The 1153433-nt window shown below is 43.3% G+C and overlaps 2 protein-coding genes, 1 non-coding gene and 2 pseudogenes across 8 annotated transcripts; 1 reads left to right on the top strand and 4 right to left on the bottom strand.

The window, feature by feature from the left end:
• Positions 1-208510: 208510 nt before the first annotated feature.
• Positions 208511-209435, bottom strand: LOC126100369 (proteasome subunit beta type-3-like). The gene is made up of 2 exons (XM_049910977.1): positions 209316-209435; positions 208511-209232 (listed from the first exon to the last, which is right to left on the bottom strand). The coding sequence occupies exon 2, from the start codon at positions 209216-209218 to the stop codon at positions 208601-208603; it is 618 nt and encodes a 205-aa protein (XP_049766934.1). The 5' UTR covers positions 209219-209232; positions 209316-209435; the 3' UTR covers positions 208511-208600.
• Positions 209436-210171: 736 nt separating this feature from the next.
• Positions 210172-1084830, top strand: LOC126100174 (TBC1 domain family member 4). Of its 6 annotated transcripts, XM_049910723.1 has the most exons (22): positions 210172-210321; positions 210660-210944; positions 607264-607497; positions 1026007-1026141; positions 1036648-1037067; positions 1038723-1038880; positions 1039094-1039169; positions 1043125-1043247; positions 1043417-1043531; positions 1044018-1044134; positions 1052976-1053177; positions 1054600-1054765; positions 1055396-1055565; positions 1060177-1060298; positions 1060377-1060514; positions 1064146-1064307; positions 1064835-1064999; positions 1070743-1070894; positions 1073093-1073345; positions 1078305-1078474; positions 1079215-1079361; positions 1082091-1084830. In XM_049910723.1, exons 2-22 carry the CDS (start codon positions 210813-210815, stop codon positions 1083048-1083050), a joined length of 4317 nt encoding a protein of 1438 aa, XP_049766680.1. In that variant the 5' UTR covers positions 210172-210321; positions 210660-210812; the 3' UTR covers positions 1083051-1084830. The 6 variants fall into 6 exon arrangements, with proteins under 6 accessions (XP_049766680.1, XP_049766685.1, XP_049766681.1 ...); XM_049910728.1 differs by lacking the exons at positions 210172-210321; positions 210660-210944; positions 607264-607497 and adding an exon at positions 652358-652448; XM_049910724.1 differs by lacking the exons at positions 210172-210321; positions 210660-210944; positions 607264-607497 and adding an exon at positions 717305-717435.
• Positions 472371-472488, bottom strand: LOC126102215 (5S ribosomal RNA; annotated as a pseudogene).
• Positions 870632-870703, bottom strand: Trnae-uuc (transfer RNA glutamic acid (anticodon UUC)). Its single transcript has one exon. It is a non-coding gene; the product is annotated as a tRNA-Glu (tRNA).
• LOC126102299 (5S ribosomal RNA) lies at positions 1077255-1077372 on the bottom strand (annotated as a pseudogene).
• Positions 1084831-1153433: the final 68603 nt, after the last annotated feature.

Here is a 1153433-nt window from a genome sequence, read left to right as displayed (position 1 = left end):
CATGCTTGACTGCTACAGCCAGTAACTACATACAGACTGAGAACGAAGTCTTTCGCGACAGCACTTCTTCCCGCATCAATTCAGGGGAAAATCTCGAACTTTCGACGACTGCGTCCATCACCTTCGTCAGGAGCAACTGACTGCCAAACTGCTGCTGTGGTGGCCCATAGACGCCTTCTGACTGATCGGTAATTACATAATGCTGTGGCAGATTGTGTCAACCTCGGCGCCACTGCTCCCGTCGTAACGTAAACACTGCGACGAATATCTTTGCTTCTTCTCTGTATCATGAGCTCGCTTCCGTGCAACGCTAAGATTATATCCGCTGTCACCGTTGAAGCTCTTCTCGCACATTATTATTTCTACACCCTCTTTCAGTACAGAATCACATTATGTAGGAGCCTGTCGCATAAGTTTTGTTTCTTCAAGCAGTATCTTGTGTTTGTTTGTGATGCTGTGTTCAGCAACTGCAGATTTCTCCAGTTCTCGGTTTTTAATATGTCGCTGACGTTCTGCACAGCGATCTGAACGGAATGGATGGAATGTCCGATGTACGCTACAGGCCATTAAAATTGTTACACCAAGAAGAAAATCCGATGATAACCACGGGTCGTAACACTTCTGAAATGTAACGTCCACTGTTCAAAGTGCCGTCAATGCGAACAAGAGGTGACCGAGACGTGTAACCAATGGCACCCTATACCATCACGCAGGGTGATACGCCAGTATGGCGATGACCAATACACGCTTCCAATGTGCGTTCACCGCGATGTCGCCAAACACGGATGCGACCATCATGATGCTGTACACAGTATCTGGATTCATCCGAAAAAATTATGTTTTGCCATTCGTGCACCCAGGTTCGTCGTTGAGTACACCATCGCTGGCGCTCCTGTCTATGATGCAGCGTCAAGGGTAACCGCAGCCATGGTCTCCGAGCTGATTGTCCATGCTGCTGCAAACGTCGTCGAACTGTTCGTGCAGATGGTTGTTCTCTAACAAACGTCCCCAACTGTTGACTCAGGGATCGAGACATGGGTGCACGATCCGTTACAGCCATGCGGATAAGATGCCTGTCATCTCGACTGCTAGTGATACGAGGCCGTTGGGATCCAGTACGGCTTTCCGTATTACCCTCCTGAACCTACCGATTCCATATTCTGCTAACAGTCATTGGATCTCGACCAACGTGAGAAGCAATGTCGCTATACGATAAACCGCAATCGCGATAGGCTACAATCCGGCCTTTATCAAAGTCGGAAACGTGATGGTACGCATTTCTCCTCCTTTCACGAGGCATCACAACAACGTTTCACCAGGCAACGCCGGTGAACTGCTGTTTGTGTATGAGGAATCGGTTGAAAACTTTCCTCATGTCAGCACGTTGTAGGTGTCGCCACCGACGCCAACCTTGTGTGAATTCTCTGATAAGCTAATCATTTGCATATCGCTTCATCTTCTTCCTGTCGGTTAAATTTCGCGTCTGTAGCACGTCATCTTCGTGGTGTAGCAATTTTAATGGCCAGTAGCGTAATTGCTTCCGCAGTCACAAGGGATGTTATAAATCTCAGCGAGGCCGAGACAGTCCTTACCAGGGCGTAGTATTTCCTTTATCTTCTTAGAAGGTCGAAAATAGGTCTCATACCTAGTCTTCCCAGAGGTCTGACTATATTTCTGGATGTCGCACCGCAGAAAAGAAGGAATACAGTAGGTGGCTCACCACGTGAATTGTCAATATTTTCATGCCTCTTTTTCTTGGAGATTGCTGACTTCATAGCATGTGAACCAAAGCCGTTGTTTTGGAACGCTACCTACAGACTATTTGACAGATGTATCATCGTTATTGTAAGGCTACAGTCAGTTTTGGGTATTAGCTATAATTTCGGTAATCTTTGCTAGTGGCATCGTTAGTGGTCTTCTGCAATCTCTGGTTGTTTCTGAATATTTTTGTGTCTCTATCCGATTTATTGATTGATAATTTCAGTAAAGTTTTCGATGTATTTTTGTAACTTCGGTCTGTTTTCTCACTAAGTATTTTTAGTCGGTAGGTGTGTGTATGTAAATAATTTTCATCTCTTCTAAAATGTTCATTAGTGGTCCTTCGGATGTTACGCATTACGTTTGGATAGCTTGTTCTAAATTATCTGCTGTCTTTTTTAAGTGGTGGAAAAAAGTAGATGAATTGTTGTTGTTGTATATTATGTGTTCGCAGTATCTAATACTGAAGCCTCTATCCATGTGACCTATGTGGAACTTACAGTCAAACAGAGTAACTTTTCATCGGTCGGGGTACCTTTGTACCACTTACTATTTCTGTTTAAAATGGCTGATGTTCCACCTACTCGAATTATTTTATTCTGAGAATGACAGTGATAATAAAACAGTTACTTTTGTAGCAAAATAATGCCACTAGGTGGAACACCAATCATTTAAAACAAAAGTTGTAAGTGGTGCAAATATTCCGAACGGTAAAAAATTACCCTGATTGACTGTACTGCAGTTATTGCAGTGAATTTTGTATACACCTGGGTTCGAGTAAATTGGTAATTTATTTCGTTTTACCCAATGCAATTTGTGGACTAAGACTGTGTCGTGTTCGGTAAGTGAATCTCATTTTTATATTTTTTAGTAGCGAGTTAATTTTATTAGATACCTTTCCAGGGTATGTAAATGGTATGTGTGGGAATTTCTGTTTGACTGGTGTTTCTCTTGTAAGTGTTATTCCTTTTTGTATAGTAGTTTTTACTGGTTTGATTGTTTGGTCTGCAGTTGAGTGACTGTTCTTGGATTATAATCATTTTGCTGTGCCACATATTGTATGATTTTAATGTCTTTAGTACAAAGTTGTTTTCTAATCATAGATTTATTATTCTATTTATTATTCGTGAAAGTACGCATATTTGTAAATTTTTGGGTGAACGAGTGTGCATTAATAATATTGTCTGTTATAGTAGGCTTTTGGTCGATTTATAACTTGTGTGTGTTGTTAATATTTTTTATGGTAAGGTCGAGGAAATGTATTGCCTTATTATTTCGTGCTTCTATTGTAAATTTCATTTTGGGATGGAGTGCATTTAGTGCCTTTTGTATTTGTTGGATGTCTGAACTGTGTCCATCTACTAGCATTACTGTATCCTCAACATATCTATCAAACTATTTTTGTTGCTGAAAATTTTTTCTTCTAGTGTATTTAGGAATATATCTGCCATTGTGTGACATATCCTGCATGCAAGGGCCACTCCATCCGTTTGGCATAAATTTTGATGTTAAACTGAAAATCATTCTCCTGTAACACAAATTAAAATAGTAGTATAATTTCTTTAGTGCCTGTGATGGACGTTTTTTTGTATTGCAGTATGTTGTCTTCAATTGTAATAATGATTCCTTGGATCAGGATATTAATATAAAGATTTGTAATATCAAACAATATGAATTTTCCATTTTTGGTATTTCACTGTCTTATTTTTTTCTGCCAAGATTCTTGAGTTTCTTGCTGTGAATTTCCTGTTATGTGCATAGAATTTTATTAGAAGGTTGTTCAATTTCCTACTAAATAGACTTGCATGGCCACTACCACTGGCCATCTACCATCTACCACTGGACACAACAGAGCTAGTGGTTATGTATTTCAGATTGTCCAAGAAGTCTAGGTGTTCCAGCTTTCATCACTGTATATCCTCATTTTTCATAGTCCGTTAGAAAAGTAGTACACTGTTTAACAATTTTCTTTGTTTGTGTCATGTATCGGTTTGTGGGACCTCTTCTTATTCGTCCAATGTTATTTGCTGTAAAAGAGTCATTAACTTTTTGTATGCTGTCATTTTGTTTTAAAATGACTAAATTGTTACCTTTGCCTGCCTTTATTGCTATAGCATATTGACTGTCAGTTTATGATGGATTTGTTTTAGTGTTATGAGCTGTATATTACTCTTATTGTATTTATTGTGTTTGTGTGTTATTTCTTTTTCTACCACATGCACTCCTATAATGATTAATTTGTTCTGTTGTTGTAATGATATTTTTTGCTAGGTCTATCGACACCTTTGTTTTTGCAATAAGATGCTTCCTAGCTGTAATGTGAAATATAGGGACAATCCATTATCTAGTTTAGTATGTTCCAGCACTGGGAACACAATGTCAGTTAAATTTTCGGTTCTCTTATAAAATTATGAAGGGGATCTTTGGTTTTGTACCAGAATTCTCGTGGAGTGTTGTGTTTCCATAAGGTGTTGAATTTTCTTTTTGTGTGAGGTTCTTATTGGATGACTAATATAATCTACATACTTGTCTAAAAATTTGAAACAGTGAGTGTTAGGAAGCTCCATTATACACCCTGTAGTAGCAAGAAAACTTGACATCTACAAAAAATGACATACTAGAAGGCAATAATAACTGTAGCTGTGCTGCAAATACAAGACAGATTTGTGAACACCAATATCTAATAATAAGGTAACAAATAAAACCCACTGAAGATGGAGAAACTTTTCCAAAAAACGTATAGGCAGCAAAACAAGAAAAACTGTATTTGTACTGTTACTACGTTTTAAGTGAGCGAGATACATATCTTGATTCAGGTGATCCATATTACTCGAAATTAGGCACAAGTTTGGGTACTGTGACGATTTTGATCTTGATATATGCTGGAGTAATTTTCTTCCTTATACGTACCTCGTTGAATTTGCTGCTTTCAATTAACTTTAAAATTTTTTGTTTTAGCTGCATAAAATGCAAGATACTCCTCATTATATTGTAAGACATAAGAGTCAACAGTCTGTAGTCTCTTGGGAACACTGCGCTGTGTATGTCTTTTAAGGACTACAGAAAAAACATTACAAAATAGGGAAGCGTGACCCGCAATCGTCATTCCTGCCCCATATACGAATCAAATCACACATTATGCATCCATTACTCTATCAAACATAAAATCTACGTACCAAATTACAGAATTAATTCAAGTGCTTAATAAAAATGAAACTATTGGCTTGCTACAGCCGGTGGGTTTAGAGTTTTACAGTGCACAGGGGGATAACACTTGATTGTTTTTGAAGGATGAAAGGGGATAGATGAAGATGACCGAGGTCCTAAGACACTGGAATGGGTACTGAAGAAAGGAGTTCAGGAACTCTGGGAAGAGAAAGCAATGGATTGCTGTGGAATACCATCAGGGGCACAGAAAGTCTTAGGTCCAAATTCAATAGCCAGAATGAGTGAGGTAGAAAACAAAATTTATGGCACAGGAATTTAGCCTGAAGACCTACTCAAGACCATCCCAGTATCTTTATCTAAAAAGCACAACGCAAAAGAATGCAAACACTGTAGGACAACTAGTTTTACCAGTCATGTTCCAAAGGATGTAATGAGAGTCGCATTAAGGAGAATTGAAAAAAATATTGAGAAGGACCAGTTACGGTTCAGAAAGTGTAAACGAACAAGAAATGTTATAGGTTGTCTGAGGATGACTGGAGAAAGAATGATGGAAATGAACATAGACGTGTATATTTGTTGTATTGACTGGAAGACAGCTTTCGATAGATCCAACTGGAAAACACGGCTGAGAATTTTAAAAGACGTTGGTATAGATTGGAAAGACAGAAAGTTAATAAAGGAGATATATACAAAGCAAAAAATGACAGAGTAGGGAATTAGGAGACGGAAGAGATGAGCATTGGAAGTGTTGTAGGGCAAGGCTGCTTACTGTCATCGTAGCTATTCATTATATATAGTGAAGAACTGATAGACAGAACCATAGGGAATGCAGGGGCATTGTGATCGGAGGAGAAAGGATAAAGGCTATAACATACACAGAAGATCAAGCATTGCTGGTGGAGTCAGAAGAGGGGCTCCAGAAGATGTTGAAGGATATATTGCAAGAATGGTCGAGGAGTACGGAATGAAGATAAATATAGGGAAGATAAAAGTGATGAGAATAAGCAAGCAGGATAACATATTCGCAGATCAAAAAAGATAGATCAAGTAAAATTGTTTCTGTACCTAGGGAGTTTAATGACATGGAATGGGAGCTGAACTGACTAAACAAGGAGAAGGATATCTATGAGAAAGAGAGAATTTGAAAAGGTGAAGCAGTTACTAACATCTAGAAGAATTGCAATGGAGATGAGGTAAAAATTTGCTGAATGTTACGTCTCGAGTGTAGTGTTATAGAGTAGCAAATATGGACAGTAAGAACAAAGAAGAAAGCCGTTAAGAAAATTTTGAAATGTGGCTATGAAAAGATGCTTAAAGTGAAATGGACTGACAGACTTAAGAATGAAGAAGTAATTAACAAATAGAGAAATACTGCATACCATCTGTCTGCGACAAAGAATTAACGAGAGGAAAGTGCAAGGAATGAGAAGAAAAGAACTGGAATGATGGGTGATATTACAACAGGACGCACACACAAATAGATGAAGGAAGATCCTCGAAACAGGACACAATGGAGAGCCTCTGGTTGAAACCTGTCATAAGACTTATACACTAAAGAAGAAGAAGAAGAAGAAGAAAGGATATGTGTGTCAACAAAATACAATCCTACGAATCTTTCTCTGTGCAGTGTAATATGGACGTAGTTGCGTATATTGCAGGGTAAGCTAATCCAACCAGCATGTAGGAGAACATGCTGAGTGCTGGAAACAGGAAAACTCAGCTAATTAGTAGAAGACGTCTTGAATTCATGATCAGTAATAATGCAAAGGTCTACAAAACTAGCATTCCATATCTGCAAGTTTGAAAAATGCAGCCGATTCTCCAAAGTACTCGATTATGGACATGGTATTCGTGTACAGACAAGCAAATGGGAATTGCACAGTAGCTCTCATGTTCCATCGGCCTAAATAATTACCCTTTGTTAAAGATGAAGTTCCAATTTAATTAAACGTTTTTCAGTCCTAAGCGCTAAAGTTCAGTAATAATTTGGTTCCTACAGTTTCTCTCGGGCGAACTACCGTAGTAAATGGATTCAATAAATATCCCCTGGAAAAGCTAAGTAACGAATGCAACAATCATAATTGGGGCTCTACTTTTAACATGTGACAGCAATAAAAAAATGTTCCGCCTCTGTGGGCGCCTCTCGTAAAACAGTTGAACATAAAAAGTAAAAACAAGGAATAAATGTTTGTCTCACCCTCACGGATTGATTTAAATACTGCACACTAAGCAAAACTACCAAAAATAAACGTATAAATTAACTTTGTAAATTAAACCATTGCTCTCCGAACTTAAAATGTAATACAGTCTTCCAATAATATTACAGTCACTCCGCCTCACAGTAATAACTGCCTACGTCTTTGAAAAATATCAGTGGTAACTTCAGTATCCCTGGCGAAGTTATAAACCAGTCAGTCCACAATCAAAATAATGAACGACTGACTGTTACAATGTCTAAATTGTTTTCTTTTTTCGTGCAAAAGGCCGCTTGCGGATGCCACGCAGTCTAACGTATACTGTCACGACACCTCTGTGAAATGGTTTGCTGTCTGACACAGGAAAACACGCAAGTGTCCCTAGTGGCGAGAAAGCCATTCGTCACTTAGCGTCATGCGTGCCATAACACTAATGTTTGTTTTTTATTCTTTATTGTATTTTTGAGTCCCGAGCGTTATAAAATGTCGAGAGAACTGAATAATAGTAAAATAACTGAACAGAATAAAATTCATGACTGAAATGACATGAGTTACAATTTCATCGTGAAGTCTTACTATCGAAGCTGCATGTAATTTCATCTTATTACACTGAAAGCAAAAGAACACAAATTGAGCATTTCATCTATAAGATGCACATATTTCTGTTGGAACAAGATGGAGCCGACTAGAGACCAGTCAAAGAACTTGGACTAAAGCTCTAGATACTATCAGTGGTGCAACTATTGATAGTCGGCACAGAGCAACCTACCTCTGACAATGCAGAGCATGGAAGGGGGGGGGGGGGGGGGGAGCTCATAAGTGCACAGTGCAGCAGACAGCAGGAAGAGAGAGTAATCAATCGGAGTTCTGAACGCCTGCATTGATCAATCATGTTGTGATTGGCCCTGGTGGGAGACATGACTGGATCACTTCTTGTGGAGTGTGATGGCAACTCAATACTGAAGGCCAAGAGGATGTAGTATGGTAACCAGCGCGATGGATGTATAGGATGGCCTGTACAAGAAAGTGGAATCATTTGCTCACATGCCATAAAGAGGGGTGGGTGAGATGAGGTGTGTGATGACCATAAGATGGTCATTGTCGATCGAAGCCGAAATGTTCTCATTGTCAGTGGAAGGTGATGAGAATGGAGAAGTATGATGTGGCTGGTGGTTGAGTGGTCGAGCAAGTGAGGGAGTCTGTAGAGCACAAAGAGCATTCCATCACATAATTGGAGGGAGAGGTCATCAACGGTGTGTGACGAAACGTCAACGCAAAAGATGACCACACTGCATGGAATGCGGGGTGATGACGTTGAACAAGGCGCCAAGGGAGAAAGCGCTTCACACACAGCACCCGTATCTGCGAGCACACACAGTGGGAGGGTCTGGGGAACCCTGAGACTGGGGCAACAACAAGAAAGAGAAATAGCGGGGGATACATCATATGTAACACTTGGATCTGAGACCTCATTCGGTGAATCACATATGGGTGGCTCTAGGCCAATACAGTCAAAGTGGAAGGCAATAGGAACAAGGTTGTCCAGATCTGAAGCCAGAATTGGCGTTCTTGTTCGGTGTTTGCTTCAGTTCGACACTGTTGAGAGATACAGGTTGGCACGTGCCATTCAGGTAACTGTCCATCACCTTGTCTGTATAGTGAAGTACTCTGTGAGGTTCCAAGTATGAGGGCTGCAAAGCTTCCCAAACAGAGTCACTGTGGAGCATAATAATCTCTAACCAGTCCAGTTCCTTATGGACAAACACTCAAGTTGTAGAATGAGTGTGTGGAGGGGGACAGGTATGTATGAGGACGATGTAAGAGCAGGTGCACTCAACTAGTGTTGGAAGCCCAGGCAGAGAAAGGGGAGGAGGATCAACAAACTCATCCAGAAGTACAAGAGGTTCACCATACAGGAGCTTGGCAAATGAGGAGCTGAGATCGTCCTTAAAAGGGATACATACACCAAGTAACACCCAAGGTAGCCCTTTGGACCAAGATCAACAGTGACACATCAGGGCTGGTCTCAAAGTGCGCTGCCAACAATTGACCAACACATCACTCTGAGGGTGACATGAGGTTATGTGGAATTGGTTGACACTGCACAAGGCATACAGATTGGAAAAAATTAGTGACTCAAATTGCATTCCCTGATCGGTTGAGGTGTAGGAGGGGCAGCTAAAGTAGGCAAGCCATGTGTTGATGAAACCTTACACAATTGAGTTGAACGAAATGTCAGTCAGAGGCTCTGCTTCCAACGATCTGCTGGCGCGGTCGATTATGGAGAGAATGTACCTAAAAGCATTAGAAAGGAGAATGGGCCTAGGAGGTCGAGATGTATGTGGTGAAGCTGACCCTTAATGATCTCAAAATCTTCCGTAGGAGGTTGGGTGTGTCAGCCAACTTTGCTATGTTGGCAGGGTAAACAAGCATGAGCCCAAGTGCAAAAGTCAGTTTTAATTCCTGGCCAGACACACGTCTGGTCACAAGGTGCATTGTAGCCTTGATAGTGGAGTCCACCAGCTCATGTGAAGTCGAAAAAACCTTATTCGATAGAAATGTGGGAACCACAGATCGAGGTGTATCTGTAGATGTGTCCCACAAAACCAGTAATGAAAAACTAGGAAGATGACGTGAGTGAATACTCAAACAGGAAGAGGTATCATGTAAAAAGTTTTGAATGTCGGGCTCTTGCACACACAGATGCACTAGTTCAATTAAGTCAAGTACGGAGGCAATAGCATGCGCACACAACATACTGTCAGCAGCAATATTGTCGACTCCTTTAACGTAGCAGATGTCCATAGCATACTGGCAGATAAAGTCCATGTGCCAGAAATGGCCTGGTGGGAAGTCAGCTGCGCATCCTCAGGTGGTCAGTGATCGGTGAATACTGTGATCTCTCACCCTTCTACACTGCCAAGGAAGTAATGGACGGCCTCATAGATTACTAAAATTCTCTATCAAAGGTCAACCATTTGCATCGTTAGAAGGAAAGTTTTTTGGAAAATGTGAATAGGTGCTGTGAGGTGTCACCGACATGTTTTTGCAAAACAGTGCTGCTCGAAGATTTGCACTCGTCCATAGTGATGGAGATGCGAGTGTCAGTGACTGGATGCCTGAGAGTGATGACGTTTGTAAGAGCTAACTGGAGATCACTGAACATGCGTGTCATACTTTTGGACCATTGCACCTTGTGTATGCTGGAAGGGTTTTTGCCTGTCAGGGTGCCTTCAGTGGGCCTGAAGAGAAGCAGTGTGAGGAATATGACGCCAAAAAAGAAACCATCTTAGGTCGCGATAAGTTTTGGGTAGAGACAGTTCATTAATGAAAGCTACATGGTCGGTTGTCGGATGGACTCCTTCAGAAATAACAGTGTTGCTGAGGAAGGTAATGCCACAGCATCGAAGTTGTGATTTTTGAACACCAGAGATAAGTGTCTCCTGTGTACTACAGAGGAGGTGCATAAGATGACAATATCATCCAGGGAAGTGTAGCAAAAAGGTAAGGAAAATAGTACAGGGTTGATAAATGGTTGCCACATCAGGGAAACATTACTCAGACCATAAGGCATAAAGCAATACTCACCAACGCCGAATGGTGTGGTGATGGTAGTTTTTGAAACATAGACCTGTCGCATTGGTATCTGCTGGTAAGCCTTCTGATAGTCAATAACACTAAAGAACTGCAGTCTGTGGAGCTGCTGCGCAAAACACTGAGTGTGAGGGGTTAGAGAGTTGTCCATAACAGTACATGTATTTAGCTTGTGATACTCTCTGCACAACCTAAAGCTACCGCCTTTCTTAGGAACGAGTTGGATGGGTGATGACTAATCGCTAGCAGATGGGCACACGATACCTGCATCTATGAGTTCTTACATGGCAGTCTTCATGTGACACACCTAGCTTTTCGGCGGATGGGAGGACCTTCCGTCATGGATAACCTATGGCAGGTACCGTTAGATATCACACCAGTGATGGTCTTTGGAGTAGCTGAGCACTGTACACAGAGCTACAGTATGTGGCAGGCACCTTGAAGCGAAACATTGATAATCTGTGAGTCACTGAGTTGAAGTGTCTGCAGTGAAGGCGGCGATGAGGGAATGACAGATGCACAGTTGGAACCCTGGAGAGGAGGCATCCACACAGCAGTGATGTCATCAGAGAGCACGCGCCATTTTGGCCAAAGCACCAGTGATCAGCGGATGGAGGATGTTGTTGTTGTTGACACAGAGGGCGTCAATGTCTTGGCGCTGAGTTACGACCTCTGCCAATGAGTTGACAATGTTAGCTGTCAGGTGAGAGCACTAGGAGGTAGTGTGAACAAGGGGGTCACACTGCACCATAGATGAGGGAAGGAAAGGGACGAAAGAGCCGGGAATGCGCATGCCCAATGCATGCCTACGTAATTCAGCAGAATTTGGGACAGGGGAGGGATTGAAATGTTTAAGAAAATCGATACCGAGGACAGGACCCTCCAACTCAGCCACATGGGAGGTCCAAGAGAATTGAAGATCGAGTGCAAGCTGAAGCTGAAGATCACTGGAGCCGTGGACAGTTATATCGGAGTTGTTTACCACTCAAACAAACATTGACATTGGGAGAAGGCTTGAAGGAGGGATGGATAACACTCAAATCTGCACCTGTGTCGGCAAGGAACTTTATATTAATTGCTTGATCAAACATATCCCGTCTGACAGCGGAAAAAAGGCACCGAGGCTGATGACTGACGCTGTAGACAGCGGCTTGTTGCAGCAACACAGAACAAGCCACCTAAACTGGCGTGCATGACAACTTTGGGTGCCGTGTACACGGGAATCAACAGTTTCTTGCAGCATCGCCAAATCTCACATGGAACCAGCACAGCAGGTATAGTCTGTCGGTAAACTGAAGAGCGAGCGAGTGAGTCCCCACTCCGCCTACCCAGCTACGTCACAGGGCGCTTCTACAGGCTGTTCCACAACATAGTACCGTCCCTGCCGCGGCGCGCGCTTTAAATCTGTGGCGACGCCGTGCACAGGTACATCCCGGCTGCGTTTATGTTTAGACAAACTCGTTAAGAGTATAAGGAAAACAAAAGACGATGGCTTCTTTCGAAACACAACGTTATAGGGGAGTTAATATTAACATAAGAACGAAAGTTAGGATTGTACTACAAAGATAGAACCGAATGACTATTCATGTGAATGTATGTTCCTCTATTCGTAAGACGAACCGGATATAGTGCAATCAGTCTGTAGAATTTAAGGCTTGTTCTTACTTTGTGTTTTTACTAGAAGCAGAAGTTTTCTTTGAAGGGCTGCATTGAAACTTAACAATTCTTGCAACACGAAGAGTGTATAAGAAGTAACAAGAAATTTATAATTTCGTGTGTTGTATTAGTTCGATTCGCACTGTCTTCGTAAACATGTCTGAAAAGTATTTCCAGGTAAATCCAATTTCACGCAATGTCTTATGTAAAACTTCTTTCTGCCAAGGAAAATGTATTTTTTGTTTCACAGCAGTAAGTAATTTCCGTAATGTGGCCACTATTTTTTGGTTTATGTAAAAGTCCTGCATCGTTTGTCGAATGACCGATTTTGTGGAACTGTCTATAACGACGGGTTTCCTCCCTAAATTATTAGTTTTCCTTCGCGGCGATTCCAGTAAACCATGCGCCTTGTTTTCGCGTTCCTTCCTTATGCGTCCGATTGTGGTGAGGCTGACGTTTGCATAAACTGCAGGCCTTTTATTGGGACTGATAATATTAGCCAACAGTTCTTTTTGTGTCGCCTCCTAAACACACGCTGCAATAACGTTAGAGACGATCTAACGCTCGTTACTCTGCAAATACCTTCTCTTCTTCGTATTCTGCACATTTTCTTGCAATGCAGGGCCATTATCCATCACTTCCGGATACTGAGGTATATCAGTGAGTACACAAAGTCAACTGACTGACACTGGCAACTAAGATCCCACGAACAGAAACGATGTATATCACTGCACGCCGAACTACACCGCTAGACACGTAACGTGCAACTGATTTTGGGTGGCCCAGTAGGCCGGTGGCAGAGTTCTTCCAGGAAAGGCGACTTCCTCCACCAGAAGCGCTGCTCGCTCTTGAGTTTACAGACAGACTATAGATGGGGTGCGGGACGAGGTGCGTGTCGCGTCGTCTGTTGCGCCATGCTGGTGACTAGCGGTGGCATAGTGTTTGTTGACAGCTGGAGTAGAGAGGAAGGAGGAGCCTGTAGTGGCAAGGGCTACCACCTAGGTGGCAGCACGAGTTCTTGTGTAACCTCTGCCATAAGAGCACAGAGGGGAGGCGGCAGTTGAAGCACTGCTACCAACCTTGTCTGTCTGAGAGCGACTTGTTGCAGGTACGAGTTGACGATGGCGAATAATGTCCTAACCATGATCAGCGAGCTGTAGTTGAGCATCTAATGGCTCCATGGCATATGACAGTGGCTGCAGCTGGAGGACATGAGGAAGTCTGACCAACTATAATGTCCATGTGACAACATCAGCCATCACCTCTTGGTCCACAAGAACACGTAATCTCTGCCAGAGCTGTGAAGGGGATTTGTCTCCTACATGCTCATCATGGATGATGTGCTGTAAAACACCCTCAGGGGAACAAGACAATCATTCGACGATAATTACACATCCATTGACATATTTTTTGTGGGGGGTGGAGGGCTCAAAATCAAGTCACTGATCAAAATGCTTCAAACGGCTCTGAGCACTATGGGACTTAACATCTGAGGTCATCAGTCCCCTAGAACTTAGAACTACTTAAACCGAACTAACCTAACGACAGCACACACATCCATGCCCGAGGCAGGATTCGAACCTGCGACCATAGCAGTCGTGCGATTCTGGACTGAAGCGCCTAGAACGGCTCAGCCACCGCGGCCGGCCACTGATCAAGTCTGTATGTTCTTATAGGGGTGGCGTATTAGGTACAAGAATCTAGCGCCATCATTGTGGATGCCATTATGTTCAGTATACAGGGTGTTCCATTTATCTTGACCACCATAAATAACTATTTGTCCAGATGCAAATTACAAAATGTTTCAAGCAAATGTTCTTTAGCCGTCAGGGGGGAATCAATCAGCATGATTGCCTTCGTTGTAACTTTGTTTTATGCAAAGATATGAACATTGGTATGACTTTTTTTAAATGGCACCCTCTATTTTTTATTTGGTAATTCATTTCCTCTCCTATAGACCTATTCAAAAATGTATCACAGTGTACCATTCACTTCACTTTGAGCCCGGGATCAAAACCTCGCCCACTTGCTGGAATTGTCAGAAAACAAATGAAAACCAAGTAAAAACATAATACAGAATTGACTTTGACTCACCTGTAGCATTTCCCAGGAGTAGAACATTCAAAGCTGCTCAAAGTGGTGACACTGGACACCGATATAGTGGTGCACTCGTTGAATGAAAGAATTATTTACTGCTTCCAGTGTTGCCTGCTGAAGAGAATTACAATCAAGCACGAGACGTTCCTGCACGTCCTCTGGAGATGCTAGAAATCCGCGATAGACAACGTTTTTAATGCATCCCCAAAGAAAAAAGTCCAGAGGATTTAAATCAGGTATCGTAGCAGGCCAAGTAACTGTTCCTCCTCGACCAATCCATCTGGCAGGATACCTTCGGTTCAGAACACGACGTGCACGCAAGGCATTATGTGCTGGACATCCATCGTGTTGATACCCTATAAGCATTGTGGTTCTTAGCGGCACTTCATCCAGCAGAGGAAGAAGAATTCGTCTGAGGAAGTTGGCATACGCTGTGCAGTTTAGACTACCATTGACGAAATAAGGGCCAATAATTGTAGTACCAAGCATCCCACGGCAGACGTTAACTTCCATTGGCGCTGATGTTCCACCTGTCTAAGCCATCGTGGGTTGTCGCTGGACCAATAATACGTGTTCCTTGTATTTACCTGTCCTTTGTTTGAGAAGGAACATTCATCGGTAAATAGAACATTCGAGGATTTGCTGCTTTGCCCACTGACAGAACTGTACATGATTCTGGACATCATTCCCGTGCAATTCTTGATGTAGGTGTACATCGTAAGGATGGAACCGGTGACGTGTAAGAATGCGATGTACATGGTTTTAGGAATGCCAGTCTCGTGTTCAAGTTGTCGCTTGCTCACATGTGGATTCATAGCAACGGAAGCGAGAACAATAACTTCGGCAGCTTCGTCTGTGCGACTTCTACGACGATTGCGTTGTCGTGGGTTGAAACTTCCCGTTTCGTGAAGCGTCACAACAAGACGAGAAAACATCCGTCGGGAAAGTGGGTTCTTGTCAGGGTACCGCTCTCTGTACAGTTCCGCTGCCTGCGTAGCATTTCGCCTACCTTCAACAACAACAACAACAACAACAACAATGAAAGGAACGTTATGCCGATGCAGTTTGTAGGAAGGACAACCTTTACTGTATGCCTACTCTACACAACAGTATTTAAAAGGACTAAACTACTGTACTAAATGTACCCGTACATAAGAAGACAGTAGTGCAATTACTGTTCTGCTAACTTACATTCCCCATAGATGAGTAGCATTTCTACCTTCTCTTCGTTGGTGTATATCCTACTCACACAACTCTTCTACTGACGATGGTTGACGGAATGACGGGTGTGCATTCTACTTATGTTTACATTTGTCCTCTGTGAACGTCAGCACGTGGATGTGTTCCATTAACCCGAGCAACTGCACTGAGCGCTGGGAGCGTCAATGTCAATGTTGTGTTATGTAACTAATAACGTTGTATTTCAGTGAATGGTACACTGTGATACATTTTTGAATAGGTCTTTAGGAGAGGAAATGAACTGCCGAATAAAAAATACAGGGTGCCATTTAAAAAAAGTCATACCACTGTTCATATCTTTGTAAAAAACAAAGCTACAACGAAGGTAATCATGCTGATTGATGTCCCCCTGACGACTAAAGAACATTTGCTTGAAACATTTTGTAATTTGCATCTGGACAAAGAGTTATTTATGGTGGTCTAGATAAATGGTACACCCTGTACTGTCGACCAACGCAAACCATGTTTTCAGATTGTCTGTAAGCAGCTGAGGTAGCTTGAGGAAATGTTCGACATGATCTCGTTGCACTACCGAGATGGAACCCCAGTGTAGAGGGGGGTGGCGGCGGAGCGGCAGTCCGTAGCACCAGTGTGTCAGAGGCGGGTGGAACACATCCGAAGTGAGTGCTACGGCAGTGTCCTGGGTGAAGCTTCGCCTGAGGTCTCAGTAAGGCTGCGTGCTGGGAGATGACTGCATGAGGAACACGGCGCTGGAGGCGCAGTTGAAGACACGACCGGTGCGGATGGAGGGGCCACGACCGTTGAGAAGCACATAGAGTCGGTTCAGCTGTAACTGGAGGTTCCTATAGGAAACACAAGCCACTTGTTGGTTGTAAGTGGATAGCCAAAAGCGGGCAAGGATGTTCCGATGCTGCAAAAAACTCACTATGTTCGTGTTTAAACGGTACTTGTCTCTGAGGCGAAATGTTCACAGGATCCTAGCTACCAGCGGAAGCCATGGCATGTGGTGACGGCATGGTGTGTTGTTCTTGCTATGGCAGCATTTTCTTGCTATTTGTTTATCAATTCATTTCCTTCATACTTATTACCCTGGCATGTGAGTCTTAAGTGAAGAACAATATTGAATTTCGTATCGTTGACGCTCGATTCGAATTTCTTCAGAGACGCTTGTATTGTGAAGCAGCTTGGAAGTCAGAAATTCGAGATCTATGACTATCAACTCAACTTACTGAGTCGAGCTACAAAGAGGATTTGATGTGTAAAGGTTTTCTTCTGATTTCGTTACAGAATTTTTTCTGGAAATTCGCTGCTCTTTAAAATAAACCAAAAAAAAAAGCTCGCATGCGCTGGCACCGACTATGGTTAGAACAGACGACTCCTAAAACCGCTGCAACACGAAACTCGGGCGGTACCACAGGGCTACGGAGACACCAATGCTAGCACGCCGCTCTCATCATGGTATTGGTCGTTCATCCTCATTACGCATCGTGAAAGAGAATAAAAGTTGTCATTTATGTCAAGAATAGCATTTTTTTAGCCAAAAAATTGAATTTTCTGTCTCAGTGTCTCAGTTTACATGAGGATTATATAGCAAGAGTCACTCAAATGGAAAGAGAATATCAACTGAATGTAATGAGTCAATTCAGTACCATACACGGAAGTGATTGCACTGTCACAGTGTTGCCAAATGTTTGTGACGATGTTACCAATTCTCAGCAGTGCTAGGAACAGCTCTGTAGCGTTATAGGAGGAGAATCCCGTGCTCGTGTCATAGGAGGATACAGAGAGGAGGCTCGAGGTTTGCTTAATACGCAGCGTTTTCTCCTACCAGTTGTGTCAAACATTCATGTGTGTAATCTTCCATCACGATTACAGTTTCCCACAAAAGATATACTAATAAAACATTTAACTTGTTACTTTGTGACAAAAGATTATTTCAGTACAATAAAAAGTCTTTGGAAATCAACTTTGCCCACCTGTCACGAAAAGTAAGATAAGAAACACTTTGAACCTCGAAATCTAATGCATCTATGTGCAGTCTTGAGATCATACAAGTAGAATTTCATTAATTGCACGAGAATGTAGAAAAATGTTGGTGCGAATGGAAGCTGTAAGAAACACAGTTAACTAATCATTCTGTACCACGTAATAATCAATTCATTTGAAAATTCAGAAGAGAAGAAACTAAAAATTATGCCCATTAAGACAGAAACTAAAGTGCAGATGCGGGCACTGTGCAGATCCGCGCTTTTTCATCTTCAGATCTATACAAATAATATATACCAACCAGCGTATTCATTGCTTTCGTAATGTTTCCCTCTTGTTTAATCTTCTGATGATGAATTGGATCCACACCCATGAGTCTGATTGTTTCTTCGTATCCTTCCATCTACTATCTTTGCGTGTTATTGTCCGGTGTTCAAAAAGCAAAATATTATGCCTGCTCGCGCGACGTATTAAAACGAGGTCGTAAGAAGGCTAACGAATTATAATCAAAATAAAGTGAGACGCCAATTTGTCTGTCGTCATGGTGTTAAGTCGACACAAATAGTTTGGTGTTATAACCTGCATCACCGGCATCCCATTGTCGTCTTCTCTTATTGAGATTTTCATATTACCTTGTACACAAGACACCGAGATAAATGTGTATATTCTCTGTGAAGAAACATCCCACATTCCATTCATCCTGATCCTTTCGTTAGATGCATCGGCAGCAATGAGTAATAGGAAAGCTGTTATGAGGTGCCGGATAACAATAACAGTGGTAGAAATAAAAAATCAATAATCAAGGATGTTTACTGTATTAAAAACGATTAACAAAATAACCAAGAAAGGCTGAGTGTTTAATTGGCGCACTGCGTAGATGTTCTTACCTCTTTGTTACTGAATTCTGTTCTCATTGTTTGCAGAGAGAACAGAAAGAACCCTGAAGCCATAGATATCACTAGTACAAGATATTACCTATCAACTATCCTTGCTTTACATCACGAGACGAACATGGAATCACTGAGCTGATATTTGAAATACATTTCTGTTTTCTATCTCTGTCTCTCTCTTTCTTTTTATCTTTATATTTAATTTTTGACGAAAGCATCGAGAAGAGCGAATAATAAGCAAGTAGGCATATAACCTGTTTACAGTTCTTTTCAAAAATGGCTCTGAGCACTAAGGGACATAACTGCTGAGGTCATCAGTCCCCTACAACTTAGAACTACTTAAACCTAACTAACCTAAGGACATCACAGACATCCACACCCGAGGCAGGATTCGAACCTGCGACCGTTACGGTCGCGCGGTTCCGGACTGAAGCGCCTAGAACCGCTCGGCCACCTCGGCCGGCACAGTTATTTTCATCAGGATACATAATGCAAAAATATAACTTTTAAGTGTATTATTGCGTAATTCCAGTTATTGACAGTCTATTCGTGAGCTTGCTCGCATTCAGTGGGGTGAAACCTGTCACATAAGCAAGCAAAACACAAATATTTCTTGCACCATGCGCAACACACAAACGAAATCTCGCTGCACTGACGTGTTGTTCGATATATTGCACATATCTGATTCATGTTGCTAAATACATCTCTATCAGATATCAATTTGGATACGTACCAAGTGTATAAAAGTATATCTTGAAATACGCAGAAAGGCATATAGAGGTATTCGACTGTAACATAGCCATGACCAAGATTGTAAATGGGGTCGACAGCATCGTCGTCTACCACCTTGACAACTCGAACGGTGACAGTGCTCGGCCGGTCACTTACGTTTACTGGTATCAAAGCTTCAGCATGAAAACACAAAAATGTTAATAACCGGAAGATTATTAATTTTGGAACCCATAGAAAATAAAGCAGTCATCAGTCGGAAGAGTGGTTTGAACACCGCTGTGCTTTAATAGGCACAGTCTTGTTGGAGGTGGTAAGCCGTTGCTGTCCTTCGACCTTTGAGTTGACCTACCTAGCCAGTTAATAGGGGAACGTACAGTTTAACGTGGCTTTCGGACCACAGCGCAACTCGGCATTTTTCACATCAACAAACACTGCCCGAGGGGAAATAAGTGTAAAATGGCACATAAAAATCTTGGGACTGACGAGGAATCGAACCTGAGACCTTCGTATTCGTAGTCTTGCTCTTTATCACCTTCCCACCATGCAGCCAACACTGTGGATTATGCTTGGCATTAAAATTAAGTATCTCTCGTTTGTGCTTGCGTTGGCACTTGCGTGTCCCTTTGGAGACCTTACCTTTAGGATTACCCTCGCATAAGTGTGTGTAAACGCCTTCCAATGCCCACTCAAGGAAGACAAGGATACACAGTCTAGCTTCAATATTATAAATACTCCTCAGCTGGTGGATGAACTCAGACTTAGGTTGATAATAATTATAAATGTTTAGCACTGCTGTCCCCATTGGTGTTAAACTCGTTTACAACCAATGATTCCTACAGTTACAGGAACACTACTTGTGATACCTCTTACACAAAATACTTACATAGTGCTATCAGGCGAAAAGATCAACCTGACAGAAAATGTGGGAAGTTTGTTTTACAACCTTCGCACCTGGATAAAGAGCTTTTCCTATTTGAGATATCTGTGAACGTTACTGCTTAAGACGATTTCAGAAGAAACTAAATACCTTCAGCTACGCCAGTGTTTAAAGAAATCGTCTTAAGAGCTCTAAATCGTGGTTTATGACTCGTTTACCGGCCGTGCTCTGCCGCATTTCGCTGGCTGGAAGGCAAATTTCACAGAAGGTCATGTTCTTTTCTTCAAATGAGTACAAAATCAGGTAAAACGAACAGTGATGTTGTCAGTACGAGCAAATTACTGTTGTCAATATGGTGTTGCACATTCCGGGGTCTGAAATGATAAAGGGCCCGTTTAGGTCAGGCAAATTGTATACAGAAGTGGAAGAGAGAGCACCACTAAATTCTACAATCCGTATGCATTGCATACACACAGAAATTACTGTTATAGTGTACTTATGGAGTCCAATGAGTGAATTGCATATTTTCCGGTAAGAAAGAGCACTGGCAAACAGTCTTCGCTACATTAGGTTACTTAAACTGGTGTCACTCTAAGCTAGAATTTATGGTCAGCGACTAAGTGTAGGGAGAATGAGTCCAATGCGAGTTTTGCAACTGTGAAATACTTTCCTACATTATAGAAGCGAATATTAAATTTGAACTAATATTGCGAAAATTTTGAACTTGGATAGCTTAGAATGAAAATCTTTCTGTTTATTGCAAAGAAATACAATTGATTTTCTAAAACATTCTCTGTCATACACAAATTGAAACAGGTCAAGTCGACCAAATCATATGGAAGAACTGACAGTGACGTATATCGGAAGGCAGTAAGATCCCTTGGCTTTTGGTTTGGCAGTATTCGACAGCCATTTCTAGGCGCAAGTAAATGAAGAGAGGCAGCGCGTTTTTGTTATCAAGTAACGTCTTCATCAATTACTTTAGTTTTAATGTGACCTACGAGTAATTGCTGATGTTTGATATTAACATGAAAAGGATTCCATAGACAGGGAAGGAACCTGTTCGTGGGAAACTACTTCTGTAATGACCAAAAGGCCTTAAATGATTTTCAAGCACATGTGTTCCAGTAGCAGTATGAAGAAAATTATAGTAATAATGACGGTAATAATCGAATTATCCGGTAACTTCACACTTCACAGTGGATTTTCTGGAACTAAGACATTTCGTGAATTAGTGAAAATTTCAAAATGGCTTCACATCGAGGTTATGATGCCTAGAAGTGTCTTTACACCCTGCTAACATGAGAATAGCATGATCTCCACGTCAGAAGCTTGCTTCTATTTAACCATTTAATAGACTCGCAGTTTTTCCACAGTGACTAATTTTGTAAGCTAAGCGCATCATCCGTCACAGCACACTCCTGGGACTGGGAAATGTGGCCACGATGGTCTGGTGTAACAACTATATCAAATGCAATGCGTGGGTTCTGGCATTTACTTTTAAGATGCACAAACAGATTTACTTTACCTCTGGTAACCTCAAGAGAAAGATGTTATAATACAGAATCCGCATTAAACATCACGTTCCTTCATTCCCAACTATTCAAAGCCGACTTACGATGGGAAATGACGTAGGTGGAGGTCATGGTAAACAGAAATACTGTCGCCAGCAAACTTACTTACATTAGAAAATTTTATTTTATTTGATGAACCGATAGCCATTTAAAGAACAGGGCTCTTATTTTACTTGTACTTGATTGAACTAGAGACCTTGAAAAATTTGGTGCTGGACTGTGATTCGAATTCGTATCTCCTCTTTCGAGAATCTGAATCTCTCGGAAAAGTATTATTCAATCATTTCGTTCCTTTTCCCAAGACTGCAATCTTCCCTAGGTGTCCTCCAAAGGTAAGTATGTGGGTCCGAAGCCTGATCCAGTACAAAAATATTCATAATTTCATTTCAAGCCCTATCACGTGCACACCGGCCTGCTAGTGGAAATTAACGTGCATTTTTAATGTCCGTTCATGTGTTGCCAATAATTTCTGGTCAAACACGCACATATCTTACTGTTGGTTAGTTAGCAATTGATACTTAAGCTATATTCGTGGACGATAAAGAAGAACGATGGGAGTGCGGTTCGATTGTCGCTCAGGCACAAAAATTTGTATCCTTATTTTAGATTCAAACACCTAGCAGCTGGTAAGAAAAACCGATACGTAACATTTGATTTTACTTAGTTAACAATCCGATTACGTGTTGGGTTCGTATCTCCGTCACAGAACTTCACATCATGGGCTTCATCTTTAAATCCATACACACTTTGTTACTTTTGAATGGAGGTATATCAAACACCTTTTGTGGTTAGTTAACAGGGACGAAAGGGTCTTGATAGGAGTCCCGGTTTATCACAAAAACTGTCGTCTTTTGTTTTCAAGTTTAGATTTGGTTACTGACATTGGCGAAAATTTAGGTAATTCATGACTCTTCAAGACTAGTCAGCAATATGATATAATTAGATTAGATTAGATTAATACTTGTTCGGTAGATCATGAATACGACATTTCGTAATGATGTGAAACGTGTCATTTTAATGAAAGATTTCTTTACATACCAGTATTCAATATCTTTACAACAATTTTTTACACTCTCTCTCATTCTTTTTTATTTCTCTCTCTCTCTCTCTCTCTCTCTCTCTCTCTCTCTCTCTCTCTCTCTCTCTCGCTCGCTCACACACACACACACACACACACACACACATTCTCTTTTTATTTTTATTTGTTTGTTGTGCTCGACTATCGGCGAGACACGAAAACGTCCGTGAATGAGTTTCTTAGTTATGAGTACAGTTACTAAAGAAATATAAAAACAACTATGAGAGTTACTGATTTATGATGCTTAGGTTGCAGTCAGTTCTGAGTATTATTAGTAACTACGCTCCAGTGCCTAAACCTATTTACAGAAATGCGAATCAGACGCATTACGTATTCCAGGCAGTAGCAGCCATGTCTTTGAGACGCCAGTTATGGTCACTTCCCAGCCCGCTGCTGGTACTGTAACTGACAAAGGTAAGTTTGGTAACTCTGTGATCGATGAGTTAATTCCTGGTGTGCGTGGAATTAAGCCTCAAAGTTCATTTGATTTTTCCTGTCATTTCCATTGCATAATCTGAGTTATTATCGCTTGAGGTGTAACAGAAGAATGAAAATTTACGGTTTTCAGCCCAGGAAAGTCGTTGCACGTGAAAATCGCAACTAATCTCGTCCTTTAAATAGCTGTTTACGGGTTCTAGCCCTTATTGGCCTCGTAAGAGGAAAGCACAACACATCCCTCTTCACTAGCTTTGTGGTGGCGTGCTGACCAGTGAAAAAGTGTCTGTTAGGGTTTGCGGTTCCAGTATCGCTGGCTGTGAAGTTTTTATTCCTTCTGTGAAAGAGCTACAAGCAGTAAGATCAAACATCGATAAGCAAATCGCAAGAAAATACTTTCAGCTCATAGTGCAATGGTGAAAAACTGACAATGCTCCACAACAGGTAACGCCTCTTTCCGCTGCTGACCAGCAAATTTTGGGTTTCTAGGAATACATAACTTTATTTATAAAATGGCATATTTGCGTACCTCTTGAGTATGACATAGCATACTAATTGAACACAGACCCAATCGAAATTTAAGTGATTAGTATGTAAGTAGCGTGAATATAAGTAGCGTGAATAAAAGGACGCTATGTGCAAGAAGCATGAAGCGCCCTTCGAATGTATCCTGATAGCTAAAAGAGCCACGCGCACTTTGAATAAGAAAATGCTACTTGACACTGAAATCAATATAAAAGATAGGGTCGCCACCGACTCTAGCCACACGACAAAGAAGAAGTAGCACTGAGTCGGAAAATTACTTAATTTATTAATAAGAAAAACTCACAAAAGAACATTCATTGTAAAGTCATTGATAAAGAATGGGATGTAGTTATTAATATGATCCAGGCATTCTTCCCGTGAATCAAATATTGAGTAAAGTAAAAAGGGCGTGAACACCATGCGTAAGTGCAGCCTGCAGCAAGATTCGTGAAAACACGATCTATTCCAGAGCATTTGTTTCAGATAAAAAAAGGGACACTAATCACTACACCTGTGCACATGGAAACGCTATAGGTGGGCCAACAAGGAAAACTACGAGGTAAATGGCGAAGGTAACGGCGACGTAACATCGGTACACAAGATAAGATTGAAGGCAAAATTATTTATTCCTTAAAACATTGATGTAGTGCATCTATAGACTGCTGTTGCATGCTGTGTACAATTGCTTGTGAAATACTACACGTTTCATAACAGACTCGCGTATCCACTCGGTCCGCGGAGACAATTTCTATGGACCGTGGCCAAATTTTAATCACATGAGACAAAGAAAATTCACAAATACACAAAAATTACCAAGATCTGGAAAAGATTAGAAGCATACACACACAGTTGTAGGCACATAAACATTCACACTGAACCGAGGGCACTTCAACATATGCAACTCCCTTGTGCTGCGTTCCTCTCACGGATTAAAGTCAAGGCTGCATTGGGAATCAAACTGAAAGTCTACAAAAGCCTTGCATTCCCTGCTGCAACCCAGCAAGTAAATCTTTATAAGACGAAATTCGTGACCAAAAGCTAAAAGCTCCCCTCTCTATGTGACAACGCGCCACGCGGTCAGTCCAACTCACCCTTCTTCAACTGGAGCACAGCTGTGTACGCTTCCCGTACCGGCGGCAGACTGCCTCCCGCTTCTCCAGCCTCTTCCACGCTCCGCGTGGACCGGAAAACCCCAGGATGCCATTTCCGCCACCAACCTAACGCAGGTGGATTTCTCCCAAGTAGCGGAAACCTCTTTGCCGACTTGACCACTACGAGAGTTGGCAATGAAAGGTGGCTACAGGACCCTTTCATCACCCCAAACGTCCCGGAGAAGACTGTGCCGCGAATTTTCTCGCCATGCTAGGAGATTCGCCAACAGTCTTCGAAACAAACATACCCTAACGAGTAACAATTGCAACAGTAAACAGCAGCACAAAGGAGTTGATTAATCTCTTATATCCAAGTGAGCTTTATCTGACCTTAGTCAATAATTGTGACCTCATGCGGTCCGCAAAGCAAACAGGACAAATTAAATTAAGCGTGATATACTACGCTAACATCATGTCATCTGACCTATTACGACCACAACCATGAGATATTATTTTAAAATTGCTTTAACCAACTATCAAAAGTTAATATAGAGACATAGGTGAACAGGTACATAATATATATAAATATATAAACAAATACAATGATGCAAAATCATTATCACGAACCAAAGCAGTATCATCTGGTGCTGACATATATAAAAACATGCAAGTGAAAGTGCAAAATACAATATTCACAACAAATACAGTGATACAAAATCATTAATGAACCCAGTGGTATGACAGCTGGTAAATAATCACCTATGGAAAATAAGACATGAGTACAAAAACACATCTAGAAATCAACTCGTTGACACGCTGTCATTTTTCAGTTTCGCCACATGGTTGTTTCACTGGGTATTCTCTTTAGGTGCTGGGGTGGGCGTCTCTTCTAAAGGCGACTTGGAGGATAAGCTACTAGGGGACCACAACACTGAACTGGGGAGTTCGCAGCGGCGTTGATTGTAACGTCCGTTGTAACCCAGGTTGTTCATCCTAGACAGCACCCCGCGACGTTGCCTCGTGCCCGTTTCCACCCTCTGCGTCCATACTGTGGGATGGTTCTGCGTTGCAGATTTGCAGGACATCGCCACTTGTGGGCCCTGCCTCATCATCGAGAAGGCGGCTTGGCGGTCGTCGTCCGTGTGTTGTGGAGGAATGTGTTTTACCGACACACGCCCCCGTCTCCTGTCGTGTCAATGGGGAGACACGCGCTCTTCTGCGTCGCATCGAGGTCGACGTAAACTCGTGCGGGTGTCGGGCTTGAGACCCGCTTATCGCCTCTTTGCACCGTCTCAGCTGATGCGTCAGTGGTGGGACCCGCGTCCCTCCGGGCAGTGGGCGGTACCTCACCGCAGCAGCCGTCTGGACTAGCGGCGCTCAGGTATCGGCGGCCTCGCCTGGTGTGCGTCATACTTTCCCTTTTGCTTGTCAGATGACTAGCGCATGGGGTGGAACGCCGGCCATCAGCTGGCGCTGCCGTGGTGACACGCCTGCGGGCTCCGGTGTGAGCCTGCGCCTGGGGGAAGACCAGCGTCCCCTCCCCTCTGACGGGGAAACAGCTGCGACCGCTCGCCGCATCACTGCTTCGCCGTTGATACCAGGGTTCAGCAACGCCTGCCGGTGGACCAAGCCCTGTGCTTTCTGATGCGGAGGCTCCCTAGGCGGCCTTGCACCCACTTAAGAACTGCGCTCACAGGGATCGTTACAAAATATCATGTGTACAGATTACCACAAAATCTTCGGAGTTTCTCACTCCTGATCAATACATGGAATAGTGCCCAAAATTAACTTGACAAAAAGGGCCTTCTTAACATTACTAATAAAAAAACAATGAAGAAAATTAAATAACCAATATTCAAACAAACAAAAAGTCCTTTTTATAAAATATAGTTCCAGCATTACATCTGCTGTCAATCATTCAGGGTAGATCTTGTACAAGGTTTGGTCAGGATTTGGATAGGATTTGGCGCCGCTGCTAGCTACAGACACAAAACTCTACCTGCTCCTAACTACGCTCTCACACACAATCTACACATCTCGTACTAGTCACCATCACCATATAGCCCGACTACAATTCCCACATATAAACAAAATATTCCTTCCAACACCAATACCCATATCGTTGTTCATTGACTGCTCCTCCAAGGTTTGCAGAACATGTTTGCTGATCTGTGAAAAATTTCCGAGACTTCTTTTCTATGGACATTGTATAATAAAAGTTATGATTAATGAGACACAGAAGGTTCATTCAAGTCACATCTGGAATGGTAACTGTTTCAACATCTATTCATCAGACTAATGCAAAAGGTCAGTGGGCATAAAAATGAAAATAAAAATCATCCTATCCTATTAGCAACACATAAACACTTCGTCCTATAAGTACATAAAAAAATACTGTCAAAAGAAATCCATTGTCCAGGGCCATGAGTACCCAACTTACTGCTATCACAAGATACTCATAATGATTACACACTTACTCACCACATGTCCCCAGGGGTCCTCACCTACCGTCATGTTATTTTATCTTGGAGGTAGTCGCATTGATTCTCTATTAAATATCAAGCTGCTTGAGTTTATAAGCTGTTTCCATATACATCTTCTAGGGTTTCACATCCTGGTGCCCTCTACCGTACCTAGTAGTATGTGGCGGCAAGTTACACTTTCCAAATGTCTTATAAGATGGCAACTCTGAAAATCAAACACTATTAATCTCCTTTCATACACAAATCCTTCACCTACAAGTCACCAAGTCGCTTCATCAACATCGCAGTACATTTGAAAATCCTCACTGAATCTTGCTCACCTAAGGGGAATAAGAACACTAAAACTGTAATTTATCATCAAGAATTACCTTACGACCATTGACTCGCCACGCCAACACACCCGATACCTTTTTAGTCATCAAAGAGCGAAAGCCATCTTACTGTAATAGGAAACGTTTCATATGAGCCTCATAATCATTCACATTCAGATGTTTTGAAACTGCACAACACTACTCCTTTCTGCTGACAAGAAGAAATAACTACACACATATTGGGGGACCCTTTACAATTCATAGAAAATATAAACTTTAATTTCAATCACACCAGAGTGAATCAAAACATTGGAAAATATACACTGTAATTTTACGAAACAGAGACGACTGGGTTTACCGCAGGCACACCAATACTGTGGCCCTCCCTCAACAAATCTTCCATACAACGTCTTCCTTTTTCAAATGCACATCAGTATCAACAATAGCACCGGTCCTCATTAAGTTTGACGCCAACCGAGCCAGCCAACAGTCATTGATCCCTTTGATTAGAGGCATTTGTCGGATTGTGCCGCGGGTTTGCGGGACGAATTTCAACACCCACTGGCGGACCACCCGTACTCTTTACGGCACCCCTGTTGTTTCTTGTTCGATAATTATTCTGGAGCCGGTCACGACTACCGTTCCTAGGTCCGCTGTAATTACTCCAATATCTCTGCTCATTACCATATCTTCTGAACTCCCGGGGGTGTCTTTGATTTACTCTCGGCGAATGATGACGATTGGCATTGTTCGTTCTGCCCGCGTTCCGTGAGGAGTCGCGACGCTGCCAACGCTCGCGCATTCTGTAACTCTCAGGCGAGTCATTACGTCTGTATTGCCACCTGTCTCTACGGCTGCGGCTTCGCTTGCGCGGCCGCTGCTCGTAGGCGCTCTGACCGTAATTCTGCGTGGTGCCATTCGCATCGCACTCAAGCTCTAAAAGGAAATTGCGAAACCCCTCTACGTCATCCTTACATCGTCCTGCAAGGATAACGTGCCGCAACTGCAATGGAAACTTTCCCAGGCAAATACGAATAATTTCTGCAGGTCCATAAGGATCGTCAAGATGTTCATTCGCCTGCAGCATGTGCTCGAACATCTGCACAGGGCTGGAGAATTTTGACCTGTTTAACTCTGGTAGCATAATGAGTCCGTGTTTTACACGACTTTGCGCTGCCACTGACCAATATATCGACAGGAAGTGTTGACGAAACTCCCCAACAGTGTAGCAATTGCGTGCAATTGACCTCATCCGCGCCGCTGGCTCACCTTCGAGGTAGCCGCACATATACTCTATTTTGTGCGCACTGGGCCACGTAGGAGGGAGGGAGAACTCGAACTGCTGTAACCAGGCCCGCGGGTGAATCCCCGTAGCCGAGTTACGGAAGACTTCAAACTTCCTCACGGTCAGAAAATGTTTAAAGTCAAATTCGTGAGTTTCCCATGGCGAACGTTCCTGAGGGGATCCGCGCCGTTCCCACCTGGTACGAGATCCGTGATCATGACGATGATCAAATTCGCCATCGTTCCCGGAATCATCGTCAGAATAATGGCCCTTTCGTTCATTTCTTTCAACTTCATGGGCCTTTAACCCTTTTAGGTGAAGTTCTAAACGGGCAATGCGCTCACATATTCCCTCGGTAACCCCTCCTTGTTGTATGTTTATTTCACACTGTCCACGCCGACATTTCGTTATCGACCGTATTTCGTCTGCATCCGCTGATGACGAGGTAATCATTTCCCTATTATTGTCAGACTTACGCGCCACTGCGTCTGAGATCCTGGCTATTTCTTCTCGCATCTCTCCGTGGGCCGTGTCTTGCTTTGTTTGCGTAAGCCCTTGCTCTCGCTCGAGAGCTATTATCGCCTGGCTGAGGGTTTCTACCTGCGCGCTAAGGTGGACCGGGCACTTAGCCGCAGTGTCCTCTATTCGGGACACAAGAGCCGCGTGGTCACTCTGGCATTGTTCTGCTAACGCGCGGAGATCCCTGGCGGAATTTCGTCCTACTCGGGACTCAAGAGCCGCTTGTTCACTCTGGCATTGTTCTGCTAGTACACGTATATTCCCAGCAAACCTTTCTTCTTGCTCCATCAGCCGCTTGCTAATGACTTGGTGCCCCTCTTCTAAGGCGGAGATGCGTTGGTCAATGATCGCCAGTTTCTCCCCAACACCCTGTACTATTTCACTAGTCAATCTTTTATTCGCTTCCTCGATATGCCTCCTAATTTCTTCTGCTTGTTTTTTATTACTGTCTAGTAATTGTCGTAGCATAGCCTGTAATGAATTTGCATCTATCGAATGATTCGAAATCACTACAGCGGGCTCAGGATGGACAACACTTGTATTTGCGTTTTCCGCGTTTCGTTCCTGGTCGGACTCGACGTTTTGACCTCGTCCTTGTTCAGGGTTATTGTCTGGCAGGTTTTTCCGATCGCGGCTCCCTGAACAGCTACGCGTCTCCATCATAAGGATAGTTAATCCGTGCTCCAAAATACAACAAGAATAATGCCAAAGTCTCCTAATGGACTCACAGTCCCCACAAAGCACTCAAGATTTACTATATGACACCGATACACGCCACAGGACAAGAGTCAACCCACACTTGTAACACAATCGAATACTAAATCACAATATCTATACAGCAATACATATACAAGATAAAACATGTAAGAAAATGCACACCTATATCATAAATTCACGTAAATTCTGTATCACAGAAAGACAATATACCAATTAGCACATCCAACCGAAAATAACTAATCCTCACTGCGCATCAGAAGATCTCTGGTTTACCGAAATCCGTGAGCAGGGTAAGCCATGTGTAAGTAGCGTGAATATAAGTAGCGTGAATAAAAGGACGCTATGTGCAAGAAGCATGAAGCGCCCTTCGAATGTATCCTGATAGCTAAAAGAGCCACGCGCACTTTGAATAAGAAAATGCTACTTGACACTGAAATCAATATAAAAGATAGGGTCGCCACCGACTCTAGCCACACGACAAAGAAGAAGTAGCACTGAGTCGGAAAATTACTTAATTTATTAATAAGAAAAACTCACAAAAGAACATTCATTGTAAAGTCATTGATAAAGAATGGGATGTAGTTATTAATATGATCCAGGCATTCTTCCCGTGAATCAAATATTGAGTAAAGTAAAAAGGGCGTGAACACCATGCGTAAGTGCAGCCTGCAGCAAGATTCGTGAAAACACGATCTAATCCAGAGCATTTGTTTCAGATAAAAAAAGGGACACTAATCACTACACCTGTGCACATGGAAACGCTATAGGTGGGCCAACAAGGAAAACTACGAGGTAAATGGCGAAGGTAACGGCGACGTAACATCGGTACACAAGATAAGATTGAAGGCAAAATTATTTATTCCTTAAAACATTGATGTAGTGCATCTATAGACTGCTGTTGCATGCTGTGTACAATTGCTTGTGAAATACTACACGTTTCATAACAGACTCGCGTATCCACTCGGTCCGCGGAGACAATTTCTATGGACCGTGGCCAAATTTTAATCACATGAGACAAAGAAAATTCACAAATACACAAAAATTACCAAGATCTGGAAAAGATTAGAAGCATACACACACAGTTGTAGGCACATAAACATTCACACTGAACCGAGGGCACTTCAACATATGCAACTCCCTTGTGCTGCGTTCCTCTCACGGATTAAAGTCAAGGCTGCATTGGGAATCAAACTGAAAGTCTACAAAAGCCTTGCATTCCCTGCTGCAACCCAGCAAGTAAATCTTTATAAGACGAAATTCGTGACCAAAAGCTAAAAGCTCCCCTCTCTATGTGACAACGCGCCACGCGGTCAGTCCAACTCACCCTTCTTCAACTGGAGCACAGCTGTGTACGCTTCCCGTACCGGCGGCAGACTGCCTCCCGCTTCTCCAGCCTCTTCCACGCTCCGCGTGGACCGGAAAACCCCAGGATGCCATTTCCGCCACCAACCTAACGCAGGTGGATTTCTCCCAAGTAGCGGAAACCTCTTTGCCGACTTGACCACTACGAGAGTTGGCAATGAAAGGTGGCTACAGGACCCTTTCAAGTAATTTAATAATTTGAGCCGATAGAGCCACGCTTGTGTGCAGATACTCAGTTTTATTAAAACAGATTTTCGTCATAAGGTTATCGTGGGTAGTTTTATTTCATTTCTTATAATACAGTGCAAAATTTTCGTAAGGTTTCTTTTAGTGTTGTTAAAACAATACTAAACATGAGAGAGAAATGAATCATCAACGATATATGCGAATTCTCTTATGTTATCTGTAACAGTCTGACAATGCACATGCAGTTTACTGATTACATGTATGTAGAAAACCTGTTCTGAGGTAAAGCTGTTAAACAAGGTCTGAAGAACAATAAAACGCCACTACCAGACGATAGCTAATGTAGAAAATACTTTTATGACTATTTTGGCACGATGCGCACTCCCCATACATAATAAAAAAGCTTTGAGATACATCTGCTGCCTGACCATCTATTAAACCTGAAAAGAACAAAATATTGCAGAAGTTAGCGCTTTTTCCACATGTGACTATTTTGGTTTGAGATAGATAACTTCAGCAGACAGTAGAATTGCATTTTAAAAAATGTAGCAGCGAATGTAATAGAACTCACGACGTCTTAGTAACAGAGCGCGAAGCTCACCATTACGCTACTATCTGTCACGTCAGAAGTCAACAACAGTTCCTCAAGAACTTCCGCATTCCACACTGCTGTGAGATAATGCATATGGCCGGATCTAGACTTCTGAGAGACAGACAGCTACAGCTTTTCTTATGCACTGCACTAGGGTGTTAACAAACAGATACCGTAATAGAGTAGCTCAGTTGTAAAGGAACATTTTCTATTTAAATTCCTGCACCAAAAACTGTTGGCAATTCTGTGTAGGTGGCAGTTACGTTATTTTATTTCGGTGATTACGAAACAGAGTCGAATGTATGCACTGGGTAACCGAGGCAGCTAGTTCATGGCGATTCGGTCAACCAAGTAAATGAATGTACTGAACATGCTGGGAGCCTGTGTGTCAGAATTCTCATCGAGTGTGCTGCAACGGTGTTATGACAGAAAAATGAGTAACAGAGAAAAGGATTTGGTCGTCGGTTGGATTGATGATAGATTCATATACTGACAGTCTAGGTTCGATTCCAACTTCTGCCAATGGTTTTTCAAAGGGAGAGTCAGATTCTATTCGCTTCTGGCTACACCAAGTGAAGAAACTATAATGGCATTGTGGTCTGAAATTCACATTAAACATAATATTCCTTCTCTACCAAGCAGACGTTATATTGAACCACTATAAAGTCAGGAGTGGCGACATGTAGAAACTATCACCAGTAACCTTGCTTATACTAGTTATTTATTTCTAGTGACGAAACAAAAGCTATGTAGGGTCACAGGACACTCATTCCATCTTTTATTTGAGTTTCTGTATGTCGATAAAATTGGTTCTGAACTGGGAATGCAACTCAGACCGCCCTTAACGCGGAATTTGATCCCTTCGTGACAAAACAGCTCGAATACAGTTTTCGACGCCCAGTGAGACACAGAACTATTTGCGAGATCCCTGTAAGTTCAAGGATGTTATTCCGAGCTGCTGGTGGAGAAAAATTCGGTAGCTGACGCCTCTTTATGTGCAGTCAACAACGATATGTGTCGGGTTCGATTCCCAGTCAGCACTGAACTCTTCATCATATTTCTAGTTCAAACATGCTCACATGTCGCTGCTGGTGTAACAAACACGCATTTAACGTTCGTTTTCTCTAGAATATAACAGCTATAGGTGCCGGGTTGGAGGCCTGGTATGATGCGGTAAAAACCGGGTCACCAACATGGGATATGAGAGCCTGTACTAGTTGTAGAGTAGAACGATTCACCACTTGCTTGTAAGATTGAGGTTTCATTGCACGATACACTAATGCAAGAGTCATAAATAACAGTACTCGAGAGTAAGATGGAGCTGACTAGCGCCCAGTCAAAGAGCTCCACCCACTGCTCAGCAACAGTTTGAGATTAATTATCGTAGCTTTCAATTTGCAATTAGTATTTTAGTTGGGATTAAAAAAACTAATGTAAATGGACAATTACCCACTGAAAGGACCCCGATTGTAAGACATTTCTAACAATCAATGTAACAAGACTAAATGGCAGCATGATATGGTGATTGAGGACACAACGAACTATACGGACTTTCGACCCGAATAATAAAGTCCATGGTCGAGTAACATTGTGCACAGAGTGACTCTGGGAACGCAGCCACAGCCCTACCATATACAGTGTGTTTGATATGGACTCCTGCTGACTTCAGACCTCGTGTCGTACTGAACCAACATTGTCAGTGCAGGACTGTATAGTTGATGCTCACTTCCTTAAGTATGCAATTTTCTCGGATGAAGTCTGCTTCACCAGTGGCGTAAAGTTCAATAATAATCGCAATAGTCACGTATGAGCTGCTGAGAATACCCATGCTACGGGTGCGAAGAGCCATCGATGTAGATTTGAAGTAAATGTTAGGGAGGCATAGTGAAGCTGTTTGTCAACATCTGCGTCCTTCCCTCGTAACCACTGCAGTCTGCACTGTGTTTCGGAGAGAGATACTGCCCTTATTGTTGCAAGTATCGTGTTTTGTTTGCGTGTGTGTGTGTATATGTGATTCCAATATGATGAAATCCAAACTCAGTTTGTAAAGTACTGTTCCTGGCGCGCCATGTGGTCGTTCTCTTGGCTGTTGAAAACATCAGAGCCTGCTTCCAGCATCTGGTCAAAGGGTGCTTTGTTCAGCCCAGATCTGATGGGTTGGTCTTTTCGTAGTCCGCCTAAGTACACTGGTGTGCAGAACTTAAATGCGAAAATAACCTTCTCATGATGTATCACTGCCAAGCAACATAGCTTGCTCAAACTTGAACAATATACAAAAGAACTGCTGCAGCACAATACAGAAGGTAACTGAAAGAAATACACAATGAGATGAACAGAAATAACACTTTCATTCAAAGACAATAATTACATGAAATCGGGACATTGTCATTAACATGGTGTGTGATCACTACAGATGACACTGCAGATGTCAGTGCACGCTCAGGGATGTGCTCCCATGCTGAGTACAAGGTCGGTAAGAGTTCTGTGGCAGAGCGTTTATTCTTCCACCAGCATAGATTGCAAGTGCTGGATGATCTTTGGTGCACATGGATGTGCCACAATAAGTCTTCCCAAAGCATCCCACACATGCTCGGTAGGATATAAGTCATGGAACGCGTAGGCCAGCCCACTCGTCAAAAACCCTGTTGTTACAATAGCTCCTCCACCTGCAATGTTCGATGCAGTCCCGCATTGTCACCCATAAAAATAAAGTCAAGGCTCAATGCACCTCTGTAAAGCCGCACACTGGGAAGAGCTATAGTTTCGCAATAACTTTGACTGGTGAGCGTACCATGTTCAAAGAGGTGGAGCTCAGTACGCCCATGCAATATTATGACTCCTCACACTGTAACACCTGGACCACCAAAAGGATCATTTTCCATACAGGGGCGCATCAGGAATCACTCCTCAGTCTGAAACCGCTCTCATCCGAGTCCAGCACGAGACCCCACTCCTTGTTACTCCAGTCTCTATTCTCTCGGCATCATCAGAGTACGGCAATGGCAGTGGAACACATCATACTGGTCGTCAGATAAAGTGACCATCCCCATGCAGTCGCCCTGCCATTGTGGAGCGTGAAATTGCGTGCTTTGGATGTTTAACATGCGTTGCACAATATGCCTGTCATCTTCCGCTGTAGTTGGCCTTAGTCGACCATCTCCTCTCCACTGGGCAGCAGTGTCTGTATTCAAAATGCTCCCCAAGACGATATTTATAAGGCACGCAATTTGTTTGGATGCCACTTGCGAGGAACAGGGTTAAAAGCCTTCTGGAAATCTAGAAATACGGAATGTATTTTGATCCCCGTCGACAGGACTTATTCATGTGATTAAAGACTGAGTATCCACGTGCTCAGTAGCACTACGTCTTACATCATACTATGGAGGCATTAGCTAGTTGCAGGTGGTATTTAATAAAAGTGACACGCTATTTGAGGTCTAACAGTACACAATAAATCACATTTGCTTCTGTGGAAACTTGATATGTGGTGTTGTGCGACATTTCTTCTATGGAGTGTTATCCTGTTTTCCCCTTTTTGGAGAGTATCCGTGTTAAGTTGTTAGGAAGCAGGTGGAAGCGGTTTCTTGACTGCTAATGGTATAAGTGCCCAGTGCGACCTCGGAATGATTGTAGATGTAGTTAAATAGGCACACGCACTGGAGCACTGCCAAGTTTTACCTTGTCTCACTGATCCACTACTAAGACTATTTAGTAAGTATAACGCTGCAAAGAATAAACCCCTGTACACCGATAAACGTTTCCTAGTTAGACTTCAAGAAATACACTACGTGATCGAAAGTATCTGGACTCCTATTGGTGCACATTAACTTGGGATGCGTCCACCGTTAGCCTTTACGAGAGTCTGAAGTCTGCTGAGAATAGTTTCAAGAAGTGTCTGAATATCTACGGAGGAATGGTAGTTCATTCATTTTCAAGAGCCGAAACCAGAGATGGCAGCTATGTTAGAGACTGGTGTCTGGAAGCAAATCGATGTTCTACACTACTGGCCATTAAAATTGCTACACCAAGAAGAAATGCAGATGATAAACGAGTATTCATTGGACAAATATATTATACTAGAACTGACATGTGAATACATTTGCACGCAACTTGGGTGCATAGATACTGAGAAATCAGTACCCAGAACAACCACCTCCGGCCGTAATAACGGCCTTGATACGCCTGGGCATTGAGTCAAACAGAGCTTGGATGGCGTGTACAGGTACAGCTGCCCATGCACCTTCAACACCATACCACAGCTCATCAAGAATAGTGACTGGCGTATTGTGACGTGCCAGTTGCTCGGCCACCATTGACCAAACGTTTTCAGTTAGTGAGAGATCTGTAGAATGCGCTGGCCAGGGCAGCAGTCGAATACTTTCTGTATCCGGAAAGGCCCGTACAGGACCTGCAACATGCAGTCGTGCATTATCCTGATGAAATGTAGGGTTTCGCAGGGATCGAATGATGGTTAGAGCTACGGGTCGTAACACATCTGAAATGTACGTCCACTGTTCAAAGTGCCGTCAGTGCGAACAAGAGGTGACCGAGACGTGTAACCAATGGCACCCCATACCATCACGTCGGGTGATACGCCAGTATGGCGATGACGAATACACGCTTCCAATGTGCGTTCACCGCGATGTCGCCAAACACGGATGCGACCATCATGATGTTGTAAACAGAACCTGGATTCATCCGAAAAAATGATGTTTTGCCATTCGTGCACCAAGGTTCGTCGTTGAGTACACCATCGCAGGCGCTCCTGTCTGTGATGCAGCGTCAAGGGTAACCGCAGCCATGGTCTCCGAGCTGATAGTCCATGTTGCTGCAAACGTCGTCGAACTGTTCGTACAGATGGTTGTTGTCTTTCAAACGTGCCCATCTGTTGACTCAGGGATCGAGACGTGGCTGCACGAGTCGTTACAGCCATGCGGATAAGATGCCTGTCATCTCGACTGCTAGTGATACGAGGCCGTTGGGATCCAGCACGGCATTCCGTATTACCCTCCTGAAGCCACCGATTCCATATTCTGCTAACAGTCATTGGATTTCGACCAACGCGAGCAGCAATGTCGCGAAACGATAGGCTACAATGCGACCTTTATCAAAGTCGGAAACGTGATGGTACGCATTTCTCCTCCTTACACGAGGCATCACAACAACGTTTCACCAGGCAACGCCGGTCAACTGCTGTTAGTGTATGAGAAATCGGTTGGAAACTCTCCTTATGTCAGCACTTTGTAGGTGTCGCCACCGGTGCCAAACTTGTGTGAATGCTCTGAAAAGCTAATCATTTGCATATCACAGCATCTTCTTCCTGTCGGTTAAATTTCGCGTCTGTAGCACGTCATCTTCGTGGTGTAGCAATTTTAATGACCAGTAGTGTAATTCATCTCAGAGGTATTCAGGTAGGTTCAGGTTGGGACTACAGGAAGACTGGTCCATTTCAGGAATGTTATTGCGCAGAAACCTCACATATGGTGCTTTATGACAGTTTGCAATGTCATGTTGAGACACATTCGTCTCAAAACTCATGCTCTGCTGAACACAGTGCAAAGTGCTCTAAAATTGTTTACATCCTTCCACCTTTTTGAGTTTTCTTAAATTCAATAGGGGGACTACACCCTAACAACACCATACCGTAACACCATCTCATCTATACTTCACTGTTGTCACTACACACGATGGCAGGTAATGTTCTCCGCACGTTCACGAAAATCCAAATCCTTGCCTCGGATTGTCATAGCGCAATCCATCACTCCAAATCACTCGCTTCCAGCCATTCACTATCCAGTGGTGTCGCCCTTTACGTCACTTATCACTGACTACAGAATTGCATGGCTTCCAAGCAGCAGCTCGACCGTCACACTCCACTCTTTTTAAAGCCCTACGCACTGTCACTGTGCCAGCTGAACTGCTAGTAGCGCTTCAGGACTCACAAGTGATTCCAGTCGTTGATTTCTCGCGATTTTTCGCATCCACCCTCCTCAACGCCCGACAGTTACCGTCCATCACTACGTGAGGCCTGCCTCGTCTTGGCTCACCTGTACTTGTTCCTTCGTGTTTGCACTTCACGATTGCATCGCAAACAGTCGACTGGGGCAGTTATAGAAGACCCAAAATATCACTGATGGATTTGTTGCTCGGGTGACATCCAATGACTCGTCCACGTTCGAAGTTACTGAACTCTCCTGACCGACCCATTCTGCTGTGGCTGATTCTTGCTGCCAAAACAATACTTCCGTCTCTTCACACTAGGAGGTCTGCCTCGTACATCTAGTGGTCAATCCTGCATTGCATAGAGGCGTCCAGATACTGTTTGTGGCGTCGTCCGTAGATCTTGGCAGAAGATCCTAAGAAATTTTGGTCTGTTGTCAAAGCGGTAGGTGGATCAAAACAAAATGTCCAGACACTCTGTGACCAAAATGGTACTGAAACAGAGGATGACAGACTAAAGGCCGAGATGCTAAATGTCTTTTTCCGAAGCTGTTTCACAGAGCAAGACTGCACTGTAGTTCCCTCTCTAGATTGTCGCACAGATGACAAAATGGTAGATATCGCAATAGACGACAGAGGGATAGAGAAACAATTAAAATCGCTCCAAAGAGGAAAGGCCGCTGGACCTGATGGGATACCAGTTCGATTTTACACAGAGTACGCGACGGAACGTGCCCCCCTTCTTGCAGCGGTGTACCGTAGGTCTCTAAAAGAGCGTAGCGTTCCAAAGGATTGGAAAAGGGCACAGGTCATCCCCGTTTTTAAGAAGGGACGTCGAACAGATATCTCTAACGTCGATCAGTTGTAGAATTTTGGAACACGTATTAAGTTCGAGTATTTTGTCTTTTCTGCAGACTAGAAACCTACTTTGTAGGAATCAGCATGGATTCGAAACAGACGACCGTGTGAAACCCAGCTCGCGCTATTCGTCCACGAGACTCAGAGGGCCATAGACACGGGTTCCCAGGTAGATGCCGTGTTTCTTGACTTCCGCAATGCGTTTGACACCCCCACAGTGGTTTAATGAACAAAGTAAGAGCATATGAACTATCAAACCAATTGTGTGATTGGATTGAAGAGTTCCTAGATAACAGAACGCAGCATGTCATTGTCAATGGAGAGAGGTCTTCCGAAGTAAGAGTGATTTCAGGTGAGCCGCAGGGGAGTGTCGTAGGACCGTTGCTATTCACAATATACATAAATGACCTTGTGGATAACATCGGAAGTTCACTGAGGCTTTTTGCGGATGATGCTGTGGTATATCGAGAGGTTGTAACAATGACAAATTGTACTGAAATGCAGGAGGATCTGCAGCGGATTGACGCATGGTGCAGGGAATGGCAACTGAATCTCAATGTAGACAAGTGTAATGTGCTGAGAATACATAGAAAGAAAGATCCCTTATCATTTAGCTACAATATAGCAGGTCAGCAACTGGAAGCAGTTAATTCCATAAATTATCTGGGACTACGCATTAGGAGTAATTTAAAATGGAATGATCATATCAAGTTGATCGTCGGTAAAGCAGATGCCAGACTGAGATTCATTGGAAGAATCGTAAGAAAATGCAATCCGAAAACAAAGGAAGTAGGTTACAGTACACTTGTTCGCCCACTGCTCGAATATTGCTCACCGGTGTGGGATCCGTACCAAATAGGGTTGATAGAAGAGATGGAGAAGATCGAACGGAGAGCAGCGCGCTTCGTTACAGGATCATTTAGTAATCGCGAAAGCGTTATGGAGATGATAGATAAACTCCAGTGGAAGACTCTGCAGGAGAGACGCTCAGTAGCTCGGTACGGGCTTTTGTTGAAGTTTTCGAAAACATACCTTCACCGAGGAGTCAAGCAGTATATTGCTCCCTCCTACGTATATCTCGCGAAGAGACCATGAGGATAAAATCAGAGAGATTAGAGCCCACACAGAGGCATACCGACAGTCTTCCTTTTCACGAACAATACGAGACTGGAACAGAAGGGAGAACCGATAGAGGTACTCAAGGTACCCTCCGCCACACACCGTCAGGTGGCTTGCGGAGTATGGATGTAGATGTAGATGTAGATCGCAGTACCATAACAAGGTTGGCATCTCGCATCAGAACCGCAGAAGTTAGCCATGTCCGGTGCGCTCCGCAGCGACGAATGGGAGGCGCTGGCGAAGCCACACCCCCTCTCCCATCGCCACAGCGCCACCGCACGGAGGGCGAGACATAGTCGATCAGTGGATCCCTCGGCCCCAGTTCGTATTCAACAATTAAGGCAACAGCACCGTCTATAAGGCACCAGTGTACATTATGTCTTATGCTGAACCTGAACAGTGAACATTATGTCAACGTACTGCAAGTGAAGAGTCTCGTAAGATAGTCGGTACCAAGCGAGACTTAATGTTCAGAGACAGTTGTAAATACTCAGAAATTTCATTTATAAATTGATTATACAAAGATAAGTAGAATATCTATATTGTAATAAAGTGAACTAATGCTTTACATGTTTTAGTTTCCACCAGTTCTCCTCTAGGAGCGAGTAAAAAAGCTACTGTTGTGCCGCTGAGTGTACTTTCGTATGGCAAAGCACTTTCGATCAGATAATATAGCTATACCTACTTTCTGATAGACTATCGTCAAACATTTTAATGTAATTTTCATTCCTTTTTCACTCTCTCAATTGCACAGAGGTCAAACACCATGTGAGCTGATAATAAATATTCAACATTTGTTTATGTTTACTTCTTTTATATGCAGTCCAGAAAAATATTCAGTTATCTGAGAGCAAATTCGTATATCCTTCACTCTTTGTACCACTTTCACATGTATTCCCTACACGAAACTTTCTCAAGTCACGACTCTTCTTAAGTATGTTAAGTTCCACTGTGGTGAACGAAATGGAAAACTAAATGGGGTCCGGGTTTTAGTGAAGAAGACCATAGTAGACAAGATAGCAGTATTAGATGGAACTTCAAGCAGAATTGCACGTTTGGTCTTTAGAATATCAGAAAAATACAGAATCCAAATGGTTCAAGCATTTGCACTTACTTCTAGCTATTCGGATGAGTGTGTAACAGTAACAACTGTACCATTAATAATTTTTTTTTTGAATTTAGATAAATTTTTCTTTCTGAATTTATGTAAAGTAATATAAGTAATGTTTTGAATTTCTTTTTCTTTTCGTGTCATGTTAAAGAAACTGTAAACAACTTTTGAAATGAATGTTATTATTTATGTTAGATTTCAAGCAATTTGATAACCAAAAGGAAATGTATTTAATGTTAAAACTATTGTAAAATGTGAAAATTGTAATTTAAACACTTGGTCCATACGTAGGTAATGCATTAGAATATGTGTAGTAGAAAACCTGTGGTGAATACCCTACCTGTAGGGGAGCGGGAAAAGGTGGATGCAGGCGAGCGCGGGAAAAAGCACACTGGCGCGGTTCGGCACAACGGGCTCAGTCTTACAGTCGGAGTTGGGCATCGGTCAGAGGAACATGTACTGTACCGAGGAGGCTATCTAGGAAAAGTGGATTCCATTGAGCCTCGGATGGGCCGATTCCGACGACTACTGGGCATGGTTATATTCTCAGGCACAAAATTGGAAGGATTACGACGCTAAGAAGAAGGAAAGTGCCGATGCAGTGAGAGCTTTAGCCGTGCTTGTATGTGTGCTGTGCGACCCGCTATCTCGCTGCCCGCCACCCGCCGCACCGACGTGCACAGGTCAAACATTTATTTCATCTTTAGAAGTGTATCTGTGTGGACCAGTGTCGAAACTGTTCTAACTGTTCAATAATAACGTGACTTTTACCAGAATTGCCTTAGCCGTTACTTATCCTTATCACTGACCTAGATAGGGTCCTTACCACATATTGTGCAACCCGAGTATCCCGAACTGAAAGTTCAAAGATAGTATTAACGAGAATTATCAGTAGACAAAGCTATGCTATAAAGCAGTTTAAATTTAGGAGTGTTAATGCAAATGTTCGTAAAGAACAATAGTGTGATTAAATTGAAAGATAAATTTTGAATTGAGCTAGCGATGTTATTTAATTAATGTGTGACTGAAATAATGACAATTAATTAATCCAGAAGCGAGACAAAATAGTAGTTATCCAAAGATCGATAATTTTGAGTGTTAATTTACCTTCAGGACTTAATAGTTTCAGTATAACGACCATAACAGTTTTAGGGCCCCCCCCCCTTCTCTTGCCCATTCTTGCACATTTTGAAGTGTACTGATCAGATTTGAACAGCAAAGTTAAGTTCTATATTAAACCTAAGTGTATTAGTGTTTTTCCAATTTTAATAGTGACATTGTATGTATGCTTTCAAAATTGCTAATTCTAGGGTAATCTATGCCCGATTTCAGTCTGACCAATATACAAATTGCAGTTCGTAGTAATCATTGCTGTGTGGTGTTGTGTAAATTTAGCTCGTCCAAATTAATACAAAAGGAGAGAACTTTAGTTCAGTGGATTTTTCCTATGCCAAACTTTGTCTTATAACGCAACAGTATTACGTGTTGTTATGCTTGCACATGCACACACTTGTGCAGGGAAAAACTCATTCAATGCCTAATTAGGCTGGCGACCGAATTATTAATCATTGGTAGTATCTACTATGTGTGCTTCTTGTCCATGCGAACGCGTAATTATACTTTACATTAGCTTGACGCATCATTGTAGTTACTGACTGAGTATAGGACCGATCTTGCTTCCATTAGGTACACGCGGTCAACTTATATACTAAAATCCTTGTTTACAAGGTGAAGCCCGTGAACTTCTTACAGTACAGGCTTTATAGAGCTAACGCACGTCCGACAGGGCGGTAGTGTTACAAGTGCTTGAAAGAATCCTGTGAAAAAGGGGGAGATTGCTTCTATAAATATATAATTGGGGGCTGACGCCAAAGTTGGAACGTACAAGGAAGTTGATTCAGTTATTGGCAAACATTGAATAGATGAAAGAAATAACGGATGTGAGAGACTGGATGAGTTTGGAGGATGCTTGAAACCACCTGTTACGTTCTTCAACAAGCATCCTAGTCGGAAATTGACTTGGAGTGATCCTAACTTGAAACTGAAAAATGAAATAGACTTCGTTCTTACCAACAGACCTCAAAACGTTAAAGGTGTCTCTGTGCTGACCAGTTTCAATACAAACAGTGACCATCGATTAAGAAGATCAATATTTGAACTGAATACAAAAGATGAAACACTCAAACCAATTAAAGGAAAAAAGAGAAATTTTAAATTCCAAAAGTCTCAAAAAACGGAAACAGGAATTTCAAGAAAGAATTAAGAGGAAATTTTAGAAATGTGAAGTAGAAGCAGTAGCAAAGATATTAACCACAACAGCTGTGAAAATACTTGGCTTTTGCAAATCTGAAAACCAGCCAAATAAGGTGACAAATATAACCATACGTTTGACGGACAAGAAGAAAAATGAAAGTAGAAATAGACAAAGATAAGACAGAATATACAGAACTGTGCAAAACCCTACAAAGAGCACGAAAGATGACATCAGGAAATATGAACAAGATCCGCTAAAAGCCAGTCTTGAGAGTAAATCTAGTTTAAAGATAGCCAAGCGGAAACTTTTGATTGGAAAGGATCAACTAATACCGTTAGACACATACCAACGCCGAATTACAGGTGAAAAAGAAATACTGAAATGTATTGAGATTTTTTATGATAACTTGTACAATAAAGTCAATGATTATATCTTCATCATAGGCGAATTGGATGCCTATGTTTCTCATATCCCGTAAATACACCCATCAGAAACCAAACATTCTACAGACAAGGCGAAAAAAGGAACCACTACAGGTAGTGATGACTTCTCAGTTGATATTTCAAAGCTGATGGATAACGAATATATAAAGTATTTAGCTACAATACATTAAAATTGTTTACACAGTGGAAAATTACCAGGAGACTGGAATAAAGTTAAAATAATCCTAACACGTAAGAAATGTAGTTGTAGTTGTTGTGGTCTTCAGTACTGAGACTGGTTTGATGCAGCTCTCCATGATACTCTATCCTGTGCAAGCTGCTTCATCTCCCAGTACCAAATGCAACCTACATCCTTCTGAATCTGTTTAGTGTATTCATCTATTGGTCACCCTCTACGAGGTTTACCCTCCACGCTGCCCTCCAATACTAAATTGGTGATCCCTTGATGCCTCAGAACATGTCCTACCAACCGATCCCTTCTTCTAGTCAAGTTGTGCCACAAACTTCTCTTCTCCCCAATTCTATTCAATACCTCTCCATTAGTTTTATGATCTACCCATCTAATATTCAGCATTCTTCTGTAGCACCACATTTCGAAAGCTTCTATTCTCTTCTTGTCCAAATTATTTATCGTCCATGTTTCACTTCCATACATGGCTAGGTTCCATACAAATAGTTTCAGAAACGACTTCCTGACACTTAAATTTGTACTCGATGTTAACAAATTTCTCTTCTTCAGAAACGCTTTCCTTGCCATTGCCAGTCTACATTTTATATCCTCTCTACTTCGACCATCATCAGTTGTTTTGCTCCCCAAATAGCAAAACTCCTTTGCTACTTTAAGTGTCTCATTTCCTAATCTAATTCCCTCAGCATCACCCGATTTAATTTGACTACATTCCATTATCCTCGTTTTGCTTCTGTTGATGTTCACCTTATACCCTCCTTTCAAGACACTGCCCATTCCGTTCAACTGCTCTTCCAAGTCCTTTGCTGTCTCTGACAGAATTACAATGTCATCGGCGAACCTCAATGTTTTTATTTCTTCTCCATGGATTTTAATACCTACTCCGAATTTTTCTTTTGTTTCCTTCACTGCTTGCTCAATATACAGATTGAATAACATCGGGGATAGGCTACAACCCTGTCTCACCCCCTTCCCAACCACTGCTTCCCTTTCATGTCCGTCGACCCTTATAACTGCCATCTGGTTTCTGTACAAATTGTAAATAGCCTTTCGCTCCCTGTATTTTACCCCTGCCACCTTCAGAATTTGAAAGAGAGTATTCCACTCAACATTGTCAAAAGCTTTCTCTAAGTCTACAAATGCTAGAAACGTAGGTTTGCCTTTCCTTAATCTAGCTTATAAGATAAGTCGTAGTGTCAGTATTGCCTCACGTGTTCCAATATTTCTACGGAATCCAAACTGATCTTCCCCGAGGTCGGCTTCTACCAGTTTTTCCATTCGTCTGTTAAGAATTCGCGTTAGTATTTTGCATCCGTGACTTATTAAACTGATAGTTCGGTAATTTTCACATCTGTCAGCACCTGCTTTCTTTGGGATTGGAATTATCATATTCTTCTTGAAGTCTGAGGGTATTTCGCCTGTCTCATATATCTTGCTCACCAGATGGTTGAGTTTCGTCAGGACTGGCTCTCCCAAGGATGTCAGTAGTTCTAATGGAATGTTGTCTACTCCCGGGGCCTTGTTTCGACTCAGGTCTTTCAGTGCTCTGTCGAACTCTTCATGCACTACCATAGCTCCCATTTCATCTTCATCTACATCCTCTTCCATTTCCATAATATTTTCCTCAAGTACATCGCCCTTGTATAGACCCTCTATATACTCCTTCCACCTTTCTGCTTTCCCTTCTTTGCTTAGAACCGGGTTTCCATCAGAGCTCTTGATATTCATACAAGTGGTTCTCTATTCTCCAAAGGTCTCTTTAATTTTCCTGTAGGCAGTATCTATCGTACCCTAGTGAGATAAGCCTCTATATCCTTACATTTATCCTCTAGCCATCCCTGCTTAGCCATTTTGCACTTCCTGTCGATCTCGTTTTTGAGACGTTTGTATTCCTTTTTGTCTGCTTCATTTACCGCATTTTTATATTTTCTCCTTTCATCAATTAAGTTCATTATTTCTTCTGTTACCCAAGGATTTCTACTAGCCCTCGTCTTTTAACCTACTATATCTTCTGCTGCTTTCACTACTTCATCTCTCAAAGCTACCCATTCTTCTACTGTATTTCTTTCCCCCATTCCATTCAATTGTTCCCTTATTCTATCCCTGAAACTCTGTACAACCTCTGGTTCTTTCAGTTTATCCAGGTCCCATCTCCTTAAATTCCCACCTTTTTGCAGTTTCTTCAGTTTTAATCTACAGTTCATAACCAATAGATTGTGGTCAGAGTCCACATCTGCCCCTGGAAATGTCTTACAATTTAAAACCTGGTTCTTTAATCTCTGTATTACCATTATACACTCCTGGAAATGGAAAAAATAACACATTGACACCGGTGTGTCAGACCCACCATACTTGCTCCGGACACTGCGAGAGGGCTGTACAAGCAATGATCACACGCACGGCACAGCGGACACACCAGGAACCGCGGTGTTGGCCGTCGAATGGCGCTAGCTGCGCAGCATTTTTGCACCGCCGCCGTCAGTGTCAGCCAGTTTGCCGTGGCATACGGAGCTCCATCGCAGTCTTTAACACTGGTAGCATGCCGCGACAGCGTGGACGTGAGCCGTATGTGCAGTTGACGGACTTTGAGCGAGGGCGTATAGTGGGCATGCGGGAGGCCGGGTGGACGTACCGCCGAATTGCTCAACACGTGGGGCGTGAGGTCTCCACAGTACATCGATGTTGTCGCCAGTGGTCGGCGGAAGGTGCACGTGCCCGTCGACCTGGGACCGGACCGCAGCGACGCACAGATGCACGCCAAGACCGTAGGATCCTACGCAGTGCCGTAGGGGACCGCACCGCCACTTCCCAGCAAATTAGGGACACTGTTGCTCCTGGGGTATCGGCGAGGACCATTCGCAAACGTCTCCATGAAGCTGGGCTACGGTCCCGCACACCGTTAGGCCGTCTTCCGCTCACGCCCCAACATCGTGCAGCCCGCCTCCAGTGGTGTCGCGACAGGCGTGAATGGAGGGACGAATGGAGACGTGTCGTCTTCAGCGATGAGAGTCGCTTCTGCCTTGGTGCCAATGATGGTCGTATGCGTGTTTGGCGCCGTGCAGGTGAGCGCCACAATCAGGACTGCATACGACCGAGGCACACAGGGCCAACACCCGGCATCATGGTGTGGGGAGCGATCTCCTACACTGGCCGTACACCACTGGTGATCGTCGAGGGGACACTGAATAGTGCACGGTACATCCAAACCGTCATCGAACCCATCGTTCTATCATTCCTAGACCGGCAATGGAACTTGCTGTTCCAACAGGACAATGCACGTCCGAATGTATCCCGTGCCACCCGACGTGCTCTAGAAGGTGTAAGTCAACTACCCTGGCCAGCAAGATCTCCGGATCTGTCCCCCATTGAGCATGTTTGGGACTGGATGAAGCGTCGTCTCACGCGGTCTGCAAGTCCAGCACGAACGCTGGTCCAACTGCGGCGCCAGGTGGAAATGGCATGGCAAGCCGTTCCACAGGACTACATCCAGCATCTCTACGATCGTCTCCATGGGAGAATAGCAGCCTGCATTGCTGCGCGCTTCGTTACAGGATCATTTAGTAATCGCGAAAGCGTTATGGAGATGATAGATAAACTCCAGTGGAAGACTCTGCAGGAGAGACGCTCAGTAGCTCGGTACGGGCTTTTGTTGAAGTTTTCGAAAACATACCTTCACCGAGGAGTCAAGCAGTATATTGCTCCCTCCTACGTATATCTCGCGAAGAGACCATGAGGATAAAATCAGAGAGATTAGAGCCCACACAGAGGCATACCGACAGTCTTCCTTTTCACGAACAATACGAGACTGGAACAGAAGGGAGAACCGATAGAGGTACTCAAGGTACCCTCCGCCACACACCGTCAGGTGGCTTGCGGAGTATGGATGTAGATGTAGATGTAGATCGCAGTACCATAACAAGGTTGGCATCTCGCATCAGAACCGCAGAAGTTAGCCATGTCCGGTGCGCTCCGCAGCGACGAATGGGAGGCGCTGGCGAAGCCACACCCCCTCTCCCATCGCCACAGCGCCACCGCACGGAGGGCGAGACATAGTCGATCAGTGGATCCCTCGGCCCCAGTTCGTATTCAACAATTAAGGCAACAGCACCGTCTATAAGGCACCAGTGTACATTATGTCTTATGCTGAACCTGAACAGTGAACATTATGTCAACGTACTGCAAGTGAAGAGTCTCGTAAGATAGTCGGTACCAAGCGAGACTTAATGTTCAGAGACAGTTGTAAATACTCAGAAATTTCATTTATAAATTGATTATACAAAGATAAGTAGAATATCTATATTGTAATAAAGTGAACTAATGCTTTACATGTTTTAGTTTCCACCAGTTCTCCTCTAGGAGCGAGTAAAAAAGCTACTGTTGTGCCGCTGAGTGTACTTTCGTATGGCAAAGCACTTTCGATCAGATAATATAGCTATACCTACTTTCTGATAGACTATCGTCAAACATTTTAATGTAATTTTCATTCCTTTTTCACTCTCTCAATTGCACAGAGGTCAAACACCATGTGAGCTGATAATAAATATTCAACATTTGTTTATGTTTACTTCTTTTATATGCAGTCCAGAAAAATATTCAGTTATCTGAGAGCAAATTCGTATATCCTTCACTCTTTGTACCACTTTCACATGTATTCCCTACACGAAACTTTCTCAAGTCACGACTCTTCTTAAGTATGTTAAGTTCCACTGTGGTGAACGAAATGGAAAACTAAATGGGGTCCGGGTTTTAGTGAAGAAGACCATAGTAGACAAGATAGCAGTATTAGATGGAACTTCAAGCAGAATTGCACGTTTGGTCTTTAGAATATCAGAAAAATACAGAATCCAAATGGTTCAAGCATTTGCACTTACTTCTAGCTATTCGGATGAGTGTGTAACAGTAACAACTGTACCATTAATAATTTTTTTTTTGAATTTAGATAAATTTTTCTTTCTGAATTTATGTAAAGTAATATAAGTAATGTTTTGAATTTCTTTTTCTTTTCGTGTCATGTTAAAGAAACTGTAAACAACTTTTGAAATGAATGTTATTATTTATGTTAGATTTCAAGCAATTTGATAACCAAAAGGAAATGTATTTAATGTTAAAACTATTGTAAAATGTGAAAATTGTAATTTAAACACTTGGTCCATACGTAGGTAATGCATTAGAATATGTGTAGTAGAAAACCTGTGGTGAATACCCTACCTGTAGGGGAGCGGGAAAAGGTGGATGCAGGCGAGCGCGGGAAAAAGCACACTGGCGCGGTTCGGCACAACGGGCTCAGTCTTACAGTCGGAGTTGGGCATCGGTCAGAGGAACATGTACTGTACCGAGGAGGCTATCTAGGAAAAGTGGATTCCATTGAGCCTCGGATGGGCCGATTCCGACGACTACTGGGCATGGTTATATTCTCAGGCACAAAATTGGAAGGATTACGACGCTAAGAAGAAGGAAAGTGCCGATGCAGTGAGAGCTTTAGCCGTGCTTGTATGTGTGCTGTGCGACCCGCTATCTCGCTGCCCGCCACCCGCCGCACCGACGTGCACAGGTCAAACATTTATTTCATCTTTAGAAGTGTATCTGTGTGGACCAGTGTCGAAACTGTTCTAACTGTTCAATAATAACGTGACTTTTACCAGAATTGCCTTAGCCGTTACTTATCCTTATCACTGACCTAGATAGGGTCCTTACCACATATTGTGCAACCCGAGTATCCCGAACTGAAAGTTCAAAGATAGTATTAACGAGAATTATCAGTAGACAAAGCTATGCTATAAAGCAGTTTAAATTTAGGAGTGTTAATGCAAATGTTCGTAAAGAACAATAGTGTGATTAAATTGAAAGATAAATTTTGAATTGAGCTAGCGATGTTATTTAATTAATGTGTGACTGAAATAATGACAATTAATTAATCCAGAAGCGAGACAAAATAGTAGTTATCCAAAGATCGATAATTTTGAGTGTTAATTTACCTTCAGGACTTAATAGTTTCAGTATAACGACCATAACAGTTTTAGGGCCCCCCCCCCCTTCTCTTGCCCATTCTTGCACATTTTGAAGTGTACTGATCAGATTTGAACAGCAAAGTTAAGTTCTATATTAAACCTAAGTGTATTAGTGTTTTTCCAATTTTAATAGTGACATTGTATGTATGCTTTCAAAATTGCTAATTCTAGGGTAATCTATGCCCGATTTCAGTCTGACCAATATACAAATTGCAGTTCGTAGTAATCATTGCTGTGTGGTGTTGTGTAAATTTAGCTCGTCCAAATTAATACAAAAGGAGAGAACTTTAGTTCAGTGGATTTTTCCTATGCCAAACTTTGTCTTATAACGCAACAGTATTACGTGTTGTTATGCTTGCACATGCACACACTTGTGCAGGGAAAAACTCATTCAATGCCTAATTAGGCTGGCGACCGAATTATTAATCATTGGTAGTATCTACTATGTGTGCTTCTTGTCCATGCGAACGCGTAATTATACTTTACATTAGCTTGACGCATCATTGTAGTTACTGACTGAGTATAGGACCGATCTTGCTTCCATTAGGTACACGCGGTCAACTTATATACTAAAATCCTTGTTTACAAGGTGAAGCCCGTGAACTTCTTACAGTACAGGCTTTATAGAGCTAACGCACGTCCGACAGGGCGGTAGTGTTACAAGTGCTTGAAAGAATCCTGTGAAAAAGGGGGAGATTGCTTCTATAAATATATAATTGGGGGCTGACGCCAAAGTTGGAACGTACAAGGAAGTTGATTCAGTTATTGGCAAACATTGAATAGATGAAAGAAATAACGGATGTGAGAGACTGGATGAGTTTGGAGGATGCTTGAAACCACCTGTTACGTTCTTCAACAAGCATCCTAGTCGGAAATTGACTTGGAGTGATCCTAACTTGAAACTGAAAAATGAAATAGACTTCGTTCTTACCAACAGACCTCAAAACGTTAAAGGTGTCTCTGTGCTGACCAGTTTCAATACAAACAGTGACCATCGATTAAGAAGATCAATATTTGAACTGAATACAAAAGATGAAACACTCAAACCAATTAAAGGAAAAAAGAGAAATTTTAAATTCCAAAAGTCTCAAAAAACGGAAACAGGAATTTCAAGAAAGAATTAAGAGGAAATTTTAGAAATGTGAAGTAGAAGCAGTAGCAAAGATATTAACCACAACAGCTGTGAAAATACTTGGCTTTTGCAAATCTGAAAACCAGCCAAATAAGGTGACAAATATAACCATACGTTTGACGGACAAGAAGAAAAATGAAAGTAGAAATAGACAAAGATAAGACAGAATATACAGAACTGTGCAAAACCCTACAAAGAGCACGAAAGATGACATCAGGAAATATGAACAAGATCCGCTAAAAGCCAGTCTTGAGAGTAAATCTAGTTTAAAGATAGCCAAGCGGAAACTTTTGATTGGAAAGGATCAACTAATACCGTTAGACACATACCAACGCCGAATTACAGGTGAAAAAGAAATACTGAAATGTATTGAGATTTTTTATGATAACTTGTACAATAAAGTCAATGATTATATCTTCATCATAGGCGAATTGGATGCCTATGTTTCTCATATCCCGTAAATACACCCATCAGAAACCAAACATTCTACAGACAAGGCGAAAAAAGGAACCACTACAGGTAGTGATGACTTCTCAGTTGATATTTCAAAGCTGATGGATAACGAATATATAAAGTATTTAGCTACAATACATTAAAATTGTTTACACAGTGGAAAATTACCAGGAGACTGGAATAAAGTTAAAATAATCCTAACACGTAAGAAATGTAGTTGTAGTTGTTGTGGTCTTCAGTACTGAGACTGGTTTGATGCAGCTCTCCATGATACTCTATCCTGTGCAAGCTGCTTCATCTCCCAGTACCAAATGCAACCTACATCCTTCTGAATCTGTTTAGTGTATTCATCTATTGGTCACCCTCTACGAGGTTTACCCTCCACGCTGCCCTCCAATACTAAATTGGTGATCCCTTGATGCCTCAGAACATGTCCTACCAACCGATCCCTTCTTCTAGTCAAGTTGTGCCACAAACTTCTCTTCTCCCCAATTCTATTCAATACCTCTCCATTAGTTTTATGATCTACCCATCTAATATTCAGCATTCTTCTGTAGCACCACATTTCGAAAGCTTCTATTCTCTTCTTGTCCAAATTATTTATCGTCCATGTTTCACTTCCATACATGGCTAGGTTCCATACAAATAGTTTCAGAAACGACTTCCTGACACTTAAATTTGTACTCGATGTTAACAAATTTCTCTTCTTCAGAAACGCTTTCCTTGCCATTGCCAGTCTACATTTTATATCCTCTCTACTTCGACCATCATCAGTTGTTTTGCTCCCCAAATAGCAAAACTCCTTTGCTACTTTAAGTGTCTCATTTCCTAATCTAATTCCCTCAGCATCACCCGATTTAATTTGACTACATTCCATTATCCTCGTTTTGCTTCTGTTGATGTTCACCTTATACCCTCCTTTCAAGACACTGTCCATTCCGTTCAACTGCTCTTCCAAGTCCTTTGCTGTCTCTGACAGAATTACAATGTCATCGGCGAACCTCAATGTTTTTATTTCTTCTCCATGGATTTTAATACCTACTCCGAATTTTTCTTTTGTTTCCTTCACTGCTTGCTCAATATACAGATTGAATAACATCGGGGATAGGCTACAACCCTGTCTCACCCCCTTCCCAACCACTGCTTCCCTTTCATGTCCGTCGACCCTTATAACTGCCATCTGGTTTCTGTACAAATTGTAAATAGCCTTTCGCTCCCTGTATTTTACCCCTGCCACCTTCAGAATTTGAAAGAGAGTATTCCACTCAACATTGTCAAAAGCTTTCTCTAAGTCTACAAATGCTAGAAACGTAGGTTTGCCTTTCCTTAATCTAGCTTATAAGATAAGTCGTAGTGTCAGTATTGCCTCACGTGTTCCAATATTTCTACGGAATCCAAACTGATCTTCCCCGAGGTCGGCTTCTACCAGTTTTTCCATTCGTCTGTTAAGAATTCGCGTTAGTATTTTGCATCCGTGACTTATTAAACTGATAGTTCGGTAATTTTCACATCTGTCAGCACCTGCTTTCTTTGGGATTGGAATTATCATATTCTTCTTGAAGTCTGAGGGTATTTCGCCTGTCTCATATATCTTGCTCACCAGATGGTTGAGTTTCGTCAGGACTGGCTCTCCCAAGGATGTCAGTAGTTCTAATGGAATGTTGTCTACTCCCGGGGCCTTGTTTCGACTCAGGTCTTTCAGTGCTCTGTCGAACTCTTCATGCACTACCATAGCTCCCATTTCATCTTCATCTACATCCTCTTCCATTTCCATAATATTTTCCTCAAGTACATCGCCCTTGTATAGACCCTCTATATACTCCTTCCACCTTTCTGCTTTCCCTTCTTTGCTTAGAACCGGGTTTCCATCAGAGCTCTTGATATTCATACAAGTGGTTCTCTATTCTCCAAAGGTCTCTTTAATTTTCCTGTAGGCAGTATCTATCGTACCCTAGTGAGATAAGCCTCTATATCCTTACATTTATCCTCTAGCCATCCCTGCTTAGCCATTTTGCACTTCCTGTCGATCTCGTTTTTGAGACGTTTGTATTCCTTTTTGTCTGCTTCATTTACCGCATTTTTATATTTTCTCCTTTCATCAATTAAGTTCATTATTTCTTCTGTTACCCAAGGATTTCTACTAGCCCTCGTCTTTTAACCTACTATATCTTCTGCTGCTTTCACTACTTCATCTCTCAAAGCTACCCATTCTTCTACTGTATTTCTTTCCCCCATTCCATTCAATTGTTCCCTTATTCTATCCCTGAAACTCTGTACAACCTCTGGTTCTTTCAGTTTATCCAGGTCCCATCTCCTTAAATTCCCACCTTTTTGCAGTTTCTTCAGTTTTAATCTACAGTTCATAACCAATAGATTGTGGTCAGAGTCCACATCTGCCCCTGGAAATGTCTTACAATTTAAACCCTGGTTCTTTAATCTCTGTATTACCATTATACACTCCTGGAAATGGAAAAAATAACACATTGACACCGGTGTGTCAGACCCACCATACTTGCTCCGGACACTGCGAGAGGGCTGTACAAGCAATGATCACACGCACGGCACAGCGGACACACCAGGAACCGCGGTGTTGGCCGTCGAATGGCGCTAGCTGCGCAGCATTTTTGCACCGCCGCCGTCAGTGTCAGCCAGTTTGCCGTGGCATACGGAGCTCCATCGCAGTCTTTAACACTGGTAGCATGCCGCGACAGCGTGGACGTGAGCCGTATGTGCAGTTGACGGACTTTGAGCGAGGGCGTATAGTGGGCATGCGGGAGGCCGGGTGGACGTACCGCCGAATTGCTCAACACGTGGGGCGTGAGGTCTCCACAGTACATCGATGTTGTCGCCAGTGGTCGGCGGAAGGTGCACGTGCCCGTCGACCTGGGACCGGACCGCAGCGACGCACAGATGCACGCCAAGACCGTAGGATCCTACGCAGTGCCGTAGGGGACCGCACCGCCACTTCCCAGCAAATTAGGGACACTGTTGCTCCTGGGGTATCGGCGAGGACCATTCGCAAACGTCTCCATGAAGCTGGGCTACGGTCCCGCACACCGTTAGGCCGTCTTCCGCTCACGCCCCAACATCGTGCAGCCCGCCTCCAGTGGTGTCGCGACAGGCGTGAATGGAGGGACGAATGGAGACGTGTCGTCTTCAGCGATGAGAGTCGCTTCTGCCTTGGTGCCAATGATGGTCGTATGCGTGTTTGGCGCCGTGCAGGTGAGCGCCACAATCAGGACTGCATACGACCGAGGCACACAGGGCCAACACCCGGCATCATGGTGTGGGGAGCGATCTCCTACACTGGCCGTACACCACTGGTGATCGTCGAGGGGACACTGAATAGTGCACGGTACATCCAAACCGTCATCGAACCCATCGTTCTATCATTCCTAGACCGGCAATGGAACTTGCTGTTCCAACAGGACAATGCACGTCCGAATGTATCCCGTGCCACCCGACGTGCTCTAGAAGGTGTAAGTCAACTACCCTGGCCAGCAAGATCTCCGGATCTGTCCCCCATTGAGCATGTTTGGGACTGGATGAAGCGTCGTCTCACGCGGTCTGCACGTCCAGCACGAACGCTGGTCCAACTGCGGCGCCAGGTGGAAATGGCATGGCAAGCCGTTCCACAGGACTACATCCAGCATCTCTACGATCGTCTCCATGGGAGAATAGCAGCCTGCATTGCTGCGAAAGGTGGATATACACTGTACTAGTGCCGACATTGTGCATGCTCTGTTGCCTGTGTCTATGTGCCTGTGGTTCTGTCAGTGTGATCATGTGATGTATCTGACCCCAGGAATGTGTCAATAAAGTTTCCCCTTCCTGGGACAATGAATTCACGGTGTTCGTATTTCAATTTCCTGAAGTGTATAATCTATCTGAAACCTGTCAGTATCTCCAGGCTTCTTCCATGTATACAACCTTCTTTTATGATTCTTGAACCAAGTGTTAGCTATGATTAAATTGTACTCTGTGCAAAATTCTATCAGGCGGCTTCCTCTTTCATTTCTTAGCCCCAATCCATATTCACCTACTACGTTTCCTTCTCTCCCTTTTCCTACTACCGAATTCCAATCACCCATGACTATTAAATTTTCGTCTCCTTTCACTATCTGAATAATTTCTTTTATTTCATCATACATTTCTTCAATTTCTTCGTCATCTGCAGAGCTAGTTGGCATGTAAACTTGTACTACTGTAGTAGGCGTGGGCTTCGTGTGTATCTTGGCCACAATAATGCGTTCACTATGCTGTTTGTAGAAGCTTACCCGCACTCCTATTTTTTTATTCATTATTAAACCGACTCCTGCATTATCCCGATTTGATTTTGTATTTATAACCCTGTATTCGCCTGACCAAAAGTCTTGTTCCTCCTGCCAGCGAACTTCACTAATTCCTACTATACCTAACTTTAACCTATCCATTTCCCTTTTTAAATTTTCTAACCTACCTGCTCGATTAAGGGATCTGACATTCCACGCTCCGATCCGTAGAATGCCAGTTTTCTTTCTCCTGATAACGACGTCCTCTTGAGTATTCCTCGCCCGGAGATCCGAATAGGGGACTATTTTACCTCCAGAATATTTTACCCAAGAGGACGCCATCATCATTTAACCATACAGTAAAGCTGCATGCCCTCGGGAAAAATTACGGCTGTAGTTTCCCCTTGCTTTCAGCCGTTCGCAGTACCAGCACAGCAAGGCCGTTTTGGTTAGTGTTACAAGGCCAGATCAGTCAATCATCCAGACTGTTGCCCCTGCAACTACTGAAAAGGCTGCTGCCCCTCTTCAGGAACCACACGTTGGTCTGGCCTCTCAACAGATACCCCTCCGTTGTGGTTTCACCTACGGTACGGCTACCTGTATCGCTGAGGCACGCAAGCCTACCCACCGACGGCAAGGTCCATGGTTCTTGGGGAGGGGGGGGGGGGGGGAAGGAATGTAGTACTGAAGATATAAAGAACTATCCCCTATCAGCCTCCTGTCCATACTGTACAAAGTGTTTACTAGATTTTTGACTACCAGATTGAACACTACACTTGATCTGGCCCAACCCATTGAGCAAGCTCGGTTCCACATAGAGTTTAGTACAATTTATCATATCCTCACTTTACACGAATCAGTGGAACAAATGAGTACCATCTACCTCGATAGATTTCGGAAAGGCATTCTATTCGATCAGTCACCCAGCTGTGTTTGAGATGCTAACACAGAAACGAATAGAACAGTTTTATACAAAATATACAAAGCCTCCACAGCGTTTGTGAATGTAGTTGAAGATACCAATGAATTTCCCAACGAAAAGGGCGTAAAACAAGAGGACTCTGTATCTCCAAAACTATTTTCACCAGTCCTCGAAAAAGCTATGTCAAAATTGGATTCGGAAACAAAGGAAATCCAAATTCTGGGAATGATTAATTAACCTGAGGTTCGCTGATGACATTGTACTATTTGTAAATAGTGTAGAAATCCAGATACTGGTTAATGAATTGTCTTCAGTCTGTTCCGAAGTTGATTTATAAACGTATTATGATGAAACCAAGATCATGACGAATAAATAGACACACAATACAGTTTTTGGTTAATATATACCGCCAATAATAATTTATGGCTGCGAGACATAGACATTAAATGAGTCATTGACAGGAAACTAATAGCAGCCCACGCAGGAATGGAAAGATCAGTGTTGAGCTACACAAAGAAAAACAGAAAGGAAGCAGCTGATATCAGACAGAAACAACAGAAAGAATGACTACTACTCTCTCTACATCATGTCAGTCTTCTACCAATAACACTTCCACTTAGAGTGGATGTAAAAAAGATGTTGCTCGAGCCTTTCGACGGCGTAGGCGCTTTACAATATGCTTCTTAAAAGATAACTGAAGGCAACGATGTTTCAAACAGGTTATCAGTGGTGCTACCTCTGTCACTTGGTTATTTGACCGAGGAGACAGCCGGACTGCAAGTAGAATTTAAGCAGAGCCATCCTTCTCTATTTACAAAGTAAGTTACTATTTTAAGCTCAACGGCTTCCATAATAACACTAGCCCAGAAAGAATAAATGCACGTCAGAACCTCAGTATTGTTGTATTCCACAGGGTGACTAGTGCCGTGGCAATGTTCAGCAATTGCGGATTTCCTTGGCTGTTTAAGTGCTTAAGCTCTACCTGGCGATGGAAAGAGCACGTGAGATGGCTAGTACAGAAGAGGAATTGTCGACTTCGGTTTACTGCTAGACTTCAAGGAAAGAATATGTCATTTATAAAGGAGGACGCCTATAGACCAGTAGTGCAACCCATTCTTTAGTACTTGCTAGAGTATTTGGGATCGCCACCAGATCTGATTAAACTGCAGATATCAGCTATTGAACTCCCTCCCCCGCCGCCCTCTCCTCACCATCAACATAAAAAAAAATGGTTCAAATGGCTCTCAGCACTATGGGGCTTTACTTCTGAGGTCATCAGTCCCCTAGAATTTATAACTACTTAAACCTAACTAACCTAAGGACACCACACACATCCATGCCCGAGGCAGGATTCGAACCAGCGACCGTAGCGGTGGCGATACAGTTTCTGTGTCTGGCTCGAGATCGAATCTGGTCCGGTTATCTGGGACAGGGGCGGAATGAAACACCACTGTTTCGAAACAGGGAACCACAGCCGTCCCGAAACACTGAAACAGTTCCACGTATCGATACACTGTATCGAAACATAGAAACAGTGGCCAAGTCTACACGCCAGTATTCTTATGAGTGGAGCGCCGCCAGCCTGTTACGCGCCATGCGTTTACTCACAACTAATTTTGCAGAAGATGAAATCTAATTTGGAAATTCGAATGCAATGTTTGATACTGCGGTTACATGTTAAGCCTGAAGCAATTTTGCTAAGCCCTTCAATGGCAGTTTCCGAGTGTTTTATTCTTCCGATATTATGGAAAAAATGGTTAATCAATTACTACAGTCAAACATGTCCATCACCTACAATGGCTGGAAGTATTCCGAATGGGTGCATACGCTGCGAGTAATTACAAGGGATAAAGACATTGCTAATAAGCCTGGCATAAGTTGGGTTTCGACGTATTTTTCAAAATTTTTGGTATCCGTTTCTGAGTGATAGTCGGACGTTTTGGTTTTAGAGCCATGAAACACCTGTCTCCACCTGCATGAACAACAATTAAACTGTGACCAGCACTTTTCTTTGACAATACTAATCGCACACTATTACTTTGCCCACATTTATTTACTGTATAATGCGTGTGAATCCATGTTTCATCTTGGTAAACTCATTGTCGCTTTGATTCTGATGAAAACCTGAGAAAGTATGGTCTTTTAGCAACAATGCTCTCTCGTCCGCACAAAACAAAACGTTAATTTTGACACCTTCTAAACCGAAAATTCATTGACAGAACATTGCTTCTAAGCGTTTCCTTGCTAGCTCTGAAGCTCATTTCTGTTTGAGAAAAGTTGTGCAGTTTTCGCAAAGTTCGTATTTCTTTCTATTGTTTGCAATGCCATAGAAATTGCTGCCTGATAATACATTTGTCCATATCATCGGTCACATACTTATTGTTTCGTCCAGGAGACAAGACTCGACGGGGTATACGATGTCCGAATTCGGGAGTATTTCCTGGGATTTCTTCCAGTGCCCGACTCTTCAAGCTCCACTTTGACGCAGGTCGTACTCAAGTTCTTGGAAGATAAAAAAATCCTATTGTGTAATATGAGAGGGAAAGGGTACGACAATGGAGTAAACATGAAAAGAAAGAAGTCTTGTAAACGATGCTAAATATGCTGTTTTCGGGCGGGGAGGCGAGGGGGGCAATTTAGCAGCTCGCACGGGGCGGCACTTGGGCTTGCGCAGGCCCTGCCTGTGGCTGTAACTTTCTTTACCCATCGCCCAACTGTACTCCTATCAACTGCAGGATCGCCATACACAAACGTTTACAGATGTTCACCGCGGTTTCTTTTTCTGCACACACGAATTCAATAACAGCATGCTACTTGTAACGTGAGTCGTATGTAGACGCCATTTTGACGCTGTACTACGGCTCTGCCATCTGCCAGAACGGTTCGAAACTTCACCGGCGCACAGAACACACGTCAAATGTGAAGCACCAGCAAGGACGTTTGTCTATGTATATTAATGGCATTTTTATTGATGTGGGGCATTACTTATTGAACGGCCCTCGTACTTCACCAAAGTATCTGCACACTGCTTTGTAGCGCGGAATTGACCACTAGACATCACGAGAGGCGAATCCGGCAGTATCAGAAGAAGTTGGAAGTATTATGTTGTCAGCAGAGAGGCAGTAACAGCAGAATGAGTCAGTCAGGAGTGCTCAGTGACTTCGAACTTGGACTAGTTACAGGATGTCACCTGCGTAACAAATGTATCAGGGACATTTCAACCCTTCTAAAGCTGCCCGTGTCGACTGCTGGTGATGTGACTGTAAAGTGGAAACGCGACGGAACAAATGCGGCGAAACCAACTCTTGGCAGGCCTCATTTACTGATGGCCACGGGTCGTAGATCATCGCAGAAGGTGGCTGTAAAAATCGCACGATATCAGCGGAGAGACTAACTCTTGAGTTTCAAAATGCTACCAGGAGTCCAGCAAGTATAATGACTGTGCGTAGGGAGTTAAAAGTAATGCGGTACAATGGTCGGGCAGTTCGTCATAAGCCACACATTTCCTTGGTCAATGATGAGCGACGCCACTGGACGACAGATGGCTGGAAACGAGTATTTTGGAGTGACCAGCGACGCTACACCTCATGGCATTCCGACGGAAACTTTTGGGTTTGGCGAATACCTGTAGAACTTTACCTGCCATCATATATAGCCCCAATACTGAAGTATGGTGGAGATGATGTTGCAGTACAGGACTGTTTTTCGTAGAGTGCCGTCCCCTTATTACGCTTAAGAAAACGCTAATTGCGAAAGGATATGAACCTATTTTACAGTATTTTGTACGGTGTACTGTAGAGGAACAGTTCAGAGACGATGATCTTTTGTATATCGGTGTACCTTGTCGTAAAGCAGTATGCGTCAAGCAATGGTTCATGGGCAATAACTTCCCTGAAATGGGATGGCCTTCCCAGAGTATAGACCTGAATCCAGTGGAATACCTCTTGAGGAAGAATGGGCTGCCATTCCTCTACAGGCATTCATATACCTCATTAAAAGTGTCACCAGTAGAGTTCAGTGTTGCGAGAGGACAAGTTGCTCTCTCACCTATTTTTCATAAAGATTTTGTTACAACGTTATGCAGCTTTTGCGAGACTCCAAAAAGTTAAGGACCTGAGCAGGGGCTGATGGAGCCTGGTAGGGCGCTAAAAGTATGAGATACGTTTTTGCTTCTTAGTTCGTAGATGTCCGCAGCTCGTGGTCGTGCGGTAGCGTTCTCGCTTACTCTCTCACCTATTTTTCATAAAGATTTTGTTACAACGTTATGCAGCTTTTGCGAGACTCCAAAAAGTTAAGGACCTGAGCAGGGGCTGATGGAGCCTGGTAGGGCGCTAAAAGTATGAGATACGTTTTTGCTTCTTAGTTCGTAGATGTCCGCAGCTCGTGGTCGTGCGGTAGCGTTCTCGCTTACTCTCTCACCTATTTTTCATAAAGATTTTGTTACAACGTTATGCAGCTTTTGCGAGACTCCAAAAAGTTAAGGACCTGAGCAGGGGCTGATGGAGCCTGGTAGGGCGCTAAAAGTATGAGATACGTTTTTGCTTCTTAGTTCGTAGATGTCCGCAGCTCGTGGTCGTGCGGTAGCGTTCTCGCTTCCCGCGCCCGGGTTCGATTCCCGGCGGGGTCAGGGATTTTCTCTGCCTCGTGATGACTGGGTGTTGTGTGCTGTCCTTAGGTTAGTTAGGTTTAAGTAGTTCTAAGTTCTAGGGGAATGATGACCATAGATGTTAAGTCCCATAGTGCTCAGAGCTATTTTTTTAGTTCGTAGAAACGGCATGTTTGGAAGTTGAAAGCAAGCGGTGGCGAGCCCATCCCTCAGTAAATCTTGCCGGACAGGCCCACGGCCATATAGGGCCGACAGAGCACCCCCTAGTCGAGATGGCTCTCCAGCTGGACAATGCCCGCTGTACCTGCATCGGCGCCATCCGAAAGCAACGCTGGGGGCGACATACTGAAGGGACACGTCTACACAGTGGAGTCGTAAACTGGGCATTGTGGGCTGCGCCACACCTAATAAAAATTTACAAGTTTTCGTGTTTGCCGAAACTGCAAATAGGCCAGTGACCCACTGGTCGTAAAAGAAATGCTGGCGTCTGGGAAACGTTTAGACATAGTATCTTTATTACACCTCATAGCTAGGACTAACATGCTCCAAGGCAGAGGCAATTTAGATAAACATCTTAAAGATTGTATCTGTTCACTTGTTTCCGTGGGAAGCGACGCGACTTCGGAGAAAAACATCTTCTCCCACCGCGAAAACTTAAAAAAGTCAGTGATTGGCGGTTTCTTTTTTTTCTAGAGACGCAGGTCTCTTAATTCTTGCGCTGGCTCGTCGTGAGTTCGTGCTGTCGTGTAGGAGGGGAGATTCAGCGCCTCTAAAGCCCTATGACTGGTTCAAGACGGGGGGAAGGTGATGTCGTTTGTGCACTTTGCGGAAAAACGGGAATTGTTCTGATCTGGAGGCGTGTCCCTCTCTGGTTCTGGACTTCAGTCTGGAAGTAACTCCTAGTTAAAGCTCTGACATGTGTGGTTGGTACTTGGGACCTGTCCTAAGACTGACTTAACTTGTCAGTAGTTGGAGTGGGGAGCCTGTGGTGAAGTTCTCACTGTACCGACAGTGCGACTTCAAACGTCTCGGACTACTCGTTTGCTGAGGGCACACTTATACGTTTTTGGTTTACCAGTCTTGACGTTGGCATCATTGTGCCCTCCGTCGTATAACTCAGTCAGATTAGTCCTTGGTACGACCAGCGAACGGGTGTGTCACCCACTGAAATCTACCGTGACTTCAGGTCTCTGGTAGAGAGTAAATTGCGATCCGTCAGCCTGATGGCTATATCGTGGGATTTTTCATTTCTTTCGTGGCCGCGATCGATTCACAGGTGCCGTCTTACGCCTCGCATCTGCCGCCCACGTCTCGCCAGCTGCAAGTAACATCGCTGCACGAAGCAAACAGAGTAACGTACTGCTGCTCCGGCCTTGTCTGGGCATACAAATCCCAGCCGCCATTCGCTCTCAGTTGCAGCAATAGAAACTGCTGTAGATTTGAACCGTCAAAGTCTGCTCAGCGTCAGGTTAAAACAGGTACCATTATCCACATTTTTAGAGCCATAGTACTTGACTCACTTTTGCCACCCAGGATCCTTGTCCATTGTGTATTAAACCGCCCATATTCCAACTTAGTTTATTTAACTTTAATTATGTCTGCCTTTGTTCTTTTTTGGGGGGGGGGGGGGAATAAATGTTGTCAGTAAACTAAATTTTGCTTACATTCTCAATCAAATCATTACTATTATGTAGTCACCCCAAGTGTTAACTTTCCTTGTGTACAACCCTTCCAGATTCTCAACCAATCATTTTTTTTATACAGCCCCCAAATGGGACACCTTTCAATGTGTCATTAAGATGAAGGGTGGACACACTGCACAGAATGTCCAGAAAAAGGGTTCCAGGGTTTACAAAAGATGTACTATGCAACAAGAGAAGAAAAAATTTCTGATAAACATTGGTCGTAAATGTCATGTCTTGTAGACCATGGTCTGCTGCCACTACTGTCAATGATCACCATGCGTCTGCGCTATTCTTCACAACATGTGCTTGATTTTACAGCTATCCATTGCAACGTAACTTCCACCTTATTTCTCACGGAATCATGCATTCATTGGAACACCCCTGGTTGTTGCCAGATGTCGTCGCAAGCATTGAACACACTCTCTTGTTGTGTATCCATATCATTTTTGGGCACTGCACACATCAAGGTTCTTTACATGTCTCCAAAGACAAAAATTCACATGGTTCAGGTCAGGAGATCTGACCAATCTACCGCTCCTCAAAGATTCATATTAGGTGTCGCCTCACCCAAAGCTGGAAATGGGCCACTGCCCCATCACGCATGTACCACACATGCAGTCGCTGATGTAATGGCATATTCTCCAGCAACACAGGTAGGAAGGAAATGATGATACCCAGCACCATTCAGCACGTTATGCAGAATGATGGGACCTAGCAGTCTGTCCCCATGGATACTTTCCCAAGCGTTGATACTAAATGTGTGCTGGTGTCACTTCAAGGGCAAGCTGGTTGGCTTTGGCCCATACGTGCCAAGTACAGTAATTTACGATACCATCTCTTATAAAGCCCACCATATCAGTAAACAGCATCTTCACCATGAGCACATATTTGGAGAAACCATTAGCAGAATTGGAGTCTGGTGGGCCGATCGTGTGGTAGCAGAGCTAGGACTCGATGTATGTGGTAGGGCAAGAGCAACTGTTCGTGGAGAACTGCCCAGGCAACACACTTAGCAACATCTTCCATCGCAGCTACTTTTCAGATACTCGTTCCAGGATTGTCCTTCATATGTTCATGTTGCGTGCCTGCCTGATACCCATAAAAACACTTTGTGCTGCATAAACATCTATTACATACATTGCTTCCTCATTTGTCTCATGCCAAAGTGCTCAGTGTGCAAGATATTCTAACCGTACACACGCAGGTCACAACTCCGGAGATACACTCCTGGAAATTGAAATAAGAACACCGTGAATTCATTGTCCCAGGAAGGGGAAACTTTATTGACACATTCCTGGGGTCAGATACATCACATGATCACACTGACAGAACCACAGGCACATAGACACAGGTAACAGAGCATGCACAATGTCGGCACTAGTACAGTGTATATCCACCTTTCGCAGCAATGCAGGCTGCTATTCTCCCATGGAGACGATCGTAGAGATGCTGGATGTAGTCCTGTGGAACGGCTTGCCATGCCATTTCCACCTGGCGCCTCAGTTGGACCAGCGTTCGTGCTGGACGTGCAGACCGCGTGAGACGACGCTTCATCCAGTCCCAAACATGCTCAATGGGGGACAGATCCAGAGATCTTGCTGGCCAGGGTAGTTGACGTACACCTTCTAGAGCACGTTGGGTGGCACGGGATACATGCGGACGTGCATTGTCCTGTTGGAACAGCAAGTTCCCTTGCCGGTCTAGGAATGGTAGAACGATGGGTTCGATGACGGTTTGGATGTACCGTGCACTATTCAGTGTCCCCTCGACGATCACCAGTGGTGTACGGCCAGTGTAGGAGATCGCTCCCCACACCATGATGCCGGGTGTTGGCCCTGTGTGCCTCGGTCGTATGCAGTCCTGATTGTGGCGCTCACCTGCACGGCGCCAAACACGCATACGACCATCATTGGCACCACGGCAGAAGCGACTCTCATCGCTGAAGACGACACGTCTCCATTCGTCCCTCCATTCACGCCTGTCGCGACACCACTGGAGGCGGGCTGCACGATGTTGGGGCGTGAGCGGAAGACAGCCTAACGGTGTGCGGGACCGTAGCCCAGCTTCATGGAGACGGTTGCGAATGGTCCTCGCCGATACCCCAGGAGCAACAGTGTCCCTAATTTGGTGGGAAGTGGCGGTGCGGTCCCCTACGGCACTGCGTAGGATCCTACGGTCTTGGCGTGCATCCGTGCGTCGCTGCGGTCCGGTCCCAGGTCGACGGGCACTTGCACCTTCCGCCGACCACTGGCGACAACATCGATGTACTGTGGAGACCTCACGCCCCACGTGTTGAGCAATTCGGCGGTACGTCCACCCGGCCTCCCGCATGCCCACTATACGCCCTCGCTCAAAGTCCGTCAACTGCACATACGGTTCACGTCCACGCTGTCGCGGCATGCTACCAGTGTTAAAGACTGCGATGGAGCTCCGTATGCCACGGAAAACTGGCTGACACTGACGGCGGCGGTGCACAAATGCTGCGCAGCTAGCGCCATTCGACGGCCAACACCGCGGTTCCTGGTGTGTCCGCTGTGCCGTGCGTGTGATCATTGCCTGTACAGCCCTCTCGCAGTGTCCGGAGCAAGTATGGTGGGTCTGACACACCGGTGTCAATGTGTTCTTTTTTCCATTTCCAGGAGTGTATGAGGTTTAAGACCAGTGTTTATAAGAACTTTTATTACTTCCTTTGACGCATGCTATATCCTTTGTAAATACTACAACCTTTTTCAGGAAACTCTGTATATTCACATCTACATGTGCATCTACATGATTACTCTGCTACTCACAATAAAGTGCCTGTCAGAGAGTTCAATGGACCACCTTCGAGCTGTCTCTCTACCGTTCCACTCTCGAACGGTGCGCATGAAAATTTTTCTGTGCGACCCCTGATTTCTCTTATTTTATCGTGATGATCATTTCTCCATATGCAGGTGAGTGCCAACAGAATGTTTTCGCAATCGGAGGAGAAAACTGGTGATCGGAAGTTTATGAGAAGATCCCGTCTCAATGAAAACTGCCTTTGTTTTAATGATTGCCATTCCAATTCACGTATCATGTCTGTAGCACTATCTCCCCTATTTGGTGATAGTACAAAGCGAGCTGTCCTTCTTCGTACTTTTTCGATGTCATCCGTCAGTCCCATTGTAGGGAAGCAGCCTACTCACGCCATATACGAGGTGCATTCAAATTCTAAGGCCTCCGATTTTTTGTCTGATTAACTACTCACCCGAAATCGATGAAACTGGCGTTACTTCTCGACGTAATCGCCCTGCAGACGTACACATTTTTCACAACGCTGACGCCATGATCCCATGGCAGCGGCGAAGGCTTCTCTAGGAGTCTGTTTTTACCACTGGAAAATCGCTGAGGCAATAGCAGCACGGCTGGTGAATGTGCGGCCACGGAGAGTGTCTTTCAATGTTGGAAAAAGTCACTAGGAGCCAGGTCAGGTGAGTAGGGAGCATGAGGAATCACTTCAAAGTTGTTATCACGAAGAAACTGTTGCGTAACGTTAGCTCGATGTGCGGGTGCATTGTCTTGGTGAAACAGCACACGCGCAGACCTTCCCGGACGTTTTTGTTGCAGTGCAGGAAGGAATTTGTTCTTCAAAACATTTTCGTAGGATGCACCTGTTACCGTAGTGCCCTTTGGAACGCAATGGGTAAGGATTACGCCCTCGCTGTCCCAGAACATGGACACCATCATTTTTTCAGCACTGGCGGTTACCCGAAATTTTTTTGGTGGCGATGAATCTGTGTGCTTCCATTGAGCTGACTGGCGCTTTGTTTCTGGATTGAAAAATGGCATCCACGTCTCATCCATTGTCACAACCGACGAAAAGAAAGTCCCATTCATGCTGTCGTTGCGTGTCAACATTGCTTGGCAACATGCCTCACTGGCAGCCGTATGGTCGTCCGTCAGCATTCGTGGCACCCACCTGGATGACACTTTTCGCATTTTCAGGTCGTCATGCAGGATTATGTGCACAGAACCCACAGAAATGACAACTCTCAGGCGATCTGTTCAACAGTCATTCGGCGATCCCCCAAAACAATTCTCTCCACTTTCTCGATCATGTCGTCAGACCGGCTTGTGCGAGCCCGAGGTTGTTTCGGTTTGTTGTCACACGATGTTCTGCGTTCATTAAACCGTCGCACCCACGAACGCACTATCGACACATCCATAACTCGATGAATTTCAATTGGTTTCACACCACAAAAATTCAGAAAACAAATGATTGCACACTGTTCAAGTAAGGAAAACGTCACCATTTTAAGTATTTAAAACAGTTCTCATTCTCGTCGCTGGCGGTAGAATTCCATCTGCCATATGGTGCTGCCATCTCTGGGACGTATTGACAATGAACGCGGCCTCATTTTAAAACAATGCGCATGTTTCTATCTCTTTCCAGTCCGGAGAAAAAAAAATCGGAGGCCTTAGAACTTGAATGCACCTCGTAGAATTCATTTGCTTTCCATTGTGTGCTAGCCTAGTCCGCTGTAACTAGCTATGACATCACAAATGTTGCACAATACCTTAAAAATAAAGTAAATAATCTGAAAAGTTAATAGCTTGTCAGGAGTGATGCTAAAATCATAATGTGTTAAGTTTCAGTTTAGTAACTTTAACAGTTTTCGAAATTTGGACGTTTTACGTAAAAATTATCAGCGCAACAGGAAGGAGCTAGAAACTTCAAAATTTATATTCAGATTCCTTTTTCATTGTAATTTAATGGAAAGAGCATGCTGGATCTCACAAAGTAATATTTTGGTTGAAATTCGTGATTTTCTGTTTTTGTGTCCTAAGAATATGGAAGCAAGATAGATTAAGTAAGTGATTAGGTAAAGCTAGGATGTTTAGATTTAGCTAGAATGGAGATACGCTATAATAACAAAGATGTGAGAAGTTTCCAAAAGGTAGCTATAAAACTATAGCTGCAGTGTCTCTTCAAAGGGCAAGATCAGAGCTCATCTACTGAGTGCAGTGCAACTAAAATAATTCTCTCGCCAAAAGTATGTAGCCTAGCCACATCAGAATTTTATTACAGATACTTACCTGTGTGCTGATAGCACAATTAAATTGTGAGCTTCATTGGCCTCAGTGAATGAAGCAATTAATTATTTAGTAACTTGAAGTGGTGCTTTACTAGCCCGAGCGGCTAGTTAGGTAGGCAAATGTTGTCGGCTGCGCCTTCGGCAGTCCGCACCGCAGCTATATAAATAAGAGCATGCGAGCTAGAGTAAGGCCCCAGTTCTCTTCTAGATTCGTATCAGCACGCACTCCATGTCGGAAGCCGCGTCGCATTTGTGCAGTTGCGAGGAACAGCCTTGGATGCCGTATTACGTAACTCAGTATGCACGTAACAATGAGTTCGCATTGGGGTAAAGTGTTAATTGTGGAACGACTCCAGTGATTTATTCTCAGTTTGCGTATGTCGTATTTTCACGTGTCACTGCAGCACAGACCTTCTATCATTACTAGCGTGGTGTTTGATGAGTATTAACATCAAATTTTGGCGAGCATTCACTTTGAACATTTACATCGATAACGGCTATTGAACAGTTTCGTTATCTAGGGATAATAGGATCCACGCAACAGAATCTGAATAGCTCTGATAGTACAATAGCTGATAGTAGCATTGCTTAGTTAAACATTTATTTGTCTGGAATTTTACACTTTATCGTTTTCAGAATATAGTGAAAATTGTTATAGTAGACTGCATTTTCTATGAATCCCAGACATCCTAAATCCACAGAGTAATGAACTTCAATGATCAATAACTTTATTTCTCCATCAGAGTGGGTACAGTGAACTTTCATTATAGGCACACGTTTTTGCTAATCACTTTCTGGTTGCCAACATTGTAGTTAGAGAGCCTGTGTTGAGAATGGCAACAGTACAATAGAAAAAAAATTTCCGCCCGTCGCCCCACATATGGTGCTAATAGCCGGGAAAAACACTGTTAAACTGAGTGAAAGCGATTTTAATTATTCGTATTCGGGAGTGAAATGCGAGACGCAACTGAACAATAGAACAGTGGTAAACAGTGTTACGTGTGCACATTGACGACACAGTTGGATTAATGATGCCTTGGATTACAACGCATCTGGACTGATGGACTGATGTAGCAGTCAGGGCGAACAGGCTTAGATGGTGGGGTCATGTTACACGCATGGGAGAAGCAAGGTTACCCAAGAGACTCATGGATTCAGCAGTAGAGGGTAGGAGGAGTCGGGGCAGACCGAGGAGAAGGTACCTGGATTCGGTTAAGAATGATTTTGAAGTAATAGATTTAACATCAGAAGAGGCACCAATGTTAGCACTGAATAGGGGATCATGGAGGAACTGTATAAGGGGGGCTATGCTCCAAACTGAACGCTGAAAGGCATAATCAGTTTTAAATGATGATGATGATGATGATGATGGACTGATGAAGCTGGTGCTGAATCTAGCTGTGCCGCTGACATCACAAGAAGCCAGTCTCGCCCCACTGCAGTCGTCCCTTGCGGCCGGAGCCGCGCCTGCTGTTACGGGCCACACACACAAACACACACACACAGCAGCTGTCGAGGTGCCGTCTGCAGTTTAACGCGCCACACGGCATCAGTAATCCTGGTACGCCGCGCTGGCATCGCCATACGTCGTGCAGAAGGAACTAAGTTAAGTGAACAGCTGTTTAACTTTTTACTAACCTCTGCTAAAAGACTGTCAGCGATTGAATCACCAAAAGAATCCGAGGTTAAAAATAAATCAGAACCAATGTCTGATAAAGAAAGTGCAAATTCAGACAATGGTTCAAATGTAAATCTGCTTGAAAATAGTGATGTTAAAGTGAAATCCGAACCATTGTCTCCTGATGATAATGTGAAAAGAGGCAATGATTCAATAACAGAAACCCCTGTAGTAAAGCAGAAATCAGAGATTGTTAATTTACTGGATGATAGTTTCTCTGTTGATTTAAAAATGAAACAGTCATCAGAGGTGGTAATGTTTAAAAAGGAGAAGTTGGATATAACAGATCAATCAGATGTTTCATTTAGTTTTGATGATTCTGGTATTGGGTCTAGTTTTACGTCACCTGAATGTGATAATAAACCAGCCAATGAACGACCCAAAGATACTGGGGCAATTGATTTAAATGTAACACTGCAGGCGATATCAGCCAGTAATGCTAAAATAACAGCTGAATAAAAAACTGATATAACTGAGGTAAATAACAGGATTGTGGCCAGCCAAATTTATTTTAATAAAAGGTTTGAGGTAAAGGACAATACCTTCAAGACTGGCTGCAATAAGTTGAAAGAGGATTTAAAAGCTGAGCTCAAAGCAGATCTGGACAGTTTAAATTATAAGACTGATTCCAACTATGCTGACATTAAGGGAAATGTTGCTCAGCAGTTAAGTGAGTTGCATAAAACGCTAAAGTCCGAAGTTGCCTAGGTTCGCAAAGACTTCCGAAAGGAAGATGTGAAACTGGAGCAAAAGTTAACAGAAAAGATAGAGGTGGAATCTGAACTGTGCTCAGATAGATTTAAAGATGTTAATATAAAAGTGAACAGAGATAGAAGCAATTAGTATTGCAACAAAGCCAATACAATTCCAATGCAGGTACCATTACGAAGTACCGTTATCCAAGATGGCGGCCATGACGCCAGAGACACACCCCCTGCTTACATACATGCACTAGGCATAGCCTTTCGCAAATATTTTCACAACACCGCCACCATTCCAAAGCACCGTTTTTCAACAACAAGGCCACACCCAATGTATTCACCACGTGGTGCGTGTATAGTTCCTATCGCCGCCACCAGAGGGCTCTGTCATCACGTCAGCTGATGACGTTGTGGGATGGTGGAAATGGCTGGAACCAAAACGATCCCTCAATTGAGTCACGTGTTCGACTTCTACCAATAGGATTCAACTATCCTATGACGTCATTGTAGGAGATATATAGGTTAAGTTTCGGGGCCTCAGTCTTGATCAGTCAGTCAGTGGGAGACTAACAAGGGGAAGGCCGCAGACACGGCCAACCGATTCGGCTCAAATTTGGCAGGTCGCTTGTGTACAGCCTAAAGCGAAGGACTCTAAGATATTTTGGGTCAACACCCCCGCAATTTTGAGAAAATCGCCCCTAAAGGTTATGACGAGCAATCGACCCAAAATTGAAGGGATTGATAGATAATTGTAAATAGAGCATTTTTACCATCAGGTATGGGGCCCGCAAACGCAAACTTTTCCAGAAATCGAGGAAAGAAACTTTTACAACTGTCGCTTCTGTACCCACATGGTAAACGTTTCTCGCCGACAGTGCCGGTAGCGCAGCGGCCAAGGTAACTGGCTGGGAATCGAAAACCCGGGTTGGAATCTCGAAGAAACCTAGCGGATGTTATTCTTTTCGTTTGTATTTTTCCATATCTCAATTGATAGGAATAGGAAGCTTAATAACGTAAGTAAATCAATAAGGAATATAATAATAAGGTAGTCAAACTAATTTCCCAAACGCCGTGAGTTAGTAAAGTATGAAATTCTTAAGCCTTGTCACATGAAAACAACTCCGAGTAAGAGTGCTGCGAATTCCTCACGAGGAATCACAGATAACCAACCGCGCGACGCTTGTTTACAGCGAGGCACGGGACAGAATGCACGCGGGGAGAGTTATGTTGCCCCGGTTACCTCTTGCAATATCGTAGTTGTGCACCTGGAAGAGTGAAGGTGTCCAGCACGAGCCTAATAGAATTCAATCAGAAAGAACTGTTTTCCGTCATTAGGCTGCCGCGAACCTCGCGGATACATGTAGTGATTTTCATATCGTTAATGCGCCGAATGAAATACGTTTTGTGAATGAATACAGTGTTCTTCCGTAAGTAACATATGACGAGTACTGTATGTTCTTTGTAGTAATTAGCTCGTCTGTTTATGCTGTAGTAACTAGTTATTGTTTGTTGTGTCATATCTTTCAGGTGCATAATCTGAATAATGGAGGATGTACACACTTCGACTAGCGCTGTAATATATAGTTGGGAGCCTGTCACAGACGACTGAAAGCGAGAAGTTACCGACGATGTGTTTTGGTTTGTAAAAGTGTTGCAAGACAGATGCATTATCAATGCACTACGGGAAGCAGGCAGTTCTGTTTCTTGGCGTTCGAGCAATTTATTTGCCTACCTTAATATTATCATTCCTTATTGATTTACTTACCTTATTAACCCTCCTATCCCTATCAATTCAGATATGAAAAAATACACTCCTGGAAATTGAAATAAGAACACCGTGAATTCATTGCCCCAGGAAGGGGAAACTTTATTGACACATTCCTGGGGTCAGATACATCACATGATCACACTGACAGAACCACAGGCACATAGACACAGGGAACAGAGCATGCACAATGTCGGCACTAGTACAGTGTATATCCACCTTTCGCAGCAATGCAGGCTGCTATTCTCCCATGGAGACGATCGTAGAGATGCTGGATGTAGTCCTGTGGAACGGCTTGCCATGCCATTTCCACCTGGCGCCTCAGTTGGACCAGCGTTCGTGCTGGACGTGCAGACCGCGTGAGACGACGCTTCATCCAGTCCCAAACATGCTCAATGGGGGACAGATCCGGAGATCTTGCTGGCCAGGGTAGTTGACTTACACCTTCTAGAGCACGTTGGGTGGCACGGGATACATGCGGACGTGCATTGTCCTGTTGGAACAGCAAGTTCCATTGCCGGTCTAGGAATGGTAGAACGATGGGTTCGATGACGGTTTGGATGTACCGTGCACTATTCAGTGTTCCCTCGACGATCACCAGTGGTGTACGGCCAGTGTAGGAGATCGCTCCCCACACCATGATGCCGGGTGTTGGCCCTGTGTGCCTCGGTCGTATGCAGTCCTGATTGTGGCGCTCACCTGCACGGCGCCAAACACGCATACGACCATCATTGGCACCAAGGCAGAAGCGACTCTCATCGCTGAAGACGACACGTCTCCATTCGTCCCTCCATTCACGCCTGTCGCGACACCACTGGAGGCGGGCTGCACGATGTTGGGGCGTGAGCGGAAGACGGCCTAACGGTGTGCGGGACCGTAGCCCAGCTTCATGGAGACGGTTGCGAATGGTCCTCGCCGATACCCCAGGAGCAACAGTGTCCCTAATTTGCTGGGAAGTGGCGGTGCGGTCCCCTACGGCACTGCGTAGGATCCTACGGTCTTGGCGTGCATCCGTGCGTCGCTGCGGTCCGGTCCCAGGTCGACGGGCACGTGCACCTTCCGCCGACCACTGGCGACAACATCGATGTACTGTGGAGACCTCACGCCCCACGTGTTGAGCAATTCGGCGGTACGTCCACCCGGCCTCCCGCATGCCCACTATACGCCCTCGCTCAAAGTCCGTCAACTGCACATACGGTTCACGTCCACGCTGTCGCGGCATGCTACCAGTGTTAAAGACTGCGATGGAGCTCCGTATGCCACGGCAAACTGGCTGACACTGGCGGCGGCGGTGCACAAACGCTGCGCAGCTAGCGCCATTCGACGGCCAACACCGCGGTTCCTGGTGTGTCCGCTGTGCCGTGCGTGTGATCATTGCTTGTGCAGCCCTCTCGCAGTGTCCGGAGCAAGTATGGTGGGTCTGACACACCGGTGTCAATGTGTTCTTTTTTCCATTTCCAGGAGTGTACAAACGAAAAGAACATCCGCTAGGTTTCTTCGAGATTCAAACCCGGGTTCTCCGAATCCCAGACAATTACCATGGCCGTTGCGGTATTTTTTTAAATTGTTCTCGTTTTGTTCGATTCATTTGTTCGGTGCGGATGTCCCATGACACCCGTTCAAGTTCAGTGTTGAGCCGTTGACTCAGTTTTTTATTACAGAGGGTAGCTAACCCCTCTGACCGAACACGCTGAGCTACCGTGCCGGCGACTGTCGGTGCTGTCGGCGAAAAGCGTTTACCGTGTGGGTACAGAAGCGGCAGTTGTAAAAGTTTCTTACCTCGTTTTCTGGAAAAGTATGCGTTTTCAGACCCCATACCTGATGATGAAAAGTGCTCTATTTACAACTATCTATCGATCCCGCCAATTTTGAGTCGATTGCTCGTCATAACCTTTAGGGGTGATTTTCTCAAAAACGCGGGGGTATTGACCCAAAATATCTTAGATTCCTTCGTTTTAGGTTGTACACAAGCGACCTGCCAAATTTGAGCCGAATCGGTTGGCCGTGGCTGAGGCCTTCCCCTTGTAAGAAGAACAATCATGAAGCGCCAGTCGAACTCTAGCGCAGTCATTCAGAACAGGATCAAACGGAAAAGTAACTATCATACTTCACATTATTCTATCTCGTTCATTATCCGTATTATTATTCTTCTAACTTTTCACCTATTCGTTAATATCTAATGCTTCCTCGTCTTTTTTCAACAGAGTAGAGCGCCACCATGCTTAGCTCCGCAGACGCGTCCAGACCTGCATCATCATCAGCCTCGTCAACCATCTCATCCGGACCTACACCAGCGGCAGCCGGCTCACCTGATCCAGTAGCGCCCACGTGGGATCCTGTAGTCCACATAGCTCACATGTTGAAGCAGGGCAAGGAGTTGCTGCTCTCCGTCCCACTCAGCAACTTGTGTGATGAAGACGCGCGATCTGCTCACCACACAACGACTTCAACCACTGGTGGTGTTAAAGATCAACTAAATGGAGGTCAGTACTCGGTGCCGACATATAATTAATCCCAATTGAACACTCCTGTGATAGTGCAACCACCGAGTTTAGGTACTGTAGATAAAATGAATACGTCGAATGCAGCTATGCTATTCACCACGTCATATAATTTAACCCCCAGTGGCTCCAAATGTGTCAACATTGCTATAGACGTCCGTCATGTCTGGGGGAGCCAAGCTATAATGGAGATTGAAAATATTTCCAAAAGTGTTAAAGTGCCGATTTCCGAGTTCGACTGGGACGAGATGTTCCGTGCAGAGCGCTACATCAATCAACAAATGACCACCGAATATAATCCAACTCATTTCCCACCAGACATTCATCTTGCAGATGCTACACTTTCTATTATTACTGTATATGATGACTGCGCTTTACGCGCTAAGTCAGGTGTCGACTGCGTCTTTCTAAGACATCCGTCAGTTATGAAATTATTCAACCTAGACTCCGCCATACGGCTTGATCTCGAGAGACTGAATCGTTGGGTGCCTAGCACAGAGGCAGCATACAGTGATGTTCGAAACTTTCTACTTGTTAATAATATACATATTGACGATTTAGAACAGCACCTTCGTTCGCATATGACCCTTAAACCCACAGACTTCCAGTTGAAATGCGTGTGTCAAAAACCGGAGTACTCAGAGTCACCTATTGGACTGCGTGAGATTCGTGCAGAATTTATTGCCAACCAAAAAGAATTATTTGGTAGATATTGTACAGGTTCTAAGAAGAAACGTACAGATTATGATGATATCCCAGAAATAGTACATCCAATGTACAATTTTTAAATAAATCATTTATATCTAATCTCAACTCGTGTTTGTCTTTTATTTCATACCACCACTCCCATTATAATCAAATTATTCCAATTTTTTTTAATTCTACTCAAATTATGATCATCTTACTCTTCACACTTCTTTTCTTCCTGTTGACAGTATAGCTCAATCGGTTAAGTGATCGAACTATACTGGCTACACAAAATATTATTATTATTATTATCCTGCCAGTTATATTTTCTATATATATGTCAAGTACTTGTTTGTACATGGCTCATTTACTATCATGGCTGGCTGGGTGAAGCATCCTCGCCACAAGGACTTTGTTGTCGGTGATTGGTTTAGTGAAGATTCAAGTGAAGAATAGAAGAAGAAGAACAAGAAAAACGGAATTCTCCTTCCCGATAATATACCAGCAATTATTGTAGGCCCATCCAATTGCGGCAAGACGAATGTCCTCATGACTCTGCTAACGCATGTAGACGGTGTCCGATTTGAACATGTCTGTCTATTCTCAAAAACACTCTTTCAACCCAAGTATCAGCTATTGCACGAGATATTTCGAGGTGTAGATGGTGTTACATACACGACATTCAGTGAAAGTTGCGATATCCCCCCACCTGAAAAAGCGAAACCAAACACAGTATTCATATTTGACGATGTTGCCGTCGAATACCAAGACCAAATTCAAAAATATTTCTCTTTCGGTCGTCATATGAGTGCTGACGTATTTTATCTAAATCAAACATATTCCAGAATCCCCAAACAACTTGTTAGGGATAACGCAAACCTCATTACAGCCTTCAAGCAAGACAATCTTCATTTAAAACACATTTACCAAGCACATGTGGAAACGGATATGTCGTTCAATGATTTTGTAAAGATATGTGCAGACTGCTGGAACCATTCACAGTATGGGTTCTCGTTATTGATAAAACAAGAAAACTGAATGATGATAGGTATAGACGCAACTTTCAAGAATTTTTGCATATATAGCAAGGTAATAGACGTTAGCACATCAGTCCACTCCACACCATGGACAAATTCGCGCGTATGTCCACCTCTCAACCCAAGAGGATCGGTGTACACAGACAGAACATTCGCTTATACTTGGATGCGAAAATTCAGGCTATGGCGCATCAAGATGCAGGTAGGCGCAGGGAACTAGAGACGTATTACCAGACCCTTCTGAGAATGGTGAATGCATTAAATGAGCTAGTTAATCAAGTCAGTAAGAAAGTAACCGACTTAACTGAAAAGGTAGATGCTATTCAGGGAAAAATAGATGTAGACCTGCTTGTTGTTGATAAGGGCGATCACGATCATACTAAGAAGCGGAAGAAAATGAATGCATATATAAAGCCCCACGTCGCACAGATGTCTGATTAGTACACGCTGAGATGTCGACGACCAAGCAGAAAGTCATTCAAGCGCGTGAAGCAGTCCGTGAGAAATTACGGCTGCTGAGGTTAGGGCATATTGATCGTCAGCAAACACTAAGAGAGACCTTTAAGCCCGTTACGAATCTCTCCGACAGCTCTCACCAAAAACAGAAACGCACGATAACGACAGTCTTGCCATTGATGAATTCATTATTAGCCACGCTCCAGGTCAGATAGAGAACATTCGGCTTTAGCCCGGGAAGACCGTACATGTTGGGTGCGCATCCCATAATTGTAACAGAAGACAAAATACAAATATGTGATAGATAGTTTGACCGAACACCAGGCTTAATGAACCTTATTTTCCTAAGACCTACCAAAAAACCTATAAATTATTCATTTAATGATAATGACACGTACCGTGAAATACTGCGCATGACTGGTGTACACAAGATCACCAAAAGCCTAAGCAACAGGAAATATGAAACCATTATAAAACCAATACTTGAAGACCAAAACACCAACAACGGTGCCAGCAGCGGTGATGGTATTGACATTGGTCTTAAAGCAGTGAACAATCGAATCACTCATTACATATATATTATGACGTCCCCAACGAATTAATAGATCGACTACGTCTGCTCATGGCATCAGCTGTTGCAAGTAATACAGCTCATTCGAATGAAGTTGTCTCCATAATCTCTGAGCTTCGAGAGAGAGGTATCATCGAATAAGTATGGAGACCGTAGTTCGAGAACTACACAAACCAGCACGCAAAACATACCCGCGCAGGCATGCCATGATTAAAGGGTTGGATGACTTGTGGCAAACTGATCTTGTAGATATGAGTCATTATTCACATGAGAATAATGGCTTCAAACACATTTTAATGGTTATTGATACACACTCCAAATTTGCATGGGCATTACCAGTCAAGACAAAAACCGGTCCAAATGTCACTGATGCTTTTGAACGCTTGCTACAGACCAATCGAAGCCAAGACAATGTCCAAGGCGATCATGGTGGTGAGTTCTACAATAGGTACTTCAAGACAGTGATGCAGCGGTATGGAGTACATCACTACACGACGTTCACTCACCTTAAAGCGAGTATCGTGGAGCGCTTGAACAGGACAATAAAAGGCCGAATATGGATGCGGTTTAACCTTTGCGGCTCATACAAATGGACAGATATCCTCCCAGAATTAATTGCTCAATATAATAGAACCAAACATAGGACAATAAAAATGCGGCCAATCGATGTTCGTGATAACACACTCATGGATACCGTATACTTTCACATTAAGATACTCGATCCACGCAAACAGAAATTTAATGTAGGTGATTTGGTGCGTATCTCAAAACACAAGACCGCATTTGAGAAATCATACCTAGCGAACTGGTCAACTTTGCTATTTCCAGTTTCAAATGTGCAGCAAACGAATCCTATAACTTATTTATTGAAAGACAGTAAAGGTGAAGAAATTACAGGCTCCTTCTACACTGCAGAAAAGCACAGAACCAGATCTTTTTCTCGAGGAGAGAGTCATCAGACGACTTGGAAATAAGGCCCTAGTCAAATGGCTTGGTTTTCCTGCTACACAAAACAGTTGGATTGATGCCAGGGATTTGCTATATAATGAGCATCCATCGCCCACAACCACCACAGTAGCCTGACATGTGCGATCGAAGACACATTAGAGGAGGCGGTGGTGTTCTGGACAAACTACCTGTGGAATTGCACATCCCGGGGTATAACTACTGCGGACCTGGGACAAAGCTTCAGAAACGCTTGGCGCGAGGCGATAAGGGAGTGAATCTGCTTCACGAAGCGTGCATGGAACACGACATTGCATACGCAGCAAATAAAGATCTATCAAGTCGTCACATTGCAGATAGGATTTTAGCTGATAAGGCTAAGGCGATACGGAAAAGAAAAGATATTGGTATAGGTCAACGCATCGCGGCATTCGCAAACCAAGCGCGGAAAAATCAAGTTACGATTAGGAGTGATGAATTTCAAGCGAGTTATGAACGCTGCACGTCGCGCACTAAACAAGAAGAACAAGAAGGGTTGTTTGAAGAACTCTATCCCGACAGCGATGCAAGCAGCTAAACGCAATAAAGGACAAAGAATCACCAACGAGAAGAACAAGAAGATCGGTTAAAGCACTTCGCGTTCTACCAATACCCAAGACATCCGGCGGTTTTATACCTTTTTTCATCCCGGCCCTCTCCGCGCTCTCAGCGGTAGGTTCGCTCGCCAGTGGGGCTGCAGCTATCGCTCAAACAGTCAAGAATGCGCAAAATTCGCAAAACCAGTTAGAAGAGGCGAGAAGACATAAGCGCATGATGGAAGCCGCAGCCATTGGAAAAGGTCTATACTTGAAGCCGTACAGGAAGGGTCTTGGTCTATTCATAAATTAAAAAAAGCCCATCAGCGGTCCTACGAGATCGACCACTCACAAATACAGACCTTCTTAAGTCTGTTAGGCATAAATTCAAGATACCAAGATTCTGTGGTGTGTTTATGAGGGATACTTTACCTAAGACTATGTGAAAAGCTGGTGACTGCGGTATTGTGAATTTAGATGTTGCCGGAGGTCCTGGCACCCACTGGGTGGCGTAAGGTTATGAAAAACGCTGGGACAGTGTACTATTTCGACTTCTTTGGTGACCTGCAGTCACTCAAAGACTTACAACAATACTTCACTCACAGAATACATGTACTATACAATTATCAACGGTATCAGGACTTTAATACATACCTCAGCGGACACTTTTGCATCATATTTCTCTTGACGTTCACAAAGAAGAATAAAAACAAGAACTAACGTATATAAGCAGGATGTTTAAACATTCATTCATCAGTTGACGATCAGATGCAGTGTCGTACACTTTGACTTTGAAAGGACGGTCATCTATATTGCACGCAAATTACTTCCCACCACCTGATTTGAGTACAGGTCAATGGAGTGTTGCATTGATTGGACTGGAGACGGACAACAGCAACCCGAATATCACCGACACTAACAATAAACTGCATCTCGATATTCATGGTGAAAAAGGTATTCTTGAAATAGAATCTGGTGCATACGATATTGACGATTTAAACGAGCTCTTAAAACAGTCTGGAAAAGGTATTGAACTACGTGCAAACATCAATACACTTAAATCTGAAATACGAACTCTACATGCAACGATTGACTTTAACCAGAAACATTCAATAGGACCCCTGCTTGGATTCACAAAAGGACAGATTTTGAAGAAAGATCCAACTAAATTTTACAAGTCGAATCAGTCAGTGGATATACTCCCTGTCAGCACAATACGTGTCGAGTGTAACATTGCTACGAACTCCTATCTCAACGATACTCTCATTCACACTATTTACGGATTCTTCCCCTCAGTTGCAACGGGGTATAAGATTGTTGAGACCCCTGCCAATGCAATATACCTTCCAGTGACTGCTCAGACATTGGGCTATTTGGAGCTGCGTATTGTGGATCAGAATAATAAACTTGTCGACTTTCGCGGTGAGGAAATCTTTGTACGATTACATCTAAGACAAGATGGGCGTGCGGTATAAAACAAGTGCACGCAATCCACAGCGCGCCACTTCGCTATTGAACAGCAAACTGATAACACCTGCGAACTACGAATTTCTTAAATCAGTTGGTCTCAAACCCCGCAAAGACGTCATCACTCAATATAACCAGTCCAATAGAGTATGATGACAGAATTATACGTCAGGAATACTTCTCTCATAAATCTTACGCTTCAACCCAGTTTAACAAGAATGATGAAATCAGGATTGTCATACAGCACCAGGACGCACTCACGCTTCCGTGCAAGAGTTTCATGTATCTCGAGGGGTCATTCAAGAAAAGTGATGACACCGATACAGTGGGGTCCAAGCTGACACGCAACGCATTGGCATTCCTCTTCCAAGAGCTTCGCTATGAACTGAATGGTTCTGAGATTGATCATACACGCAATGTTGGCATAACATCGACCCTTAAAACATACGTCTCGGCATCACCAGCAGATGTGCATAGTTAAGAAAGTGCTGGATGGTTCATAGACGAGGCGAAGGATAGAACACCCCAGGAGTGCAAGCGATTTACTGCACGCATACCTCTAAAAATACTTATGGGATATTTTGAGGATATGAGACAGATTATTATGAACGCTAATCATATCACAACTTTGCCGCACGCACAAATGGGACATACTGTGTATACAAGAAACACACAAGAAGGGGCAATAAGACCAGAAATAAAAGGAATGAAATTAGCCATAGAAAATCAACATCCTAAATATAGCAGCGCTGTCTTCACAAAACCTGAGATGGCCATAATGGTGATATAAAAATCCAACACAGGGTTTTCTGCGCTTATGTTTATATTGAGGTGATGTGACGCGGGAATGCGTTGGATGATGCAATCTGGCGTTACACGCCTTATGACGCGTGGGAAGAATATCTAAAGTTATAGATTTTCGTCAGTCGTAGGAAGGCGTCAGAAGTGTGAAGTGGTTTCTCCTCTACCGTTTGCAGTTATTGTTTGAAGATGGAGGAGATGTTGATTGAATACGTTCGGTCAGATCCGGTGCTGTATGATCCTACAAACCGGGAATATCGTAACCAGGATTCAAGAAAAGTGGCTTGGGACGAAATAGGAGAAAAACTCGGCATTACAGGTTAGTCAAAACAGTTACTTTTTCCATATATTTTTATTAGTTCAATAGGCCAGGGAAACATTCTTTAGCGGTAGAGAAACGACAATAATGAACAGATAACGTTCTTTGGCCGCAAAGAAACAATTGTGGTAGTGTTTACCAACGGCCTGGCGACAGGAATGCCTTACAGGCCGACACCGGTGGCGGCTCGGGGGGAAAGCCTCGCTCGCCATTGGTGTTGCCTGGGTAACGGAGTCACTTCATCTCCGGCAAGCCAAACGTCAAAATTCACGACTAATTTTAAACGCACTATAAAGACTAGCCTAGAATTCTAAACTAATTTCTCTGTTCTAGGTAATGAATGTAAAGACAACTGGAATAAACTGCGGAATGCGTACATCCAGGCTAAACGCCGTAGAGCCAAAAAATCAGGTCAGGCAGCAATGAGTTTGAGCAAATGGAAATTTGAAGATGAAATGGCTTTTTTGAATCCAACTCTCGTAACAAGGAAAACTAGAGGAAATGCGAAAGACAGCCCCAATAATGAAGATTATGATGGAACACGAGAAGAAAATGGCTTATGTCCGATTGATGAAACAGACTCACAAGTGGTCTCGTCAGAAAGTTCCCAATCCAGTCCACCAAGAAACGATCTACTGAAAGGTGCAGTCCCTACAATGGCGGAGGCCATCGTCAGTCCCACTACTAATGTATCAGATTCTCCAACAACTTTTACTCGACCTTCAGCGAAGCCCGTAAGGCCTTATGTTGGAAAAAACGTTTGTCGTCATCCGTACAAGAAATGGTTAAAATAACGAAAGACAGCAGACGCTTGCGCTCCCAAGTACTTCTTCAAAGTGCACACGCTACTTCAAGTGACAACGTGGACGATGAATGCGAACTTTTTTTCCTCAGCATGGCGAAAAATGTGAAAAAATTGCGTCCTGATGAGCAAATTAGAGTGAAGCAACATTGTTTTGGGGGCAGCGTTGCAAGCAGCATGTGGGAGCTCATTTCAGGTGAACTCTGTTTACCACAACACTCTTAATACAAATCCATCATCATTCTATCAGTCCTCCTCAACACTATCTCCTCAACGATCTGAACACAGATTGGACTGCTCAACGGACTCAACGTTGTCCTACACTTGGCAAGAGAAACAGCAAGAAAACTTTTCTAATTCGTAATTACCTTTCTGATGTACAATAAAACACAATTTGTGAAAAGAAAATCAATAAAAATTTCAAAATGTCTCTGTGATAATTTTTTTCCCTCCCAGACATATAATACAATAAAGTATTAGCACTTACCTCAAGTAAACTGCAAGTTGTATCTCCACCGGAATCCTTTCCCTGAGTTGAGTGGAGCGTGTTTCTATTACCAGACCGACCAAGCTCAGGAGATGATAGAATTCAATTTTTGTCATTCTGTAATACCACTTAAATCGCTCTTCATCTTCTATTAGTTGAGGCATTAAATTTTGGAACTCCCCGAATTCGTTTCGCCCCATATTGATAGGATGCACCCAGTCTCTAATCGAGCAAATGGATGCAATACACTTAGAAGACATTTCTTCTTCTTCTTCTTCTTCTTCCTCTTCTACATCTACATCTACATGATTACTCTGCAATTCACATTTAAGTGCTTGGCAGAGGGTTCATCGAACCACAATCATACTATCTCTCTACCATTCCACTCCCGAACAGCGCGCGAGAAAATCGAACACCCTAAGCCTTTCTGTTCGAGCTCTGATTTCTCTTATTTTATTTTGATGATCATTCCTACCTATGTAGGTTGGGCTCAACAAAATATTTTCGCATTCGGAAGAGAAAGTTGGTGACTGAAATTTCGTAAATAGATCTCGCCGCGACGAAAAACGTCTTTGCTTTAATGACTTCCATCCCAACTCGCGTATCATATCTGCCACACTCTCTCCCCTATTACGTGATAATACAAAACGAGCTGCCCTTTTTTGCACCCTTTCGATGTCCTCCGACATTCCCACCCGGTAAGGATCCCACACCGCGCAGCAATATTCTAACAGAGGACGAACGAGTGTAGTGTAAGCTGTCTCTTTAGTGGACTTGTTGCTTCTTCTTAGTGTCCTGCCAATGAAACGCAACCTTTAGCTCGCCTTCTCCACAATATTATCTATGTGGTCTTTCCAAAAAGTTGTTCGTAATTTTTACACCTAGGTACTTAGTTGAATTGACAGCCTTGAGAATTGTACTATTTATCGAGTAATCGAATTCCAACGGATTTCTTTTGGAACTCATGTGGATCACCTCACACTTTTCGTTATTTAGCGTCAACTGCCACCTGCCACACCATACAGCAATCCTTTCTAAATCGCTTTGCAACTGATACTGGTCTTCGGATGACCTTACTAGACGGTAAATTACAGCATCATCTGCGAACAACCTAAGAGAACTGCTCAGATTGTCACCCATGTCATTTACATAGATCAGGAACAGCAGAGGTCCTAGGACGCTTCCCTGGGGAACACCTGATATCACTTCAGTTTTACTCTATGATTTGCCGTCTATTACTACGAACTGCGACTTTCCTGACAGGAAGTCACGAATCCAGTCGCACAACTGAGACGATACCCCATAGGCCCGCAGCTTTATTAGAAATCGCTTGTGAGGAACGGTGTCAAAAGCCTTCCGGAAATCCAGAAACACGGAATCAACTTGAGATCCCCTGTCGGTAGCGGCCATTACTTTGTGCGAATAAAGAGCTAGCTGCGTTGCACAAGAACGATATTTTCTGAAACCATGCTGATTACGTATCGATAGATCGTTCCCTTCGAGGTCGTGCGGTTCTAGGCGCTACAGTCTGGAACCGAGCTGCCGCTACGGTCGCAGGTTCGAATCCTGCCTCGGGCATGGATGTGTGTGATGTCCTTAGGTTAGTTAGGTTTAACTAGTTCTAAGTTCTAGGCGACTGATGACCTAAGATGTTAAGACGCATAGTGCTCAGAGCCATTTGAACCATTTGTTTCCCTTCGAGGTGATTCATAATGTTTGAATACAGTATATGCTCCAAAACCCTACTGCAAACCGACGTCAATGATAAAGGTCTGTAGTTAGATGGAGTACTCCTACTACCCTTCTTAAACACTGGTGCGACCCGCGCAATTTTCCAATCTGTAGGTACAGATCTATCGGTGAGCGAGCGGTTGTATATGATTGCTAAGTAGGGAGCTATTGTATCAGCGTAATCTGAAAGGAATCTAATCGGTATACAATCTGGACCTGAAGACTTGCCCGTATCAAGTGATTTGAGTTGCTTTGCAACCCATAAGGTATCTACTTCGAAGAAACTCATGCTAGCAGCTGTTCGTGTTTAAAATTCTGGAATATTCCATTCGTCTTCCCTGGCGAAAGAATTTCGGAAAACTGCGTTCAATAATTCCGCTTTAGCGGCATAGTCGTCGGTAACAGTACCATCGGCACTGCGCAGCGAAGGTATTGACTGCGTCTTGCCGCTTGTGTACATAACATACGACCAGAATTTCTTCGGATTTTCTACCAAATTTCGAGACAGTGTTTCATTGTGGAACCTATTAAAGGCATCTCGCATTGAAGTCCGTGCCAAATTTCGCGCGTCTGTAAATTTTAGCCAATCTTCGGGATTTCGCGTTCTTCTGAACTTCGTTTGCTTTTTCCATTGCCTCTACAACATGCATGGGGGCTTAATTAAAAAAAAATATGAATGCAAATATTTTTAGTGGCTGTAGGCCCGATTACGCAAGTCTCGTAAACGGTTGGCCCTGACTAGTATTATTACGCAATCTGACTGCATGAAACAACAACAAAGAATGAAATGAAAATTTCAGTTAATACAATTAATTAATTAAGTCCCCAGCAACTATAAAATCTACGAAACTAACAAAGCACAAGTGTAGCTGTTCTGTATGTGGTAGTATGACTCAACGCACATCTGGCACGGTTCTTCTTCAACAAGACAAGAATATTTAAATACCAATTATACTGACGTGATAAAAAAAATTAGAAATACTATAATTGCGCAAGAAAACCAAAATTACACTCTAATACAAGAACACAACCCAGATGCTTTGTTGACTGAACCTGTAATGACACATTATTCAGGACACTGAAAGAATAAAAGAACATAGTGCTGTATTACCTTCATATATATTGACGAAAAGCACTCAGATCATTACAATATCTCCATTGGAATAACATCTGCTATCTCTCCCATCAAATAACTACATAAACATGGAACAACACTCTCCACTACCACATCTCACACCAACTTCACGACAAGCAGTGCCCACCACAACTTCTCGGCAAGAACTCCCCACTACATCTCAATAATCACTGCCAGTGGAGGTGGCGGAACAATACTCTCTGGCGCGATCTCTGGCGCTGTGGCTCAGTGTAGCCACCTTTCATATGCCCTTCCTCCACGGGCTAGAATTTGATGGTATTTTGCCAGCATTGGTGGTGAAAATACCACCAAATTCGTCAAAAAAATACAGACAAAAATAAAAGATAATATTAATATGTAAATATCATATAACTAGATAAAATTTTTTGCACTGACCTTTCAATAGCCTAATATATAAAATACAGTAAGGAATACAAATTCTTTCATACATATGACTTTACATAATAGTTTACACAAATATCATGTGGTTAAACAATTCAATCGATAGCGTCAGCAATGACGAATATGTGCAGGTAAGAGTCTCATAACTTTTCACAAACAGTAATACACAAAAAGTCAGTTTATACAAATATTCACATAAATCCTTTCCATAGTTCAAGAAACAAGTAGTTGACAGTTCCAGCAGTAGCACCCAGCATTGCGGAATAGGTGCAGACACCATCAGGTGACATCATTTCAGTAGAAGCAGTCCATCAGTGGCACCCAGCAATGTTGAGCAGGTGCAGACAGCAACAGATGACATCATCTCAGTAGAATCAGTTCCATCAGTTGCACCCAGCAATGTTGAGTAGGTGCTGACACCGACAAATGACATCATTTCCATAGAAGTAGCTCCATCTGTGCACCCAGTATTGTTGAGTAGGTGCAGAGAGCAACAAGTGACATCATTTCAATAAAAGCAGTTCCATCAGTTGCACCCAGCAATGTTGAGTAGGTGCTGACACCGACAAATGACATCATTTCCATAGAAGTAGCTCCATCTGTGCACCCAGTATTGTTGAGTAGGTGCAGAGAGCAACAAGTGACATCATTTCAATAAAAGCAGTTCCATCAGTTGCACCCAGCAATGTTGAGTAGGTGCTGACACCGACAAATGACATCATTTCCATAGAAATAGCTCCATCTGTGCACCCAGTATTGTTGAGTAGGTGCAGAGAGCAACAAGTGACATCATTTCAATAAAAGCAGTTCCATCAGTTGCACCCAGCAATGATGAGCAGGTGCAGAGAGCAGTCCATCATATTCACTATCACTGGTCACACTGTTCATCAGAGTTTATAAGCAGAAATTAAACATGTCCTATTGGCACCAATCATGTAGAAAAAGTACAAGTAACAGTCCATAATATTCACTATCACTGATCACACTGATCATCAGAGTTTATAAGCAGAAAGTAAACATGTCCTATTCGCACCAATCATGGAGAAAAAGTACAAGTAACAGTCCATAATATTTACTATCACTGATCACACAGTTCATCAGCAGAAATTAAACATTTCTAAGTGTCACACATCATGTTGAAAAGTGCAGGTAACAGTTCATAATATTCACCATCACTAATCAGACAGTTCAAGCATGAACAATAGTTTGAATACACATACAAATGCTTTTACAATGCTCTTACACTAAACATACAAATTCTAATAAACACACAAATGATATCAGATAATTGTCATATTAACTATTACAAATACACAAATACCAGTAAACCTATAATATTTATGGGTGTCAGTGCAAGCCACTACAAACAAATAAAATAATATTTAGGAGGTAGGTGGGTAGAATTAGGAAAGGAAAACACACAAAACACACTCACTCATCTTTCAACCACATTAAGTACTACTGTGTAATTGAATAGTGTTAACTGTGTAAATGGAATTCTGTCCAAAATTTTATGTTCATGATGTGTATCAGGCGGTAGTGGCAGCAACGTATAACAGTCAATAATAGTTAAGTCAACATCATAGTCATCATGTCAAGACCAATGTTTGCCAAGCCAGATCAAATGTACTGTTACTGAACAACTGTCAGTGTGCCAAGATATGCAAATACTTCCTCTCTCCAAAAAAAAAATACATACTGCTTAGTGATTTAACAAAGTGTGTGTAGACAATCTTCCTTCCACTTTAGTGTTCTAGTCTGCTATCTTCATCCTCCTTGTTCCATTTAGAACAACAACAAAAAAATTATGCACCTCACTTACTTTACCTCTTATACATCAAAACTCCAATAATCATCAGCATAATACCTCTTCAATACGTCGATACATATAAACCGTATTGCCAATATCATTTCACTTCCATAACAACTCTTTCCTCTAGTCAGTCTCCTCGAACAAGTACAGATAAGATCCTAATGCAAACCTCATCATCCCATACAATCCGAAGACACACTGTCAACACACAACCTCTGTGTAATCCATCTGACCAAAATCTTCTACTCATTATGAATTATAAACAAAGAAATGCATACATGACCTCTAACAGACTTAGTTCGAATAACTCTCAGTAATTAAGTACGATTACGGAGTGTGAATGATCATAATATTTCACAGTGTGTACACCACTTCAAGAATTATGGAAAACAGAAGCAAACATGTAGAGTATTTCTTGTGTCAAGTGTCACTTCCTATTTCAATTGCTCACGAAAAATGCAGTGTAATAACTGTTAATGGTCTAAACCTAGTTTTGGTATGTCATGTCGTTAGCTTCCTTCCTATTAGCATAAATTTATACAGCTTCCACAAAACCTCCAGCTCATGTGACTTCTATGACGTTTCTTGTACTAAAGTCGCTCGTCGAATTATAACAGTTCATTTTCCTATCTTAAAAATATAAGGCACTGAGCGTAAGCAAAACAAGTAATAGCGAGTAAATATACCAGTAGAGAACAGAATGTCAACAAGTGGATGCAACACAATTCTTACAACGAGGCTCTGCCAAGCGAACAATCTGTAACCTATACCATAGTGTAACCTAAACTCTATGTTCATACACAGTATATCAGCATTTCTATATACCAAATTAAAGAATAGTTATGACAACAAGCAGAAATGTGTAAATATGCAATCCATACGCAATGCAGCAAATATGTATCTTACATAATAAACAGGTCATTAGCATCGTATCAGCGTAAGCAAATAAATGTTCATATGTAATCTTAATAAGTAAACATGAAGGCGCAAGCAGATAAATCACAAAGTATAACTTACATACCTAACCACATCAGCACAATTAATCAGGTGACAATTATAATTTTAAATAAAACAGCAGGCACATAATCAAAAAATATGACATCAGTGAAAAAGCAGTGCAGCCAAGCGATGCATAATATACACAAGTTACAACCCAGTTCATTAATAATCATTGTCAAAATCAGTTAACGTACGCAAGCACGTCGCTTCACAAGTAAATTCATAGAACATGAAATTAGCACAAAGTATGAATCACGTAATCGCGAGCAGCAAATTACGTCTAAAGTACGTACCTAAGTGGAAATATGTTACCTGAAAATGAACTCAATTAACAGTTACCTTTTTTTTTAGTTTATTAGTTTCTTCTTGGAAATTACATTCTTCCTGAAAATTTCTCGATAGCAAGTCGTCTTAACGTCGGACACGCACAGAATTTACCTGAAGTTCTTAAATATTTTATAGAACCGTATCCTGAAAAATACTGAATGTTAATAACAGAATTCATCAAGTCACTATAGCTTTATACTGAATTTAGTCGGAGAAATTAGATTGTGTATTTGTTTATGGCTGTCAGTGCATTCGCACTAAGCGCTCGATCAGCTGTAGGCGCGTGACGTAGAAAGCAGTTGTTTGCGGTCAACGACTGCCTTGTGCGGCGCGCAGACTTCACTGTTGCTTTGAGTATGTGCCGCCGCGCCGCCAAAACACAGCGCGGTATCCTTGTATTCTCTGCATGTTTACGTAAACTGTTGGTTTCTCGAAAGTATGTCACTCCACAAAAATTTTAACGTTTGATATATGATGTATTCCCTTAGAGCGTCGTGATTTCAGAGTTTCTACTTCGACAGTGTTATCATGAATAATTTTGCGAATTCTATATGGGCCGTTATAAAGCAGAAAAAATTTGCGACACAAGCCTTTTCCTTTGTGAGACAAACGATGAGACTTAATTAACACTTTCTGACCAACTGACAAGATTTTTAAACGACCAGGATGCTTAGCTGATTTCTCTCTTCTAGCAGCCGCAGATGTAATATTTCGTAGAGCCAGGTTGACAATTTCAGAATGCCACAGTTTCCGTGCAGGCGGAAAAGGAACGATTTCAGAAATGCGATTTGTCGGTGCTTTGTTTTTTAATATCAGTAAAGGCGGTAAAGAAGTTGAATCATTAGGGAGTTCATTCAGAATGTTTTGAAAAATATGAAGATACTGATGCCACGTTCTGTGATTCTGATGACAATAAAGACGACACAGTTTATTGATTTCCTTCATCCATCTCTCTGAAGCGTTAGATTGGGGGTGAAAAAGTGAAATGAAAATTGGTTTAATCTTACGACGCCGTAGAGTACGAAGCCAAATTTTAGAGCGAAACTGTGATCCATTATCTGATATAACTTTATCAACACGACCCACTTCTTTAAGAAAATGTTTGATGAAAGCATTAGATACTGAACGAGCTGTTGCTTTGCGTAAAGGTGTAAAACACACATATTTTGATGTCAACTCCACTGCTACGAAAATCTACGCAAAACCATTAGTAGATCGAACCACTGGACCGAACAAATCGACTGCAGCCATGTCCTTTAATTTCGCTGGAATGATAGGAAACAATGGTGCTCTGTGAGAAACTGTTGGCGGCTTAGCCTTTTGACATAATTTGCATTTGACCAGAACAGATCGAATACGTTTTTCCATATTACTGAAGTAGCAATTCTCCCGTAATTTATGAAAGCATTTTCTGGGACCAAAGTGTGCATAACTGAAATGCGTATACCAAATCAGCTTATTAACCCACTCATCAGGAATACAAACTAACCAAACAGAGTTGTCGACCGATTTTCGTTTAAAAAGAATGTCATTGCGGACTAAATAATGCTGTCTAATCGCTACGCTTTCCTTTCTCCTCCACTTCTCCTTAATGTCCTTCCAGATTGGATCCTTATTTTGCTCCTTAGCGATGTCCTGGAGCGAAGACGAAATAAAGTTCTCAAACGCAACACCTTGAATATACATCAAACAATAATTGTTTTCCTTGCAGTCCTCTTCAGCACTTTGTTTCAAACCCATAGGTGCATGTGATAAAGCATCAGCAACAATATTTGAAGAACCCTGTATGTAAACAATACTAAAATCAAATTCCTGTAGGTACAACACCCATCGTGACAATCTGCCATGAGTTAATTTTGTCGACATAAGAAACTCCAGAGCTCGATGATCGGTGTAAACCTTAGTATGTCTGCCAAACAAAAATGTGCGAAATTTTGTAAAAGCCCAAACAACAGCCAAAGCTTCAAGTTCCGTAATCGGATAATTCTTTTCTGATTTAGAGAGAACACGACTTCCAAATGCAATAGTCTTTTGTACTACAACGCCGTTTTCTTCTATCTCTTGAAATAAATGTGATGAGTCCGTTGCCAAACAAAAATCTTTAGATAAATCCGGATGTGAAAGAAGTGGAGCAGCAACTAAAGCATCACGAAGTTGTTCAAATTCTGACTGAGCTTCCTCATCCCAACACCAATTAGATTTCTTTCCAGATAGTTCACATAAACGAGGTGTGACCAAATCGTCCAATCTAACAAAGCTTCTAAGAAAATTACAGACACCAAGGAAACTACGAACATCACGTTTTGTGGTAGGAACAGCATAATTACGAATAGCGTCAAGTTTTTCTGGATCAGGAAGAATACCTTCTGTAGAAATAATGTGACCGAGAAATTTCACCTGTGAACGACCAAATTCAGATTTCTCCAAGTTCACAGCAATGCCAACTCTTGCAAAGATACGTAACAATGAATCCAAAATTTTGTTGTGCTCACTCCAAGAATGTTTAGCAATAAGAATGTCGTCAACATATGAAGTAATATTGTCACGAAGATAAACAGGTAAAATTTCGTTTAAACTACGAATGAATGCTGCTGAAGATACAGTAAGTCCAAACGGTAATTTCCGAAACTGGTAACAGTTACCAAAGGCTAAAAAGGCAGTATATTTTCTACAATCAGGGTGGAGTTCTATTTGCCAAAAACTTGCGCGCATATCAATCGTGGATAAAACTTTAATTCCATGAAAATGTTGAAGAAGCTCATCTAAATTTTGTGGGCGGTCAGTTTCAGGAATGATGATATTATTTATCTGTCTGGAATCCAGAACCAAACGAATTGACCCATCCTTTTTAAGAACAACGTGTAATGGGCTAGTATAAGGACTGACTGCAGGCTCAATAATGCCCTGATCTAACATGTACTGAAGTTCATTCTTAACCTTGTCTCTGTAAGCCAAAGGAATAGCGTACGTTTTCCCGCGAAATGGTGTGTGTTCTTTTACTTTAAATAAATATTGTAAGCCTTGTATAGTTCCCGTGTGATGACTAAACACTGTAGCGTGTGAAGTCAAAATTTGGTGCAACTCTTCTCTTCCAACGTCATCTGGCACTTCAGCTTTCTTAACCTTTTCATTAATTAGTTCTTCGCTATTAATTATATCATCCATCGCGTCTCTGTATCTATTGTCATTGTCATGAATAAACACATTGTCGTCATAATGCTCAACGAAAACATCAGAAGTAAGAAACCTTAAACATTTTGTATCTGGTTCAGATCTTGTTAAACACTCGAAAAATTTCAAACATTTCGGCATTCCGGCAACAGTCAAATTCACACTTCCTTCTTTAAAGTTCAAAATTGCCTTATGTGCGTTAAGAAACTCCATACCTAATATAATTTGTGTACTGAGTAATGGAACAATAATAAAATTAGCAGAAAATTCGTATCCTTGACAATTGAAATTTAGGTTGGTCTGTTGTTTAACTTCTACATCTTTTCCAGAAATCGCTCCTCGAATTGTAATTTTAGAAATAGGTAACACAGGACAGGCAATAGTTCTTTCACATATACGAAAAACTGATTCACTAATGACATTCAATGGGCTCCCAGAATCTAAAACTGCAGTGAACTTATTCTTACCCACACATACTTCAATAACAGGATGTAAAAATGCGTCTACATTATTTTCCTTTTCGTCTAACAAAATGTCTCTCATGTCTTCCAGGCGTACGTAGTGTAAAGCCGTAGTGTCATTACTTTCTGAACCGTCTATATTGCTGCCAGAAGCCGAAGCTGCTAGTCATTGTCGATTGTTTGCGTCACGTCTTTGATTATTCGCGTCATTTCGCGGATCCATTTCTACGATTTGCACTTGTCTCTCTGAAGTTCTGTCACGTGGAGGATGCCAATTAGGTCCCTCCTGTCTGTTAGATACAAATTCTTGGTTGTGTCTGTTATTAAAATTTCTGTTTTCCTGTCTGTCTACAGAACTACTTCTTGTGTAATTTCGACTGTCACTTCTGAAATTATTGTTGTATCTACTACCCTGATTATTTCTGTAGTAAGAATTTCTATTACTGTATGAATAATTTCTGTCTTGGTGATACCGATTACTGTTTCCGTAAGATTGATCATTCCGGTAAGAATTACCGTTATTATAATTGTCTGTGTAATTTCTGTTAGAACGTCTGTTATTGTCATAAGGCTGGTATCTATTGTCCTGTCTGTTACGTCTGTCATTCTCAAAATTACTCATATAACGCCCGTTCCGATCACTATCTCTTTTCTCTGAAAATCTATTGTAATTACTGTTACTGAAAAAATTACAGGAAGTCCCGTCGTCATTGTCATACTCGAGTTCTTGTAGCAAAGTCTTAAAAGTCTCGATGTCGTCTTTACATCTTCCAGCTAAAGCAATTTGTCTTATGGATTGTGGCAGCTTAGTTAAACAAATGCGAATTAATTCAGTCGGGCTATAAGGGTTGGAAAGGAACTGATTCTTTCGAATCATGTCATCAAAATATTCTGCCTGCGTGCGGAACTCAGACTGTTTGAAATTACGCTGCATAATCAGACTATGTTTGACTCTATCTTGCGTGTTTTCGGACCAATATGCCGATAGAAATGCATGATAAAAATCATTCAGATTATTACAATCTCTAATGAGTGCGCGCATCCGCGTCGCCGGTTCGTTTTCCAAATATCCACACATAAATTCCAGTTTGTGACTTAGTGGCCAATTTGGTGGGAGTGCGTACATAAATTGATCTAACCATGAACATGGATGTATGTCATTCTTAGAATTGTGGAAGATTTTAAATTTCCGAACAGTCAAAAAGTGTTTATAGTCAAAGTTTTCGCCTCGTGGCGACAAAGACCTACCGCGTCTGTCCCAGTATGAATGTCGATTATTGTCAAGTTCGCGCGCCTGGCGCTCTCTTGTTGCATCTCGTAAATGAAATAAATTACTTTCTTCAAAACCCGCTGCTATCGGTGATTCCAAATTTCTTCTACCGTCCTTTCCTACGATTTTGCTTTCAATTTGTTTGACTTGCTTTTCTAATGCCTCCACTTCCCTTTTAACGCGTTCATTAAATTTTCCCTGATTTTCAACATGTTTATTTATGTTCTGGTATTCTTCGGTTTCAGCAAATGGCAATGGTGCTGTATCATCTGAATCTCTGTCCCCATTTAGACTAAGATTTGTCAATTTGTCTGAAATCTCCTCAACGTTTTCCGATAAATCACCTATTTGTTCTTTCTGTTTATTTACGTCTTCCGTAAGTGTCAGTATTACCACATTTAGTAGTTAACTGTTCATACTGTTGTGTTAGATCATTTAATCTGTCACTTGGTACGGATTCCCCGATTCTCTCAAATATTTCTTCCTTATCTTTTGCACGTTGTAAATTTAATTCTGAAAATTTTTGTACTATCACGCGATCTCTTTCTTCCTGTTCTCTATCCTGTTCCCTTTGTCTAATCTCTACTGCAACTAATTTATTATTGTGAGCATTCAAAATCGGTTGTACTTCTTCTCTGATTTCTTTCTTTAATTCATCTTTCATATTTTTGAAACATGTCCCTATTCGTGAATCTAACCGTGTTTCCAAAGTTCCCATCTCTGTTTTTAATTCAGATCCTAACTGTCATCCAAGTGAGTCTAACCGTGTTTCCATTGTTCCCATCTGTGTTTTTAATTCAGATCTAAACTGTGTTTCCATTGTTCCAATATCTGTTTTAATTGTTCCTATTTGTGATTCTAACCGAGATCCCAAATTTAATATTGCACTCATCAACTGCTCCGTGTTAAGTTGTTCGAAATTCTTTTCGCCCCTAACATTTCCCACAAAACTAACTTCCTTCTGCATAGCCATAAAGCTATCTGTGTTCGATACTGTTTCAGAATCTTCTATCGTTAATCTCGTATTCTGTGAATTTTCTAATTGAGAAAAATTTTGAAATGGTTCCGGACTATTTTCCCGACTTATTAAATTGTTTTCCACTTCATTATTCATCATACTGTTCTCCTGTGTTGGCGAGTTCGCCATGTCAACAATTTCGTCATTCTGACTATCCATCATTTTTGCCTTTTTCATCGATCGCGTAATCATTTACAAAATATACAAAACTCGTCACTATATGAAAATTACACACAATGACACTTTATCACCAACAATATCAATCACACGAAATGCTTCCTTCAAACACGATTAACGAACAATAGAAGAATGACAATCACCAAATCTACACATGCAAAATACAGTAGACTACAATTACTGAACTACAGATTACTACAACAATACTACTGTCTACTATTTTTGCAATCAGAAGAATTCCAAGGGACGATCCGAAGCAGCGGTCGTCACGTGCATGTGGGCTTAATTAAAAAAAATATGAATGCAAATATTTTTAGTGGCTGTAGGCCCGATTACGCAAGTCTCGTAAACGGTTGGCCCTGACTAGTATTATTACGCAATCTGACTGCATGAAACAACAACAAAGAATGAAATGAAAATTTCAGTTAATACAATTAATTAATTAAGTCCCCAGCAACTATAAAATCTACGAAACTAACAAAGCACAAGTGTAGCTGTTCTGTATGTGGTAGTATGACTCAACGCACATCTGGCACGGTTTTTCTTCAACAAGACAAGGATTTTTAAATACCAATTATACTGACGTGATAAATAAAAAATTAGAAATACTATAATTGCGCAAGAAAACCAAAATTACACTCTAATACAAGAACACAAGCCAGATGCTTTGTTGACTGAACCTGTAATGACACATTATTCGGGACACTGAAAGAATAAAAGAACATAGTGTTGTATTACCTTCATATATATTGTCGAAAAGCACTCAGATCATTACAATATCTCCATTGGAATAACATCTGCTATCTCTCCCATCAAATAACTGCATAAACATGGAACAACACTCTCCACTACCACATCTCACTCCAACTTCACGACAAGCAGTGCCCACCACAACTTCTCGGCAAGAACTCCCCACTACATCTCAATAATCACTGCCAGTGGAGGCGGCGGAACAGTACTCTCTGGCGCGATCTCTGGCGCTGTGGCTCAGTGTAGCCACCTTTCAAACAGCGTTCGGACCTGTTTTGTGTACCATGGGGGATCAGTTCCATCTCTTACCATTTTATGAGCTATGAATCTCTCAATTGCTGTTGCTATCATATCTTTTAATTTGAGCCACATCTCGTCTACATTTGCATAGTCAGTTCGGAAGGAATGGAGATTGTCTCTTAGGAAGGCTTCTAGTGACACTTTATCCGCTTTGTTAAATAAAATTATTTTGCGTTTGTTACTGGTGGATTTGGAAGAAACGGTATTGAGCCTAGCTACAACGACCTTGTGATCACTAATCCCTGCATCAGTCATGATGCTCTCTATTAGCTCTGGATTGTTTGTGGCTAAGAGGTCAAGTGTGTTTTCGCAACCATTTACAATTCACGTGGGTTCGTGGACTAACTGCTCGAAATAATTTTCGGAGAAAGCATTTAGGACAATCTCGGAAGATGTTTTCTGCCTACCACTGGTGTTGAACAAGTATTTTTGTCATTAAATGGAGGGAAGGTTGAAGTTCCCACCAACTATAACCGTATGAGTGGGGTATTTATTTGTTACAAGACTCAAATTTTCTCTGAACTATTCAGCAACTATATCAACGAAGTCTGGGGGTCGATAGAAGGAGCCAATTATTAACTTAGTTCGGCTGTTAAGTATAACCTCCACCCATACCAATTCGCACGGAGCATCTACTTCGACTTCTTTACAAGATAAACCACTACTGACAGACACAAACACTCCACCACCAATTGTGCCTAATCTATTTTTACTGAACACCGTCTGAGACTTCGTAAAAATTTCTGCGGAACTTATTTCAGGCTTTAGCCAGCTTTCTGTACCTATAACGATTTCAGCTTCTGTGCTTTCTATTAGCGCTTGAAGCTCAGGGACTTTCCCAGCACAACTACAACAATTTACAACTACAATTCCGACTGTTCCTTGATCCACGCACGTCCTGTATTTGCCATGCACCCTTTGAGATTGCAGCCCACCCCGTACTTTCTCGCATGACCTTCCAGCACGTCAAAAACACGCAGTACATCCATGGTTGCAAGTTCAAAACAAACTGTCGAAAAATACAATGGAGACGAAGTAGTTGTCTCATGCTGCTATACGTCAGACCAATGCGAACACAGCTTCATGTCTGCCGTGGTCCCACGCTGCCTGACGTGACGTGGGAACACGTCACGTCAGAGTAGTCTGTGTTCACCTTTAGTCCTACACGACAGGATAATCAATTACTGTCCGCTCACTGGTATTGTGCAGCGAGCTGTATAAATGAATGTGTGCTGTCCTGTGCATTGATCATTTGACGATGGCGTCTCAGCCGCTGAAGATCATTGTAGATGTTCAAGGATTCCACGATGGAGAGCGAAGACAGTTCGTATTTAAAAATGTTGCTTTTGTAGCCTATACACAAGACGCAGGAATAATTGAAACTTTCTCTGCAAATATTCGATCACCAAGACCGTCCACGCAAGTGAAATCTTGTAAAACACGGACCAGTGCACTGTGGTTTACTAATTTTTATCATGGAATTCACTGGGATGATCCTGGCATACCCTATAAAGATATGGTGACTGCACTTAAATTATTCGATCACAAGGACACCGTCGTTTACGTGAAGGGAAAGGACAAAATCTCCTTGATGCGTCGAATATTTAAATTTGCATATATTCAAGACCTTGAAAGGTACGGGTGTCCATCCATCCATCGACTGAAGAACATTTACCAAAAAAGTGCTTTTGTATCTGCATATGAGAACGTAAAATTACTTTTAACTTTATTAGAAATAAATAATAATTTATAAGATTGACTGTTCTTTTCTTTCTATGCCACCCGTTGTTGTTGTGGTCTTCAGTCCTGAGACTGGTTTGATGCAGCTCTCCATGCTGCTCTATCCTGTGCAAGCTTCTTCATCTCCCAGTACTTACTGCAACCTACATCCTTCTAAATCTTCTTAGTGTAGTCATCTCTTGGTCTCCCCCTACGATTTTTACCCTCCACACTGCCCTCCAATGCTAAATTTGTGATCCCTTGATGCCTCAGAACCCTCCCAGGGGACACCGCCTTATAGTAGGCACCTTCAGTGGCGGGCGGGAGGGTTTGCGTGCTTCGGTGAAGTCGAGAGCTATGCCGGCGGTAGCATAGCTACTGGCAGGGTCTCCCAAGCCGGACTGGTCTCGACAGAGGAGCCAGACAAAGTATGTCCCACAACATAGGGCAGGGGGGGCTCTAGAGGCGTAGTGAAGCCAGCTTCCCTAGAGGAGTAAACCTCATACAAATCCTGGTCCTCCAGGTTGGGGGTTGGGCATGGGGCTAATAACCCCATACTGTAAAAAAAAAAAGAATATTACGGAAATTCAACAGAAGCCTCGGAAACTGGATGGAAAGCATGTATCACGACCCTGGCAAAGGAAACGGATAAAGGATCTAACAGTAGCATCGTGGAATGTGAGGACAATGCTTCAGCCTGGAAAAATGAAAGAAATAGCCAACGAAATTTTAAAATTCAATTATGATATTGTAGGGCTACAGGAAATAAGATGGCAGGTGAATGGGCAGATAGATAAACCTGAGTACTCATTGGTATATAGTGGACCAGAAGAAAGAACAGCCCAACTTGGAACAGGGTCTATAATAACTAGGAAAGTTAAGAAAAGCCTTCTAGAATTTGAACCCATAAATGAAAGGATGTGCAGACTCAGACTAAAAGGTAAATTTAGGAATATATCAATAGTTAATGCACATGCACCAACAGAGGAAAAAGAGGATATAATTAAAGAAGAGTTCTACGAAGACTTGGAAAAAGTATGCTGTACCTAAATATGACCTGATGCTAGTAACAGGAGATTTTAATGCAAAAATAGGGAGGAATGAACATCCGTATAGAGTTTCTGGAAAATATTCACTACATGAAGAAAACAATGAGAATGGAGACTTACTATGCCAATTCGCAGCAAGGAATAATATGATTATTAAAAGTACCTGTTTTCCACATAAAAGGATTCATCTGGGTACTTGGAAGTCTGCAGCCAATGAAGTAGTCAATCAGATTGACCATATTTTAGTGATTGCACGCCACTCCACGTCAGTTACGGATGTACGGAGCTGCAGGGGACCAAACTGTGATTCAGACCACTTTTTTGATAAAATCAGTCTTGAGAGAGAAACTGTCACTAACAAAGAGCAACAGAATGGGAAAGATGATGAAATGGAATACAGAAAAACTGAACATCCCTGATGAAGTAAAAAAATACCAAGTAACACTAAGCAGAAAGTTGAGCAATGAAGAGACCACAGTAGGAGTAGATGAAAGGTGGAACAGGTTTGAAAAAGCCATTAAGGATGCTGCAGAGGAAATAATAGGCATAAGAAGGAACAGAAGAAGCCAGGAGGGGTTTGATGAAGATTGCAGGTCAGCAATAGAGGAAAAGAACAGGGCAAGAACAAAAGTGCTACAGAGAGAAACCAGAAATAATATGGAACAATATAGAGAATTAAGGAGAAGAGCTAAGAGACTGTGCAAGAAAAAGAAAAGAGAGTGGAATAAGAAGAAATTTCAAGAACTAGAAGAACTAAAGGAACAGAGTGAAATAAGATAGTTCTATCATGCCATAGGCAAAATGAAGAATAGATCCCAACCAAAAACAACGGCCTGTTCCAGTACAGATGGGAAAATGATAAGGGAGGAAGAACAGATAGTGGGAAGATGGGCAGAGTATTTCAAAGATACACTAAGCACCAGCCTAGAAGATGAAGAGACAGCTGCACAGGAGGGAAGAGTGGAGCTAGAAGTAGACAATGAAACCAATGAAACAAGAAAGCCAACTCTACAAGAGGTCTCCCAGGCTGTCCACAAGTTAAAAAACAATCGAGCCCCTGGGGAAGACAGCATAATTGCTGAATTAATAAAAACTGGTGGTGAGGCTGTAATAAAGGAACTGCACACATTAATATCAGATATATGGGAAACAGAAACTATGACAGATAATTGGAAAATTGCAATAATAGTCCCCATTTATAAGAAAGGGGACAGAACAGCATGTGAAAACTATAGAGGTGTAACACTCCTAAGTACAGCTTATAAGATCTTCACAAGTATATTAAACGAAAGGATACAGAAGTGTGCAGAAGGCACACTAGGGGAATATCAGTGTGGCTTTCGACCAGGCAGAGGAACAACTGATCAAATATTTGTGATAAGGCAAATGATGGAAAAGTTCTATGAATATGATATAGATCTGCATTTCTTATTCATCGATTTCAAACAAGCCTTTGACAGCATAAATCGGCAAGAACTATACAGAGTACTGAAAGATGTTGGTATATGTGCTAAACTAATAAGACTAATCAGAAGACAATGACAGAGACAAGAGCAAAAGTATAGGTCCTTAGCAGAACAAGTGATAGCTTTGACTTTAATAAAGATGTGAAGCAAGGGGATAGTCTCTCCACTGTCCTATTCAACATAGCCCTGCATAGTGCAGTAAATAAAATCAACAAAAGAGGCACCATATTTATGAAAACTAGCCAGATATGTGCATATGCTGATGACATTGCTATAGTAGGAAGAAATACCAATACATTCCTAGAAACATACCGGGCAATAGAAGCAGAAGCCTTAAAAATTGGACCCATAGTAAATGAAAACAAAACAAAATATGTGGTAATGTCACAATCTGAGGCCAGAAGAACCCCTAAAAACCTAAACATCAATGGGAAATGCTTCAATGGAGTGTCCTCTTTTAACTACTTGGGAGCCCTAATAACAAATGATAACAGTATTGGAAAGGCTATAAGGGAAAGAATACAAGCAGGAAACAGAGCTTACTTTGCAAATACGTAGCTTTTCAAAAATAGCCTTGTTACAAGAAAAACTAAACTGCTAATATATAATTCCCTAGTCCGCCCAGTTATCACATACGGCTCAGAGGTATGGACGTTGACAGAACACGATAAAAATGCTCTAAGAAGCATTGAGCGGATAATACTACGCAAAATCTATGGGCCAATAAGGGAGGAAGGAGGCTGGAGAATACGCTACAATGCCGAATTACAAGAGTTAATAGAAGGTGAAATTTGTGAAATCACAGCGAATACGATGGCTAGGACACTTGGAGAGAATGGCAGAGGATAGAATTTCAAAGAAAATGATGAAAGGTAAGATCCATTCAGTTAGGCGAAAAGGGAGACCTAGAAGAAGATGGATCGATGAGGTAATAACGGATATCAGCAATAAGGGAGTCCGGGGGTGGAAAAGAGCAGCAAATAACCGAGAAGTGTGGAGGAAGATTGTTGAAGAAGCCAAGGCTCACCAAGGGCTGTAGAGCTACTGAAGAAGAAGAAGAAGATGCCTCAGAACATGTCCTACTAACCGGTCCCTTCTTCTTGTCAAGTTGTGCCACAAACTCCTCTTCTCCTCAATTCTATTTAATACCTTCTCATTAGTTATGTGATCTACCCATCTAATCTTCAGCATTCTTCTGTAGCACCACATTTCGAAAGCTTCTATTCTCTTCTTGTCCAAACAGTTTATCGCCCATGTTTCACTTCCATACATGGCTACACTCCATATAAATACTTTCAAAAATGATGTTAACAAATTTCTCTTCTTCAGAAACGCTTTCTCTCTACTTCGACCATCATCAGTTATTTTGCTCCCCAAATAGCAAAACTCCTTTACTACTTTAAGTGTCTCATTTCCTAATCTAATTCCCTCAGCATCACCCGACTTAATTCGACTACATTCAATTATCCTCGTTTTGCTTTTGTTGGTGTTCATCTTATACCCTCCTTTCAAGACACTGTCCATTCCGTTCAACTGCTCTTCCTAGTCCTTTGCTGTCTCTGGCAGAATTACAATGTCATCGGCGAATCTCAAAGTTTTTATTTCTTCTCCATGGATTTTAATACCTACTCCGAATTTTTCTTTTGTTTCCTTTATTGCTTGCTCAATATACAGATTGAATAACATCGGGGAGAGGCTACAACCCTGTCTCACTCCCTTCCCAACCGCTGCTTCCCTTTCATGCCCCTCGATTCTTGCAACTGCCATCTGGTTTCTGTACAAATTGTAATTAGCCTTTCGCTCCCTGTATTTTACCAACGTCCCTAGAATTGTAAGTTTACTCGTTGATATTGTATATGAAGGGAATTCCACTGGAACTGTCTGAGAGAGACACATACCTCGGCCTTTGACGAGGACTACACCTACTGTCATAGTTTGTTGCCAATGCGTTAGATGCCGATCTCGCGGCCGCCGTCGAAAGCGACAGACACGCGCAGCCGCTGACGTTTGGTAGGGGGTTGCGCCAGTTGCCGGCGTCGCGGCCGCCGTCGAAAGCGGCGCGCTGCACCCACCCGCTGTCACAGTTAGCTGCCGCTGCGTCAGATTACGGTCTCCAAAGTAGCTGCTGACGTAGGGCTGTAAGAGACAGCGCTGCAGAGCGCTGCGTGTGTTCGTGACAACCAGCCTAAGTCCGGCACTTGTGATTAAAAGCAGGAAACCTTATAACTTTCCGCAGTTCAATGTGGCTGTATCTACGTATTCTACATACACACAAATACATTTATAATATTTTTAATAAAAAGAATAATGATTATTAGGGCATCAAATAATAATAACAATTTTTTTAGAATGAAATAATTGAGTTTATTACTGAATTCAGTATTTAAAATTTTTCACATTATATATACATGAGTTTACAGATAAGAGATTGGTTTCTGACAAAAAATATGAACGTTCACATCTTTCCAGATAATTATTTTAAAAATATTTTACATCATTAAGAAACATATAAGGATTCTGCTCAGATAAATTATATATAATTTTAAGGCTACTGCAGAGGTGCGACTACAAGCTAATTAGACACTATCTTACATAGTAAATAATATCGCTAGTTAAGTTCCACAAGAAAAAAGAAAACATTTTTAAGTAAAGGCAAACGTATTTGTTTCAAGTCGATGGCTCTAAACATTTTCCAAAAGAACAACAAATTGAATATATATTTTTTCTCAAGTAAGTCCATTTAAAGATTTTCAACTACAAGAACAAGGTGGACATACACATTTTTCTTTGAAGTCGTTGCCTGTAAACATTTTAGACTAGAACAAGCAAGTGAACATACAGAAAGAATTTAATTAGTGGAACTAACACACTTAAAAACTAGTTCTGACTGGATGGCTAGCGGTGCGTGAAACCTACAAACTAAAATCTAAGCTCCATAACGACTAGCATTGAAGCACATACGGAGTGAGAAAATTTTATTATTTTTTTGTTCATACAGAAGTTAATTGGCAAAATTTATAGTCTTTTCATATATATATTAATACTGGCCAACAATATGTACATATAAAGACTTTTTAAATATTTTTTTCAATTTTATTTATTTCTTATCATTTTCTTTGAAAAAATAATGAATATATTTACATACACACACACTTAACACAAGGTCGCGCACATTCGCACACTCAGACATACATGGAAGCGGGCAAACTGATACACACAACAAAACATTCTCATCCAGTATTTACACTATGATAAAAGAGCCATACTATTTCCACGCATAACCCACATTCGTAACATTCACACGCTCATTCCCTCTCTATCACTCAACCAGAGTCCCCCGCCCCTACTTCCGTTCCAAGTAAATAGTGTGAGTATGGGAGGGTTCCCACCCCATCCTCACAAATGACTCTTTCATCGTCATGAGGAGACAGTCCGACTTTAGACTGCAGCACAGTGTACACCTCGTGAGCTCGTGTCGAATGCTAGTTTGTTGAACCATGTGTGGACGAGCGCCTTCAACGCTACGACCGTACAGGCACTGCAAATAGTCCTCGACCGTAAGCGCACGAGACGCGATCCGTCTAACGCCCTTTGCCCGCCTCAGAGTGATCCCGTCTACTGTGCGATATGCATACATTTTCGACCTCAGTCCCACAAACTCTACAATTGGTAAACCATTCGACTCGTCATTCATGAGACCGATAACCTTCTTGTTCTGTGGAACAATACCATAAGGATTATTGACCTCAAAGCATAGGTGTCGAATTCTTTACCATTGCACCTAATTACTTCATATGAATCACAGTTCTTGATCCAGTAGATAAAGCTGTCTGTATCCATATAAAGTAATTTTTGATCTACGAAATGAGGTTTCGCAAACTCATAGTGGAATCGATACATGTAGAATTTGGAGATATCGATATACACATCCCCAAATAGATAGGCTTCATAAACTCTACTGCAGTCTTCGACATCTCCACAGCAACAAAGTTTTCATTGAAGATGGTGGCCAGCTTAAAATTTGGCCTGGCTATACATTTTCTCACGCCGTAACGCCCTTCCTATGCGGTTCTAATGACAATATCGCGTTCATTTCGTACATTCTTCATAGTTTTCCCGAAAATGGAATTACTCATTAATTTACAAAAGTTTTTTTTTCAAAATCATTGCTCGCGACCGCCCTCTTTTCGGTATTTAGTTCAATATACTCCTTCAACCAGGGGGATTGCTTGAAGGAGATTGCCCAGTTGACTCTAACAAGCTCCATTCCTAATCTGAGGCACTGCTGGAGGTTACGATAATGAATAATATCCCTCTGCTTATCCCCAACAGTGGCCAGCAGTTTAGGGATGGTGCTTCCTCGTGGAATTTGTTGCTCTGGACATAACGGCAAGTCACTTTTCTCTCCATGCAAATTATTAGGGTATGCGATGTCTGCCTCAAGCACATACCCTAAATCAGAATCAGCCGCAATACCCATTGTTTGTCCACCTAATCCCTTCAATTCGTCTTCGGGCACCCATTGGAACCCACAAACCAGCAGCGGTTGCATCATACTGTAGCATGCCCGTATAAATTGTTAGCATCTAAGTACAAAATGTAACTAGAATCAAGGGATGCGTTGCACTCGACACCCATCCGCTGGTTATTTACCTTGGCGTGTCTGTGAACACATTGACAAAGTCCGCCGCGGATCCCTCGCTCAAAAAATAGAAGCGTCGCAGCATCAGTCAAAAGTTCAATGCTGCCATCCGTTTCTTTTCTTTTTCTTTTTTTTTTTAGCATAGCGTCCCAGGACAACCCAGGTGCCGCGTAATAAAAGGCGGAGTCCAGAGAGTACGTGATCATACCTACACTGCGGAACTTTTCGAAAACATCTGCAAGCAAACGCACGTCCGTGTCCATGTATAACCTTGCATATTCTCCCAAAGTGGGGATGTTGAATTCCCGAGAGACATTAACGGCATGTTCATAATCTGCGGTAGTTATGGCATCGCCTGTGAGAGTACTGGTAAGGGAAGCCTGGTTTCATTGAGTTTCGCCATGCTATCAAGATACTCGTACGAGAAGACTCCTTTCCTAGATGCAAGCTGAAACTTTTCCTCATCAGGAAATGCACATCGAGTGATACGCATATCATTCCGAGGTACAGTATCAACCAGTTTCTGGAGTGAAGTCTGCATAAATCGTAGAGAGTCAAGGAAGCGGAGCGTAATTTTTGGCGTCATTCGTTTTGAAAAAGAAATGTACTTCTCAACACTTTCAGGGAGGATACAGACATGATCATTCTTCATACCGAACTTAACCAAGTGCTCAACGAGAAAATGAGCGTCATACCCGCTCAAATCATGAAAAAAGACTGGTATGTGTCTAGGTAACTGATGCTTCAAGTTGCATGCATTGTGGGCTGCACCGCGGAACTTACCCGTAAGATGTGAATGGTCTCTACGAGGAGTCTCCGCTTTTCTATCTAAGGCCAGCCCGCAAATATGACAATTAACCGCCTTTTCATACAACTCATCATTTTCCATTGATTTGGTCATGGGAATATTGATGTTGTAGAGCTTGTCAACTTCCCATGAAAGTTTTTGAAGCTCAATGAGAAGCCAAACCGCCGGATCGTTCCCTACATAAGACTGATAGCGGTTAAGTTTAGAATCAGATGCACGTACAACTTGGAACGCCGCCGCATAAGGTACGTGCTTTTGTGTGAATTTTGTGTGTGAGGCTAGGGGGTTCCATTCACAACGAGTAATAGGAGCCAGCAAGCATTCAAAATCGGCGTACACAACAAAAGGACAACGCTGCTGGTGGTGAGCATTTTTAAATTTAATGAAGTTATTTTCCTCAGTGGGCATAACTACACGTACCGGGTCCTTGGAAGCACAATCTAATATACACTCCTGGAAATGGAAAAAAGAACACATTGACACCGGTGTGTCAGACCCACCATACTTGCTCCGGACACTGCGAGAGGGCTGTACAAGCAATGATCACACGCACGGCACAGCGGACACACCAGGAACCGCGGTGTTGGCCGTCGAATGGCGCTAGCTGCCCAGCATTTGTGCACCGCCGCCGTCAGTGTCAGCCAGTTTGCCGTGGCATACGGAGCTCCATCGCAGTCTTTAACACTGGTAGCATGCCGCGACAGCGTGGACGTGAACCGTATGTGCAGTTGACGGACTTTGAGCGAGGGCGTATAGTGGGCATGCGGGAGGCCGGGTGGACGTACCGCCGAATTGCTCAACACGTGGGGCGTGAGGTCTCCACAGTACATCGTTGTTGTCGCCAGTGGTCGGCGGAAGGTGCACGTGCCCGTCGACCTGGGACCGCACCGCAGCGACGCACAGATGCACGCCAAGACCGTAGGATCCTACGCAGTGCCGTAGGGGACCGCACCGCCACTTCCCAGCAAATTAGGGACACTGTTGCTCCTGGGGTATCGGCGAGGACCATTCGCAACCGTCTCCATGAAGCTGGGCTACGGTCCCGCACACCGTTAGGCCGTCTTCCGCTCACGCCCCAACATCGTGCAGCCTGCCTCCAGTGGTGTCGCGACAGGCGTGAATGGAGGGACGAATGGAGACGTGTCGTCTTCAGCGATGAGAGTCGCTTCTGCCTTGGTGCCAATGATGGTCGTATGCGTGTTTGGCGCCGTGCAGGTGAGCGCCGCAAATAGGACTGCATACGACCGAGGCACACAGGGCCAACACCCGGCATCATGGTGTGGGGAGCGATCTCCTACACTGGCCGTACACCACTGGTGATCGTCGAGGGGACACTGAATAGTGCACGGTACATCCAAACCGTCATCGAACCCATCGTTCTACCATTCCTAGACCGGCAAGGGAACTTGCTGTTCCAACAGGACAATGCACGTCCGCATGTATCCCGTGCCACCCAACGTGCTCCAGAAGGTGTAAGTCAACTACCCTGGCCAGCAAGATCTCCGGATCTGTCCCCCATTGAGCATGTTTGGGACTGGATGAAGCGTCGTCTCACGCGGTCTGCACGTCCAGCACGAACGCTGGTCCAACTGAGGCGCCAGGTGGAAATGGCATGGCAAGCCGTTCCACAGGACTACATCCAGCATCTCTACGATCGTCTCCATGGGAGAATAGCAGCCTGCATTGCTGCGAAAGGTGGATATACACTGTACTAGTGCCGACATTGTGCATGCTCTGTTGCCTGTGTCTATGTGCCTGTGGTTCTGTCAGTGTGATCATGTGATGTATCTGACCCCAGGAATGTGTCAATAAAGTTTCCCCTTCCTGGGACAATGAATTCACGGTGTTCTTATTTCAATTTCCAGGAGTGTATGTGTCGCTAATAACTCTTGAGATGAAAAATAATTCAAACACCTTAAACAAATATGTTGTTTATGATCACTTTTAGTTAACTGGGAGGAAAGGAGTCGGGACATGTCTTTGATCCAGACGTAGTAATAATTATCACGTTCGGAGAAGAGCAGCACGTTGACATGCAACTCTCGCTCACATGCAAATTTTGAGAAATGGAGGGGGCCTATTATTGTATACTTGTCCTGCTCATCTGACTTGCTTTTTTTCTCCAGGCCATAAACGTGGACCGATATTCCGGTATTCTGATTCTGGATTCTTACAGGGAACTCTGTTCCATCAAAGTTATACTGTCTCTTAATATCTTTGACTTTGTAACTGCCGGGACGCTCGGGATGATGTTTGTAATTGTAATTTCTCCCGCAAGCCAGGACTGACCATGCAAAACACGCATTATCATACTTATTTTGAACATTAATGCACGCCTGCTTTTTCTCAATATCTATAGGGAGTTTAATATAACTGGACCCTCCATTTATTGGATCAGAGGCATGTATATGGATGGCGAGGTGTGGTATACTGCTGAGCGCTTTAGCGGACCCACGTACTTCCATCTCGGAAAATCGGGCCATAATTGTTCTCAAGGTGGATTCTCGGTACCACTCAGCAATCAATGTGCTCCGAGAAATAATGCCACTGTCACCCCATATACAGGGTGGTCCATTGATACTGACCGGGCCAAATATCTCACGAAATAATCATCAAACGAAAAAACTACAAAGAACGAAACTCGTCTAGCGAAAAGGGGAAAACCAGATGGCGCTATGGTTGGCCCACTAGATGGCGCTGCCATAGGTCAAACGGATATCAGCTGCCTTTTTTTAAATAGGAACTCCCATTTTTATTACATATTCGTGTAGTACGTAAAGAAATATGAATGTTTTACTTGGACAACTTTTTTTGCTTTGTGATAGATGGCGCTGTAATAGCCACAGACGTGTAAGTACGTGATTTCACGTAACATTCCACCAGTGCGGACGGTATTTGCTTCGTGATACATTTCCCGTGTTAAAATGGACCGTTTACCAATTGCGGAAAAGGTCGATATCGAGTTGATGTATGGCAATTGTGATCAAAATGCCCAACGGGCATGTTCTATGTATGCTGCTCGGTATCCTGGACGACATCATCCAAGTGTGCGGACCGTTTGCCGGATAGTTACGTTATTTAAGGAAACAGGAGGTGTTCAGCCACATGTGAAACGTCAACCACGACCTGCAACAAATGATGATGCCCAAGTAGGTACAAGAGAAATTACGGGACGATGACAGATATTTTGCACGCGTTCTATTTAGCGACGAAGCGTCGTTCAACAACAACGGTAACGTAAACCGGCATAATATGCACTATTGGGCAACGGAAAATCCACGATGGCTGCGACAAGTGGAACATCAGCGACCTTGGCGGGTTAATGTATGGTGCGGCAATATGGGAGGAGGGCTAATTGGGCTCCATTTTATCGACGGAAATCTAAATGGTGCAATGTATGCTGATTTCCTACGTAATGCTCTGCCGATGTTACTACAGATGTTTCACTGCATGACTGAATGGCGATGTACTTTAAACACGATGGATGTCCGACACATAGCTCGCGTGCGGTTGAAGCGGTATTGAATAGCATATTTCATGACAGGTGGATTGGTCGTCGAAGCACCATACCATGGCCCGCACGTTCTCCGAATCTGACGTCCCCGGATAGCTTTCCGTGGGGAAAGTTGAAGGATATTTGCTATCCTGATCCACCGATAACGCCTGACAACATGCGTCAGCGCATTGTCAATGCATGTGCGAACATACGGAAGGCGAACTACTCGCTGTTGAGAGGAATGTCGTTACACGTATTGTCAAATGCATTGATGTTGACAGACATCATTTTGAGCATTTATTGCATTAATGTGGTATTTACAGGTAATCATGCTGTAACAGCATCCGTTCTCTGAAATGATAAGTTCACAAAGGTACATGTATCACATTGGAAAAACCGAAATAAAGTGTTCAAACGTACCTACTTTCTGTATTTTAATTTTAAAAACCTACCTGTTACCACCTGTTCGTATAAAATTGTGAGCCATATATTTGCGACTATAACAGCACCATCTGTCACAAAGCGAGAAAAGAGCTCCAACTAAAACATTCATATTTCTTTACGTACTACACGAATATGTAATTAAAAATGGGGGTTCCTATTTTAAAAAACGCAGTTGATATCCGTAGAGCCATCTAGCGGACCAACCATAGCGCCATCTGGTTTCCCCTTTCAAGCTAGACAACTTTCGTTCTTTGCACTTTTTTCGTTTGACGCTTATTTCGTGAGATATTTGGCCCGGGCACGATCAATGGACCACCCTGTATAGTGCAGAGTAGTCGTCTCCGCGTCGCCTTGGTGTTTAGGGGGGGTGACTCAATTCACAGCATAATACTGCACTGTAATTAATGGCGTTAAATGCCAGATCTTCTAAGAGTTTGAGGAGCTCGGTCTCCGAGACGGGGAGGCACGCCTCCAAAAACCTTACAGGATCGCGATACCTCCCGCCCGGATTCTCAATTCTGGTGAAAGAGATTCGCCCCTCAAAAGCCCTAGCAACTTCCAGGTACAGAAACAGAGGATGACAGACTAAAGGCCGAAATACTAAATGTCTTTTTCCAAAGCTGTTTCACAGAGGAAGACTGCACTGTAGTTCCTTCTCTAGATTGTCGCACAGATGACAAAATGGTAGATATCGAAATAGACGACAGAGGGATAGAGAAACAATTAAAATCGCTCAAAAGAGGAAAGGCCGCTGGACCTGATGGGATACCAGTTCGATTTTACACAGAGAACGCGAAGTAACTTGCCCCCCTTCTTGCAGCGGCGTACCGTAGGTCTCTAGAAGAGCGTAGCGTTCCAAAGGATTAGAAAAGGGCACAGGTCATCCCCGTTCTCAAGAAGGGACGTCGAACAGATGTGCAGAACTATAGACCTATATCTCTAACGTCGATCAGTTGTATAACTTTGGAACAGGTATTATGTTCGAGTATAATGACTTTTCTGGATACTAGAAATCTACTCTGTAGGAATCAGCATGGGTTTCGAAAAAGACGATCGTGTGAAACCGAGCTCGCGCTATTCGTCCACGAGACTCAGAGGGCCATAGACACGGGTTTCCAGGTAGATGCCCTGTTTCTTGACTTCCGCAAGGCGTTTGTACAGTCGTTTAATGAACAAAGTAAGAGCATATGGACTATCAGACCAATTGTGGGATTGGATTGAAGAGTTCCTAGATAATAGATCGCAGCCTGTGATTCTCAATGGAGAGAAGTCTTCCGAAGTAAGAGTGATTTCAGGTGTGCCGCAGGGGAGTGTCGTAGGACCGTTGCTATTCACAATATACATAAATGACCTTGTGAATTACATCGGAAGTTCACTGACGTTTTTTGCGGATGATACTGTGCTATATCGAGAGGTTGTAACAATGAAAAATTGTACTGAAATGCAGGAGGATCTGCAGCGGATTGACGCTTGGTGCAGGGAATGGCAATTTAATCTCAATGTAGACAAGTGTAATGTGCTGAGAATACATAGAAAGAAAGACCCCTTATCATTTAGCTACAATATAGCAGGTCAGCAACTGGAAGCAGTTAATTCCATAAATTATCTGGGAGTAAGCATTAGGAGTGATTTAAAATGTAATGATCATACGAAATTAATCGTCGGTAAAGCAGGTGCCAGACAGATTCATTGGAAGAATCTTAAGGAAATGCAATCCAAAAACAAAGGAAGTAGGTTACAGTACACTTGTTCACCCACTGCTTGAATACTGCTCACCGGTGTGGGATCCGTACCAGATAGGGTTGGCAGAAGAGATAGAGAAGATCCAACGGAGAGCAGAGCGCTTCGTTACAGGATAATTTAGTAATCGCGAAAGCGTTACGGAGATGATAGATAAACTCCAGTGGAAGACTCTGCAGGAGAGACGCTCAGTAGCTCGGTACGGGCGTTTGTTGAAGTTTCGAGAACATACCTCCACCGAGGAGTCAAGCAGTATATTGCTCCCCCCTACGTATATCTCGCGAAGAGACCATGAGGATAAAATCAGAGAGATTAGAGCCCACACAGAGGCATACCGACAATCCTTCTTTCCACGAACAATACGAGACTGGAATAGAAGGGAGAATACATAGAGGTACTCAAGGTACCCTCCGTCACACACCGTCAGGTGGCTTGCGGAGTATGGATGTAGATGTAGATGTAGATGAGTATTCTAAGGGGGTCATTACGCCGTTATTCTGATCCAATTGATTATCGATAGGACGGGGGAGAGAACTACCGCTAGCCACAGGTAAATTACTACAACTAAGAGTCCACCCGGTAAGCGAATGGGCTGGTGATGGGGCATCGTTATCATCATTTGCGGGGACAGGTATACGTCTCCGAACGCATACCTTCCGGAGGAGGAGAAGGGGGGGGGGGGGGGGAACACCGGCTTGAAAGGCTAGGCTGTGGCGACGGCGGACGGGTTGCGCTGCTGCTGCTGCCTCTACCTGCCTGTAGCGCGGGGAGCCGGTGTTGTTGTTGTTGTTGTTGTTGTTAGCGGCCAATCGGTTGAGTTGCGCCAGGACGCCAGAGCGGTTGCGGCAGCGCTGGGGGCGGAGCTTGCGCGTTTTCTGCAGCCGCCACCCGTGAAGCCTTTACAGGGGCTAGGCAAGGCGCGGCGTGTCTTTGCGGTTCGGTTCGACCGAGTCCCGCCCCCGCACTAGGTACACGGCCTACACCGTGTGATATACCTGTAAGATAAATAACATAAAAATTAATTTAATGATTTATATTTAAAAGAGAGATAAATAATAATAAGAGTAAATAATGGTAATTATTTGAAGGAATGTTGTTGTTGTGGTCTTCAGTCCTGAGACTGGTTTGATGCAGCTCTCCATGCTACTCTATCCTGTGCAAGCTTCATCTCCAAGTACCTACTGCAGTCTACATCCTTCTAATCTCCTTAGTGTATTCATCTCTTAGTCTCCCTCTACGATTTTTACCCTCCACGCTGCCCTCCACTACTAAATTGGTGATCCCTTGATGCCTCAGAACATGTCCTACCAACCGATCCCTTCTTCTAGTCAAGTTGTGCCACAAATTCCTCTTCTCCCCAATTCTATTCAATACCTCCTCATTAGTTATGTGATCTCTCTCTCCTAGTACTATGGGACTTAACATCTATGGTCATCAGTCCCCTAGAACTTAGAACTACTTAAACCTAACTAACCTAAGGACAGCACACAACACCCAGTCATCACGAGGCAGAGAAAATCCCTGACCCCGCCGGGAATCGAACACGGGAACCCGGGCGCGGGAAGCGAGAACGCTACCGCATGACCACGAGCTGTGGACAGTTATGTAATCTTCCCAACTAATATTCAGAATTCTTCTGTAGCACCACATTTCGAAAGCTTCTATTCTCTTCTTGTCTAAACTATTTATCGTCCATGTTTCACTTCCATACTTGGCTACACTCCATACAAATACTTTCAGAAACGACTTCCTGACACTTAAATCAATACTTGATGTTAACAAATTTCTCTTCTTCAGAAACGCTTTCCTTGCCATTGCCAGTCTACATTTTATATCCTCTCTACTTCGACCATCATCAGTTATTTTGCTCCCCAAATTGCAAAACTCCTTTACTACTTTAAGTGTCTCATTTCCTAATCCAATTCCCTCAGCATCACCCGACTTAATTCGACTACATTCCACTATCCTCGTTTTGCTTTTGTTGATCTTCATCTTATACCCTCCATTCAAGACACTGTCCAACTGCTCTTCCACGTCCTTTGCTGTCTCTGACAGAATTACAATGTCATCGGCGAACCTCAAAGTTTTTATGTCTTCTCCATTGATTTTAATACCTACTCCGAACTTTTCTTTTGTTTCCTTCACTGCTTGCTCAATACACAGATTGAATAGTGTCGGGGAGAGGCTACAATCCTGTCTCACTCCCTTCCCAACCACTGCTTCCCTTTCATGCCCCTCGACTATTATAACTGCCATCTGGTTTCTGTACAAATTGTAAATAGTCTTTCGCTCCCTGTATTTTACCCCTGCCACCTTCAGAATTTGAAAGAGAGTATTCCAGTCAGCATTGGCAAAAGCTTTCTGTAAGTCTACAAATGCTAGAAACGTAGGCTTGCCTTTCCTTAATCTTTCTTCTAAGATACGGAATGTTAATGTTCAAAATTATTCACCTTCCCCGCTCTGACTGCATGGTTTGAGCAACTCATTGCCAAAACCAAGTAGGTCCTCAAACCAATCAGGCAGATAGATCTGTTCCTCCTCCTCTTTGGAGTGAGTGTGCTGCGTGGCGGACGCCGTTTGAACGCCACCGCCGCCTTCTTGAACGCTTTGGGTGGTACACCCCTCCCTGTGTGCTGAATTAGGAGCATCTACAAAGAAAAGACAAGATTATGAAGACTAAATGTATACAATCGGAAAACGGGTATATATTAGATGAAATTATTTAAGTTTGGGAAGTATATTTTTATTAGAAATGTACTTACATTCGAGCTGCGCTTGGGCCCTCTCCATCTCGAGCTGCTTGTCTACATCAGCCAAGATTTGATGGAAGAAATCTAGAAAGATGAACAAGACTGAATATAATATCGCGTATGGAAAGGAAAGTGTGCATTGACTTAAATGATAGAGAAGTATGCAGACCAGCAAATATAGACAAAAAGGAAAGAAATGAAATATTTATACAGAGCACTGAACAACAATAAATATAACAGACACACAACACGTGGAAGCTCTATGTTTATAGCGGCCACTATAAAATAATTATTACACGTAACACACAACACGTGGAAGATCATTGTTTACAGAGAGAGATCCAAAACGGATATAAGACGTAACACACAGAACACATAACATACTGAGATATAACACTGAGACACACACACAAACATAGAATCCGTTGCCGGCCGGAGTGGCCGAGCGGTTCTAGGCGCTACAGTCTGGAACCGCGCGACCGCTGCGGTCGCAGGTTCGAATCCTGCCTCGGGCATGGATGTGTGTGATGTCCTTAGGTTAGTTAGGTTTAAGTAGTTCTGAGTTCTAGGGGACTGATGACCTCAGAAGTTAAGTCCCATAGTGCTCAGAGCCATTTTGAATCCGTTAAAAGAGATAGGAAAATTTACAAAGAGAGGTCCAAAACGGGCATAACACGTAACACACAACACGTGGACGAACAATATTTGTAGAGAGCACTACAAAACAAATATAACACGTAAAATAAAAGATTGAGACACGCAAGATAGAGGGAAACAAGACGTGGACAAGCAATTTTTATAGAGAGAGAAGTCTAAAAGGGGTAAAAGCGTAAGCCGGAACACACAACTCGTGGACGAGCGATCTTTATAGAGAGCATTATAAAAGATATGTAGCACTCATACACAGAGTTAAAGGGTACAGATATCGGAATACTGAAAATGTACTTACCAGGGAATGGAACTTCGTCCACATGAGCTCGTTTGCTGCTGCTGCCACTGACGGATCCTGAACGCTTCATTTTTGCACGTTTAATTACGAAGACGTGACAAGTACTGGACGAACGAAGGATACGAGCAGAGTGAGAGTGGGGTGGACCGTGCATTGATTTATATAGGTCCTGCCTAGCGCGTGTATGTAGGCGGGGGGGGGGATAGGTGGTGACATAGAGAGATGACGCTATCTCTCTCTCTCTCTCTTCTCTCTCTCTCTCTCTCTCTCTCTCTCTCTCGCACCGCGCCACGGCGATAGGAACTAGACACGCACGACGTGGTGGATACACTGGGTGCGACCTTGTTGTTGTTGAAGAACGGTGCTTTGGAATGGTGGCGGTGTTATGAAACTATTTACGAAAGGCTATCCCTAGCGCGTGTATGTAGGCGGGGGGTGTGTCTCTGACGTCATGGCCGCCATCTTGGATAACGGTACTTTGGAATGGTACCGGCATTGGAATGGTACCGGCATTGGAATGGTACCGGCATTGGAATGGTACCGGCATTGGAATGGTACCGGATTTGTTGCAATACTGCAATTAAGACTGATACTACTCATGTTGTGCAAAGAGTAGGTAATGTTGAAATGAAAGTAGAAAAGATTAGCACTAACATTGCTGAAACTGAGGGCAAAGTAGCTTCAGTAGCTTATGGTAATGGTAGTGTACAACAAGTTGTCGCTGCAAACATCGCTTTTATCGGGTGCCGGCAGTTCTTACGGTTCGATCCAGAAAAAAATATCCATCCGCCAGATTTCTGGAACGATTTTGAAGATGTGTTTCCATCAGTTTGGTCTGAACGCGAGAAAATTTCATTTATTAGAAGTCATATGGCAGGTGATGCAATGCGTTGGTCAGCTGATGTCATGTTGAAGTGTAGCACATTAGCGGAATTTAAGACAGCTTTCATTAATGATTACTGGTCTAGTCAAAAGCAGAATGAGGTGATAAGAGAATTTTTGAGTGGGAAACGCTTCAATGCGAGGCAAAGAACCTATCAAAGAGTTTGTCAGATCTTGGATTTAACGTCTGCCACATATGACGGAAAAGCTGAAACCTGAAATCATAATACTAGGTCTTGAAGCTAAATTGCCACGGTATTGGCAAACTATAATCATATCCGTCCCTAGAGACAATCTTGACCGTTTCATTGAATATTTGGAACGTGTAGAGCGTGTTGCTGCTAATCAGGAGCAGGCATGTAATAATAGAGTAATAGCACTAATGGCAGTTTTAAGAATGAGCAGAATGGCAATGTAAACATCCGACAGTAGGTTTTCGCCATCCTAAGAAAGGTAGGAAATGGAGAAATAAAAACCATAACCAACAACGGCAACCTGATGATAGTAATTTTGTTCGTAACGAAAATGTGAAGGTAAACAACAGTGTTGAAAGCAATGCTGTTTCAGTTAACAATAATGGCAATAAGGGAAACAGTAGTTGGCAGAAGCAGGAAAACTAGTTCCCGTCTATGAGGACACTGCGCTCACCAGGCGATTACTTTTCCTAAGCCAGTAATTACAGCGATTGGTAAGACAGATCAAAATACTCAAACCGAGCATTCGGATGATGAGTCGGTAGCCTCCAACGATACAGCAGAAATATTTAACCACTCACAGTATTTAGTTGATACCGTGTTAGAGACACTTTCTAAGCGGGAAGAGCAAGAGAAGGCGCAGCAACGTAATGTTAGGGAAGAGCTACAAAGTACTGAATTACCAGGCGAATAAGCAGAAGAAATTCATGCTTATATCTACGATGAGAATGATGTGCTCTTATCTAAAGTGCCTGTGCAGGATGTTGATACTGTGCTGATAGATTTAGGCCAGGAGGTAAGTGAAAATGTAGAGGGTAGCCGGTTGTGGGTCGATGAACCCAATGGCTGTGACCAGCCGTCGCTTGAGAAGGAACTCGACGATAATAATGAAAGTGGTTTAGCTGTAACTAGTGTTATGCCCGGTTTGGAGACGAAGAGTCGCTCCGACCACAATAATTTGGGTCACGTTCAGCAAATTAATTGTAATAAAGTCGTGCGGTGTTTTGATTTGAAATTAGTAGACCGAGCGAAAAAGGCAGCTGAAAATAAATGTAATGAAGACAGATGTCAATCACTTTAGCTGGAGACAAATCCAAAAGGAAATATTGGATGAATTTGAGGAAGCACCTGTACAATCTAGAAGAAGCCACCCTATAACAATAGTAAATATATTAGGTATCAATGTACGTTGTCTCTTAGACAGTGGCAGTGAGGTGAGTGCGTTGGTTGTCTCAGTCCTTCTTTTTGCCGGCCGCGGTGGTCTAGCGGTTCTGGCGTTGCATTCCGGAACCGCGGGACTGCTACGGTCGCAGGTTCGAATCCTGCCTCGGGCATGGGTGTGTGTGATGTCCTTAGGTTAGTTAGGTTTAACTAGTTCTAAGTTCTAGGGGACTTATGACCTAAGATGTTGAGTCCCATAGTGCTCAGAGCCATTTGAACCATCAGTCCTTCTTTGATGCCTTACCTGGTAAAGATAAGCTTACAGTAATGAGGGTATCAGGACTGAGAATAAATGGTGCTATTGGCAAGGTGTCAAAAACAGTAAAGCAAGAAGCTTTGCTGCCCTTTAATGTTAATGGTAATGTAGTTGATCATCCATGCTTAATAGTAAACAATCTCAGTATCGAGGTTCTAATTGGCATAAATTTCTTGTCAAAGTATCAAGGTGTTGTTGACTTTGAAAGAAGCCAGTTAAAAATGGTCTTGCCAATAACCGGAGTAATTACGGTACCATTTATTGACAAACACATAGTAACTAATGATGAGACCTGGGAGCTGCCTATACTGGTTCCGAAAAATAGAAGGTATTGGGACGAAGATGTTGATCTTAGTAAAGGTAGGTTGAACACAGCAGAAGCAGAAACAAAGAAATTCATGTTCGTATACCGAGGACCTTTCAAGATTATAGGAAAACCGCATGCAAATGCGTATAGGCGGGAGTACCCGAGGAGTAAAAAAGTATTAGGTCTCAGAAATGTGATCAACCTAAAGAAATTCATAGGTAGTGAATGAATTCTGTTGGAAGAAGGTTGATCTGTAACCGCTACGCAGTGTGGCAGCTGTGCAGTCCCAGCTGTGTGAGATCTTCTTTCCCCATTTCATGTCTCACTCATTCTTCAACTTTTCTATCCCCAAGATTTCGATTTCTTCTTCCCATAACAAATTTTGAAAATATTGCCAGTAACAAACCATGAATTCTGTAACCATTCTATCCACCAATTAGTGAAGAAATTACTGGATGTGACAGACCTAATAATGACAAGTAAACAATAGAGAGATACGAAGTAATGAAGACGTAAATGTATCTGAATAACATATATGTATATATATACGTTTTAGGAAGAACCTTGATAATATTGTAAGTACAAAGTGTTGTTATATTGGAAATGGTTCCACAGTAATATTAAAAAGATACGCAAATTCGTTTGTAAGCAGAAGCTGAAGTGGCAATGAGACCTATTGTCTGCACTAGAGCTAACTAATAAATAGTAGAAGAAATTGCTTAGTGTTATGGAATATATGCAGATAAGTTGTAATTATGAACTTACCTTGTATAGCAAGGAATGGCAATAATTATGGAACTGAACACTGTTTGTGGTTGAGACGTGAAGAACACGTCCTTGAAGTATTTATGAGGTTGGAGCTGGCCATTATTTTAGTGAAGTGTGTGCTAGGACACGCCTACACGTATTAAGTTTATGAGTTGGAGGCGTGCATGCAACCGTAGGTAGCCTTATATTAGATGAGACAAAGCAGCTCAAGGTGTCCTATAGGGTTAAGGAATCTGCATATGCATGATTACTTAATGCACTTTAGTGGTAAGTCGAGAGAGACTACCTGTGGTTTCAGCATCCGATCGAGTGGAAATGGATTGCCACATGAGCAAACTGATCAGCTGCAATACACCATAGAAATGAAATCAATGTGCTATCCTGTGCTGTAAATTATTAATAGAGTGAGTATTACATAAGTACATATACTAGCAACGTAACTGAATAACATAACTGCAGATGTGAAACATTATTAATAGCTCAGCATAATTAAACTTCAATGACATGTGGAACTGACACAGCAGCGAAAGACCAATAAGTTAATTTACTAATCGGCTAATCATAGTGTGTTTTGAACACTCAGCAATTGTACTCCTATTACCACAAGTTACTCAAATGCACAGAGAAGCTAAAAATGACAACTAATAAGTAAGTATACTCATACCATGTCTAAGAATGAGATAGTTGACGATGAGTCAGCCTGTGAATAAATACATATGTGTCAGGAATGTACCGAGCATTGGTTTAGTGTTCAGGCCCAGAAATAGTAATTTGAGATTTAAAGGTTTCATGATTGTATGCCTTGGGCATAAATTTTATTAATGGCGTATTCAGCCATTTGTTTACCGATTTAATTACAATAAAGTAACCACGAGATTGAAATAGAAAACCGTTCCGTTAACTTTGTTTCAGTAACGAGTGAAAGGTAAAATGTATACATCCCCATTTCATTGTGACCCTCCCTTAGTTATTAAGTGAGCGAAGTCTGAGGTACTCTTTTCGTTTGTTCTACGGAACAAACCAGATAATGGCAGTCTGGTAGCTTCGTGAAAGTGTGGAGTGACTTGGACGCAACTCACAGTGACCCCTCCCCTTTCCCCATTCTAGAAGAGTGGACGTGAAGGACGCACACCATAGCAACTTCCCCCCCCCCCCCCCCTCTACCCTTGTGAATCGTAATGCAGAACGCCAGCCAAAGCGGCTACAACAACGTGTGTAAAAGTGGAAGTGTTATGATGCATGAAATTATCTTTCAGGTGTAGAAAATACTGCTAACATTTCATTGTTTATTTATGTAACAAGAATAACCAAGTCATTTTCTTCGTAATTATGTATGTAAAAATATATACAGACATTTTATTAGGTTTAAGATTTTCACCTAATTAAGTGAAACTTGAGCCACACATTTTCATAATTTTAAATGTTTATGTGTTTATGTATTTGAGGCAATATGTATGCCAAATTCTTTCATTGATTTTCGAAACTATTTAAAATTTTGAGTGATTTTCGAGGCAGTATCATGCCGTCCATTTAGTACTTGTTTCATGAATAATTTAATATGCAAGGCATTAGTGCCATGAATTTTGCAGACTTGCAATTTACGTATTTTATAGATGTTCTTATAAGTTTTGCAATTTTGCTTAAGAGACAGTGAACATGCCAGCAATCTAAATAATTGGAGTAGGTAATAAGTTTTCTTTTAATATTTCTAAATGTTTAAATTTCAATTATTCCATTTTCATAGGGAGTTAAGCTGTACTCTTGCTTCCCCTTTTGTAATTAATTCTTTTTTCATTTACATTCAAAAAAATTATATAGAGGGTGATGTAGGGAAGTAGCCTACTCACGCCATATAGAATTCATATGCTTTCCATTGTGTGCCAGCCTAGTCCTCTGTAACTAGCTATGACGTCACGAATGTTGCACAATACCTTACAAATAAAGTAAATAATCTGAAAAGTTAATAGCTTGTCAGGATTGATGCTAGAAAGATGAGTTATGCTTCAGTTTAGTAACTATGTTTTCAAAATTTGGACATTTTACGTAAAAATCATCGGCGCAACAGGAAGGAGCTAGAAACTTCAAAATTTATATTCAGCTTCCTTTTTCATTGTAATTTAATGGAAGCAGCATGCTGGATCTCACAAAGTAATATTTTGGTTGAAATTCGTGATTTTCTATTTTTGTGTCCTAAGAGTATGGAAGCAAGATAGATTAAGTAAGAGACTAGATAAAGCTAGGATGTTTAGATTTAGGTAGAATGGAGATACGCTATAATAACAAAGATGTGAGAAGTTTCCAAAAGGTAGCTATAAAACTATCACTGCAGCGTCTCTCCAAAGGGCAAGATCAGAGCTCATCTACTGAGTGCAGTGCAACTAAAATAATTCTCTCGCCAAAAGTATTTAGCCTAGCCACATCAGAATTTTATTACAGATACTTACCTGTGTGCTGATAGCACAATTAAATTGAGAGCTGGCCTTAGCGAATGAAGCACTTAATTATTTAGTAACTTGAGGTGGTGCTTTACTGGCCCGAGCGGCTAGTTACGAAGGCAAATGTTGTCGGCTGCGCCTTCGGTGGTCCGCACCGCGGCTATATAAATAAGAGTGCTGCGAGCTAGAGCGAGGCCTCGGCTAGAGTCAGGCCCCAGTTCTCTTCCAGATTCGTATCAGTGCGCACTCTGTGTCGAAAGCCGCGTCGCATTTGTGCAGTTGCAAGGATCAGTCTTGGATGCCGTATTACGTAACTCGGTTTTCACATAATAATGAGTTCGCATTGGGGTAAAGTGTTAATTGTGGAACGACTCCAGTGATTTAATCTCAGTTTGCGTATGTCGTATTTTCACGTGTCGCCGCAGGACAGACTTTCTATCATTACTAGCGTTGTGTTTGATGAGTATTAACATCAAATTTTGGCGAGCATTTACTTTGAACATTTACATCGATAACGGTTATTGAACAGTTTCGTTATCTAGGGATAGTAGGATCCACGCAACAGAATCTGAATAGCTCTGATAGTACAATAGCTGATAGTAGCATTGCTTGGTTAAACATATATTTGTCTGGAATTTTATGCTTTATCGTTTACAGAATATAGTGAAAATTGTTATAGTAAACTACATTTTCTATGAATGCCAGACATCCTAAATCCTCAGAGTAATGAACTTCAGTGATCAATAACTTTATTTCTCCATCAGAGTGGGAACAGTAAGGTTTAATTACTGGCATCACGTTTTTGCTAATCACTATCTGGTTGCCAACATTGCAGTTAGAGAGCCTGTGTTGAGAGCGGCAACAATGCAATAGTAATAAAACTTCCACCCGCTGCCCCACACCACCTGATGCAGATCCCACACCGCACAGCTACACTCCAGGATAGGGCTGACAAGCGTGGTGTAAGTATCTCTTTAGTGGGCCTGTTGCACCTTCTAAATGTTCTGCCAATGAATCACAATCTTTGGTTTGCTCTACCCACATTATCTATGAGTTCGTTCCAGGTCAGGTTATTTGTAATTGTAATCCCTAAGTATTTAGTTGAATTTACAGCCTTCATATTTGTATGACTTATGGTGTAATCGAAATTTAGCGGATTTCTTTTAGTACTCATGTGAATAACTTCACACTTTTCTTTATTCAGGGTCAATTGCCACTTTTTGCCCCATACAGATATCTCATCTGAATCATTTTGCAATTCGTTTTGGTCGTCTGATGACTTTACAAGACGGTAAATGACAGCATCATCTGCAAACAATCTAAGACAGCTACTCAGATTGTCTCCTAAGTCGTTAATATATATCAAGATCAACAGAGGGCCTATAACACTTCCTTGGAGGACGCCGGATATTACTTTTGTTTTACTCGATGATTTTCCGTCTGTTACTACGAACTGTGACCCCTCTGACAGGGAATCACGAATCCAGTCGTACACCAGAGAAGGTATTCCATAGGCACACAGTTTGGTTAGAAGAAGCTTGTGAGGAACGGTGTTGAAAGCCTTCTGAAAATCTAAAAATATGGAAGCAATTTGACATCCCCTGTCGATAACACTCACTACTTCATGAGTATAAAAAGATCCGCAAGAATGAGATTTTCTGAATCCGTGCTGACTATGTCAATAAATCGTTTTCTTTGAGGTACTTCATAATGTTCGAATACAGTATATGTTCCAAAACTCTACTGCAAATCGACGTTAGTGATATGGACCTGTAATTCAGCTGATTACTCCTACTACCCTTTTTGGGTATTGGTGTGACTCGAGCAATTTTCCAGTCTTTCGGTACGGATCTTTCTATGAACGAGCGGTTGTACCTGTATATAACTGCTAAATATGGAGCTATTGTATCGGCATACTCTGCGAGGAACCTGACTGGTATACAATGTGGACCGGAGGCTTTTGCTTTATTAAGTGATTTAAGCTGCTTTGTTACACCGAGGATATCTACTTCTATGTTTCTCATCTTGGCAGTTGATCTTGATTGGAATTCAGGAATATTTACTTCGTCTTCTTCGGTAAAGGAGCTTCGGAAAACCGTGTTTAATAACTCTGCTTTAGTTGCACTCTCATCAGTGACTTCATCGTTGTTATCGCGCAGTGAAGGTAAAAAAAATGGTTCAAATGGCACTGAGCACTATGGGACTCAACATCTTAGGTCATAAGTCCCCTAGAACTTAAAACTACTTAAACCTAACTAACCTAAGGACAACACACACCCATGCACGAGGCAGGATTCGAACCTGCGACCGTAGCAGTCCCGCGGTTCCGGACTGCAGCGCCAGAACCGCTAGACCACCGCGGCCGGCGCAGTGAAGGTATTGATTGCGTCTTGCCACTGGTGAGCTTTATGTATGACCAGCATCTCTTTGGGTTTTCTGCCAGATATTAATGGCCATTAACAGCTGTCGGGGCACTTTTCATGAGATTTGTTGTTGTTGTGGTCTTCAGCCCTGAAACTGGTTTGATGCAGCTCTCCATGCTTTTCTATCCTGTGCAAGCTTCTTCATCCCCCAGTACCTACCGCAGCCTACATCCTTCTGAATCTGCTTAGTGTATTCATCTCTTGGTCTCCCTCTACGATATTTACCCTTCACGCTGCCCTCCAGTACCGAATTGGTGATCCCTTGATGCCTCAGAACATGTCCTACCAACCGATCCTTTCTTCTAGTCAAGTTGTGCCACAAACTCCTCTTCTCCCCAATTATATTCAATACCTCCTCATTATTTATGTGATCTACCCATCTAATCTTCAGCATTCTTCTGTAGCACCACATTTCGAAAGCTTCTATTCTCTTCTTGTCTAAACTATTTATCGTCCATGTTTCACTTCCATACATGGCTACACTCCATACAAATACTTTCAGAAACGACTTACTGACACTTAAATCAATACTCGATGTTAACAAATTTCTCTTTTTCTGAAACGCTTTCCTTGCCATTGCCAGTCTACATTTTATACCTTCTCTACTTCGACCATCATCTGTTATTTTGCTCCCCATATAGCGAAACTCCTTTACTACTTTAAGTGTCTCATTTCCTAATCTAATTCCCTCAGCATCACCCGATTTAATTCGACTACATTCCATTATCCTCGTTTTGCTTTTGTTGATGTTCATCTTATACCCTCCTTTCAAGACACTGTCCATTCCGTTCAACTGTTCTTCCAAGTCTCTGACAGAATTACAATGTCATCGGCAAACCTCAAAGTTTTTATTTCTTCTCCATGGATTTTAGTACCTACTCCGAACTTTTCTTTTGTTTCCTTTATTGCTTGCTCAATATACAGGTTGAACAGCATCGGGGAGACGCTACAACCCTGTCTCACTCCCTTCCCAACCACTGCTTCCCTTTCCTGTCCCTCGACTCTTATAACTGCTATCTGGTTTCTGTACAAATTGTAAATAGCCTTTCGCTCCATGTATTTTACTTCTGCCACCTTCAGAATTTGAAAGAGAGTATTCCAGTCAACATTGTCAAAAGCTTTCTGTAAGTCTACAAATGCTAGAAACGAAGGTTTGCCTTTCCTTAATCTAGCTTCTAAGATAAGTCGTAGGGTCAGTATTGCCTCACGTGTTCCAACATTTCTACGGAATCCAAACTGATCTTCCCCGAGGTCAGCTCCTATCAGTTTTTCCATTCGTCTGTAAAGAATTCGCGGTAGTATTTTGCAGCTGTGACTTATTAAACTGATGGTTCGGTAATTTTCGCATCTGTCAACACCTGCTTTCTTTGGGATTGGAATTATTATATTCTTCTTGAAGTCTGAGGTAATTTCGCCTGTCTAATACATCTTGTTCACCAGATGGTAGAGTTTTGTTAGGCCTGGCTCTCCCAAGGCTGTCAGCAGTTCTAATGGAATGTTGTCTACTCCCGAGGCCTTGTTTCGACTTATATCTTTCAGTGCTCTGTTAAACTCTTCACGGAGTACCATATCTCGCATTTCATCTTCATCTACCTCCTCTTCCATTTCCATAATATTGTCCTCAAGAACATCGCCCCTGTATAGACCCTCTGTGTACTCCTTCCACTTTTCTGCTTTCCCTTCTTTGCTTAGAACTGGGTTTCTATCTGAGCTCTTGATTGAGATAGCGTAAATAAACTTGCGTCGCAAAATGGAGACGGTGAGAAAATCAGAAGCGCACCAACAGTTGTTGTTCGCAAGCACTAGTCGCGAGTGGAACAGGAAATGGGGGTTGGCCACACACTGGAGTGCCGATGTAGAAGCTAAGGTACCTTGGTGGACAGCTCTGCCTCCCACGTCGCAGACAGCCGCCCGTTATCTGAACAGTGTGTGAAGACGCCCCCATGGCTGGGTAGATGGATCAGCCCTGCCCGCGCAGCTCCGCTCCTGAGCTCTGCTGACAAATGGTGTTCTCGCGACGGAGTATCCGCATTTCCGAGACACCGCGCCGCCCCCGCACTCCACCGCATCGCACGTGCCGTTAGATCCGGCTCTCCATCCCCGCAAAGCCGCAAGCCATGTTCTGCCCCAGGAAAAAGCGCGGCCCTTGCTGCTCCGCAATATGCAGAACGAATGGCGAGACCGCTTTTCCTCGTCCTTATTTCACGTGTTGTTACATCTGCGTTTCCAGTGAAATATGAGCTGGGCCGCAGCAATCCTTCTGCTGCTACCCTCTTTCCCTTTATTTTTTTTATATTTATTATTCCCCTTACTTCATTTCGAAATGGCATTACTGCCCAGATCCAGGCGAGCGTGCACATGCCTCGCTTGCGAGTCGCTGCTTGCGAGCGTAAAATATGAGACATTAAACACGCTAAGTAGGCGGAAATAACTTATTGCATCGTTCCAGATATTCACTTCTGCGAGCAGCTTGCAGAGACGCGGCTCCCTCCAGGGAGAAAGCTCCAAATTACGGACGTTATTTAGCCGAAAACACGAATTACATCGGAACATTTTAAAACGACAGTACACCAAGTAATAAATTTCGTCATGAAATTAGGGCGAGAGATCAGTACAAAGGAGACGTACATGTACCCAATATGCAGATTCTGGTAAATTACTACTACATTTTATATGTTGCTGAGCAATAGTCATACGGTATTTTACAAAGGAGCACACCGCCATTTGACTGTTTTATTGTTTATTTAAGTACAACCCAGGTTTCGGCCTTGTATGCCATTTTCAAGTACTTGATTTTATGTCTTTAACATTTATTGCAGGGCACTTAACATGTTGTCAAGCTCAAATTTGGCCGTAAATTAAGAAAAATATTAGCTCCCACGAACTGCCGTATGTAAAATCAGCATCTTGTAACAGATCAGTAAATAATTGTGGGAGCACGTCATATTTCGTAAAAATAGGCTTACGTTGGTGAAAATCGCATAAAAAGCTGAAACCAGGGTTGTACTTAAATAAACAATAAAAGTCAAATGGCGGGGTGTTCCTTTAAAAAATACTACTATATTATTGCGAAATCCTGGTTTCCTCTTACCTCCATGCCCTCAAAAAATGTCGGGACACATTTCCACAGGATGTGCAACGCAAATTCGTGCATTCACTCGTTCTACTCAACTTCCACTATTCTGATGTAACTCAACTATATACGGTTGGATCCAGCCATGAATACTTATGTGTGTTTCATTTGCAACGGTCGTCTACATTGTGGCATCGTCCAAAGATCGCGGTCCCACACCAAAGATGGCAATACGAATCGATAACACAGATATTATGACAATTACCTGACATTAACAGCTACATTGGAGGCGATCTCAGAATATAAGCACGGTTGTTCTATTTATTACAGAATTTAATTTATGCAGAACACACAAAAATACACAATGGTTACTATTTTCAGCGAAATAACATATCACCATCTTTAAATGCTTTATGTAGCGCAATTTTTAAAGGGCCAATTCATTTCATCGACTGTTCACATTAATGCAATGTGTCCAGTTACTGTGAAAGTCGTCGAAGTGGACTGGTCCTATAGAAATTTTGCCACACAAATCACCCAAAGATGGAGATTTAGTTTCACTGAAACTAGTAACCATTGTGTATTTTTGGGTGATCTGGGCAAATAAACTTCTACAATAAGAAGCATTTATTTTCCGACATTTACGAATGGTTGTCGTTCTTGTATTGTAATACCGGAAGGGTATTCTCTGGTTCGAATCTTCTTAACAGCAATTTTTTTCTCTTTCTACTTATATTTAAATCATGTATTTTAGTCAAATGTAAATTGTAATAAATAAATATTAAATCATTATTCTCCAATAAATTAGAAAATAAAAAACAAAGCTCCGTGATTAGCAAAAAAAAGGCAAGGCGAACGCTCGCTATAAGGGGGAAATCCTGGTTCGAGTCCCGGTGGGACACAAAATTTTCGTTGTCATCATTCCATTACACAGTTGATGGTTGTCCATATTCGCAAATGCATGTCCAAAGGAACATTGCATCATAACTCCGAATAACACGAACACTGTAATATCGGATCATTACACTATCCCGACCACATTTAACTCGCCTGACCACTTGGCAATAGTTGAATATGAACGAGCCGAGTCCCCCATTATGTTCTAAAAGTCGACATGAATTTCATACCTCTCTTTTCCAATGTACCACTGCTGGAGTCTGGTTTTTTTTCCATCTTCACAAATCACTTCATGGGAAAAACAACAAAGAGACGTCTGCATCACAGTTCTCTCCGCAGAACACTAACGCGTCTCGTATTGACTAGTAGACGATGACCTATTGTTACACGGAGATCTCATTGTGCTAGCGCTGACATCTACGGTGATTCTGTACCTGCCCTCGTAGCAGTGCCCATCCTTAAAACAAAAACATTCGCAAACCCTTCGCTGTTGCTGCCCGCCTCTGGAATGAGCTGTCCTGCACTCTGTGCCCAATTCTGTGCCGTGCTTAAATACTTCCTTCTCTCACCATCATCGGTCTGCACACGGCAGTACACAATATCAGTAGGAAAATTTCGTTCATAAGGGACGGCATTATGACGGCAGCGACTGTTAATCAATACAAATAAAACAGTTTCTTCGTCCATCACTTGTTTATTACATCTACATCCTCATCTACATGATTACTCTGCAATTCACATTTAAGTGCTTGGCAGAGGGTTCATCGAACCACAATCATACTATCTCCCTACCATTCCACTCCCGAACAGCGCGTGGGAAAAACGAACACCTAAACCTTTCTGTTCGAGCTCTGATTTCTCTTATTCTACTTTGATGATCATTCCTACCTATGTAGGTTGGGCTCAACAAAATATTTTCGCATTCGGAAGAGAAAGTTGGTGACTGAAATTTCGTAAATAGATCTCGCCGCGACGAAAAACGTCTTTGCGTTAATGACTTCCATCCCAACTCGCGTATCATATCTGCCACACTCTCTCCCCTATTACGCGATAATACAAAACGAGCTGCCCTTTTTTGCACCCTTTCGATGTCCTCGGTCAATCCCACCTGGTAAGGATCCCACACCGCGCAGCAATATTCTAACAGAGGACGAACGAGTGCAGTGTAAGCCGTCTCTTTAGTGGACTTGTTGCATCTTCTAAGTGTCCTGCCAATGAAACGCAACCTTTGGCTCGCCTTCCCCACAGTATTATCTATGTGGTCTTTCCAACTGAAGTTGTTCGTAATTTTTACACCCAGGTACTTAGTTGAATTGACAGCCTTGAGAATTGTACTATTTATCGAGTAATCGAATTCCAACGGATTTCTTTTGGAACTCATGTGGATCACCTCACACTTTTCGTTATTTAGCGTCAGCTGCCACCTGCCACACCATACAGCAATCTTTTCTAAATCGCTTTGCAACTGATACTGGTCTTCGGATGACCTTACTAGACGGTAAATTACAGCATCATCTGCGAACAACCTAAGAGAACTGCTCAGATTGTCAACCAGGTCATTTATATAGATCAGGAACAGCAGAGGTCCCAGGACGCTTCCCTGGGGAACACCTAATATCACTTCAGTTTTACTCGATAATTTGCCATCTATTACTACGAACTGCGACCTTCCTGACAGGAAATCACGAATCCAGTCGCACAACTGAGACGATACCCCATAGTCCCGCAGCTTGATTAGAAGTCGCTTGTGAGGAACGGTGTCAAAAGCTTTCCGGAAATCTAGAAATACGGAATCAACTTGAGATCCCCTGTCGATAGCGGCCATTACTTCGTGCGAATAAAGAGCTAGCTGCGTTGCACAAGAACGATATTTCCTGAAACCATGCTGATTACGTATCAATAGATCGTTCCCCTCGAGGTGATTCATTATGTTTGAATACAGTATATGCTCCAAAACCCTACTGCAAACCATCGTCAATGATATAGGTCTGTAGTTCGATGGATTACTCCTACTACCCTTCTTAAACACTGGTGCGACCTGCGCAATTTTCCAATCTGTAGGTACAGATCTATCGGTGAGCGAGCGGTTGTATATGATTGCTAAGTAGGGAGCTATTGTATCAGCGTAATCTGAAAGGAACCTAATCGGTATACAATCTGGACCTGAAGACGTGCCCGTATCAAGCGATTTGAGTTGCTTCGTAACCCCTTAGGTATCTACTTCGAAGAAACTCATGCTAGCAGCTGTTCGTGTTTCAAATTCTGGAATATTCCTTTCGTCTTCCCTTATGCCACTAAACGTTTCGATGGCTCACATCATAATCTTCAGGTGGAGAATTGTTTAGTTGCGTGGCTGGTGTTGGTGAAGAGTCGCAGACCACGGGCAGTGTGGGCGTCTTTTACTAATGATAAAAATTGTTTACTTAGAAAAGGTGCTTTAGACGTTAAAAAACATGAAATTCTGACAGTGAATAGTACTTACACGAACGGTAGTTTTTTTAAAAGGTTCGCATAGTGTTGCCAGATGTGTGTCCTCTCCACGGCATATTACAGGCAACAGTACGCAGACCTTTTCCAACTGTACAGTCCCTGAAAGTACAATTCACTGTCAGAAATTAATGTTTTTTTTAACCACTAAAGTGTTTTGCTAAATAAACAATTTTTATCATTAGCAAAAGACACAAAATAACCTACACTGTCCTTGGTCTGGCGACTGTGAAAGGACGTCTGTACTCTTCACGAACAGGAGCCCTGTAAATAAACAATTCTCCACTTGAAGACGATGGTGTGAACCACCAAAACGCGCAGCGGCAAAATGAACAAGTGACTGACACAGAAACTGTTTTATTTGTACAGTACCAATATGTTCCAAGAACGCGCATGAAAATTGCGATTTTTCAGAGAGTTATATCTCGGATTGTATTTACTACAGAAATAATGGGTCAAGTATCTTGAAAAGCCCTTTGCCTGGTGACCATTTCCATACCCATCGAAAGAACAGTCATATTGCAGCTGTCCTATCGTACAGGGTCAAAATTTAAACATCACACACTTCTTCAGGACCAGACAAATTGAGCAAATCGGTTGGTACTTTTGCGTTAGTTGTGGTGCAGGGTGGCTTATAAAAGCGCCGTTTGTTCGTTGGCACTTCCAGAGAAAACCCCGAGAAACTATGATTTCTTGTGTACGAAAAGTACCATATGGTCAATGTTCTTAAGACGCTATTCTCTATGGAACTTCGAAACATTTTTCGTTATCATTATCCGTTACCGAGATACAGCTGTTCAAGATCACCGTACTCAAGCAGAATACCGCAAAACCCGGTTTTTAGAAGATTTTGCAGCGTGCGTGCCAATTATATAAATAACTAACCATAAGTTTTAACTGTAGCTTCTCTAGACAGTCATCTAGAAGCGTCATTTTTCCATTTTCAAAAATCTGTATCCGTTATCAAGATAAACCTTAAACGCCAAGATTTTTGGATATCAAAAGTACCAATAGGGTAGATGTTCACTTTACAGTTTCTATTCATGACATATTATCGATATTTTAACGATGTATTCTTAAGATGATGTTCTCGGGAAACCTCGAAGCTTTCTTCAATATCATTACCCGTTACCGAGATCCAGAAGTTCAATTACCGTACCTACGGTAGCACGTTCTAGTGACGTCGCGAGGATTCTGAGGTCATCAAACTGTTGCACAACAACCTTGTCCCCAAATGCACCAATAAATTTTCGAAGCTAGTGCTCGACACAGACTAACTTTCTTGGAATGGAAAGTTCGAAACGAGATGCACAGGCTACGGGAGATATTCAGACAGTTACGCGAGGAGGCACATAAAGAAGCCGTCGTCTCAGTGACTGGCGACGATCACCAGCAGCTGCAACTTTCGGATGACAAGTTAAGAGTACAGGTGATGCAAGTGCGGCTATACGTAGAAAGAGGGAATGGATCCGCGTAAGTGGGACCTTATTAAAAACCTAAAACTTAGAAGATATGGAAGAGCTTAGTACGACGGTAAACCGTATGCAAGGTACAGTAGAAGGCGTACAAGCCACGGTAGAGTGGCATACCACTCAACTAACGAACCTCGAACGTAATATGTACTGACCAGTACCAAAGTGATACGGGAAGTAGCTAAAGAACTCAAGAAATGTATGTGCAATACAGTAGCAACAGCCAGTGACAACCTGCCAGTCATTCAGAAACGAATGAGGATCTTTGACGGGAAGATGACTATAGCTAGATTGTTATGGATACAGGCAGTCAGTGTTAGTGACGCAAGATTTCAAGTTGCAGGAATGCTCGAAGCTGTGCTGGAACGTGAGGAATTAAATTCAGCTCTGATGCCGCCACAATTTTTGGAAGGATTACTTACAGCACAGAGAGAGTGCCTGACAGATCTTCACCACGTAGTCGGACTGACTTAAAGGAATTTAGCGCTGTTTTACAGCACAGCCACCGTCGAGGTTACAACAGATAAGGAGAGATCACTCACATCGTTCCGATTTCTGGTAGTAAATCGAAACGCACGTTATCATTGCTACGCGACTCACCCATAGACTACACGATGAAGTGGGAAACCTTGAGGTATGGAAAGGACGAAATTACTGAATAGTGGTATGTTGATCAATGGCACGACTTGTGATACGCAAGGGGCAACTATCATTTACCTGCAGCCATTTCCGGTACGACTGTGATTAAGTTGTCAACACCAATGTTCTACTGACCAAACAGACCTCCGAGTATTCTGCCTACCCGGAATCTAATCTTTCTTAACGACACCCTGAATCCAGAACTCCCACACTCGATCACTGTGCTATTCACGGAAAAACGAACATATTAGTTGTTCAGGCACATTCAAAAGTTTCGAGGACAGCATCGGTGGAATGTTATTACTGTAAGTGTTTCTACTACCAGCATAGCCGTGTTTCCTGTAGCAACTTGTATACTCTACCTACACTTGAGGCGTAAAAATGTCAGTCCTTCACCAATCCTGGTGGAATGACAGTCTCGCTAGTCAAAGTTTTTGTTGGCATAAGCTGTCGCCAGCACACCGGTCGGCAAAGATGAAGCGCAAAGATCGATAAGTAGGAACAGGATCGCGCGCGTTCATTACGAGAGAGGCCAGAGACGAATGCGCAAAGAACACGCCGCCAATGCCCTTTCGACCGCTTGTATTTAGGCCGGTGTCGCTGACCAGAGGGCCTCACTGACTCACTCATCAAGTTGGCGTCTGTCAGTTAGTCGCAGAGAGGGCTCAGTTCATGTTGCAGGTTACGACAGTTCGTAGAGACCAGATTAATAACTATAGAGGGACTTCTAATTACCTGCAGTGAAACTAAAGTTTTTAATAGGAAGATTACCAATATTGTCTGCAAGAGGACTATTACTGATGAGCTTGTACCACAACACATGGACTGTATTCAAGTTAAGCAAATGTTTCCAGTTCGTGTAAATAAAGATCCGTATTAATCCATGTGTGTATTTGTGTTGCAGACAGATGATACCAGCCTCCCATAACAACATCATCTCCTTTGCTTCCTTGTGGTACAAGACTCTACAGTGATTAACTCTGCTGGGGAACCACAATGGAGTGCTTGCATCTGTTTGATGTCTTCTTTTGTGACGGCTCCCAAACCCAAGGACCTCGGCGGTACTTTTGGGGCAGCCACCACAAATTGTAAAAAGCGTGGGTATTGACCAGGATGTAGCTATGTCTGTTGGCCGAAAAATAATTAATGACAAGAATTGCGCCAGCTAGAATGAAGAGATAACTTATCTTTATTTCTGACGAAACATGCACCAGCATACAAGTCCAAGTAATATCCAAGAGTAATCCGTGTACTGAGCCTAGTCGAATACAATAGCAAATGTCACACTGCAATGGCTCCGCTATAAACTCCACGAAAGGCTAGCAGTAGACAATAGACTGTCCGTCTCGGGGCCAGCGCTCCTCCTCACATGCAAAAGGCAGAGGGCGCTGCGGACCCGAGCTCAGCCATGGCGCGACCTCTTCCGCCGGCGGTAACGCCCTGAGACGCCGACGGCCGCGACAGGAACTGTGGCCAGCGATGTCACGGTCAGGGCGCGCGTGCGCGAATTGGTTGGTTGGTTGGGTCCGTGGATACATCTTCAACTACGAGACTGCAGCTTGCCGCCTGTGGATGGACTTCATCACTCCACAGTGCTACTACCGACGGGTCACAGTCATGACCGAAAGAAGATGACTTACTGGGCTTCGTTTGGCGAAGAGCCAAACCGACTGGCAGCCAACTGCCGTCTTCTACTTGCTGGGTGGACGCCTGACCGCTGTGTGTGATGAGGTAACTCTGGGATTCCACCTTCACGACAATCGAAAATGTTGTGTTTCCAGGGTGAAGTGCACGTTCGTCTTCGAGAGCACTGAGGCCCATCGTATCCTCAGATGTGTGTCTGTGGGCCGCGTCGCTGCTGCCTGGCACCGCACCTTGCGCCGCCTCCCTCTCAGGCAGTGTGTCTGATCTGGCACAAGCTATGCAATCTGCTGGACTGCTGTGTTAAGCATTCCTCAATGACGCCTGAGCGAGAGGTCGGGCTCATTTCCTGACCGCCAGTGAAGACAACATGGATTGTAGCAATCACGTTAATATAATGTCATTACAGATACCGCTGTCTCACTCACGTCTTTCGGTCACCAGCCCATGGAGCTCGGACTCTTGACACTTAAAGTGTCACCACCTCACCTGTCCGACCTTGACGCCTACTGACTTCCTGATCCAAAGGAGACCGATACGAAACTAAGTTTTTAGTCCACATTTTTTCACCAATAAAACTTTATGGCACACTGTCTCTGTCTAATGGGTCCTTCATGCTTATAAAAATATGCTCAAAATGGTACTGCAGTGACAAAAAATGGGCTAAAAATGGTCACAACATGCCAAAACTTATGTAAAACTGGAAAGACTTCAAAAGTAGTAAAATATTTCTGATAATTATTTACTCTTTTAACGCACAAATCATGAACTAGTCGTTTTCAATGAATTGCAATCGATGAGCAAAGTATCCTCAAAAAATGTAAAGCAAATGATCTTGTGTTAACGTTATACACTGAAGCGCCAAAAAAACTGGTATACGCACGCGTATTCAAATACAGAGATATGTAAACAGGCAGAATACGGCGCTGATGTCAGCAACGCCTATATAAGACAACAAGTGTCTAGCGCAGTTGATAGATCGGTTACTGTTGCTACAATGGCAGGTTATCAAGATTTAAGTGGGTTTGAACGTGGTGTTATAGTCGGACACGAGCGATGGGACACAGCATCTTCGAGATAGTGATGAAGTGGGAATTTTCCCATACGACCATTTCACGAGTAAACCGTGAATATCAGGAGTCTGGTAAAACTTCAAATCCCCAGCACTGCTGTGGCCAGAAAAAGATCCTGCAACAACGGGACCAACGACGACTGAAGAGACTCGTTCAACATGACAAAAGTGCAACCCTTCCGCAAATTGCTCCAGATTTCAGTGCTGGGCCATCGACAAGTGTCAGCGTGTGGACCATTCAATGAAACATCATCGCTATCGGCTTTCGGAGACGAAGACCCCCTTGTGTACCGTTCATGACTGCACAACCCAAAGCTTTAGTCCTCACCTGGGCCTATCACTACCGACATTGGGCTATTGATGACTGGAAACGTTCTGCCTGGTCGAACGAGTCTCGTTTCAAATTGTATTGAGTGGACAGAGATATACAGGTATGGACCACAACTTCACTGATCCATGGACACTGCATGTCAGCAGGATACTGTTCGAGCTGGTGGAGGCTCTGTAATGGGGTGGGGCATGTGCAAATGGAGTGATATGGGACCCCTGATACCTCCAGATACGACTCTGACAGCTGATGCATAACTAAGCATCATGTCTCATCACCTGCATCCATTCATGTCCTTTGTGCATTCCAATGGACTCGGGCAATTCCAGCAGGAGAAAGCGACACCCCACATGTCCAAAATTGCTGCAAGTGCTTCCAGGAACACTTTACAAGTTTAAACACTTCTGCTGGCCACCAAACTCCCCAGACATGAACATTATTTAGCATATCTGGGAGGCCTTGCAGCGTGCTGTTCAGAAGAGATCTCCACCACCTCAGCAGTAGAGGATCAACTAGGTAAAAAGATGAGGGCTAGTAGAAATCCTTGGGTAACAGAAGACATATTGAATTTAACTGATGAAAGGAGGAAATATAAAAATGCAGTAAATGAAGTAGTCAAAAAGGAATACAAACATATCAAAAATGAGATCGACAGGAAGTGCAAAATGGCTAAGCGGGGATGGCTAGAGAACAAACGTAAGGATGTAGAGGCATATATCACTAGGGGTAAGATAGATACTGCCTACAGGAAAATTTGAGAGACCTTTGGAGTAAAGAGAACCACTTGTATGATTATCAAGAGCTCAGATGAAAAAGCAAAGAAGGGAAAGTAGAAAGGTGGAAGGTGTACATAGAGGTCTACACAAGGGCGATGTACTTGAGGGTGATATTATAGAAATTGAAGAGGACATAGATAAAGATCAAATTGGAGATAAGATACTGCGTGAAAAATTTGACAGAGCACTAAATTACCTAAGTCGACACAAGGCCCCGGGACTAGACAACATTCCATTAGAACTACTGATAGTGTTGGGAGAGCCAGCCCTGACAAAACTCTACCATCTGGTGAGCAGGATGTATGAGACAGGCGAAATACCTTCAGACTTCAAGAAGAATATAATTATTCCAATCCCAAAGAAAGCAGGTGCTGACAGGTGTGAAAATAACTGAACTACCAATTTAATAAGTCACGGCTGCAGAATACTAACATGAATTCTTTGCAGACGAATGGAAAAACTGGTAGAAGCCAATCATGGGGAGGATCAGTTTGGATTTCATAGAAATCTTGGAACATATGAGGTGATACTGAGCCTACAACTTATCTTAGAAGATAGATTAAGGAAAGGCAAACCTAGCATTTGTAGACTTAGAGAAGGCTTTCGACAATGGTGACTGGAATAGTCTCTTTAAAATTCTGAAGGTGGCAGGGGTAAAATACAGGGAGCGAAAGGCTATTTACAATTTGTACAGAAACCAGATGGCAGTTTTAAGAGTCAAGGGACATGAAAGGGAAGCAGTGGTTGGCAAGTGAGTGAGACAGGGTTGTAGCCTCTCCCCGATGTTATTCAATCTGTATATTGAGCAAGCAATAAATGAAACAAAAGGAAAATTCGGAGTAGGTATTAAAATCCATGGAGAATAAATAAAAACTTTGAGGTTCGCTGATGTCATTGTAATTCTGTCAGAGACAGCAAAGGACTTGGAAGAGCAATTGAACGGAATGGACAGTGTCTTGAAGGGAGGATATAAGATGAACATCAACAAAAGCATAATGAGGATAATGGAATGTAGTCGAATTAAGTCGGGCAATGCTGAGGGAATTAGATTAGGAAATGAGACACTTAAAGTAGTAAAGGAGTTTTGCTATTTGGGGAGCAAAGTAACTGATGATGGTCGAAGTAGAGAGGATATAAAACGTAGACTGGCAATGGCAAGGAAAGCGTTTCTGAAGGAGAGAAATTTGTTAACATTGATTATAGATTTAAGTGTCAGGAAGTCGTTTCTGAAAGTATATGCCAAAGATGACCTAAAAACATATCTGAATTTTGAAGGTATCACCCACCAGCTACAGTATGATACAGTCCACAGCAAAATGGTGTTGCTGAGAGAGCTAATTGAACATTCATTGAAAAAGCCCATACCATGATGTTTGATGCCAGCTTATCAAAGGACTACTGAGCAGAAGCTGTTTCTACAGTTCCATACCTACCCAATCGTTCTCCATCACCATGCTTGAGAATGAAGAGCCACATGAATTTTGTTATACAAGAATGCCTTCTTTATCACACTTAATAATTTTGGGTGCAGTGCAATGGGTCACATTCCAACACAGCATTCTAAGCTATCAGATAAGAAGTCACAGAAGTTGACATTTGTAGTATACTGCCAAGCAACAAAAGGCTGTTGATTCATTGATAGGGAGACTTCCCAGATAACTGTTAGCAGGGATGTAAATTTCCTGGATGACGAGAATTTTCTGAGTTCAAAGACAGAGGAACCTAAGATCACCAATGTCTCAGGATTGGAGCAAGAAGTAGTTCTTCAAGACATCAACACTTCACATATGGAAGAAGAAATTAAATCAGCAGAGAGTGATAAGAGCAAGTTTTATGGTTTTGAGAATGATCCAGATGAAACTGAAGCTCAAAACATGAAAATCAAAACATGGATTCTACAATTCTACAGGAGGTTACCCCTCAGAGATCAAGTGGAGAACCAAACCCAAGAAATGGTCTGACAATTTTACTCAAGGAAGGACTTAAATGAAGAGATGGATGTCAAAGAGACCTTGGAAGAGATGAATAATGATTTGTACTGAATACTTTCTCAGAAATTTATTCTGAACTATTAGTTTAGCAGCCCAATCAAATTATAAATTGTTGCAAAAGCATATTTAGCAAATACAGATCATCATGCTGGATTCAGGGATTAGTGACCATGAGGTTGTTGTAACAAGACTGAACACCATAACATCTAAACCCACCAAAAATGAATACAAAGTACGGCTTCTTAAAAAAAATCACATACAAAATTTCTTAAGTCTTTGTAAGAGACAGCCTTCACTCCTTCCAATCTGATTATATAAGGATAGATCATATGTGGTTTGAATTCAAGAGAAGTAGTATCAATGCCAATTGAGAGATGTATACCAAATAAATTAATAATAAATGGTACTAATCCCCTAATGAAAAAACACCAAGATTGGCAAAGTTTTTCAGGAACTCAAAAACTACCCTGAACTTCAGTGCAAGATGCTTCTAATTCTTCCCACAGTAAAACATGATCTCAAATTATAGCAGAAAACTGAGAGACATTCTGGTCATATGTAAAGAATACCAATGGCAAGACGCAATCATTACCTCTACTACGTGATACTGTAACAATGGTGGCATCAATGAAGGCAATGTCACTAAAGTAGAGTTACTGAACACAGGTTTCTGAAACTCCTCCACCACCGAAGAAGATGCAGTAAATATTCCAGAATTCAAATCTAGAACAACTGTCGACATAAGTAACTTAGAAGTAGACATCTTCATTGTAACAAAGCAGCTCAAATCACTTAATAAAGGCTAGACCTCCAGTCCAGATTGTATACCAGTCAGTTTCCTTTCAGTATGCTGATACAATAGCTCCATATTTATCAATCATACACAACCACTCACTCATCAAAAGATCTGTACCTAAAGACTGGAAAGTTGCCCAAGTCACACCAATACCCAAGAAAGGAAATAGCAATAATTTGCTGAATTACAAACCCATAGTACTAACATAGAGTTGCAGTAGCATTTTGGAACATATACTGTGTTTGAACATTATGAATTACTTCGAACAAAACAATTTATTGACAAATAGTCAGCACAGATTCAGAAAATAATATTCTTGTGTAACACAACTAGCTCTTTATTCTCAAGAAGTAATGAGTTTTATCAACAGGGGGTGTCAAATTTATTCCACATTTTTAGATTTCCACCAGACTTTTGATACCATTCCTCCCAAGCAACTTCTAATAAAATTACATGTGTACTGGATTTGTGATTTCCTGTCATAATGGTCACAGTTCATAGTAACTGATGGAAAGTCACCGAGTAAGACAGAAGTAATATCTGGTGTCCCCCAAGGAAGTGTTATGGGCCCTCTGCTGTTCCTGTTCTACATAAATGACATAGGAGAAAATCTAAGCGGCCCTATTAGACTGTTCTGAGCAGCCCTATTAGATTGTTTGCAGATGATGATATTGTATACTATGATGTAACATCACTAGATGATCAAAATCAATTGTAAAATGATTTAGACAAGGTATATGTGTGGTGTAAAAAGAGACAAAAATCACCTAATATACTTATGAATAACTTAAATTCAAATAATCACATAGATAACGTTGTCAGGAAAGCAAACCAAATGTATTGGCAGAACATTTGGAAAGCGCAACAGGTCTGCTAAAGAGACTGCTTACACCACAGTTGTCTGCCCTCTCCTGGAGTATTGCTGCAAGGTGTGGCATATGCATCAGATGGAACTGAAGGACCATATCAAAAAAGTTCAGAGAAGGGCAACTCATTCTGTATTATCATGAAATAGGGGAGAGAGAGTAACAGAAATGATACATGAATTGGTGTGACAATCATTAAAATGAATGTGTTTTTCATAGTGTCAGTATCTTCTCATGAAATTTCAATCATCAAGTTTTTCCTGCTGGTGCCCGCTTAAATGGGGAGAAATAATCATCATACTAAAATAAGAGAAATCAGAACTCATACAGAGATATTTAAGCACTCATTTTTCCTATGTGCTTTTCAAGAATGGAACAGTAGAGAAATAGTTTGAGGGTAGTTTGATGAACCCTCTACCAGACACTGCATTGCGAGTTGCAGAGTAATAATGTAGATGTATATGTAAAAATATATTTTGTGTTGCTATGCCATGTCTTCCCCCATGCAGAGTAATAATGTAGATGTAGATGTAAAAATATATTTTGTGTTGCTATGCCATGTCTCCCCCCATGAACCATGAACCTTGCCATTGGTGGGGAGGCTTGCGTGCCTCAGCAATACAGATGGCCATACCGTAGGTGCAACCACAATGGAGGGGTATATGTTGAGAGGCCAGACAAACATGTGGTCCCTGAACAGGGGCAGCAGCCTTTTCAGTAGTTGCAGGGGCAACAGTCTGGATGATTGACTGATCTGGCCTTGTAACACTAACCAAAATGGCCTTGCTGTGCTGGTACTGCGAACGGCTGAAAGCTAGGGGAAACTAAAGCCATAATTTTTCCCAGGGGCATGCACATTTACTGTATGGTTAAATGATGATGGCGTCCTCTTGGGTAAAATATTCTGGAGGTAAAAGGTAAAATAGACCCCCATTCGGATCTCTGGGAGGAGAATACTCAAGAGGACGTCGTTATCAGGAGAAAGAAAACTGGTGTTCTATGAATCAGAGTGTGGAATGTCAGATCCCTTAATCGGGCAGATAGGTTAGAAAATTTAAAAAGGGAAATGGATAGGTTAAAGTTAAATATAGTGGGAATTAGTGAAGTTCGGTGGCAGGAGGAACAAGACTTTTGGTCAGGCGAATACAGGGTTATATATACAAAATCAAATAAGGGTAATGCAGGACTAGGTTTAATAATGAATAAAAAAATAGGAGTGCGGGTTAGCTACTACAAACAGCATAGTGAACACAGTATTAAGATAGCCACAAAGCCCATGCTTACTACAGTAGTACAAGTTTATATGCCAACTAGCTCTGCAGATGAAGAAGAAATTGATGAAATGTATGATGAGATAAAAGAAATTATTCAGGTAGTGAAGGGAAACGAAAATTTAATAGTCATGGGTGACTGGAAATCGAGAGTAGGAAAAGGGAGAGAAGGAAAAATAGTAGGTGAATATGGATTGGGGGTAACAAATGAAAGAGGAAGCCGCCTGGTAACAAGCTAACACTTGGTTCAAGAATCATAAAAGAAGGTTGTATACATGGAAGAATCCTGGAGATACTAGAAGGTATCAGATAAATTATATAATGGTAAGACAGAGATTTAGGAACCATGTTTTAAATTGTAAGACATTTCCAGGGGCAGATGTGGACTCTGACCACAATCTACTGGTTATGAACTGTAGATTAAAACTGAAGAAACTGCAAAAAGGTGGGAATTTAAGGAGATGGGACCTGGATAAACTGACTAAACCAGAGGTTGTACAGAGTTTCAGGGAGAGAATAAGGGAACAATTGAATGGAATGGGGGAAAGAAATACAGTAGAAGAAGAATGGGTGCTCTGAGGGATGAAGTAGTGAAGACCTTCCATGTTGCCAATGTGGATGAACCTGTGATCAGATTGGATTTTCTACACCATTACAAACTTCCACCAGACTTGCAGGCTGCCATGCTGTGCCACACATCTGGTTCTACAGTTCCGTGCTCATACAAGTTTAGCACGACTTCGCTCTCCACCTCCGTGGCTATGCTTTCCACATGTACAGCCCTGGTCAAGCACATTACTACATGGCTCTCTGAAATGTCAGACGTGCGCTCACAAATCGACACACTCCACACCTAGAATGATTCCTTATGCACTTGCACTGCCTCTACCTTCATTTAATTGTCACACGCACAGCGTACCACACATCGCATATCTGCGAACCCACAATGAGGCGGTCCATCACACACCTCTACAACGTCTTATGACCTATCTGTTCCTGTGTCGAGCATTCCACCACCTGCTGTTGCTTCCTCACCACCACGGACAGATCTACAAGACACATCTGCATGCTCCACTACTGCATCGCATCTTCCATCACCAACTTCAGCTGACGCCCCACCTATGCTGCCCCAGTTCACCAAGGTCAGTGAACCAAAGTTGCCTGCAGATAGCTTCTTGACCCCTATTGCTGATCCTCCTACGCAAGTACCAGCCATCAGTAATGGCATTGGTAATAGGATTCGGCACCAATGACAGCCCACCTGTTTGTTATAAGGCCAGACACCTTGACACTTTCAAAATTTTGCGTGCGAAGGAGATCGTTCAAGGTCTGTTGGCTTCGGGCATCCTCCACCCACCTGATAGCAACTGGTCTTTACCTATTCACCTTGTTCCTTAATAGGACAGCACCTTATGCATGTGCGAGAACTACAGGTCCCTTAATGCTGACACCATTATTGATAACTACCCCATTCCATACATTCAGGATTTCACGCAATTACTCCGTGGTTCTAGCTTTTTCTCCGTTTTAGATTGTTCCAAGGAATATCATCAGATCCCTATACATCCACCAGATATTCCAAAGATGGCCATCAGATACATCTTATCGATCAACAGTGTGACCCACTGGTCCGAGGTGGTCCCATTTATTGACATCATGGCTGAGACCATGGCTCATTCTTTCGTCTCGGCATGGGTTGCTCGCTTCAGCTGTCCCCTGTCTCTCACAACCGACCAGGGATGCCAGTTTGAGTCAGCCCTCTTTGCATGACTCTGTGAACTCTGCAGCATAGCCAAATTTCACACCACAGCTTGCCACCCGCAGGTGAATGGCCTGGTCGAGTGGTGGCACCGCACACTGAAGGCCGCCCTAATGTGCCACAGCGGCCTATGGTCTGGGGCCCTCCCGTAGGTCCTTCTGGGTATTCACTCAGCCCATATAGAAGATAAGAAGATTTGAACACCTCACTCACTGAGATTCTATACAGCGAACCCCTCATTCTTCCCACTGAGTTCGCCAAACCAAGGATCTTCCCGCCCAGGTCGAGTGGGTTCATACGCACATCGCACACTTCCACACACCCCTTTCCTCACCCCCACACCACCCCGCCTGTGTTCGTCCACAAGAACCTTCATGCAACTTTGTGATGCTAAGGGACGACACTGTGTGAGCAGCCCTGCAGCTGCCTTATTGGGGCCCTCACCGCATGCTACGTCGAGGTGTGTTTGTCATCCACCTACATGGAAGCCACTGAAACCAGTGTGGTCACTCACCGATCTGCCTCCCGATACTGTAGACCTGCCTTCGACTGGTGCATCTCTACCTGTGCAGCCATGGGAACCACAGGACTCCTGCAGTACCGACTATTACGCCCCCACTTCCTGAGCTGGCTGCCACATACAACTGCTGTGCTGGCACCAAGATTACGATTTTGTGTAATGAAGCATCCCTCTGCCATGCTCCGTACTACCAAGCGGGCGGGGGAGGGGGGGAGGGGGGGGGAGGGGGGGGCTCTGTGGTGCTGTGGCATCTCTGGCACAGAGTGCGCTATCTTTGTGACTTTTCCAGAATGAGATTTTCACTCTGCAGCGGAGTGTGCGCTGATATGAAACTTCCTGGCAGATTAAAACTGTGTGCCCGACCGAGACTCGAACTCGGGACCTTTGCCTTTCGCGGGCAAGTGCTCTACCATCTGAGCTACCGAAGCACGACTCACGCCCGGTACTCACAGCTTTACTTCTGCCAGTACCTCGTCTCCTACCTTCCAAACTTTACAGAAGCTCTCCTGCGAACCTTGCAGGAGAGCTTCTGTAAAGTTTGGAAGGTAGGAGACGAGGTACTGGCAGAAGTAAAGCTGTGAGTACCGGGCGTGAGTCGTGCTTCGGTAGCTCAGATGGTAGAGCACTTGCCTGCGAAAGGCAAAGGTCCCGAGTTCGAGTCTTGGTCAGGCACACAGTTTTAATCTGCCAGGAAGTTTCATATCAGCGAACACTCCGCTGCAGAGTGAAAATCTCATTCTGGAAACATCCCCCAGGCTGTGGCTAAGCCATGTCTCAGCAATATCCTTTCTTTCAGGAGTGCTAGTTCTGCAAGGTTCGCAGGAGAGCTTCTGTAAAGTTTGGAAGGTAGGAGATGAGGTACTGGCAGAAGTAAAGCTGTGAGTACTGGGCGTGAGTCGTGCTTCGGTAGCTCAGATGGTAGAGCACTTGCCCGCGAAAGACAAAGGTCCCGAGTTCGAGTCTCGGTCGGGCACACAGTTTTAATCTGCCAGGAAGTTTCATATCAGCGCACACTCCGCTGCAGAGTGAAAATCTCATTCTGGAAACATCCCCTAGGCTGTGGCTAAGCCATGTCTCAGCAATATCCTTTCTTTCAGGAGTGATAGTTCTGCAAGGTTCGTAGGAGAGCTTCTGTAAAGTTTGGAAGGTAGGAGACGAGGTACTGGCAGAAGTAAAGCTGTGAGTACCGGGCGTGAGTCGTGCTTCAGTACCTCAGATGGTAGAGCACTTGCCCGCGAAAGGCAAAGGTCCTGAGTTCGAGTCTCGGTCGGGCACACAGTTTTAATCTGCCAGGAAGTTTCATTTGTGACTTTTGTTTCTTTGGACTGCTTTGTTCCAGTGTTCACTTTTCAGCGCATGACTTGTACTACTGCCATGTTTGTGATGTATCTGTGATTAGTAAATGCATATTCGGTACTTAGTGTGTGTTACCTCCAACCGATCCTACAAGATAACCACAAACAAATCTAGCTACGCAAACAATACTTTTGACAAAACTGAAAATTACTTGGGAATTAATTAAGGGCTGGCTTTGCTAACATGTTTTTGTATAGAGACAAATAGATCCCTTAAGAACATTATTAGTTGTTCCTCCAAATGTTTATACTTAGTACAGAATTTATATTTGTTTATACATCAATAATAGAATTTTATTTATGAAACAATTACTGATTTCACCCTATAACAAAAGATACTAACTAGGCATAATCACAATAATTTAGAAAATCAATTACATACATAAAACTAAGCAAAAAATTAGATCTGGTGTTGTTTTCTTTAAAACTGAGGGCCAATCTTTCTCTTTTATGAAAATGCAGATTATATTCATGTATGTTAAAGGTAATTAATTCAAAAATGAAAAAATTAATTTTAAGGAGGCAGATGGTAAAACAAGGGGGTAAGTGAAAATATCCCAGCTTTCTTTGTCACAAATGGCACAAAGGAAATAAAACTGAGTATGTATATAGTTTTACCTAATTGTGAATTAGTATGTTACTGTCTTGTTGTTGTTGTGGTCTTCAGTCCAAAGACTGGTTTGATGCAGCTCTCCATGTTACCCTATCCCACCCAAGTCTCTTTATCTCTGAATAACTGCTGCTGCCTACATAGTTCTGAATCTGCTTAATGCATTCATTTCTTGGTCTCCCTCTATGATTTTTACCCCAATAAGCTTCCCTACAATACTAAACTGATGATCCCTTGATGCCTCAGAATCTGTCCTATCAAACAAGCCCTTCTTTTGGTCAAGTTGTGCCACAGATTCCTTGTCTCCCCAAGTCAGTTCTGTACTTCCTCATTAGTTCTGTGGTCTATCCATCTTATCTTCAGCATTCTTCTGTAGCACTACATTTTGAAACCTTCTATTCTCTTTTTATGTAAGCTGTTTATCGTCCATGTGTCACTTATGTACATAGCTACACTCCAGAAAAGTATCTTCAGATAAAACTTCCTATCACTTAAATCTATATTTGATGATAACAAATTTCTTGTCTTCAGAAATGACTTTCTTGCCATTGCCAGTCTACATTTTATGTGTTCTCTACTTCGGCCATCATCAGTTATTTTGCTGCCCAAATAGCAAAGCTAATCTGCTACTTAGCATTGATTTAATTGTGGCCTGTACTAAATTCTATCAGGTGGTTTACTCTTTCATTTCTTTCCCCCAGTCCATATTCACCTACAATTTTTCCATATCTTCCTTTTGCTACTATTAAATTCCAATCCCTCATCACAATTAAATTTTCATTTCCTTTAACTATCTGAATAATTTCTTTTATATCATCATACATTTCTTCAGGCTCTTCATCGTCTGCAGAGCTAGTTGGCATGTAAACTTGTACTACTGAGGTAGGTGTGGGATTTGGGTCTATCTTGGGTATGATAATGTACTAACTATGCAGTTTGTAGCAGCTTACATGCATATTTTATTATTATTATTATTATTATTATTATTACTATTATTATTATCAAACCCACTCCTGCATTACCACTTTGTATTTATAAACCTGTATTCACCTGACCAGAAGTCCCACCACCAAATTTCACTAATTCCCACTATACCTAAAATCAGCCAATCCATTACCCTTTTTTAAATTTTTTAACCTACCTGCCAAATTAAGGGATCCAACATTCCATGCTCCGATCCATAGAATGCCAGTTTGTTTCTCCTGATGATGACATTCTCCCACCTTGAAATCCAAATGAGGATCTATTTTCACTCCAGAATATATTACCCAACACAGTTTCATCATCATTTAACCATGCAATAAAGCTGGGTTTCCCTTTGCTTTCAGCCGTTTTATAGCAGAACATTAAAGAGATGGGGAGGCTCATGTATTTACATTCGGTGAGGACTTCAGTTCATACTTAGAAGTGATATGGTTTCTTTGAGGGAACAAATACATTTTGAGTTAAAAGAACAAAATACAATTAAGAAAACTTATTATACTATCATTATATAGTTCTCCTAACAGTGATGTCAATATCATTTTTGCAAAATTATTGCAAATGCAAGACATGGTGCATATTCCTAAATGACTTATTCTTATACATGGAGATTTAAATATTAATATTCTGCTGAGCCCCCCCATGAACCATGGACCTTGCCGTTGGTGGGTAGGCTTGCGTGCCTCAGCGACACAGATAGCCGTACCGTAGGTACAACCACAACGGAGGGGTATCTGTTGAGAGGCCAGACAAACGTGTGGTTCCTGAAGAGGGGCAGCAGCCTTTTCAGTAGTTGCAAGGGCAACAGTCTGGATGATTGACTGATCTGGCCTTGTAACAATAACCAAAACGGCCTTGCTGTGCTGGTACTGCGAATGGCTGAAAGCAAGGGGAAACTACGGCCGTAATTTTTCCCGAGGGCATGCAGCTCTACTGTATGATTAAATGATGATGGCGTCCTCTTGGGTAAAATATTCCGGAGGTAAAATAGTCCCCCATTCGGATCTCCGGGCGGGGACTACTCAAGAGGATGTCGTTATCAGGAGAAAGAAAACTGGCGTTCTACGGATCGGAGCGTGGAATGTCAGATCCCTTAATCGGGCAGGTAGGTTAGAAAATTTAAAAAGGGAAGTGGATAGGTTAAAGTTAGATATAGTGGGAATTAGTGAAGTTCGGTGGCAGGAGGAACAAGACTTCTGGTCAGGTGACTACAGGGTTATAAACACAAAGTCAAATAGGGGGAATGCAGGAGTAGGTTTAATAATGAATAGGAAAATAGGAATGCGGGTAAGCTACTACAAACAGCATAGTGAACGCATTATTGTGGCCAAGATAGAAACGAAGCCCACACCTACTACAGTAGTACAAGTTTATATGCCAACTAGCTCTGCAGATGACGAAGAGATTGAAGAAATGTATGATGAGATTAAAGAAATTATTCAGATAGTGAAGGGAGACGAAAATTTAATAGTCATGGGTGACTGGAATTCGAGTGTAGGAAAAGGGAGAGAAGGAAACGTAGTAGGTGAATATGGATTGGGGCTAAGAAATGAAAGAGGAAGCCGCCTGATAGAATTTTGCACATAGCACAACTTAATCATAGCTAACATTTGGTTTAAGAATCATGATAGAAGGTTGTATACATGGAAGAACCCTGGAGATACTAAAAGGTATCAGATAGATTATATAATGGTAAGACAGAGATTTAGGAACCAGATTTTAAATTATAAGACATTTCCAGGGGCAGATGTGGACTCTGACCACAATCTATTGGTTATGACCTGTAGATTAAAACTGAAGAAACTGCAAAAAGGTGGGAATTTAAGGAGATAGGACCTGGATAAACTGAAAGAACCAGAGGTTGTACAGAGTTTCAGGAAGAGCATAAGGGAACAATTGAAAGGAATGGGGGAAAGAAATACAGTAGAAGAAGAATGGGTAGCTCTGAGGGATGAAGTTGTAAAGGCAGCAGAGGATCAAGTAGGTAAAAAGAAGAGGGTTAGTAGAAATCCTTGGGTAACAGAAGAAATATTGAATTTAATTGATGAAAGGAGAAAATATAAAAATGCAGAAAATGAAGCAGGCAGAAAGGAATACAAACGTCTCAAAAATGAGATCGACAGGAAGTGCAAAATGGCTAAGCAGGGATGGCTAGAGGACAAATGTAAGGATGTAGAGGCTTATCTCACTAGGGGTAAGATAAATACTGCCTACAGGAAAATTAAAGAGACCTTTGGAGATAAGAGAACCACATGTATGAACATCAAGAGCTCAGATGGAAACCCAGTTCTAAGCAAAGAAGGGAAAGCAGAGAGGTGGAAGGAGTATATAGAGGGTCTATACAAGAGCGATGCACTTGAGGACAATATTATGGAAATGGAAGAGGGTGTAGATGAAGATGAAATGGGAGATACGATACTGTGTGAAGAATTTGACAGAGCATTGAAAGACCTGAGTCGAAACAAGGCCCCCGGAGTAGACAACATTCCATTGGAACTACTGACGGCCTTGGGAGAGCCAGTCCTGACAAAACTCTACCACCTGGTGAGCAAGATGTATGAAACAGGCGAAATACCCTCAGACTTCAAGAAGAATATAATAATTCCAATCCCAAAGAAAGCAAGTGTTGACAGATGTGAAAATTACCGAACAACCAGTTTAATAAGCCACAGCTGCAAAGTACTAACACGAATTCTTTACAGACGAATGGAAAAACTAGTAGAAGCCGACCTTGGGGAAGATCAGTTTGGATTCCGTAGAAATACTGGAACACGTGAGGCAATACTGACCTTACGACTTATCTTAGAAGAAAGATTAAGGAAAGGCAAACCTACGTTTCTAGCATTTGTAGACTTAGAGAAAGCTTTTGATAATGTTGACTGGAATACTCTCTTTCAAATTCTAAAGGTGGCAGAGGTAAAATACAGGGAGCGAAAGGCTATTTACAACTTGTACAGAAACCAGATGGCAGTTATAAGAGTTGAGGGACATGAAAGGGAAGCAGTGGTTGGGAAGGGAGTAAGACAGGGTTGTAGCCTCTCCCCGATGTTATTCAATCTCTATATTGAGCAAGCAGTAAAGGAAACAAAAGAAAAATTTGGAGTAGGTATTAAAATCCATGGAGAAGAAATAAAAACTTTGAGGTTCGACGATGACATTGTAATTCTGTCAGAGACAGCAAAGGACTTGGAAGAGCAGTTGAACGGAATGGATGGTGTCTTGAAGGGAGGATATAAGATGAACATCAACAAAAGCAAAACGAGGATAATGGAATGTAGTTGAATTAAGTCGGGTGATGCTGAGGGTATTAGATTAGGAAATGAGACACTTAAAGTAGTAAAGGAGTTTTGCTATTTGGGGAGCAAAATAACTGATGATGGACGAAGTAGAGAGGATATAAAATGTAGACTGGCAATGGCAAGGAAAGCGTTTCTGAAGAAGAGAAATTTGTTAACATCGAGTATAGATTTAAGTGTCAGGAAGTCATTTCTGAAAGTATTTGTACGGAGTGTAGCCATGTATGGAAGTGAAACATGGATGGTAAATAGTTTGGACAAGAAGAGAATAGAAGCTTTTGAAATGTGGTGCTACAGAAGAATGCTGAAGATTAGATGGGTAGATCACATAACTAATGAGGAAGTATTGAATAGGATTGGGGAGAAGAGAAGTTTGTGGCACAACTTGACCAGAAGAAGGGATCGGTTGGTAGGACATGTTCTGAGGCATCAAGGGATCACCAATTTAGTATTGGAGGGCAGCATGGAGGGTAAAAATCATAGGGGGAGACCAAGAGATGGATACACTAAGCAGATTCAGAAGAATGTAGGTTGCAGTAGGTACTGGGAGATGAAGAAGCTTGCACAGGATAGAGGAGCATGGAGAGCTGCATCAAACCAGTCTCAGGACTGAAGACCACAACAACAACAACATTCTCCTGAGATCCCACGTCCAATAAAATGGACATGTAGTTTTTTGGTTGCTATTTTAGAGATACAAGTTGTTGATAAGCACAGTCCACTGTCCAAGAAACCAGTCTGTTTGATGCTTCCATCTGTTGGAGCTTGGCCATACTAAATGAACAACTGAGCTTCTGTTTTAGTATCTCTGGTGAAGGCCAACAGCACAAGTGAATGTGTATGGTCCATTGGTGTAGGGTCTCTACCTTGTTTTAAGTAAAACTTGTAGGAATTTGGAAGAAAGCCATCATGGACAGTTGCATTAGCAACTCCAGGCTGATAAGTGCAATGTGTTGAGGTCTAGGTTATAGAAATATGTATGGAAAAGCATTGTGGTATGAGCTAGCTGTGCTCTGGGAAACCTGCACAATGTGGTGATAATGGCTGGAGTGGGCAGTACAGTCTGACCACACCAGGACAAGAACTGCGTCATGAGTTATGTGATGAGTGCCAGATAACAGACCATCAAAAGTGCCCCAGACCAGTATAAACAACTATGAATTTTGAGATAGATTGATTGAGAACTCAGTGGCATTACCATGATGCCAGGGTTTTGCTAGACAATGAGACAGCTGGGTGCCAGCAACTCCAGGAGTAAGAAACAAACAGTGTGTTTGCAGTGATCGTAAACTACTGTAATCAAGGGTGTATGGGGTACGTGCAGAGACAGTGCCTCCCAGCCATGGAACAATAGGGGTGGAATGAACCATCAGCATATTATGGGAATAACTAGAGTTGTTAGTCTTGGAGGTAATAAGCTCTTGTTAAACTCAAAAAGGGACACCAGAACTTCCAGAAGGCATTCCCACTAAAACAAAACTGAGGAAATATGAATGCAGAGGCAGATTGGGCCATAGTGGGTATAGTGGATGGGAAAAGATAAGTTTTTGTTAGACATGGGGCACATGTGTCAGTGACCTTGAGAGATTTAGTGGGCAGGAGGCAGTGAACCCCCTCTCTCCCCCACCCTATAATTTGTGTGGGGTGGGTAATATTGAATGTGGCCACTGAGATCAATATGATGAATTTACAATTAGGGGCAACTAAGATTATGTATTGTGTGGAAGTGGTGTCTCATGTGAGGGCTGCAGCATGATCCTGGAGTTAGATTTTCTGAATCAGTACTGTGCCTTAATTGACCTCTGACAACTTGTGGTGGTACTTAATGGGAAGACATTATGGCTAGCCGAAGCTGCCATCAATGTTGATCTGTCATGAGCAGCATCTGTCATAGTAGGCAATCCTGTTAAACTGGAAGCAATGTCATTAAAGCTTCATTCAAATGACTGTGTTTTAAATGGCACAAGGAAGTCACTGTAGATGAATGGGAACCCTGACTTACTAGTTGGTATGTTGTGTACAGTGAAACTGCTGGAGGTTAGTGATACATTGGATACAGTTTAATGAGATGAAGTATTGAACACGTACAGGAAAAGAACAGAGGTGAGGTAATTTTCAGTGGCATTACCATGATGCCAGGGCTTTGCTAGACAATGAGACAGCTGGATGCCAGCAACTCCAGGAGTAAGAAACAAACAGTGTGTTTGCAGTGATCGTAAACTACTGTAATCAAGGGTGTATGGGGTACGTGCAGAGACAGTGCCTCCCAGCCATGGAATTTAATTTTCATCAATGTAGATAATTTTGGTACCAAGGAGGTTATGCTGTTCAACAGGATTTCAGTAGCAACATTAGAAATTCCAGAAGAGGACGATTGATGCGCAAAAGGTGTAAGCTATGAAATCATGCAGGATGTCACTAATACTGCATTGTATGAGAAGGTTAAGCATTTGAGTTGAACAGAGAAGGTGTATATGGAAGAACTACTGTTAGAGTTTCAAGATCTGTTCTTTCCAATGGGGCTACTGCCTGTAACACCTGTGACACAACACAGTATTCCTACAGGGAACAAAGCACTGGTGTACTGGAAGCTGAACAGAATACCATGGTTGCTGCAGCCAATTTTAGAAGAACTTATCAATCAGCAGTTAGCCAGCAGCATAATAGCAGAGAGTAGTGGCCCATGAGGGGCAACATTTGTAACCATACCAAAAAAGTCTTACAGATGGTTCAAGGAATTAGTGGTTCTGCTGAGACTACTGACATTGGAACTGTTAGATAATCACCCCACTCTAGACATCACAGAAACAGTTGACAATCCTGGGCACTGCCAGGATTTCTCAATGACTGATTAGAAGAATGGCAGAACAGTGTTGGAGATGATTCCATCCAACTGACCAAAGACTGCCTTTTTGGTACCTTGGGTTCACTATCAGTACAGAAGGCTGCTATTTGGTTCAAAAAATGTACCAGTTACATTTCAGCATTTCTTAGATGAAGTGTTAAAGGGATTAAAAACTCATCAATGGTTAGTGTATTTGGATGACATAATCGTGTTTTCAAGAGATATGCAAGAATATAGGCAGCGACAGACAGAAGTATTCATGAAATTTTGCATTGCACATTTAACATTGAGTACTGAAAAGTGTCAGTTTGCATTGCTAGAAGGTATTATTTAGTCGTATAATTAGTAAGGACACTGTGAGGACTGATCTGAAGTTAATACAGGCAGTACAATATTTTCCAATACTATGAACAAGCAAGGAATTTCAATCTTTTCCAGGCCTTGTGAATTATTATAGGAAGTTCATGAAAGGATATGCAGATATCACATGATTTCTTACACAGTTGCTGAGAAAGGGCACCAAATTTGTGTGATTGGAGGTGTGTCAGAAAGCCTTTTGTGAGTTAAAGGAAGTATTGATGTTGAGTCAGTTACTGGTGTTCCCAGATTTTCAGAAGGAATTTATACCATCCCACAATGTGTTCTGAGCAAAAAACTGGTGGAGAAGAACAGCCCTATTGCTTTTGCATTGAAACAACTGAAGAGAGCCATGTGAAATTATTCCACTATGGAGAGGTAGATGCTTAGTCTGGTGTACAGAATAAATTGCTTCCAGTGTTACCTTTATGGGAGAAAATTTAAAGCAGTAACCAATAATGCTGCTCTGAAGTGGTTCCTAGGTCTGAAGGACCAGTCCAGTGGACAGATAAGATGAGCTTTAAAGCTCATTGAATTTGAGTATGAAATAATCTACAAACTGGAAAAAAAACATGGAAATGCAAATGCATTAAGCAGGGAGGTAGTGGCAATAGAGGAACTAGCTCATGACCTTGCTGAGGGACAAGCAGCACAGAGTACTGATCGAGAATGTAAACAATACAGTCAGCAGCAGCAGTTCAGCATGTGTCACGGTTGTTATGTAAGGAGACAAGAATAGGACCATGAGTGATCATACTAGCAAAGCTAAGGGAAGAGGTGCTTAAAGATATGCATAATCACTTTTTGTCTGCCCAGGGAAGATACAGAGCAAAACACTGGAAGGCATCAGAGAAGTACTGGCAGAAAGACAGGAAAAGTGATGTCGATCAAAATGTTCGGAATTGTGTTCAGTGTGTGCAATGTGCAAATTTAAGTGAAAAATAAGCACTGATGCAGATGTTTCCAGAAGCTATGGAACTACTTCAATTTATTCAGATGGCTGTGATAGGGCCATTTTAACCCTGCACTGCAATTGCCCACTACAGTGGATGATTCTTAATGTCACATCTTTGGCATTTTTAATCAGTCCTGTAACTGCACGCAAGGCACAGCACTCTGTAGGGAGTATCCACTAGAGCAGACTACGTGTATTTGCATCTTCAGGACTGATTAAAAACACCAAAGAAGCTATCATTAACAGCTGTCCACTGCAGTGGGCAACTGCACCACAGGATTAACCAAATTCCAGCAGTAAATCATCTTGTGCTGACTGTAATAGACCATCTCTCTCATTACATCTAGTGGTGCTGATGCCAGACCAGCAGGCAGTTACAGTCACACAAATATTGACGAAAAGATGGATGCTGAAGTTTGGCATACCAGAGACAATAATAATTAAACAAGGGAGGAACATCATGTCAGACCTGATGAAGGAGTTGTGTTAGTTGTTGAGGGGGAAGAAATTAAGAACTAGTCCACTTCATCCTCAGTCAGCCAGAGGGATGAGGCAGATTCATCAAACAATCAGGAGGATGCTTAGCTATTATGTCAGCTCCCACCATAATGCCTGGGATATATACATTTATCTTTTGTGGTGTGTGCGTATAATTCAAAAGTATACACCAGTACAGAGTTTTCACCATTTGAGGTAGTTTATGGCAAAGAAATGGCATTGCCATTCAATATGGTTAACCAGAAAGGGAGCAGGAATAGAGAGTGAGTCCAAGAATTCAAGATCTGTGAGTGAAGTTTGGAAGAGGGTCCAAAAAGCAAACACTGAGTCACTGAAGAGGCAAGAGGAGGTAGTGAAGTGCACGGAAACTTTACCTCAATAGAAAGTGAGCCAATGGATGATGTAGTCAAGTCCATGTACTCCAAAATGGAAACAAAAGGTTCCAAATTTTGAGATCCCTACAGTCTGCCCTAGCAGACAACTCTATCCACACGGCCACACCTGGACTTTCTTCAAAGAGCCCATGTGTGATAGGCAACTGCTGACAGGAGTGTCTCCTCCCACCACCACCACCACCACCACCACCACCACCACCACAAGCCAAAACAGATGCTTCTGCTGGATTTTCCCTAGCTAGGGATGACACCATTTTCATGTGTATGTGTGTGTATGTGTGCTGAGTAGTAGTAACAGTGGCTACATGAGTGTGTTATTTGCTATCCAATGAATGTGCAGTATTTTCTAATGAGGACCTGGGTGCTGTATGAAGACTTATAATTGCTGCAACCCGATGGCTTCCCAATGACAGAGCACGGACATATTTTGCTGAGTCACACTTGAATTGCATTTTGCAGCTTTCAGGCACCTCATTTACCAAACAGGACCAGTGGCATACCTGCCAGCATTGCTCGAATGTACAGCTGTCTATTTTAATCATGGACTTTGTCATTGTGCGCCCCTCCCTCCAATATCGGGGACAGTAAATTCTGCATGTGGTGATATAATTTTGCCATGCAAATTATTAACTGATTCTTGTCTATGCCTAACAACCATGTGCACCCTTCTTGCTCACTTTCTGTACTCACAGAATTTTGATTTCACCCTCCACCTGGTCATAGTACTCACTTAGACCAAGACTGTGTTTCTTGCATTCTACACAGGTCATAAGTTAAAACATGTGTCAATGGTTTGAATTTCTGTACCATGACTGGAGAAACTAAGAACTGTACCAAAATGGATCTGAACTGTAATAAACAAACTGCTAAACAATTTTATAAGTAGTTTTCAACCACGTGTAGTTTGTGGAGAAATAAATAATCATGTGGCTGAAATTCTAACTTGTGTAGGATTCTAAAATACGCGTTCCATTCCACTGCACCCCCACCTACTCTCCCTTTTAAATTCAGTAGCAATGCACATTGTGCAGTGAGCACTGATAGCACAGCACCCATACCCACACTGGTGACCCAAATTATCGAATTTTCCGCAGAGTGTGTCCTTCCATTAGTGTGCCCATTGTGTACCTCCATGCCACACCGTGTCTGCATGAGCACCAAATATCCAATCCTTGTCTTCCCCTGTCCTCATCTGTCCAGCTACACTTATTACCAAGATGTAGTATGTCATGGGGAATGGTCCCACCGAGTAATCCTCTGGAACCTCATCCACAGTGGAGAGCATTCCCTCTAATCACAGCCATGCAAATAGTCCTTCCAATCCTCAATCACAGAGGCCTGCCTTTAATCAGTCCATCATGGAATTAGCGCAACTCATGAGCCCTGCTGTGCCACTGGTACAGGCCCAGCGCCATCCAGTCATCTGGGTATAACTTCCACCCACTTTGCCACTTTCGATGCTGTGACCCATGCCTATGGTCTGCTTCTGCTGAGGAAATCTTAATCAGGTCTGGAATCATGAGTGACAGAATGAAGTTCATCCCGATCGGGTTATTTCAGTTTCGATTCATGCCCTTCGGTCTGAAAAACACAACCCAGACCTGGCAACGCTTCATCAACGAAGTGCTATTCGAACTAAAATTCTGCTTTGCATATCTTGATGACATTCATGTGTTCAGCTCCTCAGTCGAGGGCAACATTCAACATGTGCAAACTGTTATGAACACTCTCACGGCAACAGGCATCAAGACCAACCAGAAAAAATTGCAGCTACATCAACCCGCTGTCACTTTTCTTGGTTTTTGGGTCTCTGACGACGGCATTTCACTGCCCCCCGAGAAAGTAAAAACAATACTAAACCTATCCAGACCTTCGTCATTCAAAGAGCTCCGGTGTTTTCTGGGGATGGTTAATTATTATCACCAACATCTACCTCATGCTGCGGATATTCAGGTTCCACTGACGGACGCCTTGGCAGGCAACCACACTTCTGGATCTCGGCCAGTTCCATGGACCCCTGCTACGACTGCCTCTTTCACTGCTCTCAAAAATCTTCTTGCTGAGGCCTGCACCATCGCGCATCCTCATCCCAATGCACAGCTTTTCATCACCACAGGCGTGAGCGACACTGCCATAGGTGCTGTCCTTAGCCAGACAGTCGACAGCCAAACGTCGCCTCTGCAGTTCTTCTCGCGCAAGCTCACCAATGCACAACGGAAGTATTCCGCATTTGACAGGGAGTTGCTCGCAGTCTATGAAGTGATCAAGCATTTTAAGACTGACGTTGAGGGACACCCTTCCTATTTTTTAACAGACCACAAACCTGCCAGCTGACCCGCCTCCTCGGCGCTTCAGATACATGGACTTCATATCTTAGTTCACCACCAATGTCAGACACATAAAGGATGCTGACAATATAGTTGCTGATTTCCTTTCATTAGTCGACACCATTCATTCGCTGTTAGACCTCTCTGAACTGCCTAACCTCCAACCTGCCGACAAGGACACGCAAAACCTGATTTCAGACTCTACCTATTCACTACACTTTGTCCGCACCACCTTCCCTGGCATTTCTGGTGAGATCTGGTGTGACGAGAGTATGGGCACATTATGCCCCCTCATCCCAACCAGGCTCTGTCGAGCTGTCTTGAACGCACTACATAATTTAGCCCATCCTGGTGTTCGTGCATCCGCCCGTCTCGTAGCAGAGCGCTTTGTGTGGAGAAATGTCAACAAGGACTGCCAGCAATAGGCATGCTCCTGCATCGCATGTCAACACTGCAAAGTACACAAGCACACTTCACCCCCCCCCCCCCCCCCCCCTCAGCACCTTTTCGATCCCTCCTGGGCGTTTCCAGCATATTCATATTGACAATGTCGGCCCTCTTCCCCCCTATAACGGCTTTCATTATATTCTCTCATCTATTGAACGAACAACTCGCTGGGTCAAGGCTGTCCCCCTCCCCAATATCATGGCAGTGACCATAGTTTCTGCAAATGAGGTGATTCAGCAGTTCTATGCTTAAAACATCTGCCACGTTGTGCATTAACAAAAGCTCTTGTAAATCAGAGCAAGAAATACTGTTGTAGCATATTTTATATGCTGAGGGTTCAATGTTCTGTATGAAAGCTGAATTGGAAGTAATAACATTGTGGTGTCCATTCTGGATGGTAAATTAGAGTCAACTTTGGAGTTTGTTAAAATGAATGTGTGCTGTGGTGATTGGAGGCTAATGATGGGCAAAAGTAACAATATTGAAGGAAGCAAAGTGGAGTCTGCTTCAGTGAAAGTCTGTGGTTATTTAGTAAAGGTAGTATGGCCTGAAGCTGGTTTTTGTAGGTAGCAATGCCCAAAAAGGGGTGCTTACTACAATCAAGAGGTGGAAGTTTAGAACGAACAGTCAGTGGTTCCTCTGTCATATGTTGTAGTTGAAATAATAAGACACAAAAGGATGCTAACTTTAATAATAGAGGTTTATGTGGAGGAAAAAGGTATTAATGTTGTTGTGATAACTGGAGACATAAGAGATGAAGTATAGCAACATTCTGTTGCATGTGATTTGAATGTAAGGGTTGAGTAGGCACATTTATTTTGTTAAACCATGTGAAAGTAAGATGGAGAGAGAATTGAGCTCTAGTAATTGGATAGCCAAGGAAAAATAAATTCAGAAATGGGCCCTTGAACAATGTGAGTCTTGTAACGCTGAATGCATTAGGCAGATGAAAGAAGTTGGGGTAAATATCTCAGAGGGATTGCTCTCTTTGCAATGCTAGGTAATCAACCATTACCAGCTACTTGAGTTATTGACAGTATTATTTCAGTTTCTTTTCATGTTGTCAGTCTTACTGTTCTGTCGTTTTAGACTCTGGTCTATCATATTTAACTTTTTTCACTTCTGTAATTGAGTTGAAGCAGCCAGGGGTATTATAATGTTAAAGGTTTTAAACAGAGAGACATGTTTAATTGTGGAAGGAAGGGATAGTATAATTTGAAGTGCTTACAGGATGTAGTTGTGAAAATTATGTGATTAATGATGATTTAAGTTAATGTAGGGGTAGTGAGAGGTATTACGCTGATGAAAATGGTTAGTGGACATATTAAGTGATTTTCAGCATGGTTTCAGAAGAGGTCGAAGTACCACATCAGCAGGAGTACAATTTGTCCATAATGTACTTGAAAAAATAAATGAAAAATCCCAAGTAGCAGGAGTATTCCTGGACCTCTCAAGGGCTTTTGAGATTGTTTTAATACAGATTTCAGAAAAACAGCGTAACTTTATATCAGAAACTTGCTTATATACATTTGTTTACAGGCCTAATTCTCGTATAGGCCTAATTCTCGTAACGTTTTTGGAGAATCAAAGTTAAAGTATCTCATTTAATTGTCCTTTTTTCATTCCATCGAGTGAAATATAAAATAAATAGCGTATACCTTCATTGTTTTAATACAGATCTCAGAAAAACAGCGGAATTTTAAATCAGAAACTTGCTTATACACATTTGTGAATAGGCTTAATTCTTGTAACGTCTTTTTTGATTTTCGGTAATTTAAATGATTAATTCTAGCTAAAGTATTATTTTTGCCATGAGTGAGAAGTGCCTGACTTGCCATAGAATTGTTAGTTCTGGGGTTTGGTGTGATGGATGCAGTAGTTTCTTTCATTGGGTTGACTGCAATGGCATGTGTGTCTGGAAAGTGGATCAGGCTCATCAGTAGTTATGTAGGATTTGCAGCAGAGATAGGAAGATAGTGGAACAGGAGGGGAAAATTGCTACCCTTCAGGCTGAGCTAGATCAGGCTAGGGAAGATCTGGACAGATTAAGGAGGGAGAAGGGCAAAGAGAGGTGGGAAGTGGCAACAGGTAGCAGAAGGAACAGGCCTAGAACTAAGTCTGACAGTTTTGTGGTGAATGTCAAAAATAAGTTTGACCTGTTGCTTCAGTTAGAAACTGATGAGCCTCAAGCAGAGGTAGGTGTAGACAGGACACAACAAACTTTCAATAGGAAATTGAAAAAGAATGTAGGAAAACCATCGAAAAGGAAGGAAGTTTTGTTGTTAGGCAGTTCTCATGCCAGAGGTGTAGGCCAACTTCTGCAGGAGGAATTAGGACCAGAATACCAGGTCGCAAATTTTTTCAAACCAAGTGCTAGTCTGGATCAGGTGACAGAGGACTTAGGTTCACTCTGTAAAGGATTTACCAGGGAAGACACCGTGGTTATTGTGGGAGGGTCAAGGAACAGCATCGAGAGAGATCCTGGGTACAGTATAGAGTGTGACCTGGTAAAGATTGCGTCGGCATCGAGACACCAATGTTGAATTTGTATCTGTCCTGAGATGCCATGACCAGCCTCATTTGAGCTCTTCTGTTGGGAGAGTTAATTTGGAGTTGGAACGGCTGCTTGGGTCGGGTGCGAGGGCTCATATTGGTGTGATTCCTGTTGATTCTCTCAGTAGGTGGGACTATACCAGGCACGGCCTGCATCTCAACAGGAAAGGGAAGGGGAAACTGGCTGGGGTAATAGCAGGAAATTTAAGGGGGGGAGGCACTGCCATGAATGGTAAAATACCAGTGGTTACAGGTGTTGGAGCAGCACCTTTTTTAGGATAGGTAAGACAGAAAGATGTCAAGTTCTACAAAAGGTCAGGATTGAAACAAATCTTCAGTTTAGGAAAGAAATTAAACAGCACAATTCTAGCACATTGGATCACCAATCACAGTTGTCAATTATAAATTTTCACCAATCACCAGAAATTTTATCTCCACCAAGTTGTATCTCAGTCCTAGGTAATTGCATCGATGAATTAAAGTCACCCAACCCAGTTGACATAAACTGCCTCTCTGAACACCATGTGACCACTGGTATAGCAACTAGGCCTAAGCACAATGAGAAGCTCAGACAGGAGAGTACTGCAAATGTTAGAATAAGGAAAGGTTCTCATAGAAGTATAATTAAAAATAATGTAAGTATATTTCATCAAAATATTGGGAGTTTAAAGAATAAAATAGATGAGCTTCTGGTTTGTTTAGAAGATTTAGAAGCTGAGGATGAAATAGATATACTATGCCTGTCTGAGCATCACATTGTTACTGATATGAATAAGGTAAATGTAAGTGGATATAAGGTCTCTGCACAATTAATTAGAGAAAATATGGAGAAATGAGGAGTTGCCATATATGTCAAAAGTTATCATTGTGCAAAAAGTATAGAAACAAAAAAGTTTTGTGTAGAGAAACATATAGAAGTATGTGCCTGTGAGCTTAAACTAAATAAAGACACATTTATAATTGTAACTGTATATAGGTCCCCATCAGGAAATTTTCATCTATTTCTGAAAAATTTGGACTCCTTGTTGTGCTATCTGTCAGACAGGGGGAAGCAAATTATTATTTGTGGGGACTTCAATGTAGAATCTCTGAAAGAGGGTAATAGGAAAAATGACATTGAAGTATTACTCGGTTCTTTCAATTTGACACCCGTTATTGATTTTCCTACTCGGGTGGTAAAGGATAGCAGCTCACTGATAGATAACTTCTTTATAGACCAAGATAAGTTTAACCAGATAAATGCTCAGCCTGTTGAGAATGGTCTTTCTGATCATGGTGCACAGCTAGTTACAATATATGACATAGCTCCATTCAGCAATACTAAACAGTCCTCCAAAGTAGTACGTTCAGTCAACGATTTAACAATTGCAAATTTCAGGGAAAGCCTACAGCAGTTAGACTGGGATGAGGTTTACCGTGAACCTGATGCCAATTTAAAATATAATTTATTTCATGACATTTTTGTAAATGCATTTGAAAACTGCTTCCCCAAGAAAATAGTTAAATATACTCATAAGAAACCTTGTAACAAACCATGGCTTACTAAGGGTATAAAAATATCTTGTAACCGGAAAAGGGAAATGTATCTGACAGCAAGAAAGAGTAGTGATTCAGAAACTATCAAACATTATAAAAACTACTGTGTTATATTAAGAAAAGTTATTAAAAAAATCCAGAAGTATGTGTATCATGTCTGAAATCAGCAACTCTGATAATAAAATTAAAACAATTTGGAATATTATTAAAAGAGAAACAGGTCAACCAAGAGCACAGGAAGACAGTATTACCATCAAATTGAATGAAAACTTTACGAACAAGAAGTCAGAAGTTGAAAATATTTTTAATAATCATTTTCTAAATGTTGTGGATATAGTAGGATCCAGGTGTTCATTACAAGATGCTAGGCTGTTAATGCAAGAGGCCATACCTATGCAACTTGATACAATTGAAATCTCACCCACTTCTCCCTCTGAAATTAGGAAAATAATAAACTTGCTTAAAAGCAAAAACTCACATGGAATTGATGGCATTTCCAGCAAAATACTAAAAGCTTGTTCTCAACAGATAAGTAAGATTCTCAGCCACCTGTGTAATAGCTCTCTGGAACAGGGCGTTTTCCCTGATAGACTGAAATATGCTATTGTTATACCTTTGCATAAAAAGGGGGATAGATCTGATGTCAACAATTACCGTCCAATCTCCCTTCTAACAGCTTTATCCAAAATTTTTGAGAAAGTAATGTATTCAAGAGTAGCTTCACATATCTGTAACAATGAAGTACTAACAAAATGTCAGTTTGGTTTCCAGAAAGGTTTTTCAGCAGAAAATGCCATATATGCTTTCACCAATCAAATTTTGAATTATCTGAATAACCGAACACCACCCATTGGGATTTTTTGTGATCTCTCAAAGGCTTTTGATTGTGTAAATCATGAAATTCTGCTATAAAAACTGAAGTATTGTGGCATGAGTGGGACAGTGCACAAATGGTTTAATTCGTACCTAACTGGAAGAGTGCAGAAAGTTGAAATAAGTAGTTCTCATAATATGCAAAGATCAGCACATTCCTCAAACTGGGGAACTATCAAGAATGGGGTTCCAAAAGGGTCAGTCTTGGGTCCTTTGTTGTTCTTAATATATGTTAATGACTTGCCATTCTATATTCATGAAGAGGCAAAGTTAGTTCTCTTTGCTGATGATACAAGTATAGTAATCACACCTGACAAACAAGAATTAACTGATGAAATTGTCAATACTGTCTTTCAGAAAATTACTAAGTGGTTCCTTGTAAACGGACTCTCACTGAATTTTGATAAGACACAGTACATACAGTTCCGTACAGTGAATGGTATGACGCCATTAATAAATATAGACCTTAATCAGAAGCATATAGCTAAGGTAGAATATTACAAATTTTTAGGTGTGTCCATTGATGAGAGATTAAATTGGAAGAAGCACATTGATGATCTGCTGAAACGTTCGAGTTCAGCTACTTATGCAATAAGGATCACTGCAAATTTTGGTGATAAACATCTTAGTAAATTAGCTTACTACGCCTATTTTCACTCGTTGCTTTCATATGGCATCATATTTTGGGGTAATTCATCACTGAGGAATAAAGTATTTATTGCACAAAAGCGTGTAATCAGAATAATAGCTGGAGTCCACCCCAGATCATCCTGCAGACATTTATTTAAGGATCTAGGGATATTCACAGTAGCTTCTCAGTATATATACTCTCTTATGAAATTTGTTATTAACAACCAAACCCAATTCAATAGTAATAGCAGTGTGCATAACTACAATACTAGGAGAAATAATGATCTTCACTATTCAAGATTAAATCTAACTTTGGCACAGAAAGGGGTGAATTATACTGGCACTAAAGTCTTTGGTCACTTACCAAATAGTATCAAAAGTCTGACAGATAACCAACAAGTATTTAAGAAGAAATTAAAAGAATTTCTGAATGATAACTCCTTCTACTCCGTAGAGGAATTTTTAGGTATGAATTAAAAAAAAATTATTAAAAAAAATAAAAAAATAAAACTAAAAACACAAAAAAAAGTTGTTATATTAAGCTAAGTATGTTGTTAAATTAACTTAATTATGTCATGTATTGGAAAATTTGACTCATTCCACATCATTACGAAATATCATATTCATGATCCATGGAACTAGTATTAATCTAATCTAATCTAATCTAAACAGATAACATCATGACGTGCTCTGATCAAAAACTGCAAAGAATGGCGTCACTGCAAAACTCATGCAATTGCTAGAAACATATTTAAAGCATAGACAATAGTGCACAGAGATTATGTACTCTAATGCAGAAATACTGGAGGGGACAAGGCCAAGTATAAGAAATATACTGTTTGGTGTTCCTCAGGGCTCTATTTTAGGTCCAGTCCTATTCATATGGTATGTAAATGATTTCCCAAGTTCTCTTGACAATAAGCAATTGATCACCATTGAAAATTTTAATCAATCAATCAATCAGTTCCTTTTATTTGTCTGAAGACAACATTGCTGTTGCATAAAACATCATCAAGTACAAGTTATTTCTTTAAGGGCAACAGAATACAATGTTACATATTAAACTTACATAAATTTCAATTTACACTTTTATATTACCCAGTTTATAATATACATAATTTAGTTCACATTACAGTTAAATCATTTATAGTATTACATACAAATTCCCAAAAATTACAAAGAGACTTTCTTTTTAGTCATGATTCCATCACCATTTTAAATTTATTGTGTGGCAGTTCCTTAATACTGTGTGGTATTTTGTTCATAAACACCTTGCCAATGTGTGTAAAATTGTTTTTGGTCTTGGATAGTCTAGTCCAGGGGACATGTATCAAGTTTCTGTTCCTGGTGTGATAAGTATGGACATTAGCCCTAGTTTCATATATAAGCGCTTTTTCTTTGGCGTAGACAAGAACTCAGAGTATGTACAAGCTGAGAACAGTAAGTATTTTGTATTTGGTGAAGTATTCTTTGCAGGAAGTTGTGTTTTGTAGATCAAAAATGCCCCTTACTACTTTCTTCTGGAAACCAAGTGGTCCAAAGAGACAAAATACTGTGAGTAATGATATTCTACCAAAAACATGTACAGACTGTAAGTTCTTGTGTTTATGGATAGATGATTGACTTTCATGGATGCAGCAAGCTGATTATGTCTGTAAAAAAAAAAAATAACACCCAGTCTGTATGTATTAAGAACATTATCACCTTACCTTAATTCTGAAACCCTAAGGACTGTATATTATGGATTGTGTATCCTTTCTTGTTTTATAAAATAGTGTTTTGGGTGGGACATGCCAAACTAATATAAAAAGAGTTTTCATACCACAGAAGCAAGCCTTGAGGATCATAGCACAAGTAAAACCAGGAACTTCTTGCAAACCCCTTTCATTAGACAAAATATTCTCACAGTTTATGCCATGTATATACTAGAAACTACAATGCTAGTGAAAGAAGACACTAAGATCACAAAAAGAAACATGAATATTTACAAATATGAAACAAGGCATAGAAAAGATTCTCATATGGTTAACAGAAGATTAACTTTAACAGTGAAAAGCCCCTATGTCAAAGGAGCTGTTTTGAATGACTTGTTACCAAATGAAGTTAAGATATTGATAGGAGATACTTTTAAAAAGTGAGTCAAGCACTGGCTTATCCAAAAATTCTCTTATAACTGGAATTTATCATGAATTAAAATGAGATAAGAAATAATGAAAACTAAAAGAAATTGTAATTGTAAAAACTTTATTTATACTTAGTCGAAAATGCATATGCATGTAAAATTATGTGTTAGGAGCAATAAATTGAATTGAATTGAATTGAGCACATAAAATGCACTGAAGATGACATGTGAAGGAACATATTAATAAATAGAGACTAATGAGGAATAAGGTGTTTTGTTGCAACCAGAGGTGTGTGATAAAGATGAAAAACAGATAATCACAGAGTAAGATGACATGTTGCAAGGGCATGGCATGTTGTTCTGATGGAAAATGGTTAACAAATTTTTGTCATATGGAGAAATACGAGATGTGACTAATTCAAATAAACTAAGTAATATGATACAGTAGAGTTTTACTGGGAATACTTAGTAGTTATTCTAATATGACTAAAATCAAGTGTGTGAGGGAAAGACTGAAAGAAAGTGATATGAAGAATTTTGTAAATAATTTCAAAAGTCTGGATGTAATTCTTTCTGTATTAGGACAAATAATTTTATTGTGAGGATTCTGAGAGGCACTGTAGGCTACCTGCAATACATCCGACTGAATATATAAACTGTATAGACGAAGTAGTAAAAAGTGGTATTATTTTGTAAAACTTGCTAAAACAATGATTTGTGCTAGTTTTCTTTTTTAAAAAAATTTTCCAAACCTAGTTAAGTAAAATCCCTCCCCCTCCTCACCCCAGCTTCCTCCTTCCCCCCCCCACCCAGTCGCCCCTCATATCATGCACTGGTGCTGTTGCTCGCAGTGTGGTTTCAGTTCTCTGAGACTGCAGATGTACGTGGTGTGTGTGTGGGGGGGGGGGGGGGGTCCCATTGTTTAAAAATGTTGTTACTTATATGAATAAAACGAAAAATTTTAAGAAAAATATTAATTCCAATATTTATCTTCCAGAAAGTTGTCGTGTAAAGTTGTAGTCTTAGATGAAACTGTGTTTTCAGGGACTATGGACTTCTAATTGAATCCTGAACTGTGTTGGAAGTGACACTGAAGTGTCATGGACATCACACAAATAAGGTGCCATAACAATGTGAGATACGTAATTCATAATGTAGCATGACAATAGAAAAGTACCAACTATAAACTAGGATGAACCTACAAACAATACATGGATGCACTATAAAGCAAAAAGTGCAGGAAAAATTTAAAGACTGAATTTCATTATTTAACCAAAATACTGTAAACAAGAACAGAAGTTGATTTGTTGTTTTGAAAAAGAATTTGTACAAAAAAACTAAGTTGATGTACTTGACGTTGATGTACCAAAAAAAAAGCAACATAATTTTTTGTCTGTAGGCCTACTGTATATCATTGTTTCCCACTATGTTATAAGGGGAAATGATCAATATGTAAGCTATGCAAAACAAATCCTTGTATTTGTCCATGGAGAATAAATAAATAAAGTAATATAATTTTGTAAACTCATAGGTTATATTAGTTTTAGAACTACCAAGTCTGAAGTAACAGAAATGTAATTTACTATCTTTTGATTTTGGAATAGGCCCAATGTTTGAATTTAATTATCAAAAAGTTTTACTTACAACCTTTTTCAAAATTAAAGGATGTGTGAGGCATAGTGCCTCTACATTGTCCCTATTGAGATGGGAGATCTGTGAACAGGTGTGCAGTGTGAGTCAAGCACCAGCCATATGGCATCAGATGGCTCGAGTGTATGTAGTTTCTATGCAATATTATAGAGACCACTAGCTGACAGTCACTGTTGGTGAGGCAGCTGAAGTACTGTCAGTTTTATTTCCAATTTTGTTTGTTTAAATTTGTAATTGTTTATTAAGTACTACTATTATTATATTCACTTATGAGAGTGAATATGAAATACTGTTTTATGTAAAGTTTTTATGCTATACATTGAACTATATGGTCACGTGAGGAGTGTTTGAGAATCACGTGTGTATTAGTCATCTGAACTGGAGGATTTATGTAGCACAGACTTGGCATTGTCTACACTGAAGAACTTTGATTATTTTGTATGTCACCCTCTGCGACACATCTGTATAATGACAAAAGTTAAATACTGTAATTTTCTTTTCGTAAAAAAACTCATTAATATGATTTGTTTGAATGTTTGTCAAGTGGACTGAGTATGCATTCTTCCTAGACACTACAAATGGTTCACATGGCTCTGAGCACCATGGGACTTAACTGCTGTGGTCATCAGTCCCCTAGAACTTCGAACTACTTAAACCTAACTAACCTAAGGACATCACACACATGCATGCCCGAGGCAGGATTTGAACCTGCGACCATAGCGGTCACACGGTTCCCGACTGTAGTGCCTAGAACTGCTCAGCCACTCCGGCCGGCTAGACACTACAGCTGGGGCTTGGATCTCAGAGTGATCAAACATATTGATATGCACTCTGCTGCAAATTATTAATAGTGTGATATTTCAGTACTAAAATTTTTGAGAAGTTCTGTAAAAAGTGGAAGAGAATTCGGTTTAATGCACAGTGTAAAATTCAGAACATTTAGTGATATTTAAATCATTAATTACTATGTGGCATGTTGCTTATTTGTGAACTTGAACTTTTTTTTTTCCGTGAGACTAATACTTGCAACATTTGAGTGAGCAATTTTAAAAGAAACAATCCATTTGTAAACTTTAAGTGTAGGATTGCCATGAACTGGCTGTGGTTATGAATGAGGTGTGCGTGTGAACTTTTCAGACTGTGTACAGTTTAGAATAAGGCTCAGTAGTGACATTTCATAGTTGTTATAACATTGCAACAATTAGCACTATAATTGACTACAGTATGAAAGGTGGAGACTAGAAAAAATTTAAAATCAAGTGCACATTACACTACAAAATAATACTTTAAGTCATAACTGTCTGAAACTGGTCGAACTTGAAAGATGTGGGTCTCTTTCCCATTTGCAAAATAGCAAAAGCTCAAGATGCGCAGTAGCATAAATTTGCTAATCATAATGTTATGAAAAATGAATAGTCACCATTACATAGCTTAATTACTACTATAATCAAAATTAAGAGGATGGAAATTGTATCAAATCATTGCCCCACCCCCTCCCCCCTTCTCTACTCTACTCTGAGTACTATTCTCATTCAATCAGAAAATTACATCCTCACAAAATGCTACAAAATAGTTGACCTGTCAGAATATGCGCATCAGCCTAGCACCACAGTTATTAGTTAATCAGCAAACTTATTGTTCTTTGTTCCAGCATTACCACACCAAGCTCATAATTCCTCAGAACACTAATAGAAGTTTTCGGCTAACCTATAGATCCAATAATGCAGCATTATATGACTTGTACCTCACTAAAGTATTGCTCTTTCTGTTAAGATCTCATTCCCAGCTGTAGTGCCATGAACTGCACAATATAAACAGTATCCAATGTTGCCTAAGTCACAATTAGATCATCAATACGGATACAACACATTTGTTTGTATACAGTTATCTTTTGCTTTAATTATGTCTGTCAGCACCATTATTTCACTTACATTTCTTACTTGTTAACTAGTGGAGTGCATTCTTAAAGAAATAACCCTACTGCAGAGACAGGCTCCCTAACCATTAATACCCTAACATTATTCATTATTTTATTATTTCATTATTGTTTCATTATCTAATAAATAAACACCTGCTCTGCTTATTTACTGCAAAATTGATTCTACTGAAAAACACTCCAAGTTACAGATCCTTATGCCAAGGCAAACATAACCTTCATTACTGATCAGACAAAATTATCACTCAGAGAAACTATTATTTCACTGTATTCCATCAAATTACTTAAGATTCTAGCCTGATATACGTACAAACCCTGCTAATTCTTTCCACACACGTTACTACAGGCAACTTTGTTTAGAGTTGTAATTCCTTAATGTTAGAAACGGCTGTACCATGACACACTTCTGTGGATAGAAGTTATCTCAATATGCTGGCTGCTCTGAACACAATAACTTCTACTAGACCACAATTAATATTAAGATCTCATATTTAAGATGGTTTTTAATGCATATTGCCTCTGCTTCTGCATCAATGAACTGACTACTCCAGATGTTAATCGTCCTCCACATATGCCCCTGTCATTTTCTGTTTACCTTTCCTCATTGTCTGACAAATTCTTTAACCAAGGTACCACTTTTCTTTCTTCCATCCTCTTATGACTACATTACTTATCACTAACACAACATAACATATACATACAACTCTGGAGAAATTTTTTCTACAATATTTCCATACTAAAGGATAAAGCTGCACCAAATCACATGGAAGTCAAAGACAGACTGTTCCTGATTCACTTATAAACTACAGATAGGACAGGAGAAGAGGTTGACTGCCTCAGAAAACATGAAAACTGAGACAGATAGCTGGGGTAAGCATTATCACCACATAATGAATCCAACACAGAATGTTGAACCCCTTACTTACTTGTAGGTCTTACTTCTGATTCAATGCACACTCCATTCTCCAAACATAATCAAAAATTTCTTTATCTCATCATTTACTTTGATAGATTTTTGTTTGTTTTTGACAAGGACAAGGTCACCTACTCTGAAACTAGTCAGATTCACTCCTTTGTCATGCCTTCTATTCATTTCTGCTGCTTTCCTTTGTATCGTCTCTTTAGCCAATCTGATCTTTTCATCCTGTGCTACTTCACTTACCTGAGGGAAGTCCACTTCTTCTCTGATCATGTTGCTGGGTCTCTCATTGAACATTAGCTCACATGGGGAATATCCTGGGGATTCATTCCATAAGTTGTTGATAATGTTTTCAAAATGCCTAATATGACCCGACCAAGCAGTGTGTTTCTTACTACAATAAGTCCTGCAATGTCTGTTAATCTCCTTCATAACCCTTTTACTCATTTTACCTTGTGGAAAATAGGTAGAAATCTTTATGTGTTTGATGTTATGTATTACCATACCATGTTCAAACCTCTCTGAAACAAATTGTGGACCACTGTCAGACAAAAGTGATTTCAGTACCCCTACACTGCAAAAGTAATCAAATGTCAACTTCTCAATTATAGTACTAGTATTTTCCTTCTTAATTGGCTACAGTTTTCCATATTTTGAGAATGAGTCTAAGACAATGAAAATATATTTACAACCTCCTGTGGGTTCAGGCAACTCTCCTAGAAAGTCAACTGCTATAAGCTCTTTAGGCTCACGAGGAAGGACAGAATGCATTAGCCTTTTGATGGCACCCCAGTTGTCTTTACTCTCTGACATTTATCACACCTTTCTAGCCTCTGCTTAACCCTTCTCCACAAGTCATTAAATATTACTGTCTCCTGTATCTTAGCTACTATTTTCTTGGTCCCATAATGTCCATAACTCTCATGCAAGTAGTCAATAAATTTATCAACATGTTGGACAGTAAAGCATAAAATTCAGTCCTGATCATTCAAATTTTTCCTCCTAAACAACAACCCTTTATGTATAGTATAATATTGTTTCACCTTTGGCATGTTGTCTGAATTGTAATACTGCTTAACGAACCTTAAATTTGGATCCTCATTCTGCTCCCTTCTCATCTGCTTGCAACTCCTCCTAATAAGCTTCTCATCCTTCACTCCCTGCAAATAAAACAACCTTACTTGTTCTTCATGGATTTCACTACTTTCAGTATCCTCCTTCCCTGCTGGCATCCTAGATAATGCATCAGCCACAATATTGTCTTTTCCTTTTTACATACCTTACCTCCAAATCAAATTGTTGCAAATACAAAGCCCACCTAGTTAACCTGGTGCATTTCAGCCTGCACTTCTGAAGGTAACTCAAAGCCTTATGATCTGAATACACTATGGTCCTATGTCCAGGCAAATAGTAGTACTCAAACTTTTGAAATCCAAAAAAAAAAATTGCTAAAGCCTCTAATTCTGAAATGTAGTAGTTATTTTCATGTGGCTGTAATGTTCTCCTAGCAAAAGCAATAGTTTTGTGTTCAACCCCCATCTCATTATGTACTAATTGGAAAATTTCTACCCCCAAGCCACAAAAACTTGCATCAGTACTCATACAGAAAGGCCGTAAAAAATTTGGATGTCCTAACATCTTACTATTTACTAATTCTTTTTTTCAAACTCTGAAATGCCTCTTCACACTCCTATGTCCAATTCCACACCACATTCTTTTTCAACAAATTACCAAGGCAGGGATGGTTAAATGACTGATCTGACATGAACTATCAGTAGAATCCAAACAAGCCAAACATGGCTTTAAGATCCTTCTTGTTCTTTGGGGGTGGGAAATCCACAATAGCAGCAAGCCTTCCTCGTTAATCCTGTGGGCCAAAACTGAAATTTCCTTCTTTACAAATTCAGATTTACTTAATTTTACTTTCATACCTCCTCTATATATAGCTCTCAGTACTTCATTCATAATCTTACAGCACTTTAACCATTCTGCACTCACTACTAGGATATCATTCACATATACCATTATTTCATTGGTTAATATCTCACCTAGCACCTTGTCAATAGCTCTGATAAACACACACGCAGACAAGTTCAGACCAAATGGTGCCACACAGAATTGGTAACACTTACCTTCATGTAAAAATGCTGTACATGGCCTAGATTCCTTGGCCAAACTGATATTCCAATAGCCACAAGTCACATCAAAAGAAGTCAGAAATTTACATCCATGGAACTTTTGCAAAATTTCATCTATGTTAGCTGGTCTATCACTCTCCTCTATTACAATTGCATTCAACTCCCTGGCATCGAGAACCAACCTGACACCACCGTTCTTCTTCTTTACCACCACAATTGGGTTATTATACCTGCTGGTTGACCTTTAAATAATCCCCCTTGAGACTATGTTTTGAATTTCTTTCATCATCATTTCCTTTTTTGAAAATGGAATAATATAAGGTTTCTTGAAAAATGGTTCATAATCCTTAAACTTTAATTTACATTCAAAAACTTTTACCAAACCTGGCCTGTCTGAACATGCCTTACAGTTGCTCAGGAAAATGCCTTTTAATTGCTCCCTTTGACTATTGGTAATACCTTCAATATTCTCAACTCTCTTTATGATCTCCAACCTCACTTCTCCTCCTCTTCTTCCTCAGTAACCTGCTACGTACTCAAAACCCTTAATGGCAAATCTAATTCAGTTTCCATACACTTGTCCATACTTCCCAAAATGTTACTTTTTACCTACTTCCATTGGACTTAAAACTAAACTTACCACTAGCAAAATCAATATTTACACAACGTTTTCACAAGAAATTAGTCCCAAATATTACATCAATGCTAAGATTTTGAATTACCAAGAAACTGCACTCCAACAGCTGTCCTGCCAATTCCACAGTTAATGCTACAGTACCCCTTGTTTCATACTCTTTGAGAACTTACCAGTATCACCAATAATTTTATACCTGAAACATGCATTACTACTATACCCTCTGTGTTCTTAATAGATTCAAAAAATGCCTGTGAAATATCATTAACATCACTACCACTGTCCAGTAAACATTTAACATGTATACTTTTGTGGCATCTCTGATGCAAAGTGACAGTTCTTTGACCATGCTCTTTGGTTTTGTCTTCTTGTCTTTGAGTTCTAGCACTATATTTGACAGCCACCTTTCTGTGTTTGCATTATTAAGCGATGAAATAAATGTCACTTCGATCCTAAAAGTGTGTTATTACAGTTAAACACCACATAAAACCCACAGTGGTGACCCTGACATCAACATCGTGTATTTGGGAATTAGTTTGTGCTTATTTTCATTGTTAACGAACTTCATGTGCTGGTCCACATTGTCTTCAGAACAACGCATCTACCAGTGTTGTGTTGTATCGTGCTAGTGCCACACACCCTTTTAACTGTGCTTGCATATATACAAGGTTTCCTAGTGTACATCTGGTTATAGTGAATAATTACCTCGCCCCTTCCATGCCAGTGGCCACTTAACCATTACTGGCCCAACATGGCCACTGACAAATTCTATTATTCAGCAGTGCCTGCCACCCAGACAGTGCACACCACTCAGCGACATTGTGAACTATAATCATGTGAAGGACGTTTTGTTTCACCTGTCAGCTACACAGTCACATTCAGATTGGGTTGACGTGCTGATGAAGTTCAAGAACTATACTTCAAATGTTCATGCTCAGGGGGTTGCACATTATTACATGCCTACATGCCTGACATCATTGCACCCCCCCCCCCCCCCCTCCCCCACTACGCAAGCCATCTCGGCGACACCGGTCACCTCGTCCGCACCAGTTTCCACACGACCGTCGCTCTGTGGTCACATTAAGTTTGCCTACTGCCTGCTCTCATAATGGCACTAGCTGTTTCTTCCGTGCTGGTTTCAGGATCAGTCAAACCTTGGCTGCATTGCAACCACTTTGCAACCGCCTTGCAACAGCACCGGCCGTTACACCCACGCCACACCTGCCTCTAGGCCTGCAGTTGGGATACATCGGGATACATCGGTTGCAATGGCTCACTCCACATCATGTGCTGCTTGCGGCCACCCCCCTATGCAGACCGCGGGCGATGCATCGCCCACTGCTACTGCACACCTGGTGTCGGGGGCTCCCTCAACCGCTGACAATGATCTTCGCCTTCCTGTGCTTCATCAACATGTGCTACCTGACAGATTTCCTAAGCTGCCTGCATTGCAAAAGGACAACCCTAAGACTTGGTTTGCACTGTGGGACCATCTACTGGATATCCAGGGGATCTCGGATGATGACACACATTTCGTCTGCTTGGTGAGCCACCTCCACGCCCATCCTGACCTAATCAGTGATCTGCTAATCTCACCACCCACCTCACCCAAGTATGTGATAGTAAAAACTTGACTTATGGAATGCCTTTCTTGCCCTCCAGAAGGGGCTATCCACCACATCATCCATGATGAGCACCTCGACGGCCGCACATCTTCGCAGCTTTGGTGGTGCTTTCATGCATGAATTGATGATCAAACACTACCAGACACCATGCTTTGGACTTTGTGGTTGGTCAAACTACTGTCGACCTACAACTCCTCCTGCTATCTCAAGTCACTGACCCTCTTGAAGTTCACCTATGCATGGCCAATCAGGCATATGCAATCAATCGTCACTGACACCGACCGTCACAGACCACATCCCTGTCACCATCAGTTGGCAAGCCTGTACCTTCGGTTCCACACACTGCACCGACAGAGATCAGTGCACTCACCTCAGCACCTTAGCTGCACATCAGGAGCTGCCACCTAGCGGCCTACAGGAGGTGCTGCCTGCAGCCCCCCAACAGCTGCCAACCTCACCCAAGCAGCAACCCAATTGGCTTCCTGCCCCAACGCAGTCAGATGCTCTGTACTGGTTCCACACTACTTATGGGAATGACGCATACAACTGTCGTGCGCCTTGTGCCTTTCCCAACCAGACCGGTGGCCACACTTAGGGACCACGTCCTGCCATGATTCTTCATGGTGCCTTTTGTCCAATGCCGCACAACTTGCTCTGGCAGCGTGATGCCTCTATGTCACCGATTTGTCATCAGGCATTTGCTTTCTCATCGAAGCCGGCACCGACATCATCGTTATTCCAGTCAAGCACATGGGCAACATGCTTTCTCCTGCTAACCTCGATTTGATCGCTGTGTTTTTGTACCTCTTCCCTCTTTTTCTCTATTTCAGCCAATTTTGAATCTACATTTTTATTTACTTTTACCAGTTTTTCCTCTATCACTGCTGCACACCTGGTTTCTACCTCTGTTTCAAAATCATTTTTAATCTGATCTATTCGGTTTGCAAGTTTAACCCTGTTTTCAGCACATTTTGTGGGAGCTTTGACTTCATCTTTACACTGTTTTTCAGAAGCCTCCACCTTCCTACTGTTGTCATCACAAAACTTTTTTCTCTCTTCCACACATTTGCTACTCGTCAATGTTAATTTCTCATTAGTGTCATATATTACTGTCTTTATCTTTTCATCACAATCTTTAGCTACTGCCTCAACCTTCTTATTTAATTCTGAAAGTTTAGAGCAGACTACCTGAATCTTCTTTTTAATTTCTTTCTATCAGTTCATCCTTTAAGCTAACCATGTCAGTTCTAATGCTATTAGTTTTCTTTTCCACTCTGCTAATGTCTTCTTCCACACTACTTACCACACAATTCATGTCGTCTTTCATACTCATATTACTCAAACTACTCACAATTTGCATTAACATTGCTTCCAATTTTCCATCTGCCATAAACTTTAGCCCTTGTTGATTTTCGCTACTATGTTCCTCCCCCTTTACCTTAACGATTTCATCCACTTCACTCTTTACAATAGGACTTTCTTCCCCATCTTTCAAAGTAACATTCATGTCTAATTTATAACTAGAACAATCTACAGAACCTTTCCCACTTAGGTCTTCCTGTTCACTTCAAAACTTAACCTCTACAGCTTTGTTCTCAGTCACACAGTCTTGTTTGTTAAAGTCACTCATTATGTATCACTTAATACAAAACAGCTTTTGCTATGAAATTACCTTTTCTCATTCACTCTTCTTTTGCTGCCCTCCTGTTGTGTTTGTCAACTTGGTCCAACGTCTGCACGGCTGTGGCAAGTTGTAATTCGCTCGGCAAGGTGTCTTGTTTATCTTGGTCATCTGCGTCCACCTGTGTGCTGATTGGCTGCTCCTGTACTCTGTGGCTGCTTCCATAGAACCTGCTCACTGATTGACTGCTGCACCTTCTTCCTTATGTCCTTATGAAACCCCAGCACTGACTGGCTGTATCATCTGTTCCAATTAAAACGGTACTGTAAACCGCTCGAGTTCGCACTTCACTGTCATATTTCATGAGTCCTAGTTTATTGTGCCCACATACAATATTTCTCACACCAAGGCACCATATGTAGTGGTTCGCCTACATTGTTTCCTCATTTTTTGTCCTCGGTGTTGACGTACTGGCTAAAAAACTAGGGAGTGTCTACTGTAAATGATGTAGCTGACAGGTGCATTTCACAGTAGTTTACTTTCACTGTTTACAACCACCATATAATACACAGTTATATATGGCCAGTGCACTATAGTTTAACTTTCAATAAGCCTCATTAATAGGTTGCAGGTAAACATCCACATACTGCTACAATAGTTTCCTGTTGAAAATCTATGAGCAGTAAAAACCTAACCACAACATTCACAGCTCTTGAAGAATAGAAAGATGGAGCAGACACTGTCATTATTTTAACACATGGCCTAATTATGCAACACTTATTTCACAGTTAAGCATTGTTTTTGTTCTAGCCAACACAGGTCTCTCGTCTGAAACTCGGTCGTGGGCTGATTGTCTCATGTCCAAAATCGGGCACTTATATATCCTCACAATAATAGGTACTGAAACTACACATTGTTCAAAGTTAAAAAAAATTTACAGAAATTACAATTAAAACTTAACTTATCAAATTAACTGAATACATTGAAAATTTTGGTTCTTTTTAACATTTTCTTCTACTACAAGAGTTAAGCCAAATTATTTGTTTATATCATGAAATTAACAAATATGGTTACGTAAACAATACTTCTGACAAAACTGTTGATTATCTTGGAATTAATTAAGGGCTAGCTTTGCTAACATGTTTTAGAATAGAGCCAAATAGATACTTTAAGATTACTAGCATTTCATCTTCCAAATGTATACAATTACTATAGAATTTATATTTGTTTGTGTGTCAATAACAGAATTTAAGTTACAAAACAATATAACCGATTTCACCCTATAACAAAAGATATTACCTAGGAATAGTTGAAATAAATTAGAAAATCAATTACATAAATAAAACTAAGCACAAAATTAGATCTGGTGTTACTTACTTTAAAACTAAGGGGCAACCTTTCTCTTTTATGGAAATGCAGATAATATTCACATATGTTAATGGAAATTAGTTAAAATTGGGAAAATGAATTTAAGCAGGCAGATGGCAAAACAAGAGGGGAAGTAAAAATATCCCATCTTGCTTCGTCACAATGTGTCAATTATTAGAATTGTCAAATTCATGCTTATCTACCCATCCACCATAAAATAGTACGTATCCATCTTTTTTGTGAGAACCCTTACTCAGCCATCTTGTCTCTTGTATTGCTAGCAAGTCCAGTTTATATTGCTAAATTTCTGAGAGCATAGTATAGATAGTTCCTCACCTATATAGGCTTTGAACACTCCAAGATCCAAAATTAAAATTTCCAAATCATAGACCATTTTTCCTTTGCACTGTTAAGCTTCCATTGCATCCATTCATGTCCAAGGCTAGTTTGTGTTTTGTAATAAAATGCTTTTTAAGGGATTGGGGTGTTAGCCCAATGCCCAGCATCCCTCCTTTATCTGATCTGGGATGAGCAGTGACAATTGCAAGCCAACTGACCCCTGACGGATTAAAATTGTATAATATTTTCTCCAAGGAGATAATGTGGATAGCAAAATAGAGGACTAAGATACATTTATGTAAAAAGACTGTCAAAGCATAGCTTTTAAATATCACGTATTACATAATTAATTATTACTTAGTGAACTCAGATGAGAAGATGCTGACTTAATTTTTCAAGTAGAGAGTGAGTGTGTGTGTGTGTGTGTGTGTGTGTGTGTGTGTGTGTGTGTGTGTTTGGAACTTATGGGTGCTCAACAATGAGTTATCAGCACCCTTACACTCATTAAAACAAACGAATGTGAAAAAAATTTATAAAAGTGTTGCACACAGTGAGGAGGAAATCTATTAAATTACACTAATTCACTCACTCCCATCTCACAAGTATTGAGCCAAACAATTCACTCTATCTCACATGCCTAAAGACAACTGAGAGACAGTGGAAGGTGTTATACCTGAATTAAAACAGATCTAACATCATAGAAGAGCTCAAAGAAAAACACATAAAAATGTAATTGGCTGACCATGTACAAATAAAGGGTGAACCAAACACACAGTTAACATGTTAAGAGCATCTCCCTAAAATTTTCAGAAACAAGTTGGATAAATCACAAAACTATAAAGCCTCAACACATTCATTTTAAATTCACATAAAATAGAGGGCAGATCTGCTGTCAAATCTGCCACTGCCCTCTCACGCAAAAATAAAATACAGTCTAGTAAAAAGAGGCACACAGTGATCTGCATGCTGCAGTCACAACACATTTGAGGGAAATCTCACCAGAGCAAGAAGCCATGCATCACAGGGCTGTAGCCTATGCAAAGACAAGTAATGAGGCCCATGCCTTGTCTTCGTGGCTAAAAGAAAGTATGCGATTGCTGTGTAGAGGACTTTGCTAGGTGTGTGTGTGTGTGTGTGTGTGTCTCTTTCCTAGTCAGATACACAATGTGTGTGTGTGTGTGTGTGTGTGTGTGTGTGTGTGTGTGTGTGTGTGTGTGTGACTTACATTTTCCTAGCCAGATACACAAAATATGTCTAAGAGTTTTTGCATACAATAGCCTTTAGTTAATTCTACAAAGTTTAACACCAACTTATTAACTTCCTTAGTTATTAGGCTGTGGTCTAAGGCTTGCTAGCTGTGAAAGTTAGCATTGTAAGACCATCTACAGTTCTTGTTAACTTGAAATAACTACTTCTTGATATCTTGTTCCCTGCCAAGAGTTATTAATTCTTGGTTTGTCACAAGCTATAAAATGATACAAAAATTACTTCAGTTTGTGATGGTGAATTCACTCAACTTCGCTATATCTACTGTGCGAGGTGCGATCAAAAAGTAACGGCAAGTTTTGTTTCTCTTAAAGTTTCTTGATTTATTCATGAACATCAACTCTGTCCCCTTCAAAGTACTCCTCCCTCAGACATACAGTAATACACTAATGCCATGATTTTTACAGACTTGGAAGTGCTTCTGGAACACAATTATTGTGCAGCATATGCTGCTGTCATCAGTAACTTCTCTCATGATGATTCAGCAATCTTCCAGAGTCATTTTCTTTGCTTCTTCCACCTCTTCATTGGTAACTGACGTGGTACAGCATCCAAGGTGGGTGTTGTCTTCAGCATCTTCTCACCCATCTTTGAAATGTTTGTATCACTTGTAAGCTCTTGTTTACTCATAGCAGATCCTCTAAAAGTTACAGTCAACATTTTGAAAGTGGTGGTGTACTTTATTTCATTTTTCAAGCAAGCTTTAACGCAAATTCTTTGTTCCATCTTTTTTGTAAGTAAAAATTTGCTGAGCACTTGTAAAAACATAACCTTTCCAGCTGTCAACAATAAACTAAGTATTCAAAATACCTGCCAATGCAGGAATACATTAGGAACACGTGTACAAACATGACCAAAAAAAAGTTTTGAAATTCAGATGTATAAAAGCCGTGAACTTTTTGATCACATTCTTATGTTGGGTTCAAATTTAATTTACACATCTACATATGATTCATTTCCCTCATAATTCACTAAGCTAGCTTTAAAAGTTGTTCCTTTTCATTCTTATGCTTCTCGGGCTCCAATCAAACATACAAGAAAAGAGTGCTCACTCTAATCCCTGATGGAGCATAAACTGTACTGTTCTGTTTGTTTGTTTTGACTGTGTTTCTTTTACCCTACAACTCTTCCTTTCATAAAAATCACCCCTCAGGAGATCTAATGAAAATATAGGAAATCAATGGGATCAGGCAGATGATGGTCTGATCAAAAATGTAAAACACATGCTGGCTAACAATAATTTTTATCTAAGAAGCTGCATCTTATCTTTATGTATTTTGTTACAGGTGACAGAATGCTGAACATAATAGTCACACTAGTGTGAGAAGTGTGATCCAAGGACTGTACTGAGTAAATATTGGGTCACTATTAGACACAAAAGGACTGTTGATTGATGGTGGAATCTGATTCTATAAGCAGAATATATTCTAAAATTTCTTTACAATTAAACCATAACTTACAACATAGGAAAACTATAAGCAAATTACTACTGGGTATAACATTGGATTACACTAGTTTAGGGGGCTAAAAATGGAGATTCTTTGTGATGGGAATTCTCTGTATAAAATGTCCTCCTCAAATTTTATGGAAGGACCACTGTTATTGTTCAAGGATTTCAAAGGCCTCTCTCTTTTTTTCTTTTTTGTCAGTCTGACACAGGGGAGTCTGGACAGTGTATCTGACTGCTGTGCAGAGGACCCAAGTTCAATTCCTGCTACTGGCATGAATTTTTCCTTCACAGAAGTTCTGAAACTATGTGCACTGAGCTTTGTGATGCCAGCTGAGGACTTACTTGAATGATAAGTAGCGGCTCCTTGGTCTGGGAAACTGACTGAGGCCAGTGTGCTGACCACATGCCCCTCCACACCACATTCAAATAATGGTATGGCACCACGGCTGGTCAGCACTAAATGGCCCATCAGGGCCAGTAAGTGGAGATGACGTAATGGAGGTGATATCTATGTTCTGCACACGTAGATGGTGGATGTCCAACAACCAGTCAGCATCCTGTTCCCTAAGGCAATGTTTTTCTGTTTTCCTTGATAAAGGACTGTACTTCTCCCACAGCTGTTTAGTCACACAGATACAGTTGGAAAAAATCAAACTAATGCCCAGAGGATGCACATGGCCTATTGTCTAACAATTAATGTGTTGGTAAGTCATAACCAGCCTCCTTTTTTTTGTTGACTCTTAAGTTTTTATGGCTTGAATCCATAGCTGCCTGGCCTCTTGGAGCTTGATCAAGTACGCACAATCTGGCAGGAACAAGAAGCTGGTTTAAGCTGACTGTATGCTGCGCTAATAACCATAATCAACTTCACTCAGACTGTCTTTAATAAATTGTATGCATTCTGAGTATGTTTGAAACTGTAATAACATAAACCATTTAATGTATTTTATAAAGCAGGATTCTCATGTAAACATAGGAATATATATAGCCCATAATGATATTTGCAGTTAATAATTAGAGTGAATGTACAACTAACTGCGAAGTTCACAACTGTAATATTAACAGTAAAAATAATTTTCATACACATTTTATGTTCCCATCTGGGAAATCAGCATATATTAAAAAATACAGCAAAAGTTTATCTTAATAGAAGTTAACAGGACATTTCGACTTGTAACATCAACTCTAGCTAACAGTTTAATTGTGCCAGTGTACATATAGCTGACAGCTTTCTCTGACATCATCACATCCACATAAAGTTTTCACATGAATAAATGAATGAAAACAGTAACTAAATGCTGGTAAGAGTAAGGGTAATAACCTTATTTTGAAGTTTCTGCTTATCTACTAATGTGTATAAAAAATAATCTAAAAGTAAATCACATGAAAAATAAAGGAAGGAAGAAAGATCAGGATTTATTGCTGCATAATTAATAACATCATTGAAGATGCAGGATAAGCTCAGGTTGGGGAAGAAAATCAGCCACTTTCTTTCAAATGAACCATTCCAGAATTTTGCGTGGGCAATCTATAGCTAAATGGGTGGACAGGGATTTGGACATGTGTGGGCTGTTTTTTCCAAATTTTATTATTACACCACAGTTGGTCTTTCCCATGCCTAATCTACTTCCTTCACACTGGAACTAAATGGTGTCCATTCATTGTGCAAGTGCACTACTAACAACTTCTTATCTGCTTTCTCTTGCATGAATACTCTCCTAGCCTTCTTGATGGATTTATTAGCTTTAGTAACAATTGTCTCTACGATGAGATCACGTCACTAATCCCAGTCTCTATACTCATGCTGTTGATAAGGTCAGACCTGCAACTTCCTGGCAAATTAAAACTGGGTGCTGAACTGAGACTCAAACTCAGGGCGTTTGCTTACACAGGAAAGTGCTCTACCGAATGAGCTATCCAATCACGTCTCATGGTCCATCCTCACTGCTTTACTTCTGACAGTACCTCATGTTCTACCTTCCAAACTTTGGAGAAGTTCTCCTGCGAAACTTGCAAGACTAACATCCCTCAAAGACAGGAAATTGTGGAGACATGGTGTTATCCACAGAATGGTTGATGCTTCCAGAATTTCATTCCAGTCATGACTGTTTGTAGCTACAAGATCTAAAATATTTCCATTGCCTGTGGGCTGCCTCATTACTTCTTAAAGGCAGTTTTCAGAAAACATGTTCAAAGGTACTTCACAAGACAGTCTGTCCATACTATCAGCAATGAATCCATAAACCTCCAAGTCTCTACTCAGTAGATTAAATCAAAGAATTGAAAATCCAGGATTGAATGTAACAGTATTATGAAAAGTATAGTTGCTGCTCATCATACGCTGAGCCACAGATAAGACTGTCTCAAAATGAGCTTTTGGCCAACAAGCCCTTTCTGGAAGAAAGACAACAAAAACGCGCACACACACGCGCACGCGACCACAGTCTCTGACAGCTAAAGCCTGACTACGAGCAGCAGCACATGATAGGAGAGGCAACTAGACGGGGGTAAGGAGGAGGTTGGGGTGGGGAGGGGGAGGGATAGCAGAGTAGGGGTGGGGGACACTGAAATACTGCTAGTGGGAGCATGTAGGGATGAGGCATAGAGAGGGTAGGGCAGTTACGTGCAGTTGCGAGGTTAGATGGAGGGCAGGAGAGAGAGTGGGGTAGCAAAAAAGAAGAAAACCCCCTCTCTCTCTCTCCCTCCCTCTGTCTAACCTTCCGACTTGCCTTACACTCTCTCCACCTCGTCCCTGCACACTCCCACTAGTAACACTTCACCGCCACTCACCCCTATCCTGCTATCCCTCCGCCTCCCTGCCACCGTGTCCTCCTTACCCCTATCTGGTTGCCTCTCCCAGCATCTGCTGCTGCCCGTAGTCTGGCTTCAGCTGCCAGAGATGGGGTCATGTGTGTAGTGTATGAGTTGTGTTTGCATATTTGTATTGGTGTGTGTGTTTTGTTTTTTGTCTTTCTTCGACAAAGGCCTTGTTGGGCGAAAGCTCATTTTGTGAAATAACTTTTGTTTTGCCTATCAGCAACTCAGCATCTCCAATATATGCCAAGTTGATTAAAGTCACATCCAATTAATATTGCAAGATCTAGGTATATTCCACTACTTAGTTCTCTCAGGAACAGTGATAACCCATGTTAACCACTTATTTTAAGACACCTGGTAGCTGAATTATGCAGCTGTTCTTGTTCTGAGTCACACAGTTAACTGAGGGAGTTCTTGCTCTATGGTATGCTATTGGATATTACGCATTTCACTTTCCTTTGTTGGTACATTACAATTAGTTTGTTGGCTAGAAGCTGTTTTGCCCGGCTTAGTTGGTGTAAGTTTCGAAGATCAAATTTGGCATGTATATACTCCTTTTATTTTCAAGTAAGCAGCTTCATAGTTCATGACAATGAGCTTCAGCACAATAGCTAGGTGAAACAAGTTTACTTACTTCATAATTTTGTTACTTTAATCTAGGTGTAGTGTTGCTACCCACTACACATCAGGGAAAAATTTTCATCCAGTATGGGTAGGTATCTTACTGATGAAATTTGATTACTCCTTTTCAAGGACCTTCCATCAATGTCAAATAATGAAGTAAATTTGTTTCAGGACTCTGATAGTGACAATGGTTATGAACCCAACCGTGATAATAATATATTATGTTCATAAGAAAATAGCAATGATTTGGATGATAATTTACTGAAAAGTAATTGTCACTTGTGCAATAGTAAACAACCTACCAAGGCTAAAAATCCACCAAACGTTATTTCCTTAGCCTCTGAATCAATTTCTCTGTCCATGCCTGGATGTTCTAGACCACCACTGGATATAGTAACAGCAACTGTGGCAATTTGTTCTTCACACATACAACCAAACACACCAGTTCATTCTGTCATCTTTACCTGACCTGCAAGTGTAACTATTGTTCAGAATGATGCTCCAATATGGAATCGGAATTTCAAAGTTGAAGCAATGCCTAATTTTTTGGAAAAATTGGTGGTACAGCTTCTTTGAGAGAGATGTCATATCTGTCATCACATTAAATATTTTGTGAATTTTTTTAGTGATGAAATGGTGAAATACGTAACATTTCATGTCCATCTGTATGTCACACAAAAAGGAAAGCCTTTCATCCCAACAACTGGAGGTGGGATAAGTTTTCTTAGGTATCAATTTATTTATGAGTGTCAAAAAATTAGTTACCAAGTTATTGAGATTATTGGTCTTCATCTCCAGATTTAAATGAATCATATATATGTGAATTGATGACCATAAAACAATTCAGTTTTCTCGAGTCATATCCAGTCAAATGGCAATCTGATGATACATAAAAGATGACAGACCAATTTTGACAAGCTTCATAGAATAAAGTCACTTATTGAAATGTTGAATAAAAGGTTTGCAGAATGGTATCAGTCTCATCAAAAAGTAGCAACTGACAAGTCAATGGCGAAATTTAAAGGCAGAAGCTCAATAAAGCAGTAAATGAAGAACAAGTCTGTGAAAACAGACTAAAAAATATGGATGCTCTGTGATGAATCTGTATATAATTTGAAGTTCCAAATTTATACTGGGAAAGTGGCTAAAGATAAGCCAGAAATGGGACAGGGTGCACAGGTAGTGACAGATTTAAGAAAAGAACTTTACGGTAAAAAGCATATTGATTTCATGTTCAGTTTCTTCTTCACATCTTATAACCTTTTTGTCCTACTAAAAGCCCAGAAAATGTTTGCAATTAGAAATGTAAACACTACATGTAAATTGGTCCCAAAACTACAGGAAGATAAAAGGATGAAACAAGAGGACTCTGATAGCAGTCAGCAGTCATGGTGTAGCATTTTGCAAGTGAGTTGACAAACGAATTGTGAACCTGATCTCCACTGTGGTGTATCCAATTGACACCACAAGTGAAGATAGGTAGGCAAAAGACAAATCCAGTATTACAGTGGCATGCCCTCATTAGAGACGGTGGTTACCGGTGAAACAACCCCTTTTCATTTTACTGTCGTTTTTCATCTCCAATTTAACCTGACAGTTACAACCACTCAAAATAACCAGTTTCTGATACAACTCAGTTTTGGTTTTTTATTGCTATTATTTCCTGTAATAAACACAGGCTTTGAACAAAGCCTGAAAAATTCTATGATGAAAGAGCAGGAGATCTCTAATGATATGGGGTTGAGACTGTGGCAGAAATCAGTCCCATTGTCTCCCTCAGAGATGGTGAAAGTGAAGGAGACAAGTGTGGCAATGGTGTGTGCAAAAGATCACAGTTGACGGCTTCCCTGCTGAGTCACTTTTGGGTGGTCCTAATTTTTCGCCTTGAACATGTACAAAACTAAGGATTCAGTTATCATCCAAAATTTATAGCATGTCAATAAAATTAGCATATTGGTACAGGGTGTTTATAAATTAGTTATACAGAAGTAATCTTTAATTGTGAAACAGGAAAATAACTTACAGAAATGTTTGGTACATCACTGAATGCAGTATATCTCCAAGTTTTATTTGCAAATGTTCAATGTAGCTACCTTTTGCAACATGACAAATGTCCTATCTTTAATAATTTTCCTGTCAAAGCCATTGCAGCAAGTCTTGATGTATGGTAGCAACTGCTTGCATTATCCATTCTTGCAGCTCATTGTTTCCCGCAAGCGGAGGAACTGACACACTTGTCTTTAATGTAATCCAATGCACTGAAGTCCCTTGGGATTAAATCAGATGATCTTGGTTGCCAGGATATTGTTGCAACTCATCCAGTCCAAGTTGGTATATTCCTACGAAGACACATGGCAACTTCACAATGATAATGCATTGACATGTCATCTTACTGGAAAATAAATTCTGTGCCCATATCCTGTTGTAACTGAAGCATTACATAACTTTCAAGGATGTTCAGATATGATATGCCTGTTACTATTTAAATGCTGCATCAGTGACTGTTGGTCAACCCTGACTTGATGTCCTGTGTTGCACAGCCAATTCAGTGAAATAATTGTACCAATCAATAAGGGCTTGTCTTTGAGATGGTGGCTTGCAATATTTAGTCCTGATTTGTCCCTGAAGTATAGTAGTGGATACAGATTCATGAAACCATAAACACAGTGCATGGTCTGCACTACTATACGACTGCACAATGACTGTAGGAACAGCTCTATCGTGAATGTCACCTAGAGGGAAGTCAGGTAGTAACATCATTAGGTGGGAATTAAATTTGAAGATATACTGCACTCAGTGCTGTATCAAACATTTCTGTAAGTTATTTATCCTTTTTACAATTAAAAATTAATTTGTATAGCAAATGTATAAACCCCCTGTATATCAATCAAATTTACCTTCTCTTTCAAGGTACATAATGTACATTTTCTCCTTAAACGAAGTCTCAAGTTTATTAATCTTAAAGCAAAAGGAGCATTGTACCTACTTCACTGCTACCGCATCTCACGAAGTACGTCCAACTAGGGGTGGTGGCATTCAGCACTACAACCGATGTCTGAGGATGACAGCGAGAAACTATTGTACGCACCAGATGGAGGCAAGGCTTGCTAATTGCAAGTATATGCATGCCATCTAACAGATCACGCCACACGCCAACAGGTACAGTATGAACAATGGAAATTTTGCAAATGAGCAATACCTGTTTTTAAAAAAACATTCATTTAAAAATGAAAAATTTTAGCACTGTTGTTATGACAAACTGGTGTGCCACTTCTTTTACCCAGTCAGTTGCAAAAAAATATACGCTCATTTGCTGCAACGACATCTTAACTCAAAAAAGACCATTTTTGAGTTAATAGTACAAGTGCAATGCCAGTCAACTGTACTTTCAACTGACTATGACAGTACTGCTGAAAGGTAAGAGCACTTCCTATCTGTTTCTTTGCAATGCATAATGCCTTATTTAAAGATATGACACTTGGCTAAACTTTGGAATGAGTTCTGTTTGCCTTATTTTATGTTATGACGTTATCGCAGAAAAGAAATACTTTCATTGCGGTACTGTTTTGTTTCAATATGCTGTTACAAATAACGGGAATTCATTTTGTAACAATTGGTTTTAGAATCATGTGCTGTTTCAATACTCTTACACTAAGTCATCATAAATAATTACATTTTACTTTGAATTATCTATATTTATGTCAGCATTGTTGTAATAACTTACCGTAACTTAAAATTTTATGACCATGAAATGGACTTGGACAATTATTACGAATCAGTGAGATAGTTTATTCAACAGTATAATTTTATTTCCAGTCACAGAATCATACAATCAGATAGTCGATGAACAAAATTGGTACTAATGGCTCACAAGAAACAAGTAGGAAATGTGGAGGAATGGCAGGTAAAATGTACCTCATCAGCTCCTTCGCAGATCTGAATAGCAATTCTGTATCTAGTGAAGAACTTTCAGAAGAAAGAGATATGTTGTTAATTACTTCCTTTTTTCTCCCCCACAAAAATATATCCCTCATCTTTTGATTTTGTAGCAATGAGTTCTGCACTCTAATACCACATCTTTAATTTTCGAGGGATTATGTTGGCTGTTGCCACCAAGTCAGCTGCAAACATAGAGATTAGGAGTAATTCTGCTGGAAGTTCATCTGTCAGAAGGAGGTAAGATTTTTCTTCAAGTTCATGTTCATTTTCTGAAGATGATGATGATGATGATGATGATGATGATGATGTTACTGAAGCCACATATGTGCCAACCAACGTTATCAGTGAGAGTGACAGTAACAGCAACAGTGCAGCTAATTCGAACAGAGAGAACTGTGTTTCTAATATCACTGAAATAGAAACTCCGATAATATTAATGAGTCCGGCAAAGAAAAGAATTAAGTTAAAAAAGAATGAGCACACCTGGATAAGGAATGTTAATAAGAAGTTAAGAAACAGTAGAAGGGCATGCAAAATGCACACCACAGGGAAAAAAATCTGAAACGAGAGGAAAATGGAACCTCTGTGTATGGAAAAGTGTAAGTGGAAATGTTCTGTGATGTTTACAGAAGAGAAACAGATGCAAATGTTTTACTTCCTATTGGTCATTGGGTGATGTGAATATAATGTCGTTGTTTGTGTACAATAATACGGAGCCCATTCAGCCAAAATATCGGTATGTGCATGTTGGTGGTACAAGGAAGCAAAGGAATGATGATATCACCTTCTGTTTCCATCTGAATGATCAGTAAGTCAGAGTGTGCAAATAGTTTTTCAAGAACACATTAAGTACGAACCATCACCCCATTAGAACAGTACAGGAAAAATGAATGTTCTGAGAAAAACAAGGCAAACACAGGTAAGTTGAAGAAGATTTATAGGAGGGTGTTAAAAACTTTATCGATAAAATTCCAAAAATCGAAAGTCACTGTAATCTTTCCAACACCAGTAAACTTTTTATTGATGGAAGAAAAATGATTGTGGACATTCAGAGACTACAGAGCTGACTGCAAAGAAAAAAATATCCCATTTGTCAACTATGTAATGTTTTAACAGATACTGCACAAGATTTTAACATTTCATTTTTATATCCCAAAGAAGACTTATATGAAATGTGCTGCGCCTATGATAATACTGAGGGGGATGAAAATGAGAAGAGAATATTATGATCAGCATGTATTGGAGAAAGAAATGTGCAGAACGGAAAAGTACAATAAGGAGGAATCGAATGCTGCTGTAGTGGCGTATGACTTACAAGCAGTTATGCAAATTCCCAAGGGCGATGTCTCATTTTTTCAAATTAAATGTGTTTAATTTTACAATTTATGATCTCAAGACTAATGAATGTGAATGGGTTGAATCCATAAGACACAGAGGAATTAATGAATTGGGCTCCTGCATTCTTGATTTTTGAATAGAAGAGCTGATTCATGCAATTGAGACTTCATTTTTTATTCTGATAATTGTGTGGGCCAGCAAAAAGATAAGTTCATGGTTGCTTTTTACCTCTATGCTATATCTCATCTCAACATAAAAAGCATAACCCATAAATACCTTAACAAAGGCCACATGCAAAAAGAGGGAGATTCTGCGCATTAGTTAATTGACCACCAAGTGAAACATCAGCTGAAGGGCAGCCCAATGTACTTGCCAGAGTCATTCATTGCTGCTATATGTGGTGCTAAAAAAACTGGAAAATTATTCAATGTCATAGAACTGCACTCTGAAGATTTTTTTTTTTGGATATTAAAGCTTTAGCGATTGAAATGGGGCCTCTGAATATGTCACAAGTGAAAATAGCGACAGCAAAAGTTCTCAGAGTGGAAGGCGAATCACCAACTACACTTTTCTTCAAAAGTCATATGAGGATGAGAACTTCAATGTGATAAATATTATCACCGGAACGAAAAAGAGGATGGACCATATTACACCGACATGAGGTTATCATACAAAACCTCCAACAGCAACCAACAAGAACCAAGACCTGCTTGAATTAACCCAGAAAAACCACATACCTAAATTTTATGCACCATTCTATGAGCAGCTGTAAATTATATTTTTGTGTTTCAATTAATTTTTGTACAATTTGTTTAAATAAATAAAGTATGCTATGAATGTGACTATTATTATTTTCATCCCTTTTTCTTTTCAACATGTTTTTTGTTTTTATTGACATTTGCGATAAAAACTAATACTGTCATAAGAGCAAATTTGTGTTAGACATTGGGTAATTACACTTTTTGTCATCAACAGTAACATCACAACTCCACTTACATAAAGCAAAAAAACTGATTTTAGCAGCAACAGTGTCATAAGTGAAAGTAACAGTTTGAAAAAATTATGGATAATTGTGTAGTATATATTTCAGCTTGTAATTTACATCCACATCATAACAAGATGTTACTTTAGATTGTAGCAATTTGTTGGTTTGATATTATAATTTCAAAAAATTACATCTGTTTCTAAACTTCAAAGACGTATGCTGAAAAATCATGATTTTTCAAGTTATGACACTATTGTAGCAAATGAGTGATACATTATTATGGAGATCAAACAAATGCCAAAAAACACCAGATATTTAAAAATAAAATATTATCCTTAGTCCCCGTGTGTTGAGTGAGCATACAAGGAGCCCGAATTGTGTTGACAATTCTGATTGCCTAAAAGGAGGCTGTGGCCATGATCGCAAAACTGAATGACTATTTGCGAAAGCAATTATCCACAGCAATGGAGCAAGTCAGAGACAGAAGAGCGTACCATATTTTACAGACTATAAGACCCATTTTTTTCCTTTAAAAATTGCCTCCAAAATTAATGTAAATATGTCCAGTGTTTTAGTTTAAAACTGCCACCAGTCTTAAAAATGGCCACATATTCAATGCTACAGGAAACCTGTCTCTATCTGGCAACACTGGATTCAACTGGCAGCAGCAGTGCACCAATGTGATGAACATAGTTTGCAGTAATTCACAAGTTGCTAAAATTGTCTCCCTCACACCCCACCATCATATACCCAGAACACTGTCTAGTCTACGCTGTGTCATTGCAGTCAATGGTGCCAGTGAACTTTAATTGAAATTGATTTGTGTTATCAGTAACAGTACAACACAGAATTCAGTAGCTGGTTTTGTAATGGAAAAGATGAAAGGTATTCATATGATGAAGAGGACGATGATGATGATGAGGAGGAGGAGGAGGAAGTTCAGATGATGATGTCCAGGGATTTTAAAGGTCAGTTCGCGTTTATAAACTAAGAAAGTTTTTTAGCTTGGCTTTGCAATCTTATAATAAAAATGGTGTTTTTTTTTAATTGCTTTAAAATTAATGTGTGTTTTGTAGTCCACAGCATCATGGTCTGTAAAATACAGTAATTCTTAGTTAACATATGTCATATGTGGATAAATAAATCAGATTGGAAGGTAGCACATATCAGCCAAAATAGGGTACATCTAGAAGCTGTGCAGTATGCAGCACACGTGCTGTTCCTTTTACAACATTGTGGATGTGTTCAACATGTAATGTGCCTCTTTGTCCAAGAAAGGGCAAAACTTGCTTTCAGATATTTCATTCTCAATAACAATGTACATGTCAGCTGGTTGGGTATATAATTTCCTGAGAAATCTGTTTCATGTTACCTCTGAAAATCTGTCGACTAAAAAATTAGCGAGTATTATGGGTCGTGGTTAACAGAGGTAACCACAATTTATTGGCTGTAATTAAAAACACAAGCAAAATATTGTGAAATTGCATTAAAATAAAATGTTTTATTTGTTAAGAAGTTTCATAATTTTTTCTTAAAAAAAAACTGTTCCTACCCCTCAAAAAGTTAGAAACCCCTGTGACCTGGCCAGCTGAAAGCTACTGGGCATATGAAGCTTAAATCACGTGGTCTGTGAGTAATTTTGGTATCTTTGTTACTGTTAAAAACATTACTGACAAGCATTCTACTAACAGCAGTATTCCTAATCATGGAACAAAAGCCATAGGTATTTTAGATTATACAACTCTTATTGAATCTAGATAATGATAGATGTGGGAAACCCAGTAGTATCATGATAGGATCCAAAAAAATCCCTTCCACAGGTGAGTATCAAAATCCTAGTGGTTAACTGATGAAGCATTCATAATGAAGTGCCAGAGATTGAAGCAATCCTGAAAAACACTGAATTTCGCTTAATATTGAGCACAGAGAGCTGGTTAAAACCTAGAGTTTAAGTAGTGAGATCTCTGGAGAAAATTTAAGTTATATACCAGAACAAAGTGCAATTAAGTCAGGTGATGCTGAGGGAAATAGATTAGGAAATGAGACACTTAAAGTAGTAACGGAGTTTTGCTATTTGGGGAGCAAAATAACTGATGATGGTCGAAGTAGAGAGGATGTAAAATGTAGACTGGCAATGGCAAGGAACGCGTTTCTGAAAAAGAGAAATTTGTTAACATTGAGTATAGATTTAAGCGCCAGGAAATCGTTTCTGAAAGTATGTGTATGGAGTGTAGCCATGTATGGAAGTGAAACGTGGACGATAACTAGTTTGGACAAAAAGAGAATAGAAGCTTTCGAAATGTGGTGCTACAGAAGAATGCTGAAGAATAGATGGGTAGATCATATAACTAATGAGGAGGTATTGAATAGGATTGGGGAGAAGAGAAGTTTGTGGCACAACTTGACTAGAAGAAGGGATCGGTTGGTTGGACATGTTCTGATGCATCAAGGACTCACCAGTTTGGTATTGGAGGGCAGCGTGGAGGGAGACCAAGAGATGAATACACTAAACAGATACAGAAGGATGTAGGTTGCAGTAGGTACTGGGAGATGAAGAAACTTGCACAGTATAGAGTAGCATGGAGAGCTGCACCAAACCAGTCTCAGGACTGAAGACGACAACGACAACAACGAAAACAACAACCAGAACAATTGGGAAACAGGAAACGTATGTGATGTATTTGTCACAGTAGATAAGAAACTCAAATCTACTGGGACAGAAATTGAAGCCACATATGGGATTATATGGGTAAGACTACATCAAGATTCTCCTCCTGATGTAACGGAAAACTTTAGAGAAAACCTCAATTTATTTGTATGTAAGTTCCCTAATCATACTACAAGCCTTAGCCAGTGAAATGGGAAGATTTAAATAAGTAACTCATTCTTTAAGAAAATTTACTTTTTTAATTTAATGGTCATAAATATAAAATACAAAGGCAGCCATTTACTGTACAATAAATGAAAAAATTATTTTTTGAATATAACACCTGCCAAATGTCCTCCATTGGAATCTATGCACTTCTGCAGCCGGGCCTGGAAGTTTCCCATGACATTTTGCAGCATATTGACTGGTATTCCTTCAATTTCGTCCTGAATTCATTGTTTTAGGGCTGGGATAGTTCTGGGTGGATCGTTCTGAAAAACTCTTGTTTTTAAGTAACCCCACAGAAAAAAGTCGCAGGTTGTCAAATCTGGAGAGTGAGGAGGCCAAGGGATATCCACGTTTCGGGAAATGACGCCACCAGAAAACAAAGCATTCACAGCATCATGGCAACTCTTGCAGTGTGGCTTGTTGCCCCATCTTGTTGGAACATTGTGTGTTCATTCACTGGAAAACGGGCGTGTTCTGGCATAAGAAAGTTCTGGATCATTGCGACGTAACACACAGAGTTAACAGTCACAGCACTTCCATTGATATCCTCGAAGAAAAATGGGCCTATGATTCCTCTTGCCGACATTGCAAAACCAAACCGTCACTTTTTGAGCATGAAGAGGCATTTCGTGAAGTGCGCCAGGGTTTTCCTCTGTCCAGTATCTTTAGTTTTGTTTATTAACAAAACCAGAAAGGTGGAAACGCCAAGTGGTTTACTTGGTCAAAATTGTAATCATTTCTGACAGTCACTTGGTTTGAGAGATTGCACAATCTGTATTATGTATGGGTGAAAATGTAAATCTTGACGAAGAATCCTTCTCACCAAAGTATTACTTATTCCAAGACGTAGAGCATGTTGTTTGGCAGATCGGCGTGGACTTCTGAGCATTGCCTGTTGAACAGCAGCGATGTTTTGAGGGGTTTGAATGGTTTTTGCACTCCCACCTCATTTTTAAGACGTTGATCCAGTTTGTTCAAGGTTGTTTACCCACGAACGAATTGCGTTATCCGAGGGAACAGGCCTGTTGCGTGGTACGTTGAAATGGCGTCGAAAAGCATATCGCATTTTCACCAAACTCTCACCATTCATATAATACACTAACCGCGTAGCCGCAATGTTCACCTGTCCAACAATTTATCGCAACTAAATGGCGGGAGATGCAGGTAGAATGGAGCTGGCCACCATTACCCGCACCACTCACATTCCAGCTGTCAAGGCCATCTCCAATCTGCCCGTTTCACTGGCTAACCCTGTATAATCACTGGAAGAGACTTTAAATCACCCAACAATCAACTGGAATGGTTTGTTAGTGATGGGCGTGATAAGACATCCTACGAAATGTTACTAAATGCCTTCTCTGAAAATTACCTAGAAGAGATGATTCAGAACCCCACCCCGGATGGAAATATATTAGATCCAACGGGAACAAACAAACCTGACCTCTTTGATGAAGTGCACATTGAAACAGGTATCAGTAACCATGAGACAGTTATTACAACAATGAATACCGAAACAAAAGGGCAACTAAACAAGCAGAAAGATTTGCTATGTCCAGGAAACTAGACAGAGATACAGTAGTGTCATACCTCAAAGAAGAACTATAAACTTCTAGCTCAGGACAGGAGCACATAGAGGAACTATGGCTCAAGTTTAAAAGAATAGTTGACTATGCACTGGTTGACATCTACCCACTAGGACATTTCGTAAGGGGAGAGATCCTCAAAGGTACACCGTCACTGTAAAGAAACACAAACTACTGCATAATACATATAAAACAAAGCACAGGACTACACTAAGAGAGATGTTGAATGAAATGCATTTGGCAGTTAAGAAAGCAATGCATGAAGCCTTCAGTGTCTACCGTAGCAGAATGCTGTCATCAAATGACCTTTCACAAAACGGCCAAAAGAAATCCAGATCACATGTATAGGGTGATAGTGGCAGCAAAGTTGGTGTCCAGTCATTCGTGGATGAGATGGGAACTGAAGCTGAAAGTATCAATGGAAAAGCTGAAATGCATAAATTTGTTTTCAAATGTTCCTTTACACAGGAAAACCCAGAAGTGTTGTCTCAATTTAATTCTTGTATCACTAAAAAGATAAGTGAAATACATATTAATGTAAAAAAGATACACTCCTGGAAATTGAAATAAGAACACCGTGAATTCATTGTCCCAGGAAGGGGAAACTTTATTGGCACATTCCTGGGGTCAGATACATCACATGTTCACACTGACAGAACCACAGGCACATAGACACGGGCAACAGAGCATGCACAATGTCGGCACTAGTACAGTGTATATCCACCTTTCGCAGCAATGCAGGCTGCTATTCTCCCATGGAGACGATCGTAGAGATGCTGGATGTAGTCATGTGGAACGGCTTGCCATGCCATTTCCACCTGGCGCCTCAGTTGGACCAGTGTTCGTGCTGGATGTGCAGACCGCGTGAGACGACGCTTCATCCAGTCCCAAATATGCTCAATGGGGGACAGATCCGGAGATCTTGCTGGCCAGGGTAGTTGACTTACACCTTCTAGAGCACGTTGGGTGGCACGGGATACATGCGGACGTGCATTGTCCTGTTGGAACAGCAAGTTCCCTTGCCGGTCTAGGAATGGTAGAACGATGGGTTCGATGACGGTTTGGATGTACCGTGCACTATTCAGTGTCCCCTCGACGATCACCAGTGGTGTACAGCCAGTGTAGGAGATCGCTCCCCACACCATGATGCCGGGTGTTGGCCCTGTGTGCCTCGGTCGTATGCAGTCCTGATTGTGGCGCTCACCTGAACGGCGCCAAACACGCATACGACCATCATTGGCACCAAGGCAGAAGCGACTCTCATCGCTGAAGACGACACGTCTCCATTCGTCCCTCCATTCACGCCTGTCGCGGCACCACTGGAGGCGGGCTGCACGATGTTGGGGCGTGAGCGGAAGACGGCCTAACGGTGTGCGGGACCGTAGCCCAGCTTCATGGAGACGGTTGCGAATGGTCCTCGCCGATACCCCAGGAGCAACAGTGTCCCTAATTTGCTGGGAAGTGGCGGTGCGGTCCCCTACGGCACTGCGTAGGATCCTACGGTCTTGGCGTGCATCCGTGCGTCGCTGCGGTCCGGTCCCAGGTCGACGGGCACGTGCACCTTCCGCCGACCACTGGCGACAACATCGATGTACTGTGGAGACCTCACGCCCCACGTGTTGAGCAATTCGGCGGTACGTCCACCCGGCCTCCCGCATGCCCACTATACGCCCTCGCTCAAAGTCCATCAACTGCACATACGGTTCACGTCCACGCTGTCGCGGCATGCTACCAGTGTTAAAGACTGCGATGGAGCTCCGTATGCCACGGCAAACTGGCTGACACTGACGGCGGCGGTGCACAAATGTTGCGCAGCTAGCGCCATTCGACGGCCAACACCGCGGTTCCTGGTGTGTCCGCTGTGCCGTGCGTGTGATCATTGCTTGTACAGCCCTCTCGCAGTGTCCAGAGCAAGTATGGTGGGTCTGACACACCTGTGTCAATGTGTTCTTTTTTCCATTTCCAGGAGTGTATAATCATTAAAACTGAACAAAGCCCCCAGGCCTAATGGAATCCCTATCAGATTATACACCCAATTCATGGCTGAGTTTGCCTCTCTGTTAACTATAATCTGTCATAGATCCCACAAACAAAATTCTGCACACAATAGCCAGAAGAAAGCACAGCTCACACCTGTCTACAAGCAGGAAAGCAGGGTGATCCACAAAACTACTGTCCAATATCCTTTAAATCTAGCAGTTATAGAATCTCAGAACATATTCTGACTCATAAACATAATGATGTATTTTAAACAGAACAACCTCCTCCATGCCAACCAGTATGGATTTAAAAAAAACAGATCATGTGAAACCAAACTCTCACTCTTCTAACGTGACATCCTCAGATTCAGAAGTAAATTCTAGGCAACTAAGCCTCATTACAAAACCAGTAGTAAATGGGCTATCTGACCATGACATGCAACACTTAACATTAAATTTTGAAAATTGTCAGGGTAAACCATCTATCTGAACTGATTACAGAAGGCCAATAAAACAGTCAAAAACTGAGGAAGTTAGGAGATTGCCCAAAGAAAATAATTGGATGGATGTTTACAGCATTCAAGACACAAATGGAAAATACAAAACATCCATTAATAAAGTTAGCACCTTATCTGAAAATTGTTTTCCCCTGAAGGTAACTGAAATTAAGCAGAAGTCTAATAAGAAACCATGGATCACACAAGGGATAAAGATATCATGTGAGACAAAAAGGAAACTCTTATCTGATATGTAGGGACACCTTTGAAACTAGCATTATAGCTCATTACAAAAATTACTGCAAAATATTGAAGGAGGTTATCCAGAAATCTAGACATCTGCATTATGAGAAGAAGATAAATACATCCAGCGATAAAATAAAAACAATATGGGATATAGGTAAGTCAGAGACAGGTAGGACCAGAAATGAGGAGGAACAAATAGCTGTAATAATAAATGAAACCCAGGTAACAAACACATGTTATGTTGCAAACCATTTAAAGAAGTATTTTGTCTCTGTTACTGATAGCATGGGGTTGTCAGGTTCAGTAAATAATGCAATGGAATATCTGAGACCAGTGCATACATGCAATCTCAGTAAAATGGGATTGACATGTACATCTACATCCATACTCCGCAAGCCACCTGATGGTGTGTGACGGAGGGTACTTTGAGTACCTCTATCGTTTCTCCCTTCTATTCCAGTCTCGTATTGTTCATGGAAAGAAAGATTGTCGGTATGCCTCTGTGTGGGCTCTAATCTCTCTGATTTTATCCTCATGGTCTCTTTGCGAGATATACGTAGGAGGGAGCAATATACTGCTTGACTCCTCGGTGAAGGTATTACTGCTTGACTCCTCGGTGAAGGTATGTTCTCAAAACTTCAACAAAAGCCCGTACCAAGCTACTGAGCGTCTCTCCTGCAGAGTCTTCCACTGGAGTTTACCTATCATCTCCGTAACGCTTTCGCGATTACTAAATGATCCTGTAATGAAGCGCGCTGCTCTCCGTTGGATCTTCTCTATCTCTTCTATCAACCCTATCTGGTATGGATCCCACACTAGTGAGCAATATTCAAGCAGTGGGCAAACAAGTGTACTGTAACCTACTTCCTTTGATTTCGGATTGCATTTCCTGAGGATTTTTCCAATGAATCTCAGTCTGGCATCTGCTTTACCGAAGATCAACTTTATATGATAATTACATTTTAAATCACTCCCAATGCCTACTCCCAGATAATTTATGGAATTAACTGCTTCCAGTTGCTGACCTGCTATATTGTAGCTAAATGATAAAGGATCTTTCTTTCTATGTATTCGCAGCACATTACACTCGTCCACATTGAGATTCAATTGCCATTCCATGCACCATGCGTCAATTCGTTGCAGATCCTCCTGCAGTTCAGTACAAATTTCCATTGTTACAACCTCTCGATATACCACAGCATCATGCGCAAAAAGCCTCAGTGAACTTCCGATGTTATCCAGAAGGTCATTTATGTATATTACGAATAGCAATGGTCCTACGACACTCCCCTGCGGCTCACCTGAAATCACTCTTGCTTCGGAAGACTTCTCTCCATTGAGAATGACATGCTATGTTCTGTTATCTAGGAACTCTTCAATCCAATCACACAATTGGTCTGATAGTTGATATGCTCTTACTTTGCTCATTAAACGACTGTGAGGAAATATATTGAGTGCCTTGCAGAAGTCAAGAAACAAGGCATCTACCTGGGAACCCGTGTCTATGGCCCTCTGAGTCTCGTGTACGAATAGCGCGAGCTGGGTTTTACGTGATCATCATTTTCGAAACCCATGCTGATTCCTACAGAGTAGATTTCTAGTCTCCATGAAAGTCATTATACTCGAACATAATACGTGTTCCGAAATTCTACAACTGATCGATGTTAGAGATATAGGTCCATAGTTCTGCACATCTGTTTGACGCCCCTTCTTGAAAGCAGGGATGACCTATGCCCTTTTCCAATCCTTTGGAACGCTACGCTCTTCTAGAGACCTACGGTATACTGCTACAAGAAGGGGGGCCAAGTTCCTTCGCGTACTCTGTGTAAAATCAAACTGGTATCCCGTCAGGTCCAGCGGCCTTTCCGCTTTTGAGCGATATTAATTGTTTCTCTATCCCTCTGTCATCTATTTTGATATCTACCATTTTTTTCATCTGTGCGACAATCTAGAGAAGGAACTACAGTGCAGTCTTCCTTTGTGAAACAGCTTTGGAAAAAGACATTTAGTATTTCAGCCTTTAGTCTGTCATCCTCTGTTTCAGTACCATTTTGGTCACAGAGTGTCTGGACATTTTGTTTTTATCCACCTACCGCTTTGACATAAGACTTCGCTTCACATAATTTTTGTTTTTCTGCAAGGCTTTGACTATGTTTATGTTTGCTGTGAAGTTCCCTTTGCTTCTGCAGCAGTTTTCTAACTCTGTTGTTGTACCACAGTAGCTCTTTTCCATCTCTTATGATCTTGCTTGGTACATACTCATCTAATGCATATTGTATGATGGTCTTGAACTTTGTCCACTGATCCTCAACACTATCTGTACCAAGAGACAAAACTTTTGTGTTGAGCCGTCAAGTATTCTGAAATCTGCTTTTTGTCACTTTTGCTAAACAGAAAAATCTTCCTACCTTTTTTAATATTTCTATTTAGGGCTGAAATCATCGATGCAGTAACTGCTTTATGATCACTGATTCCCTGTTCTGTGTTAACTGTTTCAAATAGTTCGGGTCTGTTTGTCACCAGAAGGTGTAATATGTTATCACCACAAATCGGTTCTCTGTTTAACTGCTCAAGATAGTTTTCAGATAATACACTTTAAAAAAATTTCACTGGATTCTTTGTCCCTGCCACCCATTATAAACGTTTGAGTCTCCCAGTCTATATCTGGCAAATTAAAATCTCCACCCAGATCTATAACTTGGTCGGGAAATCTACTCTAAATATTTTCCAAATTTTCCTTCAGGTGCTCTGCCACAACAGCTGCTGAGCCAGGAGGCCTATAGAGACATCCAATTACCACATTTGAGCCTGCTTTAACTGTGACTTTCACCCAAATTATTTCATATTTTGAATCTCCGTCAATTTCCTTCAATACTATTGCACTTTTTATCGCTATAAACACGCCTCCCCCTTCACTGTCCAGCCTGTCTCTGCAGTGTACATTCCAATCTGAATTTAGAATTTCATTACTGTTTACATCTGGTTTCAGCCAACTTTCTGTCCCTAGTATTGTGTGGGCATTGTGACCATTTATTAAGGAGAGCAGTGCTGGGAACTTTCTATAGATGCTCCTGCAGTTTACTATTACCGCATTAATATTGTTATTTCCTGTTGCGTTTTGCCTACTACTACCTAGTCGTGTCTTAGGAGGTGTCTTGTCGGACCTAGGAAGGGAATTCTCTAACCTAAAAAACCCACATATGCACTCCACACGTACTCCACTACCTTTGTAGCCGCTTCCTGCGTGTAGTGCACGCCTGACCTATTCAGGGGGACCCTACATTTCTCTACCCAATAGCGGAGGTTGGGAAATTTGCACCCCGGATCTCCGCAGAATCATCTGAGCCTCTGGTTTAGGCCTTCCACTCGGCTTCACACCAGAGGACCGCGATCGGTTCTGGGAACAATACTACAAACAGTTAGCTCATATTCCACCCCGCAAGCGAGGCTTTCCGGCTTTACCAACTCCGCCAACCGCCTGTATGAACTGAGGATTTGCACCCAGTGCTCTCTATCACCGTCGGCAGGGCTGCCTCCACATCTTGGACAAGACCCCCTAGCAAGCAGACAGAGTGAACACTGGCCTTCTTCCCCGACCTTTCCACTATCTCCCTAAGGGGCTCCATCACCCGCCTAACATTGGAGCTCCCAATCACTAAAAAACTCCTATGCCCGTGTGCCTGCTCGGACCTTGCTGAAGGAGCGGCCACATGTCCACTCACAGGCTGAGCGGGTGATGCCAAACAGCCAGCCTCCACATTGACCCTCCACCTCGTGCGCCACGAACGCCGCTGAACCCGCCACTCCCCTTGGGCAGAGGGTGGCCCAACCGCAGACAGAGTGAACACTGGCCTTCTTCCCCGACACCTGGGGTGTACCATGCGACGCACCAGACTCCCCACTGCCGCTACACTATGAGGCAGCGGCCTGAAGACGGCTGACCACGGCCATCAGCTGATTGCAAATAGTGGCCAGCTCCTCCTGCGTCCGTACACAGCAGTCACACATCCTATCCATCCTAAGAAATCAATTTACTGTAGAGTGTTAATCAACTTTTAACTAGACTGCTAATTCACTAAAGGCGGCTGATAGCTGACTAAACTGTGGTTACTAGACACTTCTCGTTGATAACAATGAAAATAAGCACTACCAACCTCTGGACTGTATTCAAAACAGACACTAGCAGTACTGGCACTACAGCTGACTAAAGGGACTCACTCTGACTGTATTCAAAACAAACACAAAATCTATGGACCACTATTACTAGTACTCGAAAATTAAAGCTTATTAAAAGCAAAAACACATGGAAGAAGAAGTGACAAGTAAGAAAAATACAGTTAATACTTAAATTAATGTAGCCCGCTGCACAGCAGATGTGAAGCAGACGGCAGTTACTTCACCGAAAGAAATAGAATCCATCATAAAGTCCTTGAAATCAAAGCATCCTAGTGGTTATGATAACATATCAACAAAGTTAATAAAAGAGTGTTCATGTGAGCTTAGTTATATCTTAAGTTATTTGTGTAATCAATCACTTGACACAGGAACATTCCCGGACTGGCTTAAATATGCTGAAGTTATACCTCTCCACAAGAAAGGGGACAAAGAAATGCCATCAAATTACCGACCAAGCTCAGTTTTGCCAGCTTTTTCAAAAATCTTTGATAAGGTTATGTTCAAGCGTCTACTTAAGCACCTTAGTGAAAATAACGTACTGTCAAAGTCACAGTTTGGGTTTCTTAAGGGTTCTGATATTGAGAAAGCTATTTACACTTACAGCAAAAATGTCCTTAATTCATTGGACAACAAATTAGAGGCAACTGGCATATTCTGTGACCAGTCAAAGGCGTTTGACTGTGTGAATCACAGCATTCTTTTAAGTAAATTAAAATATTATGGCATCAATGGTAGTGCTGCAAAGTGGTTTCAGTCATATCTTACTAATAGAAAACAAAGGGTGTCATTACGTAACACTTCAGCAGTCGGCAATCAGACATCATCTGACTGGGAAGAAATTACATGTGGTGTTCCCAAGGTTCCATACTCTTTCTTGTGCATATCAATGACCTGTCATCTTTACATTACCAGATGCCAAGTTTGTCTTATTTGCAGATGATACAAACATTGAAATAAATAGTAAATCAAATATAAATTTAGAAAGGGCAGCAAATCAAAATTTTACTGACATTAATAAGTAGTTCATAGCCAAGTGAAAAGACCCACTATATGTAGTTCAGAACTTCCAAGAGATTTCCTTCTGGTGTGTGTAAAATATGATGACATGGAAATAGGAGAAGCTGAGAGTGTAAAATTCTTAACATTACAACTTGATAATAAATTCAGTTGGGAGCAACATACTAACGAACTGCTAAAGCGCCTAAACAAGTCTGTGTCTGCAATGCGAATGATGTCAGACATAGATATAAATATAAAAAAACTGGCATATTTTGCTTATTTTCACTCCATTATGTCATATGGTATCATATTTTGGGGTAACTCCACAAACAGAGAAAAATTTTTAGAGTACAGAAGCGTATAATAAGAGTAATTAGTAGTGTAAATCCAAGAACATCATGTCGAAACCTATTCAAAAAATTGGGCATATTAACCACAGCTTCTCAGTATATTTTTTCCTTAATGAAGTTTGTTGTAAATAATACATCTCTTTTTCCAACTAACAGTATCAATACTAGGAATAAGAACAATATACATAAAGATTTTAAATCACTTACTCTTGCTCAGAAAGGAGTCCAGTATTCGGCAACGCATATTTTCAATACGTTACCAGCAACCATTAAGAGTTTAGGTTCAGACAAGCCACAATTTAAACATAATTTAAAAGAATTTTTGGTGGCCAACTCCTTTTCCATCCATGAGTTTCTTAACAAGTGCAGTAGACCATTTTAATGAAAATTTATTATACTTTAATTTTTGACAATACTTGGTTGTAACAGCCAAGTAACTACCTACTGTGTGATTAGCAACTTGCTTTATATGTTCAAAACATAAAATTGTGCACTTCTAAAAATGAAAAAAACCTTGTACCCTCTGAATATAACATTAGTGAGTCACAGATGGAATCTGTAGTAATACAAATACTTGGGTGTAACACTTCGAAAAGACATTACCTATGCTCATTCGTGGGTAAAGCACATCTCACACTTTAGTTTATTGGTAGAATACTAGGGAAATGCAATCATTCTATAAAGGAAGTTGCTTACAAATCATTCATATGATGCATCCTAGAATCTCGCTCAGGTGTGGGGGACTCCTACAAAAGAAGATTAGTAGGGGATATTGAACGAATACAGAGAAGGGTGACACAAATGGTCACAGGTTTGGCTGATTCTTAGGAGAGTGTCATTGAGGTTTACCAGCACTGAACCGGCAGTGTCCGATTCCACCCCTCTGCTTTGACCCATGACGTCACAAATATGGAGCAAACGACCATACACCACAACTCCAATATGGCGCCTATGACGTCATTACGTAAACATGATAACACACACACACACACACACACACACACACACACACACACACACACACACACACACACACACACACATTCCACAAAAAACCTAACGACACCAATGGGACAAACAAGGGAAATTGGGAGTTTGAGTGGGGACATAGTAAATATAAACAAATTTAGACACACACCCCCATACCAAACCACACAAAATGACGAAAAAAAAAAAAAAAAAAAACGACAACACAAGACGCCCCAAATTCCACTAAACACAATATCCTCTAGAATTGGACACTTCCCTTGACCTATATAGCTCAACAGCAGCTCCCGATCCCACAAATTGGAATCTAACACTTCCCTTAACCTATATAGCTGAACAGCAGTACCGATACCGGACCACGCACAGCCACAACCACAAATTGGAATCTAACACTTCCCTTGACCTGTATAGCTCAACAGCAACTCTCGATACGAACATCCACAGCCACAACCACACACTGTAATGGAACACTTCCCTTGACCAACACACAACAAATACACTAAGAACAAGAAAAATAAAATCTTACAACAACAAAGCTCCGGCGCTGCAACCTGGGTCAGCCACCACAACCGCGCGCGCGCACACGCACAAATAAATCACAAACCAACGAAAAAATACACAACCAAAAGAAAGACAAGACCCAACCCACCCACACCCCAACCCCCCTCCCCACAAAATAAAATACCCATAAACAAAAACCAAACGCAAAATAAAAAAATTTCAATCACACACTACAACTCAACAAAAACTGCAACAAAATAGATCCTCCACAACTAAATCACATACCAACACCCCCCCCCCCCCCAGCCGCAGCCATTCATTCACTCACCCACCCTAACCAACCACCTTCAGCCTGTACATCTTACTAATAGTCCTAAAAAAAAAAAATCGCCCTCAGGGACGCTCTTCCGCCAACAGTACTCATCTAAATGTGAATGAAGGTTGGAAGAGCGCCTCTTCCTCCTCCCAAGAACTGACTTAACGGCCCCCCACACCCCCTCTATAATATTCGTACAAGCCCCCCGTCTAATAATTTTTAAACTCTAAACTATGGTTAACAACTAAATGATTGTACCCCCTCTCTCACCCAACCCCCTATAAGAGGAAAAAGCATCTGAATCTACAGTGGAACCCAGTTCTATGAACTCCTCAATTAACCCCACTAATTCCGCCTTAGAATGCCCCCCCCCCCCCCCAACCCTGGAAACACATTCCGAACACCCAGCCCTCCACACCCAGAGACCAACCACATATTACACCTGCCATACTTCCTTTTCTCAAACTGCGACTCGTCCACCTCCACCACAACCCCAGGCCCACCCAACTTACCCCTGTACTTAATAAACTCTGAACATACTCCATGACAAAACGAAAACCAGTCAAGCACACTCCTCTCACTCACACCAGTACCATGCGCGCAAAAACTATGTGAGGATCTATAACAAAAGTAATACGTCATCAATATAATCTCACACATGCCCAACCTAGACTTCTCAAACCAGGAACTGCGACGTATCGAGCGCCACTGGCCATCCTGGTCCGAGACACTGGGACTTTGGCCAATCTTATTTCATGCCCACAAACAGAGCACTTGACCACCTCTGTTATCAAACCAAACAACTGTAAAAATTTAATGAGCTCCAACAGAGTCGCACCCATTGTTGCATTCAAGCAAATACTACTGATTTTATCCTTCATATCCATACCCAACAAAAACAGCAACAAACTAATTTACTCAAATTAACACACGACATACAGCGAACAGCACTACAATAACTTTCACACAAAACCACTAAATCGTTAACTCAATGAAACCAATTCCGCTCGAAACACAGCCAAAACACGAACCAGCCACTATAATCAGTAAGACCGAACTGAACTCATTACACCACACAACACAAAACCCCTAAACACACCACCAGAGGGCACCACGAACCGCAACACAATGACACCAACAAACACACCACACTCACAATCCAAACTCCACGCCGTCATGACATCACACATCACAACAGCCTTACGTCACGAGTCAAAGCCGACAGGTGGGATCGGACGCTTTGGTCGACCCGAAGAAAACTATCCCGAAAAAGTCTACCGTTGAAGTTTGAATAACAGGCTTCAAAAGATGAATCTGAATATACTACAACCCCCTACATACTGCTTCCACAGGGATTGTGAGGGTAAAATAAGTTACTGCATGCACGGACGCATTTAAACAATTGTTTTTCCCACATTTCAATGTGAATGGAACCGTAATAAATGGCACAATGGGACATACCATTTCGTCTGCACTTCACAGTGGTTTGTACAGTACAGATGTGGATGTACAGACCAAACCCAAGTTATTTTTACAGGGGTAAAAATGAATAAAAAATATGAAACACTATCTTCTCTCCGGAAAAAAATTGCACAGTAAATTGCCTAAGGATATTAGAGGGAAAACTAAAAGATATATATGGCTGTTAAATTAATATATACTACACAGTAAAGGATTAATTGGAGATCACTATACAGGGATTGTTACAAAATTAACACACATTAATAAGAAACAGCTCTGACAAGCTACAGCACACAATGAAAATACAACAGATTTTACACTAGCACATCATACCCACCATCCAGGATACATAAATATTAACCTCCTTCCATTTTCATGAGCTGAACTTCTTGTCCGCACAGAGAATGACACTCACTCAGTTCTCTTCAGTTAGATGTACCATCATATATGTGATAGAGAAAGACAGAGAGAGGACTGGATTGTTTAGTCTGCTCAAACTCATCACAGAAATCTGTAGCTTAGCTTGAGGTCTAGGTTGCACTGGAAGTTGACAGTCTGGTTGTAACTGGTCTCAAGCCACACAAAAATGATGTTTCACATCATATCTAATATTAACTTGAGAAAGTCAGAAAACAAATTAAGTGCTTCATAACACATAACTCCTCACTTTTCTAAGTAGATCTTACTCCTAATATGTACCTTTTCAACATTCCTCTTAACAATTTGAAATTGAAATAAATTAATGTGGAGAGGGTTCATGTCAATAGGAATATTTGATAATGAGGCTTCGACAAATGGTGTAATGTTAATGATTGCTGTGATGTTCAATTTTGGGGTGCACCTGTTACAGTTTTGTGGAGACAGATTGGTCTTTAGCTTAGCCTGATGTCTAGGTTGCACTGGAAGTTGATAGTTTGGTTGTGACTGATGAAACCAACAGACATGAAACTGGGTATTCATACACAAACAAAAGAAACAAGTAGGCATTGTGGCCAAAAACCTAGTTGCCTTTTAAAGAGACATCAAGACCAAGAAAGAAAAAAACGGAAATGACTTCTTCCAGATCTCTAATGGTTCCATCTGTAGAAAAATCACCAGACTCTTGTGGGACAGCATCCAATCCATTTCATTTCTATAAACAAAAACAAATGAGCTGTTTTCTATGGCTGAATACAATGTTGTCATCTAAACCTAGGGATACATCACGCCAATGAATCACACTAGTGAGACAGACAATCATAACAGTGTAAGATATGTGCAAGGAAACCTAAATGTAATAGCCAAGCAAACTGACTGTCGTAATGTGCTCCTTGGAGCACAATCAAGAAATAAGCTGCAAGAAAATCTGTCGTCTGGAATTCAAGTTACAAGGATATCATAATTAGGAACTTCCAATAAGAATTATAGCAAACTGTGTAACAGTGATGGAAGTTTCCTTTTTATCAAAACCTGTGAGCAGTACTCAAATCAGTAAGTTAGACACCTCGTTTAGAAAACTGAGGGGATGCACATTGGAGGCATGCAGGAAAAAGCAACCATGGATAAAAGGGAACAGGGAGCACTGGGATCTGACCTTGGTCAAAAACACCTTCCAACACAATAACTGAAGTACATGTAGTGACCACACTTAAACACTACCCTTTGAGATACAGTTTTGCTGAAGCTGACCATGTTGGTCAATATAATACGAATTCAAAAATGGAATCATCTTTTCTGTGAACCTAAAACATACATAAGAGAATCATGTAAAACTGTGCGTTTGCTACTCAACTCTCTGCGTTTGCACCTCCAAAACTCACAGAACAATTCGTGTTGCTTACAACAGCCTTTCAGAAAGCAACTAATACCTACTTTACATCATAATTCAGGTTCCACACGTCTACAATATTAAGTACCCCACCAAACACACACACACACACAGAGACACACACACACACACACACACACACACACACACACACACACACACACACACACACACACACACACTCTCTCTCTCTCTCTCTCTCTCTCTGGCATCATATGTCCATTAATTATGTTGATTCTCGTTACATGCTCTGTGTATATATATGTTGGAGCTACTACTTATACTGTATTAATAAGTAAATAAACCTTAACACAACAAAAGACTATGAAAAGGTGGAGTAGCAAGAGAGTGAAAAGGGGGAGGCATTATGGCACTGTTCTAGACACTAGTGTCAGTTCTTAAACCGTGGAGAGAAAAGAAGAAAACATATCTATTGCCAAGGCCAAATTTACAAAACACATGAATTTAAGGAAACACAGCTTTATTTGTTTCTTTATAAACAATGTAATGCACCAATCTCCAACAAACACACATTAGTTGCACTGGGTCTCCACTTAGTCCATTCTCGTCTTCAGCTGCTTCACGGTGACTTTGTTTTTTTCAATGATGTACACAACTGCTCCCCATCCGGAAATTGCATCTCTGTCAACAGCATTCAACAGTGCTTGCGATATGGCTTCGAAGAGCTCATCCGGACCTAGGTCTGGTCGCCACAGAGCTTCACACATTCCATAGAGTTGTTCAGTACAAGTTCCACCGACTACAAAATCTTCTGGGATATTTTGGCAACCTATGAGGTCCATGTTACAAACAAATGGCTCAAACGTTTTAGGATCTAAACCCGCAATTACCGGTTCGACAAAGAAAGGTCCAAATCTTTTCTCATAGAGTAAATTCGAAACCATTGCTGCAAATGTTTTAGGGTGGATATTCCTGTTTTCTTTCAGCTCGTAGAGGTTAAGGCGAAACTTCAGCTTCTGATGCACGGTTTGCGTGTCGGAAGCTAAACCTGGCAAAGCCATATATAAATGTGGTCCCATTTCAAATATCTTCTTGAAGTCGGTTGACACTGTCTGAGCTTGAATTCCAAATCTTTTATCAGATGCTATAGCTACACAGTCTTTACCTTTCATTGCGATAATCGCCCCACCGTTATAGGCAAGTACAGACATTTCGGCAGAACTGACTGTAATAAAGAACGACACAATTAATAGGACACTACACAATCAAAATACAACGTTATTTTACAAAAATGTCTCATTTACCGACCTCAAATGACACAAACAGGCTCCAACACGAGAAACAAACAACTTGTATATATTCACTCGTAATGCTGCAGTTTCATCCAGAGTGTATACATATTCGATGTTGCAAAGATCATACGTAGCAGAGACTCCAGTTTGACAGCCATTAAATTGCAATGACGGATCATTTTTTTTTAATTAATTTCATATACCTCGCATCCATGTTGCGAATTTATCCCTCAGATGTACAACAGTTACGTAAATATACGTTCAGAACAATAATCAGTTTAACTAACGACAGGAAATCTGCTCCGAAAATTCTCACGTATATCCTCTGTTTATTTTCGGGTGAAGAGAACTGAACACAGTTTATAATAACTTTATATTTCCTGCAAGAAATTTAATCGTTAAACTTTCTAAACTAAATTTAAAATAAAAATACAATTGAATCATTGGTAACAACAGCGATCACTGCTAATTCTTTCCTTTGTCCTTCAACACACATTAAAAAATCAGTCACTCTCTGTAGGTTTCGTAAACAGTTTATTTTACTGGTAGATCACTATCAAGCTACTATAGTAAAACTATCATATGACAAATTTAGTCTTACGTATCGTATCGGGCACACGAAGAAAGTCTGGACTATAATATTTCCATCTCCGCTTTTCGACTCGATAATCAGTAGCTGGAGCATGGATAATTGCAATGGATAATCGTCGTTTGCGAAAACAAAGATATAGTTCTGTGGTCCAGTGATATATTTTGTATGTGACGCGGACTTTTCAAGAACAGAGTCGCGCGTTTACTGCCTAGCTTGTTTCTGTGAGTGGCCGCTAGGTGGCACCGCCTTCTCTCTGTTGCCATATAAAACTACTTTGTTTCGGCCACGAGAGTGTCAGTTTGAAATGGGAAAGTGCTGTAAGTAAAGAAAACGTATGTCCAGTGAAATATACGTGAGCATAAGATAACGCAAAGCGAAAGACTGACATAATGCAGGCATTCTGCAGTGCTGAAGCGTCTTAGACATGCAGGTAAAGCTTTCTTACTGTTCTTTTTGAGTCACAGGTTTGCTCCGACAAGTAGCTTGCTCAGCTGTTGGCGTGGTTGTAAACAACGTGGTGTTTGAGGCTACTGTAAACAAACGTATAATCTTTCTTACAGTTTTATATCAGTGCTATACGTCTTTGAACTGTTAAATTAATCTCGTTTCTTATTACCTTGTCTGTAATTACAGGTGTATAGTCACAAGAAACAACAAATTTTTTGCATGGCGCAAGGATTAGTTTTTGAATAAGTAAAATTTTTTTCCCTATTTCCTTAAATATTGTTAAACAATATATTTGTGATAATGGTGTATATCTCTTTGCAGATAATGAAAACTTCGAGACGGACGAAAGAATTAAGAGAAGATTAATTTTCTATATCTGCAAGAAGTGGAGTGAATTGTGTTTGTGAAGTGAATTTTATTGCCGACTCCGTTGTGTGTTTATACTGTAATTCTCACACGTATCGTGAATGCAAAATGGCAGGAGAAATTGATACGAAGTTGTACGTAGTGGAATATTTAGGAAGCACTCAAATAGACAAACGATTTTCAAGACCTATGGTGCGATGGGTTATTGCAGAAATCAAGAAACGCGGTTTCTCCGAAAAGGTAAGATACAGTTCTACTGGCCAGGGAGGGAGCTTTTGATATTTTCTGTGGATTACATATAATAACATGGAAAAATCTTAACATGTACTCAGTGGCAATCGGTTTTATTTTCTTAAATATGAAATGGATGTTTACTCGGTGCGAACGCACATGTCGATGGAAGAAAAACACTGTCATCATATAGCCCATCTTATATCTAAGTGTTTGCCGAAAATCCCGAAGATGGTTCTCGAATATATTTCTTTTTCTTAATAAAATTATTCTTGTCAAGGTTGAAAACCAAAATAAACTGCCAGCAGTTTGTCGTCGCTTTGCAATGAAATTCTGTGATTAAGATACGGGAAAGGTGGCACTACGGCGCATCATCGTTTGTGTTAGCTAAGTGTTTCATGATTTTTAAGGGTATCACATCACAGTCCGGAAATACGTGTACGAATTATCTAGAATTTTTTATTTTATTATTTCTTTCATGAACACAGCTATGTATCAGTAATCAGTGTTAACAATGTGTCCATGCTTTCAAACTGGAGGACTTACGCGATGGAGCGAACACAAATCTACGGCTTGCTGTGATAATTTAGTTCTTTAATTGTTCGTTTGGCACGCAAATGATTAACTTGACATTGAATTCTTGCTCTAGCAATGGATAGCTCGATTTATGTTTTGAATGATTTTCAATTTATGCCACACTGACGAAATTCCATTGGTCGCTAGTCACCACGCGTTTTTCTGGTAGTGTTGATGACATTTTTATTGATGTTTGCTTTTTTTTTTTTTTTTTAAACATGCGTTTGATCTTTCCGTTTTCGATGGGTATTAATGTCGGCAGCGGACCGGTGCACAGTCAGCTGTAGCGCGGCGGCTGGAGCTGTTGTGACCCTGGGTTACGCAAGGTCGAACTCCCACAGTTGCTTGTTGAGCACCCAGAGGCGACAGGATTGCTTGGTATGCACAATGACGGCGAGCTTAAAGATCTCTCCGAAATCTGAGGTGGTTCCGTCGGCGTACTACGTGCCAGAAGTATATAACCCCGTCTCATTCATTCCGAAATTAATTTTTTTTTTTTTTTTTTTTTTTCGGAGCATCCCGTCATTGGCGCCGAAGTCTTGTTCTAGTAGCAACGATTAAAGATAGTAAGAAATGAAGAAATACAGGCTGTTCGTCAATACAATTGCGAATCATTGTACACAGCGGCGATGCATTGCTGTTTCTTCGTATTCCTCTTTTCCCCTATTGAAAGAATCTTATGTTCAAACTAACACCATTCCCATATGTTTCCAGGTTTCCTAATAATCCTTCGACACACTGCCTTGTAGTTACAAACTATTTTTGCCATTCTATTTCCCATGCTCTTTCTTTCCGTGGTTTTTGATTTTATCATCGGTACAATGATACTAATCTCTACAAGCTTTCCTGACTAAATCGTTTCTTACTAGGATAATGAATATCCTTTGATATAAGGGATCTCGTCTCTATCTGGCTTTCGTTCTTTTTGGCATTAAGTTTACCTTTCATAAAATAGGTACTGGTACAGCCATAATCATAGTCAGTCACGCTTTTGTTTTCAGATTTCATTTAGTTGTTTAGCTAATAGCTTGTAATCTACGAAGTTTGTTCTTGAATTGCATTACTTTAGTAATGTTTTGAGATCGGTAGATTGTTGTCCGAGCAGATCTTACTCAATTTATGAAGAGCAAATTGCAGGCTATTTTTCGTTGTATACGTGTAAGGTTGTATTGCAAAACAGTCTGGAAAGAAATGGCATTTAGTTTGAGAAGCGTATAAAAACACTAAAATTAACAATGAAAACTTTGACACATTGTTCGTCCGTTCACTCGAAAGTATTCTTTGACATACTGATTGGAAATTGTTGTAACTGTTGACACATTCAGCTGTATTTGTTTTCTGTAATTTGACAGTGATGGTACGTAGTGGTAAAATAGTGTTATTAGTCAATATCTCTTATCTAGACATTTGCACGGCGACTAAACAACAAATACTCTACACAAAATTTATGCAAACATTTTGGTATTAGGTATCAGTTCCACGTTAAACAATGTGCACCTCCCTAAAAAACTGATCCTGTCTAACATACGTGACCACTAGAGTTGAGTATCAATGGAAGCACACATTCTCCAGTAAGAGTATTGCACTTGCTAAATTTACGAAATTAGCGAATTCTACCCGAATTATTGAATAAGCAATATATTGCGAATAGGAAAAAAGCTTGGTAAATGGTCGCTTGGTGCAGTGAGTGGAAATTGACCCTCAACATAAACAAATGTAACGTACTGCGCATAGATGGACAAAAAATCTTATTATTGTAATATTATAAGACTGCAGATCAGTTACTGAAAATAGTTACTTCGATAAAATATGAAGTAACCTTATGAAGCGATATAAAATGAAACGACCACATAAAACTAATTGCAGGTAAGACAGATGCCACTGGGATTCATCGGAAAAAAAACTCACAGGAAATAGTCCAGGAAGGAATTGCAAAACCCTCGTCCGATCAGTACTTAAATATTGCTCGTCAGTGTGGGATCCATCTGAGGTAAGATTGAAGAACATGAAAAGATCCAAAGAAGAGCGGCGCGTTTTGTTACGGTTTCGTTTAGAAAGCACGAAAACGTCAGAGATAAGCAACTATTGTCTTCAGTAGTAGGCGCAGCAGGAGAGGCGTTCTGCACGACTTAAAAAGTTCAGGGAGGCTTCGTTTCCAGAAGAGTCAACAAAAATATTGCTTCCTCCTTCGCATATCTCCCAAAAAAAAAAAAAAAAACATGAAGATAAAATCAGAGATTAAAGCCCACACGGAGGCTTACCTGTAAGCGTTCTTCCCGCGAACCACACGTGATTGGAACAGGAAATGGGAAGTGATTGTGGTAGACCACACACCGGAGTATAGATGTAGAGGGTACCATAAGTCTACATCTATATTCTGCAAATCGTCTGTCGATGTGTGGCGGAGGGCAGTTTCTGTACCCCTGATACCCCTTTGCCTGTTCCGTTCGCGAATAAATTACTGTCCACAAACTCCGTGTGAGCTCAAATTTCCCAGTTTTGTCGTCTAGGTAAGATTACGATATCTTCATGGGCGGAAGAAGTCATTACCTGACTGTCCTTGGACTGTGTGTTTTCGGGATTTTAATAGTAAACATCACCGTGAGGCACAGTACCTCTCTTGGGGGTTCTGGAATTTTGTTGAAAAAACAGAACACCATACTGAAGTGATTATGGTCGCACAGACATGCCAGTAATTTTACCGTTGGAGTCAGTATTAAGTTGTCATCTGGAAGAGACCGAACAAGTTGACACAAACGAAACAAATCGGTTTCAATTTATACACAGACACAGATCATAAAGGGTAGACCGTCGGTCAAGTTAGACAAGAATGGAGTACGAAAACTAACGCATCACCCCTGAAAGAAGTCACATTTACTCAAAACTCTACAGATAAATCACAGCATACTTTCTTAACTGTTGTAGCTAGTTGGCTCTTTGAACTACCGAAGTAACATAGTACCAGCCGTCTATAAACAAACGACCTTTGGGCAAAAATATTATTAATTAATTGCATTGAGGCCACCAGGAGCAACAAATCCCTCCAAGAACTTGCGCTGGCACTAAAAGCGAAATGCACAATCGCAAAGCGCAAGCCGCAAGCGCGACAGATTTCAAATCCATGGAATGTATTCCCAGCTGCGATTACGGAGAACCAGCAGCTGTATAATTGAATGCCAATAAAAATCTGTGCCTGTCAGGGATTAGCACCCGGATTTCCAGCTTGAAGCAAGCGATCGTCTTAACAGGTTTGGTTATCGGTGCACGACTCACGGCTAGACCAAAAATTCCATATGTCGTCGTCCATATCACAACCTGCATTCGTACTCTACGCATATTCCCGTAGGAGGTCGGTGGCTGGCGTCGCCATGTAAATACGATATTGCAGTGCCTGTGTTCTTAACACACGCTTGCAACAGCCAATACACATCATGTAGTTCATAACGACTGTGGTCACCACAGGGCCTGCATATCTAGATCTACATTTACACTCCGCAGCCACCCAACGGTGTGTGGCGGAGGGCACTTTACGTGCCGCTGTCATTGCCTCACTTTCCTGTTCCAGTCGCGTATGGTTCGCGGGAAGAACGACTGCCGGAAAGCCTCCGTGCGCGCTGGAATCTCTCTAATTTTACATTCATGATCTCCTCGGGAGGTGTAAGTAGGGGGAAGCAATATATTAGATACCTCATCCAGAAACGCACCCTCTTGAAACCTGGACAGCAAGCTACACCGCGATGCAGAGCGCCTCTCTTGCAGAGTCTGCCACTTGAGTTTGCTAAACATCTCCGTAACGCTATCACGCGTACCAAATAACCCTGTGACGAAACGCGTCGCTCTTCTTTGGATCTTCTCTATCTCCTCCGTCAACCCGATCTGGTACGGATCCCACACTGATGAGCAATACTCAAGTATAGGTCGAACGAGTGTTTTGTAAGCCACCTCCTTTGTTGATGGACTAAATTTTCTAAGGACTCTCCCAATGAATCTCAACCTGGCACTCCCCTTACCAACAATTTATTTTATATGATCATTCCACTTCAAATCGTTCCGCACGCATACTCCCAGATATTTTACAGAAGTACCTGCTACCAGTGTGTGTTCCACTATCATATAATCATACAATAAAGGATCCTTCTTTCATGCATGCAAGTCCGAAGGAGCATTGCATCTTACTTTTTAACGACCCAGCCAATGCAGTATCGTAGATTTCAAATAGTTCTTCTCAAAGGAACGTAAACACATTAAATTGTCCCGTTATTGCCAAGATGAGTGTCACTGACAAGCTGTCACGGTGCAGAGAAGTGTGGGCTGATTTGAAACTTCCCAGATCCGAGTCCTGGTCCGCCACAGTTTTAATCGGCCAGGAAGGTTCGTGTTGTTATAGCGACCAGTATTTACGGTGTTGAAAGGGAGCTGCAGTTGACAAATCTCAAGAGTTCCAGACCTAGACAAAATCCCTGTCAGATCGCATACAGAATTTTCAGGTGATTTTTTGCTACGCTGCAGTATACCGCAAATCCCTCGACTGTAGAGGATCGACAGTTTCCCACAGCTGTGAAAAGAAAAATTACAGGTCACTCCTATCTTCAGTGAACGCAGAGAAATTGTTTCACGCTATTACTGCCCTATGCTACGTACCTTAATCTGTAAAAGATATACACACACCACAACTTGTTGAAACACTGTGTTCTTCGCAGCAGGTAACACGAATTTTGAAAAAGTCGATCATTTCACTCGACTAGAGCTTTTCGCACACGATGCACTTAACAAGGGGATCGCACCTATTCGTCATCACAGATTTCACCCAGATTTGTGGTACGTGAGGGGCTCAACCAGAAATGGAAGTGACAGAAGTAGGAGCTGCAGATGGCCAATCGTTCAGAAAAGGCAGCATTTTTAGCGCCGGTGGGGACGAGGCATGACGCAATTCACGTCAGTGTAGTTTGCAGGCAGTAGCCGGCGCAACGAAAAGAAAACAGAACGGTAATCGGAGGGTCGTGGAGTCCAGTACTTGTTACTTACACTGCAAATAAACCGAAATAACGCTCAGTCTGTCGTGTTCATTAATATTTTCATAAAAGGCATGAAAAGGAAAGACAAAGGAAAATTTGGGATTGCAAAATAAATATTCAGAAAGCGTTGTAAGACTTACACGAGAACTTTGTATATAAAACTGGATACACAAGCTGTGGCATGGTCGCGAATGGAATAGTGATCTGAAAATGTAGAATAAATTTCTTTTGTTTCACGCCTATGGTCACAAACCCCATTCCTCCTCGAATATTGAATACAGCGTCTTTATTCATTACAGAATTCTCATACACCATAGATAGCAATCAATTATCTGTGATGTTTCTTGTGTTAGCCATGTGCAATGACACGTCTCGAATCATAGATGGAAATATTAAAGTTCTGCTCCCTCTCCTCCGTTCCCCGTGGTTTAATTCCTGCAGAAGTTGCATTGGGCACGAGTTCAGAGGTTGGACCGTGAGTGAATGAAAACGTGTCGCCTCGCTGGATGAATAACACTGGTAGAGTTCAGGTATGTCATCATGGTGACCGGCTGCTGGATGCATGCACCGTGTAACGGACGCAGGTCGGTGGGGGCAGCAAAGGGTAGGCGGAAAGTCCGCGTACCCTCTAGTATCGAATGCTAATTGACTGGATTTGTTTTAGCATAAGTGCTTACTTAAGTATTAAGCGTCCAATAAATTGGTATGTTCTCTGTAAGCACTTTTCCCTACGCCTCCATGTTCTTCTTGAAATATTTTTGAGCATGTCCAGCGTTGCAGTGCGAAATGCATGCTCAACAGCATTGCGCAGTTCTTCCTTCTGATGAACCACGATTTATCGACCGTCCTGAAAAATGTTTATATATGAGCTCGTGCACTTCAAGTAACGCAGCGCTCCGCCTTGCTGCAATCATACGCGTTCTGCTAGGCCCGTCTCCTCAAGCTGGGAACCACGTCTGTAACACGTCTAAATAATTTGCGTCATTCACAGTCCCTTGAAAAAAGTACGGTCCAAGATATGTCATCGCTGCCCATATAATTACGTGAGGCGGGTTCCTTTCTAGCTCCTCCGCGTAATGAGACTTCTCTTTGGCCCAAACGACAATATTTCTAGCGCGTGAGCTGCGATTAATGGCACATTGATCTGAAAACGCAACCTTGGCACCTTCAATGCGTTTTGAAACCGAGTTAGCAAAGCACGCCATGATGAAACGCGCTCATTCGAGTCTGTTTCCCGCAACTCTTTAATGAACGTTGGTCGTAAAGGCCTGACCTTAGCCTTTTTTTCATGTGATTTCGAACTATTGTTCTCTGTATACCCAGTTCCGAAGTACGTTTACGCGTCGACTTCATAGGAGACTGTTCAGTCGAAGCAGATATTCCGCCACACCTTCTCGTGCCATCTTCAGGTCTTCAACACTACCAAAAGCACGAAGCACGTCTTTCCCTAACGAGAAATGTCTTCTTTCCTGGAATACTCCCATAATCTCTCTTTGTCTGCCCTGTATGTTGTCGTTCGTGCACCCACGTACTTAGCACTAAGCGCTTCTCAATACTGTAACTATGACTTGTCACATCGGCCGTGGCAGCGAAAATACGTAAACAGGAATCCATCTACATCGATACTCTGCAAATCACATTTAAGTGCATGGCAGAGGGTTCATCGAACCACCTTCACAATTCTCTATTATATCGCACACGTAAACATGTATCCCAGCAATTGAGTCCAACAATTGCTAAGAAGTAACATAGCTTCAAACCTGCATAATAACATTTGATCCTAAAGAGCGGTTACAGGAGTACGGGCATTTCTCGCCAACCCTGTACGATATTATAGGGGACATAACGCCTTTTACTTCCACGGGACCGGTGGTAATAATGGAAGTAAACGCTGACAGCTGTGGACTGTGAGAACGATATTGCGGACAACCGGCATCCATTTGTGCTTAAAGTCTTCCCCGACGGCGGCGACAATGACGACGAGGATGTGCTCGGAACGTCATTTCTCAGGAAAAATTCTTCTTCAAATTAAAACCTATGTTTAATACTAATACACTTCATTTCTCCAGGAATGTCCCCTTTGTCTGTGCTGTTCTGCTTTTTATGTTCTTATTGCTTCGTCAGTTGTTGTTTTACTTCCAAGGCAGCAGAATTCCTTCAGTTCGGCTACTTCGTGGTCCCCAATTAACATAAGCTTGTCGCTAATCTCCTTTGTGATACTCCTCATTACTTTAGTCTGTCTAGGTTTCCATACATCAATCGGGAAAAACGGAACTTTTAGCAGCAAAACGCATGAATGCTTCGTGAAAAATTGCGGCCATTTATAATGCGCTAAAAAAACTATTAGTCATGATCGCCATGTTTATTAATTTTATACTGCCTTACGCGCTTCGGGCTTGCGTCGTTCTCATAAGCTTTACAAGAGAAATACATGAAAGAGTACCAGTGAAAAACATTGATGAAATGCATGTCGCAAATAAATCGAACAAGAACTCACCAAAATATCTACAAAAATCACACACTGGAAAATCCAGGATGGAATGTAACAATATTATGGAAAGTTGCTACTCACTATATAGCGAAGATGCTGAGTGAGTGGCACATAGGCACAACAAAAAGATTGTCACAATTTCATCTTTCGGCCAACAAGGCCTTTCTTCGGAAAGGCACACACACACACACACACACACACACACACACACACACACACACAGGACTGCAGCCTCTTTTCAGCTGCCAGAACAGTTTTTTTGTTGTTCCTATAGAAGCTTTCGAAATGTGGTGCTACAGAAGAATGCTGAAGATTAGATGGGTAGATCACATAACTAATGAGGTGTTGAATAGGTTTGGGGAGAAGAGGAGTATGTTGCACAACTTGACAAAAAGAAGGGACCGGTTAGTAGGACATGTTCTGAGGCATCAGGGGATCACAAATTTAGCATTGGAGGGCAGCGTGGAGGGTAAAAATCGTAGAGGGAGACCAAGAGATGAATACACTAAGCAGATTCAGAAGGATGTAGGTTGCAGTAGGTACTGGGAGATGAAGAAGCTTTCACAGGATAGGTTAGCATGGAGAGCTGCAAGAAACCAGTCTCAGGACTGAAGACAACAACAACAATCTGCGGCTCAGCGTCTCCGCAATATGCGTTGCTGCATCTGGATCACGGGGTCCCAGGTTCGATTTCCGGCCGGTTTGGAGACTTGCTCTGCCCTGGGACTGGGTGTTTGTGTTGTCCTCATCATTTCATCATCATCATTCATGAAAGTCTCTTAATTGGACTTTGTAAGGATTGGGGCTGATGACCGCGCAGTTTAGCGCCCCACAAACCAACCATCATCATCATCATCATCATCATCATCATCTCCGCTATATGGTGAGTAGCAACTTTCCTTTCCATAATATAGTTACAAAATATCTACAAAACATTCTTACGTATAACGGAACAGAATTTGTCAAACATAAATACAAAGTATCTGGACTACGTTGCATGATGGCGCTTCTGAGTGCAAACTGACTCATTGTACAATCGAAGTATTAGGTGAAGAAGCCGCCACAACGCATACCGTACAGAGTTACTGAAAATTATATGTTTTGAAAGACAGAAGTACTGATACAACTTACTGATACAGTGTAGTTTTAAATAACAGATAAGTCTGTTACATCATAGGGTCGCTTTTTTGTCCGTCTGTTAAAAGCCTCTGTTTCTCAGAAATGGGTAGGCGAATCAAACTGAAATTTATCAAATACTATGGTCTACGGTCTCTTAGTGGTGTAAAACACTTGAGCTTCTCAACTCCGTCAAAAGATACGGGTATTTACATCACATTTGTGATATTCACAAATTCGCTCATTAAAACCTATAGCGTACATCCCGTTGACCTGGAATCATGAAATTTGGAAGAAGCAAGGTGTCACAGTACAAGTAAGGGGAAAAATCCGATAATTCTTAAGTTGTGATAATATCACATGAAAAATATATTTGTACCATTAGAATTTAAATTGCACTCATCATTCGTCAGAAGCATAATAGGAAAACGTCACTGCGTGAAAACATAAAAATATAAGTTGTCTTGTTTTAGTAAGCAAATAAAACATTTTCATTAAATCTTCCCTCTGCATCTACATAAACTTATCTCCCCTGAACGCGCCTCTTTGTATGTCCAGGCTAGTCCCATGGAGTTTTGTAGAGATTTTGATCAGTCTTGGAATTCTTCGGACCGATATGTTGCCAGTATCGAAAAGGCAGAAATCATAGAGATTCTCGAGCCCCGGGACGGATGAACTGTCTCTCTCTGCATAATTCAGTTTGCACTGAACCCTCGGTGCGCGGGTTCTGATCGCGCTTGACCAATTTTATTTTTATTTTGTTTTGTTATTTTATTTTACTCTAAATCTGTTCTGTGCTCAATAGACTGTTTTTCGCCCTTAATTTTGATCCCACTTCTTAACTTACATTTATAATGCAATAAATTTGCTCCACCTGAACTTTACATTACTGTCGATATTCCATAATCTACCATAACATCGGAATCTTGACCTCCACGTGACTTTTTCAGACTTCATTATTAAGGAAGTTGTGGACAAAGCTGGTTAATTATGATTACAGTTCCTGCCGGCATAAACCCGAAAGCCGTGGCTATCTCGTCAATTGGTTCACATAGAAGGAAACTCAATACAGCTGCATCCATGAATAACTCTGTTGAACGTGTAGATTTCTTAGCTGAATGTTGCAAAATGCAACAGTTCCGCGTTCATTGTTAGTATCTGTGGTCGCAGACGGCTTATTGCAGACGGCGAATATAAACACCATCACTGCAGCGATATTAGAACGACTTACTTAACCGGAAGGAGCGCAGCCGAAACATATCTACAAGAAGTTGACTGCATGCGGCTTCACGCCATGACATCTCGCAAACTGCTCAATATGTGGGGAATGTAGCAAAGAACTTCAAAGCATTGTGCGTTGTTAGCAAAGTTCCGCTTTCGCCAGTGACGACTATTTTGCTCTGCCGAGCGGATCGTATCAATGCGGTTTTCCTCTTGAGCAATTCTACCCAGGAGCTCACAAGTTCAGTCTTTAGTAAGGCTCATTTGAAAGTGTTAACTAATATGACAGGGAAAATATTAACTGCGAATGAGCCATCCGACAAAGTGAGTGTCCGGGAGACGCAGAGATCAATCTTCCATGGGATGTATGTGTTACACTCCACAAAATGGACGTCGTGAACATCCAACAAATGTTCAAAACAAACTACTAACTTGCGCCATGAATACTGAATGGAAAATGGGGCGCCACAATGATCTCAAACGTTCGTACCGTCAAGATGGAAGGCGAAATTCGTGGGAGTTATAAATGCAGGACGTTCACCTAGGTATCCACTCCTAAAGACTGCATACACCATCGTATTGGTTAAATGGTGCTGAAAACTGATGGATCATGATGGCAAGCAATCGAACACGAAACAGTTTCTCGTGGAACTGGCTACCTTCAAGTCGGAGCTGTAGATAGTGCGATATCTTTTGAAGGGACGGGAAAAACAAACATCCAGGGGTTGAATTTATCGAATGTTTCCATTTGATACGAACTGAAATGTCTCCCACTTTTCAGAAAGGATACTTTGCTTTAAAGGAGTAGGATTTTTTTTTTATATGTACGCAAACCAGGAATGAAAGAAAATAGTTATTTTGACCAGCTGCTGGCAAAAACAGTGCTCATACAAAAGTTGTAGTTATCTTTCGCTCTTTTTTCCACTCTTGCATTCTTTCTTTCTTTCGCTTACGCCTTTTCCCGCAGCTTGCGCAGGGTCAGCATGGTTACAACGGATTTGGCACGGTTAATGGAAAGAGGTGGCTGGATGCCCTAGCTGCCGCCACCCCATACCCCGCAGGACGGAATCCGTGTACCCCAGCTGTCTACGTCTAGTGTAAGTCAGGAAGGAGAGCGAACGTTTTCAAATGTCTGTGAGTCGTGTAACTGAGGCGGGACTTGGGGACCAGCCCAGTATTCACCTAGCGGGATGTGGAAAACCGCCTAAAACCACATCCATGCTGGCCGGCATACCGGCCCTCGTCGCTAATCCGCCGGGCGAATTCGATCAGGGGCCGGCGCGCCTGCCGGAGTCCAGGAAGCAGCGCATTAGTGCTCTCGGCTACCCTGGCGGTTTTTTTTTTTCCACTCTTGCATGCTGCGACGTAAATATTCCCTACTGCCCTTGCAAGATAACGCACACGAGAAAGAATCGTAATGAGCAGAGCACCTCAGACTTCTCGCAGCACAGTAAATAACTTTACAACCGATTTACAATCCTGATTAACAGTCGACGTAGTTATCTACGAATGCGTTGAGGCATTAATGTTACTTGATCTTGATACAACTTTCTTGGTATCTCTAATTTCCAGAGTTACTTGCGTACGCATTTCCTCTTCAGATTCCAATTGGTCGGAATTGAAAAGAAATTCCCTCTTAAACGGTGTGATAAGTTTATCTCGCCTACAAATTTTCGACCCTGTTCCGCAGTTCGCTGTGCATCGTAGAGTTGACGCATTGTCTGAAATTTCGTTATCTTAAGTCTTCCAATACTGTAGCACTGTATGAAGTTACGCAACCATAAACTGTCTCCGTTGAAATCACTATAATTTACATCGCGCGCAATTTGATACGCATAACGTAGTAGGTCACTATCATGCACATCCTGTCAATTATATCGGACATCATGGAAACGCGCAACCACCAGCTTTTGTAACAAGTGCGCCTTCTCCTCCCTTGAATGTCTGTAGTTTCTGTTATCGTCTACACGGTCATAGTGGTGCGGACTTATTCCAGATCTGTTATATAGCATGCTGCGGATGATATTTGACGGACTGTTTAGATTGTCCTTTATTACGTTTCACTGAAGACGGGATTTGTGCCTTCCTGTCCGAGAAGGATGATGAACTACATGGCTCAACACCTGTCTCAATATCACTTCCATTTGTTAATCACGTATCGTCGTCACTGTACTCCTCAAGTACGTCGTCCGCACAATCGAGCGTATACAACGCCACACATTCCACTGACTCACCTTGAAGAAACGCTAATATTTCATCTGCCACTTCTTTCTCACTCTGCGAAATCCGTTGGGTTCCTCTCTGACGAACTGTCAATTTAGGTAAGTGTTGTTACAGATATAATGCAGTGTTTTCCTTGTTCATGATTGCCATTGTCCTGCTTTATACAAGGTGTACGTAAAGGCCGGGAACACTTTCAATTATTTATTGCACAAGAACCAAACATTGTACTTATATAATACATATGTAATTTTGAAGAGAAACGCTGAAAGTTTTTTGTATACCGCCATAGTGTAGTTCGTTAATTTTGCCGATAGTCGGCGCTAGTCGCAAGCATGGCGAGTTTAGGTGCGCAGCGAGCTGTTTCATAAAATGGCCTCCCCGATCACCACATCTCACTCCGTGTGACTTTTTTCTGTGGGGACACACCATAGATCTGGTGTACGTACCGCCTCTACCACGTGATGTTGCAGAGCTCCGGGAGCTCCGGAAGAGACTGCCACTGTCGACGATGCCATGCTGGGACGAGTATGAAAAGAATTCGCTTACGGTATTGACGTCTGCCGGGTTACGCATGATGGTTCGCATATCGAATTTTTGGAAAAAAAAACTTTAAGAGGACCTCTTCAAAATACAATATGTATGACATGTGAAACGCCTGGTTAAATCCGCAGGACAGAACAGGTAGTTGGAATTGTGGAAAGGGGCCAAAAATGAGCGGCTGTCAGTTGCACTCGAACACACACAACTTTTAGTTGCCCAAACATTACAGCGCAAATTTCCGAGCTTAACTATCGACTGAATATATCACACAATCTTATGGCTTAAGGGCACAAAATCTTTAATTTTTAAAACGGCTGAAGGCCCATGATTTAAAACACAACTAAAAGCATACAAATTCAAACCATCAGCTATAAGCCATTAATATACACAATCAAACACCAATAAGAAAAGGCCGTACAGCCAGCGGCGCTCAGAAGTTTCCGGGGGTCGGTCTGCACTTGAAATATTAACGTTCGCTTAGGGTAGTCGGCCCAACTACATCCGATCCGCCGGCAACCCAACCAAGAAACAGTCAACGGACCCACCGACAAGACGACTTGCTTTCCACCCGACCAGTACTCAAGGAACTCCAAAGCCAAAACGTAAAAGGCGTAGCCGCCCACAACCAAGTATGCATAAGCGGTCCAAACTACACACACGTATTGGACAGTGACAACACGGAGAGGAAAGGACACTGCCTGAATTTTACGTCAGCGGCCAGGGCAGGTAACCGGAAGCCTAACGGGCACAAGGCAGAAAATTCCGCTGGTGCACTTGGACTTCAAATAACCAAAATACAGTTAAACTCCACCGGATGGTGGCCAAACGTTCGCCAACTCGAACACTCGCTGTTGCTCACGGGAATACCCCCAACGACCAACCATGAAAGCCAGCGGCACAATGTGAACAGACTGGCTTCGGCAATCACCACTAAACTTTGATGTCCTGGGTCGGTGAGCCACGAACCCCGTAGCAATCGGAACAGCTCCCACACACTCCAACACTGCGTGGAGACCGCCAGCGGGCCCGGCCCACCGCGCCGCGCGGAGATTTCCTGGCTGATCCACACCAACCGACCGACCGGCTGCCACACACCAGCACGGAGACAGCACTAAAATGACTGAGCAGTCGACATCACAAGCTTCACAAAGTTTCACGAACACTTGCACGAAGGACTACATAATACTAACGAAAGCGACTGTGCAATAAGGACGAATCACGAATCGGCACACGCAGGCAACCCATGAGGGATCGCACATTTATCTCGACCTCAGCTCACTCCCAAAGGAGGGTACTCCGGCTGCAGTGTATTGCTCACGGTTTGTCGAACTTCATGCTCGACTTGCCGGTCACACCTTTATTTACACCGATGGCTCCAAAACTGACGATCGTGTCTGCTGTGCCTTTGTCGTCGGGGCCGCCACCTTTAAATACCGGCTCCTCGACCAATGTTCCAGCTTTACGGCCGAGCTTTTTGCTCTCCATCAGGCCGTTCAGTATGCCCGCCGCCACCGCCGTTCATCGTATGTACTCTGCTCTGACTCACTCAGTGCTCTTCAGAGCCTTGGAGCTCCCTATCCGGTCCATCCCTTGGTTCAACGGATACAGCAGTCCCTCCATTCTTTCGCTGATAATGGTTCTCCTGTCCGCTTTCTGTGGGTTCCCGGACATGTAGGAGTGCCTGGGAATGAGGCTGCGGATGCTGCGGCCAAGGCTGCAGTCCTCCTGCCTCGGCCAGCCTCCCATTGTGTCCTGTCATCTGACATTCGTGGGGATGTTTGTAAGAGGCTTGTGTCGTTGTGGTGGGATGCTTGGTCATCCCTCCAAGGAAACAAGCTCCGGGCAGTAAATCCGCTCCCAACTGCTTGGACAACTTCCTCCCGACCATCTCGGCGAGAGGAGGGCATTGCCGGTTTAGCCACCGATACCTGCTCTCCGGTGACTCAGCCCCGCAGTGCCCTTGTGGTCAGGCATTCACTGTGCGCCATGTTTTATTGTCGTGTCCCCGCTTTAGTCAATCTCGTGTTGTCCTGTCCCTGCCATCTACTTTACCGGATATTTTAGCTGATGACGCTCGAGCAGCTGCTCGTGTTCTGCGTTTCATAACTTTGACTGGCTTGTCCAAAGACATCTAACTTTTTTACTTATTTTATCTGCATCTTTGTCAAGCCTTTCTGGTGTCCCCCCTCTCCTTTAGTTTTACTAGATTCCTTGAGCTCTAATAACTGTGACTGGGCGCTAATGACCTCAGTAGTTGAGCGCCCTTAAACCCCACCAAAAAAAAAAAATAAGGGATCGCCGGTCAACATACACGTCGTCCGACAAGACGACCGACAGACGTCCAACCAAGGTGGTCCGCACTCACGTCATATGTATCGGCAACCGTCGGGCGAGTCATGGCTGTCCGGACCTCACTGCAGCCGCGCCCCGACTGAACTTCTGCAGCACCCTTAGTCAAACACTGCCAGGTCCGAACTGCACTGCTGGCACGTTCCAACTCACTGGCAGATCCGAATTAACTCCAAACACACCACAACCGGGAAGTAATAGTAGTCAGCAAAGATAATACGCCAGGGCTTATATCGATAAGCGCCGCTGCTGCCGCTCACGGGCAGGCAAGGCGGCAGCTCAGTGACACCAGTAATAAATTAACATAGCGAGGTGGTAGTACAGAAAAAGAACAGGATATCAAATGAGATATGGCGCGAACACGAGCCACGCACGGCTCAACATGTGTACAATGTTTAGTTCTTGTGCAATAAATAATTGGAAGTGTTGCCGAACTTTATGTGCACCCTGTACAAACACCACTAGCACTGTTGAGTTACTCGTCGACCAAGCAGTTCAACTATGCTCCATAACCTCATGCCACTGGATACCTCCCCTCCCACCCCCTGTAGCCATTAGCAGCCAGTATTGTGGTTGCATGCTAGACAATATGCGGGGCGCCGGTTAACGTAAACGTCATTGGCCCTCTGCGACCTCGGACTCAAAGGATTTCTTGTAAGATGAGCGGAGAGATCATATAATATAGTTCGCTCAAAGAAACCGTGCAAGAAAGCTGAACACACAGCAGAGAATGAAGAATGGTCTGTATGCAGTCAGCGAAGGAGTGCAAAATGTTAGGAGACCAGTGTACTGGGAGTAAACATAGTAGATTTACTGTTCAAAAAATTGTAGTATACTCCGACTCCTTGTAGACGGCTTTAAAAAAAATCCGGCTCTTCTTCAGTTCTCGAGGAATCCTATTGAGGTTCGAATCAGTACTGTCCCGCTTGACAGGATGCTGGGGGAGGCAGCTCACAGACTGAACGACGTTGGACAGTGGTTAAGAGGCGTAGTTCGAATCGCCACTAGGCCATCGGGCTTTAGTATTTCCTTGGTTTCCATAAACAGGTTATGGAAGATGCAAAGGATACGGTCGATTTTCTTCCCCCGTCTTTAACGATATTATTGTGGACGGATCTTTAAATATTTGGCTTTCTCCCTCGGAAGCCCTGTAGTACGTTCAGATTGTTCAACGTCACCCAGTCTGTTGCCGATTGATTATATTGTTTCCCTCGTAGTAGCGTCCAGATGCAAGAAAAGGGTAAGAATCCAAGAAAAACCACATTGCTAAATATTTTATGAATGAAAGCCTGTTACGTGTTCGTATTTCGTTTTTTTTTTATTTAACCGTACGTATTTCGGAATGAAAGCGCATTGTCGGGGATTAAAAGTTTCAACTGAAAGTTTTCATTGTGGTGACATTAAGCAGTCGCACATAATGGAAGTTGTACTACTATATAATTGCAAGAAGACATACGAGCGTTTTTACAAATTAACCTGCAGCTTTATAAAATACATAAAATTCGCAAAAGATCTGCCTCGTTCAATTCATCTACGTCGTTTTAACATATACACATCGCCCCAACAAACTGATATAAGTAGGTAAACGTTGCTCATATTAGCTGTCAAGTTACCCAACTAGGCAGCGCATGTGATCATTGTTACCGTAAACCAGTGTGTTGTTGCGAGATACATATATTGTGTGTGTGTGTGTGTGTGTGTGTGTGTGTGTGTGTGTGTGTGTGTGTGTGTGATGTTTCTAACAACACAAACTAATTCTGTTAAGGACTAACAGGGAAGCACTTTTTGTAAAAAGAACAGGTACTATCTTGTAGCGCTATAATTTGTTTTCAGTAAGGACGCAAAAGTATTTTCCAATTACACTGAAGCCCCAAAGAAACAGGTGTAGGCATGCGTATTCAAATACAAAGATATGTAAAGGGGCAGAATATGGCGCTGCGGTCGCCAACCCCTATATAAGGCAACAAGTGTCTTGTGCAGTTGTTAGATCGGTTGCTGCTGCTACAATGGCAGGTTATCAAGATTTAAGTAAGACTGAACGTGGTCTGCGCACGAGCGATGGGACACAGCATCTCAGAGGTAGTGATGAAGTGGGTATTTTCCCATACGACCATTTCACGAGTGTACCGTGAATATCAGGAATCCGGTAAAACATCAAATCTCCTACATCGCTGCGGCCGGAAAAACATCGTGCAAGAGCGGGACCATCGATAACTGAAGAAAATCGTTCAACGTGACAGAAGTGCAACCCTTCCGCAAACTGCTGCACATTTCAGTGCTGGGCCATTGACAAGTGTCAGCGTGCGAACCATTCAACGAAACATCATCGATATGGACTTTCAGAGCCGAAAGTCAAATCGTGTACCCTTGATGACTACACGACATAAAGCTTTGGTTTCGCCTGGGCCTGACAGCACCGACATTGGACTGTTGATGACCGGAAATTTGTTGCCTGGTCAGATGAATCTCGTTTCAAATTGTATCGACTGGATGGACGTGTACTGGTATGGAGACAACCTCATGAATCCATGGACCCTGCACGTCAGCAGGGGACTGTTCAAGCTGGTGGAGGGTGTGTAATGGTGTGGGGCGTGTGCAGTTACTGTGATGGGGGGGCCCTGGTACGTCTAGATACGACTCTGACAGGTGACGCGTACGTAAGCATCCTGTCTGATCACCTGCATCCATTCATGTCCATTGTGCATTCCGACGGACTTGGGCAATTACAGCACGATAATGGGACACCCCACACGTCCAGAATTGCTACAGAGTCGCTCCAGGAACAATCTTCTGAGTTTAAACACTTCCGCTGGGCACTAAACTCCTGAGACATAAACATTATTGAGCATATCTGCGATGCCTTGCAGCGTGCTGTTCAGTAAAGATTTCCACCACCCCGTACTCTTACCGGATTTATGGACAGCCCTGCAGGATTCATGGTGTCAGTTCCCTCCAGCACTACTTCATACATTAGTCGAGCCCATGTGACGTCATGTTGCGGCATTTCTGCGTTCTCGCGGGGGCTGTACACGATATTAGATAGGTGTTACAACTTCTTTGACTTCTTCACTGTATTTAACAATATGGCCCTCTACAGGTGCGACTGCTTCCACCAGGGGTGAAACTTGTAAACCCTGAAGGTTGCGCTTTCAATGTGAAATTACATATGGTTAAATAAAAAACCGGAAGCCAATTGAAGTACTTCTGTTCATCAGGTGTATGTGTTCCATTGCCTGTTCTTGCCTCTCCAAAGTATTCTGGGGTTCGTGACAACAGAGAAGATAATCGCTAAAATGCGAACTTTTCCCCCTCTGTGGACGTAATGTTTTTGGTAACATCACGATTTCTTACCCAGTCGAGACTGTATTGTATTCTTTGCAGTGTTTCCTATTGTGTTATGTCTCACTAATACGTACTAAAATTTTCTTGGTACACTTTAGTCTGCCAGAGACGGCAAAGCACCTAGGAGGCCAGTTGGACGGAGTAATAGTATCCGGAATGAATTTTCACTCTGCAGCGCAGAGCGCATTTATTTGAAACTTCCTAGCAGATAGAAACTGTCTGAGCGGGTCTCTAGTTTCGGACAATTGCCTTAACCTGCCAAGTTCTCAGCGACTGAGGTTGGCAGAGTGTGTCTTGGAAAGAAGACACAAGATGAACATAAACAAAAGTAAAACAAGTGCAATGAAATTAGTCGAATTAAATCGGGCGATGGTGAAAGAATCACAACAGGAAAAAGAGTGTAACAGTAGTAGAAGAATTTTGGTACTTGGGCAGCAAAATAATTGTCGATGGCTGAAAAATATAGAACATAAATTCCAGACTGGGAATAACAAGAGAATGGTGTTTCTGAAAGGGTCACTTTTTTTAACATCAAATAAAATTTGAGCGTTTCCTGTAGCTGTTTATGTGGAATCGAGCGTTGTGCGGAACGATGAACAGTTCAGACAAGAAGAGAGTAAAAGCTTTGGAATGAGATGCTGCAGAAAAAAGCTGTAGATAAGAGGGCTGGATCGAATAACTAATGGGAAGGTATTTAATAGAATTGGTGGTAAACAAAATGTATGACCCAGCTTGACTAGTAGAAGCGATTGACCGAAGGTTTAATCAGTTGGGTGATGGAGGTAAGTGCTGGATGTCGAAATTGCAGAGGGAGATGGAAGCATGAAAACAGTACGCAGGTTGGAACGGATGTAGGGTGCGGTAGTTATGCAGAGATGGAGAGGCTTGCGCAGGATAAACCAGCATGGAGATTTGCATCAAATTAGTCTTCGGCCCGAAGACAGCAGCATTATTCCAGTAATATTCTCATAGAAATGATCCTTCGACTGACTGCAGCATGCTTTCATATTGATAAAACGTCATAGTGTCTTATGATTAGAGAAACGGACGTCTGATTGTAAATAAACACGAATACAGGACAAGAAGTTTACTGAAAATCCGATAAGAATCGTATCGGGGAATCATTAAAGTACTGTCAGGAGTACGTGGTTGTAGTGGAACATTCCAGTGTCCGACAGTCACTTACAACGTGACGTCGTTGTGAGAAACAGAAGTAAAGTTGCCTCCCATTATCTGTAGCGTCGCCGTTGACACCGACTTTGTGTCTAGGCAGTGTTCGCACGTCTGGTCGTAGCAACGTGCTCCAGTCGTCTTAAGTCTCGTGGACCCATTTCACTATGAAGACCTTAAGTAAAGTTTTTAATTAAGATGTCGTCGCGAACATTTTCTCAAAAAACGAATTGTACTGAACTGAATAAAACCTTTATAAGAGTTCCCCACTTAATTCGCATGAAGCAGAATTAGGTGCTTTTCGCAGATGACACAGATATTTTAATCAATCAAAATTATGCACATCAAAGGATTAAACACGGGCAGTAAAGCGTGGGCAAGAACTAGCGGGACCAGAGCGTGACGGAAGACCGGTTCGATGGAGCTCTCCATGCTACTGTACCCCGTGCAAGCCTCTGAATAGCTACTGCTACCTACATTCATTTGAACCTGCTGACTGTAATCGAGCCACAGTCTCCCTATAGAATTTTTACCCCCTCAAACTTCCCTCCATTACCAAATTGACGATTCCGTTATGGTTCGAGATACGTCATATCAACCGTTCGTTCCCTTTTCAGCAGCCATGCTCTTCTAATTTTGCGTCATTCTTTATTCATCTTCCGTCATTCCTAGTTGCTTCATAATTGAAAAGCAGTTTGTTTTTTGCCATACGCGTTTTGCTTCTTTCATTTATCAAGCATCTCCACTGGCCTGTAATAGACGTTTGTTTTATGTGTATAATAAATGCCTTATGCGGTGGTTGCAAATATGTTACTATCTTACGTTGTCGCTCCTTTTTCCGATTAGAAACAACTTTTGTAGCACAAATTTCGTGAGGTTAAATTCTCGTTTGGTGTTACTTACCGTTCCCAGTTTTGTTAATCCATGTTTTTGGTCCAGCAGATGTGTTCATTCGATCTCCATTCTCCATCTGGCCGATATCCGGCGTTTTTTCACCAACATAGCCACTAAAAAAGATGACGACGGGCGTACTAGGCAAGGTCCTAATGGAAGTGGTTTGCCGTTGCCTTATGAAGTCGACGAAACTCCAAGTCATCTCGGGGCAAGTGAAAATCACTGACCCCGCCGGGAATCGAACCCAGGATCCCGTCCTCGGTAAGCGGGAACGCTACCGCGAGACCACGAGCGGTGGACCAACAAAAGAATAACAAGCAAAAAGTGTGAACCGTAACTATACAGTGAAAAGATAAACACACAGCGACAGTTTGCAAGTGCGAGCTAACATCCCAAAGACGTTCGGGCTCACATGCGGTTCCTCTTCGTCGAAATGTCTTGGTTCAAACTCGTCTAGGAGTTGAACCGAACGTGTCGCATTACACGACCTAAATTAGACACTTGTAACCCTTCGGTTAAATTCTCTGGCTGATGGCAAGTTTGCGAAATACAAAGTTAACGTACCATATAATAACAGTAATAATAATACCGGGAATTAAATTAACGACCCATAAATGATGTAGGTCACTGAGTTGCGATTTGGTTATAATAATAGTTATTCAGAAAGCAAACAAATAGCGAAAGTGGTCGTATTTAGAGTTACTGTTACAGTCGAGCGCATATCCATTTGAGACAGTTCATTCACAATCTCATCGCGAAATAAAAGTTATCTACGCGAAAAGTTAAAGTTCACACTAGGCGCGCGGCTGCTCACCGCTCAGAGACTAAGTCCCGCGGTACCACACAACGCGAAATTTTCTGAGTCGTTTTACTTCCTAGCTGCCTAAAGACCGACTGTCGGCTTTCACGTCTCAATCCGAACTGTACCCTTTGTTGTCTACAGCCGAACTGTCCCTCTGCCCGTCTCCGGGCGCGTTTTCCTGCGCGCCGAACATTCTCGCTTAAATGACTAGGGCAGTTCCGTTTCCTGAAGCTGTCCATCTGATTGGCTACAGCTTATTCTACATTATTTTACGTTTTAACACATTTAAATAATCATAGCTTGACCACTTTCACGTTCTAAATAAAGTAATAATAAAATCCATTGTTAAATTCTTTTACATAAAACCAATACAATTTCCTTCTTAACTTTGAATGTCACGGCCAGTAGCTTTGCTCCTATATGCTTCCTGATAGATAGATAAATAAATAAATAAATAAATAAATAAATAAATAAAGAAAGAACAAAAGTAACTATTATGCACTAATTTTATAACAAATATTCTATTACCTAATGATTCAATAAGGTGTCATGCTGTCATCGTTCAGTGTGTTTTGTGTGGAGGAAATGACGATCTGATGCTTAACTGAAAAAACTGGTAATTCAAATTTACTATATCTTTTACACAAATAAAGTTACAGAGTTGATATTTACAACGTTTGTGATATTAATGATGCTATTGTATATGAAATATCGATCGTCAAGATCGACCAAAGCGTTCAGATTTTAGCATTCAGGTCTTTGTTACAAAACTTGTTAATTTCACTTTGGCAGTAAATCCTAAACTATTATAGATATAATTAATATTCAAGTTTTATTGGGATCACCATGAAATTTTATGAAGGGTGGTAGAATTAAATTACTGTGGCTTCATTCCCAGCATTACTACAAAATTAAATAGTTTTCATTGGTGTTTCCCTTTATGACCGATCTTAGGTCCACCATATTTAATACTGCTACGTCTCCTTGGCCACAATCAGCTTGTACTGAGTTTCCCTATGACGTAGGTTCTCGCCTGTCTCTCTCGCACACTACAGCGCTCAGGCCTCAATAGACAAAAAGACACCTGTGAATTTCCTCATCTCGTGGTGAATCTGCGCCCTTTGTGGCACACGGTTCTCGACGACAAGGTTCGTTTCACGATTCCTGTAGGCTGAATCTTTCGGCCATATATTTAAATAAGAGCGCAGTGTTCGTTAACTCACACAACACTACACGCATGTAGATGACACTGTGAGAAGTTCAGGTGATGTACTGTAGTAACTGTAGCCAGAAATCGGCCAGATGGAGTATAGGGACAAAATATACACATCTCCAGTACTACGCACATGGTCTAGCAAAGTCGTAATTAACGCCAAACGATAATTTAACATCGCTAAATTTGTGCTACAAGAGTTCTTTCTAATCTGAAAAGCAATAGGAAGGTGACATACCATATTTGTAACCACTACGTAATACATCTGTATATAAAAACGAACATGTATTACAAGTTATTGAAAATGCTTAATGAATGAAAGAAGCGAAACGAGTATGGCAAAAAAAAACTTTTTCTTTTAGTTTCAAAGACGGAACCCATCTTCATGAACTAATTATTATTTTTTATTTAGTCTCTTCCTGAACTGTGCAGCGTCGACCGTTTTACTTCCGGTCTGAAAGAAGGAGAGGGGTAATAACTGAAGGTATGCTGTAAAGGCCTTGGCCTTGTCTGGTTAGCTCACTCAGTAAAACGTAGTCCAGCGGCCCAGGTTAGACCACCGGAGCGAGAGAGAATTGAATCTACCAGAAGGTTTTGCACCTCCGTTGTCGAGCTCGACAAACTTGTAACGCTTACAATACATTGCTGCTGTATCTGCATAGAGAGGTTTTTTCTCGCAGTCGCCGCGCTTAGTAGATTCTCAACGCTTCTGACTAAAAGTGTGCGCTGTGAGAGATTAATCATCTAATTGATCAGCTGCCGGCCGCGGTGGTCTAGCGGTTCTGGCGCTGCAGTCCGGAACCGCGGGACTGCTACGGTCGCAGGTTCGAATCCTGCCTCGGGCATGGGTGTTGTGTGATGTCCTTAGGTTAGTTAGGTTTAAGTAGTTCTAAGTTCTAGGGGACTTACGACCTAAGATGTTGAGTCTCATAGTGCTCAGAGCCATTTTTGATCAGCTGCATCTTGGGAGTTTTGTGTAGTCTGGACGCGTGTATTTCATCTTTTGATATTTATTGTTACTAATCTTTAAAAACGTAACTTATCAATTTTAAATAAGTATTACATGATGGAGGTAATTTCGAGGTATATCTAGACTGGAAAATTGCTCAAGTCACACCAATACCCAAAAAGGGAAGTAGGAGTAATCCGCTGAATTACAGGCCTATATCACTAACATCGGTTTGCAGTAGGGTTTTGGAACATATACTGTATTCAAACATTATGAAGTACCTCAAAGAAAACGATTTATTGACACATAGTCAGCACGGATTCAGAAAATATCACAACTAGCTCTTTATACTCATGAAGTAATAAGTGCTATTGACAGGGGATGTCAAATTGATTCCTTATTTTTAGATTTCCAGAAGGCTTTCGACATCCGGCGTTCCCCAGCGAAGTGTTACAGACCCTCTATTCTTGATCTATATTAGCGACATAGGAGACAATCTGAGTAGCCGTCTTAGATTGTTTGCTGATGATGCTGTCATTTACCGTCTTGTAAAGTCATCAGATGATCAAAACGACTTGCAAAATGATTTAGATAAGATATCTGTATGGTGCGAAAAGTGGCAATTGACCCTGAATAAAGAAAAGTGTGAAGTTATTCACATGAGTACTAAAAGAAATCAGCTAAATTTAGATTACGCGATAAGTCACACAAATCTGAAGGCCTTAAATTCAGCTAAATACTTCGGGATTACAATTACAGATAACCTAAATTGGAACGATCACATAGGTAATATTGTGGGTAGAGCAAACCAGAAACTGCGATTCATTGGCAGAACACTTAGGTGGTGCAACAGGTCTACTAAAGAGACTGCTTACACCACGCTTGTCCGACCTATTCTGGAGTATTGCTGTGCGGTGTGGGATCCGCATCAGGTGGGACTAACGGATGACATTGAAAAAGTACGAAGAAGTGCAGCTCGTTTTGTATTATCGCGAAATAGGGGAGATAGTGTCACAGACATGATACGTGAATTGGAGTGGCAATCATTAAAACTAAGGCGTTTTTCGTTGCGACGGGATCTTCTCATGAAATTTCAATCACCAGTTTTCTCCTCCGATTGTGAAAACATTCTGTTGCCACTCACCTACATAGGAAGAAATGATCATCACGATAAAATGAGAGAAATCAGGGCTCGCACAGAAAAATTTAAGTGCTCGTTTCTCCCGCGTGCCGTTAGAGAGTGGAACGGTAGAGACAGCTTGAAGGTGGTTCATTGAACCCTCAGTCAGGCACTTTATTGTGAATAGCAGAGTAATCAGGTAGATAAAGATCTGGATAAAGAAAATGGGGTTATGAGAAAGTGATGTCTGTTGCAAGAAAGCCTCCTCTGGTGATACCACAAAGTAGGCTGAACCGATTGGATAAGAACGCCAAAGACTTGAAGTTTTCTGTGCAGCAGTTATTCTCCTCTACAACGAGTTTATGGGAGGAGTGGGTCTTCTAGATTCGTTAATTACATTATACAGAATCAAAATCAGATCGAAAAAATACTACTAGTGGTTGTTGGTCGATATGATGACAGTAAATCCATTACTATTGCACAGGAGGGACTGTGACTCTCTTGGTGTGCCCGAAAATAAGTAGAGACAACGTCGTCAGTTCAAAACTGAAGTAGAAAATGCCCTGTGCAAAATGAACAACGGCATTAGTGGGAGAAAGAGGGCAAGACATCCTTAAACTGTAGATACTGAATATGCAGAGAAGTAGAAAGTAGGGCTTGTATCAAAGCCAGTTCCGCAAAAGGTTGTTCATCAGGACAATGTTGGACATTGGCCAGTCAAGCCTGAAAGTCCATCAGTTATCTGCCAGACGTGTAATGTTAATCTGTGTATCGAGAAGAAGAGAAAAGTTTGCTGGAGTTTCATACAGACTAAAAACTGTGAGGGTCAAAAGTTTCAAACTCTTAAATATTTTCATATGTCATGAAAGTGTGTGTCATTATTCACAAGCCAAAATTTGATTTGTATCTTTTAATGCCTGACGTTACAAATGTGCAATGCTACAAAAATTATGTATTATGTACCTCTTTATCCTTTATGTGTTTAATAGATGTTACACAATTCTAGAGATTGTAGAAGGGACTCAGTAGGTAAAGTTTTACATAGGAACCCATGTCCGGAAACTTCTTCCGCTAGGGAGCATCTAAGTTATACGCGCCGGCGCCTGTAAATGTATGTATATACAGGGTGACTCCGGGATGGAGTTACAGACTTCCTAGGGCGATGGAGAAGAATAAATGCGTCAATTTGAGGTAAGGGTTCCTGTACCGGAAACGAATGAGTCGAAAGTTATAAGTGAAAACCCTTGTGATAGTGGAATTCATGTACTCGTGCTGTTGTTAGTAAGATTGTAGGGTAGGCACTTTCATAGGTGGTAGTATTGACGAAAACAAGAAAAAATGTCTACTGAATTTGGGCGCTTTAACGCATACCATAAGAGTTAACGGGCACTTGTTCAATACATGAGATGAATTTCACACTAGAGAAGTTGAAAAACTGCTTATAGCTTCTCAGGTATGCGCTTTAGAGTGCATGTTTACGTAACGTTTTCTGAAACTTGCCTACCTTATAGTCTTAGTAACAGCCGTACCACTACAAGTATTCCACAGTTTGAGGCATCAGAACGATTTTCGCTTATAACTTGCGCCTCGTACCTTTTCTGGTACCCTTACCACAAATTGATACACTTATCCTTCTCCATCCTCCTAGAACGTTTGCAACATAATTACGGAATCACCCTGTACATATACATCTAAATGGATACTCTGCAAATCACATTTAAGTGGCTGGCAGTGGGTTCATCGAACCACCTTCACAATTCTCTTATTATTCCAATCTCTTGTAGCGCGCGGAAAGAATGAACATCTATATCTTTCCGTACGAGCTCTGATTTCCCTTATTTTATCGTGGTGATCGTTTCTCTCTATGTAGCTCAGTGTCAACAAAATAATTTTGCATTCGGAGGAGAAAATTGGTGATTCGAATTTCGTGAGAAGATTCCGTCGTAACGAAAAACCCCTTTCCTTTAATGATATCCAGCCCAAATTCTGTATCATTTCTGTGACGCTCTCTCCCACATTTCGCGATAATACAAAACGTGCTACCTTCATTAAACTTTTTGATGTACGCAGTCAGTCCTATCTGGTAAGGATCCCACACCGCGCAGCAGTATTCTAAAAGAGGACGTACAAGCGTAGTGTAGGCAGTCTCCTTAGTAGATCTGTTACATTTTCCAAGTGTCCTGCCAATAAAACGCAGTCTCTGGTTAGCCTTCCCCACAACATTTTCTCTGTGTTCCTTCCAATTTAAGTTGTTCGTAACTGCAATACCTAGGTATTTAGTTGAATTTGCGGCTTTTAAATTAGACTGATTTATAGTGTAACCGAAGTTCAACGTATCCCTTTTAGCATTCATGTGGATGACCTCACACTTTTCGTTATTTAGGGTCAACTGCCAATTTTTACACCATTCAGATATCTTTTCTAAATCATTTTGCAATTTGTTTTGATTTTCTGATGACATCACTAGTCGATAAACGACAGCGTCATCTGCAAACAACCTAAGACGGCTGCTCAGGTTGTCCCAAATCGTTTTTATAGAAAAGGAACTCCAGAAATCATGTCTGTTTTACTCAATGACGCTCCGTCAATTACTACGAACTGTGACCCCTCTGACAGGAAATCACAAATCCACTCACATTACTGAGACGATATTCCGTAAGCAAGCAATTTCACTACAAGCTGCTTGTGTGGTACAGTGTCAAAGGCCTTCCGGAAATCCAGAAATACGGAATAAATCTGAAATCCCTTGTCAATAGCACTCAACATTTCATGCGAGTAGAGACCTAGTTGTGTTCCACAAGAACGACGTTTTCTAAACCCATGTTTACTATGTGTCAATAGACAGTTTTCTTCGAGGTAGTTCATAATGTTCGAACACTCTGTATGTTCCAAAATCCTGCTGCATATCGACGTTAACGATATGGGCCTGTAATTTAGTGGCTTACTTCTACAACATTTCGTGAATATTGGTGTGACTTGTGCAACTTTCCAGTCTTTGGGTACGGATCTTTCGTCGAGCGAACGATTGTATATGAGTGTTAAGCATGGAGCTAATGCATCAGCATACACCGAAAGAACCTAATTGGTATACAGTCTGGACCAGAAGACTTGCTTTTATTAAGGGATTTAAGTTGCTTCACTACTCCGAGGATATTCTACGTTACTCATGTTGGCAGCTGTTCTCGATTCGAATTCTGAAATATTTATTTAGTCTTCTTTTGTGAAGGCATTTCGGAAGGTTGTGTTTAGTAACTCTGCTTTGGTAGCACCGTTTTCGATAATATCTCCATATCTATCACACTGAGAAGGCATTAATTGTTTCTTGCCACTAACATACTTCACATACGACCAGAATCTCTTTGGATTTTCTGCTAGGTTTCAAGACCAAGTTTCGTTGTGGAAACTGGTATGAGCATCTCGCATTGAAGTCCGCGCTAAATTTCGAGCTTCTGTAAAGAGATCGCCAATCTTCAGGATTTTGCGTCTGTTTAAATTTGGCATGTTTGTTTCGTTGTTTCTGCATCAGTGTTCTAACCCGTTTCGTGTACCAAGGAGGATCAGCTCCGTCGTTTGTTAATTTGTGGTATAAATCTCAATTGCTACCGATACTATTTCTTTGAATTCAAGCCACATCTGGTCTACACGTACATTTTTAATTTGGTACGAGTGGAGATTCTCTCAGGAAGCTGTCAAGTGAATTTTTATCTGCCTTTTTGAATAGGTATATTTTTCGTTTATTTTTGGAGGATTTTGGGGTTACAATATTTAGTCTCCCTACGACAACGCTGTGTTCACTAATCCCTGTATCGGTTTTGATGCTCATTATTAACTCAGGATTATTTGTTGCTAAGAGATAAAGTGTGTTTTCACAACCTTTACTATTCGCGTGGGCTCATGAACTAACTGCTCGAAATAATTTTCAGAGAATGCGTTTAGCACAATTTCGGATAATATTTTATGGGTGCCTCTGGAATTAAACATGTATTTTCGCCAACATATTGAGGGCAATTTAAAGTCACCACCAACTATTATCGTATGAGTCGTGTACGTGTTTGAGATCAAACTCAAGTTTTCTTTGAACCTTTCAGCAACTGTATCATCTGACTTGGGAGGTCGATAAAAAGATCCAATTATTATTTTATTCCGGTTGCCAACAATTACCTCTGCCCATACTAACTCATAGGAAGTATCTACTTCAATTTCGCGACGAGTTAAACTACTTCTGACAGCCACAAACACGCCACCGCCAACCGTGTTTAGCCTATCCTTATGGAACACCGCTAGGTTCTTCGTAAAAGTTTCGTCTGAGCTTATATCAGGATTTAGCCAGCTTTCAGTGCCTATAACGATTTGAGCATCAGTGCTTTCTATTAGCGCTTGTACCTCTGGTACTTTCCCAACACGACAGTTTACAACTCTTACACCAACGGTTCCTGTATCTACGTTCTTCCTGTGTTCAGCCTGCACCCTTTGTGACTGAAGCCCTTCTTGTGTTTTCCCGAGACCCTCTAACCTAAAAAACCGCCCAGTCCACGCCACACAGCCCCTGCCACCTGTGTAGCCGCCTCCTGCATATAGTGGACACCTGACCTATTCAGCGGAACCCGAAACCCAACCACCCTTTGGCGCAAGTCGAGGAATCTGCAGCTTACACTTCGTAGAACCATCTGAGCCTCTGATTCAGACCCTCCACTGGGCTCTGCACCAGAGGTCCGCAATCGGTCCTGTCGACTATGCTGCAAATGGTCAGCTCTGCTTTCATCTTGCAAGACTGGCAGCCTTTAACACTTCTGTTAGCCGCTCGAAACCAGTGAGCATCTCTTCTGATCCAAAGTGACACACATCATTGGTACCGACGTGAGCAACCACCTGCAGTTGGCTGCACCCTGTGCTCTTCATGGCATGACTCCACCCGGTCATACATTTACAGACGCCGGCACCTGTAACTTTGACGCTCTGTAGCGTCGGATGATGGTTTCCGTACATGAGATTCTAGTAAAACTGGATCTCCTATGTCCCCTCTACAAACTGTAGAAGTGTGTAACATCAATTGCGGAGCACCCTGTATACAATATGTGATACCATTTAGTAACGCAAATACAGCATTTAGAATGTATTGTCGTTTTTGCTTTGTAATTCTGGCCGTAGAGGGTAAAATGAACTATTCTTCTAAGTGTTTGAACTCGTGTGTAAATAGCCAGTTGAGTTAATGATCTGTAAACAGACTCGTCATCACGAAGTAACATGCAAGTAAAGCACAGACCCCAGGAAGTCAGGGTGTAAGCTGTGGCACTGTCTTGCTGAAACCAAGCGTAACGTAGGCAGTCTCCAGGTACAGTGACTGCTGGTTGTCGCCGTCTGTGTGTAGAGCTTGCTGTTGCGAGACTACGAAAGAATGTGAAGATGATTAACCTACTCGTGCGGCTGATAAGATTTTTCGTAGCGCATGTGCGTGAATTCTATTCATTCACGTGATTATAGAGATTGAACATTTCTCAGTCGACCGAAACCAATGGTAAAGTTATTCCTCATCTGGTGTTACAGGTGGTACAAACCACTGACATATATGTACAGTGTTCCATTTGTCTCCGGAGAATAACTTATAAGCAGCACAAATTTTACGCGGTTGAATAATTATAACCTTGTGTGACGCCGTGTGGGCACTAGCAACGGAGAGGAAAGAGTGATAATGTAGGGTCGCAAACACTTCATAGTACTCAAAGAATAGACAGCTTACACGTCGATGAACCGTTCTGGTGTCGGCACTTCAGGTCGACCATTTTTGTTGCGTCCGTAACATTTATTGTGATCTGGAACTTGTCCGGCCGCTTAATGTCGCACTTGGTGCAGTTTTCCGTGAGGGAGTTCTGAGTTTCGGGTTAATTGGGACATCTAATACGGTGCGCAACAATGATTATTTTGTGCTGTAAAGTGTAAACCGTTTCCGCCTTAATGAAACGAGGATCATACTTGCAAGAAAAGAGGAACTTTCACCATAAGGCTGTCAGGTTTTTAACCCGATGTACAATTTTATCCCGTGGCTTGTTGTTAACAATACATGTTGAGAGATGTTTAACCTACTCACTATATTTGTTTCTGTATGAAACTTAGTGAAATTTTACCTCCCGCTTATTAAAGTCTGTGTGTTACCAAAACTATACACAGACAACTGTTGACCAAGTTAAACTCACATGCTAAAGTTTGACTAAACAGTTTATAATTTGAATTGAACTGTAACTGGTCTGAATACAACTTGTCTGTATGTTAAATGCGCAGTTGTAGCTAAACAATTATCTGGCCCTAATAAAAATTTCCACTTACCTCGCGTCTTGATAACATTGTTGCAGATTTGTGGAAAACACAACAGCAGACAGCAAGCAGGCAGCGATTAAGCTAGGTTTGTGTCTCTAAATAAAATTTCCAACTGTTGCATGCCACATGTGGTAATGCGTAATGATAAACAGTGGGATTGGGAAATAATATTACAAGGCAACGATTTTAGAATATATATATATAAACATAATATACATAACATAGGTCTGAACAGTTCTATGCTTAACAATGTTCAATGATTTAAAGAGGGTACAAACATTTTTATAGAAATTTTCTGTTAACAGACGGCTTAATCAGTTAATATGTTAGTCCATTACTCAAGGAAGTGTGGCGGTCTTTCTCTCAGCTCTGTGCAAGTGAACAAAGTTAACTAGCTCCCAATAATCATTTCTACAAATTATGTGCGCAGTGCTGCAGTCTTACCTCACACTTTTTCTTTTCAAAAAGAAATAACATTATTCAAAATTGATATTCTCTTCGCTTTGTAATATAAACATCACATTCATCCTTGCTGTCCTTTACAATCAATCTTTCTTCATCTAACAGATACAAACACATGTCAACACAGCACTACTAAATAGGTCAATGTTAACAGTAACGTGACTTACTTTCTCTCTCTCTCTCTCTCTCTCTCTCTCTCTCTCTCTCTCTCTCTCTCTCTCTCTCTCTCTTATATATATATAATCTCTGACAAGCACATCGATAACATACAAAAATCAGAATGACATGTCCACCTTACAGATAGACATATCTTCTACATGAACTTATTCACGTCTATAAGCCGTCAAGAAATACACATTGCCAATCAGGTTGCTGAACTCTCAAAGCGTCCGTTCCTCTCTGCAGATTTATCCCTGGATGCTATCCCTTCAGACGTTCTCGTTGGTCTACCGTCATATCTTCTTGTTGTCTTCTCTGCTGTCGATCTAGAATACAGTAAAAAAGTTATATTAGTAGGCTGGGATTAATGATCTTCGTCTCTCAGCAAGAGTAGGTTGCACTCTCGGAAAAACGTATTGTATGTCAGTCACACTGGGAAAACCTCTCACATCACAGCATCCATTGTTCCTTTTTCTTTCAGGCATTTCTCTATATTTAGTAGAACTGAAATTCTGTCGTAGAATCCAAACCTGTAAATCGGGTTCAGTGCCGGAAATGAAACTGTCACGGAACGAACAACAGACCGCTATGACTAGCCTTACGCGACCGGACAATTAAGTGACGAGGATGCCCAGACAAGAAAGTAATGGGAGAGTATTCTGTTACAGGACCGCCTTATGACCGAGGGGAGTAGCCCGGGCTCGGAACGAATCTTCGCGCCAGATTAACAACGAGAGGTCCGGGAGATGTCCAGTTTATGCGTGTGCGTGGTTCGTAGGCGGTTTTCCACGGCCGTTTACGTGAATCCTGCGGTACACCTCATAGACCGCTTGTCTTCGCGTAAGATCAATGACGTTCTCATCTGGGCTTTCTACAGCGGTGATGGATTTACTTTACAAAAAAATGAAGAAACGAGACCCACAGCATTTAGTCTGCGTAACCTTAAATCGTGTAGTCTCTTCGGTGAGTCAAAATTTCTTGTCACGAATTGGTCTGTCTCTAAATAATTGGAGAACACTTCTAGTAATGGGCGCTTTGTTTCAGGTTTCTGGTCGACACCCACAAATCACCTCTCATTTGGTGCAAGCCACATTGTCGTCACATTTCTTTAAGGGGTGCTGGCCAACGGGACAAGCGAAAGAGTGCTGCAGTATCGGATGTCTGGCAAACTGTCAACGTAGCTTTCTGGCTGGCCACTACTGTACGACTGAAATAATACGCAGAATTCTCCAATAGCGTCTACTTGAACTTGGGAAGGAATGTACGATTAACACTTGTCAATAAAGGGCTCATAAGAAACGGATATGTGAAAATCATACCCAGCCAGAAATCTGTGAAATTCGTACCCAGTTTTGCTGGAAGCTACCTGCGCGCCCGGGAGTTGTCATCCACCGGAAACCATCCCTGTGCGGCACGGCCTACCCGCACTCGGGAAGTCCTCGTCCACTCAAGTGACTGACAGCTTGCCTAGTCTCTGTTAGTGTCAGTCTAACTTTCAGAGTGTTCAGCTCGTTCGTCTTGTGCCTCTGTGTGCTTATACGTTCGATACGAAACTGTCAACTACCCACGGTAAATCATGTGCCCACTATAATGGTTACTCGTACATCGTAAAGAGAAAGATAGCAGATGGGACTGTGATATGTTCGAAACAGAACAACATATTGCCGAGGAATGCTTAAAACCAAAGACTGTATCGTGCTTAGTTCAAACGAGCATCAACGTGTGCCACCGGATGACGCTCTCTTAGAAGCAAAAAAGACGTCGAATCAGGCGAAGAAGAGATCACGAGAGGAAGAGACTTCGGTTTCTAAAATATATACCTAAGAGTTAGGCGACTTGCACAATCGATGGTATGATTTTGTTACCGAAATGCCAGAACAGCAAGCAATGAAGAGGATATTATGCATGCACCGGGCCAAATTACACGGCAATCAGAAAGAGCTAGAAACACAAGTAGTGGGTCTTCAAGCAGAGTTACTAACCTTGAATGACGGCAGCAGTTTGCTCTTCAGTTATGACAGCTTTGGAGATAGGATCATAGTTTTTAGCGGAAAAGCAGTAAGAGAGGCTTTCAAGATTAAACAAGACTTTTTATGGCTGGGACCTTCAAATGCTGAAGAAGGCAGTTTTCACAAAATATACTAGTCACGCAGACTTCGTAAGTTCAAAGTACGAAACAAACATATATCCGTATTTTCCGCAGTATTTTGGATAATGTACCAGAATGGAAACCTAATAATGTCACCGTTGATTTTGAATCGGCTGCGATTTCTGCGCTGAAAGTTATGATCCCGTCGGTTCAACTGCATGGCTGCCATTTCCATATGAAGAAATCTCTCTGGAGGAAAGTGCAAGACTTCGTTCTTACTTGCGAATACAGAGAAAACGAAGTAGTAAGGCTGCAAATTAGCATGTGTGCTGCTCTGGCGTTCCTTCGACCTAAAGATGCCTGCGATGGTTCGCTCGTGATACATTTACAAGCACCCGATATCGTCAAGCTCTCTCGGTTTTTCGACTATTTTGTAGATAGATGGTTGGAAAGTGACGAAAACCCGATCAGTCTTTGGAACTGCTACAGACCAACGGTGTAGAAGGTTGGCACAACAAAATTAATTATCTTATCGAAAAATCGAATCCAAAAATTAAAGACGTGATGGAGTGTATGAAGACAGAAGCAGAGAACTCGGCATGTGGATTAATTAGGTCATAGTTAACTTTGGAAGGCAAACGAAAGAAAACTTTTAGGAACCTTGATGAAAGGCTGGAAAAAATACTAGAAAAGTATGAAGAAGATGGTGAAGCAGGGCTCGTTTGAAAGCAATCTCTTACGTCCAAAAATTTGAATGAAGCCGTATGTTAGTGTTGGACGAGATATATGAAAAGAATGTACAAAATATAAATACAGTACTTTACAAATTTCAAAATAAAATATAAAATTTAAAAAATTAAATACAAAAATAAACAAATATAAAAATTCAAAAAACTGATTTTAAACACACCTAAATGACAGTTTGCTCTTACCGTTTAGCCAGTCCAAAGCCGGTGTAAAGTGTGATGGGAGTCTGTTTGTTATGAAAAATCCATAGACACAACATTATAACTTCCTGTAAGAAACGACGTTTCATGTATGGAGTACCGTGATTGACTGTTCATATTTTTTTGTTTTCTCTTTGACGCAATCACAATATTTTCTCATATGCCCTGTATCGGCCAACGTCGTCCATCTCCAGAAACAATCTAAAACTTGTATATAAAATTACAAACATATAATTTAAAAATCATTTCTGTTCCACTTTTCAAAAACATACTTTAAAATAAACATAAAATAAAGTATGGCCCATAACTACGGATAGTATATCATGTAAATGTAATATAAAGTACCAGCTGATCAAAAAGTCAGTATAAATTTGAAAACTGAATAAATCACGGAATAATGTAGATAGAGAGGTACAAATTGACACACATGCTTGGAATGACATGGGGTTTTATTAGAACCAAAAGTTCAAAAAATGTCCGACAGATGGCGCTTCTTATGATCAGAACAGCAATAATTAGCATAACAAAGTAAGACAAAGTAAAGATGATGTTCTTTACAGGAAATGCTCAATATGTCCACAATCATTCCTCAACAATAGCTGTAGTCGAGGAATAATGTTGTGAAAAGCACTGTAAAGCATGTCCGGAGCTATGGTGAGGCATTGGCTTCGGATGTTGTCTTTCAGCATGCCTAGAGATGTCGGTTGATCACGATCCACTTGCGACTTCAGGTAACCCCAAAGCCAATAATCGCACGGACTGAGGTCTGGGGACCTGGGAGGCCAAGCATGACGAAAGTGGCGGCTGAGCAGACGATCATCACCAAACGACACGCGCAAGAGATCTTTCACGCGTCTAGCAATATGAGGTGGAGCGCCATTCTGCATTTTGGTTCTAGTAAAAGCCCATGTCATTCCAAGCATGTGTGTCAATTTTTACCTCTAGCTACATTATTTCGAATTTATACTGACTGTTTGATCACCCGGTACATTAGATGCTTGTCGCATAATGTGCGAACATGGTGCCCTTTACAAGGGCTGCGCGTATGTAGCGCTAGGTGTGACGTGAGAAGCCGTGTACAGCTAATTTCACGTATATTCGTGCCTAAACCCGGACTTTTAGTTAGTATGACAACGCGTCTTAGATACATTATATGTGCCACATGCTGATCCATGGCTGTGGACCATATTTTACTTTACGTTTATTTTAAAGTATTCTTTGTGAAGTAGAAGCGGTTATATCCTTAAATTCTGTGTTTGTAAATGGGTTTTTCTATTTTCAATTGTAGTCTCTGAAGATAAAGTACTAAGTAAAAATCATCTAGCAGGAAAAATGACCACTTCTCATAACCAGTAATGTGGCACTACGAATGTTATTCGATCATCATTAGTTCGTTTCTCCTAAACACCACGTAAGAGTATCCCAGATCCGCGTTAAAATATGTCACAATTGTAGTTACACCTTACTGTGTTATGTTAAAATATCTGCATAATATATATTTTTCTGAATTTTCGTACCTTCATTACCCAGCATAATGTGATTCATGTGTCAACGATATTTTATATACAGTGGAGAAGTTCCTCAATGAACTACACTGGCCGTGCGGTTCTAGGCGCTATAGTTTGGAACCGCGTGACCGCTACGGTCGCAGGTTCGAATCCTGCCTCGGGCATGGATGTGTGTCATGTCCTTAGGTTAGTTAGGTTTAAGTAGTTCTAAGTTCTAGGGGACTGATGACCTCAGATGTTGAGTCCCATAGTGCTCAGAGCCATTTTTGAACTACACTGTGCGTCACACTGGCTTACTTACCGTAAATATTATCACAGTTTTGACAAATTTTGATGCAACAAATTTTATTATGTCTTATATAATCTTTGATGTATTCAATTTACTTCGCGACTTTATGAAGATCAATGACTATATCCAGTGTAAGACACTGTTCCATAACATGGTAGTTGTACAATAAATATTTCATTTCTTTTCAGCACTGTTTGAAACTAATCATATTGTTTAATTTGTATTTCAATGAAATCTACATACAATAGTATTCCGCTGTTATAATTCTCACTGTATAGATTGCGATTCATATGCTTGTTAAGATACTCTTGAAGGTTTCTGTGATCCGTTTTTAGTCGCGTATTTCAAGATTAATGCATGGTGGAGTGCCTTTCATGTGCTGATTAAGTACTATGGAAATTTTCTATGATTTTTCTGCTGCGCGGTTCTGTTTGGCGATTTAACATTTGTTCTGGGACCTTGTTGTTGTTGTGGTCTTCAGTCCTGAGACTGGTTTGATGCAACTCTCCACGCTACTCTATCCTGCGCAAGCTTCTTCATCTCCCAGTACCTACTGCAACCTACATCCTTCTGAATCTGCTTAGTGTATTGATCTCTTGGTCTCCCTCTACGATTTTTACCCTCCACGCTGCCCTCCAATGCTAAATTTGTGATCCCTCGATGCCTCAGAACATGTCCTACCAACCGATCCCTTCTTCTAGTCAAGTTGTGCCACAAACTTCTCTTCTCCCCAATCCTATTCAATACCTCCTCATTAGTTACGTGATCTACCCACCTTATCTTCAGCATTCTTCTGTAGCACCACATTTCGAAAGCTTCTATTCTCTTCTTGTCCAAACTAGTTATCGTCCATGTCTCACTTCCATACATGGCTACACTCCATACAAATACTTTCAGAAACGACTTCCTGACACCTAAATCTATATTCGATGTTAACAAATTTCTCTTCTTGAGAAACGCTTTCCTTGCCATTGCCAGTCTACATTTTATATCCTCTCTACTTCGACCATCATCGGTTATTTTACTCCCTAAATAGCAAAACTCCTTTACTACTTTAAGTGTCTCATTTCCTAATCTAATTCCCTCAGCATCACCCGACTTAATTTGACTACATTCCATTATCCTCGTTTTGCTTTTGTTGATGTTCATCTTATATCCTCCTTTCAAGACACTGTCCATTCCGTTCAACTGCTCTTCCAAGTCCTTTGCTGTCTCTGACAGAATTACAATGTCATCGGCGAACCTCAAAGTTTTTACTTCTTCTCCATGAATTTTAATACCTACTCCGAATTTTTCTTTTGTTTCCTTTACTGCTTGCTCAATATACAGATTGAATAACATCGGGGAGAGGCTACAACCCTGTCTCACTCCTTTCCCAACCACTGCTTCCCTTTCATGCCCCTCGACTCTTATAACTGCCATCTGGTTTCTGTACAAATTGTAAATAGCCTTTCGCTCCCTGTATTTTACCCCTGCCACCTTCAGAATTTGAAAGAGAGTATTCCAGTCAACATTGTCAAAAGCTTTCTCTAAGTCTACAAATGCTAGAAACGTAGGTTTGCCTTTTCTTAATCTTTCTTCCAAGATAAGTCGTAAGGTCAGTATTGCCTCACGTGTTCCAACATTTCTACGGAATCCAAACTGATCTTCCCCGAGGTCGGCTTCTACCAGTTTTTCCATTCGTCTGTAAAGAATTCGCGTTAGTATTTTGCAGCTGTGACTTATTAAACTGATAGTTCGGTAACTTTCACATCTGTCAACACCTGCTTTCTTTGGGATTGGAATTATTATATTCTTCTTAAAGTCTGAGGGTATTTCGCCTGTCTCATACATCGTGCTCACCAGATGGTAGAGTTTTGTCATGACTGGCTCTCCTGAGGCCATCAGTAGTTCTAATGGAATGTTGTCTACTCCCGGGGCCTTGTTTTGACTCAGGTCTTTCAGTGCTCTGTCAAACTCTTCACGCAGTATCTTATCTCCCATTTCATCTTCATCTACATCCTCTTCCATTTCCATAAGATTGTCCTCAAGTACATCGCCCTTGTATAAACCCTCTATATACTCCTTCCACCTTTCTGCTTTCCCTTCTTTGCTTAGAACTGGGTTGCCCTCTGAGCTCTTGATATTCATACAAGTGGTTCTCTTTTCTCCAAAGGTCTCTTTAATTTTCCTGTAGGCAGTATCTATCTTACCCCTAGTGAGACAAGCCTCTACATCCTTACATTTGTCCTCTAGCCATCCCTGCTTAGCCATTTTGCACTTCCTGTCGATTTCATTTTTGAGACGTTTATATTCCTTTTTGCCTGCTTCATTTACTGCATTTTTATATTTTCTCCTTTCATCAATTAAATTCAATATTTCTTCTGTTACCCAAGGATTTCTATTTGCCCGCGTCTTTTTACCTACTTGATCCTCTGCTGCCTTCACCACTACATCCCTCATAGCTACCCATTCTTCTTCTACTGTATTTCTTTCCCCCATTCCTGTCAATTGTTCCCTAATGCTCTCCCTGAAACTCTCTACAACCTCTGGTTCTTTCAGTTTATCCAGGTCCCATCTCCTTAAATTCCCACCTTTTTGCAGTTTCTTTAGTTTCAATCTGCAGTTCATAATCAATAGATTGTGGTCAGAATCTACATCTGCCCCAGGAAATGTCTTACAATTTAAAACCTGGTTCCTAAATCTCTGTCTTACCATTATATAATCTATCTGAAACCTGTCAGTATCTCCAGGCTTCTTCCATGTATACAGCCTCCTTTCATGATTCTTGAACCAAGTGTTAGCTATGATTAAGTTATGCTCTGTGCAAAATTCTACAAGGCGGCTTCCTCTTTCATTCCTTCCCCCCAATCCATATTCACCTACTATGTTTCCTTCTCTCCCTTTTCCTACTGACGAATTCCAATCACCCATCACTATTAAATTTTCGTCTCCCTTCACTACCTGAATAATTTCTTTTATCTTGTCATACATTTCATCTATTTCTTCATCATCTGCAGAGCTAGTTGGCATATAAACTTGTACTACTGTAGTAGGCATGGGCTTTGTGTCTATCTTGGCCACAATAATGCGTTCACTATGCTGTTTGTAGTAGCTAACCCGCACACCTATTTTTTTATTCATTATTAAACCTACTCCTGCATTACCCCTATTTGATTTTGTATTTATAACCCTGTAATCACCTGACCAAAAGTCTTGTTCCTCCTGCCACCGAACTTCACTAATTCCCACTATATCTAACTTTAACCTATCCATCTCCCTTTTTAAATTTTCTAACCTACCTGCCCGATTAAGTGATCTGACATTCCACGCTCCGATCCGTAGAACGCCAGTTTTCTTTCTCCTGATAACAACGTCCTCCTGAGTAGTCCCCGCCCGGAGATCCGAATGGGGGACTATTTTACCTCCGGAATATTTTACCCAAGAGGACGCCATCATCATTTAATCATACAGTAGAGCTGCATGTCCTCGGGAAAAATTACGGCTGTAGTTTCCCCTTGCTTTCAGCCGTTCGCAGTACCAGCACAGCAATGCCGTTTTGGTTAATGTTACAAGGCCAGATCAGTCAATCGTCCAGACTGTTGCCCCTGCAACTACTGAAAAGGCTGCTGCCCCTCATCAGGAACCACATGTTTGTCTGGCCTCTCAACAGATACCCCACCGTTGTGGTTGCACCTACGGTACGGCCATCTGTATCGCTGAGGCACGCAAGCCTCCCCACCAACGGCAAGGTCCATGGTTCATGGGACCTTAGTGGTGTGAATGTAGATTTGGACAGGTATTTCTTCTAGCAAGTCCATCAATTGGACTATGAAGACGTCTGTAAAGTAGTGAAATTTCTCTCGATATTTTCAATGGAGTGTGTATTATGCTGGAAATGGAAAGGTTATTTTCGCTCCAGTTCGTGTACTGCATATCTCATTTTAAGGGGAACTGGAGTTCAACGGGCTGCATATCCACGCCTCTCTTTCATCGCGTGTTACTCTTGATCCGAAATGCGAAGGAAGTTGCGGATTTGTACCAACACTGAATGACATTAACTAAAGCTATAGAAGGAAAGCTATTTCATTATCTGTTATAGTTTAAGAAATACGACATTCTGTATAATACACGATTCACTTTGGAGGAATTTGGTAAACATACCTCAAATCATTGTGAAGATAAATGTACCTGATGACCTGAAAATGTAGTTTCCAGAAAATGAGAAAATATTGTTCTCAGTGTTTTCGACTCACCGTATGCCTCTTTCAGAACATTCCAGCAGCACTATTCTTACTGGCCAGCTGCGTCTTCATCTTCTGTAGACTTTTTGAGGAATCTCTTCCTTACTCTGGACCGTTGGTGCTGACTTTCGCAGCCCTTTCAGCTTTAACTACTAGCTTTGGCATTCAACACAGCTGTCATATGATTTATTGATTCGATGCCTAATTAGTCCATAGTTTTGTCTTGCTAATTACATGACGACTGAAACAGATGACAACATCAATTACACCTGAGAAATGTCAGTCGAAGAATCACTGTTTTAGGTACTGTTTGCTGCACGCAGCTGTTGAGACTCTAATTAGGGTTTGGTGTATGGCCATGTAGACATTCGCTACGTAATTTTGTATCTGCGAGGTCCCTGTATATTGTCTTCATTGTTTCCATGACTGTGGCAGGCAAGAAACGTTTAGTGATATTCCTTGCGTGTCGCATGAGCGTGGCTGGTACGCAGACATTTCTTCAAAGAGCGCTTAAGACCAAATCAGCAACTGAAATGTAGATAAAAAATACATGTTTGAAACGGGAGAAATTTGTCTTTCAGATGGTGACAAAGTAAGTTTTCGAAAATTTCAGTCATTTCACGTCCACGTCCCCTTAAACGTCCGTAGGCTTTATTACATCCGTTGCATTCGTTTTTTTAACTGTCAGAATAGTTACATCGTCATGTTTTGGCTACTATATAAATGATGTTGTTGCGCCGAGTGCGTTTGTGCCAAAATTGCGATAATAAATAAGCCAACGTAATCCAATTAGAACAAATTCTCCACGGTATATGAAATATCGTCACATGGATCACATCATGCTGGGTAATGAAAGTACCACAATTCAGGGTGAGGCAGCTCACTAAGTCATGAAACCCCTTGTATTTCCCCAAACGTAATAGATACATAGATTCCGTCTGGACAGTGAATTGCAGGGACAGGGGTTGCTTGAATACATCATTTCATGGTTGTGCTATTTTTTATTACAGAGATATGAGGCCATCTTTGGTTTTTTAAATGGAAACCTATGTTAAATTTTAGCTTAAAAAGACTGTTTCAAATATGTGCATATCATAATATTTAGGCGAATAGTTTTTGACACACAGATATGTTCTCGTATCGTGTTCGTCCTTCGAAGCGGCGTTGTCCAGTGCGACCTTTCCTGTTGTGTAGAGTACATGGTAAACGTCACGAGTCCGTCCTTACACAAACACGCCCATTTACACGACAATAGTAATACATACTGCGATATTTTGCGCGTAAATTAACTAATGACGTCGCGCAAATATTATTCAGTTATTTGACAACTGTGAAACCAAAATAGTAGACAACATACAGTCTTAAAATACTACCAAGATGTTACTACATTTTAAGTAACAGAAATACGAATGTAAATGAGGAGGCCCTTTTTGGTCACAATTATTTCGTAAGTAATTGTTTTTTATTTGAAAATATTTACTATTGATCACAAAACGAAGCAAATACACACAAAGATGCAAAATACATACTGTACATGATACAAAACTTTACTGAAGCATGTGCTCAATGTGCTTCGCCTCTGCTGCAATGCACAATTGTAGTCGCCGTTCGAATGATTCGTGAACGGCTGCGAGGGTGTCACGTGAGATATCGGCGAACGCTTCGATGATAACGTTGCTTCATATCGTCTGAGGTAGTTGGTATTTGAGCATACACTTTATATTTGATTGCTCCCCACAGAAAAAAAAAATAAAGAGGGGTCAGATCAGGAGACAGGTCTGGCCACTTCACTTCAGCACGTCGTCCTATCCAATAATCCGGGAACTTTCCATTTAACAGCTCTGTCGCCACGCGGAAAGAGTGAGCGGGACAGCCGTCATGTTGGAACCACATGCACTGACGCGTAGTTAGTGGTACCTCTTCCAGCAAAATGGGCAGAACGTTTCGCAGGAACTGTGCATAGCTATTGCCATTTAGTATACCCGGAATGACGTACGGCTCCACAATGATTTTTCGGACGATTCCGCACCACACGTTAACTCACCGCGCTTTCTGATGCTGTATCTGTCGAAGCCAATGAGGGTTCTCTATTGACCAGTAATGCATATTATGCAAATTCACATTACCGTGGTTGGTGAAAGTAGCTTCATCAGTAAAAAGCATCCGCTGAAAAAACGTTGCATCATCTTTTAGACGCTGCAGAGCAAACCGGCAAAATTCCTGGCGCCGTTCGAAATCCACACCGGAGAGTGCTTGATGTAATGAAAAGTGAAACGGGTGAAATCTATGTCGGTGCATTATGCGTAGAACACTTCTCTGGCCTATACCACATTCCGAGGCGATACGTTGCGACGAAACCGTAGGGTCGTTATGCGCCAACGCTAGAACGCCCTCTTCATGTACCTCGCCAGTTGCAGTTTTCTGCCTTGTCCTCTGTATGGCGTTCCATGATCCCGATTCAAGGAGTTTCTTGCAAATATGTGCAAGAAGCTGGCGCGTAGGACGCTCACGATCAGGATACAGCTCTCCATATTGCTTTATTGCTCCAACAGCATTACTTCTTTGATCATACACTAGACGCACATCTAACTTCTCTTCGTTGGTGTTCATGTCTGCTCCAAGAAACTGTGACTGAAATGTAATGTCTTATTACCCCAGCAGCACATTCATACCCTTCACTCCAGCTACCTCGTGCGTCACCTTGCGGCGTTATCGAGAAGCGGGAAAACAACGCCTTCCCTGTTAAGTGCCCGCATCTCGTGGTCGTGCGGTAGCTTCCCACGCCCGGGTTCCCGGGTTCGATTCCCGGCGGGGTCAGGGATTTTCTCTGCCTCGTGATGGCTGGGTGTTGTGTGCTGTCCTTAGGTTAGTTAGGTTTAAGCAGTTCTAAGTTCTAGGGGACTTATGACCACAGCAGTTGAGTCCCATAGTGCTCAGAGCCATTTGAACCATTTGAACCCTGTTAAGTTCCTCAGTGGTCAACAGGAAAGGTGGCATTGGACAATGCCGCTTCGAAGAACGAATGCGATGCGGGAACATACGTATCTCAAAAACTATTCGCCTAAATATTATGATATACACATTTTGAAACAGTCTTTTTAAGCCCATCATGTTACACTAAAATTTAACATAGTGTTCCATTTATTTAAAAAAAAGACGGCCTCATATCTCTGTAATAAAAAATAGCACAAACATGAAATGTGATGTGTTCAAGTAGCCCCTGTCCCTGCAATTCACTGTCCAAACGGCATCTTTGTGTCTATTGTGGTTGGGGAGATAAGAGGTGTTATGACTTAGCTGGCTCATCCTGTATATATACACTAAAGTGTAAATACAATTTTGACATCTTCGAACGCAGATTTGAGATACATTAAAAGGGCCGAGGTATTCCTACCTGTCGTAAGAGGCGACTAAAAGGAGTCTCTCACGTTTCGCCCCTGAGATGGTCCTCTATAGGCTTTGACCTCGATTTTTCAAAGTTTTCCCGAAGAGCGAGCCAATTGGGGAAGGGCGCCTCACATGGTGCATCCTGTCCATCGTGCCTTGAGATCTTTAGCCCACTTTCTCGTCGTCGCACTGCAGTCCAGCTTATTCTCCATCTCTTGGGCGAGGACGCCTTCCTGGGTGCGTTTTACACCATGCACTATGCAGTGTCACTTTATGCGCCGACGATGACCATGGACTTCTTTGCACGTCATATCCAGCACGGTAGCCAGTCCGTTGTTGTGGGGCCGCCATGTACCCTGTTGGTTGTAGCCCCCTGACAACACAGGGATCGCTCTGCTGATGCTTGCGCCGTTAACTCCCCACGTACGCCAAGGAGAAGATGCCCGCCATCGGGACTCCGAGCAATGGCCATCCTGCCAGGAGGCCTTTGCTGCTGCTGCTGCTGCTGCTGCTGGGTGGCGCCCGTGGCGAGGGCCCCTGGTTGGAGTGGGTGGCATCAGGGCGGATGACGCGCGATGAAGCGTACCACGTCATCACTTGCTGATGATCAAACACCAGCAGTCTCCAAGTCTCAGTAAAATGCAAGAAAGTACGACCCTAAATCATTACCCTCTCTAGCCACACCATGGGAGGAACGCCACGCTAAGGATGGCAGCGAACCTTATTCACCTCCAGTACCTCGTTTGTACGAGAACTGATGGGGACTCCTTTGTTTCGATGAAGCCACAGTTTTTTGTAGAGCATTTCTAGGACGAGTTTGAGGAGGTGGAGGGCTTGTCCAAAATGTGATCTGGGTCAGTCTCGATAAAAACAGCACCCTCTGCCCAGTCACGGACCTTACTCGCTTGTAAAAAGTTGGGGAGATGTTTGTTACCATCACGCCACATAAGATCTTAAATGTGAACCAGGGTATTATCTTCCACAGGGACCTTCTTTTGCGCGCCAATTTAGAGCAGCGAGGTGTTCATTTCGTGCGGCGCGTCCATCGGGGTCCGAGGGATAATCAGGTTTGCCAACAGTGCCTTCATCTTGGCCTTCGAGGGTGACACCTAACCCGAGAAGGTCAAGGTGATGGTCTACCGCTGTGATGTCAAGCCATATATCCCTCCCCCGATGCGGTGCTTTAAGAGCTGGAAGTTCGACCATATATCTTCACGCTGTACTTCCAGCGTCACGTGTCGAGATTTGTGGACGTCCATCACATCCCAATAATTGCTCTCCAGTTACGTTGCACACGTTTGTAGTTCTCCTGCGCATCCGAATTACCGTCTCCTTTTACTGACCTCATCGGCGGCCCAGGTCAGGGCTTGCAATTGCAGTTCGTGTGCGATCCCTTCTCTCCGAACTGGAGTCCTTGCCTTTACGACATACACTTGAGGTTCATTCACGAACACCTCCACGGTGTACACGTTGGCCGCGGCTTCGGCTGGACCTTTCACAAAGCCCTAAGGACTCAGTTAACCATGCGAGTCTCCACTGTCACTTCCTCTCGATTCTCGACAAGTACTGGAGCCATGTTGCCTCGATGCCCGATGGTCACGTTGGCTTTGCCTATGTTCATGGACGATGTATAGAACACCACTCCTTACCAGATGGCTGCAGTATTTTCACTGCAGAGCTGGCGGTCATTTGTCGTGCTCTTGAGCCCATGCGCTCATGCCCAGGCAAGTCATTTCTCCTGTGTACTGACTCCTTGAGCAGCCTAGAAGCTATCGACCAGTGCTACCCTCGTCATTTTTTTGTACAGTCAGCGCATCCACCTGTAACAGGTTTGGTTCTGTGTTACAAGAGGCTTGTGAAAATGGGCGAAGTCCGCTACTAATCAACCAACACTAAATAATTAATTAGCAACTTTGATGTAAATGTTTAAAAAGGTCTTCTCTTCCACATTTTAGAGCTGCCAAACGCGATGCACTGAAAAGTTTTATATCTTTAAGGTTTATTTCTCATCCATATGATTCTTCGTACAACGCATTAGCAATGCTTCGGCGGAAGGGCTCAAAGAATTTATTGAAGTAGTGGACCAGAGTTGACCACAGTTATAGAGCGTGCAAAGTAACGTATACAACCATCGCAATAAAATAACAGTTGGCAAATTTATGCCCATTTAAAACGCGTAATGAAGCTTCAAAAACGTTCAGGCGTCTTAATAACGGACGTAGAATAAAATTTCTGTTCAGCACTACAGATCTAAAACGATAGCAGTGAGAACGTCCTTTTTGAGAATTCACTCTTCGTATAGATTACTTTCCGTTTCTTTCGCTCTTGTTGTAGGTATTTTTATCACGTTCATGGATTCTCGTTGGTTGTCTCGTTTGCCCAATTCTACATATCTGTAGCTGCTTCTTTATCCTTGGAGCAGTGGTTCGTGTCATTCATTAGACGAACATAATCTCCAAGAACGAAATAATGGTTTCACGTGACTTGACACAGCAGCACTATCGGCTGAGGAAGAAGAATCGAGGCTGAAAGTGAAAGCGAGACACATACAGACAAGAACTGAGACGGGTATGGCCTAGGCATTGACGCGTTGCAGCAATGTTGCTGGCAACACTATTACGGCCACACACTGCCGTAAAATAAGGCATTCGGCTCTCCTACCTACCGAGCAGCGATTCTACCTGCCGGGCGGAGATCGGACGCAGAGATTAGAGGACCTTTCCTCGGTGTGCGGACATTTGCCACGCCGGACATTTGCTACGATTTTACCTGCTCCGAAGGGTTGGGTCCCTTGTCTCCCCCTCCCCCTCCTCCTCCTCCTCCTCACTCGCCGCCCGACCCGCAGTAAAGGTACCTTACTGAGCCTTTCCGCTGGTTTTCTTCACATAGGACCACATTTCTAGAGAGAGTTTCGTTGTGGAAACTATTAAATGCATCTCGCATTGAAATCCGCCCCAAATTTCGAGCCACAGTAAAACTTCGACAATCTTGGAGATTTTGCGCTCGTCTAAATTATACGTGCCTTTTTCGGTGCTCCTGCAGCAGCCTTCTGTCGTGCTCTGTGTACAATGGGGAATCAGTTCCGACTGTTATTAATTTATTTGGTATGAATCTCTCGAGTGCTGTTGATACTATTTCTTTGAACTTGCCACATATGGTCTTCACTTAGGTAGTTTGGAAGGATTGGAGACTGTCTCTTACAAAGACGTGAACCGAATTTTTTACAAATGAATATATTTCGCGTTTAGTTTTGGTGAATTTCTTTGTTACGGAATTGAACCTCGCTACGGCTGTGTGTTCACTAATCCCTGTACCCGTCGTGATGCTCAGGATTATTTGTGGCTAAGAGGTCAAGTGTGTTTTCGTAATCATTTATAATTTGAATGGACTCGTGAACTAATTGTTCAAAATAATTTTATAAAAAGTATTTAGAACAATTATGGAAGTTGTTTTCTATCTACAGTAGGGTCTGAAAATGTATTTTTGTCAACATACGGAAGGTAGACTGAAGTCACAGCCAACTATAATTGTATGAGTAGGGTACCTATTTGCGATGAGACTCGAGTTTTCTTTGAAAACTGTTTCATCTGAGACCGGAGGTCGGTAAAAGGAGCAAGTTATTAATTTATTCTGGTTGTCGAATATAACCTCTGTCCATACTAAGTCACAGGAACTTCCTGCTTCAATGTCGCTTGTGAGCTGGAACACACATTACATTTATTTTCCTTAAGTTGTGCTTCTTGCTTCTGTTGTAGTGGAGATCATTACAATGACGCCTTTTCGCTCCAAAACCTAGGATGCTTTCTCTGTGACCCTGTTAATACCAGAGCTAAACAGTGTAGAACAACAACGTACATTACAAGCATAGCATTCTGTATTACTTCATTTACTTCTTTCTAACATTTTAAAATTGTACGTCGACTTTAGATGACATGTCAATCACAGATGTTCTTATCTCTGTTTAGTGAACGTGTTTTCAATCATGTTTTGAACATTGTCCCGCTACACTTTATTTACTAATGTTTCGTCGCAAGGGATATCGCATTTTAGAGAGTAAATTAATATGGAGTATTTCGTTCTTTTCGAACATTCACATACCCATTTCTTCTTTCCTTGTTGTCTTTCGGGCATGCAGTTGTAGTAATTAAAGTAGGCGCAAATGCAGCGATCAAAAAGAAATGATTAGCGTACATTCGCATTCTCTATACATCGTCCCTTTCTTGTTGCTCCCATGACGATGGACTGTTTCTACTGCAATCGGTAAGCGTGAAAGGCAGGTACCGTACAGACAGAGGGATCTATATTTATACTTGGCAGAACTAATTACATACTGACATAATCGTCGGTATTGCTTTCGTTTCCCAAAAGTTATAAATATTTCGATTTCGGAAAAGAAGCTCTGTATTTGGCCAAGATGTCGAAGAAGGAGGTCCCTTACCTACTGGTTGTATCGAGTAAGATGTGGAGACGGCGGTTTGAAAGCTGACAGAAGTACGAGGAAGAGCGTCCCTTACCTGAGGGATCGCTACCTGGCGAAGGGGCAAGTGTGGCAAATGTCCGGCAGTCATTTCCTCGACCTTCTTCTTGATGCGAATTTCAGGACACCTAAGAAACATGCCCGTATGTACTACACCGGGTGGTGGCGGAAAAGTTGTGTACCGGAAAGAAAGGAGAAGGGCAGACCATAGCGGTGGGTGTGGCGCTCTCTTCGGGACCACGGAGGCGCGGGGCATTGTCTCCTCATTACAATAACCGCCTTAACCCTGCCCACCTTCCCTGTTGCTTGTGAAAGTCGTAACGCCTTGTTAGTAGGAAGCGAACAGCGTTACACCGTTGTACACTTCTTGCTCTTCTCGTACTTGGGCTGTGTCTGCAGAAAACCACGTAAGATTTGTGAACTCTCTTTGGTAAGAGCCCGAACGCCGCTCCCCCTCCCCCCTCCCACATACACACACGTACCCCTCCATCATGGTGCAACCATAAACTTTAAAGTGTACTGTGCTACCCACAGAAACTGAAGAAACGACTTCAGTCTGCTCGTCGCCACAAAAATGCAAACTAACTTCTCCGTGACAACACAAGGCCTCAGGCAAGTCTGCGACCCGAGAGGAGCTGAGAAAACTTCATGGGAGTGTTGTTCTTCATACAACCTACTGCCCGGATCTCGCACATTCCGAATTTCATCCGTCTGGTCCAGTGAAGGATGCACTTCGCGGGAAACAGTACGTGAATGATGCAGCAGGGTGTTAGCTCGACGTTGACCAGTAGAGTGGTACCATGCGGGTGTACAGGCTCTCCGAGTAAGGTGGCGTAAGGCCTCCCATGAAGGGAGATTGTGTTGAAAAACAAGGTTTTGTAGCCAAAAAAAATCGGGAATAATATGGTGTACTGGAGTCCTAAATAAAACCAACCTGCTTTCAGAAAAAAATGTCGCCTGATTTATTGAACGCCCTCTGGTAACCAGAGGGGAAAAGAAATCTGATAAGGTACATATAAAGAAAGGAGGGACTTATAAAAGTAATCTAAGACGGATATGTAGAAGATTGAAGAGGTATCTATGGAGAAACAGATTTCACATACAGGACGTTGTGCTGCACAGCAGCGGTAAGAAGGACGTGATGGACCACCGCTATAACAGAATAATGGTGATTATTTTTCTCTGGTTTGCTTCTCTGCCCTCCCACTTTTCTCAGTACTACGTCGTCTTACTTTTTCCATCCTCTGCCATGTCAACACCTCAACACCTCGAAAACCCCCACGTTGCTGCACTTCCTCGCTCATTGTCCGCATTTCGATACAGTGTTAAAAACAGTATCCCCATTACGAGGACGGTTTGACAAGTCTGGTAACAAAAGCAAGAAAACGTTTGTTTCGTAAACAACTCACCTTATTTCTCGACATAGTCTCCTTTTATGGATATACACTTGCTCCAGCAGTCCTCCAGACCCCTCATAAAAATAGATTCTTGTTGACTGCAGCTGTAACTTCCTCATTTGATGAAAACTTTTTCCCAGCAAGCCGAAGTTTTAAGTTACGGAAGAGGAAGAAGTCACTTGGGGCCAAGTTTGGTGAACAGAGTGGACGAGGAACTAATCTAAAACCCAATTCATGCTCTTTCGCTATTGTTATCCCTGATATGTGGAACGGTGGATTATCCTGGAGAACGAGCATTTTCGCGTGCCAACATTGGTCCTTTTTAGCCAACGCTACTTTCAAACGATCCAACAATGAAGCATAATAGTCCAGTTATGGTTCTGCTCTTTTTTGTAAGTAATCGGAGGATTATCCCAAAAAACAGTGGCCATCACCTTACCATTTGACAAAATGGTGTTTGCCTTCTTCAGTGCAGTTTGACCAGCCTTTGTCCGTTGTTTTGACTGCCGTTTTCACTCTCTTGTGTAGTAATGGGTCCATGTTTCGTCAACAGTCACAAAGAGGCGCAAAAAGTTTTGCGAATTACGATTAAATGTCGCCAGACGTTTTGAAATGTTGTGCCAGGTGCACTTTTGGTCGACCGTGAGCAATCGTAGCATCCATAGCCAATTCTCTGTGCAGGGTATTATGAATTCACCAAAATGCCATGCGTACAGTCTCGGCAGTCTCAAAAATATTTGTTCAGCGGTGTTGGATTACCATATCATGGATTTTGTAGATGCTGTTCTTTGTGGTGACCTCAATTGGACGGCCGGAGCCCGATTCGTCTTCGGTGCTGGTCCGACCACCTTTAAATTCATTAATCGAAAAATAAATGGTCTCCAGCGATGGTGCAGAGTCCTCGTGAACTTTAACCATTTGCCTTGATTTGTGCGGCAGTCCAACCCCTCAAATGAAGAAGTTAATTAACAGGCGGAACTCGGTTTTCAGTCGTAGTCGACACACTGACCAATTCAGACGGCTGTCTACAATGAATTGTGTGCAGTACATTGTTGAAATTATTTACATGATTCTTGGAATAGCCAAGCTTACCAATTATGAAGGCTCGACAAAAATATTCAGTCTTCCATGGAAATTTACCAGACTTCTCAAATCACCCTCGCATTTTCACAAAGGGTTTGCTACAATCTTTGGATTTACAATCGTGGAAACATGGTAAGTGCGAAAGGACACACTGAGAAATTAAATTGATTATTTGTTACTAATTATAGGCTGAAGAAACATCTGATAGCTTGTCTTTCCAGGTAGGTCACCAAACTTAAAAGATTTGTTTCATATGGCACAGCAACTGTAACTTCAGTTCCTGCTGTGGTAGTAGAACTGAGCTTCAACGTTAATTGACATTAAAATCATTGCTGGGAAACAGGCTGGGCTGGAAGACTTAATTACGAATGTCATTAAGCATTAATTGACGGTAGGCAGGACTTGTAACTACGCGAATGGGTGGTAGGTGCGCTGAGGAAGTTGGTTGCTGTATTGGAAAAGATATGCGAAAGACCGAGGTGAGGGTTTAATGGAAAAAAAAAATGGATGGCTCACACTAGAAGAGGAGGAGAAGCAGCATGTAGCTGGAGGCTGTAATGAATGGTGATAGTCTAAGATGGGTCTTTATCCAGCAGTGGATGCCATATGGTTATTGTTGTTTGATATGTGGTATGAGGGTGATGACTGATACGGGGAAAACCTTGCTGGGACCACTCGGGGTAAGGACACTAGTAGTATGCCAAATTAGTGCCGAGGCTGACGTTCTACGCTGGCGCAAATTCGTAACACTCATCATAACATCCTCTTGTTACAATTAATGCGTTTAGTGTAGTCTTTCCTGCTGTTAAGTTCAAATGGCTCTGAGCACTATGGGACTTAACTTCTTTGGTTATCAGTCCCCTAGAATTTAGAACTACTTAAACGTAACTAACCTAAGGACATCACACACATCCAAGTCCGAACCTGCGACCGTGGCTGTCGCGCGGTTCCAGACTGGCGCCTAGAACCGCTCGGCTGTTTAGTCACCCCTCCCCCCCCCCCCGCCCCCCCCCCCCCAGTAGTATTTTTCCCAACTTTTGTGATATCTTCATTATCTGTGACACTTTTTGGTCCTGAGAAGTATAATGAGCTACATAGTTTGCCAATTACAAAGACATTAATCTGACTTCATTATCATTGTTCATATGTAACCATACACCCATTTACTAAGTTCCTGATAAGGTAGATGAAAAAGGTATATAAATAAGTAAAGCATTCTTACAACCAGTGACGAAAACATGTTAGCAAAACTTGCACAGATTTAATTCCGAAATGATTAAGTTCACCAATAAACATTCCGGAATAGAATATTATATCTATGCAAACTAATTAGCGTAATTCAACAGAAATTATATCTAAAAGTCCTTTTAAAACTAATATCCCTCCACTATACAGTTACTCGGAAACATAAATCTTTAATTGTATTTTGTGAAAAGCTATTAACAATAGCAGTTTTTATTATGGCGCTGTAAAAGAAAGCTGCTCGAAACCATTTTAGTCAGTCTGCGGTGAGTTGTGAAAGAGTAAGATCTGTCTCCAGAAATAATGGGTAATGTACACATAATTTCAAAACTTGAGAAAACTTTTCCTCGTTGAACGCCTCCACAGAAAGTTTATCGTTTAGTACATTTTCGCTGTTCATGTAGTAAATCTTCAGCAACAAGCATGACGTTTTAATTTTACTTCTTTACTGGTAACTGTATTTGCAACGCTTTTTGCAGACTATCCGGATACACTACTGAACGTACTTCGGAAAATCATGCCCTTCGATGACGCTTTATAATGGAATACTCTCTCAAAATAGCAAGGGTAAAATATATTGAGCGAAATGCTATTTACAACTTGTATAGTAGCCAGACGGTTGGTCTGAGAGCCCCGAGGGGCCTGAAAGGGAAGCAGTGGTTGAGAAGGGAGTGAGACGGGATTGTACAATGAGTAAGCAGTAAACGAAACAAAAGAAAAATTAGGAGAAGGAATCAAACTTCAGGGAGAAAAAATAAAAACTTCGAGGTTTGCCGATGACATAGTAATTCTATCAGAGACAGCAAAGGACTTCAAAGAGCAGTCGAACGGAGCAAATAAGATGAACCCTATCAAAAGCAAAACAAGGATAATGGAGTGTAGTCGAATTAAAACAGGCGGTGCTCATGGAACTATATTAGGAAACGAGACAGTTAAAAGTAGTAGATGAGTTTTATTATTTGTACAGCAGAATAACCGTTGGCAGAAGTAGAGAGGATATAAAATGTAGACTGGTAATGACAGAAACATTTGTGGAAGGAAATTTGTTAACATAAAGTACAGATTTAAGTGTTACGAAGTCTTTTCTGAAGGTTCAGGGTGGAGCACAGAAAACGCATGTTTTTTTGAACCGCTAGTACGCGGCGACGAGAGGGGGTATTGACCTTGAATGAATGTTGGCAGACTGCCCATACAATCCAGTTTCAGTCGCTATGGAGTGTTGAAGCGTAGGTACTCCGATGGGTTGCAGCATTTAGAAGTATTGGATCTGTGATGAAAAAGAAACCACCTGGTCTTCCCCGTTCAGTTCTTAATTTTCACCCGTACAAGATAATGATCGTCCAGCAGCTTAGTGAAGGGATTTTGTGCAGCGCAGAGTTTTGTCGCGTACTGGACGAAATTTTTACGGAAGATGCAGATGCTACAGTCTTCACGAGTGATGAAGCACATTTTCATGTAGACCGTAACGTCAGTGTTCAGAATTGTCGGTATTGGGCGCCGGAGAACCCACATGAATTATACCAAAGACCTCTGCACGGTTTAAAGGTAACAGTGTGATGCTGCATTTCAAAGATGGGGGGAGGGATTTTTGGACCCCCTCTTTTTAGAGGAAGGAACTGCAGCTACTATGACATCAGCACGTTACGTTAAAATGTTAAACAACTTTCTTCGTCCAGAACTTGAAAGGCGTCAAGTGAACATGAGAGAAATATGGTTTCATCAGGACGGTGCCACAGCTCACACGGCGAGAGCATCCATGGAAGTGGTGCGACAAATGTTCTCAGTTGTTATTTCGAGATATGGTGATGTTTACTGTCCCCGTCGCTCCCCGGTTTGTCGTTACGCGACTTCTTTTTGTGGGATATGTAAAATCAAAAGTCTAAATGAACAAGCCTCGCACAATCGATGACCTGAAGAATTCCATTCGTCAGGAAATTGAAGCTGTGCCGAATGAAATGTTGGAGAGAGCCATGCGTAACTTTCGGAAGAGGATCCAGATTTGTATCCAGCAAGAAGGACGCTTTCTCAAAGACATTATTTTTCGAACCTAATTGTACGCATATTTCAAAACTGCATTAAAAAATCCATCACTCAATGCTTGTTTTATTATTTTTATCAAACCGTGTCTCTGTCATTCAATAGTGAAAAACATGCGTTTCCTCTGCTGCACCTTGTATTTGTCTGGAGTGTAGCCATGTATGGATATGAAACGTGCATGATGAGCACTTCCGACAAAAAGAATGTAGAAAGTTTTGAAATGTGGTGCTACAGAAGAATGCTGAGGATTGGACGGGTAGATGAGGAGGTACTGAATACAACTGGAACGAAAAACTCCTGGCGCAACCTAACTATAAGAAGGGATCGGTTGGCAGGACACATCCTGAGACGTCAGGGGATCACCACTTTAATACTCGAGTGAAGTGCGGGGTGTAAAAATCATAGAGGGAGACAAAGAGATTAGTACAGTAAGCAGATTCAGAAGAACGTTGGTTGCAGTGGTTATTCGGAGATGAAGAGGCTTGCACGGGGTAGAGTAGCATGGAGTGCTCCATCAAACCAGCCATCGGACTGAAAATCACAACAGAAACATCAGATTGGTGCTCCATTGCACAACAGCTTTTCATACTCAGTACTTACAATACAGGCATGAGACAAGCCAGTTTCAGTCTTAGTGCGTGTAACACCATGTGGGGTTTCCCAGCTTGTCTCTCCACTTTCGTGCAGATATGTGCGTTCCCATTTTTAACAAACATAAATATGGCCTCATAAACAGCCTGTGTTAGGCAGTCGATCTAATGAAACAGTTTTCTCCGGAAATGTTCAGTCTTATAACTCTGGTTGGCAGGTCTGTCGAGGGAATTTCGCAGGAAACATCAGAGTGGACACATATCTTGCCTCAAGCTGCAGTGCCGGTGAAATATCTCCAAGAGGACAAATTGTGACAGGCTACTACGACGAAATGGCCCGAGATAACGGGCTCCCATCCCGTCAGCGGAAATGTCAGATATAACAGGCGGCCTGTGTATGTGCTCGCAGTTTCCCCGGTGACCTCTCGACAAGACAGTAGCAGTGGCCAGAAATCTGAATACGGGCTCCCTTATTCATCTACGACGAGGTTCATCCGTCGGTGCGTGATGTACTCTACTGTGCGTGCGCCAACTCTCAAAGATAAAGGTGTTCGAGGAAATAGAGATATGTAGCAAACAAAAGGCTTTGACATTGTCACATCCCGCTCACAGGTGCGGTTAATTTGTGGTGGATTAGAGAAACTTCCGTGTGTTTATAACTAGTTATAACAAGTACTGATTTGGCAAAATGATCATACTGTGGGTAAAAGCTTTACGACCTTAAATTTGAAGATTTTAAATTTTAGTCACACAAAGTGCAGCTAAGTAATGATACTTCCGAAATTTGCTCCGCACAGTTAAAAAATTGTATCCGAACAGTCTGGTTGAAGACGAGGCAGCGAGTGCACATCGGTGCTGTTCGCAACTCCTGAAGACGTCAACGACCTGGTCATCCCGGCAGATCAACATCCGTTGTAGTTTATTAGTAAAGCGAAAACTCCTTAAAATAGTCCGCAATAAGGGTGACCATATGCGAATAAAATACCAGTACCAGTTCCATTTGTATTTTTCGAGTACACAGATGCATACGACACACTTGGCCTTGGTGTCCGAAACCGATCGTTGTGACTGAAAAATAACAGTGCAGCTAGTGCTGCTGTCTTATTCCAAGTAATTACTGCAGTTGCGGACCTTGTGCCACAGAGTCCCACATGTTCGACAAGAAATCGTAACTTTCTACGAAGGCGGTTTGAAAAGTTCTCGGAATCATAACGTGAGGTCAGCGCTAGCGCAATTAGTCGTTCACGTGATATTCATAGAAAATGTGCCACGTCAATGCTCTTGGAAGAGAGCTGTTGTTCCCGCGTAGTGATTTGCGAAGATGGAAAAAATCGATATTCGAGCAGTGCTTAAGTACTTCGTAAAGGAAGATATGAAAGCAACGAACATTAATGCCGATTCCCAGAATACGCTGAGGGACTGTGCTCCTTAGCCGGCCGATGTGGCCGTGCGGTTCTAAGCGCTTCAGTTTGGAACCGCGTGTTCGCTACGGTCGCAGGTTCGAATCCTGCCTCGGGCATGGATGTGTGTGATGTCCTTAGGTTAGTTAGGTTTAAGTAGTTCTTAGTTCTAGGGGGCTGATGACCTCAGATGTTAAGTCCCATAGTGCTCAGAGCCATTTGAACCATTTTTTTGTATCGGTTGTGAATACATAGTTGCCACTATTTAAGTTCCAACCTACGTATATTAATAGAGCAGACTTTTCTCTGGCCTACCATAAGGTGTGTAGTAGAAACGACTGCCACCCTGTCCAGTTTTTCTGACAAAGAGATAGTATCATAACAAAATACATTTCACTTTTCTGATGATAGTCAAATTATACACAGATTTACAAATCATTTGATATATCGCAGAGGTCGATCCGGTTAATATTCAGGAGGTCGATAATATTAATCGTCAATTAAACCCAATCCAACTAACTTTCCCCGGCAGTCAGATACCACCATAGGCTTGCCTAACCAGAGGACTGTGGTTCCATGGAGGGGAGGGGGGGGGAAGTAGTTTTCCGAGCGTTGATTGAAATATTCCTAACGATTTGCAATATAGCGAATATGCACAAAAGTGTGTCTGAGCCGTTGTTTTGAATTACAAACCACGTCTTCTTTTTGACAGAGGGACACCAATCTGTCCCTGCCCTTTCGACGAGTTGCCTCCACTGCAAGGAACCCAACTTCGGAACCGTGAGACCACGTCTTATAGACCAGAACAAAATTTCAGCGTCATTCAAGTTAAGTTTCTGAGGGCTCGTGTTTCTGCCGGCGGACGCTTACTGGGTCGGCAACAAAACTGACTGGAGACGCCCTCTCGTCCTCAATTGTTTGCATCCCTGAGTTACAATAGGCCGTAGAGTTCAAAAACACAGAAGTTGCCGCCATTTGTACGTCCTTGAGCATGCTTACTATTCTCAGTAGCAGCCATGGGCCTTAAAACTCCGGTTAGTACTGTTTTGCATCAAAGTTAACGCAACAGCGATTATTTCGGTGGTCAACATCCAGAGATGCAACGGTTTGCTTTTCGATCGGTAGGCGTTACAAAGCTAATCACGCTTGCACGACAGTGCTATGTACTGCCCTTGCCTGGGCTTCAGTTTTTCTTTCTCGTGATTATTAATCATTGCAATTTATCTTTCAGTGTGCACATTCTGTCTCTCTGATAAAGGGCTGGACGATTTAACAGAATGCTCGTTTATATTTCAATATGTTTTCTTTGTCAAGTGTTCGCTATTGCTATGTGTGTAGTATGCGATGGTTTAATCGCAACATGCTACCCCGCATTTTCAAGTGTGTAGTTATCGAAATATATGCACGATTTTAATAGATCTGTCCGACTTCTGGTCTATAGAATTCCCCTGTTGCCTCCCACAAACCTTAAATTAATAATCAAAAACCCCTGATTACTAATTAAAGGCGACGGCCAAAATGACTGAAGATAAAACAGGTGCGATCAAACGTACGTGGTAACTGGGAATCGGAAGTCGGGCGGCCATTTTAATTTTTACCAGCGGTATCACCAGTCTAGTTCTGCCACAAGAGAACAGACGGATGCTGCAACATCTACGGTATCAACTTAGGAGATAGTCGTCATTATTCGTAAAATTTAAATTACTTGTCCTCACTTTGATAAATTATGTATCTCGCAGTTAGCTGGTTGTACGTTGGCTTCGTCGTCTTCTTCGGGGTGTGATCGTTGTCTCGAGTTTTTTTTTTAAAAAAAGGAAGGAAATCGGGCCCTTCACACAATGGCGATAACTCAGTGGGCGACATTAACTGCTAAGTAATAAATTCATTTACTTCAGCTTCTGTATTATTTGGACACTCAAACAACTGGTTCACAACAATCATTCAACTTCCACGGAATATAGTTACTCAGGCTGCGACATGGTCGCGAATAAAACAGCGACCCGAATATAGAATAATTTTTCTTTACTTTATGTCTATGGTCACAATTTTTTTGTCATCGGACTATCGGTTTCGGTCTATAATGACTGTAATGGACTGACAAGACAGCCAGTCCACAGTGACGGGTAACCGAAAGGCACGCGTACACACACGCCGGCTGGCGTGAGTTCTGGAACAGGATACTTTGTGAATGCTATAGAGAAAAGTATGCAGCTCCTCGAATATTTAACTTTATTCCATCATTGTGGTACATCGCTCTTGACGATACAAATGAGACTTTAATTACAAGCACTGTAAGGCTAATGGCGCCTTGCTAGGTCGCAGCCATGGACTTAGCTGAAGGCTATTCCAACTGTCTCTCGGCAAATGAGAGAAAGGCTTCGTCAGTGTAGTCGCTAGCAAAGTCGTCGTACAACTGGGGCGAGTGCTAGTCCGTCTCTCTAGACCTGCCATGTGGTGGCGCTAGGTCTGCAATTACTGACAGTGGCGACACGCGGGTCCGACATGTACTAATGGACCGCGGCCGATTTAAAGCTACCACCTAGCAAGTGTGGTGTCTGGCGGTGACACCACAATGACCATCTTCAGATCTGTTTTATAAAAACATATGCTCACCCATTAGGACATCTTTTTATAAAAAAAAAGATCTGAAGATGGTCATTATAGACCGAAATCGATAGTCTGACGACAAAAAATTTGTGACCATAGACGTAAAGGAAATTTTTATAGAATATATATTTGACTTTCCATTGTCTCTTCCTACCAAGCTAGAGAGATGGGATTACGGTTGTAGCCAAAGAATCTAATCATATACGATGGCGGCTGTGAAAACATTTAAATTGACTTTACAAGAGCGTACGATAGTGGAAGTCAGTGTAGTGGCAGGGTTGCTACGAAAGTTATATACATGTCAGAAGCACACATGAATCGAATTTATTATGAAAGGAGTAGTTAGATAAGACCTACTTCATAAACAATCATGGCGAAATTACATCGTTTCTTAACACGACTAACAAAATAAGGTGTTTGCATTTCCTGGATGTAAATTGATGGTAAAGGCACTCTCTGTCCTGTTGTTTTACTACATTGTTAGTACTTCCTCCAACATCCGTTTTTCTAATTACGTCAGAAATTCTCTTCGTCATTGAGTTTGTTATGGTTTTGCTGCGAAATTGTGGCTCACTCTTCTAGTATTGCGCTTCTCAACTTACACGAAGCCTCAAATTGCCTTCCATTGCGATAAACACGCCTTGCAAGTATTCCTCAAAGGTTTTGCATGGAGTTCAAATCCAGGTTACATGCAGGCCAGGGCAAAATATGGATATCTTCATCTCAAAACACATTTTTCTGTTGTGTAGAAACCTGCACATATGCATTATCTTCTTGAAACAATAGCCTTTCGTTCCCTAGCTTGTCATATATTATAGTCCATTCTGTATCTAGCATCTCTGTATACACATTTGAGCTCGTTCTAGAATTGACGGAAGCAATGCATGATTTACCTCTATTGAAGAGTGCTGCTCAAATCATAACGCTTCCACCGCCAAAATTTCTGCTCATTCTTATGATGTTCTGGTCTCAGATCATGCTTATTATATTGAAATCCATCCGGACCACCTAAAGAAAACCTGCGCTCTCATCACCGAAGATAAATTTATCTCGTTCTCAGGCCCATGACCTACGGTATGTTTTCAGAAAACTCCTGTCTAGCCTGTTTATATTTAGGTTTTAGAGCATGTTTCTGCAATCGTTTCTTGAATGCAAGATGTTTTCATTTGACGAAATTTGTCGTACACGTCTGGCAGTTACTGGCAACCGTGAATCTGCAACAAGCTGAGAAGAATAACAGGTTGTGGCCCTTATCTTGCGCAGAAGTGATCATTTCGATGCCTCGGACAGTTTTCAACCTCACCCGTATTTTGCGTTCTGTCCCTATCGTGCGCCCAGTCTGACGGAATTATCAATCACTGTCCTTGAACATATCGAGTTCTGGGCGATTTGACGATTAGAGAATCCCATTTCCTTGTGCACGCCGAGTTTTACTTTTTCATCGCGTGACAGCTGTTTTGCGCATGGCGTTATCACATTCGTGGTTTGTGTACCACGGCTAATGTCTGTCTGTTACGTGTTGTAAAGGCACGTACGCAAATACTAACACGGCACATAGCCGACTGGCTTTATACGGAGTTCCACCCTCTACCACCTGAGTCGCTGATGTCTTGTTATACGCTGTAGTGCTGACGTCAGATACGATGCTGTTTAACTGCACTGCTCGTTACACTGGATCTCGTGCTATTGCATATACACTATTGTGACGTCTCGTTTTGTCTCGGCTCTATGGTGATGGTTGTCCCAGTCGAGATAACGTTGAACGGCGCCCGTCGATCACGACAATCCAATCTGTAACTATAATAAAAACTAACTCCTCGCGCGGTTTGGTTATTTTTCAGATACTGTCTCTCAAAACTGATATCAACGTCTCGATGGAGCAGCACGCCGGAGTGTATGCGACGCCCGTGCTTGTAATAAAAGCAGCGGTGTTCGATGTCTATCGATCTTCCCCACTTATAAATATAGCGACTGCACCACTCGATAACGGGATGACTCCCTTGATCTGAAACGATAACCAAAAGTCCTTTGGGTGTTCGCGACAGAATTTCAGTTTACGCGAACTTGCTGACTGTAGTTCTTATGCCCGGTTTGAGAATGGGTATGCAAACGTTGAAAATATGTCTTGAATCATCAATCCATCACCAAAGCCGATGTCACATCATGATTTTTGCGAGAATTATTATTCCGTCGCCAAGGCGGCGCTACGTCGCGTGTTCAACAACTACACGACGTAATTCCAGAGATAACATACCCTTGAGCAATGTCCAGAATGCGTCGTATTTCGGTGTAAACTTATTGCTGTTTACAGTTAAATTGTCACTAAATCACTTTTCAGTTTTATATTATCCAAAGAATCAGTTAATTCCACAAATATACTTTAAATGTCCACTAAATGATGTATGCGACACGAAGAATTAAAGTTGATTAAAGTTTATTGTTCTTCATAATTATTTGTCCCTACACTGAGCGCACACAGCGATTTTTCACTCAGGGAATTGCGTCCGTTAGCTTCAGCAATTCTGACTTTGTCGATAGGTTCTGACAACACGGCACAATTGTAAGTTCTTCGTGATTGCGTTTATCTATCGCCTGCTCAAGTCTAATAATTGAGTTTATGTCGGCGATCAGTCTCTTTCTGCGTCCTTTGATGTTCGTGACTATTAAGTTTCACGAAGGCTAAGTCCCATCACAAATCAGCAATCACAAGAGTTATTTTTCTGTCACATGTATCAACTATACCGTTATCTGTCTAAACGGTAAAGATGATATTACTTCAGTTCGACTTCTGACTAATAGTTCCAACAGTAAAACTTTTGAGCTTCACATCGGTTGTAAAACAATCTAGTAGCGCTTAAGATGCGTACTACTATTGCAAGAGTTCAAGAGCGAAGTGAAGTTAACATCTCCATTGCCGAGTTACAGTGTAGTCACAGCGAACTTACAGCTCAATGCGTCTACAACTTTCTTGTAGGATAAATGTTATCTTTGGTCAGTTTATGGTCTGGGCTTTAATCTTCGTAAATATTTTTTTTTAAATTCTTTCATAAAGTTTGTTCCGTATCATTTGGTATTGTTTCATTCAGTCCTTTCTCTATCATAAGCATTAGTGTTTACATAACATTCTTGTTAATGGAAGTGTCAATAGTGTAAATTTTGTTGTCAGTATCTGTCATCACTGTCAGGATGACTGATTTTTCTACTTCTTTTTGCAACAAAAGGGTGTTCATTACGGGTTCTATAATTGGGGCGTTACACTACGCGCAACTGTTCCAACCGATATGGTTCAAATAGCTCTATGCACTATGGAACTTAACATCTGAGGTCATCAGTCCCCTAGACTTAGAACTACTTAAACCTAACTAACCTAAGGACATCACACACATTCATGCCCGAGGAAGGATTCGAACTTGCGACCGTACAGCAGCGCTGTTCCAGACTGAAGTGCCTAGAACCGCTCGGCCACAACGGCCGACCAACCGATAAGCCCTTCCACCTTCATTATCTCGGGTGTTAGCCGACGCATGGTTACATCTGTCCTCGGTTTTCTTCGCAGGAGTAGTTTGTCCTCTCAGGTTCATGTCCTTGAATTTTCCTCTGGAACTGAAGTCCCTCGGCATAGGCGCTGGTTATGGAGACCTTGGCCTTGCCTCCACAACGGCCAGGCGATTTTTCCCTACTTTCGTGTGGTCTGTTGCGCTGTTTTGTTCCCCCTTTTCTTGTGTCTTCTTCCCCCGTGTTGTCCTCGTTGTATCGTGATGATGATACGGTTTGGGTGCCGAGACGGGTCGGTGATAATACTAGTGCCCCATTGCCCGTAGATTTTCTGGGGGAACCCAGCTCTCCCCGTTTCCATCCACCTCCTCCTGTTCTTTCCTCTTCCTGCTACCCTGACGTTCTCTGTTTGTTCGCCCATTATCCCTCCCCTTTGACTGGACTGTGGTGTTTGTGTTGTTCCTCCCTTAATTTCTGCCGTCTTACATCATAGGACCAATAACCTCGCTGTTTGGTCCTCCCCCCTCCTCCCCCCCTCCCCCCCACGAATCAAACAATCAGTCAGTCAGTTACTTAATCAATCCAATCAACCAACCAATTATTCAAACCGACAATGTTAATTTTCCTGTAAATATCATTCCGTTTATACAGGGCTATTACAAATGATTGAAGCGATTTCATAAATTCACTGTAGCTCCATTCATTGACATATGGTCAAGACACACTACAGATACGTAGAAAAAGTCATAAAGTTTTGTTCGGCTGAAGCCGCACTTCAGGTTTCTGCTGTCAGAGCGCTCTTGAGCGCAGTGAGACAAAATGGCGACAGGAGCCGGGAAAGCGTATGTCGTGCTTGAAATGCACTCACATCAGTCAGTCATAACAGTGCAACGACACTTCAGGACGAAGTTCAACAAAGATCCACCAACTGCTAACTCCATTCGGCGATGTTATGCGCAGTTTAAAGCTTCTGGATGCCTCTGTAAGGGGAAATCAACGGGTCGGCCTGCAGTGAGCGAAGAAACGGTTGAACGCGTGCGGGCAAGTTTCACGCGCAGCCCGCGGAAAATTGGCTCATGCCACAACTGGAGACCGACAGCGCCGACTTCATCTTTCAACAGGATGGTGCTCCACCGCACTTCCATCATGATTTTCGGCATTTCTTAAACAGGAGATTGGAAAACCGATGGATCGGTCGGGGTGGAGATGATGATCAGCGATTCATGTCATGGCCTCCACGCTCTCCCGACTTAACCCCATGCGATTTCTTTCTGTGGGTTTATGTGAAAGATTCAGTGTTTAAACCTCCTCTACCGAGAAACGTGCCAGAACTGCGAGCTCGCATCAACGATGCTTTCGAACTCATTGATGGGGACATGCTGCGCCGAGTGTGGGAGAAACTTGATTATCGGTTTGATGTCTGCCGAATCATGCTGCGCCGAGTGTGGGAGGAACTTGATTATCGGCTTGATGTCTGCAGAATCACTAAAGGGGCACATATCAAACGTTTGTGAATGTCTAAAAAAACTTTTTGAGTTTTTGTATGTGTGTGCAAAGCATTGTGAAAATATCTTAAATAATAAAGTTATTGTAGAGCTGTGAAATCGCTTCAATCATTTGTAATAACCCTGTACTGATTTCCGCTACTGTATATATAACAAAATTTTGTGAAAACATTGCTGTAAACAACTCTCTAACATCCACACGGTTATGTTTCCTGCCGGCCGGAGTGGCCGAGCGGTTCTGGGCGCTGCAGTTTAGAACCGCGCGACCGCTACGGTCGCAGGTTCGAATCCTGCCTCGGGCATGGATGTGTGTGATGTCCTTAGGTTAGTTAGGTTTAAGTACTTCTAAGTTCTAGGGGACGCTTTAACACAGAAGTTAATAGTGCTCAGAGCCATTTGAACCAAGTTAGGTTTCCTGCTAATTAATCTCAAAATTACTCTGTTCATATTGAATGAAAGCAGTAGTTCATAAAGTACATCGTTTACGCAGCAATCAATTTATACTCAGTTGCTATTGGTTATAAATGAAGTGATCGATATTCAGCGGTATCGAAAGGTTCATAGTGAGCATTAGGCTTGTTTGCATCGCATGCTACATGTGGTGTTGTGAAGCGAATTCGAAAGCACACTGAAGTCGGAGGTGGAATTTGTGCAAACAAATTTTGAAGTTAATCATTTGCTTAAAACCTTCTGTGAGTATTTGTTTGGTTTACATACGAAAAGTTGCGTCTTTGTAACCAATGAAAATTGGGCATACTTTAGGTTGGTTCAAAGGGCTCTGAGCACTATGGGACTTTACTTCTGAGGTCATCAGTCCCCTAGAACTTAGAACTACTTAAACCTAACTAACCTAAGGATATCACACACATCCATGCCCGGTGCAGAATTCGAAACTGCGACCGTAGCGGTCGCGCGGTTCCAGGCTGTAGCGCCTAGAACCGCTCGGCCACCCCGGCCGGCACACTTTAGGTGGAATGTTTAATTCACATCGGTCCATATTGCCACCCGCATTTAGCGTCCTTCCTGAACCACCCTGCATGCGGTGCGATACAAAGACGAGCACCGCTTCGGAGACGTTTGTGTCTACGTGCAGTGGGTGTGCGCCTCCTGGCGTCCACGGGGGCCGCGCCTTCCAGTGGCGGCCAGCCGGCTTGCACAACAAGTGAAAGTCTCCTTACCGCACCGCAGCGCAGCGTGCAGCGGCGAACCGATTGGCCGGCAGTTGCACCCTGGCGCGACCCTGAGTGCGCGCCTGGAGACGTGACCAGCATTGCCAACATCTCCGAGTGCATCCAAAGTGCAGAGTTGTGCCCGAGTACGATTCGAACGGCGTCAGGAGTTTACTTCACAGCTCGAGAAATATCACTCTCTGCTCGAGCTTTTAACTGCCCCGCGAATGAGGAGATTTCTGTAGGTACACTCCCTATATAGTCTTCATATTAGTGACGCACTAAGGATTTTAATAACAAAAATAACGGTGAAACACTGACTATAACATCGTCTAGTGTGCATGCCATGCATTCTCATCAGTCCGCAGCTCGTGGTCTAGTGGCAGGCATTGCTACCTCTCGATCATGGGGTCCCGGGTGCGATTCCCGGCCGTGTTGGGGATTTTTTCTCTGTCCAGGGACAAGGTGTTTGTGTCGCCCTCACCATTCCATCATTCGTGAAGGGGGCTAGATTGGACTGTGTACTGATTGGGAATTCGTACGGGCCCTGATGACCGTGCAGCTGAGCGCCCCACAAATCAAAAAACATCATTGTCCGATCAAAAGTATTTGGACGCCTGTTAGCGGACATCAGTATGGAACGTGTTGAGCCTTGGCCTTTATAACGGCTTCAACTCTAATGGGAGACACTTTCGGTGAGGTGTGTGGATGTCTGAAGATGCAGGACATGTACACCAAAGTAGAAACATAAGATTGTGTACATACTCTGGACGTTTACGTCAACCGACGTGTGTGCCAAGTATAATAGGATTGAGATAGTAATGAGATGCTAGGGTTGGCGAAAGCGAAATCCTTTGGCGTCGTATTTCGCTCGGAGATCGTCACAACAGGTGACAGAGCTTACTGCCATACATCATTAGGTCTACTGCAGGTGAGAAGAGCCACGCGCTGAACGGTCGTTTGCCAACCTCGTACGCTATTCAAGATTCAGCTGCAAATGGGACAACACACACTCACACACAACTTGACAAGGAGCCTTAATTGCCCAGCTGTTGCGCAACCACCGTGGGATCCGTTATTAGCATCAACGTACTCGACCTCCACGTAAATTTGTTCTAATAGCAACAGACGCCTGTGGTGCTCCTTAAAGTCCTTTGTCTTCCGTGTGAACGGAAGTCTTCGTGCTTGTCTACTGGAGAGCCGTGTCTGCTGGCTGGTCTAAAGACAGAGATTTTCTCATGTGCTACGTTCTTCGCCTATTATTACGCACTGGGTTTTTCGTGAACACTGGTTATCTTCTTCATAAATACGAGGGGACCTCAAAAAAGTATGTTAGATATTATTCTGAAAGCCAAGGGAATTTCACTAAATGCTGCGCTACATTTCAATCTGACACAGATACATGACACTACTTTTCGACATAGCAAACAACGGTCGAAACATTATAAATCGCTCGACTAAAGGAATCGGGTGATTTGACACAAAGTCATTCGAGAACCGCTGTGTGAACGCTGTTATCGTTGGAAAATGTGTGACTGCTGCGAATCAGTTCCTCGGCTGCCTGGACATCGTCGCCTGCGGTGGATGCGCTGTATGCAATTCAGACGTATCGCCCTGAAGAACCGTAATGTCCCCCTTATTTGAACTATGGAGTACGTTTCCATTTGCTTCGCTATTTCCCTCGCACACTAAGATGTGTCTACAGCAGACACAAAACGTGTACTATCTCCTAACGACACGCCACTCCCCTTGCCCAACAGTCGTAGGCTGGGACGACATGTGCAACTCGCTATTTGAAGTTCCGTCCTACCCTCCAGTGGGCAATTACACTGAGGTGATAAGTCATGGGTTAGCGACACGCACATACGCATATCCCGGTAGTATAGCCTGCACAAGGCATAAAAGGGCAGTGCACTGGCGGTGCATCCATTTGCACAGCTGGCCATTAATGTGGAAAGGTTTCTGACGTAATTATGGCCGCACGATCGGAATTAACAGACTTTAAATGCGGAATGGTGGTTGGAGCTAGACGGGGGGGACATTCCATTTCGGAAATAGTTAGCGAATTCAATATTCCTAGATCCACAGAAGAGTGTGCCGAGAATACCAAATTTCAGGCAGTACCTCTGCCTGGGCAACGCAGTGGCGGATGCCTTTTCTTACCGACCGAGGGTAGCGGCGTTTGCGTAAAGGTGTCAGTGGTAACAAACAAGCAACACTGTGTCAACCGCATAAATCGATGTGGGACGTACGACGAACGCATCCGTGCGGCGCAGTTTGGCGTTGATGGGCTATGGCAGCAGACGAGCGACGCGAGTGCTTTTGTTAACGGCACATCGCCTGCAGTGCCTCTCCTGGGATTGTGACCATATCGGTTGGACCTTAGACGACTGGAAAACCGTGGCCTAGTCGGATAGTCCCGATTCCAGTTGGTAAGAGCTGATGGTAGGATTAGTGTGTGGCGCAGACCGAACGAAGCCACGGACCCAAGTTGTCAACAGGGCACCGTGCAAGCTGGTGGTGGCTCCATAATGGTGTGGCCTGTGTTTACATGGAATGAAATGGGTCCTCTGGTCCAATTGGACATATCATTGACTGATCATTGAAGCTTGCTTCGCGACCATTAACAGCCATTCATGGACTTTATGTTCCCAAACAACAATGCAGTACTTATGGATGGCATGATTCTCATCATTTATGGTACGTAATCGAGAGGTTCGTGCAGAACATCCTGCACCTGCAACACTTTCGCAATGTAGAGGCAGCGTGGATTAATATTTCTGCTGGTTACTTACGACGACCTGTTCAGGCCACGCCACGTCGAGAAGCTGCACTACGCCGGGAAAAAGGAGATCCGACACGGTACTAGGGGTAGCCACAACTTTTGTCACACCAGTTATATCCTGGTCCTATAAATCCTGCAGAGGCCGCCCGGTGTGGCCGAGCGGTTCTAGGCGCTTCAGTCTGGAACCGCGCCACCGCTACGGTGGGAGGTTCGAATCATGCCTCGGGCATGGATGTGTGTGATGTCCTTAGGTTAGTTAGGTTTAAGTTGTTCTAAGTTCTAGGGGACTGATGACCTCAGAAGTTGAGTCCCATAGTGCTCAGAGCCATTTGAACCAAATCCTGCAGTACCGATTCAGGTGAACCCATGGCACTTTCCGTGAATCTGTAGTTCAGTACTGCAAAGATAAATAAATCGGTTTCTCTACAGAACAGTACGAGAAAACTTGAGGAATTATAGACGAGACATTCCGTAAATTTTTTTTTTATTCTAATTTACTTCGGGTAGGCTGCCCATAACGCGGAGTAGGCTGCCCACATCGCAGAAATGCTAGGTGGGTTGTAGGGAAGGTGGAACTCAAACAGCAGAAATAGTGTCAGACTTCAACAGTGCGCATTTGAAGTACAGAAATACGAATGAGAGTGTCATACATACTTTACCGGTATTAGGCAGAGGTGCTATAGGGAAATGGTGGAATACCCAAACCAAAAAGACGCGTTAATTTTCCACATCGCCTGTATTTACAATTATCTTTAGCGGAATGTTTGAATATGAAAATGGGTATGTCTTTTTTGCAAACTTTTTAGTAGAGAAACGCAATAAACACAAACTTGTAATCACTAAACCCAAAAAGATGTCTCCACTACGCTCATCCCCAATGCGAACTGAGAGACTTAGATCTTATGTTAGAACGCTGTACTCGCACTCAGAAGAACTGACTTTCAAATGCCCACCTAGGAATTGTGATATAGTTCTTTTCGTGTCTTCCCTAAATGGCGTGAGGAAAATGCAAGGGCGGCTCATTTTCAAGGACATTGCCTTGTCCATTCGGAGCTCGTGCTACTTCTCTGTTGGCCTCATCGTCGACGGGACGTTAAAGCCTAATCTTGCTTTTGCTCCATAAATGTTAGTTAAGCCAGCCACTGTTGTCTAGTAAGTATTCTGACAGTGCAATAACACAATAATAAAATTCAGAGTAGATGACAAAATTTATCATATTAAAATTCTAACAAGGGAAGAGGGGAAACTCCACATTGCACCCCCCCCCCTCTCCCTTAGAATTAGTGGTAATATGGCCCAGGGGATAGCCCGTAAAAATCTGAACACAGACCAAGCCTGAAAACAGGAAGGAGGAGGTACATTGAACTATGGAAAAAAGCAAAATAGAAACAGTGAACGGTTCAAGCTCGACACCAAGGGAAGTGTAAGAGCCATGGCCACGTGTTGGAGCGATCACAGTGTTGGACTGCAAAGTGGACAAGCCTTTTTCAAAACTCCCTCATGCCATTTGTTTATTTCGCAAAATTATGAACTGTCTGTCCGGTCATTGAAATGTTTGTTCTCTTTCTGTAGTCCTGGCAGTTGTCATACTATCCGTTGGTTACAGAATGAGTCCTGTGGTAAGAATACATTACCGTCGCAAGTAAATGGGATGAGTAGTGAGAGCAGGCGAGACCCCAGATTGACGTCTCACAGAAGTGAAAACGACAAATAAATGGGAGTTAACTACGTTACAACAAAGAAATTAGAGTCAAAACTTCCAAAACAGGACACAATGTAAAAAAGGTAACTTTTGATTGAGTATAGGAAAAACTGTGTGATTGCTAAACTGTTGCGTTCATCTGTTGCAGCTTATGTGACAAACTACGTGGTTTTCATCATTTCCTTGGAAGTGATCACCTAAACTGAGCGAGCAGGCATGTGTGACTCACTCGCCAGGCCTACAACTTAAGTGCGTCGTTCAGAGATTCCTATCGTATGGCATACGTACCGTCACTAATGCCGTGTATGACACATCAGGCGTGTTTCCCCGTACAGGACTTGGTTGACTACTCCCCTTTGTCATCAAAGGTCTGCGATTCCCATTCGAAAGCCACTTCCTCTCGGCTGCTAATGCCGCAACCCCCTCCCCCCCCTTACACCTCGCTATTGCAAACGGACGTACGCCACTACGTAGACAAAAATTTGAATACAGCGAAAAACAGAAAAGAAATTACTAAGAGGGAGGTTTGAACACGGCACGCCTGCTTTGCATACCAACACTGTGGCCACTTAACCACGAAGCCGTGGCTGTCCCAGACTGTTCTGTGTTGCACTTGTTGTGCTTGGACCGTTTACTGTATCTTTTTTTTCCCTACACTGTTAAGCAAAAGTTGACACTAGGGGCGGTGGATGATGGGAGCGACTGTAAATGAAAAATGCCTTTACAGTCGCTCACATCAGCCACGCCGGCCGGTGTGGCCGTGCGGTTAAAGGCGCTTCAGTCTGGAACCGCGTGACCGCTACGGTCGCAGGTTTGAATCCTGCCTCGGGCAAGGATGTGTGTGATGTCCTTAGGTTAGTTAGGTTTAATTAGTTCTAAGTTCTAGGCGACTGATGACCTCAGAAGTTAAGTCGCATAGTGCTCAGAACCATTTGAACATCAGCCACCGCGCCTAGTGTCAACTTTGTTTGCGCGTATACTACACCTTCTTCCTGGTTTCATGCTTGATATGTATTCAGGGCCAAGAGCACTAAAACTGAGGGATGGGAGAGGGGGTGAGGGGCGATGGGGAGTAAGACAAAAGCACTCCGTCTTCAGCCTACCGGGACCATCCGACTGCCGTGTCATCCTTATTGGAGGATGCGGATAGGAGGGGCGCGAGGTCAGCACACCGCTCTCCCGGTCGTTATGATGGTATTCTTGACCGAAGCCGCTACTATTCGGTAGAGTAGCTCCTCAGTTGGCATCACGAGGCTGAGTGCACCCCGAAAAATGGCAACCACGCATGGCGGCCTGGATGGTCACCCATCCAACTGCTGACCACGCACCTGACAGCGCTTAACTTCGGTGGTCTCACGGGAACCGGTGTATCCACTGCGGCAAGGCCGTTGCCCCTTTGTAAGACAGGCAATGTCGAAATGGTTGATAAAAAAATTGAGAGGGCGTTAGTCTTCTGGGCGACTCAAAATGATGACAAAGGATTCTTTATTACTCTGAAGGGAACGCATAATAGAATCCGTGGTCTGGATGCCCTGTTTTCATGAAGGGATACACGGTTTAGGATCCAAACAGTGGTTTGTTTCTGCTGCATAAGTATCAGCAGGAACTGTCTTCCCTTGCCGAATTGTGCACTGGAAAAGTGCACACAATTCTTCGGCCTATAGACCCGTAGGTCTTCACCGGTGTTGGCTTCGCATCATCGGCAAGTTGCATACTGGTGTGATGCCGGTATTCCTCTGGCCACACGTATGGAGTCGCAACCATGTACCGTCTGCAGTTAGGACGTTGAACGTTCTTCATACATCCCAGAGTTAAATGCTGACACAAGCTGAAAGCAAGCCGGTGTGGCAGAGCGGTTCTCCCCCCTGCGGGTCCGGGGATTAGAATAGGTCCGAGGTATTCCTGCCTGTCGTAAGAGGCGACTAAAAGGAGTCCATCCCCCTCACGGGGGTAGTTAGCGCCTGCCTGTCGTAAGAGGCGACTAAAAGGAGTCCATCCCCCTCACGGGGGTAGTTAGCGCCTGCGTCCGGAGACGGACGGTTCCACGACCTATAATTGTGGTCTTTTTGGTTTTTCACTTCTCGTTTCTTCCTTCCTTTGGTTGGTTCCTTTCTTTGTTCTTCTCCACCTCACTGTCTTCCTTACTCTTTTCCTTGACTTCTTCTCCTTGCCTTCTCATTGCCTTCTTTTCCTTGCCTTCTCATTGCCTTCTTCTCCTTGCCTTCTCTGGTCTCCGCCTCGGCGTTTGAGACAGTCTGTCCTCTTTCTCCCTCTCTCTCTTGTTCCTCTTCTTCCTTCCTCCCTGTGCGTGCCTGAAGGCCGACCCACGCGTTCGCACGCGTAGCCGGTGACGGGGTAACGCGTAATTCCCCGCCCTGGGTCGACATGTAAGGCACGCGCATACCCCCTGGTAAAGGCCAGGCCCGGGGAGGGGTGATTGCCTGAGCTGATACCTTCTGACCATGCCGATTGGTCCCTCCGTCTGTTTCTGGGAGGTGTGACCTGAGGTGTAAACATTCACCTAAGGCGGGAATGCCCTCTGAGAGGGTCCCCACAAGGAAAGAGCGCGCCATCGGAGACGCTGGCAATTATGGGGGATTCCTCCGCAATGGATTCTACTCCATCCCTCTCGACTTCTGCCCAAAAACGGAAACGTGACCAGCCACCAGTAACAAAAGTACTACCGCCTGCCCCACAGTTCCTCGTTTTTTCTCGATCTGAGGACGGAAAGGATTTTTCCTCTGTCAACCCTTTCGTTATCCAGAAGGGCGTAGATGCCATAGCCGGATCTGTCAAATCTTGTACCAGGTTGCGTAACGGTACCTTATTACTAGAAACTGAGAGTGCCTTTCAGGCACAAAAACTGCTTCGGGCCACACTCCTGTACACGTTCCCTGTCCGGGTGGAGGCCCACCGAACTTTGAATTCGTCTCGTGGTGTAGTCTATACTAGCTCCCTCGACGGATTGACTGACGAGGAGATTCAATCTTTCCTCGCTGAGCAGGGCGTGACGGCTGTCCATAGGGTCATGAAAAAGGTCAACAATGACCTTGTACCGACCCGGACACTTTTCTTGACCTTCGATAGTGTTAAGCTGCCATCGCGCATCAAGGCGGGCTACGAGGTTATTTCTGTTCGCCCCTATGTCCCGACACCTACGCGCTGCTACCAGTGTCAGCGTTTCAATCACTCTCGACAGTCTTGTTCCAATGCGGCTAAATGTGTCACTTGTAGCAGGGATGCCCATGAGGGTGACTGTCCACCTCCGTCTCCTCGTTGTGTGAACTGTCAGGGTGACCATGCCGCATCCTCCCGCGACTGTCCTGTCTATAAGGAAGAACGCTGTAACCAAGAAATTCGGGTCAAAGAGAAAGTGTCCACCTCGGCTGCTCGCAAGCTATTGGCTAGTAGGAAGCCCGCGCTGCTCCCAGCGGGGAAATACAGTACTGTCCGCGCCTCTCCTCGGACTACCAGGGAGGTAGCAACCCAGACATGCAATCTGACCTTCAGCACCACGGTCGTCCGTTCGGCCAGTGCTAAGATCGCGCGGTCGACGTCTCCTCTTCCTCCCATCACCCCACAGACACCAGCCCCTTCATCAGCTTCTGCTAAGACGAAGACCCCGAAGTCAGATGCACGGGCCTTCAAGAAGAAACCATCCCGTGCAGACTTCCTACGTACCTCGACCTCCCAGCCTTCGACCGGTACTTCCACCAAACGTCCTTCCAAAAAGGCTCATAGGAAGCACAGTTCTCCTTCTCCGCCACGGCGCATTTCTTCTCCTGCGCCACCCAGCGGTTGCCGCCCCAGGCCGTCATCCGTTTCGCCTGGCCGCACCGCTGGTAGCCGTACATCTGGCCGTTCACCGGCGGAGGAAGCTCCCCCTCCCGGCCATCCTCCCGAGATGGCCGATGAACCTATAGACCCAATGGACGATGACTGTCCGCCTACTGATAGCGGCGGCAGTGCTCGCTCGAAGCCAGGCCCTCAGCGGCCTTCGAGGTGACCCCTTCTTTCATCTTCCTTTTCTTACGATGGCACTTATTCACTGGAATATTCGCAGCATTCGCTCCAACCGAGAGGACTTGAAGTTGCTGCTCCGCTTGCACCGTCCGCTCGTCGTAGCCCTCCAGGAAACGAAGCTACGCCCATGCGATCAAATTGCCTTGGCACACTACACCTCTGTGCGTTTTGACCTACCCCCTGTGGTAGGTATCCCAGCTCATGGAGGGGTTATGTTGCTGGTCCGGGATGATATTTACTACGATCCCATCACGTTGCACACCGGCCTGCAGGCAGTTGCCATCCGCATTACTCTCCCCACTTTTACGTTTTCCTTTTGTACCGTTTACACTCCATCGTCATCTGCCGTTACCAGGGCAGACATGATGCAACTTATTGCTCAGCTACCTGCACCATTTTTGTTAACTGGAGACTTCAATGCCCACCATCCCCTTTGGGGCTCTCCAGCATCCTGCCCGAGGGGCTCCTTGTTAGCAGACCTTTTCAACCAGCTCAATCTTGTCTGCCTCAATACTGGCGCCCCTACTTTTCTTTCGGACACATCTCACACCTATTCCCATTTAGATTTCTCTATATGTACTCCCCAACTTGCACGCCGGTTTGAGTGGTATGCACTTTCTGATACATATTCGAGCGACCACTTCCCGTGTGTTATCCATCTCCTGCAGCATACCCCCTCTCCGTGCTCCTCTAGTTGGACCATCTCCAAGGCAGACTGGGGGCTCTTCTCTTCCAGGGCGACCTTTCAGGATCAAACCTTCACAAGCTGCGATCGTCAGTTCGCACACCTCACGGAAGTCATTCTCGCTGCTGCTGAATATTCCATCCCTCACCCTACTACTTCTCCACGTCGCGTACCGGTCCCCTGGTGGACCGCAGCATGTAGAGACGCTTTACGTGCTCGTCGACGTGCTTTACGCACATTTAAACGCCACCCTACAGTGGCGAATTGTATCAATTATAAACGATTGCGTGCTCAGTGTCGTCCTATTATCAAAGAAAGCAAGAAAGCCAGCTGGGCTGCTTTCACAAGCACCTTCAACAGTTTTACTCCTTCTTCTGTTGTCTGGGGTCGCCTGCGCCGGCTATCTGGCACTAAGGTCCACTCACCAGTTTCTGGCTTGAAGGTCGCGAATGACGTCCTTGTGGCCCCTGAGGCTGTCTCCAATGCCTTCGGCCGCTTTTTCGCAGAGGTTTCGAGCTCCGCTCATTACCACCCTGCCTTCCTTCCCCGCAAACAGTCAGAGGAGGCTAGGCCACCTAACTTCCGCTCCTCGAATTGTGAAAGTTATAATGCCCCATTCACCATGCGGGAACTCGAAAACGCACTTGGCCGATCACGGTCCTCCGCTCCAGGGCCTGATTCTATTCATATTCAGATGCTGAAGAACCTTTCTCCTGCGGGTAAAGGTTTTCTTCTTCGTACATACAATCGCATCTGGATTGAGGGACATGTTCCCGCATGCTGGCGCGAGTCTATTGTTGTCCCGATTCCTAAGCCGGGGAAGGACAAGCACTTGCCTTCCAGTTATCGACCTATCTCGCTTACCAGCTGTGTCTGTAAAGTGATGGAGCGAATGGTTAACTCTCGATTGGTTTGGCTGCTCGAGTCTCGACGCCTACTTACCAATGTACAGTGTGGATTTCGTAGGCGCTGCTCTGCTGTTGACCATCTGGTTACCTTGTCGACCTTCATTATGAATAACTTCTTGCGGAAGCGCCCGACCGCGGCTGTGTTCTTTGATTTGGAGAAGGCTTACGACACCTGTTGGAGGGCGGGCATTCTCCGCACCATGCATACATGGGGCCTTCGCGGTCGCCTCCCTCTTTTTATTCGTTCCTTTTTAATGGATCGACAGTTCAGGGTACGTGTGGGTTCTGTCCTGTCAGACACCTTTCGCCAGGAGAATGGGGTGCCACAGGGCTCAGTTTTGAACGTCGCTCTCTTCGCCATCGCGATCAATCCAATAATGGATTGCCTCCCAGCTGATGTATCAGGCTCCCTTTTCGTGGACGATTTTACCATCTATTGCAGCGCGCATTGTACACGTGTCCTGGAGCGCTGTCTTCAGCGTTCTCTTGACCGTCTTTCCTCCTGGAGTGTCGCCAATGGCTTCCGTTTTTCTGCCGAGAAGACGGTCTGTATTAACTTCTGGCGCTACAAAGAGTTTCTCCCACCGTCCTTACGACTCGGTCCCGTTGCTCTCCCAATCGTGGAGACAACCAAATTTTTAGGCCTTACTTTTGACAGGAAACTTAGCTTGTCTCCACATGTGTCATATTTGGCCGCCCGTTGTACCCGTTTTTAAATGTCCTCCGTGTTCTCAGTGGTATGTCGTGGGGAGCGGATCGAACCGTCCTACTTCGCCTATATCGGTCGATCGTCCGCTCCAAGCTGGATTATGGGAGCTTCGTATACTCCTCTGCACGGCCATCCATCTTACGCCGCCTCAACTCCATACAACATCGGGGTTTACGACTTGCGATCGGAGCATTTTATACTAGTCCCGTAGAGAGTCTTCATGCTGACGCTGGCGAATTGCCACTCACCTACCGGCGCGATATACTGCTTTGTCGGTATGCCTGTCGGCTACTGTCAATGCCCGACCATCCGTCTTATCGTTCCTTTTTTGACGACTCTCTCGACCGTCAATACGGGTTGTATGTCTCTGCCCTGCTACCCCCTGGAGTTCGCTTTCGTCGCCTCCTTCACCACCTTAATTTTTCACTCCCTGCAACCTTTCGAGTGGGAGAGAGCCACACGCCACCTTGGCTCCCGGCTCAGGTCCGCGTTCACCTTGACCTCAGCTCGCTCCCAAAAGAGGTTACCCCCGGTTCGGTCTACCACTCCCGTTTTTTGGAACTTCGTTCGAAGTTCATCAACATGACTTTCATTTATACAGATGGCTCTAAGACCAATGACGGGGTCGGGTGTTCCTTTATTGTCGGGGCACAAAGTTTCAAATACCGGCTCCATGGCCATTGTTCGGTCTTCACAGCTGAGCTCTTTGCCCTCTACCAGGTTGTTCTTTACATCTGCCGCCACCGACATTCTGCTTATGTCATCTGCTCCGACTCCCTGAGCGCCATCCAGAGCCTCAGTGATCCGTATCCGGTTCACCCTTTCGTGCACCGGATCCAACGCTCTCTTCAGCAGCTGGTGGACGTCGGTTCTCCGGTTAGCTTTATGTGGGTTCCTGGCCATGTCGGTATCCCTGGGAACGAAGCTGCAGATGCCGCGGCCAAGGCTGCGGTCCTCCAGCCTCGGACAGCTTCTTGTTGTGTCCCTTCGTCCGATTTTAGCAGGGTCATTTGTCGGCGCATTTTATCGCTGTGGCATGCCGATTGGGCTGCACTTACCGAAAACAAGCTTCGGGCCTTAAAACCTCTTCCCGTGGCTTGGACGTCCTCCTCACGCCCTTCTCGGCGGGAGGAGGTCGTTTTAGCCCGGTTAAGAATTGGACACTGCCGGCTCAGCCATCGCCATCTGCTGACGGCTGCGCCGGCGCCGTTCTGCCCATGTGGGCACTTGCTGACGGTTAGACACATTTTAATGTCCTGTCCAGATTTTAACACACTGCGTCTAGGTCTTAACCTGCCAAGTACTTTCGATGCCATTTTAGCGGATGACCCACGAGCAGCTGCTCGTGTTCTTCGTTTTATCAATTTGACAAACCTCTCTAAGGACATTTGATGATGCTGTTTTTTAATCCTATGCCTGTCAGTCTGTCTTTTATCGTGTTTTCCCTTTTAGTTGTTGTTGTCAACTTGTGCCTCGCGGTGCATTCTTAGAGTAGTCAGGGCGCTAATGACCATTGAAGTTGTGCGCCCTAAAACCACAAAAAAAAAAGAGCGGTTCTAGGCGCTTCAGTCTGGAACCGCGCGACCGCTACGGTCGCAGGTTCGAATCCTGCCTCGGGCATGGATGTGTGTGATGTCCTTAGGTTAGTTAGGTTTAAGTAGTTCTAAGTTCTAGGGGACTGATGACCTCAGATGTTAAGTCCCATAGTGCTCAGAGCCATTTGAACCATTCGATGAGTGGGGCGTGGCAATACTTGGCGAATTAAACTGACAGCTTTCTACTGTACATAACTCCATTGCCTCGACGGACTATATGCATTGTATGTATGTTCATATTCCTACTGCTGCTTTAATCTTTATTATGGTACGAAGTTGTAGTAATTACCGCAATCAAAGTACTGTCCAGCCTCCTGATTAAGTCCGGTTTGAGTCTTAGAATAACAGATGAATGTGAATTGATAGCAACATCGTACGTTGCATTTTTCCCAACACATTGTGCAAAGATTCACCTTACGAACGCTGTACTGACAAACAAACACAAATAATGTAATAAATGAGAAGAACTGTATTGCTTATGCTCTACACGGTTAATTTTTTGCATTAACTGGTTCTCAGCTTAAAAGGCCATCTTCAGACTTCAACTGGCGGTTGTTGCCAAAGAAATGGCAAAATCTGTAAACAGCACTGGATAAGGTGTTCGATATCCAGATTGAGGTGCGCACGTGGTTGTGCTGCAAAGATAAAAAGTTGATCAACAGATAAATACAAAGGGAGTAAAACTCTTACACTACACTAAAGTGCCTGTATAACAGTTCATACTAAATAAACAAACGAAATAAAATAAAATTATTACTTGATGAGACAACTTCAAGACCTATTAAAACCGATAAGTGATAAAGAAACCTTAAAAAAAAAAAGAATTAATAGTTTAAGTACAGAATACAGGGTGAGTCAAAAAGGGCTTTACAAATTTGAAATGATATATAAATTTATTGAGAACTTACAGAACCAGTAGATGTCATTTTGTAGTCACCAACCCCAGAATGGGGTACTGATACACTACGTGAATCAAATTTGAGGTTGCCTGCTACAAAGTGATATATCTACCGATTCTGTAAGTTATCTCAATAAATTTCTATATTACTAATTTTTGAGAACATGTGTCTCTGTAGTACAGCGGTTTGTTTATTATTTAAAATTGAATACGAACAGTCACAACCGCAATAAACTTATTTTTTTTGTATAAGGTTACCTGTTTCAGTCCGTTATAGACCATCAGCAGACCCGCAACGTGATGTAGATGGCAGCTGCGAACGGAGCAGCCACGAAAGCTAACTGCAGTTTATGTTCAATTTTAAATTTCTATATCATTCCAAAGTTGTAAAGTCATTGTTGACTCATCTTGTATATGGAGTAAACGGGCAATCTCAGAAAAATGGAGGAGTAAGAACTGAGTTTTCCATTTCTTCCCACGCTGTCTGCTCTTTCTTACTCCCCCATTTTCCTGTATTCATTGATTTATTTTATTGAGATTGCCTTTGTACTGCCTAAATTCTGTAGTTCCAACTGTTAATTCTCTTAGTTGGTTTCTTTATCACATCCCGTGCTTAATACTTCTTGAAATTGTCCTTTTTTTAAAAAAATATGATGTTAATGTTTTTCCTGTTTCCTCCCTTTATGTTTATCTGTTGTTCAGCGTTTTACCTTCTAATTTGCAGTATTACTACAGTGTCGAAGATGTCATTTACTGTGTGTTTGTGCCCCAATCTAGATATGTAACATCTTTCCCAATGTTATTTTCAACCATTGTAACCTGTTCGGAAACAAAGACGGCCGTGTAAGCTGATAACCGGTTCAAGCAACAAATTAATCCTATAGAATACAAGTGATATAGTGCTTCTCGTTTATTATGTTGTTCTGTCAAAAACCGAGGGAAGAATGAGTTAATAACAAATAATACAATTTACTCGGAGTGATGACTTCTTTTGCAACCAGTTACGGGGAGCGCAGAAGTTGTTTTTTGTGCTGGGCCTCAGACTTGTGGAAAGAGAGCGTAGGTTCAGCTGGTGAACGGCTGCTTTTACGTAATAGCCCAGTGCAAACGCAACCGTGTTTAAGTAGGCTGGTCCAATATTTTCATACGACGTACACGTTATGCGCGTCGCGGCGCTTTCCCCACTTCGTTTTAGCGATAACGTCCCACCGTACCGTCAAAGCGTCCTCTGACGACGTGCAGGAAACCTAGATTGACTTTTTGTGGCTGAGCGGGTGCTGCTTCGACCCCGCCAGTGAAATACGGCCCCGCTATGTTGAAGGGGCAGCGCCCACCCGTGGCACCGCACAGTTTCGATGTGTCAAGGGAAAGTGGTTATTCTGATGCCATTTCGTCAAAGACATGATTAGGACCCGTTGCTGTTACATGAAATAAATTGTTGATGGTGCACAGCAACCAGCCACAAATTGGTTTTAGTTTACTTTATTTAAAAAGCACTGCTACCGGTTCTAATTCACACACTTCATCAAATGACTTTCACGTCTTCTTCAAAACAAATAATATATTGGTTTGTTGGTGAGCTGCTCTAGGATAAACAGTAATTCACAGTTGTCGACGTGTAATATAAGTGGTTACGCTACACATTTGTGTTAGAATGCAACTTACGTGAAATATCCATCCGGAGCATTCCTTTTTGCAGTTTTCTTCCAACGAAACATATTCACAAAGACGCTCGTATTTTCACCATCACTTACGTTGGTTTGCATTAGAAAACACTGTCGTTTGGACATACAACGAATTTGCAACGTGCACCCCAAGTTTTGGCTCACAACATATTAAAAAACAGCGTTTACAAAATACCCGAGTGTCAAAGATACTTCGATAAAAAGATACGGCATTTTTGGAAAGAAAGCGTAAATTATTGTCGTTAAAAGTATTCTACATTAAACGTAGGGCATTAAATACAGACGAATAGAGATAGATAAGTGGATTTTGGGAATTATAGCGTTACAAACTTTATACAACGATAGAGAAACACATGTCGACAAAGTATGTGGAAACGTTATGTCCTCTTCGACATACTTTCTTGCCCACATTTGATTCTCTGTCGTTGTGTAAAATAAGTTTGTAACGCTGTAATTCACAACATCGCATTTGTCTATATCTATCCATATTTAATGCGCTACATTTAATATGAAATAATTTTTTTCAGTTTAACACGGCCGTAACTTAAGCATCCTTCCCAAAAATGCCATATCTTTGTATCGTAGCATCTTCGACACCCTTGTACTTTGTAAACGCTGTATTTGTTTTCATATGTTGTGGACCAAAACATGTGACGCACATTGGAAATTCGGTATGTGACCAAACGAAAGTGTTTTATAATGCAGACCAAAGTACGTGTTGGTGAAAATACGAAAAACTTTGCGAATATGTTTCGTTGGAGGAAAACTGCAAAAACTAATGCTGCAGATGGACATTTCACGTAAGTTGCATTCTAGCACAAATCTCACGCGAAACCATCTTCGTTACAAGTTTATAACTCTGAATTATTGTTTATCCTAAGGCAACTTACCAGCACACCAATGTATTATTTGTTTTGATGAAAGTTTGAAAGCTGTTTGACTATCAATTCTGTGCATTCTAAACCGGTAAAGGTAAAGTAATTAATTTCTGGCTGCTTGCTGTACACCACCAACAATTTACTTCATCCTCCCCTTGGTCCTTCTTCTCTATCTCATACTTTTTTATCCCCATATTTCTACCTCAGCATTCCAGTACTCCAAATGAGGCGTGTGTTGATAGGCGATGTAAGCGACGCGGCTGGAATATATATGACCGTACAGAGTGGGAAGAGTGCTGTTGTTTTACAACTGTTAGCCTTTCTTACCTACCTGCAGCTTCAGCATAGACTGCTTCTTCCTCCGTAGCATCGTTATTGCAGCTTTGATCAAGTTTTACCTCCAGTATAGCGTTAGACACGCGGGAACTGAGTGGATGCTATAATACTAAATATTGTGACACGGTTCTAATAAAATTTTCTCTACATAATGAGTTGCATAATTCCTATTACAGGTTTCTTGCGGCTATAGAAGGGACTTGAAAGGGGAGAGTGTGACCTGTGGGTGATTTTGATAAAGTGTTGCAACTACATTTATATTGAAAATAGAGGGGGACGCATTTCGGATGTTTGCTAGACAGCCGGCCGGGGTGGCCAAGCGGTTAAAGGCGCTACAGTCTGGAACCGCGTGACCGCTACTGTCGCAGGTTCGAATCCTGCCTCGGGCATGGATGTGTGTGATGTCCTTAGGTTAGTTCGGTTTAAGTAGTTCTAGGTTCTAGGGTACTGATGACCTTAGAAGTTAAGTCCCATAGTGCTCAGCCATTTGAACCATTTTGTTTGCTAGACACTCCCTAATATTTGAAATAATAGACGTCAAAGTTGATGAAGGAAAATCGTATTTTCAGTGTTACACATCAAAATATTGTTTTTAGACTACTGTTTTTTTTAGTAATAGAACATGGAGTCCAAAGTTAATAACGTTAGAGTTAACATTTTCGTATAAAATGCATGTTTGACCATCAGCCGGGTTTATTGAAACCCATATATCGACAGATTTCCGTGACAGACTATCGTCACGGATTAGGGTTAAAACAGTTTAAGCCACATCAAATATGTCATTACTTAAATAATGGGTACGTCTCGTGTGCAAAGCATGCCATGAATTTCAGTATACAACACAGAATTTGTAGAAGCAAACATACTACTTGATTATTTAAGTAATGACAAAAGTGATGTTGTGCCTTAACTTTTTTTAACCCTAATCCGTGAACATGGTCTGTCGCTGAAATCGGTCGATATTTGGGTTTACAATAAAAGCAACTGATAGTCAAACATCCATTTTAAACATCAGTTGACGGCCGTTGATATTCACCTTCCAAAATGTTTATAACGTTTTTGTGTTTTCGAGCTGTATCTAGGGTACTTGCCAGTCTGTGTGTCCAGCACAGCGACGTCGGCGGTCGAGGATCGAGGCATTAGCCTACCAAACTGTTAGGCCGTGTTCGACTCTTGGTCGTGGCATTTTTTCCATTCGATATTTTTCCGGTGTATCTGATAATCGGAGTGGTTTTCTTTGCCCTTTTTGAAGTAAAACATTGGGAGTCGTTATTAATAATCAAATAAGTATACTTTATAATGTAGTGAGTTATTTTCATTGTGATACATGACGCGCTAGATAGGACTTCGTAGATGGTGCGCAACTGACCTAGACGTGAAAGTGGTATCACCGATCATCGACACCTCTCCTCAGTGCAGCACTCCGTGAAGAATGCCCTGCCATTCCTCAAGAAACCTTCAAGCACGTAATTGAACGTATGCCTGCGAGAGTGGAAGCTGTCATCGAGGCTATGGGTGGGCCAACACCATATTGAATTCGAGTATTACCGATGGAGGGCACCACGAACTTGTAAGTCATTTTCAGCCTAGTGTTAAATTTCAGATGTGTTACGACCCGTGGCTCTACCCTTCAATTGATCCCTGCGAAACCCTACATTTCAGCAGGATAATGCACGACCGCATGTTGCAGGTCCTGTACGGGCCAGAAAATGTTAGACTGCTGCCCTGGCCAGCACATTCTCCAGATCTCTCACCAACTGAAAACGTCTGGTCAATGGTGGCCGAGCAAGAATACACCAGTCACTACTCACGATGAACTGTAGTATCGTGTTGAAGCTGTATGGGCAGCTGTAGACGTCATCCAAACTCTGTTTGACTCAATGCCCAGGCGTATCTAGGCCGTTATTACGGCCAGAGGTGGTTTTTCTGGGTACTGATTTCTCAGGATCTGTGCACCCAAATTGCTTGAAAATGTAATAATATGTCAGTTCTAGTATAATATATTTGTCCAATGAATACCCGTTTATCATCTGCATTTCTTCTTGGTGTAGCAATTTTAATGGCCAGTAGTGTATTATTATTATTTTTCTTTCTTTCTTTCTTTCTTTCTTTCTTTTCTCAGACGTTACGTCTGGTCAAAAATGGAAAGTGACGCGGACCTTGATCAAGCGTGACTTCCTTTTAACTGTACGGTATATGTTACATTGCATTTAGGAACTTTCGGGTAATTTAACATGTATCAATAATTACAGATTTCTGTAGTTGTATATATATGTTTGGATGTAGCTGTATTGCGTTGATGTACTGGTGGATATTGTGTGGTATGACTCCTGTAGTTTATAGTATAATTGGTATGTCAACTTTATCTTGATGCCACATGCCCTTGACTTCCTCAGCCAGTTGGATGTATTTTTCAATTTATTCTCCTGTTTTCTTCTGTATATTTGTTGTATTGGGTATGGATATTTCGATTAGTTGTGTTAATTTCTTCTTTTTATTGGCGAGTATGATGTCAGGTTTGTTATGTGGTGTTGTTTTATCTGTTATAATGGTTCTCTTCCAGTATAATTTGTATTCATCATTCTCCAGTACATTTTGTGGTGCATACTTGTATGTGGGAACGTGTTGTTTTATTAGTTTATGTTGTATGGCAAGTTGTTGATGTATTATTTTTGCTACATTGTCATGTCTTCTGGAGTATTCCGTATTTGCTAGTGTTGTACATCCGCTTGTGATGTGATCTACTGTTTCTATCTGTTGTTTGCAAAGTCGGCATTTATCTGTTGTGGTATTGGGATCTTTAATTATATGCTTGCTGTAATATCTGGTGTTTATTGTTTGATTCTGTATTGCAATCATGAATCCTTCCGTCTCACTGTATATATTGCCTTTTCTTAGCCATGTGTTGGATGCGTCTTGATCGAAGTGTGGCTGTGTTAGATGATACGGTTGCTTGCCATGTAGTGTTTTCTTTTTCCAATTTACTTTCTTTGTATCTGTTGATGTTATGTGATCTAAAGGGTTGTAGAAGTGGTTATGAAATTGCAATGGTGTAACTGATGTATTTATATGAGTGGTTGCTTTGTGTATTTTGCTAGTTTCTGCTCGTTCTATAAAGAATTTTCTTAAATTGTCTAGCTGTCCATAATGTAGGTTTTTTATGTCGATAAATCCCCTTCCTCCTTCCTTTCTGCTTAATGTGAATCTTTCTGTTGCTGAATGTATGTGATGTATTCTATATTTGTGGCATTGTGAACGTGTAAGTGTATTGAGTGCTTCTAGGTCTGTGTTACTCCATTTCACTACTCCAAATGAGTAGGTCAATATTGGTATAGCATAAGTATTTATAGCTTTTGTCTTGCTTCTTGCTGTCAATTGTTTTCAGTATTTTTGTTAGTCTTTGTCAATATTTTTCTTTTAGTTCTTCTTTAATATTTGTATTATCGATTATTATTATTTATTATCTATTATTTATTATCTATTGTTTTGCACGCTCTGCAGTACCTGTACTGGCTTGAGAAATGGGGTCTGTTCAAAACTAAATTTCAGTCCGCATATTCTACTTGTTCCACCCATCACCGGTGCATGAGTAGTGTCTTCTACACTGAGGTGACATGCCATCGGATAGTGATACGCACGTTTGCAGATGGGGGTAGTATCGCGTACACATTGTATAAAAGGATACTGCATTGGCGGAGCTACCACTTGTACTCAGGTGATTAATGTGGAATGGTTTCTGACGTGATTATGACCGCTCGACGGGAATTAACAGACTTCGAACGCGGAGCTCTAGTTCGAGCTAGATGCATGGGACATTCTGTTTCGGCAGTTGTCAGGGGATTCAGTATTCTGAGATCCACAGTCTCAAGAGTGTGCCGAGAATGCAAAATTTCAAGCCTTACCTCTCACCACGGACGACGCAGTGGTGGATAACCTTCACTTAACATCCGCAGCGGCGTTTGTCTACAGTTGCTAGTGCTAAGACACGCAACAATGCATCAAATAAACGCATAAATGAATGTGGGACGTACGAAGAAGGTACCCGTTAGGACAAATTTTGCGTTAATGGACTACGGCAGCAGACTTCTGACGCGACTGCCTTTGGTAACACCACGACATCACCTGCAGTGGCTCTCCAGATCTCGTGGCCGTATCAGCTAGACCCTAGACGGCTGGAAAGCCGTTACCTGGTCAGAATGAGTCTAGATTTCAGTTGGTAAGAGCTGATAGTAAGGTTACAGTGTGGCGCAGACCCCACGAAGCCATGACCCCATGTTTTCAATAAGGCACTGTGCAGTTAGGTGGTGTCCCCATAATGGCGGGGGCTGTGTTTACGTGGACTGGAGAATGGACTTGGTCCTCTGGCACAAGTGAACCGATGACTGACTCCAAATGGCTGTGTTCGGCTACTTGGAGACCATTTGCAGCTATTCAGGGACTTCATGATACCAAACGAAGATGCGCCATTGCAGTGGGCCACAGTTGTTGGCGATTGGTTTGAAGAACATTCTAGACATAGTGATCTCCCGACATGAATCCTGGCGAGTGTTTGATATGTAAGCGAGTGGTCAGGTCGTGCAGAAAATCCTGCACCTGCACCTGCACCTACACAGAGTACGCGAAAGAACTTGCCCCCCTTCTAACAGCCGTGTACCGCAAGTCTCTAGAGGAACAGAAGGTTCCAAATGATTGGAAAAGAGCACAGGTAGTCCCAGTCTTCAAGAAGGGTCGTCGAGCAGATGCGCAAAACTATAGACCTATATCTCTGACGTCGATCTGTTGTAGAATTTTAGAACATGTCTTTTGCTCGAGTATCATGTCGTTTTTGGAAACTCAGAATCTACTATGTAGGAATCAACATGGATTCCGGAAACAGCGATCGTGTGAAACCCAACTCGCTTTATTTGTTCATGAGACCCAGAAAATATTAGATACAGGCTCCCAGGTAGATGCTATTTTTCTTGACTTCCGGAAGGCGTTCGATACAGTTCCGCACTGTTGCCTGATAAACAAAGTAAGAGCCTACGGAATATCAGACCAGCTGTGTGGCTGGATTGAAGAGTTTTTAGCAAACAGAACACAGCATGTTGTTATCAACGGAGAGACGTCTACAGACATTAAAGTAACCTCTGGCGTGCCACAGGGGAGTGTTATGGGACCATTGCTTTTCACAATATATATAAATGACCTAGTAGATAGTGTCGGAAGTTCCATGCGGCTTTTCGCGGATGATGCTGTAGTATACAGAGAAGTTGCAGCATTAGAAAATTGTAGCGAAATGCAGGAAGATCTGCAGCGGATAGGCACTTGGTGCAGGGAGTGGCAACTGACCCTTAATATAGACAAATGTAATGTATTGCGAATACATAGAAAGAAGGATCCTTTATTGTATGATTATATGATAGCGGAACAAACACTGGTAGCAGTTACTTTGTATGGGAGTATGCGTGCGGAACGATTTGAAGTGGAATGATCATATAAAATTAATTGTTGGTAAGGCGGGTACCAGGTTGAGATTCATTGGGAGAGTCCTTAGAAAATGTAGTCCATCAACAAAGGAGGTGGCTTACAAAACACTCGTTCGACCTATACTTGAGTATTGCTCATCAGCGTGGGATCCGTACCAGATCGGGTTGACGGAGGAGATAGAGAAGATCCAAAGAAGAGCGGCGCGTTTCGTCACAGGGTTATTTGGTAACCGTGATAGCGTTACGGAGATGTTTAACAAACTCAAGTGGCAGACTCTGCAAGAGAGGCGCTCTGCATCGCGGTGTAGCTTGCTCGCCAGGTTTCGAGAGGGTGCGTTTCTGGATGAGGTATCGAATATATTGCTTCCCCCTACTTATACCTCCCGAGGAGATCACGAATGTAAAATTAGGGAGATTAGAGCGCGCACAGAGGCTTTCAGACAGTCGTTCTTCCCGCGAACCATACGCGACTGGAACAGGAAAGGGAGATAATGACAGTGGCACGTAAAGTGCCCTCCGCCACACACCGTTGGGTGGCTTGCGGAGTATAAATGTAGATGTAGATGTATTTTCGCAGCTATCGACGGCTATAGAGGCAGCACGCCTTAATTTTTCTGCAGGGGACTTCCAAAGACTGGTTGAGTCCATCCCACGTCGAGGTGCTGCACTGTGACGGGCCAAAAGAGATCCCACACTATGTTTGGAGGTGTCACGTGAGTTCTGTCGCCTCAGTAAATTGTTCGGAGCCTAGTGAATCAGCTCTCGATCTTCGCAGTATAGTGTGGAATTTATCAGATCTAGAGGAGGCCTATCCCAGAAAGATTACTTCACAAAGAGGACAATTTGGCCAGATGTGGTTCATTGCAGTGCTGCTATTCAGCAGTTTTAGAGCGAGTCTATCATCAGATCACTGCTATCGGAAAACGCGGTCAGCGTTGCCTTCAGCTGAGGCCGGCTCATTCGCGTCCGAGGCGCACACATTCGACACTTTCTAGCGCTCCTTGGATTTGATAGGTGCTATACGAGGAAAACTTTCTTGTGACTCTGTGATAGTTCCACGACCAAGTTCCTGCAGTCCATTTGGGGCAGCAAGTCAATAGCCGATTATAACTGACAGCGTGTTCCGTCACAAGTGTAATGAAAGTACGGTGCCGTTACTGAGGGAAACGTAATGACTAGCTCCAGAAGGCACTTGGTGTGCTACTAAAGCAGACATTTCAGCCGAGATTATACGGTGCACTTACAGAGCCGATACAATTAGCAGTTAGCTGCGTAAGGACTGAGGTGCTGTTTGCGTCCGTATTACTGCAAAGTAATCTGGTTTGCCTCGTAACCGAATCCTTTCTTAGAGAGCTTTCAGCAACGTTTCTTCGCTTCATACGTGGTGACGCAGGGAACAGCGTTTAAACTTACGGGCGCCTTCACTCAATGTACTTATTTAATCCACCAAAAATGATAGGCTATAAATCACTCGATGTTTCTGTTGTTGCTGCTGCTGCTGCTGCTGCTGCTGTCTTCACTCTAATGACTGGTTTGATGCAGCTCTCCGTGCAAGTATATCCTATACAAGGCTGTTCGTCTTTGAACTACTACTACAACCTACATCCATGCCAACCTCCTTACTAAATTCAAGCCTTGCTCTGGCTCTCCCGTTCTTAGCAGCAGCTGCCCCCTCCCCATCAAGACACACACACACACACACACACACACACACACACACACACACTTCCCTACATCAATAAGCTGAAAATTGCTCGATGTCTCAGGCTGTGTTCTCTGAAAAACTCAAAAGTTTTTATTTTTTCTCCCTGAACTCTAAATCGCTTCCCAAATTTCTTCTTCTTTTCTTTCCTGTTTCCTGACTATACAAATTAAATAACATTTGGGATAGGGTACAGCCATTTCTCATTCCATTCTCTACTACATTAACTACTACTACTACTACTACTACTACTACTACTACTACTGAGTTCGTAGTGATAGATGGTAAATCGTCGAGTACAACAGGAGTGATATCTGGCATTCCGCAAGGTAGTGCATAGGCCCTCTGCTGTTCCTGATTTACATAAATGATCTAGGTGATAATATGAGCAGCCTCTTTAGACTGTTTGCAGATGATGCTGTAATTTACCGTCCAGTAAAGTCATCATACGATCAATTCCAGTTACAAAATGATCTAGAGAGAATTTCTGTATGGTGCGAAAAGTGCCAATTGGCACTAAACAAAGAAAAGTGTGAGGCCATCCACATGGGTACTAAAAGAAGTCCGGTAAATTTTGGGTATACGATAAATCGCAAAAATCTAATGGTTGTCAATTCAACTAAATACCTGGGAATTACAATTACGAGCAAATTAAATTGGGAAGATCACATAGATAATATTGTGGGGAAGGCGAAACAAAGACTGCGCTTTGCTGGCATAACACTTGGAAGATGCGACAAACCCACTAAAGAGACAGCCTACATTACAATTGTCCGTCTTCTGCTGGAATATTGCTGCGCGGTGTTCGATCCTTACCAGTTAGGATTGACGGAGAACATCGAAAAAGTGCAAAGAAATGCAGCCCGTTTCGTGTTAACGCGCAATATGGGTGAGAGTGTCACTGAGTTGGGGTGGCAGTCACTGAAATAAAGGCGGTTTTCTCTGCGGCGAGATCTATTTACGAAATTTCAATCACCAACTTTCTCTTCCGAATGCGAAAATATTTTTCTGACACCCACCTACGTAGGGAGAAATGATAACATAATAAAATAAGAGAAATCGGAGCTCGAACGGAAAGATTTAGTTCCTTTTTCCCACGCACCATTCGATAGTGAGATGGTAGAGAAGTTGTATGTAAATGGTTCTATGAACCCTCTACCAGGCACTTAAGTGTGAATTGCAGAGTAACGATGTAGATGTACTACTACTTGGCTTTCATGCCCTTCGACTCTCATATGTACAATCTGGTTTCTGTGGAAGCTGGAAATGGCCTTTCGCTTCCTGTATTTTGTCCCTCCCAGCTTCAGAATTACAAAGAGAATATTCGAACACAGTCAAAAGTATTCGGGTTAGAAAGTGAAATATATATCTCAAGAAACTATTTTCAGTGAGAGATAGCGTCACCTTGAGCCTCCCAGGGGCCTTCGTCAGAAGAAGAGTCTAGCACCATCGTCCGTGTTTGCTGCGGTAACTCCGTCTGCCTGCCGTCATAGTCCTGAGAAAGATTTGCAGGGCGATACAGGTGCCCCTACCGCTGTCGTTTTATGCAGCCTGCAGTGTTGAGGTGGCATTCATAAACCACGGGAGAGGTTTTCATCCGCTCTCGCTCGCTACTGGCCAGCTGTTACTCCTACAAAAAAATGAGCAGGACCCTTTTCTAGGAAATGTAAAGTAGTTAAATTCTGTGCTGGGACACGGTTTCTCTGGAGGCCACTGTTTTAGAGTTATCAAAAAAGTACCAAAGTTACCTTCAAACGCACCTCTACCCCACAGCCATGACTCATCAGTAAAGATTTCTAGTATATTCTTCGTGGCACTCCCTCCTGCGACAGCGTCCTCCCGCGACTGTCCCATCTACAAGGAAGAACGCTGTATCCAAGAAATTCGGGTCAAAGAGAAAGTGTCCACCTCGGCTGCTCGCAAGCTATTTGCTAGTAGGAAGCCCCACGCTGCTCCCAGCGGGACTACCAGGGAGGTGGCGACGCAGACATGCGATCTGACCTTGAGCACCACGGTCGTCCGTTCGGCCAGTGCTAAGATCGCGCGGTCGACGTCTCCTCTTCCTCCCGTCACCCCTCAGACACAAGCACCTTCATCAGCTTCTGCCAAGACGAAGACCCAGAAGTCAGATACACGGGCCATCAAGAAGGAACCGTCCCGTGCAGACTTCCTACGTACCTCGAACTGCCAGCCGTCGACCAGTACTTCCACTAAACGACCTTCCAAGAAGGCTCATAGGAAGAACAGTTCTCCTTCTCCGACACGGCGCATTTCTTCTCCTGCGCCACCCAGCGGTTGCCGCCCCAGGCCGTCATCCGTTTCGCCTGGCCGCACCGCTGGTAGCCGAACATCTGGCCGTTCACCTGCATAGGAAGCTCCCCCTCCCGGCCATCTTAACAAGATGGCCGATGAACCTATAGAAGCAATGGACGATGACTGTCCGCCTACTGATGGCGGCGGCAGTGCTCGCTCGAAGCCAGGCCCTCAGCGGCCTTCGAGGTAACCCCTTCTTTCATTTTCCTTTTCTTCTCACGATGGCACTTGTTCACTGGAATATTCGCAGCATTCGCTCCAACCGAGAGGACTTGAAGTTGCTGCTCCGCTTGCACCGTCCGCTCGTCGTAGCCCTCCAGGAAACGAAGTTACGCCCATGCGATCACATTGCCTTGGCACACTACACCTCTGTGCGTTTTGACCTACCGCCTGTGGTAGGTATTCCGGCTCATGGAGGGGTTATGTTGCTGGTCCGGGATGATATTTACTACGATCTCATCTCATTGCACACCGGCCTGCAGGCAGTTGCCGTCCGAATTACTCTCCCCACTTTTACATTTTCCATTTGTACCGTTTACACTCCGTCGTCGTCTGCCGTTACCAGAGCAGACATGATGCAAATTATTGCTCAGCTACCTGCACCATTTTTGTTAACTGGAGACTTCAATGCCCACCATCCCCTTTAGCGCTCTTCAGCATCCTGCCCGAGGGGCTCCCTGTTAGCAGACCTTTTCAACCAGCTAAATCTTGTCTGCCTCAATACTGGCGCCCCTACTTTTCTTTCGGACACATCTCACACCTATTCCCATTTAGACCTCTCTATATGTACTACCCAACTTGCACGCCGGTTTGAGTGGTGTGCACTTTCTGATATATATTCGAGCGACCACTTCCCGTGTGTTATCCATCTCCTGCATCATACCCCCTCTCCATGCCCAACTAGTTGGAACATCTCCAAAGCAGACTGGGGGCTCTTCGCTTACAGGGCGACCGCATCATGTAGAGACGCTCTATATGCTCGTCGACGTGCTTTACGCACCTTTAAACACCGCCCTACAGTGGCGAATTGTATCAATTATAAACGATTACGTGCGCAGTGCCGTCTTATTATTAAAGAAAGCAAGAAAGCCAGATGGGCTACTTTCACAAGCACCTTCAACAGTTTTACTCCTTCTTCTGTTGTCTGGGGTAGCCTGCGCCGGCTATCTGGCACTAAGGTCCATTCACCAGTTTCTGGCTTGACGGTCGCGAATGACGTCCTTGTGGCCCCTGAGGATGTCTTCAATGCCTTCGGCCGCTTTTTCGCAGAGGTTTCGAGCTCCGCTCATTACCACCCTGCCTTCCTCCCCCGAAAACAGGCAGAGGAGGCTGGGCCACCTAACTTCCGCTCCTCGAATCGTGAAAGTTATAATGCCCCTTTCACCATGCGGGAACTCGAAAATGCACTTGCCCGGTCACGGTCCTCCGCTCCAGGGCCTGATTCTATTCAGATGCTGAAGAACCTTTCTGCTGCGGGTAAAGGTTTCCTTCTTCGTACTTACAATCGCATCTGGATTGAGGGACATGTTCCCGCATGCTGGCGCGAGTCTATTGTTGCACCGATTCCTAAGCCGGGGAAGGACAAGCACTTGCCTTCCAGTTATCGACCCATCTCGCTTACCAGCTGTGTCTGTAAGGTGATGGAGCGAATGGTTAACTCTCGTTTGGTTTGGCTGCTCGAATCTCGACGCCTACTTACCAATGTACAAAGTGGATTTCGTAGGCGCCGTTCTGCTGTTGACCATCTGGTTACCTTGTCGACCTTCATTATGAATAACTTCTTGCGGAAGCGCCCGACCGCGGGTGTGTTCTTTGATTTGGAGAAGGCTTACGACACCTGTTGGAGGGCGGGCATTCTCCGCACCATGCATACATGGGGCCTTCGCGGTCGCCTCCCTCTTTTTATTCGTTCCTTTTTAATGGATCGACAGTTCAGGGTACGTGTGGGTTCTGTCCTGTCAGACACCTTTCGCCAGGAGAATGGGGTGCCACAGGGCTTAGTTTTGAGCGTCGCTCTCTTCGCCATAGCGATCAATCCAATAATGGATTGCCTCCCAGTTGATGTATCAGGCTCCCTTTTCGTGGACGATTTTACCATCTATTGCAGCGCGCAGCGTACATGTTTCCTGGAGCGCTGTCTTCAGCGTTCTCTTGACCGTCTTTACTCCTGGAGTGTCGCCAATGGCTTCCGTTTTTCTGCCGAGAAGACTGTCTGTATTAACTTCTGGCGCTACAAAGAGTTTCTCCCACCGTCCTCACGACTCGGTCCCGTTGCTCTCCCATTCGTGGAGACAACAAAATTTTTAGGTCTTACAGTTGACAAGAAACTTAGCTGGTCTCCACATGTGTCTTATTTGGCTGCCCGTTGTACCCGTTCTCTAAACGTCCTCCGTGTTCTCAGTGGTATGTCGTGGGGAGCGGATCGAACCGTCCTACTTCGCCTATATCGGTCGATCGTCCGCTCCAAGCTGGATTATGGGAGCTTCGTATACTCCTCTGCACGGCCGTCCATCTTACGCCGCCTCAACTCCATACAGCATCGGGGTTTACGTCTTGCGATCGGAGCGTTTTATACTAGTCCCGTCGAGAGTCTTCATGCTGAAGCCGGTGAATTGCCACTCACATACCGGCGAGATATACTGCTTTGTCGGTATGCCTGTCGGCTACTGTCAATGCCCGACCATCCGTCTTATCGTTCCTTTTTTGACAACTCTCTCGACCGTCAACACGGGTTGTATGTCTCTGCCCTGCTACCCCATGGAGTTTGCTTTCGTCGCCTCCTTCAACACCTTGATTTTTCACTCCCTGCAACCCTTAGAGTGGGCGAGAGCCACACGCCACCTTGGCTCCAGGCTCAGGTTCGCGTTCACCTTGACCTCAGCTCGCTCCCAAAGGAGGTTACCCCCGGTTCGGTATACCACTCCCGTTTTGTCGAACTTCGTTCGAAGTTCATTAATATGACCTTCATTTATACAGATGGCTCTAAGACCAATGACGGGGTCGGGTGTTCTTTTATTGTCGGGGCACAAAGTTTCAAATACCGGCTCCATGGCCATTGTTCGGTCTTCACAGCTGAGCTCTTTGCCCTCTACCAGGCTGTTCTTTACATCTGCCGCCACCGACATTCTGCTTGTGTCATCTGCTCCGATTCCCTGAGCGCCATCCAGAGCCTCAGTGATCCGTATCCGGTTCACCCTTTCGTGCACCGGATCCAACGCTCTGTTCAGCAGCTGGTGGACGACGGTTCTCCGGTGAGCTTTATGTGGGTTCCCTGGGAACGAAGCTGTAGATGCCGCGGCCAAGGCTGCGGTCCTCCAGCCTCGGACGGCTTCTTGTTGTGTCCCTTCATCAGATTGTAGCAGGGTCATTTGTCGGCGCATTTTATCGCTGTGGCATGCCGATTGGGCTGCCCTTACGGACAACAAGCTTCGGGCCTTGAAACCTCTTCCCGCGGCTTGGACGTCCTGCTCACGCCCTTCTCGGCGGGAGGAGGTAGTTTTGGCCCGGTTACGAATTGGACACTGCCGGTTCAGCCATCGCCATCTGCTGACGGCTGCGCCGGCGCCGTTCTGCCCATGTGGGCAATTGCTGACGGTCCGCCACATTTTAACGTCCTGTCCAGATTTTTATACACTGCGTCTTGATCTTGGCCTGCCATGTACTCTAGATGCCATTTTAGCGGATGACCCAGGAGCAGCTGCTCGCGTTCTTCGTTTTATCAACTTGACAAACCTGTCTAAGGACATTTGATTATGCTGTTTTTTAATCCTATGCCTGTCAATCTGTCTTTTATCGTGTTTTCCCTTTTAGTTGCTGTTTTAAACTTGTGCCTCGCGGTGCATTCCTAACGTACTCTGGGCGCTAATGACCACTGAAGTTGTGCGCCCTAAAACCACAAAAAAAATAAGGAAATGTCAACCTGCATTTATAGCATTTGTAGACTTAGAGAAAGGTTTCGACGAAGTTGACTGAATACTTTCTTTGAAATTCTGAATGTATCAGAGGTAAAATACAGTTAGCGAAGGCCTATTCACAACTAGTACAGAAACCAGAAAACAGTTATAAGAGCTGAGGACATGAAAAGGAGGCAGTGGTTGGAAAGGGAGTGAGGCAGGGTTGAAGTCTATTCCCGATATTGTTCAGTATATAAATTGAACAAGCAGTAGAGGAAACCAAAGAGAAATTTGAAATAGGGAGAACAAATAAAAACGTTGAGGTTTGCTGATGACATTATAATTCTGTTAGCGACAGCAAGAGACGTGGAACAGCAGTTGAACGGAATGGACAGTGTCATGAAATGAGGATACAAGATGAACATCAATAAAAACAAAATAAGGATAATGAAAGGTAGTTGAATTAAATCAGTTGATGCTAAGGAATCAGATTAGGAAAGGAGACACGTAAAATATTTGAGTTCTGCTATTTCGGCACTAAAGTAACAGTAGCAGAGAGGACGTAAAATGGACTGGCAATGGCAAGAAAAGCATTTCTGAAGAAGAGAGATTTGTTAACATCAGATTTAGATTTAGTTGATAGGAAGTCTTTCCTGAATGTATTTGTCTGGAGTGTAGCCATGTATGGAAGTGAAACATAGACGATAAAAAAAGAGCATAGAAGCTTTCGAAATGTGGTGCTACAGAAGAATGCAGAAGGTTAGATGGGTACACCACGTAACTAATGAAGAAGTACTAAATAGAATTGGAAGACCAAAAATTTGTGGCACAGTTAGACCAAAAGAAGGGATCGGTTAATAGGACACATTCTGAGACATGTAGGGATCACCAGTTTGGTTTGGGAGGGTAGTGTATTGGAGGGAAGTGTGTTGGGTGAAAATAGTTGAGGTAGACCAACAGATCAATACAGTTAGCACATTCAGAAAGGTATAGATTGCAGTAGTTACTCAGATATGAAGTGGCTCGCACAGGATAGAGTAGTATGGAGAGCTGCATCAAACCAGTCTTCGGACTGAAGACGACAACCACAACAACAACGAGCACTAAAATGAGGTCTCTCTAGTTGTGAGGAATCAGAAGTTTACGAGCGTAGAAATCATCTTGTGCCAGAACAGTGCTAATGTTTGAATCATGTTAACGTTCCAGTGTGCATAACTGCAGTAAAAATCAGGCTTGGCTTTATTTTGTTGTCGTATTGCTATGACTCCTGCCCTTGTAGCACACAAGTTACATAGACACCCCCGACCTGTGTAAAACATCGTACTGTAATACAAATGTTGCTTTCGTTAGAATCAGACGGACACATTTCTTCAGGAACTAATAATTATTAATGTGTAGTAGTGCAGTATTTATCCCCTCCGTGTTATTTAGCGTTTAAAATTTAACTGTAGGAGATTCTAATATTTTATCACGGTACAATATATTATTTATACACTGTAGCATTACCACGAGCACTATAAAAGACGAACTTCCTTGACCAACTTAATATAATGAGATCGCTGAATGGCAAGACATATGAGCGTGCTTATATTATATCTGTGAACTGCCAATAATATTTGTACGATACAAGAACTAAAAACCGAATGTTGCAGTAGTTGGTCAGATTTCGCACTTACTGAATTTGTGCGTACGGTATTTTTCAGTGATCACTTGGAATTATAACAAGGATTCAAATAAAAGACGTACAGAAATTCTTCCGAAGAGCTGAAGTTGTCAAGACAAGATAGCGTCATCTGGGCAAAGGTGAGTTTTTGAACTGCGTGCGAAGTGTATTGTTGGACAACACAAATCTTCAAGAAATAAGATTAATTTTATATTTAAAGGAGATTCTACCAGCGATGATCGACAATATTTACGCAGATGGTGAAAAGTACTATAGATTCTGCACTGTGCCGATGACGGAGGGTTGCATTCAACTGTTTCTCCGGTGCTGATTTCAGTAAGACAGTGTTACGGTGTTAGGGTTCGCATTTACTCACAACAACCTATTCGTTAGCAGTGCACATGACACCCCAGGCTGGTGTAGCAAATTTGAATTTACTCCTTGTGCGAAAATTGCCGATAACAATTAACTCCATGTTCAGCCTTCACACTTCTCATTCTGTAATCTTTAACAATGTTTTGAGAATTCTTAATCAATAAGCGATGTAACTGCAGAATGCTTGGCTTGTTTCTCGCCCAAGGGCGATGTCATTGGTTCATCTCCTCTACAGCCAGTCGTAACTCACTTGCGTCCAAATTTGGCAAGCTGAGATCTCAGTTGCTGTGACAACGCGTGAAACCATTTCAATATTGTTCGCTTAAAGCATTCCACAGTGGCACGGTATGCTCAAATATGAGGAAAATAACCCGCCGCCACTATTCCGCTTAGGCTGCCGAGAAGGGAATCACACATGCTACCGAAAACCCTGCTATGCCTACCGCTGCTGGATCTCTGAAATACTCAGTGATCTGCCGCACTGCAGTAATTTAAACTCGTGATAGTACTCCCGGGACTGAAGTACAGATCGAATAATTATTCCTTTGACAACAGGGCTCCGAAAACCACACACACACACACACACACACACACACACACACACACGTACATACATACATACATATGCACAAAGGTGCCTGCCTTTCCGACCTGTGCTTACGCGGCAAATTTCGCTCGATTTTATGTTCCACCCTTTCCTTAACTATTTTTAGTCAAAACTACGATAGCTACTTCATCGTATGCGGCAGAGGGTACTACGCTATTATTATCCTCCCCCCTCACCCCCCCCCCCCCCCTTCCTGTTCTATTCATGTACGTTTGGACGTTGCTGGGAAGAAAGACTGTCGCTAAGCCTCCATATGAACTTTAATTTCTCAGGTAATTTCGCTGTGGTGGTTTCAGAGACGTATGTGGGAGGAAATAATACGACGCTCAACTCTTCTTGGAACATATGCTCTCGCAGTTTAAACAGTGTACCTCTCTGTTGCGCAGTGCTCCTTCTTCTAGTGTCTTTGTTGGGTATTCGCTATCTCTTCCATTAATTGAACATGGTAATGATACCAGACTGGCGAGAAATAACAAAAATCCGATCTAAGTGTGTTGCAAGCTCCTAGGAGCAGCGGAAAGTGTTCTGCAACCAGCGAGCATAGGAGAACAGTGTGCGTACAAAGACTGCCATACAGCAAGATAGAAGTAAACTAAAAATCGCTTATTACTAAACAAGACTGCGATCGCAACAAAATAATATGAAATTCCATACTTTTCTCCAACATAAAACAAAAATAGTCCAATAGATTTCACATTCGCCTATAGTTGAGTTCTGCGGAACGTCACCCAGTTTTTATGGCTTATTTTTTAATTAAGCCAAATAAGATAAACAATGGTTGCTGCTGATGCAATTTTACCACTTATCTTCGGGTACTGGAATTGATAAAAATCTTCAATCGGTTTTAGACTTCGGTGGTATAAGAAAAAACCGAGAGTCTTTTACTTCCACCTTTTCTTATTATTATGATCTAGTCGTCTGCTTCATACTGTAAAATTTTTAGGAAATTATTTGTCGTTGTTAGTGTACAGAAAAGAATTAAATGAAATACACAATCTGGTCAAAGAAATCACTAAGTCCAAAAATTTAACTAATAGTTGGAGGAACTCACTTACTTTCTAGACCCTACTTACACACCAGTAAATCTTTAAAAAGTATATTATTAATAAAAGTAAAAAAAAATACGAAAATTCCGTTTATTTTCAATATTTTGTGATGGGCATAAATGGTTCAAATGGCTCTGAGCACTATGGGACTTAACATGTGAAGTCATCAGTCCCCTAGAACTTAGAACCACTTAAAGTAACTAACCGAAGGACATCACAAGCATCCATGCCCGACGCAGGATTCGAACCTGCGACCGTAGCGGTCGCGCGGTTCCAGACTATAGCGCCTAGAACCGCTCGGCCACACCGGCCGGCGTGATGGGCATAAAATACCCCCCCCCCCTCTTCCTCCTCCTCCCGTTGCTTGTTGTTGTGGTCTTAAGTCCAAAAACTGGTTTGATGCAGGTCTCCACGCTATCTAACCATCGCAAGTCTTCTCCCTCTGCGATTTTTATCCCCGACACTTCCTTCCAGTACTAAATTGGTAATCCCTTGATGTCTCATGTGTTCCACCAACCGATCCCTTCTTCTAGTCAGGTTACGCCACCAATTTCTTTCCTCCCCAATTCTATTCAGTACCTGCTCATTAGTTAAGTGATCTACCCATCTGATCTTCAGCGTAAGCTGTTTGCCTTCCGTGATTCACTTCCATACATGGCTACACTCCAAACAAATAATTTCAGAAAATACTTCCTAACACTTAAGTCCATATTCAATTTTAAGAGATTTTTCTTGACCAGAAACACTTTTCCTACGATTTTAGATCCTTCCTACTTCGGCCATCATCAGTTATTTTGCTGCCCATATAGCAAAACCTCTGTACTACTCTAAGCGTTTCATTTCCTAATGTAATTCCCTCAGCATCACCTGCTTTAATTCGACTGCATTTCATTAACCTTGTTTTGCTTTTATTGATGTTCATCTTATATCCTCCTTCGAAGACTCTGTCCATTCTGCTCAAGTGCTCTTCAGAGTCCTTTGCTGTCTCTGGCCGAATTATAATGTCATCGGCAAACGTCAAAGTTTTTATTTCTTCTCTCTGAACTTCAGTTGCTACTCCAGATTTTTCTTTGATTTCGTTCACTGCTTGCTCAGTTTACAGATTGAATAACATCGGAGATAGGCTACAACCATGTTTCACTCCCTTTTTAACTACCGCTTCCCTTTCACATCTTTGGACTCGTAGCTGCAGTCTGGTTTCTGGAAAAGTTGTGAATAGCCTTTCGCTCCCTGCAATTTACTCCTGCTGACTTCAGAATTTCAAAGGGAGTATTCCAGTCAACACTGTCAAAAGCTTTCTGTAAATTCACAAATGTTTTAAACGTAGGTTTGTCTTTCCTTGGGGTATCTTCTAAGATACGTCGTAGGATTAGTGCAGCCTCGCGTGTGTCAACATTTCTTCAGAGATTGGTTTCCACTCGTTTTTCCATTCTGATTCTGTAAAGAATTGGTGATAATATTTTGCAGTCATGACTTATTAAACTGATAGTTCAGTGATATTTACGCCTGTCATCACCTGCTTTTATGGAATAGGAATCACCTCTCATTGGTAGTACACGTTACTGAATAGGAGTGCTAGGATTAAAGTCCTTTACTATTGCTGTTGACGAGGCGACAATAATAGAGGATGGTTCAAAAAGAGAGCCGGTCTTGCTGTATCAAAGTAACAAGTTCATTTTTACAAAAAGCACAAACAAAATACATAAAGTTCATCAAACCTCCCCGTTTCATGTATGAAAAATGAGGCATATGACCTCTCTACCGCGCTGGCGTGCAAGAATTTGTCCATGAAATTCACAATGACGGCACGACACGTTTCCACATCCGATTAGCTCACAACTCATCTAATTTCCTCCTCCAAATCATGGATGCTCTTGGGTGTACTGGCGTACAACACTGATTTAAGATGACCCCAGAGAAAAAAAGCACAAGGACTTACATCACATGACCTTGGTGACCATTGATTATCAGCTCTGCGCGAAATGAGGCGATCCGGGAATCGTTCATGGAGCAAACGAATTGTTTCGCGGGAAGTATGGCAGGTACTATCATGCCGCTGTAACCATAACTCTTAGATGTCGATTCCATCCAAATGAGGCCACAAACTGCCTTATCGTGATACCGTATCGGTCATCGTTGAGTGTCACAGCTTGTCCTGCCTCATTAAAAAAAAAAAAAAAAAAAAAAAAGCCGATAACGCCGTCCGACCAAAATCCGCACCAAACTGCCACTCCTTGTGGATGCGTTTCCCTTTCTTGTCTCATGCAAGGTTTTTCTGACCCCCCACCCAGGCACGGCAGTTCTCATTCACAAAGCGATTTTAGCGGAGATGTGTTTCATCACTGAAAATGATACCGTTTGCAAAGGTGTCGCCGTCTTGTCGTCCTCTGAGAACCCTGTCAACAAACTGTCGTCACTTAAGGTGATCCGTCTCTTCGAGCTGCTGCGTCAACTGACTTTAACAGGGGTAGTAATGGAGATCATACCGGAGAATTCTCTGTACTGAAGAACAACTTAAGGCCAATTGACGGGAACGGTGTCGAATTGTATCATTAGGCTAACAGCCACACTGTCACGAACCATCGTAATGTTCTGCTCATTCTGACCAGAACGACGACGCCAAGGATTTTAAGGGTATATTGTTGAGCTCGGTTCAATGAAGTTTTTCTTTTCAGGGAGGAGGATATTAGTGTTTAACGTCCCGTCGACAACGAGGTCATTAGAGACGGAGCACAAGCTCAGGTGAGGGAAGGATGGGGAAGGAAATCGGCCGTGCCCTTTCAAAGGAACCATCCCGGCATTTGCCTGAAGCGATTTAGGGAAATCACGGAAAACCTAAATCAGGATGGCCGGAGACGGGATTGAACCGTCGTCCTCCCGAATGCGAGTCCTGTGTGCTAACCACTGCGCCACCTCGCTCGGTTCTTTTCAGGGTTAGCACACGGTGGGCACAAGTGAACTGCTCCATGGTTAGGCCTGTATTACAATATCAAATTCCTTTGTCAAAGTTGATATGTGAAATATTTTTGTCAAAGTAGTTTGATGGTTTAATAGGGCACTTTGTCAAATCTCGTCTGTCGTGATATTAGTTTGATCAAATCTAGGGCCTCTGTGTAGATTTGATCATAAAAGCCGCTTGTCTTCTGTTCACTGCAATGTGACATGTTACCACGTGGAGCGCTAGCATCCCTGCAGCGTTCTGTCATCTGTAGTGTGTTTATAAACATGGCAGGGAAATACAGTTGGTGTGTACCGACAACTACAGAATTAATAGAGATGTATGAAGCTGAAGAGGCGCCTTAGAACGTGAGGCACTCTGAATACAAAAATAGATTAAGAAGATTGAAGACCTAATCTAATCTAATCTAATCCAATCCAATCTAACCTAACTCTCTCCTGTAGCAAGGAATCTGAGCGTTACAGTGAGCCTGCCTTCTGCAAATATAGCAGTTCTTAAGTGAGTATTGTGCTTTGTGATATGAGGATACACTTCACTGGGCAAATACTGAAATGTATGCTCATCCATTCTTAAGTGATTTATATATGACTTGACGTCCTCCGCTACAAGCTCACGTAACAAATTTTGTTGAATGCTTTTATCGTCTCGTCGTAAAACTCACGGCTTCACCTAGAAACGTTTCATTTTTTTTCCTCCGCTTCTCTTTCACGTGCGCACACAGTGCAATTGTGGTACGTGGAACTGCTGCGGTTAATAACAAGTTGTTGTTGTCAGCCATCTTGAACTTTGACGAAAAACCCCTTTTTAGCGCCACGTCAATTACCTTTGTCAAATAATATTTCATCAAATCTTCGATCAAATCTTTGACAAAGAAATTTGATAGTGTAATACCGTCCTTAGACACTAATGCGAGCCGGCCGGAGTGGCCGAGCGGTTCTAGGCGCTACAGTCTGGAACTGCGAGACCGCTACGGTCGCAGGTTCGAATCCTGCTTCGGACATGGATGTGTTTAATGTCCTTAGGTTAGTTAGGTTTAAGTAGTTCTAAGTTCTAGGGGACTGATGACATGAGAAGTTAAGTCTCATAGTGCTTTGAAACATTTGAACCACTAATGCTAGAATTAAAACTGAGTCACCAATTGGAATGTTTCTGGAAATATAACGAATCAAAACAATGTCGCCAACCGGCAAACAAAAGTTTACCAAGCGTTTCAAAACCGGCGCACATTCTGAAGCACCCTTTAGAGTGTTAAGTGAAAAAGAGAATTGCATTAAAATGTTCAAAACGTAAGATTACACGACAGAAAAGAGAAAATAAAGTGGTGAAGGGAGCGGAAGTACAAACATACGAAAAGGAAGTTACTCAAAATGTGCGAGAAAAATCCCGCGATTGTAGTATGGAGAATGTCACTAGTCCTGGTATCGGTCTTTTCTGTGTGTGTGTGTGTGTGTGTGTGTGAGCGATCCGCCACTGCCACGCCGCCGCCGGCTCGCCGCCCCACGCCTGGAATACCGTAACGCCGGGCCCGGGACGCTAACGGCGACCACAAACAGGCGCGGCACGCGGCGCTAGCTGGCTGCCGCCACACCTCAGACCTTGGCCGTGTTTAGCGACGCTGTTGCTGCCGCTGGCCGCGACACGGCGGTCGCACGTGGCGCGCTCGTAATATAAACACCCAGCATAACAGAAGAGCGGGGCAGCCGCGGTAGCCAACGGGTCGCCGCGCGACCCGGCACGTGTCCATCTCTTGACGGATTTCCAACAGAACACGCTGCCAGACGGATGCTATCGCGACTATTGTTCAACATGTGTGTGGAATCCTTCGACCATAGATACTAGTAGACTGGCCTTGCTGTGCAGAAGCTATAGGGCTGGTGTGCTGGGCTGGTGTGACTGTTGGCAAAACGTGGCGGGATTTCAAATCAGCGGTCTGCCATCCTATGTTTGTATCGTATTGAAACGTCCCCTTAAAAAAATTATACATGACTGTGCTTAAACTGACACACAATATTTTTTAGCGCAACGCAATCTGACTTGCAGAAATCCCTACAAAGGAATGGCCCTGACTAACATTAACCTGTACCTTTCACAAATCACTTACCTCACAAAAATCTTCAAGCTACTGCAATACAGCGAGCGCCACTACTGCCAGCTAAATAAAAGATTCAAACTACAGAAGGCACCAACTACTGATAGGCATAGTTAGCAATTGAAAGATGTTAATAGAGAACAAACAATGTATTTACCTTAACAGTCATAATATATATAGTAGTTCATGACATCCGGTGTTACAAATTTCAAAACTCCGCCATCTCTCTCCCCACATCCACCACTGCTGGCGGCTCACCTCCAACTGCCACCGCTATGCGCTGTTCACATCCAGCTGCCGCTGCCCAACACTACAATGGCAGACAACAATGCTAACTAGCCACAGACTGCACACAGCACAGCCAGTGATTTTCATACAGAGCGCTACGTAACGTTGCCAATAAGAAAATATAAACAGCCTACTTACAGTATTTTACCCACATTTCTCAATTGACTGCCAAACGCTTCCAACAAAAATTACTTTTTTATTTGCGAAAAATTATGTCAGAACTGCATTTGACCTGGATTTGTTCACAGTACCATTTATAAAATCTAACAAATACATCGAACGCCCCTCTGGTGGGCAGCGGGACGAAATTACTATAAACTATCAATTAAAGTAAAATGTCGTTAAAATTCTTTTAAGCTGTAAGAGTGGGCTCGTGTCAAAACTTCAAACATTGGATTCGCCGCGTTTTGAGCTCTAGTCACGTATAAAAGAAAATGGGATATGGGAATTATGTCAACTATAGGTGCCAAAATTGTCGACTACAGGAGCAGGTCCATTTTAGAGTATCAATTTTAGGTGTACTTCAAAGGTTCAGATCCTACTATTTTTACAAAAGTTTAAACTATCAGTTAAAAAAAATATTTTAGATGAAAGGTGAGACTTTGAAGTTTCAGAAAATAATTTTGGAGCCTACATTTATTTAATAGTATTAGAAGTCAGAGAAAAAAATTCTCTTCATGTGTCGACTAATGGTGCTCTTACCTTATTATAATCTTACTTGTATATACAAAAAGGCACGTATGTGCAGATGGCTTAGTTTTTCCGTTTCAGCGCCTGTATCCAAAGCTGCCTTCGGTTTTCATCCGTAGGGAACCTGTGAGTAGGAACGAGAAACAGTTATACTTACTTCTGTAGCCGAATTATCACAGACTCTTTCCAAAATGTAATATGAGTCTGATTTTACAGGCATCACTTTCAACACTTCAATTTACGTGATACTCTATTTCAAGTGTAAAAAACATATAAAAGTCACGTCAGCACATTTCAATACACTCATCTGCACTATCATAGAAACACTTACACGTGAAATGTAATGCCATTTCCCCCGACAAAACGCTGAGTACAGCCATAAGCGCAACACGAAACAACCATGTTTTCCCAACATTCGCGTGACTTTAGCCCATAGAGGTTGGAGCCACGAAAATGACGTCAGGGCCAGTCTATTATATTTATGGCCGAAGGTGGAATCTTATGGGACTTAACTGCTAAGGTCATCAGTCTCTAAGCTTACACACTACTTAATCTAAATTATCCTAAGGACACACACACACACACACACACACACACACACACACACACACACACACACACACACGAGGGAGGACTCGAACCTCCGCCGGGACCAGCCGCACAGCCCATGACTGCAGCGCCTAAGACTGCTCGGCTAATCACGTATCGCGACTATTGTTAAGCAGGCGCGCATCCAAGGTTCCGTTCTGGGGAAACACAATTTATCCTCTCTCCCTCCCTCCCTCCACACCCCAAGTTATAGCACTCTACACATTCCTACGATTTTAATAATAGCAGCAATAAAAACACTGACTCAAAAAATTGCGACACCAGAAAAAAATTAATGTAGAGTAATGAAATTTCGGGAATACATTTGTCTAGGTAACATATTTAAGCGATGAACATTCCAAGATCACAGGTTTAACCTAAGCACGACAAACAAATTGCAGTTGTGAACTGCTGGTACATTAATAACCGCCAGAATACTGAATGCACGCATGCAAACGTGTATTCATTGTGTAGTACAGGTGCTGAATGTCAGTTTGTTTTGTAACAAACAAGCATTAAAAAGGAATTATGCAAATCGAAGTATGCAATTTGTATTTTAAAAAAATGGCTCTGAGCACTATGGGACTTAACATCTGAGGTCATCAGTCCCCTAGAACTTAGAACTAATTAAACCTAACTAACCTAAGGACATCACACATATCCATGCCCGAGGCAGGATTCGAACCTGCGACCGTAGCGGTCGCGCGGTTCACGACTGAAGCGCCTAGAACCGCTCGGCCACACCGGCCGGCCAAGCGGATTCGGAAAGCTAGGCGAAGTGCGTGACTTTAGAGGACCTATAGGGCGTGATAAAAGGAGGGAGGAGCCGAAATCCGTGCCACATTCGCACAACAAACGATGGGCCGGATCAGGGCTTTACAAGTGTGGAGATCTGTGGAGGGGTTCAATCCCCATGTTCGATCTGTTACTAGTTTTAGTCTATCGTCGGCTTCTGTTGAGTGGTCAGTACACGGGGCTTCCATGATAGTCGGCGATCAAGTGTTAGTCACAGATATTTTAGCGCTTTAGTTAACTGGATAGGACGGTCTTAAATAGTGAGGTAGAAGTCATGGGGACGGAAGCTGCGAGTGGTTCGACCAATAATTATTGCCTGCGGTTTGGTAGGTAGGGAGTCTCTGGTTGCACCAGGAGGTGATCTGGTTGGGATGGAGCTGGATCGTTGGCATGCCCTCACAACCTTTACAGCTTGTATTCAAAGTCAACCTGACTGCACACTCATAGTGGCGCCACTCTTACCCGACTGGCGCCAAATTTCAATAGACGTAATCTTTCGGATGTAGAAACACGCATACCAACTTTCGTTTACCCCGAACATCTTGTTCTTGCTATTCTTCTTTCTTTCCGTCGGTGTAGTTTCAATACCCGAGATACCGCCAAAGTTTTTTCGGGAAGCGTTTATCTGTTATGTGACAAGTGTCAGAACTGTTATTCCCCTTCCAGACATTGCCAATTGTGTACCCTTGCCTACATTGTAAGATCGTTGGAATTCAGCTAAAAAAGAACGGAGTTCTACAGTGGGCTGAATCTCAGAGCATTCTACCGCTAGATGTGCCTGCCGTTATGGTCTTCAGTTGGACTTCTGGTTTCTTGCAGCTCTTCCTTTAGCCGATTCTGTCCGTCTCTGAATAAGTACGCAAACCTACATCAGCTTCAACCAGATTACTGCACTCATACCTTGGTCTCCGTCGACATCATTTACCTTCCACACTTACCTCCATAAGCAAAGCGACTGTTCCTTCTTAAACCTCAGGACTTCTCCTATGAATCGATTTCTTCTTGTAGTCAACTTTTGCCATACATTTCTTCTTCCCAGTTTGATGACCCCTCCGCCGCCCCAATTAGCAGTTACATTTACCCTACTACTCTTGAGCTTTCTTCTGTATTACCATATTTGAAAAGCTTCTAGTCCTTTCTTGTACGAACTGCTTACCGTCCAAGTATCACTTCCATACATTGCTGCCCTTAAGAAAAATACCTTCACAAAAAGCTTTTGTAACAGTTATATTAGATGTTAGAACATTGTTTGTTTTTAGAAGAGTTTTTCTTGTTATTGCCATTCTGCATTTTGTATCATCTATGCTTCAGTCTTACTGCCTAAATCGCAAAACTGATCTACAATCTTTCGTTTAATTTCCTTATCTGATTCTGTCAGCATCGCATGGTTTCATTCCTCTACAGTCCATTACCCCGATGTTCACCTCTCTTTGCAAGACACTATCAATTCCTTCAGTTCAAATTCTTTGATGCCTCCCTCTGTCACACGTAATTACGATGTCATCGGCAAACCTCAAAGTTTTAAGTTCTTCGCTCTGAACTTGAAATTCTTTTACAAATTCCTACTTATTTTCTTTTATTGCGTATACAGACCGAATGACTACGGGGCTAGGTTACACCATTGTCTAACGCCCTACTCAACCTACTGCCTGCCTTTGATTTCTTTTCGCGCTTACGAGTGCGGTTTGCTTTCTGTACATGTCGTAGATAACCTTCTGGTCTCTGTAGTTTATCGTTGTAACCTTCAGAATTTCAGGGAGTGGTTTCGATTCAACGTCGTCTAAAGCATTCGGGCTGGAGAATGAAATACACATCGCAGTTTGTTAGTTCGGTCACAACAGCGCGGTCTGGCGCCGCTGTGCGTGTGTGTGCTGCGTTAAGTCGGCCGTAATCCTGGCGCGTTAATCTCGCCAACTTTTCGGAGCCCATCACGCTGCGAGCTGCAGCCCTAAATAAAGCGGACGGGCGCTCTCCGGCGCAGCCTGGTGTGAAATTGCGCTGTCCGCCGACAGGCGTCTCTGCGGGCGGCCCTGGACGCTTATTGGCTGCCGGGGCCTCCACTGGCGGCGGACCTCATCAGGCGCTCCGCGTGGCGACCAAAACACACACACACACACACACACACACACACACACACTACTTGTGCAGAGATGTGACAGCGTGGAACCGCGTTTCCGGAACCACTCGACACCACCACCACCACCACAACAATAACAACAAACAAGCGGCGCCAGCTACTGCCTCTAGGATTCCAATCCGGACTTTTCAATACGACTTCCATCAAATGTAATTACTGACGTGAGCGACGTCGTGCTCCACTAGGCACGTGTTTAATTATACTCGGTGTTTCCGAAGAGATGGTCAATAATTCACAAACTAAAAGTACAGGCCAAATGTAGCTGAAAGGCTACAATAAAAAAATGGGTCCGCAGATCAACCGTTGCCTCGGTATCGCATTAATTAGAGTTGGAACCAACTGTAAACGCCCCTTTGAAACCGCGGTATTTACGTTGGTATGTCAAAATCTGGGGTCTACTATGTTAGTTTACGGATGCGCAGCTACTTCCATTCCCCCTCCGCACACTGTGCCGTACCGGCCCCACAGTCAGTTACAAACGTGGAGCCACATGGACAGAGGGTTACACAAGTGAAGAGCACGCTGACATGCGCTTCCTGTACGGTAAAGCGAATGGCAGTGCCTTTGAGGCTGCACGATTGTATGAAGAAGCTTTTCCTCTCTGCAGGCAGCCCGACAGGCTTACATTTCGCCGGTTACATAGCGTCTTAGATAAAATGGGAGTTCCGCACACCATGTACGAAAAGGTCGACAGAGATCCGTAACACCCGAGGTTGAGGAAAGGGTGTTACGCATAGTACACGAACGACCGACCGAATACTTCAACAAGGAGGATTGCTACCCGAGGACGTGTCCTGAGTCGTAGTAGTATGTGGCGGATTTTACATCGGCAAGTACTCGAGCCATATCACCTCCAGCGAATGCAAGCCCTCAGCAATGCAGACTTACCTCCTAGAGAGAATTTTCGCCAATGGGTGGAACAACAGTGTATCCTGAATCCCCTGTTTTTAACCAATATTCTGTTCACGGATGAGGGTGGATTTACCCGTGACGACATTTTTAATTGCCATAGCTGTCACATTTGGGCCGATATCGTCCCTAATGCAACACACGTATCACGTCAGCGGCGTTATTCGTTGAACGTCTGAGCACAACTGCCCCGAGGCCGTATAATTGGACCACACTTCCTACCACAGAGGCTAACAGTACGGCAGTACATGTGGTTTCTGCAGACTGTACTTCCAGGTGTATATGATGATGTCCCACTGAACCTACGCCTGAACATGTGGTTCATGCATGACAATGCTCCAGCTCATTGTCGAGTGCGCCGGCTCCTAACTCGGACGAATGGTAAACATTGGTTAGGTAGAGGAGGGTCCGTTCCATGGTCTCCAAGGTCTCCGAATTTAAATCCCACGGGTTTCTGTGTGTGGGGTCATGCCAGAAATCTGGTCTACGCTACCGAGGTCAACTCTCCTCGGCAATGCTGCGGACTGAAACAGCCATGCAGCATTTACAGAATTCCCCAGGACTGCCTGCGAGGATTCGCGAGGCACTTCAAAAACGAGTTCAGTGTTGCATTCAGACGCATTGTCAACATTTCGAACACCTAATTTAACGTGTAGAGATGCCATGTGTGCCTAGACACCGATGAACCGCAACTGATGGTGATGGTGATGGTGATGGTGATGGTGATGTTTGGTTTGTGGGGCGCTCAACTGCGCGGTTATCACCACCCGTACAAATTCCCAACCTTTTATCAATCCAATCTCGCCACTTTCATGAATGATGATGAAACGATAACACACCCACACACCCAGTCATCTCGAGGCAGGTGAAAATCCCTGATCCCGCCGGGAATCGAACTCGGGACCCCGCGCTCGGAACCGCAACAGAAAATGTCTTGTCGAGATACAACGGTTGATTTGTGGACCCATGTTCATTGGAGCTTTTTAGCTACTTTTGGCCTGTACTTTCCATGTGTGAATTACTGGCAATCACTTCAGAAATACTCAGTATAGTTAGTTTAGCTGATGGAAAATTAACCTATTACGTAGCCTGTACATTACTATGTGAATTTAAATTGGGATTTTATTACAGAAGATATCTCGGGTCGCCACCCGAGTTGATGTACCCGAAATATTTCCTTGGAAAGAGAAAAAAAACATTTAGTGAATAGGCCTCAATTCAGGAAAAATTAATGAAATTTTGATTACGTTGACAATTTTTTTTTTGTTAATTCTATAGGAGAATCAGCTTTAGAAATTCTCTTAAATATACTAACAAATCATACAAGCATGAACTAAGCTGTCCTGGAAGAGCCTCGACAGGGAATTTGCTGCCCCCTCTTCAAGAACCACGGGTTTGTCTGGCCTCTCAATAGATAACCCTCCATTGTGGTTGCACCTACGGTACGGCTATCTACATCGCTGAGGCACGCAAGCCTCCCCAGCAGCGGCAAGATCCATGGTTCATGGCGGGGAAGTTCAGCATAGCACAATCAATAAACAGAGCTGCGGGTTCGCGTCTCACTACATCCAGATTTTTCTCTCTGTTTGCTCCTAATAGGTTGTGAGACTTGCTTATTAACTTGTGTATTCTGTAATATTCGATGTTATGTAAATGAAAGTGCGCTCTCTCTAGGAGAGTGTTTCTTAGATTGATTTTAGCAGCAAGAGAGGTCACACTGTGTGCTGTAAGAAATTATGCTACTGGATAGAAACAGCGATTAAATAAGAATGGCCGGCCGCTGTGGCGAGCGTTTCTAGACGCTTGAGTCCGGAACCACGCGGCTGCAACGGTCGCAGGTTCGATTCCTGCCTCGGGCATGGATGTGTTGATGTCCTTAGGTTAGTTAGGTTTACGTAGTTCTAAGTCTAGGGGACTGATGACCTCAGATGTTAAGTCCCATAGTGCTTAGAGCCATTTGAACAAAATAAGAATGACCTTAGGGTTTTACTAAAAAGTGAGAATGATAGTTGATATTAATATTACGTGGAAGACTATTGTAAATTAATATCTACATCTACATGATTACTCTGCAATTCACGTTTAAGTGCTTGGCAGAGGGTTCATCGAACCACAATCATACTATCTCTCTACCATTCCACTCCCGAACAGCGCGCGGGAAAAACGAACACCTAAACCTTTCTGTTCGAGCTCCGATTTCTCTTATTTTATTTTGATGATCATTCCTACCTATGTAGGTTGGGCTCAACAAAATATTTTCGCATTCGGAAGAGAAAGTTGGTGACTGAAATTTCATAAATAGATCTCGCCGCGACGAAAAACGTCTTTGCTTTAATGACTTCCATCCCAACTCTCGTATCATATCTGCCACACTCTCTCCCCCATTACGTGATAATACAAAACGAGCTGCCCTTTTTTGCACCCTTTCGGTGTTCTCCGTCAATCCCACCTGGTAAGGATCCCACACCGTCCAGCAATATTCTAACAGAGGACGAACGAGTGTAGTGTAAGCTGTCTCCTTAGTGGACTTGTTGCATCTTCTAAGTTTCCTGCCAATGAAACGCAACCTTTGGCTCGCCTTCCCCACAATATTATCTATGTGGTCTTTCCAACTGAAGTTGTTCGTAATTTTAACACCCAGGTATTTAGTTGAATTGACAGCCTCGAGAATTGCACTGTTTATCGAGTAATCGAATTTCAACGGATTTCTTTTGGAACTCATGCGGATCACCTCACACGTTTTGTTATTTAGCGTCAACTTACTCGATATTGCACTATTTGTAATGGAACTAATGTCCTTACTGACTGTACGTGGAACTGTCTTTAACAACTTATGCCATGTATAGTGAAGTTTTTGTTTATGCATGTCACTGACAGAACAGCGTGACTCGCATACAGAAAAGAGAGGAAATGTGCGTTTTAACAGAGCTGACATACGAGTTTTACGCCGGTCCATCTCATGAACAAGCAGTGTGATTTACGAGCCAGATACAGCGGACAACTGCCGCTGGATCGCTATGCGATGTCGTTTACCACGTCGAGACTAGAGTATTCGGAAGGCGTGATAACCGCTGCTGCCCCCGACTGGTACGTGTAAGCAGTCATTGATGCAACGGCCATGCTATGAACCCTCTCCATACCACGTAGAGTTGCCGAGAGATTAGCCGAGCACATCCCCTTCGATGCGAACGACAACGCTCTTGTAATTGCATTGCCCGTCTTACAGGCTAGGCCGTATGCACAAGACGCTTCGTTTCTGAGCCTTCACCAGCACGGTGAAGTCGGCACCCCCAACGTCAGCGTTGACGTTCGAATTCACAGTCCATGTGTCGACTGCTTTACTGTAAACACTATACAGTGCAGGCGCATGGCTACGTGACGGCAGGGGGTATCCGGCCGCTGCCTCGCCTGGATGTTTGACATTTGATCTCGTTGTATCTTTTATTGTTTATCGCGAGCGCTCCCTAATCATCTAATCTAGGCTGAAAATCGAACTGCCGCTCCCTGAGCGTGCCAGTCAAGAATCCTGGCATTTCGTTCCATGCATAGCTGCAAAACGGAGGCCACCAAATATGAGTAGAACGTAAGAGAGAATACTGTACTATTCTGCTCCTACATAAATCTGTTGCGTCGCATCTACCAGATGTTTGGAGAAGGAAAAAAAATTGTTTCAAAACTACTGTAAACATCCACGTCAGTTTTGGTGTATCATTTAAAAACTCTAGTGTGACAAGGATATTGACTGGCTGATCAGGAAATTCGTTCTTCTTGAAACGTCAACCGCCATGCCATTAATAATTACTAATAAGAAGAAAAAGCCAAAATGAAGTCTGCACCTATTTTAGAATGAAGTATCTGCTGCCGCAAGGGGCGCAGCTATAGGAGTGCGTCGTACAGCGATAGCGAAGACCTTCCCACCACTTGTGGTCACACCTTTGGATCCCTGGCCATGTGGGTATCCCAGGTAATGAGCTCGCTGATCGTTTGGCTGGGAGCAGTCACTTACCCCCCGTTTTCTGTAACCCCTCCCGCAGCAGATTTACGGCTTCATATCAAATCCCACTTCGCACAATCATGGGCCAACTCTTGGGAGGCTACTCCCCTGTCTAATAAACTTCGTGCGATTAAGGTGACACCAGGCCCGTGGCGTTCTTCCTTTCGCCTCTCCCGAAAGGACTCGACCACACTGTGTCGTCTCCGCATTGGCCATACCAGGCTGACCCATGGTTTTCTTTTGCGTGATGAGCAACCCCCACCCCCCTTTTGTGGTTGTAGAGCCTTCCAGTCAGTAGCCCACATTTTGGTTGAATGCCCCCTTCTTTTGGCTCTGCGTGCTAAGTACAGACTCCCCCGCACTTTACCTTTGATGTTGGCTGACATTTCCCGGATGGTCGAACTGGTTCTCGGTTTCCTCCGGGAAAGTGGTTTTTATTCTCAGTTTTAAGGATTTTACTCTCTCTCTCTCTCTGGTGTTGGGGCAGGGTGGTGAGCGTTGGGGTATCTCCCATTGTAAGTCGTGTTTGGAGATTCCAGACTCCCCTTCCTGGCCGAGATCCTCTTGTGTTCCCCTTTTACTCTGTTTTTATCACTTTTTAAGATTGGTTAGTCTCCTTTTCCCATACGCACTTCATTCTAGCAGTTTCACGCTTTTAAGTCGCAGGTGGTCTTGCCTCTACTGCTTCAGAGGTGGGATATTTCCTACCGAGCGAGATGGCGCAGTGGTTAGCACACTGGACTCGCATTCGGGAGGACGACGGTTCAATCCCGTCTCCGGCCATCCTGATTTAGGTTTTCCGTGATTCCCTAAATCGCTTCAGGTAAATGCCGGGATGATTCCTTCGAAAGGGCACGGCCGACTTCTTTCCCGATCCTTCCCTAATCCGATGGGACCGAAGACACCTCTGTTTGGTCACTCCAACAGATGTTGTTTACTTACCTTTGTGTTAACAAAAACAATTCTGGAAGAGTTTCATACACGATCAAGAAGTAACACGCCACTCTGGTACAAACGCAATATTTTCAAGGCCCTGTGTCTCCGATTAATTCGGCGTACAGCAGCAGCAATACAGACACAAAGATAAAATAACGACGCGCCAGAATCACGGAGCCTTTACTGTAGCCGTTCATTCTTATGAATAATAATCTCCCCTTAAATGTACCTCGTTTCACTACTCCAGTCCGAGAACACGATAATACTGCTGCCACGCGGGACTTTGTAAATGAAACGCTAGGATAGGCCTGAATCCGTGTCGCACTAACGCACGCGATACTGTCCAAGACGATAAGAAATGATACCCACAATCGCGACCAAACGGGCCATCGGCGACTGTTTAACACAACACTGAGAAACTTCACAGCAAGATAATAAGCACCATCCTGTTTACCATCAGGAAAGTGACAGACGACGCAATGACGCGACATCAACTTTGTTCATCTTAGTGACCAACATCTAAGGTAGTAGGTATGATCAGAATGAAAAATATAACTTTGAAACATCAATTAAAGTCACTTCCTTCCCGACTGCTCCTATTACGACTCTGGAAACATTAAATGAACTACAAACATCTTAACTGCATCACTGAGATGGAATTGCGATCTGCAACAGGTCCGTCTTTAAACAACATGCATCGTCTTCTGTTTCCAGTAGTGGCTTGCAAATCCTACTTACGTTTTCGTCTATTGTGACGTCACAATTTTCATATTACTCTGCTAAATACTAATTACTACCGTGCCATCTGTCTACTGATACTGTTTGAAATGGTTCTGCGTTCGTGTTATCTCCTGCAAAAGGAATTTTTCTGGATGGACTACTTTGGCTTCTCCCACCCTTCGTGGTTTGATAAGAGTCAAACCGCTTGTTGCTAAGGGGCGTATGCCCCCTAAAACATGGACTTACTTTTAGGTTTTTTTTTTTTTTTTTTTTTTTTTTTTTTTGCAGCAGTATGCGTGCGCTACAACCGTCCAAACGCTTTGCTCCAGCCCTGTCATGGATGAGTTGCATGGGCACTCGCCAACCTGCACGCTACAGTGATCGGACACGGTCGACACGCATTCCAGCGAATTCTGATGCGCTCACTCAAAATTCAAATTTTGGAGTAAGCTGGTGTTTGCACCAAGCATTTGTAAACGAAAGAGTGCACATAGTTACAAGAAATTCCACCATAAATTCCTCTCCTAATCAACTTATTCTATTACGTAAGCCGGCCGGAGTGGCCGAGCGGTTCTGGGCGCTTCAGTCTGGAACCGCGCGACCGCTATGGTCGCAGGTTCGAATCTTGCCTCGGGCATAGATGTATGTGATGTCCTTAGGTTAGTTAGGTTTACGTAGTACTAAGTTCTAGGGGACTGATGACCTTAGATGTTAAGTCCCATAGTGCTCAGAGCCATTTTTTTATTACGTAACGTGAGCTTTAGTAAATTAACGTGTTGTCAGTGAAATAGCAGATCTCTGCCACATCTAGTGCTTGATTTCACATTTGCCTTACTCATAGATTCGCTTCTGCCAATCAGTCCCATGAGTTTCAGTAGAAATTGACATGTTAGGTGTTCTTAATCTATACAGTGTATCCCACAGGGAATGGTCAAAATTCAGGGATATGACAGGAACGGTCATTGGAAGCAAGAAAGTCGAGTATATGGACTCTAAAATGCCTGCCTTATCCGTCGCAATAGGAAGGCGAGGGGGAAGGGTACTTCAGATGGTTCAAATGGCTCTAAGCACTATGGGACTTAACTTCTGAGGTCATCAGCCCCCTAGAACTTAGAACTACTTAAACCTAACTAACCTAAGAACATCACACACATCCATGCCCGAGGCAGGATTCGAACCTGCGACCGTAGCGGTCGCGCGGTTCCAGACTGTAGCGCCTAGAACCGTTCGGCCACCCCGGCCGGCGAAGGGTACTTCATGTCCTTATTTTGGAACTATATGGTTATTTACTTTAATTTTAAAATTTTGAAAAATTTCTTTTTAGTGATTTGCTATAACAGAGTCTGTAATCGTTTTAAATTCTTCAGTAAAACTTAATCCAAACTGGTAGAAGCCGACCTCGGGGAAGATCAGTTTGGATTCCGTAGAAATATTGGAACACGTGAGGCAATACTGACTTACCTTAGAAGAAAGATTAAGGAAAGGCAAACCTACGTTTCTAGCATTTGTAGACTTACAGAAAGCTTTTGACAATGTTGACTGGAATACTCACTTTCAAATTCTAAAGGTGGCAGGGGTAAAATACTGGGAGCGAAGGGCTATTTACAATTTGTACAGAAACCATATGGCAGTTATAAGAGACGAGAGGCATGAAAGGGAAGCAGTGGTTGGGAAGGGAGTGAGACAGGGTTGTAGCATCTCCCCGATGTTATTCAATCTGTATATTGAGCAAGCAGTAAAGGAAACAAAAGAAAAGTTCCGAGTTGGCATTAAAATCCATGGAGAAGAAATAAAAACTTTGAGGTTCGCCGATGACATTGTAATTCTGTCAGAGACAGCAAAGGACTTGGAAGAGGAGTTGAACGGAATGGACAGTGTCTTGAAAGGAGGATATAAGATGAACATCAACAAAAGCAAAACGAGGATAATGGAATGTAGTCGAATTAAATCGGGTGATGCTGAGAGAATTAGATTAGAAAATGAGACGCTTAAAGTAGTAAAGGAGTCTCGCTATTTGGGGAGCAAAATAACCGATGATGGTCGAAGTAGAGAGGATTAAAAATGTACACTGCCAATGGCAAGGAAAGCGTTTCTGAAGAAGAGAAATTTGTTAATATCGAGTATAGGTTTAAGTGTCAGGAAGTCGTTTCTGAAAGTATTTGTATGGAGAGTAGCCATGTGTGGAAGTGAAACGTGAACTTTAAATGGTTTAGACAAGAAGAGAATAGAAGCTTTCGCAGTGTGGTGCTACAGCAGAATGCTGAAGATTAGATGGGTAGATCACATAACTAATGAGGAGGTATTGAATAGAATTGGGGAGAAGAGAAGTTTGTGGCACAACTTGACCAGAAGACGGGCTCGGTTAGTAGGACATGTTCTGAGGCATCAAGGGATCACAAATTTAGTATTGGAGGGCAGCGTGGAGGGTAAAAACCGTAGGGGGAGACCAAGAGATGAATACACTAAGCAGATTCAGAAGGATGTAGGTTGCAGTAAGTACCGGGAAATGAAGAAGCTTGCACAGGATAGGGTAGCATGGAGAGCTGCATCAAACCAGTCTCAGGACTGAAGACCACAACACCAACAACAACAACAACAACAGCTGCTAAACCTCATGTGACGCACTTCATTAAATGCTAGAAGGCGGCGATAAACTTTCAATACACGGTATCGCTTATGTTGATGACCAGCTATGGCCATCATTGTAGCAACGTGAGGACGTAGTAATTCCTTTACCAAACAGGGCAGTGGCTATCAGGTGTGAATAGTATCGAACCATCAGTTTAACGAGTCATGATTGCAAAATATTGACGCCAACTATTTACTGAAGAATTTCAGATTCTGTAATCGTTTTAAATTCTTCAGTAAAACTTAATCCAAATATTTATGTACTAGCAGTGAGTGTGACTTTTCACAACAAACGCTTCATTCATATTTTCAGGTTCATGACGCTTCTTACACATTTGTATATCTTTAAAAAGTATGTTTTGATTAAAAGTCAACAAAAGGAAACGAAATTTATATTTCTTTAAACAATTTTTGCGGTGGTTATAAAGTACCCCGTCCCCTCAGCGTCCATATTACGGAAAATGCGTTGGTATTGATGCGATTGTGCTAAAGGATATTCTCAGATTCTAGACCCTTCTTCCTTATCAGCACTTATTTAAAAATATGTCGGTAATAAAAATTAAGAGCAGTTAACAATATTTGTTCATTTTTTGCTGGTGGGTACAAACTACCCCCACCCCTACTCCCGTAGTACACGTTATCGAAAATGCTTAGGTGTAACTAGGGTTAAGATCTATGAGCACTTCTTCATCTTCGATAGTCTGAAAGAAATACCTTATACTGTAAGTTCTTTGCATCCTATATTTTGGGAAGAGGTAGTATGGACCAAACACAATCGAAACAACAAACAGGCACAACGTCGACACTGCGGAAAAGCGGAAGAAACACACATGTCATATCACTTAGCAACGTGAACTAAGCGAGCAGAAGCCGTCACGTCGTAACAGCACAGCTTGATTTCGTACCATAGAGCAAACGTTTCACAAGAACACCTATCAGCCAGCTGAGTGTTGGCTTAGCAGGGAGCAACAATAAAGGCTTGGATGTATAGAGGCAAGAATTAAATTAAACTGTATCACCCGTTGTAATTCAACAAGTATTATCCATTTTGGGCCATAGTGAACCGATAACAGTTCCGCTTAGGCTTTATAAAATTATTTAGCAACTTACTCTGAAGTTTTCTAACAAATCGACTAAAATATTTCGATGACAAACTAAATTTAAAGTGATGCTACACCAGTTTCAGTGATAATCATCTCAGGAGAACTCTTGTAGATATTAGTTACTAAAAGTCAAACGGAACGTGGCAGGTTGACTTCTGCTGTGGTGAGTCGGCACATTTCATTACCAGGCAGTGCATGGCTGGTATGTTGGCATCAAGTAATTCGTGGCTTGAATACTACGTGGGTGGTATAGTGGCATCTCAGAATTTGGCAGAGCGTTAACAGACACGATAATTTCTATTTGGTATTATTGTGACAAACCTAGCTGCTAAAGCTCATGTGACGCCCTTCATTAAATGCTAGAAGGCCGCGATAAACTTTCAATACACGGTATCCCTTATGTTGATGACCAGCTATGGCCATCATTGTAGTAACGTGAGAACGTAATAATTCCTGTACCAAACAGGGCAGTTGCTATCAGGTGTGAATACTATCGAACGATCAGTTTAATGAGTCATGATTGCAAAATACTGACGCCAACTATTTACTGAAGAATGGCGAAAACTGGTAGAAGTCGTTATTGGAAAAGATCGATCTGAGTTCCGGAAATGTAGGGACACGTGAGGTAATACTGACCTATTTCAAATCTTAGAAGATTGGTTGAAGAAAGAGAAATCCAAGTTAGTAGCATTTGTACATTTAATAAAAGCTCTTAACGTCGACTGGACTACAGTGTTTGAGGTTTTGAACGTAGGAGGGATAAAATGCAGGTAACAAAAGGTTATTTACAACTTTTACAATAAACAGGCTGCAGCTACGAGTCCAGGGATATGAAAGAGACCCAGTAGTTTACAAGGGAGTGAGATGAGATTGTAGCCTACCGTCCATGTTATTGAATTAGTCTCTTACCAGAGAAAAATCTGGCAAGGTAATTAAAGTTCAGGATGGAAAAAATCAAGATTTGCTGATGAGTTTGTAATTCTGTCAAAGACGGCATAGGGCTTGAGAGAGCAGTTAAACGAAATGGATGGTGTCTTGAAAAACAGATTGTATGATGAACATCAACAAAGGTAAAACAAGGGTAATGAAATGTGGTCAAATTAAATCAAGCAATGCTGAGGGAATTTGATTAGGAAGTGAGACACTGAAAGTAGTAGATGAGGTTTGCTGTTTGATCAGCAAAACAACTGATTATGGCCGACGTAGAGACTACATACAATGGAGACTTGTAACAGCAAGGAAAGCATTTCTGAAAAAAAAGGATTTGTTACTATCTAATAATTTTTGTATTAGGAAGTGTTTTCTGAAGGTACTTGTCTGAACTGTATCCTTGTATGCAAGTAAAACGTAGACATAAGCAGGTCATAAGAGACGAGAAGAGAAGCTTCTGAAATGAGTTGCTACAGAAGAATGTTGCAGATTGGATGGGTAGATCATGAAACTGATTAGCAGGGACTGAATGAATCTGGAAGAAAAGAAATTTTTGCTACAAACTGATTAAAAGAAGGGTGGGTGATATGAAACATCCTGACGCTTCAAGGGGTAGTTGCTTTGGTAATGGAGGGAAGTGTGAGAAGGAGGGAACAAATATGTAGAAGACCTAGGGATGAATACACTAAGGATGTTCAAATGGATGTGTGTTGCAGTTATTGCAGTAGTTATTCGGAGACGAAGAGGTTTGCACAATATAGAGTGGCATGGAGAGCTGCATCAAACCAGTCCTAGAACTGAAGACCACGAAAATAAATAACTCGAGGTGTGTGTGTGTGTGTGTGTGTGTGTGTGTGTGTGTGTGTGTGTGTGTGTGTGTGTGTGTGTGTTGTGGGGAGGGGGGGAGGGTGGGGGGGGGGGGCGGCCGGCGTGGACGTGCTGTTCTAGGCGCTTCAGTCTGGAACCGCGTGACCGCTACGGTCGGGGGTTCGAATCCTGCCTCGGACATGGATGTGTGTGATATCCTTAGGTTAGTTAGGTTTAAGTAGTTCTAAGTTCTAGGGGACTGATGACCACGGATGTTAAGTCCCATAGTGCTCAGAGCCAATTGAACCATTTTGTGTGTGTGTGTGTGTGTGTGTGTGTGTGTGTGTGTGTGTGTGTGTGTTCTGGCACACAGTGACCAGTAAGTTCTCGTGCTCTGTCATCGGCGTTGCTGTTTAGTTTGCGGTGGGCCTGCATATGACGCGCCGTTTCCCTTTGTCGTGTGGAGAGCTGATAAGCCGCGTATCGCTATCTGCGGTTAGTCACACCTCCCTGGAGCCTCCTAGCGTCTCCTCAGATCCTGGTCTACTGGCCTTTGCTCCAATGACAGTCATTTCTAGAAAATTATGAGTTACACGAAATAGTTTTACTGTACACACTTACCTTCGTAAATCACTGCTCCGTAGGGATCACCATTTCGTACACAGTTGGTATGCTTGAATATTATCATTGATTCTGTTAGTCATCACAACTCGTCATTAACTCGTATTTTGCGCTTACGAAATGCATTTTGTGCGGATTTCTCCACAGGAAAACCGCTGCTAGACCTGATTTTAAAGCCTCTCTGCTCGTCTTTTATTAACGTATAATTTTCGGGTCTTGTCATTGATACTTATTCACTTTCCTCATTGGTTCCTAAGTGCCACGTCTTAGTTATTAACGTGACTCACTTGACACTAAACACTTATAAGAAACTATTGAAGCAGACAGTTTAAACTACCGGAGCGAAACGTAGCGAGTGATAAGAGTAATAACTACGGATATACCATAGGGGTCCGCAGCTCGTGGTCGTGCGGTAGCGTTCTCGCTTCCCACGCCCGGGTTCCCGGGTTCGATTCCCGGCGGGGTCAGGGATTTTCTCTGCCTCGTGATGGCTGGGTGTTGTGTGCTGTCCTTAGGTTATTTGGGTTTAAGTAGTTCTAAGTTCTAGGGGACTGATGACCATAGATGTTAAGTCCCATAGTGCTCAGAGCCATACCATAGGGATCTACAATGAAGCGCCGAAGAGGCTGGTAAAGGCATGCGTATTCAAATACAGAGATATGTAAACAGGCAGAATACGGCGCTGCAGTCGGCAACGTCTATGTAAGACAAGTGTCTGGCGCAGTTGTTAGATCGGTTACTGCTGCTACAATGGCAAGTTAACAAGATTTAAGTGAGACTGAACGTGGTCGGCGCACTAGCAGTGGGACACAGCATCTACGAGGTAGCGAAGAAGTGATCTTCCCGTACGATCATTTCACGAGTGTAGCGTGAATATCAGGAATCCGGTAAAACATCAAATCTCCGACATCGCTGCGGCCCAAAAAAGATCGTGCAAGAACGGGACCAGCGACCATTGAACAGAATCGTTCAACGTGACAAACCCTTCGGCAAATTGCTGCAGATTTCAGTGCTGGGCCATCAACAAGTCTCAGGGTGGGAACCATTCGACGAAACATCATCGGGAACCGAAGGCCCACTCATGTACACTTAATGACTGCACAACACGAAGCTTTACGCCTCGCCTGGCCCCGTCAACACCGATACTGGACTGTTGATGACTGCAAACATATTGCCTGGTAGGACGAGTCTCGTTTCAAATTGTATCGAGTGAATGGACGTGTGCGGGTATGGAGATAGCCTCATGAATCCATGGACCCGGAACCCCTGATACGTCTACACTATGTGATCAAAAGTATCCGGACACCTAGCTGAAAATGGCTTACAAGTTGGTGACGCCCTCCATCGGCAATGCTGGAATTCAGTATGGTGTTGGCCCAACCTTAGCTTTGATGACAGCTTTCCCTCACGCAGGCATACGTTCAGTCAGGTGCTGGAAGGTTTCTTGGGGAATGGCAGCTCATTCTTCACGGAGTGCTGTACTGAGGAGAGGTATCGATGTCGGTCGGTAAGGTCTGGCACGCAGTCGGCATTCCAAAACATCCCACAGGTTTTTTATAGGATTCAGGTCAGGACTCTGTGCAGGGCAGTCCATTACAGGGATGTTTTTGTCGTGTAACCACTCCAAGAGCCGTGCATTGTGAACAGGTGCTCCATCGCGTTGAAAGATGCAATCGCCACCCCCGAATTGTTCAACAGTGGGAAGCAAGAAGGTGCTTAAAACATCAATGTAGGCCTGTGCTGTGATAGTGCCACGCAAAACAACAAGGGGTGCAAGCCCCCTCCATGAAAAACACAACACCGTAGCACCAATACCTCCGAATTTTACTGTTGGTGCTACACAAGCTGGCAGATGACGTTCACCGGCTATTCGCCACACCCAAACCCTGCCATCGGATCACCAGGTTGTGTAGCGTGATTCGTCACTCCAGACAACGTTTTCCCACTGTTCAATCGTCCAATGTTTACGCTCCTTACACCAAGCGAGGCGTCTTTTGGCATTTACTGGCGTGATGTGTAGCTTATGAGCAGGCTTTCGACCATGAAATCCAAGTTTTCTCACCTCTCGCCTAAGTGTCACAGTACTTGCAGTGTATCCTGATGCAGTTCGGAATTCGTATGTGATTGCCTGGATAGATGTCTGCTTATTACACATAGCTACCGTCTTCCACTGTCGGCAGTCTCTGTTAGTCAACAGACGAGGTCAGCGTGTACGCTTTTGTGCTGTACGTGTCCCGTCATGTTCCCTCTTCACTATCACATCGGGAACAGTGGACCTAGGAATATTCCAGAGTGTGAAAATTTCGCGTACAGACATATGACACAAGTGACACCCAATCAGCTGACCACGTTCGAAGTCCGTGAGTTCCGCGGAGCGCCCCATTCTGTTCTCTCACGATGTCTAATGACTACTGAGGTCGCTGATATGGAGTACCTGGCAGTAGGTGGCGGAACAACGCACCTAATATGAAAAACGTATGTTTTTGGGGTTGTCTGGATACTTTTGATCCTATAGTGTAGATATGACTGACAGGTGACACGTAGTGACACGTATGAAAGCATCCTGTCTGATCACCTGCATCCATTCACGTTCACTGTTCATTCTGACGGACTTGGGCAATTCCAGCAGGATAATGCGACACCCCACACGTCCAGAATTGCTACAGAGTTGCTCCAGGAACACCCTTCTGAGTTGAAACACTTCCGATAGCCACCAAAGTCCCCCGACATGAACATTATTGAGCATATCTGGGATGCCTTGCAACGTGACGTTCATAAGACATCTCCACCCCCTCGTACTCTTACGGATTTATGGTGTGAATTTCCTCCAGCACTACTTCAGACACTAGTTGAGTCCATGTCACTTCGTGTTGCGGCACCTCTGCGTGGTCGCCGGGTCCCTACGCTATATTAGGCAGGTGTACCAGTTTCTTTGGCTGTTCAGCGTACATAGGGTCCTCTTTTGTTCATGTTACACATGATGCGTCATATATCCGTGGAGCACAAATAACATTATCCGATGTCGATCCAAGTATTTAGTAATGCCTACTTACTAAATTACAGCATTTGAAATACATATAAAATTTTCTTGTCAGTTAATACATCCCGCGTCACCTCGTACGGCGCTTCCGCGCATAGAGGCGGAGCGGAAAGGAAGCGTGGGGAGATGAGAATCGCGCATGCGCGCTAGCAAAGAGCTATCAACGTCCACGTTGCCGAACTGTACTGCTGCGGACAATAATCAGGCTCGTTTTCCTACGGTACATCGTATTATACGTTCAGATCTGTGAGGGGAACAAAAATTATTAAAACCAATTTCGTTCAGTCGTCATGAGAGAAAAATTGACGTCTTGACGACGTTGCTTCCACTGCTCCATAGATTTACTCTGCGTGACGTCGGGAGGTGAGAACAGCTGACACAACTTTGTGGAGACGTGAACTACAAAACTGCTTCGAACAATTAGCATTTATTGCGATTTGAACTGCATTGTAACTAAAAATTTGATACACAACACAATTAGCTTCAGGCACAAACCGAATTCATTATATTTGCTTGACAACTGCTTCTCCTCAATAGAAATTTTAAAAATGTGTGTGTGTGTGTGTGTGTGTGTGTGTTTGACTATAATTATGTGTAATCAGTGCATGTAAAAAACAATTAGTGGTAGAAAAGATTAATGTTAAAGACTATCGTGAAAATGGTCAGCAAGTTGTGCCACGGCGTAGGTGCAAGTTCTTAAGTTGGCACTACGACAGACACCGACGACAGCGCCCTCTGGCCGGCGCTGTGGAGCTCTACGAGCGTCGCTCCGGATTCAGCCCATTTCATTCCGAGGAGACGACCTAGCAACATTGTTTCTACTTCATAGGGGGCCATTACTGACTTCGTTACATCAATGATTGTTTGTCCTACTACTAGTGGCTATTAACGTTGATGCCCATCCAATCGCACCTACGGGCTCTTCAGTGTAAAGTTACGTATGTAATTGACTAATAATTAAATGTACTTTCACGTAAAAATCTGTACCGAGAATCTTACCTCACCTGCTCCTGCTCACTTCCTGCATTCGGCCTACCCATTCAGTTTACAGGAGCAGACAAAAAGTTGTCATATTTTTCGTTGTTAACGGGCATGCATTATGAGTGTAAACTAACACGTTAGATATTACAGTGACAGACCGCATTTATAATCCAATGAACAAGCAAACTATTAACTATCATCTGCGAATAACTCCAGGGAATCTGGCCGATAACATCGAAAACAATCGATATCTCGACAAGTAACAGTTACTGTCATTTTAAGGCCTTACCCAGTTTGTGCCTTGAAAATGACAGAGCTTTACAACATGGTGGGAGGAGCTTAGTTCTCCTTGGGCAATATGTTGAACATTATAGTCTACATAATTAAAAGGATACAAAGTCCTAATCAAAACGTTTAGGAAGTTACCGTTTTTATTATGTACGCAACTGATATGTTGACAAACACATTTTTTAAACGACGAGGCCTTAAATCTAAGAAATATTATTACTTTGTTCCAAAGTTTCCATAGTAATACCATCGTCACTTCTATTTGAGTCTGTTTCCGAACAATCTGATTGTAAATTTACAATGATAAGTTCAAGGCTTATATCCATCATCACTTCCCTGACAAATTCTTCTTTTTGGAGCTTATCAGCATGCCACATAGACTGTGCCCACGCTACAGGTGGTATGTTGTCTGTTACCTCATTGTGTATTGCCTCATGCACTGCATGTTATCTTGAATGTTTTGTTTCTTTTCTCCCACATAGCCTTAAAACACTTTGCCCAAATTAATTCCGTGGGGTTACAATGACAGTGACACGTGGATAGATGAAAACTGTGTGACCGCATTCACGTGCAAGGAAGTCAAGTTTGTACGTTCTGTCACGTGACTTGTACAGTATAAATTAACGAGCTGCAGGAGATGGACACGAGTCTGGTTTATACGGTGTGAATATTTTAATTTTTAAGCTGGGGAAAAATATTCGCTTTTCTGGTGTTTGTACTTGATGTTTTCTCTCTAAGAGTTGAACTATAATTGGCAGTGACCAACTTCGAAGCAAGGTATGACAAGGATTGTGAATCACGTCACAAAACTGACAGCGTTCATTGCCAAATGGTAATCACTGCTGTTTTTCTTACACGTAATTACAATTTACTTTCAGAAATAAAACCAGAAGAAGAGTCAGCATGCAGAATAATTATCCGAAAACCTATCCCTAAGAGAACTTTAAAACCGCCAGTACTATCACTCATTTTCCAGCAGATCTTATTGGAATGATTCTAACTGACCAGTGTTTCATCAAGGTAATACACTGTTGAACTACCTCCTCCTCTCGTGTCGTGAATCTTTATATGGGATTCACTTCGTGATGCACCTATGCCACTTCTTTGAACTAAAACCTCTCTTCTTAACGTATCTGGAACCAACGTCTTTTAAAGTTCTTTACCATGGCGAAGCGCTTACCATTGAAGCCTGCATTACTGTAACGTTTTTGTTATGTCGGGGATTCATCATTCACATGGAGCACCTCAAAACATCGTTGTTAAAACGATCCCTTTGTGTTACAGGTTTACTAAGCGATTTCGATGCTACCCAGGCGACACGAAACCAACTGTTTCTACGGTACATACAGCTCTGACACTTTCGTTTACAATTCTCTTTACAGTTCTCTTCCCGACACCACATGTTTCTGGAGTCCGTTAGTGTGTTTTCCAATGTCAGCAGTAGAAGACCTGCCTTTAAATTCACGTTTGAAAAAGTTGTAAATGCGGTAAATAATCGGCCTCGCTTGATTGTGAAGCACTTCACATTTATTGCCGTAACTTGACTTTTCCTTTAATCGCTCTTAAACATTTCCAAGGTACACGTTCACAGCTATACTGCTGCAAGACAAAAAAAGGAAACAAAAAAACTGATAGTTGAATGAATACTTCGGTTGTCGCCAAGTACGGCAACAGTGCAGCATGTAGGAGCGAGGTTCTCGCTCTCTAGCTGTAACACTTCTAGCCGCTCGGACAGAGAATGAATTTTATTGGCCGCCAGTGGCTTTCGGAGGGGGATGCGCAGAACGGCTGAAAATTGGGCCGCCTTGTTAAATGATGCGAATTTTGGTACTGTACAAGACCGTATCATACGATTAGAAATAACGCGTAAGGGTAAATGATTAATTGAAACAAAACGCTGTTAATTTTTTGTTGTTTATATTGATAGAAACCAGAACTGGATGTTACAAGTTGCAGTTCATCTTAAACGCCAAAGCTCCGCAACATTGCTATTACGGATAACAGCAGATTTTGGAGATGACAGTATGATACTGGTGTAATCCACTCCTTTAATGCTTGCAACAACAAAAGCAAGAGATGCTAACGTTCCCTCCTCCCCTCCCCCCCCCCCCATCCCAAGAACCACAAGGATGAGTAAGTGCAATGCGTAGCAGGCGTTCCCCTTTGATGACGGTCTCAATGACGTAGCAGCCAGTTTGATTGGGCTGACTACGCAGTTCGTTTACACTGCTTTATAGCCCACTCACGGTGTGCCGCACTACTTTAAAGTTCCACCACCAGCTAAGAGAAGCGCCAATTGCGAAGGCATGGCCTGAAATTGCTCTTCCGGCCGCTGGGATACTGCCCTCTCTCGAAGAGTGGCGAACTGTTACCCTCACATGTGGATTAGGATGACTGCAACTTAACCCCTTTCAGACCTGAATTTTTTCTGGAGGAAGGACATTTTTTTCTTTTATGTGCTAATGCTCTTAGTGGATTTTTAATGATTTAGATGCAAGATTTATACAAAAAATGTATCCGTTTTCAAAACATACTTTGTGCCCTTGGCCTCATTTTATGGACTAAAATAACTAATTACGAAACATTCTCTATTGTAATAAACAGCAAAATGATCGTTCAATAATTACCATGCAAAACAACGGTCACGATATTCAATTATACAGTGAAATATAGCGAACCAACCACGTCCGTTTATTCTGGCGGTCACGAGCTGCTGCGCACTGCTACATAGACCTGCTGATATTTACACAGTGATGCCCAACAGTTGGCAGCACCTGCACATGACGAAAAGTTGAACATTTTCAAATGTGTACCTCGGGTTCCTATGGCAAAAAATACTTCTGTTGCAATTGAGACGCAGTAAAAGTTAATGTACGCAATTGTAGTGGAAGTGTACGAAAGGGTTAATAAGCCTTTAAGACTGTCAAAGACATTTGTATGTAAAGTAATCAATATTACAGTTTCAAACATTGCCGTTTGTCAGCAACAGTATACAATTTGCAATCGTGAGAATTAAACAGCAAACCGGTTGCAAATAACTGTGTGGTGTAATTGACCTAGGTTTGGACACCTGCTAAGGGTTTCTTCATCAGAATGAAATACTGAGGAACAGTAAAATTACGTTGCGAGAAGGCAATGGTCAGAATTGAGAACAGCTATGCTCAAGTCTAAAATAAAATACGTGTCAGCCTTGTCGCGTATGCCTAGCTAGAAGTAACTTCTGACTGCTGTTCCTAGCTAGGCATTCGTGACAAGGCTGAAACGTATTTTATTTTAGACTTGAGCATAGCTGTTCTCAATTCTGACCATTGCCTTCTCGCAGTGTAATTGTACTGTTCCTCTAAATTTCATTCTGATGAAGACACCCTTAGTAGGTGTCGAAACCTACGCCAATTGTACCAAACAGTTATTTGAAACCGATTGGCTGTTTAGTTCCAATGTTTTTAATCAATATTAACTATACGGTCTCCCGCCGGAGGTTAGAGTCCTCCCTCGGGCGCGCGCGCGCGGATGTGTATGTGTGTGTGTGTGTGTGGGGGGGGGGGGGGGTTGTTCTTAGCATAAGTTAGTTTCAGTTAGTTTAAGTAGTGTGTAAGTCTAGGGACCGATGACCTAAGCAGTTTGCTCTCTTAGGAATTCACACACATTTGAACATTTTTAAACTATAATTTATTAGTGATTTTTGTGTTAGTCGCGAGTGCGGACGAGAATTTCGGGCAGTGATGATGCACGGTATGATAGTATTGTCCATAAAATTTGCGTGTCGTAATTGCTGTTAATGCAAAAGTTGGTAATTTTCGTTGTTACTTGATTAGTCAAATTGAAGGTACACGATGCGTGTTTATTGAAAGTTGTGAATTCAGAAACAAATCCTTCTTTAGCAAAGATGGCAAGTATAAGTTTTTATTCATAACCAGTTAATTAGCTACCTTCAGAACTGTAATACATAGGAAACTAAATCCAAGATGATAATATTGTATAAACTCTTCAGATAAAATAGTTGTATCACAAAGTACATACTACAGTTACTTTTTGTGTAGTGTACATCACCAATTTGCGGTACACGTCGTCATAAGTTTGTCTAAACTGCATTGCTTGCATACACAGTGAGTCAGAAAGAACACCCACTTTCGGTTGGCTGTTGTGACTACGGGTGCACCCGCAGGTAGTCGCTGACATGCTACCAGGATTGAGAGAGAGAGAAAGAGAAAGAGAAAGAGAAAGAGAGAGAGAAAGAGAGAGAAAGAGAGAAAGAGAGAGAGAGAGAGAGAGAGAGAGAGAAATTAAGTTACCTTGCGAAAGTTGAGTGTGCAAGACAGTGTGCATGTGGTAGAGCTTTCCATTGAAACTGAGTCAGTAGCGCGATCCAACGAGCTCTCGCAGATTAAACCAACGTAGACATGTCCCGGATGGCCATACCATACGGCGTTGGGTAGTTACGTGGCGTAAGGAAGTGTCCGTCCGTGATAACATATCTCCTGGGCGTTCACGAAATGTGTAGACACGGGAAAACATGGACCGTGTACGGGCATCAGTTCACCCGCGGACGCCACCAGATTTCTTCCTTTGGGGAGATTATAAGTCCAGAGTGTTCGCAAGTTGCCCTGCAAACCTCCAGACACTGACACCAAACGTCCGCAGAGAAGCCGCCGGTATTCCAGTTGCTGTACTGGAGAACACTGCGCAGCAGCTTCTTAGCACGTCAACACGTCTGCTCCGATACAGGCGGTGTTCACCTGAGTTATGTAATCTTTAAGAAGTGAGTGGTGTATACCACATGTAACTCCAAAGATCCACATACACGCCTGCATTTGTAAAACGTGAAGACCTGTTGTAACACCGTAAATGCAGGAAGCATGGCACCTGCTACCGATATATAAAATTTATTTTTTAATTGTATGTAAATATTTGTAATTTAAATGCTTTCTTTTAATAAGCAAGGACATTGCTTCACTGTATGTGTTCATTTAGGTGAAAGTCTGTTGACGTTTCATGGTATTTATCTGTGTTTTACTGTGAAACTTATAAGCTCTGGGAAAAAAGCCAAAGGAATTGTTATTTGCATCGACTAGCAACGATAATAGCAGTGCTTGTGCATTGTAAAATCTTTGGGTAGGGAGTTGCGGAGAGAGCGAGAGACGGGTTCCAGCGCCTGCAGTGTGCGGAAGTGTGGTGTTAACGCTCTCGCAGTAGAGTGTACCATTTCGGCGGCATCATGTACGCGCGCCGGCCAGATGACTAGTAGCAGGAGGAAGGACAGTGGACGGGCGGAAGAGGCTGTATTAATTACAATTACCCGTTCCTGTAATTAGCTGTGGCCCCACAAGATGCTACCGTCTTCGACAGCAGCAACAGTTCCAGCAACACAGATTCGTCGTCGGCTCCGAGTTTCGTCGCACGCACAGCACTGAAGTAAGACTGTTCATTGGTAGAAAGTATTAACGGCTAACCCAGCAACACAGCTGAATGTGATTTGATTAGTGAACTTTATCTAAATAATAATCAGTTAAATTCAGGGCGATTGTGTCCTCATTGCCCCCAGACATTGTTACCAAGCAGGGTTCTTGTTCCTTTTTGTCCTTATATGCAACCAAAGTTAGACAATCTATCACTGGAAAAAATCCATATCTAAAGAAAATGCACAAATTAAGAGTGCGGAAGTTATATGTAAAACAAATAAAACTTGGAGCACATGGCTGTTTGGTTTGGTACGTATTCTAGTATTTAATTCTGTTCAAGTCAGTAAAAAAGTCTCAGTTGTTCAGACAGTAAAATGAAATCCAATTTGAAAATTAGGTAACTGCAAAGTAAAAAGTGCTTGCCTTTCTCTAAATTTCTTTGATGACGTTATGTTGAGGTCTCTGAAAGTCATTGTTCACGTAAAGAAGTTCTATACTAACATACCGTTTAAGTGGATATTTTCAAATCATTACTCGATTTCCTTTTTCAGAATTTAATGACAAACTTAATGTAAAAGTGACTTCTCAGTTTTCTTTATCATTTCATAATCAAAATTAGTGTCAAAAAACGTGACAACCTTCAGTTGCAACGTCAGTGTTTAATAATAAATGTTTTTCTTTCCTATCATCTTGTATAGGATTTTGGATGTAAATCACCCTAGTGGGCTGACGACAGTAATTATTTCCTTTTCGTTCATCAGTGTAACTTTTGGATTCATGATCAGTGGTACCCCTTTGCAGTCCAGTGTTGTTCGTGAGTGAATGCACAAAGTAACTTCATTTTTCCAAATTGTAGCCCTGTTCGGTTTAGTTACTTTTTTTTATTTTTAATAGACTTTTCTATCAGGAAGATCGGTTGTACACTTTCCCCCTACTTATGGGTATTACTTATTCGGGAAAGATAGCCTTATCCAATTAGAAAAATTCCATTACGTATACTCTCGATCCACACTCATATTTTACATCGCATGCAGGATAGGCCGATAAGCAAGGGGGAGGTTACACTGTGTTAATAAAAATTTCGCAAACATTTGGAAAGGGACGTTCTTTCCGGATCACCCTGTACTGCCCGATGGAACAACGATGAAACTAATCTACACTCCTGGAAATTGAAATAAGAACACCGTGAATTCATTGTCCCAGGAAGGGGAAACTTTATTGACACATTCCTGGGGTCAGATACATCACATGATCACACTGACAGAACCACAGGCACATAGACACAGGCAACAGAGCATGCACAATGTCGGCACTAGTACAGTGTATATCCACCTTTCGCAGCAATGCAGGCTGCTATTCTCCCATGGAGACGATCGTAAAGATGCTGGATGTAGTCCTGTGGAACGGCTTGCCATGTCATTTCCACCTGGCGCCTCAGTTGGACCAGCGTTCGTGCTGGACGTGCAGACCGCGTGAGACGACGCTTCATCCAGTCCCAAACATGCTCAATGGGGGACAGATCCGGAGATCTTGCTGGCCAGGGTAGTTGACTTACACCTTCTAGAGCACGTTGGGTGGCACGGGATACATGCGGACGTGCATTGTCCTGTTGGAACAGCAAGTTCCCTTGCCGGTCTAGGAATGGTAGAACGATGGGTTCGATGACGGTTTGGATGTACCGTGCACTATTCAGTGTCCCCTCGACGATCACCAGTGGTGTACGACCAGTGTAGGAGATCGCTCCCCACACCATGATGCCGGGTGTTGGCCCTGTGTGCCTCGGTCGTATGCAGTCCTGATTGTGGCGCTCACCTGCACGGCGCCAAACACGCATACGACCATCATTGGCACCAAGGCAGAAGCGACTCTCATCGCTGAAGACGACACATCTCCATTCGTCCCTCCATTCACGCCTGTCGCGATACCACTGGAGGCGGGCTGCACGATGTTGGGGCGTGAGCGGAAGACGGCCTAACGGTGTGCGGGACCGTAGCCCAGCTTCATGGAGACGGTTGCGAATGGTCCTCGCCGATACCACAGGAGCAACAGTGTCCCTAATTTGCTGGGAAGTGGCGGTGCGGTCCCCTACGGCACTGCGTAGGATCCTACGGTCTTGGCATGCATCCGAGCGTCTCTGCGGTCCGGTCCCAGGTCGACGGGCACGTGCACCTTCCGCCGACCACTGGCGACAACATCGATGTACTGTGGAGACCTCACGCCCCACGTGTTGAGCAATTCGGCGGTACGTCCACCCGGCCTCCCGCATGCCCACTATACGCCCTCGCTCAAAGTCCGTCAACTGCACATACGGTTCACGTCCACGCTGTCGCGGCATGCTACCAGTGTTAAAGACTGCGATGGAGATCCGTATGCCACGGCAAACTGGCTGACACTGACGGCGGCGGTGCACAAATGCTGCGCAGCTAGCGCCATTCGACGGCCAACACCGCGGTTCCTGGTGTGTCCGCTGTGCCGTGCGTGTGATCATTGCTTGTACAGCCATCTCGCAGTGTCCAGAGCAAGTATGGTGGGTCTGACACCGGTGTCAATGTGTTCTTTTTTCCATTTCCAGGAGTGTAAAATACCTATTAATATCATGCTATATACGGTCAAGTCACACTAGAAGTAGAGGGTATATGAAGCGTGTCAGGGGGGTCACGGAAAGTGGTGCAGTTGTTGTCGTAATGCGGAAACAGAACGATTTATCTGACGTCCAAAAGACCATGATCGGTGGCTTTCGAGCCAAGGATGGAAGCATTTCGGAAAGGCCTAACTTTGTAAACTGTTCGCGCGCCACTGTGGTTACTCTATACCGTGCATGGGAAAATGGCGCTATCGAAAACCGGCGCCGAGGCAACTGTGGTGTGCACCACGAAGCATGGATGAAAGGGGGTGAACGACAGCTGCAGAGATACGCGTGGGCGAATAGACGTGTAGCTACTGAGCAGCTGACCGCCAGGGGCTGCCAACGATGTCTCCTCAACGACCGTTCAGCGAACGCTGCCGCGTACTGGCCAAGTGGCGCCTGGTTCATGCTCCCATGTTGACTGCTGTTCAGCCGCGACGGCAGTTGGAATCTGCACGCCAGTACCTTGACGGGACGTCCAGTGAGTGACGACAGGTAGCCTTTTCATATGAATAACATTTTATCCTCCATTGGACAGGTGATCATTGGCATGTATGGCGTGAAACATCTGAAAGCAATAGATCAACACAACTAAGTACCTATCCTTGCGGACCATGTCCACCCCTAAATGCAGTTTGTTTTTCCTCGGCACTATGGCATTTGCCAGCAGGACAATGCAACATCTCACACAGCTCGCAGTGTTAGTGCGTGTTTTGAAGAGCACCATGGTGAGTCTAGTGCACTCCCTTGCACGCCAAATCCGGCAGGTTTAAACACGATCGAGAGCCAGCTACACACGCCATGGATTCTCAACCTAGAAACCTGGCGCAGTTGGCCACGACAATCGACATGGCTCTGTATCCCTGTCGGTACCTTCCAGAACCTCACTGACTCTCTTCGTGCACGTCTCGTTGCGGTCCGCACTGCAAAAGGTAGTTATTCAGGCTTATGACAAGTGGTTACATTAATGTGACAGAACAGTGGTGGTATAGTGCATGAAGACACCACAAAAAGACAAAAGTTGAGACTACAGTTTGTACCTAGGTCGGGATCGTTACGTCCCATTTGTAATCAGAAAATTAAGCATTATCCACATGTACATTGTAACACAATAAGTGATACGCTATGTTATTCTGAAGATGTACGAGGTGTGGCTAAAAAAAAACCGGACTAGTACTGGTGAAACAGTAAAACGAATGCAATAAGGCTGAAAGTCGCGTGGCCTGTCACGTGACTCTCGCTCCGCCTACTGCTCGAGTTTCATCTGCCTCCTGCACTCAGTCTGCCCGTGGCGTCTGTTTCAAGTAGTTGACGTTTTGTCTGTGCGTCAGAAAATGTTGAGTGTACAGAAAGAACAGCTTGTTAACATCAAATTTTGTTTCAAACTAGGAAAATCTGCAAGTGAAACGTTTGTAATGTTACAAGTGTACGGCGATGATTGTTTATCGCGAACACAAGTGTTTGAGTTGTTTAAACGATTTAAAGATGGCCGCGAAGACACCAGTGATGACACTCGCACACTTTGTTCATGTTGAAACTTTCATGAAGAATCTGCCTAACACTTTCCTTGTCAACTCCTGTTAACTGAGACACTGCTCTGATTGTTAAACGGCGATCTTGTCGAACAAGTTTACCGATTTTTTCAGTGTTTGCATCAGTTTTTGCTGACAATGGTCTGCCAGTGCGAGTGTCATCACTGGTGTCTTCGCGGCCATCTTTAAATCGTTTAAACCACTCAAACACTTGTGTTCGCGATAAACAATCATCGCCGTACACTTGTTGTAACATTACAAACGTTTCACTTGCAGATTTTCCTAGTTTGAAACAAAATTTGATGTTAACACGCTGTTCTTTCTGTAGACTCAACATTTTCCGACGCACAGACAAAACGTCAACTACTTAAAACAGACGCCACGGGCAGACTGAGTGCAGGAGGCAGATGAAACTCCAGCAATAGGCGGAGCGAGAGTCACGTGACAGGCCACGCGACTTTCAGCCTTATTGCATTCGTTTTATTGTTTCACCAGTACTAGTCCGGTTTTTTTCTAGCCACACCTCGTAACACCAGAACAAGATCATAATGCTGACTGTGTAAACCTATTACTAAGTAAGCTCCACATGCGAATGTAAACATTATAGGTTGCTCATGACACAAGGTATCTGTGAACAACGAAGTGCCTGCATCGTAGTAGGCAGAAGACTAACCAACGTCCTACGTCCAAATGGCTCCAGCAGTCTCTTCTGAACGAAAGAATTACTCCAACGCGGAGAGATGTTTGGGAACCAAGTTTCCTGGAGGGCAATGCAGAAAGCAGGAGAAACGTGTAAGAGACGTCGTAGCTCAGCCTGGTGGCGAAAAAGTGGCTACTGAATGTTTGCTTCCCCGTATACGCAGTGGGAGGAATGTAGGGCGAAGACACAAGGAGAGAAATACTCCCCACAGAACTTAGTTCGCTCTACGACCGATGGAGGTTCGTTTATGGCCAAAAAGCCATTATCCTTTGTGGAACACTATAACGATATGTTTACGTAATGTGTATGTATAAACATACAGTTATAAATGTCCCTGTTCGTAGTCTCTAATTATAACAATATGTTTACTTTTGTGCTGTAACATATAGCTATAATCAGCGGTGGAAATATATTTGCAAAGGCCGACCGTGTGCGGTTGTTTTTTGTTGGATCGTCTGATCAGTCGGAAGTTGCATTGCAGAGGAGAGTAAATGCCTATTCAAAATATAATTATTTTGGATAGCTCAACATGAATTTCCTAAGGGACCGTAGTTTATCATGCATTTACCAGTAGAATATGGCGCGGAGAAAATATTTCGCCGCATGCAACTTCCGTCCGATTTCGACGAAAGAATTCGTGACTATGAACTCTCTGTTTGGCATAAACATAAAGAAAATTAAATAACTTCATGAAGGAGTGAGACATAGATTCTATACTAAATAAATAGTCCATACACCAGTTCCATTTAACTCTGAATTTATGGCAATTAATAGATCAACTTTCACTGCAATGAAGGATTTAACATGGATGCCGTTTTGACTGGCACTTCTCTTCCCGTAATGAAAATAATTCCTCTGACGTTTTCACATACATGTCGCACAATAAATCTACTGCTATGCAGTATTGCACTTTTACTTTACACTAAAATAATAATATTTTTAACAATAATAATACGGCGGCAAGACACAGGTCGTTCACCTTTTACATTCTCGCAACATTATTTGCTAACTGTAGCTGTTGCCGAGCGACTGCTCGATTAGTGAATGATTTAAAATAAGGCAATCACATAATGTTACAACAGCTAGAGGACTGGTTTGCGGAAGTAGCAGCGATTTCGAAAATTAAGTAGTTCAGTTCTAAGGCGAATGCTTCGTTTAGGGTAATATTTTGACAGGCATGCTTCGAATCGTTTTAGTCTTACGCTATGCTGAGTTGGTAAGTTTCTCATATTTTTAATGTAAGTCCAATGTTTAAGTTTATCGACTACGGATATTCTAGAACCCGTGTCTGTCAGTTGAATGTAGGGCCGCGCGGTCTGAGGCCAGTTTGGTCCCATAAGCCCTTACGACAAATTTCCAATTTTTCAGTTGAATGTAAATACATAAAACTGCAACTAGCCACTTTTTGAATAGTTATTTATTATTCCAGGAAACGGTTTTCGCATCTTTTGTGGTTCATCTTCAGATGGGTTTCTGGATGTTACATCACTATTTGTAGCATAATGCTGGGCCCGTGGCTAGAGGATGGGAGATGCTTTAATGTATCGCCATGACTATTGTTTATCTGTCGATACGGAATACAAGATTTAGTTCTATACTTACGGCGACGGGATGGGCGGCTTTTTTCGTTAGTATCCATCTATCTGCTTCCATTTTGATGGTCAGTTGGGACATCACTTCACAGTCTGTATTTATTTACACTGTGACAGCGAAACTTTCCTAGCATCCAGCATGTGCTATACAACTGTTGCTTGTAACTTTCGCTGTGTAAATGAATACAGACTGTGTAGAAGTGTGTGAAGTGATGTACCAACTGGCCATCAAAATGGAAGCAGAGAGATGGACACTAACGAAAAAAGCCGCCCATCCTGTCGCAGTAAGTATAGAACTAAATCTTGTATTCCGTATCGACAGATAAACAATAGTCATGGCGATACATTAAAGCGTGTTCCATCTTCGTGGCACAGAGCCAGAAACCCATGTGAAGATGAACCTGAAAAGGTGTGAAAACCGGTTCATGGAATAATAAATAACTATTCAAAAAATTGGCAGGTTTCAGTTTTATGTATTTACAAGTCTAAGGTTTGTTTGGTCTCGCGGAAACCTCCCTGTCGTTGGTTGTCATCAGACACTTGGGACAGATCCTAGCGAGCGACTTCAGTACCTGTCCTTTGACAGAACAGCTTCAGCAGCGACTTTCCCCATTAGTGCATGGAGGGTCAAGCGGTAAGCAATTATGCAGCCCTGACGAAAAATCATGGTTCTCCGTCAGTCTCAAGATTATTATTATTTCATTCACTACGCGCTCCGACGGTGAAACAACCATCATGTGAGAGAGACATCTTTCCCACAACTGTTTCAGTGGCAGTAATTGACGGTTCTTGCAGTAGCTTGTAAGATGACTACGAAGCTTCGTTGCGTCTTCCACTGGTAGCACATAAGTTAAGTACCCATATCGTCCGTAGACGTGACGTAGTGAAAAGTTTAAGGTGCCTGCTGAATCTGACTTGGAGTATCACATATCCATTCCTCCGTACATCTACTGGCACAGTGATTTGGTTGTTGCAGAGAAAATTATACATTTCATAGACATCGTGACTCGGTACACAAGGAGAGTCACTTTTTTTTCCCTCACGACTGTATTCATCTGCGGCTTTTCCCTGTAGCTCGTTGTTTGTGCGTGTAATAATCTCCGCTGCCGTTTAGCGAGAACATGAAATGCGGTGTGACGCCACGTGACTCACTGTACGACTGACTGCGCCGTTGGTATTGTCCGCAGCGCAGCTCGCAGGTCCCATGGCGGCCCCTCCCTCCCCCGCCTTGTCGCCGGATTGCTTTCACTCTGGCAGCAGACCCGCTTGCATGCCAGCCCCCTGGCATTTCATTGCTTCCTCCACTAAAGGTCGACGTTGTTCTCGACCGCTCGCCGCGAGCCTCCAAACCTCTAAATGGCTCTGAGCACTATGGGACTTAACATCTGAGGTCATCTGTCCGCTAGACTTAGAACTACTTAACTGTAACTAACCTAAGGACAGCACACACATCCATGCCCGAGGCAGGATTCGAACCCGCGACCTCTAAACCTCTCGTCACGCTTCAGCTGAATGCGTTGCGCAAGGTAGCGAGTCTGTCGTCTGCCTGTACTGACCAACGAGTGTGTGTCGACCGCCCCGTAGTGGTCGACAGAGACCACTGTGTGCCTGTCAGAATTAGTAAATCTTTTATGACGTCATCCGTTTCAGAGCTCACCGTAGACACGCGGGGAATCTAACAAACAGTAGGCGGAGATGAAGAAACCTCTCTAAGGACATTTGATGAAGCTGTTTTTTAATCCTATGCCTGTCAGTCTGTCTTTCATCGTGTTTTCCCTTTTAGTTGTTGTTTTAAACTTGTGCCTCGCGGTGCATTCTTAACGTAGTCAGGGCGCTAATGACCATTGAAGTTGTGCGCCCTAAACCCACAAAAAAAAAAAAGTAGTACATTCCATCTTCCGAGAGTTCTGAAATCTTTCAACACTGTACCACATCGTCGACTGATAACCGAGCAACATGCAGATTTCACATTCACAGATTTCCGAAAAGCGCTTGACACAGTACCTCGGTTCAGACTGTTAACGGAGGTACGGGCATACAGAATAAGTTCACAGATATGTGAGTGGCTCGAAGACTTCTTAGGTAACAGAACACAGCACGTTGTCCTCGATAGCGACTGTTCATCATAGACCAATGGTAACTTCAGGAGTGTCCCAAGGAAGTGTGATAGGACTCTTATTATTTTCTGCGAACGTTAATGATCTGGCGATCAGGGTGGGCAGTAATTTGTGGCTGTTTGCTGATGATGCTGTGGTGTACGGGAAGATGTCGAAGTTAAGTGACTGTAGGAAGGTACAAAATGACTTAGACAAAGTTTCTACAGTCCTGGAAATGGAAAAAAGAACACATTGACACCGGTGTGTCAGACCCACCATACTTGCTCCGGACACTGCGAGAGGGCTGTACAAGCAATGATCACACGCACGGCACAGCGGACACACCAGGAACCGCGGTGTTGGCCGTCGAATGGCGCTAGCTGCGCAGCATTTGTGCACCGCCGCCGTCAGTGTCAGCCAGTTTGCCGTGGCATACGGAGCTCCATCGCAGTCTTTAACACTGGTAGCATGCCGCGACAGCGTGGACGTGAACCGTATGTGCAGTTGACGGACTTTGAGCGAGGGCGTATAGTGGGCATGCGGGAGGCCGGGTGGACGTACCGCCGAATTGCTCAACACGTGGGGCGTGAGGTCTCCACAGTACATCGATGTTGTCGCCAGTGGTCGGCGGAAGATGCACGTGCCCGTCGACCTGGCACCGGACCGCAGCGACGCACGGATGCACGCCAAGACCGTAGGATCCTACGCAGTGCCGTAGGGGACCGCACCGCCACTTCCCAGCAAATTAGGGACACTGTTGCACCTGGGGTATCGGCGAGGACCATTCGCAACCGTCTCCATGAAGCTGGGCTACGGTCCCGCACACCGTTAGGCCGTCTTCCGCTCACGCCCCAACATCGTGCAGCCCGCCTCCAGTGGTGTCGCGACAGGCGTGAATGGAGGGACGAATGGAGACGTGTCGTCTTCAGCGATGAGAGTCGCTTCTGCCTTGGTGCCAATGATGGTCGTATGCGTGTTTGGCGCCGTGCAGGTGAGCGCCACAATCGGGACTGCATACGACCGAGGCACACAGGGCCAACACCCGGCATCATGGTGTGGGGAGCGATCTCCTACACTGGCCGTACACCACTGGTGATCGTCGAGGGGACACTGAATAGTGCACGGTACATCCAAACCGTCATCGAACCCATCGTTCTACCATTCCTAGACCGGCAAGGGAACTTGCTGTTCCAACAGGACAATGCACGTCCGCATGTATCCCGTGCCACCCAACGTACTCTAGAAGGTGTAAGTCAACTACCCTGGCCAGCAAGATCTCCGGATCTGTCCCCCATTGAGCATGTTTGGGACTGGATGAAGCGTCGTCTCACGCGGTCTGCACGTCCAGCACGAACGCTGGTCCAACTGAGGCGCCAGGTGGAAATGGCATGGCAAGCCGTTCCACAGGACTACATCCAGCATCTCTACGATCGTCTCCATGGGAGAATAGCAGCCTGCATTGCTGCGAAAGGTGGATATACACTGTACTAGTGCCGACATTGTGCATGCTCTGTTGCCTGTGTCTATGTGCCTGTGGTTCTGTCAGTGTGATCATGTGATGTATCTGACCCCAGGAATGTGTCAATAAAGTTTCCCCTTCCTGGGACAATGAATTCACGGTGTTCTTATTTCAATTTCCAGGAGTGTAGTTAGTGTGATGAATGGCAGCTGGTTCTAAATGTAGCAACAAGTAAGTTAATACGGATGAGAATAAAAAATGTTAGGGGCAGCGTTGGTAGAGTTCTGCTTGACACAGCCACGTCGTTTAAATACGTGGGTGTAACGTCGCAAAGCAATGTGAAACGGAACGAGCATGTGAGGATTGTGGTGCATCTACATCTACATCTACATCTACATGGCTACTCTGCATACCACACTTGAGTGCGTGGCAGAGGGTTCATCGGAACACCATCACATCAATTCTTCATTAATCCACTATCGAACAACGCGGAAAAAACGATCACCTATATCTTTCCGTGCGAACTCTAATTTCCCTTATTCTTTTATGATGCTCGTTTCTCCCCACGTACGTCGGCGTCAACAAAATATTTTGCGTTCGGAGAAGAAAGTTGATGATGGAAGTTTCGTGAGAAGGCACCGCCGCAACGAAAAACGCGTCTCTTGTAATGATTTCCACCCCAGAACCTGTATCACATCCGTGGCACTCACTCCCCTATTTATCGGTAATACAGAAAGTGCAGCCGCTCTTTGAACCTTCCTGATGTACTCCGTTAATTTCTTCTGATAAGGATCCCACTCCGCGCAGCATTACTCCAAAAGAGGACGGGAAAGCGTGGTGTAGGCAGTCTGTTCAGTAGACCTTTTTACATCTTCTAAGTGTTCTGTCAATAAAACTCAATCTTTGCTTCGCCTTCCCCACAATATTTTCTACGTGTTCTTGCCAATTTAATTTGTTTGTAATTGTAATTCCTAGGTATTTAGTTGAATTTACGGTCTTTAGATTTGACTGATTTATCGTGTAACCGAAGTTCAACGGGTTCCATTTAGCACTCATGTCGATGACCACACACTTTTCATTATTTAGGATCAGTTACCAATAGTCGCACCATGCAGGTACCTTACCTAAATAGTTTTGCAATTGGTTTTGATCTTCTGATGTTAGTAGACGATAAAGGACAGCAACATCTGGAAAAACTTAAGACGGCTGCTCGGATTGTCTCCTAAATCGTTTATACAGATAAGGAACAGCAAGGGGCTGTAACACTACCCTGGAGAACGTCAGAAACCACTTCTGTTTTACTGATCTTTCGCTGACCGAGCGGTTGTATGCGTTTGTTAAATATGGCGCTATTGCATCAGTATACTCTGGAAGGAGCGTAATTGTCATACAGTATGGACTGGAAGACTTGATTATATTAAATGATTTAAGTTCCCTCACTACTCCGAGGATATCTGCTTCTATGTTACTCACGTTGTCAGCTGTTCTTGATTCGAATTCTGGAATGTTTACTTCGTCTTCTTTGGTGTAGGAATTTCGGAAGGCTGTGTTTAGTAACTCTGCTTTGGCAGCACTGTCTTCGGTAGTATTTCGATTGCTATCACGCAGTTTTTTTTCCTTTATTGTTATTTTAACACCTTACATAAGGTGGGCTGGCAGCAGCATATTACGCTGCTCCTCAGCCTCAAGTTGTACCATGAAAATGCAAAGGAGACACAGAAGATACAATATAAAGCCGTAGGCAAAAATACCGTAGACACAGAAACAAAGAACACGAAGCCGTTCACACTCGACGAAAAAACACTAAAAACTGGCGGAACGGCGCACAAACATTGACGACTTCGACGGCACAGGTGAACGTAGGAGCGTGACGGCGAAGAACACTAAACACAAACACGATGGCACACACGCGAGAAACTGATGGCGATGATCTCCGGGCTATTACGCAGAGAAGGCACTGGTTGTGTCTTGCCGCTAACATACTTCACATACAACCAGAATCTCTTTGGATTATCTGCCAGGATTCGACTCGGACTAACCGCTCGAAATAATTTTCAGAGAATGATTTTAGCACAATTTCGGATGATGTTTTATGCGTACCTTCGGATTTAAACATGTATTTTCGGCAACATATCAAAGGTAATTTGACATCACCACAGTATAATTGTGAGTCGGTTATAATGCTTACAGCGCCATCTATTGCCACATTTTGTAACTATTTTTCTTCTGCCATACTTTTTCCCCCTCCTACGGTAATATTCCGTTACAATTTAACGTCATTCTGACCTGTGGTGTTATTTCTACAGCGTTTTGAAAATTTAACTTTAATTATAATCACTCTGTACTACACTTTCGCTGCAAGATAAACTACTTCTAACAGCAACGAACACACCACCGCCAACTGTATTTAGCCTATCCCTTCGTTAAAATTTCTGTTTAAGTTGTCTCCGGCTTTGGCCAGCTTTCAGTGCCTATAACGATTTGAGTATCAGTGTTTTCTACTAGCGCTTGTAGCTCTGGTACTTCCTCAGCACAGCGCCGACAATTTAGACCTGTTACACCAATGGTTTCTAGATCTACTTTCTTCCTGTGCTCGACCTGTACCTTTGAGACGGAAGCCCTTTTTGTGTTTCTCCAAGAACCTCTAGCCGTAAAACAAGAAACAAAAAAGCCGCCCACTCCAAGCCACACAGCCCCTGCTACCCGTGCAGCCGCCTCCTACGTGTAATGGACTCCTGGCCTATTTAGCGGAACCCGAAACCCCACCATTCTACGGCTCAAGTCGAGAAATCTGCAGCCCACATGGTTGCAGAACCGTCTGAGCCTCTGATTCAGACCCGTCACTCTGCTCTGTACCGGATGTCCGCAATCGGTCCTGTCGATTATGCTGCGCACAGACGAAGCTATATAATCCAGTCCTTGTTAGGAAATCGTGAAACGTCACACATCTGTTACATCCCTGTTACTGCTGTTGCTCGGCTGGCGGTTGCTGCCTTTAGGTAGGGAAGGCGAATGGTGGACTTCTGTTTATTGGGAGAATTTTGGGGAAGCGTGGTTCATCTATAAAAGAGACCACATATAGGCCGCTAGTGCTACGTACTCTTGAGTACTGATCGAGTGTTTGGGATCCGCATCAGGTCGGATTAAAGGAAGACATTCAAAGGTGGGCTGCTAGATTTGTTAATGGTGGGATCGAACAATACGCAAGTGTTATGGAGGTGATTTGGGAACTCGCATGGGAATCGTTGGATAAAGGGCGTCGTTCTTTTCGCAAAACACTGTTCAGAAAATTTAGAGAACCGGTATTTGAGCCTGATTGCAGAACGATTCTACTACCGCCAACGCATATTTCGTGTAAGGAGCTGGAAGAAAAGAAACGAGAAATTAGGGCTCGTACAGAGGCTTATAGACAGTGTTTTCTCCTCACTTTGTCTGCGAGAAGAGCAGGAAAATAATCGACTAGTAATGGTATAGGGTAGCCTCCGCCACACAGCGTATGTTGACTTACGGAGTATGTATGTAGATGTAGAATAGGACCTTATGAAGTGTATTCACACGTACTCGACTTGTCCGATGGTTGTGTGACTAATGCAACTATGTACGTTGTACTGCACTGCGAATCGTCAACACAAACGAAAGTAGCATTGTACGTGCCCCAGCGAAGCGTAATCGGACATACGAGGGCTATCCAGAAAGTAAGTTCCGATCGTCCGCGAAATGGTCACTACTGTAAAAACATTTTTTTTTCTCAACAGCTAGCCACAACTCCCAGCTAATTATCTGAATAATCGCCGCTCCGACTTAGACATTTGTCGTAGGGTTGTACCAATTTTCAATACCGTTGTCATAGAAGGCAGCTGCCAGTGCTTTCCGCTAATTCTCTACGCAAGTCTACAGCTCGTTGTATGTACCAAAATGTTGTCTTCGTAGTCAGCGGTTCGTGCGACCAGAGATGAATCTCAGGGGGTCACTTGCAGTATGTATTGTGGGTGATCAAACACTTCTCACTGAAAACGCTGTAGGAGGATCTTCATTGCCCCTGCAAAGTGCAGCTGAGAATTGTCATGAAGACGGAACGGCGTGACAGTGGTGTTACGTGGGCTGCACAGCTTCAGGTTAAACTTCTCACGAGCTCCTCGTACTTGGCGGGACACACTATTTTCGAGGTACATTTAAGCGCTGACTGTGCGCTCAGAACTGAAAAGAGCGATGTGACGCGATCGACGGGCGTTCTGCAGACACTGCCAAACATACTCAGTCACAAAAGTATTCCGACAGTGGAAAGTTTCACAATGAGTACTCGAGAAACACTGACTATGAAACCCAAACATATTTATTAGCAATATATATGCGTAACAACATTAATTACAAAAGAATTATTGTAGTATTTCGTTTACAAAACATAAGTAACAGAAAAACTAACAACAAAAATGAAACATCCTGCACACCCTGCTGCTACAAAAGTATTCGGACACTGTCCAATAAATGTTCATAAGTTGTACGACGAAAATGTCAATACCTTGTGGGTCCACCTTTCATTTTCAATACTTCCTCCAGTCTACTAGGCATACTTCCCACGAGTTTTTTCGTGAAGTCTGGGCCTATATTTGCCCATTCTTGGCGCAGTTTCTCTTTCAAGGTCTCCTTCGTATAGATGTTGTCCGCCCGGAGGGTCCGTTTCAATTTATCCCACAAATGTTCGATTGGGTTAAGGTCTGGTGATTGGGGAGGGGGGTGCAATACTTTCGGGCAACTGAAGAGCAACCACATTTGTACAATATGCGCGGTATGCTTGGGATCTTTATCCTGATAAAAATGAAAGTTGTTCGCAATACCTAGATGTCGTGCACTCTGCTTCAAATGTCCTCGCAGTATATTCAAGTACGCTTCCTTGTTCATCGTATCATCAGTGAACACTAAATCACCCACATCATTGCCGGACATGCATCCCCACACCATGATACTCCCACCTCCAAACTTTACTGTTGGTTTGAGGTTCCTGGGGTTCAGCTCTTCATTGGTCTTTCGCCACACGTCTGCCTTTCCGTCGCTTTGCCATAATGTAAATTTACATTCGTCCTAAAATATCACCCGATTCCACCAAGCCTGATCGTATTCGGCGTATTCCCTCGCAAACTGCATACGTTTCTTCTGGTTCACTGCATTTATGAATGGCTTTCGCCGTGCCACTCGACCACGGTACTGCGATCGTCGTAGTACTCTCCGCACGGTTTCGGGATGAACTTTTATACCAAGGTCTCCCTCCACCTCACTTGCAATTTATGTGGCGGATATTTTCGGACTCTGTTGTACCTTTCACACAATCACACGCTCATTTCTCTGTGAAAATGTCCGTGGCCGTCCTGCACCGCAACGGAATTCCAATCGGTCTTCTTTCTCGAACCGTTTAATAATGTCGTGAACTGTACTGTTTTTCATGATCACTATTGCGGCAATTTCCCTGCAGGTTTTCCCCTTCGCGTGATGATAAACGACAAGTTGCCTTTGCTAGAGCGTAGAACACTTCACTCTGCGTCCCATCGTTGACCTGCACAGGCTCGCGATACGTGTTTACTAATCATCGATATCGTCTCGCGGAAATGTCGGACACACTGCAGTCGCTTCACCCTCTCTGCGTCTCGGAATGAACTTTTCTCTCACGTTGTCCGCCTTTGTCCGAATACTTTTGTTGCACCTTCCCATGCCGTTTTCAGGAAATATTACGTAACAGACACATGTCCAACAACAATTGTTCGTATTTGATGCGTGTTTCACGTTGCGACATCGTACCCAGAGTCCCAACTACATTACAAAGTGCAATTTCTGTATTTGTTCATGCGGCAAACTGCAAAATTATGCGCCGTTACGTGCTGACTGAGTGTATATGTGCAAAACTTCATCGGATTTTTACAGTGGTTTCCATTTCGCGACCGATCGGAACTTACTCTCTGGATAGCCCTCGTATATTCTTTATCGGATGTGGCTAACAGCATTACCGCATTGTTTGCTGACGCTGGTGTTCGAAAGTAGCCGGCCGCGGTGGTCTCGCGGTTCTAGAAGGCGCGCAGTCCGGAACCGTGGGACTGCTACGGTCGCAGGTTCGAATCCTGCCTCGGGCATGGATGTGTGTGATGTCATTAGGTTAGTTAGGTTTAAGTAGTTCTAAGTTCTAGGGGCTGATGACCACAGCTGTTAAGTCCCATAGTGCTCAGAGCCATTTGAACCATTTTGTTCGAAAGTATCGTCTTTCGACGGCGGTGAGGAACTGGAGAAAGATTTGTATATAAGATTTCCACTTGACGAAATTTACAATATAATGCCCAGTTATTGTATTTCCAAGAAGGCTCACACTATTAATTAATTAGGAAGCCCCGAAATCGGTGGCAGAAGCTGTGTTATTGTAGATAATCCGAGGATAAGGAACCAAAAGTAAGTACTCATTCAATAAGAAAAACACCAAATTCACGGAATCAAGGAACAATGTGATGATCGAAACGTCGAACTTCGAACACTGAGGGGCAGGGAGAGAGATTTTCTCGTGGCGGTACTCGCCATTGCAACGTGGAAGATTACCTCGGCGAAGGCGCGGCGGCTGTGTAGTCGGGATGCGGTCGCAACTGCGAGTCCACGTCGTAATTCGTCGTGCGTTGCGAGCTACGAGACTGTTTAACGTTGTACTCCACAGACCGGGAGCCGTCCTGCCGAATTTGAGGCCTCGTGCTCTCGGGTAAACTACAACAACAACATGGCGCCTAAGCTGCAGGTCCACGTGGTCCGGAGTCGGACTGCACTGACCGCGGAAGACACGTGTTGTCTGTAGGTCAGTCACCAAATTGTGAGCGGTCGCTGGGGTTGGACGCTGGTTACAATCCCAGCGCTCAAAGACAACAGTCGACTGTCTTGGGGGGGGGGGGGGGGATATGATTAGATTTTTTACAGCCAACCTAACAGAGTTCATTTTCACAGCATTTAGCCGGCCGCGGTGGTCTAGCGGTTCTGCGGCTGCAGTCCGGACCCGCGGGACTGCTACGGTCGCAGGTTCGAATCCTGCCTCGGGCATGGGTGTGTGTGGTGTCCTTAGGTTAGTTAGCTTTAAGTAGTTCTAAGTTCTAGGGGACTTATGACCTACGATGTTGAGTCCCATAGTGCTCAGAGCCATTTGAACCACAGCATTTGGGAATGCGAAGCAGCCCTGTTAGGTTGCCAGGGACTCACGCTTTCTAACTGCTGAAGGCATCTCTCAGATATACACTTGCGTGCGAGGCACTGTTCAATGTACCACAAACACTTTTTTTTCACGTCATCTTGGCGAATACTGCTAACTTACTAATGAAATGGAATAACGATCCGCAGAGTTTATGGATAAAATCTCTCTCTGCCTAGATATATCATCATTAGCCATGTATTAGCTGTCTTGTTCCTCGCACCACAAACAAAACCAGTAACAGAATTTAAACGCCCCTTAACGAATTCAAGTTCCTACGTTATTCATGGCCTCGAACGCTTCCTACGGTTTACTTATTTAATGAAGTCCACCATCTGTAAAGAGGATAGCTTTACAAGTAATGGGAAGGTCTGACAAAGGGTTCAAGACTTTGAAAGAGGCCGTAAAAATCTACATTTGTGTTAGCAGATCCAGTAGCCAGACTGATGAAATCGTGTAACAAGTGAGCCAGCAACTACGATCTGATCGACGATTTACGTTTAGTGCTCTGGCCCGCAGATCTCCTCGTGCTGGACTATTGACACTGTCTCGGGTATCGCAAATAGTGTGCAAAACGGAAGGAAAATTATTACCCTTCGATACAAAGACAAAAGAATGTCGAGCAGATCAACACAGTGGACAATAGTTGTTTTTCCAATTTCCGACGAGACGCGGTTAGCCTACACCGATACAATTATGGTGCTACCCAACTTAGCCAGTACCGAAAAACTTAGTCATCGTCCGACTTTAGTCGAATAGTGATGGTTACTGTTTCTTGGGATAAAAACGGCGTTCTCTCGTTTTACTCCATGGCACTTAGGTCAACAATTACACTCGGGCAATGGAGACGGGCCACTCTTACATTGTCCCCCTCCACGAGCACTCGAGTCGGCACACCGCTGCCGTATCGAGGGCAAGATTCAACATTACCGTTAGGAACCTTTCGACCAACCAACTCTTAATTTCCATCCCCGCACCCAGTGACGATTATTTCTCGTTGCACTTTAGGCAGTTCCTTTTTCTTTTGGTATTGATCAACAAGGATCACGAAACAAGTGCAATTACTCTTCTTTCTTTGCTGCTGTTTCCCATTTTTCCAGTCTCCTACATTTTCTCCTCATGTCGTCTTTTCCTTCCTTTCGTCCATATTGTTACCGATTTCTTATTCCTTTTGCTTTGAAAGCCTTCCAAATATATTATTTTTGTTTCTGTTATTTCCGAGACTTTGATTTTTTTCCCCTAGCTCTTTGTTCATTTCTGTAATACATGCTGCTGGCTGTTTATTCCTCCAGAAATACATGAATATTTCTTTCGTTAGCCTGTTCTCAGTCGTTCGGTACAGGTATCCAAAAAAGATTAATCTTCGCTTAGCTATTACTTCTTATATTTTTCTATATTTTTGTAGATCTCAAAAATGTGTGTGAAATCTTATGGGACTTAACTGCTAAGGTCATCAGTCCCTAAGCTTACACACTACTTAACCTAAATTACCCTAAGGACAAACACACACACCCATGCCCGCGGGAGGACTCGATCCTCCGCCGGGACCAGCCGCACAGTCCACAACTGCAGCGCCCAGACCGCTCGGATAATCCCGCGCGGTTTTGTAGATCTCATTACTTCTCATTTTGAAAACATATGTAATTTGTACTGCACCCATTATTTTTCAAATAATCCGGCTTTCAAGAACATCTATTCTGTCTAGTTTATGGTACATCGTTAGGCATTCGAAGCATGCAAATATTCTGATCGTGTAGTCTTTTGCTTTTCTAGGTATGCGTTTCTTGTTCTAATATTCTTTGTCAGACAATGTGCTGTTTCCATTTTGAGAACTCTTACATTTGTTCCAATTTTGTCTAGTCCATTCTGTTGTATAGTTTCTCAATGTTATTTAAATTTACTTACTCGCTGTATTTTACCCATATGTTTTTCTCTGAATTTTATTACATTTTTTATATTTGTCATGAATTTTGTTTCTGTTTTCTTTGTTTCAGCCAGAATTTTAAGACCAGTTCTGTGTGCTAGTTTTGCATGTGCTATATTTGAAAAACTGCTTTGTTCAGATTTTCTAAAAGTATTGAAAAATCGTCTGCAAAAGCTATGCAGTGTACCTTAATTCCATTTGTTTTCTTCCCTGAGTTGTTGGTTCAATTTTGTGATTTTTGTAGCGCCAAGTTCCAGATCCTTACAATTTTTCCTTGAACACATTTAAACTGTAAAGACGATGAACCATTCGCTTGTCTAACACCTGTTGTTACTTCAGTTGTTTGACACAATTCTCCCATAAATTTAACTTTAGACATCGCACTTGTTTGATTTTGACGAATCATGTTTCCGAATTTTTGCTTCAACACCAAACTCTGTAATGATTTTATCTATTATTTCTCTGTCTCTGAATCAGTTCATTTCTTGAAGTCAATAAATGATACTGTTATAGGTTTGCTAGTTAACTTCCTGTGGCATATTATTGATTTTAGAAATCTATTCTGTGCAGTATTTTCCCCTTTCGAAAACCACCTTGACGTTCTCCTAGTTATTTGTCCTACAGTTGTCACAGTCCCCGTTTTCTGCTTTGTAGGTGTTGAAACGGACGAGTTAAAAAGAAAAAAAAATCATTGTTGGTCAAGCGTAAAATGTAAACATGTGTCCTCGCGGAATTTTATTTAGCTCTTTTTGAGCTCTAGAATCTGTTACTAAGTAACCTGATGTAGCTTTTAGGTATTACGTAGCATATATCAAGGGATCGCGCTGTCGGAAAACATTATAATTTATCTGATGAAATCTAAACGGCTGAACGGGCTTTGGTGGAAAATAGCTTAAAACCATCCCAATTAAACCAGCTTCCAAATTAAAAAAGTGCATTAAAATTGGACCTGTCATTTGGGAGTTACGATGCCACGGACATATACGAAGACACAGATAAATACGTTAAACTTATAACCCCCCTCTGTTATCGTCGGGGTTTAAAGAGACACGCGTCAGTGGATAGGGCATCTGTCCAAGTTCGTAACTCACATTACAGGTGCTCAGTAGGGGCACCGTTTGTGACGAGACAAACATCAGTTCGTCATTGAAGTCACTGACACGAAACACCCCGGAAGGGAGACAGTAATCTGTTCGCAGGGTAGCCTGTCGGCAGGCGCGAACTAATTGGATGCGACGACACGGAGTGGATCATTTGCCTGCTTAGCGCTGCCGTAACGTGGCCCTAACTCTGGAGGTCTGTGTTACAGAAGCGACTCGGCTGACGCGTGCTGGCTAACATACAAAGTGCCAATGGCCTCAAAAATTTCATGCAGAGAACACTGACTGTGACCTTGCACGTTTTGTTAGGTACTAGCTGGCGTTACGAAACTTCCTGGCAGATTGAAGCTGTGTACCGGACCGGGACACGAATGCGGAACCTTGCCTTTCGCACGCGGTTTTGATCTGCCAGGAAGCACCATAACTACGTGCACACCGTGCAGAGTTAAAGGTATTATTGAAACTGACGTTGTTTTATAATACTATGAAGTCAAGTAGCGTCTAAAAGGAAACGCTGTCGAGTGCCATTGAAAGAAGAGCAGGGTTTGAGCGGCCTGTCGACGACGAGGTCATTAGAGAGAGCATTGCATTTGGCTAGAATGGGGAAGCAAATGGGCCGTGACCGCCACGGCATTCATCTCAGAAAAAGTTCGGAAAATACCGGCTGGAGGCCGTGAGTTTGGATACACAACGGCGGTGTGAAATGTCTGCCGCTGATTTAAAAGTTTGCTGTGACCTGTAAGAGACGTTACACGATTATTGCATGATTTGTAATACATTTTGCGCTATATTGGTTGGCAAATCAGTGCTAAGAAACTGTTTTGTACTGTCATACTTGCCGCTTTGATAATGATGATAATGATGTTTGGTTTGTGGGGCGCTCAATGACGCGGTTATCAGCGCTCGTACAAATTCGCAATCTTGTCACAGTCCAGTCTCGCAGTTTTCCCGGATTATGATGAAATGATGCGGACAACACAAACACCCAGTCCGCCGCGGGAAAAAATCCCCGACCCGGCCGGGAATGGAACCCTGGACCCCGTGATTCAGAGGCAGCATACCGTGTTGCCGTTTGCTCTGAGTAACTACTTAATTCGCATTTCACTGTGTTTTGAGGACAAGAAAATGTGAGCGTACAATAATTACTTTACTTTGCCGTCTTTGTAGTGGAAAAAAATGCTTTGTATATAGACGTCCACCTAGCTCAACAGATAATTTCACTAATTTTCCCTCCAGTCCACTATTTCTACTACTACTTGTGTGTGTTTTCTTTTCGAATATATATTTGACTAACAAGTGAGATTTCAGTAAATGGAAAAATACCTTCTCTTGAGTAATGTAAAACTTGGCATACAATTTCTCAAGTAACGTGAAGTAGTCCCATACTCAGGTAATGAGCGCAAGGGAACAGCTGCAGAAAACCTTCATTGCCGCTCACGGCAAGATTCTAGTGTAGATCGTTTGCCGTTGCGTCCCTCCGACCTGTAATAAAGTGTCTAGTGTGTATGTCTGTCGTGTGGATCTCAGTGATGAGTGATTGCATCGTGTAGCGTTAGGTTTGTCTTGTCACGGATGAAGGGAAACCAGGTGCCGACTCATAGCATACTCCTCTCGAATTACACCAAGAGGGCAGCCGATGATACCGTCCCACCCCGCCATCACCATCAACAGTGTCGCATGTCCTCACGTGGTGAGGCATGGATTTAATCCATGGCGTTGGCACGAGACCGGTGGTCAGTAACTTGGCGCTACCGCCTCTCTTCCCTTTGCCACCGGCCTAATACTGACAGTGAAAACTGCGAACTCGGTTACGGAGGCTGATCTTAAGTAACGTAGTAACGCAGATTTTTTAAAATAATATTTCGCAGCTTAAACTGTATGTCTAATATTAGGTCACAACATAATTTTCCTTGAATACGGAAGGACATACTGCAGCTCAGTACTTCATGCGATATCCTTTCTGTTTTATAGCAGTTTCAAGTCAGATTCAATATTTTCAACGATTTTTGCTGTCTACTCAGGTCCCTACTTTTCAGATCTTCCTTGGAACTGATTGTAGTCCTTTCGGCCCTTGTATTGACTTCGTCCCATAAATTATCTACAGGATTCAGCTGTGTAGCCAGAGGCAGTGTCTCGAGGATTTTGGGGCAGTTACAAAGACGCCGTTCTCTCGAAAGACGCAATGCGTCCTTCGGATTATTATTTGGAAAACAAACTGAATGTACTCCTAAAACCTAACTTTTCTGCTCTCCCGTCCAAACTTTTCTTCACGATGTTGATATACATATCTGTATAACGTCCTGTCAATGAAAAAAATTTTCTTTGACAATAAATGATGAAACACACCTCATACGAAATTTCTCTCCACGCCGTGGTTTATAGTATGTTGCTTATGTCCAACCTGCAACTCCTCAATAGCCTTTCGCCAGATCTTAGTCCTTCAGTCTGTCCAAAAGAAGTTGAATTTGGTCTTAACGGCAAATATAACATCATTCCACCACTCGGGCCACACGCTAACCGGGTTCTTTACGAACTGGAACATTTTGCCTCGGCTCACTTTCCTTCATCTACAGTTTTTTTTTTCTCGCCACTATTACGTTGTATCCTCCTCCTCCTCCAATAATTCTTAGCGCAGTTGATTCACATATTTGGTATAACTTCCTTTCGGCAGCTGGATTCCTGTTGTAGATTCCTTTGATCGAGGGTTACTTCTAATCTTTCATATGGTTAATTCTCTCTAAGTTTGATTAAGCTTCTCCTCTTTCTGAGGAACAAATTCTATGCGTTCCTGTTCAGACTGTATTGTAATATTCCCAATTGTACTTTCAGATATACTTAAAAAAGTAGCAATATCTCCATGACTGCGATGCTTAGCACAGTAGAAGATGACTAGTAGTCGCTGTTCGAATGCCGTTTTTGTTCAGATGCGTCCCATTGTTAAGACCAAATTCAACTTCTTTTGGACAGTCAACGCGACGGGAGCAAAAAATAACAAATAAGTGGACATGGAAAAAAAAACGTACAATATCACATACACCGCGCATTCATACGCTGAAGCGCCAAAAAAAAAAAAAAAAAAAACTAGTATAGGAAAGCGTTTTCAAATACAGATATATGTAAACAGGCAGAATATGTCGCTGCGTTCGGCAACGCCTGTATATACGACAACACGTGTCTGGCGCAGTTAGATCGGTTACTGCTGCTACAATGGCAGGTTGTCAACATTCAAGGGAATTTGAACGTGGTATTATAGTCGGCGCACGAGCGATGGGACACAGCGTCTCCGAGGTAGCGATGAATTGGGGGTTTTCCCGTACGACCATTTCACGAGTGTACCGTAAATACCAGGAAGCTGGTAAAACATCAAATCTCCGACGTCGCTGCGGCCGAAAAAAGATCCTGCAAGAATAGGACCAACGACGACTGAAGAGGATCGTTCAGCATAACAGATGTGCAATCCTTCCGCAAATTTCTACAGATTTCAATGCTGGGCCATCAACAAGTGTCAGCGTACGAACCATTCAACGAAATACCATCAATATGGGCTTTCGAAGCTGAAGGCCCACTCGTGTACCCTTGATGACAGCACAACACAAAGCTTTACGCCTCGCCTGGGCCCGTTAACACTGACATTGGACTGTTGGTGACTGGAAATATGTTGCCTGGTCGGACGAGTGTCGTTTCAAATTGTATCAAGCGAATGAACGTGTAAGGGTATGGAGAAACCTCATGAATCCATGGATCCTGCATGTGAGTAGGGTGCTGTTCAAGCTGGTGGAGGCTCTGTAACGGTGTGGGGCATGTGCAGTTGGAGTGATACAGGACCCCTCATACCTGTATACACTCCTGGAAATTGAAATAAGAACACCGTGAATTCATTGTCCCAGGAAGGGGAAACTTTATTGACACATTCCTGGGGTCAGATACATCACATGATCACACTGACAGAACCACAGGCACATAGACACAGGCAACAGAGCATGCACAATGTCGGCACTACTACAGTGTATATTCACCTTTCGCAGCAATGCAGGCTGCTATTCTCCCATGGAGACGATCGTAGAGATGCTGGATGTAGTCCTGTGGAACAGCTTGCCATGCCATTTCCACCTGGCGCCTCAGTTGGACCAGCGTTCGTGCTGGACGTGCAGACCGCGTGAGACGACGCTTCATCCAGTCCCAAACATGCTCAATGGGGGACAGATCCGGAGATCTTGCTGGCCAGGGTAGTTGACTTACACCTTCTAGAGCACGTTGGGTGGCACGGGATACATGCGGACGTGCATTGTCCTGTTGGAACAGCAAGTTCCCTTGCCGGTCTAGGAATGGTAGAACGATGGGTTCGATGACGGTTTGGATGTACCGTGCACTATTCAGTGTCCCCTCGACGATCACCAGTGGTGTACGGCCAGTGTAGGAGATCGCTCCCCACACCACGATGCCGGGTGTTGGCCCTGTGTGCCTCGGTCGTATGCAGTCCTGATTGTGGCGCTCACCTGCACGGTGCCAAACACGCATACGACCATCATTGGCACCAAGGCAGAAGCGACTCTCATCGCTGAAGACGACACGTCTCCATTCGTCCCTCCATTCACGCCTGTCGCGACACCACTGGAGGCGGGCTGCACGATGTTGGGGCGTGAGCGGAAGACGGCCTAACGGTGTGCGGGACCGTAGCCCAGCTTCATGGAGACGGTTGCGAATGGTCCTCGCCGATACCCCAGGAGCAACAGTGTCCCTAATTTGCTGGGAAGTGGCGGTGCGGTCCCCTACGGCACTGCGTAGGATCCCACGGTCTCGGCGTGCATCCGTGCGTCGCTGCGGTCCGGTCCCAGGTCGACGGGCACGTGCACCTTCCGCCGACCACTGGCGACAACATCGATGTACTGTGGAGACCTCACGCCCCACGTGTTGAGCAATTCGGCGGTACGTCCACCCGGCCTCCCGCATGCCCACTATACGCCCTCGCTCAAAGTCCGTCAACTGCACATACGGTTCACGTCCACGCTGTCGCGGCATGCTACCAATGTTAAAGACTGCGATGGAGCTCCGTATGCCACGGCAAACTGGCTGACACTGACGGCGGCGGTGCACAAATGCTGCGCAGCTAGCGCCATTCGACGGCCAACACCGCGGTTCCTGGTGTGTCCGCTGTGCCGTGCGTGTGATCATTGCTTGTACAGCCCTCTCGCAGTGTCCGGAGCAAGTATGGTGGGTCTGACACACCGGTGTCAATGTGTTCTTTTTTCCATTTCCAGGAGTGTATAACGACTCTGACAAGTGATACGTACGTAAGCGTCCTGTCTGATCACCTGCATCCATTCATGTCCATTGTGCATCCAGATGGACTTGGACAATTCCAGCAGGACAATGCGACATCCCATACGTCCAGAATTGCTACAGAGTGGCTCCAGGAACACTCATCTCAGTTTAAACACTTCCGCTGGCCACCAAACAGCCCAGACATGAACATTATTGAGCATATCTGGGATGCCTTTCAACTTGCTGTTCGGTAGTAATCCCCATACCTTCGTACTCTTACTGGTTTATGGACAGCTCTGCAGGATTCGTGGTGTGAGTTCCTTCAGCACTTCCTCAGACATTAGTCGAGTCCACGCCACGTCGTGTTGCGACACTTCTGCGACGCTATTAGACAGGTGTACCAGCTTCTTTGGCTCTTCAGTGCACAAGGGAACCAAAGTCGTGAACGGACGTTGCCGAATATTAAATGTTCATCGTTTTATGACCTCTAAAAATTATTTTCAAAAAATATTTATTTACATTATACAATGATTCAGAGACATCGTTGTTTAAGAGCTGTTTCACTAGTGATACATTTTTGTCTGTTTTTGATACATAATCATTCAATGTACATCGAAAACTATGATAAACACTGCCTGACCAGTGTTAGTCACAGCGAAGAAATGCCCTGCCGGCCGGTGTGGCCGAGCGGTTCTAGGCGCGTCAGTCTGGAACCGCGCGACCGCTACGGTCGCAGGTTCGAATCCTGCCTCGGGCATGGATGTGTGTGATGTCCTTAGGTTAGTTAGTTTTAAGTAGTTCTAAGTTCTAGGGGACTGATGACCTCTGCTGTTAAGTCCCATACTGCGCAGAGCGTCTTTTTTTTTTTTTTTTTTTTTTTTTTTTTTTTTTTTTTTTTTTTAGTAATGCTCTTACTTTTGAATGTATTCCTCTTACAGATCAGCACACTTTGTTGAACGTTTTTTCCAGTGGGTAGACGGCAACTGCTAAATGATGTTATCCCGGAGAGTCAGGAGCGAATACCCCCTGTTGTCAGACAGTGCGACTCTTCCAAGCCAGTTTCGGGAGACCGAGTGCTAATCCGTTCCTATTTCATCGTAGGCTTGCCGTCTCTTCGCCTTCTGCGCCTGTACTGAAACTAGCTATAGTAAAAGTTAATTTTATTATTGCTTCGTTCGTGACGAAATATCGCCTTCAGCTGTTCTTGCAGTCACGCTGAATTTGGCGTATATTGATTAAGTAAAGGAATCGACGGCCGCGCCGGAACTTGGCCCTTGAAAGTGAGGGCGCAGACTCGTAATAAGCTCTCACCAGCTCTGGATGAGTTTCCTACGGGTGGATCTCCGGTGGCAAAGCGAGCGAAGCGGCACGTGTTTCAGGTCATTAGCGCTAACAAGCTGAGTGCCTTCGCAAGCTCTCACCGAGGAGGCGTGGTTCACTGCCGTAAGCTGTCACCAGGCTGCGAACTCTCGCTTTAGCTTGGTGCCGTCGCAGAACCAGGGCGACGAGAAGCGTTAGTCTGAAGAAATACTCCGCACGTATCATAATCTAGACGTACTACAAATCAGTCCCCCGCTGCAGTTTTTCTGCCGTATATGAAGGCTAATCTTAGGCACTTCTGTAGGGATTATGGTACGGTTTTCACTAATACAGGGTGTTGGCGTAAGAGGGTGCAAAAATTTAACAGGACATAGAGGATGCTCCACGAAACAGTTTGAGGCAGGAAAGCTGGGGTCGGAGAAACCAGCTTAATGATATACTTGTAATAGGAATGAAATCACTTTACTGTGTACTTTCTTATTTATATTAGTTAGGTTAACTGCAAATACCATCACTGACACAGTGAATGTACCATTTGTACTGTATCTTACAAAATGTGCTGAAACTGACGGCCATCAACCACAAGCATGACATCGGCGAACAAGATTCTGACGCACCCTGACAAATATGCCCGGTATGTTTCCAATCTCGTCACAGGCAGCTACAAGTCTGGCAACTACTTCCATCTCGTCATACACAAGTGACTTCAGATATCCCCATAGTAAATAATCAAGGGCACCTGAGTCAGTTGACATCGCAGGGCATGGAATAGGGCCTGCCCTTACAATCCAGTGACCAGGAAGTACTGTATAGATACTGCTTCATCGTATTGCACTGTAAGTCTCTGAATATCACTGAGTAATGAATGGGTCTGCCATTGATTTATAACACGTTCTGTCGTGGGACGATGTAAGCACGATACAATAGGGCCACCTCATGAACAAGTAAACAAAACCTACATCATGACTTCCTCGTAATCAGGCTCGTCCTCCTTGGTCCCTTGCAGGAAATAAAGGATATACATGTAAGTAAACAGCACAGTACTTGTAAACTTGTTCACATGTTAGTTGTAAACAAACTGGAAAACAGTATTCTAGACAAAGCGGTAGACAAGTTTACTTCCATCTCCTTAGGCTGACTTCTGTGACCCCTTCCCAACCTCAGATTGTTCTGTGGAGCATTCTCTCTCCTGTTACATTTTTGTACCCTCTTACGGAAAAACCCTGTATATACTGAATCAAAATGAAATTTACTGTATAGAATATAGTACCGCTGCACAAAGTAAGTCGACCACCCGTACGAAGCCGAGACCAGTCGCTGATACAGTCTAAGAGAAAAAAAATAAGCACCACGAAGGAATTATCCGATTGGGACGGAAATCGGTAGGTGTGATGTGCACATACAGACTAACAGTCATAGAAGTATTGCTTGATTTATTTAAGGAAACAGAGATACACAAATTGAGCAAGTCACTAAAGCGTTAGTTGACCTCTAGTTCTTAAGTAAGCAGTTATTCTGCTCGACATTCGCTGACAGAGTTATCGGATGTCCTCCTGGTGGATATCGTGCCAAATTCTGTCCAATTGGCGCTTTACATCGTCAAAATCTCGAGCTGGTCAGAGGGCCCTGCCCAAAATGTTAGAAACGTTTTCAGTTGGAGAGAGATACGGCGATCTTGCTGGTCAAAGTAGGGATTAGCCAGCTCGAAGGCAAGCGTCTCCTGCCACGCCTACTTGATACCGACTCTAAACACTGGACTGCGGAATGATCACACTGGCGTCTTCGGTGCGAAAAATGGTTCAAATGGCTCTGAGCACTATGGGACTCAACATCTTAGGTCATAAGTCCCCTAGAACTTAGAACTACTTAAACCTAACTAACCTAAGGACTCATACACATCCATGCCCGAGGCAGGATTCGAACCTGCGACCGTAGCAGTCCCGCGGTTCCGGACTGCAGCGCCAGAACCGCTAGACCACCACGGCCGGCTTCGGTGCGACGTCCGTTACAGATGCTATGCATTTTCCAGAGAAAATCTCTTCCAACAGGTCCAGGTCTTCCACTCACCTTTATAGTGATCGTGTGTGATCGTCATTTTATTTCGCTCCTGTTGAAAAATCGCCATTCAGCATAACCGTACTGTGTTTCCAAATATGAAACAGGCTCGAGTGATTTGTTGAACAGACACACAGTCTGTAAAATAATAGCGTAGCTACCATTCGGAAATGAGATGCAGAGTCGTGTGCCTTGCGGGGAAATGAGATGCAGAGTCGTGTGCCTTGCGCAGATCCAGGAAGACAGTCTAAAAAGTAGACTGCTTATACTCTGTGAAGGTACACCAAGCGTCGTCCAGTTTTGAGTTCAGTACGTGCTCTAACGTGTTACAAACGGATGTAAGTCAGCTATATTCTTTTGTTATTCTGTACATCCTTTCATGTAACTCTTTCTCATTTTTCAGTCTCTTCTTGCATCCTTCTCTATTTGCTCGGGCAAGTTTTTCGATATAGATATTCTAGATAAACAGGAGTTATGGAAGGGGCTAATTGCGCAGCATATTGAATGTGGACTGTAATAGGAATTTCGCCTGGCTCGGACATCTTGTTCACTCTCTGGAAGGGGTCGTCAAACAGATGCACAGAACTGTAGGCCTATTATCTCTGACGTCGGCCAGTCTCAGAATTTTGGAACTCGTTTTATGGTCGCATATTCTGACATTTCCGGAAGCCAAAAATCTCCTCTGTCAGAACGAACATGGGTTCCGAAAACAGCGATCGTGTGAAACCCAGCTCGCTCTGTTTGTCCACGAAAGCCTGAAAGTATCAGATGCATGCGTCCAGGTAGATCGTGTGTTGCTGGATTTCCTGAAGTCATTCGATACAGTTCCCACTGCCGTCTAATGAACAAAACCGAGCGCAGCGAATATCAACCCATCTGTTTGACTGGACCGAAAAATTCCTATCAAACAGGACACATCATCTCATTCTGAACGGAGAGAAGTCTTCAGACATAAAAATAACTTCGGACGTGCCCCAGAACAGTATTGTAGGACCCTAACTTTTCACTACATATATAAATGACATCCCAAGTTCCATGTAGCGTACAAAACACTCGTTCAACGAAAACTTAAACATTGCTCGACAAGTATGAGAAGGGACTTCTTCCTGCGGATGTCTCACGAAAAGACCGTAGAGATAAAATTTGGTATAGAAAGTACGCTCGGCCACAAACGGCAAGGTGCCAAGTAGAGTATAGAGGGCGATTTTTACCACCGGGTACAAACTGCAGGGATTGACTAGTAAGAGGATACGGAACAAGTATGGTCTAATGAACTTACGTCCGGAAATGCACGGTTTCCATGCTAGAGACCATTTATTCACCCATACATTGTTACATGGACTGCGCTCTAATACGCGCTGTACCACGCAGCCGCAGTTACTGTATGTGTTGAAAATGGTTTCCACGTGCCCCAACGCATGCCTCTACGCGCCGTAGCATGTCCAGTCTCACAGGTTCCCATCGGCCAGGCTGCATCCGGAGAGGGTTAAAGGCGGCATGAATGAGCTGCTCCAGCGGCTCCACCCCTGGAATGGGCTCTGTATACACGATATAACCAGAAATCGCACTGGTTGAGATCCGCTGAACAAGCAGGCCATTAACTGGACCCCTTCGTCCGATTCTTCGACCAGGAAAGACACGACTGAGATCGGTCCGGACGCTAATGGCGAAGTGGGCTGGAGAACCATCGTGTAGCAGTCAGATAACCCTTCGAATCATCAATGGCGCTTCTTCCAGAAGGGGAGTCAGTCATGGCAAGAATCGCCGATATTTCCGGCCTCTTAGACGACGTGGAATGGTCCCAAAAAACGGTCGCCACCTATCCCAGCCCACACATTCCGATGCTGACGATCCGCTGTCATCATATAATGGGGGGTTCTGCATACTATCCCTCAGATGGTTTATGAAAGTTGAAGATACCACACTGCGTAAAGCTGGCTCCATCTGTGAATTGGATGGTTGACACCAATCCCGGAATCGCGGTTCCCTATTGGAGAAACCAGTGACGGAACTGTTCCCGATATGCAAAGTCTGTCGCTACTAAGATGGTTCAAATGGCTCTGAGCACTACGGGACTTAACATCTGTGGTCATTAGTCCCCTAGAACTTAGAACTACTTAAACCTAACTAACCTAAGGACATCACACACATCCATGCCCGAGGCAGGATTCGAACTTGCGACCGTAGCGGTCGCGCGGTTCCAGACTGAAGCGCCTAGAACCGCTCAGCCACCCCGGCCGGCGACCGCAGTCTATGTAATGAAGTATGACTGAATAAATGGTCTCTAACATGGAAACCATGGATTTCCGGACGTAAGACCTCTTTGTTTCGTATCCTCTTATTGATCAGTCCTTACAGTTCGTACGCGGTGGAAGAAAAGCACACTGTAGATGTAGAAACAGATGTAGATGCACTTGCCTTCAGTATAGCGTGTCTCTGTGTTGACGTCTCCCGTAACTTTTTACCAAAGTGTAGCACAATACATCTCCTTCTGCTCCATGCTAGTACTTGCTAGTACTTGCTTAGCTCTGTTGCTGAGAATGATTCTCCCAAGTGGGTCGGTTTAAGCATGCCCGTTCGGTGTTACCGTTGAGGAGATTGGGGGGGGGGGAGGGGGGGACTGAGTGAGGTGGGGAGGAGACGAGGTCACAGCGCCATTGCACAACGTGATCCGCGCTCTGGAATCCCGCGGCCCCAGGTACGGAGATGTGCCAAGCAAGGCGAGGCCGTTAACAGAACTACTAGCAAAAGTCGCGACAGCAAACCTCGAGAGAACAGACGCTGCCCAAAAACCGGAATTGTGTACAAGGACTTTGTCTCAATGAAGTTTTACCTAATCTCCGAAGAACACCAACGTACCGTAACTCCTATTGCCAGAATAAAAAATGTCAGCACCTGGTGTTTTCTGTTTTCCGACAAAAACATTCACCAGGTCAGAGCAGCTAGCAAAAACCTGCATTCTTGATACTTTTGAGACGTATACTAATGGCTCCGAAGCAACAGGTATTGGCAGAGTGGGTTGCCCATTCTTGTGTCCCAGCACAGTTTACAAGAAATTGATTTCACTTCGCAGTGAAACTTCTAATTTTTTGCAGAAGCCACAGCTATAGTTGCAGCTTTTTAACGACTTGTAGAACCTCGCATTAAAGAAAATTGACTTTAACGGGTTGTAGAACTTCACTCAAGGATAAGTAGGCACCGGACCCTCACATGAAAACTAATGGACTGGTGTTGCACATTATGAAAGCCACCGAGAAAAACGAAAGTCCCAGGGGAACGTAAAATTTATGCTGATTAAGGGACATGTTAATAATGAAATAGTCGATGAGTTGGCGGTGACCGCCGTCCAAAACGGCACATTTAAGTATGTCTTATTACCGCCATCAGATTTGAAGGCGCCATTGGGAAGACTAATATCGTTGATCGATACGCAGTAAAGGAAATATTATGAACAAATACAGCCAAACATTGCCTCAAAGCCTTGGTTCCACGCAATTAAGGCGAATAAAAACCATAAAAATGTCGTAATACACATGAGATTTAACCGTTGATCATTCCCCAGCCGTCTTCGCCGAATACACATTCGAGATAATCCCTCATTTGAATATCATGGAGCAACAGTTGGAGATACCAATCACATCTTTTTCTAATGTAAATTGTATGCAAACCAGCAAATTGATTCCATACAACAGTTTATTACATCCCATCAACCACCTAAAACCATCAGCTGTCCGAGTTGCAGATTGCCTATACAGCGGCTTTCAAGGACAACAGCAGTCTGATTCTATAGTGTTTAGTGTAATTACTGCACGCGTTAAAAATTTAAAATGCTGTCATAATCTGCTCATTAAGAGGTAAAATCTTGCCTTACAAACACAATGAACCAAGTATTAAAGTTCTAAACTATGTACACAGTACGTTTCGAGGTAGTGTAGCTCATGAGGTACAAAATTACTCAAACAATATTTGTCCAGTATTTGAGAATGAGAGCACTTAGCGACTTTACCGAGCGGGGTGGCGCAGTGGTTAAACACTGGACTCGCATTCGGGAGGACGACGGTTCAATCCCGCGTCCGGCCATCCTGATTTAGTTTTTCCGTGATTTCCCTAAATCACTCTGAAAGGACACGGCCGACTTCCTTCCCCATCCTTCCCTAATCCGATGAGACCGATGACCTCGCTGTCTGGTCTCCTTCCCCAAACAACCCAACCCCAACCCAACTTAGCGACTTTCAACAAATTTTACATGTAGTTTAAAATCTTTTCGAAATTTTTCATCACTGACACACCCCATAAAATAACGAAAGCAAAAATATTTATCGGTTACCACACATACACTTTCCATGTTGTAAAACTTCAGCATCAGGAAGAGCGTTATAATTTATTACTTCTTTACTACTAATTCTGTTCTCAACACCTGTGCAGACGTATTACATATGCCACTCAATGCACCATTAGAAATATATCGTTGCATGATACACAGTTCATGAAAAGTAATGTGATAAGCGCTGAGATTTGTGAAAAACTAGTTTTTCTTAAAGCGATTTCACCCTTTCAGCATTTGCCAAAAACGTCTTAAATGGATATATAAAGTCGTTAAAATGTTTAGACTTACTTCTTTCGGTTTTGGCTTTTTCGTTAGTCCGTGGGTGGGTAACATGATACTAATAAAAGCGACTTAATTTAGGATTTTACGTCTAGTGTTGAACACGTTACCTCGTTCGTAATCAGACGTTTAGAGCTGTTTTATACACAGGAGGTAGAGGCTCTAAAGAATCAGTGTTGGTGAGGTTACTGGTTAACAACTATTTTAGCAGCTTTTCCTTATCGAAACAATATATTAATTTCAAAACTACGAGGTGCATTCAAGTTCTAAGGCCTCCGTTTTTTTTTCTAATTAACTACTCACCCGAAATCGATGAAACTGGCGTTACTTCTCGACGTAATCGCCCTGCAGACGTACACATTTTTCACAACGCTGACACCATGATTCCATGGCAGCGGCGAAGGCTTCTTTAGGAGTCTGTTTTGACCACTGGAAAATCGCTGAGGCAATAGCAGCACGGCTGGTGAATGTGCGGCCACGGAGAGTGTCTTTCATTGTTGGAAAAAGCCAAATGTTACTAGGAGCCAGGTCAGGTGACTAGGGAGCATGAGGAATCACTTCAAAGTTGTTATCACGAAGAAACTGTTGCGTAACGTTAGCTCGATGTGCGGGTACGTTGTCTTGGTGAAACAGCACACGCGCAGCCCTTCCCGGACGTTTTTGTTGCAGTGCAGGAAGGAATTTGTTCTTCAAAACATTTTCGTAGGATGCGCCTGTTACCGTAGTGCCCTTTGGAACGCAATGGGTAAGGATTACGACCTCGCTGTCCCAGAACATGGACACCATCATTTTTTCAGCACTGGCGGTTACCCGAAATTTTTTTGGTGGCGGTGAATCTGTGCGCTTCCATTGAGCTGACTGGCGCTTTGTTTCTGGATTGAAAAATGGCATCCACGTCTCATCCATTGTCACAACCGACGAAAAGCAAGTCCCATTCATGCTGTCGTTGCGCGTCAACATTGCTCGGCAACATGCCACACGGGCAGCCATGTGGTCGTCCGTCAGCATTCGTGGCACCCACCTGGATGACACTTTTCGCATTTTCAGGTCGTCATGCAGGATTGTGTGCACAGAACCCACAGAAATGCCAACTCTGGAGGCGATCTGTTCAACAGTCATTCGGCGATCCCCCAAAACAATTCTCTCCACTTTCACGATCATGTCGTCAGACCGGCTTGTGCTAGCCCGAGGTTGTTTCGGTTTGTTGTCACACGATGTTCTGCCTTCATTAAACTGTCGCACCCACGAACGCACTTTCAACACATCCATAACTCCATCACCACATGTCTCCTTCAACTGTCGATGAATTTCAATTGGTTTCACACCACGCAAATTCAGAAAACGAATGATTGCACGCTGTTCAAGTAAGGAAAACGTCGCCATTTTAAGTATTTAAAACAGTTCTCATTCTCGCCGCTGGCGGTAAAATTCCATCTGCCGTACGGTGCTGCCATTTCTGGGACGTACTGACAATGAACGCGGCCTCATTTTAAAACAATGCGCATGTTTCTATCTCTTTCCAGTCCGGAGAAAAAAAAATCGGAGGCCTTAGAACTTGAATGCACCTCGTAATGAACTTTTGAAGTAAATGTAATCTTACCTCGTAAAACCCTAGATAATTTCTAAAGTACTGAGAGATGGCTGTATAATAAATCAGCACAACACACCTCAGAGCGAAGCACGCTACTGTAGAGCTGCCAAGGATTTTGGAGATGATGTGGTGTACTCAGAGAAGCTGACGATGTCTAGCAAGCAGTCGGACACAGAGCGTACGTCAGGGGTAATCGTGCCGTTATCCCAACTGATAACTCTTGTACACCTGCAACGGTACTCCATTACGTCACGATTCGGAGTTTAGCAGGAGGTACTTCTGGTACCACTATTAATGCCCTCCATCCTCCTTCCATTCGTGGGAAGGATAACTTCATAAGATCTCCGTGTCAACTATAATCTGTCTGATCTTGCCGTCGTGCTAGTTCCGCGAGTTTTACACGGGATGAAGCAATACGTTGCCCAACTCTAACGTGAACATACGTCATTGAAATTTTACTAGTAACCAGTTCAGTGACACACACGTCTCTTTTAGCGTCAGCCATGGGAGCTCTCGCGCGTACTTCACCGCGGCAAATCGCGGCCCTCTTCAATGGATCTTCTCTGCCAGTCTTACCTGCTAAGCGCCAAGGCTGAAGAGCGATAATAAAGAACCGGTCGAATGAGAATTTTGTAAGCTACCGCTTTAATGGCTGCGCTACACTTCCTTATTATTTCAATGAATCTCAGCGCGACATCTGTTACGGTGTGGTCTTTCGACTTCAGGTACCCTTAACGGTTACACAAACGTGTTTTACTGTTGCTAATATTCCAAGTGATAGCAATAGAGTGACTGGACTATAAGAGGTCTTATCGCAAATTTAACACTGTGCATTGGATTTATTTATTGAATCTTCGAACTTATAAACTTCAGATGAATGCATGATTGCGTACACAAAAAACATCTGTGTCATTGCCAGCAGTGAAAACATCGAATGGTTGGGTTGTTTGGGGAAGGAGACCAGACAGCGAGGTCATCGGTCTCATCGGAGTAGGGAAGGCCGTACCCTTTCGGAGGAACCATCCCGGCATTTGCCTGGAGTGATTTAGGGAAATCACGGAAAACCTAAATCAGGATGGCCGGACGTGGGATTGAACCGTCGTCCTCCCGAATGCGAGTCCAGTGTCTAACCACTGCGCCACCTAAAAAATGGTTCAAATGGCTCTGAGCGCTATGGGACTTAACTTCTAAGGTCATCAGTCCCCTAGAACTTAGAACTACTTAAACCTAACTAACCTAAGGACATCACACACATCCATGCCCGAGGCAGGATTCGAACCTGCGACCGTAGCGGTCACGCGGTTCGAGACTGTAGCGCCTTTAACCGCTTGGCCACACCGGCCGGCTGCGCCACCTCGCTTGGTGAAAACATCTAAGAACTGGGTCTGAGTGCAGATACTTGATCACGCGTGTAAGAAATTTTCACGTTTGAATGTCAGCTATTTCAACTTTATGGTTTTCAAAAGATAAAATTACCATTAGTAATAAAAGCCATAGACGTACAAAACGTCTGGAAGGACACAGGACAGCTGAAGAAGGGGGAAGAGGATAGGTCGGATGTTGTGGAAGACGCATTGCAGTCGAGAGACAATCAGATTACATTTGGTAAAGATTCACGTCGCGGGCTGCCACAGGCCGATAAACACTGATGGAAAAAAAATCGCAACGCGAAAAAATAATTACTGTACAGTAATTAAATTTCGGGAATACACTTGCCTAAGTAACATATTTAGGTGATCAAGATTGCAAGAGCACAGGTTAATGTAAGCGCTAGATAAGCCACTGCAAATTTCAAATGCTGGTACATTAATAACTGGTGTAACTGCCAGAATGTTTAGTGAAAGCAAGCAGGTGTGCATAGAATGTGTTGTAGAGGATGTCAGTTCGTGAGCTAGAGTTCCACGCCTGTCGCACTTGGTCAGTACAGGTACGGTTAATGGTGTTTGTGGATGACGCTGGAGTTGTCAAATGGCTCTGAGCACTATGAGACTTAACATCTGAGGTCATCAGTCCCCCAGAACTCAGAACTACTTAAACCTAACTAACCTAAGGACATCACACACATCCATGCCCGAGGCAGGATTCGAACCTGCGACCGTAGCGGTCGCGCGGTTCCAGACTGAAGTGCCTAGAACCGCTCGGCCACACCGGCCGGCTGGAGTTGTCGTCCGATGATTTCCCATATATACTCGACTGCAGACAGAGCGGCTGATCCACCAGGCCAAGGCGACATGTCGACACTCTGCAGAGCATTTTGGGTTGCATTAGCCGTGTATGTGGGCGAGAGTTATCCGATTGGAAAACGCTCCCTGGAATGCTGTCGGTGAATGGCAGCACAGCAAGTCGGATCACCCGATTGACGTACAAATTTGCAGTCAGGGAGCCCAGGGTAACCACGAGAGCGCTCCTGCTGTCATAGGAAATCGCACCCTAGACCCTACCTGCAGTTGTAGGTCCAGTGTGTCTAGCACGGACACAGGGTAGTTGCAGGCTCTCGGCTGGCCTCCTCCTAACCAACACAAGGCCAACACTGGCACCGAGGCAGAACCAGCTTTCATGAGAAAACTCAATAGACCTCCACCCTGTCCTCCAGTGAGCTCTCGCTTCACACCGCTGAAGTTGCAAATGGCGGTAGTTTGGGGTCAGTGGAACGGACGCTGCAGACGCGGTGTGATGCGCCAGAGCCATATGCTGAACACGGTGGTCCTCCCCCTCGGTAGTGCCACGTGGCAGCCCGGAGTGCGGTCTTGCTGCGTCCTTACATTCTCGCTACCACCGCTGCCAGCAGTCATGCACAGTGCAGTATCGCGGAAGGTACACCGACGTCCTCATAGCCCCGTTACATGACCCCTTTCAAACTCGGTGAGGTGTTAATAATGTGTCTGCCGTCGTAAAGGTACTCTTGACTAACATCAACTCGTCACGTCCAGTCTCACAGGTAACTAACGCTCACGACCGTCACAGCTTGTATTTAAAGCAAATCTGATTTGCATCCTCATAGTGCCGATACTAGCGCCGCTCTTACGCGATTGGCACGAAATTTGATTCTACATCTTTCAGATGTAGAAACATGCCTACGAACTTTCTCTTATGTCTCACATCTCCTCCTTGGTACTGCGGTTTTTTTTAATTTAATTTAATTTTTTTTTTTCATCTGTGTATATGCTAACCGATAGCGATCAGTCGCACGACAATCGCGAGGCGAAGTGTGTCAATGAGCCTAAATGGTATCCGGATTCCTATGCTGAAAATGATCTTTTCCAGTTTTCCATAGTGGTGCGATAGCACTAGCAAATGGCAACAAGTGGCAACGGCCGATGTTACTCTAGAGGATTTTTTGAAAACGCGTGACGTAACGCCTCTGCGCCAGAGCAGGCGGGAAAGACCTTCCTGTGCAGTCAGTAGAGAGCCAGGTGCGAACTGAGCGTGCATAGGTCAAAGACGGCTAGATGTTCTCCTAAGGTGGGGACGAAACGTTGGGTTTCTCTTTCTCCAAGAAATTCATTCAACTGTAACATAATAACCCGAAATATTTTCCGACCGTGAAAGTTTACCCCCAGTGTGCTGTAATACCTACCGAGCGTAAGGTGTTAATTTTTCAAAATTATTTTTTTACTATAACATGAGGTGATTCTTACCTATATTGATTTTGTTACCGTTGATACCAATACTACATTAATGAGCTTTTCACCATATGCGTTTAATGCTATTGACATAAAGCATTGACGGTGGTAGCATTTCGTCAACACTATTGAAGTTTGTCAATAAAACGAAAAACGTTTTTCATGAAATAATTAGTGTTCTAGTAGATGCATAATTAACCGCAGAATGTTCATACTGAAGGAACGACAGCAGTCAGTCGCGAAATCTGTAATTAAGTACAGGCCTAGATTTCGACTATACCATGGTCGTCATCGGTGCATTACGAAAGAGTCAAATAGGTCCCACTGTCTGAGAGCGTAACGTATCAGAAAATGACACTAGCCATGTAAAAGCTACCGTAATTGTGTCGTAATTTATAGTGTAAATCTAGATCTGCAATAAATAACGAATTTTGCGACTGAACACTGTCCTTCCGTCAATTTTATGAAAATGAGGCAGATGTAAAAAAGTAAGTAAACTTCTCACTATTTCAAAAGAATCACCTTAACTGTTGATACATTTATCCCGTTGTGAGAGAAGACGGTCAGTGTCTACATGGAAAAAGTATGCTGTTGCCGATGTAACTATGATCGCACCCAGGCATGCAAATCAAAGTCAAATGGTTCAAGTGGCTCTGAACACTATGGGTCATAACATCTGAGGGCATCAGTCCCCTAGAACTTAGAACTACTTAAACCTAATTAACCTAAAGACATCACAAACATCCATGCCCGAGGCAGGATTCGAACCTGCGACCGTAGCAGTCGCGCGGTTCCGGACTGAAGCACCTAGAACCGGTCGGCCACGGCTGCCGGCGCATGCAAATCGACGCCTACTAATGTCTTTATTCAGGGCTTCAAAAATATGGAAATCGCATGCAGAAGTATCGGGACTGTATTGCGGATTTGTGAGGGTTTCGCACTGAAACTTCTGATGCGTTCTGGCCGCCCACATGTCGCCAAGGTTGTCCAGCGTACGCTCCATGCAGTCTCTGTGAAACGAAATGAAAGAAGGATCGTTTGGCATTGGTGGCAGGGAGTCCCCAGGTCAGGAAATTCGGCCGCCGAGTTGCAAGTCTTATCAGTTGACGCCATACTGGGCGATTTGCGTGTCGATGATGATGATGATGAAATAATGAAGAGGACAACGTAACACAGAGTTCCCGAGCGGAGAAAATCTCCGACACTGCCGGGAATCGAAGCCCGGCCCGCTGCATGGTAGTCAGATGCGCTGACCACTCAGCTAAAGCGGCGGAAAGTCCTGACTTTCTTCTCATATTTTTGGAGCCCTGAAGAAAGACACTCGTGACCATCATTTTGCTTCGGGCGAAGAGGTGCTTGCCCGTTTTAATACATTTTTATTGGTTAGTTAATTAAAAATATTTTTATTTATTATTATAAATAAATATTCTTCGTGTGTGCTTTTTATTTAATTATTGGTTTAGTTACTGGTTTTAGTTGGTTTAGCTTAGTTCCTTATTTCCTTTTATCTTTACTTTCCTGAAAACCTGGAAAATACGAATGTTTCGTGTTAAGTACCACAGGACAGCAAGATATGTATTCCGCAGCGGCGATCTCGCGGAATTCCTTGTCGTTATCTGATCCACCTGAAATCTGTAAAACCTTTACTCGCTACGCAGATCGTTCGGCACAATTGTGTGCTATGTTGTTCGATGTGTCTGGATGATAGTTCCAACAATTTAGCTAGTTGAAGTTTATTAATCTGGAGATAATTTCTCGACGAATTCTGACCGTGGAAAATGCAGGTTCGCACTATCGCTCCAAAGTTCATCTTCGAGCGATCTACGTCTCGTAATACGTGCACCGTGATAATTAACTAACTTCTGTATGGAGATATACGCACTTTGAATACTTGATGTTAGTAACTGGATTTTATTTTGTGCATAAAACTATTAGGACATTTATTATATACCGTAATGGCGTCTCACAACAATACAATCTCTCTCCTTCTCGCCACGTCCGATCTCTCCCTTTCCTTCACAAAGAATCCATAAAACAAAATCCTTGGTTCCGTAACACTCAAGGGATGCGTCCGCAGTACGGAACGTCCGATTCTCGCAGTCGGTATGTGCCGTTCACCTCTACTCAAGAAATGGAATGAAAACCTGTATAAGGAAAATGAAGGTCCCGTTTGAGTAAATAAACAGAGCCTCAACAGCGTAAAATTCCATTCCCCATGACTTAAAAGCGGATTCCATCGCGCAACAAGAGTAAATAAACAGAGCCTCAACAGCGTAAAATTCCATTCCCCATGACTTAAAAGCGGATTCCATCGCGCAACAACAGCTACACGTTCTCCATTCCAGAGACGTGTGGAAAAAAAGTTGCAAACATAATTTCGTGGATTCATTGATTTGTCTTGTTACTCAGCGGAATGAATGCATTGACAATTACGGTGATTAATTTTGAAACAATAAACAGTTTACTACCGTTTTTTATCGGTTTCGCTTTCATTTGACTGCCTCTTATTCAAATCAGCGGAGGCTATGATGGCACCACACAAATGAAGATCGTTGAACTGTTTCATTGGTATATTTTTGTATTATATTTTGCACAGAGGAACTTATTACTGTGGCGCTTTAAACAGGTACAGATTTACCCAGTAAGAATTATTAGAAACTGGAGACATTTGAACCGCTGACCACAAGGTGTAACAAAGAAATCATATTTGCAAGGAACTGACTGCATGGTTTGTTAAGTAGAATTCCACGTTGCTCTTGTTATTTCTCCTTTTTCTATTCAATGTAACCTCTGTTAGTGCTATTATTAATGCTAATTATGATGATATTTACGCTTTTTTTCAGGTACGTCTTCAGAAAACTGGAGTAATGTGTAATCTGGGAGTTCGGAATGGACGAAGTTTCGCTCTGTCGGCCGCTATCTTGTGTAAGTATGATTAAAATTCTCTGGATACGGCACTCTCCCGCGAAATTTATTGGTCGTAACTTCAACCTCCACTCGAGCCTTTGCACCTGGTCGTCTCGAGGTTTCTGTTACGTGGAACAGAAAGAGGTACTCTCTGCGCGCCAATCTGCTGGACTACTCTCTACCGCTCACTACTATTAAAGACGATTTCCTGCGCAAAGCATCCAGAGTAATGCTACTTAAAAATAGGTTGCAGAACTAACAATTGACAGTTTTTTGTGACAGAAGCAGACACATTCACAGGAAAGAACTTTGCATGACACCAACTAGTCGTGTTGAATTTTGTTTCTTTTAAATACAACACGTCGTTCCTCGTTGTCTGTTTTGAAATGTGAAAGCCACTGTAAATATCACGAAAACTACCTGTTAAGTCCGCGCTAAATAGTACATGCTGTGTTACGGACCTGGAAGGAATCTTGAAAGAAAACACTTTCATTCTAAGAAATCCGCCCAAACGGTCTTTAGATCCCATCTAAATAATGATTTTAAAAGACCATCGCCTTTTTCTGAATCAGAATTAGTCAAAGCTCTTTCCTGCTTAAAGGTTATTTTTCTCAGAGTTCTTGCCTTTCCACGGGTACGATGATAAAAAAAGTTTACGTAATTTCGTCGTAATTGCGTTGTGAAATTGCTATTATCAGGCAAGACTTGGATCGTTCTACAGCTAGTATAAAATTTCGCTGAGAGGACTGACGAAGATGTTTCCGTGTTCACAAAAAACCCGACAGATTATATTAGCGTAATAAAAATCATCGATTTAGCACGCATCTTTTCACCATACTGCTTGTATATTCAGATGGCCGTAGTATAGAGAAATAATTCTATTGCATGCTACTTCCGGTAATACGCCACCAATCTCGTTCGTCGTCGTCGTCACATAAGCTGAACGGCAGTGGAAGGAGTCTCGCGTGGTTTATAGAGCAGTGCTGGAAACCTTAACATAACCGCTCCATGAGATCCTCGGGAATATTGGTCACTGCCTACAGTGAGGGTACGAGATATATATATATATATATATATATATTTGTTTAGAGCATTACTCTAGGCATGCATTTCCACGTCCAAGAAGTTTCCAAATTAGAAAGCTCACCTTCAGGTAATATTACTACCTGAGCTATAATCATTATGTACTTCATTATACACTGTGCGAATTCTTTTTGGGCAAAGATACATCTGAGCTACAGTCATTTTGTGTTACATTACACGGTTTACGAATTCTTTATGATCAAAGAGCAGAATCAACACATTCTGTGCAGGTAAGTCTCTTAATTCAACCCTACGTCATACGTAAGATGATAATATCTTACACTCACGGAAGAAAAATCGCAGTAGAGTTGTGCGACATAAAGGAAAGTTGGAAACGTGTTCAGACACGTGACAGATTATGTCTATTCGGATTTCGCGTCAGTCGCCTAGAGTGGCGCTAGTATGAGGGTGCAGATCAGATTTGCTTCAAATACGAGGGGCGTTTGAAAAGTCCGTGCAAAAATAAAAACTACTTATGTGTTTTAGATAAACCTTTTTTTATTTTTGCACATAGTCTCCTTTTAGACTTATACACTTCGTTCATCGCTGTTCTAATTTGTTGATCCCTTCCGAATAATATGAATTGTCCAAGTCTGCAAAATAGCTATTAGTTGCTGCAATCAACTCCTCGTTCGAATACAGTCTTTGTCCCGCCAGCCATTTCTTCAAATTAGGGAACAAATAGTAGTCCGAGGGAGCCAAGTCTGGAGAATAGGGGGGATGTGAAACGAGTTGGAATCATATTTCCATTAATTTTGCGACCACAACTGCTGAGGTGTGTGCTGGTGCACTGTCGTGATGGAAAAGGACTTTTTTTGCGGTCCGATCCCGGTGTTTTCCTTGCAGCTCGTTTTTCAAACGGTCAAATAACGATGAATAATATGCACCTGTAATAGTTTTACCCTTTTCCAGATAGTCGATGAGGATTATCCCTTGCGAATCCCAAAAGACAGTCGCCCTAACCTTTCCGGCCGAAGGAATGGTCTTCGCCTTTTTTGGTGCAGATTCTACCTTGGTAACCCATTGTTCAGATTCTTGTTTGGCCTCAGGAGTATAGTAATGTATCCATCTTTCATCCACAGTGACGAAACGACGCTTAGAGTCCTGCGGATTCTTCCTGAACAGCTGCAAACCATCCTTGCAACACTTCACACGATTCCGTTTTTGGTCAAGTGTGAGCAAATCGCGGAACCCATCTTGCGGATAGCTTTCTCATGTCCAAATGTTCATGCAAAATGTTATGTATCCGTTCATTCGAGATGCCCACAGCACTGGCAATCTCATGCAGCTTAACTCTCCTGTCATCCATCAACATATCATGGATTTTATCAATGATTTCTGGAGTCGTAACCTCCACAGGGCGTCCAGAACGTTCAGCATCACTTGTGCCCACATGGCCACTCCGAAAATTTTGAAACCACTTATAAACTGTTCTAATCGAAGATGCAGAGTCACCGTAATGTTTATTAAGCTTCTGTTTAGTGTCCTGAGGCGTTTTGCTTTCGTAAAGTAATGTTTAATCACCACACGAAATCCTTTTTCGTCCATTTTTTGGCAATCACTTGACTTCCTTGATTCACACGAATGCCAAACAGAAAGAAATAGACCAATATGGCTGAAACTTGGTGAGCGTTCTTTCCAAAGATGCAACTAACTCAACATGAAGTCGATGCACGCCGGTGGTATCATCTCTCGGACTTTGCACGGACTTTTCAAACGCCCCTCATACACACTGAAACTGTCATGAGCGTTAGCTACATTTGAGACTGGACGCCGTAAGTTGTTGATAGCCGAGGACTTTAAGGCGACATGGACGCTATTGTCAACACCTCACTGAGTTTGAATGAGGTAGTGTAACAGGGCTATGAGAACCTAGGTGTTTCTTCTGCAATACTGCATGAAGACTTGGCAGGAATGTAGCCACTGTACATGATAGCTGGCAGCGGTAGTGACGTGAATTTACGGTCGCAAGAAGACCGGGCTCCAAGCGGCCACGTGGCACTGCCGAGAGGGAACACATTCATGTCCGGCGTATGGTTCTGGCGCATCGTACTCCATCTGCAGTAGCAATTCGAGCTGCAGTTGGCACCACAGTGACACAAAGAACTGCTAGAAATCGATTACTTCAAGGATGGCTATGAGCGCGACGCCCTGTTGCGTGCATTCCACTAACGCCAAACCACCATCATTTGCGACTTCAGTAGTGTCAATCGAGAGCTCACTGGAGGACAAGGTGAAGGTCTGTTGTGTTTTCTGAAGAAAGTTGTTTGTGCCTCGGTGCCAGTAATGGCCGTGTGTTGGTTAGGAGGCCAGTTGGGGGCCTGCAACGAACCTGTCCGTCTGCTAGACATACTGGATCTACATCTACACCTACAGTTCTGCTTCGAGGTATGATTTCGTATGACAATAGGAGCACTCTCGTGGTTATCCCGCGCATTCTGACTGCAAATTTGTACGTCAGTCTGGTGATTCTCCCTTTTATGCTGCCATTCATGAACAGCATTCCAGGGGATGTTTTCCAATAGGATAACACTCGCCAACATACCGATGTTGTAACCCAACATGCTCTGCAGAGTGTCACCTTGTTGCCTTGGCCTGCTCGATCACCAGATCTGTCTCCAGTCGAGCACACATGGGACATCATCGGACGACAACTCCAGCGTCATCCACAAACGCCATTAACCGTCTTTGTATAGACCGACCAAGTTCAACTCACATGGAACTCCATCCCTGTACAACACACTGCAGTTTATTAACGTACCAGCATTTCACATTTGCAATAGCTTATCTCGCGGATTCAGTAACCTGTTATCTTGAAATGTTAGTTATTTGAGTACGTTACCCAGAGAAATGTATTCCCAAAATTTCAGTACTCTACAGTAATTATTCTTTTGTGTTGCAATTTTTTCCGTCTGTGTAGATAGAGAAATACAGCGAAGTACTCCGGAATACAGTATGTAGGCACTCTGTGGTACTTAGTCTTATGACGGGTGGAGCCATTTGCAAAATTTCTACCGGAGAAATGGCTCATAAACAGACGAACCGACCCTTGCAATGTTTCTTGTATTTGAAAATTCTGAGTTGCATCGTGGTTCGGAGTGACGTTTGACTGCATTTCCTCCTGTGATTGGTTGGTGTACGTCAGTTCAACAGTAGGAAGATGATGAGTCGATAGCATCTCTGCGGCACCATGGTTAGTGGAGCCCTGTGTTATTGATGTAAAACCAGAGTTCTGAGGACAGATTTATCTTACTATAGTGTTTGTGGTGTCGTCGGAAGGGTAGTACTGCTTTGCGCGCACTTGATGTGGAGTGCTTGAATAACAACAAACCCAACGGCTGTATTTGAATCCAACATCGTTCCTTTTTAACACCAAACGGTGTCATCTTGAGGCTCCAAGTGTAAACTGCCACCCACAACCGTTTTCATGCGCATTGAACAGAATCGTATGCAGCGGGGCCAAATTAACTGGTTCAAATGGTGCAAATGGCTCTGAGCACTATGGGACTCAACATAGGTCATAAGTCCCCCAGAACTTAGAACTACTTAAACCTAACTAACCTAAGGACATCACACACACCCATGCCCGAGGCAGGATTCGAACCTGCGACCGTAGCAGTCCCGCGGTTCCGGACTGCAGCGCCAGAACCGCTAGACCACCGCGGCCAGCCAAATTAACCGGATTCCGTGCGTGGCAAAAACAAGCCGAGCGCGGTCAGACGAAAAACCTGTAAATCTGGCTAGTACTTAGGAGCATCGGCGACGTACGCCGTTTCTTTTTTGATTGCCAGTTGTTATTACCATGTACTGAATCGAGCTAATTTGGTCTCGCTGTATGCGGCTCTGTCCATTGCACATTTGGTGTCTAAACTGGTAACATGTGTTAAAAAGAATGAGGGACAATGGATTAAAAAAAAAAAAAAAATGTTCCAATGTGTGTGAAATCTTATGGGACTTAACTGCTAAGGTCATCAGTCCCTAAGCTTACACAGTACTTAACCTAAATTATCCTAAGGACAAACACACACATCCATGCCCGAGGGAGGACTCGAACCTCCGCCGGTACCAGCCGCACAGTCCATGATTGCAGCCTCTTAGACCGCTCGGCTAATCCCGCGCGCCGTTGGATTCAAATACAGCTCTTAGTTTTATTATCATTAATAAAGTCATTTGTGTCCGGTTGCTGATGTGGAGCAGATGTTACCGAAGAGTTGGTGAACCACGTTCTGCCACTCTTCAGCAAGAGCTGAGTGCGGCAGTGCAACAGTCGAAGGCGGTGTTCAAAAAAATGGCACTGAGCACTATGGGACTTGACATCTGAGGTCATCAGTCCCCTAGAACTTAGAACTACTTAAACCTAACCAACCTAAGGACATCACACACATCCATGCCCGAGGCAGGATTCGAACCTGCGACCGTAGCAGTCGCGCGGTTCCGGACTGAAGCGCCTAGAACCGCTCGACCACCGCGGCCGGCGAAGGCGCTGTAGCCTGACAAGCGAATCTTGCAGTCAGTCATAGTTCGCTACCTCTTACAGTGCCAGTTTCAAGATGACGTAGCTTCTGAAAAATGACAAATTTGTAAATCTGAGTGGTTATTCTATTAGGAACACTACGAATGTAGGTTGTGGACAGTTGGGAATGTGGGTCTCACGGGGAGCGTGCAAGGGATAATTCCCTGCTGTCGCACTATCCTCTCTGCTCACGGTGGCTCAGGTGGATAGAGCATCTGCCTTGTAAGCTGGAGATCCCGGGTTCGTGACTTGGTCGGGGCACACATTTTCAGCTGTCCCCATTGCCCATTGATGTATATCAACAACACCTGTCGGCAGCTAAGGGTTTCGATTTAATTATCATTTTATATGCAGGCGTCGCGACACCGTTATTTGAGGAGGCTGAAGCTACTGGCCTATCCTGCTTGTGGACTTTCGAGGGTTCCGTGTGAACGCATCTCGCCATATGCTCGTCATTTTTATCAAAGGTGCGTGTCCAACCAGTGCTCTTCCCTTTGCACGTGCAAATCATAAATCACCTTGCGCAAATTCGGCTCCTTGCTGAATCGATAGCGGAATGCACGTCGCACTTGAACACTTCGTCTTCGCGCAAATTCCAACGCACAAAACAATTTCTCTTTTGATGTAGTCGCTATTTTGCTACTAACAAATAACAGCGCAGCTGTGTCAAAACGTTGGACCTTCCTCTATCCAGTAACATGGCAATGTGTTTCTATCTTCCATAACTTGTCTGTAATAAAGAACTGACATCTGTTCTTCCTTTTTGAATCACCCGGTACAGCGCTACGCCTGTGCGATAGTCCCACTAAATTCGATTCTGCACAGTCTCTGCATTTTCATTCACGTCGGTTGGCGAAATGGTTCATTACTGATGCATTCTAAAGAATACGGGTCGTTCTCTGAAGAGGCCTTTTGTCTTTAGCCTTTTTCTTTCCCAAAAGTCTGTTGGATTACAGTGACCTTTACACTAAACCTGACCACGCAGCGTCTTATAAATTTGCGTTTGTCAAGTGTCTGTAGACTCGGCGGCCGAAAATGCAACAGGTGTTAAAACAAGGAGCAGCGAATGCAGACTTCGTGACGCCAGAGGTGTACAGATGCTAGTTGAATAACACGTTTACCACCTACCACGGTAGTTATAATTGTACGAGGTACGGGAGGCATCTCGTCCACAGGTGCTGTGTCAATTACTCTCGTCAGCGCCTCCGCTTCTGGACCCGCGGGATCGCTAACTGGCCTAACTAGCGAAACGGCGAGGATCTAGCAGTCCACTACTTTCGGCTATCATGTAAGTAGGCTGTTTATGTTTTCTTATTGACAACGGTACGTAGCGCTCTATATGAAAATCACTGGCTGTGCTGTGTGCAGTCTGTGGCTAGTTTGCATTGTTGTCTGCCATTGTAGTGTTGGGCAGCGGCAGCTGGATGTGAACAGCGCGTAGCGTTGCGCAGTTGGAAGTGAGCCGCCAGCAGTGGTGGATGTGGGGAGAGAGATGGCGGAGTTTTGATAATTTGTAATACTGGATGTCAATTATGACTATTAAGGTAAATACATTGTTTGTTCTCTATTAAAAATCCTTCATTTGCTAACTATCCCTATCAGTAGTTAGTGCCTTCAGTAGTTTGAATCTTTTATTTAGCTGGCAGTAGTGGCGCTCGCCGTATTGCAGTAGTTCGAGTAACGGAGATTTTTGTGAGGTAAGTGATTTGTGAAAGATATAGGTTAATGTTAGTCAGGGCCATTCTTTTGCAGGGATCTTTGATAGTCAGATTGCGTTGCGCTAAATAATATTGTGTGTCAGGTTAAGCACAGTCTGTCAGTATAAGCACAGTCTTGTATAAATTGTTCTAAGGGGACGTTTCATAATCATATCACACGCTACCATTAAGACGACCTGATTGCAGTGAGCTGTTTATTTTTTATTTCTGTGGGTGAGTGTAACGAGTAATTTATGAACTGACACTGGGGTACGGAACTTTCAAAATGTATGAAACGTCATCTAACGGCGAGAAAACTGCCTGAGAATGTTCCGAGGCAGTGGTGGCCGGTGATAATGTGTTACTGTGCTACAGAACACTGTAAATATCGCAATAGAATTATGCCATTTCTCTTCGAATGCGAGGCGGAAATCGCAGTAAAATTACGCCAATCCTCTTCGAATGCGTGCTGGTGTGCAGAAAAAAAAACGACGAAAACGTATTTTGTAGCGCTCTTTCTGCAACAGCTAGAAACTAGTGTCGGCGGCTGAAATGAAGGTCAGCCGTCCTACGATCAACTCGGCGAAGGGGCGCAGCTTTCTGTTGTCGACTGAGCATGCTCTGATGTGACGTCATCGATGCAGGCACCAAGGGTGCTACGTAGCTCGCAGCAGCAGGTCAGTATTTTTCGTTGAAAATTCCTGTAAAGTTTTGTCCAGGCAATATTGCAATTTCTGTAAATGATACGATAAAGAGTCCCTTTTCCAATAGATCCTTTGAGGAGAAAGTGAGAGTTGCAGAGTTATGTTGACCTACTGCAAGTTTAAATCCGTTAAGGTGAACACGTGGCAGTGGTCTCTCTCTGATTTGGCTCAAACTGTGCGAGTAGAAGGATATTCTGCCTGAGAGTGCCATAAGGAAAGGTAAAACGTTCTCTAAAGATTTACGAATAGAGTGTGAAGGATGTCCTAGCAATACTTAACGTAGAGGCGCGATGGTGCAATTGCAGCGACTGGCAGTTCGTCGGTTCGGGTTCGATTCTTGCTACACTCATATTCAGAAGATAAAAAACAGAACACCTTGAACGACTAGAGAGAGGACGTTCGTATTGACAGTACACGTACGTCACAGTTGTGCAGAAATCATTAGCATTTGAACCATGCCGACCCACGGGTCAAAGTCAACATCGATATCGCTGCTCAACACCAGCTACTGGTAAAACGTGCCTGAGGCTCTCGTTATTGCTAAAAGCCGTAGGTAGTGGATCAGTGTGACACGAGCAGACGTGCAGAATGCATCGCAGACGTATGCGCAAACCGTACCGTCAAGAGCGAGTTTGAAAGAGGGCGCATTATTGGCAAGACAGAATGTGATGCATCCATGCGGGAAATTGCTGCTCGTGTGGGTCGAAGTGCTCCGGCAGTGCAACGGGTGTGTGCAGAGTGGTCCACGGAAGGCCGTAGAACACGACGAGGTGGGGTCAGGGGAACCACCCAGACCATCCCCCAAGATGATCAGCACCTCACCCGAATGGCATTGCAGGACAGATCTGCGTCGTCCTCGGCTCTGGCGCAACACTCAACGGTGTAATAGATCGTACACTATCAGGGGTGACAATCCGTCGCCGTTTATGAGTTGCGAATCTAGGTTCCGTCTTTTTGGAAATGATGGCCGCATTTTGGTTCGCCGCAGACAGGCGAGAAGAGCATCACAGTGACTTGATTCGCACAAGACATACAGCGTCAACTCGAGGCCTTATGGTGAAGGATGCTGTTGGGCACAACCACAAACCACAGTTGTGCATGTTCAGGGCACTGTGACCAGCGTGACCTACTTGAATGACATCATGCGGCCCCTAGCCATACCCTTTATGCACAGTAGCTCAGATGCCATTTTCCAGCAAGACAATGCACGACCACATGTTGCTCCACGAACACGTGCCTTGTTGATGTCGCAGGATGTCAGCCTTTTCCCTTGCCCGCCAGATCACCAGACATATTTGCCAATCCAAAATGTGTTGGCATTGTGAACCAGTGCCAACCACCACAGATGATCTTTGGAACCAGGTGAATGCAGTAAGGATGGCTATACGATAGGACGCCATTCGCGTCTTATACGCGTCGATGCCATCCCGCATGGAACAAATTTTCAGGGACCATGGCGGACCCTGTGCCTACTAGGCAACGGGACACATGCTGAAACGAGGTGACTGAAATGCCAATCATTTCTGCAGAACATTCTAATATACATGTTCTGTGAATATGAACGTCCTATCTCTACTCGTTCAAGGTTTTTTCTGAACATGGGTGTACTTAAATTTCATTTTATTAATTGCAATGTTAAATTATTAATTATAAAATTTCAGTATATTTGAACATGTAAATTTATGTACCTAAAATAAAAATGTCAATTTAGTCCCGATTATTACCCTAGTAAGTCGAAAGATTATAGGTGGTCGCAAAAAAAAGGAAAAAGAGCGAGTGTTTTCGATGGAATTAAGTATGAAAGTGTGTTAAAAGAATTGGATCTGCGGCTGTGATGATCGCAATGCACTTTCTTGCTTTCCATGTTTGTTGTTCGGGAACAGTGACGTGTATGCATTAGAGGGGGTGTGAAAGACTACAACATTTGAATGCGTTAATAGAAAAACACAGCAGAAATCATAATCATATTAACATACGTGATTTAGTGCATTTGGTAAAGCTGGTATTATATGAAGTCGCGCCCATCATCACGAGGTAGTGGAACACGATCTGTTTATTTTTGTAATATGGGTAAACGCTTGCGAGAGCCGTCATTGTTCTGAGGCATTTATGTATATGTCCTGAACTGATTATCAGACTGATATCGACTTCGTGCGATAGTTGTACAGTTTCTGGCACTCGCTGTCGGTTCTGTCACTAAGGCAGTCTTCGTATCAGAGCTCCACTGGTATATCACCGTGGTCATCATCTGTGTGACATCGACTGGTTGACAAATGCGAGCTTTCGCCCAGTATGTCGCCTTCTAGTGTTCGTTGAGAAGTCCATTGTTCTTGAATAGTCTTGACAGTGAAGCTTAATTTATCGCTGCCGCAAATGAAAACTAGTAATGCACGCTGTATTCTTCGTTTCCTACAGATTAGAACATGATCCTCGAAACCCTATTCCGTTTACGAAAAGCACTCTATGCCGTTCTCTGTTTACGTCTTTTGCAGTCCGCTAAGACCTCGTCAACAGCTGTCTTAAACGCTAAAACTCTTCAAGCCGTTCTGTCTCTTCGTTGTTAATATGCACTGTTTTCTTATTAATGTATTGATTATACATTTTTTCAGTGTTGTTGTAATAGATTTTCAGGGTTACTTTCAAACTTGCTCTACCTGTCTTTTTATTTGTTGTTCAGGTTTGTAGTCAGCAAAACGAAGTAGATTCACATCCGTTTCATTAAAATGTTTCCATGTTCATTATGTATTGTTTCATTTTCTGAAAATTGTCTGCTGAAAATAGTTTTAATGACAAGGAATCTGCTTTCCCGACACTCTTTCAGTCCAAAATTTCCCACTATCTTGACGAAGTCTCCTGAAACCTATAGCACTGATGGCAAAGGCTTTCTGAAAGAGAGTCTCAAACAAAATCTTAATATATATTGGTTGCTGCGTTCACGGTTTGCTGTTGGTCTACAGTATTTCACCCACATCTGTAACCAGCTTTTTCCTTTGTCTGATTAAAATGCATTGTACCTTAGGCGGTCGTAATTTTGGGGAATATCTTGACATGTTACTGTATTGACATGAGAAAGAGTTACGTCATTGTGGTGCCAGTTGGTTAGCATCTACTGGAGGTGGATGCACTGTTACGTTAGCTGAAGAACAACTGTTACATGTCAGGGAACTTCCTGCGGTCTAGATGGAAGTAGACATTCCGAGTTTGTACTTCACCTCTAATGACGTCGACATCGACAGGACGCGAAACACTGATCGCTCCTTCCTTCCGTACTCATGTACGCTTCCACTGCGTAACGCACGGAATTAAATAGACTGTCTTGTTGCTAACGACTGCACAACCAAATAGATTCGTATTCCTTGGGATTTCTTTTTTAAATTTTTCTGGAACTTAACTTGTACACGAAGTTCGCGTAACGGACTTGGAATATAGTTGGTTGGTTTATTTGGGGGAGGTGTAAAAAAACGTGGCGAAAATGTTCATGTTAAGTTTGGGATGAGTACCGTAGTTTAAGACGAGAAAAACAATGTTCAGTCACTATCTAATTATTTCACACCACGTTTTACAACACATTACCAGCAATTAAATAATCCTCCACCAGTTTTATACGTATCTTCTGTAATTCGGGGTGCCGCTGCTTGATGCTGCCGTAGATTCATTTGGATGTTACTGCATCGTCACTTCGATATTATTTAATGGTAAAAATAAGTTTTAGTAGTTCCTGTTTACAAAGGTTCTTATTTCGCACGCTGGATGGTCGGCGGCGAGCGTACTTATAGAACTTACATCTTCCAGTTATACAACAAAACAAAGGCTGACTACACGCTGTTGACACAAAATTCGGCCTCAGACTGAAGTATGGCGGCGTACAAATCGCCTCTGTATATATGGTTTTAAACAATTACTGTCGTTGTTACGTACTGAATTTTGCATGTAAAAAGTTAGTCTTTACGTACATTTTCCCAAATTACATGGAAATTTACATAGAATAAAAGTTAATAATTCCATACCAAGATACGAAAGAATCTGTTTCCATTAAGACTATAAATTGCACGTTTTATCATTGCAACAATATATTTCGTAGTATTTAACTGACCTAAAGAAAAATCATGCTAACACCTTCAGGTGAACAGAGTGATTAGTTTTATCGAATGAAAGGCCTAGATGCAACTAATTAATTTTTGTACGAGTAAAATTTACTTTTCTATATGGTCGTAATTACAGTTCTATTAAGTAACACCAATTAAAACATGATTATGATTGATTCTGACTGAAAAATCATCGTATCATATTTTTATTACGGGTTAAAAGAATTTCTGGCTGCAAAACATAAAATAGCAGTCACCATATAAATTGGAAATATCTTAACTTAAATCTTTAATTAGTCCATAATTATAACAGGGAAATCATTCCTACTATGTGCCTCAAGTTTGTATTATGGTACATTAGTTTTTAATCCAACACGTTTCCTACATTCCATATACTGGTTGAGACACAATGTAAACAATGTCAAAAGAACAGTTTAAATTGGCGTAAATTACTAATATTACACATATGTCATCTTCGGGAGAGTGGAAGTTCAAATGGCTCTGAGCACTATGGGACTCAACTGCTGTGGTCATAAGTCCCCTAGAACTTAGAACTACTTAAACCTAACTAACCTAAGGACATCACACACATCCATGCCCGAGGCAGGATTCGAACCTGCGACCGTAGCGGTCGTGCGGTTCCAGACTGTAGCGCCTTTAATCGGGAGAGTGGAGCTGAGATTGGAATAGGAACAGGGTCCCAATGGATTATGGTACGACAGAAGGGATAAAATATCGAAGTCATCACTCCTATCGGATTAGGGAAGGAAATCGGCCGTGCCCTTTGAAAGAACCGTCCTGGCATTCGCCTGAAGCGATTTACGGAAAACCTAAATGAGATTGACCGGACGCGGGCTTGAACCGTCGTCCTCCGGAATGCCACTTCGCTCGGGTTTGGAATATAAAAAAAAGTGTGCTGCGACATTGGAGCGATACTACGTCGCAGATCCTGCCACAGTTCGAATTTACGCCGAGCAGGAAATGCAAAGGTATGCTGACAGCAAACACGTATCCTGTTAGCTTTAAGCATTAGCGAAGACTTTTTCTCTGAACTGTTTAGGTGAAACACCAGCAAGTAGGTCATAAGCTGAGGAGTGCTTTCTTCGGCTGGCCCCAGAGTCTGCAACTCGGGTCTCATAAGCGTACAACAGCAGGATACATGCCCTGAGGGTCTGTTGTTGGTCAGTCCATCAACAGCGAATACGGCAATTAACTAGTCGAACAGTATCTCAATCCCGGAGCTGTATGCCTAAACACGTTACGTAGAATACCGAATTATTGCAGAGGTGAATAGCACAGAGTATTTCAAGCAACTCAAACAAAAATAATCATTACAGTTACAGTGTGTACTATTTTCGCCGGATTGTCATTTCCCTATTAATACCGAACGTTGACAATGCGTCGTTAAGCGATAGCGCGAAATGTGACCAGTGTCCGCATAGCGATAGGCTTACTGCGTGCTGTAAACTCGGTGAGGACGCCGGCGGCTAGAAACCGCCTAAACAAGCCTGGTTGGCTTTTCATAATAATCGCTGGCAAGACGTCCGGCGATGTTGCTGTATCGAAACTGGAGGCTCCAGAAGTTATGGAGTGAATGACTGTAACCAATTTCGCATCTACTTCTGGGTAAACGGCCCCACTAGACTCTCCCATGCATCACGATATTCAACTACGCGCATCCATTTTGCTCTTGCGTATTTTCTGACGTCATCCACCATTCACCCTCCCAGCTCGCTTTCTTCCTTCCATTAAGTCGTCGCTTCGATGTTTGACTCTTCGAACGCATCAAATAGCGTCCATATTTTATCTGCCTCGTGGTTAGTGACTAGCGTTGGTGCCTCTGGATCATGGGGTCCCGGGTTTGATTCCCTGCCGGATCGGGAATTTTCTCTGCCCGGGGACCGGGTGTTTGTGTTTTCGTCATCATTTCATCATTCGAGAAAATGGCGAGACTGGATATTGAAAAGATTGGGAATTTGTACGGGCGGTAAAAACCATGCAGTCCAACGCACCACAAACCAAATATCATCATCTTAACACATCTGCCACGTATTTCATCTATCACTCCACTCCAGTTCCAGTTCAGTCATAATTAGCCCTATGTTTTCTGTTAAAGTCTGTTCCATGGTCCATCTGTTTCTTTTCTTCTCTCTAATAATCCCCAACATGCATCGTATCATTGGTCCTTGAGCAGCTTCCGTTTTTCGCATGAAAAGTTCAGATATCACTGCGAAAAGTCGAGACACGTGATTCACTCTGATTCTAAACATTCGTTTTGGGACACATTTGAAGCTTCGTTTCGAAAAGCGTCCTTTGTTTCCGAAAGACACTAGGCCGTTTTTACTCTCCTGTTTATTTCTTTCGGTGTTCTATCGGACTGCCACAGCATATGAAGGGCTTATTTCAATAGTGGTACAAATCCATTTTTCTTCATTTTAAGATACGGAGTCCAAAAGTTAAATGAGCGGCGAAAAGTCTGCAGTTGAGGTCCAGAAATATTCAAGCATATGGCTGCTTGCTAGAGATTAACCTTTCTTTCTTTCTGTTTGTTTGGATCATTAATGTCAGAAGCACTATAATCAGAAAAGTGGAGGTAATGGACTTGTACCACTATTGAAATACGCCCTTCATATAGCGTCAGTCATCGTTCCAAAGCACTTGGTTCCATTTCAAGTCATCCACTTCCTTTACATCATCTCAAGCGTCGCTTGGCATCGTCTACAGAAACTTGTAGCTTATGACGAGCTGTTCGACCATTGTGTCCCATTCTTTTTAACTCCTTAACCGCAGTCCTTCTGCTGGCTAGACTTCTGATAACTCTGTGGGTGTAACGAGTGATGCCGTCCGCTGATTCCGTGCGATTTTTTTTACGGCTTCCCTCCTGAATACTCAGAGGTCCCTGTCCGTCAGAAGACGAACTCCTCCTGATCTTGGCTTTGCTGCTGCTGTTCCTTCGCGTTTCCACTTCACAATCTCATCACCAACAATCGACCTGGGCAGCTGTAAAAGGGTTGAAATGTCCCTGGTGGATCTGTTACTCAGGTGACATCCAGTGATGGCTAGTGCACGTTCCAAGTCACCTGGTTCTCCTGACCGACACACTACGCTGTTGCTGCTTCTCTGCTGACAACACGATACTCGCCGCCACCTTTTAAACCAGCCGATCCGACAATGGAGAGATCTAGTGGTCAATTGCGCATTTGATCTGATACATTTGTTCTGGCAGTATACGTACAAACGGCGCATGTCTCTCTCTCTCTCTCTCTCTCTCTCTCTCTCTCTCTAATCTTTCAAACCAACATCAAAGTCATACCACGAAAGGCAAGAAAACATGAATTCTTGCCATTACGCACTATGAAAGTGGAGGTGACAGTGAACTCGTTTTGCGTGTTTGAAAGTGCACGATTACGTTATTATGAGAAGGTTTATATTTAGCGTTTGTGTTCCTTACAAACCTACTTAACTTTTCCGTATAACCACCGTTCAACCGCGCGGGATTAGCAGAGCGGTTGCACGGTAGCTCAGCGTGTACGGTCAGAGGGTTAGCTGCCCTCTGTAATAAAAAAAAAGAGTTAATCGATCAACAACGAACTTAAACGGATGTCCTACGACGTCCGCCCCAAGCAGATGCAACGAACAACAGCGAACAAAATAAGACTTAAAAAAAAAAGCGTCTAAGGCGCTGCAGTCATAGACTGTGCGGCTGGTCCCGGCGGAGGTTCGAGTCCTCCCTCGGGCATGAGTGTATGTTTGTCCTTCGGATAGTTTAGGTTAAGTAGTGTGTAAGCTTAGGGACTGATGACCTTAGCAGTTAAGTCCCATAAGATTTCACACATCTGAACATTTTGAACCACCGTTCACTTACAAACACGTATCCTGACGTTTCACAGCTTCCTCACCTCTCCATACAACTACTTCGCCTGTGGTTTTGAAGTAGTTGAAAACGGTGGTCTTATTTCGAATGGAACGGATAGTGGTGTCTGGACACACTTTCTCGTGTAGATAGCGTATGCAGGGCAATAGTTACCCTGGCCGTGGATTTTAGATGCCACGTCCCACATTGGTGAGCTTTTCGTCGGACACATTATTCTTAATTGTCGACACGTAAATTAAGAAATCAACTAAAAAAACTCTTTCCTTCTTAAAAAAACGGTTATCCATACTTACCGCTATTGCTTGAATTATTTCGCTTATAGAGAAGTTTAACACTTCCCAGTATTTAATTTCATTGAGATTCTGCGTTGCTGTACGAAATCCACCTCGCATCGCTCGTGACAATGTGAAAAACAAAATTATCTACATCTTGTCGGTAGCGGTCCAAATACGCTCATCCGCTTTAAGTTCTTCACTTCTTATGTTGGTGGTAGGCATTTTCGATATCCACCTTACATCCAGTTTCAGACTCCCCAGCTTTTCCCTGACAGTCGTGTAAATAGTGGTGCGTCGAACACGTCGAGATTCATCAAGCAAAGCACCATTCGTGAACCGTCAATAAAGTGGCAGTTTTTGGTCTTGTTGCTGCACGATTTCATCCGTATGCAAACTGGGCCGTCCACTTCGCTCTTCATCATGCGTATCTGTAAACCTACGTTTAAAATATTTACACCACTGTCTAATCTTTCCTTTACTCATTACTGTAAACCCAACGCGTAGGCACGACTCCCGATGGATCTGAGAAGCTGTAGCTCATTTTGCACACACAAATCGAAATGCAGTACACATTTTGCAAATGGCAGAAGCAATGATTTTGGCAGCCATTGTTCTTTGTATTCATTTTTTTAGTGTTCGTTAAAACAATGACCCCTTTGGCTTCTTACATGTTTAATAGGTGTACCACAATTATACTAACAGTGATACTCCGCATGCCTCCTTATGATGTGTATCCGGACACCTGACCGAAAATCACTTACACGTTCGTGGCGCCCTCCATCGGTATTGCTGGAATCCAGTATGGTGTTGGCCCACCCTTAGCCTTGATCACAGCTTCCACACTCACGGGCATACGTTCAATCAGGTGCTGTAAAGTTTGTTGGGGAATGGCAGCCCACTCTTCACGGAGTGCTACACTGAGAAGAGGTATCGATGACGGTCGGTGAGTCCTTGCACCACGTCGGCGTTCCAAAACATCCCGAAGCTGTTCTATAGTATTCAGGTCAGGATTCCGTGCAGTCCAGTCCAGTACAGGGATGTTAATGTCCTGTAACCACTCCACTACAGACCGTGCATTATGAACAGGTGCTCGATCGTTTTGAAAGATGCAATCGCCATCCCCGAATTGCTCTTCAACAGCGGGAAGAAAGAAGGTGCTTAAAACATCAATGTAGGCCTGTGCTGTGGTAGAGCCACGCAAAGCAACAAGGGATGCAAGCCCCCCTCCATGAAAAACACGACCACATCATAACACCACCGCCTCCGAATTTTACTGTTGACACTACACACGCTTGCAGATGATGTTCACGAGGTATTCGCCATATACACACTCTGCCATCGGATAACCACATTGTGTACCGTGATACATCACTCCACACTATGTTTTTTCCGCGGTTCAGTCGTCTAATGTTTACGCTCCTTACACCAAGCGAGGTCTCGCTGAGACGAGTAATTTAATACAAAACACACGAGACCGCAAATGTTGCGAGTCACCCCAAAAGCGGATGACAGATTTAGAACATGTGATGTGACGTCCAAAATACAGAGGGTATTTTGGAGCGCGTACACGCATGGATGATGGAGCTACGCAATACTTGCTTTCAAGCTAACGCTGCAAAATTCGAACACCTTTTGTAAATGTGGTCTGTTGTATATGTAGAAGTTACAATATTATTGTTCTAACTGTAACCAAACAAAAGCTGTTTTTTTTAGAGCTTCTTGTAGCCGAATATGATGGCTGCAAAGCCAGAAATATTACACATCGATGTGTGTCCGTGCGGCGTATGAAAGTAGAAGATCCATTACGATCTTCCTCAGTGGCGCTGTATTCGTCGCCGGCCGGTGTGGCCGAGCGGTTCTAGGCGCTTCAGTCTGGAACCGCGCGACCGCTACGTCGGAGGTTCGAATCCTGCCTCGGCCATGGATGTGTGTGATGTCCTTAGGTTAGTTAGGTTTAAGTAGTTCTAAGCTCTAGGGAACTGATGACCTCAAATGTCAAGTCCCATAGTGCACAGAGCTGTATTCGCCAAACATTGTTCCTTGCGGCTACTGTTTCAATTCAAGCAAGTTTTCGAATACGTGTCGTTGCTTGTTCGAGGAGACAGTGTCGCAGAAGTCTCACGGCAGTTTGCGGGGCGGATGCGATTTAAATGCGAGACATTCCGCTGCCGCTTGCCCCGCATTCCAGCCAGACTGGCGGGTCGTGGCGCACAGGACGAGGTGGGATTCCAGTCGTCCACCCGCAGCCCACGCAGGCGCCCGCCGAACCTGTTTGCTGCGGAGCAGACGGCAAGGCGCGCCGCGGCGTTGTGCAACGCCCGCTACCGAGACTGAAAGTGCCGCCCCCCCTCCCACCACTCCCCTTTCCACCACCAACGCGCCAACGACACGAGAGGAGGAGAGGGCGTGTCGCGGGGAACCCCTCTCCGCCGTCTTCGCTACAAGCCCGTTCCAAGCGCCACCTGTCCTACACCTCACGCAGATAGCGTACACACAAAATTTTCCTCAAATTTGCAACCTCGCTGTCCAGTAGATATCACGAAGCGTATTCTAAAAGTAACAGCTATTCCTTAGTCTTTCTTTCTTTCTTCTTACACTACTGCCCATTAAAATTGCTACACCACTAAGCTGACGTGCTACAGACGCGAAATTTAACCGACAGGAAGTAAATGCTGTGATATGCAAATGATTAGCTTTTCAGAGCATTCACAAAAGATTGGCGCCGGTGACGACACATACAACGTGCTGACATGAGGGAAGTTTCCAACCGATTTCTCATACACAAACAGCAGTTGACCGGCGTTCCCTGGTGAAACGTTGTTGTGATGCCTCGTGTAAGGAGGAGAAATGCGTACCATCACGTTTCCGACTTTGATAAAGGTCGGATTGTAGCCTATCGCGATTGCGGTTTATCGTATCACGACATTGCTGCTCGCGTCGGTCGAGATCCAATGACTGTTAGCAGAATATGGAATCGGTGGGTTCAGGAGAGTAATACGGAACGCCGTGCTGGATCCCAACGGCCTCGTATCACAAGCAGTCGAGATGACAGGCACCTTATCCGCATGGCTGTAGCGTATCGTGCAGCCACGTCTCGATCCCTGAGTCAACAGATGGGGACGTTTGCAGGACAACAACCATCTGCACGATCAGTTTGACGACGTTTGCAGCAGCATGGACTTTCAGCTCGGAGACCATGGCTGCGGTTACCCTTGACGCTGCATCAAAGACAGGAGCGCCTGCGATGGTGTACTCAACGACGAACCTGGGTGCACGAATGGCAAAACGCACATTGGAAGCGTGTATTCGTCGTCGCCATACTGGCGTATCACCCGGCGTGATGGTATGGGGTGCCATTGGTTACGCGTCTCGGTCACCACTTGTTCGCATTGACGGCACTTTGAACAGTGGACGTTACATTTCAGATGTGTTACGACCCGTGGCTCTACCCTTAATTTGATCCCTGCGAAACCCTACATTTCAGCAGGTTAATGCACGACCGCATATTGCATTTCCTGTACGGGCCATTCTGGATACAGAAAATGTTCGACTGCTGCCCTGGCCAGCACATTCTCCAGACCTCTCACCAATTGAAAACGTCTGGTCAATGGTGGCCGAGCAATTAGGTCGTCACCATACGCCAGTCACTACTGTTCATGAACTGTGGTATCGCGTTGAAGCTGCATGGGCAGCTGTACCTGTTCACGCCATCCAAGGTCTGTTTGACTCAATGCCTAGGCGTATCAAAGTCGTTATTACGGCCAGAGGTGGTTATTCTGGGTACTGATTTCTCAGGATCTATGCACCCTAATTGAGTGAAAATGTAATCACATGTTAGTTCTAGTATAATATATTTGTTCAATTAATGCCGGTTTATCATCTGCATTTCTTCTTGGTGTAGCAATTTTAATGGCCAGTAGTGTACTTATCTCTGTTCTGAACGGTTTGATGCCGTCCCCCGCGAATTCCTCTCCTCTGCCAACCTCTTCACCTCAAAGTAGCACTTGCAACCTACGTCCTCAGTTATCTGCTGGATGTATTCCAGTCTCTGTCTTCCTCTGCATTTTTTGCCCTCTACAGCTCCCTCTAGTACTACGTTCCCTGGTGTCATAGCAGATGTCGTATCATCCTGACCTTTTTCCATGTCACTGTTTTCCACATATTGCTCTCCAATTATGCGGAGAACCTTCTCATTCCTCACCTTATCATTCCCCCTAATTTTCAACGTTCCTCTGTACCGCCACTTCTCAAATGCTTCGATTCTCTTCTGTTCCGGTTTTCCCACGGTCTATGTTTCGCTACCATACTATGCTGTGCTTCAAAAGTACCTTCTCAGAAATTTCTTCCTGAAATTAAGGCCTGTGTTTAGTATTAGTCGACTTCTCTTGACCAGGAATGCCCCTTTGTTGACAGTGTTAGTCTGCTTTTGACGTCCTCCTTGCTCCGTCCGTTACTGATTATTTTGCAACCTAGGTAGCAGAATTAATTAGCCTCATATACTTCGTGACCGTCAGTCTTGTTGCTTCCCGCTGTTCTGATTTCTACTGCTTCTCATTACTTTCGTCTTTTTAGATTTACCCTCAATCCTTATTCTTATTGATCTTAAAAAGCCCCGTAGCGACGTAGATGTCGGTGAGACGAGTAATTTAATACAAAACACACGAGACCGCAAATGTTGCGAGTCACCCCAAAAGCGGATGACAGATTTAGAACATGTGATGTGACGTCCAAAATACAGAGGTTATTTTGGAGCGCGTACACGCATGGATGATGGAGCTACTCAATACTTGCTTTCAAGCTAACGCTGCAAAATTCGAACACCTTTTGTAAATGTGGTCTGTTGTATATGTAGAAGTTACAATATTATTGTCCTAACTGTAACCAAACAAAAGCTGTTCTTATTGTGCGTTTCTCTCCTTTGCGCCTTTCATTTTTCGTTTAGATACATTATGTAGTAAATAAAACGTAGATCATTTACTGGTATTGACGCAGTTCGGAAGTTTTTACTCATTTAAGTGTCACGCAGTACTGTAGGTTTTTGTTTTGCTGTACTTTCCAATAAAGCAGCGGAGACCGCGAGACCAGTGGATAAAATAAAATTCATACCTCTATGACAACACACAACTATCTAACGCAGTGAAAATAAAACTGCCTGCCAGGCGCAACACTCTAAGCCTGAGCTGAAGTTGCGCACGTACCGATAAGCCCGGAGCCACACCGACGTGAGTACATGGGTTGGGTTGGGTTGGGATGATCAGCTGCGACCTACTGATAGGCTCTAATGCTTCACGTGTGGCGCGGTATGTCACCTGGAGACGTCACATGTTCAACACTGATCATCCACTTTTGAGGTATTTCCCGACATTTGCGGCCCCATATGTCTTACATTAAATTCCTTGTCTCAACGTCGTCTATGTCGCTTCGGAAATTCTTGAACATTAATAACTGAAACCCTGTATTTACAGGCTGGCAGCTCAGAACAAGCTGCAAAACTGAAGTGCGATCTATTGATTGTTTACAGAGTCGCAGAAGTCGCCGTATTGATTAAGGGGCTCCGGAACGCCCTATACTTGAAATGTTAAAATAATGCTTATAAATTACATCTTTCCTCACAAAGTATTTGAGGTAGGAAGTTGAACTTTTTACAGATTATTTATTGGAATATGGGCTACAACTTAACACAGGGATTTTACAAAATTTTAGTTCAGTTATTAAAGATGATTTTTTTTTCAATTGTAATGAAAATTCACAAAATTTTTTTGCAATATTTTATTTATATATTCAAAAATATACAGTTTTTTGGAAAAAGGCTGTGTTAAATTATGCAGAAGGTACTGTGTAACATTTACTGAAAGTTTGAAACAAATATGTTTGGAAGATCCTTAGAAAACATGTAATTAGTATGAGAAAATAAAAGTTTTGGGAATCGAGCGACAAAGATTGGATTAACTTTTTAGTGCATTCCAGGTCCATTGGATGGATTATCTTCATCCTCTGCAAACTCCTCCTCCAGCTTCCTCTTGTTCCTCCTCCTGTTTACTCTTGCTTGTATTTCTAGACTCTTTACAGCCCTGTCTGCAGCCCGAAGGCGTTCCTTGTCTAAAGCAAGCATCGCTCGTACCATGTTAGAATGTTATTATTTACAGTAATAACGCATGCCTTTGGCTTTCCAACATTTCTCCTTTTCTTAAAAGCCTTCAGAGGATTTCTAATAACTTTACTTTTACTCATTATTATACTTCAACAAAACAGAGACTCAAGAAACAGAATTAATTACGAATATTTTCGAGATAACGACAGAGTAAATAAACATGAAATAATCGACAATCACACCAGCGATATATATTGAACCATCACAGGTTAGCCACAACAAATACTTTATCTCACATCACTAAAATGTACCTGATGAACACGGACGTTAATAATAACACCATTTGACAGCAGTTTAACAGCGCCACAGTGGGTCACGCCCATGTAGAACACATTTCAAAAAAAAAAATTTAAAAATAGTTGTAGTCTTCGGAATTGAATAAATTATATATCTATTAAAAGGTAATAGTCTGCAGATTCAGAAAACACAAAAAAGTAAAAATTGAACTTTTCATGATTTTGAGCCTTTCCGGAGCCCCTTAAGGAATGGAGTGACTGGATGAAATCTCATACTGTAATTTGATGCTTGTTTGCAAGCGGATCTACAGCTGCCTGAATTCGTCAGGAGGTGTGGCTAGGTCGTGAGGCAACGGTAATGAGCGACGGAAAGGTCAGACAGTCAGTGTTGAGGCTTAAAAAGTGGCAATATGGAGAGAGGAGAGGCTGTCCCAGTCTCCAGACTGGCGAAATCTTGCAAAAAGTGCACCACTAAATTCCTCGTCTTAAGAATCTGCATCTATATTCATACAATCCTCATTCATCGTAGCCTCTCTCCTCTATTCCTTGCTTGTCACGAACGATGGGAGTCTACTTTAGACTTGCAAAAAAATGGTGCAAATGGCTCTGAGCACTGTGGGACTTAACATCTGAGCTTATCAGCCCCTAGACTTAGAACTACTTAAACCTAACCAACCTAAGAACATCACACACATCCACGCCCGAGGCAGGGTTCGAACCTGCAACCGTAGCAGCAGCGCGGTTACGAACTGAAGCACCTAGAACCGCTCGGCCACAGCGGCCGGCGTTTAGGCTTGTTCTGCGCACGTACGTCACGCATTCACTGACAACCAATGAGCGTTCAGTAGTGTTCTGGGCGCTCAGCAGTGAATGCCGTAGCTAGTGAGAGCATTAAACGTGGTCGTAGCGAGTTGATTACTGGATTTTTGTACCATTTGTTGCGAGCTATCATCGCTGATGGAGGTGCTAAGTGATACATTCCGCGTAAGCAACGGAGAGTCGTAATTTGCAGGATACACGCTTTCTTCAAGCGAAAAGCAAGTGCATGCGCGTACCGCAACTGTCGCTTGGAATCGTCAACGATGCAATCCTCGTCCGTGCCTCGACATGGGCGAACCGACATCGTTCGTGGATCGGACTATAGCAGGCTGACAAATGCGTCCGTTTCTATGAGACATTTCCCAATATTGTTCGTGTTTTGTTTGCCGCTGCAATAAGCAGGTGCTGCTAGCAACTGGGACGCCATTGTTCACGAGCAACACACTCTGGTCCCCATGCATCGCCGACCGGCCGTCAATGGCGTTATTTGTGTGCGGTATGGAGTCAGCACACTGCTTCGAGACCCTAGAGGCGCTACCCGTCACTCAAGTACGCCCTCGACTAACGTGACGATGCTTAATGCACGCCGCTGCGCTCACTGGGGCTGCGATATCGGTGGCATCCGCCGACGACCGACATCGGTCGGAGACGGCCGATCTTTTCAAATCAGTACGCCGGCACGTGCGCGGTCAACACTATAGCCGATCTTATCTACCGAACGTACAGTCTTAGGACGAGAATCGGTGAAATTCAGATCAATTTTTTTTTCTTCGGTGAAATCTGCCGACGTTCTCGCACACGAAATATGGAGCATGAGAAACTGATAAGTTTGGTCCAAGAAATAGTGAGTTTGTAGCTTCCTGAGGATGAAACCATTATAGCTATCTAATCTATGGACTGAAATCGCAGGTTTATTCAAAACCTCAAGTAGACAAAATGTTTGTTGGAAATTTTAGGCTTAGATTGTAACCTCAAAAAATAATTTGTTCAAGTGAAAAGGGCGGCATGTATTATATCCTTATACCTACTACTGTACTGGACCTTTTCTGTGGTAGGTTGTCATCAGTCGTTTACAAATTATTATTACTGCTTACTGGCGTTTTATGCCAGTAGGGTAGTGATTCTGTTAATTTGAAGTGGTTTTCAAACGTGTTGTGCGGTGTGTATTTCCACTTTTAAGTGGTTTAGGTTTTCATAATATCTCATGCTGCGCTTTATGCTTGTCTTTAACTCGTGTGCTAAATGACAGTCATTGATGGTTAATTGGCGTACGTCTGCACAACTTTGAATAAATACAGCGAAGCATTGTGTTTATAACTTGCTTGTCAAGGTCACCACGAATTATGTATGTAACAGAACGTTTCTCCCGTCACCTGATATATTCGTAAAACTTGTCTGCTTATTCAGATAATTGACAACAGAGCGCATAGTACTCTCCACGTTCTTTACGAGACAGGAAGCTCATTGTCATGCATTTGACGTCTCCTTAATAGGAAAAGCCGCTAAGCAGCACTCGTATCGAAACACAGAGGCGTCCTCGTACCTAACCAACCCTAAGAGGGTAAAATCTAACCTACTACATGTAAAGAATAGATTCTAACCTAACCTCCTTGACCCTGCCAAAAACTGACGAAGAGATCGGACGCACTTGACCACGCTGTCGGCCGATGTTATCGGGCGGACTCTGGTGACGGTGTCTGACGACCGTTGTCGGTGCCACTGTGAACACAGCATAAGGCATAATAGCTCAAAGTACCGCGCACTGAACCCGGTTCCTGGGAGCGGCAGTGAAACCTACTGACCGGTCAGCTGTAGAGGCAGACCGTACCATCCCATTTCAAAATGTCTTGACGTGTTTTCTATACTTCAAGAGAAGAATTACAAACGCAGATAGTAACAATAAAAGTAGCAACATTCTGGATATAATGTCAGATGCAGCTGGTGGACAAGCTAAGTACAGGAAGGCACCAGGAAATGGTGTTTCAGTGGAAATTATTAAAGCTCAGGGAAACTTTGTAGCAAATAACGTGCAAAATCATTCTCAGAATGTTTGCAACTCCTCAGAATCGGAGAACGCTGCAGTTTTTCTTCGTATCAAGAAATGGAACAGGAAAGACATAAGAGAATTGTTAACTTATCCGTAAAGTAAAAGACGTTAACTAAAATAGTCGTTAAATTCACAAAAGAAAAACCACTAGGTGTTAGGTACACAGAACAACAACCTGGCTTTAGAAACAGATAAAAGACAATGATCACTTCAAAGCGGTGAACAGAAGTATACACGGGTTCAGTCTCGGTAATGTGACCACTGCCTAACTTCGACGTCAAAATGCAGTAATCACTATCTAGCGAGGTGGCGCAGTGATTAGCAGACTGAACTCGCATTCGGGAGAAAGACTGTTGAAACACGCGTCCGGCAGCCCTGATTCAGGTTTTCCATGTTCCCTAAATCGCTTCACGCAAATGCCGGGATGGTTCCTAAAAGGCATGGCCGATTTTCTCATCCTTCCGTAATGCGATGGAATTGATGACCTCGCTGTTTGGTCCCCTCCCCCAAATCAAAAAGCCAATAATCACTCAAGAGACGATATATGGCAGTTCTAACAGTGGAGAGCATGCAAAGTGTTGGGGGAGGAAAAGTGCAAAGAGTGCAGTCGTTCTCGTATTGCGGAAACGGAGCGATTTCTCTGACGTCCAAAAGGGCACGATCATAGGCTTTTGGGCCAATGGTAGAAGCATGTTCGAAAGGGCTAAGTTTAACAGTTCGCATGCTGCTGTGGTAACAGTGTACCGTGCATGGCGAAATGCCGGTGTCCAAAACCACCGCCGAGGGTTCTGTGGTGCACCAGGGGTGGTCGACGGCTGCGGACATGTTTTGTGTACGGGTGAATTGACATGTGACTGTTGGGCAACTGACGGCCCAGATGAACCAAGGGGTACGAACAGCGTCTCCTTAACTACAAATGAGCGAATGTTGGTTCATATGGGCCTCTGCAACAGGCACCTGCTTCACGCACCCGTGATAACTGCTGTTCATCGGCGATGAAGGCTGGAATTTGTACACGAATACCGCAGATGGACGTCATCTAGGTGGCATTTTTAGATAAATCTTGTTCTGTGCTCCATCGGACGGATTGTTGCAAACGCCATGGAAAAACGCAATAGTCTGGGGCATGTTTCCGAGATATAACCCGGATGATCTCATCATTCCGGAAGACATAGTGGATCAACACAAGTGTGTATCTGTCCCTGGGGACCCAGTCTATCCCTGCATTCAATTCGCTTTTTCTCGACACGATAGCATCTACGATCAGGTCAATGCAATGTTTAACACAGCGCGCAGCTGTACGTACGTGGTTCGAAAAGCACCTGGAAAAGTTTACCGTCCTCGCTTGGCCACCTGACTCCCTAGTTTTAAACCCAACCCAGAATCAGTGACATAACCTTGGCCGGGCGCTACGCGCCAAGGATACTCAACGGAGAAAACTACCGCAGCTATACACGGTACTGGAATCTGCACGGTAACTTCTAGAACCTCATTGACGCTCTTCTTGCATGTCTCACGCTAAAACAGGTAGTCATTCAGGCATTTGACAAGTGGCCACATTAATGTGACTGGACAGTGCAGGATGGAGCAATGACTACGAAATGTTGTTGTTGTGGTCTTCAGTCCTGAGACTGGTTTGATGCAGCTCTCCATGCTACTCTATCCTGTGCAAGCTTCTTCATCTCCCAATACCTACTGCAACCTACATCCTTCTGAATCTGCTTAGTGTATTCATCTCTTGGTCTCCCCCTACGATTTTTACCCTCCACGCTGCCCTCCAATACTAAATTTGTGATCCCTTGATGCCTCAGAACATGTCCTACCAACCGATCCCTTCTTCTGGTCAAGTTGTGCCACAAAATTCTCTTCTCCCCAATCCTATTCAATACTTCATTAGTTATGTGATCTGCCCATCTAATCTTCAGCGTTCTTCTGTAGCACCACATTTCACAAGCTTCTATTCTCTTCTTGTCCAAACTATTTACCGTCCATGTTTCACTTCCACACATGGCTACACTCCATACAAATACTTTCAGAAATGACTTCCTGACACTTAAATCTATACTCGATGTTAAGAAATTTCTCTTCTTCAGAAACGCTTTCCTTGCCATTGCCAGTCTACATTTTATATCCTCTCTACTTCGACCATCATCAGTTATTTTGCTCCCAAAATAGCGAAACTCCTTTACTACTTTAAGTGTCTCATTTCTTATCTAATACCCTCAACATCACCCGACTTAATTCGACTACATTCCATTATTCTCGTTTTGTTTTTGTTGATGTTCATCTTATATCCTCCCTTCAAGACACCATCCATTCCGTTCAACTGCTCTTCCAAGTCCTTTGCTGTCTCTGACAGAATTACAATGTCATCGGCGAACCTTAAAGTTTTTATTTCTTCTCCATGGGTTTTAATACCTACCCCGAATTTTTCTTTTGTTTCCTTTACTGCTTGCTCAATATACAGATTGAATAACATCGGGGAGAGGCTACAACCCTGTCTTACTCCCTTCCCAACCACTGCTTCCCTTTCATGTCCCTCGACTCTTATAACTGCCATCTGGTTTCTGTACAAATTGTAAATAGCCTTTCGCTCCCTGTATTTTACCCCTGCCACCTTCAGAATTTGAAAGAGAGTATTCTAGTCAACATTGTCAAAAGCTTTCTCTAAGTCGTATTTTGTAGCTGTGGCTTATTAAACTGATTGTTCGGTAATTTTCACATCTGTCAACACCTGCTTTCTTTGGGATTGGAATTATTATATTCTTCTTGAAGTCTGAGGGTATTTCGCCTGTTTCATACATCTTGCTCACCAGATGGTAGAGTTTTGTCAGGACTGGCTCTCCCAAGGCCGTCAGTAGTTCCAATGGAATGTTGTCTACTCCGGGGGCCTTGTTTCGACTCAGGTCTTTCAGTGCTCTGTCCAACTCTTCACGCAGTATCGTATCTCCCATTTCATCTTCATCTACATCCTCTTCCATTTCCATAATATTGTCCTCAAGTGCATCGCCCTTGTATATACCCTCTATATACTCCTTCCACCTTTCTGCTTTCCCTTCTTTGCTTAGAACTGCGTTTCCATCTGAGCTCTTGATGTTCATACAAGTGGTTCTCTTATCTCCAAAAGTCTCTTTAATTTTCCTGTAGGCAGTATCTATCTTACCCCTAGTGAGATACGCCTCTACATCCTTACATTTGTCCTGTAGCCATCCCTGCTTAGCCATTTTGCACTTCCTGTCGATCTCATTTTTGAGACGTTTGTATTTCTTTTTGCCTGCTTCATTTACTGCATTTTTATATTTCCTCCTTTCATCAATGAAATTCAATATTTCTTCTGTTACCCAAGGATTTCTACTAGCCCTGGTCTTTTTACCTACTTGATCCTCTGCTGCCTTTACTACTTCATCCCTCAAAGCTACCCATTCTTCTTCTACTGTATTTCTTTCCCCCATTCCTGTCACTTGTTCCCTTATGCTCTCCCTGAAACTCTGTACAACCTCTGGTTCTTTCAGTTTATCCAGGTCCCATCTCCTTAAGTTCCCACCTTTTTGCAGTTTCTTTGAGAAATCTATGAATCGCAGACAAAAATCCTGAGACTTAGTTGCAACAAACTGTGTAGTGACAGCCGTGGAGTAGTAAGGTAATACTCGTAATTCAGCCTGCGTGAGTACTCTGAAGAAGATCTACGTCTGTGCTACAACTTCATTCGGCTTCAGTAATATAGTGAGGCATTCGAAATTTAAAGTCAGACAAGATCATTGCATACCACCAAAAGCTATTAAAAGCAGTTCTACAGGAACTTGTTAGAGGCTGAAACTGGGAAAACCAAGAAGCTAGATCTATTAGTGCAACCACCTTCAGTTTGCTTTGGCGCTGTGCGGCTTAATTTAGTGCAGATACGAGCGGAAAAAATTGTACCGGGTGTTTGAAAGTAGGCTTTAAACTAAAGAAGTCTAGATCAGTGTGTAACCAGCATAATGAAAAGAAAACGTTACACATTAACGATGTCATCATAGAAACAAGGGATCGCCGGCCGCTGTGGCCGAGCGGCTCTAGGCGCTTCAGTCCGGAATCGCACTGCTACCACGGTCGCAGGTTCGAATCCTGCCTCGGGGCATGGATGTGTGTGATGTCCTTAGGTTAGTTAGGTTTAAGTAGTTCTAAGTCTAAGGGACTGATGACCACAGATGTTACGTCCCATAGTGCTCAGAGCCATTTGAACCAAACAAGGGAGCAGTTATTAGATGAATGTGGCAATATGCTGTTGCACTCCAATGGAGGGGCTTGGGTTTGTCAACTGTGTGAGTAGCGTTACCTGCCATCATGTGTAGTGCCGAGAGTGAACTAGAGGGAGGAGTTGTTAAGATATCAAAAAATGTGTGAAATCTTATGGGACTTAACTGCTAAGGTCATCAGCCCCTGAGCTTACACACTACTTAACCTAAATTATCCTAAGGACAAACACACACACCCGTGCCCGAGGGAGGACTCGAACCTCCGCCGAGACCAGCCGTACAGTCCACGACTGCAGCGCCTCAGACCGCACGGCTAATCCTGCGCGGCATGTTACGATATAAGGGGTGCTTTTCGTGATTAGGGTGCGGTTCCCTTATTGTACCTAAGAAAACGCTAAATGCGGAAGGATCTTCGTTTTCTGCAACTATTTGGAGGCGGTGATTGTTTCTATCAGCATGACAATGGACCATGTCACGAAGCAGCATCTGTGAGGCCATAGTCTGTGGACAACAATATTACTGAGATGGACAGGCCCGCCCAGAGTGCCGACTGAGCGGCAGACCTTCGGGCTGAGTTAGAACATAGACTTGGTTCCAGACCGACGCGGTCATCATCACTACCTTCTCTTATTTCGGCTCTAGAGGAAGAATTGGATTGTCTTACCTCCGCAGACATGGAGTCACCTCACTGAAAATATGTCCAGCAGAATCCAAGCCGTCTTAAAAGCGAAGGGTGGGCAGACTCCATATTAATAACAGGGAAGTGTATGTATGGTGTAAGCAAGTGTTACAATGCGACTGAAAGCGTGGAGCACGCAGCCGTAGCCTGCGGTAAGTGACTTCGCTTCGGCGTGGCACCGTCTTGGTGACTTTTTTTTTTTTTTTTTTTTTTTCATCTTTCATTCCTCACCCCGAGGGAGTGAGGCGGGCACATGGAGAGCCTATTGCTCTTTGGTGCCTTATGTTAACTTATGGTATGCTGTGGTGGCACTTTTTATTTTGAAAAGTGGGGTTTTGGGTTTCCTAGTCTTGTTCTGACTCTCTCGTCTCATAACTTAACGCTTTCTGTCGCGTGGGAGGGTATTGAGATCCTGGCATTTGCCCGTGTGCTGAGGGAAACCTCCCTAAAACCTCAGCAAGGATCTGTTGAAAGTTCTCTTTCTTGTGATTTGTTGTTTTCTCTTCTTTGTTGTCTTGTTAGTGTGCGGTCGTAATTTTTTGTACTCTTTTTGTGTGTCGTCTTCCTCTTCTGATTCTTCGTCTTGTAGGTGTTTTATCATGTCCTGTTGTACGTCGTCGTCAGTGAAGTTTGTTGCTGAATTCGCATCAATTGCCTTAATGCTTGTTTTGATTACTATTGGCGGATAGGGGTATTTTGTTTGCGGGTATCTCAGTACGGTGTAATTTCTTAGGAGAATGTCTGTTGTGGCTGTTCTGTTGCGTAATCTGTTGGTGCCGATTTTAGCGGTTAATTCTAGCTATCTCTTCCCTAAGGGGTACACTTGTGCGTTCCTGTATACTACTTCGTTTCGTGTCCTGTCACGCGGTCTGCCTGTCGAGTGTATGGGGGACTGTATCCCGTCGACAAGTGCGCTGGTCGTCGACCCGTCGGAGACACTGGGGACCGTCTGTTGGTACACGCCACCTGCTGCCGCTGCTCCCCTTCTGTAGGCTGGCAGGCGCTTGCGTGGCTGTCGCAGTTCTGGCAACCGCCCAGAGAAAACAGCGCGACTGGCAGGCAGTCGCCCGCGACGGCTCTCCTGCCGTGGTACCGGCGGCGAGTCTCCCGGCTCTGCCACTGCGATAAGCTACGCTCCACGTAGTTATCACGTCGTGTCATCCCGGCGTGAGTGCCGACTACTGCAGCAAGCGTGCATCACACAACAGCACTTTAGTCAATGTTGTCATAGGCTTAGATTAGATACGTAACGAGGTGAGTAACGTGGCTACCAGGGATTTTCCCGTGGCTCACATTTCGTGCCTCTCATAGCGACAGTCGGTTCCTAGTGCACTGAGATTTACGATCATGGTGTCTCAGTCCATTCCAACCAAGCCCTGTAGACGATCATAGCCATGGATTTGAGAAAACTGAATACAGGGCGTATAAAAAATATGTCAGAAACTTTAGGGATTTGTTCTTGACATTAAAACGTGACAAAAGCTTCATACGGGCGTGGGTCCGAAAATCCTTCGTTACGGACACATGAAAAGATTAAAGTCACAGGAATAATACATTTACCAAACACATTTAAATTTCCAAAAATTGCTCGAATTGACCAGCTCCTGCTCCGATGTATACGCTATGCGTGCTTTGCTGTCAGTTGTAAAAATGTATGTTGTCAGTTGTAAATATGTACATATGTATATGTAATTTCATGATATGTCTGTATTAGCCATACGCTAAATAATAAAGTTGTAAAAAGTTCCTCGTGTGTTCCGTATTAGGTCAAAGGTATCTTTGATACGCTTCTCCACAACAAGGACATTGGTGATTTTAAATTGTCTCAAAGGAGACAATCCATTGCATTCAAATCTGGTGATCTAACTGGACATGCAGTGGATTCTCTTAAAACGCCTATTCGGAAACTAGTTGTCGAGGTATTGGCGAACTGTCGATGTAAACTGAGGTGGTGCTCCATTGTGTATCAACTGAAAGGGGGCGTCCTATCTGGGCTACGCAAGGCCCACATTATCCGCCAATTTGCATTCATATTACTGAATTGAGGATTGCTATGACATCAGCACATTGCGTAGATCAACTTAAGGGTTCCACACGCTTTATTACACTACTGGCCATTAAAATTGCTACACCACGAAGATGACGTGCTACAGACGCGAAATTTAACCGACAGGAAGAATATGCTGTGATATGCAAATGATTAGCCTTTCAGAGCATTCACACAAGGTTGGCGCCGGTGGCGACACCTACAACGTACGGACATGAGGAAAGTTACCAACCGATTTCTCATACACAAACAGCAGTTGACCAGCGTTGCCTGGTGAAACGCTGTTGTGATGCCTCGTGTAACGAGGAGAAATGCGTATCATCACGTTTCCGACTTTGATAAAGTTCGGACTGTACCCTATCGCGATTGCGGTTTATAGTATCGCGACATTGCTGCTCGCGTTGGTTGATATCCAATGACTGTTAGCAGAATATGGAATCGGTGGGTTCAGGAGGGTAATACGGAATGCCGTGCTGGATCCCAACAGACCCGTATCACTAGCAGTCGAGATGACAGGCATCTTATTCGCATGGCTGTAACGGATCGTGCAGCCACGTCTCGATCCCTGAGTCAACAGATGGGGACGTTTGCAAGACAACAACCATCTACACGAACAGTTCGACGACGTTTGCGGCAGCAAGAGACTATCAGCTCGGAGACGATGGCTGCGGTTACCCTTGACGCTGCATCACGGACAGGAGCGCCTCCGATGGTGTACTCAACGACGAACCTGGGTGCACGAATGGCGAAACGTCATTTTTTCGGATGAATCCAGGTTCTGTTTACAGCATCATGATGGTCGCATCCGTGTTCGGTGACATCGCGGTGAACGCACATTGGAAGCGTGTATTCGTCATCGTGACTGCTGCCCTGGCCAGCACATTCTCCAGATCTCTCACCAGTTGAAAACGTCTGGTCAGTGGTGGCCGAGCAATTAGGTCGTCTTAATACGCCAGTCACTACTCTTGATGAACTGTGGTATCGCGTTGAAGATGCATGGGCAGCTGTACCTGTACACGCCATCCTAGCTCTGTTTGACTCAATGCCCAGGCGTATCAAGGCCGTTGTTACAGCCAGAGGTGGTTGTTCTGGGTACTGATTTCTCGGGATCTATACGCCCAAATTGCGTGAAAATGTAATCAAATGACAGTTCTAGTATAATATATTTGTCCAATGAATACTCGTTTATCATCTGCATTTCTTCTTGGTGTAGCAGTTTTAATGGCCAGTAGTGTATAACTATCCTAGGTCTATTAAAACGCACAATGAACACAAGCTGCAGTGCAGTAAAAACCACGTACTATGACGAACTTTTCCGTGCCAGAGTTCTGTGCCGGAAACCACTGCAAGTGGGATCGGTGCTGAACAGTCGGGGGGAGACTTTGTACCAGCCACAGAGAGGGCCTTCGTAGTCGGCATCCCGTGCAGAAGCGTCCCTTTGATCTCACCCTAGACTGGACGCCCGCACCAGACAATGGCGGCGCCGTCGCCGGAGCAGCAGGAGGACCTTCCCTGAATTCTGAAAGGGGCGCCAGTGTCGTGCTCGGGCGAGTGACCTCACGCAACGGGCGCCACCCAAATCCAACGCTACCTGGACAGCCGCTGGGCGCCCGGAGAGCGAGCGGCAGTGGCGGTGATTGGACAGTTCGTGAGAAAATTATTACTATTGGACGGGCCCTTTCACGGAGTGCCGAAGTCCATCTGATAGTTACAGAAATTAAGGACTCGCGATTTGGTTTCGAAGAGAAGCGGACACTTTTGCTCGGTGCGTGCGACGGACTGATAGTGAAGTCTTAGTTTCGCTATACGCGATCGCATGTGGCAGTCACAGCTGCATCAGAAAGCTGTTCCACACCAAGAGAGCGGCTCCTGCTGTGGTTTCGACGTTGCAGGGTAAGTAACCGCAGCCCCGGCCATACTCAAATCGCCCTTGCCGGGATAAGCACAGGAGGGCTAGTTATGGGCCGTATATGCAGTGGAGTGCCTGCTCAAAGTGTAGCTTTCGTCGACATGTCAGTAACCTTCGTGTTGATAGGTAAATAAACTAGGAGCTCGTGCGGTATGTCGGCAATAGGAGAGATGCCAATCCGTACTGAAAACTGAAAAAAATTAGTACTTTTGTGTCAGTTGTCTATTTTATTTACGCACACTGTGCCATAACTAATCAACAGGCATCACCCCGTCATGCATATAAAACCTTAGTGGTAACAAAAATTTCTTTCAATCTGCACAGTATGTCTGGCGTTCAGGAAAAAATTACCTTCAGTCCTCTCAACCCAGTCATTCTCTTCGGGGATTATTTTCTGTGTTTCTATTAAATTGATTCTTATTATATGTGCAGTGTACGTCCTCACCTGGAATGTTCCTTCAACAGGGACAAGGGATTAAAAGTCAGATATTGCGTGTAGGGGTAATGCCAGGGAGATTCTTTGTAGAATTCCGAGTTAGTGCATACCGCCTCACGTTCTCTACCCGGAGGACTCCTCCCATAATCAGATGCGTTGCATGACGCCTAGAGGTGCATAATCAAGTAAATGGGGCATCTCCTGTCTGAGAAACTGGTGCGTTTGTCCAGTAAGACGCTGCGGAAATAAGTAGCCCCCAATGAGACGCTGATGGATGATTCCATCCAACACGTCGAGGCTGAAGCTGTGTTCACATCTATCTTGTTGCACATCAAGACTGTTTTCATAAGCCCAGACGTGATTGTGTTATAATTGAAGATCCCATCACGTGAAAAGCTAGCCTCGTCAGTCAGTAAGGTATGTGGTATGAAAGGCAGCTGGCCTAACATGACGCAAAGTTATACTGGCTGAAAGTCTGCCTCTTTAATCCTTGCATCCGTTTAAGATGGTACGGGTACAGAAGATTTTGACGCAGAACGTTCCACAAAGTCACATCACATTAACGCCTTCTCCTCTAGGAGTCCTCCTTGTACTATATGAGGGAGAGGTAGTTTCGTCCACAGCACGAACAACCTGTTTTTAAAGCTCGGACTATAGTACATCGCGTTGTCTCACACCATCTGCAACTGTCTTCTCAAATGTGCCAGACTCTCGCAAACGTTAGCAGAATCGTACAAACCTGCTGTACAAGTTGACTGCCTCCTGACGTTCAGCATGAGGCTGAAGTACAACGTCTGCGTTCCCATCTGCTAGGCCGCATGTGAACTGCGTATCCGTCATTTCAGATGTTGCGCTCATCGTTGCGACCTGTTGTGATGGAAACAAACGACAAATCACGTAAAACAAAACAATCGCCATGACCAACTGTAAACAAGAAAGCTAATTTTAGGTTAGTTACACATGTTGGAGTCACTAGAAGTTTCGGACGTGTCGATATAAACTTCCTGTAATATTATACGGTCAAGATTAAATCCTTAAAGCTCATGACACGTTGTCATACACTATGTACGTCAGGCGCTGCGAGGTCTCGAGTGAGAGATGTGAGTGAGGCACCTGTTGATATTTCATAACGAACAAATGCCTTCCTGCCGCAATAGCCACGTCTACAGTGATGAAATTTCCGTACGCCATGCCCGTCTCCCATGTCTAGAAACGATTCTCTGCAAACTGTAGTGCCGGAATAAACTAACATTGTTTGTTCCCATTTAATTTGCTGCACTTTACCTGGTGCTCATTCGAGATGTGCTGCCACAGGACCTGCGGACTCTTTCCTATTGTTCGCGAGAGAATGCGGTCGTTACAGGGTGGTGCAGTGATGTCCGTGACAGCTAAACAACGAGTGTCATCATACGACTGTGGCGAGAGGTCTTGCTCCTTAGCCAGTGCGATTGCCGGGTCCTTTAGGGATTATTTTTTTTACCCATTTACATAAACTTGTTGGCATTCCAAAACCGAAGTAGAAACAGATGAGGAAATTTTTGTTAGTGTGTTGACTAATTATCTCATTTTACAACAGGTAACAGGAATAGTTGATTGGGTTTAGTTTGGGGGAAGGGGACCTAACAACGAGGTTTCGGCCCCATCGGATTAGGGAAGGATGGGGAAGGAAGTTGGCCGTGTTCTTTCAAAGGAACCGTCCCGGCATTTGGCTGAAGCGATGTAGGGAAATCACAGAAAATCTGAATCGGGATGGCCGGAAGCGGGTTTGAACCGTCATCCTCACGAATGCGAGTCCAGTGTGCTAACCACTGCGCCACTTCGCTCGGTCAGTAGTAGTTTAGAGAGAATTCATCATTCTGCAGAACTGGCATCAGGCGTAGTACGAAAAAATGACATTAATTTCTGATGATAAGTTCAAAAATGGTTCAGATGGCTCTGAGCACTATGGGACTCAACTGCTGAGGTCATTAGTCCCCTAGAACTTAGAACTACTTAAACCTAACTAACCTAAGGACATCACACACATCCATGCCCGAGGCAGGATTCGAACCTGCGACCGTAGCGGTCTCGCGGTTCCAGACTGCAGCGCCAGAACCGCGCGGCCACTTCGGCCGGCTTGATGATAAGTCCCAGACCTTAAAGTACTTAGCTTAACCCTCTCTTCTACAGCTATAATTAGACTCTTACAAGTTTGCGGCAAAGTCTTTTATGGAGGTTTGAGAGGAGTAAAGATTACAATAAACTTTCAAGTTTACTTAGTTTGTCATGTTGTGATGGCTTCAGTTCTTATTGTCTGGGGGTCTTATTCTTGAAGCTGAAAATCTAACATCAGGTCCTCACGGTTCATTTGAACTACATTGATTTGAAGATTGTTGTTGCAGAAATATATATTATATGTACGAAATATATTTTCCACTGACTTTCTTACATTTTAGTATATCAGACAGTATTTTGATTTATCATATTAACAAAGCCGAAATTACATTGTTCGCAGCTATTATAGAAAAATACGTCCGATCATATCAGAAGCAAGCCTACGCCTCTCTCACTTTGCAGGAATAACAATTTTGCAAAGGTTTTACAGTTCTTCTTAACAAATGAATTTCCACTAGTTTCGTTACATTATTAATTTATATTATTATTTCATAAGTAAATCCGGAAATAATCATAGTAAACAGTACAGGATAGCGTAATTAATAATAGAAATTTTAAGTGTCCAAATAATTTGTAATTTCAAATGTTTCAAAAAAAAATTAACTGTACACTCAGAACTAGTACTTTTCGATTATAGCATTGAAGCTAAAATATTTTATAAAGTAATTCCTTTTCATAAATTTTTGCTTCAAATATAACATACTGTGTATAAAATAATATGGAACTAACATTTTTTTACTATTTCAGTCAATAAATCAAGATTCTGAAACTGACAAATGAGCAGTCGCAGTGTTATTTCCCTGCACTTAAAGACTGTTCTCGAATGTTTCTACAGCTAATTACTCAATAAACTTTTAGGAGTTACTTTTTCCAGAGGGGGAAAGACACGCGGAAGAAATTGTTGCCCTTTATCCTGGTTTGCTGTTCAGAGGCGAGTTAAATGCGTTTGACACACGTGCCTTTCACTGGCGACACTATTACAGTAAGTTTGTACCGCTCCTAATTGTAGGTTTCTACGGAATGCTCAGTCCGCAGTCAACATGGGATTCTGTGTTGTAAAATCAGATTTACTCAGAAAAACTGATAATGTTGCGGCTTCCTGTAATAATTTCGCATTCTGCAGCGACTTTTGTGACGAAATGAAAGAATATTAATTCACTGAGAATTGGTTTTTCGCCCGAGTGGCCGAGCGCGCTAAAACACACTTTCCCGGGACGTGAGGATGAGTGAGGCGCGCCTGCACCCGGAGCGAATCCGTCCGGCGAATTAACTACGAGGGTCGGCATGCCAGCCAGCCAGCCTGGATGTGGTTTTTAGGCGGTTTCCCACATCCCACTATGTGAATACTGTCCTGGCACTCCCAATCTCGGTTATACGCTGCACAAACATTTGGGAAACCTTGTGACATTTGCGCATGGGATGAAACTAGACGCGGACATATAGTGTTCATAAATTCCGTCCTGTCCTGAGGGAAAGGGGGGGGGGGTGTAAATGGTGGCGTCAAGAAGAGGGTCCGGACATGAAATACACCTAAGAGTGCCAAATCCGAGATAGCATGCTGCCGACACCCTGGAGACGCAGGACAAGGCCGCGAAGACGAAGGCAATGACGGAGAGCTGCTTTATCAGAACAGCGGATTTGTCAACGGATTTGTCAACATAACTGTTTTTACTGTGAGTTAGTGTGTTTGCTCGGACTTACTATCTTGTTTTGGTTTGTTAGCAAACCGCACTGCAGTACGTTAGACTTGACACCTTTCGTGTATCTCGTATTTGCAGAGGTCGGTTTTCGCACTGTTGGTGTGTTAATACTCCAACTTTATAGTACCTGGAAAGATGCTCCGTAGTGCACACCTTCCCTAGGTTGCAAATTTGTAGAAACTCAGCGCCGTGTTGTTTATCTGGGCCTTGTGTAACCACTGAACTTCGTGTTTGATGGAACATAATGTCAAATGAGTCACCAGCTGCGTATTCTCCTAAGTAAGAGTGTTGGAGCGGAGGGGTAACAGGAGGGCGGAGAAGCTACCGTTCTGTATCGCTGAGCGTATGACGTTCCGCGATTAAGGAACAGTGTGTGGGAACTGGGGTCGCCTGGGACATGGTCAGGGTATGACCCACCATCCCGTCAGTCCCATCGTGTAGTCTACAAACTAATAAATTTCTTTGACGCTTACTGTAACCTCCCCCTCACTTATCGACCTTAATTACAGTAAAAATTAAACCGCGTGTACCTAATGGAAATTTGGGAAAAGCAATCGTCACCGAAGTTAATCCGTCGGTAAAGAGGGGGGAATGGGTTATATCTAAATGAAAGGAAAAATGCAAATGAAACTGGTGGAAATTAATTTTGAAAAGGGGTAAAGTTAATAAAGAAAGTAAATGTGCGGTCGTTACGTTAACAATTAACTGGCATTAATTAGATATTTGAGATTTGGGGAAAATTACGGTCGCCATCCTATGGACAACTACTATAATAACTGAAAATGAAAGATTAATGCACATATAATTAGCTACACTCTGACTTAATTTAGCAAAACAATTAGTAAAACCGGAAAATTGAAAGTTAATTTAGTGACTGAAATTAATAGTGAACTTTGTTTCTGAAGCACTACGAAATTCAATAAAATAAGGTTAGTCTTGGGCTACCTCAACAATCGTTTCAAAAGCTACTTGAATCAACGCAATTTAGATATAAGAGATTTAACTTTGAACTTGAAATAAATGATTCTGAACAATTAACAATAGTAAAATTTAGTACGTACCAAGCTGAGCTGCAGTCACAGGTAAGCTAAAATACGGTAACAAAACTCGTACTCTTAATTTTTGCTTGTGTAATCTAAATATTGTAGCCAGCTATGAATACTTTAACTGAACTTTGAAATTATAGCAGCGAAATCGAATGACATTACTTTAATGTTGGCGTTTGAATTTCAACGACACCCGAGCTCATTTTGGAAAAGTAAGGACCCTGCTTGGTAATGCAATTGGGACCATGGGCAACAAGGTTCATGCTAAGTTGCTGTATTTTAGTGATGCTAATGGAATAGTTTGAAAAGCTGAGGCCTGCCATACAGTTCTAAAACTTTATGTGCTTTCAGTCTTCCTCGTTGGTTGATTGAAAGTTTGAAGTCGTCGATTGAGGACGTGGCGACAATCACATATTGTCGGCCGTAGCTGTTGCAGAAACTGGATGTTGGCGCGCCTTCTTCTCGACACGGTCACTAGGCGAAACGGGCTCTTGATGTGTGGCTGCTAATGTTTCCCGTCCGCGACACCGTGCCAGAAACTATCATCGCAAGTCGAGCGCAATTACATGCTGCCAAACCCCGAAAGCGCGGCAACTCGCGGGAGCGTCACACAACACACCTGCTCCACCGCCCTACTCCAGCCAGACTCTCCTCTGCCCGCGCTCCACGCGGCCGAGTTAACACTACCAAAGATCCTGAACACTTTGGTTCTCCACACGACCTAGCGCTGTAATCGTTCGATAGCATAGTTTTCCGTAGGCCAGACCCAGCGTAAAAATACAAATATTTACAAAACAAACCAATTATACATATATATATATATATATATATATATATATATATATATATATAATGAAACAATTAAAATATGTAAAGACACAGAAATGTCATATCTTCAGGTAACAAAAGAAGGAAAAAAAAAATTATAGTACAATAGATGGAAATAGGAGGATATGCATTTCTGACGTTACATTACTTTTGGTATTCCTTCATTTTTGTTTGTGTGTATGACCATCGACATTAAGAAGCAATTACGGAAATACGGTTCCACACCTTCGATTGCTAGATACGTGTGAGTTTATAAAAAATGGTTCAAATGGCTCTGAGCACTATGGGACTTAACATCTATGGTCATCACTCCCCTATAACTTAGAATTACTTAAACCTAACTAACCTAAGGACAGCACACAACACCCAGCCATCACGAGGCAGAGAAAATCCCCGACCCCGCCGGGAATCGAACCCGGGAACCCGCGCGTGGGAAGCGAGAACGCTACCGCACGACCACGAGATGCGGGCTGTAAGTTTATACCGTTGAAAGAAACACATTGGCAAACTATCAGGGTTGCCCCTTCCGAACAACCCAGGTATCCCACCAAATGTAACTGCAGACCATTTACATCAAGATCTCGCTGTCTGAATAACCAATATACTTCTATGATACCCTTTACTGAGGGCTGTTTAATTCTTCATTCTTGTATATGTCCTTTTCTTTAATAGTCGGCCATGGTTTATGTTCTTCTGGTTTATTTTGTTCGTCTAATATTATTTATGAACGTTTAGATAGGCGAAGACTTAATTAATAAGTAAAAATCCGCCTGTGAGCTTCAATTGACGCCACTGCTTAATTGTTGTCGGCACTGTTTTTGAATACGGAGGCGAAGTTTTCTTCTATTGTACTGTTTTGTTGAAGGTGATAGTTTTCCGCATTATCTTCAACCACCTACAAACCTCAGAGCTGGTCTGGTTTCTCGATAGCTATTTGTGTCATATTTATATCACTTTTTTTCATACAGCATATACACTGATGGTTTATGTATTCGCAGTAGGATTCTATTTCATGAATAGCTTTAGTCATAGCAGTCAGTTGAAGATGGTATTGGAACTGGGAGCTGTCAGCTTGATGCTAGTGTTGGTAAATAACGCGTCTATGTAAGATCTGCACTGCTCGTATAGCGATACGCAATTTCTTTCCACATTGTACGCATATGCTGTTTCAGTGATCGCTCGCTCTATACTGTACTTCGTGTATTGCGCTGCTAACCTGATTTCACTCCATAGTGTATCTGGATTGGTCTTTCGGTGGTATAAATAGCCTCTTCTCAAATTTCTTTTCTGGTGTTAGGAATAGGATATTTTGATGAACAAAATGCTTGTAGAGATTACGAGGGGGACCCCAAAAAACAGAAAAAAACGGGAATAACATTGCCGTGGGCGGAGCTTGTGTAATACGCATTTCTCCCATTAGCCGCGTATAGCGCCGGTTCACTACTGCCTTTGTTTTCGACCTCGCTTGTTCTGTTCATCCGCATTGATAGTTTTTGATAGCGCTTATATGTCCTTGTTTCGTTTTTTATGGTGGCAAGTTTACCTGGACAACGTGCAGCTATGAAATTCTGTTTTCTAGTAGGTAAAAATGCTGCTGAAACTTTTTTAATGTTGAAAACGGCCTACAAAGATGACGCTATGGGAAAACCTGAAGTGTAAGAGTAGTTTTCTCAATTTAAAATGACGTCGTGTTTATTCAGCAGTTAATCTTTTCTCTCTCTCTCTCAATCTTGGGTGTAAGATATTAGCAAGATACTGAAAGGCTTCTAGTGCCTGTTCCTTTCGGTTTTTTTGCGTTCTTCTCGGGTTCCATATCATGACTTTTTTAAAATTTTGGCTTCTTAAGTAGCATGTGTAAACTGTGACGTTCATTTGTAAACATTATATTTGTAGGAACTATGCTGTATGTTGCCACTTCGACGTTTATTATTAAGATCAAGCACTGTCAATACAGCCGCAGCAGGCCAAGCTTGAAAATTAACCTGTAAGGTTCTAGTCGCCTAATATAAATATTGCGACTGTTGACAGAATCGTTAGTAAAAGCTTCATCTCTGCTGCTCTCTTTCAGCACAAAAAAGCGCGAATATTTACGAATATCAAAATTTTTGGTGAGAAAGGCGACATCAGGAGTGACGCAGCTGGTCTCCACTTTTCTGTGAGAGTCTTTTAAAGAGGAATGTATTCACCTTTTTTGCACTCGGACAGCCCCAGTTTTCCTCTGGTTCCCCCCTTTTTCCCCTGATGCAGCGGGGTGTGGCGCATGTATAAAACGTATTTTGCAGGTCAGTCAAGTTAAGTTTATTTATACAGGGTGTTACAAAAAGGTACGGCCAAACTTTCAGGAAACATTCCTCACACACAAATAAAGAAAAGATGTTATGTGGACATGTGTCCGGAAACGCTTAATTTCCATGTTAGAGCTCATTTCAGTTTCGTCAGTATGTACTGTACTTCCTCGATTCACCGCCAGTTGGCCCAATTGTAGGAAGATAATGTTGACTTCGGTGCTTGTGTTGACATGCGACTCATTGCTCTACAGTACTAGTATCAAGCACATCAGTACGTAGCATCAACAGGTTAGTGTTCATCACGAACGTGGTTTTGCAGTCAGTGCAATGTTTACAAATGCGGAGTTGGCAGATGCCCATTTGATGGATGGATTAGCACGAGCCATAGCCGTGGCGCGGTACGTTTGTATCGAGACAGATCTCCAGAACGAAAGTGTCCCGACAGGAAGACGTTCGAAGCAATTGATCGGCGTCTTAGGGAGCACGGAACATTCCAGCCTATGACTCGCGACTGGGGAAGACCTAGAACGACGAGGACACCTGCATTGGACGAGGCAATTCTTCGTGCAGTTGACGATAACCCTAATGTCAGCGTCAGAGAAGTTGCTGCTGTACAAGGTGACGTTGACCACGTCACTGTATGGAGAGAACCAGTTGTTTCCGTACTATGTACAGCGTGTGCAGGCACTATCAGCAGCTGATTGGCCTCCACGGGTACACTTCTGCGAGTGGTTCATCCAACAGTGTGTCAATCCTCATTTCTGTGCAGCTGTTCTCTTTACGGATGAGGCTTCATTCCATCGTGATGTAAATTTTCACAATCAACATGTGTGGGCTGACGAGAATCCGCACGCAATTGTGGAATCACGTCAGCAACACAGATTTTCTGTGAACGTTTGGGCAGGCATTGTTGGTGATGTCTTGATTGGGCCCCATGTTCTTCCACCTACGCTCAATGGAGCACGTTGTTATGATTTCATACGGGATACTCTACCTGTGCTGCTAGAACATGTGCCTTTACAAGTACGACACAACATGTGGTTCATGAACGATGGAGCTCCTGCACATTTCAGTCGAAGTGTTCGTACGCTTCTTAACAACAGATTCGGTGACCGATGGATTGGTAGAGGCGGACCAATTCCATGGCCTCTACGCTCTCCTGACCTCAACCCTCTTGACTTTCATTTATGGGGAATTTGAAAGCTCTTGTCTACGCAATCCCGGTACCAAATGTAGAGACTCTTCGTGCTCGTATTGTGGACGGCTGTGATACAATACGCCATTTTCCAGGGCTGCATCAGCGCATCAGGGATTCCATGCGACGGAGGGTGGATGCATGTATCCTCGCTAACTGAGGACATTTTGAACATTTCCTGTAACAAAGTGTTTGAAGTCACGCTGATACGTTCTGTTGCTGTGTGTTTCCATTCCATGATTAATGTGATTTGAAGAGAAGTAATAAAATGAGCTCTAACATGGAAAGTAAGCGTTTCCGGACACATGTCCACATAACATATTTTCTTTCTTTGTGTGTGAGGAATGTTTCCTGAAAGTTTGGCCGTACCTTTTTGTAACACCCTGTATACTTCAACACATTTATGTACTTTGACACACATGAACAACAAATGAGTAAGTATAATATAAGGTTACACACACAATCGTTTACTCTACATTTTTTTCTGAATACTTTACTCACCAATCGCAGTTCATCAGAAATATTTGGCTTAAGATTTGATCTTAAGAGAACATTTACATCTACAAAGATACTGCGCTAATCACACTTAAGTGCCTGGCAGAGGGTTCTTCGAACCACCATCGCAGTAATTGATTATTCCAATCCCGAACAGTGCGCAGAAAAAACGAAACTTATATCTTTGCGAACTCTGATTGCCCGTATTCTATTATGATGATAGTTTCTCTCTATGTAGATCGTCGCCAACGAAATATTTTTCACATTTGGAGGAGAAAGTGGGTGACTGAAATTTAGTGAGAAGATTCCGCCGCAACGACAAACGCCTTTGTTTCAATTATGTCCATCACAAATACTGTATCATGTCAGTGACACTCTCTCCCGTAGTTCGCGATAATACAAAACGTGCTGCTATTCTTCGAACGTTTTCGACGTACTCCGTTAATTCTGTCTGCTAAGTATCCCACACCGCGCAGCAGTATTCCAAAAGAGGATGGACAAGCGTAGCGTAGGCAGTCTCTTTAGTAGATCTGTTAAATTTTCTAAGTGTTCTGCCAATAAAACGAAGTCTTTAGTTCGCGTTCCCCCCGACATTTTCTGTGTGTTCTTTCCAATTTAAGGTATTCGTTATTGTAATTCCTAGGTATTCAGTTGAATTTACGGCCTTTAGACTTCACAGATTTATCGTGTAACCGAAGTTTAACAGATTACTTTTTGCACTGATGTGGCTGACGTCACCCTTTTCATTTTTAAAGTCAATTGCCGATTTTCGCACCATGCAGATATGTTTTCTACATCGTTTTGCAATTCGTAGAAGTGTTGTTAGAAATATTTTACTGAATTTGCCATCCTCGGAGTTTTACATAACTTTTGGCAGTTATTTTAAGTTCTTTTCAGCCCATTCTTTGTCGCTGCATTACCACTGACATAGTTTGATGATCTCACGTACTTTGCCAAGACCCCAGAACCTTTGCCACGTGTTCACTACGTAAAATCAAACTAGATTTATGCCTCAGTCCGGATATTACGTGCGTAAACTTTAAACCTCTGGATCTCTGTAACGGATAATGATTACGAAAAAGTTTCGACGTTCTTCGAGAATATAATCTTAAGAACATACAGTAACAATTTCGATGATTAGCCATGGATAGAAATAATAAAGTGGCCATGCCCAGAATTGGTACTTCTCGCACTCAAAAATCATGGTTTTTCGGGGTTTCCGCAGGAACAGCCCGTGAACAAATGCTGGTTTTACAAGCCACCCAAGGCAAAACTTCATCCAGGAAAGTGGCGAAATTGGACTGAACAAAGGTTGGGAAATTGTACGGGCGCTGATAACCACGCAGTTGAGCGCCCCACAAACCAAACATCATCATCATCATAAGGCAAAACGAACCAACAGATTTACTCAATTTGCCATAGCTGGAGGAAGGCTGTAATGTTTAAATCTTGACTCTGCATTGTAGCATAGCTGCAATATATCTGTTCTTCCGGTAGGTATTAAGATGGTCGCAAGACAAAGGTCTATTTAAAACTCATGACCGGTTGTCTCTGATCAATAGATATTCCTCCTGATAAACCGTATTTTTGCGCCCGTCTTTTTGGAACATAGTGGTACGGTGCATTGTCGTGCAGGGACGGAATACACTAAGGATGACATTACAGTTAAGTTGTGTAGTAACTCATAGCACACCGTAACTGTTTTCGCTGCAGTTACTAAATTGCACCAGGGAGACGCCGGGAAAAGTCGCGTCCGAATTTTTCTGTCACATGTGAGCAAGTACCATTTATTTTTAAAGAATAACTATAATACCACAGAAACAGAAAGTTACGCGAGAAACGCTGGTTGGACGGGCGCCCATGAGCGACTCGGTAACTGAATGTGTCGCGATTCTGGTGCGGACCGGCATTCACACGCGCAAACGTAACTTTCGTTTTCCCAGCTGTGGAACAAAAGCCATGGTGACCTTGACAGGACACAGCGTGTTCCGGAAGTGGGCGGTCACCTTGCCGTATCGCCGAGGCCGCACTCTGCTCTAGATTGTGTCGGAACGCGGGTGCATTCCATGCTGTGTGTCGCGGAAAACGCTTCGTTTCGCGTACGTTGCGTCGCGCGTGCGAAGCACTCGTCCACAACTGCCTCGTACGCCGAAAAATATTTGATGGTGAAGGTGTCCTACAGTCTGAACATCACATGCATATCAACTGTCGTACAAACACCGACTTCAAAACCAAATGGAAGCTTGTATTCTCAGAAACTTCCGTGAAGTGCGGGCCCTGATGAACACAACTTACTTCACGTAATACATGTCGTATAATGAAATATTTGATACACTTTGTGACGAGCACAGTAACGAAAAAGGGCGAGGGAATCTTGTTAAAGGACGCAGGACATCGCGCACAGTATTCAGCTTTGAGAAAATAACAGTATTCTCTACGTCTTGTTGTGAGTTCTGTCCGTCTCTCTCTCTCTCTCTCTCTCTCTCTCTCTCTCTCTCTCGTGTGTGTGTGTGTTGTGTGTTGTGTGCTGGTGTACTTCGCCCATCTTTGGCTTTGGCGGAATACTTGATCACTTTCAACAACGCAGTTTTATTTCTTCTGTGACAGCTGGAATGTATGTGATCATCGGTCAGTGAAACTTTGTGGAGACGTTTTTAAGGACATTGGAAGAAAAATAACGAATAAATCATTGAAAGAAGCCCATTTTAATTTCGACATGAGAGGGCAACATTTGTTAATTGCGTACCATATAACCGTTCCAAGTTTCAAACTTTGCTCAGTGTGACGCTCATCTGCATCCCGACATCGTGGAAGCATACTAGAGATTGCCCTATTGCTGCCAGAAACATCTCACGCGGGATGTTGGCTACCCGCTTCACTACGCCCATCTTCAGCCTGCAACGTGTGCTTGGGTCCCAGTGACAAAACCTGTCCTTCAGGTAACCCCACAGCCAGAAATCACACGGGCTCATATCTGATGGACTTGGTGGTCGCGTAGTTTAGAACGATTGCCCAATGATTTGCTTTTACCCAAATGTGTTACGGAGTAATTGAGTGAGCTCACGAGCAATGTCAGGTGAAGGTCCTTAGTACATCACAACAGTTGAGTCCAACGCATCTCTCTCCCGTGGAGCGGAGATCACGTGTTAGTGACGCGGTTCACAGTAACGTTTGCCGTTCACGCTGCATGTCCTTGGGCCTCCGCGTCCAAGTTCCCCCTACGCCGCCTTAACCGTACCGACGCTACTAACACCGCAAATCCTGTAGCCCATAGTCTAAACATCATTCCTATGAAGTTGGATAACGAAAGGCGAACAGTTTTTCGTCTAAACTGGCTCAGGTTTAATTACAACCACCCAGTAAACTAGCTGGCACCTAGTTACGGATGCTCCACATCCGTTCTCGAGTTGTGCCGGCACGTAGCTTAGTCTTCAGGAAAAGAACAAAAACGGCTGCCGAGCTAAACGTTCCCATCCGATTGGACGGAAACGGTTTAATTTCGGCCGGAACGGAGTTCTGGTCCCTCCCAGAAAATTTTTCTTGATCTTACTGGAACAAGTCGGCACCTGAAATTAAAATAGAACACCTGTATTAAATCTAGCTGTAATAAAATTCAATGAGTAGGAGACAAATGGCTCTTAAAAGCATTTACTAAGCATCTAACTCTGTGTCTCATTTGCACACGAACTCCATAGGCCAGCAATACGTTTGAATGGTATTTCCGCCATTTCAGTGTCGTCGTCGTCGTCGTCGTCGTCGTCGTCGTCGTCAGTCCTGAGACTGGTTTGATGCAGCTCTCCATGCTACTCTACCCTGTGCAAGCTTCTTCATCTCGCAGTACCTACTGCAACCTACATACTTCTGAATCTGCTTAGTGTATTCATCTCTTGGTCTCCCTCTACGATTTTTACCCTCCATGCTGCCCTCCAATGCTAAATTTGTGATCCCTTGATGCCTCAGAACATGTCCTACCAACCGGTCCCTTCTTCTTTTCAAGTTGTGCCACAAACTACTCTTCTCCCCAATTCTATTCAATACCTCCTCATTAGTTATGTGATCTACCCACCTTATCTTCAGCATTCTTCTGTAGCACCACATTTCGAAAGCTTCTATTCTCTTCTCGTCCAAACTGTTTATCGTCTATGTTTCACTTCCACACATGGCTACACTCCATACAAATACTTTCAGAAACTACTTCCTGACACTTAAATCTATACTCGATGTTAACAAATTTCTCTTCTTCACAAACGCTTTCCTTGCCATTGCCAGTCTACATTTTATATCCACTCTACTTCGTCCATCATCAGTTATTTTGCTCCCCAAATAGCAAAACTCCTTTACTACTTTAAGCGTCTCATTTCCTAATCTAATTCCCTCAGCATCACCCGATTTAATTCGACTACATTCCATTATTCTCGTTTTGCTTCTGTTGATGTTCATCTTATATCCTCCTTTCAAGACACTGTCCATTCTGTTCAACTGCTCTTTCCAAGTACTTTGCTGTCTCTGACAGAATTGCAATGTCATCGGCAAACCTCAAAGTTTTTACTTCTCCATTGATTTTAATACCTACTCCAAATTTTTCTTTTGTTTCCTTTACTGCATGCTCAATATATAGATTGAATAACATCGGGGACAGGCTACAACCCTGTCCCACTCCCTTCCCAACCACTGCTTCCCATCCATGTCCCTCGACTCTTATAACTGCCATCTGGTTTCTGTACAAATTGTAAATAGCCTTTCGCTCCCTGTATTTTACCCCTGCCACCTTTAGAATTTGAAAGAGAGTATTCCAGTCAACATTGTCAACAGCTTTCTCTAAGTCTACAAGTGCTAGAAACGTAGGTTTCCCTTTCCTTAATCGAGCTTCTAAGATAAGTCGTAGGGTCAGTATTGCCTCACGTGTCCCAAGATTTCTGCGGAATCCAAACTGATCTTCGCCGAGGTCGACTTCTACCAGTTTTTCCATTCGTCTGTAAAGAATTCGCGGTAGTATTTTGCAGCCGTGGCTTATTAAACTGATAGTTCGGTAATTTTCACATTTGTCAACACCTGCTTTCTTTGGGATTGGAATTATTATATTCTTCTTGAAGTCTGAGGGTATTTCGCCTGTTTCATACATCTTGCTCACCAGATGGTTGAGTTTCGTCAGGACTGGCTCTCCCAAGGCCGTCAGTAGTTCCAATGGAATGTTGTCTACTCCCGGGGCCTTGTTTTGACTCAGGTCTTTCAGTGCTCTGTCAAACTCTTCACGCAGTATCGTATCTCCCATTTCATCTTCATCTACATCCTCTTCCATTTCCATAATATTGTCCTCAAGTACATCGCCCTTGTATAGACCCTCTATATACTCCTTCCACCTTTCTGCTTTCCCTTCTTTGCTTGGAACTGGATTTCCATCTGAGCTCTTGATGTTCATACAAGTGGTTCTCTTATCTCCAAAGGTCTCTTTAATTTTCCTGTAGGCAGTATCTATCTTACCCCTAGTGAGATAAGCCTCTACATCCTTACATTTGTCCTCTAGCCATCCCTGCTTAGCCATTTTGCACTTCCTGTCGATCTCATTTTTGAGACGTTTGTATTTCTTTTTGCCTGCTTCATTTACTGCATTTTTATATTTTCTCCTTTCATCAATTAAATTCAATATTTCTTCTTTTACCCAAGGATTTCTACTAGCCCTCGTCTTTTTACCTACTTGATCCTCTGCTGGCTTCACTACTTCATCCCTCAGAGCTACCCATTCTTCTTCTACTGTATTTCTTTCCCCCATTCCTGTCAATTGTTGCCTTATGCTCTCCCTGGAACTCTGTACAACCTCTTTTTTAATCAGTTTATTCATGTCCCATCTCCTTAAATTCCCACCTTTTTGCAGTTTCTTCAGTTTTAATCTACAGTTTATGACCAATAGATTGTGGTCAGAGCCCACATCTGCCCCTGGAAATGTCTTACAATTTAAAACCTGATTCCTAAATCTCTGTCTTACCTTTATATAATCTGTCTGATACCTTTTAGTATCTCCAGGATTCTACCATGTATACAACCTTCTTTTATGATTCTTGAACCAAGTGTTAGCTACGATTAAGTTATGCTCTGTGCAAAATTCTACCAGACGGCTTCCTCTTTCATTTCTCTCCCCCAGTCCATATTCACCCACTATGTTTCCTTCTCTCCCTTTTCCTACTCTCGAATTCCAGTCACCCATGACTATTAAATTTTCGTCCCTTTCATTACCTGAATAATTTCTTTTATCTCATCATACATTTCATCAATTTCTTCTTCATCTGTGTTTAGCACACTGGACTCGCATTCGGGAGGACGACGGTTCAATCCCGTCTCCGGCCATCCTGATTTAGGTTTTCCGTGATTTCCCTAAATCGCTTCAGGCCAATGCCGAGATGGTTCCTTTGAAAGGGCACGGCCGATTTCCTTTCCCATCCTTCCCTCACCCGAGCTTGCGCTCCGTCTCTAACGACCTCGTTGTCGACGGGACGTTAAACACTAATCTCCTCCTCCTTCTTCATCATCTGCAGAGCTAGTTGGCATATAAACTTGTACTACTGTAGTAGGCATGGGCTTCGTGTCTATCTTGGCCACAATAATGCGTTCACTATGCTGTTGGTAGTAGCTTACCCGCACTCCTATTTTTTTATTCATTATTAAACCTACTTCTGCATTACCCCTATTTGATTTTGTATTTATAACCCTGTATTCACCTGACCAGAAGTCGTGTTCCTCCTGCCACCGAACTTCACTAATTCCCACTATATCTAACTTTAACCAATCCATTTCCCTTTTTAAATTTTCTAACCTACCTGCCCGATTAAAGGATCTGACATTTCACGCTCCGATCCGTAGAACGCCAGATTTCTTTCTCCTGATAACGACGTTCTCTTGAGTAGTCCCCGCCCGGAGATCCGAATGGAGGACTATTTGACCTCCGGAATATTTTACCCAAGAGGACGCCATCATCATTTAACCATACAGTAAAGCAGCATGCCCTCGGGAAAAATTACGGCCGTAGTTTCCCCTTGCTTTCAGCCGTTTGCAGTACCAGCACAGGAAGGCCGTTTTGGTTAGTGTTGCAAGGCCAGATCAGTCAATCATCCAGACTGTTGCCCCTGCAACTACTGAAAAGGCTGTTGCCCCTCTTCAGGAACCACATGTTTGTCTGGCCCCTCGACAGATACCCCTCCGTTGTGGTTGCACCAACGGACCGTCCATCTGTATCGCTGAGGCACGCAGGCCGCCCCACCAACGGCAAGGTCCATGGTTCATGGGGGTAGCCATTTCAGTGTACAAATTTCTTTATTTTACATTACTATTATGGCGTCAGCCTTAAGACATTTACGTGTAAATCATATTCCGCAAGCCATCTAATGGTGTATGGCGGAGGGTACTTTCGATGCAACTATCTGATCCCTCCAACCCTGTTCCACTCGCGAATAGTTCGTGGGAGGAATGATTGTCAGTAAGCCTCTGTATTGGCTATAATTCCTAGTATTTTCTCCTCGTGGTCAATACGCGAGATTGTATGTGGGGGAAGTAATATGATGTCCGAATCCTCCTGAAAAGTTCTGTCCCGAAATTTCAGTAGTAAGTCTCTCCGTGATGCACGTCTCTCTTGTAACGTCTGCCAGTGGAGTTTATTTAGCATACCCGTAACGCTCTCTCGCCAGCCAAACGATCCCGTGACGAAACGGGCCGCTCTTCGTTGTATCTTCTCTATCTTACCTATCAGTCCTACCTGATAGAAAAGCAGAGCTCAAGAATCGGGGGAACAAGCGCCTTATAAGCCACTTCTTTCATGGATAAGTTACATTTCCTTAAGATTCTTCCGATGAATCTGAGTCTGGTGTCTGCCTTAATGTTTGATATGGTAATTCCACTTTGTCTCTCTGGATAGTTACACCTAAATATTTTACGGCAGACGCTGTCTGATGGTTCAGATGGCTCTGAGCACTATGGGACTTAACATCTGAGGACATCAGTCCCCTAGAACTTAGAACTACGTAAACCTAACTAACCTAAGGACATCACACACATCCATGCCCGAGGCAGGATTCGAACCTGCGACCGTAGCAGTCGCGCGGTTCCAGACTGAAGCGCCTAGAACCGCTCGGCCACCGAGGCTGGCTCAGACGCTGTCTCCATCTGTTTGTAATCAGTAGTGTAGCTGTACAGTAGTGTATTTCTTTTCTTATGTATGCGCAATATGTAGCATTTATTCACGTTCAGGGTCAACTGCCAGTCTACACCATTCATCAATTCTCTGCAGGTCGTTCTGCAAATTCTTACTATCTTCTGGCGTTGTTACTTTGGAATAGACAACTGCATCATCTGCGAATAGCCTTAAAGAGCATCCCATGATTTCTACTAGATCGTTCATATATATTGTAAACAGCTACGGTCCTATCATATTTCGTTGTGGTACTACGGATATTACCCTTATATCTGTCGATTTAGTGCCGTTAAGAGCGACATGTTGAGTTCTCAAAATGAGATTTTCACTCTGCAGCGGAGTGTGCGCTGATACGAAACTTCCTGGCAGATTAGAGCACTTGCCCGCGAAAGGCAAAGGTCCCGAGTTCGAGTCTCGGTCCGGCACACAGTTTTAATCTGCCAGGAAGTTTCATGTGCAGTTCTGGCTGCAAGAAAGTCTTGAATCCAATCGCAGGGTTGCTCCGATACTCTGTAAGCTCGTATTTTTTTCATCAAACGGCAACGCGGGACTGTGTCAAATGCCTCACTGAAATCAAGGAACACGGCATCAGCCTGAGCGTCGTTGTCCACTGCACTCTGGATCTCATGGAGGAACAGAGCGAGCTCAGTTTCGCAGGATCTCTGTTTGCGGAATCCTTATTGATTTCCCAAGAACGGCATAATTCATTAGCATAAAACATGTTCCATAATTCTGCAGCAGATTGACGTCAACGATATAGGTCTGTAATTGTGTGGATTTATCTTATGACCTTTCTTAAAAACGGGAATGACATGCGCTTTTTCCAGTCGTCAGGTACCTTTCGTTGCTCAGGCGACCTACGATAAATTATTGCTAGAAGGGGAGCAACTTCTTTCGCATAATCTTTATAGAATCTTACAGATATGTCATCTGGTCCTGAAGCCTTTCCACTACTAAGTGATTGTAGCTGCTTTTCAGTTCCGCGATCGGTTATCTTAATATTTGCCATTTCGACGTTCGTACAACGATTGAAAGGAGGGACAGTGTTACGATCTTCGGCGGTGAAACAACTTCGGAAGACAGAATTCTGTACTTCTGCCTTCTGTCTGTTATCTTCTGTTTCGGTGCCGGTGTGGTCGCTGAGAAAATGAATAGATGATTTTGGCCCACTTACTGAATTTACATACGTCTAAGATATCTTAAGGTTTTTACTCAGGTCAGTTGACAACGTCTTACTTTCAAAATCTTTCAACGCTTCTCTCATTGCTCTCCTTACGCTCATTTTCGCTTCGTTCAGCTTTTGTCTGTCAACTAGGTTTCTACTTCTCTTGAATCTGAGGTGAAATGCTCTTTACTAACACGGCTATTAAACCGTGGTGGATCTTTCCAATCCCTCAAAACCTAAAAAAGTACAAAAATGCTCTATGTAATTAAACTTTAAGTGAAACCATCGTGAAGATGTATTCAACTGGGGACCCATTCTGTAGATAAATACAAAATCACGGAAATTTGTGGCAGAAAGGTAGTAAACATGTTTTCCAGTCATGAAACAATTGAGCTACAGAATGAACATCAATACGGTAGCTAGATGTGCAATGAATATGCTGTGAAAATATACAGGATGTTTCCGTAAAAGCGTGCAAGAAAGTAACAGAACATAGAAAACGCTCCACTGAACAATTTGAGGTAGGGAACCTAGGATCGGAGAAGCCATCTTAAGGAGATGTGGAAGTAAACTTGTCTACCTCTTTGTCTAGCATTACTCTTTCCCAGCTTATTTATAACCAACATGCTTAAAAGTTTACGGTTATTGTGCCGTTTATTTAAGTGTACATTGTTTATTTCCTGCAATGAAACGAGGACGATGATCCTGTTTACTAGGTAGTCATTATGCAGGTTTTGTTTACTTTACTTGTCCATAAGATGGCTCTATTGTATCGTATTTACATCGTTCCATGAGAGAATGTGCTGTGAATCAGTGTGCTATTCAGCGACTTACAGTACAATACGTTCGAGCAGTACCGGTACAGTTTCGCAGAAGTCACTGATATGCACCACGGGTATGGGGAAGTACGTTGCAACGCTATCGCTGCTGAAAGGTTGTACAGGGAACGATTTCCTGACAGGCAGCATCCGTCACGACGCGTGTTTATTTCTCTTGATCGACGAATGCGTCAGACTGGTTCAGATGGTTCAAATGGCTCTGAGAACTATGGGACTTAACATCTATGGTCATCAGTCCCCTAGAACTTAGAACTACTTAAACCTAACTAACCTAAGGACAGCACACAACACCCAGCCATCACGAGGCAGAGAAAATCCCTGACCCCGCCGGGAATCGAACCCGGGAACCCGGCGTCAGACTGGTTCATTGGAAAGAAGAAACGAGGAATCTGGCAACATGAGGACCACTCACACACTCGATTTTGAAGAGGTGGTGCTGGAAAGCGTTGCAGCAGACCCCACTACAAGTACTCGTCGTATTGCACGTGGAATAGGCGCTGCAGATTGTAGCGTGTAACGAGTACCACGAACAACAGTTACACTCATATCACCCACAACGAGTCCGTGCAACGCTTGTGACTGACTTCGCACCAAGGTTCGTATTGTGTCAGTGGTTGCTCCAGCACTGGACTGATCGACCAGATTTTCTCCAAATCGTGCTGTTTAGTGGCGAGGCCTCATTTGGTCGTGAAACTATTTCGAACAGCAGGAATAGCCATGTGTCAGATGAGGAAAACCCTCACGCTGTAGTAGAGTTGCAGTATCAAGTCCGTATTGCTTTGAATATCTGGGTCGGAATCGTAGGCGACAATGTCATTGGGCCATATCTTCTACCTGCACTTGAGGTTCGTGCAAAAAGTTCTATCTCAGTTGTTGCAGACGGTACCCTTGGCTGTTCGCTGGAGGATGTGGCTACAACATGACGGTGCACCGCCTCATTTCAGCGTGGGTGCTGTATTTCTTGGTCGCTGGATTGGAAGGGCAGGTCCTGTTCCACGGCCTGCGAGGTTACCTGACCTGAGTCCCCTTGATTATTTCCTATGGGGATATCTAAAGTCAATTGTGTATGAGACCCCAGTGGATACAGAGATGGAATCAGCTGCCAGAATTGTAGATGGCGTTGACGTGATACGAAACACACCAGGGATATTTGTCAGAACCTTTTCCCTCGGTGTCGCGCTTGCATTGAGGTTGATGGCCGTTATTTTCAGCTCATTTTGTAAGATACAGTACAAATGGTACGTTCATTGTTTCAGTGGGGGTATTTGCAGTTAACTAATGTAAATAAAAAAGTACACAGTAATGTGATTTTATTCCTACTATCTCCTTAAGCTGGCTTCTCCGACCCCCAGGTTTCCTAGAACAAATTGTTCGGTGGAGCATGCTGTACGCCTCGTTAAATTTTTGCACGCTCTCACTGAAATACCCTGTAAATAGTATAAATAGCATATTTTCAGACCATGTTCTTTTTTCAGAGAACGTTTTCTTGCTGTCACGAGTCTACACTTCATATGTTCTTCGCCTTTGTCACCGTAGGTTATTTCGAGAAGCGCGCCTTACCAAAGCTGGAAAACGGTTTGGTTTAGAAGGTGTCTCGATTTGTTAAGGCCAGCATTGGCGAATGTCGATGATGAGACCATTGATCGCTACTCATCTGCCATAGACGCCGATGCGGTACCTGGATGTGCGGATGAAGGCGAAGCAGACGCAATACGCGCAGTAACTCTTTTCCCTTAACAAAGACCCACAGTGTGAGCTGTGTTAAAATCGGAACCGCCGAAGCTTGCAAATCGGGAGAGAGCGTTGTGGCGGTCAAAGAGGAGAGAGAGAGAGAGAGAGAGAGAGAGAGAGAGAGAGAGAGAGAGAGAGCGTTTATGAGACTGCGGTGGACGGCTGAGTCACGGAGGAGGTGCGGGCCGTGAGTCAGGCTCAAAACAGCCGGCGTGCCTTCCGCGGCCGCCGCTGGACAGAAGTAGACGGAAATGAGCTTCGTGTACTGGGCTCTACGCCCGCCAGCGCGTCCTGTGACGTCGTGTCCGAACTCGCCGTATCCGAGTGCCCGTCCACCCGACTCGTGAATCCCTGTAGCAACCGTCGTCACCTGAGTCTTATGTCGGGTACACTTAGTGGACGCGACGCGCTCACCAAGGAGAGCGAGCACACGAGGTCTCAAGTCCAACCGCGGACTCGCGGCGGTCCCGCCACAAACGCAGCTTTTCTGAAAGTAATTTCCGCCGGCCGGTGTGGCCGAGCGGTTTTAGGCGCTTCAGTCTGGAACCGCGCGACCGCTACGGTCGCAGGTTCGAATCCTGCCTCGGTCATGGATGTGTGTGATGTCCTTAGGTTAGTTGGGTTTATGTAGTTCTAAGTTCTAGGGGACTGATGACCTCAGATGTTAAGTCCCATAGTGCTCAGAGCCATTTGAACTATTCTTGAAAGAAATTTCCGCCATTAAATCGTATACAGTATTAGTGTTAATTTGTTTCACACATTCATGCTTTCGGCTTTATATCCATTCTAAACTGCAACTTGAAATGTCACAAAGTGTCCGACCTGCTTAAATGACAGAAGAAAGTTGTAAACCAGTGTAACGACTGACAGATTCGGAGTGAATATTTTTCTGTTTATACATATCTATGTATAAAATTAAATTCACGGCAGAAATTTCTGTGTCGTTTCATACAGAGACTGGTTTTAGACGTGGAGATGCACTCTCCCCATTACTCTTTATCTACGTTTTGGAGGAGGTAATTATAGATCGGCGAGAGCAAAAGTCGAGTCAAAATATAGATCAATCAATCAGGATAGGTAGAAGTAATATTAGATTGTAGATGATCTGGCAGTTCTGACTAGTTGCTGAAAAGTAGGACTACAAATATCATTCGAAAAAACGGAATATATGACGTGCAACAGACAAGCGCCAAGTTTTTGAAGACTAAATATGGAAAAATAAAAAGGGTTTCTCGGTTTAAATACTTGGCGGAAATCCTACAAGAAAACGGTCTGGAAAAAGCAGCAAACGAAGATCTTTGTCAGAAAATGGCAACTGCATTCACATTAACACAAAATATTTGCGATAAAAATATCACTTTCTAAATTCAGTAAACTAAGGCATTACAGCACTGAAATCAAACCTGAATGTCTTTATGGAGCAGAAACTTTAATTTTAAATAGAAAGGGGGTACTGAAGAAATTCAAAAGAAAGAAAGAAAGAAAGAAAGAAAGATTATTAGGAAAATATTGGGTACCAAAATTACTGATGGAGGAAGTTACAGACTGAGGAACAATGAGGAAATAGAATAATACACAGACATACATGGTGGCATGACAAAACGAAGACTTAAATTTTATGGGCACGTCAAAAGAATGGCACCCACTAGGTTGACAAAACAAATAGTAGAATTCTACGAAAACAGAAGTATGGACAAAGCTGTGGCAATTAAACTGATGGCTGCGACTACGGAGGATCTTAAAATACCAGGTATAGCTCAGGCAGACCTTACAGATAGAAAAAGATTCAGACAAAAGATATTTGATTGGGAAGTTGGTCAGAGGGAAATTAGAAAACGGACTGGAACGCTGTGGTGTGATGAAAGAAAAGAGATTTCATTCTGAAAGGATGAAAAAATCGGAACAAAAAGGAAGGCCAACAATCAAAAGCGTCAGTGATTGTACCTTGCATGGTCCACTGGGCCCAAAAGTGAATAATAATAATAAATACTTTTATATCGATAAAACTTTCCCGAAGACTGATGTAAATTTATTTGAATATTTAATAACGAATTCACTGAATGTCTGACAATTACGTTGACACATACACACTTTCGAGGCGTTACCGAATCTGTGACGACAGTACCAGAAAACATGACGTTAAGTTGAAGAGCAATGTGTAAATGATGATAAATTGATAAAATAAATTTCCGAAATGAATTATAAGCGACGCAACTCGCTGTTAGTCCATAAACGGAAATTTCCATGACCAAATGAATACAGAAGTGGTGCTTTTTTGTCACAGGGATACAACACGGCCGGCCGGTGTTGAGGCTTTAAAAGTGGCAATATGGAGAGCGGAGAGGCTGACCCAGTCTCCAGACTGGTGAAATCTTGCCGGCCGGTGTGGCCGTGCGGTTCTAGGCGGTTCGGTCTGGAACCGCGTGGCCGCTACGGTCGCAGGTTCGAATCCTGCCTCGGTCATGGATGTGTGTGATGTCCTTAGGATAGTTAGGTTTAAGTAGTTCTAAGTTCTAGGGGACTGATGACCTCAGATGTTAAGTCCCATAGTGCTCAGAGCCATTTGAACCATTTTTTGATAAAACACTGACATTGCTCTTCTGTCAGTTTTGCGCCCTAAAACCATAACAAAAGAAATTGCTCTTCTGTGCCCAGTTTTAGTTTGAAGCAGATGTTCTCCTGTGGTGGAAGTGGAATAAACAACAGTACAATCAGATTGTATTGCATTGGACGAAATTTGTATGTATTTCGTCTGAAGCGTGGACCATAGCATGACACTGCATGCTATTGCAGTTCCACGCTTTCCGTCTTACGCCCTGCACAGTCTCACGAAACACAGCTTCGTTGAAGGCTATCTGATCCCGACAATCGGTCATTTCTCCTTGCAGCAAGATCGTCTTCTCGTCTTCCGTACTAACAATAAGCCTTAGGCCTTGTACACACTACTACACAAAATCGAGCGATTTTGCTTTCTAGAACAGTGTATATAGACAATCGAGCGAATTTGTATAAAAAAAACTGAAGGACATTTCTTGTCTACAGACAGAATTTTGGAAAAAAAATCACGTAACTTTTGACTCCCATATGAAGTGGGAGATAAGAGACAATTCTTAAGACAACGTTGCGTGTCATTTCGCAGTATAGGCGTGTTGGCGGACATGGTCTCAGTTATTCTCTTTGCGACATGTAGAAAGCTTCGTTTTTTTTTTCTTTTTCTTTTCATTAAACATCACTTATCAAGATGTGGGCAACGGAGAAAAAGAGGCTGGTTATCGAAGAGCTGCCCAAAAAATATTGAGTATCAGTGAGTGACGTTGGAAAGAAAAGCATTTTGTCTTCTACTTTCAGAGTCGAAAGTAAATTATATCCGAAAGAGGCCCCTCCCCTCCACCAGTGTCACCTCTTTAGATTTCTTTCACTATCGTTGCACAAGCCGCGATCCGAACAAGGTCAGCCATAATCAGCAAACATCGAGGAAGAAGGAATTAAAGTATGTACATTAGACAAAGTATGTAGACTGCCTATATACATTGTCTAGCTACAGGTTTACAGACAACCCTTCTACAATGCCCATAGACAATCGCTCGATTTTCAATACATGTACTCCTGCGCTCTCCAGTAAGAGGGAACGGGTCGACGAGTATGAACCGACCGCAGCGCCGGAGGTTTCAGACGCGTCATACTCGCCGAACTACATCGGGCACGAAGTATGCAACCCGCGACATGAGAGTCGTACTCGCTCCGTTTGTGACCTCAACCGCACGTGCGTCGGCTGGGCCTGGCTCTGCCAGCGACTGAGCGGCCGCTTTGCACCGCCGTTCACGTGGACCGGAAGTGGTGCACGAGCACCGCACTGACGAAAGAGCACAGCTTCCTGCCGCTCAGAACGCGTGTAGCCTCAGCCTAATAAGCGATTAACGAGTCACCACAGGAAGCCACCTAGAAACGTATCTTCAATCGGCTATCCGAGCTGCCATGGCGTTGCGCTGTAACCCTACGCGGATCGGCGTCCGGAAACCAAGCGTTCGTGGCGATGTGTCGTACGAAATTTACACTACGATGACAAAAGTCGTGGGATACCTCCGAACACAAGTGTTGGAACTCCTTTTGCCCGGCATACGACAGCAACTCGTCGTGTCATAGAGTCAACAAGTTGTTGGAAGTCCCCTACAGAAGTATTAAGCCATGCTGCCGCTATAGCCGTCCGTAATTGCGAAAGTGTTGCTGGTGTCATTCGAGCGAATGATTCACTCACCTAGATCGCCGAACATGAATCAGATCGAAAATCTATGGGGCATAATGTTGAGATCAGGTCGTGCACAAAATCTTGCACCGGCAACACTTTCACAATTCTGGACGGGTGTAGAGGCAACACGAGTTTTAATATTTTTGCAGGGGATGTCCAACGGCTTGTTGAGTCCGTATGCCATCGAGTTGCTTCTCTTCGCAGGGCAAAAGTTGATCCGATATTAGGCATCGCATGATTTTAGTCACCTCAGTGTATTTATTCATTTGTGTTTCAGTTTTACAAGGATACTGTACGTGTCATTGTATTTTGTTTTGAAAACCAAAAAATACGCAATTCGCTTGTAAAGGTATTCACGTGCTTACAGTTCCAGTTTGAGAAGGATGCACCAGGAGCTGCTAAAAATGAACTTAAACAATTAGCAAGCAACAAAATCATCTCCTGTTTGAAAGAGGAGGAGCTGTTAAGGCGGGTTACGCATATCCTAGCACTGTTTGTTCTTTAAATGAGCGGTTCAAAAGACTTTTTGTCACTGCTTAGCACTTGACATTTTTAAAAATTTGGGTTTACCACCATAACTTTTTCGCTTAATGGTGAGATGGGGGTGGGGAAGGGAGGAGAGAGAGTTACGGAAGATTAAGCGACGACTGCCGGAGGGGTGCCAAATGTAGAGGGATAATCCCAACATCCTGCTCCGCGGTGACAACACACTTACGGTTTTTGCGTCGTGCCGGTCAACGACTTACACTGTCGTTCATGTTAACATGTGGTACTTATTCGTGACAAATAATATGAAATTAACTTAGACGATTCTGATACAAAAATTCGATGAGTAAGAGAGGAATTCCATTTAAAACATTCATTACACTTATACATTACAAATACACTACTGGCCATTAAAATTGCTACACCACGAAGATGACGTGCTAGAGACGCGAAATTTATCCGACAGGAAGAAGATGCTGTGATATGCAAATGATAAGCTTTTCAAAGCATTAACACTAGGTTGGCACTGGTGGCGACACCTACAACCTGCTGACATGAGCAAAGTTTCCAACCGATTTCTCATACACAAACAGCAGTTGACCGGCGCTGTCTGGTGAAACGTTGTTGTGATGCCTCGTGTAAGGAGGAGAAATGCGTACCAACACATTTCCGACTTTGATAAAGGTCGGATTGTAGCCTATCGCGATTGCGGTTTATCGTATCGCGACATTGCTGCTCGCGTTGGTCGAGATACAATGACTGACTGTTAACAGAATATGGAATCGGTGGGTTCAGGAGGGTAATACGGAACGCCGTGCTGGATCCCAACGGCCTCGTATCACTAGGAGTCGAGAAGACAGGCATTTTATCCGCTTTGTTGTAACGGATCGTGCAGCCACGTCTCGATCCCTGAGTCAACAGATGGGGACGTTTGCAAGACAACAACAATCTGCACGAACAGTTCGAAGACGTTTGCAGCAGCATGGACTATCAGCTCGGGGACCATGGCTGCGGTTACCATTGACGTTGCATCACAGACAGGAGCGCCTGCGTTGGTGCACTCAACGACGAACCTGGGTGCACGAATGGCAAAACGTCATCTTTTCGGATGAATCCAGATTCTGTTTACAGCATCATGATGGTCGCATCCGTGTTTGGCGACATCGCGGTGAACGCACATTGGAAGCGTGTATTCGTCATCGCCATACTGGCGTATCACCTGGCGTGATGGTATGGGGTGCCATTGGTTACACGTCTCGGTCACCTCTTGTTCGCATTGACGATACTTTGAACAGTAGACGTTACATTTCAGATGTGTTTAGACCCGTGGCTCTACCCTTAATTTGATCCCTACGAAACCCTACATTTCAGCAGGATAATGCACGACCGCATGTTGCAGGTCCTGTACGTGCCTTTCTGGATACAGAAAATGTTCGACTGCTGCCCTGGCCAGCACATTCTCCAGATCTCTCACCAACTGAAAACGTCTGGTCAATGGTGGCCGAGCAACTGGCTCGTCACAATACGCCAGTCACTACTCTTGATGAACTGTGGTATCGTGTTGAAGCTGCCTGGGCAGCTGTACCTGTACACGGCATCCAGGCTCTGTTTGACCTCAATGCCCAGGAGTATCAAGGCCGTTATTACGGCCAGAGGTGGTTGTTCTGAGTACTGATTTCTCAGGATCTATGCACCCAAATTGCGTGAAAACCTAATCACATGTCAGGTCTAGTATAATATATTTGTCCAATGAATATCCGTTTATCATCTGCATTTCTTGTTGGTGTAGCATGGCCAGTAGTGTAATTTAAACGAGTTGTGCTAGAGAGTAACCAAGTGAACACGGAGTATAGTAAATTAGGGTAAAAAAGCAAAAAAATTCAGAATGAAATCAAACCTTGACACGAAATCAGACTTCACATTTAGCGTCTCATGAAAGAACATCTAGAAGTTTCGCGTATAACTCAAGAGAATAATTTCACTTATATCACTACGTGTTTCCTTGTATGCGCTTGACCTGCAATGTCCTTGAGTACCACCGCCAAGGATCCCTGGCTTTATCCATGCAACTCCTTTGCCGTAAGTTACGTCGGTATCAGCGGGTGAAGGGCAACATAAGAGATTGGCTGAAAGGTCAAATGTGTCCTAAGTCAATGGCTGTATTGTTCTTAATCGCGTCGAAAATCGCGGATACAACCTCGACGCGGCAGGGAAGAGGGGAAAACCGAGCAGGTGTAAAGAGTTACCTTCGGTGCAGGTCGTTAAGGGAAGGGGAAGGGAGAAGCGGAAATTAATGCCTGGCTGGGAATTCACTGTGACGATTACGCAAGCCACCGTAACGGCCGCTGCGTTGAGCCGACGCAATATCCGGCAGACATTAGCCGAAGCTGACCTCTTTAATCGAATATCTAATTATGGCGAGTAATACAACATAACGGCGGTAAGCAGATTACGAAAATTAATTATTCGAGCCTATTACCGTTATCGTACGTTCATTAGGAAATTGTTGTGGATGTATACACTCGGCAGACAGTACGTATCACGCAGAAAATACCTTAGCCGGCAATGAGTTCTCGAACACAGGCCTTAGTGCACTGACGGAAACAAAATCGGAACAAAAAATAATTGATGTAGAGTAATGAAATTCCGGGAAAACGTTTGTGTCGGTAACATATTTAAGAAATTAATATTGTAAGCGCGGGATCAGCCACTGCAGATCTTAAATACTGCTACATTAATGGCCGGTGTAAGCGTCGGAATGTTGAATACAGGCATGCAAATGTGCATAGTGTGCTGTACAGATGCTGGATGTCAGTTTCTCAGATAGACTTTCTTTCTTATTGCACTTGGTTAGTCAATACAGAGACGTTTAATGCTGTTTGTGGATGACGCTGGAGTTGTCGTCCGATGGAACTGATGTTCCATATGTGGTCGATTGAAAATACAGCCGTTATCGCTTCCCGCGCCCGGGTTCCCGGGTTCGATTCCCGGCGGGGTCAGGGATTTTCTCTGTCTCGTGATGACTGGGTGTTGTGTGATGTCCTTAGGTTAGTTAGGTTTAAGTAGTTCTAAGTTCTAGGGGACTGATGACCATAGATGTTAAGTCCCATAGTGCTCAGAGCCATTTGAACCATTTGACTGTCTCCGGAAAACACGAAAACATTTTGTAGCTAATTTTGACATTATTCCAACTTGGAACAACCGACTGATATCGCAGTGTCGTTAAAACGAAACGAAAGTCCAAATCGCACTTCATTGTTGTTAGCAGGTTCCAGTTTCGATATATTAGCCATCATGAGGCTGTGTTAAATGAAGACGATACGTAAATGTGAGCAACACGCGTTCAGTGTTAGACTAGGAATCCAAAGTTTCGACGTTGAATCCTATCGGTCCCAGGATTTTTTTCTCTCCGTTGCAGCATCTTTCACCTCTCGAAATGATTTAGGTCACCTGTAACTGGCTGGGTCTGAGGAATTAGGCTCAAACCATCTCGTTTAGCACTGATCCTAGTAAAGCACAGTTGTGTTAAAGTCAACCGTCTGGTTGAGGGCGACTTTAGTTACAACTTCTGCGCAAGAAAGTTCTTTCTTGCCTAAACAAGCATGTGTAAATACGGTTTTGTCTTCTAACGATTCCTGTTGGCTACTTTGCCTTCTGTTGTGTGGCCAAATATCTATTTTCTCGTTCACAAGCATCCTGGCTGTGATAAATATACGAGAGAGTGTTGAAAAGTAATGATCCAAATGTTTTACATGAAAACTCTTAAAACCTTTTTTAATGAAACTAACGTTGTTGACGTTCTACATATTTATTTTCACGTCTACATATTTATTTCCCAACAAAGTCACCGTGGAGACAAACAGATTTCTCCCATCAAGACTGCAGTTTGTTGATACCGTCGCTGTAGACTTCCTTGACAGAGCCACGACCTCACCTCTGTTTGTATCGCTTCCTCAGTGAAGCCCTCGAATGTGTCACAATTTTGTAAACAGGTGAAATTCGGATGGGGGGCAAACCGGGGTTGTATGAAGGATGATAGATGACACTGGACCCAAGGAGTCGAATAACTGCAGATTTCGCAGCGCTCGTGTGTGGTTTGGCCGTGTCATGACGAAGAAGAGGGTGCTTCGTGTGTGAACGAATTCGATTGCAGCGCGCTTTTCTATGCGCCGACAGTGTTATGTTACACACTGCCGTGTTTGACGCTACAGTTGTCGGGTCCTCTAGCGGAAGAGGGCTGCGTATATGTACACACGAAGAGTAAAGACGTAGAGTGTTAATAACATTTGTTTTAATAATAAAGCTTATAAATTCGGAGCCCCCCCCCCCCCATGAACCATAGACCTTGCCGTTGGTGGGGAGGCTTTCGTGCCTCAGCGATACAGATAGCCGTACCGTAGGTACAACCACAACGGAGGGGTATCTGTTGAGAGGCCAGACAAACGTATGGTTCCTGAACAGGGGCAGCAGCCTTTTCAGTAGTTGCAAGGGCAACAGTCTGGATGATTGACTGATCTGGCCTTGTAACAATAACCAAAACGGCCTTGCTGTGCTGGTACTGCGAACGGCTGAAAGCAAGGGGAAACTACGGCCGTAATTTTTCCCGAGGGCATGCAGCTTTACTGTATGATTAAATGATGATGGCGTGCTCTTGGGTAAAATATTCCGGAGGTAAAATAGTCCCCCATTCGGATCTCCGGGCGGGGACTACTCAAGAGGATGTCGTTATCAGGAGAAAGAAACAGGTGAAATACCCTCAGACTTCAAGAAGAATATAATAATTCCAATCCCAAAGAAAGCAGGTGTTGACAGATGTGAAAATTACCGAACAATCAGTTTAATAAGCCACAGCTGCAAAATCCTAACCCGTATTCTTTACAGACGAATGGAAAAACTAGTAGAAGCCGACCTCGGGGAAGATCAGTTTGGATTCCGTAGAAATACTGGAACACGTGAGGCAATACTGACCTTACGACTTATCTTAGAAGAAAGATTAAGGAAAGGCAAACCTACGTTTCTAGCATTTGTAGACTTAGAGAAAGCTTTTGACAATGTTGACTGGAATACTCTCTTTCAAATTATAAAGGTGGCAGGGGTAAAATACAGGGAGCGAAAGGCTATTTACAATTTGTACAGAAACCAGATGGCAGTTATAAGAGTCGAGGGACATGAAAAGGAAGCAGTTGTTGGGAAGGGAGTAAGACAGGGTTGTAGCCTCTCCCCGATGTTATTCAATCTGTATATTGAGCAAGCAGTAAAGGAAACAAAAGAAAAATTCGGAGTAGGTATTAAAATCCATGGAGAAGAAATAAAAACTTTGAGATTCGCCGATGACATTGTAATTCTGTCAGAGACAGCAAAGGACTTGGAAGAGCAGTTGAATGGAATGGATAGTGTCTTGAAAGGAGGATATAAGATGAACATCAACAAAAGCAAAACGAGGATAATGGAATGCAGTCGAATTAAGTCGGGTGATGCTGAGGGAATTAGATTAGGAAATGAGACCCTTAAAGTAGTAAAGGAGTTTTGCTATTTGGGGAGCAAAATAACTGATGATGGTCGAAGTAGAGAGGATATAAAATGTAGACTGGCAATGGCAAGGAAAGCGTTTCTGAAGAAGAGAAATTTGTTAACATCGAGTGTAGATTTAAGTGTCAGGAAGTCATTTCTGAAAGTATTTGTATGGAGTGTAGCCATGTGTGGAAGTGAAACATGGACGGTAAATAGTTTGGACAAGAAGAGAATAGAAGCTTTCGAAATGTGGTGCTACAGAAGAATGCTGAAGATTAGATGGGTAGATCACATAACTAATGAGGAAGTATTGAACAGGATTGGGGAGAAGAGAAGTTTGTGGCACAACTTGACCAGAAGAAGGGATCGGTTGGTAGGACATGTTCTGAGGCATCAAGGGATCACCAATTTAGCATTGGAGGGCAGCGTGGAGGGTAAAAATCGTAGGGGGAGACCAAGAGATGAATACACTAAGCAGATTCAGAAGGATGTAGGTTGCAGTAGGTACTGGGAGATGAAGAAGCTTGCACAGGATAGAGTAGCATGGAGAGCTGCATCAAACCAGTCTCAGGACTGAAGACCACAACAACAACAACAACAAATTCGGAGGCATTACTTTTCAGCACGTTCTCGTCGTTAGCAAGTAGGCCCTAACTGCTAACTGTCGTTGCTCAGTGATAGTCATGGAAGTAGTTTTTGTATGGTTTCAAGCATTTATACATCGTATTTGAGCATCTGCTTTAAGTTGGAATTAGCTGTCAAGATTAATGTTACGTTGGGAGATAGCAAGTTGTTGGCGAATGCTGTATTTCGAATTCGTAGCAGATACTACTGAATAAATAAAAATTATTGGAGAGAGAGAGAGAGAGAGAGAGAGAATCCAGTCTCTATATGGAAGCATTGTAGGGACATACACAGAGCTTAGGTAAACTAAAACTTGACTCAATAAACTTGATTTTTGAGAAGACAGTGCGAAGGGGGTTTCTCCATATACGAGTGGGCAGACGTGTGTATCTGTTTAGGCGCCAGAGCGAGTGTGCTTTCAAACGCGATCTCTGTTGAAACGCTCCCTCTGAGTACAAAATTCTTTGATTTCCTCGCATAGTTTAACTAATAGCCGAGCAGATGGGCGCTGCGAGTCAACACTTGACACATTTCGCCGGTAAAGCCAGTCACGCAGCAATGGGATCCATAGTTACGGACTACCAATACGTATTCCGTGGCTCTGAAGTTTGCAGTGTGGCAACTGTAGCATTACGGTAGGCACTGAAGCACGAGCCAAAGACGCTACACGGTGGTGGCATAGTAACAGTGTACGGGATTCTCTGTTAGTTTTGCACTATACAAGTAGGCCCAAACCAGTGATTTGTTTTCATTTTAATATTATTTATTTATTTTGTTTTTCGTAAATGGTGCGCTTCTTACAGTTGGTAGTGAGCAATTTAAAATGCGCGACTTGAGAGAGGGTTTTTCATGTCTGAGCAGCAGTCAAAACCACAGTGAAGTCCAAATCCGAAGGCAGGGTCGTCAGTGCAGCAGAACACTTAGAACTGAAAGCACGTTTATTTCTGACAGTACGTTGTTGCGACCCGCGGCAATGCTAAGCACACGTGGTCGTGCGGTAGCGTTCTCGCTTCCTGCGCCCGTGTTCCCGGGTTTGATTCCCGGCGGGGTCAGGGATTTTCTCTGCCTCGTGATGACTGGGTGTTGTGTGATGTCCTTAGGTTAGTTAGGTTTAAGTAGTTCTAAGTTGTAGGGGATTGATGACCATAGATGTTAAGTCCCATAGTGCTCAGAGCCATTTTTTTTGCTAAGCACTACGCTACACTGCAAGCGCCACAGCTGACGGATCGTTCGCCGTGCTAAGGCAAGCGTCAGTTCTTCGCTGGAGGTCTGTAACGACTGCACAGATGGTGAGGTATGGAAGTTTCGCAATCAGCCTGCGTACGTAGAATTGCCCACAACCTTTTGGTGGTAGACGATTTACCCATGAGATGACCCAACAGTTGCACGAAACACAGAAATTTCCATACTACTTTCTTGTCGTGGCTTCAGTCTCGCTCCGCTTTTACCAGTGGACAGTACAGGGACCGGCATGGGGGAAGTGCGCGCTAGCTTGTTCCTCTATGCGACTTTTGTGGTTCTATGAGTGACGTACGGACATTGGAATTCCAGTTCAAATGGTTCAAATGGCTCTGAGCACTATGGGACTCAACATCTGTGGTCATCAGTCCCCTAGAACTTAGAACCACTTAAACCTAACTAACCTAAGGACATCACACACATCCATACCCGAGGCAGGATTCGAACCTGCGACCGTAGCAGTCGCGCGGTTCCGGACTGAGCGCCTAGAACCGCGAGACCACCGCGGCCGGCGAATTCCAGTTCAATCTCAACAAAGTACCTGCTGAACCGTAGTCATTCAACTAATGTGGGGAACTGGGAGGGAATATCCTTTCACTGTCGAATTACTCCGTCACAATTAGATGTGCTGAAGTCACACGTTCAAGTATTTGGGAGTAACTGTGTGCAGAGATGACATGGAACGATGACATAAGGCTAGTTACAGGTAAAGCAAGTGGCTGGCTATTGTTCACTTGTTGCGTACTAGGAAACTGTAGTTCGCCTGCAAATGAGTGCATAGAAAAGAGTTGTTTTGCCCATACGTGAATGTTGCTCAGGTGTAAGGGACGAATGTCGAACAAATGGCTGATATGGAGCGTATAGAAAGAAAGGGGGCCGCGAACGGTCGCAGGCTTGTGCTACTCGCTAACGTCTGTAACAGGTACGTTCAAAAAAATCTTAATTGCCAGACATTCGAAGAAAGAACCTGGAACGCTTTATGAGAACTAGTTGAGAAAACTCCTAGAGTCGTCTCTCAGGGCACAACACACAAATATTCTTCGGCTTTGAAGATCTTACAATACCGAGCAGATAGAATTTAAGGATTTAATTGACACTGAATGGGCAAAAAATTGCAACGATCGACAGATGGGATTCATTGCTCAGTAGATCAAGAAGCTCTTTGTGCTAAATTTGCGGGCACGCACCGCGTGAAGAAATTGTCTATATGAATAGTAAAATATCTGAAATTGCACGCATTGTTATGCTGTCTGTTGCAACAGTTTTCGACAGAAGTGCACGAAGAATATGGAGAGGTTATATAGTGCTAAAAAGTACGTTGATTAAGTCAAGGGGCATGTGCAGAACGATTTTTCGGTTTAAAACTCGCAACTGTTGAATGTATGAAGGAAAAATGAGTGCAGGAACGAAAGAACATCCGGAATGTGTTGCAGACCTCGCATTTTAAGTGGACTTGAATGCACACTGCCCACAGTTTGTATGATATTGAAAAGTGAGAAACGACTTCTCTCGGATTTCATGGGTATGCATGTAAAAAGAAAATTGCGTTATGGAAGGGACACGTTCTGTCAAATACAGTCCACTTCCCGAAGGTCACTGCCCTTAATGAGAACGGGAGGTTCTAAGAATTCATTGTGGCCTTGAATGAATTACAATGATAGTTTCATGAACGCTTTAAGGGCACTGGCAGCCTTAACCTGTTTCCGAGACCGTTTGTTATTTCAACTGAGAGTGCCCCTGTGCGTGTGCAGGTGTAACTGATTAATTAACAAGGTAATTCCCGTTGTAATGAGAAACCCCTCTACGTTAATTGTGTCAGTCTTCATTGCTTACGTCAGGTGGAGTTTACACGTCTCCATAACGAGGGTGCAAAAGTGCTACAATATGTCGATCGACATATTTGTGCGATTACCGCTTTTGGATTATGAAACTTAATAACTCAAGAGTATGTGACAACATGAGTGCGAAAATCTGTGAAATTGTCTAAGTCGATCTGTATGCCGACAGTCTGCTCTAAATGAAACTTGTACGAGATGGTACCCCACAAAAAAAAAGCCGGAATAACATTGCCGTGGGCGGACGTTGCATAGCACGCATTTCCGCCGCTGGGTGTGTATAGCACAACTCATTGCCAGTTCAGTGTCGCCTTTGTTGTCGACCCGGCTTGTTCTGTTCATCTGCAGTAACTGTTTTTGCTAGCGCTGTTTTGTTCTTTTTTCGTTTTTTATTGGTGGCGAGTTTAAGTGAACAATGTGCAGCTGTGAAACTTTGTTCTCTAATCGGTGAAAATGTTGCTGAAACTGTTTTAATATTGAAAACAGCTTACCAAGATGACACTATGGTAAAAACTCAAGTGCACGAGTGGTACGCTCGATTTAAAATGTCGACATGTCGATTGATGACAAACCTCAGTTGCCCGAATCGACGAAAATATTGAAAAAATTGGAGAGCTTGTGCTCACAGACCGTCGACAGACAATTGATCAACTGTCAGACATTAGTGGGTTATTTTTGAGCTCGGCCGAGCGAATTTTAAAGGAAGATCTGAGAATGAAAAGGTTTGCTGGCAAGTTTGTTCCTCAGGTTCTGACTGACAATCAAAAGGAACGTCGACTTGAAACATCTCGTGCTTTGAAACAATGGCTTGAAACTGATTGAGATTTTCTGTCAAATGTCATTACTGGTTATGAGTCATGGTGCTATGTTTACGACCCCGAAACAAGGCAACAGTCAAGCCAACGGAAGACGTCATCGCCGGCCCGTCCAAAAAGATGCCGTCAAGTCAAGTCAAACATCGAAATAATGGTGATTTCCTTTTTTGATGCCAAGGGCGCAGTTCATTCAAAGTCTGTTTCCCCCAGGTCAGACCGTCCATCAAACTTTTTACTTGGAAGTTTTAAGAAGATTGCCCAACAATGTTCGTCAAAAGAGACCCGATTTGTGGATGATAAGAGACTGGTTCTTCCACTACGACAACGCACCTGCACACACAGCCATCTCTGTTAGGTAGTTTTTGGCCCCGTGCGACTTTTTCTTATTTTCACGCATGAAAAGGGCATCAAAGGACACCGATTTGACAACAGTGAAGAAGAAAAATAAGTGAGAGGAGCTGTCAACCATTTCTAAAGCTGACCACAAAAAATCTTTCGAGGGGTGGAAGCAGAGGTGGGGCAAATGTATTAGTTGTAAAGGAGAGTATTTTGAAGGGATACGGTCCTTTTGTAAAAAAATTTTGAAAATATATAGCGTTTGCAAAATAATTCCAGTTTTTTTGGATACCCCCTCGTATGTCTTTAGCGCGCGAAAAATAATTAAACAATACTGAAAGTTTGTTTTGTTTCCGATCTGCGTTGTAGAGGAATGTGAAACATAAAACAAAGTAGTATGCATCGCGTCCGCAGTTTCGCCTCTTTCGTCTCCTCGCGCTCAGACAGTGTGGTGTGGCAGTGGGTAAAATATGTAACGAGGCTGACCGCTGTGGCACTCGTGCCAGGGCGCGGTCCGCTAGCCGCAGACTTCGCCGCCCCTGCTGTAAATGGTAGTAGCAGCGGTGCTCGATGTGAACCCTCGTAGCCTTAGGTAGCTCCCCTGATGAGAGAGGGACGCTGATGATGCGATGTCTCGCTCTGTAATTCCGGATGCGGCGGGGCGTCCCCGTTGGCGCTACGCAGAGCCTCCAGCTAACCAAACTGCGAGACCCACGATGATCGTTGCGCGAGCAAGGAACGGCACGTCACAGCAGCCTACATTGGCGCGTTCTGCGTGTCGCGTTATAGCGCGGCCTGCATCCGGCACCGCCCGCCGCTATTGGAGAACAGGCGGGCCTGATTAGCACACAAGGCGAAGGCGAAGGCGACGGCTGCTGCACTAAGGCTACGGGAGTTCCCTGCGTGCCGCTCTCTGCGGCGCACACACTCACACAAAGGCACACATAACAGCTCCAGGGGCACCTTCAGGCGTGACCGCCATCCGCGATGCCAGACACCTGCCGACGGTCTCTTTCCCTCCCTCCTTCCCTCCCACCCTCCCTCCTTCTGCGAAATCCGCGGCCATTGTTGAGCCCGGCGCTGCCCTGCAGACTTACTAATGGAGGCTTTAGGCCTTCCTCAAGGCGGCAGAACTATACACACACAAGTGTAGAACAATCTTCCCACTCGCGAAGGAGGTACGAGTGAAGTTTAGTCAGTAATGCAATACGTTTTCTCGGCCACTTTCGGTTCGGAATTCGTCGTGAGATTTCGTGGAATATTACCGCTTCAGCCCCTATAGTTTCATGAATTTCCTATAGGTGGCGGCGATACACTTAGCCTTCAAAATGGCGTCTGTAACGGAGGTGCATTCCAAGCAGAAAGCTGTCATTGCCTTTCTTTTGGCGGAAAACCAGAGCATCGCAGATATTCATAGCCGCATCCAGAATGCCTGCAGAGAGCTGACGGTGAACAAAAGCTTGGTGAGTAGTTGGGCGAGGCGTCTGCATCATCGCAACAAGGTAGCGCAAACCTGTCTGATCTCGCGCGTGCCTACCTGCCGCTCTCAACTGTCTTTCCCGCAATGTTGGAACGTGCCGACACTCGCATCCGACTTTTTGTAAGTCCATCCTTATAACTGGAGGTGCGGGGGACTATGACCGATCGCTTATGTAAGGAAATGAAACACGTACAGCCGTCCTCGTGATGGTGTACTAGAGCACCGAAGCTGGTGGTCATACAATAAATGACATAAGGAGGTGATGCAAACAAACTTCTCCTCCCATGACAACTCAAGCCCTCAAACAAATCTACTCACCCGATTGGAACACACAGAACTCCATTGGACTCTCCCTCGTCCACTCATCAGCCATGGACTCACATATTTCGATTTCTGTCTGTTCGGCCCAATGAAGAATGCACTCCGCGTGAAGCAGTTCGTGGATGTTGGGGAGGTTATTCATGCAGCAAGACGTTGGCTCCGACGTCAACCAGTGGGGTGGTACCATGCGAGCATACAGACTCTCCCAATAAGGTTGCGTAAGGCCGTGGCGTTGAGATTATGTTAAAAAATACGCTACTGGCTATTAAAATTGCTACACCACGAAGATGACGTACTACAGACGCGAAATTTAACCGACAGGAAGAAGATGCTGTGATATGCAAATGATTAGCTTTTCAGAGCATTCACACAAGGTTGGCGCCGGTGGCGACACCTACAACGTGCTGACGTGAGAAAAGTTTCCAACCGATTTCTCATACACAAACAGCAGTTGACCGGCATTGCCTGGTGAAACGTTGTTGTGATACCTCATGTAAGGAGGAGAAATGCGTACCATCACGTTTCCGACTTTGATAAAGGTCGGATTGTACCCTATCGCGACATTGCTGCTCGCGTTGGTCGAGATCCAGTGACTGTTAGCAGAATATGGAATCGGTAGGTTCAGTAGGGCAATACGGAACGGACGATTGCAAGACAACAACCATCTGCACGAACAGTTCGAAGACGTTTGCAGCAGCATGGTCTATCAGCTCGGAGACCATGGCTGCGGTTACCCTTGACACTGCATGACAGACAGGAGCGCCTGCGATGGTATACTCGACAACGAACCTGGGTGCACGAACGGCAAAATGTCATTTATTCTGATGAATCCAGGTTCTGTTTACAACATTATGATGGTCGCATCCGTGTTTGGCGCCATCGCGGTGAACGCACATTGGAAGCGTGTATTCGTCATCGCCATACTGGCGTATCACCCGGCGTGACGGTATGGGGTGCCATTGGTTACACGTCCCGGTGACCTCTTGTTCGCATTGACGGCACTTTGAACAGTGGACGTTACATTTCAGATGTGTTACGACCGGTGGCTCTACCCTTCATTCGACCCCTGCGAAACCCTACATTTCAGCAGGATAATGCACAACCGCATGTTGCAGGTCCTGTACGGGCCTTTTTGGATACAGAAAATGTTCGACTGCTGCCCTGGCCAACACATTCTCCAGATCTCTCACCAACTGAAAAGGTCTGGTCAATGGTGGCCGAGCAACTGGCTCGTCACAATACGCCAGTCACTACTCTTGATGAACTGTGGCATCATGTTGAAGCTGCATGGGCAGCTGTACCTGTACACGTCATCCAAGCTCTGTTTGACTCAATGCCCAGGCGTGTCATGGCCGTTATTACGGCCAGAGGTGGTTGTTCTGGCTGCTGATTTCTCAGGATCTATGCACCCAAATTGCGTGAAAATGTAATCACATGTCAGTTCTAGCATAATATTTTTGTCCAATGAATACCTGTTTATGATCTGCATTTCTTCTTGGTGTAGCAGTTTTAATGGTCAGTAGTGTAGGACTCTGTAGCCAAAAGAGTGAGGAAGAATATGGTATTTTGTAATCCCGAACAAAACTGACCTGCTTCCAGAAAACAGTCTTGCACTGTTCATTGAGCGCCCATCGTAGCTTACAAAACACTTGTTCGACCTCTGCTTCCATACTTGTCGTCAGTCTGGGATCCATAGCAGATAGGATCGACAGAAGAAATGGAGAAGATCGAAACAAGAACAACGCGTTTCCTTACAGGTTCATTTAGTAAGCGCGAAAGTATCGCTCAGATGCTGAGCCAATTGCAGCGTCTGACGTTGGAAGAGATGTTATGCTTCACGATATACTTCACTGCTAAAATTTCGACAGCGTAGTTCCCTAGAAGAATCAACCAATATATTGCTTCCTATATATCTCCAGAAAGGACGATGAAGCTAAAATCTGAGATATTTGAGCTCACGGGCGGGCTTCATTTGGTTGGAGGTGGTGGTGGTGTGTGAGTTGCCGCCGTTTTGTCGTACGTGTGTCTTCGTCCACCATTTTGGAAGCAGTCATTTGTAGACTGTCAGTTATGGTTGTAATGTTTCGCAGCAGAGCACTAGTGCCAACTTCAGTAACGGCAATTATGCAAATATGCTGTTTGCACCGCGGCCAACTGGCCGATTTCATAGATTCCAACGCAGGAAGCTTCGTCACGCTGGCCCTCTTTACGTGTCGTTGTTATGTGATTCCTGACGGCTGACAACTCCCTTTCGTGATTTTCACTTCCCTGAAGTCGTCACACCTTTTTCGACTATCAGTCTCTGTAGAGATTGGAAGAATTATCGATTTTCCTCAGTTGCTCCTCAATGTCTTTCCACCTACTTCTCTTGTCTTACAGCGAGACATCAGCTCGCCTCATAATCCAATATTGTGGATTAGGTACGTTCCATTCTACGTGACAAGAGTAGCTCGCAGTGTTTTTTGTCGCCAGTATATTTCATTTATTTCCGGTTCACTGTCTTTACTGATTTATAGTTTTCCCCCTGTCCCTTTCTTTAATGAATTTATAAATACAGGCAATAGGAACACTTGCTGTAGCGGACGAAGGCTGATGTCCGCGCAGTCCAGGCAACAGAAGGTTCGCAGGGTTTTTATCTGCTAATGGGGAAACAGTGACGTGCAAGTAATCTTAGTTCCGTCCAAGCAATCGGTAGTAAAGCCCCAGTAAGCCCGCCCGGTTAGCCGTGCGGTCTAACGCAATGCTTTCCGGACGGGAAGGCGTGCCTGTCCCCGGCACGAATTCGCCCGGCGGATTAGTGTCGAGGTCCGTTGTGCCGGCCACTCTGTGCATGGTTTTTAAGGCGGTTTTCCATCTCCCTCGGTGAGTGCAGTTTGGTTCCCCTAATTCAGCCTCTGTTACACTATGTCGGCGATTGCTGCGCAAACACTTTCTCCCCGTACGCGTACACCATAATTACTCTACCACGCAAACATTAGGGTTACACTCATCTGGTGCGAGACGTTCCCGGGGGGGGGGGGGGGGGGGGGGCGCGAACAGTACAGTACAGTACCCCTGGGTTCGGTGTGGGGCGGTAGCCTGGTAGCCTCTTGTGCGGTTGTGTACCACTGCGGGTTACGGCGGGGACGAAGCCTCTCCGTCGTTTCTGGGTCCCCAGTTCCATACAATACAATACAAAAGCGCCAGTGTCAGCTACAGTATATTTACGAACTATTTGAAGGCAACATGACCATTGTGTTTCGCCTGAAGCTATGTTCACGTGTTCGGTAACTATTTCCGTCAACAGGTAGAACAGTGCTGTGCAGTTGGTGCGGTGGAAAGCCTGATAGCCTTTTGGTTAGAATGCAGGAGGTAGAGGGTTCGATTCTGGGTCGAGAATTATCTTTTTTATTTGCTAAAAGTAATCAGCATGGGACGCTATCTGGAGTCTTAATTGTCATCCAGAGATTACAGTGGGCCTTCTACAAAACATTTGCTGTTACATACTACGAAGATGGAATTATAATCGTTTTCATTGCTCAGCTTTTAAAGAAGCCTTTTGCACTTCGTGGATGCGAAATGTTTCGCGCCAGTGCATATGCTAGATTCCACACTTGTTTTCTGTATACCCTCCCCCAATGGCCCCATCGAAATTATTCGCAAAGCACGTTGCGAGCGCTACTGGTGTCGTAAGACCATAATGGAATGTAGTGGACCTGAACGTGGCAAAGAATAAAGAGTTCGTATTAATCGATGGGACCACTGCGCGAGGGTGCACACAAAACAAGTTTGGAATCTAGTAGATGCAGTGGTGCGAAACAATTCGTGTTCACGACGTGCAAAAGCTTTCTTTGAAAGCTGACCAGTGAAAGCGATTGTATTTCCATTTCCGTGTTCGTAGGACGTAACTGCAAATGTTTTGTAGAAGACCCACTGTAATTGCCGTATGACGATTAAGACGCCAGGTACCGTATTACGCAGACTACTTTTAGCAAATAAAACAAATAAGCCTCTAACCAGAATCGAACCCTCGACGTGCTGCATGCTAATCCAAAACTTTATCCACTGTACAGCACTGTGGCTCTTTTCTGACAGAGATAGTTACTGTATATGCGCTTACAGCGTTGGCAGATAGCACATCTTTAACGTCCATTTACTGACCGAAATATGCGCAGGACTAAGTTTTGTGAGAGACATTTTTGCATAGCTAGTATGTGAGGAATCGCGCTGCGAAGTCAGAGTGCACAGAATTTTTCTTCACTCTGTATGTCTTACCTGTAATAAATACATACCGTTGGCCACGTTATTTCAGGAATAAGTTACTCTTGAAGTGATCATATGGTTTTCTCGTGTAGGCAGCGTGTGTAGTGTGTTCCACTTTTTAAGTCACTTACTTTAATTTGAAACCAAATCTTTAGATTTCTATGCCTTATATGTTTCTATGGCGTATTTTCTTTTCTCCTGGTGAGAAAGTATGCTGAAGTCTCTAAAATATGGCGTCTTTTTCTACTTCATCTTAGACGTCTCAGCAGTGAACAGTTTCAATATGTAAAACTGTTACAACGGACAGCAATGGGGCCAAGTGTCTTTTACCGTTACAGTTACAAGACAGCTTTCACTTGGATGAAGGGTAAAGAAAGGGAAGAGAGATATTCTCACCAAACCTGACCCGTAGCTAGTGCATATTCTGACCATGTACGTCTACAAGCGGTAGGAGAAGGTCTTCCAGTAAAGAGCACAAGGAAGTTTTGCTTCCCATGGAAAAATTCACTCACCTTAATTTTTGAGTAAAGAAATCGTATTGACGTATGCAACTGCTTAGTCTCTTTTTGTTGCGAATTTCACCCTTTTTTATTATAATAATAATTCCAGGGGATAGGCCTCACAGAAAACGATTGTGAAACGATAGATATACGGACAAATTACAAATAATAGCTCACTCACTACACATTCGATGAAAAGCCCACAACGTTTTACATAAATGTAGGATGCATAAATTAATTAAGCCCGACAAAGGCTAATGACAGTCGCGTTGTAAAGAGCGAAATTCGCCTCTTTCAGATAACGGTTCGTTACTACCAAGGACCACCTGGTCGCATAGCGGCTTTACTGCTCGGTGTCACTGGAAGTCAGACATCTTCTGCAGATGACGTAATGTTTGTACGACACAAGCTTCCAGAACTGTGTAGCTGAACTAAACGTCTAAAACCGAAAGTGGTTCGCATGACCTACGTCAAGACCATTGTATTAGAGAGTTCATACAACTAAGTATCTCAGTATGCTAAATTAAGTACGACTAAATGTTGTTTGCTTCGGATCGCTCAACAACAAAAACTGCGTCGGTAAGAACGGTGAAAATTTCTGTCGCAACAGCTGGAATACCACGTAATAGGCACGCACTTGCTTCCAGACGGGAACATCAATTTCCTGTCTCTGTTTACTGTCTGGGAATCCCGGACGGGTTAAACGAGAAGCAGACGTAATATAAATAGCCCGAGCAGTCTCGCTTTTCATCTTCTATTTGCTCTCTGACCCTAATACCGAGACAGTCGACGGGCGGAAATGAACCTCTAGTCTAATGTCTCACAACTGTAGGCCGGCTTCCAATGATCTGGATCGCCAGCGCGTGCGATGGCTGTCTTCCCTTAAAAATCCGTGTAACGTCAAGCTTATTATCTCCTGTATACGTGAAAAATAATTGGGGGGAACTCCCTCAAGCAGCGTTATTTAATGAAACGCGTAGACAAGCTCTACCATGTCCCTCCCTTCTGATGAGAATTAGCTAAGCAAACAAAGTGTATTGCAGCAGACTAAATCGCAATTTAGCGTTCACAAAGCGCAAGGAACTTGGTGGAGCCAAGACGATGTACTGAAAATAGATGGAAGTGTCCAGAATATGGCATAAATAAGAAACGAAACAAAAAATCTATTTGTGACTCTTCAAGCTTTCCCGGCGGATATGTTGTAAATAGTCTTCACGAGTTTGCCGCCACATGACGCTGTGAAAATTCCACACTATTTCCTCGGAGCAACTGTTAGACATCTTCAGGTAGCTGAACCTTGCTGTCGGCTAGGTACGACTGACGGTAACCGCACGTCCGCGCCTCTGTATATAGAACAAGAGCGCGAAGAAATCACGCGTGCGCAATGATTTGCGGGTAGATGGCGCCATACTCAAACGCCCTCTGCCGGAAATCGCAGAGCGGCTCTCCTGCGCGTGCTCTGTAGGCTGTGTGTACTAACAGTGCGGCCAGACGTCACTCGCTGAGAAACCATACTGAACCAATGTTATGACGGGTCTGTTATCGAGAGATCTTGATTTTTCCAGTCGTGATTTAATTGCAGTCAATGCAGTGTTACAGGCTGTGCTGAGTTGAAATCCCGCATCCCTGTTGGTGAGATTATCGGCTTTACGGATATGTATTGCTTCCTTAGTGACACAGTCCCAGAAATATGATTCCGGGGATGAAGCTTCCGTCGTTTCATAAATCATGCGATGTCCTGTATCCAGACAGTGCTCTGCAGTTGCCGACTTTTCCGGCTGGCGTAGGCGTGTACCAGCTATGACACTGATGTTCATCGCACCGTTCTTGTACTTTGCTACATGTGTGGCCTACATATGCCGCCCGACACTGACAAGGAATCCTATACACAGCACGTTTCCTCAGACCAAGATCGTCCTTAACCGGCCCCAGGGGGTACCTCAGTTTTGCAGATGGACAGGAAACACACTTGATGTCATATCTTCCGAGCACTCTTCCTATTCTTGACTAGATGGCAGCAAAATACGTCAAGAAGACCAAAGTGGTGGGTCTCATCGTATCTTCATTCTGCTCCTTGGATTTAACTCGCTTCTGCCTGAATGCATGACGTTATCTGTCTCTCAGGATAACCGTTTGTGGGAACACTGTCTTAAAGTGTCGTATCTCCTTTCGGGATCAGATACCACACGCGCTCTATGAACTAACGTAGGTAATGTACTACGGCAATGTGCCGAGTGATGGCAGCTAGTGGCCTGCAGATATAGATCTGTATGCGTTGACTTGCGGTAGACGCTGTGTTCCAAGGTTCCATCTGCTTTCCTTCGTACTAAAACATCAAGAAAAGGTTCAACCACCTGAAGATGACGGACAGTTGCTCCGAGGAAATACTGTGGAATTTGCACACCATCATCCGGCGGCAAACCCGTGAAGACTATTTACAACAAAAATCTGTTATTTACAAAACTATTTAAAGCAGTCTAGAGGTAACGCTGTGTGATATTTCTGACAGCGGGTGTTAGTGACAGGCCTCTGTTTGTGCGGTGTGAAGATTGCTTTGTGGACCATCACAGTGAACATGTCAAGCGCCGTTTCGTGGACAGTTCGGACTCTTGAGAATGTGAGTGGGAAGTCTAATATTTGTACACAAGGCAGCCCACACGGAGTTTTCACAGTTCCGGACTTTCTCAATCGCGTTCTTGCACGTCTGTTTTCTAAGCGAGCTGGCCACTTGAGTGGAGAGGTCCGGATCAGTTGCCTCCTCTCTGTTATCCTTAGATTCTCTCTCTCTCTCTCTCTCTCTCTCTCTCTCTCTCTCTCTCTCTCTCTCTCTCTTACCCGCACTGTAGGTTCAGGCTCTACAGTGGCCATGTCTCTGTAGTACACCAGTGTGTAAAGTTAGCGCCTGCTTCGTACTTACAAGCCCTTGAAAAATCAAGCTTTGGAAATCGTTCCTCTGTTCTCAGTAATGGTATTATCATTGTTATTGGTTACAATTATTTACTTTTATGACAGTCTTACGTATTGTTTGTTGCTGCTGCAAATTGATTCAAACTACATACACCCTGAGCCGCTGAACAAATGCATGTTGCGGTCGCAAATCGGGCGAAGGAAAATTAATGCCTTGAGGCTACCGAATTTGGACTAAACTTATGTATTTTATCCTTACGGTACGTAACTGTAGATGGAGGGGGGGGGGGGCAGTCAAATCATTCTGAAGTCCGTCGCAAATGCTGGTTTCGTAAACTTCCTCAATCACATTTCCCTAAAAGATAGCTTTGGTCCCTGCAAGGATTGCCATCTAAGCTTTTACCGATCGAAGTGCCAGGTAACAGATGTATCGGAAGCGTCTTAATCGATTTAGGGAAACGACATGTAACTGTACACAGATTCAGGAAATTGTTGAACGTGCGCTCGCAATATTCGGTATGAACAAAGTTTACTTGCATCGTGATAACGTCAATCCGCACTGTGGCGTCCTAAATTTCCTGGGACCGAGATCTGAACTGCCGTCCTACCGCATGAGAGCCACGTGTCTAAACCACTGGGCCATCCCACTGTGTCTGTACCTGACAATCAGAATACCAACACGGAGCAGGTGAGCGCCTTCTTGATCGTTGGCTCGTAGTCGTCTCCAAGGGATGCATATACACTGGAAGAAGAAGAAGAAGAAGAAGAAGAAGAAGAAGAAGAAAAAGAAGAAAAAGATGCGCTACGAAGGAATTATCCGAATGGGATGGAAATTCGTAGATGTAATGTACATGAACAGATATACAAATAATTAGAATTTCAGAAAAATTGGATGATTTATTCGAGAGAAAGGAGCTTCACAAACTGAGCAATTTAATAACGCGCTGGTCCATCTGTGACCCTTCTGCAAGCAGTTATTCGACTTGGCATTCATTTATAGAGCTTTTGGGTGTGCTCCAGAGCTATATCGTGCTAGGTTCTGTTTAATTAGTCCGTTAGATGGTCGAAATCCCAAACTGGTTGGAGGGCCGGTAATGCTCCGAAAGTTCTCAACTGGGGAGAGATAAGGCGACCTTCCTGACCAAGTTAAGCACGAAGATAAGCAATAGGAACACTATCCAGTGCGGGCGCGCACTGTGTTGCTGAAATGTGAGAAGTGTAGGGTGGCTAGCCATGAACAAAACGGGACGTAGAATATCGTCGACGTACCGCTGTGCTGTAACAGTGCCGTGGATGACAACCAAAGGGGTTGTTGGGCCATATGGCGGACGAGAGTCAGGTTGGTACCCAACCGCTGTCTGGACGTCTCCAGACACTTCTTTGTTCGTCGTCGGGGCTCAGTTCGAAGCGAGACTCATCACTGAAGACAATTCCACCCTATTCAATTAGATTCCAGACCGAAGACGTATCTGGTGACGCCCTAGACAATCGCTGGACACGAGCCTGACTGCCGCCCACCATACGGCCCGAGAACAAGGAGTGACGGTCTGGGGTCCCATTTCTTTTCATAGCAGGACCCCTTTGGTCGTCATCCACGACATCCTTACAACACAGCGGTACGTCGACATTCTACGCCCCGTTTTACTGCCATTCATGGCAAGCCATCCTGACCTTACATTTCAGCAAGATAGTGTCCGGCCGCCCGCACACGACGAGTGTTACTGGTGTTACTGTTGCTTGACTTCGTGCTTGCCAAACCCTACCTTGGCCAGCAAGGTCGCAAAATCTCTCTCCAACTGAGATCATACTCTCGGCAGGGCCGTCAAATCAGCTCGGTATTTTGACGATCTAACACGCCAATTGGACATAATTTGGCACAATATTCCTCGGGAGCACACACAACAAGTCTGTCAATCAATGTAAAGCTGAGTAACTGCTTGCATCAGGGCCAGAGGACCAGAAACGCGTTATTGACTTGCTCAGTTTGTGCAGCTCTTTCTGCTGAATAAATCATCCAGTTTTTCTGAAATTGTGACCATTTATTTATCTGTAGATGTACATCACGTCTACCAATTTCCGTCCCATTCGAATCCGTCGTTTATTTTCTCTTTTTCGTCGTAGAGTGTAACAATAGGCAGTTTCTGAGCTTCAATAAAGTTGTTGCGACTCCATCGGGAACAGGTCTTTCTTACATTTTAATGACCATGCATATTCGATTGAACAAGAATCTTCGACATGACTAAGGATTTCTTTATTTTACGGTAATTCAGGTGCCGATCCTGTTGAGTCGCGTTGCCGGTCATTGTGGCCGAGCGGTTCTAGGCGCTTCAGTCCGGAACCGCGTGACCGCTACGGTCGCAGTTTCGAATCCTGCCTCGGGCATGGATGTGTGTGATGTCCTTAGGTTAGTTCGGTTTAAGTAGTTCTAAGTTCTAGGGGACTGATGACCTCAGATGTTAAGTCCCATAGTGCTCAGAGCCATTTGAACCATTTTGAGTCGTGTTGCGAGCGGCATCGGTGTTTTTCGAAACAATGGCCTATTTTTTGTTGACCTTCACAGCATTCACCAGGAGCACGAACATGACCACGACCAACTCCCCCGTAAATAGTCTTTTCTGAAGGTGAGTTATTACCAAAAGTTCAACGAAGCTTTTGGAACCAATGTTGGATTAAGTCTTTACGAAAACGCAAAAAAGAAATTATCCAACAAAAACCTATACATGAAATTTCCGTTTTTGTGCTGCACTTTTTCTCCAGAGCTTCACTGTAAATGTATTTTTCGTCAAACTTAAAACCAATAGTAATGTCACATCCTGATGGCGCTTTTTCTGATATTTTATTAACACGATTTTAGTAGGATGCTTTCTTGTCTGCCTGTCCAGTACACATTTCGCAGATGGTTACTTCCTAAGGAACTAGAGCCTTAAAATGTTCGACATAGGTCAGAAGAGGATGACAATCTAATACTAACTTGTTTTCTTCTTAGTGTGTTTAGCAAGGGTGGGGATGGGAGTCGGGAATGAAAAAGGCTCGTAACACCTCACATCTCGACTGCCCTGCAGGACTGACGTGTTGTGCAGCTAGTGTCAGAATGTGTTCCAGGCAGTATGCGAGTGTATGGCCACAGTTGAGCAGAGAGGGGAGTGCGATGGGGAAAAGGAGATGTGTGCAAACAATATGTGTGTGAGATACGCATACAAAGGCAAAGCTGCAGGGAAAATGTTAGTATATATAAATAATTATTTAAATAAAAAATATAATCTCATCGAAGTGTTAAAAATCCATTCAGAAGTTTGACAAACACAGAACTAAAAAACAGATAATAATTATTTAGATAAAAGTAAATTTTTACTATAAAGGGTTTTCCAATTGGACTAAATAGAATAAAATAATTTCTCGTAGCCCATTCCATACAGATGGTCCCAAAAATTTGTGCTTCTCAATTTTAGAGAGTTATGACAATACTTGTAACATTTATAACGAAAATTGGGGGGTGAATTCAATAGATAATAATTAGGTGGCGAACTATGGCGACAATTATGTATAGCATGGTCTCCACGCTTTTTGTACTGTCGTAAGTATTAAAAATTTGCAAGCACAAATTTTGAGGTGTATCTGTATGGTGTTAGTAAACTGCATGGGGCTATGAGAAATTATTTTATACTTTTTAGTGCCATTTGAAAACTTATTACATTAGAAACTTGTTTTTGTTTAAGTAATTCTTCTAGCCCTCGTGGCGTGAGACCAAGTCTAGAGAAAGGGCGGTGCGCATTCGTCAGAGGCTGACGCTGGCGGATTTCTCGGCAAGAGGCCGGCTTCGACCGCAGCCGCGGGCGGCGGTGACCCGAGTCCTGCGGGCGGACCGGCCGTTTTAGGCCGCCTGTGTCTCCGTGTCAACGCACGTACTGTTCCGGGAACACGCGGGGCCGACCGCCACTCTGTTCTCACACAGTTAAAAGCTTCCGAGAAGACTGCAACCCAATCTGGAGCCGTCCCCGACGAGCTCTGTCGCTGCTCGTAGCCGGTCATTGTTCCAACGGCTCTTATGCTTTTTCTCTGTGTGTACACTCACGGAAAATTCGGAACACCCAGTTTTGCGACAGTATCGCGTAAGAGTGGCGCTAATAGAGTTAGTATGAGGATGCAAATCAGGTGTGCTTTAAGTACGTGCTGTAACCGTCGTCGCCGGCCGCGGTGGCCGAGCGGTTCAAGGTCCTTCAGTCTGGAACCGCGCAACTGCTACGGTCGCAGGTTCGAATCCTGCCTCGAGAATGGATGTGTGTGGTGTCCTAAGGTTAGTTAGGTTTAAGTAGTTGTAAGTTCTAGGGGGCTGATGACCTCAGCAGTTAACTCCCATAGTGCTCAGACCCATTTGAACCCTTTTTTTATTTGTAACGGTCGTCAGCTTTAGGTACCTTTGAGACAGGGCGTGGTAAGGTGAGGTAAGTGAAGAATGCGGTAATGACGCCAGTAACGCCCCACTGAATTTGAACGAGGTCATGTAACAGGGCTACGAAACGTGGAAGTTCATTCTGCGATGCTGCACAAAGACCTGGCAAGTATGTAGCCACTGTACATGATTGCTGACAATGGTCATGAGAATGTACCGTCGCAAGAAGATCGGGCGCCGGACGGCGACGTGGCACTACCGAGAGGGAAGACCATTGTGTTCGGCGTATGGCTCTGGCGCCTCGTACTGTTCTGCAGCAGCGATCTGAGCAGCAGTTGGCACCACAGTGACAGAACGAACTGTTACAAAAAGATTACTTCAAGGACAGCTCCGAGGGAGACGCCCTATAGCGTGCATTCCTGTGACCCCAAACAACCGCCATTTGCGACTTAATGGGTGTCAAGCGAGAGCTCATTGGAGGGTACGGTGGAGGTCTGTCTGTGTTTTCTGATGAAAGCTGGTTCTTCCTCGGTGCCAGTGATGGCCGTGTGTTGGTTTAGGAGCCGGCCAGTTGACGGCCTGCAACCAAACTGTCTGTGTGCTAGACACACTGGACCTACCCCTGGAATTTTTGTGTAGGGTGCGATTTCGTATGACAGCAGGAGCACTCTCGTGGTTACCTCATGCACCCTGACTGATAAATTTGTACGTCAGCCTCGCGATTCGACCTGTCTTGCTGCTATTCACGAACAGCATTCTACACCGTTTTCCAACAGGATAACGCCCGTCCACATACTGTTGTTGTAACATAACATGTTTTACAGAGTGTCGACATGTTGCCTTGGCCTGATCGCTCAGCAGATCTGTTTCCAGTCGAGTACATGTGGGTCAGCACCGGACTACAACTCCAGCGTCATCCACAAACAGCATTAAACGTCCCTATAAAGCCCTTAAAAATGTTCAAATGTGTGTAAAATCTTATGGGACTTAACTGTTAAGGTCATCAGTCCCTAAGCTTACACATAACGTATCCTAAATTATCCTAAGGACAAACACTGTACTGCCCTACCAAGTGCAACAGGCATGGAACTCCATGCCACAGACTGGCATGCAGCACCCGCACAGCACAATGCACATACGCCTGTATGCTTGCAATCAACATTCTGGCTGTTACATCGGTTATTAATGTACCAGATTTCGCATGTGCAATGGCTTATCTTGCACTAAAATTAACCTGCGTTCTTGCAATGTTAATCACTTAAATATGTTACATAGACAAATGTATTCCCGAATTTTCATTACTCTGCATTAATTTTTTTTTGTGTTGCAATTTTTTTTTCCACTCGGTGTATGTAGTTTCCATACTGTGTCACGTCCCCGCAGCGCCACCAACCGCCATCAATCTCGAATTGGGCGGTGGTCATAGTGTTTTGGTTTATCAGTGTAGGTCGCTGGTCTGGCAGCCTCACAGTCAAGAGCATCTCGAGGCTCCCACGGAATTGGAGTTACTGACTGGCTAACGTTCGTGGCGTTCCAAAGTCTGGTTAACCAGGAACCTAAGAGTACGTTTCGCTTAAACTGCTTATTATGAAGTAATGACCGGCACGAAATCAGTAACCAATTCTCAGCCAGCCGCCAGTGGCACGCCACGCTTAAGTGGTCGCTGGTTTCCAGGTCGGCAGCGACCACTGATGAAACTCTTTAAAAGTCTAGCCGGCCGCCGCTCCCGTCTCCTCAGTTGCGTGACGGTCGGTTAGCCACCGCCTGCGATGATTCAGCCGGTGGCGGTGGCGCGTCACGCTTTCGGCATCTCCCAGCTCGCCGTGCCGGCAGCACCCACTTCCTCTGTCTATAAACACACACACAAACACACACGCGCACACGAACTCCCGCGTGCGCCCGCAAGCTACCTGCAATCATGTAGTCAGTTATCGTATCGCACACTGAGGTGACAAAAGCCGTGTGATAGCGATACACGCATCCACAGATGGCGACAGTGTCACGTATACAACGTATAAAGGGGCAGTTCATTGGCTGAGTTGTCGTTTGTACTCAGGTGATTCATATCAGACGTTTCGGACGTGATTATGGTCGCACGACGGTAATTAACAGACTGTGAATGCGGAAATATCAATTTTCAGATATTACCTCTCACCACCGACAACACAGTGGTCGAGGGCCTTCACTTACCGACCGAGAGCAGCGGCGTTTGAGTGCAATTGTCAGTGTTAAGAGACAAGCAACACAGAGTGATATAACAACAGAAATGAGTGTGGCACTTTGGACGAACGTATCCCTAACGACAGTGCTGCGAAATTTGACGTTAATGCCGTATGGCAGCAGACGACCGAAGCGAATGTCTTTGCTTACAGCACGACGTCGCCTGCGGCGCCTCTCCTGGGCTTGTGACCGTATCTGTTGGAGCCCAGATGACTGGAAAACCGTGGCCTTGTCAGACGATTCCCGATTTCGGTTGGTAAGAGCTGAAGCTAGGGTTAAAATGTGGCCTAGACCCCACCAAGCCATAGATCCAAGTTGTCAACAAGGCATTGTGCAAGCTGACGGTGGCTACATAATGATCTGTCCTGTGTTTACATGGAATGTACTGGGTCATCAGGATGTTCGGCTACTTTGAGAACATTTACAACCATTTATGGACGTCATATTCCCAAACAATGACGGATTTTTTGTGGATGACAATGCGATGTCACATGGCCACAATTGTTCGCGACTGCTTTGAAGGATATCCTAGAGCATTCGAGCACACGATTTACTCTCTCAGATCGCCCGACGTGAAACCCAAGGAACATTTATGGGACATCATCGACAGATCAGTTCATGCACTAAATCCTGCACCGGCGACACTTCTGTAGTTATGGACGGCTATAGAGGCAGCATGGCTTAGTTTTTCTGCAGGGGACTTGCAACGACTTGTTGACTCTATGCCAAGCTGAGCTGATGCACTACGGCGGGTAAAAGGAGATCCGACGCGATCTACAAGGATACTCTGAAAATCACATTTAAGTGCCCGGCAGAGAGTTCATCGAACCACCTTCACAATTCTCTATTATTCCAATCTCGTATAGCGCGCAGAAGGAACGAACACCTGTATCTTTCCGTACGAGCTCTGATTTCCCTTATTTTATCGTGGTGATCGTTTCTTCGTATGTAGGTACATGTCAACAAAATATTTTCGCATTCGGAGAAAGTTGGTGATTGGAATTACGTGAGAAGGTTCCGTCGCAACGAAAAACGCCTTTCTTTTAATGATGTCCAGGCCAAATCCTGTATCATTTCAGTGACACTCTCTCGCATATTTCGCGATAATATAAATCGTGCTGCGTTTCTTTTGAACTTTTTCGATGTACTCCGTCAGTCCTATCTGGTAAGGATCCCACTCCGCGCAACAGTATTCTGAAAAAGGACGGACAAGCTTAGTGTATGCAATCTCTTTAGTGAGCCTGCTACATTTTCTAAGTGTACTGCCAATAAAACGCATTCTTTGGTTAGCCTTCCCCACAACATTTTCTATATGTTCCTTCCAATTTAAGTTTGTCTTAATTGTAATTCCTAGGTATTTAGTTGAATTTATGCTCTTTAGATTTTACTGATTTATCGAGTAACCGAAGTTTAACGGATTCCTTATAGTACTCATGTGGATGACCTCACACTTTTCTTTATTTAGGGTCAACTGACAATTTTCGCACCATTCAGAAAAAAAAGCACTCCTTCATCAGGCCACAAGTGGCCCATCGGGACCATCCGACCGCCGTGTCATCCTCAGCTGAGGATGCGGATAGGAGGGGCGTGTGGTCAGCACACCGCTCTCCCGGTCGTTACGATGGTTTTCTTTGACCGGAGCCGCTACTACTCGGTCAAGTAGCTCCTCAATTAGCATCACGAGGCTGAGTGCACCCCGAAAAATGGCAACAGCGCATGGCGGTCTGGATGGTCACCCATCCAAGTGCCAGCCACGCCCGACAGCGCTTAACTTCGGTGATCTGACGGGAACCGGTGTATCCACTGCGGCAAGGCCGTTGTCTGCACCATTCAGACATCTTTTCTAAATCGTTTTGCAATTTGTTTTGATCTTCTGATGACTTTATTAGTCAATAAACGACAGCGTCATCTGCAAGCAACCTAAGACTGCTACTCAGATTGTCTCCCAAATTGTTTATATGGATAAGGAACAGCAAAGGGCCTATAACACTACTTTGGGAAACGCCAGAAATCACTTGTGTTTTACTCGATGACGTTCCATCGATTACTACGAACTGTGACCTCTCTGACAGAAGTCACACATCCAGTCACATAACTGAGACGATATTTTAAAGGTGGCAAGGGTAAAAATACAGGGAGTAAAGGCTATTTACAATTTGTACAGAAGCCAGATGGCAGTTATAAGAGTCGAGGGACATGAAAGGGCCAGCCGGAGTGGCCGAGCGGTTAAAGGCGCTACAGTCTGGAACCGCACGACCGCTACGGTCGCAGGTTCGAATCCTGCCTCGGGCATGGATGTGTGTGATGTCCTTAGGTTAGTTAGGTTTAAGTAGTTCTAAGTTCTAGGGGACTTATGACCACAGCAGTTGAGTCCCATAGTGCTCAGAGTCATTTAAACCATTTTTGACATGAAAGGGAAGCTGTGGTTGGGAAGGGAGTGAGACAGAGTTGTAGCCTATCCCCAATGTTATTCAATCTGTATATTGAGCAAGCAGTAAAGGAAGCAAAACCAAAATTCGGAGTAGGTATTGAAATCCATGGAGAAGAAATAAAAAGTTTGAGGTTCGCCGATGACATTGTAATTCTGTCAGAGACAGCAAAGGACTTGGAAGAGCAGTTGAAAGGAATGGACAGTGTCTTGAAGGGAGGATATAAGATGAACTTCAACAAAAGCGAAACGAGGATAATGGAATGTAGTCGAATTAATTTGGGTGATGCTGAGGGAATTAGATTAGGAAATGAGACACTTAAAGTAGTAAAGGAGTTTTGCTATTTGGGGAGCAAAATAACTGATGATGGTCGAAGTAGAGAGGGTATAAAATGTAGACTGGCAATGGCAAGGAAAGCGTTTCTGAAGAAGAGAAATTTGTTAACAGCGAGTATAGATTTAAGTGTTAGGAAGTCGTTTCTGAAAGTATTTGTATGGAGTGTAGCAATGTATGGAAGTGAAACATGGACGATAAATAGTTTGGACAGGAAGAGGATAGAAGCTTTAGCGTTGGAGGGCAGCGTGGGGGGTAAAAATCGTAGAGGGAGACCAAGAGATGAATACACTAAGCAGATTCAGAAGAATGTAGGCTGCAGTAGGTACTGGGAGATGAAGAAACTTGCACAGTATAGGGTAGCATGGAGAGCTGCATCAAACCAGTCTCTGGACTGAAGACCACAACAACGACAACAACAACAACAACAGTTGAGAATGGTGCTTTGAAAATTGTAATCGACTACGTGCTTTCTGCCCAGTTCTGTAATGTGGTTTTCTGATTCGTCGATGGTGAGATGTCTAAGAATATTGGCATTAATACCTGATGTAGGCGTGGGTAGCACGGAGAGGAGAGAGGAGGGCATCTGGAACTGCGCCGTATCTCCTCCGTGCTGGTGGTGTGACGGGGGAGCAGGATGGGTTCCGTGGCGCCTTTCCTGGGGGGTAAAAAGCTCGCGGCCCGCCCCTCCCCCTGAGGTGATGGCGTACGGGGAGCCACAGTGGCCCGGCGCGTCCTCATTAGCATGCTGCGGCCTGCTCAACAGGCGAGCGCCTCCGTTCAGAGTGTCGGGAGCCTCGGAGGCCGCCCTGCAGTGCACCGACCGATCTCCGGAACGCAGGTCCATACGGCTGCAGGCGCTCGCTGTCTATCCGAAGTCGTCCTGCCTGCCTGCCTGCCGCCTCCGCTACCGGCGACGTTCACGTCTGATACCCTGTGTACCGACACTGGTCGTGAATGTGGAATGAGTTCACCGATATGTGAGTGGCTCGAAGACTTTACAACGCTACCGCGGAATGTATATTGCCAAATATGACCTTAAAATGCAGTAAGCGTTACCCTCTGGGAGGAATTTTGCTGTTTGACCGTACTTTAACCCAAAGGACAGAGGGAATCGAACCTAAATTTCGTAAGGGTGGCAATTAGTAGAAAGCAGAAAGACTATAATTTAGAAAATAATGAAAGTAGAGAAAGTTTACGAAAATGAAACAAAAAACTGTCGCAAGCCTAATTATTCATAATGATGTGCAAACATTATTCTCGATGGGTTTATATACACTCTTCCAAAAGGAACTTTCATTAATTGGTTCAAATCGCTCTGAGCACTATGGGACTTAACTTCTGAGGTCTTCAGCCCCCTAGAACTTAGAGCTACTTGAACCTAACTAACCTAAAGACATCACACACATCCATGCCCGAGGCATGATTCGAACCTGCGACCGTAGCAGTCGCGCGGTTCCAGACTGTAGCGCATAGAACCGCTCGGCCACCCCGGCCGGCGTATCATGAAGAGGGCAGTTCAAAGTTCAAACACGTATTTTGCAACAGTTGAATTACTATTCCAATAAACACACACGAGCACACTTGTTCATACTGGTATACATACCTGTTCTCCAAAGTTGTTGAAGCAGTTGCACAATAGTGGTGGCAAACACGTGGCAGCTATTTGGTCTCAACCCTGGCGGTTTAATCCTCTATTTCAATTCTTCTTCGCGGCGAGATAATCATTTTTAGAGCAATTCCAAATACGACAACACCATTTTACAGCCGGAAACACATCCGAGGCCATTCCAACATAGATTTGGTTTCAGAATGCCTCACTTGGAACCTGCGGTGTTGACTATGCCACCGCTGGCCACAGACCACCTAGCGCGCTTCCTCTCTTGCTGCCCAGATACACCGCCACTTCTCGGCGGGAGGAGGTCGTTTTGGCCCGGTTACGAATTGGACACTGCCGGTTCAGCCACCGCCATCTGCTGACGGCTGCGCCGGCGCCGTTCTGCCCATGTGGGCAATTGCTGACGGTCCGCCACATTTTAACGTCCTGCCCGGATTTTAACACACTGCGTCTTGATCTTGGCCTGCCCTGTAGTCTAGATGCCATTTTAGCGGATGACCCACGAGCAGCTGCTCGCGTTCTTCATTTTATCAACTTGACCAACCTCTCTAAGGACCTTTGATTATGCTGTTTTTTTTTAATCCTATGCCTGTCAGTCTGTCTTTTATCGTGTTTTCCCTTTTCGTTGCTGTTTTAAACTTGTTCCTGGCGGTGCATTCCTAACGTAGTCTGGGCGCTAATGACCATTGAAGTTTTGCGCCCTAAAACCACGAAAAAAAAACTTCCACCCTTTCTTGCGCGCCAAGCCCCTTCCGTAATGGAGGGGGTTCCCTACGCGTTTTAAGTTATAATTTCCCTATGTATGAACCAGTTTTCTTCATACAATTTTGTTTTTTACAAACATACATATTTTATAAAATTCCATTATTTAAGCACACTATTAATTTAAGCAAATCATATATGACAAATTTCCCTTACCCTCCAACAATTCAAACATCTGAACTCATATAGAATAAACACTTCGTAATATATTTACACTGTACCAATTACTCAAATTGTTCAAATGGCTCTGAGCACTATGGGACTTAACTGCTGAGGTCAGCAGTCCCCCGGAACTTAGAACTACTTAAACCTAACCAACCTAAGGACAACACATCCATGCCCGAGGTAGGATTCGAACCTGCGACCGTAGCGGCCGGCCAATTACTCATAATCGATAATGGTGATACATCTTATTAAGTAGTAGAAACCTGTACGTTGTCCTCGACGGCGAGTGTTCATCAGAGACAAGAATACTGTCAGCAGTGCCCGAGCGAAGTGTGGTCGCACCGCTTTTGTTCTCCATATACATAATGATTTTGTGGACAGTGTGGGCGGTAATCTGCGGTTGTTTACTGATGACGCTGTAGTGTGCGGTAAAGTGTGGAAGTTGGGTGACTGTAGGAAGATACAAGACGACTTAGACAAAATTTATAGTTGGTGTCATCAATGGCAGCTAGCTCTAGATGTAGAAAAATGTAAGTAGATGCGGATGGCTAGGAACAGACCTGCAATGTTCGGATACAATATTAGTAGTGTCCTGCCCGACATAGTAAAATCGATTAAATGGAACGATCATGTAAGGATTGTACTGGGGAAGGCGAATGTTCGACTTCAGTTTATTAGGAGACTTTTAGGAAAGTGTGGTACACATTTAAAGGAGACCGCATATAGGAGGCTGGTGCGACCTATTCTTGAGTACTGCTCGAGTGTTCGGGACTCATGCCATGTGGGATTGAAGGACGACATAGAAGCAGTTGAGAGGTGGGCTGCTACATTTCTTACCGGTAGCTTTGAACAACACGTGAGTGTTACGGAGATGCTTTGGTAACTCATATGGGAATCCCTGGAGGAAAGGCGATGTTCTTTTCGAGAAACAGTTTTGAGTAAATTTAGAGAACCGTCATTTGAAGCTGAAAGTCGAAATGATTCTACTGCCGGCAACATACATCGCGCATAAGGACCACGAAGTTACGAGAAATTAGGGCTCCTACGGGGGCATATAGACTGTTGTTTTTTCCCTCGCTCTATTTGTGAGCGGGACAGGGAGGGAATGACTATCAGTGGTACATTGTACCCTCTGCCACGCACCGTACGGTGGCTTGCAGAGTATCTGTCTAGCTGTAGCTGCAGAGTAGATGTAAATGTTAAACGAGAAGATGCAGGCGAGGTACCCTCCCTCCTCCCACCTAGCTCCCCCTCCAATATATAACCATGCACAGTTACTTGATTCAGCTACAGTATATTCAGGGCTTCCGCTGAGTTGCCACCCGCCAAGGCGGCAGTGCGTGTTAAAGCGCCAGCTTCCGGGGCTCTGGTCCCCGCGACATTTCGCATCCTCCCGGTGGATTAACGATGAGGGCCGGTGTGCCGGCGCTTTCTCACATCCCACTAGGTCATTACCGGCCTTGTACCCACGTTCCATCTCAGATATACTCCATGAGGAAATTTAGAAAACGTTCTCACACTTGCACATACAATATACGCTAGACGCAGACATATACTTTACAGTGCCGGCCGGAGTGGCCATGCGGTTTTAGGCGCTACAGTCTGGAACCGAGCGGCCGCTACGGTCGCAGGTTCGAATGCTGCCTCGGGCATGGATGTGTATGATGTCCTTAGGTTAGTTAGGTTTACGTAGTTCTAAGTTGTAGGCGACTGATAACCTCAGAAGTTAAGTCGCATAGTGCTCAGAGCCATTTGAACCATTTATAGTTTACAGCGACTCCGTTCCGTGGTGGTGGTGGTGGTGTGTGTAAGTGTGTGTGTGTATTTGGTGTGCGCGCACACACACTAAATATTCATTTATTTTAAATGGACCTGTACTCACACATCGATTCTAAAGCAATTTATTTGTGAATTATCACAGGTTTTTATATTCGTCGGCGCCAGAGGCTCATTCCTGTCTATCCATACCCCACAAACCCAATTAAGGCCTGTGGTGGAGGGCACTTTGGGAGGCAACCCCTTTCTGTAGTGGATTTTTAAGCCTTCCTTCTGCTTTTAGTTTCTCCAATTTTTTGAGTTTCGTTCCCATTGCTGCTTGTTTCCATTTTCGGTTTTTTACTGTTTCCTAAGTCACGGACCGGGCGCTAATGACCATAGCAGTTTTGCGCCCTAAAACCAAAAAACAAAAAACTTTGGAAGGCATCCTCCGAGTACATGCTGTACGCAGATCATGCAATATGCTAACCCGGAATTCTACAAAGACTCCCCCTGACATTACTCCTCTGCTCAATATCTGACATTTCATCCCTTGCTCCTGTTGAAGAACTGTGCCAGGTGAGAACGCACACCACACACATAATAAGAATCAATTTAATAAAAACACAAAAATAATCACCCAAAAGAATGACTGGGGTGAGAGGACTGGCGGGTTCTTTTTAACTGATAGCCAGAAATACTGTGCAGAATGAAACAAATTTTTATTACTACTAGGTTTTTACGTTAACATCTCAATATGCATGATCAGGTGATCCCCTTGATCAATTATGACACAGTGTGCGTAGATGAAACTGACAACTAATACAAAAGTAATTTTTTCCAGTTTTCAATACCGATTGGCACCTCTCCTGTCACTGACAGAGCGCACGAGACTCTAGTTGATTTAACTATCGACATGAAGGTTACTGACTTACAGAAGAAAACTAGACTTCGAACAGGCACTCCACTGCACATATGGCCCACAACTAGCCGTTCTGTACCTATCTCTGGAGGAGCGATGTGAATATGGCTGGGGCTGCGGTTATTTACCCTGCAACGTCGAAACCGCAGCAGGTCTCTTGGTGTCGAGACGTGGATCTGCTTCTTGTTGCAGGTATGACTGCCCCACGCGGTCGCGTACGTGCAAAACTAATGTCTGGGCTGTCGGACGACATACAAGAATTTGCTATCACTCTCTCGCACGGGCCGAGCAAAAGCGACCGCTTCCCTTCCAAGCCAAACTGCGATTCCTTAATTTCTGTAACTATCAGACGGACTTGGCGCTCCGCGTCAGGGCCCGTCCAATAGTAACAATTTTCTTATGAACCGCCCAGTCACCGACACTCCCGCCCGCTTTCTGGACGCCCAGCGGCCGTTCAATCAACGTTATTTTTGGGAGGCCCCTGATGTCTGAGGCCACCTCCCGAGCATCACACCGGCGCCGTTTTCAGAATTCGCGGAATGCGTCTCTGCCCCCCCCCCCCCCCGCCCGACGACGGAGCCGCCATTGTCTGGTACGGGCGTCCGGTCTAGGGTGAGGTCCTCTGCACAGGATGCCGACTTCCCTACTGCTCAGCATCGAGCCCACTTGCAGTGGTTTCCGGCAGAGAACTCTGCCACGGAAAAGTTCCTCATGATACGTGATTTTTACTGCAGTGCAGCTTGTGCTCATTGTGCGTTTCAATTGATCTTGTTGGTTGGTTGATTTGGGGGAGGGGAACAAACAGCGAACTCATCGGTCCCCTCGGATTAGTGAAGGATGGGGAAGAAAATCGGCCGTGACTTTCAAAGGAATCATCCCTGCATTTTCCTGAAGCTATTTAGGAAAATCACGGAAAACCTAAGTCAGGATGGCCGAACGAGGGTTTGAACCGTCGTCCTCCCAAATGCGAGTCCAACGTGCTAGCCACCGCGCCATCTCTCTCGGTAATAGACCTGTGACAGTTACAATTATGCGTGCGGAACCCTTAACTTGTTCTCCGCACTTTGTTGGTATGCACGGGAAGCGTCAATTTAGTATAAAAAATGCAGATTGGCGGACAATGTGGGCCTTGCAGTGCATGGCCCAGATAGGACGCCGCCTTTCAGCTTCTGGTACCAACATCGTTCTATCATGCCTGTTCCACTGGCAAATGCTGCAGGGGAACAAGGAAAGAAAGACTGTCCATATGAGCTGTAATTTGACCGATTGTGTGGTCGTATTAATTTCGAGAAACGTGTGTCGGAGGAAATAGTATCGGGCAGGACACCTCTCCGCTCTCGGAATTTTAACAGTAAACGTCTCCGTGATGCGCAAAGTCTCTGTTGTAGGGTATTTGGCTGAAGTGTATCCAAAGTCTCCGTAACAAGTAATAAACGATCACGTAACGAAAGGCGGCGTTTTTTTGTTGGATCTTCTATGTCTCCTCTCTTAAATAGAGCTCTTAAGAGTCCCATACTGGTGATTAGATATTCCATACTCAGAAGTCGATCTTAAAGGTGTTTTCTAAGTCACTTCTTTTCTGGAAAATATTTTTTTTATTCCAGTCCTTGGTCACTATAAAGTCCTTCGACGATGACCAGTTTCAGTCAGTAATGACGATCTTCAGATCTAAAATATAAAAAATAAACAACTAGTGGACAGTCTATCTTTCAAAACAATACAGTATTTCATATCACGATATACTCTCATACAAACTGGGAATGTACAGATAAAATAAGGTAAAGCGTACCTGTTGTACACCATTTCCTAACGTGATAAAGCCGTAATTGAATCGTCAATACATATAAATACACTCAGCAAAGCATCGTCACGTAGAACTAAAATATGGTGTAAAGTAGGCCACATCGTCAGCGCAGTCATTTTGCAACTGGCGTTACTGTACCAAACATACTCAAGTGCAGTGACTTGTGGATCGGAAGATGCTCATTACAGACTGAAACCGGTCATCGTCTAAGGACTTTATATTGTGATCAAAGACTGGAATAAAGAAACATTGGACATTACCTGCATCACTGTTTGTATTAGCGACTATGTCACAGCTTGCGAAACTTCTTTTCTACGTGAATTGCCGGCCGGAGTGGCCGAGCGGTTCTAGGCGCTAGTTTGGAACCGCGCGATCGCCACAGCCGCAGGTTCGAATCCTGCCTCGGGCATGGATGTGTGAGATGTCCTTAGGTTAGTTAGATTTAAGTAGTTCTAAGTTCTAGGGGACTGATGACCTCAGATGTTAAGTCCCATAGTGCTCAGAGACATTTGAACCATTTCTACGTGAATTAAACTTCCTTAAGGTAGTTCCTCTGAATCTGTGGTGTGGTCATTCTACCTAAGGTCGCTCCAGAGAGTTACTCCAAAGTACAGTATGTTAAGTTCGTTATAGTTCGCAGTTATCTGTCGCCAGTTTCGTAGTCGAACAGTAAAGGGTTTCGTCCCCTGTTTCTGCTTAGTAGACTGGGTTTGTTTACGTTCAGGGCCAGCTGCCAATCCTGCTGTCGATCCTACACAATGTTCCTGCATTTCGCTACAGCCTTCTGTCGCTGCAGCCTTCCTACAGATAAAAGCACCGTCTGTCAATAGACCCGAGGAGCTCCTAACGTCATCCTCTGTATCCACCAGATCAGTATATGTTACACTACTGGCCATTAAAATTGCTACACCACGAAGGTGACGTGCTACATACGCGAAATTTAACCGACAGGAAGAAGATGCTGTGATATGCAAATGATTCGCTTTTCAGAGCATTCACACAAGGTTGGCGCCGGTGGCGACACCTACAACGTGCTGACATGAGGAAAGTTACCAACCGATTTCTCATACACAAGCATCAGTTGACCGGCGTTGCCTGGTGAAACGTTGTTGTGATGCCTCGTGTAAGGAGGCGAAATGAGTACCATCACGTTTCCGACTTTGAGAAAGGTCAGATTGTAGCCTATCGCGATTGCGGTTTATCGTATCGCGACATTGCTGCTCGCGTTGGTCGAGATCCGATGACTGTTAGCAGAATATGGAATCGGTGACTTCAGGAGGTTAATATGTGACGCCGTGCTGGATCCCAACGGCCTCGTAACACTAGCAGTCGAGATGACAGGCATTTTATCCGCATGGCTGTAACGGATCGTGCAGCCACGTCTCGATCCCGGAGTCAACAGATGGGGACGATTGCAAGACAACAACCATCTACACGAACAGTTCGACGACGTTCGCAGCAGCATGGACTATCAGCTCTGAGACCATGGCTGCGGTTACTTATTTTATCACAGACAGGAGCGCCTGCGATGGTGTACTCAACGACGAACCTGGGTGCACGAATGGCAAAACGTAATTTTTTCGGATGAATCCAGGTTCTGTTTACAGCATCATGATGGTCGCATCCGTGTTTGGCGACATCGTGGTGAACGCACATTGGAAGCGTGTATTCTTCATCACCATACAGGCGTATCACCTGGCGTGATGGTATGGGGTGCCATTGGTTACACGTCTCGGTCACCACTTGTTCGCATTGACGGCACTTTGAACAGTGGACGTTACATTCCAGATGTGTTATGACCCGTGGCTCTACCCTTCATTCGATCCCTGCGAAACCCTACATTTCAGCAGGATAATACACGACCGCATGTTGCAGGTCCTGTACGGGCCTTTCTGGATACAGAAAATGTTCGACTGCTGCCCTGGCCAGCACATTCTCCAGATCTCTCACCAATTGAAAACGTCTGGTCAATGGTGGCCGAGCAACTGGCTCGTCACAATACGCCAGTCACCACTTTTGATGAACTGTGGTATCGTGTTGAAGCTGCTTGGGCAGCTGTACCCGTACACGTCATCCAAGCTCTGTTTGACTCAATGCCCAGGCATATCAAGGCCGTTATTACGGCCAGAGGTGGTTGTTCTGGGTACTGATTTCTCAGGATCTATGCACCCAAATTGCGTGAAAATGTAATCACATGTCAGTTCTAGGATAATATATTTGTCCAATGAACACCCGTTTATCATCTGCGTTTCTTCTTGGTGTAGCAGTTTTAATGGCCAGTAGTGTATATTGTAATCCTTGACGGCACTATCAAACTCCCTTGGCGTATTCCCGATATTACTTTTCGAGCTATCGTTTCGTCCCGTTAAAGAAAGAGTAATATTTTAAAATGTGAATGATTACTGGTGTCTAATGAAAGATAATTATTCGTAGCCGTTAGGCCTAATAGTGTGTGCAGTATATGAGGATTCAGCGATTTTCGATAATCCGTGAATGTTTATCTTAACTGCACACGTTGTGGAGGGAGCTCACGGCGGTCGCGAAGCTGTGGCACTTTCATTGAAACTGAGTAGCTGCGTTTGCTAACTTGTTCATTTGGAAACTGGGTCAGACCAATTGTTGTTGGATGTGCGTAGTGAATGCTTTTAATTTTGTCCCTTGTAATGTGCAAGATGTATCGTTGGTACAGATCCAGTTATTGCCTGTCAAGGGCGTGATGACGGTGCAGTGTGTCGCCGAAACCTGTCGCATTGAATAAAGAAATTGTCAAAACACGCGGCTGAAGATATTTCCATCAGCGCTCACATATTGCAGCTCTGTCAGGGCAAGCCAAATTACGTCTTCATCTCCTATTCACCATGGACGAGTATTGCGTATATCACCGTTACCCTCAAGCAGAGGAGTCGTGTCCAGCCATCATCGTGCAAGATGATGCTGAGTGCTTCTTGTGACTGTCGTGGCGTTGGGTTGAGAGATTGTGTCAGCAAGTGACAAATCGTCACAGGAGCACATACTACCTCCGAAATCTCCTGACTAGCTTACGGGAGGCAGCTGATGTGTTCTCTGCTGGAGGGCACAAGTAAACAGTCTAGCTACAGGGAGCGAACGAAAATTCACTGAACACAATTTCCACAAAAATATTCTCCACGATGAAATAAAAGAAAGGGTGGTTCCTCAATAAATCAAACGAAACTGATGCTAGTCCTCGAGTAAGTGAAACAAAATAAATGATGATTCATAAATAATGGAGCCACTCCGACTTCGAGAACCGGAAACTAAGTAATTTCCATGATACTTGAAAGTGAACAACACAATCTTAACGTCTTAAGCGCTTTACATAAAAAACAGCGAATTAAGTTTCTGTAGTCACTTGCTCTTTAATGAGCAGAGTCTTTGTGGTGTGCGTACTGTAAGACCTTCGGTACACACACCATCAGATTATTTGACTTGTCGTTCTAACGAAGTAGGCGAGTGTCAGCAATATGTCTCGTGGTCTTATCGTGGCGTGTTTATCTTCTGCCGTTAGGTCAGACGATAGAAATGCCACTTCAACGCTTAGAGTAGCAGATTCACGGTGAGCAACTTTAAACAGAACTTGATTAATTTTTTCACACATTTATTAAAATAATAACAATCATAAACCTTACTTAACTTGATTCTGGATGCTATTTACAACTGACAATCTGAAGTTCCTTTGGTCTTGGTACGTTAATCTTATTCTCACAGATATCTTGTACTTCACAATGTGTCTGTTCATTTCTCTTCATGGCTATGTACAGGAATATGATAATCTTATTATGTGCAGACTGAAACTTGACTACAGACTAATGCAGCCTGACTAATCGGAGGTCTGTACACTCGTTATAATACCTCGAGCGTTCAGGTATCACTGCGCGAGTGTGATTCGCGACGAGAAAAGGTTCTACCTTAGTAGCAATATCATTGACTGCGTTACATATTAATACGCGGATCGGCGGAAGCAGAATTTGGTCCGTCTCTAAGACAGCGCCATCCCGTAGTGCGGGGACAGACGAGCGCTGCGCCTGCACTGTTGTGCTTAGCGGTGCGCGCTCTATTGGGAAAGTTGTGTACTCGCTGACTACGCGGAACTATGTACACAACAGTCTTAAAGTGCTAATAACTTTAGGTTGAAACTGAAAAATAGGTTTCTCACTGTAGGTTTAAGAACCAAATCCCAAATCCAACATTCAGTGTTGAAGAATAGAGACTAAACTACTCTTACGGTGTACTTTGGTAAAGAAGTATTGAGCCAACAGTAATGAACTATCTAAGTCACAGGGTAGAAACTTCCAGTGTGACACTACTTTGTCGCATAGGAGAACAACACTAAAATTATACCAAGTCTCAGCGAGCATGTCGCTGATCGCTTGGAGTTCCAGTTGAGGAGGCAGCGTGCTGTCCAGAAGTCGATGGCCCAGTCCTTGAAGATTTTCCTCTTGGTTGCTGCGACAAAACTGCTCCTCGGAGCTCGTGTGCCGGCCTAAGTAGCTGTTTTGTGGACAGGTATGTGGCCGGCCTATTTTTGGCACGTGACATGGTGGATGCGTGAAGAGACACCGTTTGCCGGCGACCTCTGCTGTCACCGTGTACACTGCCTGGTGACCTGGAAGGAGTGCTCCTGACGCCCTCTGCTGGTCTGGCCGTGGATTTCTGGTGTTGCGAAATCCGATGTCGTTTGCACTGTAGGGGTTGAGCTCGCTGCAACCCGCACGACAAATAAGTTGTGCGTGGAGCCGTCGGCGCCTGATAGCTAAGGCGACACGGCACCTGTTAAGACGAGTGTGTTTACGTTTCACAACAGCGCACCAGGTCCTTCTGCACCCGCAGGATTCACAAGTTGTGCTTTTTTGGGTTACAAAATCTCCTCTCACCCTCCGGTATTCCCATGGCATGGCACCGACTGATACTTCCTCCTTCCCTGGATGAAGAAACAATTACGTGGAAGATATTTCCGGAATTAGGATGGTATTATTTTCGAGGTGGGACGTTTCCTGAACTGCCGAAATGCAAAGTTACACAACGGAGGTCTCTGGAAAGTCGGGAAAAACGCTTCGCACTAACTCTTTGAGTACCAGTAGTTTCTACCTGAAATCAGGATTAAAAAAAAAAAATGGTTCAAATGGCTCTGAGCACGATGGGACTCAACTGCTGTGGTCATCAGTCCCCTAGAACTTAGAACTACTTAAACCTAACTAACCTAAGGACATTACACACGCCCATGCCCGAGGCAGGATTCGAACCTGCGACCGTAGCAGCAGCGCGGTTCCGGACTGGAGCGCCTAGAACCCCACGGCCACCGCGTCCGGCAGGATTTTTTTAAAAAAATTTAACACTCTAGGGCCTTTCGCATGAAACTGCCGATGCTATTGCAAGACAGAGGTATCTAGAGGTACGTATCTAGTGCACTGTAGCAGTCACTTACAGCGTTGAAAGCAACAGCAGGCGTTGAGAGTGTGCCACTTGACTGTAGGAGGTTCCGACATGTTACATATAACATATTTAGGTAATTATTGACATTGAAAGTAATTATATCTAAAGTTGTTGTAACATAAAATTTTGTTTGTATTATGAGTGGTTTAGAAATGAGACCACTGGCGCAGTATGTACTTTTGATACGTATTTATTAAATTTTAGGCCCATTTTGCTTGTTATTTACGATTATAATTTGTGTTAGGCGTGGAAGTTTCGAGATGTGAAGTGGTTCCAAAGTGAAACTACCTCCGTAGAACAACTGATTGTTTACTTTTTCCAATCTTTCTTGTATTCTTTGCTTACTTTGATGATACAGGTCAATTTTGTGAAAAATTTTACAGTAATTTTTTTCCTTTCTATTTGTAGGACTCAAAGGTTTGCAGGGTAGATATTCAGAATAACTCTGCCGTCAGGCTTCACGGTCGCAGCATGGCTTTTCAGAGTGGTAGCTGAAGATTTATGAGTACCCGGAGTTATTTTTACACACCGAAAATTCCCATATGTGAACAAAATTGACGCACTGCAATTAGCAAGATCGCGCGTCTCATGAAATACATTTCGACTTCCGCATGTACCATTTTACACGTTAGATCTTACTACTCAAACTGTTTGCCCCAAGACCAGTCACCACGTTGATTGCCAGCAATTAAGCACCAGGTACATAGCACGTGGCCCCTACGTCCCACAGCTGTGTCTGCTACTGGACGGCCGTTTACGTTCTGAGTGTAGCAGAGTGCGCGCTATTCAAACAGGCTGCTAACAGCGGCCTGTATACGCTGCATGTGTAATTACAAAATTCTCTCTCTCTCTCTCTCTCTCTCTCTCTCTCTCTCTCTCTCTCTCTCTCTCTCTCTCTCTCTCTCTGTGTGTGTGTGTGTGTGTGTGTGTGTGTGTGTGTGTGTCGCGCAGTACAGTTTTTCTCTCGAGAACTTTTAGTTAACCCTGCTGCCTAATAGACCTCAATCTTATAAAAAGAAGCTATGGGACATGTCGCAGCTAGGACAATCCCTATCGCTGTTACAGGTAAGGTTACTCAATGGAATCAGAGTAATATAAAGAGTAACTTCGTACACACTAACATACAACACTGTTAATTTGCACAACGACTCCAGTTACGACGCTGCAGGTATCACATTACTTCAAACAGCCTTGTGGATATGAAGTGACAAAAAAGTAGTATATTCATTCACGCAGTCGTGACAGCAAAATTACTCGGCAGCTGACCAGACACACAAGTCACAAGACGTAACGTTAATCACTACATTGAAACACTGCAAGGCAGTCGCGATTGTGCAATGCTGTCCTTTCATTTAGTTTGGAATGACCCGATCGATGTAATATCACACGAATCAATGTTAGATATCTTGCCAGACTTGCACTATCTAACATATTAGTCCCTTGTGCAGAAATGAATTTTTTTTCTTCAAACTGTCGTTGCTCGGGACAGCTGCTTATTGCACCGCGTAAAAAAATTTACAGGAAATATGTCTTGAGTTTTTAACTCAGTAGCCATATGCGCGCGCGCGTGCACACACACACACACACACACACACACACACACACACACACACACTCACACACTAAATACCATTCATCTTTAATGATAAAAAATGAAAGTGTTCCAAGAAAAGTCTTTAATTCTACAGTTTAGTTGGGTGGTAAATTTGGTGATAATGATGGGAAGGGGCAACAGACGGCAGGGGGGGGGGGGGGGAGGAGGTCAAAGTACTAGCTAATGTCTGATTGTACTGGTGGGTAATGAAAGATTGGGAGCCATCATTTTAAATTCATTGCCATCTCTAGGTATTTACCGCCGGTCTTAGACCGTTAATAATAAAATTAACACAGCTTCTTCGCTTGATTATTTTCGGAAGCAAAGTCTGTGGCTGGCGCGCCGGATCCCGATAACTGCCACTGGAGAGCGCTGCGGTCACAGGTTGTCAAAGCTAGCAATATTCACCTCCAGGACAGCTTGACGTGAAAGTGAGTGGTACATGAGGCGGTTACGCTCGTAATAATTATCACTGTGCCCGCGATTGAGGACGCTTGCCTGCGGTAAGCTGACCTGTTGCGAGTGTGGAATGGGCGGGTCGTAACGTGGCACAGTTTTCTCAAATGTTGCAGCGAAGACTGGCCGGCGAACACGACGACGTCAGTCCAGACAGCAGTGTATGTACCACACCAGCCGCTGTAGCGAATTTTGTGCTCTCTTAGTCTCGTATGCAATGTCTAGCTTAAGTTAGTGTGATACAGTCTTACCAGCCGAGGATAATATGACGATGGCAGTCAAGTTCTGAGTTTACTGCTAGACCGTGTACAATCTTACCTCCCGACTGCTTTTCTTGGCAAGTGTCTCCTAAAGGTCAACCGCTTTAGACAGAGAACTTGTTACGAATCATTTAAGTCTCGCGCGACATGCCGTTCCCAGCAGTAAGTTATTTTATCGGCTCTCGATATGTTGCCGAAAGTGGAACTATGTTTGCCGTCGTAGAGGCCGCTACCTGAAGGAGGACTCACAGCTGCAGCTGGAGTAATAAATCACTGGCGCAACAGATGTGTGAAGTCCCTTCATTCTCCATTACAACTTAAAGTTCATGTTTTAAAGCTTGATGATCACTGTTGCGTTATCACGTGTCGAACTTAGAACGGCAGAAGCGGCGCATTCGGTCGTACTTTTTATTAATACCTGCTATCCCCTTCATACAAACTTCTTATTGTGGTCTTCATTCCAAAGACTGGTTTCAAGCAGTTCTCTTCGCTAATCATTCCTGTGAAAGTCTCTTCACTTCTGCATAATATTGTAACCTACATCCAGTTCAGCCTACTCAATGCGTTCAAGTCTAGGTCTTCTTCTACAGTTTTACCCCCCATCCCCATCAAGTTACCGTCCACTGCCATACTGACGATTCTTTGAGGCTTCAGGATGTGCCCTGTCAACCGATCTCTTCTGTTTATCAAATTGTGTCACGAATTTCTTTTCTCGTTGAGTTGATTGAGCACCTCTCGAATGATCTTCAAATCTACCCACCGAATCTCAAGCATTCTTCTGTAGCATCATAATTAAAAAGCATCTGTTCTCTTCTGGTCTGAAGTTTCATCGTTCTGATTTTACTGTCGTACAATTCTGCTCTCCAGACTAATAATACCTTCAGAGAAGACTTCCTAACTCTTTTATTTATGTGCGATCTTCATATACCTCTTTTCATTAGAAAAGTTTACCTTTATATTTTAAGTCTACATTTAAATTCAAACGTGAGTACTTGGGTTGGGACAATCCACGAATCATTTCTACGAGCATTCTTCCCATAAATGGTAAAGTCTCCTTCCAGGCTACTTACGGTACGTAAACAAGCAAGGGAAAAACTAAAACGTCATTACTCACTGCACATTTGATCTAGAACCGATACGCAGACACAGTTTAAAATTCCTGTCTCTACTTAACCCACATTTATGATAAAACTTCCTGAACTGCAAAGCGTCCTAAATGCTCCTGTAAACATCCCTGCGTAAGCTACCGTTTGCCACCTTCCTCCAAATCACTTAGTCAACATGGATTTAGAAAACATCGTTCTAGTGAAACACAACTAGCTCTTTACTCGCACGTAGTGTTGAGTGCTATCGACAAGGGATTTCAAATGGATTCCGTATTCCTGGATTTTCGGGAGGCTTTTTGACGCTGCGGCTTGTAGTAAACTGCGTGCTTATGGAATATCGTCTCTGTTACGTGACTGGATCGTGATTTCCTGTCGGAGAGGTCACTGTTCGTAGTAAGTGACGGAAAGTCATCGAGTAAAACAGAAGTGATTTCTGGCGTTCCACAAGCTAGTGTTATTGGCCCTTTCCTGTTCCGTATCTATGTAAACGATTTGGGAGATTATCTGAGCAGCCGTCTTAGGTTGTTTCCAGATGATCGACTAGTAAAATTATCAGAATATCAAAACAAATTGCAAAACGATTTGGAAAAGATATATGTATGGTGTGAAAATTGCCAATTGACCCTAAATAACGAAAAGTGTGAGGTCATCCACATAAGTGCTAAAAGTAATCCGTTAAACTTCGGTTACACGATAAATCAGTCAAATCTAAAGATCGTAAATTTAACAGAATACCTAGGAATTACAATTATGAACAACTTAAATTTGAAGGAACACACAGAACATGTTGTGGGCTGCGTTTTATTGGCAGGACCCTTAGAAAATGTAACAGACCTACTAAGGAGACTGCCTACACTACGCTTGTCCGTTCTCTTTTAGAATACTGCTTCGCGGTGTGGGATCCTTACCAGATAGGATTGACGGAGTACATCAAGAAAGTTTAAAGGAGGACAGCACGTTTTGTATTATCGCAAAATATGGGAGAGAGTGTCACTGAAATGGTACAGGATTTGGGCTGGACGTCATTAAAAGAGAGGCGTTTTTCGTTGCGGAGGAATCTTCTCACGAAATTTCAATCACCAAATTTCTCCTCCGAATGCGAAAATATTTTGTTGATGTCGACATGCATAGGGAGAAACGATCGCCATGATAAACTAAGGGAAATCAGAGATCGCATGGAAAGATACAGATGTTCGTTCTTCCCGCGCGCTGTACGAGATAGGAACAATAGAGAATTGTGAAGCAAGTTGGATGAACCCTGTGCCAGGCACTTAAATGTGATTTTCAGAGTATCCATGTAGATATAGATGTAGAAGTAGAAGTTGCTTTTAGCTAGCAACGTTTTGTAATCAAATCTAAGTATGTTCGTAAAATGTAGGTGAATCATTATCAAATGAATCAGGAGGTTCGGGTTAAGTACTATCGTCAGCTCAGTTACAGCTCGTCAGCACCTCCTCAGTCTCCTCCACCTTTTGTCGCAAACACCATTCTGATAAACGTGCGTAAATAACTTCTCACAAGTTGTACCGCGACTGTGTTCCTGAATGTAGCATTTTTTCTGAAATTTCTGGACAACAGCACGGCAATGGTTTGGTATGCCTCCACCAGAAATTTACTGATGGTGGTGCTAGCTAAAATTTAATCGGAGCCTGTTGTCGTTCGACGGACTAGGTTTTGAATATTATGCTTGTGCACACGTTGGCGCAGCCCTGTCCTTACACTTCAGCCAAATGACGGACGGAACAGGTTGCTCGAAATCCCTGTCCTTAATCTGCCCAGCGTGAAATCACACTGCTGCGTGCTGTCATGGACACGAGGTCGATTGCTCGTGTGATATTTAAAGACATCTTTCATTTTCTAGCAGCGGCAGCCTCGGCGTAAAAAAACAAGGCAATAGAGTGTCCGAAAGAGGACTTGAGCAGTGGAGTTGGCTGATGAAGTCGATTCCGACAAGGGTTAGAGTGACGTTTTACGTTATACTTGAAAGCATCCACACTTCCGCCGATCATGGAACCACAATCTTGACAAAGTCACTCAGTAAACCGAGTATCGACGCTAGACTTTGTGGCACAGCCCTAAGTTTGAACTATGAAATACTTTATAAACGCGTCGCAGAGTTCCTGCCGCCTTCGTAGAACCGCTCTGCTACCAGCAAGTTTTCGTCTCGAAATTTCTCTTCTCCACACCGCGCATTATGAATGGCGGCTAATACTCGCACGCGCCATGTTTATTCACGAACTGCCGTCTGTTTGTCTGGCTTCAGAAAAACAAGTCGTCCTCTGAATCATTGTTTCTGCGCCTCGCTGTCGGCGGTGATGACTGGAAGCTGGTAATGGCATTTTGCAGAATACTTACATGATTGCCGGTTGATTGGCGTGTCGTAAGAACGATCACCTTACAGCGTCGGTTGATGTCGAGTTGACTGCGAACGTCACGCCACAGTTACACCTCATTACGATATCGGATACATGCCACTGGGTGTGTAGAGGGAAATCGCATATCTAGAGGACCGACTTGTTAACCCTTAGCGCTCGATCGGCGGAGCAGCCACGACCATCTAAATATCGCAACAACTAGTGTGTCGCAAACTTCAATTAGCTGTGACTCGAATGTCGGGACTCAAGACCGTTGTAACGCCGGAAATGCATATCCTCCTATTTCCATCTATTGTACTATAGTTTTTTTTCCTTATTTTGTAACCTGAAGATATAACATTTCTGTGTCTTTTTATATTGTAATTGTTTTACTATTTTGTATAAACATGCATTTATGTCGATGTATAATTGGTTTGTTTTGTAAATATTATTTGTATTTATACGCTGGGTCTGGCCTAGGGAAAACTATGCTATCGAACGAATACATCGATAGGTCGTGTGGAGAACCAAAGTGTTTAGGATCTTTGGTAGTGTGAACTCGGTCGCGTGGAGCGCGGGCAGAACAGTCTGGCGGGGTGGTGCAGTGGAGCAGGTGTGTTGTGTGACGCTCCCGCGAGTTGCCGCGCTTTCGGGGTTGGGCAGCATGTAATTGCGCTCGACTTGCTATGATAGTTTCTGACACGGTGTCGCGGACGGGAAGCATTAGCTGGCGCACATCAAGAGCCCGTTTCGCCTGGTGACCGTGTCGAGAAGAAGGCGCGCCAACATCCAGCTTCTGCAACAGCGACGGCCGACAATGAGTGACTGTCGCCACCTCCTCGATCGACGGCTTCAAACCTTCAATCAACCAACAAGGAAGACTGGAAGCACGTAAAGTTTTAGAACTGTATGGCAGACCTCAGCTTTTTAAACTGTTCCATTTTCATAACTAAATTACAGCAATGTAGCATGAACATTTGTTGCTCATTGTCCCAGTTGCATTACCAAGCAGGGTCCCTTCCTTTTCCGGAATGAACCCGAGTGTCGTTGAAATTCAAACGCCAGCATCATTCGATTTCAATGCTTTAATTTCAATGTTCAGTTAAGGTATTCATAGCTGGCTACTATATTTAGATTACACAAGCACAAATTAAGAGTGCGAGTTTTGTTACCGTATTTTAGTTTACCTGTGACTGCAGCTCAGCTTGGTACGTACTAAATTTTACTATTGTTAATTGTTCAGAATCATTTAATTCAAGTTCAAAGTTAAATCTCTTATTTCTAAATTGCGTAGATTCAAGTAGCTTTTGAAATGATTGTTGAGGTAGTCCAAGACTGACCGTATTTTACTGAATTTCGATGTGCTTCAGAAAGAAAGCTCACTATTAATTTCAGTCACTAAATTAACTTTCGATTTTCCGGTTTTATTAATTCTTTTGCTAAATTAAGTCAGAGTGTAGCGAAATTTATTACTTCTGACAAACTTTCAGTTTTCACACTACACGTGTCAACCTTCAGTTGCCACGCTTCTAGTGCTAATTATATGTGTAATAACATTTCTTTTTCAGTTACTATAGTAATTGTCCATAGGACTGGCGACCGTAATTTCCCCCAAATCTCAAATATCTAATTACCGCTAGTTAATTGTTAACGTATAACGGCCGCACATTTACTTTCTTTATTAACTTTATCCCTTTTCAAAATTAATTTCCACCAGTTTCATTTGCATTTTTTCTTTCATTTAGATGTAACCCTTTCCTCCCTTTTTACCGACAAATTAACTTCGGTGACGATTGCTTTTCCCAAATTTCCATTAGGTACACGCGGTTTAATTTTTCACTGTCATTATGGTCGATACGTGAGGGGGAGGTTACACCGTATTTCTTGTGCTGAAGTGTTCTGACATCTGTTGCAAAGCGATGTAACAACAAGGAAACGAATTTGTCGAATGCATACCGCTATTGTTTCGTTTTCGTGTTTCTAGTTCACTCCGAGGGGCGAAGGTGGTGTTCGGAAATATAACAACAAAAATGACTAATTTACGCGATAATCCTAAAGCAATATTGGAGTTACTGGATGAAAGCATTATTGATAAAGAGTGGTTTGAGCAATGACAGCAGTAATTAATAGTTCACGGAACAGCGGGCGTGAAGCTGAAAATACAGAAGTTGACGGCCATCCTGATTTAGGGTTTCCGTGATTTCCCTAAATCATTCCAGGCAAATGCCGGGATGGTTCCTCTGAAAGGGCACGGCCGACTTCCTTCCCAATCCTTCCCTAATCCGATGAGACCGCTGACCACGCTGTCTGGTCTCCTTCCCCAAACCAACCAACCAACCAACCAACCAACAGAAATTGATAGAGATGAACACCCAGAGTCTACAGGTGGAGGTGGAATAGTAGTAGTAGTAATAGTAGTAGTAATGACCAGTAATGTGCATCTTACAGCTTCATCGGCAAACTAAAAAAGACCTGACGTAAGATGCTTTTCTGACTGTTGGAGGTAGCAGTGGTCTGTAGGTTAATTTTGTACAACCTGGATCCTGCTTCCTACCAGAAACACAAGCTGTGCCGCAAGAAATACAGAGCTGCACTTCTGAAAGCTCTATTTGGAAATGTACGGAACACAAACGGAGGAAGAGGGTAAGACCATCTACTTTCTATGACGTGGAGAGACTATCAAAGTACCTATACTTCATTTACTCTGAAGAAAAGTCTAACAGTAAGGACTATGCTGTAACAGGAAGGTAAAATCTAGAAGGGAAACTGGTTACTACTGCAACACATTTCCAGAAAGCCAGGACTCCATCCGGGTGAATGCTTCCGTAAGTAGCACATCTTGAAGAAATGCAGAGCTTAAGTGACAAAGTACATGAAATCATTATTATCCTCGTGCCACAAACATAAATAAAACACAGTTTATACAATTGTTGACAGATCGAAACACTTTATATGATCTTTGAGCAAAACTTGCCCACTTCCAATGCATTACCCGTTGCCTGGTGAAGGGCACCTTCTGTCCAGGCGGCTGGACACAGTAGACATTGAAGCATACGTTGGACTGTCCGTTCTTCCCCGGAGTCACACTGGGTTTTGTTCTCTTCAGTGTATCCCCGTGGGCTGCCCACTGCCGACCTCAGCCTATTCAAGGACTTCCACGTTGGTCGGTTCTCATCATGAGCATGGGGTAAAGGTTCTAAAAATCGTTTCCAGCGAGGAGGGTGGGATGTCTCTGCCCTCCATAGTTGCAGACTGGCTTCTTCGTCACTAGTTGTTAGTTTCTCCGATGTTCTGAGGAAATTTTTCCTAGATTTTAGTCGTTTTGGGTAGGGTTGTTTAGTTTTTTTTTTCCTGCTGCAGTTTCCTTCTTTCCCTGTTTGCTGCTATTTGTCTTCGAATACGTGGTGGTGCAGTTCCTGTAAGATGGTAGAGCCATTCGACTGGAGCTGACTTCAAGCAGCCTGTTACAATTCTGCATGTGTCGTTTAGGTCAGTATCCACGTGTTTTCATGTGTTGACTTATATCAAACAGGACGCGCATACTCTGCAGCAGAGTAGCGTAATGCCATTGCAGAAGTTCGGATGGCTTCCGCTTGACTGCCTCACAGTGATCCGGCCAGTTTTCTCAATAGGTTGTTCCTGTCGATTTTTTTAATATGGTTTTAGGGCGCAAAACTGCTACGGTCATGAGCGCCCATTCTGTGGTTTAGGGAAGGGTAAAAAACCAAATGTTAAATGAGCAGTAATTGGAGCGAAACTCAAGGAGGAGAGAAACTAAAAACGGAAGGGAATCTTAGAAAACTACTACAGAAGGGGAGGGGGGGTTGTATTCCCCAAAAAAGAGCTTCACATTACCGATGTCACCCCACTGACACTGATAAACTGAAGGACGCGATCGGCTGAGAGCGTGTCATCTGTTAAAATATATCAATATATCAGGCGAAAACTGCAAACGGGCGCGTAGGAGATTAAAATAGGGCCACTGTAAAGGTGCCTCGTCCGCCCTCGTGGTCTCGCGGTAGCGTTCTCGCTTCTCGAGCACGGGGTCCCGGGTTCGATTCCCGGCGGGGTCAGGGATTTTTCCTGCCTCGAGATGACTGGGTGTTGTTGCGTCGTCTTCATCATCATCATTCATCTCCATTACGGTCGGAGGAAGGCAATGGCAAACCACCTCCATTAGGACCTTGCCTAGTAAGGCGGTGCGGGTCTCCCGCATCGTTCCCCTACGCTCTGTAAAGAAGCATGGGACTTCATTTCCATTTCAAAGGTGCCTCACCGGTCACGGTTGAGAGCAGTGGGGACGAGACTTTCGATTTGAAATTCATGCAGTGTTTCTTGAACATTAGAGATCTGTGAAGCGATATTCGTAGGTATTTTTGAGTGTCACGGTGTTCCATTTTAACCCCTCGCCATTCTATCTTTAACTTGCGGGTGGTTTTCCTATTTCTCACATGGGAAGAACACAGTTGTGTCTCTGATGGTTTTGGTTTAGGCTGGTTTATTCTGTAGTATTTTGACTCCTCTTCAGGGCGATTTCTATTGAATCGAAGTTTATGCTTTGCGTTGCCAGAGCGAAAGCATCAGCATACAAGTAACTCCTACAGTTTGGGACAATGGGTTGGTCGTTACTATATATATATATATATATATATAACAGAACTGTAGCCAACACACTTCCACGGGGGAAGGCTATTTTTCTATTGCCTCCATCGACAACGCTGTCGCCGGCCGGTGTGGCCAAGCGGTTAAAGGCGCTACAGTCTGGAACCGCGTGACCGCTACGGTCGCAGGTTCGAATCCTGCCTCGGGCATGGATGTGTGTGATGTCCTTAGGTTAGTTAGGTTTAAGTAGTTCTAAGTTCTAGGGGACTGATGACCTTAGAAGTTAAGTCCCATAGTGCTCAGAGCCATTTTGACAACGCTGTCCTTGGAGGTCATAGAAGAATCTTCGGGGCCGGCCGAAGTGGCCGTGCAGTTAAAGGCGCTGCAGTCTGGAACCGCAAGACCGCTACGGTCGCAGGTTCGAGTCCTGCCTCGGGCATGGGTGTTTGTGATGTCCTTGGGTTAGTTAGGTTTAACTAGTTCTAATTTCTAGGGGACTAATGACCTCAGCAGTTGAGTCCCATAGTGCTGAGAGCCATTTGAACCAAGAATCTTCGGTTCTGCAGAAGATCGACGATGAGCCTGGTGATGTTGAAACCCTTGGTCAAGTTGCAGACTTTGGTTAACAGTAACTGGTGGTTGACGATGTGGTACGCTGCTGTCAAGTCCACAGTCCACAAATACCGCTCCTGTTTCAAAACCATCTTCTATGAATTGTGTAAGACTGAGTTACTGTCCTGTGCAGCTTTTACCAGGGCGGAATCCAGCTTGTCGAGGTAGAATCAGGGGACCAATAACATGTGAGAAACGGTTTTAAATCATTGTCTCTAGCAGTCTGTGAAGGTGGCACAGTAGTGCGATTGGTCTAAAATTCTTTGGACTGTTTCCTTCTTCACCAGGTTCCAGTATGGCAATTACTCGGCTCTTCCGCCATATCTTTGGAATTTGGCGTCTATCAGTACATCTATTTGGAGTTGGAGAATCGATTCCTTTGTTGCTAATCGAAAGTGTGTAATTTTCTCAGTTCGTACATCGTCCAAGCCAACTGACTTAATAGTTTTACTATGTTTAATAGCCTTCTGTAATTCATCCGTTGTGAATGGGAGTGAAAAGTTGTTATTCTCCTCTTGCTCAGTTCTTCATACTTTTTTTAATTATTATTTATGGCTGGGCTTCCCATTTAGCAGTATCAGGTGCGCTATTTGCTTGGCGGTGATGTTTTGATGTGTAGTGGTCTTAGATGGATCGTCGCAAACACTGCTGGTATGCACATACTACACACCTTAGTCTATAGTCACTCACTGTCGGGAATAATATTAATTACGGGATAAGGCACTCCTAACACTGTTACTGCTTCGGTGCAGGTGTTCAGTGGACGACACACACAAACGATGCCAGTCTTAGATTCATAATTGTAGGACGACTGATAGCACTCCAGACAACTTTTCACGCGTGGGTCTGGGGTGGAGACGAGAAGGGGGTGATATGCGAAAGTAATAGTAGCCTGGCAGAGTCGGATAACGGGCTGTTTGGGTTGTGGTTGTGGAGCGTTTAGGCAGCGGGCAGAGGGGCCACGGGGTTCGCGTAGAGTAGCTCCGCTTATCTCGTCAAGGCGTGTCGGCTCACGGCCATAACAGGACAGGCGGGCAGAGCGCCCCGCGTCAGCCATAACGCGCCTCCGCCGCCGTCTGGTAAGCCCGCCTGGCACGAAACCTCCGTGTGGGGAAACTTGTTTACGACAACCTCTCCCTTTACTGCGGCGACTGCCTATCCGGCAGTTCCTTATCTCCTCGCTAGACCTTTGCGGCCGACGTAGACATGTAGGGGAAGTCGGCTAATCGGACGCAGTTACCTTTTCTGCATTTCTTAAACCGTTTCAGATGCACAGACAAAGCTCGTTATTTTTCTTAAATGCACACACACCGCCATTTGACTGTTTCATTGTTTAAGTACAACCCAGGTTTCAGTCTTTTATGTCACGTATTTGCTAAAAGGAAAAATTGCATATAGTAAGACCACGTAAAATTTCAAAAGATGTGAAATATCTTAAGTAATGAAAGTAAATTGGTATACAGGGTTGTCCATTGATAGTGACCGGGCCAAATATCTCACGAAATAAGCATCAAACGAAAAGAACAAAACTCGTCTAGCTTGAAGAGGGAAACCAGATGGCGCTATGGTTGGCCCGCTAGGTGGCGCTACCATAGGTCAAACGGATATCAACTGCGTTTTTTTAAATAGGAACCCCTCATTTTTATTACATATTCGTGTAGTACGTAAAGAAATATGAATGTTTTAGTTGGACCACTTTTTTCGCTTTGTGATAGATGGCGCTGTAATAGTCACAAAAGTATAAGTATGTGGTATCACGTAACATTCCGCCAGTGAGGACGGTATTCGCTTCGTGATACATTACCCGTGTTAAAATGGACCGTTTACCAATTGCGGAAAAGGTCGATATCGCGTTGATGTATGGCTGTTGTGATCAAAATGCCCAACGGGCGTATGCTATGTATGCTGCTCGGTATCCTGGACGACATCATCCAAGTGTCCGGACCGTTCGCCGGATAGTTACGTTATTTAAGGAAACAGAAAGTGTTCAGCCACATGTGAAGCGTCAACCACGACCTGCAACAAATGATGATGCCCAAGTAGGTGTTTTAGCTGCTGTCGCGGCTAATCCGCACACCAGTAGCAGACAAATTGCGCGAGAATCGGGAGTCATAAAAACGTCGGTGTTGAGAATGCTACATCAACATCGATTGCACCCGTACCATATTTCTATGCACCAGGAATTGCATGGCGACGACTTTGAACGTCGTGTATAGTTCTGCCACTGGGCACAAGAGAAATTACGGGACGATGACAGATTTTTTACACGCGTTCTATTTAGCGACGAAGCGTCATTCACCAACAGCGGTAACGTAAACCGGCATAATATGCACTATTGGGCAACGGAAAATCCACGATGGCTGCGACAAGTGGCACATAAGCGACCTTGGCGGGTTAATGTATGGTGCGGCATTATGGGAGGAAGGATAATTGGCCCCCATTTTATCGATGGCAATCTAAATGGTGCAATGTATGCTGATTTCCTACGTAATGTTCTACCGATGTTAGTACAAGATGTTTCACTGCATGACAGCATGGCGATGTACTTCCAACATGATGGATGTCCGGCACATAGCTCGCGTCCGGTTGGAGCGGTATTGAATAGCGTATTTCATGACAGGTGGATGGGCCGTCGAAGCACCATACCATGGCCCGCACGTTCACCGGATCTGACGTCCCTGGATTTCTTTCTCTGGGGAAAGTTGAAGGATATTTGCCATCGTGATCCACCGACAACACCTGACAACATGCGTCAGCGCATAGTCAATGCATGTGCGAACATTACGGAAGGCGAACTTCTCGCTGTTGAGAGGAATCTCGTTACCCGTGTTGCCAAATGCATTGAGGTTGACGGGCATCATTTTGAGCATTTATTGCATTAATGTGGTATTTACAGGTAATCACGCTGTAACAGCATGCGTTCTCAGAAATGATAAGTTCAGAAAGGTACATGTATCACATTGGAACAACCCAAATAAAATGTTCAAACGTACCCACGTTCTGTATTTTAATTCGAAAAACCTACATGTTACCCACTGTTAGTCTAAAATTGTGAGCCATATGTTTGTGACTATTACAGCGCCAACTACCACAAAGCGAAAAAAGTGGTCCAACTAAAACATTCGTATTTCTTTACGTACTACACGAATATGTAATGAAAAATGGATTTCCTATAAAAAAAACAAAAAACGCAGTTGATATCCGTTTGACCTATGGCAGCGCCATCTAGTGGGCCAACCATAGCGCCATCTTGTTTCCCCCTTCAAGCTAGACAAGTTTCGTTCTTTGTAGTTTTCTCGTTTGATGCTTATTTCGTGAAATATTTGGTCCGGTCACGATCAATGGACCACCCTGTATAATTACAAAATGTCTACTGACATGTTATGTCTTTAACATATAATGCAGTAGACGTAACAAGTTGCCAAGCTCAAAGATGGCCATAAATTAAGAAAAATATAGACTTCTCACGAAATACTAGATGTAAAATCACCATTTTGCAACAAATCTGTATATAATCGTGGAAGCACGTCATACTTAGTAAATGCATGTTTCCGTTGTAAATAAAAGATGAGCTCATGTCCTTAAAACATGATTATAGTGAAATCAAAGAGGATGAGTAATGGAACAGCTGAATACTAAACTGACAGTGTGTCATAGATATGACTATTGATATTAAATATCTTCAGACTATATATAATTATCGTTGGGGTAGTATGGTCTGAAGATATTTAACATTAATAATCATATATCTATGAGACATTGTCATTTTAGTATTCAGCTGTTCTGTTACTCATCCTCTTTAATTTCACTATCAGTACGTTTAAAGGACATGGGCTCATCTTTTAATTACCAACGGTAGCCCGCTTTTACTAAATATGACGTGCTCTCACGATTATTTACAGATCTGTCACAAAATGGTGATTTTTACATTTTGTATTTCGTGTGGAGCCAATATTTTTCTTAGTTTATGGCCAACTTCGAGCTTGACAACATGTTAAGTTTCTTGCAATGTATCTTAAAGACATAAAATGTAAGTATATATTCCGTAATTATACACCAATTTACATTCATTTTTTAAGACCTTTTTCATCTTTTGAAATTTTACGTGATCTTACTGTTTGCAATTTTTACTTTTAGCAGATACTTGAAAATGCCATAGAAGCACGAAATCTGGGTTGCACTCAAACAAACAATAAAATAGTCAAATGGCAGTGTGTTCATTTAATAAAATTGTATGTCTGTTGCTCAGCAACATCAAAATCTCGTTATCTCCGTGCGCTTATAAAAAGTAAACATTCCAAGTAATGTTATCCCGAAGAACCAAAACCAAACCTGTTTGGCATGTCTTGACTTATGCCAAACAGGACAGGCATACTCTGGAGCGGAGTAGCATAATGCCATCGTCGAAGTTTTTGTTCGAAATTCATGCAGTGTTTACTGAACGTCAGAGGTGCGTAAAGTGTTATTCCAAGGCATTTTGGTGTGTGTGTCAGTGTTCCAATTTAACCCTGACCATTCTGTCTTTAACGAGTGGTTTAAGCTGGTTTATTCTGTAGTATTTTGACAGATCTTCAAGAGCAATCTTTAGGGTGCTTTGTATTGAATCGATGTTTGTGTTTGGGTTGCCAGAGGTAGATCATCATACAAGAAACTACTTCAGTTGGGAACTATGGTTCAAATGGCTCTGAGAACTATGAGACTTAACTTCTGAGGTCATCAGTCCCCTAGACTTGGAACTACTTAAACCTAACTAACCTAAGGACATCACACACATCCGTGCCTGAGGCAGGATTCGAACCTGCGACCGTAGCTGTCGCGCGGTTCCAGGCTGTAGCGCCTAGAACCGCTCGGTCACAACAGCCGGCTGGGAAATATGATTTTGCTCATTAGTATACGGGACAGAAATGCAGCCAATGCTCTTCCCTGGGGAAGGCCATTGCGATCGAGAAAATCAGTCGGTCATATCCTGGGTGTCAAGAAATGACAGCTGATCCTTTCACTTCAGAAACAGCAATATACAAGCCCCCTTGTATGGCTACAGCTAATTGTAGAGATTTTGGCGGCAGCCTGCGCGTCGGACAGAGATTAACAATTCATTGTGCTGCTAGTCGCCGACTATCAGCGCCGAATGACGAAAAATATTGCAAAGTTTTCATGACATCTAGAGGTTACAGTGTGATTGGTGCGCAATACACCGATCCTCCCTTGTGGTCACACGTGGTAGACCTGAACTTGACGAGCGTGCGTGCGCTCAAGTTCCCGTGCGTTTTGACAGCATGCCTCTGTCACTTCCGAGTGCCCCACAGATCTGGACACTTTGCAGTTCGACTAACCGGGCAATTGGAGACCCGCAATGAGGTTCCTTTTAGACTTTTTTTCGCAGGCGCTGATAACGCTGTCTCTGCATCTCCGCGTCTTTCGCAGTGACCGCTCAACACCTGAAGCTGTTCAAGCCCCTCGTATACCCTACCAGACGTGGTAACAACACTAAATACGAACAACACTAATCAGCTGTGATGGCCGTTCTAGGTGTCAAAGAGAACTGAAAATTTAATATACCCGCTGATGTGTTACACTGACAACCGACGTAGTCTTCCGGACGCTTCACTTTTTTTGTCTTATACCAAGAAAATTAGGCGTTTTCCCCCCAAACGGGAATGTCAGTGCGAAACCTTGAGATTCTCCCGGAAGAATGAAGTTTGTCGCCTCTAAGCGTGACCTCTAGCTAGATTCACATCCTCAGAAGCTGTCTCGCCTCCACAGGTACTGCGGAATGTCTCAGTGGGCGTTATCTTGTCTTCGAGCGACCGTACGACGACTGTCCATTAGACAGCGGTCGGGGAGCCCGAGGGGTAGATGGCTATCTGGCAGTAGCGGGCGGCCGGAATGCTGGCCGGGGGATCGCCGTGGGGACTCGCTGGGGACACTGCAGCAGGTAGAAATCGCAACTGGTGTGTTCATTATCGCCGTTCTCACTCATCGCCGTAGTGAGGGGTGAGCAGAAAAGTACTGTAGCAGTTAAAGAAGTTCAACCATCCACTTGTTGAATGTATTTGGTGCCACGAAGTAGCCGCTATGAGGGGTATCCGTCCAACGTGTAGATCCTTTATTCTAAGTTTATAAAAATATACAGGGTGAAAAGTATTTAAACCGACAAACTCTGGGAGGTTGTAGGGGACATCAAAACAAATATTTTTCCCTAATGTCATTTTTTCCTATGAGGATTATTTAAACCGGTGGAGGCCGTATTACGCTCTTCAGTTGTTGAAGGCGGTATACGATCTTCAGTTGTAGGCAACTGCTGTCCACCAGTGTGGTAGTGCATTGTGTCTGTTTACTAATGAAGCGATACACCTGGAGTGCGTACACTGATACGGTTGGTGCGTACTACGCAGCGCACCACAACGGACGAGCTGCACAGCGGGTTTATCAACAAAAATATCCTAACGCCGTATCCCGCATCGCACGACCTTTGCTGCTGTGTACCAAAGTCTGCGTGAGACGGGGTCATTTAGCAAATTATCTGGACCGGGACGCCGTCGCTGCAATTTGAGGAACCTGTCTTGCCGTATGTGCAGTGGGATCCTTCAATCAGCACTCGTGCTATTGTACGTAACATGGGGTCGAATCAGACGACTGTAAGAACAGTCCTTCGAGAGAAGTTGTTACGCCCATTTCACTAACAGCGTGTCCACACCCTGGAACCAGTTGATTATCCACCCAGAGCACAGTTTTCGCAGTGGTACCTGGAACAGTGTGAAATGCATTCTACATTTCCATCCTCTGTGTTGTTTACCGATGAAGCAATGTTCGGGCATGATGGAGTCTTCAACATGCACAATTCGCATGTTTGTAGTGAGGATAACCCACATGCCATAGTTACTAGCGCTCATCAAGTGCTGTTCTTCGTTAATGTGTGAGTCAGTGTTGTTAGGGACTGTTTAATTGGGCCGTATCTGCTACCTAGGCCATTAAATGGCAGGCACTATTACAATTTTCTCGCCAGAGCATTGCCAGAATTACTGGAAGACGTGCCGCTCCCTACAAGACAACGCATGTGGTTCCAACATGACGGGGCGCTGGCACATTTCAGTCGTCGTGTGCGTCGATTCCCGGACCGACGGTCCCTAGAAACGTGGATTGGCAAAGGTGGTCCTGTACCATGCCCTACTCGATCCCCAGATATGTCCCCTCTGGACTGTTTTGTGTGAGGAGAGATGCGCAACCTTGTTTACGCAACTCCTGTTGCATCAAAAGAGGATCTGATTGCCCGGATAGTAGCAGCAGCAGCAGCAGGAACAATTCAGGATACTCCTGGGGTTTTTGCCCGTGTCAGACAGAACATGATCCGACTGTGTAACCTTTGTTTACGTGGCAATGGAGGCATTTTTTAAAATCTACTGTAATTGAAATTGGGTTGTCTCTTGGTCATACGAAAATGGAAAAGTATTTGTTGGTTTAATTAATTTGCCGCCAGAGAAATCTTCCTCTACCAGTTTAAATATTCCTCATAGGAAAAAATGACATTCGGGGAAAATATTTGTTTTGATGTCCGATACATCATCCCAGAGTTTGTCGGTTTAAATACTTTTCACCCTGTATGTATGTTTACGTCTTGATTCATGTATACCTCTAGGGCTAGAAAGACTGAAGGAACTTCAATAATCCTTGGTAAACCTTCGATTTGTTACGTGACTGTCGCCATTTGATACTTCTAGCACCTGTCGGAAAAATTGAAGTTTTTTAAATACCTTAACATGCCGTAGTTAAATTCGAGTGGTGACAGCACAGTGTTCATGTATGGGCACGAATAGTTATATAATGCGAAAACAATTATTATAAAAAAAATGGTTCAAATGGCTCTGAGCACTATGGGACTTAACTACTGTGGTCATCAGTCCCCTAGAACTTAGAACTACTTAAACCTAACTAACCTAAGGACATCGCACACATCCATGCCCGAGGCAGGATTCGAACCTGCGACCGTAGCAGTCGCGCGGACAATTATTATAACGACAGCAGCATGCCAAGCAATTTTTTTTAATATTTTACGGAGCTTGTAATATCGAGTAATCGTTGTTTATGTTATGTTCAGATGTACTTATTGCACTCATCTGAAATGCTAATTTTCAGATGTACCTATTTCAATCGTAATTTGTATTAGAAAACTTGTAATTTTAAAGATTGCCATTTTGTATGCACACTGAGATGACAAGTCAGAGAATAGGGATATGCACGTACACAGATGGTGGTAGTATCGCATAGGCAAGAGATAAAAGGGCAGTGCGTTGGTGGAGTTGTCATCTGTACTCAGGTGATTCATGCAAGAAGATTTGCGACGTGATTATGGCTGTACGACGGGAATCAATAGACTCCAAACGCGGAAAAGCAGTTGGAGCTAGACACATGGGACATTCCATTTCGTAAATCGTTAGGGAATTCAGTATTCCGAGATCCACAATGTCAAGAGTGTGCCGAGAATACCCCTAACCACGGACAACTCAGTGGTCGACAGCCTTCACTTAACGACCAAGAGCAGCGACGTTTGTATCGATTTGTCAGTGCTTAAAGACAAGCAACACTGCGTGAAATAACAGCAAATCAATTTGGGGCGTACGACGGACGTAGCAATTAGGACAGTGCGACGAAACGTGGCGTTAATGGGCTCTTGCAGCATACAATCGACGCGAGAGTGTCTTCGCTATGGGCACAACATCGTCTGCAGCGCCTCTCCTGGGCTCATGACTATGTGGGTTGGACCTTAGACGACTGGAAAACTGTGGCCTGGTCAAATGGGTCCTAAATTCAGTTGGTAAGGGCTTGTAATATTAAAGTGTGGCGCAAACACCCAAACCCGCTGATTCAAGTTGTCAGCAAGGCACTGTGCCGTATGGTGGTCCCTCCATTATTGCGTGGGCTGTGTTTACTTGCAGTGAACCGATCATTGACTGCAGATGGCTATGTTCAGCTATCTGTATACCATCTGCAGCCATTCATGGACTTCATGTTCCCAAACAACGGTGGAATTCTTTACGGATGAAAGTGCGCCATGACGTTGGGCTACAATTGTTTGCTATTCGTTTGAAGGGCATTCTCGATAATTAGAGCGAATGGTTTCGCCACCCAGATCGCCCCATCGAACATCAATCGAGAGGTCACTTCGTGCACAAAATCCTGCACTGGCAACACTTCCTTAAGTATGGACGCCTATAGGGGCAGCATGCAAAATTTGGAAATTTGTGGTAAGTTCCTGTGGGATCAAACTGCTGAGGTCATCGGTTCCTAGGCTTCCACACTACTTAATCTAACTTATACTAACGACAACACACACACACGCACACTAAGTAGACTGTTTAGGTTTTTATGTTGGTAATGCCACGTAGCGCTCTGTATGAAAATCACTGACTGTGCTGTGTGCAGTCTGTGGCTGATTTGCATTGTTGGAATATTTGCTATTGTAGTGTTGTTCAGTTGGATGTGAACAGCGCCAGCAGTGGTGGATGGGGGAAGAGAGATGGCAGAGTTTTGAGAGCGGACAATCTGGACGTGTGTCCGTCAGAAAAACGAAATTTGTAGGACCGGATGTCATGAACACTATTAAGGTAAATACATTGTTTGTTCTCTACCAAAATCTTTCATTTGCTAACTATGCCTATCAGTAGTTAGTGCCTTCAGTAGTTAGACTCTTTTATTTAGCTGGCAGTATTGGCGCTCGCTGAATTGCTGTAGTTTGAATAACGAAGATTTTTGTGAGGTAAGTCATTCATGAAAGGTATAGGTTATTGTTAGTCAGGGCCATTCTTTTGTAGGGATTATTGAAAGTGAGATTGCGTTGCGCTAAAAATATTGTGTGTCAGTTTAGTTTTGAGCAGAATAATTAAAGGGAGTATTGTCTGAGTACGTTCAGTTTTGCTCAGCTGTTTGAAAATCAAATAACGTAAGAGGTTTTCCAGCACTGTCATTCTTAAATTTTCTAAGGGGATGTTTCAACACACACACACACACACACACACACACACACACACACACACACACACACACACATACATACACATATGCCCGTGGGAGATCTCGAACCTCCGCTCTGCAGACTGCATGGCTCAGTATTTCTGCAGGTGACTTAGAGCGACTTATTAAGTCAACGCCTCGTTCGGGTTGCTGCACTACGCCAGACAAAAAGAGATCCGACACGATATTAAGAAGTGTCCCATGACCTGTCACCTCAATGTATGTGACCTCAGAAATGAAGGCACCGTATTCCCACTAGCCACTGCCTCCACCTCACTGGTAGCACTTCCTCTCTGTAAACGCTTTGGCCGATACGGCAGTAGACGCCCTGCTTAGGACTTCGTTATGTAAGTGAAATTTTTTTTTATATGTTGATGGTAATGGAAAGTGCTCCCAAAATAGCCGGGAGATGTGCTGAATAATCAGACAATGACTGGCAACATAACTCCGTTTCCGGTGCATGAAGCGGTGTACACACTGCAGTGGAGGTGAACAAGAGCTAAAACGGCCGTCCTGGCGGTTTTGCTTGGCCGTGAGCACTGTAATTGTCGCCATTTTTACATCTGCCATATAAGCTGCTCTCGAAGATAATGTGCGGCCCGCCAGCGTTTTGTGCGGGATGCTAAGTACAGCTCGAGGTAAACGTTAATCGAGAATCTGCTAAATCAGTACCGAAATAAACACGTAGTAACTATGGTAACTATCCGTCCTACTGTACTTCATAGTATCGGTTGATGTTGTTGTTTTACTACGGGTGTCGCGTTTACTCTGATATTTCAATCAGAGCAGTGAATGCTGCGTTTTCTTTGTACGAGCTGTAGTTTCCAACCTCCAAGCGCGTGGGCAGAGCGAAAGCGGCGTCCTAGCAGTGATTTCGTCATTTTAATCTCTTTGTGACTGACTGGGAATTGTTGGTGCAGTTTTTTTGCCGCTTTGAATCGTCAGAATGGGTTTTGAAAGGTATTCCTCATACTGAAAGTCAGCGAAGGGGCACAGGTTGTGTGTGTGTCGCTGCAGAGCTCTCCTGTTAATGGAAATAAAACGGACGGTTTTATTTCACTGTTCTGACTGTATTACATGCATTTAGTGGGAAGAACATTAACCATCTCCCCGAACAGTGGACGTGTTGTTTTAGTCCGTCCGCTAAACAAACAAAAATTATAAAAGCAAAGCCTGTAGCACAAAACACGTTTTTTTTTTTTTTTTTTTTTTTTTTTTTCAGCCTGACATGTTTAGTGGTATACCTGTAACCTCCACTTCCCGTCCCAAATCGCCTATTCTTTATAGTATCGAACTTCCATGTACAAGACGTCAAATCTCCCGAACTGCGTGTCGTACAATGATATAATTTTGCAGGTACATTCAGTGGTATATGTGGATACTTTCTAAAATGTAATGCGAATAGATTTAATAATAAAAAATCAATAAATTAAAACGTCATACTTGATGCTGAGGTTTCACTGTATGAGCAGCGAAAATGTAGTAAGTGATATAAACATTTTTTGTTGGAATGACGGCGAGAAAAAGGTCGTAAAGGCTTCAAATGATGTGTAAAGTTCTCTTCGCAAGTCGCTAAGTGCTCGCATTTTCAAATACTGGAGGAATATAGTCTGGATAATTTGCGCGCGATGGGTTCTGCTGTCTGAAGACATGTACACAGTTTCTAAATTTAGTAGACTTACTGTGTTAAATCTTTAACGTAAGGTTACACTTCATATTGAGTAGATTATCACAGTATTTTGAATTTTTAGTGTGGTCAGTAATTAAATGAAATATTGAAAATCTAATTTTTATTGCCCTATAAACTGTTACAGGCAACCAACAACTGGGTTGCAGTACCGTTTTGGCGTCTGCGTACCATTTGCATATGAAAATGAAAAGGTGTCTTCATTTTCTAATTTATCATCTGACGGCCTTTAAAATTTGTCGTAACATCCTTTCCCAGTTCGTCGAGTGTGATACATTTACGTATCTAAACTTATGACTGCCACCTTGATATCATTAGTTTTTGTTGTTATTGGCATGACTGCAGAGATTTCATCCGGTGTTTTTTCTTCCCCCCGTAGCTACTAGACCGTACATCCACTTGCAACTGCTTCTAATTTTTAATTTCAAACTCGGCGAGATCGCGGAGTGGTAAGTCACTGGATTCTGGAGGACTAGGTTTCAAATCCCTGTCCAGGCATTCAGATTAAGGGTTTCCCCCGCTCTCCCGAACTCGCATAAGGTGAACGCCAAGATGTTCCTTTGAAACGACGCTGCCGATTTCCTTCTGTAGCCTTGCCCATTCAGAGCCCGCGCTGCGTCTCTAGTGACCTCGTCATCAACCTGACGTTACACCCTGATCTTTTTTCCTCCTCCTCTCTCTCTCAACAGTTCTTACCGCCGACAGTTTCCTCCGTTACCAAAGTAAGTGTTCGTGAGAGATCGCGGATGTTTCATGTCAGCCAATTTATTCTTTTGGTGGAATTACGCGATATTTTTCTCTTCTTTCCGATTCAGTACCTCTTCATTAGCTATCAGATCTACCCAGCTAACCTTCTCCTGTCTGCCACCGCATTTCAAAAATGCATATTCATTGTCATCTTTCCAGTACTGTTAATCGTTCATTTCGCTTTCACAAAAACTCCAGAGCAAGTAAGTAGCTTTAAAAGTAACTTGCTGAAACTTAAAATTTAGATTCTAACAAACTTCCCTTTTTTTAGAGAATTTATTTTTTGAAGCTGTGACTCTGTATTTTGTGACATCTCTGGTACATATATTTTGTATCTAATCTATATTGTATCTTCTCTGGTACATCGATTTTGTGTCTTCTGTGGTACATCTGTTATGTTTTTAAAAGCCGGCCGCTGTGGCCGAGCGGTTGTAGCCGCTTCAGTCCGGAACCGCGCTGCTGCTGCTGCTACGGTCACAGGTTCGAATGCTGCCTCGGGCATGGATGTGTGTGATGTCCTTAGGTTTGTTCGGTTTGAGTAGTTCTAAGTCTAGGGGACGGATTACCTCAGATGTTTAATCCCATAGTGCTTAGAGCCATTTGAACCATTTGTTTTTGAAGTAACAAAACTTATCTACTGCTTTCCGCGGCCTATACAGTCCAGCCACATGAATGCGACCATCAGATATGTTCGGCGTCAACGTGCGTTAACCACTCACAGACGCCATCTGGCAACATGAACAGTGGAGGGTATACATAGCATATGGCCAGGACAGGTGACGTAAGCGGAAACGGGACTGTTTATTGGAAGTTGAAAAGAGGGCGGTCGTTGGTATTCGGCCCAATGTTCGAAGCATTTCCGAAACGGCGTCTGCGTGCCGCCGTGGTTAAAGTGTAACTTGCTTGGCCAAATAGCGTTACCCAAATCCGACGGCGAGGCAACTGTGGTACACCACGGGCGAACGGCGGGTAAGGAGATATGCAGAATACAGGGTGTTACAAAAAGGTACGGCCAAACTTTCAGGAAATATTCCTCACACACAAATAAAGAAAAGATGTTACGTGGACATGTGTCCGGAAACGCTTAATTTCCATGTTAGAGCTCATTTTAGTTTCGTCAGTATGTACTGTACTTCCTCGATTCACCGCCAATTAGCCCAATTGAAGGAAGGTAATGTTGACTTCGGTGCTTGTGTTGACATGCGACTCATTGCTCTACAGTACTAGCATCAAGCACATCAGTACGTAGCATCAACAGGTTAGTGTTCATCACGAACGTGGTTTTGCAGTCAGTGCAATGTTTACAAATGCGGAGTTGGCAGAGGCCCATTTGATATATGGATTAGCACGGGGCAATAGCCGTGGCGCGGTATGTTTGTATCGAAGCAGATTTCCAGAACGAAGGTGTCCCGACAGGAAGACGTTCGAAGCAATTGATCGGCGTTTTAGGGAGCACGGAACATTCCAGCCTATGACTCGCGACTGGGGAAGACCTAGAACGACGAGGACACCTGCAATGGACGAGGCAATTCTTCGTGCAGTTGACGATAGCCCTAATGTCAGCGTCAGAGAAGTTGCTGCTGTACACGGTCACTGTATGGAGAGTGCTACGGGAGAACCAGTTGTTTCCGTACCATGTACAGCGTGTGCAGGCACTATCAGCAGCTGATTGGCCTCGACGGGTACACTTCTGCGAACGGTTCATCCAACAATGTGTCAATCCTCATTTCAGTGCCAATGTTCTCTTTACGGATGAGGCTTCATTCCAACGTGATCAAATTGTAAATTTTCACAATCAACATGTGTGGCCTGTCGAGAATCCGCACGCAATTGTGCAATCACGTTATCAACACAGATTTTCTGTGAACGTTTGGGCAGGCATCGTTGGTGATGTCTTGATTGGGCCCCATGTTCTTCCACCTACGCTCAATGGAGCACGTTATCATGATTTCATACGGGATACTCTACCTGTGCTGCTAGAACATGTGCCTTTACAAGTACGACACAACATGTGGTTCATGCACGATGGAGCTCCTGCACATTTCAGTCGAAGTGTTCGTACGCTTGTCAACAACAGATTCGGTGACCGATGGATTGATAGAGGCGGACCAATTCCATGGCCTCCACGCTCTCCTGACCTCAACCCTCTTGACTTTCATTTATGGGGGCATTTGAAAGCTCTTGTCTACGCAACCCCGGTACCAAATGTAGAGACTCTTAGTGCTCGTATTGTGGACGGCTGTGACACAATACGCCATTCTCCAGGGCTGCATCAGCGCATCAGGGACTCCATGTGACGGAGGATGGATGCATGTATCCTCGCTAACGGAGGACATTTTGAACATTTCCTGTACCAAAGTGTTTGAAGTCACGCTGGTACGTTCTGTTGCTGTGTGTTTCCATTCCATGATTAATGTGATTTGAAGAGAAGTAATAAAATGAGCTCTAACATGGAAAGTAAGCGTTTCCGGACACATGTCCACATAACATATTTTCTTTCTTTGTGTGTGAGGAATGTTTCCTGAAAGTTTAGCCGTACCTTTTTGTAACACCCTGTATACTGGCCAACATATGCGCAGCTGTTGAGCAACTGAGAGCCCAGGTGAACCGAGGTGCTGTCAACATTGTCTACTCGACTAACGTTCCGCGAACGTTGCTGTGTACGGCCCTCCGCAGCAGGCGCCTGGTCCACGCACCCGCGCTGACTGCTGTTCACCGACGACGAAGGCTGGAATTTGCACGCCGGTACCTCGCCTGGCCGTTGGCGTATACGGCGTGAAACGTCTCAAAGCAAATATCAATCGTCGAAAGGGTACAGGCCGGAGGAGGGAGCGTTATGAGGTGGGGGACGTTTTCGTGGCGTTCCGTGGGTTATTTCGTCATTCTGGAAGGTACAGTGGGTCAGCACACGTTTGCATCTATCCTTGGGGACCATGCCCGCCACTATACGCATTTAGTTCTCCCTCGGCACGAAGGCATCTAATAGCAGGACAATGCAACATGTTACACAGGTCGCAGTGTACGTGCATGATTCGAAGAGCACCGTACTCCCCCCTCGCCACAAACTCCCCGCATTAAAACCCAGTCGAGAATCTGTGGGACAAACTCGTTCAGGCTGTTGGCGCCATGGATCATCAACCGAGAAATGTAGAACAGCTAGCCATGGCACTAAAATGGGCATGGCCCCACACCCCATCCGGTGCTTTCTAGAACTTCAGTAACACTCTTGCTGCTCGCGTCTCCCATTGGTCCAGTGTTATTCCGTCTTTTAACGGGGGTCACATTAATTTGACTGGACAATTTATTTCCTGAAACTTCGTGGCAGATTAAAATTGTGTGCCGGACCGAGACTCGAACTCGGGACCTTTGCCTTTCGCGGGCAAGTGCTCCACCAACTGAGGTACCCAAGCACGACTCACGCCCCGTCCTCACAGCTTTGATTCCGCCAGTACCTCGTCTCCTACCTTCCAGACTTCCTTTCTTCCAGGAGTGCTAGTCCTGCAATGTTCGCAGGAGAGCTTCTGTAAAGTTTGGAAGGTAGGAGACGAGGTACTGGCAGAAGTAAAGCTGTGAGGACGGGGCGTGAGTCGTGCTTGGATACCTCAGTTGGTAGAGCTATTGCCCCGAGTTCGAGTCTCGGTCCGGCACACAGTTTTAATCTGCCACGAAGTTTCATATCAGCGCACACTCCGCTGCAGAGTGAAAATCTCATTCTGGAATTTATTTCCTAATGTAAGTGTGGTGTGCGTACTGTAAGACTTTCGGTACATGCACCATCAGTCGGCCGCGGTGGTCTAGCGGTTCTGGCGCTGCAGTCCGGAGCCACGGGACTGCTACGGTCGCAGGTTCGAATCCTGCCTCGGGCATGGGTGTGTGTGATGTCCTTAGGTTAGTTAGGTTTAAGTAGTTCTAAGTTCTACCCCTAGAACTTAGAACTACTTAAACCTAAGATGTTGAGTCCCATAGTGCTCCGAGCCATTTGAACCATTTGAATGATGCACCATCAGATTATTTGACTTGTCGCTCTAACGAAGTAGGCGAGTGTCAGCAATATGTCTCGTGGTCTTATCGTGGCGTGTTTATCTTCTGCCGTTAGGTCAGACGATAGAAATGCCACTTGCGCGCTTAGAGTAGCAGATTGACGGTGACCAACTTTAAACAGAACTTGATTAATTTTCACACACATTTATTAAAATCATATCAAGCATAAAATTACTTAACTTGATTCTGGATGCTATTTACAATTGACAGTCTGAAATTCCTTTGGTCTTGGTACGTTAATCTTACTCTCACATATCTCTGATACTTGACAAAGTGTCTGTACATTTCTCTTCATGGCTATGTACAGGAATATGATAATCTTATTAGGCGCAGACTGAAACTTGACTACAGACTAATGCAGACTGACTGATCGGAGGTATGTACTCTCGTTATAATACCTCGAGCGTTCAGGTATCACTGCGCGAGTGTGATCCGCGAGGAGGAAAGGTTCTACGTTAGCAGCCATCTCATTGGCTGCGTTACATATTAATAAGCGGATCGGCAGAAGCAGAATTTGCTCCGTCTCTAAGATAGCGCCATCTCGTAGTGCGGAGACGGACGAGCGCTGCGCCTGCGCTGTTGTGCTTAGCGGGGCGCGCTGTAGTGGGAAAGTTGTGTACGCGCTGACTACGCGGAACTATGTACACAACAGTAAGTTTCTAATCCCACGTGACTTAACTACTCACCCTTTCCAAGACTCTGTCCTTACCGATCAAACGATCGCCTGTGGCAGAATTACAAAGTTTCTTTAGTATACACTAACATACGTACAACCTACAAGTGTTTTTCTGCTGTTGCTACTCGCCTGAACTCGGCAACAGCAAAATATTCACTGTCGCTCAGTATCTATAACGGGAAACTAATGAGGAAGGAGGTAAATATTTGCAACTTGATGTGGTGCAGAGCTAACAAAGGGAGGCAACGACGTTGGAATCACGGATTTACTTCAAACTTTGTACACCTTTAGTAGCTCTTACGAGGGAACCTCCCCATCGCACCCCCCTCAGATTTAGTTATAAATTGGCACAGTGGATAGGCCTTGAAAAACTGAACACAGATCAATCGAGAAAACAGGAAGAAGTTGTATGGAACTATGAAAAAAATAAATAAAATATACAAACTGAGTAGCCCATGTGAAGATAGGCAACATCAAGGAGAATAGGAGTCAAGGAGCGCCATGGTCCCGTGGTTAGCGATAGCAGTTACGGAACGAGAGGTCCTAGGTTCAAGTCTTCCCTCGAGTGAAAAGTTTGATTCTTTATTTTCAGTTTATATGACAAACTCTTATGTTTTCATCACTTTTTTTGGTAGTGATTATCACATCCACAAGAAAACCTAAATCGGGCAAGGTAGGAGAATCTTTTTACCCATTCGCCAAGTGTACAAGTTAGGTGGGTCGACAACATATTCCTGTCATGTGACGCACATGCCGTCACCAGCGTCGTATAGAATATGTCAGATGTGTTTTCCTGTGGAGGAATCGGTTGACCTATGACCTTGCAATCAAATGTTTTCGGTTCCCATTGGAGAGGCACGTCCTTTCGTCTACTAATCGCACAGTTTTGCGGTGCGGTCGGTAAAATCAGACACTAAACTTATTACAGTGAACAGAGACGTCAATGAACGAACGGACAGATCGTAAATTTGCGAAAATAAAGAAAGAAAACTTTTCACTCGAGGGAAGACTTGAACCAAAGATCTCTCATTCCGCAGCTGCTCACGCTAATCCGGGACCACGGCACTCCTGAGCTCACATTTTCCTTGATGTTGCCTATCATGCGCATGGACTACTGTTTGTATATTTTACTAATTTTTTTTCATAGTTCCACACAACTTCTTCCTGTTTTCTCGATTGATCTGTGTTCAGTTTTTCAAGGCCTATCCACTGTGCCAACTTATAACTAAATCTGAGGAGGGTGCGATGGAGAGGTTCCCTTGTTAGAACAATATAATGTGAAAGAAGTAAAGTGCACTACTATAGCAATTCCGAACAAAACGCAAGAGAAGTTTTACGTGCCTTTTATGTAAATCATGTATCTGTGGAAAGGTACCTCTTGCAAGAATTCGTGGTAGTCATACGGTTAGCGTTCGCGCATGGCAAGAAGGTTGCGGACGAGGCGGTGGTTCGAATCTTGCTAATACTTATTTTTAAATCTATAGTTTTTTCATGACTGGTCTCATTATTTCATTTATATGACATTTGAAAGGTATATAATGAAAAAACACGTGTATTTCCACTGAAGTTTAAATTGGTTTTCCATGTCTGTATGACAAATAACATCCTTCGATGTGTCATGTCGGGAGCCCATCGGACAAGTAATTCTACATTACTCTTTTGGTCTGGCACGCTGTGACTTATTATATTACTGATTGTGAATAATGTCATTCGCATCACTTTTTATCGAGCTTTGACTTGGACTTTCCAATCCTGTCGTCGTCATCGAAAATTTAAATAGTAAATAGCGAAATAACTTACGAAATTCTCGAAACTTCATGAAAATGCATGTGTTTTTTTTTTCATTATATGACCTCTCAAATGTTATATAAATTAAATGATGACACCAGTGGTTAAAAAAGTGCATATTAAAAATACGTGTTTGTGGGTTTCCAACCGTCGCCTCGTCGACGAACTTCTTGCTTTTCGCGAACGCTAACCACATGACCACGGCGAACTCTTGCGAGAGGGACCTGTCGCAGATACATGATTTACATAAGACACGTAAAACTTCTCTTGCGATTCTCGGAATTGCGAGAGAGGTGCACCTTACAACTTGAAAATTACGTTGTTTTAATGGCCTGCTAAAGGTGTACAAAGTATTAAGTAAATCCGTGATCCCAAGGTCGTGGCCTCTGCTTGTAAGGCAAGTAAGGGAAACTGTAGTACTGAGGTTAGCGCATATGTTGCGCTGAGAAGTTGGCGTAATCATTTCACAACACGTTACGTATTCAGAACGGAGTGTCTCTGGCTGCATTGGCAGTGTTAGCTGTTGACCACGGTAACACTCGTGGGTGTGACGTCACGTGAGTTGTTTGTTGCGTAAAGTGTCGTGCGGGCGGCAGGTTTGCACGGGCAACGCTCTCTGCCTTCATGACAACTCGCCCAATCCCACGAACGCAACAACATGTTCCTGCATAGGCGGCAGGTGCACACGTCTTCCGTCTGTTGTTTTGTATAAATGTACGCTGTTTAGCTGGTGGCGTTATTTTTGTACGAGAGGTAGTTTATCGCATACTGCCCTTGAGAAATCATCGCTCTGAGCTCTACGCTCATGCGTAATTGTGTGTGTGTGTGTGTGTGAGTGAGTGTGAGTGTGAGTGTGAGTGTGTGTGTGTGTGTGTGTGAGAGAGAGAGAGAGAGAGAGAGAGAGAGAGAGAGAGAGAGAGAGAGAGAGAGAGAGAGAGAGCACATGTTGAACAAATTCACAGGTGTACTACTACAGTCGTAACAATATATGACTAAATAATCTTTTCAGTGCTTGAGTTCAAAATTGGTTCAGATGTCTCTGAGAACTATGGGACTTAACATCTGTGGTCATCAGTCCCCTAGAACTTAGAACTACTTAAACCTAACCAACCTAAGGACATCACACACATCCATTGCCGAGGCAGGATTCGAACCTGCGACCTTAGCGGTCACGCGGCTCCAGACTGAAGCGCCTAGAACCGCACGGCCACACCGGCCGGCACAAATCCAACTTGTAGATTTCTTCAGTGTAATGTGATGACTTCGATGGGTGCAATCGATTCCAGGCATTGAAAGATCCTTAACTTAAAGGAATTTTCGTGGTGATTCCAAAACTGCTTTTGTGCTCTAGCATTCGCTGAATTAATGTTACTTTTCAGAAAAGTCATTTAATTGAATGTAAATATAGCGCAATTGCTTCCTTCGTTCATATGCTGTAGAATTTTGTTATTAGCCACCTGAATTTGTCATTCATAAGACCTAATATCCTGCTATGGTCTCCATTTCTTATCGCTCCTCTGTTCGTGGCAGCAAAATGTGACGTGATACATTAAAGTGGTTTGAAGATTCGAAGTATGGATTTCTTACAGAAACCCTAAAATACAATTTCGGAATGATTGTATTCTATCAATGGAATCAGCACTATTGTACTGTTGTCATAAATAAGCCTTTTGTGAAAAAATGGTTGGCTCTGAGCACTATGGGACTCAACTGCTGTGGTCATAAGTCCCCTAGAACTTAGAATTACTTAAACCTAACTAACCTAAGGACAGCACACAACACCCAGCCATCACGAGGCAGAGAAAATCCCTGACCCCGCCGGGAATCGAACCCGGGAACCCGGGCGTGGGAAGCGAGAACGCTACCGCACGACCACGAGATGCGGGCAAAAAAAAAAAAAAAAAAAAAAAAATGGAATTAAGTTGATGTAGAATATTATCGTTTGGTTCAAAGTGTTTTTTTGGTAAGTGTTGCGATCAACTATCACTTCGATAATCGATTTTGGAATTTATCACAAGTAATGCATTTTCCCTAAGAAATGGAAGCCTTCAATTTGCTCAACCTAGAATATTCTAATGGGTTTCTCTTCGGAACGCCCTCACCAGAGTTTAATCGATGCGATTAGGCCAAAGGTCCCAGCGTTGACACCTTACCCTAATAATACGATTGAAAACTTCGACTGATTGGCATTGTTTAAAAGGGTACGGCATTGTATAGCAATTGGGAAGCTGACAGTGGCCAGGAGAGCAGTGTTGTGCCCGCACCCCAATGACACCACTGGCAGAGGGTGACACGGCGACCGGTCGGTACCGAATGGCCGGTCAGGAGATGGAAATGTACAGGATTCGGAGTATTTCGATTTATACTATAGGAAACGACACTCTGTCATGGCTGAGATACACTGTTGCTTCCATCTTTAGAAGAGATAGTATAAGATTTTTCACTTGAGCACTGTGTAACACCTACATCGCCTCTCGATGTTGAAAAAACAAAAATAGCTCCCAAATTAGCTCCCATGTCCTTAAAATATCAAGTCACAAAATGACCCAAGTCCCTCCACAAGTAGTAATTACGAAAAATAAATAAAAAAACAAATAGAGGGAAATATCTAGTATAGAAAGCAAAAGAAAAGAAAAGGAAAATTTAATTATAAATTTTAGAAACATGGGAAGGGGGAAAAGCAGTAGTAAATATTAAAATATTAGTTATTCCAATACGTAAGACAATAAATATTATAGTCAAAGAACGTAGGTCTGGGACACCAAAGATAGTGTTTATTAAAGTATAAATAGCCATACGTTGTAATTACGATACTCCAGTCTCTAGTCTGTTCTAGTTCGGAAGTTATTTAGGACGTACAGCTTTAGAGAACAACAATTGGGACGTTATTAAACGGGGATCAAGAACAGATCGACGAGATTGTTTTTTAGGACTGTCAATTCAAGACTTTAATTTGGACATTTATCAGAATAGATAAACGGGGAGGTGAATAGTAATCTCTTTGGCTGTAATGTCAATTCGTGTGAATATTTAAACACTGTACTGAATTGAGAATTTTAACCGGATTCGGACTTTGAATTGTGATAGTGGGAAACTTTAACTTCACGCGACTAGTGATCATAGTTAATGACAGTTTGCGGATATTAAATAGAAATAACTTATTTACCGAAAGTGACAGGATATTATCTAACATCTCTGATGCTAGCGGAAATCCTACTTAGACATCTAATTAAAGAACTTCTTTGAATGAGATAGTATGAGTGGACCTATTCATTATTAATTCTTGTCAATAAACGGACGTTTTTAATTTGAAACATAATACAAGTCTTGAACATTAATTTAACTTGGCTTAATAAAAGTTAAGGTTACGTGATCTATGCTAAGAACAAATTAGCGATTCGTAACTAAAACAACTGAGCGAAAAGCCGGCCGGTGTGGCCGTGCGGTTAAAGGCGCTTCAGTCTGGAACCGCGTGACCGCTACGGTCGCAGGTTCGAATCCTGCCTCGGGCATGGATGTGTGTGATGTCCTTAGGTTAGTTAGGTTTAAGTAGTTTTAAGTTCTAGGGGACTGATGACCACAGATGTTAAGTCCCATAGTGCTCAGAGCCATTTGAACCATTTGAACTGAACGAAAGGTTAAAGTATCGTCGTCTGTAAACATTGGTAGTAAAGCTACTAAAGATTTTTTCCCTCAGAGTTGGGAAGACTATACGTGAAGTGACCCCCGTTTAACATTGGGTTTTAAAAGTAATCAAACTGATACTTAGCCGGGACAGTATTAAATAAAAGTAAAACCCTTCAATGACAGTCAATGTGTAAAAAATAAAATCAAACTTTCACCTATTAGACGAAAAAGCGAAAGCAGAAAAAGGGCTGCTACAACTGGCAGAGGTAATAAGACAGTTTTACGTGCGTCTGGCGATGCTTTCTTCGATGGCGGGGACGTTCCACGTACGCAGCAGGTGTGTGGTTGGAGAGTTAGTGTAGCGTGTGAGCTCCCATATGTCGCCGTGCGGGATACGCGATAGGGCAGCGCACAGAATGTCCTCCCACTGCGAGATAAGCCGTGCGTGTGTGTGCGCGTGTGCGCGACGCCTCTTTGTCTGCGAAGCAGTTGATAGACGCTCGCTTCTCTGTTTAGCTGTAAGCTCTTAACCGAACACTGGCGCAAGGCAATCTCCTTTAGCCCACATCACACGGAACAGTCAGTCTGCTACTGCAACAAAGGACAGGTCAATGCCACATCTTCGACGGCGTGCTGGTTAGTAATGCCTCGCAATTTTTTATGTGAAAACTCGTAAAAGTTTCAAACTAAAACAAACACCATTAACATTGTACATCTTTATTCTTCATGTCTACATATTTGCAGCCTGGGAACGAAGTTTTTCGCGACGGCACTTACATGTAAAACATTCTCGGTATTCTTGCCGCGTCAGTTCTGGATAAAATCTCGAGCCGTCTTAAACGGGACCCAACTTTGACGTACAACAGAAAAACCATGAAGTTATTGAAGAATTCCGGGCTGCCAGACGATGTTACAAAAAATCTCAGAGTCCGAGCTCCTAGACCACCCAGGTTGTACGGACTACCTAACCACAAGGATAATGTTACCATGAGACCCATTGTCAGTGCAATTGGTTCTCCTACTTATAAGCTGGCCAAATACCTAACAAAGTTGATGACTCCTATAGTCGGCCGGTGTGAACATCACATCAAAAACTCCCAGATGTTCATTGAGAAAATCAAACAGATTAGAGTTGGTCCAAATGACATTTTAGTCAGCCTGGATGTGGTATCGATGTTCACAAAAGTTCCTGTGGGGGACACTTTGAAGATGCTAGCGGATCATTTTCCTCCTGAAACTGTAAAGTTTTTCCTGCTTGTGATGACGACCATCTACTTCTTGTATGGTAACAAATTTTATGAAATGACGGACGGTATGGCGAATGGCTTTCCGTTGTCTCCATCACTGGCTAACTTTTTTATGGAGAATTCTGAAGAACGTGCATTAAATTCGGCTCCCCTCCGTCCATCCTTATTTTATCGTTACGTTGACGATACATTTATGATCTGACCACACGGCGCAGAAGCTCTCGAACAATTGGTGGAACACATGAACAGCATACATTCGAACATCCAGTTCACTGTCGAGATGGAGATGGAAGGGAGACTGCCTTTCTTAGACGTTTAAGTACAACGACAGGCAGACGGGGAGTCTTGGCCACTCTGTGTACCGTAAGCCGACGCATACCGATTTATACCTGAATGCACACAGTTTCCATCATCCTGCTCAGAAGAGAGCCGTTTTGAACACGTTGGTATATAGAGCAAAAACTGTTTCTGACAAGGACCACTTAAGGTCCGAGGTTAACCATCTGAAGTACGTGTTCCGAAAGAATGTCTATGGTGCACGCCATATAAAGGCAGCGTTCTCCAAAAAAAGGAAACGTGAAAATGGTGCACACTCACAGGATGAAACACCGATTGCGGTTCTTCCTATTTGTGGCGCGATTTCCAGCAAAATAGGAAGAGTCCTCCGTAGACGAGGTATAAGGCCAAGACCGATTTTTCGTCCTCCTAAGAAAATTAAGGAGATGATGCGGCCTGTTAAGGACAATCTCGGCCTCAGGGTCTCTGGAGTTTATAATATATCCTATGAGTGTGGAAGCAATTATATAGGTCAGACGATTCGTACAGTTTCCGACCGCTGTGCATAATACCAACGCCATATTAAAAATAGAGAACTGGAGAATGTTTTACATATATTTGCAGCCGTCTGCCGCCAGAGCGCTCCCAACTGTAGTGTGTAACATGGCGTTGTTTATCGTAACTATGTCGGTGCGTGAGAAACAGCGTGCTGTAATCGACTTTCGAATTCGAAGAGTTCATCCACACATGGGACAACCTCTCCTTCTGAATGACCACGGACGGTTGAGTGCTAGTGACAAGGGATTTCAAATTGAATCCGTGTTTCTAGATCCCCAGAAGGCTTTTGACACTGTACCACGTAAGCGGCTTGTAGTGAAATTGCTTGCTTATAGAATATCGTCTCAGTTGTGTGACTCGATTCGTGATTTCGTGTCAGAGAGATCACAGTTTGTGGTAACTGACGGAAAGTCATAGAGTAAAACAGAAGTGATTTCTGGCGATCCCCAAGGTAGTGTTAGGGTCCATCTGCTGTTCCTTATCTACATAAACGATTTAGGAGACAATATAGCAGCCGTATTAGGTTGTTTGCAGATGACGCTATCGTTTATCGAGAAGTAAAGTCATCAAAAGATACATATATATATATATGGTCACGACACACTACAGATACGTAGAAAAACTCATAAAGTTTTGTTCGACTGAAGCCGCACTTCAGGTTTCTGGCGCCAGAGCGCTCGAGAGCGCAGTGAGACAAAATGGCGACAGGAGCCGAGAAAGCGTATGTCGTGCTTGAAATGCACTCACATCAGTCAGTCATAACAGTGCAACGACACTTCAGGACGAAGTTCAACAAAGATCCACCAACTGCTAACTCCATTCGGCGATGGTACGCGCAGTTTAAAGCTTCTGGATGCCTCTGTAGGGGGAAATCAACCGGTCGGTCTGCGGTGAGCGAAGAAACGGTTGAACGCGTGCGGGCAAGTTTCACGCGTAGCCCACGGAAGTCGACGAATAAAGCAAGCAGGGAGCTAAACGTACCACAGCCGACGGTTTGGAAAATCTTACGGAAAAGGCTAAAACAGAAGCCTTACCGTTTACAATTGCTACAAGCCCTGACACCCGATGACAAAGTCAAACGCTTTGAAATTTCGGCGCGGTTGCAACAGCTCATGGAAGAGGATGCGTTCAGTGCGAAACTTGTTTTCAGTGATGAAGCAACATTTTTTTCTTAATGGTGAAGTGAACAGACACAATGTGCGAATCTAGGCGATAGAGAATCCTCACGCATTCGTGCAGCAAATTCGCAATTCACCAAAAGTTAACGTGTTTTGTGCAACCTCACGGTTTAAAGTTTACGGCCCCTTTTTCTTCTGCGAAAAAAACGTTACAGGACACGTGTATCTGGACATGCTGGAAAATTGGCTCATGCCACAACTGGAGACCGACAGCGCCGACTTCATCTTTCAACAGGATGGTGCTCCACCGCACTTCCATCATGATGTTCGGCATTTCTTAAACAGGAGATTGGAAAACCGATGGATCGGTCGTGGTGGAGATCACGATCAGCAATTCATGTCATGGCCTCCACGCTCTCCCGACTTAACCCTATGCGATTTCTTTCTGTGGGGTTATGTGAAAGATTCAGTGTTTAAATCTTCTCTACCAAGAAACGTGCCAGAACTGCGAGCTCGCATCAACGATGCTTTCGAACTCATTGATGGGAACATGCTGCGCCGAGTGTGGGAGGAACTTGATTATCGGCTTCATGTCTGCCGAATCACTAAAGGGGCACATATCGAACATTTGTGAATGCCTAAAAAAACTTGTTGAGTTTTTGTATGTGTGTGCAAAGCATTGTGAAAATATCTCAAATAATAAAGTTATTGTAGAGCTGTGAAATCGCTTCAATCATTTGTGATAAATAACTCTGTATATATATATATATATATATATGTATATGGTGCAAAAATTGGTAATTGACCCTAAATAACAAGAAATATGAGGTCATCCACATGAATGCTAAAAGGAATCCGTTAACCTTCGGTTACACCATAAATCACTCAAATCTAAAGGCTATAAATTCAACTAAATGCCTAGGAATTACGATTACGAACAAGTTAAATTGTAAGGAACACATAGAAAATGTTGTTGGGGAAGGCTAACCAAAAGCTGCGTTTTATTGGCAGGACACTTATAACATGTAACAGATTAAAGAGACTGCTTACACTATGCTTGTCAGTCCTCTTTTAGAATATTGGTGCGCGATGTGGGTTCCTTGCCAGATAGGACTGACGGAGTACACCAAGAAAGTTTAAAGAAGGGCAGCGCGTTTTGCATTATCGCGAAATAGGGGACAGAGAGTCACTGAAATGATACAGGATTTGAGATGGACATCATTAAAACAAAGGCGTTTTTCGTTGCGGAGGAATCTTCTCACGAAATTTCAATCACCAAATTTCTCCTCCGAATGCGAAAATATTTTGTTGACACCGACCTACATAGTGAGAAACGCATACCATAATAAAAACAAGGGGAATCAGAGTTCCCACTGAACGATATAGGTGTTCGTTTTTTCCGCCCGCCGTACGAGATTGTAATAATAGAGAATTATTGTGAACGTGGATCGATGAACCCTCTGCCAGACACTTAAATGTGATTTGCAGAGTATCCATGTAGGTGTAAGTGTAGACCACACACGAGCGCTGAGGCATCTGCGATACTTCGGCACCTTGGGTTACCGTCGTCGATCATCCTCCACACTGGCGGGTGGAGGATGGCCCCATCAGAGTTTCGTCTGTTTCCAAAACGTGATGGATACTTTTTAGAACGTCACTTTGATAGTGATGAAGGAGTGTAATCACACGTGAGGCTGCGGTTCCGTCAGTAAAGTCAGACATTCTACAGTAGTGCTATCAACAAACTGTCCCCTCGTTGGGAGAGACGTGTTCGTCGCCAGGGCGATTATGTTGAAAACTAAATATGTAGACATGAAGCATAAAAATGTAGAATGTTGGTTTTATTTAAAAACCTTAAAAGCTTCGACAAAAAAGCTCGGAGGCATTACTTTTCAGCACGTTCTTCTACATCTGTATCCCGTAAGTCATCGTACGGAGTGAATCCTGTATCAGTCTCGTCTAAACACTCTCTCTCTCTCTCTCTCTCTCTCTCTCTCTCTCTCACACACACACACACATACACAGTCCATTTTCCACCCATCCCCCCCCCCCCCCCCGCCCCCGCAAAAAAAAGATAGAAAAGTCCGTTCGCTGGTGGACTTCTGCTTGTAGCGTCCTCTTCGTTATGAGAAATATACGAATGTTGGATGAAGTAGTATGCTTCTGGCCTCGAAACGTTGTTTTTCGGAATTTTGAGTGTTTCTCTTTTGTACTGTCTGCCTCTGCAGATTACATGCTGACTAAACACACCTGTAACTATCGTGAAGTTCGTATTTGAATCTATTCCATATTTTCCGTTAATTCAACTCTGTACGAACATTACTGGAGTTTTTCGTGTACGAGGGTTTTGAAAGTGACCTCTTTCCCGCCTCAATTACTTTTCCTTACAAGTCTTCCGAATCGTCGTAGAGTACTCGGCCTTCGCCAAGGTTACATTCGCGCGGTCTTTCCTCCTTACTTCATTTTGGACTGCAACTGCTAAGACTTTTACGTGAGTGAAAATGCATTACGTGTGCCGGCTCAGCTGAGACGTAACGTGTGTGCCTCCATGCAGCGGGCCCGGCTTCGATTCCCGGCCGGGTTGGAGATTTTCTCCGCTCGTGAACAGGCTGTTGTGTCGTCCTCATCATGATTTCGTCATCACCGACGCGTAAGATGCCGAAAGTGCCGTCACCTGAAATAAGACTTGCTAACCGGCGGCCGAACATCCCAGGATCGGACCTCCCGGTCACTAACGCCACACGATTATTTCATTTTTACATGCATTACGTTACATTTGTGTTTGTTGTAGGTCAGGCACTGATTATCTGCAAGGATCTAACGAACTGTCCTCCGTGTATGCAACTGTATAGTCGGCGAGCAGCCTCACATTGCTACCGGTGTTATCCGCCAAGTCATTTATATACAGAATGTTTCGAAATTTATAAAAAAAAATTGTTCAAATGGCTCTGAGCACTGTGGGACTTAACATCTGAGGTCATCAGTCCCCTAGAACTTAGAACTACTTAAACCTAACTAACCTAAGGACATCACACACATCCATGCCCGATGCAGGATTCGAACCTGCGACCGTAGCGGTCGCGCGGTTCCAGACTGAAGCGCCTAGAACCGCACAGCCACACCGGCTGGCTCCAAATTTATATTTCAGGCTTCGAGCGGTTGTAGAGAGGACTTACAATTAAGTGACAAAATTCCGATCTGGAACGCCATGCGCGGAAATGTATCGTTTGGATAACAATTAATTTCGAAGGTAGGTCCAGTTTCTGATGTCACGTACCGTTTTCGATATTGCAGTGTATGCATGTCTCTATTTCCAGCTCATTGCCAGCAGTCGCCTTACCATTAACCTATCCGAACACGTTTTACGGCCAGACAGAAACTGCTTTATTAACAAACAGTCCATGTGTCCACAACCTGCACTCGTACATTGATTATCTATGTTCCTCTACAGGGGACACATTTCTTTTGTTCCGCTCCACGGGAATATGCAAGTTCACAATTATTGAACTACACTAAAAAAACGTAAATTAGCCGCAAACTACGGCGTGCACATACTTCATTCAGCATGTAAACGTCACAACAGATATTCGGATTTAGGTTATGACATGTTCGAAATGCGTTCCATCATTGGCGATGATGTGGCGCAGACGAATAGCGAAATTCTGCATGACCCGCTGATATGTCGGAACATCGATGACCTGAATGGCTGTTTTCAGCTCAGCAGGTGATTTTGGGGTTATTGCTGCACACCTTGTTTGTAATGTAGTCCCTCAAAGGAGTCGCATGTGTTCACATCCGGAGAATATGGCGGCCAATCGAGGCCCATGCCTATGGCCTCTGGGTACCCCAGAGCCAGAATGCGGGCCCCAAAGTGCTCCTCCAGGACATCAAACTCTCTCCTGCTTCGGTTGGATCAAGCTCCGTTTTGCATGAACGACACCTTGTCGAAATCACGGTCACTTTGGATATTGGGGAAGAAATCCTAAAACTTTCACGTACCTTTCGGTAGTCTCCGTGCCATCGAGGAACATCGCAACGATTATTCCGTGAGTGGACACTGCACACCACACAGTCACCTGTTGAGAGTGAAGAGACTTCTCGATGGCGAAGTGCGGATTCTCAGTCCCCAAAATGCGCCAATTTTGCTTATTGATGAACCCACCCAAATGAAAGTGAGCTTCATCGCTAAACCAAATGCGGATGCCCATACTAATTCCCATCATGCCCCGCGGCCAACCGTGCAGTTTGAACGGCCTAACGCAAACCGTTCAGCAGTTATGACGATTTTATTTCACCCTGTACATAATGTACGTACGAGTCCAAGTTACTGAGTCGTGGACGACGGCGTGTGTATATTTGGCCCTGCTCCTGAAGCGTGCTGGGGTAGCCAGAGTTGTTAACGCGACCGCTCGCAACAAGCTGGAAATCGAGGTTCGAGTCCCGGTACGGCAGAAATTTTCAATGTCGTCATTCCATTACACGGCTGAAGGCTGTGAATATTCGCGAATGCGAATACGTTTCATGCGTACCGTTTACGCCCGCCTACGAAAGTGACTGAGAGAGAGTGGTACGCTCACACCTAGAAAGGTTGACTGCGATACTCCAAAGATGCGCTCCACTCGCGACCTTGAAGAGGATGTTCTTCGTCACGTAGCAGAGAACTCGAGGACGGGCACTCAAAACGTTGCCCTTGCCGTGTGCTCCTGTGCAGCTCATTGTCTGCGCCGTGTGCGCACAGTGAAGCGTGAGATTTGAGAATTATCCGGTCTTAAAACTTATTTTACATCCAAACGGGTTTCTTACCAAAACTTTATCTGCTAAGTCCCCTCTACAGTCTCTGAAAACCTGTAACAGGAATTGTGTAACACCACGTATACTGTTAACAGCAAGGCCGTGTCACACCACCTTGATGTCTCTCGCTGCCTCCCGGTTATGGAATATATATTGAATTATGTCTGCTAGGAATTTTTCAATCTAATCGCACATGTGTTCTGATATTCCGTCTGAAATTATTTTGTTTGCCAGGCGTCAGTGTCGTACAGTATTTTTGAATATCATGAGACACGGAAACAACGTAACTTCCTGTACGAATGCGTGCTCTCGCGGCGACAGCCATTGCTGAAATATTCTCAGGTTTCAAGCCGCGTCAAGTAGTTAACTGTCCACGAGCTCAGGGCAGACAGAGTGCAGCTGAGTACGGCACGGGTTCCTGTGACGGGGCAGTTGAAGCTGGCGCGGCGGTCGCTCCACGATTTGATTGTTTGGATTGTTTTGGGGGAGGAGACCAGACAACGAGGTCATCAGTCTCATCGGATTAAGGAAGGATTGGGAAGGAAGTCGGCCGTGCCCTTTGAAAGGATCCATCCCGGCATTTGCCTGGAGCGATTTAGGGAAATCACTTGCACCACGAAAACATTACCGTATGTGGTGAGGGACTAGGCACCGGTGACGTCACTGGAGGTGGCTCGGCTATATAAGCACGGCAGCTGCAGCCAATCTAGAGTCAGCCGCTTAAAAATGGCAGAGGAGTTGTCTGCCGAAAGGTCCTGAGCAGTTAATCACTTGGCGCGGCTTGAAACCCGAGAATATTTTATTAACATAATTTAAGTTATGAGGTACCTCCTGGATTTCACCAACGAACGCAGTAAGCCAGATGCTTACAGAAATAAAGTTCATTCCATTCTAAGATTCGTTCCATCTTGAGGAAAGCCATCACACCTGATCGCAATTAATGCTCTATAATTGTAAAAATCAGCTAGCTGCTAGAGATATGAACTTTCTTACAAATCTGTTACTCCCAATTGATTTTTATTCATTTTCTTCGGTGAAGATGTTATAAAGAAATGGTAATGGAATGTAATCAAGTTACGTCAAGCGATTCTCAGGACATCTTAGGAAATCAGACACTTAAAGTAGTAGATGAGCTATGCCTCTGGGGAATCAAAATAATTTACAATGACCGAAGTATAAAGGACATAAAATTGAGGCTGGCCGGAGCAAGGAGAACATTTCTGAGAAAGAGGAATTTGTTAACATTGAATACGAGTATAAGTGTGTGGAAGTGTTTTTCGAAGGTGTTTGTCTGCAGCGTAGTATTGTACGGAACTGAAACGTGGATGATAAGAGGTTCAGACGATAAGGGAATAGAAGTGTGGCACTGCAGAAGAAACTCATAATAGTGGTGGTGGCAGTGGTGGTGGTGGTGGTGGTAGTAGTAGTAGTAGTAGTAGTAGTAGTAGTGGAAGAAGAAGAAATTGGCAATATTTGTGATGTTGTGGTATATAAGAACATCAATTACTAAGCTGACAGATAAAATACCGAATGAAGTTCTAAGAAAGAATAGCTCAGGATAGATATCTCTGGCAGGTCTTTACCTGAAGTGTGGGAGCAGTGGTAGAGAGAGGAAAAAAAACTGTAGTGGTTGAACATAGCTAGAATATGTGAAAAAGATAACCAAGAGAGTTAGATACAGTAGATAGGCTTTTGAACAGAGAATCATATCGTAGATAGAAAATGGTGACGAACCATCTCAAGAAGAGTGTTAAATTAAATTAAACGTCCGGCTGTAAATGGCTTCTGTGCGTTTCAGTTGCCGCAATAGTTCTGTCAGAAATTTAATAATAATTTTAATTGACCGTACTGTGTATTCTTAGCAAAATATTGTAAATAGTACTCAAGAAATCACCCATCTCTACCCTTTTTCACAACATTTTATTTTAGAGCACGTAAATTTCTGATTCCAAACCCCGTTTTCGTGTATAGAAGGATCTGACTAGGAGACAGTTGATACCAGTTCTCCGAAAAGGCTCCGGGGCAGGTATGACCCCTGGATAGGAGGACTCTCCCACATCTAGAGAAAATCCAGAAGAGGACGCAGATCTGGACCGCGTTATATCAGACGCACGTAATATGTTGCACAGCAAAATAAACTGAGGAAAAACGTAGGGCAAATGCCAACAAACACAAGAACCCTAATGATTCGGTACAATATCGGCGTTAACAGTGTAACAGCACGTTATTTGCTAGAAGCGGACACAAATCCTTGACATTCCGGAGCATGAAATTTATACATATACAAAAAATGTATACTTTATAGTCAACATTAAGCAGCATTTTTATACACTATAAGACATGTATAACATCTTTGAAACAGTAGCACTAGAGAATGGACTTAGTCTTCGAAATAAAGGTGTTACCAAATAAAACGTTGTAAAACTTTTTGTTGTGTGAAAAAAAAATTAAGATGTAATTTCTTTCTTCAAGCAATGAAACATCCCCTCTACCCAGATTTGGTTTATTATAGTGTTTGGAATTTAAGTTACTATTGCTGGTTTTCTTTGGGTCGAGCAACGTCTGATCAATTGACTGTACCGAGGTGGGCGCGCTATCGGGGCGCATTCTTGCTACTGTAAACACAGAGAGAGGTCGTGAGGTGGGAGCCTTGACAGAAACCGGTTATGACAGCCGTTCAGTGAATATAAAAGTCGCTGGAAAAAGCCCAGCTGCTGCCGCGTCTCCAGTTTCAGAGAGAGACGTTGCTAAAGATGAAAGATTACCTTTAAAATTATTTTAAAAATATTAACAATAAAATAACAAAACAAAAACAATTAACAATAAAAATATTAACAATTTCATTAATGATTTATAAAATAAGTAGAAACAAAAATGGCTGGAATCATACTCATTTCAGAGAAGAAAAAATTACATTAAGATCTCCTGTTTAGCTTTCGCCGACGATTTAGTTACAGCAGCCGACAGCGAAATCAGGGCAACCATTCACAGATGATTCCTGAAAGAATGCGCTGAAAAAACCTGCCCTACAAATCTCTCTCCAAGAAACTGAGTTCATCTGTGCTAAATTTAACATCCAGATATAAAACACGAAACACGGGCAAATCAAGAGAGTCAGACATTTGAAATGTCTCGGAGCAATCATAGAACCAACGGGACTAAGAAAAGAAGCACAGTTTGTTCGATTACGCATGATATCTAAACAAAAAGTACATGTCCAAATAAACAAACATGAATCGGTGTGCTCGAGCGAAATGTAAATAGTCAACTGAAAAGGCGATTTAGAAAACATCAAGCAACATGAAGGAAGAACAAAGCTTTGGCCCAGAAAAAAAGGGCAGATGTAGACTAAAATTCCGTAAAGCAACAATATTGTCAAACCTGGCAGCAGACATTAGAAAACGAAGATCGAAATCTTACGGACATGTTCAAAGGTTTCCAACAAGACTAACATACATCGGCAAATTAAATAAATATGCCATGGAGCCAACAAGTTAAAAAGGACCTCAAGAAAGCCCAGGTACTACGCCATCCTTTAGATACCACTAACTCGTAGGGGATATACTGCATGAACAGACTGCAATACATAGGTGAAAGGCAAAGTCGGACAATGTGCTTTACTCTCGTAATAATACAATAAATTGCACTGACAAGACCTTGCCTACACTCAAAGACGTAATCTGTGTGACTTGAAATAATCATCTGTACTAACACGACGACGTCACGTAAGATTTGATATTCAGCTTTTCATGCTACAGCTTGCTTGAACATCACTATGTACAAAAAGATGAGCACAATAACACCCTATAATGAAGCTTACTGTGTGGGCTCTGACAACCCAGGTAAAAACTTTCTGGACCACGTAGGTACCAGAAACGATAGCTTTCGTATGTAACCGGCAATGAAAATGAAATGGTCGTATGACATTGTTGGCCTGGTTGTCCCAGTCGGGTTCGGCCTCCAAGTGCAAGTCTTATTTCAGTCGGCGCCGTATTGGGCGACCTGCGGCCGATGATGAGGATGAAATGATGGTGAGGACAACAGAACACCCAGTCCCCGTGAGGAGAAAAATCTCCAACCCGGTCGGGATTCAAACCCGGGCCTAGGGCGTGGGAGGTAAGCGCGTTACCACCCAGCTGAGCAGGTGGACTACGTAACTGGTGAATACGTCATGTAGACCCCTTACCTCTTGTAGTTTACTCCTCTTTTAAACCTTCAACGAATAATCGTATATTCACTCAGTCAGTGAATCGTTATAAGTTTTCACGTAAATTGGTGAATACATTCACAAGCAAAGATACAATGTAATGTTGTTTATCTTTCGTTGTCAATCAACGATAACCTCTTTAAGTAGAGCGTTGCTACAACAACATCCTTGACTCTATTGAAATTTTATCGTTACAAACTATTTCGTTAATACCAATCTTTCAGAATTAAATGGAATAACTGTTAATTTACAATTAATCATTTTGCAATAAAACGTAAACTTGGTTTCCCTGTCTGAATAAAAGATTACTTATCTTCCTTTTCGTTGCAAGTTATTAACTGAAAAATACTGTACCATCTCTTCAGGATTTTAATTTCTTTGAACTTTGCTTTTACTAATATGCCAGTCTTTTATTTTATTAACCTTATTTTATTAACCTAGTTTGATACGAAAATATATGTTAGAGATATTAGTCTGCGTTGAAATAACCTTTTGAATATTATTCTTGTAATAATTTAGTGATAGAGGACAAGTCGGGTATTGACTTTTTCAGTTTAAAACAATTAATTCTTTATTTCCTGCCATTAATTCGTGTACAGGTACAAGTAAGCGTTTTACTTTACGAGTGCAGGTTCTCTTTTCAAAACTCCACTAAGCGGAAACTTAATAAAAGCGCCACTTTTCAACTATATAAACTTTAAATAATCAAACAAAGCTAAATCACTTCAGGCGTTGACTTCCGCGACCCACTAATATTTAAACCTCAGAACACAGCATTCGATGATCTCTTTTAAAGAGAATTAGCGTTTCTCTAATAAATGGTTCTCGATTTGTCGTTTAGGGACAAGGGGAAACCCTCATCGAATGCTGTGGTTTGAGCTTTAAATGTTAGTGGGTCGCGGAAGTCAACGCCTGAAGTAGTTTAGCTTTGTTTGATTATTTAAAGCTCATATAGTTGAGAAGTGGCGCTTTTATTAAGTTTCTGTTTAGTGGGGGTTTTGAATAGAGAACCAGCACTCGTAAAGTAAAACGCTGATTTGCATCTTTACACGAATTAATGGCAGGAAATAAAGAATTAATTGTTTTAAACTGAAAAAGTCATATCCTACTTGTCCTCTATCCCGAAATTATTACAAGAAAATATTCAAAAGTTTATTTCAACGCAGACTAATATCTATAACATATCTTTACGTATCAAACTGGATCCAATGGTCAATAAAATAAAAGACCGGCATATTGGTAAAAGCAAGGTTCAAAGAAATTAAAATTCAGCTAACAATCTCGATAAACTTCCGATTGTTTCTCGATAAATAACTATTACGTAGGACGACCGTTCTTTTCAATATAGACTACATATTGTGTACATCCAGCGAGGTTTCCGGAGTTTACTATATTACGACACTCACGCCAAAGTAACATGATAAATGCGAACCAAATATCACTAAGTCACGATTCCTCAGTGCTTGCGTACACCTATACAACCACAGTAATGGAAAGCAACGCTACTATCCTTTACTGCGCACCGAGCGAGGTGGCGCAGGGGCTAGCACACTGGACTTGCATTCGGGAGGACGACGGTTCAATCCCGCGTCCAGTCATTCTTATTTAGGTTTTCCGTGATTTCCCCAAATCGCTCCAGGGAAATACCGGCATGGTTCCTTAGAAAGGGTACGGCCGACTTTCTTCCCCGGCCTTCCCTAATCCGATGAGACTGATGACCTCGCTGTCTGGTTTCCTCCCCCAAGCAACCCAATCCCATACTGCGCGCTATAATCCTCATCCACAAAATAACTAAAAGACCTCGCGTGAACACCTCTGTTCGTACACCATCCAACGGAAATCTTCCAAAAATATTGAAACACGGTGCGCCTACAAACGCGTGGCTATTAAGCAACGCAATGCACCATTAATCACCAAAAAGGGAAACTAATCTCACACTCCAATTAATCGGAGCTTTTCTTATAGCCTACACTCTACCGAAATCGGCGAAATAATCAAGCCGATAATCTTCTCAAAATATCTTTCTAAACGACTTAGAACTACTTTGAACGCATTTGATTTATGTCCCCGTCGCAGACTCTTAAGAAAACTTTACAAAACTCTTAACAAACTCTTCATTAACTTAAAGCATTTAAAGTCGATAGTTAGTCGAGGCGGTATTAAAAATTGAAGCGCTTTTTCGAGCTGAGTGCGTTTGGCGCATTACGAGCTCACAGAGACAAAACTGCCACATGGTAGATCGGGAAACAACGAATTTAAAAACACTCCGTGATTCAAGAGGGTCCATACGCAAATAATAATAATAATAATAATAATAATAATAATAATAATAATAATAATCCCCGTGGAGGCCCGGGAGAAGAATAGGCCTCCGGTATGTTCTGCCAGTCGTAAAAGGCGACGAAAAGAACAAACCACTAATAGGGCTAACCCCCCTTTTAGTGTGATTACTTGGTTCAGGACAGAACTAAAGAAGCCTCGGACAAGCGCCGTCATGGTCGGGGACGACGCTTGAACCCTATACCCGCCCACAATGGTAACGACACTGCTAGCCAACTGGAAAATGATTTAAATCCAAGTAGAGGTGTTTTGCAGGATATGCTTCCTGCAACCACCCTAGAAGGAAAACAAAGACAGAGGATGAGATGGTCAGATGAAGTTAATCGACACCTCATGTTCTGTTATTACCAAGCAACAAACCTAGGAACCAACACAACTGGATACAGATCACAAGTATACACAACATTTATTACCAGATACCCAGAATTAAAATTTTTAACAGAACAACGACTAGCTGATCAGATCCGTGTAATAATAAAAAATAACAGGATACCCCAGTCAGAATTAGAAAACATCAAACAACAAGTACAACAAATACTGGAATAAAATAATGTGCAATCAGAAGAAGAAGAAAATACAGTAATGGACTCAAACATCCCAGAGCAAACAAACAAAGAACACCACGCATCAATTAAACAGTCAGAGGAAAACGAAATCTTAAGACAGCCACTAGAACAAGCACAAATAGAACACGAAGAGAGACACGTGTTAGATATAGAAGAGAAATTTCAGCTGACATATATAGAATACAAAGACACAAATACAGACATTAGACCATTCTTGCATAGACCGCCAAATAACCCACAAGTCGAAACAACAATAAAAACTATCAACACAATCATACACAACAAAATAAATGAAAACACAACTATGGAAGAGTTACAACTACTGGTTTATATAGGAGCACTCACTACACTAAATATACACACTAGGCAGAGATCAGAACAAACCAACACACAGAAGAAACCCACAAAACCAGCATGGCAACACAGGTTACAGATCAGAATAGAAAAACTGAGAAAAGACATCGGACAGTTAACACAATTTATAAGAAATGAAATATCAGACAAAAAACGAAAAAGGTTAGGTAAAATCTCACAACAAGAAGCAATAGAGCAATTAGATGAAAAAAAGCAGAAATTGCAAGCATTGGCCAAACGACTTAGAAGATACAAAAAAAGTGAAAATAGAAGGAAACAAAACCAAACATTCAACACAAACCAAAAGAGATTTTACCAAACAATGGATAACACACACATTAAAATAGACAATCCACCAAACATAACAGACATGGAACACTTCTGGAGCAGCATATGGTCAAACCCGGTACAACATAACAGGCATGCACGGTGGATACAAGCAGAAACAGACACATACAAGATGATACCACAAATGCCTGAAGTGATAATTTTGCAACATGAAGTCACCCGAGCAATTAATTCTACACACAATTGGAAAGCCCCTGGAAATGATAAAATAGCAAATTACTGGCTAAAGAAGTTCACCTCAACACATTCACATCTAACTAAATTATTTAACAGTTACATTGCAGACCCATACACATTCCCTGATACACTTGCACATGGAATAACCTATCTGAAACCTAAAGATCAAGCAGACACAGCAAACCCAGCTAAATATCGCCCCATAACATGCCTACCAACAATATACAAAATATTAACTTCAGTCATCACACAGAAATTAATGACACATACAACACAGAACAAAATTATAAATGAAGAACAAAAAGGCTGCTGCAAAGGAGCACGAGGATGTAAAGAGCAACTGATAATAGATACAGAGGTGACATATCAAGCGAAAACTAAACAAAGGTCCCTACACTACGCATACATTGATTACAAAAAAGGCTTTGATAGTGTACCCCACTCATGGTTACTACAGATATTGGAAATATACAAAGTAGATCCTAAATTGATACAGTTTCTAAACACAGTAATGAAAAACTGGAAAACCACACTTAATATCCAAACAAATTCAGAGAACATCACATCACAGCCAATACAGATTAAGCGTGCAATATACCAAGGAGACTCATTAAGTCCTTTCTGGTTCTGTCTTGCTCTGAACCCACTATCCAACATGCTAAATAATACAAATTATGGATACAATATTACTGGAACATACCCACACAAAATCACACATTTGCTATACATGGATGATCTAAAACTACTGGCAGCAACAAATCAACAACTCAACCAATTACTAAAGATAACAGAAGTATTCAGCAATGATATAAATATGTCTTTTGGAACAGACAAATGTAAGAAAAATAGCATAGTCAAGGGCAAACACACTAAACAAGAAGATTACATATTGGATAACCACAGCGACTGCATAGAAGCGATGGAAAAAACAGATGCCTATAAATACCTAGGATACAGACAAAAAATAGGAATAGATAATACAAATATTAAAGAAGAACTAAAAGAAAAATATAAACAAAGACTAACAAAAATACTGAAAACAGAATTGACAGCAAGAAACAAGACAAAAGCTATAAATACTTATGCTATACCAGTATTGACCTACTCATTTGGAGTAGTGAAATGGAGTGACACAGACCTAGAAGCACTCAATACACTTACACAATCACAATGCCACAAATATAGAATACATCACATACATTCAGCAACAGAAAGATTCACATTAAGCAGAAAGGAAGGTGGAAGGGGATTTATAGATATAAAAAACCTACATTATGGACAGGTAGACAATTTAAGAAAATTCTTTCTAGAATGAGCAGAAACTAGCAAAATACACAAAGCAATCACTCATATAAATACATCAGCTACACCATTGCAATTTCATAACCACTTATACAACCCTTTAGATCACATAACATCAACAGATACAAAGAAAGTAAATTGGAAAAAGAAAACACTACACGGCAAGCACCCGTATCATCTAACACAGCCACACATAGATCAAGACGCATCCAACACATGGCTAAGAAATGGCAATATATACAGTGAGACGGAAGGATTCATGATCGCAATACAGGATCAAACAATAAACACCAGATATTACAGCAAGCATATTATTAAAGATCCCAATACCACAACAGATAAATGCAGACTTTGCAAACAACAAATAGAAACAGTAGATCACATAACAAGCGGATGTACAATACTAGCAAATACAGAATACCCCAGAAGACATGACAATGTAGCAAAAATAATACATCAACAACTTGCCATAAAACATAAACTAATAAAACAACACGTTCCCACATACAAGTATGCACCACAAAATGTACTGGAGAATGATGAATACAAATTATACTGGAACAGAACGATTATAACAGATAAAACAACAACACATAACAAACCTGACATCATACTCACCAATAAAAAGAAGAAATTAACACAACTAATTGAAATATCCATACCCAACACAACAAATATACAGAAGAAAACAGGAGAAAAAATTGAAAAATACATCCAACTGGCTGAGGAAGTCAAGGACATGTGGCATCAGGATAAAGTCGACATTATCCCAATTATACTATCAACTACAGGAGTCATACGTCACAATATTCACCAGTACATCAATGCAATACAGCTACATCCAAACATATGTATACAACTACAAAAATCTGTAATTATTGATATATGTTCAATTACCCGAAAGTTCCTAAATGCAATATAACATATACCATACAGTTACAAGGAAGTCACGCTTGACCGAGGTCCGCGTCACATTCCATTTTTAACCAGACTTAAGTCTCAGAAAAAAATAGTCAAAAAGATAATAATAATAATAATAATAATAATAATAATAATAATAATAATAATAATCACATCATAGCCAATACAGATTAAGCGTGGAATATCCCAAGGAGACTCATTAAGTCCTTTCTGGTTCTGCCTTGCTCTGAACCCACTATCAAACATGCTAAATAATACAAATTATGGATATAATATTACTGGAACATACCCACACAAAATCGTACATTTGCTATACATTGATGATCTAAAACTACTGGCAGCAACAAATCAACAACTCAACCAATTACTAAAGATAACAGAAGTATTCAGCAATGATATAAACATGGCTTTTGGAACAGACAAATGTAAGAAAAATAGCATAGTCAAGGGAAAACACACTAAACAAGAAGATTACATATTGGATAACCACAGCGATTGCATAGAAGCGATGGAAAAACAGATACCTATAAATATCTAGGATACAGAAAAAAATAAGAATATATAATACAAGTATTAAAGAAGAACTAAAAGAAAAATATAGACAAAGACTAACAAAATTACTGAAAACAGAACTGACAGCAAGAAACAAGACAAAGGCTATAAATACTTATGCTATACCAATATTGACCTACTCATTTGGAGTAGTGAAATGGAGTAACACAGAACTAGAAACACTCAGTACAATTACACGGTCGCAATGCCACAAATATAGAATACATCACATACATTCAGCAACAGAAAGATTCATATTAAGCAGAAAGGAGGGAAGAAGGGGATTTATCGACATAAAAAACCTACATTGTGGACAGGTAGACAATTTAAGAAATTTAGTTATAGAACGAGCAGAAACTAGCAAAATACACAAAGCAATCACTCATATAAATACATCGGCTACACCACTGCAGTTTCATATCCACTTCTACAACCCCCTAGATCACATCACATAACATCAACAGATACGAAGAAAGTAAATTTGCAAAATAAAACACTACATGGCAAGCACCCGTATCATCTAACACAGCCACACATCGATCAAGACTCATCCAACACATGGATAAGAAAAGGCAATATATACAGTGACACGGAAGGATTCATGATCGCAATACAGGATCAAACAATAAACACCAGATATTACAGCAAGCATGTTATTAAAGATCCCAATACCACAACAGATAAATGCAGACTTTGCAAACAACAAATAGAAGCAGTAGATCACATAACAAGCGGATGTACAATACTAGCAAATACAGAATACCCCAGAAGACATGACAATGCAGCAAAAATAATACATCAACAGCTTGCCTTACAACATAAACTTATAAAACAACACGTTCCCACATACAAGTATGCACCACAAAATGTACTGGAGAATGATGAATACAAATTATACTGGAACAGAACCATTATAACAGATAAAACAACACCACATAACAAACCTGACATCATACTCACCAATAAAAAGAAGAAATTAACACAACTAATCGAAATATCCATACCCAATACAACAAATATACAAAAGAAAACAGGAGAAAAAATTGAAAAATACAACCAACTGGCTGAGGAAGTCAAGGACATGTGCCATCAGGAAAAAGGTGACATTATACCAATTATACTATCAACTACAGGAGTCATACCACACAATATCCATCAGTACATCAATGCAATACAGCTACATCGAAACGTATATATACAACTACAGAAATCTGTAATTATTGATACATGTTCAATTACCCGAAAGTTCCTAAATGCAATGTAACATATACCGTGTAGTTAAAAGGAAGTCCGCCTGATCAAGGTCCGCGTCACTTTCCATTTTTAACCAGACATAACGTCTGAGAAAAGAAAAAATAATAATTTCAACGATCCGGATATGCTCAGTTTCTTGTTTCCAGTTGTTTTCCCCCCACCCCGGTTCGTTTTGGTGCTTCCTCACGTGCCCTCTGCAGATTTACTCATTTCTCTCAGGCGCAGTAACCAGAGCGGCGGTTAAGAAATGCCTAGAAGAGTAAACATGGTCTCGATTGTTTTTAGTACGCTAAACATGATTTTTGATAGTAAGTTTCCAGCATGTGTGGAAACGGATGTTTTGAATCATTTTCAGTTTCTATTAGGAGTTTCGACTTATGGCAGTGAGACATGGACCGTCCAAAACCGGGTAGCCCGGCGAACTGTGGAGAAACACGCGCTGGAGATTGCTGGCAGAGAGAGGAAAATCGAAGAAAAGCGTCAGATAACCGAATAGAATGGATGACATGATTATGATCTTAATTGGCCAAGGAAGTTCTTTGTTGGAATCTAAGAGATGAAAACATGACAGATGACTGCGTAAGGGAAGATACGGAAATGACTTTACAAAGCACACAAGATCAGCATGGATGCCTGTTGCTGAACGCCGTAACCCGTGGACAGGTTTACACTAGAGAAGCCCTTCACATGTAGCAGTTTGTGTTGTGTGGGTAATCAGAGCTGTTCTTGCGACCAGGGCATATGGAAAAATGTTACGTCGAGTAATACGTCTTATAGCGCGTATTATTTACCTATTGTGGAGATTGTACTCAACAACAGAAAGTAAGTTACGAAGGCGCCCTAGAGTACATTAACCCAACCGGTTCCGAAATGCTTCTACAGTCCTTCAATGCGGAACTCCCTGCTGGGGAGTTCTGTTCCTGAATCTCGTCCTCTAAACCTCCTTGGACATTAATGTATTAGTATATTGTTTTTTTCGGTTTCGGGTGAGAGATGTTGAATTTTATATTTCTGTTGCGTGAAATCATTCATTCTTCGTATGCGTCCATAAAATAGATCTAGGAGTTTGCTCATTTTATCCGCAATTTTTTATGTTGTAGGACATACTTCATTTTTATTGTGTGGATTTCGATTGTATCATTTGGGATCTTTCTGTTGCTTAGTTTTAATTCCGCTAGTAAACATCTCCTGGAACGATGATACAGTCGGATGCATACCGACATGTTTTGACAGAATTGTAGTAATGGAATCTAGTATTCATCGAAAACTCTCAACTGCGCTTGTTTCGTGTCGTTTCGAAAGCAATTTATATTTTTTCTTGCAGTTTCTATCAAGGCATTTGTCCCTAGACGCTAGGCTTCAGTCTGTTCGTACAAACATGTAAAGATACTCAAATGCTTTGTGTTTCGTATGTGGTCTTTGGGGCTGTAGCGTCATTCACTGTTGAAATTTTGTTAGTTTCTTTTTCCAGAAGATATTTGCGTGCCACGTTGTTCTGCTACTATCTTTCAGTACATTAATTTGTTCTGTTGCTGTTTCCAATTATGTCTCATTAACAGTGGCATCCTCTGAAAAACTTAAACGGTTTATTTCCACAACATTCTTCTTACACCTAAACCTCCAGATGTTAGACATTCAGATCGATACCAAACGTTGTATGTCGAGAGAATATCAACCAAATGTCGATTTAGTTCGTGCTGTGTGTTATTGTCCAGTAGAACACGCATAAACGTTAATTAAAAGTAACAACAGAACTACGGAGCAAAGAAAAAGTGGTTCTGTGAGTAACTGTTTTGTACATCTTGCGTGGGTGAGTTGGTAGAGAGAGTGAGGTGATCGTATCAAAGGTTCCGCGTTCGAACCCAGTGATGACAAGTCTTTTTTTTAACTGTTTACGCGTGAGACTGTTACGTGGGACAACATTTTTCTGACATGTAAAAGGACTTTTCGCAGTTTGTAACAATGTTCTTTTAGCAGTATGCTTTCGCCTCGTTAGTTGAAAGTAGCAAACCTGTAGAGTACATTTGTATAGATAGGTGTGGTGTTCTCTCGGACAAGTGCTACAGAACGGGCACCACTCGTAGTTAAGCATTTGTAGTTTCACAGAATAAACGTAAATGATCGAAACAAGAGAACAAAGAAACAGTTGCATCACACGTGCCGAAGTATTAATAATCTAGAGTTCTTCGTGGCCTGCACGTAGAAAACAACCTACCGGAAGACAAAATCACAATTCACATAATTCCAGAAAATACAAGCTCCATTTGTCAACCACTATTATTATTATTATTATTATTATTATTTATTAATAATAATAAACCCCGTGGAGGCCCGGGAAAAGAATAGGCCTCCGGTATGTTCTGCCAGTCGTAAAAGGCGACGAAAAGAACAAACCAATAATAGGGCTAACCCCCCTTTTAGTGTGATTACTTGGTTCAGGACAGAACTAAAGAAGCCTCGGACAAGCGCCGTCATGGTCGGGGACGACGCTTGAACCCTATACCCGCCCACAATGGTAACGACACTGCTAGCCAACTGGAAAATGATTTAAATCCAAATAGAGGTGTTTTGCAGGATATGCTTCCTGCAACCACCCTAGAAGGAAAACAAAGACAGAGGATGAGATGGTCAAATGAAGTTAATCGACACCTCATGTTCTGTTATTACCAAGCAACAAACCTAGGAACCAACACAACTGGATACAGATCACAAGTATACACAACATTTATTACCAGATACCCGGAATTAAAATTTTTAACAGAACAACGACTAGCTGATCAGATCCGTGTAATAATCAAAAATAAGAGGATACCCCAGTCAGAATTAGAAAACATCAAACAACAAGTACAACAAATACTGGAACAAAATAATGTGCAATCAGAAGAAGAAGAAAACACAGTAATGGACTCAAACATCCCAGATCAAACAAACAAAGACCAACACACATCAAGTAAACAATCAGAGGAAAACGAAATCTTAAGACAGCCACCAGAATAAGCACAAATAGAACACGAAGAGACACACGTGTTAGATATAGAAGAGAAATTTCAGCTGACATATATAGAATACAAAGACACAAATGCAGACATTAGACAATTCTTGCATAGACCGCCAAATAACCCACAAGTCGAAACAACAATAAAAACTATCAACACAATCATACACAACAAAATAAATGAAAACACAACTATGGAAGAGTTACAACTACTGGTTTATATAGGAGCACTCACTACACTAAATACACACACTAGGCAGAGATCAGAACAAACTAACACACAGAAGAAACCCACAAAACCAGCATGGCAACACAGGCTACAGATCAGAATAGAAAAACTGAGAAAAGACATCGGACAGCTAACACAATTTATAAGAAATGAAATATCAGACAAAAAACGAAAAAGGTTAGGTAAAATCTCACAACAAGAAGCAATAGAGCAATTAGATGAAAAAAAGCAGAAATTGCAAGCATTGGCCAAACGACTTAGAAGATACAAAAAAAGTGAAAATAGAAGGAAACAAAACCAAACATTCAACACAAACCAAAAGAGATTTTACCAAACAATGGATAACACACGCATTAAAATAGACAATCCACCAAACATAACAGACATGGAACACTTCTGGAGCAGCATATGGTCAAACCCGGTACAACATAACAGGCCTGCACGGTGGATACAAGCAGAAACAGACACATACAAGATGATACCACAAATGCCTGAAGTGATAATTTTGCAACATGAAGTCACCCGAGCAATTAATTCTACACACAATTGGAAAGCCCCTGGAAATGATAAAATAGCAAATTACTGGCTAAAGAAGTTCACCTCAACACATTCACATCTAACTAAATTATTTAACAGTTACATTGCAGACCCATACACATTCCCTGATACACTTGCACATGGAATAACCTATCTGAAACCTAAAGATCAAGCAGACACAGCAAACCCAGCTAAATATCGCCCCATAACATGCCTACCAACAATATACAAAATATTAACTTCAGTCATCACACAGAAATTAATGACACATACAACACAGAACAAAATTATAAATGAAGAACAAAAAGGCTGCTGCAAAGGAGCACAAGGATGTAAAGAGCAACTGATAATAGATACAGAGGTGACATATCAAGCTAAACCTAAAGAATGGGTCGCTACACTACGCGTACATTGATTACCAAAAAGCTTTTGATAGTGTACCCCACTCATGGTTACTACAAATATTGGAAATATACAAAGTAGATCCTAAATTGATACAGTTCCTAAACATAGTAATGAAAAATTGGGAAACCACACTTAATATCCAAACAAATTCAAGTAATAGCACATCACAGCCAATACAGGTTAAGTGTGGAATATACCAAGGAGACTCATTAAGACCTTTCTGGTTCTGCCTTGCTCTGAACCCACTATCCAACATGCTATATAATACAAATTATGGATATAATATTACTGGAACATACCAACACAAAATCACACATTTGCTGTAAAGGATGATCTAAAACTACTGGCAGCAACAAACAACAACTCAACCAATTACTAAAGATAACAGAAGTATTCAGCAATGATATAAACATGGCTTTTGGAACAGACAAATGTAAGAAAAACAGCATAGTCAAGGGAAAACACACTAAACCAGATGATTACATATTGGATAACCACACCGGCTCCATAGAAGCGATGGAAAAAACAGATGCCTATAAATATCTAGGATACAGACAAAAAATAGGAATAGATAATACAAATATTAAAGAAGAACTAAAAGAAAAATAGACAAAGACTAACAAAAATACTGAAAACAGAATTGACAGCAAGAAACAAGACAAAAGCTATAAATACGTATGCTATACCAATATTGACCTACTCATTTGGAGTAGTGAAATGGAGTAACACAGACCTAGAAGCACTCAATACACTTACACGATCACAATGCCACAAATATAGAATACATCGCATACATTCAGCAATAGAAAGATTCACATTAAGCAGAAAGGAAGGAGGAAGGGGACTCATCGACATAAAAAACCGACATTATGGAAAGGTAGACAATTTAAGAAATTTCGTTATAGAACGAGCAGAAACTAGCAAAATACACAAAGCAGTCGCTCATATAAATACATCGGCTACGCCACTGCAATTTCATAACCACTTCTACAACCCTTTAGATCACATAACATCAACAGATACGAAGAAAGTAAATTGGAAAAAGAAAACACTACATGGCAAGCACCCATATCATCTAACACAGCCACACATCGATCAAGACTCATCCAACACAAGGCTAAGAAAAGGCAATATATACAGTGAGACGGAAGGATTCATGATTGCGATACAGGATCAAACAATAAACACCAGATATTACAGCAAGCATATAATTAAAGATCCCAATACCACAACAGATACTTGCAGACTTTGCAAACAACAAATAGAAACAGTAGATCACATCACAAGCAGATGTACAATACTAGCAAATACAGAATACACCAGAAGACATGACAATGTAGCAAAAATAATACATCAACAACTTGCCATACAACATAAACTAATAAAACAACACGTTCCCACATACAAGTATGCACCACAAAATGTACTGGAGAATGATGAATACAGATTATACTGGAACAGAACGATTATAACAGATAAAACAACACCACATAACAAACACTGACATCATACTCACCAATAAAAAGAAGAAATTAACACAACTAATCGAAATATCCATACCCAATACAACAAATATACTGAAGATAACAGAAGAAAAAAATTGAAAAATACATCCAACTGGCTGAGGAAGTCAAGGACATGTGGCATCAGGATAAAGTTGACATTATACCAATTATACTATCAACTACAGGAATCATACCACACAATATCCACTAGTACATCAATGCAATACAGCTACATCCAAACTTATATATACAACTACAGAAATCCGTAATTATTGATACATGTTCAATTACCCGAAAGTTCCTAAATGCAATGTAACATATACCGTACAGTTAAAAGGAAGTCACGCTTGATCAAGGTCCGCGTCAATTTCCATTTTTGACCAGACATAATGTCTGAGAAGAGAAAAAATATTTCCGCACGTTTGATGCAGTTAAGCGGAAGTAAACTGCAACGTAAAAACACTGCTGTTGACTCCAAACCGCCCTTTAACGTGTTCACCCACATAACACATTCACGCACAGTATAGTAAAAAGAATTATTCTCATTGGGGTATGAACCCAGGACCCTTGATGAAACGATGTAACGTTTTACGAACTTCCACATGGAAGCCATACTTATTCGTTACTCACAGTACTGCTTTTCCTGTGCTCCGTACTTCTGGTGTTACTCTTAATTAATGTTTACGCATGTTCTACTTGATGACAGCACATACTGCGAACTAAATCGCAGTTTTGGTTGATGCTCTGCCGATATACAGCGTTTGGTACCGATGTGAACGTGCGACATCTGAAGGTTTGGTTATCGGTCACAATCCTTTAAGGCTGAAACAGGGTCCGGAGTTTTGATTTCATGCATAGGTCTTTTTATTATTATTTATTCATTTCTGTACACTGCCATTAATGTTATAGGAGAGGCTTTTTTTGAAGTTATTTTGTCGAAAACTGACATTCTGAGCCCGTAGCTGTGTACAAAACACATCTTGATTATTGCAGAGAAGATAACAGGATCTTTTAAAATTGTTGTGAGGCACAATTACAGTTAGACATTTTCTCACATCATGTTTTGGTTGTAGGGCACCACCACTCCAAGGAAATTTAATCTTCTGGGGGAATAAGAAGTGAAAACTAACGTAAAGTAAGAAAAATTGGTCTTCACGTGAACAGGCCGTCTGATGATGAAACCGGTAACGTCGCTATTTATATAGGTAAATAAGTAGTATTGTAAAAAGTGGCTGGTCGCTGTTTATATTCGGGCAAGCAAAGCTGACACTCGGCGCGGTGGCTGACGGGAACCACTGTAAGGCTGGTATTACACTATCAAATTTCTTTGTCAAAGATTTGATCAAATATTGCGTCAAATATATTTGAGAAAGATCTTTGACGTAGCGCTAGAAGGAGTATTACACTGTCATCAAATTTTTCGTCAAAGTTCAAGATCGCTGATAACACCTTGTTATTGGTTCAAATGGCTCTGAGCACTATGGGACTCAACATCTTAGGTCATAAGTCCCCTAGAACTTAGAACTACTTAAACCTAACTAACCTAAGGACATCACACACACCCATGCCCGAGGCAGGATTCGAACCTGCGACCGTAGCAGTCCCGCGGTTCCGGACTGCAGCGCCAGAACCGCTAGACCACCGCGGCTGGCACACCTTGTTATTAACCGCAGCAGTTGCACGTACCACAATTGCATTGTGTGCACATGCGGAAAAGAAGTGGGGGGGGGGGGGGAAGGAACCATACATACAAGGTTGAGAGTCTTTAATTCCTGGGATGACAACTTGATAATAAATTCAGTTGGGAGGAGCACACCACAGAACTGCAGAAACGCCTTAACAAATCAGTATTTGCAATTCGAGTGTTAGCTGACATAGGCAACGTAAAAATGAAAAAGATTGCATACTTTGCCTACTTTCATTCCATAATGTCATATGGTATTATATGTTGGGGTAAATCTTCAAGTCAAACAAAAGTTTTCAGAGTCCAGAAGCGTGTAATACGTATTATTTGTGGAGTAAATTCACGAACGTCCTGCAGAAACCTCTTCAAAGAACTGAGCCTGAAAGACTTACTAGTGGCCAACTCCTTCTACTCCATTGACGAAATTTTTAATAGATACAAATGATGTATTGTATTTATTCATACTATTAGTATTGTTATTTCAGCTTAAAAAAATTGACATGTCCCACATCCACGAGGATCTCCTCAGCACGGATCTATGGAACGAAAAACTAATCTAACCCGGGTGAAGCCGTCGGTTTTACGACGACACGATAAAAGCATTCAACAAAACTTGTTACGTGAGGTTATAGTGGAAGACGTCAAGTCGTACATCAATTACTTAAGAATCGATGAGCATACATTTCTGTATGTGCTCAGTGAAGTGTATCCTCATATCACAAAGCACAATATTCACTTAAGAGCTGCCACATCTTCAGAATGCAGGTTCACTGTTACACTCCGATTCCTTGCTACATCAGAGGGTTAGGTCAGGTTAGGTCAGCTCAGGTCAGGTCAGGTTAGGTCTGGTCAGGTCAAGTCTCCAATCTTCTTAATCTACACTCCTGGAAATTGAAATAAGAACACCGTGAATTCATTGTCCCAGGAATTGGAAACTTTATTGACACATTCCTGGGGTCAGATACATCACATGATCACACTGACAGAACCACAGGCACATAGACACAGGCAACAGAGCATGCACAATGTCGGCACTAGTACAGTGTATATCCACCTTTCGCAGCAATGCAGGCTGCTATTCTCCCATGGAGACGATCGTAGAGATGCTGGATGTAGTCCTGTGGAACGGCTTGCCATGCCATTTCCACCTGGCGCCTCAGTTGGACCAGCGTTCGTGCTGGACGTGCAGACCGCGTGAGACGACGCTTCATTCAGTCCCAAACATGCTCAATGGGGGACAGATCCGGAGATCTTGCTGGCCAGGGTAGTTGACTTACACCTTCTAGAGCACGTTGGGTGGCACGGGATACATGCGGACGTGCATTGTCCTGTTGGAACAGCAAGTTCCCTTGCCGGTCTAGGAATGGTAGAACGATGGGTTCGATGACGGTTTGGATGTACCATGCACTATTCAGTGTCCCCTCGACGATCACCAGTGGTGTACGGCCAGTGTAGGAGATCGCTCACCGCCCATGATGCCGGGTGTTGGCCCTGTGTGCCTCGGTCGTATGCAGTCCTGATTGTGGCGCTCACCTGCACGGCGCCAAACACGCATACGACCATCATTGGCACCAAGGCAGAAGCGACTCTCATCGCTGAAGACGACACGTCTCCATTCGTCCCTCCATTCACGCCTGTCGCGACACCACTGGAGGCGGGCTGCACGATGTTGGGGCGTGAGCGGAAGACGGCCTAACGGTGTGCGGGACCGTAGCCCAGCTTCATGGAGACGGTTGCGAATGGTCCTCGCCGATACCCCAGGAGCAACAGTGTCCCTAATTTGCTGGGAAGTGGCGGTGCGGTCCCCTACGGCACTGCGTAGGATCCTACGGTCTTGGCGTGCATCCGTGCGTCGCTGCGGTCCGGTCCCAGGTCGACGGGCACGTGCACCTTCCGCCGACCACTGGCGACAACATCGATGTACTGTGGAGACCTCACGCCCCACGTGTTGAGCAATTCGGCGGTACGTCCACCCGGCCTCCCGCATGCCCACTATACGCCCTCGCTCAAAGTCCGTCAACTGCACATACGGTTCACGTCCACGCTGTCGCGGCATGCTACCAGTGTTAAAGACTGCGATGGAGCTCCGTATGCCACGGCAAACTGGCTGACACTGACGGCGGCGGTGCACAAATGCTGCGCAGCTAGCGCCATTCGACGGCCAACACCGCGGTTCCTGGTGTGTCCGCTGTGCCGTGCGTGTGATCATTGCTTGTACAGCCCTCTCGCAGTGTCCGAAGCAAGTATGGTGGGTCTGACACACCGGTGTCAATGTGTTCTTTTTTCCATTTCCAGGAGTGTATTTTTGTAATCAGGGTGCTTCACGTTATAAAGTGCCTCATCAGCTTCATACATCTCTATTAATTTTCTAGTTGTCGGCACACACCAATTGTATTTACCGGCAATGTTTATAAAAACACAACAGACGACAGAACGCTGCAGCGATGCTAGCGCTCCATGTGGTAACATGTCACATTGCAGTGAACAGATGTTGTTGTTGTCTTCAGTCCTGAGACTGGTTTGATGCAGCACTCCATGCTACTCTATCCTGTGCAAGCTTCTTCATCTCCCAGTACTTACTGCAACCTACATCCTTCTGAATCAGCTTAGTGTATTCATCTCTTGGTCTCTCTCTACGATTTTTACCCTCCCCGCTGCTCTCCAGTGCTAAATTTGTGATCCCTTGATGCCTCAGAACATGTCCTACCAACCGGTCCCTTCTTCTTTTCAAGTTGTGCCACAAACTCCTCTTCTCCCCAATTCTATTCAATACCTCCTCATTAGTTATGTGATCTACCCTTCTAATCTTCAACATTCTTCTGTAGCACCACATTTCGAAAGCTTCTATTCTCTTCTTGTCCAAATTATTTATCGTCCATGTTTCACTTCCATACATGGCTACACTTCATACATGGCTACACTTCATACAAATACTTTGAGAAACGACTTCCTGACGCTATTCTCGATGTTAACAAATTTCTCTTCTTCAGAAACGCTTTCCTTGCCATTGCCAGTCTACATTTTATATCCTGTCGTCTTCGACCGTCATCAGTTATTTTGCTCTCCAAATAGCAAAACTCCTTTACTACTTTAAGTGTGTCATTTCCTAATCTAATTCCCTCAGCATCACCCGACTTAATTCGACTACATTCCATTATCTTCGTTTTGCTTTTGTTGATGTTCATCTTATACCCTCCTTTCAAGACACTGTCCATTCCGTTCAACTGCTCTTGCAAGTCCTTTGCTGTCTCTGACAGAATTACAATGTCATCGGCAAACCTCAAAGTTTTTATTTCTTCTCTATGGGTTTCAATACCTACACCGAATTTTTCTTTTGTTTCCTTTACTGCTTGCTCAATGTACAGATTGAATAACATCGGGAAGAGGCTACAACCCTGTCTTACTCCCTTCCCCACCGCTGCTTCCCTTTCATGTCCCTCGACTCTTATAACTGCCATCTGGTTTCTGTACAAATTGTAAATAGCCTTTCGCTCCCTGCATTTTACCCCTGCCACCTTTAGAATTTGAAAGAGAGTATTCCAGTCAACATTGTCAAAAGCTTTCTATAAGTCCACAAATTACAGAAACGTAGGTTTACCTTTCCTTAATCTTCTAAGATAAGTCGTAGGGTCAGTATTGCCTCACGTGTTCCAGCATTTCTGCGGAATCGAAATTGATGTTCGCCGAGGTCGGCTTCTACCAGTTTTTCCATTCGTCTGTAAAGAATTCGCGTTAGTATTTTGTAGCTGGGACTTATTAAACTGATAGACAAGCGATTCCTTTGATCAAAACTACAGCGAGGCGCTAGATTTGAGTAAACAAGGACCACATTTGACAAAGTTCCTATTACACCATCAAATATCTTTGACAAAGATTTTTACAAAGATATTTGACAAAGAAATTTGATAGTGTAATACCGGGCTAAGTGGGAAATGGCGTTACGTTCGCTCCCATTAGCCACTGTGCTGAGTATCAACTTTGCGGGTGTGGTATCTTCTCTGCAAGAGCTAACATGCATTCTTTTTTTTAAGCTTTCACGTTACTTTTTCGGCCCAAGCACCTCTATAAGTCGAGCATCAGTGAGACTTGGGGTCGCTGGCCACAGAGAACGAGCGGAAGTACCTCCGGGAGTGCAGATGGCGAGATAAAACGGCCCAGTCTGGGTTAGCGTAGCCGGACGTCACGGCCCAGTTCCGCCAGCTGATGGACAAAGCGGTCCCAGCGGGAGGCCGGCGTGCCAGCAGTAGCAGCAGCTGTAGTTGGCAGCGCCGCCGCCCGATGTCGCCGCCGTCTCCTTGTGGGGTACTCCCTGCGGAGTAGTGGGTTAGAAGCTGTCAGCTGTGCGGTACCCGCGGTCAGCTGTTGAGCCGCCACTGACACCTTGCCCGGAACTCGCTGGTCGTGTCTGAAAACTGAGCGCCTTCCTCCTGCCCACTAACGGAGTTACCAGCGAGCCAGGAGAAAATTTAACTTATAGTGCCTCGCTGATGTTACGGGCACTAAATGAAGCAGGCAAAAAGGAATACAAACGTCTCAAAAATGATATCGACAGGCAGTGCAAAATGGCTAAGCACGGGATGGCTAGAGGACAAATGTAAGGATGTAGAGGCTTATCTCATGAGGGGTAAGATAGATACTGCCTACAGGAAAATTAAAGAGACCTCTGGAGAAAAGAGAACCTCTTGCATCAATATCAAGAGCTTTGATGGAAACCCAGTTCTAAGCAAAGAAGGGAAAGCAGAAAGGTGGAAGGAGTATATAGAGGGTCTATACAAGGTCGATGTACTTGAGGACAATATTATGGAAATGGAAGAGGATGTAGATGAAGAAATCCATCCATATGATACTGCGTGAAGAGTTTGACAGAGCACTGAAAGACCTGAGTCGAAACAAGGCTCCCGGAGTAGACAACATTCCATTAGAACTGCTGACAGCCTTGGGAGAGCCAGTCCTGACAAAACTCTACCATCTGGTGAGCAAGATGTATGAAACAGGCGAAATACCCTCAGACTTCAAGAAGAATATAATAATTCCAATCCCAAAGAAAGCAGGTGTTGACAGATGTGAAAATTACCGATCTATCAGTTTAATAAGTCACAGCTGCAAAATACTAACGCGAATTCTTTACAGACGAATGGAAAAACTGATAGAAGCCGACCTAGGGGAAGATCAGTTTGCATTCCGTAGAAATGTTGGAACACGTGAGGCAATATTGACCTTACGACTTATCTTAGAAGAAAGAGTACAGAAAGGCAAACCTACGTTTCTAGCATTTGTAGACTTAGAGAAAGCTTATGACAATGTTTATTGGAATACTTTCTTTCAAATTCCTGAAGGTGGCAGGGCTAAAATACAGGGAGCGAAAGGCTATTTACAATTTGTACAGAAACCAGATGGCAGTTATAAGAGTCGAGGGACATGAAACGGAAGCAGTTGTTGGTAAGAGAGTGAGACAGGGTTGTAGCCTCTCCCCAATGTTATTCAATCTGTATATTGAACAAGCAGTAAAGGAAACAAAAGAAAAATTCGGAGAAGATATTAAAATCAATGGAGAAGAAATAAAAACTTTGAGGTTCGCCGATGACATTGTAATTCTGTGAGTGACAGCAAAAGACCTGGAAGAGCAGTTGAACGGAATGGACAGTGCCTTGACAGGAAGATGTGAGGTTAACAGCAACAAAAGCATAACGAGGATAATGTAATGTAGTCGAATTGAATCGGGTGATGCTAAGGGAATTAGATTAGGAAATGAAACACTTAAAGTAGTAAAGGAGTTTTGTTATTTGGGGAGCAAAATAACTGATGATGGTCGAAGTAGATAGGATATAAAATGTAGACTGGCAATGGCAAGGAAAGCGTTTCTGAAGAAGAGAAATTTGTTAACATCGAGTATAGATCTAAGTGTCAGGAAGTCATTTCTGAAAGCATTTGTGTGGAGTGTAGCCATGTATGGAAGTGAAACATGGAGGATAAATAGTTTAGACAAGAAGAGAATAGAAGCTTTCTAAATGTGGTGCTACAGAATAATGCTGAAGATTAGATGGGTAGATCACATAACTAATGAGGAGATATTGAATAGAATTGGGGAAAAGAGGAGTTTGTGGCACAACTTGAGAAGAAGAAGGGACCAGTTGGTAGAACATGTTCTGAGGCATCAAGGGATCACAATTTTAGCATTGGAGGGCAGCGTGGAGGGTAAAAATCGTAGAGGGAGACCAAGAGATGAAACACTAAGCAGATTCAGAAGGATGTAGGTTGCAGTAGGTACTGGGAGATGAAGAACCTTGCACAGGTTAGAGTGGCGTGGAGAGCTGTATCAAACCGGTCTCAGGACTGAAGACCACAACAACGACGATGTTACGGGAGCTACAAAATCTGAAAAGGGAAATGCAAAGGCTCAATCTACATATAGTAGGCGTCAGTGAAGTGAAATGGAAAGAAGACAAGGATTTGTGGTCAGATGAGTATAGGGTAATATCAACAGCAGCAGAAGATGGTATAACGGGAGTAGGATTCGTTATGAATAGGAAGGTAGGGCAGAGAAAGTGTTACTGTTAACAGTTCAGTAATAGGCTTGTTCTTATGAAAATCGACGGCAAACCATGACCGACAGCTATGGGTCAGGTATATATGCCGACGTCGCAAGCAGAGGACGAAGAAATGGAGAAAGTATATGAGGATATTGAACTGGTAACTCAGAACGTAAAGCGAAATGGAAATCTAATAGTCAGGGGGACTGGAATGTGGTTGCAGGGAGAGGAGTAGAAGAAAGGGTTACGAGAGAATATGGGCTTGTTGATGACAATGAGAGAGAAGAAAGACTAGTTCAGTTCTTCAATAAATTTCAGCTAGTAATACGTAATACTCTGTTCAAGAATCACAGGAGGAGGAGGAGGAGGAGGAGGTATACTTTGAAAAGGCTGGGAGATAAGGGAAGATTTCAGTGAGATTGCATCGTGCTCAGACAGAGATTCCGAAGTCACATACTTGATTGTAAGATGTACCCAGGAACAGATATATATGCAGATCACTATTTAGTAATGAAGAAAGTGGACTGACGTTTAAGTGAATTGTCTGGAAGAATTATTGTGGAAGGAAGTGGGATTCTCACATACTGGGGAATGAAAAGATACGTTTCAAGGTCGCTAAGGATGTGGATACTGACACAAGGAATATCAGAGTAGGCAGTTCAGTTGGAGTGGACATATCTAATACGGGCAGATAGAGATGGTGGACAGACAAACATAGGCACAAAGAAGATAACTTCGAAGAAACCATGGGCAACAGAAGAAATACTTCAGTTGATCGATCAAAGATGGAAGTACAAAAACGCTCAGAGAAGTTCAGGAGTACAGAAACACAAGTCGCTGAGGAATGAAATAAATAGGAAGTGCAGGGAAGCTAAGACGAAATAACTGCATCAAAAAATGTTAAGAAATCGAAAAAGAAATGATTGTAGGAAGGACTGACTTCCCAAATAGACAATTCAAAACAACCTTCGGTGAAATTAAATTTGGTAACATTAAGTGTGCAATGAGAATTCCACTGTTGAATACAGAGGAGAGAGCGGATAGGTGGAAAGAGTACATCGAAGGTCTCTATGAGGGGGATAACTTGTCTGATAACGTGATAGAACAAGAAACAGGAGTCTGTACAGAGGAGATAGGGGATAGGGGATCCAGTATTAGAATCTGAATTTAAGAGAGCCTTGGAGGACTTGAGATTCAATAAGGCAGAAGTTATAGATAACATTCCGTCAGAACTTCTAAAGTCATAGGGGAAAGAGGCAACAAAAAGACTGTTCACGTTGGTGTGTAGAATGTATGAGTTTGGCGATATAACATCTGCCTTTTGAGAAACATCATACGCACAATTCCGAAGATTGAAAGAGCTGTAAAGGTAGCAGAGAGACAATTCTGACATTGCAGTTGATAGTGGAAGCAAGACTGAAGAAAAATCAAGACACGTTCATAGGGTTTGTCGACCTGGAAAAAGCGTTCGACAGTGTCAAATGGTGCAAGACGTTCGAAATTCAGAGAAAAATAGGAGTAAGCTATAGAGCGGGTAATATACAAAATGTACAATAACCAAGAGGGAACAATAAGAGTGGAAGATAATGAACGAAGTGCTCGAATTAAAGAAACGCTACTGTTCAGTCTATACAGCGAAGAAGCAATGATGGAAATAAAAGAAATGTTCAAGAGTGTAATTAAAATTCAAGGTGAAATGATATCAATGGCCGGCCGGAGTGGCCGTGCGGTTCTAGGCGCTACAATCTGGAAACGAGCGACTGCTACGGTCGTAGGTTCGAATCCTGCCTCGGGCATGGCTGTGTGTGATTTCCTTAGGTTGGTTAGGTTTAATTAGTTCTAAGTTCTAGGGGACTGATGACCTCAGAAGTTAAGTCCCATAGTGCTCAGAGCCATTTGAACCATTTGATATTAATGATAAGATTTGCTGGTGACATTACTATCCTCACTGAAACTGAAGGATCATACAGGATCTGCTGAATGAAATGAACAGTCTAATGAGATGAATAAAAAAAAGAATCCCGTAATGTTTCAATACTCCATTAGTAGTGTAGCGCTTGACACAGTCACGTCGATTAAATATTTGGGCGTAACATTGCAGAGCGATATGAAGTGGGACAAGCATGTAACGGTAATTGTGGGGAAGGCGGATAGTCGTCTTCGGTTCATTGGTAGAATTTTGGGAAGATGTGGTTCATCTGTAAAGGAGACCGCTTATAAAACACTAATACGACCTATTCTTGAGTACTGCTCGAGCGTTTGGGATCCCTATCAGGTCGGATTGAGGGAGGACATAGAAGCAATTCAGAGGCGGGCTGCTAGATTTGTTACTGGTAGGTTTGATTATCACGTGAGTGTTACGGAAATGCTTCAGGAGCTCGGGTGGGTGTCTCTGGAGGAAAGGAGGCGTTCTTTTTTGGTGAATCGCTACTCAGGAAATTTAGAGAACCAGCATTTGAGGCTGACTGCAGTACAATTTTTCTGCCGCCAACTTGTATTTCGCGGAAAGACCACAAAGTTAAGATAAGAGAGATTAGGGCTCGTACAGAGGCATATAGGCAGTCATTTTTCCCTCGTTCTGTTTTGGAGTGGAACAGGGAGAGATGATGCTAGTTGTGGTACGAGGTACCCTCCGCCACGCACCGTATGGTGGATTGCGGTGTATGTATGTAGATGTAGATGTAGATGTAGATGTAGATGTAGATGTAGAGTACAGATTATGGATTGAGATTAAGTCGAAGAAAGACGAAAGTAAAGAGAAGTAGCAGAAATGAGTACAGCGAGAAACCTAATATCAAGACTGGTGGTCACGAAGTAGATGGAGTTTAGGCACAAAAATAATCTTTAATGGACGGAGCAGGGAGGATATAAAAAAGACTGTCATTGGCAGAAAGAGCATTCCTGGCCAAGAGAAGTCTAGTAGTATCAAACATACGTCTTAATTTGAGGAAGAAATTTCTGAGAATGTAAGGCAGGGGTGGTGGATGGAGGGAGGGGCAGGGAGGGGGACAGGAAGAGGAATCCGAGAGGTAGAGAATGAAAGAAATATGGGAAAAAAGCAATGAAAATACCCACCTCTATGTACTGTCTGTAGTCCGGCTTATTCGCAAAATAATAATAATAATAATAATAATAATAATAATATGCAGTTCGTAAAGGTTCGCTTACTTCTACGTGACTAACACTACACGCAGACAGCTGGGGTACACACATTCCGTCGCTGGCGATAACGGGTTGGCGACAGGAGAGGCATCTGGCCTCGTACTGAAGTTTGATTGGGGGCAGTTAGTGAGAAAACATTTCGTAGAGGTCTGAAATAATGTTTCTAAGTGCTGTCATTCTCAAATAATGGATGAATACAGTTTGGATATGTGCGCGCCGTCAGTTTTGCTTCCTCAAGTCCAAAGCATACAGTTTCTAACCGTTGTATTTGTCTTATTGCGTTAAAATCTTAAGGTAAAATTATACCTTTTCATGAGCACATTATATCATCATTTTAAAATTTTCTAATTCGTCAGTAATTTGGCGACAAATTAAAAAGAGAAAATCTGTTGCCCCTACACTGCACCTGGTAGCGGGTTCTGGGACAGAGTTTTAGTAGTACAGATACGAGCTAACCTTTAAAAAAAAAAAAAAAAAAAAAAAAAAAAAAAACGTGACGGATACCACCTATGAAGATAATTGAGGCTGACATAATTTCGCAGGCACATGGAGCGGCGAATGTTACAGTGGTGTTTAAGTAAGAAGTGGCCAACACTACTGACTGGCAAAGCCGGGGAGTGAGCGCCGCATCAGGACACTGTTTGTGATTCTGACCGTCCTGAGGGAAATTCATGTGCTTGGAAAACTACCTCTGCCGCTCCCGTAAATAATACAAATCGTAGTCAGGGGTGGTCTCAACAATCCGGTTCGCCAGCCGTGCCTTGACGCGTGTGCCATGGTGCTCACAAGGGAATCACCTCCCTCAGATTTAGTGGTAAGACGGTCCAGTGTGACAGCCCGTCAAAAACTGAACACAGATAAAGCACGAAAACAGGAAAAAGGTGTACTGAACAGTGGAAAAAGAAGCTAAATAGAAACAGCTCAAGTTGTGCAGCGTCGACCGAGATACAGTAGCAACGGCCTGTTGCATTGCGAAGGGGGAGATCCATGTCCAAACCTCCCAAGAAAATTATGAACTGCCGTCCGTTTATTGACGTATCTGTTTGCTGTATTCAGGTTTGTGTCTGTGTCGTGGTGTAACGTTCTTTTGCAACAGAGAGGTGTAAGAAAGGGACCTCCAGTCGTACGTACCTCCTATTTGTTCCGTAAAGTGCCACATGTTACGTTTCTTGTGTTCTGTTTTGGAAGTTTTGTTTCCTGAATTCCTTTGTTGTTAACACAGTTCACAACCGTTTATTTGTTGACAAACTGCCTATTGGCTTCTGTCTCGGGTTCTTCGGCCGACGTTCATCTAATGATTTTTCTGACGTTTCGCCAGCACGAGTGGCTGGCATTGTCAAAGCTTCACCCTCCATTGCCGGTGGTGAACCCGCAATGGAGGGTGAAGCTTTGACAATGCCAGCCACTCGTGCTGGCGAAACGTCAGAAAAATCATTAGATGAATGTCGGCCGAAGAACCCGAGACAGAAGCCAATAGGCAGTTTGTCAACAAGTGGCCACGAAAGCCTTAACAATTTCGTTTATTTGTTGTTTTCATTTCTGTGAGAGGTCTATACGGCATCTCGCCTGCTCTCACTATTCATCGCATTTACTTGCGACGGTAATATAGGTCACCATGACGTACTCTTATAAACAATGTATAGTATGGCAATTCCCAAGATTACGGGAGAACAGACACGTCAGTGAGCGAATGGACAGTTCATAATTCGTGAAAAAGGAGGCGCTAGGGGAGTTTGAACACGCATCTTCCACTTGGCAGTCTTAACACGGTGACCATATAACCAGGACGCCGTGATTCTTGCTTTCGCTCGATGCTGCACATCCTGAGCATGGACCATTCAATGTTTGTATTTTGCTTCATTTTTTTTTCGCAGTTCACTACACCTTCTCCCTGTTTGCATGCTTGATTTCTGTTCAGTTTTTGACAGGCTGTCCACAGGGCCATCTTACCACTAAATCTGAGGGGGTGAGGTGGGGAATTGCCCTTGTCAGTGAGACGGCAAATTCTCCACCACCACGCCACATGTAGCAGGATGAGGGGTAAACAGCGGACGCGCCATATTTATATGGCATTGCAGTCGTAGTGCATACGGCTTGGTATCATATTTCTCAACAACAGAGACGACAAACAAAGAAAATTTTCAGTATTACTTAATTATTTTCGGCATGCTGAACACACAATATAATCTTTGTCTGGTACAAACTGTTGGCATACTAACATCCGGGGGCAATTTCACAGATTTTTATACTTACATTCGCACGTAATCGTGACTTTCATAATACAAAAAAAGCCTGTCCTACACATTCTGATCGACATATTTTATAACGTTTGCAGACTCACTATGGAGACGGGAAAACACACTCTGAGGCAAACAGTGTAGGCGTTCTGGGCAGTTTTAACGTAAAAGGATTTGTCTTTGAAAAGGGAAATTACTAGCTGATCAAGCAGTTATATCTGCACAAGTACAGGGGCGTATCCTACTCAAACGACGGACGGTTTCGAAAACACTTAAACATGTAAGATCGTCAATGTCTTCAAAAACCTTTGGTTAACTACCCTCGTAATTCTTTCAAGGTCACGATGAATCCTTCAGACTTCGCGTTTTCTCTATCGTCTGTTAAATTAGAGAATTGGACTGAGTTTGTCCTCAGGATTTGTCCCTTCTACAATGCAATTTTCTTTTTAAATGCATCCTTATAAAGTCAGAAATTAACTTGTTTCTCACCATACAAAGTCTTATTACGAGCAGCGTGCACCAAGTCCATATAAAATGCGAGTGTACACTCCGAACCGGATGCTCTAATTTTCGTTTCTGCATTCTGTTTCCTTCTTAAATTCAACAATAGCGGGCCTTACACCGAAAATCGTAGCATGCATGCCCCTTGACTTAACCAACGTACTTCACAGTAATATATAAAGTCTTCATGCTCTTGGTTCACTTCCGTCGAAAACAGTTGCAAGAGACAGTGGAATAATGCGTGCGACTTCAGAAATGTAGGTAAATTTCTTCGCGAGCACCACGCCTGTAAATTTAGCACAAAGAGCTTCTTCATCTATAGAACAATGAACCGCTTCTGTGGACCGTTGTAGGTTTTTACTTTTTCATTGTCAAATAAGTCTTCTTTTACTTCCTTCATGGTGTTGTAATGCCGTATCGTGGCAAATTTGCTGTACACGTTGTTTATGCAGCTGCATAAAGCACTGAAAAGCCAAAGAAACTGGTACACCTGCCTAATATCGTGTAGGGCCCCTGCGAGAACGCAGAACTGCCGCAACACGACGTGGCATGGACTCAGCTAATATCTGAAGTAGTGCTGGAGGGAGTTGACACCATGAATCCTGCAGGGCTGTCCATAAATCCGTAAGAGTACGAGGGGGTCGGGATCTCTTCTGAACAGCACATTGTATGGCATCCCAGATATGCTCAATAATGCTCATGTGCCGGGAGTTTGAGGCCAGCGGAAATGTTTAAGCTCGGAAGAGGATTCCTGGAGCCACTCTGTAGCAATTCTGGAAGTGTGGCGTGTCGCATTGTGCTGCTGGAATTGCCCAAGTCCGTCGGAATGCACATTGGACGTGAATGGATGCAGGTGATCAGACAGGATGCCTACGTACATGTCACCTGTCAGAGTCGTATCTAGACGTATCAGGGGTCCCATATCATTCCAACTGCACACGCCCACACCATTACAGAGCCTGCAGCAGCTTGAACAGTCCACTGCTGTCATGCAGGGTCCATGGATTCATGAGGTTGCCTTCATACCCGTACACGTCCATCCGCTCGATACAATTTGAGACGAGACTCGTCCGACCAGTCAACATGTTTCCAGTCATCAACAGTACAAGGTCGATGATGACGGACCGAAGCGAGGCGTAAAGTTTTGTGTCGTGCAGTCCTCATGGGTGCATGAATGGGCCTTCGGCTCCGAAAGCCCATATCGATGATGTTTCGTTGAATGGTTCGCACGCTGACACTTGGTGGTCTCCCAGCATTGAAATCGCGATCAATTTGCGGAAGGGTTGCACTTCTGTCACGTTGTACGATTCTCTTCAGTCGTCATTGGTCTCGTTCTTGCAGTATCTATTTGGCTCGCAGCGATGTCGGAGATTTGATGTTTTACCGGATTCCTGATATTCACGGTACATTCGTGAAATGGTCGTACGGGAAAATCCCCACTTCATCGCTACCTCGGAGATGCTGTGTCCTCTTGCGCCGACTGTAACACCTCGTTCAAACTCAATTAAATGTTGATAACGTGCCATTTTAGCAGCAGTAACCGATCTAACAACTGCGCCAGACACTAGCCTTATATAGGCGTTGCCGACCGCTGCGCCGTATTCCGGCTGTTTACATATCTCTGTATTTAAATGCACATGCCTATACCAGTTTCTTTGGCGCTTCACTGTAGATTTGAGTGCTCATCCAGTATTTTGTGGCTGATATTCATTTTTAAAAGATTCATGGTGATAGACAGCTAGACTGCCTCTCCTTGTGCGAACAGCCACTGGACCTAAGAACATCCATTATAACAAGAACAAACAGTGAGGGGTTAACAGCGCTGACTCCACGACTCTTCCTTACGCCGCCCGAAAAACCCGCGCCGCAGCACTAAAAGAAAATGTCGTGCTGTAGCGGGTACTTCCGGAAAGGAACGACCGTAGCCGAGGCACGCCGAACCACGGCCCGTCCGCGACCAACACTCCATGTTCGCCTGCTCTTTAGCACGCCGTGCCCGACCCTGCTTTATGACATCCATAATGAACACTGAAGTGGATAAGTACCCTCATCGTAAGAGATCTGACACGAAAAATCTACGTTAAGTGTTCTAAGTGCTCCGTAAAATTCACGTTGTTAACTGGAGCTCGCCCTCTAACGTGCACATAACTGTAAGGCAGGTCCCACCCGCCACCCTCCTCAAGATTTCTCTCTCTTTGATGTACGAGCTGTCGTTGTTCATTTGTTACGCCTTTCAGCGAAAGCTTTATTCAGGTACGCGGCGGAGAAAATGAAGAGAAATGGCTTCGTAAATTTTCGCACTGAAATGAGAAAGTGCGATCATAAAAGCACCACGAAAACTTGGCGACGCAGTAGGTGCTGGTGGATTTGCAAATGGTGGTGGTGCGGTGGTATGCTTCCTCTTTATAGCACCCTCTACTACCAGTCCATCTAAGGATAAAAGACTTTTAATGTATCTCAGTTAAAAGCCATGTGACCATGAGTAGAGTTTCTACTGATAAAATTATATCATGAGTAGTCAGAATAAGAGCTTCGACGACGTTTGTCCACTTATTAGAGTTCGGCACGTGAATGACATGGCGGTTTTTCGTGGTAATACTGCAAGACGATTCCAAGTTGATGTTAGTCGATACTTAACAAATCTTGGGCGAGAAGTAAATCGTTGGCTAGAAGGTAAAAGTAAAGTTCCGCGTTCTGGTCCTAGACAGGCCAATGGGTCACGACCGACCGCCGTGTCGTCCTCTGCCGATGGTGTCACTCGATGCAGTACGGAGGCGCATGTGGTCAGCACACCACTCTCTTCGTCGACGTGGTCATCGTCAGGTTTTTTGACCTTGGAACCGTTACTAATGGGTCGAGCGTCTCCTCAGTTTGTCGTATCAGGCTGAGGGCAGCTCATTACCGGGAATCGAACCGAGGTCATTCGCATGGCTCCCAACCGTGCAGCCGCTCGGCTACTTTTTTGTTTTTTGTTATTTTTATCTCACTCTATTCGTCTGAGCCAATTTCTTTTTCCTTTGAGAAGACTTTCAGCACCAGGCAGGCGGAGGCAAAGAGGGCAAGGGTCGATGAAACCGAGGCCTGGCCGCGGTGCCTCCCCCATACTTGTCGCTGAGTAGCTCCGTTATTCCCATGTATTCCCATATATGCCTTAAACCGTAGAACAAAACTGAAGTAGTAACTGGGATAAAATAAAAAACAGATTGCCACTTCCAATGGCGTGAGTTCCTTGTAGGTCATAACTCATAACAGGCAAAAGAGTGACGGAAAAACCCATAACAAACATTCATTCAGAAACATTTTCACAATTTAAGTTCTTATGCACTGGAGACATGATGTCTGTAAGGAAGACGTATATATTTCAACAAATGAAAGAAATTTCGGAGCCAGAGGGGTTTTGCCAAATTAGAACAGTTCTCATTTTAGAACCAACATAAAAAAGATTCCAGGAATAATAAAGAAGAAAGAATAAGTGTTCTGCTTCGAACAAATAAAATTTTCCTCCTCTTTGTAGCTCACATAAAGCAAAGGATAAAAAAATGTGAAACCATTCCTTATATTTGTTATTCTGCTTGAACTTAAAATGTTCTTCTGCAAAATAAAACATTCACTCTTCTAAGTTCGAAGTTTTGTTTGTTAATACGTAAAACACAAACTGCAGAAGACGTGAATAACTGTTATCTTAGCGGACGGGTAACATTTCCAATTCGGGTTGCAAAGCTTCATGACTTTCTGTGGTTCTGTTGATAAGTGCTAATTTCTTCCTCGTCTAGTTCCAAATTCTGATTTGATTTCCACATAAGAACATATGCGCTACAGTTTTTACAAGCTGACATTTGTCGCAGTATGGAGATAGTCGCAGTTTGATTTTCCATAATCGTTCCGCTGGGGATATGGTTTCGTTTACTACGTCAAACCTTACGGCTCTGACTCTAGTTGGTAGAATTTTATTGTTGATATTTTTCTAAATGTTCATCCAGTTTTTAGCAGCATATTTTACCTGAAATGGGTTGTGAAAAGGTTCTCTGGTGATACAGTCATAGACGGTTCCAGGTTTGTGCTGGTGGAAGTCTTATATAGCTCCAATCGGCACAGTACTTTCGGACGTAATCTGAGTTGGCATCTATATGTGCTACATCAACACATCAACAGGAATGTCTTAGTGGAATGTATTAGTTCAAAAACACGAGTTAGAAACAGTGCGTCACATCTAGATTTAACGTATTTAATTCCAAGTCCCCGTTATGCCTCTACAGAGCCACCGTGTGGAAGAATACTTTGAAGATACTTTGTTTCCACACGTAGCAAGACCTGCAGTATCAGTAAGACTGCTGCGACATGATATATTTTGGTAAGTATGTATGTATTTATAAACTGAACTTCGTTGAATCGGTCTAATGATCGCATGTTATGGTTCTTCAGCAAGGCTCTGATGACATTAAGTTTTCGCTCCCAATTGTTCATAGCCGCCTGCCGGGGTGGCCGAGCGGTTCTAGGCGCTACAGTCTGGATCCGCGCAACCGCTACGGTCGCAGGTTCGAATCCTGCCTCGGGCATGGATGTGTGTGTTGTCCGTAGGTTAGTTAGATTTAAGTAGTTCTAAGTTCTAGTGGACTAATGACTAGAGATGGGCAAAACTGTTCTTTTCAGAGATCAGATCAGAACTGTTCACTCCCTGAAATGAATTAGCTCTTTTTCATGACTCACCACTCATTTACAATAGAAAATAAATGGAAGGCACGTTGCCCTTTAAACTTGGTTTATTCCAGTACTATACCTGTATTTTGATCTTATTTGATCCTATTTTGAAGTAACACAGATAATGAGTAAGAATTTTGTATTGTTTATTGAAATTTCCACGATATGACAAAGTTTTTGATTATTGATTTATTTTGCACTATCGTGGTTTTTTGGGTGATCAGAAAATGTTGTAACTTGAGATTTACATTAACAATATATTTGGCTATAATGTATTAAAATTTCATTAACCTCATACAAATACATCGCAAGCCATATATTTTTAAAGTGAACGTTTCCTTTCGAAGACGCCTAAAATCGCAAAATCCGTACCAGAATAAGAAAAAAAAATATAAATTTGACTATAAAACGAAAGTGCTGCATATAGCCTTACGCAGAATAAAACAAGGAAAATATTGGTGTATCACATTTTGCGATACGTTTATCGGTTCGCTCGTAATTAAAGCGTAAATTCGAGTGTCCATAATAAAAATCCTATAGTAAGAGGAGTCGTCAGGAACCTAATCTGATCAGTTTAAACAAATAAAAATAAAATAAAAACAAATGATGTATACATAACATAATAATGTAATATACGTAGCGGTATTACTACGAAGAACAATATCCAGTACAGACGAACTCCGATGCAGAGGCACTGAGTCGAGCAGGTCGAGCCGCGAGCTGTATTACTGCATGAGCCGAGACCGCAGAGACCAGAGTGACACCTGAGTCGCTTTGCTCAACGCTCTGGCTAGAGTCGAGACGGTGGGGTGAGCGTTGAGCGGGCGAGTTCCGAGGGTGGGGGGAGCGGTGAACTCACCCACTCCGTGGCAAATCGTCCGTTCCCTTGCGAGCAAGTTTTTGCAAGTAGTTCCTATGTTATCCGCTAGGTGGCTCTCTGTCCTGTTGCTCGCATCAACTGCCCAGAGGGCAGGACGTGCGACTGAAATGATCGCCGACAGAGTGCGATGCGAAGTTAAGCTGCACCAGACACTGCACAGTGCACACGGCAGACGACGCACAGAGAAGGCACAGCATATGTGAAACACAAAATCCAATGGGGCACTGCACAATGCAGGCAGCCAAGGTAGAAGCAGGGCAGAGGCCGGCGCTGGCTGTGTTGTGTGGCGTGCACTGTGCTCTGACCAGCAGAGGCGCTGCTGATATGCTCCGTCTCTCTCTCTCTCTCTCTCTCTCTCTCTCTCTCTCTCTCTCTGCCGTGGGAAACGTTTGGAGCTACCGTTCTTTTTTTCTGAATCACTGATTGTTCACTCCTTTGAAAGATTGAACTCTATGAATTAGTTCAAGAGCGGATCCCCCATCTCTACTAATGACCTCAGATGTTAAGTCTGATAGTGCTCAGAGCCATTTGAACCATTTTTTGTAAAAACGGAGATGCATTATTTTGGATTTTTTGAAGAATCAGTTTTGCGCCAGAGGATCGTGAGTACTGGTGTACAAAACGTCGCACTTCATCAACCTCACTATTCGAATTTACAATAACACTTATGTCGTCAGCATAACCGTGACAAACTGTATTAATACTGAAGACCTGTAGGCCACTCAATTTCTGGTGCATTGTTGAAAGCAAGGGTTCCACCGCTGTCGCATATAATGCCATAAACATTGGACATCCTTGATCTACTGATTGTTGAACTGGAAATGTTTGTTAGTCGTCCATTGATTTTAATCCTTGAAGAAACACCATTGATACATTTACGTATGACAGTGGCAGTCGAAACCCATTTTCTTCATGGTGCTGAATAAGAAGCCATGATTGATCCTATCAAAGCCGTTATCAATATCTAAAAACTATGAGGAAAGACTATTGTCACTTAACCAAATAAGGTTTATGACGCCCCTATACTCACATAAGGTATCTAACATTGATCTACCCTTTATTGCACTCGTTTGGCAAGGACCTGTGACATTTTGCAGGAGGGTCTTCATTCTTTTCAGGATTCGAGTGAGAATCTTAAAGTCAGCGTTAGTAAGGTGAGTTTTTGATCCCTTTTTCTTCGAAGGTGCTACTGGAACTGGACTACAGTATCGTGAATACTCTTGCTGCTTTGTTTTTTAGGAATGAGTACAATCATTCCCTCCGTAAATATAGGAGGGAACGCCTGGTTAGTTAATAACTCACTGTACATATCTGTGAGATCATTCCCTATTACATCCCACATGCGTACCGGAGCCCATCGGGACCAGCTGACTTGTTCCTCGGAGCGTCGCTAATTAGGGTTTTTATTTCGTCCCGAGTTATATTTTCTATTAGACTGGCTGTATCCGCCTCGCGTATTTCCGTCGTTACGTTTGCTAAAAGTTCTTCACCGTCCGGTCTATCTATTTCCGTTCCAGCATAGAGATTCCTATAATACAGGGTGATTCAAAAAGAATACCACAACTTTAGGAATTTAAAACTCTGCAACGACAAAAGGCAGAGCTAAGCACTATCTGTCGGCGAATTAAGGGAGCTATAAAGTTTCATTTAGTTGTACATTTGTTCGCTTGAGGCGCTGTTGACTAGGCGTCAGCGTCAGTTGATGCTAAGATGGCGACCGCTCAACAGAAAGCTTTTTGTGTTATTGAGTACGGCAGAAGTGAATCGACGACAGTTGTTCAGCGTGTATTTCGAACGAAGTATGGTGTTAAACCTCCTGATAGGTGGTGTATTAAACGTCGGTATAAACAGTTTGCAGAAAATGGGTGTTTGTGCAAAGGGAAAAGTTCTGGACGGCCGAGAACGAGTGATGAAAATGTAGCACGCATCCAGCAAGCATTTGTTCGCAGCCCAGGAAAATCGACTCGCAGAGCTAGCAGAGAGCTGCAAATTCCACAATCAACTGTATGGAGAGTCCTACGAAAAAGGTTAGTTATGAAACCTTATCGTCTGAAATTGGTTCAAGCACTGTCTGCAGCTGATAAGATTAAAAGAATTGATTTCTGTGATTTTATCCTTGCTCAAATGGAAACAGATGAATCTTTCGTTTCAAAGATTGTGTTTAGTGATGAAGCAACTTTCCACACTAACGGGAAAGTCAACCGTCACAATGTCTGTATATGGGGCACTGAGAATCCGCGGGAAACAACTCAGTATGAACGTGACTCGCCTAAGGTGAACGTTTTCTGTGCCATTTCAGCCAATAACGTTTTTGGTCCCTTTTTCTTCGAAGGTGCTATTGTAACTGGACTACAGTATCTGGAGATGTTAGAGAATTGGCTGTTCCCTCAGCTCGAACAAGAAGCACAATAATTCATATTTCAGCAGGATGGAGCGCCACCACATTGGCACTTATCTGTCCGTAACTACCTGAACGTCAGCTACCCGAGGCGATGGATCGGCCGCCAGGCAGCCCGTGACAGAGCACTTCATCACTGGCCTCCAAGAAGCCCTGATGTTACCCCATGCGATTTTTTCTTATGGGGGTATGTTAAGGATATGGTGTTTTGGCCACCTCTCCCAGCCACCATTGATGATTTGAAACGAGAAATAACAGCAGCTATCCAAACTGTTACGCCTGATATGCTACAGAGAGTGTGGAACGAGTTGGAGTATCGGGTTGATATTGCTCGAGTTTCTGGAGGGGGCCATATTGAACATATCTGAACTTGTTTTTGAGTGAAAAAAAAACTTTTTAAATACTCTTTGTAATGATGTATAACAGAAGGTTATATTATGTTTCTTTCATTAAATACACATTTTTGAAGTTGTGGTATTCTTTTTGAATCACCCTGTAAGTTCCGATTGATCGCGAAATGGAAACAACTGTGAAATTCAGAAATACGTTATCTGCAACATTTAGCTACAGCTTCCGGCCACTGCTCTACGTAGTCACCACTCCGACTTAAACATTTGTCGTAGCGTTGTACCAACTTTCCAATACCCTCGTTATAGAAGGCAGCCTCCTGTGCTTCCCGCCAATTCTGTACGCTTATCTATAGCTCGTTGTCAGTGCGAAAATGTTGTCTTCATAGCCAGTAGTTAATGTGAGCAGAGATGAAACACAGAGGGAGCAATTACCGGCTGTAGTGCGGGTGATCAAACACTTCCCACCGAAAAGACTGCAAGAACATTTTCATTGCCCCTGCAGATTGCGCCCGAGTGTAGTGTGGGCTGCATAACATTAGGCGAAATCTCTCACCAGGACCTCATACTTGGCGGGAGACGCTATTATCAACGCATCTTTATGTGCTCACCATGCGCTCAGAACTGAAAAGAGCGAAGTGATGCAACCGACAGGCATACTAGAGACACTGTCGAACACATATGTGCAAAGCTAATAGAGTTTCACAGTGGTTTCCATTTCTTGACCGATCGGAACTTACTTTTTCGAGCTGGCCGGTGTGGCCGAGCGATTCTAGGCGCTCAGTCTGGAACCGCGTGACCGCTACGGTCGCAGGTTCGAATCCTGCCTCGGGCATGGATGGGTGTGATGTCCTAGGTCATCTTGTATCAACCTTCACTAACCTATCTTCCACATCTTCCAGTACGCCACAGCTTCATCAGCGAACAACGGCAGACTGCTGCTCACCCTCTCTGCCAGATCATTTATGTATGTACGAAATAGAAACAGTCCTGTCACACTTCTTTGGTACACTCCTAATGTTACCCCTGTCTATGATGAAGACTCGCCGTCGAGGATAACATACTGGCCTCTACTGCTAAAGAAGTCTTCTAGCCAGTCACACATCTGAGAGCCTATTCCGTATGCAAGTACCTTCGTTAACAATATGTCGTGGGGCACCGAGTCGAATGCCTTTCAGAAATCTGTAATCTTTCGCAGTATATCCTGTGAGAAAAGAGCAAGCTGGGTTCAGCACGAGCGATGTCTGCAGCTCACTAAGAAGATGCGGCAACCACTGCTCCTCTCCGGCCTTGGTAAAAATTTCCATTCGTCGCGTTAGTATGCAATATACAGAATTGACGAACAGGACTTTGTTGTAAATATTGTTTGGTTTAGTGACGAAGCCCACTTTCATTTGGATGGGTTCGTCAATAAGCAAAATTGGCGCATTTGGAGGAGGACTGAGAACCCGCATTTCGCGATCGAGAAGTCTCTTCAACCTCAACGGGTGACTGTGTGGTGTGGCCGGCCTCGGTGGTCGAGCGGTTCTAGGCGCTTCAGTCCGGAACTGCGCGACTGCTACGGTCGCAGGTTCGAATCCAGCCTCGGGCATGGATGTGTGTGATGTCCTTAGGTTACTTAGGCTTAAGTAGTTCTAAGTTCTAGGGGACTGATCACCTCAGATGTTAAGTCCCATAGTGCTCAGAGCCATTTGAACCATTTGATTTTGTGTGGTGCGCAGTGTCCAGTCACTGAATAATCGGTGCGATATTCCTTGATGGCACGGTAACTAGCGAACGGTACATGAAGGTTTTGGAAGATGATTTCATCCCCATTATCCAAACTGACCATGATTTCCGCAAGATGTGATACATGCAAGACGGAGCTCGGCCCCACCGTAGCAGGAGAGTGTTTGATGTCCTGGAGGAGAACTTTCGGGACCGCATTCTGGCTCTGGGGTTCGCACAGGCCACTGGCATGGGCCTTGATTGGCCGCCGTATTCTCCTGATCTGAACACATGCGAATTCTTTTTGTGGAGCTATATTAAAGACAAGGTGTACAGCAATAACGCCAAAACCACTGCTGAGCTGGAAACAGCCATTCATGAGGTCGCCACCGAGCGAGGTGGCGCAGTGGTCAGCACACTGGACTCGCATTCTGGAGGACGACGGTTCAATCCCGCGTCCGGCCATCCTGATTTAGCTTTTCCGTGATATCCCTAAATCGCTTCAGGCAAATGCCGGGGTGGTTCATTTGAAAGGGCACAGCCGACTTCCTTCTCTAATCCAATGAGACCGGTGACCTCGCTGTTTGGTCTCTACCACCAAATCAACATGAGGTCATCGACAGCATCGATGTTCCGACACATCAGCGGGTCATGCAGAATTTAGCTATCCGTCTGCGCCACATCATCGCCAATGATGGCAGGCATATGAAACTTGTCATAAGCTAAATCCTAATATCTATAGTGTCAAATGGTTCAAATGGCTCTGAGCACGATGGGACTTAACATCTAAGGTCTTCAGTCCCCTAGAACTTAGAACTACTTAAACCTAACGAACCTAAGGACATCACGCACATCCATGCCCGAGGCAGGATTCGAACCTGCGACCGTAGCGGTCGCACGGTTCCAGACTGAAGCGCCTAGAACCTCTCGGCCACACCGGCCGGCTCTATAGTGACATTTACATGTTGAAGAAAATGTGTGCACGCCGTAGTCTGTAACTAATTTGCGTTTTTCTTCATATAGTTCAATACTGTCACCTTGTATGTAAACGCAGAAATTGTTTAAATTATTTATTGATCCTAGTTTGCCACTTGCATCTCCGTTTCTTTTAATAAAATCAAGTCTTATCGTCTGTGTCGCTGTACTGGCTTTGTTACCACACAGACCCAATTCTCACAAAGTTTTGGACAACCAGTGTAGACCAGTTATCGTTCGCGTACGTATAATCCATATGACGTAACTGGGTGGTCTGGGGTTCTCAACACAGTGCCAAGTGGAACACCACGCGCTCGGCTGGAGGCCTTCCCGCCGCCCCGCCAATACAGGTGACCAGCGGTAGGTGGTGTGTCCGGCGAGGTGTTGGGTTACCATAGCGCTGTGGCGGGTGGCGACCGCCACAGGTTGGGTTGCCGGCCGGGGTCAACGAACCTGGCCGCAGGACGCCTTCATTCCCACTCGTCCGCTCTGACCATTTAGTCCCTGAAGTCTTACATGGGCATTTGGTCGTTTGGTGACAGCCACAACTAAAATTAAGAAAGCTGACTTTTCATGAAATACGATCCAATTTTTATGGAACTTGCCTGGCCACGCAGAAGGGCCTTCATCTTCATGGATGCTCTGCAAATCACCTTTAAATGCATGGCAGAGGGTTCATCGAACCACCTTCACAATAATTCTCTTTTATTCCCATCTCGAACACGGAAAAAACGAATACCTACATCTTTCCCTGCGAGCTCTGATTTCCCTTACTTTATTATGATGATTATTTCTCCCTTTGTAGGTCAGCATCAACGAAATATTTTCGTATTCACAGGGGAAAACTTGAGCTTGAAATTTCTTGAGAGGACTGCTTCGCAACGAAAAGCACCTTTGTTTTAATGATGTCCACCCAAAAACCTGTATCATTTCAATGACACTCTCTCCCTTACTTCGCGATAATACAAAACGTGCTGCCCTTCTTTGAACTTTCTCGATGTACTCCGTCACACCTATCTGGTAAGGGTCCCACATTGCTCAGCAGTACTCCAAAAGAGGACTGAAAAGCGTAGCGTAGCCAGTCTCTTTAGCAGATCTTTTACATTTTCCAAGTGTACTACCAATAAAATGCAGTCTTTGGTTTGCCTTCCCCATAACATTTTTTGTGTGTTCTTTTCAATTGTAATTCCTAGGAATTTGGTTAAAATTACGACCTTTAGATTTCACTGATTTGTCGTGTAGCCAAAGTTAACGGATTCCTTTTAGCACTCATGTGGATGACCTCACACTTTTCGTTATATAGGGTCACTTCCCAATTTTTTCACCATGCAGATATCTTTTCTACATCGTTTTGCAGTTTGTTTTGATCTTCTGATGAGTTTGTTAGTCAATAAACGACAGCGTCATCTGCAAACAACCGAAGATGGCTGCTCAGATTGTCTCCCAAATCGTTTATATAGTTAAGGAAGAGAAAAGGGCCTATAGAACTACCTTTGAAAACGCCAAAAATCACTTCTGTTTCACTCGATGACTTTCTGTCAGTTACTGCGAACTGTGATCTCTCTTAAAGGAAATTACGAATCCAGTCGGATAACAGAGACGATATTCCATAAGTAAGCACTTTGATTACAAGCCACTTGTGAGGTACATTGTCTCTAAATTGCTTCGCCTCAAAATATTTTATTAGTAAACGAAGAAGACAAGTTCTACCATTTAACACGCAACAGGAGCATGAAGTAGGTAAATAATGCCCGCTAAGGCGATATATTGTGACATTGCACACTTTCTGTTTCCACCACATAACAAATTTAAACTGAAGCTCAGGATGGCTGTTTTGAAAATAAGATTGGTGGTTGATCAAATACGACCGATCGTTTTAGTGAACAAGACGAATATCTACATTAAGTTCTTCCGAGTGGGCCACCAACAGCATTCTTTGCTGTATGAGAGTAACTATTACGTGCAGTAACACTTTTTCAAAAAGTGAGCTGAAACGTGTCAATATGAGATACGCAGAAAGCCCTACGCCGTGCAGGTCGGTACGATTTTGTCGAATGTGGGTTATGATATCAAAAAGAAGTGTATGCCGTAAGTCTGGATAAGACTCGGTAACGCCCGACATTTTCATCAAAGGTGCGTGCCCGACCAGTTCTCTTCCCTTTGCATATGCAACCAACTCCCAAGAACACCGTATGCCCGTCATAAATCTGCTTGTGCATAGGCTGCGGCTTGCTGAATCTACGGCCGAATGGACGTTGCACTTGAACAGTGGATTGACTTCGCGTAGATTCCACCACACACAATGATTTCTCATGTGGTTTAGTCAGCATGTTGCTGCACACAACAGAGCAGCTGTGTCCAGAACTTGAGTCTTCCTGTCTCCAGTGACGCGCGCAGTGTGTTTCTGTCTTTTATAGTTTGTAATAAACAAAGGTTGGGAAGGGAGTGAGACAGGGTTGTAGCCTATCCCCGATGTTATTCAATCTGTATATTGAGCAAGCAGTAAAGGAAACAAAAGAAAAGTTCGGAGTAGGTATTAAAATCTACGGAGGAGAAATAAAAACTTTGAGGTCCGCCGATGATATTGTAATTCTGTCAGAGACAGTAAAGGACTTGGAAGAGCAGTTGAACGGAATGGACAGTGTCTTGAAAGGAGGGTATAAGATGAACATCAACAAAAGCAAAACGAGGATAATGGAATGTAGTCGAATTAAATCGGGTGATGTTGAGGGAATTAGATTAGGAAATGAGACACTTAAAGTAGTAAAGGAGTTTTGCTATTTGGGGAGCAAAATAACTGATGATGGTCGAAGTAGTGAGGATATAAAATGTAGACTGGCAATGGCAAGGAAAGCGTTTCTGAAGAACAGAAATTTGTTAACATCGAGTACAGATTTAAGTGTCAGGAAGTTGTTTCTGAAAGTATTTGTATGGAGTGTAGCCGTGTATGGAAGTGAAACATGGACGATAAATAGTTTAGACAAGAAGAGAATAGAAGCTTTCGAAATGTGGTGCTGCAAAAAATGGTTCAAATGGCTCTGAGAACTATGGGACTTAACATCTGTGGTCATCAGTCCCCTAGAACTTAGAACTACTTAAACCTAACTAACCTAAGGACATCACACACATCCATGCCCGAGGCAGGATTCGAACCTGCGACCGTATGTGGTGCTGCAGAAGAATGCTGAAGATTAGATGGGTAGCTCACATAACTAATGAGGAGGTATTGAATAGAATTGGGGGAAGAGGAGCTTGTGGCACAACTTGACTAGAATAAGGGGTCGGTTGGTATGACATGTTCTGAGACATCACCAATTTAGTATTGGATGGCAGCGTGGAGGGTAAAAATCGTAGAGGGAGACCAAGAGATGAATACACCAAGCAGTTTCAGAAGGATGTAAGCTGCAGTAGGTACTGGGAGATGAAGCAGCTTGCACAGGATAGAGTAGCATGGAGAGCTGCATCAAACCAGTCTCAGGACTGAAGACCACAACAACAACAAATAAACAATCTAAATGGGTTCTTTCTTTTTGAATCTTTCGGTTTACGTTCCCTGTGTTTCTCGCTTATTACGGAGTGGTTTTTTCCTGCGGGTGTCTTGGTTTGCGTGGAAACTCGGTTACAGACCCTCACGGCGCAGTGATGGGCGTTCCGCGCGTGTCCGCTGCGGGCTGTTGGCTACGGCCCAGCGCCGTGTCCAGCCGCGGCTCTGCCAGTGTGTGCGCTGCCCGCTGCTCCCTGTAGCCGTGAATCCAGCGGCGCCGCCTGCCTACCTCTGCCCGTCTGATCGATCACATCCGACACTCCGCGGGCGCGTCATTTCCACCCGGCAGCGCAGCAACGTCCTCGGGGGTAGGGAGAGACATCTGCGATCCGCCCCACATCCGTGCCGCTTCCACCTTCCTGCGTCCTTCGGGGTGAAAGAGACATTTCCCTATAGCTGCCAGGCGTCGTCTGACGAGGATGTTCCTTCGAAATTCTGACACTGCCCGATCTTCGATCAGCAGAAGGAAACTAGCTATATGAATGCACAATGTAAATCCTCGTCTTTCCGCCTCCGACTTCGTTAAAGGCCACTGTACTGAATTGTATATCTACATGTCTAACGTAAATTTAGAACGAGAACTACATATTCTTTCAAGAAGCAGTTCTCAGCTGCTGAGAGACGTTCTCTGAGATGATAATGATGATCATGATAATAATAATAATAATAATAATAATAATAATAATAATAATAATAATAAATAACCACAGCGACTGCATAGAAGCGATGGTAAAAACAGATGCCTATAAATATCTAGGATACAGACAAAAAATAGGAATAGATAATACAAACACTAAATAAGAACTAAAAGAAAAATATAGACATAGACTAACAAAAATACCGGAAACAGAATTGACAGCAAGAAACAAGACAAAAGCTATAAATACTTATGCTATACCAATATTGACCTACTCATTTGGAGTAGTGAAATGGAGTAACACAGACCTAGAAGCGCTCAATACGCTTACACTATCACAATGCCACAAATATAGAATACATCACATACATTCAGCAACAGAAAGATTCACATTAAGCAGAAAGGAAGGAAGAATGGGATTTATCGACATAAAAAACCTACTTTATGGACAGGTAGACAATTTAAGAAAATTCTTTCTAGAACGAGCAGAAACTAGCAAAATACACAAAGCAGTCACTCATATACATACATCGTCTACGCCACTGCAATTTCATAACCACTTCTACAACCCTTCAGATCACATAACATCAACAGATACGAAGAAAGTAAATTTGCAAAATAAAACACTACATGGCAAGCACCCGTATCATATAACACAGCCACACATCGATCAAGACGCATCCAACACATGGCTAAGAAAAGGCAATATATACAGTGAGACGGAAGGATTCATGATTGCAATACAGGATCAAACAATAAACATCAGATATTATACAGCAAGCATATTATTAAAGATCCCAATACCATAACAGATAAATGCAGACTTTGCAAGCAACAAATAGAAACAGTAGATCACATCACAAGTGGATGTACAATACTAGCAAATACAGAATACCCTAGAAGACATGACAATGTAGCAAAAATAATACATCAACAACTTGCCATAAAACATAAACTAATAAAACAACACGTTCCCACATACAAGTATGCACCACAAAATGTACTGGAGAATGATAAATACAAATTATACTGGAACAGAACCATTATAACAGATAAAACAACACCACATAACAAACCTGACATCATACTCACCAATAAAAAGAAGAAATTAACACAACTAATCGAAATATCCATACCCAATACAACAAATATACAGAAGAAAACAGGAGAAAAAATTAAAAAATACATCCAACTGGCTGAGTAAGTCAAGGATATGTGGCATCAGAATAAAGTTGACATTATACCAATTGTACTATCAACTACAGGAGTCATACCACGCAATATCCACCAGTACATCAACGCAATACAGCTACATCCAAACGTATATATACAACTACAGAAATCTGTAATTCTTGATACATGTTCAATTACCCGAAAGTTCCTAAATGCAATGTATCATATATCGTACAGTTAAAAGGAAGTCGCGCTTGATCAAGGTCCACGTCACTTTCCATTTTTAACCAGACATAACGTCTGAGACAGGAAAGAGAAAATAATAACAATAATAATAATAATAATAATAAGAAGAAGAAGAAGAAGAAGAAGAAGAAGAAGAAGAATAATTCTGTATGGGTCTCTATGTATAATACTAATAATTGTGTATGGGTCTACGGGGTGGTGTAAGTCTTTCAATTGCACACTACTGCTTTGACCCACAGAAATAGGTGCTATAATTTAGGGAGAGTTAAGTACTGCCACCTTGGTACAAACATGTGTGGTGATTTCATAACATCAATTGAAGGAAATGACATTTCCCCTAAAAGATACGGGGAAGGAGACAGACTTAGAACAAATTGGGTCCCGGTTACTTACCTGCCTGCAAGGTGAAACTATTAGCCCTCCCCCTTGCCTTCCGAATCAAAAAACGAATGTCATTTTACGTGACCTTACGAAAATTTTCCACATAATATAAGGGGAATTTAAATGAAACCCGGTCACTAGCGTAAAGTAACGGTAACGATTTTATTAACTCAGAAATGTAGTTACACACCGTACATATACTCAGAAATAGTCGCCAAAACTGTTGGCATATTTCTCCCATTGCGACACTAGCCGGTCGTTTCCATCCCTGAAGAAGCTAATAGGCTGCTGTCGGATCCAGGCCTGGATCAGTCACACACTTCGTCGTCCGTTGCGAATCGATGTCCGCGAACAGCTTGTTTTAGAGTTCCAAACACGTGAAGTCAGACGGTGATTCTGCGGTTGTCCAAGACTAAATCATACACTTCCGCAACAACTTCCGGTGAGATGACACAAGGGGCCTGTTCAGGACGAGCATCGCCTTCCACTGACCCGCGCCCCTCAAGGAATCGTTTGCGCCGTTCCTTAACACTTGAACGACTCAGGTTGTACTCACCGTACGCATCCCTCATCCGTTGATACATTTCACGACCTCCAACCCCCTCGCCGGCAAAAATCCAATCACTCCTCGTTGTTCCTGCTTACTTGCCTGCATGTTCGGTAGTGGACGATGACTTATGTGACCACCTTCTCTCCGGCGTGAAACCACACTGGAACTTTGCAACATCAAACGGTGCGCACGCGTCAGTCTCTGTAACAACAGATAGCGCCGCCATACTTGCAGTTACGTTGTGCCACCTTACGTGTAAGGCAAAGGTAGACGCGTTGACCATCTTCATTTGAATGAATCTCATACATAAAAATTTATCACTTGTTTGAACCTCAAGTGATACAACCCAATGGCCTCACTTATTCGTACCACGAGTGGGTGGTGTAGATTTGAGGTCTGATACAATTTCATCAGATGCCAGATGTGATAAAAACTGAAACCAAGCAAATATTACAGATGATACCTGGGCATCATCATCATAATGTGTCGCCTGATGGTTCAGAATTGGATGTGTGTTCGCAGGAATTGCCGTTTCCCCGAAAATCCAATTGGCGATTTCTCGTTCCTGAAATACGTGCAAGCTGCGAAGCACCATATCTCCGTAATTTCGTCAGAGTTGTGCTGAGAGAATTACGAAGTGAGATGCTGACTGCAGTAGATACGTTTTCGTATTTCTGCTGCTAAATACCTGACGACACAGAAATAAAGAAGAAATAGAGTATATGCTGTCAATAACAAGAAATGCTTCTATCAAAATATGTTAACATCGAATGTATATTTGAGTGTTAGGAACTTTTTCTGTGAATGAAAACAGAAATGTTAGAAAATAGGATGCCAAAAATAATTAATTAGTGATCAATAGAGAAAGACGTCAACAGATCAAGTACAAACTAACCAAAGAAAATACAGGCACTGAACAAGAGGACTCTAACAGACAAATATCCAACACGTCACGAATGAAGAAGTAGTAGTCTTTTCTGAACGTATTTCTCTGTAATGTAACTGAAATAAAAGGTGGACGATAAACAGTTCAGCAAGACTAGAGTACAAGCTTTTGAAATGTGGTGCTATGGAATAGTGCTGACGGTTAGGTGGGTAGATAAGACAACTGAAGTGCTATTGAACCGATAAGGGGAGAAAAGAGGATTCTCCTACAACTTTGTTAAAAGAATGGATAAGTATGGGACACAAGCTCAGGCATAATGGACTTGTCAATTTCGTAATGGAAGGATATGAGGGGTGCGCAAAACTTGTGGATCAGACTTGTCTGCAGTACCGTGTAACAGTAATCCAGAAATCAAGACGCTTGCACCGGATAGAGCAGAGTGGAGTCTTGCACGAAAATGGTTTTCGGACTGAAGGTTGCAACACACAAAGCCTTAGCGTTTCTGTAAAGGAATAAGGTTTTTTGCAAATGGGCCAGTCCGACACCCCCGGGATAACAAGGCCGCCCAGCAGTATTAGTGACGTCACACTAAGCGGCCCATAGCCGACGCAGCAGTCCACGGACACCTCCGTACAGACGCGCCTGATGCTAACGATCTTCTGTCCGTCAGACAGAAAGGAGCGAACTATAATTCGAACCAAAGACCAAATTATATATATTCTTGTAAACAGCATAAAGGTTCATAACGAAATACCGATTACATATACGGGCAGGAATAAGTTTAATCGATTGAGGAACTTTGCCGCTATTTTATAATTGTCAGAACACTATTTAGCTTTAAAACTCGCATACAGGTGGTGACAAATGCCCACTGACAGCAGGACTTAACATTTTCAAGCTATTACACTGAAAGTAAATTATCTTAAACACTGTCATACATAGCAAAACCCTCACAACTTTCGTTTACAATAAGGTAACAAGAGTTCGCTTTATCTCATAAAACACATGACTATTGTGAATTTACTCATATGTTCATGGTGACAGCTCTTTTCAAGAATTTTTACAAGTGTATCCCCAGTAATAAAGAATGGAAACAAAAGACAGATATCAAATATTCTCCTTTTAACATAGACATCACTGAACACGAGATTCTGTCTTGCACTGTGATACTAAGGGACTGCTCTTTCCTTTAAGAAAAGCCTGACAATTTAAAGTTCACTCTGTTATTGAAGATACACTTCTTGAAACAATATTAAAAATGTTATGAAAGGCAAGGAAATGAAAAACAACCAAGTGCATTACATGTAAGAATGTGAGCAAAAGGCTGAGGCTCTCTTTACTTACCATTTTCAATCTCTCTACAGCTTATTTCCTTTTCCACGTAGAAATCACCAACTGCTCATTATTGCTGTCTGTTACTAACAAAGTGCTTTTCTATTTAGAAAACCTGACAATTTGATGTTCATTCTGGCACTGAAGATAAACACTTTTCAGAGGAGTTCTAGAACATATTCCTGCCCGTATATGTAATCGGTATTTAGTTATGAACCTTTATGCTGTTTACAAGAATATACGAGTATATAATTTGGTCTTTCGTTCGAATTATAGTTCGCTCCTTTCTGTATGACGGACAGATGATCGTTAGCATCAGGCGCGTCTGTACGGAGGTGTCCGTGGACTGCTGCATCGGCTATGGGCCGCTTAGTGTGACGTCACTAACACTGCTAGGCGGCCTTGTTATCCCGGGGGTGTCGGCCAGTCCGTCATGCAGTATGAAATCCATTACATATTATGTTGTTGTGGTCTGCAGTCTGAAGACTGGTGTGAATCAGCTCTCCATGCTACTCTGTCCTGTGCAAGACCCTTCATCTCTAAATAACTACTGCAACCTACATCCTTATGACTCTACTTACTCTGTTCCTCTCCTAGTCTCCCTCTACGATTTTTACCACCCCGCCTCCCTCCACTTCGATGCAATACCTACTAAATTGGTGATCTCTTGATGTCGCTGTATGTGTACTACGAACTAATCCCTTCTTTCAGTCAAGTTGTCCCACAAATTTCTTTTTTCCCCGTTTCTATCCAGTACCTACTCATTAGTTACGCAATCCACCATTCTAATATAGAGCATCCTTCTGTAAGTCATTTCAAAAGCTTATGTTCTCTTCTTACCTGAACAGTTTATCGTCCAAAAAAAATGTTCAAATGTGTGTTAATTCCTAAGGGACCAAACTGCTGAGGTCATCGGTTCCTAGACTTACACACTACTTAAACTACCTTAGGCTAAGAACAACACACACACACACACACACACACACACACACACACACACACACACGAGGGAGGATTCGAATCTCCGGCGGGAGGGGCCGCGCAATTAGTGACATGGCGCCTCTAACCGCACAGCCACCCCGCGCAGCTTTTATCGTCCACGTTTCACTCCCGTACAAGGCTACACTCCAGACAAATACCTTCAGAAAACAGTTAGTAACCATTTGTATTCGATGTTAACAAATTTCTCTTTCTTCGAACCCCATTTTTGCTATCGCGAGTCTGCATTTTACACTCCTGGAAATGGAAAAAAGAACACATTGACACCGGTGTGTCAGACCCACCATACTTGCTCCGGACACTGCGAGAGGGCTGTACAAGCAATGATCACACGCACGGCACAGCGGACACACCAGGAACCGCGGTGTTGGCCGTCGAATGGCGCTAGCTGCGCAGCATTTGTGCACCGCCGCCGTCAGTGTCAGCCAGTTTGCCGTGGCATACGGAGCTCCATCGCAGTCTTTAACACTGGTAGCATGCCGCGACAGCGTGGACGTGAACCGTATGTGCAGTTGACGGACTTTGAGCGAGGGCGTATAGTGGGCATGCGGGAGGCCGGGTGGACGTACCGCCGAATTGCTCAACACGTGGGGCGTGAGGTCTCCACAGTACATCGATGTTGTCGCCAGTGGTCGGCGGAAGGTGCACGTGGCCGTCGACCTGGGACCGGACCGCAGCGACGCACGGATGCACGCCAAGACCGTAGGATCCTACGCAGTGCCGTAGGGGACCGCACCGCCACTTCCCAGCAATTTAGGGACACTCTTGCTCCTGGGGTATCGGCGAGGACCATTCGCAACCGTCTCCATGAAGCTGGGCTACGGTCCCGCACACCGTTAGGCCGTCTTCCGCTCACGCCCCAACATCGTGCAGCCCGCCTCCAGTGGTGTCGCGACAGGCGTGAATGGAGGGACGAATGGAGACGTGTCGTCTTCAGCGATGAGAGTCGCTTCTGCCTTGGTGCCAATGATGGTCGTATGCGTGTTTGGCGCCGTGCAGGTGAGCGCCACAATCAGGACTGCATACGACCGAGGCACACAGGGCCAACACCCGGCATCATGGTGTGGGGAGCGATCTCCTACATGGCCGTACACCACTGGTGATCGTCGAGGGGACACTGAATAGTGCATGGTACATCCAAACCGTCATCGAACCCATCGTTCTACCATTCCTAGACCGGCAAGGGAACTTGCTGTTCCAACAGGACAATGCACGTCAGCATGTATCCCGTGCCACCCAACGTGCTCTAGAAGGTGTAAGTCAACTACCCTGGCCAGCAAGATCTCCGGATCTGTCCCCCATTGAGCATGTTTGGGACTGGATGAAGCGTCGTCTCACGCGGTCTGCACGTCCAGCACGAACGCTGGTCCAACTGAGGCGCCAGGTGGAAATGGCATGGCAAGCCGTTCCACAGGACTACATCTAGCATCTCTACGATCGTCTCCATGGGCGAATAGCAGCCTGCATTGCTGCGAAAGGTGGATATACACTGTACTAGTGCCGACATTGTGCATGCTCTGTTGCCTGTGTCTATGTGCCTGTGGTTCTGTCAGTGTGATCATGTGATGTATCTGACCCCAGGAATGTGTCAATAAAGTTTCCCCTTCCTGGGACAATGAATTCACGGTGTTCTTATTTCAATTTCCAGGAGTGTATATCCTCTCCAATTCGGCTATCGTCAGTTATTTTCTACACTAATAACAGTAGTTATCTACAACTATTAGTGACTCGTTTCGTAGTTTGATTCCGTCAGTACTGTCTAATACAGTTCGACTACATTCTGTTACTTTTTCTTCTGATGATGTCGACCTTGCACCTCTTTTCAAGAAACCACCCATTCCGATCAACTGCTCTCGCAAGCCCTATGCCTTCTGTGACAGAATTAAAATGTGACTGGCAAACCTGAAGCTTTTTCTTTCTTTTCCCTGAAATGTAATTCCCTTCCCAAATTTCTCCTTGGTTTCATTCATAGCCTGCTCACTGCACAAACTGAATAACTCCTGAGATAGGCTGCGACTCCGTCTCAGTCTGCATCTACATCTACATCCATACTCCCAAGCCACCTGAGCCTTCTGAGCCCTTGCTTCCCTTTCATGTCTTCGCAGTCTTAAAACTGTAGTGTGGTTGTTGTACATAACTTTTCGCTCCATGTATTTTACCCCTGCTACCTTCACAATTCCGAAGACTGTTTTCCAGTATTCGCCACATACTGCTTATCCTTTTACTGGGATAGAATACGCTAATTTATGAAGTGTATTAAGTAGAGTAAAACTTTTACTGAAGGCTATTTCCTTCCACTGGCATCAAACTCAAGTGTAGGCACATGCGACGCAAGATGAGTTTCTTTTGTACGTTATTCCATTAATGGCAGAACGAAAAAATTTGAAAAGAATGGAAAACAGAGCTAATTTTCTGCCTCACAGAAAAAAGAGAGTAGTAATGATACTGCTTAGAACAATTTAGATCTGGGCGTCGCTTAAGAATTGTCTCTCGATAGTTAACGACATGCACCATGAATTCCATCACTGTCATTAAACCAGAATGTCTTTACATATGACAGAAATGGCTTTGAGCACTATGCGACTTAACTTCTGAGTTCATCAGTCGCCTAGAACTTAGAACTAATTAAACCGAACTAACCCAAGGACATCACACACATCCATGCCCGAGGCAGGATTCGAACCTGCGACCGGAGCGGTCGCTCGGCTCGAGACTGTAGCGCCTAGAACCGCACGGCCACTCTGGCCGGCTTACATATGACAAATCCTGTCTTTGATCAGGAGATAAACTATGTAAAAATCGAGAAAAACAAAGAAAAGGAGAAATGACGGAAATAAGGTGAAAAAGGTGGACACACACACACACACACACACACACACACACACACACACACACACACACACACACACACACACACGAGATGGCTTGGGGAGAGAGGAGGAAGTGAGGGGGGCGGTGATCTAAAACTGGCAAGTATCATATTAGAAGGCAAGATGACAATGAAAATTTTGTTTCTACATGTTAATGGGTCAGGATTGGCGAGGAAGGGAAAGCAGTAGGCGCCTGTTGGGGTGATGAAGTTAAACATTTTATAATAGACATGATGGTTTATTTCAGTAAAAAGTGCTTGAAGGCAGGCCTAGAGAAGCTGCCGAAACTGAATGGGCTGCCGTCCAAGAGAGCAGGAGAGGAGAGCGTCTAACCGGGTCGGAAGCTGCCAGCAGAAGAGAGTGGCTCCACTCCCACGTGACCACCTCGAAACCACCCTACTGGACAGCCGAATTGTAGACGCGTTGTTCCGTAGCGTTGCCTCGTCAGCAACACGTGAGATTAGCTGCTGATGGTTCAACACGTGAGGTTCGAAGTGGTTCTGTCCGGTATAATGCAACGTGACTTGCGAGCTGAAACTAGCCGCCAGGCAGAAGGCACTGGCGACCATGAATTGAAATATAAAAAAAATCAAAATTAGAATATTACATCCATTCAGTAACGGCCCCAACTGTACATACACTTCAGGAATGGTAAGCCCAAGGAGCAGTGGTGAGAATGATTCGACAAGGGACTAACTGATACCAAGATTATGTAAATCGAAGGTGGAAGGGGGGGGGGAGGAGAGAAAGTAATGGTATCAGCTGCACAAGGACGTTATGCAGAATCAGCGGCGATGAGTGAAAATGTGTGCCGGACCGGGACTCGAACCTGGGATCTCCTGCTTACTAGGCAGGTGCGGTAAAAACTGCGCCATCCGGACACTGTATTTATTGCATCTGCGCGGACTATCCCGGGACGCTCCCTGGCCGACACTCCATCCCACCGAGCTCCAGCTATCCACATTCTCTGTCCGTGTCCCCCCGTACTTGCTAATTTTACATTCCCGTGGAAGTCCAACGTAAATGTGCATCCACACTGAAGATTGTGGATTCATTACCCTTCGAGGCCAGTCGATAATATGAATGCGTCGTTTCTGTTCTTTCGGACATGACTAAAAGAAAGACACCCTGCATTTTTATAGTGAGATCAAGATACTGGAAAAATTGGCGGGCGTAGGTAGGTCTTAATTACGATGGCTAAGACATTGCGGCGGCGCGGTTCTTTCCGTCCCATTACGATGGACCTGCACCTACGTGTGAACATTTTCTCAGCAGATCATCAGTAGGAAAGCCGAGTGAAACCTACTGTACTTCGGCGTGAACCAGGATGCAATTAAAGTCACTAATCTACGTTTCGGGAGAAACACGAAATGAAAGGTTGGGAATTTTGTCCTCAATTAATATAATCTGAAACTTAGGTGAACAAGTATCACTGCCAAGCCCGTGCTAGTCTTAACACAGTCACTCACAATCCCTTTCACTCACGTTAGCAAGTTTATGATGTTCCATTTCCCGAAAACGTAATAGCTACAAAAATACTGATTGTTTTTGATTGATAATGCTCGCCAAATATTAAGTCTGTCGGTACCAAATGCAGTCACAGTTTTTAGCCACCGACCTGCTCAATACGCCACGCGGAATATATGTCTTTTCTCGTCACAAAATTCACTTAAAAATTCCGAAATTTCTACACACACATCGGAATAATTATGCCGTCACTTTCCAACACTTTTGATGTATAAAACACTGCTAGATCCGGCAACTTATCATTTCCATCGGAACTATTATTGCACACGTCCGATCTCTTTCATGGCTAGGCTCCGACTCCTCTTTAGGATACTCTTAAATCTATTCTACAAAAATCCCCTTTGTTCATATCCATACTTCATCGAAATGTTCCCACACTAAATCCTACTACATAACTCGTTAAACAATTAGCTTCATATTAACCTTAAAACACACTCACGCATCATTCATACTGCTAAAATACATTTATAACATTTTACATACACAAAAAGACATAATAACACTTTATGAAAATACTAGAACAGTTTGTGAAAAACATTCTATTACTTCAGTGCACTCTAGTGGGCACAATCGAAACTAAAATCAGTCCCCCTATCCAATACTGTCCTCTATCGGCTGATACATAAACTACGTGCGCGTCCAGTCTCGCGTCACCATCTGTCACTCTCCAGCTCTGAGACACATTTCCCACTTAAACGCCTCCAAGGCAGGATCGTTATACGGCTCAACATCCAACCAATAAATTGTATGCAGACTGGAAAAATCATACTAAATTGTCCAGAGCTACTTGGAGTCTTTATTACAACGCAATCTTTTGCAGTAATATGTGACGTCCCTCCGACTGTTTAAAATGTAATTTTCGTGTTAACTCCTGCCAGGATGCAGTAGTAAGACTAAATCACTGAAACTTTGCTATTCGCACAGTGTTTCTCGAGTAGCGCACCAGTTAGCTGGTGGCTGTGTGCACGGCAGCGTTTTAAAGACGGAGTGCAGGCGGCCGTTTTTGCGGAGCGACCTCATCCAACTTTGAAAGCGCAGGTCGGGGCCAGCCCCCAGCCCGTGCTGTCGATGGTCCGCTTCGCTCTGCTGCTGCTGCTTCCGTTAGCCGGTGTTTATGGCCCCACTACCGCCGGCGGTTCCCCCAGGGATCCGCAGCTCTCGGGCCATTTACCGAGGAACCTCCCGCCATCGATTATTTACGGGGACCAATCTCGCAGCCGCGGGCAGATCTACGCTTCGCTTCACTTCACTTCACTTCACCGCACCCGCAGGGCGCGGCGGAAGAAGTAACGCTTTCCGTTTCATTCTCTCTCTCTCTCTCTCTCTCTCTCTCTCCCTGCCTCCCTCCCCCCTACCCATCCCCCCCCCCTACTCCCTCGACTTCTACTCGTATATGCACGTTAAAGTTTCCTGAACACCAAGCACGGAGCAGCGTTTCCAGGCAAAGATGTCTAGCAGGGGGAACCCTTCTGCAGGGTCGGTATAGTGGTCGTTGAAGAAGTGTAATATACACACCAGAAAAATTTTGCATCACCCCGGTCGCTAGAACAGCTGAAAATAGACTTTGTGGATATGGTATCACAGACACAGTCCCTTTGACTTTTCAGAGATGTCACTAAACCCGTCCAAATATGTACACAACCATGCATGAGCAGCGCCTATTAGACAGAGAGGGTCCGACAGCCGATCAGTTCCAGTCATTCCACCAGGAAGGAGGTACACGGATCGTGTTGTCTGTGGTTCAACCATACCTAGACTGTCAATACCGCGGTTCTATCGCGTCCGCATTCTTTCTTTGTGCCAGGAAGGGCTCTCAACAAGGGAAGTGTCCAGGCGTGTCGGAGTGAACCAAAGCGATGTTGTTCGGACATGGAGGAGATACAGAGAGACAGGAACTGTGAAAGGTGGCTACACTGAGTCACAGCGCCAGAGATTGCGCCAAAGATTATTATTCCGCCGCCTCCACTGGTGCAGCACTAGTTGGGAGGATGTCGAGGGCAGTTGTTGTTCTGTTGGGCGAGAGAGTAGATGCTGTTCGGTTGGTGTAATGTATAGATGGAAGAAGTTGCAATTGTCAGAGCGTATTTGAGGAGATGGACTTTTGATTTATGATGCTAGTGTAATGGAAAATTTTCGTCAATATGTAATGAGGTAAAAAGGTATTACAGTTTTCTTTAATGACAATGCCTCTTGCTCACAGGTACAGTCTACAAGACATCTGGCTCGTGTTAATTTATTAGACTTGTAATTCTGGTTTCTATGTGCAATTATAGTATTTCTGGTTTTTCAATTAGTTGATTGTATATGGTGTTTAAAATATTTTGTCGTATTGAGAAAGAACCGAGCCAGAGTCACACTACCACACACAGAACAGTTACACTTGTGCTTTGTTGTTTCGTAGCTTTTATAGTTGCAGGGGACTTAATTAATCAATTGTGTTAATGGAAATTTCTTGTCATTCTTTATTTTTATTTTATGCAGCCACACTGCGTGCTAATACTAGTCAGGGCCAACCGGTTACGAGACTTCGTAACCGGTTACAAAGCTACTAAAATTATTGCATTTATTCATTAATATTTTCAGTTAAGCTCCCATGCAACTGTCGATGACATACGTCGCTCAGGCCGCCCTAGGGCTACTACTGCAGTGGATGACCGCTACCTACGGATTATGGCCCGGAGGAAACCTGACAACAACGCCACTATGTTCAATAATGCTTTTCGTGCCGCCACAGGACGTCGTGCTACGACTTAAACTTTGCGCAATAGGTTGCGTGATGCACAACTTCACTCCCGACATCTATGGCGAGGTCCATCTTCACAACCACGACACCATGCAGCGCGGTACAGATGGGCCCAACAACATGCCGAATGGGCCGCTCAGGATTGGCACCACGTTCTCTTCACCGATAAGTGTCGCATATGCCTTCAACCAGACAATTGTCGGAAATGTGTTTGGAGGCAACCCGGTCAGGCTGAACGCCTTAGACACACTGTCCAGCGAGTGCAGCAAGGTGGAGGTTCCCTGCTGTTTTGGGGTGGCATTATGTAGGGCCAACGTACGCTGCTGGTGGTCATGGAAGGTGCGGCAACGGCTGTACGATACGTGAATGCCATCCTCCGACCGATAGTGCAACCATATCGGCAGCCTATTGGCGAGACATTCGTCTTCATGGACGACAATTCGCGCACCCATCGTGCACATCTTGTGAATGACTTCCTTCAGGATAACGACATCGCTTGACTAGAGAGGCCAGCATGTTCTCCAGACGTCAGCCCTATCGAACATGCGTGGGATACATTGAAAAGGGCTGTTTATGGACGCCATGACCCACCAACAACTCTGAGGTATCTACGCCGAATCACCGTTGAGGAACGGGACAATCTGGACCAACAGTGCCTTGATGAACCTGTGGATAGTATGCCACGACGAAAACAGGTATGCATCAGTGCAAGAGGATGGGCTACTGGGTATTAGAGGCACCGGTGTGTACAGCAATCTGGACCACCACCTCTGAAGGTTTCGCTGTATGGTGGTACAACATGCAATGTGTGGTTTTCATGAGCAATAAAAAGGGCGGAAATGATTTTTTTGTTTATCTCTGTTCCAATTTTCTGTACAGGTTCCGAAACTCTCGCAACCGAGGTGATGCAAAACTTTTTTTGTTGTCTGTACTGTGCCCATTTCCTGCTAGCCAACAGCCAAGCGCGCCACCTAGCAATCTTATGGTTAAACGTACTCCTTGTGTGACGGGCTGAAGTCAACCTAGTAGTTTCGGACGCAGATGGGAGTCTACCAGATCTTATTGTTAAAGTCCTTCCAATCCACCTTATGGGCAGAGAGTTAACGATCATAGTTGTTGTGATATTACAAAACTAACAAGTACACCTACCCAAGAGACTTCGATTTTGATGAACTTTGAATATTATGTAGTGTAGAAATAATTAAGAGACACACATCCTTTTACTTGTGCCCGTATGGCTGTTAATCAGGTGAAACATGCCCTTGAAAAAAAAGGAGTGTAATATTTCTGAAAGAATACCGTTTAAACGCTAACAGATATCAAGGAAACTTCACACAAAAGTTCTATCGTGTTTATTGTGCGTTGCAACAGTGCGCCTATATATGTCAAAAATATTCATTTTTTCCTTAAGGCGTTTATTGACGATTCTGTCAACAGTTCCAGTATTTATATTAGGCGACCAGTTTCCAACCTCTCAGGTTGATTTTCAAGCCTAACCTGTTGAGACTGCACTGGCGGTGTATTACGTTAATAATGAACGCCAGAGTGGAGTTAAACTTTGATTCTGACTTGGTAAGAAGCACGTGTGGATTGTGGTATTGGTTCTGCAAACATTTATAAAGCATGCGTTGCCACTTTGATGTGTGCTATTAAGATCAGGCACTGTTAGTGCAGCCTCAGCAGGCCAGGCTTGGAAATGCAGTTGTTGGGATCGAAACTAGTCGTCTAATATAAATACTGCACCTGTTGACAGAATCGTTAATAAACGATTTAAGGAATTAAATGAAGTTGCTGGTTCCCCATCAACAAAATGTTGAAACTGAAGAATTCATTTTTCCAAAATCCCATCCCATACTCTATTTTTTACCTCAATAATTTTACAGTTCCTCATTACTGTACAGATTTACAACCATGTTACAACGTTAATGTACAAACAATTTCAAGTATAATATAATTAAGTCTGAAAAGGATACAACTTGAAAACGAAACAATACGCAAAGCGTAGAAAGAATATACAAATGCAACACAACATATTATATATATAATGAATTTGGTATTGAAGATGATACACGATTTGCTATTAGTCAAATGTCTCAAGCAATAACAAAACGTATGAGGAAAGGACTTTAAAAGTGACCTTTTTGACAAATATGAGAGAATCATTGTAACGTACATTAAAAACCACAGTAGTTTTATTTGAAATTTTTCGTTAATATCTGTCACCGTTTTAACGGTATTCATTCGGAAATATTAAAATCAGCTTTTTTTCTTCAAGGGAGTGTTTCTCCCCCTCAACGGCCGTATGGGCACGTATAAAAAAATAATTCTTTAATTTTCTTTACTACAGTATATTCAAAGCCGATCGAAATGTAAGTGTATCCCTTTGGTAGATTTACTTGGAAGTAACCCACTGCACCAAGTTCGAATAGCTTGCATTGAAAAATAGGAGTCGCTATAATTTTGGTGCAAGTTAGATCATAAACTGCTATATACGAAATGTGTGTTGAATTTTTCTTTTCAGCTGGGGGGATATATACATCTATATAAAATATTCAGAAAATAGATTGTGTGTAACACATTCACTTTAGATTGCACGTGAACTATATATACCACGAGAATGACTTACACAACATCCACCGTATCTCACACATGGTACGAAATATCAAAATGAGATTCTGAGACATGATAGCACACCTTAGGAGAGTATCAAGCCATATAATTAGTACGCGAAATTTTCGTATCTGAATTGCTGTGAGTTTCCAGGTATGTAAGTGAAGAAATTACGCGTTTATATTTATACTTTTTCTTAGACTATTGATCCATCTTGCCGTCAGTTGTTAGCTTGTCGCAGTTCAGCTGCGTTAGAATGGTAGTACATGAATCTTTGTAGACTCTGCTGTGTTTTGGCAAAAAGAAGTAAGTGTTAACATGGCAACAGGCGAATTGTAGGTGTTACTCAAAACTGGACACAGACGACACTTTTGTGGGGAAAAGAGGTATAAGAATTTGGGAGGAGGGGGGGGGGGGTGGAATCGCCACTACTGTTGCAGTTTCAGCAGAGTCTCGTAACCCACTTTTTTAATTTTCAGCAGTTGGGATTAAAACTGCCCAACGAATTTCGTGCTGTTAGTCAAATGTCTCAGTGAAAAACAAAACAGTAAGAGGAAAGGACTGTAAAAGTGACCTTTTTGACAAATATCGTCATAGAAGTACGAAAAAATTTGCAACTGCATTCCGTCATTTTCCGTTTTTCAACGTGTGTGTTACCACACAATGACTGTGCGTCTGCCCTCTAGACAACAGCCTCATACCGTACAAGATCGCTGAGCCAGTGATGTTTAATAAAAGAGATGATCTGGGCGAATTTAATGGAAGCCAGTAAATTACATTTGTTGCTATGGAAACTTAAGTGCGCTCAATTGTGTGTGTTTCGACCTTTGAACTTTTGCTCTGGCTTGCCTTTGTGGAGGTAATCGGCCGGGGCTGCTCGGAACAGATAGAGGCGGTGTGCTCACAGTTAACAATGTACGTTTTATTTTATTTATTTATTTATTTATTTTCATTCAAGCATCAGATCACAATGATATAGGAATTGTCCGTGGTGATAAAAAAATCATACAGATATACACAGAAAACATAATTACACTGTGTAAATATAGGACAGATGGTCGGCCGTGGCCTTGATGAAGGAACGATCCCCGAATTTGCCTGAAGTTATTTAGAAAAACCTCGTAAAAATCAAATCGGGATTGTCGGTCAGAGTGAACATCATCCTCCCGTATATGAGGTAGGTATGTTATAGCTGTAGCGTCTCATTCAGTTGGTGTCTACTTCACTATATTTTTTGAGTTACACACAATTTGCTTTAAATAACTTACAACATAAAACATAGTTCTACTGTTCATCGCCGGACATACTAAGGACACCTTTTGATGAAATGGCTCTGAGCACTATAGGACTTAACTTCTGAGGCCATCAGTTCGCTAGAACGTAGAACTACTTAAACCTAACTAACCTAAGGACATCACACACATCCATGACCGAGACAGGATTCGAACTTGCGACCGTAGCGGTCGCGCGTTTCCAAACCACTCGGGCCCCCCTGGCCGGCTTTTGATGAATTCTAGGCCACAAAGTCTGCAGTCTGTTCTAGCAACTGATTCCAGGGTAACGAATATTTAGCTGTGCTACCATGTACGTCTCGCTGCCCTTCCCTGTGTCCACCTGAGAATCTGAGTCAGTAGCAACCCCTTGGTTAGTGAGCCGATGAATTCAGAAGATGGAAAAGACATTGTCATCCAGTACAGATCTTGTCACGTGATTTTCTTCTAAACGCCGTACAGTGTGATCATGTTTTGTAATGTGACAGGATGGTGTGGTTATCCTCTTTCATTATTAGCCATTACTCTGTCCCCAAAGCAATCTTTAATCGTGTAATATGCATTACTTATGAAGAGTGTATTTGTTGCCTTTTTGAACACATGTGTTTTGTAGTCTTTCTTTTTTTTGCCGTTATTATACAATTATTTTCCCAGATAAGTTATTCTGTTTTCAGATTTTTTTTTCCTTGCTAAGCGTAAGTCCAAACTGGCTCTTGTTCCTTGATTGTGAGTAGAACTATTAGCGAAATACTTAGTAATGTTTTCCCTTATATGCACCACACATTCGTAGATATAACCACTTGGTGCAGTAAGAATGTCGAGCTTTTTAAATACCCTTTACAATGAGCCCGACCACTACTTCTAGTTGTTATTCTTGTGGCTCATTTGCTGCAATTTAAAAACTGTGACTATTTTTTCTGTGGACGACATAATCGTCTTGAGATATTCATCAATCCTATTGATATTTAAGACAATTCTCACTTATTGTCCGGTATCAATTGCATATTTTTAATTAGATTACATGTTTCGGTCCCTTTGGATCATCTTCAGGTCTAAGCAGTTACGACAGCAATCCGTCTGTCTATTCAGAAGCGCACAGCAGAGTACTTATGAGATGATCCAGACGGATGGAAACGTGTAATCTAACTAAAAATTTGCAACTGAGATTGAACAATAAACGGGAGCCCCGCAGGGTAGCCGCGCGGTCTAGGGCGTCCGTCACGGTTTAAGTTAGATTAAGTAGTGTATAAGCTTGAGGAACCAAGTTTGGTCCCATAAGATCTTTGTTGTTGTTGTTGTTGTCTTCAGTCCTGAGACTGGTTTGATGCAGCTCTCCATACTACTCTATCCTGTGCAAGCTTCATCATCTCCCAGTACCTACTGCAACCTACATCCTTCTGGATCTGTTCAGTGTATTCATCTCTTGGTCTCCCTCTACGATTTTTACCCTCCACACTGCCCTCCAATGCTAAATTTGTGATCCCTTGATACCTCAGAAGATGTCCTACCAACCGGTCCCTTCTTCTTGTCAAGTTGTGCCAGAAACTCCTCTTCTCCACCACACATTAAAAAGAGAGAGAGAGAGAGAGAGAGAGAGAGAGGCAGAATTATCTTAGATTGTGATCATAATTTAAGCCTTCCGTCCCCACTTCAATAATCTTATTTCAGGATCTTTCTGGATGAAGGCGGATGATATTGGGCGTCAATAATTGGTTTTGGAACTATGACACGTTTACCCTTGTGTCACAAGTCCAACCTAGGCTGGCGACTTTTATGTGAACTGGTTTTAGTTGTGCAGCAGTGCAGAAAACTCTGAACGGTGACTGTCGGTAAGCGTTTTCCAGTTCACCTTGCCAGCGGTACGTCGTGTCATTTGTTTGGCGCGTCCAGAGCGCGTGGATTGGGCGCGGCCGCCTGCGAGACTGCCTGCGATTCCACTGCAGATCCGACACACAGACGAACGATCGTTCCGTATTGCCCTTAGGTTTTTATTGTTCTGAAAGTAGAAGCATTCGTAGAATTTCATGCAGGACGCAAATTGGTCTTAGTTTTCAAGGCGAAACATGCTTGAGCCATCAGTGATGCAGTATTTTATTGCATATCTGAAACACAAACTGTTTTGCGATAACAGTGCCGATTGAAAAATTAGATCAAAAAATTTTGTTGTGCGTGTTGTAATTTTTATGCTTTTTTTAAAAATGTAACTGCTAAGTTTTTTTTGCATCTGCATAACAATAACTAAACCATGAAGTAATCTGCCATCTGCCGTCTGCTGTGGTCGAGCGGCTCTAGGCGCTTCAGTCCGGAACATCGCGGCTGCTACGGTCGCAGGTTCGAATTCTGCCTCGGGCACAGATGTGTGTGATGTCCTTAGGTTAGTTAGGTTTAAGTAGTTCTAAGTGTAGGGGACTGATGACCTCAGATGTTAAGTCCCAAAGTGCTTAGAGCTATTTGAATCTGTCATTTGCAACAACACGATGATTTGAGAAGCTAGTTAGAAGACTGAGGAAAGGTCCTTCGTCTGCAACTCGTCGCTAAACAGTTTTACTTAAGTATTTACGGGTTCTTCCGGTGTTTGAATTGTCGTGTACGTTTGCCTGACACGAACACGTCATCAGAAACGCAATGCACGCGTCAATTTATTCGCAGCAGTCTAAGTTCGTTATGCAGAATAATACACAATCAGATCTCCAGTTCTACGTTCAGTTGCTGCCAGTACTGGACTATTTTTTTTTTCCCGATCACCACGCGCTGATCGATCCGATGAACTGGCGATACGGGATCGACGTGTTGTTATTCTTTTTGTGGCTGCCAGAGGACAAGCAGCGGTAGACATCCATCGGAGAATAAAAAATGTCTGTCGGAAGCCACCGTTGTGGGATGGTGCGCCAAATTCCGTGCTGGCACTGACTCGACACATAACACCGGTCAATCTGGGACTCATTGAACGGTACTGCGCAACGCTGGAGAATTTACGCCGTGCAATTGAGACGAAGCGTTCGGGAAAAGTGCAATAAGGGGTGATGTTTCTTCATGATAACGCACATCCCCATATCGTAAATGCCATAAAACAGAAGTTAACGCCAACCCGGGTGGGACACATTCGAGCATCCGCCCTATAGTCCTGATCTCTCCCCATGCGGTTATCACGCGTTCAGCCCCTCAAAGAAGGGCGTTGAAGGGCTGACAATTCCTGTAGGACGAGAATGAGCGGCAGGCGAGTATGGACTTCCTCACGCAGCGTGACACGGTGTTTAACTAAAGGTGTAACTTCAACCTGGTGCGTCTGTGGGAAGATTGCCTCAGTGTCCACGGCGATTTTGCCTGATTGGCATACCGATTCCGGAGTGTTTATTATATTTTAATTCATTTATTTATTTATTTAAGAACTTTTGTTTAAGGAAATTCTCTGCTTCTTATTTATTTTTGGTATTTTTAGTTATGGTTTCCAGTGGTTTTATTTAGGTTTTAGCTTGAGTCTTTTAAAAGCTAAAGAATGTAAGTCTTTGGTTTCAAATACCACAGCACTCCGTATTCAGACCAGGAGTGGCCTACCGGGACCATCCGACCGCCGTGTCATCCTCAGAGGAGGATGCGGATAGGAGGGGCGTGGGGTCGGCAAACCGCTCTCCTGGTCGTTATGATGGTATTCTTGACCGAAGCCGCTACTATTCGTTCGAGTAGCTCCTCATTTGGATTCATGAGGCTGAGTGCACCCCGAAAAATGGCAACAGCGCATGGCGGGCTGGATGGTCACCCATCCAAGCGCCGACCACTCCCGACAGCGCTTAACTTCGGTGATCTCACGGGAACCGATGTATCCACTGCGGCAAGGCCGTTGCCCAAATACCACAGGAGAGCTAGATATATTTCCCGCAGCGTCCATCTCGCTGATACTCCTCGTCGTAACTGCTCCACCTGAAATCTGTAAAATGTTTATTTCGCTACGAAGATCACTCAGCTCAACTAGGTGCTGTGTTGTATGATACGTATGGATTGATGTGGCTAACTTTTTTATCAACGAAAAGTTTATCGCTTCTGAGACATTCTCTCGAAGATTATTATTGACCGTGGAAAGATGCAGGCTCGCAGTACCGTTCCACACTGCACCTCCGATCGATCTACGTCACGTGATATCTAAAGAATGTCTGTAAAATCTTTTATAAATTGATAAGTAAACACCTTGAATACGTATTATTTTCTTAAATTTGTTTATTGTGCCATAGACTAACTAAACACTCACAATGCAGCTTAATAGCGTTCTTATAACAATAGCAAAATTTCTCCAACATAAAACACGTCCGATCTCTGTAATCGCTTCAAACAGAGTCCTCAGATATACATCTTTGGTTACTTATTCCATAGAGATGCGTCCGTACTACGGATGGTCCAAATTCTCGCAGGCAGTTTATACCACACGTAATAATTAGCCGCACCTTATTCAAAGTTTTCACCATTTACAATCCGTTACAACCGTACGGCGTTGGAACGGAAACTTTTAGGTCATCCTATTAATTTCTGTACATTCAGTTTTCCCATAGAATCATGGTGCAAGTAATTAGTGAACCAAGGTTCGCAGAAAAGAACGACTTTCCTCCTTTTTAAATTATCTATAGGACTACTCAAAACATAACAGAATTAAAGCCATTCATTAATCCAGACAGTGAGGTCTCCAGTTAAGACATTTAAGATTGTGATGGCCCTTATACTAAATACGCTCATGTTCAGAACAAGCGGAACACCGTGAATGAGTACAGACAGGACTTTCATATCCACAGGACATGTACAGTAGTATATTCTTCAGAAACTATTAGCATTTCAGTCACATCGGTTCAGCATGTGTCATGTTGCCTAGTAGGCCCCGATAAGTTGTTCCATGCGTGATGGCATCGACGAGTATAAGGCGCCAATGGCGTCCTGTGGCATAGCCATCCAGGCTGCATTCACCTGGATCCAAAGTTCATCTATGGTGGTTAGCACTGGGTCACAGCGCTGCACCAGTCGCTTCAGCGTATGCCACACATTTTCGTTTGACGACAAGTCTGATGATCTGGCGGGCCGGGGCAAAAGGCTGACATCCTGTGACACCAAGAAGGCACGTGTTCGTGCAGCAACATGTCGTCGTGCATTGTCTTGCTGAAAAATGGCGTGTGGGGTGTTGTGCAGAAAGAGTATGGTCACGGATCGCAGGATGTCATTCACGTAGGTCACACTGGTCGTCGTGCCCTGTCGTGTCTCATGTTCGAGTATATTACTACAGTTTGCAGTGTTGTACTGAATTGTATATATTCTTGCCAAAAGGCACGGATAATCAGTATGCCTTGAGCCATCTGAAACGTTCTCAAATATTTTTCTAGTTATAAAGAATGTAGCAACCAGTAGTGGAAACATAATTTACTTATCTTGTTGCAAATCGATTTCGACTGATATCAGTCATCATCGGTGCTAAAACAAATACAAGAGACAGGGCATAAACACAACTACTTTAAGAAACGAAAAAATTGACAATAAAACATAGTTACATCAATTACAACATATACAGATGTTTGAAATACAAAGTCATAACATAGCATTTTTTTCTAACCGATACATGCCAGCGACTGACTGGTTGCTACATTCTTTATGATCTTATATTCCATGGTCGGTGCACAGAAAGGGAACCTTATGGAGCCCAATATTCAAAAATTTTTCTAGTTCTCAATTAGTAACGTGTCTGTTATCATCTACGGAAAGGACGAAACTTGTATCTTTCGAAACTGCAAATAGAATAACATTTATTAACACTCAAAAAATAAAAAGACGCACCACGAAGGAATTCTGCGAATTGGCCACAAATTGATATTTGTGCATGTATCGACGGAAATTGCAAAATTGTAAACTTTGGTGGCTGATGGACGAATATTTGACGCTGCAGCGCTTTTTCACTATGCAGCCGGGGACATTGCGAATTTCGTTCCGTGTACACAGTTGGAGAGTAACTGTGGCTCGCAGAGAGGCGCGTGAACAGTTTACGCAGATTTCAGGGTCTGAGAGAGGACGTGTAGTTGGGCTCGAAGAAGCCGGTTGGAGTAATCGGTGAATCGCTCGACATTTGAATGGAGCGATGCCACTATTCGGCAGTGTTGGCAGGAATGGCTGAACCATGGCCGAACACAGCGTCAAGAAGGAACCAGGCGACCTAGGGAGACGACAAGACATCAGGACCGAGCAATTGGAAGAGAGGCACTCAGAGCCCCAGGTTCATCATTATTATCGATACGCAACGACCGTTACCAGAACACCCACAGAAAGGGTTCAGCACTTGCGATGCCCCTTGCGCCAACCACCGTTGACTTCTGTATACCAACAAGACCGTTTGCAGTCGCGTCGGGCACATCCGGCCTGGAATTTCATTGACTGGAGTAGAATTCTCTTCAGTGATGAGTCCCGACGACCAGCGAAGACATGTCCGGAGACGTCCCAGTCAGCGGTGGAATAGCCAACCTGACTGTCACCTGCCATACCGCCCGACAGCCGGAAGTAACGGTCTGGGGTGTCATCCCCCCGTCGGAGGTTAGAGTCCTCCCTCGGGCATATATATATATATATATATATATATATATATATATATATATATATATTGTGTGTGTGTGTGTGTTTTGTCCCTACCGAAAGTTAGTTTAAGTTAAATTAAGTTGTGTGTAAACCTAGGGACCGATGACCTCAGCCGTTTGGTCCCATAGGAACTTACCACAAATTTCCAACTTGGGGCGCCATTTAATTTCATCGCAGGACTCCTGTCGTTGTCATCCGTGGTACCTTCACACCACACCGCTACGTCGATGATATTCTAGGCCACGATTTGTTGCCCTTCACGGCAAGCTATCTTGAGCTTACATTTCAGCAAGATACTGCCCGCTCGCACACAGCGAGAGGGTCCACTGCCTGCCCTAGCGCTTACAAAACTCTACTTTGTCCAGCCAGGTCGCCGGATCTCTCGCCAATTGAGGATGCTTGGAGCATTACGGGGAGGACCCTCCAACCAAGTCCGGATTTTCACAATGTAACGCACCAGATGGACAGAATTTGGCACGATATGCCTCATTGCGACACCCAACAACTCTACCAATCAATGTCAAGCCGATTCAAAGCTTGCGTAAGGGCCAGACATGGACCAACACGTTACAGACTTGAAGCTTTTTCTCTTTCAAAACTCCTGCAATTTTTGTGAAATTATAATCTTTTGCTTGTCTCTACGTACACATCACATCTACTGATTTCCGTCCCATTTGGAAATTTCTTCGTGCGTCCTCTTTTTTTTCTGTCTTGGAGTGTATATCCGAAGCAACAGAAGAACGAAAATAGAGCTCTGTGGAATACCATGTCTGATTACATCATATACTAACAGCCTATTCTTGCGTGATCTACATGGAACTGAAACTCTGTTTTCCGCCCCCGTTGGAATGACTATGTTAACAATTAACTAACAGCAGCGTGATACAAACTCTCTGCTACTCAAAAAAATGGTTCAAATGGCTCCGAGCACTATGGGACTTACCTTCTGAGGTCATCAGTCCCCTAGAACTTTGAACTACTTAAACGTAACTAACCTAAGGACGTCACACACATCCATGCCCGAGGCAGCATTCGAACCTGCGACCGTAGCGGACGTGCGGTTCCAGACTGTAGCGCCTAGAACCGCTCGGCCACTCCGGGCGGCCCTCTGCTACTCCCTCGGTCCCAGGCGTTCTCCTCGCTACACGTGTTGTGCACGTGTAGGTGAGTCAGCGTGCTCTGTTACTAGGAGTGGTGAAATATTAGTGACAAAAAGTGGGCGCCGTGGCGTGGCGGGAGAATTTTGCACACAGGACGAGGCCAGCATGCGCGACGTCTGTCACTCTGTGGGATGTATACCGGGTGTGTCGGAAATAGTGGACAACACCCAGAGATCGAATTGCACGTGAAAAAAAAGCCATTTGTTTCGTTGATGAATTACATTTCCATAATAACGAGTCGGGGTGTGAAATTTCAGAAGCTTAAACGTAGTAGGGAAATCCTGAAAAGGGAAACGCAATGGCTCTATATATAGTAAAGTGAAATGGAAAGAAGACAAGGATTTCTGGTCAGAGGAGTATAAGGTGATATCAACAACAGCAGAAAAAGGTACAATGGGAGTAGAATTCGATAGGAATAGGGAGGTAGGGCAGAGATTGTGTTACTACGAACATTTCACTGATAAGGTTGTTTTTACCAGAATCCGCAGCAAACTAACACCGATAACGCAAGCTGAATATGAAGATATAGAGAGACAATATGAGGATATTGAAAGGGTAATAAAGTACATAAAGGGACATGAAAATCTAATAGTCTTGGGTGACTGGAATGCAGTTTAGGGGAAGGACTAAAAAGAGAATAACGGCTTCGGACAATGAATGAGAGAGGAGAAAGACTGATTGAGTTCTGTAATAAATTTTAGCTAGTAATAGCGAATATTCTATCAAGAATCACAAGAGGAGGAGGTATATTTCGATTTCAGATTGATTACGTAGCCGTCAGACAGATACCGAAATCATATACTGGACTGTAAGGCATACCCAGGTGCAAATGTAGAGTCACATCACAATTTGGTAGTGATGAAGAGTAGGCTGAAGTTTATAAGATTAATCTGGAAGAATCAGTACGCAAAGAATAGGGATACGAAAGTACTAAGGAATGACGAGATACGCATGAAGGTCTCTAAGGCTATAGATAAGGAATAGCCCAGTAGGCAGTAAAGGTGAAGAGGAATGTACATCTCTAAAAAGGGCAATCACAGAAGATGGAAAGAAAGACATTGGTACAAAGAAGGCAATTCCGTAGAAACCGTGAGAGAAAAAATACTTCAGCTGATCCATGAAAGAAGGAAGTACAAAAATGTTGAGGGGAAATTCAGGAACACAGAAATACAAGTCGCTGAGGAATGAAATAAATAGGAGGCGCAGGGAAGCTAAAGCGAAATGGCTCCATGAAAAATGTAAAGAAATCGAAAAAGAAATGATTGTAGGAAGGGCTGACTCAGCTTTCAGGAAAGTCATAACAACCTTCGGTGAAATTAAAAGCAAGGTGGTAACATTAAGAGCGCAATGGGAAAGCCACTGTTAAGTGTAGAGGAGAGATCGTGTAGGTGGAAAGAGTAATTGAAGCCCTGTGTGAGGAGGAAGATTAGTCTGATGTGATAGAAGAGGAAAAAGGACTCGGTTTAGAACAAATAGGGGATTCAGTATTAGAATCAGAATTTAAGAGAGCTTTGGAGGACTTAAACTCGAATAAGGCTAAAGGGATAGATAACATGCCATAAGAATTTCTAAAATCATGGGAGTGGGGGGGGAGGGGCAACAAACGAATATTCACGTTAGTGTGTAGAATGTACGAGTCTGGCGACATACCAACTGACTTTCGGAAAAATATCGCCCACACAATCCCGAAGAGTGAAACAGTTGGCAAGTGCGAGAATTATCGCACAATCAGCTTAACAGCTCATGCATTCCCAGATTGCTGACAAGAATAATATACAGAAGAATGGAATAGAAAATTGAGGATGTGTTAGATGGCGATCAGTTTGGCTTCAGGAAAGGAAAAGGCATGAGAGAGTGAATTCTGACGTTGCGGTTGATAATAGAAGCAAGACTATAGAAAAATCAAGACACGTTCATAGGATTTGTCGACCTGGTACAAGCGTTCAACAATGTAAAACGGTGCAAGATGTTAGACATCCTGAGAAAAATAGGGGTAATCTATAGGGAGAGACGGATCATATACAATATGTACAACAACCAAGAGGGAATAATAAGAGTGGACGATCAAGAACGAAGTGCTCGTATTAAGAAGGGTGTAAGACAAGGCTGTAGCCTTTCGCCCCTACTCTTCAATCTGTACATCAAGGAAGTAATGATGGAAATGAAAGGAAGGTTCAGGAGTGGAATTAAAATTCAAGGTGAATAGATATTAAAGATTCGATTCGCTGATGACGTTGCTATCCTCAGTGAAAGTAAAAAGAATTACATGATCTGTTGAATGGAATGAACAGTCTAATGAGTACAGAATATGGACTGGAGTAAATCGAAGAATGACGAAAGTAATGAGAAGCAGGAGAAATGAGAAGAGCGAGGAACTTAACATTACGATTGATGGTCACGAAGTAGATAAATTTAAGGAATTCTACGACGTAGCCAGCAAAATAACCAATGACGGACGGAGCAAGTAGGACATCAAAAGAAGACTAGCAGTGGCAAAAAGGGCATTCCTGGCCAAGAGAAGTCTACTAATATCAAACATAGGCCGTAGTTTGAGGAAGAAATTTCTGAGAACGTACGTCAGGAGTACAGCATTGTATGGTAGTGGAACATGGACTGTGGGAAAACCGGAACAGAAGAGAAAGGAAGCATACGAAACTTGGTGCTATAGACGAATGTTAAAATTAGGTGGACGGGTAACGTAAGGATTGAGGTGGTTTTCCGCAGAATCGGAGAGGAAAAGAATATGTGGAAAACAGTGGCAAGGAGAAGGGACAGGATGATAGGACGTCTGTTAAGACATGAGGGAATGACTTCCGTGGTACTAGAGGGAGCCGTAGTAGATAAAAACTCTAGAGGGAGACAGAGACTGGAATACATCCAGCAGATAACTGAGGACGTAGGTTGCAAGTGCTGCTCTGCGATGAAGAGGTTGGTACAGGAGAGGAATTCGTTGCGGGCCGCATCAAACCAGTCAGAAGAACGATGACTCAAAAATAATTACTCCACAATAAATCTGTCTGCCATTTGCTTTTTCCTATCATTCTCATGTGGTCAATTCATATTACATCACTCCGAATGGTTGTATGCGGTCAGGCATTTTACAGTTGTTCCTGTTTCCATTGATTTTTTCCCCCAGTAGTGACATCGTATAATAGCGTATTTCATCTTTTGTGTACGCGCAATATGTTACATTTATTTACGTTCGGGATCGACTGGCACCATTCATCATCGTCCGCAGGTCTTGGTGCAGTTGCCTACAGGCTTCCGGCGATGCTACCTTCTTACAGACAACCGCGTTCTCAGTGAACAGCCTCGTTCATCTGCCTTATCCACTTGGTCATTTATAGTTATTTTAAACAGTAACGACCCAAGCACACTTCCTTGCTGTAGTCCTGAATGTATATTTACATCTGTCTATTTTGTCCGGTTAAGAGTGACGTGTTGAGTTCTCTCTGCAGTATATCGTATCTGTGTACTTCTGTTAGACCAGTAACCCTCCACCTCCGGTTCTTTAAAGGAACGAATTACCCTATATTTAACAGCTTCAGCCGTTTTATTGCTTTAAAAATGAGTTAATGTGTTGAACCAGTTTTCGACACATGCCAGTTGGTTTGTAAAGGCGGAAGGTAAAGTCTGTGACGCTCCGCACTATCGGCCTGCAGTCAGGCATTTGCCACAGCACTACGAGGGGTACCTCGCCCCCTGCCACCTTTCTCTGCCTGGAAGGATTCCGGTACAGTGAGTGTACCTGCGGCCATTCTGAAACGACTGGAACGAGGAAAAATCCCCACCCCTATCTAGAACTGAATTCCGTATCTCCAGGGCCAGAGCCTGGTGCTAGATCAGCATAGCCATTGAATTGCGTGTCGTACAGTGATATATTTTTTGCAAGTATTCATTGACACACTTGGATTCGTTCCGGAAAATGTTTTCAGTAGAGTTGGTAGTGAAGAAGTAATAAATGAAAATATCAGGCTTGATAGTGATTGTTTCACAGTATGAACAGTGAACAACGTAGTAGTCGATAACATCTTTTCCATTCATTACTTTGTGGATGGGGGGAGGGGGGGGAGATGTCAGTGAGGAAAAGTTTTGAGAAGGTTTAAAATTGTGTTAGAAGTTGCTAACAAGGAGAGGTTCCCTACAATCGGATCGATTCTGTGAAATCAAGTGTACCACGGTGTAGGTTAAGATCCCAGATATCACATCCTGCAGCCATTCATTCTGGTGGGCCCTTGTTTGCGAGTAACTGACAAAAAAAAAATTCGAAAATTTACATTAAGCTGTATATCGTTAAAAAAAGTTTTACCGCGTAGACTGTTTGTATGATATAATAGCTAGCGTAAGGCCTTCACATGCTGAAGATTGTGGGTTACAATCTTGTCAGGTGCATTAATCGTCTTTTTATTTATTACATCTTTATCGAAAAGACTTAAATTTTTATTCAGTTCATTAGTTTAAATATAATGTTTTAATTTCTACTTCCTTGTCACATGATTTTAATCACTGTATGAACCTTTTCATTTCTTTCATTTTTCTTTAAATCATGCTTTTTTCACTCGAAATTTTTGTGAATGTGAATGTAGTTATATTTATGTATATGTTCAGTTATTTGAAAATTCCGATTTATCCGTTAAAAATCAAAATATGAAATCTATTTATATTGACTGTGCATTAATGTAAAAAACGTATTTTTCGTTACAAGATGTGTAAGTTTGTTTTTTCATGATAATCTCCATACAGACATTTAAAACAGAGCCTAAATTCCTGTTGCACTGAGGATAGAATAAATAAATAAAAATTTAAACGAAAGATTATAAGTAAAACGAAATTCGAGCAAAATGAAGAATAGATATAATAAATAGAGCCTGGTCGAAAAAGTAGGCTCATAAAACAAAAGAAATTAAAGCGAAATTAATACATAAAATTAAATCAAGACACGTGAACAAAGATTTCAGTTGGAAAAAGTATCACACAAAGAAAAATTAGAGCAAATGAAGAAGTTGATATACTTGTCCTCAGTCCTGAGACTGGTTTGATGCAGCTCTCCATGCTACTCTATCTTGTGCAAGCCTCTTCATCTCCGAGTAATTACTGCACCCTACATCCTTCTGAATCTGCTCAGTGTACTCATCTCTTGGTCTCCCTCTACGATTTTTACCCTCCACGCTGCCCTCCAATACTAAATTGGTGATCCCTTGATGCCTCAGAACGTGTCCTACCAACCGATCCCTTCTTCTGGTCAAGTTGTGCCACAAATTCCTCTTCTCCCCAATTCTATTCAGTACCTCCTCATTAGTTACGTGATCTACCCATCTAATTTTCAACATTTTTCTGTAGCACCACGTTTCGATGGATCTGTTCTCTTCCTGTCTAAACTATTTATCGTCCATGTTTCACTTCCATACATGGCTACACTCCATACAAATACTTTCAGAAAATACTTCCTAACACTTGAATCCATATTCGATGTTAACAAATTTCTCTTGTTCAGAAACGCTTCTCCTGCCATAGCCAGTCTACATTTTACATCCTCTACTTTGGCCATCATCAGTTATTTTACTGCCCAAATAGCAAAACTCATCTACTACTTTACGTGTCTCATTTTCTAATTTAATTGCCTCAGCATCACCTGGTTTAATTCGACTACATTCCATTATCCTCGTTTTGCTTTTGTTGATGTTCATCTTATATCCTCCTTTCAAGATACTGTCCATTCCGTTCAACTGCTCTTCCAATTCCTTTGCTGTCTCTGACAGAATTACAATGTCATCGGCAAACCTAAAAGTTTTAATTTCTTCTCCATGGATTTTAATTCCTACTCCAAATTTTTCTTTTGTTTTTCCTTTACTACTTGCTCAATATACAGACTGAATAACATCAGGTATAGGCTACAACCCTGTCTCACACCCTTCTTAACCACTGCTTCCCTCTCACGACCCTCGACTGCGGCCTCTGTACAAATTGTAAATAACCTTTCGCTCCCTGTATTTTACACCTACCACTTTCAGATTTGAGAGAGTATTCCAGTCAATTTCTTTTATGGCATCATACATTTCATCAATTCTCTTCTTCATCTGCCGCTCTAGTTGTCATATGAACTTGTACTATGGTGGTAGGCGTGGGCTTCGTGTCTATGTTGGCTACAATAATGCGTTCAATATAATGTTTTTTAAAATTATATGGTGAAACAATAAAAATAAAAAAAATTACATTTAAACCAAGGAATTGAATAAAAATGATGATCAAAGTCGTTTCGATAAAGATTTAAAACTTAAAAAAAAATTATTCCACCTGACGAGATGTGCACCCACACCCTCCTGCATGGCAAGTCCTGGTGTTTACCTTTTTCAGTGCACTTTCACCAGCCTTCGTCCATTGTTTTGACTGACATTTTGACTCTAATGATGGATGCAGATTTCATCAACAGTCACAAATCGGCGAAAAAAGGTCTTGCGGATCGCGATTAAACATCGCCAGATATTGTATTCGAATACGCTGGATGCGCTTTCGGTCGATTATGAGTGATTGCGGCATCCACCTCGCACACAATTTCTTCATAGCCAATTTGGCATGCAGGATATTACACATTGGTCGGTTGAGATGCCTGCAGCATCAGCAATATCACGAGTTTTGCATGAGGATGTCACGTATTTTGTCAGTTGTCTTCTCCGTTGTGACATAAATTGAATGGTGGGGCGCGCTCTGTCTTCGGTGTTTGTTCGACCACATTAAGATTTATTAATCAAAAAGTAAATGGTCTTGACTGTTGGTTCAGAGTCCTCTTTGAACTTCACCCAATTCTGTTTTGATTTGTGCGGCAGTCCAACCTTTCAAATGAAGAGGTTTAATAACAGCACAGTACTAGGTTTTCTCCATTTTCAGTAGCAGTTGACGCAGTGACCAATCCAGACAGCTGTCAACAATGATCTATACACTCTGAAGTGTTGACAGTCTTTATGCGATCCTTAGAATAATCAACCACACTAACTACGAAGGTGCATCAAATATATTTCACTCTCACATGGAAATATACCAGAGTTACCAATACAGCGTGTTATGTATGTATGGTATGTGTGTACGTAGTTTTCACATCTCCTCGTAAACCACTGTCGATATCAGTCAAATTTAATATGCATACTATTTATTGAAATCACTCCACTCCATAGCTATGACGGTAGCACTTGTACAGCAACCGTAACCGAACTTTGTAGAAAAAACTGTCGTGGATACACCAGATATGTTTATTCAATCTTAACTTGTGACGCTTTTGATCTGTTCTAGGCATCATAGTATAATGGAATAAAACTCTTGCTAATCGTAGAATCAGGAGATGGCAGCCACATAGTCACAGTCGATTTCTTCATTACATCAACGATATAATTTCCCTACTAGTATCCTATGTGTAAAATGTGATTAAAAGTCCCAAAAAACTGAGAGGAAACAGCCAGATGGACACTGTTAATGCCACTATGCATCACCCGTGAGGAAACTGCTCCATGAACATAAATATGGTGCTCAAAAAGTTGCAAAAAAAAAAAAAAACATATTTGTGTTCATGGGGCCGTTTCTTCATTGCTGATACAAAGGGGCATTGGCAGTGGCTATCTGGCAGTTTTCTGCCAGTTCTTTGGGACTTTTAATGACATTTGATGTCTCTGATATGAGTAGGAACAATTTTATTTGTGATGTAATGAAGCATCAACTTGGCTGTCATCTACCGATTCTGTAGGACTTTTAATTACGTTCGACGCCTCAGTCACGATTAGCAAGAGTTCTATTCGACTGTCTTATGCTGCCTAGAACAGGTGATATGTGTCACATGTGAAGATTAAATGAATCTATCTTGTACAATAAAGACTGTTTTTTCTGTATCTAAAGTACTATTTATTGTGTGGAGAGAAGTACTGGTGGGTGGGGGTTGTTCAGTACTGTGTAGTTCTCGTAGGCTGGGGGTGAGAAATGTTTGGTAACTCCCGACATCTAGGCTGCCCTGCACATCTGGCATGTTGTGCAGGTAGCATGTGTTCCAGGATATATATATCATTATGCCCGCGGCCGAGGAGAAAGGGGGAGCATGAAATGGATAGCGAGAGGGGGAACGATATGATCAGAGAGAAGAGGAGCAGGGGGGGGGAGATGTAGTGAGCAGGTGGTAGATGGAAGGGATAGGTGACAGGTGGAAAAGGAACAGGATTTGAGGAGGTGGGTGGTAAAAGGGAGGGTGTTTGGCAGAAGAGGAGGCAGGTTGATGTAGGAAGGGGGTATGGGGAGAAAGGTGGATGTGAGATTGGGTGCAAGGAGTCAGCGGGAAGAGGAACAGGTTGCGAGGGGACAGGTGGAAGTGGTACAGGGTATGAAATTCAGACAAGTAGTACGTATGCAGTATACGGGACATACGTGTACTCGAGCAAAGCCTCGGGTAATAGTCTGGTATAGGAATAACTGACAGATTGTGTGACGTGTGTTGTTGCAGGTGTGCGTGGGCGTGCAGGACGGGCTGCTGGTGGCGTACTGCCTGTCGGGCCCCGTGCCCGAGGCGCCGCTGCTGGCGCAGCCCCCCGTGGCCGCCGGCTCCTGCTCCCAGGCCTACGGCCCGCGGCTGTGCCTGGCGCCCGGCGACTACGGCTCCTTCCTGTACGTCGTCCGAGACCCCGCCTCGCCGCACCTGCTCACCTGCCACCTCTACCGCGCCGCCGACCCCAGCGACGTGAGTACACCAACCACTCTCTCACTAACAGAGCCTTTACATCGACCAACTGTGGAACTGAATGGCATCGTCAAATAGTACCACGTTCACGGTGCTCCCCGGAGCTGAGTGGTCAGCACGTCTGACTGCCCTGCAGTAGGGTCAAAGGGCGAACTGAGCAGGACCCAGGAGACACCAGCTGTTTCTTCTCAATTCCCCTCCGTGCCCCCCTAGAAAAATAAAAAAGTACTGTATTCTGAAAAACACAGAGCACTGCATGCTGAGAGTTACTCAGTCCCTCCAGTTGCTTCATGGCTGAAGGCGAATAAGATTGTCACAAATCTGCATACGAACTTAAAAAAAAATTCCCACAAATTCAAGTACGAAAATTTAGGAAACGAAAACAATTGCAGTGAGTGTAAATGGTAAAGTAAAAAATTCAGTCTGTAGCAAATACCAGAACAGGTAACAGGTATCTGATGAAAAAGCAGTCGGCCTTGGAAATGTCTTTTAACCATGAGTTGTTTTATTTAATCTATATCATCTACCGATTTGGGCTATACAACCCTATCGCTGGATGTAGGGTAAAACAGATCAGGTGAGAAGTATTTAAACCGACAAACTCTGGGAGGTTGTAGGGGACATCAAAACAAATATTTTCCCTAATGTCATTTTTTTCCTACGAGGAGTATTTAAACCAATAGAGGAAGATTTCTCTGGCGGCAAAGTAATTAAACCAACAAAAAATTTTCCTTTTTTTTATGACCAAGAGACAACACATTAACAAACCCCAATTTCAGTTACAGTACATTTTCAAAAATGCGTCCATTGACACGTAAAGGAAGGTTACACCATCGGATCTTGTTCTGTCTGACATGGGCAAAAACCCCAGGAGTATCCTGAATTGTTCCTGCTGCTGCTGCTGCTACTATCCGGGCAACCAGATCTCTTCTGATGCAACAGGAGTTGCGTAAACAGGGTTGCGCATCTGTTCTCACACAAAAAGTCCAGAGGGGACATATCTGGGGATCGAGCAGGCCATGGTACTGGACCACCTCTACCAATCGACAGTGCACTACTACACTGGTGGACAGCAGTTGCCTACAACTGAAGAGCGTAATACGCCCTCTAACAACTGAAGATCGTAATACGGCCTCTAACAACTGAAGACCGTAATACGGCCTCCGCTGGTTTAAGTAATCCTCATAGGAAAAAATGACATTAGGGAAAAATATTTGTTTTGATGTCCCCTACAACCTCCCTGAGTTTGTCGGTTTAAATACTTTTCACCCTGTGTGTATATAGACTGAAGCGGCGAGTGAGAACTTGTACCAAGGCCGGGAATTGAAGCCGGGTCTCCTGCTTATTAAGCAGGTGTGATAGCCACTAAGCCACCTTCGCACAGTGCTTGACACGACTGCACGGATTACCGTGGCACGCCTCCCTCCTCGATCCAAATTCCCACTGCCGTCCCACTCTACTTTAAATTCCCTCTTGCACACGAACAGAAGAGCCGTAGCTCTCCACGTTCTGGAATAGCACCTCATTATCGGGCGTTCTTTCTGTTCGGGTGTAAGGGGGGAATTTAAAGTAGACTGAGACGGCAGTGGAAATTTGGATCGAAGAGAGAGGTGTGCCGGGGTGCAGCTGAGTGAGCCACAAGGTGGCTTAGCGGCCAACGCAGCTGCCTAGTAAGCAGCAGACCAGGGTTCAATTTCCGGCCTTGGTACAAATTTTCGCTCGCCGCTTCAATCTGTATAGCTACATAAAACCATATCTTTTTTCAGATCAGTAAAGTCTCTGAAATTATGTCATTTCAGTTACAAACATATCCCATTTTCCTTTTGAGCTGGTGCAACATAAAGACTGTCATAGTAAAACTAGCCAAACAACTTTCGTAACCTGTCCTTGAAATTCTAACCTTATCAAAACATAAGAAGTCAGTCTTGGTTCCAGGGATATTAATTATTTATTTACCAATTACGACTTTCGCCTGATTCAGGCATCTCATATTGGCCGAAATTAAATGGTGATAGATGCGACACTGAGCATACATAACACCCCAACAAATAATTGCTCTCGTCAGATACTTGGAAACATTGCGCGGTATCCTCCTTGAGGCATGCGCTGTAGTCCAGTGAATGCAAAGTAGGATCAGGCCCACAGGTGTAGTCGCTCGTATCCGGTCTATGCACCAAAACCTCAGACACATTTGCATGATGACAGTTCTGTTTAGACCTGATCTTCTTTTGCATTCACTGAACAACGTCCCATGCCGCAAGGAGGACACCGTGCAATGTTTCCAAATATTTGACAAGGACAGCTATTTGCCGGGACGTTCTGTAGGATCGGTACCCCACTAGCTAACACCATCTAATAATCAGCCAATATCAGGATGTCTGAATCAGGCGAAATGCATCATTGGCAAATGAATAGCTACTACACCGCTGTAACCAAGACTTGTGGTTTGTTTCCTCATTGGGTATTAATATCTGCTATACCGTACCTAATGTGTGTTCGAAAACGTTTTATAACAGACATCTATTTTGGCAGCCGTTTCTCGCAATTTTTCAAAGCCAATAGACAGACGGAAGAATTTAGTGGAGTAAAATAAATTAAATTGACTATTAGAAATAGAATTTACGAAGCAATTAAGGAAAACAAAATACACATCGAATTTCAGAAGCTGATTTCAAAAGCGGCTATATTGGAGGGAGTGATGGACTATTCGACAAAATAGGAAAGCTCTAACATAAACCGCCCTGATGAGATTCTTAAGTCCCCTAACTGAAGCTACTTTGCTAGACCAAGTGAATACTAAAAATACAAGCAAACGCGACTTGTACAAGAAATGTTACGCGATGTACCGACTTACCAGTCTAAACGGCACCAGCGTGTTGTTCGGGTGTTGGAGAATAGCTTCCACGTAAAGTGTCCCTCTATAAACCCGAAAGGACAGAGTCAGGAAACTATCGGGTTCGATTCCAGGCGGGGTCAGGGATTTTCTCTGCCTCGTGATGACTGGGTGTTGTGTGGTGTCCTTAGGTTACTTAGGTTTAAGTAGTTCTAAGTTCTAGGGGACTGATGACCATAGATGTTCAGTCCCATAGTGCTCAGAGCCATTTGAACCATTTTGAAGAGTCAGGAAACTATATTGACGAAGGACTGAACAACTTGTGTAGTCGCATAGCTGGAGTTACCAAATATTGCTGACGGATGATGATGTTGATCCAATTGCATTTATAGCTCGTTGCTATTGAAGTGACTGGTTTCAGGTCTTGCCTATACGATGCATGTAACTTGAAAACTTTACTGCACTTCAGTCTAGTTTTGATGCTTCGCGATTTTTGGTTTCTTTCAAACAATTTTTTTTGTGTAGACCAGCAATTTATAACTTTCAACCAATGCTTGGCGCTTGAACATCAGTATGTCTGTTGAAATACACAATCAACCGTGACAAGTAACTTTTACTAACGTCAACAACAGGCTTTCCGAAGCGTTACACATCGATCATTAGGTGCAGTTATTTCAACTAAGAAACCAGAGACTTTTTTGGCAGCGTATGGGGCTGCCTTACAGTGCTAGCAGTTTGTTTTTTATGAATTGGCCACCCTTCAAATGGTTCAAATGGCTCTGAGCACTATGCGACTTAACTTCTGAGGTCATCAGTCGCCTAGAACTTAGAACTAATTAAACCTAATTAACCTAAGGACATCACACACATCCATGCCCGAGGCAGGATTCTAACCTACGACCGTAGCGGTCGCTCGGCTTCAGACTGTAGCGCCTAGAACCGCACGGCCACTCCGGCCGGCTTGACCACCGTCTTTTATAAACTGGCACAAGCAAAGATTGTGCGGTGCAGAGTGACATGAAAGGGGATTGGACCTTGTGACACCATTCGACACTGAGGCAGCTGTGCTTCTATGATCGCGCGAAGTCTGACAAATTTCTGTGGAAGTGGCGAAGAATATAGCTGCTGGAGCTGTGTGCGTGCTAGAGGTTACTCCATATCGATTTTTTGTACGACTTGTAGTCATGCTGTGTGAAATCGGCAACAGCTGCTACAAGAAAGCAGTGTGTAAAAGAATGATACTAATCATTTGCTATAATTTTGTTTTGATTACACGCGCGACGGTTTTCAGAACTTTTGTTACCCACTATTCTTTGGCTCGACTAGTTAGAATCGAATGATTTCGGAATAGACGTACTGAAGGCTCTAAGTTGTATATGCATGCATATTTGTCACTGGAGTTCGCTTTTGCACTCTGTTAAGCTCATTGACCCAATATCTGACGTGGAAAAACCCTACACTATTTTCATAGTGCTTGCACAGGATATAAGAAGCCTTAAATACAGTTAGATACGTTTTCCAGTACGCTGGTTTCTACGCCCGATTAATACTTGTAGACAATCAAGCTTAAGGGTTCGTTTTTTCTACCTGGCTCATTACAAACAGACGCTGTCGTTTTATGCAACCCGCAGTGTTATTCCTGGCCTTCATAAACAACGTGCGAGATTACCTTATTCTTTCGCTCGCTACTTGCAAACTATTAGTTATACAGAAAAAATATTGAGCTGGATGTTTTCACAGGAAATTCAATGTTATTAAATTTTGTGCTAGGATACGTTTTCTCTAGAGACCGCAAATTTCGAGTTATTCAACAAGAACCTGCAAGAGTGATCTTCGAAACCACTTCCAGTCTCACACTCGGCTTCCACAGATCAGGATTTCTAGTATGATTTTCATTGCACTCCCTCCTACCACTGTACGAATATTTGCGACTGCACGAATTATTTCCCACATTCGATCTTTCTTTGACCTTCATGGACTGGTGTTTCTACGCCACCAGATTAGTCGAGCACTTACAAATTGTGAAACTGCCGTCTGTGTAAATTTTGCCTAACAATTTTGTGAATTTTAACAGAATAAAATAAACAATTACAGCGCTCTATTAGTCGGGCCTTCTGACCACGAAACTACTGTGCCTGTAAGCGTTACGTTTGGATCGAATTGTCAGAGTTACTAGTTTCAGTGCAACGTTTACAAAAGTCGTTTTTCTTTCATGGCCCTAACGGGCACTTTTAAATTAATAACGCTAACGGAATATTCGAGCCGCGCGGGTTTAGCCGAGCGGTCTAGGGCGCCGCAGTCATAGACTGTGCGGAGGTTCGAGTCCTCCCTCGGACATGGGCATGGGTGTGTGTGTTTGTCCTTAGGATAATTTAGGTTAAATAGTGTGTAAGCTTAGGAACTGATGACCTTAGCAGTTAAGTCCCATAGGATTTGACACACATTTTTTTGGAATATTCGACTATGCTAGTGGCGTAGTAGCCCAATCAATAGAGACCAAGAAGGTCGAATATCGGGAATAGTTCCTGTAGCCGGAAATATTTGTACAGTGGTAGTATGGAGTGCAGACTAGAGTGGAGACTAGAAGTCCTAATTGGTGAGCAATGAGTGTGGGGTGGGGTACGTTTGAAGGTTACTACTGTACGCTTTTTCTTGAATAACTCGTAAACCGTTGCGTCCAACGTATCCCAGTCTGTCATTTAACTACAGGGTGAGTCACTAACTGTTGCCACCAAGAATAGCTCCGAAAGTATGATAGGAGCTGAAAAGTTTGTGGGACAAAAGTTTCATGGGACAACGGGGGCCGTAATATGACGTTTTTTGTTGCTAGGTAGAGGTCACTTCAGAGATATGGAGATCAACTTAGTTTTTTTTAAATGGGATGCTATAGTTTGGTTCTTATTTTCTGATAGCGCCTATCGAGACGAATCCAGTGATGTATAACAGTTAGGTCTTTGAAGGTCAGCTAAGGTCTTAAATGTGGCATGAACGTTCATTTACAGAAGGTGTTTGAAGTGATGACCATTGGTAGCAATGAAGTGATGACCATTGGTATCAATGCAGTGGTGCAATCTTCTTATGCATTGAGTGTTATTCCTTATCACATCAGCACTTACCGAAGCACATGCTCTAACAATTCTCTCTCGCATATCTTCAGGTGTACTTGGAACATCTTTGTAAACAATGTCTTTTACGAATCCCCCAAGAAAAAAATCTAGAGGCATCAAGTTTGCCGAACGAGCCGACCACGACACATCTCCTCCGCGTCCTGTCCAACGATTTGGGAGTTGTCTCTGCAACTCATTTCTAGCCATCAGCGAAAAATGTGCCGGACACCCGTCGTGTTGATACTACAGTCTGTTCCTTGTTCCTAAAGGAACAGACCTAATGTTTCTTGCAGGAATGTGGTGTACATTCTACCATTAAGATTTCCTTCGACGAAATAGGGGCCTGTAATTCTGTCTTCCAGAATTCCACACCATACATTTACCGACCACGGTTTTTGATGTGCAATGTGCCGCAGCCAGCATGGATTTTCAGTTGCCCAAAATGCATGTTATGCAAATTAACATTTCCATGATTCGTGAATGTAGACACGTCAGTAAATAATATCAAATTAATAAATGTGTCAGTCTTCTGAATCTGAAGTTGTGCCCATCGGCAGAATTCAGTACGACGCATACAATCCGTATCAGTTAATTGTTGGTGGAGACTGATATGGTAAGGATGATATTTGTGGCGATGCAGAACATGAACAACACTATTCTGGCTGATGCCAGATTCCCTAGCGATTTGATGCGAACTAACAGTAGCATCTCGAACCACAGTGGCAGTACCAGTTTCTATTTCCTTGTTAGTAACTTTCCTTTGGTGGATATGTTTCCGATGCGTTAAAGATCCAGTTGTTCTCCATTTATCGTACACATATTTAACTGTACGACGTGTAAGGTGAGTACTTTGACGATGTCTTTCAGCGTATAAGTCTCTAGCTCTCACTGAATTTCGTTGGCAATCTGCGTAAATGAGAAGCATATCGACTTGTTATTCGAAGCAATACATCATTCATTTGATTCGACAATACTAGTTTTAACGTTCCTATTAGTGTTGTATTGCGAAACAAGCGAACTGTGTTTACATGTCAATGACACGTTAGATTGATACTCCGTATTCGGCGAATATTTACTATTTGCACGATGGTTCAAATGATTCAAATGGCTCTGAGCACTATGGGACTTAACTTCTGTGGTCATCAGTCCCCTAGAACTTAGAACTACTTAAACCTAACTAAGCTAAGGACATCACACACATCCATGCCCGAGGCAGGATTCGAACCTGCGACCGTAGCAGTCGCGCGGTTCCGGACTGAGCGCCTAGAACCGCGAGACCACCGCGGCCGGCACTATTTGCACGATGTACGAGAGAAAATTGTCAGAGCATGTGCTTCGGTAAGTGCCGAAGTGATAAGGAATACCACTCAATGCATGATAATAATATTGCAGCACTGCATTTATACTAATGGTCATCACTTCGAACACCTTCTGTAAATGGACGTTCATTCCATCTTTTTGACCTTCGTTCACGTGTTACACATCATTGGATTCGTCTCGATAGCCGCTATCAGAAAATAAGTACCGAACTATAGCATCGCATTTAATAAAACAAAGTTGACCTTCATATATCTGACGCGACCCCATCTAGCAACAAAAAAAAGTCATATTGTGACCCCCTTTGTCCCATGCAGCATTTGTTCCACAAACTTTCAAGCTACTATGATACTTTCGGAGTTATTGTAGATGGCAATAGTTAGTGACTCACACTGTATATTAAATTTGCTACAAAATGGTCCTGCTCATTTTTTCTGAATGGCTGATAGTTTGCGCGTAGCGAGCGAGAGAATACGAAAATTTCGCATGTGGTTGATGAAGACCAGCTATAACATTGCAGGTTGCATAAATCGACAGCGGTAAGGCCTGCTGAATCGTCCTGTATAATCTACTCGTATACGACATAACTACGAGAGCGGGATAAACAGGGGACTAATACGTCATCGCTAACTGTATTCTTTCGATTATAGGAAGCAAATGATGGAAACATGATTGTGTGTGTTTGACTACGTCATGAAAGAAGCAAAAGTACACGTGCTTTTGGAGAAGAAAATGTACCACTGACTTAGTTTTTAGAGATAATGTTTCTGCTGTCAAGACCCTTCTGAGTGGCCTTCTTGTCTCCAAATGTCTTTCTGGGGACAGCGTGCAGCGAGCAGGTGTTGCTGAAAAGACCGACAGTCCGAAAGCAGTAAGTTAATCTACCAGAAACTCTTGACCTAAACTTCTCTGTGTTCTTTTTCCACTTCCCTCGTCTTCGTTTGTTTCGCGCACGACCTGTTTTGACGGCTGATTGGTAGGACATGGCAATCAGAGACGGAAGTTTTTTCTGACCACCAGGGGTAGTTCGCTAACTACTTCGCAGCGGACTTCTTGCAGCCTGAACCTGCTTGCCCAGTTCTCTCTCTCTCTCTCTCTCTCTCTCTCTCTCTCTCTCTTTCTCTCTCACACACACACACACACACAAACATACACCGGGCTGTCGGTGACGTAACTTTGCTACACTGTAGCCCCTAGTGCTTCGGCTTCGCTGCGCGACGTAATTGCAGCTGCCTGTTATGACACTGTTAAGTCCGTCTGCGCATGCGCGTACCGTGAAATGGCGCAACCATCAGGTTACAGAGGTCAGCCGTACTTGAACCTCCTCATGCTGATGCGAGGAATGTGAACGTAGGACGAGGTCCTTCTACGTGTCCTCGCCGATATCATGGGAGATGACTGACAAATATAGCTTTATCAATTAAAAAGTTCGTGTGCATGAAAGTGTCCTTCAGAATGACTACTTTTTTCCCGCGTATGGCGTATTCTTTTTTTGTAGAACACCTACCATCAGACCACGGTTACGTTTCGTTCGGCATGTGTAGCGTACCGTGGGGCGCCACGTCAGACAGGAGATTAGGTTTTCGCGAACGGTGGTCGAAGCGGGCGAGGTATGTTAAACCTTAATCTTCCTTCCGTTTCAAAAATAGTAGCAGTGTCAGGCACCAGATGAAAGTTACTAGCCGGCCGCAGTGGTTCTAGGCGCTACAGTCTGGAACCGCGCGACTGCTACGGTCGCAGGTTCTAATCTGGCCTCGGTCATGGATGTGTGTGATGTCCTTAGGTTAGTTAGGTGTAAGTAGTTCTAAGTCTAGGGGACTGATCAGATGTTGAGTCCCATAGTGCTCAGAGCAATTTTGAAAGTTACTAATTCTCATTGCTTCCAATAACGCTTGTTCGGCTCGAGAACAGATAATTCAATTGTCTGTTAAACTGGTCACCCATAACACTGTGACACATACTTTTATTTTTACAAGAGTTGGAGCCCCTCCACGCCCACACCAGCATGATGGCCAACTCAAAAGGTCTACTGCTATCTCTGCATAAGGGTTTAGTTTTCACTAACGTGGGGTGTCGCAGGATGTGGGTACTGCGATGATTGCGTACGTCTGGTTAAGGTTAACCATTAATACGCGCTCATCTGGAGATATATTGGGTCGAAAGTCGAACGAAAGGTAGCGGTTTGAAGGGCAGAGGAAAAATGGTGCCAAGGGAAGAGCCAAGGGAAAAACCTCTGCGATAGTTAGGTCGGGTAGTAAGAGCAGTAGCAGATGTCTTGCTGCCTGTGACAGGTCATGCAAGGGTAGGCTTTGTTAGTAGTGGGTCTCATGCACGTCGATACCTTTGACGTTGTGCGGTGCTGTTACTCGGCGGCTGCCGCTGGGTGCCGGTGTTAATCTCTCGGTCAGCGTCAGCAAACCTGTAACAGGTTTATCATCGTTTTGTGTCCGATAGGTCATGTACTAGATGCACAGTGTAGGGTGATGTTTGTGTGTCAGTGGGCGAGTTCGTTGGTTTCCCTGCTGTAGCCTGTTGGTCGGCTTTAATAGCTGCTGGTATATCCAGTCAACGTTGCTGACATGAAGGGGCTTGCCTACGTTTGTGGCTTGTTGGTGTATGTTAGCTGGCCATAGGTAGTTATGTCATAGCTAGTAGTGTCTTTGGCCGTTTATGCTGCCACCAATGGTTGTGATCATAGTTTCCCAGAGTAAGGATGAAAGGATTGTTCGAGTGTCCAGAGTTCCTGTATGGTCGTGTGGCGTGTTTTTTGAATACTTCCTTGAGGGTTTCAAGGCGTTATTCATTGTGAAGATCCACGGTGCGTGGATTAGCGTGGAGCGTTGCTAATGATGCGTAGCACTTTGTTCTGTATGATCTGCAGGCGTGTAGGAGCTGCATGTCCCCAGACAGGAGCTGCGTACGTCATCAGAGGTCTAATCAGTGTCATGTATATGGACCTCGACACCCTCCTATTCAGTGTGCTTTCCCTGTTGAGCATTGGGTAGAGTTGTGTGAGCCTCGCGTGCGATTTGTTGGCAACGTGTTCGATGTAAGTTTCCGGTCCAGCCAGACTCAGAGACATCTGACTTTCTCTCGGAAACGTATTGGGCGTGCATGTAGAGTTACCTGACTGCTGTGTTGATGTTGGCGCAGTAGTTTCGGTCTGCGTGTAAACAGAACTGCTTCGCACTTGTCGACGTTTACTTTAATACGCCATCTTCCAACCAAGGCTCGCCATTTCTGAGTGCCGCCTGTATTCGTGAATTCGTGAATTAATGTTCGACGGCTTCCAATCTTGGGCAAGGATGGCTGTGTCATCCGCGTAGATGGCTAACGTCGTGTTTTGTGTTGCTGGGAAGTCGTTAATGTACAGGTTGAACAAGATGGGCCCTAGGATGCTTCCTTGGGGTACTCCAGCTTGGATACCGTGTTGTGTTGATTGTTTGCCCTCCACGTCAGTGCATGACCGCCTACTGTTGATATAAACTCGTCCAGGCGATACCAGCATCACCTGGCGAGCAATGATTGCTAGTCAGACACTCGCTCGGTGCATGTAGTATCAGTGAGTGCGCTGTCCGTTTGTAGAGTGGGGAAGACGCGCGATGTATCTGAATTTGACCGACTCACCACTAGCATTTCGGAAACTGCACGTCTTGTCGGGTGTTTGAGGAGTGCTGTGGTAAATGTCTTCAAGACGTGGGGAAACCAAGGTGGAAGCACATTCAGACGTCGTGGAATTGGGCGGCCGCCCGTCAATACCCACATCGGATGTCATAGGCTGGGCAGACTGACAAAACAGGACAGGCGGCGATCTGCGGCGGAACTAACATCGGACTTTAATGCTGGGCAGAGCACAAGTTTGTCTGAACACACAGTGCACCGAACACTCCTAAAGATGTGCCTCCGCAGCCGACGACCCTTTAATGTGCCAATTTTAACACCATCACATGGGCAACTACCACCACATGGGCAACTACGACTGAATTTGATCCGTGAGCATCGATCGGCACTGGAAGTTGGCGCAATCGCAGTGTGTTGCACGATTTGATGAATCCCGATACGTTCATCATCGTGCCGATGTGAAGGCGCGAATCCGTCATCTTCCAGGAGAATAGCTCCTTGCGGAAAGGACACAAGCTGGCGGCGGCTCCATTCTACTCTGGGGACATTCACATGGGCATCCGTGGGTCCATTGGAGCTCGTGCAAGGTCAAAGAGTATCGTACACCGGTTGCAGACCTCGTACACCCCTTCATAACGATCACGTTTCCCGAAGGCATTGGGATTTGACAGCAAGATAATGCACCGTGTCATAAGGCCAGGAATGTGACGGAGTGGTTCGAGTAACACAGTGGCGAGTTGCAATTGATATGTTGGCCCTCCAACTCGTCAGATCTGAGCCTGATCGAACACATTTGGCATATGATGGACTGTGACGTCAGAGCTCATCGCTCCCTCACCGGAATTCACGGGAGTTAGGTGACGTGTGTGTGCAGATGTGGTGCCACATCCCTCCAGCGACCTATCAAGGCCTCACTGCTTCCATGCCACGACGCCTTGTCGCTGTTATCTCTGCCAAATGTGGACTTACCGGCTGTTATGTAGGTGGTCATAATGTTCTGGCTGATAAGTGTATATACCGGTTAATAGCGAGAGTGTAGTCTATCTCCAGGCACTATAGTTTAATTTGAACAAAAGTGACAGAAGTGTAAGATTTTTAAACATTTTATTTTGTGTACTTATTTGCTTTTTATTATTTATTTTTATTTTATTATTTACACACACACACACACACTCACTACATTTTTTACATCATAGTTTCCTGGAAAATAGTTATTTATTTTTATTTTATTATTTACACACATACACACTCACTACATTTTTTACATCATAGTTTCCTGGAAAATAGCGATTTTAATAGACAACTAGTATTTAAATCATTTGAGTGTTTCAAGTGGCAATGTAAGTAAATTGTACTGACTGTCAACTATTAAAGTTAATACTGGCAGTACTTGTACTGCTGCTGCCGCTAACAGTGATAATAGTAATAAATAATACTAATAATGATAATTATGATATTAATGATAATGGAAAATATAAAAAGAATTTGTAGGTGTACAAAATAGATGTTTTTTGGTATAGCGAGTGCTGAGGAAAGGAAATTTTAGGAGACTGCACCAGGTAAGAATATCGGGACAATGAGGAAGACCTGGTTGGAAAGAAGGATGTACAAGGGCAAAGGGTGCGTACAGGGATAATGGTAGTCATTACTGTTAATGGGAGCGAATCTGGAGGTGTTTTTAAGTTCTGTAATATAATGCTGGAGGTTATTCCAGAGTCAGACTCCTGCTACTGAGAGACACTGTGTCTGAAGTGGCTGAATGATGGGGAGGGACAGATAGGATTTTGCTCTGCTGGGAACGGGTGTTTCTGCCATGTTGTTCAGACAAAAGCGTTCAGATCGAGGAGAGATGTGAGGGACTGCACACGTTGATAAGACAGTAGAGCAGACAACTGGAGATCATGAGCGTATTTGCAGTAGGACAAAATTGATAACGTATCATTCACGTACAGTGAGAAAGAGTGTGGAATACCGAATGTTGGGGACGTCTTATAGTACCTGTCTCAATTGTGGCTTTATGTTGCAAATGACTTTCACAAGTGATCAAGATCACGAATATACTCATCGCTTCATCATTTGAAACCCTTTCGCGATAAATGATCTTCAGAATTCGCCCTAAACATAGTTGGTTGAAAAATATGGAGCCTGTGTGCTAGTTTTACTATCTAATTGGTTCAAATGGCTCTGAGCACTATGGGACTCAACTTCTGAGGTCATTAGTCCCCTAGAACTTAGAACTAGTTTAACCTAACTAACCTAAGGACATCACCCACATCCATGCCTCGCGGTTCCAGACCACAGCGCCTAGAACCGCACGGCCACTTCGGCCGGCCTTTTACTATCTTCTTCCAGGTCTCACGAGCGTATATAACATCAGTAGGATGACAGAGGAGTACAGCCAAAGCTGTGTGGACACACTTACAGAGTCTATGGCTAGATGCGTCGCATTCTTCGGAAGACATCAGAACCATTCCTAATTCTGCTGCTGCTTGTGTCTGCATCAACACCTCTATAATTACAGACAACACCGTCGAGATACGAAAATCGGTCACCAGCTTGTAGTACCTGCAGTTCCATTAAAATTTGAGTAGGTACATGCTACCTTTTATGCACATTGTTTTCCTCTTATCACTATTTATTTTGAGCCCTACACAAGTGGCCATTTTACGCAGCGTGACTCTTACTAACGCTAAAAAGTCCCTGAAGCGATTTAGATGACACTGAGACAAGTAATTTAATGCAAGACACAATGGGGCCGCAAATGTCGAGAAATAACGAAGAAGTGGATGACAGATGTTGAACCATTGACGTGACGTCACCAGGTGACATGTGCTGCGGTTGGGCCTTGCCGATTCTGCCCCCTCCAGTAGTGGGCAGCGGGCAGTGCTACACAGCGCTCCGGCAGCCTACTCTTTCTTTCTTTGTTTTCCGAACACCTTTTGTTAATGTTACCGGTTGTAAACGTAGAAGTTACAAAATTATTGGGCTCGCTGTAACCAAGCAAAAAGTGTTGTTATTTTGTTTTTCTTTTGACCCTTCTTTTTTTGTTTATAGACATTATTTAGTAAAAGAAAAGTAGGTCATTTACTGGTAACGATGCAGTTCAAAAGCTCATTTACTTGTGACGCAGTATAGTAAAAAAATGGTTCAAATGGCTCTGAGTACTATGGGACTTAACATCTGTGGTCATCAGTCCCCTAGAACTTAGAACTACTTAAACCTAACTAACCTAAGTACAGCACACACATCCATGCCCGAGGCAGGATTTGAACCTGCGACCGTAGCAGCCGCGCGGTTCCGGACTGCGCGCCTAGAGCAGTATAGTAGGTGTTTGTTGTACTGTACTTTGCAGTTAACCAACAGAGACTTTCTTTCTTTCTTTCTTCCTTTCGCTACTGCCTTTATCCCGCATTGTGCGCAGGGTCGGCAGGGTAAGTATGGATGTGGCATGGTTAATTTTAAAGAGTGGCCGGATGCCCTTCCTGCCACCACCCCATACCCCCGGGACGGAATTAGTGTACCGCAGCTCTCTGCATCTCATGTAAATCGTGGAATGGTGTGAATGTGTTTCAAATGTCTGCGAGTCGCGCAACTGAGGTGGGACTTGGGGACCAGCCCGGTATTCACCTAGGAGGATGTGGAAAACCGCTTAAAAACCACACCCAGGCTGGCCCGCACATCGGCCGTCGTCGTTAATCCGCCGGGCGCATCCGATCTGGGCCGGCGCGCCTGCCCGAGTCCAGGAAGCAGCGCGTTAGCGCTCTCGGCTATCCTGGCGGGTCAGTTAACCAACAGAGACTGAGAGACCGGTAATTAAATACTCATTCTTACTGCATTGTAAACATATGTTTGTCTAACGCAGTATAAAACAAAACGTGATGGTGAAAGCTGGCGCCAGCACACCATGCAGCAAAGAGGTTGTGAGACGATAGATAAGAGGCCAACAACAGACTCATAGGAAACGCGCCACCAACGCCCTTCGACCGCCAGTATTTAGGATCGCCGCAGTGGAGCGGAGGGCGAGTCTGTTCGAGGCTGTCGCAGTCTGTCACACAGCGTAAGTTACAGTGTCGTGAGTCGCAGTAGCAGTTAGCTCTGCCGCCAAATCAGGCGGCACATAACAACCATAATAGTGAACAAAGCGGACTTTGTACTTCACCAACATTGAGGCTAACGTGGACTATACAGAAGCGCTTGTACCGAGACTAATATCTTGATGTAAGTAAGCTTTACATTCTTATGAATAAAGAACCCAGTTAATCTATGCGTGCAGTTTGGTTATAGAATAGCTCTACAGAGGCAACGAGACGATGTAAAACAAAATACTGCCTGCCGCGAGACTCGAACTCTGATCTCCCACAAGCTGAAATTGCGGACGTAGCCGGAGCAGTACCGACGTGAATTCTTGACTTGGATTGGGATCGTCAGCTGCGACAGACCGAAATGCTCCACCGCTGCCCGTGTGGCGAGGTGGGTCACCTGGTGACGTCACATGTTCAGCATTTGTCATGCACCTTCTTGGGTATTTGCCGACGTTTACGACCCATGTGTCTTATATCACTTGTTTCAACGACGTGTACATCGTTTCGCGGGTTTTTAAACGTTAATAAGAATCACCCTGCATATTTCGTAGTGTTTAGTTACAAACTTTTTGGCCTTCCTGCCGGCCGCGGTGGCCATGCGGTTCTGGCGCTGCAGTCCGGAACCGCGGGACTGCTACGGTCGCAGGTTCGAATCCTGCCTCGGGCATGGGTGTGTGTGATGTCCTTAGGTTAGTTAGGTTTAAGTAGTTCTAAGTTCTAGGGGACTTATGACCTAAGATGTTGAGTCCCGTAGTGCTCAGAACCATTTGAACCATTTTTTGGCCTTCCTGCTAGAAGAACGATGTCGTCAGGAATATCCAGATCCATGTGCGTAGACTGCTCATTCCAACTTATGCTCATGTTGGACTTGTCCGTAGTTTTCCTCATTATAAAATCTATAACTAATATGAAAAGGAATGCTGGCAAAACATTTTCTGCCGCCTGTCAGAACACTAAATAAAGTCTGACGTCAGACACTCTGGCTAGCGCATGCTAACGAATGATTAATAGTGTAGGAGACACAGTTCTCTTACATGGTGCCTCAGTAGGAGGACATCTTGATTACTGCGTCTACATTTTTTTCCCCGCTGGGTAAAGTAGTTGGGTGCGTACTCAGCGTGAACCTGTTGGGTGTCGCCGCGTCGCGTTCCCAGCAGCACCAGCAGAAGATCAGAGCAGAGCAGAGCAGAAGACAGCCGCCGCCGCCGCCTCCTCCCTGACCTTGGTCCAGGCGCGGCGGGTCGCCAGGGTCAATTAGGCGCGCAGTGGCAGCCGCTGCGACACTGGCCACGGCCGGCTGGCTGGTAATAACCAGCGCCTCGCCACGTGGGCGCGAGAGCCGCCTTGTGAGGTGTTGGCCCCTGCACCAGCCGTGCCCCCAGCAGCCACGTGTACCGGGGTACAGGCCACACTGGTGCACCTCAGCTACGGCAGTGGGCTACAGGGAGACGTCCTTAGTTTGTTTCTGCCAAAGGATTTGGATTTATTGAGCAATACGCTACACTTCAGTCTGTTGACACCTTGTCAAATGCTGTTATGTCGGCAGTGAATATGAGTCTCTCTGAGTTGGACTCTCTTGTTTATTGGAATAATTGTTTTAGTACCAGCTGTCTGCTAGCCACGGTTGTGCTCACTTATCAGTAGACCTTATTAATGAAATTTGTCAACAGCCATCTAACTGAGATTTTACTTCCAGTTTCGGCGTTCCTTTATGCCATTTCAGGCCCCATATACATATCTCGAAAATAAAAAGATATTCTCATACAGTGCCCTGTATTCCTGGATGTCGTGCATTCGAAACTGTACCCCTAGTAATCAAAATATTCACGGGTGTACTGCCGGTCTACAGTGTCCAACGGGCACAATATTTCGGCGATCATACATGTCGCCATCATCAGGTGAACTGACGGACTGAGCTGTGAACGTGCCGGCACGGAGATCCGTACGCTATGGCTGCTCAGAGGGAACTGGCTTCTGTCACGGCGGCGGCCGATTTAAATACTCTCCGCCCGCGTTCTATTTTTTTTTTTTTTTTTTCGTGGATGCCGAGTTAACTTTTCACTAGACGTTGCAACTGGAGCAGCTGGCAGTTGGTGGTTTACATTCGCAATTGTCCGCTGTGAAAACGCATCTCTACCTGGACTAGAATCTTTTGCCGACCGAGATGTCATCGCCTACAAGTCATGGCAGCGTGGAATCGATCCGAAGACGCAAAGTAGAACAAGTTTTGTTTATAGTAATATGCCTTTTACTCTGTATACCTGTTCCTGAAGGAAAGTTAGTAATGATGAGAAAATACATGTATGGATTAAAGGACTTGGTGTACTTGCTGAGAATGTAACTGTAAATGGTGATATTACTTTGTATTACTATTATTAATAAAGAGTTAACCTTGACTCCTGTAACCGGGGGTGTCAGCCGCGAACCGCTAGATGTACACTGGTAATCGGGGGCTCAAGGATGCAACAATTTGAAAAAATTAATAAAGCATAGTGCCGCACTGCCCGCTGGGCGCCTAGCCGGCGGGAGCGCGCCGCGGGCGGAGGGTATTTAAATCGGCCGCCGCTGCGACCGAACCCAGTTCACTCTGAGCAGCCATAGCGTACGGATCTCCGTGCCGGCACGTTCACAGGAGCTCAGTCCGTCAGTTCACCTGATGATGGCGATATCTATGATCGCCGAAATATTGTGCCCGTTGGACACTGTAGACCGGCAGTACACCCGTGGATATTTTGATTATCAAATACGCCGGGAGAAACTCAAGAATTGTATCCCTAATGTTTCATTTGAAGACTTCATTACAACTGGCAGTTACAGTCAAGTCCTCGAATGAAGAACTTGCGAGATGGTTTTGAATTCACGACATCGAGGAATGTATGGCACCGTATGACAATATCGTTTTATTTTTGAGATACACATATGGGGCCTGAAGATGGCATAGTGGAATGCCTAGAATAGTAGTAAAAATAAAATAACATCTCCATTACATGGCTGTCGGCGAATTTCATTGATAATTACTTGACCAGCCATGTCCTATGTCCATGATGGATCAACAAGCTATCAGTAGTTTCGCTCCGGTGAGAGCTGGTGAGAAGGTAAGCTGCTGTACATGCAGTAGCGTCAGCTGCCCTCGCATGTCTGCCCTGCGGACTAAGCCTCGCTCGTGACGTGCGGCCCGCTCTCCCAACTCTCAAGTTGTACCAACGCACCAACGTTCAGCATGTGTAGCGTCGCTGCCGAACAATGCATGCAGAGGGGCGTGCGCGGGAGCGCGTATCTATGCGTCGCGGTACTGAGGTAGCTGTGCGTTACTCTAGTCCGTCTGTGTAACTGCGTAGTGAGTGCAGTGGTCTTCTAACCAAAGGGGCCTGGGTTCGATTCCTGGCTAAGTCAGAGTTCCGTTTGGAGTCTGGGTGTCGTGTATCCCTTACGTTCGTGTCATCATAATTGACATTACACTACTCAGATGGCTGTACGGGCACGTCCTAAAAGCCAGTGTAAAAAAATGCGTTATACTATGCACGTAGAATAGCATTTTCACAAATACGATAAAGATCAAAAGTCAAAGAGTAAATATTTTCTCTAATTCCGTAATATTCTTCAAATCAAAAAGCTTCGTGTACTGGAAACTTTCTAAAGTAGCCTATGATATTGCCCAGGGTTGGAGCTATCTCCATACCAAACAGTCGGTTCAGCAGGTTAGTCGTGAAAACGTAACAGGCATAGTTACTTCCGCATTTATAATACTAGTGTGTATAAAACTTTAATTACGGTATCTTTTATTCTGCGATCACACTTTGATGAAAGAAAACCTGTACGTAGCCTCGACCTATACTCAGTTTACCTGAGAAAACCCGAATAAAATTCGCCCAGTAGTTTTGGAGAAGCGTATTCAAATAAACAGAGAGATACGACAGTTTCACAAAATTATTAGTGGTACAGACACATAAGAGAGAGAAGAAAGACAGAAAAGAAAGACAGGAAGAAGAAAGACAAACGTACAAAAAACATTATTCTCTATATTAAATGAAATTGTTGTTGTTGTTGTTGTTGTTGTTGTGGTGGTGGTCTTCAGTCCTGAGACTGGTTTGATGCAGCTCTCCATGCTACTCTACCCTGTGCAAGCTTCTTCATCTCCCAGTACCTACTGCAGCCTACATCCTTCTGAATCTACGTAGTGTATTCATGTCTTGGTCTCCCTCTACGATTTTTACCCTCCACGCTGCCCTCCAATACTATATTGGTGATCCATCGACGTCTCAAAACATGTCCTACCAACCGATCCCTTCTTCCAGTCAAGTTGTGCCACAAACTTCTCTCCTCACCAATCCTATTCGATACCTCCTCATTAGTTATGTGATCTACCCATCTAATCTTCAGCATTCTGTAACACCACATTTCGAAAGCTTCTATTCTCTTCTTGTCGAAACTATTCATCGTCCACGTTTCACTTCCATGCATGGCTACACTTCATACAAATACTTTCAGAAACAACTTCCTGACACTTAAATCTATACTCGATGTTAACAAATTTCTCTTCTTCAGAAACGCTTTCCTTGCCATTGCCAGTCTACATTTTATATCCTCTCTACTTCGACCATTATCAGTTATTTTGCTCCCCAAATAGCAAAACACCTTTACTACTTTAAGTGTCTCATTTCCTAATCTAATTCCCTCAGCATCACCCGACTTAATTCGACTACATTCCATTATCCTCGTTTTGCTTTTGTTGATGTTCATCTTATACCCTCCTTTCAAGACACTGTCCATTCCGTTCAACTGCTCTTCAAAGTCCTTTGTTGTCTCTGACGGAATTACAATGTCATCGGCGAACCTCAAAGTTTTTATTTCTTCTCCATGGATTTTAATACCTACTCCAAACTTTTCTTTTGTTTCCTTTATTGATTGCTGAATATACAGATTGAATAACATCGGGGAGAGGCTACAACCCTGTCTCACTCTCTTCCCAACCACTGCTTCCCTTTCATGCCCCTCGACTCTTATAACTGCCATCTGGTTCCTGTACAAATTGCAAATAGCTTTTCGCTCCCTGTATTTTACCCCTGTCACCTTCAGAATTTGAAACAGAGTATTCCAATCAACATTGTCAACATGAAATTATACCCCCTCAAATTATGACGTATTCCGTAGTAAAACATGGCTTAGTGAAAAATTTTCTACAGGTTGTATATGTGTCGAAACGAGACGACAGTTGTAAGAGTCGAAGGATCTCGAAGCAAGACGGGGTTGCGGCCTATCTCTCATGCTGTTAAATATGTACACTGACAAATTCGTAAAAGGAAACGAATGAGAAATTTTGGAAAATAATTGAAGTCCAAAGAGAAGAAATAAAAACGTTGAGAGTTGCTGATAACAGAAGAAAAACAAACTCCCTTAACAAGTCGGTATAACATAATGAACCACTTTTGAAATGGTGAAGAGGACGATAGTATGGGGTAACTCATATCAGTTAGCTCTTAAACTGCGAGAAATAGCATTAGACAAATCTTTTGATTTAGTCCGTACAAAATCTGTGTTAACCTCTCCCAGGAAAAAACGTATGTCCGTATACCATTCGTTAATAATATCTGTGTGAACGCTACAGCTTTAGTTGGACTTCGTCAGGACAGTTCGACATTTTGAATTGAAAGAGGGGTCAGGCAAACACAATGCGCATCACCAAACTTGTTTTGTCCGCCCCGATAGCTGAGTGGTCAGCGTGACGGATTGCCGTCCTACGGGCCCGGGTTCGATTCCCGGCTGGGTAGGGGATTTCCTCCGCTCACTGGCTGGGTGTTGTGCTGTCTTCATGATCATTTCATCCCCATGCGGCGCGCAGGTCGCCCAATGTGGCGTCGAATGTAGCAAGACCTGCACCAAGGCGGCCGGACCTGCTCCGCAAGGGGCCTCCCGGCCAATGACGCCAAACGCTCATTTTCATTTACCAAACGTATTCTAAAGCCCCGTACACACACGTAGTGACAACGAGTTGCAGGACGACAGTTTTCTCGTGTTCCGCGAAACAAAATTCGAAGCCTCGTGTTCCTTACAACAACTGGGAACATGCGACAATGTTGCACGACTCATTGTAGTACGTTTTGCCGAGACAGTTTATACCTGCCTTTGGGATGTCATATTTCCAGACAACAAAAAACAAGCAAAACGAAGGATGCTGCGCAGCATTTCGCCAACGAAATGTCGCACACGATGTCCAAAAAATTACACAATTTAAAATCTAAATTCAGAAGAGAACACAAGAACCTGTGCGAGTAAAAGTAAGTTCTTCTCCAGAGAATTCAAATTGGTTTCGTTACCACTCATTACAGTTTTTACTACAAGGCAGAGCATCCAGGGAAAGTCGGCAACAAAGAAAAATTCAGAATGCCGCTGGTACTCAAAAGGAGATGAAGATTTTATCGTGAGGTAAACCGTAAACTGCATCAACAGTCCGTGGTACAGATGAATTTACTGTACGGAAGGCATTTTGCGAATAAATTAAGAACCCACATCGAAAGTTCCTTACTCCAGCGAAAAATTGATTATGTTTACCTAAAATTAGAAATGGGATATTATGGAAGGCTGGCGAATTCATATGTGCAGAGTACCACACCACTTCAGGTAATAATTCCACCAATCCACTCCTCTCCATCACCATTCTACAGCGCAAATAGCAGCCGCTCATTCTATATTGATTCTTCCATTCTTTATACATCGGATGTGTAATTTTCCATTATTTCACAGAAATTTACCACCTTCCTCATGGCATCCACGTCGCTAGCGATAAATTATTAGCTTTAGAATGTTTCCATGAATTCAGTACACGATATCTGCGTAGGTAAGTCTGTACTTATCATAGATAGTATACTTCAGTGGTAATTAAACTGGTCCCAATCCTCTAATAGTGGGCTTTCCAGCTTTCATGGTAGGCAACAGGCGGTAGGGATTTTAAAAACATTTTCGTTAGGTTATCATAAAATTTTGAGTAACGTCTTCGGTAAGTAATTATTATGTGGTTCAGTTTGCTGTAACTCTGCTTTATAAATTTTATAAAGTGACGGTACTTGCTTTATATGAGGGCCGATCCGCAAGTAATTCTGCACCTTGCTTTATAAGAGGGCCGAATTCGGTTGAAAAAATGCGAAACGTTGAATATTCCCACTTCAGCCCCTATACTTTCATGAAGTGCCTGTAATTGTTGGCGCTACCCCTAGCCTTCAAAATGGCGCCTGTATAATAGAAGTGCGCACCAGGCAAAGATCTGTCATTGAGTTTCTTTTGGCGGAAAACCAGAGCATCGCAGATATTCTTAGGCGCTATCAGCATGCCTACGGACACCTGGCAGTGAACAAAAGCACGTTGAGTCGGTGGATGAGGCGTCTCTCATCACTGGAACAAGATGTCGCGAAATCTGTCAAATTTCCCGCGTCCCGGCTGGCGGCACACGGCTATAATTTCTTCAGTGTGGGAACGTGCGGACACACTCATTCGAGTTGATCAACCGATGACAGTCTCACAACTCGCAACTTAACTGGATGTCTCTGTTGGCAGTCCTGACACAATCTTCTACCAGTTGAGGTACTGAAAGGTGTGTGCCCGGTTGTTACCTCACTGCCTGACAGGAGAACATAAAGAGCAACGAAGGACCATCTGTGCAGAGTTGCTTGCGCGTTACGAGGCTGATCGTAACAATATATTGTTGGACATCGTCACTGGCTCTGAAATATGGGTTCACCATTTCGAACCATTCCATGGAATAGCGTCACACCACCTCTCCTCCGAAGAAAAAGTTCAAAGCCTCAACCTTAGGTGGTGAAGTCATGGCGACGGTCTTCTGGGACGCTAAAGATGTCATTCTCTCTGATGTCCTCCCTCATGGTGCAACGATCAACTCGGAATTGTATTGTGATATCCTCAGGAAACTGAAGAAACGACTTCAGCGTGTTCGTCTCCACAACAATGCAAACTAATTTCTCCAGAGCAGCTCACAAAACTTCGCTGAACTGTTCTTCCTCATCCACTATACGGCTCGGATCTCACATCTTCTGACTTCCATCGGTTTGGCCCATCTAAGGATGCACAGGAGGCGGCAGTACGTGGATGATGCGGGAATTAGTGATGCAGCAAAACGGTGGCTGCGACGTCGACCAGTAGAGTGGTAGTGTGCGGCCGTGCAGGCCCTTCCAGCGGAGATGATGTTGAAAAACAGTCTTTGGAGCAAAAAGAGTGTGGAATAATATGGTGTGTTGAGGAATCCTGAATAAAATCAACCTGCTTTCAGGAAAAAAGTCTTGTATAACTGATCATAGAATGAAGGCTTTCACGACCGGATGACGCAGCTGCTGGTAAAGCTTTCGGGATGTTAGATGGTGGTCCAAGAAACTCTTCCGTTCCTGACGTTTCGTCCAGGACTGCGCAGGACATCTTCAGAAGCGCTCCTCCGCTATCTTTCTTGGATGTTTAAGTTATGAGACAATCCGATGGAAGTTGGAAAATAAAGTTTTTCGGAAAGTAACATATATCGACAGATATTTGCATAAAGACTCCAATCACCATCCACAACAAAAGTACATATGTCGCTCTCGAACGTCCGATAAGTCAGTCGGCAAGACTCAGCGGAGGAGTGCCTCTGAAGATGTCCAGCGCAGTCCTGGACGAAACGTCTGAAACGGAAGAGCTTCTTGGACCACAACCTAACATCTTGTATTGCTTATTGAACGCCCCTCATATATCACCACTAATACGGAAGCGATGGGCGAGTAGAAAAATTTCACTAACAGCAGAGATGCAAAAGTGGTCGGTAAGTAAAAAAAGATTGAGTACCCATGATATAGATAGATTTACAGTTGTTAATATGACCGCTTGCATGACAGTTCAAAATTCCTCGCACATAAGAAACGCGCAGTGTGATCCTCTCGCTTTTTGTCTGGCAGCAAGAAGAATAAACTCCTTCTCCCGCGTGTTGTTATCGTACGCCATTTAAGCATAGTTGAATATATAAATTGATGACTGAATGAATGATCGTGTGGCACTGATGGCCGATAGCCCCCATTCGGCAAAGTTCGGCCGCCGAGATGCAAGTCTTATTCAGTCGACGCCACATTTGGGTACGTGGTTGCCGATGATGATGATGATGATGATGATGATGATGATGATGATGATGATGATGATGATGATCACCCAGTCCACGAGCGGGGAAAATCTCCAACCCGGCCGGAATCGAAGCCGGACCCGCTGCATAGTAGGCAAACACGTTACCACTCACCTTTTATTTATTTATTTTTTCTTTCTGATCTCATTTTGTTCGTTAATTTTTGTTGAATTTCTCCGGAGCGGAAGTCCCCTGACACCTGTTAACGTCCATGGTTGACCGTTCACTCAAAAAAACGGCTCTGAGCACTGTGGGACTTAACCTCTTAGGTCATCAGTCCCCTAGAACTTAGAACCACTTAAACTTAACTAACCTGAGGACATCACACACATCGAAGCCCGAGGCAGGATTCGAACCTGCGACCATAGCGGTCGCGCGGTTCCAGACTGAAGCACCTAGAACCGCTCGGCCACATAAGTCGGCCCGTTCGCTCTGTTTTTTATTGCAGAGGCCAGCTAACCCTCTGATCGAACACGCTGAGCTACCGTGCCGGCTGTAATCTGGTGGACGCTTGATAAATGATTAAGCGGAAACAAACAGTTCTTTTGGGGGCTTAGGAGTAAGACCTAACCTACTTAACGTAGGGTCCTCCGTTTGCTTTTAGCGGGTCAGTAATCCTCCGGGACAGTGGCGTGAAGTATTTCCCAGCGCGCGGAGCGAAGGTCCTCTGGACCATTTGTCACGATTGTAAAACAAAAGCCGGCCGGCAAGTGCGGTCGTCCTCGCCACTGATGCTGCCCTGGCCTCGCCCGGCTGTCGGCTGTCTCGCTTCCCCTGCCCCGCCCCGCTCGCTGTAAACACGTCCTCCCCACGGCCGCATACCTTGACCCAGCGCTGGCGGCGGCGCTCCGCTAATGCGCCAGCGTAGCGTCTCAAGCGGAGGAAGCGGACGTGGAAACGTGCTTCTGAGGCCCGCACCACATTGCATGCAGCATAGGCGGCGTGGACTATGTGAAGCACGCTTCCAAATGAGGCACCACTGTCAGAGCCGAATGGTTGGTTGGTTGGAAGATTTGGTGAAGGAGACCAAACAGGGGGTCATCGGACCCATCGGAAAATGGAAAGATGGGGAAGTAAGTCGGCCGTGCCCTTACTAGCCCAGCATTTGCATGAGACAATTTAGGAAATCACGGAAAACCTAAATCAGGATGGCCGGACGCGGCTTTGAACCGTCGCCCACCCGAATGCGAGTCCAGTGTGCTAGCCACTGTCATCTCGCTCGATCGCATAGTTTTTCCTTTATATGCGCCTGCCTACTAGGAATGGGGAAAACTGATTGTTTAAAACCGACACCGGTATTTTAGTTCTGAATAACCACTATTTTTTTTCGGCGTCTGTTTGCTCCTGGCTATGTTTTGTTGTAGTCTGATCTGATGCAGCTCTCCAGCCTAATCTGTCCTGTGGTTCAAATGGCTCTGAGCACTATGGGACTTACCTCCTCAGGTTATCAGTCCCCTAGAACTTAGAACTACTTAAACCTAACTAACCTAAGGACATCACACACATCCTTGCCCGAGGCAGGATTCGAACCTGCGACCGTAGCGGTCGCGAAGTTCCAGACTGTAGCGCCTAGAACCGCTCGGCCACCCCGGCCGGCAATCTGTCCTGTGCAAAGTTCTTCATCTCCGAATAACTACTGCAACCTACATCATTCTGAATCTGCTTTCTGTGTTCATCTGTTGGTCCACCTCTACAATTTTTACCCTCCACGCTGCCCACCAATACTATATGGTGATTCCTTGATGTCTCAAAATGAGTCCTGCCAACTGATCCCTTCGTCTAGTCAGGTTGTGCCACACTCTTCTCCTCATTTCTGTTCGGTAACTCCTCATTAGTTATGTGATCTACCCATCTAATCTTAAGCATTCTTCTGTAGCACCACATTTCGAAAGCTTCTATTCTCTTCTTGTCTAAACTATTTATCGCCCACATTTCACTTCCATACATAGCTACACTCCATACAAACACTTTCAGAAACGACTTCCTGACACTAAAATCTATACTCGATGTTAACAGATTTCTCTTCTTCAGAAACGCTTTTCTTGCCATTGCCTGTCTACATTTTATATCCACCTTACTTCGACTATCATCAGTTATTTTGCTGCCCAAATAGCAAAACTCATCTACTACTTTAAGTGTCTCGTTTCCTAATCTAATTCACTCAGTCTCGCCTGATATAATTCGACCGCATTCCATTGTCCTCGTTTTGCTTTTGTTGATGTTCATCTTATATCCTCCTTTCAAGACACTGTCCATTCCGTTCAACTGCTCTTCCAAGTCCTTTGCTGTCTCTGACAGATTTACAATGTCTTCGGCAAACCTCGAAGTTTGTATTGCTTCTCCGTGGGCATTAATTCCTACTGCAAATGTTTCTTTTGTTTCCTTTACTGCTTGCTCCATATACAGATTGAATAACATCGGGGTAGGCTACAACCCTGTCTCACTCCCTTCCAGCCGCTGCTTTCGTGCCCCTCGACTCTTACGTACAACTGCCGTCTCATTTCTGTACAAATTGTAAATAGCCTTTCGCTCCCTGCATTTTACCCCTGCCACTTTCGGAATTTGAAAGAGAGTATTCCAGTCAACATTGCCAAAAGCTTTCTCTACGTCTGCGAATGCTATAAACGTAGGTTTGCCTTTCCTTAATATATCTTCTATGATAAGTCATAGGGTCAGTGTTGCCTCCCGTGTTCCCACGTTTCTCCTGAATCCAAACTGATCTTCCCTGAGGTCTGCTTCTACCAGTTGGCTATAACAGGTGTTTTTTAGGGAGTGTCCAGGAAGTAGGGACGAATATTAAAGTGATATAGAACATACAAAATTTATTGAAAATCTAACGGCTGTTTTACAAACACATTAAGTAACTTCTCTCATTTATGTATGAGAAGTTACATCCTCCATATGACCCCGCAAGGCCGCCCAGCAACGATCAGTGCGTTCATTGAAGTTCTCGATGAGGCGTTCGCAAACATCTAGTGGGATACCGTTAACAACTCTTTTAATTTCATCCTTCAATTGGTGTATTGTTTGTGGTTTGTTTACGTACACTTCTGATTTCACAAATGCCCACAAGGCCTAAGAGCGCATGATCTGGCAGCCTGCTGACTTCGATGCTAATTAACTCGAAAACGGCGCTACATATAGAATTTTTTTTCTTACCAATTACAGCACAACCTACTCTGCAACAACCTTAAAAGTTTATCAAACTCTTTCTGACCACTGTGTATTCAGTTTTAACATACTTCCCTTTTACAGGAAAACTTTTCTTGGAATTGCCTGTCTGAATTTTATACACTCTTGACAACCAATCATTACCTTGTTTTTCCGTTGTTGGTATTCATTATATACCCTCTTTTCATCGAATTTGTTCCACTGATCTTGAAAGCCGTCTGCCGTCTCTGCCAGAAGTATATGTAACCCCCTCCGTCGAACAGGCGCTGCTCATGCATCTTTGTTTACATCTTTAGACCGATTTAGTGACATCTGTGAACAGTCAAAGGGACTGTGTCTGTGATACAATATCCACAGTCAACGTCTATCTTCAGGAGTTCTGGGAACCGGGGCGATACAAAACATTTTTTGATGTGAGTATGTGCCGCGTCGATAAAATATGAAACAGTGTTGTGAAAATATGTTTAAGTGTGCAATAAAAGCCAATACAGTGCGTCCACAATGTATACGCCGTATAGAGAATAGCAGATGACAATGTTTGCTTTGGATAAATTCATCAATCTCTGTGGCGTAATAAACGTATATAGCGCCGCCAGAAAGAAAGTTGGCTAACTTTCTTTTGTCTCGCTGTACAAGAAGGAAGCTGTTGTGTAATAGCACCTCTGACGCTTATTGCTTGTAAAATGAAAATGTTTGTCTCAGGACTGAAGACAACAACAACAACATGTGTTGTGTTACTTTATGCTTAATTTCAGAATATAATTCAATAGTTAAAATACTAATCTACCTTGTTCCTCTCTGAAAAGTTGCTCTTCTTGAATTATTAAATAAATACGTAAGAGTTTTCTAACGGCCATAAGCTGGATCGCGGCCATAATCCGCTAACAGCTTTATATTTATGTAATAATTTGCGGACTTCACCATTCTTCTTGAATAGTATTATAGGAATAAAAATCAGTAGAATATTTAGTCTTTTAATGACACCGTAAAACACGAGTGCTCAGGTTTTTTTTATCGTAAGAAATCATTCTGAGTTGATCGATTTCGCTTCGCAAAATCTGATAACAGTGAATGTTTTATTGTAGAATTAACTCGAAGACAAATGGTGAATTGGTAACCAAAGTCGAGTTTTCTTTTTCATTCTGAATGCTCTAATAATAAGAATTACTTCATTACAATAATTTTTCGTTACGTGAGTGTTTGTATTGGCAATCCCTTTCGATAGTGTACGTTGTATGTCGGGCAAACCTAAAAAATTTTATACTATTGACCTCATATACACGAAGCTTTAGCAGACGTATTGGTACGCAAGATTAATTTTAACAATATTTCAAAAGCTGTTGCTCACGTAACGTCAAATCATTAACAGTGACAAACACAAGGTAATTTTCTGTGTTTTGTCGTTGTGTTCGTTTCATTGTTTTCACTCGCCGAGCAGCTGCAGCGCGCGTGTGTGTAAATTACTTTAGGCCAGGGGCGGGCAAACGTTGCACGCGGCTCATGAGCGCACAGCGCTGCACATGTGCTGCTCGCGTGCAGGCGTCGACCGGGGCTCTGGCGACAGCCGGCAGGTCGCGGCAGTGTAGTGCCAGGCTAAGTTGCGGACGTTGATGCGAAGCGAGCACTATGTAGTGAACGTTATATTTCAAGAAACGGAGAAGTGGAGAATTGCTATCTTTTAAAAAGTAATGGGAGAATCATTTTTTCTTTGTGCAAAAACGTGAAAATTCGAAATGTTTAATATGTGGCAGTATTCTCGCTAGTCAACGGAAGTTTAGTATTGAAGGCCATTATAATAAATTTCACAAGGACGAGTACAATTTATTGTCTGATTCTGAGCGGATGGGGAATTGACTGAGCTTAAGAAGAGCGATTTGACGATACCAGATGAATCTGTCGTAGTTGGCCGGCCGGAGTGGCCGAGCGGTTCTAGGTACTACAGTCTGCAACCGCGCGACCGCTATGGTCGCAGGTTCGAATCCTGCCTCGGGCATGGATGTGTGTGATGTCCTTAAGTTAGTTAGGTTTAAGTAGTTCTAAGTTCTAGGGGACTGATGACCACAGCAGTTAAGTCCCATAGTGCTCAGAGCCATTTGAATTTGTCGTATTTGCTGTTGTCACGAGAGATCTGCGACTTTCTCCCGTTATGTCTCTCATGTAACTGATTTAACATTTTATGGAGCACTGTTTTCAAGTTTTCACGACGACAACAATAATAGCCCACTGGTATGTGCAAGTTATAAGACTGCGCTTAATATAGCGAGAGCTGGAAAACCATTTGCTGAATTAATAAGTCTCGGTTACGAGCAAACATCAGTGATGAAAATTTACGTAACTGTTTGTGTTTGTCTGTATGTAGAAATTTTGTTCCAGATATTAAACGTATTGTAAACTACACGTGTGATAATTAAATAGAGCGTATCGTAGGTAATAGGTACTCTTTCAAACCATGATTTCTCTCAAGCACTCCTACTAACCTTATTCATTCACTCAATAAAGCAAGCTAGGAAACAAAACGCATTACAGAGGAAGGAGCGGACAGGAGGTATGGTGGGGATGGGAGATAAGCGGGTGGCCAGCTTGCCCCTGTGTGCACGCGGAACACCTGTTAACTGCACGCGTGCAAGTGCACCGCACATGTGCAGGATTCCTGCCCGCCCCTGCCGTAGGCAATTCCGGTTGCGTAACAACCGACCAGGTAAGATCAGTACAGCCATATTCATTCTTAAACGTTATACATAAAATAAATTCAAATAAAAATACACACTAAGAGAGGAAAGGTCACTACATTAAAGATCATTCCATGGTCTCGTTGCGGCGGGTGTTCGGTTTTCATTTGACTCCGTGGTAACTGGAGGAATTGTACCGACAAATGGCATTGGAAATTCAGTAGGAGAATTCCGTAACTCAACTGCCGGCAACCACGCTGCTTCCTCTGCAGCGCAGAGTGAGGAAGAGGGCGGCGACATTCTACGCGGTCTGGGGGCACGTGAGCCTGCTTCCGCGTGCTGGGGATTCAGGGCTGCACGGATGCCACGATAAATTGATCACTGACGTCATTCGCGACGCGTTCTGCGGCTGATTTAGACGATAGCGTGTCACGCGCGCCGACCACGAGAAGTGGTGTTACAGCGGGGAAGTCGCTCGTCTGATAGGAGCCTCAGCAAGCGCGCGCACAGCGCGACAACCAGGCGAGGTGAGGGAGTCGTTTAACGCACAAGACTATTCTTTTTTCTTTATTTCGGCTTGTGTTACAACAACGATACAGCCAACAAGGTTTATAAAGTGCCAAAGAAACATAATCGCAAAAACGCAGAATAGCACAAAATTACGAAGTTAGCATACAAACACTCTCTTAAAGTGAAATAAAAGCGCTCTTAGACAAACACCAGACAGCCGGCGGCAGAGTTGACAATGGCAATGGAGCACAATTACAAGAAGCACTATGCAACAACATTATAACAAACATCCATATGCTCTTATACTAGAAGACAAAATATGAAAGGACAAACACGGTGCATCATACAATAAGTACAACAACAGCTGAAGAACAAAATTGCAAATAACATCGTATAACAATCTACATCTACATCCGTACTCTGCAAGCCACCTGATTGTGTGTGGCGGAGGGTACCTTGAGTACCTCTATCGGTTCCCGCTTCTGTTCCAGTCACGTATTGTTCGTGGAAAGAAAGATTGTCGGTATGCCTCTGTGTGAGCTCTAATGTCTCTGATTTTATCCTCATGGTCTCTTCGCGAGATATACGTATGAGGGAACAATATACTGCTTCACTCCTCGGTGAAGGTATGTTCTCCAAACTTCAACAAAAGCCCGTACCGAGCCACTGAGCGTCTCTCCTGCAGAGTCTTCCACTGGAGTTTATCTATCATCTCCGTAACGCTTTCGCGATTACTAAATGATCCCGTAATGAAGCGCGCTGCTCTCCGTTGGATCTTCTCTATCTCTTCTATCAACTCTATCTGGTACGGATCCCGCACTGGTGAGCAATATTCAAGCAGTGGGCGAACAAGTGTACTGTAACCTACTTCCTTTGTTTTCGGATTGCATTTCCTTAGGATTCTTCCAATGAATCTGTCTGGCATCTGCTTTACCGACGTTTGATTTTATGTGGTCATTCCATTTTAAATCACTACTAATGCCTACTCTCAGGTAATTTATGGAATTAACTCCTTCCAGTTGCTGACCCGCTATATTGTAGCTAAATGATAAAGGATCTTTCTTTCTGTGTATTCGCAGCACATTACACTTGTCTACATTGAGATTCAATTGCCATTTCCTGTACCATGCGTCAATTCGTTGCAGATCCTCCTGCATTTCAGGACAATTTTCCATTGTTACAACCTCTGGATACACTAGAGCATCATCCGCAAAAAGCCTCAGTGAACTTCCGATGTTATCCACAAGGTCATTTATGTATATTGTGAATAGCAAGGGTCCTACGACACTCCCCTGCGGCACACCTGAAATCGCTCTTACTTCGGAAGACTTCTCTCCATTGAGAATAACATGCTGCGTTCTGTTATCTAGGAACTCTTCAATCCAATCACACAGTTGGTCTGATAGTCCATATGCTCTTACTTTCTTCATTAAACGACTGTGGGGAACTGTATCGAACGCCTTGCGGAAGTCAAGAAACACGGCATCTACCTGGGAACCGGTGTCTTTGGCCCTCTGAGTCTCGTGGACGAATAGCGCGAGCTGGGTTTCACACGACCGTCTTTTTCGAAACCCATGCTGATTCCTACAGAGTAGATTTCTATTCTCCAGAAAAGTCATTATACTCGAACATAATGCGTGTTCCAAAATTCTACAACCGATCGATGTTAGAGATATAGGTCTATAGTTCTGCACATCTGTTCGATGCCCCTTCTTGAAAACGGGGATGACCTGTGCCCTTTTCCAATCCTTTGGAACAGTACGCTCTTCTAGAGACCTACGGTACACCGCTGCAAGAAGGGAGGGCAAGTTCCTTCGCGTACTCTGTGTAAAATCGAACTGGTATCCCATCAGGTCCAGCGGCCTTTCCTCTTTTGAGCGATTTTAATTGTTTCTCTATCCCTCTGTCGTCTATTTCGATATCTACCATTTTGTCATCTGTGCGACAATCTAGAGAAGGAACTACAGTGCAGTCTTCCTCTGTGAAACAGCTTTGGAAAAAGACATTTAGCATTTCGGCCTTTTGTCTATCATCCTGTGTTTCAGTACCATTTTGGTCACAGAATGTCTGGAAATTTTGTTTCGATCCAGCTACCGCTCTGACTTGGGATTTTCTGCCAAGTCAGTACATAGAACTGTACTTCCGAATTCATTGAACGCCTCTCGCATAGCCCTCCTCACGCTACATTTCGCTTCGTGTAATTTTTGTTTGTCTGCAAGGCTTTGGCTATGTTAATGTTTGCTGTGAAGTTCCCTCTGCTTCCGTAACAGTTTTCGAACTCGGTTGTTGTACCACAGTGTGAGAAGTGTAGCCGGCCGGAGTGGCCAGGCGGTTCTAGGCGCTACAGTCTGGAACCGCGCGACCATTACGGTCGCAGGTTCAAATCCCGCCTCGGACATGGATGTGTGTGATATTCTTAGGTTAGTTAGGTTTAAGTAGTTCTAAGTTCTAGGGGACTGATGACCTGAGAAGTTAAGTTCCATAGTGCTCAGAGTCATTTGAACCATTTGAGAAGTGGAACATACAGACAGACGTACTTAAAATAAAACAAAAACCCGAGATGACAAACTTAATACAGCCAACAGTACGTGCAATTGTGCCTGTAAGACAGTGACATATAACGCACAAGAGAGCAATAACGAACATGTAATGTGCAAATAGAGATATGTTCGCAAAATAAAACACGCATTTACGCACACGATTACGAACCGGGTTGATAGCGTGTGAAAATAAAGACCTCGGCAACTCCTAATTTAAATTTGAATGCTAGTGGCTTTCAAATAGTGTGTGAGGAAGTTATATTTTTGAAAACGGCGGAGTAAAACAGGAGGGGGTAACCTATAGCAATCAGTTTCCTTTAGAAGAATGACTGTGCCGTCGAGTACTTGGAACACGCCGGTATGATGTCGTTAAGATCCGCTACTGGCTTTATGTCCTTATCGCAGTGTCCAGACGTGATAACCTTCAACTGCTATAGGTGCACGGGTAACACCAGTGTTCGTGCCTCATGCGAATGACAGAAGTCACAGGACGTCTACGCAGCTACATCGAGGCGAACCACGGCAGAGATGTTGGGTTTGTAACACCCCCGGTGCGCCCTGTCCACGCCACGTACCTGGTACTCCCACGGCGGTCGTATTATTTCTGCTCCACACTGGTGCTGCCTTGCCTGAAATTATGTACTTGTATGAATATACAAGCGCGTTTAGCGGAGCCACTCAACACTAAAGACAAACACTGTCCTACGTCTGGTGTGAACGATCATGTTCTGAGACGATAAGAAAATCGCAGGTTGCACTGTTTACACACTAAGTCGTAAGTGTTGATGCCAAGTCTTGCTAATTTGATGAGAGGTCATAATTATCCTTCCCTTATTATTGCACAGTATTCTTGACGATGTTAATGTCTGTCACTATTGTACTTCACGCCGTCACACTTATTTCACAATCTTACTCTGGCCAAACCTTCGGTGACTGATTCACAGGCAAAGATGATGATTACCTGTCCACAATTACTACTTGGACGAGCGTACGCGTAACGAACAGGACGCTGGTGATTGTTGATGATACGGAAGCCGAATGGTCGAACGGAAGTTCTTACGCTCGTTACTTATCTGGTACCAGTCGTTCTTGACACTTGATAAAGCAACACAGTTCAAAAGAGTTAATTTACAATTCACAGTTCTCATTTGTAAGAGCGTGCCACGTAACCGTCGGGACGCGGCTGATTGTTGATGACGCGGAAATGCGATGACCGAACGCATGTTATCACGCTCGCAACAAGACACTGGCACGTGATTGCTCTCCTTCGTGGTAAGCTATTTTACTGATTCACATTAATTTCATTCTGGGAGGCCGAACACGACGCGGATGATTGATGTTGTATGGTACGACACGCAAATCGGCGGATACGTGGTTCAGATGGCTCTGAGGACTATGCGACTTAACATCTGAGGTCATCAGTCCCCTAGAACTTGGAACTACTTAAACCTAACTAACCTAAGCACATCACACACATCCATGGCCGAGGCAGGATTCGAACCTGCGACCGCAGCGGTCGCGCGGTTCCAGACTGTAGCGCCTAGAACCGCTCGGTCACTCCGGCCGGCACGGGCGGATACTCAGATACGTTATCGGCGGCACTGCTCATACTTAATTACTACTTTACGCACTTTTCACTGAATCCACTTCCATACATCGTTACTTCACAATAATAGTACTTGCAGCCACACTTGAAACTCCATAATAATGCCTTTCCCATGCAGAGCTACCCTCAACACAACATAGCAGCTCCGTGCCCCGTGCTCGACTCTCCAATACAGCCGCTCGCGAAGAGACTCCGCAACGAAGCCAGCGATATGACAATACGCTTACAGGTCATATGACCGCCAGAAGGAAGAGGACGAGTACTCCAGAGTACGGCGGTTGTAGTCCCGGTCCTGCCTTCCTGGGCTAGGTTTCCCTGTAGTTCTTCAGGCGAGTGACGGGGTGCTCCTTTTTCATTGGCACTTGTCAGACTATTAAGATATTGTTCCTGATCTGTTAGGGACGAAGTTTTAACGTGTTACCGAAGTCATTGCTCAGCTTGCTTTTTTGTAAGTGATCAACCATCCTGAGAGTTTGAAACACATTTTATCGTATTCTCCGATGATGGTTAAAAACACTTTAGCTGCTAGCGACCACCCATCCATGAAAATTTATTTAATTTTCTGGGCTATTTCTGGTTCTTCATTGTTTGATTTGTTGTGCCGGGTGAAGCACACTCGTCGGCGCAATGGTGAGTGATCTTACATTTACTTTCGGCTTGAATAAGATGATATACTTAACTTTGCAACAATGTATCGCGACAGGTATGTCATGTGTATTTATTACTGTCACCGGACACTAACATATCCGTTGATACAGTAGAAGATAATAGTCCCTTCTCTCGAAGTACAAACTTTCCTACATAATTCTAATACGACTCTTGCTCTGCTGTCTCTGTAGTGATACGATGCTGTCGTCTTTGGCGATGATTGCCAACGGCAGCTGAGCGGCACTCCACTCTGACGTAATCAATCATGCTGGAGCGGTGGGGCCGGCCGTGGTGGCCGAGTGGTTCTAGGCGCTTCAGTCCGGAATTGCGCGTCTGCTACGGTCGCAGGTTCGAATAGTGCCTGGAGCATGGATGTGTGTGATGTCCTTAGGTTAGTTTTTTTTTTTTTTATGGGGGGGGGGGGGGGGGAGCGGTGGCGTGTGCGATCCTTGAGGGCGCGTGTAGGCCAATCCCGCCCACTCTTCATTGCATCTGGCAGCGACTATGCTTACTTGCGGCTCCCTCGCGGGGTACCAACTTTGCCGCAGGACCTCGTTATTTGCACAACACTTCATCACTGCCGTAAAAGACAGGAAAATTAATAACATAGCGCTTTTTCTGCAAGTTATGTCGAAAGCTGTGAAACAACTTGCTGCGGCAGTGTGGGTGATACTCACGTGGAAACCCCTCCGTGCTGCAGTAAGTTAATTCAGGTTTTCGAGATAACTTGCCAAGTAATCCACCGAGCGAGGTGGCGCAGTGGTTAGCACACTGGACTCGCATTCGGGAGGACGACAGTTCAATCCCGTCTCCAGCCATCCTGATTTAGGTTTTCCGTGATTTACCTAAATCGTTTCAGGCAAATGCCGGGATGGTTCCTTTGAAAGGGCACGGCCGATTTCCTTCCCAATCCTTCCCTAACCCGAGCTTGCGCTCCGTCTCTAATGACCTCGTTGTCGACGGGACGTTAAACACTAACCACCACCACCACCTTGCCAAGTAACTACTACACAAAGCGCTACATCAAAGCTCTTCCTGTCTTTGGTGATAATGATTCAACAAAGAAATGACTCAAAATTATTTTAGTGTGTGGCTGTGCGTAGCAGAATGAGGCAGAGTTAGGGATGTAAAAGAAGGCAACTACTTGCCGACTTACCTGATAGCTACAACGACATTTAAATCAAAACAGGCCGGTCGGAGTGGCTCAAATGGCTCTGAGCACTATGGGACTTAACATCTGAGGTCATCAGTCCCCTAGAACTTAGAACTACTTAAACCTAACTAACCTAAGGACATCACACACATCCATGCCCGAGGCAGGATTCAAACCTGCGACCGTAGCGGTCGCGCGGTTCCAGACTGCAGCGCCTAGAACTGCTCGGCCACTGTGGCCGGCCATGACACATGTCATTACGTCATCTAACATGGCATATGTGATGTCGTGCGTTGTGACACAATGTTTAGGATTCATGAATCCTCACTCCGGCATATTTCGCTTTGTAGATGTCTCCCACTCTCTAGAAACACACAAAAGTGTGTCTATTTGTTCTTACACCCATGACTGTACATACAACAGGGGGTGGGTCTAAGTAAGAGAGCTCTCGGCGCTGGGGAAGTAGGGTTAACTTGCAAAAAAGCTCGGTTAATTAAACAGCATATAATTAGTAAAGATGTTATTAAAACAAATGTAATACAGTCCTTAAATGTAAAATATGGGTGAAATGGAATTTTTTCATTAAGTTCTCTTCCTTTACGTCCCTGGTTCTGCCCAAGACATTCAGCTTCTTTTGTGCTATGATACGAGCATTTTTCACTCTGGTTCCCAACTTTTGACTCTCCGTCCTAACAGGTCCCGGAGGACCCTAACGGTACCGACCGGCCGCCGTGTCATCCTCAGACCTCAGGCATCACCCCCGATGCGGATATGCAGAGCCATGTCTTTAGCACACCGCCCTCCCGGCCTTTGTCAGTTTTCGTGACCGGTGCCGCTACTTCTCAACCAAGCAGCTCCTCAGTTTGCCCTACAAGGGCTGAGTGCACCGCGCTCGCCAACAGCGCTCTGCAGACGGATCATCGCCCATCCAAGTGTTAGCCAAGCCCGACAGCTCTTAACTCCGGTGGTCTGACGGGAACCGGTGTTACCACGGCGGCAAGGTCCAGCTCTACTCAAGGTCACTCTACCGTGATATTGACGTACGACAGGTACGACAGCCATAGCTTCATGCAGGTTTTTGTTGACTCGGGCGGCGGTTGATGTGTTATAAGTTTCTTTACTGTCTTTCGAACCATGTTGCTTCTATTGTGTCAACGCATAAAGCGTTCACAAAACACGGCGACCATTAATTACATGTGTTTCTTTACTTTCTTATAAAATTTGAACTGATTCACGTAAGTTTGAAAAACAGAAAATCACAAAACCGTTAAAACCAAATGATGATCGATTTTTGAAAGCGAGTTTTCAATTTTACCATAAGATTGGATTGTTTATGTATTTGATTCACTTGAAACTGTTTCCGCGCATACAGTTCACGTAACAACGAATTTTACTTGGTGCATTTAGCTCGACTTTAAACCATCGTACGTCGACAAGGGAATAAGATTATTGGAATTAAAAAAGTGTTGTGACCTTATCCATTTATCTAACTTCGTGCAACGTTTGCACCGATTCGTAGAACTTTACAGTACATAAGTGGCGCGCTTCAAAAATCTCTCAGAGCTGAGCATTACTTTCAGACCAATTATCATTTTTGCAAAAGGCATTAATCGATTTGCACAATTTGCCTGGCGCCAGTTCCGGTTCTTCGTTCAAATCTTGGTTATTACACTGTAACACCGATGTCAGAAAGTCTGTAGAAGTGGCCGCTGGTGCGGGCTAAAACAAAAACTCTTTACTCCACCTTCCTAGCTCAAATAGAAACCGACAGCAAAGGACTCCCCGCCACCAACCTAGATTCTGCACGTAGCCTTTTCAGACATGTTTGCAGAATCAGTAGTGGAAAAGCTTAATCTTGTGGTTATAAGCCTGCATAAGGAAAAGAGTATGCAATATACAGAGATAACACTATCGTCTGATGTCCTGGGGAATGGCACAGAATTTCTCCATCCGGCCACCCCTTAAAATTAACCATGCCAAATCCGTACTTAACCCTGCCGACCCTGCGCCCAATGAGGGATAACGGCAGTAGCAAAAGAAAGAAAGAAAGAATTGTGTGTAGTTGTTATCAAATGTCTATGTGATTTACATTTCTTGTAAATTGCCAGGGTACGTGTATGTCACATATGTGTCAGATGTATCTCCACCCAGCTCAGTCCTCATAACGTCATATCTCCTGAACCATGTATCGCATGATGTAATTCTGGAGGCACATTCTATGGTGTATGTGAATCTACCTGCAAAACGTGTCACGAATACTGTTAGCAGTAAAGAATTGATAAATTATGACGTCATGCCTCATGCGGTAGTTTCACTGCATGAACAGGGAAAATGTAGTAAGTGATAAACCTTTTTCATTTAATCATCCCGCAGAGGTTGCCCCCAAGAAAAAGTTTCGTAAAGGTTTCAAATTATGTGTAAAATTCGTTGGAAGTTATTAAGGGCTCTTATTCTCAAATACGGGATGAATAACGTTTGGCTATTCGCAAGTCATGGGCTACATTTCTTTTTCAACCTACCCCCACACCCTCCCTTTTGATAGGTGGATCGTTCTATCCCCCACAGCGATTCTTTCCAGATAGTGATATGTGTACAAAGTTTGGTTGAAATCGTCTACTGGTTCAGGAGGAGATGTTGAACATACAGGTACATACATACATACTTTTTTATAATATTGTGTATTGATGCGGCATTGCTTAAGGGCTCACCCTCGTACGTTGTCATATGTTCGGTTTCACTCCTGCTGTCCTATTTCTGTGAACCTGATTTAGATTTAGCGAGCGCAGCATTTGTTAGTAGGGGAATAGCTACCGTTAGAAATTAAAATTGTAGAACTGCGACAAGATGGATGTAACTGTTTCTTTATTTTACATGTTTCATTCGAACAATGCCAGCATCTTCAGAACTGTGGAAATAGTGTGTTACACCACCATACAATAAGGCAAATTCACAGATTCAACTTACAACATGATAACTTACATTACGTACAAATATTTACTGCTGAGCGAGTCAAATTCCTATATGCGCTTTTATTGAACGTATGTTGTGAAGCCTAATGTAAAGCTACAAAAAAAAACACTTATATCATTAAACTATGGAAAATATCCACCGCTTTTTCGGGCGCTCACACATAGAAGTGTAAAGAACATGTCTATTAAAATAATTTTAAAAGGATGTAATAAAATAACAAATTAAAATTGTAATTGCCACTTTAATGTATGAATATTTTGTTTAATCTGTGTTAATATAGATCAGTTTTAGTGCCATAATAACATATATAATATGTGACGTGATTTAACGCATGGAAAAGTGGCAATCATAATTTTAATTTGTAATTTTAGTATGCATTTTTAAAATTAATTTAATAATGAAGTGTAAATTTTAGACTTGTGTCTGTGAATGTTCGAAATAGTAGTGGTCCATGGATTGAAACCACGCTCTGCTACCACAATGCAACAGGCAGCAAGGGTGTGTACCAAAATAGAGAACACACAGTCAGGTGGTACAGGAAGCGCTCGAAAAAACCATTGAACATCATTTGAGAAATAAGTACCTCCTGCAAAATTTTATTAACCAACAAGAAATTAATTAATACTTGTGCTTAAAAACTGATAAATGATTATTTTGAGAGAATATGATTCTCTTCTGTTTAAAAGGAAAAATACTAAAGATCAGCTTAAAGGAAAAATTGTTAAACTCCACATACCGGATGTTAAATAATTTAGATACGCTTCACAATTTTAAAAGTATTACAAAAGATAAAACACATTATATATTAATGAATTACAATTGACCAACTCGACTTCAGATCAGCACATAAGCCTGCTGGTGCCACAATAGGCCCCAGGTGTAGACCTCGGGCCCCAGCTGACATTAAGACAAGAGAGACTAAATTAAATACTGCAATATGTGCAGCAAACACATTCGTAAACAGTGAAAGAGTAAAACAAAACTAAAAGTTTTGGCTCAGCTCTGAAATATATCGCCTAGAATAGGTATAAACACAGAAGTAACCAAGACTAAAAGGTCATTTATATTTTAAATGTTGCATGGGGGCTTAATTAAATATAATGCAAATACTTTTAATTTCAGTCGCTGTCTGTCCGGTTAAGCAGTCTCGTAACCGTTTGGCCCTGACTGGTATTAGTACGCAATCTGACTGCATATAATAACAACAAAGAATGAAAGAAAACTTCCGTTAACACAATTAATTAATTAAGTCCCCAGCAACTATAAAAGCTACGAAACAACAAAGCACAAATGTAACTGTTCTGTGTGTGGAAGTGTGATTCAACGTACACATCTGGCACGGTTCTTCCTCAATACGACAAGATGCTTTAAACGCCATCTACAATGAAGTAATTAAAAAAAAACAAAAATACTATAATTGCACATAGAAACCAGAATTACACTCTAATACATGAACACAAGCCAGATGCTTTGTTGACTCAACCTGTGACCAAGAGACATTGTTAGTTACGACTTTTGAAATTAAAAAAATTTTCTTTACCTTCATATATATTGAAGAAACATACACTCTGATCATTACAACATCCGCAATCGAACAGCATCGGCTGTCTAGCCCATCAGAACAACTGCACACAACATGCTCACAACTAGTCACGGCTACAGCAGAACTCCTACTGCCCACGGCAACTTCTCAACAAGCACTGCCAGTGGAGGCGGCTGAATAATACTCTTTGGCGCGATCTCTGGCGCTGTGACTCAGTGTAGCCACCTTTCAATGTACAATAAGTATTTGAGTATCACACAAAATATTTATCATACAAAATATTCGTATTCCATTAAAGAGTAATGCAAGAACCAAGTGACTGCTATTGATTAAATTGGATCCCCTTTCTTATGTTCAACACAGTGGCAAGATGAGATCTAAACCTAAAATTGGGAACAGAACGCAAGGCCTTAAAAAATCAAAATCATTAGAAAACAACAGTTTAAACTTTTAATTGAAATTGTGAATCCAAAATTTAAAAAAAATACACTTTATAAACAGATAGACCATACGGGAGGGAGTTAAGCACATGCCAGCTGTCCGTCCAAATAATCATGAATTAAATGTATAATGCGGGAACACTGCACAACTGAAGTTGAAAATCAAGCGGAAGGCAAGCGCCGAGCTGCTTCAAACTGCAGACGACCTAGACGACTTTGTGGCGAACACTACATATGACGCTCACCCATAAACAGAAAGAAGCGGGACCGGAAACTAAAAAAGGCTTTGAGTCGGTTGCCGGGCAAAATCCTACAATGAAGGCTTTCCAAGCGACAAGGGCAGCGGAGGGGGGGGGGGGGGGGCGGGGCGGCATGATTCGTAGGTCTCGCCGAATCGCGCTGACTTCTGCACGAGGAACTCCAAAAACGCGGGAAGTAGCGCAGGAGTACCCCGCCAAACGCCTCACGCCAACAACCACACCGCCACCTACGGTAAACGCCGGCTCACGAAGCACGCAGCGGAAAATCCTTGCACCGGTTAAATAATTGCCAACTGCTCTGCAGGAAACCGTACGCTCTGCCGGACACAACTACCAGCCTCTGCTAGCTTCGACCACCTCCTTCTCACTCGCTCCACTCCTGCCTTCCTACCAAAGAGAGAAAACAGAAGACTCTCAAACCGGCAAAGAAAGTGCTCAGCTCGACCCAGCAGCATGCCTTAGCCACACTGTATTAGCACTAGCGCTTTTTGTATTACATTGCTTTACATTTGGCTTCATAGGGTACCTTCAACAAAAGCGCATATCGATAGGACTTCGACTCACTCAGCTATAAATGGTATGGCTTGCTGTTTAATCTTAGAATGCACCTAACCAGGGAGTTTACGTTAACCTTTAACTCTTAACGTGAGGTCCGACACATACCCAGCTCATTTAGTTTAGCTACAGGGTGGTGTACGAAATGTTACCATTTTGTTTTTGAATATAAACTTTATTGTCAATACAATCTGAAAGGAACATATACTACAATGAAGAGCCGTCCATGGAGATTTGTTATAACTCAGCACATGCTCAATATGTCCGCCATTTCGTTTCCTAACTTCCTTCAAACGAACACTGAAGTTAGTGATTACCCTACGGCATATATCTTCTGTAATTTCACTGCAAGCTTGAAGAATAAGACGTTTCGGGAAATTTTTTTCCTGTAGGTACCCCCAAAGAAAAAAGTCACATGGAATGAGGTCTGGACTATTGGGGGGCCAATTTTGTCCGTCATTGAAGCGACCTGGAAACCTGAGTGAAATGATCCGCATGTCGAAATGCTCGTGTAAAAACTCAAACACAGTGTTTGCAGTATGTGGCCTTGCTCCATCTTGCATGAACCACTGCGTGTTGAAGGGCAAGGCAGTAACAAGGAGCTGTGGAATTTAATGGAGCTCAGAGGACTTATTCTTCGAGCTTGCAGTGAAAGTACGGAAGACATGTGCCGTAGGGTAATCACTAACTTCAGTGTTCGTTTGAAGGAAGTTAGGAAACGAAATGGTGGACATATTGAGCATGTGCTGAGTTAGAAAAAATCTTCATGGACGGCTCTTTATTGTAGTATATGTTCCTTTCAGATTATATTGACAATTAAGTTTATATTCAAAAACAAAATGGTAACACATTTCGTGCGCCACCCTGTAGTATACCGACAAAGTTGGCAACACTGCCTGCCGCCTAGCAATCCGCTCTCACATCTGTTTATTACCGGTCACCAGTTTTCCATTCTTGTGCTGTTCATTGTGATTAGCGTTTTACAGTTATTTACATCAACCCTTTCGTTACAAGATAGCGCCGAACAAGTAGGTGTAAAGTCACATACTAATGCTTAAAATGGCAAGGGAGGATTTTCTTTGGGTAATTGGAATCGGCTTGGTGTAAGACTAGCAAAAGAAGAGGGCAATACTGAATTGCTTACGCAGAGAAATTTGTCAAAGTGCAGCAAAAGTGAGTGTATATGCTGTTAATGAGAAACCAGCACAAGTAGTAGTCCCAGCTGCGAAAAGGAGGTGCATCATCTGGCCTGTAAGTAAGAGTGTAAAAACTCAAGTTACTGGTCGTGAGTGTGTAAAACATACGTGCATGAAACATTTCCTTATAGTCTGTCATCAGTGTGTAAATGATCATTGTAATGAGTCATCAGAAGAAGACTGTTCAATCACTGAATATTCAGTTTATATTATGAAAACATAACTGTAGGAATTATCTTTTATCTAATGTAATAAAATGTATTATTTCTTCAAATAAGCATTAACTGATTCAGTTTCACAGTTTATATGGTTGCCTCTACATTCAAATGGTTCTGAGCACTATGGGACTTAACTTCTGAGGTCATCAGTCCTCTATAACTTAGAACTACTTAAACATAACTAACCTAAGGACCTCACACACATCCATGCCCGAGGCAGGATTCGAACCTGCGACCGTAGCGGTCACGCGGTTCCAGACTGTAGCGCCTAGAACCGCACGGCCATTCCGGCCGGCTGCCTCTACATTAATTTGTATTAAATAACCTAGTTATTAATATTGTATGTAGCAGCATTAGCATATCATGGGGAACAGCTGGACACCACGTTGCCACTTGTGTAAAGTAACGCCTCTTTAAGAAAGGAAGGTTAACTGTACACAATCAGCTTAGTCTAGTATACTGAAAAAAAAGTCGCGGTTGTGAAGTTTTGTTGAAAAATAACGCGTTTCGCCGTGGTTAGACATCTTCAGATTATGTAAAACTGTGAAATGGAGTTCATTGCGCCGGCTTCTAGAGCTCTAAGTCACACATATAAAACAACTGTTACAGCAGTAGGCGCAGTAAACGAAAATAACCTTGCAATGGTAATTGTTTTATTTTCAATATAACCACAAAAACCATTGTGTGCATCAGTCAGCATAACGACGGAGTGGACTGAATGGTACAACTTAGTCCAGTTTGTGTGTGACGAGGGCGGTGTACACAGCCCGATGCTTGTAACGTGTGGCCATCGTCTACGTAATAAAAGTTACCATGTTGTGAAGTTGGCTCTGTGAATTTATCTTATTATTTGGTGGTGTAACACATAGTATTTCCGCAGTTCTGAAGACGCTCGCGTTGGTCGAATGATTCACGTAAATTAAAGAAAAAGTTACATCCGACTTGTGGGCGGCTGTACAATTTTAGCTGCTTCAAATTGTTAGCAAAGGTGCTGTTGCACTGCGTGGCTCCTTGCAGTGAGTTCGCCACCCAGCGTCGCCGCTGCGCTCACGCCTTCCGAGTTGAGTCGCGCCGCGCGCCTGCCGTGCCTCCAGCTGACCGGCCGCACTTGATCCCCGTCCGCGTCCCGCGCTCCCATTTGGCTCCATTTAGCGAGGGCGCGCCTGATTGACGTCAGTGGGTACGCGGTGGTCAGTGGCAGTCACAGTCAGAGACTGCGGCGCGTGCAGGCGGCGAGCGCAGCGGGTGTCGAGCGCGCCCTCCTCGCCATGTCTTCCGGGACCCCCCTGTGTGGCCTGCTCTACTCCAGGCCCGTGGTGGCCGCACGCAACCGGAAGCTGGCGGCGCGCGCCGACCTCGTCTGGGTGAGTGCCCGCCCCGCTAACAGTGTTATCCTCTTCCTGCTGGGGACTCCCAACTTGCCAAGCGCGTCACTCACTGCCGGCGGGTGTGCGGACATTTACCACCCCGGACATTTGCCACGATTTTACCTGCTCCGAAGGGTTGGGTCCCTTGTCTCCCCCTCCTCCTCCTCACCCGCCGCCCGACCCGCAGTAAAGGTACTTACTGAGCCTTTCCGCTGGTTTTCTTAACCCTAGGACCAGAATCTCTATGGCTTTTCCGCCACATTTTTAGAGAGAATTTAGTTTTGGAAACTATTAAATGCATCTCGCATTGAAATCCGCACCAAATTTCGAGGCACAGTAAAACTTCGCCAATCTTGGAGAGTTTGCGCTCGTCTAAATTATACGTGCCTTTTTCGGTGCTCCTGCAGCAGCTTTCTGTCGTGTTTTGTGTACCGTGGGGGATCAGTTCCGTCTGTTATTAATTTATTTGGTATGAATCTCTCGAGTACTGTTGATACTATTTCTCTGAACTGAAGCCACATATGGTCTTCACTTACATAGTTTGGAAGGATTGGAGACTGTCTCTTAGAAAGACGTCAACCAATTTTTTTAGCTGCTTTTATAAATATATATATTTCGCGTTTAGTTTTGGCGAATTTCTTTGTTAAGGAATTGAGCCTCGCTACGACTGTGTGTTCACTAATCCGTATATCTGGCGTAATGCTCAGGATTATTTGTAGCTAAGAGGTCAAGTGTGTTTTCGTAACCATTTACAATTTGAATGGGCTCATGAACTAACTGTTTAAAAAAAAGCATTTAGAACAATTATGGAAGTTGTTTTCTATCTACAATAGGGTCTGAAAATGTATTTTTGTCAACATACGGAAGGTACATTCAAGTCACTGCCAACTATAATAGTATGAGTAGGGAACCTATTTGCGATGAGACTCGAGTTTTCTTTGAAATGTTCAGCACTGTTTCATCTGAGAGCCAGTTATTAATTTATTCCGGTTGTCGAATATAACCTCTGTCCACACTAACTCACAGGAACTACCTTCTTCAATGTCGCTTGTGAGCTGGAACACACATTACATTATTTTTCCTTCAGTTGTGCTTCTTGTTTCTGTTGTAGTGCAGATCATTACAATTACGGCCTTTCCCTCCAAAATCTAGGATGCTTTCTCTGTGACCCTGTAAATACCAGAGCTAAACAATGTAGAACAACAACATACGTTACAGGCATAGGATTCTGTATTACTTCCTTTCCTTATTTCTAACATTTTAAAATTCTACGTCGTCTTTAGATGACATGTCAGTCATACATGCTCTTATCTCTGTTTATGAACGTACTTTCAGTCGTGTTTTGAACATTGTCCCGCTACACTTTATTAACTAATGTTTCGCCGCAAGGGATATCGTATTTTAGAGTGTAAATTAATATGGAGTATGTCGTTCATCTTTTCGAACTATCACATACCCATTTCTTCTTTCCTTGTTGTCTTTTGGGCATGCAGCTGTAGTAATTAAAGTAGCCACAAATGCAGCGATCAGAAAGAAATGATTAGCGTACATTCGTATTCTCTTTACAGAAACCCTTTCTTGTTGCTCCCATGGCGATGGACTGTTTCTATCGCAATCAGTAAACTTGAAAGGAGGCTACCGTACAGACAGAGGGATCTATATTTATACTTGGCAGAACTAATTACATACTGACATAATCGTCGTAATTACTTTCGTTTCCCAAAGGTTATAAATATTTCTATTTCGGAAAAGAAGCTCTGTATTTCGCCAAGATGTCGAAGAAGGAGGTCCCTGGTTGTATCGAGTAAGATGTGGAGACGGCGGTTTGAAAGCGGACAGAAGTACGAGGAAGGGCGTTCCTTACCTGAGGGATCTCTACTCAAGATACCTGGCGAAGGGACAAGTGTGGCAAATGTCCTGCGTGGCATATGTCCGGCATTCCTGCTGGCGTACGGTGGGGGGACACTTCCTGCTTACAAAATAACGAGATTGATGCTGTCACAGGGTGAGTACGCGTGCGCCAAAGAGGAATCGACCAGTAGCTGTGAAGCGTGAAGCCTTCTCGGTCGAAGGCGGCGTCTCTGGCGTTCGTAGAAAAATCGGTGTGGCCGTGGCCTTCGTTTATGTAAGAGTTGTTGCTATGTTTCGGGGAAAATGATAAGTGTAATAGCAGAGCAACGAATTGTCGTGAAGTTTCACATTAAACTTGGAAAAAAAACTGTTACTCAAACCTATCTTTTACTAAAAGAAGTGAATCGCGAAGACTTCATCACGTACGCGAGTTATTGAGTGGTTCGAGCGTTTCCAAGATGGCCGACAAGGCGTTGAAGATGGCCCGCGCTCAGGACAGCCTTCAGCATCAAAAACGGATGAAAATATCGAAAAAGTACGAATTTCAGTATGCTGGAGTAGTCTTGGATCAGCAACTTCTTTTACTCAGCAGAACGAAAAACCAGTCCAAAGTTGCAATTCTCTTTTTAATTCTTCATTCACTCGATGTCTAGTTTCGGGCTGAGACCCATTATCAAATCATCGCAACATAGTGTAAAATGGCATTTCCGAATATGTAAAAAAATGAGCAATAAACAGTTACAATGCATACAGGTAACTGTGTTATCTGCATGCGTTGTAACTGTTTATTGCACATTTTTGACATATTCGGAAATTCCATATTCCACTCTGTTGGAATGATTTGAAAATGGGTTTCGGTCCTAAACTAGTCGTCGAGTGAACAAAGAGTTAAAAAAACTTGCAACTTTGGACTGGTTTTTCTTTCTACTGATGGAAACAGTAGGTAATCTGATTCTATATGACCATAGGTTGAGTATTTGATCGCCGGCCGTTGTGGTCGAGCGGTTCTAGGCGCTTCAGTCTGGAACCGCGCGACCGCTACGGACGCAGGTTCGAATCCTGCCTCGGGCATGGATGTGTGTGATGTCCTTAGGTTAGTTAGGTGATGACCACAGATATTAAGTCCCATAGTGCTCAGCTATTTGAACCATTTTTTTGGTATTTGATCGATTGCTGCAACTGTAGGAATTGACAAAGAGTGCCAAGGAAAATTGTACATAACCAGTTTAACATGAGAATGTGTGTGAAACTATTGCCGAAAATTCTCACGATGGAATAAAAAGTAGCTTGTGAAAGTGCAAGTACTGACACTTTGAATACTATTGAAAATGATCCTAATTTCTTGGAAAGAGTGATAGCATGTAACGATTCGTAGTTTTTAACTTACGATCCAGAAACTAAGCACCAGTTCATGCACTGGAAAAGCCCAACGTCACCGAGGGCGAAAAGAGCTCGAATGAGCAAATTAAGATTTAAAGCGATGATGACTGCTTTTTCTGTTGTGTTCCTTCACTGGATTCCTGCTGATCAAAATATTAATCAACATTAATACCTTCAGAGTCTTCCTCTGCCCCGTGAGGAAATAAGAAAAAAAATCCCGAATTGTCGAAGAGCAAATCGTGGGTTCCGCAACACAACCCATAGAATCTTTGTGCACTGCCTGTCGTGACGTTTCTAGTGAAGTACAGCATCGCAGAGCACGCATCTCATTCGCCTGATCTACCACCATGTGACTTTTATCTATTCCCCAAGGTCAAATATGCATTAAAAGGAACCAAATTCCCGGTCGTTGAAGCAGTGAAATACAAATCGGCACGCCTCACACTGTTTTCATCAATCGAAAATTCGTGTGGAGCATTGTAACAATAGGGGGGGGGGGGGAGTAAATTGGAGGCGACAACAGCTAAATATGTGTGTTTTTGAAATAAAATGTTTCACAGGAACGCCTCTTATAAGTCTGAATTTCTATCACTTCACTGTGGGTTCCATTATGCGAAATGTGTGTCGAAGAAGCCTGTATGTTTCTTCACTAGTGTTGGCCTCGAGATCTGGAAACTTCCAGACTAGGATTTTCACGACGCGCAGCGCCTTTCATCCACATCTGCATGACTGTTCTGCGGATGACACCTCATTGTTTTGTCGAAGATTCATAGAACCACTTGTAGACTATTTCTCGACCGTCCCACTCTGGAAGGGCACGCGAGAAGAACTAACACCTAAATCTTTTCGTGCTTGCTGTGATTTCTTTTATTTTATTATGATGATCCTTTCTCCCTTTGTAGGAGGGAATCAACAACAAAAAATTTGCATTAGTTGGTGAGAGTTGTTTTAAATTTCGTGAAGACATCTCGCCGCTACCAGAAACGCCTTTGTTTTAATGCTACACCATTTTGCTTATAATGTCTGTGATACACTCTACCCTGCAGCTGTACTTCGCATCTCTACCTCTTCTGTTAACACAACGTAGTGTGGGTCGCAGACCGACCAACAACACTCATGGACTGGCCGAACAAGCGGTTTGTACATGACTTGTTTAGTGCGTGAGCTACACTTCCTTCTGGTATCTCCATCTCACCATAACAAGAATTACGTAGGGTTTCACCTTAAATCACTGCATACTGAAAATCCTAGACTAACATACTAATTTTACTTATTGATCGCCATGGGCCGAGTCGACCAGTTGCGGATGATTTTCGCTTATTTAAACGTATTACATTAATTTTTGTTGAGGATCAGCTGTCGGCTACGTCATTTGTACTTCGTAACTGTTGCGTAGCAACTTGTACTCAGTATATAAATGTGTCGTCTGCGAAGAACCTCAGAGACCTTGAAACATTGTGTGCCAGGTAAACCGTAGCAATGCTGTATTATACCAACCTCTACTCCTCTGATCAACGCACTGGCTTTGCTATTGTAGCGTTGGGCAGTTGGATGTGAACAGCGCGAAGCGTTGCGCAAGTGGAGGTGAGCCGCAGTGGTGGATGTGGGGAGAGAGATGGCAGAATTTTGAGAGCGGACGATATGGACGTGTGTCATCAGAAAGAGTAAATTTGTAATACTGGATATCATCAACTGATATATATATGACTTTTGAACATTATTAAGGTAAATACATTGTTTGTTCTCTATCAAAATCTTTCATCTGCTAAGTATGCCTATCAGTAGTTAGTGCCTTCAGTAGTTAGAATCTTTTATTTAGCTGGCAGTGTTGGCGCACGCTGTATTGCAATAGTTCCAGTAACGAAGATTTTTGTGAGGCAAGTGATTCATGAAAGGTATAGGTTATTGTTAGTCAGGGCCATTCTTTTGTAGGGATTATTGGAAGTCAGATTGCGTTGCACTAAAAAAGTATTGTGTGTCGGTTTAGTGTTGATCAGAATAAGTAAAGAGAGAAATGTTTGAGTACGTTCAGCGCATGCCAGGATACGCGAAAATTCCCAGACGCCACATTAACACTTCACTGACTGCTGTATTTGTGGAGTATAATTTGTAGGAGCAGAGAGGTACAGAAGCCTCTAGCGCAGCATTTAAAACGACCAGCAAGTAGGCCTGGCGTATCGAGTTACCCGGACATGCTGTGACGCTGGGAATGTCGTCTGGTCGGCGATGTCTTAACCTGCACCAACCTGTGTCCTTCCGAGACAGGTTTTTCGTGTCGGGCGACGCGGCTTCTCCCACGTATCGTATCGCAGCGCTCTTCAGACTAGCTGGCGCGGCGCCTGCAGGGAACAGGTTGTGCCGGACGCGAGGTGGGGGGAGTGTCCGTCCGCGGCACTTCCCGCTGCTGTGGCCCAGAGACGCAGTTCTGCTGCGGCGCCCTCCAGGTGCTCTAGCTGGTGACCACACTGCGCGGCTGGGGTGTTCCTGGTCGCCGAGCGTGTGACTTTCTCCTGCCTGCAGAGTGTTGCTCTTTGTACCGTCCGCCATATCTACTCCTACATCTACAAATGTATTCTGCAAACGATTATGAAGAGCATGGGAGAGGGTACTTAGGTATCACATACTAATATTGCTTCCATTTCCAATCACGTTTGGAGCGCGGGAATAAAGACGGCTTAAAAACCTCTTGAATTTTGCCTTCATGATATGTGGGGGAACAATGAATGTTTCTACAGTTTTCAATTAATAGTGGTTGTTGAAATTTTGTATGTAGATTTTCATGGGATAATTTGTGGTTATCCTTAAGAGTTTACAAATAAAGGCTTTTCAAGATTTCTGTGACGCTCCTCTGTGGCTCAAACTTGTCACCATTTGTGCCGCCTTTCTTTGTATATGATTAATATCCCCTGTTCGTAATAACCAGTGAACTACCGAGTTTTTAAGTACAAAGCAGCTTCATTTACCTGATAACGTTACGAATGAGTCAATACCTTAAATATTCGACGTTAAGCATGTAAGCAAGAAAAAGTTTAAAAAAGGTCTGGCATTATGTGTAAAGTCTGTTGCAAGTCAGTAAGTGCTCTCAGTTTCAAATAATGGATGAATATATTCTGAGAAATTTGCACAGCTGTGACATACACTGACTCACGCCACAGACATACATTCTAACTGGAGTACTTGTCTTACTGTATTAAACCTTAACGTAGGATTATCCATCTCTGTCCATCATCTCCTCCTAAACCATTGGACAGATTTCAACCAAATTTTTTGCACATACTGCTTGCCACATTTCCTATTTTACTGTGGGGGGGTAGAGGTAAACTCATATCTTCCATAGGAGAGAGATACGAGCAGAGAAAGTGTTTTGTACCCCTGACATGTAGGCTGCCTTGTATGATAACATGCTGTGCAGCTAGTATCAGCATGCCCTGCAGGGGCTACAATTGTGGATGGACACAGCTGAACAGAGACAAGGGGGGGGGGGGCAGGAGATGGATAGTGAGGGGCGGATGACGTGGACAGAGAAAGGGGGAGGAGGAGATTGACAGAGTGGGGGCGGCGGAGATGATGAACTGAGAGAGGGAGAGGGGTGAATGGATGAGATGGACAGAGTGGGAAGGAGGAGATGCACAGAGAGAGTGGGGAGAGGGAGATACACACAGTGTGCAGGGGGGCAGAGAAGGAAGTGGAGGAAATGAATAGAGGGAAGGGAAAGGGGATGTAGCGAGAGGGGTAAGAGAATGAGATGTACTGAGAGAGAGGGGACGTAGAGATACACACAGTTTGGAGAATGACAAAGAGAAGGAGGTGGAAGAAACGAACAGAGAGACAGGAGGAGATAGGATATGGACAGAGGGGGAGGGAGGGAGATATTGGCAAAGACAGGGGGAGGAGAAGATCGACAAATATAAGTGAGAGAATGAGATGAACGAAAGAATGTGGTGAGACAGGAGAAAGAGAGGGGGGAGGGAGAAGGAGATGGGCGCAATATACATGGTGTCCATAATTAAAGATCTAGTTTCAAAACGCTGTAGATAGAAAACCATTAGTCAGAATGACGTCAAATTTGAACAGCGTATTATGATGCAGGGGGAAAGGTCATAGAAGAAAAAAATCAGCGGAAGTTTCGCCAATAGGTGGCACTGTAAGCGTGTTAATGTAAATGAGGTCGACTGCAAATGACTGAGGAATGTCAACGCGATGGCTTTGGTTTGATTTGCACAGTACACTATCCGTACTGTTCAATGTACAAGATTTCACAACTTGAGCAGTCAAAAGTTGTGGCACTGTTTGTTAGGTAAGTCTATCCACCATAGGAAGGTCGTACCACATCGGACGGGAAAAATTGGTTTTTAATTGTCCTGGGGCTAAAAACCGCATAAAAAGCAAAACGGGATCGGTTTCTAACTCTCATGAGACTGCCGCAATACACGTTCAATCCGCTGTCCACAGTTTTCTGCCGCAAGTTGAAATCAACAAAAAGCACGTTCGACAACAGATCGGAGTGTCTCGGGGGTCACGTTCAGAATGCGATGCGCAAAGCGTGCCTTCAATTCAGTTACGTTGGTAACTGGAACACTGAACACAAGATCTTTCATGTAACCCCAAAGCCAGAAATCAGACGGATTAAAATCAGGTGACCCGGACTGCCAGGCTGTAGGGAAATGACGGCTGATAATTCTAGCATTTCGGAATTGCCTCTACAGCAGCCGCTTAACTAGCTGTGTAAAATGCGAGTGAGTGTCATGATCCATAAAAATGATCCTACCCAGACATCCAGGCTGGTTGAAGTATCGGAATCACGCCGGTGCGCTAAAGACATTCATAGGGTGTGCCAGTGACGGTACAGGTAACAAGATCCGCAGGACTCACCTCCCCGAAAAAATACGGTTCTACGACGCAAGATGCCGTCAACCGGCACCACATAGAATGAAGTAATATCGGTTGATGTGTGTGTGTGTGTGTGTGTGTGTGTGTGTGTGTGTGTGTGTGTCTATATTCTGCAGTTCTGCGTATTGACATGTCCGTGGTGATAGAATTGGCCTTCTTCTGTCCACAGTATGTTCCACGGCCATTGATTGTTCACTTCCATTAGAGCAAGAAACTGCAGAACAAATGTTTGTCTTGCTGGCAGGTCAGCTGGTAACAACTCCTGAACATGGATTATCTTATATAGATAGCAATGCAGGATGTTTCTTGGGATTTTGTGCACCATGCTCACAGGTATGTCTAACGTTCAGCCAATTTCCCGTGCACACCACTGCTCGACGACTGCTGCAGCGCTGTGACCACATCTTCAGCTGACGCCGGATCAACTGCTTTCGTTCCTGTGCTACACTGCACTTGAGAAGAACCTGTCTTTTCGCATTTTCTAATCATTTTCTCCAGACTCTTAGACATCGAAGCAATGCCTTTTTTCATATCCTTGAGTGTCCGGAACTTCTGCAGGGCTCCTGGCGCACAGAAAAGAGCTTTACCTTCGTAGAGACAGTCGTGTTGAGTGTCTAGGACGTGAACTGTCTTAGATTGTTTGGAGATGACGCTTTCATTTACCGTCTCGTTAAGTCATCAGATGACCAAAACGAATTGCATAATGATTTAGATAAGATATCTGTATGCTGTGAAAAGTGGCAGTTGACCCTGAATAAAGAGACGGCTGGTCCCGGCGGAGGTTCGAGTCCTCCCTCAGGGATGGGTGTGTGTTTGTCCTTAGGATAATTTAGGTTAAGTAGTGTGTAAGCTTAGGGTCTGATGACCTTAGCAGTTAAGTCCCATAAGATTACACACACACACACACACACACACACACACACACACACACACACACAAAATAAAGAGAAGTGTGAAGTTATTCGCATGAATACTAAAAGAAATACGATAAATTTCGATTACGCGACAAATCATACAAATCTGAAGGCTGTAAATTCAACTAAATACTTAGGGATTACAATTACAAATAACCTAAATTGGAACGATCACATAAATAATATTGTGGGTAGAGCAAAAGAAAGACTGCGATTCATTGGCAGATCACTGAGAAGGTGCAACAGGTCTACTAAAGAGACTGCTTACACCACGCTTGTCCGCCCTATTCTGGAGTGAGACCCGCATCAGGTGGGAATGACGGATGACATCGAAAAGTACAAAGAAAGGCAGTTCGTTTTGTACTATCGCGAAACAGGGGAGATAGTGCCACAGACATGATCTGTGAATTGGAGTGGCAATCGTTAAAACAAAGGGACTTCTCGTGAAATTTCAATCACAAATTTTCTCCTCCGATTGCGAAAACATTCTGTTGGCACCCAACCACATAGGGAGAAATGATCATCTCGACAAAATGAGAGAAATCGGGGCTCCCACAGAAAAATTGAAGTGCTCGTTTTTCCCGCGCGCCGTTAGAGAGAGGAACGGTAGACACACAGCTTGAAGATGGTTCATTGAACCCTCCGCCAGGCACCTTGTCAGTACCAGAGTAATCACGTAGATGAGGGACAGTAGTGTGCCGCGCGTCCGTTGCTGTGCATATTCTTATGCTTACAGCGCCAGCTATTGGTCAGTTTTTTTGAGTGCTCCATGACGTTTCCCCCTGCGTCAATAATATGCTGTTCAAATTTCACATCGTTCTGAGCAGTAGTTCTCTTTCTGCGGCGTTTTCAAACTGGAACTTCATTATAGACACCCTGTATGTGTCGAACAGGTATGCGGGCAAAGCCATGGGGAAAGGCTAGTAAGTACACAATGACACCATTTTAAATTTTCAAGTTAGTTCAGTTCGCCTGGGACCTCATTTACTGGATTACATTGGTGATGAGCCCCGATGACCAAGGAGGACGTGTCTGGAGACGCCCTGGCCAGCGGTGGGACATCAGCTGATTGTCGCCCGAGAATCAGGAGTGACGGTCTGGGGTGCCATTCCTGTTCCCGGCAGGACACCTTTAGTTGTCATATGCAGCACTCTACAGCACAGCGGTACGTCGACGACATTCCACGCCCCGCCTTCTTGCACACTTCATGAGGAGCCATCCTGGGGTTAGATATCAGCAAGATAATGCCCGCCTGCACACTGAGGGAGTTTCTACTGCCTGTCTTCTTGCTTGCCAATCGTACCTTGTCCAGCAAGGTCGCTGGATCTCTTCCGAATTGGGAACATGTGGAGCAGGGACCTCCAGCCAGCTAGAGAATTTGACGATCCAACGCGCCAGTTGGACAGAATTTGGCGCCGTATTTCCCAGCAGCACATCCAACAACTGTATCAATCAAGGTCAAGCCGAATAACTGTTGGCATAAGGACACAGAAGTTGACCAACGCGTTACTGACTTGCTCAATATGTGAAGCTCTTTCTCTTGGATAAATCATCCAATCTTTCTGAAACTGTAATAATTTGTTTTTGTGTACATGGACATGTCATCCACCGATTTCCTGTTCGGATAATTTTTTTTTCTTAGAATGTGTACCAATGCGTATGAATGTTTTTAACTGTTGATCACTGTTTACAGGGTTATTCACAAATACCTGCAGATTTCAGAACACGACTGTTGAAAAATACCAAGACATGCAGTAAACAGACACCCATCATTGGATAGAGCATGTCACCATATTTGTAACGCACATTATAAGTGCTTCATGTAGACGCTGTTTGTGAACCGGCAATCGTGAACCCGTGCGTGCAATTCGTTGACACGAACTGCCCCGCAAGACTCGATAGCAGCCCACTTTGCATATTTCTGGCGTTCCCCGAGGTAGTGTTATAGGCCGTCTGCTGTTCGTTACTTAATATAAACGATTTGGAAGCAGTTGTTTCCAGATGATGCTGTCGTTTATCGTCTAGTAAACTCATAGGAAGATGAAAACAAATAGTACAAAAATTGTCAATTGACCGTAAATAATGAAAAGTGTGAGGTCATCCACGTGAGTCCTAAAAGGAACCCGTTAAACTTCGGTTACACGATAAATCAGACTCTGAAGGCCGTAAATTCACCTAAATACCTAGTAATTACAATTGCGAACAAGTTAATTTGGAAAGAACACACAGGAAATGTTGTGGGAAAGGCAAGCCAAAGACTGCGTTTTAGTGATAGAACATTTAGAAAATGTAACAGATCTACTGAAGAGACTGCAATCACTACGCTTGTCCGTCCTCTTTTGGAATACTGTTGCGCGGTCTGGGATCCTTACCAGATAGGATTAACGGAGTGTATTGAGAAAGTCCGAAGAAGAGAAGCATGTTTTGTATTATCGCGAAATAGGGGAGACAGAGTGTCACTGACATCATGCAGGGTTTGTGGAGGACTTCATTAAAACAATGGCGTTTTTCGTTGCGGCGGGATCTTCTCACGAAATTTCAATCATCCACTTTCTCTTGCGAATGCGAAAATACTTTGCTGACGCCGACCTACACAGGGAGAAACGATCATCGTAATAAAATAATGAAAATCAGAGTTCGCACGGAAAGGCGTAGGTGTTCGTTTTCTTGTACTCGTTGTAAAGAGATTGCAGTAATAGAGAATTATTGTGTAGGTGGTTCGATGAACACTCTGCCAAGCACTTAGGTGTGATTTGCGGAGTAGATCTAGATGTAGTCTGAAATTGTGTGGGTTTGTTCTCTTACCCTTCTCATCCACAGGAGTCACCGAGCAAGGTGGCGCAGTGGTTAGCACACTGGACTCGCATTCGGGAAGACGACGGTTCAATCCCGCGTCCGGACGCCCTGATTTAGGTTTTCCGTGATTTCCCTAAATCGCTTCAGGCAAATGCAGGGGTGGTTCCTTTGAAAGGGCGCGGCTGACTTCCCTTCCCCATCCTTACCTAATCCTATGAGGCCGATGACCTCGCTGTTTGGTCTCTTCCACCCAATCATCCAACCAGTATTTTTTTTTTACCAGTGGGTTGGGACGTTGCACTGACTGAGAGATTCGTGTTAAATGCAAGCTGAATAATAATCGTTGCAGAACTAGTGAGCTTCGTCTCTAGACATTTTAAAACTTTGTTTGCTTTAGGAGATCCATTACTTCCCCGTCCCCAGCTAAGGCCGGCGCCTGAGGCTGCAGATGCTGCCCGCTTTGTCGCCTCCAGACGAACGAGCTGTGGTCCCCCGTAGCGGCGGGGCGCTGGTTTCCCGCGTCTGCGAGCAGCCACTGGTGCCTGATAAAAGCTAATTGGTTCCGGAACTGGCGCGGCATAATTGCGTCCCAGCGCTTTCATCGCCGCCCTTAATAAGCGGTGTGTGAACAATTTCATCTGAAAATTCATCACCGGGTTCCTTCCGCACGCCCTGTTAATGGCTGCTGCATACATAAACAAACGTTACCGCTCCCATCATGTAATTCCGTGCGGTCATTTCAACGCGTTTTGGGAAGCGTAGCGGCGTGCATAATGGATAACCCGCAATCAGAATTAAAATAAAAAAGTGTGTGTGTGTGTGTGTGTGTGTGTGTGTGTGTGTGTGTGTGTGTGTAACGACCTCGTCAAGTTGTCAGTAAAATGTGAGATGTTTGGAGCACAGAAAAAGTACGTGGTTACCTTTGGCAAACATGTTCACTTACCAGTTGTTAGGAATACAGCTGTCAAAACGGCAGGTAATGATATACGAGTGTTTCCCAATGACGTGTATCACTAAACAGCTAAGAAGATGTACAGTACTAGTGGCAGGTTGCCTACCTTACAGGTTGCTAGGACGACAAAGATTTGATTTTCAGTATTTCATATGACCGAAACTTCCTGGCAGATTAAAACTGTGATCGGGGCCGGGACTCAAACCTGGGACCCTTGCCTTTCGCGGGTAAGTGCTCTACCAACTGAGCTATCCGAGCACGTCTCACGAAACCACCTCACAGCTTTACTTCCGCCAGTACTCGTCTCCCACTTTCCAAATGTAATTATCTATCGACTTTAAAATTAAAATTGCTCTCTTAATTTACTTATTAAGAGTTATAATCTGACGTTAAAGGTTTGACACAGTACGTCAGGTGTTGGAGTTAGAAACTGTGAGTATCCTTGAAGCATCGTAACTCGGTACGCGGAAATTACCAAAGCTAAGTTCATCCAATATTTCAAAGTGAGAACACTTAGTGACTCGCAACAAACTTTTCACATAATTTCAAGCGTCTCCGAAACTTTCTCTCGCTGGACTCCCCCAGAAAATAATGCAAAAGTTTATCAGGTGCTACTTTTTCGCTGTTCATGCACTAAAACATCAGCATCAGACATGACGTTTTAATTTATTGCTTCTTTACTAGTAACTCTACTCGCAACACATTTTTTCAGACAGTATCCACGTATACTACTGAATGTACCTGCAAAATTATACAGGGCGTAACTAAATTCTCTTTACAGACGCTGAAAACTCGTAATGGGCACCAAGACGGTTAAGTGCGAGAGCCAGGACAAGGATCGAGATTAAAGTAAGGAAAACAAGTGGAACAGTGGCCTAACTTTATGCGTAATTTACTATTCCCAAACAAATATGTTTGATTAATAACAGTTCTGTCATTAGCCAACGAACAGTTACCAAACTAACAGTTACCAAGATTCTTACCAGATTCATACAAATAATTAACGTTTCTCATTTAATATCACAATGCATAGAAGCATTTGTATTGTACATAAAATACTAAATTGTACTCGAAGAGCATGTCAACTGTGCGATACAATTGTGGCCCGATTACAAACAGTTAACTGATTAAATAAAACTGTGGCGGTACTGTCTTCGCGCAACAGTGAGTTCCAGGCCTACTCAAAGGCACTAAGTTAGACACTAGTACATACAACGTCGGTATCCAAAGTCTGTTAGCCACCTCATGACTGAGAGGAACACATCACGTTAAATTTTCCTTTTGCTAACAATACAAGGGAGCGCAAGGCAAATGACCACACTTTGGTCTCATAAGAAAATGTTATTCTGCTGCCTCATAGAAATGATACGGCCAAACTGTACAAACGCTACCAATATGTAAAACCCGAAGCAAACAGTAATTCTTAACTAATTAGCCACAAGACTGTTACACATGCACACATCGCAAAAAGTTTTGCATCACCTCGGTTCCGAGAGTTCCGGAACCTGTACAGAAAATTCGAATAGAGAGAAACATAAACATAATTTCCGCCCTTTTTATTGCTTGTGAAAACCACACAATTCATGTTGTACAACCAAACAACGAGACCTTCAGAAGTGGTGCTGCAGATTGCTGTACACACCGGTACTTCTAATAACCAGTAGCACGTCCCGTTGCATTGATGCATGCCTGTATTCGTCGTGGCATACTATCCGCAAGTTCATCATTGCACTGTTGGTCCAGATTGTCCCACTCCTCAACGGCGATTTGGCGTAGATCCCTAAGGGTGGTTGGTGGGTCGCGTCGCCCATAAACAGCCCTTCTCAATGTATCCCAGGCGTGTTCGATAGGATTCATGTCTGGAGAAGATACTGGCCACTTTAGTCAAGCGATATCGTTATCCTGAAGGAAGTCATTCACAAGATATGCACGATGGAGGCGCGAATTATCGTCCATGAAGACGAATGCTTCGCCAATATGCTCCCGATCTGGTTGCACTATCGGTCGCAGGATGCCTTTCACGTATCGTACAGCCGTTACGGCGCCTTCCATGACCCACAGCGGCGTACGTCGGCCCCACATAATGCCACCCCAAAACAGCAGGGAACCTGCACCTTGCTGCAGTCCCTGGACAGTGTGTCTTAAGGCTTCAGCCTGACCGGGTTGCCTCCAAACACGACTCCGACGATTGTCTGGTTGAAGGCATATGCGACACTGATCGGTGAAGAGAACGTGATGTCAATCCTGAGCAGTCCGTTCGGCATTGTGTTGGGCCCATCTGTACCGCGCTTCATGGTGTCGTGGTTGCAAAGATGGACCTCGCCGTGGACGTCGGGAGTGAAGTTGCGCATCGTGCAGCCTACTGCGCACAGTTTGAGTCGTAACACGACGTCCTGTGGCTGCACGAAAAGTATTATTGAACGTGGTGGCGTTGCTGTCTGGGTTATTCCGAGCCATAATACGTAGGTAGCGGTCATCCACTGCAGTAGTAGCCCTTGGGCGGCCTGAGCGAGGCATGCAGTCGACAGTTCCTGTCTCTCTGTATCTCCTGTATGTCCGAACAACATCGCTTTGGTTCACTCCGAGACGGCTGGACACTTCCCTTGTTGAGAGCCTTCCCTGACACAAGCTAACAATGCGCGGTATTGACCGTCTAGGCATGGTTGAACTACAGGCAACAAGAGCCGTGTACCTCCTTCCTGGTGGGATGACTGGAGGCGCTGCTCGTGCATGGTTGTTTACATCTTTGGGCGAGTTTAGTGACATCTCTGAACAGTCTGTGTCTGTTATACAATATCCACAGTCAACATCTATCTTCAGGAGTTCTGGGAACAGGGGTGATGCAAAACTTTTTTTGATGTGTGTATATCAAGTTAAGTGCTTAAATAAACTACGGGGCCCCTAAAACACTATTAAAATGATTATGGGAATTAAACTCTCATTTTATAAATAAAGCAAAGAACTCTGTGCTCAGTTTGCCCACAGGCTTTCATCACATGCACACAAGGACCTTGCAATAATAGAAACACTGAGTACATTACTTCCCCAGAAACACTGATGCCAAATCCTACGAAAAGAAAGGCAACTAACTAGTCAACTTCAGGCTTGAACGGGAGATCCGCAGAAGCGCGTGTGACCTGTCAACACCTACGCCTCGTGCGATGACGGGAAAGCCGCCGAAGCAGAAGGGAAACGCGTCCCTGCTGCGGAGCAGCGAACAGCAATGCGTCAACCGCTGCCGATACAACACTGTCAACAGATATCAAACAGCAATCAGCTAATAAGTTTGTTGGAAATCAACATACATAGCAATACTTAAACTATCAACTACAGATTATTTTCAAGGAAACTATGAAAACTTCAGTGTAATAGCTGCCCGCTCGTAAGCATCGCAAGTTAACCTTCCTGGCAATAACAATAAACAATGTCGAAAGTCATTTAAAAGAATAATCACATAATAATCAAACAAGGTTAAGTAAGTCAAGGCATACCTTTACTGGCCCCTCTTAGGAACTAATAGACACTGTAATTAGGATACGCACAGAATAGCAGGTGACCAGTTAAAACGTATTCCTATAACCGGAACGGTTCCTCAACACGGAGTAAGAGTGTGTGCAAATACGAGCACGCACACACACATGACCCACACGTGCGTCCCTTTGGACTGAGCGCACATAACTTTAGTTACAGGCCAAATCCAATAACTCGCCACAGGAAGGGCCATAAAGTTTACAACAAACAGAAATTACAATTAGTAGTATCACATACGCGAAGATAACAAATAACGATTTTAAGTACGAGATTAACATTGCAAAAATACTAGCTTGGCGCTTGCAGGAACCTCTAGATTGACACTCCCAGTCCTCAGCTCGTGGTCGTGCGGTAGCGTTCTCGCTTCCCGCGCCCGGGTTCCCGGGTTAGATTCCCGGCGGGGTCAGGGATTTTCTCTGCCTCGTGATGACTGGGTGTTGTGTGATATCCTTAGGTTAGTTAGGTTTAAGTAGTTCTAAGTTCTAGGGGACTGATGACCATAGATGTTAAGTCCCATAGTGCTCAGAGCCATTTTGACACTCCCAGCCCAAAAAGGGGCCACTGAAAGGCATGAAGGAGCCGAGTATCTGGCCAGTTCACACCGGGGCAAATAGTTCAAATGGCTCTGAGCACTCTGGGACTTAACATCTGAGGTCATCAGCGCCTAGAACCGCTTGGCCACTCCGGCCGGCCACACCGGGGCAGAATTAAGTCTTTAAGTACAGCAATTACTGCACAGTCTTCATACATAATTCCACATAAACGCCAAATAGGCCAGTAGCTTCAGGACTCGAGGTGGGCACCGGATAATACTGCTCTCTTGCTCTTAGCTGCTAACAAGTTGTTCAATACATATCACAGTGTTTAGGACACCAGAATTGACTGACGCACTTCGTAACCAGGTTGCACGCAACGAGAGCCGCTCCTTGCCCGCTCTTCAATACTGCAGGAAAACGCGGGTCCCCATAGCCCAACGGTCAACGGCTTCAACTCGCTGCAATCGCCAGGACGCCGAGTACTCGGGCAGACCCGTCCAGCTCTGTGTCCCACACACCACTCACTACCACACAGCCCCAGAGGGAACACATACCCAACGAAAGGCGATACGGCGGGGGCCAGAATCGATGAAACGCGCTCACAAGTGGCACCATTAGGATAGCGTGCACGCCCTCGCCGAAGCCGCCATGGCACGAAGTGTAGCATAGGAAACGTGCCGAGGCAAGATACCGCAACACACGCTTACGTCTCCCGCATTTTCGGCGCAGGTGACCAGGATATTACGTACGTCATTGACCGATCACCTGATGTCCCATTCCACTGCTTAGACTACGAACTGTGGGGCCACATGAAGTCCTTGATCTACGAGACTACTGTGGCACCAGAGGAAGACGTACTGGCAGTGGCGGATGCTAGAGGGCCGGGGAGTGGTGATCGTGTGCACTGGGACGTGTTGCGGTGGCATCGCATCTGTGCTGACGTTGGTGGTCCTCATATCGAACCCTTCTTGTTAGTGGACCCAGACGACAAGCAGCAGGAGCCAGAGAGCAAAGTGTGTTGTGGTATTTTGGGTATAGCGGGAAAACGGTACGTTTCCGGACGTGAGTTCTTACGCAGGACTTAACCGTCTTGGTCCCCCTTACGAGCCCTCAGAGTCTGTAAATGGATTTTAGTCATACCCGGTATCACCGTACGAAACATGCTTTAATAGGTATGTCATAAAGATTGGTGTGCGTCAAAAAGTAGCTTTTCTTAAAAGGAAATGCAAATTACCCAAGATAAACTCATCCGGTTTTTGATAATGATAACACTTAACGGACTTCCAAACGGCTTATTTATAATGCAATTCGACATTTGAAACTGTTTTATACTCTGAAGAGCCACAGTAACGTGTACACCTGCCTGACATCGTGTAGGACCCCCTCGAGCACGTAGAAGTGCCACAACACGATGTAACATGGACTCGACTAATGTCTGAAGTAGTGCTGGAAGGAAATGACACAATGAATACTGCAGGGCTGTCCATAAATCCGTAAGAGTAGGAGGAGGTGGAGATCTCTTCTGAACATATCCCAGATATGCTCAATAATGTTCATGTCTGGGCAGTTTGGTTGCCACCGGAAGTGTTTAAACTCTGAAGAGTGTTCCTGGAGCCACCCTGTAGCAATTGTGGACGTGTGGGATGTCGCATTACCCTGCTGGAATTGCCCAAGTCCGTCGGAATGTACAATGGGCATGAATGTATGCACGTGATCAGACAGGGTGCTCACGTACGTGTCACCTGCCAGAGCCGTATGTAGACGTATTATGGGTCCCGTATCACTCTAACTCCACACGCCCTACACCATTACAGTGCCTCCACCAGCTTGAACAGTCCCCTGCTGACATGCAGGGTACACGGATTCATGAAGCTGTCTCCATACTCGTACAGGTCCATCCGCTCGATACAATCTGAAACGATATTCGTCCGACCAGGCAATATGTTTCCAATCACCAACAGTCCAATGTCGGTGTTGACGGGCCCAGGCGAGGCGTAAAGCTCTGTGTCGTACAGACATCAAGGGTACACGAGTGAGCCTATGGCCCCGAAAGCCCACATCGATGATGTTTCATTTTGAATGGTTCGCACGCTGACATCAGTTTGTGGCCGAGCATTGAAATCTGTAGCGATTTGCGGAAGGGTTGCACTTACGTCACGTTGAACGATTCTCTTCAGTCGTCGATGGTCACGTTCTTGCAGGATCTTTTTCCGGCCGCAGCGATGTCGGCGGTTTGATGTTTTACCGGATTCCTGATATTTACGTACACTCGTGAAATGGTCGTCGCTACGTGGGAGATGCTGTCCCCATCGCTCGTACGCCAACTGTAACACCAAATCAAACTCACATCTTGATAACTTGCCACAGCAGCAGCGGTAATTGATCTAGCAACTGCGTCAGACACTTGCACTTTTTGTCTTATATAGGCGTTGCCGACCGCAGCCTGTTCTGCCTGTTTACGTATCTCTGTATCGACCTTTATCTAAGTCGGAAACATGATGGTACGCATTTCTCATCCTTACACGAGGCATCACAACAACGATTCACCAGGCAACGCCGGTCAACTGCTGTTTGCATATGAGAAATCGGTTGGAAACTTTCCTCATGTCAGCACGCTGTAGGTGTTGCCACCGGCGCCAACCTTGTGTGAATGCTCTGAAAAGCTAATCATTTGCATATCACAGCATCTTCTTCCTGTCGGTTAAATTTCGCGTCTGTAGCACGTCGTCTTCGTGGTGTAGCAATCTTAATGGCCAGTAGTGTATTATACACATGTTATATTTCAAGCTAAAATTTATGAAAAGGAATTAGTTTAAAAAATATTTTAGCTTCGATGATATAATTGATAAGTACTAGTTCTGAATATACAGTTAAAATTATTTTTTTAAGAAACATCTGAAATTACGAATTATTTGCACACTTAAAATTTCTATTATTAATTGCGCAATCCTGTACTGTTTACTATGTTTCTTTACGGATTCATTTATGAAATAATAATTGAAATTAATAATGTAACGAAAACTAGTAGGAAGTCATTTGTTTAGAAAATTGTATACCCTTTGGAATATTGTTATTTTCGCAGAATGAGAGAGTCGTAAGCTTGTTTCTGATGTGATCGGATGTACACTCCTGGAAATTGAAATAAGAACACCGTGAATTCATTGTCCCAGGAAGGGGAAACTCTATTGACACATTCCTGGGGTCAGATACATCACATGATCATACTGACAGAACCACAGGCACATAGACACAGGCAACAGAGCATGCACAATGTCGGCACTAGTACAGTGTATATCCACCTTTCGCAGCAATGCAGGCTGCTATTCTCCCATGGAGACGATCGTAGAGATGCTGGATGTAGTCCTGTGGAACGGCTTGCCATGCCATTTCCACCTGGCGCCTCAGTTGGACCAGCGTTCGTGCTGGACGTGCAGACCACGTGAGACGACGCTTCATCCAGTCCCAAACATGCTCAATGGGGGACAGATCTGGAGATCTTGCTGGCCAGGGTAGTTGACTTACACCTTCTAGAGCACGTTGAGTGGCACGGGATACATGCGGACGTGCATTGTCCTGTTGGAACAGCAAGTTCCCTTGCCGGTCTAGGAATGGTAGAACGATGGGTTCGATGACAGTTTGGATGTACCGTGCACTATTCAGTGTCCCCTCGACGATCACCAGTGGTGTACGGCCAGTGTAGGAGATCGCTCCCCACACCATGATGCCGGGTGTTGGCCCTGTGTGCCTCGGTCGTATGCAGTCCTGATTGTGGCGCTCACCTGCACGGCGCCAAACACGCATACAACCATCATTGGCACCAAGGCAGAAGCGATTCTCATCGCTGAAGACGACATGTCTCCATTCGTCCCTCCATTCACGCCTGTCGCGACACCACTGGAGGCGGGCTGCACGATGTTGGGGCGTGAGCGGAAGACGGCCTAACGGTGTGCGGGACCGTAGCCCAGCTTCATGGAGACGGTTGCGAATGGTCCTCGCCGATACCCCAGGAGCAACAGTGCCCCTAATTTGCTGGGAAGTGGTGGTGCGGTCCCCTACGGCACTGCGTAGGATCCTACGGTCTTGGCGTGCATCCGTGCGTCGCTGCGGTCCGGTCCCAGGTCGACGGGCACGTGCACCTTCCGCCGACCACTGGCGACAACATCGATGTACTGTGGAGACCTCACGCCCCACGTGTTGAGCAATTCGGCGGTACGTCCACCCGGCCTCCCGCATGCCCACTATACGCCCTCGCTCAAAGTCCGTCAACTGCACATACGGTTCACGTCCACGCTGTCGCGGCATGCTACCAGTGTTAAAGACTGCGATGGAGCTCCGTATGCCACGGCAAACTGGCTGACACTGACGGCGGCGGTGCACAAATGCTGCGCAGCTAGTGCCATTCGACGGCGAACACCGCGGTTCCTGGCGTGCCCGCTGTGCCGTGCGTGTGATCATTGCTTGTACAGCCCTCTCGCAGTGTCCGGAGCAAGTATGGTGGGTCTGACACACCGGCGTCAATGTGTTCTTTTTTCCATTTCCAGGAGTGTATATTGCAGTATATTGCTCCCTCCTACGTATATCTCGCGAAGAGACCATGAGGATAAAATCAGAGAGATTAGAGCCCACACAGAGGCATACCGACAATCCTTCTTTCCACGAACAATACGTGACTGGAATAGAAGGGAGAACCGATAGAGGTACTGAAGGTACCCTCCGCCACACACCGTCAGGTGGCTTGCGGAGTATGGATACAGATGTAGATGTAGATATTTGTGTATAATAGTTGCAAACAATGTAATTTCGGTTTTTTTAATCTAAAAATTCAAAATACTGTATCATATACTAAAATGTGAGAAAATCAGTGGAAAATATATTTACGTAAAAAATTCGGCAACAACAATGTTGCAATTTATTTAGTTCAAACCAACCGTGAGGGCCTAATGTTAGATTTTCAGCTTCAAAAATCAGACTCCTAGGCAAGAAGAAATCTAGCCATCTCAACATGAAAAGCTAAGTGAACTTTAAAGTTTATTGTAATCTTCGCTGCTCTCAAATCTTCATAAAAGACTGCTTATTAATTTCTTGAACTGGCTTTTTTTAACGTGCAATGTGGGCAACAGATGGAAGAAGGGGGGGGGGGGGGAGAGGAGAACTACAGCATGTGTTGATGACTAACGTATGCTGAAGGAGGGAAGTTAGAAAAGACTGTCCGTTCTTCGTCTCTGCAGTTCTTCGTCATCGCAGCCGAAGTAGAGGCCGGCGAGAGGCAGACATGTAGTGTGTTCATTTGATCAAGTTTTCCTTCTCTTTATCCGTAGGATGGCAACAGCACATGACAGGGCTGACTAAAACAGCGACGTGTGATTTTTAAAAATGTTTTTGTACTGCCGTGGTAGCCCGAAGAGGAGGTTTATACCTCGAAACACATTGCTTTATTAAATAATTAAAGTAAGTGAACAAATTTTCTGACTGGTAGCGGCCTCTGAGAAACTTTTTCCCGTGTTTATGCGTCTGCTGCTCAGCGATGAGTGAACTCTTGAACTCGGCCGTGACAGACCGTGTCCCTCGATAGATGCGCAGTCGTCTACTGCGCACGCCACCCTGCTGGCCCTTGTCTGGCGCTTATGCTGTGCGATAGGAGGCCCGGGGAGCACCCTATTTAGTAATTATACCGCAAAACTATCGAACGAAAAACTCCCACCCGTAGTTGGAAGAGAACACAGGTCACATCCGCCTACAAGAAGGGTAGCAGAAGTGATGGACAGAACTAACGTCCAGTACCCTAGACTTACATTTTTTGTAGAACCTAGAAACCTATTCTGAGCTCAGAATGCAGTGATGTGTCTCAAATGGAATGACCTCATCCATGCCAACCAGCCGTAATTCCGAGAACATCGTCATGTGAAACCCAACTTTCGTTTTTCCTCACATGACATCCTGTAAATCGTGTATCAAAGAAGTCAGGTAGATGGAGTATTTCCGGGCTTCGAAAAAGTGTTTGACTCAGTATCACATGACGCTTATTATCGAAAGTACGATCGTATGGGGTATAAAGCGAAATTTGTGACTGGATTCAGGCTTTCGTACTTCGAGACGCAGCAAGTTATCTTGGCCCGAGAGTCATCGACAGACGTAAAAGCAACGTGTGTTGTGTTCCAGGAAAGTGTTTTGGGACCCTAGCTGTTCATACTGTCTATTAATGAACTTGCAGACAATACTGATAACCTGAGACTATAGCAAATGATGCAGCTGTCTATAACGCATTACTGTCGGAAAAAAGTTGCACAAATATTCAGCATGACCTTGATACGATTTAAAAGTCGTGCAAAGCCTGACGAATTACTTTAAATGTTCACGTGCACGTCCCAAATGAGAAAAAAAACATATTTTCCTACGACTACAGTTTCAACTCGTGCAAAATACATTGGTGTAAGAATCTGTAGGGCTATGAAAATGGAACAGTCTCATAGGCTCAGTTGGAGAGTAAGCATGTGATAGAGTTCGTTTTATTGCGAGGATACTAGGAAAATGTAATCACACTTCAGACGAGATTGCTTTCGAACCATACCTGCGAGTCATGTTAGACCTTTGCTAACGAGTATGGGAGTTGTAACATATACAGCTAATAGGTGTTATTGTTGAGAGTCACAGGGATGTTGATATCCCTCAGCTGGCAGACTCACTAATATAGATGCGAACTATTGGGTGAAAACCGGTATAGATAGTTTCGAGAACCAGCTTTAAGTGACGAATCTAAGAATGTATTTCAAGTCCCTACGTATCGCTTCCGTCACAATCGCAAAAACAGGATTTGGCGTTTAAACAGTCATTCTTTCCGCGTTCCGTACATAATTGGAACGGAAAGAAGCCCTAATAACTGGTGCAGGTGCTAGGCCAACTGCCTAGCCGCGAATTTTCTGCCCAATATTTTCCTATGTTGTACATCAAATTGTGTTAGCCTTTCAGGTCTTCTTTCATCGGTTCAGTTTTTGCTTTACTATGAGTTTCGTACAATTCCACAACCCACAGAGTTTCAGCCTGCGTTTTATCGTATCCAAATACATGTTGGTATTACCCTGTTCAATTTCTTCATTTGCTCTGAGTCTGTACGTTCCTTCTTCAGTATAATTTGGTCCAAAAATTTTCCTGACTACCTTTTCACCTCTCTCTCTCTCTCTCTCTCTCTCTCTCTCTCTCTCTCTCTCTCTCTCTCTCACACACACACACACACACACACACACACACACACACAAGCGCGCGCGCGCACGCGTTCTTACCGTTCTCAAATGATTTTTCGAAGCCTACTTTTTCTGCTGTGTCTATAAGAATTTCTATTTCTTTTTGTGCTGTTTGAATACCCTGACACAGAATCGCCTGGTCGTCAGCAAAATGTAATCGGTCTGTTCCAATATTAGTTACTGGTCCGTCAATTTTTAGCTCTGGTTTTAGTTTCGAGTACTCGAAAAGAACATTTTCTAAGATACAGTTGAAAAGTAATGGAGGGAATCCATCACCTTGTCCTACTCGTATTTAAATTTCAAATTGTAGCGATATTTCTCCCTCGAATTTTCTAGCATTTCGTGTTTCACTAATAATTGTAGTGGTTTTGGGGGTCCAGGCCTCGTTTTTGGAAGAGACACTTACGATCCAGTGAATTATACACCTTCTGAAAATCTACAAAGGTACAAACCACTTTCATTACACAATTTTTTTATGCATGAGAACCAATTTTAGAACTAAAATTTGGTCTGCTCATGATCTGTTATGTGTGAAATTTTTTTTATGCTCCACAATTTTACATTGAAGTTGTTGTCCTAATCGGTCAAGTAGATAGTATTTTGTGTGGTGTGAGACGAAGAAAAATTCTTCTATAATTATTAACATCCTTCTGTCTCCCTTTCTATGCAGTGGATGTATCCATGCAGTTTTTCGGTCATTCAGAATTTTCCGCAATTTGTCAACTCCTTTGCTTGATTACAGTAATTTATTTTAAGATTTTTCTTTGGGCCTGCTGATTTCGGAAATATTGCAATAATTCAGTCTTCGCAGTATGCTTTTTTTTAAATCTTTGAATTTCTCTAGCAATTTACTCTTCATTAGGTGCTTCTGAATCTAGATTGCATTTTAGGGTATTTTCTGGTGGAAACCGTTCCGTGGGCACAGCGCAATTTAATAGTTTTGCAAATATTTGCAGATTTCTCTGCAGTTTTCTTGGTTGTTAACTGTCAGCTGTTGATTCTCCTTCCTAACTCAGAGATGAGCATTGTACCCATTTAGATTTGTTGAGGTTTTATAAAAATTCCTGGTGTTGCTTTTTTGGAAGTCTTTTTCAATTTCGTTTAAATTCAGGTCATCACCTGAATTTTAAAGAAGAAAGGGTACTATTATTTTTCATTCGACTTCCACACTAGGGTCTTTGTTAATCCTTTCTTGTTGTTGGTGTAGAGTTGACGGCAATCACTTTACGCCTGCATTTTACAGCCCCCTGGAAAATGAGTTTATGCGGGAGCAGAGTGAGACAGGATTTTATGACGATGTCTTGGTGTCACTGGGAAAGAGAGGAGCGCGTAGCACAATGGCGAAGATTCATCTGTGTCCTTTTTTCTTCAGCACAGTCGGTCTGACCGATCTTGCGCGCAACAAGCGTTAGATTCCTCCCCTCCCCCCGGCCCCCCCCCCTGCCCCCACCAAGCGGTTTCAGCCTTCCCATCCGGCCGTGGTCAAGCGTCGGTGTTATGACTACGTGGGACTGACAGTTGTGAAAAGTGCTTACGTTTCCAGAGCTTCTTAAAATATTGTGACTTGTCCTATGAAGTTTACTATTTTTCGTAAACTGGTATCAGCTGTCACTCCGTCATGACGATAGGAGAATATAACACGGGCTGAGAAGCGCATACACCGGCCGCCCAGAGAGTTCTGTGACTGATTGTAGTCCTGGCGCAGTCATTTGTGAGCAGGCGGTGTTAAGTAGTGGGCGTGCGACCGTAGTGTGTCAACTTCTCTGTGTCGCAAACCCCACTGGAGCAGGCCGGCCGCGGTGGCCGTGCGGTTCTGGCGCTGCAGTCCGGAACCGCGGGACTGCTACGGTCGCAGGTTCGAATCCTGCCTCGGGCATGGGTGTGTGTGATGTCCTTAGGTTAGTTAGGTTTAAGTGGTTCTAAGTTCTAGGGGACTTATGACCTAAGATGTTGAGTCCCATAATGCTCAGAGCCATTTGAACCCACTGGAGCAAAAATCCCTAAATCAAAGGTCAATACAGTCTCCAGTATGTTTTGAAGAGGAGGAAGGTGTGTGCAAAGTTTTCCCAGCACACTTTGACTCCCTAACAAAAACAACAGTGCGAGGACGATTTGATCCAAATGCAAAACGCCATCAATTCTTTTCTGTAAAAAAATCATCTCTGCTGAAGAGACTTAGTGTTGTCAATACGAAGCTACCACAAAATGGCAGAGTGCAGAACGTCACACGAAAGGTCTACGCTTTGGCAACATAACCGACATTCAAGTCAACTTGCTTAACTTTTCCCTATTTTATATTAATCTACCTTAGAAACTTTTTGGACTGACGGTATGTTCACTTGAATGGCAATTATGTGTAATATTATAGTAAGGTTCAAGCTTAAAATGATATCTTAATTAATGAAAATAAATTTTTCTGTCATGTTTCTAAAAGTAATCGGAAGGACATAATTTTGATACTACCTACGTGGGAATGCATCCAAAAATCACTCATCAAAACTCATCCAGGACTCTGTCCTCCTTATATATTCCTTATTTTTATTATCCTCTGCAACTCACATTCACTTAGCAATTTTCTCGCAGTTCCTCATATATTTGCTCATTCTGTTCTTCCCTCTCTTTTTAAACTTTCACATTTTGCCATTATTATTATTATTAATGCTATTGTTATTCGCGACCTCCATATCCCCTACTTCCGCATCTTCCTGCTCTTCGTGCCTCCTCTTTCTTCTTTTTCATATGAAAGTATCTTTTGTTTTCCTTATTTATCCACTACATCCCTCGTTGCATTTTAATGCCCCTCCACCCAGCTATGCCTCCGCCCCTCTACTGCAACACGCGTAAAGTACATTTAAGAGCAACAACCGAATCCAAAATAAATGTAAGAAATTACGTTGGAAAAAACGGCCGAAAATTCTTATTACAACTGTCGTCGTGCAGTTTACCGACAGCTGAACACTGTAGAAGGACCAGACTGAAATGATTGTTTGGGGATGTTGTGCTTTGTCACAGCGTTACATACTTTTCATTCAAATTTTTCCACTCGTTTGTTTATTCGTGCTGAAACTTCTTGCAGCCAATATGCTCTCATTTTTTGTGGGTTGCAATGCGACTGAGCTACAGTGAAAGTGTGTATTTCTTATTATTGTTAGACTTTTGCGATAAGTATTGATGAGTGGTCGAAACTGCCCCCTGAATGCAGAGTGCAGTAGCCGTTATACCGTACACGAATAGAGATTGGCTCGGAACTAGCAGTATGCCGCAGCCTTCTAGCGTGCTTAACGCAGGAGACTGCGCTGTTGTTTGTGTGCCCGCCTGTGACGCAAATGCGTACAAAAACAAGCCAGCGCTCGCCACGCGGTGCAAGCAGCTTGCATCACAGCAGTCTGAAATTCTGCAGAAGCTGAAGATGCCAGGTGCATAAGCGAGCTGTGTTTACGACGGAACTTGTGTGTCTGTACGAACAAGAATATCTCGTGTCGTAAATCACAAAGTTTGGTGGTCCGTTTGAATGATAATGTGCTAGCCGTAGGGTTACGAGTTCGTAGCCTGCGGTCGCTGATATGTTTATCCAATTTCGTGTTGTCTAGCTTAGAGGCCGAAGAGCACGGATGAATAACGATGATAATTTCGTGTGTAATGATTATTTCATGTAGTTTAACGGCCTGTTACAAGTCATTCAATTGGACTCCACTTCGGCGATTTGTGTGTCGATAACCTATCCGTGAAATCCTATCGAATAAAGGGGACATACGATTTAACCCTTTACCTTCCATTAGGACGTATGTATCCCACGATAGGTTAGCAGAGGACCAGAAGGAATTTGCCACATATTACTGGTATTCATCAGTGTTACAGTGCTTAATGGCTTGCAAAATTCGTATAGTTACAGCCTGCTGTGCTGTATTAAAGTTTCATTGTTAAGAGTCTGCTCTGCTCCGCCCGTATTATCGCATCGAATTAGCTGGCGCCTGCAGGTAGGCAACTGAATGCACAGATGTGCAAAGCGGGCTGCAGTCGCGCCTTTGCGGGCAACTCGCGTCAGTGAATTGCGCGCACTTATTGACGTTAGTCGCGTTACGTACGGTGCCCCCACTGAGCACTTGTAATTTCAGTTAAGAACTTGGAGGTATGCTCTATTCACTGATGTGTGTCTACTTTCTGTACGCCTTGTAGTTTTTGCACACTCGTCCTCTGTACTTACGAATGTCCCTTTCTCTGTCACACCTCTCCTGGTTGGAAAGCGAAACGACGGGAAATATTTTTTTATACTGTTACTTACTGAATACAACATCAATTAAAGTAGCCGTACATTGACGTCTTTCACTCTGAAAATCGGTAGTGAATGGGTTAATGTGGAATCCGAACCACCTGTTGTTTTTGGCGAATCTTGGCACGAGTGAGAGATGAAGGCTAGGTGAAAGACAATCTAAGAAATTCCGTGGCCCACCCCGGATTCGATCCCTTGACCTATCGATTTTTAAATAGGGATGGGAAAACCTATCTGCTAAAACTGATACCTGTATTGTGGTTCGGAATAACCGGTATTTTTCGGAATTTGTTTGGTCTCGGTTATAACGTGTTTTTTTTTTTTTTTTTACTAATAACCGGATAAAAAGCAAAAGTAATTAGCAATATCAGCAGAAATAAATTTTTTGTTTTTACATAAACGTTTTTTTAGAAAACGAGTAATTTTTATTCGTATAATTTCTGTTGGCTTCAAGTTTTCCGTTGCTGTTGAAATGAGAAAAGCGATCAGCGCTATACTGTCAGTGCTGTTTTAATAACAACGCCGACAGAAACGAACAACGAACACATGACACAAGACTTGGTACAGCATTGCCGAGACAACACTGTACCTGTTAGCATGCGGCGCGGCCAATTGGAAGGTACGCGTGTAAATGCATTATGCGAGACTTGTCCCATATGGTCTGTATGGTGGTTTCATGCTAACGTCGTTGGGCATTAGTTGTATTACAGAGTGACACCATTGCAAGGGAAGTATTTTTCGAACTGCGGTACCAGTGAACAGGAGGAGCCACAACAAACTTGCGACATCATATAAGTAGAAAACTTGTAACTTAACAATTTTATTCGTAGTTTACAATAAAAACTTAAAGTATCTGATCTGTTGTTCGTGTCTATGTAATAGGTCTTTATGCTTGTAGACATTGAACACGGATAAATTAACACGAAAAACAGAGTTCTTCAACGTCAGTTTTCATCCTTTAGCACTGACTATGCCACGTCGTGTTGCGGCCCTTCTGCGTGCTCGCGGGGGCCATACACGATATTGGGCGGGTGTACCAGTTTCTTTGACTCTTTACTGTATTTTGGCTATACAAACCGCAACCTGTGTCCGGCCTCGGCAGTCTGTCTCCTCCATCTTCGTCGGTCCCTGTGTTCTCCACAGCTGGCTCCATCGTCATCCATGTCCTCTCTGATCCCGTCGGTCCAGCTTAGCCTTGGTCTTCCCATCGGTCTGTTTCGTTTGATGTTTTCTTCCACCATAAAACTGTCGTACTTAGTAATTTAATAATCGATTATATACAAAATCACCCAGATGATATCCTGTATCGTGCTGTATAATAGTACTGTCGATCATTTTGACATACACTCTCCATCTGGTTTTTCGTGTATTTCAGGCGGACTGTCTCCAGGACACTTCTGTTGGCACACCATTCTCCGCGGACCACCAGGGTTACGGTCAGAATTCTGGTTAGTTAGTTGGTTGGTTGATTCGGGGGAGCAGACAAAGCAGCGAGGTCATCGGTCCCATAGGATTAGGAAAGGATGGGGAAGGAGTCAGCCGTGTCCTTTCAGAGGTACCATCCCGCCATTTGCCTGAAGCGTTTGGGACCAATCACGGGAAACCTAAATCATGATGTCCGGACGCGGGATTGAACCGTCGTCCTCCCGAATGCGAGTCCAGTGTGCCAACCACTGCGCCACCCCGCTCGATCCAGAATCAGAACATGGATAAATGTGGCGTACTGCGCTTACATAAACTGGCAGTGTGGCACTGCCACATAAAATTAATTTTAAGAAAATCTGATGTCAGGCTGAGAGACTTTGGAAGATCCCTAAGGAGATGCAACTCAACCGTCAAAGAAGTGGCTTGTAAGATACTAGTTCGACCGATTCTCGAATAGCTACTGATGCCCAGTTAGCGGCACTGACCACTTAGAATAAGGTACGAAGAGAAGTTTCAAGGAAGTGCGGCGCGACAGATTTACGGAGACACAGCTGAATCTCTACTGACAGACTCTACAAGAGCAGCGCTGAGCATCACGGAGAGATGTGCTGTTAAAGTCTCGCGAGCGTACGTTGCAGGAAGAGTCGGGCTACTTACTATCCCTTCGTACCACGTACATTTCGGTAAAGTACACAACGGAAATCAGAGCTGGTATGGAGGCTTACCGACTTTCTTTCTTCCGAAATGCGTACATAATTCGTTTAGATCAAGCGTGGACGCATAGTCGTACCAGCAGAAAGAATCACGAGCTTCTAACAGGACAAGATATACTTCTTCGTGACGGGTAAGAACGACTATTTCGTTTTACGAATTCCTGAAGAAAACTGGCTGAAATAATTTAACCCGAGAGGTCTAAGCGGCGAATGTTAGGTCGCTTCTGGCCTCAGCCGTGTTAGTGCACACAGCGAAAAGGACTTTGGCGGAGGACCAGCGTCCTCGAGGCGAGGTTTGACGTAATCTTCGACAGGCGGTCGCGCCAGTAATGTACTCAACGCGCCATCATCTGTCCTTTAAGCGAGGAACACACACACACACACACACACACACACACACACACACACACACACACACACACACACCTGCACGTCATTCCATAAACTCTCCAGTTAGTTTCAAGTTTGTCGAGCCTCTAAATAAATATTGCCATTTCTGCGTAGGACAAGCACAAACTGAAGGAGGAGTTGTACCACATAAACGAAAGTTCGTAGGTGTGTTTCTACATCTGAAAGATGATAGCTATTAAAATTTCGCGCCATTGCCATTAGGGGGATGCAAATCGTGTATGCTTCAAATACAAGGTGTAACGGTCGTTAGTGTTAGTTAGCTTTAAGACTGGACATGGTGAGTTGATGGTAGTCATACCTTTAAGATGACAAAGACGCCCATTGTCAACGCCTCACTGAGTCTGGAGGAGGTCGTGTAGTAGGGCTACGAGAAGCTGGAAGTCCTTTCTGCGATACTGCACAGAGACTTGACAGGAATGTGTCCACTGTACGTGACTGCTGGCAGTGGTGATCACGAGAATGTACGGTCGCAAGAAGACCGGGCTCCGACGGCCACGTGGCGATACCGAGAAGGGAGACCATTGTGTTCAGCTTATTGCTCTGGCACACTGTACTGCATCTCCAGCAGCAACCTGAGCAGCAGTTAGCGTCGCAGTGACACAATGAACTGTTACGTGAAGGACAGCTCCGAGCTACACGCCTGGTAGCGCGTATTCCACTGACCCCAAACCACAGCCATTTGTGACTTGACTGGTGTCAAGCAGGAGCTCATTAGAGGGTAGCGTGAAGCTCTGTTGTGTTATTTGATGAAAACCGGTTCGCTGTCACTTACGGCCGTGTAATGATTAGGAAGAGGCCAGATGACAACCTCCAACCAATCTGTGTGCGTACTGGATACACTGGATCTACACCTGGGGTTATGGTCTGGTGTGTGATTTCCTATCACAACCGGAGCACTCACACACATATTGACCACAAATTTGTACGTCGTTCTGGTGATTCGACCTGTTGTGCTGCCATTCATGAACAGCATTCCAGGCAGTGTTTCCCAACAGGATAACGCTCGTCAACATACCACTCTTGTAAGCCAGCATGCTCCACACAGCGGCGACATGTAGCCTTGGCCTTCTCGATCACCAGACCTGTCTACAGTGGAGCACTTACGGAAAATCATCGGACGACACCTCCAGCGTGATCTAAAAGCAGCATTAACCATCACTTTATTGACCGACCAAACGGAACAGACTTGTAACTCCACCACACAAAGTCACTTCCGGCTACTCAATAACACAACGGATGCACGCTTGTATTCGATATTCTGGCGGTTACACCGGTTATTAGTGCATCATCGTTCCACATTTGCAATGGTTTATCTCGCGGTTACATTAACCTGTGATCTTGTATTGTTAATCACTTAAATACGTTGCCTACAGTAATGTATTTCCGAAATTTCATTGGGCTACATTAATTAGTTTTGGTAGTTTTTTTCTTTTCAGTGCAGGTTTTAAAATTTTAGAATACGTTCTGGAGCACAGCGATCGGTATAAATGTTAAAAATCAGATAAAAACAGTCTCCCTCGCGTTTTCAGATTTTTTGTTACCAACCGGTTTCGGCCCTATTCCTCAGACCATCTTCAGGTTTTTGACCGCCATCATGGCTGCTGGTGGTGGCAGACGGAGCGAGATCCGTAGAAGTAAGGTTGTCACTGCTGTCGGTCAAAAGCCTGAAGATGGTCCGACGAAAAGGGCCGAAACCGGTTGGTAACAAATTAAAAATCTGACAACGTGATCAGCACTGTTTATCTGATTCCCAGTGTAGTTTCTGAATCCAACGGAATCAGGGCTCGGATATGCTGATTGTGAGAGGAAATGGCGGCCAGTCAAACCTGGGGCGTACTCGGCTGGAGCAACAAGTAGGGCACTGCCCGCGAAAGCCACGCGTCTGTGCAGAGTCCCGGTAAGCTATGCACCTGGGTTCTGGGTTCCTGTCCCGGTGGAGTGCAAGTGTTCAGTGTTCAGCGCGGCTTATACTCTGCTAAAGAGCGAACACACACACACACACACACACACACACACACACGCTTTTTCAAATCTGTCTGTAGTTGTAATGAAATACTACGCAACCAGTAGCATAAAAAAATATAATTTCAGTAGAAGGTTATACGTATAGCATTATTTGCGGGTGTTGATAATACGGTGCATACTGCAAAATGCCATGGTCATGTGGTTCATACTGTCTTTACAAAATTAATATAAAGAAGCAAAACAACAAGTGCACTCGTAAATGTTCTCATTGGCATTGCTGGTTTCCATAACTTACGTCGTAAATTGTGCGAGGGAAAGTTATATTACGTGAAATGACAAGGGACTTAAGTAAAGCAGTAGAATATGTGCCCACTTAAAATTACGTCGTTCTGTTTAGAAGTTAAAATATTTAATAATGCGTCCGGTTGTTTTGTAAGTATCTCAAAATCACCGGATGATGTCCTGTGTACCATTACTATTTCTACGATCGTCCCAAAAATTTTCATCTTCGCAGCACAAGCTTGAAAATTCTAATCAGTGCAAAATCTGAGGGGTCGATGTATTTATATTTGCTTTTCTGCACCTACATCTACATGGCTTATCTGTAATTCACAAATAAATGCCTGTCAGAGTGTTCTTCAAACCACCTTCACACTGATTCTTTACCGTTCCACTCTCTAACTGCGCCCGGGAAAAACGAACACTTAAACCTTTCCGTGCGAGTTCTGATTTGTCGTATTTAATTACAATGATTGTTTCTCCCTATGTAGGTGCATACCAACAAAGTATTTTTGCATTCGGAGCAGGACGTTGGAGATTGAAATTTCGTGAAAAATCTCTCTGCACCGAAAGCTGCATTTGTTTTAATGATTGCCACCCTCTTCACGTATCTCATTGGTGACACTTTCTCCATTATTTCTCGATGGCTCAAAACGAGCTGCCCATGTTAATACAAGCAGTAACCCTGCCTACTACTTTACGTTTTGGAGTGGTTCGTCATTCCTCAATAACTACAAATTGTAACTAATAGTTATTACCCCACGTCGTCATGACGAAACGAAAAAAAAACTACGCAGCCATATTGTTACTTTTTTCTATAAAATGCATTTTAAACATCAGCTGTTTATTTGTCCCATTAGTCATCTAGCGGTTTCGGTTATTAACTATCATCCAGGATGTAGGGTACAACAGATCAGTAAAAAAATCCCATATTCCTTGGAAGCTGAACAATATCGAAATTATCCAGTGAAATTGTACAAATACTTGACATATTTCAGCTTAGAATACTGACAATCGTATCTCATGTCAAATAGACAGACGTTATAGGATGTTTTTCTGTAAGGTCTGTCGGAACCGCGCTGCTGCTGCGGTCGCAGGTTCGAATCCTGCCTCGGGCATGGATGTGTGTGATGTCCTTAGGTTAGTTAGGTTCAAGTAGTTCTAAGTTCTAGTGGACTGATGACCGCAGATGTTAAGTACCATAGTGCCTAGAGCCATTTTTTTTGTAAGGTCTGTGTATTAGACACGAGATATGACTGTCAGTATTCTAAGACAAATGGTGTTGGGTGTTGCCGCGCGGGATTAGCCGAGCGGTCTCAGTCGCTACAGTCATGAACTGTACGGCTGGTACCGGCGGAGGTTCGAGTCCTCCCTCGGGCGTGGGTGTGTGTGTTTGTCCTTAGGATAATTTAGGTTAAGTAGTGTGTAAGCTTAGGCACTGATGACCTTAGCAGTTAAGTCCATTAAGATTTCACACACATCTGAACATTTTTGTTAGGTGTTCGTACAATTTCAGTGGATAATTTATATATTGTTCAGCTTCAAAGGAATATGGGATGCTTTTAAGTAATCTGTTGTGCCCTGCAACCTGCATGAAGGTTAATAACCGAAAACGGTGGATGACTAATGGGACAAATAAACAGCTGATGGGTAAAATGCATTTTATAAAACACTTTACGTCTGTTGAACCTCACCTTATGGAAACATTGCATATTGCCACTTATTGCCGTTTCGTCGCTTGCGATTTGATCCGGCACGTGGGAGCTGCGAGCAGGTCCTTCACGCTGAGTGTCAAATTGAAGACTGCACGTGTGGTACCGTCGGTTGCGTCGTTGAAGTGCACAGTGAGTTTACCAGCTACGTTGTACTCTAAACGTTGTCGGTTCTAGGATGTGTGTTCGGTTCCTTGGCGAACATCGTTGTCGATACCACTCGCGCAGTTGTCGATACCGTTCGCCGCTGCTACGCTAGACGAGTCCAGGCGTGTGGGTTGGGCCGCGACGCTACGCGATGTCTCTGTGCCGACGCGTGACGTAGGTGGAGTTGGTGAGGGGGGGGGGGCAGCGGCTGTGATTGGCCGGTACCAGACGTGCCAAGGTTGTGGTGGGGGGCGTCTGGCACCTGGGCTCGGCGGCGCCGCCGCTCCTCCACATTCCAGTGGCGAGCAGTGATTAATTGCACGGCGTGATGTATTCCGCGTGCCAGAGTCGCTAAACAAATTTCCTCCACGTTGCAACGTGGACGAGCGAAGTGCTGCGTTGTTGCTGGTCAATTTTCCTAGTGATCTTCCTCATCAGAATGGAAATCAGACATTTGTCATCCAATCTTGCATATATGGCCCTTCCAGTCGTCTCCATATACACTGCCGGAAGAAAGCAATAGTACACTTGGAAAGACCACATCGATTTTGGTCCGATGACGGGATATGTCAGCGTGGGAATAGTAGGTATACTGATGACGGTTTCAACGTCGTCCGCCGGCCGGTGTGGACGAGTGGTTCTAGGCGCTTCAGTCCGGAACCGCGCGACCGCTACGGTCGCAGGTTCGAATCCTGCCTCGGGCATGGATGTGTGTGATGTCCTTAGATTAGTTAGGTTTAAGTAGTGATAAGTCTAGGGGACTCATGACCTCAGATGTTAAGTCCCGTAGTGCTCAGAGCCATTTGAACCATTTCAGCGTCGTCCGCCAGAAAACAGCGTATGGTAGTGGTATAGCTACCAGAGCGCTATCTGCGTTAGAGAATGCTCACAGACAGAAGGCTCCGTGTTGCGCAAATGTGTATGCCACGGACATGCACTTGTACTTCCTACATCCAACTGAACGAGTTTCAAAGAGATCAAATTGCGGCCTTTCGAGTGGCGGGATAGTCCTTACGGAGAATTGGCACACATGTAGGACGTGCCGCGTCAGTTGTGTGACGATGGCATTAGTGGTCACGTGCACATTCCCACACGCGTAGACGAGGTTCTGGACGTTCACGCCGCACGCATGCCCGCCAGAACCATTGTATTGTAAGGATAGCAGTGGCAAACAGTGACTGTTGCGAACTGGTCATTAGCAGTGGGAATACTGCTACGTACACTTTTAGTCCCTTTTATCACTCAAGCCACAGCATCGAATTGCACGGTTCGACTGATGAGATTAGTGGACCATCTGAAATATGGAATGGCGCGCCGTGGTCTTCAGTGATAAAAGCAGATTCTCCCTGCACGCGAGTGATGGTTGTTCGTGTGTACGACGTACACCTGGTGAGCGCTGTCTCCCAGACTGGCCCCACCTCAGGCCTCATGGTCTGGGGCGCTATAAGCTGGTTTGTGTTTGTGGAGAAGACGCTAACCAGCGCTCAGTACGTGCAGAATGTTGTTAGACCCGTCATTTTTCAACATAAAGGTGATGTATTGTTCCAACAACATAATGCTCTCCCACACACTGCCCGTGAAACTCAACGTACTCTGCAAGACGTGCAACAAGTTCCCTGACCAGCACAAAGTCCAGACTTGTCTCCAGTTTAGCACGTGTGGGATATGATGAGAAGAGAAGTGACTCGTGCGACTCGCCAACCAACTACTCTTACAGAACTACGTCAACAGTATCTACTTATTCCACTAACATCGCTTCATCTCCAGTTCCAAACACAGCGTGTGTGAATATTGTTGAATCATCAGTAATTTGTTGGCTAGCATCATCACAGCACAGTACCGTAAACTGTGTCTGCCATGCTTAATGTTAGTCGTAATCCCTGTTTTTCATTGGGGCTCACATCCTGTGATGAGACGAGTGGTATATACTAATGAAAAAAGAAAATCACAGCAGCAAGAAGGAGTTGTGCGAAAAAGAACTGTAGTTGGTAGGTGTGTTTTTACATCTGAAAGATGACGTCAGTTCAGAATTCGCGCCAGAAGCGTAAGAGTGGCGCTAGTAGCGCCACTGTCAGGGTGCAAATCAGGTTTGCTGTAAATACACACTGTAACGGTTGTGAGAGTTACTAGCCGTCGAGATTATACAGGTGTGTTGGTGTTAGTCAAGAATACTTTTAAGGCGACAAAGTCGCCGTTACCAACACCTCATTGGGTGAACGAGGTCGTGTTATAGGGCTGCGAAAAGCTGGATGTTCCTTCTGCAATACTGCACAAAGACTTGGGAGGAATGTAGGCACTGTACATAGCTGCTGGCAGCGGTGGTCACGGGAAGATCTGGCTGCGAGAAGACCGGGCTCTGGACGGCCACATAGCACTGCCGAGAGGGAAGACCATCGTGTTCGGTGTACGCCTCTGACGCATCGCACCGCATCTGCAGCAGCAATTTGAGTAGCAGTTGGTACGTCAGTGACACAACGACCTGTTACAAATCGGCCACTTCAAGGACAGCTCCGAGCCAGACCACCTCTAGCGTGAATTCCACTGACCCCAAACCGCCTCCATATGCGACTTCAGTGTTCTTAAGTGGGATGTCAGTGGAGGGTAGGATGGAGGCCTGTTGTGTTTCCTGACGAAAGCTGGTTCTGTCTCGTTGTCAGTGATGGCTCTTATTGGTTTGGAGGAGGCCAATTGAGGATCTACACGCAACCTCTCTATATGCTAGTCACACTGGACTTACTCCTGGATTTATGGTCTGGGGTGCGATTTCGTATGATAGCAGCAATACTATCGCGGTTATCCCACTCTCCCGGACTGCAAATCTGTACGTCAGGCTGGTGATTCGACATGTCGTGGTGCCATTCATGAACAGCATTCTAGGGGGCGTTTTCCAACAGGATAACGCTCGCCCACGTACCTCTGTTGTAACCCAACATGCGTTGCAGTGTGTCGACATGTTGACTTGGCCTGCTCGATCACCAGATCTTTCAATTGAGCACGTATGGGACATCATCGGACAACTCCAGCGTCATCCATTCAAATGGTTCAAATGGCTCTGAGCACTATGGGACTTAACTTCTGAGGTCATCAGTCCCCTAGATCTTAGAACTAATTAAACCTAACTAACCTAAGGACATCACTCACATCCATGCCCAAGGCAGGATTCGAACCTGCGACCGTAGCGGTCGCTCGGTTCCAGACTGTAGCGCCCGGAACCGCACGGCCACCCCGGCCGGCAGCGTCATCCATTAACTGTCCCTTATTGACCGAACAAATGCAACAGGCCTGGAACTCCATCCCACAAATTGACTCCCGGCATCTATACAATGTAATGCAAGCAGATTTGCATGCTTTCATTGAACATTCTGGCGATTACTTCGTTATTAATACGTCAGTATTTCACGTTTGCAATGGCTTATCTCACGCTTACGTTAACCTGTGATCTTGCAATGTTAATGACAGAAATATGTTACCAAGACAGATTTATTCCCGAAATTTGATTACTCTACATTAATTATCAAAAATGGTTCAAATGGCTCTGAGCACTATGGGACTCAACATCTTAGGTCATAAGTCCCCTAGAACTTAGATCTACTTAAACCTAACTAACCTAAGGACATCACACACACCCATGCCCGAGGCAGGATTCGAACCTGCGACCGTAGAAGTCCCGCCGTTCCGGACTGCAGCGCCAGAACATTAATTATCTTTTGGTGTTGCTATTTTCTTGCCATCAGTGTACGTGGGCGTATATTTTGTAATAATTTCGACGAAATTTTATTCAGAGGTATTTGATGCTTACCGACTTTTTTTCACCTTGCACTTGAAAATGGCTTTACTGCCATAATCGCTACATTGAAAGAAATCTTTTTCTTTGATACATACCAACAATCGTCAGGAGCTTTTTAGGTGGTTTTTCGATAATTATTTCCAATGTCGTTTTTGCTCCTGAAGTCAGCCTAAACAAATACTGCCACTCTCACAGCTCATGCGACTGCGATTGTGGATGGAAATCGCCAGTTTGTTTCCCGTTACAAACAAAATGATTTTTAAAGCGGAATTTTACTTGCCCATTCGACAGAGGGGTCCCATATTAGTCTAGTGCGATGTTCGCTTTATCGGTGTGTGTTAACAGGGACAGTAAAACACGAAGAATAGCCAGTACTGCATTAGCGACTGAGCGGCGCTGCTTCTGCACGGCTGTGGCAGGCAGTGGGAGCCAGGGAGGCGCCGTCACTGCTGCAGTACTGGCTATTCTTGGAGTTTTACGCTCCCTGTCAATGCACACCGACAAAACGAATATCGCACTAGACTAATATGGCACCCCTGTATCGAATGGACATGTAAAAATCATTGTATTTGCAAACAGGCGATTGACGTCCACATAGGGAGCTGTATGAAAGACGTCATGAGCAGTATTTGAGCTGACTCCAGCTATACAATGAAGAAACGAAATTGCAAAAATTGTCAAAACAGCAGAGAAAAAGCCCGTGACGTCTCTTAGGAGAGAGACCCTGTGTATAAAGTCCCCTGGTATGTTTGGGCTCGCAGGTTCGATTCCTGCCTCGGGCATGGATTTGTGTGATGTCCTTAGGTTAGTTAGGTTTAAGTAGTTCTAAGTTCTAGGGGACTGATGACCACAGATGTTAAGTCCCATAGTGCTCAGAGCCATTTGAACTATTTGTTTGGGCTACTCACAGGGACTGATGTGGGGATTTTGACGTGGTTTTCACTAATAGCTAGACTCCTGCACGAGGAATATTTATGGGCACAGGAGATAAGCTTGAGCCCGCCTGACTTGAGCTGCAGCTACCGGGAGACTGACACAAGCTACCGCTGACTTCCGATGCTGATGTGTAAGATCTTCAGCTGATAAGAACAGGTTTTTTTAGTACATCTACATCTACATTTATACTCCGCAAGCCACCCAACGGTGTGTGGCGGAGGGCACTTTACGTGCCACTGTCATTATCTCCCTTTCCTGTTCCAGTCGCGTATGGTTCGCGGGAAGAACGACTGTCTGAAAGCCTCTGTGCGCGCTCTAATCTCTCTAATTTTACATTCGTGATCTCCTCGGGAGGTATAAGTAGGGGGAAGCAATATATTCGATACCTCATCCAGAAACGCACCCTCTCGAAACCTGGCGAGCAAGCTACACCGCGATGCAGAGCGCCTCTCTTGCAGAGTCTGCCACTTGAGTTTGTTAAACATCTCCGTAACGCTATCACGGTTACCAAATAACCCTGTGACGAAACGCGCCGCTCTTCTTTGGATCTTCTCTATCTCCTCCGTCAACCCGATCTGGTACGGATCCCACACTGATGAGCAATACTCAAGTATAGGTCGAACGAGTGTTTTGTAAGCCACCTCCTTTGTTGATGGACTACATTTTCTAAGGACTCTCCCAATGAATCTCAACCTGGTACCCGCCTTACCAACAATTAATTTTATATGATCATTCCACTTCAAATCGTTCCGCACGCATACTCCCAGATATTTTACAGAAGTAACTGCTACCAGTGTTTGTTCCGCTATCATATAATCATACAATAAAGGATCCTTCTTTCTATGTATTCGCAATACATTACATTTGTCTATGTTAAGGGTCAGTTGCCACTCCCTGCACCAAGTGCCTATCCGCTGCAGATCTTCCTGCATTTCGCTACAATTTTCTAATGCTGCAACTTCTCTGTATACTACAGCATCATCCGCGAAAAGCCGCATGGAACTTCCGACACTATCTACTAGGTCATTTATATATATTGTGAAAAGCAATGGTCCCATAACACTCCCCTGTGGCACGCCAGAGGTTACTTTAACGTCTGTAGATGTCTCTCCATTGAGAACAACATGCTGTGTTCTGTTTGCTAAAAACTCTTCAATCCAGCCACACAGCTGGTCTGATATTCCGTAGGCTCTTACTTTGTTTATCAGGCGACAGTGCGGAACTGTATCGAACGCCTTCCGGAAGTCAAGGAAAATGGCATCTACCTGGGAGCCTGTATCTAATATTTTCTGGGTCTCATGAACAAATAAAGCGAGTTGGGTTTCACACGATCGCTGTTTCCGGAATCCATGTTGATTCCTACATAGTAGATTCTGAGTTTCCAAAAACGACATGATACTCGAGCAAAAGACATGTTCTAAAATTCTACAACAGATCGACGTCAGAGAGATAGGTCTATAGTTTTGCGCATCTGCTCGACGACCCTTCTTGAAGACTGGGACTACCTGTGCTCTTTTCCAATCATTTGGAACCTTCCGTTCCTCTAGAGACTTGCGGTACACGGCAGTTAGAAGCGGGGCAAGTTCTTTCGCGTACTCTGTGTAGAATCGAATTGGTATCCCGTCAGGTCCAGTGGACTTTCCTCTGTTGAGTGATTCCAGTTGCTTTTCTATTCCTTGGACACTTATTTCAATGTCAGCCATTTTTTCGTTGGTGCGAGGATTTAGAGAAGGAACTGCAGTGCGGTCTTCCTCTGTGAAACAGCTTTGGAAAAAGGTGTTTAGTATTTCAGCTTTACGCTTGTCATCCTCTGTTTCAATGCCATCATCATCCCGGAGTGTCTGGACATGATGTTTCGAGCCACTTACTGATTTAACGTAAGACCAGAACTTCCTAGGATTTTCTGTCAAGTCGGTACCTAGTATTTTACTTTCGAATTCACTGAACGCTTCACGCATAGCCCTCCTTACGCTAACTTTGACATCGTTTAGCTTCTGTTTGTCTGAGAGGTTTTGGCTGCGTTTAAACTTGGAATGAAGTTCTCTTTGCTTTCGCAGTAGTTTCCTAACTTTGTTGTTGTACCACGGTGGGTTTTTCCCGTCCCTCACAGTTTTGCTCGGCACGTACCTGTCTAAAACGCATTTTACGATTGCCTTGAACTTTTTCCATAAACACTCAACATTGTCAGTGTCTGAACAGAAATTTTCGTTTTGATCTGTTAGGTAGTCTGAAATCTGCCTTCTATTACTCTTGCTAAACAGATAAACCTTCCTCCCTTTTTTTATATTCCTATTAACTTCCATATTCAGGGATGCTGCAACGGCCTTATGATCACTGATTCCCTGTTCTGCTCTTACAGAGTCGAAAAGTTCGGGTCTGTTTGTTATCAGTAGGTCCAAGATGTTATCTCCACGAGTCGGTTCTCTGTTTAATTGCTCGAGGTAATTTTCGGATAGTGCACTCAGTATAATGTCACTCGATGCTCTGTCCCTACCACCCGTCCTAAACATCTGAGTGTCCCAGTCTATATCTGGTAAATTGAAATCTCCACCTAAGACCATAACATGCTGAGAAAATTTATGTGAAATGTATTCCAAATTTTCTCTCAGTTGTTCTGCCACTAATGCTGCTGAGTCGGGGGGTCGGTAAAAGGAGCCAATTATTAACCTAGCTCGGTTGTTGAGTGTAACCTCCACCCATAATAATTCACAGGAACTATCCACTTCTACTTCACTACAGGATAAACTACTACTAACAGCGACGAACACTCCACCACCGGTTGCATGCAATCTATCCTTTCTAAACACCGTCTGTGCCTTTGTAAAAATTTCGGCAGAATTTATCTCTGGCTTCAGCCAGCTTTCTGTACCTATAACGATTTCAGCTTCGGTGCTTTCTATCAGCGCTTGAAGTTCCGGTACTTTACCAACGCAGCTTCGACAGTTTACAATTACAATACCGATTGCTGCTTGGTCCCCGCATGTCCTGACTTTGCCCCGCACCCGTTGAGGCTGTTGCCCTTTCTGCACTTGCCCGAGGCCATCTAACCTAAAAAACCGCCCAGCCCACGCCACACAACCCCTGCTACCCGTGTAGCCGCTTGTTGCGTGTAGTGGACTCCTGACCTATCCAGCGGAACCCGAAACCCCACCACCCTATGGCGCAAGTCGAGGAATCTGCAGCCCACATTGTCGCAGAACCGTCTCAGCCTCTGATTCAGACCCTCCACTCGGCTCTGTACCAAAGGTCCGCAGTCAGTCCTGTCGACGATGCTGCAGATGGTGAGCTCTGCTTTCATCCCGCTAGCTAGACTGGCAGTCTTCACCAAATCAGATAGCCGCCGGAAGCCAGAGAGGATTTCCTCCGATCCATAGCGACACACATCATTGGTGCCGACATGAGCGACCACCTGCAGATGGGTGCACCCTGTACCCTTCATGGCATCCGGAAGGACCCTTTCCACATCTGGAATGACTCCCCCCGGTATGCACACGGAGTGCACTTTGGTTTTCTTCCCCTCCCTTGCTGCCATATCCCTAAGGGGCCCCATTACGCGCCTCACGTTGGAGCTCCCAACTACCAGTAAGCCCACCCTCTGCGACTGCCCGGATCTTGCAGACTGAGGGGCAACCTCTGGAACAGGACAAGCAGCCATGTCAGGCTGAAGATCAGTATCAGCCTGAGACAGAGCCTGAAACCGGTTCGTCAGACAAACTGGAGAGGCCTTCCGTTCAGCCCTCCGGAATGTCTTTCGCCCCCTGCCACACCTTGAGACGACCTCCCACTCTACCACAGGTGAGGGATCAGCCTCAATGCGGGCAGTATCCCGGGCAACCACAGTCGTAGTCCGATTGGGGTATGCGTGGGACGAGCTGGCCGTCCCCGACAAACCCCCATCCGGACCCCCACAGTGATGCCCATTGGCAACAGCCTCAAGCTGTGTGACCGAAGCCAACACCGCCTGAAGCTGGGAGCGAAGGGATGCCAACTCAGCCTGCATCCGAACACAGCAGTTGCAGTCCCTATCCATGCTAAAAACTTGTGCAAAGAACGTCTGAACTAATCTACAGAGAGCTCAAACAAAACGACAAAATTGAAGCGGTTATTAAAATACAAGATTGCCTAGTAAATGCAGTAATGCTGCCACTTGTGCACTGCTGACACACTGCTCGGCGGCGGAAGGAGACTACGCGATTTAACACTATTCGAGTACTAAAACGTGATGCTACAACTCTCAAATACTATAATACGCCCGAAATTTATGTGGTAGAGCTAGGAGTATACGACTTGCTGCTGCAGCTGGTTATCCAACGGCGGCAGGGAGCACACTGACTGACCAACCGACACTGGCCGTTCAAAACGAAAACAGATGACAGACGACTACGCGAATTTACACTATTCAGGTACTAAAACGCGATGCTACAACTCTCAGATACTATAATACGCCCGAAATTTATGAATTAAACAATGCAAGTACCAAAAACACGCAAAGAAATTAAGAATTAAACTATGTAACAAATGAGTGAGCTAGGAGTATACGACTTGCTGCTGCAGCTGCTTATCCAACGGCGGCAGGGAGCACACTGACTGTGACCAACCGACACTGGCCGTTCAAAACGAAAACAGATGACAGACGACTACGCGAATTTACACTATTCAGGTACTAAAACGCGATGCTACAACTCTCAGATACTATAATACGCCAGAAATTTATGAATTAAACAATGCAAGTACCAAAAACACGCAAAGAAATTAAGAATTAAACTATGTAACAAATGAGTGAGCTAGGAGTATACGACTTGCTGCTGCAGCTGCTTATCCAACGGCGGCAGGGAGCACACTGAGAGAGTTAATGGTTATGGAGCGGGAAGAGGTTTGACAGAAAATGTAGCTCCTGTCGGAATGGCGCTCCAGTGGTGCAGTAGCTCGCATCTGCCATGATTGCCCAGAGATATCACTCCAGACGTCCATCAAATATGGGACTACAACACTCGTGTCTCCTGAGAACTTTGCTGGTGTGCGCCGCTTAAATTGTTTAAGTCATATGAAGGTGACGATATACAGTTAATTAACGTTTTTCTCTGAATTTTGATTATAACTCTACGCAGCGGCCAAAAAACAAAATTACCGCCAAAGCAGAAAAGTTATACAGCCATAGATATTTGGTAACACTCTTGCGAAACTGGGGCAGGATGCAAATGGACAATAAAACCTTAGTCAGTGGCGACAGTCACTGCATTAAAAAATCTGTTTTGATAATTTACTGTGGCAAAATACTTACAGGAATTAATTGCAGCAGAATAGAACCTGGCCTCAGGGGAAGATCAGTTTGTATCCCAGAGAAATGTAGGAACATGCAAGGTAGTACTGACCCTATGACTCGTCCTAGAAGATAGCGTGCAAAAGGGCAAATCTACTTTTGTAGCGTTTGTAAACATAAAGTAAGGTTTTGACAGTCTTGGCTCCAATACATCATTTGAAATTCCGACGATAGCAGGGATAAAATACTGGAAACGAAAGGTTATAATACAATTTATACAGAAACCAAACTGCAGTTATAAAAGAGTCGAAGGACATGAGATGGGCGCAGTAGTTGAGAGGAAAGTGAGATACGGTTGAATCAGGACATATTATTCAGCAAACTGTGAAGGAAATCAGAAAGGAAGTATACGGTTTTGAGAAGAGGTTTCGAGATGGACATTAACAAAAGTAAAACAGGGGTAATGGAGAGCAGTCGAATTAAGTCAAGCGATGTTGGAAAAAAATCGATCAGGAAATGAGACGCTGAAGGTAGTAGATGAGTTTTGCTATTCGTACAGCAAAATAACTGACTACGGGCGAAGCGGAGGGGATACAGAATGCAGATTAGCGACAGCAAGAAAGCGTGTCTCAGACAGAAAAACTGCCATCACTGAATATCAAATTAAGTGTATGAAAATCTTTTCTGAACTCATTTGTCTGGATTGTAGCTTGGTACAGTAGTGAAAGATGGGCGATAAACATTTCAGACAAGAATAGAAACTTTTGATAAAATGGTTCAAATGACTCTGAGCACTATGGGACTCAACATCTTAGGTCATAAGTTCCCTAGAACTCAGAGCTACGTAAACCTAACTAACCTAAGGACATCACACACACTCATGCCCGAGGCAGGATTCGAACCTGCGACCGTAGCAGTCCCGCGGTTCCGGACTGCAGCGCCAGAACCGCTAGACCACCGTGGCCGGCAAACTTTTGAAATATGGTGCCAGTGAACAATGCTGAAGATTAGGTCGTTAGGTCAGAGGGCCTCAAGGAACAGTGAATTTGATAGTGGAGTTAAGTGCAGTGGGTAAAATCTTCAGAGAGAGACTATGGTTTACATTCAGTAAGCAAGCGGAAGTAGATACAGGTTGCAACGCCTTTATAGAGATGCACAGACTTACAAAGGACAGACCGAAGAAGAAGAAGAAGAAGAAGAAGAAGAAGAAGAAGAAGAAGAAAAAAAGACTACGACGACATGAGCCCGACCCTTCTTCGTATGAGCTTCTCAACAGTAAGTATCACGTCCTCAACTCCTGTCTTCCGTCTTGTACACGTGTTTGTTTTACTGTATCTTTTCGTTAACGTACAACGTGAGCCCTCTCATTTCTCGCTCGAGAACCCTCAATTTTTGCACTGTTTACACATTTAACGTCCACTTTTCACATCTGTAACTTAATAATGGTAGCAAACGCTGGTTTCAAACCTTCCGTTCAAGCACATGGTGAATTTACTTCTGAATGCAGCATTCAGTTTCCGAGATGAACTCCAGTCCATTCTTAGCGTTTGTTTAGTACTTTAAGTGCCCATTTATATGTTAGTTTCAGTTATCTTACGTTCACAATTTCATCAACTGCTTCTATAATTTCATTATTAATTTTTCCTACTTTCCGATCAGCATATTCATTGTCCATTAGTTTGGCGCTACTGTAATTATTCTTCAGGTCTACTGTCAAAATTTCTCTGTTCCGTTTCTTCATCCTTCGCTGAAATTGTTGTGAATCCTAAGCAAACTAAACATCATCGCCTGCAAGTGCAAGGTGGTTGAGATAAGATTTTTTTATGCACATTCCTCTTCCACCCCAGCTTAATGAACTGAAAACTTCATTTATGGCTGTAAAATTCAGTTTTGGTGAAATACTGTCGGTCATAATCGTTTACTTAGCTTCCAGGCTCATTGATTAATTTTAGTATTTCATTTCCTAATTTAATTCCGTTAGCATCACCAGACCCAAGTCGACTACACTCCATAACTCATGTTTTGCTTTTGTTGATGTTCATCTTGCTACCAGTTTTCAAAAATACTTTGCATTTCATTCAGCTGCTCTGCAACCCCTTGCCATCTACGACAGAAGTACATTGGCAGGTTTTAAAATATTTAATTATTCTTCTCTCTCTTCATTACTTTTCCCAGTTGTTCGGTTTCCTGTACTACTTGTTCTGGGAACAGATTGAATAATACGGGGGCTAGCTACAACCCTGTCTAACTCCCTTCTCAGCCACCGCCTCCCTGTCATGTCCTTGGACCCTTATAACTGCAGTTTTTTTCTGTATTAGTTGTAAATTAAATAACCTTTCACTCCCTGTATAGTATCTGTGCTACCTCCAGAATTGTAAAGCGCACACCAATCCTCATCTACAAATACTTCCTCAGTAATGCGAGCTGCCATGGTTCAAATGGCTCTGAGCTCTATGGGACTTAACATCTGAGGTCATCAGTCTCCTAGAACTACTTAAACCTAACTAACCTAAGAACATCACACACATCCATGCCCGAGGCAGCATTCGAACCTGCGACCGTAGCGGTCGCGCGGTTCCGGACTGAAGCGCCTAGAACCGCTTGGCCACCGCGGCCGGCCCAGCTGCCATGATTCCTTTTTGTAGGTACTACGTGCTTGCGTTACCATGTTGCACTCCACCCAGCTGTCGTACTTGAAATACCAAGGCTCGGCGTTTTGAATTACCGGCAATAAACGTCACGAGTGCTGTCTCTATTTCTGGGAGCCACACAACAGTGTGTCGTCGTGTCTGGCGAGACACTCAACATTGTCTTCCGTAAGCGAGTACCGGCCTTTCTAACGAGAGCTTTTTAATTTCTACGCAAGTCTTTGTGTTTCTGCGTGGCACTGGCGTAATCTTGACGAGGGTCATCGTCAGTAGCAACTCCTAACAGAGAATACCAAGTGTTTCATGTTATAACAGATGGGAAGCAAGCAAACAAACAAAAACAATCAACCACCGATTCCTGATGTTTCCTTAGCCACGCACGCTGATTCCCGACTCTGTCACGTGGAATACGGGTATCGGAAGATACGCATACGGTTGTTTATTTGGTTGACTGTTTTCGGTCATGAGAGTTTCCTCGTACCTAACAGTCATCTGTACAGTGGTTAAAACCATCTCCCTACCATACTTTCCCAACAGACGTCCCTGGTGAATATATTTTGCATGAAATTTCTTAAACAACATACGCTGTTTTTTCATGATCGGCACCGTTACAAAGAAAGTTTATGCAGCGGAAAGCACAGTTTACGCAATGGCGTATTACCGTCATGCATTTCTCCATGGCTCGCTAGGAAACCTCTTTCTTTTTTTCTTCCCCTACTGTTTTTCACATTAAATGACAATTTGCCACTGCCGTACGTCAAAACTGGCAGTATCTACTCATTGTAAATGTACTTTTCCTGACACGTCGGAAGGACTCTTTCGAAAGCTGTATTTAATCTACCGAAAGCATCCACACCATTTTTACGCTTCTGTTTATTTCTTTAGCTGTTCATGTAGTCCTTCTCGTAAATTAGTTGCAATAGTTCACAGCCTGTATCAGGTTCTTTTCAATACTTGTTTACGTCACATTAAAATTAATTTTCAAGTCGTCAGATCTCGTTTCACACTTTCTCTATAAAGTTCCTCCATTTATTGTTGAAGTTCATCTGTGATAGAGGCAAATAGTACTACGTCATCCCAAAAACGAAAATAGTTCATATATGTTCCAATATCACGCATTACTGCTTTGTTTCCCCAGTTTAAGGATCCTAAAACTGTCTATGTATTATACGGAACAGTTTGAGTGACAAAGAATCTCCATGTACCGTTCTATTTGAGTTCAGGATTTTCTATTGTCTTCGTTGAGGTATGATGTGAGTTCTAGCACTGACACGTACATTATTTATTTCACTGAATATCTTGACTAGTATCTTGTTTCTCGACGGCTGTTTGTTAGTTCTGATTTACTTGAAACTGCCTTAAAAGTTTTCTAAAAACATGTTAAAGGGGTAATTCATGTTCATTGTCCTGTCATATTATTTCTCGCCCGCTCGGAGGGACAACGACCTTGCCGCAGTGGATACACCGGTTCCCGTCAGATCACCGGAGTTAAGCGATGTCGGGCCTGGCCGGCACTTGGATGGGTGACCATCGTGGCCGCCATGCTCCGCTGCCATTTTTCGGGGTGCACTCAGCCTCGTGTTGCCAATTGAGGAGCTACTCGACCGAATAGTGGTCAGAGAAAACCATCACAACGACCGGGAGAACTGTGTGCTAACCACACGCCCCTCCTATCCGCATCCTCGCCTGAGGATGACACGGTGGTCGGATGGTGCCGATGGGCCACTTGTGGCCTGAAGACGGACTGCTTCTTTTTTCGGAGGGACAAGGAAAGCGACAAATGGATGAGGAAACAGAATGGAGGGGTAGACGTAATTTTGCCCGTAGTGGGAATGGAATGGAGATGCGTGGTACATCAGCCAGTCGGATGGAGGAGTCGTTGAAGCGAGGAAGTTGGTTGCTGGATCCTGGAACATAATAAAGGACCGCGACGACCAGCTGGGGCTCGTGATTACTTACAGCTAGGGACTGTAATAATGTTGTTGCTGATGATGATGATGAATGGCGCTGACACAGCGTCAGTTCCGAAACGCACATAAAGTTGTAATAAGCGAACGATGCATCATGTAAAAGACTTGAAAAGTTAGCAATGCATAACCCGCATTTTCCAGCCCCCCCTCCCTCCCTCTCTCTCTCTCTCTCTCTCTCTCTCTCTCTCTCTCTCTCTCTCTCTCTCTCTCTAACAGGTCGTTGACGCGAGCGTCATCTGATTTTCAGATGCGCACTGTACTGCGGGTATCGTTTACTAGAGTGCGGGTTTATGAATAATTCAAAACGTCTGCCTCCTAATTTCGTGAGCAACGGTGGGGAAATGTAACTGCTCAAGCCTCCAGTCTCGATCTTAAAGAGTCCAAATTTGAGTTATAAAAAATTAAGCTGTTGCCCAGACTTTAAAAGGTAAGTGGTTGTTACAGGGTCGCCGACCTATAAGACAGCGTTCACAACCCTGTGGTCACCGTCCTCGTAGGCAGGACGGATGGTGGAAACGGGGAATCTCAAATAAAAGTTTATGAGGTGGCAAAACAAGAATGGTTGTGTGGTTTAGTCTTGACTCTAAAAATATGAAAAAGAACGTAGTAATTGCTAATGCCACTAATTTATTAGATTATACTATGTATTATATGGTTGTTGAAGTTTGTATGGATTAGATCATAAGCAGCCAATTGAGGTTCAGCCATTTGAGATTCACTGGTCAATAAATATCTTCAGTAGGTTTTTCCCATCCATTACGGTCTTCAGTGCTTATTGCTGCATAGTTTCCAACGTGGTGTACTGACTTCACACTTGGTTGTCGTCTCTCTCTTTCCATCCGTCTGTTGATGCATCAGAGAAGCTACTTGTTCCAAATGTTATCCATTTGCTTGTCGTGGTGTCGCGCTCGCCTCAATTTCTTTTTTTCATCTTGTTTTTCCGTACTCCTAGGTTTAGATCCTTGTGCCTTAGTTGTCTTCACTTTTCACTGCCACCTTCACTGTCACCTCGCTCTGGCTCTTTCTACTTCCTTTCTTCGTCGTGGCTGATAGAGCATGACCTGGCAAGAGATTCTTTCTACACTCACTCTTTGCAGATCCTATTCTGATAATGTTTTATTTTCTTCCATCTTTACATTAATACTGCAAATAGGCGATTATTTAGCCGTCGTTTCTTATTTGGTCTTCCCTGGTGTCTTACATATACAAGATGCTGTAAAATTCCCGTTACAGACTTCTAGGACTTGTGGAGCGGCCTGAGTAGAATTGGAACCCATGTCCGAAAACCTGCCGTTTCCGTGCTGCAGCCATTTGAAAACATGTTGGTAAAGTGACCACTTTTACAACTACTTTATTCGGCGTGACCAAGTATATCACTAGTTTTATAATTCCATTCCTTAGTAACCAAAGAAACAAAAAGATTCTCTTCAATGTAACGTAGTACAGCCTCTTCCAGTTCGGGTGTGCGGCGTTTCCTTGAAGCGCCACAGTCACGCCTGCTCACAGTGAAGGCACCCTTTCTCAAAGCCGTTGCGTCGTTGTGGCGAAAAGGGTATGCGATGCAGTCGGACGTTGTGGAGAAAGATCTTGACGGAGGGGACGAGCAGCTTTTCCATTACCGAGAGCTTCGCCGTACAGAAGGACCATGTAGGTGTATTCCGCAAGTGTGTACTCCACCATGTTGCTCTAACGCTCACAGGCACATGAATGACGCTCGAACCAGGTCAGAGGGGTAGGGTACGATAGACGTCAAATGACATCAGTCGATCCGACGTCGCCAGTCCCACACCATGACTGCCCTGTTCAATACTTTTTGTCGATGATTCAAGTATAGCTATCACACCCAACAGACAAGAATTAACTGGTAAAATTGTAAACGATATTTTTCAGAAAATCATTAAGTCGTTCTCTGCAAATGGGCTCTCATTAAACTTTGACAAAACATAGTATATACAGTTCCACACAGTAAATGGAATGACACCATTGATAAATATAGCCTTCGATCAGAAATCGGTAGTTAAGGTAGAATATTCAAAGTTTCTAGGTGTATGCATTGATGAGGGGTTGAACTGGAAAAAACACACTGAGGATCTGTTTAAACGTTTGAGTTCAGCTACGTATGCTATTAGGGTCATTGAAAATTTTGGCGATATACATCTGAGTAAATTAGCTTACCACGCCTGTTTTCATTCTCTGCTTTCCTATGGCATCATATTCTGGGGTAACTCATCATTGAGTAAAAGAGTGTTACATTGCACAAAAGCGTGTAATCAGAATAATTGCTGGAGCCCATCCAAGATCGTCCTGCGAACACTTATTTAAAGAGCTAGGGACCTTCCCTGTAGCCTCACAATATATATATATTCACTTATGAAATTTGTTATTAACAATCCGAACGAATTCAAAAGTAATAGCGGTGTACATGGCTACAACACTAGGAGAAAGGATGATCTTCACTACTCAAAGTTAAATCTAACTTTGGCTCAGAAAGGGGTAAATTATGCTGCCACGAAAGTCTTTCGTTACTTACCTAATAGCATCAAAAGTCTGACAGATAGCCATATAGCATTTAAAAGCAAATTAAAAGAAGCTCTTAATGGCAACTCCTTCTACTCATTAGATGAGTTTTTTGATATAAGTTGGTAATTTCCCCAACCCCCACAAAAAAAGAAATATTAAGTGTCATGTAATATTTTGTGTAATGTAATATCTTGTATAGACACTTTTTATTAACCTGACACGTTCCACATCATTACGAAGTGTCATATTCATGATCTATGGAACAAGTACTGATGTAATCTAATCTAAAATACCACCTAGCAAACATGTTTTCAAACTAATGTAGCACGAAAACTGTACGTTTCCGGACAACGGTTCCAGTTCAAAATATTGTGTACTCAATCTCTCTTCAAGTGCCAGAAGTTTGTAAGGGGAATTTTACAGCACCCTGTATATATATCCCGAACACACTTCAGCAATAAAGATTTAGCCATTATTTTGTGAGATTTTAATTTTGTGTCCTTCCGTATTTTGTTTTGGTCTGTTTTGCTTATCTGTTCATATGGCTCAAATGGCTCTGAGCACAATGGGACTTAACTTCTGAGGTCATCAGTCCCCTAGACTTAGAACTACTTAAACCTAACTAACCTAAGGACATCACACACATCCATGCCCGAGGCAGGATTCGAACCTGCGACCGTAGCGGTCGCGCGGTTCCAGACTGTAGCGCCTAGAACCGCTCGGCGACCTCGGCCGGCTTGCTTACCTGTCCGCATATTGATTGATATTTATTAATCTTATTTTCTGTGTTCTTGTCGATATCATACTTTATATCACATTGTGAAAAAGTAAAGCTAAAGACCCGTTGAAGTGGGGTATTATCTGTATTTCTTTTTGAACGGGTGGGGCAATTCCCATGATGAATCATGATTTTAGTTCTATTTATTGATACATTAAGCTTATATTTTCTTTTTCCTAATTTATACATTCTTTTTTGTTGGTCTGTCTGCGCACGAAACGATATTAACACATTTATTTCTTGTTTCTATGACCCTAATGCCCAGATTTACTTCCTGTCTGCTGATATTAATCAATTCATTGCTGCAGGGCATCCTTGGAGGAATGGTCAGTGTTCAGGAAATGACAGAAATCATCAGTCGAAGTAAAAAGTCTAGTAAATACGGGCTACAAAATCAATACATTAAGAGCTATGAGCACTTGTCCATCTTCGCTGCTGTGAAACACACCTCTTCTACGGGAAAAAAGTGGTCATATCCTTTAAGGTACGCACTTTACAGCCCATGTTTAGTAGGCAGTTTTCTTCTTGTTTTAGTCCACACTGTCTCCTCCTAAAATATGCAAAGCCCAGAGCTTACAGTTGAAGCGATTTCCTTCACCGTATCGAGGATGAAGCAGTGTTCACAGCTCTTAAAGGTGCGCGTTTCTAGTGCCCATTTTCACTGTAACAGATCTTTTTGCTCCGATTGATCGGTCCTGCCATATCCCGGATGTTGACCATTCCTGTAGACACGTTAAATAAGATTAGTGACAGACCACAATCTTTTTTAACCTCCTTATTAATAGTGATTTCTTCAGTTTTATTATTGTCAACTTCTGTTATTCTTTTTTGTTCTTGTATAAGCTTTTTATCGCTTCAATAAGATGTATAGGACGTACAGCTTTAGTCATTATATACCACCGTTTCCTTCTGCTCATACTTTCAAAAGATGAAAATTATGTGTGTCTCTATATTGGTTTCTTGTCGTTTCTCTAAAATTCTTATTGTGGTCAAAGTTTAATCATTTCATTAACAGCCTTTCCAGACTTCACATTCTCCATCTAATAGCACAGTCTCTGTTACGCTTTTTATGTGGTTATAAATTATTTCTGTAAATACTTTACACACAGACTTTCGGAGGCAAAGTATTCTATAATTTTTACAGTCGTTTCTTTGGCTAAAATAGACTGGTATCACGTACGAAATTTTCCAAATGTTCAGTGTATTACACCAGTGAACACATTCATTTTTCTTCCATTACGATCATAATTACGGGTTCCAGTCCAGTTTTTCCCTGGTCCTTTTGTGTTTTTTCCCTCTCTTTCCTAATAATTCCCAACTTACATTGCACATTGGGTAACCTTTAGTTTTTTATGCTTTATGTCTTACTGCTATAACACAAATTTGGTAATAAAGGCTGATGGACTTTTGAAAGTTCTATTTAGCTTTCCAAGAGCACTCCAGGTCATTTCTACATTATTTCCTTTGCTGTCTATCCAGTCTTAGTAGGCAGAAGGTATTATTAGTAATACATTCTGTTAGTATCTGTTTTCCAGACTTAGAAAATCGAAAACATAACGCCTAGGTTTCAGCACGATTTTAGGCGAAAGAAAGTGTTTTCAGACTTGAGCCAAAGCACTATTTCTGGGACTGTGCGATAGCAGAGGTGAAATTTGGTGCAATGGTTGGTGGTGAATGCCCCTTATTATCTGTAAATGGCTTTAGGTTATCAGTCCTATGCACCCCAACTCGCAGATGTGAAAGTAGGTTTCCCCCTAAGCTAGTAATGAAAGCAGAAGCAACGAAGCGTTAGTATTGATGTGCCCTGTGTTACATATCAGCCGCGACACATACAACAGTGACATTATTTCCACCAGTACAAACATTTTGTATCGTCGCTCTCACTGTGCAAGACTCTGGGCGCGTCCTCTGGCTAATTACAGCGCTCGTGCCATACCGTAGAGACCCCTGAAGTGTCGTTCATACACATAGTCGGACGATCATTAATACAATTCCAGGAGAATGGTTGAAGGCTCGTAAAAATGCTACAAATGCATTTGAATTGTTCCTTTTGTTCGTAATGGAGTACCATTGCTCTGTAGCGGAAACTCGGCATGGAAATGAAATGCTTGTCTGTAACAGACCAGAGCAGTGTCCAGATACGATCCTGCATCCGACAGAACATCAATGCTTCCGACAGAGATTCCACCTATTCTATTGAGGATGTTCGCGTCCGCGCTAGTGCCCGCTGGTTGTGGTTGTTTTATTATTAGACGCAGACAGCGCTGCGTACGACACTGATATACGAAAGAGCTGAAATTTCAAACCTAGATAAATTTTATCTTTGTCGGTCGCGCTGTGCGGGGCCGTATTTTGCGCAACAATTTTAGAACGTTTATGTCCTACGGGTTCGGGTATTACGTCACCTATCCTTAACGTACGTGGACGTAAAAGCGTGGAAATAAGCTTCAAATAACTGTCTAAAGAATGATGTAACTATTTTCAGTAGTTGGTGACCCACAGCTTGCAGACATTTATCGAACCCATGTTGGACCAATGCAGCTGCTCAAAAAAATCATTACTGCTACTAATTTCGATTCTTTCTAGCCACCATTAGGCACTTGGTTACAAACGTAAACAGGCTTTCGTAAAAATACAACGATCAAGAATTGTACACCTTACAGTAACTTATAAAGAACTTAAAAGACTTAAACAATTATTGTGTACGTATGGATGTTTACATCATGTTCCAATTCGTTCTGCATACTGCCAAAACCTGGAACTCGACTACTGAACTCAATGCACTACAATTTAAGCATTGTTCAGACCATCCATAAAGTTATACACTGCGTCCAACCTTTCAAGAGTTGAAAAATGTCACATTCGAACCACGACTGACAGCTCACAAACAACTGTACTTCGACTTAATTACAAGTCAGAGACCTTATGTGTCAATACCGCGCCGGCCTGACTGGCCGAGCGGTTCTAGGCGCTACAGTCTGGAACCGCGCGACCGCTACGATCGCAGGTTCGAATCCTGCCTCGGGCATGGATGTGTGTGATGTCCTTAGGTTAGTTAGGTGTAAGTAGTTCTAAGTTCTAGGGGACTGATGACCTCAGAAGTTGAGTCCCATAGTGCTCAGAGCCATTTGACCCATTTTTGTCAATACCGCTATCAATTGAAGGTACTAAAGTGTCACACTAGCGTAATTTCTCTGCTTGTAAAGACGTATATTTTACAAGTATAGATTAGGAACATAGTTATACACCCTTCTCTCTTGTGATCAAATTACTCGTTGTTAATATCTGCACATAGTTCCTGTCAACAAAACCTAACACCACGTAGTGCGTCGTGAATGGAAAGTTCATGTGTGCTCTTACGTTCTCCTGCATGAAATAACAGTTGGTCTTTTCATTAGCTATCGGTTCTCTGCACAAAAAATTGCAATACATGCATCATGTACTGATCAGATGTAATGATCCGCTCGTAAAACGTCGGTCCAGTGCTTCGTGTTGCACTAACTGCACACCACGCCCTCTTTTCACATCGTGCAGAAGCTCTTGATGAGCCTTATGAGACGGCGATTGTCTTACTAGTTCATCTACGGCGATAAATTCAGTCATGTCTCATCAGAAAAAAGAGCATTTCAGGACTGGCATCTCCATCATGTGCAGATTGCAATACCGACGTTGAAAAGCCATGTCTCAATTAGTCAGTCGATGAACGGCCGTTATCTTATGAATTTTCATTTTCTTACTTTGTTAACAGCTCCGTGATCGGGCTCTGCTGAGAGCATTTTCTCTGACGGGAAAAAGATCGCAACATCGAAACATAGTTACTGTGGTCGTGGGGTAGCGTTCTCGCTTCCCACGCCCGGGTTCCCGGGTTCGATTCCCGGCGGGGTCAGGGATTTTCTCTGCCTCGTGATGGCTGGGTGTTGTGTGCTGTCCTTAGGTTAGTTAGGTTTAAGTAGTTCTAAGTTCTAGGGGACTGATGACCATAGATGTTAAGTCCCATAGTGCTCAGAGCCAAGCCATAGTTACTGTGGAGTAATGAAATTTCGGGAATACGTTTGTCTAGGGAACATAATTAAGTAATTTAGATTGGAAGATCACAGCATGATGTAAGCGCGAAGTAAGCTATTGCAAACGTGAAAAGCTGGTACACTAACAACCGGTGCGACCGCCAGATTATTGGCTTGTTCACGTGACAGATGTCATTTTGTGGGATGGAGTGCTATACCTGTTGCACTTGGTCCAGCAGTACAGGGGCGGTTAATGCTGAATGAGAATCTACATCAACATGGATACTCTGGAAACCACATTTAAGTGCCTAGCAGAGAGTTCATTGAACCACCTTAACAATTCTCTATTATTCCAATCTCGTATAGCGCGCGGAAAGAACAAACACTTATATCTTTCCGTACGAGCTCTGATTTCCCTTATTTTGTTATGGTGATCCTTTCTCCCTATGTATGTCGGTGACAACGAAATATTTACGCATTCGCGATAATACAAAACGTGCTGCCCTCCTTTGAACTTTTTCGATGTACTCCGTCAGTCCTATCTCGTAAGGATCCCACACTGCGCAGAAGTATTCTAAAAGAGAACGGACGAGCGTAGTGTAGGCAGTCTCCTTAGTAGATCTGTTACATTTTCTAAGTGTCCTGCCAGTAAAACGCAGTCTTTGGTTAGCCTTCCCCACAACATTTTCTGTGTGTTCCTTCCAATTTAAGTTGTTTGTAATTGTAATATTTAGTTGAATTTACGGCTTTTAGATTAGACTGATTTATCGTGTAACCGAAGTTTAACGGATTTCTTTTAGCACTCATGTGGATGACCTCACACTTTTGTTACTTGGGGTCAACTGCCACTTTTCGCACCATTCAGATATTTTTTCTAAATTGTTTTGCAATTTGTTTTGATCTTCTGATGACTTCATTAGTCGCTAAACGACATCGTCATCTGCAAGCAACCTAAGACGGCTGCTCAGATTGTCTCCCAAATCATTCATATAGATAAGGAACACCACAGGGCTTATAACACTACCTTGAGGAGAGCCAGGAATCATTTCTGTTTTACTGGATGACTTTCCGTCAATTACTACAAACTGTGACTTCTCTAGCAGGAAATTACAAATCCAGTCACATAACTGACACGATATTCCATTATCACGCAATCTCACTACAAGCTGCTTGTGTGGTACAGTGTCAAAAGCCTTGCGGAAATCGAGAAATACGCAATCGATCTGAAATCCCTTGTAAATAGCACTCGACACTTCATGCGAATAAAGTGCTAGTTGTGTTTTTTACAAGAACGATATTTCCTAAACCCATGTTGACTGTGTGTCAATAGACCGTTTTCTTCGAGGTAATTCATAATGTGCGAACACAATATATGTTCCAGAATCCTGCTACATATCGACGTTAATGATATAAGCCTGTAATTAAGTGAATTACTGCCACGACCTCTCTTCAATATTGGTGTGACCCCTGCAACTTTCCAGTCTTGGGCACGGATCTTTCGTCGAGCGAGCGGTTGTATGTGATCGTTAAGTATGGAGCTAATGCATCAGCATACTCTGAAAGGAACCTAATTGCTATACAGTCTGAACCAGAAGACTTGCTTTTATTAAGTGATGTAAGTTGCTTCTTGCCGCTAACGTACTTCACATGCGACCAGAATTTCTTTGGATTTTCTGCCAGGTTTCGAGACAAAGTTTCGTTGTGGAAATTATTATAAGCATCTCGCATTGAAGTCCGCGCTAAATTTTGAGCTTCTGTAAAAGATCGCCAATGTTGGGGATTTTGCGTTAGTTTAAATTTGGCATGTTTGCTTCGTTGTTTTTGCAACAGTGTTCTGACCAGTTTTGTGTACCAAGGAGGATCAGCTCCGTCGTTTGTTAATTTATTTGGTATAAATCTCTCAATTGCCGCCGATAATTTTTCTTTGAATTCAAGCCACATCTGGTCTACACTTATATTATTAATTTCGAAGGAATGGAGATTGTCTCTCAGGAAGGCGTCAAGTGAATTTCTTTCTTTTTTTAATAGGTATATTTTTCGTTTATTTTTGGAGGATTTCGGGTTACAATATTCATTCTGGCTACGACAACCCTGTGTTCACCAATCCCTGTCTCAGTTTTGATGCTCGTTAGTAACTCAGCATTATTTGTTGCAAAGAGGTCAAGTCTGTTTTCACAACCGTTTACTATTCTCGTGGTCTGAAGAACCAGTTGCTCGAAATAATTTTCAGAGAATGCTTTTAGCACAATTTCGGATGATGTTTTATGCGTGCCTCCGGAATTAAACATGTATTTTCGCCAACGTATCGAGGGTAAATTAAAGTCACCACCAACTATAATCGTAAGAGTCGGGTACGTGTTTGAGATCAAACTCAAGTTTTCCTTGAACCTTTCAGCAACTGGTCATCTGAATTGGAAGGTCGGCAAAAGGATCCAATTATTATTTTATTCCGGTTGCCAGCAATGACCTCTGTCCATAGTAATTCACAGAAACTATCTACTATAATTTCGCGACAAGATAAACTGCTTCTAACAACAACAAACACGCCACCGCCAACCGTGTTTAGCCTATGCTATCGGAACACCGTTAGGTTCTTCGCAAAAATTTTGGCTGAGCTTCTCACTGGCTTTATCCAGCTTTCAGTGCCTATAACGATTTGAGCATGAGTGCTTTCTATTAGCGCTTGGAGCTACGTCAGTTTATCACTGTTATACCGATGGTTCCTGTATCTACGTTCTTCCTGTGTTCGACCTGCTCCCTTTGCGACTGAAGCCCTTTTGTGTTTTCGCGAGACCCTCTAACCTAAAAAACCGCCCAGTCCAGGCCACAGAGGCCAGCGGTTCTAGGCGCTTCAGTTCAGAACCGTGCTACTGCTACGGTCGCAGGTTCGAATCCTGCCTCGAGCATGGATGTATGTGATGTCCTTAGGTTTGTTAGGTTTAAGTAATTCTAAATTCTAGGGGACTGATGACCTCAGATGTTAAGTCCCATAGTGCTCAGAGCTATCTGAACCATTTGAACCACGCCACGCAGCCCCTGGTACCAGTGCAGCCGCCTCCTGCTTGTAGTGGACACCTGACGTATTCAGTGGAACCCGAAACCCAATCACCCTTTGGTGCAAGTCGAGGAATCTGCAGCCTACACGGTCGCAGAACCGTCTGAGCCTCTGATTCAGACCCTCCACTCGGCTCTGTACCGGAGCTCTGCTATCGGTCCTGTCGACTATGCTGCAAATGGTCAGCTCTGCTTTCATCTTGCAAGCAAGACTGGCAGCCTTTACTACCTCTGTCAGCCGCTCGAAATCAGAGAATCTCTTCTGATCCAAAGTGACACACATAATTTGTACCGACGTGAGCAACCACCTGCAGTAGGCTGCACCCTGTGCTCTTCATGGCATCCAGGAGGACCCGTTCCAAGTCTGCAATGACTCCACCCGGTATGCACACGGAGTGCACATTGGTTTTCTTTCCCTTCTTGGCAGCCATGTGACTAAGTGGCCCCATAACGCGCCTAACGTTAGAGCACCCAATTACCAATTATCCCAACCTCTGATTGTCCGAATCTTGCAGGCTGAGAGGTTTCCTCTGAAACAGGACAGGCGACAGCATCTGGCTCAGCGACAGTGTCGGCCACAGATAGCACCTGGAAGCTGTTTGTCAGACAAACCGGAGAGGCCTTACGTGCGGCTGCCTGGGAAGTTTTTCGCCACCTGCTGCGCCCCAGGGCGACCTCCCACTCGACCACAGGTGAGGGGTCAGCCTCAGTGCGAGCAGTAACTAGGCTGGCCACCGGTGAGGACCGATCGGAGGACTCTGACGTGCTGGACGTCCGTTGGATCCCCACGGCCGGCCCACAACAGTGGTGCCCATCCATTGCAGCCTCAAGCTGTCTAACCGAAGGCATCACAGCCTGAAGCTGAGAGCGAAGTGTCACTAACTCGGCTCGCATCGGCACACAACAATCGCAGTCCCTGTCCATACTAAAGACCGTGGAAAACTAAACTATGCAGATAAACTGACTATCGGCACGTGCTGCGAAACTCTACTGCAGACCCTGACGAAAACGCAGGAACTGCGTAATAAATTAGATCAATGCACAGAGATTCAAATACCTAACTACCGAAGCCATCAGTTAAAGTAAATAATTCGCCTCTCATTAGGAACTTGTAATACACTCCTGGAAATGGAAAAAAGAACACATTGACACCGGTGTGTCAGACCCACCATACTTGCTCCGGACACTGCGAGAGGGCTGTACAAGCCATGATCACACGCACGGCACAGCGGACACACCAGGAACCGCGGTGTTGGCCGTCGAATGGCGCTAGCTGCGCAGCATTTGTGCACCGCCGCCGTCAGTGTCAGCCAGTTTGCCGTGGCATACGGAGCTCCATCGCAGTCTTTAACACTGGTAGCATGCCGCGACAGCGTGGACGTGAACCGTATGTGCAGTTGACGGACTTTGAGCGAGGGCGTATAGTGGGCATGCGGGAGGCCGGGTGGACGTACCGCCGAATTGCTCAACACGTGGGGCGTGAGGTCTCCACAGTACATCGATGTTGTCGCCAGTGGTCGGCGGAAGGCGCACGTGCCCGTCGACCTGGGACCGGACCGCAGCGACGCACGGATGCACGCCAAGACCGTAGGATCCTACGCAGTGCCGTAGGGGACCGCACCGCCACTTCCCAGCAAATTAGGGACACTGTTGCTCCTGGGGTATCGGCGAGGACCATTCGCAACCGTCTCCATGAAGCTGGGCTACGGTCCCGCACACCGTTAGGCCGTCTTCCGCTCACGCCCCAACATCGTGCAGCCCGCCTCCAGTGGTGTCGCGACAGGCGTGAATGGAGGGACGAATGGAGACGTGTCGTCTTCAGCGATGAGAGTCGCTTCTGCCTTGGTGCCAATGCTGGTCGTATGCGTGTTTGGCGCCGTGCAGGTGAGCGCCACAATCAGGACTGCATACGACCGAGGCACACAGCGCCAACACCCGGCATCATGGTGTGGGGAGCGATCTCCTACACTGGCCGTACACCACTGGTGATCGTCGAGGGGACACTGAATAGTGCACGGTACATCCAAACCGTCATCGAACCCATCGTTCTACCATTCCTAGACCGACAAGGGAACTTGCTGTTCCAACAGGACAATGCACGTCCGCATGTATCCCGTGCCACCCAACGTGCTCTAGAAGGTGCAAGTCAACTACCCTGGCCAGCAAGATCTCCGGATCTGTCCCCCATTGAGCATGTTTGGGACTGGATGAAGCGTCGTCTCACGCGGTCTGCACGTCCAGCACGAACGCTGATCCAACTGAGGCGCCAGGTGGAAATTGCATGGCAAGCCGTTCCACAGGACTACATCCAGCATCTCTACGATCGTCTCCATGGGAGAATAGCAGCCTGCATTGCTGCGAAAGGTGGATATACACTGTACTAGTGCCGACATTGTGCATGCTCTGTTGCCTGTGTCTATGTGCCTGTGGTTCTGTCAGTGTGATCATGTGATGTATCTGACCCCAGGAATGTGTCAATAAAGTTTCCCCTTCCTGGGACAATGAATTCACGGTGTTCTTATTTCAATTTCTAGGAGTGTATTTCCGACTCAAACGAAAACGTGGCTATTGGATATTAAATACATACGCAGAAGCTCTAGAAAGTAAACTATTAAAGGACACAGATGATATTATAAAATTCGCTCTTGGTTAGGAACTCGTAAAAGTCACAAAATCGGTTACTTGCCTGTTGCTGCTTGTGTCTCGGCCGGCTACTGCTGCCTGACTGCGAATGACGCTGGAGTTGTGATGATGTCCCGTGTGTGCTCGACGGGAGACAGATCTGGTGATCAAGAAGACCAAGGGAACATGTCGGCTCTCTGCAGAGCATGCTGCATTACAAAAACAGCATTTGGGCGAGTTTTGTCCTTCTGGGAATCACCGCCTGGCACGCTGTTCACGAATGGCAGCACAACAGGTCGAATCACCAGACTGACGTGCAAATTTGTAGTCAGGGTGCGTCGGATAACTGCGAGAGTGCTCCTGATGTCATAAGAAATCGCTCTCCAGACCGTAACTCCAGGTGTAAGTCCAGTTTGTCTAGCAAGAAGAGAGATCGGTTGCAGGCCCTCGACTGGCCTGCTTCTAACACACACACGGCCATTACTGGCACCGAGTCAACTTTTATCAGAAAACACAGCAGATCTCCACCCTGGCCTCCAATGGGCTCTCCCTTGAGACCACAGAAGTCTCAAATGGCCGTTGTTTGGCGCCACTGGAATGCACGCTAGAGGGCGCATGGCTCGGAGCTGTCCTTGAAGTAACCTGTTTCTAACAGTTCCTTCTGTCACTATGGTACCACCTGCGCTCAAATTGCTGCTGCAGATGCAGTACGATGCGCCGGAGCCATATGTCGAACACGAGGGTCTTCCCTCTCGGCAGTGCTACGTGGCCATCCGGAGCCCGGTCTTCTTGCGATTGCGACTGTACATTCCTGTGACCACAACTGCTTGGAGTCGTGTACAGTTGGTACATTCCTGCCAAGTCTTTCTGCAGTATCGCAGTAGGAACATCCAACTTACCGTAGCCATATTACACGACCTGGTTTAAAGTTAGTGCGGTGTTGATAATAGTGTCTTTGTCGCGTTAAAGGCGTTGTTCACCATCATCATCTCACCAGAGGTAACCAACGCTCACGACTGTTACAGCGTGTATTTAAAGCGAACTTGATTTGCGTCCTCGTAGTGGTGCTCCTAATGCCACTCTTCCGCGACTGGCGCAAAATTTTAATAGACATCATCTTTCAGGTGTATAAACACGCCTGCCAACTTTCGTTTCTGTCGCCCAACTCCTTGTTGGAGTTGCGATCAGTTTTTTCGTCAGTGTATGTTATATCAGTTTATCTAGCCCGTCCTTAAGTATAGTATTTGACAACTTCCAAAATGAGATTTTCACTCTGCAGCGGAGTGTGCGCTGATATGGAACTTCCTGACAAAAAAAATTGTTCAAATGCCTCTGAGCACTATGGGACTTAACATCTGAGGTCATCAGTCCACTAGAACGTAGAACTACTTAAACCTAAGTAACCTAAGGACATGACACACATCCATGCCCGAGGCAGGATTCGAACCTGCGACCATAGCGGTCGTGCGGTTCCACACTGAAGCGGCTAGAACCTCTCGGCAACTCCGGCCAGCAAACTTCCTGAAAGATTAAAACTGTGTGCCGGACCGAGACTCGAACTCGGGACTTTGCCTTTCGCGGGCAAGTGCTCTACCAACTGAGCTACCCAAGCACGACTCACGACCCGTCCTCACAGCTCCAAATCTGCCAGTACCTCACAGAAGCTCTTCTGCAAACCTTGCAGAAGTAGCACTCCTGGAAGAAAGGATATTGCGGAGACATGGCTTAGCCACAGCCTAGGGGATGTTTCCAGAATGAGATTTTCACTCTTCAGTGGAGTGTGCGCTGGTATGAAACTCCCTGACAGATTAAAACTGTGTGCCGGAACGAGACTCGAACTCGGGACTTTGCCAGACGAGGTACTGGCAGATTTGAAGCTGTGAGGACCGGTCGTGAATCGTGCTTGGGTAGCTCAGTTGGTAGAGCACTTGCCCCGAAAGGCAAAGTCCCGAGTTCGAGTCTCGGTCCGGCAGACAGTTTCAATCTGTCAGGAAGTTTCATTTGACAACTTGTTCACCCGGGATACAAAACGGGCCCAGTAGCGTGGTTCTGTCTCCGTGAGGGCGAGACATGTGGAGGAACGCAGACAGCTGCGTACCGGGCGGCGGTAGTCGCTTTAAGGCAGGCAGGCAGGCTCGCCTGGTGTATTAGGTTGGGGGAAGCCAGGCAGCGGCGCCGGTCGCTGGGCTTCGGCGCCTCCCGCCCGGCCGTCGCGACGCCACCTGTGCGTGTGGCAGTGGCTGTAGTGGCGACGAAGGCTGCAGCCGCTAGCAGGTAGCCGGTAGGAGGCAGCCGCCGCATGGCCGTCCAGATGCAGCCTCCCGTTAGGTTGGGGGGCCGAGTTGTGCGCTTCCGCGTACCGCAGGAGCCTCGCCGCCTCCGGAAGTGTGTGTCGGTGAGTGGCTGCCCGCCTCTGCCGGCTTATTCCCTTCCCTGACGTCCCCTGTCTCGTGACGTCGCGCCACTCGTGTTCCCCACATCCTGCGGAGGGCGTTGTCTGGGGTATGGAAAACGGTATTGGATGTACATTTAACTGAAGTGTAGTATGTTGGAAACAGGGCTGTCCAGCCCTTTAGCTTACCTGTAAGTGCTGAGAAAAAAAGGGGCCGGGGGTGGGGGGGTGGGGGGAGGCCATCGCAGGTACCACCAAAATTACGGTACTGAGAGGTACAAGACATTTGCAATTCAAGCTTTTGTGTGTCGATCCTCTTAGCAGGTCGTCTCTGGGACGACGGCCGTTTACTATCGTGACAAATAAATAAAAACACCAACAGCCGTCCTTATGATTTTATTTTATTTTGTCGCTACCAGTTTCAACGCTTCAGTGCGTCATCTTCAGGCTGTTTTTCATGCGATACAGCTTGATATGATCCCCACGCATAACACATCAGTTGCCAGCGTTACTGGATATACAGATAATGTGTCAGCACTCCAACCATCAACTGCCAACTCAGTTGATGGTTGGAGTGCTGACACATTATCTGCGTATCCAGTAATGCTGGCAACTGATGTGTTATGCGTGGGGATCTTATTAACCTGTATCACATCAAAAACAGGCCGAAGATGACGCACTGAAACGTTGAAACTGGTAGCGACAAAATAAAACAAAATCATAACGATGGCTATAGGTGTTTTTATTTATTTGTCACGATTTGCAATTCAAGCTATAACAGCATTTCCGTCTACTACCGATCAGAACCACAGTTGTATTATCACCGTCGCCAGCGTAGTGTCTTGTACCATAAGGAAGCAAGGGAGAAGATGATGTTATGGGTGGCCAGTATCCCCTTTCTACAACACAAATGCAGACGTGAATTAACACGGTTCTTTATTTACATGAACAGGAAGCTACCTGTCATGAATTGAGCCTATGTGTTGTGATATAAGCTCATCATCAATAGTCCTCTTGCAGACAAGATCGGTAATCTCGCTTTTACAAAACTTCAGTCTCAGTGCTCTAGTCTCTGTGCACTGTTGTAGCCCGAGACAATTGCGCCCGCTCTGCGATCAAACTGACAAAAGCCAAACTGGAGTGTGAGTCAGTGGAGTGAGAGTGAATTAGTGGGTGGCGGCGGCGGCCTCAATACTTGCTGTCGAGATGGCGTTGGCGGCGTGTTGCTTGTCAGTGTCTCTCTGGCCCCTCTCGTGGTAGGCGCTCTCGATCCAGCGCCTACTATCGATCTTCATGCTACATCTTTGCCGACTCGTGTGCTGGCGACAGCTTACGCCAGCACAGTGGTGAAAAATATTCATCATCACAACTGCAGAGAAATAACACAGAATTTCCTTGTATTTCCACAAATTAATATCTTTGCACATCGCCAAGTCTCTAGTTTCGTAGATGCAACTGAAGTAGCTGTAAGATAACAGACCAGTGCTTGTGACAGATTGACCAGTTATAAGAATGTGACTCTCTATGATTGAAGTAGAGCACGGCCAGCAGTGTTGAGAATGGACTGGACCAATGAGACATTAGCATCATGTGGCACGAGTTTCAAATTGAAAACATTCAATTTATCATAACTTTACATAAATGAAATATTTGTTGGGCCACTTTGATTCTTGCTTTTGGCGATATGCGACTGGTGGGCGGTGGGTTCGAGATAGAAGCATCGATATTTTTAAAAATATCGTAAATTCGATATATCGATATTTAAAAATGATGTCGTTACAGGCCCTCGATATACCTAAAAAGCGTCGATATATCGGTGGAAAAAGATATCGACGTTGATGATGATGATGTTTGGTTTGCGGGGCGCTCAACTGCGTGGTTATCAGCGCCCGTACAATTTTCCAATCTTTGCTCAGTCCAATTTCGCCACTTTCCTGGATGATGATGAAATGATGAGGACAACACAAACACCCAGTCATCTCGAGGCAGGTGAAAATCCCTGACCCCGCCGGGAATCGAACCCGGGACCCCGTGCTCGGGAAGCGAGAACGCTACCGCAAGACCACGAGCGGCGGACGATATCGACGTTGCTGCTTGTAACAATATCGGCTGCAAATCGTAAATACATAGCTGTATATTTAAGTACTGATTTATTATTAGACATTCTGCACATCAGCAAGCTAGCAGCCTGCCTATCCTCCTTACAGCAAGAACTTAAACGAAAACGATGCACGTTCGCGCTTGGCGATAACCATTTTGTTGCCAAAGGTAACAGTGTGTGAGTGGCACAATAAGACGTGTCCAATGGGTCCATCGTTCGGTTTCGTCCGGAAGACTTCATGTAGACTTCCCTGTTTTTTTTTTAATTTTTCATTTCTGCCGACGCCAGCTGCCTAAAAGTTGTAGTGCCAGTATTGCGTGGTGAAGTTAAAGGCTGCAATTTCTGTTCGTAGCGCCAAACGCCGATTACGTCAGCGTTTCCCTCACACGTCTTCCCCCCCCCCCCCCCCTCCCCACAACGCAAAGACCATTTTCGTCATTCAGATTTTGTTCATCATTTTCAGCAACTGTTTTCAAAGAATGTCGATGTGAAGAAATAGGACACTACTTGCGTTAAAAATTGTTTTTTAATGTGACTGGTGTGTTATTTCTTCACATCGGAAATCTTATTTCATTCACACCGTCACCTCCCAGCGCAATCGGACTTCTTCTTTTGCGCCACGTGTACGAGCTTCACACAGTCAGAGGGAAAATATAGACGTGTTGAAAGCTCAGAAAGTAGTAAGACTCCTACACACAGTGAAAGTAAAATTATGTTCTACTACAATTTCAAAAGAACAGCTTCAAATATCTACCAAAAATTGTGAAAAAATATAATATAATATAAAATAAAAGTATCGGCACGCGAGTTTGCCATTTTGATATCGATATATGGGGGGGGGGGGGGGGAGAGAGAAAATATCGTCGATCTATATTGATATTTCTGGAAAAGTCTCGATATTATATCAACAGTCCTAGTTGGAGACTCGTGGCTTACAACGTAACACTGCGTTGTAGAGGATGTCGAGTCGTACAACTTAATATAGTACACTTGCAGTCCATCAAGTCGGCGAAACTATCACACATTGATCTACAAAAGACATATAAGCTGCAGCACATGCGCGGTCCTTGGGTTTTTCAGTTCTCCCGCTCTGTGTGCGCAAACTGTTGGTCCTAGAGAAAAACTGAATATGATCTCTTTCGTAGGAAATTAATATAGTTTCATTCTGTACTGGGATACGTTTCCGCATGAGCCCGCAGCTTTCGAGTTATTATTTACCAGACGATTTCGACTAAATCTCTAGTTGTTGTGATGAATGGTAGCTAGCTCTAAATGTAGAAAAATGTAAGTTGATGTGAATGAATGTGAAAAAGAAACCCCTAATGTTCCGTTACAGCATTAGTTGTGTCCTGCTTGACGAAGTCACGTCGTTTAAGTATCTGGCCGTAACGTTACTAAACGATATGAAGTGCAACGAGCGCGTGAGGATTGTGGTAGGAAAGGCGAATGGTCGACTTCGGTTTATTGCGAGAATTATAGGGAAGTGTGGCTCATCTGTAAAAGAGACCGCATATAGGATGCTGGTGCGACCTATTCTTGAGTCCTGTTCCAGTGTTTGGTATCTGTACCAGTTAGGATTAAAAGAAGACATCGAAGGAATTCAGAGGTGAGCTGCTAGGTTTGTTACCAGTAGGTTCGAACAACACGCAAGTATTACGGAGATGGTTCGGAAACACAAATGAAAATCATTGGAGGGAAGGCGACGTTCTTTTCGAGGAACAGTGTTGAGAACGTTTAGAGAACCGGCATTTGAGGATGACTGCAGAACGATTCTGCTGCCGCCAACGTACATATCGCGTAAGGACCACGAAGATGAGGAGCGAGTAATTAGTACCCATACGGAGGCGTATAGACTTGTTCTACTTGCATATGGAACAAGAAAGGAAATGACTAGCAGTGAGGCGGGGTACCCCTCCCTGGCTTGCGATTGCGTGTAGATGTACATTTAGATGCAGACACAAATTTAAGAAAAATGCACGGAAGTGGCCTGCAAACGTAACCCCACCATGACACTTACCTACACTGTACAAAAATTTGCGACTGCACGTATTATTTGCGATATTAGACATTTTGATCTCCGTTCACTGGGCTATTACACCACCATCTTAGTCGTTTGTTTAATTATCACTATTAATTTAAATTTTCCTTTGGGGGTATTGAGAGAAAAGACCTTTTTAAGCGTTATGCATAAATAAACTGCCTTTACAATTCTATCTCATTTTAAGCCTCACCAGCACAGCAATTTCTTAGTAAGAAGGCCGGAGAAACAGATTTTCCTGTTAATTTTATGTAGTTAAAATTCACAAAATAGTGAGGTAAAATTTACACGAACGTCAATTTTACATTTTTTAAGTGAACGACTAAGGCCGTGGTGTCATAATAGCTCAGAAAATTTAAGACAAAAGAAGATAACTCGTTTTACTTGTTTCATTACATTTGAAATTTATTTATGTTGCTGGTGTTCTGCGAGAATTAGTAGACTGTATTTCGAAATGATAGAGAGCATGAGTCAGTCGTCGTTTCTTTTCTAGCTTTATTAAAGCAGATCCACATTTCGGCTAGTAAGGAGCCATCATCAGTGCGGTATTTCAATGTTTCTATAACTGCCCTAGTACACCTACACCTGTTATTCGGGCTCCTGTCACAGTTCATTCAAGTCGTGAATGAACAGTGGTCGACAGTATCAACGAAGTGGTCTGCCGTTGGGAGAAATATGTTTCTCACCAGGGTGACTAGGCCCCTACGTTGAGAAATGAATACGTAGACATGAAGAATGAAGCTGTAGAATGTTAATATCAATAAAGCTTGAAGAGTGTTCACATAGAAAATTCTGAGGCACTGCTTTTCAACACGACCACATATTTTCATCTGTGAGTAACTTGTCATCGGTGAATAAACAAGTGTGTGTGTGTGTGTGTGTGTGTGTGTGTGTGTGTGTGTGTGTGTGTTATGGTGTTTTCAAACCAGTGTGAACTAAAAATGTTCTGAAGAGATCGTTTTGGTCTGTGTATTTTTATTTTATTTGTATCTTTCAATAGAAGTATGCTGTTCCTCACGTAACCTCTTTCTTCCATCATGTTCAAGCGAAGTGTTTCATCCATTCTGCCAAACGGCTTCACATAGTCTATAGGAGCTATGTCGGTTTTTGTTAGTACACTCTTTCATATGAACAGAATGGTTTTAGAAAGGACAAATGTTGCATGAACAAGGTGTCCATTATAAAACAACTAATACAGGAAAGAAGAGACTGCAATAGTGAAACCCTCAAAGTTCTTGCGTTATTAGAAACGAAAAACTGATTTTGTCAATTATGCACGAGCGAAAAAATTTATTTGCAGAACGGATGAGTAGATTTCAGTGCGACGCGACTAATTGTTTTAATCACAATGTCTTTCGCTTTGCATCCGAAACAATACACGGAAGCTGTCGATCATAATTTTCATGACGCGGTGCTCGACGAAACACGTGTGACCTGCCGTTAATGGAATAGATCGTGACTACGTGACGTAACAGGCAGTGGCTTTATGCACCGCACGTTTCAGACATAACTGCCTGTGCGAAGCTGTGACTTTAAGTTATTGTTCTTCAGGACACCTTCTGGCACTTCCCGACATGCAAGACAACAGTAAAAGTTTCGAGCGCGTGCAGCCGTGTTAATCATCCGTTGTAGCTACGAAAGCGAGCGCACACACGTTCAGAGGCACCGACGGGGACGATAGATACATGCAGGCAGCGGACGCTGGCTGCCGAGCCAGTGTTAGGACGCCGTCGTGCTCAGTGCCGGCAACTTCAGAGTAGAGCGAGCAGGTTGTAGGTGTGGAGATATTACCAGTAACGTCACGTCTGCCGAGAAGCTGTCTTACCGACGGAGAAGTAAGGGACAACGGAATATTGCTAGCGAGCGTAGACGGCATTGCGGTACGGAATGCGTATAGCGCATTTCGTGCGACTATGTGTCACTTCATTGAGCTTTGTGATAAAAGGAGCGTGCGTGTGTTGCCCGATCGTGTGTCGAGGCATGGCGAGGTCCACGAGAAAGACAGGCCGCGGCGCGTACGTCACGAAGACAGGCCTGAACTCGCTCGCTTGCGCAGATCAGCAGACGAAATGCGTTTCTAGACCTGTTAACTCGCAGCCGGGCATGTACGTACTAACGAGAATTACATCTCCTCCTGTAATCTGCTGCTCTGAAGTCTTACTGATAAACAGAACTAAATAATTAAATGAAACAACAAGTTTACTGTTACCAGTCACCGTTTTATTTATTTCCACGACGCGTTTCGAAGGTTTAAACCTCCATCGTCGCGTGGATTTACATTAGTTAGTATTGCATTTGTGTGTGTGTGTGTGTGTGTGTGTGTGTGTGTGTGTGTGTGTTGTGTTGTGTTACTATTTTTGGAGGAACTTGTGGCACTGCCTAGTGGAGAAACAAGACACTATTTCAGAATATGGTTTAGGATTACTTTTGACAAAAAATTAAACTGATATCTAATGGTAAACCTTAAATAAGTAAACTAGAGTACCTCCAGTGGTCACAGGTTCCTTTTGCTGTCGTAACACATCAGATGTATACTGCCACATTTGTAAACAGATACGGCGTCTGGAATCAGCTGGGTGCAAGGTTCGTATAGCAGAAGAGAAGACATAATCGCAAAGTGCAAAGAATATACATCGTAACAACATTATTACAGAATAATTGTTTAAAGCATTTGGAGGTGTTTGTTTTGGGGTGTCGAATATATGTGTGTGTGTACTTCAGGTGGTATATAAATCCAATTTTGACAAGTTAAAACAGCTAAACATTCGTACTCCTTTATACAGTCAGGTGAAATGTTAAAATGGCTTAAACTTCATACTTGTTAATAACAATTAGGTGAAATGTTACATACTTGAATTACAATGATCATATTGGCTACAGCAGTAAAATCATACATAGATGACACTCTTTGAAGAGTTGGGGAGAGAGAGAGAGAGAGAGAGAGAGAGAGAGAGAGAGGGAGGAAAGAATGATTATATGAGAGCAAACATTTGCATGACAAGGAGTCTTAAGATTACTGTTGCATATATTAGCTGCCTAAAGGTTGGGGTAATACATTGGTTAATGCTATAAAATATGCAGATATACATTTGTGTCAGTAACAGTCACGGTAAAGCCTAACCTAAAAATGTTCGCGTTTAAAGAACTAAATCAAAATTTAATTTAAGAAAACATGGCTCTGAGCACTATGGGACTTAACATCTGAGGTCATCAGTCCCCGAGAACTTAGAACTACTTAAACCTAACTAATCTAAGGACATCATCCACATCCATGCCAGAGGCAAGATTCGAACCTGCGACCGTAGCAGTCGCGCGGTTCCGAACTGAAGCGGCTTTTTTACAGCATTCACTCTCTTCTACTTAACAGTCCTCATTTCATACAAGAAGTGGTGCCTTATACAACTGATAATCATTTTGGCACGATTTTAATTTTATTGTACCCCAGTTCAGCCGTAACAAATTACACTGTTCTACAAAAAAATTTTTTTTTCTATTTCTGATAAAAAAATATTGTGATCCTAATTGTATTTTGAGTGCTGAATTGAAAACTGTTTTTGATTTTCTTCTGTCAGGGATAGTTTATGAGTAATAACAATTTTATTTCTCTTTTCAGTTTCTGATATAGTGCAGCAAACGTGAGGTGAAATTCGACAAACAAATGAACATCTTTATGATGTTATAAGTTCATCACATTAATGGAGGGTGGGATCTAACATATAACACAGTAACCTTTGTGTATACACTTTGAAGCATTTATTTGACTTGAGAAATTACAGAAAATTGACAAACAAAGAGCCACTGCCTTGTAATGCCCATGACTTTTTTCTCTTGTATTGTGAATCTTTCTTCTCTCGAATGATATTCCAGCAATAATCTGCTAACATAGAAGGTACCCACTTCCCTTCATAGCGCCTTTCTATGGTAGAAATGTCTTTATGGAATCTTTCCCCATGTTCATCCGATACTTCACTACAACTCTCTGTGAAGTAGTCCAGATGAGAGTCCATCATATGTACCTTCAAAGACATATTGCACCCTAAATCCTGATATGCTTTGATCATATCCTTCACCATTGCTTTGTAGTTAGTAGCTCTTCTTCTTCCGAGGAAGTTTTCCGACACCATCTTGAAACAGTGGCATGCGGTTTTTGTATTATGAGTTAAATATGCTTAAAAATTTGGATCTTTCTGCAGCTCCCTGATTTGTGGGCCCACAAATACACCTTCCTTTATTTTTGCAGCTGAAAGACGGGGGAATTTGGTAGCTAGATATGCAAACCCACAGCCTGTAGGATCCATGGCCTTCACAAATTGTTTCATCAGGCCAAGTTTGATGTGAAGCGATGGAAGTAGTATATATTCAGGAGCTACCAGATTTCCACGTTGTACATTCTTTTCGCCAACTTTCCATCTTCGCCTAGGCCATTTCTTTTTCACGTAGTGAGAATTTCGGTCTCGACTATCCCACTCGCAAAGAAAACAGGCATACTTTGTGTAGCCTTGTTGCATTTCCAGTACCATAGCAATTACCTTGAAATCTGCACATGTTTTCGATTTGTGTTCATTGTATTTTAATGAATTTAGCATCCTTTGTACGAATTCGTAATTCTCTTTTGTCAAACTAGCGTAAGGGTATTTTATTTCCGTTATGGAGCAAAACACCTTTCAGACTTGTTTTCGATGCATCTATGAAAAGTCTCCACTCCTGTGAAATATAAGTGAAGTTCAGCACTTTCATCAGGCCAGCAACGTCATTGCAAAATGTCAGTGCTTCGTCAGTTGAAAAATAAGAAATAAAGGCATGTTCTCTGTGCCTGAACACACTGATTTTAGTACTTTGGTGCAGTAGATTATACTCTTGTAATCTTGAACCAAGCAGCTGCGCCTTTTGTTTACTTAGTCCTAGATCACGTACTAAATCATTTAAATCTGCCTGTGTTAACAAATATGGCGATGACTCACTTGTGCAGTGATATAAAGAATCATCATCTGTGATTTCTTCAGTACTACTTATTTCACTGTCACTCGGAATTTGACCTCGAGCTCTTGAAGGTACTGGGAGGTTGTCGAAATGCTGCACTGGAATTCTCGCTGAAGGCAGATCTGGGTAAACAATGTGCCTCTTCGACTTTTTGTTTGTAAAACCATGAATTTTTATTAGACAGAAATAACAATCAGTAACATGGTCCTTAGGCTCCCTCCACACCAAGGGAACAGCAAACAACGCCACATTCTCTTTACCTTTCCACCACTCAATTAGTTTGCAGTAACATGTAGCACAACAGAAATTTGGTGCCCATTCTTCATCTTTGTCTCCTATCTCTACTCCAAAGTAATGTTTGTATGCTTTCTTTATGACTGAAGAAATTTTCTTCCTATTTCTGGCAAAAGTGAACTTCCCACAGATGTAGCAGAAGTTGTCCGGCTTATATCGACATCCACGACGACGTGGCATTTCTGCAAATTTAAAAATACCACTTTGGTAATACACCTGTATTAAATTAATAGTAGGGAACTAGAGGAACGCTGATGTGTAAAAACAAGCAGTCGTTTTACCTTCAGCACCAGGCTCAATCAGTTTACACACAGGAACTAAAAAATTCAACCATGCTCAGAAATTTGACAGACAGTTACTTGTCAGCCAAAACATCCACTCGTTAAGACTGACACAAATTGCGGCAACACCACTGTTGTAAACTCGATGCAGCTGCCCCTAGGAGGTGTGAAGCTTTACTGCCGAGGCAGCGACCCGCTGTCGCCGTTCGAGTTAATGAGATGTTTCATGTGGTCTTAATGACATAGGTGTGGCGGGGGATAACCTAATGATGTCTGATTCTTCCCACCTGCTGTTGCACAAGAAATTATCAAGTTCTATCACTACTGGATGCGGCAACATACCCGTATTTCTCTATAACGTCTGTCTGTTTGCCATGAATTGTGAATATACATATATATATATATATATATATATATATATACATATTACATAAAAAGTATCCCTGACAACGATATTTTGTTTACATATTTGAATTTCCCACGGTAAAATGGTCTAGAAGCACATACTTTAATGTCAGAAATAGAACCCATGTCGAACAGTGTTATAAGTAGGCCTACGGACTTCCGATCATTGTAGAACTAATAAGAGTGAGACTCCATGATAGCGGGTTCCTGTAGAAGACGCAATTCTAGTTTGTATGTACACAATTAGTTACCAGTTAACAGGTGTAGAAACTGCAGGAGTGAGCGAGCGAGCGCGCAGGCTATCTTCATGACGTACGCGCCGCGGCCTGTCTTTCTCGTAGGCCTCGAGGCATGCTGTATGACGTCTTGCAGGAATCTCGGCGAATAGGGTTTTAGGAAATCTTAACAGTTATCTCGATCAGTGTCGATATGGTTGGCGATATACAGATCGTGACCTCTCGTGTTACTCTGTACTAACTTGAGATGCTGCCACACGGAGATAATAACAAGTGGAAATCTTCTGAGTATTGACAGGACGTTACGTAGAGGAGGCTTGTACGTGACGACGAACGCTACCTGCGATGAGCTGAAATGGCAAGAAACGTACACTCTGCATCAGCTAATGGAAAAAGAATGGCGGAGGATCGTAATATGATACACACTCTACATGATGAGTTTCGCTCTCGCACACAATGCTGTCTTACATTAATATTGTGTGTGTGTGTGTGTCTCAGAGAGAGAGAGAGAGAGAGAGAGAGAGAGAGAGATGTGAGTAGGGAGGTGGGAGTACTGTACGTTATGGAAGTCCCAATTATTTTCTCTTCAATGTTATATGTAAACTGGAAGATTTTTGTTTCTGTATTTTTTGCTTGTCACCGAGTTGAATTCCGACCTTATACGTAAGAATTACATTTTTTGTTTATACTCGTATTTGGAATGGAAATTTGTGGTAAGTTCCTTTGGGACCAAACTGCTGCGGTCATCTGTCCCTAGGCTTACACACTACGTAATCTAACTTTAACTGACTTACGCTAAGGACAACACACACACACAAACACACACACACACACACACACACACACACACACACACACACACACCTATTCCCGAGGGAGGACTCGAACCTCCGGCGGTAGAAGCCGTCCTATCCGTGGCCAGGCGCCTGAGACCGAGCGGCTACCCGGTGTGGCCCTCGTATTCCTGAAGGTTGATTTAACACACTTACACACGACAAACAGCTGTTACCCGCGGCTCTGCTCGCATGCCAGTAGTTTTATTGTGATGAGCGACGCTGAGTAAGTAAGCTATTTACGTGCAGTGAAAGCTGTCCTCACATGTGTGTCTGTTCGTGTAAGCACAGCTCGTAATGTAATGTAATGTAATGTAATGGACAGAATTATCCTGTTGGACTATTACACCCGCCCGCCCCAGCATTGCCAATCGGACGGAAGCTACGCTTCAGCAGTTTGCTTGGGAAACACTGCAACATCCTCTGTAAGCCGAGAACTTTCACCGTGGCCGACCGGTGTGGCCGAGCGGTTCTAGGCGCTACAGTCTGGAACCGCGCGACCGCTACGGTCGCAGGTTCGAATTCTGCCAGGGCATGGATGTGTGTGATGTCCTTAGGCTAGTTAGGTTTAAGTAGTTCTAAGTTCTAGGGGACTGATGACCTCAGAAGTTAAGTCCCATAGTGCTCAGAGCCATTTGAATCTTTCACCGTGTGACTGACACATTTTTGGCGACCTGAAAAAAGATATGCGTGGATGTCGATTTCAGTCGGACGAAGAAGTCCAAGGGAGGGGGGTGATTTCGTGGATCCGTCAGCGGCCGCCCGCGTTCTGCGAAACAGAAATTGATCGTGACGTCTCCCAGTGGGTTAAATGTCTAAACACGTTTGGTGATTACTTTCGAATGGAGCCAGACCACGGTCCCCTTGTGGCGAGTAACCTGTTTTCATTTCGCTGTTCCTTTTGCATTTGATTCGATTCGCTCAAAGTTGGAAACAAGTCATAACACAAACATGGAACTCGTTGTTTTCCGATTGCTCTCACGTCAAGAGGTAAGTGGTCGCCGCACTGGGCTTCATTATGAGAAACAGCTCACTAACTTCGTAATTAAGATTATTTAGGGACTCTTCTGTTACATCTTGCCATAGTAATTCCATATTTAAGGTTGAATAAACAGTGCACTATTTTTGTTGTATTGGTATTTATTTATTTCTAACTAGTTTTGAACTTACTGGGCCATCTTCGCTACAGTCTGGAACCGAGCGGCCGCTCTGGTTGCAGGTTCGAATCCTGCCTCGGGCATGGATGTGTGTGATGTCCTTAGGTTAGCTAGGTTTAAGTAGTTCTAAGTTCTAGGCGACTGTTAAGTCACATAGTGCTCAGAGCCATTTTTTGAACTGGCCCATCTTCAGGAAATAACTGATTGGCGTCTGCTAGGCACATTAATTATTAGGTATCTAACAATTATAATTAAAAATGCAATGCAATTTCACAAAATGTTGTTGCTTAGCGTTGAAATTCCGCTTTACACGATGGATAATATTAAGCACAATAAATGATGAAAATACACAGTGTTGCAGTATTAGAGATTATATGGTTATAATGCTAAAGTTTATGAAGTCTTGATAGTGGCTGAGAAACTGCCAATCTGAGCGCTCTTCATTTATCTTATGCAACGAAGTTGTTTTACATTTTAAATTACATTTCACGCAATGCGCAATATTAAACGCAGTACATGATTAAAATGCACAATATTACAGTGTTACAAGTTATATTATTATAATGTTAGAGTCTGTGAGGTAAGTAAGGTAAGGAACATGAAATTCTATTGTATTTTAATTTTGTATATCTGTATGTGACAGTCTCTGGATATGTGGCTGGTTGATTCCATCAAATGAGGCTTAAAACTAGGGATATGCTCCTGTATCTGGTCATTTATATTAAGCTATTTTTACTTTTATGACTAGTCACGTGACCACGTATACTGTCGTCTAGATCAGCAGCTTCCACACTAGCCTAGGTTGTGCCGAACAGTAAATAACGATGTGCGACCGCCTTGAAAGAGATCAGAATCATAAACGTATCTAAGTGCCGCATCTTCAACAAATTAATTTATTTTCGTAATTCGTCTATCCGTATAGCGTCGTTCCTTAGAATTTTGTTCTACGATGATTTTTCACCTTTCTTTTCTGTCTCGAACACTTCGTTGCTCATGTACATAATAGCATTTTTATTTGTATTCACAGTTGCAGCAGTGCTGTCGATGATTTTATTGAATGACATTCCCACATCTCTGTTAACATTTTTTATCTTTGTGGAAATATATAAGTAACATGCAAAATCATTTTTCTCCATTTACATTGTACAGGAGGCCCCTGACTAAGAACGACGCTGATCTTTGCTACTCCCAACATTTGACGAACTTGCTTCTACTTATTATTCACTATTACACAACTAACAATATACGAGGGGGCATCCAAAAAGCAGTGCAACATTTTTTCTGAAATCTGGTTGTCTTCTTCAGGATTGCAATACACAGTATTATTTCCCACTCCTTTGGCTACAAAACCCTATTTTCGAACTTAATCTGTGCGACGCCATCCTATTGGGAGGGCCTGTATGGCCACATGGTACCACTCGACTGGTAGAATTTGGAGTCAACGTTTTGCTGTATGAATAATCTCCCCATCATTCGCCTACCGATTCATCGGGCCAAACATATGGAAGTCGAAAGGTGCAATGTCCGACCTTCAGGATGGGTGAGAAAACCACAGCTTCGATATCTGAAGTAGTGTGCCAGCAGTACCAACACAGACGTCCAGTTGAGCAGCGAGGTATTTGATAGAGATCCGTCGATCACCTCGAATGAGTGTGGCCGCACGTTTCAGCATTGCAGGAGTCACAGCTGCGTGTGACCTGTCGGCACGCGGGAGATCGGATGGGTTTGTGCGACCTCGTTGCGATGATGACACACGCCTCGCCCAACGACTCACCGTGCTTTTGTTCACTTCCATGTCTCCATAGACATTCTGCAAGCGCCTATGAATATCTGCGATGCTATGTTTCTCCGCCAAAAGAAACGTGTTGCCAGCTTTCTGCTTGGAACCAATCTGTAACTGCCGTTTTGAAAGCCGCGTATTACGCCGGCACGTATCGGAATTTCATGAAATTAAAAAGAGACTGAAGCGGGAATTTTGCACGATGACCCACATCAAATTGCGCATTTTTCTCGTTGCATTACTTATTGAACGCCTCTCATACTGACTCGTGCAACTGTAAGAAATGAAAACAGACACAACGACAGGTTGCAACGGATGATCCCTCAGGGGAATAATCTGGTTGAAGCGGCATTATAGAGCAGGGAGGAAATACTGTAGTCGAGCTGGTAAAAGTTCGGAAACCGGGGGTGGCTGCTGCTACAGGTTTCGTAAGATTAGGTGGAAGGCTACCCAAACCTCACCTTTCTGCTTCCTGCTTAACTGTCCCTACTACAGGAATTCTGGACAGAATATAGACAAACCTATATTGTGTCGGCAGAGGAGCAGACCGCTTTAACGTCGATGCCCGAAAACTGACCTGTCGGCGCCCTTAAATGCGGAGTCGACGCGGAGGAGTTAGCAGCCGGAGCGGGTGACGTTCCCCGTGCTACGGGACTGTGTGTTTACCGGAGCAGAAGAGCAGCTAATTAGGCGCGCGACCCCGGCGGTAAACAGCCGCGCGTCCTGCCGGTAAACACCGCCTTCCTGCGCGAGCTCCCGATACACCCCCCCTCCCCCCCCCCCCCCACCAACCCTCGTCACGACCGGCGCGCCGAGGCTAAACAGGAACGCAGCTGCGGCTCGTCAAAATTTCATGCCCGCCAACTTGCCTCTCAGTTTTTGGTCGCTCTTGGAACTGCGGGACAAGTTCCAATAAAGTTTTTAGTTAGAATGCAGCGCTACTGCCGTGCGCTTTTTGTAATTCACGGGGAATAGTTGACCTGCTCGCTGCAGAACGGAAATTCGTACAGCGCCAAGCTCAGCGATATCAGAGGTGTACGAATTCTTCTTCTAGCCATCCTGCCCTTACCTGCACCGCGGCCATGAAAGCAGTTCAACCTGCCGCATCGAAGACACAAAGAGAACTTACCGTGCGCTGAAGCACGGTGGTTAAAACAGGCCAACTTGGAGTTTCCGCAACCGTGACGAGCTTCACGCGACCCATTCAGCCTGCTTCGCCTGACAACAGGTTGTGCTGTCCGTCCGCCTTGACGTCAGAATAGCTACGCACGTGTCTGCGCAGGTAGTTTCACGCAGCTCATTTATCATAACGGTGGAAGCAGCAAAATGAAAAAAAAAAAAAACAAATTTAAGGACATTGAGGACAAATTGACAATTGGAGAATGTACAGGGTGATTTTTTTCCACCGTGTACAAACTCTAGGGATTGATCGATGAGAGGATACGGAACAAAAAAGGTCTAATGAACTTACGTCCGGAAATGCATGGTTTCCATGCTAGAGACCATTTATGCAGTCGTACTTTGTTACAGAGACAGCGGTCTAATACGCGCAGCAGTATGCAGCCACAGTTACATTATGCGCGGTTTCCTCCTAGAAGGTGGTACTGTCCCTCATCAGTCATGCCCTGGCGCCCTCCCATGCTACAGTAATTGGTGACGGGTCCGATTCACTCCTCTTGATGACTCACCTTGTAGTGGATGTGATACAGCATTGAACAGAAAGGTTACGCATTCGAATCGAGAGCTCGCCGACATTGTGTTTACTTACGGAAAGGCAAAAGTCATCGGGCGGCCCACAGCAAGGTCGTTTCAGGACCCCTAATCCCTCCGGCAACAACCACAGCATTCAGTTTTGTGCAATAGTGTTTCGCCATTTGTCTGAGATAGGGTCGTTTCAGGAAGGTGGAAATCATGAAGGACGTACCCGAAATGTTCGGGCGTCAGACTTGGAGGAAAATGTGATTAACACTGTGAAGGATAAGCCAGACGACCGTGTGGAAAATTCTCCATGACAACTGTTACTACCCATATCACTTAAAGCGTGCACAGAGATTACTAGCGAGAGACTTTCCACATCGGGAACAGTTTTCTCAGGGTTTTTTTTCACCAGGCAACCACGATTCAGGGATTTGTGTCATCCCTCCTATTCACAGATGAGGCCACCTCTACGCGGAGTGCTGTAACAGTCATCTGTGTGATAGTATGAAGGGTCCCCATGGTATGGTGACAGCAAATTATCAGCATCGGTGCAGCCGGAATGTGTTGGCTGGGTTAATAGGCGACCGTATTTTGAGACCAGTCTTCCTTCAGTGTCTCCTATCAGGCCGGCACTATCAATGTTTCTTGCGGGTGACTTCGGCTCCCGTGCTGGAAGAGGTGCCATTGATGATTCGAAGGGTTATGTGGCTGCTACATGACGGTGCTCCAGCCCTCTTCGCCGTCAATGTCCGGACACATCTCAGTCGTGTCTTCCGTGGTCGATGGATCGGGCGAGGGGGTCCAGTTGCATGGCCTGCTCCTTCACCGGATCTCAACCCGTGCGATTTCTGGTTATGAGGCCATCTCAGTAGTATCGTGTATGCAGAGCCCATTCCAGATGTGGAATGCCGGGATAGTTCCTTTGAAAGGGCACGGCCGACTTCCTTCCCCATCCTTCCCTAATCCGATGAGACCGATGACCTCGCTGTCTGGTCTCCTTCCCCAAACAACCCAAAATCCAGATGTGGAGACGGTGTGAGCAGCATATTCGTGCTGCCTTTGACGCTGTTCAGATGCAACCTGGTCGATGTGAACGTGTGTGACAGAACATCCTACGGCGCGTACACGCATGCGTTGAGGCACATGGAAAGCATTTTCAACTCAAACTGTAACTGTGGCTGCATGGTACAGCGCGTACTAGACCGCTGTCTCTGTAACAATGCATGATTGAATAAATGGTCTCTCGCATGGAAACCATGCATTTCTGGACTTAAATTCATTAGACCTTCTTTGCTCCGTATCTTCTCATCGATCAATCCCCAGAATTTGTACACGGTGAAAAAATCACCCTGTACAGCATTCGTGAAACAGAGCCTAAGTCCAGCTGGGGAAAAGTTTTCTTGTGTTTATGAGGCAGTTTCAAATAACTCGATAGGTGTCTCGAGTGCTAATTACGTAAAATTTACTAAACATTCATTCGGGAACCTCGAGTATGTTATATATTTCACTAGCAGGTTCCTCACTCCAATTACATTTTGCAAGAGGCCTGAGGCTTAGTGGCTGGCTAGTGTGTGGAAACGTGTGCTGTGAGGACTTGAGTGGTCCGAGGTACACAGAGCCGAGTTCGAATTGATGTGCTGGCCCCCCCAACTCGCCAGATGTGAACCCGATCGAACACATCTATTGGCCCAAATGGCTCTGAGCACTATGGGACTTAACATATGAGGTCATCAGTCCCCTAGAACTACTTAAACCTAACCAACCTAAGGACATTACACACATCCACGCCCGAGGCAGGATTCGAATCTGCGACCGTAGTGCCTAGAACCGCTCGGCCACTGCGGCCGGCCAAAGGTGGACATACCGCCCATTAGGTAGGTGGTAATAATATCCTGGATGATCAGTTTATATGCTACAGAGATCATAGAACGCAGGAAACAATGGTGTTTGGTATGTCAAAGCCATCTTCAAATTCTGTGCTGAATGCGTGTGTGCAATATTTCGTTTTGTTACATTTCTTCCATAATTTCCATTCCGACAAAGTCATCCTAAAATTCAAAATTTAACAGAAAATCCGAAGTCCACATGAAAATACGAGTTCGGATCGCGGGACCCGCGCCCCGTTTCACTGATTTTCAAGATCGGTCAGCTTAAATTTTTTTGGTAGTGAAACTGTATTATTTACTTCAAAGGAATACAGTTCTTGATCTTTTATTTTTCAATAATGTGCAAAATAAATTTTAATCATGAAAGCGCTAAGGAAGCATTCTTCCGTCGCCCAAACGCGACTGGAAAGGGTTGAAGTCCTAATAATAGGTACAGCAAGAAGTACCGTCTGTTATCCACTGACCAGCGGTTTGCAGAGTATACCTGTACCGCCGGAGGTGAGAAGTATCGCTCAGTTTTGTAGGGTTTGTTCTCTTTCGTTATGGGTTCAAATGGCTCAGAGCACTATGGGACTTAACTTCTGAGGTCATCAGTCCCCTAGAACTTAGAACTAATTAAACCTAACTAACCTAAGGACATCACACACATCCATGCCCGATGCAGGATTCGAACCTGCGTCCGTAGCGGTCGCTCGGCTCCAGACTGTAGCGCCTACAACCGCACGGCCACTCCGGCCGGCCAGGTTCTGTTTACGGCATCATTATGGTAGCATCCGTGTTTGGCGACATCGCGGTGAACGCACATGGGAATCGTGTATTCTTCGTCGCCATACTGGCGTATCACCGGGCGTGATGGTATGGGGTGTCATTGGTTACACGTCTCGGTCACTTCTTGATCGCATTGACGGCACTTTGAACAGTGGACGTTACATTTCAGATGTGTTACGACCCATGGCTCTACCCTTCATTCGATCCCTGCGAAACCCTACATTTCAGCAGGATAATGCACGACTGCATGTTGCAGGTCCTGTACGGGCCTTTCTGGATACAGAAAATGTTTGACTGCTGCTCTGGCCAGCACATTCTCCAGATCTCCCACCAATCGAAAACGTCTGGTCAATGGTGGCCGAGCAACTGGCTCGTCACAATACGCCAGTGACTACTCGTGATGAACTGTGGTATCGTGTTGAAGCTGCATGGGCAGCTGTACCTGTAACGTCATCCAAGCTCTGTTTGACTCAATGCCCTAGGCGTATCAAGGCCGTTATTACGGCCTGAGGTGGTTGTTCTTCTTACTGATTTCTCAGGATCTATGCACCCAAATTGCGTGAAAATGTAATCAAACGTCAGTTCCAGGATAATATATTTGCGCAATGAATAGCCGTTTATCATTTGCATTTCTTCTTGGTGTTGCAATTTTAATGGCCGGTAGTGTATATTTCACGTAAGAATCATGAAGATACGAGAAATTAGGACTCATGTGGAAGCATGTAGATAGTCGTTTTTCTCTCGTTCTGTTTTCGAATAGAACAGAGAAGGAAATGACTCGTAGTGGTACAGGGTAACCTCCGCCACGCTTCGTAAAGTGGACTGTGGAGTATGGATGTAGAGGCAGGTTTTGTCAGCAGAGAACTAGTAACAGCAGAGTGGACTGGTGAGGAGACAACAGTAATACTTCAAACCTTTTAAAGTTGCCGAAGTCGACTGTTGGCGGTATGACTGTGGACTGGGATCGTGAAGGAACAACTACATCTAATCAAAGACCAGGCGCGCGTCTATACTGAGGGACCGTCGAGGAATGCGGAGGTTGCTTGTGGAAAAGTCGCACGGAATCAACAGGAGTCGTCACGTGTGAGTTCCAAATTGCTACCAGTAGTGCAGCTAGTACAGTGATTGTGCTGAAGGAGTTAAAAAGACTGGGATGCAATGGTCGGCTAGCCACACATTTCTGTAGTGAGTTCTAAGCGGCGTTAGAGATGGTGTAGAGAGCGATGTCACATGCGTAAGAAAACACTAAATGCGGAAGTACGTGAACATAATTTCCAGCATTGATTACTGCGTGCGATAGAGGTTCAGGGACGATGATTATATCAGCATGACAATGCACCGTGTCATAAAGCATGGTCTCTGAGGTAATAGTTTGTGGACGGTAACATTGCTGAAATGTACTGGCTGCCCAGAATTCCGACCTGCCCCAATGGAACACATTTCGGATTAGTTAGAACGTCGACTGCACGGTAAACCCCGGCACCCACCGTCAGTGTGCTCTCTGGTTTCACCTCGTGAGGGAAATTGGGCTGGGCCGGCCGAAGTGGCCGTGCGGTTAAAGGCGCTGCAGTCTGGAACCGCAAGACCGCTACGGTCGCAGGTTCGAATCCTGCCTCGGGCATGGATGTTTGTGATGTCCTTAGGTTAGTTAGGTTTAACTAGTTCTAAGTTCTAGGGGACTAATGACCTCAGCAGTTGAGTCCCATAGTGCTCAGAGCCATTTGAACCATTTTTTGAAATTGGGCTGGCATTCCTCCACTAACACTCAGACACCTCATTGAAGGTGCTGCTAGCAGAGTTGAAGCCGTCGCAAATGTGGAAGGTGGACTCACCCCATATTAATGTCCACTTATGGCTGTCCCGATACTTTTGATGTGATAGTGCGCCAATAACCCTGTATGTCCCACCGCTCTCCTCGTTGGAAAACGAAACGGCGGAAAATTTGGTGTGGTTGGTGGTTACAATATTCCTATTTCAGCAGTAGGTGCTACTCTTCAACAAAAACAGCTCACAAGACTGATACAAAAAATAAGACCTCAGATGCAATAAATACCATTATTCCTCGTTGTAATCCAACTGAAACAAATTCTGTATGTAATACTTGATATGTACCTTCTCCAACTATATTTCGTCATCATTGGATTACTGTAAGTAATGTTATTGCTTATCCAATAATGAAGAGGTTAATATATAATAGGTGAAGTTATTTAACTAGTCCTGATGCTAGAACTATTGTTCCAGTTGCTTCTGTTGATGGTGAAGATCTATAATATACTAACATGGAGAGGTCGCCAGCGGTGCGATTGACTTTCCGAAACCATTCATACGGTGATGTAGGTTAAGGTCCCAGGTGTCACACTTTGCAGCCATCCATCCTGGTGGACCCTCATTTATGAGTAATCGACGATTTAAAAAAAATCCAGAATTTCTCGTGCTGGTCTACAGATTCATAACAAAAATAAGCGTATGGCATCGTTGGTCGGGAGGCCCCTTTTCGGGAAGTTCAGCCGCCAAGTGCAAGTCTTATTACATTCGACACCACATTGGGCGACTTGCGCGGCGGAGATGAGGATGAAATGATGATAACACAACACCCAGTCCACGAGCTGAGAAAATGTCCAACCCGGCTGGGAATCGAACCCGGGCCCGCTTGCATGGGAGGCGAGCGCGGTACCACCCAGCTAAGCAGATGGATTACAGATGCATAAATGGTGTGCTACACAGACGCGTTGTGTAGTGTAAAGGTTAACATACGGCCCTCACAAGCAGAAGGTTGTTGGATCGAATCTTATCACATGCTTTAAATTTTTTCATTTTTAAATCTTTGTCAAAATGAATTTGGTGATTATTTCCATCAAATTAATTGGTTTAAAGGTATTTTTTGTTTCTCTTCTTTTGTCACATCATTTTAATCACTGTATTAACTTTTCGAGTTGCTCACATTTTTTCTTCCTATCATTTCTTCCTCTTGGAATCTTTGTTCATATGAGTCTAATCATTTTTATATATTAACTTCGATTTAACATCTTTTATTTTATCGTCCTATTATTTCGTCCTTGCATTCGTTACTTCCATTCATCATTTTGCTTGAATTTAGTTTTACTTATAATCCCTTCTTTCATTTAAGCATTCATCTGCATTACTTTGTAAGCAGCGCAATAAGAGTTTATGCTTTAAATGTTTTTATGACGATTACCGTTGTGGATTGGCAAGACAGCCAACCCACTATGACAGGAAGCCGAAAGGCACGCGTTTAAGCTCACGCAGGCTGGTGTGAGGTCTGGAACAGGTCAAGTAATTGAGACTAGCAAATAAAGTACGTATCTGCTGGAATACTTAACTTTAATCCATAATTGGTGAACATCGCTCTTGACGGTACATGTTTTACAGCATCAATAGTAACTGGTAATGGCGCCTTGCTAGGTCGTAGCAAATGACGTAGTTGAAGGCTATGCTAACTATCGTCTCGGCAAATGAGAGCGTAATTTGTCAGTGAACCATCGCTAGCAAAGTCGGCTGTACAACTGGGGCGAGTGCTAGGAAGTCTCTCTAGACCTGCCGTGTGGCGGCGCTCGGTCTGCAATCACTGATAGTGGCGACACGCGGGTCCGACGTATTACTAACGGACCGCGGCCGATTTAAAGGCTACCACTTAGCAAGTGTGGTGTCTGGCGGTGACACCACAGATAGTATCCAGAGCACACTGTTCGAACCCACAACGCTTCGCACATTAGGCCTGTACGTTAACCGTTAAGCAGCACAGTCTCTCTCAGTAGCTTTTTTTTTTTTTTTTTTTACAGCTGTAGATCATAATGTGAAATTCCGAAATTTTTATTTCATCGATTACTGGAAAACAAGGGCCCACCAGGATGGATGGCTGGAGGGTATGATACCTCTTAATCTACACCACTGTATAAACGGCTTCAAAAAGTCAACTCCACCGCTGAGGGTCTCTTCCCTGTAAATGTAGTACTCTTTCCTAGAATACAGAGGTGTTATAAGGGGAGGCCACGATGTTGGAATCACGGATTTACTTCGAACTTTGTTTGCCTTCGTTCGGCGATTAAAACAACATAGTGTGCAAGTAGTAAGCGCTGCTCTGGCATTCGTTCATTGTGTATCTGGTGTATCAGCGAGAAGGTGCCGGCCGTAAGACGGTAGCGTAGTCCAATGGCATACCGACACGATAGCTCTGCGTGTTCGGTCAGAGTGTTAGATGGCCTCTGAAATAAAAAAAACTGAGTTATTCGCTCAACGATGAACGTGAAGAAGCGTCATGGGACGTCCGTCCCGAACAAATTAAATGAACGAAAACGAACAAAATGAGATTAAAAAAAATGTGGCTAGCTCTCGCGCTTAGCAAGAGTATCGTGGACGGGGCTGCGGTTCGAATCTCATTGCCTCTTAATTTTGTAATCTATATTTTTTCATCACTGGTCACTTTATTTAAGTTATGACATTTGAGAGGTAATATAGTAAAAAAAAAACACACGTGCATTTTCATGAAGGAGTAGTGAAATTCATATGTTATTTGATTTTTAAGTGTTTTTAATTAAAATTTTCAAGGACGAGGGACAGACTCGGAAAGGCCAAGTCAAACCTCGACAAATGATGATGCGAATGACGTTATTCACAATCGTAAAATACAGTAAGTCACAATGGGCCAAGCCACAAAAGTAATGTACAATTACTCGTAGGATGTGCTCTCAATATGGTATTTGTCATACAGACATGGGAAACATAAATTGAAACGGCATCTACTACATCGATGAATGCAGTTTTCCCGCATTTACAAGGAACGTTCGGAGTTTCTGAGGGAAAACACACTTCATTGACATTCTGAAAAAATTTATCTTCCTTTCGATAGTTTGGATGCAAAACATGTATGACCAGTGATGAGGAAAAAAAAACATAGGTTAAGAGTTAAGTCTGAGCGGAAGTCCAACCGCCGCCTCTTACAAGTTCGTTTAACGAAGCACGAACGCTAACCGCCTCAGCACAATTATCTCTAACGTCCGGTACTGAGTACAGAAGCATGAGCCACGTAATAGACGCGTGAAGATTCTCTTGCGATTTTCTCGGAACTGCCGGAGAAATGCACCTTGCTGCTTGCAGATCGTGGTGTTTTAAAGGCCTACAAAACGTGTACAAAGTGTGAAGTAAATCTGTGATACCAACGTCATGGGCCCACCTTGTTAGAACTGAGAGGACAAGAGCTTGATTTAGTGCGACTGCTGATCTAGAATTAATACTAATAGTATTTGCCCAGTAATTAATAGCGAAATTAAGTTTAGTGCTATTGAGGATCCTGTTTTTGGTAATGACGTTTACAATATTATTGAAACCTTCCCGTCTCCTCTATATCTCTCTTGTTAATGATAACCTACTACAGTAACCTATGTAATCTTTCCTTAGGATTTCTATCTTTTGCTTAATAATAACAAATGAAATCTTCCCTTTGAAATTTACTCTCTTTCTCAATCTTTGCATACAAATTTAATTGCTGCTTTTTAAAAGTGATTTTCGGATTGTTTCGACGACACATAGAATGTGTCGTTGTCGTGTGGCCCCCAGTCGTTACCTGCAATAACCCAAAACTGTTGCTTACCTTTTTTACTGTTACTGGATCGGCATCTGACTGCTACACCGAACTGCGACATGAATATACTTACTCTGTTTTACTATACTCTATTAGCTACTGGTGGGCTTTCGTAATAAGTGGCTGTATTTATTACCAAAGCTGACGTTATTCTTTAATAGCAAAGCTGACGTTATTCTTTAATAGCAAAGCTGACGTTATTCTTTAATAGCAAAGCTGACGTTATTCTTTAATAGCAAAGCTGACGTTATTCTTTAATTAATTTGACTGAAGTTACGTAATTCATAGCTACACTTTTTCTTGACAACAATAAAATTTTTGCAAAGTTTTACGTTGATGGTTTTTGGGATGGATTATAACCATTCATGCAATATTGCTGGCAAAAATTAATTGTATTCTGAAAACGATTCTTCAAATATTTACTGTTGGTAATGCAATAATTTTACAAACGTTCAAATGGAACTTACTTTTTACAATAGTCTTACAACTAGCATTGCGCAAACATACCTTCAGTTGTCTTGAGTTTCTCAAAAAAAAAAAAAAAAAAAAAAATCTATAATATTAGTTCCTCTTACGATAATAGTTAAGTGATGTCTCTGTACATCCGTTTATAATGTCTTGTAAATCATAGCTAGTGGCTGGCAGGCACACCGCTCCTCTCAACCTCTCGCTTCAGAACTGCTGCCGACTCGCTTCGCTTCTCGCTTACTACTGACTTCCTACGAACGCTGAAGTGCGATCTCTCTCACCAACAGTGCTTTCTAGTGCAGACAATCCCTGCTACCATTACAAAATGTATCAATGCGTGGTCTTTCCAGCTCTTTTCCTAAAATGTATCCGTACACGGTCTCTGCCGCCCTTTTTAAAATTATATCAATGTGCGGTCTCTCCTGCCAACAATGCTTTCTGGTGCAGACATTCCCTGCTACAACAATTATTTCCAAGATGACAATTATTAATTACTCCTACTTAATCCTATTAATAAAATATAAACATCTTTCATAAATTGTGATTTGACAATAGACAATAGAAATATACACATCTTACATTATTTTCATATTGTCACTCGCTAAACGATGGTTGGAATAACCATACATTGATATCTTTCACTGCGAAAAAGAAAACTGATAGTGAAAGGTTTAAACGCATTAACCCAGTGAACGTTAGGAGGTGGCAGACTGGGCGTTTCGCAGAGTTACCAGCCTGCAGCGATACGGTGGCTGTGGCAGTAGGGGGCGTGCGGCGACGGCGACAGTGGCGGAAAGAAATGCCACGCAGTCAGGGACATGGTGGACGCTGCGTCGCGGAGGTGCAGGCCAGGCGCGGGAAGGGACCGAGAGGTCGCCAGGGAGGGGACCGTGCGGCGGCGGCGGCGGCAGCAGGACAGGCCGGGGGATTTATGCAGGCGCGCGGCCCACAAACACTAGAGTGTGTGTGTATGTGTGTGTGTGTGTGAGAGAGAGAGAGAGAGAGAGAGAGAGAGAGAGAGAGAGAGAGAGAGAGAGAGGTAAACACAGCTAGGAGGCGACGCGGGCGCTGGCCACTAGCCACGAGTAACCAGCACTGGCGTGTCTCAAATTCCGGTCAAGTACTCTCGCTTCCCCAATCTTCTTACCGTGCGTTATATCTACGTGGTGTCGGAAAGTATGGTACGGAGCCGCTCGTGAGTTTTTGAGAGCTGTCAGCCGCGCGAATGTTTGTCTGCAAACCTTGTGATCAGCAACACTGGAAACCTGAAAGTTGGTGAGTCTATATACAGGGTGTTACCAAAAGATGCGGCCAAACTTTCAGGAAACATTCCTCACACACAAATAAAGAAAAGATGTTATGTGGACATGTGTCCGGAAACGCTTAATTTCCATGTTAGAGCTCATTTCAGTTTCGTCAGTATGTACTGTACTTCCTCGATTCACCGCCAGTTGGCCCAATTGAAGGAAGGTAATGTTGACTTCGGTGCTAGTGTTGACATGCGATTCATTGATCTACACTACTAGCATTAAGCACATCAGTACGTAGCATCAACTGGTTAGTGTTCATCACGAACGTGGTTTTGCAGTCAGTGCAATGTTAACAAATCCGGAGTTGGCAGATGCCCATTTGATGTATGGATTAGCACGGGGCAATAGCCGTGGCGCGGTACGTTTGTATCGAGACAGATTTCCGATTTCCAGAACGAAGGTGTCCCGACAGGAAGACGTTCGAAGCAATTGATCGGCGTCTTAGGGAGCACGGAACATTCCAGCCTATTACCCGCGAATGGGAAAGACCTAGAACGACGAGGACACCTGCAATGGGCGAGGCAGTTCTTCTTGCAGTTGACGATAACCCTAATGTCAGCGTCAGAGAAGTTGCTACTGTACTAGGTAACGTTGACCACGTCACTGTATGGAGAGTGCTACGGGAGAACCAGTTGTTTCTGTACCATGTACAGCGTGTGAAGGCACCATCAGCAGCTGATTGGCCACCAAGGGTACACTTCTGCGAATGGTTCATCCAATAATGTGTCAATCCTCATTTCAGTGCGAATGTTCTCTTTACGGATGAGGCTTCTTTCCAACGTGATCAAATTGTAAATTTTCACAATCAACATGTGTGGGCTGACGAGAATCCGCACGCAATTGTGCAATCACGTCATCAACACAGATTTTCTGTGAACGTTTGGGCAGGCATTGTTGGTGATGTCTTGATTGGGCCCCATGTTCTTCCACCTACGCTCAATGGAGCACGTTATCATGATTTCATACGGGATACTCTACCTGTGCTGCTAGAACATGTGCCTTTACAAGTACGACACAACATGTGGTTTATGCACGATGGAGCGCCTGCACATTTCAGTCGAAGTGTTCGTACGCTTCTCAACAACAGATACGGTGACCGATGGATTGGTAGAGGCGGACCAATTCCACGGCCTCCACGCCCTCCTGACCTCAACCCTCTTGACTTTCATTTATGGGGGCATTTGAAAGCTCTTGTCTACGCAACCCTGGTACCAAATGTAGAGACTCTTCCTGCTCGTATTGTGGACGGCTGTGATGCAATACGCCATTCTCTAGGGCTGCATCAGCGCAACAGGGATTCCATGCGACGGAGGGTGGATGCATGTATTCTCGCTAACGGAGGACATTTTGAACATTTCCTGTACCAAAGTGTTTGAGGTCACGCTGGTACGTTCTGTTGCTGTGTGTTTCCATTCCATGATTAATGTGATTTGACGAGAAGTAATAAAATGAGGTCTAACATGGAAAGTAAGCGTTTCCGGACACATGTCCACATAACATATTTTCTTTCTTTGTGTGTGAGGAATGTTTCCTGAACGTTTGACCGTACCTTTTTGTAACACCCTGTATACGAGGGTCACTCCAAAAGAAATGCACACTATTTTTGTAAAAATACAGTTTTCATTCTGTATGTTGAAAGTTTTACAGTGTGTGGATACATCCGTCCCGCTTGTTTTCAAACTTACAAGGAGACAGCACGACCGTGGGGTCCGGGATTTGTCCGAAATTTTGTTTGGTGAAAGAGGACCTCTAACATCTCAAGTGGTTAAAATATTAGGACTCACTACCCGGAAAATCCCGAGAAAAATCGATCCAAAGTTTCTTAGGTGCCTTACGAGTATAAAAGGTTAGTCCATTGCCGAGCCGCCGTCTGGCCTACACGGTTAGCAGTTGGTCCCTTACACCAGAGGTCTCGGGTTCGATTCCTCCTCTCGCACTTTTTTTTCTTCTGTTGCTTGCAAAATTGCAGCGCATTGTTACAGGAGAATCGTGAAATTAATTCCCAGGAAGACTGTATAAAAATTCATTCTATAATTCACCATCAGTTATCGTCACCAATATTCCGAGACATGATTCAATATGCCTGGTTTGGCTCAAAATTATCAGAAACTCAAAACATTTTCGTATATTTTAATGGGGCATGTTTTTGTACAGATTTATTGCAAACGCCCCGTGACAAAAAAAATCCGCCTTTATATGTTGCGCAAGATATCCCAAAAATTATTGCTTTGTTTGTTTTTACGATAATTACCACTGCGGTTCTTGTTTATAATTATCATATGTATAAAAACTAAATGTTTCCCAGTCGACTTTGTTGTTCTGATTAAAAACCCAATTTTTTCCCCTCATATAATTTAAAATTAAAAATGGAAAACCCACCGCCATGAATTGTGTTGTTGGACTAAAAGGAAATAATTTTTATTCAATAATGTAACTAATTTGTTAAAGATAATGTAGGTTTGGGAAACTTTCTTAATAACTGGTAGAATAACAAATGAAAATGAAACAGATGAAAAAAAAGTGCCGGAGGAGGAATCGAACCCGAGACCTCTGGCGTAAGACTCCGAGGCGTAAACATCTAGGCCGGACGGCGGCTCGGCAGTGGATTAACATTTTATACTCATAAGGCACGTAAGAAACTTTGGATCGATTTTTCCCGGGATTTTCCGGGTAGTGCGTCCTAATATTTTCACCACGTGAGGTGTTAGAGGTCCTCTTTCACCATACAAAATTTCGGACAAATCCCCGACCCCACGCTCGTGCCGTCTCCTTGTTAGTTCAACCTGTTCCTGTGACTGGCGCCGTCACAGCATGTCGTCAAGATGGCTGCTACACTTGACGTTCGTCAGAAGCAACGTGCTGTCATAGAATTCCTGTGCTGTGAAAACGAGACAGTGGGAAACATCCACAAGAGGTTGAAAAAGCTGTATGGAGATGCTGCTGTCGATTGCAGTACAGTCAATCGGTGGGCAAGCAGGTTACGTGATGAAAGCTGGCACGCCAAATATTGAGGATTGTCCTCGTAGCGGCAGGCCTCGTACTGCACACACTCCAGACAATGTGCAGGGAGGTAACGAATTGGTGACTGCTGACAAACGCATCACAGTGAACGAATTGTCACGCTGAGATAGGGGAAGGAAGTGTTTGCAGAATACTGAAAGTGTCGGCGTTAAAAAAGGTTTGTGCCAGGTGGGTTCCCAGGATGTTGATAGTGGCTCACAAAGAAACAAGAAAAACGGTATGCAGCGAACTTTTGGAACAGTTCGAGAATGGTGGGGATGAATTTCTTGGAAGAATTGTGACAGGTGATGAAACATGGCTCCATTATTTTTCACCGGAGACGAAGAGGCAATCAATGAAATGGCATCATGCAAATTCACCCAAGGAAAAAAAAAAAAATTCAGAACTACACCTTCTGCTGGAAAAGTTTTCGCTACGATGTTTTTCGATTCCGAAGGACTCTTGCTTGTGGACATCGTGCCAATTGGAACCACCATAAATTCTGATGCATATGTGACGACACTGAAGAAACTTCAAGCTCGACTGAGTCGTGTTCGACACATCGGCAAAAGCAGGATGTTTTGCAGTTGCACGACAATGCACGGCCACATGTCAGTCAAAAAACAATGGAAGCTATCACAAAACTCTGATGGACAACACTGAAACACCCGCCTTACGGTCCTGACCTGGCTCCATGTGACCATCATCTCTTTTTGGGAAACTGAAAGACTCTCTTCGTGGAACAACGTTTGAAGATGATGAGTCCCTTGTGCACGCTGCCAAACAGTGGCTCCAACAGGTTGGTCCAGAATTTTACCGTGCGGCTATACTGGTGCTAGTTCCAAGATGGCGTAAGGCAGTAGAGAGGGATGGAAATTATGTGGAGAAATGAAAATATTGTTCCTAAAGGATGTATCTACAGACTGTAAAACTTTCAAAAATGTAGAATAAAAGACGGATTTAAAAAAAATAGTGTGCATGTCTTGTGGAGAGACTCTCATAGCTTCTAACGCGTAACTAAACAGCGCGTTAATTAATTGTAATTCTTTTGTCTTATCCTGTAATTTTATTCTCGTTGCCTTTATCAAAATGCAGCTGGCTTAAGCCGTGCGCATGCAGGTCCAGTTAGTCCAGTTAGCTAAAGCTGACGCTGCTCTCTACGAGTTTTGTGGCATCACTTCGAGTTATTCGAGGCCAACGTGGCATACGGACCCTGTAAAGACCTTGTGACGTCACAGTAGTGGGCTTGTGCGCCACACTTTGCGAACACACGGCTCAGTGTAGGGCCGACGGGAAATCAATACTTACTTGAAAAGGTACACACTAAAGATCTTAATTTTGTCGTCTGCTATCGAGGACTTGCGTGATGGAAATACGCAATCAAGAATTATTAAACTCGTCTGTAATAGTTACTTGCTCCCCAATGGAGACGGCTGTTAGCGTTCGTAAGACCTACAGTATCACGTGCCGTCACGTATATGCAGCGGCCTGCTTTTGTCGTTGGCCCTCCTGCTATTTCAAGTTGAGGAGCCATTTCCTCACATGAAACGCACTGTACGTTCCGCGATATTTCGGGGACGTGACAAGTGAAGTATAACCAGTAGGAAGCATGAACGTTACTTACGCCACAACCAGAAAGTTTGAGGCCAGCAAAAAGAAAGACGCAGTCTTCTATTTTTCGTGTTCAATAGAAACTCATATTCGGAGGGTTTTGTGTTATTCCTTATAATCCATGAAAATATGCTGTTTCTTAAGCACTAGCACATTGGATGTCTCGAGAACGAATCGTTATTGGTACGATTTGTTTTAATAAAAGGAGCGAAACGCCATATTGGTTCTTCAAGATCTTTCGTATTTCGTTATTATGGCGTTATAATTCGCGTTTTTTGAGCGTAAGAACTTTTAAGGCAACGGCACATTGAAGATTCATGGGAAACCTGCATTGTCGTTAGAATTTGTTATAATTGAATGTAAATTAATAATATTTCTGCGATAAAGTCACTTAAAATGGCTGTGAGCACTATGGGACTTAACTTATGAGGTCATCAGTCCCCTAGAACTTAGAACTACTTAAACCTAACCAACCTAAGGACACCACACACATCCATGGTCGAGGCAGGGTTCGAACCTGCCACCGTAGCGGTCGCACGGTTCCAGACTGTAGCGCCTAGAACCGGTCCGCCACACCGGCCGGCTAAAGTCACTTGCCTTGAAGCTACAGCCTAATAGTGCGTAGAGGCATCATGTAAGGAAATAGGGGTGAGGTTGGCTGAGAGTTCGAGTTCTGCTGAATCTGTTATCTTTTTTTCATTCGTTCACCTTCCCATTTTCTAGAAGTTTGTGGGATCTTCTTATGAGATTAATAGAAATAATTTCTGTAATACTTGATGTTACGTAAATATTAGTTATTTCTGTATCAGAAGTGAGTTTGTTCGATTTTGTCAACTTTTATAATCTGACGCCCTTACCGGCTGGACATGTATCTTTCCTTTTTATCTTGTTACGAGTTCACAGACATTGAAGTTTTTATATACACTCCTGGAAATGGAAAAAAGAACACATTGACACCGGTGTGTCAGACCCACCATACTTGCTCCGGACACTGCGAGAGGGCTGTACAAGCAAATGATCACACGCACGGCACAGCGGACACACCAGGAACCGCGGTGTTGGCCGTCGAATGGCGCTAGCTGCGCAGCATTTGTGCACCGCCGCCGTCAGTGTCAGCCAGTTTGCCGTGGCATACGGAGCTCCATCGCAGTCTTTAACACTGGTAGCATGCCGCGACAGCGTGGACGTGAACCGTATGTGCAGTTGACGGACATTGAGCGAGGGCGTATAGTGGGCATGCGGGAGGCCTGGTGGACGTACCGCCGAATTGCTCAACACGTGGGGCGTGAGGTCTCCACAGTACATCGATGTTGTCGCCAGTGGTCGGCGGAAGGTGCACGTGCCCGTCGACCTGGGACCGGACCGCAGCGACGCACGGATGCACGCCAAGACCGTAGGATCCTACGCAGTGCCGTAGGGGACCGCACCGCCACTTCCCAGCAAATTAGGGACACTGTTGCTCTTGGGGTATCGGCGAGGACCATTCGCAACCGTCTCCATGAAGCTGGGCTACGGTCCCGCACACCGTTAGGCCGTCTTCCGCTCACGCCCCAACATCGTGCAGCCCGCCTCCAGTGGTGTCGCGACAGGCGTGAATGGAGGGACGAATGGAGACGTGTCGTCTTCAGCGATGAGAGTCGCTTCTGCCTTGGTGCCAATGATGGTCGTATGCGTGTTTGGCGCCGTGCAGGTGAGCGCCACAATCAGGACTGCATACGACCGAGGCACACAGCGCCAACACCCGGCATCATGGTGTGGGGAGCGATCTCCTACACTGGCCGTACACCACTGGTGATCGTCGAGGGGACACTGAATAGTGCACGGTACATTCAAACAGTCATCGAACCCATCGTTCTACCATTCCTAGACCGGCAAGGGAACTTGCTGTTCCAACAGGACAATGCACGTCCGCATGTATCCCGTGCCACCCAACGTGCTCTAGAAGGTGTAAGTCAACTACCCTGGCCAGCAAGATCTCCGGATCTGTCCCCCATTGAGCATGTTTGGGACTGGATGAAGCGTCGTCTCACGCGGTCTGCACGTCCAGCACGAACGCTGGTCCAACTGAGGCGCCAGGTGGAAATGGCATGGCAAGCCGTTCCACAGGACTACATCCAGCATCTCTACGATCGTCTCCATGGGAGAATAGCAGCCTGCATTGCTGCGAAAGGTGGATATACACTGTACTAGTGCCGACATTGTGCATGCTCTGTTGCCTGTGTCTATGTGCCTGTGGTTCTGTCAGTGTGATCATGTGATGTATCTGACCCCAGGAATGTGTCAATAAAGTTTCCCCTTCCTGGGACAATGAATTCACGGTGTTCTTATTTCAATTTCCAAGAGTGTATGTATGCCACAGACAGAACAACATGACTGACACATGGACAAGGCAGAAAATGCGCGTTTCAGCACAGGTAGCGTAGGTATCTTAAACGCGTCCATTTTCGTGAACATATCTGTATTGTCTGAGAGCGAAATAAAGCCGACAGCTGCCGCTGGGGAGCGCTGAGAGCGCATAATCACGTTAACCAGCTCGTCCCGTGTGCCGTAGGTGCTATCTCTCTCTCTCTCTCTCTACCTCTCTCTCGTGACGTTGTACATCTAGTCTGGGTACACGTGGACGTTAGCTGTCTCCACATGTGTGCTCTGCCGATGGCTTTGGGTTACCATTGTCTGTAGTAACCCAACACATTTTTTAACGTCTGCCACCGCTCGGTGTCTGTTAACATGCTCTCGCTCAACGCTGCACCATTGCTGCTCTGCCTAGCCAATAGTAACGTCACTTACTTTCAACTGCTTGGAGTACAGGTGACATGCGTAATAACGGTTAGACACTGAAAGTCACTAAATACGGCGCCGAACCTCTGCTTTTTTGTTATCTACGTATATGCACAAGAATCAATCATTAAGATTGCACATTAACTACAAGTAACTGTATTACACGCCACTTGATGCGAAAGGGGCATTCCACAGCGAATTTATAGCGGTCTCTGTTTGAAATTTGACGACATTATTTTCTTCCAGACAGGCAACGTTCGTATACATGCGAATACTTTCTGTACTCGCATATTTAGTAGTTTCTGACACTCGCTGGTAATACGAGGAATAATACGCGAAGTTAATGTTGTACAACACTAATAGAAGCTTCCAGAATACAGCGCCATTTGTCATTTTCGGCTAAAGAAAAGGGGGCGAACAGCGGAAGAATCTTGAGTTTCCATGACACAACAATTCTGGGTAAACTTACTACTTCTCAGTATCTGTTGCATGTTCTCCCTTATTTCAAAATGACAAGTGATAACGTCTGTGTTTGTGGCAGGGCAGGTTAAGACTTTCCTTTGCGAAGATCATAGCTGCTTCTTACCTACGTGGGGGGGGGGGGGGCAGGGTAGGGCAAGGAAGCAGGTTGCGAACCCCCCTCCCCCGATCTCCCACCCCCGTCCATGCTCGTAATTTTGCGATTAAATTATTTCATGGTGATTATTAACACTGTACGCACCTTTGTAATTATCATAGTGAAGCACATTGTGATCTTTTACGCACAGAGTGCTGATAATAATGCTTCGGCCTGTCATAAAATAACTGATCACAAGTACCCGGACACTTATTAGTGGACTTAATACAGCGTATGTCCACCCTTCGTCTTTATGACATTTTAAACTCTGCTCGGGACACTTTGAATTGGGAGTCTGTATTTCTGTGGAAGAATGGCAGCCCATTGTTCTTCAAGAGCCGAAACCACAGAAGATAGTGATTTTGGACGCTGGGGTCTACAGCGAGGTCAACGTTCGGCTGATCCCAAAGGTATCCCATTGAAAAAACATTTTGATGTTGTTGAGCCAAAGCCATGCAATATTCTTTTAAAAGAGTAAGCCACCATTCGAGTGGCATCTCCTGCATTATCTACATTTCTGCTTTTTATATGATTATCAAATACAGTGGTAAAAGTTGTTAGATAATTATGTCGTATCTTTTAAGGCAGTCTGTACCCGGTGACGCCAAAGGGTTGATGATGACACGGCGGTCGGTCGGTGTCGTTGGGCCTTTAAGGCCTTTTCGAACGTTGTTTGTTTCTTTGTTTGCTAAGGCAGTCCACAACACCTGCTGTGGACTGCCTTAGCAGGTCTAATAATGGTCTTACAACTTTTGGCATTGTACTTGATTGTGACGTAAAAGCTGAAATCTAGATTGTACGTAAGATAAATATAGTAATACACAGTCAAACGGTGGTTTACGCTTTAAAAAAATGTGTCCCATTTAGTTTAGGTTTAGATTCTGTGTAGACCAGTCCATTTCAGGAATGTTGTCGTGCATAAACAATTGCCTCACGGACTATTGTTTTATGACGGGGTGCTTTGTCGTGCTGATAGAGTCATCGTCTGCCAAGTGCCATCTACCGCACACAATACACAATAGTGCAAATGTGTTGATGTCCTTCAGAATTTAGAGTTCTTTAAGCGCTGTAAGACAACCACACCCTAACCTCGAAAACTAGCCTCATGCCGTAACAGCACCTCATCTGTTATTCACTGTTGGAACTACAAATGATGGCAGGAAATTCTTCCATCGCACTCCCACATGATACAGCGTGATTCCTCGCCGCTACTTACTCGTTTCCAGTCTTCCACTGACCAATGGCATCGCTCTTTACACCTCCTCAAGCGTCGCTTAGCACTGCAGCTACAGAAGTGCGTGGCTTATGAGGAGCTGCTCGGCTATTGTATCCTCATTCTTCTTAACTCCCTACGCACAGCCATTGTGCTAGCTGGACTCCTGGCAGCACTCATGACACACAAGTGATTCCATCCGCTGACTTGCGATTTTTTTGCAGCCATCCTCCGCCATTCTCGTCAGTACGTGAGTTCTGGTTGGTGTTGATTTAGCTGTGGTCGTTTCTTCGTGTTTCCACTTCAGAAGTACATCTCCAACCGTCAACTTGTGCGTCTTCACAAAGCATGAAATGTCCCTGAAGGATTTGTTACTCACGCGAAATCCAGTGACTAGTTCACGTCCTAAGTCATCGAGCTCTTCCGACGGACCTATTCTGCGGTTACTGCTTCCCTACTGGCAACACCATACTTCTCGCCCCCTTTTATACTAGCGGGTCCGCCTGCCGTGACAGCTAGTGGTCAGTTCCCCAGTACATAGGGGTGTCTGAATGATTCTGATCGGATAGTGAATATCTTGACTGAAGTGACGTGCTTTTAAAATAGAGGCAAGAGTTTGAAAATGAACAGTTTGTACGAAACTAGTCTCCAATAAATGTGAGCAATTAGGATAACGAAGCCGCGCGGAGTGGCCACGCGGTTAGAGGCGCCATGTCACTAATCGTGTGGCCCCTCCCGCCGGAGGTTCGAGTCCTCCCTCGGGCATGGGTGTGAGTGTTGTCCTGAGCGTTAAGATAGTTTACGCAGTGTGTAAGTCTAGGGACCGATGACCTCAGCAGTTGGTCCCTTAGGAATTCACAAACATTTTTTAGGATAAGGAATAAGAACAGTGAAGTTAATACTATATAGTCGCTGCTCTTTGAACCAGCTTCATGTACGAATTTCATAGAACAGGTTTTTTTTCTTTTCTGTTCGTGGTCCCGTTGTCGTGCAGTGGTTGTGCAACCACGATTAACCGTGAAATTTCAGAGGACGGCGGTAATCGGCGCGTCGTCCTTGCGTTGTGAAGCCAGCGTGCAAAGCGCAGGAAGCGTTACGTAACCTTTCCCACGGCATCGTCAGCGGGCTCCAACTGCGGCTCGTTTCGTGGACTTTCTGCATCTGACATTCGGATGAGTGGTTTTTTATGTAAAAAATCAATTTGTTTTAAGATGCTGCACTGTCAGGTGAGTGCTCTTTATCCAACAATTTCCCACGGGCGACATTCCAATCATGAGGTGTGAAGTGGAGGTTGTGCAATATCTATCTACTGCTGCTACTACAGTATCGACACAGGAGTCAAAAAGATTTCTTAAAAAATTTAAAGGGCCAAAGAAACTGGTACACCTGCCTAATATTGTGTAGGTCGCCCCCGAGCATGCACAAGTACCACTATACGACGTGGATTCGACTAATGTTTGAAGTTGTGCTGGGGGCAGTTGTCACCACGAATCGTGCAGCGTTGTCCATAAATCCGTAAGAGTACTGTGCGGTGGAGGTCTCTTCTGTACAGCACGTTCCAAGGCATCCCAGATATGCTCAATAATGTTCATGCCTGGGAAGTTCGGTGGCCAGCGGAAGTGTTTAAACCTACAAGAATGTTCCTGGAGCCACTCCGTAGTAATTCTGGACGTGTGGCGTGTCGCGTTGTCCTGTTGGAATTGCCCAAGTCCGTCGGAATGCACAATGGTCATGAATGGAGGTAGGTGATCAGAGAGGATGCTTACATACGTTTCACCTGTTAGAGTCGTATCTAGAAGTATCAGCGATCCAATATCACTCCAACTGCATGCGCCCCACACCATTACAGAGCCTCCCCCAGCTTCAGCAGTCCCTTGATGATATGCAGGGTCCATGGATTCACGACGTTGTCTCCATACCCGTAGTCGTCCAGCCGCTAGATACTATTTGAAACGAGACTCGACTAGGCAACATGTTTCAAGTCATCAGCAGTCAAAATCGCTGTTGATGGGCCCAGGCGATGCGTAAAGCTTTGTGTCGTGCGGTCATCAAGGGACTTTCGGCTCCGAAAACCCATACCGATGATGTTTTGTTGAATGGTTCGCAAGCTGACACTTGTTGCTGGCCCAGCATTGAAATCTGCACCAATTTTTGGAAGGGTTGCACTTCTGTCACGATTCACTTCAGTCGTCGATGATCCCGTTCTTGCAGGATTTTTTCCGGCCACAGCGATGACGGAGATTTGATGTTTTACCGGATTCCTGATATTCACGGTACACTCGTGAAATGGTCTTACGGGAAAATCCCCACTTCGTCGCTACCTCGGAGATGCTGTGTCTCATCGCTCGTGCACCGAAAATAACACCACGTTCAGACTCACTTAATTCTTGATAACCTGCCACTGTAGCAGCAGTAACCTATCTAATAACTGCGCCAAACACTTGTTGTCTTATGTAGGCGTTTCTGATGGCAGCACCGTATTCTGTCTGTTTACATATCTCTGTATTTGAACACGCATGCCTATACGAGTTTCTGTGGCGCTTTAGTGTAATTCATCCACGAAAGACGGAGCTTATATTTACTCGTTCGAACTGCTGTCGTCAGTGAGGGATCCTTACCAGGTAAGATTAATGGGGAAGATAGCAGCGAGGTTGCGCAGTGGTTAGCACTCTGGATTCGGTTTCGGCATGGATTCGAATTCGGATGGACGACGGTTGAAACCCTCGTCCGGCCATCCAGATTTAGGTTTTAGTGATTTTCCTAAATCGCTCCAGGTAAATGTTCCTTTGAAAGGACACGGCTGATTTCCTTCCTCATCCTTGACACAATCATCTCCGCCTCTACTGACCTCGATATCCTCACATTAAAGCCAGTCTTCCTTCTTCCTTTTAGAGGACATAGGTGAGATCCAAAGAAGAGCGGTGCGTTTCTTGATGGGTTTGTTTAGCAAGCCCGAGAGCATCATTGAAATGCTCATGGAACATTTCTTATTTTTGTTGTTATAAACGCTGTAATAAGTGTCATATTAAGGAGAAGTTTGGGTTCAGAAAGGAGCAAGGGATGTTATAGATTGTCTGAGGGCGATTGGCGAAAGAATGACAGAAGTTAACAAAAAGGTGTATATCTGTTTTATCGACTGGGAGAAGGCATTTGATAGAATCATCTGGACTCTATTGCAGAAGCATTAAGACGGAACTGAAGTATCACGGAGAGATGTGCAGTTGAAATTCCGAGAGCATGCGTTCCGCGAGGAGTCAGACAACGCATTACTTTCCCATAAGTACATCTCGCAAATTATCAAAAAAATTAGATCGATACAGAGGCTCTTTCTTGCGATGCATCATTTGGGAGTTTCATGAGAATGGGGAAAATTATGTTGTTAACAGAAGTACTCTGCACCATACACAGTGAGACGGTTTGCAGAGTATAGAAGTAGACAGAGGATGGAGTTGTATGTGGATAACAAGGCAGTGATGCGAATCACTCCTGTGCCACATCGCTACCCAAAATGTTGTATTGGATGAAGAGGGTACCAAGCATGTGAAATTACTACCACTTAACGAGAAGTGCGAAATAATTCGCAACATTAAAAAAAAATTCTGTCTCGATCACAAAGTACTTTTATTAATATATGACCGGCTGCAGTGCGTTATACACTATCGGTGCGATATAAAATGCTTGGCTACGACAGTGTTACTAAAATACTATGCGATCATGAACAGAAAAGATATAGATAAATAACAGTATTGCGGCCGCTACAACACGGTAATAATTCCGACAATGATTATTACACACGTCATAGGCATCCTGATTTTGCAGCGTTTAGTACTGTCACCTTCGTTTGTCAAACATGTAGCAGGACGGTAATACGCCTGCAACGTCCTGTTAAGAATGACCCTAGGCGGGTTGAGTTTGCTGCACTTGAGGAGGGTCTTACGTAAGACGTGTCCGATTTGACACCATGGATTTTATACTACGAAACGGAGCGAGATTATGTGCTACTGGATCAGCAGTCGGGGAAGACAGGTGCTCAAACCTTTTCGGCGTAAGTCGTTAAATGCTAATGCAGGGATGATTCCTCTTTGAAAACTACGCTGCCGATTTTCTTCCTTCAAGGAGAGATAAGATGCTGCAAAGCGCCTTAGACAACTGCCTGTAACCTGGGGGCACTTGCTAAGTGCAGCAACATTGTGAGGTCGAGCGTTATCTTGCTGGAGCCTTGAGAGGCTTCGAATGGTAGAACAGCAGACTTCTGTGGTACAACGTTACTCTGAACTGTAAAGATGATTGGAAAGAAGAGATAATCGCTCCCCCTCCCCAGTCAGTCGCCTTCACCATAACGCGCCAACACCATTACATTAGGTCTCACAGCGATGTGTTCTACGAGTGCGACGCTAGACTATTTTTGTGTCTGAGGGTGTGACTACGGACTAGGTTCCCGATCGGCAGCAACTAGCGCCCGAGCCGCGGTAAGCGGTTTTGCCCTGCTATGGTTTCTCCTGTGTGCCGGCCGTCGTAACACTGGCCAGGCGCTAAACTACATGATTTCAGTCTTAACCCCTTGCATAGTCTTGTTGAGGCTGTAACGTGGTGATGAGGCAATATGAGACAGGTGCCGTAAGAGTCAGTGGACGTCAGTCGGATTCATTCCAAGGAAGTCAGCGGGGTCCTCAGGTACAGTTTACGAAAATTTTTAGAGGAATTGTGCTCTATAATTAATTTAAAACGATCCATACGTCATTATATATATATATATATATATATATATATATATATATATATATATATATATATATATAGGGTGGTCCATTGACAGTGACCGGGCCAAATATCTCACGAAATAAGCATCAAACGAAAAAACTACAAACAATGAAACTCGTCTAGCTTGAAGGGGGGAACCAGATGGCGCTATGGTTGGCTCGCTAGATGACGCTACCATGAGTCAGACGGATATCAACTGCGTTTTTTTTTGTTTTTTTTTTTAAATAGGGACCCCCATTTCTTATTACATATTCGTATAGTACGTAAAGAAATATGACCACTTTTTTCGCTTTGTGATAGATGTCGCTGTAATAGTCACAAACGTATAAGTACGTGGTATCATGTAACATTCTGCCAGTGCGGACGGTATTTGCTTCGTGATACATTACCCGTGTTAAAATGGACCGGTTACCAATTGCGGAAAAGGTCGATATACTGTTGATGTATGGCTATTGTGATCAAAATGCCCAACGGGCGTGTGCTATGTATGCTGCTCGGCATCCTGGACGACATCATCCAAGTGTCCGGACCGTTCGCCGGATAGTTAAGTTATTTAAGGAAACAGAAAGTGTTGAGCCATATGTGAAACGTCAACCACGACCTGCAACAAATGATGATGCCCAAGTAGGTGTTTTAGTTGCTGTCGCGGCTAATCCGCACATCAATAGCAGACAGATTGCTCGAGAATCGGGAATCCCAAAAACGTCGTTGTGGAGAATGCTACATCAACATCGATTGCACCCGTACCACATTTCTATGCACCAGGAATTGCATGGCGACGACTTTGAACGTCGTGTAAAGTTCTGCCACTGGGCACAAGAGAAATTACAGGACGATGACAGATTTTTTGCACGCGTTCTATTTAGCGACGAAGCGTCACTCATCAACAGCTGTAACGTAAAACGGCATAATATGCACTATTGGAAAACGGAAAAGCCACGATGGCTGCAAAAAGTGGAACATCAGCGACCTTGGCGGGTTAATGTATGGTGCGGCATTATGGGAGGAAGGATAATTGGCCCCCATTTTACCGATGGCAATCTAAATGGTGCAATGTGTGCTGATTTCGTACGTAATGTTCTACCGATGTTATTACAAGATGTTTCACTGCATGACAGAATGGCGATGTACTTCCAACGTGATAGATGTCCGGCACATAGCATGTGCGAACATACGGAAGGCTAACTACTCGTTGTTGAGAGGAATGTCGTTACACGTATTGCCAAATGTATTGAGATTGACAGACATTTTGAGCATTTATTACATTAATGAGGTCTTTGCAGATAATCACGCTGTAACAGCATGCGGTCTCAGAAATGATAAGTTCACAAAGGTACATGTATCGCATTGGAACAACCGAAATAAAATGTTCAAACGTACCTACGTTCTGTATTTTAATTTACAAAACCTACCTGTTACCAACTGTTCGTCTAAAATTGTGAGCCATATGTTTGTGACTATTACAGCGCCATCTGTCACAAAGCAAAAAAAGTGGTCCAGTTATATATATAATTTCGTTGGGAACTACGATAATGTTAGCGACCTTGCAAAACATAAACTAAAACACATGGAAGGATGTATTTAATGATGTAATTACACAAACATTATATGCCATGGAGTATGTGTTTTACGTAAGTTGAAGGTGGAGGGAGGAGGACGGAAAGGAAACGGAAGGAACTATTGACATCTGCTGCGTCGGGACTTTATGCGGAATCAGCGGCGAGGAGTCAAAATGTATGCCGGACCAGGATTCGAACACAGGATCTCCTGCTTATGAGGTAGTTGCGTCAACCACTGCGCCACCCAGACACAATCTTAATCGCAAATGTGCGGACTACCTCGGCACGCACCCTGGACGATTCACATCCTGAACTAGCACCAGCTATCCACAGTCCCCATCCATATCCTCTATGCTCGCTAGTTTTAAGTTGCAGCTGGAGGTCTAACGTAAATGTGCATCCTCACTGAAGGTTGTGGCTTGATTGCCCATCTGGGCGAATCAGTTACATGACAGTGTTGTATGTGTTGTATAGGATACGTCCCGAAGAACGAGCACCACCCATTTGTATGAACAATGTCTTTACCAGTGTTTATGGCATTTACGTACTTGTCTTCTTAATTATGCAAAATATTGGAAAGATGATTTTTTTATTTTGGCGTGCGCAAATTGATTAGTTTTTTGTGCAAATTCTGGGATATTTGTTGTATTCAGTGCCAATGAATTATTTTTCATCGCTAGTTGAGATTGTTGTTGAAGAGCCTGTCCCCAACACTTTTCTTTGACCTTCTTCTCAGAGAACATGTTACAAAAGCTGACATCAACGGATCTCGAAGGTGACTAAGTGTCATTAGTATGTAGAAAGATTCCCCGTCGACTGTCGTGGAACATATCGTGTGATGGCCTCGTGCTCCTAAAACTCGCATCTTCTTTGTTATCATGTGCGTGTTGCTGTTACTTACGGCGAGACAAATATTTAGACAGCAACACGCAGTAGTCTGTGGTAATATTACCGCAGTGTTCAATACGTTTTAATCATGTAATTTGTTGGATGTGAGGTCCGCCACTTACGCAAAGCACCGTTTCTTCTCAGTACCCAAACATGTTTCGGCACCACTGTGCCATCATCAGTGGGTTTTCAGTTTTATTTATTCTGTAATGTGAACATTTTTGTTAAATGATTATAAAATTATGTGCATCTTTAGTTCAAATAATAGATCGTTTCTTCTTGTAAATACCTTTACATTTGGTGTGCAGATGGTTGTTGTCTTGCAAACGTCCCCATCTGTTGACTCAGGGATCGAGATGCGGCCGCACGATCCGTTGCAGCCATGTGGATAAGATGCCTGTCATCTCGACTGCTAGTGATACGAGGCCGTTGGGACACAGAACGGCGTTCCGTATTGCCCTCCTGAACCCACCGATTCCATATTCTGCTAAATGTCGCGATACGATAAACCTCAAACGTGATACGCTACGATCCGACCTTTATCAAAGTCGGAAACGTGATGGTACGCATTTCTCCTCCTTAGACGAGGCATCACAACAACGTTTCAATCAGGCAACGCCGGTCAACTGCTATTTGTGTATGAGAAATCGGTTGGAAACTTTCCTAATGTCAGCACGTTGTAGGTGTCGCCACCGGCGCCAACCTTGTGTGAATGCTCTGAAAAGCTAATCATGTACATATCACAGCATCTTCTTCCTGTCAGTTAAATTTCGCGTCTGTAGCACGTCATCTTCGTGGTATAGCAATTTTAATGGCCAGTAGTGTATGAAATTCATCAAATACAAGCTAATTATCATATACTTAGTCATCATTTGTAATGAAAAATGCGCGTCTTCGTGTTTCCAGTTACATATCACACGCAAAATTCCCATTTTGCTTGCAATTGTGTTCTTAATTATCGTTATTTTATAATACATTGTTAAATATTGCTACGTTAAGAAAGCATTACACAAATTTTGTGGAGAAAAATGAAAAATGGGATACGGTTAATTTGGATACGCCCATTGTTTTGTACTACAGATGTGGTTTCACACGAGCAATAGTCATAAGCGTCGTACAAATATGGGAAAACAATTTTCACGGCATAGAGTACACTGTACAAATGCAACATTTTCTACAGTTGCCACCTTACCACTTTAATCTGAACGCAATAAAATTAATGTGGAGCTAAGTTAAGGGAAGAGTCGAAAGAACTAACAAAACACTTAAGCTGTCAGACTATTAGAACTACTGCACGGAGATGTGTCGTAGATTGCTGCCGAAATGCTGATCAACACATCACAAAAGATGAGGAGAAAATGTGGTTTTTTGGGTGGCTTCGATAATTCTGTTGTTGATCACCTCGTTATCAACATTGCAGATGACAGTTACTGAAATGTATTCCTCGGACTTTGATATGGAAGTATTTCAGACATTACCAGGCGAATGAGTTCCATCTTCAGTGGCTTCAACATTTAACTACATGGTGTAATCCCAGCAGTACGCTTGTACGTCACACGTAAAGGCTTAAGATTGGAACTTTAATCACTCTTGTTTTGAAATAGAGTAATATGTTAGCTAAGATCGAGAGAATGTTATGTTTTCCGTCTGGTCACGTAATTAGCGTGGTGCCGCGTGAAGCAGTTGTCCCGTATTGTTGCTCAGTCGATGTGCCCGTAACGCAGAACATAAAACGTTCGGTTATTGTAATTGACTGTCCTCGAGAGTGCTTAGCTTCCTCGCCACGTGAAACGAAATCCAATGAGATTCCACCAAACGCGGAAGAATGCATACTGTAAAGTTTACATCAAGTTTATTCTTACGATGAACGCAGTATTGTTGTTGTTGTGGTCCTCAGTCCTGAGACTGGTTTGATGGAGCTCTCCATGCTACTCTATCCTGTGCAAGGTTCTTCATCTCCTAGTACCTACTGCAACCTACATCCTTCTGAATCTGTTCAGTGTGTTCATCTCTTGGTCTCCCTCCACGATTTTTACCCTCCACGCTGCCCTCCAATACTAAATTTGTGATCGCTTGATGCCTCAGATATGCCCTACCAACCGATCCCATCTTCTAGTCAAGTTATGGCACAAATTTCTCTTCTCTCCAATTCTGTTCAATACCTCCTCATTAGTTATATGATCTACCCATCTAATCTTCAGCATTCTTCTGTAGCACCACATTTCAAAAGCTTCTATTCCCTTCTTGTCTAAACTATTTATCGTCCATGTTTCACTTCCATACATGGCTACACTCCATACAAATACTTTCAGAAACGACTTCCTGACACTTAAATCTCTACTCGATGTTAACAATTTTCGCTTCTTCAGAAACGCTTTCCTTGCCATTGCCAGTCTACATTTTATGTCCTCTCTACTTCGACCATCATCAGTTATTTTGCTCCCCAAATAGCAAAACTCCTTTACTACTTTAAGTGTTTCATTTGCTAATCTAATACCCTCAGCATCACCCGACTCAATTCGACTACATTCCATTATCCTCGTTTTGCTTTTGTTGATGTTCATCGTATATCCTCCCTTCAAGCCATTCCATTCAACTGCTCTTCCAAGTCCTTTGCTGTCTCTGACAGAATTACAATGTCATCAGCGAACCTCAAAGTTTTTATTTCTTCTCCATGGATTTTAATGCCTACTCCGAATTTTTCTTTTGTTTCCTTTACTGCTTGCTCGATATACAGATTGAATAACATCGGGGAGAGGCTACAACCCTGTCTTACTCCCTTCCCAACCACTGCTTCCCTTTCATGTCCCTCGACTCTTATAACTGCCATCTGGTTTCTGTACAAATTGTAAATAGCCTTTCGGTCCCTGTATTTTACCCCTGCCAGCTTTAGAATTTGAAAGAGAGTATTCCAGTCAACATTGTCAAAAGCTTTCTCTAAGTCTACAAATGCTAGAATTGTAGGTTTGCCTTCTCCTAATCTAACTTCTAAGATAAGTCGTAGGGTCAGTATTGCCTCACGTGTTCCAATATTTCTACGGAATCCAAACTGATCTTCCCCGAGGTCGGCTTCTACTAGTTTTCCCATTCGTCTGTAAAGAATTCGCTTTAGTATTTTGCAGCTGTGACTTATTAAACTGATAGTTCGGTAAGTTTCACATCTGTCAACACCTGCATTCTTTGGGATTGGAATTATTCTAATCTTCTTGAAGTCTGATGGAATTTCGCCTGTCTCATACATCTTGCTCACCAGATGGTAGAGTTTTGTCAGGACTGGCTCGCCCAAGGCTGTCAGTAGTTCTAATGGAATGTTGTCTACTCCGGGGGCCTTGTTTCGATGCGGGTCTTTCAGTGCTGTGTCAAACTCTTCACGCAGTACCATATCTCCGAACACAGTATAGGAATGGAAATTTATTTGAGTGCCGTATGCTCGCTATGCAGCCTATATTGCAGGTACCTGAAGTGCGTATGGCTGCAAGCCGTCAACACTTGTTTCCCCCCTCCCCCCCCCCCTCCGACACCACCCTCCCGCCTATGCAGTCTGTCAAACACAAATGCAGATTGCACTGCTATATTACAAGACAGAGTGGGCAGCGGCGCTCCTCGGTGAGACTGGCTACGCACTTCTAGCCCGGAGCCGGCGGACGGACGCCAGCGGAAGATTAATGGTGGTGTGTGCGGCGGCAGGCCGGCCTTCGCTTTGGGCGTCGGCCGCTGTATTTAATTAGCGAGGCTCGCCACCCGCGGGACGCGGCACACATTTTCGTCCGACGAGCCGACACCGCTCTGCCCTGGGCTTTGTCGTCGTTTTTTCGCCTCTGCGGATGCGCCGTAACGAAGGCCCCCCTTCTTTTTTTTGCGCACAACACACGGCGAAGCGTCGAAATTCTGTAACGTGTGTGCGGCTGTCTAGCAAGAAGTGTTTTTTAGATTGCCGTAACCGTATTCCTCCAGTAGTACTCGTGTATATAATCCCGCGTACTAGAGCTGCCTTTTAAGTTTTAATAAAACAATAAAAAACAATGTTTCTTATAAATTTACTGTTTCTCAAAACATTTGGCTGTAAAATACAGATCCTTGTGTACGTATCGATACAGTTCGCAAAACTTCATTCCCACTTTGACGCTGGTACCTCAAAAACAAGGTTTTGAAAATATTCAACAGCTTCTTGAAGCGATCAGAATCGCTCTCAATCATTTCTTGTTTGACTATTTTGTTTATTTTTATTTTGACGGGATGTGTCAGACCTGCAAGAGTTCGTTGCTAGTCGCGAAGTGCTCTCATTCGCAAATACTGGACGAATAAAGTAAGGGATTTCCGCGCCATCAGTTACGCTGTTTCTAGACAAACATCCAGCTTCCAACTGTGATACTCGTCTTACTGTGCTAAACCTTTGATATGAGATTATACCTCTTAATTAGTAGATGACAGTCGCTCAAAATGACGGAGCACAGCAACCGGTCGTCCTTTCCTTCCAGGCTTTATTAAAGCAAACCTAGATTTGCGCCAGTGCCTCGCCATTATCAGTGCACTATTTCATAGTTTCAATACATGTCCCAGTATGTTAGTCCCCTGTTGTTCGGGCTTCCGTCACAGTTCATTCAAGACTCCACGGTAGTCAAAGGACTGACATACTAAGACATCTATCGAAACTATGAAATAACGCACTGATAATGGCTAGCCACTAGCCGAAATCTGAATTTCCTTTTAATAAAGGCTGAAAGCAAAGGACGACCGGTTGCTGAGCTCCATCATTTTGAAAGCCATATAACAGTAGTAGAGTGCATTCCACATTCGTAATGAGATGTAACTTGATTTTCAGTAGATGACAGTATTTTAATATTTTAAATTCTGTCAGTAATTACAAGAAATATTGACGATCAAATTTTTGTTGTTGTCTGAAGTAGTGAGATAGGCAGCCTGCAACAGATAACGGGTTTCGGGATAGTCGATTTACTAGTACAGATGTCCTTGTCGATCGTAGATATAATATGGGCATTAGGCCATGGTCGCAACCATGTTTTCCTGTCTAACTTTCCGCCTGATAATGGTGGAGAAATTCTCAAACCTTACAAAGAAAGCGATAGTCGACTTCCGAGCCGAGCTAGTTTCACGTAACCGCAGAACGATCGGTTCGTGACGTCATCCGAGCGCTGGCACAGGTAGCGGGGTCGCGCCGGCGTGTGCCTACGGCAGGAAGAGGACTCACGTCAGACAAGGCAGCGGGCCTTACGGTTAGTGCTAAATAAAGCGAACAGCGCAAACCCTCCTGCACTACAAGTTCCGTAACAAAGACCGGCGCGACTCGGCGGTCTTCGTAGCCCCACTAGAAATACGGGCTCTGCAACGGTCTTGTCACGTCACAGCAGTCCGCTCGTGGCAACACCGACTCAAAGGAAGGCCTCGGCGCTTGTTCGTGACGTCACGTCAGCTAGGCACGGCGAACGCCAGGTCTGTTGCAGGCATACTCATAATGGTGGTGTCTCCCTCTCTGACACGGGAAAATGTGAAACTATTGGTGGTAGTTGACTAACACACATTGTTCTGCGAGATTTCTGCAATCAATTAATTGTGCAATTCATTACACTTCTTAACACATAGTGTACTCCTGAACTTAAATTTCCACCTGTTTTAAAGATTGACATACGAAAACAACTTCATTGCCCAGCAGCAACAGAATTTGTGCTTCTTTACCTTATTTGTAAATCTGAAGAAGTTACCTTTGTACCGGTTTGCTTTTACAAGAAACTGTGAACATATTGGTGCTCTTCTTTAGGTATCTTGGTTGACTATGGGGTGAGGAGCACTGAATGTTAATGAAATATCCTGCGATTGTACACGTTTGGGGAGAGGGTGGGGGACAGAAGAAGAGGCAAAAGAGAGATACTTGTTTTATAAAATAATTTTTTTTTATTTTCTCCTTTCAGTTGCAAGAGGGGAATATTCTTCTTTTCTAATGTGCAGGTTTTAAAAAGTTTAAGCTCAGCAGCATTTTCGATGTATGAAGCTATTTTGTTTCCTATTTAGAATTCCTTTCGTTGAAAACGACTGTAATCTAATGACTGGCAACAGTTGTACATTTACTTATGTAAATTAGTTCACATTTCCAGTGACGATGTCAAACGAAAATAAATAAAAGAAAAGAGTTCATTGTAAGGAGGTTGGGATAAGTTTCGATAACAAAATGGATCGAGTAAATATAGTTACTTGAATGTAAAATTTCCGAAGCTTGCAATTGGGCAAAGCATCTTCTCATATTGATCTACGTTTGTTTCGACAGGATTGAGTAGATTTATAGTGATAAGCACGCCCAGGCGTTTCTGCCTACAACAGACCTGGCGTTCGCCGTGCGTAGCTGACGTGACGTGACGTCACGTCACCAACAAGCGCCGAGGTCTTCCTTTGAGTCGGTGTTGCTCGTGGCCGACGGAAAGGGCACGCCCCGCCGCGTACGTCACGAGCTGACTGTCACGTGACCAGGGCCCGCTGGCTCAGCTCAGCAGACGAATGACGTTCCTAAATCTTTTGACTGGTAAAAATGGTTCAAATGGCTCTCAGCACTATGCGACTTAACTTCTGAGGTCATCAGTCGCCTAGAACGTAGGTTTAATTACCTAACTAACCTAAGGACATCACACACATCCATGCCCGAGGCAGGATTCGAACCTGCGACCGCAGCGGTCGCTCGGCTCCAGACTGTAGCGTCTAGAACCGCACGGCCACTCCGGCCGGCTTTTGACTGGTAATCGGCTGTGTACGTACAAACGAGAAATGCGTCTTCTTCTAGATTCCGCTATTTCGGACTCTTGCAGATTAGTGGTTCTGCAGTGGAACACAAGTTTGAGAGTATAGCGTAATTTAAGATGTACAGGGTGTGTCGCGCAAGACGTAACGCCCCCTTTATTCCGGGGGCGGTTGCACGTATCGGCATGCGTTTTTCGGCGAATCATAGCGGACTATGGGGCACATACGTTGGTACATGCACTATAATCACAATGTTTATATTGACCGAGATAATGAGGCAAGTACATGTTTTTTAAATGGGACGCTGTACTTTTTTTACCATCATTCGAACGCTTTGGAAAAGTCGCGTATAGTGATTCAAACTTTGCTTAAAAGAGGGTGGTTGAGGATGTACCTACGTAGCGTGGGCCGTGCGTGCTGCATAGAGCACGGCAACTCGGCCTGCGGGTCGCGCGAGGCGTGTTTACAGTCTGCAGCCTCTTCTGACCGCCTCGACCTTCAATCGTACAATATTTCCCAGCGTCTTTTAAGCGAAGTTTGAATCACAATAGCAACATGCGTTAGATCACTATACGCGTCTTTTCCAGAGCGTTCGAATGATGGTAAAAAAAAAAGTATAGCGTCCCATTTAAAAAACATGTACTTGCCTCATTATCTCGATCAATACAAACGTTGTGATTATTGTGCATGTACCATGTGCCCCATAGTCCACTATGATTCGCCGAACACCGCTTGTCGATACGTGCAATCGCCCCCGGAATAATGGGGGTGTTACGTCTTACGCGACTCACCCTGTAGACTGAACACAAACGATATAACCGCATGTTTTTAGTTTTCAGTCTCTTCTGTCGAGTTCTTGTTTCATACTACATGCAGTGCCTTATGCAATTGATAATCCTACTGGAATGTTTTTTCGTTGTATTGTACATAGCACACACACGACAAATTGCTAATTGAGCTCAGCATAAAAATACAAGATAACTTAAAACTTATGACCATCACTCAGAGGGTTCTCACGGGAAACGTCAATCGTTTATTTTAGATTAAAGATGGTGATATAGTCGTGATGCCTGTCGACCGTTTCCATCTACTTGGTCGTACACAGACACCATCTCGGCTTGTTCCCGACACGGATATCTGACCATTCAGCTGCTTACAATACGCTACGTCAATCACACAGTCTGCAACACACAAGCAACACACGGCACGTTGTCAGAGGACTTGTCATTCGTCACCGGCATCTACCGCGGCAACGATGCATTTCCGGACGCCTGTTCATAAGAACCTTTTCTCCTCCATTCCCAGTCAGGAATCCGGCCCTGCAGTTTACCGGTTTTATTCATGTTCACGCTGTGTATGAAAACGTAACTTTTAACGTGTTGAGTTCGATTAATAGCAACAAAGAAAGTGAAGAAAACTGTATAGCAGTAAATGTACGGAGTCCGGCACCCACCACGACACCAGAAATACTAAAATATCGCACGGTACCAGCTGAGGGTTAAACCGGCCTCCGTATAAATTCTGCCTCCGGCCGTCTCACAGCGCAATAACAGTCGGAGACTTGACACGTCGTGAAATGTAAATTTATCAGACGGCACAGTCGTGAGGTAGCAGAGAGCTGTTAATATCCTCGGAGGCAGGCTTGCGGCGTGAACATAAAACCAGGCACCCCCGGAGCTAACGCCCGTGACGCAATAGCTACTACTGTGTGTGACCAAAGGGAAGGTGGGCCACTAACAAGCAAACTCCCCATCGCATCCCCCTCAGATTTAGTCGTAAGATGGCCCAGTGGGTAGCCCGTATTTAACTGAGCACAGATCGTGCATGAAAACAGAAAGGAGGAGTACTGAACTGTAAAAAAAGAAGCAGAAAACAATGAACCGTCCAAGCTCAAGAAGTGCAGCATCGCTCATACTTGAGAAGCCACGGCGTCGTGGTTATGTGGTTACGGTAAACGGGGAGAGCCGTGATCAGTTTCTTTTTTCACGAAATTATGAACTGTCCGTTCGGTTATTGACATGCCTGCTCGCTTTATTCAGGTTTGTGTCTGTGGCGTGCTGTAGCGTCCATCTGCAACAGCGAGATGCAAGAAAGGTACCTGCAGATGTATCTACCCCCTGTTTGTTCTAGACAAGTGCCACATGTTACGGCTCTTGCGCTTCGTTCTGGAAGTTTTGACCTTTGAATTCGCACCCGCTTATTTGTGGTTTTCATTTCTGTCAGAGGTCTATGCGGCATCTCGTCTGCTCTCGTTATTCATCACACTGACTTGGAGCGGTAATATATTCTTACCACGTGACGTATTCTATAAACAATGTGTAGTATGACAATTCCCAAGACTACAGAAGGAGAAAAGACACGTCAACGTCCGGACGCAAAGTTAATAATTTTGTGAAAAAAAAAAGTTTGGGCACGAGCGAGATTTGAACACGCTGCTCCCACTCCGCAGTTCAAACCATGACCACATAACCACGACTCCTTAGCTACCTACGTATGCTCAATGCTGCACATCTTCAGCTTGCACCGTTCACTGTCACTACTTGGCTTTTTTTTTCACAGTTAAGTACACCTTCCTTCTGTTTTCATGCCTGATCTGTGTTCAGCTTTCGACTAGCTGTCCACTTGGCCTTCGTACGACTAAATCTGAGGGGAAAGGGGGGGGGGGTGCAATGGGGAGTTTCCCTTGTGAGTAGAACGGTGTGCACCTGGCGACGCGAACGCTGTGGAGACAGGGAAAGGAGAGCGAATTTGATCGTAGCGTAAGTTAGTTTAAGCTAATTCTAGTGTGTAAGTCTACGGACCGATGTCCTCAGCAGTTTGGTCCCTTAGGAATTCACACACTTTTTTTTTTCTTGGTGCCGTTTGAATATTTTTGGCTCTAAAAGCCTGGCACATACTGTATCCTAACAGTTCACAGAAAGTTACCCAAGAGGAGGGACGTTCGGCTTTGTTTTTTCCCCCTCGAAAGTAATCAGCTTTGGATTCTACACATTTTGTCGTGTGAAGCTTATTTTCCGAGTTATTCTGGTTTGTCAACTTAAAATTTACACCTTGTATACAGGGTATTACAAAAAGGTACGGCCAAACTTTCAGGAAACATTCCTCGCACACAAATAAAGAAAAGATGTTATGTGGACATGTTTCCGGAAACGCTTAATTTCCATGTTAGAGCACATTTCAGTTTCGTCAGTATGTACTGTACTTCCTCGATTCACCGCCAGTTGGCCCAATTGAAGGAAGGTAATGTTGACTTCGGTGCTTGTATTGACATGCGACTCGTTGCTCTACAGCACTAGCATCAAGCACATCAGTACGTAGCATCAACAGGTTAGTGTTCATCACGAATGTGGTTTTGCAGTCAGTGCAATGTTTACAGTTGCGGACTTGGCAGATGCCCATTTGATGTATGGATTAGCACGGGGCCATAGCCGTGGCGCGGTACGTTTGTATCGAGACAAGATTTCCAGAACGAAGGTGTCCCGACAGGAAGACGTTCGAAGCAATTGATCGGCGTCTTAGGGAGCACGGAACATGCCAGCCAATGACTCGCGACTGGGGAAGACCTAGAACGACGAGGACACCTGCAGTGGACAAGGCAATTCTTCGTGCAGTTGACGATAACAATAATGTCAGCGTCAGAGAAGTTGCTGCTGTCAAGGTAACGTTGACCACGTCACTGTATGGAGAGTGCTACGGGGGAACCAGTTGTTTCCGTACCATGTACAACGTGTGCAGGCACTATCAGCAGCTGATTGGCCACACTTCTGCGAACGGTTCATCCAACAATGTGTCAATCCTCATTTCAGTGCAAATGTTCTCTTTACGGATGAGGCTTCATTCCAACGTGATCAAATTGTAAATTTTCACAATCAACATGTGTGGGCTGACGAGAATCCGCACGCAATTGTGCAATCACGTCATCAACACAGATTTTCTGTGAACGTTTGGGCAGGCATTGTTGGTGATGTCTTGATTGGGCCCCATGTTCTTCCACCTACGCTCAATGGAGCACGTTATCATGATTTCATACGGGATACTCTACCTGTGCTGCTAGAACATGTGCCTTTACAAGTACGACACAACATGTGGTTCATGCACGATGGAGCTCCTGCACATTTCAGTCGAAGTGTTCGTATGCTTCGCAACAACAGATTCGGTGACCGATGCATTGGTAGAGGCGGACCAATTCCATGGCCTCCACGCTCTGCTGACCTCAACCCTCTTGACTTTCATTTATGGGGGCATTTGAAAGCTCTTGTCTACACAACCCGGTTCCAAATATAGAGACTCTTCGTGCTCATATTGTGGATGGCTGTGATACAATACGCCATTCTCCAGGGCTGCATCAGCGCATCAGGAATTCCATGCGACGGAGGGTGGATGGATGTATCCTCGCTAACGGAGGACATTTTGAACATTTCCTGTAACAAAGTGTTTGAAGTCACGCTGGTACGTTCTGTTGCTGTGTGTTTCCATTCCATGATTAATGTGATTCGAAGAGAAGTAATAAAATGAGCTCTAAAATGGAAAGTAAGCGTTTCCGGACACATGTCCACATAACATATTTTCTTTCTTTGTGTGTGAGGAATGTTTCCTGAAAGTTTGGCCGTACCTTTTTGTAACACCCTGTATAGAGATGAACAGTATCGACTGGGGAAGATTCGCTGCAAATGTTGATAATGTGTAAGTTCGTAAGCAGAGAACCTGGCTTGAAGATGTGTCGATTGTGTAGTAAACGGTGGCTCCCAGGCGCAGCCGGTAGCGCAAGTGGCAGCTGGCGATTTATGGAAGGCAGAGCGGGCGAGGACAGGAAGCCGGGAGTAGTGCGTGAGTCAGCAGAGAGGAGTGCGTGAGCTCGTGCGTGGGTGCGTCCCCAGGGCAGGCGCCCATTGTTCTGGAGAGTGAGTGGGCCCTCCCGCCCTTCCTGCCTTTCCTCTGCCTCTCCTCTCCTCTCGCCTTCCCTTCGCGTGCTGCAGACGCTTCGCCGTTTCTCCCCCCCCCCCCCCCCCCGTTCGCTACTGGCTTTCCGAGGCACACAGCGGCCCAGCTGTCTGGGTAAGTCCACTCTGGCAGTGTCGCTGATCCTTCCGGCTGAGAGAGAGAGAGAGAGAGAGAGAGAGAGAGAGAGAGAGAGAGAGTGAGTGAGAGAGAGAGGCGAGGCCGGGGCTGACGGCCTGTGTCACATCTTCTGGCAACGAGCGCGAGGCCGCAAGCGGCAGAAAGTTTCCCACTGTCTCTCAAAGGATTCCACAAGGAGGTGGGTTGCGAAAAATCCTGGAGAACAGATCGAGGAGTATCGTACCTTTCGTTGCTGCCGTAATGTGGTGATGGGTTCTGGAAATACGGCCAACTCGCTGGGCGTCATTTTGGAAGTGCGCTGTACCACATTCATTTTGGAAAACTAACTAATATAACGACGGTTTTAGTATCAAGCTGCACGTTGTGAAGCTAGTTAACGGTGATAAGCTAATTTACGCTGATGACAATTAGTTTGGCCAGGCTGCACTTGAATGAGACAGTACGAATCGGAACCAAATTGAAGGATTGGGTTCGTCGGCTGCGGGACTATACTTAGAGTTAATTGGGAACATTTCATCTGTACAAAACGTATCGGTTTTGGACGACAGCTAGACTGATAGCAATTACTCTTTATAAAACTTATTCTCAAACAATATCTTATATCGGACCCCGTCATGGTACATTCATTTTGTCTCAAAGGACCTTTCGTTCTAATTTTCTACTTGTCTCGCCGACTAGAGAAAGACGAAAATTATGTATCAGTTGTAAGTAGGCTGATTTTTATGTTGGCAACGCCACGTAGCGCTCTGTGACTCTGCTGCGCTGTGCTGTGTGCAGTCTGTGGCTGGTCGGCATTGCTGGAATATTCGCTATTGTAGTGTTGGGCAGTTGGATGTGAACAGCGTGTAGCGTTGTGCAGTTGGAGGTGAGCCGCCAGCAGTGGTGGATGTGGGGAGAGAGATGGCGGAGTTTTGAGAGCAGACGATCTGGACGTGTGTGCATCAGAGACAGTCAATTTGTAAGACTGGATTTCATGAACTGATATATATATATTATGACTTTTGAACACTATTAAGGTAAATAGATTGTTTGTTCTCTATGAAAATCTTTCATTTTCTAACTATATCTATCAGCGCACACTCCGCTGCAGAGTGAAAATCTCATTCTGGAAACATCCCCCAGGCTGTGGCTAAGCCATGTCTCCGCAATATCATTTCTTTCAGGAGTGCTAGTTCTGCAAGTTTCGCAGGAGAGCTTCTGTAAAGTTTGGAAGGTAGGAGACGAGGTACTGGCAGAAGTAAAGCTGTGAGTACCGGACGTGAGTCGTGCTTCGGTAGCTCAGTTGGTAGAGCACTTGCCCGCGAAAGGCAAAGGTCCCGAGTTCGAGTCTCGTTTGGGTACACAGTTTTAATCTGCCAGGAAGTTTCATGTCTATCAGTAGTTAGTGCCTTCAGCAGTTAGAATCTTTTATTTAGCTGGCTGTGTTGGCGCTCGCTGTATTGCAGTAGTTCGAGTAACAAAGATTTTTGTGAGATAAGTGATTCATGAAAGGTATAGGTTATTGTTAGTCAGGGCCATTCTTTTGTAGGCATTATTGAAAGTCAGATTGCGTTGCGCTAAAAAATATTGTGTGTCAGTTTAGTGATGATCAGAATAAGTAGAGAGAGAAATGTCTGAGTACGTTGAGTTTTGCTCAGCTGTTTGAAAATCAAATAACGTATGAGGTTTATCAGCACAGTCATTTATAATTTTCCAAAGGGGACGTTTCACAGTATTGCCTCTGTAGAGAAGGAATTTTGAGCATTTTAATGTTGATGCAACGCATTTGAAATCGTCGTTATTAGTGGTCACCAAAATGGATGTGACCATCAGAGAGGCTCGTTGGTTTGGTTTGAAGTAAGTCGACAAGAACCCAGGGATACTTTCGTGGGACATAGTTGGCGTTTAGAACCTAACACATCTGGAGAGATCCCGCAGGAGTCTCTGGTAACACAGACATAGCTTTCTCAAGGAACGGTCGTTTAAGGTGGCTGACAGTCTGCTATTTTCTTGCTGGAGAAATAGTACGTAGCAGGGTCATTGAGAGTCATTTTTGTCCTGGTGTAGCGTCCGTGAAGTCTATGTCCATCGCAGAGAATCTCTTGGTAGCCGTCATGTTGGCGTAAATCTGGCTCTAAAGCATGACACATTGAGAGAAACAGTCAGAGTCTTTGAAAATCAAATATTCGCGAGACTTCACGTGATTCGCGCGATCCAAAGACTGCCAGTCGCTGTCTCCGTAACACGGCAAGATGCTACGGCCTATAGTGTGGGTAGCACGCCAGCGTACCCCACTGTTGCTCCTTATTGCTAGTATTTCCCTCTCTATTGCTCATTTGAACACTGTAATATCTTCCTTGACATAGTTTTGTTATTTTTATTTTTAACTGCTACTTGATCACATGGGAAACCTGATATTGAATACTAATGCACTCTTTCCTTCAGATTTTCGTGGTTAATATTCGTTTTACTGATTGCATGTAAATCTTAAATGAGTCAAATTAGAGTTCCTCCCATTGTTGGTAGCGCGGCCCTTTCTGCTCGCATACAGTTACCCGATATTCATACTGGTGGTTTGATTCACAGCTGTATGTACGATCCAGTCGGTTACTGCCAGGGCCACACGGTACGGCCTCTTTGGGTTCCACTTGCTTGAGAAAGTGGAGAGCAGGCGATGTGCACCACCACAACACCACGATGTGTCTTATAAAAGCAATGAGACACACAGCACTGCGATCGATCTGGCAGTGCTGTGTTGTTCTGCTCGTGTAGACCGGTGTGTTCGTCCCTTCCAGATGCTCAGTCCGAGTTTCAGCTTCGTACAAGCCATCACGTGATTTTTGAGAGCCCCACCAGTGTCTCCTTGTTGTGTGTTACGAAAATGGAACAGCCAAATTTGGAGCAACGTTATGTAATCAAGTTTTGTGTTAAACTTTGGAAATCCGTGAGTGTGACCTCTGAAAAGTTGAAACAGGCGCAAGGAGAACATTCTTTATGAACAGTACAATTTTTTCTCTGGCACAAATCAGTTTTGGAACACCGAGAACACGTTTAAGATGAACCTCAATTACGGAGACCTTCAAATTCAAAAACCGACGAAAACCCCCAACGTGTGCATGCTCTTGTGATACCAGCCCATGAGAATAAACTCTCAACCCATTGTTTTACAAAGATTTCCTTGAAAGTTATATTTTAACTAAAGTTCAGTCTTGATCATAACACTCATGTCTCAATAACATAGGTGACCGGTTTCGGTTATATTTATATAACCATCTTCAGACCCATGGCTTCCTTGGAGGATGGTAGGCGGAGCTCTCCTCAGCTGCTACGAAGTCATCAGTTGACTTCGTAGCAGCTGAGGAGAGCTCCGCTACGCCTACCGTCCTCCAAGGAAGCCATGGCTTTGAAGATGGTTACATAAATATAACCGAAACCGGTCACCTATGTTATTGAGACATGAGTGTTATGATCAAGACTGAACTTTAGTTAAAACAAAATATTTTATTGATCACTGATTCCAAAAATGTTTACCAAAAATGTCCTTGAAAGGCACAGGAAAAGGTGAATCGAGTGATACCGGACATCACAGTCATGTGGATGCAGCATCATGACAACGCCCCGTGTCACACGCTCACTTACATGACGAAATTTTTGATCTCAAAAGGAGTTTCTGTGGTTTCATAGCCGCCCCCGCCCCCGCCCCGCCCCCCGTTCACAAAAGAAGGGGACCGACGTGTTCAGCCCCGCAACAGTTGAAGCTTTTCAGCGCTGCTTCCGTGACTTGGAACAGTGATTCTGCTCGTGTATAGCTACCGAAAGGAGCTACTTGGAAGGGGACAATATTGCTGTTTGTTTGTTTTTTTTTTCAATTTTGTTAGATAAAAAATAATGCTCATTAGTTTTCTCACACGCCTTGTATACTTAGAGGCAGATATAAATTACATGTCTAATGTACATGGTCGCTTTCTCAACTGTTAATTTTTTGCCAGAGACAGACTGCCGACAGGTTGGCATTTTCTGGGTTGCTTTACTTCGTAGCGCAGTCAGGCATAGTCGCTGGTTGGGCGGTGTCCATACTGTACGCCAGAGAAGACCAGCGTCCGCAAGTGGGTGTGCATCTAGCTGCTATGCTGAACTGGAATAGACGGCCAACAGCAATGAATAAGTCGGGAGCATGAATTTCGCAAACGAACTGTTTTGTGGAAGCTCACAGCAGATTTCGAAGTGGCTCACATAAAGTCCAGGAATGTCTTTCTCTTCTATAGGCAAGCGGTTCTAGGCGCTTCAGTCCGGAACCGCGCGACTGCTACGGTCGCAGGTTCGAATTCTGCCTCGGGCATGGATGTGTGTCATGTCCTTAGGTTAGTTAGGTTCAATTAGTTCTAAGTTCTAGGGGACTGATGACCACAGATGTTAAGTCCCATAGTGTTCAGAGCCATCTGACAGCAGTTGCTTGTAAACTGTAGTAATGTCCAAACTCCCTGGCATTTACAAAACTCACGTCCTGTCGAGTCACCAGTTCGTCAGTTCCCTTCCATTGTGCTTCTGCCTGGCCCTATAGACGAAAGCACACTCAGCATGCCTGTCCGGTTCACCCCTGCTACATATACGTTACAGTATCAACACAATGGTTCAAAAATGGTTCAAATCTCTCTAAGCACTATGGGACTTAACATATGAGGTCATCAGTCCCCTAGAACTTAAAACTACTTAAACCTAACTAACCGAAGGACATCACACACATTCATGCCCGAGGCAGGATTCGAACCTGCGACCGTAGCAACTGCGCGGTTCCGGACTGAAGCGCCTAGAACCGCTCGGCCACAACGGTCGGCTTCAACACAGTGGCTTATGGAACTGAGCCATACATGTGAGTAGTGGTGTTGTGGTGATTTCGGTTTGTACTGGTGTGTATGGTACAGAGGGCAGGATGGGTGTGCGGCTCCTTTTCATGAACCGCTTAGTAATTAGTTTTTTCAAAGTAATTCTACGTATATAATGGAAATATCTGTATTCTACAGTGTTAAGATTTGTGTACAGTGTCATGTTTGTCAAATACACTCCTGGAAATTGAAATAAGAACACCGTGAATTCATTGTCCCAGGAAGGGGAAACTTTATTGACACATTCCTGGGGTCAGATACATCACATGATCACACTGACAGAACCACAGGCACATAGACACAGGCAACAGAGCATGCACAATGCGGGCACTAGTACAGTGTACATCCACCTTTCGCAGCAATGCAGGCTGCTATTTTCCCAAGGAGACGATCGTAGAGATGCTGGATGTAGTCCTGTGGAACGGCTTGCCATGCCATTTCCACCTGGCGCCTCAGTTGGACCAGCGTTCGTGCTGGACGTGCAGACCGCATGAGACGACGCTTCATCCAGTCCCAAACATGCTCAATGGGGGACAGATCCGGAGATCTTGCTGGCCAGGGTAGTTGACTTACACCTTCTAGAGCACGTTGGGTGGCACGGGATACATGCGGACGTGCATTGTCGTGTTGGAACAGCAAGTTCCCTTGCCGGTCTAGGAATGGTAGAACGATGGGTTCGATGACGGTTTGGATGTACCGTGCACTATTCAGTGTCCCCTCGACGATCACCAGTGGTGTACGGCCAGTGTAGGAGATCGCTCCCCACACCATGATGCCGGGTGTTGGCCCTGTGTGCCTCGGTCGTATGCAGTCCTGATTGTGGCGCTCACCTGCACGGCGCCAAACACGCATACGACCATCATTGGCACCAAGGCAGAAGCGACTCTCATCGCTGAAGACGACACGTCTCCATTCGTCCCTCCATTCACTCCTGTCGCGACACCACTGGAGGCGGGCTGCACGATGTTGGGGCGTGAGCGGAAGACGGCCTAACGGTGTGCGGGACCGTAGCCCAGCTTCATGGAGACGGTTGCGAATGGTCCTCGCCGATACCCCAGGAGCAACAGTGTCCCTAATTTGCTGGGAAGTGGCGGTGCGGTCCCCTACGGCACTGCGTAGGATCCTACGGTCTTGGCGTGCATCCGTGCGTCGCTGCGGTCCGGTCTCAGGTCGACGGGCACGTGCACCTTCCGCCGACCACTGGCGACAACATCGATGTACTGTGGAGACCTCACGCCCCACGTGTTGAGCAATTCGGCGGTACGTCCACCCGGCCTCCCGCATGCCCACTATACGCCCTCGCTCAAAGTCCGTCAACTGCACATACGGTTCACGTCCACGCTGTCGCGGCATGCTACCAGTGTTAAAGACTGCGATGGAGCTCCGTATGCCACGGCAAACTGGCTGACACTGACGGCGGCGGTGCACAAATGCTGCGCAGCTAGCGCCATTCGACGGCCAACACCGCGGTTCCTGGTGTATCCGCTGTGCCGTGCGTGTGATCATTGCTTGTACAGCCCTCTCGCAGTGTCCGGAGCAAGTATGGTGGGTCTGACACACCGGTGTCAATGTGTTCTTTTTTCCATTTCCAGGAGTGTAGTAAGCATACACACTCCTAGCGTGTTTCGTATTTCAATATATAGACTTATTCACGTTTATTCTGTTTCACGCTCTTCTTTTTGTCTTTACGATTACCACTGCGACTACTGCCTTTGTTCTGATGAATGTAACTGTCTGTTTCTAATAAAAATAATAACGATTGAAAACATTGTTTCAACCTTCATTGCGTCATTTCCCATCCTTTAACATTCCGAAACATTATAGTTAAATGTGGGATTGTACTAATGGAAGCTAGTTTGTTTTGCGTAGCGCCATTAAGTTATTTTCTTTCCTTTTATTCATTACTTCTGTCTACCGTCCTAAAGAACCTGCACATAGTTTATTTGGTTTCGAAGTCCGGTACTTTATTCGGTTACGCGGTACACATAATTTTACAGTAGATTACATATTTGAAATGAAACCATGGGAGCCGAAGCTACTCAGGAATTATGGCTTCAGCAGACATCAGAGTTATTTGTTTTTGTTTTCCTTAAGAAAGAAAATTATGGTTACCAAACGTGAGTAAAAAGGAAAATATTACATGCAGACTTTATTAATAATTCAACGCAAAACTCAGAGATATTATTTAAGTTAGATAACCATCTCTCCCAATTACGACCAATTTATAGCTGATCCATTTGAAATATTCCTGCAAACACATAAAAAAGATTTCATGATCTCGTTGGTGTGAGATGAATTTAAATAATAGTAGAGTGTAGTCACCATGGTTCAAATGGCTCTGAGCACTATGGAACTTAACTTCTCAGGTCATCAGTCCCCTAGAACTTAGAACTACTTAAACCTAACTAGCCTAGGGACATCACACACATCCATGCCCGAGGCAGGATCCCAACCTGCGACCGTAGCGGTCGCGCGGTTCCAGACTGTAGCGCCTAGAACCGCTCGGCCACTTCGGCCGGCGAGAGTAGTCATACGTGTCACAACACGGCCTATGCCTCCGGAGGAATCCACACGTGAGGGGAAGCCAAACGCGACCTTCTAGGCTGCCCCCTTGGTGTTGGTGTTAGCAGGTATCTGTGTATCACACAATTTATCATGATATTGATTTGATGTACAATCGATCTGAAGACTGTATTGTCCCACAATCAGATACTCGGAAGAGAGTACCATACGGAGCACGAGCGTTGGTCCAGTACAGGAGGACGGCAAGTCCGCAGCTCGTGGTCTAGAGGCTAGTGTTGCTGCTTCTGTATCACAGGGTCCCAGGTTTGATTACCGGCCGGGTTGGGGATTTTCTCTGCCTGGTGACTGGGTGTTTGTGTTGTTCTCAATATTTCATCACCATCATTTGTGACTGTGAAAAAAGGTTGGACTGTGAAAAAAGGTTGGACTGTGAAAAAAGGTTGGACTGTGAAAAAAGGTTGGACTGTGAAAAAAGGTTGGACTGTGAAAAAAGGTTGGACTGTGAAAAAAGGTTGGACTGTGAAAAAAGGTTGGACTGTGAAAAAAGGTTGGACTGTGAAAAAAGGTTGGACTGTGAAAAAAGGTTGGACTGTGAAAAAAGGTTGGACTGTGAAAAAAGGTTGGACTGTGAAAAAAGGTTGGACTGTGAAAAAAGGTTGGACTGTGTATGAGCGCTGATGATCACGAAGTTGAGTGCCCCACAACCCATACAAAAAAGAGAGAAGGACGGCAAAACTAAACCAGCCAGAGTATCGTAGTGCTTACGGAGGTCTCCTGCTGTGGGCGAACTTTCATAGCACTTATAGCACTCAATCTGGGGCATGTTTAGAATGTGTTGCTGATACTACGTAGTCTTAAAATTGGCAATACATGAACTGAACATCTTAATAAAGTGTGTGGTGGAAAGTTATGGAGAAACTCAAATTCTTACGGAAAGAAATCTTAGCGTTAGGGTTTTGCGATTTCGGGAAACCACGGAGAACCTAAATCTGGATGGCCAGATGGGGATTTCAACAGCGGTTCTCTGGAAATAAAGTCCCCGTGTCTTCATCCTTGCGCCACGTCATTCGATGTTTGTAGCGCAACACAGACAAAGAGATTAGTGTAGTCTTTGGTGTGCGACGTGTACAGAACTTTAGACCAAGCAGCACAGGTGTGCAGCTAAAGCAGCGCAACTGATTCTCGCAGTCCCCATCTCTGTTGTTACGGCACTCAGCAAAGCGTACCTGGAGAATAAATCTTCCACATTTTTGTCTGTTGTTCATTGCTTCTTTACATTTTATACGAAAAGAGGAACAAGAGGAAAATAATTATTTAAATAATAAAATGCTACCTCGGTTATGTACTTTCATCCATAGCGTTTCAGCAATATTTCCATTTTCAGGTGCTTTGGCAGTTTACCTTAGTATCATGTGTGATGTCTGCGTGTGTCCTGTTCTGCTTCCATAGGCCGCAGTCACGTTTTTATGGGTCTAAGCTTCTGCACGTCCTTTATTTTGCAGAAATTCACACGCACTAGCTCATGCACGCGCGCAGGGCATCAGATATGCGGAATCAGAGTGCCCCTGTGAAGGAATATGAAAAATTAATAAAAATCCCGAGCTCGTAATCCACTGTGACATGCCTGCACGAAGAATTAGCCGACTGTAGTCCAGGCAGTCGCTGGTCATTTTGCAGGATCGCTTGAAGCAATGGTTTTAAACACCAGGAGGGAGTGGTCAAAGCGTCGAATAGAGTGGTCAAAGCGTCGAATAGCAGTCCACATGAGGAACATGAGACTCTAATACGACTTGGTACTAGGCCAGGCGTCATGGAATTTGCGCGGCTTGCTTGGAAGACAACATGATTCGTACATACCGTGGCAACTGTGAGGAAAGCCTCCACCGATGGGGAAAGGCTCTGTCTTCCCTTTGTGAGTGCGTCAGTGAGCATCAGACCATCAGACACGTTGCAACAAGCTGTATCTTGTAGCAGACGAGCTTACCATGAAAATGGAGAAGATTTCCTTGAAGCGACAGAGGCTGCCCTTCAATGAGCTGAAAACTTAGATATTAACTTCTAGATTTGGTGTTTCAATTCTATTTATTTTGTAAAATTAAGCAGTTCATGTGCGTTAGGAAAATTTCAGTTTGTATTGCCACACGATAAATAAATAAAATAAATAACGCGATACAAACAAAAGACTGCAATAGGACTGTAGTCGTAAAGTTGCCGAACCCTTGCTCATGGAGACGTCACGTAGAATGGTAATGTTAACTCCCACAGCGCTTGAAGATGGAAATAAATTTCATAATCGCTTCGTAGTACGGGAGAACAAACGTAACTGCTGCAGTATTTTATTATGTGCATCATATTGAAACAGTTGTAGTTCATTTTGTCCGTCACAGTTGCATAAATATACAGTTTACTAGAATAGCGCCCACTGCTTCTCTCGCGTACACTAAGTGTCCAGCTCGGACATGTCTCGGAGGCAGAAATGGGCAGAAACAGTCAAAACTATGGACTTTACCCACTCGAGCAGGAAAGCGTGGAGTCTTCTGAGAAAATTGGGAGGAAGTGCACCAGCATGTTGAAAAAATTCCGAAGTAACACCATACCAAATTGCTTCCCACATCATTACTACCTCAAGAGTACCTCCTGACAAGAAACATACAAGACATATCAGACGACAGCTTCGTGACCTGAAAAAGAAGGCATCTCCCTCATCTGAGTATACCCATCCCCTCACAGTTTCAGACATTGACTCTGGACAGAAGGACCTCAAATCTCTTAAGGCACCTGGATTCGATGGTATCCATCCAGAATTCCTGATCCATATGGGAGGAAAAGCTAAGAAATGGCTGAATTCTTCACTGACATCCTGCTGACTGGTCAACTTCCATCTGAGTTTAAAAAGGTGAAGATAATATCTGTTCTGAAACCTGGCAAACCCAGCAACAAGGTAGAAAACTATCGCCCCATTTCCCTACTCAGCTGCTGCTACAAGCTTTTTGAAAAGCTAATATATAACAGAATAAGTAGCGCTATCTTAGAGAACGTTCCAGTTGATCAGGCAGGCTTCAGACCAGGGTGCAGCTGCTGCGATCAAGTATTGTCTCTCACATCCTTCATAGAGTCAGGATACCAAATGAAGCAGAAAACATCTGTGGCATTTGTTGATCTAACTGCCGCCTTCGACACTGTGTGGAAGGAAGGCCTTATCTACAAATTTCTCCGCATCATACCCTGCAGAACAATGGCTCGACTGATTAACAGCATGCTAAGTGATCGGAAGTTCCAGGTAATCACTGGAAGCAACATAAGTAAGGAGAGGAAGCTGAACAACGGATTGCCTCAAGGATCAGTTCTCTCACCCTTACTGTTCAACCTATATCTACCTGATCTACCTGAAACTTCGTCCAGAAAATACTGCTATGCCGATGACCTGGCTCTAGCCGTCAAACACCAGGAAATGAAGACAACAGAAGAGATTTTAGCCAATGACCTGTCTGCATTAGACAATTACTTCAAAATCTGGAGACTCCAACCCAGTGTGAGTAAAACAGAAGTGTGTTGCTTCCATCTGAATAACCAGTTGGCGAACGTAAAACTGGAAGTAAGTTTCAAACGCAGAATTCTTCGTCACAATTGGAACCCAAAATATCTTGGTGTCATCCTGGATCGTACACTATGCTTCAAACAACGCCTTCTTAACTTAGCTCAAAAGCTGAGGACTCGAAACAACATCCTCCATAAGCTATGCGGAAGTACCTGGGGATCTTCAGCAACCACCCTGCGAACTTCAGCTCTGGGCTTGGTATACTCAAGTGCTGAGTATTGTGCACCTGTTTGGATGAATAGTCATCATACAAGGCTTGTTGATACCCAGCTGAATACGACAATGCGCATAATATCTGGCACAATCAGATCTACTCCAGTTTATTGTCTTCCACTGTTAACCGGTATAATGCCTCCTGATCTACGCAGATGTACTGCCCTTATGAGAGAATTCCACAAGATCTCCGGGAATTCTAACCTACCCGTGCATAGCGACCTGCCACTTTTAAATCGCAAGAGACTGAAATCACTTCATCCAACTCTGTGCGATGCTGCTGACATGGTTGCTAAGAATTTCGAACCTCTTGAAGAATGGAAAGGTCGGTGGGAAGCAGTGACAGATGTGGAACTGCATAACATCTTCTCAGGTGCTAAACTTCCAAGTGGATTCGATTTACCACGCAAGACCTGGTCTACTCTCAACAGAATCCGTACCAGCCATGGGCGATGCAGGGATGCTCTCTTTTAAGTGGAAGAAGCTGCCTGATCCAGCTTGTGACTGCGGGGCTCCATACCACACTGTTCACCACATTGTCAGTGAATGCAGGATTCGAGTCTATCACGGCGCCAAAGAGGACTTCCTGCTAGCAACTCCAGATGCAGTGCGCTGTATTGAAGGACTGGATATTCAGTTGTAAAGACAAACTTAAGTTTCTTGTGTGTCAATATGTACATATGTATATGTAATTTCATGATATGCCTGTATTAGCCATACGCTAAATAATAAATAAAAAGTGGGCTGCAGAGATTTTTTTGTTTTTTATTTAATCGAAATTTTATGTTGTTCACCAATTGTGACACCTTCTAAGCTTTTCACGCTAATTAACGCCATATGAGCGTGGTGTTTTCCAAATGCAATACTGACTAAACAGCGATTCTGGTTGCTGAAGTCCAAAGTTTTTGTCATCGTGCCTTTTGCGTTCTTCTGGAGATATTACCGTATCAACTTTCACTCCCAACAATTTTCATAAATTTAGCTTTAAATCTTTTTCTAATGTAACGAAATACTTTCAAAAAAATTTTCATCCCCTATTGGACTCATTTAGGGGTTGAATTTCCAGAAAAAGTGAACAAGTATTTTTTTTAATTTTATAACTGAGAAGTAAAATACCAGTTATCATAAGTGTAGCCTTAAAAATCCGTTAGTATTTCTTTAGTAATTATTTATTTTCAAAAATAGCTTGCACCCACTATTTTACCCACTTAGGGTTGAATTTTCAAAAATACTGAAACGCGAATTTTTTATTTTCCGAATGAGAAATCAGATTGCAGTTTTCGTTGATATTCAGAATTCCCTTAATAGCGACATACCTTCCAAAAGCCTTTCATCCGCTATTTCACGTGCTTACGGTTGGAATCTCGGACAGTCCCTTCTTAAACGGTGCCTACGAACGTCAAGTTTTGTCCTCAGCGGTTTGGGCTGGGCGATGCTGAGTCAGTCAGTCAGGACCAGTTTCGAAATTACTCGCATTTTGAAACCACACACCTTGTTGTTAACCATAAAATAGTCGAAAAGGCACGAATAACTTCGTATTTGAAAGTGAATCTGTGAGCAACAAGTAGTTTCATTGATAAGAAAGCCTATGTGTCTCCTGTTTCACCTGAACGATTAATTATGTCGTTGAGGTGCAACAGTAGACACACAGTCTTTCTTATCAACGAAACTGTTTGTTGCTCACAGCTTCACTTTCCTTCTACGACGCTATTCGTGTCTTTTAGCACCATCTTGTGTAGATATTTACAATTAACAACGAGGTGTGTAGTTCGAGAATGGGCGAGTCAGCGAAAAACCAATAACCACTGCAGCAGTAAACTCTATATTTATGCAACTGAAACGGAAAAAATAAAAAATTATCATATTTTCCTCAGTACTAAACATTTGCGGACCTATCATCGCCGGCCAAAGTGGCCGAGCGGTTCTAGGCGCTACAGTCTGGAACCGCGCGACCGCTCCGATCGCAGGTTCGAATCCTGCCTCGGGCACGGGTGTGTGTGATGTCCTTAGGTTAGTTAGGTTTAAGTAGTTCTAAGTTCTAGGGGACTGATGACGTCAGCAGTTAAGTCCCATAGTGCTCAGAGCCATTTGAACCATTTGAACCTATCATCGCGAAGCAGTATGCCTCGAATAAGCGCAGTTGTAAACTTTCAAAAAACCTCGTTTATGATGAACGAAAATAAGTAATGTAATGCCGATAATGTGAGTCCAAAGAGAGTCATCACGTAAGCAGACTGTCTTACCGTGCAAGTAACACAGCGGCGAGGAAATGGTGTGCCTCCACATCACTGTCGGAAGTACACGGTAATTTTTTTTCTGTCTATAAAGAAGACGCATAGCAGTTCGCTTTTAACAACGAAGCAGTCAGAATTATTTGGACATGAGCGGAATCGTCAAAAAAATACGGGAGGCGAATAAGGACGGGAAATTTAAAAGATAATGCAGGAACCGGATGCTCTATTTTCCCTACCGTTGTTCGTCCAAAGTCCTTTGCGACGACAGAGGCGGGCGTAATGGCAAAAAATTTCCGTGGCGGAGCAGAAAGACTGACGAGGCGGTATCTGGTGGGTATTTGGGGGGAGGACGGAGAGCCGGCGCTCTGCGTCTGAGGAAAGAAACCCCGGAGGCTGCCGGAAGCTGCAGCCAATTTCCGGCGCCGTCGCCGTCGCCGCCTTCGGCTCCTCCTCCGCTGCCTCTGCCTCCCGGCCTCCGCGCGGCGAGATCGCGACGGGGAGGCGGAAGGCAGGCGGAATGCGACGCGGCGCCGCACAGCAGCACTGACAATAATCTGCTCCCACTGTCGTCCGGCTGCCGATCCGTCTTTCTCTCAACATTCTGTTACAATTTTCAGTCTTACCCTTAAGAGGCAAAGTATTGAAAACAGTGCTGTGCACCTGTTCGGTAGCCAAAGGCGAAATCTTTACTGCCAGATTCTTGGAAGCCATTACCGGCGTCACTTAAACAACGATAGTGGTCACGTATGATATTATCGATAGTATTTAAGAATACTATCGATGTACTGATTAACTATCGATTCTTTTGGGAAGGTATTTCAAACGAAAAATACACTACTGGCCATTAAAATTGCTACACCAATAAGAAATACAGATGATAAACAGGTATTCATTGGACAAATATGTTACACTAGAACTGACATGTCATTACATTTTCACGCAATTCGGGTGCATAGATCCTGAAAAATCAGTACCCAGAACAACCACCTCTGGCCGTAATAACGGCCTTGATAGGCCTGGGCATTGAGTCAAACAGAGCTTCGATGGCGTGTACAGATACAGCTGCCCATGCAGCTTCAAGACGATACCACAGTTCATCAAGAGTAGTCACTGGGGTATTGTTACGAGCCAGTTGCTCGGCCACCATTGACCAGACGTATTCAATTGGTGAGAGATCTAGAGAATGTGCTGGCCAGAGCAGCAGTCGAACATTTTCTGCGTCCAGAAAGGCCCGTACAGGACCTGCAACATGCGGTCGTGCATTATCCTGCTGATATGTAAGGTTTCGCAGGGATCGAATGAAGGGTAGAAAAAAAAAATGGTTCAAATGGCTCTGAGCACAAGGGGCTTAATTTCTGAGGTCATAAGTCCCCTAGACTTAGAACTACTGAAACCTAACTAACCTAAGGACATCACACACATCCATGCCCAAGGCAGGATTCGGATCTGCGACCGTAGCGGTCAGGAGGTTCCATACTGTACCACCTAGAACCGCACGGCCACTCCGGCCGGCTGAACGGTGTAGCCACGGATCGTACCACATCTGAAATGTAACGTCCACTGTTCAAAGTGACCGAGACGTGTAACCAATGGCAACCCAAACCATCACGCCGGGTGATGACGAATACACGCTTCCAATGTGCGTTCACCGCGATGTCGCCAAATAGGATGCGACCATCATGATGTTGTCAACAGAACCTGGATTCATCCGAAAAAATGTTTTACCATTCGTGCACCCAGGTTCGTCGTTGAGTACACTATCACAGGCGCTCCTGTCTGTGATGCAGCGTCAAGGGTAACCGCAGCCATGGTCTCCGAGCTGATAGTCAATGCTGCTGCAAACGTCGTCGAACTGTTCGTGCAGATGGTTGTTGTCTTGCAAACGTCCCCATGTGTTGACTCAGGGATCTAGATGTGGCTGCACGATCCGTTACAGCCATGCGGATAAGATGCCTGTCATCTCGACTGCTAATGATACGAGGCCGTTGGGATCCAGCACGGCGTTTCGTGTTAACCCTCCTGAACCCACCGATTCCATATCCTGCTAACAGTCGTTGGATCTCGACCAACGTGAGCAGCAATGTCGCGATACGATAAACCGCAATCGCGATAGGCTACAATCCGACCTTTATCAAAGTCGGAAACGTGATGATATGCATTTCTCCTCCTTACACGAGGCATCACAACAACGTGTCACCAGGCAACGCCGGTCAACTGCTGTTTGTGTATGAGAAATCGGCTGGAATCTTTCCTCATGTCAGCTTGTTGTAGGTGTCGTTACCGTCGCCAACGTTGTGTGAATGAATGCTCTGTAAAGCTAATTATTTGCACATCACAGCATCTTCTTCCTGTCGGTTATATTTCGCGTCTGTAGCACGTCATCTTCGTGGTGCTGCAATTTTAATGGCCAGTAGTGTAGCTTTCTAAGAATTTTTATTGCTTAAAATACAACAATACAAGATATGTAAATTTTATTTTATAAAAAGTAAGGTATTTTACTTCTTGTCCTTTAATCTGTTGTTTAAAATACAACACTAACAGATACACATAAAGTGCTTAAGTTCTTCTTACTTAGTTTGTTGCGTTTAAGTAATTATTCATACTGCCTTGCAGAAAACGCTCTCTCTAGGAACTGAAGTCGCTGGGCACCACAAAAATTTAGTGGCCATTACACGCTACATACTATTAGATATTCCACAATATTGTAATATACAAGCGTGCTTGTCTATTACAAATTTTTCAAAATATTGATTTAAGTCAATCATCAAATCTGTGACTGGCGTAACGACATCGATGTTCCCTGTTGCTAATTGGGCAAAAAACAGTTGATGGTCCTCTTTAAACTGTTAGACATATATCAGTACACGTACTAGCACTGCTCACGGACTCGATGTTTCAACTTGTAGTTCATGCGATGGTAGCAGCGTACTCTTTCTGAAGTACTTGTGCAGCGTTCTCTGCCTCTTGAAATGTCGTGAAGCAAGTTTTTTTTTTAACCTAGGATCTAATAATGTCACTAGCATATTACCAGTCAATGCGTTAAATTGTTTCACTCTTTCATTGACTGATGTAATTAAGGAATCCAGAACACTTCGTCTTTCATTAGTTGTTAAGGTACTTCACAAGTGCCGGCCGCGGTGGCCGAGTGGTTCTAAGCACTTCAGTTCGGAACCGCGCGACTGCTACGGTCGCAGGTTCGAATCCTGCCTCGGGTATGGATGTGTGTGATGTCTTTAGGTTTAAGTAGTTCTAAGTCTAGGGGACTGATGACCTCAGATGCTAAGTCCCATAGTGCTCAGAACCATTTGAACCATTTTTGAACTTCACAAGTCTGAGAACTTTGCAGTAATACCTCGTATAACAGATATAATTAAGGAAGCAGTTATGTATGACTCCCCTGAGATTGTTCTTGTTGCTACTTCAAAAGGTTCAAGATGATCTAATATCTCTTGTATGGCTAAGTAATTTTTTGCGGTGAGGGTAGGCAGTGCTTTGGAACTTTCATTGATCGCAATGTCAAGCTCACTTCGTACTCCCCAAAATTCTTTTGAGCGTGCGGCATGAGCTGTTCCGTCGAGTCGTCACCTTTTGCATGTGTCTCAGGTTCTTTTTTTGTTTGCCCTTTTTTTTAAACATTGCGCAGTTTGTCACTGGCTAGTGTAGAGTTATGAAGGAAAGACCCAATAACCTTTGTTTTCAATAAAATTTTGGAAAATATTTCTGCTTGGGAAGAATCTTGTGCAGTTAAGTTGATGCAGCGATGGGAAGGGAGGGGGGGGGGGGAGAGACAGGGTGAATGTACTTTGTCGAAACCTTAAGTTTTAGGCAGCTTTTTCGTAACTGCAGCGTCGTCTGTAACCATTACTACTGTCTTATCACGGATATTGCATTCTAGTAAGATTTGATTGATGACCTGAAAAAATGTAATGTTAAAGTAACCTACCAGTATGTCCGAAATTGTGCATTATATTGTCAAAAAATTTGTTTTCAACGTCTTGTTATCTGAAAAATTAGTTTCGTATATAAAAAAATATAAAAATTTGGCCAGTGTATTACTTGTCGATATTACGTTGAGCTTCCGCGTCTTAGAAGCATGGGGAAAGCAGGAAGAAGAAGAAGAAGAATGTGACCATAAGGAATAGGGATGCGAGAGGGGAAGTGGTTCCTGTTATGCCACGCAAAGCTGCTACCTTAGATATGCCTGCTTGTTGATGAACTGCGGTAGATACGGTACAAACTGCACATGGGAATAACAAGAATGAAACTGCGTTGACATTCAGTACAAAACAAAAGGACCCTCACTCTAAAAATGGTTCAAATGGCTCTGAGCACTATGGGACTTAACATCTGATGTCATCAGCCCCCTAGAACTTTTAACTACTTAAACCTAACTAACCTAAGGACATCACACACATCCATGTCTTAGGCAGGATTCGAACCTGCGACCGTAGCGGTCGTGCGGTTCCAGACTGAAGCGCCTAGAACCGCTCGGCCACAGAGCCGGCACCCTCACTCTACAGCAGTGGTACAGCTGCTACATCGCTGAGATCGGCGGCACTTGTGATCTTAGTGCAGTCGACATGAAGTGTGTAGCCTCTAGACGTTTTGTTGGGTGTTTGACCTTTCGTCGGGGGGAAGCACACGGAGCGGCATAAAGAATACAGTATGGTATTAATGAAGGATAAGGAAACGTGCGGCGAGAGACAGCAGTGCTGGCACCTTCACCCACCATACTGATGCATTCCTATAATACAGGGTTATTACAAATGATTGAAGCGATTTCACAGCTCTACAATAACTTTATTATTTGAGATATTTTCAAAATGCTTTGCACACACATACAAAAACTCAAATTTTTTTTTAGGTATTCACAAATGTTCGGTATGTGCCCCTTTAGTGATTCGGCAGACATCAAGCCGATAATCAAGTTCCTCCCACACTCGGCGCAGCATGTCCCCATCGATGAGTTCGAAAGCATCGTTGATGCGAGCTCGCAGTTCTGGCACGTTTCTTGGTAGAGGAGGTTTAAACACTGAATATTTCACATAACCCCACAGAAAGAAATCGCATGGGGTTAAGTCGGGAGAGCGTGGAGGCCACGACATGAATTGCTGATCATGATCTCCACCACGACCGATCCATCGGTTTTCCAATCTCCTGTTTAAGAAATGCCGAAAATCATGATGGAAGTGCGGTGTAGCACCATCCTGTTGAAAGATGAAGTCGGCGCTGTCGGTCTCCAGTTGTGGCATGAGCCAATTTTCCGCGGGCTTCGCGTGAAACTTGCCCGCACGCGTTCAACCGTTTCTTCGCTCACTGCAGGCCGACCCGTTGATTTCCCCTTACAGAGGCATCCAGAAGCTTTAAACTGCGCATACCATCGCCGAATGGAGTTAGCAGTTGGTGGATCTTTGTTGAACTTCGTCCTGAAGTCTCGTTGCACTGTTATGACTGACTGATGTGAGTGCATTTCAAGCACGACATACGCTTTCTCGGCTCCTGTCGCCATTTTGTCTCACTGCGCTCTCGAGAGCTCTGACGGCAGAAACCTGAAGTGCGGCTTCAGCCGAACAAAACTTTGAGTTTTTCTTCGTATCTGTAGTGTGTCGTGACCATATGTCAATGAATGGAGCTACAGTGAATTTATGAAATCGCTTCACGCGCCGCTTAATCTTTACACTTGACAGAACCTGATAGCGTTTCGTCGGCTTCACTGCAGTGCCGATGCAGCAGTTGCCATTACACACTAGCTGAGTGTTTTCTACTACCACTGGAAAGTTCCGATTCGTTTGTAAGACCTATATTTACAACTTGCTGCGATTGGTTTTATTTTTTATTTTTTGGCAAATATATTAATTAACATTGACGCTGTTTTACAAGCACCGAAAATTTTAATTTTAATTTTGTTCCGATCCGCTAACACAATGGAAGCACTTCCGCATAAATCGCCACAAAATCAAGTTGTTTATGTACTCGGAAGACAGCAACACAGTGATTGTAACGCCTCTGCGACTGATTTTTCTATGCCGTATTAATTTTGGTTCAGACGGTGTCGGGGTTCACGTTCGTTTCTCGCTTGTTAGCGTGCTATCGCACAAACTCTCAAGTCAAAACTATGGGCGCGGAAGTAACAATGTTTTGAGAATTCGCATTATAGAGACATCTATGTTCAAATGTGCTGCTTATTTGTAGAAATGAAGAAGAAAATATATTAAGCTTGTTGTAACGCAATTATTCAATGATTTATTCCTGTTGGCAGTGTCCGTAAACAGAAAACAAATGACACGACGGCTTCTGATTTCTATCAACAAGGTTGGTGAAGGGGGTGGGAGCAGGGAGGGGAGGGGTGAAACTGCCAAGAAATACCTTGCAGGTTACACCGATATGTACCGACCACAAGAATGGAACGAAACTCAGCATTGGCATTAACGAGTTAAAAAAAAAATGGCTCTGAGCACTATGGGACTTAACATCTATGGTCATCAGTCCCCTAGAATTTAGAACTACTTAAACCTAACTAACCTAAGGACAGCACACAACACCCAGCCATCACGAGGCAGAGAAAATCCCTGACCCCGCCGGGAATCGAACCCGGGAACCCGAGCGTGGGAAGCGAGAACGCTACCGCACGACCACGAGATGCGGGCAACGCGTTAAAGAAAGAAACATTTTTAAAAATGTTAGTTACGTGTGCACAGATTGTGCGTTGTGATGACCTGCAGTTTTTGTCACTTGTAATATGGGTAAAACTAATTTTTCGTCTATAATAAAGTGGAAAGTCAATGGCAGTATGCGTTCATTTCCGTTGCTTTTCCACATGTCCGTTGTAACAATAAAAAAATTACGTTTTTTAAGGGCTTTCTGTAATTCATTTTTTCTCTCTTTCTATAGTTTTCAGATCAGTAAACATTTAAGAGTGGTTTTACATGGCAATTCATACTGCTGTTTAATGCACAAACAAATTTTTTCAAACGTTGATGGACGGAAGCTCTGTACGGATGCAGATCGGTAGCAATCATTTGTGCATAAAGAGAACCAAGTTCTTTTTTTACTTTCGAACAGGCATCGTACAACTGATTTCTGTTAGAATAATATTTTAGAGAGATTCTCGATTCTTTTGGTTCAAATGGTTCTGAGCACTATAGGACATAACATCTGAAGTCATCAGTCCGCTGGAACGTAGAACTACTTAAACCTAACTAACCTAAGGGCATCACACACATCCATTCCCGAGGCAGGATTCGAACCAGCGACCGTAGCAGTCGCGCGGTTCCGGACTGAGGCGCCTAGAACCTCTCGGCCACAGCGGCCGGCTCGATTCTTTTGGTTGCACCTCTTGCGCTTGTTCTAGCTCACAAGTTGATCCCTCACCTTACACTTCTGTTGATAATACGTGGTTCCTATTTTTTTACGTGCTTTCTTTTTAGTGGTCTCTTAAATTAGTCCCTTTCCCTAATCATGTTTATAATCTCTAATGCAGATGGTGCACTTTACAAAATGACAGTTATCCCCTACTTCCTTGAAAAAAACCACACAAATGATTCATCTTTACGGTTCATTTTTAAAACAATAAGATGAAACTGTTTACGCATCTCTTATATAAACAAATTGATCTTGGAATCGTGGAAGCGCGTGATTTCCTCATCCAGCAGGACTGTCGGTGGCGTACGAAAGGTACTGATCGCTTCATGTCGGCACCATTCGGAACACTTCTTCGCTATTGTCTTCTGTCTCAATGCTGCCAACGACAGTCATTCAACAGTTAAGGCACTGTAGTTGCGTGATCAAGAACAATCTTGTTTAACACTTAAAAAAATAGTTCTTATATAGGAAAACAGCGATCTGTAATTATATACAATAAACTAGGAGCTATCTTGATCGCTTAACTTTTCTTAATATGGTGACCGGTTTCGATCTTTTTATCAGACCGTCTTCAGACCATGAATGACTGCCGGAGGCGGTGGCGCTTGGCAACTGGTGTGGCTGGTGGTGTACTGCAGTACCACCAGTAACCACTGGACTCGAATTCGGGACGACGACGGTTCAATACCGTGTCCGACTTTCCTGATTTAGCTTTTGCGTGATTTTCCTAAATCAGTTCAGGCAAATGCCGGGACGGTTCCTTTGAAAGGGCATGGCCGGCTTCCTTCCCCATTCTTCCCTAATCCGATGACATCCATGACCTCGCTGTTTGGTCTCAACCAACCAAAAGTGTGTTGGCACGATATGTAGAGACAATTTCTCTGATTTTATGGCCCTACGTTTACGAGACAAGCGCTTGATAAATCTGCAAGTGTGTTCGTGTGAACTGGCAGTCACTATATACATTTGGCGCTACATTCATATGCAGATAAAATTTATACATTATAGTCTGATTAATTTCTTCCAATTTATGCAGTTTCTCACACCCTTACGTTATCTAAGTAATTCTGCATGATACAGTTTCCTAAAAAGTATTATTAGATCGTAATTAATGGGAACAAATTAGACAGTATGAATCAGTGCAACAGAAAACGTAAAAAAAAATTATTGGCTGTCACTGCTTTTATTACTCCAGAATTCGAGAATTGATGTTGTATTTTTTATTTTTTGTGCATGGTCTACGGCTCTACTTTTCTGATGGGATGGCGAAAAGATATCGTAGACCTTTACTTGGCTATAAAAACCAGAACGGAAATAAAGAAAAATTGAAAAAGTTATGGACACGCAGGTGCTGCAAATCGCTTACCGTGCTTACTGTAAAAACTTCGCCAAATGCGTTGTTCTTTTGTGACACTTCGGCGACGTCTGTAGTGTCACAGTAACGTAATTAATTAGAACAGAGATTCTGTAGTGTGCACAAGTGCAATGTTGTTGTTGTGGTCTTCAGTCCAGAGATTGGTTTGATGCAGCTCTCCGTGCTACTCTATCCTGTGCAAGGTTCTTCATCTCCCAGTACTTACTGCAACCTACATCCTTCTGAATCTGTTCAGTGTATTCATCTCTTGGTCTCCCTCTACGATTTTTACCCTCCACGCTGCCCTCCAATACTAAATTTGTGATCCCTTGATGCCTCAGAAATGCCCTACCAACCGATCCCTTCTTCTAGTCAAGTTGTGCCACAAACTCCTCTTCTCCCCAATTCTATTCAATACCTCCTCATTAGTTATGTGATCTACCCGTCTAATCTTCAGCATTCTTCTGTAGCACCACATTTCGAATGCTTCATTCTCTTCTTGTCTAAACTATTTATCGTCCATGTTTCTCTTCCATACGTGGCTATACTCCATACAAATACTTTCAGAAACGACTTCCTGACACTTAAATATATATTCGATGTTAACAAATTTCTCTTCTTCAGAAATGCTTTCCTTGCCATTGCCAATCTACATTTTATATCCTCTCTACTTCGACCATTATCAGTTATTTTGCTCCCCAAATAGCAATACTCATTTACTACTTCAAGCGTCTCATTTCCTAATCTAATACCCGCAGTATCACCCGATTTAATTCGACTACATTCCATTATTCTCGTTTTGCATTTGTTGATGTTCGTCTTATGTCCTCCTTTCAAGACACTGTCCATTCCGTTCAGCTGCTCTTCCAGGTCCTTTGCTGTCTCTGGCAGAATTACAATATCATCGGCGAACCTCAAATTGGATTTTCCTACTCCAAATTTTTCTTTTGTTTCCTTTACTGCTTGCTCAATATACAGATTGAATAACATCGGGAGAGGCTACAGCCCTGTCTCACTCCCTTCCCAACAGCTGCTTCTGTTGCCCCTGCAGCTACCGAAAAGGCTGCTGCCCATAAGTGCAATAGAAAAGTTAAAAAATTATAGTTGGCCGTCACTTCATATCCCATCACCAAAAAAACGTAAATAATGTGGAACTTGAGCTACGATACTGTGGCGAAAAAGCACAGTACCATTGGTCTTCACATCTGCATGCTAACTTCAGTTCGTGATAAGATGTCTCTAAAACGCGTATAGTAAGTTTCGCAGTACTTCTGAAGGTGATCTGTCTGTAGCAGCGGCTGGCCGGAGTAGCCGAGCGGTTCTAGGCGCTACAGTCTGGAACCGCGCGACCGCTACGGTCGCAGGTTCGAATCCTGCCTCGGGCATGGATGTGTGTGATGTCCTTAGGTTAGTTAGGTTTAAGTAGTTCTAAGTTCTAGAGGACTGATGACCTCAACAGTTAAGTCCCATAGTGCTCAGAGCCATTTGAACCATTTTTTGTCTATAGCAGCGAAGTAATAATGCTCAAAATACGCTAAGCGCTATACGGGCTAATATTGCGCCGTTCAAGAATCACGTGACATGAGCTGCAGGAGATGTTGCGGACAGAATTCTCGTTCTGAGCATCCGAGTGCTCACTCCGGAGATATTTGTACTCTATGACTGCAGCCGTTAAAGTCCACCTGTTATTTGCCGTGCAGTAAAAAAAGTTAAGTCAGGTATTGCATACGTCCTCACTTGTTCGGTAAAGGAGGGATTGGTTGCTGGGTACTGAGGCGTAAAAGAACTGTCAGCTTTGATGTGCAGGGAAGAGTGCGAGGTAAAAATTGTTGAGCCGGACCGAGCATTTGTACAAAAAGCTGGTTCAGACGCAGTTGAAGTGTTAAAGCAGATGTGAGAACATGTCCGTGAGATAAAGTGAGCACCAGTCGTTGGACTGCAGACGTCAACAGCTGCAGTAGCAACCGCAAGTGCCTGTGAGCGAGCTGCCGCAGAATTCTGTCTCGCCTGCGTAAACAGCTGTAATAATGGAGGAACGTTTCATGACCTCCGGCCTGTTCAAGGAATTAGTTCGTCTGTACAGGGATTCCACGGTTGACATTACCCACTTCGTCATACAGCATGTCGCCCATATGAACTATGACGTGTAAGCTGTGTTCTCATGTGTTGTCCTCCACCAGTTCCGACGCGGGTCTTACGTTGTTGATGTCTTCGTCGTCGTCCTCCTCTTCAGTCGAAGGACTGATGTGTCGCAGCCCCCCGATCTGGTCTCTCTACTTCAACCCTCTTCACCTTTGCGTGACAACTGCAACCTACATTCACCTGAGCTGCTATCAAGCACCTGCCTCGCTCTTCAGTTCGTGTTCCCCCATAACCAAATTCACCATACCTTGATGCGTCAGGATCTGTGCCATGAGCGAATCCTTCCATTTAGTCAAGTTGTTCCATTCATTAGTTTGCTCCCCTATTGGATTCCGCACCTCCTCGTCAGTTACCCCATCTATCCATTTAATCTGGAGCATTCTTCTTTGGCACAGTTTTCCAAATCGTTCATTCGTTTGTTATCTGAACTTTTTTGGTCCCAAGTTTCAGTTACATGTAAAGTTACACTCGGGAAAAATACCTTCAGAGAAGGCTACCAGACAAGTTGATGGTAGACGTTAATAGAGTTGTCTCTTCCGGGAAAGTTTTTCTTCGGTTTACACTTCATATGCTCTTTATTCCTTCCATTCTGAGTTATTGTGCTACCCAATTAGCAAAACTCGTCTACCGCATTTCGTGTTTAACTTTTCAAACTAATTACCGCAGCATCACTCTCATTTATTTCGACAGCTGTCCATTGCTGCTCCCCTGCCTCTTGTTTTTACTTGTGTTGATGATCACTATACAATCCCTTTTAACTACGCTGTTCATTCCGTTAAGCTGGACTTCAGCATCCTTTACCATTACTGGCAGAACTGCAAAGTCATTTACAGACTTCGAAGTTTTACATTTCTTCTCCCTGAACTGTAATCCGTTTTTCAAATTTCTTCTTCGTGTCGTTTACTGCTTGGTCTATGTACAGATTGAGTAACACTAGGGATAGGCACAACCCTGTCTCACTCCCTTCTCGACTACAGGCTCCTTTTAAACTCTTTAGACTCCAATAACTGCAATCTGGCACACCTAAAAGCTGCAGACAACCTTTCTTTCCCTATATTTTATCCCTGAAATCTTCAGGATATCAAAAAATGTATTGTTCTCTAAATTGATAAACGCCTTTTCTATATCTATGCTATGAATGTGGGTTTTCCTTTCTTCATCTTGTCATCGAAGATCAGTACTTATTCACGTGTTCCTGTTTCACCTAAACCGACCTTCCCCTACAGCGGCTTTTTGCAGAGATCTATCTCGTATTTTGTCTCTATATACAAGACTTTAAGTGGCCGCCGCTGGTACAGTTAACCAGCTGTTAGGTGCCATTGACTTGTCTGTAAGAGTCTTAGAAATGTGTAAGAAGAATCAAAACAGTCAGTAGTTCTGTTAATACTAGGATAATCTATAACTCTGCTTTTACAAGTTGCAATTTAGTCGCGAATAAAGACGGCGAGGTCGTCAGAGTATCGATTTCAATTTATAATGACCATCTTCATATCTCAAGATGGGCATCATGGACCGAAATAGACAATCTGGCATTTTGTTCGTGATCGTTTACTGCAATTAAAGAAAGAAACTCTGTAAGTCGTTTGCCGACGAGTAAATCACATTGGCGTTATGTACTGAGTAGTTCTGTAACTGAAGCATAAGCGTCAAGATCTGTGGGTGACGAATATTTTTGTCCGTACAATAATAATTTGACCGTTCAGTAACTCGTCTCCATCGCATGTTCGGCCGGTTAACTTTAAGGTGTTGAGCACTGTTCACTTTTTTAATGAGATTGGCCGCTAGCGTTCAAGCGATTGCTTTTTTCCCTCCTCCTCGTCCTCCTCCTCCTGCCATTATCGTCTTCTTCTTCTTCTTTTTCGTATTCGTCTTCGATTGAAAGGCGACCCGACAACATCAGATGGCGCTCGCTGCTAACGTGACTCACTAAGTAGCTATAGAGCATAGAAAGAGGCTGTGTTGTGATACGCGTTTGAGTTGTAATGTCGTTAACACGGGAGGCCAGTAAATTTCCTCGACCTGGTGCTTAACCACAGTGGCACGCCTAGTGTATTAATTACGTTCGTGCTGCGGAGGGCCAGGAAGGTGGGTCGTTTTCTGCGTACCGCGGCTGCCTACCTAGCTGCTCACTCACTTACTTAAGTTACGCTGCGCACTCGGGTTACGCTGCCTAATTACTTGACACCGTCACGCCCCCCCCCCTCCCCTACCCTCTTCATGACCCTGCAGTACGTGACCCGGAAAGTAATGCAGACGAGACTCAGACATAACGAACTCTTAAGGCAGAAAGGCAGACAGTTCTCATCAAGTAAGAACTGCCTGCATGTGGAGAGAAACGTTACAATACGCCTACCGGTCACGCTTTTTCTCCTTTCGTTGCACTCTACTTTGGGGTACGTTAAACAAACTTTTAACGTTCTATGCCCATTAGGCCAGTATTGTTTCATTCTTTCTGATGTTGCTTTCCTTTCTTCTTCAGAGATTTGGATTGTTCGTTTGGTTTTCGTGTTGACTGTGAATCTCTCTTTCTTCGGCTTTTTTTATACTTTTGCGGTTTTATCATCTGGTAAAAGGCAGAACACCCCTGTTCTATTTTTTACCGTTTCCTTTTATCGTGTCGATACATAGGCAATTTTGGTATCGAGTGTGAACAACATTTAAGCAGATTAAAACTGTGTGCCGGACAGGCTCGAACTCGGGACCTATGTCTTTCGCGGGCAAGTGCTCTAGAGCACACATTTTTAATCTGCCAGGGAGTTTCATATCAGCTCACACTCCGTTGTAGAGTGAAAATTTCATTCTAGAAACATCCCCCAGGCTGTGGCTAAGCCATGTCTCCGCATATCCTTTCTTTCAGGAGTGCTGATTCTGCAAGGTTCGCAGGAGAGCTTCTGTAAAGTCTCAAAGGTAGGAGACGAGGTACTGGCAGAAGTAAAGCTGTGAGGACGGGGCGTGAGTCGTGCTTGGGTAGCTCAGTTGGTAGAGCACTTGTCCGCGAAAGGCAAAGGTCCCGAGTTCGAGTCTCGGTCCGGCACACAGTTCTAATCTGCCAGGAAGTTTCATATCAGCGCACACTCCGCTGTAGAGTGAAAATTTCATTCTAGAAACATTTAAGCAATTTATAGCTCTTTGCGTGGCTTCTGCTCTCACGAAAGCATGAAGTACAGGTTAAGGTGCCTGCGCTGTCGAAGTCGATAGGGGCTTGGACGCACCGTCCCCCCCTCCCTCCTCCTCCTCCTCCTCCTCCTCCTCCCCCCCCCCCCCCCAAATCTACTTACCACGTGAAGGTCTGTGTGGGGGCGGTGCTTGGTTACTTGCTCGTTTGCTCCGCGCAACCCCTTTCGCAGTCAGCCAATTTAAAGTTAAAACACTATACCGTCTATTTTGTACTCAGAATTGTGGAGGCATCGCTATCCGTAAAATACAGAGTGATTGGAATTGAAACCATAGGTTCTATTCTTTATTACAGAGAAAGTACGAAAGATAGACACATCGCGCATGTTCAAAAATGGTTCAAATGGCTCTGAGCACTATGGGACTCAACTGCTGTGGTCATAAGTCCCCTAGAACTTAGAACTACTTAAACCTAACTAACCTAAGGACAGCACACAACACCCAGCCATCACGAGGCAGAGAAAATCCCTGACCCCGCAGGGAATCGAACCCGGGAACCCTGGCGTGGGAAGCGAGAACGCTACCGCACGACCACGAGATGCGGGCATCGCGCATGTCACTAGATAGAGGCAGGCTGAAAGTTTTATGTTCTCACAGTCACTACACAGTACACTGAACACGAATACGATGAGTCGCACGAAAAACATCGAAACGGCAGTCCGTTTCATCTCACACATGAATCAACAGCTTCCTGTCTGTTGACTCGGCAGCTTCAACAATTCGATTTCTTAGGTCTTGAAGAGCAGCTGCCATATGTGTGACAAAGACTCTGTCTTTTATGTACTCCCCACAAAAAAAATTGCAAGCTGCGAGGTCTGGTGAACTGGAAGGCCAAAGACAATTAACAAATTCTTGTCGTTCATCTCTTCCAATTCAGCTTTGTGGGATGGTGTTGCTAAGATAACGGGGCGAAGTCATGCGTAAAAATGGAATCATTGGTATCTTCGCGAAGTTGGGGAAACAACCAATTTTGCAGCTTTTTTATATATGACATTTTTGTCACAGTTTCCTCCGCAAAAAAAGAAAGGTTCATCAACTTCGTGAACAGGAATGGCACAAAACACTTCCTGCTTACGATAATGATGGAATCTTGTGGAATGAATTAAAATTTGTATTATGGCCGGGACTTGAACCCGGGTCTCCTTGCTTAGTTGGTAGGAATGCTAACCAATATACCAACGCAACACTCTGCTTAACATTGCTACACGGACTGGCTAAGTCCAGTGCCCTCAACATCACAAACTTCAGTTCATATCTTCAGCTTATTTTCCCCTTCTTAGATCGTCACTAATGCCGGAGAGCCTCGGCAATAGCGACGATCTAAGAAGGGGAAAATAAGCTGAAGATATGAACTTAAGTTTGTGTTGCAGAGGGCACTAGACTTAGGCAGTCCGTTTAGCAATGTTAAGCATAGTGCTGCGTTGGTGTACTGGTTAGCATTTCTGCCAACTAAGCAAGGACACCCGGGTTCAAATCACGGCCATGGTACAAATTTTAGTTCATTCCATAAGACTCCATCATTATCGTAGATAAAAATGATTCAAATGCCTCGAGGAAAATTTAATTATAAGATGTATAGAACTTTCAGTTTAGGTGAGTCTCTTTCATGGTCGGCGACGACGCTAGGATTTTGTGACCCACAAATTCTTACCTAGGTGGTTTTCTTTACCCAACAGATGTAACGTCGATTCGTCCAGTAAGATGAGTCGTTCGGAAAAAAAGTGTCCGCTGTCATATCCTCGTACCTTCTGTTGTGGTCACCGAGACGCAGTTGTTGCAGTTTTTAAGGCTTCATATGCAGGCGGTCGTTTCAGAATACGTGAGACCGTTGTTTGAGGGAACTGAAGTTCCTGGCCCGCCCGTCTTGTGCGCTTCCCAGGGCTCCGTGTGAACGCACCTCGGATGCTCTCGGCATTTTCATCATATGTGCGTGGCCGACCAGTGCTCTTTCCTTTGCGTATTCAACCAACTTCCCAGAATTTTTAAAGCCAGTCGTAAATCTGCTCGTATATAGGCGGCTTCTTGCTGAATCGACGGCGGCATGCACGTTGCACTTGAACAACGGATTGACTTCTCGCAAGTTCCAACACACAGAATCGTTTCTCTTGTGGTTTAGTCGCCTTGTTCCTACAAAGATACAGCAACGCAGCTGTGTCAAAACTTTGAACCTCCCTCTGTCCAGTGACGTGTCCGGTTCGTTTCTATCTTGCATGTCTGTAATAAACAAGTGATATCACCGTACGAGACTAAACACTACGCTGGGACCCCGCCCTGAATGCATTCAGTGCACGCTACTACCTTGCGAATTAACGTCGAGCCAATGCTATCCGCCCCGCAGATGTTGACAGCTTAAACTGCAGTTTGTCTACTGCCTGGAGTGACCCTCTAGCTGACAAGAAGACTCATCCGCTGTCGTTGGCGTTGGTTACTGTTGCGCGGTCGGACACTGGACGCTGGTTACCAGGTTACGGACTGCTGAAGCCACGCCCTGTCGATACGGACGTCAGCAAACCAGGCCGGCAGGCAGGCGGCATTTCGCCGGTGCGCGAAATTTCCCGCGGGGCGCATCCGCACAGAAAATTACCCGCGCCGCACTAAATTCTGAGCGTACACGGCGCTGTGTGAGTGGCCACCCCTGCGCCCTCCACTCCGGCTCGTAAATCAAGAGATCCAGCGTCCGCTGTCCCTCAGGCGGCGCGTCGTGCGTCCTGCAAATACTGCTGCCACTTGCATGCTGGCCAACTGGAGGGCCTCAGCGTACGGTTAACACGAGGTCGAGATTTTCTCGGGGTGTCCCCCGTAAGCCTTAAGCGACAAACCGAATGTCCCGATTTTGATCAAATGTGTGTGAATCCCTAAGGGACCAAACTGCTGAGGTCCTCGGTCCCTGGACTTACAAACTGCTTAAACTAAATTATGCTAAGTACAACACTCACACACACCCATGCCCGAGGCAGGACTCGAACCTCCGGCCGGGAGGACGCCGGCAGGGGGCCGAGCGGTTCTAGGCGCTACAGTCTGAAACCGCGCGACCGCTACGGTAGCAGGTTCCTGCCTCGGACATGGATGTGTGTGATGTCCTTATGTTAGTTAGGTTTAAGCAGTTCTAAGTTCTAGGAGACTGATGACCTCAGAAGTTAAGTCCCATAGTGCTCAGAGACATTTGAACCATTTAAACTTCGCTGTTTGGTCCCCTCCTTCAAATCAACCAACGAACCGACCAGCCAGCCTTCATAGATCTGACCTCTAAGGTTCTTCCCGCATTATTTGTGAAGAGTATGAAACAGTATTAACATAGGAAGCAGTACACACACACACACACACACACACACACACACACACACACACACACACACCGAGAGAGAGAGAATAGCGATATCGACAGGTCAGCACCGTATGATTCAAGAAGCTTGTGGTGTAGTAAGTGTGACTGACAGGTGCGACCCATTGCATAGAGTAGGCTGTTGTAAAGGTGCCCTCTTTTGTTGCGTGGTTCCTCGAAGCTGTTGCGTGTCTCTGCTGGCATGGCACTCACTTCGCTGGGTCAGCGACGCGCCTATATTTGCGAGCGCAGATGGGCGGCGGAGTCCCGTTGCCGGGGACCTGAAATACTTTTAAGAGCGGAGCTGAGGAGAGCTGTTGCTGGTGATTTACGCAGAGGAGCCCTTCTGCGCGGAAGATGGCGGGCGGGCGGGCGACCTTTGGAGTCATTCCCAAAGCAGCCGGCGGTGCTGCGTGGCGCTTCTCCAAGGCGCTTCCTTCCTTTGTCCCGCCCCAGCCGAGGCGCGCGCGCACACACACACACAGCCGGCTGTTTCCTCTCCTCATCTCGGCACAACTGCCCTAACCTGCCTACTGTACTCAAGCCCTGGTCTCTCTCTGCAACTCCTAAACCCCTCCACTCTTCCCTCCATCACCGAACCGGCATTTCCTTGACGCCTGAGTACGTGTCCCGGTAATCTATCCGCTCATTTAGTCAAGTTCTCCCATTAATTTCTTTTTTTCCCAATTCCATTCAACATGTTCTACCTACTCATTAGTTACTCGATCTAATCTTCAGCATTCCTCCGTATCACCACATTTCAAAACCATCTGTTTTCTTTTCGTCCGTGTATCGTCCATATTTCACTTCTGTTCACGACCTCCAGAAAAAACACTAACAAATTTAAATTCGATGTTAACGAAATTTTCTTTTTCGGTAACGCTCTTCTTGATTGCTAGTCTACGTTTTATATCCTCTCTACTTCGACCATCATCAGTTATTTCGATGACCAAACATCAAAACTCACCGACTGCTTTTAGCGTCTAACTTCCTAATGTAATTCCCTCTGCATCACTTGAATTATTGCAACTACTTCCCATTCAGGTCCCCTGGCGTCTCTCAATTTTTTTTTCCATTCTACTTTCCAAATTTCTCCTTGGTTTACTTCACAGCTTGTTCAGTGTACAGATTGAATAGGCCGGCCGTGGTGGCCAAGCGGTTAAAGGCGCTACAGTCTGGAACCGCGCGGCCGCTACGGTCACAGGTTCGAATCCTGCCTCGGGCATGGATGTGTGTGATGTCCTTAGGTTAGTTAGGTTTAAGTAGTTCTAAGTTCTAGGGGACTGATGACCTTAGAAGTTAAGTCCCATAGTGCTCAGAGCCATTTGAACCATTTGAACAGATTGAATAACATCTGGGAGAGGTAACAACGGTGTCACACTTCCTTCCAAACTACTGCTTCACTTTCATGTCTTTCGAGTGTTACAACTGCAGTCGGGTTTCTGTACAGTTTACGAATAACCTTTAGCCGACTGTACTATATCGTTGCAAACATCATAATTTCGAAGAGTGTCTTGCAGCCAACACTGTCGGAACCTCTCTCTCAGTGTACAAGTGCTATGAACATAGGTTAGCTATCTCCTAAGATACGTTATAAGGTAAGTATTACCTTGCTCATGTCTGCATTTCTCCGGAACCTAGTCCGCCCCTGGTAGCTGAGTGGTCAGTGCGACGGAATGTCATACCTAACGGCCCGGGTTCGATTCCCGGCTTGGTCGGAGATTTTCTCCACTCAGGGACTGGGTGTTGTGTTGTCCTTATCATCGTCATTTCATCCCCATCGACACGCAAGTCGCCAAAGTGGCATCAACTCGAAAGACTTGCACCAGGCGAACGGTCTACCCGACGGGAGGCCCTAGCCAGACACACGGCATTTCCACTTCCGGAACCTAAACTGACCTTTCTGTATGTTGGCCTCAACCACTTTATCCATTTTTTTGTAAATAATTCCTGTCAGTATTTTGCAACCATGAGTTATTAATCTGACAGTACGGTAGTAATGTTCAGACCTGTCAGCGCCAGACTATTTTGGAACTACAATTATTATGTTCTGAGGCTATTTGGACAAGCATGGTGTCATTCTGTCGGACTCTTAAAACTACAACATCCTTGCTTAAAAACCCGGGGAAGCTATCCAGTAGCCTATTTGATGTCACGAGCATGTGTAGGCTGACTAGAAGCAGACATGTCAATGAAATAACTTACGCTCTTACGAAGAAAGCCATTAACGATGGCAAAGACCACAAGTAAGTACCGTCCAGACACTTTATTTTTTCAGTTTATTGACCTTAGGGCCGCGCCCATTCGTCCATCTCAATAGTAATGTCAATTATGACGATAAGAGTGTTAAGACAACACAACAGCCAATCCCCGAGCGGAGAACCCCCCCCCCCCCCCCCAACCGGCCAGTAATCGAACCCGGGCGCCTCCGCTTTGCAATCCGCCGCGCTGACACCGCAGCTCCCGAGACTGACCTCCAGATACTTCCTCCACAGGCCAAAGCAACTCGTTAGAAATATTTACTATCGAAAACAGTCTTGATCAGTAGTGGTCGAAACCGGTCACCGTAATAAATAAATTGTGATCAAGACTGTTTTTGATAGTAAATATTTGTAACATTTCGATCACTGTTCGCTCCCACAATGTATTCAAAACTAATTAACTCGTTAGAAAATTTGGGGACAAAGAGTAGAGAGCCCGGCAGGCGACAAGACGAAGAGAGTACGCTATGTTAACGCCAGTGATACCAAACAAAACTTGTTACCATAGGCTACGCTGCGGACGGGAATTCTCAGTCGTTACACACTGCTTCATTTTCAGTCACGATAGATTCCAATACCACTTGCATCCTGTCGGCATCATATCACGTTCTCTGTGCGACTGCCTTGAAGTCTGGGACCTAAATAACATTTTCTTTCGTGTGTGTGTGTGTGTGTGTGTGTGTGTGTGTGTGTGTGTGTGTGTGCGCGCAGGAAGGACCTGTTAAAGCACTTACTAAGAAACTTTAGCCGTCTGAAACATCATTGACAAATCTCGGTACCTGTGCTGTTAGCTTCAAACAGTTGAAGCAAAAGTAGATGTATGAGACGTTCATGAAATACGAAATAATGATTTTAATGTTCGGATCTGCAGCCACATTTTTTGTGGCCGTACTGTCATTGTTTAGCTAAATATTACGTATCATCTTAGTATACTTGACGTCTATTATGCGTGTAGGTGGATGAATAGAATCACCGGAAACCCAATAAAGAAACTTACAAAATTAAATCAGTAGTTATTAATTCCTCCCATACGACTAGCTGGTTACGGAAATTTCCGTTACGAAATGAGCAGAAATGTTTCTGAGTTAAAAAATACGAGTTCGTTTTGTAACTTACCATTTTTGACCTGCATCACTAATCATTTGAATAACTTAAATACCAGGCTTCAAGGCAAAAATCAGTTGATTGCTCAATTTGATTGCCAGTGAAGCCCAAGTGAAATCGACCAATCACGTCCATTTTCCTAATTGCAAGAAAGTGTCAAAAAATTTAAAAGACAGCTTCAAAATTGCGTACGTTGGAAAAGTTCATAGCTTGATATTAGCCTTCAAGTCTCGTTTCACTGATTTTCAGAAATTAAAGCCACTGCTAGATTTATTTAGCAACTCTTTCGCCATTTTGCCTGAGAAAGCACCAGAAGTGGTTCTGCTGGAACTGGCCGAGAAGCAAAACGGTCAGATATTGCGAATTACGTGCGATGAATTAAAATCTGTTGAATTTCTGTCATTCTGTCGGTAGAAACAATTACAAGCTATTGGTAGGTAATGCATTAACATGGGGTAGCCTCCTTTGCTAAACTCATATATGTGATCTGGTTTTGTCCGTTATACGCGGTTTTCTTGAAAGCCTAGGACTATCAAAACAACGGGTTTGCATATAAATATCTTTCTGCTACCTGTCACGATTTCCTTTTATTTATTTTTTACACGACGCGTTTCGGGAAATAATTCCCATTTTCATATGTGTGTTTCTTTGTATTCTGTCATTTTTCCGTAATGTTTTCGATGTGTGAGGTTCTACTTCGGCTTTTTTGCTTTACTGCAAAATTACATAATGTATTGCAGTAAAATCAACAAAACAAAACAAAGCGGAGCCTCACACATCGAGAATATTACGAAAAAGTGGCGTAATGCAAAGAAATACACACTTGAAAATGGAAAAATTTCCCGAAACGCGTCGTGTAAAACATAAATAAAAGAAAATCGTGATTGGTAGCAGAAATTTATTTATAAACAAAGTCATTACATATCTGACAGAACGTTTTCGTTACTGAACGTTAGCCGGCCGGGGTGGCGAGCGGTTCTAGGCGCTACAGTCTGGAACCGCGCGACCGCTACGGTCGCAGGTTCGAATCCTGCCTCGGGCATGGATGTGTGTGATGTCCTTAGGTTAGTTAGGTTTAAGTAGTACTAAGTTCTAGAGGACTGATGACGTCAGAAGTTAAGTCCCATAGTGCTCAGAGCCATTTGAACCATCTGAACTGAACGTTAGCAAATCGTAAAATAGGAAACGCTTGGCGAATGACAATTTAGAGTTACTTTTGCGTGCGTCTTCCACAGAAATTGAGCGAAACATCAAAGACCTTGTGAAATCAATTGCGTGTCATCCTTAGAAGTGAAATTTTGTAAATAACATTCCTCGAAAAGTACGGTGTTGCAGTTATAAAATTGATATTTGTGAAACAAACGGTGTGAACTAATTACATAGGGTGTCCCAGGAGCAATAGTCAGCATTCAGGGATATGACAGGAACGATCATTCGAAGTAAAGAAAATTTAGTAAACATCGCCTTTAAATGTATATTTTAAGAGCTATGAACACTTCTTCATTTTCACTTCTGTGAAACACATCTCACCTAATGAAGCTCTGAAGGTATATATTTTAGAGCCCATACTTTTTTGCTTCGAATGATCGACCCTGATATACGTGTGAATATTTATTTATTTATTTAACCTGGCAAGATTAGGGCCATCAGGCCCTCTCTTACATCTAACCAGGCATTCTACTTATTTTACATTCATACGTTTTAGTAGGCATGTTAAACTACATCTAGTACAAAAAGTGAAATAAACAATTAGAAAAGTACACCTGGAAAAATACATACATATAGAGTTTATATTCGTAGATCATAAGTACTGTTATAATTAGACATTATTCAAGAGACAAATTTTAGATAGGAGTGCTGGCAGCAGGGAGTATGAGGGAGACTCATGGTGAAGGGAGGAGAAGAATAGAGAGACGTGATGAAACATAATTAAGGAAATATAAAGGAAAAGAAGATTGCCTAGCTAATAGAGATCGAGGAAGAGGAAGGCATCTCAGGAGCAAGATAGGAGACGCTAGCTTTGCTGTTTGACAGATGAGAGGATTGGCCTGGTACATTAATTTTGTGGAAAACTTTATGAGGATGATAATAGGAAATGCTTCAACTTCTTCTTAAAAGCAGCAGGAGATTGAATTTTGCGCAAGGTAAGGGGCAGTTTGTTCCAGAGGCGGACAGCGGCAACTGAGAAGGAGTTTGCAAAAGTTTTTGTTTTGTGAGTGGGCACAGTTAGGATACCAAATAAGAGTGACCTCGTGTTTCGATTATGATGGCATGACAGGTTCTTAATCTCTGAAGCAAGGTACTGGGGTGCTTGCACGACGAGGAGTCTGTGAAGTAGACATAGAGTGTGGTAGTCACGCAATTTGTCCGGCCGCAGCCACCCTAGCTCGGAGTATGAAGCACTAACATGATCATATCGGCGAATGTTGCAGGTGTAACGCACACAGGCATTCATGGTTAGCTCTAGCCGTCTTTTGTTTTCACTACTCGTGCCTTGTTGAATCACATCACAATAGTGGAGGTTCGGTAGAACGAGTGCTTGCACGAGCTGGCGTTTCAAGTCCTGTGGAAATATGTTCCGAAACTTTTTGAGAGCATAGAGACAAGCAGACGTCTTTCGGCTCACTGCGACTGTATTCTCCGCCCAGTTGAGATGCTCATCCAAAGTTACTCCCAAGTTCTTCACTGTTTTCTGATATGGTATTGGAGTACCGTCGAGCAGAATAGGAGGTAGCCGTTCGCGGAAATCTGAACTTATTAATTTCTGATGGGCTATTAAGATTACTTGCGTCTTTTTTGCATTTAGTTTAAGCCCCGGGCTTTTGGCCCATGTCACTACTGAAGACAGATCATCATTCATCTGAGCGATCGCAGTGTTTACATCTTCAGGTCTGACGCTTAGGTAGAGCTGGAGGTCGTCGGCATAGAAATGATATTTACAGGAGGACAGAACCGACGAAATATCTTTGACATATAAAGAAAACAAAAGTGGTCCTAAGACTGATCCTTGTGGCACTCCCGAGGAAACATGTTTCCAGGAAGATTTTTCATTTACGCAGACAACACATTGCTGTCTGTCTTTTAAGTAGCTTTCAAACCATCTCATTGCACATCAGAGAAATTAAGCTGTTGCATTTTTCTGAGCAATATGTCAAAGTTAACAGTGTCAAAAGCTTTGCTGAAGTCCAGTAGCGTCCATATTGTTGCCTTTCGATTGTCGATGGCACATTTCAGGTCATCAGTTACTTTAATTAGAGCAGTGTTTGTGCTGTGATGTTTACGGAAACCGGATTGAAATTTGTCATATAGGCTGAATTCATGCAAGTGTTCAGTGATTTGGTCATGAACAATATATTCAAGTGCTTTGGAAACAGCAGGCAGTATGCTAATTGGTCGGTAATCACTAGGCAGTTGCGGGTTTTCGATCTTAGGGATGGGTCGAATTATGCTTCTTTTCCATGCAGTGGGGTATATTCCGTTCACGAGGGAAAAATGAAATATATCAGTTAAGACAGGTACTAAGATATCGGCAACATTCTTAATCATGGTTATACCGATACTGTCGTTGCCTATTGCATCAGAAGAGATTCTCATTATTGCTTTCCTTGCCGTATTTGTTGTTACATGTTTTAGATGGAAGGTATCGTTGTTAGTTATCCTGTTTGGGGATTCTTGTGGACGGTAATTATCAGCCGTGCTGGTATTCAGAGGTGCAGAGAAGAATTCATTTAATTCTTTAGCTGACACATGAAAAGTAGTTTCCGATTTTGCCTTTCCGACCCCCAAGCTACGGAGATTCTTCCATAGAGTCGTGGGCGTCAGATCGCTGCATACAAGGGAGCGTGCGTGCCTGATTTTAGCATTGCGAATGCATTGTTTCGCTCTGTTCCGTAGCTTTCTGTATTCTTCGAAACGCTCGGGTTTCGGATCTGCCTTGAAACGCCTGTGGGCAACATCCCTGTTAGTCATCATTTGACGTAATTCAGCTGTCAGCCATGGAGCAGGAGATTTTCTTACACGGATTGTGCGCACAGGTGCATGTTTGTCATAGAGGGCAGTGAGTGAATATTGACCATTCCTACCGGGGCACCCAGTTGATATGGATTTTCTTCGTGATCCTTACGTTGCCGTGTAATGAGGGGTTTGTGTAGATCGTGATACTAGCAAGTCTGTACACCCCCCGGTTTAGAGCACCATGAATACCCGGCACAGCAAATCCTTCAGCTGAGAATAACCACATGTGCAACTTGCGGTTAGATTGCTGAAAGTCTTTTTAATATTACGTAAAGCGAACCGTCATAACTGGCCCCCTCGTATTATTGGGACGCCTCCAGAGCTACGCACAGTAGCCAGAAGCTGCCGTTCCTCTGCGGCTATGCGACACCTCCCGCAGAGGTGGCCCGCTGCCACCGCAGACGGCGGCGGCGCCCCAGACGCGTGCATTATTTACATTCCGGAGCCCTCTCCAGGGGCGCCACGTGCGAGAAGAGCTGGCCGCGTCCGCTGCATGGGAATTGCCTGTGCAACGCCCTCGCTGCACTGGAACCAGAAGTAGGGCAGAGCAGACGTCCACCAAACACTGTGTGGCGCTGGAAGGTGAAGCGTGTCGCACGGAGCCGGGAGGAGCGTGCTTGCGTATAGGCAGCACGTCACCGCGACTCACATCTGGAACGGCAAACACTAAGTGCAGCCTGCCAGGGTGGAGATAGATAGGACAGTAACACTTGGCCAAAAGTAGTGAGCAGCCTAGGTAAGTTTGCGTGTTGTGAAAAAATAAGAAAATTAAATAAACAGAAACAATTTGATCTAGGTTGTTGTTGTTGTAGTGGTCTTCAGTCCTGAGACTGGTTTGATGCAGCTCTCCAGGCTACCCTATCCTGTGCAAGCTTCTTCATCTCCCAGTACTTACTGCAACCTACATCCTACTGAATCTGCTTAATGTATTCATCTCTTGGTCTCCCTCTACGATTTTTACCCTCCACCCTGCCCTCCAATGCTAAATTTGTGATCCCTTGATGCCTCAGAATATGTCCTACCAACCGGTCCCTTCTTCTAGTCAAGTTGTGCCACAAACTCCTCCCCAATTCTATTCAGTACCTCCTCATTAGTTATGTGATCTACCCATCTAGTCTTTAGCATTCTTCTGTAGCACTACATTTCGAAAGCTTCTGTTCTCTTCTTGTCTAAACTATTTATCGTCCACGTTTTACTTCCATACATGGCCACACTCCATTCAAATACTTTCAGAAACGACTTCCTGACACTTAAATCTATACTCGATGTTAACAAATTTTTCTTCTTCAGAAACGCTTATCTAGTACGTTGCAGTTCGGTTTACAGAAAAGGCCATTCACACATTTATTCACCAAATATTGTATTACTTTAAAATGTTGCCCATTGGTATTTTTCAGTCCTGCAAAAGGGTTTGATCGTTTTGATCTTGATAATCTTTGAGGAAAGGTGAGCTGTTATCTATTTGGCGAGTTTACAAACTGGTTCTAATCATACAAACCTTTATGGGAAACAGTATAGACAGCGCTGGTTGAACAGATAATTTCAGTGAATTAGGCGAAATCTTATCGTTCCCACGCGGTTTGGATTTTTTTCACTGACATTCCTTACATGAGTAAGTCACCTCCCGCTTAACATACATCAATCAGAGCTAGTACTCTTCTCAAATGACACAAGTTTTGTAGTTAACTCTGTCAGAAAGACCGCTACGGAAGATATAGCTAACAATGTTTTTCAAAGAATTATTGAGTTGTCCTCACATAATAGATTCTCCCTTAATTAAAAGGAAAACACGGTACATCAAGTTCTGTACAAAAAATGGTGTAACACCAACAGTTAGTGTAGCACATAAACAGGAATCTGTAGATATTCCAAATACTGATTGAAAAGTCAACTGCAAGGAAAAGGTTACTGAGTTCTTCAAACAACTACTTGTTTTTCATATAGTTGGAAATATTAGAAACAACAAATAAACTTTTAGACGTATTTGACAATTTGCACTCAGCAGTGTCTAAAGGCATAATTTTCTGATGTCCTAACTTTTTAAAAGACCTTTAATAATCGTAAAACAACTCCGGACTTTCATGGCGTAACTCGTCGCTTAGAAAAAAATTGGTTGCTCAAAACCGAACAGTGATGATAAAATGTAGCGTCCGCTGACAATTGGCTTGTACTAGTTGGATCTACAAGGAGTTACGCATTTAACCGCTCCTTCACCGTGTGTATATTGGCTGTTGAAATTATTCATAAATATTCCATCACAGTTTGAGAAGAATAGTCACGTCCACACCTGAAAGAGTAGGAAAAATTAGCTTTAACCCCTTACTAAAGCAGTCAGTCGTTCAGAAGTGATTTCAAAATATGTAGCCACAAATAAATTTGGTTGTTTTACCCAATAATAAAATACGTTTGCAGGTAACAAAGGAAATTTTGAATCTAGCCTAAACTCTTTATCATGTGGACTACTACTTCTGTCACGTAGACGACTTTTTGATTGAAAACTAGTGGCATGTTTAGCTAAAAATGTATTTAAGTGTTTCAGTAGTTACATGTGTGAGGTTAAAGACTAAGATGTTCATTGTTAATACATTTAAGGCAGCGTCCTATTTAGTAACTTTTAAGTCAACAGCGTACAACAATACTCCCAAACTAAACCTGCATACGTGACCTGCAAACTGACTAGTTCCACATCATTTCTGTAAATCGCACGCAAATTAAGTGCAGATTACGTAAAAGAAGTGAATTGCCGGTATAACACCGCAAAGCTCGTGTGACTTCACTCTGGGGAATCCCCCGGTACTGTCCATCTGTTGACTAGGAAGCTTGTATTATTTTCTGTACTTCAGTGATAGCATTGACAGCGTGCCTCACGTATTGTGATCTACGTAATACAAACTTGCAGATTTGCAGATAACAGTTCGAGCGCTTCACATAAGAAAACTGTTTTCGATGTTGTACTTTTTATTGAGCGCACTTCGAGCCCTTCATTTATATAGTTATCTATTCAGTATTCCATGGAGCTCATGGAGATAATTTAAGCTAGTTACATCTGCCACTTAAAAATTATCCGTTTAATTGTGGCAATCTGCAACCACAGACAGACTAATAAAACTACACGCAAGTGGAGCATTTGCAATCAGCGGAATTAAAGGATTGTGTGTGCCAACTGCAGGAATCTAATTAGAGCGTACAACCATTGGTTTTATCTCAGTATGAATTAATCATTCACACCGAAATTTTTTTTTGTCTGTGTGTGTGTGTGTGTGTGTGAATTCACGACGAAATCCTGTAGCAGCTTTTTTCCAGAAGTTAAAAGTGGGCAACAGTTCCCCACTGCCGGAGTACGTAGAAACCTACAGTCTCCTTTTTGTCTGCAAACTTCACACTGATCATTGTACTATAGTTGATGGCCACTTCTGGTTCTTTGTAGTGGCTGTCCAATTATTTGCATACAGTTTTTGCTACTCTTGAGCGACGCAGTCTGCCAACACTTCAACTGACAGAAATTTGCGGAAAACTGTTCCTCTAAAAGGACTGCTGAGCTATGTTTGCTTCGCCGATGTCTCGTTTACAATCTACTAGACTCCATGTCCCACTGCATCATAATGTTTATGGTCGTTAATCGGAGCTCAGGTTCCATTACGCACTATCGCCGACCATGCAGACTTAACAATCACCCGTGATCCCTCCTGCAACTACACTGACGCTCAGTGTACCTCGGGGGTTGTTCTGTTTGTCGTGGTACTTTGTTTCTAGATTACAGTGTGTCAGATCTATAGACGCGCCATAGTTTGAATTTTCTTTATGAGCGGCTATGAAAATATGAGTTTTGTCCTTTGGTGATGGAGAATGGAAATTTTTCCAAAAGAAATGCTTGAAGTTGATACCCTAAAGAATTATCACGATCAACAGCAGCTTGCAGCCATACTTCATACGAAGTTGCTCATTGTGTGTCATATCCAAAGTATACTGATACTGCCTAGCAAAGACACTGCAGTCTCAGTAATGACACTGACGCGTCACACTTGCGTGTGGCGACAGCAGTCGTACAAACGGGCCCCGTAAACAAGAATGGGCCACCTTCTGAACCTCAAAGACTTCCACTATGACCAAGCGGTCCGGTTCCAGCGGTGTATCACACATCCTAAACGCACCCACGCTATTTCTGCATAGAATTTGTAAGACAAGCTCTCACTGAATATACCAATAGCGAGACGGGAAACCACATTTCTCAATACCTGCAACCACTGTCGATGGTCCATCGTGACTGCATTCACTTCTCTAGAACAGTCCCTGCTGGGTCCTTGTACCACCCCCAGTAACTTACAGACAAGCATTCCTGCCGACTAGCTCCGTGTGTAACAGCATTTAGGGAGGTCGCTGAACTGCCTGTCCGATGGGTTACAACCTTAACTAAATGCTTTTGGCTTACAACCAAAAAAATCTCTCCAAAAAGAAAACAGTTAACGAGAGATGCAATTAAGCGGCATTTCCCAAACATGACTCCTACATGGCTCTCTATGAGACGGTTCAAGACCTCTTGAACCAGTTGGTATCATTCCCCAGGAAGATTTTTGCGGAGTCTTGAAGACTCATGGTGACGGCTGATTAGGTCCAGTCTGTCTGCCCAAACCATACCAGTTACCCTGGATAGGATTCAGATTCGTAGTCTTCACTGGCCAGCCCAACAGGTGCATAATCTGCAAGCTGTGAGAGATTCACGCACCTCAACCACTCGATGAAGACAGGCGTTATGGTTCATGTGGACGACGCTTCCTGCACCAGGAACGCCAAGAGCTTTAAATCCCACCCACATCATGTCTTTAGTGGTGTCCTCAAGTAGCTAAAGGCAAATTTTGGTTCCTTAGGGAAGTATACAACCGATTTCCTTTCCTATGTGCAATCCTAGCCTGTGCGCCGTTTCTGATAACTTCGCCGTCAACGGTACTCCAGTAGTACGGGAACAGCTGTCCTCCACGGTACGTCTGCTAAGCGCAGGTTGAGGGCCACACACGCAGTTATGCTTGTGGGGACATCGGCGTTGGACACTCGAAGCATGGAGAAATTGTGTCTGGATTGATGAGTCGCATTTCATGTTGACACGAGAGATAAAGAAAAAAGATTCTTCAGTTGTGTGGCCATATTGTCCGTAGTTGCAACGACAGGAAAAAATGCCCTCAGGAACTGTAAAGCAACCACAAAAATGCGTGATTCTTTTTCCATCTGAAGCGTTTCGATTTATTGAGGTGAACCATCATCAGCGGTCTTTAAGTAAGTAAGCGCTGCCGGGTGGAAGGGTTTCCGTTAAGTTGAGTCGACTTTAGGTGTGTCTCAGTAGCAAAGAATAGACGTATTAAGAATTCATGCATGATGCGGCACTTTTTCGCGGATCCCAGCCTTTACTGCAGTCATTCTCTTGTAATATAAATGTAGAACTAAGTGTCGTCCAATGATATATTTGAGAAGGTACACTCAGCGGCATATGTGGATGCTGTATGAGAAATATGGTAGCGAATAGAGTTCGTAGCAAAGTAGAAATAAATTTAAACGTCAAGCATGATGCGGCAGTTTTTCTCATATTTCATGGTTTATGATGTCAGTCTCCTGACCTATGGTGGGCAGGTGGTTCTTACCCTCGTGTCGACTGTTGCCTGACAGTAAGGGTTATGTGCAACCAGTTTGGCTGAAATGGATCCAATGGTTTAGGAGCAGATACGGAGCACACACACATACATGCATCTATTTTTATAATGTGTATGGATGTCTTATCATATTACCTAAGTGTTTGAGTTCGTGCTGTTATTGGCCCGACAGCTTCACGTGAGCGCGTGCATGTTGCTTCTATAATCAGTGCCTTTCTGTTTACCAGATTATTGAGTCGCTTTTCCAAAATAAGCCACATGCTTTTATGCTATTAAGCCACATTAAAACTGTACATTTACTCAATAGTAACTCCACTTCTTTATACTGCAGCCGTCAATCCGCGATGGTCGTCAGCTCTTTTGCTAGCTGTCTAGACAGACTTACCATCGATTTTTCTACGCCTATGCGCACAGTTATCAATTTTACTTTCGCCATGCACAGCGCGTCCAGGCGTAAGCTAAAGCTGGGAAGAACGCACTTCTCAGAAAATCTTCTTGTCAAGTCCGCTGAACTTTTCGGCTTGATCAAAACTTTCTAAAGCCAAGATCACATAAAAATTTCTTTATTCACAACAACCGGTTTCGACACTCTTTGCTGTGATCTTCAGGTTTGGACCTGAAGACTATATCCTTTCATCCAGATGTCTTCCACAGCGGATGACCGTAGGCTTAATATCTGCCCTATTGTTCAGTAGGTGACTATGTTTCATACGTTCAGTTCAACAAAGTATAAACATAGGGTATAGGTTCCCAGGTATATGAGTATCTCGAAGATTTCGTGCGTAACAGAATCCAGTTCAAATTCAAATGGCTCTGAGCACTATGGGACTTAACATCTATGGTCATCAGTCCCCTAGAACTTAGAACTACTTAAACCTAACTAACCTAAGGACATCACACAACACCCAGCCATCACGAGGCAGAGAAAATCCCTGACCCCGCCGGGAATCGAACCCGGGAACCCGGGCGTGGGAAGCGAGAACGCTACCGCACGACCACGAGATGCGGGCCAGAATCCAGTATGTTGCCCTCGACGGCGAGTGTTCATCAGAGACAAGGGTATCGTCAGAAGTGCTTCAGGGAAGTGTTATAGGACTGCTCTTATTTTCTATATACATAAATGATCAGGCGGGCATGGTGAGCTCCAGTCGGCGGATGTTTGCTGATGATGCTGTGCTGTAAGGGAAGATGTGGTCATTGAGTGACTGTAAGAGGAAACATGAGGAGTTAGACAAAATTTCTAGGTGGTGTGATGAATAGCAGCTAGCCTAGAAATGTGTAAGTTAATGCGGGCGAGCACGAAAAACAAACCCGTGATGTTCCAGTGCAGCATTACTTGTGTGCTGTTTGACAGAGTCACGTTGATTGAATATCTAGGTGTAACATTGCAAAGCAATATGGAATGGGATGACCATGTAAGGATTTTAGTGCGGAAGGCGACTGGTCGACTTCGGTTTATTGGGAGAATGTTGGAAAAGTGTGGTTCACCTGTAAAGGAGGCCGCATATAGGACACTGGTGCGACCCACTCTTGGATACTGTTCGATTGCTTGGGATCCGCACAAGGTCGGAATGAAGGTAGACATTGAAACTGTTCAGATGCGGGCTGCTAGATTTGTTATCGGTAGGTTTGAACAACACGCAAGTACTACCGTGATACTTCGGGAACTCAGATGGTAATCGCTGGAGGGAGAGCAACGTTGTTTTTGAGAAACAGTATTGAGAAAATTTACAAAACCAGCATTTGAGGCTTACTGCAGAATGATACTACTGCCACCAACGTACATCTCTCGTAAGGACCACGAAGATAAGATCAGAGAAATTGGGGTAGTCCGGAGGCATACACACAGTCTTTTTTCCCTCCCTCTACTTGCGCGTGGAATAGGAAAGGAAACGAGTAGTAGGGGTACAGAGTACCCTCCGCCACGCACCATGTAGTGGCTTGCAATTACATATGTAGAGGTAGAATAATGATAAGTTAGAGCTCAGAATGTCGTCTATACGGTGTAGTGGTTAGCAAGTAGCGTGGGGGCGCCCACGTTCGATATCTGACGACCACCTCAACTTTTAATATGACGGGAATTTGTTTTATCTAAGTTAAACAGTGAAACTGAAACCCAAATTGAATGGCTTGCATCATGTTTCTATTAACACTAAGATAAAATTACGCGGTTACTGACGCATGTATTCATGAACATCCTGACCGTGCAACAGCTGTCTCCTAGCTTGACTCAGGTTGTTCATTTAGGCATTTTAGTGTCGGTGTGGGGGATGGGGGGGGGGGGGCGGAGGGGCGATACGTAATGCTTCATTGAGAATCTCTGCCGACTAGGAATTACCAGTCACTTGGAGAGCTGCGACTAAACGCGGTAGTGCCTTTTATTATTAGAGCTAGCGAAAGAAAGGCCGTTCTCGATGTTTTATAGCGTTGTTTTGCCAGCCGGTTACATTAAGAAAGTTTCCGCCCCAGACGCACGCATATAGCTGGCAACAGTATACGGGACCTTGCGCGTGGCACTGAACGCTGTAAAAGAGGATCAAGATCGCGACATTGCTGGCGAGGGTAAGCAGTGCGTGCCAGGACTGGCGCCAGACGTAAGCTCGTAGAAGTGAGTCCGCGAGGTGCGGATATTAAATGGGGGGCCCTGTCTGCCGGCTGGGGTAATACGGAGGGCGGCGCCTTCTGCAACTCCGCGCCGTCCTCTCTGGTAGATGTGCCACAACGCTAATGTTAAACTGATACTCTGTTATCGTAGCCGTGGGACGTGATTAGTTGAAGATGAACACTACGCTACTAAATATTAACAGAATTGCGAGTTCATGCAATGGAAAATAGAGGGTTTCCATGAAATTCCCCTGTTGTTGTCGATGTTGTGATTCTCAGTCCAAACACTGCTCTGATGCTCCTTTCCATGCCGATACATACTGTGCAAGCCTCTTCATCTTTGCATAACTACTATACCCTACTTCTGTTTAAACATACCTAACCCATCATGCATAGGTTACTATATAACCCAGGGTAACAGTTATTGAACTGTATGGAATAGAATCGTTATAAAAGGGCCCGAGTTCGAGTCTCAGTCCGGCACACACTTTTAATCTGCCAGGAAGTTTCATATCAGCGCACACTCCGCTGCAGAGTGAAAATCTCATTCTGAAGCATCCCCCAGGCTGTGGCTAAGCCGTGTCTCCGCAATATCCTTTCTTCCAGGAGTGCTAGTTCTGCAAGGTTCGCAGAAGAGCTTCTGTGAAGTTTGGAAGGTAGGAGACGAGGTACTGGCAGAACTGAAGCTGTGAGGACGGGTTGTGAGCCGTGCTCAGGTAGCTCAGGTGGTAGAGCACTTGCCCGCGAAAGGCAGAGGTCCCGAATTCGAGTCTCGGTCGGGCACACAGTTTTAATCTGCCAGGAAGTTTCATATCAGCGCACACTCCGCTGCAGAGTGAAAATCTCATTCTGAAAAATCGTTATAGCTTGTGAACAATTTGCGCTAGGACGTTCAAAGTGTACGGTTGGCCGCGGAGCATGATTGGAATTAGTATGCGCATGCGTATGCACATACTCACTTTAATTTGGATGGGTTCGTCAAAAAGCTAAATTGGAGCATTTGGGCGACTGAGAATCCGCCTTTCGCGATCGAGATCTCGCCACCCTCAACGGGTGACCGTATGTGGTGCGGAATGTCCAGTCACAGGATACACAGTGCCATATTCCTTGACGGCACGGTGACTACCGAACTGTACATGAAGGTTTTGGAAGATGATTCCATCCCCATTATCCAAAGTGACCCTGATTTCGACAAGATGTGGTTCATGCAAGACGGAGCCTGACCCCATCGAAGCAGGAGAGTGTTTGATGTCCTAGAGGAGCACTTTGGGGACCGCATTCTGGCTCTGGAGTACTCACAGGCCACTGGCGTAGGCTTCGATTGGCCGCCATCTGAACACATGCTACTCCTTTTTGTGCGGCTATATTAAAGACAAGAGTGCCAACCCCAAAACCTCTGCTGAACTGAAAACAGCCTTTCAGGAGGTCATCGACAGCATCGATGTTCCGACACTTCAGCGGGTCACACTGAATAATCCGAATATCTGTAGTGATATTCACATGTTGAATAAAGTGTGTGCACGCCGTAGTTTGTTACTAACTTGTGTGTCTTTTTAACATAGTTCAATAATTGTAACCGTGTAGCACCTGCAGTAGTCCAGGCATTGCTGCAATAGCCGCTTCGAAACAGATAAATGAATTAATTCACAGCACAACAGAGCAGTAGGTACAAGGGCTACTATACTGCTGTACACAGTATTATTATTATTATTATTATTATTATTATAATTCACCGAGCGAGGTGGCACAGTGGTTTGGACACTGGACTCTGGACTCGCGTTCGGGAGGCCTACCATCCTTATTTACGTCTTCCGTGATTTCCCTAAATCACTCCAGGCAAATGCCGAGATGGTTCCTTCGAAACGGCACGGTCGAGTTCCTTCCGCATCCTTCCCTAATCCGTCTGGACAGATGACCTCGCTGTCTGTTCCCTCCCCCAAATCAACGAATTATTATTATTATTATTATTATTATTATTATTATTAGTAGTAGTAGTAGTAGTAGTAGTAGTAGTAGTACTTCTACTACTACTACTACTACTACTACTACTACTACTATTAATGTCTGTGGTCAGACACAAAGCATTAACAGCCTGAAGTCTTCCAATTTCTACCAGTTCAGAAGTAAGGAATGCAGCAATCAAGTGATTTGCGAACAGTAAGTACAGTGCACACATTTTAACTTGGTTGATCTTACATGGGGTTGCAGTGCACAAGTCCAGCAAGTGCTGCAATGGAGAGTAGTAGTTCAGGGGAAGTATGTTTTGTGACAAGGGTCCGTTCACTGCTCCCCATCTACTTGCTTTACCTTTTCTGCCAAGAAGTGTAGATTCGTAGGAGGCTGAAGAATATTTGAACTTTCTGCTCTCAAAGGTGGTCATTGATTTTTTTCCTCCTTTTTTCAGTGAATCGTCTCTCGAGATGTTCTGTTTGTTGGTTCGAGTGTTCGCCGTTCGACATTTGTCAGCATATCTGTCAGACGGTTCCACCGAGCAGACAAGCCTATACCGTGCTCCGTGCTCCTCTTAGGCCGACGCGATACGGGTCGCGCATACTTCAGCAGTATTTAGGAAAGGGCAGTACAAGTGCTTTGCACGTTATTTCTTTCGTAAACGAATTGCAGTTTCCCAGTATTCTTTTAATGAATGGTGCTTTTTGCTTATCTACAACTGGGCCTATGTGGTCGTTCCACTTCATAATGCTACACATTGTTACTCCCAAATATCTTTCGCCTCTGCTAACCTCGTAACTAACGGGATATTTAAGGTTCCAGGCTTCCAACCTTACCTCCACGTTGCTCCCGGTGTTTTTTAAAGCCATGTACCGACCTTCCGTCACGTCGTCGTCTGGATCTTTTCATATCGCTTGGGATAGCGGCAAGACATTCGTAGGTCCTGCTTCTTGGAAACCATTGGATCTTTCAAAGTAGCACGTGAATTAAAAACAACAGAGACTGGCGCAGAAGGAAGAGCAGTCCGAGCAGGACAACATTCCAGACTTCTGATCTGTCAAAAGTGCTTCAGTGTCTGGTTGCGTTTCCTTCCATCTTGTTTTTGCCATTTATTAATATTCCGTAACTTTGCCTTTAAGATAACAACCTTTCTTCCATCAAACCTAAAAGTTATGGTGGTAGCTATCAGACTTGGTGGGATGTTAAAAATATTAATTCCTTCTTACTGGCGCTATAATCGTTTACAGTAATACCAAACCAGAAAATTAAAAACCGTTAAAAAGCCAAGATCGCACAAAACTTTTTTTTTTATCTTGACAACCGGTTTCAGCATCTTGGGTGTCATCTTCAGGTCTGTAAGAAAACGCAGTGCGTGGAATATGTCTCATTTGATATAAAAATTTTGGTTGGTGTTATAAAAAAATCTTTTATATCAAATCACACTTATTTCATCTTACAGACCTGAAGCTGACAGCTATGACTGTTGAAAGCGGTTGTCTAGAATAAAAAAAAGTGCGATCTTGGCTTTTGAATGGTTTTTAACAATTAAAACAGGTCGCCATTACTATCATAATGAGCAAATTCGATCAGACCTAAAGGTATTAGAATAATTATCTTACGGGTGTCACTGTCCACTTGTTTGCGTGTATGGGTGCCACCCTGCTGGGTACCCAGGCTAGGCAGAGGGCCAACATAATTTCTACTGCTTGTAAGTTCCGAGAGCGCCGCAAAACCTCACATTTTAGCGTCTCTCTGAGTCAGCACTCAAGGATAGCCCTGCTGTCCCACCCTCGCCACTACACGCTGTAATTATTGTGAAAGAAACTTAATGAAAGGGTGCCCTGGGAAGCAAGTGGCTAACCACTAAATAATAATAAAGTTGAAGCTACAATGAACGACCACTGTAATTTAGAGGCACTTGTGTCCTCTCTGAATCTGAGTTACACATTAGCGAGATACTGATAATTACAAGTCATGTCTGCCACGAGAATTTTGTGAGAACACGCGAAGACGTTGATACACTATATGGTGGACGTCTTCCCTTGGGCGCCATTGATATGTCTCTCAGTAATGTTTTTCATAGAATTTGTAGTGAAGCTGGTACTCAGTAACGAAATAAACTATACACACGTTAAGTGGTTGATGGGAGGATGTAATTTATTGCGCAAGATATTTGAATTTTGAAAGTATAAAACTGGAGAATAGTACAGAGTAACTGCACGGCACACGGGTGGTTAAACAAAAGCCTATAAAAGAAACTGTTGCTCGCCTGAAGATTATAAAACTGGACAAAGAATCGGGACGTAATACTTGTACCACGCCAGCTGTCGGCCATCTGCATGATCTAAAAATTAAGACACACCAGAAATACCCGCAAGCGCACAGCAAGACGACAGTATCACTTACCCCTGTTGATGTAGCAGCATTTTGAGTTTAGAACGCGAACCTGTCGTCTGTGTCACACACAGATAAAAGTCACTTTGTACATTAGGCGCTTTTTCCGTCTGTGCGAGATAAAAACCTGTTTCCACTCTAATATTCTTTCGGACTCCTGGAAAAGTGTCCAAAAAGCGGTAGTTCGAGACCTGTTCAGTAAAGAATGATCTTTTTTTTTGCCAGCACACCTTTACTCATCCGCGTAACTTTGAAAGTCTTTCTCAAAATAGTCTACGTTGTACGCGATGCACTCGTCCCAGCGTTTCTGCCAGTCTGCAGAGATTTGCTGGAAACCACTTTTTGCAAGGTGCTTCAGAATCGCCATCTAGGCTTCACTTCTGCGTCTGCTGATGGAAAATGCCTTCCCCAGAGGTGTTTCTCCAGATTAGGAAACAGAAAAAGTCACACGAGGCTCAATCTAGACTATACGGAGGGTGAGGGGCGGATTTCAGATTGATTTTTGCAAGATATTCAGTAACAACATTTGCAGTGCGCGGCTGTGCTTTATCGTGGTGCAACACCCAGCCTGTTTGGCGGATAATGTTGTCTTTTCCGCCAGATATAGGATTCCAAAGTTTTCAGGACATCCCTGTAGTACTGTCCAGATATTGATGTGGGTGCAAGTACGACTTAGTGAAGTCAGATGACCATAGCTTTGCCAGCAGAAACGACTTTTCTTTTCTTTTTTTTTTTTTTTTTTTTTTTTTTTTAGGTTGGTGATGAAGGATATTTCCATATTGAGCTTTGCAATTTGCTCTCTCCTCAGGATCAAAGTGATGTAGCCATGTTTAATGAGCAGTGATTGCCCTTGAAAGAAACTCCGGATCTCCCTGTATCGTCCACTTCAGTTGAATGCAGACTTGTACGCGAATGTTCTTTTGTTCGAGAATTAGCACTCTTGGAACTCACCGCGCACAAACATGTCCTATGTGTAAAAATTCACTGTCTACAATGTGTGAATGACCCCCAGTGAAATATTCAGTATTTAATTAAGTGTTCGCATGGCTATTTGTCAATTCTATCGCACAGTGACAGGTGCGGTGTTCAGGTTTTTTTTTCGTACGAGCAGTAGGGTGTAGCGCCGGGTCCAGCTTCCTTCGAAACTGATTGTCTCCTCTCTCCAAACAGTTTAAACCATCTACGAGTTGTGGCGTAAGGAAGACTGCCTCTCCAGAGGCCTCCTGTAACAGTGTTTTTGCCTCAGCTGAATATCTGAGGAGACGGAAGCAGAATTTCAAAGCCGAATGTTTGTCATTGCGTGTCACCTCGATTGCTGTCCGACCCCGGTAGCTGAGTGGTCAGCGCGACAGACTGTCAATCCTAAGGGCCTGGGTGGGAGATTTTCTCCGCTCAAGGACTGGATGTTGTGTTGTCCTAATCATCATCATTTCATCCCCATCGACGCGCAAGTCGCCGAAGTGGCGTCAAATCGAAAGACTTGCACCAGGCGAACGGTCTACCCGACGGGAGGCCCTAGCCACACGACATTTATTTTATTTTACCTCGATTGCTGGGGTAGCCCACACTGAATATGTCTCAGATTACTCGCCTCTTACACGTGGAAATCAGGAGTGCCAAAAATGAAACTAGTACGGCGTGTTTGTTACACATGAACCTAACTGAATGTCATAGGTTTAAATTTTATTGCGAGGAATTATAAGCGTAAAAAAAATCCTGACCATTCTTTATTGAATAGCCCTTCGGAAAGTACTGTATTTCACCGCGCCTTCAGATACGCGACCTGCCTGTGAGGAGATCAAGATACGACTCGGCAGTGAAGAGCGCGCCAATGCCTTAGCGGGAACCCGGCAGCACTCTGCGTATCGATGGTAAGCGATGAAAACCACGTAACGCCATTTTGTTAAATTTTGCAGTTGAAGCAATAACGGTTTCTTAAAAAATAATGTAAAGCGATACAGATAGTTGCTACGTGTGTAACTGAATAGTGGGAGCTTAGCTATTGACAGATTCGAGAATCCATGCACTTCCAAATCTCTCTTTGATTATGGAGTTACTGGTTACTGGAATTACGAGTTATCACTGACAAATGGAATTACGAGGTTTTCATTGCCTACCGTCGGTATGGGTACTCATCGTAGGTAGCGCTAGACATTCTCAATTCCGAAAATTGATGGTGTAATATACATATAATTGAGGAAATCATCTCATTAGGTTTTACCCTCCATTTCCTGCTTTAGTTCGTTACTAAGTTTGTTATTAAAATAAATAGTTATAGCCTGAGGGGTTAATAAACTCCTCGGACTATTTTCTGACTTCAGCAGGCTGGCCGGTGTGGCCGAGCGGTTCTAGGCGCTTCAGTCTGGAACCGCACGACCGCTACGGTCACAGGTTCGACTCCTGCCTCGGACATGGATGTGTGTGATGTCCTTAGGTTAGTTAGGTTTAAGTAATCGTAAGTCTAGGGGAGTGATGACCTCAGAAGTTAGGTCCCATAGTGCTCAGAGCCATTTGAACCAAGTGCAGCATTCGTCGCCATGCGCAGAGGCGTCGTGCCATCCACCCCGTCCACGGAGTTGAAAATGGATTCCAACCTCCTTGATGGTATAGATTCTGACTCATCCTAAACTAACCTCCTCGGTCCCACCAAACACTGACGGAGATCGGACGCACTGCGACCATCTTGTCGGCCGATGCTATTGGGCGACCCCTGGCGACGTTGTCGGTGCCGCTGTGAACTCAGCCTAAGATTGCCTTCGCAGAGGACACGCATCTGGCTTCCAGCCGCTGCAACTACCGAAGCTTTGCCACCCATAACGACTCATCGCCTTCTATAAGTCAATTCCTGTGCGCTCTCGTATTTGAATACGGAAATCTAAGGCAGAAACTGAGTTACGACAGTAAATAGTTTCATCACGTCATCTTTTGATAAAAAAGTGACTGTTTACATAGGAAAACGTAACATTTTTGTCACACAGAAATAATTACATTAACTCAAATAGGGGGATAATGAAATTTATTTTATGTGGAGATACATTTAACAGCTGATGAGGAATGTGAAGACTTTACGGTTTGCATATAGTATTTGTAACGAAAACTTAATTTAAGAAAGGGGAAAATGGAAATCGAGTCCGATCATTTAATACTAGGCTGACATTCTGTGTGATGGGTTTGTTGATTTCCAGTATCTCCCCGTGACAATTTTTGTTTAACCCATATTTAGTTAATTAAATTATTTCTATGTGACAAAATGTAATGTTTTCCGTTGTAAACACACTGTTATTTTTGTATCATCTGTAGCAATAATATCTGTGTAAATCGCGCATCATCTTTTTATCTGTATTTGTGACATTCAGTTGTCACCTGTAGATGGCCTCAGAAGCCGTCGTGACCAAATAAATATAATTTTGCCGAACATTAGGAAGCGCTTACCTTTGTAATATTATTGTCATGTCCTGCCAAGCACCGAAGGAAACCTTTTCTTTAAGTTTAGGTGAAGCCGTTATGGTTTTTATTTTAAACAGGAGTTACTTTTTGTGACTTTAATATGAAAATCAAAAAGGGAGGGAGACGTTTATACAGTAGTAGGTAACGCAGTTGCCACGCTACGATCGTCCTCATAAGAGTATTTTGTAGTTTGTTTTGATTTGTTTTAGGGCGCAAAAACAACTAAGGTCATAAGCGCCCATCTCATAACCTTAGTACACTAACACAAGAGAGAAATTAAAAGCGACTACACGTTAAGCGCAATCGATGGAAGGAAAGACAGTAAGAACAAAGGTCTACAAAATACGCCGTGGAGACAGCGCAGGTCCCAAGCTAAGGATTAAATGTCCTGCGCCATATTGCTACGACGGATAAAAAGTAAAACGCGGTAGACAGCCCGCTTGTCGTTCGCTAAAGGGACCGTAACTCAGACGGCAAACATACACTAGAACGTAAGTGGTTAAAAAAAAAAAAAGAAGGTTGTCACGAAATGGCGAACCGTCAAAGGCTGATGACAATGAGCACAGAGTGGTCGGGGATCACCGCCTAATAAATGACGATGGCTAAAATGACACTCCCCACGCCTACTTCTCGGTTAGAATGAAAAGCTGGGGTCTCGCCAGAACGAATGCATAGTTGTCCAAGTTGATCAAGTTTAAAAAAAAATATTTTATGTGTTATGGAGTTACCGTTCTGACGTTGCATATGTAGAAACACAGCAGAAAAGGCTGAATAAAATACAGCAAAATCGACAGGACAGTTTTACCCAAAAGTTACACGCATACACGGCAGCGACAGTGACAGAGTTACTAATTCCAGCTGCACATAAAGAATTGGTAACTGGCGGTTGAGTATGTGACTCGGAATTAGCCTATTTCTCGTGCAGACATTAAACTATTTCCTTTTCGCAGCGTACTTCATGCGTCCAGTTGCTGCCTATCGTACGCTAGCAGGAGCGGAACCATAACCCGAAGGACTCAGGGAACAATACGGCACAGGGAAACAATAGGGGGCAGACCAAAGGCGGCGTGGGCAGAGCTTCAATGAATGGGGGATCGTGGTCCGAGGCACCAGATCGGCGGTTCTGGGCGTTCATAAAGAGGGCGCCAGGCAACTGCAGTTTCTAATTTTCTCGCCGCGGCGGCTGCACGGCTGGAGAAAAATGTTCGTACAGCGGCGAGATTGCAGTCCCGTTGCAAATCCGGTGACCCGACAGCGAGACAAAAGTTATTCTCTTTTGTTCTTTTTTATTTTCGCATTTCCATTTTATCGCAAGATGATGAGATTGTTGGTTAGGCGGAGGAGGGGGTCAGGAGCGTAGAAATTGTAAAGACGTTGCTTCGTAGCGGTCACCAGCGGTGTCCCGTGAGTTACATCGTACTCGCACGCAGCCGTGATTTCCTTAAAACTAAAATACAGGGACGATACCAGTGTGGTGGCCGGCAGAACATGTCTTTCCACTGCGGTTGGCCAGTTCGATTTGTAGTGGTGGAAAAAAATAGAATTCGTTCAGCACTGGAAATAATAAATTGACAGCGTACAGCTCTCGATAAGCACTGAATCTTTGGCAGTAAATTTATTTACACAGCTTATATCGTGTCCCGTTCCATTCTGAATGCCTAATCCCACAAAGATGGTTCTGCGAGGAAATCAGAGGCGAGCACTACATGTTACTGCCCGCTTTTTTTGCGATGAAGTAGTATTATGCAGTGTGATGTACTGCAGAGTATTGTTCCTTATGCCGTTAGCCAATAAAAACAAAATCCTTACTGCGAGATGGTTTGTGAGAAATGGTGCAATAGTTGTTCAATATGTTTTCTTTGAGAAACTCCGTAAGTTGTTTCATCAGTTCATCATTATCATCATCATTATCATCATCATCATCATCATCATCGGCAGCAGCAGCCGCCGCCTTACCACACCCTTTGGTGGATCAAGGCCTCATCTGGACCTTTCTATGGGTTATGGTCATCATCTTTACACACCAACGCTGTTGGCTGTGTGTTTTCTGAATTCATCTGTCGACCTTTCATGTCAGTTAGTTAGCTACATGTGCCATAGATAATTTGAACGATTTTTTTTATCGATACATAAATGTGGTTCTGCGTTATCCATAGCCAACGGTGCTTATGTGCGACACCATTTCGTACGTATTAATATGATCTGTCTGTCTGTCGTCCATGTAACTGTTAGTGTTATACGGAAGGTGTACTTTGAAATTGTGTGTAAATAGTACTGTAAGATCCTTTGTATATACTCTCTCTGACTGTTAATTATAGTCCGCAGCTCGTGGTCGTGCGGTAGCGTTCTCGCTTCCCACGCCCGGGTTCCCGGGTTCGATTCCCGGCGGGGTCAGGGATTTTCTCTGCCTCGTGACGACTGGGTGTTGTGTGATGTCCTTAGGTTAGGTAGGTTTAAGTAGTTCTAAGTTCTAGGGGACTGATGACCATAGATGATAAGTCCCATAGTGCTCAGAGCCATTTGAACCACTTTTTTGGTTAATTATAATTTCCCCTTTATAACGGTACTTTGCGGGCAGGCGTGTCAATTAGCATCATATTAATTAAAATCGGGGATAAATAGACTTTATTTTGGAAGAATTAAAAAGGGGAAAGTAATATGAAACTTTAACAACTGCACAGTATTACTAAGAAGCAATATAATAAAAAGTAATAAAAAGCAAAGTAGCAAAGACCAAGCGGGACAGAAAGATATAGGGGCGCATTTGTTTTTTAATACATATAAAAGAACATGTAACACAATATTGAGCTCTCTACCTTCAGCTATCGCGATCGGGCTAGTCGATGAGAAAGTGGTACGCGACTGCGAAATTCGTTAAGGAGAAAAACACTCTTGGGAAACTATTATGGTTGTGGAACCCACGAAAGTTGTACGCAACGGAAAGCTATAGTTTACGTAATTCTGCATTTTATGAAATTGTGAAACGCGTGTGCGCGGAACATTAAGAGAATCTTATCCTTGGACGGTTGCGGGGGTAACTGACACAAACAACGCGCCAACATAAAAATAGTTCGCCTATTAACTACCAGATATTAATTAACGGAGACCTAAAATACTACAAACAGTGGATATACCGTTAAATTGAACCCTGCGTGTGAAAGACAATCACATCGAACATTTCGAGAGCGAAAAATAGACATTTAAGTGCCGAATTGAGAGCCTAGGTCGTGTCGATATTTGGACATTATATGACACGCGATTCAGAACGCGATATCGACCATTCTAATACTGAAAAGGATAGTATGGTCACCTCCAATCCGGATTCATATTTCATATTTAGTTAGTGAAAAGAAAAGTGTAATAAACAAACTACATTTCAATTTTATCCACGATTTTTGCTTCATTGCGTAGTCTTGACTACATGATAAACAATATCTGTGGAAGTTGTATACAATGTATCATCATATTTAGCCAACCAATATTGTGGGACACAAAAAATGTAAATGCATGAAATTGTTCTTACAGCGGATGTATAATGTGAGAGTGCGACGAACTATATTGAGAAACTGAACATCCATTACGTACTTGCATGTTTATCTGCGAAAATGGTCCTTGTCGGTACATCAGCATAGAATTCGAATAGAATGGCTGGAACATTGCAAATCATTCAGATTAATCGAACATCTAAATACGCATAATGCTGGTATCCCCAGGATGTGTTCTTTCTCCTCACCCCCGTGGCTGTAATTGAATTATGAGTCAGCCGGGAATAACATTTAAATCAATTGACGACCATTGAGCTAGCGTCACGAATTTTCAAACGTCCACTGCCATGTATGAAGGGAGTTACACCACGAGTGATAACGTCGTTCGAGGGGTGTCGTCGTGATCGTATTGAATGACATTGAGCGGTCACACCTTGCACACTTGTACACATGTCAATACGATAAAGAGCTGTGTGTAGATGTATTTTGAAGCTCTACGACACGAGGTAAGCCTCCTTGTTGTTGTTGGTCAGATGAGGCATAATAATAATCTCTTACTGCGATAGTTCTCACAGCCGTAGCCACCACGTGCACTTTATATTTCAGATTTTGCACTGTGCTCTGTTACACTTGGCACGTGATTTGTGTCTGACGTGACGAGCACGATGCATCTGTATCTCTCATACGTACTTAGTATGTTTACGCAAACAACACATCCAGTGTAAATGTACAGCTTTTTTCTTTTCATTGCGATCTGTTGTTATATTTCCAGAGGCACTTGAAAGTGTGTCATGGCCGACGCAAGTAATGTTGAATGAAGTACAATTTAAAGTATAACTCGGTGGAATGATGTCTCTTATCAGATTTAACTAGACTGTGATGCCCATCCGGAAGTAAATGACAACTGGACTCAGTCGTGTCCGACAAATGGTTGTTCATTGATTAACAATGTATAGAGACTTGTTGTGGAACGACCAAAGTGACTAAGTTGTAGGTAAAGCAACTAGCAGGCTGCCATTCATTGGCAAGTTCACGGGGAAACTGAAATTTGTCTGCAAACGATATTAGACTCAAGAGACTTGTACGAATATTGAACAAGTGTATAGGGACCCATGTAGAGTCTGACAGGAGACACCGAGAGTACGAAAGAAGGGCGGTGCGAGTTGTCACATGTCCGCTCGACTGGCCTGAGAGCGTAACAGAAATGCTCAAAAATTGTAAGTAGCTGGCTTTCGAAGCAGACACCGTATATTTCGTAAGCAACTGCACGGAAAAGTTCGAGAACCCGTCTTTTTAAGGTAGAAGCTAGGAATACTCTTCAGCGCACTACATAAATGTCTGGTAGAGATCATGCAGATAATATTAGGCAAATAAAACACGCAAAGAGGGGCGTGATCCGCCAGTCTCCCCACACTTTATCTATGCAAGGAATGGGAAGAAATCTAAACATTTATAAAATCACTGAAAACAACACTCTAGCTCGCGATGCTTATTTTTTTTAAATTTACCGGTTTCGACCTAGTCTTAATCCACTTAACAAAAGCAAGTCTTCCGGTCCAGAGTGTATACCAGCTAGGTTCCTTTCAGACTATGCTGATGCACTAACTAAACCGTTACCAAAAGACTGGAAAGTTGCACAGGTCACACCAACATTCAAGAAAGGCAGTAGAAGTAGTCCACTAAATTGAAGGCCCATATCATTAACGTCGACATGCATCAGTATTTTGGGAACATATATTGTGTTCGAACATTATGGATTACCTCGAAGAGAACGGTCTATTGACACACAGTCCACATGGATTTAAAAAATATCGTTCTTATCAATCACAACTAGCTTTTTACTCACACGAAGTGTTGTGTGCTATCGACAAAGGATTTCAAATTGGTTCCGTATTTCTAGATTTCCAGAAGGCCTTGGACACGGTACGGAATATCGACTCAGTTATGCAACTGGATCCGTGATTTCCTGTCAGAGGGGTCAAAGTTCGTAGTAACTGACGGAAAGTCATCGAGTAAAACAGAAGTGGTTTCTGGCGATCCAAAGATAGCGTTATAGGCCCTCTGCTGTTCCTTATCTACGACTATATAAACGATATAGGAGACTATCAGAGCAGCCGTCTTAGATTGTGTGCAGATGATGGTGTCGTTTACCGTCTATTAAAGTCCTCAGAAGATCAAAACAAATTGAAAAACAAAACGATTTTGAAAAGATGCGAAAATTGGCAGTTGATCCCAAATAATAAAAAGCGTGAAGTGATCCACATGAGTGCTAAAAGGAATCCGTTAAACTTCAATTAAACGATGAATCAAATCTAAAGGTCGTAAATTCAATTAGATTTGTAGTTACGAACAACCTAAATTGGAAAGAACGCATAGATAATGTTGTGGGTAAAGCGAACCAAAGACTGCGGTTTAGTGGCAGAACACTTCAGAAGATGCTACACATCATTAAAGATACTGCCTACGCTACACTTATCCGTCCTCTTTTGGAGTACTGCTGCGCGGTGTGGGATCCTTACCAGATAGGATTAAGGAAGTATATAGAGAATGTTCGAAGAAGATCAGCACCTTTTATATTATCAAGAAATAGGGGAGAGAATGTCACAAACATGATATAGGATATGAATTGGACATCATTGAAGCAAAGGCCTTTCTCATTGTGGTGGGATCTTTTCACGAAATTTGAATCACCAACTTTTTCCTGCGAATGCGAAAATGTTTTGTTGACGCCGACCTACACAGGGAGAAACGATCATCATCATAAAACAAGGGAAATCAGAGATCGCACGGAAAGGTATAGACGTTCGTTTTTTCCGCGCGCTGTTCGAGATTGGAATAATAGAGAATTTTTGTGAAGGTGGTTCGATGAACCCTCTGCCAGGCATTTCAGTATAATTTGCAGAGTATTCATGTAGATGTAAATGTAATAAAATTTCCTGAAATAATTATTAATAAAATTGTTAAACATTAATGTAATACCTAATAAGCACATAGGTTTGTACATCTGCATCCACATTTATACTCCGCAAGCCACCAAACAGTGTGTGGCGGAAGGCACTTTACGTGCCACTGTCATTACCTCCCTTTCCTATTCCAGTCGCGTATGGTTCGCGGGAAGAACGACTGCCGGAAAGCCTCCGTGCGCGCTCGAATCTCTCTAATTTTACATTCGTGATCTCCTCGGGAGGTATAAGTAGGGGGAAGCAATATACTCGATACCTCATCCAGAAACGCACCCTCTCGAAACCTGGACAGCAAGCTACACCGCGATGCAGAGCGCCTCTCTTGCAGAGTCTGCCACTTGAGTTTGCTAAACATCTCCGTAACGCTATCACGCTTACCAAATAACCCTGTAACGAAACGCGCCGCTCTTCTTTGGATCTTTTCTATCTCCTGTGTCAACCCGACCTGATACGGGAAGTATAGGTCGAACGAGTATTTTGTAAGCTACCTCCTTTGCTGATGGACTACATTTTCTAAGGACTCTCCCAATGAATCTCAACCTTGCACCCGACTTACCAACAATTAATTTTATATGGTCATTCCACTTCAAAACGTTCCGTACGCATACTCCCAGATATTTTACAGAAGTAACTGCTACCGGTGTTTGTTCCGCTATCATATAATCATACAGTAAAGGATCCTTCTTTCTATGTATTCGCAATACATTTGTACTAGTGACACTGAGCCTTGTTTAGCAAGTTCTAAACTTTTTTGATATCTTATAATGGCAGTAGCCGATATGGCGAAATAAGGAAATTTTGTTCAGTGAACTATACGGTTTTATTCATAATGATCGGTGATTCAGACAGTAAATTTATTTACTCTACCATTTACCCAAGAAGTCCACCTGAATGTCTTGGAAACGGAATTAAAGCGAGAATTTACGTTTTGAACCAGTTTACAGCTCTTTCATATTTACGTAACTAATCATTTTAGAAGCATTAGATGAACAGCTGTTAGCATTATTAACAATAAGTGACCCTCTAACGTACGAGATCAAAAAGACGACAATCCATAGCCGACCAGACTGATTGTATTCTGTAGGCATGCTGTTCCTATTTTGTATTAAAGGTTTTCCTGTCTACTCCATTGTAATTTATTTCCTGTTCAATTTTTTACTTTTTCATTGCATTACCACCACATTGTCAAAGATGTTACTTACTGTATGTTTCTGCTTCAGTCTAGACGTGTTATTTCTCTTCCAGTGTTGTAACTTCTTTAGTGACAACGCTCAGTAAATGTCAGAAGATGGCCTTGTAAGGCGAAAACCGGTTGACACAATAAAAGTAATATTGTAGATCAAAAGCAAACTGGTGCTTTTCATTTATTAGACTGTATTCTTGTTACTGACTGTCCATCAATGTTTAATTTCTGTAGTAAGCAATAAACTCATTTACGACGTATAGCGTATCAATTCCACTATCAGAAAGAGTTAATATTATGAAAATACTACAGGTGTTGCGTTGTCTTACTGAATGTTTATATGTGCGTTTTGTATTCAGTATCGGCACCGAAGTAAAGATAAGTTGCGGGAAACACAGTGGGGATTAAATACAGGACCAGCGATACAGTTATACATAGTAGCTGACTCGATGGTCGTGAACTTACGGCATGCATCATCGCGATGGAGCTTTTTTGTGCTAACGATATTGGTAAATGCAGGCATCTACCGGAAAGTACATTAGTGTATGACTCTCGGAAAACAAAGAAATCGAACAACAGAGTTTGATTTTTAAGTGTCACTGGTAGCTGAGATTCTTTTGAGTTTCAGAATCTGAGCGCTACTGTCTCCCTCGTTACAATAAAGCTACCCGTCCGCATTCTGTGCTATAAGCAAACAATTTAGACTCAAACTGGTTCAAACGGCTCTGAGCACTATAGGACTTAACTTCTGAGGTCATCAGTCTTCCAGAACTTAGAACTACTTAAACCTAACTAACCTCAGGACATCACACACATCCATGCCCGAGGTAGGATCCGAACCTGTGACCGTAGCAGTCGCGCGGTTCCAGACTGAAGCGCCTATAACCGCTTGGTCACAGCGGCCGGCGATTTAGACTCACGTGACTAATCATCTAGCGATACGGGAGATTCGTTTTCAGTTGTTACGGATTTTCGTAATCTGTATGTAGTGTTTGCTGTTGCTGTTGCACACGGTGCGGCTAAAGCCGCTAAGTTGTTCTCACGCCCTGTTGCTTTCAGCGCGCACACACACACACACAGTAAGGGCACCGCTGCGGAGGCGAAGTTTGACGTGCCATCGACGTCCGTATTAATAGTGCCGGGGCGGCTGGCCGCGACTTCTTAGCACACCGAGAATAGCGCGCCGACTTCGCAACGCTGCAGCTGCTGGATTTCCGTTGTGCTCCACAGGGCGCGGCCTTCCCATTGTGCGGGACTAAACGAAGACGTCTGAAGGACTGGGATAGCCACAGAATAACGTTTGTGCTGGTTTGAAGACCACATAAATTACATTGCCGGAAAAAAATCTCAACACCAAGAAGGAGTTGTGCGACATAAACGACAGTTGGTAGTTGGTCTACCTCTGAAAGATTATGTCTGATTTCGCTCCATTCGCATTAGACCGGCGCTGTTAGCGTACTGTGAGGATGCAAATCAGGTTTACTTTGAGTACACGCTGTAACGGTCCGTGAGCGTCAGTTACGTTCAAGAGCGGACGTAGTGGGTTGATGTTAGTCAAGAATGCCTTTAAGGTGAAAAAGACGTCATTATCAGCACCTCACTGAGTTTGTACGAGGTCGTGTAGTATGGCTACGAGAAGCTGGATGTTCCTTCTGCGGCACTGCAGGAAGACTTGGCAGTTATGTAGCCGCTGTAAATGATTGTTGGCAGCAGAGGTCACAGGAATATACCGTCGCAAGAAGACCGGGCTCCGGACAGTCACCTGGCACTACCGAGAAGGAAGACCATCGTGTACGGCAGGGCTTCCCAACGTGTGGTCCGCGGACCCCTCAGGGGTCCGCCGGCCCTTTCTAGGGGTCGGCGGCCATCTTTCACCAAATCGTGTAAAACAAATAAGTAAAATTATTGAATTAAAAATGTGAAAATCAAATTCATCATTTTTTTCTTGTGAAAACATGTGTACTTTTACTTCAGGTCGTATTCCCAAGCAGCCTTTGCGGTTCCTAAGTGAGAACGCATACACAGTTTAGTTCCGGAGAATGCGGCTTCTCTGACCGACTGCTTCGCAACAATACGGGGGTTGTTCGTGCGCCGGCTCACGCCGGCGCTGAAACCTTTTGCGCATGCGCGGAGCGAGCTTTGTCGACCAATCACAGCGCTCGCTGGCACGTATGCGGCCCCAGGCATCATTAAATGTTAAACTTGCTTTGTCAGTGCACTACCTAGTTCATAAGTCGATTTTTGACCAGTTTATTACTTCTAACATGGATCGGTGGCTGAAGTCAGGATCACTGAAGAAGGGTGCAGATTCTCCATCGCCTTCACAACAGGGGAAGTTTCCAGTTGAAATGAATGAGGAGGGAGGATGACCAAAGGAAGACTTTACATACATTTGAACATTTTTCTTCGGATTTCACGAAAAACACACACACACACACACACACACACACACACACACACACGACTGTTACGAAATATACATGCTCCTTACACAACAGTAGCCGAAGTGAACAGACCATAAGCGGTAGCTGTCAACAGCGAACAGTTTGGACGTGACGTTGATTGCTCTTGGAGGAAGACAGCTCGATCGTGTGAAATTTCAATTAGCAAGTAATTTTAATCAGACTATAGTGTGTTGAACAAAGGCAGTAAATCCACTAGTAAGTGGATTGATACAGTAGGAATTCAAATTGGATCGTTAATTTCAAGTTGTTTTCATTCATCTCTAAACCAAAGACTATTGTACTTCGGCGGGGGGAGTCATTAGGAACATGGCACCTGCATTAAGAAGCTTTCAGTTCCCAAGGGTTTCGCTCTGAAATTTTAAGTTACTGTGCTCTTGACTGACCAGGGGTCCGCCATGGATTTTCGACTGAAGAAGGGGTCCGCCAGCTGGAAAGGTTGGGAAGCCCTGGTGTACGGTATATGGCTTTGACGCATCGTACTGCACCTGCAGCAGCAATGTGAGTAGCAGTTGGAACCACAGTGGCACAACGAACTGTTACAAGTCGGTTACTTCAAGGACAACTCCGAACCAGATACCTTCTAGCGTCCATTCCTCTGGCCCCAAATTACCGCCATTCGCGACTTCAGTGGTGTCAAGCGAGAGCTCACTGGAGGGCTAGGTGGACGTCCGTTGTGTTTTCTGATGAATGCTGGTTCTGCCTCGGAGCCGTTGATAGCCGTGTGCTGATTACAAGGACAGCTGCCAACATGAGTAGCGTAGAAATAAATATACTCGGAGTAGTGAAGCAACTCAAATCACTTAATAAAAGCAAGTCTTCTGCTCCAGACTGTGTACCATTGAGGTTCCTTTCGGAGTATGCTGATGCATTAGCTCCATACTTGACAATCATATACAACCGTTCGCTCGACGAAAGATCCGTACCCAAAGACTGGAAAGTTGCACAGGTCACACCAATATTCAAGAAAGGTGGTAGGAGTAATACACTAAATTACAGGCCCATATCGTTAACGTCGATATGCAGCAGGATTTTTAGAACATATATTGTGTTCGAACATTATGAATTACCTCGAAGGAAACAGTCTATTGACACACGGTCAACATGGGTTTAGAAAACATCGTTCCTGTGAAACACAACTAGCTCTTTATTCACGTGACGTGTTGAATGCTATTGACAAGGGATTTCGGATCGATTCCGTATTCCTGGATTTCCGGGAGGCTTTTCACACTGTACCACACAAGCGGCTCGTAGTAAAATTGCGTCCTTATGGAATATCGTCTCAGTTATGTGACTGTATTTACGATTTCGTGTCAGAAAAGTCGCAGTTCGTAGTAATTGACGGAAAGTCATCGAGTAAAACAGAAGTTATTTCGGGCGTGCCCCAAGGTAGTGTTATAGGCCCTTTGCTCTTCCTTATCTATATTAACGTTTTGGAAGATAATCTGAGCAGCCGTCTTCGGTTGTTTTCAGATGACGCTGTCGTTTATAGACTTACAAAGTCATCAGAAAATCAAAACAAACTGCAGAACGATTTAGAAAAAAATATCTGTATGGTGCGAAGAGTGGCAGTTGACTCTAAATAACGAAAAGTGTGAGGTCATCCACATGAGTACGAAAACGAACTCGTTTACGTTCGGTAACACGATGAATCAGTCTAATCTAAAAACCGTAAATTCAACTAAATACCTAGGTATTACAAGTACGAACAACTTAAATTGGAAAGAACACATAGAAAATGTTGTGGGGAAGGCTAACCAAAGGCTGCGTTTTATTGGCAGGACACTTAGAAAATGTAACAGACCTACTAAGGAGACTGCCTACACTACGCTTGTCCGTCCTCTTTCAGAATACTGCTGCGCGGTGTGGGATACTTACCAGGTAGGACTGACGGAGTACATCGAAAAAGTTCAAAGAAAGGCAACGCGTTTTGTATTATCGCGAAATATGGGAGAGAGTGTCACAGAAATGATAAAGGATTTGGGCTGGAAATCATTAAAAGAAAGGCGTTTTTCGTTGCGACGGAATCTTGTGACGAAATTCCAATCACCAACTTTCTCCTCCGATGGTGAAAATATTTTGTTGACAGCGACCTACATAGGGCGGAACGATCACCGCGATAAAATAAGGGAAATCAGAGCTCGTACAGAAAGATATGTTAATTCTTTCCGCGCGCTATACGAGACTGGAATAATAGAGAATTGTGAAGGTGGTTCGATGAACCCTCTTCCAGGCACTTAAATGTGATTTGCAGAGTATCCATGTAGATGTAGATGTAGACGTAGATGAAGGGTGCCAGTTGAGGGCCTGCAACCAGTCCGTCTGCGTGCTGGTCACACTGGACCTTCACCCGGATCTACGGTCTGGAGTCGATTTGGTACAATAGCAGGAGCACACTCGTGGTTGTCCCACGTGCCCTGGCTGCAAATTTGTACGCAGGTCAGCAAAAGGAAGCAGTTAATTCCAAAAATTATCTGGGAGTAGGTATTAGGAGTGATTTAAAATGCAATGACCATATAAAATTAATCGTCGGTAAAGTAGATGCCAGACTGAGATTCACTGGAAGAATCTTAAGGAAATGCAATCCGAAAACAAAGGAAGTAGGTTGCAGTACACTTGTTCGCCCACTGCTTGAATACTGCTCACCAGTGTGGGATCCGTACCAAATAGGGTTGATAGAGTAGAGAAGATCCAACGGAGACCAGCGCCCTTCGTTGCAGGATCATTTAGGAATCGCGAAAGCGTTACGTAGATGGTGGATAAACTCCAGTGGAAGACACTGCAAGAGAGTCGCTCAGTAGGTCGTTAAGGGCTTTTGTTGAAGTCCCACGCCCGGGTTCGATTCCCGGCGGGGTCAGGGATTTTCTCTGCCTCGTGATGGCTGGGTGTTGTGTGCTGACCTTAGGTTAGTTAGGTTTAAGTAGTTCTAAGTTGTAGGGGACTGATGACCATAGATGTTAAGTCCCATAGTGCTCAGAGCCATTTGAACCATTTTTTGTTGAAGTTTCGAGAACATAATCTCACCGATGAGTCAAGCAGCATAATGCTCCCTCCTACGTATATCTCGCGAAGAGACCATGAGGATAAAATCAGAGAGATTAGAGCCCACACAGAGGCATACCGACAATCTTTCTTTCCACAAACAATACGAGACTGGAATAGAAGGGAGAACCGATAGATGTACTCAAGGTACCCTCCGCCACACACCGTAAGGTGGCTTGAGGAGTATGAATGTAGATATAGATGTACGAGATGCATTCAAGTTCTAAGGCCTCCAATTTTTTTTCTCCGGACTGGAAAGAGAAACATGCGCATTTTTTAAAATGAGGCCGCGTTCATTGTCAATACGTCCCAGAGATGGCAGCACCGTATGGCAGATGGAATTTTACCGCCAGCGGCGAGAATGAGAACTGTTTTAAATACTTAAAATGGCGACGTTTTCCTTACTTGAACAGCGTGCAATCATTCGTTTTCTGAATTTGCGTGGTGTGAAACCAATTGAAATTCATCGACAGTTGAAGGAGACATGTTGTGATGGAGTTATGGATGTGTCGAAAGTGCGTTCGTGGATGCGACAGTTTAATGAAGGCAGAACATCGTATGACAACAAACCTAAACAACCTCGGGCTCGCACAAGCCGGTCTGACGACATGATCGAGAAAGTGGAGAGAATTGTTTTGGAGGATCGCCAAATGACTGTTGAACAGATCGCCTCCAGAGTTGGCATTTCTGTGGGTTCTTTGCACACAATCCTGCATGACGACCTGAAAATGCGAAAAGTGTCATCCAGGTGGGTGCCACGAATGCTGACGGACGACCACAAGGCTGCCCGTGTGGCATGTTGCCAAGCAATGTTGACGCGCAACGACAGCATGAATGGGACTTTCTTTTCGTCGGTTGTGACAATGGATGAGACGTCGATGCCATTTTTCAATCCAGAAACAAAGCGCCAGTCAGCTCAATGGAAGCACACAGATTCACCGCCACCAAAAAAATTTCGGGTAATCGCCAGTGCTGAAAAAATGATGGTGTCCATGTTCTGGGACAGCGAGGGCGTAATCCTTACTCATTGCGTTCCAAAGGGCACTACGGTAACAGGTGCATCCTACGAAAATGTTTTGAAGAACAAATTCCTTCCTGCACTGCAACAAAAACGTCCGTGAAGGGCTGCGCGTGTGCTGTTTCACGAAGACAACGCACCCGCACATCGAGCTAACGTTACGCAACAGTTTCTTCGTGATAACAACTTTGAAGTGATTCCTCTTGCTCCCTACTCACCTGACCTGGCTCCTAGTGACTTTTGGCTTTTTCCAACAATGAAAGACAATCTCCGTGGCCGCACATTCACCAGCCGTGCTGCTATTGCCTCAGCGATTTTCCAGTGGTCAAAACAGACTCCTAAAGAAGCCTTCGCCGCTGCCATGGAATCATGGCGTCAGCGTTGTGAAAAATGTGTACGTCTGCAGGGCGATTACGTCGAGAAGTAACGCCAGTTTCATCGATTTCGGGTGAGTAGTTAATTACAAAAAAAATCGGAGGCCTTAGAACTTGAATACACCTCGTAGATGTACCAAGCTTAAAGTGCTACTATTGTACTGTACAATGGACACACCGCAGGAAGAAGGTACTTGTGTACAGCCTTCCGGTTTCTCTCTGGCGTCTCTGGATCGCCGCGAACATGGAATGATGTGGGGTACGTCTGTTGGGAAAACGTTCCGAATACGATGTTGCATCAGCTCGCCCATTTTAATACGCCTCCGTATGCGATCACCACGTCGGTTATTTTCACAGCTGTGTACTGGTACATGTCGCACACCTGTCAAGAACGTTACTGCACTAGCAGACAACGCAAGGTCTGCAGTCGAATGCGCACAAGGTCTGTGTGGAGGAATGTCGCGGATACACAGGAATGCTGTTAGGCTCAGGTCGTCCGTCCGCAGTACACCGATTGTTAGAGTTGCATACCTTCCGCACACACGCGCACACACACACACACACACACACACACACACACACACACACACACACACAAAATCGGAACAAACCGTCACAACCTTTCGTTCTCAGACTTCGATGCTCTCCAGAGCCCAAGCTGTGCGTTTCTGGATATCGTTCGTTGTTGAAAACCAATCAGTTTGCCTTTCCGCACAGCATACTTAGGATGTATTTTTTTTTTTTTTTGCATGGGGGGGCGGGGGGGGGGGGGGAGGATAAGAGGCCTGTCCAAAAAATTACGAAACTCTGACCACAAAATTTTTTACACTTACATTTTACTTATTATGCACCGTCTCCTTCGAAATACTCTCCTCCACAATTAATGCACCGTTCCCAATGGCGTTTCCCTCTTGGTCTTGGTACGCCTCTTGCTGGATCGCGGGAAGCGCCGTCTGCGAATTTTCTTTTATTTCGTCTATCGTTGCAAATCTTCGTCGTTTCAACGGGGTTTTCAGCTTCCAAAATTAAAAAAAGGCCTCAGGGGCCAGGTCTGGAGAGAACGGAGGACGAGGCAATGTAGTGATTTCGTTTTTTTGTGCAATAGTCACGCACCAACAGGGATGAATGACCTGGTGCGTTATCGTGAAGCAAGAGCCACGAACTGTCTCGCCACATTTCAGTCCGGCTAGTTTTCACACTTTCTCGCAGGCATCGCAACACTTCTCGATAGTACCATCTTTAATCCTAATCCTTCAAAGTAATAGAAAACTGTCAGCATGGTTTCGACATTTGACCTGACAGGATGAGCTTTTCTTGGTCACGGAGAACCTTTACCGACCCATTGTGAAGATTGAATCTTGGTCACATCATCGTAACCGTACACCCACGCCTCATAACCAGTTATGACTCTCTTAAGGAACACCTCATTCTCATTTGCGCGATCCAAAAACTCTTCGCGCATTGCGAGGCGAAGGACTTTCTGGTCTGGACTGACGAGCCGTGGGACGAGCTTGGCGGCAACACGATGCATTCCACGATGCTGTGTCAGAATTTCATGACATGGTCCAGCTGAAATATTTTATTCTTTTTCAATCTCTCCGACAGTGGTCTTCAAAATGGCTCTGAGCACTATGGGCCTTAACATCTATGGTCATCAGTCCCCTAGAACTTAGAACTACTGAAACCTAACTAACCTAAGGACATCACACAACACCCAGTCATCACGAGGCAGAGAAAATCCCTGACCCCGCCGGGAATCGAACCCGGGAACCCGGGCGTGGGAAGCGAGAACGCTACCGCACGACCACGAGCTGCGGACAGTCAGTCTTCCATTGGCACGCACAGTTTTGTTGACGTTTCTGACATGAGGGTCGTCGGTAGACTTCGAAGGGAGTCCTGAACGAGGGTCGTCCTTGACTTCCGTTCGGACAATTTTAGACCGTAGGAACGATTCGTAACACTCGTCATCGTAGGCTTCCTGCATCAGTCGTTGTGTCTTTGTAAATGATTTCTTGAGTTTCATGAAGAATATAATGCAGACGCGTTGTTCCTCTAATTCTGCCATCTCGAAATTCACAAACTGTGCGACACAACTTTCTAGTAAATACAGCACTTGCACATGTACACTACTGGCCATTAAAATTGTTACACCACGAAGATGACGTGCTACAGACGCGAAATTTAACCGACGGGAAGAAGATGTTGTGATATGCAAATGATTAGCTTTTCAGAGCATTCACATAAGGTTGGCGCCGGTGGCGTCACCTACAACGTGCTGACGTGAGGACCGATTTCTCATACACAAACAGCAGTTGACCGGCATTGTTGTGATGCCTCGTGTAAGGAGGAGAAATGCGTACCATCACGTTTCCGACTTTGATAAAGGTCAGACTGTAGCCTATCGCCATTGCGGTTTATCGTATCGCGACATTGCTGCTCGCCTTGGTCGAGATCTAATGACTGTTAGCAGAATATGGAATCGGTGGTTTCAGGAGGGTAATACGGAACGCCGTGATGGATTCCAACGGCCTCGCATCACTAGCAGTCGCGATGACAGGCATCTTATCCGCATGGCTGTAACGGATCGTGCAGCCACGTCTCGATCCCTGAGTCAACAGATGGGGACGTTTGCAAGACAACAACCATCTGCACGACCAGTTCGACGACGTTTGCAGCAGCATGGACTATCAGCTCGGAGACCATGGCTGCGGTTACCCTTGACGCTGCATCACAGACAGGAGCGGCTGCGATGGTGTACTCAACGACGAACCTGGGTGCACGAATGGCAATACGTCGTTTTTTCGGATGAATCCAGGTTCTGTTTACAGCATCATGATGGTCGCATCCGTGTTTGGCGACATCGCGGTGAACGCACATTGGAAGCGTGTATTCGTCATCGCCATACTGGCGTATCACCCTGCGTGACGGTATGGGATGCCATTGGTTACACGTCTCGGTGACCTCTTGTTCGCATTGACGGCACTTTGAACAGTGGACGTTACATTTCAGGTGTGTTACGACCCGTGGCTCTACCCTTCATTCGATCCCTGCGAAACCCTACATTTCAGCAGGATAATGCACGACGGCATGTTGCAGGTCCTGTACGGGCCTTTGTGGATACAGAAAATTTTCGACTGCTGCCCTGGCCAGCAAATTTTCCTGATCTCTCACCAATTGAAAACGTCCTTTCAATGGTGGCCGAACAACTGGCTCGTGACAATACGCCAGTCACTACTCTTGATGAACTGTGGTATCGTGTTGAAGCTGCATGGGCAGCCATCCAAGCTCTGTTTGACTCAATGTCCAGGCGTATCAAGGCCGTTATTACGGCCAGAGGTGGTTGTTCTGGGTACTGATTTCTCAGGATCTTTGCACCCAAATTGCGTGAAAATGTAATCACATGTGAGTTCTAGTATAATATATTTGTCCAATGAATACCCGTTTATCATCTGCATTTCTTCTTGGTGTAGCAATTTTAACGATCAGTAGTGTAACAAAGGCGTGTGGAGGGATGCCGACCACATTTCGCTCCAACACACCATTGGCGCGAATCTGCGATTCTTCCGGATTTTTTTGAACAGACCTCGTAGGGAACACGGTGTGTCCCGCCTAGTGGTCACAGAAGGAGACGTGCTGAGGAGACAGAAGCGGGCACAAAGAGCGCCTGGCCGCTGGCCTCTGCCGCTTGCTCGCTACCTGCCTGCTGGCCGCCAGTCGGTCCCAGGAGCCAAGTTCTTTTTCCGAGGTGGCGTTGAACCGGCGGCTGCGTTACGCAAAGAGCCTGCAGGACCCACGTAACGGCCAGTTGACCCCGATTACTCGCTCTCGTGGCAAATCGCCTTCTCGAGGTAGGGGAGGGGGGAAGAGCTCAGAAAATACGGCCTTGTCGCTAGTGTGTGTGTGTGTGTGTGTGTGTGTGTGTGTGTGTGTGTGTGTGTGTGTATGGGGTACGATGACCAGACCAGAACTTCGACGAGGAACCCAAATTAAACCGCTTTTTTCCTGGGAAGTAGGTGGCAGTCCTTACGAGCAGCTCTTGAAGCGAAAAACACATTTCGCAACCAGTCATTAAAATTGATGTTGTATCACGGAGCTTCAGTTGACAGTCGTAAGCGCCTTTCTCAGAAATGAAATGACGTGAGGAGTTCTGTTGCTATGTCCCAAGCACGCCAGTTATTCCCAAAACGTCCAGCGGCGTTGCATTGATCGAAGACTATAAGCACGATTATGACACGAGAAGATGACCCAAGTGTAGCAAACACAGCAAGTATATGCTTTAATAACTTTTTAACGGCGTGCTAGTGTTGCTTTACCAGTTCAAAGTGCAGAAACGAACACAAATTTCGTTGTGAGATTGTGTGTCAAGTTTGCATCATTTGAAGTACAGTCAGAAAGCTATGCTGTTGTGGTATTCAATCAAAAGATGCAGCTCCCCATGGTACTCTGTCCTATGCAAGCCTCTTCATTTCCGAGTAACTACTGCAACCTTCATCCTTCTGAATCTGCTTACTGTATTCATCTCTTGGCCTCCCTGTACGGTTTTTACCCGCCATGATTCCCTTCAATACTAAATTGGTGATCACTTGATGTCTCAGAATGTGTCTTACCAATCTATCCCATCTTCTAGCCAGGTTGTGCCACAAATTTCTCTTCTCCCCAGTTCTATTCAGTATTTCCTCATTAGTTATGTGATCTATCTATCTAATCTCTAGAATTCTTCTGAAGCACCACATCTCGAAAGCTTCTACTCTCTTCTTGCCTAAACTTTTTATCGTCCATATTTCATTTCCATACGTGGCAACACTTCATACAAATACTTTCAGAAAGGACTTTAAGACATTTAAGTCTATACTCGTTATTAACAAATTCCTCTTCTTCAGAAAAGCTTTTCTCATCATTGCCAGTCTACATATTATATCCTCCCTACTTCGACCATTATCAGTTATTTTGCTCCCCAAACAGCAAAACTCATCGACTACATTAAGTGTCTCCTTCCCTAATCTAATTCCCTCAGCATCACCTTATTTAATTCGAGTACATTCCATTATCCTGGTTTTGCTTTTGTTGATCTTCATCTTATAACCTCCTTTCAAGATACTGTATTGTAGCCTATCCCTGGGTTTATTCATTATCGGAATGGCCAGTATTCCGTTCAGCTGCTCTTCCAAGTCATCATCTGCAAACCTCAAGGTTTTTATTTCTTCTCCCTGGATTTTAATTCCTACTCCAATTTTTTCTTTGGTTTCCTTTACTGTTTGCTCAATATACAGATTCAATAAACCGGGGGATAGGCTACAATCCTGTGTCAGTCTCTTCTCAACCATTGCTTCCTTTTTGTGCCCCACGACTCTTATAACTGCCCTCTGATTTCTCTACAAATTGTAAACAGTTTTTTGCTCCCTGTATTTTACCCCTGCCACCTTTAGAATTTGAAGGAGAGTATTGCTGTCAAAATTGTCAAAAGCTTTCTCTAAGCCTACAAATGCTATAAACGTAGATTTGCCTTTCCTTAACCTATCTTCTACGAGAAGTCTTAGGGTCAGTATTGCCTCGCGTTTTGCTTTATTTCTCCCGAATCCAAACTGATCTTTTGCGAGGTCGGCATGTACGAGTTTTTCCATTCGTCTGTAAAGAATTCGTGTTAGTATTTTGCAGCCGTGACTTATTAAACAGATAGTTCGGCAATTTTCATACCGTCAGCCCCTGCTTTCTTTGGAACTGGAATTATTATAATTTTCTTGAAGTCTGAGGGTATTTCGCCTTTCAATACATCTTGCTCAACAGATGGAAGAGTTTTGTCACGGCTGGCTCTCCCACGGCTGTCAGTAGCTCTAATGAAATGTTGTCTACTTATGGGGTCTTGTTTCCATTTAGGTCTTTCACAGCTTTGTCAAATTCTTCAGGCACTATCAAATCTCCCTTCTCATCTCCACCTACGCCCTCTTCCATTTCAAGAAAGCTATACTTTTCCATAAATTGAGAATCGTGCCTGCCAACTAATATGCCCCCTCTCTCCAGTAACATAAATGTGTCATGAGACTATTAACCGTCGTCATTCTTCGTTAGGTGCTTTTATACACTCAGTGGCTGTCATGTACAGGGTGACTGAGAAACAAAGAACAGATTTCAGTTGTTTATTATACACAAGCTGTGAAAGATAGAAACACATTACGCATGTCACTGGATGGAGGAAGGTTCAAAGTTTTATGTTCGCAGAGACGCTATACCATACACTCAACGTGAGCAACCTGCGTTGCTCGTGAAACATCGAAACAGTAGCCCATTTCATTCCACGCACGAATTTCCGTGTTTATTGGATCGACAGCTTCAGCAGTTCGATTTCATAGCTCATTCAGAGTACCAGCAATAGGAAGAACAAACATTCGACCTCCTCAGAAAGAAATCGCAAGGTGTGAGGTCTGGTGGCCTAGGAAGCCAAAAGCAATGAACAGGAACTTGTTTTCCACGTCCGACGCAGTGGGTCGGTGGTGTTAAGGTAACGGCGCTTCTCTAGGTGAAAGCGAGGCGGGCAGTAGTCATGCATAAATATGAAATCATTGGAATATTCGTGAAGTTGAAGAAACAACCAATTTTGCAGAACGTTTTCCTGTCACTGTTTCCTGCGCAAAAAGAAAAGATCTAATCATTGTGAACAGAAATGGCACAAAACACATTCAGTTTCAGTGAACGTCTTCCATGTTCGACGACGACGCTCGGATTTTGTGATGCCCACATTCTTAAACTATGTCGGTTCACTTTACCCGATGGATGAAACGTCGATTCGTCCAAAAACATGAATCGTTCGGAATAAAAGTGCCCTCTGCCATATCCCGGATAATTGAAACCACCATACCGTGGATTGAGGACGCTGAAATTCCTGGCCTGTCCGTCTTGTGGACTCCAGAGAGCTCCGTGTGAACGCATCTCGGATACGCTGGATATTTTCATCAAGAACTTGTGGCCGTCCAGCGCTCTCCTCTCTGAATATGCAACCGACTTTCAAGAATTTTGTACAGTATGGCAGTCATAAATCTGCTTGTGCAGAGGCGGCTTCTTGCTGAATCGGTGGCGCAATACACTTTGCGCTTGAACAGTTGATTGACTTCGCGCAAACTGCATCACACAAAATAATTTCTCTTGTGGTGTAGTCGCGATGATGCTAGAAACAAACAACGGTGCAGCTGTGCCAAAACTTTGGATGTTCCACTATCCAGTGACATGCCCAATCCGTTTCTGTCTTGTATAGTTTGTCTGTAATTAACAACTGAAATAATTAACAAACATACCGCCGTTTGAGTCTCGTACAGATTCCCGTAGGGAGGGCATAGTGATAGACATCCCTGGGGTTGTGAAGCAGCTGAATGGGTTGAAAATAGATAAATCGCCAGGTCCTGATGGGATTCCAGTTCGGTTTTACAGAGAGTACTCTACTGCATTGGCTCCTTACTTATCTTGCATTCATCGCGAATCTCTTGTCATGCGTAAAGTCCTGAGCGACTGGAAAAAAGCGCAGGTGACGCCTGTATATAAGAAGGGTAGAAGGACGGATCCTCAAAATTCAATATCCTTAACATCGGTTTGTTGCAGGATTCTCGAACATATTCTCAGTTCGAATATAATGAATTTCCTTGAGACAGAGAAGTTGCTGTCCATGCATCAGCACGACTTTAGAAAGCATCGCTCCTGCGAAACGCAACTCGCCCTTTTCTCACATGATATCTTGCGAACCATGGATGAAGGGTATCAGACAGATGCCATATTCTAGAATGAAATTTTCATTCTACAGCGGAGTGTGCGCTGATATGAAACTTCCTGGAAGATTAAAACTGTGTGCCGGACCGAGACTCGAACTCGGGACCTTTGCCTTACGCGGGCAAGCGCTCTACCGGTAGAGCGCTTGCCCGCGGAAGGCAAAGGTCCCGAGTTCGAGTCTCGGTCCGGCACACAGTTTTGATCTGCCAGGAAGTTTCAGATGCCATATTCTTTGACTTCCGGAAAGCGTTTGACTCCGTGCCCCACTGCAGACTCCTAACTTCGCCTGACTGGTGGATGGTTTCACTGTGCTCTGTGTTTTTATGAAGCAAGGGACCGATGACCTTTGCAGTTGATCCCTTTAATCTTTAAACCAACCAACCAACCAACCAACCAACCAACCTAACTAAGGTACGAGCATATGGGATTGGTTCCCAAATATGTGAGTGGCTCGAAGACTTCTTAAGTAATAGAACCCAGTACGTTGTCCTCGGAGGTGAGGGTGTCATCTGGAGTGCCCCAGGGAAGTGTGGTAGGTCCGCTGTTGTTTTCTATCTACATAAATGATCTTTTGTATAGGGTGGATAGCAATGTGCGGCTGTTTGCTGATTATGCTGTGGTGTACGGGAAGGTGTCGTCGTTGAGTGACTGTAGGAGGATACAAAATGACTTGGACAGGATTTGTGGTTGGTGTAAAGAATGGCAGCTAACTCTAAATATAGATCAATGTAAATTAATGCAGATGAAAAGGAAAAAGAATCCTGTAATGTTTGAATACTTCATTAGTAGTGTAGCGCTTGACGCAGTCACGTCGATTAAATATTTGGGCGTAACATTGCAGAGCGATATGAAGTGGGACAAGCATGTAATGGCAGTTGTGGGGAAGGCAGATAGTCGTCTTCGGTTCATTGGTAGAATTTTGGGAAGATGTGGTTCATCTGTAAAGGAGACCGCTTATAAAACACTAATACGACCTATTGTTGAGTACTGCTCGAGCGTTTGGGATCCCCATCAGATCGGATTGATAGAGGACATAGAAGCAATTCAGAGGCGGGCTGCTAGATTTGTTGCTGGTAGGTTTGATCATCACGCGAGTGTTACGGAAATGCTTCAGGAACTCTGGTGGGAGTCTCTAGAAGAAAGGAGGCGCTCTTTTCGTGAATCGCTACTGAGGAAATTTAGAGAACCAGCATTTGAGGCTGGCTGCAGTACAATTTTACTGCCGCCAACTTATATTTCGCGGAAAGACCACAAAGATAAGATAAGAGATATTAGGGCTCGTACAGAGGCATATAGGCAGTTATTTTTCCCTCGTTCTGTTTGGGCGTGGAACAGGGAGAGAAGATGCTAGTTGTGGTACGAGGTACCCTCCACCACGCACCGTATGGTGGATTGCGGAGTATGTATGTAGATGTAGATACTTTCTTTTTTCTTTTTTTAAATCATCCGATATACACTGACAGGCCAAACCGTGACACTGAATGCCACAAGTGGGTACGCGTACCGACATAAACGACTTCGACAGAGGGCAGATTGTTACGTTCCCGCGCCTGGAAAACGAGCACGCCGGAAACGGAGAAACTGGTCGGCTGTTCGCATGCTGCTCCCGCGAGCATTCGCGGAAAGGGGTTGCAAGTCTCATGAGAGAGTAGCGATGTCGTAGGCTTACCCGCTCTGTAAAGCGGATAGACGGCGATCTGTTGGAGATCTGACGGCAGAGTGCAGCACTGTTGCAGGCCCAGAGTGATTCGGAGCACAGCGTTCAGTGCTCATTGTGGAACATGGAGTTCCGCAGCTGGCGACACCTGCGTATTCTCATGTTGACGCAGCGACATTTTTAATTACAATCGCAGTGGCCGCAGGATCATCTAGACTAGACTGCAGATCGATGGAAACGTATCGCCTGGGTCGGATGAATCACGTTTCTCCTAATGGCAGCTCGATATGCGGCCATCCAGGCGAATGGCTGCTCAAAACACACACGGCGTCAAGGACGCAGGTCGGTGGGGGAAGTTTCATGCTGTGGCGGACATTCACCTGGGCTGTTGGAGTGCATATACGACGGTTGCCCAGAAAGTAATGCATCGTATTTTTTTTTTCAGCCGAAAACAACACAGCGAACGCGAAACGTTACGTATGTTTTATTTTAAGTCTCCTGAGTGAGCGCGCCAAGTTCCCGTCACTTTCGACAAATAGCGTAGCTGCAGGACAGTTTCAAAATGGCGTCTGTAGGTAATATACGTTACAAGCAACATGCCGTCATTGAATTTGTCACTGCAGAGAGACAAATTCTAGGGAATATTCACAAGCGCTTGCACATAGCCTATGCAGCATTTGCTGTCGATAGAAGTGCAGTTAGTCGATGGGCACGGAGGATGAGGTCATCAGAAGGCGGTTCGGCAAAGATCCACGATTTGCAGCTGTCGGGGACATCATCCACGGCTATCACACCTGACCTAGCCCCCTCGGGCTTCCACATGTTTGACCATTACAGGGTGCTATTCGTGGAAGAAATTTTGAAAACGATGAGTTGGTGACTCGCACAGTGAAGCACTGGCTCCACCGCCAGGACAAGAATTGGTACCGACGGGGCATACACGCCCTTTTTCACGCTGGAGGAAGGCCATAGAACGGGAGGGAGATTACTTGGAAAAATAGGGTATGTAGATAAAACACCATTATTTCGTGTGTATAATTCTCATTATGTTCAATGAAGAATTGTTGAAGAAAAACATTTGCGGTGCATTATTTTCTGGGCATCCCTCGTACTTCCAAGTGGTGTCGTCCCAGCTCCTTAGTGCCGCGTCGTCCGACAAAAAGCAGATTTCAGAGTACTTGATGGCTCAACACAAAAGATTTGTCTCCTGTACAGATAGTGTTGAGGATCAGTGGACTAAGTTCAAAACCATCGTACAATATGCATTAGATGAGTATGTGCCAAGCAAGATCGTAAGAGATGGAAAAGAGCCACCGTGGTACAACAGCCGAGTTAGAAAACTGCTGCGGAAGCAAAGAGAACTTCACAGCAAACATAAACATAGCCAAAGCCTTGCAGACAAACAAAAATTACGCGAAGCGAAATGTGGTGTGAGGAGGGCTATGCGAGAGGCGTTCAATGAATTCGAAAGTAAAGTTCTATGTACTGACTTGGCAGAAAATCCTAAGAAACTTTGGTCTTATGTCAAAGCGGTAGGTGGATCAAAACAAAATGTCCAGACACTCTGTGACCAAAATGGTACTTAAACAGATGATGACTGACTAAAGGCCGAAATACTAAATGTCTTTTTCCAAAGCTGTTTCACAGAGGAAGACTGCACTGTAGTTCGTTCTCTAGATTGTCGCACAGATGACAAAATGGTAGATATCGAAATAGATGACAGTGGGATAGAAAAACAATTAAACTCGCTCAAAAGAGGAAAGCCACTGGACCTGATGGGATACGCGAAGGAACTTGCCCCCCTTCTTGCAGCAGTGTACCGTAGGTCTCTAGAAGAGCGTAGCATTCCAAAGGATTGGAAAAGGGCACAGGTCATCCCCGTTGTCAAGAAGGGACGTCGAACAGATGTGTAGAACTATAGACCTATATCTGTAACGTCGATCAGTTGTAGAATTTTCGACACGTATTATGTTCGAGTATAATGACTTTTCTGGAGACTAGAAATCTACTCTGTAGCAATCAGCATGGGTTTCGAAAAAGACGATCGTGTGAAAGCCAGTTCGCGCTATTCGCCCACGAGACCCAGAGGGCCATAAACACGGTTTCCCAGGTAGATGCCGTGTTTCTTGACTTCCGCAAGGCGTTCGGTACAGTTCCCCACAGTCGTTTAATGAACAAAGGAAGAGCATATGGACTATCAGACCAATTGTGTGATTGGATTGAATAGTTCCTAGATAACAGAACGCAGCATGCAATTCTCAATGGAGAGATGTCTTCCGAAGTAAGTGTGATTTCAGGTGTGCCGCAGGGGAGTGTCGTAGGACCGTTGCTATTCACAGTACACATAAATGACCTTGTGGATAACATCGGAAGTTCACTGAGGCTTTTTGTGGATGATGCTGTAGTACATCGAGAGGTTGTAACAATGGAAAATTGTACCGAAATAGAGTAGGATCTGCAACGAATTGACGTATGGTGCAGGGAATGGCAATTTAATCTCAATGTAGACAAGTGTAATGTGCTGCGAATACATAGAAAGAAAGATCCTTTATCATTCAGCTACAGTATAGCAGGTCATCAACTAGAAGCAGTTAATTCTTTAAATGATCTGGGAGTAGGCATTAGGAGTGATTTAAAATGGAATAATCATATAAAGTTGATCGTCGGTAATGCAGATGCCAGACAGATTCATTGGAAGAATCCTAAAGAAATGCAATCCGAAAACAAAGGAAGTAGGTTACAGTACACTTGTTCGCCCACTGCTTGAATATTGCTCACCAGTGTGGGATCCGTACCAGATAGGGTTGATAGAAGAGATAGAGAAGATTCAACGGAGAGCAGCGCGCTTCGTTACAGGATCATTTAGTAATCGCGAAAGCGTTATGGAGATGATAGATAAACTCCAGTGGAAGACTCTGCAAGAGAGTCGCTCAGTAGGTCGTTAAGGGCTTTTGTTGAAGTTTCGAGAACATACCTTCACCGATGTGTCAAGCAGTATATTGCTCCCTCCTACGTGTATCTCGTGAAGAGACCATGAGGATAAAATCAGAGAGATTAGAGACCACACAGAGGCATACCGACAATCTTTCTTTCCACGAACAATACGAGGCTGGAATAGAAGGGAGAACCGATAGAGGTACTCAAGGTGCCCTCCGCCACACACCGTTAGGTGGCTTGCAGATAATGTATGTAGATGTAGATGTAGACATACTTTCATCACGTTCAAGGCTGCGTCCAACGGCTAACGTATATTTGACCGCATCGAGACAGTATGCGGTAGACCCCTAGGAGTCCAGGATCGCCTTTATCAGACCTTGACAAGGTCTTCCCCTTGCATGGTGGGCAAAGTACACACTTGCGGAGTATTATGTCTACTTTCGTCGATGCATTGCCGACGCACGTGATGATCACCGTTGAAGCAGGTCTCTGTTTTTCCCCTGGAGGTTGTGGCCTTAACACCTTTGGCTTTATGCTGCGCTGGATCAGGGGGTGGTTGTCGCCATCCTTGCGTAGAACTGTATGTAGGTGTCGCAACGCCGCTGCTAAACTGTCTTGGTCGGAGATTTAGCGAGCGCTGTGCAGTAGTGTAATGAGAACGCCTTCTCATTGTGAGGCGGCATGACGGCTGTGTCCTCGTGTGGCATTCGGTCTGCGCTTAACTAACACGTCCAGGAACGAAAGTCGGTTTTCTTCTATCGCCACTGGGAATCAAATGTTTTGGTACACTGAATTCAGATTATTCAAAATACCTTGCAATAGTTTCGTGCATAAGGTCAAAGCGTTTTTGTTTTGCATGTTGGTGTTCCAGTTGCTAGGGTTTGTTTATCGATTGTCATTTTTTTAATCTGTAATTCAATTGAATTTAATTGATGAAAGGAGGAGATATAAAAAGGCCTTCGAACTACCATCCCCCAAGTACTTAGTGTAGCACACACTGTAAAGTTGATGCATTAAGTTGTTCTGAAAGCGGTACTGATATTCAAGATAATAAAAGCGGGTTAAAAGCTGTGAGCTATCTGGGGAAGTTATCCTTGCATTACTGAGCAACTGTTTCACCAGGTATCCAGTCTAGTTTACCAAACTGCCAACCAGACTAACATTAATTATAATCTTTTAATACTCATCTTACGACAACCGGTTATATATAAAGAGAATTTAAATAAAAACAAATAAATCAGTTTATATTTGGACATTTATTTTAACATTGATCATTGTCCCGTTAAAATTTCAGCATATTAAACTTGATTCATAACTAAACTGGTGCCTTATGTAGGATTGTGTAAATGTGACTTTGTAGTCTTGCAGAACACATCAAATACGGAGCCAAGATTGGGAGACTGCATACAACACTGCATTCATAAAATAACACACGAAGAACGTTGAAACATATGCAAGAGGAAATTAACCACATCCAACCGATTCAATATTCATCCAAAGAAATTGCGGTCATAGCGCAATCCTGTCCGTCATGAAATTACCACACACTTGTATACTAAATTCATATTAATTGTCTGTGAAATCTTCTCGAAAATAATAGCTGAGGGCTACTTTGATGATTACACCGCATGTTTCACGTGGTCAACTTGGTTTACACAAAGAGTGTAACTCCACAATAATTTTGATAATTAAAATAAATTACATCGAAACGCAATTTACAAAAAAAAACTCAAATTGGTTACTATCGTCATACTATTAACATGATGGGTCAAACAATTATATAAGCACGTGGTACTGGCCTCACAAAGTACACCCCACGTGGTTTGAACATAAAGAAAAGTTGCTATATCGAAAAATATTGTCAAGATGAGACGTTATAATCTCACGCACATTTGCATCTAAGATAGATGATCTTAGTTAGAGTTATGGATCATCAACATGTGGTTCCACTTTGCTCACAAAGTAGTGACAAAGCAACTACTGGAAGATATTCTGAACTTCACACTCGAATTATACTGCGTTGCAATTTAAGATAACATAAGATATTTTAGATCTAAACCTGAAACAAAGGTGATTAAATTTTCAGTTAGGCTGAACTTAAGAAATCCATTGTCCTACGGACTTAGCAGAGACACGCTTAGCCGGAGATCTTACCGCTTCAGACGCTCGCCGCAGACCGACTGGCGTGGGCCCCTACTGAGGTTGCCTCACAGATACAATCGGAAGTGACCAGAGAGGCAGCTTCCTATACAAACACGACAAGGGACAGACAGGACCATACCAAGAATAGAAAACTCTTTGCTTTTAGAAAGCGTAGCTACCTGTTCTGACGTTGGTCCTACTGTTCTCTAGCAGACAGGCTTGTCTGCTAACATCAAGCATGCAATTAGAAATACATTTGCTCATTCATCCTTTCACATAGAAGGGAAGGGGGATGACAGTATGTTATCATATACAGTATATAAAAGAAAGCGGATGTAGGTTCCGTATGAGATTGTGTGACATGAATTACATATAAACTGTGTTTTAAAGTGTAGTAGTGTGACAGATCGTTCTTGTTTATGTGTAAAAGTAACACGTTCCACTGCGCAGTCTCCTCCCAGATAGTCAGAAACACAAGAGTAAATTTAGAAGTGGAATGTACGCCGTAAATGACAACAGATTTAAGAAATTAACATGAAAGGAATCCAACAGAGACCTTTCAACACCTCTTTCCTGCTGTGAGCGTCCGAACATAGAAACTACTGCAGCAGCCTCCATCCTCCCACTAGTTCCCTCATAATTTGTTTTCTGACTTTCACTTGTTTCATTGTCAACTGATTTATACTGATGGCAGTATTTAGTTAGCACTTCGATGTCTAAAATTTTACCTATGTCTACAGTAGTGGCAGTTGCAACTGCATTTTTAGATGTGTGTCCTCTGTTCTGTCATGTACCATCAACTACCACAGATAAATCTGTCATGTTATTTAATTCTACTGCTTCTTTAGCAGCGGCTTTCATAGAAGCAACAGCAACAGATCTGACACATTCACCAATTACTTCTGTGTACTTACTTGATCTGGTTGGTGGGTTTGACAAGTTCAGTGTCACACATAATACTTTAGCTGCAGTCAGTCCTTTACGTATGCACCGCACTGCATACAAGAATCTAACATTGCTCTCAAACAAGTCATTCTTGCAGTTTTGAGAAGTCCAAAATGACGTAGAGAGCCTGCAAACGTTGCACTGAACAACAAGTTTGTTAGCTAGTCCAGTCCTTGCAGAAGCGTCCTCAAATATGCTAATTTGGCCACCAAAAACTTTACATGATACAGCATCTTGTAAAACTTGTCCTACCACACTCAAATCTAATAAAACATAACCTAAACTATTTACATGATCTTTGTCAATAAATAAATCCTCATGGTTTCCAAGTTTCCTCCTCGAAGCACCAGTAGGCGTGGCCTTTTCGTGTTTCAGTGAAACATCTATTTCAGGATCAGCACTGGATTCAGATCCAGTCGTATGCTGATTTCCATGGAAACGTCGCTTCATAAAAGAACTCTTTCTTTTCGTCATGTTGAAAAGATGTATAAGAACGTGTAACAGTACACCAAACCACTATGTTTATAGTTAAACAGCTATAAAACACTACACCCACAAAGTAAATCCACAAGATGTTTGTGCAATACTGCCATTTCTGTTTACACAGTGCATCCAACCTCTTAACATGAATTCAAGAAATAAGTAACCACAGCCTTGTGGAGTAAATAGTACCAGAGATAGTAAGTCATTGCAGAAATACCGATTTTTTTCCACTTGCACTATTAACTCTGAAATGATAAAAAGTACACTTCCAATGGGAATTAATCGACAAATGACGCACCAAATTGTTCAGGAGAGATCAAATATTAGTAAGAGATAATAATCAGAAAATGTCACTTTTTAACAAATTTCACCATACGTACTCCCTTTAACTCCACACGCCCTACACCATTACAGAGCCTCCACCAGCTTGAACAGTCCCCTGCTGACATGCTGGGTCCATGGATTCATGAGGTTGTCTTGATACACGTTTGCGCCCATCCGCTCGATACAGTTTGAAACGAGACTTGTCCGACCAGTCACCACGTCTCCAGTCATCAATAGTCCAATGTCGGTGTTGTCGGGCCTGGGCGAGGCGTAAAGCTTTGTGTCGTGCAGTCATCAAAGGTACACAATTGGGCCTACGGCTCCGAAAGCTCATATCGATCTACATCTACATCGATACTCTAGGGAATATAACACTACCTTGGGGAACGCCTGAAATCGCTTCTGTTTTATTCGATGACTTTCCGTCAATTACTACGAACTGTGACCCCTCTGACAGGAAATCACAAATCCAGTCACGTAACTGAGACGATATTCCATAACACGCAATTTCATTACGTGCCGCATATGTGATACAGTGTCAAAAGCCTTCCGGAAATCCAGAAACACGGAATCGATCTGAAATCCCTTGTCAATAGCATTCAACACTTCATGTTAATAAAGAGCTAGTTGTGTTTCACAGGAACGATGTTTTCTAAACCCATGTTGACTGTGTTGTTGACTCTGTGTCAATAGAAGTTTTCTTCAAGGTAATACATAATGTTAGAACAGAATATATGTTCTAAAATCCTGCTGCATATCGATGTTAACGATATGGGCCTGTAATTTAGTGGATTACTCCTACTCGATGATGTTTCGTTGAGTGGTTCGCACACTGACAGTTGTTGGTGGCCCAGCACTGAAACCTGCAGCAGTTTGCGGAAGAGTTGCACTTCCCTCACGAACGATTCTCTTCAGTCGTCGTTGATCCCGTTCTTACAGGATCTTTTTATGGTCGCAGCGATGTCGTAGATTTTATGTTTTACCGGATTCCTAATATTCACAGTACACCTGTGAAATGGTCGTACGGGAAAATCCCCACTTTATGGCTACCTCGGAGATGCTGTGTCCCATCGCTCGTGCACCGACTGTAACACCACGCTCAGACTCAACTAAATCTTGATAACCTGCCATTGTAGCAGCAGTAACCGATCTAATAACTGCTCCAGACACTTGTTGTCTTATACAGGCATTGCCGACCGCAGCGCCATATTCTGCCTGTTTACATATATCTATATTTGAATACGCATGCCTACACCAGTTTCTTTGGTGCTTCAGTGTAATAGCAGTAACAGGGGTGAGGTTAGGAGACACTTTTTTGCCAACCGCGCCGTGGCGCTGCGGGATGGAGCGGATTGGAGCGGCCGGTCTTGTTTGGCAGGCGGCCTGCACGCAGTGCCAGAGTGGGGCTCTCAACACCGGCCAGACTGCGCGGCGACGCAACAGCTGCGCATTTGTACCCTCCCTCCAACCCCTCCCCCATCCCCCACCCACTCCCCCACTCCCACAATCCCCCCACCCCTCAATCGTGCTGTGATTCCGCGCCCCGACTTGTCTCCGGGAAAGACCGCTCCAGATACTACGGCTTCCGTCTGCTACAGCAGCGCTAGTTTCAGCGCTAGGGACGGGAAAAACCGACCAGTTAAAACAATAACGGTGTTTCAGTGCTGGATAACTGATATTATCTATATTTTTGTCTCAGTAATAAGTTCTTTTGTTTTTTTGTTATTATAGCCGGAAAAATACCGAAATACCAATTACACAAAGCATCAGTGCTAAAAATTTTCGTTTTTGAATAAACCTTTTTTTTAAAAAAAAGTACATTTTATTTGTGAAATTTGCATTGGTTTGAGTAATTGTGTTGTTATAGAAAATGGAAAAAGCAATCACTGCTACTGTAATACGAATACCAACAGAAACGAGTAACAAACACATGGCATAAGAATACAATAACGTCCCTGTTGCCACATGTCGTGGCTTAAGCCGTCGGCACACGGACCGTGCATCCGAACGTTGAGCGTTGAGCGTGCCGAGTTTTTGACGTCATAGCGTGGTATAGCACGCTCGGGAGTCTTTCCGAACGTGCAGAGCAATATCTAGCATGTCAGATATTCTGAGCGTGCGTCTGAGCGTTGACCAATGAGATGACACAACGCCACCTACGTCACAAGCACTCCGTCTCCCTTCAGTACAGAGTTGTGAGGCGCCATATTGGCATTCATTTCAAGCCTATATGTATATATGCCGTTTCTGAGCACCAGCAAATTGAGAATCACAGGAAAACCCGTTGTTAACTGTGTAATTCGTTACAATAAAATAATGAGAAACATCATATTCGTGGCAAAAGAATTATTGTAACTTGCGTATTGTGAGAGTAGGCTATTTGAAGGCAGCGACACACTGAAGATCGACCCAAAACGTATTTTTCTTGGTACAATTTGTTATGATTAAATTTCAGTTAGTAGCATATCTACGATTAAGGATTTTAGCAGGGGATAACATAACCTGATTAGTTGATAAAGGTGTGATGTTGGTTTAGCGTAATGAGTAGAGTCACTAACCAGTGAAGAGTTTTATATCGAGGCCGTGGTTCGCGTTTTCACTCTCCCGAAATTTTTTTCCTAACATTCGTGTTTTTATTAGGTTCTGATACTTTATTATTAGTTTAATATAAGCATATATTATAATATTTGATGTTATGTAAATATAAGTTCACCTTTTTTTTAGGGGTGACTTTGTTGGATTGGCATAATCTACAGGACAGCTTGCGCTACTTGTATGAAGATATTTTGTTCCTTTTTCTTTTACGCCTCGTAGTTCACATGTTGCAAAGTTTCTGCTACTGCGTAGGAACAGTGATCAAGTAAGACTGACCTTGGGGGTTTTTACTAAAATGTGGGAATGATGAAATCTTATGCGGAGAAGTATTCCAAATTTGTAATGCACTGTTTGTAATGGAACTTCCATAAGCCTGTGTCCTTATTAATTGGACATGGTACTTTCCTTTTCGTGGACGATGGAGGAAATGTGCGTTTTAATAGAGCTAGCGTGGGAATTTTATGCGCTCTCGTTGAGTAAACAGTGTGATTACGAACTAGAAGCATCCCTCAACTGCCACTGGAGTGCGTTGCGATCGCGTATACCACGTTGGGGCCCACGTACCGTATGCACAAGTCGCATCGCTTCTGAGCGTTGAGCAGCACGTTGAACTTGCCACGCTCCACGTTAACGTTCAACAGCACGGTCCGTGTGCCGACGGCTTTAAGGTACGCACGTTCACGCAGTGTGTAAGAATCGCTCCAACCTGGTCTGTTCGGCAGTCGTCGCCGTACATCTGTTTGTAATGGTACTTGAATTACGTAACCATTACGGGACCATACCTCAACCTCTCGATACCAGCAATATTCTACCGTGTTTCTGTAAAATAGTTAACATATTTCTGAGACAACATTCAGATTTGATTTCATTAATGTAGAGGTACTTTGATACATCGATATGTTTATATTGCAATGATATTATTCTTATGTGAATTCTTTTCTTGTGTCACTATGATCTTTGACGTTCTTGTAACCCTGACTTTTGGGCGCGTAAGTGGTTATTAGAGAGTCAAGTCTTGGTCGTCATATTGAAAATACACAAATTGTAGTCAGTTTATAAAATGTGAACTTTAACAGTGAGGATGATATTTCCAAATATGTTTTATAATGTGATGTTTTGTGTGTTACGTGATATTGCAACAAAAGTAATAAAAAAGAAGTATAACTTAAATTCAGAGTGCTAATTACTTTTTTACATCACCATTGTGCTAATCTTCAAGAATGGTTTATGAAACACATCTGTAAAACTTTTTAATATCGCTTAATAATACCTAGGCCTCTTTGTATCCGAGCTTGGAATCATCACTACCTAGATTTTCGACGATTGAGGCCACATAATATAACTTTGTTGTTGCCCGAAAATGCAGTATTTATTAGCGTGAGCAACACCACAATCATAATTAAATTTTGACCTTTGTTGTGGTAGGGCTGTTAGACGTTGTAGCAACCGTCGTCCGGAAATACACTCCTGGAAATTGAAATAAGAACACCGTGAATTCATTGTCCCAGGAAGGGGAAACTTTATTGACACATTCCTGGGGTCAGATACATCACATGATCACACTGACAGAACCACAGGCACATAGACACAGGCAGCAGAGCATGCATAACGTCGGCACTAGTACAGTGTATATCCACCTTTCGCAGCAATGCAGGCTGCTATTCTCCCATGGAGACGATCGTAGAGATGCTGGATGTAGTCCTGTGGAACGGCTTGCCATGCCATTTCCACCTGGCGCCTCAGTTGGACCAGCGTTCGTGCTGGACGTGCAGACCGCGTGAGACGACGCTTCATCCAGTCCCAAACATGCTCAATGGGGGACAGATCCGGAGATCTTGCTGGCCAGGGTAAATGACGTACACCTTTTAGAGCACGTTGGGTGGCACGGGATACATGCGGACGTGCATTGTCCTGTTGGAACAGCAAGTTCCCTTGCCGGTCTAGGAATGGTAGAACGATGGGTTCGATGACGGTTTGGATGTACCGTGCACTATTCAGTGTCCCCTCGACGATCACCAGTGGTGTACGGCCACTGTAGGAGATCGCTCCCCACACCATGATGCCGGGTGTTGGCCCTGTGTGCCTCGGTCGTATGCAGTCCTGATTGTGGCGCTCACCTGCACGGCGCCAAACACGCATACGACCATCATTGGCACCAAGGCAGAAGCGACTCTCATCGCTGAAGACGACACGTCTCCATTCGTCCCTCCATTCACGCCTGTCGCGACACCACTGGAGGCGGGCTGCACGATGTTGGGGCGTGAGCGGAAGACGGCCTAACGGTGTGCGGGACCGTAGCCCAGCTTCATGGAGACGGTTGCGAATGGTCCTCGCCGATACCCCAGGAGCAACAGTGTCCCTAATTTACTGGGAAGTGGCGGTGCGGTCCCCTACGGCACTGCGTAGGATCCTACGGTCTTGGCGTGCATCCGTGCGTCGCTGCGGTCCGGTCCCAGGTCGACGGGCACGTGCACCTTCCGCCGACCACTGGCGACAACATCGATGTACTGTGGAGACCTCACGCCCCACGTGTTGAGCAATTCGGCGGTACGTCCACCCGGCCTCCCGCATGCCCACTATACGCCCTCGCTCAAAGTCCGTCAACTGCACATACAGTTCACGTCCACGCTGTCGCGGCATGCTACCAGTGTTAAAGACTGCGATGGAGCTCCGTATGCCACGGCAAACTGGCTGACACTGACGGCGGCGGTGCACAAATGCTGCGCAGCTAGCGCCATTCGACGGCCAACACCGCGGTTCCTGGTGAGTCCGCTGTGCCGTGCGTGTGATCATTGCTTGTACAGCCCTCTCGCAGTGTCCGGAGCAAGTATGGTGGGTCTGACACACCGGTGTCAATGTGTTCTTTTTTCCATTTCCAGGAGTGTAGTTTTACGAAGTGACGGAGCAATGGAGTACAATGATTGATATGCTTTAGAAGAGTGAAGAGTTATCTGCCTCTTCTGTGAAATAATAAAAGAGACTACCACGCGAGAAGAACAAAGTGAGTGACCGTTGCAAAACATTTTCATGCAAACATTAGTCCAACTTCCAAAGTGAGATCGCCTCTTACTAAGTTTTCTCTTCTTCCACAGGGCAACCACAGCATTTATGAAAAGACTATGTAACATCAGTATGGCATTATTGTAAAATTGTTTTTGTAATGCCTTTTAGCCTGAAGATGAGGTATTCCCTGGAAACATGTCGCTAAATAAATAAGTAATACAATAGTTAATAAAGTTTGTGACTGGTAGCGGTAATTTAAAAAGCCTTTACATATTTCTTGAGACAGTCACGACCGAAAAATAGTCAAAATGGCTTCAAATTCTAGATGTTTTGTGATATACACTATGTGATCAAAAGTATCCGGACACTCCGAAAAATATACGTTTTTCATATTAGGTGCATTGTGCCGCCACTTACTGCCAGGTACTCCATATCAGCGACCTCAGTAGTCATTAGATATCGTGAGAGAGCAGAATGGGGCGCTCCGCGGAACTCACGCACTTCGAACGTGGTCAGGTGATTGGGTGTCACTTGTGTCATACGTCTGTACCCGAGATTTAGACACACCTAAACATACCTAGGTCCACTGTTTCCGATGTGATAGTGAAGCGAAAACGTGAAGGGACACGTACAGCACAAAACCGTACAGGCCGACCTCGTCTGTTGACTGACAGAGGCCGCCGACAGTTGAAGAGGGTCGTAATGTGTAATAGGCAGACATCTATCCACACCATCACACAGGAATTCCAGACTGCAATAGGATCCACTGCAAATACTGTTAACAGTTAGGCGGGAGGTGAGAAAACTTGGATTTCATGGTCGAGTGGCTGCTCATAAGCCACACATCACGCCGGTAAATGACAAACGACGACTCGCCTTGCTTGGTGTAAGGAGCGTAAACATTAGACGATTGAACAGTGGGAAAACGTCATGTGGAGTGACGAATCACGGTACACAATGTGGCGATCCGATGGCGGGGTGTGGATATGGTGAATTCTCGGTGGATGTCATGTGCCAGCGTGTGCAGTGGCAACGGCAAAATTCGGAGGCGGTGGTGTTATGGTGTGGTCGTGTTTTTCATGGAGGGGGCTTGCAACCCTTGATGTTTTGCGTGGCACTATCACAGCACAGTCCTACGCAGATGTTTTAAGCACCTTCTTGCTACCCATTGTTGAAGAGCAATTCGGGGATGGCGACTGCATCTTTCCTCACTATCGAGTACCTCTTCATAATGCACGGTCTGTGGTGGAGCAGTTACACGACAATAAGATCCCGGTAATGGACTAGCCTGCACGAAGTCCTGGCCTGAATCCTATAGAACACCTTTGGGATGTTTTGGAACGCCGACTTGGTGCCAGGCCTCACCGACCGACATCGATACCTCACCGCAGTGCAGCACTCCGTGAAGAATGGGCTGCCATTTCCAATAAACCTTCCAGCACCTGACTGAACGTATGCCTGTGTGAGGGGAAGCTGTCATCAAGGCCGAGGGTGGGCCAACACCATATTGAATTCCAGCATTACCGATGGAGGGCGCCACGAACTTGTAAGTCATTTTCAGCCAGGTGCCCGGATACCTTTAATTACATATTGTATCATAATAATGTGTAGTAGGTTCTGAGAAAGGAAATTTAAGGAGCGTGCACCAGCTAAGGAAAGTAGGAAATATGAAAACATTGGCTGGAAAGAAGGATCTACAAGGTTACGGTGACAATGGTAATTATTGTTGCTTTAGTAGATGTGACATATCTTCTTAAGCTAGAGATGTTATTCAGTTCTCTAACATCATGTGAGAGGATGTTCCACAGTCGGGTTCCTGCTACTGAGAAGGCTTTGAGGAAATGGCTGAAAGGAGGAGTGGGACAGAACGGATTTTTCTCTGATGAGAGCGGGTATTTCTGCCTTGTTGTTCAGAAAAAAGCATTAAGGTCGAGGAGAGATACGGGGCACATTGTACGTTGGTCCGGAACCGCGCGACTGCTACGGTCGCAGGTTCGAATCCTGCCTCGGGCATGGATGTCTATGATGTCCATAGTGCTCAGAGACATTTGAACTTTTTTTTGTTTTTTTTTTTTTGCGAATGATGGTGAAATCACAGATGTAATGAACACAAGCATTCATAATTAGTTCCACGCGCTGTCAGCATTCCTGAGAAAGGCTTCCCAGGAAAACATCGCTGTAATCAATGAGTGGAAGTATATTTGTCTTTTCAGGTCAAGAGGAAGGAGTTTTTATATTTTTGTAGGGAATGGAGAGTCGTTGATGCCTTCTTGCACACTGCAGTTGCGTGCTCAATCCAATTTAGATTTTCATCAATTCTTACTCTTAGAATGTTTGCTGGAGGAGAGGTGGTCATACTTGCCCCATGTAGGGTAAAAAACGGTAGGATTTGCCTAATTGAGGCTGATGAGCCTAGAATGACCAATCAGTACCGCTTGGGTACCTCCGTTTAAACCTCTCACAAGTCCGTGTCGTTCAGTGAACACCACGGTCGAGCCACCTACTCGGCTGTCGTCCGGTCTCTGCCTGCTGAGAGACGTCGCACACAGTAGACGCAACACTGGTTCAAAATACCTTGTATGACTCAGCCTGAAATCCACGCGGACGGGAAAGCGCTTTCGGATTCTCTCAGTCGTCCGTACTTAGAGAAATAACTTGATTGATCACAACGGATCATCGACCACTGACTTCAGAAATATGCTAAGGAAATATCATCTTCAACCCGGAGGCCACACAACTTGCACACTCAACGGGAGCTGCCAGGTGACTCATCAATTTCACGAGCTCTCAAACGTTCCGCGAAGCTCTGATCTAATTAAGCTTAGGAACAGAATTTAGGCACTTTGTATTGATACTGATACCGAAGCTACCTTGAAGGATCTCATCTATTCTTACGTCCTGTGCTACATCCCAGCGCCACAGTTGTAGAAGGGAGAGACTGGCCCGTGGAGATCTTTTAGCGCGAAGGAGTGACTCAGTTGTGCCTTAAGCCGCCGGCACATGGACCGTGCTTTTGAACGTCAACGTTTAGCCTGCCGAGATCAACGCGCAGCTGAACGCTCAGAAACGGTGGACTTCGTGCATACGGTACGTGGGCTCCAACGTGCTATACACGATCGCAACTTGCTCCAGCGGCAGTTGTCAGCTCTATCTTGGCCGTAAATCACACTGTTTACGAAATGGACGGGCGTAAAATTCCTATATTAGCTCTATTAAAACTTACTTTCCTGCCTTGTCCGTATGCTAGTCAGACTGTTCGGTCTGTAGTATACATAAATAAATAATTGTATGTCGGTGAACATGTTAAAAGGCAGAAATGAGAGTGCCATTTCCTATCTGTGAGGACATCGGCTTAGAAGATTTCCATTAAAAATACCGCGATACAAATTTACAATCTTTCTCCACGTGGTCATTGTTACTTGAACACTGTTCCAAACAAGTAGCAGAATCTCTACAACTTGTAAATTACAAAACTTAAGGGGGAAAAAAAGCAGGCAAACTATCTTATTGCAAGTAGTGCATGATGTCCTGTGAATTAAGCCGATCGAACAAACTCCTCAAAAAGTGTGCACTTGTATTTACATGACGTCGAATATTATTGTGTATATACTTACATTAAACTAATAAAAAATATGTTGTTGTTGTTGTTCTGGTCTTCAGTCCTGAGACTGGTTTGATGCAGCTCTCCATGCTACTCTATCCTGTGCAAGCTCCTTCACCTCCCAGTACCTGCTGCAGTCTAGATCCTTCTGAATCTGCTTAGTGTACAATGAGTGTACTGGAACGAGAAGCACCAACATGTCACATTTTTTCTTACGAATTTGTATCGCTAGCCACTGCAGTAAACCGACCACTATGACTGTACATAGCAGGTTACCAACTACTGAAAGCTTTAATCGTAGCTATGTTACTAACTGAAACTGAATTGTGACAAACTGTACCAAGAACAATGCGATTTTAATAGATCCTCAATGCGCAGTTGCCTTCAAACGGCACACTCTCCTAATACGCAAGTTACAATAATTTTTTAACCACGAACATGACTTTTCTCGTCATTTTATTACAACGAATCTTAAATTAACGACGGGTTTTCGAGACATGCTCAATTTTCTGGTGCTGGTGCTCAATGTGGCGTCTCGCGACTCTACTGAAGCGAGATCTGTTATCTCGTTGGTCAACGTTCAAACGCACGTTCCGGATATCTGACGTGCTAGGTGTTGCTCTGCACGTTCGGAAAGACTCAGCAACGTGCTATGCCATGGTGTGACGTGAGGAACTCAGCACGCTCAACGTTCGAATGCACGGTCCGTGTGCCGACGACTTCAGCAAGCCTGCAGGGCAGGTCGCGGGAGCTCGTGCTCCACGCATCGCGCGTAAAATGGTCAGTTACTTTCTTGATTTTTATGGAATATTGTAGCAGAGTCGGAGCATGCTCAGAGGAAGATCCCGAGTGCCTGCGCTACTCGCGATTGCACATAAAGTGGAAGATTTTACTGATCCTAGTACCAGAGGTGAAACACGACTAGAAACGCGCATGTTTGTAAGCAAAGTTAGAATTCTGAAGCTCAGAATTATATTTATTATCCGGCATAATTGTTACGTAATGAAAAGGCGGTCGTACAATCATCAACCGCCAATGGAAGACTCATACAGGCACGTGATAAATGATTGATTGCAATTGTAGTGCGAATGCAGTCTCAACCAGTAGGGACGTGTTACTTGAATTTGAAGTGGAATAAAGTAGTGGTAGCGCACAAAAGGGTCCACTGATTAAAACCTGTTCGTTTCTAATACAGTATTTTGGAAAGGAACAGAATCCATAGAACATTTTTATTTTTTATTTATTTATTTATTTGTCAAAGACATGCTGCCTGTTACTATGTAATAGGATTTGACATGTTATGTCATACAAGTTGTTTTATTACTAGTACATTTTTTGTTGAAAAAGTGTACGAAAGGATAAAACAAAAGATAGTGAATAAATATTATATATACATATAAGTACAAATGCATATACACTATTTTGTTTAGATGTATTGGTAACTTAGATAATGGTGATAAATGAGATACGTAATAGGTTGTGGTTGTACTTTAAATTAAAATTAGAAGTGTATTTAATGGTAGAAACAAGAGATGGCAATTTGTCTTAGTTATGATGTATGGTTACACCTGTTGCATATGTTGTCTTGACAGTGGTAATACTTAATTTAATACGGTGATTAGTTAGGTTGTAATGTGTTTCCGAACTTACGGTAACACTTGAGATGGGGAGTTTATTTAAAATGTCGTAGTCAGCCGGCCGGAGTGGACGAGCGGTTCTAGGTGCTGCAGTCTGGAACCGCGCGACCGCTACGGTCGCAGGTTCGAATCCTGCCTCGGGCATGGATGTGTGTGATCTCCTTAGGTTAGTTAGGTTTAAGTAGTTCTAAGTTCTGGGGTACTGATGTCCTCAAATGTTAAGTCCCATAGAGCTCAGAGCCATTTGAACCAATAAAATAGTACGGGAGGCTTACGACTTCCATTAGCCCTGAGAGAACATCTCTAGAAGGTGTTCCATCTTATCAGCACCCTCAGAAGTTTCTTCGCACCAGGTTGTGGAGAACATCAGCCGTCAAGGGGAAAATTACTCGCCGTAGAAATCAGTGTAGTTGGTCTCGACCACAACCCATTTAGGAGTAGTACGGAAAGCTGACCGATCATCTGCAGGCTGGAGGAATCCTCCCGACGCCAGACAGCGGAAACCGCCTCTGGCGTACAGAACAGCCACAAAACAAGCGGATAAACTCGACCAAGAAATACGTTGGAGGATCTAATAGAGATGTCGGCTGCATTGAAGATCGCGATATTGACATTGTGCTTCGAACAGTACCCTTTTTTGGTACCATCAGTACGCAACAGTCACATTTAGTCCTGTATGGTTTGAAATTTTCAAGTTTTTAACACTTCTGAAGGTCCCATGAAGGTCCGCTTAATTTTTCGGATTTTATTTTGTTAATACGCTAGTGACGTCATTCATTGGTAACTCTTGAGACTGATAATCCGCCGTGTTTATGACATCATTGGTCTGTCGGCGCGGCCTCGCATTGTACACTAACCCCAGCCGTACACGGTAGCGGGAGCCCCCGCGCTAACCTAGGCGGGAGCGCGCGCCTTCTAGAAAGGCGAGAGTGCCGCCGCCGGGCAGCGATCACGCGCCCCCCGCATGCTGGCGGTCACCTTGCTGTATTTCGGACGGCGCCCGTCAGTCGAGCAGCCATGCACGGCCCGCCTGCCTGCCAGAACGCGGCGCTCGAACAGAGGAGGCAATCGTTTCGCGGAAGTTCTACAATGTTGACCACTTCCTCGCTCCCTCTACTTGCTGTCCAGCCCTCACCGCAAAGCAAAAAGTTTTCCATGGTGCCGACCCATAGTCATCCAGCATTTTTTGAATGAATGCACCCCTATTGGACCGCATATTTCTGTATATTTCCTGTGTAGTATTTAGATCTCGGCTTTCACGCCATTACCAAGTACGTAAAAATTAAGGCCCCTAGAATCAAGGTCTTGACGCAGCAGTAAAATCACTCTCTTAAAATAACGGGCTATGTTAGTAACTACATCACGACATGTAGCTACTAACATGGTCTGTTATTTTAAGAGAGTGATTTTTCTGGTGTGTCAAGCCCTTAATTCTAGAGGCCTTAGTTTTTACTTATGGACGTATAGACAGTTGTCGATACGTGTCATGGGGAGGCAGCTTTAGTGACTGACTGCTAATGTGAAGTTTGTTTGTCCTTCTGAGGAAGGCGGGTTTTAATCCGTCGAAACCGTGGTAAAGGTTATTTGAAAACCACCGTTTATTGCATCTGGTTGGCTGCCTGCCTGTTACGCCTGCTGTTCCGAAACCGGTGCTGTACTGTAGCCGTGTTCAAAAATATATCGAGACCGTTTTTATTTCAAATTTGAAGTCACATAACGAACGACAAAACAAATCAACAATTTTCTAATTTTTACCTTTACTAGTACAATGAAACCTTACTTCTCGCCAGATTTCGTTGTGCCACGTGAACGGGATGTACCCTCTAGGTTTTGATTAGTGAGTTTGCGAGTGTCAAACTATGCGACGTAAATGATCCTATCTTTTGACTGAATTGACTGAAAAGCTTAACGTTTTTACACTACCAACGGATTAAAGACCTTAGTATGAGATACATTTGAATTTAATACATCTACCTGATCCTGAGAAAAAATGGTTTTGACAGTCGCACAAACAGACAACAAAGTGATCTTATGGATCCTGCATAGTCTAGGTTTCTGGACGCAACTCTTGCTGCAAGAGGTGGCTGGTAGTCTTTAGCTGTCCACAGTCACCCCCACGTGTGTTCTTTGGGCCTAGTAGCTTCAGAATGCAGTCCATTTCGAGACTTCTTACGAGAGATGTCCAGGTCGTCCAACTCTCGGTATGGCCCGGAAGCAGTTGTTCTGTATGATCGTGGAGTATCATTGAAGCTCTGTGTGGTCTACAAAAGGCTTTGCCTACGTTTAAGCCACGTGGAGTGGCCGAGGTTTGAGGCGTCATGTCGCGGATTGCGCGGCCGCTTCCGCCAGAGGTTCGAGTCCTCCCTCGGGTATGGATGCATGTGGTGGTCTTAGCATAAGTTAGTTTAAGTAGTGTGTAACTGTAGGAACCGATGACCTCAGGAGTTTGGTCCCTTAGGAATTCACATACCTTTGAACCTACGTTTAAGCGATTAGGTGGACTGGTAGGTTGCGTATAGATGGTTTATCGCTGAGGTTAACGCCTTTGTTTATCGTTTCTGGCAGTCAGTTTCCGTCTGATGTCTGGTGGTTCAAGAAAGTGCAAGTTCTCCTTCGTTATTGGCCTGAGGCAACCTGTTAAAAAACACGACACAATTCGCTAAGGGGTATGTTATCTGCTTGGCGTGACATGACTTATATGCCATTCCGGGCACGCACACTTTGCTGCTGAATATCACAGACAGAGGGTTATAGTTCTTATCACCGAGGTCTGTGCATGAAACGAAGCTGCTGCCAGCCTGTGGATGATATTGTTTCCGCTGCAGCTTTCTGCTTAGTGTCCACACAGTGTTTTCTGTAGGTCAGTGTCCCGTCGAAGGTGACGCCTGGATATTTTGGGGTTGCGCAGTGTTCCAGTGGAGCGCCCTCCCAGGTCAGATGAAGGGTCCTCGTGGTCTGTCTGTTCTCTATGTGGAACACACGTGTTAGAGTTTTGGCAGGATTAGGTGTGACGTGATTGTCCTCGTAATACGTAGGAAGTTGCTCCAAGGTTCGTGATAGGTAGCTCGGCACGACGTTGAAGGCGCGGCATTTATTGAGGGACGAGTTGGTCGTTACAAGATTGGGTCTTCTTCAGCTTTACGTCAAACATCTAAGATTGTTATACAGAAGATATCTTTGAGACATTGTGAAACTATACAGAAACCGGTCGACGACGTGTTTGGAAATTTATAGTTTTAACATTGGAATAGACCTAAATTTATAATTTCTGTAGCCTTAAGATTCCGATGATCTTGAGTGAACGATGTAAAAATTTTTCCCATGCCGGGAATCGAACCCGGGCCTGCTGGGTGAAAGCCAGCTATCCTAGCCACTAGACCACATGGGAGACGACACGTAGATTCCTAATGCTATGAAGAAATAACGTCCGCTACGTATGCCAAAAGAGGTGAGTCACATAAGCAGTTAACTTCAAATTATATCCGGTATCTTACCAGAAACTGTAATTCTGTTTTCACCCAGATGATAACGCTGTTTTTAGTTTTCACAGAGTTTTAATATTTGTTACAGAGAGATTGCTATCAACTTCTTTTGTGAAATAGGAGTGTCGTAATTTCTGCTGCTAGTACCTTCTTTCCGGATCAGACCGATCTAACGAATGCAGGAGTTGGTGACGTCACGCGGAACTGTCTTGCTGGCGGGAAGCTACAGCTTGATGACGTCATCAAGTGAAACTAGCGACACACGCCAAATGCTCACTACACAGGATAGTTTTCTTTTTTTGTGCCCCTTTTGTACCGGTATTGTGCCGATGCAATATTCCTTTTCCTCTTCATCCAACGCGACATTTCCCCTTGCTAGCGTATCAAATCACGAACTTCCCATATGGCAGCAATCATTTCATTCTTCAATACAGAGGATTTCCGAAACTAATCACCACATTTCCGAGAAGCCAACGCCACTGAATTGGTCTTTTTTATTATTACAGTAGTAGCAGCAGAAGTTACTAATCTTCTTTTGAGAAGGGGATAAAACAAATAGACACCGATATTTCCTCAGTATAATCAGCTCAAAAAAAAAAAAAAAAAAAAAAACGCAGCATCCACGTGACTTACATACTTTGCGCTATTTTAGTCGGAAACCTAATTCCCGATTTTATTTATTTATTTATTTTTTTTTTTGACCTTACGAAATGGATACGTATGGCCACTTGAATGGTAGAGTTATAAGTACATTTCGTTAGAATGTGCTGTTTTTCCAATTGTGAACTAGACAGTGACACTTCCGTACATTATTCATTGTGTCAACAAGGCTCTAAAGCTAATTTTACACGGGTCATATTTCACGGCAATGTGTAACTGTAATAATGTTGCCGTCAACATAGCTGCAATGTTGCTGGAACACAGGGCCTTTTATCGGTTTGGCCCGGGAATGTTGCTGTTTGAGCAGGATTTGTCGAGTCACGTAATCTGAGCGTTGAAGCAATATACAAGGTGAACGTTAATAAAACCGACAGGCTGCAGCCGGCCGCTGTGGACGAGCGGTTCTAGACGCTTCAGTCCGGAACCGCGCTGCTGCTACGGTGGCAGGTTCGAATCCTGCCTCGGGCATGGATGTGTGTGATGTCCCTAGGTTAGTTAGGTTTAAGTAGTTCTGAGTTCTAGGGGACTGATGACCTCAGATGTAAGTCCCATAGTGCTTAGAGCCATTTGATTTGATATCCCACGGGGTGGGTTCAGGCGAGTTTCGGAAATGATGTCCCACCTCGGCGCACATTGGCTCATTTCCTTGCGGATATGACAGAGTTGCGTCGTATGTGCATTTGTGGAGTCTAGGTGAGCATAGTGGATGCGTGTTTAGTGCAGTGTTATGTTTATTTGTAACGATTGCTGATACTCAGAGGTTCAATGTGTGCTGAAATTATCGTATGACAAATTCAAATGGCTCTGAGCACTATGGGACTTAACATCTGAGGTCATCAGTCCCCTAGAACTTAGAGCTACTTAAACCTAACTAACCTAAGGACATCACACACATCCATGCCCTAGGCAGGATTCGAACCTGCGACCGTAGCGGTGGCGCGGTTCCAGACTGAAGCGCCTAGAACCGCTCGGCCACCCCGGCCGGCTGTCGTATGACAGCGAAACTTGGTAGATATGCTAAAGTGTTAATGCGGAACCGACTTAAGCCGGAAAAAAATAGTTCCAGTTTTGGCCACAAGGTCCAAACCCGGCACTGTGAACGCAAGAAAGACCTCCTTATGTAGTGTATTAGGAACAGGATGCAGGCAGAAAAGATCAGCCAAGTGAGAAAGGCATAATACTGATTTTATTATTAACCGCCGCTTTCACAGTTTCGTTAATATGAGCGCCGGAGATATCGACAAGATGCTGCATCCACCAAACGATGTGATCAACAGTTTCTCGCAGCAGTTCCGGTGGAGCATGAGCAAAGAGTTACTGTCTTCACGCCAGGTAGAGACCGCACTTGTCACTTTGATATACGCAGAGCCGAAAGTGACATGTATTCAGATCAGGTGATCTTGCAGGCCATGTATTTGGAAAACCTCTGGAGATTAAACGCTCGTGGAAGGTTGAGGATCTCTCTCACTGGACGACCGACGTGAGGTGTTGCCCATCTTGCATGAAAACAGTGGTTTCCACACGCACTTGCGCTCTTCCAAAGCGGGAATCATGCTCTGTAGGAGATTATGTCGATAACGTGTTGGTGTCACGGCACAGATGACAAGTGCTCTGGGTGTATTCTCTTCAAAGAAGAACCGACCGAGAATAAAGGTGCTTGTGAATCCACACCACACAGCCATGCATAGCCAGTGCAGCATCTCTTCGTGCACAACACGCGGTTTAACAGTACCTGAAATTCCGCAATTCTGTTTACTCACTGCACCCTGTAGCATAAAATGTGCCTCGACAGCCTATAGAATATTACCTGGCCACATGTCGACCCGTGCCAGAAACCGAAGAGCAGATTCAGAAGATTGCTACGGATCATGAGGTTTCAGTTGCTGTATGGGTATCAGTGTATACACGTGCAAAATTTTCCGTCCTGTTGACCATGGGATGGACAATTTTTGCGACACTGCAGAGCACTAACACTAGTTAAGACGCGTGCTGCACGGTCAGTTACAGAAGCGGCAACCTCGTCGATAACTTGCACCAGGATAGGACGCCTTCGTTTTCCAGGTGGCACACCAAGTTCACCCTATTTTTAGAATTTCATTATCATCTTCTTCAAACCATTTAATGACATCAGGTGTCTAGTCAGACCATTCAGTCGGTGATACTGTCTCAATGGAGCACTGCAATTGGTGCGTTCACGTCAAACAGTTTCAGCAACAGCTCACACTCTCTCTCTCTCTCTCTCTCTCTCTCTCTTTCTCTCTCTCTCTCTCTCTCTCTCTCTTCTCGATAGCCCTACTGTTGACTCACGCTACGGTTTGTCAAATGATAGCGCGGATGTTATATCATTGTCATACAGACAGTGTACAGCGCCAGCTTTGCACCTGATGGCCAGAACAGAAATTGGTTTTTTGCAGCGTAAATCGTTTCCGCATTACTGCATTAGCATACCTACCAAGTTTTGGTGCGATACGATGATGATAGAGGGGAGAGGGTGAAAACTGCCGCCGGCAGATAGCGTACTCCTCTCAAATAATAACAATGGGTCAGCCAAAGTTGAGGTCCCCTCCGACGGACGAAAATGGTTCAAATGACTCTGAGCACTATTCGACTTAACTTCCGAGTTCATCAGTCGCCTAGAACTTAGAACTAATTAAACTTAACTAACCTAAGGACATCACACCATCCATGCCCGAGGCAGGATTCGAACCTGCGACCGTAGCGGTCGCTCGGCTCCAGACTGTAGCGCCTAGAACCGCACGGCCACCCCGGCCGGCTCCGACGGACGCATCATCATCAACAGTACCAGATGGTGTCATTTCATAAGACATTGCGCAGAGATTTGGAGTGTAATCCAGCACATTGGCGCAAAGACTGGCTATCAAGAACTTCACTCCGTGTTCCAACCTTACCAGTGAAATACTAGAAAACTAAAGTAAAGTAAACTCCACTTGAACAGGCCATGAAGGTCCAACTGTACCAATCGGCCGCCGTGTCATCCTCAGCCCACAGGCGTCAGTGGATGCGGAGATGCGGGCGACATGAGCTCAGCACACCGCTCTCCCGGCCGTACGAGGGGCGTTTGGAAAGTCAGTGGAAAAATAAAAACTACTTACGTGTTTGGGGTAAACCTTTTTTTATTTTTCGACATAGTCTCCTTTTAGACTTATACACTTCGTCCAACGCTTTTCTAATTTGTTGATCCCTTCCAAATAATAGGAATTGTCCAAGTCTGCAAAATAGCTATTAGTTGCTGCAATCACTTCGTTTGAATAAAATCTTTGTCCTGCGAGCCATTTCTTCAAATTGGGGAACAAATAGTAGTCCGAGGGAGCCAAGTCTGGAGAATAGGGGGGATTTGAAACGAGTTGGAATCCTATTTCCATTAATTTTGCGACCACAACTGCTGAGATGTGTGCTGATCGATTGTCGTGATGGAAAAAGACTTTTTTGCGGTCCAATTGCCGGCGTTTTTCTTGCAGCTCGGTTTTCAAACGGTCCAATAACCATGAATAATATCCACCTGTATTAGTTTTACCCTTTTCCAGATAGTCGATGAAGATTATCCCTTGCGAACCGCAAAAGACAGTCGCCATAATCTTTCCGGCCGAAGGACTGGTCTTCGCCTTTTTTGGTGCAGATTCTCCCTTGGTAACCCATTGTTTAGATTGTAGTTTGGTCTCAGGAGCCTAGTAATGTACCCATGTTTCATCCCCAGTGACGAAACTACGCTTAAAGTCCTGCGGATTCTTCCTGAACAGCTGCAAACCATCCTTCCAACACTTCACACGATTCCGTTTTTGGTCAAGCGTGAGCAATCGCGGAACCCATCTTGCGGATAGCTTTCTCATGTCCAAATGTTTATGCAGAATATTATGTACCCGTTGATTTGAGATGCCCACAGCACCTTAACTCTTCTGCCATCCATCACCATATCATGGATTTTGTGAATGATTTCTGGAGTCCTAACCTCCACAGGACGTCCAGAACGTTCAACATCACTTGTGCCCATACGGCCACTCAGAAAAGTTCGAAACCACTTATAAACTGTTCTAATCGAAGGTGCAAAGTCATCATACTGTTTATCAAGCTTCTCTTTAGTCTCCCTTCATAAAGTAATGTGTAATCACCACACGAAATTCTTTTTCGTCCATTTTTTGACAATCACTCGACTTCCTTGATTCACACGAATGCCAAACAGAAAGAAATAGACCAATATGGCTGAAACTTGGTGTGCATTCTTTCCAAAGATGCTACTAACTAAACATGACCTTGATACGTGACGGTTCTAACAACCCTACCAGAACAAAGGTCATAATTAATTTATGATTATAGTGTTGCTCACGCTGCTAAATATTGCATTTTCGGGCAACAACAAAGTTATATTATGTGGCAGGTATCATTAGAGCACAGTTAATAAAGTCATTTTATGAAATAATGGTTAAACTAGGCACTCATCTTTTCGTGTTTCCCACGCTGGTCTCGTTGTGAACTTATGGCTCAATCGTCGAAAATCTAGGTAGTGATGATTCCAAGCTCGGATGCAAAGAGGCCTAGGTGTTATTCTGCGATATTCAAAAGTTTTATAGATGTGTTTCATAAACCATTCTTGAAGATTAAACTTTTACAAGTTAGGACAATGGTGATGTAAAAAAATAATCAGCACTCCACATTTAAGTTACACTTCTTTTTATTACTTTTGTTGCACCAACACTTCACAATATAAAACATACTTGAAAATATCTTCCTCACTGTTAAAGTTTACATTTCATAAACTGACTACAATATGCGTCTTTTCAACATGACGACCAAGCCTTGACTCTCTAATAACCGCTTACGCGCCCAAAAATCAGGGTTACAAGTACGTCAAAGACCATAGTGACAAAAGAAAGAATTCACATAAGAATAATGTCATTGCAACATAAACATATCGATGTATCAAAGTACCTCTACATTCATGAAATCAAATCTGAATGTTGTCTCAGAAACATGTTAACTACTTTACAGAAACACAGTAGAATATTGATGATATCGAGAGGTTGAGGTGAGGTGCCGTAATGGGAATACAAATATTTCGTCGCATGTCCAGCGATCCAATTGACCGCATACGTCTTTTGTTTGGGGTCATATGGTTCAAATGTCTCTGAGCACTATGGGACTCAACTGCTGTGGTCATAAGTCCCCTAGAACTTAGAACTACTTAAACCTAACTAACCGAAGGACATCACACACATCCATGCCCGAGGCAGGATTCGAACCTGCGACCGTAGCGGTCGTGCGGTTCCAGACTGTAGCGCCTTTAACCGCTCGGTCACTCCGGCCGGCCCTTTTGTTTGGGTTGGTTGGTTGTTTCGGGGAAGGAGACCAGACAGCGAGGTCATCGGTCTCATCGGATTAGGGAAGGACGGGGAAGGAAGTCGGCCGTGCCCTTTGAAAGGAACCATCCCGGCATTTGCCTGGAGCAATTTAGGGAAATCACGGAAAACCTAAATCAGGATGGCCGGACGCGGGATTGAACCGTCGTCCTCCCGAATGCGAGTCCAGTCTCTAACCACTGCGCCACCTCGCTCGGTTTTTTGTTTGGGAAAAAACATCTTGTCCGGTAGAAAAAGTACATCTGATGTGATTTCTGTGTAGTTAGTGCGTCGAAGGAAGGCCAGTATTCGACGCGTCAGCATCCAGACGTCCCTCGCTGCGCCACACACTAAACCATGTTCTTCCATTGATAACAGTCCACAGTTTGTGCAAAGAGGAGAATCGACCATATGAATTGCATGTAATCGACTCCTGGTCACAAGTTTACGGTTTATAAGAATATACCACATCGATCTCGCTGCTGTTGACAGCACTGGAGTATGCACTGCACACCAAATGTGGTTCCACGTTCTCGACGGGTATTTGAATTCCATTATGTTGCAGCCATGGTGATCCATCAAGCACCTATAGATCTCACGAGTCGTGGGTATTCTCGTCGAAGGTACTTTCAGAGGAACGTAAGTGTAATCAACAAGAAATGAGGCAAAATATTGCCCACCGCAATAGGGGGTTCGTACGAAGGCGGAACAAGTATTTCTATCAGAGCAGACGTTATGCTATGCTTTCGTTGTTGCCAATTTCGTATCATCGCTCGCATGTAAAGCGCCAGAGCTTTGTTTCGCACGTTTGTGAGGTTGAGGCCACCGTTCCGGAACTGTAGCGTTAACGTGTCATATTCGATCTTAAATAACATCCCAGCTCGGCTACGGAGCCGTGTGTGTGGGGTCCCTTGGCTGCGGGAACACCGGCCGTGCCGTGCGGTGGCGTGGCCAGCCCTGGGCACGCAGCGGCCGCGTGGACACCGCCGGCCGGCCGGCGCGTCCTCTAGTCCGCCCTGCCGGCGCTAAAATTAGGCCCGCCTTCCTCCTGCCTCAGCTGGCAGCGCATCTGCGTCACCCCCTGACGCCGCGCCGCTTCCACAAAACCAGCGGCCGCGCCGCCCGCCCGCCAGTAGCCACCCGCCGTCTCGGGGGGAGCTGACAGCGCCGCGGCCACTGTGCGCCTAGTGGCACCGCCAGAGGCGCCCACCCACTGAGCTCTCTCAGTCATCGGACAGCGTTCGCCGCGCCACGTTCGCGTTCGCGATAACGTTCACGTTCAGATCCGAGTGACGCGTGGGGCACGCCCAGCACGCGGCAGCCATGATCACGGTGCCCATCGGCAAGTCCAGCCCGTACCACAGCCCCAGCCAGAGCGACGCGAGCAGCCTCAACCTGCGCAGGGGGCCACAGGTGAGTCAGCGGTGGCGGCGCGCACCGCCTGACCTTACCCTACCCTACCCTGACCCCTCACGCCCCAGCGGGGCCAACGAGATATACGGGCCCTGAAACGAAGTTGTGACGTCACACTAGTAGTCCTGTCCACCACGCTCCAGCAACGCTCGGTTCCATGCACGGTCCACACGGAATCCATATTTAACTGAAAAAGTGGCAACTAATGGTCTTCATTTTCTACATCTACGTATATACTCCGCTAGCCACAAAGCGGTGTGTGGCGGAGGGCACAATTCGCGCCAAAGTCATATTACCCCCCCCCCCCCCCTCTGTTCCACTCGCGGATCGCCTCAGTACGAGCTGCAATATGTCTCGTGGTCTTATCGTGGCGTGTTTATCTTCCACCGTTAGGTCAGACGATAGAAATGCCACTTGCACGCTTAGAGTAGCTGATTGACGGTGACCAACTTTAAACAGAACTAGATTAATTTTCACACACATTTATTAAAATAATAACAAGCATAAAAATTACTTAACGAGGCTCTGGATCCTATTTACAATTAACAATCTGAAGTTCCTTTGGTATTGGTATGTTAATCTTATTCTCACCTATATCTCTGATACTTGACAAAAGTGTCTATACATTTATCTTCATGGCTATGTACAGGAATATGGTAATCTTATTAGGCGCAGACTGAAACTTGACTATAGACTGGTACAGACAAATGTAGAACTAGTATAGACTGGTACAGATAAATGTAGACTGACTAATCGGAGGTCTGTACACTCGTTATAATACTTCGCGCGTTCATGTATCACTGCGCGAGTGTGATCCGCGAGGAGAAAAGGTTCTACGTTACCAGCAATCTCATTGGCTGCGTTACGTATTAATAAGCGGATCGGCGGAAGCAGAATTTGGTCCGTCTCTATGGCAGTGCCATCTCGTAGTGCGGAGATGGACGAGCGCTGCGCCTGCGTTGTTGTGCTCAGCGGGGCGTGCTCTAGTGAGAAAGTTGTGTACGCACTGACTACGCAACACCTTATCTTTGAATGATGATCATTACGCGATTTGAAAGTTTGTGGTAATAATATATGCTCTACATCCTCGGTGAAGATTGGATTTCGGAATGTAGAGAGCATCCCCTTCTGTTTAGTGCGCCGTCTATCTGCAAGTGTGTCCCACTTTAAACTATCTATGAGATTTGTAACGCTTTCGCGATGGCTAAATGTACCAGTCACGAATCTTGCCGCTCTTCTTTGGACCTTCTCAATCTCTTGAATCAGACCCAACTGGTAAGGGTCCAATACAGACGAACAATACTCTAAGACTGGACGAACTAACGTATTGTAAGCTATTTCCTTTGTTAAAGCACTGCATCGCTTCAGGATTCTACCAATAAACCGCACTCTAGAGTTCGCCTTACCCGTTACCAGTGTAATCTGATCATTCCATTTGAGATCATTTCGAATAGTCACACCCAAATACTTGACTGATGTTACCGCCTCCAAGGACTGATCATTTATTTTGTACTCTTACATTAATGGGGATTTTCTCCTTGTTATACGCAGTAGATTACACTTACTAATATTGAGAGATAACTGCCAGTCATTATACCACGCATTTGTTTTCTGCAGATCCTCACTGATTTGTTCACAAATTTCGTGTGATACTACTTTCCTGTAGACTACAGCATCATCGGCAAACAGTCTAAGGCCACTGTCAATAGCATCAACCAGATCGTTTATGTAAATCGTAAAAAGCAGAGGACCTATTACGCTGCCCTGGGGCACACCTGAAGTTACTCTTGTTTCTGTTGAAGTTACCCCGTTCAGGACGATATACTGCTCCCTGTCTGTTAGAAAATTTTCTACCCAACCGCATATGTCATTGGATAGACAGTAAGCGCGCACTTTTTGTAGCAAGCGACAGTGCGGAACTGAGTCGAAGGCCTTTCGAAAGTCGAGAAATATGGCATCAACCTGGGAGCCGGTATTTGGAGCCTGTTGTATATCATGCACAAAGAGGGGCAGCTGTGTTTCGCATGACCGCTGTTTCCTAAAACCGTGCTGGTTTTTGCAGATGAGCTTCTCAGAGTCTAGAAAGGTCATTATGTCTGAATACAAAATATGTTCCATGATTCAACAACAAATCGATGTCAGTGAAATTGGCCAGTAATTATGTGCATCCGATTTTCTACCCTTTTTATAGATTGCTATGATCTGGGCCTTCTTCCAGTCCCGTGGAACTTTCCGCCGTTCCAATGGTCTCTGATAGATGACGGATAAGAATATTTGAAGCATAGTCAACATAAAATCTTACGGGGATAACGTCTGGGCCAGATGCCTTTCTAGGTCTAAGGATCTTAACTGTTTTACAATTCCAGATACACTAAACACTATGTCAGCCATCCTTTCGTTTGTTCGATCATTGAAAGGGGGAATGGTGCTGCAGTCCTCTATCACAAACGAGTTTTTGAAAGCTAGGTTTAGAATTTAGGCCTTGTGTTTATCATCATCAGTTAGTTACATTACCCGTACTGTCAACAAGAGTAGGTATTGAATTATTTGTAGCGTTCGTTTTGTTGTTTACTATCGAGAACATGCATGCATTCAATCGCGCAGTCAGGAATTATTAAATTCGTCTGAATTAGTTACTCGCTCGCCGCCGGAGACGGCTGCAGGCAACCTGCAGTGTCACGAGCTGTGACGTACAAGCCACAGCGTGTCTTTCTCGTGGGCCTCGCTGGCGAGCCACGTGCAACCATCGAGCTGCCTGTCACAGCTGTCATTCAAAAAGGCCCCAGCAGTGCGTTGTCCTCGAATGTGAGCATATCGGGCTTCGTGTCAACATGCGGAACCATTATTAATTTTGGACGTTGCACATCTGCCAACTTTGAAGTCCTGCCAGTTTTTCTGGAGTTCACTGCCCACTGCTTTCCTTCTCCTCTCCAACTAAGGCGCTCATCATCTTCCTATACCCCCCTCGCCCCGTCCCGCCAAGACGAAGGTACTTCACTCCTCTTTCGTAGTTCATTCGAGAAAGTTGCCTCCGAAAATTTACTTTCTGAAATACTAGACTTCCGGGGGCTGGGGAGGTGGGGGAGGAGGGGATGCAGAGAGACTGATATTCCAGCATATCTCTGTAACACCTGAAGGAAAATTGGCAGCTGTATCACTGGAAAAATTTCCTTTGGCAGTAATAGACCCCTAGAACGCATATGGCCTTTTGGTGTAAAAAGGTGTAACGTCAGAGCATAACTCAGGAACGCCTTCAGCAGTTGCAACCAAATGTGTTACATACGTTTCTCATTTTATATATAAATGTCGCAGTAAGCTGTCCCTTCTGCCGGTAGGGACAAGAATGACGATAGCATGGGGTGATATGTAGAAAGCCCGAAAACGACCAGTTAGTAATTAATTTCGTGCAATTAGGTGACTTCCAATACCATGAAAGTATCAAGCGCGATGTATCTCTTATTTACGCTGTTCAGTGCGTCAACACACCGTGGGAATGGGCACTGGGCACTGCATCGTGTTTCGGGGTCAAATATCGTAACACACGTCCAGATATTACAGAGTCGCATGGTGTAACACGGCGGAGAATCATAGAGTTACCAGCGGTATTCCTTCATCTCGAAACGATGATCAGTTAATGGCAGCATCAAAATTCAGATGAAACTGGAGAGCGAAATTCGCTGTAGGTACGAATGAAAAATATCTGTGAAACATATTACGTGAATATTAAATATATATGCCACATATGCGTGCGCAGACGAAGCCGCGTGCAAAAAGTTGATTATAAATTATTAAAGCTCACATTAAAAAGTAAAATACCTTACATTTATGACTTACAAACATTAGATTTCTGGATGGAAAAAAATTCGCGACACATTCCATAGGTGTGTGGCACACATTGTAACGTAGCCATGTACCTGTTGGGAAATCCGGATGCATGTTGATGAAAACGGGGGAAAACATCGCAACATTCGACGGGAGAGAAAGTGTGTCTCAATAGGTTCAGCATTAAAGTACGCGTGGAAACGCTACAGAAATTCGTTGGAACATGACACACAGAGCTACTGAAAAGGCACGCTGGTTGAACTAAGACCAACCGAGCCGCGTTACCACCACTCATGATTTAAAAAGAATTCTGGTGTCCATGTGTTTTGCTTAGTGGCGTCCGTTAATTAGTGCGAGAACATACAAACGAATGATTTTTAGGCGAGCTTTCTGAATAGTATAAAGCAAATCATATTTGTGGACAGTATTGTACCGCATGTTCGTGGTAATACATAGCTCAGCATAGTGGAACAGAAGATGTAATGAAAACTATTGTACCATTTTTTAAAAACTGTAGAATGCGGTTTAATAAAGTAGAAATACGATTTATGTATTCATGAATCTTTGGAAAACAAAAACAATTTTATGTTGAAGATATATTATTTGTAATGGAACACTATTTTCCACACACAGCCGTGAGCAAGTGTCATTCCCGTATGTGCTATATCCGTATAATGTGTTATAGTAGGTGTGCCATATGGGTAAACACCTCGTCGTGTTTATTATGCTGAATGTTGGTGATGGGGGGTGGGGAGGGGGGGGGGGAGAGTAATACGTTACCCATCTCTTCTTCGAACGTACCCTCTCGGAATTGCAATAGTAAATCTTTCCCTGATACAAAGCGCCTCCCAGCTATTAAAGGATCTCGTGGCGAAACGCGCCGCTCTTTGTCGGATCTTACGTATATCTTTCTATTAATCATATTCAGTAAGGGTTCCAGACTGATGAACGCTACTGAAGAGTCGCTCTTTCGGGAGTTTCGCAACCCACTGCTTTCGTGGATGAATTACATTTATGTACTTCGCAACATCCTTCCAGTTAATCTGCTTTTCCTTCCCTTCCTTTCATCGTCTTCCCACCACTTCGGCACTTTCATAACTTCACGCAATACGTTTCAGTTTGGCAGTGAAACTGACTGAGAAAGATGTCAGACGACGTCCCAGTAATCTCGGTCTTGAAACTATCTCTTTAAAATTACAAAATTCCACATCCTGCTCTGCTCAGCCCACGTTCAGACACTGTTTAGCACACTGGACTCTCATTCGGGAGGACGACGGTTCAATCCCGTCTCCAGCCATCCTGATTTAGGTTTTCCGTGATTTCCCTAAATCGTTTCAGGCAAATGCCGTGATGGTTCCTTTGAAAGGGCACGTTAAAGAAACACTAACGTAACCACGTTCAGGATCATGTTCAAAGACTTAATGCTGCCATTTTTACTATTCGAAGTAAATAACTAATAGCTCAACACGAAGAGTGGTCTAGTTTGATTGTTTTCATTTCCTCATGACGTATGGTATTATATTTTGGGGAAACTCTTCCCATTCTCAAAGTATATTTTTGTCTCAGAAGGGGGTGGTTCGGGCAGTAAGTGGTGTAAGATCGCGAGCCTGTTGTCGACCCCTGTTCACTAGTCTGGGTATTCTGACATTGGCCTCTCAATATACATACTCTTTACTGTCATTTCTTGTTAACAACATCAGCTTATTCCCAAGAATTAGCAGCTTTCACTCGGTTAATACTCGGCAGAAATCCAGTCTGCATTTGGATCGCACTTCCTTAACTCTTGTACAGAAAGGTGTGCGGTATGATGCTGCATCCATTTTTAGTAAGATACCACTCGAACTCAAAGATCTTAGAAGTAATCCACGCGCTTTCAAATAGAAACTGAAGAGATTCCTCATGGGTCGCTCCTCCTATTCTGCCGAGGAGTTCCGTGAAAAATTAAGCTGATTCCTATGTTATATTGTTGATTGCGTTTACTGAAAGTTATGGCATGTCTTTTTCGGGTTCATAAACATTTCATTTTATCTGTTACTACTTCTATGTTGTAATTTCATGTACTGACGCGCTCCATGACCTTGGAGATTTGCTCCTCAATTTTATCCTGCAGAACTAGACGCGTAAAATAAAATAAACATAAAAGCTAGAAATTCCCACTTGGGAAGCCTTACAGTCGGGCTCTCTTAATATTTGGCTGATTTTTTTCTTACAGTTGCATTCTTACAGGTGCATTGCTGTATGTGACGAATAACTTACTCGCTGTCAGTTTCTTGAGGCGATGGAAATTACGACCTTTTTCTTTTTTTTTAAAAAAAAAGGGGACAAAACGAAGTTGTTCGGCGATAAGTCAAACGAATACAGGCAATGAGACGTTTAATTTGATATTTTTCTCTGTAATAAACGGTGACGCGCTGTCTCTCAGCTAGCAGTAAGTCCTTCCTCCTGATTTCATCGATGACTTCCGGCAAACAAATTGCGGTGTACCGTTCAGCATTAACTGTTCCTCAATCCTCTAAAATCTACAGCAACGGTCGCGACATGTTGAGTGTAACCTAAGAAACAAGCGATTATTTTCATGCGAGCGTTATTCGAACGAACCACTTCGATTGGTTTCCGGCCTCTAGAAAGGCGGAAACAGTTGACTGCTGAGTTTCGAGGATGCTACGAACATACCCAACCTTCATCTCCTGTTACATTGTCGAATACAGACTTTGCATTTCCTTGCGGTCAGAATTGTTGCTTTTTAACTTCAACCGTATTGTCAGGAATGCATCGGGAACATGTCTTTTTCACAGCTGAATGTCACTCCAAAATCGAATGCACTTCAGTCTTCCAAATGCCTAGGGATACTCTCTGTCTCACGGTGACACACTTCTCATTCCTATTCAGTCATGTCGCAGCACAGACCCGATTTTTTGGAACAAAAGTCGTTCTTCACGAATGTCATCGCTGACAGAATCACTACCAATACGAACTTCTGCAGACCATTTGTGAACAGCGTTTCTGAAGGCGATTGATTACGAAGGTTGAACGAAAGTGGTAAACAAATTATCCAATGAAAATATTCATTTAAATTTCCTATTTTTTACAACACTACGGGTGTGAAACGTGGACATTACTGAAACAAGAGAGATTTCTAGAAGACCTGGACATACAGTGCTACAGAAGGGTGACAAACATCAGCTTGAGTGTCAAGAGTTACCAGCGAAGAGGTGCTGAGGAAGACTACGGGAAACCAGATCCCTGTGGAGCACATTCAGACAAGAAGACATAAATTCGTAAGAAACTGTTAGACAAAAAAATATGATTGGAGCAATAGCAGAAGGAGATGATGACGGGAAACATTCGCCGGGGACGACCAAGGATGTCGATCATGAGGCGGATTATGATTGATGTGCGATGCATTCCTTACAGGAAATGAAAATGAAAATGAAGGCAAACAGAAGAGGGAGAATGGCGTTCTGCTGCAAACCAGTACTAACGAGACAGCGAGTTTCTTAGACATTAACTGAAAAAGAATAATCAGACAATTTCTGAACTGAAATTTTCTTAACAATAAAATGACAAACTTTAATAGACTGCTAATGTCATATCTCAACAGTCGCCATTTGATCATCATCTGTACAGTCTTAAAAGACGACACGTTTATCATATTTCGAAAGTAGGTAAATAACTTTTGAATACACAACTCTTCGAAAAGTTTAGAAAATGATAAGGCTTATGTAACAGAATCAAATCTCCGCTTATTTGCTCATCGTTAAAAAGTCTGACTCTGCATCAAAAATTAAAAATAAATACCTCTAGAATTAAGGCATTGTTTCTAAAACAAAAGAAAACCTTGGTCCACTACTAACGGAATACCTATAAAATATCTCCATGCTACTCTATCTTGTGCAAGCTGCTTCATCTCCCAGTACCTACTGCAACCCACATCCTTCTGAATCTGCTTAGTGTATTCATCTCTTGGTCTCCCTCTACGATTTTTACCCTCCACAGTGCCCTCCAATACTAAACTGGTGATCCCTTAATACCTCAGAACATGTCCTACCAACCGATCCCTTCTTCTAGTCAAGTTGTGCCACAAACTCCTCTTCTCCCCAATTCTATTCAATACGTCTTCATTAGATATGTGATCTACCCATCTAATCTTCAGCATTCTTCTGTAGCACCACATCTCTAAAGCTTCTATTCTCTTCTTGTCTATACTATTTATCGTCCATGTTTCATTTCCATACATGGCTACACTCCATACAAACTCTTTCAGAAACGACTTCCTGACACTTAAATCTATACTCGATGTTAACAAATTTCTCTTCTTCAGAAACGCTTTCCTTGCCATTGCCAGTCTACATTTTATATCCTCTCTACTTCGACCATCAACAGTTATGTTGCTCCCCAAATAGCAAAACTCATTTACTACTTTAAGTGTCTCATTTCCTAATCTAATTCCCTCAGCATCACCCGAAAGGCTATTTACAATTTGCAATTTGTACAGAAACCAGATGGCAGTTATAAGAGTCGAGGGACATGAAAGGTTAGCAGTGGTTGGGAAGGGAGTGAGACAGGGTTGTAGCCTCTCCCCGATGCTATTCAATCTGTATGTTGAGCAAGCAGTAAAGGAAACAAAAGAAAAGTTCGGACTAGGTATTAAAACCCACGGAGAAGAAATAAAAACTTTGAGGTTTGCCGATGACATTGTAATTCTGCCAGAGACAGCAAATGACTTGGAAGAGCAGTTGAACGGAATGGACAGTGTCTTGAAAGGAGGATATAAAATGGACATCGACTGAAGTCGTAAGCTAAGTAAAAAATAAATTCTAACGTAGAAAAGAAAACTAATAACACGCAGTGACGTTGAAACTGAGAAAGTAATTTAACACCATCATTTAACTTCTCCCGTCTACTCGGAGAGAGTGATACATGCGAAGTCCAAAATGTAAATAAACACTGCTGCCATCTAGTCGAAACTTACATTCACAGTTGGGTAAAAACAACAAATTTCGGAAATGTTGTTGTAGTTCTAGAAAATGTGGCACGCGTAAATTTAAGAATTATATATACCACAAAGTAATTAGATTCAGGTAAATGTTTATGAAGCAGCTGGATTCTTGCTGAATGCTGCCGTGTGCAGCGCTTCTTGGTACTCTTTCGAAACCTCTGCTTGAATTGTGGACAAATATCGATAGCTACATTGTTTTCAATCTCTGTCGCAAAGTAAATCCAGCGTTACAAATATGAAACACAGTTTAAATGAAAAGAACATTCTGTAATAGAGATGCATATTTGTTGAGAAATAGATAAAACATTTTGGTAATACAAGGAAAGTCGTTCAGCATCGAGCGAAGTGTTAGACGACTATAAACGTACAAAAACTGGAGATTTCCGTTGCATTCCGACTTAATACTAATACAAAAAAAAATTTAGGCTATTCGTGTCTTGACAGTTGCAAACAAACCATGAGAGAGCAAGATGCTGGAGATGATCTCAGAAACAGTGGTGTCAGAGAAGAATTGCCAGATTATAGCAGTAGAATAAGAATGAATTAGTTAGTCAGTAAATGAACGCGAACTAGTCGGTGTAACTTGCTCCGTAGAAGAGCCAAAGAAACTGGTACACCTGCATAATATCGTGTAGGTTGACAGTTGCAAACAATCCATGAGGGAGCAAGATGCTCGAGATGGTCTCAGAACCAGTGGTGTCAGAGGAGAATTGCCAGATTATAGCAGTAGAATAAGAATGAATTAGTTAGTCAATAAATGAACGCGAACTAGTCGGTGTAACTTGCTCCGTGGAAGAGCCAAAGAAACTGGTACACCTGCATAATATCGTGTAGGTTGACAGTTGCAAACAATCCATGAGGGAGCAAGATGCTCGAGATGGTCTCAGAAACAGTGGTGTCAGAGGAGAATTGCCAGATTATAGCAGTAGAATAAGAATGAATTAGTTAGTCAATAAATGAACGCGAACTAGTCGGTGTAACTTGCTTCGTAGAAGAGCCAAAGAAACTGGTACACCTGCATAATATCGTGTAGGGCCCCCGCGAGCACGCAAAAGTGCCGCAGCACGATGTGATATGGACTCGACTAATGTGTTGGAGGGAACTGACACCATGAATCCTGCAGCGCTGTCCATAAATCCGTAAGAGTAAGATGGGGTGGAGATATCTTCTGAACAGCACGTTGCAACGCATCCCAGATATGCCCAATAATGTTCATGTCTGCGGAGTTTGGTGGCCATCGGAATTGTTTAAACTCAGAAGAGTGTTCTTGGAGCCACTCTGTAGCAACTCTGGAGGTGTGGGGTGTCGCACTGTCGTGCTGGAATTGCCTATGTCCGTCAGAATGCACAATGGACATGAATGGATGCATGTGATCAAACAGGATGCTTAGGTACGTGTCACCTGTCAGAGTCGTATCTAGACGTATCAGGGGTCCCATATCACTAAAACTGCACACGCCCCACACCATTACAGAGCCTCCACCAGTTTGAACAGTCCTCTGCTGACACGAAGGGTCCATGGATTCATGAGGTTGTCTCCATACCCGTGTATTGTGTGTTTTGGACCGTGGACCTAGAAGCGAAGGAGAGGCTTCGCCCCGCCGTAGCCCTCAGTGGTTCACAACCCCAGAACAGGTCACAGCAGTCCAACCACTTCACCGCCGCCCCACACCGAACACAGGGTTATTGTGCGATTCGTCCTCCAGTGGACACCCCCCCCCCCCCCCACGTGAACGTCTCATGCCAGACGAGTGTAACCCCAATGTATGCGTGGTAGAGTAATTACGGTGTACGCGTACGTGAAGACAGTGTGCGCGCAGCAATGGCCGACATAGTGCAACTGTGACGGAATAAGGGGAACCAGCTCGCATTCGCCGAAGCAGATGGAAAACGGCCTTAAAAACCATCCACAGGCTGACCGGCGCACTGGAACTCGACATTAATCCACCAGGCGGATTCGTGCCGGGGACCGGCACACCTTCCCGCTCGGGAAGCAGCGTGTTAGACCGCGCGGCTAGCCGGGCAGGCTCTCCATACCCGTACACGTCCATACGCTCAACACAATTTGAAACGAGACTCGTCCAACCAGACAACATGTTTCCAGTCACCAACAGTCCAATGTCGGTGTTGACGGGACCCAGTCGAGGCGTGACGCTTAGTGTCGTGCAGTCATCGAGGGTGCACTAGTGGGCGTTTGGCTCCGAAAGCCCACATCGATGATGTTTCTTTGAATGGTTCGCACGCTAACACTTGTTGATAGCCCAGCATTGAAATCTGCAGCAATTAGCGGAAATGTTGCACTTCTGTCACGTTGAACGATTCCGTTGAGTCGTCGTTGGTCCCGTTCTCGCAGGATCCTTTTCCGGCCGCAGCGATGTCGTAGGTTTGATGTTTTACCGGATTCCTGATATTCACGGTACACTCGTGAAATGGTCGTACGGGAAAATCCACATTTCATCCCTACCTCGGAGATGCTGCGTCCCATCGCTCGTGTGCCGACTATAACACCATGTTCAAACTCACTTAAATCTTGATAACCCGCAATTGTAGCGGCAGTAACCGATCTACCAACTGCGCGAGACTTGTTGTCTTATATAGGTGTTGCCGACCGCAGCGCCGTATTCTGCCTGTTCACATATCTCTGTATTTGAATATGCACGCCTATACCAGTTTCTGTAGCGCTTCAGTGTATTTTATCTAGACATTTTTCAAAGTAGCCGTGGTGGTCTAGCGGGTCTTCTTCCTTAAAGGTCCCAGGTCCAGTACCGGGTGGGGGCGCGGGGAATTTCCGTCGTGGCAGTCTTTCCACGATCGCTCCAGGTCCACTCAGCCAGCTGTCGAAATGACTACCGGGCAGGTTTTCCTGGATAAAAGGGGGATGGTGCGAGGAACCCACCAACTTTCCCCCTGCTACTGCCGCGCCAGTCAGAAGTCATGCGCTGTAGCTGCAATTAGGTTAATAGTCGATCACTGACCTTACCCTCCACATGTTTTGAAGGACTGTAGGCGAAAGCAAGCAAGCAAGTGCATCGAAGCCATTTCTTCAACAACAAACTTTACGTCGACGATGAGGGGTTTGTCTGCATCCAGGGACAGCACGAATTGTGACATCGTGTGTTCCCACGGGAGTGTATAGCCTACGCGGTAAGTCTGAGACGTAACAGGTGTCAGGACGATCAACTTCGCTAACCGCTTTCTTTGTTTCGCGCGTGCACCTCTGGTCCAGCATCCGTTTTCCCAGAAGCGTGCTAGCTGAAGGTCGGCGGCGCTAGCCTCTTGGCACGGCGTCACGGTTCGCTTCAGTTTATTTCTGGCTGGCAGGAGAGTAACTGTGCTGTTTGTGCCGCCGTCGAAAACAGCAGAGTATCCCGGCCACTATTTGGCCTTGGCGAAACACGTCCGCGGAATAGCCGGCCGGTACCTCCACACACACAGTGCGACCACGAGTCGGGAAATGCGGATGGACGCGCCTGCATGGTTGACACCTTTAGCCATACACCGACACCGGCGCGTGAAGTTAGACGGGAATTTCTTTGTGTTCCGGATGGTACGGACGCGGGAATGGACAATTCGACGGGCGCTAAAAGACGCCAAAGGAAAGGAAAAGGATAAAATTTAAGTTGTTTCCTAAAGCACAAGTGAATAAAGAGGAATACACAAAGACACACAGCTGTCTGTAGAACGTGAGCTACAACCCTCAAAAATACGCCAACAGTTGTTTTTTTTTTAGATGCTAGCCGACGAACTGATGTCATTGTTATCCTGTGTGAAAGTGAAAAAGAATTGCATGATTTTCTCAATGGGATGGACAGTGTAATGAGCACAGAAGATGGATTGAGAGTAAATCGAAGAAAGACCAAAGTAATGACAAGCAGCAGAAACAAGAATAGCGAGAAACTTAACATCAGGATTGATGGTCGCGAAGTAGATGAAGTTAAGGAATTCTGCTACGTAGGTAGCAAAATAACCAATGACGGACGGAGCAAGGAGGACATCAGAAGCAGACTAGCACTGGCAGAAAGGCCATTCCTGGCCAAGAGAAGTCTACTAGTATCAAACATAGGCCTTAATTTGAGGAAGAAATTTCTGAGAATGTACGTTTGGAGTACAGCATTGTATGGTAGTGAAACATGGACTGTGGGAAAACCGGAAAAGAAGAGAATCGAAGCACTGGAGATGTGGTGCTACAGGCGAATGTTGAAAATTAGGTGGATTGATAAGGTAAGGATGTTCTGCGCAGTATCGGAGAGGATAGGAACATGTGGAAAACAAGGACAAGGGACAGGATGATAGGACATCTGTTAAGCCATCAGGGAATCACTTCCATGGTACTAGAGGGAGCTGTAGAGAGTAAAAACTGTAGAGGAAGACAGAGATTGGAATACATCCAGCAGATAACTGAGGACGTAGGTTGGAAGTACTACTCTGAGATGAAGAGGTTGGCACACGAGAGGAATTTGTGGCGGGCCGCATCAAACCAGTCAGTAGACTGATGACTCAAAAGAGAGAGAAAGAGACAGAGAGACGGACAAACTGGGCACTACCCGGGTATTCATTTTGCCATGTTTGTATTAGAAACGGAAAACACAAAATCAACTGTGTTTGTTGAGAAGTTGTAAGCTCTCCAATATATTCGTTTCTGTATGGAATTAGGCCCAACTTAACCTCGCACTGTATAAAATCTACATATTAGCAAGACTGTCTCCACAACCCAACTTAAACTCGTATGCCAACCTGATACTAAACAGAACCTAATTTGAACTGAACTGTAACTGATATCCCTCCGTCTTGATAACGCAGCAGCAAACAGCAAGCGGCTAAGCTAGATTTTTATTCCTAATAAAATTTCCAAACTGTACTCAAACTGTTTCACGGTAGACCTTCGTGGTACAATGTGGTAAAGCGTAATGATAAACAGTGGGACGAAGAGAGTAACTATTCCTATGAAATGATATTCCAAGACAACGATTTTAGAATGTGTTAATCAAACTGTTTAATAATTAATATATTAATGCGTGACTCAGGGAAGTGGGGTGGTCTTTATTTCAACTCTGAGCAAGTTAACTACCTGACGCTAATCATACCGGCAAACTAGCTGCGCAGTGCTGCAGCACTACTGAATACGTCCATCACCTGCCACACTCCAACTAAGAATGTATCAGACTGCGCAGAGGCAAAGACTGTGCTACAACAAGACCAAAGATCGTTTAACAGTAACGTAACTTGCTCTCTCTCTCTCTCTGACGTGGACACCGATAACATACAAAAACTAGAATGACCTGACCACCTTACAAAGTATGAAACAAATGTAATTTTCATGTATTCGTGAAAACACCTTTGAAATCACGAAACAGTCGCACTTACAATTACAGTATCCAGATGAAGCGAGGCAGTTTCTGTATGCTGTGCGCAGCTGCTTCGCTTGTCTATAACGCATTTTGTTAACTTCTCTGTCACGGCCCCTCATCATAGCAACATAGACGGCTATCATTTTCGCTTACAGCCGTTTCCGCTTCGCAGTTGAAAGCTGTTAAAAGCGCTGCCAGGGATTTCCCTAAGAAGACTCGACAGCAGGGGTGTCTTAGTAGTGAAGAATAAATGTATTAAAATTTCATACATGATGCAGAATTTTTTCACGTGTCCGAGTGTTTATGACGTCATGTCTCGTGAACTGAGAGTCGTACGTTGATATATTCGTGTAGGTACATTCAGAGGCACATACGGATACTGTCAATGAAATATGTTGCGAATAGAGTCAATAGTAAAGAATTAATAAATGTAAACATCATGATGACGCGCCAGTATTTTACGTGTCACATTGTTTACGTCGTCATATCTAATGAACTATGATAGTTAGGTGCGTTTTACCTCATAGGTATTGTTGCGTGACAATAGGGGATATGTGTGCTAAGTTTGGTTGAAATTGGTCCAATAGTTTAGGAGGTGATGTGGAACACACACACTCACTGTTGTATACGAATGATATATATGGATGGATTCCGAAATAGCGCGCTACAGGGAGGACTCAGATTTCACTCTCCACCGTAGGACCTTCTTCTCTGTACTTGTACCGCAACCGCCTTCACAGCTGCTTAATTTTATCCTTCGCCATTAATGTTGGAGTCGTAACTCATTTGCATTCGTAGCTTATGAATAAAGCAATTATCTGACTGGAGCCTCAGCATGTGATTTTTTTTTACTTTTTTATTGACTGATTGATTGGTTATTTTGTTTAGAAGCAAAAGTAAAGTTTCAGGAAATGAGCGCCGCTCGTTGGAATGTTCTTATTTTAGCGACAGCTTCTGGTACAAGTAAACACATACACAGACTGCAGACAATTCGGCACAGCGCCGAGACAATGCCCCAGTGTATGCAGAACGTGGTCCACTTCTGTTCACTAAAAGCGTCCCAAATCTCCCCCGGTGTCTGTCGTAGAAGAGCCACACACTCTGCGCATCCTTTTCTAAAAAAGCCTCCAAAACTTTTTCTCGAACAATGCGCACATTTGAGAGAATTTTCATTACTATCTCCCCTTCTGTCTGCTCTATGCTGAGCTCTAGAGAAAGTCCAGTGTCGCGACCTCTCTATAGAGAGACGATAGTTCGCGGGTGGAAACCCCAGTGCAGCATAATTTGGCTGTGTCTCGTACAGAACAGTGCAACCGGGTTCTCGTTTTCAGTTCGGTCACAGACAGAGCGAAGCAGCACACACACACACACACACACACACACACACACACACACACACACGCACGCACACCTTTCGCAGAACGGGCTTGGCTAATGCGACAGTGACCTCTTTGGATCTCGCACCTGGCAGTATTATTAGAAGCAAGACTTAACACGTTTTTCTTCTTTTCTATCTACAACACTAATTTTATAAGAGAGTATTGAGAAAAATAGGCGATAACGTCTTTCGTTGTATACAGCATTTGAAACATCGCCTCTGTCAATCCGCTATATTACGCTAGCCGATATTACAAAATTCTTCGTTCCGTTTCGTACACGTTCAATGGACTGGACAATTCCGATCGGAAATTTCCGTTCCTGACAGCCGCAGGACACAAGATCCCTTAAGTAATGGTATTAATTGGACTACGTGACCGACCTCAAAGTGATGTTCGTAATATTGAGGATAATAATCAGCCAGTTTAAATCTACTGTTTGACAAAGGCCTTCCTGCATTAATGTCTCCGACCATACGCTTCTACGCATCTGTAATGCTCCTACATCTTTTCTAATGTTGTCTGCACATCTTCCCTTAGGTCGTGGATATTTCTTCTTCCTTGGAATCACTTGCTTTTTGCTACGTTACAGGAGCTCGTAATGCTGTCAATCATTAATATCACTTCTGCCTCGTTCCAGAGTACTAAACACAAAATTTCATTAAAATGTTTATCCCATCACTCTTCACTCAGTTGTAAACCTGATAAGCTTTATACATCCCGCAAGCAACTTCACGATGCATAGTTGTGACTACCTATATTATTCATTCCCTGTCCTGTTCCGTTCATGTGTGGAGCTAGGACGAACTACCCCGCCTGTCCCTGTGTGCGTGCCCTAATCTCTCTGTTGTTATTGTTATGCCCCTACCAGCAATATAGGCGTCATCGTGCAGACAGTAGAACTGTAGCATACACTTCCTCGAATGCTGCTACAAAAATTTACTGGATAGATTATCGCGATACCTACATCGTCGTCTTTTCCCTGCGATCCCCATTTACGTTCCTTTAGTATTCCGTTTCACCCATGCCGACCTGTTGCAATTCTAGTAGCACGACCCTGAATTCGTTCGTCGTCTGGCGCCAGGCCAACTTCACAACCGATCCAAATATTGGAGTAGTACTCTGCAAAGTGTCGCGCCCGCATCTTGCGTGCTGTCTCCTTATCAGATGCACGGCACTCTCCCATAACAGTCGCAACAAGTCTAATCTTCAGTTCTCTCTTCCTGCTACTTCCATTCAATTCCATTTCATATTGCTTGCTAGGACTACCTCCCGACGTTTATGAGAGTCGACGAACTCTGGAAGGTCACCAGTGCTAAAGCTGTAAACGGATACCCTCGTGTTCTTTCTCTCGTTCATAGAGAAAAAGAAACTTTTTTTTGGGTTGAGCCTGCGGTGAATGTGCAAAGTGGTAGTACAGGGTGAGGCGAATAAAATTGGCCCGGAAGAGTGGACACGATTGGACGTGAATTTGTGGCAGTATTAACGGATGAGGAAAATACATACAATTACTTCCAACAGGATGGAGCAACTGCCCATACAGCCAGTCGAACCTTGGAGGAGATTTACACAATCTTCACGCCTGGCAGAGTTGTTAGGAGAGGCCGTATAATCGCAGCCTCAGCTACTCACCTAGGTCACCTGATCTGTCAGTGTGCGATTACTTTGTGTGGGGAGTCCTCAACTGTAAGGTGTATCGCAACAACCCCCACAGTCTTCAAGAACTGCAGCAGAACACTAGGGGACGAGACTGCACCAATTCCAGTAGTACAGCTTCGATCCGCCTTCAGCAACCAGGGCCCAAAAGTGCCAAGAGAGGATTCGTGGCCACTTTCAACCATCTGCTTTAGTTACGATAGTTCTGTGTTTCGTTTCCTCTGCTGTTTCTATTTGTACCCTGGAACTCTATTCTCCGGGCCACTTTTATTTGGCCCACCCTGTATAAGAACTCTGCTGTCGCGGACAGCCGGCTGGGGTGGCCGAGCGGTTCTAGGCGCTACAGTCTGGAACCGCGCGACCGCTGCGGTCGCAGGTTCGAATCCTGCCTCGGGCATGGATGTGTGATGTCCTTAGGTTAGTTAGGTTTAAGTAGTTCTTAGTTCTAGGGGACTGATGACCTCAGATGTTGAGTCCCATAGTGCTCAGAGCCATCTGTCGCGGACACTGTGCTCTTCGAACAGGGAACGAGGGAAACAATAATGGCACCCGTACTATACGCGCGCTGTAAGAAGTACTTCTGATCACGATTTCAGAAATTGCCTTGAACAACTATTTAGACGAGCCACACGCATTGAAAATTTTTCAGACCTTGTAGCTACAAACAGGTCTGACCTTAACGACAGTTAATACACTCGACAAGAAGGCCAGGAGGGTGTTCGTGCAAGGAAAAGCAGATAAGCAGTTGTTAGCAACACAGTTAGCTCCAGTATGATAGACGTAGAGGGATTAGGGGCACAGTTTAAACTGAGTGTAAATAGTGCTCTGGAGACACGTGTGTCACGTAAGTGGATTAAGGATGAAAAGGAGCCTCCATGGTTTCAAAATGGCTCTGAGCACTATGGGACTTAACTCCTGAGGTCATCAGTCCCCTAGAACTTAGAACTACTTAAACCTGACTGACCTAAGGACATCACACACATCCATGCCCGAGGCAGAATTCGAACCTGTGACCGTAGCGGTCGCGCGGTTCCAGACTGTAGCGCCTAGAACCGCTCGGCCACCCAGGCCGGCTAGCGGGAATACAGTGGGGCTGTAAGCCACGGGGAATACTGGAGATGGGACGCTCATTTGTAGTGTGCAGCATATTCTGGAGATCTGGGTCGGACGGGGAATGTGCTCAGACGGTCGGCGGCCGCTCGCGTAATGCGGGAAATCCGGATTCGATTCCCGGGTCGGCACGAATTTTCATCTGTCGGCACTGAGTTACTTTAACGTTCCAACGCAGGAAAATCCGGAAATATCTTTCGTTAAATAATAGTATCTCTCATTCACGTTTCCTAATTTCAGTGCGATCTGGCAAAATGCCAAATATTCCTCGCCCAGGACACCGACCGTTATGTTGCTGAAGATAAGGTGTTTAGTCTCGAAACGCGTCGTAGAATGTTATAAAAATTTCGAAATACGGTATATTTGTTCTGTTCAAATGCATACTCTGCGTAAATTCGTAAATATTGTATTTCTGTCATTTAAACTACAAACCACTTCTATAAAAATGAAATTGCAAATTGGTCTTTATTGAAACACGTAGTGAATTTACAGGATGTATCGTGTTGTTAACTAAACGGTGGCAGTGATTCATTGACCAGTTCCATTACAAGGCGAGAGTGCCAAGAAGGAATAAACCACTTGGCAACACGTTGGCGTCGCGCTGGCTATCCGACTGGAAAGCCACACCATAGTCCGCGTGAGGCCAGCGTGGCGCTTCAAGTTTAACTCAGCAGTACAGTAGCAGTGCTACTCATCTGCGTATCATTTTTACAATGATACTGCACATGCCATAGTATTAGAGTTTAAGATGAAAAACAAATTTCATACGTGCAGACATTTACTTACAGATCTAGTTTGACAAGGACGGGACAGGTAGTCGGCCATAGCCTTACCTACGTGTCCACATCTACATAATTACCCTGAAATCTACAATTAAATGCCTGGTAGAGGGTTCATCGAACCACTTTTAAGCTACTTGACTACCGTTCCACTCTCCAACAGCATACGGGAAAAACGAACACTTAAATCTTTCCGTGCGAGCTCTGATTTCTCTTATTTTATTATGATGACCGTTCCCCCCTCTGTAGGTGGACGCCAAAAAAATATTCTCACTGTCTAAGGAGAAAGTGATTGAAATCTCACAAGAAGGTCCTGTCGCAGCGAAAAACGCCTTTGTTTTAATGACTGCCGCCCTAATGCACGTATCTTGCCGGTGGGATTGTGTCCCCTGTTTCGCTATGATACAAAACAAGCTGCCCTTTTTCGATGTCACCCGTCAGTCCCATCTGATGCGGATCCCACACCGCACAGCAGTACTCCACAAGAGGACGGACAAGCGTGGCGTAAGCAGTCTCTTTAGTACACCTGTTGCACCTTCTAAGTGTTCTGCCAGTGAATCGCAGTCTATGGTTTGCTCTACCCACAACATTGTCTGTGTTACAGTTTCAATTTAAATTATTCGTAAATGTAATCCCTAAGTATTTAGTTGCACTGACAGCCTTTAGATTTGTGTGATTTATCGGTTGACAAAAATTTAGCGGATACCTTTGCGTACTCACGAGGATGCCTTCACACTTTTCATTATCAAGAATAAATAGCCACGTCTTACACCATTCAGATAACTTGTCAGTCATTTTGCAGTTCGTTTTGATCATCTGATGACTTTACAAGACGATAAGTGACAGCATCACCTGCAAATGATCTAAGAGGACTGCTCAGATCAGAAACACCATAGGCGCTATAACACGTCCTTGGGGAACCCCAGACATTGTTCCTGTTTTACTCGTTCACTTTCTACGCACTGTGACGTTTCTGACAGGAAATCACGAATCCAGTCACACAACTGAGACGATACTCCACAGGCACGCAGTTTAATTCGAAGTCGCTTCTGACGAACGGTGTCAAAAGGCTTCCGGAATCTTAAAAATAATCAATCAATTTGACGTCCTTTGTTCTCACGAAGTAATCATTGCTATTAACAAAGAGCTAATTGTTTTCAACAAGAACGGTATTTTCTGATTCCGTGTTCGCTGTCTGTTAATAAATCGTTTTTTTTTTTTTTTTTTTTTTTTTCGAGTTGATTCATTATGTTTGAGCACGGTATACATTCCACAGTCCTACTACAAATCGATTTTAGTGATATGGGCCTGTAATTCAGTGGATTACTCATATCTGCATTCTTGGGTACTGGTGTGACTTGTGCAGCTTTCCAGTCTTTGGGTACGGGTCTTTCTGCCTGCGAGCGGTTCTACATGATTGCTAACTATGGGTCTGTTTTATCGTCAGCGTACTCTGAAACGAACTTGAATTGTATACAATCTGGACCGGAGACCTTGCCTTTCTTAAGTGTTTTAAGATGCCACAGTACACCGAAGATCTCTCCCAAGTTACTCATGTTCGCAGTTGTTCTTCATTCGAATTCTGGAATAGTTACTTGATATTCTTTTGCGAGGTATACTAGGAACCACCCGGGCATTTGCCTGAAGTGATCTAGGGAAGCAACGGAACACCTAAAGGGGTTACCCGCATGGCCAAAGTACTTTCAGTTTTAAAACGGCTGTTACTCAGCAACCGCATACTAGTTTCAACATAGGATTACACAACCAACCGGTTGCAAATACACTACTCGTCATTAAAATTGCTACACCAAGAAGAAATGCAGATGAGAAACGGGTATTCATTGGAAAAATATACTAGAACTGACATGTGATTACATTTCACGCAAGTTGGACTTTGCATACTCTCAATCAAAGTAGATCGTAGTCCCGAAGTGAAACTGTCTGTTTCAGTCGACGCATGCCATGGCAGCTCGGCTAGGTACGCGCCGTCGTCTTCGCCTCAGGTGCCACGTCCCTTCCTTCTGCGGCGCTCCCGGTTGGACTTTGACCAGGACGGGGGGACACTTGGCACCCACACCAGCTGGTCGCCACACGCCCGTCCTGCCCGGCCCGGATTCCGCCTCTCGCCTACTAATTATAGCTGTAGTTGTAGTTTTCGCGGGCCGGACCCTCCGCCGCTGCGGCCAGTCGCACAGCCGGCGGCCTTCGGCGACACACCTGCACGCCAGCGGTCTGGCACCCGCTGCAGGAAGCGAGGCGCGCTTCTCTGTAAGTCGAACCAACTGGCAGTAGTCGTAGCAGCGAGGGCAATTAGCTATACGGGGTCGTCCACCTCACACACGCAGCCGACACTAACAGCAGATCCCATGTCCATAGCCAGCCCCGAGTAAAAGGGCAGGTAGAATTCTTTCACTGTCGATTAAATCCTCTCACTTATCAGCCGAGTGGCAGCGTCGTCTTGAGGCAACGTTTCAACCACTTTCCTAACGCTCATCTTCACGGAAAGTTCGCCTGGTGATAACTGGTTTCATCTACATCTACAGCAAACTCCGCAAGCCACCTAATGCTTTGTGACGGAGGGTACTGTTTGTATGACTAACTGAGCCCTCCAACCATGTTCCACTTGCGCGAATAGCGCCTGAGAAGAATGATTGTCGGTAAGCCTATGTATTGCTCTAATTTCTCGAATTTTCTCCCCATGGTCATTACGCGAGGGGGAAGTAATATGTTGCCAGACTCTTCCCGGAAAGTGCTCTCTCGAAATTTCAATAGTAACTCTCTGCGCGATGCACAACGCCTCTCTTGTAACGTCTGCCAGTGGAGCTTGTCGAGCATCTTCGTAACGCTGCCCGAATTCACTGGAAACATCTAATGCAAATTATTAAGAAACCTATGAAATTAATGAGCAAAATCCACGATAATCTGAATACCTAGCGGACAAATGTTCCGCCAGACCTTAGCCATGTAACACTTGAAGCCAATGTACCGGGTTATCAAAAAGTCAGTACAAATTTGAAAACTGAATAAATCACGGAATAATGTAGATAGAGAGGTACAAATTGACAAACATGCTTGGAATGACATGGGGTTTTATTAGAACCAAAAAAATACAAAACATCAAAAAGTGTCCGACAGATGGCGTTTCATCTGATCAGAATAGCAATAATTAGCATCACAAAGTAAGACAAAGAAAATATGATGTTCTTTACAGGAAATGCTCAATATGTCCACCATCATTCCTCAACAATAGCTGTAGTCAAGGAATAATGTGACCAGCACTGTAAAGCATGTCCGGAGTTACGGTGAGGCATTGGCGTCGGATGTTGTCTTTCAGCATCCCTAGAGATGCTTGTCGATCACGATACACTTGCGACTTCAGGTAACCCCAAAGCCAATAATCGCACGGACTGAGGTCTGGGGACCTGGGAGGCCAAGCATGACGAAAGAGGCGGCTGAGCACACGATCATCACCAAACGACGCGCGCATGAGATCTTTCACGCGTCTAGCAACATGGGGTGGAGCGCCATCCTGCATAAACATCGTACGTTCCGGCAGGTGTTTATCATCCAGGCTGGGGATGATGCGATTCTGCAACATATCGGCATACCTGTCTCCCGTCACGGTAGCAGTTACAAAACCAGAATCACGCATTTCCTCGAAGAAAAAAGGCCCGATAACAGTAGATGTGGTAAATCCAACCCGTACCGTGACTTTCTCGTAGTGCAATGGAGTTTCCACGACAGTTATAGGATTTTCGGTAGCCCAAATTCTGCTGTTGTGGGTGTTGACAGACCCTCGGAGCGTGAAATGAGCTTCGTCGGTCCACAGCACGTTACTCAACTAATCGTCATCTTCCGCCATCTTTTGAAACGCCCACACCACAAATGCCCTCCGCTTCACTAAATCGCCAGGTAACAGTTCATGATGCCGATGGATTTTGTACGGATAGCATCGGAGGGTACGCGTCAGTGCCAACCAAACAGTAGTGTATGGAATGCCTGTGCGACCTGCGACTGCACGAGCGCTGACTTCCCCGTGCGTAGACGAACCCGCTACAGTCTCCATTTCTTCCTGAACAGTCTCAGCAGCATTACGCCTTGTGCTCGGTCGGTCACTACGGGGTCTGTCGTCTAAGCAACCCGTGGCGTGGAACTTCGAAATCATTCTTGCCACAGCTGCGTTTGTCAACAGACCTTTACCCGTTCGAATCCCCTTCCTATGGTGATAGGATCGTAACGCTGAACTAGCACATTCCCCATTCTGATAATACAGCTTCACTAAAAGCGCTTTTTCAGGTAACATAAACATGCTGCGACTGCTGGCGCATCTGATTTGATTCTCTCTCTCATTACAGCTCCTTTTATACACGATTGTCATGCGCAGTCACTGACGTTTTGCTGTCCAGCGCCATCTGTCGGACATTTTGTGGTCTAATGAAACCCCATGTTATTCCAAGCATGTGTGTCAATTTTTACCTCTCTATCTCCATTATTCTGTGGTTTATTAAATTTTCAAATTTATACTGACTTTTTGATTAAAAAAATGGTTCAAATAGCTCTGAGCACTCTGGGACTTAACATCTGAGGTCATCAGTCCCCTAGAACTTAGAACTACTTAAAGCTAACTAACCTAAGGACATCACTCACATCCATGCCCGAGGCAGGATTCGAGCCTGCGACCGTAGCGGTCACGCGGTTCCAGACTGTAGCGCCTAGAACCGCTCGGCCACACCGGCCGGCACTTTTTGATCACCCGGTATGTTGCCAGACTCTTCCTAGAAATTGCTCTCTCGAAATTTCAATAGTAACGCTTTCGTGACGACTAAACGGTCCCGTCTCGAAACGTGCCGCTCTTCACTGGATCTTCTCTATCAGTTTTGTCTGGTAGAGATCGGAGATAGAAGAAAAATATCCAAGCGCCTTATAGTCACTTCCTTCGTGGATTAGATACATTTCCCTGAGATTCTTCACATGAATCTGAGTCTGGCGTATGCTTTTCCCACTGCCCGTTGTATGTGGTCATTCCACTCAGCGTCGCATCGAATAGTTACTCCTTGATATTTTACGGCATATAGTGTTTACTCCCAGATATTTTACGGCAGATACTGTTTCCAGCGACTCGTCATCAATAGTGTAGCTATACAGTAGTGGATTTCTTTTCCTGTGTATCCGCAATATGTTACATTTATTTACGATCATGGTCAACTCCTGGGGCCTGTACCATTCATCAATTCTCTGGAGGTCATTCTGCAAATAGTTACTATCGTCTGACGTTGCTGCTTTGTTACAGACAACAGCATCATCTGCGAACAGCCTTAGAGAGCATCCGACGCTTTCTACTAGATCATTTACGTATACTGTAAACAGTAACGGTCCTACCGCATTTGCTTGAGGTACAACGGAAATTACCTTTACATCTGTCGGTTTTGTTCCGTTAAGAGCAACGTGCTGAGTTCTGTCTGCAAGGAAGTCTTGAATCCAGTCGCAAATCTACTCAGATACTCGATAAGCTCGTATTTTTTTTCAGTAAACGGCAGTGCGGGAGGGTGTCAAATGCTTTCTTGAAATCAAGGAACACGGCATCAACCTGAGCGCCATTGCCTACTACACTGCGGTTCTTACGGAGGAACAGAGCAAGCTGGGTTTCACAGGATCTCTGTCTGCGGAATCCATGTTGAGTTTTGTAGAGGAGATTTTTATTCTGCAAAATCGTCATAATTCTCGAGCGTAGGACATGTTCCATAATTATACAACAGATTTACGTCAACCATATAGGTCTAGAATTGTGTGCATGTGTCCTTCGGCCATTCTTAAAAACGGGAATGACTTGCGCTTTCTTCCAGTCAGTAGGTACCTTTCGTTGCTCAAGCGATCTACGATACATTATTGCTAGAAGGGGAGCAAGTTCTTTCGCACAATCTTTGTAGAATCTTATAGGTATCTCATCTGGTCCACACGCCTTCCACTACTAAGCGACTGTAGATGTTTTTCTATTCCGCGATCGGTTATCTCAGTATCTGGCATTTTGACGTCCGTACGAGCATTGAAAGGAGGCACCGTGTTATGATTTTCTGCGGTGAAACGATTTTGGAAGACCGAATCCAATATTTCGGCCTTCTCTCTGTCATTTTCCGTTTCGGTGCTTCGAGACAAACTGGCATCTGCTGTTAACCAGTGAAATTTGCCGTGAAAAACTGTATTCTCATGTTTTTGTGGTCTTTAGTCTGAAGACTGGTTTGATGACCACAACGAGAAAATCAGACAATTTTATCTAGTACCGAGATTCACAGACATTCTTCCCACTCTCGCAGTACGCGTTTGGAACAGGGAAGTAGGGAGAAGACAGTGATACCAAAAAGTACCCTCCGCCACATACCGTAAAATGGGTGCACAGTACGAAAGTAGATACAGCCCTCCTAGCTGCTCTGTCGTGTGCAGTCCTGCTCATCTCTGCATAGCTCTTACAACCTACATCCACCGGGACCACCTCCCCGTAATCAAGCCTTCACACATCGCTCCATTACACAATACTTGGAGATATAAAATTCCCTCCAAGTGTTTTCGGCATTTCGTGACAACGCAATCTCACCGCCTCCAAATTTGTCATGTTGATGCGTGGCGTGTTTATAATATGTATTATTCTCAGATCGTTTACGTGCCTCCCTGTTTTGTGGAGTACATAAAACTTCTTTCTTGAACGTCTTTTCTTTGACTCCGTTTCTCTCTCTCGCCAACAGATTGTTGCATCATATTTACCATCATATCATATGCCCTGTTAGTTTAATTCTATCATTAGACTTAACTGTTTTTTCTTTCCTTTGCTATTCTTCGTACATCTTCATCTTGGTTACTTCCTAGTCATGATACCGTGCATCGCCATTTGTTTACATATCTGTGGAATTCAAGTGGGTGGACGTAATCTGCCTGGATGGAGAACAGTTCGTGTAGATTGATTTGCTTGTGCAAAGTCTGCCTTTAAAATGTTTAAATCGTACCCCGTTTTTCCGTGTTTTAACTGTTTCCAACATTAGTTTTCCAAGTACAAGTTGTAGACGTTCGAGAAATTTGCGGGCGACGACTATAGATTATGAGAGAGACTTGCAGATTAAAACTGTGCCTCGGGCAGCGACTTCAGTCGCGGCCACGTCTTTCGTGGTAAGCCAGGTTAGTGGTCCAGCGCCGTTCCACTGGCTGTCTCGAATGTCCTCCGTAGTACTCTCATTACCTCCAGTACTACTACTTCAGCAAGACGTGCAGGAAAATCTTCTGCTAATCTTTATAGCACGAGAGACATGGTTGAAAGATGCGAGGCAGTGGGTAAGGATGTGAAGTGTTGCGTGGATCGTACAGCCGGCAATGGCGTAGTAGTCCTACGTTAGAAATCTGTTTCATGTTGGATGTGTTTCTAACCAGATTTTGAAATACAAGTCCACGCGTATTGCGTGGTCCTACGATGGCTTTTAACTCGTACCCTTCGCTACTGTGGATATTGACAGGAACATAACTACTATGGAGGAGTGTCTCAGACCGCCTTTTTATTTTTATGTATAAAACCACTGTTTTCGTGAAAATATATTTTCATAACTTCCTGTTGTTCGTTATACTTCCTGGGAACATCCTCTATGGAAATATGCATTTTTTTAACAATGCATAATTTAAAACACTTTGAAAACTAAAACACAGCAAAATTTGCAGTTTATTTTTATTTTATGTGTTACTAAAATAACAGTACATAGTTACCTCTCTACTCACAGATTATCATCAGGGAGATAGTATTACAGATTCGCAACATAACTGTATGGAAAAACACACTTCAGTTATGAAAAATTGTGTTTGGAATCAGCTTTGATTTTACTCACCATCTGAGGCCCTGAATCAAATTTTGATTGCTTTCAGCCTGCATGCATTTCACGCAGACCCCTCCTACAATTCTCTGCCCAAATTGTAACACCACACTGTTGACATAGACATCGTTTTTTCCCACTTCAAACAAGGATAACAAAAGGCTCAGGTTTTTCGTTTTTCAAAACATTATCTCCGTATTTGAGGCTCACATCTCCAAAACAGCAAGTTTCCTCCGAGATTTTTCAGAATATGTTGCAGTTCAGGCAGCTGCAGAAGCAGTGTTGAGTTATCCTGTTCTTACGTTAGCGGTTTCTCTTTTCTCCACCGAATACATCTTTCTGTTCTTACCGACCGAAGTACGTTTATTTATTGTCATCACTGTCACATCTTCATCAGATTCAGTTTCCTTCTCCAGATTAGTATCGTGATCACAAAATACTCGAAATCAGGGTCATTACCACTGTCATCGAAGTCCTCATTTGAGAATTCACTGAGGCATTCTTTGAACACCCACATCCGTCTCGCACTAGAAAAAGTTGCATGGAAGGTCTAGCTTTTCTCACCGCGGAGAAACGGTAACGTTCAACAAAAACACGACACGCAAACACTATGATATGTGACACCTCTCGATGCCCAAAAATAAGAAACAAATTGCAACAACGACGCCAGATTTCTGGCACGTGTAGGTTGCCATCCAATAGGGAGGTAGACAGAAGAGTCTACTTTAACCCAAAAGGGTGTGTGCAATATCACGAGACAAAAACCTGCAGCGGACTGAGAGACAATCCATAGTAGTTAAGGGTTAAGATAATATATTCGTATAAAGTGTTAATTTCAACAGTGCGTCGAATTTGTGGTGCTGGCTCAACATCTTAAAACATGTAGTCGTATAGCAAACCGTCCGCAATGCATCTGTTGTAGCGTTATTCAGAAGTTAAAATACTGAATAATATTGCGAAGCTGTTTCACGCGCGTAGTCCGCAGCGTACTCTCACTTAATTAAAAGCTGCTGCTTGTTCAGTTCATTCTGGTATTTACGGTGATAAAAACGTTCCTACTGGCATACTGCAGTTGCATTGTTTCACAGAGGGTAAATTTCCTTTCTCCTCTCCCAAAGACATTCTATGAGCCATTTAGATGACTTGAATGTTTTTATTCCAGTCTTTGATCACAGTATCAATTCTTTTGACGATGACCGGTTTCAGTCAGTAATGACCATCCTCAGATCTTTTCTACACCATGCCCTAAAGTGATCAGGCCGTAATGGCATCGTCAAAACATACAAATATACTCAGCACAGCATCGTCACATAGATCTAAAATAAAGTGTAGAATAGGCCACATCGTCACAAATGCGAAACGGAGAGTAATGAAAGCTTAAACATTATTTCGTCCCTGCCATAAGCTGTACTTAATCATGTACAAAACAACAAATTTCGACAAAGACAATTCTCTCTCTTTTCAGACAAGTTACCCATATTATTATTATCATTATTATTAATATCGTTGTTGACAGCGGCTGAAGTTGTGTAAATATGTCGATAAGCGTAACTGCTATACAGCGGATGCTATTAATTTCACACTCTCGTATTTATCAGAATTTAAAAATCTGTGGGCACCCAGAACGTATACTCACGAGCTGCCACTGGTTAAAAGTCTGACTGTTGACGCGCAGCTTGGGCGCGATGGTTGCCGGCACAGAATCTGTGTAGCTATAGGTGGCCAGGCCGCATCCATCAGCGACAAGACAGAGCCGTCCTTGGCGGAGGTCACCCACGATCGGCCTACAGCAGAGCCGCCATTTTCTTAAAGCGCTATAAAAGGTTTTATTCACAGAAGTATCGACAATGATCGCGGATTCGTACAGGAAATTCATTAACTCTGTTAATAAGCTCCGCCATTTGTCTAGAGCGGACAGACAGATCGTGTCAGTCACTGAGGTGCGCGCATGTCAGATTGTCGGACACCGGAGGTGATTATTTCTCTGGCTAGAAACTGCTGCGCAATCGGCGCGTTTGACGTCAGCATTGGGGTGTTTGTCGACGCAACTGGAATGGCTAGAGGTTACGCCAACAAACTCGGGAGAGCGACCGTCCGGTGTAACGACGCGGTAACCGCATCTCCGGTTGTTCCTCTTTTCTTTCATTTATTTGTGTGCAAATAAAGCTCAATATTAATATTTTTAACAATGATTTGAGATTAGTTTACGGTACTGTATTTCACGGTACTGAACAGAGACTGGGGAGTGGGGGATGTAACTGTAGATTATAGTATTTATGCAATCCGATAACAGATGGGACAACGAACTTCATAAGCACACGTTACTATCTTGTATGAAATAAAGGACTGCATATACAATGAAGCACCAAAGAAACTAGTATATACATGCTTATTCAAATACAGAGATATCTAAACAGGCGGAATACGGCGCTCCGGTCGGCAACGCCTATATAAGACACCAAGTGCCTGCAATAATTGTTAGATCGGTTACTGCTGTTACAATGGCAGGTTATCTAGATTTGAGTGAGTTTGAACGTGATGTTATAGTCGGCTCACAAGCGATGGGACACAGCATCTCAGAGATAGCGATGGTGTGGATTTTCCCGTATGACCATTTCACGAGTGTACCGTGAATATCAGGAATCCGCTAAAACATCAAATCTCCGACATTGCAGCGGCACGAGGAAGACCCTGCAAGAACGGGACCAACGACGACTGAAGAGAATCGTTCAACGTGACAGAAGTGCAGCTCTTCCGCGAGTTGCTGCGGATTTCAGTGCTGGGCCATCAACAAGTGTCAGCGTGCGAACTATTCAACGAAACATCATCTATATGGGCTTTCGGAGCCGAAGGCCCACTCGTGTACCTTTGATGACTGCACGACACAAAGCTTTACGCCTCGCTGGGGCCCGTCAACACCGACATTGGACTGTTGATGACTCGAGACATGTTGTCTGGTCGGACGAGTCTCGTTTCCACACCCGTACACGTCCATCCGCTCGATACAGTTTGAGACAGCCTCATGAATCCATGGATCCTGCTTGTCAGCAACGGACTGTTCAAGATGGAGGAGGGTCTGTAATGGTGTGGGGCGTGTGCAGTTGGAGTGATATGAGACCCCTGGTACGTGTAGATACGACTGTGATAGGTGGCACGTACAAAAGTACCCTATCTGATAACCTACATCCATTTATGTCCACTGTGCATTCCGACAGACTTGGTCAATTCCAACAGGACAATGCGACACCCCACACGTCCAGTATTGCTGAAGAGTGGCTCCAGGAACACTCTTCTGAGTTTAAACATTTCCACTGATAACCAAACTCCCCAAGCATGAATATTATTGAGCATTTCTGGGAAGCCTTGCAACATGCTGTTCAGAAGAGATTCCCACCCCCTCGTACTCTCACGGATTTATGCAGGATTCATGGTATCAGTTCCCTCCAGCACCACTTCAGACATTAGTCGAGTCCATGCCACGTCGTGTTGGGCCAGTTCTGCGTGCTCGCGGGGGCTCTACACGATATTAAGCAGGCGAACCAGTTTCTTTGGCTCTTCAGTGTATTTGAGTATCTTCATGAGAGAAGAAAAGAGAAGCACTTATTGGAAAGGGTACCTTCAATTTCACAATGTTGTGCAGTCCTGTGTAAGTGGGAAGGATTAAAACAAGGGTTATTACGCATTCATACGAGGGTAGTTGTCAGCTTGTTGCTCGCTTGAAATTTTGAAACTGGGGAAGTTTCTAGGTGCCTTGTTGGGTTGCTGCGTCATGTATGACAAATCCGCTTTGGAAAATTAGCGTGATGACTGCGCGCAAGGAGGTGGCCTAATGGTGGTCCTTGGTTTCGAACGCGGCAACCAGTAGGCAAAATAAAAAATATTCAGAATGTACATTAAAGCAAATATTTTTATCTTTTCGGTTTCTGACCCATTAATGAACGTTTCGTAGCTAATCTTTGGAACATATTCGGCCCGTAGTCTTGCGACGCTACAACAGCTGAGAGCACGAGGAGCGCTTGACGCATTAGGGTGAGCGTACAGAGAGATAGTTACAGCTGAACGCGGCAGACGGAAGTGCGTCGCGCCTTAGGGCGGGTATTGCCGCGACTGACAGTCGCACACTACCGGATGGGTTTGTATAGCGGCGGTGGGCGTCGGCCGCCAGTGAGATTGCAGAGTGGCTCCCCGACGGTGCCGGGTATGGCGACTGCCCGGGGAATCCCCCGGTCCCCAGCGTCCTGTCGCGGTCGCCAGAATCTGCCGCCACGCTTTCGTGCATCCGGCTTTACTGCCCTGGAGTGCCGTCTCTTTTATTACTGCTGGGGCTGCTCCTGAAGCACTGCCCTGCGCTGTGTAGCGGAATGCCGTGCCATTTGCAAGATGGGGGCGTCATTCTGTGTGAATAAAATTCCGCTCACCACCCTCCGTCCCATTTTGTCAAAGCGTTCTTGCAAGGAGGCTTCACGAACTGCTCAGGCCTCTCCTATTTTCTTCTTTCTTGTAGGATTTGAAGGTCAGTGCCCTAACATCAGTTTCCTAAAGACATACACTGTGACAGTGATTGAACTAGATGAAAAAAACGTAAAATAGTTACGAACTACACTGTGCGCACACTTCATTCAACATGTAAACGTCATATTACGGTATATTAATAATTTTTACTTATGGACCGTCTGACAGCAACTGTCAACTTTGAAGATGTAAACGTCACTACGGACATTCGGATTTAGGTTATGACATGTTCGATATGCCTGCCATCATTGACGATGATGTGGCGCAGACGAATAGCGAAATTCTGCATGACCCCCTGAAGTGTCGGGACGTCGATGCTGTCGATGACCTTCCGAATGGCTGTTTCCAGCTAAGCAATGGTTTTGGACTTATTGCTGTACCCCACAAGAAGGAGTCGCATGTGTTCAGATCCGGAGTGACCTCTGGGTACCCCAAAGTCAGAATGCGCTCCTCAAAGTGATCTTCCAGGACTTCAAACACTCTTCTGCTTCGATGGGGTCGAGCTCCGATTTGCACGATTCACATCTTGCCGAAATCAGGTTCAGTTTGGACAATGTGGATGAAATCATCTCCCAAAACCTTCACGTATCGTTCGGTAGTCATCGTGCCATCAAGGAATATCGCACCGATTATTCCGTGACTGGACACTGCACACCACACAGCCGCCAGTTGAGGGTGAAGAAACTTTTCGATCGGGGAATGAGGATTCTCAGTACCACAAATGCGCTGTAAAGTGACGTTTTCACGTGATAATGGCCGACTAGAGCAATGCATGTGACCGAGCAAGGTGGTGCAGTGGTTAGCACACTGGACTCGCATTCGGGAGGACGACGGTTCAATCCCGCGTACGGCCATCCTGATTTAGGTTTTCCGTGATTTCCCTAAATTGCTCCAGGCAAATACCGGGATGGTTCCTCTGAAAGGGCACGGCCGACTTACTTCCCCATCCTTCCCTAATCCAATGAGACCGATGACCTCGCTGTCGGGTCTCCTCCCCCAAACAACCCAACCCAACAATGCGTATGCACTTCCGCATAGTAATTCCCATCATACGCAGCGGCCAACCGTGCGGTTTGAACGACCTAAAGCAAACCGTTCAGAAGTTATGACGATTTTATTTCATATAGTTAAGTAATTGTCTGCCTGTATTTACTTATTTATTGCTTGCTTAGCACGACTAGATTACGGCCTTAAGGCCTTCTCCTACATCTGACCAGGAACAACACGTACCAAACATATTACAAAATCTTTTCAGCCATTATTATAATATTGTTGATGCCGACGATGACGATGATGATGGCTGATAATAGTAAAGAGCATTTAGAATAATATGAAGACATGTTTAGTATTATTAAAAGCGAATTGGCTGAAGGAAGAGGAGAAGATTGAAATGACAATAAAAGCGGCTGTGTTAGGAAAGAACAAAATATTAACAGAGAACTCTGTCGATACGGGGTAAGAAAAAGTTCTGGCGGAGGGGGACTGACGAGAGTGAGCTGTACGGATTGTAGGAGAGGTCGCTATTGTGATAGAAGGTGGTCCGTCAGCTGTCTTTTGAAATTTGGAAGGTATTTAGTTTCTCTGATACTGTGAGGAAGATTGTTCCAAATTTGGGTTCCTGATACGAAAATTATTTAGGAAACATGGCAGTGCTAGGTCATGGTACAGAGGGAATTTTACTTTGTTGAGGACGAGTGTTTGTGTTGTGCAGATAGTAGTGTAAGAGTTGAAACAAATAAGAGGTAGTGCAGTGATTGAGAAGATGATCAAACATAGAGTACGATTGTCTCCACGCTCATTGGCACGTGGCCTTGGTAACTGTTAGTAGGATGTTACAATATTATCGAAAAAGCGTACGTCACAAATGTATCTTCCACAAGCATTAGTTGCCGGTTTCAGTCCGTTAAGTTTCGCAGGAAAGTTCTTGGAGAATGGCATCACCATAGCGAAGTATGGGGACCATTTGTGTCTTCAGCTCGAAAAGAAACACTTTTTTTATATTTCTGTAGTGAGTGAAGTAACGCTGACACCCTCTTGTAGACTGCAGTTATGTTTTCAGTCCGCTCTAAATGATGGTCGGGAATTATCCCCAAGTTCCTTGCAGAACAAGAAAAGGTTTAGCCGGCCGGGGTGGCCGAGCGGTTCTAGGCGCTACAGTCTGGAACTGCGCGACCGCTACGGTCGCAGGTTCGAATCCTGCCTCGGGCATGGCTGTGTGTGATGTCCTTAGGTTAGTTAGGTTTAAGTAGTTCTATGTTCTAGGGGACTGATGACCTCAGAAGTTAAATCCCATAGTGCTCAGAGTCATTTTTTTCTGTGCCGTTTAGGATTAATGACGGAAGAGATTCTGTGAACTGAGGGTTAATAATTGGTTTGCGAGCGAATGAGATTGCTTGCGTGTTAGATGGGTTAAGTTTGAAACCTAACCTCTGCTTCCACACTGGTAGGGCAAGTAAATCGACAATTACATGCTGGATGGCCGTGCGTAATTTCCTTGGACTTGCAATTACGTTAGATGTAACTGAATGTTGTCGGCGTATCAGTGATATCTGCAGCAGGAGGAAATAGTTGGCACATAATTAACCTATAATGAGAAGCGTAATGGGCTCGATATTGATGCTTCCTGGACCCCTGATCCTACATCCCTCCATTATGGCATTTCTGTTCCATATATTACACGCTATTGGCGAGCTGTAAGGTATGAGTGGTATCACTGTACAAAACTTGAAGAAAAATTTTTACCTGTGAGTTTAGTAAGTAGACTGCCAAACTCGACAGTGTCGAAAACTTGGCTGAAATACAAAGAGCGTATAATAGTCGCCTGTTGGTTATCCACAGTTTGTTTCAGTTCGTGAATCACCTGTATAAGAACAGCCGTCGTGCTGCGATTTTGCCGGAAACCGGACTAGTATTCATCTGAAAGGTTGTCTGATGTCAAATAATTAGTAAGCTGTTCGTGAAATATGTATTCTGTTTCCGACGACGTATTTAGATATGTCTGGTACCTGCTGAATTTGTAAGGAATGCTTCTTCAATTGCGTTCACAAAGTGTTATCACATTATGCCTACCAGTCTGTTACCCATATGTTTTGTTGGTTTCAGTTTTCACCTTGCGCTTCTGCTTGCAAATGGCTCTACAGCCGAAGCGACGATAGTGAAATAAACAATAAGAAGCTTGCAGTCAAATGGCGGCAATGATTTCATTTAAAAAATAGTCTGATAATGTTTTTTTTTCTCTGTAAAAATGTACTTAATATAATTATTATAATGATTTCGTGTGGCTTGGACGCTTGCAAGTGGAAACGGCATTTCGGCGATTTGCGTGTCCCTGACCTACCCCAGTTACCCAACTGCTGAGCGGGAGGGAGGGGGGGGGGGGGGGCGGGGACCCGCAGTGTAACTTGGAATCGAAGCCACGGATGGATCGCTCCTGGCGTCTTTAACATACGCCAGACTAACACGTCGGGTGCGGAGTCGATGTTACTGGGCTTTCCGCTGAAACGGCAGTCCCGCTTGTCAGCGTATTCGAGTGAAATGGAATGCGTGACAACCAGGAGAGGTGTCTGTCGAAAACCAAAACTCGTTACTGAATGTTTATAGGCGAAACTGCTATTCACCTTTCAGATCAGATGAGTGCATATAGCAGTCCACTGATAAAGAAAATAAAATGGTGTCGGAAGTTAGCTTTCGATCTCTTTTTAACACCGCTGTTGTGAATGTGTTATACACTGATGAGCCAGAACATTATGACCACCTGCGTAATAGCCTGTTTGTCCGTCTGTGGAAGGAGATACTTCACTGATTCTGCGTATCAGGGACCCAACGGTTTGTTGGTAGGTTTGTGGAGGTATGTGCATTAGATCTCTACGCACAGCTCGTGTAATTCGCGTAAATAATTGGGCGCTGATTTGCGTACGCAATGATGGCGCCCGATAACGACCCAGCTGGATTCCATAGGATTTACATCAGGGAAATTTTGCTGCCGAGACATCAACGTGAGTTCACTATAATGCTCATCAAACCATTGTAGCACGTTTCTGGCTCAGAGTCTCGGACAATTACACAGCTGAAAGATGACATCGCCGTCGGGGAAGACATCGAGCGTGAAGATGGTGGTTCGCAGCTGTCAGTGTGTCTTCGATTACTACCACTGGGCCGGCCAGAGTGGCCGAGCGGTTTTAGGCGCTACAGTCTGGAACCACGCGACCGCTACGGTCGCAGGTTCGCATCCTGCCTCGGGCATGGATGTGTGTGATGTCCTTAGGTTTGTTAGGTTTAAGTAGTTCTAAGTTCTAGGGGACTGATGACCTCAGAAGTTAAGTCCCATAGTGCTCAGAGCCAATTTTTTTATTTATTTATTTATTTATTTTACTACCACTGGTCACATGCAAGTGCAGGACAATATCTCCCAGGCATAATGTTGCTCCCCAACAGACTGCGTTCGAGGTGCGCTGCACGTTTCGAGCCGGCGTTTGCCAACCGCCGACCTAGTGTAGCAAAAGTGCGATTTACGCGAAGAACCGACACGTTTACATTGATCGACGGTCGAATCGCGGTGGTCCCGTGCCCACTGCAATCGCAATTAACGATATCGTTGGGTCAACATGTGAAGACGTAGGGGTGGTCTGCTGCGGCGCTCCATGTTCAACAATGTAACATGAAAGGTGTGCTCTGAAGCATTTGTGCGTTCACCAGCATTGTGCTCTTTCGGCAGAGATGCCACGGTTCACCATATATTCTTCTTTACAGAACAGACAAGCCTCCGAACCCCACGTTCTGTGAAGAGTCGCGGAAGTCCAACTACACTCCTGGAAATGGAAAAAAGAACACATTGACACCGGTGTGTCAGACCCACCATACTTGCTCCGGACACTGCGAGAGGGCTGTACAAGCAATGATCACACGCACGGCACAGCGGGCACACCAGGAACCGCGGTGTTGGCGGTCGAATGGCGCTAGCTGCGCAGCATTTGTGCACCGCCGCCGTCAGTGTCAGCCAGTTTGCCGTGGCATACGGAGCTCCATCGCAGTCTTTAACACTGGTAGCATGCCGCGACAGCGTGGACGTGAACCGTATGTGCAGTTGACGGACTTTGAGCGAGGGCGTATAGTGGGCATGCGGGAGGCCGGGTGGACGTACCGCCGAATTGCTCAACACGTGGGGCGTGAGGTCTCCACAGTACATCGATGTTGTCGCCAGTGGTCGGCGGAAGGTGCACGTGCCCGTCGACCTGGGACCGGACCGCAGCGACGCACGGATGCACGCCAAGACCGTAGGATCCTACGCAGTGCCGTAGGGGACCGCACCGCCACTTCCCAGCAAATTAGGGACACTGTTGCTCCTGGGGTATCGGCGAGGACCATTCGCAACCGTCTCCATGAAGCTGGGCTACGGTCCCGCACACCGTTAGGCCGTCTTCCGTTCACGCCCCAACATCGTGCAGCCCGCCTCCAGTGGTGTCGCGACAGGCGTGAATGGAGGGACGAATGGAGACGTGTCGTCTTCAGCGATGAGAGTCGCTTCTGCCTTGGTGCCAATGATGGTCGTATGCGTGTTTGGCGCCGTGCAGGTGAGCGCCACAATCAGGACTGCATACGACCGAGGCACACAGGGCCAACACCCGGCATCATGGTGTGGAGAGCGATCTCCTACACTGGCCGTACACCACTGGTGATCGTCGAGGGGACACTGAATAGTGCACGGTACATCCAAACCGTCATCGAACCCATCGTTCTACCATTCCTAGACCGGCAAGGGAACTTGCTGTTCCAACAGGACAATGCACGTCCGCATGTATCCCGTGCCACCCAACGTGCTCTAGAAGGTGTAAGTCAACTACCCTGGCCAGCAAGATCTCCGGATCTGTCCCCCATTGAGCATGTTTGGGACTGGATGAAGCGTCGTCTCACGCGGTCTGCACGTCCAGCACGAACGCTGGTCCAACTGAGGCGCCAGGTGGAAATGGCATGGCAAGCCGTTCCACAGGACTACATCCAGCATCTCTACGATCGTCTCCATGGGAGAATAGCAGCCTGCATTGCTGCGAAAGGTGGATATACACTGTACTAGTGCCGACATTGTGCATGCTCTGTTGCCTGTGTCTATGTGCCTGTGGTTCTGTCAGTGTGATCATGTGATGTATCTGACCCCAGGAATGTGTCAATAAAGTTTCCCCTTCCTGGGACAATGAATTCACGGTGTTCTTATTTCAATTTCCAGGAGTGTATTTAGCGTCTAGTGGTAGTTTCACTGTCCTTCTACCTGTTGTCGTATATGCTGACGACAGTACCACGTGAACATTCGACCAGCTTCGATGTTTTCGAGGTACTCGTGTACAGTCTCTGCGTGATAATAATCTTCCCTTTTTCGAAGTTGCTTATTTCAATATAGTTCCGCATTTGCAGCCCATATCTTCGCTATTGTGATCCTCTGGTCCGTGTCTGCTCCGCTTGCATACCTTTGCTACTGCGTCACGTGCCCGCAATGTCACCAGGAAGCATCCAGCGTCGCGATGGGCAGTTGTCGTTCACGATATTTCGGAAACAGTTGGCAGATGCGCTCACACGGCATTTACGTGAAGAGACTCCAGTCAGTATCGATACAAGAAGAAGGAAACACTGGTTGGAAAAAAAGTAAGGAAAGAAGCATAAAGTGAATAGATATTGTTCTGGTCGTTACAAGGCAAGCACAAAAGCATCCGGGCACAATGCAGCGGGAAAATTAACCAAACAGGCGGTTACCTTTTGTAATACATGCAAATCTAAACCCTTCTGTGTAGTGAATAGTCGAATAAACTTCATAAAAATTACGATATACGTTTTCTAAATTTGTCACTGACGTTCTCATGCACTGATATCGTCAGTAAAAAAAAAGTACACTGCAGGCCAAGGAGACTTACGCCGCCCAAACCAACAGGCCGCTGCCAATACCATGGCGCTGGCGGCACGCTTAAACAGTGGATGGCAGACTGAAAATTTCCATGGTCCGGCCGGGATGTGCTGCCGCGACCTCTCGGTTTAAATGAACGCGATTTACCGCTAGACCGGCAGACCAGACAATAAAATTATACACTTACATTACTTACTTTTTCGTGTCCGGAAACTACAATTTGTTTGCCCAGTATTGGGCAATGTCCAATGCTTCTTCTTTAGCCAGCCATAGATCGTCGAGGGTGTATCTGTGGAGGCAGGCAGGGCATTGTAGGAAATGTTCCATGTCCTGTCGAGTGCCGCAGTCGCATTTTCGTCCAACAAACCCCATTTGATCAGATTAGATTTCACAGGAGCCACCCCAGTTCTGATGCGGCTAAGCATTCTCCAGGTTTTCCAATCACCAGAAACGCCGCTTGGTGGGTCCTCTCTTAGTGGATAGTAGGTGGGGGGCTCATCTAAGACGCAACTTAGGAAACGGCGTCTGGATTTGAGTCTGCTGGGGCCACACTCTAGGCCAAATATTGAGTGACGGGCATCAAAGGTTTGTTTTAGCTTCTCGGTATGTTCATGGGCTTTCCTACGTGAGTCAGGGTTTGTGAAACCTGCGGCCCTGTGAAAATTTTCTATGGGGGTTGGTACCATGCAGCCTGTCACTATCCTGCATGCTTCATTCAAGCTAATATCAACCTTTTTGTGCGTGGGCGGATCTGCACCATACGGGGCAGGCACATTCGGCAGTTGAGAAAGCTTGGGCTGAAGTTCTGACCACGGTAGGTTTGGCACCCCATTTGCTGTTGGACAGCTTTCTTATTAGGGAATTTCGTGCTTCTACTTCTTTGCGTGTTTTTTCGCAATGATATTTGTATGTCAATGTTCTGTCCAGCGCGACGCCAAGGTAGGTGGGAGTATCTGTGTGCTCTAGTAATGTCCCATCTCAGGTAACATTGAGCCTGTACTTTGTCTGCCTCGACTTCAGATGGTTGAGTTTTGGAGGGATTGGGTTTTAGAGAATTCTTTTTGTAGTAGGTTGGCATTGTAGAAACGTTGGTTTCTAGTTTCTCCTCGATGACTTCAAACCTGTTGCCTTCAACTGTTATTGCCAGGTCGTCTGCATATACAAAAGTTTTGGTTTTGTCTGGAGTTGGTTGGTCATTTGTATATAATTATACAATAATACGCATCGTGAACAATAAACAGTTACGGTCTACTGTAGTTTCTGGGCAGTACACCTATGTGTATCCGAGCAAAAAATAAGTAAATATTTTTATTCTTTGACATGGTCAATTAGGTTGGGGGGAGATATGTGACCTATTGATTTAAAAGATGTGTTGATAAAAATCCTATGTCAAGATCGCAAATTACCTTTACTGATTACCAGTTTCGGCTCCATTACCGAGACATTTCCACATCAGTTTAAAATGTTGTTCAGTGTGTAACACTCGATACACGCCTATGTATTTTTTTAGAGCGAAGTCGCCCTAGTTCAATAATATTCTAAACTGGAAATCGTAGTTGGTTATGTAAACTGACAACGTTAACCACTAATCAAATATTTTACAGTCCCCATTTTGCCACACATGCTTACAAACGATCGACACGTATGTGTGGGTTCAAATGTTTAGATGTGTGTGAAATCTTATGGGACTTAACTGCTACGGTCATCAGTCCCTAAGCTTACACACTGCTTAACCTAAATTATCCTAAGGACAAACACACCCACCCATGCCCGAGGGGGGACTCGAACCGCCGCCGGGCGTATGTGTGGGAAAATGGGCACTATAAAATATTTGATTAGCGATTAACGTTTTCAATTTACATAATGATCTAAGATTTTAGCTTTAGGATTTTATTGAACTATGGCGACTTAGATTAAAAAAAGATTGACAATCTGCAATGAGTGTCACGCAGTGAATAACGTTTTAGACTGATTTGAAGACATCTCGGTATGAACCTAAACCGGCAATCAGTACAGAAAACTAACAACCTTGACGTAGAATTTTTATACGTACGTGTATTAAATAAATGTTCAGTGTTCTGGTGTACGTCTATAAATATACTCTGGAAGCAACCATAAAGTCTGTGGCTTTGAGTACTTCGTACCCAGTATTAGCGATTTCCTGATCTATTTCATTCACCTATCGAGCGGGAGAAAACTGACTGACTGTACACCTGGTAATAACTCTTATGTTGTCATGATCGCTACGCCACATATACGATGACGTGAGACTGCTAGGCTGCCCTAAGCGTACCACTACCAATGTTTATTTCGAAGTCAAAGACATTGGTATTGATTATTTTAAGTAACGTCGTAACAGTATCAAATAAATATTCACCACCGTTTCGTTTTCCAACACGGGGCGATGTGACGTACATGTCCGACTGGTAATTTGACGTGGGACCTATACGTCCCAGTGCTAATGAAATGAATGATCCTTCTTTATTTTCATTTATGATGTATTTTTTCAGAAAAGCACTTGGATCGTATTTACGATTACAAATATGTGAAATTTCGGTAATTATTCCAAATGACGAGCTGTTCATCACTGCATGCAAATTGGAGAGTCTCATGTGTGTGATAAGGTATCAATCTTATTTTTTTTTTCCAAAGCAAAATGGTTCAAATGGCTCTGAGCACTATGGGACTCAACTGCTGAGGTCATTAGTCCCCTAGAACTTAGAACTAGTTAAACCTAACTAACCTAAGGACATCACAAACATCCATGCCCGAGGCAGGATTCGAACCTGCGACCGTAGAGGTCTTGCGGTTCCAGACTGCATTGTGTGTGTGTGTGTGTGTGTGTGTGTGTGTGTGTGTGTGTGTGTGTTGACTTTACTAGCGCTCAAAGGCAAGGTTTTCAGCGCCCTGACACGTTTGAAAAGAAGCGAATGTGTAAAAATCGCTAAAATTTTTGCGCACAGTGGGGATGAAACGAACAAAACAACACTCATGCACGCCCTCCCACCTCACTCGGATTCACTCTCTCTCTCTCTCTCTCTCTCTCTCTCTCTCTCTCTCTCATGCACACACACACACATACATAAGACAACGGGGAAAGGGTGAAGGGTGCTATGGCAGGTATTAAAAGACAAGTTAAACAGAAACGAATTTGACACATGATACACAGCAATAACTCGCAGCAAATCCCACTGATTCTCTGCTAACCTATAGTGGGACGCATACACTGATCAGCCAGAACATTATGACCACCTGCCAAACAGCCAGTGTGTCCACCTCTGGCACGGATAATGGTGACGCCGCCGCATGGTGGCATGGAAGCAGTGAGGCCTTGGTAGGTCACTGGGGGAAGTTGGCACCAAATCTGCACACACAAGTCGGCTAACTCCCATAATCTCCGGCGAGGGGGCGGCGAGCTCTGATGCCACTTTGTCACACGCCCGATGTGTTCAATTGGGTTCAGATCTGGCGAGCTAGGGGCCAGCAAGAACCAATCCATCACACTCCTGGCCTTGTGCCATGGCGCATTATCTTCTTGAAAAATGCCACTGCCATCGGGAAACATGGTCTTCATTAAGTGCTGTACGTGGTCTGAAACCTGTGTGCGATACTCCTTGGCCGTCATAGTGCCTTGCACGAGCTCCACTGCACCCATAGATGGCCACGTGAATGTTCCCCAGAGCATAATGAGACGTCCGACAGCTGGAAGACGACGGATTCGCGCTCTTCCATAGGCAAGATAAAGAAGGTATCGTGAGTCTTCAGGCCATGGAACGGTCTGCCACTGCGCCAACGTCCAGTGACAATGCTCACATGCCCATTTCAGTCATAGTTGTCTCTGTCTTGGTGTTACATCTACATTTATATTCCGCAAGCCACCCAACGGTGTGTGGCGGAGGGCACTTTACGTGCCACTGTCATTACCTCCCTTTCCTGTTCCAGTCGCGTATGGTTCGCGGGAAGAACGACTGCCGGAAAGCCTCCTTGCGCGCTCGAATCTCACTAGTTTTACATTCGTGATCTCCTCGGGAGGTATAAGTAGGGGGTAGCAATATATTCGATACCTCATCCAGAAACGCACTCTCTCGAAACCTGGACAGCAAGCTACAGCGAGATGCAGAGCGCCTCTCTTGTAGAGTCTGCCACTTGACTTTGCTAAACATCTCCGTAACGCTATCACGCTTACCAAATAACCCTGTGAGGAAACGCGCCGTTCTTCTTTGGATCTTCTCTATCTCCTCTGTCAACCCGACCTGGTACGGATCCCAGATGAGCAATACTCAAGTATAGGTTGAACGAGGTTTTGTAAGCCACCTCCTTTGTTGAACTACATTTTCTAAGGACTCTCCCAATGAATCTCAACCTGGCACCCGCCTTACCAACAATTAATTTTATATGATCATTCCACTTCAAATCGTTCCGTACGCATACTCCCAGATATTTTACAGAAGAAGTAACTGCTACCAGTGTTTGTTTCGCTATCATATAATCATACAATAAAGGATCCTTCTTTCTATGTATTCGCAATACATTACATTTGTCTATGTTAGGGGTCAGTTGCCATTCGCTGCACCAAGTGCCTATCCGCTGCAGATCTTCCTGCATTTCGCTGCGATTTTGTAATGCTGCAACTACTCTATATACTACAGCACCATCCGCGAAAAGCCGCATGGAAGTTGCGACACTATCTACTAGATCATTTATATATATTGTGAAAAGCAATGGTCCCATAACACTCCCCTGTGGCACACCAGAGGTTACTTTAACGTCTATAGACGTCTCTCCATTGAGAAAAACATGCTGTGTTCTGTTCGCTAAAAACTCTTCAATCCAACCACACGGCTGGTCTGATATTCCGTAGGCTCTTACTTTGTTTATCAGGCGACAGTGCGGAACTGTATCGAACGCCTTCCGGAAGTCAAGGAAAATGGCATCTACCTGGGAGCCTGTATCTAATATTTTCTGGGTCTCATGAACAAATAAAGCGAGTTGGGTCTCACACGATCGCTGTTTCCGGAATCCACGTTGATTCCTACAGAGTAGATTCTGGGTTTCCAGAAATGACAAGATACGCGAGCAAAAAACATGTTCTAAAATTCTACAACAGATGTCAGAGATATAGGCCTGTAGTTTTGCGCATCTGCTCGACGACCCTTCTTGAAAAATGGCACATGCATGGGTGGTACACTGCGGAGCCCCATCGTTAGGAGTGTTTTGTGCACTGTGCGTCCATTCACACTTGTACTCTGTCTAATGACAGTTCCGGCACAGTTCGCCGCCTGTCCTGTTTTAACAGTCTGCCCTGCCTAAGACGACCAACATCTGTGGGGGTGGCCGCCCAACCCCACGATCTCCGGACGTGATTTCACCTTGGTTTCGCCACCTGCTGAAGACACTCACCGCAGCACTTCTTGAACACCCGAAAAGTCGTGCATTGTCGGAAATGCTCAAGTTGAACTTCTGGGCCATCACAGTCTCAAAAAGTCATTTTACGGTTTTGTGGGCGAGTGTTGCAGGTGATTCGTAAACAGTGGCGGAGCCATTAACTTCTTGGAGGCGCCTGCTTGAGAGGTCTGATTGAGGCGAAAAAGCCGCAGTTGCTTACTTGCAGACTAGAAGTGTTTTTCTCTGGTGTGATTTTGGACGTACGACCCTCCCACCCAGTGCCCTGTGTTCGCTCTAGTGGGGATTTCCGCAGAAGTCGCCAAGAACTAGTCTGAAGGTGGCGTATTGAGTGTGAGCTGCGTACGTTGTCGGGTCCACTGGCCGCATCTCACCTAGAAAGAAATCTATAGTAGTCGAGTACAAACTTCATTACTGGAAGTAAACGGTAATGAATCGTGTCCTACGGCGGTAATAGTTAAGGTAGAGGTGCTCGTTAAAAAGAAAGAGATCCTAGCAGGAGGCTCCACCCACGGATGGAGATGGGAGGTGTGTTTTCGCCGCACCTTGTTTACGGCACTGTGCCGTTTATAGATGGCCTCAGGCCGCGATGTGCGTGTTGTGTGCTCGGCGCCAACACGTGCGCTCTCTCTCTCTCTCTCTCTCTCTCTCTCTCTCTCTCTCTCTCTACCCCCACTGCTAGGACGCTAGAGGAAGGGCTTATGCGAGGTTTAGGTGCGACAAGCATAGTCGTGGGATAAGAAGCGAATACTACCAGCACGATAATTTTTCTCGGGCGAGATCGAGAACGTCAGCAGATAACGGTTCACGCTTCGATACTCCTCTGTCGTAAACAAGATAAGTAATTCGGTAGTACCGATATACAAACAATCAACGAAAGTGCTGTACATTCGATTCTTAGCCACTGACAGAGAACACGAAGTTTTTGATGTCAGCCGCAGAGGTACAGCGATCTATCTAGACGGAAGGTACTGTGAGGGAACACTGATAAGCGGTTTGAGACTGTGCTTCACGAAACAGCGCAATTGAAACTGGCCCATGAGAAGTGAGCACTCTGTAGAATGCGATTTCACTGGAAAGGGAGGAAGGAAACGGCTAGGTCGTCAGACGCGGACCGCAGGCTCGGATTAGGGAAGGAAATCGGCCGCGCCGTCTTCAGGGAAACCATCCCGGCATTCGCCTTAAGCGATTGCCAGAAATTACGGAAAAGCTAAATTTGGATGTCCGACCGGGCAATCGAACCTCCGTCCTTCCAACTGCGAGTCCAGCGCATACTAACCGCTGCTTTAGCCACCTCGCCCTACAAGATCTGCTTGCTGTCGGTCTGTAGATCGCGAGTTGAGCTGCATTTTGTGGCTAGGAACAAATTTAGTTTCGCCCAGTTACGTTTGTTGATTAACGTGAAGACAAATGTGGTAAATTTGGTGCTATTATTGTCACTCTCCAAAGACCTGTAAGTAGTTCCAGAGAAATTACAGTAACTATAATTCAGAATTTCTCTGTCCATTCCATTCAGCTCCTTTTCCAAGTCCTTTGCTGTCCCTGACAGAATTACAATGTCATCAACAAACCTCAGAATTTTTATTTCTCCTCCATGAACTTTAATTCCTTCTCCAAATTCTTCTTTGGTTTCCTTTAATGCTTGTTCAACATTTTTGCTGACTAAAACGTCACAAACAATATTGCATTTCTCTAAGATGACTTATTTTGAAAAAGTAACACTTCAGGACGAAAGACACTTATCACCGTAACAGTGAAAAACGTGAAACATTGCATGCAAAGCGTCAATATAAAACTTTAAGTTGGCTTTGTCACATCACATATCAACTATTATTAAATTACCTAAAGTTTTATGGGCATACACATCTAACTACAAATGCAAAAACCAGCAGAATTACTGAGAGTGTAGTAATGTTTCAAAAATGGCTCACGGGCCGCATGCGGGGCGCTAATGGTTTTTGTGCAATCCGCCAAGACAGTCAGAATTTTTATGTAAAAAATGTATACGTTTTCTGAAATGTAGAGTTAGCTAATGCATGCAATCATTTTAAAATGTACGGCCCTCCGCTAACTTACGCTTCCACAAAATAGTCCATGATCCAGAACTATTGCTCACCCTGCTTTAGTGGAACCTGTGCGTCCCAGCAACCATAAGAGGAGGAACTGTGAATTGTAATCGTATGGGGAAAAAAAGAGGCAGAAAGATCAGAGTAGAAATGAAGAAAAGTCGAAATGCAGAGCTTAGAGAGGAGGGGGGAACAGCGACGGGGAAACGATGGCAGTGGTGACCGCTAATAGGGGTTTCTGAGTGCTTATTTGAACGCACCCAGTGCTTGGCCCGCCTTGGAGATGCGCCTTCTGCGACAGGGACAGGCAGCCCGCCGCTCTCGAGAGATGTGTTGGGCGGCCTAACAACCAAGGCCTTGCTGAGAGTCCAAACACTTGGCGTACACAAACACGGCAGCTTTAGCCGCCTGCACTGTGTAAGCTTCCTGCACTTGTCTAGCGAGGACGCGTTCTCGTTTCGGCTCGTCTGCAGGCTTTCCTGTTATTTGCTGCCAGCCGTCACTTGATTTCTGACGCGTTTACCTAACAGTTTATTGGACTAAAGCTCGACCAGGCGAAGTGTCTAACGGGCATCGATGCACTAGCACAATAAAAAATCTCAACAGCCATAAGCAAAAAAACAACGACCTTTAAACAATTCGTACTGGCTGCGGACTCTAACTCATCTGTTATTTTGCTTTGTCGAAATATAATTAACAATCCGGGAAATCTTACAAGTCACCTCTGCCAATATCTTTGCGTGATGTGTTCTACTTACTCTAATAACAAACAACAGATAAAATTAAATTGCTCATCAAATGGAGATTATTATAAATCTTAAAGTTTCCAGTTAACTTGCAGTATCGCTCGATGTATTTTAATGTTTTTTGTTGGTTCCTACTTGCAGGATTATTTCCAAGTGCTAGTTTACAATATGGATGTGACCTTTTAAATAACTTACTGCAGACAAATTTTTCTTTCATACACCTCTTTTATGTTATGTTCCTTACAACATTTTTACACAACATAATCACAACTTTCCAACTAGTTCCATCATGTCTCACCATCCATACACGACTCGACGCACTGTAAAGTGCCTCCCTTCTAACCGTGCCAGACCGAAAAAGAACGAAAAAGTATTAATAAAAAAGAGAATAGAACCATGACATAGCAACTCCTTTACGACAATGTTGTCATCTTGGAAAATAGTTTCCTGCTGGTAGTTCGCATCGTATTTGTACGACATTTCGATCGCATAACACAACATCGTGTTAACACGACGCGGATACCAGCAGAAAACCCAATTTTCCAAGATGACAACGCCTCGCCGGGAGAACCTCAAGACCTACACCAAATTAATATCATTCATGTGTTTTTCTAGTAAACACATATAAACATTCTATTTACGTCGTTTAAACTACAAACTACTTGCACAAAAATGAAAATACAAATTGATCCTTATTGGATCGCATAGTGAATTTATGTGATGTATCGCTTTCTTTACTAAATGGTGATACTGTATTACTGATAAGTTCGATTACAGGGCTTATGCTAGAGGAAGTTAATAACCAAATGAACTCTACAGGAAGTTAAAAACCAAATGAATGATTTAGGTAACATACTGTATTTGCAGATGTAATCACGACAAATTAAAACGAAAGGGAGTTGGACGGGGTTTGTAGCCAAAAACTGGATAGTAGACAGACTGAGGGAGTTCTGTTCTGGATTGCAAGAGCTGGGAAGAACAAGACGACGACCTAGTGAAACCTGAAAGCGACTTGGATGTGTGTTAATAATACCACTGAGAGGAGAAATCTACCCAGTAGTCTTTTGTAAGTACCTGTTAGTGATGTCAATTGGAAACGTCTGTGTGGAGAGGAAGAAGCGATTAAAAACAAAAAAAATTGGCCAAGTGTGAGAACGACTCTCGCACTAACCATATCAAAATCTCGATAGTATTCCCTCAGACTATCCCGGACAACCAAAAAAAGCGAGCGAGGGACTTCAAATAATACACTCTTGGAAATTGAAATAAGAACACCGTGAATTCATTGTCCCAGGAAGGGGAAACTTTATTGACACATTCCTGGGGTCAGATACATCACATGATCACACTGACAGAACCACAGGCACATAGACACAGGCAACAGAGCATGCACAATGTCGGCATTAGTACAGTGTATATCCACCTTTCGCAGCAATGCAGGCTGCTATTCTCCCATGGAGACGATCGTAGAGATGCTGGATGTAGTCCTGTGGAACGGCTTGCCATGCCATTTCCACCTGGCGCCTCAGTTGGACCAGCGTTCGTGCTGGACGTGCAGACCGCGTGAGACGACGCTTCATCCAGTCCCAAACATGCTCAATGGGGGACAGATCCGGAGATCTTGCTGGCCAGGGTAGTTGACTTACACCTTCTAGAGCACGTTGGGTGGCACGGGATACATGCGGACGTGCATTGTCCTGTTGGAACAGCAAGTTCCCTTGCCGGTCTAGGAATGGTAGAACGATGGGTTCGATGACGGTTTGGATGTACCGTGCACTATTCAGTGTCCCCTCGACGATCACCAGTGGTGTACGGCCAGTGTAGGAGATCGCTCCCCACACCATGATGCCGGGTGTTGGCCCTGTGTGCCTCGGTCGTATGCAGTCATGATTGTGGCGCTCACCTGCACGGCGCCAAACACGCATACGACCATCATTGGCACCAAGGCAGAAGCGACTCTCATCGCTGAAGACGACACGTCTCCATTCGTCCCTCCATTCACGCCTGTCGCGACACCACTGGAGGCGGGCTGCACGATGTTGGGGCGTGAGCGGAAGACGGCCTAACGGTGTGCGAGACCGTAGCCCAGCTTCATGGAGACGGTTGCGAATGGTCCTCGCCGATACCCCAGGAGCAACAGTGTCCCTAATTTGCTGAGAAGTGGCGGTGCGGTCCCCTACGGCACTGCGTAGGATCCTACGGTCTTGGCGTGCATCCGTGCGTCGCTGCGGTCCGGTCCCAGGTCGACGGGCACGTGCACCTTCCGCCGACCACTGGCGACAACATCGATGTACTGTGGAGACCTCACGCCCCACGTGTTGAGCAATTCGGCGGTACGTCCACCCGGCCTCCCGCATGCCCACTATACGCCCTCGCTCAAAGTCCGTCAACTGCACATACGGTTCACGTCCACACTGTCGCGGCATGCTACCAGTGTTAAAGACTGCGATGGAGCTCCGTATGCCACGGCAAACTGGCTGACACTGACGGCGGCGGTGCACAAATGCTGCGCAGCTAGCGCCATTCGACGGCCAACACCGCGGTTCCTGGTGTGTCCGCTGTGCCGTGCGTGTGATCATTGCTTGTACAGCCCTCTCGCAGTGTCCGGAGCAAGTATGGTGGGTCTGACACACTGGTGTCAATGTGTTCTTTTTTCCATTTCCAGGAGTGTATATGTAGAGAGAGACCTCCAGTGTAATAAAAGATAGCTACTTACCGTAAAGATGACATACTAAGTTGCACACAGGCACAATTAAAAGACACTTGCACAGAAGCTCTCGGCTAGTCTCCGTCGGAGAAAGAGAAACACGCACCATTCATTCACGCGAGCAAACTCGCCTCACGCACACATGACCGCCAACCCCGACAGCTCGGGCCATGTGTGCGTGAGGCGTGTTTGCTTGCGTGAATGAACAGTGCGTGTTCCTCTTTTTCCGACGGAGACTGTAGCCGAGAGCTTCTGTGTAAGTGTCTTTTAATTGTGCCTGTCTGCAACTTAGCGTGCTAACTTAACGGTAACTAGCAATCTTACAGTGTTGATATTCCTGTCTGGTGTTTCAATAGTTTGATGATACATTTTTATTTCAACATAGGATTATACAACCAACCGGTTGCAGATAACTGTTTGGTACATCGACCTAGGTTTCGACGCGTACTAAGGGTTTCTTCATGAGAATGAAGTTTCCATAAACCGTAAAATTACAGGGCGAAAAAGCAGTGGTCGGAATTTAAGAGCTTTTGTCTATGTAATTATACGGTTTATCGAAATTTCATACTGATGAAGACACCCTTGTTAGGTGCCGAAGCCTAGCTCAGTGTACCTGACAATTATTTGCAACCGGTTGGCTATATAATCCTATGCTGAAACTGTTATACGGTTGCTGATTAACGGCAATGTTTAAAAGTGTTATATTTTTATTTACTTACTACATCTTGACTACAGTTTACAGCTTGTGTTTGCATGCAGTAATGTTCGTCTATTATGTAATGTATGATCAAATGGCAAAAGATATTTTTATGGGATATAATCACAAAATTAACAAGTTTCACATTTTTTACCTTTTGTGAAACCGTGCTTCTTACCGAATTTCATGGTTCTAGGTCAAGGGGGAGTACCCTATAGGTTTTGATGTGTGCGTTTACGAATATCAAAATTATGTGACGTAATTGACGGAATCTTTAGATTGCAGTAGCTTAGAATCCTAAAGTTTTTACACCGCCAAAAGACTATAGACTTCAGTATGTAACATAAATTTGAATTTGCTACGCCGACCTATTCCAGAGAAAAAGGGGTCTTAAAAGACTGAAATATTTCTTCGTGTGATGTAATTGCAAATTAACAATTTTAGGATTTTTTCTTTATTTGTACTGTTTATTTTATCTTGCTTCCTGCCAAATATCTTGATTCTAGGTCAACGGGAAGCACCCTGTAGCTTTTGTTGGGTGAGTTTCCGTGCATCAAAATATGTGACACAAATGTCCGCATCTTTTTTTTTTTTTTTTTTTTTTTTTTTTTTTTTTTTTTTTTTTTTTTTTTTTTTTTTTTTAAGAGCATTAGAAGCTTAAAATTTTTACACCTCCAAGGGTTCTTAACAGTGACAGACGGTCGGACGAACAGCAAAGCGTTGCTACACTGGAGCCAAAGAAGCTGGTACACCTGCCTAATATCGTGTAGGGCCCCCACGAGCGCGCAGAAGTGCCGCAACACGACGTGGCATGGCCTCGACTACTGTCTGAAGTAGTGCTGGAGGGAACTGATACCATAAATCCTGCAGGGCTGTCCATAAATCTGTAAGAGTACGAGGGGTTGAAGATCTTATCTGAACAGCCCGTTGCAAGTCATCCCAGATATGCTCAATAGTGCTCATTTCTGGGCAGTTTGGTGGCAAGCGGAAGCGTTTATCTCAGAAGAGTGTTACTGGAGCCACTCTGTAGCAATTCTGGACGTGTAGGGTTTCGCATTTTCCTGCTACAATTGCTCAAGTCTGTCGGAATGCGCAATGGACGTCAATGTGTGCAGGTGATCAGACAGGATGCTTACGTACGTGTCACCTGTCAGACTCGTATCTAGTCATATCAGGTGTGCCATATAACATCAACTGCACACGCCCCACACCATTAGAGAGCCTCCACTAGCTTGAACAGTAACATGCTGACATGGTTTAAAAATGGCTCTGAGCACTATGAGACTTAACATCTGTGGTCATCAGTCCCCTAGAACTTAGAACTACTTAAACACAACCAACCTAAGGACATCACACACATCCATGCCCGAGGCAGGATTCGAACCTGCGACCGTAGCGGTCTCGCGTTTCCAGACTCTAGCGCCTAGAACCGCTCTGCCACCCCGGCCGGCGCTATATACGAGTTTCTTTGGCGTTTTGTGTATAAGGGTTCCGTCTTTACAGACCGAGCCACAGAATCCTAAAAACACGCCAGGGAAAGAAAAACAGATAATTAGCCCAAAAATCTGGGAGAAACAGGTCGTTTAGTTAGAAATTGTCTAAATTGTTCATTGCAGAAAAGTTTAGTTCCCCCCCCTCCCCTCCCCTCCTATTTTGTGACGCTTGCGGAAGTACACCTGTTGTGTTGGCAGAAAAGCCAACACCGTGTTATGAGTGGGGGCCGAAATGCACGCGTTTTAGCTCAAGCAGTCTAGCGTGAGAAGGGAAGAACTATACCGACGTGAGGTCTGACACATGACAAGGAATGAGAATTCAGAAAGCGGACGTAATTAGTTTGATACTTAACTTTAATCCATTAATGATGAACGTCGCTCTTGACGGTACATGATTCACAATTTTATCTGTTCAGAATACATTCAGTAACTCAATATGGCGCCTTGCTGGGTCGTAGCAAATGACGTAGCTGAAGGCTATGCTAAACTGTCGTCTCTGCAAATGAGAGCGTATGTAGACAGTGAACCATCGCTAGCAAAGTCGGCTGTCCAACTGGGGCGAGTGTTAGGGAGTCTCTCTAGACTAGATCTGCCGTGTGGCGGTGCTCGGTCTGCAATCACTGATAGTGGCGACACGCGGGTCCGACGTATACTAACGGAGCGCGGCCGATTTAAAGGCTACCACTTAGCAAGTGTGGTGTCTGGCGGTGACACAACAACATCATTGCGGACAGTGTGGTACGGGCCGTACGTGAGAATGTTCCTACGAGCTGTTCTGCTTAGGCACTGGCAGGAAGGAACCCACGTGCCATTGAGCGGGGTGGAGCCGTGTAGCAGATAATTGGAAGCGGTCGCCGCTGCTGCAACACTGCGCATAATGCGTGGTGGGAGATGCTAAGTGAGGGGCTGAACACGGCACATTTGCCGAGTTTGGTGTCGGACTACCGCTGCCGCTACTGCTGCTGCCGTTAGCGGCAGCAGTATCCGGGCTTCCTGGCGCCTCTCACGTGCTTATGTAAACGCGGCGCCTGTGTAGTAGCGGCGCTGGAGCCCGCTTATTGCTGCCGGTATACCGCACCCCGCTAAACGCTCGCCGCCCGTCATCTCGTCAGACCACCACCACCACCACCACCACCACCACCACCACCACCACCTAGAGAGAAGGCCGCGGCGCGCTCTTGTGACGTCACGCAAAGCGGGCCAGGGTTGGCTTGGCGCTGCGCTGAAAGAATCGAGACGCACGGCCTGCAAATCTTTGTCAAACGGTTTTACAGAATCCCTTCCGTAAAGAATAATTAATTTCTGAAATACTTTTAGCTTTATATGGCAGCTTCATGATGAAGTGCCAATCATTTCGATAATGGTCATAACTATTGTGGTATTTCACATATGAGTATCAAATAGGGGTCGCTATGAATTTGTGTTTGATGCATATTATGCATTCTATTGCTGAGTATGAAATACAGATGAGGTTTTGAAATTTTCGTAAAACTTTGGATCAATATCTGCTTCCAATCTCGAAAAAATTGAGCATCTGCAGCAAGTTCACTTCCGATCGCAACGCGCGGGAATGAAATATTCGTAACGCCTCTCATATCTCGTAAACCGCCGGAGATAACGAAACAAGATTTTGGAAAATGATACCACGCAAAGAGGAGAGTACTTTGCCGTATGGTTAAAATACGTAACTTTATCTATCGCGATATAGCAGAAGCTATAGTTTATAATTCTTTTCTACCGGTAATGTAATTGCTTAAGAGTTATCAATAGCCACTGAAAACGTACGAGTGCGGGATGTAAATAACATTGCGATATACATGATAAAACAGGGTACATTTGTGAAAAATGCCCTGTGATTAACTACATTTTTTCTGGACCAGACGACTATTATTTACACTCACTTGAAAAATTCTGCACTAATACTGTGTATAATATTAAATTCCTCTGCCTTCAGTATCCACAAATTTATATTTAGTTTTCAAAATCAAAATAAAGCCATTTGAAAACGAATACTACAATTTACTGCGAACTTTTGCTCACAATTTTAGTCAAATGTATCCAAAATTCAAGATATTCCATTAGAAAAAATAATAGTTGTACTAGGTATATAGTTTTCCCATGCCTTCGTGTGCTCAGTGGGTTGGAAATTTTTTCCCGATGAATCGCTGAAAGCCATTTCCGACGCATATTCGCATCGTTCGGAAAGGAAAACAACATTAGTTTCGGTCCAGTTCCGCAATTCCCACGACACCTTGGCACACAACATTTGTAAAACATGATCACAGTGCCGGCCGGAGTGGCCGAGTGGTTCTAGGCGCTACAGGCTGGAACCGCGCGACCGCTACGGTCGCAGGTTCGAATCCTGCCTCGGGCATGGATGTGTGTGATGTCCTTAGGTTAGTTAGGTTTAATTCGTTCTAAGTTCTAGGCGACTGATGACCTCAGAAGTTAAGTCGCATAGTGCGCAGAGCCATTTGAACCATTTTTATCCGTAGGTTAGTTAGGTTTAAGTAGTTCTAAGTTCTAGGCGACTGATGACCTCAGAAGTCCCATAGTGCTCAGACCCATTTGAACAATGTTCACAGTAGCTTCAATACACGTAAACACTGTAATCGCTAGTTCTAAGAACGAATGTAGCACTCGATCCAATAAACGTATAGATAAACGGACGCTTCGAAACACAACATGGTGGTCCCCTCGGAGTGACGTCACGACCTGCTATGAATTTCGCGCCGCGGCCTTGTCTGTTAGTGGTAGTGGTCAGACCCTCGTCTGCGGGTTGTTTCACCTATATAAACTTTATATACTTGTTTATATACCTCATTGGTTTCGCCTCGCCTCAGAGCGGCACGAACTGCCACCGAGAATACAGGGAGCTCGTGGCGGAGCGCGCGACAGCGCAGCCACCGGTACGACGAGTGCGATCTTTTTGTGTCACGCTGCAGCTACAGGTACTTAGTCACTCCGCGTTGTTGTTGGCGGATATCGCTAAAATAACCAGTTTTCCGTTATACCATATTTTTCATCTCCTATTTAACCTGACTGTTAAAACCGCTCGAAATAACCTGTTTCGAAAATAACCGATTTTCGGTTTTTTACTGCTACTATTGCCAGAAATCAACGTAGAATTGTGATTGATAAATTCTAAGACTCCCGCAGACGTTTGTATAGCACGTTTCAACGTACGTAGACTCAAAATATTAAATGAAATAGGCAGATAAAAGAAAACTTGATTGTTCGGCGATTCGCTGCTTTTCTCGAAAAGTAATGAGGGACTGAAAACTACTAAAATCACCAGTATTCTCCTTCTGAACCTAATTTTTTGAAACTCTGCTCAAAAATTATCTCCTAATTGTTGATCATACCACTATTTCGGCATTACGAATAGTGAGTGCTAAAAAGTGAAAAGTAAGGTTGGATAATTATTTTTCGTAGTAAGGCTACAAGCAGATTAAGGCGTGCTATGTAGACGCAGCAGCAGACCGACTACTTTTCATTGTGAACTATGAATGAAGTGTTAATTTTTTATGATTTTTTGCTGCTGTCATGGTTTCCTTTCACTTTTATTATTTCAGAAATGGCAGACAGTAAGCTTATGTGTGAAATTCGTGACGTAGTTATTTCGAATTAAAAACTCGTTTTGTAGCCAGGTACATTTATTTACTTTATAACCAGCTGTCAGTCAGTCTTGCTCATCGTCTAATGGGCCTCGCCACATTGTACATTATTGTTGTCTCAGCAATGCTGTACCGATCCTTATGTCATGTGTTTGTTGTCGCTTCTATCGCGGTTGTTATTCAAATGGCACCGATCCTTTTTCCCATTTTCTGTAACACCGCATTATCTCTGAGCAAATGGGAAAATTACGAAAAACCATTGCTCGTTTTTTAAAAAAGTTTTATTTAAAAGCCAAAAATTTTAGGGCCTTTCTTGGCGAATTGATTACCGGTTCTTTTACCCGTTACTAGCAAAAATTAAAAAAAAAAGCTGAAACTTCCTGGCAGATTAAAACTGTGTGCCGGACCGAGACTCGAATTCGGGACCTTTTGCTAGTTCTGCAAGGTTCGCAGCAGAGCTTCTGCAAAGTCTGGAAGGTAGGAGACGAGATACTGGCAGAAATAAAGCTGTTAGGACGGGGCGTGAGTCGTGCGTGGATAGCTCAGTTAGAGCAGTTCCCCGCGAAAGGCAAAGGTCCCGAGTTCGAGTTTCGGTCCGGCACACAGTTTTAATCTGCCAGGAAGTTTCATATCAGCGCACACTCCGCTGCAGAATGAAAATCTCATTCTGAAAAAAAAAAAGCTGTTGTACAGAGACCATAAAAATACGGAAAAATGCCAGTTATTCAGGAGTAGAATACCGGTATCGGCTTTGACCAGTCTGTTTTTTTTCCATCCCTACTCCGTGTTTGATATTTCTAGGTCATTATGCAATGTGATACGAATAATGATTTCCGTCTGCGTTTGTTGCCGAGTTAATGCTATCATTTTTCTGTCCGCGATATTTCGACACGTTTCCTATTTCCGTCTTCGTCAGGTGAGGAGCGTAGATTTCGATGCTTGCTGTTTTAACGCCAACCAAAATGTGAAGGGCACACAAGTGGCACCGCCTTAGCTACTGTTACCAGATGGCGTAACAAATAAAACACTCAGCAGAAATTCATATACAACAGGAAGGCTACGCCAAACCTTAAACATAGTTTTATAAGTAAGGAAAATGTCTTAAGACAATGGCCTCACCAGAAACAGATTTAATAGGCACCTATTTCTAAAAGAGAGAGAGGGGGGGGAGGGGGCATTGACGTGTTTCCTGGTGTGATATACGCAAAATGAGCGCTGGATTCCATACGTTGCATCGTCTCTGTCCATGTTGAACTGGCCGCCGTTGCAATCTCGACTGTGGACTTCATTACACTTCACCAGAAGTTTGGCGCCTGCATCACGGCGGTGGTGTCCAGTATACCTGCTGCGATGGGTGATACTCTAGGACCCTGAAAACCGACTGTACGATTTCCGAGAATTTTAACATTGTGCCCAAACTATGAGCAGTACAAAAGCTTCCACCATTAGGTGGCTCCAGTTATGCGTTTCAGTTGTCAGGATACCACATGGCGTCATTGTGAGTTCGTCGGTATGAACACTGTTGTTGATTTCATTACCGTGCTACCGTCTCTACGAATTTCTAAATGATTGTCTAGAAAGACCAAAATATCTGCATTAAGTTTCGTGTTAAGCTTCGCAAAACTGCAGCTGAAACCAAATGCACGCTAAGGCAGCATTTTGCTGAGCAAGCTTTGAGCTGAGCTAGAACAGTTGAGTATAAGCTGTTCAAGGATGACCGCGAGTCTGTGGAGAATGAAAACTATTCTAGTCGGCCGTCATATTGCGCAATTCCGGAAACGATCGCGAAAGCGCGTGGAGTGATCAACAAGGACAAAAGGCAGACAGGGCCGTCCACGATGTTTGCGAAATCGTTGGAATTTCACACGGGATATGTCAACCCATTACAGCAGATGAATTGAACACGAGACGAGTTGCAGCAAAGTTCGTTCCTCATTTTCTGAACACCGGCCAACGGACCATTGGGTTCTAAGTGCGCTGAACTGCAAACAACAGTTAGAGAGCATCCAGATTTCCGGTCCAGGATCATAACTGCCAGTTAATCACAGGTATGTTGTTACGAGCCTTAAGCGAAACAACAATCTTCGCAATGGAAGGCACCACCCTCTCCGTAGCAATAAATAAATAAATAAATAAATAAATAAAAAATTAAAAAAATAAAAAATAAAAATTAAAAAAATAACGTGCGAAGTTAGAAGCAACATAAGCTCGATGCTGGGTAGAAGCTGCCTATTCGCTGTTGCTTACCATTCATCTGCCAGAGTAGCACAGCCAACACTCCACAACCATCTTCACTTCGAACTGTCCAATGATGTTGTTGTATAATGACTTCTGTTGTCACGCGACAACCGAAGTAGGACAGTATGTATCCGGAAGATCATCCCCAGATTCCAGCATTATGTTAGGCTCGAGGAGGACCGCTGAAAAAAGTTACGAAACGTTGGTTTCTGTAGCTGATTTTGGTTTTAAAATGACTTGCCCTAATGCCCTAAAAGGTATTATTGAACCCGTAGAATTGGCAATCGAAACAACAGGGAAGTAGAAAACCAGGGTACGTCCACATAATGTTTTTATTGATAGCGCCTCATATGTAATATTACATGTTTCAATCCATTTGCGCTGCTCCCAATCGCACACTCGTGCCTGTCCTTAAATGTTCCTGGCCACTCTGAGATTATAGCGAGTTCTCTATGCGATAATCGTGCCCTGGCGATTGGCACCACAGCGGCGGAAGAAACTAAGCTAATGGTTCTAGAATGAAATTTTCACTCTACACCGGAGTGTGCGCTGATATGAAACTTCCTGGCAGATTAAAACTGTGTGCCGGACCGAGACTCGAACTCGGGACCTTTGCCTTTCGCGGCCAAGTGCTCTACCGACTGAGCTACCCGAGCACGACTCACGCCCCGTCTTCACAGCTTTAATTCCGCCAGTACCTTGTCTCCTACCTTCCAAACTTCACAGAAGCTCTCCTGCAAACCTAAGCTAATGGTGCCCGTTGCAAGAACAAAGCAGAGCACAACAGGTGGCGAACGAAGTGGGCTGTGCCCACGCGGGCCGTGGCCACGGACCTCTGCGAAGGCCAGCCGGCCGCCGGCTGTGGCGGGGATCGAACCGGCGAACTAACAGAGGCCGTCGCGGCGGCAACTCCCTCCTGCGGAAAAGTTCTCACTATATCAGCAGAGTTTATACCGGCTCAAGTGACCACAACAATTCCAGCACTACAGCTAGAGACAGTACGTACAGAATAGTGTATTACGTCACTTCCAGTGGCAAACGGAAGCTAGCAAAGTTCGAGAATAGCTTCGCATCGATACCGCTACCAATAGATATGAAACGCTAGTTCTGATTAAACGAGTTTATTGGCTGTGGCTGTGTCCGTCTAACCTGTATAGAATCAACATCAGTGCAGCGCCACGTTGTGGCTGTCGGTTCTCGGTCGGAGATCTAAGCCATCTGTTTGTTGTTCTCTTGCAGCGTGCGACGCATTTCAGTTTGCAACATTTGAGTTCACCACACGTCCAGTTCCCACGGAGCATTTCTTCACTTTTCAGTGATAACAATGCCCAAGTTCCTACAGCAATCATTCAGTTCATACCGAAAAGCAGTTTTACTGTTTGAAATTGAGAGGTAATTTAATTTATATGTGGTTCATGGGTTTATTGTGAAGAATCGATCTTAAAACATTTAATGTGACTCATTTTAAATAGAAGAACGATAATTATAATGTACAGCTTACAGCTTTCGTTAAGTGAAATAAGATGAATGTAAGGTTGTATGGACCAAATGTAAAATAAAATTAAAAAAGTTAGTTTTCCGACTGTTACGATTTGGTCCGCCACAGTTCCTTCTCTTGTTCCAATGTATTCATTTCATAACAGCGCTTACACACTTAGCTACTCCATTATTTGTTCCACGCGTTGCAATATATTTATATGCAAGCAATTTTTGCATATTACGGTACAATTTAGGGCAATGGGAGTTATTTAGTTATTAGTTTTCTGTATCCTTCTGTGGCACGACATGTCAGATGCTTAGAGTATGTTCTTTTCTGGTTTTTCCAACCCAAGATTAATTTGCGTTCCAGACGTATATTCTCAGAAATTTGTGTGTCAAATTAATTTCTGTCTTTGATGATTGCAGCCTTCTTTGGGCGAAGAATACTCTCTTTGCGTGCGCTAGCTTGTCTTTTATGTCCGTACTTTGTCCGAGTTAATTTGCTTCCAACAGAGCAAAATTACTTCACTTCCTCTAGTACGTGGACTCCAGTCTTGATGCCGGTTTTGTAGCAAATCTCATTTCTGCTCCTTCTGAATGCTTTTTCTTTTACCCTCAATTAAATTCTCCTTCCAGCAGTGTGTTCACTCCAATCAGCAGGTGCTGTAATCCTTCCACGCTTTCACGGGGGATAGCAGTGTCATCAGCGAAAGCTATAATTTACTTCCTTTCTGCCTGAATGTTAATCCCATTTCTCTATATCGACAAATCAATAAAGGAATTAAAACAGTGATTCAGGAATAGGCCAACGGCTGTTGTAACAGCGTTAAGGTTGACGATGCATGTAAATGATGTGGTGGATATCTTTGGTAGGTTTGTGAGCATGATCTCGATCATGGTACTGCATATAGGAAAGTTTCAACGCTACAAAACTACACTAAAATTCAGCACGAGCTGCGCAGGATCTGCGATTTGTGCCAGTTGACCCTGAACGTAAATAAATTTAGCGTGTAGACCGTAAATAGGTGGGAAGGACCATTACTGTTAGCTCACACTGTTGGCGATAACCCACAGCAAACACTAACACCCGTGAAGTGCCTAGGAGCAACCATCCGGAACGACAGCGACGTTAAGTCGAACGGCCACGTAAAAGTAGCTGTAGGAAGAGCAGATAGCAGTCTTACGTTACAAGAACACTAAGGAACTTTAATTCAGTCACGGAAGAGGTACCTTACAAAACTCTGCTTCGCGCGATTCTTGACCATTGGTTATGATTCTGGGACCCTTACAAGTGGGGATTAATTGGAGACAATGAGAAGACGAGATGGAGAGCGGCGTGTTTCGCCACGAAAGTGATTAGCAAGTGCGGGAACTTTAGGAAGATCCTCATTAAGCTCCAGTCGCAAACGGTACAAGAGAAGCGTGGTGCATCATGGAGTGATCTTCACTGCTGAAGTTACGCTGTAGGAAATACTGCAACCAGCCACAAGTTTGTTTTAAACAATTTTATTGCACCGTTACTAGTTTCGGGCCTGAGCCTATCGTCAAGCGGTAGCGTTCACTTCTTTGCGAGTTTTACCTTTGTGTCCTAAAATATCGCAAAGTTTTTGTGATCACACAGTTTTACACTTATATATGCTCTATACATTGTACTTACTTCATGAAAAGCTATCCTTTACGTATTACAAGACAGAGGTTTGATTTTATTTTGCGATCTTAAACACAAGATCGCAAATACGTTTGTTAACATCGGCTGCTGATTTGGTGTGCCAAAGAACGTGGTACGGGTACAGATACGGTACACTTCATTAGTTACTGCATAGATAGTGCTTCGTAGTACAGATTATTTTATACAATTATATATTTAATTATTTAGGTTTGAAAGATGCTGGTATGGCTAGTGAAGAATTTTCTCTCTGTCAGTTAATTATTACACCTTTCATTTCAAGTCATAGGAGCTCTATTAAATTTCGGAGGTAGATTTGGTTTTTTAATTCTAGTTGATCATTCAGTATGCAGTTAGGCTTACTGTGAATGTGGTTGTATATTTCTAATTCCTCCAAGAAATTCATCTGTATTCCTTTTTCGGTAAATAATATCTCTTAAGTTTTCTTCCATGTTTATCTTGGTGCCGGATGCGGTGGCCGTGCGGTTCTAGGCGCTTCAGTCCGAAACCGCGTGACTGCTATGGTCGCAGGTTCGAATCCTGCCTCGGGCATGGATGTGTGTGATGTGCTTAGGTTAGTTAGGTTTAAGTCGTTCTAAGTTCTAGGGGACTGATGACCTAAGTTGTTAAGTCCCATAGTGCTCAGAGCCATTTTTTTTTTTATCTTGGTGTTTTCGTTTTGAGCCTGTGAGTAGCGAAAGATGATTTACAGGGCAGCAGTTATTGAGCTATATGAAGAAAAATTAAAATTATTTACTAACTACGGCGTGCACACACTTTATTCAGGATGTAAACGTCAATACTGATATTTGGATTTAGGTGATGACACGTTCGATATGCCTGCCATTATTAGCCTGCCATTTATTAGCGAAATTTTGCATGACCCACTGAAATATCGGAACATCGATGCTGTCGATGACCTCCTGAATGGCTGCTTTCAGCTCAGCAATGGTTTTGGGGTCACTGCTGTACATTTCGTCTCTAGTATACCCCCACAAAAAGGAGTCGCACGTGTTCAGATGCGGAGTATAAGGCGCTCAATTGAGGCCCATGCCAGCGGCCTATGGGTAACCCAGAGCCAGAATGCGGTCGCCAAAGTGCTCCTCCAGGACGCCACACACTTTCCTTCATCGATGGGGTCGAGCTCCGTCTTGGGATGAACCACATCTTGTCGAAATCATGGTAACTTTGGGCAATGGGGATAAAATAATCTTCCAAAACCTTCACGTACCGTTCGCTAGTCACCGTACCATCAAGGAATATTGCACCGATTATTCCGTGAGCGGACATTGCACAGTACACAGTCACCCGTTGGGGGTGAAGAGATTCTCGATTGCAGTATGCGGATTACCAGACCCTCAAATGCGCCAGTTTTGCTTCTTGACGAATTCATCCAAATGAATGTGGACGTCTCTAAACCAAACCATACAGCGCTTACTAATTGCTTGCACCAACCGTGCAATTTGAACGTCCTAACGCAAACGGTCCAGAAGTTACGACGACTTCATTTCATATGGTGCAGTAAGTATCACCCTGTATTTAGACTATTGAGACTGAGAGCATCCGTGTGTTCACGGCATTTTACTTCCTTCAGCACACACCTTCCGAAATAACCACGACAAGCAAACCAAAGAAATCGGAGGTCACACAGAGATTTATCGACACTAGTTATTCTCACGCCATCCGCGACTGGAACACGGAAGAGGAAAAAGGACCGTGGTATTTCTAGGACCTCCGACACACACACACACACACACACACACACACACACACTCTCTCTCTTTCTCTCTCTCTCTCTCTCTCTCTCTCTCTCTCTCTCTCTATGTGATCAAAAGTATCCCAACACCCCCAAGAAACATGCGTTTTTCGTATTAGGTGCATTGTGCTGCCACTTACTGCCAGCCGGCCGCGGTGGTCTTGCGGTTCTAGGCGCTGCAGTCCGGAACCGCGGGACTGCTACGGTCGCAGGTTCGAATCCTGCCTCGGGCATGGATGTGTGTGATGTCCTTAGGTTAGTTAGGTTTAAGTAGTTCTAAGTTCTAGGGGACTGATGACCTAAGATGTTAAGTCCCATAGTGCTCAGAGCCATTTGAACCATTTTTTGAACTTACTGCCAGGTATTCCATATCAGCGACCTCAGTAGCCACTAGACATCGTGAGAGAGCAGAAGGGGGCGCTCTGCGGAACTCACGGACTTCGAATGTGGTCAGGTGATTGGGTGTCACTTGTGTCATACGTCTGTACGCGAGATTTCCACACTCCTAAACATCCATAGGTCCAGTGTTTCCGATGCGATAGTGAAGTGGAAACAAAAACGCACAGGCCGACCTCGTCTGTTGACTGACAGAGACCGCCGACTGTTGAAGAGGGTCTTAATGTATAATAGGCAGACATCTATCCAGACCATCACACAGGAATTTCAAACTACATCAGGATCCACTGCAAGTACTATGACAGCTAGGCGGGAGGTAAAAATACTTTTATTTCTTGATCGAGCAGCTGCTCATAAGCCACATATCACGCCGGTAAGTGCCAAACGGCGCCTCGCATGGTGTAAGGAGCGTAAAAATTGGACGATTGAACCGCGGAAAAACGTTGTGTGCAGTGACGAATCACGGTACACATTGTGGCAATCCGATGGCAGGGTGAGGGTATGGCGAATGCCCGGTGAATGTCATCTGCCATCGTGTATAGCGCCATCAGTAAAATTCGGAGGCGGTGGTATGGTGTGGTCATGTGTTTCAGGGAGGGAGGCTTGCTGCACCCCTTGTTGTTTTGCGTGGCACTATGACAGTACAGGCCTACATTGATGTTTTAAGCACCTTCTTGCTTCCCACTGTTGAAGAGCAATTCGGGGATGGCGATTGCATCTTTCAACACGATCGAGCACCTGTTCATAATGCGCGGCCTGTTTCGGAGTGGTTACACGATAACAACATCCCTGTAATGGAATGGCCTGTACAGAGTCTTGCCCTGAACCCTATAGAACACCTTTGGGATGTATTGGAACGCCGACTTAGTGCCAGGCCTCACCGACCGACATCGATACCTCTCCTCAGTGCAGCAGTCCGTGAAGAATGGGCTGCCATTCTTCAATAAACCTTCTAGCACCTGATTGGGAGAGTCCTTAGAAAATGTAGTCCATCAACAAAGGAGGTGGCTTACAGAACACTCGTTCGACCTATACTTGAGTATTGCTCATCAGTGTGGGATCCGTGCCAGGTCGGGTTGACAGAGGAGATAGAGGAGATCCAAAGAAGAGCGGCGCGTTTCGTCACAGGATTATTTGGTAAGCGTGATAGCGTTATGGAGATGTTTAGCAAACTCAAGTGGCAGACTATACTTGAGTATTGCTCATCAGTGTGGGATCCGTGCCAGGTCGGGTTGACAGAGGAGATAGAGGAGATCCAAAGAAGAGCGGCGCGTTTCGTCACAGGATTATTTGGTAAGCGTGATAGCGTTATGGAGATGTTTAGCAAACTCAAGTGGCAGACTGCAGGAGGAGCGCTCTGCATCGCGGTGTAGCTTGTTGTCCGGGTTTCGAGAGGGTGCTTTCTGGATGAGGTGTCGAATATATTGCTTACCCCTACTTAAACCTCCCATGGAGATCACGAATGTAAAATTACAGAGTCCCGCGAACCATACGCGACTGAAGCAGGAAAGAGAGTTAATGACAGTGACACGCAAACGGCCCTCCACGACCAACCGTTTAAATGTAGAAGTAGATGAACGTATGCCTGCGAGAGTGGAAGCTGTCATCAAGGCTAAGGGTGGCCCAACACCATAGTGAATTCCAGCATTTCCGATGGAGGGCGCCACGAACTTGTCAGTCATTTTCAGCCAGGTGACCGGATACTTTTGATCTCATAGTGTACACCGTAAGACGAGTTACAGCGTCTCGATGTAGGTGAGAGAAAACAAATTCTCTCTTCAGTCTGACAGCTGCGAACCTTTACGTGATCTACTCTTGAGAAAGTGCTACTACCAGTACTGCTACCGCTGCTGTTGAAAATGATACCGCTGCCTCCGCATCCCATGGTCACTTTTCCTTTCGTCCGGACTCGAAGGCCGGAGGCGCGGCCTAAGGCTTCCACAAACAAACACCACCGCAACGCAGTAACCACACGGTAGGCGTTTGCAAACACTGCCATGTCCCGTCGCGTGTACGTAGAGCTGCCAGAGACAAACACCTCTCCCTCTCTCTGGGCGCCGCTGGCACGCTCACGTATACACATATTAGCCTAGTCGGAGGCCTTGACGTGCGGATGTTGGATGCCAGAGATCGTTAACAGCGCCTGAAATCGCACGCTCCGCTGCTGTGCCGAGTTACGGACAAGCGATGCGTGACAGCCCCCGCCCCCTCGTCCCATCCCTCCCTCCCTCCCCCCCCCCCCCTGTAATGCCCATCCAATCGGTTACACGAACGCTATGCGAATGAAAAACAATTGGAAATTCGTGGTATGTTCTATGGGACCAAACTGCTGAGGTCATCGGTCCCTAAATTTACACACTACTTAATCTAACTTTAACTTAGGTGGTTAGGACGTCAAACGGGCCGACTTGGAGCAGGAGAGGCATCACAGGACATTTTAATTTCTAGTGTCTATACTTTTACAAATAAATTCATAAAACTTTGTCAGGATCACCAGGAAGGATTCAGGATTCACACTCATTGCAGTGAAAGTTCGAAAACATAACAAAATATTTTTTTTTTTTACGTGTGAAATTTCATCATTTTTTCACTTACTAATGGCTGCATTTGTTGCTATAGGTACACTTTTCTTCATAAGTTAGAGAGATTCTTCGATGAATTTTGCACAGCATACATACCATTCTCACAGGTGTATGAAACTCTAGAATTTATTTAATTTTTGAAAAAACGAATGAACTGTTATATTTTAAACTTCATGTTTAGGAAAAACACAAATTTTATAGTTCAAAAATGTTCAAATGTGTGTGAAATCTTATGGGACTGAACTGCTAAGATCATCAGTCCCTAAGCTTATACACTACTCAACCTAAATTATCCTAAGGACAAACACACACACACACACACACACACACACACACACACACACACACACAGACACCCATGCCCGAAGGAGGACTCGAACCTCCGCCGGGACCAGCCGCACAGTCCATGACTGCAGCGCCAATTTTATTTAGTTAATTACCTCAATTTTTACCACAGTTTTTAATAGATTTCGAAAATTCTAGAGTTTCATACACCTTTAAGTATGGCTTGTATGCCGTGCACAGTTCATCGAAGAATCTGTCTTACTTATGAAGAAAAGTGTACCTATAGCAACAAATACTGCCATTAGTAAGTGAAAAAAATGATGAAATTTCACATGTAAAAAAAATTATTTCGTTATGTTTTCGAACTTCCACTGCTATGAGTGTGAATTCTGAATCCTTCCTGGTCATGCTGACAAAGTTTTATGAATTTTTTTTGTAAAAGTATAGACAGTGGAAATTAAAATGTCCTGTGGTGCCTCTCCTGCTCCAAGTAGTCGGTCCGTTTGACGCCCTACCCCCCTTAATGCTAAGGACACACACACACCCATGCCCCCCCCCCCCCATGTCCAAGGGAGGACTCGAACCTCCGACGGGCGGGAGCCGCTCGAACCGTGGCAAGGCCCCCTAGACTGCACGGCTACCCCGCGCGGCCTATGCGAATGATACGAAAAGTGTTTAGGTAGAAATGTTTTTTTTAATTCAGTAAATACTGCAACCTACCTCGTTAAGTGTCCATGCTTCGGCTTTCCCTCTACAATTTTTACTCCCTACACGTCATTTCATTGCCAAATTTACGATTCCTCGATGGCTCAGGATGGCTCCTATCAAACGATCGCTTCTTTTAGCCATAGTCAAATTGTGCCATGAATTTCTTTTTCCTCAGTTCGCTTTGGTACCTCCTCATCTAGAGATATTTTAATCTGTAGTACCCGCCGTGTTTTTCTGTCTCTATGTGAAAGCTAACCTCAGGAACTACTGTAGAGATTTTGGTACTGCTAGACAGACTTATTCACATGGAAGATTAAAGTGGAGTAGGCAGGGATAAAAATACGCCTTTTTATTGTACGCCGAGCGGTTCTAGGCGCTTCAGTCCGGAACCGCGCGGCTGCTACGGTCGCAGGTTCGAATCCTGCCTCGGGCATGGACGTGTGTGATGTCCTTAGGTTAGTTAGGTTTAAGTAGTTCTGAGTTCTAGGGGACTGGTGACCTGAGAAGTTAAGTTCCATAGTGCTCAGAGCCCCCTTTGTTATACAAACTATTATTTACAGATCTGCCAATATCGTTCTGTAGTTCACAAAGAGCATGAGCCTGACCCATACATGCAATGATCACATGACAAACATTTCGTGGAGCTGCTAAACGAAGGACCCCGTTCACAAATTGCATGAAAAACTTCGATAGTGACCCAAGCCAAAGGTGGTCATAATTTTGGAAACGCCATACTGCTGGCAGGCGTTCTTTGGGGAGTTCTTTGTAAGCAGTTATCATCATCATCATCTCATGTGGTAGAACATTTATGGTCTAAAATTAAAAATATGACATGTTATTTATGTTAACTAAAGTAAAAATTATTTTTTTCAAATGGTTCAATTGGCTCTGAGCACTATGGGACTTAACTTCTAAGGTCATCAGTCACCTAGAACTTAGAAGTACTTAAACCTAACTAACCTAAGGACATCACACACATCCATGCCCGAAGCAGGATTCGAACCTGAGACCGTAGCGGTCGCGCGGATCCAGACTGTAGCGCCTAGAACCGCTCGGCCACGCCGGCCGGCTTAATTTTTTTATTTTTATTATTTTTTTTTTTTTCATCCAATATTTCGTGGGACTCGTCGGGCATCCTCTGCCGTTAAGTCTTCAGTTGAGGACTGCATTTTGAATTCTTGTTTTCGGCCCGCAGTTAGCACTTTGCAGCTATTTCTCGTGGTAATGATGTACGGGCTACAATTATGCAACGATTTCAAGTTCATGTAGGCTCTCCTCATTTTTTTTCTCCATCATTTACGTGTAGCCTCCTATTTGTTTCAGTAACCACATATCATTAGCTGGTATAATGCTCTCATTCATTTTATGTAAATTCCATGCCTCGCTGCCATAGTAAAAAGCACAAGTGTGGCCAAGGTTTCGCATAGGCGGATGCGAGTCTGTTGTGTACAGGATTTCAGTACTGTTCCTATGGACTTAACAACTTTTTTCTGATACATTTACATCGATCAGATTTGATATTTTAAAACTATTTGATTACATTCCCTTTTTCTACTATTTTGTTATATGCATACAAATCTTGTGCGGTATCGGGCCTCGATGAAATGCTTCTATTCTGGTTTTGTCATTCCCCATTCAACAAGAAATATGTAGTTTTTGAACGGACTCTGAAACCTTTGTCGAGTGTACTGCTTGGTAAACACCGCGATTTCATAATATCCACATACGAAAGGGCTGCAAGTAAAATTTGAAGTGCAGAAGGGCCGGGTAATGCAGAAAGAGAGAACAGATTTCAGTTGTTCCTTAGGGACCAAGTTTAAAAGATAGAACCACATTTCGCATGTCACTGGATAGCAACATGGCGGCTAAACCACAAGGGAAATCGTTTTCTGTGTTGAAATCCATTGTCGGTCCATTGTTCAAGTGCAATGTGCATTCGACCGTTGGTTCAGCAAGAAGCCACCTCTGCAGAAGCAGATTTATGACCGGCATACAGAATTCTTGGAAGTTGGTCGCATGTGGAAAGGGAAGAGCACTGGTCGGCGACGCACGTCTGACGAAAACGTCGAGCGTATCCCAGATGCGTTCACAGGGGGCCTTGGGAAGCCCACAAGACGGGGCAGGCCAGTAACTTGAACTTCGTCAGACGATGGTGCGGCGTGTTCTGGAATTTCGCCTGCATATGAAGTCTTTCAAGTTCCTGTTATTGCGGTAACGGCGTCCCGGTGACCATAACAAATGGTTCAAATGGCTCTGAGCACTGTGGGACTTAACTTCTGAGGTCATCAGTCCCCTAGAACTTAGAACCAAACTAACCTAAGGACATCAGACACATACATGCACGAGACAGGATTCGAACCTGCGACCGTAGTGGTCTCGCGGTTCCAGACTGTAGCGCCTAGAACCGCTCGGTCACTACGGCCGGCGACCATAACAGAAGGCACGAATTTTGCATTTCAGTGCTCCAGGACATGGCAGCAGACACTTTCTCCGAATGACTCATCTTTTCGGACGAATCGACTTTTCATATATTGGGTAAAGTAAACCGCCATAATGTAAGAATTTGGGGGCGTAAAATACTCGATTCGTCGTCAAAAGTGAAAGAGACTCTCGAAACGGAATGTGTTTTGTGCCGTTTCCATTCACAAAGTTTATATAGATGTTTCTTTTTTGCGGAGGAATCTGTGACAGGAATGTCATACCTGGACATTTTGCAAAATTGGTTGTTTCCTGAACTTCTCTAAGATTCCAATGATTTAATTTTTATGCGTGACGGCGCCTCGCCTCACTTTCAGCTTGAGGTGCAGCGTTATCTTAACAACACGGTCCGGAGCTCGTGGTCTAGTGGCTAGCGTCGCTACCTCTGGATCATGGGGACCCGGGTTCGATTCCCGGCAGGGTCGGGGATTTTCTCTGCCCAGGGACTGGGTGTTTGTGCTGTCTTCATCATCCCATCATCATTCGTGAAAGTGGCTAGATTGGACTGTGTACTGATTGCGAATGTGTACGGGCGCTAATGACCGGGCAGTTGAGCGCACCATAAAACCAAACATCATCATTATCGCACAACATTGGATTGGAAGAGGTGGACAATAAGATCTTGTTCCTCCCGGGTCACCAGACCTCGCATCCTACGATTTTTTGCCATGGGGTACATAAGAGACAGAGTCTTTGCCCTATATATGGCACCGCGGGAGGTGGCGCAGTGGTTAGCACACTGGACTCGCATTCGGGAGGACGACAGTTCAAGCCCACGGCCGGCCATCCTGAGTTAGGTTTTGCGTGATTTCTCTAAATCGCTTCAGGCAAATGCCGGGATGATTCCTTTTAAAGAGCACGGTTGACCTCCTTCCCCAACCTTTCCTAATCCGATGGGACCGACGACCTCGCTGTTTGGTCCTCTGCCCCGAACCAACCAACCTACTCTGCAAGAGCTGAGAAATCGAATTGCTGAAGCTGTTGATTCAATGAGCACCTCATGATGCGTGTGTAAAATCTGTTCTTTCTGTTTGAATCGCCGTTTGCGTGGAGCACGTTTAATGGATGCATTTAGCGATATTAGATAGATTGCTGAGCGAGAGTCTGAGGCAGTGTCAGGTAGTCATTAGCCACGCAGCGCATTGTGGTTGCGCACTTAGCCACAAATAAAAGCAAGCAGAGGTGCTGACGCGTTCTGCGTCCCTCACCTTGAGCAGACGTGACATTCAACCCAACCCCACTCTCTGACTCTGCCGGGACAACGGCCTTGCGCGCAGCCAGCAGGTGTTTGTGCTCGGTAATGCTACGGCTGCTTCCCCTCCAACTCCACCTCATCACCCCCTCCTCCCCCTTCCCACCACCACCACCCTCGTCCTCTCCCGTTTCACTAGCGATTTATTCTTCTCCTCCTCGTTTCTTTTTAAGACACTCGGCTGGCGACATTTTTACATTGTTTATCTTTTTTAAAAAACCAAAAACTAACATTTACCTAGAACTGACATTATTTGTAAAATAACAGTGATTCAGTAGTGTCTTATTGGTCCCTCGCTTCCCTCCGACTTTTTAACTGGCTCATAAGCCCACTTCCCTGGTGTCTACAGTGTGATGTTGACGTCAAATCACAAACCAACCTGGCATTTCCTTTTCGCCTTCCATATCGCTGGCACGGGTAAAAGACGCTGTAAATGACATGGAACGATGTTAGCGCCGACTGTGGCTTTAACCGAAGACCTTTTGACATGTATTCTGGCACTCGGCCACTGTGCTGCCGAGCCACACAATCGTTTCATAACACTGGACTAGTATTCGTAACGTACAGGTACAAGAATCAACCGGTTGCGAGCTTAGTTACTAGCTAGAAATTCCCCCTCAAATATGCAAGTTACAAATACGTTAAATACCGTTGCCCTCCTACTATCGGCTGACAGTATACAATTTAAAAAAACCTATTTCATAGAGCCGGCCGGAGTGGCCGAGCGGTTCTAGGCGCTACAGTCTGGAACTACACGACCGCGACGGTCGCAGGTTCGAATCCTGCCTTGGGCATGGATGTGTGTGATGTCCTTAGGTTAGTTAGGTTTAAGTAGTTCTAAGTTCTAGGAGACTGATGACCTCAGACGTTGAGTCCCATAGTGCTCAGAGCCATTTGAACCATTTGAAGAGAAGAGAATCGCTGCCTTCGAGATCTGGCATAACACAAATACGTTTAAAATAAAGTGGAGTGATAAGATGAGAAACTGATTTCCAGCGCTGTGGAAGCAACAAACAGAATCGAGGAGGCTGTCCTCAGATTAGCAAGGAAAGGAACGTGTGGAAAACATAAGCAGGAAAAGAATCACGATGATAGGACATTTGTTCATACTGCCATAAATAACTTCCATTGTTCTCTACGAAGCCGCAGAGAGAAAAATATGTAGGAAAAAGACAGAGAGTAGAATGTATACCCCAAATATCTTAAGATGTTCAGTGTAAGTGCTATTGTGAGATGAAGAGATTGGGGATAGGAGAAAAAATTGTAGCGGACTACTTGATACGTAAGAGCTCATTTTCTTAAGATTTCGAAGCTAATTTGGATTGCGTGATTAAGTGTTTTGTCATTAGGCAGGATCCACATCAGTGATTTCGCCTTTTGAGCTCTGTGACGTAATTCTCAACAACTTCATGCAAAGTACTCACCAAGCCACTGGTAGGAACATGTAGGCTACTGTCACTCCCTTTAGCTGCAGTTCGAGCTTTTCATTTACGAACAATCGAGTAACAGAAGAGCTACCAAACGCACTGCAATTACAATGTTTGAAACCTGTAACAACTCTGTTCATCATACTGTCAACTATGCAACTGGCTAACATGACATCTAATTATCTCGTATTTATTATAATTTATAAAACTATACGAGATTAACAATGTAACAAATTGTTTATGTAGTCTGTTGTATTATACATTGAAATTCTGTTCACATTACGAAGTAATGTACTCATATTTGAAACAGGAAACATGTTAGGAATATTTGGATAATGTAGTTTCGGTTTAATTAGCAAAAGTGTAATCAGCATTGTTTTGTCGTATTATTTCAGTTATATTGAATGAGAACAAGAGACTTGTAATTGTCTTTGTTTCTTATTCCATGCATTTCAAATCCAATCATCGGATGAAAACATTTTTGCTATCATCAACAATGTCTGTAATTGTAATTAGCGAATTTACTGTACACAACAATACATCAATTGTTGTTGTTGTTGTTGTTGTGGTCTTCAGTCCAGACACTGATTTGATGCAGCTCTCCTTGGTACTCTATTTTGTACAAGCATCATTCTGAATGTGCTTAGTGTATTCATCTCTTGGTCTTCCTCTGCGATTTTTACCCTCCACGCTTGCCTCCAGCACTAAATTGGTGATCCCTTGCTGTCTCAGAGCGTGATCTACGAACCGATCCCTTCTTCCGTCAAGTCGTGCCACATATTCCTCTTCTTCCCCATTATGTTCGGTATCACCTCATTAGTTACGCGATCTTTTACACACACAAAATCTATACTCGATGTTAACAAATTTCTCTTCTTCAGAAACGCTTTCCGTGCCATAGTCAGTCTATATTTTATATCATCTCTACTTCGACTATCATCATTTATTTTGCTCCCCAAATAGCAAAACTCATTCACTACTTTAAGTGTCTCATTTCCTGGTCTAATTCCCTCAGCATCGCCTGATTTAATTCTACTACATTCCATTATCCTTGTTCTGCTTTTATTGATGTTCATCTTATATCCTCCTTTCAAGACACTGTCCATTCCGTTCAACTGTTCTTCCAGGTCCTTTGCTGTCTCTGACAGAATTACAATGTCATCGGCAAACCCCAAAGTTTTTATTTAGTCTCCTTGGATTTTAATTCCTACTCCGAATTTTTCTTTTGTTTCCTTTACTGCTTGCTCAATATACAGATTGAATAACATCGGAGGTAGGCTACAACCCTGTCTCACTTCCTTCTCAACCACTGCTTTCCTTTGATGCCCCTCGACTCTTATAATTGCCGTCTTGTTTCTGTAGAAATTGTAAATAGCCTTTCGCTCCCTGTATTAAACCCCTAATACCTTCATAATTTGAAAGAGAGTATTCCAGCCAACATTATCAAAAGCTTTCTCTAAATCTACAAATGTTAGAAACGTAGGTTTGTCTTTCCTTAATCTATCTTCTAAGATAAGTCGTAGGGTCAGTATTGCCTCGCGTGTTCCAGCATTTCTACGGAATCCAAACTGATTTTTCCCGAGGTCGGTTTCTACCAGTTTTTTCATTCTTCACAATGTGAAAATTACCGAACTATCAGTTTCATAAGTCACGGCTGCAAAATACCTACACATCAGTTGTTAGGAAGAGTATAAAATGGCTCTAAGCACTATGAGACGTACATCTGAGGTCATCAGTCCCCTAGACTTAGAACTACTTAAACCTAACTAACCTAAGGACATTACACACATTCATGCCGGAGACAGGATTCGAACCTGCTACAGTAGCAGCAGTGCGGTTCCGGGCTGAAGTGCCTAGAACCGCTCGGCCACAGGGGCCGACCAAGAGTATAAAAGGCCCGCGAGAAATCGCGTGGAATGGCCAGTACGATGCAAGTTCTTGAGCAGTGCTGTGTGATATAGTAAATTGTACACCTGAAACACTGACTTTTCACGTCTTTTGACTTGTGTTCTCTGGCCCGTCTTCAGCTAAGAAACTGATAGGAGTAAACTCCGGCGAAGCATCGAAGGAAAGACAAGTTCTGGTCAAAGTTTATTATTTTGAACCAGCTGAGTTACACCGACCCAACTTGAAGAACATTTAATTCTGCTACTATTGACAAAATTAATTTCGTAAAGACATTTACTTGGAATTGTTTTCTTTTGCTAACATTTATCCCCCGCAAGACGGTTACACAGCACTCAGCAGTCAGAAGAGTGATGACTCATGAAAGAGGAGTAACATGGAACTAAGGCACGTGCCCTGTCTGTCCCTGCAGACAGTTCTTTCAAGTCTCCGCTGGTACCAACAGGAAAGCGCTATGCCGGCTGTGGCACTTCGGCGCTACTGTCCGTTTCCCGTGCTCTCTTATTCGCAGCTGTGCACGAAAGAAGGAAAATTGCTTCCAGACACAGAGATGAAATTTAAAGATTCTGGCAGGAGTGGAGAATGTCAGGTTAGCGACGAGACACGGACCCCTACCGTACGCTGGCAGCGATAGCGAACCTCTCGCGCCAGGCGTCTCTACGGGGCAGTGGTGATGGCGACGCGGAGAGGCGGGCCGTCCTGCTGGGGCGATGAAGCTCCGTCTGTTTACCGCCGGCCGCCAGCTATCCAGCTATCCTTGGCCTCTCGAAATAGTGGACCAGCCAGCGGGCAGCGAGCGGCGGGCACTAGACCGCTCCCATCTCTCCAGTCTGCGTGTGGGCAGGCAGGCAGATTGCTAGCCTAGCCTTCCCCTTCCACGGCATTTCTCCGTGCTCTCTGTAACAACTGCAGTGCGTTGACACGAATTGTATACAACAGCCACTAGTAAGTTTCTGCAAAAACAAGTGAAGGAAAACTTTTGTGGTAGAAATCGTTTCATTGTTTCTCACAATATTTGCCAATAAAATTAATACCATTTGCATGGTTTTGCAAGAGTATGACAGGTTCTTGAGGTGGAGGAAATCGCTGCTGTCCCCACATTTTTGTCTGACATAAGGGAGCAAAAACTAATCTTTAAGCGGAAAACCGAGGGAGCATGGGCATCAAGACACCAGTTCCATGTTTCTCTCCGGCAAATGATAAATTTGTTATTTATTAATAAATGTGGCTCTGAGCACTATGGGAGTTAACTTCTGAGGTCATCAGTCCCCTAGAACTTAGAACTACTTAAACCTAACTAACCTAAGGACATCACACACATCCATGCCCGAGGCAGGATTCGAACCTGCGATCGTATTAATAAATGTTTCTGTCAGAATTGCAAATAATGTTTTTATTAGTGACCACTTTCAGATTGTTTCGTTCATTCTCAAACTGTTATGTGGATTATGTACAATTACCTATTACAAATGCAGATATGTTATAAAAGATGACATGAGAATAATTAGAATCAACAATAAAAAGCACCTTCTGACCATGCAAGAAAATTACCACATACATAAAACCAAAGCAGAGGAGAAAATCCTGTTGAATGACCAAGTACACATGCCAAGCAATTCATTATTTACACTCATAGATAAAATAATATAATAACGTTCGCAAAAAGGATAAATATAATAATACTGTTCAGTGTAATAATAATAGAACCCAACATCTTTACACTCACTCATCCATGACCCCTCCTCAGAATATTAAAACGAAAAGTCAAAACAGCTGTCACTAAAGTTTTCAGCCACTCGCTAACAGCTAGTACAACCGCCAACCGCCCCCCCCCCCCCTCAAAAAAAATCTTCTCAATCCCCCCCTCTCTCTCTTTCTCTCTCTCTCTCTCTCTCTCTCTCTCTCTCTCTCTCTCTCTCTCTCATACTCACACACACGGTATAAACGTCATAAACAGAAGTTAGTAACGAACATATACTTTGTTAGGGTGGCAACACATAGGTAAACATACCAAAGATAATGGAGTTGCCGGCCGTTGTGGCCGAGCGGTTCTAGGCTCTTCAGTCTGGAACCGCGCGATCGCTACGGTCGCAGGTTCGAATCCTGCCTCGTGCATGGATATGTGTGATGTCCTTAGGTTAGTTAGGTTTAAGTAGTTCTAAGTTCTAGGAGACTGATGACCTCAGATGTTAAGTCCCATAGTGCTCAGAGCCATTTGAACCATTTGAACATAATGGAGTCGCAATATTTACGCTGTGAAAAGAAGTGTACGACGAAATAGTTGTATCAAGTGACAGAAGAACGATAGTCCACCACAAAAAAGAGTGAGAAACATGGTGAACAGTGTGTGGATGGCGAAAACACAAAGATGTGAATACAGAACAGTGATAAAAGTGGTGGTGCGACCTCAGGGCAGATGTGAGGGAGCGCAGATCAGCAAATCGTAAGTAATTACATTTTTACAAAAAATCGCGAAGTGAACTGTTTGATAATCTATAACAAAACTGTATCATTATAGATCCCACTGATGATGCCTTAGAAAAGAAGGCGAAACACGTATGGGATAAATAAAATAACCAGCAGCGGGAAAAGGTAGTTTGATTTGCAAAACAAGTAAAAGATTATAGTATCGCTGTAATGTGTACATTTCTCTTGAAAATGTACTTCATGTTTTGTTAGTAACATTCTACCTTCTTATGTAGGTAATGATTTGACAATGTACGTAAATATTCGAAACTAATAAAAAAATATTATTTGAAACTCAGACGGAAACTTTAGTTAATCAATTACAAATGTATTCTCATGCCAATTCAGTGTTTGAATTAAGTAAATGAGGGGATTGTTTGACGTACTCTGTGACAACTGATATTATCATGATGATGAATGATGGGAAGTTTTCGGTAGTTTTTCCTGATTTCACCCGTGAATTATGGAAACAAATTGTTGCGTATCATTCAACGTTAACTGTTGTTAAATTCTGCACAGCGATGGCTATGTCACGTTCAGTGTAACCAAAGAATGAAGGGAACTGCTTCGCAAACGAACAGCATTTGTTTCGTTCGTTGCAACACCCAAGCAGTTGACTGTTGCTTACTTTCTCGCTTGTTCAAATACATCCAAATTTCGTCTCCTACTGCTACGATATTATATACACGATTTGCATTTCCTCGATAGAATTTTTTGAACATTCCCTTGGACAGTTTGACCCAAGGACAAAAACAAGCTCATCTCAGTTAGTGTGAAATCCATCGGCAACAATATATATTTTTTTTAATCTAAGCGTTCAAGCAGAAGTGATTCGCTCGTTATTTTATCGAAAATTGTCTTTATATTTCAGGTGAGCAAAGCCTTTTCTAAAAGAACGAAGTGACATGTACACTCTACGAAAAATTCGCATGAAGGTGACTACGGTATGACTGAACAACCATCTATATACATACCTCGCATGTCACCACACGGTGCATGGCGGAGGGTACCTTGCACCACTACTGCTCATTCCTCTTATTGTTCGATTCGCAAACGGAGCGAGGGAAAAACGACTGTCTGCTTGCTTCAGTAAGAACTCTGATCTGTCTCGTTTTCACGGTCCTTAACAGTGAGGTGCGTCGGTGGCGCTAGAATAGTTCTGCAATTAGCCGCAAATCACAGTTTCCAGAACTTACTCGATAGTGTTTCGCGAAAAGAACGTAGTCTTTCCTCCAGGGATCCCCATTTGAGTTAAAGATGCGTTTCTTAATACTCGCGTATTGATAGAACCCATCGATCACAAATCTAGCAGCACGCCTCTGAATTGCTTCGATGTGTTACTTCATTGCTACCTGTTGGGGATTTCAAACACTCTAGCAGTGCTATATGCTGTCTCTTTTAGAGATGAGCCACACTTCACTAAAATTCTCTGAATAAACAGAAGTCGAGCATTCGCCTTCCCTACACTGCCCTCACGCTGCTCGGTCCATTTCGTATCGCCAGATATTTAACCGAAGTGACTATGTCAGGCAGCATGCTACCAGTGTTGCAGTCCAACATTTGCTACTACTTTCCTGTATCTACAACAGGCCGTCACTCATCAGACCAAACACAAATTCTGCCCTCTTACGGTCATTCAAAGACGACACTTTCCCACCCACCAGAGCGTCATCAGCAAACAGTCGTAGACTGATGCTCACCCTTACCGCCAGATCATTTATGTATACGTATACAGGGAACAAGAACGGTCCTATCACACTTCCCTGGGGCACTCCTGATAATATGAACACTTTATGTTCAGGCGTACGTACTGGGACCTATTACTTAAGAAGTCTTCGAGCTAATCACATATCTGTGAACCTATTCCGCACTGGGGCACTGTGTCAAACGCACTCGGAAATCTAGTAATATGCAATCTGTCTGTCGGACCCTCATCCATGGTTCGCAGTATATTGTACGAGAAAACGATAAGTTGGAGTTTCGCACGAGCGATGCATTCTAAAACCGTGCCCATTCGTGGGCATAAGCTTTTGTTTCAATGAAATTTATTATATTCGTACTCACGATACGCCCAAGAATTCTGCAGTAAACCGATGTTAAGGAGATTGGTCTGTAATTGTGCGGGTCGGTTCTCTTACCTTTTGGTATACACAGGAGTCTCCTGCGCTATTTGCCAATCGCTTAGGACTATTCTCCGGACGAGAGATTCGCTATAAATGCAAGCTAAGCAAGGGGCCAGTGCCGTAGAAACTGACCTGGAATTCCATCCTTCCGGATGCGATTTTCGCCTCTAAAGCGCTACTCCGCTCTGAATAAGGAGCACGGCGTGTTCGCCTTGTTAATGAGAGTTTGTTCCAGCCGCGTCCTTGAGCGTGTGCGGGCTACGTAGCTCGTAAACTGCGAAACGACTCCGATACTACGCAGAAAACACCGCCTCTTGGCTCCTGCCGTTCCGCCCCCACCTTTAGTAAACACGGCGCGTCAGCATCTTGACTCGCGGTGTATGCGGCTTCTTCCATCGCAAACACGATACTAACTTCGTACAGATTTTGGCCACCGTACAAGATGCCTATCCAACAAACGTTGTTTATTTCGGGGCGAACATGCAACGGGCGTAGCTTCGGAATATCCCATATGGTGCGGAAGGCGTATATTCTTGACTTAACCTGCGACAATCATTGCGTTAGCTTTCACCTGCTTCCATATCTACATTTCGGAGGTTACCTAAAGCCGTGTACGGCGGACGGAACATGCGAGTTGTCTTTTTTTGTTCCTGAATCTGTGCTGATTCATTCAGAAGAACTTGCTATCGTCCAGTTACGTCATAATTTTCGAGCTTACAATAAGCAAACGGACGTCCTGTTTATCCAGGTTTTGTGACTCTTGTAAACAGAAGTGACCTGCTTTCTTTTCCACTCCATTGCCTGTAAAACAGATTAAGTGAACACGAAATTACAGGTCAATATCCTTAACATTGGTTTGCTGCAGGATTCTTGATCATATTCTGATTCTTGATCATATTCTGAGTTGGAATGTAACAAGTTTCCTTGAGAAGGGAAAGCTCATGTCCACAAATCAGCACCGTTTTAGAAAGCGTCGCTCGTGCGAAACTCAACTTATCGTTTTCCCGTACTATATACTGCGAACCATGGATGAGGGACCGACAGACAGATTGAATATTACTAGTTTTCAGAGTGTGTTTGACACAGTGCCCCAGTCCAAAATCTTTACGAAGGTCCGAGCTTGCGGAATAAGTTCACAGATGTGTAATTAGCTCGAAGACTTCTCCAGTAATAGAACCCAGTATGTTGTCCTCGATGGCGAGTGTTCATCAGAGAAAAGGCTATCGTCAGGATTGCCCCAGGGAAGTGTGATGGGGCCGTAGTTGGTGTCTACATAGACAAACGATTTAGCGGACACGGTGCGCAGCAATCTGCGGTTGTTTGCCGATGATGCTGTGGTGTACGGTAAGGTGTCGAGGTTGAGTAACTGTAGCAGGATACAGAATGACTCGGACAATATTTCTAGTCGGTGTGATGAACGGCAGATAGTTCTAAATGTGGAAAAATATGAGTTAATGCTAATGAGTAGGAAGAACAAACCAGTAATGTTAGAATACATCGCGAGTGGTACGCTGCTTGGCACACACAAGTCGATTTAATATCCGGGAGTAACGTGGCAGAGCGATGTGAAACGGAACGAGCGTGTGAGGACTGTGGCAGGGAAGGCGAATGCCAGAGCTCGGTTTATTGTGAGAATTTTGGGAAAGTGTGATTCATGTGTAAAGGAGACTGCTTGTAGCAGCCTAATGCGATCTGCTCATGAGTACTGCTCGATTGTTTGGGATCAGCACCAGCTCGAATTCGAGGAAGAGGACGAAGCAATTCAGAGTAAGGGTGCTAGATTTGTTAACGGTAGGTTCGAACAATTCGCAAGTTTCACGGAGATGTTTCGTAATATCGAACAGGAATCTCTGGAAGAAAGGCGACGTTCTTTGCAGCTGACTGCAGAACGACTCTACTGCCGCAACTTAAATTTCGCGTAAGAAGCACGAAGATACGAGAAATTTGTGCTCATAAAGAGGCATTTAGACTGTCGTTTTTTGCGATTGGAACATGAAAGGAAAAGACTGGTGGTGGTAGAGAGTACCCTCAGCCACGCACCGTGTGACTGCTTATGGAGTACGCACCTATATGTACACTACTGGCCATTAAAATTGCTACACCACGAAGATGACATGATGCAGACGCGAAATTTAACCGACAGGAAGAAGATGCTTCCAACCGATTTCTCATACACAAACTGCAGTTGACCGGCGTTGTCTGGTGAAACGTTGTTGTGATGCCTTGTGTAAGGAGGAGAACTGCGTACCATCACGTTTCCGACATTGATAAAGGTAGGATTGTTGCCTATAGAGATTGCTGTTTATCGAATCGCGACATTGCTGCTCGCGTGGTCGAGATGCAATGACTGTTAGCAGAATACGGAATCGGTGGGTTCAGGAGGGTAATACGGAACGCCGTGCTGGATCCCAACGACCTCGTATCACTAGCAGTCGAGATGACTGGCATCTTATCCGCGTGGCTGTAACGGATCGTGCAGCCACGTCTCGATCCCTGAGTCAACAGGTGGGGACGTTTGCAAGACAACAACGATCTGCACGAAGAGTTCGACGACGTTTGCAGCAGCATGGAGTATCAGCTCGGAGACCATGGCTGCGGTTACCGTTGACGCTGCATCACAGACAGGAGCGCCTGCGATGGTCTACTCAACGCCGAACCTGTGTGCACGAATGGCGAAACGTCATTTTTTCGGATGAATCCAGGTTCTGCTTACAGCAGACATCGCAGTGAACGCACATTGGAAGCGTGTATTCGTCATCGCCATACTGGCGTATCACCCAGCGTGATGGTATGGGGTGCCATTGGTTACATGTCTCGGTCACCTCTTGTTCGCATTGACGGCACTTTGAACAGTGGACGTTACATTTCAGGTGTGTTACGACCCGTGACTCTACCCTTCATTCTATCCCTGCGAAACGCTACATTTCAGCAGGATAATGCACAACCGCATGTTGCAGGTCCTGTACGGGCCTTTCTGGCTGCAGAAAATGTTCGACTGCTGCCCTGGCCAGCACATTCTCTAGATCTCTCACCAACTGAAAACGTCTGGTCAATGGTGGCCGAGCAACTGGCTCGTCGCAATACGCCAGTCACTACTCTTGATGAACTGTGGTATCGTGTTGAAGCTGCATGGGCAGCTGTACCTGTACACGCCGTCCAAGCTCTGTTTGACTCAATGCTCAGGCGTATCAAGGCCGTTATTACGGCCAGAGGTGGTTGTTCTGGGTACCGATTTCTCAGGATCTATGCACCCAAATTGCGTGAAAATGTAATCACATGGCAGTTCTAGTATAATATATTTGTCCAATGAATACCCGTTTATCATCTGCATTTCTTCTTGGTGTAACAATTTTAATGGCCAGTAGTGTAGATATAGAAGAATGCAACTTCAGTTTTTCGTCATTCTGTGTACTGTCCTAGCTCTAAAGTAAATCTAGGAACCGTTTACGATAAGTATGAGTTGGACTCATTAAATGTACTGCAGCTGGTGCCATGCCCAGAACATTATCGCTGACACGGGTAGGGGACGCTGAGTGGCCGCTGACCCGTGGCTCTGCTGACAGCGTCCTCTTCCTGCTGCTGCTGCTGCTGCTGCTGTTTGTTTACGCGTCAGCCGGCGCTTTGGCTGCTTTTCCCCTCGTCAACTCGAGGTCGCCGCGCGCTTCCGGGTCCGCCACGTTGAGGCGCGCGTCGTTGGGTCACAGCGTGTCGTATCTGGAAGCAAATATTCAGCGTGTCCGCCCCGGTTTCTGCATGGTCAGCGCGCCGGATTGCTAACCGGAGGGGGAGCAGAGCTGACAGGAAAGGCATCCGTTCACCCTCCACCACTATCATCACCATCATCATTAAATCGGCGATCTAGGACCCTGTAGATCATGCGCCGACCTCACACTGCTCGTCCATAGATGGCGATCTGGTGCACTCTGGATCCAGTTGTCACGGACTCCTAGACGGCAAAGGCATTTCTGTAGCTCACCCTCCCATCGCTTTCTGGGTATTCAGATTGGACGGGTACCATCAGGTCTTCCCATAAGCACGGCTTTTGCCCGAGAGATATCTGGTCTCATGACGGACATGAAAGGGAAGCAGTGGTTGGGAAGGGAGTGAGACAGGGTTGTAGCCTCTCCCCGATGTTATTCAATCTGTATAGTGAGCAAGCAGTAAAGGAAACAAAAGAAAAATTTGGAGTAGGTATTAAAATCCATGGAGAAGAAATAAAACCTTTGAGGTTCGCCGATGACATTTTAATTCTGTCAGAGACAGCAAAGGACTTGGAAGAGCAGTTGAACGGAATGGACAGTGTCTTGAAAGAAGGATATAAGATGAACATCAACAAAAGCAAAACGAGGACAATGGAATGTAGTCGAATTAAGTCGGATGATGCTGAGGGAATTAGATTAGGAAATGAGACACTTAAAGTAGTAAAGGAGTTTTGCTATTTGGGGAGCAAAATAACTGATGATGGTCGAAGTAGAGAGGATATAAAATGTAGACTGGCAATGGCTGGGAAAGCGTTCCTGAAGAAGAGAAATTTGTTAACATCGAGCATAGATTTAAGTGTCAGGAAGTTGTTTCTGAAAGTATTTGTATGGAGTGTAGCCTTGTATGGAAGTGAAACATGGACGATAAATAGTTTGGACAAGAAGAGAATAGAAGCTTTCGAAATGTGGTGCTACAGAAGAATGCTGAAGATTAGATGGGTAGATCACATAACTAATGAGGAGGTATTGAATAGAATTAGGGAGGAGTTTGTGGCACAACTTGACTAGAAGAAGGGATCGGTTGGTAGGACATGTTCTGAGGCACCAAGTGATCATCAATTTAGTATTGGAGGGCAGCGTGGAGGGTAAAAATCGTAGAGAGAGACCAAGAGATGAATACACTAGGCAGATTCAGAAGGATGTAGGTTGCAGTAGGTACTGGGAGCTGAAGAGGTTTGCACGGGATAGGGTAGCATGGAGAGCTGCATCAAACCAGTCTCAGGACTGAAGACCACAAAAACAACAACAACAACAACAACAACATGTCTGGTCTCCTAGCAATGTGGCCTACCAAGCTTATTCTCCGCGCTTTCAGTTTTTGAACGATGTTCGGTTGCCACATTAGCTCATACAGTTCTTCGTTTTTTATACGTCTCCACGAGCTCCCTTCTTGGATAGACCCAAAGATCCTTCCGCCACTAACATTGTCAAATCCGGAGAAAAATGCTGACCCCGTGCAGATAAGGGATGAAGGCCAGAAAAAAGGACAGATATGAGGCCGTTTCTCCGTCCCGAGGAGACTGGTGACCTTCGCATCGGATTAGATTGTAAAAGTCAGTGTCCTTGTATCGTAATTTTTATTGAAACTGATAACCGGTTTCGGCTTTGCAGCTATATCTGACCTAAAAATTAAGCAGGTGCACGTAGGCGTATACTCAATACATCAACTGACTGGCTTTCTCTGATTTTTCCTGTCACGGTGACTTTGTGAAATATCTCGAAATAACCAACGACCAGTTGCATAAAATAAATTTAATTATGTAACAGGTTTCAGGCACTTAGTGCCCTTCTTCAGAAGGTTATACCTATCGCAAAAATTTGCGAGTGTTACCAACAAAATGCATTCAGGTATTGCTGTGGTCATGTGGTTCGTAGCGCCTGTACTAAAATGTTACCACAGCAATATGCTGCATACATTATACTGTTGGCACTCGCAAATTTTTGCGATAGGTATAACCTTCTGAAAAAGGGCTCTAACTGCCTGAAACTGGTTAATAAATCTAAATTCTTTTATCCAGCTGGTTGCTGATTATTTCCATATGTACAACCACAGTTGCTGAAGATGGGTAAAATACCAAACTCCGTTAAATGTTCGTGACAGGAAGTGATGTGTTGCCTGAGACTTCCTACATACTGTAAACTTCTCAGTGATGGACGACGCCTCTCTTGTAGCGTCTACCGCTGAAGTTCGGTGCGCATCTCCGTAACGCTCTCGCGCCCACTAAACGAAGCTGCCCCAGAACGCGTTGCTATTCTGTGCAAATGGCTCTGAGCACTATGGGACTCAACATCTTAGGTCATAAGGCCCCTAGAACTTAGAACTACTTAAACCTAACTAAACTAAGGACATCACACACACCCATGCCCGAGGCAGGCTTCGAACCTGCGACCGTAGCAGTCCCGCGGTTCCGGACTGCAGCGCCAGAACCGCACGGCCACAGCGGCCGGCTGCTATTCTTTGCGGTTCTCTCTGTCTCATCTGTCAGGTCTGCTTGATAAGGCCCAGACTGAACAGAAATACCAAAGAATCGGTCAAACACCTTTGTAAGCTCAGTCTTTCGTAATTCGTCCATATTTGCGTGGGATTCTTCCAGTGAATCTCAATCAAGTGTTTGCTCCCACTGCCAAGCGGTATTTGTGTCATTTCTCTCCAGCTTTATGCTACTAAGCCACTGGGTGCCGAGTGAGTACTGGGTGGTTATAATTAAGCTTTCCGTATTTTACACGTTCTAAGACGCAAACTAATTACTGTACGACTACCAAACTTGTTAGCATTAATGTCAGTGACACGGTGAAGATATACAGGGTGTCCCAGCTATCTTGTCCACCCCAAATATCTCTGGAACAATAACAGCTATTGGAAAACGACTTTCACCGGTAACAATGTGGGGCTGGGGCCCATGAATGTACATGTTTGGAAACATTCTAAAACGAAATCATATGTGTTTTTAACACAAACTTATGTTTTTTTAAATGGACCTCCTATACTTTTTCTTCGGCAATCCATAGCATGACAAAGCACATACACAATGGCGTTGATTGCATCGCAATATTCCCATTACATCCCGAGATATTGAGACGCAAAGTTGACGCTTGAAACACCCGACATGCGCTGCTAGCGCACGTCCTGAGGCTCAGGTGTGAACCCCATGCTGCCCGTAATCGCGATGTGATTGACATGTGTAATCACACCTCCATACTTATCAAGAGGGACACTTACTTGTCAATCACATCGCGATTACGGGCAGCATGGGGTTCACGCCTGAGCCTCAGGACGTGCGCTAGCAGCGCATGTCGGGTGTTTCAAACGTCAACTTCGCGTCTCAATATCTCGGGATGTAATGGGAATATTGCGATGCAATCAACGCCATTGTGTATGTGCTTTGTCATGCTATGGATTGCTGAAGAAATAATATAGGAGGTCCATTTAAAAAAAAGAACATAAGTTTGTGTTAAAAAACACACATGCTTTTGTTTTAGAATTTTTCCAAATATGTACATTCATGGGCCCGAGCCCTACATTGATACCGGTGAAAGTCGTTTTCCAATAGCTGTTATTGTTCCAGAGATATTTTGGGTGGACAAGATAGCTGGGACACCCTGTATAACGCAGAATCAATGCAATTGAAATAGTTTTAATGGGTTGCTGCGGTACATCATACCATTACACACCGGTGCCATTACTGCTACAAGAGGGGCTCAATGTGGCGCCCATCAGTGTCCAGAAGAGCCTGAAAGTGCAAGATTGTATTCTGCACAGCAGAACGAAGCATGTTCGTAGGTATGCTGGCTACCTCTCTTGACTTCCAGCGCTTCACAGCAGCACAAGTGTGAATTTTGCCCCGGTAAACCGTGTGCTTCAGGTAGCCCCACAACCAGAAACTGGCAGTGGGATCAGGTGATCGTGCCGGCCAAGCATTTGGAAACGATCGGCTGATAATTCGATAGTTTCCAAATGTATTTCGGAGAAGCAGGTGAACTTCACGAGCGATGTGCGGTTGGCCCCCACCTTGCATGAAAACTGTTGAATTAAATGCGTATCGCTTCTACAGGCCGGTATGACAAGCTGGCGAAACTTACCGCAGTAACGCTGGCCAATCACACTGCGCGTCTTGAGCGCCAGCCTGTTCGATAAAGAATGGGGCAATGTTGAACGTAGTTATGAAGCCACGCCATACGGTGACACGTTCACCATACAGAGGAACTTCATGCACAGTGACTGGAGTCGAAGATCCCAACACTCGGCAATTCTGTGTGTTCGCCTCACTCGTCAGAGGAAAATGAGCTTCGTTTGTCCATAGGATGGTCCAGGGCCAGCCCTCGTCAACTTTTATCCGTGCGATAAAGTAAAGAGCGAAGTCAACACGTGGTTGTGCGTCCTGTGGTGCAAGATATGGATCTTGTACGGATACCACTTGAGAATGGTTCGAAGCACCCTCCGTACAGTGGAGCACAGGATTTACAACTGTCGTGACACAGAACGCGCACGGCCTGACGATCGGGAATTGCGCGCAACGTTGTCTGCCATAGCAACAGCGATTTCATCAACCACATGTGGTGCAACCAGTCGTCGGCCTCTTCCCGGAGCGACGCCCAGTTCTGCAGTTGATTCGAACTGCTCCGCACAGCAGGTGGACAAAGAGGACGCTTCCAGCCAGCGGTATTCTCGAAGTGCAGCTGCAGCATTATCGTTGTTTTGATAACAAAGCTTCACCAGTAATGCCCAGCTCCTTCTGTCCAAGGTCACGTTGACACGTCAACAAGTGCACTGGGACTGGTCAGGTGTGTTACGGCACCTGGTTACCACAGTTGTAACTGGACGGTGGGGCTGTGACGCATAGAAATCGTGCACTCCATGCTCTGGACATTAATGCTACGAAGTTTGGCACCGTACGATAATTAGTTTCCATGTTATAACGTGTTAATAGGGAAAGTTTAATTTTAATCGCCTGGTATAGTAATGTTCTGGAAAGCTAGCGACTAATCGTAAGTATCGCAAGTTGATCACAGAGAATTTATTTTTCGCGTGACCTGTGGTCAGTTATTACTCTGGGGAAGTTCTATGTTACATTTTCATTTTATTGGAAAAAACTGCTCATTGCATACCTACAATTTCTCATTGCGATGCTATAACTACGTGGTTCCCATTGCATGTAGTAGAAGCTGAAACTCGGAACGAGGGACCGCAAAACGAACACACATCGAAAAATATATCGGCGTATCGTTGGTAAAACGGAGTATAGGTCCCTACGCGTCAAACGAAGTCTCACGTTGTTTGACCCAGGCTGTCTGGATTAAGCCTGGATTATTTCTAGGTTGTCGTATTTCTTAATCAGCGTCTTCCCGCCGAATCGATTCCCTGCCGTACTAAGCACTCAGTCTTCAGGCCACAAGTGGCCCATCGGGACCATCCGACCGCCGCGTCATCCTCAGCTGAGGATGCGGATAGGAAGGACGTGTGGTCAGCACACAGCTCACCCGGTCGTTACGATGGTCTTCTGTGACCGGAGCCGCTACTATTCGGTCGAGTAGCTCCTCAATTGGCATCACGAGGCTGAGTGCACCCCGAAAAACGGCAACAGCGCATGGTGGCCCGGATGGTGACCCATTCAAGTGCCGACCACATCCGACGTCGCTTAACTTCGGTGATCTGCCGGGAACCGGTGTATCCACTGCCCCTGCCGTACTAAAGAGGCGAATTATCGTCTTATTCTTCTCTTCTAATATACTTATTGTCACTGGAGCACTAAAAATTCGTGAAAGGTACCACATCCACATCGATTACATTTTTGCGTAATAGGCAGCTAGTGCGAAAACTTTTCCATTGGCCTCAGTCTCTACGCGTAAAGAACAAAAGTTCTCATCATATTACGACTCTCATCGTGTCAGAAGTAGTTGGACGAGTTGGCAGATGCATACACACTGAGGTCACAAAAGTCATGGGACAGCGATCTGCCTATATACAGATAGCGGTAGTATCGCGGACACAGCGCGTTGGCGGAGCTCTTAATTGTACTCAGGTGATTCATGTAAAAAATTTCCGACGTGATTATGGCCGCACGACGGGAATTAACAGACTCTGAAAGTGGAATGGTAGTTGGAGCTGGACTCGTGGGACATTCCATTTCTTAAATCTTTAGGGATTTCAATACTCAGAGATCCACAGTGTCAAGAACGTGCCGTGAACACCACGTTTCAGACATCATCTCTCATCACTTAACCACCGAGAACAGCTGCGTTTGCGTAGAGTTGTCGGTGCTAATAGACAAGCAACACTGCGTGAAATAATCGCAGAAATCAGTATGGGACATAGGAGGAACGTATCCAGTTAGATGAATCCCGATTTCAGTCGATAAGAGCTGGTGGTAGAGTTAGAATGTGGCGTAGATGACACGAAACCGTGGACCCAAGTTGTCAACAAGGTACTGTGTAAGCTGCTTGTTGCTCCATTATGGTGTGGCTGTCTTTACATGAAAGGGACGTGGCCCTGTGGTCCAACTGAACGGATCATTTACCGGAAGTGGTTACTATCGCTTCTTGGAGACCGTTTGCAGCCGTTCATGGACTTCATGTTCCCAAATAACGATGAAATTTCTGTACATGACAGTGCGCCATACTATTCGTTCAGAGGTGTTAGCGGTTGTTATGAGGAACATTCTGGACAGCTCGAGCGAATGATTTGGCCACCCACATCGCCCGACATGAATCCCATCGAACATTTGTGGGACATAGGCGGGAGGTCGGTTCGTGCACAACATGCTAGACCGGCAACAGTTTCGCAGATATGGACGCTATATAGGTAGACATTGTAGTTCTGTCAGCTGAACGGAATGGACAGTGTCTTGAAAGGAGTATGTAAGATGAACATTAACAAAAGCAAAACAAGGATAATGGAAAGTAGTCGAATTAAGTCGGGTGATGCTGAGGGAATTAGATTAGGAAATGAAACACTTAAAGTAGTAAAGGAGTTTTGCTATTTGGGGAGCAAAATAACTGATGATGGTCGAAGTAGAGAGGATATAAAATGTAGACTGGCAATGGGAAAGAAAGCGTTTCTGAAGAAGAGAAATTTGTTAACATCGAGTATAGATTTAAGTGTCAGAAAATCATTTATGAAAGTATTTGTGTGGAGTGTAGCCATGTATGGAAGTGAAACATGGACGATAAATAGTTTGGACAAGAAGAGAATAGAAGCTTTCGAAATGTGGTGCTACAGAAGAATGCTGAAGATTAGATGGGTAGATCACATAACTAATGAGGAAGTATTGAATAGGATTGGGGAGAAGAGAAGTTTGTGGCACAACTTGACCAGAAGAAGGGATCGGTTTGTAGGACATGTTCTGAGGCATCAAGGGATCACCAATTTAGTATTGGAGGGAAGCGTGGAGGGTAAAAATCGTAGAGAGAGACCAAGACATGAATACACTAAGCAGATTCAGAAGGATGTAGATTGCAGTAGGTACTGGGAGATGAAGAAGCTTGCACAGGATAGAGTAGCATGGAGAGCTGCATCAAACCAGTCTCTGAACTGAAGACCACAACAACATAGCCTGCGTGACTCATTACTTCTGCAGGGGCCTTCCAACGACTTGTTGAGTGCATGCCACGTCCATTTGAAGGAAATCACCAGGCAAAAGGAGCTTCTACACGATATTAGGAGGTATCCTATAACTTTTGTCACCTCAGTGTATCTCGAAACCTACTTTCATTCTCAAGGGAGCTTCGGTGTCGGTGATGAACGGGCAACATTTTTCCGAGATTTTCCCACCGCCAGAAGGCGATGGTCGGCCACTTTTGCTAGTTGTAGCCACGTGTCGACACTCGTGCTGGAGCGACCGTCCTCAACTCAAGGGTTTATTACACGACGAGTGTGCGGCTAAAATGTAACACAGTATCATTACGGCACTTCTGTGGACTAACAATATATTTACACAGGAGGTGGTTATCACACGGTGTTTACGTCCATAAAACCTGTTGCAAGTAAAAGAGCTAAAGATTACATTCCTTATTAGCTGAGCCATCCGGTTAGCGCAATCCAGGCCAGCGGCAGCCAGAGGCGACAAGTGAGCAGTAAAATGGGAGTGCCGATTGTGCAACGCGTGTTTATGGGCGACTGCTAGATGCGAGCGTACAAAAGTCGACCTCTGCACGGCAGCCGTGCGCGCTTCGTTGGCGGCGAATGAATAGCTGTTCCCAAATCTAAACCGTCAGCACTCGTCTTGAAAGCATGGCTTTCTAGCTCGTGTCCTCTGACTCATCGCTGTACGTGGTTATGTACAGCAGTTGCGTTCCGATACCTCTAGAACGCTAGCTGTACTCCAACGTTTTAAAATCAGCGTCGGTCTCTTCGACACAACTGTTCTTATTACACTGCTTGCTGGAGCCGATGTTGATCATAGGTGTCAAATCTTCTTTAATCTAAAGCGAATGTTTTCCAGCAGACTCGTTTTTCCCTCAACCTAGAGAGAGAGAGAGAGAGAGAGAGAGAGAGAGAGAGAGAGAGAGAGAGACAGAGACAGAGACTACAACAACTACAACATAAGCAACGCCGCTAGCAAGTGGCACTAAAATTAAAATCCACACACTCGTGGATGACACGGGAACAAGAGACTGTTGCAAAACAGAATTATAAATGCTTAACTCAGTTTCCCATCATTCCGTTACAAAGGAAAACCCAGGAATACTGCCCAAAGCAGTTCTCACAGCACTGCAGAGATGGGTGATATACACTCTAAGGCAAAAGAAGAAGAAGAAGACGACGCAACACTAAGGAATTATCCGAATGGGATGGAAATCGGCAGTTGATGTACATGCACAGACAAAGAAGCGATTTCACTTCCAGAAAAACTGGATAATTTATTCAAGAGAAAGAACTTCACAAATTGAGCAAGTCAGTTATGCGTTGGTACACCTTTGGCCCTTCTGCAAGGTGTTACTCGGCGTGACGTTGATTGACAGATTGTTGGATGTCCTTCTGAGGGATATCGTGCCAAATTCTGTCCAATTGGCGCGTTACATGGTCAAAATCCCGAACTGGTTGGAGGGCCCTGCTCATAATGCTCCATACGTGCTCAATTTTGGGAGATATCCGTTGACCTTGCTGGCAAGGTAGGGTTTGGGAAGAACAAAGACAAGCTGTAGAAATTCTCACTGTGTGCGGGCGCGCATTATGATGTTGAAGTGTAAGCCCAGGATGGCTTGCCATGAAGGGCAACAAAACGGGGCGTAGAATATCGCCGACGCACCGCTGCGCTCCAAAAGTGCCGCGGAGGACAACCAAAGGGGTCCGGCTAGGAAAACAAATGGCGCCCCAGACCGTCACTCCCGGTTGTCGGGTAGTGGGGGGGGGGGGGGGGGGGGGCGACAGTGAGGTTGGCATCCCACCACTGTCCTGGGCTTCTCCAGAAACGTCATTGCTGGTTATCGGGGCCCACTTTGAAGCGGTACTCACACTGAAGGCAATTCTATTCCGATCAGTGAAATTCCAGGCCCCGAGTTTGGCACGATATCCCTGGGCAGGACTTCCATAAATCTGTCAGTCAGTGCCAAGCCGAATAACTGTTCGCATAATGACCGGAGGTGGACCAACGCGTTATTAAGTTGCTCAGTTTGTGAAGCACTTCATCTTGAATATATCGCCCAATTTTTTTCTGAAATCGTAATGACTTTTTTTGTCCGTACGTGTGCATAGCGCCTACTAATTTCCGTCCCATTCGATGATTTGTCTTAGAGTGCATTATTAGCATGTCGCAAGTACAAATAGTTGTCATCAGTTTATACATTAGTTGACCAGAAACTGGCCACGTCGAATGCATTGCCCTCTCAGCTCTTTCATGGTGCTTGAAGCTGGAGATGAAGAACACTGTAGTAGATGCTTGTTAGTCTGCACAGCATAACACATGCAAGAAACCGACCCCACAGGAAGGCCCCACTTCTGTCGGTTGATCTTGCATCTCGTGGTACTGGAGCATAATCTCTTGAGAGCCTGTCATGTTGTCCACGTGTCTGAATGCCCTGGGGGGAGCTCTTACTTCGCAACCATCCACTTCTCCAGATGTTGACATTTACACCGCACTCGCTGTGTTTTCCTGTAAGAGCTTCAGTAGTTGCCAAGTAACTCTTTCTTGATTTCAGCAAAGGATGTGCTGCCTGACGGCCATGCAAAGGGTGGGCTTTCATAGCCATGGCCATAGCCTTGCTTTTCTCGTATCTAGCATCTGTCTCGGGTCTACTTTCAGGAGGGGCTGTGCGAGCAAGAAAGTGGGATTTCTCTATAGGTGTAGGTTGTAAACAACCCTTGATAATGTGACAGGTCTTATTAAGCGCCACATCTTCTTCTAGGTCAATAATCAAATGGAAGCTATTGATGGATGTATCTTCCCTGTCAAGGACACACGCCACACTAGATATTAGCCGGTCGGAGTGACCGAGCGGTTCTAGGCGCTACAGTCCGGAAACGCGCGACCGCTACGGTCGCAGGTTCGAATCCTGCCTCGGGCATGGATGTGTGTGATGTCCTTAGGTTAGCTAGGTTTAAGTAGTTCTAAGTTCTAGTGGACTGATGACCTCAGAAGTTAAGTCCCATAGTGCTCAGAGCCATTTGAACACTAGATATTAGATTGTTGTATTACATTATTGGCATTAGATTATCGGTATTAGATATGCACCAGTAGCATAAAAGTAGCATCCGAGCAGGAGTACAGATCTTGAATTGTTTTGCAAGGTCTCCACCCTCGCGCGGCTTTACTGGCAGGATCATCTTTCTTTCTCTGCTACATCTACATAAATACGTACGGTACATGGTGGAGGGTACCCTGTACCACTAGTAGTCATTTCACAGTCATTTCTTCGTAAAGAATCGATCGTCTTCCTTTACCTTCCTAAGGAATAACTTTAGTTAAAAGACGTTAAAGTTAAATTCATTTTATTGAATAATATTAATGTTGCAGAGCAATACGGCGTAGGTCGTGTGATGCAGTTCGGCGGTTACTTATGTACTGTTAACAAAGAAAAGTATACAATTGCAAAATATAGATAAATTCCGCCTGTTTTTGCCCCTCAATGGCACGTCATATACACTGTAATAATAAGCAACAAATAAATGAATTGAATAAAAATGTGGTCTTCATAAATGCCTGTGTTGTTCGCTTAATGCCGATTGCTTTACTAGTAGAACCACATTCTTATAGCAATGACGAGCCTGTTTTGCAGCGAACTGAACTACTTATCTAGAAACAGCAGAATGCTGCGAAATATCTCACTGTTCTCGTTGTTAGGGTATTTGCACATCTCTCGTGCGCTCATCAAGGAAGATTCAAATTCTTAAGAATAAAATTTGAAGCAGAAAAAGTAAAGTCTGATGTTTCTTTATTTTTATGGTAAGGGGTATTGAGCCGCATTGGACATATCTGACAGTATGTGTCCGGAGATATCTAATACGGAACGACCAGGCAAAAATAGCTGCAGAAATGAGAGGTGCCTCTATGAAAATCATTGCGAGAATCCTAAGGAAATGTAATACTCTCCATGAAACAAGAGGCTTTCGAAATACTAACTTCAACTTGCTCTGAGCACTATGGGACTTAACATCTCAGGTCATCAGTCCCGTAGAACTTAGAACTACTTAAACCTAACGAACCTAAGGACATCACACATATCCATGCCCGAGGCAGGATTCGAACCTGCGACCGTAGCGGTAGCGTGGTTCCAGACTGAAGCGCCTAGAACCGCTCGTTCGAAATACTGGTTCTACCGATTGTTTATTACTGCTCGTTAATCTGGGATCCTTACTCTGTAAGATTAACGCAGGAGGTACCGCAGATAAAAAGAAGAGCAAGAGTTCGTTTAGTATTCGCGAGAGCGTTACCGAGGCATTCATAAAGCTCCATTGGCAGACGCTACAAGAGAGGAATTGTGCATCACGGATAAGCTTACAGTTAAAATTCCGATAGCGTACGTTCCAACAAAACTCCGCCAACATATTATTTCTTCACATGTACATCCCGGAAAAGATCATGACGATAAACTCAGCACAATGTTCGCCAGTGGAACAGGGCATGGAGTGAATGACAGTAACGCCACAAGTACAGACCGACACACACACACACACTAAAAAAGGTGACTAGCGTACTATAGAGGTGCGCGGGAGCAACCCTTTGTCTGTCGGCTTTCTTGGCAATGCTGTGTCTTGGTGCCGGGCTAATTACATCGGCTTCCAGGAGCGCCGGTCCGTCGCATTGTTTGCGCTCGTTAAGTCTGTTTATCGAGAGGCCTTCCATTAACGGCAGGCCGTTGGCGTTCGGACTTTCGTGGAAAAGAACCGCCGCTTCGTGCGAAGGAGACTTCGCTGTCTTGTTGTGGCTACTGTGAAACCGAGCGAGGTGGCGCAGTGGTTAGCACACAGGACTCACATTCGGGAGGACTACGGTTCAAATCCGCGTCCGGCCATTCCGATTTAGGTTTTCCGTGATTTCCCTAAACGGCTTCAGGGAAATGACGGGATGGTTCCTTTGAAAGGGCACGGCCGACTTCCTTCACCATCCTTCCCTAATCCGATGGGACTGGTAACCTCGCTGTTTGGCCCCTTCCCCAATCAACTAACTAACCAGCTACGGTGAATTTCTCGGGCAGCAGACACCCTCTCACTTTCACTTCTACATGCTGGACACGTTAGCGTGGCAAAATTAAAATACTTGTAGACGTGGCAAAATTAAAATACATGTAGACGACGTAATGGGAGTCTTCTGTGTCGTAGTAGTCAAAGGCGTATTTAGCGGAAGGTAGCAACGTTCTGTCAACGTGTCTGTCATTAGATGCACTTACCCGGGAGAAAGGATTTTGTTGTTGTGCATATCACATCCTTAACCTGAGGTGATTAAGAGAAACAGAAAAAAATACCTCAATGTCTGGACAGCGGTTTGTGGCCGCCTTAACTTTTATCGTATCGAAATGGCCGGGATGACACGTATGTTCTAGTCGCATCCTGATCATGGATGTAGTCTGCCCTTTTGCTTAGATTCGGAGCACATAAAACCCTAGCTTTCGTGGGATGATAGTGTGAACTAATCTCGATTGATGGAATGCCCAATGAGACCGATAGAATTACGTATCCATGCTGAATTTGTGGGACTTAAAGGGGATAGGCATAAACCACTATTTGTTAAGTAAACTCGAGGAGCATTGAAATTCAGTTCTAAAGCTCTCACTGATAACGTATTATCTGTTGTCGTGGTTGCTGTTTTTGTTGCTGTTGTTGTTGGTGGTGGTGGTGGTAGTGGTGGTGGTGGTGGTTGTTGTTGTTGTTGTTGTTGTTGTTGTATTCAGTCCGAAGATGCTTTGATGCAGCTGTGCAAGCCTCTTCACCTTGAATGCAACCTGCATCCTTCTGAATCCGCTTACTGTAATCATTTCTTGGCCACCCGCTATGATTTTTACACTCCCCCCCCCCCTCTTCCCTCCAATATTAAGTTATTAATCCCCTGATGTCTCAATATGTGTCCCATCAACCGAACCCTTCTTTTAGTCATGTTACGCTACAAATTACTTTTTTCCTCCTATTCGATTCAGTAGCTTCAAATGGTTCAAATTGGTTCAAATGGCTCTGAGCACTATGCGACTTAACATCTGAGGTCATCAGTCCCCTAGAACTTGGAACTACTTAAACCTAACTAACCTAAGGACATCACACACATCCATGCCCGAGGCAGGACTCGAACCTGCGACCGTAGCAGTCGCGCGGTTCCAGACTGAAGCGGCTAGAACCGCTCGGCCACACCGGCCGGCTTCAGTAGCTTCTCATTAGTTACGTGATCTACCCATCCAATTTTCAGCGTTATTCTGTAGCACCACATTTCAAAAGCTTCTGTTCTCTTCTTGCCTGAAATGCGTAGTGTTCCCGCTTCACTTCTTTAGAAGGCTACACTCCACACTATTATCTCCAGAAAGAATTCCCAACATTTTTACCTTTATATTCGGGCTTAACAAATTTCTCTTTTCAGAAACGTAGGTAACTGTTTCCTACCTGCGTTTTACACCTGCTACATTCAGAGTTTCAAAGAGTGTATTCCAGTCAACAATGTGTGAAAAGATTTCAAATGTGTGTCAACTTCTAGGGGAGCAAACTGCTTAGGTCATCTGTCGCTAGACTTACACACTATTTAAACTAACGTATGCTAAGAACAACATGCACACCCATGCCCGAGGAAGGCTCGACCCTATGGTGGGAGGTGCCGCGCAGTCAGTGACATGGCGCCTCTAAACTCGCGGCCACTCCGCGCGGCTGAAAAGCTTTATCAGAGTCCACGAACGCTGTCAATTTAGGTTTGCCTTTCTTCAGTCTTTCTTCTAAGATAAGTCGTAGGTGCAGTATGGCCGTGCGTTTTTTGTACGTATCTCACGAACCCAGACTGACCTTCCGCGACGTCGACTTCCACCAGTATTTCCATTCTCCTATATGTAATTCCTGTCGGTATTTTGCAAACGTCACTTATTAAATCGACCGCAAATCTTTTGGAACAAATGTTTTTGTGGAAGAAGAGGCACACAGCAGTCAGTTGCAACGTCATTAGTTTGTATTATTCCATTCTCCTATATGTAATTCCTGTCGGTATTTTGCAAACGTCACTTATTAAATCGACCGCAAATCTTTTGGAACAAATGTTTTTGTGGAAGAAGAGGCACACAGCAGTCAGTTGCAACGTCATTAGTTTGTATTATTCTCGCAAATCTAGATATATAGGCAGAAAAAAATGTCATCCTGCCTACACACCTGTGGGAACATATGGTGACATAAATTGCCGCGAGTCTGTTGAATTGTAACGGAAAGGCACTGAAGATTGCTATTTATAGCGGAAATCTAGATTTGCGAGAATAGTAAAAACTAATGGCATTGCGACTGACTGCTGGGTGCCTCTCTTTCCTTATAGTCCGCGGTCGCTGCGCACAACGGTTCCTGATGGAATCAAAGTTGGTTAAGTGTTTTTACGTACTGACTGATGCATCTCAGGATCGGCATGTGGGTTTTCAGGTTAGTCCAGGTACTAGCGCGTAGTACGCTAATGTCCCCTCTCCCCTTTTCCTCTCCTCTCCTTTCCGAACGTATTCCAGGGTTGGAAATTTGCTCCAGCGCCACGACTGGAGCCGGCTATGAGTCAGCGACCTCGCAGTGTACCGAGGCGCACAGTGTGACTTCACCTGTACACTGTGACGGCAGCTGTACGTCCGCGCCATTCGCTGTTCGCTGCGGGAGGGGACGGAGACGTGTTCAAACTTCAGTATCGTTACAGTCTGCATCTGTTCTTCCTGTTTATATGTTGTTGTTGTTGTTGTTGTTGTTGTTGTTGTTGTTGTTGTCTTCAGTCCTGAGACTGGTTTGATGCAGCTCTCCATGCTACTCTATCCTGTGCAAGTTTCTTCATCTCCCAGTACTTACTGCAACCTACAACCTTCTAAACCTGCTTAGTGTATTCATCTCTTGGTCTTCCTCTACGATTTTTACCCTCCACGCTGCCCTCCAATGCTAAATTTGTGATCCCTTGATGCCTCAGAACATGTCCTACCAACCGGTCCCTTCTTCTTGTCAAGTTGTGCCACAAACTCCTCTTCTCCCCAATTCTCTTCAATACCTCCTCATTAGTTATGCGATCTACCCATATAATCGTCAGCATTCTTCTGTAGCACCACATTTCGAAAGCTTCTACTCTCTTCTTGTCCAAACTATTTATCCTCCATGTTTCACTTCCATACATGGCTACACTCCATGCAAATACTTTCTGAAACGACTTCCTGACACTTAAATCTATGCTCGATGTTAACAAATTTCTCTTCTTCAGGAACGCTTTCCTTGCCATTGCCAGTCTACATTTTATATCCTCTCTACTGCGACCATCATCAGTTATTTTGCTCTCCAAATAGCAAAACTCTTTTACTACTTTAAGTGTCTCATCTCCTAATCTAACTCCCTCAGCATCACCCGACTTAATTCGACTACATTCCATTATCCTCGTTTTGCTTTTGTTGATGTTCATCTTACATCCTCCTTTCAAGACACTGTCCATTCCGTTCAGCTGCTCTTCCAGGTCCTTTGCTGTCTCTGACAGAACTACAATGTCTACCTATATAGCGTCCATATCTGCGAACCTCAACGTTTTTATTTCTTCTCCATGGACTTTAATACCTACTCCGAATTCTTCTTTTGTTTCCTTTACTGCTTGCTCAGTACAGGGAGTTACAAAAAGGTACGGCCAAACTTTCAGGAAACATTCCTCACGCACAAAGAAAGAAAATATGTTATGTGGACATGTGTCCGGAAACGCTTACTTTCCATGTTACAGCTCATTTTATTACTTCTCTTCAAATCACATTAATCATGGAATGGAAACACACAGCAACAGAACGTACCAGCGTGACTTCAAACACTTTGTTACAGGAAATGTTCAAAATGTCCTCCGTTAGCGAGGATACATGCATCCACCCTCCGTCGCATGGAATCCCTGATGCGCTGATACAGCGCTGGAGAATGGCGTATTGTATCACAGCCGTCCACAATACGAGCACGAAGAGTCTCTACATTTGGTAACGGGGTTGCGTAGACAAGAGCTTTCAAATGCCCCCATAAATGAAAGTCAAGAGGGTTGAGGTCAGGAGAGCGTGGAGGCCATGGAATTGGTCCGCCTCTACCAATCCATCGGTCACCGAATCTGTTGTTGAGAAGCGTACGAACACTTCGGCTGAAATGTGCAGGAGCTCCATCGTGCATGAACCACATGTTGTGTCGTACTTGTAAAGGCACATGTTCTAGCAGCATAGGTAGAGTATCACGTATGAAATCATGATAACGTGCTCCATTGAGCGTAGGTGGAAGCGTTGGTGACGAAACTAAAATGAGCTCTAACATCCAAATTAAGCGTTTCCGGACACATGTCCACATAACATCTATTCTTTATTTGTGTGTAAGGAATGTTTCCTGAAAGTTTGGCCGTACCTTTTTGTAACACCCTGTATACAGATTGAATAACATCGGGGACAGGCTACATTCCTGTCTCACTCCCTTCCCAACCACTGCTTCCCTTTCATGTCCCTCGACTCTTATAATTACCATCTGGTTTCTGTACAAATTGTAAATAGCCTTTCGCTCCCTGTATTTTACCCCTTCCACCTTTAGAATTTGAAAGAGAGTATTCCAGTCAACATTGTCAAAAGCTTTCTCTAAGTCCACAAATGCTAGAAAAGTAGGTTTGCCTTTCCTTAATCTATTTTCTAAGATAAGTCGTAGGGTCAGTATTGTCTCACGTGTTCCAACATTTCTGCGGAATCCAAACCGATCTTCGCCGAGGTAGGCTTCTACCAGTTTTTCCATTCGTCTCTAAAGAATTCGTGTTAGTGTTTTGCAGCTATGACTTATTAAACTGAGAGTTCGGTAATTTTCACATCTGTCAACACCTGCTTTCTTTGGGACTGTAATTATTATATTCTTTTTGAAGTCTGAGGGTATTTCGCCTGTCTCATACATCTTGCTCACCAGATGGTAGAGTTTTGTCAGGACTGGCTCTCCCAAGGCCGTCAGTAGTTCCAATGGAATGTTGTCTACTCCCGGGGCCTTGTTTCGACTCAGGTCTTTCAGTGCTCTGTCAAACTCTTCACGCAGTATCGTATCTCCCATTTCATCTTCATCTACATCCTCTTCCATTTCCATAATATTGTCCTCAAGTACATAGCCCTTGTATATACCCTCTATATACTCCTTCCACCTTTCTGCTTTACCTTCTTTGCTTAGAACTGGGTTTCCATCTGAGCTCTTGATGTTCATACAAGTGGTTCTCTTATCTCCAAGGGTTTCTTTAATTTTCCTGTAGGCAGTATCTATCTTACCCCTAGTGAGATAAGCCTCTACATCCTTACATTTGTCCTCTAGCCATCCCTGCTTAGCCATTTTGCACTTCCTGTCGATCTCATTTTTGAGACGTTTGTATTTCCTTTTGCCTGCTTCATTTACTGCGTTTTTATATTTTCTCCTTTCATCAATTAAATTCAATATTTCTTCTGTTACCCAAGGATTTCTAAAAGTCCTGGTCTTTTTACCTACTTGATCCTCTGCTGCCTTCACTACTTCATCCCTCAGAGCTACCCATTCTTATTCTACTGTATATCTTTCCCCCATTCCTGTCAATTGTTCCCTTATGCTCTCCCTGAAACTCTGTACAACCTCTGGTTTACTCAGTTTATCCAGGTCCCATCTCTTCAAATTCCCACCTTTTTGCAGTTTCTTCAGTTTTAATCTACAGATCATAACAAATAGATTGTGGTCAGAGTCTACATCAGCCCCTGGAAATGTCTTACACTTTAAAACCTGGTTCCTAAATCTCTGTCTTACCATTATATAATGTATCTGGAATCTGTCAGTATCTCCAGGCTTCTTCCATGTATACAACCTTCTTTTATGATTCTTGAACCAAGTGTTAGCTATGATTAAGTTATGCTCTGTGCAAAATTCTACCAGACGGCTTCCTCTTTCATTTCTCTCCCCCAATCCATATTCACCCACTATGTTTCCTTCTCTCCCTTTTCCTACTCTCGAATTCCAATCACCCATGACTATTAAATATTCGTCTCCCTTCACTACCAGAATAATTTCTTTTATCTCATCATACATTTCATCAATTTCTTCATCATCTGCAGAGCTAGTTGGCATATAAACTTGTACTACTGTAGTAGGCATGGGCTTCGTGTCTATCTTGGCCACAATAATGCGTTCACTATGCTGTTTGTAGTAACTTACCCGCACTCCTATTTTTTTATTCATTATTAAACCTACTCCTGCATTACCCCTATTTGATTTTGTATTTATAACCCTGTATTCACCTGACCAAAAGTCTTGTTCCTCCTGCCACCGAACTTCACTAATTCCCATTATATCTAACTTCAACCTATCCATTTCCCTTTTTAAATTTTCTAACCTACCTGCCCACTTACGGGATCTGACATTCCACGCTCTGATCCGTAGAACGCCAGTTTTCTTTCTGCTGATAACGACGTTCTCTTGAGTAGTCCCCGCCCGGAGATCCGAATGGGGGACTATTTTACCTCCGGAATATTTTACCCAAGAGGACGCCATCATCATGTAACCATACAGTAAAGCTGCATGCCCTCGGGAAAAATTACGGCTGTAGTTTCCCCTTGCTTTCAGCCGTTCGCAGTACCAGCACAGCAAGGCCGTTTGGTTAGTGTTGTAAGGCCAGATCAGTCAATCATCCAGACTGTTGCCCCTGCATCTACTGAAAAGGCTGCTGCCCCTCTTCAGGAACCACACGTTTGTCTGGCCTCTCAACAGATACCCCTTTTGTGGTTGCACCTACGTTACGGCTATCTGTATCGTTGAGGCACGCAAGCCTCCCCACCAACGGCAAGGTCCATGGTTCATGGGGGTAGGCCTGTTTATATAGCGGATACGAATAACTACTACTCATCTTCTGCAATTCAATTTTTGTCATCGTTTTCAACTACACATGTTTCATCTGATTATCTCGGGCATATTGAGAGTTCTACAGACAAAGAAAAGAGAGAATTTACGAACCTCCAGCATGAGGTAGGAAAAATGGGTCAGTAACTTACTATTATTTGTAATTCTGTAGAAGTTTCGGTGATAAATTCCTTTATTTATTACGGGGACTAGTTTCGGACACCGAGCGAGGTGGAGGAGTGGCTAGCACACTGGACTCGCATTCGGGAGGACGACGGTTCAATCCCGCGTCCGGCCATCCCGATTTAGGTTTACCGTGATTTCCCTTAATCGCTCCAAGCAAATGTCGGAATGGTTCCTCTGAAAGGGCATGGTCGACTTCCTCCCCGTCCTTCCCTAACCCGATGAGACCGATGACCTCGCTGTCTGGTCTCCTCCCTCACACAACCCAACCCAACTAGTTTGGGACATAACGTCCATTATCAAACCGTCTCCTTTACATTAAGTATATACACGCAATACAACCAGTACGTTTGCAAATAGGCGCAATCAGCAATCATGAGTAACATATACAAACTCATCTTCAGTGTACTGTCAGTGCCTTTTGCGATCAGCACTTGTTACTCATTATTGCCGATTGTGGCTATTTGCAAAGTTACTGGTTGCATCACATGTCAGTACTTACGATGAAGGCGATGGTTTGATAATGGACGACATGTCCGAAACTAGTCACCGCAAACAAAGGATTTTTCTCACCGCATCTTCCACGTATTACAAATGATGGCTTTAAAGAGAGAATTGTTTGCTAAACTACGGGTTTTCTTGGACGCGTAGCTTTTCTTGGTAGCGTTGTTAGATTGCATTAATATTAAGATTATCTAAAAGTTCAGCTTGGTGATTTAGTACTCATTTTTATGTCTAATGTGATTTACTTGTGTGTTGATTGGCCCTTGTGTAAGCGCTCGTAGTCTGAGACTACTTTGTAAAGTTCTTAATCAAAAGTGTGTCTTAACCTTGCTGATCACTGTACAAAACTGAAAGGTTGTGACGCGCAGTGGACTGAGGTTTGCTCACACAAGAGCCAATGGACACACACCTAACCAAAAGAGACATAAAACTGAGTGCTAAATCACAATCGTGTATATTGCAGGTAATGTCGATAATTAGGTACCGGTAACCTAACAGGGCTGCCGTGAAACCCTACGTATCTATAGTCTCTCTCATTTCTTTGTAGAGCACTGAAGGTGGCCGATACAGTAAGTTAAAAAGTGCTTTTTTTAAAAGAAAACGACAGAAGTGCAGTTTAAAAACACGAAAATTTCTAAAGTACAAAATAAACCGCATTCATTCTTTATATATTGGAGGGTAAAAGTAACGAAATTTTTTCCTCCAGACATTTTTATTCAAGATAAGCACAGAAAACTTATTTTACAATATATTTAGATATCTTTCCTATTTTTCTATATAATCGCTTTCCAAATCAAAAGTTTCCCGCGTCTTTCAGCTCGTTGCCATTTCCGTACCTCCGTCCCCCATAAAATCCTTCAACATGGGAAAAATATGGTTATCAGTCGGAGCCAAGTTCGGGGTATAGACAGAACACCCACAAACTTCACTCTTAAACTGCCGTACAAAATCATCAACGCAAGAGTATACGGGCGATACGTCATCGTGAAGAAGCACTTTGCTGCAGGAGAGCAGTCCACGCCGTTTGTTTTGAACGGCGCAGGCTCCGACAGCGGGTTGCATAATGCATTTCTGGTCTCTCCTCTGATAGGCGTGAAGTCGGTGAATAGGAGGCGCTTTCGATATCAAAACACTGTGCCCACAACCTTTTTGGCGTTCAGAATTTACGTGGTCTTTTTTGTTTTGTTCGGGATCGTAAATGGGTAGGAACTCACCTGGCACACACTTTTCTATAACCCAAATCACCACTAACAATTTCGTAAATAACTAATCGTGAAACTTTAGGAAAGCACGACCTTAGTCCATAAATAGAGAAACATCTATTCTGTTCAGTGTTTCCCTCAGTCCTTTTTTAGTTCGTCAGTCACAACTAAATGTCGGTCGCATCGTTCTTTGTCACGAATTCGCCATTATAACATGATGCACCATTTTTTAATTGAAACTTCACTCATCACGTTTCTGTAAACTTAGTTTATTTTTTGAAAGATTTATTGATGCCGTCAGCTGTCATTCTGTTTATTTCATGTACGATTATACAATTTAGGCCTTAGGCCATTTTCAAGTATTTTAGGGATGATATTTTTTAGTAGTAAATTGTGTCATGTACTTCGTTGCTCCTATGACACCATGTTATGCTCATAAAATAAATCAGGGATGGTCACGCTGTTTTAGACGCACGTTACTTTCGAGCACTTGTTGCAGTGACGTACATGACATAATTTACTACTAAAAAATCATCCATAAAATACTTGAAAATCTCCTAAGGCCGAAATTGTACAACAGTACGTGAAATGAAGATAATGGCGGCTGAAGGCATCAAGAAGTCTTTCAAAAAATTCATCGCAGCTGCGGACCCTATCGCACTGAAAACTTTATATGTCTGTAAATTTCGATTTGGCGTATTTTTCTTAAACTACATAAATAATCAGTAAAGAACTCTTCCTGCTTGCTTTTCACATCATACTGTTGCCAGCGATTAGGAAGGTTGTAACCTCCCCCTTACTAATCGTCCTATCCTGCTTGCGATATAAAATATGACAGTGGATCGCGTGTATGCCTAATGGATTTTTACTAATCGGATAAGGCTATCTTTCCCGAAGAAATAATACCGATAAGCAGGAAAAGTGTACAACAGACCCTTCTGGTGGAAAAGTCTACTAAAATTAAATATAATTCAACCGAACAGGGCTATAATTTGGAAAAATGAAACTTACTTTGTGCATTCACTCACGAACAACACTGGACAGAAAAGGGGTACCACTGATCATGAATCCAAAAGTTACACTAATGAACGAAAAGGAAATAATTAAGTCACCAGCCAACTAGAGCAATTTACATCCAAAATCCTGTACAAGATGATGGGAAAGAAAATCATGTATTATTAGACACTGACGTGGCAACTGAAGGTTGTCACGTTATTTGACTAATTTTAAGTGATGGCAACTGAAGGTTGTCACGTTATTTAACACTAATTTTAAGTGAGTATGTAATGATAAAGAAAACTCAGAAGTCACTCTTACGTCATGTTTGTCATAAATTTTGAAAAAAAATCGAGTACTTATTTGAAAATAAGAAATTAAACTATATTATTATTTAAATAAATTTTATCAATCAAATCACATTCAGTTGTGCTGCTGGGTTAGCCGTTAATACTTTCTACCAATGAACAGTCTTACTTCAGTGCTGTGCATACGACGAAACTTGAGCCGACGACGAATCTGTGTTGCTGGAACTGCTACTGTTGTTGAAGACGGTAGCATCTTGTGGAGCACGGCTAATTACAGGAACGAGCAATCGTAATTAATACAGCCTCTTCCGCCCGTCCACTGTCCTTACTCCTGCTGCTAGTCATCTGGCCGGAGCGCTACATGATGCCGCCGAAATGGTACTCCCTACTGCGAGAGCGTTAACACCGCACTTCCGCACACTACAAGCGCTGGAACCCGTCTCCCTTACTCCGCGCAACAACTCCCTACCCAGAGATTTTACAATGCACAAGCACTGCTATTATTGTTTCTAGTCGATGCAAATAACAATTGCTTTGGCTTTTTCCCAGAGCTTATAAGTATCACAGCAAGACACAGATAAATACAATGAAATGTCAAAAGACTTGCACCTAAATTTACACATACAGTGAAGCAATGTCCTTACTTATTAAAAGAAAGCATTTAAATTACAAATATTTACATACAATTCAGCAAAAAACGTATACATGTTACAAGGTCCATGATAACAGCAGCGGTCGCGTGGGGAGAATTGCGTGGATCGTTAGATCAAAACGTTCTTTACTTTTAGAATGACTTAACTTCGCGTGGCAGCAAATCGATGACTCGCCCCTCCCATATACATTGAATTTGCTTTTTGAGTATGGATGTAAATGTAGATGCGATGCAGTTTGGCCTAAAAGGTTTATGTTTGAATTTACACTGAAGCTCCAAAGAAACTGGTACAGTCATGCGTATTTCAAATACAGAGATACGTAAACGCCAGAATACGGCGCTGCGGTCCGCAACGCCTATTTAAGACAAGTGTCTAGCGCAGTTGTTAGATCGGTTACTGCAGCCACAATACCACGTTATCAAGAGTTAAGTTAGTTTGAACCTGGTGTTATAGTCGGCGCTAGAGCGATGGGACACAGCATCTCCGAAGTGACGATGAAGTGGAGATTTTTCCGTGCGACCATTCCACGAGTGTACCGTGAATATCAGGAATCCGGTAAAACATCAAATCTCCGACATCGCTGCGGCCGGAAAAATATCCTGCAAGAACGGGACCAACGATGACTGAAGAGAATCGTTCAACGTACAGATATGCAACCCTTCCCCAAATTGCCGCAGATTTCAATGCTGGACCATCAACAAGTGTCAGCATGCAACGGAACGTCATCGATATGGGCTTTCGGAGCCGAAGGCCCACTCGTGTATCCTTGATGACTGGACGTCACAAAGCTTTATGCCTCGCCTGGGCCCATCAACTCTGATATTGGACTTCTGATGACTGGAAACATGTTGTCTGGCCGGACGAGTCTCGTTTCAAGTTGTATCGAGCGGATGGATGTACCATGAATCCAAGGATCTTGCATGTCAGCGGGGGACTGTTCAAGCTGGTGGAGGCTCTGTAATGGTGTGAACGTGTGCAGTTGGAGTGATATGGGACGCTTGATACGTCTAGATACGACACTGACTGACGACACGTACATAAGCATCCTGTCTCATCACCTACATCCGTTCATGCGCATTGTGCATTCCGACAGACTTGAAAAATTCCAGCAGGAGAATGTGACACCCCACACGTCCAGAATTGCTAGAGATTGGCTCCAGGAACACTCTTCTGAGTTTAAACACTCCCCAGACATGAACATTGTTGAGTATATCTGGAATGCCTTGCAAGGTATTGTTCAGAAGAGATCTGCACCCCCTCGTACTATTACAGATTTATGGACCGCGCTGCAGGATTCATGGTGTCAGTTCTCTTCAGCACTATTTCACATTAGTAGAGTCCATGCCACGTCGTGTTGCGGCACTTCTGCGTGCTCGCAGGGGCCCTACACGATATTAGGCAAGTGTACCAGTTTCTTTGGCTCTTCAGTGTATATCCTCCTGCTACCATATAACCAAAAACTAGAGGAAACGTAACATCCTCAGACTGTGGCGCCTTCTTCGATACGAGGTATGAGAGCCGGGGGAGCAGGCGTCCCAGCTGAACGGCGCCAGTGTTGCGACGTAGGGTTTTTTGCACGCGCTGTCACTGTGACATTGCGGCGGAAGGTGACCTCTGAAATTACGTCACGTCACGCACTTCCCCTGACAGGCAACGCGTTAGTGGCAACTGTGAGAAAATAACAATCTCCCACTCTGTGTGCGTCCGTGTGTGTGTGTGTGTGTGTGTGTGTGTGTGTGTGTGTGTGTGTGTGTGTGTTTTCCGCTTTCCATGGTAGTCATCATAAAATAATAAGAGTAGTCCCTGGAGCAGCGCAGATCATCTCCCATTGCCGTGTAAACCTGACATAGCGCACTGAGAGAGCTCTGTGACGGCAGAGTAAAGTGTCTAGCTCCTTGAAGATGTGCCTACATGACGTACGTGGGTGAACACACATTATTCGTACTGTTCGCGTTTCTAAGTGATGAGTTACCTCAGAATATTATTCCGTAGGGCATTATTGAGTGGGAATATGCGAAATATGTCAGGAAGTTTATACGATTGTTTCCAAGATTAGCAACTATACCAAGAGCAAAAGCAGCTGAACTTAACTGTTTGGGAATCTCAGTAATATCCTTCTTCCAGTTCAAGTTTTCATCAATATGTATACCAAAAATTTAGAGCATTCTTCCCTACTTGCTGTCTCCTGTTTATGTGCTACATCAGTTGTTGGTATGACTGTTGTACAGGACTCAATTTAGTGTTGGTTTTTTTTTCCAAAATTTGGGGCGAGTCCATTTTCAGAGAACCACTTAATTTTTTTTTTTTTTTTTTGAAAATATCATTTAACTAACTCTTCTGTTGCTTTCTCTCTAGTGGGATTTGTTATAACACTAGTATCGTCTGGAAAAACTATGAACATCAAAAATGGATAAATCTCTGTGCTGAAAGTTTTTTCACACCCTGTTCAACGACGTCAGAGTTACCGTTCGTTCAGTATCTCACTGACTCAAAACAAAAAAAAAATTAATGACGATGGATGAAATGCTCGCCGACTTTTGTTCAGTCACTTGCTCAAAACCTTGTCAGTGTCTTGAAAGACTTATGAAATAATAAGGATGCTCTCCGTTATGAGAAAATTTCGTATGTGAGCCGCACGTGTGTCTCCTAAGTGATTTAATAGTTGTGCGTCCTAGAAATTTGCTAGTGGGGAAATAATATAGTTACTGCCTCCGTTGCTACGGATTGTTCAGTCTTACATTACTGTTAAGGCTCAATAGAACGTGCTTGGTCGGTGTCAGCTGTTAAAATAATTTCTCAGTGACACTATTCCCAAGCGATAAACGATTTTTTCTCATACGTCACTTACGTTACACTTTCTTATACTTCGGTGCATCTTCCAGTCAAATAGTCACCAGTGTTGTTTCCACGCTGTTGGAAAGTATCGTCATTTAGTCGATCGGAAAGGAACGCTGAATGACTTGGGCAGAATTTGTGTTTCGTGCAAGAAATGTGAGATAATGCAATGCAGTGCCCGTCCACAACTAACAAGAGGCGATTTTCTTATAGAAAAAGCTCGAAAAAAAAATCAGCCTCTGCAAATCGAAGATTCCCGAGCGCTGTTAATTGTAAAACATTTTGCACTTCTTGACAGTCGTTGGTAGCTGAGTTTCGCAGGTGTGAGCTTACTGGATCGATTCTCAGTAGCAGCCACTTCTTTTTATTTTTATTCAAATCTAACATTTATTATCAAATGTAATATATGATTTAGTAAAAAATGGTTGTTCCTATCCAGACTCGAACCAGCGACCTCAAGATTACAAAACTTCTATCTTTCATATACAGGGTGAGTCACCCAACGTTACCGCTGGATATATTTCGTAAACCACATAAAATACTGACGAACCGATTCCACAGACCGAATGTGAGGAGAGGGGCTAGTGTAATTGTTTAATACAAACCATACAAAAATGCACGGAAGTATGTTTTTTAACACAAACCTACGTTTTTTTAAATGGAACCCCGTTAATTTTGTTAGCACATCTGAACATATAAACAAATACGTAATCAGTGCTGTTTGTTGCATTGTAAAATGTTAATTACATCCGGAGATATTGTAACCTAAAGTTGACGCTTGAGTACCACTCCTCCGCTGTTCGATCGTGTGTATCGGAGAGCACCGAATTACGTAGGGATCCAAAGGGAACGGTGATGGACCTTAGGTACAGAAGAGACTGGAACAGCACATTACGTCCACATGCTAACACCTTTTCATTGGTCTTTTTCACTGACGCACATGTACATTACCATGAGGGGTGAGGTACACGTACACACGTGGTTTCCGTTTTCAATTACAGAGTGGAATAGAGTGTGTCCCGACATGTCAGGCCAATAGATGTTCAATGTGGTGGCCATCTTTTGCTGCACACAATTGCAATCTCTGGCGTAATGAATGTCGTACACGCCGTAGTACATCTGGTGTAATGTCGCCGCAGGCTGCCACAATACGTTGTTTCATATCCTCTGGGATTGTAGGCACATCACGGTACGCATTCTCCTTTAACGTACCTGACAGAAAGAAGTCCACAGGTATAAGATCAGGAGAACGGGCTGGCCAATTTATGCGTCCTCCACGTCCTATGAAACGCCCGTCGAACATCCTGTCAAGGGTCAGCCTAGTGTTAATTGCGGAACGTGCAGATGCACCATCATGCTGATACCACATACGTCGACGCGTTTCCAGTGAGACATTTTCGAGCAACGTTGGCAGATCATTCGGTAGAAACGCGATGTATGTTGCAGTGCTCTCCGATACACACGATCGAACAGCGGAGGAGTGGTACTCAAGCGTCAACTTTAGGTTACAATATCTCCGGATGTAATTAACATATTACAATGCAACAAACGGCACTGATTACGTATTTGTTTATATGTTCAGATGTGCTAACAAAACTAACGGGGTTCCATTTAAAAAAACGTAGGTTTGTGTTAAAAAACATACTTCCGTGCATTTTTGTATGGTTTGTATTAAACAATTACACTAGCCCCTCTCCTCACGTTCGGTCTGTGGAATCGGTTCGTCAGTATTTTATGTGGTTTACGAAATATATCCAGCGGTAACGTTAGGTGACTCACCCTGTATATTTTTTACGCAAATGAATCTTTATTCACACGAATGTCCAATAATTACATGATTTTAGAAAATAAACTACACTACAATAACAGCTTCATTGTTATCTAACTTCTGGACAGCTATATCCACATTTCAGTTACTTTTACAAAACTTGCATTCATTTCTTTGTACGTTTTGGTCTTAGCCAAATGTTTTGTTTTTAAGTGGGCTCAGAAATCTTCTAGTGAAATTGCGTGCTTATGGAATATCGTCTCAGTTATGTGACTGGATTCGTGATTTCCTGTCAGAGAAGTCACAGTTTGTAGTAACTGAGGGAAGGTCATGAAGTAAAACAGATGTGATTTATGGCGTTCCTCAAGGTAATAATATAGGCCCTTTGCTGTTCCTTATGTATATAAACGAGTTAGTAGACAATCTGAGCAGCCGTCTTACGTTGTTTGTAGGTGATGCTCTCGTTTATCAACTAGGAAAGTCATCAGAAGATCAAAACAAATTGCAAAGCGATTTAGTAACGATATCTGTATGGTGAGAAAATTGGCAGTTGATCCTAAATAATGGAAAGTGTCAGGTCATCCACATGAGTGCTAAAAGGAACTCGTTAAACTTCGGTTACACGATAAATCAGTCTAACCTAAAAGCCGTAAATTCAACTAAATACCTAGGAATTACAATTACGAACAACTTAAATTGGAAGGAACATATTGAAAATGTTGTGGGGAAGGCTAACCAAAGGCTGCGTTTTACTGGCGGAACGCTTAAAAAATGTGACATCTACTGAAGAGACTGCCTACGCTGCCCTTGTACGTCCTTTTGGAGTACTGCTGCGCGGTCTGGGATCCTTGCCATATAGGATTAACAAGGTATATCGGGTAAATTCAAAGAAGGGCAGCACATTTTGTATAGGGGAGATATGTCACTGATGTTATACAGGATTTGGGGTGGGTATCATTAAAACAAAGGCATCTTTCGTAGCGGCGCAATCTTTCCACGAAATTTCAATCACCAACTTTCTCCTACGAATGTGAAAATACTTTGTTGACGCCAACCTACTTAGGGAGAAACGACCATCATCATAAAATAAGGAAAATCAGAGCTCGCACGGAAAGATATACGTGTTCGCTTCTTCCGCTCACTGTACGAGACTGGAATAATAGAGAATTATTGTGAAGGTGGTTCGATGAACCCCCTGCCAGGTACTTAAATATGATTTTCAGAGTATCCATGTAGATGTAGATGTGGGTGTAGAAGTCCAGAAATAGCACGCAAGACGCTAGTGCGACCAGCTCTAGCGCACGGTTCCGACGTTAGTACTAGGAACAGCCAAATCAAAACGGGACAGGTGGAAAAGTAAGCAAACTGTCAATTATTTCAAAAGTAACCGCCTAACATAACACTTTTATCGGACTCTGACACATGGCCATCAGTGCCTTCATGGAATAATGTTTGCGGTTGCATGCAGAACTATGATTGTATTCAAAGTGAACCTCTTCGTCGGAAGCAAATCGGCATCCCGGAAAGTCTTTCATCAGGGCTCCAAAGATATGTAAATCTCGTGGGCAGAGATTCTTTGTTGTGTCTAGACAAGACAGCCTAGACACAATGAGAGGAAGCCGAAAGGCACGCGCTTAAACTCACGCAGGCTGGCGTGAGGTCTGGAACAGGTCAATGTAATTTAATGTAGCAAATAAAGTACGGAGTTGAAGTAATACTTAACTTCATTCCATAAGTGGAGAACATAGGTCTTGCCTATACATAAGTTCAATCTCCATCAATTGGTAATGGCGCCTTGCTAGGTCGTAGCAACAGACGTAGCTGAAAGCTACGCTAACTATCGTCTCGGCAAATGAGAGCGTATTTGTCAGTGAACCATTGCTCGCTAAGTCGGCTATACAACTGGGACGAGTGCTAGTACGTCTCTCTAGACCTGCCGTGTGGCGGCGCTCGGTCTGCTATCACTGACAGTGGCGACACGCGGGTCCGTCGTATACTAGCGGACCGCGGCCGATTTAAAAGCTACCACCTAGCAAGTGTGGTGTCTGGCGGTGACACCACACTCTTTATATGTTCTGCAAGGCGAAAGTTGGCTCATTTCAGCTAACGGAGATGTTCCCTCGATTAGGCTCCAGAAAAGCATTGCCTCCCGACAGGAACAAACTTTACTCGTCCTAGAATGACACAGCCAAGAACAGTGCAGTGCGTCTGCTGCGCCGTGTGTTTGTCAGCGCACGCCACCTTGTAGCACGTTGCTGGAGGCGCTGTCTGAGATAATGGAGAACACCTGCGCTGCACATGGTGTGCGGCTGACGGGCGAAGGTAGCACTGGAGGACACACACACACACACACACACACACACACAACGAAGGCCGGGCTTTTCGCCGGTGTACTGCACCTGACCACAGACTGACGCCTTGGTTACTGTCAAGCACAGAAACAACACGGTTCTCCAGGCAGCTTACTTTATCTCCTGTCTAGGCACATAATGTGCATTATTTCAGTTGTAACACGCCTAGCATCCGTCTCATGTCAAAATGCAACGTCATTTCTGTAGGTACAGTGTCTGCACACAACTAATGACATTTTGGATCCACACAATGCAAGAACAGTCGTTTGATTTAGCCAAATGAGTTGACACGGACGCCAAATTTGTTTGTGGCTGCCATTTCGCTGTTTATAGTCGGCCTACTTGCAGTACATCATTTATGTACAACGCTATCTACATAAAATGCGGATCCAAGCCAGCAACTAAGCGTTATTTCTTTATCTGCTGGCTTCCGTGTTTTCATTTTTAAAAAGTTAATTCGTTGATGACACTAGGAAACACCGATTGGAGTAAAGCCCTTATTCAGATTTTTCTGACAGCAGCATTGCCGTTGTACTCACCGAAATCATGGTTACGGGCCAGGTACCGTCATGTAGTACTTCAGAGGTTCACAGGTTCAGTTTTGTTTCAATACGCGAAAATTACTTTGTTTCCCCACATCAAACAAAATACATGAAATACGTCATTGAGACAAGGCATCACAATTAATAAACGTATGTAGACCGACAAAATTATTAGTCTGATGAATATTAAATGCTAATGAAAGCGACGCGCCCTAAAATCGTAGCATCATCTCCTTTCGAATACTGCTGTCACCAACCGAGCGGGGTGGCGCAGTGGTTAGACACTGGACTCGCATTCGGGAGGACGACGGTTCAATCCCGCGTCCGGCCATCCTGATTTAGGTTTTCCGTGATTTCCCTAAATCACTGCAGGCAAATGCCGGGATGGTTCCTCTGAAAGGGCACGGCCGACTTCCTTCCCTAATCCGATGAGACCGATGACCACGCTGTCTGGTCTCCTTCCCCAAACCAACCAGCCAACCAACTGCTGTCACCTGACTGCGAGACACTCTATTGCCCTATCGCCTTACTGATATAGTCAGCTCCTGCCTGCCACCACAGAGCTCTTTCTGCCTATCCATAAGGCCCATATTATACTATCCAAGTCCTTCGACAAGTATTTTGTGATACGTACGACCACACTCAAACATTTGTAAACGATATGATAAAAAAAACCTCAGTACACTATCAAAGATTTTATAAAATATGTTTGGCAAAGGTATTTCCCAGTGTAATAACTAAGGTAGCCAAAACATTCCCCTCCCCTCCCCTTTTTCTGAGCAATAACGCACTAAATCAGCTCGTTATAGTACTGCACTTACGTTTCTGACTCAATGCCTTCTCTCCTCCTGCCTCTGCTACTGTCTCATCCGATGACAATGTGATTGTCTTCTATACAGCACTAGAGCGTACTAATGCCATACAGTTTATGTTAGAGCATCATTAGTTGGTTGAGCTATCAGTCATTAATCATCTCGGAAGCTAATACCATTTAAACAAAACTATTGACCATAATTTCTAAAATAAACCAGCACATGATTACAATTGCGATGAGTTACCTTCAACATAGAACACTCGTGGTTGCGAAGTCCTCTTTATTTAGAAATAACGCGTCTCGCCATGTTTAGGCATCACCAGATAATCTAAAAAGAAAAAGGAGGCTAGTTAAATGACTATCCTAAAAACATTATAAGGCATCGTTCTGAGCTGCTCCAATAATTTAATTAAAACCATAAACGAAATTCATGTAAAACTGTCAAGTTCATTGTGGTTGGTTGGTTGTTTGGGGAAGGAGACCAGACAGCGAGGTCATCGGTCTCATCGGATTAGGGAAGGATGGGGAAGGAAGTCGACCGTGCCCTTTCAGAGGAACCATCCCGGCATTTGCCTGGAGTGATTTAGGGAAATCACGGAAAACCTAAATCAGGATGGCCGGACGCGGGATTGAACCGTCGTCCTCCCGAATGCGAGTCCAGTGTCTAACCACTGCGCCACCTCGCTCGGTCAAGTTCATTGTGTTGGCTACGAAAGTGCTGTTCAACCACATACATATAAAAGCATCTTGATGAAAATCCGGTTGTGAGAATAACTAAAAGGTTAAAAGGGACTGTGAGGACCCCAAACAAAAAAAAATTTCTGAAATCAAAACAGAGCCACAACAGAAACGAGGTCTGACATTGCAATGACAGTGATCAATTCTAGTCTTATTACATTCCTGTTCTCTATTCTCCACTACAATCATGTCCACTTTTGTCAGCAGCTACAGCTACCACCACCACCACCACCACCCACAACAACAACAACAACAACAACAACAACCGGCTGCACCAACACCACAACCATTCCTACCAGCCCCAGTACAACAATTAGTAATGCACCACCAACACCACAAATTCAAATATTCAAATGTCTGTGAAATCTTATGGGACTGAACTGCTAAGGTCATCAGTCCCTAAGCTTACACACTACTTAACCTAAATTATCCTAAGGGCAAACACACACACCCATGCCCGAGGGAGGACTCGAACCTCCTCCGGGACCAGCCGCACAGTCCATGACTATAGCGCCTAGACCGCTCGCCTAATCCCGCGCGGCACCACCACCACCATCACCACCACTGCAATGAGCTCACACCTCCATCATTTTAACCAGCCCCCATTACCACAACTGCTATTTGCAACTACAACCACCACCATTGTCACCACAACTGCCACTGCAACCATCATTTCTGCAACAACTGCCACTGCAACAATATTCATCATAATTGCCATAGCGACAATCACCACCACCACCACCACCACCACCACTGCTGCCATCACCATCATTGCAACGAGCACATCCAGAATCATCATCATGACTATTATTACAACCAGAACTAAAGCAGACGGCACTATAAATGCAGTAAACAAAAGCAACCACCATGATCAGCGAGATTACCACAGCTGCCACAACCACCAACACAGTCTCCATAACTGATACTGTCATAACAATTAACACGATCTCCGCCGCCATGACGACGACGACCACCACCACCACATCACCAACAACAACAATGGCATTACTTCGAACGTGAACACAGGCACCAGTAATTGTAAGACTGCGGTCAAGATCAAGGTTACGGCCGCGCTGTCCCGTTGCCGGAGCATCGAGACGTGGTGAGCTTACCGGCGCTCTGGCCGACACCGGCTGTGGAGCCGCAGCCGGCGGGTGTTAAGTAGGTCGGGCCCCGGCTTCCGCCACTGCCCCCCACGCGGCCCTGGCCACGCCCGCCGCGGCCTTGCAGGCGTCGCCGTCGCACAGTGTTTGCTGCTATCAGGCTGCGCTCCGCTAGCGGCAGCAGCAGCCAGTCTGCCGCAGACGCCGCGCCGCGATGGACACGTCCCGCGCCACGCACTACTCCAGGAGGGGCTCCTACGTAAGCCGCTCTAGCGTCCGGGGCTGCGCGCGTCGCGTCGCGTCGCGCCTCACCTGTCTGCTTCTGTGTTTGTGTTCTTGTGGAGTGTGTGAAACCCGGCACCGGATTACGACGTACTCCGGCCGAGCTCTGCGTCCCCCGCTGTCAACACCAGTAACCTGCCGCGCCTCACTGCCAAGGAGCTGCAGATACCTCTACGCTCCACAAGCAGAGTCTCAGTGTTTGGTGGAGGGTACTTCTGCTACCATTATCTCACTCCCCCCCTGCCTCCCTCATTTCCCTTTTCCATTTGCGAAAGGAGTGATTGTCGGTAAATCTGCGTTAGGACCTCTGTTTCTCTCGTTGTGGTCATCTCGCACAACATACCTGCGAGGAAGCATTATCTTGGCAGATTCTTCCCTGAACGCGCACTCTCCGAATTTCAGTAGTAATCCTAAACGTGGTGCACACCGCCTATCAAAGTCTGCCACGCAGTTCGTGCAGCATCCCCTAACGCTCTCATGCTGACTAAACGATGCTGTGACTTAAAACGCCCTTCTTCCTTGGATCTTTCTTCTCTTCTACAGGGTCTACATCTACACGGATACTCTGCAAATCACACTTAAGTGCCTGGAAGAGGGTTCGTCGAACCACCATCACAATAATTATCTATTATTCCACTCTCGAAGAACGCGTGGAAAAATCGAACACCTGTATCTTTCCAGAATGAGATTTTCACTCTGCAGCGGAGTGTGCGCTGATATGAAACTTCCTGGCAGATTAAAAATGTGTGCCGGGCCGAGACTCGAACTCGAGACCTTTGCCTTTCGCGGGCAAGTGCTTTACCAACTGAGCTACCCAAGCACGACTCACGCCCCGTCCTCACGGCTTTACTTCTGCCCGCGAAAGGCAAAGGTCCCGAGTTCGAGTCTCGGCCCGGCACACAGTTTTAATGTGCCAGGAAGTTTCATATCAGCGCACACTCCGCTGCAGAGTGAAAATCTCATTCTGGATACATCCCCCAGGCTGTGGCTAAGCCATGTCTCTGCAATATCCTTTCTTTCAGGAGTGCTAGTTCTGCAAGGTTCGCAGAAGAGCTTCTGTTAAGTTTGGTAGGTAGGAGACGAGGTACTGCCAGAAGTAAAGCTGTGAGGACGGGGCGTGAGTCGTGCTAGGGTAGCTCAGTTGGTAGAGCACTTCCCCACGAAAGACAAAGGTCCCGAGTTCGAGTCTCGGCCCGGCACACAGTTTTAATCTGTGTCTTTCCTTGCGAGGTCTGATTTCCCCGTATTTTATTTTTATGATCGTTTCTCCCTGTGCAGGTCGGCGTCAACAAAATATCTTCGCATTCAGAGAAGAACGTTAGTGATTGAAATTCTGTGAGAAGATTCCGCCGCAACGAAAGACGCCTTTGTTTTAATGGTGTCCATTCGAAATCCTTTAACATGTCCGTGACACTATCTGCCCTGTTTCACGACAACACAAAACTTGCTGCTCTTCGTTGAACTTTTTCGGTGTACTCAGTTAATCCTATGTATCACATAGGTACAATCGTCCAATGTTTACGTTCCTTGTACCAAACGAGCCGTTGTTTGGCATTTATCGGCGTGATGTGTGGCTTATGAGCAGCCGCTCGACCATGAAATCCAAGTTTTCTCACCTCCCGCCTAACTGTCACAGTACCTGCAGTGGATCCTGATGCAGTTTGATATTCCTGTGCGATGGTCTGGATAGACGTCTGCCTATTACACATTATCACCCTCTTCAACTGTCAGTCAACAGACCAGGACGGCCTGTACGCTTTTGTGCTGTACGCGTCCCTTCACGCTTCCACTTCACTATCACATTGGGAACAGTAGACCTAGGGGTGTTCAGGAGTGTTGAAATCTCGCCTACAGACGTACGACACAAGTGGCAGCCCATCACGTGACCACTTTCGAACTCCGTGAGTTCCGCGGAGCGCCCCATTCTGCTCTCTCACTATCTCTAATAACTACTGAGGCCGCTGATATGGAGTACCTGGCAGCAGGTGGCAGCACAATGCACCTAATACGAAAAACGTATGTTTTTGGGGGTGTCCGGATAATTTTGATCACATAATATTATTTTATACTCGCAGATTCACTCATCAAAACCTATAGGGTACTTTTCGTTGATCTAGAATCATGAAATGTGGCAGGAAGCAAGACTTCACGGCACAATTAAGTGAAAATAATCCGAAAGTTATCTTGGAATTAATCTAGAAAATCTTAGAATTCCCGGAACCAATATCTTGCCAGTATTGATACCGATAACAGGCAAAAATCGTCTAGATTCTCGATTCCCAGGATGGAAAAAACTGTGTGTATCCTTAATTAAAGCTTTACGGAACCTTCGGTACGCAAGTCCTACTTGCAGTTACCTGATTTTTTTTAATATTATTTCTCATCTGCCTCATTTTCATTCGACTGCCCTTACTCAGTCTGGTAATGGTGCCGGCCTAATTAGCAGTACTCAGAAATCTGTCGAACAAGTGTTTTGTAGGCCATTTATTTCGCCGTTGATTAAGCTTCTTGCATTGAATCTCAGCGTTGCATCTGATTTCCCTACAGGTAGTTTTCTGTATTCATTTTATCTCTTTGTTACTCCAGAAGGTTACTCCAATCTATTTTACAGTGGTTCCTGTTTATCGTCAGTAGTGTAATCTAACGCAGGACATTGATACATCCTTTATGGAGTCGTCTTGCTAGAGTATGGTTCCTCCACCTATGACCGAATCGCACACACCACACTTGGTAGCTACCATGTCTATGGAAGCGGGTTTGTGTGTATTAGGTATTTAAGTAGAAGTCTGCTTAGCTACCGCAGGCAATAAGAAGTCATTACTTCTCTGGCTTAACTACTCGGAACGCCTGTCCACGACAGTTAATCGTAGTCGGCGCCACTGCTTACGGAGGTAGTTTTCCGCCCATTAGTGACATGCGTCAAGGTTCTCAAAAATGCGGGCCACTAGCTGTTCGTTTTCTGCGTCCGCATCAGAGGGTAGCCTCCACTACACCACGTGCTATGGTGTCTACCAACAACATTCTTGTATGGAACTCGGCAAAAATTATTCCTCCAGTATCTCTGCGAAATTTTGAATTTAAATATAGCACAGAACATGTAGTACCATGTCACATACACTCTGCCAAGCACTTCACATTGATTTACAGAATATGTATGTAGATGTAGATTTGGATGTACAATAAGCTCTTCTCCACCTCATGACCGTCGTCCACCTCTTGGTCTTTCTCTTATTCGATTTTGTTTATGCTCAGTTATCGTAGGTTACATACTAGCCCTCTCCCCTCTGGTCCGCGTATCTATCTCAGTATCGTTTATAACCGGTTCCCTACCTGTACCACCTCGCTAACACCCACCAACTGGTATTGACTGGCTCTTTCCGGACGTGTGGTTTTTTTTTAATTTTCTTTTTTCTACGCTCGTGACAGTCTTTGGTGGTCAATTTGTGGCTGCTAAAATTACCTGTTTGTGTAGCCGTAAGGGGACACACATTGTCGCCAGTAATGTTAGGATAAAAGTGCAAGGTATACTGTCACCTTCAAAGATCTTCCTATTTGGTAACAGAATAAACTGAGAATCGTAACAGAGTAGCCTGAAAACACAGACTACTTATCTGCCAAAGCTTTGAAACACAGAAAGGTCTTAATCGCACAGTTCTTTATTAAGCGTTACGCGTTTCAAAATTCCATCGCTTAGTAAAGAATTGTGCGATCTATATTTCAAAGTTGTGCCAAATCTGAATGGTCGCCTGCCTGTACTATGGAAATATTTCTACATCAAATAAGACTTCTTAGTAGCAAAAATGCAACTGTGTGTTGAAATATCGTTGGGCTTGCCGCTTTTCCACCATAATAAATCCCGTGCGACATGATTTGCGTGTCCCTAACCTGCCCTAGTGATGCTACCGGACAAAGGGGACGTAGAGGTCAACGTGGAATATGAACCACGTGTCGTTCCAGACGACTCTTATCACCATTGAGAGGTGTGGGCTAGTTTAAAAGCGGACTGAAATATTCCGTGGTCCGACCAGGATTCGATCCCGCCACTTTTCTGTTGCCAGACCCAACTTTCGGCCATAATGGAACAATGTATGGCGTGAAGCTTAGTTCCATCTGAGGATTACATTTACTACCGAATAACGGATCCACGACTTCCACAGGTGGTTTCAGATTTTCGCAACGTCTTTATATATATAGTCCTCTGACTATGCGGCCCGCCACCAATACCTCTCCTCTGCCAATCTCTTCATCTCAGAGTAACATTTGCTACCTACGTCCTCAATTGTTTGCTAGATCCATTCCAGTCTTTGACTTCCTCTACAGTTTTTACCCGCTACAGTTCCTTCCAGTACCAGGGAAGTTATTCCCTGCTCAACTTACGTTCTACCATCCTGTCCCGTCTTCCTGTCAGTGTTTTCCATGTATTCCTTCCCTCTCCGATTCTGCTGAGAACCACCTCATAGCATACCTTATCAGTCCGCCTTTGTTCACAGTTTCTAATTGGAAGAAGCAAAAAAAAAAAAAAAAAAAAGGTTCAAATGGTTCTGAGCAGTATGGGATTTAACATCTGAGGTCATCAGTCCCCTAGAACTTAGAACTACTTAAACCTAACTAACCTAAGGACATCACACACATCCATGCCCGAGGCAGGATTCGAACCTGCGACCGTAGCAGTCGCGCGGTTCCGGACTGAAGCGCCTAGAACCGCTCGGCCACCGCGGCCGTCTTGGAAGAAGCAATGATCCAAAAACGAACCGTGTTTCTGGCAGCTGATTCAGGCACCACACTGCCTGTTAGTATTCTTGTCAGTATGTGCCAGCTAGAATCTTTTTGCTGCTGAAGTAGAACGACGGGTACATAGCGTATGTTACTGCAGGGGTCTGTCGTAACTGGAAAATCACAAAAGTAACTTTGTACCACAAGAAGTACATTACGGTCGCGCAAAACCTACCTACCGATCTTCTTTATATGTTGACCGACTAATGGTGGTTACTAAGTCTGCCGTGTCACTCTGCAAGCTGTGTTCGGCAGCAAAACACAAGCGGATGACGTGTGCGGTGGCCCTGACTGCTTTTCTTCGGCCAGATGCCGGGTCAGGCCTTGAGCGTGTTGTGGGAGAACGCTGCCCCGATGCAGCACCTGATAATTCTCAGCCGCGCCATTCACGATCCCGCGTGTACTCTACGGCGAGAAAGCGTGTGCTGCACAGTAACTTTTGCTACTGGCAGAAATAAAGCTGTGAGTACGGGGCGTGAGTCGGCAAAGGTCCCGAGTTCGGGTCTCGGTCCGGCACACAGTTTTAATCTGCCAGGAAGTTTCATATCAGCGCACACTGCGCTGCAGAGTGAAAATCTCATTCTGGAAACTTTTGCTTTGGCTGTGATACTCAACTTACAACAAACATACGGAGTCATGTCATTCAAGTTGTTGCTCCCCCCCCCCCCCTCTTTCTCTCTCTCTCTCTCTCTCTCTCTGCCGGCGGGAGTGGCCGAGCGGTTAAAGGCGCTACAGTCTGGAGCCGCAGGTTCGAATCCTGCCTCGGGCATGGATGTGTGTGATGTCCTTAGGTTAGTTAGGTTTAAGTAGTTCTAAGTTCTAGGGGACTTATGACCACAGCAGTTGAACAGTTGAGTCCCATAGTGCTCAGAGCCATTTGAACTATTTTCTCTCTCTCTCTCTCTCTCTCTCTCTCTCTCTCTCTCTCTGTGTGTGTGTGTGTGTGTGTGTGTGTGTGTGTGTGTGTGTGTGTGTGTGTGTGTGTGAGAGAGAGAGAGAGAGAGAGAGAGAGAGAGAGAGAGAGAGAGAGACTGTAGCTATTACTTATATAATCCGATAGTTTAAAATGCGTGCCTAATAATTGACATGTGCTGTAGCACCGGAGTGATAGTGTTATCTCTGCACTAACGTGACTAAAGTCGTGAGATAGCTCCTGACATCATATCAGACCTCCTTTAGCCTGGCCTAGTGCAGCAACTTGACATGGCATGGACTCAACAAGTCGTTGAGGGCTGCAGAAATATTGAGCCATTCTGCCTCTGCAGTCGTCAGTAATTGCGAAAGTGTTGCCGAATGCAGGATTTTGTGCATGAACTGGCCTCTCGATTATGTCCCATAAGTGTTGGATGGGCGGGTAAGTCACATGACGTTCATGAGCGGCTGCAGATGGTCTCCATGTAGCCGAACATTTCAATTCATTGATCGGTTCAGCTGGACCAGAGCAACCAGTCCATTCCATGGAAAACCAGCCCACACTATTATGGAGCCACCACCAGTTTGCTCTGTGCCTTGTTGACAACATGGGTCCATGGATTCGTGGGGTCTGCGCCACACTCCAACCGTACCATTAGCCCCTAGCAACTGAAACTGGGACTCATCTGACCAGGCTACGGTTTCCCAGTCATCTAGAGTCCAACCGATGTGGTCACGAGCCCAAGAGAGTCATTGCCAGCGATGTCGTGTGCTGTTAGCAAAGGCACTCGCGTCTGTGGTCTGCTGCCATAGCCCATTAACACGAAATTTCGGCGCACTGTCGCAACGCATACGTTCGTCGTACGTCCCACTTTGATTTCTGCGGTTAGTTTTAGCATTGTTGCTTGTCTTTTAACACTGACAACTCTACGCAAACGCCACTGCTTTCGGTCGTCGGCCACTGCGTTGTCCGTTGTGAGAAGTAATGCCTGAAACTGACTGACTCTTGACACTGTCGATATCGGAATATTGAATTCCCTAACGATTGCCGAAAAGGAATGTTCCACGCATTCTGTCTCCAACTACCATTTCGCGTTCAGAGCCTGTTAATTCCCCTGCTGCGCCCATATTCACGCCGGGAACTTTTTCACATCCATCACTTGAGTACAAATAACAACTCCGCCAATACACTGGCCTTTAATACCGTACGTACGTGAAACTACCACCATATGTTATGTGCATATCGTTATTCCATGACTGTCGCCTCAGTGTAAATTTAAATTGATTCTGGGTATGCGGAGGAGTTGCGCTTAGGGAGTATGTTGATATGGGCAGTTGAATCGTAGATGCAGAGAGCGGGGTGTATTGAAAATCTCGGTATTACTGTCCTGTTTTGAGCAGTGACTTATCACAGCAACTAGATACATGTTCTTTGAAAACTGAATTTTGTGGTGACTGAATTATCTGTAGCGGAGTCTACGTGACGTTGGAAAGTGACCATGCGGCTGTGACTTGTCAAAGCCGACGACTGTGTCACAAAACAAGCTTTTTCTTTTTAATGGAGATTCGGGTAACAGACCGAAATGTAGCATAAAAAGGTTAATTTTGCAGGTGATGGATAGGGCATTGCGTATTTATATGTTTCTGTTTCCGATTAGAAGCTCTTTTTTTCTGCTGTGGTGTTAATAGCAGAAACGTTCCCGCGCCCGGTATTCGCCAAGGGTGGGTGGATGGGAGGAGGAGGAAGCTAACACAGGATTGAATATAATGCCGTAGTCACCATACTGTTTGATAATGTCACTTGAAGAAACTGAAGAACTGTATACGTACTTTACAGAAAGTAAGAAAATATGTCCCGTAGCTGCGTGATGAAGAATGTATGTTACTCTTCTAATTATCGTTCGAGGTTCTTTATTTGCTCTTATGTATGCTAAGGTGAAGAGTTGCCTTCTCTGCATACAGACCTTATTGGCTAGAGCACGTGTACAAGCTGTTAATCACACTGTATCGACGCGGTAAGGCTTATGTGCGAAGAACCAGCGTGAAACGCAAGTCATTGACTGTGACGTGTGAAGTGAGATATATCTTCGCATCATCTCCCCCACACGAGGAGTGATTCACGCTACAGGTCTGAAGGAGGTGTAGGAAATAGGAGAGGGGCAAACGTCGTCCTTCATGCTTTCTACGCAACGTAGTTTAACTAGAAAGCTGTGTAAACAGTACCGCTGCTATGTGGATGATCGGCTAAAAATGGCGGAACAGTCAGCTCTTGCTCTGCAGTTTATAGAAACAGAACTTATTTACTTGTTAATCGATATGCTGTATTACAAGAAAAGCGGAGGTACTCCACACAGAATCCCCCAACTTTCTGCCAAAACACTATAAATTTTGCTTCAAGTTCTTATGCGAACAGCACTTGTCTTAATGTTGCATTTATTTCCGCAAAATAAATTCATGTAGTCCAATAACTCAAGCCTGAAGAACTCCTGAAGGGGGGTGGGGGGAGGGAGGAGGACGAGGACGAGGACGAGTTGAACAATTTTTTTTACAGTGCCGAAGGATCCGCTCGCAACTTTCAAGGTTTCTCTCCTCTGTCTTGTTCTCGCCTAATAGATGCTACTGTCTTTTCTGAAACATCGCTAACCTCTCTCTGTCAACCGCAACACACAGCTTTTCGAGCGTCTGGCGGGTATACTACTGGCCATTAAAATTGCTACACCAAGAAGAAATGCAGATGATAAACGGGTATTCATTGGACAAAGATATTATACTAGAACTGACATGTGATTACATTTTCACGCAATTTGGGTGCATAGATCCTGAGAAATCAGTACCCAGAACAACCACCTCTGGCCGTAATAACGGCCTTGATACGCCTGGGCATTGAGTCAGACAGAGCTTGGATGGCAAGTACAGGTACAGCTGCCCATGCAGCTTCAACACGATACCACAGTTCATCAAGAGTAGTGACTGGCGTATTGTGACGACCAGTTGTTCGGCCACCATTGACCAGACGTTTTCAATTGGTGAGAGATCTGGAGAATGTGCTGGCCAGAGCAGCAGTCGAACATTTTCTGTATCCAGAAAGGCCCGTACAGAACCTGCAGTATGAGGTCGTGCATTATCCTGCTGAAATGTAGGGTTTCGCAGGGATCGAATGAAGGGTAGAGCCACGGGTCATAACACATCTGAAATGTAACATCCAAGAGGTGACCGAGAGGTGTAACCAATGGCACCCCATACCATCACGCCGGGTGATACACCAGTGTGGCGATGACGAATACACGCTTCCAATGGGCGTTCACCACGATGTCACCAAACACGGATGCGACCATCTGTAAACAGAACCTGGATTCATCCGAAAAAATGACGTTTTGCCATTCGTGCACCCAGGTTCGTCGTTGAGTACATCATCGCAGGCGCTCCTGTCTGTGATGCAGCGTCAAGGGTAACCGCAGCCGTGGTCTCCGAGCTGATAGTCCATGCTGCTGCAAACATCGTCAAACTGTTCGTGCAGATTGTTGTTGTCTTGCAAACGTCCCCATCTGGTGACTCAGGGGTCGAGACGTGACTGCACGATCCGTTACAGCCAAGCGGATAAGATGCCTGTCATCTCGACTGCTAGTGATACGAGGCCATTGGGATCCAGCACGACGTTCCGTATTACCCTCCTGAACCCACCGATTCCATATTCTGCTAACAGTCATTGGATCTCGACCAACGCGAGTAGCAATGTCTCTATACGATAAACCGCAATCGCGATAGGCTGCAATCCGACCTTTATCAAAGTCGGAAACGTGATGGTACGCAATTCTCCTCCTTACACGAGGCATCACAACAACGTTTCACCAGGCAACGCCGGTCAACTGCTGTTTGTGTATGAGAAATCGATTGAAAACTTTCCTGGTGTCAGCACGTTGTAGGTATCGCCATCGGCGCCAACCTTGAGTGAATGCTCTGAAAAGCTAACCATTTGCATATCACAGCATCTTCTTCCTGCCGGTTAAATTTCGCGTCTGTAGCATGTCATCTTCGTGATGTAGCAATTTTAATGGCCAGTAGTGTAAATTGACGCGTAGAGTAGCGATAAATCAATCTTTTCTACAGGACCAAAGGTCCGCACGTATTACGCTGCGTTCACAGCGGCACCGACAACGGTCGTCAGACACCGTCGCGAGAGGTCGCCCGAAAACATCGGCCGACAGCGGGACATAGTGCATCCGATCTTCTTCGTCAGTTTTTGGCAGGGTGAAGGAGGTTAGGTTAGGTTAGAATCTATTCCATGCATGAAGTAGGTTATATTTTAACCTCTTAGGGTGAGGTGGATACCACGATGCCTCTCTGCTTGGATACGAGTTCTGCATAGCGGCTTCTGCTATTAAGAGACGCTGAATGCATGTGAATGAGTTTTCCTGTCTGGTAAAGAACATGGCGAGTAGTATACACTCTATCGTCAGTTATCGGAATGACCAAACAAGTTTTACGAATATACAGGGTGTTACAAAAAGGTACGGCCAAACTTTCAGGAAACATTCCTCACACACAAAGAAAGAAAATATGTTATGTGGACAAGTGTCCGGAAACGCTTACTTTCCATGTTAGAGCTCATTTTATTACTTCTCTTCAAATCACATTAATCATGGAATGGAAACACACAGCAACAGAACGTACCAGCGTGACTTCAAACGCTTTGTTACAGGAAATGTTCAAAATGTCCTCCTTTAGCGAGGATACATGCATCCACCCTCCGTCGCATGGAATCCCTGATGCACTGATGCAGCCCTGGAGAATGGCGTATTGTATCACAGCCGTCCACAATACGAGCACGAAGAGTCTCTACATTTGGTACCGGGGTTGCGTAGACAAGAGCTTTCAAATGCCCCCATAAATGAAAGTCAAGAAGGCTGAGGTCAGGAGAGTGTGGAGGCCATGGAATTGGTCCGCCTCTACCAATCCATCGGTCACCGAATCTGTTGTTGAGAAGCGTACGAACACTTCGACTGAAATGTGCAGATGCTCCATCGTGCATGAACCACATGTTGTGTCGTACTTTAAAGGCACATGTTCTAGCAGCACAGGTAGAGTATCCCGTATGAAATCATGATAACGTGCTCCATTGAGCGTAGGTGGAAGAACATGGGGCCCAATCTAGACATAACCAAGAATGCCTGCCCAAACGTTCACAGAAAATCTGTGTTGATGACGTGATTGCTCAATTGCGTGCGGATTCTCGTCAGCCCACACATGTTGATTGTGAAAGTTTACAATTTGGTCACGTTGGAATGAAGCCTCGTCCGTAAAGAGAACATTTGCACTGAAATGAGGATTGACACATTGTTGGATGAACCATTCGCAGAAGTGTACCCATGGAGGCCAATCAGCTGCTGATAGTGCCTGCACACGCTGTACATGGTACGGAAACAACTGGTTTTCCCGTAGCACTCTCCATAAAGTGGCGTGGTCAACGTTACCTTGTACAGGGTTATCGTCAACTGCACGAAGAATTGCCTCGTCCATTGCAGGTGTCCTCGTCATTCTAGGTCTTCCCTAGTCGCGAGTCATAGGCTGGAATGTTCCGTGCTCCCTAAGACGCCGATTAATTGCTTCGAACGTCTTCCTGTCGGGACACCTTCGTTCTGGAAATCTGTCTCGATACAAACCTACCGCGCCACGGCTATTGCCCCGTGCTAACCCATACATCAAATGGACATCTGCCAACTCCGCATTTGTAAACATTGTACTGACTGCAAAACCACGTTCGTGATGAACACTAACCTGTTGATGCTACGTACTGATGTGCTTGATGTTAGTACTGTAGAGCAATGAGTGGCATGTCAACACAAGCACCGAAGTCAACATTACCTTCCTTCAATTGGGCCAACTGGCGGTGAATCGAGGAAGTACAGTACATACTGACGAAACTAAAATGAGCTCTAACATGGAAATTAAGCGTTTCCGGACACATGTCCACATAACATCTCTTCTTTATTTGTGTGTGAGGAATGTTTCCTGAAAATTTGGCGGTACCTTTTTGTAACATCCTGTATGAGATGACGGGAGAAACATTCTGTTACATACTCGAGATAATCCGTGGTGACTTTGAAAAGCAGGTTATAAACACTCTGTTTCGCTGTATTTAATGTTGTGCACATGTACGCCAATTAACCTCAATGACTGTCATTATCACACGAGTGAAAGACAAGCTAAAGTGTAGCATACGGTACTCTGAAAACCTACAGCTCTTAAAAGTGGGCCCGCATCTCGTGGTCGTGCGGTAGCGTTCTCGCCTCCCCCGCCCGGGTTCCCGGGTTCGATTCCCGGCGGGGTCAGGGATTTTCTCTGCCTCGTGATGGCTGGGTGTTGTGTGCTGTCCTTAGGTTAGTTAGGTTTAAGTAGTTCTAAGTTCTAGGGGACTTATGACCACAGCAGTTGAGTCCCATAGTGCTCAGAGCCATTTGAACCATTTTTTGAATCTTAAAAGTGGAAATACATACCGTACGCCACATTTGCAAACCACTTCATATTAACAGCATCACTACCCTACTGGCATAGAACGCTAGTAAGCAGTAATAGTAATTTGTAGACAATTAATGACAACATACCATAAAAAAGATCCACTACAGTAGATGTAAGCATATAAGATACGCCACCCTTTTCATTTGAACAAACTGCCGGCCGAAGTGGCCGAGCGGTTCTAGGCGCTACAGTCTGGAACCGTGAGATCTCTACGGTCGCAGGTTCGAATCCTGCCTCGGGCATGGATGTGTGTGATGTCCTTAGGTTAGTTAGGTTTAAGTAGTTTTAAGTTCTAGGGAACTGATGACCTCAGAAATTAAGTCCCATACTGCTCAGAGCCATTTGAACCAATTTTTTGAACAAATTATTTTCTGAGGTTATAATCTTTGCCTGAAATGTCCAATAAAGATTTCGCCTATTTGAGGTTTCGAATAAACCTGCGATTTCAGGCCACAGATTCCGAATTATAACCCGATTATGATATTTTGATCCTCAGGATGCTACAAATTCACACTTTCTTGGATTAAACTTGTCAGATTCTTACGCTCCATATTTCGTGTGCGAGAACGTCGCTCGATTTGACCGAAGAAAACAAACTGATTTGAATTTCACCGATTGTCGTCAGAAGTCTGTACGTTCGGGAGATAACGTCGGCTACAGTGTTCGCACGTAATGGAGTACTGATTTGGAAAGTTCAGTCGTCTATGGCCGATGTCGATCGTCGGCTGAATCCACCGATATCGGATCCACTGTGAGCGCAGCCTGGGAGTTACTCGGAATAGCAACGGCCACATTCGCTGTGCGTAACGTGCATCCGCGTGGCGGGTCCTAATGAATTGTGTGGTGGCGCGGGTGTTTGGCTGTGAAAGCTACACAAGTAGCGGCGCCTGGCGTGTGTCACGTTGTTATTCCTGAGCTGCTCGTCACTGGGGCGACTGAAATACGAGGACACAACGGGATTCCGTACTTGCGAAAGACAAGTGGTCAGTATAGAAACAGTCAGATATTTCAAGGACGACACGAATTCGAATTCAGTGAAAGAAAAATATAGTTCCTCTACGCCTAAACTGATATTCTGCAAAACATTGTGAAGTGCATGGCAGATGATACATCTCATAGTACTAGATGTGATGGTTCCGTTTCTTTCCATTCGAATATGCAGCTTGGAAGAAAAACTGTGTAAACGCTTCTGCGCGCTCTTTAATTCATCTAATCTTGTCCTCGCGGTACGTAAAGGATTCTAGTATATTCCTAGGTTCTTCACTTAATACCCTTCCTGAAAATCTTATGAGTAGGCATTCACGCGATACTTAGACGTCTATCTTCACGAGTGTTTCGTAAGCAACCTCTCTTCTAGACTGTCTGAATTTTTCTCAGTATGCTGCCTGTGACCCGATGTCGGCACCTACTTTACATATGAACCAATGTGATCATTCAGTTTCACGTTCCAAGAGATTGTTTCATCCATTTCTGTTTCTATGACTTGCATGATTCCAGCTGTGACTCAGTGACTTGTGACCATAGCACACACTACGTTTTTCACCTTTGCAGCGAGGACAATTTTACGTTCCTGAACATTTAAGAAAGTTACCAACCCGTGCACCATTTTGAAATCTTTTCTCTATCTGACTATTAAACTTCATCATGTACAAACAGTCTGACTTTACTATCCTAATATTCTCTGCAAGCCGCCCGGTGTGACCGAGCGGTTCTAGACGCTTCAGTCTGGAACCGCGCGACCGCTACGGTCGCAGGTTCGAATCCTGCCTCGGGCATGTATGTGTGTGATGTCCTTAGGTTAGTTAGGTTTAAGTAGTTCTAAGTTCTAGGGGACTGATAACCTCAGATGTTGAGTCCCATAGCGCTCAGAGCCATTTGAACCATTTTATTCTCTGCAAGGTCATTAATATATAGGCGCCCTAACGCGAAGTAACGACGCAAGAAAAGAATTAACTCTGAAATCAGATCTCGGCACGTAAGTCATGATGGCTGCAACGTGCACAAAGGAAGGAAGGGAACCTACAGCGACTCATAGACCCAGTTGAAAAACGAGGCATAGGCTGACGATGTAAATGACTGTGTGAGCCACGAAGCCTAACGGGCTGGAAAACTAATCTTTCACCTAAGTCGATTATCCTGATACAGCGAGATACACAGTCAAGTCACATTAATGTGAATACCGCCTGAGTTCGACGTCAACGTGCAATAAGCACTCATAAACGCCAGGTGGCAGCACTAGCGGTGGTAGGTTTATATATGAGGGTCGTTCAATAAGTAATGTCCCACATTTTTTTCTCTGAAAGTATTTATTGTTAAGAGTCAGAATCTGGTGACGATATTCATCACCATATCTTCCCATGTCCTGTTTTTCTATGTGGTCCCCATCACGTTCCACGGCCATGCGCCAACGTTGTGGAAGAGCATGTATTGCTTTCTGGTAAAAGCTCTTGTCTTGTAGGCGTAGCTATGTTTTCACCTCATGACTGACACTGTCGTCATCTTTAAAGTGTGTTCACCATAGAGACTCTCTAAGCGGCCCAAAGAGATGGGAGTGCGAGGGTGCCAGGTCTGGACTTGTAGGGTGGATGAGGCATTCGTGGAACCTATCGTGAAACCTCTTTCAATATCCGGGAGTCTCGATCATTGCAGACGCACTTCCAATGCTGACCGACAGGTGTAGAGCCAATTGTCGAATTTTGATGCGCCGGTCTGCAGGAATAATGGCGTCCGCACGATTCAGCACGTCTGGAGAAGTGGCTGTGACAGGACGACCCGAGCGTGGCTGATCATGGAGCTCTGTTTCTGCATTTTAAGGCTGTAAATTTCTTCATCCATCGCCCAACTGTACTCCTATCAACTGCAGCATCGCCATACACTGTACACACAAACGTTTGTGGATGTTCACCACGGTTTCTTTTTCAAGAATTCAATAACAGCACGCTGCTTGTAACGTGAGTCGTGTGTAGACGCCATTTTGACGCTGTACTACGGCTCTACCATCGGCCAGAACGGTTCGGAACCTCATCGGCGCAGAGAAAAAAACATCAAAGATGTATGTAAATGGCTTTTTTTAAGAGATGTGGGCATTACTTATTGAACGATCCTAATATAAGACCTGTCGGAGAGGTCGCGGAAAACAACTCAGAATTCGGCAGACTGCTCGCGCTATCTTCAAGAAGTTCCGGTCAGTCCCACAATCGGCTCGTCCTGGAACTGGGCCTCGAACAACACCGCAGGCCGGAAAGACGTCGGCCGTACCTGCTGCGAGAGTGATTTCCTCCGCAGCTGCCAAAGAACAATTCACCTCCACATCTCCAAAGGCCAGTCTTGCTGCGAGAGTAATTTTCTCCACAACAGCCCGAGGACATCACCTGGGGCCAATCCAGCAAATCACCTCATCATAACACAACATCGGGAGGTTCAGCGGGAATAACATTCTAGTGCATAACCTTCTAACATTCTGCGTGGTGTCTGTCTGTTCTAAGTCGTGTCTCCCTACCACTTTCGCGCAACGACGCTCTGAGCGTGTTTTTTAGAGAATTGACTAGTTTGAACCTGGGACCTGGTGCTGGTAAGGAGACGCCAGACCACACATGACATGTAGAGTTCAGAAGAGTTCAGTGAGACTAGCGATGATATAATCAAATACTTAATGATTTCAGCGTCAGCTCCACTGCACTCCCTGTAAAAGAATCTTAATACTAACTAAATTTCATGGAAGGGGTTCAAGGCTTTCCTATTTTTAGTTAGCTGGCAAAATAACGTCTAAAAAGCAGTTAAGTTTACCATTGGAAATTTTATTCTACTCATAAAACATTGTTTATAAATTGCGCTGTTGATAAAAGGAAATATTTTAATAAAGGATGATAAAAACCAACTGCGTTCAACAAAAATGTGAACGAATATTCCGTGAATGGGTTTCCAAGTTCTACAATGGATCGAAGGATGATCTATGCCATATCACATCTATAATCTAGATTAAAGTTAAGTTTCATAAAAGAGAAAACTACCAAAATGGTATACTGTGACCCTCAACTATCTTTAATTACTTATCTAACTTGTCGTAAATTACAGTGGCTGATGTGGCTTCTCAATAATTATGTACCAGAAAAATCATCGCGTTTCAGATTTTTACTTCACATAGCAAATGTGAATACCGTGAGCTTTAATTGACGATCGACACTAGAATTACGCAAAACGGGGGTGTAACAGATGAGACTCCTGCAGTTCTGAGTGAAGCTTTATGCGCTGTTATGCGGCATCGCGTGCCTTCATTATCTTGTCGTTGGTTAGGCAGCGTCAGGGGGCGGCGGGCGACGCGGCTCCATACAGCTCGCCGTCTCGGAAGCAGCTCTCTCCTAACTTCTCCTTACTACAATTTACCGAAGTTGGTTTTTAAAAAACAACTATCTGGCTGTGTTTTCATCTGACCAATCAGGGTCTCAATGTTAACCTTAAGCTCTGCCTACAAAAATTCTGTCTATCCAATGAGAAACGTTATACTTTTTGTGGTGGCGCAATGTTTTTCATGTTTGCAACGTAACAGAGACGCGAAAAAGTCTCACGCTATAACTTGCAGCTGGTGTGGCCCTTTTAGTGTTATCGTAAGATCTATACTGTTCTTCTGGAGGGCTCTATCTTTTAACATGGGCTGGAGGGCTCTATCTTTTAACATGGGCTGGGGGTGATTTTGGCGGTCGGCTGGCGACGTGGGTGTCCGTCCCTTGTCATAGGGTGTCCTAGTCTACACGATTCTGCTCTCGGCTTCTATTCTCGTTTCTCCACTCAGGACTGCGTCTGTTTCACGGTGGGAAGGTATGACATGCATTTAGGCGTTCTTGTGTTAGTCTGTGGTATTCCATTTGCTCACTCGTTGATCGTATTACTTTGGTTAATTTAATGTCAGGATTTATTTGGAGCTATGTGAAATACTGCCGGATTTGCTATCATGTCAGGGTTTTCATGGAAGGTGTTGGATTTGCCTGACACCTTACAACCTGCACACATCCCTCTCAAGAACTGCTCGCCAGATAAGGGACTAACGCGGAAAACGGTGATGTCGCAGTCGTAATGTGGAAACGAAGCGATTTATCTGACGTCCAAAAGGGCATGATCATTATCTTTCGGGCCAACACTGGAAACATTTCCGAAACGGTAAATTCGCGTGCCGCCGTTGTTAAAATATACTGTGCATGGCAAAATGGCTATATTCAAAACCGTCGCTTAGGCAACTGAGGGTGCTGCACGGGCAGTAGTTGACAGCGGTGAACGACTGCTGCGGAGATGTGTACGGACCAATAGACGTCCTACTGTTGAGACAAGAGACCAACAACAGTGTCTCCTCAACGACGTTCAGTGAACGTTGTTGCGAATGGGACTCCGCAGTGGGCGCCTGGTTCATGCGCCCACGCTAACTGCTGTTCGTCGGCGATGGAGGCTGGAGTTTGCACGCCAGTACCGCAACATCCACTGGGTGGTGACGGGTGGCCTTTCCAGATAGATCACGTTTTATGCTCCATCGAACAGATGTTCCTTGGCGTGAACGGCGTCAAAGTCTGAGAACAAACACCCTGCAACAACTGTCGGAAGGGTCCAGGTCGGAGGAGGGAGCATTATGATCTGGGGAATGTTTTCGTGGCTTTCCCTGGATGACCTTCTAATTCTGGAAGGCATAGTTCAAAAAATGGTTCAAATGGCTCTAAGCACTATGAGACTTAACATCTGAGGTCATCAGTTCCCTAGACTTAGAACTACTTAGACCTAATTAACCAAAGGACATCACACACATCCATACCCGAGGCAGGATTCGAACCTGCGACCGTAGCAGCCGCGTGGTTCCGGACTGAAGCGCCTAGAACCGCTCGACCAGAAGGCGCAGTGAATCAACACAAGTATACATCTACCCTTGGGGAACATATTCAGGCTTTCGACAGGTGGACACAATGTAACTGGACTGTGTATAAGAAGTGCCTGTTACGACCACAGTAAGGCATGATCAAGCAGATGCTGTAAGCATTCAGTTTCGCAAATTGGGAAAAGATATTGTTTTTGTGTCGACTCTTTCTTTTGCTGGCGTGTCTTTCAGCATTCTTGTCCAAATAAATAAAAAATAATTTTGAGGTCAATACATGAAGATGGTGCATATTTACGGTTTACAATCTGTAACATAGCACCACGCATCAGTGATGGAAACAGTAATGTCAGATTAGGAAAAATAGCGGTCCTTTGTTTCAGGATATGTTGATCCACATATATAACTTCATACAAATACTCTCAACATTTTCGCCTTAGCAAATAAATTTCAGTCTATTGTCAAATTAAACTCCACATTATAAATCCATCCTGGCCTGTGCCGCTAACCCATGTATTTATTACAATCAGCTCATACTTTTTCATTATTATAGCGTTCTCCACATTCAACTTCACTACTGTAAAGTAGTGTAGTATGTTCTGTCGCATTGACAAATTATCATTAAACTTTCACCTTTAAAAAAAGTATTTTCTGTTACAAAGTAGTATTAATATTGATTAAAATTCTAATGTGGTGTATTTGATTAATTTTTTTGGAATATCGTTAATAATTCTGTCGGGCTTCGACAGTCACCCACATTTTCTTAATTAAACAAAATACACGGTTTTTTGGTGGAAAAAGTGCGAAGTGACCACTGGTGGAAGATTACCGCATTCCAGTGTTGCCGGCCGGAGTGGTCGAGCGGTTAAAGGCGCTACAGTCTGGAACCGCACGACCGCTACGGTCGCAGGTTCGAATCCTGCCTCGGGCATGGATGTGTGTGATATCCTTAGGTTAGTTAGGTTTAAGTAGTTCTAAGTTCTAGGGGACTTATGACCACAGCAGTTGAGTCCCATAGTGCTCAAAGCCATTTGAACCATTCCAGTGTTTTGCCGTCTTGGAATGGCTAAAATATTAATTCCTAGGGGATAATGTCATGTTCTTAATCATGTACACTTACCTAGCAGTTATGTTTTCACCAGCTTGTGAAGGTGCGCAACTGCTTGTGACACGAAAAGCGAGATTGTGTACAGCAATTACAAAAAATGGCTCTGAGCACTATGCGACTTAACTTCTGAGGTCATCAGTCGCCTAGAACTTAGAACTAATTAAATCTAACTAACCTAAGGACATCACACACATCCATGCCCGAGGCAGGATTCGAACCTGCGACCGTAGCGGTTAGAACAGCACGGCCACTACAGCCAGCAGATCAATTACAAACCAACCATGTACGCTGGCTGTAAAGTTACTGTCACACAGTTCGATTTTTCTGATTTACTAAATATATCAACATTAATGCGTCTCTTTGTGCAGAAAAAAATATCAGATACGCTAGACGTGAATTCAGTAAAGGAAACGAAGAACTTCGCCCTCAGTCCAATGCTTCTTGTTCTTCCTTCATCCCCTCCCCCCTCTGGATGTTGTATCTCACACATACGTGGGGAGGAGGGGGGGGCGAAGCAACATGCCGTAAAAGACTGTTGTAAAAGGCAAGCAGAGATCTTAAAAGTATACACGGAGCGAGCTACCGATTGTGGAAGATGAAATCCGGCAGCCAGAACTGCATCTCCAGGATCAATATTGGGGTTTCTACATGACCAGCAAGAAGCGGTAGTGAGAGATTAATTTATAAGGGAAATCGCATTTGGGAGCTCGTGATACCGTAGTGAGCGGGTGTGTGGACGCCAGGCGCAGCGGATAGAGTGGCGGACTTCTGGCTGCGCAGCGGCGCTCCGGTGCGGTGATGAAGGCGTGCTTTGTAAACGGATACACGTGTTGGGTGTTTGGCGAGTCGCGCGCGTAAAGCGGTCAGTAAGCAGCGCATCTCAGCCCGTCATGGAGGCCTTCCTCGTCTCCAGATCTGTTGTGAGTATACTCCAGCTAGGCGGGATTGTCACTTCCAGGATCAAAGCGTGTTTATTTGAACGCTCCAAAAACTAATATTTTGCTCCTTAGAGCAGACTGCGAACTTCACGAATGTGTTACAGTTCTGTTGGTGCTCTATAGGCCTGTTTTAACTCGGTTGCCACTTGACAGCAAGCGGGCTGGCGTTCACTCGCCAACAATACGTCAATGGAAGTCCAACAATGCAGGAAAAGATAGATTGCTGCGTACCGTAAAGAAGACACGTCATGTTGCAGACGGGCACGATTAAAAGACTCTCACTTATAGCTTTCGGCCACAGCCTTCGTCAGCGAAGAGTACACACACACACACACACACACACACACACACACACACACACACACGCTAACAATGTACACACGCTTCATACACAGCACTAACCAAACACTACTGGATCCTTTCGCACAGGCGCTATTCAGCGTTACGTATACAGTTATTATAATCATAGAGATCGGACTACATTAGATAAGCTTCGCACGACATTGCGTGAAGCCGAATTTTTGAAGGCAGCAATTAATCGTTGCGACTGGGGCACTAGAGTCCTAAATGTAGCGCTCTTCCGCAGAGTAATGGCGCGGCGCAGTGATTAACGTATTTGACTGATGTGTAGGCGGTCGTAAGTTCGAATCTCGTCCAAAGCAGCGAATGTATTTTAAATTTCTGAATCTAAAGATTTTGACTATCTTTTATTCAATTAATTGAGGTAAATGTAATTTTTATTTCTAATCATTTGTCGCGTCATTTTCAAAATCGTATTGACTTCTTTATTTGCTCTTATTTTTCTTCCTATAATTCTTTCTTCGTTAGCCTATAATCTGCAACCAAATGCCAACCAGGAATGCTCATCTGTTGGTAACGCTGCAGCTCGTGTAGCAAGCGTGAGGATAGTTTCAGGTAACCAATGACAGCGAGAAATTCCAGTTTGATTTTAGCGATAAAACTGAAATTTTGTTGTCTGCTTTGCACGTAGAGGTTGCGTTAACCGCCGTGAACAAAGCGATCATGATTTTAGTTCTGCTGCAAATTGTTAATCGCCGTGTTCTCGCATGCATTGCGCACCACGATGTTGTGGTTAGGTTAGGACATGAGCTTAAATTCAGGGCTACAGAACGCGTCGTCTGCGGCAGTTCAGTCTCTGGTCTCTTAAAATCAGCTGTCGACAGAGCACCTCCCAGTTGAAGTCCATCATACCTCGTGTCTGCCGCTTCCAACATTGCTTCGCGTTACACATTAACAGCATTTGTGAAGTGACCTGCCATGTTTGTGTGTGTCGCCGATAACCGAGCGGTAAGCGGCAGCGGTTGTGGCAACACTGTAGAGACAACTGAAGACGCCAACTATCAAGTTAATTTTAATCAAAATGGTTCAAATGGTTCTGAGCACTATGGGACTTAACATCTGGGGTCATCAGTCCCCTAGAACTTAGAACTACTTAAACCTAACTAACCTAAGGACATCACACACATCCATGCCCGAGGCAGGATTCGAACCTGCGACCGTAGCGGTCGCGCAGTTCCAGACTGAAGCGCCTAGAACCGCTCGGCCACGTCGGCCAGCCAATTTTAATCGAACTAACAGTCAGAACCGTGAATAAAAATCAGATAACTGCGCTCCCCATTTACAATGACAAACCCCGTCGGTGGTTGCCGCGAAGTTAAAGCACTATAGACTGTCACTTCCTTTCTTCATGGTGTTGAATTCTATTTCTACGAACGTTGGGGGCGTCTCCACGTGCTAATCTATGTGACACTACTAAGAACCTGAAGATGCTGCTTTAAAGCAGCGAAACAGATCGTTAGTAATCATCAGTTAAAAGCTGTCTGCGGTTTAATTCAAGTTCAGTTATCTTTAACCCCATTTCGGCTTGAAACCTACGAGTGCCGGCGACAGATAAAGCATTCTCAGCTCTGCGAAGCAGTTTCCTGTTACGCCTATATCAAAAACAACAGATTTGCTTCTTCTGTTGTTTACGACAGTGGCATACTGACTTTGCGACACACTAACGACACAGTTTTGAGATTTTTGAGCGGCAGTTTTCCTGTTATTTCAGTTTTCACAAATGTGGACAATTTACCTGACGATCTTTGTCAAGAAGATGTACTATGAATTTTGCTTTGGTCAACAATAAACCATATTATCACTGATACTGCGTTAATGCTGTTACTATGTACAGATTTAGAATAACGTTTCGTCATATTACTACTTTCACTATTCAGTACAGGTTTAAGCAACAGATAGGACGCAGAACATACCATACACAATTTTGGCGCCGTCGTGTAAGCACAGACGACCAGACAATTCGTGCAAGCGAACTTCAGCTCGGGAATAATATTACAGAGCCGCTGCTGCAGACTGACTTTCTACGAGTTATCTACTGTAACAAGAAATTGAGTCGTGTAAAAGTGGCTAAAAATTATGTAAAGGGTAATCATGCCAATGGTCTGCGTGATGCCTTTGCGATTGCAGACTAATTGACGCTTCCCGTATCACAGCGAGAGATCGCAATTGTAATCCATGGAACATGTGCTTAAACCAACTACCTAAGACTAAAAACTGAGACACATGTAATCACAACACACGAGAACTCTGGCACACGCATCGCTGTACAGAAAATACAGTATCTCGAAATAATGATGGGTATGGAATGGAGCTGTCGCCATAGACTATTAAAGCTCTTACCGGAGAACACTGAATTAGACATTTGTCTGGTGTGTGTAAACACAGATACCTAGCAATCAGTATCTCATACAATCAACTGTTAATTGATACCTGCTGCCACAGAGGCTGACACGGTCACAAATGTTGCGATCATTAATGGCGCATCCGCTATAGCGTTATTGCTGAAGACATATTGGCCCTCAGCACGTCAGCGTAAAGTGATGGATAGAAAGAAACGGGTGATGTTATCGGACGGGCTTCCCTTTCTAGTAAAAGTGATGAACACATACAAATTTTTGGAAGTTAAACCATCCAACAGACATGCTTAATGTTTTCATAACATACCAGTGAAAATGGATTTTTCGAGTAGAAATTTGTACACCTCTTTAAAGAACAAAGACATACTTCTCAAAACATACATGGAACCACAGCCCACCTGTCGATAACAGCCCACCTGTCGAAGAAGCAATCGACTACACAAATGCGCGATATAGTTATTTGGCAGGTAATATAAAAGTATCCCCCTTCTTCTTCCTAGCGTCATCCCATATCGTCGCAAGATCAGCACTGCCTAGATTTGGCAGTGTTAGTCGTACAGGGTGGTGGGATGTCATTCCTTCAGCCACCCCTTCCCCACGGGGACGGAATTTTGTGTGCCCCATCAGTATGCGTCTATAGTCCGATCCACATGTCGAGGCACGGAGGGGATTATATTGTCGACGATTCCAAGCGACAGTTGCGGTACGCGCATGCGCTTGCTTTCCGCTTGAAGGAAGCCTATATCCTGCAAATTATGTCTATCGATTTCTTATGCAGAATTTATCGCTTACCATCACAATCAACGATGACTGCTCGCAACAAATGGAATCGAAATTCACTAAACAACTCGCTGTGATCACGTTTAATGCTCGGATTAGCTACGGCATCCACAGCCACAGAAGAACAAGAAAAGAGAAGCGCAACTCCCGTGTTAAAAGAGGGAAACACTGACCGACAGCAGCGCCTCTAGTGGTAAGAAGCTGAACTAAAAAAGGATAAACATTGCGGGTTGCAATCCTCCTAGCTTATGTAGGCTGTTTTTTTTTTCCTTTTAATTTTCTTATCTCAGTTTTCTGGGCGTGCTATGTAATTATTTTGGCTAGCATCATAATAAAATAACTGAAACACGGCTATAGCACATTGCAATACAGTAGTGACAAACTTATTGTTCAGGAATATTACAAGTCCAATTTAGCTGCAACAATTTTATTTAGCTTCAGCTTTTAACACTACAAGCTTGTTTCGACTTACTGTCAGTTTCATCTGTTGCGTCTAGTTTTTATGACGCACAAAACATCCTGGAGCTTTTGTATGTTGACAGAAATCAGTATCATTGTGGCAGTTTACAAGTCTGTTTTTGACGTTTGCGTCTGACAGTCGCTGCTCCTATGATGTTTTCTTGAGCAGGACTGTCAGGCGCTTATATTGATCAACATATAAAAGCTCCAGGATGTTTTGTGCGTCACAAGCTTGTAGTGTAAATAACTGTCACAGGCTAAATAAAAATTGTTGCAGCTAAACTGGACCACAAATATTCCGGATTAATGTCATACTTTGACATCTTACAAGCTGTGCGGTCAATGGAGAAAAAAAACCTATTAAGAGAATAATCGGCAGTTAAAGAGGTTCAACTAAGAAATCTTTATCACAGTGTTAATTAATGAAGAATTCTGAAATTTGTTACAGCTATGTTTCAGTACTGTAATTTCTGAGTAATTGCCCAGGAAACTTGCACTACTGACCATTAATTTCTTAAAAAATGTCCCTACATCTTAGCACTGTAAATTCTTCAACATAAAAAAGAAGACATAAATATTAAATACCTAAAATAGGAAAGGTGGAGGAAAACAGTGAAATGAAAACAAAACTTACTTTTTATTTCTCAAGCACACAACAAAAATTTCACTATGAACAACAGTTTCCCCTGAGTCACTAGTGATATTAGAAATTTCACATGGAACACCTGCCACATGTTTCGGAAACACATCCCTGTTTAGCCTATGCCTAGTTTTATTCATAGAATCTTCCTCGAAAAAATGATCTTCACAAACAAAATAAGTAGCACAATTCACATCAGGTGACAGTTTACAAATACTTTTCCACTTCAGAAGCAATCCTTGAAGTTTTTTTGGAAACCTGTAGAAATGCTTTTTGCTAAGTTTCTCCATTCAACTGACATAATATCCAGATGAACAGCCGGGGAATTTACAGGAGTATCTCAACGTCAATTTGTTGTATTGAATATTCTGAAAAAACATAGAATTCATCATTAAATAAAACTACCACTGATATATCAAAGCTATTTAAGTAAGCAAACGGAAATCACACAGCTCCATTCACGACAGAAGAGAATACTTTTCATTTATAGGCTACGAGATTATTTACTGAAAATTAAATGGCTAACCTTAGGATTAATTGTGGACACTTTTTCAGCAGGAGATCTCTTCAATTCCACAGTGAACTTTATGAAATTTAAAGTAAAAACCCTGTTTATAATGAACATCAGTACTATGTAAATATGAAACATAGGCAAAGACGACTATAATCGTTGACTCTAGTACAGAGCAAGACGATATAATATCAACAACCGCCATTGGATAGCTCTCATTGGTCAATTCCAGCTTCGTTTGCCCACTAGCACCAGCGCCTCTAGTGGTCTGGAAGGAACTACCTGGCTTGTTGCCTCTTCTCCCATACAGCTTTCACCCCCGTGTTCACAACAGAGCGCGCAGAACACACTACTCGACGCTCATTAGCTGTCAATATACATGACGTAGGTGCGCAGGACAAGCCTAAACTCGACCGCCATCGTTCGTGACTCCTAATATAGTGTTATGCTGTGCGAGAATGTTTTCGAAATGTTTGTGACTTGTGTAACTGAAGTGGGACTTGGGTAACGGCGTGGTATTCGATTAGAGGGATGTGGCGAAACCGCCTAAGACCACGTCCAGGCTGGCCTCATTAATCCATCCAGTGGATTCGTCCCGGAGTCGGCACACCTCCGCGAATCCCGGAAGTGGCGTGCTGATGCGCGACGCTATCCAGGCGGAAGGTGACCTAAAAAGTGAACTGTGAGCCCATTTCAAAACAGTATGCGAAGTAATGACTCAAAAACACAAGAACAGCACTTCAGAGTTCTTGGGTTTAAATGGAAGTGGTCGTATCGCAGCTCAGGGTGGTGTCACAAAATTTTTTGTTCGTCGTACAGTTACATTTTGTATGGCTTGCTGACTGCTCAGGTTGCGCATTGCGTATCCAAATGTATAGATCTAATCCGTAGTTGACGAGTTTCCTTCCCACAGCTTAACAAAGAAACTTGCCTGACGCAATGCCTTACGAATGCTGAATAGCTAAGCGGTTCCTCTCTCTCATTAAACTGTTCGCCCTCCTGTAATTGACCAAGCTGTCATAATGGATGCTCACATCTACTAAGCACTGTCGTGTTCAAACGAACCTTCAAGCTAATGACGGCACGGCTATTAGTTTTTTGTTGTGGTTGAGATAGTCTGCAACTCAGTAGTTTGTTTGCTCCACCATTAGCCATGCGCGACTTTTTTGTTTTCATTATGATTGCTTCACGGTGTTGCAGTTATATACATTTTTCCCTCGTAAACCTCTTAGCAACTACTGTGGAATTCTACCTTAGCAGATTCCCCTTCGTGGCCTAATTTTTTCTGCATATTAGTTCCAGATTTGGCTAAAGTATTCGAGACGCAGCGTAGGCCTGAAATCTCGCTGTTACTGTTACGCACGGTTCTCGCGATACATTATGTGATACGATAAGACTTAAAAGCAACCCCCATCGGTGGAGCGCGTACGAACGTAGTTCAGCATCTCAACTAGTTCACACTCCTACAACTGCGATAGAACACTGATATGATTATCGTATCGCCTGGCGCAAAACAGTGTCCTTTATCTCGGTATCTCTTGTTATATTAGCAAGATAACTCTTTTCTCAAAGTCTATTTGTCTTAGGTTTAGAATTCTTCTTGTACTTCTTTAGTTGCAGTGCTACTAAATGCCTCACTAAATCAGATGCAGTTACCCAGCTAGCACTCAAGCTTATTTCAAGGTGGATATTGAGTTTAGGTTCAGTTGAAAATTCAAGATTGAAAAATCAACCTGTTACACAGCTTGTTTCAAGGTGGGTATTGAGTTTAGGTTCAGTTGAAAATTCAAGATTGAAAAATCAACCTGTTACACAGTTTACATCAAGCTGTAAAAATTTAGCTTGAATTAAAATAATTTTCCCAAGCTTGAAATAAACTGTAATTTCCCTGGAAGGCTGTACAGCAGATGCGCGCGCAGCATAGCTTCCATAGACGTCCACGGGAAGCGCCACAAGCGTTTATAAGCCGTGGCGTAAGGGTGTTGTCGTGTGTGACGTCATGACGGCGCGGAGTTTGGTTTGAGTGTGGCTGTCTCCACTTCTGTTTTATCTTATTTTATTTACTTTTCTGAGCCTTGCTATGTTTACGGCCATTTTACCTTTGTGACGCGCGTTAATGGTTGTGGTTTGTTGACAAGTTTGTTTTATACTAGAAAACAGTTCGGTACGTTAATGTTACAAATGTTAAATATTACGTAACGTAATTAATTAGGTTCAATAAATTCAGATTAATATTTATATAGCTTAAAACAAGCTGTAAATACCAGGCTGTATTCCACGTGTGTAGATACAGCTGGAGCCAAGCTTGATAAGTCAAGCTTGAAATATAGCTTGAACTCTGCCAACTTTGATGTTTGTTTCAAGCTTGAATCCAGCTAACAGGCCTGAATATTCCAGCTTTGATCAAGCTTATATACTTGAACTATACAGCTGGAAACAAGTTTGAAACCGGCTTACTGTGCTATCTGGGTACCTTTTTTTAGAATTATTTTCTCGTACCGTTGTTAAGCATGTGTTACATAAGAAACACCAGAGCAATTGTTCCCATGTGTGCAGTCTATCGCTGTCCCACTTTGCATTGCTTCCTGGAAGATCTCGCCTTAATGTCCCTCCTAGCCAACCAACCAGCACCCACGACATAGCTGACATACGAGGGTGGTTTGATAACCATAGTAAAAGAGCAAGAAAAAAAATATTTGTTTCGTTAACAATTCACCTTACTTCTCTATATAATCTTCTTCGAGGGTTATGCAATCGATCCAGAGATCCTCCAGCTTTTTCATCCCATCGCAAAAATAGGTTCTGTCGATCTCTCCAAAATACTCTTTGACTGAGACGATCTCTTCTTCATCCAATGAAAATTCCTTTCCAGCAAGCGAAAGTTTAAAGTTAGTGAACAGGAAGAAGTCGCTTGAGTCGTCAGTCTGCGAATAGCGTGGATGAGGAACCAATTCGAAGCCCAGTCCATGCACTTTCACCGTTGTTATCGCTGATGTGTGGGGTGGTTCATTATCCTCGTGAAAGAGCACTTCCTTGTGTACCAACCTTCATATTTTTTTCCAGGCAGCGCAAGTTTCAAACGATCCAACAACCATAACAGTTACGGATCTCAAAAAAGCAGTGGTCATCATCTTACCAGCGGACAAAATGATTTTGCCGTCTTGGGTGCACTTTTACCAGCCTTTGTCCATTGTTTTGACTGTCGTTTTGACTCTGTGGCTCCTATTTGCCTGAGGTCTTTGGCGTGTCAGACTTCTGCCGAAAAATATTCATTTTAAGTCCATTATAATTCTCCCTCAAATGTCGCGAATAGCGAGTGGCCAGGAAACGATTGTCGCTTCTGCCCTGTGGGGTTAGCCGTGGCTTGTTTATGTGAAATCACATAAGATTTTTGGGTATTATCACCTTTCCTTCGTACGAAGTAGTCGTCGAAATTTACCCGAAGTTAAAAATAAAGTGCAAGCTAGCTTCCATAAGATAATGCTGTCAACATTTTAGACATATATATATTCCAGAAACAGAAACAGAAAAATAAAATTGTTACTGCCTTTCGTCTCAAAAGGCAAGCGTCTGACGAAAGCAGTCTATTTATTCGATGCTTACATTGAACTCGTAAATAAGTACGTTACTAGCGTTAGCGCTATGTGGGTACTAACAAACAAGGAATTTAATGTGAATTCCATTCGTGTTTAAAACATATGGATAAACCAAATTTAGAAATGGCGCATTCTTATTTTATTTATTTTTGTTAGTTAGTGTCGTTGTAACACAAATTATACCATTTTCTCAACTCTTACGACTAGAGCAACGAACTATTGAAACTAAACAGTAGTCGTGATCTCTCTTATGGTCCTGTTTTGCTGTGAACCTCAAGCATCCAACTGAATTTCAGAATGTATTGTTTCGTTTTATTTTTAGGAAGAGGGAATCTATAAACAACACTGGATTAGGGAAAGACCTAAAATGAAGTGCATTACCCAGGGCAGGGACCGGCAACCTTTTAATATGCACGGGCGCTATAATAGAACTCGAACCCCAGACCCCTAATTTATGAGATAATTACACTGCCCCGAGCCTACAGAGACCCCCTTGTCAGGCTTTCAAATAAGTGACAAATCGAACCAATACCCAACTTCAGTGTCGGGAAAAAAACCTATAAAAGAAGAATGTTCTGTGGTTTTACAACACAAGGTTATTTAAGGTTGAAAATGCGATTTTATTTATTCATTTATTTTCCTGCAGTGCACTTTTCTGCCGTTACATACACTGTAAATGTTCACTGTTTGTAGGTTTGGTGTATTAGTAGTAGAAGTAGTAGTAATAGTTTTATTCATCCGTAGATCACTTTTACAAGGATACTGGAAATATCATGGTATTCAAATTTAAGAAGAACGAAAAATAATATAATTCATGCATACAGGCATTTACTTACTTACAGACCTAGTTTGACAAGGATGGGACAGATAGCCGGCCGTGGCCTTACAGTAGAACCATCTCGGCGTCTGCATAAAGTAATTTGGGAAACGACGTAAAACCTAAATCAGGATGGCCGAGTGAAGGCTGCAGCCTACACCCTGCTGAATACAAAGCCAATCTACTTAAAACAGTGCTGATGTTTATTTTCCAAAGTTGTAAGCGACGAGATGACATTTTTGAGATACGTACACATTGTGCGACTTCAGATTTTTTCCCAATCAACTGTAGTCTCAGAGATTTTTATTTGACACAAAACGATGTACGGCAAATGATTTGCAATGTATGGCCCTAAAATTCTGTACTACATGAATTTCACTGCAGTATTCACAGGCAGAAGGTAGTATTGATATGAGAGTTGTAGGGGTAATGATTTAGTGGTGACTTAAAATATTATAGGTATTCGTGAACAGTTCACTGCAGGCACTTGTAATTCTTTATTTGGGGGCCAAATTTATACACTTACGTTAAAATAAACTTTTCGATATTTGATAAACGTTGAACATATGTAAAATGCCATGATTAAAAGGGATTCGGATTGACTCTACCGCTTGTCTGTAACTTCGAATCAAAAATACGTTTTTCATACGACGAATGGAAGCGCGAGTCGAGCGAAGCAGGTGGAAATTGATAAGTTGTCACTTCTGTATCTGTGAAAACTGGAGCTGCTATCAGGGATTGAGGTCAGTGGCTACAAACTACTCTATCGCCTTAAGATCTTTGGACAACAACATAAAAACATGTCGGAGCTAGATTCGTCTTCAGCGTATAGTTCTCTGCGCAAACTGCGTTGAAGACAATGGAATCTTGGAAAGAAGTTGGTGTGTAACAAGTGAATCATCCCTTATTTAATGCAGAATTAATAATTTGCGGCGTCTTCTTAATTTCCAAAATAGAGGATCCCCACAACATTTGGGAACTCTGATGCTGCTTCACAGCTGGTGTATAGGTAAAGGATTCGAAGGGGCCAAGTTTGCATTCGGAGGAGAGCAACCCAGACTTGTACGCGTGCAATCTGTAATGGTATTCAATAATTTCAGTTAATTCAGAAGTCGCAGCGAACTTTTAGTCACACGGACTATTGGGAGAATAGTTTCGGAATAATGTTAAGCATGGCACTTCAAAGAAATGTACTGCCTTTAATTATTATGTTACAGGCAACTAAACAACTAATAGCTCTGTATATGTAATCACTATTACAAAATGAAAGTGTTAACTCAATTAATACCAATACTAAGCGTCAGGCGTTAGCTTCATAATAAACCAAAAAGAATTCCGGTGATCGCCGAGAGGTCGGCCAGCGCTTGATAGTTAAAGTATGAGAGATTCTTGTGAGGAAGTAGACACTACATAAATTACCTCTTCCGAGGAAGAAGATCGTCTTTTGATATTAGGCTAAGAACAAAGTTTGCTTCCCATAGACAGCTGGAAAAATTTCGCTGCAAAAATCAGTCAGTAAGATTTCGTATTTAAATGAGCATAGACGACTGGCTGGATAAGGAATGAAGTAAACACAAATACCGAATAGTGAATTTGGTGAACTATAAACAGTTTTAAAAATATAACATACGTCGCAGGCAATTGTGTGTCTCTCCCATAAATGTCTTTCATCTCATTAAAAATTACTGTCATGTATGACCTAAAGAGCAAAAGGAGCCATGAAAATATTTACCTGTATCCATCTAGCTCAGCTATCAGCCCTAAAATTATTTTTAACCTATTTCCATAATACAATGTAACGTAAAATCTTATTCTTCACAGTGGCACAAATACTGAAATTGAAGCAGTGAAATAAAAACAGCAGCAAACAAAATAAATTATAACGTCTTTTTAAAAAAGTGCTTTTAAAACATCGTAAGTTTGGAGAGAGCACTTGCTACCAAAAAATCAGAAATATTTTTAATCGGCAATCTATTCTATACTTTCCCAACATCACATTATTAGGCAGCTAATGCCGGTCTACAACAAATATGCAGAGAATGGAATGGAAATGTTATGGGTGTTTTGAGAAGATTTTGTGTGCTAGTTAGTTGTTATAGAGAAGGCATGGGCATACAGTTTCAAAACAAAAATGAGATATCAGATTAGTAGCGGAAAGCTTGGCGCCATGAACCAAAAAGACAGTCGTTTCCATGTGGCAGAAAGGTTATTGACTGTTTTCTGGGATAGGAAATGGATTCTTCTTATTTATTTGTTGTTAAGGTTGAAACAATAACTGGTGAGTTCCAAATGAGTATGTGAACAAACCTGATAAAACTATCCAAGACGAGAAGCTATTATTTAGAAAGAACAAAAATATATTTTCACAGGACAACACACGACTTCAATGAGGTGTGTTTCAGCGACAGTGACAGAACTAATGGACTCTTCATATGAATTATTTGAGTATCCATCAATTCAACAAAACTAGCACCCTCTGGCTTACCACAGTCCCAACATCAAGCTGCAGAAAAAGTGTCAATACAAATAATGTGATTGTGGCACCTGTAGAAAGGTATTTTGTAACCCTCCCAAAACCACACTGAGAGATTCAATCTTTTTAGTGAAAGAAAAAAAATGCCAAGTGCAGAGAGTTAAAAAAAAGTGGAAATACTATGGAAAATGATTGTATTTTTAGATTAAAAAAATCTCTCACTTCTAGTTGACATATTTTCACCTTGCTATTTCACATTTTATGTCTAAACATGTGACCTGTTGCAGTGTAATGATAGCAGAGCTTTACACATTTCAGTTTTCATACATAATGTGTTTTCAGACATTGGAGATGAGCTTGCCACATTGTTACAGGTGGTGGAGCTCTTCAATGCCATGAGGGAGCAGAGCAAGGACCCGGCAGTGCTCGCTGGTGCCAAGGAGCGCTCCCTCAGCAGTGCGGCTGCCCTTGGCCCAGACATCTCTCCCAGTACGTCACACTACTTTGAGGTGAGTTGCTCCTGTGTTTCTGTCTATGAAAACCTTACCTAAACTTCCACTGACTCCCTCCAAACCCGCCATACGCCATTGCATTAGAGTCTTGCTACCATATCGTAAATTGGTGGCCACATTAAGAAACTACAACACAAGGGTAAAACTAAACTCAGAATGAGGGACATAAAATTTGGAAATCTCATAATTCTAAGTGATGGTCTACTGCTTTTAGTAACCTATGTAGGTTACCTTCCCAAAACTTTACAACACTGCCAATGTCTTGGGCAACAGTATTGTTGTCCTCAAAGTAAAAACTGGATTAAATTTTATATGAAAGAGCTCGTGTTATCTGGTGATTCTGACATGACACACAGATACCTCCCCCCCCACCCCCACCCCCTGCACACACACACATTTATCAGAACTAATAGTTTCTTCATCCGGGATGAGACAGGTTTAGGTTGAGGGAGATTAAAAAGATTTTGGCATGCAGGACCTTTCCTCAGGCGATCACTTTCTCCTGCTAGTTCCAAAAATTTGGATAGTCTGTTGGCTGTACTAATCATTGCACCTTGTGGAGATATGTACCAGGGGCAGCAATTTAATATGAACAATAGTAACTGGGTGGTATGAAAAACAGATATTAATAGTCGTACACTGAACTATACAACAGATGAACTAATCAAAAAGCTCAGTTCAGCATGTTTTGAACTTAGGAGTATTTCTTATTGTATTGACTTGACTTGAAGGCGGGGTGCAAGCTTTTTTTGCTTATTTCCATTTGTTCTGTGGATTGTTGTTTTCTGGAGTTTTGTAATTAAAATAAATGCATGATTCTTATTCCACATATTTGCTGAAGATGAAGATCAACACACATCTGCACTCTCACTTTCCAGTAATACGATTATTCTAAATAGGCCACTATACATACAGTATGTACATAATTGTTGTTCTTTGATAGTTATAAGTGTAGCCATGTAAATTATGAGCAAACTGAGGAATGAACAGTGAATTTTTAGGTTAATAGTTTTTGTGATACTTTTATGTTCATTTATACGCTTTGTTAGTGCAGATGGCAGGTTCAGTGTAATGATATTTAATTTTTTCAGTTTGAATGCATCTCTGAAACTACAGTGCCCTTTCTTGGTGGGATTTACAGAATGTGACAATTGAAAGCAGTCACTGGAACAGTGATCTGTCCAGCTGCTTTTTGATCATGATGACAGCAAAGTGGCAGGTGATCAAATGCAGGGTGAAATGCTTCTGTGTTTTGAAGTTGGCTCACCCACAAATATCATAACACAGTTTGTACTTTTGATTGACACATGGGCAAGGAAATGGTAGATAACAACATGGAAGTGAAAAGCAACTGAAGACACTTGATAGAAAAAACATTGATGGACGTGAGAGGGTACCTTCCATATTCTGTATTGGATATGCAGAAGTAATCATCCTCCTTGTGGCAACAGTCTTTTGTAGGCCACTGGGACAGCAGTGTTCCGTGTAATTGATGAAAGGCACTGGTAATTTGTCTTTAAGCAGCATCACAGAACTGTGGGCCTCTGTCACTGAGTTTAATTTGTTGTAGTATTGTGGAACATATACTTCATATTTACATGTTTCTTGTTTGGAGATTATTGAATATCAGTCTTAGGAATCAAATGATTTAAGTGAGCTCTGAAGATGTGAAAACAGACACTCTCGTTTCATTCATGAGATTTAAAATGCTGTACAGAACAAAGCCGGGTTAATGGGATATTTAATGAAATCTGTAAAGCCTTTGATATAGCCCTGAACCCAAGTAAGCAAACTATGTTAATTTTATTTTGATGTTTGATTTTATTAACAAATGTATAATTGTTCAACAGTAATTGTCGTGGTACTTTTGAAGAGCTTCTGTAATGCATTTGCTTCTCAAGTAAGACTCATTACGTACGACCAGCTACATCTGCTTCTAAATACATTGGCACAAATATTTTACTACTCATCACTTGATACAGTAAATTACACGATTTGCATCTTGTGGGTCAGTGAGGGGATTCATGGTGTCTTTAGGTGTATGGGCATTAGACCATGATCTAAGCAAGAAACAGGCTGTAGAGAACATCCCAAAGCCCATATAACTAAATCTCAGGTTCTAAATACCACCCATGAAAGCCTGCAATAGATCATCAATCAGGTACTGTGATGTGAAAAATTGTTAGAGATCTCTTTTTTTTTGTCTAATCACAATAAGTTAAAGCTTTAGTTATAGTATTAAGATTTATTGCGTTGACTTTAGACACTAATTTTGCATACTTTCACCCCCTATTATCTTAAGGAATTTTTTCTGCAGTAAAGTGGCTAAAGCAAATAAAGTAATTATTTAGCAAAAAATAACATTGAGAAACTGTGTAAAGTACTCCTCAGTGGTATTTGCTACTAATGCATAAATACACTTCCAAATAATTTGTATTTTACACAACTGCAGTACCTGTATACTTCAGAGTGGGGATAGGAATTCTGATACACAGGTTTTAACAAACTGCTGGCATATATAAAGCAATAAATTAGGAATCTGATTTAAAAAAAAATGAGAACACACTTTATTAGCCACTCCTACGAATTTTCTGATAAACAGCAGTCTTCAGTCATTGAATCTAGCCAATTTCATGTAAATGACAGTGTTTAAAATCAAACATTTTATTTTAAAGTCTCACATTGTGTATAAAGATTTTTCTTTGATAAGTGCTGATGTAGTGTAAATACACTGCCGGGGGGAGGGGGGGGGGGGGGAACTGAAGCACCTAATAGAGGAGCAGGGAATGAAATGAAACTTCTCAACTTGAGAGGATACGTGATGTTATTTCAGTGATAAGAAAATAGTCAAGTTTGCAAAGAGCTTTGTTATATGAGCCCATTTATCAGTATGATATTGCACCCCTCTGCCCTGGTTGCGTGCACTGATACAGTTGTATTTTCCTTGATGCACGCTGATCCCCACTGTTGTAACTGGTCCTCATTATCCTGGATACTGGTGCAGGGGTGGAGTTAACATCCAAACTGGTACAACAAGTTCTACAGGAGACCGATCTGGGGATCTTACTGGCTATGGGAGTACATTATCATCAATTGGAATGTTCCATGTGTGGACGAGCTTTGTCATGGTGAAAAATGGCACCACAATACTGTCGCATGAGAGGTAACACACAAAGACACAGGCTGTATGTGATGTACCATTGTGCCATCAAAGTCACTTCAGTCACTAGCAGCCGTGACCCAAAGTCGTACTGGATGGCTCCCTACACCATGGTGCCAGGTGTAACACTCTGTGTGTCTTCAAAACATTGGAAGAATGGAACCTCTTCCCAAGTTGCCCACCATACTCACTGAGAATGGTCATCCAGGATAGTACAAAACTGTTTTCTAAAAGCTCTTTGTTAAATGTATGTCTTGAGTTATTCCTCATCTGCAGAGGTTGTCCTTGAATATAATGGATGGACAAATTAATGAGTGAGTGAATGAAAGAGCGGTGTTAGTATTAATCATACCAAAAACATTGTAATAAAAGTTATATTGATTTTACATTGGTTGTAAGAATCCCTGCAAGGTGCTATGTAGTGGAGTGTAAGAAACAGGCAGCATAGTTATTTAATTCATTTGTAGTCCCATAGTGACCCTATGACTTACCAGAAGACAGATTCAGAAAAGAGAAATTACAGCAGAAAAACACTTTTGTTATTATTTACAGGAATTCACCCTTCAAACATCTGATGCAAACAGGGATTATATATATATATGAGGATGAGACACCAACCACTTTCTCGAACGCCTGGAATCCTTACCCAATCCGTTATCCCTGGAAACCATCCTTGTAACCATTGATGCCACTTCCTTATACACAAATATCCCGCACGTCCAGGGCCTCGCTGCGATGGAGCACTTCCTTTCACGCCGATCACCTGCCACCCCACCTAAAACCTCTTTCCTCATTACCTTAGCCAGCTTCATCCTGACCCACAACTTCTTCATTTTTGAAGACCAGACATACCAACAATTAAAGGGAACAGCCATGGGTACTAGGATGGCCCCTTCGTACGCCTACCTATTCATGGGTCGCTTAGAGGAAGCCTTCTTGGTTACCCAGGCCTGCCAACCCAAAGTTTGGTACAGATTTATTGATGACATCTTCATGATCTGGACTCACAGTGAAGAACAACTCCAGAATTTCCTCTCCAACCTCAACTCCTTTGGTTCCATCAGATTCACCTGGTCCTACTCCAAATCCCATGCCACTTTCCTTGATGTTGACCTCCACCTGTCCAATGGCCAGCTTCACACGTCTGTCCACATCAAACCCACCAACAAGCAACAGTACCTCCATTATGACAGCTGCCACCCATTCCACATCAAACGGTCCCTTCCCTACAGCCTAGGTCTTCGTGGCAAACGAATCTGCTCCAGTCCGGAATCCCTGAACCATTACACCAACAACCTGACAACAGCTTTCGCATCCCGCAACTACCCTCCCGACCTGGTATAGAAGCAAATAACCAGAGCCACTTCCTCATCCCTTCAAACCCAGAACCTCCCACAGAAGAACCACAAAAGTGCCCCACTTGTGACAGGATACTTTCTGGGACTGGATCAGACTCTGAATGTGGCTCTCCAGCAGGGATACGACTTCCTCAAATCCTGCCCTGAAATGAGATCCATCCTTCATGAAATCCTCCCCATTCCACCAAGAGTGTCTTTCCGCCGTCCACCTAACCTTCATAACCTCTTAGTTCATCCATATGAAATCCCCAAACCACCTTCCCTACCCTCTGGCTCCTACCCTTGTAACCGCCCCCGGTGTAAAACCTGTCCCATGCACCCTCCCACCACCACCTACTCCAGTCCTGTAACCCAGAAGGTGTACACGATCAAAGGCAGAGCCATGTGTGAAAGCACCCACGTGATCTACCAACTGACCTGCCTACACTGTGACGCATTCTATGTGGGAATGACCAGCAACAAACTGTCCATTCGTGTGAATGGACACAAGCAGACAGTGTTTGTTGGTAATGAGGATCACCCTGTGGCTAAACATGCCTTGGTGCATGGCTAGCACATCTTGGCACAGTGTTACACCATCCGAGTTATCTGGATACTTCCCACTAACACCAACCTACCCGAACTCCGGAGATGGGAACTTGCCCTTCAATATATCCTCTCTTCCCGTTATCCACCAGGCCTCAATCTCCGCTAATTTCAAGTTGCCGCCACTCATACCTCACCTGTCATTCGACAACATCTTTGCCTCTGTACTTCCGCCTCGACTGACATCTCTGCCCAAACTCTTTGCCTCTGTATATGTCTGCTTGTGTCTGTATATGTGTGGATGGATATGTGTCTGTGTGCGAGTGTATACCCGTCCTTTTTTTCCCCCTAAGGTAAGTCTTTCCGCTCCCGGGACTGGAATGACTCCTTACCCTCTCCCTTAAAACCCACATCCTTTCGTCTTTCCCTCTCCTTCCCTCTTTCCTGATGAGGCAACCGTTGGTTGCGAAAGCTTGAATTTTGTGTGTATGTTTGTGTTTGTTTGTGTGTCTATCGACCTGCCAGCGCTTTTGTTTGGTAAGTCTCATCATCTTTCTTTTTAGATATATTTTTCCCATGTGGAATGTTTCCTTCTATTATATATATATATATATATATATATATATATATATATATATATATATATATATATATATATATATATATATACAGGGTGTTTCAAAAATGACCGGTATATTTGAAACGGCAATAAAAACTAAACGAGCAGCGATAGAAGTACACCGTTTGTTGCAATATGCTTGGGACAACAGTACATTTTCAGGCGGACAAACTTTCGAAATTACAGTAGTTACAATTTTCAACAACAGATGGCGCTGCAAGTGATGTGAAAGATATAGAAGACAACGCAGTCTGTGGGTGCGCCATTCTGTACGTCGTCTTTCTGCTGTAAGCGTGTGCTGTTCACAACGTGCAAGTGTGCTGTGGACAACATGGTTTATTCCTTAGAACAGAGGATTTTTCTGGTGTTGGAATTCCACCGCCTAGAACACCGTGTTGTTGCAACAAGACAAAGTTTTCAACGGAGGTTTAATGTAACCAAAGGACCGAAAAGCGATACAATAAAGGATCTGTTTGAAAAATTTCAACGGACTAGGAACGTGACGGATGGACGTGCTGGAAAGGTAGGGTGACCGCGTACGGCAACCACAGAGGGCAACGCGCAGCTGGTGCAGCAGGTGATCCAACAGCGGCCTCGGGTTTCCGTCCGCCGTGTTGCAGCTGCGGTCCAAATGACGCCAATGTCCACGTATCGTCTCATGCGCCAGAGTTTACACCTCTATCCATACAAAATTCAAACACGGCAACCCCTCAGCGCCGCTACCATTGCTGCACGAGAGACATTCGCTAACGATATAGTGCACAGGATTGATGACGGCGATATGCATGTGGGCAGCATTTGGTTTACTCACGAAGCTTATTTTTACCCGGACGGCTTTGTCAATAAACAGAACTGGCGCATATGGGGAAACGAAAAGCCCCATGTTGCAGTCCCATCGTCCCTGCATCCTCAAAAAGTACTGGTCTAAGCCGCCATTTCTTCCAAAGGAATTATTGGCCCATTTTTCAGATCCGAAACGATTACTGCATCACGCTATCTGGACATTCTTCGTGAATTTGTGGCGGTACAAACTGCCTTAGACGACACTGCGAACACCTCGTGGTTTATGCAAGATGGTGCCCGGCCACATCGCACGGCCGACGTCTTTAATTTCCTGAATGAATATTTCAATGATTGTGTGATTGCTTTGGGCTATCCGAAACATACAGGAGGCGGCGTGGATTGGCCTCCCTATTCGCCAGACATGAACCCCTGTGACTTCTTCCTGTGGGGACACTTGAAAGACCAGGTGTACTGCCAGAATCCAGAAACAATTGAACAGCTGAAGCAGTACATCTCATCTGCATGTGAAGCCATTCCGCCAGACACGTTGTCAAAGGTTTCGGGTAATTTCATTCAGAGACTACGCCATATTATTGCTACGCATGGTGGATATGTGGAAAATATCGTACTATAGAGTTTCTCAGACCGCAGCGCCATCTGTTGTTGACAATTGTAACTACTGTAATTTCGAAAGGTTGTCTGCCTGAAAATGTACTATTGTCCCAAGCATATTGCAACAAACGGTGTATTTCTATCGCTGCTCGTATAGTTTTTATTACCGTTTCAAATATACCGGTCATTTTTGAAACACCCTGTATATATATATATATATATATATATATATATATATATATATATATATATATATATATATATATAAAAAGAAAGATGATGAGACTTACCAAACAAAAGCGCTGGCAGGTCGATAGACACACAAACACAAACATACACACAAAATTCTAGCTTTCGCAACCAACGGTTGCCTCGTCAGGAAAGAGGGAAGGAGAGGGAAAGACAAAAGGATATGGGTTTTAAGGGAGAGGGTAAGGAGTCATTCCAATCCCGGGAGCGGGTATATGCGGATGGATATGTGTGAGTGTGCGAGTGTATGCCTGTCCTTTTTTCCCCCTAAGGTAAGTCTTTCCGCTCCCGGGACTGGAATGACTCCTTACCCTCTCCCTTAAAACCCACATCCTTTCGTCTTTCCCTCTCCTTCCCTCTTTCCTGATGAGGCAACAGTTTGTTGCGAAAGCTTGAATTTTGTGTGTATGTTTGTGTTCGTATGTGTGTCTGTCGACCTGCCAGCACTTTCATTTGGTAAGTCACATCTACTTTGTTTTTAGATATATATATATATATATATATATATATATATATATATATATATATATATATATATATATAAGGGATTATGAGATGAATACTGACAAAAGTAAAATAGGAGTGATGGAATGTAGCCAAAATAAATCAGGCGATAGTAAGGGGAATTAGATTAGGAAATGAGACTAAAAGTAGTAAATGAGTCGTGCTATGTGGGAAGCAAAATAACTGGTGATGACCAAAGTGAGGAGGATAGAATATGTTTAATGACAATAGCAGGAAAACCATTTTTGAAGAAGAGAAAGAGGTGGACAGACAGTTTGTGTAGATAACACAGGCTCATTGCCTAATCAATGTAGTGTATTAGAAGAAATTTGTTAATATTAAATATGCATTTAAATATTAACAAGTGTTTTCTGAAAGTATCTGAAGTCTAGCCTTATATGCAAGTGAAATGTTGACAGTAAGCAATACAGACAAGAGGAGAAAAGAAATGTTTGAAATGTGGTGCTAAATAAGAATTCTGATGGCTAGATGGGCATATATACGATAACTAATGAGGAGGTATGGGTACTGAGTCAAACTGGGGAAAAAGAGCTTTGTGGCACAACTTGACACATCCTGAGGTATCAAGAGAGACTTAGTTGGGTAATGGAATGAGGTGTGGGATTCAACAATTGTAGAAGAAAAATGAAGTTTGAGAGAGAGAGAGAGAGAGAGAGAGAGAGAGAGAGAGAGAGATGCTGAATGAAACGTGTTTGGCTGTCAAGACAGCAATGCATGATGCCTTCAATGACTACCGTAGCAGAATATTGTCAGATGAGCTTTTACAACACCTGAAGAAATTCTGGTCATATGTAAAGGTTGTTGGTGGCACAAAAGTTAGTGTCCAGTCCCTAGTGAATGAGACAGGGACTGAAATTGAAGGTACCAAAGTAAAAGCTGAAATTCTTAAATCTGTTTGCAGATGTTTCTTTACAAAGGAAAACCCAGGAGAATTGCCCCAATTTACTCCTTGTACCACTGAAAAGATGAATGAACTAAGTTTTAGTGTCAGTGGTGTTGAGAAACAGCTAAATCATTAAAACTGAACGAAGTTCAAGGGCTTGATGGAATCCCTGTCAGATTCTGTACTGAATTTGTGGCCGAGTTAGCCCATCTTCCAACTATAACCCAATATAGATCCCTCAAACAAAAAAACATGGCCAGTTCTTGGAAAAAACTGCAGGTCACACCAATCTACAAGAAGGGTAGTAGAAATGACCCAGAAAACTACCATCCTATATGCTTGACATCAGTTTGTTGTAGAATCTTAGAATATATTCCGAGCTCAAACATCATGAGGTATCTTGAACAGATTGACCTCCTCAGTGTCATCCAGCATGGATTCCAAAAACCTCGATCTTGTGAAACCCAGCTCGCCTTATTCTCACATGGCATACTGATAGCTTTGGATCGAGGCAGTTGGGTAGATGGAGCATTTCTTGATTTCCAAAAAGTGTTTGACTCAGTACCACACCTATGCTTATTGTCAAATTTTCGATCATGTGGGGTATCAAGTAAACTTTGTGACTGGATTGAGGACTCTTTGGAAGGGAGGTCGCAGCATGTTGTCTTGGATAGAGAGTTATTGTCAGATGTAGAAGTAACTTTGGGTGTTCCCCCCGAGAAGTATATTGGACCCTTGCTGTTCATGTTGTATACTAATGTCCTTGCAGACAATATTATTAGTAACTTCTGGCTTTTTGCAGATGATGCAGTTATCTATAATGAAGTACTATCTGAAGGAAGCTGCATAAATGTTCAGTCAGACCGTGATAAGATTTCAAAGTGGTACAAAGATTGGCAACTTGCTTTAAATGTTAAGAAATGTAAAATTGTCACTTCACAAAATGAAAAACTGTAGTATCCTATGACTATAATATCAATGAGTCACTTTTGGAATCTACCAACTCATACAAATACCTGGGTGTAAGAGTTTGTAAGGATATGAAATGGAATGATCACATAGACTCAATTGTGGGTAAAGCAGGTGTTATACTTCAGTTTATCTGTAGAACACTGAGGGAGTGCAGTCAGTCTGCAAAGGAGATTGCTTACAAATAACTCATGCCACCCATCCTAGAATTAGAATATTGCTCAAGTGTGTGAGATACATACCAAATAGGATGAACAGTGGATATTGAATGTATAAGAGAAGGGCAGCACGAGTGGTCACAGATTTGTTTAACCATTGGGATAGTGTCACAGATATACTGAGGAAACTGAACTGGAAGGCTCTTGGAGATAGTTTACATCTATCTTAAGAAAGTCTATTAACAAAATTTTGAGAACTGGATTTAAATGATGGCTCTAGGAATATATTACAATCCCCTATGTAACCCTCACATAGGGATCTTCCATGTGGTGGTCTGCAGGGTGTGGAGGCAGATGTACATATCTGAGGTAAGAAATTTTCACAGCATGGAGAGATACATCAAACCAGTCTTTGGACTGAAGAGCAGAACCAAAAATCTCTTCTAAATTCCCCTCCCCATCCCAAGTTTCAGCTTTTGATTGTTAGTTAGTTCATTAGTTCTGTGGCAGATCATTAATGTACGTTAAAAACACTGTAGTTTCATTACCATATAGAACAATTATTGGAAAAAATCCTGTTATAGTGTTACTTAAATCTTTAGGAAAATTATGTTTTTTTTTTTTTTTTTACTTAGGTGATGCCCTTATTTTATCCTTTGCAGGTCTTCTATATCGGAAAAATCAAAGTGACACACAAGAGGGTTCCTGATACATTTATTGATGATGCACTTCAGAAGTTCAGAGCACATGAAGCTGAAAAAGAAAGACTAAAGGCACAGAAAACTTCTGGGAACAATATTAACAATTCATGTGGCAGCAACAGTAACAATAAGACTGAGAGTAGCAGTACTCTAAACAATGTCAGTGCAAATAATAATATGTGCAGTAATAGTATTGCGGACAGCACCACAATAAGTAACAATGGCAATTGTGTTGCTACCTGTGATGGAAGTGCAGTTACTGTAGCAAACAGTAATTCAAATCCGTCTGTGAAAACATGTAAAAACAACAACGTGATTGAACAGAATGAATGTAATCCAGAGGCGATTAAAAGAAATGCGCAGGAAGAAGCCAATTTCCAGGTAACTCGAGCATATCATAAAAGTTATGTATTATTTTTGCTACAGAATTGTTGTGTATTATAAATCTGTTGATTACTGTGTTGTCATTGGAAAAAAGGGAGCCATGAGTCTTTGGATTTTGTAGCAAATTTGCTATAATTCCTTGAAACTTCAGATCTTCATCTATTATTATAATTTACTTGTATTAGCTTCTGCTGTAAACCCCCATTTATTGAATGATGATTAATAATGTTCATTGACTGATGATTAAAATGATCATGATCCAACTAAAATATTAATTTCGGATAAAAGAAGGGGGTTATTAGATTGAAAAATCTACTTTTTTAACCTGTGGAAGGAAAAAAAAATACTCTTTTTATCATGTCTTGCTTGTCACACATGCAGTTGCATGCTGAAGGTAGACAGTAAATGTTTTCACCCATAGTACTGTGATTAATATTTATTTTTCTAACAGTATCAATTGTTAAATTTTGTCTTTTATAGTTCATTTCTGGCTCTTTGTCAGAAAATAGAATTAGGTGTATTGTTAATTAGGGCAACTAAATTTTCTTTTCCTTGTGTCTTTGTCGTGTATCAGTACAAGGTCGTATTGGTTATGAGCAGATGTGGCATGGTTAATGTAAGGGGTGGCCATATGCCCTTCCCGTTGCTGTCGTATTAACCCTAGGATGGTATGTGTGTACCTTAACTGTCTGCATATTCTAAGTAGTGTTGTTCAAGTGAAAGTGATGAAAGTTACACCAGCCCAGTATTCATGTAGCGGGATGTGAGAAACCACCTAAAAACCACATTCAGGCTGGCAAATACACTGACCCTTTTCGTTAATCCACTAGACACATTCGATCCACAGCTGGCTCACCTCCCCATTCTGGAAGCGGTGCTTTAACATGTACGACTATCTGGGTGGGTAATTGGGGCAAATACATCTAAAACAATAAAATGTAATGAGGAATATGAAAGTCATATTTCACAGATACAATGTGACTGTGGCTCCAAACAAGGTAAAAATAAAAAGGAATAATTTACCTCATCTACTGGTGACAAATATGTTGTGATAATTGTAAAATTCAGAATATACCTGAGTTACAGAATCCAGATGTTTCTCATCTTGCAGAGATAGACGAATATTTCATGTTACCAAATGTTTATGGGAATGCAGTAATGTTACACTGTTTACCTATGTACATTTTGATGATTCTCTATTGAACATATTTGATTTCATGTGTTGCATTTTGGGTTACTGCACAGTATGGAAGTTTATTACGTGTGCATATTTTTGATCTCGTTGATGCTGAAACTAAGGGCATACGACAGTGCAGTTAAGGAATACAGCTACCATAAAGTCTTCAATCCCTTAAAGACTTGTGGTTAATATTATACTCTGCCTTCATTTCTCTACAGAAATACTGAATCAAAGTGTTGTTATGAGAAAATCTGCCTCAGTTCTCCTTCAAGCCATCTGCAGACTGATAATGAAGGTGGTCTCTGAGTTTAAAGCTTCAAACTGTTGACCTAAGGCTACACAGATGCAAGACTATTGCTGAATGTATAATGGTTACTGTGGCTAACTAATATGTTTTACATTGTTATATAGTCTTCTGTGAGATAAATACAATGTACTAAACTTTTCATCTGAGAACAAATTCTCTCTTCAGGATAAATCTAGCTCAGCGGAGTCTCTCATAACACGTAGCATGTCTGATGTAAATGCTGCATCAGAAATCACGTCAAAAAGATGCGATGAAGCTGTTCGTTCAGAGTCTGGATGTGTGACACCATCTTTAGAAAATCCTGTTGCTCCAATAAAGCAGTTGTGAGTAGTTTAGAATAATATATTTTAGGTTACATGTTTATGCCTAAATTTATATAGAAAACTGTATTGTGGAGTATTTCTATGTTCCATTTCATATCCATGTGACTGCTTTGCAAGAATTGTGTGACTATTGTATTTTCATATTTTAAAGATTGTGTAAAACATTTAAATGGAACTGATTCCCAAAGTCATAAAAATTCTTCTTTTCATTAGGCCTCCACTGGAACCTATGCGTGCCAGAGCTGCCTCTGCTGGAAGTGCTCGTGATTTTCGGAAGGGTGATAGTGCGGTATGCTGGTTTTTTTTATGCAATTTAAGATAACAGTGCAATGTTTCCAAACCATTTGTCATAATTTGCAGTGCAGAGGGGCCAGACTGCTTTCATTTTGGTCTAAAAACACTTGTTTGTATTGATATATGAAAATAATGATAAATCAGAAAGCTATGCTAAATGTGATTAAACGTAGCTGGAGTACAGAATACATGATGAACTATTATAAAAACTGAAAAACCCAGTTCCTTACATGGCAATGTGTTTATGTTCAATCTTGGAACATGTTTGAAACTTGCTAAATGGATATCAGTTAGGTGTAACAGCAGTATAGCAACATATGAAGTTCATGATTATGTGCTCCATGGAAATTACATCACTTCCTTTTTGTAAAGGTGTTCTCAGCACAGCAAGGATCTAGGATGTATAATTGAGACTCCCAAGATCTATCCAAACAAGTTCCAAGGTATCCATATTAAAATATTGAGATTTCCACGCATTCATTAACTCACACACAGTGTTCAGCTGCTATTCTGTGTGCTGTATTGTTTGCTGTTGAAGATATTCATAGATGATACGAGCCCTATGCAGTCAGGCATTGCCATAATACAAGGTGAAATCTTCATCTTTCATGTTGGCTTATGACTGTGCATAATCATCAGACACATTCTCTCTTTGTGCTCCCATTCAATGCATGTCATGAGCCACAGCACAAGCTTCTTTATGTTCTCCTCAAAGAACTCTACTGCCAACTCGTTTCCCACTTCAGAGCCTTTTCCTGCAATGTGCCCATTGGTTGAAAATTTAATTCCTGTCATGAATGCTATCAGGGAGGTGAGAAGATGATGATCTGAAGGTGCCAAGTCAGGGGAATATGGGGGGGAGGGCATTCGGAACATCCCAATCAAATGAGCCCAAGAGCACCTTGGTGGCTAAGGCTGTGGGAGGGTGGGCGTTTTCGTGAAGTGGACACACTCCTCTCATCACCATTCACCTCTCGTGGTTTTGAATGCTCATTTTGAGTTGTTTAGAGTCTCACAATATCATTGTGCATTGATGATCTCACCCTAAGGCAGAAATTTGACCAAAATGATACATTTTCAGTCCCAAAACAATGAGGCAATGATTTTTTTGCCCAAAATTGTTGTTTTGAATTTTTTGGCAGATGGGGAAAAATGCCACTGTGATGACTGTCTTTTTGTCTCAGGCGAGCAATGAGTCGCCCGAATTTCATCTCTGGTGACAGTAGAGCTCAGAAAATCTTCACCTTCCAGTTCAAGTCACTCCGCCCTCCCCAAAAAAACAAAACAATGCAGCCTGTTATGGCCACAGTACACTTACTTTCTGAACATGCCTCATATTTGTATCCATCCAGAAATGTTATCCCAAACACAGAAAGTCTCTTGTTGTAAGGAAGCACTTTAATGAATGACATCAGATCCCATCTTTTGGTTAATTTAAAAGATGTCCATTATTATTTTAAAAGGTCAGTGCTAGACTTCCTCGCACAGAGAGAGTTTTATGCATTGATCAGCAATGTGGTGTATATGTTGGTTGGTCCACTGCAAACATTTCTTCCCAAGACTACTGTCTAGATGTACATTTGTTTCTGGCTCTCTCTCATAAACAACTCCTTTGTGAAACCTTTTACACACTAAACTGTATTATGTTATTCTCCTTGCAACTTCAGCAAGAGCAGGCCAGTGTTGGGATGAGTTTGCAGTGTTGTTCCTTTGAATGTGTAGTACCAGTTGTCGGTCATACAGCATAAGTATGAATGTTGAAACCACCTCGTTACTTCCATGTCAGTTTGACCTCCAATCTTGGAATGGCCCTCCAATGTATTTAGTCAGTTAATAATTTGCCTTATTGCCTCCAGGTGATTTGTCTATCCAAAGCTCCAGCAGCTAAATGCTCTCTGACATGATGTTGCCAGTGTAAATTGACAGCTGTGCAGAACGATGTAAGTTTCATGTCAGTGTCTGTAAGTCTACAGAGTTGTGGCTGTTTCTGTGATTTTTCTCCAATTTATGGAAACCAAAGAGTGTGTAGCAGATTGCCTATTGTGGAAGTTTCAAGATTACCAAAAATAATTTTTAACTAGAAACAGAGAGAAATGATTAAATCATTATAAACAAGAAGACACACTTGTGATTAGCGTCTTGAATGGATTTATCAATCCATAAGCTGTTCTAAATTCTGAAGTAAGTTGTTATGTCTACAAGCAAATAGCACACTGCACATCATTTAGGTTGTAGATTGTGAATCAGTAGTTGACACCGTTGTAATAGATTTCACGGTAGCATTTGATGCTATACCTATGTTAAGTAAACTGTAAATTAAAAATTAAGTCTTGAATCCTAGCATTTCATACTGAATGAACCCGAAGAGCCGTAACAGGAAATAGATACTTGGACAAGATACAGTAATTATAAAGTGTCTGATAGTGTATGCGGGAACTGTTACCCTTCCTCCTAGGTATTAAATACTTGGACAAGATACAGTAATTATGAAGTGTCTGATAGTGTATGCGGGAACTGTTATCCTTCCTCCTAGGTATTAATGATTTGCCACCATCTTCTGATTACTGTGTGAAGATTTTATCATATTTAATGATTCATGGAGAATTTTTCTGTAGTTGTGACAAGTTGACATGTGAGTAAGATCCCAACACATTGCACCTATGAGTGCTAGCTATTTATGTGACATTTAAACAAAACAAAACAAAAATCAATTTATGCAATTCCAGGGGAAAAGAAGACTGGCCATACAGAGATTTTACTCCATGTTTGGTTAAAATGTTCCCTACATTGAATCATGCAAAGATCTGGGCATTACAGTAGTGAGAAACCTGTTTCGGTCTCAATAGGATATTTGAAATTGCCGGGAAATTTAAACTGCCTGAATTATAGTCTTTGTATATTTAATGATAATGTTTTGTTGGGATGACATGAAGAATAAATAAACTCTTCATTATTATATCTTTGATTTAAGTGTGTTGTTTTGATCCATAATTTATGATCATAAGATGAAGTTAGATTTGATCACAAACTTGGAATTAGAGTTTTACCCCAAAGAACAGATATAGGAAAGCTTTCCTTTATGAAATTACAGTTAATGAGAGGAGCAAATTTTTGTGCCAGTGCCAACTATGATTTATAATTTAAAAATAAAAAAAACCCTTGTTTTCTCATCCTTTCTTTGTATTGATTAAACAGTGGAAAGTCCAGGTCAGAATATCTACAATATTACGAAAAGGACAGCTTGCTACTCACAGTAAAGATGACATATTGAGTTGCAGACAGGCACAGCAAAAAAGACTGTTACACATTGAGCTTTTGGCTAAAACCTCCTTCATAAAAGAAAACATACTCACACACATCACAAGCAGGCACTCCTCATGCACACTTGACCGCTATCTCTGGCCGCTGCTGCTTTCGTTCAATGCGAGATTAGTATTGCGGCTGCATTTGTCGAGGATAGTGGCCCTGTGTGTGTGTGTGTGTGTGTGTGTGTGTGTGTGTGTGTGTGTGTGTGTGTGCGTGCGAGAGAGAGAGAGAGAGAGAGAGAGAGAGAGAGAGAGAGATCTTTCCTGAAGAAGGCTTTGTATAGTTTAGTAAGATGAACATTCTAAGTTGCTACTGAGACATCACCACATTTGTACATTTTGACTGATGTGAAGGTAATCCTATTTTATCCAGAAACATGTGGCATATTTAGGTGAACACGAATAAGTCATTTATATTTGCAGTTGACCCTCAAAACACTTGGTATGTAATTGAAATGCTAGACAAGTAAATTTAAAAGCTAACACTACCTTAAAGCTCATAGCGGATTCAAATTTAGGTGGATGGAAGACAGCATTAATAAATTTTGACTTAATTTTTTTATTATTTGTGTACTGTCAGTCCATTTTATCTTGGCATCAGAAAGCAGCTAATAAAGTCCATGTACTGTGTATTATTGGTTGTAGGTGTCATCAGATAATCGCACAATGTTGTTCCTGGTTGGTCGTGTTGATCTGAGACTTATCAGTCCTGATCGCAAGCAGACCTTGCTGCACAAGCATTTAAAGGATGTTGCTAGTTGTATACAGGTGAGTACTCCTGAAACAGGACTTACGTAATAAATAAATTTTCTTCCAATGTAAAATACTTTTATAAATTGGCATAGTAAGTATAGCTGCAATTCACAAGCCTTTTTTTTGTTTCACTAGACAAGTTTCTTGATAGTTTCTTACAAATATCACATTCTCTTTTCTACAGGGTATTTCAAATCCAGAGCATTTTGGATTCATTTGTCGTGAGGCAAATGTAGAAGGCTTTATAGCATATGTTTTCAAGTGTGAATCAGCTTCTGTTGCTGATGATGTTGTTGGCGGTAAGAATAATTATAGATCATATTTTGTAAGAATAGTATTTCAGATACTGTAGTCCTCTTCAGATTGTCTGTCAAGGTTTATATTTCCCTCAGCTTCTATGACTAAAATATTTCTGAGTCCATCTACCATCAATTTAATGAAAAACTTTTGCTATGATCTCTGTTTCATTCGTTTGTTTCTTTCCTATTTTTTCCTCTTGTAGCTTAGATGGTAATTTTGCAAAAATAATAATTTTATGACGAAAAGCCATACATGGCACTTGTGTTTTAGTATTTTTAACAGTTCAGTTTTTGTAATTTGCAAAATGTTAGTTATTTGGATAAATCTGTAACATTTCGAAAGCACAAGTAACAAACAATATTGTTCCAGAATTACAGTAATTTTTTTTAAATGTCTTAAGTCTTTCCTAAAAATATACAGCCATGAAACAATACTCTAAGAAATATCTAGGAAAACATCTAATGAAGATTTCCAACCTGTTACAGCTATAACGCAAGCTTTTGTTGCGACATCCGAAGCTCAGAGGCGAGAAAGGATGCCTGTGTTCTCATGTGATCACTGTCCTATGGTCTGGTATAGTAGGCTGTGTGCTGAAATAGAAGGTGACTTATATGCATATGTCTATTTTTTACGTATTTTGTGGACTTCATGTAAATGTTAAGCAGTAAATGGAATGAATAATGGCACCAACTCACCATACAGAGAAGACATCATGCAATCAGTAATGGCATAAATAGGAAGCTGAGCATTACAGTTCTGCTATCAAACTCCCAACTGCATGTATTGGTATACGTGCTCTAAAAATCACATTTTCAGAATCTCGGCTACAATGTTAAACTTCTTGTTTGAGTTCCTATCAACCATCCAAATAATACTCTGTATGGTCAATGGTTTTCTTTTCTCATTTCATCAGTTGTATTCCTTCTATGACTTTTCACTACCTTATGGACTTTAAAAGGAAGTAGATAAATTGCAGGTACCGGTTATAAAGTAGGAAAGCAGCACCTTCGAACTAACAGCTTTTATGTTAAAATGTTTTATTTTATGTTCCCCTAGCACAAATATGTATGTACAGTTGACTTAGGAAACTTCATAGTACACTAAAGGTAAACAAACTGGCTATGTAATCAAAAACTGGAAACGAACAAAGAGATAGAGGGGCTGGCCAGTACTTACCTCAGCTCAGTACAGCCGATAGATACACATAAAACAGAACCGAAAATTTACATTCCTAGCTTTCGGAACAAATGTTCCTTCATCAGGGAGGAGAGAGGGGAAAGAAAGGGAAGAAGGGAAAGGAGATTAAGTTACTCAAAACCCAGGCTATGAAGCAACAGGGAAAGGAAAATGGGAGGGTAGCAAGGATGGAGGCATGGTTGTCAGAGGGAAGCCAAAGATATTCTACTGTAAGTACTGTGCCAGCTTCAAACCAAAGAGGATGCATACAGAAGTAAAGAGGTATATAGTATAAAGATAACACAACTATGTAGGATGAAAAGATGCGTGAATGGCTAAAGAGGAAAGGGAAAGAGGAGAAGACTGAAGAGTAAATGGGAGTGAGGTTGTTTAACGTAGGTTCTGTCCAGGGGGATGGCGGGATGAAAGGATGTGTTGGAGTGCAAGTTCCCATCTCCGCAGTTCAGAGGGACTGGTGTTGGGTGGGAGAAGCCAAATGGCACATATGGTGTAGCAGGTTCCTAGGTCCCTAGAATTATGCTGGAGGGCATGCTCCGCTACTGGGTATTGGGCATCTCCTAGGCGGACAGTTTGTCTGTGTCCGTTCATGCGCTCAGCCAGTTTAGTTGTTGTCATGCCGATGTAAAAGGCTGTGCAGTGCAGGCATGTCAGTTGATAAATGACATGTGTAGTTTCACACGTGGCCCTGCCTTGAATTGTGTATGTTTTACCAGTAGCGGGGCTGGAGTAGGTGGTTGTAGGGGGATGCATGGGGCAGATTTTGCAGCGGGGTCGGTTACAGGGGTAGGAACCGCTGGGTAGAGAAGGTAGTCTGAACCTACGTTAAACAACCTCACTCCCATTTACTCTTCAGTCTTCTCCTCTTTCCCTTTCCTCTTTAGCCATTCATGCATCTTTTCATCCTACATAGTTGTGTTTATCTTTATACTATATACCTCTTTACTTCTGTATGCATCCTCTTTGGTTTGAAGCTGGCACAGTACTTACAGTAGAATATCTTTGGCTTCCCTCTGACAACCATGCCTCCATCCTTGCTACCCTCCCATTTTCCTTTCCCTGTTGCTTCATAGCCTGGGTTGTGAGTAACTGAATCTCCTTTCCCTTCTTCCCTTTCTTTCCCCTCTCTCCTCCCTGATGAAGGAACATTTGTTCCGAAAGCTAGGAATGTAAATTTTCGGTTCTGTTTTATGTGTATCTATCGGCTGTACTGAGCTGAGGTAAGTACTGGCCAGCCCCTCTATCTCTTTGTTAGTATTTGTTTCACATCTTTATATGAGATTTTCCATTAATCTTTTAAAACTGGAAACTAGTTTCAGGAATGTAGTTACTTCACATAGTTGCTACCTGAAATTAATCTGAAATTCATTCATTTAACGCATTGTATCGCACTGTTCAAAAAACATTTGTTCTGAAGAGGTCTGAGGGTGTTAGACCTTTTCTGTGCAGGGTTGGGTCATGGCAGTATAGTAAAGTTGCACGATCAGGCCATTGCTAGCTTAATCAAACATCATTGACAGGCAAAATATTCTATTGACACTCATTTGACTACACTGGTAGTGTCTCCGTGGAGGTGGCAGCCATGGCCCCTCACAGTACGTGGCGAGGACGGCGCATAGCTGTGGTGATCTGACAGCTAACGTGTGGTGACATTAGCACCCAGCAATGCTGACTCCAGTAGCATACGCAGCAGTGTGTGGTCCAGTTAGCAGGACATGGCCGCTTGTGGACTGGGTCAGCAGCACGGAAGACTGCCAAGTTACTTGCAGGGGAAGTCAGCCCTCAGTGGGGGAACTTGGCCTAGAAATTGACATGTGGCACCTAGGTGCCTACATCAGCATGGAAGGAGGGCTGCTGTACTGCCTGGGTCTTGTTACACTGCTAGAGTGGGCCAAGAGGCAGCTTGGCAGTCAAGAAGTACCAAGCCCAAGGGGGAGGCCTTGGCACTACCAGAATGTGTGGTGATGGATTGCCTAAATTTGTAGAGACTGTGCTCAGTCATCCGCCACGGCATCTCTCATCCCTGTAGGTGCTGCAAGACAGCTGATCCCTGGCTCAAATTGGTGGTTATTTATACCCATTCCCTGCTCACTTATGCCGACAGGCTGTGTCCATCCACAATTGGTACGACAAATTGGTGGACAGGGTAGGGATGGCGGTTATCACTGAAACGACTGGTTTTCAGTTATATCGCTTTTTGTCAGTGCCAGTTTAATCTGAGTGTTAAAACTGCCCAAAGTAACAAGTTTTGTAAATAACTGATTTTTGGTGTTTATTCCTATTATTTCCTGTAATAAATGTGGAAATTAAACAAAGATTGAAAAATTCAGATTCCTCAGTTTCAAAATACCTTAGAATCAAAATACTGAATCAACTAGGCATATAAAAGAAAACTTAGTCCACCCACCATTTGCTGTTTTTCACTAAAAGTGATAAGTGGTTGAATAATACAAAAATCACCAGTATTCTCCTGTTGATTCTAATTTACTCTGATCAGAAGTCATATTGTAATTGAGGATCATACCACTATTTGGGCGTTAGGAATAATCAGTGCTAAAGGTTGAAAACAGAGTTTGAAGAGCTCTATTCTTTATGTTAATTTATTATTTTCAAGGGCTGCAAGTAGATAGTCATGTTACATAAAGATATTTTTTATTGTAAACTATGAATGAATTGTTAAGTTATAAGTTTTCTCCTTATTATATGGTGTCGCAAGTTTGTTGTAGTTCCTCCCATTCTTAATCTTTTAAAGGAAATGGACCACTGTACTTCATTTGTACCACACACAGTAAAATACTTCCAGAGTAAGGATGGTGCCATATTGTAATACAGTTAATGCCTCGCAATGACAGCGTGAAACTACCATGTAGATCAGACAGGAGAAGTCTCCCACACTACGTGTATGTGTGTACAATAGACCATGCCACATGGTAACAGGTTCATTATTGTCTCAGCAGTGTTGTACCAATTCTTAGGCCATGTGTTTATTTCTTCTGGCATTGTTATTAAAATTGCAATGATTGCTTTTCCCATGTTCTATAATAATGTAATATTTAAAAGCAAAGGAAATTTTACAAAAAAAAATGAATCATTTTTTAAAATGGTTTATTTAGAAACCAAAAATTTTACCACTGCTGGTATGGCTAAATGATATTTGGTTTTATTATCCTCTTATTAGTAAACAATAAAAAGCACTTGTTGTAACTGAGACCAAACAAATACTGAAAAATACTGGTTATTCATAACTAAAATACCAATACTGGTTTTAACTGGTGGATTTTCCTCATCCCTAGGCCTGTGAGTGTGGAAACAGCTTGCCTCAATCTTCAAGAGTTCCATTTTACCACCAAGGTTGCAGTATTGCATTGCTTGGCCCAGACCACCTCCTGCTGCCTAAGCAGCCCTAATATCTAGGCATAATGTTGCACAACGGCACAATGTGGAAGAAGCATATAGGGTCAGTTTTAGCGAAAGTGGATGGTCGACAACAGTTTATTAGGGGAGTTTTCCTGTAAAGGAGACCATGTACAGATCAGTTGGAAGACACTGATGCAGTTAAGAGGCATGCTGCTAGATATGTTACTGGTCAGTTCCATCAGTTTGAGTGTGTTACAGAATTCTCTGCAAGTTTAGATTAGAGTGTTTGGAGTGAAGATGATGATCTTTCTGTAACGCACTTCACAGAAATTTGGAGATCAGGATTTCTGACAGACCGCAGAATGAATCTGCTGCCTCCAAGTTCATATAAGGACAAAATGACGAAGGTGATAGTTCATGCAAGTGCACACAGATAATCATTTTTCTCTCACTCCATTTGCAAGTGGAACAGGAGAAGGAATGACTGACAACAAGCTGCCCTGCACAGTAGGCAAGTTGAATGGGAGTAGTATTGGCCTGTTATGCGGGGCGGCCCATACGTAAGAGGCAAGAAACAGTTTTCCACCCCCTGACGTAAGCTGCCCAATGCGGTAGGCGTATTGTGTTCAAGTAGTACTGGCCTGCTTCATTGATGAGTTTTGCAGGACACCCTATATGTGTGAATGGGGCACGGCTGGGGGGGGGGGGGGGTGGCAGGGGTAGTTTGAGATACATAGTGGAGGGATGGAGGGAAAATGGGGCAAGAGAAGAGGAACAGAGGGGAGGGGGCAGGAGGAGTGGGACAGAGGGAGGGGGAATAGAGAGAGGAGGAGGAGGAAATAGATAGGGAGAGGGGAGAAGGGACGAGGGACAGGGGAGGAGAGACAGGAAGAGGGACAGGAGAGAGGGAGGAGGAGATGAACAGTGAGAGAGGGTGGAGGAGATAAGTAGGGAGAGGCGGGCAGGAGGAGATGAATAGAGAGAAGGGGGAAGATATGGACAGAGAGGGGGGAGGATGTGATTGACAAAAGGTGGCAGAGAAGATGGCCAAAAAGAGGGCAAGGAGATTACAGGAAGATAGAGGTGGGAGGATGAGGGGACAGAGAGATGGGGTAGGGAGAGATGAACACAGGAAGAGGGGGAATGTGTGCAATATACATGTGAAACACACACGCAAGCGAAGCCATGAGCAGAAAGTGACATTCAGTTCCTGGAGAAACATTGCAACTGTGCATCACCAGGAGCTAAAATGACACCACCGATAGCCACTTGAGTCTGTGATGCTTGTTGAATGTGTACAATGTCTTGGTAAATGAAGAATCACAACAGCTGTTAAATGATCCTTTATTGACCCATCCATTGTTGCAGCTTATAGCTGAATCCTTTACTGCAGCTTTTTTAACTTGTACTATAGACAGTATTGTTTATTTTCACCCATTTTTCTGCTCAGATATATACTGGAGAACGGAGCTACAAGATGCAAAACTGATAGTTTCTGTAAACGATCATTTAACAGCTCTCATGGTTCTTTATTTATCAAGACCCATATCTACAGGTGCTGCCTGAAATATAAAGAATTTGTAAAAGTTCCAGTGCACTCTGAGGAATGAATATTTTACCATATGTTTCTCTCACTGCTGAATATGTCTAGTCCTCACATCTTTTTTGTGGTGCTTCAAATTCTAGCACTTTTATGTGAATGCTTCTACTATTTATCACTAATATAAGCATATTCTCATCTATTTGGGGCAATTCTTGTGGAATGCAAGATTGACTAGTGAATCAGATGAAAATGGCTGATACCCTTCAAGAAGCTGTAATTATGTTGCTAAACAACTTCATTTTTTTATGCTTCTGGAAATATCACAGCTAGCTGGCTTGCTATTGCATTTAGATCTCTATCTGACATATTGTGGGCTGATTTGTCATCATCATCATCATCATCATCATCCATTTTATATCTGTTGGTGAATGAAGGCCTCCTCCTACAATTTCCCATGCTTTTCCAGTCTTGAGCTGTGTTACAAAAAATTTTAAGACATACGCTAGGTATTCAGCTTAGATACTGAAATGATGAAGGATATCTCTAACTTTCCAGACTAAAATATAAACTATACCAAGGTCATCAAAGTAATGGAACTGCAGTATGCAGATCATATGACATTACCTGCCATTATTGTCTCATAACACAAGATTTCAAGTCGTTGAGTTAATGTACAGTTGATTCATCAAAAGACAAAAATTGGTTTATAATTTTTTTTGTAATATCGTGAATATAGTCTACTGTACTGGATATGTAATTAATGTGCAGTTAACTTTTTTCTTCAAAAGTAACAAACTTTTAAAATTAACAATCCTAAGTATTTGTTCTCTCTTGCTCAAATTTTCAGTTTGTCCTTCATGAATTCTACTGAATAGTAATATTTCTGCAGTAGTTTCCCGTATAAGATTTTTTTGGTGTTTCTGAATTTATACTGAAGAATTATCTTACTTTCACTTTGTTATAAATTTTTCATACCCATATTCTGTGGAGTTTGAGCAGAAAGTTTTAAACGGTGGGTGGGCAGCACAAAATTATTTTTATTTCTGGTGTTGTAGTCATGCTGAAAATGATTTGCTACAAATAAATCAGGGTTACTATGGACAAAGATAATCAGTTCATAAATTTATAGTGAGGAAACACTTGATATATTTAGATTTTTTAGGAGTAGGCCACATGATTGTCTTCACTCTACATTGTGCATATTTCTAATGATGGATTTCTCAAGTTTTAATATTTGACACATATGGTTGGAGTTACCCCAAAATACAATTCTGTATCTTATTACTGATTCAAAGTAGCTGTGATATACTACTTTTTATATGTACCTACTGGTAGCATTGTACAATATCCTCATTACATATGCTAGGCTATTAAATTTTTTGCAAGGTATACGAGAGCCCCATGACAGATATTTATCCAGTTGCATTTCTAAAAATTTTACATAGCTTCCTGGTGGGCAGCAGTCTATACTTTTTGTAACACTGTTATTATTCCATTCTGTATTTTCTATTGTTTCAGTTTGGACTAAACATTAACATGCAAGAAAACCAAAAATTCTTGTGCAAACAACACCAAGCACAATCCTCCCAGCACACATGTGGCTAGGGCCTCCTATCATGTAGACTGGTCACCTGGTGCAAATCATTTTGTTGATGCAACTTTGGTGGTGTGTTGGTGATGATAATATGGTAAAGACAACACAATACCCAGTCCCCGAATGGAGAAAATCTACGACCCAGCTGGAAATCGAACCTAGGCCCATTGCATGGCATTCTGCAGCACTGACCACTTTGCTGTGGAGGCAAACAGAATACATCCACACTTCAAACAAAGCAGTAGATCTGGGAGTCCCTTTTCTAAGGACAGTGCCAGCACATATGATGAGGATATACAGGGTGTTACAAAAAGGTACGGCCAAACTTTTAGGAAACATTCCTCACACACAAATAAAGAAAAGATGTTATGTGGACACGTGTCCAGAAATGCTTAATTTCCATGTTAGAGCTCATTTTAGTTTCGTGCTGAATTTAGCACATTATCATGTTTCATACGGGATACTCTACCTGTGCTGCTAGAACATGTGCCTTTACAAGTACGACACAACATGTGGTTCATGCACGATGGAGCACCTGCACATTTCAGTGGAAGTGTTCGTACGCTTCTCAGCAACAGATTCGGTGACCGATGGATTGATAGAGGCGGACCAATTCCATGGCCTCCACACTTTCCTGACCTCAACCCTCTTGACTTTCATTCATGGGGGCATTTGAAAGCTCTTGTCCACGCAACCCTGGTACCAAATGTGGAGACTCTTCCTGCTCGTATTGTGGACGGCTGTGATACAATATGCCATTCTCCAGGGCTGCATCAGCGCATCAGGAATTCCATGCGACGGAGGGTGGATGCATGTATCCTCGCTAACGGAGGACATTTTGAACATTTCCTGTAACAAAGTGTTTGAAGTCATGCTGGTACGTTCTGTTGCTGTGTGTTTCCATTCCATGATTAATGTGATTTGAAGAGAAGTAATAAAATGAGCTCTTAACATGGAAAGTAAGCGTTTCCGGACACATGTCCACATAACATATTTTCTTTCTTTGTGTAAATGAAGGTGGTAGCCTTTAAATCGGCCGCGGTCCGCTAGTATACGTCGGACCCGCGTGTCGCCACTGTCAGTGATTGCAGACCGAGCGCTGCCACACGGCAGGTCTAGAGAGACTTCCTAGCACTCGCCCCAGTTGTACAGCCGACTTTGCTAGCGATGCTACACTGACAAATACGCTCTCATTTGCCGAGGCGATAGTTAGCGTAGCCTTCAGCTACGTCATTTGCTATGACCTAGCAAGGCGCCATTACCAGTTTATATTGAGATATTAAAACATGTATCGTCAAGAGCGATGTACACCAATTATGGATTAAAGTTAAGTATTCCAGCAACTACGTTCTTTTCTTACTAGACTCAACTACTTTACTGTTCCAGACCTCACGCCAGTCTGCCTGAGCTTAACGCGTGCTATTCGGCTACAAGTCATAGTGGATTGGCTGTCGGGTCAGTCCACTACAGTTTCCTGAAAGTCTGGCCCTACCTTTTTGTAACACTCTGTATACAGCTCATAAAGACTTGGAGACCACTCTCTGAATAGGAGAATTATTGAGTCATTGACAGGCACACACAAAAGAGAATGAATGCTTACAGTGATCTTAAATTTGTAAAGTAAATTTCCTTTGTGAAGTACTGTACCTGAACTTTGAATTCTGTAACAGAATAATTGTCCTTTTTTTTCTCTCTTTGTGCTTCGTATGTAATGAGATATTAATGCTCACTTTATATTTTCTTGAAAAACTCCAGGGCAGAATGAGAAACGGACACAGACAACAATTCTTCGAAGGTTAGAAGGCTTGCCTGAAGCTGAACAGGAAAGTATCCTTACAAAATTTGGTGGTGCTGAAACACAAGGCTTACAAGAACAGAATGAGTTCCTGATGATGTTGCTCCGTGCCCACTGTGAGAGCAAGCAGGCCAGACATGTTCACGATACAGCTGAAAACAGGTACAATCCTGGTTAATCATTTTATTTGTGAGCTATGAATTACTTCTGAAACATTTAAAAAACACACTAAAGATCTTTCAGAATTTCATCTTTGAAATGCAAGCGGTTGACCAAATATATGAAGCAGATGAATCAATGTAGACGCAAATGTGTTGGAGAAATATCATACTGAAGAGAAATTAGAATAGAATGATGTCACGCTTGGGTAGTAGAATAATAATTTTTGGAGGTAATATTGGGATATGGGTGATTTTGACCTTCCTCTTATATATATTATCACATCCTTCCCTCATCTTACTCTGATTGTTTTTAATGCACAGGTATTAACAATGCTATTAACTTAAATTTAATATAATCCCATACGAAGCAACATAAGAAATCACTTAACAGCTAATAGATATTCTTGATAGAGGCTAAACAGATGCTGTTATAACATATTTCCAGGCAAATACAACTGTTTTGGAAGGTTTTTTTGTGGGGGTGGGGGGACTAAACAGTTACATGAGTTTTTTTTTTTTGGTGGGGGGGGGGGGACTAAACAGGTAGATGAGAGTTTAGTGGTATGGGGAATACAGTCCAGGAGAGATGATAATTATGAGGAGGAGGAGGAGGTGGTAACACTCATAATCACAGCCCATCTTCTTCAAGATATCTTTAAACTAGAGTAGGTTGAATGCCAGAATGATTCCTTTGCAAAGCATGTGACAAATTTCCTTCCACAACCTAGTCCAGAATAAGCTTCAGCACACTCTGTATCAATGTTGTCACTGACAGGCTGTTAAACCATAATCATCATTTTTTCTCATGTTCCCTGTTCCACGTAGTACCTCTTTTTCCCCACTTGTTTGGCACCTGCTGTCCCAACTCTTGCATTGTCATGAAGATACTAGGTAAATCATTCTAGTATTGTGAAATGTAGCTCCATTTTTATTGTACTTCTATATGTAGATACATTTTTTTCTTTTGAATCTAGAAACTGAAATAACCTTTACTACTATGACATAGGTAGGATGACACTACTTACTCAGTGACGGCAAATGGTTTTTCATTATAGTCAGCATTTTTTGCTAATGTGTTAAGATTTCTCTTTGAATTACTTGCTGTCTTATTATTTCAGTTGTACAAACAAAGTTAAAAAAAATACCATGTTGTTTGTGGACACCTTTTTTATTTCAGTTTTGGATTGGTCTCTGATATTAGCCTCTTCCAAATTTCATTTTCTGCCAACCCCTTCATTCTTCAGTTATAATTGTGGCTAGTACCATCACCAGAGTATAGATACATGTTAATGCACAGTAGAAAAGGAATGTTGTGGAAATGTGATATGAGCAGAAGAAGAAAGGAACCATTCTTGTTTGATATAAGCGTTTGCAGTAAGCTTTACCAATTTATTTATAATGTGATTTTTTTTTTATGTTTCAGACATGAATTCTTGAATCAGTACTTAGGTGGCAGCACTATCTTTATGAAAGCAAAAAGGTCACTAACAAATTCATTTGACCAGCTACTGAAAAGGAAAGGATCCCGTGATGACTTGGGACCCATGTTGAAGGAAATGAGTCTTCCAAGCAATGCCACATTGTGGAAGGTACATGAAGAGTAATTCATAAGTGATTTTAGAACATAAGTAATTTAGGAGTAAAGGAGGCAATTCACTAAATGGTAAAAATGTTGAGTTGTCGACAGGCACACAAACCACAATGAAAACTTTGCTATCTTTCAGAAGAATCCATTAATGAGCTTGAATCTTGGGAGTTTTAATCCACTGCATATGCTTGCATTCTACATGCAAGACTTTCCTTCTCCTGTTATCTGTCTTACATTTCCATAGTGTACTCCTACATCACTAGCTCTTGCCATAGAAGCCATTAAACTCTTAGTAAGTAACCTCAGGTTTTGAAAGCTCTAGATTAATCATCTTCAGATGTTTTGGAGTTGTGACTGTTGTCCAATCTTTAATCAGCTTTCATTTAATTTTAAAGTGATACGCTGTTTCATTTCTAACTGTTTTGTTCAGAATTTATGAAGAAAATGCAGTGTACGAGTGCTGTATATCATAATTCATGCTTCATTATTAAATACAAACTTAGCGAGACTGTAATTAAAATTCTGTTGGTTCGGTGGTCCTCAAGTAAAGTAGAAATACATGTATTACTTTTGTGTTATGCAGCAATCTATTTACAGAATGTTATCAGCTGGTTTTACTATTTATTTACAGGAAAGTATATCAAACACAAGTTCCAGGGCTTCTCCAACCAGTGAACAAGCAGAACCAGTTCCGGACTCTCCTAATGCATCCTCTCAGAGAATGCGTCATGCAGCATCCGGTTCCAACTCTGATCTACATTGTGCTGGTATACACCAGAAGGACAGCCCAATGAAAAACATGTTAGTTAATACTTAACCTATAGAGGATTGGTACAATGCACACAGAAACACATAATAGGAAACAGTTAACACTAGCTTTGTAGCTTTGAGCTCTTGATATTTTTCTAGTAGGAGTAAAACACACACACACACACACACACACACACACACACACACAATCACTGTAGCAGTGACACTAATAATAGTTCAAATTGCACATGTACTGATAATGCAGCAGAATCATGGAGTAAACTAATAGCTTGTTTTGGTTTCCCTGTTTTTATTCCAATCAACCCATTCTCTCATTCACCGCAACACAAAATGCAACACTTTTTGTGTGTGTCTCTTGTGAACATGTCCAAAAGAACAGACACCATTTTTCATCCAGCAGTCACTATGATTTAAGACACAAATGGATGGCAGACATTGGCTGTGAGTGGGCGTGGATTAAATCAGTGGGGAAGGTCAAAAATGCGTGCCCATCCTGGATTCAAATTTGGGCTTCCTGCTTGATAGGCAGATGCACTGACCTCTGCGCCATCAGGGCACAGAGGTCATCGCAGCTGCGTGGACTACCCTAGCATGCCCTCCATCAGACCCACGTTGTCAACCTATCCACACACTGTGACGGTAGTGCCCCTTGTGTATTATCATCTTTACTTGTGGCATTTTGCCAATTTCTGTAAGAGTTTGAGCCTGGTATGACACACGTTTTCAACCTTCCCCACTGATTAAATCAGTGCCTACTGACAGCCAATGTCTGTTATTCCTTTGTGTCTTAACACTTTGTGTGTTTGAAAACTTTTAAGAGTTTAAATTTATGTTTCTAAATTTGTTATGAGTATAACTTTTGTTGTCACATGGTCGAACACTACCTAGCTGTTACTGATGATAAAACAATTCGAAAGGAAAATGGAATGATGCAATGTGTCTTGGATGTATGTCAAGAGTACATAAAATGTGCAGTCAGTACGAAATGATAGAAAAGACTGTTCCACTCGTTCCGTTGGGCATGAGTGCCCTTCAGCTCACCTGAAGGCAGATACAGGTTGTATAGGCTACGTGTCAGGTGGTCCTGTAGCACTGCCTTTGCACCTTATCATGTTACTTGAGCAAGCCATTTGGCTACTCCTGCCCGCATTTGGTTGAAGCATATGGCATCATAGACAGTGGCTTGGCTGCCTGACTGCATGCATGTGACCTGTTTACCTGCACCTGTCTACATCTGCCTGTGGGTGCCCAATTGTCCATGGGCAGACACTCGAGCTGAAATAGCCTGCAATAGAAAGTGTCAAATGCTGCTGTAAAAGGCACAATAAAGGCCAATTTACATGGGCTGTCACGTCACATCAAGTCATATCACATCACATCGCATTACATCAAAGCATTTCCCAATGCATTTCAAATGGCGGCATCCACACTGGCCCTCATATCGTGTCACGTCACAGCACTGTCAAGGCTTCTCAGGAACAAAGTTTTGGTACTTGACATTATTGTCTGTTGATCACATGACCCATAAGCTCATTTCTTCCTGATAAACAGCTGTGACTTCATCCTCAGTACTACGTTTTGTTGTGTTTTGTTAGGTCATGGTTTTTGTGGTTGATATCAGTTGTTGTTCTATGTCTTTGATTCATTCTTTGTTATTCCTTTATTTGTTATTTTTTCTTATTTGTTAATATTGAAAAGAGTTGAGGAAGCCATGCGAGTTGAATTGAATTGAATTGATGTGACATGATGCACAGTGTGAATACATTTTTGGTGTGATGTTGCCACGACGTAATGGTGCTGTGACAGCCAGTGTAAACTGGCTTTTATAATGCCCATTAATCCAGCATCCCATGGAAGCAGTACAATTTTCAGTTTTCATAATTACAGTTTCAGCATTGATTTTCTACTATATTTTCTTTCTTTAATTTTGTTCCTTTCACCTCTAGATAGCTTGAGCTTCAAAACATGTAGAGGACTCAGTAGTTTTATTTTCGTCTCAGTCTGTACTGTGTTTATTCTTACATCTTATCATGCTGTACATACAGTTAAGGTCAGTTAGTAATAGCTGTAAACATCTCTACACAATGCTAATTCTGTTATCTATAACTGGAAATAAACAGAATTTTATGCTTGTATAATATTTGTTATCCTCAGCCATTCAGTTTCCAAAAGAATCTCTCTTTCTCTTTGTGTGGGTCACACTTAATTCCTAACTTTCATGCCACACATCTCTTCATGCACTTACTAATCTAATACTAAAAATCTTCCCTCACATTTTCCATTTTAGAGTCACTTTGTACCTGGAAGTGAATTTGCAAAACACTAAATGATGAATATTAAATAAATGGTAAATTTTGAATGTAGGGATAAAGATTAAAACACTAAATGACGGACTTGTCAGTTGTAATAACGACACTATAATGATCATGAAAACTGATCATAAAACCTGTTCTTTCATTTGATGAACAAAATTGTAGCAATAATGGAAGTCTAGGATTTTGTCAACTCTGCTTCAATTTCCATCTTTTTCACTTTCCTTATACTTGTGGTAGAGGAGTGAAAGCCTGGCCAGACAGAACCATGATTGAGGAAGATCAGTATGTGACTTACTATGTATTAGTAGTGTCCATAAGTAAAGCTAAGGCTGAAAAACAATCAGTTTTGCATAAATATTTAGCTTTGAAAAATATTTGTGGCTTTTGGACTCTGTGCGATCTGACTAAAGCATATCTCAAATAGTGTAAGGAAATATCCAAATAATTCAACCAAGGAGATGCAAAGTCCATATACAATCTAAACAGAAAATGAAATTGCATGTACACTATCTTATTGAAAGCATCCGGACATCTATTAGTAGATATTAATATGAAATTTGTCCATCGTTCACCTTTAAGGTGGCTTGAACTGTGCTGGGGTGTCTGAATGTCTGTGGAGCTCATTTTTCCCCAAGAGCCAAATACAGAGAAGGTAGTGATGTTGGATGCTGGGGCCTGGAGAGAAGTTGACTTTCCGACTCTTTCCAAAGGTGTCCTCTTGGGTTCAGGTTGAACTCTGGGTAGGCCATCCCATTTCAGGAATATTACCGTCCATAAGCCATTGTCTCACATATGTCTTGTGCTAATCGGTCAACCATTGTCTCCAAACTTTTTCTCTACTGAGCACAGTACAAAATTTTGAAAAATATGTTCATATCCTTTCACATTTAGTATTTTCGTAAGTGCAATAACTGTTAAAAACGCTCCCAAACCATAACACCACCCCCTGCATACGCCAGTGTCAGTACTGATGGTAGATAATACAGTAGTTACATGTGCAGTGAACATGGTCTGAAAATATATTATGGAAGTTATTGGTTGACTGATGGTCAAAGATGAACAGCATAGGTTGTAATTCGATCTCCTTATCTGCCACACATTTCACACTGGACATGCAGTTCAGTAGATCTTGATGATGACGTCACTGAACAAATTCTAATTATACCCAGCATTGTTTTATTTGATAGTGGCTTAATGCCAAATCCTTGATAGTAATATATAATTAAGAAGTTTGTACAGACAAATGATAGAAATATCATTCAGTCATTATTACATGACTGTGGCCCAAAAATATGAAAATATTATTGACAGCTTTAGAAGGGTTTAAATGTCCCTGATGGATTTGTTACTCAAATTACGACCAATGACTATACCATGTTCAAAGTCAGAGTGTTCTCCTGACCCAACCTATTCTGCTTTTATTGCATCTCCACTGAAAAAACAATACTCTCCATCCTCTTTTTTGTACTGGTGGTACTTCCTCTCATGACATCTAGTGGTCAATTCTGCATTACATAGTGATTTACAGATACCTCTGATCAGTTAGTGCTGTTGTATGAGACTGAAGCTAAGCAACAGTTAATCACTTGGGCATTTCAGGATGAACTGAAACCAGTAGAAGTTGTTTGTTTGTAAAACACATTGAAGAAACTGATCAGTCATTTCGTTGGTCACACTGAACGTATTGCGACTGCTGACGTAAAGAATTGAATAACGCTTTATGCTGAATGGTGTGCGGGAATCAGAAAAATCACATTCTTCATCTTGACAATGGCAGGTGTCATGTAGTATGCGAAACAAGTATTTGGCAGATAAAAACATCAGATTAACACCTTGTTAACCATACTCACTCAATTTATTGGTTAACGACTTACTGCAGTTCTCCAAAGTCGAACAAATGATGCACAGACAGTGATTTCCATAATCTTGGGATGCTTTTGAGTCCTTCCAATACCTTGTGTCTTGGGTATCAACAGCAAAATGGAAAGGAAAATCCAGAATTAGTTCAAACATATGCAAAAATATACAAATTTAAAAGTTGATTACTTTTAAGGTACAGTAGGACAAATTATACCAGAAATAGTTTTTCTTTGATTATTTTTGCAAAATCTCAAATGGTACTATTCAAATTGAGTGGGTTAACAATGTTAAATATGTTGGGCAATTGATCCATTTAGTATGTATTTCGGTCTCTAACTGCAGACTTTCACTTAAAATGTTTCTGTGTTATCTGACATGAAAGATGATGATCAAATAACTGAATGAAATAATAAATAGCGATATTGCAGAGATTAATCAGTGACAGTAAGTGTTAATCATATTACAGATTTTTGAAAGTGGGAAGTTCACCCATTTCTCCGGGCAAAGACACTACAGGCAGCTCCCGGCAGTCAGGCTCGTGGCGCCAGTCGATATTCGACAGTGTCACACCGAAGAAAGTCAGACCTGGTAAGGACCAGTTTTCTTGCCTCCGTGTAGATAATGTACACTGCAGGTGGCTATTTACACTATTTGTTACTTTTGCAGATGGGAGCCCAGTTGTACTCGATGGTCTGCAGAAACTGACAAAACGTGACCGTGCTGAACTGAGAGCACTTTGGCGTAAAGCTATAAATCAGCAGCTGCTGCTCATCCGCATGGAAAGAGAGAACGCTCGTCTCAGGGGTGAGTGTTGATAGGAGAGAAACACATTGTGAGTAAGCACTTTGTTATATGTGTTTCAAAAGATTGTACCTGTTTTTGTCATCATAAGTTCAGTGTGTGGCTTGACACTTTATTTAGAAGAATAACTGAACACAAGGTAATGTCAGATTTATAAAGTAGTCATGCAGTTTAGGCCTCCCATTAACAGTTGTCTGACATTAATTATAGTCACCAGAAAAGATTGTTTTATCAGTATGTGTAACTGGTATTGCTGGAAAATGAAGATGGCAAAGCAGCTGAACTCTACTGTTTTCTTTATAATCTTTCACCAACTGGCCTTTCATGTAAAATCTCTCTTTACAAGTTCCATAGTTATCTTTTAACTCTTAGATGACTCTTTGTGCCATCTGTGGTGTAGCTACTAATGCAATCGTTACTAAACTTTGTGTAAGCAACATGAACTCGTGTTTGTATTTTGTCAACATGGATTATTTAGATGATGTATGTAGTTTTTGTTATCTGTTCATTTGGACCTGCTCCTCACTTAGTGTCATGACCAAGGGAACAAAAATAGTCCTTATAAGGCTCAGATTAAAATGTTGCTCGAAAATTTTTATCTTATTATATATTGGAGTTTGAGGGCTGTACTGAATATAGACTAGCCGTGAGTTGGTGACAAAGTCATGCTACTAGGAACGTAAATGTTAGTGGTATCTTAGCACAGAATTGGTTTTGGAAGGAGATTATTATGATAGTGTACCATTTGTGTAACAAAAACACAAATAAACATATGAAGCAGAGAGGAATTTTTTTGGTGAGGTTTAGGGGGATAAATAAACTGGCAAACCTGAATTTGAAGGATGGATTGGAAGTAGCTCCAGTTGTGAGGATATTGTTCAGTCTACAAGAAAACCCAGATAATAAGACACAAAACTTTGTTACACCTAGGATAACTTGCTACAGAATGGCTATGGTACTAGTATGATAAAAATAGTCCAAATGTCAATCTATAACTGTGAGTGATGTGACCGGACCTGACTTTGTAGGCCGTCAGCTGGCCAGTAGAGTGCAAGGTGGAGGCACTGCGCATGCATCCAAGAATGGAGGCCTCTGCTGGTACTAGTATCGTCAGACTTCTGTGGTGCACCTTACAATTGTGCACCTGGATTGTGTGTGTGGAATTTCAGTGTCACTCCCAATAAGGGGAAGAGTAGTTTCACATAAGAAAGATGGGTTATTGAAAGAGCAAATGTAGAGTGGTACAGTGGCATATAATTATGTGGCCAGTAAGACCAGTTCTGATATTAGACATAAATCCTTTCACACTCACATACACTCCTGGAAATGGAAAAAAGAACACATTGACACCGGTGTCAGGCCCACCATACTTGCTCTGGACACTGCGAGAGGGCTGTACAAGCAATGATCACACGCACGGCACAGCGGACACACCAGGAACCGCGGTGTTGGCCGTCGAATGGCGCTAGCTGCGCAGCATTTGTGCACCGCCGCCTTCAGTGTCAGCCAGTTTGCCGTGGCATACGGAGCTCCATCGCAGTCTTTAACACTGGTTGCATGCCGCGACAGCGTGGACGTGAACCGTATGTGCAGTTGACGGACTTTGAGCGAGGGCGTATAGTGGGCATGCGGGAGGCCGGGTGGACGTACCGCTGAATTGCTCAACACGTGGGGCGTGAGGTCCCCACAGTACATCGATGTTGTCGCCAGTGGTCGGCGGAAGGTGCACGTGCCCGTCGACGTGGGACCGGACCGCAGCGACGCACGGATGCACGCCAAGACCGTAGGATCCTACGTAGTGCCGTAGGGGACCGCACCGCCACTTCCCAGCAAATTAGGGACACTGTTGCTCCTGGGGTATCGGCGAGGACCATTCGCAACCGTCTCCATGAAGCTGGGCTACGGTCCCGCACACCGTTAGGCCGTCTTCCGCTCACGCCCCAACATCGTGCAGCCCGCCTCCAGTGGTGTCGCGACAGGCGTGAATGGAGGGACGAATGTAGACGTGTCGTCTTCAGCGATGAGAGTCGCTTCTGCCTTGGTGCCAATGATGGTCGTATGCGTGTTTGGCGCCGTGCAGGTGAGCGCACAATCAGGACTGCATACGACCGAGGCACACAGGGCCAACACCGGGCATCATGGTGTGGGGAGCGATTTCCTACACTGGCCGTACACCACTGGTGATCGTCGAGGGGACACTGAATAGTGCACGGTACATCCAAACCGTCATCGAACCCATCGTTCTACCATTCCTAGACCGACAAGGGAACTTGCTGTTCCAACAGGACAATGCACGTCCGCATGTATCCCGTGCCACCCAACGTGCTCTAGAAGGTGTAAGTCAACTACCCTGGCCAGCAAGATCTCCGGATCTGTCCCCCATTGAGCATGTTTGGGACTGGATGAAGCGTCGTCTCACACGGTCTGCACGTCCAGCACGAACGCTGGTCCAACTGAGGCGCCAGGTGGAAATGGCATCGCAAGCCGTTCCACAGGACTACATCCAGCATCTCTACGATCGTCTCCATGGGAGAATAGCAGCCTGCATTGCTGCGAAAGGTGGATATACACTGTACTAGTGCCGACATTGTGCATGCTCTGTTGCCTGTGTCTATGTGCCTGTGGTTCTGTCAGTGTGATCATGTGATGTATCTGACCCCAGGAATGTGTCAATAAAGTTTCCCCTTCCTGGGACAATGAATTCACGGTGTTCTTATTTCAATTTGCAGGAGTGTATATTACAATATATTTGTTATAGTGGTGCTTGAATGTTCTCAATCTTATTAAAAAATGAAAACATGTGCACCCAAATTGCTGCAAATAATCTTAACTTTGGACACATGTGACTCAGATATGGATAAAGATATCAGTACAACTTTCAAGTTTTTTTGAGATTGGAATCTTAAGAATGTGTCAGAAAAAATTTAGCCATTTGCTGTGTATAGCTGTCGTGTAATCCATGGCTCAGTTTTGGTATAAGAAGACCATGTTTTGGGGTGTTTTTCAGTTTTCTGCAGTTATTTAGTATTTAGATTTTACCTTGCACCAGAATTTGTGTGAGTATTTTATATGTATACGTAAGTCAACTTTGAACCTGTGCATCTTGTAAACTGATAAAGGTATAAATAAAATTTTCAAGTTTGTTCGAGATCAGGATCATAGGAATATAGCACAAAAATTTGCTGTTTATAGATGCCTTGTAATCCTTGGCTCAGTTTTGGTAAGAAAAGAATGGTAAAAAATCATTTTTGTACGTGTGTGTGTGTGTGTGTGTGTGTGTGTGTGTGTGTGTGTGTGATATACTTACTTTGACCCTGCACTGTAGGTTAGTGACAGTCCTTATGTTGGGTATACAAATGGCCCTTACCTCTAGAGTTACCCAAAACACTTGACCTTACTTTTCTATCACCAATAAAACCTGAGGTTTTTGTGTGAAGTATTTTCATACCAATGTCCACAAAATTCCTGCCACATTTCACAAAGGTAACATATTTTGTTAAAAAGCTTCAGATTGTTGTTTATTTGATGTTTTCTATGTTAGTGTTTGTATATATTGATTGACAGTCACAGTATGTGGAATTTATTTTTGAAAATTGTATATGCTAATTATATTAATTCTTGAAACTTCTTACAGCTCGTCAGGAGGAGGCAACTGTAAAACGCTTGAAACTGGAGTATGATGAGATTGGTTCTTGTGTTCGTGAGCTTGTAGAAGTGTGGGACTTACTTCTGAGCCGGGAATCAGCAGTTTCAACCCGTTGTGACAGACAGATGTTACTTCAAGCAATTAAACAGGGTAAAATAACTAGACATGTCTATTAAACTTTATTGTATTGGAAATTTTGTAAACCATGAAATAATATTTAACAATGGAAAATCTAGGATGGAATAACGATAATATTATGAAAAGGATAGAGTGCTACTCAACATACAGTGGAGATGTTGAGTCGCAGACAGGCACAACAAAAAGACTACTAAATGCATAAGCTGTTGGCCAGAAGGCCTTCTTCTAAAGTAAACCACACACACACACACACACACACACACACACACACACACACACACACACAGTGGTCGTGTCTGCGAGATCTGTGTTTGCATGAGTGTGTGTGTGTGTGTGTGTGTGTGTGTGTGTGTGTGTGTGTGTGTGTGTTTCAGAAGAAAACCTTCTGGCTGAAGACTTACTTGTTTAGTAGTCTTCACATTCTGCCTGTCTGCGACTCAGCATCTCCGCAATGTGGTGAGTAGCAATCCATGCTTTTCATAATATTGTCATGAAATAATATTCGTGCAGTGAGCGTCAGTAAGATATCTTTGTTTCAGGTGTACCAAGGACAAAGAGAGGGGAAGTCTGGCAATTCCTTGCTGATCAGTATTGCTTGAACCATGCTCCTCCTGACACATCGAAATTCCCAAACTACAATGTACCATATGAAGGCTTGCTCAAGCAGCTTACTGCTCACCAACATGTAATTCTCATTGACCTAGGTGAGTTATCAGCAGATAGTCTCAGCCTATATAGTTATTAATATGGGACTCTGTACCACAAACTGGTGAATTAACAGAATTTAGTGTTATTTTTACATGAAAGAATCAGTTGTCTAAGTAGCTAGACAGATTTGGTGTACCCCCAATATTTGGGATGCTGCTGCTGATTTAACATACCTTTACCTTAAACATCAAAGTTACTTTTATACGACTGATGACCTCAGAAGTTAAGTTGCATAGTGCTCAGAGCCATTTTTTACTTTTATACATGGTTTTATTTCAGCATGCACCAACAGTCTATGAAATGATGTGTGTGGGGAGGGGGGGCAGTAGCTGCACTGATGAACTTGCTGCTAATGAGGTGGGTTATAAATAGAAATTCTTGGATAAAACCAAAGAAAACAGCAGACAAATCAGGGGGTGCTTTATATAGGTTTCACCACCAGCCCCACTTCATTTCCAAAAACAACTATCACTTGCCCTAATCCACCTTATGTATTTCACTTGTTGGTCCTGTTAAATAAATGTATGTACAGTATTTGTCTGAGACTGTCTGCAACTTAAGAAGGAAATTAACATTTTGATTTGGTATACTGCTCATGCTATACACTTAATGAAGATGCTCTCTATGACCTAGAGAGAGAGAGAGAGAGAGAGAGAGAGAGAGAGAGAGAGAGAGAGAAAGATTTTCATTTGAAATTAATTTAAAATAGTTATCTTAACCAGGCAGATTTGCATAAGATAATTCCTAGGCTGTTATAGTCAAACAACAAAACAATTTACAGTATTCCTTTACACAAGCAATCAAGTTATGTGATACTGTGTGTAATATTTACATGGAACTCCAAAGAAATTTATCTGTTCAGAGGCCAAAAATTGTAAAATTCCTATTTTTGTATAACAGGGTCAGTGCATACGACATGTTATGTCCCACTGACACGACACACACACACACACACACACACACACACACACACACACAATAATAGAGGGAAACATTCCACGTGGGAAAAATATATCTAAAAAGAAAGATGATGAGACTTACCAAACAAAAGCGCTGGCAGGTCGATAGACACACTAACAAACACAAACATACACACAAAATTCTAGCTTTCGCAACCAACGGCTGCTTCGTCAGGAAAGAGGGAAGGAGAGGGAAATATGAAAGGATGTGGGTTTTAAGGGAGAGGGTAAGGAGTCATTCCAATCCCGGGAGCGGAAAGACTTAAATTAGGCAGGAAAAAGGACAGGTATACACTCGCGCGCGCGCACACACACACACACACACACACACACACACACACACACACACACACACACACACACACATATCCATCCGCATATACACAGACACAAGCAGACATTATACAAAAATGTCTGCTTGTGTCTGTGTATATGCGGATGGATATGTGTGTGTGTGTGGGAGTGTATACCCGTCCTTTTTTCCCCCTAAGGTAAGTCTTTCCGCTCCCGGGATTGGAATGACTCCTTACCCTCTCCCTTAAAACCCACATCCTTTCATATTTCCCTCTCCTTCCCTCTTTCCTGACGAAGCAGCCGTTGGTTGCGAAAGCTAGAATTTTGTGTGTTAACCATTGATGCCACTTCCTTATACACAAATATTCCGCACGTCCAGGGTCTCGCTGCGATGGAGCACTTCCTTTCACGCCGATCACCTGCCACCCTACCTAAAACCTCTTTCCTCATTAACTTAGCCAGCTTCATCCTGACCCACAACTTCTTCACTTTCAAAGGCCAGACATACCAACAATTAAAGGGAACAGCAATGGGTACCAGGATGGCCCCCTCGTACGCCAACCTATTCATGGGTCGCTTAGAGGAAGCCTTCTTGGTTACCCAGGCCTGCCAACCCAAAGTTTGGTACAGATTTATTGATGACATTTTCATGATCTAAACTCACAGTGAAGAAGAACTCCAGAATTTCCTCTCCAACCTCAACTCCTTTGGTTCCATCAGATTCACCTGGTCCTACTCTAAATCCCATGCCACTTTCCTTGACGTTGACCTCCACCTGTCCAATGGCCAGCTTCACACGTCCGTCCACATCAAACCCACCAACAAGCAACAGTACCTCCATTATGACAGCTGCCACCCATTCCACATCAAACGGTCCCTTCCCTACAGCCTAGGTCTTCGTGGCAAACGAATCTGCTCCAGTCTGGAATCCTTGAACCATTACACCAACAACCTGAAAGCAGCTTTCGCATCCCGTAACTACCCTCCCGACCTGGTACAGAAGCAAATAACCAGAGGCACTTCCTCATCTCCTCAAACTCGGAACCTCTCACAGAAGAACCCCAAAAGTGCCCCACTTGTGACAGGATACTTTCCGGGACTGGATCAGATTCTGAATGTGGCTCTCCAGCAGGGATACGACTTCCTCAAATCGTGCCCAGAAATGAGATCCATCCTTCATGAAATCCTCCCCACTCCACCTAGTAGAGTGTCTTTCCGCCGTCCACCTAACCTTCGTAACCTCTTAGTTCATCCCTATGAAATCCCCAAACCACCTTCCCTACCCTCTGGCTCCTACCCTTGTAACCACCCCCGGTGTAAAACCTGTCCCATGCACCCTCCCACCACCACCTACTCCAGTCCTGTAACCCGGAAGGTGTACACGATCAAAGGCAGAGCCACGTGTGTAAGCACCCACGTGATTTACCAACTGACCTGCCTACACTGTGAAGCGTTCTATGTGGGAATGACCAGCAACAAACTGTCCATTCGCATGAATGGACACAGGCAGACAGTGTTTGTTGGTAATGAGGATCACCCTGTGGCTAAACATGCCTTGGTGCACGGCCAGCACATCTTGGCACAGTGTTACACCGTCCAGGTTATCTGGATACTTCCCACTAACACCAACCTGTCAGAACTCCGGAGATGGGAACTTGCCCTTCAGCATATCCTCTCTTCTCGCTATCCGCCAGGCCTCATTCTCCGCTAATTTCTAATTTCAATTTGCCGCCGCTCGTACGTCACCTGTCTTTCAACATCATCTTTGCCTCTGTACTTCCGCCTCGACTGACATCTCTGCCCAAACTCTTTGCCTTTACAAATGTCTGCTTGTGTCTGTGTATATGCGGATGGATATGTGTGTGTGTGCGAGTGTATACCTGTCCTTTTTTCCCCCTAAGGTAAGTCTTTCCGCTCCCAGGACTGGAATGACTCCTTACCCTCTCCCTTAAAACCCAAATCCTTTCGTCTTTCCCTCTCCTTCCCTCTTTCCTGATGAGGCAACCGTTGGTTGCGAAAGCTTGAATTTTGTGTGTATGTTTGTGTTTGTTTGTGTGTCTATCGACCTGCCAGCGTTTTTGTTTGGTAAGTCTCATCATCTTTCTTTATATATATATATATATATATATATATATATATATATATATATATATATAATAGAAGGAAACATTCCACGTGGGGGAAAAAAATATATATCTAAAAACAAAGATGATGTGACTTACCAAACGAAAGCGCTGGCACGTCGATAGACACACAAACAAACACAAACATACACACAAAATTCTAGCTTTCGCAACCAACGGTTGCCTCGTCAGGAAAGAGGGAAAGAGAGGGAAGGACGAAAGGATTTGGGTTTTAAGGGAGAGGGTAAGGAGTCATTCCAATCCCGGGAGCGGAAAGACTTACCTTAAGGGGAAAAAAGGACGGTTATACACTCGCGCGCACACACACACACACACACACACACACACACACACACACACACACACATCCATCCACACATATACAGACACAAGCAGACATATACAGAGGCAAAGAGTTTGGGCAGATATGTCACATCTGCTTGTGTGCTGCACGTCTGCTTGTGTCTGTATATGTGTGGATGGATGTGTGTGTGTGTGTGTGTGTGTGTGTGTGTGTGTGTGTGTGCGCGCGAGTGTATACCCGTCCTTTTTTCCCCCCTAAGGTAAGTCTTTTCGCTACCGGGTTTATATATAGAAGGAAACATTCCACGTGGGAAAAAATATATCTAAAAACAAAGATGATGTGACTTACCAAACGAAAGCGCTGGCACGTCGATAGACACACAAACAAACACAAACATACACACAAAATTCTAGCTTTTGCAACCAACGGTTGCCTCGTCAGGAAAGAGGGAAAGACGAAAGGATTTGGGTTTTAAGGGAGAGGGTAAGGAGTCATTCCAATCCCGGGAGCGGAAAGACTTACCTTAGGGGGAAAAAAGGACGATTATACACTCGCGCTCGCACACACACACACACACACACACACACACACACACACATATCCATCCACATATATACAGACACAAGCAGACATATATGTCTGCTTGTGCTTCCCACGTGGAATGTTTCCCTCTATTATATTCATATCATTAATTTGAACCCACCTGGATCGAATTCTAGCTTTTTTATTGTCACTGTTGCATTTAGAAATCTTTTCTGTCGTCTTATTTTCTCTTTTTGTTTTTGCCAGTAGTTTCACTTTGTATTCACCTTCTCCTTTTTACCGTAATCTGCTATACAATTTTATCCCGCCCATATATACTCAATAATACGTCACCCACTTCCAAACCGTAACAAAAAAAATTTTTTTCCACTTTCAACACTACCGCTGCTATAAAATCCACCGTTTCTAGTTAACAAACAGTTCCTTTCACGTATTAAACAACCGTTTTGGCTAGTTCTGATAACCTTCGCTTTATTTCCATTTCTGTTTCTCCCACATCACTGATAATTTTTAGCCGCTTCCCACAGGCTTTAACGTCATTATTTCTTCGCCAGACAATTGTTAGCCTCATTTTCATAATCTGCCACCACAAAACCACTCCTTTTAATACATTTACACGCAGTTTTTTCGAAATTTTCCTGATGTGCTGGCCGTGCACCAAGGCATGTTTAGCCACAGGGTGATCCTCATTACCAACAAACACTGTCTGCCTGTGTCCATTCATGCGAATGGACAGTTTGTTGCTGGTCATTCCCACACAGAAAGCTTCACAGTGTAGGCAGGTCAGTTGGTAAATCACGTGGGTGCTTTCACACGTGGCTCTGCCTTTGATCGTGTACACCTTCCGGGTTACAGGACTGGAATAGGTGGTGGTGTGAGGGTGCATGGGACAGGTTTTACACCGGGGGCGGTTACAAGGGTAGGAGCCGTAACCGAGAGGTTCAAGTCCTCCCTCGGACATGGGTGTGTGTATTGTTCTTAGCATAAATTAGTTTAAGTAGTGTGTAAGTCTAGGGACTGATGACCTAAGTGGTTTGGTTCCTTAGGAATTCAAACACATTTAAACATTTGTTACATACACGACAGTGATTTGCAAAGAAGAGGTATAGGTGCAGAATGTAGCACCTGTCACCTTTCATGTATACTTTTAAGTCTGTTGATAAGTGATAGTCTTTTGTATCTTTATGTCATTGTAATTTCATTTTGGAAGTAATTTTACTTGCATACAACTTACATACATATGCATGTGTTTAATATGTATCTGTTGGGCTTTAATAACAACTGTAAACTTAGTGTAATTGTAAACTTAGTGTAAAGCTCAGATCTTGGTGAGAATCTGTAAATATCTCATTGAAGTTATGGAAGCAATGAGATTTTTAAAAAAGAAGAAACATAGAATAAAGAAGTCATGAAAATTTTGAGACTAGTATGCAGTTTTCTCGTCCATAAATTGCAAAAGTTTGTTATTATTTATCATTTATCTTTGCATTCACATAGAGAACTAATTGCATTTCAGGACGAACGTTTCCTAGTCATCCATTCTTCTCACGGCCTCTAGGACCTGGACAGTTGTCACTCTTTAACCTATTGAAGGCCTATTCTCTCCTTGACCCAGAAGTTGGTTACTGTCAGGGCCTTAGCTTTGTAGCTGGTGTTCTCCTATTGCATGTGAGTATCTCATATAAAAGTTTGTGTGTAAGATGCATTTGCTTTTCATAGCACTTAAAGCCATTCCATAATGTTTGTTCAGTAGTTAGTTAACGAAATACTTAGCTCAGTAACTCATCAGATTCATAATCAGAAATTTAGATAATGGGAAAATATTTAAGAATGAGTAGGCTTAACTGATTAAATGAGGGACAAGTCAGCTTCTTGGCAACTGAAGATTATATGGACATAAACAGAAGACACAATTACTTAACAAAGGTATATAGACATTCAGGTAAAGGGGTTGTATTGGTGAAGAAATTAAAAGACGAGAAAATGAAAATGAGATAATGGAACAAAAAACTACTAAAGAGAGGATGAAAGTTCCAGGCAATTAATAATGGAAAATGGCGAAGTTAACAAAACTATTTGTAAATCTTTTTAAAAGGATGTAAGAAAACAAAACCAAAAATTTGGTAATAGAAATAATTGCCAACAACAGGCGTATGAAGAAATCAAAGCAGAGCTTACATTAGGTAACTGTCATCTTTCATTACATTAGATGGCACAGTAAACAGCAATTAAAATTTATCACATTTCCAATGTTTCTTTAATGTTTGTACAGTTTAAGAGAGTAATGTGGATTGGAGAGTGATAATAATCAGCATGAAATTTTGGAAGCAGTGCTAGCCTCCAATGTGCATAAAGCCCTTCAAATTATGAAGAAAGTAAAGCCATCAGGAGAGGATGGTAAGTCAATAGAAATATTTAAATCTAGAGGAAAATATGGTGCAAAAGAAACTTGCAAAATTATTTTCAGACGGTCTTGTAACAATTTCTTGAAACTGGGGCAGTACTACAATTGTTCTACAAGCAACACATGAAAAGCTACAGATCTGTCAACTTCCTTTCCCTCATTAAAGGGGGTTTGCTATAAGTATCATCAGCTACATAGAATCTTCATTTGCTTTTAATAAAACAAAGTCCAAGTTGGCTTTATAAGTGGATATAACACAGTGGATCATTTGCAAGTGGTGAATGAAATTTCAGTTCTAAGTAAGGAGTATGAATTACCACTTTGATGGGAATTCACTGAGTCTGAGAAAGAATTTGACCCAGTTTCAACAAAATTTCTCGTGATAGCTCTTGAGATACATGGCATTGATTCAACCTCCATTAGTTTAGTGAAGAATATACGAGTTAACACTGCAGCTTCCCTTACAAGTCATCTGGATAATGGGAGATTCTTAATTGAAAGAACAGCCAGACAAGAACATTCAGTATCACTAAAACTAATCTCAGCAGACCTACAGCAAATCTTCAGTGCCCTAAACAGGAAGAAGGAGGAATTATATCCAAGGAAAATTCAGTCAAGGAAACAGTAAGACAGAACTCTGTCTTTACTTACCTTCTGGAGGTGAAGTGTTTAGTACTGCCAGGAGGCATGTTTAACAGTAAAAGTGATGATACAGTCTTAGCTTTTGGAACAGTTAATTCCTTCCTTAAGTAGGGAGGGAGGGATAGGCTCAGAAGATTAAAAAAGAAGGGCAGGTCACGGAGACCCCAGGAATCCTGCTGCAGTGAGATGACAAGATAAAGGCAGAGGTGAAAGGGACTCCTTGCCCTTCCGGCATCTCGGTGACCTGCCCTTCCTTTTTAATCTTTCCAACCTATCCATCCCTCCTTCATGAGGAAGAAACAAACAGTTCTGAAAGCTAGGATTATGTCACCACTTCTACTTTTATTTGTATCTTGCCGGCAGTACCAAACATTTCGGCCCCTGAAGATAAGTATTGGTAAGCAGAAAGGAAGAATTGCATGTTAATGTAATATTACAAATGAATTGGGTCACTATGGAATTCCACAGAAAGTGTGACGACTGAACAGTACTTAAGTTCTCAGTGGCCTGCTCTCTGTAAGATGGAAAATTTTTATTTTCTGTTCTGTCATTCTTCACACTTAATAGTGCTGAAACAGTAAGACTACATTCTTCAAAGTACGTACTTACTTTACAATAATGCACCATGCTAACCAGGTTAAACACAGTCATACAATGAATTCCATTATGGCAAGTAGCACAAACAATTGTAGAACTGGTGCAAAGTGGAAACTTGCATCTAAACTCTAATTATTTTTATACAGCATGATTCTGTTTCTTTTCATAACTGTTGCCTTAAGAATATCAATAGCAAATACATTTGTCTTTTCCTCTGTTGCAGATGTCAGAAGAGTGTGCTTTCTTGATGTTGCGACACTTGATGCTCCAGCGTGGCATGCGTCGCCAGTATGTTCCCGACATGGGTGCTCTGCAAGTGCAACTCTATCAGATATCACGCCTTCTGCGTGACACATTACCTGATCTGTATGCACATTTTGACACACACGATATAGCACCAACACTCTATGCGGCGCCGTGGGTCCTAACATTGTTTGCTTCGCAGTTTCCTCTGGGCTTTGTGGTCAGAGTCTTTGGTAAGCAAGTAGCTTCAGAACTGAAATATGTCTGACTACCTTTATAAAAAATAGCAACAAGGCTGATTAGATGTAACAGGAAGGCCTCATGGCCATAATCTCGCCAGGAGAGGTCTACGTATACAAAAATGATAGTGATGTGGAAAGGCGATAGATTCATGCTCACCACATAGAGAAGACTTTGAGTCACAGACAGGCACAATGAAAAAGACTGCCAAATTTAAGCTTTCAGAAAAAGTCCTTCTAACAAAGTGGAAAACAGACACGTACTCAAACAAGCACTACTCGTACACACACATGGCCATTGTGACTGTGTCTGATACGAATGAGAAAGTCCAGCCTGGACTTTCCATTGAAAGCAGTAGACATTAATGACATGTGAGCATAACTGTACAGTGCCTGGAAAAAATTCAACCAGACTTGCTAGGTGTATGACTGATTATCTGAAAAAAATGCTATGGGGTTAGGACATCCCTTAGCTTTCTTAGGGTTAGGGGGAGGCATAGGGGAGGAAACAGGTCGGCATGTAGGCCTAATCCTAGAACACATGGAGGAATTTCAACCAACTTGGAATTAATATGACTTAATATTCAGGAAAAAAAAAAATACTAGCGTGATGGAAGGGGGCTGGGACATCCGTAGCACTGCTAGGGGTGGATAGGAGGAGGGGTGGGGGCAGGGGGTTGTGACAAGTACAAATAATTGAAAACAACTAATATTAGTGTAAAAGCCATAGTTTTTGGTGCCACTAAGCTGAATGGCGGCAGTTGCAACATAATTTCATCCTTAGGGGTTGGTAAGTGTGGATGTGAGAAGTATGTTACATGTCAAGTATAAGTGTGGAATGCGTGAAACAAGTTCAACAAAACTTAGGCATGGGACTGGGGATGGGGAAGGAAAGGTGGTGATACCGAAAATGATTGTTATTAGCATTGTATCCAAATGGTTTTCAAGTCATTAGCTGACTGATGACATTTCAGCCTTACTGGTTGGATAGAGTTGTGAACAGGGTGAGATAAGATTAGATACTCCATTTGTTCTCTATCTCAGAAGGTGAATTGCTAGCAGCCAAAGCCAAAGATTCAGGTTGTATACATGGCACAGCATACAGATTTAATATCTGTAAGCATGAGATGAAAGAGCAAATTTACGTATTCAGTAACTGATGCTACACACTATGTGGGAACTTGGCAAGGGGATTCCCCAGATCTGATCAGCAGCAGACGGGAGACTTTGTGCTGTAGAGATTTACAGATGTTTGTTGCCAACTGTGCAGCATACCATTATCTGATGTTGACTGCATTGTTGTCTGCTTTGTCACTAAGCTGTGCTGTCACTGTCTGTGTTTTGTTGCACTATTTTCATTGTGATGTTTTCGGAAATGAGTGATGGTGTGGTGGGTGGCCCATCAAAGGGGTTACCTTCTGCTCCAGTTTGGAAAAGAAAGCCAGTTATTAGAATCTCGTGAAAGCTCAAAACACAAGTTCGTGGTGCCTGCACTGTGCTACGTACTTACAATATGTGGAGGCAGAGCTTGTTATCCGCCACACACCACCTTTCCCTCTCTTCCTGAAGTAAATAATACCCGCTTTCCCTGCACTCCCCCGACTCCCCCCCCCCCCCCCCCCTCAACACCCCTCCCCTTGCCAGCAAGATGCCAAGCTATAGTTTGGAAGTAGTACTATATTTCTTCTTTTCTTTACCTCAATGTTTATGCTGGAGTAAATTAGACTTGCTGACAGATAGTTAACATAATAGAGGTAGTTAATGACCTACATATGAGTGAAATGGTGATGTTGGTTGGACAAATTGATGAGTGCACACTGGCAACCTGACATCTAATGAGCCGATTACTTGCTAGCGTGAATGGTGCTCTGAGCAGCTCAAGAGTCACTTGTTAGCTGCTCAATGCAAACTGCCTCCTGGCAGACACAGAGATGCTTAGGCTCGGTGTGGTAGCCACTAGCTTGCCGGCCTTCACGCACTCAAAAATCTAGTGTGATCCAGGGTGGCACAGTACTGGATGGAAGAAGAAAATGTCACTACACAAGCAATGAGAAGCATTCTAGCTGACATGTCCCTCTTCCCGTGAGGACTCTGAATTGGAATTAAAAATTGTACATCATTACATTAGTTTCAGTATCTTGGTAGGTAAAAAAATTACAAACATTAACCACACAGTAAAGTACTTAGCCCTTTGCAGACTATCATGTGGCAAAAAAAGTTTCAGTGCTCTGTGGTAAAACAGCTAAGTGGAACACTCTGTACATTATAGTCCCATACATGCTCCGCTCAACAAAAGTAAGACATCAAACAGTGGAAGGTCCAGTTTGGAATACCAACAATATTATGAAAATGATAGACCGGTACCCACTGTGAAGACATGTTCAGTTGCAGACAGACACAATGAAAAGGCTGTACACATTGAGTTTTGGTCACAGCCCTTTCCAGAAAAGAAAACACACACACATTCAAACAAGCAAGCACATCTCATGCACACCTCATGCACACATCACTGCTATTTCTGGCCACTGCCAGTGGCGTTCTGGTCAGAGCAGCCAGAGATAGCGATCATGTGCAAGAGGTGTGCTTGTTTGTGTGAATGTGTGTGTGTGTTTTCTTTTCTGAAGAAGGCTTTGGCTGAAAGCTTAACATGTAACAATCTTTTTGTTGTACTTGTCTGCAACTCAGTGTGTCATATTTTTGATGGATAGCTATCTATGCTTTCCAGAATAAACCATCACAAAAAAATTTAAACAGTTGTGTAAGCATAAGATAATAATTTCAAACTAACCTGTTTTGTGCCAAAACTTTTGACTGATAATGCTTTTCCTGCTCTGAAAAGCTTCTTGCTCTTTTTGTGCAGTAAATGTTCGGAATCAGAGGGCAACATCCTCGCAAAGTTATTGTGTTGCTTGACAGCACTTGAGGGGTGTCATCCCGACATCAATACTCTATCAATTTGCTTTTTATTAGAGCCTCATAAGCTACAAATGTCATTTTTCATCCTTCTTTTCCCCCAAAATTTGACATCATCACTCCACCACTCGTCATCATCATAGCCAAATAGTTTTCCTGTTTTTCTCAGAAGTTCTTACACTCTATGTGGCCCACAGAATGTTCAGACTTGTATCACAATGACAGTTTTTTTCCCAAGTGATTTTGAGTCATCCTGTTCGTGAGTTGGTATGTTCCTTAACATTGCTTAAGATTAAATATTTGTATTTTTAATGAGTCAGATGCTCTTCTTATAACAAAGAAATTTCAGTTTTGTCAGTCATCGTTTCATAGTTAAATGTGTGACATTATTGGAAGCAAATCATTGTTCTAGCAATTTCCAAAAGAACCTTTCTTATGCTTTTACTAAACACCAAAAAGATACAAATCTTATTGTTTAATCTAAAATTTGTCATTTCGTGTCATCTGTGAATAGTCAATTGTGGCACTAACTACTCGGATCTGGTGGTATGGAAAACTGCTACTGGACTCATATTTTCTTCTGCTCAAGTGTGTGGTATGGTTTGTTACCTGAGGCTGTAGCACAGCTTTGCCATATCTGTTACTCCTGAAATAACATTAACCCCAGCAACTAGGGACTGACTACAGCTGACATTTTCAAGCAATGTCTTAGAATTCCTCTACAGATTACATGAAGTCCCGGTTAATCGTATTCAAGATACTAAAACTAAACTAAACTAAACTCCGTCTGAACAGGCCTTTGAAGACCCAACTGTACCAACTGGCCGCCTTGTCATCCTCAGCCCACAGGCATCACTGGATGCGGGTATGGAGGGGCATGTGGTCAACACACCGCTCTCCCAGCCGTATGTCAGTTTACAAGACCAGAGCCGCTACTTCTCAATCAAGTAGCTCCTCAGTTTGCCTCACAATGGCTGAGTGCACCTCACTTGCCAACAGCACTTGGCAGACCGGATGGTCACCCATCCAAGTGCTAGCCCAGCCCGACAGCACTTCACTTCGGTGATCTGACGGGAACCGGTGTTACCATTGCGGCAAGGCCATTAGCAGTTATTCGAGATACAGTTTATATTAATAAGGGAACCATACAGAGCGGTCCTCTCTGAATGTCTTCATATAAGATATGAACATCCAGCACCTGGACACCAGTTTCCTATTCAGTACAATGCATTTCTCAAAATAACTTAAAAATTGGCCTTTGAAGATGAAAAGATTTCTAAATGCTGTTAAGTACCAAACATTTGTAGGTTAGCGAATTTGTTGGTAGCTCAGTGAATAGTGTAATTGGGTTATAATCGTAAGGTCACTGATCTGAATCTCACTAGCATTGTATGATTTTTATTTTTTTTATTCTTTATTTATTAACAAACAAAAATGTTAATTAACAAATAAGGAACAATAGTTTTTAATAGAAACATCTTTTTTTAATTTTGATTGTTGGTCATCCGAAAATAAATTAAAATTATACTGACATGTGAAATGCCCTTTTATTAAGTGAAAAAAATTTATTTACATCAAGTATTTGCTTTTTACATTTAATGTTTTGTGCTTTTGTACAAATTTTTAATATACAGCAATAAAAAAATAAAAGATTTTATTATGATTCCATATTTGTTAATTAACATTTCCATTTCTTAATAAATATGGAATTTTACAAAAGCATGCTACTTGTGAGATTTGACCCACAAACATTCTGATTACAGTCCAGTTAAACTACACACTGAGCTACCAATGAATTTGTTGACAGTCTACATATGCTTTATACTTAAAAGCACTGGAAAATCTCCTAATCTTCAAGGGCAGTTTCTTAAGGTTCTTTTGAGAACTGAGTTATGCTATTTTAGGAAATTGACCTCCGAGCATTGACCAACTGTTATAAGTATGAAGAAAATCAAAAAGGGCAGAGCAGTGCATGAGATCCATGTGTAAGATAAGGTTGTTTATTCTGACAGCTGCTACTTACAGTGTTTCTTTTTGCAGATTTGCTGTTCTTTGAAAGCACAGATGTTGTGGTTCGTGTTGCTGTTGCTCTCTTAAATGAACACAGGGAAGGCCTATTAGCTTGTGATAATTTTGAAGAAATAATGGACTACCTAAAAGGAAAGGTGCCTTCCATTGACAAAGCTACACTTGATCGCATCATGAAGCAGGTGAGATTTCTTGCATGAAGCAGGTGAGATTTCTTGCAGTTTCTAAATCAGTATCTCCTTATATCAAATTTATGTAGCATATTAGGTTCATATCTGTATTGTGGCACGTACTTTCTGCACCACCTCAGTATACTGGCAGTCACCACAGTCTTAAAATTGGTGTAGGTGCTGAAAAAGAAAGAAACTCTAATCACAGTGGAAGAAGCGACTGTGATTATCTTCTTTGTCTACTGCAAACTTTTTAGATGTAATTCACTTTGGGACACCATGAATAGAGATGACAACCACTAACATTGTTGTGTATAATAGTATTTCAGAAAAATTGTGATTGTGGATTATGTGTTGCTTTGGTATGTTGTCTCAATATTTTTATAAATCATTTTTATAAGTTTAAAATGTATGTTTGATTGCTGATATTATGTACACATAAAACATTCTTTATAGAAATAGTATTATATCACAGATTAAAACTGAACATCAACTTGAATCGAAACCCATTTTTACACAAGACTTGCGCGGTAAAATAGTGTGATGCAAAGTAAACAAAGTAACTTTTACAATTAAGTAGAAAAGTGAAATAAATATATGACCTAAGCAGAGAGTTAACGTGTTATAAGCAACAAATTTACTACACTTCCTCAGGCTATAGTGAAAGTAGCCCAGACATTTTCAGTGGAACACTGTAAATCGATTGTGAGGTACTAGTGTCGCTTATGTGTGATTCTAAATTACTGTTGCAGGTTTTCACAAATGATGTTTCAAAACAACTTCATGATTATGAGGTAGAGTACCATGTACTGAAGGAGGAGATGGCATCACCTCGTGTGGACATGGAAACTGTACATAGACTTGAAGCGGAAAATAGGAATTTAATAGAACAACTGGAGGCAAGTATCTCATATTTCATCCCGTTTCTCAACGTCCCTCAATTGTCATCAGACCTGCCAAAATAGTAACCTCTTTTGTACTCTTAGATTCATTTGAATGTTTCTGGGACAATTTCTTCTCATCCTGATATTTGACTGATAAGCTAATTTGGTCATGAGCATAAGCCCGATGAAAAGTATGTCAAATTGAACCATACTGATGTACAAACTGATCGCTGGCTGTGGTGTGAGATATGTGCCTGCTTTGCCTCATTTGCTGCATTGTCCGCTGCTCAACCCACAGCATTCGCTTAGTGCTTCCAGTGCACTTAATACTTTCCATATTCTCTTCTATTTCTGAGCTTTGGACAGGTGCTAGGAGAATTAGGAGGATTGATTTATAATGTTTACATTCATATGTGGAGTTTTATTTTGTAAATATATAAATACATTTGCAGCTATCATAAGCTTATATGCTATTATAATATGAACACAAACCAGATTACTTACTGCCCCTTTTTGGTACAAAAAAGAGTTCTATTGAATTCTTTACAATACAACTTCGTCTGAAATACCAACTGTTGGTTTTAAAGCTAGGAATAAAGTTTTTTTGTGAGTCTGGCCAATAGCACCAACATAAAAGATGATAAAGTCCACCACAGTAAACAAGACATGAATATCATAACCTGTACTGAAGTAGGGTGCTATAGGCATTTCAAAGTGCAAACTTTCACTTGATTGTGATCTGCACATTAAAATTTCACAAGGCATGAATAAGAATTGTATTACACTAGAAAAATATTGAGAGCAATTTTACCAAGAAAACCTGTTTCTTCATGCTTAGATGAATGTTGTGGGCATTTTCATTGCTCATGTCTAGGACTTAACTTTTACTGATAATCCTATTTAGGACTATTTCACACATTTAATTCCATTTCTTAAAATTGCATGATTTTTTTCATGCAGTAATCAAATATTTAATTCCTGGTTTATTGCTTAATTATGTACTTCATATATGTGTCAATATAGTTTGGGATAATTTATATAGAAAGCAGAGCAAGCATGTTCTGGCACATAAAAGAAACAATTGATCACTAAATTAACATTGTTAGCACTCCTGGTATAAGAAACTAGTCACAGAAATGATGACAGTATTACAAAACACTGTCACACAGGTGACAACTTAATCACATTACATCGCATGTCAGAGGAGCAACTACTGAATAACACTGTACACACTCCATCACTTGAGTGGCCAGTGCACTCATTGACATATCCTAAAAAGGCTCCCCTAATGCACTACATAGTCTGTCGATCGGGTGACCACTGAAACCACAGCATATCCCGCCGCACAAACAGCAACTGCTGACATTCGATTGGTTGACACACAACGAATCAACATGTTCTATCCTGTGTCTGTGTGAGTATGCGTTATACACAAATCTAGTGAAGTTACAGCAGTTGGGACACATCTGTAGCCTCTGCCCCATAATCCTGTTGGTCTTCATTAAATTGGGCACACAGTGGGATGAAAATACTGTTGATATAAACTGCACACAAAACTCGCACCCTCTATTATTGGGGTCCAGTTTTATAGTTCAGTGGCGGACAGCACATCCGTCTGCTAGCAGCGCAGTACAGTGGCCAGTGCTGTAAGCTCGCAGCTTGACTAACTGTGCTGGCAGTGCCACCTTCCAGCCTGTGCTGTTGGTTAATAACTTGGCTAGAAGGTCATAGTACAGTGGCTGGCTGAACTGTGCAATCGCTTGTTGCAGTCACTACAGTAATAAGGAAGTTACATTTTTGAAACCATCAAGTTCATGTAGTACTTTGCAAAATGTTCCAAAATAATTTCAGAAAGCTACATGTAATAGATTGATCAGAACCACTTATGCATTATAGAATTGTATTAACTGTATTACAAAAGAAGAGGTATGTTTTGGTAATTATATGAAAAAATAGAGATAAATTCGAATGTGAACAGAGGGATTAATACTGTTGCAAATTTACTGCGTATATATTCATATATGATGACAGGTTAAATAATTTGGAAAGAAAGAATAGATAAAGGGAGCAATTAAAAGGTTACATATTTGCAACATAAGGAGAAGATAGATTGCTACTTAGGGGTAAAGATAACACATTACATTGCATACAGGAACAACTGTGTGCAACTTAATGTGTCATCTCCACAGTAACCAGCAAGCTATCTTTTCCTTATATTGTAACAATATTATGAAAAGGATAGGTGTTACTCACCATATAGCAGAGATGGTGATTCACAGACAAGCACAACCAAAAGATTGTCAGAAAATGTGCTTTCAGCCAACAGGGCGTTCATCAGAGATAGAACACACACACACACACACACACACACACACACACACACACAAGCTAGTGGCTCTGAAAGCTTGCCTAATTATAATCTTTCATATCTGTGTTCTGCCGCCACTTGGTAAGTAGATTTTTTTATCTATCCAGTTACCTTATTTTGTCAAAAATTGATTCTTTTCATAATATTGTTGCATTCCCTCCTGGATTTTCCATTGTTGAACTTTTTGGGGTTTCCATTCTTTGATAAAGCATATTTGTGTATTGTTACCCAAAGAACAGGAGGCAAATGTCGAGCGTTAAATATTAATACAATTGTTTGTTTTAATATGTATTTTCTCTTCTCCATTGTTCATACCACAATCATCTAGGTTGTTTTATTAAAGATACAAATCTTTTATATCAAATTTCTTGTTTAGATTGCTACAAGTGCTACCCACAGACAGCAACAAAACATCAACAAGCTGGAAGCGCAAGTTCGAAGCTTGGAAGTGAGCATTACAACTATGGGAAATTTCATCTCAGAGCTGGTAGACACAAGAAAGGATATAGAAATTCCAGGAGAGGTACGGCGCTTAATTCAGCAAGTCGCAGTTGTAGAGAGACGCAAGTCTACAACACAGAAACCAAAGATTGAAGCGCTCAAAACTCCAGCACCAAGTGTCATTGAGACACCAACCACAGAAGTTCAGAGGTCGAGTTCTGCTGCCGACGAGCTGAGTTCACAGCATCATGGACATGCTCCCTATCCCCTGAAGTCTGCACTTAGTTCCCCAAATCTTTCTGCCCGTCTCACTGGAGTGTCATCACTTTTCAGCAATACTCACAATAATAATAAACAGCAGAAACCGAATGCTGTTGCTACCTCCAGTGGCTCTACAAAGGCTTATTCTCAAACATCAGACACCCGTCACATGAGGCAGAAGATGGCTCAGCCAAATGGTATCGTAAATACAGAGAGACAAAATGCTCCAGAGACAATTAAAACATTATCTGACACATCTACATTGAAATCTGAATCCCCTCTATCATCCAAGCCAAAGCCCCTTCGGCCGTCTCAGAGTTCCTATGAGTTGACAACTCCGATTGTGAAGCTTGTTGATGACAGTGGTGACAGTGGAAATGTGACTCCAACATCTCCCTCCACACAAGTTCATCCACTTGACAGCTGCCTGGGTGTAAACTTTTCCTTTAGTGGGACAACCAAACTGAAAACAATAAGACCACTCCGTGCAAATCTACAGCGGAATCCAAGTTCAGAGAGCCTAAAAATTAATCCTGGAACAGATGGACTGGACATAGTCAATTTGAGACCGAAGGAACAACAGCCCCTTGTTGTTGGTGTCAATCCACAGAGTAATGGTGTTCTCACGAGGTAACCTGAGCTGTGGTAATGTAATATTGTTTAAATATAATGTAATATTGTTTAAATAGCACTGAAAAATAGTTCATTTATTTGATTTTCAGTTTTAGCTCCAGCTGAAATGTTGGTATCAAATCCCTGAATCTCAGAATACCTAATCTGATGAGATATGTGGTATTTGCAGTCTGCCCAACAAAATCGGGGCATTTCATATTGGTAGTGTTTGCATAATGTATGTTCACTATTTACTGATTTATTTCAGTATAAAATCAACAGTAAGTGTATTTCAAACTGAAAATGGAATTGAGTGTCTGCTGAGGCAGATAGTTGGTTTATTCAGTGACTCACTAATGCGTTTTTTATTATTTGTTCTATTTCTTGTTTCTGGTGCAAATAGATTATGTCTATAATGTAAATGATGTGTGAAAACAGCGACTTGCTAGAAGCATTAACCCATGTCCATTCACTCAAGCTTTAACCTTGAAGTTCACCTGCAGTGTTCCTCCTCTTCCATCTCCTAATGTTACAGAAATCCATCGATCTTCCAAACTGAATGTATTTACCTCATTGTCTTCCTTATCAAAATGTAGCCACATTCCAGAAACATTGATGAAAATGAATGAATATGTGAGTTCTAAGCATCTAAGAGGACAGGCCGCACAAATTATCATAAAATAAATCATTGTTTTGCATGTATATATTCCCCATTATAATTTTGAGAATTTGGGATTTGAAATTCTGTTCAGCTCTAGTTTTCATACAATTGTATTGGCAGTTTTGCTTTTCTAACATTTCCTTCCCACCAAGCATATCAATTTCTGCCCTACAAGATGTGAAAAATGACCAAGGCTAGTAAAAACCATGTGATACATGTTTTGAATCTTGCCAGTATTGAAATAATACACATCAGTAATGGAATTCAGCTACTGAAACACATGAATTCTCTAAAAGTTTAGTAGTAACATCCAGTTTAACATCTTTATTTCTGACACCATGACTGAGAAGTCCTGTGGCTTTTGTGAAACTGGTTTATAGGATTGTATTATGATTTATTTAGCATTTTCAGATTCAGAATATTTATTTTTGTAGCCAAAATATTGATATTATAGTGATAGTGAAATGTATGACAGTTTTTTCAGATGCCAGTATTTTTCATGGCTTTAGAAAGGTTATAAAATGCAGGTCAAACCTGAAATGTATTTTTTTCCAATATTTGTATTTCAGACTATATTTTTCATTGTAAAAACTCTTCTTTAGCAAAAACAGTTATCCAGAAGTAACTAAGATATAACTTTAATCTTGTTGTAATTATTTTTTGAAATTTTAAGTGAGAAAAGGAAAGATCTCTGTTACAAATTGTTTCTGACACATATACAGTATCGTTAGTATGTAAATATACTATTGTCAAACCTTGTACTTAACAGTTCTGTTAACTGTAAAGTATGTACATGTATATATATTTGTGTGTGTGTGTGTGTGTGTGTGTTTGTTTGAGACAATGGCTTCAGATGTACAAGACAGTAAGGAAAGTATGAAAATGTGTGTGATGTGGGGAATACTTGGTGTGAGCGAATTCATTTTGCTGTGTGTACTATGGCACCAAATAGTCATTATGTCTTAGTTGAAACTGTGATTCATTACTGTTGTTAGATTGTAAGATATATTAATAGCAGTATTCAGAGAGAGTGATGACATGTTGTTGTTCGCGTGTTACCAGTAACTCAGTGTAGTATGTGAAACACATATCTATACAATGTATGATATTTACTTAATAAAATTTTTATTTCAGTTTTCAAGTAGTGCTGTTTCTTTCATTTATTGGCTGATTTTAAGCAGTCATAGTTCACAGAATCCTACAACAGATATTTGATTATTAAATATCATTCAGAATTATGAATAAAGGTCTAAGTAGATTCGTGGCTCTCCTCTGCTGTGGTACAGGACGACAAAATGTCCTTTGCCAATACTAAAGCTTTTGTTAGCTACAAAAGCTGTGCAGGGATAGAAAGAAAAAATAGCCATACATAATATCCATTGGTGGCAACAAAAAAGTGTGTAGTGGTTACCATGGGGCATCAGAAATGCTGACACACACACACACACACACACACACACACTCACTCTCTCTCTCTCTCTCTCTCTCTCTCTCTCTCTCTCTCTCTCTCTCTCTCTCTCCCCCCCCCTCTCCCCTCCCAGCCCCACCTTTTTTTGACAGGTTTGGTGTGCCTGCCAAGAATTCCTCTCCTGTGACAACGTCTTCATCTCAGACTAGCACTCGCAACTTATATCCTCAATTACTTGTTGTATTTACTGAAGTATCTATCTTTGTCTTCAGTTTTTATTCTCTACAGCTGCCTCTCTAGTACCAAAGAAATTATTCCCTGCTGTCTTAACACATGTTCTAACATCTTGTGCTTTCATCGTGTCACTGTCTTCCATATGTTCCTTTCTTTGTTGATTCTGTGAAGAATCTCCTCATTCTTTACTTATTGACCTTCTGTAGCATCACATCTCAAGTGCTTCAATCTCTTCTGTTCTAGATGTCCCACAGTCCATGATTCATTACTATACAATGCTGTGCCCCAAAGGTACATTCTCAGAAGTTTCTTCCTCAAATCTGGCCATGTTTCATACTAGTAGACTTTGCTTGGCCAGGAATGCCATTTTTGCCTGTGCTAGTCTGTTTTTTTATCACCTTACTTCATCTGTCATGGCTTATTTTGCTTCAAAGTTGACAGAATTCCTTTACTGTGTCTACTTCATAATCATCAATTTTGCTAAGTTTCTCATTTCTGCTATTTCTCATTACTTTCATCTTTCTGTGGTTTACTTTACGTCCATCATATTCTTAGTTATTAGACTTTTCATTCCGTTCAGCAGATACTGTAATTCTTCTTCACTTCCAATGAGGATACCAATGTCATTAGTGAACCTTTTCATTGGTATCCTTTCACCCTGAATTTTAATACCACTCCTGAACCTTTCTTTTATTTCTATCATTGCTCCTTCGACATAGGTAGGAGTGAAAGACTGCATACCTGTCATACACTCTCTCTTTTTTTTTTTTTTTTTTTTTTTTTTTTTTTTTTTTTTTTTTTTAAAAAAAAATCCGAGCACTTCATTCTTGGTCATCCAATCTTATTATTCCACCTTGGTTCTTGGAAGTATTGTACATTACCCATCTTTTGCTATAGCTTACTCCTATTTTTCTCAGAATGTCAAACATCTTGTACCATTCTACAATGCTAAATGCTTTTTCCAAATTGACACGTCCTACGAATATGTTTCGATTTTTCTTCAGTCTTGCTTCTGTAATCAAATGCAACATCAGGACTGCCTCTCTGCTGCCTTTACCTTTCCTGAAGCCAAACTGATTGTCATCTAACAGATCCTCAATTTTCATTCCCATTCTTCTGTATATTATTCTTGTCAGCAACTTAGATGGATGAGCCATTAAGCTGATCATATGGTAGTTCTCACACTTATCAGCTCTTGCTGTCTTTGGAGTGTGTCAATAATGTTTTCCAGAAAGTCTGATAGTATGTTGCCAGTCTTATAGAGTCTACACACCTACTTGAATAGTTGTTTGATTGCCTCTCACCCACAATGATTTTAGAAGTTCTGATCGAATATTATCTATCCTTTCTGCCTTATTTGATCTTAGGTCTTCCAAAGAGCTTTTAAATTCTGACTCTAATACTGGATCCCCTATCTCTTCCACATAGACTCCAGTTTCCTCTTCTCCTAAGTCATCAGACAATTCCTCCCTCTCATAGATGCCTTCAAAGTACTCGTTCCACTTATCCACTCTCTCCTCTGTATTTAACATTGGAAATTCTATTGCTCTTGTAATGTTACCTTTCTTGTTTTTAATTGCACTAAAGGTTGTCTTGACTTTTCTATATGCTGAGCTAGTCCTTCCAGCAGTCATTTCTTTTTCTAATTCTTCACAGTTTTCCTGCAGTCATTTCACCTTGGCTTCCCTGCACTTTCTATTTATTTCATTTCTCAGCAATTTATATGGATGTATTCCTGTCTTTACATGAAGATCTTTGTACTTCCTTCTTTCACTGATCAGTTGAAGCATATTTTCTGTGACCCAAGGTTTCTTCATAGTTACTTTTCTTGTATGTATATTTCTCTGGCCAGCATCTCTGATAGCCTGTTTTAGAGATGTCCACTTGGCTTCAACTGAACTAGCTACTCTGGTATTCCTTATCACTCTATCCACATCCTTAGTGAACTTGAAACTTGTCTCATCATCCCTCAGTATGTCAGTGCATCACTTACATGTTGAGTCTTCCAGATGATTCTCTTAAACTTCAGTCATATTTTCATCATTACTAAATTGTTATCTGAGTCTATATCTGATCCTGAGTACACTTTATAATCCAGTACCTGAATTTGGAATCTCTGATCGTGACGTACTCTAGCTGTAATCATACAATGTCTCTGGGCCTTTTTCACATATACCTCCACTCTTGTTTTTGAATAGAGCAACCACTATTACTAGATGAAATTTATTAGAACTCAATTATTCTTTCTCATCACCGAACAAGGTGGCGCAGTGGCTAGCACACTGGACTCTCATTCGGGAGGACGAAGGTTCAATCCCACGTCCGGCCATCCTGATTTACGTTTTCCGTGATTTCCCTAAATTGCTCCAGGCAAATACCAGGATGGTTCCTTTGAAAGGGCACGGCCGACTTCCTTCCCTAATCTGATGGGACTGATGACCTCGCTGTTTGGTCTCTTCCCCAAAACAACCCAACCCAACCCTCCTTCCTCACTCCTGCTACCAAGCCCCCATTCTCCTGTAACCCTTTCTTCTACTCCTTTTCCTACTAACACGTTCCAAACCCCCATGATTATCAGATTTTCATCTCCCTTTATGTACTGAATTATCTGTTCAATATCCTCATATAATGGGTGTATCGAAAAGGACTTTCCAACTTTGAAAACTCTTATTGATTTATTCATTTGATTTACAGACATGGCTTTGGTGTCATTTTACAGCAGCATTCGTAATTTTTTTTCCCCCTATACCTAAACAGGCTGCATGTGATGTCCATTGGTTATCTGGCACATATCCCATCTGAAGTCGATTTCGTGCTAAACTTCCTACAGCAGGTCAGATGTGAACTCTTCAATATCTCTTAGCTCTGGTAGAGAAGCTAGTAAGGGTGGAAGAAACACAGTATCCTTGATGAACCCCCAAAAGAAAAGGTTAGGGGGTGTCAGGGCCAGTGGACATAGGGGCATGCAATTGGCATACCACTGACAGAAAACAGTGTGTTAGGAAATGCCAGACATCGATAAAGTTATTTGGTAGTGCACCATGTTGCATAATATGTATGGTGCACTTTTGGTCATCATCAATCAAGCGGATTAAAAAGTTTGCCATAGTGCACTATTCTGTTAAGTTTTCTCTTAAATAGAGAAAGGTCCATAAACTTTGCTCCTCCTCAGTGCACAAAACACATTTTGGCTATAGTGTTCATGTTCCAAAGTTCTTATGAGTGATCCTATCAGTGTCTTTTAGTTCCTGCACAATTGTAAACTTGTACGGATTGAGATGCGACTGTTTTCTTAACACATGCCAGTTATATGTGGGATACCCAGCTCTTGAGAAGCATGCCGGGTTGATATTGTAGGACTCTTCACAAAGCATTGTCTCAAATGCTTTAGAATGTTGTCAAGTGCAGAGGGATGACTGGAGAATTTGCTATGTCATGTCCAATATCTAGAGGCACCTGTTTGTGGTGCAAATTTTTGCCCGATTTCGTCATTTTTAAAAAGTTATTTCGGTATATTTTTCGCTAGTTTTTTTTTTCCATTTCGTCAATAATTTCGTTAAATTTTATTTCCACTTTTCAGCAGTAAAAGGTACAGGAAATACATTTATGGCGCATTTGCAGTGAAAAATCTTTTATTTTACAGAAATTGAAAATGCATAAAAATTATAAATCATGAAAGTTTGGAAAACATTTATCCTGTCCTAGTCTATGTACACAACACACAAGTCAGTCCGAGAAAGACAAGGATACCATGACTTTCATATTACGGGGAATCAGAGCTGCTGTTCTGTCAGACATTATGTTGCAGTATCTAGAAAATGATATCTCACTATCAACATTACTGACTGGGATCCACAAAGCCTCCGCAACAGCTTTACACAAACCTGGTATGTATTTGTTCATCCATTCTCTCAGCTTCGGATAATCAACTTTTTCCATCGGAATGTTAGCCTCAATGAAAGCTCGAGTAGTTGATAAAATGAATTCTTCATTATCATTTTTCGCTCGTTTTTGCCCCTGCAGTGACTTCCGTGAGCGTAGCTTATCTTTTTATACCAGTAGTTGTTAGTGCCTTCTCCTTGTTCTTCTTATGGGAAGAACTGTTACTAATGTGTTTCAGGCACGTGTCCTTCCTCTACCACTCAATACGCACATTGCAGTATTTGCACATAAGTATCTTCCTAGCCGGCCGTTGTGGCCATGCGGTTCTAGGTGCTTCAGTCTGGAACCGCGCGACTGCTACGGTCGCAGGTTCGAATCCTGCCTCGCGCATGGATGTGTGTGATGTCCTTAGGTTAGTTAGGTTTAAGTAGTTCTAAGTTCTAGGGGACTGATGACCTCAGATGTTAAGTCCGATAGTGCTCAGAGACAGCCAGTATCTTCCTACTTTTGTCGAAAACATAAAATCCTTCGGACGAAAATTCCTTTTCTCGGTCGAAAACTGTCACTACCATATTAATCATCTGTAGCATGACAAGACAACACAAAATACCACACTCAATGCACCAGCGATCCACAACGATTTCCAACACGCAATACTGAATACACTGCCAGAACATTGTAGAATGTCTTTGGAATACTCGATATATTATACATATGGAAATGGTGTGCAATTGATATCCAGACTGTATTACCATAACTCCAATTGAATTTCCGCAGTTAAGTTCAAATGACGAGATTTTGCAAAGTTTCGTCAATTATTTCGTGATTTGTCTTAAAAATAAATAGTTTCGCGTTTTCAGCAAAATGTGTAAAATTTCGGGAAAATTTCGCGTTCGCGCTTTGTGAAAAACGGGTGCCTCTACCAATATCCAATTTCAATAAAACACTAATGCCACTCATAAATAGTTGCCTTACGGAGAGGATCTTTACCACACTCTGTACAAAAATTAAGTTTCACACTTGGTGTTGACTTTGACTCTTCAAACCAAAACACATAGCAAGCACACTCGGGACTGGTAAAAGCAGCCATCTTCGCTGCAACTGCCGCTAGCACTTGCGGTGGTGCGATTTTGTACTAGCACACCACATGATTCAAAACTTGCTCAGTTTTCCTTCAAAATGACACCAAGACTAAGTCTGTAGGTCATAAGAATAAGTGAAAAAATTTTCAAAGTTGTAAAGTCCTTTGTGGAATACTCTGTACTTCCTCTGCCACTTCATCTCCTGCTTGTGACTGCAGCATGTATACCGGAACTACTGTTGTCAGCATTGAGTTGCTGTCAGTTCTGATCAGAATAAACCTGTCACCAAAGTGTTCGTAACAACTCACTCTCTGCCCTACCTACCTATTCATAATGAATCCTATTATACCACTTTCTGCTGCTGTCAACATTATCCTATATTCCTCGGACCAGAAATCCATGACTTTTTTCTGTTTTGCTCCACTGACTCCCACTATATATAGATTGAGTCTCTACTTTTTCCTTTCCAGATTTCCTAGCTGCCCTATCATGTTCCAGCTTCTGACATTCCGCTTCCCGACTCATAGAATGTTACCCTATTATTCACTCATAGAATGTTACCCTATTATTCATTATTGCATTGCATTTTTTTCTCATAAATACCTCCCTTCTGGCATTCCCCTGCTGGAGATCCAAATGGGGGGACTAGTCCAGAATCTTAGCAGAATGAGGGCAACTTCTTATACCGGAAGTCTTCGGCCACCATTTTTGATAATTTTTATTCAAAATTTAAGAAATGGTTAGGTCCTAACCCAAGATCTTGGATACTGATTATTAGTCAAGACACTACCCCCCTATGCCATATTATTAGTAAGAAAAGGTAAACAAATGGATATTGTTAGTTGTATGGGTAGAATACAAAGTACAACTGTCAAAATACAAGGCAAGTTCTCAACAATCTTCAAACTATTTCTTATGTATACAGCCATGCATATGCCATATCGTCTGTAACACATGAACTGTCTTTTTACAGTTAAAAGTTCCGTAGTTCATGAGATATAGACCCTTCATTAGATGTCAGTATTTGAATCTCAAACACTGTCTTTCATAATCATAAATGTGATACTTACCTGGCAGATCACAAACTGAAGATTTCATTCACATTCCTTAATAATACTAGTTTTGGGTATAGGTATGTAACTTAGTAAATGAGGCAGAGCAAGCAGTCACATGTAGTTGATTGATGAGTATCACACACACACACACACACACACACACACACACGTGCGACTGCAGCAAAACTGACATATGATAGTCCCAAACCTAGTGTGACTTTTTGACCTATTGCATGTGTGTTTGTACTAGATACCCACCAACCAATGTCTCCATTCTGAAATTTGTGCTATCGTGAGATAGAATTTGTTATAACATGGGAGGAGGCAAAAAGGTAAAATGCTGTTGTAACCAAAGCAGAGCAATATTTATTTTATTGGCTACTCGTGACTTCCAGTATACAATGAGTAATAATTTTATTCAATTTCAATTATGATTTGATAAACATATAGTTTATCATTAATTAGCTTAATGACATGCAGGGGTAAGCCAATTCTGCCTTGCATTTTCTCCATCTTCCCATATTGAATGTTGTTACATCTTGTTGATTACTTTTATACACATCACCCATGTAAGTGCCTCTATTGTAAAAAGTCCGCAGCTCGTGGTCTCGCAGTCGCGTTCTCGATTCCCGAGCAAGGGGTCCTGGTTTCGATTCCCGTCGGGGTCAGGGATTTTCACCTGTCTTGAGATGACTGGGTGTTTCTGTTGTCCTCATCATTTCATCATCATTCATGAAAGTCGTGAGATTGGACTGAGCAAAGGTTGGGGATTTGTATGGATGCTGATAACCGTGAGCAGCCCACAATCCAATCCATCATCATCAATTGTAAAAGACACTTATAATATTGTGGGATCAGTTTCTGTATACTCGTATATTTTCAAAAAAATCCATCTCCTTCCTCACTTCCACTTTCTATATGTTACACAAGTGTAACCACCTCAGATGTCACATTATGGCTTATCACTGCATTTCCAATGAAAGAATTTCTGTGCTGGTTCATCAGCACCTCTAACACATCGCCCAGAGCCTGACTTGCTTTATCAAATACACCAACCACTTGCTCTATCCCCCCATCAACAGTTCCTAATTGATTGCCATCAGCTCCCTGCATGTAATGTTGATTCCACCTCAATATACACCAATGTTACTCCAGCCTACAACCCTGCCACCACAAAACGCTGTGTTTTCCTAGATACCAAAACAAACCTACATCACCAGGCCTCCTTTTTTAAGCACTGGACTTGTGTGTCTAGGTCTAATGGTCATTGAATATATCACACTATAAATGAATTGTCAAAATGAAAACAACAAAAGTGTTTAAAACAGTAAAAATAATTATATGGTTATAATAGAAGGAAACAATCCATGAAGGAATAATATACCTAAAAACAAAGATGATGTGACTTACCAAATGAAAGTGCTGGCAGGTCGACAGACACACAAACGAACACAAACATACACACAAAATTCTAGCTTTCGCAACCAACGGTTGCCTCGTCAGGAAAGAGGTAAGGAGAAGGAAAGACAAAAGGATAGGGTTTTAAGGGAGAGGGTAAGGAGTCATTCCAATCCCGGGAGCGGAAAGACTTACCTTAGGGGGAAAAAAGGACAGGTATACACTCGCGCACACACACACATATCCATCCATTTATTATAATAATAAATATTCATCATAAAAATTTACTTCACTTTACAAAGCTTAATAATGGGTAAGCGCTGGTGGTCTGTCACCTTTGGCCTACTACTACAAGTGACACTCACCCTGACAATTGCCTGGAATTATTTGGAAAACCCATGTTAGGACAGAATAAATAAACAAGGTTCTGTACAGTTTACATTGACAATCTTATAACCAAGTAGATGTTTTGTAACTAATTCTTAGCTTGTGAAATGGAGAGCTACATGTAGTTCTTGATGTAATACTACATAGTGCTTTGATGTTCATTTTTGGCTAAAAATATTTTTTTGCCTTCAATAGTTTCTTCAGCATATTGCCCTCAATGTCAAGAAATTACCTGTAGATAATATTCCAACTGGAAGGTTAGTGACATTTAGTAGTCATTAAAATGTGCCTCTCATGAGATCTTCTCCATTTCCCACTTTCATTCCTAGAAACCTGAGGCTTCTGCTTCACTAACTGTGCAACTGTTGTAGGGGAGCTTTATGCCAGCATGGAGAAACTGGATGTACAGTGTTTTACTGCAATCGGAAATTGTCCTATTAATTGTGAAACAAGCTGCTTCACTCCAGAAAATGATTTGCTGTATCATTCAGTTTGTGGCTTGAATCTATAATACACATGAAAAGCTGTATCCTCATCCACAACTATTTCTTCCTTGAGGGTATGATAAACAAATATACTGAACTGTACTAAAGTGGAGGAACTCTACTTGGTCTGATATCAATCCTAGAGTAAATAAATCCTTTTTCCTGTTTTGCGATTTACTTTAGGACAACAGTTACCTAGCAAATACCAAAATTGCTTAACATACTGTGTTTTTCAAATTCTTATTATTCAGGCAGTAATGTATATTTTGCTGAGAAATTTTACTGTTACACGAGAATGTGATACTTAGCTTTTTAGTGCCACTTATTTTAAAAAAGTCAACACTGTCAATAAATTTTTGCTGGAGTATTAACCCATACTGATAAAGTACCAAGGCTCCTGATTGTAAAAATGTGTTTGATTTTATTTAATAAGCAACAATTATGAAATTATATTAATTTCAGCATGCCATTGTTTTTTATAAAAAAATAACAATGGGTACTTCCTAATTCCACTCCAGAAAAGTAGGACATGGTTGATTCTTATGTAAAAAGACATGAGTTCTTGATAAATACAAGAAAATCAATATTAATCATATTATATTATTGACTATAATTACATGACTGCAAACTGTAGGAAATAAGTTTGTGGGTTGCAGGCACACTTAGATGACATATTGTAGCACACTGGTTGATTTGCACAATTATATACAGAGAGATGATAAAAACTCCCATCCAGCTAGGCGTAGAGTGGTGTTCTTGCCACAAGTAACCTTCTGTACCACCTGAAACATCCTGGTACGTCACTCACTATTTTGGTAATTTGGAGATGATAGCTGTTTACACACCACAATTGGACCAAAACTATTTATTCTAGAGAAAGTTGTTGTTCACCCAAATGAATACGAGCACCACTTTGCTTAGCTCAGGGATTTCCGTCTCATCTTCTAACGATATCATCTTTGAGTTCAGCTGCTACTCTCAACAACTACTTTCCAACTGCTGAACATAAAATTATTTATACGCACTTATGACTTCTCCTCATCTGGTGATATTCTTATCTACTCGGGACACAGCCTGTTTTTATGCTTTCTATAAATATGTCATGTCCTTTGGCATGCCGGATTAACAACCACTCACCATGCTGACCTCCACTCAACTACTACACAACTGAAAGACCACTGTAAAGCAAAGATACCGTACGTACATCCCCCCTTCCACTAAATCTTCTTTCAATATTAGCAAGATAATTTGGAAATCAGCAGGGGAAAAAAAGAATTACAGATATAGAGTGTTCCAGGAAGAATTGTGAGTATTCAGGGATGTAACAGAAACAGTAACTCAAAGCAAAATAGTCTGGTAAACAAGGACTGTAAAATGGCTACCTTATTTTGCAAAGAGCTTGCAGTAAAAGAGATTCATTTCACAGTATCAGAGATGGGTGCTCATAGCTCTTACGCATCTTTGAGCCTGTGTGTACAAAACGTTTTTGGTTTGAATAATCATTCTTGTCATATCCCTGAATATTTACCATACGCCACTATCGGAACTTCATGAAACTATGGGAGCTGAAGCAGAAATATTCCATTCTGCATGTTGCTAACTGAAACTGACCAAGGAAAAAATGTATTACATTACTTATTGAATGCCCCTCATAGTTTGCCCAAGTTTTACAGGAATAGTGGCAGATTATATGGTCTTGACAAAAACAGAAATCAGTGATTTCTCATTGACTCAAACTCTGGAATAAGCACCATCCCAAAGACAGCAGCTCAGTTCATATCTTGAATTCTCTCCTACAGCTCCAGACAGCAAGTGATACCCACTGTATGGTACTACCAATTGCAACAGTCGATTTGGGTCCACACATCCCGTTTACTGGGATATTCACTGTGGCTGACATCCACAAGGCACTGTTGGGCACAGACTTTTTACTTGACTTACACATGTGCCCAGATTAGACAAACAGCAAACTTCATCAGAGCAATAATGGAGATGCAGTGCTTGGCATTGTCGGGGGACAACTTTTGCCTGCATCTGCCAACTAGAGAGATTCCTGCAGCTCATCGACCAAAGAGTTGTGGGATGCTTACCATTCTGTAAATACACAGCTGATCATTATGCAACAGACGTATGCAAGAATGAAGGCGGAACCTTCAAATCTAGTGGATGAAAACCTGGTTCCGCACAAAACGTCATTGGACAAGAGCAGCAGAAAGAAAAGGTCAGGCATCGGCTGTCATGGCTGTAGATTAGCATGACATCTAGCACCGAATTACCTTTGTTTTCAAACTCCCAACTTGAAGTACTTTTGCAAGATATGGACAAACTACAGAGTATGACAAGCAATTTTAATAGCTTTTCCAGGAAAATAAGAGGTTTATTTATCTGGAAAAGTGACTAAGATCTTGTTTACATTGGATGGTGTGGACACAGTGGGCAGAGAGGATGTAAAACAGATACACGGGGATGCAATTTGAAACATTCACAAATGGAAGACAGTTTTACGTGCCTAGACTGGCATATGAGGATTACAATATTGGTCTCGATTCCTTGTAGACCCATTCTTCCTGGCATAGGAAACCAATTAATAATTGGCGAGCATTAGGTGATGAATGTAGTGGACTATGGCAATAGGACATAGACAGTGTGGAATATGGAGGTTCCAGTTGGTCCAGGGAGTGCACATGGACATCAAAGTAGTTAAGCTGACTGCTTGCGATAAGTGGGAAATCTGGATTCAAGTCCTGGTCTGGCACAAATTTTCACACGTCACCAATAGATAGTAAACCAATACCTATTACAGCTAATGTCAAAGAATTCACAGCCAGTGAATAAATTTCAAATTAGTTTCTACCACTGTAGATTGTCAACATTGTCTGCTCTCTAAAATCTGTAAGTCAATTCACATATGTGCTGATCGGTTAGGATCATCAATGACCATCACAAAGGAAAGGGGTCTTGCAGTCTCCCTTCTGCTCACAACCACGGATTTTGAGAGGTAACTTTAGAGCAAATACAGGTCAGCGATTGAGATATTATTGAATCACCACCTCCCCCCCCCCCCCCCCCCAGAGATACCAGTGCTCTGTCATGTGCTTCCCATCTTCCTACAACACATGGCTTTAGGGACAACACAGTCAACAGAATCAATACCCAGCAAGGACGACGTCTTTCATAAAGCTCAACATCTAGTGCCAGCCAAGTTACACTTACTTAAAGCAGGTATCAAATATTTGTTTAATTCTGGTATTGTGTGACCATCGGTGGACTTCTCTCATCCTCCTGGTACCTGAACAGCATGGCACATACAAAATGTATGGGTATTACAGTTCAATGAACCCTCAAATGGTACCTGGCATGACCAATTCCCAATATTCAAGATTTCACCTCTCATTACCTAGCACGTCAATATTTAGTGTTATTGACTGAAATGGCATACCTGTAGATTCCAATGGTCCCAGACAATGTTTCCAAAACTGCCATTATCACTTCTTTCAAACTATATGAATTCCTGTACATGCCATTTGTGTTGAAATATCGCCACCCAAACTTGACAGTGCTTCACTGCTAGAGCCCTCAGTAAACTCCATTTCTGCTCTCCTGATTTTTTTCTTCTTTGCTTGAACAGCACAAAGAGCACCTGTGCCTGTTCTTCAATGGGCTTGAATCAGCTGGAATACTTGTAAACAATGACAAATGTCAGCTACATAGACAGGAGGTTACTATTGTAGCCTACTTGGTGATGCCGAATTTGCCTCATCGAGGAACATAAAGACTGTGGTAAACAGATGCCACGACCAACAATGTTTCATGAACTGTGGAGATGGATGGGAATGATAAACTTTTATCGGTGTCATATTCTATAGGCAGTGACGATCTCGGCACCACTGATTAATGCATTAGATAGTAAGAGGGCCATGATAAACAACCCCTGTAGTGGATCTTGGAGGTGCAACCTACATTTGGTGCAATCAAAGATTGCCTCCACAGCACTGTTACCTTCATGCACTCATTACATTCAGTGCATTGGTCCATAACAGCAGGTGTCAGTGAAATTGCAATTGGTACAAGCATACAACAGAGGATAGAAAGCCAACAACAATCAGTTTGGTTCTTTTCTCAGAAACTCACAGAGTCACAGCAGAAGTGATCTGTCTACAATAAAGAGTTTTGGCTCTATGTGAAGCCAGGAAACATTTATGTGAGGACACTGAGGGACACAATCTAACAAAGTTTACTGTACAATGGCCACTGGTGCGCGCAACAAGCAACCCCAGTAATAGCTGCACTCCTTGCCTTTTCTGTCACCTAGACTACATTGGGCAGTTCACAACAGATATTTGCCGTGTTAATGATGCCAACAGTGTAGATGCTGATTTTCTGTCTTGCATTCACACACTGAGTGTCACGATAGATCTTTAGCAGAATGGTGGAGCCACAGATGACAGCACTCTTAAGGGACAGCAACACTAGGTTGACTATGGAGCAAGTACCCATTCCTGGCATGGACATGCATGTATGTTGTCATACTTTATAACACAGGGCCTCTGTCCCTCAAAATTTGCACAGAAAAATTTTTGCTGACTTACATCACTTGTCGCAACCTGCTATCAGACTGACCACAAAGGTAGTCACAGATGGGTTTGTGTGGCCCATACGTGAAATCCAATTTCAAGAATTGGATATGTATGTGCATCAGCTGCCACGGGAGCAAGGTCGGCCATCACACATTCCGCAGCATGGCAAAAATGCAATACCTAAAGGAACATCACAGCACGTACACCTAAATCTAGTAGGACCACTGACTGAATCAATTAATTTCTGTTACACATTATAGGTATGGTATCAGCCACAGATAGTGACCTGCTGGGTAGAAGCATTGATTTATCAGTACACACATAACAAACAATGGAGCACCACTGCCAAACAAACTATCATTCAGTAAGACAAAAGTTATAGAACATTTAGCTGGACAACATGATGTTTTTAGTAGATTGCAATGTGTGATGGACAGTAAGAATCACACAGTTTGTGATGTGAAAAATGGGAGATTGTGTTCCTCCTCCCACACAGGTGGGCAACCACGTGGAAAATCTGCACCAATATAGTGTGGCATAAATCTTTGATCTTACTGAGTTCACTTATGAAACCAATTAAGCTACCTGAATGCAAAACTGTATTTATGCTTCTAGTAAGGATTTTTGTGCGAATTTTGACGACCAAGACAATGCGTCATATCCATTTCATTGTACTTCTGTGCCGGAACCTATACAGATGAATCTGTTTCTTCCACCAAATGAAGCCCACAAACTGGTTTACACAAGAAGAATCCATATTTTTTTCCTGCACCACACACAACCAACATGGTCCCAATTGGTAACACCCTCAAATCTCTCAACCTAGTGCCACACACACACAATTTTATGATATTTCTGCACCACGGTCATTATTTCAGTCTGATTATCCACAGACTTGGTTTGCTATCACATAGACTATTCTGACTACTTGTGACATTGTCGATGAGATGTAAAAGTTTTCTGCCTTGCTATGCAATACTAGTGACTATACGTCTCTTATCAGTGGTGTGATCCATACTCCTCTAATCACACTCAAATCTGAAACAGCAAAGGTGAACCTACTGCACTGGTTGTCCAAATTGCTGTATCAACAAGTACGGCAGGTGATTTATTTTGAGAAACTAGAGAGCAGAGCGCCTTCCCAGTTCTGGAGGCGCATGCAAGAAATAGGGGTACATTCTTATGCCCGACAATGCATTGTGGGCTACATTGTCACTTAAATTGCCTTCCAAAACACAAGATTCCTTGATGTCAAGTGAGAGCGAAATGCGAGAGACCAAACCGTGAATTGCTGACCAAAATTTTGCACTCCTGCATCATCGTTACTACAAAGGGACCAACAGCAATTTACAATGATAGTAGCTATTATGCACCCCATTACAAGGACTGGCAACCAAAGTGAGATGAATATGTCCAGAGGGACAAGGTTTTGCAACAGCAGTCTCACAGGAATCCTAGCAATCAGCTGTGCACGGTATACTGGCCCCCCGCTAACCTGTCTGACGGTTACAATTAAAAGTGACAGAAGACATCCTGGTTGTGGTTCCATTCACATTTCAGAGCAAACACTCACTAATGTTTTACACTTTGCATGTACCCAAACACTAGTCATGACCACCAGTAGGTGTCAACAGATCATTGCTGGATTAAAGAATGACACCATTTTAAGCACGTGAGCCAAACCAGTTTGCCTCAATTATGTGTTTCTTGACAAAAATACAAATCAGTAATTTCTCGTTGACCAGGGCTCTGAAGTAAGCATCGTCCCAAGGGCAGCAGCTCAGTCGCATATTTCAGGTTCCCTTCTACAACTCCAGGCAGCAAATGACACCTGAATTAGAATGTATGACACCATAAATTGCACAGTCAATTTGTGTCTGCTCTCCCCATTTACCTCAACATTCACCTTGGCCAACATCAATGAGCCGCTTTTCGGTGTAGGTTTATTATGACACATCCATCTGTGCCTGGATTAGATAAACAGCAGACTTCACCAAAGCAGCAGTGGAGATGCAGTGCTTGGCATTGTTGGCAAATAACCTTTGCCTGTGTCTCGCAACTAGAGAGATTCCCGCACCTCATCATCCAAAGAGCTGTGAGACACTTCCAATTCTCAAGGACACGGCTGGTCACAACAAAACAGATGTGTGCAAGAAAGAATGTGGAACGTTCAGTTTTAGTTTTACACAAGACTTCATTGGACAAGAGCATCAAGTTAGAAAAGGTCAGCATTGGCTGTCATGGCTGAAGATTAGCATAACATTCAGCACCAAATTAGCTTCACTTTCAGACCTCCCAACTTGAAGCACTTTTGCAACATGTGAACAAACTACAGAGTAAGATGCACAATTTTAGTGGCTCTTCCAGGGAGGATAAAGAATTTATTTACCTGGACAAAATGTTACAATCTTGTTGTGGCTGGATGGTGTGGACATGGGGCAGAGAGAACATAAAACAGATATCAGGGACGTGGCTTCAAACACAGTCAGTGACCGTGAGGGAGAAAAGGGATCCTCGACACCGTCATTCTCATTCCAACTGGAGACTTCGGGAGGTAACATCAGAGCAAATACAGGTCAATGAGAGTAATGTTATTGAATCACTACTTTCCCCCAGAGTTACCAGTTGCTCTGTCCTGTGCTTACAACATGTGGCTTTAGGTACAACACTCTCCACAGAATCAGTACCTAGCCAGGACCCCACCTTTCATAAAGCTCAACATTTAGAGTCAGCTAAGTTACACATTCATAAACAACTATCGAAGATCTGTTAAATTCCTGTATTGTGTGACAATTGGTGGGCTTCCCCCATCCTCCTGGAATCTAAAAAAGCATGGCACATACAGAATGTGTGGGTATTATTGTGAATGAGCTCTCGAACAGTACCTGACATATCCAGGTCCCAATATTCATTACCTGGCACGTAAATATTCAGTGTTACTGACTGTAAAGATCTCAGTGGTCCCAGATAATATTTCAAAAACTGCCATTATCAATCCTTTCAAACTATTCAAACTCCTGCACATGCCATTTGTGTCCAAAAACGCCACCCACTCTTGACAGTGCTTCACTGATAGGGCCCTCAGTAAACTCCGTTTCTGCTTTCCTGGTTTTCTTTTCTTTTTTTGAACAGCATGTCAAGGCAAGATGGCGTCGAGTGTACGTTTTTTGTGTAGTCATGTCTCAGTTTCTTTAAAAAGTGGTAGTTAGGTTTATAAAATTTGCGTGAAGAAGGTCAAAAGGGGTATCCTGTGTGTCGACTGCAAGTACTGGTACCACGATAAATGTGTAAAAGTCAATTTGAAATATATAAAAGACGAACATGTCTGGACATGCCGACAATGCTTCGTAAGTGCCGCGGGAAACGAAATGATGAACACGCTAAAGCTAAAAGAAAAAATAATAAGCGTGTTAACAGATGATTTAGTGTCAATCAACTCAACATATCAAGAACTTATGGGGAAATATGACGAGCTGGAAACGAAATATAAAGCAGTGGATCGGAATTATCGCCTAACTCAAGACAACGCCGTTGTTAATGGTCATTCCGCGCAAAAAATGTGGCGTGTGCCGAAAAAAGAAAACAAACAAGCAAGAGCTACATGTAAGTACAGCCCCAGTGATATCATCATCAAACAAATTCTCAGCACTAGTAGCGGATTGTGGTAACACAACAGACATAAACGAATCAGAAAGTAATCACAAAACTCCCGCTAAAGAACCGAAAAAGAACTTGCCAACCTTAAGATGCACCAGAGGGCTCCTTCTGTATGCCAACAGTAGCGGAAAAGATCTTTCCAAACGTTTTCACGAATGTATGCGTTCGCGAAAATCAAGCCTGGTGCAATGTTAAATGCAGTGGTGGAGATTTTTTTTAATTTTTTTATTTATTTATTTATTGTTCCGTGGGACCAAATTAAGGAGAAGTCTCCATGGTCATGGAACGAGTCAACACATGAAATTATAACATGATAGTAGAAACAGATAAAATGAAATATAAGAAACGTATTCAGGTGACAATTCGTAAGTTTAAATAACGAAAATCAACAATGTAACCCTGGAATTTTGCTTAATTTTTCAGCTCTTCCAGGAGCTCCTCGACAGAATAGGAGTGAGCCATGAGGAAACTCTTCAGTTTAGACTTAAAAGTGTTTGGGATACTGCTAAGACTTTCGAGTTCTTGTGGTAGCTTATTGAAAATGGATGCAGCAGAATAGTGCACTCCTTTCTGCACAAGAGTCAAGGAAGTGCATTCCACATGTAGATTTGATTTCTGCCTAGTATTAACTGAGTGAAAGCTGCTAACTCTTGGGAATAAGCTAATATTGCTACCAAACGACATTAAAGAAAATACATACTGTGAGGGCAATGTCAGAATTCCCAGACTATTGACTAGGGGTCGACAAGAGGTTCTCAAATTTACACCACATATAGCTCGAACAGCCTGTTTTTGAGCCAAAAATACCCTTTTTGAATCAGAAGAATTACCCCAAAAAATAATATCATATGACATAAGTGTATGAAAATATGCAAAGTAGACTACTTTTCATGTTGAACTGTCACTTATTTCAGATACTGTTCTAATAGTAAATAAAGCAGCATTTAGTTTCTGAACAAGATCCTGAACATGGGCTTTCCACAACAGCTTACTATCTATCCGAACTTCTAGAACTTGAACTTGCCTATGATATGCCCATTCTGTCTGATCAAAATATCGGTTCTTGTTGAATTGTGAGTTAGAAACTGTAACAGGGTGTATACGGGGGCAAGGAAAAAAAATTCCCGGATTTCTCCCGGATATCCCGTTTAAAAAATATGCTTTTTCCCGGGCGAAAATACACTTTTTCTGTGCTAAGTGACAGATTTTCCCTCGGAACTGTAAAACTTATCAATTCTTTGAATGGTTAACGTTTTATACAATCGCGTAGAACTTCCCGGGGAAAAAAAAAAAGACGGGCAGAGAAGTTTTGGAGAGACTTTTAATTAAAAAAAAAAAGAGAGAAGTTTTGGAAAGACCTTTGATTTGCAGCAACATATACGCTGCATATTTTCGTATTACGAAAGTATAAATTCGAATTGCACCAAACACAGCGCGTTAGTTGGCGGAGCGTTGAAACCGAGGTTGCGATGTTCTTTTGTAAGCGAGTCATATCTCAAGCCACGAGATCTCGTCAGTCGATGACAACAGCTATTCAGAGCATAGGACACGTGTTATAGTCAACCAATAGCAAGATCACTGGTTAAATAGCGCGAACACGCAAGAGGAAAAGTTAACGGTTTAATTAATGTACATAGTACCGTATATCTACAATAAAAGCTAAGCTTTCACATATAATATTAGTCTCTAAGATTGACACGCTACAACAGCTTAGCTTTCACATGTAATATTGATCTTTTTTGCGTGTGTTATACTTTAAGATACATCACACAAATGTGCTAGTAAATTTAATAGTATTACATAAATATCTCGGCTCGAAATTCTTGTAAGTGGCTGGTCCTCAAACTGTTCTGTTTCGAACGCTCTGTGGTTAAGATATCCATCCCACTTTCTCACACGTAACATAATTCATCTTGCGTAAAAAGAAATTTACTTTGAAAGTAACGCTTTTCTAACCACCGATCGCAATACTATCCGAAGACTGTTAGGAATAGGTTCGATTTACCAGTTTCCAGAGAGCGCCAGAAAACAGGCATTATTCTGCGTGTGCCACTGCAGTGGTGTAGGAAGCCCGTATGTTCGTGTTTATAAAGCACTAAAAGAGCTTACATTGCACCATATAAGAAACAGGGCATCAGAGGGTACTCCGAAGAGCATCGGAATTTCGTAAACCATACTAAAATGCATAATTCGGCTTGAAGTGCGAATTGGCTTTTTCCGGATTCACAATGAAGTATGTCCCATCTGATATTAAGCATTTCAGTGTGGAGAATATCACAACAGAAACAAGTCAATTGAACAAAGACGATCCCGTTGTGATTATTGGCGGCGGCAACGGCGTATACAAAAACGAAAGCAAGACAGCCCTGCGATGTTTCCGTAACACATTACCAAAACTATTTCAAACGAACATTGTCATCACAAACGTGCCAGTGCGACATGATTTATCACTGTGGTAGTGTGTAAACAAAGAGATTCGACACTACAGATCCGACCTAAAGAAACTGTGTGATAAGTTTAGCCATGTACATTTGATAGACTTAAGTAAGATGAGTCGTGATGAACACACAAAACACGGATTCCACTTAAACAGGAAAGGGAAGGCCAAGCTAGTTTCCCACATAAGCAAACCGTGCGAGAAAGACAGTGTTGAGAAAGCTCCAATTGGTCTGGGCTACAACCACGGAAATTTTTAGAATAAAGAACCATAATAACAGTTTTCAGGGAGTATTTCGGATATGACTGAGTCCCGTTCAAGCAAAGAAAAGCCAGGCTGTGAAATAAGTGATCAGTCATTGCAGGACAGTTCTAAAAAACAAGTATATGCAAAATGTGGTAAAAATGAAACAATTTTGATTCGTGCAAGATGGTAAATAAACAAGAAGGGATAACACCCTTAAAGTTAATGCACTTAGATGTGCAATATATCAGAAACAAACTAGACATAGTACAAATATTCATAGAGGAACACTTGCCACATGTACTAGTAATAATGGAACATGGGCTAAAATGCAGTGAAATAATATAGATTAGAAGGTTACATACAGGTACTAGAAAATAGTTATTGTAGGCAAAACCGTAAAGGTGGTGGTGTGGCAGTTTGTGTTAATAAGGACATAGACGGTAAAAAAAATTTCCTTTCTTGAGCACCACACCGAAGAAAGATCAATTGAAATGACATTTATTGTACTCCACAGTAATGATCTTAAGTTACCAAAGCATAAAGTGATTGGAGTATATAGGCCACCAAATGCTAATGTAATGCTGTTTATGGATAAACTTAGTAGTGTTGTTGGTCAGGCATGTTCTAATGACCTTACTATATTAGGTGTCTTTAATATAGATGCAAACTCAAATAGTATAGTAAACTTGAAACTCAGTGGTGTACTGACCTCATACAATCTTGTAAATATAGTGAACTCTGACACCAGAGTAACGGACACATGTTCCATTAGAATAGATTATGCTATAATCAACAAAGATGTTATAGATAAGGTAAATTACAGTAACTTAGATTTTCTTTATTCTGACCACTTCTGTCAGATAATAGAATACATAAATTCAGTTGTGTCTAAAATAACAAAAATTGTACTACAGAAACGAATGCAGAATACCTCAAATATTAATGCTCTTAAAGACAAACTAGTGAATGAGAAACTCTGTGTACCAGATAAAAGGACCGGATGAGAAATTGAATGAATTCTACTCACCTCTACTGCATCATTATGTATATAGTTGTCCAGTCAGAGAAATCGAAATCCAGAAGGTAGTTAAACACTGTCATATTGGAAGTAACTCTAGATTAGAACTCCCACCAAATCTAATTAGGCTCAGGCAGCAAGTACATGATCTAAACCAGCTTTATAAAGCTACTGCTATGCAGGTTTTCAAGGAAAAATACAATAGGGCCACGCAAACTTTTAAAACTGAAATTGTTAACCTAAGGAGGCAGATTAACATCAAAACAATAGAACAGTCTGACAACATAAGCAAAGCATCTTGGAAGGTGGTTGACAAATGCCAAAAAGATCCCAACAAGATGAACATGGAACATATCTGCATAAGACATGATGATAACATAAAAAACCCAGATACTACATGTAATATTTTTAATAACTACTACATTTCTGGTGAACAATCAACCCATCTTATAGATTCACACGTAGAGAGCCAGTGCCATCTCACCGAGTGTACTGAATTTGAATTTGTGGAAGTGAATGAGCAGGAGGTACGCAGAGCAGTATACATGCTAAAGAAAAAATTTTCATCTGGATGGGATGGTGTATCCAGTGCTATCACTAAAGTGTGCATAAAAGAAATCTCTAAATCTCTTACTCACCTGATTAATTGCAGCATTAGAGAAAACATGTATCCAATGGTTCTAAAAATGAGGGCAGTGAAACGATTGTATAAAAAGGAAAGTAAGGAAGATGTCTCCAACTATAGACCAAAATCATTAATTCCAACTTTTAGTAAGATATTCGAAAGCATTATCCTTTTTGAGCTACGTGCCATTTCACAAAACATAAACTGCTTGTAGAATCGCAGCGTGGCTTCAGAAAAGAGCTAAGTACAGCCACAGCAGTTACATAGTTGATCCATGAAGTTTACTGTCTGTTGGACCAGAAGTTGCAGACTGCAGGTATATTTTTGAACCTGACAAGAGCATTTGATACAGTAAACTATAGGGTACTTCTTGAAAATCAAAGTCTTATACTATTGGGGATCAAGCCATGAATCTTCTAACCATACCTGCTGAATCGTAAGCAAAGCACTAAATTGTCATACAAACTAGATAATAAAATCATGAACTCCCAGTCCACCAGTGAACCTGTATTACAAGGCGTACCACAGGGCTCAATCCTTGGACCCTTTCTCTTCCTTATATATATTAATGACATGGCACAATCCATTAATTACCATATTGTAAGCTATGCAGTAGTGTGTGTAATATCTCTGCAACAGAAAATGGTAACTATAAATTCCTGGATGTGTATGTTAATGAAAATTTACAGTGGACATACCACATTAATTTCGCATGCAGAAAAGTCAGTAGTGCCATATATCTCCTCAGCCAGCTCACAAAGATAGTTCCTAGCCAAACACTGAATTTAGTATATTATGGAACACTTCACCCCTTTCTCAATTACGGGATTGAACTATGGGGCAGTGCAGCTGATGTACATTAAAAAAAGAATACTACTACTACAGAAAAGAGCAATAAGACATATACATGGGATGGGACATAGAGATTCATGTCGTGAAGTGTTTGTGCAGCACAAATATCTAATAATATATTCTCTGTACATCTTCAAAATACTTGTATTTTTTGTAAGTCAACCAACAGGAGCTATCAAGGGCAGTGATGTATATGATCACAACATTAGAACAAAGTGTAACTATTTCCGTAACAGAACAACATTAAAAATGATTGATAGAAGTCCATTTATCAGTGGTTTGATTTCGTATAACAAGCTACCAAACGCTCTAAGAACGTACACGGGAAATGTTTTAAAACAAAACTAAAATATTTTCTAATAGAAAAATGTTTATATTCTTTCAACGAATTTTAAGATAGTGATTGTAACATGAGGCATTAGCATATCAGTTGTAATGTGATAAATGTAAAAAATAGACATAAGAAGCAACAGCTACAGAATATAGTGTATTTTATAAGTGTAAATATAACCATAGTATTAAGCCTGAAATTTGCAAAAGCCGTCATTAAGATGGCTCCACACAAAGAAAATGTAAATAAATAAAAATAAAAAAGCATGAAGAGCACTTGTGCATGATCTTCAATAGGCTTGAGTCAATTGGAATAGTTATAAACAATGACAAATGTCAGCTACACAGACAGGAGGTTACTATTTTAGCCTACTTGGTGATGCTGAATGCACCTCACTGAGGAACATTAAGACTTTGTCAAACAGATGCCATGACCAACAACATTTCGTAAACTGTGGAGATAGATAGGAATGGTAAACTCTTATCGCTGTCATATTCTACAGGCAGTGAAGATCCCAGCACCATTGATTAATACTGTAGACAGTAAGAGGGCCATGAGAAACAGCCCCTGCAGTGGACCTTGGAGATGCAACCTGCATTTCATGCAATGAAAAGTTGCCTCCATAGCACTGTTACCTTGGCGCACTCATTACATTCAGTGCATTAGTGCATAATAGCAGATGATAGTGAAATTGCAATTGGTGCAATCATGCAACAAAGGAGAGACAGCCAACAATAATAAGTTTGATTCTTTTCTCAGAAACTCACAGAGTCACAGCAGAAGCAGTCAGCCTATGATCAAGCTGGGAAACATTTCTGTGAGAACACTGAGGGACACCCACCAACAATGTTTACTGATCACTTGCCACTTGTGCACGCAATAAGCAACTCAGTAAGAACTGAACTCCTTGCATTTTATGCCATGTAGACTACAGTGGGCAATTCACAACAGATATTTGCTGTGTTAAGGTCGCCAATAGTGTAGGCACTGATTTTCTGTCTTGCATTCACACACTGATAGCCACAATAGAACTTAAACGGAATGGTGGAGGCACAAATAACAGGACTCTAGAAGGATAGCACCACTGGGTTGACTGTCGAGTAAGTACCAGGTCCTGGGACAGACATGCTCCTATGGTGCAATACTTCACAACACAGTTGACAGCTCGTGGTCTAGTGGCTAGCGTTGCTGCCTCTAGATCACAGGGTCCCGAGTTTGATTCCCAGCCAGGTTGGGGATTTTCTCCACCCAGAGACTGAGTATTTGTATGTGCTCATCATTTCATCGTCATTCAGGAAAGTGGTGAGACTGGACTGTGAAAAGATTGGGAATTTGTATGGGTGCTGATAACCATGAAGTTGAGTGCCCCAAAAACCAAATATCATCATCATTCACAACATAGGGTACATCCTCTGCCCCTCAAAATTTTCACAGAATAATTTCTGATAACTTACATAATTTGTTGCAACCTGCTGTCTGACCGACATTCAAGTTGGTCATGGAGCAGTTCATGTGGCCCATCATAAAATCTGACTGCAACAATTGGACACGCACATGCAGTAGCTGCCAGCATAGCAATGTCAGCCATCACACTTTCCCACAGTTTGGCAAATATGCAATACCTATAGAAAGATTGCAGCACTTAAACCTGGATCTAGTGGGACTACTGCCTGAATGAAACCGTTCCTGTTCATACTATACATATGATCAGCCATAAATAGAAGGATCTGCTGGGTATAAACGTGCAACCCTCCTCAGACTCACAGTGTGCATCATGTGTTTGTGCCCTCGGTGTCACGGAATTGTGGGCATATCATGCTTCATGACAACACTATCCATGCAGCCCCAACAACTGCCTTACTCCGGACCTTACAGAATTCTGCAGCAAAATATTGCTGTAGCTACAGCAAAATATTGCTGAATGCCAAGCCCTCCACAATTTCAATTCACTGGTTGAAACCGGCATGGGTGCTTCAAGACTGAGAGACAGTGGAAGGACTCGCCATTTCACAAGAGGGTTCTCAACACAAAAGGTGAGCAGAGAAGAATCTTCAAGGAAGAACGAAGAATTACAAATAAAAATCGTACCCACAGCCACATATACTTCGAGACATTTATTTAGTATGCTTACAATCAGAGATAACAGCTCTTTAAAAAATAAAATAAACATTTAACTCTCAAAATCAGTCACTCTTCCAAGGAATAAACAATACACTTCACTGGCTGGTCTCTTGTTCCCACAGTGTAAACAAAATGGACAACCGATAGATACTGAAATCCGGGAAATCAATGGAGATACTATAAAACCTGTCAGCAGACATTAGAAAACCGGATTTAAATTTTGAAGACATATTCAGACTCCCAATGACAAGGCTTACACACCAGATTATGGTACACATAGGAAAAGTAAAGAATATACCTTGGATCAAACAAAGGAACTCGAGAAAGCCCAGACAGTAATCTGTTCAGTCAAAAGATAAACCGTTGGTTAGAATGAGGTTCCAAAAAAATTGGGAACTAAGGTAGCTGAAAAAAAGAAAAATAGGCAACGTAGAGAAAATGAGAGACATATAGAAGAGTGAGAAAAGGAATCTACATGCACAGTGTGGTCCACATGAAAGTAATAATAAAATAGACTTCTTAAGTAACAGAACCCAATATGTTGTCCTCGATGGCATGTGTTCATGAGAGAGAAGGCTATTGTCAGGAGTACCCAAGAGAAGTGTGACATGACCACTATCATTTTCTATATACATAAATATTATCCGGCTGACAGAGTGAGCAGCAATCTGCAGATGTTTGCTGATGATGCTGTGGTGTATGGGAAAGCGTCAGCATTGAGTAACTGTAGGAACATGCAATGACGTAAACAAAATTTATAGTTGGTGTGATGAATGGCAACTAACTCTAAATCTAGAAAAATGTAAGTTAATGCAGATGGAAAACAAGCCCATAATGTTTGAATACAGCAGTAGTAGTGTATTGCTTGACACAGTCTTGTTGACTAAATACCTAGGTGTTACATTGCAGAGCTATGTGAAACGGAATGAGCACATGCGGATTGTAGTAGGGAAGGCAAAAAGTCGACCTTTGTTCATTGGAAGGATTTTAGGAAAGTGTGGTTCACCTGTAAAGGAGACCACATATGGGACACTAGTTCGACTCATTGCTGAGTACTGTTTGAGTGTATGGGATCTGCACCACATCCTATTAAAGGAAGACACTGAAGCAGTTCAGAGGTAAGTTGCTAGATTTGATACTGGTGGGTTCGAACAACATGCAGATATTATTTGAGATGCTTTGGGAACTAAAACAGTGGTTGAGGGTCCAGCATAGCCAGCAGTTGCATCTCTATGTTGCGGGCTCCCAACAGCACATTAAGTGGAGGTGCTCCCATGGTGCCTAGCCCATGGAGTGGAGCAGTGGGGCCGGCTGGAGTGGCAGAGCGGTTCTAGGCGCTACAGTCTGGCACCGCGTGACTGCTACGGTCGCAGGTTCGAATCCTGCCTCGAGCATGGATGTGTGTGATGTTCTTAGGTTAGTTAGTTTAAGGTAGTTCTAAGTTCTAGGGGACTGATGACCTCAGCAGTTAAGTCCCATAGTGCTCAGAGGCATTTGAACCATTTTTTGGAGCAGTGGTTGCAGGTGAGCTCTCTAGCAGTGTCTGCTATGGTTGCAATCACAGCTGTTCAGCGCCATACGAACTGCACAGCTGGTTCTGATGGCAAGAGGTGACGCACCCCTGAGCATTCATGGTGAATGTTCACCAACCGAGTATTTCTCACAGTGTCACTAGTGCCTATCTAGTTCACCAGCCAAAGGTACGCACTCATGCAGCTACCTGAGGTGAAACATGAAGAATGCGAATGTATCTTGGGGTGCAGCACAGGGCAGAGAAGGTGCAGCAGTATCCAGGGCTGTTGACGATGGAGGATCTCCCCTGGGATTCTGCCATTCAGTGGGGTGGACCTGCAGGTGCTGATAAACAAAGGTAATGCCGAGTCTGTGTACAGTGCCAAGCATTTTTTAAATTGCGTTCAGAGGTGTACACAACGGCTCTGCCTCACCTTTGGCTGTGGGTGAAATGGTGAGGATGTGAGGTGGGTAATATCATAGGGGGTGCTGAATTTATGGAACAAGGCTGAAGTGAACTGTTGACCTTTATTGGAGACAATCGTCCAGGGCAACCCTTGAATCACGAAGACCTGGTTGAGAGCTCACACAGTAGCTTCTATCATGGTCACACATGTGCACATGGTACAAGGTTAATTTGACAGTGTGTTGACCAACATCAAGCACATGGAATTATGGAAGGAGCCTGCAAAGTCAATGTGGATGCAGTCCCACTGCTGACTTAGTGTGGGCCGTGGAGAGAAAGTTCGTGTGGTACCGCCTGCTGCTCAGTGCACTGTTTGTACTCACAGATGATATTTTTAATTGCCAAATCAGTACCAGGTCATGGTGTAGGCAAGCATGGATGCAAGACCACAGGACCAGAGAGATGACAATGTGGGGGGTCATTCAAGTCAGTGCTAAGGAGGAGAGTGCCGTCAGCTACTACCAGCCAGTGACAGGGGACAGAACAGTTATGGGGCAAACCAGACTCCTTGGTGTGGAGTCACTCAGGCCAAGCTCTGCATACAGACAGAACCACCTGTTGGAGCATGGGATCCTGCAAGATGGCCTGCACTATGAAATGTGCCATAACCTGAAGTCTATCCATGGAACTTCTGAACTGCATACATGATGGCTAAAGTTCCCTTTTGTATCTAAGAACAGTTGCATCGAGTGCTTGCCAACATCTTGGATCCATACAGAGATGTCAGCATTTCTGTGAGCCAGAACATCCAAAATCCTATCTTGGGAAGCATCCCAGTCTAAAGGTACCAAGCAAATGTTCTGTCACATTCTGTAGACAAAAGGAAATGAACATTTTTTATGTAATTTGTTCAACAGACGAATGATACCCGCAGCACTAGGGAAAAATTTCGAATAATAACTGACGTCATCCGAAAACGGTTGGTATTCCTTCAAATTTTTGCAGTTTACGTAGGTTGTCAATATCTGCTACGTGGTGCACCATATGTCTGACCCCATCTTCCAAATGAAATTTGCACACGTATTTGATTTCTGTCTGAAAATATTTTTATTTCTGCAGAATGAACTTAAGGCCCATCTCTTGCAGTTTGGTGAACTGAACCCAAAGGTTTGTGGGATATTACTATGAGCAGAAACATATGACAGTAATCTCATCAAAGTAATTTGCACATCATGGAATATCTTGCAATAACTGCCTAAAAATTTCTTGAAAATGGTGGGAGTGCCCGCAATGTCGAATGGCAGGCACGCATAATAGTGCAACCCAAGGGGAGTGTTGATAACCATAATCTGTTGAGAAGCAGAGTCCAGCCGAATCTTCAGATATGCCTCCGCCAAGTCCGTTTTCAAAGAACTTTCACTGCCTTCCAGCTTCATAAGTACTTCTACAAGGCAGGCAGTAGTGTAGAAAACAACTATCAATTGGGAATTAATGGTGGACTTAAAATCTTCACACAAATGAAGTGCACCCAAAGGCTTTCAGATAACAATCAGAGGCATAGCCTACTTGCTGGAGGGAACAGTTCAATGATAAAAAGGCTTTGCAACTTGTAAGTTCCTGCTTGACAGACAGTCGTAGAGCAAAGGGAATAGGCCGAGCATGACAGACTTTAGTAGCAGCCATTGGTTTAAGTGTGTCACAAACCTCATAATATTTTGCCGCACTCAATCTGGGTGAAAACAAAGACCTGAGCTTGTAGCAGATGTCATTAGATGCCTGGAAGGAGACTGAATCGGATACTATATGGACAGCACCCTGAGTTTGAAACCCAAAAACTGTAAATGCATCAAGACCAAATATAGTTTCAGACATTACACTGTAACGACCACAACATAGCTGCCATAACGACATGGTGATACTCAACGTCGATCATGAGCTGCCCCCATCAGGAATCAACTGATTGCCATGACCAAACAATGGTTAGTGGGGGAAAGGAAAGGCCGAATCAAGTGATGAAGCATTCAAGATTTACAAGTGACACAGAGGCTCCAATATCGACCAGGAAATGGAATAGCTGTTGTCAAATTTGCAGCATAATATAGATTGTGCTGGGAATGCTGAGGTCCTGGTTGTGCACTGGTGTAACCATATGAACCTCCATAAAATCTAAGTCCACACCTATGAACTGGCTACATGGGCAGCTATGTCCACCAGCGTGGGAAGCGACTGTGGGTGTGCACATGGAAGCAATCAGGACACAAGGGAAAACAGCATCAGGAAGGGCCATAGTCTGACAGCGAACAGTGTGAATAAAATTAACATGAAGAATATGTCGGTGAATGATGCCATTGCGTGGAATTAAACGCACTACCACTATGCCCATTAAGTCCCCAAAGTATTCAGTCCCAACCTGTGAGACTTTGAATGCCTGAGTGATCACCAGGACATCCTCGACTGTGGCATCTTCTCAGTGGTGGCGTGCCCAGTTAGGGCCATGTAGAGGCACATCGTGTGTGTTTGTGTTTGTTTGTGTGTGTGTGTGGGGGGGGGGGGGGGGGTTTCTTTGTGTATTTGTAATCTAGCTCGAAAAAGGATTTCTCTGAAAGCTAACAAGCTCTTTTCTTTTCTTTGTGTGTCTGTCGATGACTCAGCACTTCTGCTTTTCAGTGAGTCGGCTCCTTTAATCCAAAATTATTTACATTCTAACGGAACTCCCCTGCCAAATTTGTGGCAAGAATCTTATTCTAGCCTTCAGAAGTTCCTTATTATCACTTCTTTGTATTAAAGTAAGAAAGTGACATTGTAGTAACACAACATACTCCAAAAGTATTGTAACTGATAGTATGGACTTGCTGTGATCCATATAACTGAACAGTCAATATTGTAAAGGTACTGTGATTTCAATATAATGATAATAAGTATTTGCATTAATCACTGAGTGTAAGTATTACAGTGAAGTGGAACAGAAAATTTATTTGTGCGTTCAGAGATTTAAAGCTACTGTTGAACTAATTGAAATCCCTTGCAAATACGATAATGGTCTTAATGCCAATTCACTCTAGATGTTAATGGAATCGATGGAATGGTGGGTTACATCACCGCCAAATGGTGTAGCTAAAATGATTTTTTTTGTCTGGCACAATCACACTTATTTCATATGTAATGACCTATTTTGCATAATCAGACATCCTCAGATCATAAAACATCCTCAGATCATTGATTCCTACCACAATGGAAACCACAACTGTAGGTTGTAATGGTGGGATTGAACAGTGGTATGTATTTTATAATCTGAAGATGGCTGATGATGGCCATGATCGTATCGTCGAGAACGTAAAAAAGAATGAGTCTTTATGTATTCATTGTAAAAAAAAGTATTTTGGCTCTACTTGGAAAATGTTACTGCTGCGAAAATAAACTAAAAAACCCAAACGAAACCATTACAGGATCCAAATCGATTGTAAGAACTGTGGCAAATGTAGTTCAGTGACATCCCTGTGTAAACACTGCGACGACTTTCGTCTAGTTTTAATTACAAAAGAAACAGTGAAATCGATGAACTTGAAAGGACTGTAGCGTTATTGGGGAAACAGCTGCAAAATATTGGTTGTAAATAAAACACAACAAACAGAGCATCGGCTCAACCCCAAAGAAACATCGGTTACCAGTGAATCACTGTGGATACCAACACAAAACTCGGCAGTATAAAAGTAAGTGCATCAAATAGCTATAATGACAAAAGTGATTCTACAAACAATGTCACTCAGAACATATGAGTCCAGAAGATAGTTACAACAGAAGCCATGCACTGTAAATTTTTTCGCGCCTGTTGCACAAAGCAACGAAATGTGATTAAAAAAATCAGTCGACTGGCCTCAAGTGTGCAAATAAAAAAGAAAAGTCTTAATTTTTGTCGATAATCATAGACGTCAGATAGCAGAAAAGGCGGCAGAGACACAAAATCGTGTAAGTGTCCAGGCCTTTGTTAAGCTAGGAGAAGGCGTTGAAAAAAGTGATGAAAACAGTGGTGAAATCGTGTGAAAAAAGACTTTGCCTTCTGGTGGAAGAAATTGATTGATAAACTCATTTCACCGTCCCTTGACTGATGGTGCCAATTATGTGTGTTTATAGGATCCAACAGTACCTTTGTTTCGGCCTGTCTATCCTTGGGTCAGTCTCCTTTTCGACGATGATACTTTCACAACAGCACCTAACATTCGTAACTTCTGTACGTTTGAGAAAAACTTCCACGAGAAGACAAATTCGGCAAGCACTTGCAGCAAGCTGTAAGAAACTAGAACGAATTTTCACCCCACAAGGGAGCCTGTGTTGCCTTCAAACTTTCTTACAAATTAAAACTGTGTGCCAGGCCGAGATTCGAACCTGCGAACCCGATCTGGCACACCGTTTTAATTTCTCAGAAAGTTTCATGCAAGAAGCCGTTTCCGCTAATTTGCACACTACTTCCCTAAAAATGTCTTTCGCTTTTTTTATAAGACATTGCATTTTTCTTCATGACCCATTGGTCTAGTGTACTTTGAACTGCTTCTATACTATACCTCGTGTAACTCAAGTTTACTAAAGGACAGATTTCTTCAACCAAAAATTGTTGCCAACTGTGATTTCAATGAAGGCCATGGCTGGTATCCATACCTCTGTCTAATGTGCTTACATTTATTAAGTTCACATACAGAAATTTATTGTGTACTTCATCTGTCTCTTTGTTTGCTCTTTCTATTAATTTATTTACACATGACCAAGAAGGTTGACCGTAATTTGTGCAGGTGCAAATGATGTTGCCAAAGATAAGGGTAGCGAACTCATCACAGTTCTCGAAAGTGTACTACTGTTTGCCTGCGATAAGTTGACGAGTGGCGCTGTGGCTGTCGGGAACCGCCGTACCCCCGCATTAAGGATGCCTACGACAGAGGGGCGGTGAAGAGAAGCCAGCGTCGGTTGCTTGCAACAGTACCACAACCCGTGTTTTGCGCGTAACAGGAAATCACTGACGGCACTCGCGGAGGTATTACCGTTCAAGTGTCGCTTATGTCGGATCGGAAATCACCTAATTTGTTCACATATTCATGCTCGAGAGTTTAACTTATAAGTTATGTATTATTTATCTGTCGAAAACAATGAAAAATGTATGTACGACTTACGACACTATGAATCGAAAGTAAAAAAACTGATTTTTGTAATGTGCTTGAACATTGCGTTTACTAAATGCAGACAACAGTAATGTTTACAAAGTGTTATTAAGTACACCCAAAAGAACTGTCAAAATAATGTTCACTAAAGATCATTGTCTCCAGAATGAGATTTTCACTCTGCAGCGGAGTGTGCGCTGATATGAAACTTCCTGGCAGATTAAAACTGTGTACCGGACCGAGACTCGAACTCGGGACCTTTGCCTTTCGCGGGCAAGTGCTCTACCAACTGAGCTACCCAAGCACGACTCACGCCCCGTTCTCACAGCTGTACTTCTGCCAGTACCTCGTCTCCTACCTTCCAAACTTTGTCTGCGCTTGGAGACTAATGAATATATTTCAAGAACTGCCGATTTCCTCCGCTTTTGGCAGCACTAGGGAAATCGTCATGTTATCGTGGCCAAACAGTAAATCAGCCACACCGATACGACCTACCTTCTTGGTCATGTGTAAATAAATTAATAGAAAGAGCAAACAAAGTGACAGATGACGTACACAAAAAATTTCTGTATGTTAACTTATAAATGTAAGCACACTAGACAGAGCTATGCATACCAGCCATGGCCTTCATTTAAATCACAGTTGGAAACAATTTTTAGTTGAAGAAATCTGTCGTTTAGTAAACTTGAGTTATAAGAGGCACAGTATAGAAGCAGTTCAAAGTACACTGGACCAATGGGTCATAAAGAAAAATGCAATGTCTAATAAAAAAAAAGCGGAAGACATTTTTAGGGAAGTAGACTGTATAAAAAAAGGTTTAACTGCAGATACACACTAAAGATTGTACAGTTGATGGAATAAATATACTCCTCAACAGTAAATGGAAAGATGTTTCAGTTTTATGTTTTTGTGAGCATTGGGTACAAAATGAGTATATTCATTACTTAAAAATATTGCATGTTAACCTTGCAAACTGCTTTTGCAGAATGGAATCAAAACCTGTGGGAACTTGTATATACATAAAAGAAAATGTTCATCATCAGAGTATAGCCTCTGTATGTAAACCAGGTTGTGAAAGAGACTTTGATATCTCAGCTGTTGAGTTAATTTCTGAAGAAAACTATTATTTTATGTGTGTGTAGATCCCCTGTTGGCAATATAAGTGTTTTTTCCCCAAAAACCTGAAACTTGCTCTAGGAAAATTCAAGACAAAAAATGGTTCAAATGGCTCTGAGCACTATGGGACTTAACTTCTGAGGTCATCAGTCCCCTAGAACTTAGAACTACTTAAACCTAACTAACCTAAGGACATCACACACATCCATGCCCGAGGTAGAATTTGAATCTGTGACCGTAGCGGTCACGCGGTTCCAGACTGTAGCGCCTAGAACCGCTCGGCCACCCATGCCGGCTAAAATTCAAGACAACTGGGAAAACAGTGGTACTGTGTGGAGATTTCAATACTGATTTACTGAGCCATACCCATCACAGAGAAAAGTTATTAGATATTATAAAAGCCTACATTCTATATCTGACTGTTAGCTTGCCAACACACGTAACAAAAACTAGAGTCGCTCTCCTAGATTGGGTATGTGCAATCATGGACAAATGTATATCAGAAAGCCTTGATACTGGCTAAAGTGAATCACATTTATACCAGTGTACGAAAAGGAATTATAGTCAATAAAAAAACTCAACTCTTCCAGTATCTAAATGGCTCTGAGCACTATGGGACTTAACATCTATGGTCATCAGTTTCTTTCAGTATCTAATCAGCAAACAATCTTGTAGAGAAGTATATGATACCCCTATTACCAATGAAAAGATGGAACATTTTTTAACAGTCTCATGCATAACTTTGACATAGCTTTTCCACAAAGGAAAGTGATTTCCAGAAGCATAGACACATTCAAAAACTGGATTACATTGGGCATCAGAGTAAAAGGAATTGGGAACTTTTTCTGCACTAAAAACTGACAGCAGTCCATAATGTCTTAGTTATTTTAAAAAATGCAAGTTAGTTTTGAAATGTGCCATAAAGGCGGCAAAGATTAAGGAAAATGACCAATACAATATGACATCATCCCATAAAACGAAGTCCATGTGGAAAGCTGTGCAGGATCATATGGGGGAGAAGACAATACACAAAAATAGTGTGATACTGCATGATGGCAAGAATGTCACTGATCCTAGGGGAGTTAGTAAAGAAAAAATTTGGATATCCACCTAATACAATATTGAAAGAACTTCCATCTACTGAAATAAATAATACATCCATGTTCCTCAGTCAAATAGGCCCAGTTGAACTCCTAAATACCATTAATTCACTGAAGAGTAATTATTTAGCTGGTATTGATGATATTCCAGATTATACTATAAAAATAACAGCAGGACAGATCCTCTCTCTTTTATTAGACATATGCAATAACTCCTTATCATGTGGTGTTCCCAAAGCAACTGAAAATGGCAAAAGTAAAACCGCTATATAAAAAAGGTGATCAGCAATGTATGGGTAACTATAGGCCTGTGTCGCCACTGCCATGGTTTTCGAAAATTACTAAAAAAGTTTTCCTTTCAGAAGTAGAAGGGATTAAATCAGATTTGGAATATCGCTCTCAGGTAACTGAAATTAAGTACATGGAAGGAACTGAACTCCACACTTTTCAGAACAATGTACATTAAGTCATGGTGTTCCACAGGGCTCTATTATAGGTCCCTTTCTTTTTTGGAATACATCAATGATTTCCCATTACACGTTAGAGATTCAGAACAAGAACTGTTTGCAGATGACACCATTCTATTGACTGAAGAAAATAAAGAAGAAAATCTTACTGCATCTGCAAAACATATTAAGAAAGATGTGTCAGATGGTTTACCAGAAATGGGCTAATAGTAAATCCCCCAAAAAATCACTCATGTATTTCCACACAGATCAAAATAAAAATGCAACACTAGCAGTAGTATATATAGATAACCAAAACATTAGTGCTGTCACTGAAACTAAATTTCTTGGGATTCATATCTAGGAAACTCTTAAATGCAGCTCTCATATCACATTCCTAAATTCAAAACTAGCAAAAATGAGCTATCTAGTAAGAATTCTTTGCAATAGTACAGAAATGGTTAGGACTGTATACTTTGCTTGTGCACATTCAATACTGAAAGTATGGTACCATTTTCTGAGGGAACATACACCAGGCCATAATAGTTTCAGGAAACAAAAGGCTATTATAAGAATAATGACACAAGCAAACAGCAGAAAATCAAACAAACCTTTCTTTAAAGATCTTAAAAAAGTATACTGAGAAGAGAAAACTTTTTTCCTCAAAACAAAAGTGTCCATGATTGCAGTATGGGTCAGACAGTGACATACATGTTAATCACTGTAACACAACATTATGCCAAAAAGGTGTACATCATACATTAACAAAACCATACAGCATATTACCAAGACACATAAACTACAAAACTTAAAAAATGTGTGACAGCCTAACTATTGCAGAACTGCTAGTATTCAATCCTACAGTATGTCATGCATAAAAAATTCGGATCTTTCACTGTAAAAAAAACAGTATTTAATCAAATTTGTAATCATTAACTGTAGAGATCCAATTTGTTATAAAAATTTAAATGATGTTTGTAAAACCAATAGCTAAAAAGTTTTCTGTCCAATATCCTGTTTCCTATATACGTACTGAAGAAGAAATGTATATGGACAAAATAAATAAATGATGTTAATTAATTAATTAATGTGATTGTGATGGACAGAAATTATTTTAAAAATAATCAACAACTGTGTCTCTTCACTTCTACTGAAATGTCTCTCTTTTGAAAATTGTGGTATATTTGCACTAGATAAAACGTCAACACTAAGGACACTTTAGTTTATTGCTGCAACAAACGATGAAAGTGAGCTGGTGGGATACCATCTGTGATGCATCACAATTAAGGGACTAGCAATGAGAAATTTTGTTAATCGCCAAATCATATTCAATGGGTGTTCTTGATAAAGTGTGTATGGTAAACAGTCGAGAAGTGGAACAATAGCGAAAGTACCATCCAAACATTGTGAAACTGACTTTTCACTGTCAATAAAAGGTTATTTAATGACAATTGGTTCGTCAGTTTAAGTTTTCATTTGCAGGCACAATGTAGACTTTAAGTGTACATCTGCATCTATATTCTGGGAAGCACTGAGAGGTGCAAGGTAGAGGATATTTCCCGTTGAATCAGTCATTTGGGCTTCTTCCTGTTCCATTAACGTATGTGTGGGAATAGTGATTGTTTAAACGCCTCATATTGCAACGTAATTAGTATAATCTTGTGTTCATGATCCCTGTGGGAGCGATACGTAGTGGGTTGTAGCATATTTCTAGAGTCATCACTTAATAATGGTTCTTAGGTCTTACTAAGCAGGCTACCAGAGGATAATTTGCTCCTATCTGACAGCATTTGCCAGTTCAGTTCTTGCAGCATCTCTGTGACATTCTCCCACTGGCCAAACGAACCTGTATACTTCTAGATAAGCTCAAGTACTGTGGTATGAATGGGACAGTGCTCAAATGGTTTAAATCGTACGTAACATTATGTCAGTGAACAACTCATCATCAGTGTAGCAAATAATAGTTTCAGTTGTGACCTGTATGGCTGTATCCATTGGATTGAGATAGCGGGGGAATTAAAATATTTCCGGATGAGTTAATGATGGTGAGTACTGCCTTCAGTGGCTTCACTTTCTTCACCAGCTCTTTTTTTGAAATGACATATGCTTTCCACCTGGCTGTTAAAGTGCGTATTTACCATGCTTTACCATATTTTAATTCATTGTCTTAAAATCAATCAGCATTTGCTGTTTCGTTGTTTCTCTGTTGGTTGTCGTTTCTACAAATTATCTGCAGGTGTTCACATAACTAGGAGTTACTGGGGTACTGGCGACATTACAACATAACTTATCATCATTTTACTTGAGTGTATTCGAGAGGGTGTGCTTTAAGCTCTACGTAAACGAGTGGCCAATGAGGTAACAGCAAATGTGTAAGTATACATAGCGCAATGTTTACATTACTTTTATTCTTATGAGCGTATAAAGTCAGTGCAGTACAGTGAGTACTTGATTCGAGCACATACGGAACCAATCCTTAGGACAGTTTGTTTAGTCTGCAAAATTTTTGTTTAATTGAACGAAAATAATGGACAGAAGAAAAACACTCGAAGGTGCGTTTAAGCGGAAACGACGTCAGGGAAAAGAAGAAAGTAAAGAAAAATTGACCAAAACTGACAAACTTTTACTCAGCCTTCTGTAAGTACTTCCAGCCCAAGCATTACTGTTGATTGTGACTCAGATAGTATGGTATCTGTTGAGAAGCCTGTTGAAGACGATCCGACAATAACTGCAGTTAAAATTACTGCCGGCCATGACGAAGCCACCGATCATGTCGACGACACCTGCATGGCATACCAAAAAGGGAGAGGGCTGCCGGCCTATACACTCCTAGAAAAGGTAAATAAAACTTCCTATGACTGAAACTACACAAAGACGACACTGAGTCATAAAGAAAAACGTCTAATTCTTGATATGGGACTGTTATAGCTTTCAGGACAATTTCCTAACAATCCCCATGAGAACAACAGGTGGTTTTCAACCTCTTACTATGTTTCACTTTCTAAGTAGATGCTGCCTATTGTCAACCTTGCTGATTGTTTGCTTCACAAAGGAATAATGTATGGTGTATGAGTAATTGGGACTGGAAGCACTTATCAGAAAGAGTGGCCATATGGAAGTATGCGCTTTGTACAAACTTTGGAAAATGAATGACACCATCGACAAGGAAGCTGAAAATGAAATTTGTCAAGAAATGTCATTTTGTAAAATGGTTCTTACAAGGGTATTCAGCATCATACTTACTCTAGCAAAAAGTTCATTGGCTTTCAGAGTACACAAAGAGAACTTAAGTCAGGAAGAAGGATACCATTGCAATTTTCTGTCTGTTGTAGAGCTTGTCGCCTGATATTATCACATTTTGTGGGAAGTTTTGCATATTCGCAAAGGTAATCATTTTCATTTCTAAAAATTTTAAACATTTTATTTTTTTTTCATTTTATTACATTCGAATTTTTTTTAAATCACACATTTTTGTTTTTAAGAGCTACAAGGTACCTGAGTCCAACAATTCAGAATGAAATGATTGAGTGCTTAGTGAACAAACTTGAAAATAAGCTGCTAGAACAAATTAGAGCATCATCGTTTTTCGCCATCATAATGGACACTACACAGGATATATCGAAGATAGATTAACTAGGCATTGTTCTGAAATATTTGGTAGTAATCAGATTGAGAAATGGACAACCTATTGATACAGAAATAAAAGAATTATTTCTAGGCTTTTGAGCAGTCATCAAACATGGCACAGCAGATTTAGTCAAGCAGGTGGCTAAATTTTTTTTGGCAAAAACTTTGATTAAAAAAAGTGTGTGGGTGAAGGTTATGGTGCGGCCCGTGTGATGAGTGGTGTTTATAACGGTGCACAAAAACAGATTAAAAATATTGGAAGTGCAGATTTTTTCACAATAATACAAGACTTATATAATTTCTTTGTGAACAGCATTCAGCGTTGGGATCTACTGTCGAGATACACTGCAAATCAGAAACCACTCTAAAGAAATTAAATCAGACTAGATGTCTGTAACTCTAGTAGAGTTAATATGATACCTGCAAAAAACTTCGTTTTTTTATATAATCAAGACAGTATCAGGCAAACTTCTGAAGAGTTCCAATAAAGACAGGACAGTGAAGCACAAACTATTGAAACAAAAATGCTAAATTTCGATTTCGTACTCCTTTGTGAATTCATGCACCAAATATTGAATGACATCAATTATGCATCAAAAGTTTTACAAAAGCTCGATGTCGATTTGGACGAGGCAAGTAGAGCTTTATTAGATGTTGAAACAAAATTTATAATTTATACAAATGAATTTCGAATCATTCAAGTGCAAAGTCAATGCAACTGCAAAAAAATATAACATGGATCCCAATTTTCACGAAAATGGGGAAAGTAAGTTTAAAAAAATTTTGATGAATTAGCTTCTGACCACCGATTTCGAAACAATGAAGAAATATTTATAGTTATTATTTTCAAAAAAGTACTAGACACAATAATAGCTCATTTAAATACACATTTTACTGGCATGAGTGCAGTCTGTCAATTATGTGATTTCCTAACCCCATTAATTTTGCTCACTGTAGATGAAACAACTTTTTTACAAAAATTCTAAAGTAAATATTTTGATACAACAGGCCCTAATTTTTCACTTCAATTTACTAATACAATCCTGGAAATTGAAATAAGAACACCGTGAATTCATTGTCCCAGGAAGGGGAAACTTTATTGACACATTCCTGGGGTCAGATACATCACATGATCACACTGACAGAACCACAGGCACATAGACACAGGCAACAGAGCATGCACAATGTCGGCACGAGTACAGTGTATATCCACCTTTCGCAGCAATGCAGGCTGCTATTCTCCCATGGAGACGATCGTAGAGATGCTGGATGTAGTCCTGTGGAACGGCTTGCCATGCCATTTCCACCTGGCGCCTCAGTTGGACCAGCGTTCGTGCTGGACGTGCAGACCGCGTGAGATGACGCTTCATCCAGTCCCAAACATGCTCAATGGGGGACAGATCCGGAGATCTTGCTGGCCAGGGTAGTTGACTTACACCTTCTAGAGCACGTTGGGTGGCACGGGATACATGCGGACGTGCATTGTCCTGTTGGAACAGCAAGTTCCCTTGCCGGTCTAGGAATGGTAGAACGATGGGTTCGATGACGGTTTGAATGTACCGTGCACTATTCAGTGTCCCCTCGACGATCACCAGTGGTGTACGGCCAGTGTAGGAGATCGCTCCCCACACCATGATGCCGGGTGTTGGCCCTGTGTGCCTCGGTCGTATGCAGTCCTGATTGTGGCGCTCACCTGCACGGCGCCAAACACGCATACGACCATCATTGGCACCAAGGCAGAAGCGACTCTCATCGCTGAAGACGACACGTCTCCATTCGTCCCTCCATTCACGCCTGTCGCGACACCACTGGAGGCGGGCTGCACGATGTTGGGGTGTGAGCGGAAGACGGCCTAACGGTGTGCGGGACCGTAGCCCAGCTTCATGGAGACGGTTGCGAATTGTCCTCGCCGATACCCCAGCAGCAACAGTGTCCCTAATTTGCTGGGAAGTGGCGGTGCGGTCCCCTACGGCACTGCGTAGGATCCTACGGTCTTGGCGTGCATCCGTGCGTCGCTGCGGTCCGGTCCCAGGTCGACGAGCACGTGCACCTTCCGCCGACCACTGGCGACAACATCGATTTACTGTGGAGACCTCACGCCCCACGTGTTGAGCAATTCGGCGGTACGTCCACCCGGCCTCCCGCATGCCCACTATACGCCCTCGCTCAAAGTCCGTCAACTGCACATACGGTTCACGTCCACGCTGTCGCGGCATGCTACCAGTGTTAAAGACTGCGATGGAGCTCCGTATGCCACGGCAAACTGGCTGACACTGACGGCGGCGGTGCACAAATGCTGCGTAGCTAGCGCCATTCGACGGCCAACACCGCGGTTCCTGGTGTGTCCGCTGTGCCGTGCGTGTGATCATTGCTTGTACAGCCCTCTCGCAGTGTCCGGAGCAAGTATGGTGGGTCTGACACACCGGTGTCAATGTGTTCTTTTTTCCATTTCCAGGAGTGTACTTACCACCTTGTTATACTTAAACTGACTCCAACATGGAGTGTTCGCCAGTTATGTAATGAAATTATAAATAAATATACAGTGCTGTAATGCGACATTACGGAAGTCTTTACGGCAATTTTATTATTTTATACAATACCTGTCACTTTTGCAACAGCCTCAACATTTGGCACTCATAGCAATCGAAAACAAGACCGCATCAAGTCTAGAGTTAATGGTACTTATTGATGATTTTGCAAAAACTAAAGCTGGAAAAAACCGTAAAATAAACTGTTAAAATAAACTTCGTGTTATTGACTGTCTATATCATTATCATCCACTACAGCCACGAAAACATGGCTCCTGCCTCCGACGCTTACCGGCTGTTACCGATCGGAAATCGTATCTCTAAACGAAATCAGGCTGATCGAACCGCGCAATGAGGTCACAGGGCATTAGTTTACCTAGGGTGACTGGCCTGCACTGACAACAGCCTGCGTCCCTGCACCCCTGTGCAACCATGGACGCACAAGTCCTGATTTGACTGTTCCCAATATGCTTCACGGCAAGGGGCCATGTTTTCGTGGTTCATGAATACTTCTTCATTGTTTATTTTCTACTAGCTTCTGCCTGGGACTTCATTCTCCTAGTACACAGCTGAGTATGGACAAGCTAATGGACGTAGTGCAGGTGGAACACATATACGTCCGAGGTCATTTCACACATATGCGGCGTCTGTGAACACGGCACCGGTACATGGTTATCGTGAGGCCATTCATATGTAGCGCAACACGCGTGTGTGGGACTATGTCTGAAATATGCTTACCCGAAGTTCGTGTATCCTGAGCCATGCAACGGTTGGCCACGTACGGATGAAACACAGTTTTGAGCCATTATAATATGTTATACTTTCATGGCCATGAATAGGATACAGATGTAAAGGATTAAGTAACGAACATATTTGAATTGTAAATGTTAAGTCATATTTAAACAGACGTGTGTAGTTCAGAGGAACGCACGAACAGGACACAGGCATTAAATTACATTACACTGGATGTTTTTACATTGATTTTGAACTAGCATCTCGATATTTGGTGTGAAATTACTGGTTATTAGGCTTACTGCACCAGTCAGATGAACATCACTAAGACTACTCCTAAGCTTCGATTTTGTCAGTTTCATTAGAGAGAAAACACTTTGGCACAAGTATATTGTTCCAAAAGAACTATACACACGAGCAGCTATTTTAAATAACAATGGAAACTCTTCACGTGGGAAATATTTGTAGAAGCTTTCCAAGGTTTCTGCAGTGCGAACCTTCTCCTTCAGTACACGATTGCATTGTAAGTCAATGAGTTCCAACTGAATTTGAGAAGGCACATTTTCAACGTTAACTGTAAAAGGAGTCGCAGAAAGGTTGACATCGCATTCCAGTCGATTTAAGTCCTAAAATCTAGTATCAAAAATGCCTTCGAGAGACTGCAGCACCGTTACAAACCCATCAAAATGTTCTTAGAGCATCTCCTGTTCCAAATAGTTTTCACTAACAACTAGTGCAAGGCTCGGGAAGTGTGCACACGATGTTTCTGACAGTTACTTTGCCCACAAAAGCAGTTTTCTCTTGAAAAACAAAATAGTGTCAAACACTTCGCAGGAGAGCTTCTGTAAAGTTTGGAAGGTAGGAGACGAGGTACTGGCAGAAGTGAAGCTGTGAGGACGGGGCGTGAGTCGTGCTTGGGTAGCTCAGATGGTAGAGCACTTGCCCGCGAAAGGCAAAGGTCCCGAGATCGAGTCTCGGTCCTGCAGCGAGTTTTAATCTGCCAGGAAGTTTCACTTCGCTAATTACCTTATTTCTACCTTGCAAAGCTACATTCAAGCTATTCAGATGCGTAGTTACGTCAGTTAAAAACGCAAGGTCTAAAATCCACCGTGGGTCGTCCAATTCTTTCACCGGTTTTCCTTTCGCATCCATGAATAATTTTATATCTTTACGTAAATTAAAAAAAAATCGTTCTAAAACACCTCGACTCAACCAGCGTACTTCACAAAAATTTGGAACATCGCCATATTCACACTCGAGATTTGCCAGGAACGATTTGAAATGTCTTGTCCCAAATCGTGCGATCTGAGAATGTTAACTGTTTTTATAACCACGTCCATGACGCCAACTACTTTGGCACATTTTGCTAGCAAATTAACACGGTGAAGAATGCAATCTACTTCTGGTAGTTCCTGATGGACGCCGACAGCTTTCAACTTTTTTCTTATCAAAGCAACGACACCTGACTTACGACCAATCATTGCAGGAGCCCCATTTGTTGTAATCGATGAAAGTGCTTCCCAACATAGCTCGTATTTCTCTATTATATTTTATACGCATGATAATATATTGTCGGCTGTTGTTATGTAACGCATTGGCATTAAATCGAGGAGTTCCTCAGTCACATTAAACTGAGAATCATTTTTAAACTTTTTCTAAATAGAAACGAAGATCTGAAAGCACACTAGAAGGAAATTGGCCATTTTCAGGGATTTTCAACAGCCATACAGAACGAACAGATTGAATGTATAAACGAGGAGATTTGCAAACATATACATTGAAGTTTGTATAGAATCTCATTTTACGCCTACATTATGGATGAAGCAATAGACTTTTCAGCCAAGTCAAATGCTTTATTGTTGTGAAAGCAGTGGATGCCAAATACGATGTTCAAGAACATTTTTCTTGTTTTCGTGATTTTAGCCAAGCTAGGACTACTGCTGCTATACTATGTACGCTGAGTGGCATGTCTCGAAATTATGATATGAAGAAAACACTAGTGGCCCTATGATAGTGCTTCCATTCTGGCAGGAGAATTAAATGGCCTAAAAGCTAAGATCCGTGAAACTGGACCCCCAAGCTCTTTTTACCATTTTGTACATGGTTTATATTTAGTTTTGCAGTAGAGTTGTTCTTGTATAAAACCATTAGGGATCTTTTTCTTCACACTTCAGGGCATTATTCATGCTTTCTCCCATCAGTACTACAAATGCACAGGAATTCACGACAGTATTGTTGGTAACAGTGTGACGAGATGGAACTATAACGCCAGAATAATATCTGCCATTCACGAAAACCGTCTGGGGCTAATTGAGGTTTTAAATGAAATAATTGCAGACTCTAGTGCAACGACTACAAGAGAAGCTTGTGGTTTCAAATATACCCTCCTAGACTTTGACTTTCTTCTCTCTCTCTGTTTTTCAAAGCAATTTTAAATACTGAACTGCTTTTCAATATTCTTCAGAGAAAAACAAATAATTCGCAGTTTTCCAACAGTGCTGTCTCAGAATGCATGGTGTACACGAAAAAGAAGTGAAGATAAATTGATTGTCTTTTGACAAATTCGCAAGCTACACCTTCAAGAATACGGCTGAAATGACAGATGAATAAACTGTCAATCCATGGACGGCAAAATACAAACAGGCATACTTTTTGGTACTGGATAATATTGTAACACAAATGGAAACAAGGTTTTCACATTGTTATAAACTGCTCTTCCTTAAATCAGGCGATACTGCTCAGTTCGCCAGTTATGCTCCGCATTTCCCTGTAGACGTTGTGGATTCATTATTACAAATCCATTCAGACACTCAACCTGCATGTAGAAATGGAGACTGTATTTTCTTGTCACCATAAAGAAAGCCGGCCGAAGTGGCCGTGCGGTTATAGGCGCTGCAGTCTAGAACCTCGAGACCGCTACGGTCGCAGGTTCGAATCCTGCCACGGGCATGGATGTGTGTGATGTCCTTAGGTTAGTTAGGTTTAACTAGTTCTAAGTTCTAGGGGACTAATGACCTCAGAAGTTGAGTCCCATAGTGCTCAGAGCCATTTGAACCATAAAGAAACATTCCATTCCGTCCGATTGGGAGACGTTATCCAAAAAATGACTGATAATGAAATTGACCAAATTCTTTCAGAAGCTTTCACACTATTTTGTTTAATTGCTACCATTCCTGCAACAAGTGCTCCAGTCGAAAGGAGTTTTACATGCCTTAAACGAATAAAAACGTATTTGAGGAACAGTATGGCCTAGGATAGCGTTATCGGCTCTAGCTTGCCTCAACTGAAAAACCAATACTGTGAATACTTGAAAGCTGGTATGACCAAGTCGTCGAAAGATTTAAGAAGAACAAGAATGATCGAGTTAACTTTGTTTTACAAGTAACAACGCCCAATCTACCAGCTTGTTTGCTAATAAAAGTGAGTGTCGTTATAGGTAGTTATAGGTAGTAGTAGTAGTACATATACATCTACATCTACATTTATACTCCGCAAGCCACCCAACGGTGAGTGGCGAAGGGCACTTTACGTGCCACTGTCATTACCTCCCTTTCCTGTTCCAGTCGCGTATGGTTCGCGGGAAGAATGACTGCCGGAAAGCCTCCGTGCGCGCTCGAATCTCTCTAATTTTACATTCGTGATCTCCTCGGGAGGTATAATTAGGGGGAAACAATACATTCGATACCTCATCCAGAAACGCACCCTCTCGAAACCTGGACAGCAATCTACACCGCGATGCAGAGCGCCTCTCCTGCAGAGCCTGCCACTTGAGTTTGCTAAACATCTCCGTAACGCTATCACGCTTACCAAATAACAGAGGAGTATAGGTCGAACGAATGTTTTGTAAGCCACCTCCTTTGTTGATGGACTACATTTTCTAAGGACTCTCCCAATGAATCTCAACCTGGCACCCACCTTACCAACAATTAATTTTATATGATCATTCCACTTCAAATCGTTCCGTACGCATACTCCCAGATATTTTACAGAAGTAACTGCTACCAGTGTTTGTTCCGCTATCATATAATCATACAATAAAGGATCCTTCTTTCTGTGTATTCGCAATACATTACATTTGTCTATGTTAAGGATCAGTTGCCACTCCCTGCACCAAGTACCTATCTACTGCAGATCTTCCTGCATTTCGCTGCAGTTTTCAAATGCTGCGACTTCTCTGTATACTACAGCATCTTCCGCGAAAAGCCGCATGGAACTTCCGACACTATCTACTAGGTCATTTATATAAATTCTGAAAAGCAATGGTCCCATAACACTCCCCTGTGGCACGCCAGAGGTTACTTTAACGTCTGTAGACGTTTCTCCATTGAGTACAACATGCTGTGTTCTGTTTGCTAAAAACTCTTCAATCCAGCCACACAGCTGGTCTGATATTCAGTAGGCTCTTACTTTGTTTATCAGGCGACAGTGCGGAACTGTATCGAATGCGTTCTAGAAGTAATGGAAAATGGCATCTACCTGGGAACCAGTATCTAATATTTTCTGGGTCTCATGAACAAATAAAGCGAGTTGGGTCTCACACGATCGCTGTTTCCGGAATCCACGTTGATTCCTACAGAGTAGATTCTGGGTTTCCGGAAATGACATGATACGCGAGCAAAAAACATGTTCTAAAATTCTACAACAGATGGATGTCAGAGATATAGGCCTATAGTTTTGCGCATCTGCTCGACGACCCTTCTTGAAAACTGTGACTACCTGTGCTCTTTTCCAATCATTTGGAACCTTCCATTCCTCTAGAGACTTGCAGTACACGGCTGTTAGAAGGGGGGCAAGTTCTTTCGCGTACTCTGTGTAGAATCGAATTGGTATCCCATCAGGTCCAGTGGACTTTCCTCTGTTGAGTGATTTCAGTTGCTTTTCTATTCCTTGGACACTTATTTCGATGTCAGCCATTTTTTCGTTCGTGCGAGGATTTAGAGAAGGAACTGCAGTGGTGTCTTCCTCTGTTAAACAGCTTTGGAAAAAGGTGTTTAGTATTTCAGCTTTACGCGTGTCATCCTCTGTTTCAATGCTATCACCATCCCAGAGTGTCTGGATATGCTGTTTCGATCCACTTACTGATTTAACGGAAGACCAGAACTTCCTAGTGGTAGTCATCGTCGTCGTCGCCGTCATTCTAGCAGAAGTAGTGGATGTGGTCATTAGGAATGCCAGGTATGCATACAGTAAAAGAGAAGCAAAGAGGATTTTCCAATATGTTTACTGGCCTGCAGAATTTAGGCACATGATCCACCACTGTTGCATATGTTCTGTATGCTCAATTTGGCCTACTTGGTGTGTAGCCCACATACTTGAACAATATTCCATGATAAGTCGAACGAGTGTTTCGTAAGCAAACTTCGTTGTAGATTGACTGTTTTTCCCTAGCATTTTGCCAATGAACCAAAGCCTGCCACCTGCTTGATGTATGACTAATCATTTGTGCTCATTCCATTACATATCCATACAAACGATTACATACAGATATTTACATGAGTTGAACAATTCCAACAATGACTGACATTGTTGTCATAGGATACTGGCACTATGTTTTTGTTTTGTTTTGTAAAGTGGACAGTTTCACATTTTTGAATATTTACAGCAAGTTGCCAATCTCTGCATCGCTCTGAAGTCTGGTCACGATTCCGTTGAATATCTGCAAGCTTTTTTTCAGACAGTAATTTATTATATATAACTACATTACCTGTAAAAAGTCAGCAGTTACTATTAACATCGACTGAAAGGTCATTAATACACAATATGAACGTCAGGGGTCCCAACACACTTCCCTGGGGCACACTCTAAGGTACTTCTACATCAGCTGATGGCTTTCCATCCAAGACAGCATAATTTGTCTGCCTTGCCAAGATACTGAAAATCCAATCACAAATTTCAGTTGATACACCATGCGATCGTTCTTTCGATAATAAGCAAAGTGTAGAAGTGAGCCACATACCTTTTGGAAATCAAGAAATACCACATCTACCAGACCACCTTGATCCATAGACTTCAGGATGTCATGTGAGGAAAGTGTGAGTTGGGTTTCACACGACCAATGCTTTTGGAATCCATGCTGGTTGGCAAGGAAGTGCTCATTCTGTTCGAGACACCACATTTCGTTAGAGCTATGAATATGTTCTACGATTTCACAACAACTTGATGGCAACTATATTGGACAACAGTCTTATGGATTACTCCTGCTATCAGTCTTGTAGGCAGGTGCGATCTGTGCTTTTTTCCAGCTACTGAGAACAAGTTTTTGTTTGATGAATCTACAATAGATTATCAATAAAAGAGAAATAACTCAGCCACAAATTCGGTATAGAATATGTCAGGGATCCCATTGGGCACTTGAGCATTATTCAAGTTTACAGATTTCAGCTGTCTCTCAACAGCACTGATACTAATGTGTGTACTACTTACCTTTACAATGACTTTTCTTTGTAAGTGACCTTTGAAAAACTAAGGTCTGGTTTTCTGCTTTTGATTTCCTACTCTCAAATTCAGTTCCTGTCTCGTGCCTGAGTGTCTACACATCACTTTGGTGCCGCCAAAAGCCTGTACATATTACTATAATTTCTTCGGATTTTGTATGAGATCCTTTGATAATAATCCACTTCACTAGTCACTGAATACGTCGCGCATTGCCATCTTGAAGCCCAAATGCGTTTATTTCAGCGTCTCTCTCTCTCTCTCTCTCTCTCTCTCTCTAAAGCCTTATCCTTTGTTTTGCATCCAGTTCCTGTATGTGCTCATCTGTAGAGCTAAATGTTAAAAGAAGTATTCTCTTTTTCAAAATTGTAAGACCTTGCTATCAAAAGTTGTGAAACAATAAAATGATCTCTAACTGCTATTGCTCATTTATAATTAACTGCAGAATCATTCAACGTTAGGTTACCGCCTTCTAGAGAGCCTCCTCTTCCATGATATTAAAGGCATTTGGGATCGATTTCCGTGTCAGCCCTGATATTGGTAATAAGATATCTGACTTCTCTCTACTCTCACTGAAATGCAAACATAGTGCACTGTTGTGAAGGTCGTTGTGAATCATGGTGGAATAAAAGATTAAGCCCTAATATTTGACCTTCATGACGAAAGTATGCAGTGGAAACGTATGGGATTCAATACTACCATACAGTGACAAACAATTGTATTGGGATTCATTACACATTTAGTGCCTCTCTCAGATGCTCTAGAGTTGGGTGCTTTTCAGGGACTTCAAATTGAAGATAATTTCCATCGAAAACTGTTATTTATTATATAAAATTTCAGTTACACATACAAGAAACGACCTTGATATTAAAAATCTTAGGTTACTATAGTTCCTAATACACAGGAAATAACATTTATTAAGTTAATTAAACGGTACTTGGTCATGAAAGTATCATTGTGCATTTGGGGTTCATTCTATTCAAGATAAATAGTGCCCTTGTAACGTTGCGCATATGTGAGTGAGCTTGAATTGCTCTCAGCTAAGATGAATTTTGTGTAGAGCTGAACGCTGGCGGATCCAAGGTCAATGCACGCCGCGGGAGGTCTTGCTTCTGGCTATACTCTGTACTTCAAGAGAAGAGCTCTGATAGCTGGCACCGCAGTTGCCAGTATTCTACACCGGTGTGCAGGGAGCCAGTGGTGGGGGGGAGTGGAGCAACAGACCTTCCTTCCTGTCTCTACCTTTGGCCCGCAGTAAAATTTGGCTCCTTCAGAACCTAACAATGCCACGTCATTCATCGCAGCATTCCTGTAGGGGCAGCATTCTACTGACCGATGTGTTCCTTGATGCAATGTTTTTTTACATGCGTTACCAGTGTTTGTCACCTTACACAAACACACACATAAATATTTTCTTTAATGATGTTGCAGCCATTTAACTGCAACAATTTTTATTTTATTGTTGTATGGTTCAGATTTCACTGTATTTCATAGCAGTCTAATATCTTTTGACATACAAATATGTTACTGTACTTGAAAATGGCCTATGGCTGAACTCTGCATCGTATAACATTAGAACAAAAATTATTACTATCAAACGGCTGTAACATCATTAAAAAATTACCATGACTGTGGTTCCAACCACAATAAAAATTACGCACAATCAGATTTTCAACATTAACTAGGTAAAACAAATTGCACAAGTGTCACATGTGAAATATCAAATAAGGACGTTACCTCTATTTTTCGTGTGGGAGAACGGAAACCCCAAGATCATCATCATCTGATTGGTCTTCTCTCGTCATGACCACATAGTCTTCGGTATCTTCGCTGCTGCTGTCCTCATCGTCTGATAAAGAAATTACAATATTCAAAAAATGGTTCAAATGGCTCTGACCACTATGGGACCTAACATCTTTGGTCATCAGTCCCCTAGAACTTAGAACTACTTAAACCTAACTAACCTAAGGACATCACACACATCCATGCCCAAGGCAGGATTCGAACCTGCGACCGGAGCAAGTCGCGCGGTTCCGGACTGCGCGCCTAGAACCGCTAGACCACCGCGGCCGGCTACAATATTATGAACGAATTTTTCTCTTACACCTTCTTCTGTGTTTGACCTTGTAATCTTGTAATCTATTTCCACACATGGTTCACGAAGTTCTTCCAAATTTCTGGCGTTATTCGTTACCAGCCTCTCTGTGTCTCGCAATGTAAAGGTTCTGTTTCGCTCCACAACATCTGATTTCTTTTGAGCCCAGATAAGTTCAGTTGTGTTGTAATGTAAGTGGTACGGTGGAAGACGTATAGCTTTGTGGCCGTGGTTCTATGCTAATGTATCAATCACATCATGCGTTTTCTGAGGCTTGTATCGTTTCAATAATTCCAGAAGTTCTGCTTTCCTCATAATCTGTTCAAAGCCTATTTTATTATCTTTAAACCAGTTGACTATTTCGTTTCTCCTTGCAGCAGCCTTTGGTGCCTTGTTTAATTGAACAAAATGCTACGGCACAATGTCCGTTACGAAAACAGTACCAGAACTGACGTTTGGTAGCAAACGAGTAACGAACCAGTCTTTGAATGTATCTGCATTCATCTCCTCGTGATGGTCGACAGTTATTTTTTACTGAAACATCCTCATAGCACCGGGCACAAAACCGTTCACAGAGCCAGCATGAACTATAATTAGTCGCCCTCCCTTACCAGTGGGCACACTCATAGTGGCATGTGTCGTCTGTCCATGCGACAGAACGTTCATGACGCACGTTGACCATGTTTTGTCAATCCATATTACATTTTCTGGATTCGCTGCTAGCAACTCGTGCAGGAAACGACATCTCCATGCTACAATGTCTCTGCCTTCCATTAATACCTTTCGTCCTGAGAACTTTTTCCAATGGGAGCCAATTTTTTTCAAAACAATGGAGAGACCTGTCGTTCTGCCTGTGAACAAACCACTGTCCGACAGTGATGCCATCAACTGTCTAAGTCTCGGATACTCCTTCCTGCTGTGGTACGCGTATGTGTGTTGCCCGATATCACTTACTTCAAAGTTGTCTGTTTCTGTTGATGGTGCGAATGGAGCGGTCTAAAGTTATGGTGATTCTCGTGTACGACTGTGATGGTGTTATCCAAACGAATTATGTTCCTCCACAGCAGACCGTCAATGCACAGTATTACTGTTAGTTTTTGGAGCATCACCTGCGACCAGCTTTGTGAAAGAAGCGGCGACACGTTCTGCGCAACCCACCCAGCATTTTGCACACCAATGTGCGGGCAGATATATTGCAAGTTGTGGCTTCTCTGTTCGGTCGATGGGAATGGGAAGTACTGTACCATCCACCGTACTCCCTGGACTTGTCCTTGTGACTTTGATTTGATTCTGCAGATGAAGGAACCACTTCGTGGCATTCGCTTCAGAACTGTTCTAGAGATTCGACAGTCACTAGACCGCTCCATTCGCACAATCAGCAGACTAGGTTCTGCACAATGCTGGTGACTACTTTGAAGGACAGAAACGGGTGCAAACATGTAACTCTTTTGTATCGGTTGTGAATAACTAGTTGCCAATATTTAAGTTCCAACTCTCGTAAATTTGCGTGCTTGGGATTTCAGCGCAGCTCCTTTCCCAGACAGCCAATTTCCACTTATACACACTTTTCCACTTAACTCATGGCAAGAAACTCACAGGCATAGCAGAATGCACATGTATACACACAAACCTGAACGTAGCATGTGGCGCAACTGACTGAAAGCAGCAGTAACCCAGCACTATGGCAACACTGGGGCGTTGCCATGGTAATGTAAACAAAAGCTCATGATCTGATTCGCGCTTGTGGATGTGCGAAGCACGTGCGCCAAAGCTGCATCAACTGTCAGAGCTCTTCTCTCGCCGTATGTAGTATAGGTGACCGGTATGAGTGTGTCTAGGAACAATGACTGGCTGTGTCGCTGGAAATATGGGAAATCCCGAAGCTGGGAATTTGGACGGATTTTACTCGCATGGCCTTTGTGGAGGAGATGCTTCAAGAAATAGTGAAGTGTTAGAGAATCTTAAAGATGGCTAAGTTACAGCTCTTTGATATTCGACAGTAACTCACAGTCAAATATTAGTGCAAATCTGAATAAATCAGCGATCTCACAAAAATGAGGCACATTCAATGACACAACAACATGTCAATATCTTTAAAACAACAGAAGTTAATATTTTGCAGTAAATCAACATTTAATCAATTAACCTCTGAATTAACAACTTTTAATTGCTTTAAGCGATTTCAACAAACGACATCTCACATGATAGCATTTCACAACAGCTATCATCCCTGAAAGCTACGTTTGTGTATCTATTTTATTTATTGATTTGAGGTCTTTTATATCTTTTTCATAACGCAAATATTTGTCAGAACATCATATTCTCCACATTTACACAGCAAATGAACATGGCATCAGTACCTCATACACTGTCATACATGTGTTTTTATTTAATGAATGGTTTATTACTTTGCCAGTAACTTTATTTAAATGTTCACTGAAAGTGCTATTAAAAAACTGTGCTGTGTGGTCAGTCGCGTGTATTAGCGGACACCACAATTGAGCAGAGTGACAGAAGACGCTTCTACCAAGCAGGCATAAGTAATTGTTTAAGCACTTTTTAGCGACAACCTGTTGTTATTTACTGTAAGCACTCTTCCGCAAGAATACTGACTTATTTATTAATGATCAAACCTTTATTTGCAAATATTGTGAACGATCTGAGTGCAACTGGATATTTGTGATATTTCTTTATTTAAATGTTATTGTAACATATTAGTTTAGTTCAGGAAGCGGTCAGCTTGAATCAAATAATGTTGCAGAGCTTAAAGACGAAGTATCTTTGGTGGGAATAGCCTTCAGCCAATGGAAAAGTAGATAATAGCAGAAAACTTCTGGAGTCAAGTGGAGACTGGGACTTTTCAAGTGAAGAACTCAACAGAGCCATTCTAGACACTTTTACATTCGTTCTCGAATAAGGCAGACCTGCCTGTGGTGTAATGCTTTATTCGGTCGTGCAGGTGATAGATTGTGGGCGATGAACAGCCGCTAGATACTTTGAGTTGCTGTCGAGTTCTTGTAGAAGGCAGACCTGCCTACAGTAACATGCATGATTCGGTCAAATAAGTGATTGATTCTGGGTGGTGAATGGCTGCTACCATAGTTTAACTTTTGAGGGGACTTAATATTTTGAGAGGGTAGAATGTGCTCCAGAACAGGACTGTAACCACTTCCACTTGTACTGCAGAACTGAGAATAGGCAGAGCATGAGATAGTATTCTGTGCATCGTGTGTGTTAATTTGTGAACCATCACCTCGAACTCTGATCTGTTTTGAGCTCGTGAGTACTTCGTGTGTTGTGATTACGAAATAGACTTAATTTTCATGTATCTTTGATGACTATTTAGTTTGTAGGTTTCGCTGTCATTCTCTTAACACACTCAACATAACTTTACTGCATTTGATGAAAGTATTTTCTGTCTGTATTTTATCTGAATATTATAGGACTATTTTTCATTTGTTTGAGATGCACTTTCCTGAATAATCATTATTCAGTATAATTCATCTACATCAATTATTGATGTTAGAAAAGAACACTCGCTATTAAAGTATTCATTTAACTTTTATTTTATATTTCTGTGTATTTTATTAATTCTAATTCTAACCAATGCAAAGATTATTTTACTGCAGGATCACAGCTACAGGTGATTATTTGCAGCAAATTAGCCGCACGGAATGAAAGGAGATGTGCGGTTCGATCCTGTGACTACATCGAGCTGTTCTTTTACACAGCCACACATGAAGGGCTTATTTTAATAGTGGTGCAAGTCCATTTTTGTTCATTCTGAGATACAGAATCCTAAAGTTAAAAGAGCGCTGAAAAATCTGCAGTTGAGATACCAGAAATATTCAAGCATATAACAGCAGATTTTACAGCGCTCTTTTTGTTCATTCTGAGATACAGAATCCTAAAGTTAAAAGAGCGCTGAAAAATCTGCAGTTGAGATACCAGAAATATTCAAGTATATAACTGCAGATTTTTCAGCGCTCTTTTAACTTTAGGACTCTGTATCTCAGAATAAACAAAAATTGGCTTGTACCACTATTGAAATAAGCCCTTCATATAGCCCAAGTACCTAAACTACGAGTAACTGGAGGTAAAGACACAACTGGTTTGCTCATAAGGACTGCAGTGCAGGAGGGCAACCACTCAGCATTAACCATTATGTACCGTCGCACTTGGGATTTTCTCGTCTGGGATGTGAGTCTAATCCCTTTGCAATTGCAATTGTATAAGGGGTGTTCAAAAAGAAACGAGCCGGAGACATAATTACAGAAACCAGTACCTGTGTGTTAGAAGTATTGACCCTGGCTGTTGAGACATTTGTCCCACTGTGACACAAGGCGGTGAAGAGCTGTCTCCTAAAATTGCCAGGGCTGCGATGTTAACCATTTCTGCATGTACAGCTGGACGTCTTCGTCCGAAGTGAATCGTTTGCCCGTCACAGCTTTTTTAAGGGGACCAAAAATGGCGAATCACAGGGAGAGAGGTCTGGAGTGTACAGAGGGTAGCCAAGAACCTTCCATTTGAATTTCTGCAGGAGTGCCGCGACTGTGTTGGTCGTATGAGGCTTTGCACTGTCACAGAGCAGAATGACCCCATGGGTGAGGTTGCCTGGTCGTTTTGATTTGATCACTTGTCGAATGATGGTCAAGGTTTGCGAGTAATGCTGGGCATTCACTGTTGTCCCGTGCTACAGGAAGTGAATCAGATAGGTGCCATCTTGGTCAAAGAATAACGTCAGCATAACCTTTCCTGCACTCGTGTGGACGACAATGTCCAGCTGTATGTGCGGAAATGGTTAACAATGCAGCCCCTGGAAGTTTATGAGACAGCCATTCACTGCATTGTGTCACAGTAGGACAAATGTCTCAACAGCCAGGGTCAATACTTCTAACATACAGGTACTGGTTTCTGTAATTATGCCTCTGGCTCGTTTCTTTTGAACGTCCCTTATAGTTCTAACATGTAACAATATCCTGTGATCCAGCTGACAAATCTGTTGTATGATAGGCAGTTTGCATGGGGGCTCTGAGTATAAGATTTTGCAGCAGTTGCATGCCTGAGAATTGGTAGCAGAAGCCAGATGTGGGGAAGTTCGCCACGGAACTTCAAGAAAGAAGAAGGCTATGGAGAGGCATGTGGAGTTCGAGACTGCTGCTCCCAGCAGCAGTGGAGACCTCGACGGTGGCACAGCAGCATTGGCGGCCACTGCAACACGGACCACCAGTGGCAACATAGAATTCATCAGCATCGACACTTAAGCAGAAGCAGCCAGCATAACCAACAAGTTAAGTGTTTGCACTGATAGTGTTAAAATATGTGAACATGCAAGATCATTGCAGTGATGGAACTTCCAACAATTAAGCATTCACTCAACATGTATGGTTCATATAACGTGAGTCAGCCAGTTAGTCTTAAATCTGAACTTGGTGGTGTTGATAGAGACGATATTAATAGGGCAGATAATCCAAAATCAGCGAACGATATGTTATTGCAAATGATTTAGAGGCATGATTAAAGTAAATTCTGACAAATTTGAACTCTAAAATGGGGTACTGGGAACAGAGATAGATTCGATGAAAGCAGAGATAGGTTCAGTAGAGACAAGTGAAGCAGAAACAGTAGAAGCTGAGGTGAAGAAAATTGAATCTAATATATAATGGATGATTGATACAAAATTAAAAGTTATAAGGACAGATGAAGACAAAATTTCTGAGGAGGTTGGCCTGGTTAACAACATAGCGGACACAGTGGAAAAAATTTACAGGGTTAGCCTGGAAAAGACATTAAGAGCTGGCTGGCGAGGTAAAGAATTGTGTGGTGAGGAAAAACGCACTTGGGTAAGTGACCAATGAGTCTGTTAACTGTTTGTCTAGTATAATGGTAGACCGTAAAAAAGGGGCGGTGAAAAATAGACAACAATTGGAAGTAGAGATTAATAATGAAGTTTTGCAGCGAGAACAGCAGATTAAATATGTACGGGCAGAATGAAATGCTTTAGCACCGAATCAGGCTACTAATGTTATGGGTGTTCCGTGGAGTAATTCAGGAAGGGCGAATTGTTTTGGAGATGATGGGAAATACCACACATTTGATTTTATTGCTGCATGTAGAGATAGTTTTGTGAGAGAAATGTGGCAAGAGAAGAAAATTAGGTTCGCTAAAAGACGGGTCAAGGGCAATGCCCAATCATGGCAAAATTTATTGAGTGCTTCATTTACTATCTACGAAGTGTTTGAGAATTATTTCCTTAACAAATTCTCGAGTGAAGTGAAGCAAACGCGATTCCAGGATGAATTCCTGACTGGACCAAGTTTTAAACATGGAAGTAGGTAGATGCAGGATTTTTGTGCACATGAGCTCGCTAAGTTGACGCTGACAAATCGTCCACTGGGAGTCATGACTGAATTCATGACGCAAAACATAACTTTACTGCATTTGATAAGGATATTTTCTGTCTGTATTTTATTTGAATACCGCAGTACCACTTCCTGTTTATTTAGACGTCCTTTCTTGAATAAAAATTATTCTGCATGATTCTCTGTCATCTACATCAAAAAGAAAAGAACACTCACTATTAAGCTATTCATTTAATTTTTATTTTATATTTCTGCGTATTTTGTAAATTCGCAATTATAGCCAATGCATAGACTATTTGACTGCAGCATCACAGCTACAAGTTATTATCTGCAGTGACTTAGCTGCAGGGTATGAAAGCAGACTTGTGTGGTTCAATCCTATGACTACATCGAGCTATTCTTTTAAACAGCGCTGTGCATAGCCCAGTATTTAAAGAATGAGTACCCATTGACGAGATTTTAGATTTTCTTGAGAATATAGAACAGGCTTTGAAATTCAAGCCTCATAGTGGGAATACACTCCTGGAAATTGAAATAAGAACACCGTGAATTCATTGTCCCAGGAAGGGGAAACTTTATTGACACATTCCTGGGGTCAGATACATCACATGATCACACTGACAGAACCACAGGCACATAGACACAGGCAACACAGCATGCACAATGTCGGCACTAGTACAGTGTATATCCACCTTTCGCAGCAATGCAGGCTGCTATTCTCCCATGGAGACGATCGTAGAGATGCTGGATGTAGTCCTGTGGAACGGCTTGCCATGCCATTTCCACCTGGCGCCTCAGTTGGACCAGCGTTCGTGCTGGACGTGCAGACCGCGTGAGACGACGCTTCATCCAGTCCCAAACATGCTCAATGGGGGACAGATCCGGAGATCTTGCTGGCCAGGGTAGTTGACTTACACCTTCTAGAGCACGTTGGGTGGCACGGGATACATGCGGACGTGCATTGTCCTGTTGGAACAGCAAGTTCCCTTGCCGGTCTAGGAATGGTAGAACGATGGGTTCGATGACGGTTTGGATGTACCGTGCACTATTCAGTGTCCCCTCGACGATCACCAGTGGTGTACGGCCAGTGTAGGAGATCGCTCCCCACACCATGATGCCGGGTGTTGGCCCTGTGTGCCTCGGTCGTATGCAGTCCTGATTGTGGCGCTCACCTGCACGGCGCCAAACACGCATACGACCATCATTGGCACCAAGGCAGAAGCGACTCTCATCGCTGAAGACGACACGTCTCCATTCGTCCCTCCATTCACGCCTGTCGCGACACCACTGGAGGCGGGCTGCACGATGTTGGGGGCGTGAGCGGAAGACGGCCTAACGGTGTGCAGGACCGTAGCCCAGCTTCATGGAGACGGTTGCGAATGGTCCTCGCCGATACCCCAGGAGCAACAGTGTCCCTAATTTGCTGGGAAGTGGCGGTGCGGTCCCCTACGGCACTGCGTAGGATCCTACGGTCTTGGCGAGCATCTGTGCGTCGCTGCGGTCCGGTCCCAGGTCGACGGGCACGTGCACCTTCCGCCGACCACTGGCGACAACATCGATGTACTGTGGAGACCTCACGCCCCACGTGTTGAGCAATTCGGCAGTACGTCCACCCGGCCTCCCGCATGCCCACTATACGCCCTCGCTCAAAGTCCGTCAACTGCACATACGGTTCACGTCCACGCTGTCGCGGCATGCTACCAGTGTTAAAGACTGCGATGGAGCTCCGTATGCCACGGCAAACTGGCTGACACTGACGGCGGCGGTGCACAAATGCTGCGCAGCTAGCGCCATTCGACGGCCAACACCGCGGTTCCTGGTGTGTCCACTGTGCCGTGCATGTGATCATTGCTTGTACAGCCCTCTCGCAGTGTCTGGAGCAAGTATGGTGGGTCTGACACACCGGTGTCAATGTGTTCTTTTTTCCATTTCCAGGAGTGTAATAGACAGAGAAACGGGTACCAGAATGGAGACAATAGCAATATCTATAATAATTATAATTATCATAATAGAAATAATTATCACCATAATAATAATTTTCAAAGGCAAAATGAAAACAGTAGCTTTCATAATGGAACTTAAAACTGGCAAGTAAGATTTTAGTGGCAGGAGTCACATGAAATGCAACACTGTGGTATAAAATCTGGAAACTAGAGATTGCCGCAGCCCAGGTCCTGAGGTGCCGAAATAAACTGGCGTTGAAAAGGACACATTATTTTAAAAATTCAGTGGGTGTCGAAAATTCGGCAAATAAGCCACAAATATTGGAGATGGAGGTTTCGAGAAATAAAAATAGAATGGGGAATAGTTTTAAACAGCGCAGTCATAAAGAGGGCCCAAGGTATATTGTAAAATGTGTTGAGAGATATGGTTATGATGAATTGGGATTGGAGAATTTATTTGGTGAAAGGGAAGTGAATGATTGAATGAGTGTTTGTTGAAAGATTCTGTGATCAAAACAGAGGCAGAAGTGGATCTGAATTTGGTGGAGGTGCAATGTATGATGAATTTTAAGGTGAAAGTATTGAAGGCAACTTTATGTAAAAGAAAATAGGAGTAGGTATCTGTGAAGGTAGCAAAGCAGTATTCTCGTCAACTGGTGATGAATTTTGTTATGTATCTGCGGAAGTGCGTGATTTATTATTACAGGGAAGCAAAGGTGATGTTTTAGAGACTGAAGTTCCTAAAGTTGAGGCTACTAATTTAGATATCTCGGAGGAAGGAGTTCGTGCATTTATTTCTGTTGATGGAACTGAACCAATGGTTCTTGTTAAAACTATGAATTATGATTAGATGTGGAAGGAAGAATGTGAAAGTAATGTTTTAGGTAGTGGATCAGAGTGCAAAGTGTTGGAAAAATCTGAGATGGGAGTAAATGTGGAGGCAGTTCCGAATTTGAATGAATTCGGGTGTACTGTTAAATCTGATGTAGTGTGATGCAGTAACGGCAATTTGAATGGTGTATCGTAGGAGGTTGACGAAGTTATTGATGGTGATTACTACAATGCATTGACGGATGTAATGGATGTTTTATGTAGTGAATCTTATGAGTTATCAGCGTTAGTGGATTTAATTATGATAAAGTTTGTAGTGATTTGGTAGAATTAAATGGGGATTTGTATAAGGGAGATGAAGTTTCTTGTTGTGTGGCTCATTGAAAGAATGTAGCAGCTACTGATATTGTTAGTTCGGAGAAAGAAGACTGTATATTTGATGCTTATGAGTATTATGAAACAATGGATTTTGAGGATGATTAAAATCCTACAGATGAGCTGAAGGTAGATCAGGAGACTCTAGGAATGGGTAACAAGACTGAGGGTTGTTCTGAAATTATAATCTGTACCATAAATATGGAGGAAAAAAGCAGGGATGCTGTAAATGATATTTTGAGGGAACATTGTTTAGATAGGGATGAAATTAAAAATGTGCAGTCTGTAAGTGAAATAAACGATGTTGATGAATAAAAGAAATGTGCGTTTCTCGAATATAGAAATGGTGTGCCAGCAACAGTCACAAATTTTATCAGTAAAAGTAAGAATCTGTTGGTGAACAAAGAAAAGGCCTCAAATTTGAAAAATTCAAAAAATGTAGAAAAGTGAAATTCAAAAGATACAGTAGCGAGAAGTGTGGTATAGGAGGCAATGGTGGCAAAGTTACGCCTTGTGGATGAGGAGTTGGGTGTGTATAAATATATGTGTATAAGTATAATTTCAAGTGTAATATGTAAGAATTTTGGGAGGTTATCTCTAGTCTGTGTAATGGGTAATTTGATATATTTCACATGTAAATAATAAAGTATGGAGGCTCAACATAGTGAAAGGAGAGTGTCGACATTGGCCGCATGACTCTTGGCACGTGGACGTCGACAGAATGTAATTACTTCATTATTTGTGCAAGAGAGGAATGAACTGTACCATACACAATAGTTGCAGTGAAACTTCAAGTAGTTAATTAAATATAGTATTTCAAATGTTTTGGGTAACTTTACCGCATCTAATAAGGATATTTTCTATCTGCATTTTATCTGAATATTGTAGAACCATTTCCCATTTATTTGAGATGCTCTTGCTTGAAAAAACATTATTCATTATAAATCTCCTTTCCTACATCAACTGCAGACGTTAGAAAAGAGCACTTGCTGTTAAATTATTCATTTGTCTTTTATTTTATATTTCTGTGTATTTTTATTAATTCGCAATCCTAGCCAATGCATAGACTATTTGACTGCAGGATCACGGCTACAGGTTATTATTTGCAGCGAATTAGCTATGGGACATGAAAGCAAACTTGTGTGACTCGACCCTATGACTACATAGAGCTGTTCTTTACAGAGCCGTGTATAGCCCCAGTACCTAAAGTACGAGCAACCTGATGTAAAGATACAACTAGTTTGCTCATATGGACTGCTGTTTAGAAGAGCAACCACTCAACAGTAGCCGTTAGGTGCCATCACATTCTGCAGTTAGGTTGTAGGCTTTGAATGGATAAAAGAAACAGGACTAATTCATGGAAGCAAAGATCATTAAATCCAGTAAAATTCATTACAAGAGCTTGATCATATTGGCATGTGTATTCATTATGCTCTTAGAACCGAGTTCTCTCTGGTAAAAGGGGTTATTGACCATAGATAACAGGATGTCACCACATGGTGTCCAGTACCACACAAGGGATGGGACATGATGCTACAAAAGAGTGTGCTCTGAAAAATAAAACTGACAGCCTGTGTTTGAATAGTAATAGTAAAGGCAGTGGGAAGAAGAAATAATAAACAGAACTCAAGATTACAAAGAAACATATGTGGGGCCATCATTCACGAAAGACACCAAGTCCGCTCCATTACCAGAACTGGGCTATTCTTAAGAATTTCGTCCAATCAATATCCTGCTAAGCTAACAGCATTAGCTAATTAAGGCAATATGGAGAATGTGAAACTTATCAGTTGATAGCATGTATGATGACATGGATAGATACTATGGAAAAAAAATTATGAGGACAAGATATTAAGTTGCACATGAATCTTTTGATGTCCACATGCTAATATTATTGAAGAAGCGTAAGTGAACAGCAATTGAACATGAAAGTACTGATACTTTCAAATCCATCAATAGCCTCACACACACAATGCTACCTGACTTATAGTAGCAATGGAGCATCACCAACTTGGCCTCATATTTTCAGGAGAAAACAGTACACTTGCAAGTTATCAGCCCCAGCAATTGTAATGTGCAAAAATTAGGGCTGTAATTCTGATAGGACGCAGTTATGACTTTCTGAATGTGCAGCTTTTAAACTTTTATGTGTATCGATTTTTTGTCACTTGATTTGCCCCACTGCAGCTGGCCATTGCCCAAGTGCCAAATTCTGCACAGCAGAGTGAGTAAGAGGCTTGTGAAATATTATTTTGTCATTGGTAATGTGCTTTGTCCATTGTGTCAAAGTGCACAGTTCCTAATCTGTAGGTGGTGCCCACGAACGTTTTTGTGTTGCGATTCACAAACACAGTGTAAATAAGTGAAATGAATTAGTATGTATTTATTAATGTCGCTATTGTATGTTATTTTCTTTGGATTTTAAGACTGGCACTGTTAAAGTGAATTACATTTGTAGGAGATGCGTTATTTTTCAATGTAACTGTCACGAGTAAATTAGTGTAAATCGAAGATCATAAACATAATTTCATAATAATAATTATTTATTTACTGATGTTAATTAATTTTAATTTTGAAAGGTATATGTATAGCTGCAGAATATCGATACGAGGATATTGTTAAAATTAGTACTTCATATGTGATGGTACACACTGGTACACTGTACCAGTACCTCTGACAAAAAAATATTAGAACATTAGATCTTGAGATGTGGTACAGTAGAACGTTTGCCTGTAGTTGAAGCAATGTAAAACAAACGTTGTATCCACACTTTAAAAATACTCTGAAAAGTGTTAAAATAACGTTTTAAGAAATTTAAGAAAATTTCACAATCACCCTATGGAAAGTCAAAGTACCAAAACCACTTTTTTTTTACAATACAATCGCTGGTTAAAATATTATTGAATGTTTGTGTATGTGAGGTTGACATACGTATTATGTATCGATATTACCTACTATTTTTCATGTAGAATAACATGACTGTTCTCAAATGAGATTTCATAAGACATTGGGGAGAATTGTCCAGCCAACCCTCTTCTTCCCTCGCCTTCAATACCCCACGAATAGAAGATCTTCACTATACAGTACCTCATTCTTGAGGATTAGGCAGCTGCTGTGGGGCAGAGTGAGTGAAAGCAATCAGTGAGCACAAAGTTTGAAAGCTGTACATGAAGGAGCTCATAACTGCTTCCTATCACAATTGCGGTCCAAATTTCCGCGTGGAATCGATTTCTGTGGCTGATACCTTCTAAGTGTGCTTTTTATCTCCTTAAAATATGAGGCCGATTTTGGAATGATTCCTTGTAAGACCATGTTCCACGGGAACAATCATACCCAGATGTCAGACTCTGCAGGAAGAATGTCCCTGGAAACCACCTTACACTCGTCGTTAATGGTGGCACCTCGCTATTTTTACAGAGGGTGGAGACGGAATTGTTCACTTAGCCAGTCAAATGACATAGAAAAACTGGGAAGCTCACAATTTGTGGCACAGTGTTTTAATGGACAAACAGAAACACTGGAAACACTCAGGAATCACTACGTATTATTTTAATGGACATCTCTGGAACTCAGGCTGAGAGGAAAGGTGCGTAAATTGGAAGTTGGGTAAGATTGCGCAATTGAAGTTTAATTAGTGATATACTGAAGGATACTTCGCAAAATACAATTATATTTTAACTGACATTTCATATAACTTTTGCTTTTTACGAGGGGCATGTAATAAGTAAGATAACCCTTTTTTCCTCAGCCAATGTCGGTTGAAAAATGCGGAATTTTACTGTGGGACTTAGAGTAAAATTGTCACTTCAGTTCCTATAGTTTCATGAAATTCCGTTTGGTGGCGGCGCCATACATAGCCTTAAAAATAGCGTCTGTAACAGAGGTGCATTTCAAGTTGAGAGCTGCCATTGAGTTTCTTTTGCAGGTTAAACTCCTGTCCAACATTGCTTTCATAATTTGGTAAAATTTTGGCATACCTCCTGGCACTTCCATGTTGTAAATTACAGTAATTAACTTATTCTCAAAATACAACTATTATTTCTCTATTTCCCAATACTTTGGACAATAACTTTCTGTTGTCACTTCTATTCCTATATTACAAATATATATGGGGTGGTCAGAAACATTCTGAAAAGATTGTAAGGGTGCTGCAGAGGAGGTTGTACTGAAAATTAATTGTTAAGGAAAAAAAGATACATTGCGCCATTACCGAGTTGTTTGGCATTAACGTTAGCCAATCAGGTCACTGCATTTGCAAATTTAAACACTTGAACATTAAAAAATGTGATAATGCACAGAGGTCTCTTGATCCATGAGTTATCACCTGTTGAAATTATCGTTACCAGTTAAAATATGCATTTTTGGAAATGTAAATTAAGCTAGATGAGCAAAAGCTACATTTGTTCGGCTTGAAGAAACCAAATGAAGTACAAGTTTAGTGACGCTGCCTTTGGCAGGCTCTTTGAATTTGCACACATGACAAACTGATTGGCTAATGTCAATGATTAATATCTCGGAAATAGCACAACTTATCTAATTTTTTAACAATTTTTCGAAGTACAAGATCCCCTGCAACACCCTTAGAAGTTGTGCAGACTCTTTCTGACCTCCTCGTCTGTATAGGGTGGTTCTTATTAACGTTTAACACCCCTCCCTCCAAAGCGACGTAGATGGTGCTGAGATAAATAATTTAATATGAGGCACATGGGGCCACAAATGTCTGGAAATATCCCAAGACTGGACGAGAAATGTCGAAGATGTGACGTCATCAGATGTCGTACCTTCCCACAAGTGCAGTGGTCGGGCTTGGGTGCAAACTGATGACTGATCGATAATATAGGCCCTACTTGCATTCGAGTAAACGGTCTCAATTTCGAACACCTATTACAAATGTAATGTTTTGTAAAAGTTACAAAATAATTGTCTTCTCTGTAACCAAGTGAAAACTGTTTTTATTTTGTGTTTATTTCCTTTTGTCCGCTCTTTTGTTTGTCTGCAGAGGTTATTTAGTAAAGAAAACGTAGGTCATTTAGTGGTAATGATGTAATTCCTTGTGACACAATATGGTAGGCTTTTGGTGTACTAGGCCCGCATCTCGTAGTCGTGCGGTAGCGTTCTCGCTTCCCACGCCCGGGTTCCCGGGTTCGATTCCCGGCGGGGTCAGGGATTTTCTCTGCCTCATAATGGCTGGGTGTTGTGTGCTGTCCTTAGGGTAGTTAGGTTTAAGTAGTACTAAGTTCTAGGGGACTGATGACCATAGATGTTAAGTCCCATAGAGCTCAGAGCCATTTGAACCATTTCTTTTTTGGTGTACTAGACTTTGCAATAAACTAGCGGAAACAGCAACAGTGGTAAATACACTGCTGGCCACCGTAAATGCAACACCAAGAAAGACAAGAGGTAGCACAACAAAATTTATTGTGTAGATAACATTTTGACCAAGTATCAAATGATTACGTTTACAGACGTCTGTGACATGTGGTTCCTGTCAGAATCAGTAGCCAGAGTAGCCGCCATTGTTGGAGATCACCGCTGCCACACGTCTCGGCATTGAGTCAAAGAGACGTTGGACGTGTTCCTGGGGTACAGCAGCTTCCACACGTTGCCAAAGATCATCTGGTGTGGCAGCTGGGGATGTAATCTGGGTCACTCATTGAGCAACCATGGACCACATGTTTTCTATCGGCGAAAGATCCGGAGAGCGAGCCGGCCAGGGAAGCAATTCAATCTGGTTACTGACGAAGAACCTTTGGACAATTCGTGCCACGTGTGGTCGCGCATTATCCTGTTGAAATATGGCTGTGGCCGAGCCCTGAAGGTAAGGAAGGAAAACTGGCTCTAGCACCTCGGATATGTAGCGCCGGCTATTTAAAGTATCGGCAATGCGTACTAGAGGCGTGCGAAAGTAATATCCAATACCACCCGATACCATAATACCCGGTGCAAGACCAGTGTGGCGGTGCATAATGCAGCTGTCCAGCATCCTCTCTCCACGGTGTCTCCACACTCGAATCCGACCATCGTGGTGCTGCAGACTCGTCAGTAAAGACAACGTCATTCCATTCTGCCGTCCACATCCGTCTGTCATCACACCATTGGCGACGGAGACGTCTGTGGTTCTGCGTCAATGGTAGACGAAGCAATGGACGTCTTGCGGACAGACCACTCTGCTGTAAACGGCGCCGAATGGTACGCGCAGACACTGGATGATGCGTTACAGACGCAATGTGCTGTGCTATGGTTCGGGATGTCACTGAGCGATCCGTCACTGCCATGCGCACAATTTGCCTATCAGCACGTGCAGTGGTGCACCGAGGTGAATGCGATCGACCACGTCGGTCCGTCGTACCCTCCTGCATCCAACGGTCACATATCCGCATTACAGTTGTTTGGTTTCGTCCAACACGACTAGCGATTTCTCTGTATGATAATCCACAATCTCGGTAAGCCACTATCCTTCCTCTGTCGAACTCGGATACTTGATCAAAAGATGTTCGCTGTTTTCTACGAGGCATAACTGATCGTCTTGTGAAACAACCACAAGGTAAACACACGTGCCGAACGTACACTCGTCGAAATCGCCAAGCGCTATGAGGTGGCGCCACAGGCGCGCGTGATGTGCGTCTGCGCTGAAATTCTAATCAGTTGCATATCTCATCGCTGCAAACTCATGATGTAAATTTCACTTGATTCGGATGCTTCCTTCATGGTGTTGCATTTACGGTGGCCAGCAGTGTAATAAATGTTGAATGAGATTTTCACTCTGCAGCGGAGTGTGCTCTGATATGAAACTTCTTGGCAGATTAAAACAGTGCATTGGACCGAGACTCGAACTCGAGACTTCTGCCTTTCGTGGGCAAGTGCTCTACTGACTGAGCTACCCAAGCAGGACACATGGCCTGTGCTAGTTCTGCAAGGTTTACAGAAGAGCTTCTTTGAAGTTTGGGAGATAGGAGACAAAGTACTAGCGGAATAAAAGCTGTGAGTAGGTGTTGTGAGTCGTGCTTTGGTAGCTCAGTCGCTTGAGCTGTTGCCTGCGAAAGGCAAACGTCCCGAGTTCGAGTCTCTCTCCGACACATAGTTTTAATCTTCCAGGAAGATTTTAATAACAAATCTTACTCATTGAAGACACAAAATCATTCAATGCAATAAAACAAATATTACCTGTGAGATGCAAAACTTGGACACTGAGATCCTCACGCTACAGCCATGGACATGGACCCAGAGCCACAACAATGTGAATACTTGACTTGAAATTGAATGATCAGGTTCGACAGAGCAGTGGGCTCAACCGCTGCACGTGCAGCAAGGTACCGCATTTGATGGCGTCACACATTCAACATTTGTCATCCACTCTGAGGGTATTTACTGACATTTGTCTCAGCAGTATCTACATCGTTCCAGAGGTTTTTAAAAATTAGTAAGAATGCCCTGTATATGTTACAATAGGTATATCACTTTTACTGAAATTAAACATATGGTTCACCTATCAATATGACTCACCATGCTCATTAACATCAATTGAGTTCGTGGTAACACCTAGTGAGTTGATTTACTAGAGACGTCCTGTCACAGCAGCCAGCCTCATCGACCAGTCGCACTCCAAGAAAGCGGCGTGTTGACGATTGATCATCTTGTGTATTCATTTTCTCTGGCCAATTATTGTAAGAGCTGAATCATTCTTCGCCTTCAGATATCTGGTCTCTCTTGTGGAAGATTTTAGAACCGCAAAAATACCAAATTTGTTGTGGAACCTTTGCAGTGTGTCACAAAGAAGCAAAATAATGAAATAAAAAGTAAAAGTACAGACAATTATGGAATCAGCTAATATAAAAAGAGCGAGTGTGGCGAAAATATATTAAATAATAATAATATTAATGATAGTAATAATAATAGTAATTTTATTGTCATTCGGCCATTACAGCAATAGACAATGTCAGTCATATAATACAATATAACTGTTAATTCATAGAAAACAAGAGGCATGTCATTAATACTACGAAATTATATTACATTTGATATAATCATTTATGTCATAGAATGGGTGAGCAACTAGCCACTCGTATAGTTTTTGTTTGAATGCTTCTTGAGGTAGTTCTTGTACATATTGTGGAAGCTTATTAAATAATTTGTGCCCCATCAGTTCATAGCTGTTAAGTGACTTTGACAGTCTGTGGTAATGAGTATAAATGCATCTGCCTCTCCTCGTGTTGTAGAAATGTATATTTTCTCTATATTTTGCTTCTGCTAACTTCTTTTTTGTATGGAGTAAAACATAGTAAATATATAGGTTTATTACACTCATGATTTTTTGTTCACAGAACAATGGTTTGCAGTGTGCTTCATATGAGAACCAGTAATTATCCTAATGGTTTTCTTTTGTAGTATTAGGATGTCACACACTGAACTCGAGTTCCCCCGTAAAATAATATCATATGTTAGGATGCTTTGGAAAAATACAAAATACGATGTCTAACATAATTTTGAGGTACACAGTCCATAAGTCGCCATAGTAAATGCATCGGTCTAAACAATTTACCATTAATATATACCCCAGGATAATTTATCATCACACCTAAAAACTTAACACAAGTAAGATCATCTGATGGAGGCTTGTCTTTTAGACTAAAAACCATCTGCTGCATTTTGTTATCATTCAGCAGAAAGCCAGCTGCTTTAAGCCAATAGGATTTTTGAGCCATTGTCTCTGCAACACAAGCTTTGAGGCTACTGAAATCATTACTACAATGAAGGAAAGTTGTATCATCTGCATATAGTACTGTCATGGACTCGATGAATGATGGCAGATCATTAATCATTATTAGGAACATAAAAGGCCCCAGTACAGATCCCTGTGGTACACCTATTTTAACCAATTCACTACTGGACTTTTCTTTACCTACACAAACAGCTCACTTGCGATCCTGTAGGAAAAATTTTAATAGTTTAAGGCTTTTACCTCGAATGCTGTAGTACTCCATTTTTCTAGGAGTATATATGTTCTACACAGTCAAAAGCCTTACTTAGATCACAAAAGGTGACTTGAGCAATTCCTTTGTCTTCAAACACTTGATGTATTTGTTCGACTACTGAGTCTAAACCATACTGTGATTCTCTAATTATTCCTGAATTTTCAAAGTACGCAGATAACTGTTGGTATATTGCACATTAAAACACTTTAGATGTTAGCAGACGACTACACCGTCTGCTCCGCCAACGTCAAAACTTTCTTCCTAAGAAATTTTGATGGTGATGCCCTGTATGATTCCATAACATTGACGGCCTGTGTGAATGCCA

This window comes from Schistocerca cancellata, chromosome 9, assembly GCF_023864275.1.
Source record: "Schistocerca cancellata isolate TAMUIC-IGC-003103 chromosome 9, iqSchCanc2.1, whole genome shotgun sequence".
In the NCBI taxonomy this organism is placed as follows: Eukaryota; Metazoa; Arthropoda; class Insecta; order Orthoptera; family Acrididae; genus Schistocerca; species Schistocerca cancellata.
Note: the sequence above shows the minus strand (reverse complement) of the source record. Positions and strands in the feature narration are given on the sequence as shown.

What these genes read in the sequence shown, in the direction of transcription:
- LOC126100369 (XM_049910977.1), bottom strand. Translation starts at nt 209,218, where the DNA reads ATGTCTGTACTTGCCTATAACGGTGGGGCGATTATCGCAATGAAAGGT.
- LOC126100174 (XM_049910723.1), top strand. Translation starts at nt 210,813, where the DNA reads ATGGCAGGAGAAATTGATACGAAGTTGTACGTAGTGGAATATTTAGGA. An exon ending in TGCTGATGATGTTGTTGGCG is followed by an intron (nt 1,043,532 to 1,044,017) that starts GTAAGAATAATT and finishes AACCTGTTACAG; the next exon opens with CTATAACGCAAGCTTTTGTT. An exon ending in ATTTAATAGAACAACTGGAG is followed by an intron (nt 1,079,362 to 1,082,090) that starts GCAAGTATCTCA and finishes TTTCTTGTTTAG; the next exon opens with ATTGCTACAAGTGCTACCCA.